Here is a 1,153,433-nt window from a genome sequence, read left to right as displayed (position 1 = left end):
CTTCAATACGGGCGGGGAGTCAACCCCAAATAAACCAAACCAGTCCCCCAAAGATATCTATAAGGGATCAATTATTTTTGCTCATTTAGTAGTCATTCTTTTCCTTTTGCTACTTTACTCTCATTGTTTTCCAGTAATCACACTTTCATCAAATGGGATTATATCATAGCTGACCCCCGCCCCCATTGGCTACCCCCGCCCCCATTGGTTCCAAAGGAAGACACGTGACGTCATTAACGATTCTTATGATGAGCCATGTATCCTAGTCTGGACCAAGTCTCTGTCTGTCGTTTGCTAAATTGGTAGAAAAAAGCCTGGAGCTGCTCATTCTTATCTTGGCCACCACAATAGCTAAAGCCTGCTGGAGAGTGAAGTCAGTACAAAGGAATGCAAGCAAAGGATTTTAGCAACAACTCTGAGCACCTGAATCTAACTGTGCCCGAAGATGTATCTTCTGGACCTTTCCATTGTGCAAGCCAATGCGTGGCCTGTGTTGTTTAAGCTAGTTTGAGTTTGGTGTCTTTCAATTGCAACTGATAGAGTCCTGACTGATTGATAGAGCATAGTTTTGAAAGTGTGACCAATAGTACCACAAGCAAATGAGACTGATCAGAGTTGAGCAAAGCCCAGAATTCACTCAGCTAGCCACACACACACACATACACATAGAGTGTATTCTGATAACCAGACCAGACGTGGGGACCAGACTTCATTAATACTTACTGAGCCACTTCTAAAGCAAAGTAGATTGACAAATGAATACAGTTATTAAATATATCTGTGTATGCTAAGCGAGGCCTAATCACATTATTTAAAATTACTCATATTGAGGACGGCCACAACAGTTACATTTTTCTTTCTCCCTACTCCTACTAGTAACATTTTCAGTGGCTTCTTCCCAGGGATTGGGTAGAAGGATCTCCCTGAAGTCAGTTCTTTTTTTCTATTTGGCTGTGATGAAAAGGCAGAAGCCTAACTTTGGACAGCAGGAAGTAATGCATCACTTTGAACATGTTGTCTTTTTATTATAAATATGATATGGTTAGGTGGGATGGTTTCAAAGAGACAGGATATTACCTTAAACATTTACAAAGCTGTGGTGAAAACGGTCTCCTTAAAATACCTTTTCAACCCATGGAGGTTACATAAATATTTGGCTGCTGGTGACAGGCCTAATAAATCTGTTTAGAATGTTGCAGCAATATTTACTTACAAAGTAAAGGCATAAGCCCAGGTTGGCCAGTAATTTTAAGAAGGAGAGATGCTACTTTTTAGCACCTTGCATAAATATTTGCAAGACCTATAAATCCAAGATAACTCTGCCTCTTCCCTAAAGCTATTTACTGCTTCCTACCATGTTCCACCTCAATGCCCCTTTTAAGTGTCTCTCGGTTCGGTTGGAAAAGCTTGACGTCTACTTGAGACGTATTGGAAGACATCAACGATTATGGGCTATCATGGATGAGTTCTTCAATTTCCTCATGGTCTAACATTCTGCAAGATGCATTCAGGCTAGGGGAAGAGCAGAACCTCGTGCCTCTAAAGCTTGTGAATCAGAACATGAATATTTGGGGGGATAAATCTCATCATGTCTGACCAGGAACTAAAGGAGGCACTTCTTGTTTGTCCTTCCATGTTATAGGGATTATAGAAAGTGCCTGAAACCAAAGCAGAAAGAATGGTGGCTCGGCAGAGCACTGTCTGCCCTGGAGAAACTAAGATGGCCACCTAACTGTTTTCAGCGAGACTCTTGTGCAAAGTGCAGTCTAGCGTTCAGGAAAGAGAATGAGGTGCCTTCTGACTTCTCTCTGGCTCTCTTCAAGAGCTGAGTTTTCCCCTCAATTTCAAGAGACGACTGCCCAAGGGGAAAGACACCAGCAGTGGCAGACATCTTTTTATGAAGGTCAAACAACAAAATAACCTCTTGATTGCCCAACGTATCCCTGTACTGTTTTTTTCATTGTTGGGTTTTTCGGAAACTTTAAGAGGTATTTCCTGTTTACTGTGTGGCAGAGAAACAGGCTGTAGAAAACTCATCCTAAGCACAAACACCAAAGAACCCTTAAGTATTCAATCCTTGCATATTACAGTTATGTTATCAGGTTTAATTTTCAGTGACTGCCAATAAGCAAGTGGTCACAATTGACCAGAAAAAAGAGGAATCAATTTATAAAAATAACATTTCAAAGTATCACGTAAAATTTGCTTTTTTTCTAGACTTATAATGAGGCCTCCTGGTCTGAACATTCCCGAGGAAGGAGAACAAAAGAACTTTGCTTTGGTATTTACATTATCTAGGGGTAGAAGAAAAGACTACAAGACGACTTTGATGTTCTGAGGAGGACGGGAGATGATTTGGTATTTATTCCTTTTTAGTATGTGAATTTATACCAGATGGTCCATTTAAAATAGACCCCATTTTAAACCATTTTGTATGAAGTGGGGCCTTACAGAAAGCCCTCATTTCCTCTCTGGCAATGGCTGGTGTGAGATCAGCCTCCTGGGAATGGCTAGGCTGCTGGGCTTGCTTCTGCTGCCAACCTGCAGGAACTCATCTACTTCTGCCCTGCCACCAGCTAATGCCAGCCTGCCAAAAGGAGCTCTGGTAAGAGCAGTCCTAGCCAGTGACTGCCATGCGGGTCACAACATTTTCTCCCATCTCTGGGAATGGTGGATGCTAACCGTACTTTTTTAGTGGGTTTCATTTATTGCTGGGAGAATTGGGAAAGGCTTCACAGATGATTCAAGGAGTGCATTAATCAGATGGAGCTATGCGCTATGAGAAGCATCCCCTAACAGGGCAGTAGACTTTTGGGGGACACAAAGCAAGCAGATTAATGTGTTGGGGGTTATTGAGTTTTCCAGTTTGACTTGAGTTGAAGCCTGAAAGAACAGGGTGCCTTTGAGTCATGCAGAATTTGAGGGTGGCTGTGGTGTAGGAGTCTGGTCAGAGATACGGATTGAGAATGGAAAGATGATAGGACAGGTGAGCCTAAAAGGAAGTTTGAAATCAGATTCTGAAGTCCTTCCATGTTTTGTCTCTTCCAAGTGGTTTTCAACTCTGGCCTTTATGCACTGGATAGCTCATGAAAATTTTTAAGAATCATTGCATTTACATATTAGAAAGGTCAGTCTGTCTACAGTATGGAGTATAGTTATGAGAGGGAGAGGCTAGAAAAAGAGAGATTTCTTTCTTTCTTTCTTTCTTTCTTTCTTTCTTTCTCTTTCCTTCTTTCTTTCTTTCTTTCAAGTAAGCTCCATGCCGAGCATGGAGCCCAGCATGGGGCTTGAACTCATGACCCTGAGATCAAGACCTGAGCTGAGATCAAGAATTGGGCACTTAACCGACTAAACCACCCAGGCATCCCAGGAGTTTATATTCCTAAGAGTATCATTGGTCTCCTTAATTCATGAAGGCCATTCAGATTTTCTTTTTTATGATCAAACAATACTAAATGAACACCTAATATCTGTGTACTCCTAAACATTATGGGGAATGGGTTCAAGGAGTTTTCTTTATGGGAGGAATAGTGCAGATAACTTCCAGAGCTCACCAAGGTCTTCAACCAAAGGTGAAAGGCTAGGTCTTGACAGACTGAATAATTGTACTTAGGTGAAACCATGTCATACATATTATTAATCAGCATGCTATATTTGTTAAAATATAAATATCTTTCAGAGGATTCGTTTCCTGTGGCTGCTACAACAAATACCTCAAACTGGGTGGCTTAAAACAGCAGATATGTATTCTCTCCCAGTTTTGGAGAGAAACCCAGAACCCAAAGTCAAGGTGTCCATAGGCCCACACTCCCTCTGGAGGCTCTAGGGAACAATATAGTCTTTGCCTCCTCCAGCTTCTGCTGGCTGTGGACTTAGCTTGACTCATGGCTGCATCGCTGCATCTCTGCCTCTGTGGTCACATCGCCTCCTCCCCTTCTGACTGTCTTCTCCTCCGTGTGTCTCTTATAGGGACGCTTGTCACTGGACTTAAGACCCATCACCCAGGATGATCTCCTCTCAAGATCCTTAATTACATCCTCAAGATCCTTTTCCAAATAAAGCAGCATTCACAGCTTCTAGCGATTAGGACGTGGGTACATCTTTTGGGGGTCATGATTCAGCCCAGTACAGAAGGCAATACATTCATTTAGACATAGGTTCCTTCTCTCTTCTATGTGAGTTGGGACAGCAGGCCATTTCCACTCTTTGTTGGTGCTGTTTGGGGACTGACAGTGCGTCCCCACTGGACTGAGGAGGCTGATGGGAGAAAAGACACTGAAAGGGGTGGGAGGATACAAGGACACTGACCTCTCTTAAGTGTAAATCTGAATACTATGGAAACAGAGAATAACTTGCAGAGTAGGTCCCACTTCTTCTTTCTTTCTCTGTTGTTATGGATGTGCTTAATTATAGCTTTTTAACTATAACTTGTCCATTTTAGAGTTTCTCTTTTAGCACATATTACATCATGTTTCTCAGTGAGTTTGCATGTTGACCTTCACTTCCATACCATGAAATAAGGGCAGAAACACCTCATCCTTTTCTGTCTCCCCCCCTGCCCCCGTAGCACCTAGAACAATCCTCTACAGGGTATAAAATCCCTCAAATTGTGGTGAAGCTTTGTTTATGGGTGGGACTCAGAGATGGTATCTGTCAGGTTGTTTCAAAAAACAATCACCTTTATTTACACAGCTGAATTAAAAACTTAAGTCCACAGAAAACCCTGTACATAGACATTTACAGCAGTTTTTTTTCATAATTGCCAATACAGGTTTCCCCCACTATCCAAAAGCAGAGTGTTCTTATGAAAGCTTTCATAAGTTCAAATGGCATATAGTAAAGAAGCAAGTATCATTAATTTTTATGGAAAATTTTTGAGCATTCCCAGACACAAAGAATAACCTCTCTTAGGCTCTTCTGATACCTTAGGACACATCTTGCTAATGGATGCACAGAATAAAGGGAGATAAAGCACAGATGCTCACAGACATGGTTCAAGGCTTTGGCAGCTGGGCGCTGAGATGCTGAGTGTGGTCCCAGGGCTGAGATGCCGAGAGTGGTCCCAGGGCTGAGATGCAGAGAGTGGTCCCAGGGCTGAGATGCCGAGAGTGGTCCCAGGGCTGAGATGCCAAGTGCGGTCCCAGGGCTGAGATGCTGAGTGTGTCGCAGTGGTGAGATGCCGAGTGTGGTCCCAGGGCTGAGATGCCGAGTGTGGTCCCAGGGCTGAGATGCCGAGTGTGGTCCCAGGGCTGAGATGCCGAGTGTGGTCCCAGGGCTGAGATGCCGAGAGCGGTCCCAGGGCTGAGATGCCGAGAGTGGTCCCAGGGCTGAGATGCCGAGAGCGGTCCCAGGGCTGAGATGCCGAGTGCGGTCCCAGGGCTGAGATGCCGAGTGCGGTCCCAGGGCTGAGATGCCGAGAGTGGTCCCAGGGCTGAGATGCCGAATGTGGTCCCAGGGCTGAGATGCCGAGTGTGGTCCCAGGGCTGAGATGCCGAGTGTGGTTGCGGGAAGGAGCTTGGTGGCACAGTCCTCTCACTGCTTAGGGTGCAGCTGCCTCTAGATCTTCTCTCGCTGCAAACCAAATGCTGAACACTATTTTTACTTTTGGTCTTTTTTTTGGTAAAAGTGAAAATTCTCTTCAGATTTCTTTCATTTAGTGGAAACAGGTAGTAATGTAGGTCTTTTGTAAAAGCAAAATGGCATAACACAAACTTTTGGAAAGCGGGGATACCTGTGCTTGGAAGCAACCAAGACATCCTGTAGCAGGTAAATGGATAAACAAACTGTCCTATAGCCAAATGATGGAATATTATTCAGTCCCGAAAGAAATGAGCTATCAAGCCACAAAAGGACATGGAGCTCACAACAGTGAGCTCTAATGTAAAATGTGGTTTTTGGTGACTATCACATATGTCATGTTGGCTCACTGATTGTAACAAAAGTATCACTCTGGTGAGGGATGTTGATAATGGGGACGTATGTGGGGGAAATGGGGTAAATGGGAGCTTTGTACTTTCCCCTCCACTTTGCTATGAGACTAAAACTGCTCCAAAAAATAAAGCCCAGATATTTAAAAAAAATCAACCATCTTCTTTTCCCCCCTTGCAGAAATGTCGGTGATTCATAAGTACTAGTCTCATTTTGGAAATTCTCTCTCAAGCAGATTTTTGTTATCTTATCTTTTCCCCTTGAGGATAAAACCCAAGTTTGATATTCAGACCATTAGATAAATAATATTTTTGGATACAAATTTGAGACTAAGAAGTCATTGAACCAGCATTTCTTCTGAAATGTTAGTTCTGGACAACTGAGAACGCTGCCCTTTTGGGAGTGTTCGTTGGACAAGAGAGGGTAATTTCACGGTCATCTCTTAAGGAGATCCCACAGAGGGAGGGAAATGCCTGGCCGTGGGAGATACAAAGAAGTCCGTGTTCCCCTCCAGGGCTTCATTCCCCCGGCTGGGCTGGGGGTGGGGCAGAGTCCTACAGGCTTATTCTATGGTGACAAAACTTGAGTGTTGGTATCCAAAAGTGATGTCATACTTACCTACTTTCAGTCAATCATAGGTTTGGTTAGATTGGTTGAATTTCAAGACTAAGAGGAAAATTGGAGGATAAAGTTGGTTCCTTTTGATCACACCCTGGTGCACACAGACAGAAATCAAATAGAAAAACCAGCTGTCATCAAATAGTGAAAATATTGGGACAAGAAATAGACAGTGAGGCATCACAAGGAAATTCTGCAAGACTGAGTTAGCTACAGTCAGCCACCAAGTCTGTTGAATGCCCACTGAGCACCTCCTTTCTCTGCTCTCTGCTAAGTACTCCTATCCTCAGTAAGGTAGGCTCAGGGCTAAAGAATCTTTGAGACCATCTGGGTGCTTGGGAATAGCCTGGCCTCTCATGGCCTGAGTGACCTCAAACGGCCTCTGCACTGCCAGGGACTGACATGCTTGCCAACTCAAGGCCACCCTAACCTGACAATTCTGACAACCACACACACACACACACACACACACACACACACACGCACACACACGCACACACAAAATGGGCTTCCCCATCTTGTTCTTTAATGTTTAAAAGCTTTAAACTTTTCAGATGTGTTTCAGAGGTAGAATCTTCATAATACAAGTAGAGTTAGGAAGTGATTTAATAATAAATCACTTAGGATTTTATTCATAGTAAGTAATAAGTGGATAATATTGTTCATTTAATTACAAGCCTTATCAGTGCCAGCCACAGTGCTGGGTGGTGGGACAAATCAGAGGTGACTCGGGCACAGATCCTACACCCAGACACTCCCAGCCCAGGCACCTGATGGGATGAACTTCTAAGCAACAATAACGTGAGGCGGACAGACAGCGGTTACTGCCCGAGAGCAGCTCCAGTGACCAGCAGCAGCGGCTCGGAGGGAGGGGTGGGGGATTACTTCCAGCTGAGGCGATGGAGGAGGTAATATTAGCGCTATTAGCAGTCAGCTGGGGAGGCAGGGGTGGGTCTGCAGACGGACAGATGGGAGGACAGAGCATCCTAGGGGCCGCTTGAACACCAGTTCCGGGGGAGGAGACACGCCTGCCTAGTGAGCATGAGGGAAGGGGGCCCGGAGAGGGTCTGAGAGGGAGGAGGCAGTCAGGCCAGGCCATGTCAGGCCTAGAACAGGCGCTGCCGGGAGTGGAGATCCCAGAGCTCCTTGAGCTTCCCAGAGGAGACCTGAGGAGCAGAGGAAGGAGAGGGAAGTGGTGAAGAGCCGGACTCTGGTTGGAAGGTTTCTTAAAACTGTCTGTTTCTTTTCTTTTCTCTCAGGAGAGTTGTGGCCATGGGTGTAGGCCAAGGGGGAGAAGCAAGGGCAGAGGGAGGGGGAGACCTGAGTGGAGAGCTGACAGGGGGATGGCAGGAAGAGCCCTAGAAGACGCCGACAGGAGCGTCCACAGTGGCTTTATTTGTCACAGACCCAAAGGGGGGGCTCAGCTGTCCACCCACAGGGGAGTGGGTCATCACACTGTGGCAGATGCACTCACACAACGGGATGCTACCCAGCAAGGCAAAAGTGGAAAACTCGTATTTTAGGAAAAATGTGGATGAACCTCACAGACACAATGCTGAGGGAAACTGAACTACTGCAGACCCAAAAGAGTTCCTATTGTTGCATCTATGTGAACTTCAAAATGAGGTATAACTAATCTGTGGTGAAGGCGGTCAGAATAGTGGTTACCAGTGAGGAGGGTACTAGCTGCCAAGGACCACGAAGCAGCCTGCTGGGGGGGGCGGGCAGTGGCTGGAAATGTTCCACATCCTGACTGGGGGGTGATAGCACAGTTGTATACCTGTGTAAAAACTTATTGCACTCTGCATGGAAGAACTGTGCATTTTATGTAATTTATTCCCTGAGAGAGAGAGAGAGAGAGAGAGAAGAGAGATTGGGCAGAGCAAAGAGGTAGATGAGAAGATGGGAGCAGAGCAGGGGGAAGGTGTCAGTACGTGGGGACGTTAAGGTAGAATGAAGACAAAGTGCAGTATTGCTTCGGACTCCTCACCCATCCAAGTGTGAGCAGATAAATGCTTCACCTGGAGCGGTGGGCATGATGGGGATGGGAAGACAGGGGTGGATCCTGCAAAGGAATAATCTACAAGAGCTGGTAATGGCGTGTGGCGCAGAGGGGGCATCCGAGTAAGAAGGGGTAGGCTAAGACTCTCCTGAGGCCCAGAACCTAGAAGCATGCCTGAGGCACTACTGTGTCCAGGACACAGTCATTGACCCACATACCAGGGGCTCATCCCATTATGGAACACGAGTATGCCTTGAATTCATGGCGCTCAGTCTTGTGGCAGTATTATTTAGCTGCTTGTTCTAGCTGACTCACCAGGAACATTTGGAGTATAAGCAAATAGCAAATATCTCCGGGAATATTTCAGTTTCACATCAGCTCTCCATCTCATCCTTGACAAGATTGAACGAAGCAGGATTTGGGGTTTGCAGTCTGTTAAATGCAGGCACTCACGATGGAGCTGATGCCACTGTGAATTGGGGGGTGCCGATCCTATGAGTTCACAAAGGGTACACAACGAAGGGCCTGTTCTTCCCCATGCTGGTTGGAGCAGCCCAGGGCAGAAAGCGAAGGGAGGGAGATGCAGCAAGCCCACCATGGGCATAAAGCCTCGCCTCTCCCAGGCAACGTTGGAAGAGCCAGGGGAGCACGCTGTATGTGGCCTTGCTCTACCACTGGCCTCATATCCTTCCTAAGGCATCCTGAGCTCCCCTGGGATGGAGTTCTTGTCCTAGGCGATAGATAATGAGATGCAGAAATGTTGGCCACGTAGGCAAGTTCAAGAAAATGGGCTCTCAGGAATGCTGGGGAGCTGGAGGCAGAGATGTTGTCTGGGGTCTACTGGGCACTGATCCTATCTTCTCCCTGCAGACGAGGATGTGGTCTCACTGCTGCTGAGTATAGGTCAGATCCCGGAGAGCTTGATGCTTGTAAACAGTTCCATAAATGTAAGTACGCGGATTGTTAGTGTAAGTTCTTCCTGGGGTGGGATGAGCCTGAGGCTAAAAGGACAGTGGTTGAGTGAGGCCTGGGCTGTTTCCTCAACTCTGGCAGAGTTCCATCCTCAGAGTGCAGCTGGCAGCTGTGCATTGTAAAGGCACCCAGGAGCAAAGGAGGAACCCCATCAGGATACGTTGCACCTGCTCCAGCTCGGTGTGACCACTTCCGTTCCCTTATGCTCTGTATCTTGGCTACATAAACAGGGTTGTAACATGAACATGGCCATTCGACACGTGTATGAGAGCCCTTCACTGAGACCTAACTCACTGAGCCAGTGCTGTAAGGCACTGTGACTGCATTATGGGCTAGGGAGAGGGGTGAGGCATGAAGGGATCGGGGTGTTGGGGGGACCCAGGGAACATAGCAAGTATGTGATGCACCCCTGGGCTTCAAAACACATATAGCCAAAAATACAGACAGCTTAAGGTAGGCCCCAAAGACACAAACATGAGAAAACTCAAGGCCTAGAGAACTTAGGGGTAGGGAGAGAGAAAGGGAGAGGAAAGGGGAGGGGAGAGAGCTGCCAGCAAGGGCAGTCTGAGAAGGAAGGCATCATGGTGAGAGGACACTTGATCTGGGTCTTAGGGGCAGCAGCTTAAATTTGGGATCAGCAGAGAGAAGGGAGAACATTCCAGAAGAAAGAACTGGTGGGTACAAAGGCATGGAGGTGTGGAAGTGGACACTATGTTCAGGGACAGGGAAGGAGCAGAACTTTCATGCGCTGGGTGATAGCCATGCCTGGGTGAATCTACTTGCTGCACATGTATATGAGGCTATATATATATATATATATATATATATATATATATATATGAAGCTGTGAACTAAGTAGAAGGTGGGAGGATTAAGAAAATGTTTTTAAAGGAATAGTAAAATATAACAGATTTGCTAACTTAGTACTGTACATGTAGTTAACGTAGCAAAAAGACAAGGAAGCCTTGCTGCCATGCTCACATAGTCACTATATGACAGATTAACCTAAATCCTCCCTTTGAGCATCTTCAAGATCTCAAAGCAGCCTGGCCATGTGGGATAGCCATCCTGGAGCCTGGCCTACAGACAGGCATGTCTGATTCAAATCCTGGCTCTGCCACTTTCTAGCCATGTGACACTTGGCAAATTACTTGACCTTCCTGGGCCTTAGTTTTCTCATCCATAAATAAGAATCCTATAATAGTATGAACCTCAGAACGTTGTTGTATGGTGAAATGAACCTGGAATGAACCAAGTTCAGCATCTGCGCATGGTGGGCACTCAGCAAATGTTAGCTACTTTTCTTCTTATTACAAGTCAGAGGAGCTGACAGGGTTCAGTGCACTTGCCCCATGAGTGCTAAGACATGCGTGACTCATAAGGCCCCCCTGGTAGGGAGCCCTGGTTGCCCACCCAATATCTCTTCTCTCCCTCCTTCTTACTAAGTGACCTTTCATTTTATTCAATGTAGCAGCGTGCCCAGATTAAACACACATACATGTGCACACACACCTGTTTTTCCTAGCTTCCCTTGCAGCTACGAGTTACCAGGTTCTGGCCAATGAGATGTCAGCACGAGGTGTACCCTCTATGAAGCTCCCAAGCAAGCTGACTCAACAAGCACACCACTCTGTTCTGCGTACTCTTCCTCCTTCTTCCTGCCTGAAATTTAGATGTGATGGCCAAAGCTTCAGCAGCCTGGTTGAACGATGTGTTGGTCTTAAGGATGGAAGCCTTGGACTAAGGCTGGATGGAGAGACAAGGAACAGAAGGATAGGTGGTGCTTGGGGCCCAGAAGGTGATGGAACAGCACAGTAGTCTTAAACTGTCTATCTCTTAACTTCTTCTTTTTTTTTTTTTTAATTTTTTTATTGTTATGTTAATCCCCATACATTACATCATTAGTTTTAGATATAGTGTTCCATGATTCATTGTTTGTGCATAACACCCAGTGCTCCATGCAGAACGTGCCCTCCTCAATACCCATCACCAGGCTAACCCATCCTCCCACCCCCCTCCCCTCTAGAACCCTCAGTTTGTTTTTCAGAGTCCATCGTCTCTCATGGTTCTTCTCCCCCTCCGATTTCCCCCCCTTCATTCTTCCCCTCCTGCTACATTCTTCTTCTTTTTTTCTTTCTTAACATATATTGCATTATTTGCTTCAGAGGTACAGATCTGAGATTCAACAGTCTTGCACAATTCACAGCGCTTACCAGAACACATACCCTCCCCAGTGTCCATCACCCATTCACCCCATCCCTCCCACCCCACCCCCCACTCCAGCTCTCTTAACTTCTCATTACATGAGAAACATAAACCCCTATACTCTTTAAGTCACTGTGTCTGTGATACTCACCACTAATTGCAAATTGGAAATGGTGCATTTCCCCTTGACCAAAAAATGTGATTAGGGGATAGAGCCGGTTGGACTGATGCCAGAATTCTTGGGTAGGCGACTGGTTCCTTCCATGCCCTGGCTTCTCCCTTTTTCTCTCTCTCATGCTAGTTCCTTCAGTGGGCTGAATAATGGGCTCAAAAAAAAGATATGTCCATGCCCTAATCTCCAGAACCTGTGAATGCCACCTTATTTGGAAAAAGAGATGTAATTAAGTTAAGGCTCTTGAGAGGAGATCATCCTGGATTCTCTGGGCGATTCCTAAATCCAGTGCCAGGTGTCCCTCTGAGAGACACACAGAGAAGACAGACAAAAGAGGAGGAGGCGATGTGACCACAGAGGCAGAGATGCAGGGATGCAGCCATGAGTCAAGCTAAGCCCACAGCCAGCAGAAGCTGGAGGAGGCAAAGACCAGATTGTTCCCTAGAGCCTCCAGAGGGAGTGTGGCCCTGGGAACACCTTGACTTTGGCCTTCAGAACAGTGAGAGGAGACATCTCTGCGCTTGTGAGCCCCCCAGTTTGTGGTGATTTGTCAAAGTAGCCACAGGAAGCTCATACAGACCCACTGGCACACTGAATCTCAGGCTTGCTTGCGTGGTGCAGGGTTGGGGCCATGAATCCTTTGCAACCCTTCAATTCTCCTTGAACCAGATAGCTGTGTTCTCACACAGAGGTGCATAGGCCAGGCCACTCGCCCTTCCTAAGGAGAAAGAAGCAGGCCTACACCATTGACATTCCCTGCATATTCCCCTTCACAGACCCTATAAACAGCTGTATTCCAGTGGTAGCTGTAACCCTACCATACACAGAAGACTAAAACCATTTGGAGCCATCTGGAGGACACAGACAGACCCTCTTTGCTCTGAAATGTCTCCGAGTTTAGAAATCTAAACACATATTCCAGTTTGTCAAACTTCCTGAAGGACTGGGATAGATTATAAGGTTGCATAATGCAGCTAAACGACTGCACTGCTTGAGTTTCCCTCCACCCCCACACTGGGACCAGTGTTAGGAGAGGAAGTCGGCTGGAGAAGACTGGGGCTGGAGGATGGGAAACAGAAGGGCAGAGAAACATGGGGAAGTGCACCCAAGAATCAAGAACCTTCCAACAGGCTCTGGAAAAAAAAGCTGTTGCACTAGCTTTCTCAGAACTGGAAAACAACATAAGGTGGTGGTTGCATGTTGCTGTCAGTCATGAATTTGAGTCCAGGTTCTTTCTCTAACCAGCTGTGTATCCCAGACCAATTCAGTCTGTAAGATTTGTCTTACTTACCCACAAAAATGGGGCTAGTAACTATGCTTACCTCTTCGAGTTTCTGTGGGGATTAAGTAGGATAAAGGCAAGGAAAGTGTTTTGGAAGTACCTGGTGCAAGGGAAGTACATAATATTAATAGAAACAGTGCTTAATTTTCAACAGAATCCATGACAATAAAGGCACGAGGCTTTTCCAGTCTTAGAAACCTATTAATAAGGGTGCCTGTGTGGCTCAGTCGGTTAAGCGTCTGCCTTCCAGCTCAGGTCATGATTCCAGAGTCCTGGGATCGAGTCCCGCATCAGGCTCCCTGCTCAGCGGGGAGTCTGTTTCTCCCTCTCCCTCTGCTTCTTCCCACTGCTCATGCTCGCTCATACACTCTCTCTCTCAAATGAATAAATAAAAATTCTTAAAATAAAAAAGAAACCTATCAATAATACATCTGCTTCCTGTGGACAAGTTGTTCAATCCCAAACTTTCAAGGACTTCTGTTTGTATCTTTTTTGTTTGTTTGTTTTTAAACAAAGCTGGCCCAAGTCTCATACCATAAAATTCCTCCATTCCCAGTATCTTGCCTACAGTTCCACTGTAAGGGCTTTACTCCTCTAGAATCCAGAGGGGTCAGCAAGCTACCTGGTGAGAGCCAGAGAGTAAATCTTGTAGGCTTTGTAGGTGACACATGGTCTCTGCCATGTATTCTTCTTTTTTACATTTTTAACTTGAGAGGACTATGTAGGCTGGATTTGGCCCAAGGGCCAGGGTTTACGGGCCCCTGCTAGATGAAGGCTTAAAGAAACCTGGAGTTTGTCTGATTAAATTGCCCATCTGCATAAATGGGTCTTTGGGAGGTATCTAACAGGGAAAGGGTCTCTTTGCCTTCTCTCTCTCTCTGTCAGGAGAGGAGGAGAGGGCAACGGTGGCCACAGAGGGAAGGGACCCATCACAGAGATTAGCTGGTTGAACGACGTAAAGTAGACAGGAAGATGGGGGTCACGTCTACACTGCCTGAGTCTGCCCAGGGCCAGCCTGTTTCAGACTATTTAGCCATCAGTGAAGAACAGGTGAGAACCAGACTAACATCTGGGCTTCAATATGGCTTTCATCCCACTACTCAGAAATACTGTCATTTTTCAGCAGTCCAACCCAGGAAGATGCTCAAAAGTTAAAATGCTAAAGTCCAATTTCATAAATAATTCACTCCTGTTGATAGGTTCGCCTCATCTCATAAGTTTTCATTCCAAGCAGCAGAAGATGGGCCTATAGTTTGGACTCTGACAGCAACAAAGAAACTCTCTGGATGATAAAATGAGCTCATAAATATGAACCCCAGGTTCCATCTGCATTTGGTAGAAAACTGGCTGGTGAAGGCACCAGCCACTGAGCCAGGTTCACAGGATACAGGTTCACAGAGCAGAAAAGAAGAATGCTAGAGATTGATGAAATTGAGCCTGGAAGGAATGTCAGCTATTCTCTGATCAAAGGAGAAATGGTGCTAGATCAAGTTTTTCTTTACCCAAAATTTCAAAAAGAAAAAAAATTATAAACATGGTCCACAGAATTTGGAATGATAATTCTTAACGGTTTCCACTAAGGTGTATATTTCAAGGGGGTCTTTGTTTCCCAATACAACCCATTCTTTCCCTGAGTTTCTTTATACCCAATGTATTTGTTATGTTTCTCCAGAGCAACAGAACCAATAGAATATGTTGTGTGTGTGTGGGGGGGAGAGACAGAGAGAGAGACAGAATGAGAGAGAGAGATTTATTGTAAGGAATTGGCTCACACAATTGTGGGGGCTGGCAAATCCAAAATCTGTAAGGCAGGCCACAGGCTAGAAACCCCAGGAAGAGTTCAGCTTGTAGTTCAAGTCCAAAGATAGTCTGCAGGCAGAATTCCCCCTTCCTTGGGAAACTTCAGTCTTTCTCTCTTACGACATTTAGCCAACTGGATGAGGCCCACCTGCATGATGGAGGGTGATCTGCTTTACTCAGAGTTCACTGATTTAAATGTTAATCTCTTCTAAAAATACCTTCACAGCAACATTTAGACTGGTGTTTGACCAAATAGCTGGGTATAGTAGCCTAGCCACGTTGACACATAAAATTAACCATCGCATCTATCATCCTACTTTTTTCTTTGGACTCCCCAAATTAGCCACAGGTACTGGATAATCTAATTGTGACCATGCCATACATTATTATCTGGGATGAGAAAAGGGAACAAGAATAGATAGTATCCCCAAATGGCAGATTCTATCCATTAGACATGCATTTGACTGTAAGTGAGGCAAAATTGGATGAACAATAGCTCAAAAGAAGAGTTTATTTTTCTCTCATATCCAGAAGTCCAGCGATGCCATAAGAGACCCATACTCTTTCTGTCCTTTGCTTTGTTGCTTAAATGTGTTGGATTTTTTCCCCTCATGTTCATTGTTTCATGTTAGCTTCAGATAGCACACAAGCATTCAAGGCACAGAAAAAGCAGGGTGGGAGTAGAGGTGGTATGGGCTGTGGCTTTTTCCTCTGTTAGAAAAGCAGAGCTTTCCCAGAAACCGCCTCAGCAGCCTTCCACTTGTTTCAATAGACAGACCTCTTGAGCAGCAAGGGAGGCTGGAAAAGCAAGTCCTTCCTAGGGCTGGAAACACTGCTGTTCCAAACAGAACAGGTTCTGTTAGCAAGAAAAGAAGGAGACATGACAGTCTACAATGATTTTTATCTGGATTTGAGAAGTTCTTCAGTTATGCATTTTGTCATTCATTCAATAAACACATCTTCTCTATGGTAGACTTGAGATACCCTGTTGAATACAACAGTGTACTTGCTTTTAAGAAAATCAAGCCTGTGGTGGTTTCCAAAAATAAACCACTTTTTATGAGACAGAGGTGTAGGAGAGGGATACCTAGTTCACTCTTCAGGAAGAAGTGGGTGGAAGCATTGGGACAGCTTCAAAGAGAAGGTGATGGTAGAGCAAAGCCTTGAAGGATGACTAAGAGCTGGCCTTGAGGAGGAGCAGGCAGAAGTAGAGCAGAAGCAAAGGTCTGCGGTGGGAGAGCAGGTTCTGTGAATCGGTCTGGGTCTCCCCTGGAAAACAGACACCTCTTTGGGTTTATACAACAGAGGGAATTGAAAGCAGGGGGGCGGCTCTATGACAGAGAGAGATGCTGAGAGCTGAACACGGGCTGATGAGGCACTGCGGAAGTTGGCGTCAGCAGGAAGCCACCGTCACCTCTGCTAGAGGGAGAAAGAAGGGCTGAAACCCAGAGCTGAAACCTCAGTGGGCCTGTTTGGGGAGAGCTGGAACTGCAGAAGACACATACTTACTGCTTTAGAAGCCATCAAGGCAGCAAGGAGGGAAATATCCTGCCTTCTCCCTTCTTCCTCTCCTCCATGATTTTACCAGTGGCTTACCCCACCAGCTGGGCATCTGAAACAACGCAGCCTGCAAGGGTCACTCACGATGGGTTAAAACAGAGCAGGGAAAGGGTGAGGTTGGATTCAGGGCAAACAGGCCCAGGACCAGAAATGCCTCTTTGGGTAACTGGGACTGTCACTCATGTGCAATAATGACCACCAACATTTAGAAGCATTGATGAAATGCTGGGAAGTATGATAAGTGTTCTATATGCATTACCTGCATTACCCTATTAAAGTAGGTCAGGGATGTAAAGAGGAATGGCAGGACATGGTGCTGCCAGATGGAATTAAAAGTAAGGCTTACATCACAAAGAACGTTTATGCCACGCCAAGAGATTTCCACTTACTTCTGAAGGCACTGGGGAATGAATGAGAGACTGGAAGCATAGAAATGATATAATTTGATTTGCATTTCCCAAAGATCATTCTATGACTCTGTCTGAAGTTCTGAGCATTGCTATTTCACCAAAGTAAATAATGGAGATACGACTCAGGCTACTTGGGAGTGGGACCAGTTTCTCCTCTTACCTTCCCTGTCCTGCTTAGAGCAGACAGCATCACTTCTGAACACTTGTGTCATCTGTTGACATACTAGGATCTTCGTTTACTTTAGCTCAGCAACACTGGAGCAGTAAAACCTTTTAAAAGCAAAATATTTATTGCTAATCTTTACAATAGTTACAATAGTTCATGTATTAATATATTACTCACCTCATTAACACACTTCCAGAGGAATCTAGATCCTAGCAATGTTTTAGAGACAGTCTTGCTCTACCTCCTGGTCCCTTGGAGAATATGTGGTCCTTCTGATTTGGTTTTCAACTTCTAAAGAAATCAGTGTCATCTGTCATTGGGTGTGGACCTGGCAGTTAGAGACAGAACCTCAAATTAACCTGAAGTGTCGACATGTTACCACAGAGCTAAGCCTTATGGCCTCAGAAGATACATTTAGAGTTTCTCTCTTCCAACAACCTCTTTCACAGATGAGAAAAGCGAGCCCACACAAACGAAGTAACCAGCCCAAGGATTTGAAAGTAGTTAGTGGAGGTAGGGCTACACCCCAGACTCCCAGACCAATACTCCTTTCACCCTCGGCTACATTGCCAAGGGGTGTAGAGCTAATAAGAAGATGCCGTTTTTTGTTTGTTTCTTTTGTTTTATTACTGAGAAATAGTGCTCAGTTGTCAAAAATGTCATCTCACACAAACGTAAGCACAAAAGGGGGTTTGTTGGTTCAGGAAACAGTTTAGGGGGATTCCAATTTCAGGCATGGGTCTGTCTAGGGGCTCACTGCAGTAGTCAGGACTCAGTCCCCTTCTGTTTCTTGGCTCTGTTTTCCTCTGAGCAGGCAGGTTTCATTCAGACAGGCTCCTCCCGTGATAGGACAAGGTGGCGACCAAGGTTCAGGCTCACAACCTGTCTGCGGAGTATCACCAGTGAAAAGAACGCAGCTCTTTCCCATTAATAGCAAAGAAAGTCTGGGTATTGAATTTTACTGGTCAGTTTGAGTCATGTGGCTGTTCTTGAACCAATCACTGCAGCCGAAGGAAATGGGACAGTCTGATTGGCTAGGTCTGACTCCCATGCCTACCTAGCGTTAGGGAATGGGCTCAGCTGCACCCGTTGTCAAATTATTTATTTGGAGAGTGAGGACGGTGAGATTCCTCAAAGGAAAACCAAAGTTCCATCAACCCAAGAAGAGAGAACAGGTGCTGCTGGGCAGGCACAAAACTAGGATGTACTCTAGACACAGACTTAGGTCAAATAACGGAGTGGATTTTAGGTAATATGGGTGAGATTTTCTTGTTGGCTATTACCCCTTTCCATAAAATGAATTTCTCATGTGCCCACCATGAAATTTAGAGAAGCCAACTGTTTCTCCAGCTTCCAGTCTGTGGTTTCATAGAGGCTTTGAAGAATATTTAAGGTCATCCTGATTCGAGGACTATGCCACCCCATCCCACCACCATGGATTGATCATTTTTCTATCTGAGCAATTCTCTGGGAAACACTCTGGTTTTTTTGTTTGTTTGTTTTGTTTTAAAGATTTTATTTATTTGAGAGAGAGAGAACGTAAGAGGGAGAAGCAGACTCCCCACCGAGCAGGGAGCCGGACTCGAGACTTGATCCCGGGACTCCAGGATCGTGACCTGAGCTGAAAGGCAGTCACTCAATCAACTGAGCCACACAGGTGCCCTCGGGAAACACTCTCTTTACAAAGAGGCTCTCCTCTTGGCTCTGCTTTAGAGGCAGTCATTCCAACTGGTTTAATAAACTGAGTATTTAACAGGTAAGGTGCTCAGGGGTGAGGAAGGAGCTTGAGGTAAGGTGAATGTGTCTGCTCAGAACTCCCCCCAAAGAAACAAGGTTCCAAACAAATCTGAGCTTTCAAACAAAGAAGCAGCCTTTGGGGATGCCTTTGGGGATCATTGTGTATTTTGGGGCTTCAATGGACTTTTCATGCTTTGTGATAAATTAGCAAAAGCAAGCCAACTCAAGTAAACAAAAATATATAAGATTTTATTCCACTATGATATAAATCTCATCGATCTATTCACTGCCTCTGTTCCTTTTGGTCAAAAGTGCCTAAAGTGTAGCCATAGAGGTTTGATGAAGCATTGTCTAAAACCACCATCTTCCCTCAGAGAGCAGAGATCAATGGAAAACTTTATAAACATGATCCCCAGGCAGAAATCCTTTTTTTTTAATCTGAACAAAACTTTTTTTGAGTATATGAAAAACAGTATTAAAAAGTTAAAGGGCAAATGACAAACTTTGAAGAAATATATAACTTGTATTAAAATCTGAGAAAGAATATCTTTTACATATAAAAGGTTCTTATGAAGAAAAAGATGAATATCACAATAGAAAAATGAGCTAAGGGGATGAATAGTAAGTTAGTAAAAGAAAAACAAATGGACAATGCCTAAATGAAAAATAATTCATCTTACTAGTAATGAAAGAAACTAAAGAGCTGGCGACAGTTGCCCTAGTCCTAGAGATTAGTGTCTCTGTGAGCCTGAGACCGGCCAAGTCCAGAAGCTCATGGGAGGCAACCAAGGGTGGATGCATTCAATAAACCATTGTTTCAAGTCTACTGGAAAGGTAAAACAAGAGTGCGACCTTTTTGACATTACCAGATTGGCCGAAGATTGACATTGCCCAGAGGTAGCCACCACAGGTGTAACAGATGGGCATGAAGATTGATACAACTTGGAGCAGGGGTAGGTGTTGGGAAGGTTGCAGTTTGACAACAACCGTTCCAAGAAGCCATAGAACATACACAGCATTGACTCAACACGTCTAGGAATTGATCCTAAGAAAATAAATTAGGAATTTGCACAAAGATTTAGCTGCGCCTCGTTTATAATAACAAAATACTGGAAACAACCAAGCTATCAAATACAGGGGAATTCGGTAAACGTATGAGGACATAGTCATTGCAGGTACTGCTAAGTGGGGGGAGCAAGCAAATTATAAAAAAGGAGTTAGTGTAATCTTTCACTTGGTTTCATAAAGGTTTTGAAGAATACTTGAGAAAATGTTAACAGTGGTTTTCTTTTTTGCCCATCTGTACTTTCAATCTTAAATGAACACAAATGAAAAATTATAATTTCAAATTATATTATATTACATTTCAAATTATTATTTCTTTCTCTAAACTGCTTGTTTAACAGGGATCTTTCCTTAGGCACCCTCCACCCTGCTGGGATAGGCACAGAAACTTCTGTTTCCTTCCGGGGGTGGCCCTACAAATCCCTTAGGAAGATAAAACCAAAACACCCATTTGCCCTGCTCAGAGAGGCTTCTGATTTCATGGTGGGGTATTCGTGCCTGGTTCCCCCTAGGTTTGAGGGAGCCCCTAGAACAGCAATAAACAAGTCTGGCCAACACAGAAGGCTTTTGAACTTTATGCCTAGACAAGTGAGTCCAAGGCTTAGCTAAGGCTTGTTCACCATGCCAGTGTGAAGAAGGAGAGGGGCCTTTTCACATATACTTGGGTGAGTTTTTCTTTTATTTTAGAAATATAATGTCTCTTGAATTCCCCACTGCCTTTGCACACAGATATTTATCAGCTTTTACCAAAGAAGAAAAATGGAAGGAGAGACAAAGGGAATTCAGTTGGTTCAACTTGTCTCCAGATCCTATCTTGTGTATGTTTTAAGTCTGCCACTTCCTATCTCCTTCTGGATTCTAAAACCCCTTGATAAGATTCCCTTTTAGTATCTCTGTGCTTTTCAGGGAAAGAGGCTCAGAGCTGGTCAGACCCTTTCATCTCTGGCTGATAAAGCTGTATGTTTATTTAGATTCAGTCATATTGAATCCATTTCAGCAATTACATATTACCACCCCCCTGCCCCCAAACAATGGATGCTCCCTTTTACCCTCCCCTTAGGTCCACTCCTAGACTTCCAAGGAATTTAAGAGATGAGAATCAGAGCTCTGGGATGGAATGGTAGGAAAAAGAATGTCTAAGGTCCAGGAGTGTAATGAACGGGCATGCAGGATTTTCAAATGCGGCTGCTCATCCCAGCTTCTCCTCCCACTTCATCTCATCTCATTTGATTTCATTTGGTTTTGTTTCATTTCTCAGTGTAGGCCCTTCATTGTTCTGATCATGTCTCATCTGGATGGAATTGCAGTGTTATCCTCTCCCACCTGATGGATAATTTCCTGCATGCACTTTGCAGGACAATCTGGTGAACACTCCTTCCTCCCACTGAGCCAAAACGTTTCATAATTCTTCAGGCCTTCCCAAGAGGATCCAGCTCAGAAGCTGCAGTGACTCAGGGAGGATGAATGTTTCCTCTGGTGTTATCTTTTTTTTTTTCCTTTTAGTTTCTTAGTATATGTCCTGAGCTCTACCTGCGACTGTTGGGTCTTGTGGGTTGAGTTCTGCTTCAGAAATCAGGGACGGCATCTTCATGGCCATCCACCTTACTGGTGACTTTTTCAGTGACTCCAAAAAGATCGGGGGGAGGCAATGTACTTTCTTTCCCTTCTGTTTATAATAAGACCTCAGAGGGCCCCAGTGGGCTGGATGAGGCTAGTTTATGGAGTGTGTAGAAATCCCCCAAGGATAACTCATTCCCCCCGAAGTCTTTTCATAGTTGGCAGACCTGTAGCCAGGAAGCAGATACTCTACATAATGGGGCAACCAGTTCCTCTCCCGGTTCTAAAAGTCAGTTTGTAATGGAGCTGACCCACATCCAGCTTCTGTCTAGGTTCCCACGTGTATTAAAATCTTTGCTTCTGGGGCGCCTGGGTGGCTCAGTCGTTAAGCGTCTGCCTTCGGCTCAGGTCATGATCCCAGGGTCCTGGGATCGAGCCCCGCATCAGGCTCTCTGCTCAGCAGGAAGCCTACTTCTCCCTCTTCCATTCCCCCCTGCTTGTGTTCCCTCTCTCGCTGTCTCTCTCTCTGTGTCAAAATAAATAAATAAAATCTTTAAAAAAAAAATCTTTGCTTCTAATGATAAATAAATGGTGTTTTTCTTTACCTTGGGAAAAAAAAATGGACACACTTTAGAAGTAAGGAAAAGAGACATCTGAACTCCATAGGGAATTTCTGGGGGTGATTTATATGGTATTTTTCTTAACTGTGGTGATGACTTCACAGGTGTATATATATGCCAAACCTTATCAAAGCTGACACTTTATTATTTTATTTTATTTTATTTTTTTTAGAGGGAGAGAGAAAGGGAGAGAGAAAGGGTGTGTGCAGGGAGTGGAAGGACAGGGAGAGAGAGAATCTTTTTTTTTTTTTTTGAGAGAGAGAATCTTAAGCAGGCTCCCTGCTCAGCGTGGAGCCCGACGTGGGGCTGGATCTCACGACACTGAGATCATGACCTGCGCTGAAATCAAGAGTCAGATGCTTCACCAACTGAGTCACCCAGCACCCCATCAAAGTTGACACTTTAAATGTGTATAGTTTATCGTGTGTCAATTATACATCTGACATTCCCCATTTCCGGGGCCGGGTCAGCTATACTGTCTTGTACGGTTATTAGCAAATAGGTGTCTCAGGTAAGAACAAACTCCATGAGGAAATAAGGTTGGCACAGGCAAAACTTTTTTTAAAGTGGCCCAGTGTCTCACTTTATCCAACTATCTTGCCCACTTTCAGAATCTAAGAGAACCTAAAGCGAGATTCTATTTCTGGGAAGAGTTTGAAGGGTAAGATGCCATCAGAAGGAAGAAAAAGTGATGAAGTTCTACCATAAATTATTTAGGACAAAGCTGGATCCAGGAGACACCCGGGAGTCCGCTCTTAAACAACCATTAACATTTCTAGCCGTAGCTCAGGTGATCTTAATTGTTATCGTACGGCTAACTTCTCGCCCTTCTCGTGGACTGTGATTCAGCAGTATTCACTGGTCATTTTTAAGACTAACATTTCAAACAAGGCTCTATGGATTGGAACAGGAAGCATGAGGAAAAGAGAAGAGTCAACTATCATCCAAATGGTAAGAAATTGCCTTTTCTCTTTCACTATCAAGAGTACATTGATTTTGCTCATTTACTTAGATCAAATGTTAAAACTGTTTGTAGACAGGAAAAAAAAAAAAAACCTGTTTGTAGACAGGGAACGGACCAAGGGGGCACAGACCAGCAAGGCACTTGGAGTGACTTTTCAAGAGTAACACTGGATTACACTCACGGGGAGAGCAATCAACAGCAAGGCTGGCTCTGCTCTACCACCAGATGGTGGTTTTCTCTCTCCGTGGTGAGGGCGCATGAGAGGGGTCAGGGGTTGTAAAGTGAGTCCAGTTCCCACCTGATGATGGCCAGGCTTGTTTGTTTGCAATATGCTTGATGCTCTATATGTGTCATTTTTACCTAAACCTCACACGTTGAAATAGGTGTGTCATTCCTGTTTGATAGAAGGACATCCTAAAGCACAGAGATGTGAAGCAACCTGCCCAGGGTCATGTAATTCTAATATGAATATGAATATTACTACTAAAACCAACAAGCATCTATATAGCATTTACTATGAGCCAGGAACTATCGATTGCTTTACCCATATTAACATATTTATCCTCCCAATAACCTTATGAGCTATTGAATATTGTTATTCCCATTAAAGATAAAGAAATGGAAGAAGAAAAGCAACAGTAACTTGTCCAAAGTCACACATTTGATAAGTGGTACTGTGCTTCATTAAATACAGCACTGTGAGTCTTTCTAGTGTATTATAGGCGCTCAGTAAGTGTGTGTGTGTGTGTGTCCGTGAGTTTTTGTATGAGTCATTGGGACAGGAGGTTCTGGCAACATAATACAGTTGTTCTATTTCTAAACTGAATCCTCTTTTCAGCTCAAATGATTAAGGCTAGATTGGCTTTAACCCTGCCTGAGGTTTATGTTCTGCCAGAGCCACAGAATGCCCCAGAGGGCATGACAGCCACTTTCCACTGATAGCTAGCTTCCACCTCCCTTTGGGGAACGGTGCCTACTCCCACTCCTGGTGTTCTAGAATGGCTGCTAATCACAGAGCTCACGCCTTGGCCAAAGAAGTGAGCATGTGTTCTATGCCTGGCCAATCTAAAACCTCTCCAGTGGCCACAGCGACAATGGGCCCAGCATTAAAGTTTTGACCGAACAAGAACCACTGAGGGTCCTTCCTTGGGATTGTATGTTTATATGCTCAGAGAGCAAACCTGTGTTTCCTCTGGAAATTTTCATGAGGTGTGGTTATGCTTGAAGCTGCTTGAGGCCATATTTCTCTTCACCCTGTCCCTGCCCATGGTGGAGGTTCAACCATTACGAGAGGAACTGAGACCCAAACACAGCAAAAGCAGAGACTGGTACTGGGGACAGAAAAGGACTGAGGGAGAAAGTGAGGGCAAATGACATCATTTGAGTGTTAGAAATTTTCAGGCCCTCTTGACTGCTGAATTTCCTAGTTATATGAACCAATAAATCTCCTGCCTTATTTAGGGGGGTTTTATTTGAGTTTTTTTCATTTGTTACCTTAAAAATACTGAAATATACAGGAGTCTGCTTCTCCTTCTGCCCCTCCCCCCAACTCAGGAACGTGGGCACGTGCGCGCTCCCTCTTTTGCAAAAATAAATACATAAAATAAAAAAAATACTGGCACATACAGGAAATATTCTTTTTCCTTTTTCTTAAAATAATAAAATTATATCCACCACACATTTACTTTTAATAATAGTATGTATCATACTTATGATATTATGAAGGAAAATAATTGTGATTTTTTACATACTCATAGTGCGAATATTGTTCTATGTATTTTTTTTAAAGATTTTATTTATTTATTTGTCAGAGAGAGAGAGAAGAGTATAAACAGAGGGAGTGGCAGGCAGAGGGAGAAGCAGGCTCCCTGCTCAGCAAGGAGCCTGACATGGGACTCCATCCCAGGACCCTGAGATCATGACCATGAGACGTGCGCAGACGTTTAACTGACTGAGCCACCCAGGCCTCCCTGCTCTATGTATTTTTAAGTAAGTTGTGCTATGGAATATGGTGTCATTAGAGAGGAAAGTAGGAATTTAAAAAATCAACTTTATACTCCCTATTGTAAACAAAACAGAACCAAAAGAGCAGAAACATGACTTGCATACGACTAGTGAAATCCACTAGATCTGAGGATAAAAATACACTCCTTATTGAAGATGGCTCCCTTGGGCAACACAAAAGATTTACCAGGATTGGTAAAAAGTTGGTCAACACTCTAGAATTTCACTTTAAACCAGAATGAATTTGAGTGTTTTCTTATAAAATCTATTCAATCCAATAGATTTCAGACTAAGGGCTCTGGGGCAGGGAAGTTCCCATAGAGTCCTATTCACCCCCATATGTTTTCTTTGGTCCCCAAATGCCTCAGTGTCCACCTTTAGGGAGCCACCATTTTGGATTAAACATTCCCTCCTTCTCTGGCTTTCCTTGAAAAAGCTTCTTTGCAGAATAACATGACATGGCTTTCATCTTAAGACAGTAATTTTATAGAAATTAAATGCATGAATTTAAGCCTGAAAGCTTGGAATCAAATCTTGGCTTCACCATTTAGAAGCTATGTGCCTTTATCTCTCTTCACTTGACCCCTCTCTTTCTGTACTTTATTTTCCCCATGTAAATGGGGATAATAGTAATATCAACCCGGGAGTGTTGTTGTGGGATTATAGAAGCTAATACATGTAGGGCTCTTAGCATGGTGTCTGGCACGTAGGATGTGCTCAGTAAATGTCAGCTGTTATCCCGAGAGGGTGGCATCCTGGCTGGGTGCAGAGAGCACTGAGAAACCAGCCAGGAGCCCTGATGCTAAGGCTGCTTCTCCAAATGCTGTCTGAGGGGCATTGACAGAGAGCACTTCGATTTTCCTTGTCTGATAAATGGCAGCACTAATGCCCCTCATGCCAAATTCCCCGTGGTGGCAAACCCAAGTGTTTTGAGGATAAAATGAGCTAATGGCAATGAAAAAGAGGCTTGGAAAGACTGCATGGACTTTACAAATAATCAGTACTAGCAGAGGAAAAGAGTTTCTTCATTGAACTACTTTTTACCAAGCATCTACTGCATGCAAGGACCCAAATACAGTTTTATCTTTAAGCGTGTGGTAAATCCTGCTCTGTGAGGGAAGTAACAGAAGAGAGCACGAAAGCCCGATAAAATTAGGGAAAAAATAAGAAATGTCTGAGGAGGGAAAGACCAGCCTCACTTTCTTTACATTATTGCAACAGGCTAATTCCAGTTTTCCTGAATCTTTTCTCAGTGTGGCCAGACGCAGAGTCTACCATAATGCAATCTAGTCTTCAAGCCAGTCTCCACAGAAGTTAAGTTAGGCACGTATTTCTAAACAGCCGGGGAGAGAGTCCATTTCCACACATTGTGCCCATGGCTTGGAATTAATGCGAGTCACTCTCTGAGGAGCAGGACACATGTATATTTAATTATGGCAAAACACACGTGACATAAATTTACCATCTTAATCATTTTTAAATGTACAGTTCAGTGGTATTAAGTGCATTCATCATGCTGTTCTAGCATCACCACCTTCCATCTCCAGAACTCTTTCCATCATGGGAAACTGAAACTCTGTGCCCACTGAACGCTCATGCCCCATGCCCCTCCCCCAACCGTGGCCACAGGCATTCTACTTCCAGTCTCAGGGACCTTTGACTACTCTAAGTACTTCACACAAAGAGAATCATATAGTCTTTGTCTTTTTGTGACTGGCTTATTTTACACACAGCCTTTTTTGAAAAGGTCTATGATCATTGTCCCTGGAAATTTGGGATTTGGCCACATTCTTTTTTTTTTTCTTTCTTTCTTTTTTATTTTTTTTAAATTTCCAGGCCCACCAGTTGATGCCGGGTTCTCTCCCTCTAGATTTTAATGCACCCAGGCCTCAGTAAAAGGGCAGAAGTTGCCACTCTTTTTCTTACGGCTTCTAATCAAAGCAGCGGTGTCCGGTTCCTCGAATTTCACCTTTTTTGGGCTGCTCTCCATTTTCCTCTACTTTTCACATAAACAAGGCCTTCAGGGGGATGGGGTGGGTGGCGTGTGAGCTGCGGCCCCTTGGACACTTTAGTCCAAGGAGTTTAATGGAGGTTTCTGAAGTCTGTAAAGCAAAGTGAGAAACAACAGCTGCTCATCCCCTCCGAGCCTCCATTAATAACGAGATGTGCGTTTGTCGTAGAGGTAAACAAACTCTGAAATGGGAACATTGCAAAGAGGGCCCTGAGAGAGGCTTATCAGCAAGGGGGGAGGCCAAAGGTACAGAGTCCCGGGGCCAACAGACAGAGGTGTAATGCCAGTGTTGCCTTAGGAAAAGGCCTCCACACCCCAAACCTAGGAAGAACATGGGGTCTGTGTGTCCTCATCTGCCACATCCGGGCTCCCCTGTGTGTCCTCATCTGCTGCATCTGGGCTCCCTACATATGCTCTCAGCTAAGCAAAGCCCACCTCCTTTGTACAGCTGACTTTTTAAAAGGCAAGCATTCCAGAATTAAAAACACACAATTCCAAATGGTGGTTGCCTTCCTCAAAGTCCATGGGGATGTCATCTTGCTCACCAGGGTCTCCCTGGGATGCTGCTTTGAACAGGCCTACAAGCAGAGACAAAGTCTGGTGAACTTTCTTATTGGTGGCAAGTAAAATTTGGGCTTGGATTTTGAGGCAGATGCTGAAATCTGATAAATGTAGCATGTGGTCAACCCAGTTACATGGTGTGGAAAAACCAGGCACAAGTTTGTATAAAATAATAGCTGATGTTTACTGAGGCAGGCCGGGTACTATTTTGAGTGTTCTGGATGGCACACCTTATTTAATTGTCACAATAAACTCATGGCTTGGAGAGTTCATCTCCGTTTTACAGAACAGGAAACTGAGGTACAGAGAAGTAAAATAACATGACCAATGTCACACAGTTACTGAGGGGGAGAGTAGGAGTCCAGCTCCATGAGGTCTGATTCTGGAAGCCTTGCTCTTAACCATTCACTACTCTGGCTCTCTGATTGACTGGAGTGACCTAGAATCTGCTGAATTGAGTGCTTGCCAAAGGGACTTCCTGTCTCAATCTTACTTTTCCCCAGGTCCACGAGGCCTGGAGTCTGACAATCACAGTTATTCCTTAGGCATTTTATTTTCATAAAGGCTCCTGTTAAAATGCATGTGCGTTGCTATGGAGAACATTTATTCAGATGTGTTTAATAAATTAAAAAGACTCAAGGCAGAGAGATGGAAAACAGGACAGTGCATTTTGATGAAGCAAGAAGTAGTAAGAGATCTTAATCCTAGAATTCCATGGAATGAGAGTAGTCTGGGTACCGTATCCAAACATCCATCCATCCGTCCACCCATCCATCCATCCATCCACCCATCTATCCGTCCATCCATCCATCCATCCATCCACCCATCCATCCATCCATCCATCCATCCATCCATCCATCCATCCATCTTTAACAGATTTTTATTGGAGGCCTGTGATATTCTAGGCATCATGCCAAAAGCTGGGATACAAAAGTGAGCAGAAATATACCAAGCCCTTCTGAGAGTTCAGAGTCTAGACGGGCAAAGTAAAATTTGAACGGTGATGAGATATGGGAAAGAGAAGGACAAGATGCTATGAGAACAGATAACATAGGGCTGGAATAGAATGATCTGAGGGCACTCTGTGTTTGGAGGGGAGGAGAAAGAGATGCTAAAAGAGATGCAGGGAGGGGACTCAGCATGGCAAATGCTACTGAATGCTCACGAATATTCAGAGTGACCTCCAAGTTAACTCTCCCTTGACATTTAGTGATAGATAAGTACATATGTATGTAACCTGCTTTAGCCCTGTGGGGGTAAGTTATTATGGTTGTATAGTGTGCTGTTATTTAGAGGGAAAGAAATAATGACTGAACATGCATTCAGCCTTGACTCTTTTCTCCGTAACTTTACTGCTAAGGCGCTTTAATAACCTTGACTTTAGTTACGTCATAGAGAAAATGATAAGGTCAAATACTGTCTCTAATCTCTCTTGAGAGTCTGTGTGTGACTATGGCAGGAGCCCAGAGGGCTGCCGCCACTGTCTGTCTTCCATTTTCCTGGAGTCTCTGTGGAACCTGAGTGACATGAGAAGCATCTGGAAGGCAACATGGCGGCAAAGGCATTTAGCACCAGGGAGTGAAAAGGAGAACAGAGAGGGAAAAGGAGAGCAGAGAGGACTTTCTTCGGTCTGTTCTTGGAGGGAGGAGAATCAGACAGAAAACTCTCAGTGCTTTGTATACTATAATCTGAAAGCTGGGTTCATTTAATAGGGATCGAATCAGTTCATTTTGGAAACATCCCATAAGACAGGATTTGCTTGGCAAATTCATAAAATAAAGAGTGTAATCCAAACTACTGCTAAGAGCACGTTTCAAGCAGTCATTTATCTATTAATACGGTTAGTAATAATAACAGTAGTTAACATTCATAGAGCATTTACTATGTGCTAATTGCTTCACGTTTATTTTCTCATTTACTTGTCACATTAATTCTAAGAAATAGATACTGCACTATTATCCCCATTTTACAGATGAGGAAACAGAGGTCTAGAGATGTTATGTGACTTGCCCGGGGTCTCACCACTGTCAGTGGTACAGCCAAGGTTGGAACTGAGGTCTGCCTCATCACAAAGCCCATGCTCTTAAACACTTCTCTCTATTGCCTTCATGGTAGAGGCTAGTGATATCCAAATATTTACCAACTGCTTACTTCTTCATTGAGAAAGGCAGTTCTCTAAAGACCATGAGCCAAATGTTGCTAGATTTTACAGATGAATAACATTTTTAAAATATTTGGGCATTTCACAAAGGGGTGTCAAATATTTGCTTTGCTAAATAAGTAACTTCTTTTTTTAAAGCCTATTTCATCATCTCATTAGAGAAAGAATAATTTAAAAATAAAAAAATTAAGAATTAACTAATCTCAGAATTTAGAAGCTGAATAAATTTAACCCCACGAACAAATCACTGCATGGTTCTTGCTTTTTTCATTTTGTTTGACTGGCACCAGTGTGAGAACCAATACTGGGACTAGCTATCCACTGGCAGTTTATTAGCAACACGTTGAGTTTGAATCTAGCCTGGATAAAAAATAGGATGGTGTTTCTTATAATCTTTTGGAACTCAGACTTCCTACTAACTTCATCTGGTTTCTATCCTTTCCCACCACACAATTAGTCTGAATATTTGAGGTTTCCCTATTGTCTCCAGTAAGGTTCTTGGAGACAAGGTCAAATTAAGGGTAAGTCTCACAGGTCAGGGTATTCCATTTTCAGCCATATAAATGTGTCTTTAAATAATTCTTTGAAAATAAAATCACTGTGTTACTGAAGTTATTTAGTTTCCAAACCAAACAGGTGAGTGAGTCGCAGGTTCCGACTAAAGATCATTATTTGAAAGATGACCAATGATTTTAAAATGATAATCCATCACAGTACAAATGGACAAAGAGAACTCACTGCAGCTATAAGGAAGGCAAGCCTCTGATCAGTGTTTGGGTGGGTCTGATTTGTTTGGGGCCAGTGACCTTGTCCTGCTCTGGCATTTTTTCAGACCTTTTTCGACCATTCAACATTACACAGTTCTTAGTTTATGAGTCACAGGTCATCTTGAGGGCAGCATCTCCTTTTCCTGGGGGTCTGTATGAAAATTCAACCATGTAAGCTGAGTGCCATCATCTTACTATTCATTTCTTTGACATTCCTTTATTTGACTTCAGGGACAATTTGTCAAAAGTGTATGAAACATCTTAACATCTTCCTTTTTAAATAAAGTGAAGCTCACTTGAGGAGAGACTATTCAGTGAATTATTTAATGTCAAAAATAAAATGCTGTCCGCAATACTTATAAGATCAGTGAGAGTATCATCAGTCCTAAACCAAGTCTCTATACCCTCAAGTCACTCAGATAGTTTGAACGGTATAGACAGTTATTCAAATATTTCTGGATTTTGACCTCTCATTTCCCCCTAAGTTTTCACAGTGATTAAGAAGACAAATAAAAAGAAAGATAAGGGCTTTGAGATTTTTAGTAAAAAATGTCCCATCAGTACAGCCCAGTGACTATGGACTTCTGGAGATAGACATTCCTGAATCCCCATGTGGGTTCTGCCACTTAGGTTTATACGACCTTGGGCAACTTAACCTTTGTAAGTATCAGTTTCCACATGGCTAAAAAAAAGGAATGCAGCAAGACACTATATGTAAAGTTCCTAGCACTATGGCTAATGCATAATAAAAGTTCAAAAAAATGTGACAGAGACCATCTGAGCTCACCAAATATTCTCTCTGCTCCCCTATGTTTCCCAACTTTCCTTGATATTAATTGGAACAAATAGACCATGAGCATATGTGTCCTATTGGGTTGAGACAGTGAAAAGCTGGTGTGTATCTTCTTTGTCTCCATCCATCACAGTGATCATGAAACTCCATGTTGAGATGGCAGCATCACAGGACAGAGGGATCCTGGATCCCTGAGTCACTACTTGGAGGAAAACTCCTGCTGAGCCACATCAGATTTTCTTGTAAAGACACATAAAAATTTTTCATACAAATGCACTAAGGTTTTAAGGATTATCTGTGTGGTAGCTTATGTTAATTAGCTGAACACAGCTAGTGATTGAGAAACATATGCACTTTCATTCAAATCATCAAAGCTCCTTTCTTCTACTAGGAGCCCATGTTCATGGAGCTACCTCAGTTCCTCTTTGTAGGAAATTCAGGGCAGCCTTTCTATTCTAGCTCATGAATAATTTGTCTCCTCCTGACTCATAGGAGGAGAAGCTCATTTGAAGATATGACTTCCAACCATCCAGTTACACGTCACTTGGGAAGAATCTGCCTACCTGGTGGCTATGAGTTTGCTCTGTGGCCTGCCAAGATTTCCAACTTCTTTGCTCAGATTATTTCTACTCACTACAAGCATATATAACTTTCCATGGTCAAATGTATTATTATTTTTTTAACTTAAATAGTAAATTTAAGACCTGAATGAAAGCTGGGGCTATTAGTTTCCTACACCTGCTATAACAAAGTACCACAGACTGGGTGACTTAAATAACAGAAATTTATTTTTTCACAGTTCTGGAGGCTGGAAGTCTCAGATCAAGGTGTCAGCAGGGTTGGTTTCTCCTGAGGCCTCTCTCCTTGGCTTGTAGATGGCCACATTCTCCTTGTGTCTTTATGTGGCCTTCCCTCTGTACGTGTCTATGTCCAAACTTCTTCTTCTTTTAACACTAGTCATATTGGATTGGGGATCACTCTAATGACTTTATTTTAACATAATTAACTCTTTAGGGTCCCTCTCTCTAAATATAGTCACATTTTGGGGTACTAGGGGTTAGGACTGCAACATATGAATTTGGGGGGAACATAATCCAGCCCATCACACTGGGCAAGCCAGATATCAATAAGAAATGAAGTCAAAACACTGGACCTCCTCGACTTCTAGCCTCACTGCATGCTTCTGAGACAAAGGACTTGTGGAGAGCGTGTGGCAGGCCACAGTGTGGTCCACCAGTGAGATTACTAGGACCAAGTAATGGTTGGTCTGCTTGGTTCTTCATGTAGCTGCTTTGAATGATCTCAGCATTGATCGCTGATCTACCTAGAGCCAGCTCAAAGATGTATTGGTTAAAATGTCTTGTAAGATAGAAACATGAGAGAGCTTTTCAATGGTTTCTCTTCCCCAAGTTAGCAAACAATAGCAGAAGAAATAAAAGCACGAGAGTATTCAGTTTCCAATTTGCTCTTTAGCTTTCATGGTTTTGTTTAGTTTGTGTTTATCAGTCAGCTGGAACTGGAAAGCTGGATCAGCCTATTTACTGACTGCGAGTGGAGTGGTGGGTTAGTGTGCCTTACTCCGGGGCGCCTGGCCCGTCCTGCCAAGGAAAGACTGGATCCAAATAGCAAAGGCTTGGGCCCCCATCTTTTCCAATTAGATGAAAACATTTCCTTTTAAATTGGTTTTGCTGCAATTTTTGAACGTGTAAAAGACCAATTGGGGGTTTCATATGTACTTTAGGGTTTTTTCATTGTTTCAAACTCATGCATAAGTGTAAAAACATAAAAGGAAGTTCAATCAAGACTTTTCGAGCAGGGAGATGTGATTAATTGCTGGCCTTTTCAAGGCAAGCCACTACACAAAGTCGAGTAATAAATTAATAATGCCTCAGATCATGAGTTAGTAAAGATGGCTTGCCTAAACGGCAGATGATAATTTGTAAAGGCCCGTGCAGGCAAAATGCCTCAGACAGCCCTTAGGAGATAACACAATTGCAAATAACATCCACAGTGACAGACCCTGCTTATTACTGTAAGAAATGTAACAAATCAATCTCTGATCCCAGGGCTAATTCCAGTTTAGATGAAAAAGATTGTTTCTTTTGACTTGCACAGACTTTGGGCAGGGATGGGGGGCGCTATTTCACGGTGATGTTTGGGAGATGGTGGGGAAGAGTTCCAACAAAAACATTAGTGGGCTGGGCTAACATACCAAGTGTTCACTGAAGTCTGCAAATGAGCATCATGGGAAATAAAGCAGGTAGGATTCTGTCAGGCCAGGAGGTTGGTTATGCCAAAGCGGTCTGCTGCTGTGTTTCCAGTGGAGGAATGGGGGCCAGGCTGTGGATCTGCACTGCCTCCCAGGAGCTTGCAGGGCATCGGACTCATGACAGGCTCAGCCCCAGGCTCAACCCCACTGACCCCTCCCCTGGGAACATCCTCTCTGTGCACCCAGCCATCCTCCCAGCAGCCTGGCCCTGGTCAAAGAGGCCCTGCTCTGAGACTGGTGGCTGGGTCAGCAAGGCTGCTGAGAGCCTGCGACCAACCCAGAGGAGAGCAGGTTCAATCATTAAACCTGCCCGTTTCCCTGCATGCACCTCCATTCAGCACCAAAGGAAAAAAATCCTGTTCTGATGGGGGGGGCGGGGGGTCAGATGCCCATCACTTTCTTACTTACCGCTGCTCACTGCATGAGGTTGATCTGTGCTCATCACAAACTCTTAACCTTTCTGTGCCCTGGTCACTCATCTGGTTGTTAGGAGGTTCAATGAGGTAATATTTATAAAATACATAGCACATGCCTGGCACATGGTAAGGGCTATATAGGATTTTCTTAAAGAAATAAATCAGACACTGCTAAAATCTACCTGTATTGGTACCAAGTTAGCTAGCTCACTGCCCTCACAATTTCTAAACAGAGGCCATTCGAGATCTGTTCTTTCCACTCTTGACAGTATTAGCCCTGGGAGGCATCTCTCCTTAATCCTCAAAAAATAAAAAAATAAAAAGTCCTCGTAGTTGGGCCTTTCTTTGGGGAGGGGCATGCATGGAAGGTTTGGGGATTTGGGGGAGAGTGGCTGGACCAGAGCTTCTGGGAGGACCAAAACCACACTTGACCTGCTCCTTCCAGGCCCATTTGGAGGCCCCTGTAAGGAGCAACCACAGGGGCTCTGAAGGCCTGACAGAGGGTGCGGCAGAAATCTAAGGATGGGGACAAATGGGACACACCCCTCAGGGGCTGCTGAGTCTGAAGCTGGTCCAGCGGCCCGGACAAGCCTGGAGCTGCTCAGAGCAGCCTCCCCACCTTCCTGCCCTCTTTCTTATCCCCTCCTCCACTCCCGTCCTCCCCCCGCATCTTCATAATGGTGTACAAAGGGCGTTGTAACCTGGTGAATTAGAGAAGGTGGGCCAGGGAGAGGGCAGGAAGGAGGGTGGGGACCAGAGGTGCTCAGCACCCACTGTTCCCTGGCTGCTCGACAAGGTTTAGGTCATGTGTTACAACCCCATTCTCCAGCTAAAGAGATTGAAGCTTTCACTGGTGAGGTGACTTGGTCAATATCCCCCAGCCAGTAAGTGTGGGGGGCGGGAGGGCAGTGTTAGTATTGACTAAGCACGTAAGTGCTGAAGTCAGACTGTCTCAGTGTCTTGGCTCACATCCTGCCCTGGGGGGGACAAAGCTGTGGGCTGTTGGCAAAAAGGGACCAGGTGCTTATTACTGTGAGAAATATAACAAACCAATCTCTGATCTCAGAGCTGACTCCAGTTTAGATTAGAAGGACTGTTCCCTTTGACCCCCACGGAGTTTGGGCAGGGCTCGGGGGACTGTTTCATGGTTCCGACAAAATCCGTGGTGGTCGGGGCCAACATACCAGGTACGCATGGGTGGCCGGAGTCCGTGACGAGCACTATGGAAAGCAAAGCAGGTCAGAGTCTGTGGGCCGGGGGTAGGTTATGGTGCAGGAGTCTGCTGCCCAGCTTCTGGCATGGAACAGGGGCTGGCTGGGGTCTGTCGGCACTCTGGGACAGCGACAGCTGTGTCGTCCAGCCTCAGACTGGGTCGCTGAGGAAAACAGGCTCAGAGGGCTTGTGGGGAGAGCACTGCGCTCAGGGGCGGGAGTGTGGATTTGAGTCCTGCACATCATAAATGCATCTTGCGCCTGTGACAAGTCATGTAACCTCCAAGGCCTCTGTTTCTTCACTGGTAGATTGAGAATTGGAGAGGGCTTTCCAGGTGTTTTTAGCTGTCTACCCTTTTCTTCAGCCCAAAGCTTAAGTGGAAGCTCACAGAGCTGAGCCCTCTGGTTGAAGCAAGCCTGAAGGTAGCCTCCTCTGCATGTCCCATCCCACCCGAGGGACTTCCTCAGAGACCACAGCTGAAAATCCAGTTTAGAGCAGTGCTTCTCACATTTTCATGTGCATTAACATCATGTGGATCCTGTTAAAACAGATTCTGATTCAGAAGTTCCGGAGGGTGGAGGGTGGGGGCATGGAGAGTGTGGAGGGGTTGGGTGGGTAGGAGCTGAGATTTGGTATTTCAGTCGATCCCCCAGGGCAAAGTGGTACGTTTGGTCAATGGACCGTACTTTGAGAAGTGAGATACTCCCTGTTTAGCTCTAAAAGCCCACACATGCTTTTGACCCCTAACTCAGTGCACATCGCTACATGGGGTCCCCTCCAGTGATGGTTCTCAATGGAGTGGGGAGATATCAAGCACAACTTGCTCTCTGTCTGTCTGTCTGTGTGTGTCTCTCTATAGAAATTCGTATGGGCACTGTTGGACTTTCCAGTGAGTAAGCACAGCATTGGTAGAAGCTCAGGAAGTGCTGGATGTTCTGGGAAGTATGGGGCTGTCCCACATGGCAAAGAATTGTCCCATATTCTGCATAGCTTTCTTTTATGTAAGCTCTGCAGCTGACAAAAAGCTTTTTCCCTCTTCTTGAAGTTTTTATTTTGGAAAATATTCACCCCTACAGAAAAGATGCAAGAATAGTCCAAGGAGCACCTGAGTCCCTTTCACCTATATTCTCCAAGTGGTGATATTTTGGCACATTTGCCATATTATTTTCTCTGTGTATATATATTAAAAAAACCCTCTCTCTCTCTCTGACCAAATCATGTGAGATTTAATTACAAACATCATAGTACTTTACTCCTAAATATTTCAGTGCATCTTTCCTAATTACAAAGGCATTCTCTCGCACAACTACAGATATTACAGTCAGGAAATTGATAACTGATACAATTTTACATTAATAATTTATAGTTCATATTTATAAATTTCCCTAATTGTACCAAGTGTTCAGTTGTGCCAATAATATCCCTTAAAAAAAACCTCACACCTGTCAGAATGGCTAAAATCAACAACACAAGAAACAACAGATGTTGGCGGGACAATGTTACACTGGGGGTGGGAATGCAAGCTGGTGTAGCCACTCTGAAAAACAGTATGGAGCTTCCTCGAAAAGTTAAAAAGAGAGCTACCCTACAATCCAGCAATTGCACTACTAGGTACTTATCCAAAGGATACAAAAATACAGATCCAAAGGGGTATGTGCACCCCGATGTTTGTAGCAGCATTATTAACAATAGCCAAACTATGGAGAGAGCCTAAATGTCCATCGACTAATAAATGGATAAAGGAGATAAATAAATAAATAAACACACACACACACACACACACACACAATGGAGCCATCAAAAACTCAGCCATCAAAAAGAATGAAATCTTGCCATTTGCAAAAACGTGGGTGGAGTGAGAGTGTATTATGCTAAGTGAAATAAATCGGTCAGAGAAAGACAAATACCATATGATCTCATTCATATGTGGAATTTAAGAAAGAGAACGGATGAACATATGGGAAGGAGGAAAAGAAAAAAAAGGAGAGAGGGAAACAAACCATAAGTGACTCTTAATGATAGAGAACAAACTGAGGGTTGATGGAGGACAGTTGATGGGGGATGTGCTAGATGGGTGATGGGTATTAAAGAGGGCACTTGTTGGGGTTCCTGGGTGGCTCAGTTGGTTGGGCAACTGACTCTTGATTTCACCTTGGGTCATGATCTCATGTCTCAGGGTTTGAGCGACATGTCAGGCTCTGAGCTGGGTATGGAGACTGCTTGGGATTTTCTCTCTCTCCTTCTCCCTTTGCCCCTCCCCCCCAATAAGTAAATCTTAAAAAAAAATAAAGAAGGCATTTGTGATGAGCACTGGGTGTTGTATATAAGTGATGAATCACTGAGTTCTACTCCAGAAACCAATATTGCACTGTATGTTCACTAACAAAATTTAAATAAAAAAATAAAATAAATAAAATCATGACCTAAGTCTGAGCATAAAAAAAAAATCCAGAATACAAAGATCTTGCCCACATGGATTTCTAATGTCCACTGGATGTCCATGTAGGTAAAAATCCATCAATCAATCCCTTTGTATCTGAGCCTAGAATCTAACTTTGTGAGTAAACACAAAACAATTTTTCTATAGTTTTAATAAACATTAAATCTTACACAAATGCAATTACTGGGTGCATTAAGGAAGAATGCACTTTGTTTTGTCTGGGAATTTAGTTGAAGTGGTTCACCACTTTAGAAAATCACGTCCCTATCGGCAGCATGACCCCATGCTGCTTATGGGGTGTGGGCTGCCAGACGACGTGTCCGCGTCTATCTGCATTTCTCACTGGGACTGTCACCGTTACTCCACAAGCAGGTGTAAACCTTTGACTATGTTGGCATGGCTTCCAGTTTATGCCCACTTATTTACATACTGAAATGCATATTATTTTATTAGAAACTCTTTTCTTTTTATTTCTCTTCTGTTCACAGCCGGGACACTGTAACTGTTGTTGTTTTAATGAGGCATTATAGGTCCATATAGTAACAATAAATTTTATTTCAGCATAATGGTGAGGGTGTTACAAAGCATTTATTTATTTATTTTTAAAATAAGGCAGCCACTTTATTTTGAACAAGAAAGTGGCATAAGCAACTCTGAGTATGGCCCCACTAGGATGAGAGCTCGCGCCCTCCCCCCTCCCCCAAACGACAGCACTCCCCACCCAGTTTTGGGAGAGAAGTGTCTTCTGTCTGGCCAATCCTGCCATCTACTATGACACCTTCTTACAAGGCAGGCACTTCATCGACTGGCATCTCCTAACAGTCGAAGAACCGGGTCCAGATGGAGCAGCTGGGCACTTAGATTCGGGGAGATGGCTCTCATTTGGGGTCAAGTCCAATACGCACTAACACAGGGCTGCGGACCACTGATCTTCAATTAGATAAAGTGAATGTGATTTGCCCACATCCCCCCAGTTGCTTCCATGTAAAAATCACTTTTATAATAAAACTCCTTTCACGAAAACATACTCTGATCAAATCATCTTGCAAAGGAAAGTTCACCTAGCCTCAAGTCGACAATATAAAAGCAAGGAGAAAGGACAAGCTCTCTGCTGGGATCACGTTCAGGACATTCACAAGCGCAAAGGCCGGGGGCGGGGGGGGGGGGGCGCCGCGGCGCCGCGGGCCCCCAAACTTCCACCTGTTGTCCCCTGAGCCTCCAAATGGTCAGCTGGCCCTGTGTACGCGGTCCACCCCGGTTTTCCCCCACACAGCCGCAGTTCTCTTCCCCCAGCGTAAAGCGCTGGTAAATCCCTGCAGGAAGAGTTACCATGTCTCTTTTCCCTGAAAATGCGGATCCGCTTGTCCTCTTTCTCTCTCACATCAAAGAAGCCCCTGCCCTGCAAGACGTAGCGGATCACCTGATCCAGGTGCCAATGCTCCTCCTAGAGCACCTTCATCTCCTCTTCATGATTTTTGGTGGTTTATCTTTGCATAGGGCTATTATGTCTGTCCAGGAGTAATTTCTCTCTTTTCGGATCTTTTCTCGTTCTGGATCATTCTCATATTTGTCGGCACCCAGCTTCCAGTAAAGAACCGTGAACCGCCGCGCAGCTGCTCCAGGCTGACTGGGTGACGCGGCTCGGGGCGGTGGGGCCGCCTCGGACGGTCGCTGGATTCGTTCACGTGCCAAGTCTGCACTGTGATCTGGTGCAGGTGCCTCGAGCACCTGCCTGCACCATCGCCCGCCCCTACCCCGCTGACCCCGCGCAGTCAGCTATGGGAGGCGGCGGAGGAAGAGCCGCTAAGCATTTATTATAAAAAGGAGTTACTGACCCCAATTAGAATGTCTAAAATTGGAAAGACTGACCATAGTAAATGTTGGTGAACATGTGGTCCTTATCTTTTAATACTCAGCTCCAGCATCACCTCCTCTAGGAAGGCTTCCTTGATGTATACTCCCTTCTGGGCCTAGACTAGATTAGATACCCCTACTCCTGTGCTCTTAGGTCATCCTCTTAATGCCCCCCCCCCTTTTTTTTTTTTTACTGCATGTAATTATCTGTTTGTAATTCTCCTTTTGTTTTAGACTGGGAACTTCTCAGGACAGGGTTGTGTTTCATTTATCTCTACTTTAGCAGAACCTAGAGAATAATTGACACATAGTAGGTATGTAATAAATACCGGATCAACTGAATTGAAACTTTCTAGCAAATGGGTCTCACTGACCTCCACTTGTTCCCAGACTATGAATTTCTGAAATCTAAGAATTCTTTTGGGGTTGCTCTTCCCTGTCATCTTTGGAAACTGGAAGTTATCTTTGAGGTCTCCCTGCACCTATAAAAGGCCATATTCCAGGTGTGTCTCTGTTGGCTGCAAGGCAGGAAGGAAAGGGGCTTGTCTCCTATTTCTCCCCGCTGTAGCCATGGCTCACTGGGGGAACCTAGGCTTTTCTGTCGGTAGTGTGACAGTGAACTGAAGGGACCCTGTACTTTCACCTGCCTCTCCCCTGCCCCTCTCCCAAGTCCACTTGGGATTATTTTTCTACAGATGTCTTGGCCCAAGTTTGCCGGAATGTCTAAGTTCTCTCTAATAGATCCGATTGTCTGTCCCACTGGGGCCTTTCCTACCAGCACCAACTACAGTGAAACTGACAGGTGATCTTTTTCTGTTTCCCCGGTCATTACCAGTGAGACAGTTGTAAGCACTGGCCAACCCCCCGCCCCTGGGGGCTCCTGCTGAACATTTTCCTTCCCTTCCTTGGAGCCTGAGGCTGGAGGCAACACTATTTATCACTTCTTTGGCTGAAAATTGTGCAAGAAGATGGATTCCATTTCTGGAAAATGGAATAAATATAAAATGGCATCTTCTCTCTCCCGTTCTCTCCCTCCCATTCCCTTCTCCTCTTCCTTCTCCTCTCCCTACCCCCTCCATTTTCCTCTTTCTCTCCCTCCCCCTCTCTTAGCATTTCTTCTGTATCTCTGCAGATTAGTGCTTAAGTGCACAGACTCGGGGGCTAGGCGACCTGGTTTTGGATCCTTGTTCCATCACTTAAGAGCTAGGTAATCTTGGGGGAGAAACTTCACCCTTTTATACTCGATTCCCTCATCTCACAAGCGGTGATAATTAGGCTACACCTATCCTATACGGTTGTTTGGAGTTTTAAATGTAGCGTGTAAGGGGTTTAAGTACATGCAGTACTTAAACAAGCAAGTACACACAAGGTTTAAGTACAATAGGTGTTGAGGGTTATATTACTACCATCACGACTCTTACCACCACCACAGATACTACGACTGGCTACCATCATTGAGCATATACTGGTTTTGTTTTTTTAAAGATTTATTTATTTATTTTGGAGAGAGAGAGAGAGAGAGAGCACGAGTGGGTGGAGGGGTAGAGGGAGAGGAAGAGAGAGAATCTCGAGCAGACTCCCCACTGACAGAGGAGCCCAACACGGGGCTCGATCTCACAACCCCGACATCATGACGTGAGCTGAAATCAAGAGTCAAATGCTTCGCTGACTGAGCCACCCAGGAACCCCAAGCATAGACTGTTTATGTGCCTGGTGTTTGCTACACTAAACTCCAAAAACCTTAGTCCTTTTAATCCCCATTACAGCCTTAAGAGACAGTTGAAAAGCTAAGTTTTTAAGCGCTCTGTGGCAGGCTCTTCCATACATTCTGTACACCTATTTTATTACTTAATTTTCACAACAAGCCTATATTAGCTACCACTAAGGTCCAGCTGACGTAGATGAGAAAACTGAGGAGTAGATTAAATGTCTTGCCAAAGTCACCCCAGCTATACGTGGAGGAGTCAGGACTCTCGAATTCAGGTTTGTCTAAACCTGTGATTCTCAAACATGAGTAGGCATCAAATCACCTGGGGGCTTATTAAAACACAGAGTCCTGGGCCCCACGCAGCCTATACCCAGCAAGTCTCTGATTCTGGGTGAGTCTGGGGTGGGGTCTGAGAATTAGCATTTCTAGTAAATTCCCAGGTAAGGTTGACCTGCCAGGCTGCAGTCATATTTGAGGTCCCCTGTATTGGTGGTAGGCACTGGTTTATCCTTAGAAGGCTTAATTCTTTAGTTGATGTCTTGAATTTTGCTAAAAACTCTTAAGTAAAGTCATATTTTTTATCAGAGGAATAGAGGAAACATTTTACATTCATCTTCCCACTGATACTGTTCCAGGGGACTTCAGCTCAAAATCTTACTTACGAGCTAGTGGTTTCAAGCTAGTGCTCAAGGAAACAGACTCTCACCTACATCCCATGCTTTGGTTAGCCTCATCTCCTTGTTTAGATTTGTGTTATTTTATTAGTTTCTGTCTTTTTCCACAAAGATCATTTTTTTTCAGAGCTTTTCCTGCAAAGGAATCATGAGTCTGAGCACTAGAGATGTTGACGTTGTAGATTTCAAATGCCAATACGTGGAGAGGCAAAGGAGACAATTAGGCGTCAGGTTGGTTAGGGGGTGTGATAGGTAATTTTGTGGGTTAATTTGACAGAACGTGGGGTACCCAGATTCAACATTATTTCTGGGTGTGTTTGTGAGTGTTTCTGGATGAGATTAGCATTTGAATTGGTAGACTTGGTAAAGTAGATTGCCCTCCCCAGCGTGAGTGAGCATCATCCAATCCTTTGAGGGCCCGAATAAATAAGAGGTATAGAAGGAAAAAAACCTCACCCCTTTTTTCCTTGCCAAGCTGCTTGACTGGGACATATCTCATCTTCTTTGGCCATCAGACTCAGACTCATAGTTTTTGAGTTATACCACCAGGTTTTCTGGGTCTCCGGCTTGCAGACAATCATGGGATTTCACAGCCTCTGATCACACAAGCAAATTCCTCATAATCCCTCTCCTTCTCTCCATATATATACACACACATCCATACATCCATGCACGCATACATCCATATGGGCTTGAGTGCAGGGAGGAGGTCCTTGCCAGTGGGAAAGAGATGCTAATCACGGCATTCAACGGCTTGACCATTAATCAAGCTAAGATGACTGGTGAAGAATGAGCTAGAGCAAGGCCTGGAGCGTTGGATGGGTTCTCCTAGGTGCAGTGGAGCATTGACAGAAAGCAAATGACAAGCTAAGGTCCTTTAATTCTCAGCTCAAGCCATGTTCTGAGAACCAGAAAATTGCCACAGCAGACCTAAAAGAATCTTCTGTTTATTGTAGCCACAGGCTCACGTTGCTAAACGTCAAACACAAAATGTGATTGGGAGGCTTGCAGAATTACAAGGTCAGTTGAATTCACAGCCTTACCAAGTTTCTTGTGTAAAAGTTAGAGAGTTGGTTGAGAAGGAAGGAGATGCTGAAACGTGAAGGGGGGGGGGGTGTGTGGCACTCCCAATGTGGCCAAATCACTCTGGGCCTCTCTTGCCAGTGGACGTGTGCTCCTCCTATGTCTGAGCAGACTAACTTTCTTTGGTTGAAAACCCTGTGGTAACTTCACCCAGGAAAGAAGCCTTGCAAGGGGTGCTTATTCTCTTCCAGACACACCACAGCTACCCTTTGTTGCTACTAGACCAATAACTAAGGTCAAATCTCAACATGCCCCAGGGTCAGGAACATCTGAGGAGGGAGTAGCTAATACACATTGCAAGATTTTACTAAGATGTAATGGCAGAAGCCTAAAGAATGTGTGTGGGAGTGGATTTTGTAAAATATAATACTATGTCTTTTCTATGGAGCATAATCAAGAGTCCTTTTTAAAAAAACAAACATTTTATGGAAGAGTTATGGGGAGATTAGCCTCCATAGAAACTGAAAACGTATCATAAAGCTACAGTATTTGAAGCAGAATGATGCTAGTACATGAATGAACAGAACAATTCGTTGAATAGAGTCTAGAGAAATACCTAAGTATGAATAGTAATTTGATTTAGGAAAAAAATGGTATTTCATAGAAATGGTCAAAGAACAAATCAACCAACCAATCAATCAATAGCATTAAGAAAATAGACTAGTGATCCAGGGGGAAAATGAGAGGAGAAAGGGAGAGAACGAGGAAGCTGAGTTCCTACACCATTCCTTACCTAAAGGAAATTCCATTTTGGTCTATTATTTGTAACATATAAAAAAAACCCCATAAAAACTTTAGAGCAAAGGTAGAATTATATCCCTTTGGAGTAGTGAGGATCTTCCAAGCATGACATAAGACCCAGGAGGTATAAATAATAGATTTACAAATGTGACCACACACACAAATTTTAAATAGCAACACACACAAAGCCAAGAGACAAACAACAAACTGGAAAATGTAACCACTACCCATTTTGCAGACTAAGAGTCACTTGTTTAATTTACAAAGAACTGCTATAATCCAATAAGAAAACAAAGGCGAAAGCCAAACAGAAAAAAAAAAATGGAAAAGATAAAAAACCCAAGCATTTCACACTAAAATAAATACAAATAGCTATTCACAATGCAAATGGATGTCTAACTCTACTCAGAATTCAAGAATATATGTGAAGACAACACAAGGAAACAGCACAAAGATTGATGATACCCAGTGCTGATGAAGGTTTAGATGAAGGGGAACTGGCCCACACTCCTGGTGGAAATACATATCGATTCAGTTTCTGAAAGTGTAGCTAGTCAAATTTATCAAAATTTAAAATGCATATGCCCTTTGACCCAACTCTAAAATATTTATGAGAGAGACGCTCACATAGGTGCACAAGATACTTATTGCTGGCTCGTTTGTGTTAGTGAGGAGAATGCTGAAACAATCCGCATGCCCATCGTTAGAGAACTGGTCAAATTAATCATGTTCCATGCAAATGATAAAACACTGCAGGGGCGTTTAAAACAATGAGGTAGATCTATAAGCATTGATGCAGAAAGACCTGCATAGTATATTATTAAGTAAAAAAAAAAAAAGCAAATTGCCAAACGGGATGTATGTATAATCTCACTTATGTTAGAACAAAAAAGTATATACATATACATGTATAGAAAAAGTCTGGAAGACACGCTAAAAACTGTGAACAGTTTTGACCTGTGGGGAGTGAGAGGGGGACGCTCTGCCTGACGAGGAGCATGAGATCTTCCCATTTTATTTCATACAGTTGTCATTTTAGTGAGCATATGTCAATTTTGTATCTGAAAAACACATTTCTTTCTCTTCTCTCTCTCCCCCTTTTTCAAAAAGCATCTTCCTTTCCCTTTCTTCCTTGGTGCTCCCCAGCTTCATGGAAGTTTTCTTCTCCAACATTCTGGTTATGCCTAGAACAATCACGCTCAAGGTCCATCTGGGTCTGATGACCCGGGAAATGCGGGGAAGGCACCAGCTGGGCTGAGTGGTGGGAGACCTGGGTCCTTCTCAGTTCTGCCTGCGCCTAATATGTATGACCTCGGGGAACTCATGTAAGCTCTCTGAGCTTCGTTTCTTTTGGGAGATGAGGCTGGAGGGAAGGTTTCTTTTAGGGTCTATGTCATATGGATGGCCTGAGCAATGACCTTCTCCAGCCCGGTAGTTTGCCAACCCCTCCCTTGTCTCCTGGGGACCCCTCTCCCGCCTTATATGGGAAGCTCGCAGTGCTCTGAGTCCGCAGCACCCACCTTTCACACGTAGGTGCTGCTGACACTGATGGGCAACAGAGGGCTTTTATTCCAGCTCACATCAGCTCTATTTTGGGATTGCTCTCAGCCATTTCACATCTCAGACTTGCCTTTGTTATCTAAATAGCCTATTTGGGGCTGGAAAACAGACCCTTGAGCCATCAAGGAGAGCTGTCTTTGTCTCGGTTTGGAGTGAATTTCTCTGAACGTGCTGCCACTCAAAAAACGCCTGGGTGTCTCCTGAGTTGCATCTGGAGACACTGGAGGTTGGATCACCTGTATGTGGAAGGACTGTAGTCCCAGGCCCAACATGCCATGAACAACTCCATAAACATGACATTGGGCTTGTGCGTGGGTGACTGCCTTTCATGGGACACTCCGTCTGTCCTGCCAACATGCTTGGTGCTTCACATAGGACCCACCATCTAATCCCCCAACTCCCCTAAGAGCTCCATGTTCTTAACCCCATTTCACAGATGAGGAAGACTGAGACTCAGAGGGAGAAAGTAACTTGTAGACACATTCATAAGAGACCAGTTTTTTAAGAAGTTGAGTCAAAGGGTATACCCAAAAATTGTCTCCACCTATATCCAGACCACCCTTTTGTTTTGCTTTTGGCAGGGGCATAACAGGTCACCCAAAACACTCTAGTGAATAGTGGAGGAGAAGGAAATTCCTTGCTGGTCTTCTCTCAATTCTTTCCCCACCCTCACCGCCCCCAACCACCACCAAAAAATGATTATTTCCATTTTCTTTCTTCACCAGATATTTGTTTAAATAAATAAAAACCTTATGGCCAGCAGTATTTGCCAAGGCATGGTGGCTGAGTGTGGTGGTGGTGGTGGGGGGAAGCACTGAGGAGAAGGGGGTGCACAGCAAATGTTTCTGTGTCATTTAAAATATGGTCTGTGCCTCTGTCAGAAGTTTGCACAAAGCTCTGAATTAGTGCGTTGACTCGGGCACATTTTGGAGGATAATCAACATGTCCCGAAATACAGGCAAGGAAGCAACTTTACTGGAGTTCATTTCTCGGTGACAAGTTCCACCTTATCTCAAGTGGCTCCATTCCTAAAACTGTAAGCATATGTCCTACGACAATTGAAAATAAACTTGTTGGGACAACAAACTACCATGGTGGGAGACAGCGGGCAAAACAGGAAACTGCGGACATGCTTTCATGCTTCTTCGGGAGACAAATTACTTTGCCATGTTCACTAGTAGCAACCATTAGAAGTTAGTGTTTTATTTCCTCGACCTATAAAAGCCTAATTGATGTCCATATGTCAGACTAATATTTCTTCCAGCTTTTTATACTCTGCTGCAAGATTAGGATGGGAGGGCGGGGGCAAGAGTAATTGAGTTCTCTGGAGAACGAGATGACTTCACCCAAAAATGCCCAGACTCCACCTATAAGCTGTTTGGATATTACCTTTACTTTTTCTTGGCTCCTCTCTTAGTCCCTTTCTCACAAGGAAAACCCCACCCAGCCTTTGCATCTTCCCCATAATGTGAAAGCCCCAGATTGCTTTTTTATGAACCTAGAGATTATTCTAGAGCCCCCTGGCGAGTTTGGTAATATCCCAGAAGAAGATACACAAAGCTTTTTAAGAGGACACAAGAAATTGCTTCATCATTATTGAATGTGAAGGACCTTTCGGGATGGCAGGGATTTTTGTCTGTTTTCCTCACTCCACATCCCCATCAACTGCAACAAGGCCAGGAACATTCTTGGTGTTTCGATAAACATTTGTGAATCAAGAAATAAATTATAGTGGACACCGGCACTTGTCACCTGTTTGCATTCATTTCTTTCGTTCTCATAAGAGCACCTGGACATTTCTTTGGAGACCTTCGTCTTTCCCACTATCCGTGCACCTGGCTCAGGTAGAGCTGAACTATCTCCAGGTCCAGGGGTGGGCCCAGATCCCAGGCCTGAACCACGGTCCACAGTGTTTGGCTCATATGGGCACATGATCCAATGAGAGTCCACTGAGAGTCAGTCTTGAGGATTTTATGGGTAGTCAGGGGATAAGGAGTTTTTTCCCCACTGTAACTGCTATCTCTAAGGATACTGTGAGCCAGGAGCTTTCAGCCATTTCACAAAGAGGTCCTACCTGGTCGTTAACCCAAGAGAGAGAAAAGCAGAGCCAAGACATAGAGGTTGACGTCTATGAACAATGTTTAACCCCTGAATCTAACTATACCTGGGGCCCAAAGTCCCCTCGAGGTATTAACCATATGACCCAATAAATTCCTGTAAGCCAACTGAGTTTCTAGAAATCTAATATTAAGATAAAATAAAAGAACTGAATTCAGGAAATGTCAATGGTTTAGCCATCCTGGTAACTATGGTTTCTATTAGAATGTGTCTGTACTTGACTAATGCTAGTCAAGAATCAGTCTGCTATTTTTTTTTTTTAAAGATTTTATTTATTTATTTGACAGAGAGAGACACAGCGAGAGCAGGTGCACGAGCAGGGGGAGTGGGAGAGGGAAAAGCAGGCTTCCCGTGGAGCAGGGAGCCTGATGAGGGGCTCGATCCCAGGACCCTGGGATCAAGACCTGAGCAGAAGGCAGACGCTTAACGACTGAGCCACCCAGGCGCCCCTCAGTCGGCTATTTTTAAGAGACTCCAAAAATACAGCAACTTAAACAGGATACATTTTTTTTCTCCCATGCAGAAGTCTGGAGGGCAGTACAGGGCTGTAACTGTGGCTTAACTAGGATTCTGTCTTGTTACTTTGTCACCCTCAAACTGTAGCTTCATGCTCTCATGGTCCCAGACAGCCTTGGAGCTCCCTGTCGTCATGTGTCTTCCTGCCAGTAGGAAGAGAAAAGGAGGAAGAAGAAGACGTGTATGTCCCTTTAAAGGCACCATCAGCTTGGACAAAGGTGCAGGTGGATGGATCAGAAGTAAAGTGGAAAATAATCCCTCTCTCCCTCTCTCTGTTCCTCCCTCCCTCCCTCCTTCCTTCCTCCCCTCCTTTATCCTTTCCATCTTCCCTTCATTGAACACTATGTACCAGGTACTGTGCTGAGTGCTGAAGATACAACATTGAATGAGACAGACTCAGTTCTCAACTTCTGGAGCTTATGCTTCTGAGTAGTTTATTAGAAATGACGGAAGTCCAATTTTAGGTGGTGGCAGTTCTCAGAATGATCTGGGGCTTCATTTTTATATGATCAAGAAAGCCCAGTCACCCCCAACTTCCAAAAGCCCCAAGACTTGCAATCTTCTTATCCCGCGCCTACTAAACCAGGATGGGATCTACCACTTTTTTGTCCGTTTTGAGTAACATTACTCACACGCTCATATTATTTTTCTCCACCATGTGTGTGGTATAAACTGTTGATCTTTAATACGCTCTTACAGACTTTGTCTCTTTTTAAGGGAATTTCAGGCAATTGCGGAAAGATGAAAAAGATACTTCTTTCTCTATAAAATGGAGATGTTAATGTTACAAGCTTCATACATGTGTTGTGAAAATTAAATGAGATAATACATGTAAACTGCTTAGTTTAAAGATGCTAACTATTTCTAAAATCATGTTTATTATATTTTCTGATCAGAGAACATTCTTTCTCATTCTAATTCTATTTGGGGCATCTGGTAGAGAAACTGGATTTTTTTTTTTTTTTTTGGTTTTGGTTTTTTTTACAATGAGTATATACTGCTTTTATATTTAACAATTTAATATACAAGAAGGATGACTTTTCATGTTTGTAAAAATAAGACATGCTTATTATAAAGTATTTAGACAATGGAGAAATGTACATTTTTGATAATAACCCCAAATGATTATCATTAGGTAAATGATATCTCACAACTTTCTAGATCGATGTTTCAGGGATCCTTTCTATAGTTTGTTACAATGTTTTCAGCATCAAAAATATATAAAAAATCTGATTCTGATTGGCTTACCACACATGGAAATGTGTTGATTCCCATAATTGACATTCAAAGACGAGGTGGGCTGACCCGGCTTCATCTCTCTGTGACTCTGCCCTCTGTGGGTGGGGGTATAAGTCTCAGGGTGGCTTTACTCGTGATAAAAATGGTTATAGCAGTAACAGGCTTTGTATCTTCCCCCCACCAAGTTCAGAGGGAGAGAGGGAGCCTCCTGTGGTCAGCATTCTCTTCAAGCTAGGAAGCCTCTTTCCCCAGAAATCCCTGGTGAACCTTCCCTCCAGTTTTGTTGGCCTTAGCCGGGTGACGAGCCCATGCCAGATTCTGTGGCAGGAATATCCCACACTCTGCTTGTCTTTGCCCCAAGTTGCATGGGATGAGGAGAACTAGGATTATCCTGGGACCAACCGCACACCCCAGAGCTGGCTCCAGAGCTGGGTTCCGAGTGCCTCGGAGCCCACAGCTGGCCTGGCAGAGAGACGGGTATCCGAATGAAAATCCAAGTCCTGAGTGGAAGGAAGAAGAGTAGAAAGGGGAATGTAGGCTAAAGACGGATTGAAAGAGAAGCAACCACAGGCAGATATATTTTGTTTGCAAAAATATGAGTATATTACCCACGCTGTTTTAAAATAAATAATAGATGTAATATCAACTTGAATTTAGCATTTAGAAAAGTAAAGCTCAAGTAAAACTGAACGAATTGCTGCCCTTTCATTAAATGCATCTTTACCACAAGAGATATTATTTCCTTCCCAGTTCCTCTTGGGGAAAGAAGGTTAAGAAAAGCAATGAAAAATGTTAAGAGGTTGGAGTCATTATTTTTTTAGCCATAGGTTTCAATTTCAGGCAGTATTGAATGACTCATGGATATGAAAAATGAGTAAATCTTTAGATGTGTGCTTCCTCCCATCTCCCTGCCCCTCACCTCCCAATGTTGGCTCTGTTACTATGTGTACAATATCGTAGTTTGTATTATTCACATTCTGTTGTAGAAATACCACTGCCATGGTCACTTAATATCATCGGTTCTGTGTTCAAATGAATTGTATGTTCATGACAAATCCTTTCCACCCCAGCCTGTCCTTCCTCAAACACTTCCTTTTGACTCATCTCTAAATTGACTGGGCTTCATCACTAAATAATTTCCTCAAAGAAGACCCATGGGTGCGTATTCTCAGAGTCCCTTCATGTGTCAGGGTATTTGTCTGTGGCCTTCATGCTGGAACTTATCTCAGATGGATGAGATCGTCTTGAGTCACACTTTCCCTTGGAAATTCCAGATGGTGCTTCATTATATTCTGGCATTGAATATAGATTATCAAAGATAGAGGCCAATCCAATTGACTTCCCTTACTTTTTATGTCAGTATGCCAAAAGACTTTTCTTTTTCTTAAGTCCTTGAAGTTCAGCAAGTTAAGAAGGCTATGTCTTGGTGTTGATCATTCAGTATCTGTTTTCCTGGGTCTTTGTGTGCTTTTTCAATCTGTAGATTCATTTTTTGTTTTTTTTTTTCATTTGTCAGAGCAATTTTCTCTTTTCATCTCTTTGTATATTTAGTCTGTCCTGTTTGTGGGTTCTCTGCTTCAGGAACAACCAGGCTCAAATTGCTTATGCTTTTTATATGTTTATCTCAAGTGTTTTTTTTCTGTATCTGTAATTTTATGTTCATTCATTATGTTTATTCATTATGTTTATCTCAAGTGTTTTTTTTCTGTATCTGTAATTTTATTTTGAGCTGTGTCTAGTTTTTTTTGTTATTTTTATTTATTTATTAGTTCCATGGTAATGTTGTCTTGGTTTTAATTGTTTCCCTGGAACTGACATTCCCATTTTTTCCCCCAGATCATTCTCTTGTATCATTTTCTCTCTGGGCCCCAGTATGTTGAATTCATATTCTTATTCAGCTGTTCTCTAACTCAAAATACTGAGGGGAAACCATATGCTCTGCTAGTTTGCTTCTTAGATTTGGAGCTTATGATGAAAATTCTTAAGATTTTTATTTTTATTTTTTTATTTTTTTATTTTTATTTTTTTAAAGATTTTATTTATTTGACAGAGAGAGACACAGCGAGAGAGGGAACACAAGCAGGGGGAGTGGGAGAGGGAGAAGCAGGCTTCCCGCAGAGCAGGGAGCCTGATACGGGGCTCGGTCCCAGACCCTGGGATCATGACCTGAGCCGAAGGCAGACGCTTAATGACTGAGCCACCCAGGCACCCCGAAAATTCTTAAGATTTTTAATAACACGAGGTTCCAGGGTGAGCACAGTGTTAGAAGCTACATTGTTTGAAAATCACCCCTTTCTTTCTCGTCCTTCACTTCTTGAAGTACATGACATTAGGTTGTCCACATTTCCTTGTTTGCTTGCTGCTGCTGATTTTCTTTTTTTGCTGGTGTTCATTATTTCTGTTCATATTTTAGATATGGAGGGAGGAGAATCTCTATTTTGCTTTCATTCTGTTCAGCTTCCTTAAAAAGTCTATATTGTTTATGTTTACTTACGCTCACTATAAAGTCAGAAAAAGTCATCTCCATTTAAAAAAAAAAATCAATGAGATCGTGAGGTTCATTAAAAACTTTGAAGTACTGGGGCGCCTGGGTGGCTCAGTTGGTTAAGCGACTGCCTTCGGCTCAGGTCTTGATCCCAGGGTCCTGGGATCGAGCCCCACATCGGGCTCCCTGCTCAGGGGGAAGCCTGCTTCTCCCACTCCCCCTGCTTGTGTTCACTCTCTCGCTGTCTCTCTCTCTCTCTCTGTCAATTAAATAAATAAATAAAATCTTAAAAAAAACCCAAAAAACTTTGAAGTACTATGCAAATGTTATTTTTACCTGGTGAAATCATGGAATCTTATAGACCTAGGGTCTTGTGTTTTAATCCCACACCCAATTCAGACACCTGCCAACAGCATTCTTGGTGATGGCTTCCGCTGCCCCCTGTGAGGGAACTCACTTCTTGGCTTATTCCGAGGATGGACAGCTCTCAGAATTTGTAATTATCTCCATCTCTTAAGGCGAGGTGTGCTTTCCTGAACGTCAGCCCATCGCTGCTAGCTCTGCTCTCCTTAGCAGGGGGCACGCTGGACAGCATTTGAGGTGGTCACCATAGACAGACATTGGCATACTGAAAAGAAAAAGTAACAACGAAAAGATTTAGGTGCTTAGACGGGAAAAACACAGATCACAAAATTTGTGTGAATCATTTTCTATTTGTACCCCAAAACACAGCAGAAAGGATGATTTTAACTGTAAAAATGCCAGATGAACTTTGTAACAAGTTTTTATCTGGATTTAACTGAAGCCGACACAATGTTGTGCAAAGTTCATGGAGAGTTGCTCCTACAACCTTAAAAAGAAGAAGAAAAGAAACGAGTGTGGCTGATGTCTGGCCACTCTTGCTTCTCTCTGCCTCTCAGGCTGCTGACTAAGCCCTTGCTGAGTGAGAAGCACATTTCCCAGCGCTCAGACCACTTCTCAGGAGGAAACAGCAGGAGGACCGCTTCCTAATGGACGCACTTCTACGTGGCAGCGCCAAACTAACCCATTTGAAAAGTCGTTTGGATGAATAACTGTTCCTGTAGCCAAATGTTGTAAAAATACTTAAAGAAAAACCTTTTCAACAGGGCTGATTCTAGTCCACGGACAGAAATGCATTTATATTTTACACTCTTGTTTGCATTTTCATCAGCTTCAGTTTCCCTTAAAAAAGCTTCGGAGTTTCCGATGGTCTTTTGTTCTCCTTTTGAGAGTAAATGTTCCTCAGGAATTTGCATGACACTTCCATCCTGATGACTTAGGGGTTAGATGAGAAGCAGATGGAGGTGCAGGGGTGGTGTAGAGACCCAGAGTGCAAAGGTCAGGAGACCCCTGACTCTCTCCAGCCTCACCCCTGCCTTCACTAAAGGCAGATAGGCTTTGCCCATTCTTCCCACAGCCTCTGTAATGAAGGGTGATGTCTCTGGGACTGGAGAAGCCCTTGAGACCCTTCGGTGGAATTTCATTTTTAGATCAGTGTACACAAACTAGGGAATCCTCATCCAATTCCGCACTTTCAAAGAGCATTTCTTACCATCTTAATTTCCCCCCCCCCCCCCCCAGCACTGGGTCAAATTCTCTTCAGTTACAAAGGTGATGACCTCAGGCTTTTTCCACATCCTTCTTCCCTTTTTTATTTCTGGGAAGGGGCAGGTCTCTCCTATGAGCTCTCGTCCCTCTATCCCTGACCTTGTGTGTGAGAGCTCAGAGAAAACGGATGTCTTCCCCAGCACAGGGGATCTCCCTTAACCTACCAGAGGCTCACCTCCCTTGTTGTCCTCCTTCACGTGCTGGGACATGAAGGTGCAGGGAGGTTCAGTGACTTGCCCAAGGTTACCCATCTTGGAAGGAGAACTCAGATTTAAATCTGGACAGTCTGATTCTAGAGCTCGTCCTCTTCAGCCCGGCACGAGCCTGACGCTTCACACACGAGCATAGGAGTGCCTACGCCTAAAGCACATTGCCGGCAGGCTGTGCTAGACCCTCTGGGAACTCACTCTAGCGATCATCTCCCCGAGACCTCTCGTGAGCACCTCCCCAGGTGCTATTCGAGGTGATAAAAGTGGCAGAGGAAGGTCTCTGCAGGTGGCATATGACACTGGCATGGTCTCCAACAGGCTCACAGGCCTAATGGGATTTCCATTTCCGGCAATGGAGTGGATTGCATTACATAAAACCCTCCTGCTATGAAACACCTGGAAATGCAGTATAAAATAGAACTAGCATCCCTTTAAATGTCCAACTGGGCTCACAAGAAAGAAAAGGAAATCCCAGGACCCAAAAATGAAATGGAAACTAAAAACCAGAGTACGATCTGCACACTAAAGCTGGGGCTGCCTGGGGGTATTTGATGATCTCAGAAACCAGGGAGCTCGGGATTTAATGGTTACTCTGGGACAGAAGGAAAAATTGATATCCCACATAAAGCTGCTACCCTTAGTAAAAGGGTAAAGAGAAAAAAGACTCCCAAAAGAGGAAAGGAAATGACAAGTGAGCTTGCATTTCTTGGAGTGAGCGGTGGTGGTGGGGGGGTGGATTTGAAACCCCAGGGCTGCCCTCACTAGCTTTGGGGTTCAAAGGTGCCCTTGCTATAGGGTGCTGGGGACCTCTGGATGTTCTATTAGCATAGAAACAGTTATTAGATGCTCCCAAAGTTCCTGGCAAAAGCTGAGGTGAAGCCTCACTGGAGAGACACCCCGAAACCTGTAACTCCAGGATTCCTGAGGATCAAACACCACTTAAGATGAATTCACAATCCAAGATTTTAAAAACCTCAAACACAGGAACCCACGCCAGCAGGCATACGAATAGAAGATATGAATCTTTCTGAAACTCAGATATCAGATACAGACTATAAAATAAGAAACTTTAAAGTGATTAAAGGTAAGAAGGAAGTAATGAGAGCAAAAAGAAACCATCAAAAGACCAGCAGATTGTTACATAAAACTCTGAGAAATGGACAAAGTTACAAACTCAAGGTCTCAGGAGAAAATCCGTGGAGCCCTGAATCCAGCTCTCTCTGACATCGGAGACAGAAATGAGAAAACTTTGCACAAGGCAGATGGTCCCAGGAAGGCTGTCTGGGGGCTTTTACTGGAAGCAATGGACAAGAGTGGTTCTTTTTGTAGTGGAACTGCTATGTTCACAAATGCTTTCTCTAAAGAGCCAGATCATAATTATTTTTGGTTTTGTCAGCTCAGCCATATGTCTCTGTCACGCAGACCTTCTTTGCATTTTTTACAGCCCTTTAAAAACGTAAAACTTTCCTTAGCTCACGGGCTGTACAAAAACAGGCATTGGGCGGGATTTGGCCATGGGGCTAGAGTTTAGGACCCCTGTGCTAAGCCATAAATCTGGAGCTGCTCGTGCGCATTTCCCGTTGCATAGAGAGAGTCTGCCCGAGAATGAAACTGCTCAGCGGAAGCCCTCACCGGGAGGAGGACAGACAGAACACAGATTCTCGATGACATGTTTTAGTATCTGGACCCACCATGTACAAAGATCCAACCCAGAAATTTTAAGTTATGTGAACCAATAAAAGTTGCTTTTTAAAAAGCCACTTTGCCTTGGTTTTAGGCCACTTAGAAACAAAAGAACAACACACACATTTAGCAATGCCCTTGAAGCTCGCTTTAAAAGAATCTCTAACTCCTTTGTGTGTGATAATCTGCCTGCCTTAATATTATCTAAACTGCAGTCACTTTTGTTCAGGAATGACTTAAAACCAAATGAATGCAATAGTATTTTATAGTCAGTTGCTGTGTGGAGGGAAAAAGAAGAAAAAGGCAAATAGTGTTTTTGTGCGTGTTGAGCGCTGTACTGAGTGTTTTTTGTGTTGTCTCACTGAAGAGACACAACAGCTTGGTGAAATAGACACAACAGCTCATTTTATAGGTGAGAAAACTAGCCTCAGAGGCGAAGTCACTAGTCCAATGCCACACTTAGAAAGTAACAGGCCTGCTGCTTGGATCTAAGACTATTTGGCTCCAAAATCTGTGCTCTCTTACAACCCCGCATTGCAAATGTCCTAGATCAGGGGTCAGCAAACTTTATCTGCAAAGGGCCAGATAGTAAATGTTTTCGGCTTTGTGGGCTATAGTCTGTCAAAACAACGTTGAACGCAGAGGGAAAGCGCCAGAGACAATATGGAAATGAACAGACATGGCTGTCCCTTAAACGTTATTTACAAAAACAGGTGGTGGGCAGGATTTGGCCTGGGGTCTGTAGATTGTCGACACCTGTGTTAGATGACCCTGTTCTCCTAGCAAATGAGCCTCTCTGCAAGGAGCTCTTCCTCTCCAACACTACCCAGAAGTGACCAGGGCTTCATGCAATATTGCATTCAGAAATTTCATTAAAATGTCAACTTGGATGACCTAAACCATTCCTCTGGAATTTATCATTTACTGTCTCTTAAAAATATTAGTGATCTTTTCATGTTTCTGCCCTGATTCCCAGACTTGATTGGAAGCTCTAGAAGATCAGGGGTAGTCCACTCATTCTCCAGATGAGGGGTCAGGAACTATCATCTCTGAGTCAAATCCTGCCCATTGGCAACCTGGGGCCTGGGGGCCAATTCTGCCCCCTCCCCAGTTCTTATAAATAAAGTTTTATTGGAACATCATGTATATATCAGCTGCTTTTGTGCTACAGCAGCAGAAGTGAGTAACTGTGGCAGAGATCCTATGGCCTAGAAAGTCAAAAGTCTTTGCCATGTGGACCTTTCCAGAAAAGGTTGGCCAGCACTTTCTCTAGACAGAAGTTATAATTCCCTTAACTGTTGTCTGACATTTTTCTTAAGAGGGGGCTGCCTTTGCTGGGGAAAATACCTTGTTAAGGCTTTGGGTTGGAAAATGGCCAATATATAGGTATCTGAAGGAGCCCAAGCAGAAAGGCAAAGATGCACCATTCTACGTGAGAAAATGAGAGGGCTTTTGGGTTTGGGCTCCTAAAAAAAAAAAAAAAAAAAAGGAAAGAAAAGAAAGAAAGAAAATGGAGGGGGAAGCAGAGTGGGTGGCAAGGAAAAGATTGGAGAGAGGAGCTGGGAAGTTTTGAGAAGTGGGAATGTAATAGGCCTGGGGTGGGGGGTGAAGAGCAGGGTTGTAGAAAGATCTAATACATGGTTTTGAGGTTTTTGCTCTGTTGTATGCCACGTCACCCGTTCCCTGTGATCATGTGGTCTTCAGTAAAATGCCTTGTTTACATGGTTACATGGTTGCTTTGGGGTTGGGGAGAGAAGAAGAGAGAAGCTGTATGTAGTATGGGGGCTGATGCCAGAGCAGAACTGAAGACATAAGTATGAGACCTAGAGCAGAGCAATTCTGACAAAGTCAGGACGTAAAAAACAGAATGAACCATAAGACTGTAAGAGCATCTCCCCAGATGTGGAGAATCCTGAGGAAGAGCTTTAGGTTTCCCTAATCTATAGAATTGGGACTTAAATCAATCTGACCTAGAATTTAGGGACCAGGAGACCCCTAGCAGATAGCTGAATTAGACACCTACCCAACAAATGAATCAAGCATTCTCCTTGCTTCCAGGAGCTCACCCTCTGGGAAAAGACTCAGAAACAAATGTATAGTAAGTGCTCTGATAGAAAGATGCTGTGAACCCATGAAGGGCAAAATGATTTACTCTGCCTGCAGTATCAGGGAGGACTTCCTGTAGGAAGTGACATTCGAGCCAGATCTTAAGGGATGAGAAGGAGTTAATCGCTCAGACTGGAGAAGGGAGAATCTTCCACCAGAGGGAACAGGAGATACACAAATGTGAGTCAGGAAAAGACATGTCAGGAAATAGGAAATTTCCTGTGAGAGAAAGTGAGGAGGGTAGAGGGTGTGGAGGTGGGGCAGAGCCAGGTAACTTTGTGTACTTCTTTTTTTCTCCATAATGCCTGTTATACAGGAAATTGCTCAGGGCACCTGGCTGGCTCAGTCAGTGAGCGTGTGACTCTTGATCTCAGGGTTATAAATTTAAACCCTGCGTTGGGTGTAGAGATTACTTAAAGATAAAATCTGTAAAACAAATAACGAAAACAAGGAAGGTGCTCAATAAAATTTGTTCTCAGATGAGTTAACATCTATTATTGAATAAGAATTGGGATTTGATGGGTGCCCCTTTCTTTTCTTGTTGCTCTCCTGAGTGGTTAATATTTGGTGGCCTTACAGCTGTGCTTCTTACTGCGAAGATGTGTTTTGAGTGAACATCATGAGTCTATTAAAGACTCAGGGATTTTAGGGGTGCCTAGGTGGCTCAGTCGCTAAGCATCTGCCTTCGGCTCAGGTCATGATCCCAGGGTCCTGGGATCGAGCCCCACATCGGGCTCCCTGCTTGGGGGGAAGCCCGCTTCTCCCTCTCCCACTCCCCCTGCTTCTGTTCCCTCTCTCGCTGTCTCTCTCTGTGAAATAAATAAAATCTTAAAAAAAAAAAAGACCCCCCCCCAAAAAAAAAGACTCAAGGATTTTAATTGACTATATGGCCAAATTAAAAGCACAGGCTTGAGTTTAAAACCTGATCCTGACAGGGAAGCACAGTTTATTTAACTGCTCTGAGCCTCAGTTTCCCCTCCGTAAAAAGAGGAGAATGATATCTATGTGGCAGAATCATGGTGAAGAGTAAACAACATGACGTATATAAAATTGTCAGCCCTGTGGCTGTCACATGCTAGGTGCTCAGTAAATAGGAGTTGCTTATTTTTTAACTAGATGGATTCTTTTGTACATGATTCTTTGATGATTATTTAGAGTAGGGTTGTCCAATAAGGTAGCCACTAGTCACACGTGGCTGTCGAGCACTGGAAGTGTAGCTGGTCAGAATTGGGATGTGCTGTGTTAAATACATAGCAGGTTTCGAAGACTTAGTATGAACTAAGGAACATAAAATATCCCATTAATACATGTGTATATTAAATGCATATGTAAATGATAATATTTTGCATATGTTAGGATAAATAAAATATAGTCTTAAGAAATCTCACCTATTTCTTTTTAATTTTATGACATGGCTACTATAAAATTTAAATTTAGATTTGTGGCTCACCTTATACTTCTATCGGACAGCTATTGGTCAAGAGAAATGATGAAATTAAATTGCAAGTCCTCTCTAAAGCCCAGGTGATCAATTAAATATTTCAATTTTTTTTCATCTTTTGTTATAAAGATCTAGTTGCCTAAAATTCAATGGCGCTTTGAAAGTAGGGTTAGGTACTTAATCATTAGAGATTAGGTTAAATGTCTTTGATGGGAAAGAAGTCCAGTTGTCAACATTTACTTTTTTTGCATTTCACCACCATCTGTGTAATCTGAATCCCCTATCCTCTAATGTTACGAGTAAGTGTGAAGGTTCAAGAGCTGTCTCTGTCTCACTTCTGAGGGACAGAATCCGGAAGCCCAGCCATATGCTGTGCTCTTTGCCCCTCCTGGATTGCACAGTGAATTTGTTTTCTCTTTTATGAGTGGCAGCACTGTCACTTCGGAAACTCCTCATCCTTCTTACAAACCACACAGGGATGTTCCAGACTATAGAGGAGATTCTTTTGAACTCTAAATCAGCAGTAGACCTTGGGTTTGATATTAAAATCATTTAAACACACATACAGATGAGGAAACCCAATACAGGATATATGGCCTCTATCAAAAAATACCCAATGCACTAGCTGTCTTTGGGATTCAGGAAAGGGCTGAGGCATTTATCCATCCATTGTATCTCCTCTTCCCTGCTACCATCTGTGGTTCCATCTTCTGGGGGAGGCAGAGGGGTAAATGAGGTTCTTGTTAAGCACTTAGGCAGGTAGACAGAGACGAAGGAGGGCAGAGCCAGTTTTCATTATGAGGTCACATCATTTTTATAGTCTCCATTTTCTTCCCTTCCAATCCCCAACCTTCTTTCCCAACCCTAATACTCCCCCACCATGGCTGCCTCTCTCTAAGGACACCCATGACCTCCATGGTGCTAGATCCATTAGATATTTTTAGTCATATCCAAGGGATGTCTTTGATGCCCACATCACGTAATCCAGCATTGGCCCAGGGTGCCACAACTCTGCTCACTGTCTCTCTTGCCTCATCTCCCAACCAACGCTCTTCAGTAGGCTTCCTCCCACCAGGCCCAGCACTCTTCCAAATGGCTCCTTCAGAGGTCACCCATGACATACCAAATGCTGCATTAATGAGTGTTTTTCAGTTCTCATCTTTCTTCACCTTTCACCAACGTACCTCTCCTTCCATTTTGAGACTCTCTTCCTTGGCTTTCCAATGCAATCCTTATCTGATTGGCTCCTAGGTCTTTGGACAATCCCCTCTATCTCCTTTGTAGGCTCAGTTTCTTCGGCCTGGGTATTAAGTGTCGGCCTCCTAAGACTGGGCCGTGAGCCCTATTCTCTTCTTCCATACTACCTCCCTCAGCATTTAGCAACCATAACCATATCCAGAGTTTCAACAGCTGATAATTCTGATAATTTTCAAATTTATATCCTCAGCCCAGAATGCTTTTCTGAACTCCAAACCCATATATCTAACCTCTTACTTGACATCTTAAGTTGAATGTCTCAAAGATCTTTAAAATCAACAAGGCCAAAACTAGACTCCAAGGCCTGGTTCTCTCTAAGTATTTTATTTTTCAGGGAATGATAGTACCATTCATTTCTTACATTAGCCAGCAATCAAATAATCACCTTTGAAACCCTCTCCTTCCTTTGCCTTTACTATCTTTTTATTATACTGTCAAGTCCTGACATTCTAATGTGCTGATAATCTCTTGGATCCATTCAGTTCTTTCTTCATTTCTGCCAATCCCCAAGCCCAAGCTACCATCTTGTCTTGCTTAGACTACTGCAGTAGCCTCCTATCTTCTTTTTCTCTCACTCCGTTCCAAACCTAGCCACCAGAGGCATATAACATCTCATATAATCGGACATATAACTTCTCAGGCCTATTGAGTCCTCTCCAACCTGATTTCCTTCCAGAGTGTGGAAGCCTTGGGCACTTTGGGATATGTCCTGGGAACTCCATGATTCTTAAAAGCACTAGGATTTTGTAGGAGTTCAGAGAAGAAGTTACGGCCAGCAAGTGTATAGGGGGAGTCTTTGGTGTTGGACTCTAAAGGATGTTTGAACTCCTATCACATGGGTATGAGAGAAGGTCATTGGAGGGAGTGGAACCATGAGCATAAACAGGGAGGTGACAAAATACAAGGATTGATTCATCAAACAATTAATTATTGAGCATTCCTTATGAGCTAGGCACTATTGTGGGTGCTGGGAATTGACTGGTGAGCAAAACGGACATGGTTTCTGCCTTCATGGAGCTTACAGGCAAGAAATGCCATGTGGGGAGTGTTCGGAGCAGACAGCACATGAAGAGAAGAGCTGGAAGAGTGAGCTAGGGCCAGATCATGGAAGGGTCTTGAAGAGAAGACAAGGAGTTTTAGTCTTCACTCTTTCAGCCAAGATTCATAAACTCAAATGCTTTCAGGGGATAGTCAGAAAATGTAAATTTTCTGTGGTCTGGGTATGGTCTGGGAAGAGGCAAGAGAAGAGCCGGGATTGGGGCAAACTGGAAATCCCAAACGCTATCCAAAGCAGTGAGTGATTACCCAACCATAGCTAATTATTGCTATTTAGGGATGTGGGCCTAGAACCTCTGCTATCAAAAGAAGGAAATGCAGGATTTTAGAGAGAATTTTGGATTGTTAAACTTTGGTAAGTAATTCAATTCAGTGGTACGTAATTTATTTAGTTTTGAAAGTACCATGAAGGTCAATCAGAATATGACTGTAGGCTGGATTCAGTTTGCAAGATACTAGTTTGTGGGCTCTGCTTGATGCAAATGAAAGCTACTGAGGGCTGTGCATGTGTAAAATGGGTTGAAGATGGGAATTTTTGGACAGGGCGCCCATGAGAAGTGGCCTAGGAGACAAAGAATAGGAGTCTGGATTAGAATCTGGGCAACAAGAAAGAAGATGGTTTATCCCAATAGAATTCTTTCACAGTAATTAGACCCCATACAATGTGCCAGGCTGGAAAAAACATACACCAGCCTCTCTTCCAGCTGGGTGTGGCCATGTGAATAATTCTGGACAATGAAATGACAGCAGGCTGTTGGATAGGGCTTCAGGAATAGTTTTTTAAAATGAGTATGCCTTTTTGTCCTTTCTTCCTTCCACCTTTTTTTTTTTAAGATGTTTATTTATTTATTTGAGAGAGAGAGAGAGAGCGCACGAGTAGGCGAAGGGGCAAAGTGAGAGGGAGATGCAGACTCCTGCTTAGCGCAGGGCTGGATGTGGGGGTGGGGTAAGGGTTGAGTGCTGAACGCAGGGCTCGATCTCAGGACCCTGAGATCATGACCCAAGCCAAAGTCAGATGCTTAACTGACTGAGCCACCCAGCGTTCCTTCCTTCTACCTTTTATCTTTCTGGGACATGGACATGATGTTGGCCGAAACCCCAGCATCTATCTGAAGCCAGAGTCAATGATGATGGAGAAGAAAGATGCAAGGAGTAGGGTCTCTAATATCCACAGAGCCACCATCTCAGCCTGGGCTTGTCTACCTCAGGATTTCTACTTGAAAGAAGAAGAAGTTTTCTATGTCTAACCTGCTTTATATTGTAGTCAAACCTAATTCCAAGTGAGAGAGGAACTAACTGAACTAGAGAGCAGGAGGGTGGCAGGAGCCTAGGTTTGGGTATTAAGATAGTGGAAAGACAGGAGTGGCAGAAAGCTAGACACACCTTCGAAAGAGCAGGTATGTAGGTGTAAAGGACCTATCGAGTGCTCACAGTGTTTCAGAACAGTGAGAAATAAATTTCTGTTGTTTAAACCACTCTAACAACCACTCTATAAAGATTCTGTTCTATGACTGTTTTAAAGTTGGGAAAGCTACGGCACAGAGAGACTAAGTCGCTTATCAAGGTCTCCCAGCTAGTAAGTGGTAGAACTGTGGGCTATCCAAACGGCCTGCCCCAGAGCCCATTCCGGTGACCTCCATGTTGGGCCATCTTCACCCGGCATGTGTTCTGTTCCTGCCATTGCTGCCTTGGCAGCTCTGCCCACTCTCCCGCCCTCTATGTATTGCCCTCCAGCCACACTGCTTCCTCTTGTTCTTGAAAATGCCAAATCCCTTCTTGCCTCAACTTGAGGCCTCTGTCCTAGCTGAACTCTCTGCCTGGAAGGCTACTCCCTCTGGCTGTTGCATGACTAGCTCCTCCTAATTCTGCTCTCAGTTCAAATATCCCCTCTTCAAGGAGGCCTCTGTATCAGTCGTTGGGTTGCAACGCATGTTCCCTGTGCAGGATTAGGCCTATGTCCACATTCTCAGACATTTATGGCTATGTGTCTACATTTAAGCTAAATGGAATGTTCTATTGCAAGAAAAAAAAAAACCCAAACCTGGAACTTGAGTTCTAGTCACCCATGCCAAGGAACTCTCCAACTAATGGAGAGACACACAAGAAAATCCATGTATAGAGTGTATTATGCAAATAGTTGAGAGTGAAAATATGAGAGTCTTTTTTTTTTTTTTTTTGCTGGACATATGACCACCAAAAACAATGACCCCATTTCCCAATCTCTTTTGCAGCAAATTTAGCCATGTGACAAAGTTATGTGAGACCTAACTGGAAGTTCCTAAGTGGAACTTCTTGGAAGGGACTATCAGGGGAAGGGCACAATTGTCTTTGGTCCTTCTTCCTTTTCGTGGGCTAAAATGTGGATCTGAGAGCTAGATCTCAAGCAGCCATCTTGGCCAATGCTATGGAAGCTACATGATCGAGAAAACGGAATAGCAATGTAGGAAGAACTTGGGTTTGGGATAATTAGAAAACCACACCTGCCATATGGAAAGGGAAAAAAAAATCAGCTTTTTATAGTTTATACCACTGTTATTTTTAGTTTTCTGTCACTTGCAACCAAATATAATCCTGATCCAGGGAGTATTGTATACTAAAGGAGGCTGGAATGATAGAGCCAAAACAGTGAAGTCATTATAAGGAATATTAAGAAATTTGAACTTCTTCCTGAAGCAATGAAAACTGAGTATTTTTAATAGTAGATGAACAGGATTGGATTCACAATTTTTGAAAAATCACTCTTGGGAGTGGAAACATCCTCGGGAAGCATGGACTAGAGGTGAGAAGACAGGAGTCAGGGATGGCAAGTAGGAGGCTGTTGGAAATTATGCAATGAAATGGTGAATTTCTGAACCACAGTAACAGATGTAGCACTAGAGAAGATAGATTGCAAGCAAATAGAAGGGGTAGAAGGACCTCCAGAACTCAATGTATTGATGAGCTGGCTGGAGGAGAAGGAAGCACCTTCCTCACTTCCAGGTTTCTTACTTGGGCAACAGCATCACTTAGGAGGGGAAGACAACAGAAGGAGTTGTTTACTGGGCTGCAAAAGGGACACCAACCCCAAGGGAATGGAAACTAGGCAGTTGCAGATTCTGGAAACAGAGTGTTAACCCAGTTTTAAGATTGCCAGCTCATATGTCAGGTTTTTTGGCAGTCAAAAACCTGAACCAAACATTTGATTCAAATTTTGGATTTAGACCACACCCAAGCTGCTTGACCATGGGCCCATTTATTTAACTTCCAGGACCTTCAGTTCCCTCATTTATGAAACGGACCTGATCACAAAGACCTTACTGGATTTTGTGAAGAACAAGTGAAATCCCCAGTAGAGTCCCCAGTCAATATGCGGTAGCTGTTGTTATTTACTGCCTGTTAAATGTTCAGGTCATTCATGTGGGAGTGCAATCGTGTTCCTCCCACATTCAAATGTTGAAGCCGATGTGATGGTATTTGGAGGTGGGGCTTTCGGAGGTAGGTAGGTTCCGATGAAGTTATGAGGGTGGAGCCCCCATGATGGGATTAATGCTCTTATAAGAGAAGAGGAGGAGACTTGAGCACGCTCTCTTTCTCTCCATCCTATGGCAATACAATGAGAACATGGCCATCTGCAAACCAGGAAGAGGGCTCTCACCAGGAACCTAGTTGGCTGGCACCTTGAACTTGGACTTCACAGCCTCTAGAACTGTGAAAATTTTCTGTTGTTTAAACCACACTTAAAGTGTTGTTTAAGTTTATGGTATTTTGTTACAGCAGCCCGAGCAGACTACAATACCCTACTTAGTCTCTTAAAGGTTGTTAGTACATAGCACAGAGTGTGGGAACTTCAGTTTCAACAAAGTCTCAATACACAGTACATTCAGTAAAAACAAAGGGAATAAAAGAGCCCAGTGTGTCCATGCTAGTCCAAGAAGAACCTATTTAAGTTTATCTTCTCTTTGATTCTCTTCCTGCCCTGAGATCTCTCTCCACTTCTCCCACTGGCTATATACTCCCCCTAGAAGTTTTGGGAAAACATTTAAAAAATTAAATGTCCCTGATAGATTTTGGTAAATTTCTTAATGCCTTAATGTGGTATAAAAAATAATTCCTTCTCTTTTGTAAACCTTTTTCTTTTTGAAAGAATCTCACTTGACATTATTGAACCAAAAAATAAAAAAATAAAAAGCAGCATGACATATATAATATTAACCAGCTATAAATCTGGAAGAAATTCAAAAACTGGACAGAAGTCTTTTTTTAAAGCATATTTAATCATGTTTTAAAGCAAAATGAAAGACCACAAATCTATTCAGACATTCCAAACAGTAAAGAAATAATTTTTATCAAAATCTTGTAATCTTACTTATGCCAAAGAAATTGTCCATAAGCAGTGCAGACAGCCCTGTCTGAGACATGAATCTGAAAACACTGTGTATTTTTAAAATTATATGTTGGAAGCATTGAATGTACTCAATGAAATTCCAGAATTAATCCACTCCAGTTTTGCAATAGGCACAGACTCATCCAAAACTCCTCCCCTCTTTCCTTTTGGCAAAGTCTGTCCTTCCCCCCACCCACCCAACACACACACACACACACACACACACACACACACACACACACACACACATTTACAGTAAGAACCAATGACCATAATACATCAAAATATTTACAGTTAATCCAATAGACTTTCTGTTTCCTGCCTCTGTTTTTCCATCCCAGATGGATGGAAAAAATCTAATTTACCACCTGGAATATCTCCCAGATGAACTGAGCAGCAGAGAATCTCTCAATCTAAGGTGGTAGGTTGGCTCTTTGTGCCCATAAATCCAGGCTGCTCAGCAGTCTCTCACAGAAGGCTAAGAGAACTGTGTGTTACTTATCCCCGCAAATGCCCAAATTGCAGTGGGCTGACATTTATTGTGCAGTCATCATAGAACAAATGATCTGCCTAGAAAGAGACACAGTCTTCCAGTGAAATGACAGTTCATTTTACTTCCAGTGCTAAAGAGGTAGGGAGAGTTCCTGAAACAAATTGGCTTCAAAATCCATGGTTTTAGCTCATAATAGTTTTCTTTTTAAAAAGTTTAACTACTTTTGAGATACAATTTATCTATGTAAAATTCATCCCTTTAAAGTGTACAATGCAGTAGATGTTAGTATATTCACAAATTTCCACAGCCATCACTATTGTCTACTTCCAGAACATTTTTATTACCCCAAAAGAAACCCCATACCCACCAACAGTTAATCCCTATTCCTCCAACCCCTCAGCCATAGGCAATCACTACTTTATTTTCTGTCTCCGTAGATTTACCTATTCTCGACATTGCATGTACACGGCATCGTGCAACACGTGGCCTTTTGTGTCTGGTTTCTTTCACTTAGTACTTTTCAGATCCTGGATGAGAGTTTTTGAGAATAATTTGAATTTCTCCTCTAATACTCAGTGTGTTTCTGTGTTGAAGTGCTTTACGTTCAATGGGGGTTTTAGAGAAGCCCAGTAACTTGTCCTAGGTCAGACAGCTAATAATCGATACAGCAGGGTTTCAATCCAGAGCCATTTGATTCCAAAGCCAATGATCTTAACCTCTAGGCTTCACCGCCAGAATCCTTATGGATGAGTTCTGATTTTGCTGCCCCGTCCAGTCTCTTAAACAGGAAAAAGCACATTGCAAAGACATTTTAACAGTAAGGCACTTCCCTAAAGGCTGGACTTGGATGAGATGGGTCGGTGAAAGGCAGGATAGCTCATCAGAGAGCTGAGTAGCAGTAAGTGGTGGCTGGACATGTAGGGCCCCAGGAATCCCAGGGTCTTCGAGGAGAGTGACCCCCAAACTTCCAACATACCAGATGGGCAGATAGGTTGAGGTGTCTGGTTGAAGCTTGGAATGCCACTAACGTCCCTTTTGGGGTCTCTAATTGGTGGACTAATAAATCAGAATATTCACCAACGGAAACTGGTCTTCCTGATGAATCTGGGAGAAATATAAAAGAAGAGTCATCTTGCCCATCACTGTGTCTCCATAGCAAGGTTCAACCCTAAGAATCTGGGGATGAGACTCACTTATTTCTGAAGACTCTCCAAAGAGTGCCAAAACATCTAAACCGAAATCTGTCGAAGGCTGTTGATTTTCCTGTTTTTCCTAGAAGAAATGACATAAATTATGGCTGAAATCCACAGTTCAATCTTCAACCTCATTTCCAACTATTTATTTCACCTACCCTGACATGTCAAGAAGCCAAATGGTCAGGAGCTACCAGCCTCATTTCTCCTGGTTTCCAGAGGCCTTGCTATCCACAAACTGTGATCCAGTTTAGTAAAGGCTGGGTGGGTTAAGAAGCAAAATAAAGGGTCTGAGTAATTCTTCCCTGAAATACCAGACCCTGGATACATTCTGGATGCAGGTGCAGAGGAAATGGTCTTTGGATGATGATGAATGATTAGGCACATGGTTAAAATGAAGCCCGCCAAGCTCAAATGCTCAGATCTTCATCCTGGTTCAATTTTAGGCTTGAGTTGAATTCTTTCAAGGTAAGAAGAGAGCATCATTCTCCCCTCATTGCAAAGGGATGGGCTGTCCGTCTGCCTGGCTTTTGCTCTGTCTCTGCTGTTTCTGTCATCAGGAGCCTTTGCCTCAGACCGAGCTGAGTTCTCTCTTACGTTACACCTGAGAGAGTTTCTCTAGCTCTGTATTCAGACAAAAGCATGTCTGAAACCCTGGGCTGCCAGTTCCCAGGGGCAAGGCAAATGAACCTCCCCACGCCTTGTTAAATGGGACTATTAATGCCAACCTCTCAGGCCTGTTAGAAGGATTCGATGAGATAAAATACATAAAGCGCTCAGCAGAGCGTTCGACACGTAGCGAGTCCCAGTAAACGGTGACTATTGTTTTCATAAACGTCTCTCAGATATTTGGAAGTACATCCCAGTGAGATATTACATGATCTTTATTTCAGCCTGCTGAGCATGCATGTCGCTTAGAGAGGCTAGAAGGCAATAATACTGTGAGCTAGCTCTCCTAGGTGCTTTCTCTCATGAGCACTGTGTCTGAAAGGGAAAAGCTTTCAGGAGGCTTAGAAATGGACATGTTTTTGTCTTTGGCTCATCAGATCTCCTCTTGGTGGAGAAATGGATTAGAGGTTGGGCCCAGGTAAGAAGTCCAAAGAATGGCAGATGCAGAGGCAAGAGGGGAAGGCCTCACGTCAGAGAGGGGGTAGGGCGAGGGTGGATCTAGGTCAGGGGGTAAGATGGGGGCGGGGGACAGCCTTGGCCACTGCTACCCACAGGCCTCCTGGGAGCCAGTTAGGAACAGGCTCCCCTTCTCCCAAACAACGCAGCCCTCACCAGGACCTGTGGCTTGGGCGGTGGAGCACAAACTGCATTTCAATCCCCCACCCTCCCCACTCGTGGCCCCCAGTGCACCCCCCAGCAGGACCCAGACTTCACAGCCACAAGCACAGGCCCCGGGCTGGGGGGTGGGTGTCCGTCTGGGTATGGACCAAGAGTCCGGAGCCAGGAAGGGAAGAGCAGGTAGGCTGGCATCTGCGGAGGGCCCGGAGAGGACGAAGGCAGGATCTCAGCAGAGCATTTCTCTACTTCGCCCTCTTTGGGAACTGGCACAGCAGGTTGGGGTCCTCAGAAACTGAAGCGGAAATGAAGGTCGGGATGCGAGGTGTTGGGAATCAGCACCCGTGAAGGCGAGGGGGCGAAGCAGGATCCCGCGGAGGGAGAGGCCGAGGGCAGTGCAACCTTGAGGAAGCCTCGGCAGCGTCGGGGGTGGGGTGGAATGGAGGGTCTGGAGCACGTGTGGCCTGTCAGAGTGTCCAAGAAGGTGGGAGCCTCTCTCCCCCCACCAAACTTGGGCTGATGGGGAAACGGCATGGCTGGCTGTCTGCTGACCACACTCCCCACTGCGGGGCGACAAGCAGTCCTTCTAGTGAGATCTGGGGCCTGCAGCCTGGCTCTACCCCAGCCACCTCTTCTGCTAGTCATAGTCCCCTGGCACCGAATTAGCAAATACTGAAACAGTGCTCCCGGGGGGGGGGGGGGGGGGGAACAGAGGGTTAGCCTCCAGGACGTTTTCATCCACAGATCAGCGTATGATGCCGTTTTATGTGTCTTTCTTTTTTAAGATTTTATTTATTTATTTGACGGAGAGAGAGAGGGCAAGAGCAGGAACACAAGCAGGGGGAGTGGGAGAGGGAGAAGCAGGCTTCCCGCGGAGCAGGGAGCCCGATGTGGGGGCTCGATCCCAGGACCCCGGGATCACCACTGGATCCAAAGGTGGACGCTTAACCGACTGAGCCACCCAGGCGCCCCTTGTGTGTTTCTTTTTAAAGACACCTCTCAAAATATATGCTGTTGATTCATTAACATTGAACTCGTGGCCAACAACGCTACCATTTGGACCTGAATGAAGCTTATCTAAAGCACGGCTTTTCTCTGTAAGGCCCCCGTGGCCTTCTTGCACGTAGGGGCCCTAGCAGGCCTGCCAGCACAAAGCCCGGGGCCACTATAAACAGCAAATAAACAAAAATGCCAAAAATGTGGCACTAAATAGACCACGAAAAGGACACTTGTTTTAAGTAGGGAAGCTGAAAAAAGACCACAGAGCCGCCACCTTGTTGAACCTCCGCCGGGAACGGGTGCTGGTGGGCAAGCCCAATTTCTTGTCGCTCTGCATGTCTGCAAATGACTGCAAAAGCCCTGTGAGTATCGACTTGGGGGTTACAGGTACATTTTAGCAAGGAGGCAAGTCCCCAAATTCAGAGTCCATGAATACTGACGATCAATTGTACTTAGTATCTTTTTAATTTAAATATTCTTTCTTATTTCAATATTTACTTTCATCCCAGGGAGTAGAACTGAGGAAATCATGGTTTAATTGGGCAGGATGTATTTTTTCTAGCAGACGTTAATTTAACAGGCATGTATTGAAATTGTTGGTCTTTATACCTCCTCAAATCATCTCAGCACTCCAGGGGTGCACAGACCTCAAGGGTCAGTGATCCTCAGAGGCTGGGTTTTGTGGAAGTCAGGGATTTGCTATGTGGATGGTTTGGCCTGACCAGATCTCAGGAACCCCTGCTCTCCTCGGGTTTCAGCTGGAATCATTCATTTGTTCCAGGATCACTGGGCTCAGAGGGACTTCTCTTCCCTATTCTACTCAGCACAAGCTATGTTTATCCTTTACTTGCTAATAAAGAAACAGCTCGTGTTTAATGTGGATTGATCCAAAAAAGAGAATTCAGCAACTTTCCAAATCCACCAACTTCTTCCTGTGTGGTTAAATGTTCCCATATTGGATGAACATGGAGACAGGAAATGACAAACGATTTGGATAATACCCCGAAAGCTAGTTGTTTGCTTTAAAAAAAAAAATCTTAATAAAAATTTTCTCCAATTTATTTTTCATGACTTTGTGGAAAGCAAGAATAATTTCTGTGAAAGAGCTGGTTTTTAGGCAAAAACACCATGTAATCTTTAAGGACACTGTAAATCAGTATTAAGTGCTACCTGGCATTTGTATTTTGAGATGTCCAGGGTTGATAGCATTGCAAAGATTCTTTGATGGAACAATAATCACAAGGATGCAAATTGATTTCCTTCGGTGGGACGTCCCTTAAAAGCACATGAGCTTTTAAACTGGCCTCCAGCCTCTCTGCCATGATGTGATCTTACTATATTTTCCATAATTTATAGACATCAGCTGGATTTTTTAATAGATAAAGCTAGATATTTGTTAGTTGAAAGTAGAGATGATTTAAACCAAACCAAAGACCACATGCATAAATTTTATTAACATTTAAACTATGCTTAATGTTCAGGAATCTATGTTCTATTTTCTTCTCCTTTGTTGTGTTCCCTTTACCCCCCCCCACACACATACCCCCACACACACCTTTTTTAAAAAATTTCAGCTTTATTGAGGTATAATTGACCAAAAAATTTCTGAGATATTTAAAGCATAATTTTTAAAGCATAATATTTAAAGCATATTTCAAGATAATGAAAGCATTCCCCCATCTACTTAATTAACACATCTATCACCTCACAGATTGATCTTTGTGTGTGCGTGAGACCATTTAAGTTCTACTCTCCCAGCAAATCTCAATTGTGCAATACAGTGTTGTCAACTAGAGTCACCATGTTTTATGCTAGATCCTCAGACCTTATTCATCTTACAGCTGAAACTTTGTACCCTTTTACCAATCTCTTCCTATTTCCTCCACCCCTCCCCTCAGTCCCTGGCAAACACTTTTTTTACTCTGTTTCTATGAGTTTGACTTTTCTTTTTAGATTCCACATATAAGTGATAACATGCAGCAATGCAGTATTTGTCTTTCTCTGTCTGGCTTATTTCACTTAGCATAATGCTCTCAAGGTCCATCCATGTTGTTGCAAGGGGCAGAATTTTCTCCTTTCTCATAGCTGAATAATATTCCATTGTATATATGTACCACCTCTTCTTTATCCTTTCAGCCATTGATGGACACAGTTGTTTCCATATCTTGGTTATTGTGCACAATGCGGCAATGAACATGGGAGTTTGGATATGTCTTTGATTTCCTGTTTTCACTTCCTTTGGATATATACCCAGGACTGGAATTTCTGGATCATATGATAATCCTATTTAAAAATTTTTGAGGAACATCTACACTGTTTTCCACAGAAGCTGCGCCATTTTACCTTCCCACCAACAATGCATGAGGGTCGCCTTTTCCCCACATCTTCGCCAACACTTGTTATCTCTTTCTTTTTGATGATAGCCATTCTGGTGGGTGTGAAGTGATATCTCATTGTGGATTTGATTTAAATTTCCCGGGACGATGATTCATAAAGTTGAGAATTTTTTCATGTGTCTGTTGGCCACCTGTATGTCTTCTTTGGAAAAATGTCTGTTCAGTTCCTCTGCCAGTGTTTTATGGGATTTGTTGTTGTTGTTGCTATTGAGTTGTATGAGTTCTATATATTTTGGGTATTAATCCAGTATCAGATAAATGGTTAGCAAATACTTTTTTTCCCATTTGACAGGTTGCCTTTTCATTTTGTGGATGGTTTCCTTTGCTGTGCGGAAACTTTTTAGTTTGATGTAGTCCCACTTGTTTAGTTTCGCTTTTGTTGTCTTTGCTTTTGGTGTCAAATTAAAAAAATCATTGCTAAGACCAATGTCAAGGATCTTACCCCCTCTGTTTTCTTTTAGGAGTTTTATGGTTTCAGGTTTTACACTGAATTCTTTCATCCATTTTGAGCTGATTTTTGTGTATGGTATAAGATAGGGGTCCAGTTTTATACTTTTGCATGTGGCTCTCTGGTTTTCTAACACCATTAATTGAAGAGACTGTCCTTTCCCCGCTGTATATTATTGGTTTCTTTATCATAAATTAATTGACCACATATGCAGGGGTTTATTTCTGAGCTCTCTACCTCGTTCCTCCTGACAGGGATTAATGTCCATGTCTGGGTTTCTTTTGTAATGTTCCCCCAGTTAATTACTTCAGGAGAGGGAAAGAAAAGTTCTATAAATATAACATAATTGATAGTCCACCTCACAAGCCCTCCTCACCAGGAGGGACCCTCCCACTTGGAATGTGGATTCCAGATGAAGGGACAGTTCATGGTCCCAGCACTTGATCATCCCGTAGAGTCTTTCAGGATAATTCTGCTTCCCCTGGCTTTGACAGCAGCTGGCTTCACTCCCTGGTTTTATCCCGTGATGGTGATAGTAGGTTTCAGTCTTCATAGGATACACATTCTGATGTACATTTCACCTGCTTTGTCTCTAAAGCACAACCTCCCCCCCCCCAGGAAGGCACAGCACACTGCTGTGTTGCAGACCCGTGACCGGTATATGATCCTCAGACACCACGATGGCCACGTGGCCTCCTGGAGTGATTGGAGCCTCCTGAATGTCCGGACTTGAATAGCCTCACCCATAGTCTAATACAGAGTGTAAGAATCCTCACTTTCTCTGTGTTCCATGACATGAAAAGGCTGAGGAGCCCCACTCTGGACCAAGGTTCATCATGGCCTTGGGGACTTCCAGGGGTCCTTTAGTATTTTTATCCTTAGGTGCATTTGCTTGACTCTCTAGTACCTGGTGACCGGTCCCCAGAACAACTGGCGCATCTCTGGACTTCAGACTTATTTTTTCCCTGTGGTAGCGACTGACTAGATGCTCATCTAGCTCACTCCCCTCCTGGGCTGAGACACAAACCACATTTCTTAGGCCCCTTTCACCTGGGTGGGGGTGTAAGACCAGCTCTTGTTGGTGGAATGTCAGTGGAAATGGTGTGTCACTTCTGGGTCAAGGCCACTAAGAGCCATATGTCTTCTTCCCACTTTGTTCCTACCTTCTCTACCCGAAGTGTCCTTGGACACAGCATGTATTGAAGATGGCAGCTAGATCCCTAAATGACCACATGCTGTCCAGTCATCTCACAGCCTCGGAAATGAACTCCGATGTGAGTGAGAAATAAAGGTTTCGTGTCAAACCTTCAGACGTCATTCAGATTTATCTATTATAACAACTAGCATTATTGATGGTAATCAGTATAATTTCTTTGTCATAGACATTCGTGGTGTTAGGAGCTGAATTATGTCCCCCCGCCAGCCTCCCAAATTTATGTGTTGAAGCCCAAACCCCAGTACCTCAGACTATAACCGTATTTGGAGATAAGATCTTTAAAAGGGTGACTCATGAGGTTAAAATGAGGCTGTGAAGGTGGGCACTAATCTCATAGGACTCGTGTTCTTCTAAGAGGAGCAATACACGAGGGGATAGTCTACAAAGGGATGACTGTGTAGAGACGGTCACAGAGACGGCCAAGGCAAGAGGTCTCTGAGGAAACCAACCCTGCCAACACCTTGATCTTGGACTTGCAGTTTCCAGAATTATGAAACAATATATATATTTTTAAAAGATTTTATTTATTTGACAGAGAAAGACACAGTGAGAGAGGGAACACAAGCAGGGGGAGTGGGAGAGGGAGAAGCAGGCTTCCTGCTGAGCAGGGAGCCCGATGTGGGGCTCGATCCCAGGACCCTGGGATCATGACCTGAGCCGAAGGCAGACGCTTAATGACTGAGCCACCCAGGCGCCCCGAAACAATTTCTACTATTTGTTATGGCAGGCCTAGCAAACCAACACACATGGTCACGTTTTCTCATGTAGAGCCCTCCTGTATTATCCTGTTTCCTTCTTATTTCCCAAAAGATTTGCTTGTACTTTTAACCTGTGAGCAACCGTGGGTCCACAAAGATGCCAGTTTCCCCAGCTTTGTCTCTGCCATACGTATCTTTCATGACCTACAGTCAATTTTGATAATTCTCACATGAATCCAAATACACCCATATTGCTTTTGCATGATATTTTCCACACTTCACAATTGTCTTGGTTGCAGAGGTTTATTTAAAAGTCTTCACCAAGGGCTGCCCTGGATTTGAATTTAGCCTACTTCTAGGCCCCACAGGGAGCAAGGTGGGTCAGGTGAACACAAGCTCCAAACATTTTTGCAAGATTCTCCTATTACTGCATCGCTTCTGAGCCTCTGCCCTCAAGCCTGTCACTAATAAACCCGCTACATTATAGGTTTCTCTGACAAATCTATCTTTGGAGACTGTGAGCCTGAGTAGCCCTGCCTGGAGTGTGAGCACAAGATCAGCAGAATTGTGCATCTCCCTTACCACGCTGGAGCCAGGGCCTGCCTGTGGAATCTACAAGCTTGTCTAATTGTGGCAACTGTCATGTTGAGCCAAAACCAAGTTCTGCTGATGGAAGCAAGACGCGTAGCCCTGGGCAGCCCAGAAAACCCAAGATACCACCTTGCAAAAGTTTTGCTCTGGCTCAGAGCTTTTGAATAGGCGACCACTCCACTGATAGACAGAGTTTCCAAAGTATACACAGGGCCACCTGCTTGGCTCATTGTAAGTTATTTTACTGTTCCGCTTGGAGAATTTGTTTAATACAGCTCCCTCTACTGGGCTATTAGCCACTCTGACGTTTTCAGTGTCCTAAAACTTGGGGAGAAAAGAACCAACCCAGCTACCAACGGAGGAACCAGCTGATAGAATCCAGAAGGATTCGGCATTGTCTGATGTGAGAATCCTGAGGGGGCATAAGTGGGACCCTCTGGGATTTTGCCAATCCTTTTTGAGTGGTCTGCCCCCTTAGATCCCTCTTTGCATTTCAGTAACTTGTCATCTGAGAAAGAAGGGGCAGTAATTCTGACTGACCTTCCAAGAGGCAAGGGATAATACTACAGCATTTTTTTCTTCTAGGGACAAGTAGGATCCCAAGTTCAGTTCCACGGGAAGTAGACAAGCATGAAGAACAACAGGGCAAAGGTGTTGTAGAAAGGCAAGCCAGAACACATTCACAAAAGCGGCCCTTCCAAAATAAAACAGACCGAAGGGCGAGCAGGCAGCTACACTGAGAGTCTCATCTGGGACCTCAGGGGGAACTCTGGGCTTGGACCAAAGGCTGTTTGTGACCCTTGCAGAACTGCCACGTGTTCTTAAAAAAGGCCAATCTGGGTTTTATCCTGTACGCTCTTCTTCTTCATCTCTTGCTGCGGATGTGGGTCAACAGGAAGCTGTAAAGCAGGGGATGAGGTTGTGAAAATCCTGGAGAAAGAGCCTCCTCTCTCTGCAGAGCTCAGGGGCATCCTGGTCCCGGGTCAGCACATGGAGGGCAGAGTACCCTCAGTTGAGCCCCAGTGGCGAGCCCACCCTCTTGCACACCTCTTTATGTCCACATCTCAATATTAGCATCGCCTGTGTTAGGGTTTGAGGGAATGTAATAAATAGCTCCTTTCTTCCCTCTCCCAGGAGCCAGGCAAACGGAGATCAAAATGACAATAGTAATGGAAGCTGGGCTGGAGAGTGTGGCTTTAAATATGTAAGCCAAGTAGACTTTCCAATTTCTCCTCCTGTGCTGAACTTACTCACCCAGCTACGAGCAGCACCTTCCCGGCAAAGGCCTGCTTCTATAAAGTTTATGGCACGGAGGAGCAGAACGGAAGTGTCCCTACCAGGAAATGACTGAGTCACACTGTCACAATTCCCTCTCCTGAACTCAGTGATCAGATAAGTCATCCCTCCTCCCCTGGGGAGATGAATAAAGGCTGGCCAGAGCCCAGGAGTGGTATTCTAGTGAAGGTCTCTACAGGGAGAGAGAACTATCGAAAGAAAGTGTCCCCCACCAATCTCCTCTGGAAGCCTCTGTAAATCCTTACCCTCCTTCCCTCTGGGCAGGCCCCATGGCCACACTTGGGCACACTCAGCCCACTGCTGGGACCTCCCACAAGGGAGTCAGGAGCTCCCCCACCCCCAGGGCTTTTGAAGCTCGCGGTTACGTCTATGGGTTCCCTTATCATGCTGTACCACAATTATTTTTCTTTTCATCTCCTGCATTTGAGCTTGAACTCCCGAAAGGCAAGACGGTATTGCATTATTTCTCCATACATTTCTGTGTCCCTTAGTGCCTTGTATATAGTAGATACTCAAGAAATGTTTCTGGGGTGGATGGATGGATAAAACCAATGAATAGAGAATAAAATTGTGAGAATCTAGAGATGTAGGGCTTTTTTTCTAGAAATAAGTTAAGGCTTTGACTTGGTCCATGGACAAGGCTGCCTCAGGCCTGGGGGTTATCCTAGAGCAGGCCTGCAGCTGGCCAGCCTCACGGAGGCCACCAGAGTGAAGAGAATTGGGTCTGAACCAAATTCCTCAGAGTGTTTTGCAGGTTCCATCAGCACCCGCACCGAATCTCCACAGGCTGGCTTGGGGCCCTCAGCCCAAGTGCAGACCTCCTATAGATCCTGTGCAGTCTCTCTCAGCTCTACCTCCCCCCCCCACCCCCCACCCCCCCGCTTCCCACCCTTGCTCCTCTAGACTGCAGATCTTCTAGATTCTGGCTGGAGACCTGGTTTGGGGATCTCCAACTTGGGGGAGTATAAGACCTTTCAAGACTGCAGTACAACCGTTAATTAAAATAAGAGCTAAATATTCACATATTACACATCATACTTTTTTTTTTTTTTTTGGCTTGGTCTAGACTTAAATAGCATCTGGTCTGGAAAATACTGGTTGGATAATGAATTGATCAGTATCTTCTGTTTAATTACATTGATAACAGGCGTAGCAGCTTAGACTTTGAAAGAAGGAAGACTGTGGAGAAGAGGTTCCATAAGACCGACTGACTTTTTCCTTGGGATACGTGATGCAGACGGTAAGATAAGACCGGAGCCTGTGTTCACCTCTGCCGCGTCTTTGGTCCTCTAACTTCTCTAGGCTGTAGTTTACTGTTCCGTAATCTGGAGATAATACTTGTATCTAGCTCATAGGACTGTTCAACGGGAATTAGATAAAATAGAACATAAAATGCTTAGCATGCTATCAGGCACATAGTAAATTTTTAACATAAATATTTTTCTAAATTGTAGATGTTGTTTTTGTTATTTTTATGAGTTAAGATTCTGGGGCAGTGCAGGCGGCTGGCGGGGGGATAGGGGGAGATTATAATAGGCTTTCCGGGGCCTGTGTGGGAGGGGTACAGCCCAGGCAGGGTGACCCCGTGCCGTGTCACAGATCTGTGAATCTCCAGATGTTCACAAGTGGAATGGTTTTCTGCAAAATGAAGACGAGGTATAAATGAGGGTCAAGGAGACTCATAGGGCCTCACAGAAAGAGTTAGGAGCAGCGTGTTCGATCACCAAATCCAGCTCAAAAAGAAACCCTGACAAAGGAAACTTGTGCTCTTTCCTGGGAAGTTGGCTCTCGGGATCTCACTCAAACTCCGTCCTACAAAGAATAGGAGAGAAAGAGACAGCCAGCCGGTCCCTCTCATGCCTCCTGCTGGCCGGCCCAGCTGTCCCTCAGAAGCTTCTTCCTGCCTCGCTGGTGAGAGGAGACTCGTCCTTTGGCCCAGGAGCCATCTAAGGTCTTAGAGGGATGCCTTGTGTCTGGCCTGTCAGGGAAAGTAAACCCTGGGGAGAGAGTCCTGGGGACACAGCAGCGTGGGGTCCACAGGTAGGGTCACCGAGGGATGCAGCTCACCCACACCGGGGACCGTGAGGGGTGGCAGAGTAGCTGGAGTCGGGGTTGTGGGGGGGGGAAGCCTGTGGGCTATTTTCGGCCAGGCCCAGAACTGGAGTCAATGGAGGTTTTGTTTATGTAACATGTGCACAAGGCCCTTTGGAGAAAATAACCCCGGGTCTGTAGGCCACAGCGAGCAGGGGTGCGGCTGCGAGCTTCCTGTTGTTCTTGGCCAGGCTGCCCAGCTGTTTGTTCGGCTCCTCTCCTGGAGCCCTTGGCTTCCGTGCTGCCTGAGCCTTCCAGTGTCTTCAGCTCCCTTCCTACAGGGCAGCACAGCGGGATTGTTCCCCAGAGGTGGTGACTCCGGCTCTGGGCCCAGAGAGTCGCCCCACCCCCACCCCTCAGGGTGGCCTCCGTCTACACTCGCCTAGCTGAGCAGGTTCACTTTCAGATCTCATGTGGTTAGGGAGAGGAGCATGGCCTGACATCAGCCGGGCATGGGTCTGAATCCAGGTCTGCCATTTGATAGGCGCTTGGTCCAGGGCAAGTTGTAAAATTTCTGGAGTTGTTTATGATGTGCAAGCATATATATAAATACACAAGAGATGAATAATACATGTTCATTCCCTTCATACCAGGCTTGCTCAAAGATGTTAAGACTATATGGTTATCTTTTTGAAACACTGATTCCCTTGGTGCTATGGTCTAAATGTTTGTGTCCCTCCAAAATTCATGTGTTGAAATCCTCACCCCTAAAGGTGATGGTACTGGGAGGTGGGGCCTTTGGGAGGCACATCAGTCCGAGGGAGGGTGGAGCCCTTATGAATGGGATTAGTGCCCTTGTACAAGAGGCTCCAGGGAGATCCTGACCTCTTCTGCTATGTGAGGACACCGCTGAAGAGGGCCTTCACGGGACCTGGTCTTAGACTTCCAGTCTCCAGAACTGTGAGAATTAGCTTTCTGTTTTTTTTTTTTTTTTAAAGATTTTATTTATTTATTTGAGAGAGAGAGAGAGAGAGAATGAGAGAGAGCACATGAGAGGGGGGAGGGTCAGAGGGAGAAGCAGACTCCCTGCCGAGCAGGGAGCCTGATGTGGGACTCGATCCAGGGACTCCAGGATCATGACCTGAGCCGAAGGCAGTCGCTTAACCAGCTGAGCCACCCAGGCGCCCCAAGAGAATTAGCTTTCTGTTGTTTATAAGCCACCCAGTCTGTGATTTTGTGCAGTAGGCTGAATGGACTAAGACAATTGGGAAGGGGAAGAAGGCCTTTTTTTCAGTTTAAATAAAATTTACATATGCAAAAATGTACAAATCTTAAATGGACAGTTTGATAAATCTGTTTCCCTATGTATCCACTCGTGTAATGATCACTCGGATCAAGATACAGCATATTTCCATCACCCTGGGGTGGAAGTCTCTTTGTGTCCCTTCCTAGTCTAGAACTGGCTTACACCTCGTCTCCCTGTCTTAATCGGCTAGGGCTGGGAGGATGAAACACCACCCACTGGGTGGCTTAAACAACAAAACTTGATTTCTCACTGTTCTGGAGGCTGGGGGTCTGAGACAGGGTGTTGGCACGGGCGGGTTGTGGTGAGAGTACTTTTCTGGGCTTGCAGATGGCTGCCTTCTCGCTGTGTGTTCACACACTCTTTGTGCACATCTAGAGACAGAAAGCAAATGCCCTGTGTCTCTTCTTACATGAACGCTAGTCCTATCAGGTCAGGGCCCCACCCTTATGAACTCATTTAACCTTAATGACTTCTATAAAGGCTCTCTCTCCAAATGCAGCCACATTGGAGGTTAGGGTTTTAACATGTGAATTTGGGGGGAATGCCCTTCAGTCCATGGCACGACCACTATACCCTGGCTGGTAGCTACTACTTCACTTATAAAACCTCAAAACCGGAAGCAACTCAAATGTCCATCAGCGTAAAAGTGGATAAGCAAACTTTGGTATGCTGATACAATGGAATACTATACTGCACCGAAAAAGAATGGACTCCTTATACATAGGACCCATTCTGAGTATTCCTCTGGGCAAATCATGAATGAAACAAAACAACAAAGCACTTTGGAACTTGTAAATCCTGGTCTCTGCCTGGGCTATTCCCAAAGGTTGGTTCGTTCAGACCAAGTTTAATTATCCCCTCCTGTTAGAAAGCAAAATTTCAAGTCTTTCAGGACTTTGCTTAAACATGGACAATCTCCCACTTTGGGGTAGTGATGGACACCCCAGCTCACAGCCTGAGTGGTTTCCAGTAGAGCCTTGTTAATATGAAACCTAGCTTTCTTTGGGGAGAAATTGACTTTGGATTTTCCGTTGTTTTCGTTGAAGAACACTAGGTTAGCCAGTTGGCTAAGGAAAAAGCAGTTGTTTCAAATTAGTTGTAATTTTGCATTAAGCCCATATTGGCTTAACAGGTTTTACCTGAGATGTTTTTCTATACATATACATGTCTCACTAAGTCCTAGAAAGATTGTGGTAGATTTCCACATCCATTATTATTTGGCCTTGTGCTTCGTAAAATAACAAAGTAAGTTTATTTTTAACTGTTGGGCTGCCAGCTTGGGTTAAACTAATAGGCGAAAGTGTTTTTATAAAAATTATCTCTTTTTAGGCTAGGAGTTTTAATTCACTCAAATAATAGATTTCGAAGTGAAGGCAGCTAGGACCTGAGGTCTGAGATAACAAGCCACGCAGCTCGCAATTCTGCAAAATGCAGTAGCTCCCAGGCTGTAGGCAGGGTTTTTTGCTCCTAGAGGTTTTGTGTGTGTGTGGTTTTTTTTTTTTAAGATTTATTTATTTATTTGAGAGAGAGTGAGAGAGAGCGGTGGGGAAGGGCAGAAAGAAAGGGAGAGAGAGTCTTAAGCAGACACTGTGCTGAGCCCAATGCGGGGCTCGATCCCACGACCCTGAGATCATGACCTGAGCCGAAACTAAGAGTCAGATGCTCAACCATCTGCATCATCTAGGTGCCCTGCTCCTGGAGGTTTCATTCTGATTTCTGTGAGTCTGGTTTTTACCCATAGATCTTGCTTGCCTGATGTCCCAATTTGCCTCTGCATTTTTTGTACTAGAAGGATATTAAAATGGACAAAAGCAGAAAAGCCAGTGAAGTGAAGAGGAAGGGTCTGCATGTTCACATCAGAGAGACCCGGGTTTGAGTCCTGTATTCTCCCTGCCTGGCCATGTGAGCTTAACCTTTCCAAGTCTAAGTTCATCATCCATAAAGTGGGGATGATAATGCCTACCTCTGAGCATTGATAAGAATTTAGAAATAATATCTGTAGAGTGCCTGGCCTATAGTGGTTTATTCATTCAAAAAAAATTTTTTGCACGAAATATTTATTGGCCATGTGCCAGAAACTTTAACAGTGGGAACATAATGGTGAACACAATGATCTCTGCACTCACAGAGCTCAAAGTTGTTCAGTTAATAGCCACTGTTCCAACTGGTACATGAAAAGATGTTCTATATCACTAATCATCAAGGAAATACAAATCAAAACCATAATGGAATATCCACTCACACCTATTGGAAAGAATGCGAAGAAATTGGGACTCCTGTACACCATTGGTGGGATTGTAAACTGATGCAGTCACTATGGAAGACAGGATGGCAGGTCCTCAGAAAATTAACCATAGAACTACCGCATGATCTAGCAAACTCACTTCTGGGTATTTATTCGAAAGAGTTGAAATCGGGATCTTGAAGAGATATTCGTACTCCCATGTCCAATGCAGCATTCTTGACAATAGCCAAAATGTGGAAGCAATCTAAATACTCATTGATGGAGGAGTAGATAAAGAAAATGTGGTTTATGCATACAATGGAATATTATTCAGGCTTAAAAAAGAAGGCAATCCTACAATATGCAACAACCTGGATGAACCTTGAGGACACCATGCTAAGTAAAATAAGCCAGCCACAGAAGGACAAATACTACATGATACCGTGAATATGAGGCATCAAGGTAGTCAAACTCATAGAGAGAGGAGAATGATGATTACCAGGGGTTGAGGAGAGGTGGAAACAGGGGGTTGCTATTCAATAATTATAAAATTTCACTTAATACAAGATGAATAAGTTCTGGAGATTTGCTATACAAGTGGTACCTACAGTTAACAATACTGTACGGTATATTTGAAAATTGTTAATGGGGTAAATCTCATCCTAAGTGTTCCTACCACAAAAGAAAAAGAAAAAAAAGAGAGAAAGAAATGTGGATTATAGTAATGTTTGCATAACTCTGTAAATTTAAATTGATTAAAATTCATTGCATTTTAGGGTATGTAAATGATACCTCGATAAAGCTGTTTTCAAAAAACTGGCCGTGGAATATTATTCAGCGTTAAAAAGAAATGAACTATCAAGCCCTGAAAACATAGGGAGGAACCTTAAATGCATATTACTAAGTGAAAGAAGACAATCTGAAAAGGTTACATACACCTATATGATTCCAACTATATGACATTCTGGAAAATGCAAAACGATGGCGGTTGCCAGTGGTGGGACAGAGAGTAGGGATTAAGAGTTGGGGCATAGGGGATTTCTAGGGCAGTGAAACTACTCTGTATGATAATGGTGGATACATGCCATTCTACATTTGTCAAAACCCATGGAATGTACAACACCAAGAGTGAGCCCTAAGGTAAAGTCCATCGTTTGATGGACTTCGGGCAATCATGATGTATCGACAATGTCTCACCCTCGAGACAAATGTATCAGTCTGGTGAGTGACGTTGGTAACTGGAGAATTCTGCATGTGTGGGGCCAGGAGGTACAGGGGAAATCTCTGCACCTTCCTCTCAATTCTATTGTAAACCTGAAATTGCTATGAAGAATGAAGTCTTAAAAAAATTTAAGGACCCCATCTCTTTCAAGTCTGTTCAATGTCGCCGCTCCCCTCCCAAACTTCCTTTGCCTGTTCCATTTTTTTCCTCATAATCACCTTCCAATACACGATATAATTTATTTACCATATCTAATCTAATCTAAGTTGTGTGATTTTTTTTCACATGTTAACATACATGAAATCAGGAAGTGTTTTATAATTGATAGCAGTTAGTAGCCTTCTTTCTACCTGTGTCTAGTGGTGCATGGGATCATGGTGCATCTTCTATGGTAGCCATTTTAGAGATGGTAAGCTACAGTGTTATGTTATTCTTTCTTTCTGTTTCCCCCTCTAAAACGCCAGTTCCTGGAGGGTAGGAGTCTTTATTTTGTTTGCTGCCATATTTTAAGTGCCTAGAATAGTACCTGGTATGGAGTCGGTCCTCAGTGAACACTTGTTGAATGAATGAATGAAAATGTGTTGGGCCTGCTATTAATAAACTGACAATAAAACAAAGGAGCTGAAATTAAAAGACAAGATGAGTTATTAGAACAACCTAGTTTCGTTATTTCTTCACTGTTCCATCTGCCAGACACTGGGAAAAGAGCCTAGTTAAGAAGAATATTAGTGGGTCACCAGGGCTCATCCTCCAGGGTAATAAGAGGCCTGCAGAGACTTTTGGGAAGGTTACTATGACTAGCTCAGTCCCAGAACCTTCTGTGCGAACTGTCTCTACACCGAAGCACTAATTGATGACATTCCCTGGAGATGTTGAGAGTAGCCCAGACTTGTAGGAAAAGTGGGTAGAGGAACCCCCACCCTTTGGTCAATTAATCTCTTTTCAACCCTCCCCAGTGGGCCAGGAATCACCTGTCGCCAAAAGCAGGCTGGGTCTTTCAGTTTTGCTTGCCAATCTTTGCGTTGGCCCTCATGAGCAGTGACCTGGAGCCCCCTGAATTGGGGCTGGGGGTGGGTGGTTTCCTGGCCACTCTGGAGGGGCTGCTCGGCATTCATTACTGCTGGCCTGGGGGCACGACTTACACCGGGTCTGGGCGTGCGTGCCTGGGAATAGTTAATTTCCTTGTTAGACGGAGCCCGTGCTCTGGTTCCCATTAGCTAACGTTTACCGACCTGTCACAGGCTGCTTCTTTGTTTCCCATCAGTTTCAGGGCACAGATCTTATATTGTCCCTTCTCTTGCCAGCCCTCGAGAAGGGATTGAAGGGTCAGGGAGCTGAGGAAACCCATTTGGGGGATGAGTAAACTTCCCCTAGAATGGAGACCCCTTTCCCAAGCAGTCTCCAGCTGCTCCCCCTTTTTCTCTCTGGACCCTCATCCGTTAGGCACAGCTCAGCTGCTCCCCCTTTTTCTCTCTGGACCACTCATCCATTGGGCACAGCACCCGGGGCCCACAATCCTTTTCAGGGTGCACAAAATGTCTTCATTTCTTTTAAAATCAGAAGGAAAAAAAATAGAATTTTAGGGTTAAAAATGCTTTTATTTTTATCTCACAGCAGGAAAACAAAACCCCAGAAAATTCTAGTGTCTAGGAAAATCGATTACATTTTGCCTAAACTAAAAAATGAATAAAATGTTGAAGTATTTAAAGTTATACCAAAAATAATTTTTAATTTGGATATTATATGAGGAAGAGGCCCACAAAAGTCATGTTGCCACCCTGCTTGTTACCAAACGAGAAAAATGATCTTGTCATTCACAAGAGTTTTGGTGGATGAGGAACATTCGAGCTTTGGCAAATGAGCCAGGGGAATTTTGAAGGAAAAAGGCAGGAAAAACATTTCTTGAGTGCCACTCTCTGGTAAGCTTGGTGTTGGATGTTTTGGGTACATTTGCTCACTGAGGCCTTCCAACTCTGGAAGGTCAAATAATCACCCAGTTTTGCAGTGAGCTTAAGTCACTACTCACTACCTGGGCCCCAACATCTCGCTGTGTCTTTCCCTTTCTTAAAGAAATTATTTCACATATTCACAAATCCTTCTCAATTAGCTTATCTAAATATTGTTTTGGGATCTTTTCTAAAATGCCTTTTCCTTTTTGATCTTTAAATTAGAACCAGAAAGATGGATTTTGACAGTCAGAGGTCTAACTGAGGTTCTGAACAAGTTTTGGCTGTATTCGAAGATGCACCTAGGCTCTGGGGGTACTTGATTACCTGAGGCAGCCTGCCTTGAGATTGTATAGTTTTTTAAAATTTTTTTTAAAGAAAGCATGTTTCAAATGCCCAAACATAATTTAAAAAACAATTTCACAATCAGAATTTGGTTGTGTTGGCCCCCATGCAAACACCCACGCTGTCTTCAAAATGTGGCCTACAGGCCATTTAATTAGGGAAAACAGAAAACAAAGCTTACCCACTGGAAACAAAATCCTGCAAAATCTGGCCCTGGAAAACAAACAGTGCTGACTTCAGGAGCTCTAGTTTCTTGATTGGACAACTTGGTTCACTCATTTATTCAATGCCTTTGAGAGCCTGCCGTGTTATGTGTTGCGCGCTGTGCTAGCAGCTGGGGATTAAAGCATGCATGGGAGTTAGTCCCGGCTCTCAAGTCACTCCCGGTCTAGTGGAGACAACCATCCTGGGCCAAGTCATCACAGCCTTTTGTTCAGACAGTTCCAGAGGCCTAACTGGTCTCCAGGCATCCAGCCTTGTCCTTTGTTCTGCACATACCAGACAGAGGAATCCCTTCAGACACATGTCAGTTGGTGCTCTTTCTCTGGAGAACACTCTGTTGCTCCTCTCTGACCTGTCTCCTCCTTCTCCTCCCCTTGGCGATGGTGCTGCAAGCATACTGGCCTTCTCGCTTTTTCTAAAGCAGGCCAAGCCCACTTCCATGTTCATGGCTCTTCACTTGCTATTCTGCGGGCTGGGAATGCTCATCCACATGGTCCACATGGCTCACTCCCCTATCAAGCCTTTATTCACGTGTCATTTCAGTGATGCCCTCCCTGGTTGCCCTATTAGAGATTGCAGCCTCCATTCTCCTCTTCCCGGAATTATTTTCTTCCATTGCATTTCCCATAATCTAACCATACTGGGTGTTTTACTTACTTTCATTGTCTGTCTTCCCTTTGCTCCTTAAGAGCAAAATATTTTGTCTGTCTTATACCCAACTGTATTCCTAGTCCTTGGAATAGTGCCTAGCATATATAGTAGTTGCTCAAAAAGAATTAGTCTATTTTTTGACAAAATGAGACATTCACGGAAAGCAAAGAAACAAATGCTACACAGGTCTGGTGTTTTGAGAGCACCAAGGAAAATCCGATCTGCTTATACAAATCAGAAGACTCATTCGAAGAGTATGCTAATCTCAAAGGATAAGTAGCACGTAGCTAGGTGAAGATAAAAAGGACGGTACTCAAGTAGAGGGAACAGTGTAAGGAACTGCAAGTAGATGTGGTACAACAGGAGTACAAGATGCATATGGAAAGGGTGGTGGCATAAAATAAAGTTGGGGAGTATAAAACAACTCCAGCTCATGTCCAGCTAAGGAATGTTGACTTCCTCCTTCAGGTGATGGGAGCTATTAAAGGCTATTAAGCAGAAGAGAGACAGGATTGGATTTATGTTTTTTTTTGTTTTTGTTTTTATTTGAGAGAGAGAGGAAAAAACATGAGTGGGCGGGGGGAGGGAAAGAGGGAGAGGGAGAAGCAGCCTCCCTGTTCAGCAGAGAGCCCAATGCAGGGCTCGATCCCAGGACCTCAGGATTATGACCTGAGCCAAAGGCAGCTGCTCTGAGCCACCTAGACGTCCCTGCATTTATGTTTTTAAAAGACCTCTCAGGAAGTCCTATGGGGAAAGAACTCGGGGGGAACCTGGGAAGAAGGGCTTCAGAGGTTGCTTCAGTAAAACTGCTGGAGATGGCTGAGCCATGCAGCAGTGACTGGGGGTAGTAAGAGGAGGGATCTAAGAGATGTATCAAGTAGACATTTGCAAATATCTTCTTCCATTCCATCGGTTGCCTTTTAGTTTTGTCAACTGTTTCCTTTGCTGGGCAACAGCTTTTTATCTGGATGAAGTCCCAATAGTTCATTTTGCCTTTGTTTCCAGTGCCTCTGGAGATGTGTCTACCAAGAAGTTGCTGCGGCTGAGGTCGAAGAGGTTGCTGCCTGTGTTCACCTCAAGGATTTTGATGGATTCATGTCTCACATTTAGGTCTTTCTTCCATTTTGAGTTTATTTTTGTGTATGGTGTAAGAAAGTGTTCCAGTTACATTCTTCTGCATGTTGCTGTCCAATTTTCCCAACACCATTTGTTGAAGAGACTGTCTTTTTTCCATTGGATATTCTTTCCTGCTTTGTCGAAGATTAGTTGACCATAATGTTGAGGGTCCATTTCTGGGTTCTCTATTCTGTTCCATTGATCTATGGGTCTGTTTTTGTGCCAATATCTTACTGTCTTGATGATTACAGCTTTGTAATAGAGCTGGAAGTCCGGAATTTTGATGGCTCCAGCTTCGGTTTTCTTTTTCAACATTCCTTTGGCTATTCGGGGTCTTTTCTGCTTCCATACAAATTCTAGGATTTTTTATTCCAGCTCTGTGAAAAATGCTGATGGTATTTTGATAGGGATTGCATTGAATGTGTAGATTGCTTTGAGTCACATAGACATTTTAACAATATTTGATCTTTCAGTCCATGAGCATGGAATGTTTTTCCATTTCTTTGTGTCATCTTCAATTTCTTTCATGAGTATTCTATGGTTTTCAGAGTACAGATCCTTCACCTTTTTGGTTAGGTTTATTCCTAGGGATCTTATGGTTTTTGGTGCAATTGTAAATGAGATCAATTCCTTGATTTCTCTTTCTTCTGCCTTATTGTTAGTGTATAGAAATGCAACTGACTTCTTGCATTGATTTTATATCTTGTGACTTTGCTGAATTCCTATATCAGTTCTAGCAATGTTAAGGGCTAGTATCCAAAATCTATAAAAAACATCAAACTCAACACCCAGAAAACAAATAATCCAGTCAAGAAATAGGCAGAAGTCACGAACAGATATTTCTCCAAAGAAGACATATAAATGGCCACTAGACACATGAAAAAATGCTCAATATCACTCAGCATCAGGGAAATACAAACCAAAACCACAATGAGATACCATCTCACACCAGTCAGAATGGCTAAAATTAAGCAACTCAGGAAACAACAGATAATGGCTAGGATGCAAAGAAAGGGGAACCCTCTTATGCTGTTGGTGGGAATGCAAACTGGGTGCAGTCACTCTGGAAAACAGTATGGAGGTTCCTCAAAAAGTTAAAAATAGAACTACCCTACGACCCAGCAACTGCACTACTATTTATTCAAAAGATAAAAGCATAGTGATTCAAAGGGGCACATGCACTGCAGTGTTTATAGCAGCAATGTCTACAATAGCCAAAATACGGGAAGAGTCCAGATGTCCATTGATAGATGAATGGATAAAGAAGATGTCACATACATACACACACACATACACGCACGTGTGTGTGTGTGTGTGTGTGTGTGTGTGTATAATGGAATACTACTCAGCCACCAAAAAGAATGAAATCTTGCCTTTTGCAACAATATGTATGGAACTAGAGGGCATTATGCTAAGCAAAATAAGTCAATCAGGAAAAGACAAATACCATATGATCTCACTCATATGTAGAATTTAAGAAACAGATGAACACAGGGGAAGGGAAGGGAAAATAAAATAAGATAAAACCAGAGAGGGAGGCAAACCATAAGAGATCCTGAACTCTAGGAAACAAACTGAGAGTTGCTGGAGGGAGGTGGGTGGGGAGGGATGCAGATAATTGTGTGATGGGCATTAAGGGGGGGTACTTGATGTAATGAGCACTGGGTGTTATATGAACAGATGAATCACTAAATTCTACCCCTGAAACTAATAATACAGTAAGTGTTAACTACATTGAATTGCACTGGGAATATGGCTTTGAGCAAAACAGAGAAAGTCCAAGTGAAAGAGACTGTCAGTAAGTAAACAAAGAGATAGTATAATTTCAGATTGTAATAAGCCTTATGACAAAACATAAAGCATGGTAAAAAGATGGAGCACAATGTTAATTTTATGCAGGAGTCAGGGGACAATTCTCTGAAGAGGTGATGTTAGAACCCAGGAAAGCTATGTAAAGACCCAGAGGGAAAGATACCCTCTGGCAGAGGGAATAATGAGCATAAAGAAGCTGTGACTGAAACAAGGGGTGCTTGTTTGACAAACAAGGAAAAGGTCAGTGTGGCTGAAGGTCAGTAAGTTAATTAATAGGATAAAGGGGGGGTAGGCAGGGGCTAGATTCTTATAGCTTCCACCATGACGGTGGGTGTGGATTTCATTCAAAGTGTGATGGGAAGCCATGGGATTCCCATCCACTCCACTCTCCCCAAGGGGGAGACACAGTTTGACCATTGTTGATGTTGTCATTGAAATCATTCTTGTTGTGGAGTACAGAATGAATTTCAGGGATGCAAAAATGAAAGCAGTAGTCTGAGCAAAAGAAAATGATGGTGGTAAGTCGGGTTGCAACAGTGAAAGTGTTGAGAAGTAGATAGCCTTTTGCTCTGTTTGAGGGTAGAAAAATCAGGATTTGCTGATGGAAATCAAGAATCACTCCTAAGTTCTTCACCTGAGGAAATATGTGAATGTTAGCTCTCTTTATTGAGGTTGAGAAGTGTTGGGCAGGATTAGGTTTTAAGGCAATTGAGGAGGGAATCAAAGGTTTTGTTTCAGGCATATTTCACTTAGAAAGGTTATTCAATATCCAAGAGGAAATATGGGAAGACAGCTACATACACAGGTCCAGAGCTCATAGGGAAGGTTTGGGTTGAGATAAATTGATAAAAATTTCAAGGTGTTTGATGTCATGACTTTGAATGAGCTTACCATTCCGGGGAGCTGAATGTAGATAGGAAAGAGAAGGTGGTCCGGGATTGATCCTTGTTCACTCAAGATAATAGTGGTTGAGTAGAGAAGGAGGAGCAGCCAATGAAAGAGAAAGAAATGTTGGTGAGATATATTTGAGAGGATGGCGTTCCAAATGCCAACTGAAGAAATTGTTTCAAAAAGGAGTGATCTTGCATGTCCAATGCTGCTGAGAATTCTCCAAAGTTGAGACCTGAGAATTGACCATTGGACATGGCAAGATGGAGATCCTTGGCAACCTTGACAAGGGTTGTTTTGGCAAAAGTGGTGGTGACAGACACAAGGAGACTGGGAAGTGAGAAAGTGAATATAAGGACTATAGATGACTCTTACAAGCATCTTTGCTTTACAAGGGTAGAGAGAGATGGAGTAAGAGCTGGATGGGGACAGGAGGCCAAGGGGATTTATTTTGGTTTTTTTTTCTGCAGCTTATTTATGTACAGATGGAAATTATTCAATAGAGAAAGGAAAGCTAACAATATAGGAGAAAGAGGGGTGAATTGTAGGAGTGGAACCATTGCCTAAGCAGGAGGGATGAAGTACAGTGCACAAGTGGAGGGGGTGGTCTTAGGAACAGGTACCATCCCACCTGCTGGAAGAGGAGGAATGGCAGAACATAGGGGCACAGGTGCTTGGTCCTCCCAGGAGTCCTCTCTAGCTGTTTTTACGTTCTCAGGAAAATATTCAGCTGTGAGTGAGGAAGTGGGAGGAATGTTGGAATTTTGAGAAGCCACAAGGTCAGGAGAGTAAGTTGGATAGCAGATGTAATAGGATTGCCAGACCATGGTGAGTGCTCACCTAAGATATTTTTATCTTTATCCTTAAATTTTATCCAGCTTTATTAAGATATAACTGACATATAATATAGTAAAAGTTTAAGGTGTACAGTGGGTCGATTTGATACACGTATATATTGTGAAGTGATTATCACAGTAGTGTTAGTTAACACCACCATCGTGTCATGTAATTACCATTTCTTTTTTGTGATGAGAACATCTAAGAGCTGCTCTCTTAGCAACTTTCAAGGAAATAACAGAATTGTTAACTATAGTCACCAAGCTGTACATTAGATCTCCAGTCCTTACTCATCTTGTAACTGGAAGTTTGTACTCTTTGATGGGCATCTCCCTATGTCCTCCACCCCCAGCCCTGGCAACCACCATCCTACTCTCTGTTTCTATTCTTTTCTTTTTTTAATGAAATATTTTATTATGTGACTTGCAAATTGATAGTTCCAAATTACCTCCAAAACATTTATTGTCAGCATCAACAATAAATTAAGTGGGTAAGTTAACATGACAACTATGGGGAAGGGCAACTTAAACTAGATACATTCTGGTTTCCTTAAAAAAAAAAGATTGTTATTCCATATTCACATAGCCCTATATACCTTCCTATTCTTTTTCCATTTCTGATCATCTTCCACAAATTGCAGAGTGTGCAAAATTAAGAGCCAGAAGATATTGACAAGTGTTTTTTATTAATTTTTTAAAATTTAAATTCAATTAGCCAACATAGAGTACATTATTAGTTTCAGATGTAGAGTTCAGTAATTCATCAGTTGCATATAACACTCAGTGCTCATCCTATTCTCACCACCAACAGCTCTCCAGAGCTTCGCACTGTTTTTATGAGCTTAGCTCTTTTAGATTCCACATATAAGTGAGACCATACAACATTTATCTTCTCTGTCTGACTTATCTCACTTAGCACAATGCCCTCAAGATCCATACATGTTGTTGCAAATGGCAGCATTTCCTTCTTTCTCATGGATGAATAACATGGTGCTTAATTTAAAGTGTGATCAGGAAGTCTGGTTGTGTGTTTAACTTCAGCAAGTTTAGCCACAGGAGGGCAGATGTGAAGTAGGCAGAGAAGAGCAAATGATGTTGCTTTGGGAGGGGGGAAACATGTTGCAGCGTAGGAAGACAGCTCAGCTTGGCATGTGTTCAGTTTCAAATATCTAAGGGGAGACAGGTAAAGCTGGTAGACAGAGATGAGGAGTCATGCTGTAAATAAAGGTTTGGGAATCACTCGGATATTTACACACAATGTGTTGTGTGTGAAAGACACTGTTGTAAACCCTGGGATGCAGAAGTGAAGACATGACAGAATTTCTGTCTTCATACAGAGCTTGCATGCCAGTGAGGAAATTTACTGTGTGTAGCTCAGAGGTTTCCACAGAGGGGGATACACAGCTCAGAGATGGGCAAGACGGTCCTTGGGTATGTGGGTGGGAAATATTTGAACTGCCACTTACATCTTTCCTGTGCTCTTTAATATCTGTCTTTATAGTGTCTTATTAATTTTATAATATGTTAATAAAGTAGTACATATGTTATTACATAATAAATATGTATATGTTGGAAGATGCATGCTCAGCATTATTTACTGTTGGAAGTGTTGATGGAAAACATTTGGACACCACTAGCCACATGTGAGAGAACAGAGAGAGATTGTAGTCAAGTACCCCTAATGCTGACACTGTTGAGTATATATATAAGGAGTTAGATGAGCTTTCTGCAGGGCGCAACCCCTGAGTTATCCCATCCTGTGTTGGGAATGAAACTTCCTAAGTGATGAGCCTTCTATAAGTGGGACAGGATAAGAATGTCAAGGAGAGCTTTATCATGATGGCGCTGTTGAAAAAACAAGCTGCCATTTGGCAGAGGCAAGGTTAGGTTGGTGAGGCAGGCCATGGAGGAGTGTGGTCCTTGCAGGACCCACTGATTTGACAGAGGAGATGGATCCGCACGACCCTCAAGTGAGTTGGAGCTGCGAGCAGCAATGGGTGTAGGAAGAACGAGCTGCGAAGTTGGAATTATAATAATCTCTTTATGCAAGGAGTTGGATAGAGTAAGGGTGGATCATAGCCTTGCATCTACAAACAGAGGGGTGACGGTCTGCCCAGACCGTAGCGTAAGGAGTGCAGGAGGGTGTCAGCATTTCCAGCTCACATCGTGGGAGAGGGTGCCTGAGGAGCAGATGTGAACATTTTGGTTTCTGTGGTTGGTATTTTCCTGTGGTGGAGAAGAGTGACTCACAGGGTCCCCACAGGCTGATGAAAATCATGCTAGAGAGGCAGCTCAGAGTAGTGGAAAGTTACTCCATGTATTGTTAGCACCAGTGTTAGGACTCCGAAGCTCAGAGAGGCTAAGTCAGTAGCTCAGAGTCACCCAGCTGATAGGTGGTGGAGCTGTAATTCCAAAACAGCGCTATCTAACTTAAAATCCCATGTTTTCTATATGATTTCACTCATATGTGGACTTTCAGAAACAAAACAAATGAGCAAAGGGAACAAAAAGAGAGAGAGACAAGCCAAGAAACAGACCCTTAACCATAGAGAACAATCTGATGGTTACGAGAGGGGAGGTGGGTGGAGCTCCAGGTGATGTATGGGAGTGTTGAATCACTATGTTGTACACCTGAAACTTATATAACACTGTATGTTAACTAACTGGAATTAAAATAAAAACTTAATAAAAAAAATCCAATATTTCCTCTGTTAGGTGGTAAACTGAAGAAATGCTTTAGGAAAAACGCAAAGGGCCACAGGTGGTCAAAGAAGCAAGAATGCATTCCCAAGGATACAGGTGGGTTGCTGTAGCAGAGAGAACCGAGAATTACCAAAACCAAACAGTGGTTTAAGCAAGGTGGAAATCTCTCTCTCTCCATAATGGTCTGAGCATAGGCCATTGATGTGACCACTCCATTGTGTTGGGGACCAGAATCCTTCAGCTCTTGGCTCTGCCATCACTAGAAGTGTTGCCTTTATTTCCACGGTTGGAGAGGGTATCACCACCCACACATCCATGGGGTCTGACCTTGGCTGGAGATAGGGTCTTTACAGAGGTAATCAAGTTAAAATGCAGCCATCAGCACGGACTTTCATCCAATACGACTGGTGTCCTTCTAGAAGGGAAATTTGGAGGAAGACACACATGCGGGGAGCATGTTGCATGAGGGTGAAAGCAGAGGTCAGGGTAATGAACCAAAAGATCGCCAGAAACAGCATGAGAAAGTCTGAGATACGCATGGAACACGGCCCAGAGAAGGAGCCAGCCCTGCCGGTACCTGGATCTCGCCTTCCAGCGCCCCGAGCTGGGAGGCAACCCATCTCGGTGATTTAAGCCACCCAGGCTGTGGTACTTTTGTTACAGCAGCCCCAGCAGACTGATGCAGTCGGCCTCACACCAATGAAATGACCAGCGCTTGGAAACAATAAACATTTGTTGGGTGAATACACGAATGCACAGAGAAGCTATTTTGAATGAATGAATGACCTCTCGCCTGCTGTCTCCAGGAATTCTCCCTCTGTCGTCAGCTGCACAGGTCACATCCTACCAGAGAACAAAAGAGGGGAGAGAGGGGTTCAAGAACAGGAGGAGGAAGCTGCCAACAACAACCTGCAGTTCCAGAAATTCTCCCCAGGCTGCAGGTGCCCAGGTCTTGGCCAGGCCTGCTCTGTTGGGGGAAATTCACCAGGGAGGGATGAAAAACGACCATTTACTATTACTCATTATTAGAGTTAAGAACTTATTCATGTCTAGAGATGACTTAGTTTTTAAAAATCAGCAAAATAGCTTAAAATATGTTTAGAAGGTTTGGGGACCTGGGGTAACCTCTGGTGTGTATTTTCTGAGCAGTTTTCCACTTCATTGTGGAAGACATCTGAGTTCCCGGGAAAATAGAATCCATATGTCTCTGGCCCATTTATCCTGAAAACCCCGGGAAAACTTGCTTTGTAAGCAGCACGTGAGGGAGAAGAAATGCTGGAGAGCTGTCAACCCATTCTCTTCCAACGAGCTGCATTTCCTTTCGCCAGCTTCACTCGCGATGTCCTTGGATTCTGTCCTAACCTGTTTCTCAACCGACCAGTGCAGCTCACCAGTGACTTTTCTGGTGGTTTCTGTTTCGGAGCACAGACGTCTGCCAGTCCCCAGACACGCCTGGAATGAGGCTCCCACGGGCTGCCCAGCCCCAGACCCTGACCACGCTGCCATTGTCTTACCCCCCTCACCCCCTCTCTTCATGGAAGGTGGTAGGTCATTTCTTTTAGAGTTTGGGGTATATAAAAAAATCATGTAAAACACAGACACCTGAGTTGGACAAGGTAAGGACTTGCTCGGTGTTATTAGGAACAAAATGTTGGTCCCGTGCAGGTCAGAACAGGAGAGTTTCATAATAAATGCGTATGTGTCTCCTGTTCAGAGAAGCGTGATGCTTCTCTGTTCTAGGAAAATTCCAGAATGTATGAGTCATATGGGACTGAGCCCCTTCTGTTCGATGCTGCTTACAACTGTCGTCTTTACTTTAGGATTTGTTTTACTCAATTGTTTATTGTTGTATGTAGATAGGTAACTTCATAAACTGAAAAAGCACATTATTGTTCTTAAGCAGCAAAAAAAAAAGAGTTAAAGGAGAATTTTGTCCTTGAAAACATTTTGATAGAAGATATAAGAGGGAGAGAAACAGTTAATGCTAGGGACAGGAAATCTATCAGTCTTGGGAAAAGAACTTGAAGACATAAATTGCAGAGCTGGCTGCCAGCTACATCTCTGGGCTGTCAGTCGCTTACAGACGAGTGATGTCACATCACTCGTAGAGGCACCGAGCGCTTCCGTCTTAGATCGTCTCAGTCTTAACTCCTACATCATTTAATCACCTGGACCACAGGTTCCCCAACTGAGAAGTGAAATCACAGTAAATAAGCACTCTCTGTTCTGATTCATAAAGGGGAAGAACAGTTTAAGTTAGTGCATTTTTTTCATTCTTTTTTTTTTCATTGTGGAAAGTGCCCTCCTTAATCCCCATCGCCTATTTCCCCCATCCCCCCACCCACCTCCCCTCTGCTAACCAGCAGTTTGTTCTCTAGAGTTAAGAGTCTGTTTCTTAACTTAAGAGTCTGTTTCTTATTTGTTTTGTTTCTTATATTCCACATAAGAGTGAAATCCTATGGTATTTGTCTTTGACTGATTTATTTCACTTAGCTTTATACCCTGTAGATCCATCCACATGGTTGCAAATGGCAAGATTTTGTTCTTTTTTATGGCTGAATAATATTCCATTGTGTATATACACCATCTTTATCCATTCATCTATCGATGGACATTTAGATGGCTTCCATAGTTTGGCTGTTATAAATAATGCTACAATAAATACAGGGGTGCATATATCCTTTTGAATTAGTGTTTTTGTGTTTTTTGGGTAAATACCCAGTGGTGAAATTACTGGATTGTAGGGTAATTCTATTTTTAACTTTTTGAGGAAACTCCATATTGTTTTCCACAGTGGCTGCACCAGTTTTCATCCCCACCAATAATGCAAAAGGGTTCCTTTTTCTCCACATTCTTGCCAATACCTGTTGTTTCTTGTGTTTTTTATTTAACCATTCTGACAGGTGTGATGTGGTATCTCATTGTGGTTTTGATTTGCATTTCGTTGATGATGAGTGATGATGAACATCTTTTCATGTGTCTGTTGGCTGTCGTATGTCTTCTTTGGTGAAATGTCTGTTCATATCCTCTGCCAATTTTTATATTGGATTATTTGTTTTTTGGGTATTGAGTTGTATCAGTTCTTTATATATTTTGGTTACTAACCCTTTATCAGATATGTCATTTGCACATATCTTTTCCCATTCCGTAGGTTGTCTTCTAGTTTTGTTGATTGTTTCCTTCACTGTGCAGAAACTTTTTATGTTGACGTAGTCCCAACAGTTTATTTTTGCTTTTGTTTCCCTTGCTTCAGGAGACATATCTAGAAAACTGTTGCTATGACCAAAGTCAGAGAGATTACCGCCTGTGCTCTCTTTAAGATTTTTATGGTTTCAGGACCCACATTTAAGTCTTTAATCCATTTTGAGTTTATTTTTGTGTATGGCAAAAGAAAGTGGTCCATTTTCTTTTGCATGTGGCTGTTCAGTTTTCCCAACACCATTTGTTGAAGAGAGTGTCCTTTTCCCATTGTATATTCATTCCTCCTTTATTGAAGATTAATTGACCATAAAATTGTGGATTTATTTCTGGGTTTTCTATTCTATTCCATTGATGTGTATATTTTTAACTGGACACCATACTGTTTAATTCCTACCGCTTTGTAATATAACTTGAAATCTGGAATTGTGATACCTCCCATTGTGTTTTTCTTTTTCAAGGTTGCTTTGGCTATTCAAGGTCTTTTGTGGTTCCATACAAGTTTTAAGATTGTTTGTTCTCGTTCTGTGAAAAATACTGTTGGTATTTTGATAGAGATTGCATTAAATGTTAGACTGCTTTGGGTAGTATAGACATTTTAATAGTATTTGTTCTTCCAATCCAGGAGCATGGAATGTCTTTCCATTTCTTTGCATCATCTTGAATTTCTTTCTTCAGTGTTTCATAGTTTGTAGAGTACAGGTCTTTCACCTCTTTGGTTAAGTTTATGCCTAGATATTTTATTGTTTTGGTGCAATTGTAAATGGGATTTTTTTCTTTCTTTTCTTTTCCTTTTTTATAGTTTGATTTCAACTTTTATTAATGGCAATTATAGTATTGGAAATCCATGCTTAACTGTAATTGCAGATTTCTCAGTGGGGCGAAACATCACAAGTATCCTGAGCCTCTTTTTACTTTTTATTTTTTATTTTATTTTTTAAATTTTTTAATTTAAATTCAATGTAGTTAACATATTGTGTATTATTAGTTTCAGAGGTAGAATTTAGTGATTCATCAGTTGCATATAACACCCAGTGCTCATTATATCAAATGCCCTCCTTAATGCCTATCACCCAGTTACCTGATCCCCCTACCCGCCTCCCCTCCAGCAACCCTCAGTTTGTTTCCTAGAGTTAAGAGTCCTTATGGTTTGCCTCCCTCTCTGTTTTTATCTAATTTCTTTCATAAGTGTTCTATAGTTTTACATATATATATATATATATACACACACACATATGTAATTGTGTTATTATCAATTAATTCTTTTATGTTTGTTATTTACTGTTTTATGTATTTGGGTGCTCCCATGGTGGACACATAAATATTAATAGTAAACAAACCCTCTCTGTTCTGATTCATGGAAAGGAAGAACAACTTGAGTTAGTAAAAGTGCTGAAATGCATTTTTTTTAAAGATTTTATTTATGTATTTGACAGAGAGAGAGCACAAGCAGGGGGAGCAGCATAGGCAGAGGGAGAAGCAGGCTCCACGCTGAGCAAAGAGCCCAATGTTGGATTCAATCCCAGGACCTTGGGATCATGACCTGAGCCGAAGGCAGACGCTTAACCGACTGAGCCACCCAGGCATCCCTGAAATGCATTTTTTTTAACCTCACTTACCTAATGTTGAATTAATTCACATTCCTCATTTCATGATGCATTTTTATAATTTGTCCTTGGGAAATTCCTTCAATTCTTTTCTTTCCTTCTTTCCATTTTTCTTTCTTTCTTCTTACCTTTATCTCCCTTCAGTACCAGCACCCGTTCTAGTATGTTTAATATGTATGTTGTGTGTATGAGTGCTTGCAAATGAATAATGTGCTCTTGTGCAGATACATTCTACTTTTTGCATACTGTGCTGTGTTCTAGATCTTATGATTCCCAACCTCAACATTTAGTCATCAGCTGTGGCAGCAGTGGATGTGCAGAGCTCCTTCAACATTCCAATCCATAATAACCTGCTGCCATGAATTCACTTATTCAACAAATATTTATATAAGCACTACTACCTTCTAGGCATGGCCTTAGCTACCTAGAATGTGTCAGAAAGCAAAAAGATAAAAATTCTTTCTACTTTTGGAGTTTACAATCTGGCAGAGAAAGACAGAAAATAAACAAGAAGGTAATAAATAAGCAAATTACATAGCATGTTAGCAGGTGATCACTGTGATATGGAACAAGAAGGAGGCCAGGGTTAGCAAGATTAGCCTTGTGGGGAGAGGAGGGGCAACAATTTAAATAGTTTGTCAAGGTAGTCATTTGAGCAGAGGCTTGAAGGAGACAAGGGGGTGATCATGCAGATACCTGGGGGGAGAGAGATTCAGGAAGAAGGAACAGCCATTGCAAAGCCCTAAGGCTAATACATGCCTGACATGTTCAAGGTATAGCAAGCAGACCCAAGGACTGGAGCAGAGTGAGCAAGGCAGAGGGCAGTAGGAAATGAGAACAGATCATGCAAGGCCTTGGAGGGCATTTCAAGGACTTCGATTTTTGTTTTAGGTACAGAACCTTTGGTGACATTTGAGCAGAGAAGTGCCATGATCTGATTGAAGGCTTAAAAAGATCACCTTGGATGACACATTAAGAAAAGACTGTATGCAAAGCAAGGGCAAAAGCCAGGATTCTGGTTAGAAGGCTTTTGTAATAACATGAGGGAGAGCTGATAGATAGATGAGAGCAGATTAGAAACAGTAAAGATGGTGAGAGGTGGTCGGATTGGGGGCAAATTTTAAACTAAAAACTGATACAATGCCTCAAAATTCTGCTTCTACTTAGGATGTAGAAAACCACCAGAGTACATTGTTCCCATGCTAACAATGAGAAAAATCCGGATAATCTATAAAATTATAACTTTCCTTAAGCTCATCAGAGAGCTGAGGCCTCAAGGGGACGAAAGAAATGGAACTCAAAAAAAGTGAGAAGATTCTCCCAGGAGAAATGAGATACACAGGCTGTTTTGCTTTTGGCAAGGCCCAGAGAGAAGTCGCTAACAGAGAAGTAAGAAGAAACAAGCTAAAATTTTAGCAAATTCCTAAAGACCTAGTATGTGCTGATGTACCAGTGTAGTTCAACTGCAAGCTACAGACACAAGGGGGACTCTTACTCTCAAGCTCTTCTCCTTGGGCCTCTCACAGATGTTCACAAAGATTAAGGGTAGAGCAAGAGACCAGAGAGAGCGCCCCTCAGTGGCCCAGGTGTGTAGGACATGTTGAGATGTCATTAGAGAACAGGCAAAAATCACTGCCCACCTTTCTGTCATATGATGCAAAGTCTTAGGCTACTGGAGAAAATGCAGTACAAACATCTTACCCCCAGAGCTCCTGGGAGACAGGTAGAAAGAAAACCCCTCTGACTTTGGATGGAGGGTATAAAAGCCTCCTTCCTGCCTGCCCTGCAGCCCCCCCACTAAAGGAACCAGGAAAAATCCATTTATTCTGGAGGAAAGATAGAGGCAAAAACCATCTGCCCTGGAGGAGGAGCAAGAAAACCTCTTGGCACCCACATCTTGCACCAATACAAAGCAGAGTTCTGCTCGTGCTGCAACAGGGACAGAAACAGTTCTGCCCGACCAGTCACACCATTTCCGGCCGTGTGGGGTGGGGGAAGGTAGAAGAGCAGGAAACCAAAAGGCCCTACCTCTAAGATTAAGTGCACAGTCCCTGCCTACAACTGAGGCTGGACCAGGAGAACTGAGAAGCTCCTCCTGCTCCCCAATCAGGAGCCTAGCACCAAGCACCAAGCACCAATAGTCTACTACGGGAGGAGGAACAAGAACAGGGAAGGAGAGCCCTTGGTGGTGTTGGCATGCAGGGACAGCTGAAATCTGAAGGTGGAGCAGAAACCGAGACACAATTATTCTAGAATTCAAGGCCCTCCACTAAGCAACATGTAGATAGCATACCATCAGAGGAATGTGAAGTCTGTAGTGCACTGAAGGTAATGAGAGCAGTATTGAAACGAAACCTAGCTCGGCTACTGAGTACATTGACTCAGTGCCCCCACACTACTGACCAGACAGAAGAGGCATGCCCGTTTCTGGGAGTGAATATCATTGACCTCAGTCTCTACTGTTCTTCAGGCACAATGCCTGGTAGTCTCTGAAAAATAACGAGACACAAAAAATCAAGGGGAAAAAAAGAGACCCATTGTTTTTTTAAAATTACGTTTTGCCAGTTTTATTGAGATACAATTGACATATAACATTGTATAAATATAAAGGATACAACATAATGATTTGATAATGTATAGATTATGAAATGACTACCACATAGTTTAGTTTAACATCTATCCTTCAAAGATTTTTTTTCTTCTGATGAGAACTTTTAAGATTTATCCTCTTAGCAACTTTCAAATATAAAGACAGTATTGTTAACTATAATCACCATTCTGTACATCATATCCTCAGACCTTATTAGTCTTATAACTGCAAGTTTGTACTTTTTGACCACCTTCACCTACTTCTCCCACTCCTTTACCCCCAGCCTCTGGCAACCAATCTGTTCTCTATTTCTATGAGACTCACTGTGGAGAGATAAAGGAATCAACAGAACCAGCTCAGAGATGCTGAAATACCACAAAGTACCTTTAACATGCTTATGATTATGATTAATATGTTAAAGACACTAATGAAAAACCTGGACTGTGTGCATGAACAGATGGGAATTTACCATTCACAGGCAAGGAGGAATGGAATTGGGATGATTCTTCGAACAGTTTCAGGTCATTCCTTGTGATTGGTGGCAGGGAGGTGAGGAGGGTGTCTATATTCTATAAGCATGAATAGCCCTTCCTGTAAACTGAAAAATATCAAGGTTATGCTAGCAAGGAAGAATGAGGAAATGATTATGATGTAGGCAATCTGCAGCAACAATGCAAAGGGACTTACAGGGCCATAAAAATCATTACTCTTTACAGGATACCTAAGACCTAAGGAAAACTCTTTTCTTCTCACAAGCTTCAAGGGGTCTGTGTGTGTGTGTGTGTGTGTGTGTGTGTGTGTGTGTATACATGTGTGTATGTGTAGGTTAGGGTTATGTAAATAAGGATAGTCACAGTGATACCAAAGCCACATCACTTTTTTTCCTGGACTGAATCACACCTCATCGTATAGCAGATAGGCCTTACCACTCCAGGAAGAAACAGCAGTGGAGGGAAAAAGCCAAAAAGGAAATAAAGGCAAGCAGAAACCCTGGATGGGAAAAGGATCCGGATAAATAGCTGGGAGGAAAAACAAATGGACTGAAAATACAGTCACAATGAAGAAAAGGAAAAAAGACAACAGAATTAAAACCAACGTCAGTATCATAGTAAGCTGTGTCAGTTAGGATTCCATCACTGCAAACAACTGAAGACTTGCTGCAGTGGCTTAGACAAGGAGTTGTTTGTTTTTTTTGCACATAACACGAAATCTGGAAGTTGACAGCTGCTCACATAGATTCAGCCACTCAGTAATGTTAGGGCTGACATCTTCACCATTGCAAGATAGTTGCCACAACTCCAGCCATCACATCTGAGTTTCAGGCAGAAAGAAGATGGATGATGGTGGGGTAATGCCAGCTGTCTCTGTGTTGCAGTTCCAGAACCACCTCTCCTCCTCAGTGTACTTATGTCATTGGTCAGCTAGTCACAGGGTCACCTCCAGCAGCCAGGGAATGCGGGAAAGCAAGTTTTGTCTGGGTCTATTTCCTTTGCAAACAAAATCCAGGTTCTTTTAGCAGGTAAGAAAAGAATATGTGATATTATACAGACAACGTCAATCAATATCTCTCTATGAGTGTTCACTGAGACAGTGTATGCAAAAGAAGCTAATATGACATCTGGCACATAATAGATACTCAATAACTGTATTTTTTTTTTTTTTAAAAGCTGGAGAAAGGGAACTTTTTTGAGATGGAACAATAGGAGCTGGCCTGTTATTTCAGAGGTCAGGTTCCCACACTACAAGATTGACAAATTGAAAGTTTATACTTGACTTCATGAATCCTTAACATACTCGGCAAAGACATTGCCATCCATTTTAAGAGCAGTATTAACAATTTTAAGAGTGCTGTTATCAACAGTGGTGGTGGGGGGCGGGGAGGCTGTCCTTCTATCCTTAGCGGGTGGGATGGTTATTGTAAACTGAGAGGAAAGAAACCGGGCCAGATACAGAGAAATAGCAAATGTAGCAGGAAATAAGCAAATGCAGAGGTAGCCTCAATTCTGAAGAGGACTTTTGAGAGGTAGAAGACAGAGAGCATACGGAGTCTGTAAGTGTATTGTATATACACACATGTGCACTGTATAAATAGTTCACAGGCCGTCAAGGCAGTCTTCAGAATCATGATATAGGAGAGGTTTCCATATACCAAAACAAATGATCTCAACATATCCCTTCTATCTGCTTTGCAAAGTTCTTTCAAGAATATTAACTTTGTTGCTTTTAAGAAATTCTAAGGGATAAGTTTTAAAGCCTGTGAATGCACAGTCTAATCAGAGAGAGGAACTGATTTAAGCTCTGAGCTCTTTAAAAATAATAACCAATGAGTATAATAAATTTAAGTTCACCGTAAAACCATTTCCATAATAATAAATTCTTGTTCTGACATTTCTGATGGCAACCGTTGGCAGAATATAATTTTCATCTCTCTGCTTCATCTCTGCTTTTATTTCTCTGCTTCGTCTCTCTGCACCTTCTTTGAGGGTACATGAGACTACTACAAGTGAGAAGTATCACAGACACAATGAGTACCTGTCCTTCTCCTGAATCCCCAATGCCACTCCTTTTGTATCTAATGGAAAATGGCAGAGCAGGGTAGCTACAAAGAAGTACCAGAGCATCCCTGTAGGAGTAGCAGTTTGCAGAACATACATTTAGTAGAGATCATCTTGGTGCAAATAATTGTTTTCAATCAATATTCAGTTAAGGGGGCACTTGGGTGGCTCAGTTGGTTAAGCATCCAGCTCTTGATTTCAGCTCAGGTCATGATCTCAGGGTCATGAGAGTGAGCCCTGCGTCAGGCTCCAAGCTCAACATGGAGTCTGCTTGAGATTCTCTCCCTCTCCCTCTGCCCCTGCTCATTCTCTCTCTCTTTCTCAAATAAATAAATAAATCTTTTTTTTTTTTTTTTAAGATTTTATTTACTTATTTGACACAGAGAGAGGGAACACAAGCAGGGGAAGTAGGAGAGGGAGAAGCAAGCAGGCTTCCCGCGGAGCAAGGAGCCCAATGCGGGGCTCGATCCCAGGATCCTGGGATCACAACCTGAGTCAAAGGCAGGTGCTTAACAACCGAGCCACCCAGGCGCGCCAATAAATAAATCTTTTAAAAAATATTCAGTTGGAGATTTTAATCAGGTTGTGAGACGAAAGAATACATTTGAGAATGATTTTCTTCACTATGAATCTCTTATTAACTGTCATTATCATACAGTTAAGTTAGACATTATAACTAATTACAAACATACAACATGGGAATGTTTCTCTTGGACCATTAATCCTTCTTTACTTAAGAGGGTTGCTATATTAGTTTGGGAACAAACTTTAATGCTTTAACAAAGACCCCCAAATTACAGTGATTTCATAGAAGTTTGTGCTCTCTCATACAGAAGCTCAGGAAGGTGATCCAGGGCTGGTATGACAACTTTGCAACCACCATGAACCTGGCTCCTTTGAGTCTTATTGTTCTGTCACCCTCAACACGTGACTTTTGTCTCATGACCTGTATTAGTCTACTAGGGCTGCCATCACAAAATATCACAGACTGGGGGACTCAAACAACAGAAATTTATTTTCTCACAGTTTTGGAAGCTGGAAGTCCAAGCTTAAGGTGCCAGCAATGTTGGTTTCTAGTGAGGACCCTCTTCCTGAGTTGCAGATAACTGCCTTCTCACTGTGTCCTCACATAAACGTTTCTCGGTGTATGCCTGCCCTTGGTGTCTCTTCTTATAAGGACACCAGTCCTGTTGGATTAGGGCCCCACCCTATGACCTCACCTAACCTTAATTGCCTCCTTAAAGGCCCTATCTTCAAACACAGTCACATTGGGAATTAAGGCTTCAACATATGAATTCGAGGAGGACAGAATTCAGTCCATAACATGACCCAAGATAGCTGCTCTAGCTCACACCTTAATATCCATATTCCAGCCAAAGGGTGGAGGAAAAAAAAGGGAGGACACAATTCTTCCCTTTGAGACGTGGGGAGAAATCTATACACATCACTTCCACTCAAATTCCGCTGGCCAGATCCTGGTCACATGGCCACACCTAACTGCAAAGCAGGCTGGGAAATCAATTCTTTAATGGAACTTCCATGTGCCTGGCTTAAATTTCTATTCTGAAGGGGAGAATAGATGTTAGGAGACAACTAGCAGTCTCAGCCACTGTTGGAAATGTCCTGTTGCCTAGTATAATCATATAAGTATCTCCATCTGGTTGTGCCTTCTCTCTCCAACCACTTCCCTTTTGTAGCTCTCGGTTTCCCCTCCAGAGAATTTATTCCCCTCAGTGCAATCTGGGAGGAGCCCAGTGCACCTTTATAGCTGAAGGCTTCTTTACGGCATCCACTGGAGACTTGGATGCATTGCTATATCAAAAGACCCCTTTCCCTTCAGGGACAAGGAGATAAAATGGGAGGGGGGAGGGGTGACACAACTAGTCACGTGAGGGCAATTAAGGGAAAATTCAGGGTCAAGGAGTAGAACTTCAATGGGAACATGAGAGCCCTTTCTCTGCTGGTGGGAGTGATAATGCTTTGTCTTATTTTTAAATATCTCTAATAAGAGCAGACTTCTTGTGGGAGAGAGGACGTTTAGAGCCGTTTGACTTCCTACATTAATTTGCTCTGAGCAACAAATGGATCTTGCCTCCTGCTTCATGTCTTTTGAAAGTGGAATGTCTCCTTCCGTTAGCATTTTTAATCTGGTTCCTCCAAAATTGTGCAATTTCCTGCAATTTCTCCTATGGTAATCTAGCCAAGTTTTGTTTGGGAGACTCTCCCCTATTGCTTGAAGGTTTCCCAAAAACCTTCCATTAGTCTCTTACTCTTCCACACCCTTATGGGAACACTTCGTTCTGGCACTCGCGGGAGAACAGCTTTTAAAAAGTGCATCTTGTTACCTTGGCCCCATTTCAATCAACAAGTATTTACTGAGTGCTGTCTTTGCCTCAGTGCCATTCTAGACCCTGTAGAATATAGACAGGACTGACTCCAAAGCCTGGAAATCACCTTACAGATAACCGCTCGTTTTCCAAATGAGGAAACCGAGGTCCAGATAATGAACAACTTGCCCCCAGGGTCATGAGGCTGTTTGGAAGAATAACCTACCAAAATCTTCCCATTTCCTCTTCTCATTAGAATTTATGCTTTGATTGGAAAGATGAAGGGAAGCATATGGACTAATATGGCGCCTCCTCTGAGCCACGCATCGCGTGTTCAGAATGTTATGCAAATTGTATCATCCCTCAAAGGACTTAGTAAGATTATTCTGTGGGAATTCCACCAAAAACATTTTAAATAAATAATTAAATTGTGCAAAACAGCTCCTCCCACCCCAGGGCCCTATATGGATGAGCTAATCATCCAAATTCTGGACCTATAAAGTTAAAGGTCAGATCCTGGAACATGAGGACGCTGCTACTTTGCAGGGACTCTTGGAGAACAATCAGCCAGCTATCTAGGGCTCTCTCTTCCTGTTGGCCTTATTTAAACTTCTCCATGTAGCTCATTTTATCTTCCCAACAGTGTTGTGAGGTAGATATCACTGTCCCTATTTGACAGTTGAAAACATCTAGGCTTAAAGAGGACAACCCAGGGCAGGAATCTGGCCTCATTGTCAAAAGATCGTGATGGAATTATGTTTTATTGATGCCTCTTCTTGTCCTCAAAGTACTAGACGAAGTTATGCTCCCTTCCTTGTAGAGCTTTCCAAAGCAGAATGGTCTAAGTGTGGGAGGCAGGGGCATTTAGGTGGATAAGATGAACTTGGTGGAGAGTGCTGGCCCTCACAGCTGATCTCTCTGTGCAGCATGGAGGCCTATGCTCCTTCCTGTACAAGAAGAAGAGCTCTTTAGGGTTGAGGCAGGACAAGGCACTGAACCTCCAGAATGCAGCTGGTTCCTCTGGGAGCAAGCAGGGGCTAGGAAAGACTGTGGGGATTGTATGGGGAGGGGGAGAAGGGAGAGGCAGATCAGAGATGGTGCTCAGGGCCAGGTGCCCACCTAGATGGCTGTTTGGCCTGATATAGGATTTCAGGGGAAATGCAACATTTTGTACCATCTTCTGATTGCTTTCCTGATGAAAATGGGTTTTGCCATCACAGCCTTCCAGAACCTGCTGGCCTTAGAATGGAGTAATATATTTGTGTATACTTGCAGGGCAAGATGTCTGAAATAATACCAAAAAATTTACTAGTTGTGATCTTTGAGTGGAAGGGTTAGGTGATTTTTATTTCTTCTTTCTACTTTCTGTATTTTAAAAAATAACTAAAATTAGTTTTTAATCAGAAAAAAAAGATTTTTTTTTTTTCACTTTTCACTGTCATTTGGGAAACAAAGAAACTAGCGCATGTATGCATTAACTCCAAATATGATTGCAGCTGCAAGAATGCTTGGAAGTTTCAAAATGACCCAATGTGCAAAATAGTATCCTCTGGCTACACAAACAAGTTGAGAAGACAGAAGAAAATAAGATGCATACCCAGTTTTGAATGGGAAAGTGCATCTGTGTTATACCAGTCACAGATCATACCCTTTCTGGTTCCAAGAACAGGCTGCGTGATATCACATGTCTCCATGAAGCATCACCTCAAGCTTTCCAGCTATTTGCTCACTGCCTCTTAGGGCAAAGGTTGCTGTTTACAACTTACTACGATTACCCAGGATCTAGTACGAGAAGCTTACAAAACAAATAGGGAAATTGAGTGAAGTTTTTTTAAATTGGAATCCAAGAAGAAAAATGATGACTATTCCACAGTGAATACCAGGAAGCAGACAAGAATCAAAGTAGACAAGAGTCAAAATGCCCCCCTGAGTATTTTAGAGTGAGGCCAATTAAATGTTGGCCTGGGATACTGAGGCAGGCTGGGGATTTCCTTCTTTGGAGGCCTCTTAGCAATTAATATGTGAACATCTAACAAGATTTGTGTATGTGATTGTCCTCATAAAGGCCTAGAAATCGACTCCATTGAGTTCCCAATCTATGATTATGGAGAATTCATATTTTACTTTATTCCAAAAGGGAAACAGCAACTGGTGAACAACCCAATTCTCCATCTATTCTCACTTCCAATGAGTGTGGCAGTTCTAAAATTTATCACCTGTATCTAAAGGTTATAGTTTTCAGAGCCCGAGTTTTCCATGGATCAGTGTTGGATCACTGAAAAGGAGCCCAGGGAGAGGGAGCAGGGAGACATGAGTCAGATTCCTTCCATTTTGGGGAACTGGATCTTCTTTGGAGAAAGATTACTTTCTGTAGACCTGTGCTGTCTGATATGGTAGCTACCAGCCATATGTGGCTATGTAAATTTCAGTTAATTAAATTAGGTATGGAAGTCTCCGGAGAATACGTGGACTTAAACAGGGAGTCCTGAACACAGGACCATCTGCTACCTTTCATCTTTCTGAGATGTTCGAGAACGGGAACGGACGTATTAGTCACCTCAAGAACATGTGGCGGTGGATTTTCTTTTAAAATAGTTTATTTTCTGTTCATGTGCAGAGAAAAAAGTTCAGAAGGATACATACCAAATGAGTAACAGTGAGCCTAAGCCAGGGGTGGAGGGGACTATCCCTCTACCAGTGAGGCAGAAGGGCCACAGGCAGAAAGGGAAGGCAGAGGTGGGAAGGAAAGGCCAAGAGGCTTTCACTTGTTCCTTTATCCACTTCTGGGTTGTTGAGATTTTTTTCTTTGCTGAGGATGCTTTAATTTTTAATGTGAGAAAACTAATAAAGAGACTTAAAAATCAATAAGCAAGCAAAAAAACACATGGATCCAAAATTCTAGCCAATCTCATTTTTCTTCTCTAAGAACAAAGATTGTAAAGAATAATAAACAAATGTTTGGGAGGAAATGTTACCGCTTTCACTTCCCATATGTTTGGCCTGGTCCAGAGTGGCTGGCGTGGCACTGTTTACCCACAATGTTTGCGTGACTTTGGTTGGCTTATGTCCTGAGCTCTGCGATTCTAAAATTAGCACAGGGCTAACTGGGAACTTTCCCTTTCCTCATCCTCAAATGCTGGAGGGCAGAGATTTGAGTTCTTTGCTTTGTCTGGTGACCTTGCCTGAATTCAAAGACTAACTCTTGGTTTTATTTAGAAGTCACAGTCACTGAAATGCTGATTTTTTTTTTTTTTAATCACTATGGTCAATAGACATTGCAATGGTCTATCTTTTTTTTTATTTAAAGGAAATACATGGTGTCATTAAGCTCAGAAAAAATGTTTTCTCAACTATGTATCGACTTCCATTTGCATTTAGCTTCGGATGAATTATAATGTTCCATACACATTAGCTGGGAAACTTAGATTTATTTATCAGTAAAAAGACTTTGATGGTAGAGAATAGATAGATAGGTAGATAGATAGATAGATAGATAGAGAGTATGCCTATATTATATGTATAAAATATGCCATAGACATAAAGAGGGAAGAAAGGGGGAGGTTGATGGGGAAGGTGGAAAAGCCTCAGATAGTAGGATTATAGTGGAAAACCCGTGAAAGAAGAGAAGCAGAGAAGGAGGATTGGGTAGTAAGAGCTTTATCCTGCAGTGCAGCTTTGAGAACATCTCTGCCAGGTCAATGGGGAGTCTCTGCATGAAGACAACCCCTCAGAAGAGCCCACAATGGGCTGGAATAGCTCAGCTCTATTACCTCCCCCCTCCCCCTACCCGCTGCACTCAGTCATCAGGAGGGAGTAGCCCCAGGGAGCGTGGCCAAGGTCTGACTGCCTCAGTGTCTCTGATATGGCAGCAGGAGGCTGTCAGTCAGTGACGCTCCCCATGGCAGCTTCTCTTGAGGGAGATCTGGGTGGTGCATTGTATTAGTCTGCTAGGGCCGCTGTAACAAATACCATAGCCTGGTTGGCTTACGCAAAAGAAATTTATTTCCTACTGGTTCTGGAGGCTAGAAGTTCAAGATCAAGGTGTCAGCAGGCTTGATTTCTTCTGAGTCATGAGGGTAGGATCCATTGCAGGCCTTTTTCCTTGGTATAATGGCCTTCTTCTCCAATTTCTCACATCGTCTTTCTTCTGTGTGTGTCTGTGTCCACATTTCCCCTTTTAATAAGGACACTGGTCTTATTGGATTAGAGCCCATATTGGATAATGACCTCATTTTAACTTGGTTGCCTCTGTAAAGATCCTGTCTCCAAATATGCAGGTACTGAAGGTTAAGGCTTCAGCATGTGAATTTGGGGGAGGAAACAATGCAGTCAGTGACATGCCCTCTATGGCCACCACAGTCCATCCCTTATGCCACAGAGCTCGACTTTTCCATATTGGTTCAGGGAACAGTTCTTCCATGGTTCTCATTGGCCTCTCTTCCTGAGGAGAAACTGAGAAGTGAGAAGTTAGCAGGACTAACTACAGCTCATTTGTCTGCAGTGAGTTTCAGGGCAGCCACAGGTACACCTCCTCTCCCCCCACCACCATCCTTTCCAAAATTCCCCCTCCCCCACTGCCAGCAGCGGTCCCCTCAGCAGGTGTTGGAGGCTTACCTGGCAGGGTGAAATGGGCCCCTACTCTTTTGCCCTCAGTGAGGTTACTGTGTAGGGCCATATAATCTGGAGCAAAAACTTTTTTTGTTCCCCACCAAAACTGCTTTCAAAAAGATTTCATTTCCTTGAATTATATCCTTTCTTGGAACGTCAGAGAATGAGGATCCTGTTTTCCAGTGAAGACATGCAGAAGTCAGAGCCTTTTGAATTTTCCAACTTTCAAAGTAGAGAGATGACCATTTCTTGGTGAATGATTATATACATTTTTGAAAACTAGTCATGGTAAACGGGCAGGGCAGAATATAAGGTTTTGGGTCCACAGTGGGTCCAAGTGGGGAGCACTTCCAATTCATATTTCTAATTCTCCCTTATTTCAGCAATTGGTACTAGGCCTTCGCATAGCCAGTGAAGTTGGAGAGCACTTTTTAAAACCAGGGTTTCCATTACTTCAAAGATGAATTAGCTTTTGTATTTTTCTTTTAATATGAGTCATTTAAAAAGGATGAAACTTGTTATTAATAACCTTCTGAAAGGTTATTAAAAACTGGGTTTGCTAAAAGAGTAGAATCAAGCAGGAGTTTGATTATTATATATGGAACTAGTGCTCTGGATTCTTCTTTTTTTTTTTTTTTAAAGATTTTATTTATTTATTTGACAAAGAGAGACACAGTGAGAGAGGGATCACAAGCAGGAGGAGTGGGAGAGAGAGAAGCAGGCTTCCCGCTGAGCAGGGAGCCCGATGCGGGGCTCGATCCCAGGACCCTGGGATCATGACCTGAACCGAAGGCAGATGCCCAATGACTCAGCCACCCAGGTGCCCCTCTGGATTCTTCTTTTAGGATTTCTCAATCCTGTTTAAAATACAATTTCAACATACTTAGCTTACAATTAATTAAATTCTCTGAGAGGCGGTGTAACATAGTAATGTTTTAGTTGCATTGCTTTCAGCTACAAGTAACAGAATATTTCCATTAAAAGTGGTTTTAAGCAAAGAAGAATTTAGCAATCTCACAAAACGAGAATTTGAGAGTCAGGCAGACAAGGCCAGTGTTGGATCAACAGACCAACAGCATCATCAAGGATACAGGCTCTTTTCATCTCTCTACTTTGCCATCTTCAAGGGTGGCAGCTTCAGTACAAAAAGGCTGCTACATTTATACCGCACATTTAGGCAATACATTTATAGGAAACAGATTTACACCCCACAAAATCTGGGACAGAGGTGGTGGGGGGAGAGAGGTTACTTTCCATACATCTTCTTTTATTAGGGGGGAAATTCTTCCCCAGAAGTCTCCCAGCTGACTTTTCCTAAGGTCCCATTGGCCAATATTTGGTAATGTGTTCTAGCTGCAAGGGAAGCTGGGAAGGGAACACATCTCCAGCTTCTTCCAGGAAAGAGGAATGGTAGTAATAGGCAGTTAACAGGTCTACCATGCAGACGTTGACATATCAGAGCCTCTGGAATCAAACTGATTAGAATGCCATCTTCTCTACTTATTACTACCATAAACTTGAATAAGTTACTTACTCAGTGCCCTAGTTTCTTCCTCTTCTCCGTGAATTAAATGCAACAATATATGTAAATCCCTTTTAATAGTATCGGTCACATGCTGTATGTTAAGCATCATTAATTGTGCATCTAGAATCACAGAGAATCTCCTGGAACCTGGGTTTCATCCAAAAGCTATGTCTAAAAATTTGACTGACAAGTTGGATTTAAGTTGCGTGAATGTTAAACTTTTATAGGACTCTAATCACTATTGTTATCTTTAGTACTTAATAGATTTAATGCCCATTATTGTCATAATTTTTTTAAAAGCCTTTAGTTGGCAGCCTTCTGTATTTAATTTATTTCCAAAAAAGCTTTCAGAGATAGAAAAAGTATCTTTGGGCCCTGTGGGAGGAGCCAGCTGCTGCCAAGAGTCCATCTACTTCTCTCTAACATACCTTTGGAATTTTCACATTGTGTTCCTTGGTCTGTTCTCAGTACACCGTGAGAGAAAGTATGAGTTCCACATAGTCGTGTACCTTACCTCAGCTCTGTTTCCTAATCTCCTGGCTTTGAACTTAAGCAACTTTAGAAAGAGAGCATAAACTAGCTATCAGGACTTTCCTTTAAAATTTGATACACTGTTAGTGGGATGGAAATTGGCACAACCGTTCTGAAGTACAATGTGGCCCATCAAATATTTAAGCACATAATTCCCTTGACCCAGCAATTCCATTTCCATGAATGTAAGCAATAAATAAAGTTCATAAAGCATTGTAGGCATTTGCAAAAATGTTGTCAACAACCTGAATGTCCACTAATAGTATGTTAAATCATGATGGCATTTCTATACCATGCAATTTCCCTACTGGAACAGTTTTTAAAACATGAGGAAGGTCTGTACCTACTTAGATGAATGGATGTTTATAATATATTCTTGAGTTCACAAACAAGAAAACATAGACTTGTTTATCCTATTGTATCAGTTTCCTATTGCTGTGTAACAAACCATCCCAAAAGCTTTAGTGCCTTCAAATGACACTCATTTTTTTATTCATGATTAGGTTTGGCAATTTGGGCTGGGCTCCGCTGGGACAGCTTGCCTTGGTTATATGCCGTGTTGGCTGGGCTCATACATCTGAGACTGAAACAAGGGTGCCGGGGCCAGCTGGGTGCTGTCCCCTCATCCTCAAGGAGGGTTAGTGCAGGCTGTTCACACAGCAATGGCATTCCAAGAGGGTGACAGCCAAAAAGGCAAATTGTGCAGCTTTGGCTCAGGATCCCCACAAGCTCATTTCTCTCAATTTCCATTGGTCGAAACAAATTGTGATGCTAGATGAGAATCAAGGAGTGGGGGGATAGACTCTGCCTCTTAATGGGAGTTGCTGGCTCATAAACATCCTCCAAAATGCCCCCCCATCATGTTCACTTCCTGGGGTTCATGCCTGTGTGTAGTCCATTTTGAGTCTGGGCTGCACTCCAGTGTGTGGTGGTGTGTGACTTCGGAGGCTAGGTTGTAACCGGCATGACGTCTTCTTCCCTGTCTCCTGGACCGCTCCCTGTGGGGAAAGTGTGGTGCCATTCCCTGAGGAAATCCAAGCAGCCTGTGGCAAGGCCCTTATGAGGAGGGACCAAGGCCTCCTGCCAAGAGCTGGCATCAATATGTCACTGGAAGAGTGAGCGACCTTGAGAGCAGACCCTCCAGCCCCAGACAAATCTTCAAGTGACTGCAGCCCCAGCCAATCTCTGGCTGCAACTTCATGACAGCCCTCAAGCCCCCCAGAACCCAGAACCACTCAGTTAAGCTGTTCTCTCTTTCCTGATCCATAGAAACTGAGAGAGAAGAAATGATTCATGTTATTTTAAGCCACTAGGTTTCAGTGATTTGTTATGTAACATTAGATAATGAATAAGAGATGCAAATAATTTATGACCTGAATGTACATACACACACACACACACACACACGGATCTATCTCTATGTCTATATATCATTTGATTATTCCTTGACACTGGGAATAAGGGTGTCGTGTGTGTGTGTGTGTGAGTGTGTGTGTGCATGCGCACTCTGTTGATGATGAGAGCCAAAGGGCAGGCGGACTTAGCACATTTTACTCGAGGCCCTGTTTTCTTTGTAGTTGTTTGAGTTTTTTCACACAGAATGTTGACTTCTGTAATTTTTTAATCAAAAAAGAATTTATCTTGGTATTTCAAAGCATTTTTATGTGCACATGTATAATGAGCAACTAGGGTGAAGAAGGAGGCACCAATCCATTTGAGAGCACTCAGAAGCCATCTGGCATGATTGCTCTGGACACTAAGGTCTGGTTGCTGCGCAGCATGACCCCAGACACGAGCACAGGCTTGGTGTACCGAGATGAATGCTCTCTGACAAAGCAGAGCATGGAGACTCCAGTAATAAAGCAACTACAATGAGATTTCAGCATCCGTGTTCCTTTTAAATGAGATTTTCCCAAAAAGACAACATCCAACCTAGTCGGTGGAATGCAATTAGAACGTACAGATGGATCTAGTTTAGAACACTGAGAATCTGTTTGAAAAAACAAACACAAAATGGGGTCCAGCTGTCTGAACCAGTTTAGAGAACGCCACATTTAAAAACAAATGCTCCTATAGGTTTTCCAATTGCTTTTTCATTTGCAGTGTGGTTTTAAAAATCAAACACCCCAATCAATTAGTCAGTGCACCCAACCGGGCCTTTTCAAAATATGGAATCTAAAGGCTTTTGTCCCCTGAAAATAGAGGTAAGTGTCACCAAATCCTGGGATTTTTCCCAAAGTCTGAGATAACTCCACAAATTTCTTCCTGGATTGTAAGAAATCGGAGTGCACCTCACGTTGTTATTTCCACTCATAATATTTATTATTGCTATTTTCATTTATTTATTAAGTGTTGACAGGATCCTCAGGGCTGGAAACAAAATCCTTGAGGAGACTGGAGTCTGTGCCTAATCATGACAGTTTGGTTCTCTTCTTCCTGACAGTCCCAGATTGTATAATATTTAGTCTCGTGGCATTTCAGAGCCCTGAAAGAGATAGCTTCACCTCAAAGGGAAATATCTCTAATTTCAAAAAAAGCATCACATGAAGAAATATATATGTAAAGATGACATCTTCCTAATCCCTGGGGATCATAAGCAGATTGCTCAGAATATTTGCAATATTCAAATATTTCTAATATTTGTGATTTAGGGGAAGAGTCTGAACTTATGTGTTTTCCCTACTCTGATTAAAAACTCAGAGCCACTGCAAATGAAATTTTATTTTTCTTGATGTAACAACTCATTTTGTTTATCCTGACTGCTTTTAGTCCAACCTCTATCCCCAGGTCCCCTTCAAGACAGTAATCTTGGGGCGCCTGGGTGGCTCAGTCATTAAGCGTCTGCCTTCGGCTCAGGTCATGATCCCAGGGCCCTGGGATCGAGCCCCGCATTGGGCTCCCTGCTTGGCGGGAAGCCTGCTTCTCCCTCTCCCACTCCCCCTGCTTGTGTTCCCTCTCTCGCTGTGTCTCTCTCTGTCAAATAAATAAATAAAATCTTTTTTTTTAAAAAAAGACAGTAATCTGGGGCACCTAATGTGTATAAATGTGAAGAGACAGCCTTTCCCAGAGATTGCAAACTGAGCTTTCGTGGGAAGCAGTTGAGAAGAACTAGAGCCATTGCCAAGTAATTTGCAATTTATAGTGTGCAGGTTTGGGAGCTGGACATGTGATCCATCTGCCCAGCTCCAACACTCACTGTGGTTTTGAACAAGCCCTCTACATCCTTCAAGGCCTGTTCCCTTCCATGATGTGATTGCTATTGGTGAGCAAAGCATTGCAAAACTATTCTATGGATGGCAAAAGTGTAGAAGAGAGATCCTAGATAGGGAGATAGGATGCATGGCTGTGCATTCAATTGGGTTGACTCAAGGGCAAAACCACTTAATGTAAAATTCCTCAGGGAGTTGGCCTAGGTTTTGTTGAAAATTCCAGGATGTAGAAAGACTGGTTTGGTAGACAAGGAGAATGCCTGATTTATACACTTTCTAATTCCAGTGTGAGGTTTATTTTCACATGCATTTTATGCCCAGGTATAGAAAAGTTGTTTATAAAAGGAACAGATTCAAACAAAACACAAATTGCTGATGCTGGGGGGGGGGGGGGAATGGGTGTCCCCTTCTCATTGAGGACAGAAATAAAGAGATCTTAATATCATTATCTAGCTTCTGAGAAGCTAGACTGAGAACAGCGCAGAGTTTCATGCCACCTTCCCTGAACAATGACAGCCACAGCGGTCCCACTCCTCCAACCAGGGAGAGGGAAGAAAGTGGAAGGTGGAAAGCAGAGACCTGTGTCAGGTGGCCTGGCACCCCCATATGGCCTGCCTAAAACAGGGTAACTGGATGCTGCATGGGCAGCCCCTCTATTCATCCAGGTCTCACCATGCAAAACCCAAGAAAGGGAAAGAGGCCTTGCTTTCAATGCAGCAGCCCAACCCCCTTGAATAAGGGGGCCCAGGGAAGGACATGCTCTCCTGTCTCACCAATCAGGTTGGTCATTATTCCTCCTCTTGGGGAGGAAGACCTGAGCTGGGGAGGCACCTGGAGGTGTGGCTCCTGATTGCTCCTTTCTGGGGAATGAATGGGAAATTCCTTCTGAAATATGGACAGGAGCATAAATGTTTCCTGGCTCAACCTCAACACAAGTAAATACAACCCCCGGCTGAATAAACTATCTCATAGGCGTTCCCATTGTTGTCCAATGCATGCTCACCAGGACCTAAGATGAGAAGTCAGGGAAGGTGTGGCTGGTGATGAGTCACCATATATTTGAATTCACATGAAACACAAAACAGGCAACTTGCACTTAGAAAGTTTTTGTTCTGAGAGAGGTTTTTTGTTGTTTGTTTGGTATTTGGAACACATTCTTCCCCATAAACTGATGTTGTAAATCTTTTTTTAAAAAAGATTTTATTTATTTATTAGGGGGAGAGAGAGAGATTTGGGAGAGGGAACAGAAGCAGAGGCAGAGGGGGAGGGAGAAGCAGGCTTCCCGCTGAGCAGGGAGCCCGATGTGGGGCTTGATCCCAGGACCCTGAGATCATGACCTGAGCCGAAGGCAGACGCTTAACCCACTGAGCCACCCAGGCACCCCAAAATATGAGCATTTAAAAAAGAATCTCTACAGTACCGCTTCATCGAAAATAGAAGATAATTTGCGGCCAATTTCAGAAGCACTTTACCTCCAGGCGCCCCCTGATGTTCTAAATCGAAATGATATTTGGTTTTCCTAAGCTGGCCCCCAACCTTTCTGTAACAGAACAATCTCCACTCTGCCCTCTGTTTTCATTGGGAATGAATTACAAAATCTAACACGGGGAGCAAGGCACACATTAGTCCTAGGTCCACAGCAGCCTGCCGCCCCACGTCCCCTGCCTGCTTCCCTGGGCTGTGGAAAGCAGTCCCAGAAGCAATAGAAAGTGTTTCCACGGAAGGGAGGGCCTGGTTAGAGTCTCTAAAACCGCAGTTACTTGCTAGTTGTCTGTACACAGGGAAAATTGTATCTGCTTCCGAAAAGAACAAGCAAGGGTCCCTCTAGCTATTTAAGAAACTCTTCCTTAGGTGATCTGAATTGAGAACAAAAAAATTTTTTAATTATATTTTTATTAGGTTTTCAATCTTAATTCCAGTGTAGTTAACATACAGTATTATTATATTAGTTTCAGGTGTACTATATAGTGAAATTCTAGACATTGCTCCGTGCTCATCATGGTAAGTGTCCTCTTAATCCTCATCCCCTATTTCACCCATTCCTCCCCCCACCCCCCTGGGGTGACCGTCTGTTTGTTCTCTAGAGTTAAGGGAGAGAATATTTTCTTTTTCAATTACTCATTCCTTCATTCAACTGGACATGTAGTTGCAAACAACTAGACACAGTTCCTGCTTTCATGGAAGGAACCGAGTTGTAGGTGGAAGGGTGGGTATAGGAGGGTAAATAATATACTACAAAGGAAATGGTGTGTGCGTTGGGGGGTGTCTCTAAGAAAGGACACTTGAACTGAGACATGAAGGATGAGGAGGAGGCAAGAAGAGAGAGGGAGTTGGCGTGGATATTATTTTGGGGGACGGGGTGGCAGGGGAAGACTGTAGGTCAGTACTAGCCAGTCCAGAAACAGCAAAGCTGTGAGATGGAGAAAATCTTGGAATGTTCAAGAAACTGACAGCAAGCTAGTATGGCTGGAGTGTGCCGAAGAATGAGTGTTGCTGAGGTAACACTGGAGAGGTGAGCAGGGACCAAATGATGCCAAACCTAGCTGGCCGGGGTAAGGATTCTGTATTTGCCCCTCAGTGCTCTGAAAAGCCTTGAGGCCTGTAGGTAGGCTAATGGCATAATCTGAATTACATTTTTCAAAGTCTAGGCTGGTTGGAATGTGGAGTGTAGATTTGGTAGAGAAACTGGAGGGAGAAGGGAAACAGGGAGGCCGGCTAGGAGATTCCTGCAGTAATCCCGGGGAGAGCCCGGGGAGGGTCTGCAGTCGTGGTAGTGCGAACAGGAGGCCGCTGATAGAAGTTCTGGAAGGGGTGTTGACAGAACGCACTCATGGATTGGATGTGAAGGGAGGACAGGCTGAGTAAGGGTGACTCCCAGGCTGGGGCGCTTGGGGGGAAGAAAGGGGCATTTGCTGAGATGGACGCAGGAGGAGGCACAAGATGGGGTGAAGAGTTGGCTTTGGACGCGTGGATCTGAGATGGCTGCACACGGCACTGAGAAGCGGCGGGAAGCTCAGGAGAGAGGTTTGAGTCAGAGATAACAAACATGGAGGGGCATGTAAAGCCTCTGGGGGGCGGGGCTTTGGACTCCTCACTGCGTCCCCCACTTGTGGGGGGGCGGAGAGGATGTGCCGAGAGGAGGGAAAGGAAAGCAGCCAGTCGGTAGCGGTTCAGAGAAGCCGTTTTCTCCCTCCTGCTACAATAAATCCACGTTCAGTCTGACCGTCTTGCCAGAGCGAAGTAGGCCTGAGGGCAAGCTGGCTCAGGTTCTGACTTCTTCCTCACAGAATACTGAAAAAGTTCCCCTCCAATTTTGCGTTTCTCAGATGTCATATCCCTGCCTCCAAACGCACCAAAAATGAAGACATTTTGTCTGTGGATAACTGGACAGGTCACTTCCTGGGGACACTCTAAAAATGGGCCATTTTCCTCACACAGTGCAGTTATGTTTGCCTTCCGATGATGATCAGGATTTTAGCTGCATCTGGACATTTCTGCTGAGTTGGATCCTGTCACTCAGCTGGAATGTCCCACACAAAATGGAAAGGACACTGAAGCCATGGGGTTTGAGCAGACCCAGGGCTCCACACTGGGAGCTACCAGTGAGTGAGTAATTCTGGCTTTGGAAAGGGCACATTTGTAAAGCTAAATTAATATGTCCTGTTTTTCATCCGTGACTTCTCTCCATTTCCAGTTTGAAACAGTGAGCTGCCTTGGTTACATGACTATGCAAAAAAATGTTTTGGAGGTATGTGTGTTTATTGTTAATCCCAGAATGGACTTAGTGATTGGAAGTCATTCAGTCAGTGCTGATCCAGATGCTCACAGAAGAGGAAGGTGAAATCAAATCCATCTACTTCACCTTTCAGAATGGAAAACCCCCAAGCTTCTGACAGTCCCCAAATCTGCTGTCTTTATTCCCTGGTGGGGAAAAGCTGGCAAACAGATGAGGAACATGAAAGCCTCTGTTACATCAGCTCCTTTCCAACAATTTGATTTTTTTTGTTTGTTTCATACGATAAGGTTGAAAAGGCCCATTTGACTGTTATAAATTGCCTTTCCTCATCAAAGAACACCAAGATCAGAGTCTATAAACGTATCTGGACACGTGTTTAGTTGTAAACCTCTGGGAAAGACGAAGGAAATGATATCTAAAATGAAGGCCCAGCCCCTTTCCAATTTTCTTTATTGCCATAACACCAATAAATAAATCTTTAGTCTTTGCTGAGAACGAAAAGCTGACCAACCTCAAGTGTCAAAGCCTACGTGGCCCCGGAGCAAAACACCCCAAAGCTCCACCCAAACAAATCCAAGGGTAACAAGGGTGAGCAACTGCCCTAATGTCTCGACTCCTATATTTACAAGCACGGACAACTTGACCCCGCTGGGAGGCATCTCCTTTTCTCCTAATTAACGGTTTTACTTTCCTTTGACTGGTGGCCAGCTGCCCTGGGTAACCGCCATGGCACGGGAGAGCCAAATTGTAACAATTGGAAGTAAAGAGGAGGCCAATTAAACCAAAACATGTTGCAGTGTGACCTGAGGACTGGGAGCACATGTGCTGGTTTTTTCTCACCAAGCAGAAGTTTCCAGGCTGTGAACTTCTTGTCATTCATCCCTTGGAGTATTGATTAAAAGAAGTTCGTAACTCTTCAGCTCCTCAAGTCACAAGGATAAGCTCGCAGTCAGACCATGATCAAAGCACACAGAGGGGCCAAGAGATTTGTAGGACACTTCCTTGTTGGTAAATCAGAATCCCAGTGAAGAGCCAAGTCTACATCAGCCAGCAGACCCACTGTGGATAAGAGAAGAGAGGGTGCCCAGCCTACATGTGTCCTACACACAAGTTATATAAAGATGGCGCCAAACTCACAGCCCCAGGGAGAGACCACTTAACTAACCGATGCTCCCTGTTTCTGTTTAGAATTCTATCCCTGGGGCTAAGGGTTTATTTAAGCAAGCTCATCAGAGATGTCGGTCCACAGAAGGGCTCAAGCAGATCGGTAGGAAAAGCGAGATCCAGAAAATCATGCTTCCAGAAAGGCAGTTTTTACATTTATAACTCTCTGGAGTGCTTTGCAGGAGCACTTTGCTCTCTAATCCTCAGTTTCTTCATCTCTACAATGGGAATACTGTAGGATTATGTTGAGAATTAAATGAGATGATGCAGGTCAGGTCATTAGCACAGGACCCGGCTGACCGTAAGCACGCGATGGATGTTAGCAAAGATGCCGCTACTGTTGCTGTTGACCGTGGCATTGAAGAGTAGGTAGAAGAAATCTTTATTTGAACAATCGTCCTGTATCTTTAAAGGTTTGAACTAGTATCAGCCATAAACGTGCTCATTTTTTTCTTCTTTGTCTACAAACATTAGTCAGTGTTCAGTTATAAGAGACACTGCCTATGGAAAATCTTTGAAAGCTTTGGCAAGGCATTGGAACGTAAGTCGGGATTGCTTGATTTGTCTGATATCAGTTTCAGTGCATGTTCTCTGCATGATTAAAAATAAAAAGATGCCCAGGGTTCTGAGGCCTGTGCAGGCAGTAGCCCATTTAGGAACTGGTCCCAGCATGATGATGTCCCAGGCTTAGTGATGACCTGAAGGTGCAGTGACCCTGTGTTTACTTCCTTGTTGATTTCCCTTCCCTGGCTCCAAGCTCATTTTCCCATTGCCTGCAGGAAAACAACATCCAGGGGTGCGGTAGGACTGACTTGGCAGGCCTAAAGGTGAACAAAAGGATCCTGGCTTTCGGGAGAGCAGAAGGAGATTCAGGGGAGCCTCAGCCGCATCCAGACCAGCACAGATCTGTCACTGATGCTAATTAGAGTGTTGCTCCGCAGGGGACTGCTCTTTCTGGAAGCTCCCCAGAGGCTGCTCTCAGGTTTATGGATCAGCATGTTACAAAGCCTTGAAAAAGGGGCAGGAGGCGAGCTGAGTAACTCCAAGGCCGAATGGTTTTCATGCATGTCTGGAAGAGGAGACACGGGAAAGAGAGAGAAAATTTCCCTGGGCTACTACTGAGTCAGAAAAGCTCAGCTCCCAAACGGACTGTCCGCTGAGACCTCGCACAACTGGGAACTGGTTCACAATGCAGCAAAGGTAAGAGGCCTGGTTCCTCCACCAGGTAACATCTCATGCAATTTGAGAAACTTTGCTTCTGACTATCCCACTACTAGCCCTACCACCCACCCCACCCCAAGTGGTTGAAGAGAACTTAGAAGATAGAAGTGAAAAAGACACTCCAGAAAGACCCTCAGGATATTAACACTTTTAATGTCTGATTTCTTTTTTTTTTTTTTTTTCACCAGTCTTCATGAGAAACTTCTTCCTTCACTTTAAAAAATAAAAACTGCTTTTTTATTTTATTTTTTACTGGCCAAACAGGACAGTAACAACAATCCCACTAATGGTGACTGGATTTATATAACATTATTCTTCATCAGTATTCAGAACACATTCACATATTTTGTTTCATTTCTATCATAGAAATAGGCATTGCCCCCATTGCAATTTTACTCACAAAGAGACTTAGGTCCAGAGAAATTTGACTTGCCTGGTAGCATGTGGGTAGGTAAGTAACAGAGAGCACATCCTGTCTCTATTCCTGCCTCTTTGCAGTAAAATGGTGACTCTACCTTTTTTTTAAAGATTGATTGATTGATTGATTGATTGATTTAGAGAGCATGAGCAGAGGGCAGAGGGAGAGGGAGAGAGAATCCTCAAGCAGACTCCCTGCTGAGCACGGAGCCAGACTCAGGGTTCAATCCCAGGACCCCAAGATCACGACCCGAGCTGAAATCAAGAGTTAGACTCTCAACTGACTGAGCTACCCAGGTGCCCCAGTGACTCTACTTTTTAAACCAAATACCAGACAATATTCTCTGCCACATATTCTGACAAATGAGCTGATGAGAGGATAGGATTTTAGAAATTGGAACTCTCCTAGAAAATCCAGAGATAAAGCATCCAGTGCTGTATGCCACCTTGTTATTTATCACTGTTTACATTCATCCCTGGGCATTGAATCCAATTCAGCAAATGTTGATAAACTACATCCTTGGTGCCCAGCACTGGGTCACATGTCAGGGCATGGTGCAAACTATGTGCCCAAGGAGTGCTGAAGGAGTACAGTGTCAGGGCTGAGGGCGGAGGTCGTATGTGAGAAGACTCTCCACAGGACGTGAGCTTCACACTTGAGCTTGGCATAAAGGGGGGACTTTGACTGAGGGAGAGCATTTCAGATTGGTACAACTCCTCATGGTAGGAATTTGCTCAGGGAACATTTACAGCAAGATGGCGGCAACAGAGCAGGGCATGAAGAGCACATTCTGGGAATTAGATTGAATCATGGTTTTACTATCTACTTGCTCTGTGCCCTGGGGTAATTCAGTTAACCCTTGTGACCTCAGTTTTCTGATATGTAAAATGGGAATAATGGAGTTGTGTTAAGGTTTAAATGAGATAATGCATGTAAAGCCTTTGCTGGTACATAAGAAGTGCTCAATAAATACTATTATAATTGCCCTGTGCTTGGTTCCATGGGAGATACTAGGAATGCAGATAAGAGGAGCTCTACTCTCAATTTAATCAAACATTGTAAATTAGTTGTGTGTAACCAACTATCCTCCGGTGTAGTAAGTGCTCTGGGACCATGGATGGAAGGATCTGTGAGGTTTTGGGTGGGTGTTCTGCGCAGCCTGTTGGGGGAGGCGGGAAGAGGTTTCACAGTAGAGGCCTTGTGTGTAGGGAGGTAGCATAACATAGTGCAAGGAGCTGCACAGATGTAATTTTGAATCCCAGCTTCATCCTCAACCACATACATAGCACAAGTGTTTCATGTGCTAGGGCTGCGGTAACAAAACACCGCAGCCTAGGTGTGGTTTACACAACAAATTTATTTTCTCACAGTTCTGGAGGCTGGAAGTCCAAGATCAAGGTGTTGGCTGGTTTGGTTCCTTTTAGACCACTCTCCTTGGCTTGCACTTGGCCATCTTCTTGCTGTGTCCTCATGTGGTCGTCCCTCTGTGGGCGTGCACCCCTGGTCTCTCTCTGTGTGTTCAAATGTCTTCTTATAAGGACACCTGTCAGATTGGATTAGGCCCCACCCTAACAGTCTTATTTTAACTTAATAACCTCTAAAGGTTCCATCTCCAAATGCAGTCATGGTCTGAGATACTGGCGATTAGGATTTCAACATGTGAATTTGGGAGGATACAATTCAGCCCACAACAATGATCAAGCTACTAAACCTCTCTGAATCTCTATTTCCTCATCTCTAAAATGGGGACAATACTTACCAAGGAGAACCATTGTGAAGATTATAAAAAGGACACATAAAAGGACACATATTCCAGTCTCGGGCCCATAGGAGGTGCCCAACAGGCTGTGGTTGTCATTATTAGCACTTTGGGCCAAACCTCAAGGGAGTGTGGAGTCCCTTGCCCAATCCAGATTCCGGATAAACACTGAAGAACTGGCCTTTAGTTATCCCATGGACTTTCTAAAAGGACAGAGGAGCCCTCAGTGTTTCTACTTCTTGGTTCTGATGAGCCCATCATCAGATAAGTCAAATGGCCAGCATGATCAGCTCTACAGATGTCTCTAGTTATTCAGAAATCTCTGTTATTCTCTAAATGAGTGGAATGAGAATACTTCTCTTCTGTACCTCGTCAGAGAACCAACATGTACAGACAGACCCTGATCCTGCTTTTGGAGCAGCCACTCCATTCTCTGTCCACCCAAAGCAGCCGCTGGGTGCCTGTGATCTGGAAAGTCTGGAAAACATTGTAATTCCAACCTAACATGCTCATTACATGTAGATGTAGATACAGATATAGATGTAGAATAGAGGTATGTATGTATGTATCTGGAAAAACCTCAAACTTCTAGAGAAGTCAGATACAGTATAGTATGAAGAGTTTTGCACTGTATTTTCTCTGAATCCTTTGAGACTAAGCTGCCAGAACAAAGCTTCCTCTTCCCCATGAACTTTAGTGTGCGTTTTCTATACACAAGGACCTTCCCCACATAACCACAAAGTCAGGAAATCAATGTTGATACATTCCTATTATCTAATCCTCGGACCCCAGCAAGTTTTCATCAGTTGCCATTTTTGTTAATAATTTTTTAAAAAGATTATTTATTTGAGAGAGAGAGCGCGCGCGCACGCAAGCACGAGCGGGGAGAGGGGCAGAGGGAGAGGGAGAGAATCTCAAGCAGACTCCACGCTGAGCACAGAGCCTGAAGTAGGGCTCCATCCCACGACCCATGAGATCACAACCTGAGCCGAAACCAAGAGTCAGATGCCCAACCGAATGAGCCACCCAGGCACTCCCAGCAGTTGTCCCTCAGACCAACTCAAGTTTTCAGAATCAAGCGTTGTATTTAGCTGTCACCATCTTCTTTGTCTGCTCCAAGAGCAAATCTTCTTCAGGATTTCCTTCACTTTCATGATACTGACACTTTTTAAAAATCATGGAACACTACATCAAAAACTAATGATGTAATGTATGGTGATTAACATAACATAATAAAATAAAATTAAAAAAGAATAAAATCAGGCACAGTTAAAAAAAAAATACAGGCTGGTTATTCTGCAGACTGTTCCTCAATCTGGGTTTGTCTGAGTCTCCTTGTGCTTTGATTCAAGTTTTACAACCTTGGCAAACAACATCACAGAAATGATGCTGTGTTCCTCTCATCGCATCCTATCGGGTGGCAGGTGATTTTAAACTTCACTGAGATTACGATAGTTGCATCTGCCAGGGCTCTCCACTGTAAAGTTAACTCTTCTTCCCTTTTTAGTGCGTAAGTGTTCTACAGAGTACTTGAAGTTAAATGTCTCGTTCTTAATCCAAATTTCAACGTGCCCTTCTGACATGTGCCCGTCATTCTTTGAGCACTTCCTGACTCCCTGGTATAATGAGATGTTACAGCCTTAAAATCAGCGATTGCTCCAAGAAGCTCTAGTTCCTTTTAGTAGAGATTTAGAATCCAAAGTCTGACTGCTAGATGTGTTTGTTGTGAATTGGAGTGTTGCTGTTCTCAGACTGTCTCAGTGGACAGAGCTAGGACCCCTGTGTGCGTTTCCATATTGGCCTATACGCACTGAAAATTGTAAATTCACACTGCCACTTCCAATTTGGATCTAACACCACTGGGTTTATTCCAGTTTTCTCCCTTTCACAATTTGTAAGTCTCTTCTCTAACACTAGTCTGAGCTGGCTCCCATCATCCCTAATACTTTTGATCAGTCCCCTGTTTGTGACCAACTGCTAACCACGACCCCTGCCCCCTCGCCATTCCCCTTCCCCATGCAGCTGCCCTCCTCATCTTGCTTGGATTCCAATGGTCTGTGCCAGGCTGTCCCCCACAGGGATACCTTCCTCTGCTCGTCCAGACTCTGGCAGCTGTACTAGGCAGCCCTTCTATGTGGCTAACCTCCTCACCCCGTTTAGGCTCTGACACTCTGTCTGGGCCACCATATCTCCTCCACCCCCTGCACGGGTGACTACCTTACTTGGTCCCATAGCGTAGCTTGAAAGACTGAATTGTTTAGGAAGAGAAAGGAAGGGAAAGAAGACATTTATTCAATTTTGACATTTTTGAGAAACTCAGAAGTCGCTCTGTGACCCATAATGTGCATTTGAGCACATGTATTTGTTGTTACTCTTTGATTTGTGGGGAGCAGAGCAGCCTCCTCCACACAGATAGGACCCATGTCTCCAGTAGCAGGCCTAAGGGACTGAGGTTCACACCATTCATTCTATTCCATTCAGTATTGCTCTAATCTATGTGGATATGGCTGCTCACTGTCTGCTACGGTACTAACAACATTTCCAGGGTGAAAACTACTATTTGGGCAATCATTGCTCCTTTTCCTACTCTAAGTCCCAGTCTGGGCTCTTCTTCATTTATTTCCTCAAAACCAAATATTTAAGCGCTTTCTAGGTCCCAGGTACTTGGCTAGGTGGGGACATAGAGCTTTGAACCTTGGTGTTCACCTTCAAGAAACTCCCAGTCCACTGTGGGAGGAAGACAAGAATCAGACAGTTACATTTCCATGGGACTAAGTGCAGTGTTAGCTGTCTCAACAGCCTGTCAGGGGAGGGGCAACCAACAGGGCAGCAGAGAGCAGATGCCCGAGGGGAATCCTGACTGGGCAGGGTCAGCAAGGTGAGGAGGGCTGGTGGGGGGGAGCCCTGTGTAAAGGGCCAGAGGCGAGGGCGGGGCTGGAAATGCAGGTGCAGGCTGGTGGAGGGAGGCCACCCACAGCAAGACCAACATAGCTGGATTTTAGACTAGAGGACAAGAGGCTCTGGAGCCAGGTTTTCTGGGTTCACACCCTGGCTCTGCCACTTACTAGCTGTGTGATCTTAGGCAAGTTACTGCTCTGTGCTTTAGTTGCCTTGACTGTGAAACTGGAGATTATAATAGTACTTACCTCATGAGACCAGGGTAATTGTTAAATTAGTTCTTTTACATAGTACATAGAAGAATGCATAGTGTATATAAAGCGGATAACAAATATTAAAAGTTATTATTTTTCCCTATAGGTAGATCAAAAAGGGATTAAGGCACTGGCCAAGCAGAGGCACCAAAAAACATCGTTAATTAAAACAGATAAATTTAAAAGAATGGATTTGGGCATTTCAACAGAAACTCTGAAGTCATCATCTTGAGAAAAATCAGAACTTTGGTGCACTTCTGTAAGTTTATTTTATGGCTTACTGTTATTTTCTTTTGACATATTTTGGGGGATGGGGGTCCACTGGAATCTTTTCATTGTTTTGGCCTCTGAAGGTCCCAGCGTTACAAAAGAGACACGCTATGGAAACCTCTGTTCTATTGGTTTCCCAGTCACGGAGATCCATTAGGAATGGCCATTGTACACACTCATTGAGTCCCAGGACAATAGGATTGGTTATGATTGTTCTGACACCAGCACCAACCAAGGCTACCCCAAAACTGAAGAGAGGCCATCTTAAAATTCAATTATTGAAGAGAGGCCATCTTAAAATTCAATTATTGCTAAAGCACTTCTGCACCCTGACTGCTCCCCAGTCAGAGAGTGGGGGCGTTCTTGAAACTCATCCTAAAGTCTTTTTGAAACAGGAGTTGGCAGCCTTTCAGCAGTGGCCTTCTAGCCCCCTGCCACTGGAGCTGGGGGACAGTCCTCCTTTCCCACAGCCACATCCCCTGAGAGGCAGGGGAACCAGAAACAGAGGCTCAGAAGTGCCCACAGTGCATCAAAATAAAAAACTTCCATACATCAGACACAATCAGCACAGTGAAAGGCAACCTGTGGGATGGAAGAAAGTAGTTGCAACCATGTATCTGATAAGGGATTAATATCCAAAATATATAAAGAACTCCTACAACTCAACAATAAAAACCAAACAACTCAATTTAAAAAATGAGCAAAATAGACATTTCTCCAAGGAAGATATACAAATGGCAAATAAGCCCATGAAAAGATGCTCAATGTCACTAATCATTAGGGAAATGCAAATCAAAACCACAATGAAATACTACCTCACACCCATTAGGGTGGTGCTATCAAAAAAAAAAAAAAATTAAAGAAAAAAGCCAAACCCACAAAATAACAAGTGTTGGTAAGAACCCCTGTGCACCATTGGTGGAAAGGTAGAATAGTGCAGCTGCTATGGAAAACAGTATGGAGATTCCTCAAAAAATTAAAAATAGAACTACCCAAGATCCAGCGATTCCACTTCCGGGTACTTACCCAAAAGAATTGAAAGCAGGGACTCAAACAGATATTTGTACACCCCCATTCACAGCAGCTTTATTCACAATAGCTAAGGGATGGAAGAAACTCTAAAGTCCACGAACAGATGAACATAGGGGAAGGGAAGGAAAAAGAAAATAAGATAAAAACAGAGAGGGAGACAAACCATAAGAGACTCTTAACTGTAGGAAACAAACTGAGGGTTGCTGGAAGGGACGTGGGTGGAGGGATGGGGTAACTGGGTGATGGGCATTAAGGAGGACACTTGATGGAATGAGCACTGAGTATTCTATGCAACTGATGAATCATTAAACTCTACCCCTGAAACTAACAATACACTATACGTTAACTAAATTGAATTTTTAAAAAAGTCCATGAACAGATGAATGAACGAACAAAATGTGGTATATGCATGAAATGGAATACTCCTCAGCCTTCAGAAGGAAGGAAACTCTGACCCGTGCTGCAGCATGGATGAGCCTTGAGGACATTTTGTTAAGTGAAATAAGCCAGTCACAATAGGATAACTACTATATAATCCCACTTATATGAGGAACCCAGAGTAGCCAGGCACTGGGAGGAGGGGGAATGGGGAATTGTTATTTATTGGGCACAGAGTTTCAGGCTGGGGAGATGAAGAGAGTTCTGGACGTGGGTGGTGGTGATGGGTGTGATGCGCAGCAGTGTCAATGTGCTTTATGGTACTGAACTATACACTTTAAAGTGGTTAAAAATGGTAAATTTTCTGTTTTTGGTACTTACCACAGTGAAAAATAATAATAATTAGGAAATGCCAATTAAGCTGGGCTTTTTTTCCTTAGCAAAGTGATTCTAGAAAAAAATGATTAGGAGAACCATAGAAGGAAAATAATTCCATAATTTATAGAGAAATTATCCACATCTCAGAGTGTCCTGAGAAATGTCAGAGACCTAAACTTCAATACTCAAATTTTATTTTAAAGTACTTTTATGGGAAAAGAAGTGAGAAAATAAATCTTGGTCAGAACTTGGTCAAATTCAAAGACTTGGCGAGATATTCTCTTCCATATCACAACCTACCGGTCTTCCCGTGACATAAGGAGATCACCTCCTAAAACCAATAAGATCAGCATCATTTTGAAGATACAGACGTGAAAGAGACGCTATTCAATATGTTGATTGTTCCATTATGTGTGTGCTGCTACAACATTTAAAGCTTGCAGTTCTTGGCTGGTGGCAGATGAGCATAGGTGCTACGTGAGAGGGTTTTGAAAGACGTCTGCCTGGATGTGTCTTGTGCTGGTTCCTTTTGCACTGAAAGGTACAGAAACAGACACAGCATGGGGCTGAATCTGAATTTGAGGTCATAGCCTGTATTGGGTGAAGCATCCGCCTAACCTCTGGTTCTGGGTCAGCAAGAAGAGAGGAAATAGAGCAAGCAAGGCTTTTCCTCCCTCTTTCCTGAATACCTGACCAGGAGGCCAGCTCTGCCTCCCAGGGCGGGTCCTGCCTTTTATTACTTCCTCCCCTTCTAATCTTGCAGGCTTGCTTTACCTCTGTGGGTCCTTAATTTACTCATACGTAAAATCGGAACAATAATGAGATATTAGCGGGCAACAGTGCTTTGTAAGCCATAAAATGGATGTGTGTTTTTATTTATTTGTATACTACTTCATTCTACAAAGAAACTATGCTGCCGATAAGCAGATAATAGGAAGTAGAACAGTATCACACACTAGCCTGTTTCCGGCCGACATGGTGTTTTTAGTTTTTCACATTAGCCACCAGCATCTAAAAATCAGATGATTTCATGTAAAAATCCAAATTTCTTTTTTTTTTTTAAAGATTTTTATTTATTTATTTGAGAGAGAGAGAATGAGAGAGAGCGAGTACATGAGAGGGGGGAGGGTCAGAGGGAGAAGCAGACTCCCTGTCGAGCAGGGAGCCCGATGCGGGACTCGATCCAGGGACTCCAGGATCATGACCTGAGCCGAAGGCAGTCGCTTAACCAACTGAGCCACCCACGCGCCCAAAAATCCAAATTTCAAATTCTGTTAAAATATAGGAACATCTGGCTACACAGGTCCCATATTTATCTGCTAATTCACTCACTCAGCCAATGCAGACTGGGTAAGAATTCTGGGCTTCTGGGTGCTGGGACATAGAGGGGAGGCGGGCTATAATTAAATAAAAAGATAAATAATAACAGACAATGGTAAATGTTACCAATAAAACAGGGTCAGAGGATAGAGATTGAGAGTGGAGTAAACGGACAATGCTATTTTAGTAGAGTGACCAGGGGAGAACTTGTTCAGTTTGCTGCAGTCCACACCATGCCCTATAGCCTTACTCACTTCAGTCATTTACTGCTGCCTGTTTGGCAGCTGGAGGCATCCGAGGTTGTCAGCTCTGAAATAAAATGATGGAAAATATAATCAAGAATTTAAATTAAGAACAGGGGAAATATAAATAAGAATAGAATGACAGGAGCAGAAGAAATTGGCACCGAGGATGGATGCCACGAGAGCCTACATGAGTGGTACAGTTGAGCGTCAGATTTAACTCTGAGCTTCCTGGAACTCAGAGCTAAGGGAGATATGTCCAATGACAGCATTCTCAGTTTTGGAAAGACAGAAATAAAGCCATTCCTTTATGGGTATAGAACTTTTCATCACCTGAACTTGGAGTAGAATTTGATCACGTTAGGCTTTCTAAAGGGAACTCTGACTGATAAAATAATCAATAGTCTCACCAACACAGGCACAGAAGTATTTTCCACTGTTTCAGTCATTCATTCAAAACACCATGACTAAAACACTAACATAAGCACTAGAGATGCAAAAAGGCCTGTTGTTTTCTTTTCCTTTCCCCTCGTGTCCATAGATAACAGATGAGGACATACTGCATTTAAACTAAACTCAGTGAAGGTCAAGATAATGCCATGCAGACACCTGGTTCCTGCTGATCTCAGTTCACAGAGTAGTCAGCAGAATGGACAGAATGCCTGTCACTCAAACTATCTTCCTTCCATAAATCTATCTTCTCTCAGTTGGTTATTAAAGAAAGAGTAGAATTAACTGCTCTTTGTGACATTGCTCCATGACAGCCATCCTTATTACTAAAAGGCAATTTCTGTGACCTTTTGATGTAAGTAGGTAAATCTCCTTCCCTTTTCTGGAATAGCCCAGCGGGGGAAAACATGGATGGATATGCACACTGACTCCTTAATGTGGAAAACAGCCCACCTGAGGGAAGGAAATTCCTACATCCATTCACCCTCTGCACAAGAAGATTCCGCCACATTCCTGGGCTGGTAGGAGATCTAGCCTGTCTTCTAGAATGTTCCTAGGGAGCTTTCTCATGGCTCCACTGTCCAGAGTGTCTTAAGAGTTCCCTTGCCAAAGGAGCCCAAAGGCTTCTTAATTTATGTTACCTCCCACTGTGAATTCCCAAGTGCAGAGCGTGTCTATACTTTTAAATGTGTCTCCTGCCCCATGAGAAAACACACTGGCAAAAATGCAGTTGAGCCAAATTTTCTGTCCTTATATTTTTGGCCCAGATGCCGCCCCGCTGAGTCCTTATCACCTGGATTATCTCTTGGCTCACTGGCGATTTTGTGGGTTCACTCTCCTGCACTTGGTGAGAATCAAGGCGTGTCTAAGGGCCAGAACCAAAACATTACTTCTCCCTCACTCTTTTTGAAAACTGAGAAGAGCATTTTGACTGCGAGTTGTAATCCTTACCCAGACTTCCTCCTCTCCATTACCACACCTCTCTGTTACTCTGACTAAATATCCCCTTTGAGCCAACCTCACAGAACTGGTTCTCTGGGTTTGCAACAATGACTTTCCAGAAACACCCCGAGTTCAGTCTGGCACGAGCCTCGCAGTCTCTGCTTGGCCATCTGGCAGTGCGGCCCTTCTGGTGCTGAAGTTACCGACCCTACCTGAGATGTTATCCAAGTCACTTGATATGGAGTCCTGCTCCGTCTGGGAATGGGACAGCCCTCAAGTTCCCCAGGACTTGCTATGAGAGTCCCAGCTAGTGCTGTGTTTTCTGACAAAGCGCATCGTGTACGTTTCCTTCCACGGGCTGTAAACAATTTGTAGTAGGTATATATTTACACACATTCACAAATGCCTCAATATATAACACATTGGTTTTTTTTTTTTAATTTTATTATGTTATGTTAATCACCATACATTACATCATTAGTTTTTGATGTAGTGTTCCATGATTCATTGTTTGCGTATAACACCCAGTGCTCCATTCAATACGTGCCCTCTTTAATACCCATCACCAGGCTAACCCATCCCCAACCCCCCTCCCCTCTAGAACCCTCAGTTTGTTTCTCAGAGTCCATAGTCTCTCATGTTTCGTCTCCCCCTCCGATTTCCCCCCCTTCATTTTACCCTTCCTACTATCTTCTTATGTTTTTTTAACACATAATGTATTATTTGTTTCAGAGGTACAGGTCTGTGATTCAACAGTCTTACACAATTCACAGCGCTCACCATAGCACATACCCTCCCCAATGTCTATCACCCAGCCACCCTGTCCCTCCCATCCCCCACCACTCCAGCAACCCTGTTTGTTTCCTGAGATTAAGAATTCCTCATATCAGTGAGATCATATGATACGTCTTTCTCTGACTGACTTATTTCACTCAGCATAATACCCTCCAGTTCCATCCACATTGTTGCAAAAGGCAAGATTTCATTCCTTTTGATGGCTGCATAATATTTCATTGTATATATATACCCCATCTTCTTTATCCATTCTTCTGTCGATGGACATCTTGGCTCTTTCCATAGTTTGGCTATTGTGGACATTGCTGCTATAAACATTGGGGTGCACGTACCCCTTCGAATCCCTACATTTGTATCTTTGGGGTAAATACCCAGTAGTGCAATTGCTAGGTTGTATGGTAGCTCTATTTTCAACTTTTTGAGGAACCTCCATACTGTTTTCCAGAGTGACTGCACCAGCTTGCATTCCCACCAACAGTGTAAGAGGGTTCCCCTTTCTCCACATCCCCGCCAACATCTGTCGTTTCCTGACTTGTTAATTTTAGCCATTCTGACTGGTGTGAGGTGATATCTCATTGAGGTTTTGATTTCGATTTCCCTGATGCCGAGCGATGTTGAGCACTTTTTCATGTGTCTGTTGGCCATTTGGATGTCTTCTTTGCAAAAATGTCTGTTCATGTCTTCTGCCCATTTCTTGATTGGATCATTTGTTCTTTGGGTGTTGAGTTTGATAAGTTCTTTATAGATTTTGGATACTAGCCCTTTATCTGGTATGTCATTTGCAAATATCTTCTCCCATTCTGTAGGTTGTCTTTTGGTTTTGTTGACTGTTTCTTTTGCTGTGCAAAAGCTTTTTATCTTGATGAAGTCCCAATAGTTCATTTTTGCCCTTGCTTCCCTTGCCTTTGGCGATGTTTCTAGGAAGAAGTTGCTGCGGCTGAGGTCGAAGAGGTTGCTGCCTGTGTTCTCCTTCAGGATTTTGACGGACCCCTGTCTCACGTTTAGGTCTTTCAACCATTTGGAGTCTATTTTTGTGTGTGGTGTAAGGAAATGGTCCAGTTTCATTCTTCTGCATGTGGCTGTCCAGTATTCCCAACACCATTTGTTGAAGAGACTGTCTTTTTTCCATTGGACATTCTTTCCTGCTTTGTCGAAGATGAGTTGACTATAGAGTTGAGGGTCCATTTCTGGGCTCTCTATTCTGTTCCATTGATCTATGTGTCTGTTTTTGTGCCACTACCATACTGTCTTGATGATGACAGCTTTGTAATAGAGCTTGAAGTCCGGAATTGTGATGCCACCAGCTTTGCTTTTCTTTTTCAACATTCCTCTGGCTATTTGGGGTCTTTTCTGGTTCCATACAAATTTTAGGATTGTTTGTTCCATTTCTTTGAAAAAAGTGGATGGTATTTTGATAGGGATTGCATTAAATGTATAGATTGCTCTAGGTAGCATTGACATCTTTGCAATATTTGTTCTTCCAATCCATGAGCATGGTACATTTTTCCATTTCTTTGTGTCTTCCTCAATTTCTTTCATGAGTGTTCTACAGTTTTCTGAGTACCAATCCTTTGCCTCTTTGGTTAGGTTTATTCCTAGGTATTTTATGGTTTTTGGTGCATTTGTAAATGCTATCGACTCCTTAATTTCTCTTTCTTCTGTCTTGTTGTTGGTGTATAGGAATGCCACTGATTTCTGTGCATTGATTTTATATCCTGTCACTTTACTGAATTCCTGTATGAGTTCTAGCAGTTTTGGAGTGGAGTCTTTTGGGTTTTCCACATAAAGTATCACATCATCTGCAAAGAGTGAAAGTTTGACTTCTTCTTTGCCAATCCAGATGCCTTTTATTTCTTTTTGTTGTCTGATTGCTGTGGCTAGGACTTCTAATACTATGTTGAATAGCAGTGGTGATAGTGGACATCCCTGACGTGTTCCTGACCTTAGAGGGAAAGCTCTCAGTTTTTCCCCATTGAGAGTGATATTTGCTGGGGATTTTCATAGATGGTTTTTATGATATTGAGGTATGTACCCTCTATCCCTATACTCTGAAGAGTTTTGATCAAGAAAGGGTGCTGTACTTTGTCAAATGCTTTTTCTGCATCTATTGAGAGGATCATATGGTTCTTGTTCTTTCTTTTATTAATGTATTGTATCACATTGATTGATTTGCAGATGTTGAACCAACCTTGCAGCCCAGGGATAAATCCCACTTGGTCATGGTGAATAATCCTTTTAATGTACTGTTGGATCCTATTGGCTAGTATTTTGGTGAGAATTTTTGCATCCATGTTCATCAGGGATATTGGTCTGTAATTCTCCTTTTGGATGGGGTCTTTGGTTTTGGGATCAAGGTAATGGTAGCCTCATAAAACGAGTTTGGAAGTTTTCCTTCCATTTCTATTTTTTGGAACAGTTTCAGAAGAATAGGTATTAATTCTTCTTTAAATGTTTGGTAGCATTCCCCTGGGAAGCCATCTGGCCCTGGGCTCTTGTTTGTTGGGAGATTTTTGATGACTGCTTCAATTTCCTTAGTGGTTATAGGTCTGTTCAGGTTTTCTATTTCTTCCTGGTTCAGTTTTGGTAATTGATACATCTCTAGGAATGCATCCATTTCTTCCAGATTATCTAATTTGCTGGCATATAGTTGCTCATAATATGTTCTTATAATTGTTTGTGTTTCTTTGGTGTTGGTTGTGATCTCTCCTCTTTCATTCATGATTTTGTTTATTTGGGTCATTTCTCTTTTCTTTTTGATAAGTCTGGCCAGGGGTTTATCAATCTTATTAATTCTTTCAAAGAATCAGCTCCTAGTTTTGTTGATCTATTCTACTGTTCTTTTGGTTTCTATTTCATTGATTTCTGCTCTGATCTTTATTATTTCTCTTCTCCTGCAGGGTTTAGGCTTTATTTGCTGTTCTTTCTCCAGGTCCTTTAGGTGTAGGGTTAGGTCGTGTATTTGAGACCTTTCTTGTTTCTTAAGAAAGGCTTTTATTGCTATATACTTTCCTCTTAGGACTGCCTTTGCTGCATCCCAAATATTTTGAACAGTTGTGTTTTCATTTTCATTTGTTTCCATGAATTTTTTAAAATTCTTCTTTAATTTCCTCGTTGACCCATTCATTCTTTAGTAGGATGCTCTTTAGCCTACATGTGTTTGAGTTCTTTCCGACTTTCCTCTTGTGATTGAGTTCTAGTTTCAAAGCATTATAACACATTGTTTTAACTTAAATACCTTTCATTCATTTCTTTCATCACTAAAGCGAGTACAAAACACAGTGAGTTCAACATATCCATCAGGTTTTGTTTCTGAAGGGTGAGGTTGTTGTTCAGGCTTTTCGAGTAAATGTCTTTTTGTAGACTAACAAAACTTTGTCACCAACTGGCATTGAGTGGCCAGGAAACACACCTGGCAAGGGGCTTTGTGTTTAGCAGGGGCTCAATTCATGAAATAATAATAATCACAGCCACCCACTGGGTTCTTGTCCTTCGCCAGCCCCCATCAAACCCTACATGGCTTGGCTTATCTTGTTTCATAATTCTAAAAAATACTGAGGTTATTCCATTTTTCAGAAGCTTAGAGAGATTAACTAACTTGCCCAGAGTCACCAAGTGGCCAGACTGGGTTTGAAAGCACATCCGTGATCCTCCAGAGCTCTTGGAGGAAGAAAGGACGGGGAGGAAGGCTGTGAGAGCAGGAGGGGCTTGGGTAGCCAGCTCTTCACATCCCCTCAAGCTTCTGGACCAAGGCTCTATGTCAGTACTGCAGTTCTCATCTGCTTAATGAACAAAGAACTGCTTTCCCAGAAGCCTGCGGCAGTCCTATCCCCTGTCCGTTCTGGTCAACACCCGGTTAAATCATCAAGCCCAGGGGTTCTCAGCCTTGCCAACACTGGCATTTGGGGCTGGATAATTCTTGGTTGTGGGGAGCTGTCTTGTGCATTGTAGGATATTTAGCAGCATCCCCGGCTTCAACCCACCAGATGCCAGTAATATCTCCCAAGTTTTGACAATCATATCTCTAGATGATGCCGATGTCCACTGGAGGGCAAAACTGCCTCATATGGAGAGCCACTGCACTAGATACAACCAGAGGTGAAAGGAGATTGAGGTCACACAGAAGTGATGGTGAACAAGCCCAGAGGTTGGGAGCTTCTGTGCGTATGTCTGGAGGGTCTCTGGGATCCTTCAAGTGAAGCAACCCCTCTCATAGTCACGGCACCATTAGGACTCAAACAAAGTGGAAAAGGCCAGGGTTCTAGCCACCCCAAAGGAAGCCTCAGGCCCTGCAGACTCTCAGGTGGGTGGAGCAAGGGGTCCCTCCAAAGGGCCCTAAATGGCCATGATTAGCCTGCCCCATGCCACCACTGTGGCAAGAAATGTGTGTATATCTGGGAAATGGTCCTTCTTGTATAGCCATCTCTGTAACATTCATTTGACCCCATGCATAAATGGTTAGAGGAGCCAGGTCAGATGTGACTGCAAAGGTATACGGGGTATGTCAGAAGTGCCCCAAGCTGGCGCTGGTCTCTTGTGGCCTATCACAAGATGGCCAGTGGCCAGGAGAGCCCTTTATCTCAGGCCCCACATTGGGCCTCAAATTTAAAATCTTGACATCTCCAATGTTGTATACATGTTGAATTTTTGCATTCAGTCAAAAGCACTAATGTGTTCAATATATACATTTAAAATGTATCATACTTTTCATATGTCTATTTTGGAATTTCTTTCATGTTTAACATCCCAAGAGCCTCTAAAAGTGGATGTGGCCTTGGCCTGTCTGGACTTCTGGCGAGGCCTGCTTTCATCATTATAATGGCACATATGGAGTGTTATCTCCAGAGTTATCTCCCTGGGCCCCCAAATTATTCCCCACATGCTCTGATTAGTGCTGAAAATTCTTTGGAACTTTTGTTTGCAGTGTCTTACATTCCAGGATAATTCTCGAAATAAAAAATATCCCTGGGAGAAATAGTATAATGACCTCTCCAAACTCAATCATGAGAAAATAGACAAGCCAATTTAAGAAAGGCTCAAAAGACTTGAACAGTCACTTAGCCAAAAGAAGACACACAGATAACAAGTAAACACATGGAAATGATGCTCAACATCATTAGTCATTAGGAAAAAGCAAATTAAAACCAGAATGAGATATCAGTACATATCTATTAGAATGGCTAAACTGAAAAAGACTAACTATACCAAATGTGGGTAAGGGTATATAGGAATTGGAACTGCTAATGGGAAAGGAAAATGGTACAACCACTTTGGAAAACACATGGCAGTTTCATAAAAAGTTAATTGTACATCTACCATGTGATCCAGCCATTGCACCCTTAAGTATTTACCCAAGAGACAAGAAAGCCTATATCCATACAAAGACTTGAGCACATATATTCCTAGTAGTTTTATTTATAATCATCCAGAACTAGAAACAACCCAAATGCCCATCAACCAGTGAATGAATAGTACAACCATACAGTGGAATACTATTCAGCAGTAAGAAGGAATGAACTGTTGATACACACAATATAAATGAATCTCAAAATTCTTTATGCTGAGTGGAAAAAGCTGGACAAAACAGAATACATCCTATCTGATTCCACTTATACAGAATTCTAGAAAATGCAAATAATTGATAGTTACAGAAAGCAGATCAAGGTTTGCCTGGGGGTGGTGGTGAAGGGGGAAGCAGGTGGGAGAGATTACCGAGGGGCATTAGGAACCCTCTGGGGGTGATGGACATGTTCATCATCTTAGTGGTGGTGACAATTGCGTGGCCACCTCCAGATGCCAAAGTCGATCAGATTGTCCACATTGAATATGTGCCTTAGGAAGGCGCTCTGGAGCTAGGGTGCTGTGAGGGGGACAGAGGCACAGTCCTTCGTGAGACCCACTGGGGTGATTTCTCCATTGCCCTCTCGTCAGGCTGAGCACAGAGGTTGTAGTCATTGCCTGGATAGTGTTACTGGAGTGAAGTGTGAGAAACTCATAAAAAATGTAGCAACTTATGGGTGGGGGAGAGCCCTGTGTCGGCACCCTTCAGACAACCTGAAGGCCCCCTTCATCTGGGTGAGGCCTCTCAGAGCCAGAAGAGATTAGGTCAAAACACACTGGATATATTTGCATGGCAAAACCCCTTCTTCTTAGAGAGGAGAAAAAAGAGAGTGCCTCCCCACCCAGAACAGAGAAGTGACAGAACAGCTTGGATCCCCTCCAGCGTAGTCAGGCCAAAAAACAGCAGTATCCCAGTGTTCGTTGAGAAAATCAAATGCACACACACACACACACACACACACACACACACAGCAACAGCGGCAGCAGAGCGAGCTGCCTCTGAGGCTGGGGTCTGCAGGTGCGGGCTCCAATTAGAGCAGCCGGCCTTCCAATACCTTTTCATCCCGAACAACGGCTGGACCTCAGTCCCCGCCAGGGATTGAGGAAGGCCCCCGGAAGGACAGCCAACCAGACCCGGGAAAACAAAGACTGTCCGAATAAAGGCAGCTCCTGTGAGTCGAACCTGAAACCCTAGCTTCATTTTTAAAACCTCTTGTGAGAATTAGCCAATGCATAATTTTGTGGAAAATCAGCCACTGACCGTAAGGAAACAAACTGCCTTCCAAGACCCTCCACTCTACTTCCTCCTTAAGTGAACGTAAGGAGTTCTCTTTTGCAGCCCAGGGAGGCACAGTATTTCCATAATGCCACAGTCTTGTTGGTTGTTCAAACCCTTGACAGCAACACCCCCTAAACGGATAGATTTTTTAGGATTACGGATGCAGGGCGGTCCTTCTGTGATTGGTGGCTCTTTATCGTTTATATCACATCAAGGCATAAAACAAAAGACATGGAGCCTTATTTTTGGCAAAGAGGTGTGTGTTTGATGTGCTTGCCAGTGCTCTAGCCTCAGCAGAAAAACAGTAAGATCACAGACTCGTTTTCTCCATCCTTCTCCTCCTCTTCCTCTCCTTCCTCATGTTTTTTAACTGACTTCTTTAAGAGAAGGGTAGAAAGCTCGAGAAGCTTATACAGAGTTCCATGCTTCCTCTATAATCAAGTCTTCTTATTCCACAGCCAAGGAAGCATTCCAAAGGAGAAGGAACTCTCGACAGGCATCACCTCCCGGGTGCTCTTTCTAGGCTGCTTTGCCACCACCACCACCAGCCTCTGTTTGGGGCTGCTTCTTCCCCTTCTTGATAGTCTTTATTGTTTTTAATACAAATCTCCAAAGAAGTGCCAACAATTAGAAATGTTAACAACAGAATGTTTAAAAACCTATATTCCCACAATGTCATACTATTGTTCTGTGTTTCCCTCCAGATCTTGTCATTGGGCATACTTTTTTGTTTACTTAATATGTGTGTGTGTATTTATATATATGCATGTATTGTGTGTGTATATATGTATATGTGTATACACACATACATGCATACATATAAAAAACTCCTGATTATTCCTGTAACTTGACTTCTCCACTGGATTTGCAGTCATGAGATATGAATGATTGGAAAGTTAGCAACAGAAGAAACAGTCCTTTGACACTTTAATACCCCAAACAGTCAATTCTCATTAGTGAATACTAAGTGCTCTTAGGGGAAATAGAGAGTCAGGTTCCTGTGAGCCTCTGGTTCCAACAGTTTCATCAATTGATCAATACACAACCTTGTTCTATGTGTGTTTCTGTATAAAGACACCTTATTTAATATATATTGTTTACTTATTAACCTTGAACTCATGGCCAGCAGCACAAAGAATATGGGCCTGAATGAAGCATGTCTAACACACCCGTGTTCTCTGTAAGACACGTCACAGCCTTCTTGTGTGTAGGAACACTGAACAGCACATCAGAAGTACATCTGGGGACCATTTCGAATACCAAATACCAACAAAAAGCACAAAAATACAAAAAATGTGGCACTAAGTGGACCATGAAAAGGACACTTGTTTCAGTACGAGTACTGGAATAAGAAGGCATTTTGTTGGACCTCAGCTGGTCACTCATATTTTTCACTGTCCTCACATGACTGTGACAGTGCCATGAGTTTTGACCGGGGGCTCACAAATACATTTTAGTGAGTAGATGAATTTGCAAATATGGAACCCAAGAATAGTGAGATTGACTGTACCTCCATTTTATTAATGCCAGATACTGTGAAGACAGAAGGTAGTTGGCCATTCATCCTTCCCTTTTGAAACTAATTTGTCATTTCTTGTTAAAAATGCTACCGTGATGGCTGCCAGCTATCATGACAGATCCTTTCCTTGTAAAGTGGCATGTTCAGGAATACCTGGTAGGAACCTTCTGTCTTGCTTCCAAGATCATCTTCAGAACCACAGGTGTGTTTGCATGGAGCCCATTCGGGTTGAAGGCAGGAGGTCTGAGTTTGAGTGGGGCTTCAGGCTTTTGTCTCCGTCAGCAGCCTGACCCTGAGCAAGGCCTGTGTTCCTTCGTCTGTAGAAGAGAAAGTCTATAGTTCATCAGGTCTAAGACACTCATTCTTTCACATCTTAACATCTCTAAAACCGTCTCTTTGTTTTACTATTGATGGTGTGTTGTGGTTTAATTGGCAGCATTCTGTTTTCTTTCTGGGTGGTACATCGAATAAAGGTGCATATTCCACCCTTTGGTTGGCCTCTGAGAAATGATGAAATACAGCAATAACGACACCTACTTCCTGGTTTTACAGGGATTGGGCAATGCTGCAATGTCGCAGGCTGGTTGTGAAAAAGCGTGTGCGACAGGACATGTATGGTGCCACCACTTGCAAATTCAAGAATGATTATCGTGCCTTGCTCCTGAAATAAATCCATCTTCTTACTTTTGCAGTTCCTCAGGGAATTTCATAAAAGTTGTACCATAACTCCTATGACTCAGATTATATTTTTCGTGCAATGGTGGTACAAACATATTGGTTTAGGGGGTCATTAAATTTTTTTTGCCATTGGAAATAACTTCCAAAAAGAGTTTGAGAACTGCTGTTTTGAGGAAAGCAAAATGCAAGTTTCATGGGGGCTAGAGCAGTCCTTGTTCCATATTTACGATATTGCAGCTGTGAGGGTGCATGGGATCCGATTATTGGGATTCGCTTATTTGCATCATGAGGCTCCTTGACAGTACGAGTTGGACTTCCTCTCACTTTAACTGCTTTTGCATATGTTCTGTCCTCCCAGTAATGAAAGTGAAAATATTGAGGCAATAATTCAGTCCTAAGTAATTAATATAACCCAAGCTTCTGCTGTCTGGATCATCCACATTATCACCTCAAATGCTCTTTTTTTGAGGAGGGAGAGAGGTTACCTAGATTCTGTGTACAAGAGAAAGCTTATAATACCTTCACTTCAAACAGATGCTTTAAGTACAGATTTTGACCATGTTTCCTTGTATATGTTTGTTTGTTCCTTGATGCAAAGGGTCAATATGAATCCAAGAACTATCTCTGGAGTCTGAACATGGACATGTGATGGGAACAGCTAATTGGGCATATAGGGCCGAATGCCTGCCTCCCTGATAGCAAAATATGGAGGTTGCTTTACTTGCTATCCTCTTGCCAAATTACTAGCAAAGTAAGTGAGTGAATGGAAGAGGGGAGAAAACTGGGATTCATTAGGCTGCTTCTGTGTGCCATTTTGTTAGGTGCTTGTATCTAAGTGTTTCAACACACCCACCTACGGGCATTATCATTTCCATTTTACTGTTATCAACACCTGCCGCATGAGGTGCAATAATTCATTTAAGGCCCCAGGAGTAAGGAACAGAATCACCTTAACACCCAAGTCCTGCCTCAAAGCCCTGCTCATTGTATTCTAAGGAGCAAGAGGGGCCAGTCAATGTCTCAGAGATGCTGTTACAATTGCTCTGCCATCCACTTTTCCTGCGATCTTTGAGAGGAATTTCAAACGGGGCTACTTTAGTCACACTGTTGTCTTCTTATCACAGTGACATGCATAAACAGGTGTTTGCTAATATTTTTTTTGAGACAGTGAGGTTTTGTTTTCCCCCAAGCCAGGCAAAGATACATCCCTTCTGCTCCACCATGGCTCCTCCCTTACAAAAATAAAAAGAGAGAAAGAGAAAAAGTAATAGATGTCCAGTCTCAGTGAGGTTCCTCTCTGATTTCTGTTCAGAATAGCAGGTCTTGTCCTCAGTAATTATTACTTTTGGGGTGCTGGCCGACACAGATTAGCATCTCCTTTGCTTATATGTCACACTGGAACACAGGGATTTTAATTGACGTGCCCAAATTCACACAGGAATTAGCAATGGACCCAGAAGTGGGACCCAATACTCTGGTTCCCCTATCGGCCCACACTGCTGTCTTATGCACACTTAATAAATATTTACAGCTTTAAATATCTTCCCAGCCACAGTTAGGACAAGAAGTACATATACATGCACATGAAACAGATGTGAGGAACGTGAACTTGAATGAAATGGACTAAACACCCCTCATAGTTAAAGTGCTAGCCTAAAACCAGGAGACCCAAGATTTAAGACTTCTACTTTGTTTTTTCAATCTCTTGGTTGTTCTTTAATGTTCTTAAGAACAATGTTAAAGAACAGAGAGTACAACCTGGACTAAAGGACCTAAGGTCTGTGGCCACTTAGAAGTGCACTGGTGAGAGAGAACGAGGACAACGTTCACCATGATGACCTTCCCAAGCTCGTGATGCTCTGAAACACCGTGTGGGAAACAGTAGGAAAAGCCTGTTACAAGAAGGCTTGTTTCTAATGCGTTGGATAGAATATTGGTCAAATCATGCCCTTACTTCTCAATAGACATGTTTTTATATTAAATCATATATAATGTCTGCCGAGATATTTCTTTTTCTCTTTATGATAATATTGTAATAATTGCAGTATTTGTACACTGAATGGACTCAGTCTATTCTAATCACATATATTCTTTACTATAAGATACTGAGGAAGGAAAACATCTAAATGGAAATTTATATTTCTTAATTAAATTCTCTTAAACATGGTAATGAGTTATGTAAAATAACCCCAATTCAAACTTACTAGAGAAAAAGAGGAATTTCGTTGGCTCACAAAACGGAGAAGTCCAGAGTGGGGATCCAGGTCAAACAACGTCAGCACCCTGTTTCTCTCCCGACAGCTGCCTCTGCACTTTCCAGCCTACATAGTGTATTGCCAGCATTCTATCCGCCCCCATCCCAAGTGACACGAAAGATGGATGGCAGGCTTCGAACTAACATCTTCTTTTCAGAAAGGTGGAGGGTGCTACCTTTCTGCTCCACCTCAGATTTCAAAATGCTGGTGACAGATTCTGATTGACTTGATGAATCAGCCACCCTGTTGGACCAATCCCTGTGACCAAAGAAGAGTGGACTATGGCCAGCGAGGCTGGGTCACATGCCCACACTTCCTGCAGGGTGTAATAGTAGCGTATCGATTAGACAATGACAGGCTAAGACTGCAGCCCCACGAGGACCAGGGGGTGGAGAAGGGGCTCCCCAGAGGGAAGGATGTACCAATGCCAGAAGAAGGATAGAAAAATGAGCTGGGCAGACAAAAAAAGTATTAATTAGCTCAGCCTGTGCCACGAGGCTTATGATAATAATTATTATTATAAAAATCCAGTTGACCAGCTAATAGTGGGTGCTCAAGCCTAATATATGACTTTCAGATTTCCCTCCATCTTCAATGTAGAATGTTATCATGACACACGTGATTTACAATATACTCCATGCCCTACTCAGTTGATGTGCAATGGTTTCAGTGTTATTAACAAGAATATTAACAACAAAATACATTATTCTCAATCAGTTTCTGATAGGGTTCCAGTGTTTCCCACATAATATTTCATGAATTCTAGGAGGTCCCGTGTGAAGTAGCTGGCACATATTTTGCTGTATAGCCTTTCTGGTGGAGAAACTGGGCCCTAAGGAGGTTATGCAATCTCCCCAAAGTCCCATGACCAGTTTGTGGCTGAGCCAGTAAACTCTTGTCTTATGTCCCAACTGCAGGGATCAGCTCCCTTCTGGTCCACCATTTGGCCCAGATGAGGAAGATTGATGGTGATGAGGGTTCTTATGTCAAGCACTAGTGTGATTGGTTTTTAATGGTCTTTATTTTCATCTTAGAAGGAAAATAACATATTCTTCTCTGGCTAAATACTATTTCAGGAAAAGCCACAAAGCAGCCCCCTGAGTCCTGTTTACAAAACTAAGCCCAACCTAACTCTGCTGAGCTGGCAAAAACTGATAACCTCACTTCAGCTTCCCTGGCCGTGGTCCACAGAACACGGATCTGTATTTCTGGATATTGCTGTGCATCTTTCTTCATTTATCGTGGCTGGGGGATGTGAAAAGTGCTGCAAAAAAACAAGAGGTAGAGACCCTGGGAAAAGGAGATAGTAAAAGGAAGATATAAAAGGGGAGAAAGAGAAAGGAGAGACTAAGAAGACTGTAGGGCACAGGCAACCAAAGAGGACAGTGGAGAACCAAGTTTGGAGGAAGGTGGTGCCAGAGTTCCAGGAGGGAAGGGAAGCGGACATTACCAAACCCCTATTATGTGCCATGGACATTCACATCCACTCTCCTGTACTTAACGCATCATTGCAACATCCTTGCAAGCAATGTGTGGCCATCCCATGGTCTATAGAGAAGGAAACAGAGGATCATAGTGTCCAGGTAACTTGATGGATTCATGCAACGAAGAAGTGATGAAGTTGGGGCTGAACCCAGACATATCTGACCCCCAAGTTGAGATTCTTTCCACCCCTTTCTCCCCATCATCCACGTACTATCTAATCACTACTTGTCTTAGGACAGGTTATCTAGAAGCAGAACCTGAGACAAGGATTTTTTTTTTTTTTAAGATTTTATTTATTTATTTGAGAGAGAGAATGAGAGAGAGAGAGCACATGAGGTGGGGAGGGTCAGAAGGAGAAGCAGACTCCCCGCCGAGCAGGGAGCCCGATGCGGGACTCGATCCCAGGACTCCAGGATCATGACCTGAGCCGAAGGCAGTCGCTTAACCAACTGAGCCACCCAGGCGCCCTGAGACAAGGATTCTTGTACAAATGATTTCCCGAGGAAGTGTTCTCAGAAAGAGGAGAGTGAGGGAAGAGGGAGAGGGCAGGGGAAAACTCTAAGCAAGGATATTATTCAATTACTCTAGCTTTAGCTGATCCAGCAGGGAACATGAATTGCCTTTCAGAATTCATCCCACCCTGAGGCGAAGGAGTGAGACTTTGGCACCCATGCCAATCAGTTATTATCTGTGGCCATCCCCTTTGGTGAGGAGGGATGTGAGAGGTGTAACATCCCAGGGGAGTAACTGTTTAGAAGAAGGCGGGTCTCTGGAGAAGGAGGTGGCTGTAAGTCGTTAGCAGCCATGCTCATAGCAGTTGGAGGATGGGTAGACCAGCACAGGAAAGGTAAGCTGCACTGGGCAACGGCATCTTCTCTGAACTCTGCTACCAGTCTTTGACTGTGCAAGGGAAGGGAGAAGGGGAGGCCAGAAAAGAAGTAGCCACTGCCCCCATGGTCACTGAAGAGCCCAGTCTGAGTGCCATGTCAGTCATGAAGGCCTGGCCACTGTGGTAGCCGATCTCTCCAATCTGTAGGCAGCAGACCTCACACGAGGGCAGTTTCTGTGATATGTGACCCCGTATCTGCCCCCAAACCATACTGCTCCCTTCAAGGTTCCCTTCTTCCCTGCCAGGCCAAAATTCAATGGTTTAGAAGAATCAGAGGACCCGGGATCTTTGACTTCACCTTCACCACATTCATATATTTATCACCAATTCTCTCTACACTTGCCTGTTTGCTCTTCTTTCTCCAACAGATTTTATTTTAAAATTTCAAACACATAACTGCAGAATCTCACTAAGCCAAGGATTCTCAAAAACTTTTAAATATATATATACCAGAGGCTCCCTCTGCCTCCATGGAGATTCTGAATCTATTAACCTGGGATTTCTTTTAAGTCCCTGGGTGATGCTAATTGCAGGATTGAGAATTACTATACCAGGCATTCCTCAGTCACTTTGGGCCTATATATTAGAATCACCTAGGGCGTTTAAAAAAATACCCATGCTCAAATCCCATCCCCCAGAAATTCTGATTTGATGGGTCATAAGTGGGGGTCTGACATTGGGATTTTTAAAAGCTCCCCAGATGCTTTTCATGTGCAACCAGGAGGAAGGACACTGGCTTGGAGATTTTTTTAAAACTGATCTATGGGGACACATGTCAGGATAGGGAGATTTGGAACTGTGTTGGGATCAGAGTCCTAATAAGAGGACAAGGAGCCTCCATGGAGAGGAGCAGCAGAGGTGAAAGAAGAGATTCTTACTATTACTTTGACAATGAACAGCCAGTGTGATCTCATTTCCCATCAAATGTAAATGGAACTAGATTTTTTTCAGGAATGTTTTTGTTTCTTCAGGTATTCCTCCCCAAAACTGGTGGGTGGAAAGATTACTATACCTCAGATTAAACCCAGAATTAATCCACCCAGTTAAGACAGCTCAGGCATCATCCTATCCCACTCCTGATCCTTCCCCTCACCAGGTACATAGGTCCCAGGAACACCAGCCACTGAAATTAATTATTTCCCAGTAGTTGCACTCCTTGCATTCCTGGTCCTCTGCCTTTTTCCCTCCACACATCTCTCTCTCTCTCCCTCTCTCTCTCTCTCTCTCTCTCTCTCACACACACACACACATACTTCTCTATGTTGACCTAACCCCTTGGGCTGCACCTCTAGCCCAGTGGACCTTATGGCAAAGTTCTCATAGTTCCCCTTGCTGGCTCACCTGGACTGGTTTGCCCAAACTCTGCAGCCAGGAGGGCCCTGACCCATCCTAGTGGTTGGTTCCCATACCCTATCCTGATGCCCCCTTCCAAGATCTAAAAGCTGATCCAGTTGATTCTTGGTATTACTGGCAATTATGTCCTATAAAGTCACTGCAAACACTAAATTAGTAAATACTGAACCATTGCTCCTAGGGGAAATATAGGGTTAGTTTCCTGCTAGCATCTGGTCACATTTTCAGCAAACAATCAATGAACAACCTTGTATCATGTTTAAGACACCTTATTTAATATATATTATTGATTCATTAACATTGGGCTCACAGCTAACACACTATAACTCATGTCAGAACAAAGCTTATGTAAGAAATCTATGTTCTTCGTAAGATACATGACAGCTTCCTTGTACTAAGGGATACTAGACAGCATTTCACAATACTTAGGGGCCATTTTAGACAACAAAATTACCAACAGAAAGCACAAAAACTGTGGCACTAAGTAGACTATGAAAAGTACACTTATTGAGCTGAAACAGGGAGGAAGACATAGCAGAGCATGTGCATGAAAGAGTGTGCAGGTACCACAAATATTGAGTTTGGGTTACAAGTAAATGTTAGCAGGTAGGGAAATTCACAGCTATGGAATCCACAAATAATGAGGATTGACCATATAAGCATCCAGTTCTGAGTGACAAGATGTTTTAATAGCTTGCTATTAATTCAAAAGCCTCTGTTTTAAGCTAGCTCTCCTGAAATACTATATAGCTGAAGTACAGTGTTGTTACCCCCCCTTTTTTAACCAAGTAACTATTTTCATGGGAAAATATTCATGTTTCCAAAGATAATTGAAGATTTTTTTGTTTGTTTCATTTTCTGGACCAATGCAACATAATAGGCAACATGAGACTAGGTGCACTGTGTAGATTCTGGCTTTTCAATAGAACAGTATTTTGGGGGAATGAGAAAAACAGACGTATTTGTGGTCTTTATTGTGGATACATAAAGAGGATTTTTTTTTCCCTTTATTTCAAAAATGGCATCATCCATTTAAAAAATTAAGGTGTGCCTATAATGTAAAACAAAACAAAAAACTCTATCCAATTCGGGGCTGTGGCCTCAGGCTTGTCTAGCTGAGATCGCTGGCCAGAGGCACGGACTAAGTACTACGACTCGGATCACCCCACAGGCTGAGCAAATACGGAGAATGGGTGTGTTTTTTCTCAGCTCCCAGGTCTGAGCCTGTCTCTTACCTACTGTCTAGCTTTATTGTTATGTCCCTAGGGCAAACAACTTTGCTGCTGGTTCAGAGCAGCTGTGGGCAGGGCTGCAGCCTGGGTGCCGACAAACCATTCGGAAGGCAGGCTTTGTCTTTTACAACACACTTTCTTTCCAGGTCTTGGAGGGAAGCCATGCTTTGGCACTGCCTGAGACGTTTTTTTTTTTGTTTTTTTTTTTTGCCTGAGACATTTTTGAAAGGATGGGCCAAAGCAAGGGCAGAAGGAGCCAGAGTGAGCTCTCAGCACTGACACTCTGTTCCTCTGCTATAGTTGGTATGAATTTCGTCTGTTTATTGGTGGGGAGGATCTAATAGCCATTATTCTGGCTTCTGCTAGGGACAGCTTCCAGCCCTGTTTGTTTGTGGCTGTACCAAGGGTGGGTTAGAAGCAAGAAGGAGAGGACTTGGCCCACTCTCCCATTTCAAGTACCCCCCTAGTCAGCCCAAACAAACATTCTCTACCTGCATGCTCGCCATGTGGACACAGCTTTAAGAAAAGTCTTCCATTGTCCCATTCTTCCCACTACATGGCTGCCGTCAAGATTTGCCTAACAGAAATCCTGGAGATGATCCTGTTTCCAGTGAGTTTAATTTTCACTTGCACTTGAAAACTTGAAGAGGCGCTAAAGAATACCTTCAAGTTGGAGAGCTGTCAACTGATACCCATGATCTGTCTTCATTGCTTCCTAAATGCGGTTTTCCTCAGACTTGTGGAGTCAGGATGGTGTAAACCATAGGTCCATTGACTAGAGCTGAGTGCTCCCACTGAACACCCATCCTGGAATAATCAAGTGAAAGTGCAGGAAGAGGACTGGCTCATGAAGAGGGTGCAGGACTTCTCGATGAAGCACTTCCAGATCCTTGAGAGAAGCAGCAATGGCAGCAGAGACTTAACAAGTTCTGGTTCAGTTCAGAGCATCAAATATGAACAGATTATGGCAGCCATCTTCAGAGATGAGTGAACTCAAGACTTACCTAACCATAAGCACATTTAAAGAAGAGAAATAAATTACTTCACTTCCATGCATTCATTCAACAATTATTTGGCTTTTTTGTATTTGAATTTTATTTTCTTTGGCATGGGGGGAATTTAGTTTGGGATTATTTCATTCATTAGAGTCAAGGTGCCTCAATTCAAAGCAGGAAATCTTGTTTTGTTGATTTGTGATTGTTACTTTCAATATAAGCATTCATGATTAGAAGGAATTGTCATGGAAATGCTAATGTGAGAGTCAATCTAAGTTATCTGGAAGGGAATTAAACATTTTTTTTCTGTACCGTCAAGGACCACAGTAAGAGAGTCAAGAAGATGGAGAAGCTCCAAGGTAATCAAAAACTCGAAACCTGGTCTCTTTCACAGCATCCAGGGGATGCTTATTACACTAGCAAAATTTTCCTCCTCCCAGAAGATACCCCTGGCCTGAGACAAAGGCCGATGCAAAGCTTAAACTGTCCCATGCCAAAGCCCTCTTAAAACCCAGTGTGTGTATGTGGGGCAAATGTAGCTGATTTGAAGAACTGCTGGAGTTTGTGGTACTCCTACCCCCCACTCCTGTCCAACCAAACTGGCCTCGATAGATCCATGGCCGATCTTTATATAGTATTTCTTTGTCAAAGACACCTGAGGAATGAAGGCTCAGTCTTCCAGACTACTTGCTGCCCTTCTAGCTTCACTTTCCATTTCAGACTCTTGGCAAAGATAGGTGTATGATGGTATGTTTTTCATTAGATTTCAAAAGTAGAATTAATACTCAAATCTTTGGCTTTTATGATTGTAAAGCTCTTTCCTGAGCCCTTAAGAAACCTCGGAGCTTTCTTTGGATCATAAATGAGCTGAAGAAGAAGAGCTTGTTTCCTTTCTTTGGTTTGCCTATTTATGGTGAAAAGAATGGAAAGAAAGGACTTTTAACTGAGAAGAGATATGATTCTCTCTATTGGCCAGCTCCCAATTCTGTCCAGATGGCTTCTGGTGCCCTTCCAATCTGGTCTCCACACTAAAGTTGGGTGATCTTTTCAAAATGTTGTTATGCCCAGCACCTAACACTGTCCTTGACCTGAAGCACCTTCCACAAAGATTTGGTGACTAAATGAATGAGGAAGTGAATTGTAGCTTTCAGGTAGCTAATTTCTACTTATTTTTTAAAAACTTTATTGAATTATAATTCACATGTCATAATATTCACTCTTCTAAGGTGTGTAATTCAGTGGGTTTTAGTTTATTTACAAGGTTGTGCAACCATCACCACCATCAAATTGCAGAACATCTTCCCCACCCCAAAATGAAACCCCAGAGCCAGTTGAAGTCCTTCTCTATTCCCCTCTCTGCTCGGCCCCTGAAAACTGCTAAGCTGTCTTCTATCTCTATGGATGTGCTTATTCTGGATATTTCTTTTAAATGAATCATACGATATGTGGCCTTTTGTGTCACATGTCTTTCACTTAGCATCATGTTTTCCAGATTTATCCGTTTGGTAGCACGGATCAGTACTTCATTCTTTTTTATTGGCAAATAATATTCCATTTTGTGGATATACATCACACTGTTCATCCATTCATCAGTTCATGGAAATTTGAGCTGTTTCCATTTTTTGGCTATGAATTAGAATGCTGCTGTGAACATCTGTTCAAAGTTTTATGTGGACATATATTTTCAATTCTCTTGGGGATATGTATACGTAGGAGTGGAATTGCTAAGTCATATGGTAACCCTATTTAACATTTGGAGGAACTGCCGAACTCAAACATGGCTGCACTATTTTACAAACTCAGTAATATATAAGGGTTCCAATTTCTCTATATCCTCACCAACATTTTGTTTGTTAGTTTGCTTGGTTGGTTTTTTAAATTAATTTATTTGTTTGGTTGTTTATTTATTTATTTATTTGAAGTTTTCTTTCTTTTTTTTTTTTAATTTTATTATGTTATGTTAGTCACCATACAATACATCATTAGTTTTTGATGTAGTGATCCACGATCCATTGTTTTCATATAACACCCAGTGCTCCATGCAGTATGTGCCCTCCTTAATACCCATCACCGGGCTAACCCATCCCCCATCCCCCCTCCCCTCTAAAACCCTGTTTGTTTCTCAGGTCCATAGTCTCTCATGGTTCATCTCTCCCTACAATCCCCCCCCCATTTTTCTCTTCCTTCTCCTAATGTCCTCCATGTTATTCCTTATGTTCCACAAATAAGTGAAACCGTATGATAATTGACGTTCTCTGCTTGACTTATTTCACTTAGCATAATCTCCTCCAGTCCCATCCGTGTTGATGTAAAAGTTGGGTATGCATCTTTTCTGATGGCTGAGTAATATTCCATTGTATATATGGACCACATCTTCTTAATCCATTCATCTGTTGAAGGGCATCTTGGCTCTTTCCACAGTTTGGCTATTGCGGACATTGCTGCTATGAACATTGGAGTGCATATGGCCCTTCTTTTCACTACATCTGTGTCTTTGGGGTAATACCCAGTAGTGCAATTGCTGGGTCATAGGGTAACTCTATTTTTAAATTTTTGCAGCACCTCCACACTGTTTTCCAAAGTGGCTGTACCAACTTGCATTCCCACCAACAGTGTAAGAGGGTTCCCCTTTCTCCACAACCTCTCCAACATTTGTTGTTTCTTTCCCTGTCCATTTTTGCCATTCTAACTGGTATAAGGTGGTATCTCAGTGTGGTTTTGATTTGGATTTCCCTGATGGCTAATGATGATGAACATTTTTTCATGTGTCTGTTAGCCATTTGTATGTCTTCTTCAGAGAAGTGTCTTTTCATATCTTCTGCCCACTTTTTGACTTGATTATTTGTTTTTTGGGTGTTGAGTTTGAGAAGTTCTTTATAGATCTTGGATACCAGCCCTTTCTCTGTACTGTCCTTTGCAAATATCTTCTCCCATTCTGTGGGTTGCCTCTTTGTTTTGTTGACTGTTTCCTTTGCTGTGCAGAAGCTTTTTATCTTGATGAAGTCCCAAAGTTCATTTTTGCTTTTGTTTCACTAGCTTTTGGAGATGTATCTTGAAAGAAGTTGCTGTGGCCGATGTCCAAGAGGTTACTGCCTATGTTCTCCTCTAGGATTTTGATGGATTCCTGTCTCACATTGAGGTCTTTCATCCACTTTGAGTTTATCTTTGTGAATGGTGTTAGAGAATGGTCAAGTTTCATTCTTCTGCATGTGGCTGTCCAATTTTCCCAGCACCATTTATTGAAGAGACTGTCTTTTTTCCATTGCATGTTTTTTCCTGCTTTGTCAAAGATTATTTGACCATAGAGTTGAGGATCCATATCTGGGTTCTCTGTTCTGTTCCATTGGTCTATATGTCTGTTTTTGTGCCAGTACCATGCTGTCTTGGTGATCACAGCTTTGTAGTATAGCTTGAAATCGGGCAACGTGATGCCCCCAGCTTTGTTTTTCTTTTTCAACATTTCCTTGGCAATTCAGGGTCTTTTCTGATTCCATACAAATTTTAGGATTGTTTGTTCCAGCACTTTGAAAAATGTCATTGGAATTTTGATTGGGATGGCATTGAAGGTATAGATTCCTCTGGGTAGCATAGACATTTTAACAATGTTTATTCTTCCGATCCATGAGCATGGAATATTTTTCCATCTTTTTGTGTCTTCTTCAATTTCTTTCATGAGTGTTTTGTAGTTCCTAGAGTATAGATCCTTTACCTCTTTGGTTAGGTTTATTCCGAGGTATCTTATGGTTTTTGGTGCTATTGTAAATGGAATCGTTTCTCTAATTTCTCTTTCTACAGTTGCGTTGTTAGTGTATAAGAAAGCAACTGATTTCTGTGCATTGATTTTGTATCCTGCCACATTACTGAATTGCTGGATGAGTTCTAGTAATTTGGGGGTGGAGTCTTTTGGGTTTTCCACATAAAGTATCATGTCGTCTGCGAAAAGAGAGAGTTTGACTTCTTCTTTGCCAATTTGAATATATTTTATTTCTTTTTGTTGTCTGATTGCTGTTGCTAGGACTTCTAGTACTATGTTGAACAACAGTTGTGAGAGTGGGCACCCTTGACGTGTTCCTGATCTTAAGGGAAAGGCTCTCAGCTTTTCCCCATTGAGGATGATATTCGCTGTGTATTTTTCATAGATGGATTTTATGAGCTTGAGGAATGTTCCCTCTATCCCTATACTCTGGAGAGTTTTAATCAGGAAAGGATGCTGTATTTTGTCAAATGCTTTTTCTGCATCAATTGAGAGGACCATATGGTTCTTCTCCCTCCTCTTATTAATGTGTTCTATCACATTGATTGATTTGCGAATGTTGAATCACCCTTGCATCCCGGGGATAAATCCCACTTGGTCGTGGTGGATGATCCTTTTAATGTATTGTTGGATCCTATTAGCTAGGATTTTGTTGAGGATTTTAGAATCCATATTCATCAGGGATATCAGTCTGAAATTCTCCTTTTTGATGGGGTCTTTGCCTGGTTTGGGGATTAAGGTAATGCTGGCCTCATAGAATGAGTTTGGAAGTTTTCCTTCTGTTTCTATTTTTTGAAACAGCTTCAGTAGAATAGGTATTATTTCTTCTTTGAATGTTTGGTAGAATTCCCCAGGGAATCTATCAGGCCCTGGACTCTTGTTTTTTTGGGAGGTTTTTGATCACTGCTTCAATCTCGTTACTGGTTATTGGCCTATTCAGGTTGTCAATTTCTTCCTGTTTCAGTCTTGGCAGCTTATAGGTTTCCAGGAAGGCCTCCATTTCATCCAGATTGCTCAGTTTATTGGCATATAGTTGTTGATAATAATTTCTAATAATTGTTTCTATTTCCTTGGTGTTAGTCGTGATCTCTCCCCTTTCATTCATAATTTTATTAATTTGGGTCCTTTCTCTTTTCTTTTGGATAAGTCTGGCCAGTGGTTTATCAATCTTATTAATTCTTTCAAAGAACCAACTTCTAGTTTCGTTGATCTGATCTACTGTGTTTCTGGTTTCTAATTCATTGGTTTCTGCTCTAATTTTAATTATTTCTCTTCTAATGCATGGCTTAGGTGTCGTTTGTTGCTTTTTCTCTAGTTCTTTAAGGTGGAGAGTTAGTTGGTGAATTCGGGATTTTTCTATTTTTTTGAGTGAGGCTTGGATGGCTATGTATTTCCCCCTTAGGACCGCCTTTGGAGTATCCCATAGGTTTTGGACCGATGTGTTTTCGTTCTCATTGATTTCCATGAATTGTTTAAGTTCTTCTTTGATTTCTTGGGTGACCCAAACATTCTTGAGCAGAGTGGTCTTTAGCTTCCAAGTGTTTGAATTTCTGCCAAATTTTTTCTTGTGATTGAGTTCCAGTTTTAGAGCATTGTGGTCTGAGAATGTGCAGGGAATAATCTCAATCTTTTGGTATCGGTTGAGACCTGATTTGTGACCCAGTATATGGTCTATTCTGGAGAAAGTTCCATGTGCACTTGAGAAGAATGAGTATTCTGTTGTTTTAGGGTGGAATGTTCTGTAAATATCTGAGGTCCATCTGGTCCAATGTATCATTCAAAGCTCTTGTTTCCTTGTTGATTTTCTGCTTAGATGATCTGTCCATTGCTGAGAGTGGAGTATTGAGGTCTCCTACAATTAACGTATTGTTATCAATATGACTATTTTGGTTAACAGTTGGCTTATATAGGTGGCTGCTCCCATGTTGGGGGCATAGATATTTACAATTGTTAGATCTTCTTGTTGGATAGACCCTTTAAGAATGATATAGTGTCCTTCTGTGTCTCTAATTACAGACTTTAGTTTAAAATCTAATTTGTCTGATATAAGAATTGCTACCCCAGCTTTCTTTTGAGGTCCGCTGGCATGGAAGATGGATCTCCATCCCTTCATTTTCAGTCTGGATGTATCTTTAGGTTCAACATGAGTCTCTTGTAGACAGCATATGGATGGGTCCTGTCTTTTTATCCAATCTGCAACCCTGTGCCGTTTTATGGGAACATTTAGGCCATTCACATTGAGAGTGATTATTGAAAGATATGAATTAATTGTCATCATGTTGCCTGTGAAGATGTTGTTTTTATAGATTGTGCCTGTAAATTTCTGTTGTATATCACTCTTGGGGTCTTTCTCCTTTTATAGAACCCCCCTTAATATTTCTTGCAGGGCCGGCTTAGTGGTCACATATTCTTTCAGCTTCTGCCAGTCGTGGAAGCTCTGCATCTCTCCATCCATTCTAAATGAAAGCCTTGCTGGATAAAGTATTCTTGGCTGCATGTTCTTCTCATTTAGTACCCTGAATATGTCTTGCCAGGCCTTTCTGGCTTGCCAGGTCTCTGTGGATAGGTCTGACGTTATTCTGATGTTCCTCCCTCTGTACGTAAGGAATCTCTTCCCCCTAACTGCCCTTAAGATGGTTTCCTTGGTTCTAAGATTTGCAAGTTTTACTATTACATGCCGGGGTGTTGGCCTGTTTTCCTTGATCTTGGGAGGGGTCCTCTCTGCCTCTAGGACTCGAATGTTTGTTTCATGCCCCAGATTAGGGAAGTTCTCAGCTACAATTTGCTCAAATACATCTTCTAGTCCTCTCTCAGCTACAATTTGCTCAAATACATCTTCTAGTCCTCCCCTCTCTCTCCACTCCCTCCGGGATTCCAATTATTCTGACATTGGAACGCTTCATGGTGTCACTTATTTCTCTGATTCTATTTTCATGGATTCTGAGTTGTTTTTCCCTGGCCTCCTCTTTTCCCTTTTTATCTATTATATTGTCTTCCAGGTCGCTTATTCTCTCTTCTGTCTCAGTTACCCTAGCTGTTAGATTATCTAGATTGGATTGGATCTCATTGATAGCATTTCTAAGTTCTGCCAATTCACCTTTCATTTCTGCCCTTAGAGACTCTATGTTGCCATTAATTGATTTCTCCATTCTAGCCATTGTCTTCACAATTGCTAGCCTGAATTCCATCTCCGACATCTTGGTTATATCTGCATCCATTTGTAAATCTGCAGCATAAGTCATAATCTCTGAGTCTTTTCTGTTTTGGGGGCTCCTCCTCCTAGTCATTCTGTTGATGGGTGTTTGAGGGAATGTATAGAGTCCAAATTATTGACCAGAACCCAAGCAAGATGCACCTGTTTTCTTGGGACCTTAGGGTTGCTGGCCTCTTGTTTTCCCAGCCTGTCTTCTGTGGAAGGGGCCTGCTTCGCTGTTACTCAGGCAACCCTGTTTGGGCGGAGTTGCCCTGCGCCCCTGTGGCGGAGGATGGGCTCAGCGGGAATCAGTGTTTGGGGCTTTTGTTCTCTGGCGCCTTTCCCTGGCGGCTTTCCACGTCTTTTCCGCGAGTCAGAGCAGAAGAGACCGTTTCCAACCCTCTGCCTCAGAGCAGAGAGACCGCAGTCTGTCCTTCAGTGAGCTCTCCAGGCCACACTGTCTCCATTTCTGTCCGTGCTGCTATAAACTGCAGCGTCCTGGGTTGTGCGCCCCTCCGCAGTGCCCCCAGTGCTGCCTCCAGGCCGGGCCGTCTCTGCCCTTTGTGCTTCTAAAACCGCCAGCCGCTCCCAGTTTGCGTGCACCCGACTCCAGCGCTTCGGTTTCCGTCCAGGGGGCTGCAGTTCGCGTGCGTGCGACCCCGCTGCTCTGGGTTTCCACCCCAGAGGCTGCCCTAAAGTCCTTTCCCCGCCGCTACCGGTCTGCGAGTCTGCGCCCCGTCCGCAGCGCGCGAGGCTGTCACTCACCGGCGGTGTAGGATCCCCACGTCCAGGCACCCTCCCGCCGCCGTTTATCCTCCGATATCCGCCCGCAGAATCACGGCTCTCCGCTTCGTACCTCAAAACCAACTGCCTGCGATATTCTGTTTGTAGAGATCCAGATCTTCTTACATCTCAGGCTGGTTTCGTGGGTGCTCAGAGTGGTCTGGTAGATATCCAGCTCAATTCCCTGTTTATTTATTTATTTTTAAGATTATTTATTTGAGAGAGAGAGAGCAAGTGAGTGCGTGTGCACACACGAGTTGGGGGAGGGGCAGAGAGAGAAGCAGACTCCCCGCTGAGCAGGAAGGACAATGCAGGACTCAATCCCAGACCCTGAGATCATGACCTGAGCCATACAGGAACCCCTGTTTATTTTTAATACAATTTTTTTTTTTTTTTACCATTTTTAAGTGTACCGTTCAGTGGCATTAAGTACATCAACTAGTTGTGCAACCAAGACATCAACTAGTTGTGCAATCATCACCACTATCCCTGTCCGGAACATTTTCATCTCCTGAAACTGAAATTCTTTACTCATTAAACAATACCTTCCCATTCCTCCCTCCCTCATCCCCTGGAAAGCACTATTCTACATTCTACCTCTATGAATTTGACTACTCTAGAGACCTCACATAAGTGGAACCACACTTCCGCAGTTTGTTTTTTTATGACTGGCTTATTTCACTTAGCATAATGTCTTCAAGGTTTAGCCATGTTATAGTATGTGTCAGAATGTCCTTCCTTTTGAAGGGTGAATAATATTCTATTTCATGGCTATACAACATTTTGTTTATCCATTCATCCATTGATGGACACGTGGGTTGCTCCCAGCTTTTGGTGATTGTGAATAATGCTGCTATGAACATGGGCGTACAAATAAGTGCTCGAGTCTCTGATTTCAGTTCTTTTAAAAATATACCCAGAAGTGGGTTTCCAGGATCATATGGTAATTCGATGTTTAATTTTTTGGAGGAACTGCCATACTGTTTTCCACTGTAGCTGCACCATTTTATGTTCCCATCAGCAATGCGCGAGGGTTCTAATATTGCCACATCTTAGGCAGTATGAGTTATTTTTTGTTTTTGTTTTTTTTTTTTAATAATAACCATCTTGACTGATGTGAAGTGATATCTCATTGTGGAACAACATTTATATTGTCTTTTTAATTTTAGCTACCCTAGTGAGTGTGAAGTGGTTTATCATGGTTTTGATTTGAATTTCTCTAATAATAATGTTGAACATCTTTTCATGTGCTGTTGACCATTTATATATTTTCTTTAGAGAAATGTCTATTCAAATAATTTGCTCAGTTTTTAGTTGGCTTGCTTGTCTTTTTATTGTCAAGTTATAAGAATTCCTTATATATTCTGAATATAAGTCCCTTATCTAATATGAGATTTACCAACATTGTCTCACATGGGTGTCTTTTCATTTTCTTGATGGTGTCCTTTGAAGCACAAAAGTTTTTAATTTTGATGAAGACCAGTTTATTTTTTTCTTTTGTTGCTTTTACCTTTGGTGTCATTTCTAAGGAACTATTGCCTAATTCATGAAGATTGACTGTTATGTTTTCTTCTAAGAGTTCTATAGTTTTTGTTCCTGCATTTAAGCTAATGATTCTTTTTCTATTGAATTATAATTAATATATAACAGTATTTTAATTTTAGGTATATAACGTAATGATTTGATGTATGTATATATTGCAAAATGATTACCAGGATAAGTTTCATTAACATTTATCACCACTCATAGTTACAACTTTTTTTCTTGTGATGAGTACTTTTAAGATCTACTCTTAGCAACTTTCAAGTATACAATACAGTATTGTTAGCTATAGTCAGGCCAATGATCCATTTTGAGTTAATTTTTATATATGGTATGCCTATAATTTTAAAAAAATATTAGCCTAAAAATATATCCGTATTTCTAAAAACAATTGAATATATTCATTACTCTGCAAAAGAAGGCTGTTGCTGCCATGTTGGGCAGCTTCCTTAACCAAAGTCATTTTCTTATAAGTTCTTTAAAAATTACAAGAATGTTTATATGTAAAAATGTTCTGGTCTTTAACCATATATACATTGTATTTAGAAATTCAGAAAATGTTTGAATATTTTATTTAACCAATCATTTAATAAATTTTTGTGTCTAATGTACACATGCAGCTCTCGAAGAAGTAGATGGTCTGCAGGGTCAAATGCTGCAGAAAGGTCAAGGTAAAGGACAACTAGGAAAGGCCTTTGGGCGTGGTGGTTGGTGATTTTAAGCTCTCTGGGCGGGACTCCAGCAGATTGGGAGGGTGGCAGTGAGGGCTTTGAAGTCACAGCTCAGAGGCTATTTGTTATGGAAAGGAGAGAAATAGGTTAATCATTAAAAGGTACCAAAGAGGGGCAAATTAGCCAATATAAGGGAAAGTGAACATGTGTGCACTGAGAAGAGATAATATAAGGAGAGCCTAAAGGAGGCCAAGAAAAAGAGGAACTGAACCCAGTTCTCAGAGGCGAGCAGAAAGGATGATGTTAAGAGCACAGGTTACACAAGGAATTGGAAATCAGAAAAACTTATATTCCTTTGAGGAATAACTACCTATATAGAGATCTTTCAATGCAAGATTGTAGTCAAAACTAAAAGAAGCTCAAAACCTAGAACTTGAGCTCCAGGTGCAGGTAGACCTGGATTCAAATTCTGGCCTTGCTTCTCAGGAGCTGTGTAACCTTGGGCAAGCTATTTAACTCACCTGTCCTTCGCTGTCCTCTCCTATAAAGTGGCAACAATAATAGACCCGCCTCATCAGGTTGTTTGAGTGAGGATTATATGAGAACTACGTATAAATCTCTTGGTGGTTATAAATTCTCAGCTCTAACAAAAATAAAACATATCCATAGTCCTGCAACTGAGAACTCAATTGGTTAAAATTATATTGTGTTCCATCATAACCCTCTTCCTACCACTTTGTCACAATGCTCTTGACAAATATCTGAGAAGTACATAGGGTTTGTATAAGAATTGTTTGTGACTCATCTTCCTCATGTTATGTGGAGTTGAATTTCTTTCCCCTCCTGTCCTCTGGCATAACTGAGGAGTTACCCTGCATTTTGGTCCAGCCATTCACACTGGCTGACTTGGATGTACTCCAGCCATATGAGGTACGCAGCTCCGTGTGCTCTGTCTAGGATGACGGATCCTGGGGGATGACATCAGCACACCATTCTGAAATCTCCAGCTCCGAGCTAGGATAAGTGATTAAAGACCCTGATGACTGAATATCTCCATACAATATTTTCCTAATCTCCAGGTAATAAAAATACAAGCTCTTGGGCAACTGAAATTACTCTGGGCAAAACTCATTGACGCTCGCCTCCCAAAGAATAATATTTTATGTCTAAGAGAGACAAAATTGTGAAAGAACATGCTACTGACTTTCAGTTCCAAGCCCTGTGACACAGTCAACAATGAGCGATCTTCCTGGCGACAGACGTGTCAGCCTCACTCCCTTACTGTAGTCTCTCCAGCAATGCTGGATTTTCCCCAGTAAATACAAGTAACTCTGACTACGGTATCTTGTTTGCCTCAGAATATTTTTCGTTTACACTTAAACCTTTTTCCTCTCATGAGCTTCCTTTTTTGTTTTCTTTACTGTATCCTGTTGTAATAAGAGGATTTTGTTTTTACTTCGATTTGGAAAACTTCCTTCCTGGCATTCAGATTCTCGCCTCAGATGTCAGACGGAGAGATAATGGTCCATTGCTGGCCCTGGGGTAGGGGATGATGGAGAAACAAGGAGAGCTGTAGTCTCCACAGGCCCGTCAGGTTGACATACTTCATGCGTGAGAGGGCCCAGTGTGCACCAACAGTGCTTTACTGTTCACTCTCACGACACCGGGGCATTAACATGCAAGGCTAGTGTTTTGAGAATTGTCAGTATTTTCTAATCGATGCACTCTTTGAAACGTCAGTGGGTTTTCTAAGGAACTTAACCACTCAGAACAAGGTTGGATTTATTGCAAATGCCAACTTTTGTGATCAAAATCCGCTCTTCCTGGCTTACGACATACCTACATCTTTCTGAAGCAGATTGCATTCAATAGCTGCCTTCTCGTGAAAAACTAAATACACAATAAATAACATTTTTAAAAATATCTAGGGAAAGAGGAGAAACATATAACTGAGCGGAACTTGCCTGTAAAAGAGATTTTGAAAACATTATTATCCTCCAGAGCCCTGTTTGACTAAAACCCTAATTTCCAAAACTTGCCTCCATACCCACAAATAGTAGAATTCTAGTGCTTAAAAAGATCTATGGTGGGGTTGGGGAGAGACCTATGGGATTGCTTTGTCCAACTCCCTCATTTATTAGTGAGGAGGCAGAGCCTGGGAAGGTGAAATGTGAGGCCCAAAGCAAGGTAGCAAGGAATGAATTTAACACCCAGCTCACAACCCAGTGCTCATCATTTCATTTCATGTCACTGCCTCTGTCTTCTGTGGTGGGATCTGGAAAATAAAAATATAATGAGAAATCATAATGTAAACTCTTTAAAAGTAGAAACGAGATTTTCTTTTTTTTTCTTTTTTTTAATTATGTTATGTTAATCACCATACATTACATCATTAATTTTTGATGTAGTGTTCCATGATTCATTGTTTGTGTATAACACCCAGTGCTCCATGCAGTACGTGCCTTCTTTATTTTTTTTTTTAAGATTTTTTAAAATTATTTATTTATTTGAGAGAGCGAGAATTAGAGAGAGAGAGAGAGTACACGAGAGGGGGTAGGGTTAGAGGGAGAAGCAGGCTCCTCGCTGAGCAGGGAGCCTGATGCGGGACTCGATCCAGGGACTCCAGGATCATGACCTGAGCCAAAGGCAGTCGCTTAACCAACTGAGCCACCCAGGCGCCCACATGCCTTCTTTAATACCCATCACCAGGCTAACCCATCCTCCCACCCCCTTCCCCTCTAGAACCCTCAGTTTGTTTCTCAGAGTCCATAGTCTCTCATGGTTCATCTCCCCTCCAATTTCTCCCCCTTCATTTTTTTTTCTTTTTTTTTTATTGTTATGTTAATCCCCATACATTACATCATTAGTTTTAGATGTAGTGTTCCATGATTCATTGTTTGTGCATAACACCCAGTGCTCCATGCAGAACGTGCCCTCCTCAATACCCATCACCAGGCTAACCCATCCTCCCACCCCCCTCCCCTCTAGAACCCTCAGTTTGTTTCTCAGAGTCCATAGTCTCTCATGGTTCGTCTCCCCTCCAATTTCTCCCCCTTCATTTTTCCCTTCCTACTATACTTCTTCTTTTTTTTTTTTTTTAACATATAATGTATTATTTGTTTCAGAGGTACAAGTCTGCGATTCAACAGTCTTACACAATTCACAGCACTCACCATAGCACATACCCTCCCCAATGTCTATCACCCAGCCACCCCATCCCTCCCACCCCCCACCATTCCAGAAACCCTCAGTTTGTTTCCTGAGATTGAGAATTCCTCATATCAGTGAGATCATATGATACTTGTCTTTCTGATTGACTTATTTCACTCAGCATAATATCCTCCAGTTCCATCCACATTGTTGCAAAAGGCAAGATTTCATTCCTTTTGATGGCTGCATAATATTCCATTGTATATCTATACCCCATCTTCTTTATCCATTCTTCTGTTGATGGACATCTTGGCTCTTTCCATAGTTTGGCTATTGTGGACATTGCTGCTATAAACATTGGGGTGCACATACCCCTTTGGATCCCTACATTTGTATCTTTGGGGTAAATACCCAGTAGTGCAATTGCTAGGTCGTAGTGTAGCTCTATTTTCAATTTTTTGAGGAACCTCCATACTGTTTTCCAGAGTGGCTGCACCAGCTTGCATTCCCACCAACAGTGTAAGAGGGTTCCCCTTTCTCCGCATCCTCACCAACATCTGTCATTTCCTGACTTGTTAATTTTAGCCATTCTGACTGGTGTGAGGTGATATCTCATTGAGGTTTTGATTTGTATTTCCCTGATGCCGAGTGATCTTGAGCACTTTTTCATGTGTCTGTTGGCCATTTGGATGTCTTCTTTGCAAAAATGTCTGTTCATGTCCTCTGCCCATTTTTTGGTTGGATTATTTGTTCTTTGGGTGTTGAGTTTGGTAAGTTCTTTATAGATTTTGGATACTAGCCCTTTATCTGATATGTCATTTGCAAATATCTTCTCCCATTCTGTCGGTTGTCTTTGGTTTTGTTGACTGTTTCCTTTGCTGTGCAAAAGCTTTTTATCTTGATGAAGTCCCAATAGTTCATTTTTGCCCTTGCTTCCCTTGCCTTTGGCGATGTGTCTGGGAAGAAGTTGCTGCAGCTGAGGTTGAAGAGGTTGCTGCCTGTGTTCTCCTCTAGGATTTTGATGGATTCCTGTCTCACATTTAGGTCTAAGAAAACAGCTTCTTAACCAAGCTACAATGTGTTAATCTTTACAGGGAAATGTGGCAAATGTAAACTTAATCCCTAATCTTTTAAATCTGTAGGAATATCACAGCCCCTGTTGCATTTTTGTGACTACAGTTTTTATATTTTCTTTATCAGTAAAAACTTTAGCTGACTCCTGGGTTTGTTAAAAAGTTTTATACTTCACACCCCCTGGGATGGCTATAACAAAAAAGACAATGATAACAAATATTGGAGAAACTGGAACCTTCGTGTATTGCTGGTGGGAATGCAAAATGGTGGAACCACTTGAGAAAGCAGTTCAGGGGTTGCTTAAAAAAGTTAAACATGGAGTTACCATCTGACCTAGCAATCCCACTTCCAGGTGGGATCCCCAAGAGAATCGAAAACGTGTGTTCTTACAAAATCTTTTACATGAATGTTCATAGCAGCCCCGCTCATAGTAGCCAAAATGTGGAAAGAACTCAAAGGCGCATCAGTCGGTGAATAGCTAAACCAAATGTGGTATATAGCCACACAATGGAATAGCATTCAACCTTAAGAAGGAAGAGAAGAAAGAAGAAACATGGCTGAAACTTGAAAACATTTTGCTAAGTGGAAGATGTCTGATACAAAGGCCACATATTGTATGATTCTGTTTATATGAAATGTCCAAAATAGGCAAATCCATAGGTGCAGAAAGCACGTTAGTAGTTGCCAGGTCTGGGGAAAGGAGAGAATTGACAGTGACTGATGGAGATATGGGATTTCTTTTGGGGAAGATGAAATGTTCTGGAATTAAATAGTAGTGACAGTTACACAGTCTTGTGAATACACTAAATATCACTGAACTGTACACTTTGAAAGGTGAATTTCATAGTATGTAAATTATATCTCAATGTTAAAAAAAATTTTTTAAGACCCTAGACTCCTACTTGGTGAGAATAACATTTTCATCTTAGAGTTGCACTGTCTAATGGTAGCCACTAACCACATCCACATGTGGCTCTTGAGCTCTTGAAATGCAATTAGTCCAAAGTGAGCTATGCTGTAGCTGAAAATACAGGCTGGAATTCAAAGACTTAGTTAAAAAAAAAAAAAAAAGAACGTACATTACCTAAATGCATTTTTGATATTGAAGTGATACTATTTGGGATATATATAGTTAAATAAAATATAATGTTAAAGTGACCTTACCTATTTATTTTTACTTTTTAAAATGTGGCTACTAGAGAACTTAAAATTCTGTATGTGGCTCACATTATCTATCTCATGACCAGCTCTGCCTTCGAGGTCACCCACAGCAGGTTGGTGTCTTTGCAGAAGCCCATGTAAGTGTTTGCATCTGGATGTTAGTGAATCTGAGGCTGGTCCTTTTCCTTCACATAAAGGGCTTTGTACCCTGGGCTTGATTAGCTCTGTTCCATTAGCATGACTCAACACATGTAAACAGGGCAATTCAATGGATGCTTCCAGTTTTTGTTCTTTGAGTAGAAGGCCACCTGCAAAAACAGAGCCTTGTTATCTCAAAGAGCAAGGTTCTGGGTCATTATTATTTTAGAAAGTACTTTTTGTGTCTCTTGCTAATGAACTACACAGCAAGTCATCTGAAAAAGGAATTTTTAAAAGATATCATTTCTTTCCTGCTCAGAGTGACTTTTTTCCAAGATGCAAGTTCTGTGTCAAAATATTCTTAGCCTTGACATGCATTTCTGGACTTAAGTGAAAACGGATCTTGGGATTCTCTTAGAAGGGAAATTGTTTTTAAATGCACTGAACACAAGGGTTTATTTGGTAGGTGTAGTAGTTAAGGGCAATTATGTAAATAGTGTAGGAATGTCCACCAGTGAGGAAGTTAAGTAGATTGATTGCTTTTTTAAAAAATCATAATATCTTTTTATTATGAAAACAGTGTATGTTATTTTGAGAAATTTCAAAAACACCAAAAACAGAAATAAATAACCAACACTCCTAATCTCAATGCTGGAGATAATCATTGTTAATATATAAATGTCTATCCTTCCATTGGAAAAAAAGGTCTTGATAAGTCAAAATTATTCTATATAGAGAAGAGTGGAGGAAATGCTGTTGTTGACTCTTGGATAACAAAATAGTAGAACATTTATTTTTGAACCAATTAAAAATAGTTCTATTGGCGCTCTAAATTTTCAGAAGAAAAATCCAGTCTGTATAGGTTTGGTTTACAACATCCCTGTGTTACTATTTAGTGTCTGGGCTGAATGTAATCCTTCAACCCTTACTTCAATAAAACAAGAAAGATATTTACATTACACACACAGAAGATGTGGGTGGGCATATCTCTATACATTTTTTTTTCTATTTGCCAACAAGGTTGTATAAAAATATTTACTGCTTTCCTATAGGTTCACGTGTGTGGTGTAGTGTCCACGTCATGAGGCAGAAGGATGGATTATTCACTGGAGTTTTTATGGACCCACATTCAAGTGTTTCCCCAGCTGTGTTTACAGCTTTGGGTTTCTAAGCCTCTTGAGAAGTAATCAGTTTTGATTATCTTAAATCCCAAAGTAAATTTTCTTTTTTGGAGATTATTCTAGTTGTTAGCACAGGTTAGTCTGGCCTATTAAGCCATCTTTTAGTGCTGTGACATCCAAAAAGAAAGCTGTGGTTTTGCTTCGAGGAGAGAGGACAATTTGAAATATGACTCAGATTCTTCCTTGTAAGAGGTGAGGTTTCAGAACTCCTTTGCTCTCTCTCTCCCTCTTTTTTTTTTTTTTTGAAATCTTGTCCTACTCTTTGGTCATTTCATTGAATAAGTCTGGTCTCTTTAGTGTAAGTACCTTTAGAGCCAAGATTCTTATATGATGTTTTTTATTAGTTCATAGTTTTAAAACTTTCTGTGTACAAGCACAGACATACTATAATGCTCTCAGTAATACTTGTTTCTTGACTAATGAGAAGTACAAGTGGTATTTAAAAGCCTGGGAGATTATAACTCATAGGTGATTTCTTGTTAGGTAACTTTTATAAATGACTATGTTTAATAGTCCTTCGTTTAAACCTTAAATATTCCTTAGCTGTAACTATAAAATTAGCCACATTTAGAGCCAGAGTGTTTGCTAAGAGCTCAGGCTCTACCTTTTAACTGTTAGCTTGGGCAGATCAATGAATATATTTGTGCCTCAGTTTCCTTATGGAAGTGATGACTAATTAATTGACTCAATTAGCTAATTCATGGGAAGTGAATGGCATAATGACTGGCATATTGATAAGGTGTCAGTAAACGTTAGCTGTTGCTCTGCCCCCCCCCCCCCACTGCCACTGTTATATCTACAACCACTACCCCCTTGACCAATGCACCCAGGCTTCCAGCCACTGGAGAGATACTCTCTACTTCCAGGCTGGGATCGTTGAGAACTATCTATTATTTGGAAAAGTGAGACAACAAGGGAACATCTGCAGAGCTGGCCAGGTCAGCCAAACCAGCCAGCCATTCGTTTTGTGACACATGCAAGGTCTAAGCAAATGAGATGAAAAGCAGCAACAGGTGTCCCATGAGATGCTTAATTTGGCCAACATATGCTGACCTCCCGCTGGCCATACAGTCCTCAAGAGGAGACATAAGACCCAGTTTCTGCCTTTGCAGTCTTGTCTCCTGCGAAATTTTTTAAGTGTGTGTGCTTAGGAATTACTTGTGTCCATATAGGCAATGTGTTTTCTTAGATCTCAAGGGGGACAAAAAAAAAAAAAAAAAAAGAAGAAAGAAAAAGAGCCTCACTATACACAGAACACTAGAAAAGAGGATGGATAGATACTGAATTAAAATGTCCAAGCCTCTATATTCATCAACTATTGCTAGAGGATGAACCACTTCAAAACCCAGTGACTAAAACAACAATCCTTTATTATTTCTCATAATCCTCAGAGGTTGGCTGAGCTATTCCTCTGCAGCTTTTGTCTGGGATAGCCTCAATCATGTGTCTGGGAGTTGGTGCCGGCTATTGGCAAGAGCCTCTTCTTTTCCCAAGAACTCTCGTTCACCAGCAGGCTGGCCTGAGGTCCTTTGCCGCATGGTCATCTCAAGGTTCCAAGAGAGCAAGAGGGGAAACTGCAAAGCCTCTCCATGCCTAGGCTCTGGAACTCCCATAGAGTCCGGGGCCAGCCCAGACAGGTTCACAAGGGTGGAGAAGTGGTCCCTACTTCGTGTTGGGAGAAGCATATCACACGGCACAGCTTCAGTTAACTACCGCTGAATTTAAAAAAATATTAATAATAGCTTAAAACAATGATTTTTAAATTTCTCCATAATTCATTGGAGGCCATCATCATAGTAATCTTACCACAACCTATTTGTCACTCTTTAAATTGTGGCCTTTTCTCTATAGTGGCCTGTTGATCCCTCCTGTTTCTACAGTTAATCAATTTGAAATGTCATGACAAAACTAGGGTCGGTGATTTGAGGAAAAAGGAGAACTCCATTTCTGTCTCACTCTCAGAGTCCAGAACAGATGAATGAATTTAGGAATGGCTCCCAAAGTCAACTTGGGATAAGATGAAGAGAGTACAAGTTTTAGTAGAGAAAAGGAGCCAGAATCTGAGGCGGGGCCACACCCCTAGAGTCCTCCCTGCACCTGGAGCTTCCTTTGAAGTGAAGGAAATTGCTCCACCACAAGGAGGCTGAAGGAGGCAGACAGATGTGAGCGTGGAATGTAAAACTAGTAAACATTCTATAAACACAAGGAGACGAGGGACTCATTAGCAGTAAACAATGTGAGCTGACTAAAGGTATCTCAAGTTAGTTCTTGGCTTCTTGTATCTTGCTTCATATTGGATCCTGAGGAAGTTCACAATTTAGACAAGTCTATAATTCTAAGATGTATGATCTAAAGAAGTCATTTTCCCAGGTACCCATGGTGGAACCTTTCACCTTCTGCCCAGAATCATGTGATCCACTTTACTTAGAAAGGTTAACCTGGAAGTCAAGAAGGGAAGTATGGACAAGAAGGAATAGAGTAGAAACACCAAAGGATATTCATTTCTAGAAGATTGTTGGAGACATTCTGAGACGAAATACCATGTGATAGTAGGGGAAGTCTTAGAATTAAATATGGGAATCCCAGAATCAGAAACTCTTGCCTGGAGAATGTGTTGGCACAGGAATACAAATGGAAGAGCAAAGTTTCCTGGATAGGAAGAAGTTAACAGTGAAGCAGAGTCCCTCAAACTGGCCAGGTGAGGTCTTTATGTCTGAACAGCACACATGCATACATTTTCACAAATGCATGTATGTGATTCAGTTCAAGTATAGGTACAAGTGTGTGGTCCTGTGTGGGTGGTCTTTCTGTTTTCTCCTTGTTGGCTTGACTCCTCCTTTTCTCTTCCACACATACTAATTCCCAACCCACCCACCTACCCAGATAACCCATATTAATAGTCTAATATGTATCTTTCCTATTTTTACCAATGGCTGTATAATAATATACCCATGTACACACACACATACAAGTGCTTTCTGATCATTATTTTACAAAAATAGAACCATAGTACACATAGTACACATTTTTCCCCTGCATTGTGCTTTACTCCATCAACAACACCTTCTGAAGTTCTTCCTGTCACCAGCACAGCTCTGAATCATTCTTCTTAATGGCTACATGGTTCCATCATATGGATATTCCGTAGTTTATTCCCCTATTCCTAGAAACACATTGTAGCTTTTACAAATAATTTGCAAAAAAAAAAAAAACTCACCCTCCAAAAAACATCTTTATATGAACCCTTTTGTTCTGGTGACTTCGTTTCTCCTTGAGAAGTTCTCAGGAAAAGGACGGCTGGCCTGAAGAGTATATGTATTTTAAATTTTAATACATATCACCATACTGCTTCCCCAAAGGCTATAACATTTTTTTAAGTACTTTTTTAAGAGGGGGTGGACAGAGGGGCAGAGGGAGAGGGAGAGAAAGAATCTCAAGCAGGCTCCATGCCCAGCGCAGAGCCCAACGGAGGGCTCAAAACCACAACCCCGAGATCATGACCTGAGCTGAAATCAAGAGTAGGATGCTTAACTGACTGAGCCACCCAGGCGTCCCAGCTATAACATTTCTCACTCTATTCACACTGCATGAAATACTCCCTTTCCTACAGCCCTGCCAGTGATACGTGTTACATATCTTTTAAACTTAAGACAATCTGACATCTCATTGTTAGTTTAGTTTGCAATCCCTTCCCTTGTGATGAATTAGAGAATATTTGCATGTTTTTCGGCATTTGGATTTGCTTTTCTGTGTATTACCCATTCATATTCTTTACCCATTTTCCTATTGGCTTGTTCTTGTTTCTCTTGTCAAATTATAATCTTTGTATATTATAAAAATTAAAAATATTATCTGCATTATATATATTTCTGCAAATCTGTCACAGTCAATGGTATTTTTATACTTTTGCCTTAAAAATTATAATTATTATAGTTAAATACATCTATTTTTTCTCTTGCAGCTTTTGACTTCTCAGTTTTTATCAGAAAAGTTTCCCTGCACAATATAGTATGTATGGTCTACTAGATTTTCTTGCAAGAGTTTTGCTTTATCTTTATATTTTCATTCATATTTTTGTACTATATCCTTGGATGTGCCATAAAATTGGGATCCAATAAGTTTCTGGTTTGAATATAATGGCTTCATAGAGGGTTTGAATAATTGGTGAGGAAGTCCCCTGCCCCATCTCTATTTTTCCAAAATGACTTGTCTTGTCTTTGGTATTTATTTTTCTCTAGAAACTTTAGGATCACTTTACCCAATTACCAAAAACAAACACAAAAAATACCCACATTGTTGAAATTTGGGGGATTTTTTATGGCATTGAGTCTTCTCATCCAAGAATTTGGTACATCTTTCCATTCTTCATTTCTCCTTTTACATATTTTAGTATGACCTTGTTGTTTATTATTATTTTTTTGTTATATCTATTTCTAAATATTTCACAAGGGTTTCTTTTTCACTGTTTTAAATGGATTTCTTCCATTCCTATTCTTATTGCCAGAGTAAAGAAAAGCTACTGATGTTTTGTTTTGTTTTGTTTTGTTTTTTGTAGTTTTAGATCAATCTACTTTACCAAATTCTCTTCTTAATTCTGGGAGATTTTTACTAGATTCCTTTGGGTTTTCTAGGTTTACAATCATGTCATCTGCAAAAAAAAAAAAAAAAAAAAAAATAGTTTTTCCTTTTCTTTTCCAGTGTTTTTTCCAGTTTTAAAATTTGTTGCCATAAAGTTTCATATTATATTCTCTTTTAATACTTTTAGTCATTTTAATCTGTTCTTTCTACTTCCTGAACTTTTATAATTTTGCTTTTTCTTCTTTTTAAAAATCAGCTTATTTAGTAAATGTATACATTTTTAATATAACAAGATTTTGAAATTATTTACATATTCTACTTTTTTCTTTCTACTTCATTAATTTAAGATTTTAACTTTATTAATCACTTTCATTTTTTTGATAATTTCTTAGAATGTGGTTTTAGTTTCTTTATTTCTCATCTTCATTCTTTCATAAGGACATTTGACTATAGAATTTTTGATATAATCTTCTAGAGCCTTAGAGTATATTATGAAGTTCCCCTTTTTGTAATTTCCAAGATTGTCAGTGATTTCCCTTTGATTTCTTCTTTGAGCCAAATGTCATCTAAGTATTTCTTAATTTCCAAGTAGTCAAGTTTTTGGTCATTTTTAAATATTTTCTTTCTTATTTAGTGAATTAGGATCAGACACATAACCTTTTTACTCTTTGAATTTGCTGAAGTTTTCTTTGTAGCAAGGTTTAAGTGTTTATAAATGTTTCACAGACATATGAAAATTTTCTGTATTAGGAATGTAAGGTTTTGCCCAATGATGGTGTTGGGAGGCAACATGGCATAGAGTTTGAAAGCAAAGACTTTAGAGAATATATGTCTACTTCCAAATTTTCAATTTACAATATGACTGTGAGCACATCTGAATGGTAATGGTGTCTACTTCATAGAGTTCTTATGAGGATTACATTATTTAATATTCATAAAGTATTTAGAATAGAAATTAGCACATAGCAAATGCTATATAACTTGTTGTTATATAAATAAAAATAATTAATCAATTCATCTATTTCCTTACTGCTTTCTTTCTGCAGAATTGTCCAATACAGTAAAAAGAGATATATCAAGTTAATATAAATTCTTTGGTGCTTTTGAGGATGGCTTGTGGGTTAAAACATTATTCTGGTGCTATTTTCTTTTTAATTAAATTTTAAATTATTAAAGTGATAAGTTTTAAAATACTTCCTTAGCTTTTTTAAATTGTATATATTCTTTAAAAATTTTTTTTTAATTTTTAAAGATTTTATTTATTTATTTATTTGAGAGGGAGCAAGCAAGGCGGGGTGGGGGGGCACGCGGGGATGGGCAGAGGGAAAGAGAATCTGAAGCAGACTCAGCACTGAGCCTGGAGCCCAACACAGGGCTCGATCCCAGGACCCTGAGATCATGACCTGAGCCAAAACCAATGGTTGGACACTTAACCAACTGAGCCACCCAGGTGCCCCTAACTGTATACTTTCAATGTTCATCTTACATTTTGGATTTTTCTTATTCTCACTACTTATTTTTTTTTACACTTGACCACATTTAAATAAAAATTTTACCCTTTTATAAACTTGGTCCCAATCTCATTCTTCCTTAACTAAGTTGTCTTTTCCCCCAGATAACACAAAAATAACCATTCTTATTATACTTTAGAATGCTAAATTTTCTTCAGGGTAGTTTGGGCAAGATAAAATAACCTGTGAAATCAGATTGGATTAGAGGTGTGTGTGCTCCAAAAATTGTGTTAAGTGTACTGACTTCCACAGTCCATTTATTTTTGCCATATCCTGTGCCTCTCTTTTTTTTTTTATGTGTAAATCCAAGTTTCTGTCTCATATTCCTTCTGCCTAAAGAAATTCCTTTAAGAGTTCTTGTAGTTCCTGTCTGTTGGTAACGAATGCTTTCAATCTTTGATTATCTGAAAAAGTCTTAATTTCCTTCATTTGAAAGGCTTTTCACTGAGTATAAAAATTTGTGTTTACAGTATTTCCTTTTCAGTATTTGAAAAGTGTTCCTCCATACCCTTTGGCTTTCATAGTTTCTGTTGAGAAGTCTGCTGTCTTTCTCATCTTCCTTCCACAGATCTGAACCATTAGGAAGGCTTTCTCTCATCTTCTACCCTACCCCAATCTTTTTCATGAGCACCTGGTGTGGTCTGTGGAGAAGAGCCTGTGACTGAATGTGAATTCTCCTTTTATCTGCTGCTCCCAGGATTTCTATGCTTTCATGATAGCCCCAACTTGACTTTAGAAATCTTTACAAATTTTAGCAGGAGGTTTCTTACCTGCTTTTATGGAAAATCTGTCTTACTTTTATGCTCTGCTTCACATTAGCTAGTACTCATACTGTATTTCTCCTTGGAGATGCCTATTTTTCCTTAGATTTCAGGCTAGTTGGTTGCCCTACAACCTCAGCTCTTTAATGGACCCCAGAAAAGTTATAATTGTGTAGATTATTCAGCTTTTTCTTTTCCTTAGGGTGTGAGTGATGCTCTTTCCAGATTTTAACATGTTAAGAGAAATCCATTTACTGAAATTTTAAGTTTAATTGACAAATATTATTATTTAATCTATAAATCTAGCAAAAAAATGCAGTTCCTTTTTATGGCATTTTATAACTTGATTTATTAAATTTCCTTAAAATCTTTAACTGCACTGTAAGTTATATGATATAAAAATAATATATTAAATTTTCTTCTTAGTTATTCCAACTATCTGTTGAAGTGGATTGTATTTTCCAAAATGGCTACCATACCACAATTCCCATCCCATATGCTTTCAGTGTGAGCTGAAAATGCTATTTTCAGCTAAAATAGCTATGCTATTCTCCATAGAGAGTTAGAAACTATTTTTCCATCCCTTTAAATTTTGGGTGGGCCTCATGACTCCTTCTACCACTAGAATATGGGAGGAGTTATGCTAATCCAGTTCTGGGCATAGCCCTTAACTCTTTTCAGTTTCCACTTCACTAGGTTAATGGGGACTCCCAAGTCTTGCAGTGATTTTATAATCCAGGTTCCCTGGATTCTCCCTTAACACTCTGATGAGTAATGCAAACCAACCAGGGGTTGTGAGGAGGGAGAAGTTATTTTAGCATTTGTTTACAGTCAACTCACCTTTTTTGTTATTTGGTTCTATTCTCAATTATGTTAATATTCTTTCAACAACTCTTAATAGATCATTAATTTACCTCTCATTAATTTTGCATATCTCTTTTGGTCTGATTTTGTGGCCACAATTCCAAAGTCATTCTGGTGCCATCCTGAAGTTACCCAGCAGAATTGTATTCTTTTAAAAATCAAGTTGTTGTTCTATTTCTAATAGTGTTTGTTTTATATAGTTAGATGTCTGATATTTGATGCATACTTTGGTGTTTAATGCAAACTAGCCTAGGACTGTGATATCCTCTTAATAGAAAGTGTCTTTTATCATGATGGAATGTCTTTTTTTTTTTTTTTTTTTTTGCCTTGCTTAATGATTTTAAATTTCAATTCCTTTTTTGCTCATGTTAGTATCCTATTTCTGACCTTTTCATCTCTGCATTCACCTCTTCCTGCCCTTATTTCATCACATTAATAGCATTTAGTTGAATTTTGTGTTTGAAAGCCTTTGCTATTTACTTATTCAGCAAATATCTATTGAGCACCTTACTATGGCCTAGACTCTGTTCTAGACATTGGTGTAAAAAACAAAGGTCCCCACCCTCAAGAAAGTCTATGGGAGCAGACAGGCAATAAACAATATGCATAATAAATAAGCAATTAACAAAGCATTTTGGAAGTCCTAAATGCCATGGAATAAAATAAGAGAGCAGAGTATGTAGGATTGGGAGTGCAACAGGGAGGTTTGTAACTGTAAATAGAGTGGTCAGGATAGGTCTTGTTGAGAAGGTAACATTTGAGTAAAAATTAAAGGAAGGAAGGAGCCGGCCATGTGGACATCTGGAGGAAGAGTATTCCAGGCAGAAAGAATAGCCATTATCAAGTTGTAAGACAGAGATATGCTTGGCATGTGCAAGGGAAAGCAAGGAAGCCAGTGTGGAGAGTAGGGTAAAAGGGGAAAGTAGTAGATTAAGACTGAGAATCATCATGGATCAGGCAATAAGGACATCACTGGTAACTTGGCTGAGTATGCAGTTTTGAAGAAATGGGAAGGAAATACCATGTTCTTCATTTTTCACAATGGTAGACATACTTCATTCTATTTCTTCTTTCTAATTTGCTTATTGTGGATTTGATTTTTTAAACTTTTTCTTTTTCCTAATTTTCAAAAGTTTGACCATTCTCGGATGCAGGATATCTCCAGTCTGAATTTCTTGTATTTTCTGGTCACTAGCCTAATCTCATTTCTGTCTTTGCTTGCCAGAAGAAGAGAGGGAATTTTGGCCATTCTTTGGGCCACTGTGGCAGTCTGGGCAGGAAACAAGTGTCATGGTCATATCAGGTCATCAAAAACAGCTTCCTAAAGGGGCTATTCCAAAGGTGAGCACAGGGATAGTGCAGTAGTCAGTGCTAGTAAGAGTGTGTGTTTTAGTGGGAGGGTGGAGCCATTACCACATAGGAGAATAGAAGCAATGACTAGAACCCTGAGAGAGAGTTTGTGCCCTATGTTGGAAAATTAGCCACTTCATTAATCTGGAAGGGGATTTTATTTTTATTTTTATTTTAAATATTTATTTACTTATTTTTTAGAGAGAGAGAGTGGGGTGGGAGGGCCAGAGGGAGATGGAGAGAGAGAATCTCAAGCAGACACCCTGCTGAGCATGGAGCCTCACGTGGGGCTTGATCTCACAACCCCGAGATCATGACCTGAGCCAAAATCAAGAGTCAGATGCTTAACCAACTGAGCTACCCAGGTGCCCACTGGAAGAGAAGTTTAAATGAACACAAGATAACATGTCACTTCCCCTGGAATTCTATATATTCATAGTATCATCTTTTCCCATTTCCTGTCCTTGCATCACTCTTTTCTTGGAAGGGGTGACTACAACCTGCCATCCCCACCTAAGACGTTCAACCCCATCCCAGACATGAGCACAAATCCTTAGTCTAGGAGAATTCACTTTCTAGTTCATTATATGAAAGACAAGTTACTCTGTCCCAGACTTTGGACTGATATTCATAATTCACTTTTGGTTACAAAAAAACAAACAAATCCAGCTAGTGTAAGTGTATTCCAGATATCAGGTGTTCTTTGGAGATCTAGTTAAACTTGGTCTGAACCCCAATACTACTGCCCGTGAGAATTCAGTCCTTATGAATCTCTGTGAGTTCCTGGGTCACTTTCTCTTGCTTCTTCCTGCCTTCACACTCCCATATTGGCATTGGCTCTGCTAGTTCTGCCTCTTGTCTACCAGGCTTTTAAGTCTAGAAATTTCACCAGTTTTCCCTCATTAGTTCAGTATTTTGTGAGTGTAAAAACTTTGATGACCGGTTACTTTTCATGGTCTCAGTTCATTTTTTCTTCAAACATTTTCCTATTTAAGGAGGGGATACAGTGCTTATGATAAAAGAATAAATAAGGAGTGCACCAGCTTTAGTTGCAAGTATATTTTTAGTGGGGCAATGGGAAAAGAAAAATATACATTCTTTCCCAGGAAGAATAGAACAAAAACCAGCAGCTCATTGACAACTTTGAATGGACGTACCATCAGTTTGATAAACCGCCCTCCAACAAATTTACAGAACAACAAATGAATTTTGGCAGTTCCCTTTGTTTCTGCACCACCACCATCTATAAGAATTGTTAATACGTATGATAGCCCTATGTTGCAATGAGAAGGCCATCAGAAATAAATTTTCCATTTGTGAAACCATTGCCAAATACTCCAGGCAGTATGATAGCCCATGTAACTGGAGGTCATTTAAAAAATATTAAAAATCAGTACAGCACAGACATCAACCAATAATAGACCAGACCAGTCAGACAAGGTCTTAGGAGTAAATACCTGGTACAGCCGTATGGTGGACACCAGCTGAATATCTACCTTACCTATAACCCAATAGCAACTTTGCTAATTCACATCATTTTGTGCCCAAATATTTCTTTTCTCTTTCCCTTTCCAAACTGAACTTTGTTCATCATGCGTTCATTCAACAAAGATATTATTATACTTCTTTGGGTGCTCTCCCACTCTTTCTCCAGCTCCTGTCCCATTGTCGCCCACATAGGTATTATCCCTAATAAAGTCTTTGCATGTTTCATCATATCTTGGCATCTGTTTCTCCCAGGACCCAGAAAAATTCCCTAATGGCTGTATCAAGATCACAGACAGCAGAGCTCACTAGTTACATTTAGATTTATCCCTGGATCACTGCAGAGGTTAATTTCATTTCTATTACTTTTGGCATGTACATTAGCAGACCCTGGTTTTTATTTCTCATTCTATCCCTCTTTCCATTGACCATTGACTTCCTGATGAGGATCCACTTTTGCTTTTCTATGAAATCTCATGTGATCATTTCCAGGGGAGGACAATGGTACTAATAGAAGTCAGCCATTTAAGCAAGGGTAAAGAGTGTAAGTGGTGTACAGATGCTATAGAATGGGGAGATTTCTGGGAGAGGGGATGAGGTAAAGGGAGAAATAATGGTACTCAGTTTAGAGAGTTTGGCTTTGAGATGACTGACATTTGGGACTGACCTGTTGGCGACCCCTGGCATGTGGTTCCTGGTTCCTTAATCCTGGAGAGGATACCTTGCTACCTTGAAATGGGTTGAAGGTTGACCAGGAACATCACAGATCTTCTTCCAACTTCAAGTTCAAATGAGTTGGTGCATGCAGCAGGTCCTAGGGGCAGAGATGAGGAAGGGACATCCTAGCACCACTGCTGTCCCTCTGCCAAAACTTTACAGCTACATGACATTGAAGAATGAGCATCTCACAGTATACATGGCTTGCTGCCACACTCACACTGTAGTCACAGCTGCAAGTTTAGTGGGTGACAGAACATGAACAGTGTTGATCCAGGTGCAGCCAAATCATCTAGAAGGACTGGCCACCTTGGGGAGACACCTTAGTGAGAGTCACCTAACCTGGGGGTGTGAGTGTGCCTATGGCAGGACATGTCAAAGCTGTACTTCCAGTCCACCTCCTGGGGCAATTCAGAGAAAGTGGGATTGGACTGGAAGGGTGGCCTCTCCTCTTGCCAAATGGACCGCACCACTTCAGGGGGACAACCTGAACCAGAAGAACCAGCCTGGCCACCCTGAGCTGATGGCTGGCACTGATATTGACAAAGCATCAAATTAAGACAGTACAAACAAGGAACTTGGAAATCTAGAGCCTCTATTACCCAGACCAGTTAATAACACTTCTCTTGGCTCTTAACTCTCCATAAATGCTGAACTGGGCTGAATGGATTTAAATGCAAAATGCAGACCTCTTCTCAGACATTTTTACATCCCAAGGGGAATGATTTCCTGCTCTCTTACCTTGCCCCTCAGCTGCAGTTGAAGTCAACATTTCCACCTCAGGATTAGTTGAGCTACTCAGTAATGGGGGACTCCATGAAGGGTCTATGATGATAACAACCCCACGGTCTCATAATTGGCAAAGGACAGTAGGATAAAGTATTCATTACTCTGTGATTATCTGAACTTTGGACTGGAAGTACATCTTCCACGCTGACTTTGGGAGGAGATGGCTGCTCCTGGGGCAGAGTTCCCAGAACTATACATGGGGAAGCCCGCCCTCCACATCATCCAAACCCAGGTCCACTGCTCCACTTCACTGTGGCTTCATGACCACCAAGAAGTCTACCCTTGTTTACTCCAGGCACCTTGTCATGGAGGAGTGACAGGTAGCCATGGAATTCAGCTCTAAGAAAGGCCTGAAAAGACACCCACCCATGTTCATCATCCAAGTTGTAAAGGAGCATCTTCACCTCCTCATGATTCGAGAAAAGTCAAATGAACTTTCCCTTGCTGAGACTCTGTTAGTCAGAATCTGACCAAGACACTGTCTCCTCATTAATGGTGAGTGGTCTTCATGATATTCTTTCTTACATTCTTTGACTTAGGAGAACTAAAGGACAGGCTTCTTGACGCTGATCCCCATTTTTGAGGACCTGTCCTTTCTTGGACGGAAGTGAAAGTTCATTAAAAAGAAAACACTTCCCCCACTGAGAAAGTTGGCTTCCTCTGTGCTTATCATACCTGAGGAGGCCAGCAACATGACTCCCCTCTTGATTTTGCCATTTCCACTCCATCCCACTGGGACATTTTGTGTGTATCTGTAAGTCACTTTATGTTATTAGTTATTATGAATTCTCAACTCCCTCAGGAAAAAGTTTGAAGAGGTCAGGCTCTTGGGCCTTGATTTTATAAGACAGCAGAAACGACAGCAAATATATTGGAGGGTTATGGTGAGGAAATGGTAATTTGTTCTCCACTGAGGACTGATGGCACAGAAAATGGAATTAAAAAGGAATTAAATTACACCAGAGGCTTAAAAACTTATGAGGTTTGAGGTGGGGATCTTTAAGAATGGTTTACTGAAGTAGACCAACTCCACCTTCAAGGAATTTCAATTCTACAGATGTAAATATCTACAGATGTTTCTGTCACCTGCAGAGAACGGGTCTTTTTTCAGATTCTTCCCAAGGTGCCAGCCCTTCTGACGGTGGTCATGAAACTCTGAGACCACATGCGAGAAGTAATTAGTCTTTCTACCCTCTCAGAGAACCCACCCCTACAATGTGAAGACTGTAAAGCTGTAAGAGGCCACAGATTCCCTGGGGTGACACACTTAGATTCTAGAAGCAGGTTAGGATCCTGGACCCCCTGTGTAGCAAAGGACCAGGATGAGGCTGTGTGGGCACCCAGGAAGATGAGGAGCCCTAAAATCAAGAGGAACTACCCTCCAATATTGGCTCTGCCATTTACTAGCTGGGCAAACTCGGGCAAGTACTTTTTAACAACTTGGAGCCTTTAAACAAGAAGAAACAAACCCATCCCCTCCTTCATGCAATTGCACCTGTGCCACTCCTCTATTATGGCAATTCCACCTTTGATTGTTTAATCATTGGTCTTAAACTCTACTTGTCCTTTGACTATGAGTTCCTGAAAATAGATTCTACTTATCCTTGACATGGACTTGCATATTAGTGGTGTTTAATAAATTTGTTGAATAAGCGAGTGAAAGACTGAATGAGTGAATAATGAATGTCTAGATTGTAGCATTACTGTAACACTTCAATGGGATAAAATCAGCTCCCTTCCCCAAGCCAACAGGCCTAGACTGCTGGGGGAAGGAAGGGGAACCTCGAGATTTAGCTTGATGTGAGTTTCTCCATCCCCTCCACCTCCCCTTGTCTTACACTCATCTTTAGTTCTTTTAACTAATATTAATCACAGGCATTGGGCTAAGTTCCTTCCTGGCACTTCATTCAGGCTGAGTCCTGAGGGTCTATGAAAAGCTGTGTTCCCTACCTGTCTGTCTAGGGAGGAGATGGTCTTTTAAAAGTGGCAATCCGTGAAATACTTGCTGAAGTAGAGTGTGTGGCAAGTACGAGGCAGGCAAACCTCGGGGAGGTCACAGAAGGTTCTGTGAAGGAGTGGACATTTGAGCTGAGCCCTACAGGTGGAGGAGGATTCTCCCAGGCTGAGGGAGGAGTCGTACCTGAGTCTCAGGTCTGCCTGTAATCAGCTGGGCATGTCAGACAAGTTACATCACCTCTCAGAGACTCAGTTTCTTCATCTGTTAAGTAGAGTTAGTTCCAGGGATGTTTGCCAGGATCCCATACGAGAACACAGATAAGGTGCATACCGTCAATCCGGGCAATGGTAAATGCACAATAAATGTTAGGGGGGAATCACATGGGTAAAAGCCCGGAAGAGAGAAAGGCTGATTACTATGGGAACCACAAACAGTCAGGTTTTGGGGGTATCTAAGGAGAACCGTGGTAGAGTGCCTCTTTCCCATCTGGGTTTGGGATAATTTGAGAAAAATTCAGAAGAGTAATTATGGAGGCAAAGATACCACCTTTTAAATGGTAATGGCTAAATTGAACACCACCACCTGGAAAAAGGGAAAACAGAGCTTGAAGACCCGGGACGGGGCAGACCTGGGAGTGGCAGTTTCTCAAATGGAAGAATGCCCAGAAAAGACTCGGAGCATGGCACAGCACAGGGAAAGTCTGGCTCACTCCCAAGACAGGAAAGGGAGGAGCAAAACCGAGCTTACCTGGTTGTTCTTTCCCATTTTTCCAGTCAGGGACTCCCAGAGGCGGACTGAGTAAAGTGTGGAGTTGGTCAGGGTTTGCTTTGGAAACCACTTTCCTGCGGCATTGGGGGTGTGAGGCAGTGCTCCTCTCTGACACAGGGTGACTCGGGCACCCCAGGTCTGGAAAGTGGATGGTGTTCTGTGGATGGGAAAGATAAGATGTTGACGAGTTTTGATAGGCAGGCAGGGGACAGATCATGAAAAGCCTAGAGGACCAGGCAAGGAGAATGAACTGAAGGTGGGGTGACCACCGAGAGGGAAGGAAGAGACACTAACCAGGAGTGCCGAGGAGAGTGACGAGTACTGCAGGTGCTGTAGGACATCCCTGAATAGTGGCACCAGTCTTCAGGCTTATGGGAAGAGAGAAGGCTAACACAACGGTCCCCCCAGGTCACTAGGAAGTTGAAGATGCTGGCAAGGAAGTGGAATCTGGGCCAGATAAGCTGGAAGTGAAAACAGTATGGAACAGATATTCTCGGGCAGCCTCCAGGCACCAGAGATCACAGTCAATGCAGAGAAGAAGGCAAAATTTGGGGAAGGGAGAGGAAAAACCTGAATGGTTGAGAATACAGCAGAGAATGGTGTTCTCAGATATTTTGAAATGGAAGATTTGATGGTGATAAGAAGATTCAAGGGGTAGCCCTAAGAACTGGCAGCTTAGGGGCACCTGGGTGGCTCAGATGGTTAAGCATCTGCCTTCGGTTCAGGTCATGATCTCCAGGTCCTGGGATCGAGCCCCACGTCAGGCTCCCTGCTCAGCAGGGAGTCTGCTTCTCCCTCTCCCTCTGCCCCTCCCCCTGCTCATGCTCTCTCTCTCTCTCTCTCTGTATCTCTCTGTCTCAAATAAATCAATAAAATCTTAAAAAAAAAAAAAAAAAGAACAAGCAGCTTAAGAGGAGCAGAGGTAAATGTCCTCATAGTTGAGGAGGTCGAGGATGCCAGAGGGGTCATCTACAAGGACATGGAAGCCCTTAGAATGAGGCCAAAGTTAACAAGGAAAAGAGATATTTTATATCTTTGATGTATGGCGTTGGGTCAATCATTATAGCTGTATATGAAGGAACCAATAAAGAAACAAAGACAGGACAACTTCCAAAATAGTGACAACCGTCACCAAAACATGCACTAACCCACCTGGTTTATGCAGGAGTGGAGTCATATAAACATAAAGATATTTATAGTCGTGGAATATAGGCCTTGTGATAATTATAGAGACCATGACAGTGAAGTCCTTCTGTGTATGCGTGCTAAAGCAGAGTGCGCTGGCCACAAATAAGTGCCAAGTTCACAAAATGGGTACCAAGTCCAATAACTGAAGTACTCCCTCTCCCCCCAAATAGCACACAAAGCAAAAAGTGTCTGCTCCTAAACTGTAGATCAATAGATTGTCCTAGAAGCTCATTTGCACACCAGGCAATATACAGGCTGTGAGTTTCTTGAGAGAACCAGAATCTCCTCTGCATACACAGAACCAGACGGCATCTATCATAGCAGCTGATAGTTGTGATTATTACTATTATTTTCCATAAATTCCCTTGTGGGATCTGCTGATTTGCATCATGCTAAGCACTTGTAATTAGCCAATGAAAGATTTGGGACTAAGCTAGTTAAAAAAAAATATATCTGAGGCCACGATGATGGAATGTATACAGCAATTCCATCTCATATGCTGAGTACTTTCAGCCAAAGTGGCTTTTTCTCGAGATGTGTTTATTAAAATCACATGGACTATGTTTTGTTGTGGCATTTAGTCATCTTAGACAACTCTACAAATATGCCATAAAAAAAAAAAAAGGAAGCAAACAGGGGCAAAGTAATTCTGACGAATCACGAGGCACGCTCTTAGCAATAAGTTCGTTGCCAGGAGGAATCCTTGAGAATGCCAACCTTCATTGTGTTGATCTAGAAGGAAAGAACTTTGAAAACAGACCTCCCTTCCCCCCTTAGATTTCCCTGTCAAGATACATGAAAGAATTCAAACTAATCAAAAAGCCCAAGTGAGCTGGCTGGTTAACTAGGACAGGCCCAACCTTGAGTTCAGAGAGATTTCTAATGCGTTCCACCTGTCCCTGCAGACAACCATGTTTACGGGATGTGACAACTGCAAAGGAGGCGTGCCTCTAAAGAGAATGATGATCATAAGGTAGCCGAAATGGCATCTCCTGGAAATTTTGCTCCACACTGAAAACATGGTCCCTCTTTTTTTTTTTTTTTTTAAAGATTTTATTTATTTGACAGAGAGAGACACAGCGAGAGAGGGAACACAAGCAGGGGGAGTGGGAGAGAGAGAAGCAGACTCCCCGCTGAGCAGGGAGCCGGATGCAGGGCTGGATCCCAGGACCCTGGGATCATAACCTGAGCCGAAGGCAGATGCTTAATGACTAAGCCACCCAGGTGCCCCAACATGGTCACTCTTTATTTTTTCTAGAGAAGTGTACTCTTGATCCCCTTTATCTATTTCACCCCCTGCCTCTCCCCACCACACACACACCATCCCTCTGGCAACCACCAGTTTGTTCGCTGTATTTAAGAGTCTATTTCTTGGTTGGTCTCTTAAAACATTGTCACTCTTAATAAATCACTCCATGCTCAAGATGTTGAATTTCTTTCTTCCTTTTTTTCCCCCCAGTTAAAAAAGCTGTTTATTCATCATGAGAGTAGTAGCCAGCAACACCGTGAAGACCTGAAGCAGTCAGCCCTTGAAGGTCTTTATAACCTGGTCCCACCTTACCCATCCAAACTTAGCATGCCATGGATCCTCTTTGCCTGCCTCCCCCTGCTCCCCCACCACCCGTTCCTCCCTGACACACACAGGTTGCGATCATCCCTGCCTCCATCTACACTTCCACCCTCTCTGGAACTATGTGCCCTTCCCACCATCTTGCCAATCCATCAAGGTCCCACATATTCTCCATGAAGTCTTCCCTGATGGCACCAGCCAACATTGCTCTTTTCCTTTTCTGATTATCCCTCCACCTTCTGTGAAACAAGGCATAGAAATTACACTGTCTTTGGACTTCCATCTTGAATATTCTGAGGTTATCTCTCAGCTAAAGGGCGCCATGGCCCTTCAGCAAGGACTAGTGACTCCCCTGTCTGGTATGGGGGGGGAGGGAAGAATGGAATAGTGTGCATTTAGCCAACCCAGTCTCAACCGTCCACCATGGCCATGGTTGGTACTGGAACTTAATTTTACATTGTCTCATATTATCCAACTGTAGGTAGTTCCATGTTCTTATGGCTGTCCCGATAAAATGTTCAGATTTTAAAGGAATACACTGTTGAAGTTATAGAGAGAAATAACAGCAAAAGATGTCACTGAAACTTATAACCAATCATTCTACAGGGGCCCCTCAAGTTGATCTTTCATTCCTGGTGTTGGTTTGACTTCCAAAAGATGATTTTAAGTGATGCATTCAGGATGTGTTTTCTCATAACCATATGCATAAATAATATGCATCTGTGTATATGTTCTATACATATATAATCTATGTATAAACCAGATTAATAATTCATTTGCAACTGAAGACACTCTTTCCCAGAAACTATACCCCCAGGGCGACCTCCACAAGATACTTCCTTCTGAATAAAGGATGGGTAAGAAGCTTCGTTAGTGTTCAAGAAGTTGCCTGGTGAGCATGAAATCAGAAACTCTCCTCCCCTTCTTTCCACTGGTTAAAACTGCTCTGGGCCTGTTGCTTGCTGGCTGGGCTGCCCTTAAGTAAGTTCTCAGTCTTCCTATGCCTTGGTTTTCCCAGCTTTAAATGCAAATAGTACCTAACCTATAGGAGTGTTGTAAAAAGTGCTTAGAACAGTAAGTAGCACCCACTAAGCACTTATTCAATGTCAGCTTTTTATGTTTATTACTTCTACCTTTTCACCAGTACTTTAGAAATATCATTTCCTTAACAATGCAAGAGCCCTAATGGAATAATGAAGCCCATATTGATTTTTTTTAACCTTTAGAGATTATTCTAAATCTTGGAGTACCAAGATGCACTTAGGATCTTAGGATGTCTGATTGTGTAAAATATATCTACCTTTTTCTTTTTCTCTTCACTTATACAACCACACCAAGGAGTGAATTCCACTCCTGCTTCAACTCTTGTTCTTAATTTTTATTCATCAGGCCATATATATACAGAAGGCCAAGTGTATATGAATACAGCAAGTGAAGCCCCATAGCCTGGAGGCCTTTGGATAAAGCTTTATGCACCATCACTTCTTACAAATTCTCCCCCTCCCCACCCCGCCACACACACACACAACTCCCCCACCAAAAAGACAAAAAAACAAAAACAAAACAAAAAGAATCTGTCTGTGATTCCATTCTCCCGGGACAGACTTGGAGGCCCTAGAAGAAGGTGAGGCATGATTGACACACGGGAAAGGCAGGTGGCCTCAAGACTGCTGGAGGCTCGACCTTCTAGATGATTCATCAGGTTGGTGGCTCGCCCTGCCCTTCTTCAGGGCCCAGGGGGACACCCTGTCCAAGTGAAGGAGAAGCCTTTGTTTTGCTGATGTTTCTCATTTGAGAATAAGCTGGGGGACTGGTACTTTTCCCGTATGGCCCACACGGAAAACGGTTTGCCTCTTCCTGTTGTTGTTAACACTAAAGAAGAGGCCACACCAACCTTAGTTTCTATGGGATAAAAACGTGAATGGGGATTTCTTTTTTTTTTAAGCTTTTCATTCTCTTCAAGGTGCACCCAGGTCCCAGGTGGGGAAGGTGGTGTAGAGCAGTCTGGGACAGCTGGGGGAGAGCAACCAGCTCTCCTCCTAGTGAAGTATCCAGAGCCCACCCTGCACCCCGTGCCCTTGACTAGAATTTCTCCTCCTCCCCTCCCTGGTCGTTTTACTGGCTGCACCCAAAGTTGAGGCCAAGAGAACAGAATCAAGACCTCCTTCCTTCCCTCTTCTCGCCCTCCCCCTCTCATTAATGCCTCTTCCTCCACCCCTCCTCCAAGATGCCAGCCTATCACCCACAGACCGACCAAAACCCGCTAAAGCAGTGCAATGTTAGAACGCGTGGAACAGAAGGGTTTCCAGCCTCAGGAGAAGAGGGTTACAGAATAGGGGGGGTGGGAGGGGGTGGGAATAGGAATTTCCACATTTTTTTTTTTCTTCAAGGGAAAAAAAAAAATGTCTCTCTGGGCGAGCAACCATCTCCTGGGAGGGAAAACCCACAATTTCCCCAGGTAGCACATTCCAGAGAATGAAGGAATCGTCGGGAGATGCTGGATGGGGACCACAGAAATACACCGCACTTAAATACAATGAAGGGAGTTGTTTACAATCGTCTGGAAGATGCCAAAGGGTTGAACAGTCAGTCATAAGCGCTCCCAGCTGGTTCTGTGGCGTTAATGTCTTTTCCTGCTGGAAGAGCTCAAGCAACACGGTGACTTGCCCAAGGTCACACAGCACGCTTGGGACAGAAACAATTCTGACTCCTTCTTCCTGCCTGTAACTCAGCAGACAAAGCCACCTTATTACTGCATGATCATTCAAATCTGAATCATTTAAATTGCTCCTAATTGCAGGCTTAGAGGGAACTGTCAAGTCCATGTGACTAACGACCGCGGTAGGAACGGCCAAAGTTTTCCAAACTCCTGAATATGGGATTAAAACACCGTCCTCCCCCTGGGGTGGGGGTAGGGGAAAAAGTGTTTGAAAGCTCGACCTTGAAACTGCCAACCAGTATCATATTTAGATTTTTTTTTTTTTAATGAATTTGAAGCGTCACCTCTGATTTTTAGTATCAGAACAGAGAAGCACTTGGGATTCAAAGGGATGCCATTCAGAACGGCATTCCAGGGGAACTCTCAAATATTTTCCAAGCAGTTGATCGATCTTCACACTCTTCTTTCTTACGCCCACCAAAACACTGTCTCAGCATTTAAATTTCCTTTTTGCCTCTTTTATAGGCAGCTATTTGGGAGGGGGTGGGTGGGAGGAGGGAGCCGCGGAAGCCACCGGGCTTGTAAGTTCAGATCTGTCCACGGGGCTGGACACGTGCTGTGCTCAGGAAAGAAAGTAAATTCCAATCTGCCAATTGCTCTAACTGATTCATTTGTCCGCACAGAGACGCCACCTACCTGCTCGCAGGTATTCAGGTAAATGACAGGTGGGCGGGACCTATACTGACTGTTTCAATAGCTAAGGTCCCAGCAATGTTTTATCTGTGAGGCTCCTGTGATGTCACACATTTCCTGCTCTCGACCAGCCAATGCCCTCCTCCTTCCTTAGGCACCTGTGCACCGGGGTTGAGCCTGGTCACTGCTCCGGCAGCCCCAGGAGCTGCTGGATTCACCCACAAGGCATGGGACCTGCGGGGCTGCCGCTGCCTTGAGAGCCCCGGACACACACTCGAAAAGGTGAGTTGAAACCCTCCATTTTTCTCTTCTGGCATTTGGACCCCTGGCCCCTGAGGGATCTGAGTGAGGAATTTGAACATAAAAATAAAAGCTGAATGGCTTAGCCCGCGTGTTTGTCCCACAGGGAGAAGCCCTTTTGAGAGGGAAGAGCAGAGAGATGCCTTGACATTTTGGTTGCACAGGAAAATTCTCCCAGGCCAGATATTTAATCCTTTTTGTTTCTCTTAATCATTAAGTCAGCTGCTGCTTGTCTAGGAAGTTGATCTGATTTTTTTTTTTTTAACCCTGGAGTGGAGTGCAGTGGAGACTTTTCTGAAACTGAACTCAAAGGTTCAGACCTGTTCAGCCCGCTTAGTGGGGGTTGGGAGGCCAGCGCCGAATGAATTCAGAGTTGCCTTATTTTTGCCTCATTTGCCTTATTTGGCCTTACTTCTCTGCATTTGTCTCACCAGAGGCAATTTCCATCTGAACCTGGGAGACGACCTTACATTTTCTTCCCCCAGAAGTGCGGTCCTCAGAAGGGTAACTTCTGCTGCCCTCCTCGGAAGCCCTGCACTCATTTTCCTCCCTCTTTCTTCTCTAAAAAAGTTTACTGTTTTCTTTGTTCTTTGTTGACTCTCTTAAAAACCACTTTGCAGTCCGGATTAGAACTGTTTACATCCAGACCTGAACTGGCTGCCTGCTGACCTTTGGTTAAAGGAAAGATTATTTCCTCCGTGCTTAACATTGGAGAATGAATGTAACTTCAGGTCTGATTTTTAATTTCTTTTTCCAATTCTTCCACTTTTTTTTTTCTCTTTTAATAGCAAATATACCGAAGACATTGTTCTGCCAGGACCTGACATTTTTTTTTTTTTTAAGTAATTTTACCTGTAGGATCCATTTTTGTTTTCTTAATCCTGATCCCACAGCCTGTACTACTTCTGTTCTTGACAGCCCAAGAGCCACACTCCACGGCCAGCACTGTCCTTAGAGAAAGGAAAATAAACCCAGTCCCCTGCTGGGATGAGCTGGAAACTGTAGAGGGAGAAATGAACCAGCCAGGGGACATTTCATTCTGGATTCCTTCATCAGTTACTTTTCTGAGATCTCAGTTCGCAAAGATCTTTGCAAAGGAATAGCCTGTTAGGAGTTACGCTCCTATTCATCCACCCTGAAATTCAAGGTGCGTGTCAACTCTCCAGAAGGAAAAATTGAAACAAGCTGAGAAAAGTTTTGTCTCAGACCTTTGCTTCTTACCACTAGAAATCTGCCCGGGGCCTTGTTGCCAATTTCTCTCTCCCTCCTTGGAGGCTTGTATTGTACTCTCCCTGACCTTTGTCTGTTCTTTTCCCCCAAATGGTGTGTTTGGTTGGTGGCTACGAGGTTGTCCCCTACTAGTCTTCTCACTTGATTCAGAGCTTTGTCAGTAGAAGAAACAAAAAGATCTCTTCGATCCTGAATCTTTCTGGAGAGAAATGTGTCTTTAAAGTCACAAACCTCTCCACAAGATGTATTCCCTCTGGGTTACCGCGGTCTGTTAGCTCTTTGCACAGTAGTGAAGTTATGACTAAATACATCATTTCTCACTGTATGTCAGGGTCCCTGGCTACTAAAGGAACAAAGCTGGGCCTGCTATGCCCCCAGATAGAAGAAAGGAAAGAAATTACAGAGACTGGAATCCAGAGCCAGGTTATGTAGAATGTACTTGGTCTCTTGGATAATTTACACACAAGTATTGTCCAAAGGGGTGAAAGACCCACAGTGGTTCCCTGCCTGTACTTACGCCATCTCTCGGTTCAAGTGACAATAAATAGGGCCTGATTGGAAAACATACAATGTCTTCCATTTACATTCATGAGCAAGTTACTCAACTTCTCAGACCCTCAGTTTCTTTTTTTTTTTTTTAAAGAATTTATTTATTTGACAGAGACACAGCGAGAGAGGGAACACAAGCAGGGGGAGTGGGTGAGGGAGAAGCAGGCTTCCCGCAGAGCAGGGAGCCCGATGCGGGGCTCGATCCCAGGACCCCGGGATCATGACCTGAGCCGAAGGCAGACACTTAACGACTGAGCCACCCCGGCACCCCAGACCCTCAGTTTCTTCATCAGTAAACAGGAGACAATCCCTATGATACGAAGTGACCATGAGATGTAAGTAAGGTAACATGCTGAGAGCGTCAGGCGACCAATGTCTGGCTTTACATGGGCGCTAAGTAAAGGCGCAGTCCGTTCTTAAAGGAGTTTTCCTGGTGCTTGGCAGAGATAGTCTGACCCTAAGAAGATAAAAGATCTTCTGTGGTTGCAATCATTAGGAACCCTGATAGTTCTTGTTATGGTTATTAATTGTACATAATTAACTCCAACATTAACAGTTCAGAGAAAGAAAACAAGCAGGAGGCAGGAGCTTAAACTGTGTCACACAAGCCAGGCAGACCGGTCTCTGCCAGCTCCCAGACATGCTTAGGAGTTGCTGGCCACTGCTGTTCCTCCTGCCTTTCCTGCCCCAAAGCCCTCATGCCATAGCAGGCCCACCGAATGTGGTCCTCCGCAGGCCTGCAGGGGGAATGTCCTGTTGTCATTTGCTGTAATCTGACTTGGCAGGCGGCCCTTTCTGCTTTCAACTGTGCTCTCTCTCCAGGGCAGACTGGGTGCCTGGTTTCCTCCAGTCTTGCAGATAAACACCCTTGGCCGCAGCCTGGTGAGCTGCCGTGCCAAGTCACCAGGACGAGGAGGAGGTGGCCGGTTGGGAGACTGCCTTGTGCTGGAGAAGGGGGCTTGTGGCTCCCTTGGAGGTGATTGCCTCACTCATGGAATATCCCATGCCGTTGGATGACCTTGAGGCATTGCATAAAAGCAGAAGTGTTCCCAGGCTCCTCTAAGTCTCACCGTACCCTGAAAAGCTAAGGCAAGTTTTCATCATTCACGAGCAGATTGAGGACAGAGGTTCACAACCTCAACCCTACTACTGGTGTGCTTAGGGGTTCCTGGGGAAGAACCTCAGCCTCCCTGCCCATCCGTTTCCTTGTTTATTTGCCTTTTCTTTAGAATAGCATCAGATTGCCTGGGTTCAAAAGCCAGCGCTCCCTTACACTAGCAGTGTGGCCTGTGGAGGTGATTTAACCCCCTTCACCTCAGCTGGAAAATAGGCTTATTATGAGGAAGAAATGAGTGAAATGTCTAACGTGCTTAGAACACTTCCTGGCACAATGCGAGCTCTTGTTAGTATTATTTTTTTAAAGGAAGGTAGAATCAGACAGATCTGGGTCCAAGACCCGGTTCCACCGTGTAATTAACATAAGTCCCTTAGTGCCTCTTTGTCACATGTGGCCTCATCTGGAAAGTGGAATACTTCCCAAACCCAGTGCTGCTGTAAGGAATAAACACGAAACGGTTTCATGTAAAGTGCCTGGTCTACGATACAGTAGGTGCTCAATAAATGGTAACACTTGTTAGGTTAGTACGGGCATATGTCTGGTTACATGCGGGCATACTTGGCTTGATTGCATTCTGCAGATACTGCATTTTTTACAAATGGAAGAGTTGTGGCAAGCCTGCCTCCAGCACGTCTATCAGTGTTGTTTTCCCAACAACATTTGCTCCTTCGTGTCGCCGTGTCACATTTTGGTAATTCTCACAGTATTTCAAAATTTTCATTACGGTTGTATGTGTTATGGTGACCTGTGCTCAGTGATTACGACTCACTGGAACCTCAGATGATGGTTAGCATTTTTTAGCAATAAAGGATTTTTTTTTAATTTAAATCTTTTTTTTTTTTTTTAAAGATTTTATTTATTTGACAGAGAGAGACACAGTGAGAGAGGGAACACAGCAGGAGGAGAGGGAGAGGGAGAAGTAGGCTTCCTGCCGAGCAGGGAGCCTGATGTGAGGCTCGATCCCAGGACCCTGGGACCATGACCTGAGCTGAAGGCAGACGCTTAACGACTGAGCCACCCAGGCGCCCCAGCAATAAAGGATTTTTAAATTAAGGTATATACATCGCTTTTTTAGACATAAGGCTATGGCACACGTAATAGACTATGGTACCGTGTAAACTTTTATACGCACTGGGAAACCAAAAAATTCACTTGACTCGCTTTCTTATGATATCTGCTTTATTGTGATACTCGCTTTATTGCGGTGGTCTGGAACTGAACCTGAACTGTCTCCGAGGTGAGCCTGTAGAGGAAACAATTATTATATTGGTTAAAGTTTGACTTACCAGGTCATGCTACAGTTTGGACATAATAGTGTTGGAAACAGTAGTCAGTGGAGGGCCAAAGACTCTTTGAGAAAAACAGATTTCCCCAAAGACCCCCAAAGGTTTAGAAAGAAAACCTGTTAACAAAGATGATCTTGTTTATCTTGGAGCTCCATGGTAGGGTAGCTGCCCGTCGAAAGGCCTGGTCTTCTGCAGACCTGTGGCGGGAGGATTCTGTGATGTCAATAAACAGTGGGTTCTCCCAGAGCAGTGATGCCCAGCTTCCTGGCTTCCGGTGTCTCCCTTTTGGATGTGAATTCCTCAGTTGGAGTGGAGAAAATAGGGTCCGCTGCTGGGATTCTGACTACTTGAAAGGCCATTCTTGTAAGATGCTGCCAAGAGAGGACATATGAGAGAGGCTCTGAAATGTGTCCTCCTCATCACCTCAGTATTCATGGACCTCCTGGAGGTGACACCTAACTATTCCTGATATTTATGTGCTGGCGTCGCGTCGACTTGCTTTTCTGTGGGTGGCACATTTATGGTTCTGAGAGTGCCTCCAAACCATCAAGGGCTTTTCAAAACTATTTGGAAGGAAGACTACATCTCTCTTTCTGGGTTAATGGGATTCAGCCATCTGTGATCCCCAAAGAATAAGGGTTAACATGAAAACCAGACAAGTTGTTAAGTATAAAAACAGCACTTAGCTGAAATCAGAAACCAAGAATGTCAGTTGCCTCCTGTAAACCCCTTACACTCACCATTTCCTCTTACCTCATTTTGTTCTAAGTGAACAAAGACACCGCAGTGACCTATTGCTTAGTTACATGGAGAGGCCTCACAGATCAATATAAGAAAGAACCTTCTAAGAATGAGAGCTGTCCAAAAACCCAGTAGGTTGCCTTTTGGGGTACTGACTTCCCTGTCACTGAAGGTGATTGTTTTTTGGTATATTTGTTTATTTGGTATATTTGTATGTGCCCGGTATGCATTGCTAAATGAATGAATGAAGGCCAAAGAGAATTTGTGTTTCTTTAGCGACACATATATTCATCTATAAAATGTAGGTTATATTGATCGCATAGCAGTATTATAATGATTAAACGAGAAAATATACGTAAAGTATCCAGCACAGGATCTTACACCTAGTGAATTGTTCATTAAATAGTAATAATAATAATAATAATAGTAATTATTATTATTTTCTACTAAATTCTAAAAAGAGGAGGAAGAAGAGATTCCTGCTTCAGGTAGGGAATAGAGAAGATGGCCTCCAAATTTGAGATTTACAGTTTTTATGAGAATCTCTTCATTTCTATTCTTTTCATCCCTGCCCTTCTTCCTCTGCCTTTCTGAAAGAACCTCTTCCCCTTGCTGTTGGGAACCATGCTCTTCGATGTGGTAGATTGACTTTACACAAGGACAACCATCAGAGTAGGTTCTGGCCCAATTCACCAGGGACACTGTTGTTGTTGTTGTTTTTTACATCACTCATTTGTGCCTTGGAATGTGTGGATTTAAATTCCACCATTATTTTCCAGTGACTCTTACTTGCTTCTTATGTTTGATGCATTTGTCATAGGCACACAGAAGACTTCACCAACAGCAGAGTGGAAACTCTCCAAGAATTTTCTTTAATAGCATCTTGGCACAGTGCATGGCAACAGCACATGCATGATGGCGAGGTGTAAATATGTCACTGCCATCTGGGAGATGATTTGCATGACTTGCCTATGACTGCCTTTGTCAGTCACGTGGCCTTCTTTGAATAGAACACTGCATGGTTAGGCTCCTGAGTACTCACATTAATACATGAGTCACCTAGTGTTTTCAAATTCCTCATTCAGTATCCTTGTTAGATGTGTATTATGTTCTCTACAACACACACACACTCAGCTAGTCTCTCTGTAGTCTTTTCCCCCCAGGGGCCCTAGCAAACTTGGCTTACCCATCATCGCTGAAAACATCTGTATTCTAACTTAGTAATGGATTAAAAGAAAATGATTACATTTTTATACAAGGGCAGAACTGCCTCCTTAAGAATGGAGCAGTCTAAGAGGCGGCCATTCCCAACATATTTTCCATATCCCTAAGCCCTGGAGAGAAGCGTTGGTGTGGATCATTGGGGATGTTTACCCCATTCCTGGGGGAATGCCCCTGGAAATACATAGCCTTCTGTGTTAGTTTCCTAAGGCTGCTGTAACAGATCGCCATAAACCTGGTGGCTTAAAACAACACAAGTTATTCTCTCACAGTTCTGGAGGCCAAAAGTTTGAAGTCAAGGTGTTAGCAGGACCTCGTTTCCTCAAAAGGTTCCAGGAGAGAATCCTTCTTTGCCTCTTCCAGCTTCTGGTGCCTCCAGACATTTCTAGGCCTGTGGCTACATCACTCCAACCTCTGCCTCTGTCTTCCTATCACCTTCTCTTATGTGTGTGTGTTCTCTTCTTCTGGGTCTAATGAAGACACTTGTCATAGGATTTAAGGTAAATTAGATAATCCAGGATGATCTCATCTCAAGATCCTTAACTCAATTCATCTTCAAAGACCTTTGTTCTAATACGGTTCTGGGGATTAGGACAGGGCAAGATATTTTAGGGGGCGAACATTTACCTGCTACACACACACCCCAACTGATGCTCATACACACAGGTTCCTCTCACTACTCATAGAGCAATTCCTTGTCCACGTGGAGGCTGAAATATTGGTCAAAAGATAGGTAAAGAGAGTTATAATCAGCAGCCTTCACCACTACCATCATGTATTTCTATGTCCAAGGCAAAATAATAAGTGTTTTATGATCTAAAGACCTATTGAGTTTTTTCAGTCAATAGTGTGATGTATCTAACAAAAGCAAATCAGTAAAGGCCATCTTACGTTGCTTTAAAAGACAAGTAGTATCTTGGATAAGGAAGCAACAACTCCACTGAACCATCAAACCACAACTGGATAAGTGTCCACTTCTGGGTGCCATGTTTTCAAAGGGACCTTAACAAACTAGTGAGCATCCTGGGTAGACCGTTTACTACCACCTCGACTACCAAGGAAGACAACTGGAAGTACCAGAGACAAAAAGAAAAGACAAGAGAGAAACCATCAATTCCCTCTTTAATTTGGAGGGGGGGTTGCCATGTTTTGAGGGAATGAATGTGATCTACGTCACACTGAAAGGTCCAAGTAGCAAAAGGAAAGCATTCAGCTGTCAGAAAACTAATGAGCTTCCCATCATTGTAGCTGTTAAAGCAGAAGCTGATAGACCATCCTGTAAGGCTGTTGTAGAGGATTCCTACACTTGGGGAGAATCTAAGATTCTTACCCAACCTCAAATCCTGTGATTTCTTAATAAATCATTTTAAAATCTCAAATACAGGTCATCATGTGACCAAACACTAGTATGTATATTTCTCTTCCTTGACTGGGGGATTTGCTCAGGTTCTTCCCCTACCGTAATTTCTTCCCACTTGTCCAAATACCATTAATCTTTGATGATCTGCCCTGAGAGCCAACTATTCCATGAGCTGTCCTGACCATTCTGGGCCACATTATACTGTTCTCTTACCTCTTTTCCTCCAAAACTTGTCCCTGGCTCCTATTTTTGGGGGTGGGGGGTGGTGGTGGAGGGGGTAGGTGGATCATACTCCTTGCCATACTCATTGTGTATTTTTTTTGCAGTGCTTTAACATTTTTTTCTATATGTAAGTTCCATTCTTCTAATTAGACTTAAACTTACTGAAGATAAAATTGAATTCCCTGTGGGAGCTCCCACAGAATTTAAGACAAATGCCGGGCATGGCATAGGTGATCGGTGAACATATATAGAATTAAAACACAGCAGAAACAATGTTGAGAATTCAAATATCTTCCTTCACCTTGTCTTTCCCTCTATAAAATTTGGTTATCTGTTAAGAAAAAAAAAAAAAAAGCATTTCCCGAATCTGTTTTTTAGCCTTGGGTGGAAGAAGGTCAGCCTGCTTTTCCATGCTTCTCCTCTGACATTAGTGCTTCCCAAGATCCTATGGCGAGTATTTACATGAACAGAGCCCTCCTCGGTCAATGCAAAATACTCTGCCTTCAGTTTTGTTGTTGGCAAGGGGTCGGCTCCATTCCACCGTGTTGGTAGACCAGGAGATGGGAAGACATTTTTTTCTGGGACAGAATTCTTACACACAAACCCAAGTAGGAAAGGGGTGCCATGATACCCAGGCGAAAGGCAGTGGTAAATCTTCAGGCAAGAGAGGGAAAGCTCCTCTCCAAGCAGCTTGTAAAAGATCTTCCCTGGGCTACTAAAACTTGTATCTGATCCGCTAGCCACTTGGGACTCTTTTCACTTGAGCACTTCCCTTGTTCTTCCCACTTTCTGTCTGTGTTCTTAGCTATTGACTCCAGACATTGTCTCCTTTTAGTTCAATTCTCCTTTAATTTCAACCTCTTTAAAGACCATTTAGATATATTTTTTCTGTCCTTTCTAGTGTTTGCAACACCATGCAGGCTAGTGTCATTCACAGATGCAATGAATGAATTGCTAGCTCCCTCTTGGAGATCATGGCTTTCGATATGAAGTAGGATCAGACCTAACCCTGACTATTGAAACAGTCCCTAAGCACCTGCCTTCTTTGTGTTCTCTCTCCTTTTCCTCTGCAAATGTATATAGCACCCCTGCCTCCTCAGCCTGCACTTCAAACCCTCTTGGTTAAAAGACAGTTTTTATCCCATGTGTGACAATTTTTATTCAGGTCACTAAAGCACTTAATTCCCCCCTATTATTGATGTGTCTATAAGCTCAGGAATAGCCCACAGAGCATTTGTCCACCCCCTTATGTCCCTTAGTTCACAGTTGGTATTTGTAAAATCTATCTATAATTTAAATGTAATTATACATTTATCTATAATTTAAAATGTAATTATAAATTTACTTTGTTTAGTAGAGAAAGATAGAGCTTGCCCTAACTTTGGCAATCACTCCCCGCCCCGCCCCGCCCCGCCAATAATCTAATTTAGGAGTTCCAGCCAGGGCCAGGGCAGTGGTTAGACAAACATGCTGCTCATAATTAATTTGGAAAGAGAAATGAGGCCGCCAAGGTGAAGAATTTCCCAGCACTAGTCCATTCGATTCCTACAGGAGTGCGTTTCTGGGCTTCACGGTCCAGGATGGTGTTCCTGACTGACCGGGATCTCTGCACTGAGGTGTGGCCTCAATGACCAGTTTGAACCCAATTCTGCAACCCTTTGGCCCTGCGTAGCTTCATCCAAATTTCAAGGTATCGTCAATGACAAAAAACCTCAAGCTCAGTTTCTTGAAGCTTAAAGTTCCCTCAGAAATCCTCTAGCAGAGGGGTTCTTAGTCTTTATTGTGTTTCTGTAAAACATTGGGGTTGGAGGAAGATGGATTAGGAGATTTTGAACAACATTAAATAAGTCAGCAGAACTTCGGAAGCAGCCCAGCTATAGGAGGGCAGAGCCCCACACTGTTTACATGGTCACGGAGTCCCTGCTGGAGAGAACGCTTGTCACTTAACGGACACACTCTCAAAACAAAGCTCTTTTGGGATCCAATCATCTTGTGATCATCTTGGGGCCTGGCTTTAGATGACGCTTCTTTCCTCTCACGTGAAGCAAATTCTTCCTCCGGCTTATGAGCCCTTCGGTGAACTGCTCACCTAATGGGCCCAGGTGACAAGGGCACCTTCTCAGACACTTTCTTCTCCAGCACTCGTGCAGCTTTTTTCTTTGTCTTTTTTTCTTTTCTCTTCTTTTCTTTTTCTTTTTTTTTTTTGAGAAGCATCCAGAGCTGCGGGACTTTCAGCTCATCTCATTGGCCTTCCATCGGCTGCCCGTGGCCTCGCTTTTTTAACTTTCTCATTTATTAGGGATGTTGGTGAGTGTTAATCGATGTTTGTGCTCTGGATGAAAAAAAATGATCTCTGATTTGCCATGTGTTTAAATGGTTTCCATTTCTATTTTTTCCTGTTGTTCAGTTTGTCAGTACATTTTAGAACAGCAAGATTTACCAAAATATAGGAATGCTTACAGACAAATGGGAGAGTCCAGAGCCCCAAATACCACTCATTCTTGGGATCGGGTTATACACTGCAGATTCTAATACTCAACTGTTTAGCCACTAAGGAATTTCTGTTTAGATAAATCCACCTAATGCCACTAAATATTTTTGAATTTTCTAAACTGTGCTCCTAGCCACTACTTTTCTACTTTATTACCCTTGACTTTCTTCCCCCCTCTGTGCTCAGGAATTGCTAAGAGCTTTCCCCAGACCTCAGGGCAATGTCTGGCTCAGGGCAGGCCAGGACCGCAGTGATAGCAATGGCTTGAGAAAACAGACGCCATCCTAGGCTCTAGTCCATTTCACTCTGTCGTGGAGTTTTGGGGTTCATTCTACCCACACACTGTAGGAGGGACACCGAACAATCGGGGAGCTTGCAGAGGAGAGTGGTCAGCCTCACAGAGCATATGGAAGCTGGAAGGAATGCCAGATAGCCGAAGGCTGCTGGACCTGGAGGGGTAGGGGTGGGAAATGGGGTGTCTTCCAATAATTAAAGGACTTAAGGAATTTGACATATTCTTTTTTTTTTTTTTTTTACTATGACCTATTCTAAATAGCTCCTAGGAGAATACTGGCACCCATGGAGGGGGTAGGTGAGTTCTAGAGAAGCAAATTTTTGTTCTATCTAGAGACTGTTCTCCTAGTAGTTAGAGCTCTCCAATGCAGGATGATCTATTTTAGAAGGTAGTAAAGGGCTGTTTCATTTAGGGACCTTCCCTCAAGGTCCCTTTCAACACAAAGAGTCTATGGCTCAATGTTTCATCTTTGTCAAGGTCAGAGTCCCAATGCAGGACACACTGCCATTGACTATGAGGATGAATTCTTTTTAATAGTATGCCGTCCAATTACTGTCATTTTAAAACTGTGACTCATGCAGCCATTCAAGAGGAGCTGTGGAGTCAAGTCTTGTCCTTTCAGGAGGAGGAAAATGTGAAATTGTCAGTGCAGCCTGCCAAATGACATGTTTATCCATTGTCTTTCCAACGCAGTATATGGTTTATCCTCAGGTAACCATTTTCTGCAAAACCAGTGTGCATTTAAAGGAGAATTAGCAGGACACGAGCACACCGGGGACCCCATTGTTCTGGTCGGTTATGTCATGCAGACATTTTCCCACTTCCAAACAGTTTGTATCCCAAAGGCTCTTCCTTTTTTTTTTTTCTTTAAGATGTGAAAATATGTTTGTTCTTAAGACTTTTGGATTTTTAGTGCAGGTAACAGGATACATATGACCTCTAAGGACCTCGCAGACAGAGCTGACTCACGTTTGCTCTGGAATGTGGCTTTGTTGTCAGCCAGAGAAGCTTAGAATTTGAAAGTTAGGTAGAAGAACTTCTGTACAAATTCTGGGTGTGACCATAAACTGGCAGGAAAGGAAGCAGGGACTAAGGACCCAGATGGAGACTTCTATTTTTCCTGGCCCTTCTCACTGCTACATTGGTGGGCTGCACGTCCCTCTCAAAGTCACCTTGGGCTTCTGTTGCACCACGAATCACAGGAGAGACAGAAAAGATCATTCCTAAACCACAATAGGTTTCTATGAAGGAAGTGTACGATTTTCACCCCCGTGCCCCATACACACACCCAAGGAGGGAATCGACTTCCCTTCTCTTTCTCCAAACTGCAGGAAAGCCATATTGCAGCTCTGTCGCCTTACCTCAGCCAGGGCCAGGGGTGCTGAAGGCTGGCACACTGAGGGACATGAATGGACTCAAAGCTGACAGGCCCTCTCACTTGCTTTTAGAAGAAAAAAGAGTTTACCTTTAAGCCATAATGATTTTAGATAATTTCTTATCAGTTCAGCAAGGCACATACGTGTCTTAAAAACATGATACATCATACATGTTTATGAGATGTAAACTGGAAATAAGAAACCTCAAATAATATTAATCATATTTTTTAAAGTCTACCTAGTTCTTTCTTTAGAGTCTAAACTGCTTTTTTTGGGGGGGGCAATTCTCTCATAATCTGTGTCTATTCATTTAGGCTTTATTTAGTCTAAAGCAAAGTTGGAAAATATATACGGGAGTGTTTACGTTAATATTATGTTAGGAATCTGGTCTACTCACATGGACAAGGGCCAGGGAATTCAAATTTCTCTTAGAAAAACAAAAAAAGGAAAGAAAAAAGAATTGGGGTTGGAGCTAGAACCTACCATTTTTGCTTGCCCATTCCCCATTCCATTCATTCGGTCTTGGGCATTCTAGCGGTCAGTAAAGGGAAAGAATATTTTTAAACAGAGCCCTGGAAAAGCCTATTAGCAATGGGCCTAAAGAGATTTTAAACCTAATTTCTTGGGGCTCTTATATTTGGCTGGTTCCATTCTGACTAGTCTTGATCAGGAAAGATGCCTGGACACAACATAGCGAAATGGTTAGGACCAGAACCCGGAGTCAGCACCACTTCATGGTTTGTTTCTTTTTTGGTGAAAACTGGCAAGTTATTTCCCTGTCACACTTTAGTTCTTCATCTGTTAAAAGAAAACAAACAAAACCCAACAACCCTGGGGATTTGCATGGATTAAATAACATAGTCTATAGAAGGCCCCCAGGACAGTGCCGGGCACATGGTAAATGCTCAAAAACTGTTAGAAAGCAAAGAAGAAAAGATTTTCCCAGAAGCTGACCACCCAAAACAAAGCAAAATCCTCTGCTTTGTTAGCACGGAATCCTAGAACTCTGTTTCTGAAAGGGACTTTATAGTATCGGTCTGGTGGCTTGCTTTTTTTTCTTTTCCTTTATTTTTTTAAAGCGAGGTTTCTTCCAACAGAATATTATAAGGACACTGACGTGTCAGAAACACATCAAAATGGAGGTGGGACTGGGTAGGGTGGAGAAGTGGGCACAGCTCTACCAAACTGCCTTCCCATCTTCCCTCCCCTGGAAGACACTGAGGCGTCTGCCACTTTCCAGAACACAGTCTGAAAACCCAAACGTCTGGTTCAGCTCCACCATTTCACATTTCCAGGCAGGGCCCAGAGATGTGAAGTTGTTTTTTCGGTGGCACGACCAGAGCTACAACTGCATTCCTGTCACTTTCGAGTACAGCACAACGAGAAAGAATGGACAGGACCCAGACACGTGGGAGAGTTTGACCAAACTCTTGTCAAAGTTCAAAATATGTGCACTTTTTCCCCTGTAGTGGATGATCATCTTTTGGGTGGCCCATTTCCGTTTTCATGTTGATTTTTTGACTTTTTTTTTCATGCCACTTAAAGCATTTCCCGTGTGGTTCCAGTGCTTCTATCAGCCTTGAGGACACATAGCAGCTGTGTCTGTTTCCATGAAATTTGGCTAGAAACAACTTCACCCCCTTCTGCACTCTCTACCTTAGCCTTCTGTGGTCTCTTTTGATGCTAAACAAAATGTTATGATTTCTGAGTGTTTTCACATTCGGGGCATTTTACTTCAACCTCTTGACCAGAGTGTTCTTTCAGGCATATGAGCGCAGTCCGGAAATGTAAACAGGAAGCTGACCCAGAGAGAGCTTGAAGTCAATGTATTTTCTTTTTGAGATAAGGCTATGCTCCTACAAACAACCTTGGACTTCATTTGGTAAAGAAAAAAGATGGAACGTGGTTTAGGAATGCCGTGCCATTTCCAAATGCAGCAGGGTTCCTGTTAGTTTCTCCGTGTGTCTTTATGTTCTTGTGGAATGCCTAAAGTCTTTTCATTTACTTTCCAAATTGAAGAAAGTCGAGGGGGCGGTGGGTGAGGGAGGGTGCAGGATTCTTAAGCGTGCACCTAGTGCACGCTTCTGTTTGCACTGGTCACGCGGGCTTGCCAGGTACCTGTGCTCGCGCCTGCCCCCCCTGGACTGGGGACTCCAGGAGAGCAAGGGCATGTCCTTGAGAGCTCTCCTGAAGGTCTCCTCCACACCCAGCTTACTACCCAGCTCAGAGCTGATACTCAAAACATATCTATTGAATGATTCCAAGACGCTTCCAGATAATAATCAGGAATGTTAAAACCTCCATTATTTGGACTCCTATAGTATTCCACTCGTTTGAAATATATATATAATTAAATAAAAGAGCACTATTAAAACAGCCAAAAGACCCCTTATAGGAACTATAGCTTTCAGTTTCTAGGTCGATTGAGCTAGACGGCAGACCAAATGAATTCAGTACAAACACATGTAAAGATAGTAGCTGATATTGACTGAGCACTTACTGTATTCCGGGTACAACTGTAAGAGCTTTCGTCTCATATATCATCTCATCCTCACAGCAATCCTAGGAGGTAGGCTATTGTTATTCTCCTTTTACAGATATGGATTCAATCACTGGCCCACAGCGGCGGTGGGATTCAAACCCAGGGAGTGCAGCCCCAGAGCCCACGTGACCACTAAGTGACTGACTGAGTGGATGACGTGCATACGGACGAAAACGTTCTCTCACCACAGTAAAAATACAACAGACTCAGCAGCTCTCATTTCTTCTCAGATGGTTTAGTCGAAGGCTCTGATGTCCTACATTTTCTGAGTTTCAGAGAAAGCTGGGGAGAAAAATAAGAGAAAGCCATTAGAGGGTTAACTGTTTTTCTTCTTGTCCCGATCTGACAGAGCATTTTATTTTTTTTAAGATTTAGTTATTTATTTGACAGAATGAGAGAGGGAGAAAGAGATAGAGAGCACACGCTGGGGGAGCGGCAGGCAGAGGGAGAGGGAGGAGCAGACTCCCCACTGAGCAGAGAGCCCAATGTGGGGCTTGATCCCAGGACCCTGGGATCATGATGTGAGCTGAAGGCAGACGCTTAACCGACTGAGCCACCCAGGCACTCCCTGACAGAGCATTTTATAAATCACTGGTCTAATTGAATTTTATTAATTCATTTTATTAAATTAATACAATTTATGTTTCTTAGGGCATATTTCTTCTGAGTTCCTCTAGGCATTTCCCAGATAGTACCCAATGGTTTTTCCCACCCCAACGTGAGGATATTAAAGGTAAATATTATTGCCACTAGGATGGATGGTAAACCGAGGCATAAGGAGGCAAGGTCCTTTGCCCAAGGTCATGTCAGTCACCAGAGTGGGCAGCGAGCCCTGGCCTTCTGAATCACAGCTCTGTTCCCTGCCCGCTGGCGGCAGAGTCTCAAGTTCATTGAAAGTGGAGTCTTTAGGTGGCCGTGAAAACGAAGATGAGCTGTCTTATTCTCTTTCAGGTCTGTGGATGGCTCCTAGAAGATCTTGATTTACTCCTGAGGACATCCCGTTTTCCTGGGCCAATTTCCTGTCAGACCATCTCCCCCGTTGACCATGAGCCAGCCAGACCCCGCCTGTCACCCTGATCCCAGCCCTGCTCCCCCGTGTGTGGTATGTGGCCAAGTCCACTCTCCCGAGGAGAACCACTTCTACACCTACACCGAAGATGTGGACGATGACCTCATATGCCACATCTGCCTGCAAGCTTTGCTGGAGCCTCTGGACACTCCCTGTGGACATACGTATTGTACCCTGTGCCTCACCAACTTCCTGGTGGAGAAGGACTTCTGCCCTGTGGACCGCAAGCCGGTGATGCTGCAGCACTGCAAGAGGTCCAGCATCCTGGTCAATAAGCTCCTCGACAAGCTGCTGGTGACCTGCCCGTTCTCGGACTACTGCACCGAGGTCCTGCAGCGCTGTGATTTGGAGCAGCACTTTCAGACAAGGTAGCGCCTCCTTGTGGGCCAACCCCGCGCAGCCCTGTTCTCTCAGGGGCAGCTGGGCTCGCCTGCCTCCCAGGGGCAGTGCTGTCCTCGGGGGCTGGGTGCTCCACGACATGCCTTTCCTCTGCCTTCTTTGCAGCCGATGAAAGCAATCGCCCAAGGGAAACCTTTTAGGTGTTTATCGCTATGGTTCGGTGTGAGAACACAGGATGTCATAGAATTGCGGTGTGTAGGTGTGGGGGGTAAGGGGTTTATTTTATGGTGGTAACACTCACATAACATAAAATTTGCCACTTTAGCAATTTTTAAGAGTAGAGTTGAGCGGCATTAAGTACATTCACACTGTTGTGCAGCTGTCACCACCATCCTTTCTCTAGAACTTTCTTCATCTTCCAGAATTGAAAACCATACCTATTAAACCAAAACTCGCCACTCCCTCCTGTCTGGCTCCTGGTAACCACCATGCTACTTTCTGCCTCTATGAATTGCTCTAGGGACCTAATAGAAGAGGAATCATACCATATCTGTCATTTTGTGGCTGGCTTATTTCATATGTGTGCATTCTGAAATGTCAAAGATACTGGAAAGATCTGAGGAGGGTCTTTCTCTGGGGCTCATGGCCCCCAGAAGATTTCCTGGCAGGCATTGCTTATCTTTTCACATCAGAAAAAAAAATGTCTCCCAATTTGATCCATGATTATTAAAATGTTCTCTGTATGGGAATTGATGAAGCCCAACTCTTCTTTGAGGAGATGCGAGGTATGGCCAGCAAAGTTTTCAATGGAGAAATGTAGAAAACTGTTGTCTTCCAGTGATTTTTCTAAGTTTTTGGCCAAGGTACACACGGGTGGCAGAGTGATGGTGTCACCACCCCCGCTGGTGGTCAGCATCATCCACTCCACCTGTCTGCCTCTTAGGTTGTCCACTTACATTGTCATGTTCCTGGGCATTCCCCCGGTTGATGGCCTCAGGACAGCCCTGAATCTTGTTTCACATGAGGCACTCTCTTAGAACATTTAAGGTGCTTAAGAGAGGGTGAACAATAATACCACAATTATTCATAAGAGGAAATGTGGAAGCTAGTGTTTACTTTGGTTCCTGTCATGACAAGGGCAAGAGGTAGGTGCAGGTGTTTTTTCTAAAGGTCATATACCTTAGGTTGTGAATCTGAGTCTTTGTTTTTTAGGACAGGCAGATTCTCTGACATGGACATTTGCATCCAGGGCAGTGGCTGGGCCGTAATGCTTAGTGCTTGTTTTCCATGCTAATTATATCTGTGAACTTGCTTTTCGCCCCCAGGATGCTGAATGAAAGGCATCTAACCCAGCTTTGTGGGTTGCCTCTGACCCTCTGTTGTTGACATCTAAACTAGGGTACCCCTCTTCTCATTGCCCAGAAGGAGATGTGGCCAGAGGAGAAGGGGGTGAGGGAGGCTGTTCGTGACGTTTGTTGGAAGTTTGGCCCCGCGGGAGGAGAGACGCTGTCTGCAGGGAAGTAGGTCTGGGGCAGGTCAGAGAGCGGCAGATGCTGACAGTTGCTGGTGCAGAGCCAGGGCCAAGGCCAGGGCCGCACTGGCTAGGGGAGGCGAGGAGTGGTGGAGGACATAGGCCCTGGTAGAGCTCCCTCCACCCATCACATTCCCTGCTCCCAACATTTGCACCCTCTACCTTTGTTATTGGGGCTGTATGAGTTTCCTATTGCTGCTGTAGCAAATGATTGCTACTCAGGGGCTTCAAACCACACAAATGTGTTATCTTACAGTTCAGAGGGTTAGAAGTCCAACATGGGGTGCACTGGACTGACATCAAGGAGTTGGGAGGGCTGATTCCCTCTGGTTCTAGGAGAGAATCCCCTTCCTTGCCTTGCCTAGCTTCTGGAGGCCGCCTGCCTTCCCTGGCTTGTGGCCCCATTCCCCATCTCCAAAGCCAGCAGAGGACCATTTTCCAGTCTCTCTGCCTATCTATCTCTGTCTTTCTCTTTCTGTGTCTCTCTTTGTCTCTCTGTTTGTCAATCTCTTTGTCTCTCTCTGTCTCTCCCTCTCTCTCTTTTAAGATTTTATCCATTTTTATTATTTGAGAGGGAGCGCGAATGGGGTAAGAGGGAGAAATAGACTCCACACTGAGCAGAAAGCCTGATGTGCGGCTCGATCCCGAGACTCCGGGATCATGACCTGAGCTGAAGGCAGATGCCCAACTGACTGAGCCACCCAGGCACCCCTCTCTCTTTCTGTTTGTCTCCGTCTCTCTCTCACTCTCCCATTTCTACTTCCACCATCACATCTCTCTCTGTGGTTCTGGCCTTCCTGCTGCCCACTTGGTAATTACATTGGACCCAGCTGGGTAATCTACAATCATTTCCTCATCTGAAGATCCTTAACTTAGTCACATCTGCCAAGTCCCTTTTGCCCTGTAAGGTGACATATCCACAGGCTCTTGGGATTAGGAGGTGGCCGTCTGTGGGGGCAGGCGTTGTTCTGCCCACCACAGGAGCTCCGTAGAGGAAGGATAAGAGAGGGGAGAGCAAAGGAAAGAAATGGGAGTAGTCTCTGGAGACAACATGAACATAGCAGCTTCTCCTCACCTCCTCATTAAGAACTGATTGGGGCCAAGATTATCCTGAAAACTAGGGAGAAGATGGCATATGGATCGGAGGGTGAGTTCACAACAGAAGTGGGGCAGAAGGAGGGCCAGAAAGAAGCAGCTGGGTCTTCTGGGGTCTCCAGGGGAGAGAGGACACTGGCAGCCCTCCGCTGCCCAGAGTGGGAAGGTTATTCACCCACCCACACAGGCGTTGTGGCCCACACACCTCAAGGAAGCCCAGGGATGAATCCTCAGCCGATAATGATATGCACAATAGAAAAACAACAGTGAGGAAAGAACCCAAAACTAATTGAAATCACCTCTTCACACGAGGCCTCAGAGTTTCTCACAAGCACCCAGCAGCAGCTCCCTGTGAGGGGAAAACTCCCACGTAAGGGAGGTGTAGGTCTCAACACCCGCTCTTGGTCTGCGCCACACATCAGCTTCCTAAGTAGGTCGAAGCCAACATTTCCAAAAATATGTTGTATATATTAGTCATCAAATGCTTAATATACACTCCTTCCCCTCCCGCCCTGTGGGCCTTTGATTGGCCAGGATTCAAAACTTGGAGCGAATCCAGGACCTGACTCTGGAGCCCTGTTAGGTGTCGGGCCAGCAGCTGGGCCAGTGGACCATCTCTTCCCCTACCCCTCAGAAGGGAGACGAAGATTAAGCTGTTACTACTCCGGAATCCCTTTAACTGGGAACCACCAAGAGGTGACCAGGAAGCAAGGGTTTCCTTACGTCTCTGTAAGAGACCTCCAGGTTGGTGGCTGCAGGTACCGGAGCGTGGTCACACATTCGTACTAGAAGATAGCTTTCTTTGTAAATTTTGCATCTCAGTTTTGGTATTTAAAATGTAATGAGTTTTAAAAAATATTATTTGCCTTGTGGCACTGGAATGAATATAAACTAGGCAGGCTCAGGGTCTATCCAGTAAGGAGACTTAACTACAATTCTGGTTGAAGACCACCATCTGACCAATGTGGGTCCACACACTCCCTTCCAGTGGGTCCCAGTATCCGAACAGTCCCGGGCTTCATGGAGAACCACAGACTTAGCTTTCTCTACCTGTAGAATGGGAACTTATTTCATTTGGGCTCCTTGAATGGAGAACCACAGACTTAGCTTTCTCTACCTGTAGAATGGGAACTTATTTCATTTGGGCTCTTCAGAAATGAATCACATTTAGAATGTTGCCATTGTCCCTCTAGAAAAGAAGATGTGGTAGAGAAATATTTTTCCCCTCAGCTGAGGTCTCTGTTTATGACCTGTCCGTAGGCCCACGCTCATCCTAACTGTTGACTTGAGCCAGAGATGTGGGCAGCCTCGACTTTAAACAAACGCTGCCTGTTTTCTCCAGAACTCATGTCATTTGTAAACATTGTTGTAAACATTGTTATCTGGCCACTTGAGCCCCTGAGTTGAATGTAAATCCTTAAGTAAAACATTTAGGACTGATTGTGGTTGTGCATGACTGGCTGGACCAGCAGCTTCTTGGACAACTGTTCCTGACTTCAGACGAGAGGGTTCTTCCATGAGAGTAAGCCTGAGCATGTGAGCTAATGTTTGGAATCTTCTGGCTACTTCCATTGACCTCCGTCCTCTGAGATGCTTGTGGACTTCCATCGCATAGGTCTCCTGCAAAGAATTCCCACGAGGGTGACAGGCTTGTTGAGTTGAGGGACCGAGAGCCTTCTTAACCAAAGGACATTGCCAGGAGACATGGCATACTTGCTGTAGGGGCCAGTCCGATGCATCCCTCTTGACCCAGAGCAGTGAGAGGGTGTGTGGGAGGAAAGCCTTCACTTCCTTGATCCTCAATGGGAGTTGTCTGAGGCTCAAGACTACATCTTCCTTGTGTAATAGCATCATCCACATGTATAATATTTATCAAGGATCTGCAATAGGCCTGGCCCAGAATGAAAGAAAAATCTATACACACCATGATTTCTGCCCCTGAGAAAATGACCTTTGAAGAGTGGAGAAGTTGAAATCACGTGCACATTGAATTGTTTCATAGGATAATTCCCTTTGCCCTTTAGTTTCTATCTTATGGAAGATAATAACTATGGGGGATAATAGAGCTGACCCTTAAGCTACTAGCAGGAATAAAGAGATCATTGTTCAGTGTTTTGAGAACAACCCTGAATGAAAATGTGTATAATTGGCCCAAGACACACCTGACTGAAGCCTCCCGGGGTTTTGTTTTGTTTTGTTTTAATTAATTTTGCACCCCAAGTCCCGGGAGTTTCTTCTCCAAAGACCTACCCTGGAACTTCTCTTGACCTTTACTTCTAGCAGGCGACCCCTTTCGTTAGTGTGTTCAGTACAACACAGACACAGTTACTATCTGTGGTGCAGGGAGGATTCTGCTGCTGGAGGAAAGGTCTAAGGGAGCATTGCTCTATGGAAAGACAGGTAGGTTACAAGTCTTGTTGGTCATGTCAGCCAGGCTCCACATTTTCCCTATAACTGTGTTTTGACATACATACTTCACGTGACATTCCAATCCTGAACCCAACTTTTTCCTGGTTCCTACCTGGCTGAGAGCTGCTCTTGACACTCTTCTGGGTACAGAAGAAATGAGGCAGTTGTCTTGCCTTGCCTTCTGGGAGAACCATTGAGTTTCTATCATGCTCCAAGCAATTTGCTAAAGAAACAACATTCTCCAGGGCACTCATGCCCTGAAATCTTCCTTATCTTTTTCCTTTCTTTCTGGACATTTGTTATCCATCTGTATGAATGCTTGACCCCTGCCATGGCTCTTGGCCCGTTTGAAGTCCTGAAGTCCTTTGGTTTTGTTTTGTTTTGCTAATTTGCTTCTGATCAAGAAAGATTGGTCCAAAAAGTTGACTCATGAACCGAGTTGAATTCTAGTTCCTTCAACAAATATTTATGAGCATCTACTGTGTTCTAGGCACTATGGTGAGGATACAGTGCAGAACAAGACCAGTAGAGCTCCTGCCTTCCAGGAGTTCCTTGTTTAGTGAAAAGAGGCAAGAAAACAGTAGGTAATGGGTGATATCTGAGATGACATTTAAGGTTAGATAGAACTTAGGCAAAGGGTACAAGGTTTAGGGTTAGGGCTATTTACTGGCAATGTCGCTAAATAATATGACCATTTGAAGGTGGGATTCTATCCCCAAGGGACTGTATTAGGATTATATCTGATGTCAGATATTAGAAAATTCAAATTGAATTGGTTTAACTTTGTAAAAGTTTCATATTTCTTATATAACAGAAAGTATAGGGGTAGGAAGTCCATGACTAGTATGATGTTATCATGATGCCATCAGGAATCCAAGCTCTTTCTGCTTTGCAGATACGCTTTCATCCTCAATTTTGTCACCTCTTGATCCCAAAATCGCTGCTCAAACTCCAGCATCACATCTAAGTTCCAGGCAGAAATAAGTTCCGGGCAGGAAGAACCAGCAGGAAAGGCAAATCGACAACCTGCAAACTGAGACTTTTGCTTTAAAAAACTTTCTGGGATGCCTTACCCACTAATTTCCGCTTATACCTCATTGGCCAGTATTGTGTTATATGGCCCCATCTGTGAGAGAGGCTAAAGTGCATTATTACCACCACGAACTAAACCTAGATTCTGTTAAAAGGCAGAAGAGAAGATCAGATCTTGGGTAGGCAACCAGCGGTTTTTGCAATAATGAGATAAGCAACAACAACAAAATTCCTTCATATCTGTTAATGAATTTTATGCAAGGAGGTAAAAGGGCAAACATCCTTCTTTTGTCATTGAGACTTGGAGAAGCCCTCTGACATGTCAAAGATTATCAGAAATACAATCTAGCACACTATGAAACCCACAGCCTTTTTTTAGACACCATGCTCTTCCTGAGCCATGATCTATCCAGCAGATCCTGGACAGTCGAGAAGAGCATGTCCCAGGACTCCGTGAAACTCCATATTCAGGCAAAGGCTGTAACATTTCATGTCCCTAACAGTGCAGGAGGAAAGAAAAGAAGAGAATAACAAAGCCTCTTGGAGATAGGTGCTGGACTGCCTGCTGGGCTCCTTCCCTGTTGGAGTGGTTATTATTCATTATTATTATTAATAATAACAATTTTTATAACGATAGCTAAAACTCATTGAGCCTTTTGCTCTTTATAGGCATCATCTCATTCCACCTTCCTAACAACGCTATGAGCAAGCACTGTTATTATTGTCTTTCTTTTACGGAGGAAGAGACAGCGGTTCAGAGAGGTTAAACAACACGCCCAGTGTCACACAGCTAGTATGCGGCAGAGTGAGGGTTCAAAGTCATCTGTTTGACTCCAGCAGCTAAATACCAAACCTAACTTCCTTTGTGCGGCTATTTCATTTTACTTCCTTTTCCCCAGCCCTGACTCACTCTTGAATACCAGCCTTACAGGAAATGGAATTCAAATGAGAGTCTCAACAAAACTATAAATGAATACATGTCCTGCTTTATCAAGATGGCTTATTTCTGCCCGAAACTGCGGCAGTTAAACCCGTACATTCCAAGGTTCTACTGTGCTTACACTCTTTCAGGCCTGCCTCAGGTAAATGCACTGCTCTGAGGCCAAATTCCTGTTGCTACAGCTCATTGCAATTGGTCTCAGCTCGCGGCCTTCTCCCGGGTCTGCGTCCTGGACGGTCTAGTTTGCTGGAATCGCTTGGGTGCCATTAGTGAACTATCCCTTTAAGCCATTTCTGTTAAGATTGAGGCCTCAAGCTGCAAAGACCCAAATGGATTCTAGCCCTCTTTTATTTTTTTTAAGATTTTATTTGTCAGAGAGAGAGTGTGCACAAGCAGAGCATAAGCAGGGGGAGCAGGACACAGAAGGAAAGGCAGGCTCCCCACTGAGCAGGGAGCCCGATGTGGGGCTCGATCCCAGGACCCTGGGATCATGACCTGAGCCGAAGGCAGATGCTTAAGATTGCTCAGATTCTAGTCCTCTTGAAGATGGGGTAGAAGGAGGGGAGCCCCGGGGGCTTCTGGGGGCATCAAAGAGTTTAGGCATGCAAAGAAGTCCTAATGGGAAGGTAGAGAGCATGGGCTAGAGTCACTAATCTGAACGCTGCAAGTGCTGATGGGGCCCAGCCCCCCGCGGGACCCAGTGGGTCAGGCATGAAGAGAGCTCTGCTTCAGAGAGGAGGTGGCTGAGGCTCGGGGGATTATATGAAATGCCCAGCACCCCAGAGCTGGTGCCAGAGCTTAGTTTGGCCACTCAGGGGAGGAAGAGGAACAGAGAGACTTCCCTCCTTGCAGAACCAGAACCTGAACCTGGTTCGGACAGAACTCTAGGTCTATCAAGGCTCTCTGCTATTCTCAAGGAGAGCGACACAGCCTAATCTTGCGAAGGGCCAGTTGTCCAGATGAGTAGAGAAGCTGTCACTTCTCTTACAGACGCCAGTGTAGTGGGGACAGGGATAGGTAAAACATCCTAAAGGCATGTTCTAAATATACACTCAGGCGCAGAGCTGGTTCATGTTTAACCCTCCTCTGTCGCAATATCTGGAGACTCACTTCGAGCTCCGAGCTCCAGGCTGTGTTCCAAGGATGCTAATTTCTTACAGTGTCTTCCTCTAGCAAACTGGGGGACAGCTCTTGATGCTTTGCCTATCCGCACGGTGGGGTCTGAATGTGCCGTGCCCGTGCCCTCTCCCCACGCAGCTCAGCTTCTAGCCCATCTGCTCCCGGCCAGTGATGTCAATGTACCAGCTGCTTCCCAAGAACCAGTCGGCATCCTGCAGGAGGGGCAGGTCCCTCTCCCGGGCATCAGCCTGCTTGCTCTCAGCCCGAGCCCTCTTGCCAACCCTGGTGGGTCCCTCCGGTCTCATATCTCCCCATCTGAGAAGCAGAGGGCACGACCCTCTTCCAGGCCTGTGATTTATCAGCGTGGCTCCATCCCAGGGCTCCACATCAGATGCCTTCTCTCTGCTGATTGTGGGGACATGGCCAGGTTTGTTTCGGGGAACTGAGCCGGGCTGGGCCCCTGCGGCTGACAGAGCGAAGGTGGCCAGGAAGAAAGCAGCCTCCTGTCGGAAAATGAAGGCACTTCTGCTGCTGGTCCTGCCCTGGCTCAGCCCTGCCAACTACATTGACAATGTGGGCAACCTGCACTTCCTGTGCTCAGAACTGTGAGTCCCGCCATCGCGCTGCCTGCCTGTGTTTGTGTGTCGGGTGTGGCGGGGGTGGGACCGGAGTCCGTTCCCTGGCTGGTCTGTCTGTTTAGAGGAAGCAGTCCCTCCGAGCTAGATGCGCTCCACAAAGCACGCAGCCAGCCAGCAGTCTCGAGTGACATGCTTAGGTCTGTGACTTAACAAAAAAACACACACACCATCTTACGGATGCCCCGCTTTCCCAGCGAGGCATTTTCTTCCTGCTTCTGTGCCAACACTGCTTTTTTTTTTTTTTTTTGTACTCTACTTTTTCTCAATAGATGTGTCTTCTCTTCCTTCCATAAATAGAACCAAAGAGCAATTAAGAACCGAGCTTGCAGACACAGATCTGCAGCCCCTGTCAGGCATTTCTAGTTCCCTTTATTGGGAACCCGGTCTGTGTACCTGAAAACACACACAGCCTCAGCACGGCAGAGAGGTCACCATCTGCGTAAAACGACAGGCATCCGCTGGAGCTTGGGGTTTGACCATTTTTAAACGTATGGGCGAGCAGAGGGAAGTGTGCAGGGAGCCCCCACATCCCATCACCTTGACTGCTTTGCCACATTTGCTTTGTGTATTTTATTCAGGTGGTTTGGAGTAAATTGCAGTCATGACCTTTCGCCCCTAAATACTTCACTAAATAAAATAAAGACGTTTTCCTACATGACCTATGTCCATTTTACAAAAGGAAATGACTCACACACCCAAACTCTACGGTGATGTTTTCCTGGCTCCTTTTGTTAGTAAGCTTGGAAAGAGTATTGCAGGTGAATGTGAACAGCTTCTGGCCAACAGAGGAAAAAGTGCTGAGGTCTGTGTGCCTCAGTGCTGGGAACACTGACAAAACAGTGTGTTCCTCCTCACTAACCTTTTGGACGGGGAAACCTCGCAAGGGCTAGCTTATGTGTAAATTCTAGTCGGTGGACAACTGAGAAGCATTCTAATTAGAATTCCTAGAGCCCAGACTAGAAAAGCTCAGTGGGTCGTATAGAGATAGAGGTAACCCTCCTGAATGTGTGGTGATAATCAGGACCTCCTTTATAATCAGCCAGACTAGCCAGTGTGCATAACACAGTAGATGCTCAATAAATTCTTGATAAATAGAGGCGAGAACAAGGGACCTAGGTCCTTGGGGGCAGACGATTCCTTTTGATGACCCTGCATTTCAGGATTAGCTGGTCCCGTCTTTTTCAAATGTAACCCCCCAGTCCTCCTCAGATAAGAAGGTTCAAAGGGGAAATATCTGGCTTAAGCCTGAGTGGTGAGCATCTCTTGGGTAATAATGGCATATGGAAGCTTTTCTAGAAAAATATACAAGGACAGAGCTCCTTGGGATTGTGGCAAGTCTCCTTCTTCTCCCTTGATGGTGTCTCTGAAATCTGGTGCCAAAGCGCTCCTCCTCCGTACCCTCACCTCCACCTGCTGTCCTTGTTGGGGGCCGTGCTCCTTTCCTAGGGCTGCTGCAGCAGTGACCGCATGCTTGGTTAGTTAAAGCAACAGAAATCTCTTCTCTCACAGTTCTGGAGGCCAGGGCCTTGAAATCAAGGTGTGGGCAGGGCCACACTCCCCAGGAAGGCTGTCAGGGAGAATCCTCCCTTGCCTCTTCCAGTTCCTGGCGGCTCCAGGCGTGTCTTGGCTCCTGGCCACCTCGCTCCAATCTCTGCTTTTGTCGCCATATGACCTCCCACTTGTGTCCTTTCCAATTCTCTGTCTTTTCCTCTTCTTATAAGGACACTTGGCATTGGGTTTAGGGCCTGCATCATTCAGGATGATCTCCTCTTGAGATATTTAGCTGAATTACATCTTTTTCTAAGTAAGGTCACATTCACAAGTTCCTGCTGCACATCTCTTGGGGGACCACCACTCAAGCCACTGCGGGTGCTCCTGAGGAGCCTCTCCACTAATTTACTTTCATTTTTACAGCCTAATTAAAGGAAGGCTCTTCACACTGGCTTCTCAGTTTTCTTTTCTACAAGTACGTGAATCAAGGCCACTTTTCTGTTGAGTAACTGGACACAAGCAGGCCATTCTTTCCAAAATGTGAAGGATATCCAAGAAGCCTAATGCCAGGAAATTGCCAGGATGGCATTCCCAGACTAATGTGCCAGAACTTTCTGGAAGCTTCCAGTCACTGGGCATGATTGATGAGAGAATTCTGTGTGGCTATCACCTGATGCTACTAGTGTGATAATGAACTAATCGGCAAATTAATGACACATTTCAGGTACTGTGGCAGTGCTTTGAGCAATACAGGCAGTAAAAAAATTGGCATGGTACCAACCCTCAAGGAGTTGACAATCCAATTGAGAAGATGAAATCTATACACCTCAGAAATATTAACAATGAGCCAAGGCATAAGGGGATATGTCTTTAAAAAGTAGGATAGGCAATAAGTTGAGAGGAGGTGGAGTTTGCCCATTTCGATGAAATTGGTCAGGTAACGCTTCTAGGGAAGGTGGCGGTTTGAGCTGGATCTTGAAGTCATTAGGAAAAGTTTAGGCAGAATCACGGATGGGAAGAGAAAGCACTTCAGGCAGGGCAAAGGGGACTACAAAGGTTGCAAGGTGGCTGTGGTTGTCACCAAAGCCTTGAAAAACGACAATGGAGAGCAGTAAATGGGACTGCTGGGTCCCTTCACCGTTCTTGGAAGCTAGGGCCATGGGATGGCAGCTGCATGTTCCTGAGACAAAGAGACCCTTCTCTCACTGCCGTAGGCCACTGGGATCTCGAAGGCAGGCAGAGCTGAGTGGACTCACCGGAAAGCGCTGGGAAGCCACACTTCCTCCCGCCCCCCCACCCCTCGTCCGAGCTTTGGCGCCTTGGCCTTGGGTGAGCTTGACCTGTGTCTGCCATGCTCCCAGCTGCAGAGACCCTCCTGGATTTTCCTTCCTCTCTAAGGCAAAGGCTCTCTCAGTCTGAGTCCTGTTCCCTCAGAGCCCAGCTAGGAAATTGGAACTAATCCTGTAAATAGCGTCAGTTACGGTGCGTGGCCCTGGGGGCCACAAACTCCAATGCCTACAGGAGCCGGGCAGGAGTTATTTCAGAATGTGAGTCATTCAGGTATAAGATAAAAGGAAGTGGTGAGGCCTCTGAACAACTGTAGTGTGTGTGTGTATGTGTGTGCATGTATGTAATTCAAATGTTTTTAGACATTACATATAATTTAATACATATTATTGTTTAAATATATATGATATGTATGATACATATTATATAAGATATGTATAATGTCTAAAAGCATCAATTTAAAACAAAACAACAACTCTCCAGCAGATCACTTCTGCCTGCCCAGTTTGGCCTTCAGACTCAACAGTTTATGACCCTGGGCAGCTCCATCTTTAAACATGTCCATGGTCACCTAGTGCCTTGACGCAGAGGGCAACGAATCTCACAGAAGCAGCCTAAAACCAGAACATTTGACGTGGAATCCCAGTCCATAGGTTAGAGTCAGGGCATCTAGGATTGCTCTCAGGGCTGGCAAAGAGCACCCCATGACCATAAAGGGCCATGCTCTCTTTCCCCATGAGCCCTCACCCCCACCCTTCCACAAACTCTCTGAATTTCCTAGACCCCAAAGTGAATGTAGGAAACAGACTCTCAGTCTCATAGAATGAGCATGGATACGGCCTTCTCATCCTTCTGGGTCCATTTGCTGCCCTACACATGAGAAGACATATAGGTGAAGTCTTGAGAGCAGCATGGGTTCTGAGGACCACTCAAGTGAGAACTGAGGGCTGGGTTTGTTTTTTTCAGTGCAGATATTTGGGCTCTAAAATCTGCTAAAACAAAAATATTTGGCAGGGGCATCTGTTTTCATTCTTAAGCTCCCCAGGTGATCCTTATGGGCCCACCATCTTCATTCTTAACAAGCTCCTTCAGTGATCCTTACGGCCCCTCCATGTTCATGCCTATGAAACTCCCCTGGTGATCCTTATGGGCACTGCAATAAGAGAACTCAGCTCCAGCTCGCATGTCAGCTCGCCCTGACTTCCCCTGCGGAGAACCAGCACTCCACCCTCCAGGTCTGCTCTGTATCGTCAGCCGCTTACCTGTCTGTCTCCTTGACCTGGTGAGTCCTGAGGGAGAGCTTGAGGGATGTTCATTTGTGCACACCCAGCTTCTACACCCTTCACGCTTCGATTAAACTGAGTGCTGTGAATTTGGCTCCTATCTTGGCCAATTGCTACATATATTGCGAGGTCTGATAAAGAAGACCCTGGTTTGGTTTCTGTGGAAGGGAGCGTTGATCCTGCTCATAATGATGTGAGCCAGCCTCATCTCTGGTGCTGCAGGAAGCAATGGTCTTGCTCTCCTGAGGCTTTGGTAATGTCTCTCTACGTACTTTGCTTAGCAAGAATGCCAGGGAAAAACCTTAGAGTCTGGTGGCTGGTGAGATGTGGTTTATGGTACACCGCCAACTCTCAAGAACCACTTACAGAAAACTGAAAAGTTCTGTCCCCTTTCCCCCACCTTTACCATTTCTAGCTCCTGTCCCGCTCCCAGTACTTCTCGCTTCCACGTCCTGCGCTGCTGGATGCTGCGTTCACGCCCGTGGTGGAAGTCTGAGCGCGCCCCGCTTTGCAAAGTAGGAAGCTGCCCTTTGAGTTAAAGCTGCAGGGAGCCGGAGGGCAGGGAGGCATGGGCACTGTGGGATGGCCAGTCCCCCAAGCCAGTGCTGCTCCCGTTGGCTGTGTGACTTCTCGGGAAGTCAGGACATGGGCTCTCGTTACAGTCTGTAGCCAGAGATTTTTGGTTCGTAAGTGGCAGATCCGTGGACAGTTGTTCGTGCCAGTATCTGGAGGGAGAAACTCCACTCCAACCCCTGTCGAGACAGCAGTTCCAAGCAGGGAAGGCTTATTCCCCCTGGAATTCTGTGCACGGAGAAATTAAGATGAGGAACTCCGATTTCGTAACTTGAACCATCGAGGGCTATGGGCAGATGAGGCCTCCTGGAGGAGTTGCCAAGAGTAGCAGGAGCTCTGTGGCAGCCTTGTGTGTGTCCTCCCTGGGAGGTGGTGTAGGGCCCAGGCTTCAGAAACGCAGAACACCCACCGAGTGTCTTAGGTCCAAGGACTCCAACCACCCACCACTTCCCTAGCAGAACTTTCTCCAACCAACCTGCAAAACACACTTTCTGACAGACTGCACCATCTTCCTGCAGCAAAAACATTCACTTTGCAGGCCAAAGAGCATCTTAAATCACACCTAGCTGGGCAGTCCGGGCACTCAAGTGAAGATTGTTTGCCTTAGTTTTATGTGGCACTCATTTGGCCCTGGTCCAGCTTCTCCGGTTCCCTTTCTCTAAGTCAAGGCTCTGCAGCAGCCCTGGCCTTAGTAACTTCTCTGCTCCTTGCTGACTTCAGCTACACATGGGCTGGGTGTTGGGCCCTGAGCCATAGCCTGGGAGAGCATCCTCTTCAAAAGCTTTGTGCCGCGTGGAGCTCTGCATGAGGCCGGTCTAGATGGATGCCGTTGGGCTCTTTCTGGCATGAGGGAGGAGAGGAGGGAGCACAGCGGGATTACCTCAGCCCCCATTTCCTCTGCACTTCACTGTGTTAACTACTCCCGACACTTTCCAAGTTTAAACCAACAGGGTGAGCTTTATGGATTTGCCAGTAAACACTTTCCAAGTTGGGTCTCCAAGAATTTGCTTCTTTCTCATCAAAACAGAAAAGGGGAAAAAAAAAAGTTGCTGATCTCTGGATTTTTCTTATGTTTTGAGAATCTGAAGTCAAGTTTGAATTAAACCCGGAAGGAAGGAGGTAGAGTTTACAGAGGAAATGGGGTGAGGTGGAGAAATCCTTTTCCAATGGAGAGGAACAGAGTCCAATCTGGGGGACCAGAGCCAGGGCCCATTCGGGTTCAGTGACTCTCTTAATGTCTTTCTAAGCATTGCCGTTTAGCACATGTTTAATAGAGCATTTTTCCTTAAATCTACAAACGTGTGTATTTGGAAGGAAATTGAAGCAACATGTTCCTGGTTCATTTATACTTAACTCATCAAAATGTTGCTTCATAATCATTGTTTGATGTCCAAATTTCACAGGGATCCAACTTAACGGTCTTATTTATCTATTTATTTTCATTGAGAATCGGCAAGTTCTCTTTTGCGAACAGTAAAGCAACTCCAGTCCCAAACCATTCACTTTCTGATCTAAAATGCAAACTCTGGCAGTTTCAAGATCCCACCCAAATGCTTGACCAATTGTGTTTGCATTTCTTTGGGTTACATGACTCAGTCCGGTGCATGACCAACGAAGTGAGGATTTCTTTCATGGCAGGACTCCCTCACTGATTGTTTCATGTTTGGTTGACTTTATTTTCCTTTTAACTTCTTATAATGAAAATCTCAGTGCAAAAGTAGAGAGAAAAGTATAATAAATCTCCCATGTACCCTATCCCCCATCTTAAATAACAATTCATGGGTATCTTGTTTCATCTAGATCCTTGAACTGTTTTTGAAGCAAATCTCAAACACCATATTTGATTGGTAGACCTTTCAGTATTTATCTCTAAAGGGTAAAGATTCTTAACCATAACACTAATATCATATCAGAAACAATTAACTATAATTTCTTAACATCAAATATCCAGTCAGCTCAAATTTTTCCCATTTGTCTATCTTCTCTTACAGGTTGTTTGAATCATGAGCTAATAAGGTCTACACTCTGCAATTGGTTGCCATCTCTTAAATACCCCTCCCTTCCAACTCTATCAATGCAAAAAGGAGCTCTTGAGGTAAATTTTGAGGAATACAGCTTTGGCAAACTCCAAATACTAGCCTAGTAGCTGGAAAAGGAGAAAAAGAAATTATATTAATTTACTACCAAGTTGAGGGAAATGTAAAGGCAAGATCCAAAATAATCTTATGAATGTAACCAGAATGAATGGGGTTTTTTTGATCTTGTCATCCAGATCTTTGAGGGAACTTAAAGAGAATGGGAGAGTATCTTCTCCTGAGGGTGATAGTCTTCCAACTTTTTGGTCACAGACCTATATCAAGAAGGAAATTGGTCCATATGCCTATCCAATGTATAGCTATCTGCTTACACCTGTATTACTATATTCTACCCATTAGAAAACCTCGCACAAATACTGGTAAAGGATGAAGTCTACGTAAGGGTTCTGTTGCATCCTCCCCACATTCCTCATGGGTGTCTGCACTTCGGAGACCACCACAGAGTTACGGGCTCTCAGGACTCGTCTTGCATTAGAACACCACCCCTTCAAAATAAACAGTAAATTTCCCACTGCCCGTCTGTGGGATTGGCCTTGGAAGGAATAGGGCAGGAAATGGCCCATTTTTGCAGGCCAACAAAAACTTGTGGGCCAAAGGACCAGACATCTTTTCTTAGTCATTTCCCCCTTTTTTTGGGGGGGGGAACCATCGCTTCCTCGTGTGGCCCATGTGGACCCTACTCTCCCAGCTTCCTCCACTCTCAACCATACCTGTCTTCATAAACCTTCCTCACCTACCCTCCCCACCCCCCACCAAGAGTGGGGCTGGGGAGGGACCAGGGTTGTGAAACCTTGAGGATTTAGAGTTTGAGGAGTCCTCTTTTTAAGACCCAATCATGAATTCATACTTGCTAGGTCCTTAGACAGTCCTTGGAACACTCCTGCATGCCTTGAGGTGTAATCATCAGTCTTACGGTAACCCCCTCCTGTGTGAGCAATGTCCTACAGTGTATGTGTTCCCCCACTTTCTCCCCCCCCAACTTCTCTATTTCTGTATGGAGCCAGCTCTTGGAATTCTGGTGCCTACTTCTTTTGTGTTTAACTCTTGCATATCCAAAGCTAAGAAGAGTTTTCCCAATGCCCCATGGGCCAAGGAGGTACCTCTGGCCCCTTCTCCATCCTCTTCTTCATTAGCATTTCTACCTAGAGTAAGAGAAGGAGAAGCCAGGGCCCCAAGACAATGACTAAGTCCCTTTGTCATCCCGGGAACCATAATCAAATGGCCCACCACGGTGAAGGTTGGTGGTGAGAGAACTTGCTGACTAAAGACACGTGCTCTGGAGTCAGACTGACTCAGGTTTCTATTCGGTCTCTACCAGCTGGGCAACCTTGGGCAAGTTACTTAGCCTCTCTGAGCTTTTCTCCTTTTATAAATGGGGATAACAACCCCTACCTCACAGGCTGTGGTAAGTGCTGAATGAGATTATGTAAAGCACGTAATACAGTTCCTGGTACATGGCAAACCCTTTAAGTATAGATTTTAATAATAGCAGATACAAGAACATATTTCATCAATTCTAAAATACTTAATATCTCTGAGAGCAGGCTACATCTTATCAATGACACTGTCCAAAGATCATGGGCAGTATTTTTCTTTCTTGATAATCTGTAAAATAATGGCCCATCCTACAATAGAGGAGAGTCTTTGCTGTCATGAAATTTGACCATAAAGCTCCATCCACAATAAGCACAGATGGGCTGAAATCAAGAAACCATACAGTCCTTTATTTTTTCTTCCCTCCCTCACTGAAGAGGCAGGTAAGTGGCTGAGCTGAGAGAGGGTATCCAGTGTCTCATGGTGAAGTTGAGACAGGACAGAGCCATTTGTTGGTGGGCAAGGACCACTCCTCCCACGTGGCTCCACTCCCATGGGTAGGTCCTTTATCACACCCCCTTCTCTTCCCAGAGTCTCCCTTAGACACTTAGCTCTCTTCCTTGTTACCTTGACACTGAAGCTCCTACTTCCTTCCTCTTTCCTGTCTGTGACCCAGAACCATCCTTTTTTAGAGCCCAAGGAGGCCATGGAGATGATCTGGTCCAATCTTCCCATTTATATAGAAGAAACTGAGGCATAGTCATTTATCCAAATGACTCAGCCCTGTCAGCAACACGCTGTGACCTCAAACACCTCATGACACTTTTGGAGGGAAATAATGCATTCATTATTTTCATGTAGCCTCAGGAAACCATAAAGCTGGAGCTAGTTATTAAAATTTTAAACTGCTTCAGGCAAAGCAAGGCATAGATGTGCTAAATGATGCACCTGACCACACACATCACCTATTAGGAATTGAGTGCCCTCTGAGGGGATCTGACCAGATGGGCATGCTCAGAATGCTCTCTCAGGAATTCCTTGACCCGTTTGCAAACTGGGGGCCCTTTGACAGTAACAAGGCTTTATATTTGAACATGGCATTCCAAGGGTTTCATGTACAACGGATGGCAGCCAAGTGGCAGGGCTGAACCCAATCATGAAGCAGTTACAAGCTTCAGCTTGTAGTAATTAAAAACGTAGCCTCTGAAGCCACTCCAATCTGAGTTCAAATGCTGGTGCATCACTTACCAGCTATGTAACCTTAGATTAATTCACCTCAGCTGGGCCACAAGTTCTCCATCCTTCAATCAGAGCTCTTAATGGTAGCACCGACTTCATGGGGTAAGAATGAAATACTCGCATGACGCACTTAGTGGACACCTGGAATATCATAAGTATGCTGTAAACAGCTGTGGTAATGGTAGACAAATGACCTCCCTTGAACTTCATGGCAAACGCAGTGAATCCCCATCCTCCTGATGAGCGAGCTAAGACTCCTTGAGGTTAGGGAAGCTCCTCTCAATGATCCAGCCAGCCTGGAATCCAGGCATCCTGATTCTAGGACCAGGGCTGCCCCTATCCCCTCACCCCCACTGCATCTCCCTTGTTGCTGTGAGGATGGTGTTACTGGGGGTGGGTGTCAAGTTGCTGCAGGTCTTTATAATTCACTAGGGCCGGATTTGGGGACCGTGATGGATTCCGAACCAGAAAAGCAAACTGCTTTATAGATGAAATTTTTCTGGGCAAAATATTTGTGTAGTTTCTCTGGCCAGTTAAAATTACGCTGAAGATGGAGCTTTCTAGCAGTTATAATTATTTTTTTTCCACTAAAATAGGCACAAGAGGGCTCAGCCAAAAAACCCCTTTGGCCTCCTGAGCTTCTTGATGAATGAAGAGACCATCAGAGGGATTCTGTTGTGAATGCATCTGCAATAGCCCTTTTCTCCAAAATGCTGCGTTGTTTTGTTTTGTTTTTTATAGAATAACATCTGGGCAACTATCAGAAGCAGAAGCCCTTCTCCCATGAAACAAACTCTGTGAGGATCTGAGGGGTTATCAGGGAAGTGTGGGTCGCGTAGCATGGTGAGCGTGAGCGTGGACTCCAGAGCCAGCCAGACCCTGGCTCTGTCACTTACCAGATGCAAGTCTGCCTTAACCCCTCCGAGCTCAGCCTTTGGTGCTGGTAGGGGCTACACGAACTCCTGCATATACATCCTCCGTACCATGCCTGCACATGAGCATTAGAGACCAGTGTAGCTGTTTTTGCTTCCTCCTTTGCTACTCTACAAGCCAACTTCCTTTCTCTGTTCCCTGCATCCTTTTTCCTCTTCAGAAAAGAGCCCCGTGTGATACTAGACCGTGGTGGTGGTGGTGTCTGATTACTGGAGGCTCTTTCTGGAGGCATCCCCCCTTTTGGCCGCCTCTGGTTCTACTCAGGACGGCAGCCCAGCCTCATCGGAGAATTAGAATTCCTTTAACGTCACAAAAGAATGATTAAACACTTGAGAGATGCTGACTCTCCATAAAAAACCCCAAAACACTTATGACCTGCTTCAGAGAATTTAAAACTCCAAATGGTAGCTAGACAGGAATGGTGTCTAGGGCTCAAAAATAGAACCTGGGAGGGTCAATGGCACTAAGAAAAGAGTGTTCTAACTTAGGCATTGCTTCTTCAATGACAAAATAACCAGACAGCTTAGGCTATTCTGTGAGAGATGTGGTCAATTTGATTTTTCTTTTAAATCCCTTATCAGTTGCTTAGTATCATTAAGAAAGCATCAGGGTGACAAGTTCTCAACTTTTCACCTGGTTTCTTTGTATGTATATCCATCTCCTGTTACTTTCTTGGTGTGGGGGGTGGGGTTGGATTGAGACACAAAGGAGTCCAGTGGCTTGGTTCTCCTTCAGATTCTTGGTCTACTATTTAACAAAGGCAGGGCGTTTCTATTCATAAAATCAGTACGTTCCAGAAACAGATTGCTTTGTTCAGTAGAAGTAAATCAATGTTCTGAAAAAAAAATCCAACAAGCTCTCTCCCACTTCTTAGAATTCTTTCCCTCTAAGTGCTTTGTTTTAGAAGTGCTTTTTCTTTTTTCTTTTTTCTTTTTTTTCCCCAAACTAAGCCACCTACCGGTAGATGAATTAGTAAAAACAAAGCACTCATTCCTGGGAAGCATATAATTTAATATCAGGTATTTATCAAGTACCTATGAAACATCAGGCATGTCTAAGGCTCTGAGAATCCTGCAGTAAACATATATTCCAACGAGAGAGAAGTAAACAAACATCTGGCATATCAGATGGCAGTAAGTGGTATGAAGTAAGACAGCATCTCCTGACCCCGGTTTATTTATATAAGAAGGCCTCTGAGAAAGTGGCATTTGTGCAGAAACCTGAAGGGAGGGGGGGAAGGTTTTGAGGGCTTCTGATATGGGAGAGCCTGACTTTGGAGTCGGGCTGACCTGTTTGCACGCCTAGATCTGACCCTGTCTTGCTCCGTGTCTCCTTATGCGGCCTTAACCTCTCTCCTCCATTCTCTCATCTGTAGAGTGTGAGTGAGGATTCCTACAGCCCAGGATTCCCAGCAGTAGTAAGACCCGTGGAAAAGGAGCTGGTGCCTGGGTAGGCCGGCGGAAGGGCAGCGCCTGCTACTTCCTCTTTAGCCTTGGCTGGATTATTTCTGAAGGAGGTTGGGGTAGAACTTTCACCTGGTTCAACATCACTCTGGGTCACATGCTCCCGATGTAGTTCTAAACGAGTCTCCCATACCAAAGGCCTCCCTCTCCACACAATGCCCACCCCCCTTAACTTCAGTGTGAATTCATGTTTAATTTTCTCATCCCTAAATTGTGTTGCTTTCTATGTTTCTCCAGCCTGTTCAGATCTGTTTTTGGTGGATTCTGTTTGCAGGTGTGTCTGTCTGACCTGGTTTTCTTCCTTCCTCCTGTCTCAGGTCTTCTGTGGTGCTCCCCACCTGAGTGTCCTCCATAAATTTCATGACACCCTGTCCTGGGTCTTCCATGAGGGTAGTGAGTCAGGGTATTGATGTGTTGGCAGATTAAGATCCCCCCTCTGAAACACCTCTCCATCACTAGGCTTAATACCTCATTTTTTTGGGATTTCCATCCATTTTCAGCCTCCATTTTGAATCTTTGGACTGACAGAGAAAATCTTTCCCAAGACCCAGTGCACATTTGGCTCAATGGCCTCCTCCCTGTACCTTTACATTCTTAACTACCACAAGAGCAGTATTAAAGTCGTCAAGATAATCTCATAAACTTGTCTATGGTACTTTAAATGCAGATCATTCGGGTGCCTGGGTAGCTCAGTTGGTTAAGCGACTGCCTTCGGCTCTGGTCATGATCCTGGAGTCCTGGGATCGAGTCCCGCATCGGGCTCCCTGCTCAGTAGGGAGTCTGCTTCTCCCTCTCCCGCTCCCCCCTCTTGTGCTCTCTCTCTCTCTCAAATAAATAAATAAATAAAATCTTAAAAAATAAAAAATAAAAATAAATAAATGCAGATCATTCTTTGTTTATTCATCCCTGGTATTCTGACCCTTCTAAATTTTGCTCCCCTAATACTTATTCCACAACCAACAATTGCATGTATCCTACGCTAATTTCTCTCTACCCTTTCTGATTTCTTTCTATATCACTATCACATGCTGTTGGTCTCTTTCCAATCTTTTGACATCCCCCTGTGTGCAAGGTAATTTTTCAGAAATAATTATTCATCTTTACTGCACATTGTTCAGTAAGCATGTTAGTCAAATTCTCTTATCCCCTGAGGACATGTGTCATCTGGAGCAGCTGATTTATGTATGTTTGTGTTTGCCAAATATTCCTATTCCTATCTTTTTTGTCCAAACTGATCCATGTGAGTTTATAACTCTCAATTTCACTTGTTTATGCTTACATTTTTAAAGGAGTTTAGCATTTCATGTCTTAACATTTTTTTTTTTTCGGTGTTGGCCTCTTTTAAAAACCTAGTAGATCTGTGTTCTTCTAAGCTTCTTGGCCTGTTCTTTATGACGCAGGGTGAGCTTACAGATTCTAAAGCTATTGCTAAGTGCTAAATTCTTCTGTTTCCACTTGTATATTTTTTTCTCTGAGCTGAATTGATACAGTGCATTCTGGGCATCCTCTTCTTAGGTATTCAGAACTGTTTGGTGACCCTAAGTCTCTGACATGGCTGAAGAGGTGTCCACTTTTTCCATTTGATCTAGAGACTGGAATTAAAGAATTATGAACTATAAATTTCAGGGAATATTCATATTCGATGGAATATGCTGATCTGCTTTTTCGAAACCACCAAGTCACTCAACTTCCCGAAGTGTAGAATTTTCCACTCCGCGAATAGTTTGGCCCTAATTATTCACTCTTTTTTCCCCCAGGGAAATAATTTTATTCAACCCAACCTATCTTTGTAAGATAACCTTGCCAAACCAACATGATTTTAGAGAGCTTTTTTCTGAATTTATTCAGTTGCTATCTGTATCCTGACTTGGGTTGATCACTCCACCCACCCACTAGAGAATCCTGAAGTCACAGCACACATTCCTGCCGTTTATTTTTAGACTATAATCCAACGCCCTTACTTTACTAAAGACAAATGTTTGACCCCAATAAGCAAGGACATGTAAATCTGCAACCACTCTCTGCCCATGACTACTCCAACAGAAAGCTCTGTTTATAATGCAATAACCCTTACTCTTAACAAGCTTTACAAGCAATAACCCTTATTCTTAACAAACTTTACAAGCTGGTGTGCCACTTGACTTTGAAGTTGGTATTGAAGTACATTTGCGTGAAGCCCCATTGTCATTTGGAGCTGTTAGCAAGAAAGTGTAGTTGCTGAAACGATTTTATTTTATTCAAATGGCATTAGATTTGGTATTGATTAGTAACCCGAGCAAAAATAACTGGAGCATCTGAAAACTAAATTTCCAGTCTTAACCATGTGGCCAAGTGAAGCTTTGTCATGGATGCCCCATGCAAGGATGCAGAAATTCTATTTGCAGCCATTGCAAAGAGAGAACAGTTTACAAGATGTTGTTGCTGTTTTCCGAAAGCCTACTTTTTAACCTTAAAACCTGCAGTAAGCAGTGTTTTTGATAGCGTCCGTTTAGGTAACAGCAGTCTGGTATTTGGTGACTTATGTATACATTTACTCTAAAGAGCTCAGAGCAGAAGTTAAACCAGCTGGAAAGGAATCATTTTCTGCAAGTGAAAGAATGTTTGTGTGAATCCTGTACTATAAGAAGAGAAATTCCAAAGCTCTCAAATCTTAAGAGCCATTGGAAAAGGAGGGACTAGGAAACCTCCAAGGATTTTGTCAACCCAGACTACTCAGTAGGTAAATACCTATATACTCTAGCACTGTCCCCAGAGGAGAAAATAACTTCCCTACTTGTTGAGATTCTGCAGGATTAGAGGACCAGAAGGGGAGGAAATATGGCTGGGGACCTTCTGGGAAGGGAATAAGGGGCGCTTCTCTAGTCCAGACCCTGGCCTCGGGCATCTAGCAGCTCCCCTTGGCGGAGGACTCTTGTGGTCCTCTTAGTGCCGGAGGGAGCCCTTGGTTTCTCTAAAGCACCAAGAGCTCCTTTGATGGAGCAGGATGGTTAGGTGGCTGATCTGATGTTAGTCAGGAAATCTACCTTATTTAAAGTGTGGTTTAAAAAAAAAAAACCTTCAAGACTGATTCAGTCCTTGGAACTGACCCCACTTCCAGTGGGACCGAGTTGATTTAGTCCCCTTCCTGGATCCCCTTCAACCACTCAGATGTCCCGGCCTCGGACTTGGCCAGGTACAACTGTCTGCATGAATGTTAATGGGCTGTTTGGCTTTGCACTCTCTGATTACTTCCAGAAGTTGCAGAACATCTTGTCCCTGTTGAGGGTCTTCAGTTACCTTTTTCCCCTCTCCCTTCCTCCCTCTCTACCCCAAAAGGGCCCCTGTGTCCGTGCACTCATGTTCAGCCTCTCCTGGCCATGAAAGTAATGAGACTGGACCCTAATGGCTGCTGCATTTTAAATCTGTGTGTAGTGTCCCCAGTGAGCTGCGCACCTGCGAGTTTGAATCACAGCCTATGAATCCCAGATGCATCACGAAAGACGCGGGTGATGTGGGGGAGAGCTTTTAACCAAACACATGCCGGAATATGAGGCTTAAGCCATCTGGCAGAGAAGCAGATTGACGGACTTTTCTAAAAGGGAAGACTTACTCAGATCGATTGGACCGGAGTTGCAATTTAGTGGTTTTCCAGAGATGAATCCTAGTCTGTTCAGAAAAGAAGCCTAGGGGTTCTGATCTCTTACCCCCACTTCCAAGTATGTGTGTGCTTCCTTCCTGCCCTCCCCTGCCCCCAGAGCAGCAGAACTATAAGGAAAGGCTGTTCTAGGTAGCAGAAGACAGGGCTGGCAGAAGGGTCTCCCTGTCGCTGCTGATCTTGGTCCCTGAGGCTTAAGACGAGGTCCCACTCATCCCAGTGGTTTTGTGGGCAATCTAGTGGAAAGGGGTACAGATAAAACAGGCACAGTGGTGGCCCACCCAGGGACGATCCGGACACCCACCCTTCAGGCTTGTGTGTGAAGCATGTTCTCTTACTACGTGTTCTGAGTGTCGGGCTTGGAAGTGGGTTCTTGATGGGATTTTTGCGGTGGTGGAGGAGGCAGCCGTGGTGGTTTTCTTAGGGGACCTTTATAGTTAGCCAATGGCTGATTGAAACCAATTGCTATGCAAATTTCTTTACATACTTTGCATCCCTAATATTTCACATTCCAAACGAGCATAATCAGAGAAGCAGTTACTAACAGTAGCCAAGCCCTACCCAGCCTTAGGATACTCTTGTCTCAGCGGGTCACCGACTTCCCCACACCATCATCCAGAAAGAAGGGACTAGATGGGCCAGATTGTACATTTAAAGAGGAAGAAAGAGTGATGCTCATTGAAAGCTTTCTCTCTCCCCACCCTACCCCCTTTTCTCAAAGACCTTTTCCTTAGCCTCATGAGAGGGTATGGTCCTAGACTCCTGTCGGATGGGGAGTACTGCAAAGGAAGACACCCAGGGCTGTCCACCGGTGGGGGGCTCAGGCAGTACTGAGAGGCTCCTGAGTCTGAGTAGCAGAGCCAGTGTTTGGCACAAAGTGTTGAGTTAGAGTAAATAGAGGGAGAGGGTGGGAGAACACTAAAGGAACCTAAAAAGTGGCCACATCCCCATCTTTTGTAACTACTCACTGTGTGTGTGTGTGTGTGTGTGTGTACATGCGCCCCTCGGACAAAAGATTCAGTTGACTAAGAAATGGTGGACCTCAGGCTATTGTACACATAGCACTTCAAGGGCAGTGGGTACCATTTCAAAGCTTTTACAAGCAGACTCGTAATCTCTGCATCGTTTGCTGGGTATTAGACCCCACTAAAAAGCACCAGGTATTCATGCAAGTTGGCTGCCTTTAAAAAAAAAAAATTATACACCTTTTTCACCTATTTTAAGGCAAATCACCTTTGGCAGGAAAGTCTGTATACCTTCCCCACCACCATCTTAAAATGCAAAGAAAGTAAGCCTGGGGGTGAGTTTCTTCACCTAACGGCATGCCAGAATAATGACTGGCTTGGGCTATGAATAAAGCAAACAAAAAGGTAGAGTTTCCTAGGAAATTCTCACTGCTAAAACTGTGTTAGAGATAGTTAGATTTTTCTACAACTAGTGAAAGGAACGATCCCTGGGTTGGAGCTAAAATTCTGTGTTGATGCTATTATTTATATCCTAGTGTAAAAAATGCAATATACCACACCTTTTGTGGTGGTGGTTTTTAACCAAGTCAAATGCATCATTAGGTGTAGAAGCAAGAAGAGGAAGAGAACCAGCTACTTATTGAAAAAAAAAAAAAAGGAAAAGGAAAGAAAAAACCTAAAGGAGTGATTTCTCATGAACACCTCGTGCTAAGTGTAATCAAAGGCTCTTGAGGGGCATTTAGAGCATTCATTCAAGGAAACGGTCACATCAGTGTCTATGGAACTCTTCGTAAAGAAGTGATGCGGGAATAGAGGCACTAGACTGGGAATGGAGTGGCTCTGAGAACTAACTCAGAGTTTGTAGATCAGTACTGCTGAACAAGTTTTTATAAGGCGCATTTGTAGAATATGCTGTGTTCTTGGACAAAGGAGTAGGGAAACCTGAGGTCAGAAGCTGCTTGTGTGTGGCACCATTCCACTCAATAACATTTCTAGACACTTTCCTATGACCGTTTTTGGGCTTGTCTTCCACAGGAAGAGTTCCTCAGGGGACGCCTTTGGTGGCTGTGCCCCTTGTGTTAGGACAGTCTTCTAAAGGAGGCAACCTGACCGTCTCCTCCCCTGGGGGATGGATAGCTTCAGTTACCAGAGGAAATCCTATTAGGCATTTCCCATGAGCTTCCCGTGAGTGTTTGACTTGAACTTGAACCTAGGAAGTACATTCGCAGATGAAGGGCATTGCATTTATGTAGTTATCCCTAATCATTTCTTCATGGTTAAATAAGGAAAATCATGCTACTTATTATGTGGAATACCAAAGACGACAATGATAAGATGGTTCAGGGTGTTGTAAAAATGTGTTTATAAATAGGTGGAAAGACCTATAGGCCAGGCTCGAGTGATTAACCCACAAGGCTTACATTGTGGCGGTACCTCTCAGAAGTGGTGACCTTGATGAAGTCCAATATTTTGGTGTTTGAGCTTCCCTACCTGTAAAATGGGGGTGATGGTGCCTTTGTTAACAGTTATCAGATGCTATCCTGAATGTAGGAGATAAAATAGTCCCAGCCCCGTGTGCTCATGAACTAAGCCAATAGATGAAGGAGAAATAATGGAGGAAATGAAAGCAGGAGAGCGAGCATAAAGAGGGGATATTGACTAGGGAGTCCCTGGCATCCCCACGGCACCAGGTATGGGGAGCTGATTTGAGATCTAGGACTGATTATTGAGTCAACTCCTACTTCCTTGGCTCCTGTCTTCTCACTCAGGAGTTTTTGGTGGGTTTTGTTTGTTATAACTGATGGTAACGTTTACCTCTGAGAGCATTAATATGGTGTTTTAAGTTATTTGTGAATAGAATAACAACACTAATCAAGGAAAGTTAATGTTCAGTCTCATTTACAATGCAATGAGCCAGTTTGTTTCATTGGATGGATTTCTCATCCAGTGCTGCAGGTAATCAGAATCAAAGTTTGCTATTCTGGATGGACGTGGCGGGGAGGGGGGCGTGGGGAATTTTTCACTTGTGGCTACATCAGGATGCAGGGTTTATGTCTTGGAAATAGTATTTCAGGAGAAAGACAATGATTACTGCAGAATTTGCAAGAAGGACAAAAAGAATCCTGCCTTAACAAAACAACAAAGCCTGGTCTGCTGTTTACGGAGTCTAAATAACCTAATGAAACGGGCTTATTTTGTAATGGAAACTGCAACATTGGTGGGTCTCCTATAACTTGAATTATATCCTTTGTGTTCCTTAAAGCCTAAACCTTTAAATTATGCAGAAAAAAAATTCTATTTCTCTTCTGATTCAGCCATAAAGATTCATAATTATTCCAAGATTGGCAAACACCTTTTCCATCAATTCCATGACTTAATAGAAAAACAGTCATTTACAACAGCTTAACGCTACTGGTTTCTTACCTTCCACACTCAAGCATTGTCATTTTTTCCTACAGTAACTTTTTAAAAAGGCCATGGCTCAGTCATTCGCTTAGCAATCCCTCCAGCGTTGTAGCCATTATCCTGGACAAAGACACCGAGGCCCCCAGAGATAGCAGCCTGGCCGGAAGGCTATGGCTGCTGAATAGAGAGACAAAAAGAGCACATATAATTTGACTCTTGATACGTTACTCTCTTGAGCTCGAGAAGACAGTTGAGCTGTTTTTCCTGAACATTTTCACATCTTTCCCTAAAGACAGGTTCTCTTCGCCTTCTGTTGCACACCAACTGACCAAAATCCAAGGCCTGTTCGCCCCTTTTACCAACTTCTGACAGTTAAGGTTGAAGATAGGACCTTACCCAGAAGCACAGTACACTCGGGAAAGGACTTGCAAACACTCTCGAAGAATCAACAAAGGCATGAAGGAAACCCTGGGGCAACTGGCGGGGAGGTTGATATTTCAGAGGCACAGCTGCTCCTCATACCCTTGCCTTCCTGCTCAGGGTCCCTGGACTTGGGGTCACTGGACTTACGCTTACACCTGCGGTCCCATTATAAGTCTTATGGTGAAGGCTTCCATGGTGTGTCTTAGAATAAATTCGTACAGTAGGCTGGGATTGTCTTCAGTGCCACCGATGAGGGCATATTCCATGGATTCCCATGTCTACCTCCCCACCCTCACTGGCCTGGCAACCTGATGTCATCGGCTGGCTTCCCAGGCAGGGACAGGGTCTCAAACCTCTGTGCATTGGAATCACCTGGAGAGCTTGTTTAAAAACACAGGTACTTGGCATCCCCTAACCAATACAGTGAGGGCTCTCAATCTCGGCGCTAGTGGTATTTTGAATGAGATAATTCTTTGGTGTGGGGAGTTGGCCTGTGCATTGTAGGATGTTCAGTAGCATTCCTGGCTCCTACCTACGAGATGCCAGGAGCAACCTCCCCAGGTGTGCCAATCAAAAATGTCTTTAGATATTGCTAAATGCCTCTTGGGGCATAAAATGGCCCCTGGTTGAGAATTACTCTGAGGGACTCGAATTCCTAAGGGGAGAGTGGGGTCCAGGTTCTATCTTTAACAAGCTCCTCCAGCAAATCTATTTCCTCTGTGTGATCTATTGGGCCCTATCTTCCCTTTCAACACCCCATGCCCTTCAGCCCCTGCTTCCATAACCACCTAGAGGATGAAAAGGTAAAGCTCTGTTCTTCTTTTGCCAGGCCAACTGTGCTACCCAGAAGGCAATGTGCTAAATAAACAAAATCCTAGTCTGTGCTTTTGAGTGGCCCTCTTTGAATCTAGGGAGCATATGTGCTTAATAACAGAGTCTTTGGGCAAGAATATCCCTGCTGTTCTTCTATAACCATGGAAAGCAATCAATGAACTCCCCTGATGGGACCTTTAGACCTGAAAGGGAGAGAACATCCATGTAGCAGGCTCCCAGAGGGGAAATCTTTGGAGCAGAGGATGCCTGGCAGCAACTTCCAGGGCAGCCTGGAGCAGGAAGACTGGACCTAAACTTGCCTGTGGGGGAGGCGTCTTCAGTAGAGACCCCATCGGCCCGGCCCGCAGTCCGGCACAAGCTTGGGCACTCCCAAGGCTGACTCTGATGCCTTTGTTCCAGAATGAATGATGTGGGTGCCTTCAGGAATTCTGTTTGTTCTGTCCCCTGTGGTTGGAACTTCCTCCCCAAATGGTCTTATTGGGGATGTTATTCCCCAACTGGCATGAGGAGAATTTCCTATGGGGATTGTCAATTAGCCGCGCTCTGGAAGAGCGGGCCCTTCTGCGGGGATCTTTATGGGAAGCAAAGGTTTTGTTTAAAAAGAAGGCTGGTGCTGTCTGGCTACTCCAGGGCCTCTAGCCTGTGAGTTTCCTGGGGCTTTCAGCTATTGGAGCCGATGGCCTTGTGTCAGCAGATGCTTTCTTGAAGGGGACACTGAATGTGTTCGTGGGATTCGTATCCTTCATCCATCCCTTTTGCAAGCCATTCATTGCACAGTTATGTTTAGCAATAACCTTGCCTTTGTTTCTCACTGGCAGCCCTCCCTCGCTGGTGGTCCGCTCGTGGCTTCTTTCCTCGGACACAGCAGGGCTCTTTAACTCCTTTTCAGCAAAAACAACTGAGGCAGAAAGTGGTGCCCAGTCCCCAAAGAGGCTGCACTGTGTCCCCTAAACATTCCTGAAGAGTGAGAAATAAATACATCACCAGGATGTTGTTGGGATAGAACAAAGCAGTAACGCCTGTGTCTGGAAGGACTTGTCCTAAGATCTCTCTTAGAACTCCAAGCATTCATTATGGTCCAACATTAAGAAAAATGAAGTGCAGAAATTGTGGCTTACCAGCAGTTTGCTTCAGATGTATTACAAATGTGGGGCATTTCAGCCTCACGTTTAACCCTTGCTCACAGTTTACATGACAGTTAGGAGTTCATTCACCTCCCTTTACATTCTCCCCCGGCTTATGTGTTTACATGGCAGGGAAACATCAGAGCGGGCAAAACTAAACAACTGGCTTCGAGCTACAATAATTTATACTAACAAAAATTGAAAACTAAATATTATCCCAATCCCTGTCTGTTTCTGTGTGCCTCATCCAGGGAGCTGCGGGTGTAGAATGTGAGACGGAGCCCGTGTCTGAGCCAGCCCAGGCCACAGAATTTTAGGATGATTAGGGGCATTAAAGATTAGCCCGCTGAAGCCTTTCATTGCATCGATGAGAAGAAGCCCTGAGAAATTAAGTGGTTTGCTTAGGGGAACACAACGAGCTGGAGCAGAAGAAGGACAGGTGGCATATCTTAATTTCTGACCCAGTTTCTTGCAACCGACAGAATTCTGTTGCCCATAAAGTGTTCCCTACCTCATGTCCTCAGCACTTCCTTGCTGGACAGAGTAGAGAAATTCTTGACTTGCGCCAGTTGAGTTTAACTTACTGGAAGAAAGAGTAAGAAGGCTGAAAGCTCTGGGGGGAAGGGGTGGGTAGCGGGTCGGCCCTAACCTAGTACCACAGACTAGGGGGAGTAAATAACAGAAAGGTATTTCCTCACAGTTCTGGGGGCTAGAAGTCCGTGATCAAGGTGCAGCCAAGCTTGGCTTCTTCTGACGGTTATGAGGGAAGGATTTATTCAAGGTTTCTCTTGTTGGCTTGTAGATGGCCATCTCCTTTCTGTGGCTTCACATGGTCTCCCCTCTGTCCCCTTCTGTGTCGTAAGTTTCCCTTCTTATAAGGACACCAGTCAAATTGGATTAGAGACGCCTGACTGACCTCCTTTAACTTTATCTCTTTAAAGGCCCTTTCTCCACATAGAGTCATATTCTGAGGTACTGGGGGTTAAGACTTTCATATGAATTTTGGGGTGGGGGGACACAATTTAGTCCCCCATAGGGTGCGCAACTTAGTCCCCCATAGGGCGTATGTGCATGCACATTTTTGTGCAAAATAGAAAATGAGAACAACAGAAGGAAAGAGAGAAAATAGGAACGCGAACAAGAGTCCCTCGGAGGCCTGCTGAGGAGGCATAATCCTTTCATGTCAAGACCTTGGCAGGAGATTGGAGAAAGAGAAGACGGCATGAGAATGGAGGAGAAGCTGGAGCTTCTCACTGGCCAGACCCCTGGACTCTCAGAACTTCCTGGCATCGTCTGACAGGGCCTGCTGACTTGAGCTTGGTGCTGTCAGTCTTCCGAGAGAGAGCAGGCTGGGGGTTAGGGCGTCTTTGTGTGAGCCAGTTTGTTTGGTTTGAAACTGGACTGCCCAGGAGTCCACTATGGAAGCAGAGCGGTTTCAAAGGGCTAGCTCTGCACTGTCCGTCCATGATGGTAGCCACTAGCCTCGTGTGGCTGCCGAGCACTTGCAACGTGCCACTTCTAGATTACTACGCTCTACAAACATTAAGACGCGCAGGAGATTTCAAGGACTTAGGATAAAAAAAGAGTTTATGCTTAGGTGTGGAAAGAGTAATGTTTTTATATACTGGGTTAAATAAAGCATATTAAAATATACCTGCTTTTAAAATTTTACTTTATATAATATGGTTACTAGAAAGCTGTACCTATGTGGCTCTTACTGAGTTTCTATTGGACAGCTATATGCTCTAAACTATGCACGGGAAAAACTGGGATGGAATTAGGCTTGCACTATTTCGAAAGGTTAGAAACTATATGAATATGTGTGTATATATAGGTACATATGCAGTTTTCTATCTTGCATTTATAGAACATAATCCTGTTTCTCTTTGTTCTTTACAAATATGATCTTCAACATACAGGGTAGCATTTTTTGAAATTTTCAAATTTTCTCTATCCTAGGTAATCTGTGATGAATGGTCTTTAACATAAATCTTTTAAGGCTGAATTCTTAGATTTGGAATTTCTTATTCAAAGTAGATTTCTTAAAAATATTGGACACATAAGCCAAATTGCTTCCTAAAACATGCACACCCCTGTCTTTTATCTCCATGTTTCACTGTAAACACATCTATCAGCACTGGATGTAATCCGTGCTACTTGCATACATCAAATACTGTCTCACTGTGGTTTCTTTTTTCTTTTTTCTTTTTTTCAAAGATTTTATTTGACAGAGAGCACGTGCGAGCCCACAAGCAGGGGGAGGGGCAGAGGGAGAAGCAGTCTCCCCGCTGAGGAGGGAACCCGATGCGGGACTCGATCCCAGGACCCTGGGATCATGACCTGAGCCGAAAGCAGACGCCTAACGACTGACCCACCCAGGTGCCCCTCGGTGTTTCTTTAATTGGAACGTTTTACTTTTTTCATTACAGCTGAGGCTGAACAATTTTTTCTTATGTTTCATTTGCCATGTACATTTCAATATTCCTTAGCCATTTCTGGTGGAGTTTTCAGTGATTTTACTATACTTTCTATATATTAAAGATATCCTTTGATTATATATGTTGCAATTATTCTATTAGTCTTTGTATTTATCCTTTGGGTCCTGTTTACAAATACATAGAAAGACAATGGTAAAAAAAATTTGGAAAATAGAGAACACAAATATTATTTATAGCCTGGTCTAACGCAACCATTGTTACTGTTTTGCATGTGAAGACAGGCGTTTTGGCATGATTCTAATCAGCTTCGAATATTTGTTGACAGGAGTGTTTAATTTTTACTTGTTTGAACATATTCGTCTTTACCTCTTCCACTTCTTCGCGGTGGAAAAAGTTCTCCATATCGAGGTCTGAAAAGCATCTGCTTCGTCTTCTGGGCTTTGCGGCATTTCTCACAGCCCTGTGTTCACTTCTTTCCTTTTGCCCAGCCTCAACTGAGGGCCTGGACAGCGTGTGTCCATTTCTCTTGGTTCTGGTCGCCGTGCACTTGGGAGCTAGGCCAATGTTCTCTGCAAGGCACAGATCCTGAGGAAGTTCCACCCAGGGCCATCCCCCACCCCAGGTGGTAAGGTCTGTTAGCAAGGATGCTCTGCTGTGTTCTGGTGGGAGCTCGTGCAAACGCCCCCCCCCACCCCCCGTCCTCTCTCACCCTGGCAGCCCACGACAGACACGGGCCCGTCAAATGCCAGCTTGCTCTGTTCCCCAGGTCTGCCCTGCCACCCTCTGCCCAGAGCTTCGTACCTTACTGACTGGACTGTCCCTCCCAGGTTACAATGTGCCCGTCATCCCTTCTCCCTTGACCTTTGTTCTCTTGTTTCCTGGAAATCGCAGTCTCCACACGGATGTAAAAATACATGAATATGGTAACAGCAGCTTGTTTGCCTCAAAATTTAGCACCCACGGTACTCTACTTTCCACTTGGAATAACTTCCCTAGGTCTCCGTAGCAGAGTGCCGCACCCTTCCCTCCTCCAAGGGAGGTTGTGCAGGAAGACCCAGGCAGCTGGTCCATTTAGTCTGGGTTTGGTTTACATTGGCCAATTACCTCTTCCCATTGCTCACTGTGGAGGCTGTACTAGCTTTTTAAATGTTTGGGATAATCCTCCCTGGGTGAGTTCACATCACTGATCAATGGGCCCTGCCACTCTCAAAGGGAAAACGTGCTGAACAGCACAACGGGCTAGGCAACAACTTTTGTGTTCTAAGGAATTCTAGGAGACAGAATGGAAAGACAATTGAACGTGGGTATGAAGTTTAGATAAACTTAGAAAATGTAAGACTGTCTTCCCAGGACCTGGCACATAGTGGGCTCAAAATGAATATTTCTTGGGGAAATAAGTGAATGAAGGGAAAAGTAAATTATATTCGAGCACAAGCCTCACTTAATTACTGGTGGAATCTGGCTCATGTAATGGGATTAGAATCCCCCCACTTCGTCTCTATTATTGAGGAAGATACTCACTCTGGGAAGATACAGTGAGAGGGGGAGCTTTCACAAGGTTTCTGTCTTCAGAGTCCGGTAGCTGACAGCCCTGGGGTGCCTCCTTCCCCTGCTGGGGCTCCCCGTTGCACTGTATTCCCTCCCCTTTGGAACTGTGGGCATGGGCTGTACCACTGATCCAGGGAGGAATCAGAACTCAGGCTTACTGAGTGAAGGGAAAAATGCTGATGAGCAAAAAAACACAGGATACGTACAGAGGAGTCCAAGCACTTCCTATGCATAATGAAGTGGTGAAAGGGAGCATGCTTACAAGATGGAGCCAAGAAATGCTCTGGAGCTAAGAACCTTTATAATAATTGAGCCAGCACCGGACTTGTGGAAACTGATTCTGGGCGTGGGGAATTCATGTAGACCCACTCTCAAAAAGATTTTGAAGCCATCAGACAATGAGTACCACACCAAATTAGGAAAACACATTTAAGTGGATAAATTCCTAAAAAAGAAAGTTACAATGGATAATTAAATAAGCTATTTTTCTAAGTCAGATTATTTGTACCACGAACCTGGGAATTAGCTAGTGTGTTGAATATACAGAATTAAAACTATATCCATACACCAAAATTTGACCTCAATTTATAAAGATGAAATGAAGTTGACCTTGGTGCTGAGAATATAGAACTGGATTTTTTAAATTCCCAATGATATATTTCAGTTGCAGCTAATGTCTTTAAACACAACCTTGGATTTTTGTGGGGGGAGGGGTAGAAAGAAGAGTCTGAAACCTCATTTGATCAGCATGTATTTGGCCTCTAATTCATTCATTCTCTACCCCTCCTTTAGCTTTCTTTCTTTTTCTTTTTTTTTTTTTTTTTCAGTTGACATACAATATTAGTTTCAGGTGTACAACAGAGTTTCAACATACATATACATTATGATCACCATGAAAAATTTAGCTTCTACCTGACACCATACAAAGGTGTTACAATATTAATTATATTCCCTATGCTGCACATTACATCTGCATGAATTATTTCATAATTGGAACTTTGTACCTTTTAATCCCCTTCCCCTATTTTGCCCATCCCCCCCACCCCCCTCCCCACTGGCAACCACCAGATTGTTCTCTGAATCTATAGATCTGTTTTTGTTTTGTTCATTTTTTTATAAATAAAATCATAGGTTATTTGTCTTCTTTTCACTTGCTTCACTTAGCATAACATTCTCTAGGTCCATCCATGTTGCCACAATGGCAAGATTTCCCCATTTTTATGGCTGAGTAATATTTATTTGTGTATATATACATATATATACCACATCTTCTTTATCCATTCATCTGTTGATGGACACTTAAGGTGCTTTCATATCTTGGCTGTTGTAAATAATGCTGCATGAACATAGGGCTGCATATATTTTTTTGAACTCGTGTTTTTGTTTTGTTCAGATAAATACCTAGAGATGGAATTGCTGGATCACATGGTAGTTCTAGTTATAATTTTTTGAGGAAGCTCCATACTGTTTCATAGTGGCTGCACCATTTTGCATTCCTACCAACTGTGCATGAGCGTTCCCTTTTCTCTGTATCCTAAGTAACACTTGTTTCTTGTGTTAATAGCCATTGTGTTAATAATAGCCATTCTAACAGGTGTGAGGTGATATTTCATTGTAGTTTTGATTTGTATTTTCCTGATGATGAGTGAACTTGACCATCTTTTCATGTGTCAGTTGGCCATCTGTATGTCTTCTTTGGACAAATGTGTTTTCAGGTCCTCTGCCTTTTTTTTTTTTTTTTTTTTGGTTTTTTAAAGATTTTATTATTCATTTGAGGGGAAGAGCACATGCTAGAGCATGAGTCGAGGAGGGAGAAGCAGACTCCCCACTGAGCAGGGGGCCCAGCACAGGGCTCCATCCCAGGACCCTGGGATCATGACCTGAGCTGAAGGCAGACGTTTAACTGACTGAGCCATCCAGGTGCCCCCCCATTTTTTTTAAATTGGATTTTTTTTATGTTAAATTGTTTGGTATTCTTTATATATTTTAGACATTAATCCCTTATCAGTTACATTATTTGCAAATATTTTCTCCCACTCAGTAGGTTGCCTTTATGTGTTGTTGACGGGTTCCTTTGCTATGCAAATTTTAGTCTGATGTAGTCTCACTTATTTTGCTTTTGTTGCCCTTGCCTGAGGAGACAGACCCCCAAAAATATGACACCAAAGACTAACATCAAACAGCTCACTGCCTATGTTTTCTTCTAAGAGTTTTATGGTTTACAGTTTTACATTTAAGTTAATTCATTTTGAGTGTATTTTTGTATATGGTGCAAGAAAGTGGTCCAGATGCATTCTTTTGCACATAGCTGTTTAGCTTTCCCAGCACCATTTATTGAAGAGACTGTCTTTTTCCCCCATTGTACACTCTTGCCTCCTTTGTCAAAGATTAATTGAATATAATAGTTCAGGTTTATTTCTGGGCTATTTTGTTACATGGATCTACGTATCTATTTTTGTGCTAGTACTATACTGTTTTGATTACTATGGTTTGTAATATAGTTGGAAATCAGGGATCCTGAAACCTCCAGCTTCGTTCTTTCTCAAGATTGCTTTTGCAGTTTGAGCTCTCTTGTGGTTTTGTCTAAGTTTTAGGATTTGTTCTAGTTCTGTGAAAAATGCCATTGGTATTTCAAAGGGGATTGTATTGAATCTGTAGATTGCTTTGGGTAGTATGAACATTTCAATGATAATTCTTCCAATACATGAGCACAGACTGTCTTCCCATTTATTTGTGTTGTCTTCAATTTCTTTCATCAGTGTCCTATAGTTTTCAGAGTACAGGTCTTTCACCTCCTTGGTTAAATTTATTCCCAGGTATTTTATTCTTTTTAATGCAATTATAAAGGGATTGTTTCCTTAATTTATCTGGTAGTTCATTATTAGTGTATAAAAATGCAATAGATTTATGTATATCAATTTTGAATCCTGCAAATTTACTGAGTTTGTTGGTTCTAATAGTTTTGGGGTGGAGTTTTTGGGGTGTTTTATATATAGTATCATATCATCTGTACATAGTGACAGTTTTACTTTTCTGATTCAGATGCCTTTTGTTGTCTGATTGCTTTCGCAAGGATTTCCAATACTATGTTGAATAAAATGTGGTGAGAATAGGGATCCTGTCTTATTCCTGATCTTAGAGGAAAAACATTCAGCTTTTCACCATAGAGTATGATGTTAGCCATGGGTTGGTCCTTTATGGCCTTTGTTATATTGAGGTATGTTATTCCTATATCCACCTTGTTGGGAGTTTTTATTATAAATGGATATTGAACTTTGTCAGATGCTTTTTCTATATCTACCAAGATTATATAATTTTTATCCTTTTTTGTTGTTTTTAATGTGTATCATATTGATTTTTTTGGGGGGGAGGAGGGATATTGAACTATTCTTGCATCCCTGGAATAAATCCCCCTTGATCATAATGTAAGATCCTTTTAATGGGTAGTTGAATTTGGTTTGCTAATATTTGTTGAGGATTTTTTCATCTCTGTTCATCAGGGATATTGACTTATAATTTTCTATTTTTGTCATGTCTTTGGTTTTGGTATCAGGGTAATGCTGCTTTGTAGAATGAGTTTGGAAGCATTTGTTCCTCTTCGATTTTTTTTTTTTTTTTTTTTTTGGAATAGTTTGAGAAGAATTAGGTACTAACTCTTCTTTAAATATTCAGTAAAACTCACCTGTGAAGCTCTATGGTCCTGGACTTTTGTTTGGGAGTTTGATTACTGATTTAATTTCATTAATTGTAATCAGTCTGTTCAGATTTTCTATTTCTTCCTGATTTACTCTTGGAAAATTGTAATTTCTTATGATCCTTTGCATGTCTGTGGTATCAATTGTAACTTCTTCCCTTTCATTTCTAATTTTACTTATTTGGGCCCTCTTTTTTTCCCCCTCAATGAGTCTGCCTAAAGATTTATCAAATTTATTTTTTCAAAGAACCAGCTTTTAGTTTTATTAATCTTTTCTGTCTTTTAGTCTCTATTTATTTCTGCTCTGATCTTTATCCTCTTCTAACTTTTGTCTTCGCTCTTTTACTAGTTCCTTTAGTTGTAAGATTATATTGTTTAAGATTTTTCTTTTTTCCTTTAGTAGGTGTGTCACTATAAACTTCTCTCTTAGACTGTTTTTGCTGTGTCCCATAGATTTTGGAACATTGTGTTTCTTTTTTTTTTTTTTTTTTTTTTTAAGATTTTATTTATTTGACAGAGAGAGACACAGTGAGAGAGGAAACACAAGCAGGGGGAGTGGGAGAGGGAGAGGGAGAAGCAGGCTTCCCCGCGGAGCAGGGAGCCCGATGTGGGGCTCGATCCCAGGACCCTGGGATCATGACCCGAGCCGAAGGCAGACGCTAAACGACTGAGCCACCCAGGCACCCCTGGAACATTGTGTTTCTATTTTCACCTGTCTCCATTGTTTTTGTTTTTGTTTTTTTAATTTCTTCTTTGATTTCTTCAAAATGGTTGTTTAGTAGCATGTTTAGCCTCCATGTGTTTGGGGTTTTTTCCAGTTTTTTTTTTTTTTTTTTTTAAAGATTTTATTTATTTATTTGACAGAGAGAGACACAGCGAGAGAGGGAACACAAGCAGAGGGAGTGGGAGAGGGAGAAGCAGGCTTCCCGCAGAGCAGGGAGCCCGATGTGGGACTCGATCCCAGGACCCTGGGATCATGACCTGAGCCGAAGGCAGACGCTTAACGACTGAGCCACCCAGGCGCCCTTTTTTTTTTTTTTTTTTTTTTAAAGATTTTAGTTTTTTCCAGTTTTATACTTATAATTGATTTTTAGTTTTATACTCTTGGGTTGGGAAAAGATGCTTGATAGGATTCCAGTCTTCTTAAACTTATTGAGACTTGTTTTGTGGCCTAACAGTTGATCTATCCTGGATCTGCTCTAGGTATTTGTTTTTGGTTACCATAAGATCCATATATAATGTCCTATGTGTATAGCAGTTTATTTTAAGTTGATGGGTGTTTAGGTTCAAATGCATTCTATGACATGGATGGAATTAGAGGGTATTATGCTACGCGAAATAAGTCAGAAAGACAAGTATCATATGATCTCACTGATATGAGGAATTCTTAATCTCAGGAAACAAACTGAGGGTTGCTGGAGTGGTGGGAGGGATGGGGTGGCTGGGTGATGGACATTGGGGAGGGTATGTGCTATGGTGAGTGCTGTGAATTGTGTAAGACTGATGAATCACAGACCTGTACCTCTGAAACAAATAATACATTATATGTTAAAAAAAAAAAAAAAGTAGGAATGGAAAAATGAAGGGGGGCAGGAATCAGAGGGGGAATGAACCATGAGAGACTATGGACTCTGAGAAACAAACTGAGGGTTTTGGGTGGGGGGATGGGTTAGCCTGGTGATGGGTATTAAGGAGGGCACATATTGAATGGAGCACTGGGTGTTATACGCAAACAATGAATCATGGAACACTACATCAAAAACTAATGATGTAATGTATGGTGACTAACATAACATAATAAAATAAAATTTAAAAAAAAGTTCAAATGCATTCTAAAAGCACTAAATTTTTACTACACCCCTTACAATTTGCTTTTGGTGTCATATTTTACATCTTATTTTATGTATCTGTTGACTAATTATTGTAGGTCTAGATGATTTTACCACTTTTGTCTTTAAACTTCCTATTAGCTATGTAAATGGTTGATCTACTTTTACTATGTTTACCTTTACCAGTGATTTTTTTCCCCATAATTTTCTTATTTCTACTTATGGCCTATTTTCCATTTTTAGAACTCCCTTTAACATTTCTTAAGGCCAGTATAGTGATGAACTCCTTTATCTTTTACTTGTCTGGGTAACTCCCTGTCTCCTTCAGTTTTGAGTGATAAATCTGCTAGATAGAATATTCTGCATTGTAAGTTTTTTCCTTTTAGCACTTTAAATACATTGTACCACTCTCTTCTGGTCTGTAAAGTTTCTGCTAAAAGTCAGCTAACAGTCTTTTGGGGGTTCCCTTGTATATAACAGGTTTTTCTGTTGCTGCTTTCAAGATTCTCTTTATCTTTAACTGGTGACACTTTGATTATAATGTTCGGTGTGAGTTTTGGGTTTATCTTATTTGGTAGACTCTGTGCTTCCCAGACATGGATGTCTGTTTCTTTCACCAGGTTAGGGAAGTTTTCAACCATTGTTTCTTCAAATAGGCTTTTCTGCCCCTTTCTCTCACTCATCTGAGACCCAGTTATCTCAGAAATGTTAGTATGTTTGATGTTGTCCCGGAGGTCCTTTAGACTATTTTTTTTAATTTTTAATTTTTCTGTTTTGATTATGTGAAATATATTGATTACTACTGTCTTCCAGACCACCAATCCATTCTTCATCATCTAATCTGTTGATTCTCTCTAGTGTATTTTTCATTTCAGTGATTGCATTCTTCAGCTTTGATTGTTTTTTTTTTTTAATATTTTCTATCTTTCCGTTGAAGTCCTGACTGTATTCATCTACTACTCTCCTGAGTTCAGAGAACATTTTTATGACCATTACTTTGAACTCTTTATCTAGTAGATTGCTTATCTCTATTGTTTTGTTCTTTTCTGAGGTGTTGTCTTGTTCTTTCATTTGAAACATATGCTTCTGTCTCCTCACTTTACTGAACTGTGTGTGTTTCCATGTATTAGGTAGATCAGTTACATCTCCCAGTCTTGAAGGAGGTGGCTTTCTGTAGAAAGTGTCCCATGGGGCCCAGTAGTGCAAACCCTCCTAGCCACCCAAGCCAGGGGCTCCCAGGGTATCCCCTGCGCAGGCTGCATGCTCTCTTCTCTTGTGGTCGGGCCACAACTGTTATGGGTGCATTAGTGAGCTGGGCTGGCCCCCAGCCCATCTGGCTGAGATGCCCAGCTGTGACTGCTGCAGACATGCTGGGGAGCAGGACAGCCCTCTAACATAGCTGGCTCTGAGGTCTGCCTGTGACTGTTGTAAGTGCTCTAGTGGGGGGGAGGCCTGTCCCCCCTGGAAAGGGCTGCTTGGAGGGGGTTCCAGTGATGACTGAGGCTACATGCCAGACATGGTGGGGTGCGGATCACTCAGGAGGGGCTCTGGCTAGGGCAGGTGGGTTGGGCAGGGCGAGTTCTCAGGAGAACACTGGGGTAGGGCAGGTGGTACCAACACAGTAGAGGGCATCAGAAATGGCCCTGCCAGTGCCAGGACAGCTAGGTAGAAGGAAAGTAAATTTAAAAAGTGGTGCCCAGCAGCACTTCACTCCCCAGAGAATGTTTCCAATATGCCCTAAAATTAATAGATTTCCTTCACATGTACCCCAGGTACTTTTCAGTCGGCTGCCTCTGTGCTGGGACTGGAGCAAGTGAGATTGTGCACGTGTCCTTTAAAACCACAGTCTCCTTTTCCTACTGCCTTCTGGCTCTCTCAGACCTAAGCGCCACTGGTTTCCAAAGCCAGGCATTATGGGGGCTCATCTTCCCAGGGTAGGGAGCCCAACGTGTGGCCCAGACTCTTCATTCCTCAGGGAAAGCACCCCCCCCACCCCATGTGTGGGTCGCCAGGTCTGGGGTGTGGTCCTGACCAAACTGTATCTCTCCCCCTCCTACCAATCTCAGGGTGGTGTTTTCTTTACATCCTTAGTTGTGTAAGATCTTTTCTGTTAGTCCTCAGGTCCTTCTCAGAGATAGTTGTTCTAAATGTAGTTGTAGTTCTGGTTTGTCTGTCAGAGGAGGTGAGCTCAGGATCTTCCTCCTCTGCCATCTGGATCCCGCCCCCAGCTAGGTTTCATTTTCTATTACTTTAGAATGATGAGTTTTACCTTACGAAAAGGAATTTGCTCTGGATTTTAATTTATTCTACAAATAATTGTGAGACTTCTACGGAGCCAGCGGCTGGGGAGGTAAAGATTTTAAGCTGCACTCTCTGCCATTAGAATGCTCATGACTTAACCAGGGAGACTGAGGAATTTCCAACTGGAAAGTGCCAGGGGTTGCAAAGGCTCAAAAGAAAAGAATAATTTTATCCTGGGGCTTAAGAAAGCCTTTTAAGAAATGACCCTTAAGCTGGGTCATGAACTCGGAGTAGGGTTTTGTTGGGCAAAGAAAGAGGGGAAAGGGAATTTCAAGCAGACACTAGAGCAGACAGAAAGGCACTGGGATTGTTGTAATTCCTGTCCAGAGCAGGACAGTGTTTGGCGTGGCTGGAGGGAAGAGCCTCTCATCGGTGTGATTGTGAAAGCCTGGGGGGTCAGTTTGTACTGTATCTTTACCAGCCGCTTGGCCAGCAGTTTTCATTAAGCTTTAAATGTCATTCCAAAAGTAGTCCTTCTAGTATGAAGTTGCAGCTTTTGGTTTCCCCACTTAGTGCCAGGGTTTGGTGGGTTGATTGGTTGGTAGTTCAGCACAAGAGTTCAGGAAAATGGAAATCGTTCGCAAGTAGCTGTTGTGTGTTGTTTACATAGTAACCAGTACTCCTCATTTTATATCAACATTTATAAATTCCCCGAACTGAATTTCTGATGTAAACATGGGGATGAACACTTAAGAATGTGTCCAGTGATTAGGTTTTTTGTTTGTTCATATTACCATTGATTAGAAGAGGTTTCTTGTCCAACAGGACTTAAATTATCCTGGAATCTTTATTAAATTTTTTGTTTCCTATAAAGTCCCCAAACATAATGCTTTTCCTTGAGACAACTTCCAAACAAATGGTCTGTATTTTTAAAAAAAATCAAATGTCAATGCCAAGCAATTATTTAGATTAAACAAATAATTAGATACTGGCAATTTGTAATGTCCAATTTGCAAATTACCCCTTTACCCATTTATTAAATGACAGGGTCACGCTAACCCTGATTAGGTGGTATTTCCTAAAAATGTGACGAACTAACAAAGAACTTCATTATTTTAACCATCAGCCCAAATTCTCATTGTCTTCCCCAGGCACACCCCTTTCCTGGCATCCTGATTACTTTCCCTGAGAGGGGCAAGCTCTCAACCACAGGATGATAGCATTGCCTACCATGTTTTTTTTGAAGAACCTTCCTGATTCTGTCTACAATTAAGAAGTTTTGAACACTTGAGCTATCTCTATTTGCTAGCCTAACTGATCGTTTCTTCCCCATGGTGGTGATGGCCACTGAACTTTGATGGTCAGAAATATTTCTGTGATTTTTCTGAGGTCAGATTAGAGCTGAAACTGCAGGAAACCAACGTCTTTGTGGCTGGCTGGATAAGCTAGTTTGGGCTAAAAACATGGAATGGCAAAAACAGGAGATTCAAAAATTTGGTTTGTATCTTCTTGGTTTACCAGCTGTATGGTTTTGGGCAGGAGGCAGAGCTTTTAATTCGTTTTCTTAAATGTGTAACAAAAGGGACTCTAGCCCACATTGAGTGGCTTTGGGAGTTCTAAATGAGAGTGAAAGAAGAGGGCATGTGAGGCATGTGAAGGTCCTGTGGCTGCAAACAGCTATAAAATGTAGATTACTATTTGTGCAACAGATGAGTGCTTTCTGGAAGCTCCCAAATCCAGCACAAATTCCCACCTGTATATTTTGAGTGCCTCCTCATGAGACCTTCAGATCATGTGTAAATTAGAAGAAAGCACCCCCTTGGCAAGTGGACAGAGTTCTTTTTTTTTCTTCTTTTCTTTCTTTCTTCCCCGCCCTCCACCCCCAAGAAAGGGCCCCTTCCTATTGGTAGATGCATCCTCTGCTGGCACTTGGCTAGGACAGCAGAGAACTAGCTGAATGTCAGCCCCCTGAAGCCTTCAGCTGGCCCCCTTTGTGCAGGAGCCAAACTGTCCAACTATGTTTATTTCCCCTAAACCTTATAATCTCCTCAGAAATGCAATTAGCTTTCCAGGAATTGGATTGGTTCTAGAAGTAACATTTCCTGCTAGAAAGACCTGGGCTTGAAGTCAAACACATTTTTCATGTTTTGATCTGCCATTTACTAATTGTGATAGAATGAATGACTTCAAGGAAAAGCATCTTGGTGGTCTTGTTATGTGACCTTGGGTGAGTGACTTAGCATCTCTAGATCTGTTTCCTTATCTGTCCAATAGAGAACACCAACACATTCATCCCCAGAGTTGGTGGTATTAGATGTGGGAGAGACCATGTCTGGAAGGGTAGTACAGGACTCAATAAGTGTCCATTTCCTCGAGTGCCACTTCTTTTTTTTTTTTTTAAAGATTTTATTTACTTATTTGACAGAGAGAGACACAGCGAGAGAGGGAACACAAGCAGAGGGAGTGGGAGAGGGAGAAGCAGGCTTCCCGCCGAACAGGGAGCCCGATGTGGGACTCGATCCCAGGACTCTGGGACCATGACCTGAGCCAAAGGCATACGCTTAACGACAGAGCCACCCAGGCGCCCACCTCGAATGCCACTTCTTCTGCCATCTCCAAACCTGGCTCTTTGGTTTTCCGTGGGATAGGAAACCTACTCTTCATAACTAGTTCTTCAAATCACAATTTCAACAAGATAATGACTTCAGTGCTAACAAGGTCCAAGAAAAGCGTTATTGACTAGAACTTCAAAACGGGGGGGAAAAACACACTTTAGTTTAAACCATAAGACTGTTTCTTATCAAAGCATGTCTTCTCAAAACAAGTCAATACTATTAACATTAAGAGAGTAGACATCAGCCAAATCTTCTGATTTTCAGTGGAACAAAGACCCTTATCCAAAAACGTCAGTTTTATATAATCCAATTGATGGCCAATTTAAGAATAGGCTGGCCAGCCAAATTACAATTAAGTTAATAGAAAAAGTTGTCCTCTGAAAATCAGTTCTCAGCATCCTACTTTTCAAAATCCTCTACTATAATTAACCAAATCCTCTATCATTGACAGGCAAACGGGAGAATGGGGAAAACTGTGAATGGAGCCCTCATAGGGTATTTTGGGACAGTTGGCAGAGTAAAGAGAGCTACTAGTTGTTTCAAGAGTCTGAAGCTAATACCTGAATCCACAGTGATTTCTACAATGTATTTGAGTCTATCTTCACTTGAAGAGGCCAAAACCAAACTGCCAAGTTCACCTATAAAGCATAAAATTGATAGTCTCCTTCTAGTAGGCCACTGGCAGATTTTATGAGAGGTGTATATTTATATTTGAAAACTCACTGTACACAACCTGAGATAATTTTCAAAGTTCAAAATATAGTGGTCTTTCTCTGTAACAGTACTTTTTCTTTGCCAGGAACATAAACCCATGCCTGTGTGGGTATTTCCTCGGAAGCTTTCTAGAGGGTCCTGTTGTTCAATCTAGATGGAGGTCTACTTGATTATTTATCTGTATTTATATTATGATAAACTACTCATAAATGAAATTCTTAGCATCTTAATACAAATGTAAAATTCTAGAACAGTTCAGATCAAAAGGATGTTAGCCCCAAATTCCATCCTATAAAGATGTGGGTCCTTGCAGTTTGTGATAATACTCTGCAGCTTCACTTCCCAGTCTTTTGTTTCTATTTTTGGTAGGGCAAAAGCTTAATTTGAACAACTTGAAGTCCACATTGCTCTAATAAATCTGGAGACTGTGTTTATTCCCTCAGGAATAATTGGACAGATTAAAATGTTTGACCCTGGTGATTTCAGTGTGGTTCTCTGGTGATAGATTTTAGTCATGAACAGGTTGAGTGATAAATTGGATGGCTGGCAAGTGGCCAAAGTTTAAGTTTCACTTATTTTTTTTCTATTCCCTTTCCTTGCTTTCTCTTCCCTAGGGACTGTTGAATTTCTAGAGAAGTAAAATGAGTAAGAATCAAATGGGTTGAAACCCAAAAGGCAACCTTAGAGCCCACCAAGTGATAAAAAGTAGGAGCCAGGGCCAGATTCAGGATTCAGCCAGGGTAGTAGGAGTCAAAACTAAACACTGAAGTTTTGAAGGGTCAGTAGTAAAGACAGAGCTTTTAACATGTAGGCAAACCCTAAATTCAGTCGAAAATCATTAAGAGCACATGATGAGCAAGTAGTAACTTAAGACATTAACCTACCTCAAGGATCTTATAATTTTAGCATTCAGTTTGTATGTGTGAGTGTATGTGTGTGTGTGTGTGAGAGAGAGAGAGAGAGAGAGAGTGTGTGTGTGTGTGTGTGTGTGTGTTGGAGAAGCAGGTTTTATCATCCATTTTCACAAATGGATGATAAAGTAAGGGGGTATTAAAATTCTCTCAATTTTTATAAGTGTCAAGCCGAAATGCATCCATCCTGCTTTATTAAAGATACTTGTCATAAACAATCATGGTATTTCAGGCAGGACCTGGTCAGAGAAATCATTGACAGTATGCAACTTTCAAACTTCGTTCTTCAATGAATCACCAAAATCAGAAAGACTGTAAAACCCAGGGAACAGGGTGACATTTTTACATAGGTAGTTGGAATTAAGAATTTAGTTATTGAAATATTCCTGCATCATCATTCAAGTGTTCATTAAGAGCCTCCTAGACACCAAACACTCAGCATGGCTCCCAGTAGGGATTTATCATTTTAGGCATATAGTTAGAGCTAAAAGAGAATCCAATAGGTTCTATTTAAAGGTTTTAACCTCTTAAGGTAATAGGAAAAAAACCATTGATGTGGCTTATTGTTATCCATAGGAATCCATCACTGTGTTTATTGAGGTGGTATGTCAGCTTACCCCTTGAGCTATATATGAGTTTTGGGAATATTTTGTGATTGTGTTGGCTATCCTTTGATGGGTTGTTTGCCTGGTTATATCTTCATTATAGCATGCCAGTAAACAAAACTAAGAATTCAATTGCTAGCATTTTCGATGAAAAGGATTCGTGCAACACATTATAGCCTCCCACACACACTGTGGAAGATCAGGATAAGTGGATCCTGTCCAGTGGAGGAGATGGCAATGAGTCTTAATTTCTCCCCTTATCCAAGTCCAAATGATTTCAGCAGAGAAAGAAACCTTATTTTACCTATTTCCCTGGGGGATTGGCATAACTAGTTTCCACTACCCCCAGACTTTATCCCAGACCATTCTCTGCACAGCATTTAAGGAAGGATGGGGAAGATGACTCAGCTACCCTGGGAGCAAAGACACCTGGTCACCCAGACATCAACAATGAAATGATTTCAAGAATTCACATGGCAATGATTGGTCAGTGGGCAGATTGTGCAAAGCAGATTGTGTAATTTGTCCAATTAAAATCCGTGAGATGGAAAGGATTAGGGTAGTTCTCACCCATGGCCACACTTTGGGATTGCCTTGGGGAGCTTTATGAAAACCCCAATGTTTAGTAGACCAACCCCAGAGATTCTGATTTAATTGGTCTGGAGTGCCTAATAGCCTGGATCTTAAAAATCTTCCCAGGTCATTCTATTCAACAAAGTTGAGAACCACTGGATAGTGTAACAAGCATGTTGATACACTGATAGCAGTGTTATTTAACAATATATCTCAAAAACCTTAAAAATATGTATTTACTTGGTCCAGTTATGGAAAAGCAATACAAAAACTGAATATATAGGTATCTACATGTCTCTGCATTGAAAAGTTGGAAGAATAAATAGATTTGCATGGCTTTTCTTTGGGGATAGAATTTTTATAGGTTATTTTCATTTTTCTGTGTTTTCAAAAATGTCTTCCCTGAACCTCTGTTACTTTTGAAATTTAAAAAGACCATTTATATTGGACTCTAATAAAACAAACATTTCATGAATACAGCATGTCCTCACCCTTATATGTAAGACATGGTCTCAGGGAGTTTTGATCTAGTCAAAGACACACACCAATGTCCATCAGCACTCCGTGTCCATATGTGGTAAACACCAAGGTCTTGGGGTAAAACAGGTGCAGCTCGTACTGTCCTTGTTTGTCTGCCTGTCTTTCTTCTGTGCTAGATTGCTAACTAAGAGGGAAGAGGCTTAAGAGCACCTAGCCTTGTGCCTTTTATTTGGTGGACTTTAGCCATCACTCGAATATTTGTGGAATGAATGAATGAGAGTAGAGAGAGATTCCTCTGACACTTCAAAGGAGAAAATGGGATTAGGGGCAGGACTTGGGTGAATGAGTTGGATTTGTTTGGATGGTGGCCACTCCAGGTGAGAAGCCAGTTTGGACAAAAACCTGGGGTAAAGGCAGGTTTGACATGAGGAGGGACAGTTTGTAGACCTGCTCAACTGCAGAGAGCCTTGTCTGGAGCAGCAGCTGTGCCAAACCAAAGGAATCGAGCAGAGCAATAGACAGAAGGTGGGCCTGGTGAGAGAGATGGAGAAAAAAGAGGCTTCCAGGGATCCAAGAAGTAAATAACAGGGTCCCTCACTTTTCCTGTGCATAGAAGCATCCCCTCCCTCCATTTGCATAACACAATTTGGGGGAAAGGAAATGGGATTCACAGAAGGGGAAAGATGGTTTCCTTTCAATATAGTGAAATTTTAGCAAATAGGCTGATAAAATAGGATTTTTGTTTGTTTCATGCAGAAATATTTGGCACAAAAGAGTCAAATATCTTTGCCTGGAACATTCTCAAACAGAGTGAGGAAGAACACACTTTCTCAACACCTGAGTGTCAAGTATTCTGTCAGGAGGGCTCCTGACACCCAGCTCAGAAAGAGCCCGGAGAAAGTCCAGTGTTTCATAGTTATCCTAAGAGCTGGAATGGAATGCACTTTGAGGAATGAAGGAAATGCTTTAAAATGTCGTCTGGGAATGATTTCTGCTCAAATGCCTTCCCGCCGTCCTCCACCCCCACCCCCATGCCAAGGTGTCGCCTCCAGACAGCCCTTGGGGTTGTGCGGGCACTCAAAAAAGACTCGTCCTGAGCGGATGGAGAGCTAGGTTGCTTTCAAAGCCAGTCAGAAAACCTCCCTGGGCAGTAGTCGGTATTTAAAAACCCTCACCACTATGAAATCCACCCTTTTCCAGTTCTCCTAAAAATCATTTCCTAGTCAATCCTGAAATAGAAAGTACGGTTGATCCATAGCCCGGTTTCCCGAAAATGAGAAGCTAAACGTTGGTTATTTCCAAGGGTTTTAAAGGTAAAGATGACAATTCTGAATGGAACCAAGAATTGCAGAGACCAAATGTTAACCAAAAACACCACCTCTTCCCCGCCACCCCCGCCACCAGCACCACACACACCCCAAATCCGTGGACAGTGGATGGAAAACTCAAATCATCTGTGGCATGAGACTTGTCTGCACTCCCTCCCCCAGAGTGTCCAGGAAAACAACTCCGTGATCCCGAAGATGTCGGAGCCTCAGAGAATGGATAAACTATTCTGACGTCTCCATAAAGAATGGACCTGGCATCTGGACCATGCCCGAGCCCTCTGCCATCCCTCATTAACCACTGTCAACTTCACATCTGGTTGCGGCTTTAGACTCCTGAGCTGTCACCCCAGGGAGCAGCACTGGTATTTATCAGGCACTCCTGCCTAACTTAGGCTTTTCCTAACTCAACAGTGGAGGGGATTCTTCTAGTTACTGGAAGCTCTGGAATTTCATGAGGTTTGGACCTGCAAGGTGCTGTGCCAAATTTGAAGGTGGCCCTCGGGACACCCTTCTAGGAGGGTGTGGTGTGAGCACATGCTGGGAGGCACCTGAAACCACCATAGCCCCACCCAGCTTGTTTCTGTTTCTATTACATCGTGGCAAAAATCTATGAAAAGGAAAAAGACTTTGTAGGAGTACCGTGGTGAAGGGCATATTATTTGGAGTCAGAACTCTGACTTTAAATTCTATCTCTGCTGCTTATGGGGTGACCAGCACATCCTGGTTTACGTGGGGCTGACCTGGTTTTTAAACTGGAAATCCCTCAGGGCACCTGGGTGGCTCAGTCGGTTAAGCGGCAGACTCTTGATTTCGGCTCAGGTCATGATCTCAGGGTCATGGGATTGAGCCCTGTGTTGGGCTCTGTATTCAGCAAGGAATCTGCTTGTCCCTCTCTCTCAGCTCCTCCCCTCACTCTCTTCCTCTCTCATTCTCTTGCTCTCAAATCTTTAAAAAACAAAACAAAACAAAACTGGAAATCCTTCATTCCAGGACCCCAGTCAGTCCTAGGCAAGCCAGGATGGTTGGTCCCCTTAGATGTTAACTGTGTAATCCTGAGCATGTGAACTTTTGTATTAGCTTTCCCCATCTGCACAACAGCGATAATATTATCTGCCTCATTATGTTGGTGGGAGGATTAAATGAAAGAGGGTGAAGTGCTTAGACCTGCCTGACCCATGTTAAGGACTACGTGTGTGCGTTTATTATAAGATAACTTGACAGTTACATGGTTTCAATTGACAACAAAATCCCAGACTGAGGAAGTATGTTTGACTCTCAGCTCCTTTGCTTACTGCTGTGTCATCTTGGATAAGTTACTTAACTTCTCTCAGCCTCGTTTGCCCCATTTGTAAAATGGGAATACTAGAACCTGCTGGGGCAGTAATTTGGTCCCATACACCACAAAACTGTGCCTGGTGGTAAAGACCAAGCACTGAACAAAGGACAGCTCAGGTGGTTATGGTTATGACTTGCTGTTAACAGGAGAGCCCATGTATCCCTAGCCAGTGTGGGACCGGTGGGTCTGCCTCTTTTCTCCCTCTGATAGAGTAGAATCCCCTTATCCACAGGGGATACATCCCAAGACTCGGAGCAGATGCCTGAAACTGCTGACAGTACCAAGCCCTCTGTGTACTATGTTCTCCTATACATACATGCCTATGATAAAGTTTGATTTATAAATTAGGCACAGTAAGCTATTAACTAATAATATGATAGAAAAATTATAATGATATACTATAGTTTATGTGAATGATCTCTCTCCAAATCTTACTGTATGGTACTCACCCTTGTTCTTGTGACAGAGATGATGAAACGCCATGTGACGAGTGGGGTGAGTGACGCAGGCATGGTGTAGCATGAGTCTACCACTGACCTTCTAACTATATGTCAGAAGGAGGATCATCCGCTTCCTACTGTCATTGCCAGCGAGTAACAAACCGTGGAAAGCGAGACAGATAAGGGGAGGATACTGTAAATTCTGTTTTCCACCCAAATGCTGTATATTTATGCTATATATTTGAATATGAATGCCTGGACTAAGGGGTGCCCTCTAGAAGAGGAACAAATCACCTAGAGATGCCCACACACCCTGAAAGGATCATTTTAAGCCTCTGCCTCTTAGGATGCTTGGGGTCACACCTATTCTTGGAGATAATTAGGGTTTTTTGGAAAGGAAGAATGGAAGGGAGACAGCAAGTCCAAGGGCATTTGGGGACCACTGTACCTGCCTCCCCCGCCCACTGACCCACTATACATGCTCTGCAGACACGGCCCTGTTGACGTGGCAGAAGAGAAGGCCTAGACAACACAGAGCTCACTGCTCGTGCCTATCAACTGCAAGCCTGGACATGCCAACGGGCCCCACTTGGTGGCTCCTGCTGTTGCATTCTTCATTGCACCACTCAGCTGACAGTGGACCATATCTGTAGGAGAGAATATAAGGTTATATGGGGTTCCTGTGGCTCGGTCGGTTAAGCATCCAGCTCTTGATTTCAGCTCAGGTCATGATCTCAGGGTCATAGGATCAAGCCCCGAGTTGGGCTCCATGCTCAGTGGGGAGTCTGCTTGAGATTCTCTCTCTCCCTCTGCCTCTGTCCTTCCCTTCCCCACCCCACTCTCTCCCTCTCCTCTCTTTCTAAAATAAATACATATTTTTTTTAAAAAAAAGAATATAAGGTTATAAATAACCTGTTTCTAAGGTTCTCTGCTTTTTCCCTGCCTCCTACAAAGCAGTCAGCTCCGAAGCCTCAGTGACCAGGGTGCATGGTATCTTATGGTCCTAAGGTGCATGCCTCAGTTAAAAGCCTTGGGTTCAAATCTCAGTGCCTCTACTTCTCAGCTGTGTGACCTTAGGAAAGTTACTTAATCTCTTTGGGCCTTAATTTCTCATTAGCAAATGGTGATAGGGATCTTTCTCATTGAGCGGATGTGAGGGCTTGAACGGGTTAATCTGTGTAAAGCATGTGCAATAGTACCCGGTCCATAGTAAGTCTACTGTCCGTGCTGGCTGTAATTATACATTATTAACTCATGAGTTGAGATTTGAAGGATGGAAAAGATGTAGCCACAGATTATCTTACAGACCTAACTCTATAAACAAATAGAAAAAAATAGAAAAGGAGAGCCATTCACATTAGGTTAAAGAATATCTACTTCTTCCCTGCCTCCCGCAAAATACACTCCGCAGAGACTGGCCAACGTTTCTAATGTGTGCATGGCAGCGGGTGATCTGTCCCATAGATCACTGGAGGAACAGATCAGCATCTTGGGTAAACCGAGTCAAGAGTGCTTGCTTAGGTTGTCCATCAGACCTCTTTGTTTCCTGAGCCAATTCTACCTTAAGAGCACCCTGCCCCTCTCCCCACTTCACAGTGCCGGAGTCAAGAGGCTGGTGTTCTAGCTACCCAAAGCTTGGCCTGCATTCCCCCATTGCTTTCCTGTGTGTTTTTAATTTTCCCTTTCTGGTATTCATTAACAAGTGAGGCAGGGGTGGTTGGAATTGCTGGGGACATTTTCCCTAGTGGTCTGGAGGCAGAAGAAAGGGACTGATGAGAGGAAGGAGTATGTGGTCGGTGGTGATGTAAGAAGTCCATCGGCTCCCCAGGGGGAGAGCCTTTCAGGCTCAAGTTCATACTCCGGGTCTAAACGAATTCCCAGAGGGTGGGCTTGACCAACTGATGACCTCTCTTACTTATTAACTGATGTTTACTTCACTTGTGACTACACAAAAGTGCTAATGACTTTTTTCATGTATGGTTTCTAGTAGCTTCGTGAGTGGCCATGTAATTCGATCCCAGGGAACATGGGTTTTAACTTAGAGGAGGAGAAAAAGTAATCCAGACAAGGAGGAATGACTTTACCTAACATTCTTCGACCAAAGAGATTACTGAAGAAGCTGCAGGTATAGTGAATGAATTCTAGAAACTATCCAATCTGAACTCAGGAAGGTCCCTAAGGAGGCTGTGTGCTCGGGACCAGGCTGCCTGAGAACCAGAGGAAACCTTAATAGGAGTGGTGTTACTGTTACTTGAGTCTTATCCAAGTAACATGATCAGGATTAATTCACAAGGGTGGGTCCTGCTCGAGGGTGGGCTCAGGGAGCTCAAATGGGACTGTTTTGGAAGATGATGATTGATGCATTTATTTTTATCTTAAACACAAGAATTTCTAGTGCTGTGCATTAAAAGGATCATGAAATACTAGTCATCATGTATTTAAAATATATAGCCTGCCTTCTTTGAAAAAAAGAATCTAGGCAGCCTGCAACAAATAAAACACATCTGGGCCAGCACAATTAAAAGTATAAACAGCATCTAATAAAAGGAGCAAGGGAAAACATAGCACAGGGCATTATGTTAAGTGAAATAAGTCAAAGACAAATACCGTATGATCTCACTTAAATGTGGAGTATTAAAAAAAAAATGAGTTCCTATATATAGAGAACAGATTGGTGGTGGACGGGGTGGGGGTGAGTGTGTGAAATGGGTGAAGGGTGTAAAAAGGTACAAATGTCCAGTTATAAAATAAGCCATGGAGGTTACAGCATGGTGACTATAGTTAATAATACTGTATTGTATATTTGAAAGTTGCTAAAAGTAGGTCTTAAAAGTTCTCATTACAAGGAAAATGTAACTGTGTAGGTGATGGATGTTAGGTAGACTTATTGTGATCATTTTGTAATATATACAAATATCAAGTCATGCTGTATACCTGAAACTAATAATGTCATAGGTCAACTATACCTCAATAAAATCCATCAAAGGAAAAAAAGCTATCTGGGCCAGCACAATTAAAAGTATAAACAGCATCTGATAAAAGGAAGAAGAAAAAACAGCTGTTTCCCAAATCTCTCAGGCTGCTGACATACCCACGTCCATGAGTGCTGTCAGCACAGTGTTGAGAATCTCATGGTGAGCAAGACAAGCTGGACTTTCAATCTCACAGAAGCTGTGTTCTTTTTGGGGGAGACATGTATTTACAAGGGAAGCAAGTAGACATACAGAATAATTTCCAAAGATGTTAAGTGCCAGGAAGTAAAATCAGGTGCTGGTGAGAGAGGTGGTTCATTTTAGATGGACAGTCAATCTCTGAGGAGGTGACTTTGAGCCTCCTGCTGTCAACTTCATCCCTCCAGCTCCCTCTTACCCACTCAAATGTTGGCATCAGATTTCTCAAAGCCCAATTATCTCCTGCCCCCACGGGCATGGCTTAATCCTGCTGAACCTCAGAAGTGGATTAGGGACTGGTAGTTTGGTGTCTTGGGCTTTATCTCCTGCACACTCCCAGCATCTGTCCTCCTCTTTGGTCTCACTTTAGCTCTGTTTTCCCCCGCATCAATGTCACTTGGGACAAAGTCTGCACTGAGCCCAATAATGCTGGTACCTGCCATGTACTTTCATCCTTGGGGCCTTTGAAAGTAGCATTCATATCTAGACTGCCAGACCAACGTCCTCCATTTTTCTAGATTCAGCTCTAGTTTCACGTCCTCTGGGAAGCCTTCCCTGGCTACCTCCAAGCAGAGCGAGCGGCCCCTTCCTCTTGTCTTTCGACACTTGTTGTACCTCTATCTCCCTCAGATAATGGGGCCTGGTGATTTTTCTGTTTTCACGTCCGTCTCCTTGCGAGCATACACTGCGTAGAAGGTTTTGTTTTGTTTTGCATCCATATTGTCTATCATCATGCCTGATATGCAGTAACCATGCTAAGTACTGCTCATTGCCCCTACATTCCAGTACTGATGGGCACCTTGTGTGAATCTTTAAATCTTACAGTAAACATTACTGTGCCCATTTTATATCTAGGAAATGAGACTCAGTGATTAAGGAATTTGTTCAAAGTCACAGAGCAGGAAGGTGGCAGACTTAGGATTCCCATCCAGATGTTTTAAACTCGAAAGCCTGTGCTGTTTCCACTTCACTTTCTCAGGAAGCACTCTGTAAGTGTATATTGAATGAAAAACAGTATTTTAAAATCACTTGCCCTGCACTACCAGCATAATCCATCAAAAGAAGATGTATGGTAACTGTTACTTGGTTCTATGTGTGTACTAGTTTTGGAACCCAGATCAAATAAAATCCTATTGGGTATCAAGGAAAGATAAAAAAAAAAAAAAAAAAAAAAAAAAAAAAGGTTACTAGGGAAGTATGTGAAAAGGGGAAGAGAAATAAAAAAAATCTTCCCTCTTCCCTCCCATTTTTCTCCTCTAGAGTTGGAGTGAGGGAAATTAAAAGGAACATCCTGAGCTTGCTGAAAGGAAAAAAGGAGACTGGCTTCCTATCACAATCACGATAATTGTGTTGTCGGGACCATGGGGTTGAATCCATCCATCCCCCGTTTGATAATTTCACTAAAGTGAATGCCAAAAGGGTGACTGTTGCTTAGTTCAACTCCACAAATGTGGACTGAGTGCCTGCCCTAGCAAATGTACGTGCTATTCAGACCCTCTAAGATGCACCTGGGTAAGCAAGACTTTGTCCCTTTATAGACCCTGGAGCAAGACTTGCCCAGAGCTAACCGGTTGGCTGGGGCAGAGCTAATGTCACTCGAAGGTAGGCGGGGAGAGACGTGGGAATCTACAAGCGGACTCTTCCCCAGCACCAATATGAGTACCAATGAAGAAGTCCTCACTTTCCTAGAAGGATCAAGATTTCACAATTTGTTTCTATTGGCTAAAGTATGGAACCAGACTCTTCCCAACCTCCCTTTGGAGCTTGCGTTCTGTAGAGAAAAACAAGTAGGAGGGAGGGAATGGGGATAGGTTGTGCCAGGAAAAAAAAAAAAAAGTTGCTTTAAGTAGGGTAGTCAAGGAAGGTGGATTTTAATCACAGACCTGAAGATAAGGGAACAGACCAGGTGGGAACCTGGAGAGACAGGGACAACAGCAGAATGCAAAGCCCCCCAAAGCAGGAATGTGCTGGGCCCCGTGAGAATCAGCAGGAGGTGAATGAGTGAGGGGTGGGGATGAAGGCAGAAGCAATGGGACAGAGAACACAGGACCTTGTGAGCCATTGTGAGTACCTTATGCTCTATGGAGAATAGATGGGGAAGGGAGACAAGTGTAGAAGCAGGGAAGCCTCTTAGGCTGTGGCAATAATCCAGGCATTGAGGATGGTCACTTGGACCAGGATGGTGGCAGTGGAAGTGATGAGAAGTAGTTGGATTCCGGATATATCTTCTTGGTTGTATTTGGAGTGCTGAGAGAAATAAAGGAATTGGGGATGACCTGAGGTTTTTGACCTGAACAACAGGAAGGATGTAAGGTGCTGTTCAATAAAGCCGGGAAGATGTGGGAAGAGCTGGTTTGGCAGGGAAGCTTAGGGTGTTTGGATAGGTTAAGTTCAAGGTGCCTATGAGATGTGGAAATGAAGACGTGAAGGAAGCAGGTTGATACATGAGCCTGGAGTGCAGGGAAAGTTCTGGGCTGGAGGCCAGGCCATGGGAGGGGAGAAAGCATGGAACCCCACAGCCTGGATTCCAATCCCAGCTCCGCTCTGTGAACCTAGACAAGGCTTTCCTCCCTGCTGGCTTCCATATCCTCATCTGTAAAGTGGAGGTGGTGTCGTGACTATTACAGGACAGTCACGAGGGGTAAAGAATACCACACATGTAGAGCATAACACAGTACATAGTAGATCAATAGGTAATAGCTGTCTTCTCCCCGCCCCCCTTCTGGCTTGCCAGACTCTGTAGGGAGCCCACGATCCTTACAAATCAGGCAAAGTCTAGAATGTCAGGATGAGGAATTGGGACTATCTGGTAAGCAGTGGGAAATATTTCTACAGGAAATTTTTTGAGTAAAATGGCGAAGTTAGGATAGATTGGATGGGGAGAAAGACCAGGGGCAGGGAGATGGGCTTGGTTGTGTTGTAAAGCAAGGGAGATACAGGGTCAGGAGGGCCAAGGTGCTGGCACGGGAAATGGAGCACACATGTCTGATGCCCACTCTCAGTCTGCAGGGTCACCAGCACCTTGATAAAGCTTTCTCGGAGCTGGAGCACTATGGGTTCCCGAGAATCTCAATGGCCTATCCCCCTGCTGCCTCATCCAAGGACACAAACAAGAGCCTCTTGCTATCTCATGGTGACCATGTCTCTTGCAGCAGTCCCCTGGCCTGGCCCCAAGGACCCTGAGCAAAGTTTGAGTCACTCTTCCTGTTCAGTGGAGCAGCTGAAGCCTAAGACCCAGCCATTGGCAGAGGAGCTTGCTTCCCTCCAGAGCCCCCTGATCTTGATTCTCTTTGCCTGAAAGAGCAAATACACCCATTAGGGTTGAATGGCTCCCTTTCTCATTATGTAATAGCTTAGGGCAAGTAATTAGCTCTCTTAGCAGTGAAAGACAGACAGTTGAGAACTTAGTCTCCTTCTCTGTCTTCTTTGATCAGAAATAGGGCTGGATAGAAAATCGCAAGTAAAATATTAAAATGCAAGTAGAACTGATAAGTACATTCAATAAAGTTGCAGGACACAAGGTTAACTTACAAAAATCAATTGCATGTCTAAAGTATGTCATGGACAGTCATGTCTTCTGTGAATAGAAGCAGTTTTATTTCTCCCTTTCCAATCAGTATGCTGTTTACTACTTTTTCTTGCCATATTGCACTGGTAAGAACCTCTAGTGCAATACTAAAAAGGAATAGTGAGGAAGGATATCTTTGTCTTGTTCCTGATTTCAGTGAAAAAGCATTCATCTTTCAACATTAAACATGATGTTAGCTGTGGATGTTTTATAGATATTCTCAAGTTGAAGAATTTCCTTTTTATTCCTACTTTGCTGAGAGGTATATGCATATAATGAATATTGAATTTTATTAAATTATTTTTGTACTTATAAAAAAAATAGGGCTGGGGCAAATCATGGAAGGAAAACCCCTTTTGGAGCCATCTTCCCTATGCATGCACACACACACCCTCACTCAAGTGGGGACAGAGGGAGATTGGGGAAAGAGTAAAAGGAGGGCAGCATTGCCTCAAAGAGGACTGAAAAGAGAGAAATGTGTCAGACCTACTCACATTGGCAGGGTTGGTTTGTTTGTTTGTTTTAATTCCCAGAGGTAGAAATTGTCATCCCTTGAGATAGATCTGGCCTACAGATGTGTTTTGTTTGACCCATGCCATGGGCTTTAAAATGTTGAATTTGTTAACTTTTAAAAATCAAGAGACTGCACATTAGAAACTGGATTTCAGCTTATAAAGTTTTCATTCCAGCAACACTAGGCTGTTTTTTTTTTTCTTGAGGTATAACTGACATATATTAGTGATTAATTTCAGGTATACAGCATAATGATTTGATATTGTGAAATGATCACCACAGAAAGTCTAGTTAACATCAATTGCATCGTTACAAATTTTTATTTCAGGGAGGAATTTTAAGATTTACTCTTCTACCAACTTTGAACTATGCAATACAGTATTATTAACTATAGTCACCATGCTGTGCATTACATCCCTATGACTTCTTTATCTTATAACTGATGTTTGTAACTTTTTGATCCCCTTTGTCCATTTTACCTACCCCCACATTCCCTTTGGCAAACCCCAATGTGTTTCTATCACCCTGAGGGGTTTTTTTTGTTTGTTTTTGCTACTGTTATTTTAGATTCCACATATAAGTGAGATCATACAATATTTGTCTTTCTCTGACTTACGGCACTTAGCATAATGGACCTCAAAGTCCACCCATGTTGTCACAAATGGCAAGATTTCCTTCTTTTTTATGTTCAATAATATTTTATTGTATATATACACCACATTTTCTTTATCCATTCCTTTACTGATGGACACTTACACTGTTTCCATTTCTTGGCTTTTGTGAATAATGCTGCAGTGAACACGGGGTGCGGATGTTTTTTTGAACTGGTGTTTTTGTTTTCGTCAAATAAATACTTAGAAGTGAACTGCTGGATCATATGGTATTTCTATTTTTACTTTTTTTGAGGAAACTCCATACTGTTTTCCAGAGTGGCTGCATCAATTTACGTTCCCACGAGCAGCGCACAAGGGTTACCTTTTCTCCATATCCTCACCAATACTTCTTTCTTGGTCTTTAGTCATAGCCATTCTAACATGCGCTATATCAATGATATCTCAGTGTGGTTTTCATTTGCATTTCCCTGACGATTAGTGATGTTGAGCGTATTTCCATGTACCTGTTGGTCATCTGTATGTGCCCATTTTTAATCTGATTGTTTTCTGCTATTGCATGAATTCTTTGTGTATTTTGGGTATTAACCCTTTATCATGATTTGCAAATATTTTCCTCCATTTTGTGGTTTGCCTTTTCATTTTGGTGATAGTTTTCCTGTGCTGTGCAGAAGCTTGTTAGTTTGATATAGTCCCGCTTGTTGATTTTTGCTTTTGTTGCCTTTGCTTTCGGTGTCAGGTCCAAAAAAGTCATCACCAAGACTGATGTCAAGGAGCTAACTCCTTATGTTTTCTTCTAGGAGTTGTATGGTTTCAGGTCTTACATTCAAGTCTTTAATCCATTTTGAGCTAATTTTTGCATGTGGTGTAAAACAGTGCTCTAGCTTCATTCTTTGGCATGTGGCTGTCCAGTTTTCCCAGCACCATTTATTGAAGAGAGACTGTCCTTTTTTCATTGTATATTCTTGCCACTTTTGTCATAAATTAATTGGCCATATATGCGTGGGTTTGTTTCTGGACTCTATTCTGTCCCTAGATCCATATATCTGTTTTTATGCCAAGCCTATAATGTTTTGATTGCTATGGCTTTGTAAAATAGTTTGAAATCAGGCAATGCCTACAGCTTTGTTCTTTCTCAAGATTACTTTGGCTATTGGAAGTCTTTTGTGGTTCCATACAAATTTTAGATTATTCTATTTTTGTGAAAACTGGCATTGAAAGTTTGATAGGGACTGCACTGAATCTACATTCCTGTAGGTGGTGTGGACACTTTAACAATATTAATTCTTCTAAGCCATGAGCATAGAATATCTTTCCATTTATTTGTATCATCTCCAATTTCTTTCATCAATGTCTTACAGTTTTCAGTGTACAGATCTTTCACCTCTTTAGCCAAATTTATTCCAAGGTATTTTATTTCTTTTGATGCTGTTATAAGTGGAATTGTTTTCTTAATGAATTATCAGAAATTGTTAGTATATAGAAACACAACAGATTTTTGTATATTGATTTTATATCCTGCAACTTTTCCAAATTCATTGATTAGTTCTAATAGTCTTTTGGTGGAGTCTTTAGGGTTTTCTATAATATCATGTCATTTGCAAATAGTGACAGTATATATCTTCCTGTCCTGTTTGGATGCATTTTATTTCTTTTTCTTACTAATTGCTCTTAGGTTGGTCTTCCAGAGACAAGGACCAGCAAAGGCCTGTAACAGCTGCTGGACCCTTGAAATGGAGCAGCATACCTCACCATGGTCACCTGGCCTCACCATCCTTGTTTCCTCACTTCACTAGCATATGAGTTTATAAGACTTAGCTTAGGGGCACCTGGGTGGCTCAGTCGTTAAGCGTCTGCCTTCGGATCAGGTCATGATCCCAGGGTCCTGGGATCGAGCCCCACATCGGGCTCCCTGCTCAGCAGGAAGCCTGCTTCTCCCTCTCCCACTCCCCCTGCTTGTGTTCCCTCTCTCGCTGTGCCTCTCTCTGTCAAATAAATAAATAAAATCTTTAAAAAAAAAAAGACTTGGCTTAAAGTAGGATCAGACTGGGCAATTAATGAACTCAATATGCAGAACAGACTTGACGTTTACCTAGTTCAGAAGTGAACAGAGAGAAAGAATGTGAGGGAAGTTAGATCAAAGGGAGGTTGCGTAGTTAGCCAGACTATTATGATGAGGTATTGAGGCTCTTACTTACAGGCAATGTATATTCTTCTATCCTAAGTGGTTAAGTTCACTGTCAGAAGGGAGCCGTCCACTGCAAAGCAGCTCGTGCTTCCTGGTTGGCTGAATTCTGCAGGACACCCCATCAGAGCCTCTGTGAATTATGTTAGGGTCTATCCAGCTTCAGGTCAACTCCTGTCAGTAGCAAACTCATGGACTCAGGAATTTTTGCAAGAAAGGAGTTCATTTTCTCTTCTTTCTCCCCATCCCCTTGCAGAAAAAAAAAAAGGCAAAAATTCCATGGCACATCCATTGTCCACTTCTTATATTAAGACTGATTTGCCTCTGCTAACTTTGATATAGGAGCTCAGGATCCCAGCACTTTATTACCAAAAATAATAATAATAATAATTGATTTTCAGAGTTGCTTTGTTGAACAGATGGCATATCCAAAGTGCATAGTTTGGTTGAAAAATGGGTTTTTTATGTTCCTTGTGTTCATCCTTCAAGTTCATGGCCATCACCCATCACCACCTGAGAGTACTTAGTGCTCGGGATAACTAAAAGGGAGAATAAATCCTGCTTCCTTTGAACACAACCCAGGGTTCACTGTATGTTCTTGTACCGGCCAATGCTAATCAGCTCTTCCTTACTCCTCCCCTCTTTTGTGCTTATAAATCAAGAGGCCTCAGTATTAATCACCACAAAAGAGATAATTAGTAAGTACAAGCTGCTACCTTCATAGATCATTCTGTGCCTTGGATTCAAGCTAAGCCAAGAAACTGGAGGAAGCAACATCACACAGTTATGGGTTGCTTTAGCAGAACATTTTTTATACAAGGCATATGAGTCTGAAAGTTTAATTCTAGATTCTGTACCCCCCCCCCACACACACACACAAACTGTTGTAAGGATAGCTATGATTTGAGGCCACTGGGAAGATTACTTACCCATTTTATAAGGTTTTCCTTTCCTAGACTAAAAAACGTGACTCTGGAACCCCAAGGACTTGGAACAGCAATTGTTTCTTAATGGTATAGTCTTCAGATTCAGATATTTTAAATACCTTAATCCTCCACAGGGTCATGGCAGCAAAATAAGATGTCCCTTTGTTCCACTGGGATATGCTATGTCCTCCCAGGAAGCCATGACTTACCAGCCATTTGTCCAACTGGGAAATTCATTTCCTGTTCTGGCAGGGCACATGGTCAAGGGCAATGCTGCCCCAAGAAAAGAAAGACTGTTTCCAGTCCAACTAAATGGTCTAGGAACTTCCTTCCCATGCATTGCTAACCAAATATTGCTGGCTTGGGTAGAAGTGTTCCACTCATGTATTTATGACTTTGGAACTGTTCAAATGCATGCTGGCTTTTATTTTTTCCATCACACAGTTCTTCCAATTTTTCAGTTTCCCATATCAACCAGTTTGCTATTTTTAAGCAGGACAATTTCAAGCCAAAGTAGCTAATCAGAACAATAAAACCTTACCAATTCAAGCAAGGAGCTTGAACTTTTTCGGTGAGAAAAAGACTAGCATTAAAAACTGGAGGCCTGTTTCATCTTCTATAAGATAAGGGTATGGGATTGTATAATCAAAGTCCGTTTCTACTAATATTAAAACCACATTTCATCAGATCTAAGATGCCATTGATCATACGAAACATATTTTACATACCAACAGTTTTAAATATTGTCACTGGTTACATTATTCCAAAACACCTTTAAAGATTTGCATGCAGTGTGTGGATTGGTCACATTGGACTCCTAGGACTTTGAAATCCATTCAGACAAATTTGGTGACCTCTCCTGCCCTCTAGTTGTATTGTTTGGCATGAAATAGTCCAATCCTATTGAATGGTCTCAGTAACGAAATATAACACCACTTTTTATCTCCTTGGGGACATCTTTCTTTCTAAGCAAATAAAGCATTTGCTTGTCTCTTTGCAAGAAAATATGGAATTGCTGTTCTCTTAACAGTGAATATTTGCTTCATCAACATCAAACTTAGGCGCCACTACTCTGTTTTTGAGACTTTTTGTATATGCAGTAACTTTTCATTTCAGTGCTGAATGATAATGTAATCTTTTCTAAGACATTAATGCCAATTCAGTTCAATGGCATAGTGCCAAGAATGGACGCAACTCAATGGAAGTTAGAAGATGCCCCCCACCCCGTGACTGTGTCTGCCCTGTTCAGATAATCGTATCCGCATCATGACTGCAGCTTGGCACAGTAGAAGCTGCATGACTCCATCACCCATGCATTCTAATCTCAGAGATGTTAGAGTATGAACAAACAAGCATCCCAGAATGGATTGATTACGGAAGTAGCTACAATCTCCTGATAACTTACTATATCTCTGGCAGGGTACTAAAATATCGACGCGACCTCACAGCAGCCCCAAATGTATGTGTAGATTAGGAAGTTTAACCAGGTTAACAAAATTGCCCCAGACTACAGAGGTAAATTTCAGAGCAAGGATTCAGAACCAGACAGTAAGCCATTCTATCCACTAGCTCTGTTTCTACAGGCTATGAAATTGTGTGCATATCACCTGTAGACTGCTATTGGATTCCTTTTACTTTCAAGAATGTGAAGCATCACTCCAAATAGGCTCTCAGAGGGTAATTTAAAATAGCTCAACCACATAACATTTTCTATAATGAATTGATAAAAATAATTAGCACATCTATTATAAGCAAATGGCCATTTCTTAAAGGGGCTCACCCTCATGATTTCTGCCTTCACAACAACTGTGGGAGCTGGTGTGGCCATCTGCAGCTACTTGCTCACCACAGTACAATGAGATCGTCAACTCATCCCCATCTTCTGACCAAAACCCTAAGAGCTGAAATGACCTTCTCAGTGACACATGGATGTACATTCACAGCAAAATATGGACCTAGATCTGCTTATACCTTGGCCTCCTGGCCCTTGGGCCTGCTCCTCAACATGGGGAGTGAATGGTTATAGACAATTATGGTTTTCTTTTTAGAGACCACGAATGTAGTTTTACTTTCCCAATGTTAGAAGACATGACAATGAATGGGACTTTGGTGCTCAGGAGCCCCTGGCCCCTGGTTCTGGCCAGTAGCCCAGAGGTAGAGCATGGAAGCCAGCAAGCTTGCCTCTAGAGAATACCAATGCTAAGTAAACCCCTGTGGCTTTGTGGTGATGGCGATTCTGTTTCCACGGACAGTTAAATATGGAATCTGGGAGGAGCTTTGTATTTATGTTCAGTGCTTTGGGAACCAAACCTAAAAGAAAGGACTGAGTGTGACTAAGGGCTTTTGTGGTCAAAATAAACACCAACAAGAGAGAATTACTAAGTCCAAACAGTTGAAGAGTGCCCGCCTCAAGCTCTAGTCTTGTAGACACCATGACAACTATATACATTTGCATGCCAGAGGCCAGTGTACTGAGAGCGCTTTAAGAGAATGCAAAAACATCTTTTAAAAATTGTTTTCTCAAGTCATTAAATCATCTAGTTGGTGAGTGTATATTGAGTACCTACATGTGATAAGGTGGGGGGTGGGACATAGGAGTGAACAACTCCCGTTCCAAGTGCAGCAAGCATGTGTACGTGAAGAAGCCGGGTTGAACAATGAGCAAAGCCAAAGCCTTTTCTGACCTCCTATTGGTTTTGTTACAGCTGTAAAGGTGCTTCCCACTATGGCCTCACCAAAGACAAGAAGAGGCGCTCTCAAGATGGCTGCCCAGACGGCTGCGTGAGCCTCACAGCAACAGCACTCTCCCCAGAGGTCTCTGCAGCTGCCACTGTCTCCTTGGTGACAAATGAGCCTGGCCTAGACAACCCTGCCTACGTGTCCACAGCGGAGGATGGTCAGCCAGCAGACAGCCCTTTGGACTCTGGCCGGAGCAACCGAACTAGGGGTGAGTCAAATGGGTGGTTGTCTGGGAATGGGCTCCTTGCCTTGAGATTGCCCTCTGTGGAATATTTACTGTAGAAAGTTCTAGACTTTTTTTTTTTAAGGGGAAATCATTCTGGCAGTTTCAGCAGCAATCCAATGTCTAATTCTCCAAAGTGAAATGAAACCATAAGTACCTCAGATCGTTAAAAATGTGTAATTGAACTTAGTGGAAGGGGTAGAGTTGGGCCTGATGATTCACCACCCCATAGTGTCAGCACCTTCCCATCCATGCTGCTCAAGGAAAGTGCTGCTACCTTCAGTCCAGCCCAGCAAAAAAGAAACGCAGGTTTTTAAACCTTACATATTTCACTGTAGAAAACAGAGACAGAACAGAGAAGCAAATCGCATCATTCTACCACCTAGAAACGCAGGTTTTTAAACCTTACATATTTCACTGTAGAAAACGGAGACAGAACAGAGAAGCAAATCGCATCATTCTACCACCTAGAAGTAATCACTCTTCTTGTGTTATTGTATATATCCGACCAGACATGCACATAAAAGAGGATTTCTGTGACTGTGTAGCTACTGTTTCTTCCTTCTCTCTTGTCCTCAGCACGGCCCTTTGAGCGATCCACTATCAGAAGCAGATCTTTTAAAAAAATAAACCGAGCTTTGAGTGTTCTTCGAAGGACAAAGAGTGGGAGTACAGTTGCCAACCAAGCTGACCAGGGCAGAGAAAATTCTGAAGACACCACTGCCCCTGAAGGTAAGTGACCTCCCTGTGAGTCTGGACGGACATGGGCTGGGCTTCCAGAATGACATCAGGGATGATGAGAACCGGACCACCACCCACTTTCTAGGACACCTCTCTTCACAAGGGCATAAAATATTTTTTACCTTGATCAGCCTACTTCTTACATAAGTAACTAAAGGCAGAAATGATTGTTCTCTTTTCACAGAGGGTGAGCAAATAGGTTTTGGAGCCCTTACCTTCAGGTGCTAGCTTAACACATATAAGAAATAATAATAATTAAGTGAAAAGCATTTAGAACATGGCTGGCATGCAGTAAATGCTATGTAAGTACTTTTTTCTTCTTATGACTAGGTATAATGTGTGGTTCTCAGTGTGTTTTTCATGCATTAACTTATTTAATGCTCACAACAAACCTATGAAATGGCTACTATTATTATCCCTCTTTTACAGATAAGAAAATCGAGGCACAGGGAGGTTACTTAGCTTGCCCCAAATTACCTTGCTTAACTTTGAATTCTGGTAATGTGGCTCTAGAATCCAGGCTCTGTTGGATCTTAGATCCTATGTGTTTATAAATGCAGCTGAGGAAATACTTTCTTTTTATCTTATGTTAGACCTTCAGAGCAGTAACGATAGCTCTTTAAAAAAAAAGTGGAGCTTTCTTGTGTTCCAGGTAGTGTTTGTCCTAAGTCATTTAGATGTCACAATTCTAAGGGACAGGGATGATGATGATTCTCATTTTATAGATGAAGAAACGGACACCCAGAGAGTAAATCACCCAAAGTCACCCAGCTAGAAAATGACAGACCTAGGACCTTAGCTCAGGTTCTCTGGCTCCAGAGCCCACTCTGGTAACCACTGGGTTAAGGGCACTCCCCTCCTAGGGGTTGAGAGGTAGATCCCAAACCACTGTCTTTATCACACCTTCAGAGAATCCATGAGCAGTGCTAGAAAATCTCTCTTGCTTACTTGTCACCTCTCCCCTCTGTGCACGCACACACACATGCACGCTCCGTGCTCTCACTACTCTGAGCTCATTGCAGTCCTGTGAATACTGTGTCTCTCTCTCTCCCTCCCAGGCTGTTGTTCAGCTTTCACTCCCACACCCCTTCAGCTGCCATTCTCATTCCTCCTTCCAGGCTCCGCATAGGCTTGGCCTCCTCCTAGAAGCCCTCCCCGACTCCCTCAGTCGCCTTTCCTTTGTGTTCTCGATGCATCTGCATCTTTATTATAACAGTGTCCCTTTCACTGTCACTGCCTCTGTAAGAGCAGGAGTTCTTTTGTTAGTGTGCGTGTCCTCAAGGTGAAGCACCGTACCTGGCAACACAGTGGTGTTCGCTGAATGTGCCGTGAATATGGGATTACAACTCCCTGCTGCCAGTCCTCCTCTTATGAAAGGGTCCTGAATTCGCCTCCACGTGAAGTTTTCTTCTGCCTGCATAAGATTTATTTGCCTGTTTATTGCAGAAACCTTTTTAATAAGAGATTACTGTGTGAAAGGTACTAGCCTAGGCTCTATAACTTTATATAAAGATTATCAAATCCAGTTCCTAGCTTCAAGAGCCTCCTTCATGACTAAAAGAAAGAAAATACCATGAAGAGTGAGCTATAAATAAATGGCAGCGGCAGCCCAAGAGAAAGAAGCATCACTTGCAAGCAGGCTGTGTAACCTGTGTCTACGGGGCGGTTTATGAGCCGGATGGGCATTGGGATCTTGACTGTGCGTTAGAAAGTAGTGGGAGAAGAGATGGGTCCTGGAGGGCATTTGGGAGTCTTGATTTGGGGCAGTGAACACACCGGAAAGCTTTTGCAGAGTGTTATTGCAGGAACCGCACTATGTTCCGGGAAGATGGCCGCCGCGTGAGGTGTGCAGGGGGCTTAGAGTGGGAGAGAATGGATTTCTTGAGATACCCCAGGAAGCTATGACTCCAGAATGGGGTGAGGTGTTAAGACTTGGCAAGGCTGGTATGATGGTCTTTTCAGGATTTGTGAGGCAACCAAGTTTTCAAAAATGGCCTTCGAGTTGCATTGTTTCAGCAACCTGTGGTTGGCCCCATGAACTCCCGTGGCATAGTTTATCCATCCTTTTTACAGGGGCAAAGAGTCTCCACGGCTTATTGGCTGTGTGACCCTGGCCAGGTTACTTAACTTCTCTGAGCTCCAGCATTCTGTCCTCTAAGAAGCTGGGATAATAATAATCTACTTCATAGGGTTGTTGTAAGTACTAAATCCAAAAAGCATGCATGCAACTGGCTAGCTCAATGCTTGGCACATAACACTCAGTAAATAACATCAAATCCCTAGTCCTTTGGTGAGGACACAATATTGAACAATTTTATTTCATTCCAGACCAGCACAAGTTTGGCAGTTGAAAATTTTTTTTTGGATTTATTTATTTGAGATTGTGTGTGTGTTTGCTGGGGTGAAAGGGAGAGGACAAGAGAGAATCCCAAGCAGACTCCCTGGTGAGCACAGAGCCCAACGTGGGGCTCCATCCCACATCACTGAGATCACAACCTCAGCCAAAATCAAGAGTGGGATGCTCAACTGGTAGAGCCACCGAAGCACCCCAAAAAATTATTTTAACTCTTCAATGTCACTAGAGTCTCACTGGCGTGGTTCTAATTAATATTATGTACAAGTGCAACTGGGTGTGTCCTTTCAGACTCTCAAATGGCCTGAGTAGTTTCAGTTTGGGAGGATGGTTTTTGTAAATCTATTGAAGGGGGGAGGGGGGTCGGCAGGGGGAGGGGAACAAAAACCAGCAGTTTGATGATTATTTCTAAATCTTTCTTTGTTCAAAGTGTTTGTTTTTTTTTAAATCACCATTCCCTGTCACCAGACCTGTTTCAACAAACGCTTATGGTAACGCCTACTTAATGTAATCAAAGTAGTTTAAACATTAATTGAACTCAATCACCCAAGCACTGCTAGCCCCGGGAACTGACACATTAAGGCTGCTATCCACAGCCAAACAGCCAAGCCAATCGCTTACGTTCAGTTACATCCCGGTGGAGGTGAAGGACCCACATTTGCAACGTCTCAGGCTTCCTCTGGCTGCTAAATTGCTTTGTTTATCGTGTTCTGCAATACTTGGAAGTAATTTTAATTCTTTCTGTATTGTTCCTGGAGAGTTGAGCACTTCTTAATGAACTCATAGTTCATTAGGGAAAATGGACTAAGGTCAAGGGTTTTGAAAACAGAGTGCATATTAGGCAGAGCCAGACCTGCAGTTTTCCTCTTCCCAAATGACTTAATGAAGAGAGAATCTTAGGGCAAAGGCAGCTGTCAGCAGCTACAGGAGGCGAAAGCATCTCCGCCCTCCACATCCACACTCAAGCGGCGGGGGGAGGAGCTGCGGCCGCCCCAAACTAGGTGTAGCTTGCCTGGCATGTCATGGCATCCCTTTGGCATGTTTCTACTCAGACTGAGGCAGAGGACGGCTCCAGTCGGCCGTGCTGGCTTATAGGTCTATAGGGCAAGTCCCCTGTGGGACTGTTGTGGATCCCTGGTTCCACGGAAACCTGAGGGAGGTGACAGGATGGCAGGTCACCTGGAGCCCCAGGCGGTGACTGGCCCTGAGGGCCACCTTCCTTTGCAACCTCCAGCCAGTCCTGTCACTTCCCCACTCTAAGCTCAAACGTCCTCACATTGTAAAATAAAGCCATTCAACTGTCTGTCGCTATCAAACCGGACTACTAAGGAAGCTCTTCTGTGTGTGGGCACAGGGGTGGGGTACTGGCTGGTGGGGAAGGGACCCGTGGAAGATTTCATGTGGAAAGAAGAGTCTTCAGTTAAAAGATAAAGTTGGAGGCACCCACCTAGGTCTCCGGATCTCCTGTGAGCTCTGAATTGAGCAATGCAGCCAGATCAGGGATGAGCCTCTGGACACCACCAGCTCTCCTTGGTCACGAATCAGGCTGTGTGACTTCCCTTTATTGACACCAGTGTCTGGGAGAGAGGCCTGGGAATTCCCTAAGCCTGAAAAAGCAGGGACTTCCAGGGAGAAAGCTTCAAAATGGCCTGAGAAGGCAGAAGAGCAGGTTTGTTCTGTTTTGTGGCTCGATAAGTAGGTGCTGAAACTAAAGTCTATTCCATAATGATCCTACGTTCTCCTTCACTCCTTCACCCCAGGAGGCTTTGGCTGACACTTGTGATCTGTGCACACAGCCACAGAACAGCAAGAAATGGTGTCCTCAAAGATCTTAGAGTCCAGGAGAGGATGTAAGAAATGAGCGTGGATGATAACGGAAGGCTCAGTGCCGGGAGCAATAGAAGCTTTGGGGGGAATTGGGATGTTTAGACAGAGCAGGGAAACAGCGGGATCAGGGTAGAGTTTAATTGAAAGGGATCATTTCATGCAAGTCTTGAAGGAAAAATTGGGTCTAGGCCTAAAATGAAAAACATTCCAGGCAGAGAAACTGATGCTGGCGCAGAGGCAGGAAAATGGAAAACATGTACGAGGAACGATGAATAGTTTAGTTTGGCTGAAACCAAAGTTTGGCAAGAAGAAGAGTGGTTGGAAATGTCCGTTGGGTGGGTGTCTTAAATAAATACTGTCTTTGTCCATTTTAGTCTTTCCAAGGTTGTATCACCTGATTCCAGATGGTGAAATTACAAGCGTCAAGATCAATCGAGTGGATCCCAACGAAAGCCTCTCCATTAGGCTTGTGGGAGGCAGCGAAACCCCGCTGGTCCATATCATTATCCAGCACATTTACCGGGATGGGGTGATTGCCAGGGATGGCCGGCTCCTGCCAGGAGACATCATCCTGAAGGTAGACGCGGTCGCTGTGGGGCCATGAAAAGGGGCTTAATAAAAACCCCTTCAGAGCAAGTCAATGGATGGATGGAGGAAATGCTAAATAAATGTGAAGCAGTCTCTTTCCGTAGTTATCACGTTGAGAGGACTCTTCATCTGAGACCTGTAATATAATTGAGATAGGTCTTTGTCCCCTTCTGTCTTGTTCTTCTAGTCTCTCCTTCTTTCTGTAAAAGAGTAGTTCTGTCTCTGTATCATTTTGTCTGTCCTTCTCGTCTTTCTCATCTCCCCCATCTCCCCTCCAGCTTCTGTCCCCGCTTCCCGCTTCCCTCTCTCCACCTCCTTCTCCTCTTCGTTTCTCCTTCCGTCTACCTCCTCCTATTACTTTAACGATAACATAAAATAAAACTGGAGCGTAGATCTTATGTTGTTTTTAGAGCAGATTAATGGAACATTCTGTATTTTATCTAGTCACTCCCATTCACACACCCCTTCATGGTAAATGTCTGGGGGCTTAATGGCCTTCCATGAGAAAAACCAAGAGGTAATCCTAAGCTATTCCCACCAAGCCACAGACATTGCGGGGCAGGCATGTTGGTGGAACAGCGCCCCGTGGGCATTTCTGTCCTCTAAGGCTTGAGTGTCAGGAAGGAGTTCAGGAAGAATTCTGACAAGAAGAGAAAGAATGAAGGGAGCATTGTTGATCAGACAGAAGTCAGACAGGTGGCAAGTGTGACAAGAAATCCCTCCCTGGTCCTATATTCCCTGTCCGATACCCAGAGCAGGGTTTCATCCCACTCCTTCTAGGTGGTTGACAGGCCGGTTCCTGACACATCATGCGCTATTTCTCTGGCAAAGAAATTCTTCTTTTTTTGGAATAAGAGGAGAAAGAATTTAAAGCAGTTGTCATAACAATCCTGAAACTCCCACTGGCCTCTGAGGTGGAGGACAAGGCAGGGCCTGTCGAGCTCCGGAGCGTGTCCACAGTGCAGTCGGGTGACACTCTGCATGGCTTCCCTGCAAAGGGAAGGAGCTGTCCTGCCCGGGAGGGTTGCATAATAAGACATCTTGATTCTTAGGACCTTCAAGTGGCCCTGGCAGGCAAAGGGCTGCCAAGACCGTCTAGCAGAATCCCCTGGCCGCCTCCTGGCCTGGGTGCGATGGGGGAAAGCAGATGCAGGATCAGTGACCGAGCAGAGCAAGAGTTGTGAGCTCCCCTGGGTGTGGACAAAGGTGGTGAGCTGCTCTGTGCACGAGAGCCTCCATCCATCCCTGAAGGGGCAGCGAAAAACCGGGATGGTGGGCTGCAGGAAGACCTCTTAAAATTTCACTCTGAGCCTCCTCTAACCAAGAAATCCTACCCAACCATAGAAATTCAAGAAGGTTGTCTCTCTTCTGTGGGGCCCCTGTCCTTAAGACCCTCCGCAGAGTACGGTGCTATCGTAAAATGGTTTTCTCGCAAAGCAGTGACTACCACTAGGGGCTGTAGCCTTCTGGCTGGGCCTGCTTAGTCAGAGTAATGAAAACCAGAAAGCCCCATGCAGCATCAGCCCCGCAGATAATGAGTGAGGCACAGATGAGAGGGCTGAGCTTGAGGACGTTGAAGTAGAATAAAGGGATGCAGCCTTTCAGTAAGAGAGCCTAGAAACTCATTCACATCAGTTTGTTTGAAACTATACAGAGATTTTCTTTTTCCTTTTGTTGAGAACATGGGCAAAAGACCTCATAGGCAGCAACCACCTTAAGACCACACACACACACACACACACACACACACACACACACACACGTACGCACACATACATGCAATGGCAGGCCACGGAAGTTCCAGGATGGATGACCCAGGGAGAAGTCACCTGGAGATCACTGGAAAGAAAGTGTCAGCTCAGTTTAATCTCAACAGCAGTTTAGTGTAATCATTTGAACCTAAGTGGGAAATTTTCTTGTTTTGCTTTTTCCTACTTTTTCTTCCTTTTTTCTCCCCCCTGCTCCCACCCACCCCTTCAGCTGAACACTGAGTTTGGCAAGCAACAGGAATGAGGGCTGGGACTGTGAATAAATCTAGGGGCCTGTGCAGGGACAGGTTGAAGAGAGATGGCATCCACCGGGAGAGCTGAACGGGCGGTGCGGTAACACAGAAGGAAAGCGGGGCTAGAAGTAATGTTGGAAGATGGGGGTGTCTGGAGATTTGGACAGAGGAGAAGGTGACAAACCAGGGCAGTCTTTAAGGAAGGGTCCTGCTGATGATGTGGGCCTGGGGCTTCTAGGAAGGACTGTGGCAGGTGGAGCTGGCTGATCTGCTCTAGCTTCCGGTCCCCTCCCTGCCCCCCCCCCCCCGCCAGGTCAACGGGATGGATATCAGCAACGTGCCTCACAACTATGCCCTGCGCCTCCTGCGGCAGCCATGCCAGGTGCTGCGGCTCACTGTGCTGCGTGAGCAGAAGTTCCAAAGCAGGAACAGCGGACAGGCGCCCGACGCCTATGGGCCCCGAGATGATCATTTTCATGTGATTCTCAACAAAAGCAGCCCTGAGGAGCAGCTTGGAATAAAACTGGTGCGCAGGGTGGATGAGCCTGGGGTATTCATCTTCAATGTGTTGAATGGTGGTGTGGCAGACCGACATGGTCAGCTGGAGGAGAACGATCGTGTGTTAGCCATCAATGGGCACGACCTTCGGTATGGCAGCCCAGAAAGCGCAGCTCATCTGATTCAGGTGAGTCACGGGTCATTGCCAAGATCCTGGCTAGAAACTGCTGGCGTGAGTGGGATGCTCATTACCCTGACCCACCTGCCCTGTTAGTACCATGTGTGACATGCGGTGCCCCCTTTTCTGGGAGTCAAGATTGAAGGGCTAGGTAAGAACATTACTCAAGCAAATGATGTGTGTCAGGCTCATGGACATTCCCTAAATGTTGCCAGCCATCCAATCTGACTGCCCATAGACACTCAGGGTTATATGCTGCAACCTGACCAGGTTAAGATCACTTAAGGTCAGCAGGGTTGTGTCATCCTTGTACCCAGTGTGTTATTTGCAGACCAGGGGTCATTCAGATATATTCTGGACATATCCAAGACATCTAGAGGTACTAACTCCCATAAGAAACTGTGCCATCTACCCTCCAGGAATCGTGTGGACAGAGACCACTATGGGATTGGCTAAGGCTAAGCCCCGTCTCCATGGCTGAATCCAACCTCCTTGGAAAGCCCATGGGAACTCAAGTATGAATCTAGAAGAATCTAAAAAGAGAGGCATACAAATTATGTTCCCAATAGCCTGACATTGGTTCAAATTAATTCACTTTCCTGACTGGCATAGCATCATCAATCCCTAGCATGTATCTTGTTGCCTTTGGCTGGGTCACCATGCTTTTCTACTGTTTAATGAGCTGCCATCTTTATTCTTAGAAGGACAGGCTTTCTGGGCTCTTGTACTCTAACCCATTTATTCACTTCATTTAGCCAAGGTGTATTAACTTTCTGCTCACCTAGGCATGTGTCAGGTACAGAGAACACAGAGATGATGGCCTCTTGGGCTGTTCTCTCAAAGGAACCCTCAATCTAGTACAGGGGATGGACTTTCTGCAAATAATTGTCATATGGTGTGTTAGTAATATAATGGAGAAATTAAGTACAGTGCTGTTTCAGATGTAGAGATTTTTGCTTGCATGGGCCTAGGAATTCTTTATAGAGAAGATCTTGAACTGGAGCTTTGAGGAATCAGAAGTTCTCTAGGTAGACAAGGCAGGGAGGGTCATTTTAAGGGGATACAACACAAAAGACCATTTCCCTGAAAGCTGGTTAGGAAAAGCATTCATACCTGGAGCATGGTGTATATTAAAAAAGCAGTCATAGACAAGGCAGGATTGGGAGGCAAGGACCAGATCCATGCTAAGAAGTTCAGACTTTATCCTCAAGGCCATTGGGTGTCATTGGAAGGTTTTAAAAAGGAAGTGACATGATTTTCTAGATCTCTCTTAAGGTAGTAGAGAACTGATAGGAGAGGGGCCAGATTTGAGGCCTTATCTTATGAAGCATTTGCAATTACCTGGCACACTGCATCAGCTTGTACTTAGTGACTAAATTATTAATACTTCAAGAGGAGACAGCGAGTCAGCAGCGGTAGTTAAATGAACCTTGTACCAAGTTCTGCTGAGGATGATCATCAGAAGACAGAGCCTGCTTTCTAGAACTTGGTCACCTAAGCACACACAAGTCTCCCAACTCTGGGTTGCAGCCATGGAATTCTTCCAGGTGTTGACAACTCTTCACTGTCATGTGTGTGGTATCTTCTCCCTCTTCCTCAAGGGGAACCAAGTAGTGTCTGATACTGTCCTTGTAGGTGTGGACAGCCTGAGGCAAAGAGTACAAGGGGACTTACCCTACTTCCTCTCTACCCCAGGATAGGAAGCACATGTGGTATGTGGCTCTTGGTGGTGTCCCACTTTCAGGGTGATTCTCAATGTGATGGATGTTCATCTGCTTAACGGGCCCTGAGGCCATAGTCTGTGGAGCAGGTGGAGAAGAAGATCAGAGTTACAGGAGGCATTTCCCCCCTGGACTTTATGCCAGCTATTCCCAAGTCCTTATGCCCAGCTTCAACTTCTTTGAACACCACACCTACATAACCAACTGCCTACTTGGTATCTCCATGTGAATATGTAAAAGGCATCTCAAACTTAATGTCTAAAACCAAATCCTTGACTTCTCCTTCCTCTACTCCTTGTCAAACCTATTCTTTCCTCAGCCTTTTCCAGTCTCTAGAAATGGCACCATTTGCCCAGTTATTTGGGCCAAAAGAATCTCTTACTCTCTTCAGTATGCTCTCTCTCTAATCCATTTCTCACCACCTCCACGGCTTCCCTCAGGCATGCTACCATTGGCACTGGGTCTCTGTGAGAGACCTCCCACCTGGTCTTTTGGACTCCACACCTGATTCTCTACCTCTCCTCTCTACACGGCAGTTAGATGGCCAATCGACAGTCAGTCCCATTGTGTCACTCCTGTGCTCAGCTCTCTGATGCTTCCCAAGACACTCAGAGTAAAATTTCCAAATCTTAACAATAGCCTTCAGAGCCATATGTAATTTGGCCTTTAGTTACCTTTCTAGCTTCATTTCTTAAGCAAAATAAGAGGGTTTCTAGTATTCTCACCCTTGCCTTACCATGCTCAGTCACATTGCCTTCTTGCTACTACTCCTCAAAAGCTGCAAGACCTTTTTCACATCAAGGCTGATGTTCTTGCTATCCCTCTGACTGGAAGAATCTTCCAAATGTCTAACTGCCATGCTTCATTCAGGTCTGCTTAAATGTCACCTTCACTGACCATCTCATTTAAAATAGCTTCTCCCACCCCCAGCTCTATATCCTTTATTTAATCTGCTTTATTTTTTCCTACCAACTAATTACTTTATCACCTGTTGGCCTAGTATAGAATAATACAGTATTGTGTGTCAAGCACTTACAGAAATACCTGGCAAGAATAGACACTCGATAAATATTTGCTGAATGAATAAATTGAGTCAAGTTATAAAAATGTAAATATACAGAAGATTAGAATTTATGCATTAATTCCATCTCTTAGGGATTTTTCATCAAACCATTTACCAAAGAACAAACACCAAATCAACTTTTACATGCTGTTTGTCTCCAAGATGGAATTTCTACATCTTTTCCTCTTGAATTTCTTCAGTTGTTACTGGTTGAGCACCCTTTAGGTGCCGACAAGTGTGTGGATACAGTGGTAAACAAGACTGACACAGTTCCTGGCCTTGTAGAGCTTGGGACATATTCTTGTCCCAGATCTCAAATACAGTCGAGTCAGAATTTAGCAGGTGGTTCTAGCCTGTATGTGTCGATGGGTGAGAACAGAAAATAGATGTTTATGAAAACATTAACCCATGGAAAAGGAAGAATAATTTTTCTCGTCATGAACAAACTGCACTCTAAGCATGATTTTTCCCCCACTTTAAAAGTAAGCTTTTAAGGTGATCATCAATTTTTTTTTCGTGTCATATTTGTCAACTCCCTCTGCAGGTCAGTCTGGGCTCACATTCTAGAGCTAATCTGCCAACGACACTCTGCAACAGGCAAAAGAAAAACTCCCTTACTCATGCCATTTGGAAAAATTTTGATTACATGTGGCATTCTACTTTGGTAGATTAATAACAGAAGAGGGAAAATTTTTTCCCTGAGAAAGTAAATTTATGAAGTAAAATCTTGCCTAACAGTGGGACTTCCTAAAAGAGTCTTCTGCTTACTAAACAAAGCCAACATGCTTTATAAGCAGGGGAAAAGGAAAAAAAAATTCTTTTAAAGACTTGGGCAAAGCTAGTTGGAAAGAAATGGAAAAAGTAGAGTGCTGGGAAAATCCAGTTAAGCAATCTCAAGAGTGGATTTTATTTATGTGATACTTGTAACACACACCAGGCTGGGGGAATTAAGCTTAATACCCTTCAAAGGTGGAGACTCAAGTTACCAACCAATCCTTGGCTGCCTGGCCTTCATGTATCTCCTCCATGAATCATACTTGCCTTAGAAAGAAATTCCCAGACAACATGTCCTTTTGGTCATGTTTTCTCCCACAGTACCACACTTGACTTTTTCTCCATTATTTCAGGGAAAAGTTATTACAGAGAAGCCACAACTATTTTAAATCTGACCAACTTACATATGTAGAGTCCTAACCCCCACTTACTCAGCAGCCCCAGGTGTCATAGCCCAGGAGTGAGACGGACTCCTCTAGGAGGAGAAGCCCTAAGGAGACAGAAGCTTCAAATATGGAGCATTTGACTCCAATATTTGGAGTAGTTGACTCCAATAAACTTAGGACAACTTTATTTTTCTCCATTATCAATTTCTTAATTTTTTGAGCACCATGTCTAGAATCATTGTAGGTGGGACGCCTGGGTGGCTCAGTGGTTAAGCATCTGCCTCCGGCTCAGGTCATGATCCAAGGGTCCTGGGATCGAGTCCCACATCATGCTCCCTGCTCAGCTAGGAGCCTGCTTCTCCCTCTGCCTGCAGCTCCCCGTGCTTGTGTGTGCGTGCTCTCTCTCTAACAAATAGATAAATAAAATCTTTAAAAAAAAAAAAAAGGATTGCATCTCTCTCTACTAATCAGTATGCAAATGATTTACGCTGACAATACTATGCCTATTCTGAGATGCTCTCATCTATCTGCAATTCTGGAGCAGTGAGCTCAAATATATACAGTTAAGAAATGAAGGAAGTAATTTTGGATTTCAAATTTGAGTCTCCTTCCTGTGTATTTTTTTTCCTAGGCAACTCCCAGACTTGAGGCAGAAGCTGAAAAAAAAATTCAAAGCCATTTGTGGAGGGGATGATAACCTCTAGGTTTTCATTAATACTTACAGATGTGTGAATTTTTGTTCCCTTTGCATGAATTAATATTTAAATTAGAAGTTATTTTATCAAAAAACAACTGGCAACCAGGCTCTTCAGACTTTTCAAAAGAATGTGAGCAGCCTCTAGTCAGAGCCAGAAAGTAAATAATGAACTACTCGTATTACCTACATTTGTTCTGAATATGTGATTCCAGCTCATGAGTTTTGCACAACCGGAAAAAAGACAGAACTTTTGTCCCCTGGAGCCAGTAAGAACTGCCAGTGAAATAAGACCTGATAGATCAATGTGCTTTTTACAGATCAGCACAGCTAATACAGAGTCAAATCCCCATTTAAACCAATTTTCTTAACATGGCATTGTAATAAATTTAATACAAAGGCTAAAGAATACATAAATGTAAAAACTGTCTTCTTGAGCTGAATTCTTAAAGTCCAGATGATTTTTATACAGGGCTCTAAATTTCATGCATTCATGATAAAGCATGACTTGGTAAACTGTACAGCTTTTCAGCTTAGAATTTTGTCAGTGAATCTCATGCACAGCTCCACACTACAAATATTAGGGAATCTATTTTTATTTAATATTAGGGAATCTTGAGGCTACACTGCCCTTCCTCCAACTCAAAATATCCCATGTGCATTTTTTTTTAACGCCACAGAACAGAATCAACCACGAGAATAACTTCTAGATACCATAAAAGAAATGATGTTTGAGGCAAAGGACCTGGGTCATTCTGCTGACTCGGCAATCAGCCACGAGAACTCAAGAACTAAATTCTTATTTTGACCTTGTCATTGACCTCTGTATGACCCTGTGTACATCACTAATGTCATCATTAACATCTTAGCCCTTAAAGATGTGCTTCTGGGAGCAGAAGGATGAATATGGACCTACAGTCAAGAGGGAAAGTAGACCAAATTTCTGTCTCAAATCTTTTTCTACCCTGGTCAAATCCTAAGGTCCAATTCACCACTTTTCCTCAAAGCCTCCTTAATTTCCTTTTTCCTTGGCCAGACTCTGGTTGCTCTTTGCTCACTAAAGTAGCTGCTGCCTCTCCAGCAGAAGATATTCTTGAATTCTTTTAAAAATGTGCCAGGAGCTATGCTAGGACCTAATGTTTCAACGATGGACAAATCTGCGCACCCCAGGTTTGCTTGCGCCAAGCTTGTTTTCTAGAAACTCTCCGCTTACAGTGCACCGTGCTAGCTTGTTCAGGAATTCTATTTCTGGAACCCCAACTTTTTGCTCAGTGAGAGGTATTTTTCTCAGAATTTCTCTTGTTCACTGGAAGAGAGGCATAGGGCAAGGACTTTGTTTCTGCATCTCATTGTGTGGTATGTTGCCAGGTCAACAAATGACTGGTGACTTTGGTATTTTTCTGGCCTACCAACTGGTGATGGTTCTGATGCCTCCTGTGGTCTGTATTGCCATGTAGGATCTATGTGCCTTATGTGATCTCAAAGCTAGGCTGTACTGATGTAAGATGTCCCTTAGTGAGGCCCTGGGAACCTCCTTGTCATCTTCTAATTAATCACTAATAATGAAGACTGACATCTATGGAGCTCTTGGCTTCACAGAGCTAATCCCCTACGGATGTATGACGTGGCAAAACAGGAACCCCATCACTGAGGTCCTGGGTACAGCTGGTCCACCAGCGAAGAAACTACTCTATATTGGTTCTTCCAGGTCTGATTCTATATACACACACCCCGCTCAAATTTATTAGAGGGAGTCTAGAGTTCGTCAAGCTTTTGAGATGATTTGAAAACATATGAAATATTAAAGTAGAAATATTTGACCTGGAAAGGAGAAGAGCTAAGAGAGAAGAGTGAGCCTTATCTTCAAGTAAGATTGTCCCACAGAAATTGATTTGGAGCTATCTGAGAGGGTATGACTGGAGTCAATGGGCAAGCAAGAAAATGGCACATTTAGCTCAGCCCAAGGACAAATTTTCTAATTAGCGCTATCTAAGAACGGCCCACACTGCCCTGGGACACAGTGAGTTCACGGTCATTGGAAGCACTGAAGCATGAGCTGGGTGACAACATGGCAAGGATTTTGTGGGGGAACTGAAGCCTGAGTTACAGAGAGAATGTTGGCTTAGCTATCTGACATCTCTTCCATATATGTGGCTATTTAATGATATGGAACCAGTGCCCCACAATTTCCCAGGGCATTGTGAGCACAAGACAGATGAACTGACAAGGATCCTTGAGTAATTGGTGGAAGGGAAGCTAAGATGGGGCAACCCCGGAGAGTATAGGAAAAAAACAAAAACCATCCCTACTACCATACATTGAAAATCAAAGCTAGACTGTCTCCCTCTGGGATCCTGGGAAAAGAAATGAGTAGGGAATGCAGATGCAGGATGAATTATTTTTTAAGAAATGCTCATTAAAACCTTTGTTGGTGGAACACTAAGGAAAGACAAGCTTATGTTATTATAAATGCAACTGTAGCTTTCACTTGTCTCTGTAACAAGAGTTCCCCAGTCAAGCATGGGTCGCCTGTGGACCCATACTGGTGTTATAAGGGTTGTGTGTTTATGGTCTCCCTGCTCCCAGCAATAGTCTGGATGCCTAACAGCTTGGAATTTCCCTGTTTCAGGTCTTTAGAATGTTAAAAACTGTTTTATTTAAGCATATATATTTTTTAAAGCAGCAAATGGTGTAATGCATGTGATTTGAGTCAATCCTCCTTCACAGTGAATAGGTGAAGCCCTGGGCTAGGTGAGGAGGTCACACCTTGAAGTACAGGTGCACTATCAAGTCTCGGTCTGCCCTAGTTCTCACTGGCTGCCTTCGCCATTGTGTGGCCCCGAGCAGTGCAGAACAGTAGAAAGACACCCTCTGCTCAGATGTACAGCTCTGCAAAATGCCTCTCCTGCTTTGCATGGTGGTGTCTTTGATTTTCCATTTCTCTTCTCTGTGAAGTTTCTGATCTGTGTGGTATCCTGACACGATGAACACTTCTTATCGGCCACAGTGGCTTCTGTAGGGAAAAGAGCCATTTCCTGGGCTGAACATGACCGCACAGGATGCTTGCCTTGCAAGACGTCAGCATAGAGCTTTCAGACTCCTCCTTCCAGTTACAAGAGGTGGGATTTTATTATTTTTAAATGGGCTACACCTAAATGAGGCTGCCAGACTATGATTCCCTTCTGTGGCCTCTGCTTAGTCCCGTCATATAAATATTATTGGCAGTCTTGAGTCAAATCTCAAAAGAGCAGAGAAAAATAATCCTTAAACCATCACCCAAAAAGACAAGCCTTATCATGATAAATGCTACTCAGTTTTAACCCTTTGGTTTTCTCTGAATATTAGATTTTTCCTATTTCCTTGGCTAGAAGTAATGGGTTCCAGCCTAGAGAGTCTCACGCGTGTAGCCCATATCTCTTTCACGGCAGCTGTTCCTGCCTGTCCCTGAAGTAGGACAATCGGAGGACAGGAGCCATTTCCCCAAGGCTCTTAGTGAAGTGACTGGCTCAGAGCAGGCACGTGTCAGCCGTGGAGACAGAACAGCTACCAACAAGCTGAGGTCCCCAGGCGAGAACACGAAGGCCATCAGAAGTGCTTCCCTTTAACCTATAGAAAGGAGAGAGGGGGTTTAACGCTTGGGCTCTTGGAAGAAGAAGGAGAAACAGGTACAGCAGTCGGCCTATGCGGCTTGTAACCACCGTGTCCAGAGTTTGCCTCGAAAACTGAGGCTGTTTAAAGGAGAAAGAAGAGAGGAAACTTCACCCGAAAAGGATTGTCCTCTAGCCTTGTCTGCTACTCAAGATAGCCGCAATTGTGGCTTCCAAGAGATGCTATCCTACCCCTGTCTTGTAGCGTGCTCTTCCTCTGAGCGTGCTATTGAAGCCAGCGGATTGCTGCACCCATCTTTCTGGCACATGCGATGTGGCTAAGCAATGAAAAAGTTTCTGTCTCCCCTCACCCCCCTTCTCACACTTCACCTTCACACCCACAGAAAGAAAGACTTGCTGGTTCTAAGGGCTGTTTCTCGACGCTGGATCCGGCTGCTCCTAAGGGCTAGAGCCAGTACAAACACATTAGCCTATTTTCCACCTGACAGCTTCAAACACCAGGAAAGAAAGTGAATCCGATGGAGTCTCCCTGAGAGCAGTTTGTAAGGTGGCTGGTTAAGAGCCACAGACCCAGCCTTGTGGAGAATTTATTTCCAAGTAAATTGATACCAGGGTTATTTATTGGAGCGTTGTTCCTGCCAACAGCTTACTACCAAAGTCAGCATTTGAAAATCCGGTGAGAAATTTGTGTTTGAAAATATGAATTAAGCGGCTCTCCCAGGCTGCTCCCTGGCATTTTGGATTTTACCTGGCAAGTTGATTTGATATAAGTCTCAGATTTTCCTCAATTCTTATGAGGTGCCTAGGTCACGTGATTGCTCCTGGGCCAAGTGAACGTGATACAATATGCAGGCCAAAGACAAACCCACTGCTGAGATCCTTTAAAACATTGGAGTTTCCCTGAAGATAAGGAGCAAATTTGGGCTCAGCAGTTGGAGTTTTGACTGGAGTATTTTCCACTTATCTCTTAGTCATTTTTGCTTCAGAAAGTTCCTAACGATAACCTCATTAGGATAAGTGAGGCTTACAGTATAAAGAAAGAAACATTATTACAAAATACTCTAAGAATTGAGTTTAGCTGGCTCATATTGTAGTTCTTCATGTCTGCTTGCTTCATTATTGTTTCCTGAGCTTGTTATTTTTGTTCTGATGCAAGCTCTAAAGGTGATAAGAAACACCAAGGAATTCAAGATAGGCAAAGAACCGAGGGAAGGTATGTAAGTGAGCACTGAGTAGACCAGCAAAAGGGATGACTGGGCTTTATGTGATGGAACATGAGTGAACAACTTGAACTTGCTTTTCGGGCCCTGTTCAGTAGGATTTTTGTAATTACAGAATTACACAGATGAATCCACTCGACTGGCCCACCATCCACCAATACATTCTTAATGCACTTCAGAGGTTGTTTTTAAAATTTCCTCTGATTTACAGCTACCCAGTTGATGATCCCTAAGTTTCAAGAGAGCTCTGAGAAGAAATGTTTATTAACGTAAGGATGCAAAACCATGAAGGTTTGGGCTGGTTGGACAACCGTGGGGATCTGAATTCATTGATGGGGCTCTGATTGATTAAGGTTTTAAAAACAAGGTCGTCCTTCATGACCTGATTTTTCCATGGTCTGATAGCCATACCTGTAAAGGAAGAAAGGCAGGTGGGCCAATGTCCATCTCTGCTGTTGTGGTGAGCGGTCAGGGGGTGGGGTGAAGAGGAGAACCCCAGAAACTTACTCCTCTCTTTTCCACCTTGTCTCCAAATCTAGTCTTTCTTGGGGACCTTTCTAATCAACTCTGGGCCATCAGGGAGCTTTATTAATGTACAATCCACAGGGCTAAGGTCTCCTCTGTCTGCCTTGTGGATCTGGAGCCTCGGTAGTTAGCAGTTGTGGAAAAATGAGTAATGCTCTCAAACAGAAATGAAATTCATCTGTGGCGGAAAGCCAATTTGTAAATTTATGGTGTGGAGTGGACCTCCCCAGTAAGAAATGTATTTGTTTGGAATGTTCTGTGCAAGCATCAGTGTATATAGCAGAGAGGAAGAGGAGTCAGAATTAGTCATAGTCACATAAAAAATAAAGGATCAAGGCAAAGGCCTTTAATCAGGCTGTCTTGGAACCTATTAAGTCATCTCTGTATTGCTAAAGTGTTCGTCCTTTCCCATGCCTACATGTCTAGCACTGTAGATGCAGGATTTCTCTTCCTGTGGTAGTAGAGTTGCTGTCACCAACTCTGTTCCTTTTTCTGTACTCTTTACCTTCGGTCCGGGTTTTAGACTTTACACTGTGTACTCTGTTCTCTCTGAGAAGTCCTTCAGACGTGGCTTGTGTGCAATGGAGCTGTCCCTTAAAAATAACAATGTTTGATGATGTCTTTGCAAAAAACTGTTGCATAAGTCAAAACTTCCCTAGTTTTTCCCTTGAAGCAGGTTGCATTCCCTGATTTAAAGATAAATGAAATAATTCTCATGTTCTTGCCAAATTACAAAATGGGCACTGCCATGAGAAATACTAGACACCATTTGTTTCCATTAGAGTAGAATAAAACTCGCATGTTGGTAAGCCCCTGGTGCCGGCCGCGTTGGATGGAAGCTCTGAGAGTGGCTAATGTCTGTGTCTTCTCCCCCAGGCCAGTGAAAGGCGTGTTCACCTCGTCGTGTCCCGCCAGGTTCGGCTGCAGAGTCCTGACATCTTTCAGGATGCTGGCTGGAATAACAACAGCAGCCGTTCCCCGGGGCCAGGGGACAGGAGCAGCACTCCCAAGGTGAGCCCCAGCCTGAGTATGTCCACTCCTCCTGCAGGAAGCTATTTCTTGCGAAGGCTGCACACTTGAACCTTTCTAAGTGTAACCTCTGGACTTCATCACCTGAACACTGTTTGACTTGGCTTGTAAAACAAAAAGCCTGAAGTCCCATCCTCAGGACCTGGTGAGATAACAGGTGTCTCCCATCCAAGCAAGAGGGAAGAAGGTGCAGGAGAGTTTTGAAACTTGATCTTACAGACTTCACATGGGGACATAATTTCAAGTAAAAGCCAAATATATGTCATGTTTTTCCAACAGTCATTTTGCTTAAGGACCGTTTTCATTCATTTTGAAATGAAATGGGATTTGCTTGGTTTTTGACTTTCGAAGTTCCCAATCTGCCTGAAAATTATTTTATGAAAAATTAAATTATTATAATTATATATTATATTTAATTATAATTAATTATTTTAATTATTTAATTAATTAAATATTAATTTAAAATAATTAATTATAATTAAAATAATTCCTCTGTTAATTTTAGTGTGTTTGTTTTTGCAGAAGAACCCAGGAAGATAACATAAACACTTGAAGTTCATGTAACATTAGGAGTAATGGTGGGCAATGGGGCAAATCAGAAAGCAGATGCCCTGTTACAGCATTTAAATTCGGAAATAATATAAAGTAATGTGGATTACGCAGAATGCATCTATAGGCTGAATGTATCCTTCAGGCCAGCAATTTGAGCCTCTCTTTCAATGAGGTGACTTAGCCCAATTTGTACTTGTAACTAAAGATAAAAAAAAAAAATCTATAGGTAGTCCATTCATCTTGCAAGAGAGATTAAGGAATGCCTATCATAGCAATCAGAGCATATCAGGCTGTGTTTCAGTTTGGAATTACTCACAAGTTTGGGTTTTTGAGTAATGGATGCAGAAACAAGACTCAAAATTTTGATTTTGCAACATGTCATTAATGATACAGCCTACGAGGCCACACCCCCGCCTCTTTCTGCAGCCAGCTAGCCAGCCGTGTCCCATAAATCCGTAAATTCCAGGCTTATTTACAGTAAGCAATCTAGACAGACCAGGCAACTCCTGCTAAAACATTTTGTGGATAAGGACTCCCTGGTGTCCTTCGCTAGTAAATACCATTAGTGTGTTTAAATTAAACTAATGGTATTTATTAATGGAAAACTAGTTTATTAGCTTAATCTAATTAATCTAATTAACTAATTATAGCTGGATTAACTAGACCATATTGTACTTTAGCTCATTAAACCACTAAGCATGAGGCTTCCACCAGCACTGTGGGTCTATAATCCCTTCCACCTAACCACCATGAATCATGGAAACAGCTGTTCAAATTTTTGCTGCAATCTATGTCATGTATCTAACTCCTGGAAAACATACAGAACAAACTGGCCTAGTGGGAAATTGTAATATTTTCATTTTAACTTACAGTTCTGTCTGCCTTCTGAGATGCCCTCAAACACACACACACACACACACACACACACACACGCATGTGGCCTATTTAAAATAAAACTAAGACATATATGGCTCTTTGATGATTTAAGTTTTTATGATCCTACTAAGCTTTGTTTTATCTAGGAAACAAGATGGCTTTTTGAAAGTAGGAGCTCAAATGAGTCAGAAAAATACCAAAGAAGGCAAACCAAGACTTGTGAGACAGAAAAGTTTGTAGCCAACTGAAAAGTTAAAGACAAATAGGTGTCAAATGTAGGCATGTGGCTACCTCTGTGGGAGAGGAAAGGGAAAGTGACCAGAGAAAAATCACAGAGAGACTTCAACTGTAGTGGCACTCGTATTTCTGACATTGGGTTGTAAGTTACATGGCTAGGTCATTATGTTCATCTTTATATATTTTTTTATAAATCTAAAATGTTTTATTTTAAAAATCCCAATATTTTATGAAGTATGTATTTTTATAGCTAAGTGATAAGTAGACTGGTGCTCATGATGTTTTCGAATCAGCTTGCATTAGTTCATACTAAATTGTGTTTTTGAACATTAGGGAACATCCTGAGATCTCTGAAGTAGAGAAGGGGGGTTGGGAGAAAACCCAGATGGAAAAGAAGATCTCTGTCATATTTAACTCTCTTTCTCCCCAACCAGAGTCCAGCCACTCTGCGCGGGAAAGGTTCATGGTGGTACCTGGGTTTTCCATTGCTAACATGGGTGTCTCTCTCTGGTGGGGAAGGCAGATGGCTGTCAGAAACACAGGACAAAGGACACATTTCCCATTTGTGGTAGCCCAGTCATTTGTGTGGAGCCCATAAATGCTTGAAACCTCCCCTTATTCAGCACAGCAAGGCTGTTGGGTAAGCACTGAATAAGTGTGGAAGAAGACTCTGCTCTCCAGGAACTCGTATCTACAAGTAGAAATAGCCCATCTCTGCAGCCAGGAGCACATAGGTTTTGGCGTCCGAATCTTATTTGTCATATATTTTATTTGGCAGAATTGGGTTTGAGTTGAGTTCTCTAGTCAATGAGATAAACTGTTCCTGGAAAAATTGAGTAACTGATTCTTTCATGTGTTTTTCTGACAGTTATCTGAAAATTGATAGGTTACTTTTTATCACCTGTTGAGACATGGCCTCTGAAAGCAGAGTAGTGTGGTGGGGAGAGCACGGATTTAGTCAGATATCTGGGGTTTCAGTTGCCAATCCCACCTCCCACCCCCACCCCCCTGGCCAGCTGTGCTTCATTGATCAGATTCGTTTTAATGTTGATTCTCAGTTTTTCTGCCTGGACACATTTAAGTAAATAACAAATATTTCTTTCCCCTTCCTCAAAGATACCTGGCCAATTTGTACATTATTCAAGGAATATTTATTCACAACTAAATAATTAGGGCCTCATTTATTTCTATTAACTGGTGTGGCTGGTAAGAAGCCATTTCTGGAATATTTCATAAGATATGTAATTTTACCACTTTCAAATGAATTTAGTGACACTTTTTTTTAAATGAAGTATTCTCAGATCAAAGGCGTTTCTTCAGTCACAGGTGTGCCCTACATGGGCATTCTACCCCACTTCATAAATGAGGTCAGGAGAGCTTTGAGTGATGATGGTATTACAAGATCTCCAAAGATATTACTGTGAGAAATCCAAATAACAATGAAATGTATTTAAACTTACTACCTAGAAAGGCAATTAAATTATTGGAATCTTCTTTTCCTCTGGGCAAATCTTGTAAATATTGATAAAACCCAGTATTGGCAGAATTGTGGGAAATCGGCATGTTCACAATGTATTGGTAAGATTATAGGTGATCGAACTATTTCCTATGTATCAAAATGTAAAATGCCCAGTCTTTTTGATTCAGCAGTTGTACTTTTAGGACATTAGCCCAAGGAAATATTTACACAAGTGCACAAGATACGTGTCTAAGGATGTTCACAGTGACACTGTTTAATTTTGCAAGAAGCTTATAAACAACCAAAATGGTCCTCAGTGGGGGGATAGGACATATCCACATGATGAAGTACTAGGCGGCTGTTCAAGAATGCAATAGAGCGTGCGTGTGTGTGTGTGTGTGTGTGTGTGTGTATACATACATTTTTTAATGTGAGAAGATGTCCTTGTTTTCCAGAGCATGCCATACTGTGTTTTTAGACATCACCTTGGGAGACTGATCCGCTACCCCTACAATATCCCTGGCTTCCGTGTGGAAATAATGGAGGAAAACCCTTCTTTGTGAGGATCAGGAGTACATGCTTTATGAATATCCGGAGGAATGAGCTGAAACAACAGAGCAGCCAGGAAGAGTCTCTAGGTTTAGAACTTTGCCCTGAGTTGTGGGCATTTCAGAACTGCCTGCATTTCCAAGCAGGGCTTTTCTGAGAGATGTCTGTGATTAAGGCAGAGACATGCTACATCTAACTGCTTTGTAGGAGAGAAGGGTCATGAACTGAGAATGGATCTGTAGAGTACCTCCAGAACTCCTCTGGAGTGCTAGGACCACTGCGTTCATATTGTTACTTATTTGTCTTATGTTGAATCTTTGCCCTGAAGAAGTTCCCATTTCAGTTTTATAACTCACTTCTGATAACCAGTCTCTTCAAGGTTCTGGGGTTTATAGAGACACACAACCCAGAACTTCCAAGTACTAATTGTAACATATACCTGGCCATAGTAGTTTGCAATTCCTGATTTAGTATTCTGTTACTACCAAAAACAATTTGTGGCAACTTGTAATTTAACCATCCATTTATTTGACAAACATAGTTACCATCTTTAATGTGCTAAATGCTATATTCAGTGCTAGGGATATAGTAACAGGCTACTACTGGATACAATAAGGCCATTAAAACAGGCATGGGTAATTTTATACCATAGAAAATCATGAGATATAAATGCACAAAAAGCCTAGGCTTATTTTCATAATGAAGTGTTAAAAATGGACTCTTGTGCATGCAGGTAATAGTTCTATATGATGTTAACCATCAACTTTACAGAAATTTAATTATCATTCACTTGATTTGTTGAATAGATAATACATTCACAGGGTTCAAAAAATGGAAAGTATGCATGAAGGAGCCTCCCACCCATGCCTGATCTGTCCGGTTCCCACCTTCACACCCATAAAGCCACTTTCTTGTTTCCAGAGTGTCTTCATGAAATGCAAATATGAATACAATTTCTCCTCCCTCTTTTTAAACAGAAGGAATATACTTACACTTTCTTTTGTACCCTGATTTTTTTTTACCAGATACATTTTTTAATTTTCTTTCTTTAGATACAACTGTAAGCTGTGTTTTGAGCTATAGACTTCTCTGAGGTCTGATCGAGTATTATAAATATTTATTTGCAGTGCACATTCCCATTTATACCCCTAGGTCATTGCACAAGCAGGGAGGAGAACACATTTTCAGAAAAATTGTGTGTTGATATGTATTCATTGATAAATATGCCCTTGACTGACTTATTCCTCCAAGATAACACTGCATGTAGCTTTCAATGTTTTTAGTCTAGAGTTGCTGAACCAAAATCACAGTTCTCTTAATTTGCTTTTTGAAAGTCGGTCCTCAGTGTATGCTATACAATGTGTACACTATATTTTTATGTAATTAAAGGGTAGAACGGCATATTATTTAGAAGTGCTGAAGTAAGAGTGAAGATGCTAATTGGAGAGAACCCAGTCAGTAGGGAGTTTTTAGAGTGGAATATCTATGAAATCCATTATTTTTCCTTAAGGAGTTCTATAATTGAGTCCCTCCTTAAAATAAACTGAGACTATTTAATTAAAATACTATTACTTTTTTTTTAACTTGAAAAAAAATTCCTGCTACTCATGAATGACAAGCTTTGTATGAGATACTACTATCAGGAATAAATGAGTCACTTGAAAAATTTTGGGTGTAGTTCACTTTGCGTGCTTACTATTTCTCCAGTGGCCTCCAACCTGTTCCTCTTCCATTTCTTCCATTCCCATTCGAAATGCAAACTTTCTCTGAATCAGCCTATAGAATTTGGGATCATACAACTCTGCTGAGGATGGCGGACAAAGCCAGGGTTCTCTCTGCACATGTCTTTCTCTGTGAGACCAAAGACTACCGTCATAGATTTATCCAACTTGGGTAGTTTTTGTATGTAGGAAATGCAAGCCCTCTTGTGAGCAGATGTGCTATGTTTGTTTTTCTGTCTGTGCCTTTAGCCCCTCCATCCTGTGGTCACTTGCTATGAGAAGGTGGTAAGTGTCCGAAAAGACCCCAGCGAATCTCTCGGCATGACCGTTGCAGGCGGAGCGTCACATAGGGAATGGGATTTGCCTATCTACGTCATCAGTGTTGAGCCCGGAGGAGTCATAAGCAGAGATGGAAGAATAAAAACAGGTAAAAAGACACTTACGGTACTGGGGCAGTGGGGTGTTAAAATGAGTTAGCAGCTTGCTGGGTCAGGTCACTGCTTCCAGAAATAATGAGAGGATGAGACGCTGAGCTGCCCAGGAACCTCTATTACCCATTGACCATGATTGGTTTGAGTATAGCTGCTGGACTGGGTTTCACCCCTCTTTGTGTGGGTTGATGTGGGCCACTTGGCTTGCTAATAAAGTGAGTACCTGCAAAATATGCCAAGAAGTAATGGGGAACTTCTACAGTTATGAGCAAGTGGCCTCAACTGAATAGCATAATTTGGTTCCATTCTTTCTAAGTGATTCTTTGCTGGATTGATCCTGTGATGAACCTATTCATGAATTGTTCCATTTTATGGGTTGGATGGGAGAAATACTTTCATAGATTTTGAGTCAATGAATATTAAGTGAAAGTACCATGCTAGGTTCTTACCCACTGTTAAAAAAAAAAAAAAAGTTTCATTATTTTAATCTTATGTGTCCTGGGCTACTTTGAATGAAGGAAAGGGATGTCACATATGTATCCTTAATAATATTGTCAATTCCCATGAGTGGGTAGCTCAGATGGTTGAGCAACTATGTCATTTAAGGGCTTAGATTCAAGAGTTCAATGTGAAGTTTCTGAAGTACAGTTGCTTGGCCTGAGGAGCCACAGGGGGGTAGCATGGTAAGGGATTCCTTTGGCCAACCTAACAGTGCATCTTTTGGGGTTAGGCAAGACTCCAAGCCTTTCCCATGTCTCTTCCTATCTTTTTACTCTCGCTATGGCTATTCTGTGTGAAAAAGATGATATTCAATGGAGGCAGAAGATCAGGAGAGAGATAAAAGACTAGAAATTGGAGGTAGGAGAGGTATGTGTTTTGGTTTGTCTTGCTCTTCCTTTTCACCCAAGCACCTGGGTGGAGAATGATGAGGTTCACCAAGAAGTGACTTGTTAGCAAGAGAACGTGAGCAGAGGACTGTGTAGTATGGTGTGGGGAAATGGCCTTGCACATAGTAGGTGCTTACCCAAGAGTAGTAGTATTACCTTTGCAGTGAACCACAATGTTAACTCCTTTTTCCCTCTTCAAGAGCGTAGTTCCAGTTCATTTTTCTTAACTGCTATAGACTCCTCTGCCAGACCCTTTCAGGGGTAGTCTCTTACTCACTCATGCAGTCCATATTTACTGGGTGCCTACCACATGCCAGGCTCTCTGCAGGCACTCGGAGCTTTTGCCAAATGCTCTCCCTTTGTGCTAAAAACAAGAAACAAGACGTGAAGAAGTAGGTTTTCTTGGATTAAATAGTAAACAAGGCTAATTTATCTTCCTTCTTTCCTTTTTTAATTTTTTTTATTTTTTTAAAAGATTTTATTTATTTATTTGACAGAGAGAGAGACAGCAAGAGAGGGAACACAAGCAGGAGGATTGGGAGAGGGAGAAGCAGGCTCCCGGCTGAGCAGGGAGCCCGATGTGGGGCTCGATCCCAGGACCCTGGGATCATGACCTGAGCCAGAGGCAGACGCTTAACGACTGAGCCACCCAGGCAGCCCTCTTTCCTTTCCTTTTTTTTTTTTTTTTAAAGGCAAGAGCCAAACACTAATGGGTATGCTTTAGAAACCTCCAAACATAACTTACCAATGCCTTGAAACATGCACACGTGAACAATTTGCTATCTGAGAACTCAGCCTTATGCCAATGCAGAAGGCTAATGACAAGCCCCCTCACCTTACTCACTTCCCCGCATCCCGCTCAGTGCTTTCTCCTTGGCACTTTTACAGAAGTTCCTGTTTGCACTCTTACTAAGGATGGCTTCTGCTTCTCTGGCCATTAGGTGACATTTTGTTAAATGTGAATGGGATTGAACTAACAGAAGTCAGCCGGAGCGAGGCAGTTGCATTATTGAAAAGTACATCCTCCTTGGTGGTTCTTAAAGCTTTGGAAGTCAAAGAACGTGAGCCCCAGGAAGCTCCAGGCAGCCCAGCAGCCCTGGACTCCAACCACAACATGGCCCCAGCCGGAGACTGGTCCCCCTCCTGGATCATGTGGCTGGAATTACCACGGTGAGTCTCAACATGACCTGCTTGGAGAGGTGTGGGAGGAAACAATTACATTTCTTAGAGCACTCTTTTACTCTCTTGGGCTGATTGATGGCACTAGCATCTTCATGAGTCCCAGGTTTGATTGTAAGACTATTTGAAATAATTCTGTCTTCTCTTCTGTTACTGAAACTGCATGCAGAAAGCCCAGGGCAGGATAAAAGGCTGGACATGGAAACATTGCTATCCACTCATGTTGAGGACCTTGGAGCTCGCCTCTGTGGTTGAGTCAGTTGCTCGTGCAGCAGAGAGCTCAGCTGACAGGGAGAGAAGGCTAAAATCCAGCCTTCTGCAACCCACCGTGGAGCCAGGGGAAGGATTACCTTTCCCTAATTTGCTAGTGGTAATCCTCAGAACTTGCATGGAGGTAAAACCCTTTGTTGGTTTTACCTCCTTAGCACTGGTGGGGCCCTGGCTGAACATAATGCAGAAGAACATTTTGCCTGTACCCAGATGTTTGAGCACGTGCTGATTGAGGGTATGTCTTAGTCTCTCTCTCCCTAGTTCCTACTCTTGTAAAGTTCTTGTATAAAACTTCAGGAAGCAGCTGGGTTGTCATTTTAGTGAGATGTAACTAGAGCTTTACAGTGAAGCCATTAAATTGTCTCAGACACTCCAGGAAAATTTTTAAGGGAAGCTTTACTAAATGACTAAATGCAGAAATTAAATATTTAAAGGACAGATAAATTGGGGTTTGCACACCTGCATCAGAGCATAAATCCTTGGCCTTCAAAGGATTGCCTTACAAATTCCAAATGCATGATTTAAATGTTAAGTATTAGAGTCACTGAAGATGAAGTGCCATGGGATTAAATGAATGAAAGTAGGATGTTTGGTTTTAGTGCATTTTTCTTGAGGGTGGAGATAGGATGGTCTCTCTGTTTTTCTTTTCTTTTTCAAATTTTAAATGAGGTTTTAAAAAACATCCCTGTCTCAAATACACTGACCTAGATTCCTTTTTGAGCCTTTCTTAGTTGATAAATTATTTTTAAAATAAGTATATTTTTAAACAGTTGAAAATTGAGCACTGAGGCTGTTTGAAAACCTTCAAGCATTTTAGAACTGAGTCTGAGTGGAAGAAGAGAGTGTTTTTTAAAAAATTTTTTTTAAAAAATCTTTCTGAAACCGGAATCTATGAAAGTAGGTCATTTTTTTTTTTTTTTTTTGGTGCTTGAAAGTTATTCATCATGTATTCAGAGTTCCTCACTGTGCATTCATGTAAGACAGGACAAAATATGAGATGCTTTTTACTCCAAATACAGCCACGTGGATGCCTTCCTCTCCCTCCACTTTTTGTCACTTGGCCTGGGGCAGCAATTCCCTGCTCTTGCCAGAAGGGTCGTCTGGATGGGGTTCATTTCCTTTGAAAGGACTGGACAGGCAGTGTGAAATGACGCCAACACAGACAACACTGGTGTGCAGTCACCACAGTGGGCCCCCCATCGCCTCGCAGTGATAGGATCACAGTAGGATCCCAAGGCACCAAAGGGGAGAGGGTGCCCTCAGATCCATCCTCCCAGACCCACTCAGCAGAGGTAGTCACTGTTACCAATTCCTTGTGCGTGTTTGCAGGGAAAGTCTATGTCAGGGGTTGGCAGACTTCTGCAAAGGGCCGGAGGTGAGGCTTTGAGGGTCACACCCTGTGTTGCGGATACTCAGCGTTGCTGTAGCGTGGAAGTAGCCACAGACAGTATGCACATGAATAGGCGTGGCTGTCGGGTCACAAAGAGGCGGTGGACTGGGCCGTGGTTTGCTGGCCCCTGGTCTGGGCGTCTGTGTACACAAGCACACACAGTGGTAGCACACACGCTATTGTGCACCATGATTTTTTTTTTTTTTTAAATCTTAAGAATATCCGTGGGTGTCATTTCACGTGAGTACCTATCCAGCTGTGTTGTTCTCGTCTATGGCTGATAGCATTCTGTTGTACAGATGAGCCATAATTATTGAACGAGTTCCTATGAGCAGCGAGCACTTGGGTTGTTTTCCACCCCTGCTTTCACAAACGATGCTGCAGTAAGAACTCGTGAGGGACGTACAGGGTAGCCCCTGTCCTAGCGTGGTGTCCACTCGCCACAGAGCTGGTTACAGAAACCACAGAGCGTCTGCCCAGCCATGGGACGGGCTGCCTGGACAGAAAAGTATTGGATCACTCTTGGGACTAGGCTTCGCATCACTGTTAGCGAGCAGTGAGTGGCGGTGTGGACAAGCGGGAGGCCCTTCTCATCTCTTCCTCTGTATGCGTGGCTTGTCCTTTTCACCTGGTTTTCAAAATCACAGATGTTTTGGGTTCTTCTAGGGAGTCCAGATATGTATATATCTTTTATGTTTCACGTCTTGTGTTTTCTGTTGAATCATTCTTTGCTTATTGTGGTCTGCCCTTCATATTACTTACTGTAGCTTATCCTTTCCAGCTTCTACTTTCATTTTGGTGGTGGTTTTATTCTTCCCTTCCGTGTCTTTCCTCTGTCAGCTCATTTCTTTTCTCGTCTCACGTCTTCCTGGAAATCTTACGTCTCCATGTGGATCTCTTGTTTATAGAGGAATTGTTTCAGGAGTATTTTAAATTCAGAGTGATGTGGTTGGTTATACATTTCATTTTCTATGGTAGCGTTTCATTTCTGTGGCGGCATTTTTCTGGTGAGTGGTTTTTGTGTTACTGTTTTTACTGTTACTTTCCCTCTTTTCTGTTGTCTTATGTGTCTGCCTGCTAGGTCTTTTTTAATCTTTGAGTTAGGTGAATTTTTCCTGGAGCAGCTATTGGCTGGAGGGTCATCAGGGGAAGGAACCGGGGCCACCTTCCAAGTGGTAGAAGCGTAACTTTATGACATGGGGTTGTGTTGCTTCACTTCTCTCAAACCAAGATCAGCAGTCCGCATCTCTCCCATCCACCCAGACTACTCCCTGGACGTACATTCGGGTTATGTTTGTTTTCTCGTGGCCTCACGCGTGCCCTTCTTCTCTGTCAGATTGGGCCCAGGGAAGCTCTCCCAAAGGCCAGCCTGCCTGTTTCTGGGGTTCCGCTGTGGAGTGGGTGTTTTGCCCGTCGGAGTGGGCCGCTCCCTGCGGACCCCAGCTGTGGGCATCCTCGCTTCCGTTTTCCCCCTTTCACTGCCTTCGGCAGTTAGTTCTCCCTCTTCTGTAGCGACCCAGTTTTGTCTCAGCTGGAGTTTGCATTTCTGTTTCCAAGTCTCCTAGTTGCCCTTATTGTAATGTTTAAAAGCAGAAGGGGAAACATAATCTTCACTCTGACATTTTGAAACTAGAAGTCTGTCCATCCTGGCATTTTTCAGACGTCCTTAATACTGTTACGTTCCTTTATCAGGCTCTCAGCTAGTTTCAGGATGCGAGCCCCCAGTCATTACACCGCTACAATTTTTATGGATGGGTATATCTCCTCACATCTCTACTCTTGACTGCAGAGAGCTTCAAAGACCCATTTCTCCCCGATTGATGCAATACCATTGGCTTAAATGTCTCATTTGGCATGACTGATGTCCTAAGAATTTCAGGCCATTTGTCATACCTCAGCAAGTTATTTGTTTGAACTGCTATAGACTGAGGCTGAAAATAGATATATATATTTTTTTAATTCACAAGGGCATTTCCCTCCAAGTCATACATTTACTCAAAAACATTTTCCCCTTAATATAACAGATTTTTGAGGAAACCTATTTGCCCTAAAGTATGATCCAGTCAGTTACCTAAGATTCTCTACCAATGAAGAAAAGTGATGTGTCAGCAGGTCTAGAAACAGGAAATCCTTTTCTAGGATGTTGTAACCATGCCCTCAGGTACAGTCCAACACACAGAGTGAATAATCACGAAGAAGATAATGTTCGCACACTGAGCGAGCCCTGCCTGTTCTGAACCAGTGGGTGTCAGGTAGAAGCAGGAGCAGACAGAGTAAAAGTGGTTTATACAGGACAGTGCAAACATACCTCACCCTTCTCGTGGTTCCTCGTGTGCCAGGAGTGACCCCTGGGCAGCAGCTCCCGATGTGGTCTCTAAGCTAGCCCAATGAGCGGACGCCATTCAGCTGAGGGGGGATGCAGAAATCACTGAAGACCTTCTGCTTTATTTTCTGTTGGCTTTCAGGCCCAAATTCCACATCTGGAAGTCTTTCAAAACATGCTCTCGTCTGGACTAGTACGACAGAGGAGGACTGAGTTAATATGTATTACTATTATGCAGGCAGAGGGTGCTTTGGGAACCCAGAAAAGATTTTGGAGTGAATTGGTGAGAAGAGCGGCAACATTTTTTTACAAACCTCTTTGGCTTGAACAAAAGATAACTGGACTCTCATATCTACTTCTGCATTCGGTCTGTTGCCAGATCACCTGTCATGTGTCTTCTGAGCTTAAATGCTTATTAGAAAATGATTTTTTTTTTTTAAAGGCAAATAATATCTCACTATTCTGATAAAAGTATTTTTTTTACCTCTAGACGCCCTGAAAGGCACATAGTTTGAGAACCACACTTTGGTAGTATAGAGGCTCAGTGAAATTTTGAGGTCCTCTGAGAAAAGGGGAAACTTAAAGGAGACTGAGAAGGAACAGCCAGTGAAACAGAAAAATATACAGCTTCTTGAGCAACCCAGGACTTCACTGTAGTCCCTAACGTGGAGTTGATTTTTGAAGTAACCATAATTTTCTCATTGGGAGAAAATTACTAAACTCCTTGCTATTCTTTAAACTATGCCAACTCTTCTTCAATGAGGCCTAAATTTAGAGAATGAGTTCAGAATAGGAAAAAAGCTCACATTTAGAATTTAAAGTCACTTAATATTTCAATGGTAAATCCTGAACATCATTGATCAAAGCCAGGTTCCACATTTCCCAATGGGGAGTGAAGTAATTCAACGTGAGAAACAAATGCCCAGTACTCATCCGTTCCAACTAACCAAGGCCTGACTTTGAAAGGGTTTAACATACTGCATTCTTGTTGCTGCAATGAAGTTGAAATACTCCACACAAAGGAAGGAAAGTACTGAGTGAAAAAAAATACTAGTAACACTGCCAGCCACTTGAATGCATGGCACGGAGGGTAGGATTTTTGTCTGTTCTGAGTAGGGTGCACTCAATAAATGTCTGCTGAAAGATGATCCAAGCAGACAGATACTTTCTCTCCAATATCAAAACAAGAGTCGAGGAAAATAGACACAATTCGTGACTTAATGTTAGGTTGAAAATTTTATACTAGAACATAAATTTTAGATACTGAGGTTTATAGCTTGTCCACATGAAATAAAATACTAAGAATCAATATAAGGTCCAAGGTGATACTTAATGAAAAAAACCCAGTGGTCAAAGGAGTAAGAAGTACTTGTTTCAAGTATTGTTCTATGTACCCGTTTATATGTTTTAAGGAATCATGGCTGGGAAGTGTTAAGGTAGCTATTTGCTCATGACCTCGGGTAAGAATCACCCAATTCTTCAAGTATTGGGCACAGGAAGGAATGTAATGCTCTGGTATTTGGAGAACTGCCAATTACCTGCTTTGTATACGAGCAGTGGGTGAGCCATTATGTAAATGTGCTGACATACCACAGCTCCTACAGGAGGAACTTACTATTGACATCAAGTCTGTGAAATACAGCTGATGAATATTTTACAATCAAAGTAGTTGTTTTATTTAATGAAAATCATTCTTCAGCTATCAGTGAAATTGATAATTGTAAATTATGTGTGACAACAGATATAAAACAAAGTTGAACTGAATTTTACCCCTACACTCTAACATTATCCCCCAAACAAAGCCAAAGCTTATTTCAAGTTGGAATCAGCAACACTATGAAACATTACACTGATTAGCAAGTTTGGTAACAAATGTTAATGACCAACTTCATCACTTAACAAAACCTTTCACAAGAGACATTTTATTGGCTTTTCAAAAAGCAGTTAGTATTTTAAGGTACAGCTCATAAACAAAACAATCATATTTTGATTTTTACCAATATGAAAATGCTAATTTTCTTTCAAACCAGTTCCTCAACTGGGGGATTTTAGTCAAATCCAGTTCCTGACACTACGTGTCACAACTCTAACACAGTTTACACTTGGCCTGCACCTATGTTAACTGATCCAGGTGCCACTGAATATTAAGAGTTTCTTCCATCTAATCTATTTTAGGTGAGGATTCTACTCACAGAAGACCTGTGGCCTCTCATTCTCCCATTCTGTAACTTCCTATTCAGTTTACTGTTTTTTTTCGATTATCAATCATTCTTAAACCTTTAAATGTACCTCAATTTCCATTCACTTTATGCCTGCATGCTTCTCTATAACCTACCAAACATGTAGAACTACATTTAAAACGGTATTTTTCAAAAGTCAAAACTTCCGCAACTGCATTCATTATTAGGGTTAGGTTTAAGTTTTTTTCACGGAGAATCATTTAAAGGATTTTTGCCTTCGTTAAAATTATATTCACAACTAAATAAAAATGATATTGCTTGAATTTGGTTCATCAGTAAGGATTTAGGCCTATCCAATTTGTTTAATATAAACACAACATAATAGTATTTTTTAAAGGGTGTATAGCAATGGAAAACAATTCAACTAGAAAAAGCCCACTAACAGCATGAATGTCACTGGGCTTTGACAATTCTGAGTGAAACCCATCCAATGCTATTTAGCCTGAAAAAAATGTCAATAAAGGGAATGGGAGATGAATCATAGTAATTATTCACTAAGAGTTCAACCTAACTGTGCAGGTATACTGCTTACACATTCTATTTCAGGTACCTGTATAACTGTAAAGATGTTATATTACGAAGAAACACAGCTGGAAGTCTGGGCTTCTGCATCGTAGGAGGTTACGAAGAATATAATGGGAACAAACCTTTTTTTATTAAGTCCATTGTTGAAGGAACACCAGCGTATAATGATGGAAGAATTAGGTAATAACGACTAATTACCAATATTTTGTTTTATATATGCAAAAGCTTGGCCCCATTAGAAATAACGCATGTACTGTATACCTTGTTTTATTGGTAAGAAAAACATCTACACAGCATTCAATTTCTAAGAACTCCTTGGTCCCTTACAGCAACTTCCTATGCTTTTAGCTAAGTCCCTTCTAACAGAAGCTGAAGAGTTTGCAGGATTTAAATGAGGGAGGGGGAAAAAAGCCTTAATTAGGTATTCTTAATTAGAATTTTATGTAATTAAAATTGACAGATGGAGCAAAAACTAGGACCACCAAATACACTTGCATTGACTCCAGCTCTGGATCAAAATGCTAATCATGTGTTTTATGTTTTTTAGATGTGGTGATATTCTTCTGGCTGTCAATGGTAGAAGTACATCAGGAATGATACATGCTTGCTTGGCAAAGATGCTGAAAGAACTTAAAGGAAAGATTACTCTTACTATTGTTTCTTGGCCTGGCACTTTTTTATAGAATCAATGATGGGTCATAGGAAAACAGAAAACTACAGATAAGCTATGTTGAAACAATGTATTTATCTTGTCAATTTTTTTTATTTAAAGGATACACTGTAAAAATGTAAACTGTCAGGAAAAGTATGATCTAATGAAAGCCAGTTACACCTCAGAAAATGTAATTCTCGAAACATAAATCCTATTAATAGTTCTTATTCAGGGCGGAGGATTTCTCATTACTCCACAACTTTAAGTTTATATTTTTCTATTCACTAAAAAGCTCTTAAACGGCTGAGATCATTTGTATGCCCCCACTGACTTCAAATCCTACAATTAAAAATTTGGTATATGCTGAGGTCTGTAAAGGGTATATTATGGGCATTTAAAAAAACAATTTACAGCCAGAGAAAGTGCACTGCTGAAAAATGTTCATCAAATGAGAAATATTTTTCAAATTATAGTTGTCTTTTAGTATGTGATATTAAATTCATTTCTATTATCACTATTTAAAGGATCCTAGTAATTCTTTCAAAACCATGTTGTTACCATCACCGACAAATACATCCTAAGGCTTGTCCCTAAAAATGCTCACAGAATTATAAACTTGTATTCATAGATTTAATAGGAAATGACTCATCTAAAGCTCTTGTCTTTTCGGTCACAAGTAGCTAGTAACTGTATGAAAACACATGCTGCTCAACCAATGAGCTGTGGAAAAAGCCTCAAGAAAGGCCAAACCAGCTTGACCCCGGCTCATAGAAAGCCATGAGGCAATTCAAATCTGTCACAGTGACGAGGGTTTGTCCATGTGCCTGCCATAGAAACTACCCTCAGGGCAAGTTATTTCACAGACTCCAGCCAAATGCCTTTACTAATTTTTAGGATACAAAAGTTGCCTATTTAGTTAACCCAAATTGAGAATGCTGAAAACCTATCAAAAAGGTGTGGTATCAAAACTGTATACGAGTTCTTCAATATGATAAGCAAGAGTGCCACAGCAGTATTGACAAAAGACTACTTTTAATGTCAAGACTCAGAGATGCCTTTTGCAGTGCAACCTCTTGAGTGGTATTATTTGATTAACTCAAGAAAACTATGGCCAAGCTGGAACCTTGACCTTTATGAGACACTGTGTATGTACATAGCTCTTTAAAATTCCCTGCTGAGTGACTCATTCAGATTACTTTCTTGGATATAAAGTCATTGCTGTCTTTATTTTTTTAAATATTACAAGACAAAGATTTTTAACTTAACATGAAAAATTCACTCTTTTATTTTGAGAAAAAAGTTAACTTTTCATACTAACAGAACAAGATTAAAGGTAAATTTCTTAAACATTATCCAGAAAAATAACAAGATTTATGGTACACTTCTGGCCCTAATATACACCAAAGGCCATAGCCATGCCTATTCCGCAGGTGCAGCTTCGGTGCTCTCCTGTTCAGGGGCAGGCTCACTGCCAGCTTCTTTTCCTTCTTTGCTTCTCTTAGATTTTTTGTGCTTGTGTCTCCTGTGACTGTCTCCTTCTTCACTTTCATGGCGACGTCTACTATTACTGAAGAAAAAAAAGGTTTGTTCTTAATGTTTAAGTATACACATAGTGACAAAAATCAACCCACTGTGTCTGTCAATATAACACTGGGTTTGAAGTAACCCATTCTTTTTCTCAAACACACTTTGAGGAGTAACCAGTTTTTTATGTGACTTTCATAAGGAGGTGGTATTTATATTACAGGCTCACCTTCACTGATATTATCCTAGCTTCTCAGAGCCCATAGACTTTATTCTGAAAAACTACTATAAATTAGAAACTAAAGCACTAAATCAGAACAGAAAGTACTTTCTAGGGTTGATTTTAGGCAAACAATAGGCATACAATTTATTTGACTATGCGGCCCTGAATTTTCTTTGATTAAATATTACTGGTTCATATGCTAAATAAACCCCTCTCCCAACAAGATAATGTAGTAAGTCTGAGTACTAAATGCAGTCTTGTCAGATTTAAAAAAATCTTTGTTGAGCCTATAAGGAACGAACTGTTTCAACACATTATTCTTAATCTTCCAATTAGGAACACATATGCTATGCTATTTATTTGGAAATGTTTTTACTTTCTGAGGTCAAAGCAGTTTCTCTCTGCTTCAAAGGGATTCACTATAAAAGCACAAACCTTCGAGATGACTTGTGTCTGGTTTCCTCTTTCTCTCTGTGCCGTCTTTCTCTGTGCCGTTCTTCTTTCTCTCGACTTGCTCTGTGGCGCTCATAGCCTCTTTCTGTATACTCCCTGTATCTGTATCGTTCTTCGTCACTGAAATTGGAAGAAAACCTTCTCATGACAACTGGACTGTTAATTCTAATGACTTCAAACCACAAGAGATGTGATCTGAGTCCAAACCAGAAGCCTCCATTTGTTAGCATCTTAAACAGAATAGGTGCAACATAATTTTGTTGAATTGAGAGGAAAACAATGGCATTCCCAAATTAGTACTGCATCTAATATAAAACAACGACTACACGTTAAAGGTCCAATTTTGTTTTGTGCTTTCACAGTTGTTACTGAGCAGAAATTTTATATAACAATTTTTCCTTCAAGAATTGGGAGCTGTAACAGATTTAAATTTTAACTAGCTTCATTTCCTTTTGTTCCTTTTAAAATTAAAAGCATGTTTGTATATCTTAGCTTTCCAACCAAAATTCTTTTAGAATCTTTGTGTGCCCAAGATTTTATAAATAAAAATATTTAGTTCACAATGGCTATATAGTGGAAAGTAGATGAAGGTGCTTAAGTTTTTCAATCACATAAAGAGTACACTGCACATTCAAGGAAGAGGTATAAACATGAACAGAGGGACATCAAAGCAACTTCTACAATATCCACACAAAACGCAGGCCGAACACTACCTGTGGACATACGTACAGTCTGACATCCCAATTAATATTATGGGGGGGGGTGGTGTGTGTGCGTGTGTGTGTGTGTGTGGCTGGGGGTGGCAGCATTCACATGGCTGATAGCAGCAAGCGCGCACACCTGGGGTACACCTCTGTTTCCTGATTGTGGATAGAATGAACTGGTGAAACTGGGACTGAGGACTAGAGTTAGTAGTTTGTTTTTTTAACCTCCCTAGACTTATCCTCATTTTGTCCCTCTTCACGTATATTCTTCTCTCCATCATTCTCTCAATCCTTCAAGTTTTCTTTTTTTTTGGTTCAGCACAGAAGTCAACACTGTCTGCAACCTATTATCAGTAACTCCCTTAGAATAAAAATATCTTTTAGAGCACTATGTACTAAAGAGCTTTGGTTTCTAGAAATGTCTAATACAAATTAAGTCAGTAATGTGCATGACGCATCAAGCTGTTAAGGCATATGAGTAAAAGTAACAGGACACAGAACCAGGTGAAAGTATAAGCCATATAAAAGAAAAAGCTTAATTATGGTCTCCTACCAAAAGTAATGATTCAGTAGTGCTACACCTAACAACTCCTATTTGCGGACCAAGTTCTTATTGCCTAAAATACTTATACATTCTACAAATTTTACTTGAAGTATACCTATGTGTATATATACATATGTGTGTATGTATACTTGTGTGTATACACATTTTTCTAACCATAAATATGTACTTTTGCATTTGGACATTGGAAGCATGTCACCTGAAATGCAATGTGTTAGGACAGGCAGTGCAGAGTAGACCAGGTATCACATCCTGATTCTGCTAGTGACTAAATGTGTGACCTGGGGTAAATTATTTAACCTTTCTGAACCTCAGCTTTCTCATCTGTAAAACTGGCAACAATCATTTTCAAGACTGTAGGAGAACTGGCAGTAACATTTATAAGGTGCTTAGCACAGTAGTAGGCCCTCAGTAAGTGGCAGCTAGCTAACACGCACCCATCTTCAGTCAACTGAATGCTAAATTTTTTTTAGAAGCAGAACCTTTTTGTAAAGGTGACTGACTCTGTAATAACGTTTCTGAAGTAGAATTACCATGACAAATGAGTATTACCGTGAATAGTATTCTTTTAAAAAAAACAAAAAATGAGGCCCTCTTTGTAATGGATTTACATAAAAATAACTAAGGTTATTTTATTATCTCAATTTGTCATTTGTAAACCTCTTTTCCCTCTCACCCTAACACCAATTCTGTTAGCTGTGAGGCCTTTAAGATTCTGAAGACAGCCATATGATGATAACCATACTAGAGAGGTGATAAAAGATTCGGCCTGATACACAGAACGTATGAAGACCCGTCCTTCCATCGCCTTCTCTGATAGCAGCTGCAGCACAAAGGTTTCTCTGGGCCTGGAAATCATTATAGCTCATTTCAAACACCCTACAATGACCAGCCTTCTTTCTGGCCCACACTTAAGCAGCCTAAAAACCAGATGTTGAAAGAGGTCTATGATTTTCAAAACAATGACCCTGTAATTTGTAACACAACACATACTATATGCCATACTGCAAAATGTCAGTCTTTAGAAATGGCCCTTACTTATAGCTCACTGGGATTTTCCAGAGAACACTATTCCCGGGATAATTCAGAACAACACAAAATTCCTCTACCTTGTGCCTCCTGGGCCTTGAACTTTTAGTCAGATTTATGTAAACATTGATTCCTGATGCCCTACAGCAATCAAATATGGTTTAATCATTAACACTTGTAGTTTCCATAAAAATTGAGTAGCACTTATGTGTATGTTTGAAGCTGAAGAATCAGAATTTAGCCTGAAGTATTCTGTAAATGTTGTATTATTTATGCAAAGAAAATTTATGAACACGAGCAAAGCAATTCATTTTAGTCTTCTTTCCTATCACATTTACATTCAGCACCTTAACTTGTGAACATGTACATTCTAGAAATAGCAGTGCTATCTCATGTATTTCCATTTGAACTACAATTAGAAACAATTCAACTTTCTGAAAGTAATGCTCCTGAATTTAACAGAATCATGCACTATGTGGCTAAAGTTAACAGCATACATCCCACCACACAAACACAAAATTATACACATACACACACGCTTATGTATGTATCAGATCTTTACTAATTTATAGTCAATAAAATTTTATCAGGTGCTTACAATGTGTAAGTCATTATTAGCAGCTATAGGAAGGAAAAACATTAATAAATCCTATTGTTTCTTATGGCACAATTTTTTTTTTTTTTTGAGAGAGGAGACTTTTTTTATTTGAGAGAGAGAGAGAGAGAAACAGCATGAGAGGGGAGAAGGTCAGAGGGAGAAGCAGGCTCCCCGCTGAGCCGGGAGCTCGATGTGGGACTCGATCCCAGGACTCCGGGACCATGACCTGAGCCGAAGGCAGTTGCTTAACCAACTGAGCCACCCAGGCGCCCGGCACAATTTTTTTTTTAGGTAAAGTTTCAAACTACTAACCAGTCCTAGTCACCTTGATAATAATATATGCTTAAATAGGTAATAATAGTGTATGAATATTTCTGTAATCCTCAGCACACAGCTCTGTACCTGGTACATAAGAGGGACCAGAAAATGTCAGTTACATGAATGAATGAATTGCCTCCCCCCACCCGTAAGAAATAAACTGCATAGAGTAATAAAGAAAATGAAAAGTAACAATTTTTAAACTACCTAATTTCAAGACTAGAAAGAAAAGATTTTAAGTAATATCTCAACCGTATGTTCAGTTGACAGAATGGCTCTCTACCACTGATTCATTTCTCTATGCGTCCATTTCCTCATCTGCCAAGTCAAAATTTAGATAATCCCTAAGGACTTCTTTGGATTAAGAAGTCTAATTGCATGATCATATCTAACAAAACAAATGCTGCCTGAATCAAGTATACGCTCACATCCTGAATGGATATATTATTCATCTCATCTAGCAAAATCAAAAAACTGTCTATGTACATTTATCTCATCCATTAAAATAGCTGGTATAAAAAATGTTCTGACTCATTTCATTCTATATTGTGATGGTACCAAGACTGATATGTTTAATGAGATGCCAAAATTACTTTTATAGTCATAAAGGTTGATTTTTATTAATTTCAAAAGCTGCCTAGCTAACAGAGTTTTATTCAACAACTTTCAAAACTGTTTCTTCTCTACTATATTCATCTTCCTCCCCTGCAATATGTAAGTCATTTTATTCATTGTGTGCCAGGCATTACTGTACAAAGTGCTAAGAATACAGAATGGGAGATGGTGGTCAATGCCTGTGCACAGGTTTGCTAAGAAACACATGCTTTAAAGAAGATACATTAAGTACCTAGGGAGCATGTGAAGGAAATAATTCAACTTTCTTTTGGGTTCAGAAGAGTTCACAGAAGACAGACATGAGCTGGACACTGAAGAATGAAGTTTGTGAAGCAGAGAGGAGAGGAACAACATGAACAAGGACGTATGAAACGATAAGGAATTTTCAAAAGAGCAACCAGCTGAGCACAGCTAAAACATGGGGTTTATTGGCTCGAGAGAGAACTGGGGTTAACATGCAGGAAGGTGTAGGTTGGCGTGGAGTCCGCTTGGGAATCCCTCTCCCTCTGCCCCTCCCACTCATGATCTCTCGCTCTAAAATAGATAAATAAATCTTTAAAAAAAATGTAGGAGGGTGTGGTGACCTGGGCCTTGCGGATCATAGAAGAATTCTGGATCATTCTCTAGTTCAGCAGTATGCGCCAATACCACAGCAGTGTACGAACTCTTTCCAGTGGCACAAAAAGTTTTAGGGAATTAACTTCCAGATCCACAACTTCCGTATTTATTCTTTCTTAAATCTAAACTGCTTAATGATACAGCAGCAGGTAAAACATCATGCCACTTCTCTAGCCAACCTCTTCTCTCATCATCAACTTCCTAGCCCTTTACAAAAGGCATTCCTTCACCAATTTTACTATGACACACTGACTCAGGGTGCGAAAACCATCATTGCATTAAAAATACCTAATTTAAAATATTAATGTCAGATCTATTTTATTCAAGTAACAATAAAGCTTCTATAAGGCTTTAGGTCTTCCTATCTTACACATTTTTCTGTCAAGGATAAACTATGGAGTAAGAAAGGGGAGTATTCTGTATTCTGGGATGTTCTAGCTTCAGATATATTGTTAAGTAGTGTAGCGGAAGTTGTAACAATTTTCCTTGATCTAGTTAAAACAAACAAAGAAACAAAAAACAAAAAACCCACACAAGTCCCTTTGAAGGAAAGCAAATCAAAGTGCTGGGGGCAGCACCTTATATTCATTTAAGTGAACAGAAAAATAAAGTCAGACTTCTCTGATAAAAATGGAGTGTGATTTGGCTGTTAGGCTTGAGGAGAGCTGTCTTTTACCAACTAAGTTACATGGTAGCTATTTTCCATAAATGGAATGGGGAAAAATTGCAACTCATGACAATAAATATTTAACACATATAAAGATGTTTCATTTTTTAAGGACTTTTTGCAAAGATGTATTAAAATTAACAATCCTTTCTGAGCATATTCAGTTAAATAAGATGCATCTAAAAGAAACAATAACAAGGTAGAAGTCTTTTGATAAGTCTTGGTGAAGTCCTTCTGGTGTTCTTCCATGAAACTGAGAAAACTAGATTTTAATTCCTGAATGTACTGGGTTGAATTGTATCCCCCAACAAAAGATATGTTCAAGTCCTAACCCCCATACCTGTGAATGTAACTTTATTTTGGACACAGGGTCTTTGCAGCTGTAATTAAGAGGAGGCCATAATGGATTTGCCTGCACTCTAATCTAATGACTGATATCATTAGATATAACAGAGGGAAATTTGGACACAGACAAAGAAGGGAAGATGCAATATGAAGACAAACATAGATGGGGGTGATGCATCTATGAACCAAGAAACACCAAGGATTGCTAACAACCATGAGAAGCAACAAGAAAGGCATGGAATAGATTATCCATCAGAGCCTATGAAAATGAACTAACTCTGCTGACACCTTGACATCAGACTTCTAGCCTACAGAACTGCAGAGAGTAAATACCTGTTGTTCCAGGCTGCCAGTTTGTGGTACTTTGTTATGGCAGCCCTAGGAAACAGTTACACTGAGGAACAAATACTTCTGCAAATCAGGAGATTTCCAATTCTGCTTTTAAGAAAGTTGAGTCATGGCTGATAGGGCTGAACAGATCCTTAAAAATAATTTTGATGGTAGGCTAACTATGTAATTTTGGCATATCACCGAAGCTAAAGGTGCTCAAATAATTAAATGACAGAGCCACAACAAAATTCCATCAATCCTCATTTAAGTATTTTATGTGAACAAGGTTTCTCACTGTTTACATTGCTATATATTTTTTTTAGAAGAAATGTAATTAATGGCAAAGTCTGTTTTTTCCTAACAATGGTAATATTCACTCATGGATACATATATTAACTGGGGATAGGTGGAAGGTCCTTCATAACATTAAGGGATGTAGTTCCACTAAATTATTTTCAGAAGTTGCATTATCTTCATATATAAAAATAAGTAATAATTAAAATCAGGGAAAAAAATTTTAAAAATACTTAATCTTACATTCATCAATTTTTTTTAGACATTTAAACTTACCACAGGTATGCTGCAGGAAAGATGGATAGAATGATCAACTAAAAAAAACTTATTTAAGAACAAAAATATTTTACAGTAGAAAAAAATTCTTTGGGGGAAATGGCTCAGAAATAAGAATTCAAGCATAGAGAAACGTAAAATTTCTGTTAAAGAGAACCTGTTATACGCATTTTAAAAAAATGGATGATGATGTTCTTAACCCACTGGATATGTTTAAAAGAGTGATGATTTTACTTTACAATTGTAATGTTTACAATACACTGGAAATTATATCTCTATCGCCAACTATTTAAACTTAAGGTGAAAAATTTTAGATGGAAAGATAAAAATATTTTCAAATTCTTTTACGGAAGAAGTAAACCAACTGAAGACTGTTGCTTTACATAATGGAAAGCCTCTATGAATTAAATAAGCCTTGACACTTTTAAAATGGTTATCTCCTGAGATTTAGGATGGCATTATCTCAGTACAATTTTTAAAAAAATAAAAAAATAAATAAAATAAAATGGTTATCTCCTAACTACTCCCAAAGCAACCCTTTCCCAGCTGAATTGGATTTTCCATCTGTGCACCAAATATAAACTCTGTACACATGAAACACGTGTACAAATTCCCGCACACTCAACAAACCTGTTAAAAACACTTGGTGTAGGACTGTGATCACGCTCCCGCTCTCTCTCTCTGGTGCGTTCTCTTTCTCTGTCCCGATCACGGTCTCGTTCCCGGTCTCTGTCTCTGTCTCTATCTCGATCTTTCTCTCTTCTTGAATAATAGTCCCATTGCTTGCTGGTATCCACAAGACTAGGCCACGAAGGAGCAGAACCAGGAAGGTGGGGAAAGGCAACTAAAGAAAACAAAAACAATTAAAAACAAAAGTCACAGCACTTTAAAAAAAGAAAGACAAAAAAAAACAAAAAAACAAAAAAAACCCAAACCCAAACCTACTGAAAAGGACAAAACTCCCACCAAAAATGCTTCATCAGATTATAACAGAAACCTATTTTATAAATAGAAAAGAGATGTAACATATGGTGAATACCCACAGTTTGGGGTAATATCCAGAAGCAAACCTTAAAGACCTAATATATAAAGACTCTTCATTTGTCAATGAACAGGAACCAGAATTAGATATAACACAAACTTTCCAACCAAAAATGTAAACCAGACATCTTCAAAGATGAGAGAAAGTAATGGCCAACCTAGAAATGTGTACTCAACAAAATTAAATCTCAAGAATAAAACAAAGACATTCATAGATTAAAAAAGAAGCAAAAGTTTTAATAGACCTGACCAAAAGAACTTCTATGAGATATACATAATACATTCCAAGAGTAACCACTAAAATAATAGAAACAAAATGTATCATTTCAAAACAATATAAGGAAAATTAGAATTTAAAAAATCATCTGAAAAACTCAGTTCAAAAAGACTTGGAAAAGATAGGAGTTAGAGGAGAAAAGTTTGATTAGTTCAGTAACAATAATTCAAGAGACTCAATTCATCAGTTAAATGATAGAGTTTGTTGATTTGTACTTTTAAAAACTATGAACAACAAAAAAAACCCTCTATATTCTGAATATGAGACATATAAACACACAAAATGGCTGACAGTAAAAGGAAGGCAGGAACAGGAAAACACCAATACCCCCATCTCTGTAGGAGCAGCTTGATTAATGACAAAGAAGACTCACACAAAAGGTTACCTGGGACAGAAGGGATGAGGACAGGGAATGGAAGATGCAACTCACCAAGTAGACAGAACAAACTAAACTTCCAGGTGGCTAGCAACACAAGCTTTAATTTTTAGAGAGTAAAAACTAACATGAATATAGGTAGAAATAGAAAAATCCACCATGATCACGAAAGATTAACATACTCTCAATTATTGCCACTTGAAGCAGACAAAAAAAATCACTACAGATATAGAAGATCTGAGCAAAACACTTTTAACAGGATTCATTTAATGGACATAACACAGAATACTGCCCGTAACAGTTAAATAATAATCATTCTTCTCAAACACATATGAAACACTTACAAAAATATATTACATACTTTTATACGATAATAGACACCATAAGCTCCACACATTTCAAATTAAAGACACATTTCTGAAAACTCAGGGGTCAAAAAAATAATAAATTTTAAATCATTTAGGAATAAACATAAAAATATAACATATCAAAAGTGTAGGGATGCAAACTGTTCTGGAGAGAAATCTAATCTTAAAAAACACTACATTGGAAAAGATGGAAAATTAATGAGCTAAAGCTTCCAAAACTTAAGAACTTAAATACAAACAGAATAATCCAACAGAAAGGAGATAATGAATATAAAAGTAGAAGTCAAGTAAATAGAAAAGAATCATACAGTAAGAAAAAGTTGAAAGGTAGTTTTTGAAGATTAGACAAATAAAGCTTAACAATATTCTGACAAGAAAAGAGGCCACATAAACAATTAGAACCAAAAAGAAACTGTAACTACAGATGTTGCAGAGATGAAAGAATAGAGAAAATATACTTTATACCAATGTATTTAAAAACTTGGCTAAAATGGACTAATTCCAAATAATAACTTACTAAGAAGTGACTCAAGAATGAAAAGAAATCTTTACTCCCCTAACTATGAAAGACACTCATCAGTAATTTAAAAACCTTCCCAAGAGACTAGATGGTTTTTACAGGTGAGTTTTACTTATAAGGTACAGACCATTCTAATATTATATAAACTTCAAAGAATAGAAAGAAAAAAGATTATTCCCTAACTTATCCCATGTGGCTTATGTAACGTTAATACCAAAACCAGTTAGTTAAAGAGAGTATAAATAAAGAAAAAGCATAACCTAATCTTACATATGAACGTAGATGTCAAAATCCTAAATAAATCAGTGTTTTGTTTTGTTTTTTTTAAAGATAACGAATCATAACCACGCTAGGTTTATCTCAGCAAATAAACAGTGGCTTAATGTTAGAAAAATTTAGAAATTTGCCACATTCACAGATTAGAGAAGAAAAACAATATGATTATCTCAGAAAGCATTTGATAAAACTCAGTATCCATTCACAGTTAAAAGCTCTTTGAAACTTCCCTTGATCTATATAGGACTCCATCAAAAACCAAACAATAAAAGCCTAGAGTAAAATGTAAAAGCATTTTCTTTAAAAAGAAGTTTTTTGATTAGCGTATATATTTTATGTATAAATAAAACACAAACCAATATTTCTAAATACAAGTAAATACAAACAGAACAGGAAGTTCAAATGAATATATCACTTAAAACAGCAACAAAAACATTAGGTACCAATGACTAAATCTAACCAAAGATATGCAAGAAGTGCTTGGAGATAATTATAGCACTTAATTGAAATATATTAAAGAACATCTCCATAACTGAAGAGAGTCCCTGTTCATAGATGGGCTCAGTGCCGTAAGATATGATTTCCACACAAACTGATCTAAGCATCAACGCAATTCCAATATGATTTAGTTAGAGCAAGGACTCTGGAGCCAGGCTGCATGGTTTCAACTCCTCACTCTGCCACTTACTGTGTGATATTGGGAAGACCACTGAATTTGGCTGTTCTTCAATTACCTCGTCCATAAATTGGGAATAGTAACAGTATGCCTACTTTATAAGGCTGTCAGGTCTACATGAGTTAACAGTGTTTTGTCTAAACTAAGCAGAATATAAATGTTATTATTAATCAAAATCTCAATACAGTTTTTCATGGAACTTCCAAAGCTGACTTTAGAACGGATATGTAAGAGCAACGGCCCAAGAATACTTCTGAAGCCGACTACGTAGATAGATTTTTCTGAACCAGATACCAGATTTACTATAAAATTCATAATTAAAATCGTGTGGATTAGCACAGGGAAAGTTCAACAAATGAATAGTCTAGGAAGCCAAGAGTCAGATACAGGCATACTCGGAAACCTGTTCATGAATGGATAGGACGCTGTAGATCCCTCAGAAAGGACTTACTATTCAACAGATGACACTGCGACAACTATATCTTTACTTTATAACACAGGCAAAAATGAATTCCAGATGGCTTAACACATGAAAAACAAAATTTGAAAACATTTTTTGGGGAAAAAACTTGAGATGGATAAAATCATAGTCCAAATATGAACCCAATTAAAATGTAGTATGACTTGGGCGCCTGGGTGGCTCAGATGGTTAAGCGTCTGCCTTCGGCTCAGGTCATGATCCCAGACTCCTGGGATCGAGTCCCGCATCGGGCTCCCTGCTCAGCGGGTAGCCTGCTTCTCCCTCTGCCTCTCTCTCTCTCTCTCTGTCTCTTACGAATAAATAAATAAAATCTTTAAAAATAAAAAAAAAAAAAATGTAGTATGACTTTACATGGCTGATGAAGTACAAGAAAAAAATGGTATTTTCAATTTATTTGCCATAGGAACCTTCTCCTTTCCACGGCTTGAGTATTAGAATTATCTCTACAGTATATAATATTTACATAGTCACAATAATGTAAACATGGTTTATTGTTTAGCTTTCAGAATAAAAAAGTTATCAGGGCACAGATAGTTCTGGTTATAAGACAGAATATAAATGTCTCTCTTTTCTTTAGAGATTTTATTTATTTATGAGAGGGAGAGGGAGGGAGCAGGGTGGGGGGGAGGGGAGGAGCAGAGGGAGAGGCACAAGCAGACTCAGTGTTGAGTGAAGAGCCTGACATGGGGATTGACCTCAGGACCCTGAGATCATGACCCGAGCAGAAACCAAGAGTCAGATGCTTAACCAAATGAGCCACCCAGGTGCCCCAAATATAAATGTTTCTAAGCAGAAGTATGGTTGACCAAAGCTGGGAGGCAGAGGGGTAAGAAGAGGTGAAAGCTCAGAAATTTGCACAGTAATAGATATTGATAGTACATGAAACCAAGGGCATGTATATATAAAAAAAAGAACAAAAACAGTGATATACTTTCACTGGTGGGGAAAAGAGAGGGGTAGTGATGGTAAGTGAACAAAATATACATCTATCAGAGGAGGAGGAGAACATGGTATCCATAGTTATATAAATCAAGAAACAGGGTGATAAGCTTATGTATAAATGCCATGCAGACCATCAGAAGAACTAAAAACCATCAAAAATGCTTCTCTGCAGTTGATATTTCTACAAAGATTACTTTTTAACTAGGCCTTACTTTATAAGCACAATCTTAATATGCACATCAAGAAAAATCAGTATTTCGGGGCGCCTGGGTGGCTCAGTCATTTAGCGTCTGCCTTCGGCTGAGGTCATGGTCCCAGGGTCCTGGGATCAAGCCCCACGTCAGGCTCCCTGCTCAGCGGGAAGCCTGCTTTTCCCTCTCCCACTCCCCCTGTTTGTGTTCCCTCTCTCGCTGTCTCTCTCTCTGTCAAAAAATAAATAAGAATCTTTAAAAAATAAAAAAAATTAAAAAAAATCAGTATTTCCATCTACAATTACTTCACAGTGTTTTGAGGATAAATTACAAAATTCTAAAATAAACTAGCAAAGGTAAAACAATTACCAACAAAGAGGAAGATGTATCTATAATCTTTTCTTTAAAAAAAATTTAAGATTTTATTTATTTGACAGAGAGAGAAAGTGCGCGAGCTCATGCGCACACAAGCAGGGGGAATGGGAGAGGGAGAAGCAGGCTCCCGGCTGAGCAGGGAGCCTGATGCGGAACTCGATCCCAGAACCCTGGGATCATGAGCTGAGCTGAAGGCAGATGCTTAACCAACTGAGCCACTCAGGCACCCCCCAAATTTTTAAAAATTGAATTCAATTTTTTTAATTGAAATATATTTGACACATAATATTGTGGAAATTCAAGGTGTGCAACTTGTTTATTCATTTGTAAATTATAATAATAATTATTATTATAATACAATTGCGAATGTAGTGATAGCACCTCTATCAAGTCACATAATTATTACTTCTTTTTTGTGGTGGGAATAATTAATTAACTTCATTATTCAGGATATGTTAAAAAAATCCCTATATAAGCAGATGTCATGGTACTTAAATATTCCTTTTATATGGTAGAAATTGTGTTGACGTAATTTTTTTCAGCATAAAACAATTATTTTTTATTTAAATTCAATTAATTAACATATAATGTATTATTAGTTTCAGAGGAAGAGGTCAGTGATTCATTAGTCTTATACAGTAGGCAGTGCTCATTATATCACATGCCCTCCTTAATGTCCATCACCTTCGTTCCAAGGTTTTGTTTGATTAGGATGAAGAAAATTCCCAACTTTCTTCTCATTAATTCTTGCAATATGCTTTATAATTGTTATTACTAAAGAATTTCTTCATTTAAAAAAATGCTTCTCTCTGAGAGAGTTGGGGTTGGTAAAGAGTGAGCAGAAAACTCTTGCTTATTGATTAAAAATCTGCATATATTACTTTGAGAAAAAACTAAATGCTTAATCAATATTAAAAAAAAAATGAAATCTTCCACAAGGAAACTGTGTAGGTAATCTCAAGAATGAAGTCTTACTTTCTGATATGGGCTATTTGTTCATGTATATTCAAACAAATACACAAGGACTCTCATGACAAAGCAGAAAATAACAAGTGCCATAAAAAAGGTAAAAATAAAATTTTAAATAATTTAACGATGCTTACTTACATATTATAGGCACTTACATATTACATTTCACTGTGCTGAGCATTTTAGGTTCAAACTTTATTTTACAGAGAGGGAAAATGATTTAGGTTAACTTATCCCAAGGTACTAGGATAATACAGACCCAGGACCTACCCCCAGGCTAACGGTAGGGCCTATGCTGTAACAATCATGCTACACTGCTTCAGAGTGCAGAAAAGGGACAGAACTTGGAGGTTGTTGGAGATGGTGGGGATAATCATAAAAATAACAGTTAATATTTGAGTGTTTATTAAATGGCAGGACTAAGGTGTTTTAATGTAGTCTCACTGAACCTCAACCTTATGAGGAAGAATTATGCTATTTAATAGCTGAAGACCTATGAAAGTCACATAAATAATGAGAGGTAAAAGCAAGATTCCAACCCAAGAAGCAGGACTTCCTGGAAGCTCAGGATTAATGAATAAATGAACAAACAACCAAACAATAAAAGGTTGTATAATCACTGAAATAAGTCAAAGATCACCTTCTGATGTGAATGAATGGTATACATGTAGTTGGAACAAGGTGGGTCTGAAGGACAGCACCACACCGAGATAGATGCCTAGAAGGGAAATGGAAGTGTACGACTGGTACTCGAGCAACCACCAAGATTTAAACTTCTGGGGTGTAGGGGCACCTGGGTGGCTCAGTCATTAAGCGTCTGCCTTTGGCTCCAGTCACGGTCCCAGGATCTTGGGATCGAGCCCCGCATCAGGCTCCCTGCTCAGCGGGAAGCCTGCTTCTCTCTCTCCCACTCCCCCAGCTTGTGTTCTCTCTCTCGCTGTCTCTCTCTCTGTCAAATAAATAAATAAATAAATAAAACTTCTGGGGTGTAAACTCCTTTGGAGTCTTCAGTGTCCTCCATCCCCAGTGGTACTATTTGAATACAAGACACCATTGTTTCTCCCCCTGGATTATTCCAACAGCTTCTTGTTCCCCAATCAAGCATTTCTACCAGTCCTATCTTTCTACCCACCCTACAAACCCACAATTTCCTCACAGTAAGTAGCCAGAATGGACCTTTTTCAAATATAAGTCTAGCAATTTTACAGCTCAGCATAGAACTAAACGGCTCCTCACAGCGCTCTGAATAAGGTGGAAAATCTAAACAGCATGGCTACAATACCCTGGATAATCTCCTGTCTCATCTTGAAACATTCATCATGCAAACTCTACACTCCAATCACACCACATTTCTTTCACTTCATAAAGCCTACCAGGTCCTCTCTCACCCTCATGTCTCTGGACATGATTTGAACCTCAAATCACATCACCTACCTCTTTACCCCTTCTGGAAGGGGAGACCCCTCCACTATGCTCCCATGACACCTTCTTCTATCACCTGGCTATTCCTCACTGGTCTATAAATTTGGTAAGGGCAAACTTATGTTTAGTTTACTGTATCCTTAAAACCTAGTACAATGCATAGCATTTTTAAAAAGAATGAATGATCAAGAGATCAAAGCAGAAAGTGGTATCAGAAGCCCTTAGAATGGATTATGTTGTCAAGAGTGAACAGGAAAGAGGACCTAGCCAAATGATCTACAACAAAAAACAGCAAGGGTAAAAGAGGAGAACGTTAGCTTGATGCCATGAGTCAAGCAACAAAAATATTATGAACGAAGACTGAGACAATTTGCTGACAAATCTTAAATCCTTTTAAGAAAAGTCAAGGTGAAAATATCCCTGCTGTACCACCATTTAACTTTTAAAAGTACAGTTGATAAAAAATGAAAATTATTTTGTTAAGTAACCTGGAATGTAAGACCTAGTTATTCCGTTAGTTAATATTTTTAATTGCTCTGTAAGATAGTACTTTAAACCATGAAAGTATGCTTTCATTGCTTTAAAAATATTTAAGTACTGGTTCAAATTGAATCTGGGCAACCAAAAATAATACTTACCATTGCCATATGGAAAAGCACGTGCAGAACGACTATCATAACCAGAGGAATGTCCACTGTTGAAGAAAAATGTATTCTTATGTGTTGCAAATAAGTTCTAAATTTTAATCGTTTGGTACAAATGCAAAACATCAAGGCAGAATTATGGCTTTCATTTAACCATCATATAATGATAAAACTTAATTCTATAATTTTATTTTTTAATACAAAAAACAGGCTTTTAATCTCAAAACATATTAAACCTAATACCCACCTGTAAAGAAAAACATAGCTTGCTAGTACTATTTAATGTGAATAATCCAATCAATTCAGCCTGACTCCCAAGATAACAGAAACTTTTGAGGCTAACAGAGTACTTGAGATTTCACTAAAATTTAGTCTTAAAAAAATAGATTTTAATGATTCAGAAATTCAGCCCCACTGACAGGATAAACAAATAATACTTTTTAACATTCTGATTGAGAAAAATACATATTTAACAAAGACTTAATAAAATTAAATCCTTATATTCTCACAATTAAGACTGTTCTGGAGCTTTATCATTTCCTTTTTGAAAATTTTGCATGGTTTAATCCTATTGAAGTAATGTTTTCACAATTTTCCTATTAATATAATTTGGATCACTTTCCCAGAAATACATTTTCATAGAGTTTACTTGCTACTTAAGAGGAAATAGTATTGGCTACCATTTTTTAGTGATTTCTATCTGCCAAGAATTGTGCTGATGTGTTATATTCACTAGCTGTTTTAGGTTTTAATCTTCACAACTCTTACCAACCCCATTTGGTAAAAGGAAACTGAGTCTCAAAAAGTAGTTATGAAAACTTGCCTAGCAACACAAAGCTAGGGAATTCTGAAGCCAAATTTGAGCCAGATTTCTGGGATTTCCAAAGCCCTATGTTGTTAAACACTGTACTGCCATCTATGAGGTAAATACTCTTTAGTACAGCATTCCAACTAACATAAACCAGAAATGCAGGGTATAAAACAGAAGGCTATTGACATATAGAATGGATCCAAGCTTCCTTTGTGGAAGTTAAGTAACATACAGCAGGGCCATAAGGAGTAAGGCAGCTTTTCTTTACTATGGTTCCTGATAATAACTGTCCTTACTTAATCCTAAAACAGACATGTATTATTCATGATTACCAGTCATCGGTTTGGATATCCCACAAAAATTACTAGAGCCAAGTTTTTACCAACCTAGAAGTTTCTTTAATCAGTGTGTTATAAATCAAACCAAGATATTTCAAAATTCATTTGGTTTTCTCTGTCCTGTTTTGTTACCGAACTATAGGTCTAATATCTTATATAAAGTAACTAGCATAGATCTAGACTCATGAATTAAAAGGCAGGTACTACTTAATGTTTACAAAATTAAATCTTTGAAAATATTACCAAGCTATGTATATGACTTTTCTGTCAAAAGTTTACCAATGATAAAAAGTTTTACCCTAACCATACTGATTTACCTTTCTATTGTTGGTATAAGAGATGGAGGTGGAGCGCCTGGTGGAGGAGGAAAACCTGAAACATTCAATCATAAGATAAAAAAAAGTTAATAGAATGTATTTTTAATGTGAAGTGTGAAACAAAGTTGCTGCGTATCACTAAATTTCTTTGGGGACATAACGTGCTTCTCTATGTTATAATGGACAGAAAAAAAATGGAGCTTAAACTTTTAAATAGGTTTTTTGAGCAATAAAACTTTAAATGAACAGTCTGGTCTAATACACAGAGCACAAACTGGGAGTCAGGACACCCGGTCTTATTTTCAGCACCACACACAGCCCATTTTGTGAGTATGAGAAAGTTAATCTCAATGCCTTACCTTATCCATATATAAAACGGTAGTAGTATTGCCACCAGATATGTAATACTTGAAATACTTTTGAAGAAAAGCAAATAAAATAACATTTACCTCTTTCAAAAAATATTTTGTTTTAGATGTATAGAAATTTCCTTAAAATATATAATTATAAATAAAATCTTACCAGTAAATACATAAATGCTTAAGGCTATTATCCATCATAAAATATGTTTTAAATAGCACAACCCTAAAGAACTATTTTACAAAGAAGGGCATATAATATAGTTTTTGGATTAGTTTGGAGAGAAAATAATTTGCACCTTTATATCATGAGGTCTGTATTCTCAGTAATTCGGACAATACCTAAATGAAATACCACAGAATATGGCTAAAAGGGACCTTAACAGTTTATCTACTCTGCACTTTCAAATTCAGGTAGGCAATAAAGCATCCCAAAAAAAGACTTTTAAGATTCAACTTAAATAACTTATGATACTAATTCCTTATGATACCAATTCCTTCCCCAAGTTTTAACAACCCTCACTATTAGGAAATGAATTAAATTCTATAATTTAAATCTCTTACACTACAATTCATATGCTGTCCTGAATGAGAACAAGAAGCAATCCATTATCATATTCTCTATCAACCTCTGCATATTTGAAAACACTTCCACTAGCCTCCTTCTTTAGTATTCTATCCCAGTTCTCTTAACCGTTCTCAAAGTCCATTTAAATCAATTTTTGGCCCTGCTACCAGTTGTTTCAAATTCACCATGCTTATCTTCACTATACCCAATTTCAAGACCTGTAACTCCTTTATTAAACATTTCAGAACTGTGAAGTTTAGCAATGACCACAATCCTATCTTATACAGCTTTTCAACCACATTTCCTTTTAAACTAGACACACCAATGATTCCTTTATGACTTGTCCTGATAGGCCTTTTTCAGCCACATTGATAAACAATCAGCAACTCACTATTCCACAACTAAATATGTATACTATCCTATGCTACCTAAACTCCACTGTTTCTCTTTATCAAGGTCATTTTGAATTCAGACCACCCTTCCAAGCATGGTCACCTCTCCTTCTCTTTATATTCCTTGGCTCTGAATACTGAACTCAGTAACAAACACACTTGCTATCATATTTGCATCACAATCTAAAAACATTTTATAAACACTGAAAAAGTGTAAAAAACAACCCTTGGTCACATATAAACTACTGATCACACCATTACAACAATCAACAATTTAACCACCACTCTAAGAACAACCATCTGACCAATTGTCAGTCTATCTAATTGTATGGTTCAGAATATATTTTCTCACAATACTGAGTTTTTTTTACAGGATTTAAAAAAAAAAATCAGAAACCATGATAAAGTCAAGATAAATGATCTTTCTCTTCTTCTGCAGTTGCTTTATCATATAAAAAATTCACTGGTCTGAAAAAACATTTTTTCATAAAAATTTTATTTTATATTCCATACTGTTTTCTTCAACAAATTGATACGGTGAGAATTTTCTCAGAATCTCTATTTCTACAAAAATGGGTAAGACAGGTATAAGAAAACTAAGTATCTTAATCAAAACTGGAATGAAGCAAAGGCAGAGCTGAAAATAGGACCTTGAAATCCCAAAAGCTTATTCCATTGTCTAACCACATCGACACTGTCCCTCCTGTAACTATAAGCTTGAAATTTCATGTTTATTAACAATGATGGAGAAAACATGAAAAAAGTTTTACCTGGAGGTGGTACAGTTATTGGAATACCTAAAAAACAAGTGATGAAATTTAATATAGTAATTGGATTTTATAACCTGTTATGTATTTATGCCATCACCAAAAAAAAAAAAACAAAAAACCTTTGAAATAAAACCCCTCGCCTCATTTTCCTGGCTTATTCACTCAAAAGAAGCATTCTGTTTTCTTGCAGAGGACCAACAATTCCAGTATAACGTCCGACTTCCTGATGAAAACCCAGTCTAACAACTTGGTAACAAGATTTCCCCTACTAGGTGTAATCACAAACAAAGTTAGACATCAGTTAAAAAAGCACACTTGTGCATTTTTAGTGCACAAATATCAAACTCCATGAAATTAACACTAAGTTTGATAATCAACATCTGATCTTGTTATTTAATATTTTAATAGGGAAATTATCAATGGGATCTTTAATACTGCAGGTAATACAAGGTAACTCTGAAGATGATGACTTTTCACTTTAGTAAAGCTTTGTGGGATGTTCGAATGTTGATTTGGATCGTTTTACTATTGTCCACAGGATTGGGGAAAATATTATTTCCTCTGATTTGTGGGAGTAGAAAAGGGAGGTAGAGCCAATTCATATATATACACCCCCAGGGCACATTAAGATAAATGTGGACAATTTATTTCTATAGGAGTCAGTAAATACTAATTTGAGTGACTCTCATTCATTTGCACACACTATAAACTTTAAGAAAGAAACTATGTTTAAATAAACATTCTCAATTTACATTGGTCAAATGTGCCCTTAAATCCTAATGTAAAAGTTATGTGACATACAAATTCTACTTTTTGTCTGAAGAAAAATGACATTTCTAGGTAGGAAAATAGAAAAAAATTTTTCATGAAAAATTTTATACCATAACTTCAACTCAGAATGGTTTACTAAATCCTATCTTAAAAACTGCATCAAAATTAGTCCAAAAGAGGGGGGGAAAAGTCGAAATCATTAATTAAATGCATGGCGAAAAAATAATGAAAACAATTACTTTCAAATATTTTGTCAATGGAAACATCTGCTAATAATTTGGAATTGTTCTGTGCATGTTTTACCAGAATAAGAGGTTTATATAAAAAAATCTTAAGGCAGCCAGTGGCTTTAAAACGTAGAATGAAACACCTGATTTAACCACCCATACAATAAAAGGATATGCTAAACTTACAAAACCAAGAAGACTGAAAAAGATATGTAAAAGACATGTAAAGCCATTATTTTTCAAAAATCATTAGACCTCCAAATGTCTACTAACTCAGTCTATACTTAGTGGCAATTCTCATCCATCCTGAAGTTACCTTGCTGCTTCCTAAATTACTAAACTAAAAGAATCCAGCAAACAATATAAGCTAGCAGAGTCCCAGACACCATACTAAATGGGAAAAGTAAGAAAGGCAGAACATATTAAACATTCTTAATATCTAATATTACCTAATTTTCTTTAGAACAGTATAAAGTCTTTTAGAACACTGTTTAACTTAACTTCACTATGTGACCTAGTTTTTACATTTAAATACATGATTTTTTTTTTTTTTTAGGTGTATAGTAGTCCCTTCTTAGCCATGCTTTCCAGTTTCAGTTATCTGCAGTCAACCACATTCTGGAGGCAGGTGATCCTCCTTCTGATGTATTGTCAGAAGGTCAACAGTAGCCCAATGCTATTTATGTCACAGGGCCTATGCCATTCACCTCACTTCATCTCAGGACAGGCATTTTATCAACTCACGTTGTCACAAGAAAGGTGAGCACAGTACAACTGAAATATTTTCAGAGAGAGAGGGAGAGATCACATTCAAATAACTTTTATTACAGTATAGTTATAATTGTTCTATTTTATTATTGTTGTTAATCCCTTACTGTGTTGAATTTATAAATTAAGCTTTATCATAGGTTATGTATGAATGGGAAAAAAACCATAGCATATATAAGGTTCAATGCTATCTACCATTTCAGGTACTCACTGGGGGTCCTGGCACATATCCCTTGCAGATAAAGGCGGGGGGTGGGGTGGGGGGAACCTACTGTATAAGATAAAGAACTGTATGAAATTCAGCAAAACACTCTGTAATCCTAATAAACTACCCTTAAATGAACACATGAGCAACACGCATCACTCTTAAGTTCACTACAGCTTACTAAAATGTGAATTTACACAAAATAAGAAATTACTAGTCAGCCCTCTCAAAATTCAGCCTTTAAAAACATCTAAGTTGACAAATTTTCAGAAAACATAAAAAGACTTGTAACCAAATTATTAAATATGCTATGAAGGTCGTTAAAATTACAGTCTTTTAATTTTAATTCTCACTACAGTAGTATCATAGGACAGGTTTTTTTAAAAATCAACTGGAAAGAATTAAGAACAAAAAGAAAACTCATGCTATATGTAAAGATGTCTTTCCAGTCATCATCTACTTATCACAAAGTTAACATGAGAACTAAAAAAGGCCCTTTTTGTGAGGCCTCTATTTCATCTAAGATATTTCAATGTAATTCTTTATTGGTAAATGTTCACCCAAAGAGAACCACAAAGTCGATGAAACACAATACAAATCAATTCTTTAGTATTATCAGATGTATCTTCAAAATGCAACTACGAAAGTTTAGTATGTGATATAACGTTGGTTCAATGTAATTCTCATACAAAAATCACGACTTAGTATTTGACTTTTGTTAACAAAAGAGAAACAGCATAAGGAAAGAGAACAATTCCTATCTTCACCCTCAACACTCCCACCTTCCTGACCAACACACACTTCCTAACCAACTGACTGGAATTACACAAGGGAAGTACTGTGTTTTACTGTTTCCTTTATCTGTAAAATGAGTAGGACAAAAATGTTTATTTCCCTGGAAAGCTTTGCATAACAGTAGTAAGAGTAAGATTTCTAGTAGTATAGGCCAAAGCTTTTGGAAAAGTAATATTCAAGTTCTAATAGGACTGGATAGATTAGTGGTTTGGAACTTTAGTGACCACCAGAATCACCTGGATAGTTGGTTAAAACACAGATTGCTGGGTCCCTCCCCTAGAATTGCTGATTCAGTAGGTCTGGAGTGGGGCCAGAGAATGTGCATTCCTAACAAGGAGAGGATAATGTTGCTGAGCAGAGACCATACTTTGAGAATCAATAAATCAGATCCTAAACTTCTCTACAGATTGCAGTGCTTAACACCACAATATTCAATACACATAAAATAAATCCCATTTCAAATTTTTATGAAACTAACAAAACATGTGACACCTTAAAGTAAAACAATAGAGCTATATGATAACTACCTGGCATCCTCAAAAGAAAGAGAATCAGATTTACTTTTTCCTGTAATGCACACTCTTCAGTGGAAAGCATGAAGGTGGGGGGGACCTGAAATCCTATTTGGAAACTGAAGGAATTGAAGTAAAAAAATAGAAAGGCATCAGCCCTGTGATACTTTTCGAAAGGTATTTAACTATATTTTTTAAATTTGCACAAAATTAATAGAGGCTCTGCAGTCAACAAAAAAACAATAAAAATTGTGTATGAACTCATTCTCAATGCAGCCCATCACTGTTTTCCTGAGGCAGAAAAGAGTTTATATATGCTAGGTAGCCTCTGACACGCCTCTAATGATCCCTGATTGCAGATATTTATGCCTTTTTATACCTTTGGTATTTATACACTCCCCCTGAGTATGGGCTGGATATAATGACTTACTTCTAACAAACAAAATCCAGCAAAATGATGGGATGTCACTTCTGTGACTAGATTACAAAAGACAGTGACTTCTATTTTGCTGGTATCCTCTACAGTATTCTTGGCATGCATGCTTTCCTGAAGCAAGCTGCCATGTAGGAGAGGAAGTGAATCTTGATTTCAACAAAGAGGCGAGTAATCTTGAAAAAAGAGTACTTTCTCAGTCAAGCCTTTGAGATGTCCATCCCAAAGTCTGTGGCAGACTGAAGCAGAGGACCCAGCTAAGCCGTCCCCACTAGACCCCCACTAGTCCCCATTCCTAACCCACTAGAACTGTTCAATAATAAATGTATGTTGTTCTAAATCCCTATGTTCTGGAGTGATTTGTTACTCAGCAACAGCTAACAAATACGTTTAATAACTACCTATCATTTCTCTATTAAGGTCAAGTGAAATAAAAAGGCATGGCAGAATTACGCAAATTATGCTTCCAAGTTCTCACTAGTAACTTCTAAATTCATCAGTACCATTATGTTACAAATGGATAAGCTTGATCACTTTCTCACTGATTTCTACTTCTAAGTCATCAAGCTTGTAAATAAATTCTGCACAAAGAAATTGAGTACATAAAGTCAAGGTTTATAAAAATCTTTAAATACTACCTTCTACTACATGCTTTTCTGTGCGTCAATATTTCTAAAATTATACACACACACACATATTACCTAACATCTACCCTTTAAAAATAACATCTTATTTTGAGTTTACGGAAAATACTGATACAGAAAAACAAAAAAGAAAATGAGTACAGTTCTCAAAAACTTCAAGGAATTCTTTTTTAAAGGTACTTCTGGAAAATATATTTTTGGCAAAAAGCTTCAGTTAATAAGCAGATTTGCTGAATAAGACCAAAAATCTTACAGAACTATAAAAATTAGCTTAATAAATATTATATTAATAAAATAGCTTCTCAAAATTGTACTTGAGAAAGGGTGCGGATAATATTCACCTAGAATAGGCCAAGCTTTTGCCAAAGTAGCAGTGCTTAAAGTGTTATCTGCAGATTCCAGGGGGTCTCTAAGACCCCTTTAAGGAATCTGCAAGGTTAAAATTAGCTTCATAAAAATACTAAGATGTTATTTGCCACTTCCATGCTCATTATAAGTGTCCCAATAAATTTTTCTAGAGGCTACATGACGTGAAATCACAAAAGATTTAATGCAGGAACAAACAGGAGAATCCAGTTTTTTTCTATTAAGCCACATAGTAAAAAAAAAAAAAAAAAATTGCAAAAGTGTAAAACAAGACCACTCTATACACTAAATGTTTTTTGTTGTTTTGGAAAAAATTATTTTTCAAATATCTTAATGCTAATATGTAACGGGTTTATTATGAGTATTTTCTACATAACAGTTTAACTTCTCAGTTTTCATTTCTAATACAAAAAATAGATATACCATGCATAAATAAAAGCTCTTTGGGAGATTGCAGTAATTTTTTTTTAGTGTATAAAGTGGTCTCTGACCAAGAAGTTTAAGAGCCACTGGGCTAGAACCAGACTGCTAACAGAAAACTTAATACACAGACAATGTAGGCCTTACAGAAAATGCAGAAAGACTCCAGATATGAGCTGCCTTTCTCCCTAGAACCCCATGTTCTGAGACCCCATGTTGGGTCACTGCTATAACCCAAAACCATCAAGATATTTAAGGAATGAACATGAATTTTTAAGTGCATATAAAAGTACTACATGACTAGTGAGACACTAATGTACTTGATGATGATAGTCTTTAGGAATGAACTTAGGAATTCCTTCTAAAATGCAGAATCCTACACATTTTAAAATCTAGATAAACAGCTAAACCCTATATTCAACTTTAAAAGCAGGGATCATTGTTCTCTGTGGTCTGCACTAATTGGACTATAGTATTTAAGTAAAGCAAAGAGCCTTCCTCAACTTAATGGAATCCTGAACTAGATTTTAATTGTTCTGAAGACTTACAGAACCATAGTCACATGAGCTTTAATTCTGATTAACGTAACAAGAAAGGAGCTAAAATAAATCTGGCCTTCCTCTCTTTCAATAAAATCTATTATAAAAAATGAAGATAAAATAGGATGACACTAAAATTAACATTTAAAAATCTAAATTAAAAGTCTATAATATTTAGTTTGAACATAGTTTAAAAAATAGTTTACAAACATTAAATTGTTTAAAAAACAAGATAAGCCAGACACAGGACAAATACTGTAATGATTTCACTTACATGAAGTACCTACAATAGGCAAATTCACAGAGAAAGAAAGAATAGAGGCTACAGGAGCTGGGGGATAGGGTAAGGATTACTGTTTAGTAAGTACAGTTTCATTATGGATAAGGAAGAAGTTTTAGGTATACATCATAGTGATGGTTATACAACTTTGTCAATGTATTTAATGCCAGTGAACTGTAGTCTTACAGATAGTTAGAATAATAAATATTATGTACATTTTACCACAATAAAAAAGTACCAAAAAATCAACTGCACTATAACATGAATCTTTCCAATTTTACAATTCTTCTTCCAATAAACAAGTATATCACAACTGGTTTATTCAGTAAACAGACTTAACACAAATCAGGCAAACAGCAAAATCTCAGCTAACTGGATGTTTAAAAAAAAAAAAAAATCTGGTTCCTGCTCTTGACAAGCTCCATAACTTCTCTACCCAGAAATACATATGCATGCACTTCAACATGAGAGAAATAGTTAAAAAAAAACAAACAACTTTTTAAAAGACACGTTATTGGGGTGAATATACACATAATGACATGATTCGATTCAACATAGTTAACAAAACAGGCTTTTGGACAAAACCGCCTGCTGGTTCTTCTATTTTCTAGCTATTGTTTAAACTCTTTTTAAGTCCCAGTTTCTCTTCTGTAAAATTAAGAGTAATACCTATTTCAGTTGTTGTCAAGGATCATATTGAGTTAATATACGAAATGTGCTCAGAATAGTGCCTCCAACAATAAGCATTCAATATATATTAGCTACTATTAGCTATTACAAGTGACCCTTGAACAACAGGGCTTTGACCTGCACAGGTCCACTTAAATGTGGATTTTTTTTATAGTGCAGACCTATAAATGCATTTTCTCTTCTTTATGATATTAACATTTTTTTCCTCTAGCTTACTTTATTACAAGAATACAGTATATAATCCATATAACATAAAAAATATGTATTGATTGACTGTTTATGTTATTAGTAAGGCTTCCAGTCAACAATGGGCTATCAGTAGAGGTTTCTGGAAGGTCCAGTCATATGTGGATTTTTGACTGCTTGGGGGGTTGGTGCCCCTAGCCCTGGTGTTTTTCAAGGGTCAACTGAATTTCTACTATTACTCACTGAAAGCATGAAGCTGCACTAATGTATTTCTGAAAAATTTAACACAACAGAAACTATTGGGTGGTTCACTAGGCGATGAAAATAACCAATTTTCTGAAAATTAACAAAGATGTTGAATAATCCGTGTTTTCAAGTGACTGTTAGTATGGTAACAAAAAACCACATTAAATACTTTTTCATTTAAAAAAGCTACTCCAAATGTCACAACACCAATTTAGGACCAGAGGTCCTTTACATGTTTGCTGTACTGTCCAACACAAAACCTTCTCCACTCTTGATACAAATCAATTGTGGCAAATATTTTGTTCTGTTACTAACAAGGTTTCATGTACTTTTGTAGATGTGTGTTTGAGGGGGGTGGTAGGAGGCATTACACCTCTCCTTGTCTGCTATTTGACAGTAAAAGTCCCTTGAATGCATGCAATCTCTATCACCTCATCATTGTTAAGGAGGTTAAGTAGTAACTATCTACTTATGCAATGAGTCATGCCTGGAAACCTCTAAGAGTTGACCATAAATTTTTTTTCTCCAAATCAAGGCATTTCTGAGAGTGAATAATAAGAGTTATGCTGGGATAAAGGTATAAAGTAGGTTCCACGCAAATCTGGATATATGGTTCTATCTGTGAAAAAAATCCTATTTATGAAAAAATTAACACCCCCAAACATGGGTGTAATAGATCATTACTATATTTGTCTCGGCATATACAGGCCTATAGACTTGAAAGCATATGCATTTGAAATCAAATGTTAACAAAGACAACATTAAAATATGTTTAAATTCTCAAAGGATTTTTTTCCTTTTTCCTTTTAGTATTTCTCAAGGAAGCAAAAAGAAAACCCAAGGTTTCTCTAAGAAAAATGGAGTACTTTTTTTTTTTTTTTTTGAAAAATGGAGTACTTTTTAAGGCAAACTTATAAAAAGACTCCTGAACCACAGCTTTCTTTCATTAGCTGCTTATGATTCTTAAGGTGATCTAAATTACAGTGAACTCTAAGGACATACTGTAATCATGTGGTTCTGTGGTAAACGGTAACTGAAAATGTGGCTTTAATCAAGGCCTGTATTCAGCTGGGAAGCATCTATGCAGCCATACTGTTATGGAAAAGCTAGTAACCACTTTGATTGCTAAGTGTCTGTGTGACTGTACAATCTGAAAATCTCTCTGGTGTTATGGATACAGAAACATGTTAACTCAATCAGCTATCTTATTTCGGGAATGTCAAGTATACAAAAGATCTTTGTGATTAGCATTGTTGGGAAACATTGATGGAAATACAGACTACCTTCTCTCCCAACAGCTCAAAATCTAGTAAAAGTAAGGAGTAATTCAGATAGTCTCAATTTACAAATATCTGGTTTTAGTATGAACTGGTATCTCCCTGCCACCAGCAAATATACCACAGTTAGATATTGCTTTTAAACCGGCATCAGAATTCATCTGAATCAGTATCCTTAAATGCTGACAAGACAGCATGGAAATTCTAAGAATAAGCAAAGGAAATCTGGATAGGTATTTAAAATATGGAAAGCATGTAGCTGAAAATTAACATTACAGACATACCTCATTTTATTGCAGCCACCGTACTGCTCTCCATAGTTACTGTGTTTTTAACAAATTGAAGGTTTGTGGCAACACTACACTTCAGCAAGTCCACTGGAGTCATTTCCCAAAAGTGTTTGTAATTTCATGTCTTTGTGTCACATTTAAGGTAACTGTCACAGTATTTCAAACTTTTCACTATTTTATTTGTTACGGTGATTTGTGATCAGTGATCTTTTGATGGTACTGCTGTAACTGTTTTGGACGCCACAAACTAATCATATATAAGATGGCAAACTTAAATGATATATGTTGTTTGTGTTCTGATTGCTTGACTAACCGACGACCATTGGCCTCTCTCCTTCTCCTGAGACACAATAACGAAATTAGGCCAATTAATAACCCTACACTGGCCTCTAAGTGTTCAAGTGAAAGGAAGAGTCACACATCCCTCACTTTAAATGAAAAGCTAGAAATGATTAAATTTAGTAAGAAAGGCATGCCAGAAGCTGACTGGCTGAAAGCTAGGCCTCTTGCGACATACAGTCAAATTGTGACTGCAAAGGAAAAGTTCTTGAAGGAAATTAGAAGTGCTACTCAGTGAACACACAACTGTTAAGAAAGCAAAACAGCCTTACTACAAATACAGAGAAAGTCTGAGTGGTCTGGAGAGAAGATCACACCCGCCACAATATTCCCTTAAGCCAAAGGCTAATTCAGAGCAAGGCCCTTAATACCCTCTTCAATTCTATGAAGGCTGAGAGAGGTGAGGTAGCTATACAAGAAAAGCCTGAAGTTATCAGAGGTTGGTTCATGAGGCTGAAGGAAAGAAGCCGTCTCCGTAACATAAAGTGCAAGGCGAAGAAGCAAGTGCTGATGCAGGAGCTGCAACAAGTTACCCAGAAGATCCAGCTAAGATCATTCATAAAGGTGGCCACACTAAACAAAAGATTTTCATGTAGACAAAAACAGCCTTCTGTTGGAAGAAGATGCCATCGGGGACTTTCACAGCTGAAAAGAAATCAAGGCCTGGCTTCAAAGTTTCAAAGGACAGGCACACACTCTTGTGAGGGGCTAATTGAAGCTAATGTTGAAGCTAATGCTCATCATTCTGAAAGTCCTAGGGCCCTTAAGAATTATGCTAAATCCACTCTGCCTGTGCTCTATAAATGGAACAACAAAGCCTGGATGACAGCACATCTGTTTACAACATGGTTTACTGAATATTTTAAGCCCACTGTTGAGACTACTGCTCAGAAAAAAGGATTCCTTTCAAAATATCACTGCCCATCGACAATGCACCTGGTCACCTAAGAGCTCTCTCTCTGTTGGAGACATACAATGACATTAATGTTTTCATGCCTCGTAACAAAATATCCATTCTGCAGCTCATGGATCAAGGAGACATTTTGACTTTTAAGTCTTATTGAAGAAATACATTTCATAAGACTATAGCTGCCATAGATAGTGATTCCTCTGACGCATCTGGGCAAAGTAAATTGAAAACCTTCTGGAAAAGATTCATCATTCGAGATGCCATTAAGAACATTCATGATTCATGGAGAAAGATCCAAATATCAACATAAACAGGAGTTTGGAAGAAGTGGATTCTGACCCTCATGGAGGACTTTGAGGGGTTCCAGACTTCAGTGGTGGAAGTAAGTACAGGTGTGGTGGAAATAACAAGAGAACTAGAATGAGAAGTGGAGCCTGAAGATGTGACTGAATTGCTGCAAGCTCATGACAAAACATAACAGATGAGGGGTTGCTTCTCATGGATGAGCAAAAGAAAGTGGTTTCTTGATGTGGAACCTACTCCTGGTGAAGATGCTGGGAAGACTGTTGAAATGGCAAAAAAAGGATTTAGAATATTACCTAAACTTAGTTGATAAAGCAGCAGTAGAGTTTCATAGGACTGACTTCAATTTGGAAGGAAGTTCTACTGTAGATAAGATGCTATCAAATAGCATCACTGCTACAGAGAAATCAATTGTTCATGAAAGGAAGATTCAATGGATGTGGCAAATTTCACTGTTGTCTTATTAAAAGAAATTGCCATAGCCACTCCAACCTTCAGCAACCACCATCCTGATCAGGCAGCAGTCACCAACATCAAGGCAAGACCCCAAGGTCAACAAAAGATTATGACTCACTTAAAGCTCAGATGGTGGTAAGCATTTTTTAGCAACAAGGTACTTTTTAATTAATGTATTAAGGTATTTTTAGACATAATGCTACTGCACACTCAACAGACTGCAGGAGAGTATAAACATAACTTTTATATGCACCGAGAAACCAAAATTTCATTTGATTCTTTTTATTGAGGTGGTCTAAAACTGTAGTATCTCCGAGGTAAGCCTGTAAATAAATAACCTAAACAACAAAAAAATAAGGAGTGTGATTCTACAGTATAATGCCATAGATAATCTGATTATTAAAAGATATTATTATCCTTATAAACAGAAGTTACATGGCAAAGAAATGGAGTAGTCTTGTCATTTTGGAAAAAAGCGTGCTTCCAGATAATGCCAGTGCCTATAATCAATATCCTATAGAGCTTCTAAATATTCTTATACCAAAAAGGTATTTATTTCTTCACCATTTTTCATACCCTCTCTCTCACACCACTTACTCTCTCACAACAGCTAGTGCTGACTATATAAACTGTTAGCAATCTGGGGATATACTATGTTAGCTAGTAATAAAAAAAAATTCTTTTAAATCACCTTTAATACCTAGTAAAGTTAAAGTAAGATTACCAAGCAATCTGGCATAACACTATTATCATACATTGATTATCTTTTAGTGTCATCAAATCAAGTATGTTCAGAATTAACTATTGCTACATTTTATCATGTTCAGTAGACAAAGGACTCATCTATGAATCACTAAGTCTTCATTCCATTCCCTTTTCCTTTGGTTAATTCTCACCATATGGAAGACCCAAGAGTCATGGGTCCAATTACAACGTCTGAAATGGTTTATGCTCCAGAACAAGAAATTCGTTGAATTTTAGAAATAATGTTGTGTGGAATAAGCACCTCCAACCTATCCAGTCTTCTCTTTCCTCTGTTTTTGAGACAACACAGTCTCTAAAACCAGTCGTTTTTCATAATAATTCTCATCCTTTTTGAAGATAAAAGTGACAATGGAAGGGAATCAAAGGTGCTGTGGCTGTAGGTCCAATGCAACAGTTGACATTTAGAGACCAAGGATGAATACTAGAGGGAAGGACTACTCAGACCCTTTATTTGCCTAGGTACTCTGATCACAACTGGCGCCTTAGAACAAGCATGGCTCTCTCGAAATGACTGAGTGGACATGGCTCTTTAGTATGAACGATTTTATTACAAGAAAGCAAATTTTAGCATATCTCACATGTGTAGTTATAATTAGGACCAGGAGCTAGTTTTTATCATTTACTATTGGCATTCTCTGTAGGAAGAAAGTTAATTATTATCTCAATCAATCTTGTTAGTTTCATTAAAAACTGATTAAGGGGAATAAATATTGGAAGCTTACTGGGAACAAAGTAACAAAGGCCACTGGATGTAAGTTGAAAATATAAAATTTAGGGATTACTTGTGAATTTTTTCTATTGCCACCGATAAAATAATCAAAAGTGGCTCAAAATACGATAGAAATTTAATTTTCTGTCTTGTTTAAAAGAAGTAAGTACCAGGTACCTGGCACCCAGAAGCAGTCTCCTAAAAGGAAATCAGTATACAAAGATGACCAGACTGAGATTTTCACTTCACAGGATATATTTTTTTAAACCTATTCCAATTCTAAAGTATCTCCAAAACTTTTTTCAAAACAAGTTAACATGGTTTACAATTCAATATGGATTTATCCATAAATAATTAGCAACTTTAGTGATCACAATCATACTTTTAGATCACAATTTTAGCATCTGTCCATTCTTCTCTATTTTAGCATGTTCTCTTTGCTATGCTGAAATAGCACATATAGATCTGTTTCACTGTGAATCTATTGAAGATTTAACACAATAAGTTTCCTATTATAATTTTAATGCAGTATAATCAATGAAGATTTTATTTTCAAATATATATTTTAACTGCTAGAATTAAAAATAAAAGAAACACTCATGATTACTTTTTTTTTTTTCCCAAAATCAAATGTCTTATTTACTATTTACCTGGTGGTGGAATCAGAGGTGGAGCAGTGCTGACAGTTGGAGGAGGTGGAAGAAATGGAGGAGGTGGAAGGTGGGTGGGAGGAGCTCCTGGGGGGAAAAATGGAGGTGGTTTGCTAAAATTGTTGTCTACTTCAGTAGCAGATCTTTCAGAAAGGACCTAAAATTAAAGCATAGTTAATTTAAAAAATGAGTAAATGTTCTTATCTAAGATTAAAAACTCAGTAAATTCATTTCATTTAATTTAAGAAATGAAGTAAAAAGTTTTATTCACATACACATACTTTGGGGAGGTAGAAGTAATTTTTTCCATGTGTGTGATATGTGTGTATATATACAGATGTGAGTACATACTCACACACACTTTTTAAGATGTCCATATATAAAGCCTAGAAAAAATGACTGAATCATTACCCCAAAAAAGAATTAATAAAAACATTCTAAACAAGTATACTTCTAAATTAAGTACTTTATAAATATAATGAGTATTATCTTTGCTACCCAACCAACCTATAGTACTCAAATTAAGGCAATGTAATCATTAGTCACAAATACCAGCATCAGGAAATTAACATGGCAGCAGAAACAGCTATCCATTGTACTAGGGCTTGTCATTGTCAGGCTGCATGCATTAACAGGGTGCAAGTAAACAGGCAGCCAGATACATAAATAACTTTTTCATGTGAGTCTTGTACCTTTAAAAAACGAGAGTTTATACTTGAAAAGTAAATGTATTTACAAAATACTGATCTGTGTAAAGAGGTAAGGGACGGGCAGCAAACCTACAGAAGTGACACATAGAAATCTGGATTTTTGTTAAGGCTCCCTGGGGGATTCTGATATGCAAACACATTTGGGAAACAGCAGAAACAGGCAACATAATGTTGTGCATTTAATTTATACTTCTAAAATCTTTGCTGGCTAAAGGGTATCATTTAAACATATAATCCCTCTTTTCATTAACTTTCCCTACATTTAAGTACAGTAATTTTTGTAATGCTTATGCTGATAAGCTATTTTTAAAGTAGGGAACAGAATGATTTTAAAAAATCATGGCATTTTAATGGTGGGGGAAAGAAGAGAGGGCTATCTTCCAGTTTAGAAATGATTTACCCTTAAACATTAAAGAAAAGCAGATTAATTTACTAAAAGTAATGAGAATCAAAACACTTTGACATTTTTTTTTAAGGTACTCAGGAAAAGGTAGTAATAAAAAACAGTAATGATCAAGATAATAGCTGAAAGTCTCAGTTAATAAAATTCTAACTTGAATCCAAGTTACTAATATCTCCTTCATTCTTCCACTTGAAAACAAAGGAAATCTACTTCCTCCAAAAATGACACATTAAATTATAGTATATCCATATAATGAAACTATCATGAAGGAATTTTAAATATTTTTAAGAATATGGAAAATGAAAATGATAATTAAAAAAAAAAGATACACAAAAAATAATCACAAAGTATATCCTAATCTTGTTTGGTGACAAGCAAGAGATGTACCAGAGTGTGAAGAGTGGTTACCTTTAGATGCTAGAATTATTGGTGGTTTAATTTTCTTCTTTACACTTTTCCCAAATTTTCCCTTTTTTGGTCCAATTAACCTACATATTATGTTTACAGCAAAGGAAAAGAAATCTTACTAAAAAAGATCCAAAGATAATAAATTCTAATTGGAATAGCTTTTATAATAAAAGGGTGATTAATTCCATATTTTAAATCTCTTGGTAGCACCTAAAATACCAAACATATAGCATAGTACTATAAATGTGTATTGAATAAATTAAATTAGAATATGGATGTAATCCTTCAGTTTAAAAATTAGTAATTTTTAAAATACGAAACCTGTATGTTGCTGTTTTCATTTGCCCGTCGCCTTCCTTCCACTCGGCTAATTGTTATAGTCTGACCAATTACATCAATTGCCCCAGGTAATCTCCTGTAACATAGAAATTGAATCAATTCAGTTTCACCTAATTAGATGTTTGAAAAATAACACAAATATTAGGTGAGAAATGAAATCTAAGACCTTTTGCTATGTACTTTAAAATAAAACCAGATCACAACACACATTAAAAAAAAAAAACTTCACTAAGTTAGATCTCACTACTTTGTACTGGCATAAAAACTAAGCTTTAATAGTAAGCTGGAACCAATGTACCCAATGACGTCATGTTAAATTTAAGTATTTTTATAGGTTTTCTTTTAAATTTACTATTTTTTAATAGTCTCCAACTAAATTTATCTTTGTGGAATTGAATCAGGTAGCAAATGCTAAGCAAATGGAAATAAAATTTTTTGGCTGCTATAATTATAAAACGTAATAGTTCTATTACAGAAACTTAAAAAATTCCCCCAAGAGACTTGAAAAGAAATAATGCTCATTTTGATACACTGTATTTTTCTTAGTGATTTATTCCAAGCATTAGAAAGCATAAAATGGGATCCAGTTTTCCATTTCTGATAACTTGCCTTTAAATAGAAAATTTTAAATATTTAAATGCCTGCCCCACTCCAATTGTATTTATAATCCATTAAAGTATATGAGTAGATGGAAAAATAGTCTACCACAAAATAATGCTGCAAATTTAATTAGGAGAAGCTAGTAAGTTAAATTTTAAAAAATAATGTTAAAAGCCAGTTAGTAGTTAAGGATTTTATTAAAGTATATATGCTTAATAAGATTACAGAAGTCACCTGAAGGAAAAGGCAATGAAAAATGGATGTAAATTCGATGAATTTCTCTTCATCTCTATTTCAGTTCTGAACAATTCTGCCTTTAAAAACTTTAGAGAAGTAAAACCATCAAAGTACCATGGATCCTTCCACAGTCACCACAGTTAGGTTCCTGAAACAACTAATAACAGCTACTATTTGTTGAATGTCTACACATTATACCCAAACCTCACAATAAGCCTTCACTTAACAAATTACTGTACACTTGTTAGAGATGTTAAAGCTAGGGCTCATAGTGATGTAAATGGTAAAACTAACTTTCAAATCTGAGTCTTTCAGATTCCAAAGCGTACAGACCCCTTCCCTTGAGCGAGGCTGCCTCCTAGCAAGATAACTCATTTCTGAGACATTTAAGACTTCTGAAAATCAAGAACTGGTCTAAGTTTGCCTCAAGTGAACCTTGAGAAGCCCCATAAATAATTTTATGCTCACAAAAACAAAATAAAGACAACCCTATAAAAGTACATAATAGCATTTGAAATGTCTTCAACTACATAGTCCATTCCTACTTATCATCTTTCCCACTTTAGACTTCTGTTCTATATAATTCTAATAGAACTTTTTTTTTTTTTTAAAGTTCACGCTTTTCTGATTTTATGCCCAGGTCATTGACTTCCCAGATTTCCTCATGATCTCAAAGAGAAAAAGTGATTTTTAACTTAACTCATACCCTTCAATATAGCTGGGAACTATCCTAATATTCACACATGAGAAAAATCCAAATACCTCAGACATAAAACAAATATTGCTCCAATTTTTCCCCTAAAACTTAAAACAATTACAAAACTATAACTACTGTAACTTCATTATCAAAGCAGATGCCATGATCCCTCGGATATCTACACACATCTCAGATTCCAACATCCTGACAGATAAAGGTACGTATCCTGAGGCCACAATTTCCCTCACCTTTTATTGCTACCTAGACTTCACTGTAAAAATCTTTACCTCTACTATTTCCTTTTCCACTCTTTTCTATTCCTGACTGCAGCATTCTCCCCTCTCCATCTTTTAAAATTTATTCCCCTCAAGAACAAATTCTCACAAATATATCTGGATTTGCAATGTCTCCAAATTGTTAAAGTAGCAAAACTTAAATCTAGATCTAACAGTCTAATGTCTGTTCCCAAATGAAAGACCTCTATATACCATGGATTTCTAAAGACTTCTGCTTTCAAAAATTCTGGGACAAGATAATGTTGGCAGGGATGCGGAGAAAGGGGAACCCTCCTACACTGTTGGTGGGAATGCAAGCTGGTGCAGCCACCTGGAAAACAGTACGGAGGTTCCTCACAAAGTTGAAAATAGAGCTACCATACGATCCAGCAATTGCACTACTGGGTATTTACCCCAAAGACACAAATGTAGGGATCCGAAGGGGTACGTGCACCCCGATGTTTATAGCAGCAATGTCCACAATAGCCAAACTATGGAAAGAGCCAAGATGTCCATCGACAGATGAATGGATAAAGAAGATGTGGTATATAGATACAATGGAATATTATGCAGCCATCAAAAGGAATGAGATCTTGCCATTTGCAACGACGTGGATGGAACTGGAGGGTCTTATGCTGAGCGAAATAAGTCAATCAGAGAAAGACATGTATCATATGACCTCACTGATATGAGGAATTCTTAATCTCAGGAAACAAACTGAGGGTTGCTGGAGTGGTGGGGGATGGGAGGGATGGGATGGCTGGGTGACAGACATTGGGGAGGGTATGTGCTATGGTGAGTGCTATGAATTGTGCAAGACTGTTGAATCACAGATCTGTACCTCTGAAACAAAAAATACAATATATGTTAAAAAAAAAAAAAAAAGATAGCAGGAGGGGAAGAATAAAGGGGGGGAAATTGGAGGGGGAAACGAACCATGAGAGACGATGGACTCTGAAAAACAAACTGAGGGTTCTAGAGGGGAGGGGGTGGGAGGATGGGTTAGCCTGGTGATGGGTATTAAAGAGGGCACGTTCTGCATGGAGCACTGGGTGTTATATGCAAACAATGAATCATGGAACACTACATCAAAAACTAATGATGTAATGTATGATGATTAACGTAACAATAAAAAATTAAAAAAAATTCTGGGACACATGAGAGTACTCATTTCTTAAAGTTTATCTTAAATATGGTCAGAGAAGTCTAATTTTTCAACTTTAAATGGATTAATCACTGAAGATTCAAAGTGGCAAATACTAAGTTTCAAAAAATATACACATGGAAAATCAGCCTTAACAAATGTGCATCAGTAGAGGGAATCCAGAAGACTGCAATTTCTTACATTTCCACAATAATAACACCTATTTGTCCAGGGATTTTTACCACACAAACCGATTTACCTTAAATTAATCAGAAATGTGAAGTTTACCATTTTGTTCAGAAATTCTTATGACAAGATACATAAGCATATACCAAAGTAACAAAAAGTACATAATATTTAACGGAGATGAGTAACAAGCGATGTTATTTTGATGCCACATTATGAAAAATGATGTTGAACCGTATTATTCTGAAAATTTTTAATGAACCACTTTTTATTTCAATGCATAAAAAGATTTAGTAGAGCTTCACTATGAGTAGCTACTGTACCTTGAGTTTCCACATAGCACAAGTTTACCTGGGCTTACTTACACATTTGTTCAATAAGGCAGATAGCTAATGTAGCTATCAAGATTCTCTTCTCTATATTGGACAGTAAAAAGCTGAAGAGAGACAGAAACTAACCACAATGGATAGCTGAAATCTCATTAATCTACAACATTAATACAGGCAGTGGATGTTCACAAGAGTCTCTACCTTTCATGAATATGAAAATATCTCTGAAATTATAATGGAATTAAATTGACATATTTTGGTGATTCTGATGTAAGCTGCTTACAAAGATACAACAAAAACTTTAAAAGTGACAAAATTAGGGCCAAGGGAAGACAGAGAATTAGTTATTAATCTTTTGTCAAAAATCCATCTCTGAGCTTCTCATTTTTTAACAGCCAAAATAAAGGACACCATTAATAACAAAAGTCTTTTGATGTATGTAAGATAAAAACAAAGCATTAGCTCTAAAGATGGCACTTCCTGATAATAACAGCTAGTGTTTACTAAGCACCTATTATGTGCTAGGAAAGCACTGTTCTTAGCACTTTATATGCATTTACTCTTCATAATAACCCTATGATGTAGAAACTATTATTCCCATTCTACAGATGAAAATAAAGAGAAAAAAATTTCTCCTCTGAGTCCATGTTAAGAGAAAGTATGATAGAGTACCGTAGTTTTCAAACATTTCTGACCCCAAAATATAGTTATTTAAGAAACACATTTTGCACAGCAATCCAGTACCCACATATAAAAAACTGAGTTTCATGAAACAATACTTACTTACACTTATTATAAAGGAAAGAGTAACATTAAAATCAAACATGATTTATTAGTATTAAATATCACACACAAAAAAGCAAAATAAACAATACAAAACCATGAAATATTTGGTGGTTGACACCATGAAATTGCTTTCACACCCGTCACTAATGGACTGCAATCTCATGCTGTTAAAAACACTGAAATAGGGACAAAGTCTCCAATATTACTACAATGAAAACATAAGTGAATTTCACAAAGCCGTTTCTCAAAATGTTCCTCAATACCGGCTGAAGTGTAACAATGCACAGTTCAATAAAAGCAATTCAATTAGGTGGAGCCAAACAGTGTTGTCTGAGTACATGTGCTCTTGACGAAGGCTTGATCTAAGGATTTAACCGTACTTTTTTTTAAAAAAGATTTATTTTTGAGAGACAGAGAGAGAGAGCATGAGTGGGGGAAGAGGCAGAGGGAGAAGCAGACTCCCTAATGAGCAGGGAGCCCAATGAAGGCCTCAATCCCAGGACCCTGAGATCATGACCTGAGCTGAAGGGAGACACTTAACCGACTGAGCCATCCAAGCTCCCGGATTTAACTGTACTTTTGAGCAAGAATCCTTAACTAGTATACATGGGATACTGAGGGATCAGGAGGTTCCTCAACTTAAATATATGCATGTGTATAAATGTATTTTTCAGGCAGAAGAGTCCACAGTTTGCAGCAAATTTTCAAAGGAGTTACAGAACCACTACTGTAAAACAATAAATGAATCAAATATCCTTGAAGTAATCTATGAATGTTTTTTCTTCTCACAACAGAGCTCCTAATAAGAACTGTGCAGCAAGAGCAATAGTTCAAGGATTCATTTTCCAGGAAAAAACCTAGACGTGACTATTAAATATTCCCAAGTTAAGACAGATGCACCAGTATCATTGTCTAACTCAGGTCATACAGCTAAATAGATGCCTGTAACAATTCTGCATGGAAATTGGTGTAACATCTTTTAAGCTACTTCAGGAAAGAAATAAGCCTTGAAAGACATGTAGAATGGATTTAGCCATACAGGATGGGGAGGGAGTACATTAATTTTAAATGAAGGGAAGAACATGAGCAGAGAAAGTATGTAAGGAAAATAACATGTGGAGGAATTCCAATTTCCAGTTTGGCAGATACACTATCTACCAATCTGTCTGCAACAGAAACAGCATGATACACCTTTGATACTGGCTACCAACAAAAAGACTTTCAAAGAAGCAGAAAATATAAATTAAATGAGACTCACACAAAAGAAAGAGCTCTACAAGGCATAAAATGCTATGCAAACATCAGTTCCACCCTATTAATCTATCATTTTTACCTCCTATTCCAAGGTGGTCACTAAATATTTGATTAATAATCAATTAATAATCTTTATGCCAAACCAGAATCCCATTTCTCAATCAGTGGTTCTCAATGCTTCCTACACATCAGAAACATCTGGGAGCTTTTAAGAATCCCAATGCCCAGAGTGCACACCAGACCATTTAATTCGGTCTCTAGGGCCTAAGCATCCATAATGTTTTGAAGCTCCCCAGGTAATTCCAATACACAGCCAAAGTTGAGGACTACAACTAAAGGCATGCTCAAGGAAGACACATACATTGTATTTTCTTCTAGAAAGAATTTAAAGTAGTTGATAAAAATTAATACTTAACTCCTTATTACTCAATAAATATAAAGTCATACATACCAAGGCCTGATATTTAAGGTAAGGCTGTCATCCACTGCATATATATTTTTATACTGATATTTTGAGTTTTGTGGAGTCACACAGTACTGCCTCTATAGTTTTTCTTTTACCTTCACAAGCACAAGAATAATTTTGTCTACAACGTATACAGTTTATAAAGAAAACTTAATGTATTCTATTTTTCAGTGAAGATTAATCAAAAATGCTGTCTTGAAAAATAATATATGTCCAAAATAAAAATCACAGAATTTAAAACTGTTTTCAGAGCATGTATTGTCTATCAGTACTACCATTAAAGAGACTACGGTGGGAGCAGAGATCCAAAGGGAACTAACATTTACCGGGTGCCCTGCAATAGGTGCTTTTGCAGCCACAGAAACCATTTAATCCGCAAGTACTCGGTGTAAGTCCAATTAGTTTCACTTTCACAGATATGGAAAAGGCTCTTTTGTGAAGTAAAGTGCCAGTACCAAGAGTCATGTTAGTTATGACTACTTCTACAGTTAGTTAAGTCTACTTCTACAAAAGTGTTTGCTAATTTTGGGGGGCCTAAATTTTTAAAATGTTGTTACTTTTTTAAACTATCTTAAAAACAAAAAACCTTAAAGGCTTAAAGGTGAACTATGCTAAAATTTGATTCACTAGAGGACATGAATGTGTTCATTAGGGAAGACAAATTTACTCACTTTTGTGCAGAGCTTGAAATAAAGGTTTACCTGCCATATTTACGTTTAATTTCATTTTTTAAATATAGGAAAAGATACCATTCTACAGGGAATCTTTTAAAATAAAGGCCTTCATATGTCCAATCATATAAAATCTTACAAGGTACATAATACAGCAACACACATTCAGAGTGCCCAGTCAAACGCCATGAAGGTACAGGTACAGCTTTTCAGTATATTATTTCATCAAGACAGAAGGAGTAGTGCAAGAACAAATGAAGAGGTCAATCTTAGACTGAATGTCCATTTAACATCCAGTTTTATTGTCGTTTTATGTTTGTCTGTTGTAAGAAATGCAAGCAGGTTTAAATATTTTAGTGATTCTACATTAAGCAATTTTTACTATTCCTCTTTCAAGAGTCTAAGTTAAAAAGCATTAATATTAAAAAACAAGCTTAATAAGACAACCTAGAATTTGAAACTAATTACCCGACAAAATTTGATATTATAAAATGGAAACAAAACACACAAATAAACTGGACATTAGGATAAGATTACAGCAATCATCCATATTGCCAATTTCAATTTTCTGTGTTCATTAAAACTGCTTTATTCTTCTAATTGGCTTAGTGTCACAAATCTGAATTTATAAAACAAACTCATACCAATAAAATGTCCTTGTTACATAGATATAGTTAGCCTGAAGAGTACTATTAACCAAGGTTGGAAGAACACTATGTTATATAAATTAATAGGACACACATGAGATAAGAAGTCTGAGTCTCCAAATAACTTTTAAAAAAGGATTGCAACCACTGTTTAATTGCTCTTTACAAAGAGATTTAAGCCATGTTTCAAAAAACCCCTACATTTCTCAGTTATGTTAACTCCAAGAGCTAGCATCTCATTTTTTATAAGCGTGTATATGTATGTGTCCATATATATACATGCACACGTACAACCAGAGAACAGCTTTTATCTAGAGTTTTCTTTTGAATTTTCAAAAGCACAAAATACACATTGAAAATAGTGTCAAATTTCCTACTACCTACATTCCCTGAGACTAATCACAAAGTCAGAATGGGAGCTTTCTGTGTTTCCAAAGCACCTTTTTTGGGGGGTGGGGGAGTAATAGTATCAACACTGAGATGTATCATTTTCAGTTATGAGAACTAATATTTTCCCTATAAACTAATTATCTTACGTCAAGAAATAAACCATTATATCAAAAGCACAATTATTTTAAAAAGTTCTGTCAAATAACTGATATAAAAAGGAATTTCAGATACTGAAATAGTAGCAAAAGAAACATATATAAAGTTTTAAGTTGCATTAAAAATAAGTGATTTAAGTATTTCTATGCTTTTGCTTATGAAAATCAACCTGCCTTAACTGCAGGTACTAAAAGGCAGAAAACCTTGAATGTTTTCTGGTAGAAACCTAGAATTCTAGCCCTGACTTTAATTAGCCATAAATTTGGGCAAATTTCTTACTTCTCAGATCTCCTTTTCCATGTAAACCAGGGACTAGCCAGAAAATAAAGAATTTCATGATTAAAAGTGCCTTCCTGATAACACAGTCCAGCCTGTCATGTTAAAAATGTAGAAACAGAGGCCTAGAGATTTTTAGGGAACTATCCTAAATTCACAAAGACAAAACCAAACCTAATGTCCAAATCCAGTACTTATGCCATGAAACCGCTGTAAGTTTAAGAAGTAGTTATTCTTTATCTACAAAGATGACTACTGATTCAACAATAGAACAATGAAAATGAAAGCTCTTATCGCCTGGCCCTTTTGGGATCAATAAACAGGCTGTCCAGATTACTGGCCAGGTTAAATATAAATCTAAGAGTTTCTCTATGTACTGCATGCTATAATGACCAATTATTATACAGAAATTATATTATTAGCACTCCTGTTAAACTTTGAATTTTCATAGAAATATTAAAAGTGAAAAGATTCATAGAGTCCACTCCGCACTTATCAGATCTAACTTTATTTAAAATAACTCTTGAAATTTCTACTGCTGCTTCAAGAATTCTAATTTTAAAAACTAAGATCAATATCCTATAATACTATGGAAAATGTCAATGAGTACACTTTAAAATATAAGATACGCAAATTTTCATTTTATACCGTTAAAGCAACACATGGAACTGAGACTATTCTAAGAATATAGATAATATATTTCTATCTGCATCAATTATGTATTTGAGATGAATAGCCACTTTTGAGAATGACTAACCTTATTCTCTCCTAACAAGAGATCCTATCAAAACCAAGCGGATTAGAAATTCTTACTACTCATGAAGAATATATAATAAAGACCCCAAAGGAAATCTAAGAAAATAAAATATTGATATGTTTCCTCCCTTTGCTTTTCTTTTAGTTATTATGATCAAAGATATCTGATCATAACTTATATATCTGAATGAAAATATTTAAAAGCACATTAATATAGCATCAACCTGCCTAGGAAGAAAGCTTGAAATGCTGTAATGAACACAAACAAAAAATCACCCCCATACCATCACTGTTTAAAACTTTAAATGGCAAATTAGGGAAGTACCTAAGTCTACATTTCCAAGTCAAGCAAACTGTTAATTGCTCAGACTGATTACTATTTGCAATGCACTGTCATATCTAACATATCTGCTTCTCACTACATCTCTTGGGGTAGAAATTATTATTCCCATGTTACAGGCTCAGAGAGTATACAGTACCCATCCAAGGCTGCACGCTTTGTAACTCTAAGATTCAGAACACAAACCAGAATTCTGCAGAGGGGAACCAGGAGTAAAAGCATAGGAACAACAAAGGAGATGGTACTTCCTAAGACACCTGCTAGACTCAGTGAAATGGCTGCTTTACGCACCGTAGTTGAGATAAAACATTTGGAAAGATTCAGTGTAGTTCAATTTTAGAGGTTCTAAATACTAGCTCAGAAGGCTAAATTTTATTCAGTAAATAATGAGAAACACCCAGGGATTTAATAAGGTGTGATATGAGAAAGAATTAAACCTGCAGCAGTAGGGAGAAAAAAACATTTATTGAGGTCCCATTAGCATGGTTCCATGCAATTTATAATGTATTATAAAAAGCCAGAGAGACGATAGGCAAGGTGTGAGGTGACAGGGCCTGACATATGATTTTTAAAACCCTCAATTTCTCTAAAGAAAAAGCTAATTGAGGGGGAAAAAATATGGTACAATCTAATCAAAGTTTATTAACTTATTACTAGACAAAACAACACTGATGATCTAAACATCAGGGAGTAGCCAATGTTTAAAAACAGCCTTACCTTAGGTCAGGTGATTCGGCCCTCCCATACCGGTCCTGCCACTTCCCAACGCTGGAATTGGCTTTTCTGGAGGCAGTACTTGTCTGAGACTGAGAAGAGGTGCTGTTTCTGGTGAGATAAATTTTCTATGTTTTTTCTTACATATTGTTGTCTCTGACCCCCCTTGTTCTGACTTTTTTTTCTTTTCTTTGACATGCTTTGTCTAAAGTCCTTTAGCATGTTCCTGTTGTATCATTCTCTCCAAGGCTCTGTGGTACTAAAACTGCTAATAGGTACTTAAATATAAATGTGCTATCAACATTTTATTAACTCTAGAATATTTTTAGAAATCTTTTTCAAAATAATATGATGTCAAAATGCAAAATAAGAACCAAGGGCTTATCAGGTTATACTATATTTATCAAGAAATAACTTCCCGTGCTTTTATGAATAACATTAACTTCTATGGTTTCACAAAACCTTATTCAAAACTTTGGTATTTCTTTCCCTATATTCTTTCAATAACAGGTACAAATAGTGTACCAGCTAACAGTAACTCTCTGATGTGTTTTATAAAAACCTACATTTTTTATATTTCATAAAAATTCCATTTCAAAATAACTCTTCCAAAATAAAATTCAAAAGAAAGTTCATTTTATCCATAGTGACCTACTCCATAAAAAGTTCAGCTGTTTACACTCTTGCTAGTCCTTTAAAGTACTAATAAGACACTCTTTCAATAGGAAAATTTTTCTATAGGAAAAATAGATATGTTTATGTATCCGCTTATTTATGTAAAAGGAAACACAGGAAGAATAAACCAGAAACTAGATAAAATGAAGTTAATTATTAACAGGAGTGAAAGAAATTGGGGAAAGAGTGATAAATCTGAGTATACTTGGAACTCTGTTAAATGTTTTATATATGCAAAAAATAAATCAATAAACATGGAGAAAAAAATACAAACAGAAACAATAGATCAAATTATATGATTAATATAACCACTCTGAAGGAAACTTCTGAATATTTTGACTATATACCCTCAGCCTGGAGAAAAAAAAAAAGAAAAAGAAAAAAAGAATTCCAAAGAAATCTTGAATTCTACTTAATAGGTTTGGTTTCTGTAATGGCAGGTGAAGTCCTAATCTATTCTGTGTGTATTTTAGGATTAAACAAGTAAGTACATACACTGAAGTTGTTGGGAACTAGGTTCTCAATGTGGTAAAAATGGTAAAAGATGCAAGATGGAAAAAGGAAAGGGAAGTAGAAACCTGTGGTGTCAAAATGTGAAATAAAAGAAACATGATGACTGCATGACTAAAATTATACATAAAGCAATTTAATACTGAAATTGCTTGTTTTCTCCCAGCTGAAACAGCCTAGAAACTGTGACACTCCAACAGCAATGAGCGAACTGGTGCCAAGATCTTGGTTTGTACTCATCATTTCCCACTAAAAGGCATCAAGGTGCTTTCAAGAAATGGTTGCTTTCAGGGAGGGGCAAAGAAAGCACAAGATAAGCCTGGAACATCTGATAAAGCTAGAAAGTAAAAAAATCCTCAAAAAAAAAATGCTGGGGAAAAATCAAAAGGTCACAGGAGCCACTCTGAAGAGGCTGCCACAGAACAAGTCTGGAACAATCTGAGCATCAATATGAATTACAGTATATATAAGTCGTATATATAGTTTATATACTACATATACAAATAAACCATATTTATAAACCACAAACACTCTCTCACACCTAAAATAAAAACCAATGAGTCTAATTGATAATAAATAAGAGGAGGAGGTGGGAAAGCTCATTTTTAAAGGAGAATGCCAACTAATTAATGTAAGAAAAATAACAGAGTTAGATAATCACTATTTTACAGCCATTATAGTAGTAATGGGAGAATGCAAAAATCATCAATGGATACTAAAATTCTTGGGAAGTTTAAAAAGAAATAGGATAGATACAGTCTCCTCACAGATTATTTATTAAATACAAAGAGTAAAAATAGTAACTCTGCAGTGCAGAAACCCAATGAACACCATCACAACTAAATGATTAAAGCTATCATCACTAACAATGGGGCAAAATGACATCATGTACCTCTAGGCTGATGCACGGAGAACACAACATCACTTAGGTAGTTTCCTGCCTAAAAAGCAAAACCTGAATCCAATAAAAAGGAAACATAAGGCAAACTCAGACTGAGGGATGATTTACAAAACAACTGGACTGTACTCATCAAAATCCAGAGTCAACAAATACAAAGGATGTCTGAGAAACTGTCTCAGATTAAAGAGATAAAAGAGTTAATTATAATGGATGATCCTGGACTGAGTCCTAAATCAAGAAAATAACTTCCATGAAAGACATTATTGAAATAATTAGCGAAATTTATGGTTTGTGTATTAACGTACTGGCTCATTATTAGATTTTCTCACTTTGATAACTGTGTCCTATGATTATATAACAGAATGTCCTTGTTCTTACATGCTGAAGAATTTAGAGTTTGAAGGGGCATGATGTTCATAATTAATAAATGGTTCAAAAAGGAAAGTATTTTGGGGAAATTATAAAGCAAGTATGGCCAAATGTTAACAACTGGAGAATCTGGATGAAAAATACATGAGTGTTCAGCTTGTGAAAATTTATCAAGCTGTACATTCTTGACATAATATGAAAACTTTAAAAGATTAACTAAAACATTCTGATATATTAAATATTAACATTTTACTTAAGTATGCCAATTTGCTGGGCAATAGAGAAAGTTAGAAACCAAGCATTTCTACCGATAAAGTACAAAGAACCAATAAAAAAAGTTCTGTGCAAACATACCAACACTCATCTACACATTAATAAGGCAATCTAAGATTTTTAACAAAGGAAATACAGTAGTAAGGTCAGCAGTACAGCTCATTACTATTTGTTGTGTAGTCTCTATTATGCCTTAAGTGACATTCCTGTCTTCTCCCTAAAGTCAAAAAATTTTACTTTCTAACATGTCTAATTTCCATAAATACAAAGACTAAAACAGAAAAAACACAAATATTTAGGGAAATACTTCACAATGAACAAAAGTATACTTTTGATCAAGATGAACCCAGAAAACAAACTTTCCTAATGAGCAATGGGTATTGTTCTTTATATCAAAAAGTGACAATATTGACATGTTGGGTATGTTTCTATAGGTTGTGGTGGCAATTAATCTACTTTTTTGGTATTAGTGATAGATCTGTTAACATTTCTATCATTTCTTTACTTCCTTTTTACTGTCCCAGTAAATACTAGCTAGTAAATACTAGCTGCCAGTATTCTCCATCTCTCCTTCAATCCATGGTCATCCATCATTATAATCACTTCAAGGACCCTCTCACCTTCCTTGCCCCTGTCGTATTTGCCTGGTATAACTGCAATCCCTGTTAAATCCAGCTCTACCTAATCTTCACGAACATACAAACACCTGACAAGGGCAAGAGAAACACACCCAAGCAAGCTGACTGGTCTCATTTTAAACCCGTAGCCATTAACCTCCAGAGAAGTTGGAAATGTACCATCTCTCTCCGTCAATTTTTCCCTCTACTAATTCATTCTCATCAACATATAAAAATGTTGTAATTTCTCCCATTTTGAAAAAAAAAGCCTTCTCCTGAAGGCACGTTTCCCTCCAGGTGGTGCCTAGCAATCCTACTCCTTTCCCCTAGTTCATTCACACACCTCTAAATGACTATTTCAGAATTTCTCTTCTCTTCTCAAACATTCAACACCCACTTCCACACATCCTCACGTTCACCAGTAAGTCTGCATCCTGTGTGCTGGGAAAAACTGAAGCCATCAGAAGAGAGCTTTCAGTTGCTCCCATCAATATTATCTTACCCACCACCCTTCACCATGTCCTGTCTTCAATCCTGTTACTATGAGTGAACTTGTCCATCTCCTTTTTAAGGCTAACCCCGCCCCCCTTGCATATTACATCCTGTCCCTCTGACTTTCTTAAGGACATTGTTCTCACAACTGTCCTTTCTTGCTTCTTGCAGCATCAACAGCCCCTCTAGTAACTCACTCTAAGTCTGTAAACATGCTCTAATTTCTATCATTTTAGAAAAAACATTCCCCTGACCCCACATTTCCCTTCAGATACTATTTCTTTGCCCCCTCAAAAGAAAAAAATCCTCAAAAAAGTTGTCCATATTTTCTCATTCTAATTCCTTTCCTTCCATTCTTTCTTGAATTCATTCTAAAAAGTCTTTTTTTCAAACTTCACCTTATACCACTAAAAATGATCCTAGTCAGGACCACCAGCACTCTTTACGTTTTAAAATCCAAAAGTCGGGGGGCACCTGGCTGGCTCAGTCAGTGGAGCATATGACTACTGATCTTGGGGTTATGAGTTCAAGCCCCATGCTGGGTGTAGAAATTACTTAAATAAAATCTAAAAGTCATTCTCAGTCGTCGTCTTCTTGGCCAATCAGTATTATTTGGTAGTTAATTGTTCCTCTACTTTGAGGAAAACACATCTTTTTCAAGACATACACTGGGTGTTCTTCCTATGTCAGTAGTCATTCTTCTCTATGGATCTCCTCCTCCTCCTTCATCCTTATTTTTCTGACCTGGAAGGAAGCACCCGAAGGCTCTGTCCCTCTTACCACTTCTCTATCAATAGAAAAGTGGTAAGAGGGACAACCTAATTCACTTTCGCTACTTCTTTAAATACTACTTAAACACTTACCAGTCCCAAATTTCTATCCCCAGCCATACCCTTCCCCTCAACTCCAGATCCATATATCCCCTTCCTATTTTCCACTTATAGGTCTAATAGACATCTCAATTTTATTATGTCCTGAACTCAGCTCTTGGTCTTCTCCCCTCAAAAAGCACTCCTCCTATAGTCTCTTCCATCTCAGATGTAAAAAGATCCTCACCATCTGCACCACAACCACTCTGGTTCAAGTGATCTCTTGCCTAGATAACTGTTACAACCTCCTAACTGGCCTCCCAGTTTCTGCCCCTAATCTCTCTGTAGTCTGATCTTAATAAAGCAATTAAGACTTAAAAAACCTACAACAGATTATTTCATTACTCTGCACAAACTCTGATAGTGACACCCCTTTTATTTCACTTATGGGAAAAGCCAAATTCCTTATAGTGGTACAATGCCCTACATAATCTGGCTGAAGGCTGTTTTGTTTTAAAAAAAAAAAAAAAAAAAAAAAGGAGGGGGCAGGCAAAATAACAGAAAACCTGCTACTGATTTTTAAATAGTTTAATTAGCAAACATCTATAGAGTATTACCTATGTATGTACTACTGTTCTAAAACATTTCACATAAAATTATATCATTTAATATACATAACTACCCTGTGAGGGATGGATTATTATTACTACATTTTACAGATCAGGAAATGAAAGAACAAGATTAGGGAATATGCTCAAGGACACACAGCTAGTAAGTAATATAGCCAGAATTTGAACCCCAGAAGTCTAGCTCCAGAGTCAAAGCTCTTCACATTATTCTATGCTGCGGAACACAATAAACTCAATGAATGAAAGTGACCTCTTTTAAAATAGGAAAAGAACAAAAGAAGACTACATATTAAAAGGATCGGTATTCCTCTGCTATCCTAACTTCTTAGCCAAACGTCTGATGAGGTTTCATTTAGTTTAAATAATATCTGGACATGACCATGACTAGTAATTGTTAGGATGAGGAGGCAGTCAAAATCCAAGATGGCTTTGTGACATTTAATTTTGGCTGAAAGTTTCAAGAATATTTACCTTAGGGCTAAACCACATGTTCCCATACCATCTCTTCCTGCATTTGTATATTATGAAATATTATCTCTTATAGCTATTCAAAATTGCAGAAAAACAAAACCAAAAAAATGTGTAAAATAAACTTAATCAAGTACCACAAAAGGTAAATGATCTGGCTGAGAACTAGTAACAGTTGGGTTACTGACTTGTTTCAGGCCCAGAGAAATAAATGATAAGTCATCTTTATCTAACTCAAAATTAAACTGCTAACATCCAACTTCCCTCATTTTAGATTACCCTTTACCATTTTCCTAGTAACAGGCTAACCATTTGCCAGCACATCTGCCTCTTGCAATTGGTACCTTGTGGAACTCAAAGTTAGGTATTATCAAAACCAACCAAAGAAAGAAAAGAAAATGGTTTTAATGTGAAAGATTGCCCAGGCTGAAATCTCTACAATCTTTTACTAAAATCAGTAAAACACATTTAGGTCAACAGATCTAGACTTAGAAAGTCCAATAGTTCTTTATGTAAGAATAATAATAAGCACAGAAAACAGCAAGATTGTTGTTATCACCATCTCTTCTAAATGTAAGATTGTCTTTTTTATATACATGTAACTATATACCATGCTTCATTTATTGCTTACCTAGATTTTTTTTTAAATGGGAAAGCACCCAGAAGACTTTTTCACGGAGAATTCATTTTGTACTAAAACAACATGGAATGTTCCAGTTTTTTTGGCAGAACATTCAGCGCTTTTATACTTTATATCACTAATACAAGATGAAGATACCAATGCCTTCAATAAATGGAGTTACAATTGTCTAACTAACCTGCTTGGTGGGAGTCCAGTCTTGAACAAAGAAGGAGGAGAAGTAAACTCAGCTTTAGTAGATGGAAGAGCTGCTTCCTTCTCTGAATTTCCAGTTCTTCCCTGCTGTACCTTAAAAAAAAGGGTTATTAGCTTATTTAATAGAACACTCAAACATAATACACTAAACGTGTTAAAATAAATTTGTAACATCTGATTTGAATTTAAACATGAAGAATGTTTTGCCGCTGAATATTTAATAAAATTACCCTATTTTAGAACAGCATTAGGTGAAAGGCACCAAAGATGGATTAGGGGATCAAAATGTTCCCAACTATTAAAAAAAGTTCACACTAATGTCACTTAAAACTCCAATAAGCTGTAACTCTTTCATAAATTCCCTTAAATAGCCACAAGTAAGTACAAGATACTTGGTTATGACTCCATGTTTCAAAGTTCAAAGACCTTGAAGAATTTTCTCCTTCTATGTTTACTACAATACAGAAAAACCCACCAGTGGCCATTTTAGCCATTCTGACCATTTTCTATTCAGACTGTGATTTGCTCCAACATGAGTATTAATAACCTATTCCTGCACTTCCATACCATTTGTTTCCCCCTCTTCATCAACAGTACCACCATCCTGCCAGTTCAGTACACCTAGAAGTTTGAAGGTAGTCATCGGTCTCCTTAATAACCTCTTTTCCCTCTTTATATTCACTTTCAAACCAGTATCTACTTACTCCATAATTTCTCCCAGATTTAGCCATCTTTTCTGCTCCTAGCAGAGCTTTTCAGTATGGTCCAGTCATACTCCTTTACACTGGTGAAATTCTTCTTTGTGCTCTTTCGCTTTTATACTCACCTTCCTAATTTTAAATCATCATTAATTTATTAAATTTAAATTAAGTTGCCCTACACTTGAATAACATCACACCATATTTTAGGTCCTACTTAAATTCTACTGTTCAGTCTAAATTCAGGATCATTCTCTTTCCCCATGAGGCAAAGGCCAAGAAAATCTCAGACACCTTGACTCTGATACATTCAAATCACTGATTCAATTCCAGAAACCATCTACCTCTCACATAATCATTGTGTGAGAAAAAGAATATATTTGAGCCATTAAAGTCAGATCTATTAATATTGCTGAACCCAATCCCTAATGGGTGTCTTCACATAATTAGGGCTTAACATCGACATTTTAGAGTCCCACTCCTTAAAAAAATCCATTTAAAAGGCCCAGATCCTAGTGAGAGATAACAGAGGATCAGCACTAAGAAAATGAGGATAGAAAGTAAGAAATGGATTTGATAGATACTTGAAAGGTAAACTGACAGAATGTGATGAAAGGGGAAATAAACATGGCTCACTCATCAAACATTAAATATCTATCATCTAAAAAACTATTACCAGAGGCTGAGACTAGAGAGAGAAATACAACAAAATCTTAGACAATGGGACAAGACACACGAACAATCAGAGCAATACAATAAATGCTATGAAAAAAAGTAACTGTGGGATAAAAGATGCTATGAGAACACAGAAAAAGAAATGCAATATTCTTCCTGCAAATGTCTGGAATACTGAGAGTTGACAGTACGGTCTCAACTGTTCCCCTGAGTTTCAGTAATTTATATCCATTGTCTTACATATCTAATAAGCAACTCAAACTTACCATGGCCAAAACAAAGCTACTCATTTTCCAGATGATCCCCCAATCTGATCCTATCCAAGTCTTCCCCATAAGTAAATAGCACCATCATCTATTGAGTTGCTTAAGGAAAAAAAAGAAATCCTAACAATTATCCATAGATATGACCATCTCATGTGAACTTTACCTTTATGATACATAGCAAATTCAACCACTGATTATGTCCACCCCTAAAACCCAGGTTAAACCTACTACCACTTCTCAACTGTTCTGCTAAATTTTCTGCTTTAGTCCTACCTCTGGAAAATCCATCCTCTGTATATAGCCAAGCAATCTTATTAAAAGTGTAAATCAACTCATGTCTCTCCCCTGCTCAAAATTCTCCAATAGCTTCCCAATGCAAACAGAATAAAACCTAAATTTATCACGGCCTACAAGGATTTACACTGCATTTAGGTTTTATTCAAATCTGTATCCCAAGTACCTAAAAACAGTGCCTGGCATGCAATAAGTGCTCAGTATATATTTTTTATTTGATTGACTTTGGGACTCAGCTTAAATGTCACATCAAAGTCTTTCATAGGACTTGGAGTTTATAACTATAATTTTTGGCCCAGTTATCTAATTAATGACTACTTTTCCCAATAACTCTAAGGAAAACTCTAAGATTACAAAGTTGAGGTCTATAATGCTCACCTCTTCTCCCTACTCAAGGATGTTGAAGCATCCTGAGATGCTTCCTGGCATAGTCAACACTCAATTAAAAACTGGGAAGGGGAAAGAGAGAAGAGTTGAAGAAGAGAAGCAGAGGAAGGGGTAAAGAGAGAGAAGAGAACACAAATGAAAAATTATTTTTAATAGGGAGAAAAGCAAGAAAAGGTATCAAGAAGACACAGTACATTTTTAAACATGTAAAAATTGCTTCTGTCTCCTCAGTTTTCTTCTCTTTTATTTCTTTGTAAAATACTCTAATTCTGAAAATCTTCGCCATTTTAGCAACTCTGCTAATCAACTTGCATCCACTTGTCTTTAGATGTTGCACTCAGAATTACACAGACTCAAAACTTGTTAACCAGAATGAGACTATTTTTTTAAGCAGAATCTAATATTTTGAGAAATGACTATAAGATACCATGACAGATTTTTTCTTTTGTTTTTTTTTTTTTAAGATTTTACTTATTTATTTGTCAGAGAGAGAGAGCACAAGCAGGGGGAGCGGCAGGCAGAGGGAGAGGGAGAAGCAGGCTCTCTGCTGAACAGGGAGCCTGATGTGGGGCTCGATCCTAGGACCCCGGGATCACGACCTGAGCTGAAGACAAACGCTTAACCAACTGAGCCTCCCAGGCGCCCCACCATGACAAATTTTCTAAAAACAAAATCACGTTAGGTCTTACACATCCAAGCAAAAGTTGAATGAAGTCTGTAACCTTGCGAAGCTAAATATTTACCCAAATTATGCTGTAAGTGTACCAAAACTTAGTTTGTGAAATTTCCTTCAGCTGCCCTTCATAGCATTATTTATAAAAGGTTAACCTTACAAACAAAATAATACCTAAAAAGAAATTTGTTAAGTGTGGTACACCCAAATAATGCATTATGCAACTATTTAAAATGTCATTTATCAAAAAACTTTAATAAACTAGGAAAACACTTGCCACATAATGTTAAGGTAAGAAAAGGAAAAGTAGCAAACCACATAAATTATAATTTTGTTTCAACCCACAAAAACAAAAAGACTGACAAAGCAGTAAAATTTGGGACTCTGAAAGCATATTAAAAAATAGTAACTGACTGAGCAGACTAAAGAAACCTGAATCGTAAGTCAGCAACAAGAAAACAAAGATACTATGATTTTCATGGCAGGACCCCAAAAGGTTCAGGAATTGACAACTCTAGTTCCCAGAACATTTGAATCAGCCAAGTATAAATCCTCTAGGCAGGCCACTGGAATCTAGTCCCTGAAAAATCAAATTGCCACAAAAAGAAAAAAACAAAATTACCCAATGATACTGACACGTGGGACTGTTAAAAAAAAAAAAAAAAAACTTAGCTTATGGTAAAGAACATAGCAAATCTTATTTATATTCAGAGTTTCCAATCACCTTTTTAGAGGCCCATTTCCTTATGAGTGAATGGCCAAAGATCAACAAACATTCGAGGAGTCAGTCAGAAGCCAAAAGCAACAAACACACTATGCAGGAAAATAAAACCTAAATGAAACAAACAACCTATCATTAATATAAATATCTTCTGAGAGACAGATGAGAAAAAAAAAATACTGCAATACTGCATGCATGAACAACAGGATGCTACCGTTAAATACTGAAGAAAAATCGTCTTGGATATTAACAATATAACCACAGAAATGAAAAAATGAATAAAAGACTTATAAGGCTGAAGAAATCTCCCAGATACCAGAAGACAAAGAGGTACAAAATATGAGAGTAAAGAAAATTAAAGGACTAGCATAAGAGGTCCAATATCTGAACAGGAGGTCCAGAAGACATCAGAAAGCTAAGAAAAAGTAAAAACATAATAGAAGAAAATATCCCAGAAATGAAGGATATGTGCTTCCAGATTAAGAGGGTACAAATGAATGCTTGGTACAATAGATGATAATAGACACACAGTTATGAAATTTCAAAACATAGTGACAAAGCTTATACTCATCCATGGAGGAAAACAAAATCATCTATGCATGTGTGTGCACATACAGACATAAAAATAGTTTCAGAGAAGGTTGTGGGTCAATTTTTTCTTACAGTCACTAGTCACTCTTTCTGTGCCCCTCACTCCAAATTATAGAATTACACAATTGTTTTTGCACCCAAGTGATTTTATTTTTATACCTATTAAACTTCATGTCATTTCACTAAAAACAAAAACCAAAATAATAAAACAAAAACCTTACTTATATTGAAGTATATAAAAAATTATAAGAATGTCAAAATGTTGACAATCACTGAGACATTACAGTAAACACATAGGGGTTTATTTGTACTATTTTATCTACTGGTTAGTATGTTTGAAAATTTATCTAACAGAAAGTAAAAAAAAGTTATTTTAAAGAGGCTGGTAGGTGGCTTGTCTCTCAGTTGATGAAGGAGTTAAAAAAGTATCTTTGCAGTAGACATGAAAAGAACTTAAATTACGATTCTTAAATCTGCTCCTTTTTCCATTCACTAGTTTAAGATGGGTTCCTCATTCATTTCATCCCTACAGTACTGCAACAGCTCCTTATCTGGTCTCTCTTACTTCCTTTTCTCTTCCTTATATTCTAAAGCCTACCCTTCTAAAGAACACTTGTCAGTTTTCTAAAAACCAAATTTGCTCATGCTATTCTCCTACTCAAGAACTTTCAAATGGCTTCCTATGGCCTACACAAATGTCTACAGGCAGTTTAAGATTAAGGTCTTTCCCATTATGGACCCATGTCTACCATTTCCAGGCTTCTCTCCTATAATATCTCCACCCCAACTCTCCTTTCATGCTATCTGGTTTTGCTCATATTGTTCTCTCTGCCTACAATGTTCTACACTCCCCTCTTTTCCACTAATGAAAACTCACTCGTCTTTCAGTTATCATGTTTGATTCCTTCCAGACTCTGCACCTTAGGATAACCCACTCTACCCTCTGAACTCCCTACTGCACTTTGATAACAGCACTAACATAACAGTTCTCAAAATATACCATGCTTAGTTCATATATATATGTCACTCAGATCATGAGCTCCTTGAACACAGAGACCCCGTCTCACTACAGGATCTAGTATAGTGCTGTGCACGTTAGAGGTACCCAGACATAACAGGAAAATTGGGAAAGTCCTTTTCCTTCTATCTGTCTCACCAATCCTAGTAATTGTAATTCAAAACAGTGGATTAGCAGATAAGAGCTTAGACTTTCTTTTTCCAACCACACCTTACAAGGCTACCAGAATTACATTACTTATAAGCCGCTTCCAGAATTATGTTACTTATTGAGCACTTTCTTGCTCACAAACAGGCAATAACTCCTCCAACTTGTCCTTGTTTCTAAGGCTTTCTAGTGTTGAACCCTACAAAGCCACCTCTCTTCTACTCCTTTCCAAAAGAACTCCTCCAATAAGGCTAATTTCCATTTTTTTAAAACTCGTGGAGATATTTTAAAGATTTATTTATTTATGAGTGTGCGCACATGCGTGCAAGCACAAGCAAGGGGAGCAGGGGGAGCGGCAGGCAGAAGGAGAAGCAGACTCCCTGCTGCACAAGGAGCCCTATGTAGAACTCGATTCCAGGACGCTGGGATAATGACCTGAGCCGAAGGCAGATGCTTAACCTACTGAGCCACCCAGGCATCCAGATAAGGCTAATTTCTTAAATAATACTTTCATTCACTATCTACTCAATTAAGCTGAGTTTCTTTGCCAAAGCCACTTCCTAATCTACAATACTTTTTCTTGTGTTCTCCACACTCAAGGTTCTGATTAAAATGGCATATGCTTCTCTAATACTGTATCTTTAGACTTTAAAAAAAATACAGAAATAGAAAGAACTATATATAATGCTCAAAGTTATTTCTAATCCCAGAGTAATTTTTTTTGCTTTTAAAATTTATTTTTTAAATTTAAACTCAATTAATTAACATATAATGTATTAGTTTCAGAGATAGAGATCAGTTATTCATCAGTCTTATATAATACCCACTGCTCATTACATCACATGCCGTCCTTAATGCCAGTCACCCATTACCCCATCCGCCCACCCTCTCCCCTCCAGCAACCCTGTTTGTTTCCTATAATTAAGTCTCTTATGGTTTGTCTCCCTCTGACTTTGCCTTGTTTTATTTTTCTCTCCCTTCCCCTATGATCCATTTTGTTTCTTAAATTCCATGAGTTAAATCACGATAACTGTCTTTCTCTGATTGACTTATTTCTCTTAGCATAATACCCTCTAGTTCCATCCACGTTGTTGCAAATGGCAAGATTTCATTGTTTTTGATGGCTGAGTAATATTCCATTGTATATATATATACCACCTCTTCTTTATCCATTCATCATGTTGTTGGACATCTGGGCTCTTTCCATAGTTTGGCTATTGTGGGCATTGCTATTATAAACACTGGGGTGCAGGTGCCCTTTCAGATCACTACATTTGTATCTTTGGGGTAAATACTAGTATTGCAATTGGTGGGTCATAGGGTAGCTCTATTTTCAACTTCTTGGGGAACCTCCATATCGTTTCTCAGAGTGGCTACACCAGCTTGCATTCCCACCAACAGTGTAGGAGGGTTCCTCTTTCTCTGCATCCCCGCCAACATCTGTCGTTTCCTGACTTGTTAATTTTAGCCATTCTGACTGGTGTGAGGTGATATCTCACTGTGATTTTGATTTGTATTTCTCCCAGGGTAATTTCTCATCAACTCATTTCTCCAAATTCTATAGCATTTTGTCTAAAATAAACATTTTGGTATCTAATACTACCTAAGAAATTTACCTCTGCATATTTGGGATACCCATTACATTCTTAAAATATTTTTTGTATTCTTCAGGTTGCAGGATAGTAAAAGACAACTCAGACGTTTTCAAAGAACAATAGTCCTAGAGAAATTTGAACAAGGATTTTTTTTTAAGGTGACAGAAACTTGCCTGAAATTTAAGGTCAAACTGCAACCTGAAAATGCCAAACACTCCCATACAACCAGTAGTTGCAGATTTTGAGCAACATCAATAAAACATATCCCAAAGACCACAATATACATTAAAAAGTTTGAGCCACACACATCATTAAAATACACACCCCAGGGATACCTGGGTGGCTCAGTCGGTTAAGCGTCCAATTCATGATTCTGGTTCAGCTCATGATCTCATCGGTCAAGAGGTTGAGCACCCCCACCCAGTTGGGTTCCCAGCTCAGCAGATAATCTGCTTGAGATTCTCTCCCTCTACCCCTCCCCCCGACTCGCATATACTCTCTCAATATTAAAATAATAATAAAAAAATAAAATACACACACTGTTTCCAAATCAGTATTTGTAACAGATGAGTAATATTTAATATGCATTATCAAGGCAAGAAAAACCATTAGACTACACTCATTAAATTCAAATCCTTATTCATTCAGAACTAAATAAATCAGAATGGAACAATAACCTCCTCTCATATAACCAAAAGAAACTTCAAAATAATTTTGATACACAGTATGCATATAAAAAACTCATTCACGGTGACCACTTTCAGTAAGAGACCAGCCCCTAGGAGTTTCTTTCTATTCTTTAGTTTCAGAGGTCTATTGCAAAAAGACAAAACACATAGAACCTGGCAGTTTACAAAAGCACCTTGTTTTCATTTGTTAGAAGAAATAAGAAGGACCACTGCAAACGAACTATTTCATCATCAAGACAACTTTTCTACCTATTCATTGTAATCAAGTGTAACAATATATTCACTCCGTAAATGAGAAGATAGCACCAAAAAGCACCTGATGACCATTTAAATGAGAACAGACATCATTACACACTTTCAAAAGATTGACAGCAGAACAAGAACCAAATACTTACCCAAAGTAGGATGTAAATTAAAATTAAATTCTCTACCCAGAACCGTGTCCAGCAGAGCGGCTACATCTGCGGCTATAGCACACGTATTGCATAAGACAGTATTGCGGTGGACAGGGCTGCAGTCCCAAAAGGGTCACAGGGAAGTGCCTGCCTGCAGAAGTTCCCTGAGTATATAACCCAATCTAAAAGCCACTCCCAGTCTTCATTCCAGGGTCGTTCAATACAAGAATTAAGAACTAAGAAGTAATAAGGTAAAGGAAAAAGAGTACACAATCAGGTTTCGAGAAAAGTTTGTAGGTTGCTGTGTATTGCAGAAGTATGAAAATATGACATTATTCTTTGGATTGGGTCTGTGATCATATGGAATGGAGAAGCCAGAAGTCAGACTTGATTTCCAAGTGGGAATATCAACCTGCAAGTCCCTACCTAAGCCTAATCCTTTTAAGTTATGAATTTTAAAAATCAACAGCTTTATCCTATTCTGTTGAGTCTTTCTTAGAGACTCCTAAAAATGCGTAAGCTTGAGACATCTTAGACTATAAGACACATTACACCAATAATTTTAGTGTCATACAGATAATAAGCAGTATGCCATCTTCCTTACCATTTTTGTTAAAGAAAATTGAGAAAAATAAGTCTCCAATTCTGATAAAGATTATAGCATGATCTAAAGTGAGAGCTTAGTCTATTGGTGTGAACTTTTATGTCCTACAAACAAATATACACTACAATTCAAAATAAAATCACGACATATAGCAAGAATAGTTTTACTTGGCATTTGTTAGTATAATAGGCTATAAATTCACATGCTTGCAAAAGTGGAGATAAAACAACAATCAGCAAATTTGTAAGTCACCAGGAAGCCGAAGGTTTGGAAAAAAGGTAGCTATTTCCACTTTAATCTCATCCCTTGAGTAGTGGTATGGGAGCAGACTCAAGAACAAAAAATGAGAGCAACCAAGGATAATTTACTAAAATTCACCTTAAAAAGATTGAATCTGCCATCTTGGATCTCTGCACCTGGTGTAACTTCCATAGTACAGTCTTCGGCCTAAGTTAAATAACACATTCCCCATTAAGATACCACATAATTTTTAATTGATAGGCCATATAAAGACAAACTAGCTGTGGCTAGTCTGTGACTTGAAACTAAGAACATCAGATAATCATTAATATGAAACTGAAAGGGAAGGAAGGGAAAAAAACAAACATGGTAAAGAGAATGAAAATTTTAAACTATCTTATAGCATTTAATCACCTTAATGGGGAAAAAGTGATTTATCTGGGGAGTAAAATTTGGGACTGTAGAAAAGCCTGGGGTATTCTGGAATATTTACTAATTACCGTAATTTTATTTGTAGTAGAGGTAACTGGTATAACTTCAAGTCCCATTCGTATCCTCTTTTGTTTTTCACAGTAAGCTTTCCAGGTATCTTCATTAAACCCATAATTAAAATAATCAGAAAGATCAGCACCTAAAGATAAAGCACAGTGTTAGTGTATAAATATTTCAATCCTATTTTTATGCAGTACATAAACTATAAAAATATAAATTTAGTATTCTATCAGTTTTATCACCCCTTCTAATTTTCCCAATTCTCCCAATTACTACCATAAAGCAACAGTACTATAAAAATTTTTGATCAAAAGTATTTCCTTTAAGCCAGAGTATTATGCTAAGCAAAATAAGTCAGTCAGAGAAAGACAAACACCATATGATTTCACTCATGTGTAATTTAAGAAACAAAACAAACGAACACAGGGGGTAAAAAAGTATTTCCTTTAGAAATGGCATTATAATAAAACAATATGCAAGTCTACTTTGGTATAATGCAGTAAGATTTAATAATACACGTCATTCCTACTCCTCATCTACTTAACGCAAGAAAAATTACATTAAAAAATAATATTCTAAATGGTTGCTAAAAAAACAAAAACTTTTCTAATGACTGTTTGTACTAAAAATCTTTTGAAACAGATACAATCCACAATAATCTTACCAGGTTTACGCCATGGTTTATCTTCAAAAGAATCCAAATCTACCTCCAAGAGTGGAACTCCATTAATGCTTCCAGGTGCATCAAGGTCCACCCCTTTGACTTTTGTTCCTATTTTATAAAATTACAAAATGGTGAAGGAGCTGTTATTAGCAAAAAGCTGAGAGATACCACAGCTAAACAGAAACCATTAACACCTTTTTACTACCGATAGCACTAAATACGGCAAAGGTTCCAAAAAAAGCATTAGAGTTATATTTACCATAAATAAAAGGTGAGATCAAGCTTTATGAAGTAGCTGTAAAATAAACTGGACTGAGAGTTTAGGGACTTGTTACTTATAAGGAATTCCTGTACCAACAGGAAGTTGCTAACTTCCGTGTTTTAAATCACTTTTTTGTACAGCTTGTGAGCTAAGTCTTTACCTTTTTAAAGGGTTGTAAAACAAACAAGAAAACCAAGCATGTGACAGGAACCCTGTGACCCACACAGCCTAAAATATTTATTATGTAGCCCTTTACAGAAAATTTGTCCAAGGGCACCTGGATGGCTCAGTCAGTTAACCATCTGTCCTCAGCTCAGGTCAAGATCCCAGGACCCTGGGATCGAGCCTCACATCAGGCCCCCTGCTCAAGCGGGCGTCTGCTTCTCCCTCTCCCTCTATGCACTCACACACACTCGCTCTCTCTCTCAATAAATAAAATCTTTAAAAAAAAATTGTCTGTCTCTGTCATGTATGGTCAAAACCACTCTTTTGAACTGAGCTGTAATAGTTCAACCTATTTATGACCTATTCATATATACGCCTTATTTTCCTATTTATACAGCCACAAATAGAAGTTTTACCTGTAGTTCCATAAACTCTTCCCCCTGTTTTGATGTTAAGATTTACAGGTGCTGTACCATAACTCCTAAAACCAAAATAAAAATTATACTGAGAAACTTAAAACAGCAATATATTCAACATGTACAAATAAATTATATACCCACACAGTAACTACATAGACTAACAATGACTTACACATTTTAGAAAACATTCTAATTTTAAAAGAAAAAACAAGTATTTTTTAAAAGCCTAACTTGTTTTCCATCTGAAAAAACCTACCTGCTACTAAGTCAGTATCTCGTGTAACAAACTTCTTAAGAAATTTGGCTAAGAGGAAATAAGTCTATACATCTTGTCCTCATTTTCTCACCTCCTAGTTATTCAACATGCAGCAATCCTGCAAGAAAGAAATTTCTCCACCTTGTTTCCAAGTCCAGTGACCTCCCCGTAGTCCTTCCTGCATTGGTTACTGTTGATAAATCCTCTTTCAAATACCCATGGGGTACTTTTATCCATAAAATAAATTCATTTATATTAAATTTAAAAATAAATCTAGGGTGAAAGCAGAAGAGTGTTTGGTGGTAGTCCGTGGTTAATGACTGAGGAAATAAGAGGGAAATTTCTAGAATGCTAGTAATGTCCCATATCATGATCTGGATGGTGGATACATATGAATGTATACATATGAAACAATTATTGAGCTGTACTTTTTTAATGTAATATAATATACACATGACAGAGGAAAAAAAATACAAAATCTGGAGTCAGACCCAGGTTCAAATACAAGTTTTGTCAATTACTAGTTGTATAACCCTGGCTAAGTCACTTATGACCTCATGGAATTTGTATAAATTTTCTGTAATATGGGTTTACATATTAAACATAGACAGTTTACATATTAAAAGTAGACAGTTCTCTACTTTTCCATATAATGCATTCTCGTATATGAAGAGGAAAATCAAATATACTAACCAAAATAAGGTATAGTAAGACCTCAATGTTTTCAATGATATATTTCTCATTATATTCATGTCATTTAATTTGCTTCTTTACTCTCACAAGTTCAGGTAACTGGACTTGCAAAGATTCACTGTTTCTGATCTGCCTAATAATTTCCATTTTTTATCTACAATGTATTAAAATTATGAGACTTAGTTTATTTACATTAGCACTATCATTTTTCGGTTTTCTGCTGAAAAAAATAATATATAAAAAGTGATAAGTATTATTAAATATTCAAATAATTGTATAAAACTCCACTGCTATAAATGCAGAAACTATGAAATAGCCCAAATTAAACTGTTACTGTCAGGTAGTACTATCATACAAACTTGAAGTGTTTAAGTCATCTCCATGACATTAACTCATTAGTAAATGCTTAAACACCAACAGTGCATCAGGTAGAGTTCTCAGCTAAGGAACGAGAATGAGGTACTGAACAAATATGGCTCCTGCCCCATGGTGCTTACATTTCAACAATCTAGATCCAGCACAGCAAAAGCACTTTTGGGTTATCTATATCCGATGTACAAAAGTTCTAACTGTTTAAAAGTCAAATGTACAGGGGCACCTGGGTGGCTTAGTCGGTTAAGTGTCTGCCTTCCGCTCAGGTCATGATCTCAGGGTCCTGGGATCGAGAGCCAGGTCCGGCTCCCTGTTCAGAGGGGAGTCTCCTCTCCCTCTTCCTCTCCTCCTCCCCCTGCTCGCTCTCTCTCAAATATTTTATTATTAATAAATTTAAAAAAATAAAAAAGCCAAATGTACAAAAATCAAGTCGTCTCTAAATGGTCCTCTTACAGAATTGCTAAAGGATAAAACAATATAGAATTCATAAGAGGTTAGCCATAAGTTCAATAAATCAACTTCTTTGCTCCCACCCAGCTGCTTTCCCTTCCATGTTTTGCCTTTAAAACACCACTTTTCAGGGTACCTGCGTGGTTCAGTCAGCTAAGTGTCTGACTCTTGATTTCAGCTCAGGTCATGATCTCAGGATCATGAGATCAAGCTCCATGTTGGGATCCATACTCAGCGCAGTCTGCTTAGGATATTCATTCTCTCTCTCTCCCCACCGCCAATGCCTGCCCCTACCCCAGCTCACTCGTTCTGTCTCTAATAAATTAAAATCTAAAAAAAAATAAAATAAAAAACACTATCACTTTTCTTTTTTAAACTACTAAGGCTTTGTATTCATTGTGTGTAGAGAAGCTTAGCTATTTGGAAAATTGCACTTAAGCTAATCTGATACCTTCCATTAGACCCCCATGAGGTCTCAGGATTCTCTAGGTGCCAGATCTTACATACTTGGGTATTTAAGGAACTTCAAAATAAATGCATCAAAAAAATGTATTTTAACCCACTCCTTCTACATTAACCATACATGCTAATATACTTTTAGGTACTCAATTAACTGCCCTAGAAAGCTCTAAGTCATTGAGTCCTTTATCTCACTCTGCATCCACAACCAGTTACCCATGTTATTTCTATTTATTATGCACTCAAATGCATCTTTTCCATCCATCCCTATACTGCTGCCACTGGCTTAGTCTGGATTATCATCTCATGTGGACAATTCAAATATATTAACTAATTTCTATTTAGTCCACCTCAACTACTGCTATCTTTTATCTTTTCAAATAAACTAACCTGCTTAAAAACCTTTAAAGGTACTAACTCCCTCAAGTGGTTTCAACAACCTTTTTCCCATCTACCGTATTCTCCAGCCATGTAGTTCCTCTAAGCCATGCTTCTACTACATCTCAGTAGTGTCCTGTGCTAAATCATCAATCCTCTTCCTTCCGAGTCAAGAATTATCCAAACAAGTTCATATATTACCTCCTCTAGGACCTTTTCTTCATGTGTAGGCTTTTAGCAACTCTCCTCTCAAAGTTTTCAATTCAGTTTGTACATTTCTATTCTAGCACTTAAACCACACTGAAAGTATTTGCTAACATGTCTGTCTTCCTCACTACTTCTAGTAAGTAAGGACTTTATTATTTTCATAGTCTCATCATCAATTAATGTAGTGCCAACAAACATTTTTAAGTGTTTATGAACGGATAAATCTCAAAGGTAAGAAACCACTTCTCTGTACAAGCTAAATTATTCCCCACTCTAAAATTTGCTTTTCATTACCTTATAGATAAAATGAACTACTTTGTAACAAAAGTATGTTGCCTAAAAAAATGCTACTTTGTACTTTCTAACAGCTTACAATAAACCCATTTAGTATTGTTCCTTGAATACAATTTGCTCTTTAAATTTGCTTCTGAAAATTCTGTGCACTAAGTTAAGTATTCATCAAATGTTATTTTCTCATAGGCTCTTTCAGTTTTCAAGAGATGTATCTTGAAATATCAAGGTTAAATAAGTTCTATACCCTTCAGAAAGATCTATAAATGTTACTTTGAAATGCAAAAAAAACCCCCAAAAAACCATAAAAAGTAGATCTATTGAAGGGTAGAAGCATGGACAGAGATACATACATTTACACATGTGTATGGTAAAGCAAACCTAGCAAAATGTACACTGTATAATCTAAATGATGGGTAAGTAGGTGTTCACACAATTCTTTCAACTTTCTTGGATAATTTGAAATTTTTCATATTGAAATGTTGAGGAAAAACACTGAAAGACAAATGAGTTCTTAATGTTCAGTCTGATAGTTAATACAAATTTACTGAATAGTTACTGTATGTAAAGCAACGTGAGGAATAGGGGAATTCATGAACTATGGTTTCTACTCAAGGAATTTAGAGTCTAAAGGTGATAAACATGAACCAATATAACTACATTTCATGAAACTGGAAATTGCTGTAAGAAATAAAGTTCAGGGCTGTGGTGGTTGCAGGGCTGACGAGACACTACTGAAGTTCCTGTGGAAGTAAAGTACAATTTCCTAAGAACATAATGGATGGAGAAGAGAAAACCTATGATGGCTGTGAAGGCCCTGACGCCATGTATGTCAAATTGGTATCTTCGGATGGTCATGAATTTATTGTAAAAAGAGAACATGCACTAAAATCCGGAACAATAGAAGCCATGTTGAGTGGCCCAGGTCAGTTTGCTGAGAATGAAACTAATTAAGTCAATTTTAGAGAGATCCCTTCACATGTGCCGTCAAACGTATGCATGTATTTTATCTACAAGGTTCGCTACACCAACCGCTCCAGAGAGATTCCTGAATTCCCAATTGCACCTGAAATTGCTCTGGAAATGCTGATGGTTGCGAACTTCCTAGATCATTAGATAAAATAAATTATAATAAACTGTTAACTTTTTCCAGTAAAAAAAAAAAAAAGAAAGTTCAGGAAAAGTACTATGGGCGTCTATGTACATTTAATATTTGAATGCAATTTCTACCAAAAATTTGGTTGTTTTAATAAAAAAAAACCCACCATTAGCTTAAATTGTTATATAAAATTATTTGTATTTGCAACTATAGAAGAGTATTTACTACATATACAATGATTATAATGTTCCTTTTGCATAATGCAGATGGCAAAGTCCTATTAGCATAAAGGTACTAGCATTTCATGTAAGCCCAACACTAATTTTTTAAGTGGAGATGAGAACACCAAGAGTTACCTATCCCTAACATGACTGTCTCTTCTCAACCCTGATTCTTAGAGTTTTAAAATTATACAGGCAGTCCTTATTATAATGCGAAATGGACCATGACAATAACTGAGTTACCTTTAAGCTCCTAAAATAACTTTTGAAAACAAATGGCTCTAGTACAGAAATACTCAAAAATATTTATGTATATATTGCTTCATTCCGGATAAGGCTGCATAATGAATTATAGTGCAATTGATGAAAAGTTTATGTTCCCAATGCACAAGTACCACATTATACATCTAATCTGATAAAACAGAGAAAAAATACTGACTTTTATTCTGCCACCATAACAAAATCACATTCTGCACTTTAATATATTCCCTTCTAGCCTTTCTGTAAGATTCTTTATGTGCTCAATGAGCTAATGACAGTCGATTTACTCAATTCAGTTTTACAGACTATAAAATTTTAGACAACATACTGTCTTAAAAAGCCAACAGGATAATTAACAACTTCAAAAATAGGCTATTAAGAGCAAAAAGAAATACTTTTGATACTGTTTTTATTGTACAAAAAATTAAAAACCTAAACTCAGTTTTGGTTAATATAAGGGAAGAACGTAGATGAAATCTGTAATTTAAGGTTTTCTAACTCTAATTAAAGAATTTGTAGTATTCAATTTATAAAAACAGCTTAATTTCAGAAATCAAAAACAGTTGCTTCCATGTCACCTTATCTAATTAACTTTATCTTTAAGAAATTATTTTCATGGTAAAATTCCTTTTTATAATGAGATAGAATTGACACAACACTATTAATTTTAGGTGTACAATATAATGATTTAATATATGTATAAATTGAAAGATGATTACAGTTAGTTATCATCCATCACCATACAGTTCTGTATCTTTTCTTGTGATGAGAACTTTTAAGATCTACTCTTCCAGAAACTCACGGTGAAATTTTAAGAAGTGTTCTTTCATATCATGTAAGATGGAAAAATGTAAAAGCAATGGAATCAACACCAATGGTTTGATATAAGCATGCTACCTTTGACTTAGGCATACAATCATTAGTTAAAAATAACTTACCACCCGGGTGGCTCAGTCAGTTGAGTATCCAACTCTTGGTTTCTGCTCAGGTCATGATCTCAGGGTCATGAGATCAAGCCCCAGGTAGGGCTCCACACTCAGTGGGGAGTCTGCTTGAGATTGTCTCCCTCTCTCTCTGCCCCTCCCGCCTGTGTGCGCATGCTCTCTCTCCAATACACAAATCTTTAAAAAAAACAAAAACAAAAACTTACCCGTACTGTGGTGCTCCCGTTTTAATGTCTCCTATAGTGACATGAACATCATCCTCATCGTCATCACTGTCACTATCACTATCATCTTCAGTCTCGGTCACTTTCTATACCAATATAAACAATTATAAAATATTCAATAATTCATCTCAACATCTAATATCAATAATTGAAAAAGTAATCATTTTGTGTTTTTTGAAGTATAGTTTTAGAGAAAAAAAATCACAATTTCATAGCACTGTTACCTCATTTATAACTAATGTTATACATGATAAAAAGGGATAAGAATGTAAAATAAAATCTTCTCAGCATTATCTTTTTGTAAATAACACCTCATGTATTTTTTCCTACGATTTATAACTGCTTCTCTGCAAAAAGAATCTAAGACTTTGTACTAAGATATCTAGAACATAAATTACAAAAAATAAGTATTTGAGGAATTTTTGTCAAGAATATGAAAAGGAAAACAATTAACTGTAAGAGTCATGGTTAAACAGCACCAGAGAGTTAAGGAGCAGTTCACTTATTCTTGTCATTCATTTACAGTTAGAAGCGTCCCTGGATGCAAATAATTGAGGGAATACTTTGTTTCTATGAGTATAAAGTGGGACCATTTACAAAGGTTTTATTTTGGCTCTCAAAGGCAATTTTGTGGCTAGTCACACACTAGTAAACAAAAAAGTAGATCACCTAGGCAAAGTATTTTTTTGTATACAAGTTCAAGCCTGTAGAATAAGGATTTCCTTCTTTTCACAGGGTCAGAATGTTAAAATATTCATAAAATTATGTTCACCCCCCAAAATACATGTTCACCCCCCAAAACAACACTTTCAACAGGCATGAATGAGGTTAGACAATATCACGTATTTATATAAAAACAAATTTTCCCAAAAGTTAGGACAATCAAACTTGGGCTGTGGGACTTAATGTTTTCCTTGAAAACGAGGTTCACTGTGATCTCTTTAGTTGAGCTACATTCAGTTCCTTGAAAGCAGTCAACTTCAAGACTTTGCACATGTTCCATTTCATGGAAAGTCTCTTCCCACTATTGCTTCTCATCACTGTGCTTTTGATGGCACCAGATGAGGTGGGATATTAGAGCAGACCAGATCATGTCGGACACTGAAGTCATGTTAAATTTTTGGCTTTCTTCCTAAGTGAATGGGAAACTACTGATAAAGACTTTAATCAGAGAAGTAACTAAATTTCAAAGCCTTATGTTACCGGTTTAGGTACGCCGTTTTCAGCAGTTTCATCTTCAATTCCAGATGGAGGATTAGCACTACAAACAACAGAAATAAGTGCACAAGTCTGGTATTACTTTTCAGAAGTACAGACAGCGTATACTAGTATCTTTAAGCTATATCTGATAGTTTCCTAAAATTACTGTCTCCACTGGAAAAGAAAAAGGATGGCAAAAACTGTCTGTGTTATTCTGTTATTCCTACTGCCTCGCATAATACCCGTACTCAACATTCACAGAATAGAACTGCCTCCACAATTTATTAATGAATTTGACAATGGGATAAAATTCAAGTTTTTTATTACTTTAAAAATATGCATCACACTTAATTTTACTTAGCCTAACTCTTTATTGAACATCCACTATGTGCCAGGTACTACTGTAATTGCCAAAGGCTATGTAACACAGTTTTCGCTTTTCCTGATGCCCAAGAACTCAAGATTTGTCATATAATCACATTAACTCCTTTAGTCTTCAGTTAACATACATGGTTCTTCCCGGTTTTCTGTTTCACCTACCTAAATGGATATACATTCTTTATTTCATAAAAGATACATTTTAAGATTTAAAAAAAGTTTATCTTCATGTAAGACTGCCTTCCCATTTGATGCCAGTAAGTAGCTCCAGACCTAATTTTGATGCATTAAAAAACAAATTACTTTTTGAAGGCCAATTAATACCTGAATTTGCCCTATTAAAGCAAAACTGATATAAAATAAACCTCTCTTTTCTCAGGAGACTCAAGCATATGGTCATTAATCACCAAATAAAACTAGTACGGTAGTGTAACTGGCTCCTTTTATTTTAGTAATTATGATTTCTATAGTGGGAACTAACCATTAACCTCACTTTATAAGTAAAGGAACCAAGTACAAAGCAATAACTCACATTTAGTAGGATTTCTAAGAAAAACATCCAGATCTTGATATAGATCAAACTTTTCATTAGGTTTCTGCTTATCTCTTCTATTATACTTTACTTTCTGTCAAGCAGTGTTATACTTTGCCAAGCAGTTTTTATATATGTTGATTTAATCTCTACAGTGGTATTTTACAATACAATCCCCATATAAAGCAAAATGAAGGATAAAAACTAAAAATTTAAGTGTTAAGTTTTCCTTGTGTTACTGCTTGACCCAAGAAAACAAATATACAACTATAATTCTTTAGTCCATTTAGCTCCTGCTTAATTAAGTTTCTACAGGTAGCCAGAAACAAGTTCCGTTTGCCACAAAACAGTATATTTAGCCAAAACTTGAACAAATAAAACATGACAAAATTGGAGACAGCATAATGCAATGGTTTAGAAGTTTTAACAATGAACCAGTCACAAAGAAGCTGGGGAGAACTCTAATAGCAAGGACTCCGCTCAGTTACGACAATGTGATTATGTACCAAGCTGAATACTAGAACACAGGTTTGGTGAACATGCCTTCCCCAATACTTTAAAAGTTTTCATTCCCTATCACCATTAAAATGCTAGAAACATAAAATTATAAGCTTTCTCTAGAAAAATTAAGCTTTAGGAGTAGAAATTTTCCATAGGATGAAATAAACTTAATAGCCCTCCAAATAAAATTTTAGTAAAGAATATAAAGACATTTTGACAGTAATGCTCAGGAAAGGTAGAAGACTTCCCTCCAATACATTTAATCAAGCTAAGTATAGAAAAATTAAACAACGTTCAATCAGAAAAATAATCTTTAAGAATTATAACCAAGAACTTATACCAACAAAATTAATGGAATAGATTAAAAAAATTGTATTTAACTGTGAATCTGTAACATTACCCATTGATTATTGACCAATTAAAAAACAGTATGAAAAAACTGTAATTACTTTTATAACTATAAGCTACACAAATCATAACTTTTGTGAGTAACTGAGATTAGGGTTAGGAACTGGGTTGGATACATGAATTTAAACAATAAAATTTCACAATATAGCAGTGAGTGAAAAAAAAAATCTTCCAATTTAGGGGATGTCTTTAAGTGACGAAGAATAATTTCAGCATCCCTTAAGTTCTAGTTCCATGTCTCACTTCTTCCCTCCATTCACTTTTTTAAAAATGCAGACATACCTCATGTTGTCATGCTTTGCTTTATTATACTTCCCAGCTAAGTTTTTTTACAAATTGAAGGTTTGTGGTGACAGTGTATCACCTACCAGTGCCATTTTTCCAAGAGCATTTGCTCACTTTGTGTCTCTGTCACATTTTGGTAATTCTTGCAGTATTTCATACTTTTTCATTATTGTATTTGTTACGGTGATCTCCTTGATGTTACTATGGTAATTGTTCTGGGTAGCTATGCATCGCAACCATTCAAGATGGTGAACTTAATCACTAAATATTGTGTGTGTTATGACTGCTCCACTGACCAACCATCACCTGTCTCTCTCCCTCTCCTCAGGCTCCCTATTCCCTGAAACACAACAATATTGAAATTAGGTCAATTTATAACCATCTAATGGGTCTGAGTGTTCAAGTGACAGAGCCCACACATCTCTCACTGTATTCAGAAGCTAGAACTGATTAAGTTTTGTAAGGAAGGTGTGTGGAAGGCCAGAAGCCAGGCCTTTGTCACCAGCTGGCAAAGGTGTAAATGCACAAGAAAAGTTCTTGAAGATTAAAAGTGCTACACTTTAGTGAACACGTGAATGGCAAGAAAGTAAAAACACCTTACTGCCGATATGGAGAAAGTCTGAGTGGTCTGGAGAGAAGATCAAACCAGCCACAATATTCCCTTAAGTCAAAGGCTAATTCAGAGCAAGGCCCTTAATACCCTCTTCAATTCTATGAAGGCTAACAGAGGTGAGGAAGCTATACAAGAAAAGCCTGAAGTTATCAGAGGTTGGTTCATGAGGCTGAAGGAAAGAAGCCGTCTCCGTAACATAAAGTGCAAGGTGAAGCAGCAAGTGCTGATGGAGAAGCTGCAGCAAGTTCCCCCAGAAGATCCAGCTAAGATCATTCATAAAGGTGGCCACACTAAACAACAGATCTTCATGTAGACAAAAACAGCCTTCTGTTGGAAGAAGATGCCATCAGGGACTTTCACAGCTGAAAAGAAGTCAAGGCCTGGCTTCAAACTTTCAAAGGACAGGCTGACTCTCCTGTGAGGGGCTAACTGAAGCTAATGTTAAAGCTAATGCTCATCATTCTGAAAGTCCTAGGGCCCTTAAGAATTATGTTAAATCCACTCTGCCTGTGCTCTGTAAGTGGAACAACAAAGCCTGGATGACAGCACATCTGTTTACAACATGGTTTACTGAATATTTTAAGCCCACTGTTGAGACTACTGCTCAGAAAAAAGGATTCCTTTCAAAATATTACTGCCCATCGACAATGCACTGGTCACCTAAGAGCTCTGTCTCTGTTGGGAGACATACAATGATCATGATTAATGTTTTCATGCCTCATAAAATATCTATTCTGCAGCCCATGGATCAAGGAGTCACTTTGACTTTCAATTCTTATTATTGAAGAAATAAATTTTTTTTAAAGATTTTATTTATTTATTTGACAGAGAGACAGCAAGAAAGGGAACACAAGCAGGGGAAGTGGGACAGGGAGAAGCAGGCTTCCTGCCGAGCAGAGAGCCTGATGTGGGGCTCGATCCCAGGACCCTGGGATCATGACCTGAGCCGAAGGCAGACGCCCAGTGACTGAGCCACCCAGGCGCCCCTGAAGAAAATACATTTCATAAGACTATAGCTGCCATAGATAGTGATTCCTCTGATGCATCTGGGCAAAGTAAATTGAAAACCTTCTGGATAGGATTCATCATTCGAGATGCCATTAAGAACATTCATGATTCATGGAGAAAGGTCCAAATATCAACATAAACAGGAGTTTGGAAGAAGTGGATTCTGACCCTCATGGAGGACTTTGAGGGGTTCCAGACTTCAGTGGAGGAAGTAAGTGCGGGTGTGGTGGAAATAACAAGAGAACTAGAATGAGAAGTGGAGCCTGAAGATGTGACTGAATTGCTGCAAGCTCATGACAAAACATGAACAGATGAGGGCTTGCTTCTTGTGGATGAGCAAAAAAAGTGATTTCTTGACATGGAACCTACTCCTGGTAAAGATGCTGTAAAGACTGTTGAAATAGCAAAAAAAAAAAGGATTTAGAATATTACCTAAACTTAGTTGATAAAGCAAAAGCAGGGTTTAAGAGGACTGACTTCAATTTGAAAGGAAGTTCTACTGTGGATAAAATGCTATCAAACAGCAACACTGCTACAGAGAAATCGTTTGTGAAAGGAAGAGTCAATTCAATGTGGCAAGCTTCATGGTTGTCTTATTTTAAAAAACTGCCACAGCCACCCCAACCTTCAGCAACCACCACTCTGATCATCAACAGCATTCAATTTCGAAGCAAGACCCTGCAACCAGCAAAAACATTATGACTTGCTAAAAGCTCAGGTGGTGGTTAGGATTTTTTTTAGTATAAAAGTATTTTTTAATTAAGGTATGTACATTGGTTTTTAGACATAATACTATCGCACTTAAGAGACTACAGTATAAACAAAACTTTTATATGCACCAGGAAACCAAAAATTCATTTGACTCACTTTATTGGTGTGGAACTGAACCCACAGTATCTCTAAAGTATACCCCTGCCAGCTTTGAAATAGATTTCATATACCACACAAACCATCCATTTGAAGCGTTCAACTGAATGGTTTTTCACGTTTACAGTATAGCGCAACCATTGCAACTGCCTAATTTCAGGACATTTTCATCACCCCAAAAGGAAGCCTTGTATATATTAGTAATCACTCCCCAGTTTTGCCTGACCTCAGTCATGGCAACCACTGTTTCTATAGATTTGCCTATTCTGTACATTTATTTTAGTTGAATCATACAATACGTAGTTCCTTGGGACTGGCTTCTTTAGCTTAGCATAATGTTTTCAAGGTTCATCCATGTTCTAACAGATATCAATACTTCATTTCTTTTTACTGCCACACAGTATTCCACCATATGGATATACCATATTTTATCTATCCATTCATCATTTGATGGACTTTTATTTCCATTTTTTGGCTATTATAAACAATGCTGCTCTGAACATTCATGTACAAGTTTTTGTGTGGATATGTATCATTTCTCTAAAGCATATATGTAGAAGTGGAATTCCTGGATCATACAGTAACTATGTTTAACCTTTTGAGGAACTGCCTGTTTTCTAAAATAGCTGCACCTTTGGGGCGCCTGGGTGGCTCAGTCGTTAAGCGTCTGCCTTCAGCTCAGGTCATGATCCCAGGGTGCTGGGATCGAGCCCCACATCGGGCTCCATGCTCCGCAGGAAGCCTGCTTCTCCCTCTCTCACTCCCACTGCTTGTGTTCCCTCTCTCACTGTGTCTGTCTGTCAAATAAATAAATAAAATCTTTAAAAAAATAAATAAAATAAAATAAAATAGCTGCACCTTTTTACAATCCCATCATCAGTGTATGAGAGTTCCAATTTCTGCATATCTTCACCAACACCTGTTACTTTTTTTTGATGGTGGCCATCCTATCCTAATGGGTGTAAAGTGGTACTTCCTCCACTTTCTAAACCCAAATATTCTTTAAAAGATCTTTTTTTAACCACCCCTTCCCCATTAGCGGACATTAAGGCATTGATACTAGATTTGATGAGTAATGTCAGCATATCCATATACTTGTCTATGTGAGTTCTGAAATCGAGAAGTTTCAAGCTCCCTTTACATGTTCTGTAAATGATACTCAAATCTTTCTAGCAGTCTAACAAAGGGAATCAATCTTATAACATCCATTAGTTCCGCTTTGAATTTAAATAGAAAACATTAAAATTATAACCAAAGTGCGCTATACCATCAAAGGTATTAATAAATTGCAAAAACAGTAAAGGAGTCTTTTTTAATTAAAAAAAAAAAAAATGTTAACTTCTTCCTTATTAGTCTAATGGTTATATTATATACTCCACTACTAAGCTCACTTAAGAGTACAAAGTTACTTAAGAGTGAAGAATATTCAAACCCTTATTTCAAAAACTTTGTCCCCTAAGCTACTACCAAATAAACAGAACTGATTAGGTCCTGAAATAGAAATAAACTCTACAGTATTCAATGTCTTTGAACTTTCAGTCAATATGCTGTATTCAAGCCAATGATATTTACAATGAAATAATTTTGACAATTTGTTTACAGAACCACTGTATCATACAATCTGTTTAAGTATCAACAACAAATTCCACTAACCTGGCATTTTCTTCTTCTGGCCTTTCAACTTCATTTTCATCTACCAAAAAAAATACATAAATAAATAAATAAAATTAACAAACAAACCACTCTTAAAGAAACCAGTATTATGAAAATCTGAAGTGATCATCACAAGCACTAACCTAGGTCCTTTGCCAAATCACTGTGCACATGCACGTCCCATGGGCCTATAAGCACATCCAAAGTTAGATCACCTTATAATGACTTAACAAGATATGTCTTTTATGAAAAAAAATCAGACTTTATTTCTATTAAAATAAGCTTAATTTAAGAGGCATTAAAGATTTCTAGATCTTTGTTAAGGAAACCCTTCACATTTACATTTCAAAGAATATTACTAATGCTAAATCTTGCCACCAAAATAATGAATTTTACAAGTTTGTCAAAATCAAAGTTTGTTAAAGTCACAGCAACAAGGAGCTGCATGGTGCCCAAACGTGCACTTTTACTACACTAAAGAATATACATTTTAGGCAAGGAACACATATTAACTTTCAAATCTAGTTATCATTAACAGACAAGAGACTGACTTAATGAAAAGTTAAAAACCAGATGTCAAGTCCCTTTCATGAGGTAACTACAAAGTGCACTGAACTTATTTGGGGAAAAAGATACATACGAAATAACTGAAAACTGTAAGCCTAAGGGACATGAGATACTTCTAATGATGTGGGTTAAAGAGCACTCTCTTAAAAATGAAAAACTTCACCTTAATACAGGAGACATTCGGGGTTTTCTTTATGGGCCATAATGTATTCCATCTCTTTCTCTCTCTTAATTAATTATTTTTAAAGCACGACTTTCAGACAAGGAGGTACCCTTGCAGGTGCATTCCATACAAACTGACCATCAAGAAACAAGACGTTAGTTTTACAGCATCAACTTTATTTAGCTATTATTACAGAAAGACTTTCTGAAAGAAAGGGACAGGGAGGGCATCCTATAGCCAAGGGGCAAGAAGAGACACACCAACAGAGCTCAGAATGGAGATAAAACAGTAGGGGAGAGAGCGTGGAGACGAGGCGGCCTGTAAGCCCCCGCGGGGAGGAGGGTGAGGCTGGGGGTCCGGACCCGCGCCCAGCCCCCGGCCCAGCCCGACCTCCGCGGGGTGGCTGCGTGGTGGGGGCGTGGGCTGCGCGGGGGGGGGGAAGGGGGGGCGGTGAAGGCCAAAGAACGCGCACGCCTCGCTGGGCCTAACTCAGGCCGGAGGACACTCCGTAGCAGAGGCCCCAGCGGCGGCGTGAGGGGCCCGGGAGGCCGGCCGTTTGCGGGCCGGGAGGGGAGGCCTGAGGGAACCCGGGAGTGAGAGAAGGGACAGGAAGTTCCGTACCGCCATAGAGCCACTCTTCCTCCTCATCCCCTCCGGTCCCGCCGCTCAGCTCCGACACTAGGCGCTCGACCTCGCCGGCCGACATGGCCGCCCCGAGCACAAGTTAAAGGCGGCGATCAACAGCCCCCTCCAACCCCTTCCCAGCCTCGCTGCCCGGGGGCGCGAGAGGGGCGCGAACCCGCCGGCGAGGGAACGAAGAAAGCACGAGACTCAAATCCCAGAGAGGCGGCCGCGGCGTTGGAAGCTGCAAACGAGACGACTCCGGCGGCGGTCCGCCTGCGCACGCGCAGCAGCAGCCCAGCGGCGCGGCGTCTTTAGGTTGCTTCGCTTCCGCGGCGCAGGCCACCTGGGCCTGGTTGCGCATGCGCGCCGTCGTTGGCTCCGCCCCTGTGGAATCCCGCTTGGCCTTTTTAGCGTGGCTTTCTCCCGTGGCGGCGTCCTGCGTCAGCAAAGGTTCCCCTCCCCCAACCTTTCCTCTAGTAACCCATATTGCCTTTGCCGGCCAGTGCATCATTGTTCCCTTATCTCCTTGACGCTTTCTTTCTCTTCTCAACTATTTTTCTGTTTTTTAATCTTATGAAAGGTCTTGTTTCGTTCTTCATGTGTTTTATCAGCCTTGAAACAGAATTGTTACCTTATCACTCCCGTTTCTCATTAAAGAAAACATAATTCATGCCTACTTTATTGAAAATTCAATTTTAACGGCAAAGGAAAGCCAAGCTAATAAATGAAAAATGCATTCTCTTTGTTAAAAATAAAACATTATAGTCAAGGTCGAAGACCCCCTCATCCACTACCCTCCTTCGCAGAAGTATCCCTTGTTTGCTGTTTGGTGTGAATCCTCAAATATTCTATACATTTACTTCACATGTATTGTTTTGGTGGAAGAACCTGAGGTTAACGAGTCTTAAAGGGTACAATACTGTATATATCATTCTAAGGATTGCTTTTTTTTTTTTAATAACTGTTTTGGAGAGCCTTTCCATTTTAGTATACTTAAACTCTACCCATTTTTAAGTGCTTCCCAATATTCCATAGCATGGCTATCACAAAATGAATATGGTTATTTCCCTAGTGATGTACATTTAGATTGCTTTCAACTTTTCACTTTAACCAAAAAAACAAAACACTACAATGAAGAGCCTTGTAAATGACTTCTTGCAGATCTGTACAAGTTTTTCTCCAAGACCATAAAGTATGCACAGTTTTTATTTTAGTAGATAATGCCACATTTTCAGGCTACTTTTGAACACATCTTTCAGGGAGAAGATGATAGATAGGTCAAAATTGGTGTTCTAGTTCTTAACTGTAACTACCTAGTTGCATGACCTCAGGTAACTAACCTCTCTTTGCTTCAGTTTTCTCATCCTTAAAATGGGAAAGCTGAATTTGATGATCTCTAAAGCTTCTTTTGGTCCAAAAGTTTTCAAATAGGACTCTCGCTTTTCTACAGAGAGAAATTCATTCTAGTTTACAAATCAATCAGTGGGTTTACTTGCTGTCGGTTCACTAAATATTGTTCTTCATTTAACAATTATTGAATACCTGCTGTTTAAGAACTTGGAAAACAAAGATATGAGTAAAGCCTAGTCTTTGCCCTTAAAGAGCTCTCAACTTATTGAGAAAGTCAGAAGGGTCTTAATTAACTCTCCTACAAGAGTAAAAGGTAGATATGCTTTAATAGAAACCCAAAGGAAGTGTTTACATCCCAACAGTGCCACACCATCTCCCATTATTTAAACAAATCCTGTGGTTTTAATCCTACCCTTACCTTTGAAGACTCAATTGCTGTTCCCAGTCTCACTTACCTCTTTAGGATAATCCCATGTGTAGTTTTAAACTCTGTTAAGGTATAGCCAACATTGTAAAATCTTTTCCTGAATTCCACTTTATCTCTTTCCATTTCTTTGTTCTATAAATATTTATGAAGAGTCTACCATGTGCCAGGGTCTCTTCTAGCCTATGTAGATTCAGCAGCAAGTAAATCAAAGTCCTTCCTTTTATGAAGCTTTCATCCTAACGAAGGAAGGCAGACAATAAACATATAAATGTACAGCATGCCAAGCTGTGATAAGGATTATAAATAAGAGTAAGCAGGATAGGGGGACCTAGAACAGAGTGATAAATAGGGATTAGGTGCAATTTTATATCAAGAGGTCAGGGAAAACTATTCTAATAAGGTGACATAAGAGTAGAGAGCTGAATGGAGAAAAGAAGTAAGCCATTGTGAATTTCTGGGTGAAGCCCTATCAGACAGAAAGAATAGGAAGTGCAAAGGCCCTAAGGCAGAAACATACTTGGTGCATTCAAGGAACCCAAAATGAGCTGGAGTGGAGGGAGTGAGAAAGTGGACATAGAAGATCAGTTATTGGAGGGTGGGTAGGGCAGAGCTAATCACACCCCTTTAGACTCTGCTGCTTCTATGGCCTGTGTCTATCACATCCTATAGTAATTATTTGACTACATATCTGTTTTCCTAGGACTCTTCGCTAGATGAAGTCCTCCCTCAAACAGGGCATCTTCTTACATGTCACTTATTCATGATATGGTGCCTAACACTCAGTAGATCTTGGCCTGTACTGACAGTAATGTCGTGAAGATTTTACATTCTGCTAAGGAGTATCATAAAGCAATTACTCATAGTCCTGTCTACTTGTTATTCCATGAGTCTATAATGAACTCTGGTTTCATGGAAGAACCAGCTGCCTTCTGCTGAGGATCATCTTTCTCCTTTCAGCTGCCTAAAATAAGCTTGTCTTTCAAGACTCTACTCGGGGCGCCTGGGTGGCTCAGTCAGCTAAGTGTCTGCCTCCAGCTCAGGTCATGATCCCAGGGTCCTGGGATCAAGTCCCGCATCGGGCTCCCCACTCCGCGGGAAGCCTGCTTCTCCCTCTCCCACTCCCCCTGCTTGTGTTCCCTCTCTCGCTGTGTCTCTCTCTGTCAAATAAATAATTTTTTTTTTTTTAAGGACTCTATTTAAACCAAGAGTTGATGAATATTTACTGAGGCATCAGAATCACCTTTATGGTGGAGGTAGCATTGCAGCTAAGCTTTGAAAATAAAAATTTTCACAAGCAGAGAAGCCCATAAATCACTAATAACCACTCTGAAAAGGCCTCTTCCTTCCTTGCTTTTAAACTGAGTTCCTTGCCTGGATAAGCTTCCTTAGTTCAAGATGTCTTTATCTCCCTACTCACCAGGGAAGAGTTTAAAGATGGATAGTTTGAAGGTATTCTATAAACTTATGAACATATCACACTACAATGTTCCATATATTGATTATATTTATTTGTTTTCCATTTTATCATTTTGTGTGTGGGGGGTGTATGTGTATGTGCGTAGTTTGTTGGTTCTTGGCAAAAAAAAAAAGCAAAAACAAAAACAAAAACAACAACAAAGCATTAGTTTTAATGTATCTATTCCTGGGAAGTACTGAAAGGGGTTGCTTAATAGATGATGATTAAAATGATGACAAGAGGTAAAGATCAAATAAAAGTGCCTTGCTCAGTATCTAGTAGATAGTACTTATAAATGTGTTTTTCATGAATGTGGCATTTAGGCCCAACTGTGTTATTTACTTCCAACTTTAGTTATGCCACTTAAATCTCAATGTTCTTCAGTTTCTTCATCAGTAAATTGACATATTAAAATAACATATTACACCTGCTTCCTGGAAGGATAACAAAGTTAAATGAGATTTCAAATGTCAAAGCATTTTACAAGTTAGAGGCAAAATGGTGGTATGCTTTGGTTTAGGACTTTCATCCTTTGAACGACCTGAATAACTGCACATATGTAGAGTTTTCCTTCCTTTCCAGATACTTCAATGGGGAATTAAGCCCCAATTATCCATCTTCCTCTGCATTCTGACATATTTTAATACAAAATTTTATATTGCTAGTTCTTTCTGGAAAATTGTGTCATCCATTCACATCTATACTATTACATAAACTGCACACCCTTTAAGGGTGAGAACAAGTTTATTTCTGTATTCACCAGATAAGTGCTTAGTAAATCCTTAAGCTAAATATTGATCATGCACATGAAGGACTTAGAAATTAGGCAAAGGGAGATATGCTTGATTTTATGAGGAATAGGAAATAACTGGTATTTATTTTGAGCAAAGAAGTACAATCACATTGAAATAAGGTAAATCTGATTATCTTAAGTATGCAATTTCAGCAGAACTTGACTCCACCATAATATCGGAGGGCAAGAAATGGGTTTTTCCTGGATTCTCTTCTCTTTTCTCTCTACCCTTGCTCCCAGGGTCATTTCATCCAGTCCCATGACTTTTTTTTTTTTTAAGATATACTTATTTATTTAAGAGAGAGAGAGAAGGAGCACGTGAGCAGGGGGAGGGGCCAGGAGAGAGCGAGAGAATCTCAGGCAGCCTCCCCACTGAGCATGGAGCCTGACACAGGCTCCTCATGTGGCTTGATCTTAAGACCCTGAGATCACAACCTGAGCTGAAATCAAGAGCCAGGTGCTTAAGAGACTGTGCCACCCAGGCACCCCTATCCCATGACTTTTGATACTATCTATGTGATATGTGTCACTGACAGACAATGACTCCCAGCTTTCCACCTGCAGTCTCAACTTTTCCTTGAGCTCACTTCGATGCTTCACTGATGCCTCCCTTGGATATCTAATAGGCATATGAAATTTATGCCCCAAACAGAACTTGTGAATTGCCTTCCTAAACCTGTTCTATCCCACTCCCATATTCCTTCTTAGTATCAATAACCATTATCCAACATTGTTCCAGCCCAAACCCAAATGACCCTTGATTCCTCTCTTTCCGTTATGAGTCCTTTTCACACCTAAGAAAGCCCATTAGCAAGACTCATTAGTTCTTCCTGTAAAATATATCCCAAATCTAATTCCCTCCATCTCTACTGCCACACTGCATTTCAAGTAACACAAACCTTTCAGTGGTTTCCTGTTACACATAAAGTAAAATCCAAACTTCTACCACGTGACCTACAAGTCCCTTCATGATCTGGTAGCCCTGGGGTTGCATGTGGCCATATAGGTCATGCAATACACAACCTTCTACGGTCCTCCACATCCCCTCATTCTTAGTCACTCTTTGTCAACCCTTTTAGTGTCATTCCCTCACATTCTCTGTGCTTATCTCTCCCCCCCATTTCTTTAGGCCTGAATCCCAACTCTTCATTTACCTCTTGGTCCCTACCTTTGTTCCATTATATATACATGTCCAGTATTCTCAATATTTTAGCAGAAGAATGTCTTTACGCGTTCACTGAAACTGAAATCTAACTTCCCTCAAGGACAGCACTTCTCCTACTCTTTCTATACCAGATGCTCACCATTTCCCTTCACCCTCTTGTACTGTAGAACTGGGAGGTAGCATTGCCATTTCCCTGGCTATTGTAGGCCACCACTGGACCATTATGGTTCCACTTTCCTGTGAAAATTCTCCTTGCCTGTACTTAGCACCCTCATTTACTACCTCTACTTTTCTCTCTTCATGTCCCCTCATTCACTGATATAATGTTGGAGTCTGACCCACAATCTTCCTTTTCTCTACCACTTGGCATCATGAGTGACTTGCACATCCTGCTTGTCTCATATTTTTTGATCTAGAATCTAATTATTCAGCAACCTCCATTTACTCCACTTTATCAGTCCACATTCAAAGCCATGCTCTGGGTCCTATTATATCACAAAACTGTTCCTTCCTTGAATTTTAGGGGCCAAGCTATTTTCTTTGACCCCAATTTCATATTCTCCACCCCCTTTTAGATTCCATCTCATTTTTCACTTTTCAATTACTCTGTCCTCTTTGAAACTTGTTTCCTCCGTAAGTCTACTCACTGGTTTCACTTCTTCAGCAGACCTGGAACTGTTGCTCAGAGATCTGTCCATCACTCTCATTGTCTTTCTTTTTTGTGCTCTCTTTAAGCAATCTCAAGCACACCTGTTTGCCGATGATTCCCAAATTATCAGACTTCTCTTCTGCAATCCACAATCATATATCCAACTGCTTACTATATGTTTCCACCAGGATGTCCCACAGTACCTTCAAAACAATGAATCCCCACACCAAATAGGATGGCTAATATCAAAACAACAAAAGAAAATAACAAATGTTGGTGAGAATGTAGAGAAATTAGAACCCTTATGTCCTGTTGGTGGGAATCTAAAATGGTACAGCAGCTATGGAAAACAGAGGGCCCTGAAAAAAATTAAAAATAGAATTACTATATGATCTAGCAATTCTGCTTCTGGGTACATATCTAACAGAACTGAAAGCAGGGTCTCAAAGCGTTATTTGTATACCCATGTAACTAGCAGCACTATTCACAATAGTCAAAATGTGAAAGCAATACAAATGTCTATTGACAGATGAATGGATAAAGAAAATGTAGTATACACAATGATATATACAATGGAATATAATTCAGCCTTAGAAAGGAAGAAAATTCTGACATATGTTAGATGAACCTTGATGATATTATGCTAAGAGAAAAAACCAGCCATTGGGAAGAGGAAATGGGTAGTTGTTGTTTAATGGATATAAAGTTTCAGTTTCGCAAGATGAAAATTCTGGACATTGGTTGTATGATATTGTGCAAATACTTAACTTTACTGAACTGTGCACTTAAAAATGGTTAAGATGGTAAATTTTATATATTTTGCCATAATTAAAAACAAAACAAAAAACCGTGTCCTAACTGAACTTAATACATTTATTCCTCAACCTGCTTCTCTTCTGGTTTTCCAAATCTAAGGGACAGCTACTTACCAGTCATTCAGGCAGAAAACTGGGTATGAACCTGAAATTCTCCCTCTGCCTCATCCTTTTTGTCAATCCAGTCACCAGGCTTTTTGGCTCCATTTTCTTAACATCTCTTTATATACCCCATGCTGTCTAGCCCCTCTGTGGGTACCCTTATCTGTTCTCATCCAGAGTTGTTGCTGTGACTGCTTTCTAAATACTCTCCCTGTCCTAAATCTTGCTCATTTAAGCTATTTTCCATATAGAATACTTCCCCCCCAAAAACTCCAGATGTGAACAAATTATATTCACTCCTAACAATACTTTAACTGTACTCCATAGGCTGCTACTACTTAGAATAAAAAATAAGACTCACTCTGATCTAGTCCCTTTTTACTAGTTCAGAGCTCCTGTTTCAGTTTGGGCCTCTCTTCATACAATATATTCCAGCTATACTAAACTGTTTGTAGTTCCAGAGAACGTGTTGTGTGCCTCTATACCTTTGTCCATGCTGCACTCTGTGTTTGAGCTGTGAGGAATGCTCCTCCCCATCCTGTCCACCTGGTGAACACCTGGTTTTCTTGGAAGACAAGTCAAAACTCATGTCTTACATGAAACTTCTGACCACTTCCCTTTTTCCTTCACTCAATTGGAATTTATTTTTCCTCCTTTGTAACTCTTATTCATTAAACAAATTATTGCTTCTGTAACATTATATTGCATTTGCTTTCTTTACATGTGTGGGTCTTTTATTTCAGATCCTTTTGATGGCAAGACTGTGCCTTATTTCTATTTATATTCTCAATGCCAAACACAGTGTCTGCAATATTGTACATGTATATTAAAGTTGGTTGAATATATCACTTATTATATGGATATAAATTGAAGATTTATTGATCATTTAGTCAACAAACATTCATTGAAAACTTGCATATTTTCTAGTGTTGGAGAAACGAGGCCTCTAGTGCACAATTTTGTAGGAAAACAGGTATGCTAAAACTTACCTCATGATATGGCAAGTACTCAGCTGAGGTGAAAATTCTTCATGGATCAGGGAATTTATTAACCATTGTGCCTTTGGAGCCTACGTCAGTGACTATACTTAGTGTTCAATAAATAGTGGTTGAATTGAACTAAACCTGTGAAACATTCTGTGCTCAATCTGTTGACTTAATTGTGCAGGTATATAATGTTCCAGGCAGGGATTAGGTGGAGAGAAATTGAGAAATCATGAGGGATTTTGGTGCCATTATAAGAAGTCAGGCTGTAGCCTGCAAGCAACTGGGCCAGGAGAGGCTTTTAAGCTGGAAAATGGTAGGGCCAGCTCAGTTCATTAGGAAGAAAAACTAAATTGGTGGGAGAAGAGATTAAGACTGGGAAATGATAGGGGATCATTGCTATTGCCCAGTTGAGTGATGATGTTGGATTAAGCCAGTGATGGCAAGGATGGAAGGGCCGAAGGGGCTGGATTCTAGGATTTTTGAAGTAGACGAAGATTTAGTGCCAATGAGATGAGGGAAGATGGAGAAAGTGAAAACGAGACCAGTAGGTTTTTCATGAGGCTTGAGCGCTATAACGTATGACACAGCCATTTATAAACTACAAAACATTACATATCACTTGGTTGTTTTTATCTTCTCTGGCGTTTCTTAGTTTAGATGGGCAGAACGACTTTTAGAGATGTGTTCAGATCCAAGGAAAATAATAAATTTCGGAATAGCTTTCACTATTCCCGAGATTTCTGAAGATGCAGGGAAAGGTAATCCGAGCACAGAGAAGGAGAGGAAAAGAAAACAGTTGAGCTATTCACAGACCTTTCCACTCAGCCGGGAGCGACGGAGCCCTGCCCACTTCTTCCCAGCCCCACCGTCCTTCCGCGCGTTCTCCTCGCTAGCCAATCACGCTCCGTCTACGTCATCAATGTGCGCCGACACTGGACAAGTCGGAGGCAGCACCACGTGTACTGTGTTGACTGTCAAAGCGTCAAGGAGCCCAATTCCCGGAAGCTGTGAGTTCTAAAAGAAGTTCCTGTACTCTAGTGTCCCGACTCTGCGAACCCCAATCATGAGCGCCCCGGGAGTGCTCTCCTTTACCCAGCAAGGTTGGGAGCAGGTGCTGGCCAAAGTGAAATGGGCTCTGGTCTATCTGGACGCCGCCTGCGCGGAGAGCTTGCACTGGGGCTGCGGATCCACGCGACTCCTGGAGGCGGTGGGAGATCCTGCGTGTCACCTGCGGGAGTTCGAGCCCGCAGCTGTCGGTGGTGGAGCCGAGCAGCCTAAGGCGGTGTTTGTGCTGAGCTGCCTGCTGAAAGGCCGGACCGTGGAGACCCTGCGGGATATCATCTGCCGCAGTCACTTCCAGTATTGTGTGGTGGTCACAGCCGTGAACCACGCTGTCCACCTCACCGCTAATCACGTGCCGGCGGCTGCAGCGGCGGAGCTGGAAGGGCAGCCGGTGTTCGAGCAACTGGAGGAGAAACTGTGTGAGTGGATGGGCAATATGAACTACACGGCCGAGGTGCTGCACGTCCCGTTTTTGCTCGCACCTGTTGCTCCCCACCTTGCCTTGACTCCAGCCTTTGCTTCCCTTTTTCCACTGCTACCCCAGGATGTGCATCTCCTTAACAGTGCCCGACCAGACAAGAGGAGGCTAGGAAGCCTGAGTGAGGTGGATGCCACCGCCCTGCCCCCTGAGCTGCTTCTGCAGATCAGGTGCCTGGTGTCAGGCCTCAGTTCTCTGTGTGAGCATTTAGGGGTGCGGGAGGAGTGTTTTGCTGTAGGTTCCCTCAGTCGGATCATCGCTGCAGATCTGGCTAATTATGGCCCTGCCAAGAACAGGAGGAAGACTGCCACAGGCAGGGCATCAGTGGTCTTTGTAGACAGAACTTTGGATCTCACGGGTAAGTGGAATTGCTATGGGTCTTCCTAACCTAACCTCCAAGGTTCTGGGACTTTCACTGATTCAGCATATATTTTATTGACTCTTACTGTATGTCAAGTTGAGGATACAAAGATGAGCTAGATGGACACAGTCCCTGATCTCATAGAGTTTGTCATCTAGAGTGGAATACAGTCAAGCAAATTACCCATTACAATTCGTTAATTCGTTAGATGCTGTAATGGGTAAATACATCTTTAACACGCACTGTTTTGTTGAACAACTACATCTAGCCAAAGATATTGGAGAAATTATGCTGACATTGAGAACTGTACACCTGGGTACTTTTTAGAAATGTGCAGATGTCAGTATTTACAATAATCCTGCATAAGAGGGCTCTAATTTGTTGGAGAGGTGTTGACAGATGAACCAGTGGAAGGAAAACTGTACAACAATACATGAAATTATCATAGACAGTTTAGTTTTAGGTTTCTTTAAATGAGTGTTAATAAACTTGAAGTATCACCAGAAATTGAGATTAAATACAATTGTAGAAAATACTTTCAAATGTTCATTGATTTACTCTTAGCTGTCATTCTACTGAAGATTGGGTAGATCATCTCAAATTTTAATAATGTATCAATTATTTATATGCATAGAGAACAAACATAATCCTTAAAATAGATGAAGAAAAAACACTTTCTGATAGTGACATGTGCATATTGTCAAAGGTCACCTTTATTGTTCTCTAATTAGGTAGATATAGTGCTGCTAGTAGTATAGTCTGACCACACCCAAATTCAGGGAGAATGATCAGGAAGCTGACATAGGTAAACATTCTCCTTAGTAGGTTGGAAAAAAAGTAGAATGAAGTTATAAAAAAACCCACAATAGCTGTATTTGAGTTTTTGACCTTATAAGATTAATTTTCAGATCATAAAGTAGTAAGCTAAGTGGTAATACTGAGATGTAAGCTTAATCATGTGACTGGAAAAACAGGTGTCTAGTCTGTCATTGTGATTTAAGTATAAGTAAAAATTGTAACATCCCAGAACTAGAGAATTAAAATCACCTGAGGAGTTTATGCTTGCTGAATTTTTGAGTGTGTGGTATATACTGTTTATACTTCTACTTTCTTATGCCCCAAATATGACATTGTTTAATAATTAATCAGAGTCACATAGTGTTGTTCCCCCCCCCCCCCCCAATGACTTCAGTTAGGCAGACTTTAATGTCCTGGCCCTCCAGCATCATGGTAACAGCTCTTTTAAGTCTTGACATGCCTTCCTTGTATATGATTCTTGAAAATAAAAGCCATCAGAAAACTTTCATATCTTCCCATCACCAAATTACCAGCCTTTGTACATTTGTACAACATTTTTTCTTCCCTTCCTTTGTATTTTTTTTTTAAGATTTTATTTATTTGACAGAGAGAGAGAGATAGCGAGAGCAGGAACACAAGCAGGGGGAGCGGGAGAGGGAGAAGCATGCCTCCTGCCGAGCAGGGAGCCCGATGTGGGACTCGATCCCAGGACCCCGGGATCATGACCCGAGTCGAAGGCAGACGCTTAACGACTGAGCCACCCAGGTGCCCCCCTTCCTTTGTATTAAAAAGAGATGTACTGTCCCTGCTACTATCTAATGCCAACTTCTTCACCTTTGCAGACTAGGTCCTCTCCCTTTTCACTTCCCTCATAGACTGACCTCTGTCACATACCCTACCCTGTTCCTAGATCATCATTTCAGAAAATCTTTTTTACTGGATTTTCCTGGTCAACATACAAATGGAATGTAACATCTCCTTCCTTAACACCTCATGCTCCTCCAACTTGTTTTATTTTTTGCTCCATTTTACAGCAAACTTGAAAGAGTTGTCCATACTTGCTATCTCTGCAATCATCTGCTCCAATTTTCCCTCGATTCCACTTCAGTTACGATTTCCCCTCCGCAGTACTTCCCAGCAATTTCCTCTGTCAAGATCACGCGTGGCCGCCATATTGCCAAATCCAGTGTTCAGTTATCAGGATTCATTTTACTCAGTCTCAAAGCAGCATCTGACACAGCGGAGTAGAGGATTCAAAGAGTTAAAAATAATAAGAAGAAAATAAAAGATGCACAAGAGATATACAGATACATAGTTTCTTGTGTAACTCCATCAGAATGTAAATCTGACATGTCATTTGTTTGCTCACAGCCCGCTCACAGCCCTCCCACAGCCTTCTATCACACCTACTGTCAAATCCAGATTCCTTACCATTGTTTTCAAGGCCATACGTGACCTGCCTGCGTGTAGCTTTCCTACCTCGTCTCCCACTGATCTCCCCTCACACATTACTTTCCCACCACACTGCCCACCTGGCCATCCCTTAACATGCCAAGTATGTTGCAGCCTCAGGGCCTTTGGAGTTCTTCTGCAGCTCAGCTTGGAATGTTCTTCCTTCAGGTGTCTACATGGCTTTCTTGTTCACTTCCTTTGAATCTCTGCTCAGATTTCTGCTTCTCAAACAAGCCTTCCCTGACCACTTTCTTTAGCTACTCTGTTCCCCTAATTGGCATTAGTTTGTTCCTATGGTCCTAGTAACTTATAAATTAAAGTTCTTTTTAATGGATACCTTTTGAATAACCACTCAAACTATCTTCCAGATGAACAGATTAATGATTCATTTGTGTCAAAGATGTTTCAACATAGTGTTATCATCCCATGTTGGTAATATTCAGGGCTGATTTTCAGTTGGTACATGGCTGTGGTGTAAAAATTTTTAAACATTAAAATTCTTCTGTATTATTGAGTAAAGAGAAATCCTCTACTTATTGGGACTACAAGTCACCCAATGCTGTTGCCTGGTGGAGAAGAGCAATAGGGCCTAGGAGAGTGCTGGTGTGGACACAGCTGGTCCTCCAGAGCTGCTGAGGGTACCGAGGCAGCAAGGGTGGTTGTGATGGTTGTGGAGCTGCAGCACTCCACAAGTGCTCCAAGGTGGCCCCGAACTGAATGGGGTGGTATAGGTGGTTTGGTGGCCTTACAGTCGTCATGGGTGCTCTCTGTCCTTGGTCCAGACTCTGATGTCCAGGAACATACCTGATCACCATGCTCAAATTTTTTTCTGATCTGTCTTGAATGTAACAAGCATAAGGAGCTGGGGAGTCATAACAATGAATTTAATAGAGAAGCTGTTACAAGAGTTTGGTGTGGATCTTACATCAAACTGTGACTTAGATTAGTGCATTGTTTAGCCAGTGATAGTTGCAGCAAACCAAAGATTACACCAACAATTTCTAAAAATTAAAAGCTGATTTGGGAATTATTGGAATGACTTGAATGGTCTGAATTTCAATTTAAATTACTTGACAGCAGTTTTAATATAGCAATCAAAAAGAAATATATTTTTAGGTTTTGATTTAGGTGTGAATATCCATAAACACATGTTAACTTTTTATTATTAGTTGTTAAATATTTTGGCTAACATCCTTGATAATTTACCATTAAAAGATTTATATGCTTATATATCTTCTTAGATGTAAAATTAGCACTATCAAGAATAACCTCCAACAATTCATAAATATCCAACATTCTTAACATCCTCCTTACAGTACAGACAAGTTTCTTTCTCATCTTCTTGTCATCATCTTTGCTGAAAGTAATATTAATTTGTCTAATATTTGATTTATTTTTTTCAGCAAACATTTATTGAAGGCCTACTGTGTGCCAGGATTGTTCCAGGTCTAGGGAAACAGTGATGAACAAGATAGACAATTTCCTTGCTCTCCTGAAGCAGTTGATAAGCTCTCAGCACTTAAAAACATAGAAAGTTTGTTGTAATTATTTGAGAAGTAAATGGTCGCTGATGTCTGTTTGCTATGATCTGGCTTACTTTTACCCTGTGTAGACCACCCAGAAGCTTGTGTCTGGGCAGACAGAGTACGTCAGGCATGTTTGCATAGGGGATATTCTATGGACTGTTCTGGCTTCTGATTTGTTTCAGGGGAATTAAATTAAATTAAATTAGGTAGATGTGATTTATGAATCTCTAAAAGATTTGAGTCTGGTTTCCTTTCCATTCTTTTTTGGCTCTTAGGATTGACTAGAGTGCTTCAAGTCCAAAATAAAAAGATAGGAGGTGGCAGTAACCCTGGGAATTAAATTTCTTCTCCTGGTTCAATTCTTCTGAATTTTAGTTTCATGTAAACTTTTAAGTTAAATCAATTCAATTAAAGATTAATTGCCAATACAAAGGGTGGCTCCTATTCCTGGGATTATGATACCGTGATGCATTTATATTTGCTTTAAGGTGTGTATATTATTTGTTAAAGTATTGAAATTTGAGACTATTAATAGTTAACATTTGAGAGCATATTACCTTTCTCAGCACTCTATGTATCTAAGCTCTTTTAATTTTCACAATAGTTTTTTGAGGTATTATAATTATCCCCATTTTACAGATGAGGAAGCAGAGAAATTGAGGAGTTAAGTAGCTTGCCCAAGATCACGCAGCTAGTAAGTGGCAGTCAGGATTTGAACCTTGGCAGTTTACTCCAGAGCTTATGCTCATAATCCGTTTTATATATGTTACTACAGAGAAAAGTTTGAGAAGCCTTGTCCTAAATAGTACAGATTCTGCTGCTAGGGTGTCCAGAAGCTAGCAGCTTCGGAGACTAAACACAGTTGTTGGGCCCTGGTGCTGCCGTAGTGTTCAGAAAAGTGACTTTTTCTTCCCCAAATCTGATTTTCCACAAAATACAAAATAATCAAGCAATATCTTCATTTTAGAGTTCAGTGGATACTATTTAAAATAAACATAAGTGTGAGACATGATTTAGAAGCCCTTTAAGGCTCTGATTAGATGGCTGGTGTTAGATCCAGGCCTGTATAATAATTTCAAGTCCTGGCTTAGTAACTTAGTTGTTGTTTGATCTTCATTGAACCTTTTGAGGGTTTTCTTATTTGTGAACAGGGTAAAATAGTGACCTTAAAGTGCTGTTGGAAGGATATGAAATCATTCATTCATTCATTCAATGTATAACTAATATAGTGGGTAAGATTAAAAAGTGATAGGGTTTCCATTTTAGATAGCATAGTTTGGGAAGGCCTTTCTGTGGATGTGACATCTGAGCAGAGATGGAAAGAAGAGAGGAAGCAGGCCATATAGCTGTCTTGGTGTAGAACATAAAGACCCAGCAGCAGGTGCAAAGGATCTGAGGTGGGAATATGTTTGACATGTTTGAGGAGCAGTAGGAGGCCAGCGTGGGTCCCTTCAGCTTGCCCCAGGAGGAGATGAAGTTGGAGAGATAGGCAGAGGCAGTGCACTGTAGGGCAAAGTAAGGACTTACGTAAAAGCCAAAGTATGATAGGAAACTTGGGGAGTTTTGAACTGTGATGTGACATGATCAGACTTATGTTATACGGGATCATACATGGAAGGAGTGAGGGGATTGAGGTCGATCCTCAATGTATGGTAGCTGCTACTACTATCTAGGTTGTGTAATAAGCATGAGTGATTAGTTATGGTAGGCTTAGCTCTGCCTCTTTCTAGTCATAATTCGTTGGGCAAATGCCTACCTTGAAGGTATCCGTTTCCTGATCTATAAAATCAAGATACCTATTCACAGGGTTGTTGAGAGTATAACATAAGTTAACACATCTAGCTCCTGAAACAGTGCCTGGTATGTAAAATGCACTGAGAAATGTTTCTTACTTTTGTTAATTAATGATATGCATTTAAAATTAAAATTATCATATGGTTTAACTTATATGTGGAACATAAGGAATAGCATTGAGGACATTAGGAGAAGGAAGGGAAAAATGAAGGGGGGTAATCAGAGAGGGAGATGAAGTATGAGAAACTATGGACTCTGGGAAACAAACTGAGGGTTTCCAAGGGGAGGGGGGTAGGGAACTGGGTGAGCCCGGTGATGGATATTAAGGAGGCAATGAGCACTGGGTGTTATACGCAAACAATGAATCATGGAACAGTACATCAATAACGAAGTACTGTATGGTGACTAACATAACATAATAAAAAATAATAAAATTACTTAAGTTTTATTACTTCAAATATGTTTTCTCCATAAGTATATAAGACTAAGAGTATAAATACGAGAATGATTTTCCATACATATAACCCAGAAGAATTCTCTTACCTGATCTCTTACCTGCCACTAAAGGCAATGAGAGTTGGTTAGAATTAACCATTTGTCAGGAACTATATTCTGTCATACCTAGAGAAAAAAAAAGGCAGAATAAGCGAGATTCCTCCTATCTGATCCTGCAAGATTACTACAATTTTGGTTATTTAGGAAAGTGTGAAGAATGGTATGGATGATACCTATTCATTTCATAAATGTTTTTTGAGCAACTTTTATATGCAGGTTCTGTGCTAGGTGATAGTGACATAATGCCTCACTACTCAGTGTATCCTGGGGACTGGAAGCCCTAGCTCAGCTGAAGCTAATTAAAAATGCAGAATCTCAGGCCTCACCACAGACTTATGAATCAGAATCTGTATTTTAATAAATCTTTAGGTGACTTGCATATACAGTAAAGTTTGAGAAGTGTTGATGTAAAACGCAGTCAAGGCTCTTGTCCATGAGGAACTCAGAGTCAAATGAAGAAGCACAAAGCTCAGCAAATTATAGTATGAATGATATGTGCCTTCATAGGGTTTAGGTACAAAATTCTCTTTTAAGGGGTGGCCATTTCTAGACCAGTGGTTCTCAACCTCGTTTCATATTTGAACCACCCCAGAAAGTCTGATTCTTAAAAATGGGTCTGGGCAGAGGCTAGAATCAGAATTCTTTTAAAAGCTCCCCACATGTGCAAAGATGTAAGAAGGAGCACAGGTTGTTCTGGGAATTCTTTTTTAGATCATTTTTTATTAGGGCTTAAGGTGCATGAGGGTTGGAATGCATGAAGGAATGGTAAGAGATGAGGAAGCCTGATGGGGATGATGAGGAAGGAGGTTGGGGCCATATTACAAAAGCCTTAAATTTCATGCTCAGTGAGGAGTCTTAACAAATTTTTAGTCAGGCAAAGTGCATGTACACATTTCCTGTTGAATGAGTTCTCTTGTGGACATTGTGGTGAATAGATGTATTGATTCCAAAGTGTAACCTGAGAAGTGAGTCAGACTCTGGTGGGATGGGTTTTTTTGTTGTTGTTGTTCTGCTTGCTTAAATTAAAGCATAATTTACATATAGTAATATTCATCATTTTTAGTGCATAATTTTGTCAAAAAACATACAGTTGTAAAACAACATCCACAATCAAGACTTGTGGAGATTGATCGGAAGGCTACTGTAATATCTAGGTGAGAAATGATGTGAGTTTAAATTGAGTCAATAATAGAAAGAGTGAAGAAAGGAGTAGTTGAGTATTTAGGTGAGAGAATTAACAGAGTGGTGACTGATATAATGGTAGAGGATTAAGAGAAGACATGCCAAGTGTTCTAGCTTGGGCAATTTCAGAATCTATGCCCTGTGATGGGAAAGGTAGGAGTAGATTCAAGTTAGGAGCAATATAATGAATGTTACATGGTTCTCTTATCTAACATTTCTGTGTGGGGAAAGGTATTTATTGAGTAAACTTGTATATGTAGTGCCTTATTATTATCCTACCCCCAACAGCTTCCCCTGCAAAGTCCTACCTGGTAAATGGCATTCTTAAGCAGGCTTTTTACTAGTATGCAGTATCTAATATACACCCTTTGTACTAGATTTGACTGATGTGAGGCAGCCATAGGTGGTTTTAGAAATAGTAGTGTTAGTAGTACTAGTAAGAGTAGTATTAGAGATCTAATAACTAACACTCCTTTCCCCATCCAAAGTCTGAATCAATTGAATATGAGATAAAAAGTTGTCAGGTGGAGGCCAAAATACTTGTTATATTATAGATACAGTGAACAATTAAGGAATGTGGCTTATATCTATGGACAAGTGAGCTTCCTAATACCAAATCCCAGAGTAGAAAGGTTTACCCACACAGCAGGAAGATGGAACCAGAGCAAGTCTTTCCCCCCCTACCCTTCCCAAGGGCGGAACCTATATTAGGAAGAGTAAGTAGAGCAGAACCTGATAGTCCAGGGTAAAAGTGATTGATTGAAGGAGGTAAAGCAATTTCAAGAGTGTTGTACTAATTGTTGTCCATCTACATAGAAGGGAACATTAGGAATAATAAATATCCTGTTCTACAAGACAGAAATATAATCAAATACTGAAACATCTCAAACTAATGAAAGACAATCACAGATAATTGAGAATGAATAATGGGGAATCAGAAAGGAAGTGACTTCTTGAATATACTAATTCTGGGAGTCCAGTAGCTCTATCTCAACACAGAGACAATATACACAACCCAAAAATATTGTCTGTGAAATGTAGAAAATGCTATTGTTGCATTTCTATCTTTTTAGCCATACTGCAGTGTGAGTAAGTTCTTGTGAGGGCTCCTAATTTTTTTTCTTTACAAGTTTTTTTTTTTTTTTTTTAAGATTTTATTTATTTATTTGAGAGAGAGAGAGAGCAAGCACAGAGGGAGAAGCAGACTCCCCTCTGAGCAGAGAGCCTGATACGGGGCTCGATCCCAGGACCCTGGGATCATGACCTGAGCAGAAGGCAGATGCTTAACCGACTGAGGGGCCCCTCTTTTCAAGTTTTTATTTAAATTCTAGTTAGTTACCATATATGGTAAAATTGGTTTCAGGTGTAGAATTTAGTGATTTATCACTTATATATAATTCCCAGTGCTCATTGCAACAAGTGCCCTTAATCCCCATCATCCATTTATCCCGTCCCCTACGTACCTCCCTCCATCAACCTTCAGTTTATTCTCCATAGTTGAGTCTCTTATGGTTTGCTTCCCCCCCTCCTCTTTTTCCCTTCCTCTAAATTCATCTGTTTGTTTCTTACATTCTGCATATGAGTGAAATCATATGGTATTTGTCTTTCTCTGACTCACTTATTTCGCTTAGCGTAATACACTGTAGCTCGATCCACATCATTGTAAAAGGCAAGATTTCATTCTTTTTGATGGCTGTGTAATATTCCATTGTATATATACACCACATCTTCTTAATCCATTTATCTGTTGATGGACATTTCAGCTCTTTCCATAGTTTGGCTATTGTTGATAATGCTGCTATAAACATTGGGGTGCATGTGCCTCTTCGAATCTGTATTTTTGTATCCTTTGGGTAAATACCTCGTAGTACAATTGCTGGGTCGTAGGGTCGTTCTATTTTTACCTTTTGAGGAATCTCCATACTGTTTTCCGGGGTGGCTGCACCAGCTTGCATTCCTGCCAACAGTGTAGGAGGGTTCCCCTTTCTCCACATCCTCACTGGCATCTGTTGTTTCCTGTGTTGTTAAGTCTAGCCATTCTGACAGGTGTGAGATGATATCTCACCATGGTTTTGATCTGTATTTCCCTGATGATGAGTGATGTTGAGCATCTTTTCATGTGTCTGTTAGCCAACTGTAAGTCTTCTTTGGAAAAATGTCTCTTCATATCCTCTGACCATTTCTTAACTGGATTATTTATTTTTTTGGTGTTGTGTTTGATAAGTTCTTTATAGATTTTGCATACTAACCCTTTATCAGATATGTCATTTGCAAATATCTTCTCCCATTCTGTAGGTTGCCTTTTAGTTTTGCTGATTGTTTCCTTCACTGTGCAGAAGCTTTTTATTTTGATGAAGTCCCAATAGTTCTAGTAAGAATTTGCTATGGCTGAGGTCAAAGAGGTTGCTGCCTGTGTTCTCCTCTAGGATTTTTTTTTCTTTTGAGAGAGAGAGTGAGCTTGCACATGCAAGCAATGGGGAGGGGCAGAGGGAGAGAGAGAGAGAGAGAGAGAATCTTAAGCAGGCTCCATGCTTAGCACGGCGCCCAATGTGGGACTCAATCTCAGCACCCTGAGATTATGACCTGAGCGGAAATCAGGAGTCAGATGCTTAGTTGACTAAGCCACCCAGATACCCTTCCTCTAGGATTTTATGGTTTCCTATTTCATATTTAGGTCTTTCACCCATTTTGAACTTATTTTTGTGTTTGGTGTTAGAAAGTGGTCCAGCTATATTCTTCTGCATGTCGCTGTCCAGTCTTCCCAACACCATTTGTTGAAGAGACTGTCCTTTTTCCATTGGATATTCTTTCCTGCTTTGCCGAAGATCAGTTGACCATATAGTTCTGGGTCCATTTCTGGGTTTTCTGTTCTGTTCCATTGATCTATATGTCTGTTTTTGTGCCAGTACCATATTGTCTTGATGACTGCAGGTTGAAGTCCGGAATTGTGATGTCTCCAGCTTTTTCTTTTTCAACATTACTTTGGCTATTTGGGGTCTTTTATGGTTCCATGCAAATTTTAGGATTGTTTGTTCTAGCTCTGTGAAAAATGCTGATTGTATTTTGATAGGTATTGCATTAAATGTGTAGATTGCTTTGGGTAGTATAGACCATTTTAACAGTATTTGTTCTTCCAGTCCATGAGCATGGAATGTTTTTCCATTTCTTTGTGTCATCTTCAATTTCTTTCATAAATGGTCTGTCGTTTTCAGAGTACAGATCTTTTACTTCTTTTTTTTTAAAGATTTTATTCATTTATTTGAGAAAGAGAGAGCAAGAGAGCACAAGCAGGGGGAGCAGCAGAAAGGAGGGAGAAGCAGGCTCCTCATTGAGCAGGGAGCCTGACATAGGGCTTGGTTCCAGGACCCTGGGATCACGACCCCAGCCATAAGCAGACGCTTAACCGACTGATCCACCCAGGTGTCCCTTACCTCGTTGGTTAGGTTTATTCCTAGGTATCTTATGGTTTTTGGTGGAATTGTAAATGGGATTGACTCCTTGATTTCTCTTTCTGCTGCTTCATTATTGGTGTATCGAAACACAGCAGGTCTCTGTACATTGATTTTGTATCCTGCAACTTCGCTGAATTCATGTATTAGGCTTAGCAATTTTTTGGTGAAGTCTTTTGGCTTTTCTACATACAGTGTCATGTCATCTGCAAATAGTGAAGTTTCGCTTCTTCCTTGCTGATTTGGATGCCATTTATTTCTTTTTGTTGTCTGATTGGTGAGGCTAGAACTTCCAGTACTGTGTTAAGTAACAATGGTGAGAATGGACATCCCTGTCTTGTTCCTGACTGAAGAGAAAAAGCTCTCAGGTTTTCCCCATTGAGGATGATATTAGCTGTAGGTATGGCCTTTATGATGATGAGGTATGTTCCCTCTATCCCTATTTTGTTGAGGGTTTTTATCAAGAATGGATGCTGTATTTTGTCAAATGCTTTCCCTGCATCTATTGAGAGGATCATATGGTTCTTATCCTTTCTTTTATTAATGTGGTGTATCACATTGATTGATTTGTGGTTATTGAACCACCCCTGCAGCCCAGGAATAAATCCCACTTGATCATGGTGAATAATTCTTTTAATGTACTGTTGGACTTGATTTGCTACTATGTTGTTGAGAATTTTTATATCCATGTTTATTAGGGATATTGGCCTGTAATTGTCCTGTTTAATGGGGTTGTTGTCTGGTTTTGGAATCAAGGTAATGCTGGCTTCATAGAATGAGTTTGGAAGTTTTCCTTCCATTTCTGTTTTTTGAAATAGTTTGACAAGAATAGGTATTAACTCTTCTTTAAATGTCTGATAGAATACCCATGGGACGCCATCTGGCCCTAGACTTTTGTTTGTTGGGAGATTTTTGATTGATTCAATTCTTTGCTGTGTATGGGTCTGTTCGAATTTTTTATTTTTTCCTGTTTCAGTTTTGGCAGTTTGTATGTTTCTAGGAATTTATCTATTTCTTCCAGATTGCTGAGATTATTTGTTGGCATATAATTTTTCATAATATTCTCCTATAATTGTTTGTATTTCTGTGGTATTGGTTGTGATCTCTCCTCTTTCATTGATGATTTTATTTATTTGGGTCCTTTCTCTTTTCTTTATGATAAGTCTGGCTAGGAGTTTATCAATTTTATTTTATTTTATTTATTTATTTATTTATTTTTAATTTTTTTATTGTTATGTTAATCCCCATACATTACATCATTAGTTTTAGATATAGTGTTCCATGATTCATTGTTTGTGCATAACACCCAGTGCTCCATGCAGAACGTGCCCTCCCCAATACCCATCACCAGGCTAACCCATCCTCCCACCCCTCTCCCCTCTAGAACCCTCAGTTTGTTTTTCAGAGTCCATCGTCTCTCATGGTTCTTCTTCCCCTCCGATTTCCCCCCCTTCATTCTTCCCCTCCTGCTACATTCTTCTTCTTCTTTTTTTCTTTCTTAACATATATTGCATTATTTGTTTCAGAGGTACAGATCTGAGATTCAACAGTCTTGCACAATTCACAGCGCTTACCAGAGCACATACCCTCCCCAGTGTCCATCACCCAGTCACCCCATCCCTCCCACCCCACCCCCCACTCCAGCAACCCTCAGTTTGTTTCCTGAGATTAAGAATTCCTCATATCAGTGAGGTCATATGATACATGTCTTTCTCTGTTTGACTTATTTCTTATTTTATTTTTTTTATGTGAAGTTTTTTTTTTTAATTTTATTATGTTATGTTAGTCACCATACAATACATCATTAGTTTTTGATGTGGTGATCCACAATCCATTGTTTTCATATAACACCCAGTGCTCTATGCAGTACGTACCCTCCTTAATACCCATCACTGGGCTAACCAATCCCCCCTCCGCCCTCCCCTCTAAAACCCTGTTTGTTTCTCAGAGTCCATAGTCTCTCATGGTTCATCTCTCCCTCCAATTTCCCTCCCCTTCATTTTTCCCTTTCTTCTCCTAATGTCCTCCATGCTATTCTTTATGTTCCACGAATAAGTGAAACCATATGATAATTGACTTTCTCTGCTTGACTTATTTCACTTAGCATAATCTCCTCCAGTCCCATCCATGTTGATGTAAAAGTTGGGTATTCATCCTTTCTGATGTCTAAGTAATATTCCATTGTAGATATGGACCACATCTTCTTTATCCACTCATCTGTTGAAGGGCATCTCGGCTCTTTCCACGGTTTGGCTATTGCGGACATTACTGCTATGAACATTGGGATGCATATGGCCCTTCCTTTCACTACATCTGTGTCTTTGGGGTAAATACCCAGTAGTGCAATTGCTGGGTCATAGGGTAGCTCTATTTTTAATTTTTTGAGTAACGTCCACACTGTTTTCCAAAGTGGCTGTACCAACTTGCATTCCCATCAAGAGTGTAAGAGGGTTCCCCTTTCTCCACAACCTCTCCAACATTTGTTGTTTCTTCCCCTGTCCATTTTTGCCATTCTAACTGGTGTAAGGTGGTATCTCAATGTGGTTTTTATTTGAATTTCCCTGATGGCTAATGATGATGAACACCTTTTCATGTGTCTGTTAGCCATTTGTATGTCTTCTTCAGAGAAGTGTCTTTTCATATCTTCTGCCCATTTTTTGACTTGATTATTTGTTTTTTGGGTGTTGAGTTTGAGAAGTTCATTATAGATCTTGGATACCAGCCCTTTCTCTGTAGTGTCCTTTGCAAATATCTTCTCCCATTCTGTGGGTTGCCTCTTTGTTTTTTGTTTTTTTTAATTTTTTTATTGTTATGTTAATCCCCATACATTACATCATTAATTTTAGATATAGTGTTCCATGATTCATTGTTTGTGCATAACACCCAGTGCTCCATGCAGAACGTGCCCTCCTCAATACCCATCACCAGGCTAACCCATCCTCCCACCCCCCTCCCCTCTAGAACCCTCAGTTTGTTTTTCAGAGTCCATCGTCTCTCATGGTTCTTCTCCCCCTCCGATTTCCCCCCCTTCCTTCTTCCCCTCCTGCTACATTCTTCTTCTTCTTTTTTTCTTTCTTAGCATATATTGCATTATTTGTTTCAGAGGTACAGATCTGAGATTCAACAGTCTTGCACAATTCACAGCGCTTACCAGAGCACATACCCTCCCCAGTGTCCATCACCCAGTCACCCCATCCCTCCCACCCCACCCCCCACTCCAGCAACCCTCAGTTTGTTTCCTGAGATTAAGAATTCCTCATATCAGTGAGGTCATATGATACATGTCTTTCTCTGTTTGACTTATTTCGCTCAGCATAATACCCTCCAGTTCCATCCACGTTGTTGCAAATGGCAAGATCTCATTCCTTTTGATGGCTGCATAATATTCCATTGTATATATATACCACATCTTCTTAGGTTGCCTCTTTGTTTTGTTGACTGTTTCCTTTGCTGTGCAGAAGCTTTTTATCTTGATGAAGTCCCAAAAGTTCATTTTGCTTTTGTTTCACTAGCTTTTGGAGATGTATCTTGAAAGAAGTTGCTGTGGCCGATGTCAAAGTGGTTACTGCCTATGTTCTTCTCTAGGATTTTGATGGATTCCTGTCTCACATTGAGGTCTTTCATCCATTTTTATTAATTCTTCCAAAGAATCATCTCTTAGTTTCATCTGTTCTACTGTTGTTTTTTGTTTGTTTCTATATCATTTATTTCTGCTCTAATCTTTATTATTTCTCTTCTGCTGCTGGTTTTAGCCTTTATTTGTTGTTCCTTTTCTAGCTCCTTTAGGTGTAAGGTTAGGTTGTGTCTTTGAGACTATTCTTGTTTCTTGAGGTAGGCTTGTATTGCTATATACTTCCCTCTTAGGACTGCCTTTGCTGCATCCCAAAACTTTTGGGCTGTCATGTTTTCATTTTCATTTGCTTCCATGTATTTTTAAATTTCTTCTTTAATTTCCTGGTTAACCCATTTATTCTTTAGTAGGGTGTTCTTTAACTCCATGTATTTGTGGTCTTTCCAAATTTTTGTGTATGTGTGTGTGGTTGACTTCAAGTTTCATACTGTTGTGGTCTAAAATATGCATGGTATTATCTCAGTCTTTTTGTATTTGTCGAGGCCTGATTTGTGATCTATTCTGGATCATGTTCCATGTGGACTTGAAAAGAATGTGTATTCTGCTGCTTTATGGTGAAGTGTTCTGTATATATCTGTTAAGTCCATCTGGTCCAGTGCGTCATTCAGAGCACTGGACCAGATGTTTCCTTTTTGATCTTCTGCTTAGATGATCTGTCCACTGCTGTAAGTGGGATGTTAAAGTCCCTTACTATTATTGTATTATTACCAGTGAGTTTCTTTTTGTTTGTTATTTATTGATTTATATATTTGGGTGCTCCCAAGTTGGGGACATAAATATTTACAATTGTTAGATGTTCTTGTTGGATAGACCCCTTAATTATGATATAGTGCCCTTTTTCCTCTCTTGTAACAGTCTTTGGCTTAAAATCTAGTTTGTCTGATATAAATATAGCTACTCTGACTTTCTTTTGATGTCTGTTAGCCTGAGAGATGGCTCTCCATCTCCTAACTTTCAATCTGCAGGTGTCTTTAGGTCTAAAATGAGCCTCCTGTAGGCAGCATATGGATGGGTCTTATTTTTTTTTTTTATCCATTCTGATACCCTATGTCTTTTGATTGGAGCATTTAGTCCACTTACATTCAGAGGGATTACTGATAGATATGAATGTAGTGCCATTGTGTTACCTGTAAAGTTTATGTTTCCGGTGATGTCCTTTGTTCCTTTTTCTAGTCTTTGTTGCTTTTGGTTTTTCTTTGCCACTCAAAGAAATAATATTTCTTGCAGGGCTGGTTTAGTGGTTACAAACTCCTTTAGTTTTTGTTTGTGTAGGAAACTCTTTATCTTTCCTTCTATTTTGAATGACAGCCTTGCTGGATAGAGTAGTCTTGGCTGCACATCTTTTCCCATTCAGCACATTGAATATATCATGTCACTCTCTTCTGGCCTGCCAAGTTTCTGTGGAGAGATCTGCTGTGATCCTGCTTCATAATCTCATTTTTCCCTTGCTGCTTTCAGGATTCTTTCCTTGTCTGTGTATTTTGTAAATTTTAATACAATAGGTCTTGGTTTTGGCTGGCTGTTGTTGATTTTTATGGGAGTACTCTGTGCCTCTTGGACTTTGATGTCTTTCCTTTTGCAGATTAGGGAAGTTTTCAGCTATAATTTGCTCAAATTACCCTTCTGCCCCTTTTCCCTCTTTTCTCCTTCTGGGACTCTTATGATATGAATGTTATTATGCTTTATGGAGTCACTGAGTTCCCAAAGTCTACATTCATGATCCAACACTTTTTCTTTCCCTCTTCTTGTCAGCTTCATTATAGTCCATAATTTTATCTTCTGTATCACTGATTCATTCATCTGCTTCATTCATCCTTGTTGTCATTATATCTAGTCAGTTTTGCATCTTGGTTATAGCATTTTTTATTTTGGCCTGACTAGTTTTTATTTCTTTTGTCTCTAGGGTATTTTCTAGTGTGTCTTCTATGGTTTCTCAAGGCCAGCTAGCATACTTATGATTGTTGTTTTAAAATCTGGTTCAGGCATATTATATCTGTTTTGATTAGATCCCTGGCCATGACCTCTTCTTGTTCTTTTTTTTAGGGGTGAATTTCTCCATCTTACCATTTTTTCTAGGTCACTGTTTTGTGTGTGTGTGTGTTAGGAAAGCCTGTTATAGTTCCTGCTGCTGAGAGTAATGGCTATATTAAGAGGAGGTCCCATACTGCCCAGGGCCTGGTGCTTTGGGAAGTGTTTCAAATGTGCACTCTGCTGTTGTATTTTGTCTGCTCTTTCCCTTAGATAAGTCCTCCACAGGGTTTCTCCTTGCCTACATTGGGCAGTGTTTGGACCTTGTCCAGTGTGTGGCATTTTAACTAGGTGTGCTTTGGTCCGCTTGTTAAAATAAGCCTAGTCCTATTTCCACTAGAACTGAAGCTTTGCAGTACTCTATGATCAGTGGACTTGTTGCATGCAAGGGGTTTGTGCTGGCCTTCTGGAGAAGGGCGTCCTGTGCTGGTTCTCAAGCTGACTTGCTCTAGTAAAGATGCCCCTGCAGAGCACAGGGGGGCGGGGCTTGGTGTGAGTGGCTCCAGCCTCCACCAGGGGCACTGTGTTGCTCATGAGGTCTGTCAGTGCTGGTGGGTGGGGAGGAAAATGGAGATGCACAGCTCTTTCATCCCCAGAGCAGGGAGTTCATGCCCACCACTGTTCAGGACGCCCTCACAGAAGAGCAAACAATCTCCACTCTTGTGTCCCTGGCTCCTGTCAGATCCCTGACTTCACCCTGCTTGTGTCTGAGCTGTCTCTCTGCTAGTCAGTGCAGTACTCCTGTGTTTTAGCTCAGGCACGTGGCTGGGTTTCAAAACTCCAAATTTTAGAGACCCACTGTGGTGTGGACCCGCGCTGATCCTCTGCGGGAGGGTCTTGCTGTGCTGCAGCTGGTGCCAGTTTGTCCCGAAAAAGCATTCACATGATCGCACAGGGGCTCAGAGTTTATGATAAAGTGCAGCAAAAAGTTGGCACCAAGTTTTGCTGCCTTCAGTAGGTGTTTCTGTTCCTATGCTAATGAATAGGGCAGCATGTTGACACCTGTCAGCTCTTTTGTCCCCTGAAAAGCCATGTCACCTCTCCCAAATGCACTCCAAGAAGGGGAACCGTATCTCCCGGTGCAACCCAGGGGATCTTCAAACCACACTGTCTGCTCCTGGGCCTCCGCCCTCCTTCCCCACAGGAGCACTGTGATGCCCCCCAGAATCCACCTGGCAGTGGCACGGACTTCTAAAACTTCAGACTTTGAGCTCCACTGCTTGTTAAAAACTTGCAATAATCAGCTGCTCTAGTTTTCCCAGTCAATGGTTTTGGGGAAATATTTCTTTTGTGCAATCCCTTGCACAATGCTTTCTATTTCTCTCTCTCTCTCTCTGAGATCAAGGCTCCCTCCCTTCCACAGCACGCGTGATTCTTTTCTCCCCAGAATCACATTTCTGCAGCTCCTACCTTCTACGTTGTGGCTTCTATTCTCCCTCTAGTTCTGCAGTTTGTTCTCTCAGCATTCCAATCTATTTCTTGGGTGTTTGGAATGATTTGATATTTATCTAGCTATGTTCAAGGGATGAGGCAATCATAGGGTCCCCTACTGCTCTGCCATCCTAACCCATATCCTTTTTTTTCATATATATATGTATATTTATTTTAATTTCAGTATAGTTAACATACAGTATTAATGAGGGCTCCTAAATTCTTGCTTCTCACTTATGCTATGTGAGTAGAGGCAAGGGAAGATGTTATCTGCCTTATGATAATGATACTAGCATATACTTTCACATATGATCCACAAAGTATTGCAGGATTGGTACTTTTCTCATACTGTTAACAAGTTTAGCTCTTGAAGCAATTGACTTAGGATTTCAGATCTTGGGGCGCCTGGGTGGCTTAGTCATTAAGCATCTGCCTTCAGCTCAGGTCATGATCTCAGGGTCCTGGGATTGAGCCCCACATCAGGCTCCCTGCTCGGCAGGAAGCCTGCTTGTCCCTCTCCCATTCCCCCTGCTTGTGTTCCTGCTCTCGCTATCTCTCTCTCTGTCAAATAACTACATAAAATCTTTAAAAAAAATTAATTAAAAAAAAAACAGGATTTCAAATCTTGAGGTTCAAAGATATTTAGGTGTCATTTGGACCAACTCTGAGTTTTTAACTTGGTAAAATAGCACCACATTTATGGAAGTTATCTCAGATCACACAAGGAACTAGTGGAGGATGGGACCACTAGGACCCACGTCTCCAATTTCTTTTTCCTACACCCCCCTTGGAAAAGAAAGCATTGGGAAATAAACCATTCTCTGACTGTACTAGATCACATTGCTGTTGGCCAAAATAACAGTTCTGGCTAACTTCTACTCTTAAACTTCTCAAATAATATTTTAAAATTTCTGTAATAAAGGAAAAATTAACCCCCTGGAAATTTAAATGTGATACAAATTTCATCATTTTATTCATTTCATAAAAATATCTGAAGTTATTGTGACATTGAGAGACCACAAATTCTTAGTCTATGTTTGAGTCCTATAAATGGTGCTAATTAAATTTAAAAAATGAATATTGAACCCTCTAAAGCCAGAGATGGGAGAAACTGTATTCAGAAGAGCAGGACACTTAGTTTGAAAGCCCATACCTGCTTTATCTGTCATTAGCAAACATGTTAGATATACATATCCTTTAGACTAAATCTAAGAAGTTGAATAATTGTGTTCATATAAATTTGGCATTTTGTTAATTCTCTGATATAATATTAGAAACAGTTCCTGATGGAATGTTAATTATTTTTCTAATTAGGCAAGTGTCATGTACTTCTTCTAGAAAATATTGGGAGAAAATGGAGTTTGTGTAGAGTTTATATCAACCAAAATATCCTACTATCCACAGAAAACCCTTGTTAAAATGTTGGGATATTTTGTGTGTGTATGACGTATTTTTTATTCTTATTACAATAGGAATGTATGTTCATCATAGGGTGTTTAGAGGCTATAAATAATTAGAAGAAAATGAAAATCACAATTTGAGAACTGCTTCAATAAATATACCATAATTGGAAAAAAAATTTTTTCCCTACCTTTGAACATTTAGGATATTAGTACATAATATTTTAAGCATATGAATGATACTTTGGTTCTATAGAAATAATTATCAGGTTTAAACCATAAGAAAAAATAAGTATGCTATGTTTTGACTTCTCATATTGGGAGAGTTTCAGGAGGACTGGATTATTCAATAATTTGCAGAGAGTTTAATGAACTGGAACATAAGAAGGACCCCTGATTTTGGCATAGGGGGAGGAGTGAGAAGCAGCCAGACTGTAGGGGCTAAAGAAGTTAGGGAAGAATGGTAACATTTATAGACCACTTGTATGTACCATGTGTCAAAAAATAGCAGTCGAAAACTAAGAAGGGTTTCAGAATTTGCGCACCAAGTTCAAAGAAACATTATTTTAGTGATGAGTGGATATTTATGAAAATTTTTAGTGAGTGATGAAGGAACTGGTGGAGAGAGAAATTCATGATGCTATGAGGTAATCCCAGTATCTCCATTCCAGGCCTAAAGATATAATTCCCTTAGGGACTTGTGACCCCCATTTGGGTCTCAGGACACTTACAGTCACTAGGCTTTCATTCAGCAAGTATTTAAAGAGTAGCTTACAAGTCTGAGTGCTGAAGAGACAACCATAAACCATACACAGCAGAAATAAGATGTGGTTCCTTCCAGGCCTAATAAATGAATATTCTACTAGTGGTACAAGAACTCTTTCATCTTTACCATTAGAAGTCATCTTTTTTTTTTATTTTATTATGTTATGTTAATCACCATATCTTACATCGTTAATTTTTGATGTAGTGTTCCATGATTCATTGTTTGCGTATAACACCCAGTGCTCCATTCAGTATGTGCCCTCTTTAATACCCATCACCAGGCTAGTCCATCCCCCCACCCCTTCCCCTCTAGAACCCTCAGTTTGTTTCTCAGAGTCCATAGTCTCTCGTGGTTCATCTCCCCCACCAATTTCCCCCCCTTCATTTCTTCCTTCCTACTATCTTTTTTTTTTTTTTTTAAACATATAATGTATTATTTGTTTCAGAGGTGCAGGTCTGTGATTCATCAGTCTTACACAATTCACAGCGCTTACCATAGCACATACCCTCCCCAATGTCTATCACCCAGCCACCCTGTCCCTCCCATCCCCCACCACTCCAGCAACCCTGTTTGTTTCCTGAGATTAAAAATTCCTCATATCAGTGAGATCATATGATACGTCTTTCTCTGATTGACTTATTTCACTCAGCATAATACCCTCCAGTTCCATCCACATCGTTGCAAAAGGCAAGATTTCATTCCTTTTGATGGCTGCATAATATTTCATTGTATATATATACCCCATCTTCTTTATCCATTCTTCTGTCGATGGACATCTTGGCTCTTTCCATAGTTTGGCTATTGTGGACATTGCTGCTATAAACATTGGGGTGCATGTACCCCTTCGTATCACTACATTTGTATCTTTGGGGTAAATACCCAGTAGTGCAATTGCTGGATCGTATGGTAGCTCTATTTTCAACTTTTTGAGGAACCTCCATACTGTTTTCCAGAGTGGCTGCACCAGCTTGCATTCCCACCAACAGTGTAGGAGGGTTCCCCTTTCTCCGCATCCCCGCCAACATCTGTCGTTTCCTGACTTGTTAATTTTAGCCATTCTGACTGGTGTGAGGTGATATCTCACTGAGGTTTTGATTTGGATTTCCCTGATGCCGAGCGATGTTGAGCACTTTTTCATGCGTCTGTTGGCCATTTGGATGTCTTCTTTGGAAAAATGTCTGTTCATGTCTTTTGCCCATTTCTTGATTGGATCATTTGTTCTTTGGGTGTTGAGTTTGATAAGTTCTTTATAGATTTTGGATACTAGCCCTTTATCTGATATGTCATTTGTAAATATCTTCTCCCATTCTGTTGGTTGTCTTTTGGTTTTGTTGACTGTTTCTTTTGCTGTGCAAAAGCTTTTTATCTTGATGAAGTCCCAATAGTTCATTTTTGCCCTTGCTTCCCTTGCCTTTGGCGATGTTTCTAGGAAGAAGTTGCCGCGGCTGAGGTTGAAGAGGTTGCTGCCTGTGTTCTCCTTTAGGATTTTGATGGACTCCTGTGTCACATTTAGGTCTTTCAACCATTTTGAGTCTATTTTTGTGTGTGGTGTAAGGAAATGGTTCAGTTTCATTCTTCTGCATGTGGCTGTCCAGTATTCCCAACACTATTTGTTGAAGAGACTGTCTTTTTTCCATTGGACATTCTTTCCTGCTTTATTGAAGATTACTTGACCATAGAGTTGAGGGTCCATTTCTGGGCTCTCTATTCTGTTCCATTGATCTATGTGTCTGTTTTTGTGCCAGTACCATACTGTCTTGATGATTACAGCTTTGTAATAGAAGTCATCTTAGATGCATTCATGTTGGCTCTGTCTTTTTTTTTTATAATTAATTAATTAATTTTTAAATATTTTATTTATTTTTGTGAGAGAGAATGAGCACACGCGGGGGAGGGGGCGGAGAGAGAAGCAGACTCCCCACTGAGCAGGGAGCCTGATGTGGGACTCCATCTCAGGACCCTGAGATCATGACCTGAGCTGACAGCAGACACTTAACTGACTGAGCCACCCAGGTGGCCCTGTTGGCTCTGTCTTAAGTCACTCTAATGGGCCTGATTTATGTTGTTGTTGTTAATAGTGTGGTTTTGGCAGTTTCTGCCTTTTGAGTTTGAATTCTTGCTCTGTAATTTACAAAGTTATGCAATCCTGAGCAAGTTACTTAAACTGAATCTTCTATTCCAAGTGAGCATAATAATACCCATCTATTAGGGTTGTTGTAAGAATTAAGTGGATAATAAATGTGCAATATGAAACATAATACCTGCTTCATCACAAGCTTTCAATAAATGTTAGCTATTGTGATGAAGATGGTGGTGGCGGTGACAAGGATTCCTTGGAGTCCTGATTTGGTGTTTTGTACTTAGTTCTGTCCAATTATGTGACATGGCGAAAACAACAGCTAGAGACAGAGAGACATCAGGAAACAAAAGGTTGATTGATTTAGAGTGGTGGGATCAAAACAAGATGTGCCAAGTCCCACCCATTGTGGGAAGGAGGTCTTCTAAGCAATGACGGCTTTTGGAAAGATAACTTGGTTTCATGGAAAACATATTACACTGTGTCATTAATCTTGAATTTCAGTTTGAGGTTCTAAGTCATTTGTTATTAAAAGAGTTAATACATGTGAAGTACCTAAAACAGTGCCTGGTACACAGAAAGTACTCTGTAAATGTTTCTATCATTACAAGCTGTTATCATTCATTCATTTAGTTTTCCCATAATCTAACAAATATTTAGTGAGAGTCTGCTAGCTGCCAAGTTGCCTTCTAGACATGCTGGGTTCAGGGTGAACTAGATAAACAGTTGCCATTTTGAAGATAAGGTTCTAGCAGAGGGGAGATTTGCTATTCTTGGGTCAGGTCTCTAAGCCCTTCTGGGTCTTAATGACTTCATCAGTAAAATAAAGTTTGGCCGTAAAATCTTACAATAGTGTCTTCCAATGACACTATTTTCCTGGCTGACTATATGCTGATTATTTATTTATATATTAAATTTTTATTGATACCTACCATATATAGGCACTGTGCTAGGTGCTAGGAATATAGTAGTAACTAGAGCAGACACAGCATCTGCCCTCATAGAGCATTAAGTCAATGCACAAGGCATAGGTTGACTAGGTAATTGTGAGCTTGATTAGTGTTATTACAGAGGGCAAAATGCTAGGCTTGTGTTATTGATTTATATGACAGAAACAAAATATATATATTACTCTTGATAGAAGGGCCATTATAAAACATTAATCCAGATTTTTTTTCCTCCCATTTTTTGAGTTTATATTATCTTGTCTGCTTAAACAGGAGCAGTTGGACATCATGGAGACAACTTGGTAGAGAAGATCATTTCAGTGCTTCCCCAGCTTCCAGGCCACACCAACGACGTGATGGTTAACATGGTGGAGCTTACGGCACTCCAGAATGAGGAGAAAAATCAGAGTATGGTTGCACCAGGCTGTCTTGCACAATCCAAGTAAGATATACAGGTTCTTTTTCTTCTCTCATCCTTCTCCCTCTTTTCTTTTTCTCTGAGGCCAACTATTTCTGTAGGAAGGAAGCAATGAAGAGTTGGCCTGGTTGAAAAATTCACAGTGGATAACATTTAGAAAAAAGCATTTTCCCCCCTAACTTTGAAATAATGATACCCATTAAACAACAATAAGCCAAAAAGTATGGAAGTGTCATTTATAGAGATGTCATTTAGATGTAATATAAGTTTGTTCTGAGGATCGGTTAAGTGGGTCAATTTATACATCTCCATTCCACAGATGGTTTCACATGGAATCCAGGCTTACTCAATTTCTTTTTCCCAGTGGGCTTTTTCACATGACTAAATAATCGCCCACAAAGCTATGAACCAGTGCCATCTTTCTGAATGTAAACAATATGCTCTGGGACATCAATGAGAGAAGTTTTTATTTCTGTATATACTTTTGACATGCTTAGAGAAGTCAGAAAAAGAAGATGGTATACTTCATGTTATGCAGAGTTTCAAAAATAGAAAAACATTTCTCCAGAACCATGACAATAAAAAGCTAGCAGTAGTTATCTCCTCTACTTTGTCCTTCATCAGTAATTCTTTTGAGGAAAAAAAAAGGTATTAGGTGAAAAAGTATCTGAGTATCTGTTTGGAAAACAGGATCTTTTCCATTATAGTTTCAAATCTTAATAGTAACAGATATATTTGGAATTTCCTAAAATATCTGGAATTAGTTTTCATCTCTTGAGTTTTTCAGCTTTCTTTTTTTTTTTTTTTAGGTAGTTCATAACATTTATTGCATGCCCGGGGTGTATGGGCCAGTGTGGGATGAAAATGGAGAGTTCTGCACCCTTTCTTTTTTGTATACTTATACACACAGTAAAAACATAGGTCATGTGCTCACTTTGGTAGCACATATACTAAAACATAGGCCTTGAGCTTGCAGCTATACAAACCCGGAAGTAATTGTAATTGGAGATATTTGTAGCTGTTCAGAGGGCCATTCAAAAGTTACTTATCAAGGACTTACTATGAGCCTTCTCTGGACTAAGTAGTATGAAGGACATAAAATAATAAAAAGTATCATTTTTGCCTTCAGCGACTACTTTTCTTATTGGGGTAGTCCTTTTTACACACGGGTTCAAGTAAAACACAATAGAAATTACATGGACTCAAGACTCAGGTGTCTGTTACAGATTATAAATTCTACAAAGTATCAGGTCCACATGGCCTTTGTAGATCAATGTGGGCCTTGTGGAAGTGGTGATGCTTGACTTAATTATGTCTTGAAGAATTTAGAAAAAGAGAAGGGCTAACGTGAGCATAGGTATGGAAACAAGAATGATCAGGGCCTGATAGGATGGGGTATGAGGAAGAAAGACCACCTCACTGGACCCCCAGTGCCATCAGCAGTAATGTTTTTCAGGACTTACCAGGTGCCAAGCACGTTTCCGGGCATTTTACATTTGGGAAGTCGTTTAAGTTTTATGATAACCTAATGAGGTAGGTGTTGTTATTCCCCCATTTTACCAGTAAGGAAACTGAGACAAAGAGACCTTAAGTGACATAGGTAGCAGGAGGTAGAGCTAGAATTTGAGCCCAGAGTTTGACTTCAGAGCTACGGTCTTAACTTCTGTGCTGTCTATGCAGGGGCCAGAGAGGAGCTAGGCTCATGAATAGATTTAAAGAGACAGACAAAAATGAAGTTACTTGATGATTTAATTTCGAGAGTACTATTCATTCAACATAGCAGTTACACTGGCAACACAAATCAATATTTTGTCTAATTTCAGCAAAAATAGGAGTTTATTAAAGGGACTGGATAGCTAACACAATCAAAAGAAGAACTCTCTCTCTCTCTCTTTTTTTTTTTTTTAAAGGAAGAACTCTTAATCAGATTTTGGAAAGGACAACACAGTTCCAGGGGTCTAGAATTTAGGAAAAGCCTCTTCAAGGCCTTGACATCAGAGAGACTGAATTTTAACTGTTTTTGGTCATGGTCACTCTGTTTAAGCTTCAGATTCTAAGGGAAAATGTGAGATTGGCCTCACTTGGGCCTTGTCCTCCATCCACCCTCTGCCCAGTGGGGATTGAGAGCAGTTCATACTGGTTAAGAATTGCGCCATGATTGTATGGCCTGGTGGAGGGGTAGTTCTTCAAAGGAAAATGGAAACATTTATCAAAAGAAGGAGGAAGGGCTGCTGGGCAGGCAGAAGCAGTGGATGCCTTTTAGTAATAATAGCACATACTTGTATAGGACTTACTGTGTAATAGGCGTTCCGATCACTTTATATTTAGTGACTTTTTTAATTCTCACAACCTCTCTGTGAAGTGGTTCTATTACCATTCCCTTTTATAGATGAGAAAGGAGATTGAATGACATGCCTAAAGTGGCACACACAGTTAGAAGTGGTGGGGCCTGTACTTGAACCCCAGTAGTTTAGCTCTAAAGTCAGTGCTTACCGTTATTCTATGCTGCCTCCTGAGAGGCCTAAGATAATTACAAAAAAACCAAGTGAGCACCCCAGAGAAGTTTGCAAGGAGAGAGAAGAGTTGAATCCAGCACTAATGAGCAGGGACCAAGCAAATTCTGACAAGTGTAGTAGGACAAATGTAAAGAATCTCTTAGATCTACAAGTTATATTTTGATTATGACCAATTTATTTAACTTGGACTCTCCAGCACTCATTCTACCCCAAGCTTAGTCCAAGGCTTGAATGAAACAAGCCTTAGAATCCCATTTCTCTTGTCAGTGATGGCTTTAAAAATGGGGAGGTGACAAGAGAGAAGGTCTTCTTAGGGCTTCTTGATCAGGTTTCTTTGCTTCTGAAAAGAGACTCAAGAAAGAGACGTGCTTTTCCCTCTTCCTCCCCCTCCTCCCCCAACTCCCAGGACTCTGATTAAGTCCTGAAAGTGCTGCGGGATTCTGCTTACAACCTGAAGTTGAAGCTGACATGTGGAAGGTGGGACAGCCACAGGTGCCACAGAGGAGAGCAGTGATGGCATAATGTGCCTGGACCCCATAGAGAGCATAGTCCCTATTGTTTAAGCCAAATCGAGCCTCTGTTTTCTGTAACTTGCAACCAAAGGCATCCTAACTGATATATTTTCTGTACCTCATTATTTCATCTATAAAATGAAGGCGTTGGCCTGAATGACTTCTAAGGCTCTTGGTTTTTAAAATAAAAATGTTTCATATATATATGTATATAATATATGTATGTAATATATATGTAATATATATTAACCCTCCAGTCTTTATTTTCATTGGGTGCCTTTTCCTCTCCTTTGACTGTGAATGAGTATTGTCATAGAATATGAGTTTTGAGAGCCATCCAAGTATGAGGGCGTGGTCATAAATGTCAAAGGCAGTGATGAGTTCTAGAAGGATCTGAATAAAGAAAACTTTCATGAGAGCAGGTTTGGTGACATAGGAGGAATAGGAGTCAGATTGCAAAAGGTAGAGAGATAGGTGGTGAGAAGGTGACAAACAAATAAAGGTTTAAAGCAATAAAGAGAAAAATTAGGTAGTTTCTTTACAATTGCTTGGAATACTGAGAGAATTGTGCCAATCAATTTCTCTGTAAAAGGGGAATTGAAATGAATTACAGCTTTTGTAGTATAAACTGTACTTCCATCAAGATAATAACAACCACTACTACCTCCTACACCACCCCCCAAAACTTCTCAGGGAAAGGAGTATGAGGATAAAAAAATTAGTACTAAAATGAAAACAGATGGGTGCTTGGCAATAAGCAATGTGCCTGCAATGGGATAATCTTTAGAAAGCAAGTCTCTAACTATGATATAATCCTTGATAATCAAAATTTACTGCTAATATAATTTTTATAAAAGGCTGTGCATAATCTTAGCAATTAAAGTTACTGCCAATGCAAATGAGAAATTGATAACTTTAAATGAATTATAACTTGGCTTTCCAGTTCTTGTCCATTGGTCCCTGGATTACGTGGAATCTTGTGTTCAAGAAGGAAGCGGAATCTTTTCTGTTCTTATGTGTTCCTTCTGTTGAAATGGGTTTCTATTCTCTGCTCCAGCTCCACTCTCTCTAATCTATTACTCTTTCAGTTCCTCAAGTGCCCTACGCCTGATGCCCCAGCTGCATTTGCTACATCTGGCTTGCTGCCCCTCTCTCTGGCTGAACCCAGCACCCACGTGCCCACTTCTCCCAAAGTTCCCCATATGCCTTCAGGTCTTTCTTCCATCTTAGCACTTCTAGCCCTTCCTATTTCATTCCCCTGTTTTATTGTTTTTCTCCTTAGCACTCTCTAATATACTTATTTATATTGTATTTTTTTTTAATGTTTTATTTATTTTTTGAGAGAGACAGAGATAGTGAGAGAGAGCATGGGTGGGAAGGAGGGGGCTGAGCAGGGGGCTGAGCAGGGAGCCTGATGCGGGGCTCAAATCCCAGGACCCTGAGATCGTGACCTGAGCCGAAGGCAGATTGCTTAACTTACTGAGCCACCCAGGCGCCTCTATGTTGTTGTATTTTTGTGTCTTCCTTTCCTAGGGGGCAATAGAGAAAACTTTCTGCTAGAAAGTTCCCTCAGAGGAGGGAGATTTGTCTGTTTTATTCACTGTGATGTCCCCAGTGCCTAGAACAATACCTGGCACTCAAGGGATATTTGTTGAGTGATAAGGGCAGGATCCGTGTATGGAATGAGGCTGCTGAATTAAGAGAGGGTGAAGCCAAACCCGAGCATAGGAGAGATTAGTTTGCAGATGTCTAGATTCTAATTATTGAATATATGAAATGCTCTCATTATGTTAGCAAAACAGAGCAAAATTGGCCAGGTGATTCTACTTGTGGGACTTCTTTCATGGATGTGTTCTGCACACATGTAGAATGATATATTCATTCATCACTAATTTGTAATTGCAAATGGAAATAACTGCAGTGTCAGTTCAGTAAATTGTGTTACACTAATGTGATGAAATTTCAAATATCTATTGAAATAGAATGAAGAATGAAGTTGTTTATATACTGATAAGCAGTGAGCTTGATGACATATTTTAAATGAAAAAAGTGGGGTATAACATGCCTGTTTGTACAAAAGGGTGAAATACACACATTTGCTTTTGATACACTGGAAATATCCATATATATATTTTACATATATATATCTGAAAAAATGTATAAGGAACTGGTGATATTGGCTTCCTCTGTGGAGGGATGCTGCAGTTGGGGGTACACTGAGAAGAATAAAGACGGAGGAAGGAGGGACATGTTCTACTCTGTATACCAGTTTGTGTGCTTTGAATTTCCAATCCTGTGAATGTATTTCCTATTAAAAATAAATAGAGATTAGATTTAAATAAAATCACTGTTTCCTTCTTAAGCTAACTTAAGATGGGATTCTGTGCTCCTGGAAAGGAGAGTAGCTGTCTCTTAGTTTGGAATCTCTGCAATGCTTTTCTCCCTCTACATTGTCTTCCCTCTTCAGTGAACCATCCTTTCCTTTAAAACTTTAAAACTTCTTATTAAAATGCCAAAACCTGGGGCGCCTGGGTGGCTCAGTTGGTTAAGTGTCTGCCTTTGGCTCAGGTCATGATCCCAGGGTCCTGAGATGGAGCCCTGCATTGGGCTCCCTGCTCAGCAGGGAGTCTGCTTCTCCCTCTCCCTCTGCCTGCTGCTCCCCCTGCTTGTGCTCTCTCTATCAAATAAATAAATAAAATCTTTAAAAAAATGCCCAAACCCTGCACTGTAATTATTTGTTTCATGTTCTGTCTCCCCTAGTAGACTGTAAATTCCTTGAAGGTAGTAACTGTGCCTGGAACTTTTTTTTTTTTTTTAAAGATTTTATTCATTTATTCATGAGAGACAGAGAGAGGCAGAGACAGAGGGAGAAGCAGGCTCCCCAAGGAGCAGGGAGCCCAATGCGGGACTCGATCCCAGGATCCTGGGATCATGACCTGAGCCGAAGGCAGACGCTTAACCATCTGAGCCACCCAGGCACCCTGTGCCTGGAACTCTTAAGAGGTGTTATTAAATTGAATAAAACAATGAATAAATGCTTGAATAAGTCTTAATAATAGATTGAGACCAAGTTTAAAAATGATTATGTCAATCCATGAAAAGCCTTATCTACTTCACTTTAGCACTTAAGCCACTGTCTAGTATTGTTGATTGATATCTATCTAATCTATCTTACTTCTTCCTTTAAGTTTCTTCTTTGTACTTTACTCCAAATTTACCTCATTGTCTAGGTCAGTGAGAAGGAAGGAAGGTAACAATGAGTGCCTGAATTTTGTTAGGCATTATGCGAAGTATTTTAAAATGTACTTAAGTAACTTGCCCTTAGCCAAACTTTCCCTAAGTGATTGAATTGGGTCATTTAACAAAATTATTTTTTAATTCCAGGGCAAATTTCTTTTCCGCTATATCATGACTCTGATACATGCTTACTTGAATGAATGTATAAATAAATCATAATTCAGAAATAGTGGGTATTCTAGTTTATAAAAAGCAATATTGAAGTCCAGTTTTCTTGTTAGTTTTTATTTTGGAGGTGGGGTTTTTTTTCCTAGACTATACAACAATGAAATAAATGGGGTAGATCTTATGGAAAAGAGACAAATGCCACAGTGGTTTCAACCTAAACAATGATGAGCCAATTTGTTGTTGAATTTCACAATGTCGAGTAACCTGATAATTGATGTATATCAAAGTCACTAACTGGACCCTTTAAGTCAAAGATTGTTAAATCACCTCTTAATAGCCATACATTTTTCTCCTCTTTCCTTAGTTTCCAAGTACCAATTAAATATTACTATTAGAGACAACATTTTCAGAGGGAATAAAGGTAATTTTTCTTAGAGCAGAGCCAGAGGTACTAGTCTGATTTTAAATTTACCTACAGATAGAATGACTGAACTTGTATGTGAACATTATGTAAAGTGTATTTAATGTTGAGCTTGAGGTGAAGAGCCAGCACCCAAGAGGGTGTGTTATCACATAGCAGTGTTGGGAATGACCTTGGCACTGATACAGACTATGGGCATCTCCTCCTGATATGATACCAAAAAATAAACTAAACTGATATTTAAAAAAACTATTCGGGATGCCTGGCTGGCTCAGTTGGTAGAGCATCCGACTCTTGATCTCAGTGTCGTGAATTCAAGCCCCACATTGGGCATGGATACTACTTTAGAAACAAAGAAACAACCCCCCCCCCAAAAAAAAAAACACAAGAAACTGTTCAAGTAACATTGCAAATGGAATAGGAGGAAGGCCTACCTCTTAGCATACAGCTTGCTATATTTAACTTTTTTTGGGACTTCTAAAGATCATCTGGTCTCCATTACAGATTTAGAAAAAAGAATTAATGAATAATTTGTGGATGGTGGGAGTGAAATAAAGTAGGGTTCTTTTCTGAAGATGAAGGGATAAATGTATCTTCTAAGAAATAGTTAAATAATTTAATATGCCAGAGACATTTAAGTTATATTTCTTGATAAAGAATTATGTTTAATAGTTATATTTTTATATATTTTATATATTTTTTTGGAATTCTTTTTTAATGTGTATTTAAAAAAAGGTTTGAAGGTAGAAATTCTTTTTCTATAATTGCTTACATATTGCAGCTCTGTCATGGTATCTGTTATTTAAAAAATGTGCAGGCAATCCCCAGAATCTTTTTCATATTGAAAAATTTAAAGTGGCTTGTGGTCTCTGTGTTGTGAGAACACTGAACTCTGGGTCATTGTGGCTTTGGGATCCATAATTTAAATGGAAACTGTGGCTCCTTTAGAAAAAGCTAAGAATTCTCTGAAGTCAGCTAAAACCAAGAAGGAGGAATGGAAAGACTCATTACATTTGAATGACAAATTCCTGATTAGGTTGATGTTTACTGCCAAGCAAAAGTCAACAAGTCCAAACATCTAACTTCTGAGTTAACCAACCTTTATTAGGGTGCTTCTAAATCTTAGGTTATGTAGACTAGAGTGTATTCAGTAGCATGGCAGGACTTTCCCACACTTCTGGCTACAGCTTCTCTCCTCTCTGTTGCCGGCTGGTATTCTTGCCTGAGGACCCCTTTCTTTTCTTTTATTTCTGCCTTCTAATAACCAGGTCACACTGGGATAGTGATGGGTGGTAGGGTGGCTGGGATCAACAGGGTAGGGGTAGTTGCCCTTCTTCTAGGAAGAAGAAAATAAGAAGAATGAGATGGTTTTAGCAATAAAGAAGGCATTTTCGGGGTCCAAGGCAGGAGATGTCTGAAATCCAGGAAGCTCATTTGGGGGAAAATTCAGGAAGTTCATCATGGAACCCTCCAAGCATGTAAATGTGTGTTGTAATTTATTCACAATATTTATTAATTGACTACTGTGTGACAGGCACTTGATGAAGGCAAGATCTCTGCCATTATGGAATTTTTTCTAATGGGGGAGACAACAAATGGATAAACAAGTGGATATATAGTGTCAGCCAGGGATAAGTGCTATGAAGCAAATAAAGCAAGGTAAGGGAATCAAGAGTGACTAAGGATTTGGGGTGGTTAGTAGGTGTGTGGAGGGGATAGAAAAGGTCTTTCTGAGATGTCTTTCAAACAGAGACTTCAGGGAAGTAAATTATAAGCTTGTGGATATCTGGGTCTAGAACATTCCATCCTAAGGAAAGGACTAGTTGTTCAGAGATAACTTGTGATGTTAATTTGCTTTCCCCTAATGGCTAATGATGTTGAACATCTTTTCCTGTACTTACGTTCCATCTGCATATTCTCTCTCTTTTTTTTTTTTTACAAGTAACCAAAGTACTGTATTTTCCTCTCTATATTTCTACATAGCTTATCGTATTATATATAATAGTATAAATAATTCAAAGATACAGTTTTTTTTCTTTTCAAGTTTTTATTTAAATTCCAGTTAGTTGGGACACCTGGGTGGCTCAGTCAGTTTAAGCGTCTGCCTTCGGCTCAGGTCATGATCCTGGTGTCCTGGGATTGAGCCCCGCATTGGGCTCCCTGCTCTGTGGGGAGCCTGCTTCTCCCTCTGCTTGCCACTCCCCCTGCTTGTGCTCTCTCTCTCTCTCTCTCTCCCCCCCCGACAAATAAATAAATCAAATCTTAAAAAAATAAATTCCAATTTGTTAACATACAGCATAATGTTAGTTTCAGGTGTAGAATTTAGTGATTCATCACTTACATAAACCACCCAGAGCTCATCACAATAACTGCTCTCCTTACTATCCATCACCTATTTAAACCATCCTCCAACCTCCCCTCCAGCAGCCCTGAGTTTGTTCTCTATAGTTAAAAGTCTGTTTCTTGGTTTGTTTCTCTCTCTTTCTTACCCCTATGTTAATTTGTTTTGTTTCTTAAATTCCACATATGAGTGAAATCATATGGTATTTGTCTTTCTTTGACTGACTTACTTCGCTTAGCATAATACTCTCTAGCTCAATCCACACGTTGCAAATGGTGAGATTTCACTCTTTTTGATAGTTGAGTAATATTCCATTGTGTGTGAGACACACACACACACACACACACACACACACACACACACACATCTTCATTATCTATACATCATTCAATGGACATTTGGGCTCCTACCATAATTTGGCTATTGTTGATAATGCTGCTATAAACATCAGAGTGCATGTGTTCCTTTGAATTAGTATTTTTGTGTCCTTTGGGTAAATACCTAGTAGTGCAATTGCTGGGTCGTAGGGTAATTCTATTTTTAACTTTTTTAGGAACCTCCATACTATTTTTCAGAGTGGCTGCACCAGTTTGCATTCCCACCAACAGTGCAAGAGGCTTCTCCTTTCTCTACATCCTCACCAACACTTGTTTCTTGTGTTGCTGATTTTAGCCATTCTGACAAGTGTGAGGTGATATCTCATGTGATTTTGATTTGTATTTCCATGATGATGAGTGATGTTGAGCATCTTTTCATGTGTCTGTTACCCAACTGTATGTCTTTTTTGGAAAAATATCTATTCATGTCTTTCACCCATTTTTAAACTGGATTCTTTGTTTTTTGGGTGTTGAATTTTAAAAGTTCTTTATATATTTTGTATACTAACCCTTTATCAGATATGTCATTTGCAAATATCTTCTCCCATTCGGTACGTTGCCTTTTTTTTTTTTTTTTTTTCCTTTTAGTTTTGTCGATTGTTTCCTTCACTATGCAGAAGTTTGATCTTGATGAAGTTCCAATAGTTCATTTATGTTTTTGTTTCCCTTGTCTCAGGAGACATATCTAGTAAGAATTTAATATGGTGGATGTCAAAGAGGTTGCTGCCTGTGTGGTATTCTCTAGGATTTTAATGGTTTCCTTTCTCAAATTTAGGTCTTTAATCCACTTTGAATTTATTTTTGTGTATGGTGTAAGAAAGTGGTCCACTTTCATTCTTCTGCATGTGGCTGTCCAATTTTCCTAACACCACTTGTTGAAGAGACTGTCTTTTTTCCATTGGATATTCTTTCCTGCTTTGTTGAAGATTATTTGACCATATAGTTGTGGGTCCATTTCTGGGCTCTCTATTCTGTTCCATTGATCTATGTGTCTGTTTTTGAGCCAGTACCCTGTTGTCTTGATCACTATAGCTTTGTAATATAACTTGAGGTATGGAATTATAATGCCCCCAGCTTTTTTTTTTTTTTTTTTTTTTTTTCAAGATTCCTTGGGCTATTCAGGGTCTTTTCTGGTTCCACACGAATTTTAGGATTATTTGTTCTAGCTCTGTGAAAAATGCTGGTGGTGTTTTGATAGGGATGGCATTGAATGTGTAGATTGTAGCAGCTCTTTCTGCCCATGGGTCCTATCCCCATGCTTTAATAAAACCACCTTTTTGCAATAAAATAAAATAAAATAAATAAATGTGTAGATTGCTTTGGGTAGTATAGACATTTTAACAATATTTGTTCTTTCAATCCATGAGCATGGAAAGTTTTTCCATTTCTTTGTGTCATCTTCAAGTTCTTTCATTAGTGTTTTATACTTTTCAGAATACAGATCTTTTATCTCTTTGGCTAGGTTGCTTCTTAATTACTGGTGTCTAGAAATGCGACAGATTTCTCTATGCTGATTTTGTATCCTGTGACTTTGTTGAATTCATGTATCAATTCTAACAATTTTTTGGTGGACTGTTTTGGATTTTCTATTTGGAGTATTTTGTCATCTGCAAATAGTGGAAGTTTGACTTCTTCTTTGCCGATTTGGATGCCTTTTATTTCCTTTTTGTTGCCTGATTGGTGAGGCTAGGACTTCCAGTACTATGTTAAATAACAGTGTTGAGAGTGGGCATTCCTAACTTGTTCCTGACCATAGAGGAAAAGCTCTCAGTTTTTCCCCATTGAGGATGATATTAGCTGTGGATTTTTCATATATGGCCTTTATTATGTTGAGGTATGTTCCCTCTATCCCTACTTTTTTGACGGCTTTTATCATGAATGGATGTTGTATTTCGTCAAGTGCTTTTTCTGCATCTATTGAAAAGATCATGTGGTTCTTATCCTTTCTTTTATTAATGTGGCTTACCACATTGATTGATTTGTGAATACTGAACCACTCTTGTGGCCCAGGAATAAATCACCATTTGATTGTGGTGAATGATTTTTTTCAGTGTATTGTTGGATTCGATTTGTTAGTATTCTATTGAGTTTCTGCATGCATGTTCATCAAGGATATTGGCCTGTAATTGTCTTTTTAGTGGAGTCTTTGTCTGGTTTTGCAATCAGGGTAATGCTGGCCTCATAGAATGAGCTTGGAAGCTTTCATTTCTATTTTTTTGGAACAGTTTGAGAAGAATAGGTGTTAACTTTCCTTTAAATGTTTGGTAGAGTTCATCTGTGAAGACTTCTGATCTTGGACTTCTGTTTGTTGGGAGATTTTTGATTACTGATTCAATTTCTCTGCTGGTTATTGGTCCATTCAAGTTTTCTATTTCTTCCTGTGTTAGTTTTGGTAGTTTATGTTTCTAGGAATTTATCCATTTCTTCCAGGTTGTCCAATTTGTTGGTATATATAGTTTTTCATAATATTTACTTATAATTGTTTGTATTATTATGGTGTTGGTTGTTATTTCTCATCTCTCATTTGTGATTTTATTTGTTTGGGTCCTTTCTCTCTTCTTTTTGATAAATCTGGGGAAGCGTTTATCAATTTTATTATTTTTTTCAAAAAATAAACCAGCTCCTGATTTCATGGATCTGTTCTATTGTTTTTTTAGTTTCTGTATCATCTTTATTATTTCCCTTCTTCTGCTGGCTTTAGGCTTTGTTTGTTGTTCTTTTTCTAGCTCCCTTAGGTGTAAGATTAGGTTGTTTGAGATTTTTCTCGTTTCTTAAGGTAGGCTTGTATTGCTATGTACTTTCCTATTAGGACCGCTTTTGCTGCATCCCAAGGTTTTGGTCTGTCATGTTTTCATTTTCTTATCTTTCTATGTGTGTTTTAATTTCTTCCTTGATTTCTTGGTTGACCCATTCATTCTTTAGTAGCATATTGTTTAACCTCCATGAATTTGTGGTCTCCTAATTTTCTTTTTTTTTTGGTGGTGGACTTTACGTTTCATAGCATTGTGATCAGAAAGTATATATGGTATGATCTCAATCTTTTTGTACTTGTTGAGGCCTAACCCAGTATATGATCTCTTCTAGAGAATGTCCCATGTGCACTTGAAAAGAATGTGTATTCTGCTGCTTTAGGATGAAATGTTCTGTATAAATCTGTTAATTCCACCTGGTCCAGTGTGTCATTCAAAGCCATTGTTTCCTTGTTGATCTTCTGCTTCGATGATCTGTCCATTGCTGTAAGTGGGATGTTAAAGTCCCCTACTATTATTATGTATCAATGAGTTTCTTTATATTTGTTATTAATTATTTTATGTATTTGGGTGTTCCCATGGTGGGAGTGTAAATATTACAATTGTTAGATATTCTTGTTGGATAATGCCCTTTATTATGATATAATCTGCTTTTTCGTCTCTTGTTACAGTCGTTAGTTTAAAATCTAGTTTGTCTGATGTAAGTATTGCTACCTTGGCTTTCTTTTGACATCCATTTGCCTGATAAATGTTTCTCTATCCTCTCACTCTCAATATGCACGTGTCATCAGGTCTAAAATGGTCTCTTATAGGCAGCATAAAGATGGGTCTTATTTTTTGTATCCATTCTGACACGCTATGTCTTTTGATTGGAGTGTTTAGTCCATTTACATTCAGAGTAATTATTGATAGATATGTATTTAGTGCCATTTTATTATGTGTTTTGTCATGGTTTCTGGAGATTTTCTCTGTTCCTTTTAGTCTTTGTTGCTTTTGGTCTTCTTTCCTACTCAAAGAGTACCCTTTAATATTTCTTGCAGGGGTGGTTTAGTGGTCATGAACTCCTATAGTTTTTGTTTGGGAAATTATTTATCTCTCCTATTCTGAATGACAACCTTGCTGGATAAAGTATTCTTGGCTGCACATTTTCCATCCAGCACATTGAATATATCATGCCACTCTCTTCTGGCTTGCTAAGTTTCTGTGGAGAGATCTTCAGCTAGTCTTATGGGTCTTCCCTTGTAAATTAGGGACTTCTTTTGTCTTGCTGCTTTTAGAATTTTTTCTTTATCACCATATTTTGCAAATTTCATTGCAATATGTCTTGGTGTTGGCCTGCTTTTGTTGATTTTGATCGGTGTTCTCTGTGTCTCCTGGATCTGGATGTCAGTTTCCTTCCCCCAATTAGGGAGGTTTTCAGCTGTATATTTCCTCAAATTTTCCTCTTCTTCTTCTGAGACTCCTATGATACGAATGTTATTACATTTGATGGAATCATTGAGTTCCCTAAGTCTATCTCGTGTTCTGTAATTCTTTCTCTTTTTTCAGCTTCATTATTTTCCATAATTCTATCTTCTATATCCTTGATTTGTTCCTGTGCTTCTTGCATCCTTGTTGTCATTACATCCAGTCTGTTTTGAATCTGAGTTATTGCATTTTTCATTTCTGATTGTTTTTTAACTCTTTTATCTCTGCAGTAAGGGCCTCCCTGAAGTCTTCATGCTTTTCTCAAGTCAAGCAAGTATCCTTATGATTGTTGCTTTAAATTTTCAAGCAGGCATATTCCTTATATCTGTTTTGATTAGATCTCTAGCTGTGACCTTATCTTGTTCTTTCATTTTGGATGAATTACTCTGCCTTGATATTTTGTCTAAGTCTCTGTCTTCCTCTCTAAGTTAGAAAAGCCTGTTATGTTTCCTGCTCCTAAGAGTAGTGGCCTTATGAAGAAGAGGTCTTCTTTTTATGAAGAGTGTCCAGGGCCTGGCACTTCAGGGAGTGTCTCTGGTGTGTGCTGCCTGTGCTCTCCTGTTGTGTTTTGGCTGCTCTGTCTTTCAGGTCAGTTGTCTGCAGGGGCTCTCCTGGCATGCAGTGGGCAGTGTTTGGAACTTGGCCAGAGTGTGGCGAGTTTTAACTAGGTATGCTCTGCTCTGCTTGTTAAATGCGACCTGATTAAACTTCCACTAGAGATGAAGCCTTGCAGAGCTCTCTGGTCAGAAGTAGTTTTGGCGGGGGTTTCTGCTGGTCCTCTAGGGAGTGGGCCCACTGTGCTGGTTCTTAGGCACACTTGCCCAAGAAGAGCAATACCAGCAGAGTGTGGAGGTAGGGTGGGGTGGGACTTAGTGTAAGCAGGTTAGGGAGCCAGTGTTGGCACTGTGCTGTTTACTGAAGTTGGTTTATGCCGCAGGGCGGGGGAGGGAAATGGTGCCAGCCAGCTCCTTTTTCCCTGGAGAGGGGTCTCTGTGCTTGCTCCTCTCAGGGAAGCACTCCTAGAAGAGTGAATAATCTCCCTGCTGTTTGTCCCAGGTATTTTTCACATAGTCATTTTCACACTGGCTGCCTCTAGGTTCTTTGCCTGCCTTCTCTCCAGGAGCAGCTCAGTGCCCTACAGACTCTGTCCCAGCCAAGCCTGCTGACTTAAAACTCCAAACTTTAGGGACCTGGTGTGGTGGGGAGGTGCACTGGACTTGTGGTGGAGGGTCTCACTACACTGGGACTGATGCAGGTTTGACTGAGAAGGACAGTCATGTCAGAGTGCAGGGGTGTGGGACTTGGAGCAAGCAGGTTAGGCAGCCAGTGTTGGAGCCAAGATGCCCTCAGCAGGTGTCTCCATACCTATGGTGAGGGGCAGGGAAGGGAAATGGTACCCACCAGCCCTTTTGTCCCTGAAGAGGCATCTCTGTGACCCCCACCTCTCACAGATGGTTCCAAGAAGAGCAAACAGTCTCTCCTTGTGAGCTTTAGGTAATCCTCAGATGGTGCTCTCTGTCCCAGGGTTGCTTGCATGCCTTCTTTCCAGGAGTAGGGCAGTACCCTCGGGGCTCTATCCCTGCCAAGCTTTCGGATATCTACACTCCAGTCTTTGAGCCCTACTGGTTGCAAAAACTCATGAAAATTAGTTCCTTTCATTTTCCCAGCCAGTGGCTTTAGGGAAATGTTCTTTTGTATATCCTTGTGTGCTCCACTCTCTCCTGCCTTTCTCCACGACCAGGGCTCCCTCCCCTCTGCAGCACCCACAGTCCATTTCTCCCCCAAACCACATCTCCACACTTCCTACCTTCCTCATTGTGGCCTCTTCTCTCCCTCTAATTGACCAGTTTGTTCTTCAGTCCTCAAGTTGATTTCTTGGGTATTCAGAATGATTTGGTAGTTATCTAGTTGTGTCGCAGGGGCAAGACTTGCCTAGGGTTCTCCTACTATGCTACCATCTTAGCTTTCCTCCCATCTGCATATCCTCTTAAAGAAAATGTCTCTTCACATCTATTGCCCATTTTTTGTTATTGGTGTTAGGTATATATATAACCCTTTGTCAGGTAAGTAATTTGCAAATATTTTCTTCTAGTCTGTAGCTTCTCTTTTTATCCTCTCAATAGGTCTTTTCACAAAGCAAAAGTTTTAAAATTTTGATGAAATTCAGTTTATCAGTTTTTCCTGTTATGGATTGTGCTTTTGGTGTCAAGTTCAAGAACTCTGCCTAACCTTAAATTCTGAAGATTTTCTGTGATTTTTTTTTTCTAAAACTTTTATACATTCTTTATTCAAGTATAATTAGCATACAGTGTTGTATTAGTTTCAGATGTACAATATAATGATTCCAACAATTCTGTGTATTACTTGGTGCTCATTATGGTAAGTGTATTCTTAATTCCTTTCACCGACTTCACCCATCCCTCCACCTATTCCCCTTCAGTTACCACCAATTTGTTCTCTATGTTTGAGTCTATTTTTTTTAAATCTCTCTCTCTCTCTTTCTTTTGTTCATTGGTTTTGTTTTTTAAATTCCACATATGAGTGAAATCATGTGGTATTTGTCTTTCTCTTACTGACTTATTTCACTTAGCATTATAGTTTGTAGATCCATCTATGTTGTTTTTGCAAAGGGCAAGATTCATTCTTTCTTATGGCTGGGTAGTATTCTGGTGTATATGTATATATATATACCATATCTTCTTACCCATTTTCCTATTGATGGACACTTGGGTTGCTTCCATAACTTGATTATTATAAAAATGCAGCAGTAAACATAGGGGCACATGTGTCTTTTTGAATTAGTGTTTTCATTTTATTTGGGCAAATACCCACTAGCAGAATTACGGTATCATATGGCAATTCTATTTTTAAATTTTGGAGGAATGTCCATACTGTTTTCCACAGTGGCTTTACTACCTGGCATTCCTGCCAACAGTGCATGAGCATTCCTGCTCCTCCACATCCTTGCCAAAACTTGTTATTTTTTTGTGGTTTTGATTTTAACCATTCTGACAGGTGTGAGGTGGTATCTCATTGTGGTTTTGATATGCATTTCCATGATGATTAGTGGTAAAGAGCATCTTTTCATGTGTCTGTTGACCATCTGTAGTCTTCTTTGGAAAAATGTCTATTCGTGTCCTCTGTCCATATTTTAATTGGATTGTTTCTATGATGTTGAGTTGTATAATTTCTTTATATATTTTGAATATTAATCCCTGATTGGATATGTCATTTGCAAGTATCTTCTGTTTAGTAGTTTGACTTTTCATTTTGTTGATGGCTTCCTTCACTATGCGAAAAAGCTTTTTATTTTGTTGTAGTCCCAATAGTTTAATTTTGCTTTTATTTCCCTTGCCAAAGGAGACATATCTAGAAAATTTTTTCTTTGGCTGATGTCAAAGAGATAACTGCCTATGTTTTCTTCCAGAAATTTTATTGTTTCAGGTCTCACATTTAGGTCTTTAATCCATTTTGAGTTTATTTTTGTATATGGTGTAAGAAAGTGGTCCAGTTTTGTTCTTTTGCACGTAGCTGTCCAGTTTTCCCAACACCATTTGTTGAAGAGACTGTCTTTCCCATTGTATATTCTTGCCTCATTTGTTGTAGATTAATTGACCATAAGACTGTGGGTTTATTTCTGGGTTCTCTATTCTCTTCTATTGATGTATGTGTCTATTTTTATGCCAGTACCATACTGTTTTGATTATTACAGCTTTATAGTATATCTTGAAATCTGGGATTGTGATACCTCCAGTTTTATTCTCTTTTTTTTCAATATTGCTGTGGCTATTCAGGGTCTTTTGTGGTTCCATACACATTTTAGGATTATTTGTTCTAGCTGTGTGAAAAATGCTGTTGTTATTTTGAGAGGGATTGTATTATATCTGTAGATTGCTTTGGGTAGTATGGACATTTTAACTATATTGGTTCTCCCAAATCATGAACATAGAGTATCTTTCCATTTGTTTGTGTTTCAATTTCTTTCATCAGTGTTTTTTCTTTAAAAAAAATAATTTATTTAATAATAATAATGTTATTATTATTTTCATTAAGTTCTGTGCCCAGTATGGGGCTTGAACTCATGACCCTGAGATCTAGAGTTGCATCCTCTACTGACTGAGTCAGCCAGGTACCCTTCATCAGTGTTCTATAGTTTTGGAATACAGGTCTTTCACCTCCTTGGTTAAGTTTATTCCCAGATATTTTATTTTGGTGCAATTTGGCAATGGGATCATTTTCTTAATATTTCTGGTACTTTATTATTAGTGTATAGAAAGGCAACTGATTTCTGTATATTAATTTTGTATCTGTGACTTTACTGAATTCATTTATAGGTTCTAATAGTTTTTGGTGGAGTCTTGAGGGTTTTCTATATAGACTATCATGTAATCTGCAAATAGTGACCATTTTACTTCTTCCTTACCAATTTAGATGCCATCTATTTCTTTTCATTGTCTAATTTCTTTTTTTTCTTTTGTTAACGATTTTATTTATTTATTTTACAGAGACATAGAGAGAGCCAGAGAGTACAAGCAGGGGGAGTGGCAGAGGGAGAAGGATAAGCAGGCTTCCTGCTGAACAGGGAGCCTGACGTGGGGCTCGATCCCAGGACTCTGGGATCATGACCTGAACCAAGGGCAGATGCTTAACTGACTGAGCCACCCAGGTGCCCACATTGTCTAATTTCTGTGGCTAGAACTATCAGTACTATGTTGAATAAAAGTGTTGAGAGTAGACATCCTTGTCTTGTTCCTGATCTTAGGGGAAAAGCTCTGTTTTTCACCATTGATTATGGTGATAGCTGTTGGTTTTCATATATGGCCTTTCTTATGTTGAGGTATGATTCCTCTAAACCTACTTTGCTGAGGGTTTTTATCATGAATGGATGTTGAACTTTGTCAGATACTTTTTCTGCATCTATTGAAATGATCATATGGGGACACCTGGGTGGCTCAGTCATTAAGCGTCTGCCTTCGGCTCAGGTCATGATCCCATATATATGTACCCTGCCTCAGGCTCCCTGCTCCATGGGAAGCCTGCTTCTCCCTCTCCTACTCCCCCTGCTTGTGTTCCCTCTCTTGCTGTGTCTCTCTCTGTCAAATAAATGAATAAAATCTTAAAAAAAAAAAAGAATAAGAAAAATAAAACTTCCTTGAAATGATCATATGGTTTTTTTCCTTTCCCTTGTTAATGTGATGTATCACATTGATATGAATATTGAACCACCCTTGCATCCCTGGTATCAATCCCACTTGATCATGGTGAATGATTTTTTTTAACATATTGTTGGATTCAGTTTGCTAATATTTTGTTGGGGATTTTTACATCTATGTTCATCAGAGATATTGGCTTATAGTTTTCTTTTTTTTTGTAGTGTCTTTATCTGGTTTTGGAATCAGGGTAATGCTGGCCTTGTAGAATGGCTTTGGAAGCTTTCCATTCTCTTCTTTTTTTGTGGGGGGGGGGAATAGTTTGAAAATAATAGGTATTATCTCTTCTTTAAATGTTTGGTCAAATTTCACTGTAGAGCATCTAGTCCTAGGCTGTGTGTCTGATTATTGATTCAATTTCATTGCTAGTAATTGATCTGTTCAGATTTTCTATTTCTTCCTGATTCAGTTTTGGAAAGTTATATGTTTCTAGGAGTTTATTCATTTCTTCTAGGTTGTCCAATTTATTGGCCCTATAATTTTTCATAGTATTCTCTTTTAGTCTTTTGTATTCATGTGGTATCAGTTGTTTTGCCTCCTCTTTCACTTCTGATTTTTTTGAGTCCTCTGTCTTTTTTTTTTTTTAATGAATCTGGCTTTAGATTTATGAAATTTGATGATCTTTTCAAAGAACCAGCTCCTGGTTTTGATGATCTGTTCTATTGTTTTTTTAGTCCCTATTTCATTTATTTCTGCTCTAATCTATTTCTTTCCTTCTACTAGCTTTGGGCTTTGTTTGTTCTTTTTCAAGCTCCTTTAGGTGTGGAGTTTGGTTGTTTATTTTTTTTCCTGCTTCTTGAGGTAGGTCTGTATTGCTGTAATCTTCCCTATTAGAACAGCTTTTGCTATATCCCAAAGATTTTGGGTCATTATGTTTTCATTTTCATTTGTCTCCATGTGTTTTTTGATGTCTTCTTTCATTTCTCGGTTGACCCACTCAGTGTTTAGTAGCATGTTATTTAACCTCTGTGTATTTGTGTTCTTTCCAGATTTTTTCTTGTGATAGATTTCTAGGTTGATACTGTTGTGGTCATAAAAGATGCATGATATAATTTCAGTCTTTTTGAATTTGTTGAGACTTGTTTTGTGACCTAACATCTAGTCTGTTCTGGAGAATGTTCCATGTGCACTTGAAAAGTATGTGAGTTTCACTGTTTTCTGATAGAATGTTCTGAATATATCTGTTAGATCCATCCGGTCCAATGTATCATTCAAAGCCACTGTTTTCTTGTTGATTTCTGTCTGGATGATCTATATTGATGTAAGTGGGGTGTTAAAGTGTCCTACTCTTATTGTATTACTATCAGTTTCTATCTTTATACCTGTTAATAGTTGCTTTATGTATTTGGGTGCTCCCATATTGGGTACATATATATTTATAATTGTTATGTTTTCTTGTTGGATTGTACCCTTTATGATTTGTAGTGTCCTTCTTTGTCTCGTTATAGTCTTTGTTTTAAAGTCTGTTTTGTCCGATATAAGTATTGCTACCTCAGCTTTCATTTTGCTTCCATTTGCATGATAAATGTTTTTGTATTGCTTTACTTTCAATCCGCCTGTGTCTTTAGGTCTGAAAGGAGTCTATTGTAGGCAGCAAATAGATGGGTCTTGCTTTTTTATCCATTCAGTGACCGATGTATTTTGATTGTTTAGTCTGTTTATATTTGAAGTGATTATTGATAGGTATGTACTTATTGCCATTTTGTTCTGTTTTGTTTTGTTTTTAATTTTAAGTAGGCTCCACATCCAACATGGGACTTGTACTCATGACCCTGAGGGTAAGAGTCACATGCTCTATTGACTGAGTCAGCCAGGCACCCCATTATTGCCATTTTGATACCTGTTATATGGTTGTTTTTGTAGTTCTCTGTTCCTTTCTTCTCTTGCTATCTTCTTTTGTGGTTTGATGGCTTTCTTTAGTGATAGGCTTGGATTCTTTTCTCTTTATTTTGTGCTTATCTATTTCTGGTTTTTGATTTGTGGTTACCATCAAGTTTATATATAACATACATATAGAAGTCTATATTAGGGTGATGTTTACTTACATTTGAACCCATTCTAAAAGCACTAAATGTTTATTCCCACCTTCCCCACGTTTTCTGTGTAAGATATCCTATTTTACATCCTTTTACTTTGTGAATCCCTTGACTGATTTTTATTGATGTAATTGATATTATTACTTCTGTGCTTTAACCTCTGTACTGGTTTCATAAGTGATTAATCTACTACTTTTATTATGTTTGTGTGGACCTGTGAATTTTTTTCCTTTCTTAATTTTCTTACTCCTGATTATGGCCTTTCTTTCTACTCAAAGAATTCTTTTTAACGTTTTTTTGTAAGGCTAGTTTAGTGGCGATGAATTCCTTTAGCTTTTGTTTGGGAAACTCTATCTATCCTTCTATTCTGAATTATAGTCTTGCTGGATAGAGTATTCTTGGTTGTAAGTTTCTTCCTTTCAGCTCTTTGAATATATCATGCCACTTTCTTCTGGCCTGCAAAGTTTTTGTTGAAAAATCAGCCTACAGAGTTTTCCTTGAATGTAACTATTTTCTTTTCTCTTGCTGCTTTTAAAATTCTCTCCTTGAAAAAAAATGAGAAAAAAAATTCTTTCCTTTGTCACTGCTCTTTACATTTTAATTATGTGTCTTGGTGTGGACTACTCTTTCCATTTTAATTATGTGTCTTGGTGAGTTGATTTTGTTGGGATCTTTCTATGCCTGCTGGAATTGGATGTCTGTTTCTCTGATTTGGGAAATTTTCAGCTATTATTTCTTCAAGTCAGTGTTCTGCCCCTTTTCTTTCTCTTTTCTTTCTGTGATCCTTATAATGCAAATATTATTATGCTTGATAATGTCACTGAGTTCTCTTACCTGTTTTCATTTTGTATTCTTTTTTTTGTTTGTTTTTCTGCTTGATTACTTTCCATTACTTTGTCTTCTAGCTTGCTGATCCATGCCTCTGCTTCCTCTAGTATACTATTTATTCTCTCTAATGTATTTTTATTTTTATTTATTTTTTTGTAAAGAAGTGGACTTTTTTTTTTAATATTTATCTGACAGAGAGAGACAAAGTGAGAGAGGAAACATAAGCAGGGGGTGTGGGAGAGGGAGAAGCAGGCTCCCCGCAGAGCAGGGAGCCTGACAGAGGGCTCAATCCCAGGACCCCGGGATCATGACCTGAGCCAAAGGCAGATGCTTAATGACTGAGCCACCCAGGTGCCCCTCTCTAATGTATTTTTAATTTTAGTTATTGAGTTCCTCATCTCTGATTGGTTCTTTTTTATATTTTATATTGCCTTTTTGAAGATCTCACTGTGATCCTCCACTTTTTCTCAAGTCCAGTAAGTATCTTTGTGACCATTTCTTTGAATTCTCTATCAGGCATATTACTTATCTCATTTCATTTAGCTCTTTTTCTGTGTTTTTGTCCTGTCCTTTCATTTGGAACATATTCCTCTATTTCCTAATTTTGTCTAACTCTCTGTGTCTGTTCCTATGTGTTAGGAAAGTCAGCTACATCTCCTGATCTTGAAAGTAGTAGCCTTAAGAAGAGGTCCATAGTGCCTGTAGTGCAATGTCCCCTGTTCACCAGAACGTGGTACTTCAGAGATATCTCCTATTTATGTTTGTGTGTTGTATGCACCCTACTGTTTTGGTTGAGCCATGTTTGCTTTCAGTTCATTCAGCTGCAGTGGCTCTCTTTGCCCATTGTGGGCAGGATTTGGTCTCTGTGCTGTTAAGGGGACAGTCTGGGGTTGCCTTGAGCTTGTGTTGGGTCAGACTGGATGCCTGCCCTCAGCCCATTTGCCAGAACTGCAGTTACACTAAACTCCAGGATTTTCTCCCTGCATTGTCCCTTGGAAGGCTTTCATTGGTGGACAGGGTCAGCAGTCAGACAAAAGTCTGCTTCTAGTCTGTTAGAGTTGCAGTGACCCCAAACTACATGGTATTCTCTTTGTGCTACACCTGTGAGGTTTCTGTTGGTGGGTAGGGCCAGCAGTCAGATCAGATATCTGTCCCCAATCCACTGTTGGAGCTACAGTTGAACTGGTGTATGTGGTTTTCTTCCCTTCTTCCCAGGGCAAGGGTCACATTGAAGTGATGCTGGCCACTGTTGGGGCTGCTTGCAGAATGAGACACTTCAGGTGCTACTTGGGAGGGACTCCTGCAGAGTGGGTTGGATTGGATGGAGCAGATCCACAGGAGAATGTCAGGGCAAGGTGTACAATATTAGTAAGCTAGGTGGTGAATGTTCATACTGGTTTCTGCAGGTGTCCGGGTATCTAGGCTGGGGGGCAGGGTGGAGAAATGGTGCCCGCTACCTCTTTTGTTCTTGGAGAAGTCCCCCAGAAATCCCTGCCCCTCTTACAAACATTCTGAGGTTAGTAAATAAATCTTCCCAAATTCCTCAGGCACTTTTCAAACTGCTGCTTCTATGCTGTATCTCAGTGGGGTTGTTTGTTATGCTCTCTTTTTAAGGGTTGGGACTCAGTTTCCTATTGCTTTCTGGCTCTCCCAGAGCCAAGCCCACTGATTTTTAAAGTTCCCAGAGTTAAGCCCCACTGACTGTAAAAACTCATGAAGTTTAAGCCCCTCTGATTTTCAAAATGTTATGGGGACTCATCTTCCAATTGCAGGTCCTTGGGTATGGAGTGATAGATTTGGTGTTTGTTCCTCTCCTTTGTTTGTGCTTGTCTTGCCCCTCCCATTTTTGGTTAGTTTGGTCCTAATTGGGACTCTGCCCTTTTTTTTTCTTTCTTTCTTTTTTTAACCATTTTTTCGATGTGGCCTTCTCTCTATGTTTAACTGAGGAGAGTTTGTTCTGCCAGTCTTTGGTTTGGTTTGTGGTTAGATAACATGATTGTTATCTAGGTGTATTTGTGGGATGAATTGAGCTTAGGAATCTCCTATACCATCTTCCTCCTATCAAGTCTGTGATTAGTTTTGAGTTAATTTTTTTATAAGGTATAAGACAGATTGAGGTTCTTTCTTTCTTTTGTTTTATTTTCTTTTTGTTTGTTTTTGGCCTATATATGTCCAATTGTTGTAGTACTATTTATTTTCCCTCCCATTGAATTCCTTTTAGCACTTTTGACAAAAATAAGTTGTTGGACCTATCTCTGGGTTCTCTATTTTGTTCCATTGATCTATATGTCTATCCTTTTACCAATACCACACAGTCTTGATAAATATAGCTATACAATAAGTCTCAAAGTCAGGTAGACTGATTGCTCTCATTTTAACTTTTTTTTCACAATTGTTTTTGCTATTTTAGTTCCTTTGCCTTTCTGTATAAAATTTAGAATAATTTTATCTATATTTATAAAAAATATTGCTTGGATTTTATAGAAATCCTATAGAATTTACATTAAGCTAATAACATTTTGGGGAGAACTGACATCTTTACTACAATGAGTCTTGCACCAATGAACTCAGTATGTCTCTCCATTTATTTAGATTGTCTTTGATTATTTTCATCAGTCTTTTATATTTTTCAGCATGAAAGTCTTCTACGTGTTTTGTTAGATTTACATATTAAATATTTCTTTTTTTGAGTGATTGTAATGATATTGTAATTTTATATCTATGTCCACATGTTTTTGATATATGTAGAAATACAGTGATTTGTGTATGTGTATCTTAAATCCTTAAACTTGGCTGAATTTACTCATTGGTTCTAGGCATTTTTCTGTTAGATTCCTTTGAATTTTCTGTGTAGATAATCATGATATCTGCAAATAGGGATAATTTTATATATTCCTTCATGACCCTCTTATTTCCTTTTGAGCCTTTTTTTCCCCTGGCTAGTAATTCCAGAATTATTTGGAATAGGAATGGTGAAAACAGACATCCTAGCCTTGTTCCCAATCTTAGGGGGAAGACATTCAGTCTTTCACTATTAAGTATAATGCTCTCTGTAGGTTTTTTTGAAGATGCTCTTTATCCATTAAGGAGTTGTCTCTCTATATTTCTCTGAGAGTTTTTTTTTTTTAAATCATGAATGGGTGTTGAATATTTTCAAAGGTTTTTCGGCATCAATTTGATATAATTATAACCTATAATTATAATTTTAACCCGTTAATATGCTGGATTACATTGATGGAATTTCTTTTTTCAGTTTCTTTTTTCTTTAAGTTTTTATTTAAATTCCAGTTAGTTGACATATAGTGTAATATTAGTTTTGGGTATAGAATTTAGTTATTTAGCACTTGAATACAACACCCAGTGCTCATCACAAGTGCACTCCCTAATCCCCATCACCTATTTAACTTATCACCTCACCCACCTCCCCTCTGCTAACCATAAGTTTGTTCTCCATAGTTAGGAGTCTGTTTCTTAGTTTGCCTCTCTCTCTTCTTTTCCCTATGTTTGTTCATTTCTTAAAGTCCACATATGAGTGAAATCATACAGTATTTGTCTTTCTTTGACTGACTTATTTTGCTTAGCATATTACTCTCTAGCTCTATCCACATTGTTACAAATGGCAAGATCTCATTCTTTTCTATGGCTAAGTAATATTCCATTGTATACATATACCACATCTTTATCCATTCATCGGTAAGTGGACCTTTGGCTCTTTCCATAATTTGGCTATTGTTGATAATGTTTCCATAAACATTGGGGTGCATGTATCCCGTCAAATTAGTCTTTTTGTATCTTTTGGGTAAATATCTAGTAGTGCAATTGCTGGATCGTAGGGTAGTTCTATTTTTAACTTTTTGAGGAAACTCCATACTGTTTTTATGTTGATGGGTTTTCAAATATTAAACCAGCCTCACATCCCTGGAATAAACTCCACTTGGTCATGGTGTGTAAGTCTTTTTACTTATTGTTGAATTCTGTTTGCTGGTATTTTATGTATAGTATTCTAATATTGCTAATATTTTGTTAGAGATTTTTGCATCTGTATTTATGAGGGATATTGGTGGGTAGTTTTTGTTTTGTTTTGTTTTCTTTTTTTGTACTGATTTTTCTATCAGGGTAATACTAGCTTCATAAAATTATTTGAGAAGTATTCCCTCCTCTTTTCGTTTCTAGAAGAAATTTGGGTAGAGATAGTATTAATTCTTAAATCTTTGGTAGAATCTCCTATGAAACAATTTGGGACTGGAGGTTTTTATTTTGGTGGTTTTAAATTACAAATTTAACTTCTTCAATAGTTATAAGACTACTCACATTATCTGTTTCATATTGGGTGAATTGTGATAATGTTTTTTTGAGGAATTGGTCTATTCATCTAAACTATCAAATTTATATATGTAGAATTATTCCTAGTGTTCCCTTGTCATCCTTTTGATGTATGTAGATTCTGTACTTATATTTTGTTTCATTCCTGATATTAGTAATTTATGTGTTCTCTTTTTTTCTTTTGTTAATCTTGCTAGAAATTTGTCAATTTATTGATATTTTTCAAGGAAACAGTTGTTTCAGTGATGTTATGTATTATGTTTTGATTTCAATTTCATTGATTTATGCTCTTTATTATTTCCTTCCTTCTGCTTGTTTTGAGTTTATTATTATTGAGGTGGAAGCTTAGATTGTTGACTTGAGATTTTTCTTTTCTAAATTCTAAATACTAAGTATTTCTAAACACTAAAGGTATGCATTCAGTTCTGTAAAATTTTCTCATAGTACTGCTATAGTTGAGTTCCACAAATTTCGATATGTTATATTTTCAGTTTTTTTGTGATCAGTCTATTTTATGGTATATCTTGAGACTTTATTTTTGACTGATGGATTATTTAGAAGTATGGTTTTTTAAAATTTCCAAATCTTTGGAAATTTTCCTATTATATTTTTGTTGTTGATTTTTGAGTTTTGTTTTTTTTCCATTGTGGGTTTCAACTAATTTATTGAGGTTTGCTTTATGGCTCAGGATATGGTCTGTCTTCATATAGGTTTCATGAGCACTTGAAAATAAAGTGTATAATGCTATTGTTGGGTGGAGTGTTCTATAAATGTTGATAATATCCTCTTGGTTGGTGATGTTGTTGAATTCTTTTATGTTTTTTCTGATTTTGTCTAGTTTCTCTATCAATTGTTCAGAGATGGATTATGAAATATATTTAATTTGTGAATTTGTCTATTTTTCCTTTCAGTTCTATCAGTTTTTGCTTCTCATATTTCTCAGCTCTGTTATTTAGTGCATACACTTTAGGAGTGCACTGTCTTTGTGCATTTACTGTTTTTTTCATTATATGATGTACTTCTCTGTCTCAGGTAATTTTCTTTGCTCTGAAGTATACTTTATCTGATATTAATATAGCTACTCCTGCTTTCCTTTGATTAATGTTTGCATGATATATCATTTTACTTCTTTTTTACTTTCAACTTGCAATACCATTCTATTTGAAGTTAATTTGTTATAGAAAGCATATGGCTGAGTCATGTTTTTAAATCTACTCTGTGAACTTCTGTCTTTGATTGGTATTTTTAGACCATTTACATTTAATGGAATTATTGATATGTTAGAGCTTGAGTTTATCATTTTCATTTTTGTTTTCTAGTATTTCTGTTTTTCGTTTTTGTATTTCTTTTATTCAGCCTTCCTGTCAGTTACTTGAATTTTTTTTTTTCAGAATTCCATTTGATTTGTCTGCATTGTTTTTGATTACATCTTTTTGTATGGTTTTTTCAGTGGTTGCACTAATTATTGCATTTTATATATACATAGCTTATACAATGCACTGGTGTTATTTTTTCACCTGTTTTAAATGAAGTGTAGAATGCTTGCCTCCAATTACTTCCCTTTACCTTTGCACACTTATGATCATCTTTTTTTTTATTTTTAAAGATTTTATTTACTTATTTGACAGAGACAGAGAGAGAACACAAGCAGGGGGAGTAGCAGAGGGAGAGGAAGAAGCAGGTTCTCTGCTGAGCAGAGAGCCTGATGTGGGGCTTGATCCCAGGACCCTGGACCAAAGGCAGATGCTTAACCGACTGAGTCACCCAGGTGCCCCTCCAACTTAGAAAATCATCTCAAACCTTTCCTCTATATACGTTTAGAACTACATCAGATAGTGTTATAATTATTTGTTTTTACCATCAAACGTAGTGTCAAAAACTCAAGACAGGAAGGAATGTTTACTGTATTTACCTATATTTTTGCTTATTGTGTTCATTCTTCCTGATGTTTCAAGATATTTTTTTTCTTTTTAGAGAATTTCCTTTTGCCATTCTTTTAGAATACTAGGTTTGCTGTGATAAAAATTTGTTAGTTTTCATTTGTCTGAGAATATTTTTATTCCCCTCACAGTTTAATGTTATTTTCACTGGGTACAGTATTCTGGGTAGACATTTCTTTTCTTTCAATACTTGAAAAAGGTGCTACTTTCTTCTGGCCTTCCTGGTTCCTGATGAGAAATCCACCGTCACTTGAATTGTTTTTCCTCTGAAGCTAAGGTATCATTCCTCTCTTATTGCTTTCAAGATGTTTTTTTTTGTTTTTAGTCTTTAGAAGTTTAATTACAGTGTGTCCTGGTGTGGTTGAGATTATCTTGTTTGGGTTCACTCAACTTATTTATTATTAGGTTTATGTCTTCTGCTATTTGGGAATTTTTCAGCCATTATTTCTTCTAGTACCTTTTCAGCCCCATCCACTTTCTTCTCTTCTGGGATGCCAATGATAGGTGTATGAGTTTTCTATTGCTGCTGTAGCAAATCACCATAAACTTAGTGGTTTAAAAACAACACGAATTTATTCTCTAGTATTCTGGGGGTCAGAAGTCTAGAATCAGTCTTACATCCCTAAAATCAAGGTCTTGGCAGGGCTGGTTCATTCTGGAGACTACAGGGTAGTTTCTGTTTCTTGCCCCTTCCAGCTTCCAATGATGTACCTGTAGCCATGTCATTCTAATCTTAACTTCCATTCTCACATTGCCTTTTCTTCTGACCTTGACTCCTCTTGTGTCCTCTCATAATGATGATTATTATTACATTGGGCCCACCTGGTTGGATTTTTGGAGAAAAATTTATGAAATTGTGAAATGCACAAATGGAATCATATAGTATGTACTTTTTTGTGTCAAGCTTTATTCACTAAGCATAATGATTTTAAGATTCACCACGTTATTTTATCCCTTTTTAATGCTGAGTAGTAATACTCCATTGCATGAATATATCATTGTTTTTTTAGCTGTTTTCCTGTTGATAGAAACCTGGTCTATTTCTAGTTTTTTGCTATTATGAATAAAATTACTCTGAACATCATCATACAAGTATTTTGGGGAAGATATACTGTCATTTCTTTTTCCTTTCACTGGAATTTTTGGGTTATTCTTTCATTTCAGTAGAATTGCTATGTCTAGGGTTGGTAGATACTTAGTTTAAAAAAACCTACTAGATGGTTTTCTAAAGTGGTTGTACTATTTTACTCTTCCATCAACAATGCATGAGTTCTGGTTGATTCACATTCTTGCTAACATTTGGTATTATCCATTGTTATGGACTGAATTATGTCCACACCCCAAATTCATGTGTTTCTGTTTAAATCCCTAGTACTTCAAAATGTGACTTTATTTGGACATAAGGCTTTCACATAGGTAATTAAGTTAAAATGAGTCCCTTAGGGTAGGCCTTAATCCAATAAGGGGATTAATCTTACAAAAGGAAAAGATTAGAATTTACTGAGAGACACCAGAGAAAAGGCCTTGTAGAGACACAATTAGAAGGTAGCCATCTGCAAGCCAAGGAGAGAGGCCTCAGGAGAAACCAGACCTGCTGACATGTTGATCTTGGACTTCCAACCTCCAAAATTGTGAAAAACTTAATTTCTGTTGTTTAAGCCAGAAACAACATTTTGTTGTTTGTTATTTTGTTATGACAGTCTGAGCAGAATAATATATCATTTTAATTTTCGTCATTCTTGGGGGTGTGAAGTGGTATACCATTGTGCTTTGAATTTGCATTTCCCTGATGACTAATGATACGGAGCACTTTTTCATGTACTTATTGTGTAGAGAAATTGGAACCCTCATACATTGCCGATAGGAATATAAAATCATGCGGCAACTGTGAAAAACAGTTTGGGAGCTCCTCAAAAAGTTAAACATAGACTAACATATGACTTAGCAATTCCATCCCTACATAACCATTGACCCTTGAACAAGGTGGTAGGGGCACTGACCTGTGCAGTTGGAAATCTGTGTGTAACTTTTGACTCCCCCAAAACTTAACTACTAATAGCCTACTTTTGACCAGAAGCCTAACAGATAACATACACAGTAGATTAACAATATTTTGTATATGTATTATATACTATATTCTTACAATAAAGTAAGCTAGAGAAAAGAAAGTGTTATTAAGATCATAAGGAAGAGAAAATATATTTACAGTACGTGTAAATTTATTGGAAAAAAAAAGTCCATGTATAATTGGATTGAATGTTAAGAGTTAAGTGTTAAGAGACAATACATCTCTTTGCTCTTTGCCTCAACAGCTGGCAATGTTAAGCCTGGATCCTAGGGTGGAGATGAGGCAGAGCTTAGTAAACCTGAAACATGAGTGGTAAATATGTCTTTGTAGTTGTAAACCACTGAGATTTTTGGAGTCATTTATTACCACAATATAACCTAGCCTATCTTGATTAATATATCAGGTGATAAAATCCCAAGATGGTAGAATTTCAGGTGACTTTTTATTTCCGTTTATTTTTATGTATTTGAGTTCTTTAAAAAATAGCACATAGACTTTATACATTCAGAAAAAAATAAAAATTAAATTAAAAATAAAAAAATTATTTTCATTGTGAAAAAAATATTTAAAAAGTTGAAAAATAATCAGGGGCAATATTTATTGCTAGTAATCTTCCAGAAATTGTTCTTACTGATAACAATGAATTCGTAGAGAGTAGAAATATTATTTTATGGATTGAATGTATTACCCTCACCACTTCTAAGTTTTTAATTATGATTATCTCTATTTGTAATTCCAAATTGTTTTTCATAGTAGTATCACTTAGAATATTTAGGGTTTTTTTTAAGTTTGTTTGTTTGTTTATTTTAAGTAATCTCTAACACCCAACATGGGACTTGAACTCACAACTCCGAGATCAAGAGTCACATACTCTTTCAACTGAGCCATCCAGGTGCCTCTAGAGCATTTAGTTTTCTTAATGACTCAGTTTATCAAGTATTTTCCAATACTTTGATATAGCTGGGTAAGACCTTCTCTAACATTTTGCCCATTTTCATAACTGATTATTAAATTATACTTAAACATTGACCCCCAAATTTAGATCTCTCTGTATTTTTTCACAACTTAAATATTTTGCTCTTCTTCTGTGAAAGAGCAAAGAATACTTTATAAGGCTTAGTGTGCATTAGGGATTAGCTACTTTACTTATACACTTAATATAATCACCCAAACAATCCTTAAAGTAAGTATCATTATTTTTATGTTAGAAAGGAAAAAACTGAGGCTCATAGAAGTTAGTTACCTTGTTGAAGATTATAGAACCAGTAAGAGTACTCTGTATCTTGAGCCCAGGTTCTCATTACAGAACTCATCTTTTTTAATTTTTTTTATTTTACACTAAAAACTGTCTCCATATTTGTACTTTACTTATGAAAGGCTGACACTTTCTATGTAGAATAATATCACTTTCTTTTTCTGCCAGGATTATACATCCCCTCCCCCCCAGGGACTTTATCATTGAGTAATATTGTATACTATTTGAATTATAGGTTTTCCAATATTAGAATTAAATTTGGATAATTGCTTTATGAACCATATTAATGGTGGGATGAGAAAAAGGATTTTCAGAATGTAGCCAAAATCTATTCACACCCAGCACTAGTCTGTGACTAAATTTCTCCTTTGCTCTGAGGAGCACAGTGTAGTCTCTGAGGGCTTTCCCAATCCAGAGTTTGGCTTTGCTTATAATTTAGGATTTTCTTTGTCTTAAGGATTCCCATGCTTTAAAAAATGTTAGGCGTTGGGGAGAGAAAAGATGGCAGAGGATTAGGGGACCCTATTCCATCCAGTCTCTGGAATTGAGCTGGATATCTACCAGACCACTCTGAACACCCACAAAATCAGCCTGAGATGTAAGAAGATAGGTCTGGATCTCTACAAACAGAATATCACAGGCATTTGGTTTCAAGGTACGAAGCGGGGAGCCGTGATTCCATGGGCAGATATCAGAGGATAAACGGAAGGGGGAGGGAGCCCAGCCGTGGGGATACTACACCGCTGGTGAGCAATAGCCTCCCGAGGTGGGACAGGGTGCAGACTTGCAGACTGGTAGCGACAGGGAAAGGACCTTAGGGCAGCCCCCGGACGGAAACCCGGAGTGCGAACTGGGGGCAGCAGGTGGTTTTAGAAGCATAAAGGGCAGAGACGTGCCCTGACCTGGAGGCAAGGACTGGGAGCGCTGCTGAGGGGCACACAACCCAGGACGCTGCAGTTTATAGCAGCACAGACAGAAATGGAGATAGTGTGGCCTGGAGAGCTCCCTGAAGAACAGACTGCGATCTCTCTGCTCTGAGGCAGAGGGTTGGAAATGGTCTCTTCTGCTCTGACTCTCGGAAGAGATGCAGAAAGCCATCAGGGAGAGCCACCAGAGAATGAAAGCCCCCCAAAACCGGTTTTCACTGAGCCCATCCCCCACCACAGGGGGCAGGGCAACTCTGCCCAAACAGGGTTGCCTGAGTAACAGCGTGGTAGGCCCCTCCCCCAGAAGACAGGCTGGGAAAACAAGAGGCCAGCAACCCTAAGGTCCCTATAAAACAGGTGCATCTTGCTTGGGTTGTGGTCAATAATTTGGACTCTATACATTCCCTCAGCCACCCCTCAACAGAATGACTAGCAGGAGGAACCCCCAAAATAGGAAAGACTCAGAGACTATTACTTATGCCACAGATTTACAATGGATTCAGATATAACCAAGATGTCAGAGATGGAATTCAGGCTAGCAATTGTGAAGACCATAGCTAGAATGGAGAAATCGATTAATGGCAACATAGAGTCTCTAAGGGCAGAAATGAAAGCTGAATTGGCAGAACTTAAAAATGCTATCAATGAGATCCAATCTAATCTAGATAAGCTGACAGCTAGGGTAAGCGAGGCAGAAGAATGAATTAGTGTGATTTAGAAGACCAATTAATAGACAAGAAGGGAAAAGAGGAGGCCAGGGAAAAACAACTCAGAATCCATGAAAATAGAATCAGAGAAATAAGTGACACCATGAAACGTTCCAATGTCAGAATTACTGGGATCCCTGAGGGGGTGGAGAGAGAGAGAGGACTGGAAGATATATTTGAGCAAATCGTAGCTGAGAACTTCCCTAATCTGGGGCATGAAACAAACATTCATATCCTAGAGGCAGAGAACACCCCTCCCAAGATCAAGGAAAGCAGGCCAACACCCTGGCATATAATAGTAAAACTCACAAATCTTAGAACCAAGGAAACCATCTTAAGGGCAGTTAGGGGAAGAGATCCCTTACATACAGAGGGAGGAACATCAGAATAACATCAGACCTATCCACAGAGACCTGGCAAGCCAGAAAGGCCTGGCAAGACATATTCAGGGTACTAAATGAGAAGAACATGCAGCCAAGAATACTTTATCTGGCAAGGCTGTCATTTAGAATGGATGGAGAGATGCAGAGCTTCCAAGACCGGCAGAAACTGAAAGAATATGTGACCACTAAGTTGGCCCTGCAAAAAATATTAAGTGGGGTTCTATAAAAGGAGAAAGACCCCAAGAGTGATATAGAACAGAAATTTACAGGGACAATCTATAAAAACAAGGTCTTCACAGGCAACATGATGACAATAAATTCATATCTTTCAATAATCACTCTCAATGGGAATGGCCTAAATGCTCCCATAAAATGGCACAGGGTTGCAGATTGGATAAAAAGACAGGACCCATCCATATGCTGTCTACAAGAGACTCATTTTGAACCTAAAGATACATCCAGACTGAAAGTGAAGGGATGGAGATCCATCTTCCATGCCAACGGACCTGGGGTAGCAATTCTTATATCAGACAAATTAGATTTTAAATTAAAGTCTAATTAGAGACACAGAAGGGCACTATATCATTCTTAAAGGGTCTATCCAACAAGAAGATATAACAGTTGTAAATATCTATGCCCCCAACATGGGAGCAGCCATCTACATAAGCCAACTGTTAACCAAAATAAAGAGGCATTTTGATAACAATACTTTAATTGTAAGAGACCTCAATACTCCACTCTCAGCAATAGATCATCTAAGCAGAAAACCAACAAAGAAACAAGAGCTTTGAATGACACACTGGACCAGATGGACCTCATAGATATATACAGAACATTCCACCCTAAAACAACAGAATACTCATTCTTCTCGAGAGCACATGGAACTTTCTCCAGAATAGATGACATACTGGGTCACAAATCAGGTCTCAACCGATACCAAAAGATTGAGATTACTCCCTGCATATTCTCAGACCATAATGCTTTAAAACTCAATCACAAGAAAAAATTTGGCAGTAATTCAAACACTTGGAAGCTAAAGACCACTTTGCTCAAGAATGTTTGGGTCAAGGGCGCCTGGGTGGCTCAGTCGTTAAGTGTCTGCCTTCGGCTCAGGTCATGATCCCGGAGTCCTGGGATCGGGGCCCGCATCGGGCTCCCTGCTCCGCGGGAAGCCTGCTTCTCCCTCTCCCACTCCCCCGGCTTGTGTTCCCTCTCTCGCTCGCTCTCTGTCTGTCAAATAAATAAATTAAAAAAAAAAAAAAAAAAGAATGTTTGGGTCAACCAGGAAATCAAAGAAGAACTTAAACAATTCATGGAAATCAATGAGAATGAAAACACATCGGTCCAAAACCTATGGGATACTGCAAAGGCGGTCCTAAGGGGGAAATACATAGCCATCCAAGCCTCACTCAAAAAAATAGAAAGATCCCGAATTCACCAACTAACTTTACACCTTAAAGAACTAGAGAAAAAACAACAAACGATGCCTAAGCCACGCATTAGAGGAGAAATAATTAAGATTAGAGCAGAGATCAATGAATTAGAAACCAGAAACACAGTAGATCAGATCAATGAAACTAGAAGCTGGTTCTTTGAAAGAATTAATAAGATCCATAAATCACTGGCCAGACTTATCCAAAAGATATTTCTGATATTCCGATATTCCTGATGAATATGGATTCCAAAATCCTCAACAAAATCCTAGCTAATAGGATCCAACAATACATTAAAAGGATCATCCACCACGACCAAGTGGGATTTATCCCTGGGATGCAAGGGTGATTCAACATTCGCAAATCAATCAATGTGATAGAACACTAGAGGAGAGAGAAGAACCATATGGTCCTCTCAATTGATGCAGAAAAAGCATTTTACAAAATACAGCATCCTTTCCTGATTAAAACTTGTCAGAGTATAGGGATAGAGGGAACATTCCTCAAGTTCATAAAATCCATCTATGAAAAACCCTCAGTGAATATTATCCTCAATGGGGAATATCTGAGAGCCTTTCCCTTAAGATTAGGAACACGACAAGGATGCCCACTCTCGCCACTATTGTTCAACATACTACTAGAAGTCCTAGCAACAGCAATCGGACAACAAAAAGAAATAAAAGTTATTCAGATTGGCAAAGAAGAAGTCAAACTCTCTCTCTTTGCAGATGACATGATACTTTATGTGGAAAACCCAAAAGACTCCACCCCCAAATTACTAGAACTCATACAGCAATTCAGTAATGTGGCAGGATACAAAATCAATGCACAGAAATCAGTTGCTTTCTTATACACTAACAGTGCAACTGTAGAAAGAGAAATTAGAGAAATGATTCCATTTACAATAGCACCAAAAACCATAAGATACCTCGGAATAAACCTAACCAATGAGGTAAAGGATCTATACTGTAGAAACTACAGAACACTCATGAAAGAAATTGAAGAAGACACAAAAGGATGGAAAAACATTCCATTCTCATGGATCGGAAGAATAAACATTGTTATAACGTCTATGCTACCCAGAGCAATCTATACCTTCAATGGCATCCCGATCAAAATTCCAGTGACATTTTTCAAAGTGCTGGAACAAACAATCCTGAAATTTGTATGGAATCAGAAAAGACCCCGAATCGCCAAGGAAATGTTGAAAAAGAAAAACAAAGCTGGGGGCATCATGTTGCCGGATTTCAAGCTATATTACAAAGCAGTGGTCACCAAGACAGCATGGTACTGGCACAAAAACAGACATATAGACCAATGGAACAGAACAGAGAACCCAGATATGGACCCTCAACTCTATGGTCAAATAATCTTTGACAAAGCAGGAAAAAATATGTAATGGAAAAAAGTCTCTTCAATAAATGGTGCTGGGTAAATTGGACAGCCACATGCAGAAGAATGAAAGTCGACCATTCTCTAAGACCATACACAAAGATAAACTCAAAATGGATGAAAGACCTCAGTGTGAGACAGGATTCCATCAAATCCTAGAGGAGAACATAGGCAGTAACCTCTTTGACATCGGCCACAGCAACTTCTTTCAGGATACATCTCCAAAGGCTAGTGAAACAAAAGCAAAAATGAACTTTTGGGACTTCATCAAGATAAAAAGCTTTTGCACAGCAAAGGAAACAGTCAACAAAACAAAGAGGCAATCCACAGAATGGGAGAAGATATTTGCAAAGGACACTACAGAGAAAGGGCTGGTATCCAAGATCTATAACTCAACACCCAAAAAACAAATAATCAAATCAAAAAATGGGCAGAAGATATGAACAGACACTTCTCCAAAGAAGACATACAGATGACTAACAGACATATGAAAAGGTGTTCATCATCATTAGCCATCAGGGAAATCCAAATCAAAACCACATTGAGATACCACCTTACACCAGTTAGAATGGCAAAAATGGACAGGGGAAGAAACAACAAATGTTGGAGAGGTTGTGGAGAAAGGGGAACCTTCTTACACTCTTGATGGGAATGCAAGTTGGTACAGCCACTTTGGAAAACAGTGTGGACATTCCTCAAAAAATTAAAAATAGAGCTACCTTATGACCCAGCAATTGTACTCCTGGGTATTTATTCCAAGGACACAGATGTAGTGAAAAGAAGGGCCATATGCACCCCAATGTTCATAGCAGCAATGTCCGCAATAGCCAAACTGTGGAAAGAGCCAAGATGCCCTTCAACAGATGAATGGATAAAGAAGATGTGGTCCATATCTACAATGGAATATTACTCAGCTATCAGAAAGGATGAATACCCAACTTTTACATCAACATGGATGGGACTGGAGGAGATTATGCTAAGTGAAATAAGTCAAGCAGAGAAAGTCAATTATCATATGGTTTCACTTATTTGTGGAACATAAGAAATAGCATGGAGGACATTAGAAGAAGGAAGGGAAAAATGAAGGGGGGGGAAATCGGAGGGAGAGATGAACCATGAGAGACTATGGACTCTGAGAAACAAACTGAGGGTTTTAGAGAGGAGGGGGGTGGGGGAATGGGTTAGCCTGGTGATGGGTATTAAGGAGGGCACGTACTGCATGGGGCACTGGGTGTTATACGAAAACAATGAATCGTGGATCACTACATCAAAAACTAATGGTGTATGGTGACTAACATAACATAATAAAATAAAATAAAATAAAATAAAAAAATGTTAGGTGTCACATGAAAGAAGCCACAGTCCTCAGAGACTACATTTGATACAAAGACTGCTCTGAGCATTTTGAATTTAAATTGTTTCAGCAGCTCCTGGCATAATTTTTAACTTATGAAAAGGGTTGTGAGCATTTTTGTGCTTGGTATTACTGAGTTTTCTCCTTGCATTTACTTAGAACTGTGTTTCCAAACTTCGTTAATTGGAGGTCACCATATTCATATACTGAATTTTTAAAGCTGCTTGACCTTTTTCTTTGAATTGATTGATACCTTCTTCAATTTTTTAAAATAATTTCTAGCATCCAAAAAAGTAGCAAGAATAGTAAAAGAAACATTTTTCCTCCTTGAACCATTTGAGAATAATTTGCCTATGCCCATCACTTCCAAATACTTTAGCATGTGTATCTTTCAAAGAGATATTCTGCAATGTATCATAATCATGAAATTAACACTGGTACACTACTACTATCTGATACACAAGTTTTGCCACTTACCTCCTTATCCTTTATAAAAACAAAGGGATATTGGTTAGAATCACACATTCCATTTATTTGCTATGTCTCTTTAGTCTCTTTTAATCTGTGACAGTTCCTCCATCTTTCCTTGACATTTATGACCTTAATACTTTGGAAGAGTACAGGCCAGTTATCTTGTAGAATGCCCTTCAATTCAGATCTGCCTCTTGTTTCCTCATGATTAGATTCAGATTATACATTTTTGGCAAGAGTATCAAACCAGTGATACTGTGTTCTCTTCATTGCATCCTATCAGGTGACACACAATTTAACCCTGACCACTCATGGTGATAACTTTGATCACTTAATTAAAGGAGACATTTTGAGGTTAGGTAAATATGCTTTTCTTCATCAAACTTTAACCCAATGGCTTTAGCATCTGTTAGTATTTCTTGGCTGCATTATTTCCATGATCCTGTTCCTTTTGGGGTATGTTCCAGACATCTATACTTGTAATCCCTTCATTTTGAAGGGATTCCTGAATTCCTACCTCCTTTTCTAACAGGGTAATTTTGGCTGCCAAAATCTAGAAGAAAGCCTGAAGATTCCTTTTTACTCTGTTCCTTAGGTATGGAGCTTTGTGAAGTGGTTCCCAGATTTTTGGATTTCATGGAACGGAGAAATGAAACAACATAGAGCTTCCTGCTCTTTATTAGTCAAGTGAGGTCCTCTAGTTTTGCCATACAACACACACACACACGATTATTTATCCTACAATATTGGAAACACTAAGTCAAATAATTTAGCTTTATGAGAAACTACCTCATCCTTATAAGTAAAAATAATGTGCTTGCTGTGCCAATGCAACTTTAAAATAAGTCCTCTTTTCTACCCCTAAACAGATGGCAACCAGGAAACCCCTCCTATGAAAAGAACTATTATATTTTCTGCTCTCCTCAGAGTTACATCCCTATTAACACTTCAACACTGTTCTGTATTTCTAAGGTGTCAAGGGAGATGGGAATTACATGGGAGTTAAGATGGTAAATAATACAAGCTACGTAAATTCATATTCCACCTGAGCCACAACTCAAAACCAGTGAAGAATAAAATATGACTTTAATAATATTAACAAATCAAGTTTTCCCAACTTAGTGTCTTTGAAACTTCACACCTATGTATGTATAGATAAAATGGTGTCGCTCATGGTGAATAGAGTAATAAATTCCAGAATCACTATATAATAATAGAATAAAAGGGTATGCTGATTTTGAAATGAGCCTTCTTCATAGAGTGGAGTGAGGGAAGGGATAAAGGACCAGATGAGTTTGTTTCTAAGAGCATCTATAAAACTGTCACTAACTCTTTATCTTAGAGTTTCTTGCCACATGAACTAATCTTTAGCTTTCCAAGTTTTGAATTCAAGCCAATACATACAAATGTGGTCCAGTCCAAGGTAGAGTTCCCCAGTGGAGCCAAGTGCTGGCCTGTGGAATGTGTCATGAAAGTAACCTACAGGAACTTGAGGTATATCCCCACAGTCAGAAAAATGTGCATAGAGGGGATACGTGTTTGGTTGTTAAGTAATCTAATTGTGTTAGTAATTTAAAATCCTCATAGTGAGGGGCGCCTGGGTGGCTGAGTTGGTTAAGCATCCAACTCTTGATTTCAGCTCAGGTCATGATGTCAGGGTGGTGGCATCGAATTCTGTGTGGGGCTCTGTACTCAATGTGGGGTCTGCTTGAGATTCTGTCTCCCTCTCCCTTTAACCCTCTCCCCACTTCCTCTCTCTCTCTCAAATAAATAAATAAATAAATAAATAAATAAATAAATAATCTTTTAAAAATTATTAAAATAAATAAAAATAAATAAAATCCTCATGTTGAGTTAATCTGTTTATGCATTAGGAATCCATATGAAAAGTCTTTCCTGTGCTTTATTGTTCACTATAAAGAAATTTTGAGTAAGTTTATGTTGATCATTGTATTATCGGTAATGAGCTGATACAGATAAGAATAAAAAATGTTTATCTGCGCTGAAATGAAGTTCAATTACCCCCACTTATTTTATATGATAGTTAAACAGTCTGTATGTTCTGGTCCATTCTCCCCCCCCCTTCTATTATGGTCTTTACTTATTTATTTTAAAGATTTTATTTATTTATTTGAGAGAGAGAGAGAGAGAAAATGAGCAGGGGGAGGGGCAGAGAGAGAGGGAGAAGCAGGCTCCCAGATGCACAGGGAGCCCCATGCAGGGCTCCAACCCAGGACTCTGGGATCATGACGTGGCCCAAGGCAGATGCTTAACCAACCGAGCCACCCAGCCTCCCCTCTTTATTTATTTTTGACACTGGTGTTTAAATACTGTTTTCTGGGGCGCCAGGACCTGGGATCATTTTCTATTAGCTGTGGATTGATACAGAAGGAACGTGCATTTTTTAGGACGTTTGTTGTTTTTGAATACCAAACCAAAAGTATGTAAGTCACAATAAGATTATTATGTTAATGAAAAATTTATAAGAGACAATACATTTATTCATGCTTTTAAAATGAGGGTTTTTCCTCAGAACAATAAAAACTAAATTTGTATAGTGCTTTATTCTTGTTGAGCGAATAATGAAAATCACTTTTCTGTAGCATAAGAGATAATGGTATCAATGAGACTTGAGGGGTAGATACCAGTGACTTGCTCCAAGTGTGAGCTGCATCAGGGTTCCTGTTCTTTCTCTTCTACTCTGCTTTGCCCCCCAAATGTACTCCAAGGTGATATTTGAGTTAAACATTTTGAAGTTATCTTTTCAATAATGTGTTTGGTAGTTATGAGAAGATTCTTTAACAAATGTAACAGCAGATACAAAGACTCATTAAAACAGTCTCCTTTCAGTTGTTAAACCATGAGAGACTGTTTCTGTTGATGTGATTGTTTTCGGTGTCCTTGAGCAGCTTTTGTGCTGTTTTTATTTTCTAGTCACTATTGTGGCATAACTGCTTTTCCACCAAAACCTCAGGACCTTGAACAAGGTACTTAATGTCTCATAGTCACAGTTTCCTTCTCTGTAAAAGTGAAGCATACTGGGTGATTTCTAAGAAACCTTTGATTTGAATTCCTTTTCTTTTATGATTTCCATGTGCTGTGTTCAGAAAATAAAGTCCAGAACAGGAATGACATGAGGACAGTGGCTTCATGTCTGTTGTTTGTTCACTGCTGTATCCTGTTACCCAAGAATAGGGCCTGTGCATAGTAGGAACTTATACTTGTTACAAAATGAACGAAACCCAACGTAAGAACCTCTAATAAGAAGAAATGGATGAATTATATTTCCATTAAAATTATATTTTATCTTCATACTTTGAAAGCATTATAGTTTTAGAGTCTATTTGGGGTTATTTTTATGACTGGCACTGTATATATATGTATGTGTATATATATATATATATATATATATATATACACACACACACAGACACACATATATATCTATATACATGCATACATATATATATATACACACACATACATGTGTATACATACATACATACACACACATACATACATATATTCTTTTTTTTTTTTTTTTAAAGATTCCATTTATTTTTCAACAGAGAGAGAGACAGCGAGAGAGGGAACACAAGCAGGGGGAGTAGGTGAGGGAGAAGCAGGCTTCCCGCCGAGCAGGGAGTCCGATGTGGGACTTGATCCCAGGACCCTGGGATCATGACCTGAGCCAAAGGCAGACGCTTAACGACTGAGCCACCCAGGCGCCATATTCAGCAGTGTGAGTAGTATTACATCTGATTCTAACCCTCCCCTGGTAAAAATCCTTTAATGGCTCTCCATTGCACTCTGGGTAAAGACTACCCTTTTTTTTTTTTTTAAGATTTTATTTATTTATTTGAGAGAGAGTGAAAGCGAGAAAGATCACAGAACTCTGGAGAGGGAGAAGCAGACTCGCCGCTGAGCAGAGAGCCCGATGTGGGGCTCGATCCCAGGACCCCAGGATCATGACCCAAGCTGGAGGCAGTCGCTCAACCAACTGAGCCACCCAGGCACCCCAAGACTACCATTTTTAATTTGTTTTAGAAAGCCTTCTTAGATCTGCTCCCTGATAGTTTTTCAGCCTTCATCTTTGTCTTTTCCTGTTCCTTCCTTCCCTTCTTTCCTATAGGCTCACACTCTTGGCCGCAGCTACACTAGACTTCTTTCAGATCCTCAGACTAATGCTGTCCCACCTTTTGGTCATTCTACATGTTGCTCTTTCTTATGCCCCACCCTCATTTTTATCTTTGCTTCCAGTGATAGTACTTTTATTTCCTATATCAGCTCATAGTGTATTATCTTAAAATTACTAGTTTAATGTCCAGACTTAGGAAGCTTGCTAAGAGAAGGTCTGTGTCTGACTTGTTCACCCTTGTACATTGTTGCACCTCTAGTGCCTGGCACAGTCTATGGCCAGGGTGTTGGTGGTCTGAGTGCACTGCCACCCATGGGCCCAGGATGCTGACATTCTGATAAAGCTAGAATGCTTCTGTTCTTAATACCCCGTGACCTCTTCCAATTCATGAAAACAAATTCTCTTTAATAACACATAATTTGAGTTGATGACAAGTGCTATAAATGAAATAAAATAGGGCAAGTGGGATTTGGAATAAGAAGTGCCACATTAGCGGGTTACCTGGCTGGCTCAGTTGGTGGAGCAGGCAACTCTTGATCTCGGAGTTGTGAGTTTGAGCCCCATGTTGGGTGTGGAGATTACTTAAAAATAAAATCTTAAAAAAAAAAAAAGAAAAAGGCTACATTAGCCAGAGTGGTCAAGAAGTGAAACCTTGAGTGGTACCTAGAAGAGAACTAGCATTTGGTAGGTGTTTAATAAATGTCTGTTGAATGAATGAGACCTTGTTAGTAAACATCTGGAAGAAGGCTGTAGGCAAAGGAATAGCAAATACAAAGGCCTGAGTTGGGAATACGTTTTGACCCATTCAAGGGGCTGAAATCAGGCCAGTGTGACTGAAGCCTAATGGATGAAGCTGGGAAGGTAAGAGATGAAGTTGTACATAAATAAGGAACTTGGATTTTAGTGTAATGGTAGTGGGAAGCATGGAAGGGCTTTGAGAAGGGCAATGATGTGATCTGATAGTTTTAGGAAATCTCTCTAGTTCAATCCATCCTCAGTTCTTGCTTGGACTATGTAGTAGCCTCTCATCCAGAACTCAGATCCATTCTCTACAGTGAGTGATCTTTTTAATGCAAATGTGATCAGGTCAGTCTGTTGCTGAAGACCCTTCAATTGCCTATGGAAGAAAGTCTACAATCCTAATGTGGGTTATAGGGCTTGGGTAAGATTTGACATAAGCTGAAGGACAGTGGCATATTACATCTTTATGCTCCATTCATACGTCTCATTTCCTTGAAAAGGTCTCAAATTCTCTTCTCAGGACTCTTGCCCATACTGTTGCTCCTGCCTGGATTGCTATTGCTCCCGTCTTTTTTTTTAACATTCAGTTAGCCAGCATATAGTACATCATTAGTTTTTGATGTAGTGTTCAACGATTCATTAGTTGTGTATAACACCCAGTGCTCATCCCCACACGTGCCCTCCTTAATATCCATCACCCAGTTACCTCATCTCCCCACTCCCCTCCCTTCTTTAACCCTCAGTTTGTTTCCTGGAGTCCAGAGTCTCTCATGATTTGCCTCACTCTCTGATTTCTTCCCATTCAGTTTTTACTCCCTTCCCCTGTGGTCCTCTGCTCTATTCCTTATGTCCACATATGAGTGAAACCATATGATAATTGTATTTCTCTGCTTGACTTATTTCACTTAGCATAATCCCCTCTAGTTCCATCCATGTCAATGCAAATGATGGGTGTTCATCCTTTCTGATGGCTGAGTAATATTTCATTGTATATATGGACCACATCTTCTTTATCCATTCATCTGTTGAAGGGCATCTCTTGTTCCAGTCTTTAACTGGCCAACTCCTACTCCTCTTTTGGGGCTTACTCTCATATCCTCAGCCACCGTCTGCCTGCCACCTCCACACCCAGACCAGGTTAGGTGTTGCACTCTCCCGAGCTCTCATTCTCTACTTTGTCATCTCTGCAGGAGCATGCTCAGTTCCAGCTTCCTTGCCAGATTGCTAGCTCCATGAGGGCAGGGCCCACTTGCAGCTGTGGTTGGCCCACAGGAAGGGCTTCTATTCTGAAAGAAAGAATGGGTGAAGGACTGCTTTCCAGTGCCAAGGGTCTACCTCATATATCTTTCTGTGTTTAACTGTTTTCTCTCGTATTGAGATGAAGGTTAACAGATAATTTTGTTAAATATGAGGTAATTGTTTAAAAAAGTAGTCAAGAGGAAAGATGACTTTTGAAAGCTCTGTGAATAATTTAATGAACAAACCTACCTTCAGATCTCATTAAGCTCACCACTGATGGAAGCCATTATTCCCTGCTGTGGAGAACTGGGACTCAGATTGCTCTATGTTTAAATTTAGTTGATAATGCTTTGTGGTTGTTGTAGCTGTTATCATTGTATTTCTCTTGGAATACTGTGACTATTACTGCAAATCCTGTGAATGAGCATAACTTCCGTGCATGCCATGAAGAAGCCATTTCTCTGAGGTTAGTCACAAGATAATGGTGTGCATTCACATTTCAGCCTTAGTTTCCTAATTGCATGCCTTCCACTTGATTGAAGTAGCAGCATGATTCAGCATTCAGCCATCTCTGAAAAATTAATGCTGTCCTCTTTATATTTTCTTTGGTGATGAATATTTCCTGTTAGGTTCTAGCAGACTGCATTCGACATCTTATACATGCCAAGCCAAGGCAGCTTCTAAGATTTCATTTACAGTTGAGTAATTCTGGTGAATAAAGAGCCAGGAATTAACTGAAAGGAACATATCTTCATGTACAGAAGTCTCCTGACACTTAGAAGAGCTAATTCTAGCAGGTTATTATTATGTGTATATTGTTGGTTTTTAGTCTTCTTCAAACATGACAAATAGTTTAATTTTTAAGATACTACAAGATACAAGATAACCAGTTAATCAAAAAAGAGCATACATTTTATATGTATTTGACATTTTATGTAGTTACTAGCAATATTGAAACTAATTAAATTTCATCATAATAAAATGGATCTTTTCATAGGACAAATATTTTGCCTTATGTTGTATACTTCAATGAATCTATTGAAACAAAATTGTTTTCTGGTAGCTACAATGAAATAAAATTTATCTCATTGAAAAACTTGACTTTAAAAACAGAGAAAGGGATAGAAATTGTTTAATAAATTCTACAAGTTGTTGGGAATGTTATTTTGTTAACTTTTTATTACTATCACTGGATTTGGGAGAAAGAAAGGGGTTTTAATAAAAGAAATAACAGCATGGAATATTCACCTATCTATTACTGAATGTCACAAAGTTAATCAAATTGATACCTGTGGGAGCGCTTGGGTGGCTTAGTCGGTTAAGCAGCCAACTCTGGATTTTGGCGCAGGTCAGGATCTCAGGGTCCTGGGATGGAGCCCACATGGGGTTCCACACTCACTGGGGAGTCCGCTTGAGGATTCTCTTCCTCTCCCTCTGCCCCTCCCCCTGCTTGCTCACTCTCTCTATCTCAAATAAATAAATCTTTTTAAAAAAATTGATATCTGTGAACTTAGAGTACCAGGGCATAATGGAAACCATATGAAAATTAGCTTGTTAGAAATCCAAGGAATCTCAAATATTAGCGTTCTAGTTCAAGCCTTTTATTTTATAGAATGGTGTAGAATCGTGCATGGTTAGTAAATGGATTTTGGAGTTCCTAGGGACCTGGGTTCAAATCTGTACTTATTGGCTATGTGATTTGGGCAGGTTATTTCATCTCTTTAAGAATCAGCTTTCTTACTTATGAAATGAGGCAATGATACTTATCCTGGAGGGTTGTTACTCAATGAGATAATATAGTCATATTGCCTATGACATAGTTCTCAACAAACGAAAATAATAAGAAAGATTAATTGAATTACCCAAGATCACAAAAGCAGCCCATAGCCCTTTGAGTGGTGGCCCCAAGCTCTAAACCTTGCCTCCTTTCTTATTAACAATGGATTTTAGGCAAGTGACTTCATTTTGTCTCAGTTTTATCAGTGGTCAAATAGCTAGAGGCCATTTCTCCTACTCTCTTCCCAAGGATATAATGAACAGCAGATAAAAGCTAGGTTACAAGTAATACATCAGGGCAATTTAGACTTTAGTTTTTTACCTTTTCAATTATATAAAATACATTATTCAGAAAGATTTAAAATTCAGCAAAGTCATGGAGGGAAACATTTAAAGAAAGCTGAAAAAATTGGAAAATGATTGCAGTTGTGTAGCAAAGTGACTGTCAATGCTATGGGTGACCTACAAGGGGAATAATATCCATTGTTTTTTTTTTAATTTTTAAAATTTTTAAAATTTAAATTCAATTAATTAACATATAGTGTATTATTAGTTTCAGAGGTAGAGTTCAGTGATTCGTCAGTCTTTTTTTTAAATTTGTTTGTTTTTATTTAAATTCAATTAATGTATAATGTATTACCAGTTTCAGAAGTAGAGTTCATTGATTCATCAGTCTTATATAATACCCAGTGCTCATTACATCACGTGCCCTCCTTAATGCCCATCACCCAGTTACCCCATCTCGCCACCTCTCTCCCCTCCAGCAACCTTCAGTTTGTTTCCTGTGCTTAAGAGTCTCTTATGGTTTGTCTCCCTCTCTGATTTCATCTTGTTTTATTTTTTTCTCTCTTCCCCTAGGATCCTCTGTTTTGTTTTTTAAATTGCACATACCAGTGAGATCATATCATAATTGTCTTCTCTGAATTACTTATTTTGCTTAGCATAATACCCTCTGGTTCCATCCATGTCATTGCAAATGGCAAGATTTCATTTTTTTAAAGATTTTATTTATTTATTTAAGACAGAGAAAGAGAGAGCATGAGCAGGGGGAGGGGCAGAAGCAGGCTCTCCACCATGCAGGGAGCTGTATGTGGGGCTTCATCCCAGGACCCTGGGATCATGACCTGAGCTGAAGGCAGACACTTAACCGACTGAGCCACCCAGGTGCCTCCAAGATTTCATTTATTTTTGATGGCTGAGTAATATTCCATGGTATATATACACCACATCTTCTTTATCCATTCATCTGTTGAAGGACATCTGGGCTCTTCCCATATTTTGGCTATTGTGGACATTGCTGCTGTGAACATTGGGGTGCATGTGCCCTTTTGAATCACTACATTTGTATCTTTGGGGTAAATACCCAGTGGTGCAATTGCTGGGTCATAGGGTAGCTCTATTTTCAGCCTTTTGAGGAACCTTCATGCTGTTTTTCAGAGTGGCTGCATCAGTTTGCATTCCTACCAACAGTGTAAGAGGGTTCCCCTTTCTCTGCATTCTTAACAACATGTGTTGTTTCCTGAGTGGTTAATTTTAGCCAATCTGACCAGTGTGAGGTGGTATCTCTTGTGGTTTTGATTTGTATTTCCCTAATGCTGAGTGACGTTGAGCACTTTTTCATGTGTCTGTTGGCCATTTGTAATCTTCTTTGGAGAAATGTCTGTTCATGTCTTCTGCACATTTCTTGACTGGATTATTTGTTCTTTGGGTGTTGAGTTTGAGAAGTTCTTTATAGATTTTGGATACTAACCCTTTATCTGATAAGACATTTGCAAATATCTTCTCTCATTCTATTGGTTGTCTTTTGGTTTTGTCGACTGTTTCCTTTGCTGAACAAAAGCTTTTTATCTTGATGAAGTCCCAATAGTTCATTTTTGCCTTTGTTTCCCTTGCCTGTGGAGATGTGTCTAGCAAGAAGTTGCTGTGGCTGATGTCAAAGAGGTTGTTGCCTGTGTTCTCGAGGATTTTGATGGATTCCTGTCTCACATTTAGGTCTTTCATCCATTTTGAGTCTATTTTTGTGTATGATGCACGAAAATAGTCGTTTCATTTTTCTGCACGTAGCTCTCCAATTTTCCCAACACCATTTGTTGAAGAGACTGTCTTTTTTCCATTGGATATTCTTTCCTGCTTTGTCGAAGATTAGTTGACCATAGAGAGTCCATTTCTGGGTTCTCTATTTTGGTCCATTGATCTATGTGTCTGTTTTTGTGCCACTACCATACTGTCTTGATGATTATAGCTTTGTAATAGAGTTTGAAGTCTGGAATTGTGATGCCACCAGTGTTGGTTTTCTTTTTCAACATTCCTCTGGCTATTCAGGGTCTCTTCTGTTTCCATACAAATTTTAGGATTATTTGTTCCAACTCTCTGAAAAAAAGTTGATGGTATTTTTATAGGGACAGCATTGACTATATAGCTTGCTGTAGGTAGAATAGACGTTTTAACAATATTTGTTCTTCCAATCCATGGGCATGGAACGTTTTTCCATTTCTTTGTGTCCTTCTCAATTTCTTTCATGAGTATTCTATAGTTTTCTAAGTATAGATCCTTTGCCTCTTTAGTGAGGTTTATTCCTAGGTATCTTATGGTTTTTGGTGCAATTGTAAATGGGATCGACTCCTTAATTTCTCTTTCTTCTGTCTCATTATTAGTGTATAGAAATGCAACAGGTTTCTGTGCATTGATTTTATATCCTGCCACTTTGCTGAATTCCTGTATGAGATCTAGAAATTTTTTAGTGAAGTCTTTGGGTTTTCCACATAGAGTATCATGTCTTCTGGCAAAGAGTGAGAGTTTGACTTCTCCTTTGCCAGTTCAGATGCCTTTTATTTCTTTTTGTTGTCTGATTGCTGAGGCTAGGACTTCTAGTACTGTGTTGAACGGCACTGGTGATAGTGGACATCCCTGCCATGTTCCTGACCTTAGGGTAAAAGCTTTCAGTTTTTCCCCATTGAGAATGAAATTCACTGTGGGGTTTTCATATATGGCTTTTATGATATTGAGGTATGTTCCCTCCATCCCTACACTGTAAAGTTTTGATCAAGAAAGGATGCTGTACTTTGTCAAATGCATTTTCTAAATACATTGAGAGGATCATATGGTTCTTGTCCTTTCTTTTAATAATGTGGTGTATTACACTGATTGATTTGCAGGTGTTGAACCACCCTTGTAGCCCAGGAATAAATCCCACTTGGTTGTGGTGAATAATCCTTTTAATGTACTGTTGGATCCTATTGGCTAGTATCTTGGTGAGAATTTTTACATCCACATTATTCAGGGATATTGGTCTGTAATTTTCCTTTTTGGTGGGGTCTTTGTGTGGTTTTGGGATCAAGGTGATGCTGGCCTCATAGAAAGGTTGGAAAGTTTTCCTTCCATTTCTGTTTTTTGAAACAGCTTCAGAGGAATAGGTATCTTTAAATGTTTGGTAGAATTCCCCTGATAAGCCATCTGCCTTAGACTATTTTTTGTTGGGAGATTTTTGATTAGTGCTTTAATTTCCTTGCTGGTTATGAGTCTGTTCAGGTTTGTTTCTTCCTGTTTTAGTTTTCGTAGCTTTTACATTTCTAGGAATGCATCCATTTCTTACCAACTGCCTAATTTCTGGGCATGTAGTTGCTCATAATATGTTCTTATAATTGTATTTCTTTGGTGTTGGTTGTGATATCTCCTCTTGCATTAATGATTTTATTTATTTGGGTCCTTTCTCTTTTCTTTTTGATAAGTCTGGCCAGGGGTTTATCAGTCTTATTAATTCTTACAAAGTACCAGCTCCTAGTTTTGTTGATCTATTCTACTGTTCTTTTGGTTTCTATTTCATTGATTTCTGCTCTAATCTTTACTAATTCTCTTCTCTATTGCATCTAGGCTTTATTTGCTGTTCTTTCTCCAGCTCCTTATGGTGTAAGGTTAGGTTGTGTATTTGAAACCTTTCTTGTTTCTTGAGAAAGGCTTGTATTGCTATATACTTCCCTCTTAGGACTGCCTTTGCTGCCTCCCAAAGGGTTTGAACAGTTGTGTTTTCATTTTCATTTGTTTCCAAAAATTATTTTTAAAGATTTTATTTGTTTGACAGAGAGCGCAAGAGAGCACAAGCAGCAGGAGCAGGAGGAGAGGGAGAAGCAGGCTCCCCGCTGAGCAGGGAGCCTGATGTGGGGCTTGATCCCAGGACCCTGGGATCATGACCTGAACCAAAGGCAGGCACTTAACCATTTGAGCCACCCAGGCGCCCCTGTTTCCAAGAATGTTTTAAATTCTTCTTTTATTTCCTGGTTGACCCATTCATTCTTTAATAGGATGCTCTTTAACCTCCATGTACTTGAGTTCTTTCCAAATTTCCTCTTGTGATTGAGTTCAAGTTTCAAAGCATTGTGGTCTGAAAATATGCACTGAATGATCCTAATATTTTGGTACCGGTTGAGACCTGATTTCTGACCCAGTATGTGATCTGTTCTGGAGAATGTTTCATGTGCATTCGAGAAGAATGTGTATTCTGTTGCTTTAGGATGAGATGCTCTGAATATGTCTTTGAAGTCCATCTGGTCCAGTGTGTCATTCAAAGCCCTTGTTTCCTTGTTGATCTTCTGCTTAGATGATCTGTCCATTGCTGTGAGTGGGGTGTTAAAGTCCCCTACTATTATTGTGTTATTATCAATGTGTTTCCTTAGTTCTGTTATTAATTGGTTTATATAATTGGCTGCTCCCATGTCAGGAGCATAAATATTTACAATTTTTTGTAAAATTGTACAATTTTTTGTACAATTTTGTACATTGTACAAAATGTACAACAATGCCCCGCATTGTACAAGAATTTACAATTCTTGTTGGATAGACCCTTTAATTATGATATAGTGTCCTTCCTCATCTCTTATTACAGTCTTTGGTATACAATCTAATTTGGATGTTATAAAGATTGCCACTCCAGCTTTCTTTTGATGTCCGTTAGCATGATAAATGGTTTTCCACCCCTTCACTTTCAATCTGGAGGTGTCTTTGGGTCTAAAATGAGTCTCTTGCAGACAGCTTATGGATGGGTCTTGGTTTTTTGTTTTGTTGTTTTGTTTTTTTGTTTTTTTTTAAAGATTTTATTTATTTATTTGACAGAGAGATAGAGAGAGAGAACAAGTAGGCAGAGAGGCAGGCAGAGGGAGAGGGAGAAGCAGGCCCCCCGCTGAGCAGGGAGCCCGATGCAGGGCTCGATCCCAGGACCCTGGGATCATGACCTGAGCCGAAGGCTGCCGCTTAACCAACTGAGCCACCCAGGCGCCCCGGGTCTTGGTTTTTTATCCAATCTGATACCCTGTGTCGTTTGATTAGGGCATTTAACCCATTTATATTAAGAGTAACTATTGAAAGATATGAATTTAGTGTCATTTTATTACCTGTAAAGTCACTGTTTCTGTATATTCTCTCTCTTCCTTTCTGGCCTGTGTTACTTTTGGTCTCTCTCTTCACTTGCAGCATCCCCTTTAATATTTCTTACAGGGCTGCTTTAGTGATCACAAATTATTTTAGTTTCTGTTTGTCCTAGAAGCTTTTTATCTCTCCTTCTATTCTGAATGACAGCCTTGCTGGGTAAAGTATTCTTGGGTGCATATTTTTCCTCATTTAGCACCCTAATATATCATGCCAGTCCTTTCTGGCCTGCCAGGTTTCTGTGGATAGGTGTGCTGCCAGTCTTATGTTTCTACCCTTGTAGATTAAGTACCCGTTGTCCTGATCTGCTGTCAGGATTTGCTCTTTGTCTCTGAAATTTGCAAGCTTCATTATTATATGTCGAGGTGTTGACCTATTTTTATTGATTTTGAGGGGAGTTCTCTGTGCATCCTGGACTTGAATGCCTGTTTCCTTCTCCAGATTAAAGAAATTGTCAGCTATAATTTGCTCCAATATACTTTTCCCCCCCACTCTCTCTCTCTTTCCTCTTCTTCTTGGATTGCAATTATTCTAATATTGTTTCACTTTATGGTATCACTTATCTCTCAAATTCTCCCCTTGAGATCAGGAGTTCTCTCTCTCATTCTCAGCTTCTTTATTCTCCGTCATTTTGTCATCTGTATCACTAATTCTCTCTTCTGCCTCATTTATCCTAGCAGTTAGAGCCTCCATTTTTTATTGCATCTCATTAATAGCCTTTTTGATTTTGACCTGATTAGATTTTAGTTCTTTTATTTCTCCAGAAAGGGATTCTCTAGTGTCTTCTAAACTTTTTTCAAACCCAGCTAGTGTGTTTATAATCGTTAATCTGAATCCTGGTTCCATCATCTTTTATTCATACTGATTAGATCTCTGGCAGTCAGTAGTACCTCTTGTTCTCTTTTTTTGAGGGGAGTTTTTCCATCTTGTCATTCTGTCCAGGGAAGAATAGATGAACGAGAGAAGAAAATACTAAATAGCAACAATGACCCCAGAGAATTATACACTAAACACATCAGAAGAGACCAGAAACCGAGAAGAAAAAAAAAAGAGAGAGAACATAATCTGACAGGTGAACAGAACAAAGCAATACACTAAATACACTAGATCCTGAGTGTATTTTGGTCTGTTAGAAAACTAGATCCCAAAATTGTAAAGAAAGAAAAATTCATATATATATATATATATATATATATATATATATATATATATATATATAATTAAATAAAACGAAAGGATAGAATATAACTGTAAAAATGAAAATTAAAAAGGACTTAGAAAAAAAGAAAGAATATAACCAGACAGATGAACAGAGTAGAGCAATACACTCTATTCTGGGTGTATTTTGTCCTGTTTGTTAGAAGAAACTACATACCAAAATTATAAAGAAAGAAAACTTGTACATATACAAAAATAAAATTAAATACAATTAAAGAATAGAATGTAATTTCAAAAATGACAATTAAAAAAGACTTAGAAAAGAGTTGGTGGGGTGCCCGGGTGGCTCAGTCGGTTAAGTGTCTGCCTTCAGCCCAGGTCATGAACCCAGCGTCCTGGGATCGAGCCCCGCATCTGGGGGTGCTCAGTGGGGAGCCTGCTTCTCCCTCTCCCTCTGCCTGCCTATCTGCCTACTTGTGATCTCTCTCTCTGTCAAATAAATAAAATCTTAAAAAAAAGAAAGAAAGAAAAGAGTTGGTAAAATAAATTAGTTGAAAAGGAATAAGAAAAAAAATTAAAATTGAAAGACTAAAGAATCATGAGAAGAAACCCTGAATTCTATATTCTATTTTCCCCTAGTGCTAGAGTTTTGTAGTTCTCATTGATCGGTAAACTTGGTCTTAGCCAGCTGGATGTTCCTGCTGATCTTCTGGGGGAGGGGCCTGTTGCACTGAATCTCAGGTTTCTTTGCCCCAGGCAGAACTGCACTGCCCTTGCCAGGGGTCAGGCTAAGTAAGCGGCTCCAGATTGCTCTATGTGGCTTTTGTTTCCTGAAGGCTTTCTGTGCTCCTTTAGAGGATAAAAATAAAAATGGCCTCATCCCCAATATCCAGCCCCAGAGCTGAAAGATCTTAGCCCCACTCCTCAGTGTGCCCTCAGGGAAAAGCAGTCAATCACTTCTGTCTCCCTGGTTTCCATCTGCACCATGTTCACCCAGCCCGTGACCAAACATTTTTTATCTCAGGCACCTGACCCTGTTTGGTCTGCACACTTTGCAGCCTCCTGCACCTCGCACCCATACTGCTCCTCCTGGGGGAAGGAAGGAGAGTCTCACCTCGTTCTGCCATTTGCTGGGTGGTAGCCTGACTGTTGATGGCAACACCGAGCTGAGAGCCCACTCCTGGGCTCGCTGAGGGCAGCCAGCTTCCCTGCTCTGATGCCTGCGAACTCTGCCATGCTCAGGCAATCCTGTTCTTTCTGTAACCCCGGGGATCCTGAGACTACACTGTCACACCTAGCATTCTGCCCCACTTCGCCTCCTGAGCATCTTTCAGGCAGAGACATCCCTCACCAGAGCAGATTTCTAAAAGTTCTGAATTTGTTGGGGCGCCTGGATGGCTCAGTCGGTAGGCGACTGCCTTCGGCTCAGGTCATGGTCTCAGGGTCCTGGGATCGAGCCCCGCATTGGGCTCCCTGCTCTGTGGGAGGCCTGCTTCTCCCTCTCCCACTCCCCCTGCTTGTGTTCCCTCTCTCGCTGTCTCTCTCTGTCAAATAAATAAAATCTTTAAAAAAAAAATTAAAAAAAAAAAAAAGTTCTGAATTTGTGCTCCACTGCTCTATCACTTTCTGGTAGCTTGCTTAGGGAGGCTTCCTCCTACTGCGATTTATCTTCCCATATATCGCCTTGGGGTCACTTCTCTGTATCTCCTACCTTGCCAAAAGGGGTCGCTTTTCTATTTGTAGAATTGCAGTAATTCTTGTCTTAGATCTCTGGTTGAGTTCACAGGTTTGATAGCTCTCTAGCAGAATTCTAGGGATCAGATGAAATTAGGGTCCCCTACTCCTCCACCATCTTCTCCTTCCACCTGTGATATTGTTTAAAACAAAAAGTGCCAAATCCTGAGAGCAAACTTTTCTTGCTTCATGAGGTAATATGGATCTACTTCACTCTTCACTCTATTCCATTCTATCTTATGTGAGGCCCACATATAAACTTAAAAGGATAATAGAAGATATATTAAGGATTAAAAAAGAAAACCAACATGAAGGCTTTAAAATTACTGACATTCTATGCAATCGATTCTCTTTGATGATTTGCATAATACAGGCATGGCAAGGTTTAGTAGAAAGATAACTGAGCTCAGAAGCCAGTTGTCTGGGGGTGAGTCCTGGTTTTGCCACTTACAGGTTGAGTGTACTTAAGTAAGTCATTTGGCTTCTCTGAGGCTCTTTAAATTGGGGCAACGATCATGGCTTAGCTCATGATGTGAGGATCAAATGAGACATAAGAAATTGTTTTGTAGATTCCTAAATGCTTCTAAAAGAGAAGGTAGTGGTGGTATTTAAAAGTATTTTTAAATATTATATTTTATTTACCTTTCAAAAATCTGTCTTAAGTTGACCATGAAATAAAGAAACAAGCTGTTTTGGGGTGGGTCTGATTATTAAAATGATGTTGCCCAGCTGTTGCTGAATTTAAGACAAAAGACTAAGCAAGATGAGGTAGGTTTATAGTTTAGCATAAAGGGTTTAGATTAGGTATGAGTAGGATCTAATAGCAGTTTGATTTATTTGAAGCTGTAGTGTTTTTCTCAGGCATATTATAAAATTTTCTTTAGGTGCCTTCAAAAATGAAAAACAGATTTTCATGTGTTTGTGTTGGGTGAGGTAGTGTCCTACTGAAGATGTAAAGATGATTAATTTACTACCATCTCTAATGTTCACCTCTACCCCAAACGTCATACATCCACTTTATGTCAGTCTGGAAATATTTATGGAATCTGAACTCTTCATAAAAGTAACAATTCTAGTTTTAAAATATCCTGTTGTGTGCAGTTTGCAGAATTTCAGTATAATTAACGAGACAAGAAGCTAGCATAGAAGTCATTGCTTAAAAACCTTCCTTAATTTTAGCCATTCTGACAGGTGTAAAGTGGTATCTCATCATAGTTTTGATTTGTATTTCCCTGATGATGAGTGATGTTGAGCCTCTTTTCATGTGTCTGTTGGCCATCCACATGTCTTCTTTGGAAAAACGTCTATTCGTGTTTCTGCCTATTTTTTAACTGGATTATTTGTTTTAAAAAATTTTGCTTCCTATAGCTGTAAGTCTTGAGGTAATCTATAGAAAAGTTTCTTATTTTATTCCTGAAAATCAAAATTCTTTACATCAGCATGTCATATATAGGAGGATTGCTTGAGTTGGAGTTTTCAGTATTTCAGTGTGTATCATGAATTCTGTATTATGTATTGTTGAACTATTCATATTAGAAAATGAAGCTACTGGCAGTGTTTATCCATACATGTATACAAATAGATGGAAAAGACTAATGTACTTCCAAAACAGGCTTTCTTCTATATCTTATGAGAAAATTCTGACCTTTGATTTTTCTCTTATTACTACCACTGCTGTTGCTACTGCTATGTTTATTGAACGCTTAGTATGTGTCAGGCATTGTTCTAGGTGCTCTCGATATATTAACACCTTCAATTCTCATAATAATCCGCTGACTAGGTACTATTACCATCCCCAAGTTAATGGAGGAGGAAACATGTATAGAGAGATTAGGTAACTCTCCTGGGCTAATGAGTAGAACCAGACCCTTTATTGTTTGGTTCCAGAACGCGTGCTTCTACAGTACTGCCTACCACTAGTCTATTACACTTGTTGTGATAGCACTCTGTGTATTGCTTATTCCATCATTAGGAAAATAGAACATTTGCACAGTTGGAAAGGATAAAGATTTGCACAAAATACACTGTTAAGATTATAGTGTGGATTTTAATTAACTTCTCTTGACTTACAAAATTTGACATCAGGAATTGATTTCATATGAAACTTCAATAGTGTGAAATGTCTATTGGATCAATTTTTATGAGCATATTAAAGAAAGGCAGTGATTAACTCCCACACTCAACTCAGATGCTGACATAAGAGTAAGCGTGCAAACTACAACGCAGCAGTAACAGAGTGACTTGGAGAAGAAGTGGGTGCAGGACACAGCAGAGCAGCCAGTAAGTACAATTTGATCCCCTTTAGTGCCAGTCATTCGGAGAGCTAGAATTTGTTCATGCATGTTAACTTGGTAAACTTAAAATGACCATGTATGACGTGGGGGTCAGTTTGGTGTGTTTAGGAAACTGTTTTGTTCAGGAAGAAACATTAGAAACTGTCACACATATCTAGACAATCAGAATTGTTTATATCAGCAAAACAATTTTCAAGGAAACATGACCTGACTCTGCATCAGTGTTAGAGATCATGGAAACCTTATGTATTTCTTATAAAATGTTTCAATAGAAAACAGCCAGAGTGTATAAGCCCCATGTGACTTTAATACATATGAACAAATCAGGATTGTATGAAAAAAATACTCAGTGTCATTAAGTGAAGTAGCTGAATATATTACAAACCCTTGATCGCATTGACAGTATCATAGCAGTAGTCAACAACCATAACAATAATTGTGAATCAGGAAAGTGCTTTATGTGCATTATCATATTTAACCCTCTCACGGATGAGAAAATGGAGGGAAACAGTTACATGCACATGGTTGTACAACTAGCAAGTGTTATTCATTCATTTATTCAGTATTTATTGAGTATAACTACCATGGAGCCTGGCACCGTTCTAGGGAGTGGGGACTTAGCAATGAGTAAAACAAGGACCTACTTTCCGAGAAGGACCTTACCTTCTGGGAGGGAGATAGACAACAAACAGATAAACATGGAAGCATATGCTCAGTCAGTTGATAATAAAGATTATGTAGAACAGTAAGGCCCAGGAAGGGGGAGGAGTGCCAGGGTAAGGTGCCCGGATGGGCTGTCGTTACTTCTTTATATGGGATAGTAAGGGGGAACCTCTCTGATAAGGCAATGTTTTAGCAGACGCTGGAAGAGAGAGAGGGATATTTGTAGAGGAAGAACATTCCTGGCAAAGGAGAAGAGGTCCCTGTGCTTGGAGTGCCTGAGGAAGATCAGAGAGGCTGTGTAGTTGCTAGGTGTGAAGGGGAGAATGGTCAGAGTGTGAACCCAGATTTTATCTGACCCCAAAGCCCACATTTTCACCACTACACTAATCCGATGGGCCAATCACAGTATTACATAACCTACTGTGATTTTGGAGACACTCTGTATTAGCAAAATGCATACTCTCATAGAAAAGTGGAGGGCAGTGAAGTTCTACTCTAGAAGTTGTGGGTTGAGTTGAGAATATGTGAGAAATCCGTGTGGCTTGGGGAGAGGTGCTTTGGAGAACAAAAGGTGGGGAACAATTGTGGACCATATTGGGGAACCTGGGAGTATACCTCCCCTGCTCAGAATACTTTAGTGGTTCTCTATTGCCTTTGGAGTTTTGGGGACATTATGTAGCTTTCCCAAAGCCCCATAGGATATAGACCTAGTTTTGAATGATGATAAAGACCATTTTCATTACTGCTAAGCTATGCTGCTCTTTTCAGAATGTGAAATAGTTGCATACTCCTTGGCTTCCTGTCACCTACGGAAGGATAAGCCTTGGCAGGGAGCGCAGGGCCATATGTAGTAGCTCCTTCCTCCACTTTTACCCTTCCTTCTGCTGCCCCTCCCTTGCATCCAGGCATGGAGCAAAACAGTACTCTTCAGTGCCATGTATGTGGGACTTTGTACTGAAATGAAATATCTGAAATATCCTTCTCCCTCTTGTTTTCTTGTTTAGAAAGATTTTTATATCCTTGAAGACTTGATCGCTTTCCTTCCCAGACTGAGTTACAACTTCTTGCCGTGGCTGCTTTCAGAGCTTACGTATCTCTGTACTTGCTCATCGTTTCCAGTGGAAATCATTCTTTGAGTCCCTGTCCTTCTAGCCAGGATTAGAGCCCTTGCTCTGTGCTACCAGAAAAAGCTATGCAAGCATGGACCTGCTTCTTATCACATTTTTGGGGGGGAGAATTTTCCAGCCTCTTCTTTCAGACTCTAAGTCATTGAGAGCGTGTGCCTCATTTTGATCTATGTTGCAACCACTTAGATGAGCACTTGGCGTATAGTTTACTGGCTCATTCAGATTAAACTTAGAATATTGGATGCTGAGTTATAATGATGACAGTTTTGATTAGAGCAAAACAAGTAGAATATGTTGGGCAGTGATGTCAGTTCACTCAGAAAAAAATAGATGGTAATAAAAACAGCACTACTAAATGAAAGATTATTGTGTGCCAGATATTAAACTCAGTGCTGCAACACATCATTCCATTATTCTAAATGAAATTCAAACTTGAAAGATACACCTTATTAGGTATAACTTTCGAGTTAAATTAATGTCATGTTAGATATAACTTTTAAAACTAAACTCTAAAAAATGCATTCATTTTCAAACTGTTGCTCACTGGATGGTAGGGGATGTTAGTGGGACTTTAAGTGGAGGGAAAATGTCCTTAGAAAGGGACAGACGTCAGCTTTGTTTTTTTATACTCCGTTTTTAAAGCGTTACTACAAATGTGTATACTTGGCTACATGCAGAGATCTTCCGGAAAGAACACTGTACTCATTTATAATTTGGACATAGCATGGTGGGTGAGACAGAGGGCTGTTGGAAAAGTGAGCCCAGATGAGACCCTGCATAATGCAGTGCTTCGTGCTGGATCAACGGTTAATTGTAAAGGCTTCAGAAGTGCCATCCTTACAACCTAAGGCCCAAAGTGGGCTACTTAAGGCCACGGTCACTTAGCCTAATTCCTGACTTTCATTCAGTACAAAACCCATTCATTAGGAAGTCTATTGAGTAGTTTTTACACAGGAATTCTCATTGCTGATTGCTTTGTGTTTCCCTGACAAGTATACTATCTCAAACATATAAGCTTATAATCACTGATAAATCATTTTTAGACATGTTTTTAATTTGGGCTTACAAACCATTTATATGTTACTCTAGCAATGTTGAATTATACTCTGAAATATTTTTGAATGCAAATCTCAAAACAATTTATCATACACTTTTCTCACACTTCTCATAACACAATGTAGCTTTTCTTCCCGCCCTCGCCCCCCCAAAAAAGGGGGTGTTGATTTTATTATTTCCTTAATTTCTCAATATTTTGTGCTAAGTAAAGTGGATTAGATATTCTTTATTTAATCTTAGTACTTAAAGCCTATCAGAAGGAAAGACTATATTAGTGCTCAGAAAGGATATTTAAGAAATTATTTTGCTTTTGACTCTTCTCGTTATCCAGTAGACATTTATTCTAAAGCTCTTTTGTGGTTTTATTGCAGTGACCCAGCTGCCAGAGCTCTGTGGGAAGCCTTACTGAGCACCAAGCACAAAGAGGCAGTGATGGAAGTCCGGAGACATCTAGTGGAAGCAGCAAGCAGAGAAAACCTGCCAATCAAGATGAGTATGGGTAAGCATGTCCACCTCTAGGACAGACAGTAACCATGGGCTCCGAGGAAGTTGATTTGAGCTTCTCTGAACTGTGGGCCAATCTAGCCAGCATGGCATCTCAGTGAAAGTATCGAAGACATTTGTAAATTGTTGAAAGAGTAGGCAAGGAGTAGGGGGGACACACTGCCCTCAGGGGTCAGCAATGACCCCCTTTTTTAGACTCAACTTTGGGAACGAACACCTTCTCTCCTACCCTCTCTCCCTCCCTCCCTCAACTTCCTTCCTTCCTTCCTCTCTCTTTCTTTCCACAGTTCTAGATACACATTAATAACAAGTGTGTTTACTGTATAGAGTTCCTTATCCATGAGAATGGTAAAACAAGAACAGATTCATATTGTGAATCAAGAAAAGTAGGATTGCACAAAGGTTTTGGTGATAAGGTTAATTTATATTGCAGTTCAATGATGTAACCTAACGATGTTATCACAGAGCATAAATCAATTTTTATTACTCAGTATAGGACTCTTGAAAGATCAACACACTTTACTTTTCTAAAGGACTGTATCTTTTTAAAAATATCAAAGCCAGAAATAAATTGTTAAAAAAGACAGGTAACCCCATGAATTCAAATTTAAATGTTTGAGTTTTCTGTTGACCAAAGGGGAGAAAAAAGCCTCAGATGAAATGATTTACATTCTCCTCAAACTCCAGACATGGGGAGAGAAAAAAGAAGGAAAGATACAGACAGTTGTTAGCAAACTTTGGTTGTAAGAAGGACTGAAAACATTGGCCAAAATCACACTTTATCCATGTGCCAACTGTAATTTGGTAAAAGCTTAACAGTGCGGCTCTCCGTTTCTGCTTCCTATCACTAGTCAGAATTTCTGGTGTGTCTCATTTTCATATACCAACAGATAAATCACCATGAACAGTAAGAAAAGATCTGGAGCTTAAACATAATAAAACACTGGTATTTGAAAATTCCTTATCACATAGCTTATCATAAAAAAAAATCATGCTCTGGTCTCTTAAATGGCTGGAATGCTTTTTCTAACACCGTTTAAAACTATGAAATATGCTTTAAACTATGTACAATTCTCCCAACCCCTACTGTAAATTCTACTGAAGTATACATTTTTCTGTGATAGAGGTTTCTAATACTTTTGAGACATTAAACAGAAATTTTAACTCGAGATTGAGGATTCTCTTGTATTTAAATTGACTAAGAGTGATCCCGTGATTCTAACCTCAGATCTTAAATATAAAATTTCTCAGTACAAGGTAAAATCATATTAAAACCTTATGAACATCAATAGAAAGAAACACCATTCTGTGAAAGGAAAAAAGTTTAATTGCTAAAACAAAGAAAAAGTTCATTTTATCATTTCACATATAAACACATGCCATATTTCCAAGAGCTTGTTATTAAATTGTCAGTTAGCTAAATAAATGTGTTCCAAAAAAGTGATTTTTAAAACATTGTAAGCTGAATTGATTTTTTCCCACTGGCTTTCAAGATGAAAAATGTATCCTGAAAGTACAAAAGAAGTAGACTCTGAGAAACCCATTTGTTTGGATCCAAAATGTCCATTTACAGAAGAAATGAGTAGAAGATGCCTGTCTCAGTTTCTACATTTTACACAGACTCTGTCTCTCTGGAGTCCTTCTGTGGTTGGAGGATCTTCACCAGTCTGTCCTCTTGCTCTCTGCAGAATGGACATACTTCCCAGTGTTTAATGGTTGGCAGGAAGATCACATTGGAGCTGAAGGAAAACAGATTTCTATGACATCTTTCTTTTGCAGCCAGATTTCTTGGCAAAGTATTCTATGCTTGATTTATTCTGTTTCTTCATTATTTTCTTGCTTATTAATCTAGTGCAGTCTGTCTTCTGACACTTTTTTACTAAATGCTAAGTGAAATAAGTCAAGCAGAGAAAGTCAATTATCATACGGTTTCACTTATTTGTGGAACATAAGGAATAGCATGGAGGACATTAGGAGAAGGGGGAGGAAATTGGAGGGAGAGATGAACCATGAGAGACTATGGACTCTGAGAAACAAACTGAGGGTTTTAGTGGGGAAGGGCTGGGGGGATGGGTTAGCCTGGTGATGGGTATTAAGGAGGGCACGTACTGCATGGAGCACTGAGTGTTATACGAAAACAATGAATCGTGGATCACCACATCAAAAACTAATGATGTATTGTATGGTGACAAACATAACATAATAAAATAAAATTAAAAAAAAAAAGTCTCCCAGACCACTAAATAGAAGTTTGTTTTTCTCAGTCCTCATCCTCCTTGACTTCTTCGTAGCATTCACTTCTAGACTCACTGCTGCCTTGTGCATGTGATTATGATGGGGTGCAAAGCCAGCTATGTCTGGTTCTGTCACCGAACAGCCAAACTTCAATTTCTCTATCCAGAAAAATAGGGAAAATACCTATTTCCTGGAATATTGAAGGAGAAAGAAAGCTCTGAGCACAGTGAAGGTTCTGACGGAAGCAGACTGGGATTGGTGTGCGGTGGGCCTAGAAGCAGAAGTCTGGGAGAAGGAATCTACACGGGAAACCAGATTATAAGAAGGTTGTTTGACAAGAGGGCAATCAAAGCAAACAAACCACGTTTGATGATTTTCCCCTTTCTTTCTGGGAAATATGCTTACTCATTCTTCCCAATTCACTTGTCCTTTTCTAGTCTTTATGCTGAGTATCTCCCTTTTGATAACACATTCTCTTTTTATGCAGAATTCTAAATAGTTTTCCCATTTTCAGCTTAGTGATGATTACATTCTGTCACCTTGTCCCTGAGTCTGTTCACCCCCCAAATCATGTTGCTTGTATTGGGATTTCCAAGCTTCTGTGGTCACTTCTGTAGAAAAATCTTTTGAGCTACATTTCCAGATGATAATCTGATCCATTACATTGAGATACATCTTAATTTACCCTCCAAGTTCTGGGCACTGTAGTGTCGCTTCATATACTATTAAATGGGATGAGTTCTTTCAACCGTTTGTGAAAAGAGGCCTTTTGCACCCTTTACCATTGCAGTTGCCTCTAGTTTGGAGCCATAGACAGAGCCCTAGTTTGTTCATGTCCCTCCGAAAATGTGATGTCCAGAGCTGAAGAACAGTGTCTTGGTCTTCACCTCTTTTTGGATACTATACTTCTCCTAATGAAGCTCCAGATGAAATTAGTGAGTTTTACTTCCCACCAATGCCACACTTAGTATCATTTCCTTCTTTACCACTTCATACTACTGGCTTTAAAAAACAGCAGTAAATCAAAGCACTCTACAGTCTTACTCAATCTATACTTTTTTCAACATCATTGAGGATACTGTGTTTCCTTTATTGGTACTTGAGTTCATCCAGTTCTGACTGGATAACAACTACACTTTGATCACATTAATATCTTTTGCCTTCATTTTGGAGAATTTTATCTGGGACTAAGGGGAGCATGTGTGCATACACATCCGTGTGTGTGTGTGTGTGTGTGTGTGTGTGTGAAATGAGTGGGGAAATTGTCAAACTGCAAAAAATCCAGTAAGACCCACATACCATGTGATATATAGTAATTTATAAAAGATGAGAAAATCTGGCTGCCTCACAGGACACATACACGGATTATTAACTGTCACACTTCCTTGTCTTCATATAGACGCTGTTACCACAATTTGAGGAATGGGGAAGGGAATTGATTTTTTAACAGAGTTTTTTTTGTTTTTGTTTTTGTTTTAAGTTTTATTTACTTATTTGTCAGAGAGAGAGAGCACAAGAGAGAGAGAGAGCACAAGCAGGGAGAGCAGTGGGCAGAAGGAGAAGCAGCCCGCTCAGCGGGGAGCCCGATGTGGGACTCGATCCCAGGATGCTGGGATCATGACCTGAGCCGAAGGCAGCCGCTTAACCAACTGAGCCACCCACGCGCCGCTTAGCAGAGTTTTACACGGTTTATTTCATGCAATGCTTTCAATAATCTTTTGAATTTGGTACTTTTTTTTCTTACTCCCATTTCACAGACAGGAAAGACTGAGACCCAAAAAGGTGCCGTTTCTTTTCCAGGATTCCCGTGCCAGTTGTGAAGTTATTGTCTCTCAGCTCTCACCTCACCCTTCCCCTCTGTAACACTCCGGCTGGCTCCCTGCTAGAGGGAGAGGGCAAGGCTGGCAGGGAAGGAGCCACGTGCCCCTTCCTCTCTGCTTCCTGCGGTCAGGGTCAGGCGGGCACCCCTGCACCACAGCAGCGCCGGGCCGCGTGGCGGTAGCGGCTGAATCCGCTGTGCAGTCCGCCGCCCGGTGCAGGAGCGGCTTCGTAGGCCTGCCCCTGCAGAGGTGCCCGCGGAGCCGAGAACGGCTCGGTTCTCGGACGTCTGAGTTTCAGTCACACGTCCCTGTGTTTCTCAGTTTTAATAATTCCGACCTCTTCCCTTTGTTTCCTCCGTCCAGTGGCGGGATCTGCTTCCAACAGTTGCCACGGCTACGATACCTTGGAGTTCTCTTAGTACCCTGTCAGGGATGCAGTTAACGGTTTTGCACGTTACGTTTTCTCTGTTCAGATAACTGCTGTGTCTTGTGCCTTTCCGGGCCCAGACTGATACAGTCGTACAGCAAGTAAGCCAGGATACAAACCTGGGTCTGCTGACTTCTGTATCGGGCCTCTCTCTAGATAGAGGAATCGAACTACTGAGACACAGAGATGATTGTGCCATTCCTGCGCTTAAAACCCTTGGGTGGGCCCCCACTGCCTCAAGAGAGTGGCCGACCTCCTCAGCATGCTGATTATAAAATTCCTCTGCCGTCTGGCTGGATGTTTCCCCATCCTTTCCCACTGCCTTCCCTCCCTTCTCCCCATACCCCAGCAGGAACTCCTGCAGAGCCAGATCTTTCTTGTCTTTGCCTGCAGTCTTCCCATTTGATTGTCCCAGCAGATCCACGTCCGCCTTCTCTACTGTGCTTCTGGAGACTAACCATTTTGGACTACCTCAACAGGCTTCCCTGTCCTTGACCTCTCAGGTAGATTCGGCCAATGGGAGGCACCGGCAGGGGTTTTAGAGGGTGAGAGGAGAATGTCCTTAGGGTATCATTTGTCTGTCTTCTTCCTTGCCAGGATGCTATTGGTTGCATCCTTCTACTCGTCCCTTGGTTTCTTTAACCTGCATTCTTGTAAAAAGTCCCATCATTAAGCTTGCCTTATTTTCCTTGTTTGAGTGTGCCATCTCTTTCCTGCCCAGACCTTGACTAATATAACCATTCACTTTCGAGTGCACACGTGTGCATGCATACACACACACACATCTTTCTTTTCAAAGCCCATCTTACTTTTCAGGATCTAATGTAGAAGTCACTTTCTCTGTGAAACCATATCTAATCTCCTTCTGCTCTTCTTCCTATGCCCTTCCTCAGCAGGCTGAATTGATTGCTCTGGCTTCTGAGGACCCACAGCTCTTTTTCTTGTTGCACTTACCACAGTGCATTGTAGCTAAATGTGTGTGGATCTGAAACCTGCTAGTTAGTGTCCATATCATATTCTTCCCTGGCTGTTTAGCTTGGTACATAGAGGATGGCTTAGTACTTGGGAATGGATTGCTTAATGAGTGTGGATGAGTAATACAGGGACAATGGCTATTTCCACTTTCACTTACATGCATTAATATTTCTATTTACAAATTTCCTTTCTGATAATTCTTGTTCCTTTTGATGTGTGTGTAGCATCCAATCATGTCTTCTCCCTTGGGTTCTTTTTTCTTTTCTTTTCTTTTCTTTTTAAGATTTTATTGATTTATTTATTTGAGAGAGAGAGAGCGTGCATGTGCACGAGTTGGGGGAGGGGCAGAGGAAGAGGGACAAACAAACTCCCTGATGCAGGGCTTGATCTCAGGACCCTGAAATCATGAACCTAGCTGAAGTCAGACACTTAACTGACTGAGCCACCCAGGTGTCCTCCTTGGGTTCTTTTCCCTTGGTCATCATGTCACTCTGCTCTTCTGATTATCTTCCTCTTTTTTTTTTTTTTAATTAGTTTCAGGGATAGAATTTAGTGATTCATCAGTTGCATATAACACCCAGTGCTCATTATATCAAATGCCCTCCTTAATGCCCATCACCCAATTACCCCTTCCCCCTACCCACTTCCCCTCCAGCAACCCTCAGTTTGTTTCCTAGAGTTCAGCATCTCTTATGGTTTGCCTCCCTTTTAATTTTTATCTTATTTTATTTTTCCTTCCTTCCCCTATGTTCATCTGTTTTGTTTCTTAAATTCCACATATGAGTGAAATCATATGGTATTTGTCTTTCTTTGACTGACTTATTTCAGTTAGCATTATACCCTCTAGTTCCATCCATGTTGTTACAAACAGCAAGATTTCAGTTTTTTGATGGCTGAGTAAAATTCCATTGTGTGTGTGTGTGTGTGTATAAATATAAATATATATATGTATATATATATATCACATCTTCTTTATCCATTCATCTGTCAATGGACATCTGGACTCTTTCCATATTTTGGTTATTGTGGACATTGCTGCTATAAACATTGGGGTGCAGGTGCCCCTTTGAATCACTATGTTTGTATCCTTTGGATAAATACCTAGTAGTGCAATTGCTGGGTCATAGGGTAGCTCTATTTTTAACTTTTTGAGGAACGTCCATACTGTTTTCCAGAGTGGTTGCACCAGCTTGCATTCCCACCAACAGTGTAGGAGGGTTCCCCTTTCTCCACATCCTTGCCAACATCTGTCATTTCCTGACTTGTTAATTTTAGCCATTCTGACTGGTGTGAGGTGGTATCTCATTGTGCTTTGTTTGTTTGTTTGTTTGTTTTAGTTTCAGAGGTAGAGTTTAGTGATTCATCAGTTGCAAATAACACCCAGTGCTCTTTACATCAAGTGCCCTCCTTAATGCCCATCATCCAGATACCCCATCCCCCTACCCACCTCCCCTCCAGCAACCCTTAGTTTGTTTCCTATAGTTAAGAGTCTCTTATGGTTTGTCTCCCTCTCTGATTTTGTCTTATTTTATTTTTCCTTTCCTTCCCCTATGTTCATCTGTTTTGTTTCTTAAATTCCACATATGAGTGAAATCATATGATAATTGTTTTTCTCTGACTGACTTATTTCACTTAGCATAATACTCTCTAGTTCCATCCATATCATTGTAAATGGTAAGATTTCATATTTTTAGATGGTTAAGTGATATTCTGTTGTGTGTATGTGTGTGTATATATATATCACATCTTCTTTATCCATTCATCTGTCAATGGACATCTGGGCTCTTTCCATAGTTTGGCTGTTGTGGACATTGCTGCTATAAATATTGGGGTGCAGGTGCCCCTTTGGATCACTATGTTTGTATCCTTTGGGTAAATACCAGCAATTGCACTACTAGGTATTTATCATTGTGGTTTTGATTTGTATTTCCCTAATGCCGAGTGACACTGAGTACTTTTTCATGTGTCTTTTGGCCATCTGGATGTCTTCTTTGGAGAAATGTCTGTTCATGTCTTCTGCCCGTTTCTTGATTGGATTCTTTGTTCTTTGGGTGTTGATGACAAGTTCTTTATAGATTTTGGATACTAGCCCTTTATCTGATAAGATATTTGCAAATATCTTCTCTCATTCCATAGTTGCCTTTTAGTTTTGTTGGCTGTTTTCTTTGCTGTGTAAAAGGTTTTTATCTTGATGAAGTCCCAATAGTTAATTTTTGCTTTTGTTTCTCTTGCCTTTGGAGACATGTCTAGCAAGAAGTTGCTGCAGTTGATGTCAAAGAGGTTGTTGCCTGTGCTCTCCTCAAGGATTTTGATGGATTACTGTCTCACATTTAGGTCTTTCATCCATTTTGAGTCTATTTTTGTGTATGGTGTAAGGAAACGGTCTAGTTTCATTCTTCTGCATGTGGCTGTCCAATTTTCCCAACACCATTTGTTGAAGAGACTGTCTTTTTTCCATTGGATATTCTTTCCTGCTTTGTCAAAGATTAGTTGACCATAGAGTTGAGAGTCCATTTCTGGGTTCTCTATTTTGTTCCATTGATCTATGTGTCTGTTTTTGTGCCACTACCATACTGTCTTGGTGATTACAGCTTTGTAATAGAGCTGGATGTCTGGAATTGTGATGGCCACCATCTTTGGTTTTCTTTTTCAACATTCCTTTGGCTATTCAGGGTCTTTTCTGTTTCCATACAAATTTTAGGATTGTTTGTTCCAGCTCTGTGAAGTATGTTGATGGTATTTTGATAGGGATTGCATTGAATGTGTGTATATTGCTTTGGGTAGCATAGACATTTTAACAATATTTGTTCTTCCAATCCATGAGCATGGAACATTTTTCCATTTCTTTGTGTCTTCCTTAATTTCTTTCATGAGTGTTCTGTAGTTTTCAGAGTAGAGATCCTTTACCTTTTTGGCTAGGTTTATTCCTAGGTTTCTTATGGTTTGGGGTTTAGTTGTAAATAGGATTGATTCCTTGATTTTTCTTTCTTCTGCCTCATTGTTAGTGTATAGAAACAGCTGACTTCTGTGCATTGATTTTTAAATCCTGCACTTTGCTGAATTCCTGTATGAATTCTAGCAATTTTGGGGTGGAGTCTTTTGGGTTTTCTACATAGAGTATCATCTCATCTGCAAAGAGTGGAAGTTTGACTTCTTCTTTGCTGATTTGGATGCATTTTATTTCTTTTTGCCGGCTGATTGCTGAGGCTAGGACTTCCAGTACTATGCTGAACAACAGTGGTGAGAGTGGACATCCCTGCCATGTTCCTGACCTTAGGGGAAAACCTCTCAATTTTCCCCATTGAGAATGATATTTGCTGTGGGTTTTTCATATATGGCTTTTATGATATTGAGGTATGTTCCTTCTATCCCTATACTGCAGAGAGTTTTTATTAACAAAGGATGCTGTATTTTGTCAAATGCTTTTTCTGCATCTATTGAGAAGATCATATGGTTCTTGTCCTTTCTTTTAATAATGTGGTTTATCACATTGATTGATTTGTGGATGCTGAACTGCCCTCGCAGCCCAGGAATAAATCCCACTTGGTTGTGGTGAATAATCCTTTTAATGTACTATTGGATCCTATTACCTAGTATCTTGACAAGAATTTTTGCATCCATGTTCGTCATGGATATTGGTCTGTAATTCTCCTTTTTGATGGGGTCTTTGTCTGGTTTTGGGATTAAGGTAATGCTGGCCTCATAGAATGACTTTGGGAATTTTCCTTCCATTTCTATTTTTTGAAACAGTTTCAGGAGAATAGGTGTTAATTCTTCTTTATATGTTTGGTAGAATTCTGCTGGGAGGCCATCCCTGATTATCTTCTTTTTTCTGATAATTGTTTAATGCCTTCTGTTACTTACTTCTAGTTTCCTAGAAGACTAGATATTTTTGTATCCCCTGTTGTGCCTTGTACATCGATACTCAGTTAATGATTGCTACTGATCTTAAAGCCTACTTCTATCCCTCCCTTCCCCACAAAAAACTGAAATACCCATTCAGTCTCATGGCTTTATCTTATCTGACACTTTCTCCAGTGTATCTCTCATCCCTTCCCATCCTCTCTAATAGACAGCATCTTATGTTCCTGTAGGTACTGTTTTTGTTCATATTGCTATTGCAGCAGTTACTACCAGACCCTGAGTAGTTGGGGCTGAGAATTTTTGCCTGTGCTTCTTAGTATTCTCCACACCTAACACAAGACTTTGAACTTACTCTATACCCAATAAATGTTCATGAAATTAATAAGTACATTCTTAAAAATTATTGAGGACCTCACAAACTTTTGTTTATGTGGATTATATCTATTGACTCTTTGATAGGTAGACAATATTCCATTAGAAATTCAAGCAGGGAGAATTTTTAAAAATATTTATTAATATAAAAATACGGTAAACCTATTACATGTGAACATGAGTAATGTTTTTATGAAAAATAACTGTTTTCTAAAACAAAATAATGTAGAGTAGCACTGTTTTACATTTTTGTGCCACCTCTAATGTCTGGTTTAATAGAAGACAGCTGTGTTCTCTTATTTTCTTCTTCATTTAATCTGTTATGATACAGTATTTTGGATGAAGTGTATAAAAATAAATGGCCCTAGAAAGATATATATTTGGAAAAAGGAGGACTATTTTAATACCTTTTCAGAAAATTGAAGGCATTCTTCTTTGATACTACGCCAGCTTTACAAGAGATAATTTCTTACATTTAATCACATTGTGAAATATGAAACTGTATCATTGGATTTTCCATACTGTATTACATTAAAAGCCATTGATCTCTCTTGTGCTTTATGTGGATCTTTTACACACATGTTGTTTATACCATGTGCATTAGTCACTTGGAAAATGTTGGTTCTCTAAATTATGCAGATCTTCCGGTTGTTGACAGATATTATATAAAAAAACCATATTTGTTGATATCCTAATTAAATCATTAGAAAATGTTTAATTATTTGGAATATAAAGATATAGGGGCAGATATAAGCTTTCCAAAATTATAATTTTCACATGAAAACTTGACTTTTGCTCTTGACAATACAAACCATCATTGTCCTTGAAGTGACAGGCCCACTTCATTCATTTTTTGGGAAAATGTGTAAAGGATCAGAGTTTTTCATTTGTCTTTCCCAGTAAAAATTGTGTGCCATGAAAACAGGGGCTAGTTCATTTCACAACTCAAGTAATCGCCCTAGTGCTTTTCCTCAATCCAATCATTTTACTTCAGTTTGTACCAGAAGTGCTTTTTGTATATTTCCCATTTCTTTATGCAGGATATTGATGTTTTCTTAAGGGTTGAGATTTGATAAAATTAACAGCATTTACAGTTTCATCATGACCATTCTGAAGTGAAACTGACTACTTGTGTAATTCAGCACCACTGCCTGTATTGGTGTGATGGCCCCAGCACTTTACCCACCATTGTTTTTGTACCACGTGTAAGCACTGCACAGTAACAAAATCCAGTAACATCTTAGTACTATTATGAAAATAACTTTGGCTTTTTTGACTACCTGATAGTATCTCAGGAAGCCAGAGATCTGTGGAACATCTTTGAGAACCATCATTTAAAACAATTCCACATTCCCTGGGGTATAAGATTGGCACAATTTCCTAGAGATCATTGAAATCATATTTAGGTGTCAAAATAGAAGGGGAGAAAGCTCACTGAAATTTTTTTCTGTATATTATCCAGATCTACAGGCAATAGACTATCATTTTTATTCATTTAAAAGATATTTATTATCTGCACATATTATATATTAAGTCCTTATAGGGGATAAGAAATGTATAAAATATTTTGTCTTCAAATGAATAAGTCATTTAACTTTCTGAGTCTGTTTCTCCATCTGCAAAATGGGGGCTTAGCAGATTATCTGGTAATCTGATAATTAGATGAGGTGATTTATATGAAACATAGTGTTTGTGAAATTCAAGGTATTCTGTATAAGCAGGGTATAGTATGATGGAATTATTTATTGTCTCCTGGGCAGGTAAGTCACATTATAAACATAATGACCAATGGTCATGCAACTGCCACATGTGGGGGTGGAATTATTCTGTGTGAAGGATTTGTTCCCTGATCGTCTCAGTTGGAAAATGTGTGGCTAGAGTAATGGTTTCTAGAAGTGAAAGTAGAGATTTGGGATTTAGTTACCTAGTGATTATGTTGAAACCTAAGTAGTGAATTTCTAAAGGAAATATAAGGTTGATCAACTAGAGAGAGAAGGTAGAATGGTTGAGAAGAAGGGCTGAAGGCAGAGACCTAAAGAAGACCTCTATTTAGGGGTATGAAGGTAGAGAATCTAGAGAAACAAAGTTTGCACTGAGTTAATAATTAATAATGCCTGAACGCTTTAAGGTCACTAAACAAATGCTTCCCTCTCATACTCCATCACCTAAAACAGAACTCAAGTTGCCTCTGCTTCTCTGTTTTCCTCATCGGCAAAATGGGAATCTGAATTTCTAACATCCCTTCTTCAAGCATCTACTCTCTGGCCCTATATTTTTAACTTAAATTGGTGCATCTTTTTTCTCTTCTTTTTTCCTCATCTGCCTCTTCCTCTTCTTCTTCCTCTTCCTCTTCCTCTTCATTTTTATGTTTTCTCAACATAAAAGGGATCTTCAACATGAGACTATGGGCTAGGAGTTTAAAAACCCAGGAGAATGATATGCTGAGAAAGTCCATGGCAACAGGGTGGGATTTCTTTACCTAGAGGCTCCCCTAAGAGCAGAAATTCTTTTCCAAGTCAGAGTGGTCCCACCAAGGAAATGCCCCTTCCCTGGCAGCCTTGGATACTGCCTTCTAGATAACCGGGGTAATCTATCTGTTCCCTTCCATGCTCTCTCCTGAGTTTATAAATGTTGATGCAGTGTTTAAGTTAGCCTCAGGAAGGCTGCATTTCCAAGGAAAATCAAACCATAAATGCTTCTGGTGGTTTTATATTTCAGTGTTTTGTATAACTTTCAGGGAGAGCTGTTTATTTTCTATCTGTGACCCCTGGCCCCTCAGCAGTTACACTTGATTCCATGCTATCCTGAAAACATATTTTACAATAAACTTCTGAATTTTGGAACCATTTGATTGAATTGATTTGTATAATTAAAATGCTATTTTCTCATTAGTTTCTTACTCTATCTCTGTAATACCATAGAGCTCAAAATTTGTGTAACGAGAGACATACACAATTTAAAGGATATCCCAGGAAACCTTCAGTATATATGGAGTTACAAAATGGATATCAATTCCCAGCTGTACTTTATCTAGCTTTCACTAAACAGATGGCTGTATATGCTGCCCTTCAGATCCCTATGGTAGAAGATTTATAACGTCTTCCTTCTTCCTCCTTTAATAACTTGTTTCAGCATCTAATAGTTATCGCGATCATGAAGTATTTTTCTCATTTCTGACTTAAATCTCTCCACCTGCATGTTAACCATATTCCTTTGCCCTTCGACCTCGATAGAGGTGGGAAGCAGGCAGGTATGATTACTCTTCTATTTCTTTAATCTGTTGAAAGACAATGCTTTATCCATTGTACAAATCTGTTTATTCTACCTGAGACAGACATGATTTTATTTCAGAATCAAGAGTCTATTTAAAAAGTAATACTAGCACATGCTTCTAGAAAATTCAAATCATAATGTACATGAAATAAAAAGTGAAGGTATATCCTCCCTCCCCACCATCTTGCTCTTCAACATAATCTTTGTTCCTAAATTAGTATCTTGCTTTCCAGGCCCTTTTCTATGTAACTAGATAAGAAAGTAAGTAAATAAATATGTAAAAATATTATGAGAACAATAAAATAAAGATGCATACTATAATATGGTAATGTGGTTTCCATTGTGATTCTTTCATTAGTGTTTTGGCTACCCAATGTAAAATACCAGAAGGAAACTTAGTGATACAGTAGTGCTTCATTTTAAACATTACATGTATACTTTTAAAACTATTTTAAATTGTTAAATTTAATCAAATTAAAAAATGTGAAGATACAACCATGGAAAACTCTTTGACAGTATCAACTAAAGCGAAGTATACACTCACCCAGCAAACATGTGGGCATATAACCAGTAGAAATGAGTGCTTATGTCCACCAAAAGACATGTAATAGAATGTTCATAGCATCATTATTTATATTGGCCCCATCTTTGAAGTGTCCTTCAAAGCAGAATAGATGAAGAAACTGGTATAGTCAGAGCAATAAAGCATGGTTAAAAAAAAGAAAAAAGATTGAGATTCTGGATAATGTTGAACAAAAGCTAAACACAAAAGAGTACATATGTGTAACTTCATTTATATGAGGTTCAAAAACAGATAAAAAATGATCTGTGGTGGTAGAGATAGAAGTAATGGTCTACCTTTGTGGCATTATTGACTGGATAAGTATAAGTATATGGAGGAGTCTTCTAGAGTATTGGGCATATTCTTTATGTTGATCTGGATAGTGGTTACATGGGTAGATACATATGTAAAAATTAATTGAACTGTGCACTTAATATTTGTATACTTTGCTTTATGTTATACTCCTCACTTTCCACCTCTGTCATACCTGAGGCTTCTGAGTCTGGTGTTGCTGTCACCTTCTGCGGAGGTAGCTCCCTCTGCTGTACCACCTTTTCATGTATTCTGGGCAAAGCCTTTTTGGTGGCTGAGGGTAGGAGTTTTATTTTTATTGTTTTGCTCCATCATTTAGTACTCTTCCATTCCTTATCTTCCATGCATTTGTACTTTAAATTTTTAAAGTTAAAATTTTAAAAATTTTAAAAAGTTAAAAAGTTAAAATTTTAAAAAATATGATAAAAATGACAGTATTATTATTATATTAAAAAATTGGAGTTCACTTATAATTACTTGAATATTCTCATTTCTGCTTTTCTCAGTTATAACTAAGTATAACTAAGCATCATTGTGTCTCCCAATGGAAAATTCCATTCAGGTTTTATTCCAACATATGTAGATCTATAGCAGTGTATCTTTCTCGTAACTAAGGAAATTTGGGAATGGGCTTTTTCTTGGGTGATGAAAATGTTCTCAAATTATATGGTGGTGATAATTACACAACTCTGTAAATATACTATAAACCACTCAATTGTATAATTTAAGGGTGAATTTTATGGTATGTAACAAAACAAAATTCAGCCAAAGTTTAAGCATAAACTGAGTAATTGTCCTAAAATGTAGAAAAAAACAGGAAATGGAAAAGATGATAGAAAAGATAAAAGATAATAGAGAACCAATCCAGGATATCCAAAAACTATATTAGAAGTTTCAGAAAGAAAGAGAAAGCAGAGAATAAGAAATTAGCAAAGGAAGAATGTGAGACTTTCCCAGATGTGAAGAAAGACATAGTCAAATTGAATAGGCTTACTGAGAAGAAATTGGGAAGAATAAAAAGACCTCTAAGCTAGACATAATAACTGTGAGTCCTTAGAGTACAAGACAATAAGATCCTAAAGGCCCCAAGATGGAAAAAAGAAGCTCACCTACAAAGGAACAGGAATGAGACTGGCACACATTCTTTATCAGCAACCCTGAAAACCAGAAGATAATGCATAATGCATTATTGGCCACCTAGAATTCCAGACCCCAATAAACTACCATGAAACTTTGAGGACAAGAAAATGCCTTTTCAGGGATACAAAAACTCTGCTTTCTTCAGAGTTCCTTTTCTGAGGTTACTTAAGGATGTCCAGTAAGAAAAGGCAGTATACCAAGAAGGAAAAATCAGGGATTTAATGAAACCGTTCCAACAGAGGAGAGCAATAAAAGGAGTTCCAGGCTGCTGGCTGTGCAGAAAGGCCTAGAAAACAATCTGCCTATGTTGGAATGGGAGAATGAAAGGTTTGACAGTATTCAGGGAGGGGAAAAAAAAAACCCAGACTCCAAAGATAGGATACTGTATTGGAGGTTAGAATACTTTAAAGCTTTGATTAAGTAGATAATGCAAAGGAAGGGAGGGAGGGAGGAAGGAAGGAAGGAAAGAAGGAAGGAAGGAAATACGCCACAGAGCATTCTAGAAGCAAAGTGTATTATATGCATAAGGAAAGGTAATCATAGCACATAATTTGGCTCTGTCATTAATAGTTATATAGTTCATACTGATGTAAGCACTATTGATTGATTTTGAACTTTTCTAATGAAACCATAGAAAAAGCACATAAAAATAAATATGGTTACAGAACAAAATATAAATGCCAGTCATTGTGACAAGGTAAAACTAAAAGTACAGTTGATTTGCAAGATGAAAGGGGGGAACTAAGAAGTAAGGGGGAAGTATAAGGGGGCTATTTGTGTTCAGCTGCTGTTATTAGGTGGCACAAAATGTTGAAATAATGAAAAAAAAACAAATGAACAGATGTGACTTTTGTGTAATATTGAAATTATTCTGTTTGCCAATTGTGTATGAGCAAATAAACCAGAGTTTCAGCAGGACCTCTTATATATAAGTATTTTAATGTACTGCGCCTTTATTATATTAGAAAAATGATTAAAAAGGAGACAAATGAAATGCTGATTTCTGGGAATGCAAGACTTAGAACACCTAGGTTTGTTTATTCAAATTTCATACACTGTTTTCATGAAAATGATGAATAAAAAACATGCAATGACAGTCTTATTATTTCTATTGCCAAGAGGTTTTAAAAAAATTTAGTAGCTAAATATGGTATTTTAGACAAAATTTCTGGTGGTGGTTGCTTTCTACCATTAAGACACAGTTTTATGATTAAATCAAACCCGGCATTGACAGAATATTCTTTATTTTATTTTATTTTATTTTTTTATTATTATGTTATGTTAATCACCATACATTACATCATTAGTTTTTGATGGAGTGATCCACGATTCATTGTTTGCGTATAACACTCAGCGCTCCATGCAGAACGTACCCTCCTTAATACCCATCACCAGGCTAACCCATCCCCCCCCCACCCCTCTAGAACCCTCAGTTTGTTTCTCAGAGTCCATAGTCTCTCATGGTTCGTCTCCCCCTCTGATTTCCCCCCCTTCCAGAACATTCTTTATTTTAAGCATATCAACAAAGAATCATGTATGTATAGATATGTGTAGATATTTTAAATATATTTTAACAAACCACAAAACAGGTTGAGAAAATTATAATTTATCAAGTGTATGTAGTTAATGGAAAAATAGGCTCCATGATGCATTTGATTTCAGTTGAATTCAATATTGTAAGGATCACAAACAATATTAAAATGTTAAATCCTTTTGTTTTCCAAATCTGTCCACTTTCCCTCAAGAGATAATTATATTTTAATAAGGATTTAAAAATATAAAGAGAATTGATGGTTGATAAAGTTTTATGTTTTTCTCTTAGCTAAATCTAAGTAAGAAGCCTATTTCTCTTTCTTAAAAACTCTTAAAAAAAAAAAAGCCCAATAGCTTTTCTTACTTGAAAACTATTTTTCAGATTTCAAATCATCATCTTTCAAAAAGTTGCTATATATTATACAGTCTTGATATCAAATAACCTTTGTTTTTATGGCTTTAAAAAGTGTGTTGCAAGGCCTTCTGAATGGACATTTTAAAATCACCATGTAAGTTTGCATGCCAAGCTTTTGTTGTTGTTGTTTTCTGATATGAGATATGAATACATGTCCTGCTCTTACTTTTTCAGCACCTGCTTCTGGTTGTTTGCTGTTTTAGTTGATGTGAACTGAGCAGCTTTCTCAAGTCATCAGTCTCATTGTAGCATTTTTGGCAGTCAGTTAGTTGATTTCCATTTGTTTTATGTAAGGTTGTGATTAACTTTAAGATTTTGAAAATCTCACTAGCCTGTATTTTATTTTATTTATTTATTTTTTAAATTTTATTTTATTATGTTATGTTAGTCACCATACAATACATCATTAGTTTTTGATGTAGTGATCCACGATTCATTGTTTTCGTATAACACCCAGTGCTCCATGCAGTATGTGCCCTCCTTAATACCCACCACTGGGCTAACCCATCCCTCCACCCCCTCCCCTCTAAAACCCTCAGTTTGTTTCTCAGAGTCCATAGTCTCTCATGGTTCCTCTCTCCCTCCGATTCCGCCCCCCTTCATTTTTCCCTTCCTTCTCCTAATGTCCTCCATGCTATTCCTTATGTTCCACAAATAAGTGAAACCGTATGATTATTGACTTTCTCTGCTTGATTTATTTCACTTAGCATAATCTCCTCCAGTCCCATCCATGTTGGTGTAAAAGTTGCGTATTCATCCTTTCTAATGGCTGAGTAATATTACATTGAATATATGGACCACATCTTCTTTATCCATTCATCTGTTGAAGGGCATCTCAACTCTTTCCACAGTTCGGCTATTGTGGACATTGCTGCTATGAACGTTGGGGTGCATATGGCCCTTCTTTTCACTACATCTGTGTCTTTGGGGTAAATACCCAGTAGTGCAGTTGCTGGGTCATAGGGTAGCTCTATTTTTAATTTTCTGAGGCATCTCCACACTGTTTTCCAAAGTGGCTGTACCAACTTGCATTCCCACCAACAGTGTAAGAGGGTTCCCCTTTCTCTCCATCATTTGTTGTTTCTTCCCCTGTCCATTTTTGCCATTCTAACTGGTGTAAGGTGGTATCTCTGTGGTTTTGATTTGAATTTCCCTGATGGCTAATGATGATGAACATAAGATACCTCGGAATAAACCTAACCAAAGAGGTAAAGGATCTATACTCTAGGAACTACAGAACACTCATGAAAGAAGTTGAAGAAGACACAAAAAGATGGAAAAACATTCCATGCTCATGGATCGGAAGAATAAACATTGTTAAAATGTCTATGCTACCCAGAGCAATCTATACCTTCAATGGCATCCCGATCAAAATTCCAGTGACATTTCTCATAGTGCTGGAACAATCCTAAAATTTGTATGGAATCAGAAAAGACCCTGAATCACCAAGGAAGTGTTGAAAAAGAAAAACAAAGCTAGGGGCATCACGTTGCCCGATTCCAAGCTATATTACAAAGCTGTGATCACCAAGACAGCATGGTACTGGCACAAAAACAGATGTATAGACCAATGAAACAGAATAGAGAGCCCAGATAGGGACCCTCAACTCTATGGTCAAATAATCTTCTACAAAGCAGGAAAAAATATGCAATGGAAAAAAGACAGTCTCTTCAATAAATGGTGCTGGGAAAATTGGACAGCCACATGCAGAAGAATGAAACTCGACCATTCTCTAAGACCATACACAAAGATAAACTCAAAATGGATGAAAGACCTCAATGTGAGACAGGAATCCATCAAAATCCTAGAGGAGAACATAGGCAGTAACCTCTTTGACATCGGCCACAGCAACTTCTTTCAGGATACATCTCCAAAGGCTAGGGAAACAAAAGCAAAAATGAACTTTTGAGACTTAATCAAGATAAAAAGCTTCTGCACAGCAAAGGAAACAGTCAACAAAACAAAGAGGCAACCCACAGAATGGGAAAAGATATTTGCAAATGACACTACAGAGAAAGGGCTGGTATCCAAGATCTATTAAAGACCTTCTCAAACTCAACACCCAAAAAACAAATAATCAAATCAAAAAATGGGCAGAAGACATGAACAGACACTTCTCTGAAGAAGACATACAGCTGGCTAACAGACACATGAAAAAGTGTTCACTAGCGTATATTTTAAAGCACCTGTGTGACCTACTTCTTTACTGAATTCTAAGCAGCATGTTATGGAGCAAAAAGAAATCTGCTATCAAGATGTACCTAATGAAGTGTTACTGGCATTTGTACGTAAAAAAAAAAAGCTATATAGAGGGGAACAGAACAGGGCAGCAAAGGCAAATAATTACTAAATTCACAATGTAGTGTGTTGTTGCATTTCCAATTACCAAATTCTCTATACTCATTTGTTCCTTTGGATCACATGCCTTAGGTGGGCAGGCAGCATTACGTAAATATGATGACTAGAGGCTGAGCTAGGAAATGCTAACTAGATAAAAAGTTCAACTATGTTTTTGAATCAACGAAACTCTTATCTTTAAATTGAATATATGGTTATTACAACAGAAATCTAAACAGACCTTCTGATAACTTGCTCTGATGATTTCTCTCTATAAGACAGTTAAATTGCAAATGGGTTATATGTATTTTGAGCTTAATTCTGCCTCCTGAGTTAAGGAGATAGGGTTGGACAATTTAGCAGTTTTGAATCTTAAAGGGCCTTTCACGCTTTCAAGACATTTTGTATTTTTCCTCAGCAGTATTACCACAAACATGATTAAGTAATTATTTGTATAATTGTTTAATGAACATCTCTCTTGATAGACTAAGCTCTATGTGTACAGGAACCGAATTGCCATCACCAGCAGTACATTGTGTAACAAATACATGGAGGTCATGGCAATCATTGATTGAACGCATTTCATGTGAAAATTTTTTTAATAGGCATTAAAAGATGTCATTGTGTAAACATGTTATCGTTTGCACAAAAGGCCTCCATCCCTAAATGAGAATGATATGTAATAGATTGAATTAAATAGGAGGGTATCGAGGAGACATTTGTCTTTTATATTTGTTCACTGTGAGGACAAAGAGTTTTGTCTGATTTGTTTACAGGTTTATTTCTAGCAATAAGAACAGTGTCTGTCACAGAAATATATGTTGAATCAATGACTTAATAAAAGTAATGGCACAATTTAATAATAAGAAAGTAAACAACCTAATAAAAAATGGGCAAAAGATTTGAACAGACACTTCACCAAAAAACATACAGGATGGCACATAAGCACATAAAAAGATGATCAACATTATTTATCATTAGAAAAATACAAATTAAAACCACAGTGAGATGTTGCTACACATGTATTAGAACGACTAAAATAAAAATAACTGGCAGTAGCAACGGCTGGTGAGGATGTGAGGTACTAGAATTCTCATAGGTTGCTGGCAGGACAGGCTGCTTTGGAAATCAATTTGTCAGTTTCTTACAAAGTTAAACATATATTTAGCATATGACCCAGCAACCCCAGGTCTAGAAATTTACCCAGGAAAAATGAAACCATTTGTCCACACACACATACTCACATGAAAACCTGAACATGGATATTTGTGAAGGCTTTATTCATAATTTCTAAAAAATTGGAACTAGTCCAAATGATCACTAACTGGTGAATGGATAAATGAATGGCTAAATAAACTATGACACATTCATACAATGGAATATTATTCAGCAAAAAAAGGGAGCAAACTACTAATACAAGCAACAACAAGGACAAATATCAAATGCATTATGCTGAAGTGAAGGAAGCCAGAATCAAATGGCTCCATACTGTATAATTCCATCTCTATAACATTCTGGAAAAGCTGAACTATGGGACAGAGATCAGATAAACACAGAGAAGTGCTCACAAGGGCTGGGGTGGAGAAGGAGAATTGACTACTAAGAGGGTAAAGTCTTTGGAATGATGGAAATGTTCTGTATCTTGACTGTGATAGTGCTTACCCAACTATATGCATTTGTCACAATTCCTAGAGCTGTACACCAGAAGAAGGGTGAACTTTATGTAAATTATACCTTAATAAACCTGACTCAGAACCAGACAAAGAAGGAATTGATGAGGCTCTTCTCTGTAAGTAGTTAAGCAAGTAGATCATTAGCTTGCTGCCTTGAGAATCAGGAATGAACTCAGACTTTACCAAGGAACCAAAGAAATGAGTGAGGCTTGCTTCACTACTTACCATTCCACTATTCTTATTCTTTCTGTTGCAGGCTTATAACTTTCTTGTGGCAAGGTCTTTGGTTTTTGTGTATTGTGATCAAAAACCACTTATTAAGTGATACCTGATATTTAGCATTGTGTAAGACACTGAACTCCCAGTGCCTCAGGTGGGTCTAACAGATGCAGCACATGCCTTGTTTGCCACCCCGTAGAGTTGCTATGAGAATCAGAAGATGGCATACTTGCACTATGTAAACTGTAAGGTGCTAAGTAAATATAGGTGATTTCATTGCTAAATATTATACCTAGATACAATAAACAAACTTGGATTTCAGGCATTGGAGAGCAACCCACAAACATGGTATGGATAAGGTGTGTAGGAAAGATTTACCTGACCTGCATCTATGTTTGGCCCCACTGCTACCTCCTTGTCCAATGGAGAGAATCTGGTGTTCAGGAGTTTTGTCCATAGCACCCATGATCAGCAGGAATGCAGTTTGATACGTTGGACAATGTGAAGTGACTCAAAGGACTGCAATAGGCAAATGTTGGACTTAGAGGCTCTAAAGGAGTGAATCTTCAACAAACGTTTTGTTTTTCTGTACTATCTAGTCTTTTATGAGATAGGGCTCTTGTTTTAGTCTAGGTGACCATTGTAGTAAATGTGCTGTATCACTCATGCGCAGTGTTTTCTTCTGATGCCTCATCTTCCAGTGTTTTTGCCACCCCAGGTCTCCATAGATTTTTATTTCATGTGACAGCCAGCTTTGATCTTCATGAATATTGTCATGAACCCACTGATATCAGTGATAAGGTTTTAGCCACAGTTGTAACGGATTTCTCTTCTTACTTTCTATACATACACACACCATTAGAAATTTTGCCTTTTTGCTTCTTAGATCGCTATGTACTCTGCTTGGAGAGGCACTCCATGTTGAGCTCAAAGAATACTTATTTGGATGACTTTGAGAATTTATTTGTGGGGCATTGCAGAATTATAAAATAAGTTCTACTAGTAATAGAGCCTTGGCCAGATCACTTAATATGTTTCTCTACTTGTGTGTTTTTTTTTAATTTTTAAATTTTTACTTATTTACATTTTAAAGATTTGTTCATTTATTTTTAGAGAGAGAGAGAGCATGAGTGGGAGGGGCAGAGGGAGAGAGAATCTCAAGCATACTCCTTGCTGAGTGTGGGGCCTGATGCAGGGCTTGATCTCATGACCCTGACATTATGACCTGAAGCGAAACCAAGAGTCGGACACTTAACCAACTGTGCCACCCAGGCGCCCCAGTTTTTTTTTTTTTTTAAGTGGGCTCCATGCCCAGTGTGAAGCCCAATGCAGGGCTTGAACTCAGGACCCTGAGATGAAGACCCAAACTGAGATCAAGAGTCGGATGCTTAACCAACTGAGCCACTCAGGTGCCCCCTGTTTCTTTACTTGTAAAAGGCAGGTAATAGTTTCAAATTTGCTACTGTCAACATGTTGTTGTAAGAATCACAATAGCTTAGGAAAGCTTGCAGCCAACTCTGAAATTCTGTGCCAGTAGGAAGCAGTAATATTATTAATGGCATTCTTCTCATGATTTTACTACTGATAAATTATTATGTTTCTCCAGGGAGAGCCACTCCGGGGCAGCTCATGTCCTATATTCAGCTCTTCAAGAACAATGTCAAAGCTTTAGTGAATCACTGTGGGCTCCTACAGCTTGGGCTGGCCACAGTTCAAACTCTGAAACACCCGCAGACTGCCAAGTGGGATAACTTTCTGGCTTTTGAAAGACTCCTTCTCCAGGTATGTTGCTATGGGAGTTTCTTGGGATATTAATAGTTAAAATGCTTGCTTCTGGGAAAAAACTTTGATGGTTATTGTAGTCTTAGTAATAAGTCATATTGTTGACATATACTCTATATCATATTCTCTAAGAGCCTCCAAATTAAAATTTTAGTAGAAATTTTCCATACCTTTGATTTTTTGTTTTTCGTTTTGTTTTTATTTGTTTTTTTTTTGACAGTGACATCTTTGGCTTCTCACTCAATACCAAGAATGTTTTTTGAGCATTTGACTAACCTCTTTTCAATTTTATGCCATTTGGACCTTTCTTGATCTTCATGGTATCTTTATTCAATCCTTGCGACTTTCCTTGCAGAATATTACTACTATTTACATTTCTTCTGACGCTAACTAGTCTCTAATCCTCAAACAACATATAGCATGTGGCTTAAAATGATGCTTAGTAAAAGACGAATGAAGACAAACAACATTTGTGAATGTAGTGAATTTGAAGTGATTTGTATGGGGTTAGGACCTTTTCATGATTGATGAAATATTTTCATGGAAAACTTAAAAAATTATAAAGCATTTCAAACTAAAATAAAATAATATGACATATCTATATGTACTCCCCACGTAGACTCAATGTAATTTATCCATTTTTAATATTTTTATATCCTTTTCATTAAAGAAATAAAACAGAAATAAAGTTGAAACATCTCTGATACTTATACCTTTCATTGCTCTGATTCTTCTTTTTTCTTTCCCAGAGGTAATCACAAACACGATTCCTTGTTTCTGTATTTTTATTAAATACTTATTTATCCATAAATAATACAGAGTATTGTGCTCTGGGTTTTACTTTTTATGTAAGTAATATTGTACTATAAATATTCCTAAACAACTTGTGTTTTCCTCTCAACATTCTATTTTTAAGATAATTCAAGTTGACATCTATAGATCTAGTTCATTTATTTAAACTATACCATACTATTTGATTATATGAATATACAACACTTTATTTATACAATTCATATTGTTGTATAATTAAGCTATTCCATATTCGTGTGTGTGTGTGTATGTGTGTGTAGAGGGAGAGAGAGAGAGAAAAACAAGAAAGAATGTGGTGAATATTCTAGACCATGTGTTTTGGTATACACGTGAAAGAGTTTCTCTAGGATACATATATTGGAAAGGATGTTAGATTACTGACAATGCATATTGTTGAATTTACTAAATATCAACAAAGTGATCACCAAAGAGGTTGACCTAGTTGATCCTTCTGCTAGGCATGGATGACATTTTGTTTCCCCACATAGTGTCCAGTACTCAGTATTATCAAATTAGAACATTTTTTAATAGTGGGTCAGTGCTATTTCTTTATATAAGTTTGCAATTCTCTGACTACTGATGAGGTTGAGCATCTTTTATAGTATTTACTGACTCAGTTTTCCTCTTCTGTCAATTGCTCATACTTGTACTGTGCCCATTTTTATCTATTGGGTAACAGAAAACTGTCTTACATCATGCAAATACTTCACTGAGGCTATGGTTTGTCTTCTAACTTTAATGCCAGTATATTGTACAAAAGTTTAAAATTTTAATATAGTCTAACTAATTAATATTATCCTTTATGATTTGTACTTATTTGTGGTTTATATTAGAAATCTTTTTTTTTTTTTTAAGATTTTATTTATTTATTTGACAGAGAGAGGAACAGCGAGAGAGGGAACACAAGCAGGGGCAGAGGGAGAGGGAGAAGCAGGCTTCCCGCAGAGCAGGGAGCCCGATGCGGGGCTCGATTCCAGGACTCTGGGATCATGACCTGAGCCGAAAGCAGACGCTTAACAACTGAGCCACCCAGGTGCCCCTAGACATCTATTTCTACCCCTGATTTCAAAACATATTGTTCTGTATTTTCTGCTAAAAATTAACTTTTGACATTTGAAATTTTAATCCACATGGAATTTATTTTTGTTTATGGTATTCAGATCTAGCTTTCTTTTCTTCCATATGGATAGTCTAGTCTCCCCATGCTATTTATCGAATACTCCATTGTACCATAAATTACTTACCTAAGAGTCATTTTCCTCTTTCTCATGTTGGCAGAACACCAATTTGTTCCAGTGTCTACTCTTTTCCCAAATGATTCAGGCAAATCCTGATTGCTCTCAGAGTACATTGGCATTCTCATTTCCCTACCTAATGATTAGTTTAGCAGTTCAAGCCAAAGACAAGCAAAGGGTAGTTTGCTGGAAGTGTTTCTAGGGAAGATTTTCTTTTGCCCTGACAGAAGATACGTAATGAGGAAACAGTCTCTTTTTTCTGCTTCTTGATGTTTGGGACATGAGCATTTTGTGATAATGAAGGGAGCTCACTGAGATCCTGAGGAGGACAGGCAGAACTTGGATCTTTGATGACTTTGAACCTTAGCTCAAATATCTTGTTTTGTGAGATAATAATTCTTCTCATTTTTGAGCCACTTAAAAAACGTTGGTTTTCTCGGGGCGCCTGCATGGCTCAGTCGTTAAGCGTCTGCCTTTGGCTCAGGTCATGATCCCAGGGTTCTGGGATTGAGCCCCACACTGGGCTCCCGGCCCAGCAGGGAGTCTGCTTCTCCCTCTCCTTCATGTTCTCTCTCGCTATCTCTCTCTCTCTCTCAGATAAAATCTTTTAAAAAAATGTTGGTTTTCTTATTTAGAGCCAAAAGATATTCATCTTTTCCTATTGATATGTAATGTACTAAAATCCCATATAACAGTGAGTTTATTTCTCAGTTTCTAGTCTGTTTCAGTGGCCAGTTTATCTGTCACAGAATTAATACCACAATGTCTTAAAATCAGCATGTCCAGCTTATGATTTTCTTTCTAAGAGGGAATTAGATTTATTTGTGGGTATTTTAAAGATTTTAATACCACTGTGAATTGAATTTTTAAAGATGCAATTTTCTGACTGTCCATTGCTGGCATATAGGGAAACTCTTCACTTTTGCCTGGTGATCACATGTCCATCAACTTTGCATTGGCATTTGTGTTTGTTTCTTCCGTTCTACACTTTCTTGATACCACTTTCTTTTTAGTGCTCTGACCAGATACTAGGACAGTCTTCAACAGAGGCAGTGAAAAGAGGCATCTTCATCTTATTCCTGACTTTAAAGAAAATGTTCTAAAATTTTACCATTAAATATTGTTTGCTGAGGGTTTTTTTCTTTAATTAAGCTTAGAAAGTTTCTTCCTAAACCTAGTTTACTGAATTGTTGTTTTGTTGTTGTTTTTTATCATTCATGAGTGTTGAGTTTCATTTCTAAATTCATTATGAATTTTTTTAGATGGCTATGTAGGGTTTTTTCTCCCTTAATTGTTAAGTGGTGAATTGTATTTATAATTTTTTTAATGTTAAATAATCATTATTGCATTCCTGGATAAGTTCAACTTGGTCTTACACATACACACACACACACAACTGGATTTAGTTTGCTAACACTTAGCTATTTTCATTTATGCTCATAGGTGAAATTAGCATATAATTTTTCTTCATTGTGCTCTGTTGTCTGGTTTTGAAACAAAGGTTATGGTAGTTTTTTTAAAATCAGGGTGAGTTTCATTTTTGTATTTTCTGGAGCTATTTATATAAGAAAGGAATCACAGTTGCTCAACAGTGAAATATCTCTAAGGAATCATCTCAAATAGCTTTGTTGTTTTTAGATTTAGATTTTTATTGCCAATTTAGTTATTTAAATGTTTCTAGATCTATTTAATTCTTTTGTTTCCTCTTGAGATTATTTTGGTAGTTTATATTAGCTTAAATCGGCTATTCATTTTTATTTTCAAATTTATTAGCATAAATTTATTCATAGAATTCTCATAAGAATTTAAATCTCCTTTGAATACATAGTTATATTCCATTTTTAAGTGCCTCGTATTTTTAATGTGCTCACTTTGGTCTCATTTTGGTCAGTATTAGCAGAATTTTATGAATCATTCTAAAGATTCGGCTATCTATCTCTGCATCTGTCGATCTCATCTGTCCCGATGCCTATACCTATCTGTTTAAGGCCAGGAGTTCATACGAATGCCCCAATTCTAATTGAATACCACAGGGTTATTGTAGCGTTCTCCCTTTACATATTTGTAACTTCCCTCTCTGACAGTGAAGAACCTGTCTCCCATTACCGTCAACATATTTAGTGACGTGACAAACTCCCCCCATACATAATCAATCTTCCATTAGAGGTGCTGCCCCTCTCATGCCCTCCGCACCTCGCCTGAGCTCTCTCTTCCTGTTGTAGGCCATGGCCAAGTCCACATAGATATTCTCTTTTGCTTCACACCCAGGTGGCCCTGCTGAAACCCCCACAGGGATGCCTTTCTTACGTCGCTTGAGCTCTGACATCTGGCGCCGTGCTACCCCCGCCTTGCCCTCATCCATGGGTGTCCTCCTCACTCCTCTCAGGCTCCAGAGCCCCCAGCAGGCCCCATCGCTGCTCCCGTGGCACAGATGCCTCCTCACTCTGCAGCCTCTGGCTCCCTGCCAGAGTACTGCCGTTGCCAACCCCCTGTTTAGATGCTCTGACCTCCCTGCTCAGGCCCTGGCAGGGTCTTGGGGTGTTACTCTCCTCCAACCTCCAATGAATGCTTTTCTCACCTCCTTTGGTTCTGACAACCCATATGGGCCTGCTGCTTCATTTCCCCCTGCATCCCGTGTCCCCTCTCCTACCATGCCCTCCTCACCCCACAGGGGCCTTGATAGACTTTTGTACCCCCCACCACCACCCACCTTGCTCAGGTTCTGATACCCTGCACTGGGCCCTCACTGCCTCCAGCTTCCCCGTGGATGTCCTCTCTATCCTCCTGGGGTTCCAACAGTGCTGGGTTCTGCCACCCACCATGTAAAGATGCCCTCCTCACCCTCCTTTGATGGCGACAGCCTGCACGGTTGCTTCCCCCACATGGATACCCCTTTTCATTCCGTTGGGCTCTGATAACCTGCTCTAGGCCTCTTCTCCAACTCCTTCCCTCCTCACTGCCCTACCACACACAACGCCCTCACCCTCTGCTTCCCACAGCTCCAAAATCTAAAAAAGTGTTTCAAAACAAGGCAGAGCAGTTTTCTCTCAGGAATGATAATCTTTCAATGCACTAGAGGTTTCTGAAGAAACTTGACACAGTATTAATTCTAAGCCATCTTATATTTATAATTAATTGTTAGAATCCTGTTCCATATTAGACTGCCTCAGATGTGACCACAAGACTTGGTGTGGTTCTTTCAGCAAGTGGAAAGGAATAAAAACACTGGGAAAAAGAAATAAGCATTTAAAATGCCAAAACCCTACTTTTATCATAATTGCACATTATCCAGGCTAGCACTGTGTTCTCAGTCATTTCTGGGTCCTTGCAAGTTAGTGCTTTAGCATAGGCGAGCTTGTAGATTGGCCATCCTAATTGCTCTTTGTTTATGGCCGTGCTTACTTTATATAGTACACACTTATCCATTAGTGTAACAAGTCCTAGTATACGGTGAACTGTCCCTTTTATGGACTTTGGTTTGAAAGTGGAGCATCTAAGTTTATTTTGAAGATGAGGGCGACTCCTAGCTCTTCCCAAAGAGCTTGAGAGCCACCTAGATGCAAATCTCAGCCAGCATTGAGAGTTGTTTATTTCTTTGGAGACTCATTTCCACCACTCTCTACCACGTCTCTGTCACCGGGACCTCAATGTTGACTTTATAACTAACATTATAGACAGTCTTGGTTAAGAAAAAGGAATTGGTCCTGAGAATCTATAATTAAACACAGGTTACTGCCTTTCCTCTATACTACCATCTCTCAGTTCAGTGGTTTTGGCAATTTCATGACAAGTCAGCAATAGATCTGAGTACAATTCCTAAGACTTATGTTTGGCTCAGGCTTCTGAAAATGACAGAAAGATAATGTTATGTGCTCAAAAGGGAAACTATTTTGAGTGTTGTTGGGAAAAATCTAATATTTATCAGCAGTGAATATGCTTTTAAAAACCAAAGGAGATAAAATATCTTCTCAACTCCTTTTCCTCTCCCTTATCTCCAAGGTCCAAAATCACAGTCTATGTTTTAGGCGTTTGGTACATGTGTGCTCATTAAAAGATAATTGTTTCTGTTTCAAGTTTAAAATGTAGAAAAGAGCAAATTTAACCTGAACATGGATACATTTATGATTCTGTAATGAATGTATTCACTTGTAAGAGTAGCTTTGCTTTTTTTTTTTTAATCAAAGTATAGATTTACTTAATTTGGATGGCAGCCTACAAAGAATTCTCTTTTTATAGTATAGCAAGAAAGTTTCATTTAGTCACCTCTTCTAATTAGGATTAAATTGCCTACCTCATAGTGTTTGTTATTGTTAGGACTGAATAAAATTATATATGTGCATCACTAAGTACAGTGCTTGGCATGGAATAAGTGCTCAATAAATAGTAGTTATTATTTATTCTTTCAGCTGAACTAAAAATATTACAAATGCCAATTTATTTTATGCGAGCAATGCCTTTAACATACTCTCACCTAGACTTTGTTTTTCTAACTTAAAATTTGTTAAGGAAAAATGAGATTGTTACTTAGAAAGATGTTGCTGCCTTTTTGTACTTACTGTTTGATAATGTTTCACAACATTTTTTCTATGTAAATCTAGATGTAAATCCCATTGTTTCTACAATATATATCTTTCTTTTTTTTATTAAGTTCGATTAGCCAACATATAGTATATCATTAGTTTTGGTTTTTTTTAAAGATTTTATTTATTTATTTGACAGAGAGAGACACAGCGAGAGAGGAAACACAAGCAGGGGGAGTGGGTGAGGGAGAAGCAGGCTTCCCGCTGAGCAGGGAGCTGATGCGGGGCTCGATCCCAGGACCCTGTATCATGACCTGAGCCGAAGGCAGACACTTAACGACTGAGCCACCCAGGCACCCAGTACATCATTAGTTTTTGATGTAGTGTTCAATAATTCATTAGTTGCATATAACACCCAGTGTCTCCAATGCAAATCTGATGTTCTTATGCTAATTGTCACAAAGAAAAACTTTATTGACCATAATTTATTGTGGCTATGAAACAGTAGCAAACTCTGTGTATGAGAGGGAGCTGGGTTTATACTTCCTAAAAAACAGACCATGTACATATGTGTTCTCTATCTCCAGTTATTTCTTTAGGCAGAATTTATATTTCTAAATTAAAAAATCCAACTTGGAAAGTGATTTTTAGATCAAATACAAATGAGTTACAAAGCCACTCAAGATAACCCAGGTACATGTTGCTTTAGTTTTAAATTCTACCTGCCTTTGAAATGAAAAGTAGGCATCCCATTTACTAAAAGTCAAAGAAGTTTCTAATGGGTAGAATGAGTTCCTTTTATGATAGACTAAATTTTAGAATATCTCTTCAATAACAAATCAGATTTCCTTAAGCTAAGTAAGTGTGTCTGCTTGTGCTATAACAAATTGGGGTTTACCTTCCCGGTCCTCTAGAGCTTCTATGTGGTCCCTAGCCTTGTGGCATGGCTTGGAAGCGTCATGCCTCATTTCAGTTCCATGCCTGACTTCACCGACACCCTGGGAGGTCCTGTTTTGTTATGAATTGTCACTTGTAAAAGTACTGGTGACATCATTTGGGTAAAGAGTGAGGTAAGAGGCAGAAAAAGATGATCCCCAAAGTCAGACCTGAGTGTCGTTTATAGATTAAGGCGATTTTTCATAGGGTTTTTCCTGAGAAGGAAAATTGGAGCATGTTTAAAAGAAAACCTCTTATTTCTTTTATACACTATTCTGAGCAGTTCTGACACCAAACGTGTAGGGCTTTTCCTACACCAACCAATTCTCCAACTCTAGACTCCAACTGGATGTCCTACATTTCAGTCATGACACTAACTGCATGGGCCTAGTGCAGACCCCCTGGGTTAGACCCCTTCCTTGGGTTTGATAATTTGCTATAGTGGCTCACAAAACTCAGGGATACATTTATTTAAGTTTACCAGTTTATTACAAAGGATATTACGAAGGATAAAAATGAACACTCAGATTAAGAGGTACATAGGGTGAGGTCTGGAAGGGTCTTTAGTGCAGGAGACTCTGTGCCCGTGTGGTTGGGATGTGCCACCCTCCCAGCATCTCGATGTGTTTACCAACCCAAAGCTGTATACTTTAGGGATTTTTGTGGAGGCTTCATCATGGAGGGATGATTGACTCAGTATCTAGCCCCTCCCCTTTCCCTGGAGGATGGGGGATGAGGTTGAAAGTTCTAAGCTTCTACTCATGGCTTGGTCTTTCTGGTGACCAGTCCCCGGGAACTATCTAGGAATCTACCAAGAGTTACCTCATTAGAACAAAAGATGCTCCTATCACCCAGGAAATTCCAAGGGATTTAGGAGTTCTATGTATCAGGAACCAGAGTCAAAGACCAAATATTAGAACAAACGATGCTCCTAGCACCCCTATTGCTCAGGAAAACACAAGAGTTTTAGAATCTGTGTGCCAGGAACTGGGGGCAGAGACTAAAAATATATTTCTTATTGTGTCACAGTGTTTTTCACAGTATTACATCAAAATGACTACAAAGGCAAGTATGAGAGAGCAACTAGTTTCCCCATTCCTGATTTCCACGAGGAGGGGCTTTTCCTAGCCATGCTCCTAGTCTGTCTCTGACCCTTGCAGCCTCCTCTCTCGGGAAGAGGGGTGTTTTTTTCTGGTTAGCAAATTTGAGATGATTGAACGGGCTCAACCCTGCCTTTTCTCCTCTCGAGAGGGGCTCTGCCTATGGAGAGCACTGTGGTACTCAGCTCTTTCAGGACCAGAATCTGCCACCTTCTTTCTCCACTCTTCTTCCTCTTTAGAGCATGCTGGCAGCACGGAGCAGGTGCTGTGCCCTGGGTCTTCATGGGAGGGCTTAGCCGGTCAGAGCTTGCCTCCGACCTGGAGGAAAAGACTGCCGGGTTCTGGAGCTCCAAAGGAACAAGCCAACGTGGCTAACAGACCTAATATTTTACCACCCAGACTGGCCTTATATCATTAACAAAAGTGATGTTTGGGCTCATGCCTTTACTAAGGTCTGCTTTATTTCCCAACTTGTTCAGAACCATGGCTGGGAAGGGGGATGCTATTTTTTTGATGGCTCCCTTGGAGAGCCCTACAGTAATCAGCAGTTGTTTTGAATGAAATGTCTTAAATATTTTTGGAGAAGAGTTAAATGGAGATTTACCAGTTACCTCTTTGGACATTTGTATTAAGCATTGTTACAAAGAGAGGTAGGAGGGAGATTGCGAAAACTTTCTTTTTTGATAATTAGGTTGAAAATAGCAAAGGTAATTTTTCATTCTGAAAACAAAAAGGGGCAGATTTGGTCAGAAGAATACTACCATTTCTCATTGATTCTAAGATGTCTGTTTTTTTTCACATTTTAGTATTTCTGAAATTGGGATGCGTCCTGAAATTCATGGTATTTCTTAGTTTAATGGCAGTATTCTGTTTCTTGCTAATGGTGTGTGGTATCTTTAAGTCAATAAAATGGGGCTTTAAAGGTAGGAAGCAGATGAAAAGTCCCCCAGACTTGGTGTCTCCCTGACTGCTGTATTGTGCATTGGGTTAAAATAGTGACATTGGAGTGGGCAGTTTGCCTTCGCTGGCTAGGAGTGTGACAAAGGGTTTGTCACTTGGGGTATTCATTTCATGTTAGCACCTTTTGTGAACTGAGGAGGAGACTTTTTTTTTTCATCAAGTCTGTGCCTAGTGAACTATGCTGTGAATACATCAAGATTATTTAAGTGACACTGAACTTTCCCCTAATCTGCTTTAGGACCAGGGATGGGTGCTTTGGGGATGACCTCTTGGGCTGGCACTATGAGATCTTAGGTTAAGATTTTTCTCAGTGGATTCTTGATAGCTCAACAATGTGTTGACTTAGCTTGGGTCCCTATAGTGATATATAACTGTATAATATTTTAAATATAAAAACTGTGCCTTTAAATTGTTAAAAATCATGACAGATTATCTTAATTAAAATAAACCCATGATTGGGGCACCTGGGTGGCTTGGATGGTTAAACGTCTGCTTTTGGCTCAGGTCATGATCCCGGGGTCCTGGGATCGAGCCCCGCATCAGACTCCCCACTCGGCAGGGAGCCTGCTTCTCCCTCTCCCTCTGCCCCTGCTGCTTCCCCTACTTGTGCTCTCTCTCTGTCAAATAAATAAATAAAATCTTAAAAAAAAATAAACCCATGATTAGTGTTTTAAAGCAATACTAATGTAAGAAATATAATTATTGAATTTGCTTATTTTTACCTGTTTTGTATGTAACTCATTTTGATTAAAAACATGTGAGACATTTTATTCACAGCTGCTGATCACTTGTTTTGAACTAAAATTTAGTTAGAACAACAGACCTGAAATTAGTTAACTTTATTTAAGAAATATAAACACTAAAAAGCGCTGTTTAGAACAAGTGAAAAAAATAACTTCCGAATACAAAGGTTGTATGGTCTCTCAAGTTTCCTAACCATTTGCTTTGTTTATCCTCCTTTCTCTATAGATTGCTTTGTATATCCTCTTTCTCCTGGTTTTGGAGTGCTCCACATTATTCCTGGCTCTTAAGTATTAACTTCAGTATTGAATCATACATCTTCTCTTCCCAGGCACATCTGCATGCACACTTGAACACATGCGCGCGCGTGCACGCGCGCGCGCACACACACACACACACACACACAAGCCAAGCCTTCCCTGAGTAGCTTTGTGCGTTACTTTGTTTTCATTTTGCTTCTCCTTCACTGACATGTTTTGGTTACACATTCAATGTCTTCCTTGCTAGATTGTAAGATAAGTGAGACTAGGGACTCTATTGACCTTGTCTGTGAGTACGTCCCAGAATGTACATCCTCATTTTCATGCTTGCAATAGCAGGCTTAACTGTCTGCCTGTGGGCATTTGAGAAGTTTGTTATAAATATGGAGTTTACTTGCCACAGATTAGCACCTGAGTATGAATAAATACTTACGAGCTTTACTAGAGTCAAAAATGATGCCTTATATGGACATAGAACAGAGGCTTCTTTATGTTAACACCTGTTCTGACTTCTTCCGGAGCACATGGCCACCCACAATAATAAATACACTTCCCAGTCACCTTTGCAGCTAGGTTCTAGTGATGAGACACAGGTAGAAGTGATGTGGGCCACCTTCAGGCTATGCACGGAAAGGGTAGGTACACGCCTCTAACCCTTTGCTCCCACGTGCTGAAATGCAGCCAGGATGGCAGGAGCAGGCGTGGCCATCTTGGGTCATGACAGGAAGCTGTGTGTTGGAGATGTTTGAACAAATGATGGAAGGTCCACGGTTGGTTTGCTGAAGATAACATGAACACCGTACCAGCCCTGGATCATCTACCTGGACTTTACGTAACTGAGAAATACATTCCTATCTTGCCTAAGCCACTATAACTTTGGGTCTTTGTGACACTCGTTAAACTACATTCTGATTAACATGGACATCTTTGGCTGCCGTTTTCATCACAGCAGCTTCTTCTGTGAGCCTTGTAATTCTGGTCATTTTATGACCTCATGAGAAAGTAGTCAAAATAATGAATTGTCTCAAGGCCTGTCCTCTTAAATATCGCCAGGTTGTGGAGTATTTGGAAATAGTGTATGAGATTTAGCTCGTTTTAATGCAACCGTAAATTGTTAGAGTTTTAAAAATTTCCAAACAAATTTGCTGAAAAAGTCACAGATGAAAGACATTTGGAATTAAAGAGATCTGAATAGACTAACACGTTGGTCCCTCAGGGGCTCACATGATTAGACTCTTTTATTAACTGACAAGACTTCTACCCATCTTTTCCCCCCACAATGCAGAACACCTGGTGAGACACTGTAACTAGAATAAGCTTTTCTGGTTCTCAGAAATATAAATCATCTCTTCATCACTTTCTGTCTTCTCCCAGGGAAGCCCCTGCCTTCTAGTTCTCTGCCAAGAGAGGTGTCACTTCTGAGTGGTGGAGGGAAAATCAGCCGAGAAGCCTTTTTCAAAAGAAAATATTCTGTTCATTCCGTGTAATAGCAATCATTGAGCACGTGCTGTCTGCTGGACACAACCGAGCCATTCATGGTTTCTTGGATGTGCATAGTTTATTTTGTACTGTGGATTAGCTCTCAGGACATTAGTACCATTTGTGCCATCTCCAGGGATCTGGGACAAGATAGGATTTTCTGGGCGGGTCCGAGTACCTGAGTACTGCACTTAACGGTGTTGCCTCTGTGAAAAAAGTAAGTCCTAGATTCTCATCAACCAATTTATAAATAAACTTTCAGAACTGCTGATTCAGATTTGAGCCCCATATAGCAGAGGTTGGACAAGTTATGAATTTGACTGTGGTCTTACTGCTCGTAGTCGGTATTGGAGCCAGGGTAAGACCTAGATGTGTCTGATTGAAGCCATGCCCTTCACTACTGGGTATTGCTGGAATATTTGTCCTGGGGCAAAATGGCAAAATGACTATTGGCCACTTCTGTCTCACATTCCACTCATTCTTGTTCTCAGGAATTCGGATGAAAAAGTTTTCAAAACATAGTAGGGCCTACATAGCCCGTTAATTAAATGTTCAGTTTATATGCATTTATTTGATAACTTTATATGCATTTATTTGCATATATGCATCTGTGAGTACTGAGATCATTAAAATGCTTCCTTGTCCACTAATTTATTTTTCCTTGATATATCTATTAATTTGGCAACCAGGTTAGATTTTCATCTTGAGTTTTACTCCCCAGCAAACCTTTTGTTGAAACCTTATGAGACTTGTACATTTCTCCATTAGGATACATCATCTTCATTTCACTTTTCTCTTGCAGAATATTTTATTTTGATGTCGTTCTCCTCTATCACATTAAAGTATTGTATTTTTGAATAATAAAAGAGAGAGACAAATGGAAAAACAGGAAAAAAAAAAAAAACCCACCCATGAATCTCTTGTTTCTTTGCCTAGGGAGGGCACATCGCCAGGTTTTGGAGTTAGGTGAATTTGTGCCAACCATCTGATTAGAAGGCAAGAGTCGAATATATAGGCTAAGTGAACGATCGCTTTTAAACTGGGCTTGCCTTAGAAGCAATGATATCATATGTTATTCCAGCTGCAAGCCAGAGTTAGTAATCAGGCAAAGTAACCTTAAGGCTAACAATTTTGGTTCGTAGCATTTTGTGGGTCTACCAAAAAAGTTTCAAATATAGATTTATGCCAGTGGCCAAAGGCACATCTGGGTGAGTGTTTGGTGAAAAACAAGGGCTACAACCATTCTGGTTTGCTTGACCAAAAGGGAAATAATAATGATCTGTGCTTCCCTGCGCTGACTGAATCTTCTGTCCCAAGCCACTCCCTCTCTCTGTTTGTACTTTGCTGTCTACCCCAGTGGTTTCTGGGATTTTTTTTCTTTTTTAAACATCTGGGCTCCTAAGAATGGAAGGAAATAACGCCGTTTAATTGATTTTTTTTTTTTTAATGTTAGTCAGCCTTAGAGAAACCAAGTTTTGTTTATGCTCATTCACAGGAAATCTTGGGTATAACTTAAGGGCAGGTCTTTCTGAAGGAAGCCTGTGCCGAGGTTGGCTGAATATCTACAGGACCTTACTGACCACTTCACTTCTGACTTAAGGATTCTGAGAGTGCTGCTAGAGGTTAGCTTGATGTGAGTGGGTACCTGATATTAGACAGTAGGCTTGGGCCTGGGTGTGCATTTCTCCCCCAGCTTTTCTCTCTCTCTCTCTTTTGGCCAGAGGCTCCTAATCCTCAAAAGTAAGAGAAATATTTATTCAGGACCTTAGGCTTTTTTCTGGCGAGGGACACTGTGAGGATTTGGCCAACCTGAGCACCTTGACTGAATATCTGTGCCTTGGTATCCGCCTCTGTTCCTCCCATTCTTTACTTCAGAATTAAGGGACTCAAAGCAGGGTGGGATAGTGCTGAATGGAAGCTGATCTGTCTGTCTCTTTTTCTCCAGAATGTGTTGGCATTGGAAGTGATGAAGGTTGAATGAGGAATGTCGCATGATCCAAATATCCTACAGTCGCACATTCTTTAGGGGGAGCATTGTATGTGGTTCTCTTCAGCACTGTCTTTCCTCAGTGTTTTCCAGTAGGGGCAGTGCTAGCTTATAATTTATGTCATTTTGTGTCTGTGCAGGAAAAAAAATCTACAGCTGGCCCATTATACACGGGTCATACCCTGTGTTTTTGATAGGAATATGTTCTGACCGCACACAGAAACACTGTTCTTACTTTTTTCAATACCTTGATTTTGAGCTCTTAAAAAAGGAACAAATGAGCAAAACAAAATTGCAAAAAAGTCTATTTCAAGAGAAAATATTTGTTAAAAATTGATAAATTACCAACAGCACCTGCCACATGGAGCTGTTTCTATTATTATCCACTCATATGATTTTGTTTTTAAAATCTTTATTGTGGTTTGACAAGAGTACAGAAGATTCCCTTTTGTACTTAGTCCATGTAAAGTTGGTATAGTCTTTTTTCCAGTGATGGTTTTGTTTTGTTTAGTGTTGCTGTTTTGTTTGTTTGATATATTACTAAGTGTTGGAAGTTTGTTTTTCTTGCACCATTTTGGATTCATAATATTTAAATAGAAAAAAATGAGGAAATAAAATTGGAAAAATTTGGGTTTCACATTCCTGGTTATTAACTCTACTGAAAAATATAGAATTTTTCTTCTTTCTTTTTTACTTTGTATTCTTTCACTTTAGTTTTGGTAGAAAAACAAAATATAAAAACATTACAAAACTTATACATGTAGAGTGTTTTGGGAGTAGAAGGAAAATACTTACATGCCTCTATCATATATATATATAATATTGTTAGGTTTTTTTTGTTTTGTTTTGTTTTTAGGTAACTTTTGTTTGATGGATTTGTTTTCTTTTGCTCCTGTAGAGATTTTTTTAAAAGATCATAGTCTAAGTGAGAAAAAGGTATATTAACAATAATCCCATAAATATAATTCTTTAGAGGAAAGCTGTCCATTTAAATATGATAAATACACTAACCAAGGCATATGTCACCAACACTCTTTACTGACCAGAATAGTTCCTAGTGACACCCACTGGATTAAATTCTTCTTACGAATAATTAGTATACTGATTAGGAAATAGACTAATTCAGTGGTTCCTTCTGAGCGTGACAAAAGAATAGAGTAAAAAAAAAAAAAAAACCAAGGAAAATACAGACCAAAGTTTATAAGCAAATATTTTGTTTTTGTAGGAATGCTAATGAAATGATCCCTAAATAGGGATTATTTCTTATGTAGCCACAACATAAAAGCCATCCTGCCATCCAACAAATATTTATTGAGCATCTACCAGACACCACACACCATTCTTTGGCACTGAGGCTGCATTAGTAAATGAGAAAAACAAGGTCTCTGCTATTGCAGAGTTGACATTATGTAATGGGTAGAGAATCTCTAAATAGTTAAATAATGACTGCAGACAGCACAAATTTTGAGCACCTGTTGGGTGTGAAATAGCCAATTAATTGTTAAAAAGGACTTTTCAACTGATAAAGAGTGTCTGTCTTAACACAGGAATGGTTTTTTTTTTTAGTGTGCCATAGCCCTGCACACATGCATCCGTGATCACACATGTCAGTCATAGCGTGGCTTATGGTTCTTTGTGTCCATCTCCCTGTGCCACAGCTGCACCCAAACTGACAGAGCAGCATCTTATCATTTATGTATCCATGCTTTCCCTTCACCTGGAATATGCCTCACATACAAGAAACACACAGTGCATATTGGTTCAGTGAATGTGTAGTACCTTACGGTTAGTGAGGTGTTTTCATCTGGTTTATCTCAAATTGATCTACACCACACCCATATAAGGGAATAATTTTATGGTAGAAGCATAAAAAGATGAAAAGTTTAAGAGTTTAAGTGACTATTTATGGTCAGGAGGAATATCTATGATTTTTATGCACCTGTGAGACAACCATGGGTCATAAGTAAACCTGCTTTAAGAACACGAATTTGACCTCAGATTTCCCTTGTTGCGAAAGGTCGTAGAGGATCATGTCTGTAACTTGGGTTTCATTTTGTCAAATCTATGAATCTCGCCAAAAGCTTTTATCATCTTTCTTTTGCCAAACCGCTCCCGCTTTTATCTTTGAGTTTGAGAAACCATTCTGAAGTTTGTACAAGCTGATAGGACTGAAGTTACAAGATAGTTGCTCCTCACTGCCGTCTCATCCACCACCACAGAGCTCTTGCTAGTGCCAGGACTGCATAGTAGCTTTACGTAGCTTACGTGCTTTATATGCATTGTCTCCTTCAAGCCTTACAATTCTGGGAACTGTTTTCCAGAAGAGGAGACAGAAGCTTGGCAGAGGTAAGGATCAGCCTAAGGTACCATATGAATGGTGGAGCCTGGCTTCCATGCTGACTCTGCCTGACCCCAGAGTCCATGCACTGAGTAATTATACACTGTCTTAAAAGGCTTATTTGAAAAATAAGTTAAATAAAAGTCATCATCGTGCTACATACTTAGTAGAGGAGAAGCAGCTCTGCCTACTTCTAAGAAAATCATCTGTACATCGGTTTATCAGGAAATACAAAGTCAGGGTCATGATTTTTTATTTTTTGTAAAAATGATTCTTTGCTTTTGCTTTAAGAATAAATAATACACCTTTGAATGTTTTCCGGGGAGCAAGCTCCTCCAGTACACCTAATTTATTTTATTTGCCACTTTTCAGCCAGTAATGCATCTAGGAATAGAGGATTAGGCTCCCCAGTGCAGGTTCCAAAGGCTGAATGTTCTAGTGCAGTAAAGTTTGACCCAAACAACAAACACAGGTTTTGAGTTCTTGCAAGGGCTTTGTATTGTTATTTGCATTTTCTTCAGAAATCTCAGCCATGTTTATACATACCAACCATAGATTTTCATTGTTGGGAAGTGCTTTCGCAGTCCTCTTTGTAAGAATCCTCTCTATGGCAAAAATTCTCTATAGACAGCTTTTGTCGGTCTATTGTAGATCTACATTTCTTTCTGAACATTGGACACACAAATGAATTTTACTGTTTGCTTTGAGGGGAAACATAATCCAGACAGTGGACTATTTGCTGTTTTATTTAACCTCTTTATTTAAAAATGTATATTGGTGTTCCTCATATACAGTGTTCTTTGATTGGATCGCTTTTTTTACCAAACTTTTGTACTTAATTTTGTCATCTTTCCATGGCTGAAATGACAATTGGTGTTCTTTTTTTTTTTAGAGAATTTATTTATTTATTTGACAGAGAGAGTCACAGCGAGAGAGGGAACACAAGCAGGGGGAGTGGGAAAGGGAGAAGCAGTCTTCCCGCTGAGCAGGGAGCCCGATGTGGGGCTCGATCCCAGGACCCTGGGATCATGACCTGAGCTGAAGGCAGACGCTTAACGACTGTGCCACCCAGGCACCCCCAACTGGTGTTCTTTTTCACAAAATTATTGAATGGTGATAGAAAGGATCTTTATTATTGAAGGACAAGAGATGTTCAACAAAAAGGCCAGAATCAGTGCTCACAGAGGTCACCCATACCAGCCATTTCTTAATTCTGGCAGCCAGATGCTCCATCATCTTCCTTAGAAAACAAAATGGTGAAGAAACATGAGGAGATCCAAGAAATCCTTTTTTTTTTTTTTTTAAGATTGTATTTATTTATTCGAGAAGGAGAGAGGGAGAGAGAGAGAAAGCACAAGAAGTGGAAGGGTCAGAGGGAAAAGTAGACTCCCTGCTGAGCAGGGAACCTGATATGGCTCTCCATCTTGAGATTCTGGGATCATGCCCTGAGCCAAAGGCAGACACTTCACCGACACAGCCACCCAGGCACCTCCTTAACAGCTAGGAAATCTCTGAAATGCACCTCTATCAGGGCTTCTGGTTTTTGATTAAAGTGATTAGGGGTAAATAACCAACAGCAAGATGGAATCACGTAACAACTGCACAGAGTGTTAAAATAATTTAGTAATAGAGGGGTTTTTGTAGGTTGGTTGGTTTCTGGTGGTAGAGGTGACTATTTTAATGAGATATTTAGCCATAGTGACCTTAATTTGAAAATCTGATTATTTCATTGTCCTCTGTGTTTGTACATGTTGTTTTCTTTAATTGGATCACTTTCTTTACCTATCCAGAATGCTTTCCTTCATCCTGCCTGTCCAAATTAGCTGCCTTTTCTGGATGCTTCCCATTATCTTGCACTGATCACCCTTTGTTTTTATTGCCTGATTTAGTTGTATCTTCTCAACTCTCTGAATGTGGGGATCCGATATGTCTTGTTTATCACTGTTTTACACCGGACACATAGTAAGTGTTAAATAAAAATTTCCTCTCAACTTGTAAGTTTAATGCAATGTCAATCGGAATTCTAGAATACTAAAAAAATCACTTTAGGATTTGATGAAGTTATTCTAAAATATATCCAAAGAACTCCAAAAACAATAATGTTGAGTGAAAATTAAATGTCCAATTAAACCACATTATGATATTTATCAGTATTATGTAGCAACATATATCAAGTATGTATCAGTAATGCTTATGAATATTTTCTAGGGTTTTTATGGTTTTGGTTTTTCTACTTACCCTTTTAATTCAGTAATAACCACTATCCTTCCCATCAAAAATAATTATTAATAATGTATTACTGCTACAAAATAATTCAGAGGCAGATACAAGAGTATTTTAGTAATTTATTAAATTCAGTGTATTTAATAAAATCAGAGATAAATGGGGAGTTATTACTGTATTAAAAGGGTAAATTAAATCCAAAAGAAATCTATGAAATTCTGGCAAGCGTATGATTTATCCTGAAGTAGGGAAGATCATTCCAGACATAAAAGCCATGGAATTAATCTCAAAAGGGGAAAATCACCAGATATGGTAACAATAGGGCTTAGAAGTTAAGAGAAATGACTTTAAGATCCCATGGTTCTGGATCTGAATTTTGGTCCCCAACACTTACTGAGTGATCTTATGGGAACTTATTTACTCGTTAAGCCTTAGCTTCTTCATCTGTAAATTAGAGGGGATAATAATAATAGCAAACTCATTAAGCCTTTAGAATACACAAACTATGTAAAGGACCTGCCATTTGCCAATCACATAGAAAACACAATAGCCGTTATTACCTTTAAAATTTTTACACAGGATACTAATAAATCAAAATCCCTATAAAAGGCAAACAAAATAGCTGAAGTATTGTCATAAAGACAAAGATTGTTATACATGACGTGTGAAGAATCCATTCATGTGGGTCAGAAAAACATACTTGTTCAACAGAAATGGTTAAAAAAAATGTGGCCAGCCGTTTTATAGATGAAGAAATAACAGTGGCTAATAAGATATGAAAAAAGTGTTTACTTTTCCTAGTAATAAAAAATGTAAACTCAAACTACATTGAGAAGCAATTTACCACTTCAAATTAGCAAGGCTTAACAAATGATAATTTAGTGTTGGGCATAGCTTAATGGTGTAGCTATCAAGAAATACTGCTCTTGGGAGAATGAATTTTGTGATGGCACTTTGGCAATATATGACGAGACCCTTGAAAAGGTTTATACTTTTCCTGATAATGAATATTTTTAATGAGGTCAGGAAATGTTAATCCTATAATGTTAGTAGAAAAGGTTTATTTATGTGGATATGAAAAACAAAACTGCATTTATAGCGTGAACCCAGCTCTGTTAAATAACAAGAAAAAAGATGTAGAGTAAAGGGAGGTTAGGTACTTAGACAAAATTAGAAAAGAAAGTGGGAAAAGATATGAAAATGATTATCATTGCTTTCTCCGAGTAGTGGGTTTTCCAGTTATCTATTGCTGCACAGAAAACTACCCCAAAGCTTAGTGGCTAGATTATAATTGTGTGTGGCAGGAATTCATGCAGAACTCAGCTGGGCAGTTCTTCAGCTCTACTTGGGAGGTGGTGAGGTGACTTGGTAGCATTCAGCTGGTAGAGGGGCTGATCTAAAGGGCCCAAGATGGAGTCAGTCACGTGTCTGGGACCTGAAGGCAATAGCTGGAACAATGGGCTCAGTTCAGTGTCTACCCGTGGCCTCTCCAGCATGGTAGTCTCAGAGGTGGAGGCTCAGATATCCTGTTCCAGAGGAACTGGTAGAAGCTGCAAGACTTCTTATTCTTGGAACCTAGCCTCAGAAGTCCCGGAACATCACTTCTACTGACCAGCTGGGAAACAAGGGGAAAAAATTAGACTCCACTTCTCAAGGGCAGGAGAAGCAAATAATTTGTAACCATTTTTAGTCTGCCTCCATTGGAATCGGTGATTTTTATTTTATGTGTTTCTGCTAAGTCTATAATGCAAATGGATTATTCTTTGTACATTTATAAGAGCTCTTTATATATAAACCTTGAATTAGATAGTTTGCGTAAAGTACTTAACATGGTGTCTGGATAAATAGAGCCTTGTATAAATGTCCCCTGCCATCAGCATTATCTTTATTCGTTTCTCATTAGAATAGAAATGTATTGGTGGGTTTATTTGCAGGGGCTCATTCAAAAAGGCATTAAAGAGACACAGTTTTGCCTAGGTAAGCCAAACAAGATTTCATGAGCAGTTGATAAACTATGTTTTGGAAGGTGAAAGGGAATTTACCAACTAGGAAAGGGCAGGAAAGGCTCTGAAAGTAGCGGAAGCTGCCTATTCAAAGACAGGGAGTTCTGATAACGCGTGGCAAGTTGCAGGATCTGTAAGGGGAGGGTTAGATAGAAGATGCACCTTCGTGAAAAAAGGGCTGAAGCTTGGGGAGCAAGGATTAAATTCAAGAGTTACTCTAGAAACAGAATATACAGGTCTTAGTGATTGATGAGCTATAACAATTCCTTGAGAGTTCCAGCAAATAAAATTTATCTGTTCACTAAAGCACTCATGCTATCTGCTCCTAATTCAGTTTCCTTTCTTTTGATTTCAACATGAATTGTATGTGAAAAGGACAGAATTCACACCAAGTAATAAAATACACATGGATAAATTTCCTTTTAAAACCAAAAAATAAAGAGTTGGAGAAAATGTCCGGCCATGCTGTATCTCTAGGTTTAAAACAAAGTGTGATTTATACGGATCCTTTTTCAAAAAGTCAACACAACCAAACATTTGTCCATCATCTCAGAATGGTTGCTTCTGCCTGTTGAGCTTATTAGCTCCATTCTTATTGTCCCAGGGCTCTCACGTTCATGTGCCATATGGCCTCCACATCTGGTGACCAGCCCAAGCTCTTTTGGGGGGAAAATAACAAAATTTCCTTTGAGGTACTGCATAAATACATTTCTGTAGAATCGGCTACTGCCCACGTCTGTAGATATCTGGGTCCCAAATTAAATGCATAAAGCTGAAATTATATTACTTTTCAAAGATAACAGTAATTAAATAAGACACAATACAAATTAGGGCTTTAAACTTTTTGGCACCAGTTCTTTTCTTCCAGCATATTACTTGCATTGATATCCCTTTGATGTTTTGACATATCTCTGAAATCACGATTAAATATGGTAACCAGAACTATTTCTGACTTATAGTACTGGGCAAGCCATTCGGAATCAATATTATAGGGGAAAAAATATGCTATTTGGAATAGCTCTTCTACTTTTAATGAATTTAATTTGTGTTGATGTTCTAAGGCTTTTTTTTCCCCCCTCCAGGCCTGTAATTAAAGTAGTTATCTCAACAAGTTATTAAACCAAATAAAAACTTTAAATAAAAAAGCAAGTTCCAGCTATTATTAGCAAATGTTTATCACTTAATATTTTAAAAATTTATTTTAGACAGATTTCCATTGTCCCATGGATAAAAATGACAATTAAGCTTTTTGGCAACCACTCATTTCTTCAAAGCTTCAAGAAGAAAGTTGGAGTGCATACATGTGCAGTACTGCGTTAGTGACACAATCAGGATTCTGTGTTTCAACACCAAGGTTTTTATTCTCTTCTTAACTCAATGCGTCATTGTTGCTTCTCTCACTGAGAACATGATTAAAATTTTACCGTTTTTCCTGTGTTAAAGAAACAAAGCAAGGAAAGACATAATCCACATAAGATGGTAGTACGGGAACAGATTTTCAAAGTGTTAACTGATGTTGTGAAAAGCTGTTTTAGTAATAAGCCTAATGGGAAAACAATGTGGTCAGGAAACCCAGAGATACTGAAATTTAACTCTTTCAAAGTAATGTCAGGTACCGGGAACAAAGGAACACAATGAGCAGAATCAGTCCCATGTGTTGTTAAACATTGTTTTGTTTTGTTCCTCTGCTGCCTCTTGTAGCCTTTCATGGTGTGGATGGTGTTCAGGGACTGGAAATGTCACCAGCTGTAGTAGAAGTGCTGGGTTTTCCCTTTTCCTCAGCTCCTAATCACCATCTTCCAGCAATTTTAGTCCTGTCTACCTTCCTCTAATCTGTCTCCTGGCAATGCCATTTTAATCTTAATTTTTCTTTTCTAGCGCAGAAGTCTTGATTTGAAGTTCATGTGAGTAATAAGAAAAAAGTAAACAAGCCATCTATGCAATCCTACTCTAAAAATTGTATTAAAAATCTGCACAATATCCACTAGGTGGGAATACATTTCATAAGTCACCATTGGAGATGGAGTCAGAGATGGAGAGGCATAAACTTTCCAAACTGTGGTAGTATTGTTGAGAATAGACAGCTACTACCAAGGTCTTTTTAATTCCGAAGATTTGGATTGGGTGGAGCTTTAATTTAATTTTACAATTTTTATTACAAGGCAGTGTCTTGACAAAACTAAGAATGCATGGGGTAATTTTGTCTCCATTGCCAAAGACTCCTGTGAATGGAAGTCAAGAGACCTGACTTTCAGTCTTTAAAATCCTTTGCTTCACAGCTTCTTCATCGATCAAATGGGAATATTTTCTTCTCCTCTTTCCTTGAGGAGATTCTGTGATGGTCAGTACTACCTTACTCTCAAGTCTCCAAGGAGAGTTGCTTGATCTTTCTAAGGCTTCTTTTTTCATTTGTGTAAAGGGGCTGACTTTGCTGTGGTTCTGGACATTAGAAATAATGTATGCATTGTACTATGCACAGTGCCTACTAGGTTATGGGTACTAAAAAGATACGTTTGGCCATTGTAGTTACTACTGTTACTTTTGCTATCCTGCTGCTGTTACTAGTACTATGATTACCTTCTTATTTGCCAGTCCTTTATCAATAATAATACTTTCCTATGCTTAAAATAAGCACCATGGTACAGCGGAGATTCATTTCTACCACCTCCAGCATTCAAAATTTTGTTTTGCTTTATTGAAAGGAAAGAGAAGTTAAGCTTTTCAAATATCCCTGCATGTAATTTAAATTAGGCTTTCAAAATTTTTTATTTCAGTAAAGCGTGTTTATTTTCTTAGAGAGATTTGCCCCTAGATTCTCAACAGCAGAATCAATCAGAACTGGATGGAGTCTTTGGGGCTCTTTCTGTTTGTGAAGGCCTGAAGCTGACCTTCGAATCATCAAAGATATTGAATTATGGTTAGTAAGATGTTATTACTAACTGCTTGATTGTATCTAATGCTATAAAACTGGACATGTGTGTCCATTTATATAGTCTTTGAATAATTCAATACCACATTTAATATAAGAAATTCTTTGCATTTCTGATAAATGGTTAGAATATATTAACACATAGACACACAGAAAGTACTCAGTTATTTGTGTCAACAAATAATTATTGGCAACTGTACTTAATAATACTGTGTTGCATATTTGAAAGTTGCTATGGGAATAGAGTTTAAAAGTTTTCATCATAAGAACAAAAAATTTTATAACTATGTATGGTGACAGATGTTAGAAAGTTGCTATGGGAATAGAGTTTAAAAGTTTTCATCATAAGAACAAAAAATTTTATAACTATGTATGGTGACAGATGTTAATTAGACTTATTGTAGTGATCATTTTACAATGCATACAAATATCAAATCAGTATGTCGTACACCTGAAACTAACATAATGTTATGTCATTTATACTTCAATAAAAAACCCAAATAATTATTGAGTATCTACTATGTGATTAGTAGTCATGTTCCATGTGGTAAGAATAGAGCAGTGAATATTACAAACTCCCTTCCCTCATAGAACTTACATTCTAGTTAAGAAGATAGATAGTAAACAAACAAATATATGAAGCACGTCCGGGTAATAGCATGGATGATAATGAACTTAGAAACTGATCAAGTTGTCTATAGCATCTGTTCCATTGATCAGTGCCTTTGCTATAGTGGCTCCTAAATAATTTGAGTATCACTGTTGGTGATAAGTGCTATGACGAAAATGAAATCTGGGTCATGGGGATAATAAATGGGAGGAGGGTGGGAGAGCTACCATATACAGTGTGGTCAGAGTTGGACTTTTTTTTTTTTAAGATTTTATTTATTTGAGAGAGAGAGGGAGAACATGAGTGCACATGTGGGGAGGGGCAGTGGGGGAGGGAGAGAATCTTCAAGCAGACTCCTTGAGTGCGGAGCTGGACAGGGGGCTGGATCTCACAACCCTGAGATCATGACCTGTGCCAAAACCAAGAGTCGGAGGTTTAACCGACTGAGAGGGTTGGACATTTCTAAAGATGTGACATTTGAGTGGAGACTTGAATGAAGAGAAGGCATGAACCTTGTGGTCATCTAGGGAGAGAGTGTTCTAGGCAGAGGCAGTGGGAAGGGCCAATACCCTGAGGCAGGTTGGATGCTGGGGTGTGAGGGTCAGGTAGCAGGGGGATGAGCTCAGAGAGCTGTGGTGGGGAGGGTGGGGGGCAGAGTTTGAGGCCTTATAAGCTCTGGCAGTAACCCTTATTATTATAATTTGGTATTTTGATCTTAGTATGTCTTACAATAGGTTAAGCATTGAAAAAATATATAGAATTTTTATTTGGATGAACGGGAAAATTTTAAGTATGTTTTGACGCACAATTCCACTGGTATTCTTATATGCTGCATTATTTGGTCACACCTCTTAATTTTTGAATTTTCTTTTTGCATGAACTAGCATGCAGTTTTTGTGTATGAGCTCTTCTTAAGAGTTGTGACAAAAGAGATTTTTTTACAGGCATGACTGAAAGCGGGTAGACTCAGGAAGAGGTCCTGCTCATTCTGGTTTTAATTTCAGCCTCCTCTTTGTATCAAAAGTCAGGTCCCTAAAGAGAAATGAATTAAGTCAGAGGCTTTTAAAATTTTTTTATTCTAATCCAATGAAGGTTTTGGAGTTTTTGTTTTGGCACTGTGCATCTCCAAGAGGAATTTTTCCCCCATACATCTGCAGCAGTAAAATATAAAAGGATAGTGATCTTAAGCCCTATACACATTTATGCTAGAGACTGTTATATCTAAAGTCTTCATATGCATTTGGGCTGTCTTTAGGCATTAAACATTGTAAAAAGGTAGTGCTTTTTACACAAAGACATAATTCTTGTGTAATCATCATTACTAGAAAGTATTTATGTGTACCATATGTGTTTACACATACTTCATTTATCATTATTACAGAAGTGTTTCAGTATTTTAACAACTGGAATAGCCATACTGATACATACAGGCTGAATATTTTCTTTGGCCCACTGTCTACCTGCACCCAGTTATGGGTAGAATTTTTTTTTATATCAACTATACTTGCTAACAAGATAGAAAAAATAGAATATGCTGGTTAAAAAAATTAGTGATGTAGTCGTTGCAAATGAGTTAAGGTTCACTTGTGAAGCAGAATTTGAATGGTTCAAGTGGTTTCCTTTTAAAAACTGACATCATTTCAAGAGAACAAGTGATCCCATGTAGCAGTTGTATAAAAATAACTTCTCTAAAACCCCATGTGTAATATGAACCATTCTCCTTATACCTTAATGAATATTAGTCATTTGTCTATAATTCACCTCCCCTCCCTCACCCCAACACACACTCTCTCTCTCCCTCTCTCCTCATCTCCTTAATGCTTTATTATGCTCTTCTCTGTTAACGTGCAAATAGCTTTATGCTTTCTTTTGATTTGGATACGCTATCGAGCCTGTCCTGGACTGTGTTGTTGGTTTGGGAAGTGAGGTGGGCAAATAACTTGCTGACAAGGGAATTGCTTGCATTACAGCAACCTGGGTGCACTGACACACCAACCTAAACATTCTTCCCACATTTTGTATTGCCTTGTCTCCTACAAGTCTTGGTCCTTTTTAAGCTATGATGTGTGGTTGACTTTACCAACTTTGGGGAAGGAAAGGAGTATTTGGTTTTGAGGGAAGGTGCATGTCTTCCCAACAGTAAATTCTATTGAGTTCTGGAAACTTCTTCCCTGCAGGAGGAACAGAGATGCCATGCCTGATACTTTAAAATTCAGCCAGAGGAAATTTATCTTGGGAGTATACCACCCATCCAATATTATCATGGAACTGAAGGAGGGAAGGAAAACTGTAGGTGAAGTAGTGATAGAAAGTAGAAAATAGCCTCATTAAGCCTAAAATTCAAGCTCCTTAGTTGGCAGTTTTGATTTTTTTTTTTTTTTTTAGCATGTAGTTTAAACCAGTGGATCTCAAACTTTTTGGTCATAGGACCCTTTCACATTCTTGAACATTATGATGGACTCTAAGGAGCTTTTGTTTATATAAGTTATATTTATTGATATTAACCATCTTAGAAATTAAGCCTATGAAATTATAAAAATACTCAATTTGTTAAAAATAATAATAAATGCATGTTAATATGAATAATACATTTTAAATGAACAAAATTTTCAAAACAGAAATATTTAGTGAAAAGAGTGGCATTGTTTTACATTTTATGAATCTCTCTAAAATGTCTGGCTTAATAGAAGACAGCTGGACTCTCCTATCTGCTTCTGCATTCAATCTGTTGTCATATCACACATTACATAGCTTCTGGAAAACTTCACTGTATGCTCCTGAGAGAATGAGAGTGAAAAAAGGCAAATGATGTCTCAGTATTATTATGAAAATAATTTTGACCTGTGGATCCCCTGAAAAAGTTCCCTAGGGGTCTCTTGACCACAGTTTGAGAACTGTTGGCCTAAATATGTCTTTCCCGTCACACTCTTGTGTTAACCCCCCATGCAGCCTCTTAGTATCAATACTTCAGCCTGTTCTTCTCCCCACCCCAACCCATTTGTTTTCCTAGCTGCCCACAGTTTAGAGACCAGAATCTAAAGCATTAAGTAGAGTCTACCTACTATAGATGAGTATCATAGAAGTGTTCAACTCAAGGTATTAAGAAAATAACAAGAGGGTTCATTGAGAATGAGTGAACCCACTTTCTGAAATTAAAACTGTAGTTGAAATCTTATCCATGGAACAGGCCCTGACGATGATTGAGAAGGTTAGTTGAAAAAGCAGTTCAAAATAGAGTCATAAAAAAGATACATACACATATCAACATTTTTTTTTCACGTATATAGTATATCCATTTATCCAATCTTTTGATGTAGTGCCAGGTCTCTTCTTGAGTAAGGATTTGCTGATTGGAGTTTTCCATCTTTTTTGCATAAACCACACTCAAGATGCATCATCTCCTATTTCTAATTTTGTGTTTTTTAAAAAATGGAGTCAGAACTTAAAGTTACTTGCAAAACGATCTAAGGGCATTATGAGCACTGGTCTGTGCTTTCTCTATAGTGTAGTTTCTTAAGGACAGAGACTGTTTTGTCATCTTTTTCCTAGCCTTAATACAGTGCCTGACAATAGTAGATACTGAACGGTTGTTAGTTGAGAACATAGTGAAGGCACATATCCATGAATGAATGAAGTAGTAGAGAAATGTCTGTTCATGCCTTCTGCCCATTTTTTAGTTGGATTATTTGGGTTTTGGGTGTTGAGTTCTGTAAGTTCTTTGTATATTTTGGATACTAGCCCTTTGTTGAATATGTCATTTGCAAATATCTTTTCCCATTCCATAGGTTGCCTTTTAGTTTTGTTGATTGTTTCCTTGATTGTGCAGAAGCTTTTTATTTTGGTTTAGTCCCAATAATTTATTTTTGCTTTTGTTTCCCTTAGCACACTGTAGTTTAAAACATGAGAAATATTGAGAATTAAAGTGGATTTCTTCTTATAGTTTTAATAAAAAATTTATCAAGAATAAATGTTGGAATATTGCTTGCTTCTTGTTTTATAACTTACAATATGGAGCAAGCACCTTTTCTACACCTTGGAGAACTGTTATACTCTAAGTTTGGATCAACTTCTAGTGTTTTATCCTTTGCACTTTGAATGTCATGACTGTGTGGGAGTTCCTACATGCCTTTCTCTGGAACATCTTCACCTCCTCATCACAACCACTTTCCTCATTTATGTGGCTAAGTTCACCCTCACTAAGATCCTCTGGCTGTTAAAGTAGAAATCTCTCGAATGGCGGTAGTGTCAACATTCTCAGTTACATAGTTCTTCTATAATGACGTTTGCACTGTGTTTGAATTTCACCCCTAGTATTACCACTTCTTATTTGCTTCATTTTGGGGGGGGCTAATTTCTGTTTTTCATTTTTGTAAAATGTCCTTTGAGTTCATCACTGGGAAACAAGGAGGCAACATAACTACACACTTTGTTGTTTGTGTGAGAACCAAATGACAGATATGTAGTGGCCAGTCACCGACAGACTTTGTAAGAAGTGATATGATTGGTTACTGATCATGATGCACATCTGTTATTTATGTAGTGATTTGTGGACTGAGGAGCTAACAGTGAAGTTTGTACTCTATACAGTTACTCACAGTTAATATACCAAGGAAACTGAAATTTGCGTTTTGGGGAACAGGTGTTAACAATTAGTGTTAATAATGCCTAGACAAATATTGTTCAGAGCTGAGCCTTGTAATGTATTATGATTATGTTCACTTTTTGGTTCTGGAGTTAAGAAATAACTATTTTTTTATTTGTTAAGTTTGATTTTTACCTCTTACTAATTCTTTCACATCTTTCAATAACTTTATGGGGGGGTTCTGTAATTTTCCATCAGATTAATCATATCAGAGTCAGGGTTTTAAGCAGTGGGTTTTTTTGTTTTTTGTTTTTTTTAAACCTTCATTTTCTTTCTTGGTATGCCTAGTTCTCATCCTGGGCATCATCATTCTTTGCTGTCCTCATTTTAATTTCATTTGCTTTTTTCCTGGGATGGAGTCACTTTTTCTTGGATCTCTTCTCTTTATCTCTCTTGGTTTACTTCCTTCATTTGGTGGAGCACATCCTCCAGTATTTTGTCAGGTAAAAAAGATGGTTCAGTGGCAAAGGCATGTTGATGACAGCCTTCACCATGCTTGTCTCCTGAGTCATACTGCTCCAATCTGGGTGGCTTGTCATATATGCCTAGTGCACAGTTGTGATCCTAAGTTCTTTATACCATCAGCAAATTCCCTTTCCTTTTTCTCTTTTTTGAATCTCCTGTTTTTTCTGTACCCCATGCCTTCCTCTCTTTATTTCCCCCATTTTGTGGAGTACATAGTCCAGAAATTTGCTAAGAGGACATGAGGTATATCTCTTGAGACCTTGGATAGCTGAAAATGCGTGTGTGCTACCCTCCTATTATATTGATAATTTGACTAGATAATAGAATTCCAGCTTAGAAATCATTTTCTTTTTGGAATTTTGAAGGTATTGCTCTATTGTTTTCTTGCTTCTGGTGTTGCTTTTGAGATATCTGATTCTGTTTTGATTCCTAATTCATTGTAACTCTTTTTTCCTCTATGGTTATGTACATGATCTTATCTTTATTATCAGTATTCTGAAATTTCACAGTTATGTGGTATCTATTTTGTCTGGTACTCTACTTTGCCTATCCTTCAGCTCTGGGAAATTTTCATGTTTTTGTTTATGTTTTGGTGATTCCATTTCTCCATTTTTTCCATGTTTTCTTTCTGGAATTCCTATCATTTGGATGTTGACCCTCCTTAACTAGTCTTCTCATTTTAAAATATTTTTTCCCTTGTTTTCTATTTCTTGTGTTTGTTTTCTTTTTTGCTCTTCTGGAAGATGACCTCAACTTTATCTTCCAAGCTTTTTGTTGGGTTTTAAAATTTTTGCTATCATATTTTTAATTTCAAGAGTTCTTTGTGTGTTTATATGTGTATATGTGTGTCTTCTGTATGCTACTATTTTAAAAAAAATAATATTTTGTTCTTATTTTATGGATACAATATATCTCCCTGCATGGTTTTTCCTTGTTGCCTTTTTTTTTTAAGGTTTTTTTTCTCTATTTTCTATGTTAGAAGCTTTCCTGAGATGTTGGGTAATTCCTAGTTATAAGGATTAAGAGTAGATGTCTAAAATGCTGATTGGATATGATGAACCTAAGGTGGGCTTGTAGATTTGAGGTTTACTATATGTGATCAGATGAGTTGTTTGCTGGTGAATCATCAGAATCAGTATTAGGTCTTTTGTCTTGAGCTAGAGGTATTCCCCCAAAGAGCACCCTTCCAATTTCCTGCATAAAATGGAAAAGGTCTGGATGAGAGCCTTGTAAAAGAAGGGGTGGTACCTTAGCCTACTTGGAAGGCTTTAACAGAATGCCACATACTGGGAAGCTTATAAGTAACAAAAATGTGTTTCTCATAATTCTGAAGGCTGGGAAGTCCAAGATCAGGTGCCAACATTGTTATATTCTGGTGAAGGCTTTCTTCGTGGTGCATAGGCAGCACCTTTTGTCTGTGTCTGCACACAGTAGAAAGGGTTAGAGATCTTTCTGGAGCACTAATCCCACATGTGAAGGCTTACCCTCATGACTTAAGCATCTCCCAAGAGTCTCACCTCCTAATATCATCATCATTGGAGGTTAGAATGTCAACATATGAGTTTTGGGGGAACACAAACTTTTAGGCCATAGCTGGTGGGTAGTGTCAGCATACAGCTTTTGGTGTATACTCACTTAATTCCCAAGTTTTTGCCAGTCAGTCTCTAGACCACGACTTTCTGTTTTACTCACTCACAGAATAAACCCCTTATCTGCTGCAAAGGTAAGGGAGGAACAGTTGCTAAGTGATGTGGAGTGTTGGTATCTAACTACTCAGTTAGAGTTGGAATTAGGTATCTAACTACTTCTCAAATAATTTCAACCCATTTATTATAAATGTACCCCAGTTTCCTCCCAGTTTCCTTTGCTGCCATTTCCTAGACCTTTTGTGGTTTCTGTGGTGTAAATAGGGTTGTTTCTCTACTTTTCCTCCAGTTAAGATTTGGCTTTCTTAGTTTCTCCTATGTCCCTTAACACTTAAGCATCGACTTTCAAGCTTCCAAAAGTTTTCTTTGTATTTGTGGGTTTATTAAAAAAGAAAAAAAACAGACTTTTTCCCCCCCTGTTTTCTTTTTTGGGTAGTTTTAGTAGGGTTTTGGGAGGTAGCATATTTACATGTATATGTTTAATCTGCTATCTTAACTCTAAATTCCTAAATCTTCATTTATAGCTCCCCAATCTAAGTAGAGTCAAATATAGACTAGACAGAATATCTGACCATATTTTCTTTTTTAAAATCTGTGTTTCTATTATTTATAAATGATATTGTCAACTATATTTTCCAGCAAATACTCAAACTTTACTAAATTTTTTAATTTTTGATTTTGAGAATGGATTTATATGTCTCTGATGAATATCAGGGAAAAGTGCACAGAGATGAATGACTGAAGTGAATTCACTGAGTATGTGTTTGTATGTGTGTGATGACATTAAGTCTATTAGAAGCAACAAATGTCATACTATAGGTTAAATTTATGCCCTTATGACAAAATATACTTTTATCTTACATTTATCCCTCACAAGTAAACATATAGTCAGAATTTGATCTGAACACATTTTGCTGAAACCAGAGACTCTATTTCATGGATGAAAATTTCTTTCAGTTATTAGCAGAACACTTATCCTATCTTTTCAAACTTTCTTATCCCAACTTTCCAAACAGGACCCCCCCGCCCAACAATCTTCTTTCCACATATAGATTATTGCTTTCATCTTAAATAGAGAAAAAAACTGTGATTAGTCACAGAGATAGTGCTTACATTTTCATTTCAAATATTATTATATTAGGATTCTGTGGTAATTCTTTTCATTTGTAATCAACTTCAAGAGTTCAAAGTTTTCAAGATTCATGTTCATAACACTTCTTATGTGGGGTGGTTCAAGCTGCTGGTGTAGGAAGATCCTGAATTCACCTCTTCCCATGGACACACCAAATCTACAGCTACCTATGGAACAGTTCTCCCTGAAAAAGTCCTGAAAACCAGCTGAACATCTGCACCACAACAAAGGATAAAAAGGCCACATTGAGATGAGCAACAGAGGCAGAGACATGGTCTTGCCAAAAGTCCCTGGTTTGACGACTCACAATAGGAGGAATCTCACAAATACAGAGCTTTTTCCTGAGAAGCAAGAGGTTTATGCCCTACCTCAAGCATCCCATCCCTTGGGACTCTCACTGACTTGTGCTGGAGAGATGAGCCTGCAAAATGTCTGGCTTTGAAAACCAGCAGGCTTTACATCCAGGAGACCCAAAGGACTATAGGGAACATAGAAATTCTCTTCTTAAAGAACTTATGCACACACTCACTCTCCTTGGGACCCAATGCAAAAGCAGCAGTTTGGAAAGCACTTAGACTATGAAGGAGATTAATTTGCTTATCCTAGAGTGTCTGCTGGAGAGCCAGGGGCTGCTTGGGACTCTCTCAGGGAACAGATGCACTGGTGGGTGCCAATTTTGCACAGTCCCACCACCTTGCTAGCACTGGTAGGTGTATGCAGTCACAGCACTCTCCAGCTTTCCCACTAAACCTGGGGGTGTGTCCTCTCTATACTGTACTGCCCCCTTGCTGAAAGCATCTGGTGTGCCGCAGCCCTGCACTCTCTCACTGCCTTGTTAAGTCAGAGGGCACATCCATCCCTGCACTTTCCTGCTGTCTTGCCAAAGCTGGCAGGTTGTGCAGTCCAAACAGAAGACACCCTTTTATCTCCTGGCTCTGGTGGCCAGAGGGGCTGTGTTTTGGCCCCACAAGCCTGAAACATTTGGAGAAACAGTTCTTGGCAGGTCACTGAACAGACAGCAGACTGAAAAATACCCTCAGTCTTCCAGTAAAAAAGCCTATTTACTTGTCCTGGAGCTTCAGTTTGCGGAGCATGCTTCAGGTTTACCACACATCTTGAGGCTACTCTCAGGTAGCGTAGGCTGGGGATGCCACCTTTGTGCTCTCCCTTGGTGTTACTACTGCTCATTGGTACTTCTCCAAAAGGAGCTTATACACTTGTCTGCAGCCGTGATTTTTGCAACTGTTACCCAGGGGACACCTCCAGATCACCAGGTCTGTAGGTCCATGGGGGTTAGGACTCTGGTCCCAGAGGATTGTATATATTTACATATTTTAAAGCTGTTAGCTGAAGATTTAACTTCCAGTGAGTCTGAAACTACGTGCTGACTGAGATCCCTTCCTTTGGAACACTGATAGGTCCTGGCACACCCTCAACAATTGGAACCTATCAAGAATGAATCAGGTTATTTAGAGAATCAGAAGGTTTAAAAGACAAATCCAGAGCTAGGGCAAGGTTGAATGATACGGTTCCTCTACACAGGCCCACTCCTACAGGACTGGGAGAGGTAGCTGTTACGTATAATACACAGAAACAAAAAGTGAGGCAAAATGAGGAAACAGAGGAATATGTTCCAAATGAAAAAGCAAGATAAAACCTCAGGGAAATAAAAAAACCTTAATGAAATGGAGATAAGTAATTTACCCGATAAAGAGTTCAAATTGGTGGTCATAAAGATGCTCACTGGACTCAGAGGAGAAATGGATGAACATAGTGAGAACTTCAACTAAGAGAAAGAAAATGTTAAAAAGTACCAAACAGAAGTCACAGAGCTGAAGAATAAAATAACTCAAATGAAAAATGCATTAGAAGGGTTCAGTAGCAGACTCAGTGAAGCAGAAGAAAAGATCAGTGATCTGGAAGACATGGCAGTAGAACTTACCAAAACAGATTAGCAACAAGAAAAAGAATTTTAAAAAGTGAAGATAGATTAAGGAACTTATGGGACAACATCAAGCAGAATATCATTTGCATTGTAAGGGTCACAGAAGGAGAGAGAGAGAAAGGGGCAGAAAAGTTTTTTGAAGAAACAATGTCTGAAAACTTTCCTAACCTGGGGAAGGAAACAGATATCCAAATCCAGGAAACCCAGAGATGTCTAATAAGATGAATCCAAAGAGACCCATACCAAGACACATTATAATTAAAATGTCAAATGTTAAAGAAAAAGAATCTTTTTTTTATATTATTATTATTTTTTTTTTTAGAGAGAGAGAGCAAGAAGGGGGGGGCGAGGCAGAGGAAAGGGAGAGAGAGAATCTTAAGCATATTCCACACCCAGCACAGAACCTGATGTGGGGCTTTGATCTCATGACCCTGAAGTCATGACATGAGCCAAAATCAAGAGTTGGACACTTAATTGACTGAGCCACCCAGGTACCCCCAAGAAAAAGAGAGACTCTTAAAGCAGCAAGAGAAAAACAACTAGTTACATATAAGGGAACCCCCATAAGACTATCGTTGATTTTTCAGAGAAACCTTGCAGGCCATAAGAGAGTAGCATGATATATTCAAAGTGCTAAAAGGAAGAACCTTCCAATCAAGTATACTCTACCAAACAAAATTATCATTCAGAATTGAGGGAGAGAGAGAGTTTTCCAGACAAAGGAAAGTTAAAGGGGTTTATCACCATGAAACCAGCCTTACAAGAAATGTCAAAGGGACTTCTTTAAGCTGAAAAGAAAAGCACTAACTAGCAATGAGAAAATATATGAAAGTAAAGGTCTCACTAGTAAAGGTAAATATGGAGCAAAGGTAGTGGATTAATTATTTATTAGGCTGGTATGAAAATTAAAAGACACAAGTGTAAAAAGAACTATAGCTACAATAATTAGTTAAGGGATACACAAAATATGAAAAATGTGACATCCAAAACATAAAATCTGGGAGGGGGGAATAAAAATGTAGAGTTTAGGACGCATTCAAACTTAACTTGCTATCAATTAAAAAAAAAAAAAAAATATATATATATATTAGACTATAAATAGGTTGGAAAAAGATATTCCATGCAAATGGAAACTAGAAGAAAGCTGGAATAGCTATACTTAATATCAGACAAACTAGACTTTTTAAAAAAAGCTGTAATAAAGGACAAAGATGGACATTACATAATGATCAAAGGGTCACTCCAAGAAGAAAGATACAAGATTTGTAATTGTGCACCCAATGCAGAAGCACTAAGTATGTAAACAAATATTAATAAGCCTAAAGAGAGAAACTGACAGCAATACAACAATAGTAGAAGACTTTAATTCCCCAACTTATATCAAAAAATAGATTACTCAGACAGAAAATCAATAAAGAAACATCAGCCTTAATAGAAATATTAGCCCAGATGGACTTAATAAATATACACAGAGTATTCCATTCAAAAAGAATAGAATACACATTCTTCTCAAGTGCACATGAACATTCTCCAGGACAGAACATATGTTAGGCCATAAAACAAGTCTCAATAAAACTAAGAAGATTGAAATTATGTCAAGGATCCTTACAACCAAAATGGTATGACACTAGAAATGAATTACAAGAAAAAAGCTGGATAATCACAAATGTGTGAAGATTAAATGACATGCTACTGAAAAACCAGTGGGTCAACAAAGAATCAAAAGAGAAATTAAAACTACCTTGAGACAAATGAAAATGAAAATACAGCATACTATGGGAAATACTACAAGTCTATGGGATATGGCAAAAGCAGTTCTAAGAAAGAAGTTCTTAGTGATACAGGCCTACCTCAACAAACAAGAAAAACCTCAAAACAATATAACTTTACATCTAAAGGAACTGGAAAAAGGAGAACAAATGAAGCCTAAAATTAGTTGAGGGAAGGAAATAATAAGGATCAGGGTGGAAATAGATTAAGTAGAGACTAACAGGACAATAAAAAAGATGAATGAAACGAGGAGCTGGTTCTTTGAAAAGATAAACAAAACTGACAAACTTTTACTAGATTCAATAAGAAAAAAAGAGAGAAGGCTCAAGTAAATAAAATTGGAAATGAAAGAGTTGATTACAACTCATACCACAGAAATACAAAGGATCTTAAGAGACTATGATGAACAATCATATGCCAAAAACTGGACAACCTAGAAGTAATGGATATATTCCTAGAAACATATAATTTTCCAAGACTAAATCATAAATAGAAAATATGAATAGATTACAAGTAAGGAGATTGAATCAGTGATCAAAAACCTCCGAACAACCAAAGTTTAGAACCAGACATATCTTCACTGGTGAATTCTACAAAACATTCAAAGAAGATTTAATATCTGTTCTTCTCAAACTCTCCCCAAAAATTGAAGAGAAGGTAACTCTTCCAAATTCAATTTATGAAGCCAGCATTACCCTGACATTAAAAGCAGACAAGGATGCCACAAAAAAACAAAATTAAGGGCCAGTATCCCTGGTGAGCATAGATGCAAAAATACTCAACAAAATATTAGCAGACCAACTCAACAATACATTAAAGGTATCATACACAACAAACAAATGAGATTTATTTCAGTGATGCAAGGTTGGCTCAACATTCACAAATTAGTGTGATACACCACATTAACAAAATGAAAGATAAAAATCATATGATCATCTCAATAGATGCAGAAAAAGTATTTGACAAAATTTGACATCCATCTATGATAAAAACTTTAAAGAAATTTGGGTATTGAGGGAATGGACCTCAACATAATAAGGCCCCTATATGACAAGCCCACAGCTAACATTATACTCAATGGTGAAGATCTGAAAGCTTTTCCTCTAACATCAGGAACAAGGCAAGGATGCCCACTCTCATAACTTTCATTCAACATCATATTAGAAGTTCTAGCTGGAGCAGTTAGGCAAGAAAAAGAAAGAAAAAACATTCAAATTGGAAAGGAAGAAGTAAGGCTGCCAATTTTGCAGATGGAATGATATCATATAGAGAAAACCCTGCAGACTACACCAAAGAAACTGTTAGAACTAATAAATTAATTCAGTAATGTTGTAGGATACAAAATCAATATACAAAAATTGGTTGTGTTCCTATACACTAAAACAAACATCAGAAAGAGAAATTAAGAAAACAATCCTATTTATAATTGCATCCAAAAGAATAAAATTTAGGAATTTTAAATCCCAGAATTCTAAATCTAGGAATAAATTTAACCAAGGAGGTGAAAGACCTATATACCGAAAGCTATAAGACATTAATGAAAGAAGTTGAAGAATACACAAATAAATGGAAAGATATTCTGGGCTCATGGATTAGAATAATTAATATTGTTAAAATGCCCTATTACCCAAAGCAATCCACAGATTGAATTCAATCCCCAACAGAATTCCTGTGGCATTTGTCACAGAAAAAGAACAAACAATCCTAAAATTTGTATGGAACCACAAAAGACTTCGAATAGCCAAAGCAATTTTGAGAAAGAAAAACAAAACTGGAAGCAGTAAACTTCCTAATTTCACACTATAATATAAAGCTATAGTAGTCAAAACAGTATGTTATTGGCATTAAAAACACATAATTAATAGGCCCAGAAATAAATGCACACAAATATGGTCAATTAATTCACTACAAAGAAAGAAGAAAATACAATGGGGAAAGGACAATCTCTTTGATAAATGGTGTTGAGAAAAACTGGACAGATACATGCAAAAGAATTAAACTAGACCACTATCTTATACCATACATAAAAATTAACTCAAAATTGATTAAAGACTTGAATGTAAGACCTGAAACCATAAAACTCTTAGAAGAAAATATAGGTGGTAAGCTTCTTGACATCATCAGTCTTGGGGATGATTTTTTCTTTTTTTATTGGATCTGACTCCAAAAGTAAAGGCAACAAAAGCAAAAGTAAACAAGTGGGACTACACCAAAATAAAAAGCTTTTGCCCAGCAAAGGAAACCATCAACAAAACAAAAAGGTAACCTACTGAATAGAAGATATTTGCAAATGATATGTCTGATAAGGGGTTAATATCTAAAATATATAAAGAACTTATACAACTCAACACCAAAAAAAAAATCTGATTAAAAAATGTGCAGAGGACCTGATGAGGCATTTTTTCCAAAGAAGACATACAGATGGTCAACCAGTGCATGAAAAGATGCTCCACATCCCTAATCATCAGGAAAATGCAAATCAAAGCCACATTGAGATATCACCGCACACCTGTTAGTATGGCTATTATGAAAAACACTAGAAGTAACAAATGTTGGCGAGATTGTAGAGAAAGGGAAGTCCTTGTGTATTGTTGGTGGGAATGGAAATTGGTGCATCTACTCTGGAAAACAGTATGGAGGTTCCTCAAAAATTAAAAATAGAATTACCATATGATTCAGTAATTCCACTTCTGGGTATTTATTTAGAAAATGAAAACACTATGTTCACTGTAGCATTACTCAGAATAGTGAATAATATATGGAAGCAACCTAAGTGTCCATTGAGATGTGGTATATCTACAAGGGGATACTTAACCATAAAAAAAATGAAATCTTGCCATTTGTGACAACATGGATGGATCTTGAGGGTATTATGCTAAGTGAAATAGGTCAGACTGAGATAAATACCATATGATTTCACTTACATGTGGAGTCTAAAAAATAAAACAAATGAACAAACAATAAAAGTCATCGGTAATAGGGAACAGATTGGTGTTCGCCAGAAAAAAGGGGATTGAGGGGGCTGACAAAATGGGTGAAGTTAAGTCAAGAGATACAAACTTCCACTTATAAAATAAGTAAGTCATGGGAATGTAATGTACAGCATGGTGAATGTTGTCAATAATACTGTATTGCGTATTTGAAAGATGCTAAGAGTAAATCTTAAAAGTTCTTATTATAAGAAAAAAAATTTATAACTATATATGTATGTATATGTATATATATATGTATGTATATGTATATATAAATACTTTCTACATCCTACAGTGAGTATTTTGTTGAGGGTGAGTGTGGAGTTGGAGAGGTGGAAAGAGGAATAGGAGAAATTGCTGGTAGGAATTAGATGAACCTTTATTACAATGAATCTAGAGTTGACACAGTTTTTTATATTCTGGTTTAAAGGTTTTACATACTGAATAGTCACCCACTCATACAAAGAAATATTATACAACTATAAACTGTATTTCTGATTTTGGCCAACAATCTCAGTTCTAGAGACTGAATTGTGTCCCCCTAAAATTTATATGTTAAAGCCGTCAACCCCCCAATGTGATGGTATTTGGAAATGGGGCATTTGGGAGATAATTAACTTTAGGTGAGATCATGGGGGTGGGACCTCAGGATGGGATTAGAGCCCTTACAAGGAGAGAAAACAGATGGCCTGCTCTCTTTCTGTCTGCCACATGAGGACACAATGAGAAGGCAGCTGCATGCAAGCCAGGAACAGAGTCCTCACCAAAACTCAACGATGCTGGACTCTGATCTTGGACTTCCAGCCTTCAGAACTGTGAGAAAATGATTTCCATTGTTTAAGCAGTCTAGTCTCTGGTATTTTATTATGGCAGCCCAGGCTGATAATACACTGGAAAATTCTGTTATTAGTCATATGGGAGATACCTGGCTTCCACTCATCCCTACTCTGGATATATAGCTGGGGATGTTTTCTAACACCAACCAGTTCTATATTTTTTTCTTTATTTTTTTTATTATGTTCAGTTAGCCAGCATATAGTACATCATAAGTTTTTGATATAGTGTTCAACGATTCATTAGTTGCTTATAACACCCAGTGCTCATCACAACATGCGCCCTCCTTAATATTACACACCAATTGGTTATTCAGTAATTCAGTTCAATTCTGACACTCTCTACCTGGAGTTGCCAGCAGATCCCCCAAGTTATAGGGACTCAGTCCTACAGACTACCCTTATTTCGGATGCCAGTTGCAAGTTTCAGGACAACCATACTTCTGACCAACTAGCTATAAATCAGAGTTCCGGTGACCCCTTTTCAGGTTCAGTAATTTGCTAGAATGGCTTATAGAACTTAGTGTCAGTGAGAAAAACATTGTGTCTTGCTTGGCACTGACGCAATAAAGAATTAGAGATTGGCACCCAAAGTGAAAGCAACAAGCTTTATTAAGGACTCTCAAGGTGGGAGCCTGGGCAGGCCCAGAGGTAGCAACTGCCCGAGGCTACAGAGATCCTTTCCTTTTATGTGAGCAGGGTCTTGTGTCATGGACAGGATGGTTTCCAAAGGTGGCTGCTTCTAATCATTTGGGGGACTCCTCCCACAGCTTGGGAGGGGGAGTTGTTGACCTACTAGGTTGGAACCAGAACCATCATGGCAGCCTTCCTCCATTGGTGGGGGGAGGGGAGTACTATAACCACAATGCAAATGCATTATAATGATTCTAGGGGTACCCTGAGTCAGAGGTGGAAGAGGAGAACTCATGCTCTGTAGCTGTGGCTCTTGATCTGTTAGCCCCAGGGTCTTGGAAGCCACAAAGTCAGGATGTTGTGCCCTCAGGCTTCTAATGTGTAACCTCCTTATTGGAATCCTTGCCTCCAGCTCAGGTCTAGCTAACTGCCTACTCTATCGTTCCCCACTCAAGGACTTGGGACTCTAATCTTTCAGGTCAAGGGATAAAGTTCCAGTTCCATAAGGCGTTCCTTCCACTGCTCATATCTAGCTTCTACCTAACATGAGGAAAACCCTTTTTTACATATACCAATTATTATAAAGGATACAACTCAGGAACAGCCAAGTGGAAGAGCTGATAGGGAAAAGCATGGGAGGTTTGGGAGGACACAGAGCTTCTATGTCCTCTCCAGTGCACCACCCTTCCAGCAAGTGGATGTGTTCACCAACCCAGACACCCATCAAATCATCAAACCTTGTTGTTGAAGAATTGTTGTAGAGCTTATTCTCCAGCCCTCTCCCCTTCCTTTAGGCCTGGGGGTGGGGCAGAAAGTTTCAACCGGCTTATCCCTTGGTCTTTCTGGTGACTAGCCCCCTCCTGAGCCTATCTAAGGGCCCTACCCGAAGTCACCTCATTAATATAAACTCAGGTGTGACCCTGCAACGGGGCTTGTTCTGAATAGCAAAAGACACTTTTGTCACTCAGAAAATTCCTAGGGTTGTAGGAGCTCTGTGCCAGGAACCTGGGACAGACACCAAGTACAATTCTTTATGACACTTCACATTTCAAAGGTCATACCTTGTTGTTCGTGGGTCAGCTCCTCAGTCATTCATCAGGTATGTTAGGAAGGGAGGCAAAAAAGCAAGTAAACCACTGTGGTGTGTCAGGATGCTTTTTGACTATAGGTGACAGAGAAATGGCTTAAATAATAAGGAAAATATACTATTAGGACAAAAATGCTGTGCCCTTCTCTGCCACAAATGCCAGCATTTAGAGGTAAAATAATGCTTGCCTTTGGAGGAACTGACTGGGTGACATCAGCTTTGCTTCAGAAGAACTTTGGCCCCTGCATACTACTTAAAACAACTTTGGCAGTGATATTTTTTGGCTGGTGAGAAACTAATTAGAAGATGGGACCATTTTACATACTCTTGAAATGACTCAGAGTTTCCACAGATGTTTCAGGGAAATGCATACCTGGTGCTCTTCCATTAGCCAGTTACTTTGTTGCAACTCTCACAGGCTGTTTCATACAACAGTTATGAAGAATTATGTCCCAACTGGCAACTCAAATGTACAGTGTTTAGCTCAATTTGAGGGAAATTTGGTGGTAATTATAGGTGCAGTTTTTGTGTTAAGTCTTGAAAGGAAACTATCACAATGGTTGTGAAGACTTTGATGAAAAGGCATTGGCAGACTGCATTCTCCGAGAAGCTTACCTAGTAGTCTTGTAATCATGTGTGCGTGTGTGTAGACACACACACTTACTGACAACATAAAACCAAAAAAGCCCCAACTCCAAAACAATTTAAACAAAAATGGAGAGGTAGAAAAAGAGTAAGGAATGAGCTATAACATAACTTGAAGTACTGAAATTTAAAATTTATAACATTTTTTTAAATTTATAGCATTTAAACATTGCATGAGTTCTTGCTGGCCTCTTATGATTTCTCAAGTGTTTTGCTTTTTAGGATCTCTTTTTGTTCATTTAAAATATTAGCTTATATTACATAAAGGAATAGTTTTAAAATTGAATTTTTCAGTAGAATTACTAGATTAGAAAAAAATTCTCGTTGGAATCCATAGCACCTCACTTTCTTAAAACAAGCAAACAAACCTGAGTTGCAATTAAAAACAAAGATAAGCATAAGCACTTACTAAGACTGTATGAGGCTTGTTTTTTTTCAGTCAAATAATTAGTTATTGTTTAGTGATGTTAAGGCTTTCAAGTATTAAAGTTTTAATCATTCAGATTTACAGAATTTAGAGAAAGTCATATGAATTATCATTATGCATGGTAAAAAAAAAAAAAAATCCCATTATGTATCTTTAGGTTTTATTCTTGAGATCTGGCAAAGAATTTGCTTTTTCCCCTCTGCAAACTCCCAAAGCATTGTAAGTCATTGGAAGCCAAGCATTCAGTACAAACAAGTTTCAGTTTCCATATTTCCTATCAGTCCAGCCAAGAGCCATCCTGGGCAAATGGAAAGAAAAAGTTTATTTCTGGAAAATACGAATACATTCTTGTACTTGTAAATATTTTCTTATCCCATATTTTTTATATTAACATCAATTAGCATAGGTCATATTGACTTGTGTTATAAACCAGCTCCACATTTCATTTTAGACCAATATGAAATATTCATTTTTTTTTACCATCTCCCAATGTGATATTATATTTACAAAAAAGAACATCTGGATATTTGCAATTGGAGAAGTCTTCATGCTTTTGAAATATGACATTCAATAAATAGTTCTCCTTTCACTGTTAAGTGGCAATCAGCACGTCTCAGACATTTGGGTAGGTTTTTTATAAAAAGCATTTGCTTTTTGTATCATTTAAGGCATTTTACTGTTATAGTTAGGTGATGCAAAAGCAAGTTGGATTTCAGGGGGAAAAAATCTAGAATTTTGTAATAAATTAGGAAATTATGCCAACATGGTTAAACCTTAATGAAGAATAATGATCTTTTTTCCTTCTCTGGTTAGGCCTTGAGTGGTTCAAGCATGAGCATGATGTTACAATACTGCCCCCTACTGTAAGATTTTTGCCTGGCCCTTCCAAAGGAACATCAAGAGAAAAATAGGAGAATCCAACAGGAGACTGGGACAAGTATATCTTATTACATTTGGCATTTTAAAAGTGTATTCAGATGAATAGTTCAGCCCCCTTAAATGCAGAAATCTAGAATAATAATACAATCTATACTTTTGTTTTCTTTTGAATTAATGTTGCCACTCTGTTCCTTTGAGTTAAACAGAGGAAACTTCCCTCCCCTGACATACTTTGAGATGATGGATCTTATTCGGGTTTTGTGAGTGTGTTTTTGTTTTAATTAGCGCTGGTTTCAAGGAATTTTGCTGCTTTGAAAAAAGCACACAGGGTATCTTTGAGGCTGCATAAAGAATGATGCTTTTGTCTATCTTCAGTGTAGCTTTGGTATTTTTTAATAATAGGAACAAGTCTTGTGGTAAAATATATCAGCTCAACAAATCATATCGTGAATTCATCCAGTCTTAGATCTGTCTGTAAACAACTTTGTGTTCTTTTCTGTTGAGCAAAACTACAAATTCATGTGAATAAGACTTCGGCATGAATAAGATTTAGACTGCCTCTTTTTTTTTTTTTTAGTTGAAATCTTTTTCCCTTTTTTATGGGTATTGCTTTAACAAAATGATTTTGATGACATTTCTTTTGTCAATGCATATTTTCTGACATTAAAAAACAAATCAAAAACCACTTATCATATGAATCATTGTTAAAGTCAGCAGTAATCCACTGTGTAAAATCTCCCTGTAAAGACGCAGAGGCTGGGGGCTTAAACCTGGAGCACATTAAATTAGTTCCAGTCTCTCGCGAATGGGCTTTGCCTGGCTTGCTTAGGCAGGCAAAACGGAAACAGGCAGTTTATAACAAGAAGTCTGCTTTAAAAACCATGGGGTTCATTGGAGAAAGATTTATATCCCCCACTTATATAAACATTACAAATGTGGACTGCAAGTAGGAGGGAAACCTTTATCGAAATCTCTTGAAGAGCTTTCTCATTGTGAGTAGAATGGACAGCTTGCACTGTTGTTTGAAGATACGCCAGCATTTCGACAATCATCTTTTTCACTGCTTTGCCTGATTAAAACGTAGCATTGTGAAGACTAACCAGACCACCTACTTTTAATTTATTTTCATGACGAGACCATGTTGGCATCAAAAGTAGAGCCAACAAACTCTGTGCCAAAGAAGATTGTCATTTCAGGATTTAAGAAAAAAAAAAAAAGACAATATAATTATCTAAAGTGTTGGGGTAAGGGGAATCTAAATGTCAGTTTATATCATCTCCTGATTTAAAATTATTTTTATATATAAACACGATCCTAGATATCATGTTACCTTTAGGATTATAATAGAACACAGATGAGGCTTGAAATATTTGTTCTAATAAAATGAGAAAGGCTGCAAGGAAAGATTACCATTTGAGATTAGAGTAGCTATTTATTTGATATTTCACATATGGTGATTTTAGGTCCATGAGCTAAATTTCTGTTTTCCTCTCATTTGTTTTTAACCTCATTTTTAATATCTTGAAAATTGCCATAGAAATGTACTTTCCTTTGCCCCAAATATACCGACTGCTTACTAAGATTAAATTATCTTTTTTCTTTAGACTTGTTAGTGATAGCTACTATTTGATGGGTCTTAGTCACAATCTAGGTTGTACTGAATCCGTTTTTCATGGGATTTCTTTAGTCTGTCTGAAAGATAGCACATGCATTTTTAGCATTCTTAGCTGGTTCCAAACATAAGGTTATTTCAAATGCATCTTAAAAATCAGGGCTGACTGTAAGAGGTGACATGGTGAAAGCATTTGAAGCACATAACACAAAGCCAGGATGCGCAGGAGTGCAGGGCTTCACATCTCTAGGAGCTCTGCCCAGGAAGGCCAGCAGGGGCTGTTTGCCCGCCAGAACTATTAGCTGTGACTGCAATTAAAGATAAAGGCAGATTTCTGAAAAGGAAGAATAGTCGTTTGACTTCACCAGGTTTGCAGAAATGAAAGATGTGATTAGGTCCAACATAAAATTAGCTCACTGTCTAATAATAATAATAATAACAACAATAATAAGAATAATGTTAGTGGGTCTGGTTTGTTAAGCTCTTATTATATGCCATGCACCATGCTAAATGCTTTACATATATCATTATTTTTCATCTTTGCAACTTGATTTCCTTTTTTTTGTTTTTTGTTTGTTTTTTGCAACGACTTGATTTCTTAAATGAGGAACCCAGGTCACAGAGTGTTGGGTCACATGCTTGGGGAACAAAACTAGTCATTGAAACCAGGCATTCTGACCTAGAGCTATGCTCTTAGCCCTTTACCATGAATTTTTCTTGTTTTTAAAGATACCTGGGATTTTCATACTATATCTCTAACTTATAATCCTATTAATGCCAAACCTTGTCCAATTTAGATCCATGGACTTTTTATCGGCAGCTCTCTCTGTACCCATAGCCATAATACTCAGATCAGTGGCCCTGAGCATAATAACAGACTCTTTGGTGTTGTGAACTGGGATGGAGGCAAAAGGGATACAGGATAATTTGTGCCCAAGGCTCTCAGATAGTGATGAAAAGAACTCTGGTCAAGAGAGCCTAGTGCTCTGTATGGAAGGATTATGATAAAGGATGATTCTTCCTAGCCTATCATAGTAGGAAGCCGATAGATAATGTCAAAAAGCAGATTTATAAAAGAAGTGGTATAATTATAACTCATTATTAAATTACTTGTTAATGATCCCCAGATAAACTGAAACCAAAAATCAACCCAAAGTGGTTTGTTCTGAGAAGTATGAGCCGGTTTGGGGGGGTGGCGCCGGTGGTGAGGGGTAAGACTGTTGCGTTTTGTTACAAACCCTTCTGTAGTATTTGAACCATGTTCATGTTTTACTTTAACAAGAATAAACATGTTTTTAAGACACTAGTGAGAGAAACAAAATAATACTCAAGGTTCTACTTTAAAAAGAGAGAGAAGAAGAAAAATCTCTTCACATACCCCATTGTACTTTCCTTTCCCCCTCTAAGCAGAGATCTGAAAAATTCAGTAGAATACAGCATGTAAGTAACTGTTCTTGGTTTTGTTTAGTCTCAAAAGTTCCCTTTGTTGGTAAGGTGAAGGTTTCCAGAGAAGACATTTTTCAAAACTGTTTGGTTAATTAGGCCAGCTTTTTTGATGACTAAATAAACCTGACCAATGACCTGTGGACCATTTGATTAATTTTTGATCCCAAATTACCGAGGTCCATAGATTTAAGTGATGGATGTAGTGCCATGATGCCTCAAGGACTTCTTAGATTATCTTTGCCTTTTCGTTACCGTTACCGGAATGTACTTGTATTCTGTAGGTCTGTTTCTTTGTAACAGATAATCACAGTAACCTTGACTGTCTGGAATCTTAAAGTTGGTTAACCACTTATGAAATCCTGCTATGCTCTCTTTGGAGGTGGTTGGTAATCCCAGCTCATTACATACTTTTTCAAATCAGCATTTGTCTTAGTTTCCTTTGCAGACTATTTTTGCTCATTTCTTAACATCATCTTTCCTAGATAGACTTTTTTTAAATCATATATACTGTTCCTGAAAACCTTATTTGGCTGAACTTGTTTGACCTTAAACTTATCTTTAGTTCTCAGGAAATTCAGTCATTTCCCAGTTTAGCAATCTGACAAGTTAGATGTTATTTATGCTTAAAGGTTTTTAAAGTAAGGAGGTGGTTTTCAGGGTGTGTGTGTGTGTGTGTGTGTGTGTGTGTGTGTATCCTGAGTATGTAGTCTTAGGCTTAATAATTTCTTTTGTTAATCATTAACCGTAAATAGAAAATCAAGCTTTCTCAGTGTACCATCCTTAAAGATTCCCATAAGGTGCTGTTGTTTTATAATATTTTAAAAATGTACTATCCTATCCAAAGATTAACGTTTACTATATGGTGACACCTTTTTTCTGTAGAGCACTTTTACATCCTTATCCTGTTTAGTTATCACAGCAACCCTGTGATGTTGGCAGGGGAGGACTCATCATCCCCATCTCATAGACTGGGAGAGGAGAAGGTGAGTGACTTGCAGGCAGTCCCACAGTTAGTGGTAGAACAACAATTCAGTGCTCTGAACTTGACTTCATGTTACCCTGCAACAGGATTTAAATCTAGTGCAGGAGCCAAGGGTTTAAGGAAATAAGCAGCAGAATGGAGCAATCAGGGTTCATGCTTGAGAGCTCTAAGGAGTTGTGCTGGGCTATGCAGAGCAGGGCTTTCAAGCTCACCAGGAGCCAGGTAGGTAATATAAACGATGTGTAAAACAATGGGGAATTTCAGGGACAGTAGTGACGCTGACAGCAGGTACCCAGAGGGGCAATCGCTCTCTAGATCTTCCTTTTGTTCAGCAGTTTAGCCTCAGTATGGCTTAAACTTGCAGATTTTTAAGAGAAAACTTTCTGTATGAATTTTTTATGGGAAATTTCCCAATTTTCAAACACCCTTATTGCTAAACAAAATATTTGACTCTCAGGCCTTTAGCTTAGGACCGCTGACCTAAATGTTACCGTTGCTCTGTTCAGGCACTTAAGGGAGCCAGTGGTGAGGCCACTCCAGGGGCTGAGCTCATCTCCCCTTGCACCGGGGTGATCTTACTTGGTGAGGAGATCTTGAAAGGGGTGCTCTTGGTACAGAACAGGTCACAGGCTGTGGACCTGGGACCTTGTTGCATCCAGGAAAGCCCTTTCTAATTGGTATTTTTCGAAGCGTGAGCCTATTGTTTTCTAGATCTTTATTTATTTCTATTAAAAGTCCACATAACAGTGGTCATTTTTGATGTATCTAGGAAATAATGATTCATGAATATTTTCAAACGTGATTTTTCTGCCAGCAAATACTGGGCAACTTTATATTTAATACTCTCCTAGATTCAAAGTAAAGTAAATGCAAACCTTATACTTTTTGGTTATTGGTATAGTTTTTCTGTGATAACATAGTTTCGTCCTTAAATAATTTTATATGTCTATTTTTGCTATGTTGGGGGCCTTTTTATAGCAACTGTGGTTTTAAAAATATTTATAGCAACTGTCCAATCTCAACTCCTGGAAGAGTTCACAGGCATAACCTGCTACGGTTTATTGGATTGGAAAATATTTGTATTTAATTTAATTTGAATCAGAAGACTTAATAATCCAGTTGTGGTTATATATTGGTTCATATGTCTTCATTCATTTATTTAGTACCGATTACTTCCCTGGCATTGGGGGTTGAACAGAGAACAAAAAAACACAGAAATCTCTGTTCTCCTGGAGTTTATCTTCTAGCATGGAGAGAGAGATGATAAAGAGAATAAAGAAGTTAAACATGTAGTACATTAAAAGGTCAAATGCTATGGAATAGGAAGTCTTAGTGGTGGAGAAGTTTATAACTGTCACTAGAACGTTCAAGAAGGCCTCACTGAGAAGGTGACATTTGGGCAGAGAATGAAGAGAGAAAAAGGCTAAGCCACGTAGATCATCTGCAGGCAGAGGTTATAGCAAAAGCAGAGGTCCTGAGGTGAGAGGTGGCAGCTGTTTTCAAGGAAGAAGGAGGCCTGTCTGGCTGGGGCAAAACAGGCACGGCAAGGACGTGAGATCAGACAGAGCCTGTAGGGCCTTATAGGCCATGATAAGGACACATCCACAACACACACACACACACACACACACACACACACACACACACACACACACACAATCATCTGTCTCCATAAAATTTTAGAGCTGTTTCCCCTGTTGATTAAATGGAAAAGGCCAGTGATTAGGGGTTATTTTCCATTATTAAGGTATTCGGTGCCTGTTGAACATTGGGCTAAAGAGAAGATGAAGAAATCAGTTGGCTATATTAGGAGCGATTCAGATTAATTAAGGGTTGGAATGTGACTTCAGAATCTCTAGTTTCCCATATAGAATTAGACCCCTCCTATGTGTTTTCGTATCATATTGCTGATACCTTTATTAAAGCATTCATTTTATTGGTTGTATTGAAAATAAGTCCCTGAAGGATTAGTTAATTTGCATATTCATTTTCCAGCAAATACTTATTGAGTGATATTACATGCCAGGCACTGGACTAGGCTTTGGGGTAAGAAGTAGTGTGCACTTAAGGATATATAGCCTACATTCTAGTGACAGATTCTAGTACAATGAAGGTTACACAGATGTGCTTGGACGTAGCATAGAATAGTCTCCTCCAGTCTACTTTTTTGTGTATCCAAAAGCAATTTAGCTAGTGTTATGGACTGAATGTTTATGTCCTCCCTGCCTCCATTCATATGGTGAAGACCTAAAACCCCCAATGTGATAGCACTTGGGGATGGGGCCTCTTGGAGGTGATTAGGCTTGGATGAGATCATGATGGTGATACCCTCTTCATGGGATTACGATAGGAGACTTCACACCATGTGAGGACACAGCAAGAAGCCAGAAAAGTCTGCAAGTCAGGAAGAGGACCCTATTGTAACCTGACCATGCTAGCACCCTGACCCTAGACTTCCAGCCTCCGGAACTGCGAGAAATAAATGTCTGCTGTTGAGGCCAGCCAGCCCGTGGTATTTTGTTAAAGCAGCCCCAGCTAAGATAGGTAGACAACCATCCAGCCTTTCACCATATTTATTGTCTCCTTTTGGTTTCATGTGACAGAAATTTAAATCAAATGGTGATGAATGGTTTCAGGCATAGTTGGATCTAGCTTTTAAAAATAGCTTATCAGGAGACTGTTTCTGTTCCTTGGTTCTTCTCCTTTCTTTATTAATGTTTAGGTAGATTCGTCCCAAGGGATAGCAAAGATGTTGCCCAGCAGCAGTAGGCTTATATTCTCTCGGTATGGAACTAAAGAAGAAAGAATATGCTTCCTTCCCAGGAACTTAAAGAAAATTTTCAAGGCTGATGATCTTTGCCCCCAAAGAACATGACTTGGGCCGTGTGGCTGCTGAATATTCATTCTATCTAGGTGGATTAATATATTGCATGACTGACCATTCCTGGGTTACCCTTCAGTTCCTGAAGTTAGCAAATGAGGTCAACTCCACCCATATGAGCCAAAATGTGAGCTGTAGTCCCTCAAAGGAAAACTGGGTGTTGCTGACCAGAGAAGGGGAGTGGATGCTGGGCAGGAAAAAACAAGGGACCATATCTGGGGGTAGACAATGGATAGCAATTTAAGCAGTTATTTACTTAGCCCCATTTTTTGTTTTTGTTTTTTTTAATAATTTTGTGTTTAATATTTACTAGATGAAATGAAGAAACTTTAGTTGAATCTATTCTCTCATTGGTTTTAAAGAGTGACAAGTCAATAGGCTGCTTTCAATCCTGTAATATTATGGCTGTACTGTTAACTCTTGGGATCTTTGTTCAGCAATAGTTGTGAGAATTAATCAATGTACCATCTAGAAACACAGTGCTGGGCCTGCTCCCTCTTTTCAATGGCAGTCAGAAGGGTGGGGCTAAATGTATTTGTATTCAGACTGGTTTCATTATGAGGTTGGACCTTTCTTAGATTTATTATGAAGTTGGAAAGCCATTTAATGGCTTTCCAAAAACACATACACACCATTTTTGAATCATGAGGACTTTCTCCTCTTGTCTATTACAAACTGGTTGAACAGATTTTTTTCCCCTTAACTGTGACCAAGCATTTGAATTGTCAGCCAAGAGGTCCCTTTAAATTTGCAGAAAGCAATGAGTTATAGCATAGATAAACACACACTGGAAGTGTTTCTAGAATTATAACCATACAGATCACTAAATCTTCCATAATTAATGTTTGTTTTTGTTTTTTCTTTTTGCTGCTGAGTAAGCATGAGATTAAGGTTTTAGTTTATCCTGTACTGCTTAGTTTTGTTTTGTTTTTGTCCCCCCTAATGCTATTCAACCATTAAGCATATGATGTTCCTTTGAGTTGCTTTGGTATTTAATTGAACTTTTCCACTGAGCTACTTGAACTGCTTGCATACCCACAGAACCTGAGGGCTGATGCTTATTATTGTATGCCTCTTCTGAGAGCACAGTGTAGCCACTGTTGAGGATATGTTCTAGTGTCAGGGTATCCTGAACAATGGGGCAGGACTGTCTCCTTCTGTTTAATTTTTTCTGTTGGAAAAAATAATTTTTATTATTTTCTTAATTACAAAAATATATTTCTCATAAAAATTAGAGTATGCTGCAGCTTCCCAAAGTCACATATAATTTAATTATCTAGAGATTAAACAGTGTTAGCATTTTGTACGTTTCCTTTCAGATCTTTTTACTCTATTATTTTTGCTTTTTACTGAAAATGGAATCATGTAATAATGTTCTGTCATTTGTATTTTTCATTCATGGCACTAAATATCTTCCATGAGATCACAGTATTCACAGTGTTGTAAAGGTATTATAATTTACTAACCATTCTTATTGTTGAATCACTAGGTTATATCCAGTTTTTTACTCTTATAAACAAGGCTGCAGTTTACGTATTTGTGCATAATCAATGATTATTTCTTTGGTATAAATACCTAGATTTCCTAGGTCAAAAGTTTTGTACATTTTAAGGCTTTTGATGCTTCCTGACAATACGCTCTAGAAATGTGTCAATTCGAACTCCCCACAAAGCTCCATAAGCGTGCCATGCTCCATACCATCATCAGTATTGCTGATTTAAGGTACAATGTTTTTATTTTATTTTAACAAGCATCTTTAATCAATTAAGGCTGATGTTTCTTCATGTTTGCTCATTTCATTGTCTGTATTCATATTTTGTGAAATGTTCAATTATACTTTCCAGTTTTCTATTGGGGTTTTCATCTTCTTGTCAATTTGTAAAAGTTCTTCATATATTTATGATATCCATCTTTTTTCATCCTGTTATTTGATATTTATTTATTTATTTGTATTTTAAAGAATACAATGACTATTCTTATGCAATCAAGTCTATCTTTTCCTCCCTTGTCTCATTTTTAAACATTTTTGGAAGACATAGTACGAGACATTATCGTAAGAACTCTACAGTCATTATCTCATTTGATCCACCCCACAAATTGTATGAGTCAAGTATTATTATTATCACCCCCATTTTACAGTGAAGAAATTGACTCCACAGTTGGGAACTGGATCCATGCAGTCTGACTCAGAGTTGGCTCCCTTGACCATTTATCTAATTCCTCTCTTGCTTGATTTTGCTCTTGGTGTCATGTTTAGAAATGCCTCTACTTCTCAAGATTATGTAAACATTCACCTGTATTTTCTTTCAGTATAATTATGGTTTAATATTTATCTATTATTTAATTTAAATGTTTTTATCCCATAATCTCTGGATCTCTTTTGTTCTCTCATCTGCAGACACAGAGAATAATTGCTTGTTGCTTTCTTATTCAGGACTCTCTTTGTTTTTAAAGCTACTGCTAAATTCCCTTCTCTTTTCTTCTTCTGTTAAGGCCAGTGTTAGTTCAACAAACATTTACTGAGCATGTACTTTGTGCAAGAATCTCTTAGTCAGGGTAGGGATACAAAAATGAATAAGACAAAATCTCCAGAGTTTGTAATGTAATGGTAAGAAAGAGAAACATGCATAAAGAACTTTAAGGTAAACTATGATAAGTCTTATAAAAGAGAGACACACAAAATAGTGGGAGGGGGAGAGGTAGAAAATAATTTGAATTGGTGAAGAAGGAGTGATTAAGGAAGAACTTGTGAGGAAGTGAAATTTAAATCAGACCTTGAAGGATGGGAAAGACTCAGACTATAACACAAGGCTGATCTTAGAACCATCTCATAGGGCCATTGTAAAGATCAAATGAGTTAATATATGTAAAGTGTGTAGAACAGTGTCTAGCAGGCAATTGCAGCTGAATCAATGTTGAGCATAGTCTTCATGCTCACGACTGGAGTAAAACCTTGGAAAATACTGATTGTAGAATGAGTCCTACCTTCTAGATATCTATTTATATATCCGAGTATCCCTCTTGATTTTTTTGTGTTAGTAGTTGCTGGTTTGTATGTTTCATGATTTTCTACCATGCTTTCACAAGGCTATTCATGTTGCATTTGGAGGAGGGCAGGCTGTTTCTAAAGAAAAATAAGTTTAATTAACTTGGGGCTAGTTTTATTAACTTTTATATATCATGCTATTTTTACAAATTAACCATAGACTTCTGTTTAATTAAGAGTCTGATGGTCTCACTTAAAGATTGTGATCACAATTTGAGTATCTTCAAACAGTTGTGTGTGTGTGTGCGTGTACATGTGCTTTCTATTACTCTTAGTAACTAAAACAATAGCTTGAAATAATATACTGGAATCATTCAAGTTTAAGTCAGGCAGTGAATAGAGTTTTGAAAAACTGTGTTTGATACCTTTGCTTTTGGGTCACTTGGGTGCTTGGGGGGCTCTCCTGATTGGAACTCAGTCCTTGCCAGGAAGCAACAGTCACCAGCAGAGGTTAGGAAGCAGGAAGCTCGAGGCTCAGAATGGAATCTTGGGGGCAGCACTGTATAGCAGTCTGAACCCTGGGACCAGGACTATGTCAAATAGATGATGACTGCTAAGCCCATCTCTGTCTTACCTTGAGAACAGAAGCCAGTGCCCCATGGCTTGAGGACAGGCTATAGGCAGAAGTTCAATGCAGATGGACCAAGGGCTAGTTGTAGTTCTTAATGATCTTTAACATTTATGGAGCACTTGAGTGGGACCCAATGAAAAATCAGACCATCTCCCCTCTCTTCTTTCTATCCATGCTCTCAAAACCATCACTCCCTTCCTCACTGGGACTGTCATTGTACATGTGTGGATTTGGGGAGAAAAACACAGAACTACCACTAGCCCATTATAGTACTTTTATAGCACTAAGAAAAGGCTGTTCTTCCTCAAGACTCTCTACTGCTTCTGCTGGAAAATTGTCATAATCAATATACAAATCTATGATGTTTATGATTTGAATTCTGTCCCCTTAGGTGTATAGTGTACAACCATGTGGTACTACCCAGGAAGTAAAGGCTGCATGATAGGAAAGAAGGGAGGGAAAATGATAAAGGCCATTTTGAAGATACTTTCATCCTTATAGTCTTTTATCTTACCATATAACTTTACCTCCTGTGTCCTGCAGTAGAGGGGCAGTTGACATTCTGGACTTCACAGTTCTTTGTTGTGCACAATTGCCTTGTGCACTGAAGGATATTAAGTGCCCCTGGTCCCCTTTTCCACTTCCTACACTAGATGCCTGCACTGCTCCCCTGTTATTGTGTCAGCCCAAAACACCCACTCCTGTTTCCAGATGCCCCTAGAGAGACAGTTATCATTCAGGTCGAGAACCTCTACTCTGACCTCACAGTACTAATCCTTCATTCTCCAGGATGCCATATATAAAAGCTTACCCTTCATGTCACCTCCTCTGTGAATATTTCCAGTTTTCTGCCTAGACAGAAATGATCCCCTGCTCTGTGCTCCCACATAGCACCTTATATTGACACCTGTTAGGGCAAATACCACACTACATTGTGGTTGGGTTTGGGGGCCTATCTCTGTCCCTCCATTAGACTTTGAACTGTATGAGGTTGGGGATAATGTTGTCATCTTGGTATCCACAGAGTCTAGCACAGTCCCTGCATCTTCTTGGGAAGCTTTTCCTCCCCTTTCTCTACCAGGTCAACTAAAATTTTAAAATCTCAAAAACTTATTTTAATTTGTGAAAGCATTTTGCTTAATGAAGTACCTCTTGAAATCAACCAAATAAAGACATAATGTATTATCATTCAGAGTATTTGGGAATTCCTTCTGTAATATATCTAAAATGTTAGTTTCCTATTCAGACCAGGATTTTCAGGTCTGCTGGACTAATGGTGCTAGTGTAAAATATTATTCCAGGTCAAAGGTGCCATGGTTCTCTACCACTTTAATGGAATAAGATCAGATGTTTTGTGATATGGTTTCTGTATAAGTGACTTGTCTTAAACTTAATATTGCAAAGGATTCTCATTTCTGGATAATTTTATCACTGTCCATACTTCCCTTTGTGTTGAAAGTTCCACTGAGTCAGCCCCTGGGGCCTGAAGTAAGTGAAGACTATTTTTCTATATTATCACTCTGTGGTGTATGAGAGTCAATTAACTATGGGTAACGTTCATTGGCTTCGGTTTGGGGAGGGCAATTTTATATTTCATTTGATTTGTCTTAAATACTTTTTTTCCTAGCAAGACATGGGTCAAATTCATCACAATAAATCCCTCTATGAAAAGAATGCTTGCTTATCAGGAAAGTTAATTTCTTATAGCTGCTATAAAGATTGTTTCATGGATGGCCAGGGTGGGTATCTTCAAATAAGAAAAAAGTTCCCAAGCTTCTGCAAGGACTCATGGTAACAAACAAAGGCTGTTCTTTCTGCTTAGCACTATTTCCATTTGACAAGAAACAAATAATAAGTACACAAGTGAGTCATCGATGACTTGAGTTCTCTGTTGCCAAAGTTTGCTTAGGGGTACTGCACCAGCCATCTGGAAAGGTCTTTGGACACACGGGGCCAACAACAGTTCTGTTAGTTAAGATACACTGTAGGAAAGTAGGGACCCGAAAGGCTACGTGCACCCCGATGTTTATAGCAGCAATGTCCACAATAGCCAAACTGTGGAAAGAGCCAAGATGTCCATCAACAGATGAATGGATAAAGAAGATGTGGTATATATATACAATGGAATATTATGCAGCCATCAAAAGGAATGAGATCTTGCCATTTGCAACGACGTGGATGGAACTGGAGGGTATTATGCTGAGCGAAATAAGTCAAACAGAGAAAGACATGTATCATATGACCTCACTGATATGAGGAATTCTTAATCTCAGGAAACAAACTGAGGGTTGCTGGAGTGGGGGGTGGGGTGGGAGGGATGGGGTGACTGGGTGATGGACACTGGGGAGGGTATGTGTTCTGGTAAGCGCTGTGAATTGTGCAAGACTGTTGAATCTCAGATCTGTACCTCTGAAACAAATAATGCAATATATGTTAAGAAAGAAAAAAAGAAGAAGAATGTAGCAGGAGGGGAAGAATGAAGGGGGGGAAATCGGAGGGGGAGAAGAACCATGAGAGACGATGGACTCTGAAAAACAAACTGAGGGTTCTAGAGGGGAGGGGGTTGGGAGGATGGGTTAGCCTGGTGATGGGTATTGAGGAGGGCACGTTCTGCATGGAGCACTGGGTGTTATGCACAAACAATGAATCATGGAACACTATATCTAAAACTAATGATGTAATATATGGGGATTAACGTAACAATAAAAAATTTAAATAAAAAAAAAAAGATACACTGTAGGTTGCTATAGTAAATAGACTTTAAAATATAGTAGACACAAGCAAGATAGAAATTTCATTCATTCTCATGTAAAAATCCCCATCAGTGTTCAAGGAAGGGCTAGTAAAGCAGCTTCTTGATGCTGGGGACCCAGGCAGCCTCAATTTGGTTGTTTTGCTCTACACACTTTCATTTTGTGGTCTCACATAGCTGCTCCAACTCTTGCAAGCTTTCCTTATTCCACACATCAAAAATAGGGACAGAAAGTGATGAGTACAGCATGATCCCTTTAAAATCGTGACCCACCTATCACCACAGCTCAACATCCCACTTGTCAGACCTTAGTTGCTTGGCCTCACCTAGTTGCAAGGGAGGCTGGGAAATGTAGTCTTTTTTCTGGGTGGCTATGTGCCAGGCTAAAGAGGTGGTCATGTAACCAAATGAAGTGAGGAAATTGAATATTGGGGCACAAGAAACAAGGTCTGCTAAAATGGTTCTTGCTATTAGTTATAGTACTGAAAGTCAGTGAAATGAATTACATCTTTTGATGAAACATTTCTTTGGAGTAGAATCCTTTTCCTAGCTCATTTCATAATCTTTGAAAGGTCTTTTTTACATCAGGTGATGCTGATGGAATTGGCCATGTCATTGTCTTTGCTTAGATCAACTGTTGTGCTTGCTCAGAGTAACTGTTTTGCGTGTCAATGTTGTGTGAATGGGAAACCAGAAGCAGGCAGGCTGCCATACTCTCAGGCCACCTGTGGCTATAGAAATGGAAGCTGGTACACCTTTGTTCTTAAAGGCGTTGTTTTCTCCCTACTAAGTAGTCCTCATCATCCTAATAACCCCAATGTAAGGGAGATGGAAGATTTCACGAGTCCCAAAGTTTGGGCACATTCTTATAATTCTATGGAATGTTAGTTTTCATTTCTTAAGATTTTATTTTGGTTTGGTTTTGCTCAATTTACTTTGACTTCCAAAAAAGAAATTCTTAATCCCCTCTCCCCTCTTAATTCACTCTGTCTCTCCTACAGATTTTTGTGTGGTCTCCACTTTTTCTGGGAAACTTTACTTGATCTCCCAATTCTGGATTGAGTACCACAAATGTCTTCAGCCATAACACCAGGATTGCCATTTACTGTCTTCAGACCAACCCTCTTTATTGTAACTGTCTGCTCTTATGTTATTATCCCCCACTAGATTCTGAGCTATGCAAAGGATGGATCTGGTTGTTCATTTAGCAGTGTTTCTCTTCTGTCTAGCACACAGTGCCTAGATGCACATTTGTTAAATAAAGGTAAGAATGAATGGACAAAGAGAAGGAAGAAGAAGGAGGAAAAGCTAACAAAAAGGGAAGAAGAAAATAGAAGAGGAGGAAATACATTTGATTTCATTTATGTTGACATGTTTAAAAATAGTTTCTGTCTGATCCACTTGCCGGCAGCCTCCTCACAGAGCAGCCAGACCAGTCATCTAGAAGGCTTTGTCCATCAGATGCCCACTCGCTTAGTATGGTGATCGTTCCATTTCCCCTATTCAGGTCCCTCCTCTAAGCTTATGGTAGGAAGCAGAGACAATGTAGGCTGTGGTAGGAGTGAGAGGATTTCTGTGTTGGCTCACTGGCCTGCTGGCCAAGGTAAGAGTTCCATTTCCTCCCCAAGGCATCTCATTGGTTCATTCCCAGGGAGTTTCAGAAGGCTTAAGGAGTGTTTGGGTAATTCGTGGAGTATTTCAACCATGTAGTATATTCTACCAGTTCACAAATATAAATTTCCTTTGGCTGTTATCTGTATCTTCAAGCATTTCTAATTTAAAAATCATCTAGTGTTTGCAGACTTAACAAAATATATTCTATTTATGTTTTAAGTTGCAGACTTTTTTAAAAAAAGATTTTATTTATGTTAGAGAGAGAGAAACAGAGATAGCGAGAGAGATAGCAAGAGAGAGCACGAGTCGGGAGGAGAGGGAGAAGCAGGCTCCATCCCAGGACCCTGGGATCATGACCTGAGCCGAAGGCAGACGCTTAACTGACTGAGTCACCCATGCGCCCTGCAGACTTTTGAAAGAAGTTTTTTTGTTTGTTTGTTTTTTGGTTTTTGGTGCATTTATTTCTAATTTGACTGTGTTATTTAATTTAATATATGTGCTGCTGAAGCGAGCACTGTGTTACTTAATTTAAATCTAGACATTCAATGATACATTTTTATTATAGTGCATTCCATTATTACCTTCCATATTGAGTTTACTGTGCCTGCTCTGTAAAATAAAGTGAAAAAAAAATAATTTGAATAGATAAAAATAATTGAAAGTGGGCTATTCTGTGGAGGGTAGAAAGACATGCAGAATGGGATGGGTGGAAAACCTTCGCTATGGCTACAAATTCACAGCCTTGGTGATGGATTCTTAATGAGTAATTAAGGAAGCTGGGGGCTTTGTATTGTGGGACTGTAAAGCTGGAACCAGGAACCTCGAAATCCTCTTGTGCAGTGCTCCCAGTTTACTGATGAGAGAGCCTCAGTCACATACTGAGTCACTGAAAGTGGCTGTTGCCTTTCTTGCTTGTTATTTAAAGCTCTCATGGCCTGTAATCATGTGGCCTGATGAAATATTCCATGGGGGCAAATTTAAAGATACCAAACTCTTCTAAGTCATTGCTCTTTTTCCACTTTAAAATCTTTTTTAGGGAAGAAAAGCTCTTTAAAAAAAATACACAAACTAATAGTAAATATAAATCGGATTCATGGTACTATTTCAGTCAACTTTGGAGTTAATTTCAATCTACAATGAATGCTAAAGAAAATAGAATGATTTCATAAGAACATAGTTATCATATAACTCACTGAACTACTTGCAGATTAAACCAATTATTTAGTCTCACTTCACGTGCAAATGAAATTTTAAATTTAGTAAGATTTTGGGGGGTTATATTTGAATAGTTTGGAAAATATTACAAATTTGTCTGAAGTGGATTTGCACATCCAATTTCTTCGTCCCTAAAAACAGGACATTCAAAAATTCAAACCAAGCTAAAATATATCACATCACATGGCTTTGTTTTAAGAAACAAAATTTTTTCTGTACTAATAATATTTGCTTTTTACTTAAGCGGAAAATATATTAACTCTAAAAGCGATTTCGAGTTTTTGCTATGTGTTAGTTACCTTATGAGTTCCTGAATTTCAGTTCAAATTCCTGTGCAATTCTCTGGGGATAGCTAAATATATGCAACCATTGTTGGGGAAGAAAGTTTGATCTGCAGTCAGCAGAATATGAAACCCCAAAGTCAACTGAAATTGGAGTGGAGTAAGGAGACTTTTTCCAGTCAGTATGGTACAATGGTCTGTCACAAACATGCAGAGCAATCATCTCTGCTGCACAGCATAGGCAGCAACATTTGCATGGATGATATGAATCTTTATTATAAACAAAAACATTCCACACCAGCTAGGCTGAATAAAAGACATTTCTCTTGACTGAGAACAGGGGTGAGATGTGGGGGTGTAGGGACTCACTGTTTCATATTAGCAGATGTTTTTCACTTTGTGGTGAATTATTGTTGTATTCTCCCACCCCAACGTTCTAACAAAATGAAGAAAATAAGCCAATTTCAGATCTCATTACTGTGAATCTTGTTTCATTTTTCCTAGTGACTAATCATTTAACTGGAGTAGAGATGGAAAATAGAATTGATTTATTAAACCAGCATTTTCCAAACACTTTAGGATGTGCTTGGCAATGTGATAGGAGCTAAGTGCATAAAGATGATTGGTACTCCATACTTAGACAATATTTTTTGTTCTACCATATCCAGCTTCTATTTTTGCCATTGAGACATCTGTAGTCACTGTAATATAATTCCTTTCAATCTGATCCATTTTTCTTTGGCTGCTTTTCAGATGCGTACCTGTGTGTACTTTTTAACAATTTCATTACAATGTTATGGTGTCTAATCTTGGATTTCTTTTCATTTGCCCTGCTTGGGATATGTTATATTTCCTGTGTCTGTGGATTTATGTGTTTCTTCAGCTCCGGATAATTCTCATATATTATCTCTTCTAGTTCAGATCTTCCTCAGCTTAGGCTTGAGTTACGCCCCAACAAACCCATCATAAATTGATAATATCACAAATCAAAATGTATTTTCATACACCTAGCTCACCAAACATCATGGCCTATCTATGTGCTCTAAACACTTTGATTAGCTTATAGTTGGGCAAAACCTTCTAACACAAAGCCCACTTTATAATAAAGTGTTGAATATCCCATGTAATTTATTGACTATTGTACTAAAAGTAAAAAACAGAATGGTCATGTGGGTACAGAATGGTTGGAAGCATACTGATTGTTTACCCTTGGGATCGTGTGACTGACTGGGAGTTGCAGTGCACTGCCCTTGCCCAGTATCACTAGAAAGTATTCTACCTGATGTCACCAGCACAGGAAAAGATCAAAATTCAAAGTACAGTTTGTACTGAAGGGACATGAATTTTATACCTTTGTAAAGTCAAAAAAATGATTAGTAAGTTGAGCCATTGTAAGGTGGGGACTGTCTGTATTATTTCTTTTCTATTTTTTTTTTTTTTCATTCTGAGACTCCGCTTAAATATATCTTAGATTTCTCAGTCTTCTCTTTTCATATTTTTTGTCTTTTCTTTCTTTACCATATTTTTGATAATATCTTTTGATCTATCCTCTGTTTCATTATTTTTATCCTTAGTATTTGAAGTCAGCATTTGAGTTTTTACTTTCAAATATTATGTTTTTCACTTTTAAAAATTCAGTTTTAGTCTTTTTAAATTTTAATTTAATTTTTAATTTTTATATTTATTTTTTTAAGAGAGGGAGGGGGTGGGGAAGGGCAGAGGGAGAGAAAGAAAGAGAATCCCCAGCATGCTGCATGATGCGGGGCTTGATTTCACAACCCTGAGATCATGACCTGAGCCAAAATCGAGAGTTGGACGCTTAACCAACTGAGCCACCCAGGTGCCCCTTATTCTTTTTTTTAAATAAAAGACTTCAGGTTATTTTTGATAGTTTATTAGTCCCACTTTAATTTTTTCATTTTCATCTTTTGTTTTTTTGAACATTTTATATATTATCTGTTTATATTCCTTAATTGATAATTCCACTCTTGAAGTCACTGGGATCTGAATCTGCTATATAGTATGTCTGCTGATTCATCCATTCCTTGCTTCCTTGTATGTTTTGTAGTTTTTGGTTGTGAGCTCATATCTGGCAGAGTAATCTTTTGTAACTCTGCAGGTATAAATGAGGGATATGTTCTTTCAGAGATAATTTGGCTAGACTCTTCCCCTAGAGCTAGGAGTCACTAGGAATGCTACCAATCTGTGACTGGTTTAGCCCACTTCAGTGTCCTGAATTAATATAGAAGTTGCAGGTTCAACTCTCCCACCTTGAAGGGTTCCCAAGGCCAAATATTTAGATTCCTACACAGAAGCCAATGGTACCCCCAAGACAACAGCAGCTTGTTGGCTTGTTACCCAAATTCTAGTTTCAGCTAGACTGGTTGATTTGTGTTTTAGTATTTTTGCCTGTACATGTTTTCTCTACTTTCTTATAAGCCAAGAATGAATTAAAAAGAAAGTTTGTTATCATTTATATGTGATTTTATTGCATGTATGTGTTATTGTAGCAAGAGGGCTTATCATAGGGGCGCCTGGGTGGCTCAGTCAGTTAAGCGTCTGCCTTCAGCTCAGGTCATGATCCCAGAGTCCTGGGATCGAGTCCCACATCAGGCTCCCTGCTCAGTGGGGAGCCTGCTTCTCCCTCTGCCTGCCAGTCCCCCTGCTTGTGCTCCCTTTCTCTCTCTCTCTCTCTCTCTCTCTAGTGCTCTCTTTCTCAAATAAACAAATAAAATCTTAAAAAAAAAAAAAGATGGCTTATCATAGTATTTAGCCTAGTGTTATTCCAGGACACTGTAATAGACCTCTAATTTTAGCCCACCAATAATCTGTGTTGTTAAGAAAATAAAGCAAATTACATAGTCCTGAGAAATTTGAATATTGAGGCACTTTCATGTGGTGAAACATTATAAGTTTACAGAGGTTAGTCCCATATGAAGAAAGAACTCCTCTTGATTTTGTTGGACAGTATAATCGATGCAAAATCTTGGCCTTTGGCACTGTCTTTATCCTAGGTTAACAGGTATTTTTACATGATTTTTAAACAAAATAAACACCCAAATCAAGTGTTTTGGTTCACTTACAAGATTACAGATATGGACTAGCTCATGAAGTAGTGTTTAGAAATGCCTTGGAGCAGCTGGACAGCTGGATATTTTGAGATGAGACTCTTTCAGGGGTGGAATTTTTTGACTTGTTATTTATACTTTGGTCATGTCAGTGTTCCTGCTGAGTATTTGATTGTTTCTCTGTAAGTTAGTTTTGCCTTTCCCATCACTCTTTGAGTTCTGCTGGAGCAGTTACCAATAAATGGTAACCTACACATAAATGAAACATGGGCCTTGAACATGGAAGTTAAATAGGAAAGTTGTGTACACAAATAATTATCGCACAGTAGGATAAGCTCTAGAGTAGAAGAAGATACAAAGTATTATGGGCATCCATAGGAGGGAGCATCTGTGCCTGTGGTGCAAAGGATCGGACCAGTCTGGGAAGACTTCACAGATGAGGACACCTATAAGTTGGGTATTAAAGAGTAAGTAGGAATTACCAGGTAGAGAGGCGGGAGGATGACAAATTCCAAGCAAAGGGTTTGTTATTAGATAAAGTAGGTTAGAAAGGTTTGTCAGATGAAGAGGAAAAGATGCTTAAAGAGATGAGTATAAAACATTCATCTTCTTACAGGGAGTAAAAGCCATTGACTTAGTCTTTTACAACATCATAGCTCTTTTATTCCTCATATTCACCCCCTACTTCCTTTTCCCAAATGTCACTAAATACTTCATCTTTTTATGTGGACCTAGATTATAAAGAATCCACTATGTAGAGATCTTTTCTTTGTGGGCATCTTTGATATGACAGCATTTTCTGTTCCTTAGGATAGGATCTCTGGTCCTTCCAGCATCTTCAAGCCAGCTCTTGATTGCTAGCTGCCCTTGTTGTGAATGGGCTCCACCTTGTTTCTTCTGTTCATATACCACTATTTGCAGCAGGAGTGGGGAAAATACTTCGCTTCACCTCAGGTTGCCATAATCCTTTTTTTCCCTCCTTTTTAGAAACTTTGCCTTTTTCAAGCTAAAGAATGACTTTATTTTTGTCTCAGTTTATTTTCTTATAACTTCAAAATTTTTCTCTTTCCATTATGTCCTCTAAGCTTTCATACCATTCTGTATACCTTGTCATAGAATAGGCCTATTTCACAAGCTTGAAGGGGAAAAGTATATCAGCCATTACCAATGCAAAATTAATAGTTTCTTTTCTTCAAGTGGCTTAGTTTTCTTCACAGATTTTTTTTTTCTTTTTGCTGCTAAGGCAAAGAAAGGTATTGGCACATTGACTTCTAAGGCCTCATCCTGTTTTACTTGCTATGAAAAGTACATCTGATACACTAATGTTCATAGTAGCATTATTCACACTTGCCAAAAGGTGGAAACAACCCAAATGTCTATCAACAGATGAACAGATTTTTAAATGTGGTATACACATGCAATGGAATATTACCCAGCCTCAAAAAAGAAGGGAATTCTGACACATGCTGCAGCATAGACGAACATTACTCTATGCTAAGTGAAATAAGCCAGACATAAAAGGACATATATTGTATGATTTCACCCAAATGAGGTACATAAAGTAGTCAAATTCATAAAGACAAAGTAGAATTATGGTTTCTAGGGCTTGGGCTGGGGGAATGGAGAGTTATTGTTTAAAGGGTATAGTTTCAGTTTGGGGAGATGGAAAAGTTCTGGAGATGGATAGTGGTGACGGTTGTACAACAGTGTGAATGTATTTAATGTCTTTGAGCTGTACACTTAAAAATGTTAATTTCATGTCATGGGTATTTTGTCACAATAAAAAAAAGTACATCCGAGAAAAGGTGACTTGAAGAAAATCATATTGTATCAGGGGTCATTATTTCAGAGACTTCATTGATTCAGTCATTCATCCATTCAACAAATATTCCTACCACGTTTTTAGACAGTAGGGACACAGCAGTAAACAAAACAGACAACAATCCTGGCTTCACTGAGGTGAGACAGATGGTAAACAAAGTAAATCAATTTAAGAAAATGTAGTGAACATGTAATGAAAAGTTCTGTGGAGAAATATAAAACTGAGAAGGATAGGGTGAATTGGGATTAGGTGAGCACTGTTAAAATTTGTCAGGTTAGTTCTCTCTGAGAAGTGGCATTTAAGACCTGAAATCAGTGTGGGGTCAGCCATATGGATATCTGAGGGATAAGTGGTCCAGGCAGAAAGAACGATGAGGATAGAGGCCCTGAGATGAACTTAGAGTAATAACAGTAGATTTCATTTGCTGGGCACTAGTTTTATATAGTTTACTATTAATCTTTAAAATAATTCTGCAAGTAGGTCTTATTTTCCAGATGTGGCTATTGAAATTCGTGTAAGTTAATACAGCTTGTACAAGTTCACTTAGTCAGCATGTGGCAAAGCAAGAATCTACAACCATGTCTGTCTGACTAAATCTTTCTGCTTTTCCATATAGCCTTCTATGGCACAAAGGTAACAATATTAATTGGGTATCCCCAGTGAATGAGTTGCTCAGCATTTAAAAGCATTCCCTTAGAATATCATGTGGGCTCTTTTAAATTATAGTTTGTGATAAGGATAATAAAAATCACACAAACAGACTTCCAGTTTCTGTTTTCACAAGTAAGGAACTTGGAAATTGCCACTCTGTCCTAACAAGTAAGAAGCTGAACAGACTGAAAAATCAACTCTTCTTGGATCCACAAGAGAAGAGAGGACAGGGGACACAGGGCAGACTGTGTCCCTAAGATTGGAGAGACAGAGAAACAAATACAGGGAGTCCCAGCTTCTCAGAGCAGAGACTCACAGTAGAAATTGCCACAAGAACCAGTCCAGGTAGGGAAACCTGAACTGTAATTGATGAATTGCTGGAGGCTCAGTGCAAACAACTCTGAAAGTTAAGAACTCCAGAGGGACCCAGTTGGGGGTGGAGGGAGCCACAGAATTGTGAGATTCACCTCCAGGTGAACTTGACTACATTCACACAGCAAATACAGGAGAAAAATCCCCTCAGGCTTCTGAGAAGGAAAAGAACTATTTTGAAATATGCCAGAGCACTCTCTTCTTCTCAACAAGGCCTAACCTCAGGGGAAACTAGTTAACCAGAGCCTAATCTGCTGGGGTATTATCAGAGCCTAACTGACCTGGCGAAGTGAAATACATAGCTCCAGCCCCCTTCAGCCATCCTGTCCCAACTAAGAGCGGTGAAAAAAACCTGAGAAACACTTGTGAAATTTACAGTTCAGAGGCACAGGCTCACTAAAACCCTGAGACCTAATCATAGGATTATAGAATACTCCAAACCCCACACCTCACTACCACATTACTAAAGGTCAATTTATAGCAGTTCTTTGTACCTAGTACTTCATATTGGCTATCAAAAAAATTACAAGGCATGCCAAAAGATAAAAAACAATTTGAAGAGACGGAGCAAGCATCAGAACCAGACATGGCAGGGATGCTGGAATTATCAGATCAGGAGTTTAAAACAACTGTGATTAATATGCTAAGGGCTCTAATGGATAAAGTAGATAGCATACAAGAACAGATAGGCAGTGTAAGCAGAGAGACGGAAATTCTAAAATGCTAGAGATAAAAAAATAATGTAACAAAAATAAAGAATTCCTTTGATGGCCTTATTAGTAGACTGGACATGACTGAGGAAAGAATCTCTGAGCTAGAGGATATATCAATAGAATCCTTGAAAACTGAAAAATGAAGAGAAAAAAGAATAAAAAAAAAAACACCAAAAAAACAGAAGAGAATATCCAAGGACTGTGGGATAACTACAAAAGATAAAAGATATGTGCAATTGGAACATCAGAAGAAGAAAAAGAGAAAAGAACAGAAGAAATATTTGAAACAGTAATGACTGAGAATTTCCCCAAATTAATGTCTGACACCAAGCCACAGATCCAGGAAGCTCAGAGATCACTAAGCAGGATAAATGCAAAAACAAAACAAAGCAAAACAAAAAAACCCTGGGCATATCATTTTCAAATTATAGAAAATTAAAGATAAAATAAAATCCTGAAAGAAGCCAGAGGAGAAAAAAACACCTATACGGGAATAAAGATAAGAATTATATATAAGTTTTCCTCAGAAACCACGCAAACAAGAAGTGAGTGGAATGAAATATTTAAAGTGTTGAGAGAAAAAAGTCCATCAGCCTAGAATTCTGTAACTCTGTGAAATTTTCCTTCAAAGGTGAAGGAGAAATAAAAATTTTTTCAGACAAACAAAAACTGAGGGAATTTGTTGTCTGTAGACTACCTTGCAAGAAATGATAAAAGAAGTTGTTTAGAGAGAAGGAAAATAATATAGGTCAGAAACTCAGTTCCATAAAGAGAAGAAAAGCTTCAAAGAAGGAATAAGTCAAGGTAAAATAAAAACTTTTATATTTTTTGTTCTTATTGATGTAAGAAGCAACAGTTTTTTTCAAAATAATGGTAGCAATAAATTATGTATGCTTATGCATAATTATGCTTATGTATGCTTATATATAAGTGAGATGAATGATAGCAATGATATAAGTAATGGGAGGGACAAAAAGAAGAATTAGGATTATTTTGTTATTATAAAGTACTCATGCAACCCATCAAGTGGTATAGTGTTACTTGAAACTAGACTTGTATTAGTTGTAAATTTATATTGCACATTCTAAGGCAACCACTAAAAAAGGTTTAAAAAAAAAGGACAACTGATATGCTAATAAGAGAAAAATTGAATCATGTAAAATGTTGAATTAAAAGCACAAATGGCAGAAAAAGATTGGAAGACAAAATAGAAACAAAGAAGAAAGGCATCAAATAGAAAACAGTAATGAATATGGTAAATGTTAATCCAATTGTATCAACAATCACTTTGAATGTCAGTGGTCTGAATGCACCAATTAAGAGAGATTGTCAGAGTGAATCAAAAAGCATATGACTCAACTATATGTTGTTTACAATAAGCCCAATTTAAATATAAAGACCCATATAGATTAAAATAAATGGGTGAGAAAAATATATCATGCTAACACTAATCAGAAGAAAGTAGTGATATCTATATTAATTTCAGACAGAGTAGAATCCAGAGTAAGGGAAGTTATCAAGTATAAAGGTGATTACATCATGATAAAGGGGTCAGTTCTCCAAGAAAACATAACAATTCTTAATGTGTGTATGCTAACAACAGAGCATTAAACTACATAAGGCAAAACTGATAGAACTAGAAGGAGAAATATATGAATCCACTATCATAGTTGGAGACTTCAACACCCTTCTCTCAGAAATGGACAGATCCAGCTGGCAGAAAATCAGTATATATATAGCTGAACTCTACAATACCATCAATCAACAGGATATAATTGTCATCTGTAGACTACTTTATCCAAGAGCAGCAAAGAACACATTTTTCCCTAGTTACATGGAAAATTCACACATGTAAGTGTTAGACCACAATCTGGGCCATAAATGTATCTTAATAAATTTAAAAGGATAGAAATCATATAATGTCTGCTTTCAAACCACAGTGGAATGAAACTAGAAATCAATAACAGAAATATAAATGGAAAATCCCCTAACACACTTCTAAATAACACATGGGTTAAAGAAGAAATCTCAAGAGAAATTTAAAAATAAAGCACAACTTATTAAAATTTGTGAGATGCAGCAAAAGCAGGGATTAGAAGAAATTTACAGCATTGAAGGCATATACTAGAAAAGAAGAAAGATCCAAGATCAATAATCTAAGTTTCCATTTTAGGAAACTAGAAAAAGAAGAGCAAATTAAATCCAAAGTAAGCAGAAGAAACAAAATAATAATGAGAGCAAAAACCAATGAAATTGAAAATAGGAAAGCAATAGAGAAAAATCAATGAAACCAAAGCTGATTCTTTGAAAAGATCAATAAAAGTGATAAGGCTATAGCCAGGCTAAGAAAAAGACATAGGACACAGATTACTCATATCAGAAATGAAAGGGGAGACATCACTACAGATTCCATGGAAATTAAAAGGATAATAAAGGAATACTATGAACAACTCAGTGCCTACAAATTTGATAACCTAGGTTGAAATGGACCAATTCCTTGAAAGATACAATCTGCCAAAATTCACACAATAAAAAATAAATGATCTGAATAGGCCTATACCTGTTAAAGAAATTGAATCAATAATTAATAACTTTCCAAAACAGAAAGCACCATGCCTACATGGGTTGACTGGTGAATTCCACCAAACTCTTAAGGAAGAAATTATACCAATTCTCTTCAATTACTTTCAGAGAATAGAAGCAGAAGGAGTACTTTCTAACTCATTCTATGAGGCCAGCAATACCCTAATATCAAAACTAGACAAAGATATTACAAGAAAACTACAGAACCATATCTCTTATGAACATAGATGCAAAAATCCTCAACAAAATATTATTAGCAAATCTAATCCAAAAATGTATAAAAAGAGTTACACACCATGACCAAGTGGGATTTATCCTAGATGTGCAAGACTGATTCAACATTTGAAAATCAATTAATGTAATCCATCATATCAATAGATTGAAAAAGGAGAAAAATTATATGACCATATCAATAAATACAGAAAAGCATTTGATAAAATCTAATACCTATTCATGAAAAAAAAAAAAACCTCCCCGTAAACTAGGAAAAGAGGGGAACTTTCTCAACTTGGTAAAGACTACTGACCCAAAATCCTATAACTAACATCATACTTAATGATAAGAAACTCGAGGCTTTCCCACTAACATCAGGTACAAGGCAAGGATGTCCGCTCTTACTATTCCTTTTCAACATTGTACCAAAAGTCCTTGCTAATGCAGTAAGGCAAGTAAAGAGAACTAAAGGTATACAGATTGAGAAGGAAGACATAAAACTGTCATTGTTTGCAGATGACGTGATTGTCTATGTAGAAAATCAGAAATAATTGACTAAAACACTCCTGGAACTAATAAGCAATCATAGCAAGGTTGCAGAATGCAAAGTTAGTATACAAAGGTCAGTTGATTTCCTATATAGTAAGATTGAACAAGTGGAGTTTGAAATTAAAAACATAATACTACTTACATGAACACCCCCCAAAATGAAATACTTAGGTATAAATCCAATAAAATATATACAAGATCTGGGGCGCCTGGGTGGCTCAGTCATTAAGCGTCTGCCTTCAGCTCAGGTCATGATCCCAGGATCCTGGGATTGAGCCCCTCATTGGGCTCCCTGCTCGGCAGGAAGCCTGCTTCTCCCTCTCCCACTTGCCCTGCTTGTGTTCCCTCTCTCTCTGTCTCTGTCTCTGTCAAATAAATAAATAAAATCTTTAAATATATATATAGATATAGATATACAAGATCTATATGAGGAAAACTATAAAACTCTGATGAATTAAATCAAGGAAGAACTAAATAAATAAGGATAAGAACTAAATAATGGATAAAAAGACTCAATACTTAAGATGTCAGCTTTTCCCAAATTGATCCATAGATTCAGTGCAATTCTAATCAAAATCCCAGGAAGTTATTTTATGGATATCAACAAACGATTCTAAAGTGTATATGAAAAGAGAAAAGACCCAGAATAGCCAACACAATATTGAAGAAGAATAAAGTTGGAAGACTGATGCTACCTGACTGCAAGTTTTACTATAAAGCTACAATAATTAAGATTGTGGTATTGGTGAAAAAATAGATTAATGGAACAGAAGAGAGAGCCCAGAAAAAGACCCCCATAAATATAGTCTACTGATCTTTGACAAAGGAACAATGGCAACACAGTAGAGCAAAGGTAGTCTTTTCAACGAATGGTGCTGGAACAACTGGACATTCACATACCAAAAAAAAAAAAAAAAAAAAGAGTCTAGATACAGACCTTACACCCTTTACAAAAATTAACACAAAATGGATTATAGATGTAAATGTAAATTGCAAAACTATGCAACTCCTAGAAGATGAAATAGGAGAAAACCTAGATGACCTTGGGTTGGTGATGACATTTTAAATACAACATCAAAAACACAATCCATGAAAGAAATAATTGATAAGCTATACTTAATTAAAATTAAGAAATTCTCTGTGAAAGACAGTATCCAAAGAATTAAAAGTCAAGCCACAGACTGGGAGAAAATATTTACAAAAGACACATCTGATAAAGGATTATTATCCAAAATACATAAAGAACTCTTAAAACCCAACAATATGAAAGTGGGCCAAAGACACCTCACCAAATAAGATATACAGATGGCATATAAGCATATGAGAAGATGCTGTACACCAAATGTCATCAGGGAAATGAGAATTAAAACGATGAGCACTACACACCTGTTAGAATGGCCAAAATCCGGAACAATGACAACACCAAATGCTGGTGAGGATGTGGGGCAGCAGGAACTCTTACACATTATTGGTGGTAATAGAAAATGATACCACCATTTTGAAAGACAGTTTAGCAGTTCTTAGAAAACTAGCCCTATTCTTGCCATGCCATCCAGAAATCATGTTCCTTGGTATTTACCCAAAGAAGTTGAAAACATGTCCACACAAAAACCTGCACATGGATGTTCATAGTAGTTTTATTCACAATTGCCAAAACTTGGAAGCAACCAAGATGTTCTTCAGTAGGTGAATGGATAAATAAACTATGGTACATCCAGACAATAGAATATTATTCAGTGCTAAAAAGAGCTATCAAGCCATGAAAAAACATGGAAGAATCTTAAATGCATATATCTATGTGAAAGAAGCCAGTCTGAAATTTATATGACACTCTTAAATGCATATATCTATGTGAAAGAAGCCAGTCTGTCCATTTATATGACATTGGAGAAAAGAAAAACTATGGAGACAATAAAAAAAGATCATTGGCTGCCAGGGTAAGGAGTTAGGGAGAGAGTTGAATAGGTGGAGCACAGTGATTTTTAGGACAGTGAAAATACTCGGTATGATATCATAATGATGGATACATGTCATTATGGTTTTGTCCAAACCCATAGAATGTGTAACACCAAAAGTGAACCCTAAGGTAAACTATGGGCTTAGGATGATTATGATGTGTCCATGTAGGTTCGTTCTTGGTAAAAGAAAGTACCACTCTGATAAGTGATGTTGATAATGGGGGAGGCTATTTGTATGTGGGGGCAGGGGGTATAGAGGAAATCTCTGTACCTTCTTCTCAATTTTGCTGTAAACCTAAAACTGTTATTAAAAAATAATCCTTAAAAAGTCATGTACTGCATGGAGCACTGGGTGTTATACAAAAACAATGAATCATGGATCACTACATCAAAAACTAATGATGTTTAGTATGGTGACTAACATAATAAAATAAAATAAAATTTTAAAAAAAGATTTTAAAAAAGTCACATAAACATATATTTTTAGAGGGGGGAGCAGAGGGAGAGAGAGAATCTTAAGTAGGCTCCCTGCCCAGCAGGGAGCCCGACTTGGGGCTTGATCTCACAACCCTGAGATTATGACCTGAGCTGAAATCAAGAGTCAGACGCTTAACTCACTGAGCCACCCAGATGTCCCAAGCATACTTTATTTTTTATGTTAAAATAGACTCATTGGGCAAGTCTCATTTGTTCTGGGGATAAATTTATATACTAAAATCATAATTATGATCATTATTATTATTTTAACTATTCATCCTGGACCATGCTCACCAGGTTCCAAATCCCTAACTCTACATAAGTCATTATATTCTGTGTCAGTTTCCTATTGCTCCTATAGCAAATTAGCACAAAGTTAGTGGCTTCAAACAATAAAAATTTATTATCTTACGGTTCTGGAGGTTGAAAATGGGTCTTGAAGAGCCAAAATGATGGTCTTGGCAGAGCTGTGTTCTTTTTGAAGGTTCCAGGAAAGAAAACATTTCCCTGCCTTTTCCAGCTTCTAGAGGCTGCCTGCATTCCTTGGTTGATGGCCCCTTTCTCCATCTTGAAAGCACATCACTCCAACCTCTCCTCTTCTTGTCATATGTTTTCTCTAACTTTGACCCTTTTGCCTCCCTCTTCTAAGAACCCTTGCAATTACATTGGGCCTACATGAATAATCCAGCATAATCTCCTCATCTCAAGTTCCTCTTGCCATGTAAGATAACATAGTCATAAGTTCTGGGGATCAGGACCAGGACATCTTTGGGGGTCCATTATCCTGTGGTCTGGATGGTCTTTTCTATTCTGGGTAATATGTGCCATCTCTAAACCTTAGTTTCCTTGCCAGTAAAATAAAGATAATAATATCTTACTGTTAGGAATTAATATGAGATGTGAAAATATGTATTATATCTAATTCATAAGTGTTGAATCCCTGGTGCTGGTTTTGAACTTGGAGTTTGGCGAAAGCACGAACTCAGCACTATCCAATGGAAATACAATGTGAGCTACAATGTAAGCCACATATATTATTTTAAATTTGTCAATAGCTATGTTAAAAGGCAAAAGGGAATGAGTGAAATACTGTTAACAATGTATTTTATTTTACCAATTATATCCATAATATCCAAAATATTATCATTTCATTAAGATATGATAAAATTATCAATAAGTTATGTATATTTTTTGCATTAAGTCTTCAAAATATGGCATATGTTTTACATGTAGAATGCAGCTCGATTTGGACTAGTCCCATTTCAAGTATTCACCAGCCATGTGTGGCTAACAGCTCCTGTATTGGCCAGTGCACGTCTAGTAGAATCACTGTCATTTCCTTGAGTAACAAGTACTTCACAGCACTTGTCCAACACTAATTCTTCCACTCAGAGTGTTCACAGACAGATCTGACGCTTGAAAGGTCCAAGTATAGGAGTTTATTCATTTACCTAACAAGCTTATTGACCACCTTTGGCAGCAAAAAATTAAGAAAATTTTAGCTAGTGATAAAGGCATGTGAATATAACATAATGGCTTAAAGAGTGACTCGTACTAAAAATGGGACAGAAAGATGCCACTTCAGACAGCAAAGTAAGTTCTGAGAAGTGGACAGCTAAGCTGAAATCTGAATGATGTGACATCAGTTCAATGAATTTCCACCATGAAAAGACCCCAAAAAGAGCATTTGGAGCACAGGGATTAACGGCAAGTGCAAAGCCCCTACCCCCGCCCCCATACCGCATGGCACAGAGTAATTGACATGCTGAATGGTGATCAGTGTAGGTGGAGAGAACTGAAGGAAGGGAGGGAAGAGTGGGGGTGGGTTAGGAGAGGAAGACTGCTTGATAAAATCAGAGAGGAGGCTGGTGATCATGTAGGGCTGTGCAGGTCAGTGCAAGGCACGTGGACGTCATTGTGCTCCATAGATCACTGGGACTAAAACTCCATCAGCCTTAGCGTAATGATTAGATTCTTTTTTCCATCACTTGCTTAGTGTTTGTTTTTTGTGGATTACATAAGCACAGGCAGAGATTTCCCCTTTCTTCAGGACTTTCCCCCAAATTTTACAAGGGTATACTTGTAGTAACAACACATACACTCTCAAACAGCTGAGTGATACCAAAACCCTTCTCCTTGCCTAACCCTTTGTGGCCTCTCTAATAACCTTTGTCTTCTTTTCCTAGGAAACAGAGTTTGAGACAAAATTGACATGATAATTCCTTTAAAGGGGAAGGAGGTGGAATCTGAGAGCAACGGGAGTGAGGGAAAGGGAAAATGAGTCAAGGAAGGAAGTAAAGCAAATACAAGGGAACACATTACTGAACTGGCCGTTGCCTCTTAAGAAACCCAGGTGGTTGGCTCACTCATGGGAGATAACTCTGAAAAGACTTTATGTAACATTATTGCAACCTGGAATTTTTCCTAGGGGAGAAGCTGGGCTAAGAATTTACCTGTCTTCTTACAAGTCGCCCTGCCTTTCATTGGCATTAAAGTTTTTTATAAGGGGTTATACTACCCTTACTTTCAGGTGGTGTTCTCAGGGTCCTCTAGGTGAACATGAGAAAAGCCAGAGCCTCCATGAGACTAGTTGGTTGGACCTAGGCATGTTGTTGGTGTGGCTTCCACTGTGGTAGGTATGATGAAGCCATGTCAGTGTTGTCCCCAGGGAAGTCTGGAAGAGTTGACAGCGTGGGGATGAGGCAGTCCAGCAGTGGCCTAGACCCTCCATTAAGTATGTGGCCAACTCTCAGTGGGCAGCTAAATCTTTGGAGGTATATAAATATATCTGGTATACTAGGCCTTTTTCTAAATAGAAGCATAGTTTTGGAGAAGGTAATAAAATAGTAATAAATATAGTAGTAGAGCAAATATAGACTATTGTTTATAAAGTGATCATCTCATTTATATTCCATGAAAGTCTGAGGTATGAGCTGAAAATTTGAGGTGAGGTATGTGGTATTATCTTCCTTTTTATTAAGAACTTGAGGCCCGGAAATGTCAAATGCCTCATTACAGTTAAGGGGTAAGGTGAGGCTAAAATTACACCCTGTTATCTTGTTCCTTTAAGGAAATGAGATGTTTACTTTCTGAACTATACTACTGTGTTTTCAAAAGAGGAAGAAAAAATAGTATCTTTCAGTTAATTTCTGTAAAATGGGATTGGAGGAGCTCCAGAAAGGCTTTCTAGGACAAATTTCTGCCTACCACTGAACCCAAAATTTAACCATTATAGAGTCATCTCACTTCCTCTTGGATTCTCTCTTCTCTTTTATTTATTTATTTTTTTAATTTTTTTGTTAACATATAATGTATTATTTGTTTCAGAGGTATGGGTCTGTGATTCATCAGTCTTACACAATTCACAGCGCTCACTATAGTACATACCCTCCCCAATGTCCATCACCCAGCCACCCCATCCCTCCCACCCCCCTCCACTCCAGCAACCCTCAGTTTGTTTCCTGAGATTAAGAGTCTCTTATGGAATTCTCTTGGAAGAGTTTGGCCATTCAGTCATTCATTTCGTAGAGGAGGAGTACCTCATTGACGGGTGCTGGCAGGAGGCCAGTGAGTTCAATGAATTTCCAATTCATTGGGGGCAAGGGAGGGACAAAGTCAGAGAAAGGAGAGACCACTAAAGTCAAATTTGCTGCCTTCATGATGGTGCCTTTGGGTCCCTACTCTGGCATTAGGCCGTCTTTGGAGTTTGTCCAAACTTCCCCTCCAGAGCAGAGAGTGTTCCAGAATTGCTTCTGAATAAGATGGTCCAGCCTACTGAGATTCTGGCTGGGATGCTTCGAGGAGAGGAGGCTCTGGCCTTGTCCCAGATCCACTGAGCTTGCGTGTTTCTGCAGTCAGGTCACGGATGTAAGCATTGCTGCTTTGTAACTGAATAGAATTTCCACGTTGCTGGTCACTCTCATAAGGGAGCTTGAAGCCTTCGACAGCACAGCGCCCTTCTTTTTCTTACTTTCTATCAAGTGATATGAAATATTTTGAAACAGTACTTAAGATAACTGTTCTGGTTTTCACAGACAACCTTTAAGCTGACCCCTTTTACTGGTGCCTTCACCACCTTTCTCTTCCTCCTCCCCATTCAGTAGTCTTTGCTTGGCTCTGTGGATCCTGAAAGTCAAATTCTATCACAGGCTTGGAGGTGCAGTATCACTTTTCTCCATTAAGATAGCTAAAATTTATATTTTCATCTTCTCATATATCCCCTAATTTGCCAAAATGTTACTCCTTTGCTGGAGTCAGCAAAATGACATCATTTCAGTTGTCTGCTAAGAGTTGCAAAATTGTTGCTTAGCCGAGTTGAAAAGCAAGCAAGCAAGCAAGGAAGAAAAGGGGGGGGAAAAGATGGGTTCTTAGATAATATACACCTTCTATAGAATATTTTGTCATTAGAGGCAGGATTTACTGAGAGCTCAAGCAAAGACTGGACACGTTGAGTTGGTGCTGATTGGAAGAACGTGAATATTTTTATACAAGCTTCAGACAAGCCCAGCGTTGACCTGTTTTTATTATTTTGATTGGCTCCCTTGATGATAGACAAACTGGCCTAACCTGGGGCCAACAGAGCCAGCAGGAAATTTAGGCCACGGATAGTTGCATTTTAAAAACTCCAGTTTTTAGGGGCTGCTCAATCATTGTAATTGATTGATGATAACATGGCAAGGAGAGCTCTTAAATCATTAAAGGTGGCCCGATAAAGACAAATGGCTGGAGATTTTGTTGGATGCACAGTTCCCAACTCCCTGTGGTGTTCTGCTCTGCTTTCTGAAGAAGTAGTTTGTCCCTCGTTTCATGCAACTTACGGCCCAGCTGGCCTGTTTACAAAAAACAGCCTCTTAAACTTGGCAGTTCTGTTTGAAGCACAGTGTAACATCATTTCCCAGGAGATGGGGGGGGAAAACATTACAAAAAAAGTTTCTGTCCCTCCTAAAACATATGTGTGTTTTAAACTGAACAGCTATTGAAAGTTGTTCTTTTTGTCTTCCTCTGAAATCAAGGCCTTAGCTTTTCCTTCTAGGCGAAGTTAAGTGTAACTGAATTAGATGATTTGATAACTCCTCTAAGCTTCCTGTACGTTCCTGCTCTTTCTCTGGATAAATGCTAATCTGTAATAAGAACTCCAAGTAGATAGCTCTGTTCTTCCCAGGACACAGGAAATGTAGCCCAGTGTAATGGCATTTTAAAAAGATTTTATTGCAGTAAAATATAATATAGAAAAGTCCAGCTTGATGAATTTTTACTAACTGAAGACATCTGTGTAATCAGCACCCAGATCAAGAAACAGAATATTACCAGCCACCATGGAAGCCCCACTTTTGCTGCCCTGCCCCCAGTTACTCCCTCCTTCCAATGGATAGGGACTTCTAAAAACATAGATTAGTTTTCCCTGGTTTTTGTATTTTACATAAATGGGATCATATAATATGTTCTTTTTCTATGGCCTCTTTCATTCAGCATTGTATTTGTGGGATTCAACCATATTGTTGTTGTTGTTGTTTTTAAGATTTTATTTATTTATTTGAGAGAGAGAGAGAGAGTCAGTGGGCAGGAGAGGGAGTGAGAATCTGAAGCAGAACTGGAGGGTATTATGCTGAGGGAAATAAGTCAATCAGAGAAAGACATGTATCATATGACCTCACTGATATGAGGAATTCTTAATCTCAGGAAACAAACTGAGGGTTGCTGGAGTGGTGGGGAGTGGGAGGGATGGGGTGGCTGGGTGATAGACATTGGGGAGGGTATGTGCTATGGTGAGCACTGTGAATTGTGCAAGACTGTTGAATCACAGATCTGTACCTCTGAAACAAATAATACATTATATGTTTAAAAAAAAAAAGATAGCAGGAAGAGAAGAATGAAGGGGGGGAAATTGGAGGGAGAGACGAACCATGAGAGACGATGGACTCTGAAAAACAAACTGAGGGTTCTAGAGGGGAGGGGGGTGGGAGGATGGGTTAGCCTGGTGATGGGTATTAAAGAGGACATGTATTGAATGGAGCACTGGGTGTTATATGCAAACAATGAATCATGGAACACTACATCAAAAACCATATTGTTGTTTTATGGGAGTATGGATCATTCTTTATAGTTGCTATGTAGTATTCCATTGTGTGACGATACCATCATTTTTCTCTAATGGCATTTTTAGTGGGTGAGAACATTTGTAGAATCTGTTTTCACTGCCACTGAGGACTTCACCATTTTTCAGTGCCAAGGAATCACTTGCCCCACAGACACAGAATGCCAGCTACTTTCAGGTGCCCCTTACAGGGATAAATTTGGGGAAACAGATTCATACTTTGAGGTTAGACTCTCTGGGCTACTTTACACTGCTTATTCTTTCTATTAAGCCTTCCCAATACGTTCCTCTAACTTTCTTGTGTATCACTCATGCCATTATTTTGCTCACTCCAGAATCCTTCCCTTCATTCTGGTCCCCTTTCTCACTGTCGGGAACTTAGACATCCTGCTTTCTGAAATTCTTACATCTGTCCCCTTCTCACATTTTCCTCCAAATTCTGCCCTCTCTGTCGTCTCTGTTGAATCACCTCCTTTTCTGTGAACCTCCTTCCAAAAACTTTGAAAAAATTCTAGATTCGTCTCTTCTCTCACACTTCTGTATCTAGTCCATCAGCACATTGTGCTGACTTTAGCTTCAGAATATTTCCAAATTCAGCCAATTCACACTACCTGCAATGTGCCTACTGCGGACCAAGCCCCCTAGTTTCGCTTGGGTTACTGAGCGAACTGAGTTGGGTTGCTTCCCAACTATATCCCTGCTTCTACCCTTGCCCCTCCATAGTCCATTCTCTTCACCACACCCTGAGTGATAGCCTTTTACAACAATATCTGATTTCCTTTGCCCCAAATCCCTTTCATCTGGGAAGGAAAGCAAAACTTCTAACATTGGGCCATGTGGCCCTGAATCATTTGCATTCTTCTCTGCCCATCTTACCACCTTCCCATTTCTCTCGCAAAGAGAACTGAGCCTGTCCATACAACTTCTACATCATTAATCCACCACTCTCTTTCTGCTGCTTCTCATCTGCAGCCCATGCTGCAGTCCCAATCTACTGTCTTTAAATCAACTGCTCCTGGAGACCATTTCTGCCATCTTTGATACCTTCAGCATCTGATTCCTTTTTGTGAATATCTCTTCAGTGCATCCTATCCTTTTCTTCACATAGTTGCAGATACACATAGAAAGCTATGCTGTTTGTGAAGGATACACTGGGCTAACAGCTACACAGAACTGGAGGCCACTTGCTTAGTGGTCTGGCTGCCCTAGGTCCCAGCCAGCTGTCACTAGGGCTTGGAATGGGAAGTAAACATGGCACAGTGACACCCTTGATGGGAAATTCTGCCTTAATATTTGTGGCTGGTACGACATATCCCCCTACCAGAGGTGTTTAACCTCGAATGAGGTTCTAGAGCCTGTTGTGTACCTTTTTGGGGGATTCTAAGGAGTTGCAAGTCAGTAGATCACCTGTGATTTATCTCATCTGCTGGGTTCCCTTGATGATTTGTTCTTAGTCAGAATCCTGGTATTTTACTCTGTCTCAAGGGTCTGGATTTCCTTTCCCCATAAACTCTGGATTCCCTCTGACCAGGAATCACTGGAGAAGAAATGCATAGTAGCCAGATACAGGTTCTGGAGAAAGGTAGTCCTGAATTGGATCCTAGTTCCACCACTCACTAGCTGCTGTCCTTGACAAGTAACCTTTCTCATCCTCAATTTCTGCCTCTGAAATAATAATACCTGTGTACAGGGTAATCAGGAAGATTAAATGAGATAATCTATAATTATATCTTTGTAAGTGTTCATTTCTCTTATTCTGGTGTCAGCAGATGAATTAGGTACTGGAGACAGCTTTAGGAATAAGACGTGATTCTTGTCACCAAGGATTTTTCAGTCTTCGAAGGGAGCTAGGGGGTGCCTGGGTGGCTCAGTCATTAAGCTTCTGCCTCCGGCTCAGGTCATAATCCCAGGGTCCTGGGATCAAGCCCCATGTCTTCTCCCTCTCCCGCTTACCCTGCTTGTGTTCTCTCTCTCTCTCTCACTGTCTCTCTCTGTCAAATAAATAAATAAAATCTTAAAAAAAAAAAAAAGAGGGGAAGCTAGACATGAATAATTCAATTCAGGGCGATAGAGCCATGGTAGAGGGAAACAGAGGCTTCTCCAGGATCACAAAGTAGGCACATTTGACACATCTAGGGAAGCTCTGAGGAGATAACGCTTGAGTTGAATCATGAAACCAGGTGGAGAAGAGGGAAAAGAACATTCTAGGCAGAGAGAGAAGCACAGAGGCAAATGCAAGTAGTTCAGCAAAGCTGAAATATCACCTATAAGGAAAGGATTCATGATGGATGAGGCTGAACAGTTATGTGAGCTATGAAGGTCAAAACAAAACAAAACTGCACATGTCATATTAAAGGCTTTATCTTGAAGGCAGTAGAAACCATAAAGTAATTTTAGATTAAATTTGGGGTTTAAAATGAGATAAATCATGGTGAGAGATAATGATAGTTACAATTTAGGGCATCGAGAAAGGAATAGAGAAGAGCAGATGGAGATATAAAGTCATGAGGACTTGGGGGCTGATTTGATGTGGCAGGGACAAGAGAGAGCTGCAGTAGAGCCCAGGATCCCATCTTGGTCAGATGGAAGAATAGTGGTACCACAAAACAGGGTAGGGTACACAGAATAGAGAGCAGATTTGGCAGTAAAAAACTTCATTTCAGTTTTAGATATGTTGAGTTAAATTTGCAGATGAGGGGCATCTGGGTGGTGCAGTCAGTTATCCATCTGACTCTTGGTTTCAGCTCAGGTCATGATCTCAGGGTCGTGAGATTGAGCCCTGTGTCAGGTTCCATGCTCAGTGGGGAAAGTCTGCCGAAGACTCTCTCCTCATTCCCTCTGTCCCTCCCACTTGTGCTCCCTCTTTCTAAAATAAATAAATCTTTAAAAAATCTGCAGATGAGATATATAAGTGGAGAAGTCCAATAGACAGTTGAATCTGTGGGTAGGGAACAAAGGAGAGAGATTTGACTGGAGATACAGGTGTATGAGTTATATTAGTTAGTATCCAGATTAAGGTGAGATACCAAAGGAATCCACAAATACAGTGACCCAAAGAGGATATTTCTTTTTTTTTTTTTAAGATTTTATTTATTTATTTAACAGAGAGAGACACAGCGAGAGAGGGAACACAAGCAGGGCGAGTGGGAGAGGGAGAAGCAGGCTTCCCGCGGAGCAGGGAGCCCGATGCGGGGCTCGACCCCAGGACCCTGGGATCATGACCTGAGCTGAAGGCAGACGCTTCACGACTGAGCCACCCAGGCGCCCCCAAAGAGGATATTTCATTTCCCATACACACAGCTGTATAGAAATTGTTGGGTGGTCCTGTCCAGATGCCACTCAAACGTGCTCCACTGACCAGCAGCATTGGTATCACCTGAAACTTGTACGAAGTGCAGAACCTCCAGGCCCTATCCCAAACCTAATGAATCAGCATCTGCATTCAACAGGTAATCCACAGGCACAGTACATTTTGAGAAGCCCTGATTTAAAGAAGCATGTTGCTCTGTTTTCCTCTCAATGTAGTTAAAGCAGTCTTGCCACTACTTTCTCTGCATTTTAGCCATAAGAAGGGGAAAAAGAGAGTAGAAAATAATGAGCTTTCTTTTTAGGATATGATAGATATCCTTAAATTGGTAATTTACTGTATTAGAAATTAAAACAGAAAATTTTATTTCTGATTCCTTTAAAAATAACAAACCTGTTACATGCTAACATAAATATTTTTATGAAAAATAACTATACTTCCAAAACAAAAAGCAGTAAGTAGGAATGACATTGGTTTGTATTTTCGCAAATCTCTTTAACATCTCACTGAGTAGAAAACAGCTAGATTCTCATATTTTCCTCCTCCTTCAATATGCTGCCGTATGTTGTTTTGGTTGAAGTTTATAAAGAAAATCCAGTCTCATGCAAATACATAGTTAGAAAAGGAAGGAATATTTTTGATAGCCTTTTTAGATACTCTTTTTTGATACATACCTAGACTCTACAAGCAGTGATTTCTTAAGGGTAAATTGTAGTGTGGAATCTGAAATCATATCAGTGAGCTTTTCATACTCTTTTACATTAAAATCCACTGGCCTACCTTGTATTTGGATAGATCTTTTGTTTATTCCTGATTTTCTTACATCATACATTGGTCATTTCCAAATATTGGTGTACTGAGTTATGCAGATCTTCCAAATGTTGACATAATTCATTATGCAATTGAAAATCACAGTTTTAATGTCGCCATTGATCTCGTCAGAAAAAATGTGTAAGTACAGAGAATCTGCCAGTGGCAGAAACAAGTTTTCCAAAATTTGAATTTTTGGTTAAGAGTCAGAATTTTATCATTGGCAATAAATATGTCAATTGTTTTTCTTAAAGGAACGAGATTACTTTGTTCATTTTTGAGAAAATGTTTGCCAAATACCTGAGTCTTAATAATCATAATTTCTCTGTCATTCTTTCAAGTAACAGTGGTTTTACGTGACAGAAATAATTAGTTCCGTTCATAACCCAAATAATTGCATAGATGTTTTTCCTTGAGATAACCATTGTGCTTTAGCATACAGGAGAAATGCTTTATGCATAGCTCCTACTTTGTTACACAAAATATTAAAGAGACACTTATTTAAGGGTTGAGGTTTTGTAAGATTAATAATTTGTACTGCTTCATCAATGGCATTCTTAAGTGAAACTGGCTTTTTAAAAATTCCAACTGTGAATACATAGTATAGTGGTAAAGAATACAGTGACCGTTAGCATAGTTTGGAACCATTCTACTCGTTCCATTAAGATACCAGCAACTTTACCCACCATTATTTTTGCATTACTAGTGCAAATGTCAATGTAGTGAAAAAGGCAAAGAATGTCCTAGTATCCTGATAAAAACAGTTTTGACATTCTGAAAAGCTCACTGGGATCTTGGGTCTAGAGACCACATTTTCAAAACCACTGTCTTACATGATTATTCTGAGCTCGATGAATATTAGCTTATATGAGATTGCATGGTTTGGGACTCACTAGTTCTAGAAAAAATTGTTAAGTAGCAAATTTAGATTTGGTGTGTCTCTGTGCTTTCCCTTTATGTGACACCCCTGAAGGCGCTCCCTAGCACCCTAGCGGGACAGAGGGACTGAGTACCACCGAGGTACCTATTCGTGTTTGCATTGTTTGTTTAATAAGTCATGAGCAAGTATTGAGAGAGCCTAACCTTGTACCAGGTTCTTTGTCTCGGCTCTGGGCCCTGAGGGAGAGCTTGTCATGCCCTACCTCCCAAAACCACTTGTATTAGTTTCCTATTGCTGTTGTAGCAAATCAAAACAAACCTAGAGGCTTAACAAACATAGATTTACTATCTTACAACTCTGTAGGTCAGAAGTCCAACACTGGTCTCACCAGACAAAAATTGAGGTGTTGGCAGGGCAGCTGGGTGGCTCCATTGGTTAAGCATCTGTCTTCGGCTCAGGTCATGATCTCAGGGTCCTGGGATCGAGACACGCATCAGGCTCCCTGCTCAGTGGGGAGTCTGCTTCTCCCTCTCCCCTGCCCCTCCCCCTAACTCATGTGCTGGCTCGCTCTCTTTCTCTGTCTCAAATAAATAAATAAAATCTTTTTAAAAAATCAAGGTGTTGGCAGCACTGCATTCCTTTTTGGAGGCTCTGGGGGAGCATCCATCTCCTCATCTTTTCCAGTCTAGAGGCCTCTGCATTCCTTAGCTTGTGGCCCCCTTCCTCTCCCTTCGAGACTGGCAGCCTTGCATCTCTCTCTGACCATAGCCAGGAAAGGTTCTCTGCTTTAGGGACTCACGTGAGTAGACTGGGCCCACCCAGATCATGCAGGCTAGTCTCCATCGCAAGATCTGTAACCTTAATCACGTTGGCAGTGACATATTCTGGGGTTAGAGTGTGGCCCTTTTTCAGGGGTCATAACTCTACCTACCACACACTCTTAGTAAGTGGGTGTTAAATATTTGCTGAGGAAATGAAGGAAGGATCTTAGCCCATTGCTCATTTCTCAGAGCTGTGCTCCTCCCTGAGATGGCAGTCGATTGGGTAAGACTCAGTTGAGGTACCATCCCTCCCAGGACTTGGTGCTCCTCTGCTGTATCTCCAAAGTGGATGAAAACTTCCACTAAAGCTCTTACTTACTGCATCTCCTCTACTGTTTACTCCTACCTCCACTCACCTGTAAGCTCCTGGAATCTTGTGTCTTGCCTTGTTCTTTGTATGCCCAGAGTATAGCACAGTGACTGGCACTTCGTATGTACACAATAAACATTTGTTGAAGATTCATGAGTGCATCAGTGAATTATCCTCCTATACACCAAGTTCCATATACAGAAGGCCATCCCCCAAAGAAGCAGAGTGGCTTTAATCATAGGAATCTAAAGCCTGTGACAGGTATCAATGCAAGGGTGGCAAGTGATGTTTGGGGGCAGAAGGGCCTTAGGCACTCCCTCAGGCCCTCACGGGCAGCATCCCATGAGCCCACACCCTGTGACTGAGCTGGACCTTGGAGGAGCTGCGGAGATGGGTTCTCCAGCAGCCCGTGAGAGTGGCTTTGAGTTTCTTGGAGGGTCTGCAGGCCGCACCCCAGAGGAGCAGGTGTGGAGCCAGCCCGGCCTGCTCGGCAGCCAGGAGGAATATGGCCTGTTCGCTCCTCAGGCCTGCGGACGTAGCCAGCACGGGGCCTGCCTCTGACTTCGCAGAGGTGTTTTAATTCAGCCCCTCTACCCCCAAAATGGCTTTTCTAAAGACAACATGCATTTTACAGAGAGCCTTTTGTATGGAGTTACTGGGGACTCATTCAAAAATAACAGGAGCTCCAGACTGCAGAATTAAAAAAAAAAAAAGGTTCCGTCACTCTAGACACAGCTCTAGTCTTCCACCTCCTACTAGTTGGCCCATTTATACCAAAATGAATGAGAAATTTAATCCCTGGTACTTTATAAAGAAGCCATTTTTTTGCTTTGGTTGTGGTTTGCTCTGTGTGTGCTTTTTTAATGGCAGTGTTTAATAATGTTTATATTGCCTTTAACCTTTGACTAACTTTGCAGTTAAGTTCCCAGATGTGGTGTCACATCCAATACTGGCAGGCTGCTCCTCCCTCCTGAGACCATGAACTTCTTATTCCTAGAAGGTTTTTCATTCCTGCCAGTCCTCTTGGTCACTCCTACCAGGCAAGCAAGCATGGGGTAGTAAGTGATAGTAGTGGTAGGCATTTCATAGTGATCAGAGGCTATGTGCCAGGCACTGCGCTTTGTGATTTACTTCTGTTATTAGATCTGGAGAACAACCTTATGAAGCGAAAGCTATTATTGTCTGGCCTCAAATGTAAGGTCAAGCATTTTCCCCAAAATCAACCCTCAGAAGAGAGGTTGTCCTTTGATGTTTGGGTCCTTATAAAGACTGCCCCATTGTGGAGATTACTGTATTTTAAACCACAAAGTAGTTTAAGTAATTGTCCCAATATGAAAAGGGGTGTCTGAGGGGCTGCTTAATTTTCAGACATTTGTGGTAGTTTGTCCATTCTCCAGGTGAGGAAACTGAGACTTGGAGAAGTTAATTTAAGTTGCCCAAGGTCACACAGCTCGTAAGTGCTACGGCTGTTTCTCAGGCATATAATTTTACTCCCGTAACCTCATTATCAATCCTCCTCCGATTCTTTCTTTCAGCTTTAAAAAGGTTTCAATCTAGGGTCTCACTGATCTTTTCCTTTTTCTTGTTGAGGTTTCATTCTAAGAGAAGAGAGTATGGAAAAATTGATATACATCCAATCTGGAGTCATGCTTTTATGGATAGTCCTAGGAGGGTCTAATTGGCCTTCCAAGCCAGTGTGTTTAGGATTCCCTCTCTTTCATCCATGCCAGACGATCTCCCTGCCTCCCTTTGCCATTGATGGGAGGTTCATTGCTTCCTGAGTCAGTCCCTTACTTTAGTTTCTCTGTTTGAGGAGTTCTTTTTTTTTTTTTTTAAGATTTTATTTATTTGAGAGAGAGAATGAGACAGAGAGAGCATGAGAGGGGGGAAGGTCAGAGGGAGAAGCAGACTCCCTGCTGAGCAGGGAGCCCGATGTGGGACTCGATCCCGGGACTACAGGATCATGACCTGAGCCGAAGGCAGTCGCTTAACCAACTGAGCCACCCAGGCATCCCTGTTTGAGGAGTTCTTATACTCAGCTGAAATTGTCTTTCCTGGAATTTTCAGTCTGACAGAAGGAGATCCAAAAGTACCTGGATTTGTCTCTTATTATCTTCCCTTCCCTCAACTTCCCTCTCCCTCTCTTCCCCTCATCTCTCCTCCCCTTGCCAAAAAAATGTTTTATTGTAGATTATTTTAGATGTATAGAAAAGTTGTCAAGATAGTATAGAGAGTTCTGTATATCCCTCACCTCATTGTGAAAATCTTACAGTACTGTAGTGTATTTGTCAAAACTAAGAAGCCAGTATTGGTACATTACTATTGACTATAAACTCCAGACTTTAGTCTGATTTTACTAGTCTCCCCCACCCTGCCCCCCATGCTCTTTCTCTGTTTCCAGATCCCATCTAGGATCCCATCACATTTTGTCATTAGTCTCATCTGGTGTGTGATAGTTTTTTAGTCTTTCCTTGTTTTTCATGACTTGACAGTTTTGAGGAATACTAGTTAGGCATTTTGTAGAATGTTCCTTAATTAGGATTTATCTGTTGTTGTTTTTGTTGTGCAGTTATGGGTTTGGGAGAAAAATACCGCAAAAGTGAAGTGCCATTCTCATCACATCATATTAGGGACACATGATATCATTTGCCTTATCACTGGTGATGTTAACCTTGATCTTCTAAGATAAAGTTCTCCTCCTCCTCTTTCCATACACAATTTTTTAGAAGCAAGTCATTATGTGCAGCCCACACTCAAGAGGTGGGGGGATTAAGCTCTAACCCCTGGAGGGGGCAGTGTCTACATAAGTTATTTGAAATTCTTCTGTAAGGAACATTTATCTCTTCTCCTACATTTATTTATTTATATTTATTTATATTTATTTATGCAATCACTTATTTAGATCAGTATGGAGTGAAGCACATTTTTTTGTACTTGGGGTTATAATCCATTACTACTTTATTTTCTTACCCAAATTGCTTCAGCTTTGGCCACTGGGAGGCCTTCCAGTTGTCTCTTGTGTCCTTTTGACATGCCCCATCCCTTTGTTTTTTTAAGGACTTCCTTACTTTCTGGCACAACAAGATCTTCCAAGTTCTTCTTGTATTTTCCCCTGCCCCATCCCTTGAATCAGCCATTTCTCTGAGGATCCCTGATTCCTTTTATTTGAGAATGATATTACATACCAAGATCTGGCCACTGGGTGTGCTCATTGCTACTGAGGTGTCTTACTTCTAGATTCTCTCGGTGGCAGAACTAGGAAATAGATGTATGTATATCAGCCCTTGTCACACATGTACCTATGATAGTTCTGTATCTACATTTGTTTCTGCAGTAAAGCTTTTCTTTTGAGCATTTATATTTTTCTGTGTAGCCAGCAATGAAATGTGATTCACAGCCTACTATCACCAATGGTAATGTTTAAAAAAAGAGAGAGAAGAAAGTTAAAATGGAGATGTTGGCATATATATGGCTTAAGAACTGAGCCATCTTTTAGTTGGATCATGTCATTTTAGAGATGAAAAGATCCTGAGAAGTCTATTGGGATCCTACGAGGTTAAGGAGCTGCTTAGTGGTACAGTCAGGTTTGGAATCTGGGTGTTTGAAATGGAGTCTTTTTATTTCCACCATATCTCATGGCTCTTTAAGACTGATCAGTATTCTTCACTTTGTATTCAACTCAATAATTAGCTTTTGGGAATGCTTTAAGCAGATTAGAATGTAATTTTATAAATTGATGTGCACAGGTATTACCTAGCTAACAAACGTCTGCTAGAGTGTTACTAATGGGGTAGTTGGTTCTCCAGCAATATATCTTAGATCAACAATTTGAAAATTATGCTCTTATGGCCAGATGTTAGTGGGTGAACCTTTTCAAATGATTATGATGATTATTCTACCTTGTTTTACTTTTTATAACTATCTTTTAAAAAAATCCTTTTGCTCTGGGAAGAGAACCATAGGGCTCCTATAGGATAGATACTTGATGCATATACCTGCTTTTTAGAAATGAGATATAATGAAGCAATGAAGGAATCTGCTTAATGTTATCCAAAATGTTGGGATAGGGTAAAAAGGAAAAATGAAAGCTGTAGCCCCCACAGCCCCACTTCTAACAGGCCAGCCACACAGCTCCTATATTTCAAATTGCTCTTGGCAGCTTGTAAAGCAGAAAATACTTGAATGCTTGTCTCCAGAGACTCCTGAGGTTATAGGACAGTCCTAGGATGCCTTCAAATGTTCTAGCCATTTCCTTTGAGAAGTGGGTGTGTTTACACTGGGTAAATCATGTCTTGTCACCATGTAACACTAAAATCATCCTGTTCTTTTCCATCTGTACCTATTCATTCCAGAGACTTATCATTTTGTTTTTGTTTGGTGCATTGTGAAATGAATGGTAACAGCTGTTTTTCGTGTACCAAATAATATAATTGTAAATCTTAACCTTGAGATGATATGTCCAAATTTTTCCAGGTGTGGAAATGACTTGACTAGAAAAGTTCGTTTTGGGGTAGTTATCCCAATACAGAATCACATTCATCTGCTTGCCATCAACTTCATTCAAAGAGAGAACATTTCTGTAGGTTATTTTTTAATTCCAACACTCCTTTCTTAACCTGGCCTTTCCTCTTTAATATAGTGTATTTTCATACACATAAACGTACACATACCCTAATGTCCCATCTTCCTTCTTTCCCACTTTATTCTTCTCCATAGCTCTCACCACCATCTAGTATACTATATATTTTACTTCTTTAGCTTCTTAATTGTCTGTTTCACCCAACTAGAATGTAAGCTCTATGAGAGCAAGGGATTTGTTTCATTGACTGCTATATCCCTAGACCCAGTATAATACCTGGAACACAGTAGATACTCAATGAACCCTTCTGAATGAATGACCTGGAAGTTGCAAGTTGTGATCATTTGGCCCCTGATTTTAATATAAATTCAAATAGTTGAGTTTTATTTTATAGGATTATTTTATATTAAAAGTGAAATAAAGCACATTATTTAAAATGGGGATTTATCTATTCACCAAAAATCTCATAATTTGTACAAAACATGGTATAGCAATTTAGAAGTTATGCGGTTACTCCAGAAATTCCATGCTGTTATCACATGCAAGGAATTTTGAAATTCTCTGCTAAATATCACTCATGAAATTAGTGGAAGAGCTAAAAGGAAAAAAATGTTTTAAGTTATAAAGTGGATTACCTTCAGATTTACCCAAAGATACCTTGAACCCTAAGTGACATTGCCCAGTTTGATCCCTTATTCTATTCACCAGGTTTAGCAGAAAATGACTGTTCCTTGTTATAAAAAAAAATCCTATGATCAATAATCGTACTACTGGGTATTTACCCAAAGAATACAAAAACACTAATTTGAAAGGATATATGTACCCTTATGTTTATTGCAGCATTATTTACAATAGCCAAATTGTAGGAGCAGCCCAAGTGTCCATCAATAGATGAATGGATAAAGAAGTGGTACGTCAGGGCACCTGGGTGGCTCAGTGGGTTAAACATCCGCCTTAGGCTCTGATCCCAGAGTCCCGGATCAAGCCCCACATCGGGCTCCCTGCTCAGTGGGGAATCTGCTTCTCCCTCTGCCCCTCACCCCACTCTTGTACTCTCTCTCACTCTCTCAAATAAATAAATAAAATCTTAAAAAAAAAAGAAGTGGTATGTATATACAAGAGAATATTACTCAGCCATGAAAAAGAATCAAATCTTGCCTTTTGCAACAACATGGATGGATCTAGAGAGTATAATGGTAAGTGAAATAAATCAGTCAGAGAAAGACAAATACCATATGATTTTACTCATATGTGGAATTTAAGAAACAAAACAAATGAACAAAGAAAAAAAGGAGACAAACCAAAAAACAGACACTTTACTATAGAGAACAGATGGTTACCAGAGGGGGAGGGGGTGGGGGGGTGAAATAGGTGATGGGGATTAAGAGTACATTTACCATGATGAGCACTGAGTACTGTATAGAATTGTTGAATCACTATATTGTACACCTGAAACTAATATAACACTGTATGTTAACTATACTGGAATTCGAATTCTAAAAATTTAAAAAATAAATGAAAATAAAAATAAACTTTGATTTTGGAATAAGAAAATCTATTCTGACTAGTATTTGCCAATATAGAGAATATTAAAAAGAATATACTGTAAAATTCGAGGTAATTCCTCTAAAAGAATGTCAGCATTCGTTTAGATATATAGATGCTGACATGTTTTTATTTTTAATCGTATTGCTTTAAAAATATATTTTTTAATTTAAAATTTCTGGTATCTGAAGTACTTAACACTTATAAAACTAGTGGACTCTTACTTGTATAAGTTATACGTAAGATAATATAAAAGGGCTTGCAACTTTACTAGCTATGTTATAAACTAGATCATACCAATCAATCTAATGCCAAATTTCTTGCAGCATTCTCTCTAGGACAAGAAACAGACAAATAAAAAGCAATCTAGTCATGAACATCACAAACTTGTTTGCAAGCCATCTTTGGACTGATACTGTGTATTAATTACGTCTTTGTATAAGAATGACTATTTTCTTATTACCACCTTTTATTTCAGAGCATTGGGGAGTCAACAATGTCTGTTGTGTTAAATCAGCTGCTGCCCATGATTAAGCCTTTGGACCAGAGGACCAATGATGACTACAGCCCTGAAGAGCTGTTGATCCTCCTGATATATATTTATTCTGTCAGTGGAGAGTTCACAGTGGACAAAAACCTGGGGGAAGCTGAAGAAAAAGTGAAGAAAGCATTGGCTCAGGTCTTTTGTGAAGAGTCTGAATTGTCACCTTTGCTACAAAAAATCACAGGTGAGTGTTTAATAAAAAATATAGGACATAAACATCACTGATATAGAAAAGGGTTTAAAAATAAAGGCATTTTAGAAAGAGGTGAAACCACCTTCATTGGAGTTGTTTGGAATTTTATGAGGCCTGATGAATACTAGCCAGCCTTTAGGATTAGAGGTTTTCATTGAAATATTTTTTTTCCAGCTATAGTGAAATTATCTTCTAATTGTCCATCACAGCTCCTATTTCTAGAGCCTTGTTAAAATAGCAAAATTTTCACAGGGTGTCATATCTTTAAGAAAAAACAAGATGTGCAGCCTATTCAAAGGGTTTCTGTTGACATAGTTTCTTTGAGATTGTCATTTCAAACTTAAACACACACACACACAAAACTGTTTCCCTAAAATGTTATGCAATGTCATAAAATTGAAAATTGCAATTTTTGAGAGTACTTTTATACTTTTTACTTCTCATATTTCATTTTGAATCTGAATTAATTGGTAGTATCCCAGATAATATCCGAATATCTCAGTAAAGGAGGCTATGCTGATTCGGGAAAGATATATCATACACTCTAACCATTTTTACTTTTAGTAAGAACTGTGATGTAACTCATAGAGACATTCATTTGTGTTTTTCTTATCAAACTCAGTATTATTTCTATTTTGCGCAAAGCTTATTTCCATTAGCATGGATGGAGCCTGGGTCTGTTTACGAGTGGAAATTGTTAAAGCTTACACACAAAACTTAAATAGTCTAAAAACATACGTAGCTCTCATTCATTCATGAGTGTGTGTGTGTGTGTGTGTGTGTATAGGTGTGTGCAGACCTCTCCATTCAGGAAGGCTCCACTGAGGCACATTATGTATTTCCCAGCTCCTCCTCCTGTTGCCTGTCGCGCCTCACTGAGGGGAGCGTCCAGACCGCTCCGAAAGAGGCTGTGTAGCTGTCCACTGAAGTGCCCCATGCATGGTGCTGGTCTTCATGCCCACGGATGACCTTTTCTTTGTCTGGCTATGGAAAATGAAACCCTGACGAGATGGAAACAGAAGTTTCCACAAAAATGAAACATTTCCTTGCTTAGTATAGAACCTCTTTGCCAACTTAAAATCTACTTAAGGAAAACTTGTGGAATTTGCTCCCATTTCATTAAGTTACGGCTCTCTATGCGACTACGTGTTTGTTTGGCTATAAATGAATATTGACTTAGAAAGGTTTAATATGGTTTATACAGTGCTCTGAACAGTAATTTGATTCAAAGTAAATTTGAATGCCAAGAGAATTTAATTGGGAGTTATTCTTAAAATGCATAATTTCAGAAACAGACAACAAAGATGGTTTGTTTTAGCTGAGGTTCTTTGGATGGCTTTTCTGTAACATTAGTATGTTGCTGTATTATTTTGGGAATTGAAGTCATGCTGGAAGAGTATTCGTTTAATACTCACTCAAGGTGTTTATTGACCCAGCATTTCACTCTTTATTACTTTCTCTATTTATGATTGCTTAGGATATTGCATTCTCTTGCTTTTAAATGTGACTTTACATTTAAAAACACTTCTGTACATTCATGTTTATATCAAGAAATAGTAAGTTTAGCAAATGAAGCTTAAAAATAAGAATTTGTAGAAAATTTAGTATATTTAAAAATTTTAGAGACATTTTGTAATATGAAGTATACATTCCTACCTCGGTAAACTTTGGATGTACAGTTTAAGTGGGGTGGGTAAGATGCACTACTTAAATTTGGCATAGGTGAACTTACTAGTGGGATACATATGCGTCACTCCATCTCTATGGACACCAAAAGGACTTTATTTTTGAAGATAGACTTTTACTTGGCCATAGACATACCCCTATTAAGTATCTTGGAAATTCAAATGTTCTGAGAAGTAGGGTTTATGTTTACAATTAGCTGCTGAGGCAACTGTTTACATCTCAGGAAAAAAGCACTAGGATGGTGTGGGGGTAGCAGTGACTCAATCTTGTAGAACAAGGTGGGATATTCCATTATATATTGAAAGAATAGAATCATCTTCCAAATTGCCTTCCAAATGCTTGGGCAATTGTGGAACTAGGTTAACCTGGCTTTACCATGAACTTGTGCACAGTGTTGGGTTTATGTTATTCCAGTTTATAGTCTTGGCTTACTTGTTACTAGGTGGCAGAATTTCTTTTATGGCCTGTGCACATTTTGGGGTTGATGAAATTTGGTTTAAAACTATTATTGAAAGCAAGCAATTAATCAGTAAAACTCCACTTTTTATATTATAATTTTATTAATCTTAATGTTAATAGAATCAAGAAAATAATACTTTTTCTGTACTGAAAACTCAAGCATGTGATCATCACCTAAAAGTGAAAGGATCAGAATTTGAACCCAGGTGTTCTGGGTCTGGAGCCCAGGTCTTTAAACAAGAGATTCTAAACCTGCTACCAGCTCACTTCCATAACCATTGCATTTATTATATTTTGTAATTGAGGCTTGCTTAAACTTACTGTTTTATGCCATGCATGCTCAGCCATTCCATCATGTTCTTATTTTACAAACAGTGAATTAATATTTGGTTAATATTGTAGATATCGCCTGTTCTTTTTACTGTCTGTAATAGCTACTTATAGATGTTTCCTCATGCCTTCCTATTTTCATGCATGTATTCTCTTTGTTTCTGCATTGCTATTAAGAAATTAAAATATTATTTCTAGTCATTGAAATCTATTGGTTGTCTAGCTTTCTAAAATAGGAGTGGCAAACTTAAATTCTTTTTATTTCAGTGATATCTCTTGACAATAATTGCCCTGTGTTTAAAATTCATATTTCCTTTTTATATGTTGAATATGTAATTTACTTTTGGCGTTTTCTTTCATTTCTCCCTATTCTTCCCTTTTATGGAAAGCACAATGAGAAACTGTAATTGGCAAAACATACAAAAACTTAAGCATGGTCAACGGCAGCATACTATTTTCCTTTTGATAGCTACTTTTAGGGAGAATGGCAGGCAAAAACTCTCTTTTCTACTCACACAAAATAACAAGGGCTGGCTCCCTGAGTGTCAGGGATAGGAATTGTAAAAAGTAAATTGGTACGGCCTGAAAATGTCATTTACTGTGCTTTCTCAGTCTTGCTAAGTTCAAAGAGATTATCAGTTTCTGTGTATGTTAGTGTTTCCCTAGCAGTCACAAGAGAAAACAAAGGAAAACCATTTGAACTTTCTTCAGAGAATGAAGTCAAAATTCTAATTTTAAAGATCTGTGTAAACTTGGAATGTCATCATACAGGGAGGTGTATCAGATAAAGCATAGAGCTTAGATGTAAAAATCCTTGATTCAAAAGTCCTGGCTTTGTCATTTCCTAGCGGTGTGTGTTAGTCATCCTATCTTCCATCTTTGAACCTTGACAATAAACGTAAGTGCTATATTGATGACCACTCAGTGATTTTACTAAAAATAAAATGATGTTATATGGAGCTAACATATAACAAATAATGTTATATGTGAGCTAATTTCCAGTCCATACACACTGTAAATAAGTAATCATCTCCTATGTCTGTTGTTATTTTGGTAGCTTGTAGCTGTCATGTAGGGCAGTACTTCCCAACCTTAATCACATTGTGACACACACAGACAACAAGTATGCTTGCATAGTGTACTCAGGTAAGTGGACAGAACTTTTTGGTCAGAAGCAATCAGCCCTGGGGCTTTGGCCAGTCCAAACCCTACCTAACTAACCTGTGAGCCGAAGTGAAACAGCTCAGCACACATGTAACCTATTAGGAGCAAATCAGTACTCAAAGGGTATGTTGGTCAGAAGGTTCTGGAACCAGAAAAAAAGGAAAACAAAACTTGCGTACAGTTTTTGACACCCAAAACTATTTTGGAAAAATTTCTTTTTGGTAAACAACTTTTATGTTGCTTATTGATTTATGTCCCTGGATTTTTATACTGTCTTTAAAGGAAAGGTCAATAGGGGCTAGATCTGTTGAGTTTAGTGGAAAGCTAGGGAATGAGTGATTCAAAGTATCTAAAAAAAAATCTATAGTTCAAGATAGAGGCATAATGATACCATGGAAACTGTATTTATATTTATTACACTCTTACTCTTCTTCCTGTTGATAATTTGGGGTTATCACTTATTGTACCATTGTATAAGGATTATACCTGGATATATATAGTGGGAAATTTACCAGATTAGCTTAACAAATAGGGATTTATATTTTCTCAGCAGGAAGTTCAGAGACAGGCAGCAGAACTCATGTTCTTTCTGGCTTCTTTCTTTCTTTCTTTCTTTCTTTCTTTCTTTCTTTTCTTTCTTTCTTTCTTTCTTTTCTTTCTTTCTTTCGTCATCATGGTCATGAGGTCATCACTCCTCCTTGACTTAGTATGTCCATGCTTCAGGCAATAAAGGAAGACGGTTGAAAGTAAGAGGCATATATTAACAGAGGCTGCCCTTTTTCATATTAAGGAACACAATAACATTTCTCCTGTCCTACTTGTATCATTGGCTAGAACTGGGTTTCATGATCACCTCTGGCTCCTAGAGTATTTTTAACTGGGCATCTATTTGTCATGACCAAAGTCAGAGTTCTGTTAGAAGAAAGAAGGTGAGAATGGACAGTAAGTAAAAAACTTCTATTTGCTGCAGTTATCATTTTAGGCTTCCCTGATAGGGAAAATTGTAAGGGAAGATAATATACTGTGAGGTGGAGTGATGCCCATGGTACTTTAATCCACAGTTATAATATTGACATTTCTTTTATAGTATATACTGAAATAATGTGCTATTGTGTGCCTAGTATCACTGGACTTACATCACAAATATTTTCAACCTATCAATATTTGTTGAATATGTCTACATACCTGACATTATTCCAAGATCTTGAAGCATAGAACCCCTGGGGGGCAGTGGTAGTGAAATGTAAAGGTTCTCAGCACAGGATTAGGAGTTGTGTGCCTGGGTTTTAGTTCTGACTCTGAATCTTAGTAATTGTGCCATCTTGAGTAAGTCACTTAACTTCATGATGCTCAGTTTCCTCACAAATCAAGTGGGGATAGTAATGACAGTAACAAACTCATGAGATAAAATAGTCAAAGTGCTTGGTGCAGACCCTGGTGCATGTGCTGTCAGTTTGTGTTCTCTACATCATTATCATTATTATTTTTTTGAAGATTTTATTTATTTATTTGACAGAGAGAGAGAGAGCACAAGCAGGGGGAGCAGCAGAGGGAAAGGGAAAAACGGGCTCTCTGCAGAGCAGGGAGCCCGATGCAGGGCTCGATCCCAGGACTCTGGGATCATGACCTGAGCTGAAGGCAGTTGCTTAACTGACTGAGCCACCCAGGCGCCCAAGGATATTCAGTCTTAATAGAGAGAGTGATAGGGAACGGCAGGGACTGTGTCAAACTGGAGGTCCTCTGATTGTTACCAGGAGAGCAAGAATCTGATACTCTAATCTCTCAAGAAATCAGGACTATTATTTTTTTAATGAAATATGAAGAGTAAGTTTTGTGGAAGGAATGTTGCATAAGTTCTTCTCATGTGAAGATGTATTTTTCTCACTTAGATGTATAGTTGTGCTTCCTTTGCCACGTAATTCCCAGTACTTTTGTGTAAAATAATGGCAAGATTGCTGTTCCTCTAACTGGAATAATTAGAACTTCACATTGATTTGGGTAAAATGCATAAGTTGTCTTCATGATGGACCATGATTTTTTAAATCATCTTCAACTTTGTTAAAGTTTCATTTTAAGGGATCTTGTTTCCTAAGTTTTTTTTTCCTCTATCCCTTCTCACTTGTCCAATGCCCTTTTTAAGATCAATCACATATAATAAATGAGGAAAGGCAGGTCCAGTTTGGAAAGCACTGTTCTTGAGGACACTGAGAAGATAAACATAGTCTAGTGAGCTCTCAACCAGTTCCCTTGCATCCCCTAGAGGAAACCTAATAGAGGAGTCTCTTCAACTCTGAATGAGGAAGAAGCTGAGAATTTGTTTTTCAATGGGTTGTGGAAGGTACCTACATGGTACTTTCAGGTCTACTTTCCAAATGGAAAGCATTTTTGTGCCCTTATCCATAGTGAAACAAAGCCATATTCTATAGCCAACAGTAAAAATCAAGTTGCACTGATTTATGACATCTTTCCTCTTTTGAAAAGCTCAGGTAAACATAGACCATATAAAATTATTATTGCTATTCATGTCTGCCACTTTATTATAAAAACTTTCATCTCTGTTACCACAAGGCATAGATGTTTTATTATGTTAGTAGAGATATGTCTTTCAAACAAAGCATTTTTCATAGTTGGCCGAGTACTTTTCCCAGCCTTGTAGAAAGTTAGTCTCCTTAGTAAAATATGAAGTACTTCCAAACAGAAAATTGTAAAAGATGAGGAGCCAATAAGAAGTTCTCCTCTTATGCTTCCTTTACTTCATCACCTCTGCATTCTTTCCTCATCTCACAGGTTTGCCTCAGTAATTAATCAAATTTCAGACTGTACATTTCTGCAGATTGTTGCTCCTGAGGGCACTATTCCAATTGGAATATCAGTTTTCAAAATTTCAAAACTCTTTCTCTTGAGAGGTTGTTCCTTAGACCTTAAGTATCCCTCCTGGTTTGGCAATGACAAGGCTGTTGCTGTGGTAACTGGAAGAGTGATCCTAAAAACTCATTACCAGCCTTCATGTTACCCACACTTGAATGAAAACTTCAACTCATTACAGTAGGTGCCAGGGTACAAAACCATGATTATGGAATCCACCCACTCAGCTGGAGGAGTTCAGGAAGTAGGGTACAATTTATTTTAGAAAGGATTCTACCTTATTTCTTGGTTCTAATTTATGGATTTCCAGTTATTGTGGCATTCCAATATTGGACTTTTCATTAAGGAATATACCTTCCTTTCTAGTGTTTCAGATTTTTTTGTTTCAGGGCTGCCAGAAGAAAACAAAACAAAAAAACAACTTTAAGACTGTTGCTTTCCATTATGGTTTGCTACACAGTTTGGTATAATAAGGTCTATTTTTCCTCTTGATTTCTAAGATTTCTGCTGGAAACTCTGATGAAGAACATATGTCTGTCCTAAATCTCTCCCATGAGAAATGTTGGAACTGTTACATTTAGTTTTACTGTCCAACATATTAAAATAGTTAACCACGGCACATATTACAAAACAGCTATATCAAATGAAGTTTAAAATGTTTATTTCATATTTAAAATATATCACAGGCTATGTAGAAAGATATTTAGATCTACCTATTAAGGTAGCTAACTAGTTAAGCAATGTTGCTAACATATTAAGGGATCACTACAGGTTACTTTTTCAAGTACTTAATTTTTCCATGTCACATCATAAAAATAATCATTCTTAACTAAGACACTGGAACATATATTTTTGCATTGGTATTTATGTATGCACAAATGTGTAAGACATACTGTCCATATCACTAATTTTTGTGTCTGCACATGATGTCAATAGTAACAATTGTTAATGCTACAGATGGATATTAATTATTGCTGATTCTTATTAATTGCACATTACATGTGGCATAAATTTCTCAATCATGAAAAGGAAAAGTGGCATACATGGAATATAAGAATAGTTTTCTTGAACATGTAGCTATGGATGAAATAGGAGAGATGGGGTGATGTGGTTGAAAAGGGTGCAGCTGTGGGGGGGGTTGCTGATTTTTAATCCTAAATATGCTCATATCATAAAGCTAGTATGAAGGTTAAAAGACAAAAATAGTAAAAATAAGTATGATCATAATGATTAGTTAAGGGATACTCAAGATAAAAAGATGTTAAAAGTGACATCAAAAACATAAAACGGAGGGGGGAGAGTAAAAATGTTTAGAATAGGATCGAACTTAAATTATTATCAACTTAAAATAGACTGCTAAAGATATGAGTTGTTGTATGTAAGCCTCATGGTAACTGCAAAGCAAAACCTATACTAAATACATAGAAGATGAAGTGAAAAGAATATAAACATACCTCTAAAGAAAGTCACCAAAGAACAATGGAAGACACCAAGAGAAGATGAAAGGAACAGAGAGGAGCTACAAAAATAGCCAACCAACAATGAACAAAATGGCAATAAGTAATACCTATCAATAAGTACTTTAAATGTAAATGGACTAAATTCTCCAGTTAAAAGACATAGAGTGACTGAATGGATTAAAAAAAAAATTACACATCTATATGCTGCCTGTAAGAGACTCACTTTAGATGTAAGGACACACACAGACTGGACATGAAGAGATGGAAAAAGATATTCCATGCAAATGGGAACCAAGAGAAAACTGGAGTAACTGTATTTATATCGAAAAAATAGACTTTAGAACAGACTTTAAAGACACAAAGATGGACTTACATAATGATAAATAGTCCAACTAGAGGATATAACATTTGTAAATATGCACCTGATATAGATGCACTTAAATATATAAAGCAAATATTAACAGACCTAAATAGTAAGCAAGACAGTAGTAAGGACTTTTAATACTCTACTTACATCAACAAATTATCCAGACAGAAAATCAATAATATCAGTGGTGCCTGGGTGGCTCAGTTGGTTAAGCGTCTGCCTTTGGCTCAGGTCATGATCCCAGATCCTGGGATCGAGCCCCGTGTCAGGCTCCCTGCTCCACGGGGAACCTGCTTCTCCTTCTCCCTCTGCCTGCTGCTACCCCTGTTTGATCTCTGTATCTCTCTCAAATAAATAAATAAATAAATAAATAAAATCTTAAAAAAAATCAATATCAGCATTAAGTGACTTTAGAACAGATGGACTTAACAGATATATACAGAACGTTCCATCCAAAAACAACAAAATACACATTCTTCTCAAGTGCATATGGAATACTTCTCAGGGTAGATCACATGTTAAGCCACAAAACAAGTCTTAATAAATTTAAGAGGATCAGATCATATCAAGCATCTTTTCCAGTCACAATGGTATGAAACAATGTATGAAATCAATTACAAGAAGAAAACTAAAAAAATCACAAATATGTAGAGATTAAACAACATGCTACCGAACAACCAGTGAGTCAATGAAGAAATCAAGGGGGAAATTAAAAAAAAAAAAAAAACCAAAGGAGAAATAAAAAAATAGAGACAAATGAAAATAATATAACATATCAAAATGTATGGGATACAGCAAAAACAGTTCTAAGGGAGAAGTTAATTATGATATGTGCTTCCAGAAATAAGAAAAGTGTCAAACAACCTAATTTCACACCTCAAGGAACTAGGAAAAGAAGAACAAATGAAGTCCAAAGTTAGTAGAACAAGAGAAATTACAAAGATTAGAGTAAAAATAAAAAGAGATTAAAAAGACATTAGAGATATGATCCAGCAATTGCACTACTGGGTATTTACCCCAAAGATACAAATGTAGGGATCCGAAGGGGTACGTGCACCCCGATGTTTATAGCAGCAATGTCCACAATAGCCAAACTGTGGAAAGAGCCAAGATGTCCATCAACAGATGAATGGATAAAGAAGATGTGGTATATATATACAATGGAATATTATGCAGCCATCAAAAGGAATGAGATCTTGCCATTTGCAACGATGTGGATGGAACTGGAGGGTGTTATGCTGAGCGAAATAAGTCAATCAGAGAAAGACATGTATCATATGACCTCACTGATATGAGGAATTCTTAATCTCAGGAAACAAACTGAGGGTTGCTGGAGTGGGGGTTGGGGTGGGAGGGATGGGATGGCTGGGTGATAGACACTGGGGAAGGTATGTGCTATGGTGAGCGCTGTGAATTGTGCAAGACTGTTGAATCACAGATCTGTACCTCTGAAACAAATAATACATTATATGTTAAGAAAAAAAAAAAAGAAGATAGCAGGAGGGGAAGAATGAAGGGGGGGAAATCGGAGGGGGAGACGAACCATGAGAGACGATGGACTCTGAAAAACAAACTGAGGGTTCTAGAGGGGAGGGGGGTGGGAGAATGGGTTAGCCTGGTGATGGGTATTAAAGAGGGCATGTTCTGCATGGAGCACTGGGTGTTATGCACAAACAATGAATCATGGAACACTACATCAAAAACTAATGATGTAATGTATGGTGATTAACATAACAATAAAAAAATTTTAAAAAAGACATTAGAGAAGAGCTGGTTCTTTGAAAAGATAAACATATTTGAGAAGCTTTTACCTAGACTCATCAAGAAAAAAAAAGAGAAGACTCAAATAAAATCAGAAATGATAGAGGAGATGTTACAACTAGTAGTATAGAAATACAAAGGATTATAAGACACTACTATGACCAACTATATGCCAAAAAATTGCAGAACCTAGAAGAAATGGATGAATTCCTAGAAACATACAATTTATCAAGACTAAATCATGATGAAATAGAAAATTGGGACAGACCAATTACTAGTAAGGAGATTGAATCAGTAATCAAAAACCTCCCCCAAAACAAAAGTCTAGGACCAGACAGCTTCACTGTTGAATTCTCCCAAATGTTTAGAATTAATACCAATCATTCTCAAAATTTTCCAAAAATATAGAAGAGGAAGGAACTCTTCAAAACTCATTTTTCAAGGTAAGCATTACCCTGATACCAAAAGCAGACAAAACACAAAAGAAAATTAAAGGCCAATATCCCCGATAAACTTAGATGTAAAAATTATCAACAAAATGTTAGCAAACTGAATCACAATACATTAAAAGGATCACACATCATTATCAGGTGAATTTATTCCAGGAATGCCAGGATGTTTCAACATCCACAAAGAGTCAAGTTGATATACCACATCAACAAAATGAAGGATAAAAATTGTTCATCATCTCAATAGATGTAGAAAAACTATTTGACAAAATTCAACTCCCATTTATGATAAAAATACTCAACAAAGTAGGTGGATAGGGAATGTACCTCAACATAATAAAGGCCATATATGACAAGTCTACAGCTAACATTATACTTAATAGTGAAAAGCTGAAAGCTTTCCTCTAAGATAAAGAACAAGACAAGGATGCTTACTCTTACCACTTTCATTGAACATAATATTGGAAGTCTTAGCCAGAACAATTAGGCAAAAAAAAAAAGACATCCAAATTGGGAAGGAAGAAGGAAAGTTGTCACTATTTGCAGATAACGTATTATATGGGGAAAACCCAAAAGGACTCCATCAAAAACTGTTAGAATTAATAAACAAATTCAATAAAGTTGCAGGATACCAAATCAAGACACACAAAAATTGTTATGTTTCTATACACTAATAACAAACTATCAGAAAGAGAAGTTAAGAAAATAATCCCATTTACAATTACGTCAAAAAGAATAAAATCCATAGGAATAAATTTAAGGAGATGAAAAACCTGTATTTTGAAAACTATAAGACATTAATGAAAGATTGAAGAAGGCACAAATAAATGGAAAGATATTCATGCTCATTGCTTGGAAGAATCAATATTGTTAATATGCCCATACTACCCCCAAACAATTTACAAATTCAGTGCAACCCCTAATAGAATTCCGGAGGCATTTTTCAAAGAAATAGAATAAATAATCCTAGAATTTGTACAGAAACACAATAAAACCAGAATAGCCAAAGCAATCTAAAGAAAGAACAAAGCTATAGATACCATGCTTTCTTATTTCAAACTATATTATAAGCTCTAGTAATTAAAACAGTATGGTATTGGCATAAAAACAGACACATAGGTCAATGGAACAGAATAGAGAGCACAGAAATATACCTATGCATGTATGGTCAATTAATTTACAACAGAGGAGCCAAGAATATACACTGGGTAAAGGACAGTCTCTTTAATAAATGGTATTGGGAAAATTGAACAGCCCCATGCAAAAGAATGAAACTTGACCACTATCATATACCATACACAAAAATTAACTCAAAATAGATTAAAAATTTGAATGTTAGACCTGAAACCATAAAACTCCTAGAAGAAAACATAGGCAGAAGATTCTTAACATAGATATTGGTGATGATTTTTTTAATTTGACACCAAATGCAACAAAAGCAAAAATAAATAAGTAGGACTACATCATACTGAAAAGCTTCTGTAAAGCAAAGGAAATCAAAATGAAAAGACAACTTATTGAATGAGAGAAAATATTTCAAATCATGTACATGATAAACGGCTAATAGATATATAAAAAACTCATACAACTCAATAGTAAAAAAAAATTCAGATTAATAAATGGGTACACCAGATGTCCATCAACAGATGAATGGGTAAAGAAGATGTGGTATATATATACAATGAAATATTACTCAGCCTCAAAAAATTGAAATTACCATTTGCAATGATGTGGATGGAACTAGAGGGTATTATGCTAAGCAAAATAAGTCAATTAGAGAAAGACAATTATCATATTATTTCACTCATATGTGGAATTTATTTTTTTTTATTTTTTTTTTAAAGATTTTATTTATTTATTTGACAGAGAGAGAGAGCGCGAGAGAGGGAACACAAGCAGGGGGAGTGGGAGAAGGAGAAGCAGGCTTCCTTCGGAGCAGGGAGCCCGATGCGGGGCTCGATCCCAGGACCCTGGGATCATGACCTGAGCCAAAGGCAGACGCTTAACGACTGAGCCACCCAGGCGCCCCTCATATGTGAAATTTAAAAAACCAAACAGAGGATCAAAGGGAAGGGAGGAAAAACTAAAATAAGATGAAATCAGAGAGGGAGACTTTTAACTGTAGGAAACAAACTGAGGGTTGCTGGAGGGGAGGTGGGTGGGGAATGGGGTAACTGGGTGATAGGCATTAAGGAGGGCATGTAATGTAATGAGCACTGGGTGTTATATGCAACTGATGAGTAACTGAACTCTATCTCTGAAATTAATGATACACTATATGCTAATTAATTGAATTTAAATAAAATAAAATATTTTTTAAAAGGGCAAAAAGGGGCAGAAGATCTGAATAGACATTTTTCCAAAGAAAACATGCAGATGGCCAATAGATTCATGAAATAATATTCAACATAATTTATCATGTGGGAAATGCAAATCAAAACCACAATGAGATACCATCTCACACCTGTTGGGATGGCTATCATCAAAAAGACAAGACTTAGGGGCGCCTGGGTGGCTCAGTTGGTTAAGCGACTGCCTTCGGCTCAGGTCATGATCCTGGAGTCCCAGGATCGAGTCCCGCATCGGGCTCCCTGCTCAGCAGGGAGTCTGCTTCTCCCTCTGACCCTCCCCCCTCTCATGTGCTCTCTCTCTCAAATAAATAAATAAAATTTAAAAAAAAAAAAAAAAAAAAAAGACAAGACTTAAAAAGAAAGGGAATAAGAGAATTTTTGTGCATTGTTGGTGGGTATGTAATGGTGCAGCCACTATGGAAAACAGTATGGAGGTTCCTCAGAAAATTGAAAATAGAACTATATTATGAATCAGCAATTCCACTTCTGGGTATTTACCCAAAGAAAATGAAAATACTGACTTGAAAAGGTATATGCACCCCTGTGTTCATTACAGCATTATTCAGAATCGTGAGGTTATAGAAGCAACTTAAGTGTTCATTGGCAGATGAATGGATAAAGAAATTGTGTGTGTATAAACACACACACACACAATGGAATATTATTCAGCTATAAAGGAATGAAATCTTGTCATTTGTGACAACATGGATGGACATTATGCTAAGTGCAGTAAGTCAGACAGAGAAAGACATACCAAATGATCTCTCTTATGGAGCCTAAATAAACACACAAAAAAAACCAAACTTACAGAGATTGATGGTTGCCAGAGGTAGGGGTTAGGAGGTGAGAGAAATGGATAAAGGGGGTCAAAAGGTAAAAAATGAAGAGAAAAAAAAGAAGAAAAAGAGCCTAGCAGGGAGGGGTCTTATTTTTACTCCTAAATATGCCCATAGGTATGTAACCCGAAAGTAAGTCACTGATCTTGCTTTGGACTCAGGATCCTCATCATAAAATGAGAGCCTTATTAGGTGAATCTAAGGTCTCTTCTTTCTCTACCATTCTATGGGTCTAGCTTTATATGCTTTTTATTTTTATCTGAATCAGTATAGTCCCTTCCCTACTTCTAAATCAGCTTCTCCTCAATACCATTCTGTCTTTTTCAGGATACCACTATCATCTCAGGAGGGAAGCAATGGAGTCACTGACTCAACTTCACCCCCTACAGGAGTTGGCTATCTCTGTTGTCTTTGAGATGCTGTTTACATCTCTCCAAAGATGCTCCCTTACCCCAGGCACATATTGGCCATGGCCTTTTCTCTGTGTCTACCCACCCATTCATCATGCCAACTGATGCCAGGCTAATATTCTTAAATTTAATTTTATATTTTAATACCTTTACTTTATAGGTTTTCCTCCACTATTACAGTCAGACTTTTTCTTATTGTAGAAAATTTGGAAATGGAAAGAACAGTGTAGAGGCCACATATAAATTGCATTTTATTGAGTACTGATGAAAAACAGATTTTGCCATTTGTATTTACTCTTTTGTCAATTGCCTGTTCATGGTCTTTTCCTTTTTTTCTACTGTATTATTCATTTTATTCTTAATGATTTAAAAATTAGAGCATTTGTATTATTAAGGTTATTAACACTTAGTCATATGTTTTGCTAATATGTTTTCCTAGTTAGTATTTGCCTTTCACATTGACTCATCTGAGAAGCCCAGAGATGGAACTATATTTAGGAGAGTTGGGGTAGGGGCTCCAACAGTGTGATCAGGACTCTTTGCATCTTCTAAGCTTTTCTTCCTTCAGAGTATTGGCCTCATTTTTTCAAATTACAACTGCCTCTGTGAACTTCTCATTCCTCCCAGCCATTCCTGGCTTATGTCATTCCAGAATAGCAACCCAGGGAAAAAAAAAAAAGAAAGAGCTTTTCTGATCAATCCTAGGAAACAAAGCTGACTGACTTTCAGCCACTGTTGCTAGGGGAGTGGGGTTTCCTCTGGCTGTGCTGAGTCATGTGGCCATCACTGTGTTGGGAAGCAGGAGGGAGGGAGGCAGGGGCAGGGATTTGGAGAAATGGACAGTGGACTATGATTGACAATCTATCATTGCCACTTAGAATGGGGGTTGGAGTGATTCCACAAAAGAAGGGATACTGACATCCAGTCCTGACATACTGATACATGCATCTTGAGAACATTCACTAATAAGCCAGTTTTGCATCTTTATAATTAGACAAATACAACTATCTTGTCCTCTGTCTCCTGAGTTTGATATTTTACCTGTAAGTGAACCAATATGTCATTGACACCTGAATAATGGCTTTGAGAGTAAGAATTTGTATGCCTAAAAATAATTGGCCAGAATTTTCACTAGTGTCTCAGAAAACAGTATCAGAGCAATTGTCAACTAAAGTAATTCTTAGAACTAAAGCTGCTTTCACCATGTGATTGCCCCTCCAAACTCAAGTAGCAGTAATTGTGCCTGTCATGCATCGTTGTGTAATTACTTATAATTCTTAGGATATAAGCTTTAGAAGGGCAGGGATTGTCATTTGGATGAGTCGGAAAACGCCACTCATGTTATATGTTCTTAAAATATCTATAATTGGATTTTTTTCTGATTACAGAAATCATTTGTTCATAGAATACTTTAAAGAGCTTTTGTACCTTAACAAACACAGAATAAAATAAAATAAACTACCCATAAACCCACTACCCAGAGAAAACTACTATTAGTACTTTGATGCGTGTTTGATGATCTACTGCTGAGTAGAAATTCAGATTCCACATATGCTTCACAAGTAAAGGTATCAGGTAGGATTTTGTTTTAAATCTTTTAGACAGTTTCTCTATTAAGGTCACAGTGCCTAGAATAAGGAAGGTGCAGGTATATAGTCAACATAAGGTTTTTAAAACGAACATTGGAAAGGAAGTTGTTGAGAATATGAGTGCTGAATCCCTGCTCCAAGTCCTGGGAAACAGTGTCCCTCAAAAGTAAAATTACCTTTAATCACAATATAAAGGAAGACCATGTAAGCCCAAAAGGAGGTTCTTAAGGACCTTGGGTAAAAATAAAAATACTTAGGTACAAGCAGTTCAGCCTAAAATTGGAGCAGAAGAACATTAAAAAGGGGCACAACCGGCTGTAGGCTTTGACTTAGATTAGTTTATTATGTGAGAATAAAAGATTAATATTTAAAAAACCAGAGGGAGAACATATGTGTACAACCATGGTGATAGTGATTTGTATTTTGAAATTTAGTTTTAAATGTAACCAGGAATGTAATTCCCATAGAAGCCTGACTTTTTCTGCCTTCATGTGTTGCCTGTTTATTCTGTCTTTAGCACCTGGACTGAATTGGTCCCAAAAGGAATGGTAATTTTCACTGAAGTGTTTATAAAATGAAACCCCCTTCTCCTTTTTTTTTCCTTTCATTTTAAACACAAGACATATGCCTGCACGTCTTCGTCAGGCTCTTGACTTGTTGCCAACCCAACAGAGAGCCATCTGGAACAGGAAACTGATGCGACACAGTGTTCATTAACAATTTACATTTTCTAACATGCAAATGGTTTGGGGTTTTAATTTTAGAAGCTGTGGTTTTGTCCAAACGATACTCTAATATAATTGGGCTCTTTATTTCCTTATTTTTGTTGTGGTAGTGAAGAAAAACAGTTAAATCTGGTTTGTTCTTTTCATACCGTATTGTAGGATTTGGGGTTTCTTCACTATATAGATCACCAAACTTGCAAAGAATTCAATCTTTGGCCAAGAAAGGTTTCTTCAGAGTTAAGATGTGGTTGGATACTTCCTAAGTGGGAATGCAGACCCTTTCTGTCAAAGTATAGAAACAATGCACGAAGTAAACAGTAACACTTTAGTTATAGTTCACAGTAGTTTGGACATTTCTTTGATGTACAAGAAGTGAAGCATATGTTTTCATCTATTTAAAAAGCTTACAATGCTTTCTTAGAAAGCTTAGGCTTTTGTTCCCAGAAACAGATTTCAAGGCACAAATGGATTCTGTAATTGTATCTTTATTATTAAACTTCAGTCTTTTACTTACCATCCCCCTGCTTCCTTCCTCCCTCCTAATCTCACACTTGTAGGAGAGAAATCAGAAAACTGGTCACCTTGGGAGTCTGTACACTATATTCCTGATTATTTCACGTTGTTCTCCTTGAGAATGCAGAAGCCCAGACAAAATGACATCATCTGAGATGAGGATAGCCTTTTATTTTATAAAAGGATATTTAATGGCCTTTGACTTTAGAGAGACGATAGTATTTCAGAACCACAGCCTTTCCAGGTATTAGAAGGCAGGTGTTGAAGCTGTTGTATATCAGGGCAGCTATCTACAGAGTTGAGAATAGAACAGCAGCTATCTACAGAGTTGAGAATAGAACAAAAGCCACCAGGGTGTATTTGTTGGAACTTTTCGGTAGAGTATGTGCAAATCAACATCAAAATATCAAATCCCTGTTACTTCCTTACTGATATAATCTTTGCAGTTCTTTCTTGAGCTAACTTATGCCTACATTTATTTTAAATTCAGATTCAACATGAAAAACCAGTGATAAAAATCTGGGAATGTGTGTGTGTGTGTGTGTGTGTGTTTTGACTGGCTTTTTTTTTTTTTTTTTAAGGACATGGCTCTTGTTTTGTGATTTGGCAGTGAAAAAAGTCAGTAGTTTGCTTAAAATAATAGAATAGCGAAAATGGACATGATCAGGCTGAAAAAAATCTGGGTCATTACTCTCCAGGGTAGGGAGGAGCTAGAAACGATTACCAAATAGTGTGTTACACCCACGATGTTCTCTTGTGTCTGGACCAAAGTGACATGCCCTCTGCCCTGGACTTCCCAGAGCAATAGAATGTCATTTTTCTGTGATCACCTTCTCACTCTGGAGGCTGTTTTATTCTTTCATAGCCTTTGTTCCAGCCACAGGCTTTTCAGTTCCTTAAATGATTACAATCCCTCTAGATTTGAGTCCTTGCAAGAGCAGTTCTCTCCAACTAACTTCCCACCCCAAGGCCAGTTAACCCCCTTGGAGCTTGGTTCAGACTGTAGGGCCTGGGGTCAGCCTCCTCTGACTCTCCATACTAGCCCAGCGCTCCTCACCTGTTATGTGTCTACAGTGAACAGTTTGTTATATATTTATGTGATAATTTGAGTAGTGTCCGCCTCCCCTCCCAGACAATAACCTGTATCAGTTTTGCTCACCATTGTATCTCAAGGGCTGACTGTGCTTGGGGGCATGTGGAAGGCTCTTGAGTATTTATTGAATGAATCAGGGAATAAGAAAGATGCTCTGACTCACCTGCAGTATTTTATCTGACATTTTGCAACATGGCAAACATGTTGCAGCTTTACTGGAGGAACTCAGCTTTGGAGAGTAGAAATGTTGGCTTAGGAAGAGAATGGAACATCCAAAGAAGCCAAGACACAGAAATGAGAGTTCTGACATCCCATTGTTCGAAATATAGTGAAGAAAATATTTCACACAGTGAAAACAGAAGATATCAGCCATTAATAAGGAACTGTTTTTGTGTTTTAGTATCTTTACGCTACCAGATTTTAAAACATGGAGGGTTTTGGTTAAATTGTTGCTTTCTCCCATTTCTCCTTATTTTTTTTTTAATTTTTATTGCTTTGCTCTTCTTCTTTTTCATCCCCTCATCTTGTTTTCCTGTCCAGCTTGAGCCACACCTGGGATGCAAAAATGTTTTTAACCTTAAATTTTAAACCTCTGGGTCTCTGACAGTTCTTCTCCAACTTGAACATAACAAAGATGAAGTTCTGTGGCAGTTCTTGGCCTGTGGAAGGAACCATGGGGAGCAGGGGAGCTTCCTCTCAAAATGGTGTTTCTTGGGAACCCCGCTTTCTCTTCCACGCAGCTCATACTCTGGAGTTAGGTGGGCAAATTATTTGTCCTACAACGTAAGGCAGCTTCAAAGGACCCATTATATGAAGGGAAGTAAATTCCGTATGTGCCATCACTTGAGAACCAGTAGGATGTAATCTTAACACAGTCTGGCTCTTTATTTTTTTTTTTTTTAAGATTTTATTTATTTATTTGACAGAGAGAGAGAGACAGTGAGAGAGGGAACACAAGCAGGGGGAGTGGGAAAGGGAGAAGCAAGCTCCCCACTGAGCAGGGAGCCCGATGCGGGGCTCGATCCCAGGACCCCGGGATCACGACCTGAGCTGAAGGTGGACGCTTAATGACTGAACCACCCAGGTGCCCCTCAGTCTGGCTTTTTAAATGGGCAGTTCTTCCACCTTCACCCCCTTCTCTCTTCTTTCCTTTCTTCTTTTACCCAGCTACGAGCAGGAGTGGCTGTGCTTCTGATGGGTGCTGAGTATAAGAAGGGGACAGGGTAGGCAAGGTGTTCTGGTATTTTACATGAGGAGCATCTCTCTTCCATGCCACAGATACCCCTTAGTTTTGGCTTAACCTCTCTGGTTTTCCCTCAGACCCCCTCAGCATGCTTCCCTTCCCTTAATCCTCAACAGTAGGAATATCTGTGGAGAGTTCCCAGTTGTAGTCTCTCTTAGCCAACATTTCTTAGCACCTTTCTCCTCATCCAGCTTCTCTGGTCCCTCCTGGCTGCTCTGCCAAACCCTCCCAACCTGGATGGAACCATTTGTCCAGAAATGTTTTCTAAAACAACTTTTTTTTGTACGACCTCTGCACCTCCAGTCCCACCAGTCATGAGGCCCTAATGGGAGTCAGTCATGAAGTCAGCATTCCTAAATTACAGCGTTATATTAGGTATTCATTGATAAGGAGAATACTTAGAGTGTATGATGTGTAATATAAAGTGGAGGAGGGAGTTTGCCCCTGGCCCCATGTATCTGTTTGTCTCTTTATGTGTAACCTGGGGCCCCATCATCAGGTATGTATACCAGTTGATAGAACCATGAACATGCATCCTGGCTTCTGAGTCTAGCTTCTCAACAGCAGGAGCCAACTAGCCTGAGCACCACCTTTGGCTTTTTTTCGTGCGTACAGGAGAATATCTGATAACTTTCTATTGCCTACAATGAATTGGGAAATTGCAAAATGCTAGTGAGGGAGAATGAGAATGAGAAAGGTTTTAGATGCAGGTAAACAATATGTTTAATAACCCTTCATTTTCTCTCTTCAGGGTTTAAGTGATTTTATTTCCACCTCTACAGTAAAGTATTTTCCAACTGTGCTATGTTTTAATACCATTTCCTATATGTAAAATGCATCCCTGCCCCCCATTCTTACCTGTAAATCTCCCACCTATTCTTTCTTTTTTAAGGTTTTATTTATTTGAGATAGAGAGAGAGAGCATGAGAGGAGGGGAGAGGCAAAGGGAGAGGAAGAAGCAGATTCCCTGCTGAGCAGGGAGCCCACAGGGCTCGGTCCCAGGATCCTGAGATCAGAACCTGAGCCAAAGGCAGACACTTAACCGGCTGAGCCACCCAGGCAGCCCTCCCACCTATTCTTTAAGGTGCAACACATCATTGCCTTTCTTATTCCCCACCCCCCCAATCATCCCAACCCGCAGTGACCCTTGCCCTTCACTACTGGTTAGTGACAATCCTAGGACACACTGACTTGTATTGCCTCATAGGGTTGGTATTTGTACATGTGTGTTCCTCCTACCTGGTGATTTGGGACAAGTTACTTAATCTCTCTTTATCTCCAGTCTTCCATCTTTTAAATGGGATATAATAATACCTATCTCATGAGATTGCTTTCTATAGCACTTAGCCATATATAGCTATTGTTGTCTCTATTGCATTAAGCTCCTTGAGGGCAGAAACCATATATTATTCATCCTTGCGTTCTAGCTCCCATTTTAAAATGGTGGTGCTGAATGAAGAAAGGGATAAATACTGGGTTTTGTCATTTTCATGATGCTCTCCACTTTTCTCTGTTCCTGCACTTGGTTCAAACTGAATGGAGACTATACTGACAGCTCACCCTTCGGGGTCTAGAATTGGTTCTGAGATGTATAGGTGGTGATAGAAGTATTTCATAAGGGTTCCAATTTTTGTAAAAATCTTACTTTAAAAAACTCTATTTGCTGTATTGCAGAAAAATTTCCCTTCTATTTCTGGTAAGCCAAATACTATAAACAATATATCATCTTCTTGCAGTTAATCTAGATATACTTCCCCAAAGCCACTTTGTTTGTCTAGAAATTGACTCTCTTGTTTTTCTTTCACACATACATGTTTGGAACTAAAATATTTTTTTTAACTTCATAAGAAAAAAACATTTAACCAATGCAGAGTTATGATGAACTTACTTTCTTACACTTCTTTTCTCTGACGAAAACCTTATGGTTGGATTATAATCACCTGAGCCTCAGCTTTTGTTGGCCCAGACAGGTGTACTTGGATTATCAGACACCAGTGCATTTGCCTACATGAGAAAAAGAGGACTGATAGAGTTGGTCTCTCTTTCTCAAATACTTGGTCCCATGTTCCAAGCACACTAACCAGCACTAATAGGAATTAATGTTTATTTTACACCAAAAATATCTAGACACAGCACCAAAACTATCTTGTGGGATGATCTAGCTAACTGGGCTCACAGTCTATATAATACAGTAAGATGTTGGGCCCTCTAATAAGACAGAGCCCTACTCCAGCAATATTCTATTCCAATAGGCTTATCATTGAGGCACACAGGCCTTTGGTCTCCTGCTCACCAGGATGGGAATTCTTAGGTTGTTGTTACCACAGATGTGCCTGTGAAGATCTATTTGAATTCTTCTCTAGAGTGGGTTTCCAAACAGTATTCGCAAACCAGCTGTGTTAGAATCACCTGAGTTGTCCAACATTTAGCTTTGCAGGTCTTACCCCAGACCTACTAAATCAGAAAGTTGAGGGATCAGATCTGGGGATCTGAATGGAACTGGAGCAGTGTGTTCTATCTGGAGCCCCCTTGATCAGGCATGGGGAGGGGTTTTCCCTTGAGATATCCTGCTCGAGATATCTAGGACCTCACCCTTTTCTCTGGAACACTTAAACATGGTCCGGGGTCATCAAATGGGGTGGGAGTTGGCTACTTGGAGTGGGTCGGTTGCCGCAGTCTTGGGTATAAGCAAGCATCACTTCCTCAGGCACTCAACTGGTGGTGTCTGTCAGTGCCCATGACACAGCTATTGAGTAAAAGAGCTAGAATTCAGACCTATGCCCCTCTGGGGTCAAGGCCAGACGTCTTCATGTCTGCGCCATGTTGCCTACCAATTCCAGACTAGGCTGCTCCAGCCGCTCCTTCCCACCTATTTATTCTGTTTCTTTCTCATTGTTTACTGTGACATAGCTCTTCCATTTGATGGCTGAAGTTCTTGCCAGGACAGAGTTTGTGCTGGGACTCGTTCTTCCTATTTATGGTGAGTGAGCTGGAGCTTGTCAGCATGTCAGGGTTCCGAAGTCACAGTCCAGGATTCTTTTTCCTGCAGATTTTTTTATTTGGCACCGAAGTAAGTGAGTCTTGGGAAGTTGTTCCTTGGGTGATCCCATTAGGTCAGGACCTGGTTTAAATGGATAATATGATGTGATGATGGCAGCTGAAATACTAAAAGCAACAACACATTTTGGAAAGAAGATAAAAACGAGACCAATCTTGGTGTAGCTACTTATATTAGTGTTCTTGATTAATGTCTGCTTTTAGAAGAATCAAATTGCTAATGCATCTCTAATCACTGTACCAGTCATAGCCAGTTAGTTGTGTTTATGTAATATTACACAGTACACAGGCAGGCCTGGCTGGAATGTCACTTTCTTCCATGGAGGGAGTCAAGATTATATGCCTTGCTCCTTCTTTCCGTACCTCATCTTTGCAGCCCACCATCCTGGTTGTGACCAGGTCATAGGACTCGCTCAGCTCTGCCAGTAAGTCACAGTTGGCTTTTTTGTGGACTTAGAAGGGACCCCAAGGAATTACCCATGACAGCATTCTTCCCAGTTAGGCTGCTTCTTTCCTGCTACACCTCAGAAACAAACCGGATTGCAGATTCATAACCAGCAAGCCTTAGCTGTTCTGTGGCACTGTTTTGTTTGGCCTGCTCAGTGTTTGTGAAAACTTTCCAATGAAAGCCAAATTAGAACCCTAGAGAGACTTCACATTGCTGGAGATAAATACATTTTATTTATTTATTTATTTTTATTATATTGTGTTCAATTAGCCAACATATAGTACATCATTAGTTTTTGATATTTTTTAGTTTCTCTTTGAAACTGTATTTTAATTTCTCTTTGAAAAATGTCAAGAATGGCAGGAATTGGTCAGAACGGAGTCATGGCTGTCCCTTGGAAGGAGCCTGTGTTCTCCAGCTGCCCTAGCATCCATCCCTTGCTTCGTTCTCTGGTATTACCTACGGGCCCCCAGCTGCAGGGCAGTTTGTGGCCTCTGCCTTATCATCACTGCCTTGTCCTTTCTCCACCTCCCTGTTAGTAGAATAAAAGAACAGAAAGAATAGCAGTTCTGATCAGGGGGATGGTTTGCTTATCATTGTGTCACTTTTTTGTGAACAGAAACTCAAGATGCACACATTTATGAGTGTCCTTAGGGGCCTAGAAACATATCAAGCACAGACTGTGGCACATAGTAGCCCCTTAGTAGACATCTGTTGAATGATTGAATCTGTAACTACAAGCCACAGGTGCTTGGGGACTCAAGGTCATTTGTTTGGCTGGAAGAGGAGACATCATGGGGCAGCTTGGGGATATTAATGGCACTCTTAAAATACAAACAAAGCTTGGATGACAGCTAGCGATTTTTCAGTTTCCATGAAATACAGGACTTTATTTTTATTTTGTGATGGAATACCTTGGCCACTTTATACTTAAGCCCTTGTGGGGACATTAAACTTTAGTGACCTTATAAAATTTCAATAAATTTTCTTTCTTCTCATCCAAGCAAAAAAGTCCTCTTGGGTTCAGTTGGGTCTGACAGTCTCCCTAACCTGATACTGCCTCTCTCCCAGTGCGGGCTATGAAACAGGGACTGCATTCCACATCTCTCTTGTCTCTGTGCTCCAGAGACACTGGGAGTTAACCATGAATTCTTGTTTTGTTACTAACACACGGCTCTGCCCTACCAGGCCGAATACACGTTATTAATGCCACTGTCACAGTACTTTAGGACTAGGATTCCTAAAGATTGCCAGGGTTGGAATCCTGGTTCTACTCCTTATTCATTGTGTGGCCCTGCAAGGTATGTGTCATTTCTGTGTCTTAATTTTCTCATCTGCAAAATGGGTATCCTGGTAGCACCTACATCATGGTATTGTTAAAATAGTGCCTGGCTCATTATGAGTGCTCAGTAAACCAAGAGCTGCTGTTTTGGTGGTGGTAGGGACAGCGGCAGTAATATCTGTCTTAAATTATAAGAATGTAGCCACTAAGAACTTTTGTATGATTTAGTTTTGTCTTAAACCCATTTAATACTTCAAGAATTACAAAGTCCTTTTGTCGCCAGACTATAAAAGTATCAGATACTCCCCCCCCGCCTTAATGTGTGATCAAGTTTGATTTGATTAAACAAGAACATTTCAGCTATGCACAGCTTTCCTGGTCATGTAAGGCAGATGAGGCCTGTGTGAGGGAAGGTAATTACCTTTCCATAGTAATTACTATTCTGTAAAACTCTCTTAGCCCTGATTACTGGAGGAAGACAAGACTCTGGTTTCCCCAGGAGCCCCTTGTCGTAAAGGCTGCCCTTGGAATGTGCTGTGATATCCCTGCTGATTTGCCATAGGGATGTGGGTTTCATCTATGTTGTTGGAATACCTCAGTTTATCTGCTTTCTACAGGGGATTACAGCACTCTTCAGGGGTTTGAAAAGTTCTGGAATGAAAGCATCCTTCAGGGCTAAGACATGCCTATCGCAAACACTGGCGGTCCTCAGAAGGTTAACAGTGTGTGTTAACCTTAAGGAGCTCTTTTTCTTAGCCATCAAACCACAGGACTTTTAAACTGGCTTTTTTTGTTTATCTCTCCCTCTAGTGTGCCCCCCTTACTTACTTTGGACAGAAACTGGATTTCAGGGGGCAGCGTTGTAAAGAAAATGTTCATGCTGGGCCTTCCCCCACTGCCCCGCCCCACTTACTTAAAGATTCCTTTCAGGTCTACACCAAAAGGAAGTGAATTCTATCAGTTATAGTTGGTTCCCAAAGTGGCTTTTGAACCTCAGGTGCTATGGACACCACTTAAAAAAAAAAAAAAAAGCCTTCCATTAGGGGGGAAAAAAAAAAGTGGATGCCTTGCTGATTATAAGAGGAAATAAATATAGTATGGTGATTACAAGAGAGAGGAGGGAGGTGTGGAAGGAAGTTTCTGAGAGTCAGAATTGAGAATGTTCCTGCCAATTAGGCCGGTGACCTTGGCTAGTTCTTATCTGTCAGTTTCTTCCTCTGTGAAGCTGGGAATCACAAGTACCACCCTTATACAGGAGCAGTCAGTAAATAGTATGTGACCCTTATCATCATTACTATTATCATGACTTGCTCTAGACTGAACCTGGAAGAAAATTCCACTTATTCAAATTAGGAGATCTTAAGTTGTCAAAGCGTTTTTTTTTTTTAAGATTTTATTTATTTATTTGACACAGAGAGACACAGTGAGAGAGGAAACGCAAGCAGGGGGAGTGGGAGAGGGAGAAGCAGGCTTCCCGCGGAGCAGGGAGCCCGATGTGGGGCTCGATCCCAGGACCCTGGGATCATGACCTGAGCCGAAGGCAGACGTTTAACGACTGAGCCACCCAGGTGCCCCTGTCAAAGCATTTCTAAACACTGGTTTTTTCTGATAGAAATATTTGAATTAGCTCTCTCTTTGTGATCATATCTCATTTCAAATTTTATTAATCACCAAACCTCTTGATCTAATCAGTAACTACTCACAGATGGAGCAATGCAGTAACCTATATGCCTAATGTTATTTACTTCTAACTCCTGGTAGACCTTGAGCTGCTTGGGCCAATCATTTCATCAGTCATCACTTGTTTCCTGAGAGCCTACTATACACCAGGTAGGAGTGGGTTCTGGGGATATGTGATGAGCAAGAGAAAGCCCATGCCGTAAAAGAGCTTGTGTTTTAGCGGCAACGTTGCTTCTTACTCATATTTATGTCCTACTTATACTGCACCGTACCTGTGCAGCATACAGCAAGTACTCAGTAAATGTGGGGTTGTTTGGTGAATTGGGTGTGACTTACTGAAATGGAAATACAGTGTGCTCTTTCGGGAAATGTATCTTTAAGAAAAAAAAAATCCGAGATTTTTCCATAAAAAGGCCACCTTGTCTTTATGTTATTGTATTTATTAAAAATCTCCCATCAGTCTGGTTAGATGGAAAAATTGATCTAGCTGATTACTGTCTTCTTGCTATTTGAAGAAGCTCTTCGCTGTGATCCTATTTATGTAAAATTACCTGTGGTGTTTGTGTAAGGAAATGCATAAAGGAGGTTTAACAGAAATACAGACCAAGGTGGCAGACTCGCCCTTGAATGTTACCAGACTTTGCAAAACTTGACAAGAGCTCTTTCTCTAATATACACGAAACTCCTAGGCTGCCTGCACACTAGCAGCCTCCCCTTCTACACTTGCAAATAAAGAAAAAAGACAGTAGGCAGTAGGGTGGGAAGAAGGTAGCAGGGGAAGGCCTCTCTGGTGCTTGGCCTTGTATAGAATGCTTTCCGTTTGTTTAAAATCACCTCTTACGTCTGAGGTAGATGCTCTCCCCACTCTGCCTGATACAGATGAGGAACCTGAGGCTCAGAGGCTAAAGAACTTCCAAGGACACCCCGTGGGAGATGGCAGAGGCAGGATTTGAGCCCCGGCTTGCCTAGCCAAAGGTGCTGTCTATGACAAGGCCACACCCCTTCTCTACCTGATTGATATTCTTGCCTCAGTCTTCCTGAAGTCAAGACTCTCTTCCTCAAAGCTGCTCTGGGGTGGGTGAGACAGATCACAGGATGTAGTAGTTGGAGCATGCTTTTGTGTTCAGCTTTCCTTAGGCTGGGACACGCGGACTCAAGTGGAGCCATCATGGCCTGGAATTCTCTCAAGGTTCCATGGTTTTGGGGCCAGCGTGGGTTTTAGTTACACAGAATGTTACTCTCACTTTCCTCTCCTTGATCTATGTTTCAGAGTCTGTCAAGATAAGATGCAGAAATTTTGTCTAGGTGCAATAAGAATTAATGCACCTTTGGTTTTCTTTCTCTAATAGACTTTTCAACTTTTATTCCACACAGAATCTGAGTTATCTCTGAAAAGGTGGTGGCCCCTAGAGGCTCTGGGGTTGCTTAAAAACTGGTTGGTATTTCAAGGATAGGTTAACATCCTTCCACCTTCTACCATATCCATCAAAAACCAAAATTACTATCTGGCTCTGTTTGTTGAGAAGCACGTGGCTCAGGATGCTTCCATTTGTCAGTTATAGAAGAAAACCCAACTGCACTAAGCAAAAAAGGGGGTTTATTGTTTCATATAAACTAACAGTCCCAGGCCATCCTCCTTCAGGCACAGCTAGATCCAGAAACTTAAACTGTATCATTGGGACCCTGTCTTTTCCTGCCTCTGCCAGTGCTCTTCACAAGTTTGGAAACTCCAGGCTTATATTCTATATAATTGTTAGTTGTTCACTAAATATTTCCAGCTTTCCTTCATCTGCATACATAGTAAGATTATGCTCTTCTGTTCCCTGAAGTTAGATGTGGCAGTGTGATTTGCTTTGACGAATAAAATGTGAATATAAGAGGTGTGTGTAACTTCTGGACAGAAGCTTTTAAGAACCATTGCATTATTCACTATGTCCCTTTCTCCTTACCATGGTGATTACTGAAGCATGTGTCAAGATGGGGCCTCCATCAGCTTAGGTCCCTAAGTGATTTCAATGAGCGAGGTTCCTTTGTTAATCCATGATGGATGTGTGGGTGAGGGAGAACTTTTTTGTTGTTGTTATGTTGATCACCATACATTACATCATTAGTTTTTGATGTAGTGTTCCATGATTCATTGTTTGTGTATAGCACATTGTTTGAGGGAGAACTTTTAAGTCACTGAGGTTTTCACATTTTACTATGACATAATCTAGCCTATCCTGACTAATACACATTCTCCATGTATATATATTCTTATACAAGGAAAAACAAAAGGTATTTCTATCCTGGTTTCTCAAATAAGAGTCTTAGTTACTTACTCTGAATAACTATAGTTAGGTGATGTAGCCATCTCTGAATCAATCCTGTGGCCTAGGAATGCAGTGCTCTGAGTGGCCAGGCCGGGGTATCATCTTTACCCTTGAGTCAGAGAGACAGTCAGCCCACCTAGTGCTCATGAATAGAGTGAAGGACGTAGAGGTATCAGAAAATGGAAGATGATGATCTCAGGGTCCTGGGATCGAGCCCTGCCTAGGGCTCTCTGCTCAGCAGGGAGTCTGCTTCTTCATCTGTGCCCCTCTCCCCCACTCCTGCTCTTTCTCTCTCTCTCAAATAAATAAATACAGTCTTAAAAAAAAAAAAAAGAAAATGGAAGATGAATACTGGGTAGATTAAAACTAAATATGTCCTCTATGAGAAGTAATAAAAAAATTCTCCAGCATTTTCTTTTTATTCTGGAGCAAGCATCCCATTTGACCTTGAGAAGGCCAGTGTCTCACAAGCCTGCTGAAGAGAGTTTTTCAGTCTTCTTTATTTCCATACTATAAATAGATATATCAGGGAAAAAATGTAAATTAGCAAGCCTAAAGTGGAAAAAACCTGTCAGCCTCATATCCAGGTGTCGTAATAAAATAAAAGATTTAAATATTAACGTAATTGCCATTCCTTTTTGTAAGTTCCTCCCATAGTATCCCCCCACCTTCAGTATTTGTCCAGCTCTAGTACAAACACCACCAATGAGAGGTTAGGTCTTGGGCTCTCTCTCTGTCTTTCTTTGGTTTCTTACAATGACTGATGATCTCTCTACCTCAAATGACACTCATTCATTCTGGCCTCTGGAAGTCAAGATGAAAGCACATCTTATACCTCTTCCACATATGTGGAAGCTCCTAGCATGGATCTGGTGTAGAATAAAGAATCTTACTGTCGATTTCTTAAAAATTTAAAGATACCCTGTCCCAGTCTTTACTTTTTTGAGTTGCTCTTATGTTTTCAGTTTTTCTTTGAATGATATGCTTCTAAGTCTCCTAACTATACTGACTGTTTTCTTCTTGTGTTCCAATTTTTCTATGTACCTGTTTTCCTTTTATTTTTTAATCTATTCTATAATCTCTTTTAATTTAGTATGTTTAGATCATTTAGATTTATTGTAATTGTTTAAATGTTTAGATATAGTCTACCCGTTTATTATTTGTTTTCTGTTTCTTCCTTGTGTTTTTCATTCTACTGTTTTCCCTTTCCTTCCTTTTGGGTGGTTTGAACATTTTTAAATAATCTATTTGTGTAGTGTTGTTAGAGGTTGCTCTAGGGATTGCAATATACATACTTAACATATCTAATTCCTATCAATATTTTACTACAAATGGAATGTAGAAATACTATTCATATATCTAAGTCCTTTTATGTTTTAGTTCTCTTATATATTACATCTATGCACATTAAAAGCTTCATCAGATATTATAATTTTATATTTCAAACATCAAATGTATTTTAAAGAGCAAATAGGAAAAGAATAATCTATTATATCTACCAAGATATTTACCATTTCCATTGTTTTTCCTTTATTTCTAATGTTCTAAATTTCCTTCTGATTATCATTTCCTTTGGATATCAAGTTTCCTTCTTTCTGAAAACTTCCTTTAGCCATTAAAAATAAGTCCGGCAGAAAGGAATTTTCTTACTTTTGTTTCATCTAATAATATTGATTTCACCTTCAATCCTGAAGGATATTTTCACTGAATATAGTTTTTTGGCACTTAAAAAATGTTGTTTCACTTCTTTCTGGCCTCCGTGGTTTCTGATGAGAAATCTACAGTCATTACATATGTTCCACATATGAGTGAAACCATAGGGGAAGGGAGGGAAATTTGAAGGGGGAGAAATCAGAGAGGGAGATGAACCATGAGAGACTGTGGACCCCGGGAAACAAACTGAGGGTTTCAGAGGGGAGGAGGGTGGGGGGAGGGGGTAACAGGGTGATGGGTATTGAGGGGGGCACATGTTGTGATGAGCACTGGTGTTATACGTAACTAATGAATCATTGAACACTACACCAAAAGCTAATGATGTACTATACAGTGGCTAACTGAACATAATTTAAAAAAAAGAAAAAAGAAAGAAAAAGAAACTAGTAAAAAAAAAAAAAGAAATCTACAGTCATTCTAATTGAATTTCTTGGTTTGGGACTGTTGAGTTCAAGCTGGAGGAGGGAATGCTTACCATCAGTTTGACAGGATTTCAAGGTCTAGTCTCTCACATTCTGGTTTCATGTATTCTGTGTGGGGTTTGTAGTTGCATGTAGTGGGAGAGAAATAATAGAGTGTGTTTACTTCATTTCACCCAGAGCCTCTCTGTGCATCTCTTTTGAGGAAGACTGGATATATAGTTCAATGGGAGTTGCTAAAACCCTTTTTATATTAATAAGTTGTGTGTGGTATGTATGCATATATGTATGTATTTACCAAACATATATTATTTATTATATGCCAAGCATAGTTTTAGTTGTATTACAAATTAATTTATTTAATCCTTATGACAGGCCTGTGAGGTATGTATAGCTTTGTCCCATAGTTTACAGATAAGGAAATTGAGGGGCAGAATGTTTAAGTTAATTGTCTAAGGTCGCATAGCTAGTAATTGAGGAAGTCAGGATTCAGATCCTCAGGGAGTTTCAGAGTTCAAATCTTAATCATTACACTAAGCTGTCTCTAATTAAATTGTTATAATTATATAATAAAATAATAAAAACAAGAGGAAAAGAAGAAATTATAATAGATCATTATTGAGCATTTTGTATGTCTTTGTTCTATACTAATAATTGTATACACATTATCTCTTGAATTTGTTCATCATTCAAATTTTTATTGAGAATTATGTTAGATACTATGCTAGGTGTGTGGGCACCAAAAGTGAACAAGAAAACAGTTCCCTGACCTAGTGGAGGTTATAGTCTAGCAGGAGGAGGGTCATTAGACAAATGACTCCCATGTAATGTGATTGCAGTTGTGAAAAGTGTCACAGAGGAGATTGTTAGTGGGGGGAGCATTCTAGTGGGATTTCTAACAAATCTACCAGTAAGGATAAGATAGATCATTTTGAAATAACAGACAGCCTCAAAATTTTAGTGGCAAAAAACAATGAAGATTTATTTCTTGCTTATACTATATGTCCATCAGAAGTGAGCTGAAGGCTCTGTTTTACATCGTTATTTTTGTCTGCCTCAATCCAGGACACGAGCTGACAGAACATCCACCAACAATCACATGGCCATTCTTAGAAGAAGAGGAAAATAGCATAGTAAACAGGACTGGCTATTGAACCTTTTACCAAGAAATAACACAGTAGTTTCTGCTCACATTTCATTAGTCAGAGTTGGTCAGGGTTATGGGTGACTCCTAACTTACAGGAGCTAAGAAAAGTGTAGTTCTATGATGTACCTAAAAGAAGAAAAAACACAAATATTTGGGGAGTAGCACTAAGATCTACCAGGCTGGTCTTGAGGTCAGGAGAGGTTTCCTTGGGAGATGATGTTTGGGTTGAATTCTAAGGCAAATGGCGAAGGACTTGGGGTTGGGAAGTTGATGGAAAGGCAAATGTGACCAAAGGAATGAAAGTAAATAGGATTACACAAGGCCTTGGAAGCTAGTTTAAGGGCTTGGGGTTTTATCCTAAGAGCTATGGGAAGCCAACATTTTGGGTGCAGATAATAATCATATTTGTATTTTAGATGGGATCCCATGACTGGTGTGGAGAATGGATAGACTGGGAGGAGGTGAAAGATGAAGAAGGATAAACCAGTGGAGAAGCTGCTATCCTATGGGCTAGAGGAAATGGTAACTTGGTTTAGGCAGTAGCAGTTGACAGAAGTGGGTGGATTGGAGAAAACAGGGCTTGTAGACTAATGGGATAATCCCCCAAGATCCCCTGAGGAATCTGCTATTATCTCCATTTTCTTTGTGAGGAAACTAAAGCTTGGAGAAATAACAAAACTTTGCTAGTGAGTGGCAAACCAAGAATTCAAATCTGTCCTGATTCCAAAACTTGTACTCTTAAACACCATGTCATACTACTTCAGGGGAATGTATTGACAACATTTTATGTCCCCATAATGGAGAAAGGATGGGAGAGCCTACACTGCAAATTCTCAGGTTTCCCACTTGGCCCAGTGGAGCTTGCAGACCCTTTGAGGGCAGATGCCAGGATTCTTACTGTTCTCTACTCACCTTATAGACCTGGGATCCTGAGCCCTACTAGCTATGCAGTAAATCCCAGTTGGGTTTATATCTATGTGATGTTGAAGTGAAAATTTAGAATCTTATGTAAATGCTTTCATTTAAATTAATGTATGTATTAAAGCTAGAGGTGTGATGTTTTGAAGTTGGTTAAGGTGCCTTAGAGATTTTAATGTATCCTAAATTCTACCTTTCCCTACCCCTCCCTTCTTCCATTTTATGTTCCCTTTATCTTTCTTTCATCCATTCATGTGGTCATCAGTAATTTTTTTGAGTGACATTTATTGCATGCAATACAGCAAAATGATTCATAATGTGGACCCTAAGGTCCTTCTATAAAAACCCTTTCCCTACCTTCCATTGATATCAGAATTCTAGGCCTACCTCGGGCGCCTGGGTGGCTCAGTTGGTTAAGCGACTGCCTTCGGCTCAGGTCATGATCCTGGAGTCCCAGGATCGAGTCCCACATCGGGCTCCCTGCTCGGCTGGGGGTCTGCTTCTCCCTCTGACCCTCTTCCCTCTCGTGCTGTCTCTCATTCTCTCTCTCTCAAATAAATAAATAAAATCTTTAAAAAAAAAAAAAAAAAAAAGAATTCTAGGCCTACCTCAATATCCACCAGTCCATAAAGCCTTTCAGCCTCTGTCAACCAGTTTTGAAAGACTTTCACTTGTAGTTATTTTAAGTACAATTTATCCTAGACTAAATCTCTACTGCTCTCTGTAGTCTGTTCCCCTTGAGAATGAGGAGCTCATTCTTTATAGTTCTTTCACTTTCCCAAATGTACTCATCACGGTGCTAAGTACACAGTTACTTCCTAATGCCCTCGATAATAGAAGAATGAATGATGTTTTATCTGAATCTTTATATGGGATTGACTTTTGAACATAAGCTATGAAACACAAGTGGTCTTAAAATATAATCAGTAATAGAATTTCATATAACACAAATCAGAAACCAAGTTAATATATTTAAATATGAAAATTTTTAAATGGTAAAATTATCAACATTGCCTAGTATCCTTTTTCTGTTCCAAGATCCCATCCAGGATACCATATTACCTTTAGTCATCACATCTCCTTAGGTTTCTCTTGGCTGGGACAATTTTTCAGACTTTCAGTATTTTTGATGACCTTGACAATCTTAAGTACTGCTGAGACATTTTATAGGATGTACCTCAACTGGAATTTTTCTGGTGTTTTTCTGATGATTACACTGGTATTATGTGTTTTGAGGAGGAAGACCACAAAGATAAAGTGCCATTTTCATCACATGGTATCAAGGGTGCATACTATGAACATGATGTTGACCAGGTGGCTGAGATAGTATTTGTCAGGTTTCTCAACAGTAGTTACTCTTTTTCAACACTTTACATACTGACCTCTTTGAAAAGAAGTCCTATATGCAGGAGTGAGGAATTATACTCCACCTCCTTGAGGGCAAAGTATCTACATAAATTACTTTAAATTCTTCTACACAGGAGATTTCCATTTCTCCTCCATTTGTTAATTTATTCAGTTATTTATTTATATTGATATGTACTAATGAGATATTTTATATTTGGGGCTATAATCCAATACTACTTCATTTTTTTGTTGCTCAAATTGTTCCAGTTTGGTGTTTGGGAGCTTTTATAGTTTGTTCCTTGATATACCCTTATGAGATTTTGTTTTGTTTTGTTTTTTGAGCTCTTCCTTACTTTCTGACACTACAGGATTATCCAGACTCATCTTTATATTTCATGCCTTAGTCCTAGATTCAGCTATTTCTTCAAAGAGCCCTGGTTCCTTTTACTGGAATAATATTAGAAATCAAGAGCCCTGGTTCTTTTCACTAGAATGATGTTAGATAAGCTCATTGCTACTGGGATGCCATTGGTCTTCTAGACCCTCTCAGTTGAGAGAGTAAGGAAATGTGTGTATGTATACAAATCCATGTAAATACATATATTTATAAATATTTCTATTATGAGACCATCAGTGTTTAGATTAAACTAAACATTAGTTTACACTGATGTCTCCAGCTCTAATCCATTACCACATGGATCATTCTAGCTTTACTCCCTTGTTTATCTGTACACTTCCACACCAACATTTAGAAACCTGGCTCCTAAGCATCCATTTATTTAATCGTTTAGATTCAGTTTACACACCTCTCCCTCCAACCAGAACACTACGTAAGTGAAATTGTAACATTCTGAGCGTAGCATATCCAGAGCCATCCTTCTTCAGTTGTGATGTCAATTTTGATCACCATGTCAAGGTATTGTCTGGCTTCTTCCTATAATATAATTACTATGTTCTCCTTTGCAACTAATAAGCAATTTATGATCATTTACTTTGAGACCGTACAAATATCCTACTCCACATAAGCATTCACCCGTTGATTCTTGCCCAAACCAATCTTATAATGATGGTTGTAAAAGGATGATTTTTCAAGTCTACTACTCATCAGTTGACATCTATTAGAAAGAAAAGCTCTCTTCTCCCATAGCTGTCTATGTGTTTATTTATTTATTATCAGTATGGACTTATGGATTCCTATTTAATTAAATGTGTTGTAATTCACCAATTTTGGTCCTCAATTGACTGAGATCTAGCAAGTGTTAGCCTCTTCAAGCTGGCTCCCATATACATTTGACATACCCCATTATTTGAGGACAACTTTCTTACTTTCTGACACAACAGATGTTCCAGGCTCATCTTACACCTTTTATACTTCATCCCTGGAATCAGCCATTTTTCAAAATTCCCTGGTTCCTTTCAGTGGGGAGTGGTATAGAGAAACCAAGATCTAGTCACTAGGTATACTCATGGTTACTGGGTGTCATTGCATACACACACACATACACACACACATATACACACACATATATATCTACACTATATATATATATATATATATTTTATTTCACTTGTTCACAGTGAGAGCCTTGGCTCTCAGCAATGTCTCCATATGTATTCCATTTGCTTAATCCCACAGTACACAAAGTAGTTTCACAGTTGCTGTAGTCATACCACTATGAAAAAGACACCTACTAAAAATAGTTCAGGATTTACTTACAGTTCTTTTTTTTCCTAAACCAAGGGTATTTATCAAAACATTGTGTTCTAAAGTTACTTGGATTAGTTTTTCCCTAGCCTCTCCCCACCCCCAGGTGTTTCTATTATTCAGTTGGGATCATTTGTTTATTTCTGTTTGCATTCAGCTTTAGGGTTATTTCCTATGCTTATTAATTTAATTGTTTTTTAATATATGCAACATTAACATTCTTCCAAATTTAAAATTATACAAAATATTGTATTCAGAAATGTTACTCCTCCATCCCTTCCACCCCTTTTTCCTCATGAGTCATTTACCCCTTTGTAGGCAAACAATTTCATTGGTTTCTGATTTATTCTTCCTGTGTTTCCTCTTGCAAAAATAAGTTGGGAAATGTATGGCTTCTTATTTCTCCCTTTTTCTTACTCAAAGGCAGCATACTGTATGTACTCTTTTGTACACTGCTACATTTACTTAATAATATAGCCTGGAAATTATTCCATATCAGTTCATATAGAGCTTTCTTGTTCTTTATTACATTTGTCTAGTATTGCATTGTGTGAATGCACCATACTTTATCCAACCATATCCTGTCTTTGGAAATTTAGGTAATTTCCAATATTTTGTGGTTACATATAATAATACAATGGGTAACCCATTTAAAAATTGTTTGATTTTATTTTTTAAATATCTGGTCAGTTTGGAATCTGTATTTATGAATAGCATGAAGAATGGATCAAAATTTATCATTTCTCAAATGGCTATCCAGTTGTCCTACACCATATATTAAATTAAGGAGGGCATGTGGTATGATGAGCACTAGATGTTATACACAACTAATGAATCATTGAACACTACATCAAAAACTAATGATGTACTATATGTTGACTATTGAATTTAAATAAAAAAAAAAGTAAAATAAAATTTTATTGATAATTTTTAAAAAAGTCCACCTTTGTCTCCACATATCGAGAAGCACCCATATCATATACTAATTTCCATCTGTGGTCAGGTCTCTTTCTGGACTTGCTGTTCTGTTTCATTGGTCTATCTATTCATGTTCCATGATCAAACTGTTTTAGTTATAAAAAAACTTTGTAGTAGGTTTTAATATTTTGTTTGGCTATTCCTCTCTCACAGCTCTTCCTTTACATTGTTTTCCTTAGATAATCTTGTGTTGTTATTTTCTTCATATGAACTTTAGTATTTCGTAAGCTCAATTTATTTATTTCCAGAAGAAAAAAAGGTTTATTGGTATTTTTATTGGGATTTCACAAAATTTAGAAATTGACTTAGAGAGCACAGGCATCTTTGATGATACTGAGCTATCGTAACCAAGAACTGGGCATGTTTTTCCATTTGCTCAAGTCTACAATTATATTTTACAGGAGTGTTTGAGAACAGTGTTTTTCAAATAAGTTTTACACTTTTTAAGTTTTTTTCTAAGTTTTGTATCTTTTCATTGTTATTATAAATGGGATTTTCTCTACCATCATACCTTTTAACTTCAACCAGTGTTTTTAAAAATTCTGCTTAAAAACCCTGCTTAACACATTTTTTTTTTTCATTTTAAACAACTATCTCAGCACAGCCAGACTGTATGTTATGGATCAAAGATAATTATTCCATGAGTAACTTCCTCTGTATCAGCAAAAAAGTTTAAAACTTTACACATGTAATGTGGACTAGAACCCACTGGAACCATCACCATCCAGAAATTAGAAGATCAGTTGTTATCATTCTGGGAGCTCTGTGAGTTGAACTTTGGATTAGTACAACAGGAATGTTGTAACCATGGTCAAAAAAAAAGAGAGAGAGAGAGAGAGAGAGAAAGAGAGAGAGGAGAGAGAGAGAAAGAAAGAGAGAGAGAAAGAAAGAGAGAGGGGGAGAGAGAGAGAAAGAGAGAGAGAAAGAAAGAAAGAGAGAAAGAGAGAGAGAGAGAGAGAAAGAAAGAGAGGGGGGAGAGAGAGAGAAAGAGAGAGAGAGAAAGAGAGAGAAAGAAAGAGAGAGAAAGAAAGAGAAAGAGAGAGAGAGAGAGAAAGAAAGAGAGAGAAAATGAGAGAGAGAGAGAAAGAGAGAGAGAGAAAGAAAGGAAAGAAAGAAAGAGAGAGAGAGAGAAAGAAAGAAAGAGAAAGAAAGAAAAAAAAAGAAAGAAAGAAAGGGAACAGGACTAGAGATCAGCACCAGGTCTTACTGAAACACCAGCATCTGAACGCACAGCTCTTGCGCTGGGTTTCTGTACAACAAACATGGGAGTGACTAGCGCAGCCCCATGCAGCCATCCTGAGTTTCTGCAAGCCAGTCCTTTTTACCATACATGAAGGGTGAAGTGTGGCAAATATTTTACCGTGTAGAACATGTTGGCGGGCTCTTGCTTGTCCTGGGAGCTGCAGCGCTTCAGTGGGGACTTTGTGCCTGACATTTTTCAGTCTCCACTGAGGCATTTGAAGTCGTGCCAGAAGCTGAGCTCTGTCTTTCCTACACTTCATCTCACAGCTGTGGGTTTTTGTGATTCATTCTGCAACACAGTTTGTGGGGGGAGTGGGAGGTGGTGGAGATTATTTATGCTGGAGTTCTGAACATTTGCATTGTCATGAGATTTTAATGGAAACTTACAAACTTACAAATTTTTTACCAATTACTTCCAACGTTGATATACTTTATACTCACTGGAAAACTAGATACTAGAAAATACAAAAAAAGAAAGCACATTTTCAGGACCCAGAGTAATGCTGAAATGAAAGCAGAAGTTCAATTTCTGTAATCTCTTGATACTTGTGGAGTTTGGGCCAAGGCCATATGTGATTCCATAGGGAACCTTGTGCGTTTGTTTGCCTACACTAATCATCTCTCATCCAAGTCTGATTCTCACAGGATACTTTGTCAGAATGCCTGTTAACGCATCTTTTTAATAATAGCAATTTGTAATGTAGTCCTGATGACCCTTCAACACCTAATTGAATGAAGCCAATTAAATTTTGCTCTCTAGCAGGGATAAATAATGGCTATTATGACTAATGAAATAATCAGATTAAGAAACCATTTCTCTCTTTTCACATATACACACACATGCATGTGCATACATTTGTTTATTTTTATATATAATTTATTTAGTCTTTCACAAGTGTGATGGAATTTCTGATCCTTAATAACCTCAGGGCCATCACCAGAAATGCTAATCTTTTTAGAATGTAATAAATAATAATAATAGATAATATTTGTTGTACACGTCTGTGCCAGGCACTATTCCAAACAATGTACTTATTCCTCAGAGGAGCCCTATTAAGTTGTGGCTGTTATCACACTTAATTGAACAAATGAGGAAACTACCAACTCACCCTGGTAGTAGGTATTGGTAATTTATTTCCTGGGCTCTTTAACCACCACAGAAGTAACCACTTAGCAGAAGTGAAGGCTAAGAGTTCTGGGTGTCAATCAGCAAAAAAAAAAGAAGCCAAAAGCCATGCAGCTTCCTACAAGGCCCTTCATGGTCTGCCCTTGTCTTCTCAACCTTCTCCACCATCCCTTCCCTCTCTACCCTCCCTTATTCTGCCGCACTGATTCAGATACACTGAGCATGCTCCTGCCTGGGGCCTGGCTCTTCCATCCTCTTGTCCTCAGATACCCACTCAGCTTGCTCTGAGTTCCTCCAGAACAGCCTTTCTGACCATCCTATAAAAAATAGCAATAGCCTTCTCCCCAAATGAGCCCTCTGCTTTGTTCTTTCCACTGCACTCATCTGACAGAGTATAGTTTTACTTTTACCATCTCTACCTCATGTCAACCATTCATCTGTTTTCTACCTCTATAATTTTATCATTTCAAGAATGTTATATAAATGGAATCATATAGTAAGTAGCCCTGAAATTGGCTTTTTTTGCTCAAGTGGCCGTGAGATCTAAGTTGTGGCGTGGATCAATAGTTCATTCCATTTTATTGCTGAGTGGTATTCTCGGGCATATATGTCTCACCAATGGATAGACAGATGGGTGGTTTCCAGGTTGGGGCTATTATAAGTAAAGCTGTTATGAACATTCATGTACAGGTTTTTCTGTGGGTGCAAATTTTCATTTCTCTAGGATCCATGCTTCCAAGTATTATTGCTAGGTTGTATGGTAAGTGTAGACTGAGTTTTATTTTGTTTATTTTATGTATTTGTGTGTGTGTGTACATATATATTTAGTTTTAAAATAAATTGTCAAACTGTTTTCCAGAGTGGCTGTACCATTTTACATTTCCACTAGCAATGCAAGGTCATTTCCTTTTTAAGATGTAGAAAATGGTGCTCGCTTCGGCAGCACATATACTAAGATGTAGAAAATACATGGAAACTTTTTATTATGTATTGTATTATTATGTGTTTTATCAGACAAATTGTAGCATAAGTCCATCAAAGGCTGGGACTGTGGCATTCTGTCTCTGTCTACAGGCTTGTCACACAAAGCCTGGCATATTGCACTCTGCAAATATTTGTTGAATGAAATGAAGCACAAATATGGGCTGCAATTTACACAATACATCACATGGCAATTCTAAATTAGCTTTTGATTCCCTAGGATTAGTGTGCATTATAACATTCTGTCATGATTTTGATGTCTCCTTTTCTGCCACACATACTAAAAACCTGAAGTGATGTTGACTTTGACTCAAGGATTTATATTTCTTCAATTATTGAGTCATTACATCTTTTGAGACTTGATATCCCCATAGAATATAAACTAAAAAGTGCTTTTAAGAGAAAAGCTATAAATTATTAGAATTGGGGGAAAAAAGCATGACCTACTGTGTCTTAATAGTGAAGATGCAACATTGCTAAAATGGATTACAAAGTCGCAGACCCCATAGCCGTATCCTGCAGTGTGTTTTTTCTCCCAGGAGTCCTCAGTCTGCTGTACCCTATCACAGGTCACCTAAACAGTGTTTATGAAAATTGTGGCCGTGAGCCTCCGGAGGGACTTCTGGTATTCTAAATTTGAACCATTGAAGGTTGAACTAAACTGACATTAGATGAGACAATAAGTCATAATTAGCTTTTATTTAGCAATCAGATTTCTGTAGATCTTCCTGGAGGATTTTGTTAATATAAGGTATTTTCCAGGGTCTGAGTTACTGAAAGACCATCAGAAATAATATATAGTTGAAAGGTTTTTCAGTTTTTTTACACCCTCAACCTCTTGTTAATAATCACTTTGTGACTTACACACCTCCCTAGCATGGAGTTTGCCAGATTTCTTCTTTCACCTCTTTTCCTCTTTTCCCTGTGTGCTAAAGGTCAATTCTTTATCCCTAATGAGAGATAGCACTTTTCCATTGTAGGAAAACTCAGCGTTACTCCCTCTCACATGAACATCTCTTTATATCTCCTAACTCCCTCCTCTCTCCTTTCAACAACCATCAGAGACACAGAGTTCCCTTTTTGGAGTCCACGGATTGAAATTTTACAAATCTTGAGGCTTTCTCTCTCATCTGTAAATGACTGTAATGTAGGGCACAATGGTACAACACTCATTTGTATGATCACCTTCCCAAATTAAGCAAGGTGCAGCAACTCTAAGATTGTGGTCTTAGAGTCACATGGAGAACCTGTGATGGAGGGAAGATTCAGAGGTTCAGTGGTGAGTCGGCATGTCTCTTAACCTAAACCTCTATTGTCTCATTTGTAAATGAGACAATAGGATTGGTGTGAAGATCCAAGGAGATAATACATATGAGCTCTGAATACGATGTTTGGCACAGTTCTATGCCTCATAAGTATTAGCTTTTAATTGTAAACTCCATGAGGGTGGTGATCTGTCCTGTTTTGTTTATAGCTGTTATCCCCAGCACCTCAGACAGTCCCTGTGGTTAAGTTCTCCAGAAATAGGTGCTGAATGAGTGAAGGAATGGTCATTAAAGACCTCACTCTAGAATACCACTTCCACCGTCAGTATTCTTCCCTACTCTCTAATCGCAGACTGTAGGTTATTTTCAGTCAAGCTCATTTCTCCCCTATCTGGACTGTACCATCCTTTCCTATTCCTTCTCTTAACATACTTCATCAGCCCTGATGTTCTAAGACTACAGAGAGAAGAAGATGGTCTCTGCCCTCGAGGAAATTCTGCCCTTATGAGGAAGCACAACTCAACAGACAAGCTGCTTTGTGAAAAGGTGTCCCTTCCTGGTTTCCTTCCATTCTTCGTTCTCTCTCTTTTGGCACTTTGAATGAGGTTAGCATGTGCATTTTCTAAACATTGTTGTCATGTATGATTTTAATCCAACAGAAAATCTAGCTGTTTATGGGGAGATGTTTGTTTTGGGTTTCTTATTTTTTGTTTTGTTGCCAAAATAGTTTTCACTTGTTATCCTCTTTTGACTGGCTTCCAGTAGAATTTCAGATACAAAGCAACAGATGGCTAGAAAGAGGGTTTCACAATGTCCCCTGGGCCCTAGTGAACCCACTTGCCACCCAGGCATTGCAGTTTCTGACAAACCTTCAAAGCTTCTCCAGCTTGTTTTCCATTGCAAAACTATCCAGTGCGTGGAAGTCACCAGAGCATATTTTGTTACTACCCTAGTGAAGTTCTGGCAATTGCAGCTCTCTGTAGAAGGAGTGAATATATCATACATATTGGCACAGATATCTTTAAAATTAATTTTCTTCTAATGATTGCGAATGTTTTGAAATGTCACAGGGGAAATATGTTTGTATAACTCCACATCTTCAGAAATGATGCCAAGCAAAGATGTTGTGTGAATTAATAAAATTAACATGTAGTCTAGATATAGACTCCAAAACTTTTAAAAATACAGAAATTCTGCAGGCAGATAGGCCATCTAGAGATGGTCCTCACTTCTATCCATGGTCAAAGAAGTTGTTCAGATTTATTTTGATGTCTTGTCAAGCAATTTTGCCCTAACTTGTATAGAAAACATTTTTATTATTTCCGTGTCTCATGACAAAATGAATTTGGTGTCTTCTGACTATGTAGTCTTTAATTTATCTACTTCAAAGATACTGTTGCTTTTGTAACTATGGGATTAAACAGAAAAATAAATTAAACCAGAAACCTAGTCATTGACATACCTCTTAATTGAATAAATCAGCACAATTGGACTTAGTCAAAATTAAAAACTTGTTTGCTTCTAATCAAGAAAGTGAAAAGACAGTCCACAGAATTGGAGAAAATGCTTGCAAATCATACATTTGATACTAGGATAGAATTCAGGATATATAAAGAACTCTTACAGTTCAATAATAAAAGAGACAAATAACCTAATCAAAATATGGGCAAAAGATTTTAATAGCCATTTCTGTAAAGAAGATGACCAGTAAGCATATCAAAAGATGCTCAGCTTCATTAGCCATTAGGGAAATGCAAATCAGACCATACTGAGACACCACTCCTATTGTACTAAAAAAGGTACAATAGCAAATGCTGAGGATGTGGAGAAATTGGAACCTTTATACTTTGCTGGTGGGAATGTAAAATGGTGCAGCCTCTTTGGAAAAGTTAAACATAAAGTTATCATATGACCCAGAAATTCTACTCTTATATCCAAGAGAATTGAAAGCATATGTTCACACAAACATTTGCATGTAACTTTTGCTAGTAATAACACTCACAGTTGCCCCAAAGTAGAAGCAACCCAAATGTTCATCACCTGATGATTGGTTTAACAAAATGTGATGCATCCATGCAATGAAATACGATTCAGCCCTATAAAGAGATGAAGTACTTACACACACTACAACCTGGATAAACCCTGGAAACATTATGCTAAAAGAAAGAAGGCAAACACAAAAGGCCACATACTGTATGATTCCATTTATAGGGAATATTTGGAATAGGCAAATCTTAAGGGATAGAAAGTAGATTAGTGGTTGCCAGGGGCTGGTGGAGTGGGGGAAAAGGAGGAGGGAAGGGGATAGGGAGTGACTGCTAAAGAGTCTGGATTTCTTTATGGAGTGATGAAAATATTCTGGAATTAGATAGTGGTGACAGTTGCATAACCTTGTGAATATGCTAAACTCCACTGGATTGCATGCTTTAAAATGGTGAATTTTATGGCATGTGAACTATGTCCCAACTTTTAAAAATTAGCTCAGAAAACCTGTTAAAAATCGCTTACCAAATTAAAAATCATCTTGATATGAAAATACAGTCACCCAAAGTTGTGATTTTCTCTTTGAGGTCTTACTAAAAAATTGTTTATGAAAACAAATATCCCTCCCAGGATATAAAGGGTAGATTTTACAGAAATCATCTAGACTTTGTTAACCCACACACTAAGATAATTGCCTGAAATTCTGTCTTCGGCGTGGTCAAGGGTAGATTTCAGCATGTGTTGCATTTACAGGGCACTAGGAGGTAGATTGTAGTTTGCAATACTAATTGAAATAAGATAGTGAATAAGCCCTGAAGCTGGAACTATCACATACTTATTGTATATCATCTACTCTAAGATGTACACTTTTTTTTTTTTTCAAATGTTAACATCTGTGGGACGTATCTTACAATTGATGGTGTCTTGGATTTGATGAAAGATGGCAGTTTTGGATTGTGTGTGTTTGCTTTTAATACCTCTCTAGAGTGGTTAGGCATACAAGATTAACTTTGCTGTTCCCTAAAGGCCTATTTATATTAAAATATCATTGCCAGAGCACCCCCAGTGGTATGTTTATTTTGAGGCTTTGAAACCCGGTTGTTGACATATCTCCTAATTGCATAAAAAATAGTTCTCAGAGGTTAAATGAAAGCTTCCCACACCCCCCTCCCTATCTTTTTGTATTATGAGTACTAAGAATGATTTCCCTCCTTTGTTTCTTTATGAACTAGAAGGAGAAAGGCCTCTCAAGTTGTCCTGCCTTCTTAATTCCCTTCTGTCACATTGGGCCATTTGAAGGAAGTGAAAACTTGAATTAATAAGACATTTAAAAAAATCCTATTTCTACATGTGATATTTGGATTTGAAACTTTGAAAATAAAGTCTTCAAAGATTCTACGATTGACCATAACATAATAGTTTTTTAAAAATTGCTGTAACATATTCTAATCATACCACAACGTCCTACAATAGAAGATAGTTCAACTTTTGCCCAGGTTATCTTCTCTAAGACCTTTGGATCCAGAAGGTTTTGGATTCCTGAGTGGAGATTGGGAGGATATTGTTAATCCATAGGTTATGAAATGTTTGTTTTACCCCTAAACACAAAGAGGACTTGGTAATTACAAATGGCGATACTTCTTAAAAATATAAACATGGGATGAAAACTCAGAGCGTACTGAGCCTAAGAAGCAGTTGTCAAAGGGAGTAGAGAGGGAGGGGATATTTTCATTATTAGAACACTTGGTTCTGTGTGATAGTATCCTTCTACAAAGGCAAAGCTTTGCTGGCATTGCCGTTAAACAAATATATTAATCCTAACCATCTGTTTATATGTGTGATACAACAGGAATACCTAACTATTCCCATAGTGAAGAAAGGAATTTCTTCATGTATATATTAAAATGTATATTTATGCATCTAGATCTTCATGTGTGCTTTCTATATAGCATAGATATGTGTCTGTGTATGCCATACAGCCGTCTGATATCTCTGGGGTGGGCTCAATGGTGATTTGTAATGCAGACAGTGACTTTCTCATGCTCTGGGTTGAGGATTTGAAATTGGATAGTAAGTCCAAGTTATTAAAGCTCAATGTGAGGGGAGGAGAAGCATTTATAAGAGCCTAATAATTATTCGCCAGGAACCATATGATAGTAATTACTGGGTGCTTTGAATACTCTTTTCAGTTTGGATTCTTGTGAAAAAATCTTGGGTGCTTGGACGAGCAAGGTACTGGACAATCTATCCTCTCCCATTTTCCTTCCAACCCTGTTCAAACCCCTCCTGGTGAAAGGGGAGTGGCTTTTAGAGGGAAAGGACAGCCACAGGAGGTCAATAAACTCTCAGTTCTGTGTCTCCCGAGCTGCCTGCCTAGGCATTAGAGCCAGTGATGGTACATGTGGCCTAATTGCAGGATATCTTATGAAAAACTCATTTCAGACCCAAGATAAGGCAGTGTTCTTGCCCGATTTATACCTCATTCTGTGGTTCCGTCTTTGCTCAGCAAGTAAAAGAAAGGAACAGGTTGCAGCCACTTGACAGATTGATTGTTTTATTACATTGGGCAGTACAGCGTTGTGGATAAGACCAGGGACAGTAGAATCAGATCATATGGGTTCATATTCTGATTCTCCTGTTTCCTAGCTCTGTGACTTTGGGCAAGCTGTTTAACCTCTCAGTACCTTAGGATTCTTATCGGTAAAGTATGGCCAGCAATAGCATATGCCACATAGCAGTGCCATATAATAAAGTTTCATTATATATGGAACCACTTAGAACATTACTAGCACACAGAGTAAATTGCTTCTTTTTTTTTTTTTTTTTTAAAGATTTTATTTATTTATTTGAGAGAAAGAATGAGACAGAGAGAGCGTGAGAGGGTCAGAGGGAGAAGCAGACTCCCTGCCGAGCAGGGAGCCCGATGTGGGACTCGATCCCGGGACTCCAGGATCATGACCTGAGCCGAAGGCAGTCGCTTAACCAACTGAGCCACCCAGGCGCCCATAAATTGCTTCTTGATTTGCTATAGGAAATAGGACTTCTAATTTAGACCTTATTGGTTAGAGAAGCACACAATGTGCAGAATAAAAATGGAAACCTTGGGAGTATTTTCTCACCCAAATTTTAAAAAATGACTTATAAAGTAACAAATTGTCTCTTTTTCAAAATGGAACCTTTAAAATCAGGCTTTGCCAAAAAAATGTTCATTAATTAACTAATTATGACTGCTCTCTTTCCATTTCTAGAACTAAAATAGATTTCTGACCTATGAACACTTTGGTAATTTGAATTACTTGCTATTAAATAAAGGATAAATAAGACTAAAGGTAATTTAGTTCAGTAGAAAGAATATAAGCTTGGGAGATATGAAGACCTGGTTGTAAAATTCCATTTCACCATTTATTGCTTTGTGATCCCAAACAAGCACTTCTCTGAGCCTCAGTTCCCAGATTGTAAAATGACACTAACAAGGCATTTGGTCTATCATAGTTCAAGGCATAAGATGGTGCTCAGAGAAAGGCTCCTATAATTTAGGAAATAGGAACCAATAACTAGTTCCTATTAACCGATCAAAAGATTTTGAAAAATCAACAAAGTCTTATGATAGTTCCAGTGGTGATGATCTTTTTTTATTATTGAAGGAGAGTTGACATACAATATTAGTTTCAGGTGTACAATCTAGTCATTTGACAATTATATGCGTTATGAGATGCTCGCCATGGTAAGTGTAGTTACCATCTGTCACCATACAAAGTTAGTACAGTATTATTGACTATATTCCCTACGCTGTACTTATTCTTAGACTTACTTATTTTATAATTGGAAGTTTGTACTTCTTAATTCCCTTTACCTATTCCACCCACATCCCCACTCCCTCCCCTCTGACAACCACCAGTTTGTTCTCTGTATTTATGACTCTATTTCTGTTTTTGTTTGTTTTGTTTTTTAGGTTCCACCTATAAGTAAAAGCATATGGTATTTGGCTTTTTCTGTCTGATTATTTCACTTAGCATAATATATATGAAATGTCTTCTGATGCATTTAAATTAGGGTAATTACCAAGCCTATGTCTCCAGGTTCCACTCTGCTGCTAAAGGAAGAAACAATTTGTTCTCAGAAAAAATTTGTTAGGTCCTTTCATGGTGTCACGAATGGCAAGATTCCTTTCTTTTTTATGGCAGAATAATATTCCGTGGTGTGTGTGTTTGTGTGTGTGTGTGTGTGTGTGTGTGTGTGCACGCGCACTACATCTTCTTTATCCATTCATTTATTGATGGACACAAGTTGTTTGCAAATCTTGGCTATTGTAAATTATACTGAAATAACATAAGGCTGCATGTATTTTTTCGAATTTTTGGTTTTGTTTTCTTCAGGTAAATACCCCTCAGTGAATATTTACCCAGTAATTCCAGTGGTAATGATCTTGATTTTACAATGCTCCTAAACATGCTGGTGCTTAACAATAATCATGGTACATCTGGCTGAACCCGATGTACACAAGCTCTCATGTAGAATATTGGCCTGAAAAGAGAGATAAAGAATATCACAAAGAAAATTGGTATATATTTTAGATGTAAACTAATAATAACAGCTAATTATATGAACTTGTGTGAGTTATTTAATTATTCTATACCTCATTCTTGATATGAGGTGATTAGCCTAGATGACTTTTGAGAAATAAATGTCCACAAGTTCAGGAAAGATAGAATAAGCTTTAATACCATAGAGATGATTGAGCATTTATCAAACAAGGATATAAATATTACTGGAGTTTGCCATGATTTTTTTTTCTGAAAACTTGTGGGTATGAGGAAGGGAAGAGTGAAAATTAGATCTTAAAACTGCATCTAAACTGTGAAACAGTCAAACACTTAAAGGAATCATATGAATAAAGTTTTAAAAACACTGATCTAACATTGAAATAACTACATGTGGAAAAACTTCTATTTTTATGTTATTTTTACTGTCATATTGTGCTATCTTAAAATTAAATGTGATCACACTTAGGGTGGTTACCTATGTACATACCCACCCAATGCTAGATTTCCTCAGAAGAACAAAGGAAGGTTCTTTCTTACAGGAAGAAAATCTGGCATAAGTTCCATGATGATTCCATTGGATGCTAGAACAATATACATCTTATAGCTGATTTGTATTCTTAGGCCTTTTCTTGGCAAAGTTTGAGCAACATATGAAATGTCTTCTGATGCATTTAAATTAGGGTAATTACCAAGCCTATGTCTCCAGGTTCTACTCCTCTGCTAAAGGAACAATTTGTTCTCAAAAAAAAAAAAAAAAAAAAAAGGCAAATAGGGAAAATAAGCCCCATTGGATAACCCCAAGTATTCCAGCAGCCTGCTCTGGGCCAGGATAGAGAAGCATTGCTGAAGAGCCCTTGTTTTTCACTATAAAATGTTCATCAAATTTGATGGAGAATTATATTTAAATGCTTAGAGTTGGCAGGTCCTTTTTCCTCACAGCTTTTAAAACTACTTCTTTTGCCACTGATTGGTCCATCCACCTCATTTTCCTTCTAATATTTCACTAGCACCTCTGCCCCTGACAGTTACAAGGACCTAACGCCAGCCAGATATCAGCAGGCTTGCTTAGCCCGACAGCAGCTCTGGAAGAAGTCTGACCGGAGCAGGGCGCAGAGGCTTTGTGTGAATAATGCTGTATTTTTGTCAGTGGTTTGGGACCTGGGAGGATTCTAACATGTTTCCATAGCAGATGGGTCAGCTCTTGCCTGCCATTCTGTCTTTTGAACTTCCTGTTCAAGGGAATGGTTTTCATCAACCCTGATGCTGTAGAGAACACCTACTTTATAAGATTGGATTTTTTTTTTTTTAGCTAAAAGAAAATAACTGAATGTTTTTGGGTATAAAAATTTCTTTAGAAAAGATTAAAAGGGGGTGGAGTAAGCAGCCCAGATGTCTAAGTGAAAAGTTGTAACTGTGATAGAAGGTTTTTTTTGTTTTTTGTTTTTTGTTTTTTTTTTGTAATGCTGAAAATTAAGACTAAGGAGAACAACCTTTTCCAGGCTCAGATTTCATTAAATGCCATTAAGAAATTAAACCTTTTGCTATAAAACTGCTTTGCCTTATTTTTTTTGTAAACAATCCCTGCACGTATATGTCATTTTGCCCTGTTCATGTCTACAAATCTTTTGGCAGGAAAAATAATGTCTTCACCTTTTCTTTTCAGCATCTTGATCTCATTTTCAGAGGGACGATCCAAATGTGGTGTTCATGGGGTGAGCAGAATTTGGAATGCTTGGTATGCTAGCCTCATTCTGATGGTATTTACTGCTAGGGGCGAAACATAGCTCAGGTAAATTTTAGGGACCGATCAACCTTATTAGACTCATAAAGTGAGCTTTATCCAAGCAGCAGAAAGTGAAGAAATTTTAAAACTTCATACATCTCCAGAGGGAAAAATAACATATTTCTGGGATGTCCCTGTAGTAGAAAGTCAAGCGTGTCCTACTTTAAGGAACTCTAATCTGTAAACATAGACACAGTAAAAGCATACAAAGTAGGTGGTGATTATATGCCCTTCTACATTTACATTCAGATTATTATTACTTGACAATGAGAATATGTGGCAAACTGTTAAAGTCCCTAGAGACAGTTCCATGTATGAATGTTTAAGGAATGGCTGTATGATACAGTAAGAATGTGTAACACAATCAGAAAGAAATGTCTGATGTTATTGTGGTTTTTGACAGCAGAAGTCTCTCTGAAATTTTAAGGCCAAATAAATCTGAGGGAAAATATAACCCCATTAATTAAAATATGATTAAATCACATGTAATTTTTGAAGCAAAGACAAACATCTCTCTCTCTCTACAGTGGTGCTCTGATGACCACCAGAAAATCCATCCTGATTTGCTGTGCCTGACTGGCCTGAAAGGGACCCAATGGTATAGATCTGACATGAAACCAGTACGGAAGGCAATGGTAGTCACCTCAGGGGTGGATTTTTGTTGCTCTTGTGTTTGAATATTTAGCAGAAGGGATGAGAAGCCTAAGTCCTGGATAGGCATTCACTGAGCATGTCCTATGCCATAGATAATACACTAAGTGTACTCAGATGCAAAACAGTGAGGGAGAGTAGTTGTAGTAGAATTACTGCCGATCAGAGAAGGAAGAGTTGGTAGCAAGAAGCAAAGACCCATCTAAACTAGATCATGTGAAAAGGGGATTGATTATAAGGAAAGATGGAATCCAATTGCAGGAAGTACAGCCAAGCTTAAGATGAGCTAAAGTATCTTTGAGTGTTCAATCTTATCCAGACATATAACTTGTCTTTGAGTTTTATAGAGCTGATATTTTTTAATTATACATGTAATGTAAGATAATTAGAAATAATATTGACCTCCACCATCCCCTTCCCCAAATTCTCACTGTTCCTACAGTAATCAGGTTATCTTTCCACACCTTTTTTTCCTGTGGTCATATGAACATTTATGTACAACATAGCCTTTGATGTGTTTTTGTTTGTTTGTTTTGTTTTGTTTTACAAAATTGGGGCTACATATTTATCACTTAATTACCTAACATATCAAGGACATCTCCCAATAAATAGGCATGGATCTAACTTACCCTTAAAAATAGCTACAAAAAAAAAAAAAATAGCTACAAAATATTCCATTGTCTATGTATGAATGGGGATATAAGTTTGATTTCTCTAATAGTGGCTTAAACTGTCACAGAAACTTCTCTTGCAAGTAATAGTTCAGAAGAGCAGTCAGGGTTGGACAGCAGCTCCAGCATGTTAGGGACCCAGGCTTCTTCTGATTCATTGCTCTGCCATTTCTGGGGTGTTCTTCTCATCCTCTTGCCTCAGGATGGCTCACCAGCACATCACATTCTAAGCAGTTAGAAGGGAGACTGGGGCAGGGAAAGGCATGACCCTTCCTTTTAATGGCCAGAGCCAGAAATTATAATCATTGCCTTTATTCTCCTATGTCACAGCATTTAGTCACATGGCCACAGCCTTCCCTCACTGACAGATACTGAAGTTATTTTCATCTGTTTTCTTGCCATTACAGACAATGGTATATTAACATGCTTGTACATAGATGCTATGTACTTGCACTGTTATTTCAATAGGATAGGTCCCCCAACATGGAATTGCTATAAATCTACATTTTTATACACTATGAAATAAAACCCTTAAAGAAAATTTATAGTTGGATTCATATTTTAGTTGAGAAAGATCTCTAACTCTTGATGGCATTATCTCATACTGAGCAATCCTGTTTTGACAATGTCACCAGATTTGTTCAGCCATGTTTTGACAATTATTTGAATATTTTATTGTGTTTCATTATTTATAAATATTAATGAGCAGTGAAAAAATGAAAGTTTTGCTGTTAGTGAGATTGCTGCTAGAATTTAATAGAATATGAAATACTTGAGAACTGGGGATTTTGTCTTTTTTATTCTCTGCTTTATTCCTGGCACCTAAAAAAGCATGACATATAATAGGCTCTCAGTACATATTTGTTGAGTGAATGAAAACAGTCAATGAATGAATTTTCACTGAGGCAAATTGGAAATGATTAGGAGCACTAAAAATGGTAAATTTTAGGCTCAATTAGATACTATCCTTAATTGATCACCTGAGTATTCATTTGTTAAAGGAAAGAAGAGTAGATGCACAAAGTGCTAGAAAGATGCCATTGAAGAAATGGTGGTTGAGAGAGCTCTGAATTATGGATTCACAGTGTCACTCTAGTGTTTCAGTGCTGAAAGAAATTCACCAAATCATGGTACGTTGACAGGGATGTGGTCCACTGTAGAATCTTATGCAAAGAAGGAAGGTAGTTCAACTTTTTCATGACAAAATTTTAGAGGAGGTTGAGATTATTAGAGCTAGTGTCACAAAATTCCCATCAGCAAGTCCCAAGTCTCAATATTAAAATTGTTCTTTTCTTGGTTTGTGACTGTTTTGTCCTTGAAATTGTTTATCTTCATAAGGTCAGGCACCATGTCTGTTTGGCTTACTATGGTATCTTCGGCTCCTAGCCCAGTGCCTGGCATATAGTTGGTGCCTAATACATGTCGAATGAGTGCTGGACTGAACACTTAGGAATTTAACTTATAATATTATGTCTAATGTTTTTATTGGTTTCCTTTTGGTGGCAAGTGACAGAAACCCAACTCAGACCCACCACACAAAGAAGCCCAACTCAGACCAACTACATGAAGAAGATGGTCTTATTAGGAGGAGACTCAGTCCAATCAAAGAGTACAGAAGCCAGGGCAGCCTGGACATCTCAGGGACTAAAATTGGGGTCTGGATTGCCGGCAGGACTCTCTCTTTCTCCCTCGCCATCTCTCTCTCATTCTTTGGTCTTGGTCTCTTCTTACTCTTTAAATATCTGTGTCCTTGGATTTATTATATCCTAGCAACTCACCCACCAGAGAAGAAATTTTGTCCCACCAGCTCCACTCTTAAAGTTGTTATGGGAGGGACGCCTGGGTGGCTCAGTCAGTTAAGTGTCTGACTCTTGATTTTGGCTCAGGTCATGATCCCAGGGTGGTGAGATCGAGCCCCACATCGCGCTCTGAACTCAGTGGGGAGTCTGCCAGAGATTCACTCTATTCCTCTCCCTCTGTCTTTCCCCCATCCCTCCTCTCCCGCCCCTTCTTGCACACACATACTCTCTCTCTCCCTAAAATAAATAAATAAATCTGTAAAAAAAATAAAAAATAATAAAGTTGTTATGGGAGCACTTAGATTGGCCTGCCTTAGGTTTTGTACCATCGAGGAAAACATCTATCACCAGAAGGAAGGGAGGCAGCGGTGTTATGGAAGCATTGCACATTAAACAAAGATTTTTTTTATTTGGCCTTTTGTATTTTAAATAATCATATGCAAATTGTATTACTATCTGGTGCTAAAAAATGTAGGAACAATTTTAACAGAATTAAGAACTTTATAATGTCTAAAATTTTGTTTAGTTATATGAGAAAACAATCAGCCTTTTAGAACATAACTCTTATTCTTAAGTTAAATATATATATATATATATATGTGTGTGTGTATATATATATATATATATATATACACACATATATAAATTTAACTTCCTTCTATGTTTTTAAGAATGATTTTGTTTACAAAAGTAAGGGATGTCTGTACATGTAATATAGTCCTCGGAACAGTGATAAGGGTGTGGGCTTTGGAAATATTCTCCTTGGTTATAGTTTTTACTCTATTATTAACTTTGAGAAAGAGACATACCCTGAGCCTCAGTTTTGTGTTTGTTTGTTCTTGCTTTTAAGTCAATTTTGTGGGGTTTTGTTGCTTGTTTTTAAATCTATACACCGATGGGATTAAAAACAATATTTACTTCACAGGATGATTGTGAAAATCAAGAAAGATAATGGATATGAAAAGGATTTTTAGTTACAGGGTACAAACATAAAGTGATTGCTCTTGTGTCATATGTTTTTTTACTATTTATTGGCAAAAATCTTTAATGTGAGTGTTTTATTAGGATTCTTATAATGAACTTAATCTTCACTAGTCAAATGGATTGGCATATACTAGAAACTATCAATAGTTGTATCTCCTTTTTAAGATAATCTGAATCAGAGTCACTAATATTTCTCTATTTATTTAGGTGAGCATTGAATAATGTATAGAATTGCTGAATCTCAATATGTTGTACACCTGAAACTGTAACATTATATGTTAATTACACTTCAATAAAAAAATCAAACCTTAAGCCTCCTGTATCACTCTAAATAAATGGAGAAAATATTAGTGGAGGTATATATACATAGATATAGATATATGTGTGTGTATATATATATATATATATATATATACATACACATACACATTCTTAATTTGGGGTCCATGGAACTCTCACATCCCCAAAATTACATGCAAACTTGTGTTTATACCTATATCTGTTAATACTAGTTTCAGCTGTGAGTAACAGAACACCAAGTAGTTGTGGCTTAACCAAATATGTTTATTTCCTTCTCAAACGTACAAAAACTCCAGAGATAAGGCATTCTGGACAAGTATAGCAGTTCCCATAATCATTAGTGGCCCAGGCTCCTTTCCTCTTATTGTTTTGCTTGACCAAGCCGCTGGTTTTACTTGGCTTTACTAAGCCGCTCCTCGTAGTCCAAAATGACAGTTAAGCATTCAAGCCATCAATAAAGAAAGGGGGGAAGGAGTGGAGGAAGGCCACAATCCCTACATTTAGGAATACTTCCTAGAAGTCGAGCATGACACTTAACGCTTGTATCTCATTGACCAGAACTTAGTCACATGACCACATCTAGCTAAAAGAGCAACTAAGAAATGTCATCTTTATTCTGGGCGTTCCATTAATAAGCAAAAAAAGAGACTAATGAGAGACTCTTGTATGTCTGCAATAGTATGGATATATACTTTATGTAGGGAGAGAATCTATAGTTTTCATCAGTATCAAAGAGATCTATTATAAGGTACAAGCACCAAAAAAGACACACAACACTGTTCCAAAGTGGAATCAGTCACTTATAGATAAGGGTAAGCTTATAGGTAAGGGTATCTTCTAGATCATCTATCTGTGCTGTGAGCAGGAAAGTACAAAATAATCAGTCAATCAATAAGCATAGATTTGGTGCTCTTGCCTACACAGCATAGATACTCTTTCATAATGATGGTTTATTATTTTAATTCACCCTCTTAAATCAATCACTTTATATATCATAAGTCAGTGACTTCTTTTTCATAAATTCTCCTTATGATATATTACTTAAAAGATTTTTACACAATTTAAAATTTTATCTATACTCTTCTTTCATCATTTCGGATACTAATCAAAATTCTTTTTGAGAATTAATTGACTTTTGTTTTTCATAATTAATTTAATTTCAAATTAGTAAAGCCTTTCTTAGTTTAATTGAATTTTGGCTTTTAATGCCTTTGCTTTGTACAAATCATTTCATCTTTTTATTTTTACCCATTTTAAGTAGCACATGTTGAGCAACACATAAAATGTCAAAAATTCTGATTTAATTCATTTCAAAAGTAAACAACTGGTAAAACCAACTCTAAGAAAATAAACAGTTTTTAGACATTTTAATAGTTTTATTTTTGTTTTTATTGTGCATAGTCTTTGCTTATGCAGTCATTTTTAGCTATAAATGGTTGGGTTATTTATTTTAATTAATGTCTACTAAGAAGTTTCTCTCTTTAGAAACAAATCAGATGTCAACATTGAACACATGACCAAAAAAAGTCTTATTAGCTTAATCGTCAAAGTAAAAATAGGTCAGGATTTTTTAAAGGATTAAAAATAGTTAATTATACAGCTATAAAAACATCAATCTTGATTGATGCAGGAAGATGTACATTTATATTGCTAAAGTGGAATGGAAGGTTACAAAGCAAGTATGTCTAATATATTTTTTAAAATATTTAAGTGTCAGGGAGAAAACTACCTCTAACAGTATATACCAGCTCTCCAACCATTTCATGGCATGTATATTTGCATGATGGAATTAAAGGCGATTTTTGCTTTCTAGAGTATTCCTTTCCATATTGTATGGATTTTTATAATATGTTGTAATATTTTTATTTCTGGGGGGGCAGGGAACTAACTAGCAAGCTTTTCCAATTTTGGAGAAAAGTTAGTTATAAGAAAATGAATAAACTAGTTAGCATTTTTTTTTTTTTTTTTTTTACCACAGAGCTCTATCTTTAAAAAGTAAAATGGTCACTTAGAAGGTAAAATTATGTACCCATGACTTACTACTGCAATTTTGAAGCATAGCATTTGGGAAATTTCCCAGGAAATTTCATATATTGCTACTTCTGTTGCAGAAGCTTCTCTGCATTGCCTGTGGTGGGCTGATAGCTGCACTGAATTGCAATGAGATATGAAAATATACTAACTCCATGTGAATTAGAAATTCAGTCTCCTCAATATCCTTCCCTTCAGAGTCACTGACTCAATGTTAATGAGGATGCGTGTGTATTACTTATCTCAAGGTGTGAGATTAGCAGATGACTGCTGGGCAAATGAGTAAAGCTTTTGTGCACTGTGAAAGCAAGAATAAGCCAGCTATTTTGACCCAAGCCCAGGCATTCCCTTCTCTGGATTCCCTAGCGGATCCTTCAGCTGAATCTGAGCCTTAAAAATAAAGCCACTTTCTGTGCTTCTCTGTGCATACTGAGAATCTTGCCAAAGCCTTCTATGAGGTATCTGTGAATTTACCCTGGGAGAACACCACACAGTGTCCTTGGCTTCCTGTTCTAAATGATCCACTCCAATGACACACTGTAATACTACTCAAGGTAGGGAGAATGAGCTGCCAAAACCTATTTATCACTTTGCTGGCCTTGAACCATGCACATCCGTCCAAAGTTAAACAAGGGTCATAGGAAGAGCTTTTCTTCTCTCCCGCCTTGCCAACACTAGTATCTTGTATAAAGATTAAAATAAATTGTCTAGTGTTTCACTGAATTGGTTTTCCCACCCTACAAAGTGCCATTCTTTAAAGATGTATAAGAGAGTGAATTTGGGGAAATAGATGCTGGCAGTTTCACAAATAAATATTGAATGTCCAAAACTAGGAGGCATTGGTTAAATAGATGATGGTTATTCATAAAATGGAATAGTATGCTACCATTAAAAATAAAATTGAAGAATATTTTTAAGTTTTTTTTTAAAGATTTTATTGATTTATTAGAAAGCGCGTGCACATGAGAGAGAGGGAGAGAGAAAGAGAACACGAACAGGAGGAGGGGCAGAGGGAGGCTCACGGGGCTCGATCCCAGGACCTTGAGATCATGACCTGAGCTGAAGGCAGACACTTAACTGACTGAGCCACCCAGGTGCCCCAGTGTTGAAGAACATTTAATAAAAATCCCAATATGGCCAGGATATTCCATTGTATGGATGTGTTTAACTAATCATATATTTAACTAAAATATGTAGAATATTATTCCAGTTTTTTAAATTAAAAGTATATACACAGAAAAAGGTATAGAAAGATATACACCAATATATTTTTGTAGTTACCATTGAGTGAAAGGATTATGTTTGAATTTTTCGTTCCTTCTTCTTTTCTTCCCTTCTTCCCTCCCTCCCTCCCTCCCTTCCTTCCTTCTTTCATCATCTTTCATTTAAATTTTCTACTGTTGAAATAAACTAAATAGCTGTTTAAAATAAGTTAATTAGTGTTGATCCTTATCTAAAATAGAAAGTTTGCCAATTAACATGAAACAATGGGGACAGATTTTAGAGCGTTTTATTTCTGGCATTTAACTTCATAGTTAAAAAAAGACACTTTAGAAACTGTAAAAGGGGGGGAGACAGGGGTGATATAGAACTCTATACTTTGTCCTTGATCTCCTCTAAAGTTTTCCTCTAAAACTTCTCTGAAAATAAAATGTATTCATTAAAATTCAAAAATCCCCTTTATACTTGCACTACTTGGTCATCTTTTATTTTCTCACCTTCACAGGTTATGTCGGTTAACACTTGATACATTAATACTTGAGTTTTAATAAGCCATAGGGCAGTGTTTATGAGCAAGATGGCCCTGGCTGAAGTCTGGAAAGCAATGAGGGCTCACTGAGCCCTTCGAAGACTGGTAGGACCTGATACTGTGGAGTTCTCCCTCTGACTGACTCCTCCTGGCCTCTTGAACCTCACACTCTATCAGCCTCCTCGCTATTCTCATCGTATAGATCAAAGCAGACTCTTTACCCCCTGGATTAGTGTATGAGGTAGTGATGACTCCTGTCCTTGGCCCCATCATTGGTAGCTTTACTGAGAAATCAGTTCAGTGCACACATGGGTTCCAAAAGGTTGCCACAGTGCCATTACAGCTCCTTTTCTGGTTACGATCCAGCCTCCAGAAAACCTTTATTGAAATGTCAGTATGAATACTGACTGTATTTGACCAAAAGCAAGGTGTTAGGTCCAGGATGAGTAAAGCATATTTGAGATGAGTATTGGAGCAAGAAAGCCAAGATACATAGGACTGAGATCTCCATCCCAATCCTGTATATCTTGCTCCATGTTCCCCATAGCCTCATGCTACAGGGAGAAGGAAGAAGGAAACCAAGTAACACTGGTGTGGGGGATACCACTGGCTTGCGCTGGCTTGGAGTAGAGTCCTGGTCATGATTGTTACCTAAGCAACCAGTAGTAACGACCTTACCAGCTAACTGTAATTACTTTGTCCCTTTCGCTTTCGTCATTTCATAAGCACACATTAGAGGTCTACTCTGTGCCCAGCTCTGTGCTAGGTTCTGGGGCTAACATGGTGAGAACAAACATTTATGACCCCTTTCCCATATGAGGCTTACAGTCTAAAGCGGGGGAACTGGTCAAATAACCACACATAAAAATGGAAAGCTGCAGCTGTGACAAGTGATATGGAAGAGAGGTACATTTATTGGGGGGACGGGGGGAAAGGGGTGTATCTAGGAAATCAGGCAAGACAGCCACAAGGAAGTAACACTTCAGCTGAGATCTGAAGGATGAGTTGAGTGCACGCAAGGCAGGGAGAGTGAAAGGTTTTCCAGACAGAACGAACAGCATGTGCTAAAGCCCTACCTAATGTTATTGTTTGTTAGGGGGCTACTAAAGCCCTGAGAAAAGCCTTCAGTTTTTAATGTTCTGACTCCTGAACACCCCAAGGGACTCATTCAGGTGCAAGTGAATGTTCTTCTAAACCTATGATATTCATTTTTTGTGTTTTGCTTCAGCTATCAAATTTGTTTTTACAGCTGCACTTTCTGGTACAGAATTTGAACACATATCGTAAAACGGACACAGGGAAAGAGCACACATACTGATTGTTTGGATTCTGATTGCTAAATGGCCACTGTCAGCCAGCAGTCATTTCGTCACCTTGGTAACTATAAAATAAGCCCCAAAGGTCAGGCTCTCAAATTTAGGCTGTCTTAATAACATGATTCTCATACACTTTTTAATTTTGTTGAACGTCGCAGCTTTAATTTTAGGTCCCAGCTAAATTAGATTGTGTTTGCCTGCAAGTTGTTTTCTTTGTAATTTTTTGATAAGGTAAAGAGTTTTGTCAAGCACTGTTTTTAATGCTCAAATTTAGAGAACTTCAAAGACAATTAGTCCTGGTCAGAACATTCATCTGTGATTATTTTCATGGTGAAATGGTAGTATTAAATCTCCTGATGTTAAAGGAATGGTTTTACTTCAAAGCACAGTTCCAGAATATTCTGTCTCGTCTTGCCGCAAGTTCATGTTCCTTAAGGTTTTATTCTTCCAAGAACTGTTCAATGAATACAGTAGCAAGAAAATGGATGAAAAACATATGGTGTTCTTGTTCAAGGGCTTGGTTGGTCATTTTCTTTCTTTAAACCTTCAGTCAGTAACCTTATTCATTTCTCCAGTGTATAGGATGGTACTGTGCCTGTGTTAAAACTTATGAAAAATGATAAAACATACAGTATGGTAGTTGGAATGACAACAAGAAGCATTATGTGTATTTAGTTTTTTGAGTTAGAAAGACACCAAACTCTGTCTTGATAAGATATGGTAACAGAAACCAAATGGAAAGAGAGAAAACTATTATAAAATATTTTTAAGAAAAAATTTGGAATAGAATGGTAATGTTTTTGAATAACGTTGGCCTAAAAGATAGTATGACATAGTTTGAAGTATGATATTATTAATAGAAATGCAGAATAACAGTTAATGTCTTTAAATATGACTAAGTATAGTTGAAGAAAAATAATAAATTCTGTTAGATGACCCAGAATATTATTGATGATTTGCTAGGACAGTTTCTCAGCAGGATTGCAAAGATTTTCCGTGCTTTCTCCACATATGACATCTGACTTATTATTTGTACTGTAAGTGTTCTTACAGTAGGAGTATTCATTTTCTTTCCAGACTTCCCTTTTGTATTTAGACCCAACTTTGTCTCTGTTATCCTTTTCCCCAGGTTACTTCCCTGATCTATATCTTTGAATTAATTTATATATGGTATAAATATTCCCAGCTCATTAGAGCCATATTGAATTTATTGTGCTAACTAGTATAAGAAACCTATGACCACCGCCGGTTACGTGCCTGTCATTTGTTTTTGTTTGTTTGTTTGTTTTAAAGATTTTATTTATTCATTCGAGAGAGAGCGTGTGAGCAGGAGAGAGCACAAGTGGGGAGAGGGACAGAGGGAAAGGGAGAGAGACTCCCCTTTGGGCAGGGAGCCTAATGCGGAACTCGATCCGAGGACCCTGGGACCATGGCCTGAGCAGAAGGCAGATGCTTAACTAACTCAGCCACCCTGGTGCCCCTGTCATTTCTGTAATAATTATTCTACTGAGATGAGCAGCTGCTGGAAGTTTCTTGCCACTCTCCAGTTATCTGCTGCCATGACTAGAATTCTCTTTTCTCCCTTTCTCTCTGTTTTCCTTCTTGCTATCCCCCCCCCCGCCCACTTTTTTTTTTTGCCCTCTATAACTATTGGGAAAACTAATTGGTTATTTTCTAAAAAAGAAACATGCTGGGGCACCTGGGTGGCTCAGTCGTTAAGCGTCTGCCTTCGGCTCAGGTCATGATCCCAGGGTCCTGGGATCGAGACCCACATCGGGCTTCCTGCTCCGCGGGAAGCCTGCTTCTCCCTCTCCCACTCCCCCTGCTTGTGTTCTCTCTCTCCCTGTGTCTCTCTCTGTCAAATAAATAAATAAATAAAAATCTTTAAAAAAAAAAAGAAACATGCTTACATAAGTAAGCTTCTAGAAACACTCATCCTAGTGGAAAATTGTAGATGACACCCAAGAATATATTAATAATATTCTAAATTATAAATCATAATTTACTGAGCACTTTCTATGTGCCAGGCACTAAGCTAACTACTTTACATGATTATCTGATTGAACCTATGAAATCAGTGCCTTTTTTGTGCCTACTTTTTGAATGAGGAAATTGAAGCTCAAGTAACTTAAGAAACTTGCCCAAGGTCTCATAAACAGTAAATGGTGGAGCTAGAATTCAAACCTCACAGGGTCATATTTTAATGCTGTGGTTCTTTTTCCACATAAATAATGTCACACTTCATTGCATTAAGATATCTTCTGAAAGTGAGCTTGTTCAGTAACAGAGTCCTCACCCCCAACCATTACACCCCCACTGTCTCATGTCTGCTTTCAAAGACTTGAGTGATCTAGGACTTTGTTCTGAATTGTCCTCAGAGTTTCCCAGGATTGGTATAGGAAGTAAATAATGTTGCTTGTAGTTTTGAAGATGAGGCATAAATGGGCTCTATGATGTCTTTAGGACATCTGCCCAAGTCATAAATCCCTCCCTCCATTTATAATTTCTAAAAGTTCATTTGTATTACCAGGATATTGTTAGAAGTTTCTTTAATAACAGCTTTCCCACTGCATTCAAGTGTTTGATCAAAAATGAATGTGTTGGGAGCTATTGCCAAAAGAAGGTAAACTTGAGATAACACTGATATTTTATATAAAGAACAAACTTCTTAAGGAAGGAGGGAAAAGGGAGTATGTGATTGCAATTTGCCTCAAAATTAGCCACAAATGGTAGAAGATCCAGGATAGACTGCTGATGCCTTGAGCTTAGCTAGAATAAAATTTTGATAAGCGGAGAATTTGCCACAGGCGCCCTTATATTCATCTGGGGTGGTCATAGAGGTTAATTTAATCAAGTAAATCTAATTTTAGTGATTAAGGAAGTCATTTGGGATGAAGAGACCTTGAAAAAATTCTAAGCACCTTCATCAAATAACAGTGAATCTTATTTAAGTTATGTTGTGGCCTTCCCCTTGAGAGATAAGCAGTAATGTCCTAGAATCAGGCAGATTTGAATTTGAATCCTAACTCCCCTGTTTATCAGGTTTGAGACTTTGGGCAAATAATTTCACCTCTCTGAACTTTACTTTTTTTTTTTTTTTATCTGTTAAAGGATAAGGATCATTAAGTGGATTTATGAACATGAGATCAGACCCCTCTCCTTTGTTTTCTTTTTTGTCTTTATAAAATGGGAATTATTTTTCTCAAAGGAACCATGCCGCTCTTACTAGTAAGCTCTGAAGAATTGTTACACTGGGGGATAAATTGCATACAGAATAATTACCCTGGGTTTTTGTTAAATTAGGGCTTCTAATATAAAGGTTGATTATGCAGTTTTATACTATGAAAGTCATAAAATCAGTATTTATAAATAAATTATGAATAAAGTCTAACAAAAACATTATTCCAAACACTATTTCCAGTTGTCTAGAAGATGAAATTTCTAAATTAATTCTCATTGTCTTATTAAGAAGCATGTAAGTTAAGCTCCTATCGTATGCAGGACGTTGTCTTATGTCTTTTAAGTATGAACATATATTTTTATAAACTAAGCTTCCATTTTGTCATCTCAATGTGAAGAGAACTCAGAATATTACTAGATGAATGATTCTTTTTGGTAGGCCAAGCTCATTTCACATTTGTAATCGTGTTTTCATATCACCACTCATCTGTTATATTATGTGTATTCCATGTAATGATTAGCAGTCTTGTTACTCAAGAGACTAAGTTCCTGGAGTGTACTCAAAAACCAAGTTTCCTTGTGTCCAATCACACATGTGATATTACATCTCCTCTTGCTTGAAGCAAAAATACTTTCTTTTACTGTGTGTCATAGTTGAATCATAATTTTATCCTGCTATTACATTTATATCATGGCAGGAGAAAAGCTGATGTATTTGAATGAATTTTTTAAAACATAGGTAGAGGGGCACCTGGGTGGCTCAGTCAGTTAAGCATCTGTGTTCAGCTCAGGTCATGATCTCAGGGTCCTGGGATCAAGCCCCGTGTTGGGCTCCCTGCTCAACGGGGAGTCTACTTCTCCCTCTCTTTCTACCCCTCCCCGCCCCTGCTCATACTCTCTCTCTCTCAAATAAATAAATAAAATCTTTAAAAAAAAAAAACCATAGGTAGGAAGAGCTCTTGATTTTGAGTATCAATCAGAATACGATTCTTCCCGCTCCTCAGTTGCCCAACTGACTAGAAATAATATTTTTGCTACTAGATATGCAAAAAATACCTACAATTCTTTGTTTGGTTCTCTGATAACTAGGATTTGAGTTTGAACAGAAATGCAGAGGAAAATTTCCAAATCAGCTGTTGTGTACAATAGAACTAAGTGGGCTGATGGAAGCCAAGGTAATTCTTCCATGAGAGACAACTACTACTACTACTACTACTACTACTACTACTTCTACTGTCATTGTTATGTCGTATGTCATATCTTATCATTACAATAATAATATATATTTTTTAAGTCGCCTAATAGCATACCTCCCTGGACTAAAGGCTTATGCCACATCTAGATGTAATAACATCAGGCCAGCTGGCTCTGTCACCCGTCTGTCCCACTGTGGGTTTGGCAAAAGTGACTGATCGTTTCTCTTGTATCCTTGTCTACTGGTATCGCATTTCCTTTCCGAGTGCTGAGGAAGGACTGAGTAAAGCAATCAGATTTGCATAATGGAAATAGGGGGCCATATTGCCTTTATGAGAATTTTGTGTGACACACCTCCCCAGGGAAGAAGTCCTTAAAAACTACCATCTGATCTCCCAGCCCTGAAGCACTTCACACACAGAGGTTATTTTCCAAATGAATAAATAACACAACCACAGTGAGCAGAAGTCTGCCCTAAAGGAGCCCACAATGTAAAGGCAACAGAAGGAAGAACCATGGACTCTCATCCACATCCCATCATCCTCTTAAAAGCCTCGCTGATGTGTATTTCCCGTTTCCTGAACATTTGTGCTTAAAATGCCTTCTGTTCTGTAAAGTAGAAGGTTCCTAAGACAGGAGTGGACTGGTATGTCTAATAGTTTAGAGCAGGGGCTCTGAAGACAGATGACCTGGGTCCAAATCCCAGCTCTCCCACGTACCAGAAGTCCGACCTTGGACAAGTCATTCTGTGTATCATCATGAGGACTTGCTCAGAGAACAAGCGGAAAACACTTTGAAACGGGTCTGGCAGAGAGCAAGAGCTCCATAAATATTAGCCATGAGTATTGGCAGTGCCAAAGTATAGGAGTTCACCTTTGTGTTTTCCTCACTGGTGGATGTTCAGAAGTCAAGAAAGGCCGAATGTTTTATAAGCTTTTAGCACATTTAAAATAGAGAAGTGTCAAAACAGGCCTATAAAAATTACGGCATGTTTTAAATCTTGATATTTCTATTCTATTAAGAAGCACTTGGTTAATGCTTTTAACCAAAAATATAATGCAGTGTATTTTTGCTACTCACAAAATAATTACAGGATAAATTCTGAATTCATGGTTCACTCTAGGTGTTATGACCTAATAAGGCAGCAATTCTTGAACTTTATGGTCTTTTGGGACCTCTTTACATTCTTATAAATAATTCAGAAACCCCAAAGAGCTTTGTTTATATAAGTTTTATCTGTTAGAAATTAAACTGTACAATAATAAACCCATTACCTGTTAGCACGTAACATATCTTTACAAAAAATAACTGTATTTTCAATAACAAATAATTAACATGTGTGTGTGTATATATATACACACATATATAAAATAAGTGGCATTATTTTAAATTTTTGCAAATTTCTTTTGAAGTCTTGCTTAGTAAAAGGCAAGTGGATTCTCCCGTCTCCTTTTGTGTTCAGTTTGTTGCATTATCACGTCAGGTAGCCACTGTGTACTCATTAAGACAATGAAAATGGAAAAGACAAATAACGTATCATGCCATATATCCACATTTTGAGGCCCTTCATAGGTCAGAGGCTGCACCAAATGGCCCTCTGAGTAGCCCTGTGACAGCTTTGGATAATATAGCGCACAGTAATTTTTTCACGGAGGAAGTGAAATTTCTCCTATTTCCTTACACTCTAACCTAACTCTGCTTTTTTTTTTAATTTAAAAAATTTGTCTGGTCTTCGTTAATTCACTGAGCAGGGCATATTTTCTTGGTCTAAATATTATGGGAACAAATTGGGACCTCATTTTTTTAAAAAGATTTATTTATTTGAGAGAGAGCGAGTGGGAAGGGCAGTCGGAGAGGGAGAAGCAGACTCTCCGCTGAGCAGGGAGCCCAACGTGGGGCTCGATCCCAGGACCCTGAGATCATGACCTGAGCCGAAGGCAGATGCCTAACTGACTGAGCCACCCAGGCGCCCCAGGAACTCATTTGAAATAATTATTTTTTCTGGACCTCAATGTCTCCATTTGTAAACAAATGAGAAAATTGGACTAAATGAGGCCAAGAATCCTTTTGGTGTGATGTTCTGTTTTTCTCACTTAAAGTGAAAAGATTATCATTAAAATGGAAGAAAGAGTTTGCTTTATGTGTCTTGTTACTATAGACCTAGGGATTTCTTACTGCTTAAAATTTCAGCTTACCAAATTGCAAGGAGCAATTTCTTCTGTTATCCCCCCCCTACTACTTCTGATAACAAGGAGCAGTTTCTTCTGAAGTGATCACACTCAGCCTTCTGCCATGTCAAGGGGTCTTGAACTGAGTTACATTGCACTGAATTAGTTTTTGAAACCCAGGTTATATGGAAGCAGGGGCTGGCGGATTACCCCGTCCTGGCCTGTCGGGAAGAAGAAAAGGAGATTTTACCAAAAGGCATTTGCAAACTGGAGATGAGTAAACGGGGCTCTGCTTGGTTGATAAGTTAGTGTGTAAATGATCAGGCAGGTTCTGGCGTCTGACACAACCAGGACCCACACGGACTCCCACTCTGCCACTTGGTCCTCACAGGGCCTCCGAGAGTCCCCATCTCTGAGCCTCCATTTCCTCACCTCTAAAATGCCTACTTCAGGTGGTTGCTATGAAGATTGGACGAGACAAGATACTGTACTAGGCCCATGGTCGTTCCAAATGGTGGCTCTGTTCTTTACTGGGCTTCCTCATCTGTAGAATGGAGCTGATGACACCTCCCTTTCACAGCTCTGGGAGGATTTAACCAGCACAAGGCCTAGCATATAGTAAGAGTTCAATTGATAATAATAATATATAATTTATTATTATATAATATAGGAATTGTATAATAGATCTTATATTTATGTAATTAAAATTACATAAATTATATACAAATTTCTCTAATATATAATTAATTATATATTATTATAACTCTTATTTACACAAGTATTCTGAAACCTTTGTTACACTATTGTGTACTGTACAAAAGACATTTTATTCACCAGTTTGTGTGTGTGTTTGTTTGGGCAGGTGAATCCCCAAACTGGTGCTAGGTGGTAGCCCCCAGACGTGGGCTAAGAGAAGGTGAAGCTATAATATAGGTCCCAGGGTGGTCTAGTGGACTCTCAAAGCTGGACAGTCTCCTCCAAATATCTATTGCTGCTCAGCTGCATTTCCCTGTGGGGGGGTTGAGGCTGGTCATGGATTGACTCTTTGGTTTCCTTGAGTAAAAGGAACATTTGTATTTTCCCTGTGTGCCCCGTCCCCACCCCCTGCCTTCCTGTCTGCTGCTATCTACTAGACACTACTTCCTCCCAGTCTTATGCCATTCACCTCCCACCTACCTCCAGAAGTATCTCAAGTCTTCATTTTGCTCCCTCTGCCTACCAAGTGAATGCTCAACAAGATAACCTAGAAATTGTTTATAGTGGCAAATATATTGCCGTTGTTACCATGTGAATAATTTATTCAATGGTAGGTGAATGACCTCTAAAGACATTGGGACTTTAAACATTTTGCCAAAGCAGTATATCCTTTCACTCTATTCTGGAAGTGTTAAAACAAATGAACAAAAAAAAACCCACCAATTCAATTGACTGAACAAAATCTTTCTCAGGATTGCTTAGGGAATTCTATTTCCATCCAATAAACTGTGTGTTTCTATGGTAACAATCTGGAAACTGATGTCGTTTGTTTTAGGAAATGTTCTTATATTATTTTTTTGATACTTGGCACATTTTTTGGGGGGGACCTCTTATTGTTCATGTATTGAACCCGGAATGATTCTCTAAGGATTTTTTTCTTTCCTATTTTCCACTTCATTTCCCTTTTTTTCTAGGTGTAAGATTACTTCAACTTTATCTTTCAACCCTTCTTTTGGTTTTTCAAATTATTTCTGTTATTTTGAACTTACGAGAACTCTTTCTTATTCTCTGAATGTTTTAAGACATCCTGTTCTTATTTTGATTCAATTCTCTTCTCTCTGAAGATATTCCTTATCATTTTGGTAATCCCCTGCATCATTTGTATATCCTCTGAATTTCTTGATTCTGTTTTTTTGATCTCTGTCTTTATGTTGGAGGCTTGTCTTAGGTGTCTGGTGACCTTATTCATCTTTAAGAGTGAGGCACTAAATGGATCTGTGCATGGGTGGGACTGCTCTTCGTACCTGGTGGGCCTCACTGAGTAGCAAACAAGCCCCTCCACCTGAATAGCAGTATCTGTGGGCCTTTTCTCTTGGGTTGGTCCATTTCTCTAGAGAGGACTCTGCCAGCCCAAGGCTTCTTAGGTCTGTAGTCTAAGGTCTACTTTTTTACATTTATAATTTTTTTTTAAGATTTTATTTATTTATTTGACAGAGAGAGACACAGTGAGAGAGGGAACACAGACAGGGGGAGTGGGAGAGGGAGAAGCAGGCTTCCCGCTGAGCAGGGAGCCCGATGCGGGGCTCGATCCGAGGACCCTGGGATCATGACCTGAGCCGAAGGCAGACACTTAACGACTGAGCCATCCAGGCGCCCCTATAATCTTTTTTTTACCAATAGCAATCAAGGTATGTTCAATCATGTTATTGCTGTTGCAGGTGTCTTGAGGGATTATTCATACTCACCACTAACTTGAAATACAGCAGTTTGGGACCTAACACTAGATCTTACTATTTCATATGGCAATAAAAAAACACATCCATCACAATTTTTGTCCATTTGGGGAATTGTATTTCAATATAATTAGTTTTCTTAGCAACCTTATGTATTTTATTTTATGCATTCAAAAACATCATTCTGCACATGGTTCCGTAGACTTCCCCAGACTGCCGGAGATGCCTGTGGCACACAGACACGCCCAAAATGGTGAAGGAAGGAAGGAAGGAAGGGAGGAAGGGAGGAAGGGAGGAAGGGAGGAAGGGAGGAAGGGAGGGAGGGAGGGAGGGAGGGAGGGAGAAAAAGAAAAAACAAGAATTCCCTTTCAGTTGCCTTCCCGAAGGTTTCAGCCTGACTGCCACTGTTCCCAGAGCTGCTTGGGGAAAGAGGGGTGAGCCGAGTGTCACCTTTCAGTGAGAGCCTCACCCTTTGCTATTTTTTGGTGTCTCAGGTTTTGGGGGCTCTCTATTTCATTTTACCCAAGATTAACCTCCTCCTTCTTGGAGGCAATGGAGAGATCCGTCACCTGGCTGGGGTTGATCTGGGGATGATAGCTGATAGTCTAACTTTCAAACACTTAACCTCCATTACCATTTACCTCCACTCTACACCTACAGCAGCTCCTGGTACCCCAACTCCGGAGTGTTTCTGACGTGTTGGGGCCGAATGGCATGTGACTCAAAGGTTTTCTCACCATGTGCTTTTTGATCTTGTATCAGGTTCGTCTCCTGTCCTATTTTCTTGTCCTGGTGGGTTAGTACCTCCTTTACTGCTTTCCTGTCAGTTTTGGAAGCTTGTGGCACAAGCTGATATAAACTAGTATATTCAATCCTCCACATTTAACTGAAAGTTCTCACCAGTTGTTTCTTAAGCAACTGATAAAGAGTGCAAACTCAGAGATCCTGAAAGATTCATGAAGGGCAGCATGTGTGGGGCAATCTTGCATTCCTTTTTGACAATAGTTTTGAATTTGGACTGCAAATCAGAATCATCTGAGGAATTTTAAAATTATTGGTGCCTGATCCCTCCTTGAGAGATGTTGGCCTAAGGCATGGCCTGTGAATAACAATTTTTAAAACTCTCCAGGTGACTGTAATATGCAGCTAGTCCACCGTTAATATAGGCTTTCGTCCTGAAATTCTGCATATATTTTAAAAAGCCACTTTCCCTGGGACATTGTGTGTATTTGAACTGAAGACACAGCTATCTATGTGGTTGTCTGACTGACTTGAATATTAAAAACATACATTATTTTTGTTTTACTAAATATAAGGGCAATTCATATCTTTTCTTAAAGTAAATGAGTCTCCTCTACCCTCCAAAATTATGTGAAAACATACTAATAAAGATTATTTATAGGACGCCTGGGTGGCTCAGTTGTTAAGCGTCTGCCTTTGGCTCAGGTCATGATCCCAGGGTCCTGGGATCGAGCCCCATGTCGGGCTCCCTGCTCCGCGGGAAGCCTCCTTCTCCCTCTCCCACTCCCCCTGCTTGTGTTCCTGCTCTCACTCTCTCTCTGTCAAATAAATAAATAAAATCTTAAAAAAAAAGATTATTTATAAACAAAATAGGACTCTATTATTTAATCTATTTAATGGCATGGTATACTAAAACTATCATCTCTGTCTTAGCATTGTTATTTAAAGTAGACTTAAGATTGGTCATATTTGTAACTAGATTTGTAGTTAACTAAGTTAGTCATAAATTCAGCTGTCCGTTGAATGGTCAGATTTCGTGTGATCGCATTAGTGACACTGGGCAGTTAGGTGCTGAGGACGAGGGAGAGGTGCCCTTTGCTTGAATTCCAGAGATGGCTTGTAGGGAGTGCTGAGTGCGTCTCTCCCTGCCAAGCTGCCTCCACTCTGCACAGTGGGGTCGAGTTCCTGCTAGTCTCTGCACTGCCACTCAGCTGCTCTTTCTTAGTTTTGATGACTTTCTGGCCGCAAACACAGCACAAGGTATATATGACGTCATTTTTTATGCTCTACCACATTGGGAAACTAACGAGAGGCCTCTAGTACCCTTCCTCTCAGCCTTGAATGGCACGTGCCTCATCCCTGCTTTAACGAGCTTTAGTTCTGCTTTAATTCCTTTTCCCCTTTCCTCACTGTGTTCCAATATATGCTAGGATCTAGAACTAAAGAAGACAGAGGGATGTATCGAAATGCAAATTATTAGTGGCTAACAAGAGTTCTTTACTAGAGCAGCTGAACAATTAGAAACACTCGCTATATTATGGAAGATCCTGTGTCTAGGAGGGAGTCGTGGTAGTTCACACTACTTGTTAGTGTCCAAATTGCATTTCATGTGTGATTGTGCAATTTAATTGAATAATATTTAGAAAAAAATATTAAATATCAGCCTCTTTGTTGTGGATAAAACAGAATCAGCACTTTTCTATAAAATCTGCTCTTTTTCCTTTGCTTAAGTCCAAAGCTGTCATTTCTCCGAGGGCCAAAAAATACATTTCCTGTTAACATTTTAGAGACATTGATGGGGTCCAATCTAAACTGTGGCTGAGGCTGAATGCTCGGGATTTGCTATAAGAATGGACATCCCCTGGGTCTTCACCTGAGGTCATTAAATTGATTTAGTCTAGGCCCACTGGTTGTATTTTAATGCAGCTTAGCTGTAAAAATACAAGGCCCCTTTGTGTAATACAGGCGGTGCATTGTTATTTTTCTAGGCCTGTCAATGTAAAAAATGTGTCTGTTTGCCTTCCCTTATGACCTAAAAAAAATTTTTTTTTAGCTATATTACAGAGTAGCAGGACACCCTGGAAATGTTAGTTTTGGAAGGTACCTTGAAGAATAACATAAAAAAATCTGGCAACATAATTCGATAAAGGTGCCAGGGATACACATGTTCATTTGGGGGTACTTTATTACCCTTTCTTTTTAGTTAAGTACCAGGACTAGGAGTGAACCACATTAAGAGTCTCTAAGAGGCTGGTGGTTCTTCTGATGGTGGTCTGCTCTGGCTGGAGAAGTCATTTTCACCGTAGCCAGCCAAGCAAAGGGGCACATGCTCCTATCCCCAGAACCCCAGGAAAGCCACACTAAATATACTGTGCCCAACACTTGCCCAAAGTAAAGCAGATGGCATTCGACTTGCCGGGACATTTGCCATACTTTGTTCTGCATTGTTGCCAGACCCGTGTGTCTGTCAGAAGATTCTGTTGAGTCATGGTGTTTCTTTTTCCTCTCTCTCTCGGTCTTTTTTCTTGGCATGGAGACATCAGTAGCCATTTCTTTAGATATGTCTTCTTGTGGGTTCTTCTAGGGCAGTTCTGTTTTATCCTAGTAGGTATTAAGATGAATACCTTACAGGAAATTGCCACCCAGCTTCCTATGTGGTTTTGTATCGGGGCTATTTTTAGGCTACTTTCCATACCTCTGGGACTCCCAGGCCTTCTTTCCCAAGGGTTGGTCTCCAGCTGTGGACATTTTAATGCTACAAGGGGACCCAGCAGAGAGAGGCCATGTCACTTTTCTGTCAATCACCCTGCTGTGGTGTGGCCTCTGAGGAGCTATTATTCAGAGTGTCATTGATCCAGTCCCACTGCCACAGGCTCTGGAGTCTTGCAGGCATCAGTTAGAATCTGAACTCTGCCACATCCTGCTGTGTGACCACCAACAAGCAACTTCATATCTCGGACTGTCAGCTTTCTGATATGTGAAATGGAGGTTAGTAGCAGACCTTTAAGGGGTTGCTTCAAAGATTAAATCAGATCCTGAATGCAAAGTGCCTAGTAGATAGTAAGTGTTCAATAAATGTGAAATACCATAATTAGGTATTATTGCTGCTATGACTCTGAATATTCTGACCTTAACCCAGGCCCTACACCCACGAACACAAACCCCTAGATTATCCTTATTGCCACTTCTCGCCCCTTAATCTGTTAAGTTTAACTTTTTAATGTTGGACTTAAACAAAAGGTCTCATTTTTGTTGACCACGCTGTTCGTAGTGATCTGTGACTTCACCCATCTCTGGCTTCTTATGCTCTAAAAGGCTTTCATTTCTTTGAAATAACATCAGTTAAATGTCCTCTTGTTCTTTGTTACCCATTAGATGTATTACCGTCTATTTTTCAGTTCAAGTTCAACAAATACTTACCAGGGATCTTCTGTGTGACAGGCACCACGCCAGGAGGTAGGGATACAGAACTGATGAATATGTGATTCTTGCCCTTGAGGAGCCTTCAGTTTAGTGGGTCAGCAGACATGTAAAAAGTCAACTAAAATAAATGATAATTTGTCAGAAATTATAGGAGAAATGAAAAATATACAGGGGACCAAGGAGCAGATGCTTATGACTCAGCCGCAGGAAAGCCAGGGAGTCCTGACCAAGGGCGAAGAGGGGAGCTATTTTCCAAATAATAGGAGGGTGCCAGGTAGACAGCCAGCTGATTCCTCTCTAGGCAGGGGGACAGCAGAGGCAGAAGCCTGGCAGTGAGCAGTCGAAGGGTACCTTTAGGGAGTTGCAGGAGAGCCATGTGAGCGGAATACATCATGCCGGTGTGGAGCGCTGGGACTGAGACAAGAGCGTCTGGAGGTGGGAGAGGGCGAGAGGACAAAGAACTTTGTATCTCTTCCTGAGAAATGTAGACCTGGTCCTAGAGATGGTGGTAGAGGTGGGGTGAGGTTTTCAGCAGTGAACTCCCTGTTTTCTTTTTCATTCCGTTACCACTTGCATATAGTAGAGTGCATGAGCTGGAAGTCTGCGGCCTAATGAATTTTGCATGTGTGTGCACCTGCAGGTACATACAGCATTTCCAGCAGCGGCCTCATGAGTCTTTCCCATGTCCCCCGAGAGGTAACCACCATTCTGGCCTCTACCACCACACATCAGTTTGGCCGCTGTTGAGCTTTGTATAACTGGATTCACACAGTGTGTGCTCCTTAGTGTCTGGCTTCCCTTATTCCACGCTGTGCGGGTGAGAGCCATCCATGCTGTTGCATAGAGTGGTTGCTTCTTCCTTTGTGAATGCTGTATAGTGATGCATTGTATGGAAATGTCTCTGCAGGCACTTGGGACGACTGATTTTTTTGAGTTGTTGTCCAAAAATTACCTGAAAGTGGACCAAGAATGAACTCTATTCCCCACTTTCATTTTTGTCCTTTTTACAAAATGGTCATTTACAAAAGTCTCAGTTACCATTTGGCTCTTAAACTGGGGCTGTCCCACTATCCCACCTGAAGGACCAAGGATCTGTCAGTAGCTGGAACACTAAGACCTTGAACATCTCAAGTGACCAGTGGCTCAAAGGTGTTCTAGTTCATAATGTAAGGTCTTTATTTTCTTTTTACTCTTTACTGCCTCCCATGACCTTCCACCTCATCAATTAACAACTGATTATTGAGAACTTACTATGTGCCAGACTTTAGGATGTGTGACAAGACGTTTCTAATGAGCAATCAGTTAAGATCTGCCCCAATCTGGAGGGTTGGAAAGCGCTTTCTTAAAGAAATGACAGTTGATCTGAGAACTGAAGGATGAACAGGAGTTAGTTAGGAGAAAGGAGGAGAACAGCATATGCAAAGGCCCTAAGGTGGGAAGAAACCCTCAGAGTCCCAGAATCTAAAAGAAAGCTGGTGTACCCTGACATGAAGAGGGAAGGAGGGAAGGACAACAGACTTGGAGCAGTAGATGTAGACAGTGACCCAATCATGTGAGAGCTTGTGGTCGCTTAAAGATCTTGGATTTTATTATGAAGGCAATGTAAAGCCTTTGAAAGGTTTTGAGAAGGGGAGTGATGGGATCTCTGTTTTTGCATTTTTTTAAATAATTAGATTCCCTGGAGCACTTCTATAAAAAGAAAGGGGGCCTACTGCCAAAATCTACCTGACCTATAGGTCCAGGCCCTATAGGAAAATTAGCTGTAATGGAGGGACCAGTCACTGTTCTTTGATGGCCTCATTTCATTTCCAACATGTTTAGGTCTCTTTTGTATGTTTTTTTTCTTCCTTGCATCCTAGACTTCCTGGACTGCCTTCCTTTGACTCAGATATGAGGGGAAGTGCTCAGCAGTACTAATTTTAAAATCCTTACTTTCCTGTTTAATTGAAATCTTCTTTCAAAGGTGGCGCTTCAGGATCTTAACTTTAGAGGGAAGAACACTCTGATACATCACTAGTGCACTTCAGTGTCATTAGTTTTACTCTATATCCAGACTGAGAAACAATTTAGTGACATAAGCAATCGTATTCATCAGAGTAATTAACCCTTGCCACTGTAATTAAAAAAAAAAAATAAACAAACCCAAAACACATCCCCATGCCTTATTCATTAGGGAATGTAGTCAGTGGTATTGTAATAGCATTGTCTGATGACAGGTGGTAGCTCTACCTCTGGTGAGCACACATAATATATAAAGAAGTTGAATCACCGTGTTGTACACCTGAAGCTAATATAACATTGTGTGCCAACTATACTCAAATGAAACCAATTTTTTAAAAAATAAAAAATGTAAAAACCCAAATCAAAGTGGCATAAGCTAAGTATTCATTTTCTCACTCAAGCCAGGCCCAGTATTGTGGTGATAACTGTCATCCAAGAAGTAACTCAGAGACCTGGCCTCCTTCCCCTAGGTGCTTCCTTGGAGTCTCGGAGTCTTTAGCTTGCAGCCACACCTCTGGGGAAAAGAGTGCTCCAGAAGATTGTGTGGGATGTGATGTTGCTGGCCCTGAATGGGGCAACCATCCTGTCTGCACTCGTCCATTGGCCAGAACATAGTCCCAGGCCCCCAGAACCCAGCTAGCAGGAAGGGAGGCCGCTGGAGGTGGGAGAGGGTGAGAAATGTCCTTGAGTGCCAGGAAGACAAGATATAAGAAGTCAGCACCTAGCCAGTCTGCTACAGTGGTATGAAATGTGCTCCAATTCTGTCGCTTTTTGCAAATTACATTTATTCATCCTTTTAGTCACTAAGTGTCATGAGTACTGCACTGTGCCAGGCTCTAGGAATACACTGGGGAGCAGGATGGCCGGTGGTTTCTGCTTCATGGGGCTAGCGGTTTAACCTAGAGACAGACATAAAACAATCACACAAATGGGTATTTAATTATAACATTGTAATAAGGGCTGTGAAGGAAAATAGGCTGATGTTATGAGAGAGCACATACTGGAAGAGACATGCCCTAGTCGAGAAGAGTTTGAAGAGGGCCCCTCCAAGGAGGAGGCAGTTAAGGGGCCACCTGGCAGATGACAGGAAGTGGAGAGAGAGAAGAAAATGGGCAGGTTTCTGGGGGAACAAGAAGGGGCGCTGGCAGTTCCAGGAACTGAAGGAGGCATGGCTGAAGCCCAAAGAGAATGGGGAGATAGGAGCCAGATGATTCAGGGCCTCGTGGGCCATGAAAAGAAAACAGTTGGGGAAATAAAGCAGTAGGAAGCCATTGAAGGATTTTCAGCCTCTGAATAACATGATCCTATCTGCGTTTTATAAAACACCAGCCTCAATGTGGAGAATGGACTGGAGTGAGGCCAGAGATGGTGTTGGCAATCAGGAGCATTATCTATGTGGCTTTTTCCTGGTTTCTGTTCTTCCTGCAAGCCTCCCACCACTGTATGTAAAACTATCAGGCTCCAATGGGAGGGCTGTAATTTTCAGTTCCAGACATGGAGATGTTATCTGTATTATTGAAGTAGAATAATCTAATCCAATTCTGAGCTCTTTGTCATCTTGAAATATTCCTCATGGCCTCTAGTGTCTGCTTGATTCAGTTAATCATGTCAGCTATTTAGCCAGACTGTTGCCTGCGAGGTTTGCCGCCACTTAATCTGGAGCTGGTAGAAAGCCATGCCAGGGACTTCTCTGTCTGCCATTTTGGAAATGTCTAAGCAACACATCATTTGTCCAGTGTTATTGGGGAAAAGCTGTCCGCCATAAGATCTTGTTTCCCTTAAGTACTCGGAGTTGTTTTTAAGACTTTAAAATTTTTTCTGATTTCAAAAGTGAACATAGAAACATTATTAAAGATAGAGATTTAAAGGAAAAAATTCCCTTAACTCCATTATGTGACATTTTTACTTTCGTGTATCACATGAGAGTATTTGTGGACTTGTGTGCACATATCAAAATATTTTCTGTTGTTTTTTTCTTTTTTCTTTTTTTCTTTTTTAACCTCAAAACAGTGTCTTCTTGTCTATAGCAGAAGTAAATAAATACTTATTGGCTGAGTCAAAGAACATATGAATGAATAAATGTTAATTGAAGAAATTTTTTAAAAGCTGAAAAGCTACGTGAAAAAAATTAAATGACCTAAAATAAACTCAACAACAACAAAAGAGCGCATAATCCCTCCCCTGAAAGACAGATTTTGCTTGTGTGTTTTTACGCAGTTTAATGGACCATTTTATATCCTGCTTTTTTAAAGAAACATTTTAATGGCCTTTCTCCTAAAATATTTTATATAATTTTCTGACATGAGGTAGAGCAGATACCATTATCAGAAATTTGACAAAGATAAACTCAGACTCAGATTAGATGGCGGGGTGCAAGGGCACAGCCAGGCAAGGCCCCCTGATTCCAAATGACACATTCCTTCCACTCGCCGTGCCCTGTGCCTCTCTGTTTACTCTTGTATGTCATCCTGTCACTTGAGAACAAAATGAGGAGGGGGAGGTGGCTAATGGCAGTGACAAGTAGTGGTTTAGAATACCAGGAAGCCAGACTGCCTGGATTTCAATCCCAGTCCCCCTGCATGAATTTGCACAAGGTACTTCACCTCTGGACACCTACCACTTCGGGCTGTCCTGAGGATTAAATAAGTGCACACAGGCTATGAAGAGTGCATGGCACATGTGTGGCACATGGTATATGCACTATGTGAGTGTTTGTTGTTATTGCTACCGGTAATCTACATCCAGGTCACTGTGCATTCCTCATCATCTTCTACCTACTTTGAGATTATGGGTGTGGCACCTGGGTGGCTCAGTCAGTTAAGCATCTGCCTTTGGCTGAGGTCATAATCCTGGATTCCTTGGATTAAGCCCTGCCTCGGTGCTCAGCAGGGAGTCTGCTCCTGCCTCTGCCCCACCCCCCATTTGTGTGTGTGCGCGCACTCTCCCTCTCAAATAAATAAATAAAATCTTTAAAAAAAAAAGATTATGGGTGTGCCAGACGGAGTTCCATGGCATAAGATTTCTAATGGCAATGCTGGGCAGACGTTTTGAAAGCATGGATGTGTTTTTGCCCTCAGTGGTAAATTCCAGATTCACAAAGGTTGAAATTTGTCCCTTTCCACATGGAAATAAACATGTGAAGTCTCTTGGGCTAAATAAACTGAACTGGGATAAAAGCAGGTACTCCTTTGGGCTCATTATTTGGGACATGTATTCCATTTTTTTTTTTTTTAAGTAAGCTCTGTACCCAGTGTGGGGCTTGAACTCACAACCCCAAGATCAGGAGTTGCATGCTCTACTGACTGAGCCAGCCAGGTGCCCCTGGGCCATGTACTCTAATTCTCATTCAACTGTTCATCTAGTTCACTCTGCAAGCTCGAAGTGGTCCCCAAGATTGTTATGATGGTTTCCTTTTTTTTTTTTTTTTTTAGGTCAAGACAACACCACAAAAGTTAAAGTAAGCCACTAAGTTTTAATTAGACTCTTTAATTAGAATAATTTCAAGCCACCTTGCCCCAAAAGCCCTGGGTCGTGTGCACTGGCTGCATGCCTGGCCAGTATTACTGATTACCATTCAGTAATCACCAGCCAGTGTGCACACTTCCTTGGGTGGGGCCATTCAGAGCAGGAGGCCTGTCAGGGCTGGACAAGCTAGCTGTCACATTTTCAGAATTAGACACCTGTAAAATAGTATCGGTTTAAATCCAGATTACCCATTGTGAGATGCCCATTTCAGAGAAAATTTCAACCTCAATTCTCTAAGGAAACAAAATAGCAAAACATTCCATGAGGTCCTTGGGAAGAAATAAATGTCTCTCATGGCTTTTTTTGGATATCAACAACCTAAATAGAACCCCAAAGTCTAAAGATGGGAGAAAGTTTTAGTCATTCTCAATTTCAAAATTGTCAGAAGGTGTAAATGTCAGTCCCCTGGCATGAGTGTGTGCATATGTATGCATGTGTGTGTGTGCATTCGGGGGGGTGGGGATATGGTGGGGAGCAGATTTAAGGGGTCAGGAGGTAACATAACCTATAAAGAAAATACTTGGAAGAGCATTGTGTTTTTACTTTTTTGAGAATAACAGGGAAGAGGTGTAATGATACATTCATATTGGGTGGATCTTACTTTGTAAAAAGCACTGAACAATAAGCTCCATAGGAGCAGGAAATTTGGCTTTTTAGAAAATTCACTATCTTCAAGTCCTAGAACAATTCTTGAAGTACAGTAGGCATTGAACAAATATTTGCTGAATATGAAATATGAAAAGAAATAAAAACTTGAGGAATAATTACTATACACATTATAGGCACCCATTACATTGCTCAGCAGGAGCGTCGGGTACCATTAAAACCAGAACTTTCTAGTTCCTTTTAAGATGTTATTTTCCAGGGGCACAGTTAGTTAAACATCCGACTCTTAATTTGGACTTAGATCATGATCTCATGGTCATGAGGTAGAGCCCCGTGTCGGGCCCCACACTCAGTGAGAAGTCTGCCTGAGATTCTCTCCCTCTCCTCCCTCCCCACGCTCATGCTCTCTCTCTCTCTCAAACAACTAAGCAAATCTTTAAAACTAAAATAAAATATTATTTTCCATTTTCTTATTTAATAATCTTCTAGATATTACAAGAAAATTGTATGCTCTGTAAAAAATGATATATAATTTAGTATCATCTTTCCCACTGCTGACTCTATTATTATAAGTAATGAAAATTTTTTCTGAAAAGATTTTTCAGTATGTATTTTTCAACCATAGAATAGAAGTAAAAACTGAGTTGAAAATCTGGAGAGCTGGATTCTGGTCCCACTTCTACCCCCTTAGTAGCTGTGTGACCTTGGATAGTTAAGTGACCTCTCTGATCTTTAGTTTTCTCTCTTTAAAATGGAGTGGTTGCTAAATGATCTCTGGGACGTGCCAGGTCTACAAAGCTATGATTTTTTTTTTAATCCATGGGTAGTCAGTAAATATTTATATTTTAAGAAGTTAGATTTAAACAATGAGAAAATTAGTCTCTGAAGAGCATCTCAAGGCATGTTAAAGTTTTTCTTAGTTGGTATTAACTTAAGTTGAAATAACCATAGACTATTTTTTATTTTGGAAAATACATAAATAATTAGTAGATAGATTAATTTGTTTACTCATTCAATAAGCATTTTTGAATACCTGCTCTATATATGCCAGGTTTTATGTGCAAGCGTGCAAAGAAAAAATATCTTATTTGGCAGAATGTAAGATATGTACATTTATATGATGAAATCTAATTTTACAAGGAAATTTTGGGGAAAATAAAATTTTAAGTATGTTTCATTATTCAGAGAGTGAACAAAGATATTATTTTATTCATCTATATGTATTTGTATGATGTATGAAATCATAAGTTCTGGATATGTGGTAACACATTACCAACCCTCGAAATTGTACTTTTAAAGCTCAATTACGTATCTAATAAATATATTGGCCATGGAATGCTAGTACATAGCAGACAAGAAAAGACAAACTGCACTGATAGATGAAGTGCCCATACCATACTAACGGGGCTAGAAGAGCAAATACCACTACTGTACCTCACCGAATACTAATAACTAAAAAGCCACACTATAAAACAAATATGAATGAATTCCAGGAGGGTGCGTGCAGTCAAAGCAACAATATTAGTAAAACCTAGTACAAAGGAAACAGTAACATGCTGTAAATGTGCCCGAATGCTTCTCCAGGAAACCAGTTTGTGAAACTCTCCGCTCTGCCGGGGTATACGGGGCACACGCTTTGCCACCAGGAGCAGCATGACTGTTCTCTTGCTACTGTCCACTGGCTTTAGATGGCAGACTTGCTAGTTGAACTTTCTACTGCAGTAGCTTCGCTTAGTTTTAGGAGCGTAGTTTCATACTAGGTGGCCTCTAAGTTAATACAGCTGACTCCAGACCCAAGGCAGGTTTTCCTTTGTGGGGAGTGGAGGTAAAAGTTGGTGTGGGGAGGTAGGTGGATGTAACATATGTGCTGGCAAAAAGGAAACAAAAAAGTGGCCATAAGAAATATTCTTGCCTCCTAATGGACTCCCTGTCTAGGATGGGGTCAGAACTGTGAGCATATAATGTGATACCTGCTCACTCTAACCCTGGCTACACCAAGTCTTAGAGGGAGCTTTGTAACGTTCAAAAGGAGGAGGAAGAAAGGGGAGGGGGGAAGTGAAATCGAAGACCTACGAAATCACAGTTTTGGCAGGGAGGGTATTTTGAACAATACTTCTACTGAGGCTGGACGATGGGATGCTGAGGGCCAAACCTGAATGGCTAAGCAGAAGCTACTGGGAGAAGAGCCTTGTGTGCCCTGCCAAGCAGAAGAGACTTCCGTGGGGAACCAGAGAAGCTGATGATGAACGTGATCACATTTGGGTCTGGGAAAAATTACTGTTGGGAGAGGCGAGACTGGAACCAAGGCCTTCTGTCAGGAGGATACTGGCCTAGTGATAAATGAGCCATTGCTGCGAGATGAGAAAAGGCGACAGCTTCCAAAGGTGCTGAAAGGGAAGGTCAACAGGCTCTGTCCTGAGTTGTAAAAAGAAAAAAGAAAAAGGCTTCTGCATTAGACAACTAGGTGTCAAGATTCCCAACTAGGTGTTAAGAAGGAAAAAAAGGTAAAGTAACCCAGCGTGGGAAGGACATAGCGGCTAAATGGCTTTGGAATGACTATAGAACATTTGTCTAATGGGAATAATGGGATTATCTCCAAACTGGTCTCCCTGCTCCTTCCTTTGCTCCATCTTTCCTTAGCACAGCAGCCAAAATTGCCTTTTAAAAAACGTAATTCAGACTATGTCATTCGTCTGCACAAAAGATCCGGTAGCACCTCCTCACCTCACTCAGCAAAAGCGAGTCTCCCCATAGCCTACAGGCTCCATCTGCCATGTTCCCCAAGACCTTGCCTTCTAGTCTTACCTTGCTCATTTCACTTAGCTACATAGACCTCCATGTTGTCCCTCAAAAGGACCAGGACTGCCCCTGCCTCAGGGCCTTTGCACTTGATGTTGTTCTGGACTATGTTGAAGCCAAAAACAGGAACTGGGACCTTAGTAAGTGAAAGAATGGCTCTTTCCCTTACTTGTTTCAGGTCTTTGCTGGAATGGTCCTGCCCTATTTAAAATTACAAATGCCCCTCTCCTGGTACTCACTATTCCAAAATTTTCATATTTAAATCTCCGCCCTAAATAGCTTTCTGAAAGACAAAACCATATTTAGAATTACTGTTCATTCATTCATTCAGTTCATTCATTCATTCATTTATTCAATCAACAAATATTAATTAAGGACCAACTAAGTCCAGAGCACTGCTATAAGCATGAGATGCAGCAGTGAACAAAACAAATATCCATGCCCTGGTGGAGATACATTCTAACTGGGGGAGACAGACAATGAACAAGCAAGTATAATATATATTATTATTGCACGGTACTTTCTATGTCACTTGCTCAACCAAACCTGATATAGGACCAGGATTATAGGAGAAGGGACTTAACTCAAGTTCAGATTTAGCAGGAGAAGGTAGTGACAGGGATGAGGGTGCTTGCAAGAAGAGCTAAAATACTGGATGATGAGGCTTGGGCTGGAGAACAAAGAAAGCAAAGCCCTAGAAACTACGAACAAGTTGAAAGAAGAAAGAAAAATCATACTCCTTTTGCCCACACGATTAAACATTTTCATTTACTTGCTTCTAAAGGCTCCAAAATATCCTTACAGTTCTTACTTATTATTCAATTCAGAAAATATTTGTTGAGCACGTATCACATGCCAGATACTATCATAGTCTCCGGAGAAACCATGCTAGGCACAATATGGAATTACAGAGTTGGAAAAATGACCTTAGCAATAAGTCAGTCTAAAATCCCTCTATTTTATAAATCACAAACCCAAGCCCTGGAAATGTGAAGTGGCTGGACAGGTATCACAAAACCAGTCAATGGCAAAGCTGGAATTCAAAACTGGGTCCTCAGACTCAAAATCAGTGCTCACTCTCCAACATAGTACCGTTCTCATTTCTTGGGATCAAACCTCTTAAAGACATAAACTTGCCATTTTATGATGGAAATGACTGGGGAAATGATATCTTTTATATATACTTTTCAGCTTGCTTTTCAGGAACCTCCATAAAAAATAAGGCACATATGTTCTAGAAATGAGAGACCTGATTATTGAATATATTAGTTAAGAATCATGGTTATGAGTAATAGAAATCTACTTGAGCTAGTAAAGGAGAAGCCCGGAAGAATTTGTTATAGTTTGCTATAGTGACTGGTGTAGCCTGGGTTGTGTGTCTGCTCCCAACACCGACAATAAGGTCAGGACAAAGCTATATGGTAAAAACAAAGCTTGGCAAGGCATTATGGGGTAGGGGTGGAGAGAGGAGTTCTCAGAAAAAAGAAGAGTCCTTTTAAAGTGTATAGAACCCTGAAAGATATCTCTGTTGATTGGATCCTCCAGGAGGTAGGTGCTGAGACAGAGTTAAAAGAGCCTTATGGGGTAGGGGATAATAACTTTAAAAGATAAAGAGAGGAGGGATGAAACAAATAATACATTATATGTTAATAAAAAAAAGAATTCCCCAGGTTAAAAAAAGATAAGTGGAATTTAAGAAACAAAACAAATGAGCAAAGGGGGAAAATGAGAGAAGCAAACCAAGAAACAGACTCTTACGTGTAGAGAACAAACTGATGGTTACCAGAAGGGAGGTGGGTCAGGAGATGGGTTAAATAGTTGGTAGGGATTAACGAATTTACTTATTGTGATGAGCAATTTGTGTTGCATGGAAGTGTGGAATCACTAAATTGTACACATGAACTAATACTACACTACATGTTAACTAACAAGAATTTAAATAAAAACTTAAAAGAAAGAAAAAGAAGACTATACCAGCTTAGAATTCCACCAATGGAATATCTGTCTGTTTCCCTTGGTTATTAGCAAGTTTTTGTGAATCAGAATAGTTTAGTTAAGTATGTGGCTGTTGAAGTCACAGTATGTGAGTGAAAATCCCGGCTGTTGACACAAGGCTAGTTATCTAACTCTTCTGTGACTCATTTTTCTCATTTATAAACTAGGGAGAATTATATTACCTACTTCAGACAGTGTAGAGCCAAGATGAAGTGAATTAAAATCTATAAAACCTAGAACAATACCTAGGACCTAAGTATTCAATAAGTGTTCATCACTATTACTATCTTTATTACATTCCCACATTACTACTGAAATAAAACATCTTTTCCAGATGCTTATTTCCATTTTTATTTCCTCCTCTATGAAATGTCAATTGTTCTATGGGATTTTTTGTATTATTGAGGGTTAGAAACTCTTTATATATTATACATATTCATACTTGAATGTTAGAATGTTACATATGGCTTTGCTTATGGTGTTTTCTTATACATAAGTTTGTATTATTTACCATTGTCAAGTTCATCATTCTTTTTTTATGGATTTGATTTTTGTAGTCCTGCTCAAAAAACTATTTTCTACTTCAGATTATAAAAATTCTTTCCTTAATTTTCTTCTTCTTCAAAAAAAAGAGGAGGGAGCAGGAAGGAGCAGGGAAAGTCTTTGACTAGTATGTAGATCTGAAAACTGAAAGGAAAGAAGGGAAAGCAATCTAGGGAGGGAGAGCCTCAAACCATGATGCAGGTCTGTCAGAGGTGAGACCAATGCAGGGGGAAGTTCAGAAGCAAAGATTGCCTGTCAGAGGAGATTTCTAGAAGGAAATGGCCAGGCCCTAGATGATCCTGCCTGCACCATCCTCAGTCATTGGCTGGTACTGCCCAAGAGGAATGTGCTTGGCCTTGGCTCAGACCAAGGAGGTTGCCATTGAGGTAACAGCTGAAGGCTGCCCATTAATTGCACTCCTTGTAGCTCAAAGGCCAGTTTCTTTCTTGAAGGGAGATCACAGCGGACTCCAGGGCAGCCACAATGTCTGACATTAACTGTGACATGTTTTACTTACAAAATGCAGTAAGCATATAATCAGCTTATCAATGTCAAAAAAATAAGAGATTCCATACTTTAAAAATATATTTGGGGAAATTTGCCTTTTTTATTTAATTTTTTTGTTGTTGTTGCCAAAAGCTGTTTTCATTAAAGCGCAGGGACAGTACCCATGGTCAGAAATGCTATTCTTTAAAAGTTTTATTTACAAAGGGTATGTTTTAATTTTTTTTAATTTAAATAATATGGAAGTGCACAAATATTCTCTCAGTTACCACTTCAAAAATCCGGCCTGTGTCCTAACAAAGTTTTTTCTCTGCCGTGTATATTTATATACTTTGTATATACAAAAGTGGAACAATATTAAAAGTAATATTGTTTTACAGATTGCTTCCTTTATTCAACAAGATAATATCTCTAGTACACTTTCACATCTTTCCTCTGCCCTAACCCCTGTGTTTTGTCATAATTATCTAGAAATATTCTTCCAGATAATTATTGTTTGTGTCCACTCTATTTTTCTTCAGTGTAATTAATCTTTATTTACAAATGCATGAAATTTCACACAATATGGTCAACAATTATTTAGAGTTTAGGCACGACTGGTTTCTTTTCTCAACACTATTTCTTATATACCAAGTCACTCTAATTCATTTATATTTGTTAGTTGACAGCCACCTAAGATCTCCAGCCTAGTCAGATGCTTTAATTTTCTACCATCTGTTTTCAGCCTCTTTTTGGCTTGAAGCCATCACTTTTACTTCCCTCCTCACTGGTGTGGGCTTCGTCTGATTTCCCCACAGTGCCTTTCCTCTTCCATCTGATCTGCTCTTGGCCTCAGCATCTTGAAGCAGAGCTTTACAGAGATGTTTTCCTAGCTTCCCTCCCTCTCAGCCCTGTTTCTTTGTTAGGAAGTCAGTTGATTAATTTATAATACAATTGGGTTTCTGTTGATAGCTAAGCTCACTGCCATGGTCAGAAATGGTGAGGTGGCATTTATTTTCAGAAGCAGCGCCTGTGGCCCCATGATGAAGTCCAGGTGCCTTCTGGTTTCTCTGTCCCAAAGGTCAGAATAAGTCCTGATACCTCCAGTTGTGAAGATTCAGCCCAACCTTGCTCCAAGACAAACCAGAAATAGCATTTGGATAGCAATCATGTAGTCCTAAGAAGAGGCCGCAGGAAGCTTCTCTAAGAAAGATGGTCAGCTCAGAGTGATTCTGGAGTTCCATTAGGTTCCTATGTTTGGAAATCTAGTCTGCATAAATGGATGAAATTAGGATAAAATGGTAATATTCACCCGAAAAAAAATTGGTTGGAAAAAATAAAGAGGAAACTACTTTGAGTATGTTTTCCGCCCCCCCGCCCAAAGAATGTTTTGTCTTATACTAGAACTTTTCCATATATACTTTCTTGGACACATTATTTTATTTGTTTATTATGATATTTAGATCCTACCTAAAAGTTCCAATCTCTAGGAAATTCAGTACATACTGCCTTTTTTTTTTTCTGTTGGAATGAGAATGGCAAAGTACATAATGTGTTCAGCCAAGCTGAAAAGTTTCTTTGTTTTAATTGGATATCAGTACATGCGAAGATTAATAACAGACTTACTATGTCAACAAGATGTTTCTGGTTCCTTTTAACTCTATATGTTCCAGTAGAAAGTCTATTGTTTGGAGGCCAACAAAATTCTCCTGAACATTCCCCAGTGTTTTCCTTAAAATGTGACATTTCTCGAAACGCATGATTAAGGTGAACATATTTGGAGAGACATTTCACTCCTTACTTGAATAAATACAACTTGAACAGTGTCCATTCTGCATGTTTAGTTATGATTAAGGCTTTCCTCTTTAACGAGAACCATGTGGTAGCCAGCCTTCAAGATGGTGCCCAGTGATTCCCACTTCCTGGTATCCACACCCTTGTGTAGTCTTCTCCCACACTGAAAAGGGTAGTAGACCTGTGTAGCTAATAGGATATTGTAGAAATGACAGACTGTGATTTCCAAGGCTAGGTCATACAAAATATCATGACTTCCACCTTGCTTTCCATTGGGGAAGAGGAAGGGAGCCATGACATCATGAGGACAGTCAGTCATGAGGGAGGCCCACTTGGAGGGGAGCAGAAGCCTCCTGCCACACTTGGCACCAATTTGCCAGCAAGGTGAATATGCTGAATTGGAAGCAGAATCTCTAGAGCCAGAGCTCCCCAGCTGAGCCACTCCTGAATTCTTGACCCCCAGAAACTGTGCAGTAAAAGATTTGTTATTATTTAAGCCTCTAAATGTTGAGGTAATTCATTACTCAGAAATAGATAACTAATATAAACAATATCAAAATCCTGACACATGGAGTTTTGCCGTGGAAGTGTGGCCACATGTTCTAAATCCATGTTTTTAGCCTCACACATTATTGTGAGTTCCATTATTCGTAGCTTTGTGTTCCTTTTCTAAAAACTGAATTAAAAAATAACAGGATTCATCCATTCTTTTACGATTTCCTACAGCTCCTGGGAATTCTTATCTATTATACCTGTGGGATGTGAAATGAATGAAATTGCATGCATTTCACAGAAATTGTTTCCACTTCTTTGTGGCTTCAAGGCAATGGTTTTCCTTTTGTTGGGTCAAGGGTGATACGGAACTTGTTATTGAATTTTATTATTTTATGGAACCTTTCATATCATCTAGTCTAGTGATTTCCCAACACTTTTAGAAGTGGAATCCTTTTTATTCCACATGAATTTTGCATGGAGCCCTAATACCTGAAAGAGAACAGATTAGTGTCTTATTAGTACGTTTTATAATTTGAAACATGAATATATTACAAAAACTATCAGTAACAGCAATGAGGTCTTTAAGAATTCATAAGTTTAATATAAGCTTAATATAATGCTTGTAATGAATTAAGGCATTTTGAGGAATACAAAAATTTGAAATTATGGATTATAGATGACAGTTGCAGTCTTCTGTCAGCTTTGGCAGACAAGTTACCTCTCTATCTTGTGTTAGTTATTATATTAAAAGCCAAATTACACTATGATAACCAGTGAATTCTGAAATTGCTGTGCCTTACTGTAACAGAAGCTTATTTCTCACTCACATCAAAATCTGACATGGTCAAGCACCTTCCCTCTAATTAATGACTTAGGAACCCAAGTGCTGCCATCTTGAGGCTCTGCCAACTTATACTTGAAGCAGGCAAATGGGGTAGAAGGAGTGGGGAGCAAGGGAGACAGAAAGTGAAAAAGGAACACATACCCTTAACCATATTAGCTAAGAAATTACACAAATAACCTTCATTAATTTTGGTCAGAATTAGTCATGTGGCCAACCTAACTCAAGGGAGGCTAGGAGATGTAGAAGAGCATGTCGATACTGTTGAAAAGCAACAATTTCTGCTATAATTGCAAAATATTGCCAAAACACTGATACACACAGGCAAGCAAAAGATATATGGATATAAGTTTGTTTGTTTTTTTTAAGTGGCTTGCCTTGCAATACATGAATACTCTTCAGCTAAACATTAGGACTAACTCTGTTATCTATGTGGCACATACTGGTGCTTTGGTGAACTCCAGTTGACATGTAGTACATGTAAATATGCATCTTGGTTTTTCTGGACTTATTATTTTTTTAATGACATAAATCAGATACTTATGGACTCCTTGAAAACTAAGGCCTAGAAATGAGACTAACAGAACCAAGACAAGAAGTTGGTTTCTCAGTCTACCTTGTGCCTTTTCCTCTGCTCTATCCCCATCAGCTCTCAAACACATTTATGTGTTCAATGGCATCCTAAAATTAGTCATATATCTTGGCAAAAGCCAAGTTTGATTTATACAAATATGGAAATCATAAGAGGGTAAGGCCTTGTGCAATGTATCTTACCCAAAATTCTACAGAGCTTACAAAGTCAAATGTTTGCAGGGGCCAGACAGGTAATGAAATGTGATAAGGAGACCTGAGTCTTACCACAGGGCCTGGGCACTCCTGCTCAGCTCTGGCTGATCATGGCCATGTGCGAGTCAGAGCTTAGTGTTCTCAGATCTTGGCCGTGGTGGGGGGGCAGGGGGGCGGTTCTTTGTTGTTGTTGGGTTTTTTATTTGTTTGGTTGGTGTTTTGTTTTGTTTTGTTTTGTTTTGTTTTGTTTTGGAGAAACCTTATACTACCTGCATAGGAATAAATGTCTCTAATACCAGGTTGTTGAAACCAGAGCAGTGATTTTGTGCACTTCCAGATTTGGGTTGGGGAACTGATGGCCATTCTACTGCCATGGTATATTAGAGAACCAGAGAAAATCCTGTAACAGTCCAACCAAGACCAGCTTAGTAAACCATGTCAAGGTTATCAGTTACCAAAGGGCCTAGAAGCCATCAGAAGTACTACGCAGCTCTGCTAAGAAAAGTCTACCTTAATTAGACCTATGAGACCAGGAATTGACTCTATATATATTTCAGAGACATTTTATCTTTTTGACATAGTCTGTTTGTCCCTCAGCTTACTTTAGCAAAGTGGAGTGTGCTGTGCTCCATGTTGTTATATTGAAAGAGGACAAGTATAGAAAGAAGGAACTCTTGAGGGCAGTGGATGACAGAAATGAAGAGCTGGGTTTAAGGCCAGGGAAATAGAGCTATGCTATGGAACACTTGACAAGAATAAAACTTGACTATTCTGGCACCACCAGTTCCAAATAATTTTATTACCATGGAAATAGTGAAGCATGGTTTTTGAAGCAACATTTTGTGCATTTCTCAAGAGCTATGTAGAATCAACCCGTGTACAAAGTGGCCTCTTCCGTTTTCAAAGTCAGAGACAGTGTGTCTCATTCTTTGTTCCTCTCATCTTCACCCAATACTTACTGCTGCAAAATGAAACTCTTATACTTCCCAAAGTGCTGCCCCAAGGTGTACAAGTTATTCACTTAGTTACACCAGGCATCTCATCTCCTGACCTCAGTGCTGTTTTACTGTGCACAAGTGTTGTAAATAGGTGAATGTAATGCGATGTTGATATATTCTGCATATAATTAGCGTTAGAGTAACTTGACTCCATAGAAACTCTTGAAGTTTACCAAGTTAGGTGCAATGATTGTAAATCCCTATTAAGTGTAAAACATAGCTTAGGATCACTAGGTTCACCAACACTTTGTTCCCATCATTATCAGTGAGAATGTCAGGCATCAGTAAAACTATTAGAGACAACATAAGATGCAGTGATGCTGCGGGTTCTAGAAAACAAGCCTCTACTATTGGGGATCCCACAGATGGTTGCACAAGCCCTTTTAATTAGCATATTATTGACCCAATAATAGCTTCTTCTGAGAGATGTGTTTTATATTCCAGCCCACCAGCTGGCATGGATATGCTACTTAAGGATCACATAATAAAAGTCTTTATGAAAATGCACACAGCATATGTCTAGTAGCAGATATATAGATGAAGTAGTCCCCCTGTGGTTCTCTCTCTCTTTTCACCAAATAAGGGAAATGAATAAATATGCCAAACCTGAGCAAATATTTAGGTTCAGCAAGGGTTTTATCTCATTCACTCATTCTCATATCAAGTTTAAAATCTTAACCTCTGTTTTCAAAATCAGTTATCTTCACTCTTGGTAAAGAATCTTTACAAAGTGCATCAGTAAGATATGAGCCATTAGAAAAGCATGGTGCTTGTTGGCAATGCTAGAAGTTCCATAATGAACTTGCTCCTAAGAGGTAATGTGCTGTGCAGAAGCTTTTTATCTTGATGAAGTCCCAAAAGTTCATTTTTGCTTTTGTTTCACTAGCCTTTGGAGATGTATCTTTAAAGAAGTTGTTGTGGCCGATGTCAAAGAGGTTACTGCCTATGTTCTCCTCTAGGATTTTGATGGATTCCTGTCTCACATTGAGGTCTTTCATCCATTTTGAGTTTATCTTTGTGTATGGTGTTAGAGAATGGTCGAGTCTCATTCTTCTGTATATAGCTGTCCAATTTTCCCAGCACCATTTATTGAAGAGACTGTCTTTTTCCCATTGCATATTTTTTCCTGCTTTGTTAAAGATTATTTGACCATAGATTTGAGGGTCCAGGAAACAGTCAACAAAACAAGGAGCAACCCACAGAATGGGAGAAGATACTTGCAAATGACACTACAGACAAAGTGCTGATTTCCAAGATCTATAAAGAACTTCTCAAACTCAACACCCAAAAAACAAATAAGTCAAAAAATGGGCAGAAGATATGAACAGACACTTCTCCAAAGAAGACATACAAATGGCTAACAGACACATGAAAAAATGTTCATCATCATTAGCCATCAGGGAAATTCAAATCAAAACCACATTGAGATACCATCTTACACCAGTTAGAATGGCAAAAATTGACAAGGCAAGAAACAACAAATGTTGGAGAGGTTGTGGAGAAAGAGGAACCCTCTTACACTGTTGGTGGGAATGCAAGTTGGTACAGCCACTTTGGAAAACAGTGTGGAGGTTCCTCAAAAAGTTAAAAATAGAGCTACCCTTTGACCCAGCAATTGCACTCCTGGGTATTTACCCCAAAGACACAGGTGTAGTGAAAAGAAGAGCCATATGCACCCCAATGTTCATAGCAACAATGTCTGCAATAGCCAAACTGTGGAAAGAGCCGAGATGCCCTTCAACAGATGAATAGATAAAGAAGATGTGGTCCATATACACAATGGAATATTACTCAGCCATCAGAAAGGATGAATACCCAACTTTTACATCAACATGGATGGGACTGGAGGAGATTATGCTAAGTGAAATAAGTCAAGCAGAGAAAGTCAATTATCATATGGTTTCACTTATTTGTGGAACATAAGGAATAGCATGAAGAACATTAGGAGAAGGAAGGGAAAATGAAGGAGGGGATCAGAGGGGGAGATGAATCATGAGAGACTATGGACTCCAAGAAACAGACTGAGAGTTTTGGAGGGGAGGGGAGTAGGAGGATGGGTTGGCCCGGTGGTGGGTATTAAGGAGGACACGTACTGCATAGAGCACTGGGTGTTATACGCAAACAATGAATCGTGGATCACTACATCAAAAACTAATGATGTATTGTATGGTGACTAACATAATAAAATTAAATTTTAAAAAAAGGTAATGTGCAAGAAGTGTACATTAGAAAGACTTAATGTAGCTGTGGTTTGCAGAAAAGGCAGGAAACTCAAAGAACAGAGATATTTACCATTGCACAATTTAGAGCATTTTACACTTGATCTTAGCTAAAAGGCCAAGAAGCAGTACAATTTAGAGCATTTTAAAGAAATTTTCAAGCCAAAGTAGTCAGATCAAAGTACCTGTACTAAACTATGTGCTTTCCGTTTTTCACACTAGCAAGTTTCCATAATGAAACGTTTTAAATCTCAAATTACTTTATTTTTATTGCATTGTAGAAAATTAAATTTTGGTTTGAATGAACCCCATATTATAAAATTGAGGTATAATTAGAGAAAAAAAATATCAAATTCCAGTGTGGACTGTTTATAAAGAAAGATCCTTCAGATGATTTACTTAACTCTGTGCATTTATTCGACACTTCATTAATTCTCGAAAATTGATATTAGAGTAAAGCTCATCTCTCTCATAATATCCTTTATGAGTCACACTCTCTGGTAGGTACATGGGTTAAGGATTGAAGGATATATTTCATTTGATAATAGTAACTCAGCAAAGAGTTCTATTTTTTTAAAAGATTTATTTATTTATTTATTTTAGAGAGAGTGCACGTGCACGTGAGCAGGAAGAGGGGAAGAGGGAAACAGAGAGAGAGAACCTCAAGCAGACCCCCTGCCGAGTGTGGACCTTGATGTGGGTTCAATCCCATGACCCACGAGACCATGACCCCAGCCAGAATCACAAGTCAGACACTCAACCGACTGAGCCACCCAGGCACCCCAGCATAGAGTGCTATTATTAACAGAAATAGGAAACCAGGGGATAATCCAATTCAGAAAGGAATATGTATGTAGGATTTCAGGCCATGCTCACCCACTCCATCCTTGTTATATGTCCGCAGCACTGTGCTAGATGCTGGTGGAGGTGGTTTGTTAGTAGGGTGAGGTCACTGTCCTCTAACAGCCACATCGAGAAGATAAGCACAAGTGAACATGTAATTAGCAACTCAAGACAGAATGAGATTAAGCATCAAATAAATGATGCCAAGATAAATCTGGACAAGGTTCTGAGCTGGAGAGATAAATGAAGGCAACATAGAGACAGGGAAAGAGAAATGGCTCTAGGATCAGATAGTCTTAAGAGAGAAACTTGTTTTCACCATTCTATAACAGCAACATGGTCTTAAGCAAATATCACTGAGCTCCAATTTCCTTGTCTATAAAACGATCAAAATGCCTTCTTTACAAGTCGCTATGATGATGAAATGAGATAATGTATGGGGAATTCATGATAGGTGCAGGAGGCACCGATTACATGGAAGCTACTCCTATGATTATTGTGACCTAGCAGAGGTAAGAGTGGGGTAGTCAGTCCTCATGCAAAAGACATGCTTTAACTCAAAGACAGTGAAGGATTTGCTTAGGACTTGCCATTTAAAGACAGGAATCCAAAAAAAAAAAAAAGATAGGAGTCGGTGAGAAGGCTGGTCTACTAGAAATTTGTCTTAAAAATGGGCTAGAGTCAACTTGGAGTCAGATTACAGAGGGCCTTGAATGCCAGGAAGAGAAATTCAGACTACATTTTATGGGCAGCTGGGAGCCACTGGAAAATATTGACCAAGGAAGTTGCTGGATGAAATTGATGTTTTAAGGCTCTTATTTTGATAGATCTGATAATTAGATATGCAACCTGGATTGGAAGTGAGGGAGTCAAGAGCTAAGGGTGAGACAGAGAGAGAGAATGAATGTTTATTGAATACCTATGGTAAATGTTTTAGACCATGGCCTGAAAACCAATCTCTGATTCCAAATGGATTCTCCACTAAGGAAGAATCAATCAATTTATCTTCCTCTTTAATGAAATGGAAGGTGAAAGCACAGATGAGCTCTTCAGAATTCTGAGGGGAGTAGACTAGAGCAACCAAACTACCATCTATAGTGGAATGAGAGAGAACCATGGTGCTTGTAGAAGGAAATTGCAGAATGCAAATTGTTTGAAGGAATATTTTTGTCAGTACTAAAATAGTATAAATTTTTTTCTAATAACAACTGGGTTTTTTCTATGTTCTTTTCCCCCATCCTTTTGTACTTCGAGTAAAAATCATAATGGGGAAGGTTCAAAGGCTTAAGACATAAGGCATGATTTCTCCATTCAAATCCATATTCATTAAAACCAAACTGTATTAAAATGGAAGCTATTTAAAACAAGCTCTTCTGTGAACATTTGAACATCTGTAAGGAAATATACAGGAGCTCAATTATCAATCTGAAAAGTTGTATCCAAAAAAAATCCAGTTGCCATTACAGTTGAGGGTGATCCAAGGAAAGGTGACTCCATTTTGGCAGACTCCCTCGTCGATGGTATCCTCTTCAGACTCATGAAAAGATTTGCCAGCCCTTGGGGGGAGCAAAGTTGAGGGGTGGGGGGGAGCAACCACCACTGTATCCATAGAGTTCTCTTACTGGATTCCAGTGAATCCCAACAAATAGCTCGGTAAATCAGACAGCAGGAATTTTTCTAGACTTGTATTCTTTTTTCTTTTCAGAAGTATCTCTTCAACATGCTGTTCTTATTAAGGAAAATTCTGGGAACTGTGTGACTCTTGAAGAGTCAATTTGTGCTTCCAATTAACATCTTCAAAAGATATTGCACTTAAAGCCCAACACTGGCCAACACTCTTAAAAAATTTTGCAGTACCACCATTTTATTTTCACTGAATGCAATCCTAATAAAAACTTCCATATTCTGGCTTACATGGAAGTGGTATGTTCCAAGAAAATATCCAAGATCCCAGGGTTTGGTTGAACTGTGACATTGTGTTCATTGTTGGATTGTTCTCATGTTTATCATAGATTTTCTTGTCTTGCTTGGCCAGGGTGAGTTCTCTGGCCTGTAACAGATAGATGTGGTGGGGTTTTTTTGGGGTTTTTTTGGTTTTTTTTTTTAGAAGGTGAAAAGTTTTATTTATTTTTTATTATTATGTTATGTTAATCACCATACATTACATCATTGATGTGGTTTTAAAGTGATTAGACATTTTTCTGTGAAAAGACAACTTTATATCTGAGAGAACATTAAATGTTTAAAAGTCCTAAGGTTTGGAGACTGTAAAAAGCTTTGATTTTCCATGCACCAGTGCTCATAGGATATGTCTTGTATTGGTTTGCCTTTTTCATTTGGTTACATAAAATATTCTTTGAAATCTGGCAAACAGTTGCAGATTGGCAACACAAATGCTGGCTCAAAGGGAACTTGCCAATCTTACCTTTAAATCTGACTTGAAATTAAGAGCAGAGCTTCCATTTCAAATATTGCTAAAACCTATTTTTAAGTGCCTGGCAGAAAACTCACTTAAATTCTGTGCTTTTGTGGGAAAATACATGCATACCTTCAGCTCAAGCCATCAGATTTTATATCTTTATAATTTTGCATTATGAAAAAATTCTATTTGTTTAAAAACTCCATACATTATTATAATAAATGGAAATCATAGAAAATGAAAGTCCATTATCATCCAACCTTTCAAAATATCTTTCTGTTACTTTTTTGGAGAATATTTCTCCATATTTTATTTTCTGTAGAGTTACAAACATACACATGCATATATTTATTAAAGTGGATTGGATTCACCATATGCCTACACTTCTACAACTTATTTTTCTCTTACACATGTTTTCTTGCTATTATGTACAAACTGACCTTATTCTTTTCTAACAGAAAGATTTTATTCCTTTGGGAAGTGACCTGTAATTTATTTGAACAATCCTCTGCTGATGGACATTTATGTGAGATATTGTTTATTTACTTTTTAATTTATATACAGGAAAATTCACTGTATGTGAAAGTGGTATAAAGTTCTATGAGTTTTGATGAATGAATGCAGTCATGTAATTACCACGACAATGGAAATGCAGAGTTCATCTCTCTAACACTTTCACTATACTGGTTCCTTTGTGGCCAACCCCTTCCCCCACCACCAGCCCTTGGCAATCACCGAGCTATTTTCTGTTCCTGTAATCTTAGTATTTCTAGAATAGCATAAAAATGGAATCATGAGGCATGTAGCCTTTTGAATATGGCTCCTTGCACTTAGCATAATGTGTCTTTACCTATCAGTGTTACTGTGTGTACCTGTAGTTCATTTATTTTTATTGTTGAATAGTCTTCCCTTGTGTGGAGGTGCCAGTTCCTTTATCCCTTCAGTAGCTGAAGGACATTTGGGTTGTTTCCAGTTTTTGAAATTATGAAAAAAGCTACTATAAATATACATGTATAGGTTTTTGTGTTAATGTAAGCTTTAATTTCATTTGGGTAAATGTCCAAGAGTGAGATTACTGGGTCACATGATAAGTGTGTGTTTAACTTTATAAGAAACTGCCAGATTGTTTCCAAAGTGCCTGTGCCATTTTGCATTCCCACCAGCAATGTGTGAGCATTCTAGTTTTGCGTACTCTCACCAGTACGTGTTATTGTCAGCTTTTTTGTTTGTTGAACCATTCTGATAGGTGTGTGGTGGTGTCTCATTGTGGTTTGCATTTGCATTTCCCTAGTGACTAATGATATTGGGTATCTTTTCATATACTTATTTTCCATTCATATATCTTCTTAGGTAAAGTGTCTGTTCAAATCTTTTCCCATTTTCTCATTGGATTATTTTCTTACTGAGTTTTAAGCATCCTTTGTATTTTCTGGATCCAAGTTCTTTATCAGATGTGTTTTGCACATGTTTCTCCCAGATCATATTTGTCTTTGCACACTGTGTCTTTTTGCAGATCAGAAACTTTACATTTTGATGATGTCCAATTTATCTTTTTTAAATTTTGATTTTGATTTTGTTGTCATTTCTAAATCTTGGCCTAACCTAAGACCTCAACGATTTTCTCCTATGTTTCTTCCAAAAGTTATTTTATAGTTTTATCTCTTACATTCAGAGCTTTGATCCATGTAGAGTTAGTTTTCATATAAGAGGCAAGATACTAAGGTTCATCTTTTTACTTAAGAACGTCCAATAGTTTCAGCACCATTCATTGAAAAGATTAATCTTTGTCCATTGAACTGCCTTGCACATTTACCAAAATCAAATGATCATATGTATGTGGTTATATTTTAGACACTTTATTCTATTTCAAAGTTATTAATTTTAAAGGTCTGCCATATTGCTGCTAAATCCATTCTGAGAAATGAAGCTACCAAAACCCATTTAGACTATGCATTTGTTTATACCTTAATGAAGTCAAAGTGAACATGTTTTATAGTTAAACTCAGGTCATTAAACACTTGCGTTGTTTAAGGCAGAGTTGGGCATGGGGGAGAACCAAGTTAATGAGAAATAATGTGTGCACCCTTTGGTTTGAATATTTTTAGTGGGATTTTTCCAAAGATGAAGATTGGTGTTAAAATTTCCAGATTCTTCCTAATAGGGAAAGTATGAAATGCCAAAATGATTCCCCCTTACACTCAAACACACACGTGCACACACACATACACACCACACATCAGAAGGAAAATTTTATAGCTCGAAAACATGTGATATTTGTGTAAACTCAAAATAATAGAATCTTTCTATTACTAAAAGCTTGACTTTCTTCTTGTATTGGGACCAAGTATTAGAAACTGACTTTTTTTTTTTTTTTTGGTTTCAACCAACAGGGTCCTAAAGCAAGGTATAAAATATACATAACATGCCTTTATCAATGAAATGCTTCAGAAAACAATCCCCTCCCATCTGTCTCTCCTCTTTGGATTACTAGCTTACTATATGCTGGCCTCCCTAACCCTCAAAAGCCCAAAGGACTTTTCATCAAGCAAGTAACATTGTGGTAGAGAAATTAAAAAAAAAAAAATTCTTTAGCAAACTTGAAAAGATCCAAGCAGGCCCTCCCTCTATATACTTAACCCATTCAATGCTTGACTAGGGTAAACTCAGAACCCTAGGGAAGATCCTTCTTCTCCTTCTTTTTCCCTTCCTCTATCCTTCTCTCCATTTTTTTCTTCCATCCATATTGAATAGGTGGCACTGAGCCATGTGAGGAAAGAATATGACAGTTTCTCCCTGATAATTTAGTTGGACAGGAAACACATATCTGCAGAACATATAAGTAATATAGTACAATTCACAAAGACTTCTACAAAACCAAGTTTTGCCACGGTGCACTGATATTTTTATTTACCAAAAAAATATTTGTGGTAGAGAAATTAAAAAAAAAAATTCTTTAGCAAACTTGAAAAGTTCCAAGCAGGCCCTCCCTCTATATACTTAACCAATCAAATGCTTGACTAGAGTAAACTCAGAACCCCATTTAAAATAAAATGATGGCAGTCTTTGTCTAATTAGCCACCCCCCAAAAAAAAGTCTATCTTAGAAAACAATGGAATCTGAATTAGCATAAAAATTTACTTATTTTTCATTAAGTATACAAATACTAATTACTCATACTCTTCTACAAATCCCCAGATTTCCAGGTGAAGAATTTAAAGAACTACCAAAGTGATGAATGCAAAGAGTACTAGGGATTATAGACATTGGGAGCTGAGAGGGATTTCTCTAATCACCTTATCCAAGCCTGTCAGGAAACCCACACTGGCCAGCCTCACCCATTTTTACCAAGGTCACTGCCAGGACACTGAAGAGCTGGACCAGTTCTTCCCTGTGAATAAATGCACGAAGAGTACCTCAGACAGTCTTGAAGGAGAGTGTGGGCCTGAGTAACAATGGAGTGGGCCCCAAGAAGGAGCAGACAAAGGCAGCCAGGAAAGGGAGGGGGCGACTAGGTAGGCTAATGATGTGTTTACAGAGCTCTCGAGTTTGGAGCACTCCAGGCAAACAAGTCCTTGGCTCTGGATGAGGCTGGCTCAATTAGAGACAGGCCCACTCACTGCTGCTCTAGTCAGAGGGAACTCAAGAGCATCTATTATGTGGGCGTGTATTGATTCTGTCAGGTCCTTAGAGTGATAGTTAATAATGCACTGCTGTTTCAAGAGTAAAGCGTGCACATCTCATTTGGTCCGAGCAGTTATAACTTCACACTTTTACTAGTAGGGAAAACCTGGAAGAGTTTAGTAACCGTTTTCAACTCTGGAATTTGTCATTCTCTAGTCCTTGCTTTTTCCTTTTTTTCATTTTTTTTAATGGTTTAAGTTAGAAAGTTTGCATCTCATTAAGCTTCTTCTATTGCCATCGACCACACCCTATCCCAGTGACCTTGAAGAACCTATTGTCACTGCTCTAGTTACCTGGAAGTTATGGAGTGATTCAGACAACCAGAAGGATCTGGCTCCTAGAATGACTGCCTAAAAATTAGAGGTTAGGAAATAACAATACAATGGGAAGCCAGTATGGATTTTTAGGGTTCTCAATATAACTCCATCCTGGTATCCACCACCGGCAGGAGATTAATTCAGCCCTGGAGATGCCTGTCTCCAAGCATGGGCCCTGATATCCCTATTTCCCACTTAGTGTATCACTGCCAAACTGGGCTTGTGGCTTGGCCACAGTGCTGTAGAAGGACTGGTCAGGGAACTCAGAGACGGCATCTTTAGCTCCTGCTGGGTCATCTGTTTATCCAGCAAGTATTTATTGAATGTCTACTGTGTGCCAGGCATTCTGTGAGACGCTGGAAACGCAGGGCTAGTTCCTGCCCTAGTGGAGCTTCAGTTACACCTCAAATTAACAGAATTGGGCAAGTTTTCCTCTTCTGTAAATGAAGGACCTGGACTGCATGTTCTTGGGGGGTTCTTTACAATGAGAATATTCTACTCCTGAAAGCAGAGCGTCCCCAGTATCTCTTATGGGAACTGAAGTACAATTAAGCAGTACGGGAAAAAAACTCCTAACACAAAGAATGGTGGTGGTTGGGGGGGGTGTTTTGTTTTAGTGGTGATAGCTTTTTGGGAAAATTTTATGGAGTTTTTCTGAGAAGAAGAAAGAAGAAAATGAAAAACTTTAGAAGTTTATACCCTCCTTGTTAATTCAAGTAGGTGTTGAGAACATAATTCAGTCTAAAAAAAAAAAATTTCTTGAAACTATTAATATATGGAGTTGTCCTTGTGCAAATCAAATTCGTTTTACACTTATATTTAAGAGGTGAGATTTTGATAAACTGTTATTTAAAAATTAAATCAATAATCATACTCCAATGAACAAATTCTGAGTCTCCTGGGGGGCAGCACCGAGGACCACATGGGCCATCAGAGGGGAGTGAGAAGGCACAGTCCTTGTCTTCAAAGAGCTCACAGTGTGTAGTTTCGCCTGCAGGGACTGAGTAGCTTTTTAAAATTCTTTTTTTTTTTTTAATACTTGAGTCTTTAGCATTTATAATGGAAATATGATGACCTTGGCCATATCAGGAGGGGGATCGGAGGCAGGCACAATAGCCCCATACAACATGCTGTGAAGGCTTTGGAAGTGCAAACTTGTGCTTTGACTAAAACACTGGAGGTTGGAAGGAGCTGTCTTCCTCCTGGAAGCATGATCTCTGCATTGTACTTCCTAGGCATTTGCTATCAGCAGCACAGAGAATATTCAATTTTCTTTGATGTATTTCTGGGTTTGAAGGTATCAATGCCGTTGGCATCAATTAAACTAAAAAATGTTTTCTCGTGGATTAACAAAAATGTTTGCTTTAGTGTTGATTTTCTAATTTTGTTTTAAAATAGATAGCCCCATCTGTGTCTCATCCAGGACAACTTGAAAATAAAGATAGTTTTAAGTGTATAAATGTGATTTGAGAATTTGAAAAACTTAGTGTGGTGTTTATATGAGCAAGTATAGATTCCTATTTCAGAGGTGGCCACCCAGAAGGGCTAAGCCACCTTCCCCTCTGTTCTACCCCCCCTTCTTTTCATTCCATTCCTCTGATTCCTAGCTATCATAATAGAAGCTTTCAGCAGCGCAAATGCGGCAGGGCAGTGGAGATGCTCACAGGATGGCTCAATCACCCCTGCCCTGTTGGGCCATGAATAGATGAGCTACACTATAACCGGTGGGCCCAATGTAGCAGATCCAGAGTCTCAGTGGATATTCTGAGAGGGGGGGAAAAACCCACAATTTTAGAAACTGTATTAATGCCTCTGGGTTACAAGGACTGCCTTATTCAAACTGCTTGGGCTTGGGATAATCTGGGCCACTGTGTGACTGTTGAAGTGGGGACAGGACAGAGACAGAGAGATACTGGAACCCTTCTGTGGTAACATAATTCCCTAGGTCAGCTAAGAACCTTACTTGGAGTGGCTGCAGGAAAGGGAGATGGCTGAAGGCATTAAAAATAACCTTATAATAAAACTACTATCAGTGATTACTGGGGGAAAATGGACTATTATATTTTTAAAACAAAATTTATAAAATTTTGGCAGAAAATAATTGTCCCAATTTGCCAGGAGATAGCCAGTCTTCAAAACAGGCCAAACTAAGGGGCGCCTGGGTGGCTCAGTTGTTAAGCGTCTGCCTTCGGCTCAGGTTATGACCCCAGGGTCCTGGGATCGAGCCCTGCATCGGGCTCCCTGCTCAGTGGGAAGCCTGCTTCTCCCTCTCCTGCTCCCCCTGTTTGTATTCCCTCTCTGGCTCTCTCTCTGTCAAATAAATAAAATCTTAAAAAAAAAAAAAAAAAGAAACAGGCCAAACTAAGAGTTTATAAAGAATTGATAGTATCCTAGCCTACCATTTATTCATTCAAACTTTTATTCATCAAATATCTATTTATTGGCTACTTTATGTCACTTTTCCTCAAACTTCCTCCCCTCCTCCATCTTTTTCTGAGCTATATTCCTCCAAGTCAATCATGCCATTTTTTTTAACAGGGCTTTAAATCCTATTGCCCTGGAATATGCTGGGTAAAAAGCCTTTGGTTTTCAGTGTGTGTTAGCCTGTTTGACTGAATAAGAAAAGAATTGAGCCAGCCATCACCACTCTAGAGAACTTTTGTGGCACCAAAATTTAGCCCAGAGTCCTTCATATTGGGGAGCTTCAGGTTTCCTTGTGAAGGCTGGGACTGACCATTATGGTTTTAGAAACACAGCCACAAGTATTTAATGAAAGCAGACGTCTTGAAAACAGGAGGTTTCCATTGGTTGGTTGTTTCCACATGCCCAAGAACAGAGCTGCTGCTGACTGTGGAGCTTACGTTCTAAATCAGCCTCAGATTCACAGGGGGGACCACATCTCTAGAACTCTGACTTGTCAGCAGGGCCTCTCCCCACCACCTGCAGTCTCCCACCCGAACAGAGATGTTCTCCATGTTGAGGATGAAGTTTGCCCTTGCGTGACTAACTTCACAGGGCGAGAGGGTGCCCCAGCCAGTGCTGACAGAGCGCTCACACCTCAGGTTCACACTCCTCAGGTGTCACTCCAGATCGACACCTGGAGTTGCATTTATTAGCATCATGCTAAAAGAGATCCAAAGTGGTTTCCAGAGAAACAGGCTATAAAAACAGTGATGATGCCAGGGCAAAAAGAAAGTAAGAGTCGAAAATAAAATGAAACTGAAGGTAAGATAAAGAAAATCACTGATATAATTATAAAACATAAAAGAAAAGCCACGGGTCCTGTATCGTTGATCTTGGTCTAGATTTGGCACAGAGCTTCCTAGCAGCCAAAGGAAGGAGAGAACTCAGATTAGTTAGAATTTGGACGGGGGGACTGATACCACAGCATTCCGCCCACCCAAACTCCACCTTCTCAGTGAGGGCTACGTCTCATGGATTTCTGGAACGGCCTGTAGCCACGCCATCATTTTCAGGGCCAGGTTCACATGGGTCTGTGATTCTTTTTCCCGAAGTATGCTTTGGGAAGCTGGCATCCTGATGTTCCCCAGGTACCATTGGAGTCAGGAGTTCAATGAACTGGAGACACAGCTGCAGATTTCAATTTCTCATCTCAGCAATACTCAGCTGTGAGGGAGACAATTCAAATCAGAAAGAAGGAATGAGGGGCACCTGGGTGGCTCAGTCGGTTAAGTGTCTGCCTTTAGCTCAGTTCGAGATCCCAGAGTCATGGGCTCAAGCCCTGTATAGGGCTCCCTGTTCAGCAGGAGTCTGCTTCTCCCTCTGCCTCTGCCCCTCCCCCCACTCGTGCACATGCTCTTTCTCTCTCTGTCTCTCAAATAAATAAAATCTTCAAAAAAAGAAAGAAGGAAGGAATGGGAAGTAGGGAAGTGAACTAGTTGTTTAAAATCAGATGTAGTATCACGGGAGAGATATTTCCTCCCTGGCATCTAATTCTACATTTAGACCCATGTACCCGTGAGTCTAAATATTTACTGGGCTCTCTATGCATGAAGGTCTCAAGAAGACACAACTACCCGGGGCATCTGGGTGGCTCAGTCAGTTGAGCATCTGCCTTAGGCTCAGGTCGTGATCCCAGGGTCCTGGGATCGAGCCCCGGGCCTGCTTCTCTCTCTGCCTCTGCCACTCCCCCTGCTTGTGTGCTCTCCTTCTCTCAGATAGATAAATAAAGTCTTAAAAAAAAAAAAAAAAAAAAAACTCTCCCTTTGCCCCTCCCCTCCACTCTATCTCTCTCTCTAAAATAAATAAATCTTAAAAAAAAAAAAGACACAACTACCCAAGTGCACCGTAAATTAAATCAGTTGCCTACGATGTACTAAAGAAGTTTAATGTGTCTTTCTTTACCCTTTTGGGTATTAAGCTCCACGTAATCTATAGATTTACCTGGCCCCATTTTTTCACTTATACAATAAATAATTCTTGCACTGCAACTTTGTGCCAGGCACTATGCCAGGCACAGGGGATAAAACAGAGTAAAAATGTCAAAATCTCCACACACATAGTTTATAATTATTATTTTGCTGTTGTTACTTAATGTTAAGAAGAAAAACTTTACTCTTGGATTTTTTTCTAGCTGACCAATCAGTCTCTTTAAGTATTATCTCATTTCTATTTTTGATCTCTAAATTACCCTGTGAGGTAGTTTGGCAGGAATTAACCCCCCCCTTTAGAGATCAGGAAAAAGTTGAAACTTGCCAAAGTCACACAGAGCTGGGATTCCAAACCAGTTCTCTCCGCTCTAACACCTAACCCTTCTCAAATACACCATTCTCCTGATTAGGTATTCTCCCTTTGCTTTCTGACCTCCAGTTTGCTGGGTGGAAAAAAGATAAGCAGCTCCTTGTGACACTGTAGATGCAGACACGCACATTTCTCAGAAAACCAAGCAGATCGGGAGAAATAATCAGAACACAGGGGCTTCTTAGATTTGCTGGCTGATTTAATGTCCACCTCTAAGAGCCTCAGAGGCCCTGGTTGGGTCGGCTCAGCCATATTTTCAGGGCCGCCTTATAGGTAAAGAAGACAGAAAGATCCTGTGTTCTTATTCCATGTCACTATCAATTTCCAAAATTCAGGCCCCAGGAAGAGAAAATAACATTTTCAATGCTTGTTGCTTTTTATATGCATCTCTCAATAGTTAATTTGCATTTGACATCATTCTGCTGTCCAACCTCCTTTCCCAACCTACCAGAGATAATACGTTTCCTACCCCCCCCAAACTTAAAGAACAAGAAACGATAGCAGGGCTTCCGACAGCACCACAAATCACTGAACGACATCCCCGGTGGCGTTAACCATCATGCTCCATGATACATGGATCTGTGGCCCCTCCTCATTTTTCACGTTGGGATGCTGGCATCCAGTCATTGGATTAGAATTGGCCCAGTAATGTTTTCCATCTGCCGGCTTGGCACTCGCGTCACAGTGTCACCTGGGTTCTGTCTTACGGTCCCTAGGGCCCAGGCTAGAGGCACTACAGAGGAACAACTACCTTCTTCATCTGTCAGCACTGTTTACTCTTCGTGAACAAAACAAGATTTTGCTGAAGTATATAAAAGAAATTTACTGGAAATGAAAAGTCTAGTCAAAAAGGCCTGAAACACGTTTCCCCACCATCTCTCTTCTTTTCCTCTCCCCCACATCTTCAGACTCTGACAGATCTCCAGTGTCACCTTCTCTGAGGAGCTGTTCCCAGCACCCTCACCCCCCACGTGCCTCTGGGGGGCTTATTTCATCCTGCATCATGTCGCCATTATTTATTTGTATTTCTCTCTCTCCCACAAGACTGTAAACTCTTCAAAGGAGAATAGGCGCTGTATCTTTTAAAGTTCATACCATATAGTGTGTTTCCATTTCAGGGAATGATTTGCAAGTTTAGGAAAAAAATTAGTAATCTCTGTTAGTCTTCAGCTGAATCTATAGGAATAAAATATGGTCAAAGTTGCCATTATAAAAAATGAATTCGTTAAAACCTTTTTCCCTTTTATAAAAAGTTAGGAATAAAAGTTCAGTGTTGTGGTTTTAAGACATCCTTTTTAAAATTTTTTTAAAGATTTTATTTATTTATGAGTAAGAGAGTGAGAGAGCATGAACGCAGGGTGGGGTGGGAGGGACAGAAGGCGAGGAAGGAGCAGACTCCCCACCGAGCAGGGAGCCAGACACAGGGCTCTAACCCAGGACCCCCGGATCATGACCTGAGCCGAAGGCAGACGCTTAACTGACTGGGCCACCCAGGTACCCCAGATATCCTTTTAAAGACAATTTTTAAGAACAACTGAAAGTTTTTATTGTTGAAAACCAATGCATATTTGAAAGTGTTTGATAGAATTTATAATTGATCTTACACACTTGACAGGTACATCACCAATTAAATGGCCCAATAAGTTCATGCTTGTGGCTCTGAAATGGGTTTCTCCTTTAACTGGAAATTTCACATTATTAGTATTCCATCATCTAAGTGATACAAATGTTAGTTGTGGTAGAAATTATTCCTAAAAGAATAGAAGACTTTTTTTTTTAAGATTTTATTTATTTTTCAGAGAGAGAGAGCACAAGCAGGGGGAGCGGGAGGCAGAGGGAGAAGCAGGCTCCCCACCGAGCAGGGAGCCTGATGCGGGGCTCGATCCCAGGACCGCGGGATCATGACTTGAGCTGAAGGCAGACGCTTAACCAACTCAGCCACCCAGGCATCCCTAGAAGGCTTTTTTAATGTATCGTGTTAATGGTGGCTTCAAGTTTAGGGAAAGATGATGAGGGGGCTGCAAGAGCAATTCTGGAAGGAGCAATGTCTGGGACAAAATTTTGACTCAAACATCAGCCAAACCATCCACTCTGGCCAAAGACCCTCCACACCAATTTTCATCAAAGGGCAGAGACAAGTATTCATGACTGGCCCTCACCTGAATAGTAACCTAGACACCCAGGCTCCATCTTCTTCAACGCCTGCTTACACTGGCCACGTCCAGGAACTCTTTATGGGACAGGCGTGGCAGTGGCCCACACCACTTGTTCCCAGGAAGAAGGGGAACAGCTCTCCTCCTCTGAGATCTGAGTTCATCTCTTTAGAAACCTAGACCCTGGTATAGTGTAGTGAGGGAGGACTGGGAGATCCAAACACTGGAGTGATTTGACCAGCAATCCCTAGGCGTTGGTGATTGACTGGGTAGGAAAGGAGGAAAGCAAGAATGGTACTGACAGTTTCCTAACTTCCCCCTATGTCTGTCTGTGCGCCTTCAGGCTCTCTGAAAATTATTTCTAAAAAGTGACCGGACAGGGCTCTGGATAGTTTGTCTGTTATTTAGTTCTGCATCAGTGACCTGTTAACTCACAAGATGTATAGTATAAACTGGCTTTTCCCATCCCCTCTAGACCATATGCATGTTTAGTGGGACCATACCCTGATTTGAAAGAGAATATTATTTAATTAATGTGAATTAACATTAGCAAGTACAGTACTGTTACAAACACATTCAAGGCCTTTACAGTGAAGAAAAGTCATGAAATGACAGGCTAATTTAGTGTGTGGGCCCCGGAAAAATGATTATCTATTCAAAAATAGTTGTAAGAGAAAAGAATCAACCAAGACAAGCTGATTGCTAATGGTTTTGGCGTGGGAGGAAAAACTGCCTTGCAATTCTTGGCTCTGAGGTGGGGTCAGGCAGGTCAGTAGCCCAGCGTTGACCTTTGTGTTTGGAATCTTTCATATTGACTCTCCAGACTCTTGTAATTTGGTCAGCCAAATGGCAGAAATGTAGACGGCAGTTTCTGCGCCTGAACTTTAAACCTCCCGAGTTGCCTGTCCTTTATGATAATAATTAGCATTGCTTGGAATCCAAAGCAGAGTAGCCACCTAAGACCTACCATATTAATCTAAATTAGATCAGTGAGTGACCACCAGAGAGCCCGCTAGAAAGAGGGGGGGTGGGCAGCTGAGTTGCAGAGCTCCATACCTTTGTATTTTGTTCGTTTGGAAGCCTGTTTGGAGGTGATTTTCTACAAGAGTGGTATGTCTGAGAGAATGAGAATTTCAGCAACACGGACATGATCACAAGCTTCTCAAGCACCAGGGTTCTCCCATCTCTTTAAATCCAAGTGGGATTTTTATTCCTTATTTCTTCTCCTGATGATGTCACTTGATAGTCCAATGGTATTTTTCAAAATGAAGAAATATCTGTTTATGGCAGAAAACTGTGAAGCCAAACATTTTAAATCAGCTTTAATCCCCTCACCAGAGATAATCATTGTAAATATTTTGGTAAGTTTCTTTCAGTTCATAGGCATGTGTATATATAAATATACATATACCTATATAAATAAAGCTTAAATACAAATTCACCTTGATATAGGGAATACTGACCAAGTTATTTTCAAAAATTCCTCTTTAATAGTTGCATTATATTTTAAGAGCTACGATTATTTATTGAAGCATTTCCTATTTGGGGACATTTCAGTTGTTTCCAGATTTTGAACGTCCTTGTGCATAAATCTTTGTCCTTATCTTTGATTACTTCCTTAGGCTCAAGTCATAGAAATGGAATTACTAGGTCAAAGGACACAATTCTTTTTAAGACTCCTGACGAATATGAGTCACATTGCATCCCAGGAAATTTGCCGCAGTTTATTTGTATCATCTGGGTATGAGAGAGCCTGTCTGACTAAAATCGTTTCTGCACTGAGTAGTATTCTTTACTCCTCAAGTGAGAGTTGGAACATTCTACCGGACTATCATATCTGTAGCTTTATAAGCTGCTCTGCCTAATAACTGGCCATCTTGAGTACACACTGTGAGAGGCTATTACAACAAGCCTTATTATGGCTGCCATTAGTCTAAAGCCTAATAAGAACGGACACAGACTGTCTGAGCTATGTCCAGCAAGAGCGCATGCATTGCATAGTTCTTAATGAACAAAGTCAGGCTGATACGAGTTTTGTTATACTTATATGTCCTAAGCATCCTATGGGAGCGCTGTGTCTGGTCTCCAGAGTCAGTATGCTGGGACTCTTCCCCAAATGTCTGTCAAGCAATAAAGGAAACTAGAAGCATGAAAACTGCACTTCATGGGCCCAATGGAGTTTTCCTGCTGACAAAGAATTGATTGACTGAATATAAATCACTCTGACTTGAGTGATTCTGTCCACTCGGGATGAATTGGGGAGAAATCACCAGAAGGAAATTGGCCTCTGAAGTGTGAGAACATTGGATTATTGCCGTCAGGAGCAATGCTTGTCAGGAGCATTGCATTTTTGCCTTATTTTGCCTCTCATGTTATTTGGAGCACTGTCGGAGTGGAGTAAGATTTAGACCTACCTTTTTGTAGGTGTGCATGTCTTACTTATTTCCTTTTCCATTTTAGTCATCTATGAACAATAGATTTATAATAGTTCATTTCAGTTTTTAATGCTTGGTTTATTCCATAACAATATCAAAATTTTGCCAGTTTTTCCTTAAATGCTTAACAGTGTCCTATAAATCAATTAAATCATTCAATGAATGTGAGTGCCTGGCCCTCTTACACTCCCTGGAATTAGAACAGCAAATAAATCCAGCAAATCTCTGCCATCATAGAGCTTACATTCTGGTGTGGGAAGACAATAAACAAATACAGAGCATGTCACATGCTGATTATAGCTTTGGAGAAAAACAGAGGAGGGAAGGCGAATAGGGAGGGCACTGAGTAGGATCTGGGTATGCCATTGTATAGGGGATGGTCAGGAAGAGGCCTCCCTGGAAAGGAGACATTTGAGCGGACCTAAAGAGAGCAAGGCAGTGAGCCTTTTTGATATGTGGGGGGATGCCATACCAGGTAGAGGATCTTGCAAATGCAAAGGCCCTGAAGCAGCCAGCAGCTTGCTTGGTCTGTTCCAGGCACAAGAGCCAGAAGGTTGGAATGAGCGAGTCGGGGTGGGAGGAGAGACTGCGGAGTGCAGAGCAAGGAAGACCTAGTCAGCCTTCCTAGAGACTTTGGCTTTGGCTCTGCATGAGCCAGAGGGTTTTGAGTGGAGAAGTGACACGATTTGACTTCAGGTTTTTTTGGCAGCAGAGGTGGTTTATTCACAGAAGCAGGAGGAAAGCCAGCGTTCTGTGGGCACAGGTGCAAGCTTGCAAGGTGGGAGGCAGGCACCCGTGGAAGGCCTCGCTGATGGCTTCAGCTTCTCGGTCAAGTAGGAAGTCAGGCCGCCAGCCAGCGGCAGGGCTGAGGGAGGAAGTCCTGGAGGATTGAAGAAAGGAGAGGGTTTGAAGTTACGGTTGGGGAGGGTGGAAGACTGAATGGAGACATGTAGGAAGAATAAGAATTGATATGGCCATGAGCACCGCGATTATTAATAACTTGAGTAAAGGACCAGTTGTATAAATTTTTTTTTTTTAATTATTTTCAAATTTTCCTTCAGCCAGCTGCCTCTTCAGCCTTCACCCTGCAGCCTTGGCTGCTTGTCTTTGCCAATCATGGTACATTACAACTCTGAGAGTTTGGTTAGAAGAACTAACATCCTGGACTGATAGAGCTAGAAAGGGCCTCCAAAGTCAAGTAGTCTGAGCCCTTCATTTTGCCGAGAAAACCCACCAGTGAGATAAAGCGACCTGCCCAGGGCACAGCACTCACTTGTTGCAGAGGTGACCTCAAATCCTGTCTCCTGATTCCCAGCCCAGGGCTTTTTATACTATAACACAATGCCCTGTATTTTTCCTAAAAATTTATTTTAAAAGAACTTAATCTTACCAATGTTGGGTATTTTCAAGTCCTGATTCTGATGGACACTAACTGGTTTAACTTTAAAAGATAAAGGAAAGTTAGGGCAAATACTTTTTAACAATTGGATTGAGGCTTGTAAAACCCATACAGCACTTACTATTTCATCTTTCATGTTAAATATAGATCTAACACAGATAGCAGCATCAGCATCAGGAATTTGGGCGAGTTACTTCGCTATTTTACACAGCATGTTTTTATTGAACTAGTTTTTATTCATCCTCTCTCTCCTTGTTTTTTTATATGTGATTGAAATGTTTTCCACATTTATTTCCAGTGGGTGAAGTGTGGTCCATGTGGTCCCATTGCATAACCACCCCTACCCCTGGATAATTGCCCTTCTTATTTTTAGGAAGCAGAAAATAGTCTATTGTGTTATAATTAGTCAATGGTGCCCACCCAAACATGAGTATTATGCAAGAACTTTTGCTTCTTTTCTCTTTTAGGGAATGGGGATAGAAGCAGGAGGGAGGATAAGATTTTGATCATTTTTTAATGTCCTGAAATATCATCTTGGGAAAGGTTCGTGGTTTTTCAGGTTCCCTAAGACACTTAAAAAAAAAATCCACACAAACCCAATTTAAAACTAAATGTCTCAAAAAGTAACAAGTATATGTTTTCATTCAACGATCTTCTAATTAGAACCTCTTACTCATTTCTAACACAATTCATTTATTTTGTTTGGTTCAAAGAAAATTTAGAATACTCATGGCTAAAGACCTCAGGAGTTTTAGCTAGACAAAAATTCTGTATAGTGAAGCAGTAGAGTTTCGAAAATCTACATAAAGATTTGAATACTTTTTAAAGATGCATGTTATCACAGTATACAGTTTGTCCAATATTTCTGAACCTGCTTGACCCCTAAGAAATGAAAATGTTAGCTCAGGGCAGATAGGATGTTCTTGCCTCTGCTCCTGTATGATCCAGGATGGTAACCAGAGAGCTAAATTTGCAGCATTAAATTTATTTCCATGACAACTGACTGTAGTATCACAAATATTGGATTATCAACTGGTTCAGGATGAAGGTTAATAAGGAAGATTCCTGTTTGCACAGGATCATCCAAAACCAGTACCAAAGGGAATATCATCAGAGCTGCTTCCAGCCTTGCGTCCTTTTCAAAAATGTTCTCATTATCCCAAGAGCTTGGTTTTATTTTACAAGGGTTTTCGTTGTTGTTATTATTTAACATTTTAATTTTGTTCATTATGTATTTATTCCCCTCCTCCCCCAGAGGTGACTGGGTGGAAAAATGGTTATTTATAGTAACAGAAGCCCCCTCTCTTAAGAAGCAGGCTCCACCTTCATTTAATTCTTCCTGCACAAATAAGATTTATTTTGGCCCTGCAGTCAGAAACATCTGTACTTGGTGCTGGACGAACATCTGCCTTCCTACCAGAGCTGCTGGGCCTCCGATGCTCCATGAGCCCACATTGCTCTCTGAAAGCCCCTCCTAGAGAAGAGAAAGAATGTCAAATGGGAAAGAAAAGCCCCATCATTCTTTAGGCCAGAGTGCCTCTGTGTGGCCTGAACGAGTTACTACAGGAGGTAGATGAAAGACCCCAAACTTTACCACATTGCTCTTCATTTCCCCACCTCCCCCAAACTTAATGCATTTTTAAAGGCAAATGTATTTTAATGAGTATATTATTTGATGAAGTAATTGGACTACAAAGCTTCTGAGAACACACAGAGCTGCATTACCATCTTGGAAGATAAGCCAGTGTTAGTGAGCACTCCGACTTATTTTTCCAATAGTGATGGAAAACATGGGCTGATCCGTTTTCAAAGTCTTACCTGAACTGCCTGATGATTGACAACATGCGTTTGAGAGATTTAGCTTCTCCTGGGAAGGCTACCCTGACTCTCCTGCTGCTTCCTCCAAAGGTTGGTTTAGTTGCAATTTTTTTAAACTTACTTTTCTGTATTCCTTACTAGGTTATAAATTCCCTCAAGGCAGAGCTGTTATGTTCCTCGCCTCTGTATTCCCAGGGCTCAGGACAGTGCCTGGCACATAGTAGGTCCTCAATAAACACCGAGTGAATGATAGGTGTTTAAGACATCTGGGTATATGGTTAGTCTTTATTACTGTATTTTTCTGTACTTACTCTTTGAAAATTGCCTTAAATGTTGTGAGTTTTGCTTAATGAAAAACTGAGGTAGCAAGTAGTAGACCCTGTAATAATGCTGGACATTTTGACATAGTTCCTGCTCTCCCTCCCGAATTGCTGGCTTTGGGTTTGTTTTGCTAAATCATTAGCTTGTAATGTCTACTTTTTATTCAAAACATCTGCTGCCCGGTATGGTACTACACCAGTAAAATTTTCTAGTGGATGCTATAGGCTCAGAGCAAAAAACTGTGCCATGTACCCTAATAGCAGGGAATGCTGAACTATGCTAGCTTGCAGAGAACAGGGACCCCAATAACCGGTTTTTGATTGTCCACTTGCCATTTGCATTGAAACATGCTATGCAAGAAACACTTCTTTTTTTTTTTTTTTTTTTTTTTTTTTTTGGTGCACTTCACTCTATTTTGAGAATTGAGCTAGGTCCCACCAAACACAGGTATCATTCACAAACACTTGTTGATTTCCTAGTCTGTGTTTGGCATTGTGCTAGGATTTCAGAGCCTGGGCTCCCTAAACCTCCAGGGAAGGCGGAGGAGCCCTAATGCAGGGTGATCTGTGCTCTAATCGAACGAGGTACACACAGAGGGCTGAGGAAGCACAGTGGAGAGAATAGTGCATAGGGGGTGCTTGGTAACTGCTGGATGGATTGAATTCAGGGCCTTTTTAAGGTAATTGGAAACACCCTTATGTATTGTGAAGCCGAACAGAGAATAGAGTCTGGGATTACAGGGAAAATAGCCAGGCAAATAATGTTACATACCACACTTAAAGACATTTAACTTGGGCAAGTCAAGTAAGGAACGCTTGGATTTGAGGTGTGGCTGGTAAAAATCAGAGACTCTAACTGTCATCCCTTTCCTACCTCCCCACCAGCGTGGACCACTAACATTGGCTCTCCAAAAACTCTTGAGACTTTCTTTTCCAGGCTTTTATAAAAGTTGTTCCTTCCGCCTGGAAAAGTCGCTACCACTGTCTCCAGAGCAACTCACCCCTCATCCTGGAGGAGCCGCTCTTCCCTCACGGCGCTCCGGACTCCTGCCTCGGAGCGTCTACCACACCGTGACGTAAGCACGTTTGCCTGTTTACCTGTCCGCCTCCCGGCACGACCCGGGGCCACACGCAAAAGAGCGTGCGCCTTGCTCTTCTCCTGCCACTTGTTTGGCACGAGGCTTAATAAAGACGTATTGATCAAAATAGTTGATTGAGGAATTCCCAATGACTCTCCGGTGTTGGATCTCTGCATGTAACTTCAGAAGACCAAGTATTTTTTAGTTGACCCTTTTCATTTTATGCTGGAAAAAGAGACAAGCCCTTCTCATATAGATGAGGGAAATATAAAATCCCTCCCTGCCTAGAATCCAAGCAATAATATCCTTTCCTTCAATGGTAAACAGGGGAAGTTGCTTAAAGTATTGGAAAGTATGTTTTTTTAAATAAAAAGGATTTACCCTTGAGTCTCTTTCCTCATCCATAGACAAGGGGTTGGGCTGATGGTCTCAGAGGACCTTCCAGCAAAAGTTGTTCTAGGAAGCCACACCATAAATACTAGAAAAACCATCTTATTCCTGCCAAAAATCCACATAATGTTTATTAAGATTTTGTTGAGTACTCATGAGTAGTTTAGAAGAGACTCGCCCTCTAGTAGCTCCTATCTAGTACACAAGACCTAAGCTATTTTTGTTGACTAAATGAATGAGGAAAAAAGACATATGGGGCAAAAAAAAAAAAAAAAAAAAATGCAGTAGTTACATGAGAAGTATACTTACTGTTGATGGGATTTTCAAGAAGGAAAGGGGAAATTGTCTGCCAGCGCCCAAGTGGACATTTATTGTGAAAACATGTCATTTGAACAGTTCCATTATTTATTTACATGGAAATGGCCCATGAATCTACAGTGAAGAACCCTTATAATAAGGGAATTAGGCCATGAAACTAGCCTAACTGTATTTACAGGCCAGTACTTGATAAATGTCATGGACTAATGACTTGGTGAAGTGTCTTTTGAAATTTAGTAATATGGAGTCCCAGGAAGGTACCAGAAGGTGTGAAGGAAGAATGGTCTATTCTAAACGGGTTTCTTTTCTTGTCTCTATTAGATGACCCTGTTTCTGGGGCTTCTAAGAGTTTCCAAACACAGAACCGCAAATGTGTTTGTTGTCAGCGAGGCCGCCATTTGGAATTGGTGCAGGAGCTCTGCAGAGAGTCTCTTCTACGTAACAGTCTGAGTGTGGTGCAGTTCAGTCTAGCTAGGGCCTCTTCCTGTCATAAATAAGATTACTTTCATTTCACTTGTGGAGTGTGCTATTCCTCAGAGTAATGAATTTCCTCTGTGCCTTTGAGCACATAAACATGGTTTTCATTAGCTTTCTCTCTTTAAAACAGAAAAAAAAAAAAAAAAAAAGCAAGGGATAGGGAGGTGGAAGAAGGAGAGAGAATCTGAGCAAAATTAATAGACATCAATTAACTCCATAAATGCAGATGGATGTTGTGCTGACTGGCTGGAAATGTGCTTGTGAGCAGTACCAGAAAGGTGCTAGTTCATCCCTTCTGAAAAGCTATGAAAACGAAGTTGGTAAAAATTTTATCCTATATGAACAAAGACTCAAAGAGAGACAAAAAGTATTCTTTTTTGAATCTTGACAACATACATGGCCAGGATTGTAGAGCAGTCTCTGCTTCTACTCCTCCCCACCTTTGCTGTGTGTGTTTGTGTGTGTGTGTGTGTGCGTGCTTGTGTGTGTGTATGTGATTTTAGACTAATAAGATATCTCACTCTTTCCCAATTTCAAATTTACCCCTTCGAGATTTATAAGTTCTGCATTTCATAGCACTAAATATGCAGTTGTTCATTTTTATGGTCTGGAACCTCTTGTCAAGGGGTGACTCATAACACGGCTCCACCTTTCTCATGGCCGAAGGTGCATACTTGAGCCTGAAAGCTACTTAGGATCCATTGACCCTTTGACTTCCGCCATGATCTTTTTTACTGTTGCTTTTGGAAATTCGGGGGCAGAGAGTTGGGGCATATGGGGTGTACTCAAATCATTCAGGAGGAGTTAAATCATTAAGGGAAAAAAAAAATCTAAAACTGGTTTTTCAAAATTACTTACTCTTAATGGAAAATCCATAGATTTATCTTTTCAGAACCTTTTCTGTCTCTCCAAATCAGTGTCTATTTCAGCCCCCAATTCCTAGTATATTCTGTGCTTATTTATATCTCCAGAGAAGGAGATATAATAATGCCCTGAAAGCATCAAGGAACTTCAGGTTGTCACTGACAATTCACTGCGGACAAACTTCAGCTGAGATGAAGAAGCTTGATGCGCTTCACAGTGAGGCGTCTTCCAGCTCAGCGATGACCTCCTGCATCGGTGTTCTTGTAACCGCTGAGAGGTACAGCTGGTTTCCATTTGAAATGGAAAGGATGGAGGCCTTGAAGAGCCAGTGTCTCTCATAGGTGAAGGCTGCTTTGCTGAAATGTGTACAACACACGACAAGGAACCTTAAACACAAGTTTCCATTTCACTTAAGTGTAGCACAGGAAATTGTTTCTGGCTTGTTTTTGTTATGAACAGAGAGAGCATTGCGTATTAAAAGTTCCCCATCCTTGTTTAATATTTGCTTGGTCGTATGCTAGTCCCTAATCAGTCCTTCTCCCCCGTAAATCATGTCAACTCTGTCAATGTTTTCATTGGAAGCATGAATTGTAACGTTGAAAATCTCCCAGGACGGTAAACCTCTGCAGCTGTGGAAGGCTGGAGCTAGTTACTGATATTATTAAAGGAACCTGAATGACTTCTTTGGGGAAAAAAAATGCTAAGACGGGGTGAAATTCATAAGGTGCACAGAGATTTAGAATGAAGGTTCTATTATGAGCACAGCTCCCTAACAATGTCCTCATAGAAATAGATACAACATAGTAACAACTGTTCCATGAATTGGCAAACATAATATTTTGCTATCTTTGTGCCTTTTTTAGAGGGAAAAATAGAATCCAAATGTACAGTATAAAATTAGACATATGTGCTGCTTTAGAACAGTGTTTGAATTGAATGCTTTTCTAATCTATTCTGTAGACACAAATGTCACCTTTAGTTCCTAAAGGCATTCTGAAGGGTTTGCAGCTAATGGTTTTACAGCCTGAATTCTCCTTGGAAATTTAAAATTTTCATTATCTAAAGATGTGACTGACTAGATCGCCTCCTGCTGTGTGGGGATCTGAGGAATGTCTCAGAGTACAAAGGATGTGTTGGAGGGGCTGGATTTCAAGAAATGAGAAAAAGAACAAAGGACACTGAAAACTTATGCTTGGCTGCTGGGACCATACCGTGCCTAAGACATTTCTTTTCCAGAATGTTTCTTTGTTCATTTATTCATTCCTTTATACAATCATTTGTTCCTTTAAAAAATGTTTATTGAGCATCTACTCTGAGCCCAGAACCATGCCGGGTACTGGGAAGTCTAATTCAAAGGCATCCTGCCCACAAGGACAGGGCTTTCAGCCAAGAATGTTCTGTCCTCATTGCTGTAGTGTAAGAAGCAGCTGGACTCCCCAATTCAGCCTTGACATTCAGCGGAATTCAGTGTGTCTGTGTCTAAAAGCACAAACCTGTTTTTTTTTAAATTCAGGTATAATTAACATACAGTGTCATATTCGTTTCAGGTATAAAATATAATGATTCAACAATTCTATACCTTACTCAGTTAAAAGCACAAACCCGTTTGCTTGGCTGTTCTTTTAATTGCCAACATCTTTGCTATTTTGTAAAAGCCATTTGTTTTAAAGGCTGTCTTCCAACTGGACATAAACCTTTGTCATATCTAGAAAAAGCAGTACAGGGCCCTAAGAAACAGTTTATAGTAAATATTTTTCATAGAAAATATTTTTAAGGCATTTAAAGAAAGTAATTGTAAATTTGGCATAATTCCAAAGTTAGCTGTCGGGGATAAATATCAAGAAGATCCTGCAAAGCTATAGACATGCAGTAAATGTGTTTTCTTTGGGGCCAGAGCAGAATAATAATTAGGGAAGAAACTTCTAAAATATCAACTCAGCAAAGCAAATGCAAAACTTTTGGGGAGCCAGCAATCATGTGGGAGGCTGGACACTGTGGGAGATCTGAGATAGGATAGATGATCTCTAGCCTAATCTGGGGCAGGAAATGAAACATAAGCCCTTGACTTAGAAGATGGTGTGCTTTGAGCTATCAGTGCAGCCCCGGAAAGTTCAATGAACATGGGGCTCCTGTAGGTCACAGGGCCAACAACATGTTGGGTCCTTGGCAAAGTTACAGGAAACCAGGCTGAACACATAGACAGAGCCATCGTGTGCTCCTACCTGGAATGTGTACAATGTTCCTGGCCTTGTTCCTCAAGAAAGACAGTTTAGGATGGGGTCAAGTTCAGAGAAATGCAATTAAAATGATAAAGGGGAGTAGGAGATGATGACAAGAAAGGACACATGCCTTATTAGGAAAAGACAGAACGGAGGAGACTTTTTCCGTCTAAGTGGAGGTTGGATGAGTTATGGCTATAAAAGAAGGTTACACGTAAGGTCAACACTGCATCTCATTATTGCTACAAGCAGAGAGCCAATCAGTGGGGAAGCCTTGAGCATGACATTTCCCTTCTTCGGACCCCAGTTTCTTCTTTTCCCATTCCCAAGCGTGTTCCACAGCACCTCTGTCCCGCAAGCGGCCTGCTGAAGGAAACATATTCCCTCACCAAGTAAGCTTGAAAATCTCTGCATGCCATATCTTCCTCCAGGAGATTTGCCATTTGCGTTTGGTATCAAAAGCTCTCAGAGGTTTATCCTTAAGGAAAACCTGTTTAACTTTTGTGGATCTCAAACAGCGTTTCCCAAACTCATTTGACCATGGGATCCTTTGTTCATTTGGTTCCTACGGGGACTTTTGGAAAATATTTTTGGGAAGACGGGATTCCAAGATCTTGGAGGTCCCCGGAAGGCCGTTGGTCCCAGCCAGAGGAAGCGCTGCCTGGCAGCGTGGAAGTTGCTACTTCGAGAGCCCCTACAGGAAGAAGGTCATGGTTTGTGAGGAGCAGGAGTTTACGGCCATCTATGGATGATGGCGGGTTTATCAAAGGTAACTGGGAGGCGAGGCTCACAAAGGAAAGGCCCCATAGTCCACACCGTGCTTTCCAGAGCCGCTACTGAGACTTGAGTCTCCATGTCAGGGCTTAGATTGTTCTAGCAAAATACGCAGCATCACGCGAGCAAGTACGTAGAGTAGCTCATTCACGTTTTGGCTGAACCAAGCAGATAGTTCTGCATGATTTTTTTTTTTAATTATAGACAATTGGGAAACACTTCTCTGGGGCTTTTTGGCCAGTCACTTTCCATTCTTTATACTTTGAGGTCATGTCCATGAAGACAATATGGTCTGCTTTCTATAGCTTGTCTCCAAAAACCTGGCTAAGCATTCAAGTTCAACAGTTTTATAGACATGTGTGTGTGTGTTTTTCTTTCTCTAGAAACCTTTTGCTATTTTGCAAAGTGTTTTATACATGCACCTCCCTGTCCCCTGAGCCACTGGCCGACTTCTCCTCCTCTCTCTCACTTCCCCAGCTCACCAATCACGTGTGTATAGCCACAGTGTCCTTCCAACACTGTAAAAGGTTTTCCTGTTATTTATTGGACTTTAGGGACAGCAAATGAATATGATAGAAAAACTAAGGCTTGAGTAGCTTTCTTGCTCTGTAACACATTTTAGCCTCTGTTCCTTTTGCTTCGTCTTTCCCATTGTGCTAGCTGTTCTCCTCACTCTTAACTCTGCTCTGTGCGGGCTTGGGGGTGGGGAGGGGTCATCCCACATGGCCTACATCAGTGGGCTCCATTGCCACTGGCTTCGGGTTGGCACCAGCTAATGGAGAAGCAGCAGCTAGAGATTTTAGGAGGAGAATGAGGTTTGGGGATTCATCGCCTTGTCCCCTGTCAGCCAGCCCCCCATAGCGCTCTTTTCTCATGTTCTGGATGCTGCTTCCTTCCCTTGTCTCTTTAGGCCTGGGCATGGCCTCCGTTGTGACTAGCCCTGGAGTGCTGCTCTACCTCCCCTACTTTGTTTCCTTAAGCCCTGCCCACATCTTCATAAATAGCCCTTTAATTAAACTGTCCTCACATTGCCCAGTTTGAATGTTTCCTGCAGAGACCCTGCCTGAAACACCCACCTGCCTGTAACCTTCTCTGTCTTGCTGGCCGGCCGGTAGCCCTGTCCTGTAGAGCCCAGCTCAGGTTCATCTTCAAGAAGCCTCTCCATCCCACATGAATCTCCTCTTGAGATGTCCGAGTTCTTATACTCTGCCCTATTTATAAGCACCCAAAAATGCTCTCTTGTATATTGACTTAAATGCACTAAGACTGATGCTCGTCATGCTTAGAACTGATCTTTCGTGGGTGTGCAAGAAGGCTGGTTACTCTTAGGCAGTTATCAAACTTTTATAGAGTGCCTCCAGACACTATCAGGCAGGTTATAGAGTTAGGAGGTGGGTGCTATTATTATGTCCATTTTATAAATACAGATGCCGACACAGAAAAGTTTGCTAGCGGGCCCAGGACACACCCATAGTGAATTCTGGAGCTAAGATTTGAACCTAGCTGGTCTAGCTCCAGAATCCATGCTTTTAACACTCTACTAGGCTACCTTTCACAATGTTTTTTTTTTTTTAAAGATTTTATTTATTTATTTGCGAGAGAGAGAATGAGAGACAGAGAGCACGAGAGGGAGGAGGGTCAGAGGGAGAAGCAGACTCCCCGCCGAGCAGGGAGCCCGATGTGGGACTCGATCCCGGGACTCCAGGATCATGACCTGAGCCGAAGGCAGTCGCTTAACCGACTGAGCCACCCAGGCGCCCCCTTTCACAATGTTTTTAATTTTTTTTGAATTATCAGTTCTCTAAAATTCAGATTTCCGGGCACCTGGCTTGCTCAGTTGGTAGAGTGTGTGACTCTTGATGTCAGGGTCATGAGTTTGAGCCCCATATTGGGCATGGAGCCTACTTAAAAAAATAATAATAACAAAAAAAATAAAATTCAGATTTCACTTTAAAACCTGCATTTCTAGTGTCTCTTGAAAAAATGGACTATCTGGCTATTAGGACCGATAGGCATTGCAAGAGTGGGCCAGAGGTAAGTGGGAGCGGCCCTGTTCAAGTTTGGGGTCTGCACGCAGCCTGGTCCTGCATTCACATTCCTTCCCAATGACTGCATGAGAGCAATTTTTATATGGGGGCTTTTGGAAGCCACTTACATGCCCTTAGTCATTATCCCACACGAACTCCTGTTTCCCCAGGTAGATAAGTTTGAGGAGGGTAGCATCTCTATTTCAAGCTTCTCATATCACCTAGCACAGAGTAGACTGTACTTGATAAAAACCTGTAAATTTGGGGAAAACAACTTGCTCAAGTCCACTAAGTTAGCTAAGCAAGGTAATTCAGCAAGGACATGGCAGGCATCCTTGCACTTGGATTGGGTCGAATCCCTTAAAGCAGTCTACCCATAAAACCTAACAAGTAAAGTCCTACAATAGTCCTACAGTAGAGCTGCTGATGGCAATATTTCTAGTACTGCTGACTAAAGACTATGGACCTCACCTCCAGGCCCGGTGGCGGGAAGCTTATGGGAGAGAAAGCAGCCACTACTTGAGAGAGCTGTCAGAGAGGGGAGAGCAAGAAGGTAAAGGGAGGTTTCAAAGAAGTTGCGAATATAGAGGATCTTAGTGCTAATGGACATGAATTCCAGGAGGCACAGGGATTTGGAAGTTGGTCGGGGGAAATGGAGGCTAAGGAGGGTTCTGCAGAGCTCTTGAGAGCAGGAGTGATGGGGAATTCCCGGGAGGCATGGGTGACAGACGTGACAAGGAGTACAGGACATATTGGGCTTAGTCCTGATGATCTCCAAGGCAGATTGTTGTGGTGAGACTGTGCATGTTGAAGGAGAGGCAGGTGTAGGGGAAGGGAAGGGTTTTGTCAGAAGCATACAGAGTTCTGGGCCCCTCTTTATCCCTCTTTCCTCCTGGAGTGGGTAGTGGAGTACCTGACATACAGAAGTGCTTTTTTCAGAGGCGGGTGTCACGTGGAGCAAATGGCAGAAGGCCTTGTGCAGGATGATGCCTTTTATGTTTGTGAATGCACACAAAATCTGGAAGGTTTCAGTAGAATTTGGATGTTAGCATAAAACACAGCTAAAAGGGCGCCTGGGTGGCTCAGATGGTTAAGCGTCTGCCTTCGGCTCAGGTCATGATCCCAGGGTCCTGGGATCGAGTCACACATCGGGCTCCCTGCTAGGCGGGGAGCCTGCTTCTCCCTCTGCCTCTGCCTCTCTCTCTCTCTCTCTCTCTCTCTCTCTCTCTCTCTCTGACTCTCATGAATAAATAAATAAAACATTAAAAAAAAAAACACAGCTAAAAAAGCTTGCTTCGGTCGTGCGAAGAGCACATAAGTCTTATTTTTTTCAACGTGATACCGTTTGGGTCTCTTTGATTGCAAGTTTTATTATTACATCTTATTATAGTTTGACCTGTCCTTATGGGACCAAAGGACTTCAAGAAATAGATGCCAGTTTAAGAAAATGAATCCTCTTTCCGAAGACAGGGGGCTGGTGTCTTTATAATGGTGTAATCGACATACCTGCCAGTAAGGAACCCGAAGAGCCTATCGTGCTTGCAGCTGTCTCTTCAGTTTAATGTGCAAGGAGGGGGGCCTCACAAACTCTTCCTGATGAGTAAGAAAAACCGTAGGTGGTTGGGAGCCCAGAGTTGGCCAAGACTTGGGGCTCTTGGTCCTTGCTGAGTGGGGTCAGATGCCTGACCTTGGGCAGGCAAGCCAGGGACTTTCCCATCAGCAGAGGCCAGCTGTGGGGGGTCACGCCTGTTCCCTCCCCTTGGGGCTTCATGGAAAAGTACAGAATTTGAAGATCTCTTCAACATCTCTTGTACTGGCCTCTATGGATTTGGGGAGTGGAGTCATAATGAAAGTTAAGGGTAGAAATCCCCATCTCCCAAGAGCAGGGAGCTTTCAGGGGGAAAAAAAGATACTTAAACCCTGAAAATACCCCCAACGGTGAGCAGTGCCCCTGGCTCTCCACCATTCTTACTTCCAGGGGTGCTCCGGGGTGTCAGGAAGAGGAGTCACCTTGAAAAGTTCCCAGGGTGCCCCCAAAAGTTTAAGCAAGTGTGGAACCTTCTCACCACCATGCCCCCACTTTGGCCTCCCTGTCTCCAAACACACTTGGCGTATGACCAGTGTTTTCAAACGCCAGCTCTGCCTCTCACTAGTTGGTTGTGTGACCTTGGGCAAGTGACATACCCTCTCTGTGCCTTAATCCCTCCATCTGTCAAAAGGAATCCTAATAGTACCCATCTTGCAGGGCTGTTGTAGGGATTAAATGAATTAACACCTGGCATTCAATAAGAGCTATGTGAAGTGTTAGTTATGGGACTTATTTGGATAACAAGGACAGTGGGGGTCTGGCCAGCTACCAGGTCACCTTTAAGTAAGCTATAACCAGGTTTAGCCTCATGCTTCTCTGTAAGCAGATGTTGGCAATGAAGTCAGCGGACCTGGCCTCTGCCCAGGGCTTGTTTACATATCTTTCTGCACTCTCCAATCTTCTGGGTCTCGGGGAGCTGAGATACCCACTGGATCGGACAACTCTAGACCGGAGTGAGTCTGAATCAGACCCCAGAGGTCTCCATCACTGACCACGTAGCGTGTGTATGTTGTTATTCAGTTTCCTTTTGTGGCTAAGGAATGGACACCTAAGTACTGCTTCTTTTTATAGAAGGCTCTGACTAGCGTATTTGCTGATTAAAAGGGAGGCCTCCCAGAACATTCATTTTGAAGAGCATAGTAATACTTAAGAACCAGGACTATTTCAGGCATTTACTGCAAACTGTTTATTTCCTAAAATAAGGAGGGCACGCTTTCTGTTTACTTCCTCCTAATGAGAATTCCTCAGGAGTTTGAAAGCTGTTATTGTGCCCCCTTCCTCTTCCCCCACATTTCAGCCCTGCCTGTCCAAGAAGCAGCTGACCAGTGCTATCATTAAAGTCGGCATTTAACTTTGAAAGGAATTCTCTTCCACTCTCCCATTAGAATTGTAGCAAGCCACCTTTGTTGACAAAATGTATATCAAAACCTTTAATGTATGTCAAATCCCGTCACTGATGCCTCTCTCTTCTTGGAGGTATTTCTTGTCCCCATCCTATTATGTAAAATCTTTCCTCCCCTATGCTATTTCTGTATTGGCTCATACTTTTATTGCTGTGCTTATTGCTTTAACATTTAGTGCCTATTTGATAGCACCTATTATGTGCCAGGCACAGTGCTAGATTCTAAAGATCTAACCACAAATGGGATTCTAGAACAGTACTATCTAGTAGATCTCTTGGTGGTGATGGCAATGTTCTATATCTGCACTATGCACTAGGGTAGCCACTTGACCCATGTGGCTGTTGTGCCTTGATGTGTGACTAGTGCAACTGAGGAACTAAATGTGTAAATAGTTACACGTGACTAGTGACTACTCTGTTGGACAGCATGGCTCTAGATCATAAGCCTCATAAGAACAGAGATCTTTCTCTAATGCTTGTCGCTGTGCTCCCACCACGAAGAACAATGCCTGGCGTATGGTATGAAGGAAGGAGGGAGGCAAGGTCTCTGTCCTTGTAGAGCCCAAGATATAGTAGGAACCTATTTATTTACAGATCTTGAAGTCCAGAAGGCAGGGATTGTCTTTTCTTTGCCTACACCCTGAGACCCATTGTCTAGAACCAGATCAAGGCCATAGGAGGTGCTCAAGATACGTAAGTTCAGTTGAATTAGATGCTGAAAAAATGCAAGCTTGGCCATGGTGGTAATGCTAATCGTAGTGGTATTGCTAGTGACAGGAGGAAAAGTTACACTCTCCGTTGCTCTGTCTGGTTGTCGCATCCCCTCCAGACCTTCTAAGCCGGCAGGCAAACCTGACTTTTCTGACACGTCCTCCCCTTTGGCTCCCTGCTTGACTTGGCCATCCAGCTACATACCAATTAGACCTTTACGGAGAGAAAGGGGAAAGTCATAATACTCGTTTTACTGGCCTCAAGCTTCTCCATCTTCCCCTTAACCGTGGGTTTCTTGCTAATGTCCTCTCTCGGTGCCTGTCCCTGCTCTGAAACTTCCTTTGTCATACCTCACCTGCTGGCCTTCCTCTGCCTCTCCTTCCCTTCTTGGTAGCCAGACTGGCTGGCAGATGAGTCGGTGGTCTCCTCAGCTGCAACGCCACTTAATAGCATGTAGCGAAAAGAACACTAACTTCGGAGTTAGACCCCCTCGATTCAAAGATTAGCTTTACAGCCTAGTACTTATGTGAACTTGGGCCAGTTACAAAACTCTTAGACTGTCAGTTTCCTCATCTATAAAATGGCTTAATAATGTATTTCTCATAAATTTACTATGAAGATGAAGTGAGACATTGTATGTCAAGTATCTAGCACAGTGCTTGGTGCTCAGCAGCTGTTTGCTCTCTTCCCTCTGTGAATATTCCTACATACACCTATTCCGAAACATATAAATACATAGGAATTTAAAGCTATTTGGGGTGTTCACGTTTTAATTAAACTTCACCCTCTTATATTATCCTACATACCTTTTCCACTGTTAAAAGATTAAATTACCAAAATAACAATCTAACTAGTTTACCCTTCATCTGGAAAACTGGTTTAATTATTATAATAAAGGTAAGCCTGGTCTTAGTGCAGCATGGTAGAAACCCCCTTTACAAGTAAATAAAAGTCAAATTTTCATCTTTTTTCTCCAGTGCAAATCAAGCCAACCATGTAATTAAGCCAAATAAACAGAGAAAGAGGATAAAACAATGGAAAATCATTCAGTAAAAGGCAGGAAAGTAGGTAATTAGGGTTAATTTCCATTCCACTGTGTGCTGTCTTGACTATGTTGGTAGAAGGGGCAACAATTTACTCGCAGAAATGATCACTGCAGGAGATACCTATAGTTCTCCACGGCTGACCCTGTGCTGCCTTCCCCCGAGAGGAGCATGAACACCAAACAGCCCTTCAGCCATCGTCGTCCTTAAGGAGGAAGCCACACCGTACCACACCATTGCAGTTAGCTTTGATTACTGTATTGCAAGATTAGATTCAAGAAGTATCAAAAATGCTGATTGTTGATATTGTTGGTGGGGGTGGGGGTTTTTGTTTGTTTGTTTGTTTTATGGTGAAGGTAGCCAATGTCATAGCATTTAGTGCAACACCTGAGAATTAACGACTGCAATGCTGGAAGAACTCTAGATCCTTCCAGACCAATGCTGGATAGGCTCGATTCTAGTCTCAGTTCTGCCATCAGTTATCTGTGTGACCTACAATAGGTTCTAGAGGCTTCGGTTTCCTTATCTGCCAACTGAGGAGGCAGGGAGTGTAGCTATTCTATTATATAATGTCTTATATGACATAGATTTGTGGTACTATACTATAGTTACTCAATATGTGCAACGATGGTATAGGTCACCTGAGGATGCTTTTTAAAAATATGTATAACTGACACAGAGTAGGTTATTAGACCACTTCAGCCTTTGGATTGAAATGCAGTTTAGGGGTTCCAGTCCATGTCCAGGCATAGGAAATAAGGAGATGGAGAATCTTCATCTTGGGATAGAGAATTATTTTCATGGTTCCCTTTTTCCTTTTAGAACTTTAATGACATTGCAAAGTTTATTCTTATAATAAATACGTATGAAATTCCCTCTGTGGCCTAAGCAAAATGCCGAGCAGTGCAGAGTTTAAGAAGATAAGACCATAGCCCTGTCCACAGGGGCTCAAAAGCCAGAACAAGATATGGACAAATTGCCCTGGAGCCCAGGACCACGTACCTCTGCCCTTGAAGTCAGCAATGGTCTCCTTGGTCGGGGGGAGGTCCTTGATGATTGAGTACAATTGTCCAGGTGGACAGGGCATGGGGATCTTGGAGGACACAGCACATTCAGGGCATTACATGTTGCTAAGTGGCAACGTGGTCTTCACACACACGTGTGCATGCATGTGTGCATGTGTGTGTGTGTGCGTGTGTGCAAGAGAGAGAGAAAGAGACAGGAGGTGTGACTGTCACAAAAGGCCTTATATGTCAAAGCAAGGGCTTTATTCTGGAAGCAGTATAGAGCTGCTGAAGGCTTAAATAAGAGGAGCAGCCTGATTGGATTCTCAGGGCCTCATTAAAAGTAGAACTTTTCTTTTTAGAACTTACCCACTTTGGCTTTTCGTGCCCACAGCCATGCAACTCAAAGAGAGGTACTAATTCTTCAGGGATAGGGCCTCGAATTCTTCTCTGTCACCCTGTGTGCGGTTTTAGTAAATCTTAGAGATAATTACCCCAATGTAGAAGCATCTCTCCAATAAAAGAAAATCAATGAGAATAGAATTCAGTGTGCATATTTGATCTATTTTAGCACATGAGCCGGGATATATCATTCAAGAAAGCAATGTTGAGTGGTTACTATGAGCGTATACTGCATTAGTATGACGGTCCTATAATAACTAGCCGCCCTTCCCTTGAGGGGACCATTCCTTCCCTCTGCTGGCATGAATCCACCAATACTGCTGCAAGGATGCAGATGGCCAGGACCAGGTTGACCCGGAAAACAGGCCGCAATTCTGGGTGTCGTGATTCTCAGTGCTATATCCTGGGAACTCCAGGACTCAGGCTTCAGCTCTCAGTTCCCCTTGCCCCCCTGTGCACAATCCAGCTGGCTCTAAGCTGGCCTCCAGTAGAACAGGGCGCACCCAGATGCCTCAGAGGCCACACAGGTAGTCTGAACACAGAAGGTGGGTGGTCGGGGACAGTGTCCCATCTGAAGGCGTCACCACTGCTCGGCTCTAGCCGATGGTCGCCAAGCCACAATTGGGCCCCATGTTGCAAGATCTAATTTTTCAAAAGAAGATGGAAGTCCCTATTTGTATATTAAATTGTTTGATTTTTTTTTTTAAATATCAGAGGCAAAATCCGTTAGTGACCCCTGATAGAACTCAAGTATTTATCACCTGACTGTCTAATAGGCTGTCCAGGTACGGGCCTCTTCTGGCCTTTCCCATCCCACACTCTCCTCACTGGTACTCCAGGGGGCACCCTGTGAAAGCACATACATTCAGAGGGCCCACCACCCTGCTCCCCAGCATTCCCAGCATTCCCGGAGGCTCTGCTAGATCCCAAGCACTGTGCTGGGGGCTTGCTGCTGAGGGAAAGGGCAAAGATGTAAAAAATGCAGTCCCTAAGGAGCTCCTGCTTATATGGAACACGCAGGTAAACAGACTGTGACATGCTGACCAAAGTCGGGGACTTAGTGTCCCAGAAGCTCAGAGGCTGCCGTGTCATCACTGCCTAGAACAGCCCAGCAGGGACCCAAGAGGACAGTGAGAAATTCATCTTTGCTAACTTTTAAGACTGTCCATGGTGACCTGAGTCACGCTGATCCATCAGCAGCAGATGGCCTTCAGATGATTTCAGAAAGGCATCGTTAACCCAAGAGTTCTAGAAGCAGACAGGAACTATAAAGCAGAAGGTCAAAAGGACGAGAATATGACATGGAGACTCTTCCCATTTTAGATGGCAATAAAAGAAATCAAGAGGCCTCACTTGTATTTCTGATGCCTTCTGTAAAATAAAGTTTTCTTTTGCTATATGTGTGAGGGGCTTGGAGGCAAAAGCTACTGCAGTATTACTTTAAGACTCCCCTTTATTACCCAAATGCCAGGTTCGTCATAACATTTCTACTGGAGGCTTTGGCTTAGGCGTCACACAGTGAGAGCCAGATGGGACGGACAAGGGGAATCCAGCCTAACACCTGGCGTGAGGGGGACAAACGAAAACATATAAGCCAGCTATTCTCAGCCGGATCAGTACACAAAGTGGGACTTACTTTGCAGAGAGAAAAGGAGGCTTTTTCATTTTCCTGGCATCTGAGTATGCCAAACTTTAGAAAATAGAATCCCTGTCTACTCTCTGTTGGTTTGCATGCACTGCGAAATGTTAGTTCTCCTCTCAAGAGAAAGAACGGTACACGGTTTCCCACACAGCCCTGGCACTCAAAATCAGTGACTGGTGGTCTAGGTGGCACACCATTAATTAACAGTGTATTTGCTTAGCACAGTATCTATGGGAACACTTGGTACAAACTCTGGTTAAGATCTTTCCAGTGGGTTCAGCTGTATTCAAAATTTAATAAGACCTGGGGTCCATGGAAGGCTTCCTGGACAAAGCGACATCAAAACTGAATTCGATGGGTGAGTAGGAGTTAGCCAGATGCAGAGGAGAAAGAAAAGAATGTTCTGGGTGTGGAAATAGCATAGCAAAGGCCCTCTGAGGGGACAAAGCTCAAAGCTGGACACGGCTTGAATGCAGGTCAGAGAGTAGCAAGGGGCAAGGCTGAGTGGGTAAGCAAGGGGCATACGGTGAAGAGTTTACCCTGAGGTCTCCCACCTCCCCTTTGAATAGGAGCAGAGCCGCAAGGGCTACAGTACATGGTGAGGGGTCAGTAGGGGAAATGACCTCTTCCACATTAAAGCATCATGTCCCCCTGCTATCAGGATCCAGGGAGAAACATGTTCTGGGACTATCAGACACACATCTATATATGAAGTCAGCTATGTTGAATATGGAACGTAAGTCTTAGTTCTATTTGTTTTTACAACACGTCATCAAGGTAGAAACCAAAGCGAAGAAAAATAATGGCCCCCATCTCATGAATAGACCTCCCACAACTCCTTCAGATTGGTGTTACCTCCCCTGACCCAGCCATTTTATTAATGCTCTGCCTCTGGGCAGGAGGAGTAGAATTATCCTGCAACTTGATGAGAATTGTTAAATAGAATACAAATGAGTTAATTCATAATCTATTAGTTTTGAGACTGGTAATTCTTACTAGTAAGGGACTGAATTTTCCTTTGTTCTTTGAAATAAGGGATTCAAAACAGTGTAAACAAAGTTTTATGGCACAGGTGATTGAGATGCTAATTACATGTGTCCTTGTCAACTCAGCAGGTCCCCATGGATTTTACTTGCCAATGTTCTTGTCAACTTGGAAAGGTCATCTGATGTTCTTGAAAGTAATAATCATTCAGTTCTTTTCGAAATCAATTCCTAGTTACTATCCCTTTATTGTTAATTCGAGTTTCCATTCAAAGTAAATTTCAGAGGGAAGCTATAGGAAGCATATGCATGGTTGGATTTACAGAAGAGGATAAGGTACTTTTTGCCCCAGGTGAGGATTTGTCCTCCAGACATCTTTTGTTCCAGTCCTATGACTCAGGGACAGTTGGAATGGGTTGTGATGCCCAGAATGTGTTTTGGCTAAACAATATTATTAACGTTCCATCATTATCATCATCACATTATTATTATTATTAAGTATTATTCAAAGACGTTTCAAATAGTCAATAATCAATTAAATAATCAAGTAGTACTTTACAACATCTAGACTTTCAGTTATTGCAGAATCAAAAATAAATGTGCGGCACATTTGTGACTTCCTCGCTCATGTCGGTGATGATGGAGCATCTGTCATCTTTCTGTGGGATCCAGCCAGAAAGGGGTTCCTGACTATGCAGAAAGGTGGCTCCCATCTACAGTTATTTCCTTGGCTGGAGATGGAGTGGTAGACCCTAGGAAAGCTGAGCTAGCTCTTTTGAAATGAATATTCCCTTTGATGTTCATGAATGTGGGAATATGCATTTGAGAACAAATGAGAAGGATTTAATCTCATCACAGAGAGCCTCCTGTAGCTAAGTGTGACTTAAGCCTAGTAACTACAACTTTCTCACGATGTAAAGTGCTCAGAGGGACACCCTGCTGATAAATTGATTCTTTCTTGAAATACAGCTAGCCTTGCTGCCATTTTCCCATTGTTTGGTAACATTTTGTAATGTTCTGGTTTTCTGTCTCCTGTGAGGGCAGAGGCCATGTCTGTCTGACTCCACACTGCAGCCCAGCAGGGCCTGGCACACAGGACGCCCTGACTCAGTATCTGATGAATGATTGCTAAGACTTTACCTCTTCGGTGTTAAGTGCTCTCTGAGGATCCCAGCCCTTGCTAATAACCATAGCTTTCTTTGTATACTAGGCCCAGCTTCACTACCAACTAACAATGTGACCTGGCTGGATAATCTCTCTGCATCCTAAATTGATTTGTCCCTAAAATGAAGAAATTAAGTTTCATCAACTCAAAAGTCCCTTGGATTTATACCAATATTTTACTGAGTGTTTAAAAGGATTACATCATCTAATAAGGAAGAATTTAGGAAAGCTAACATTATTTATTGCTACACCTTTTTTTAAGATTTTATTTATTTTAGAGAGAGAGGGCCAGTTGGCAGAGGGGGAGAGGGAGAGAGAGAGAATCTCAAGTAGGCTCCATCCCACAACCCTGAAATCATGACCTGAGCCGAAATCAAGAGTCGGACCCTCAACTGACTGAGCCACCTAGGTGCCCCATTTATTGCTCCTCTCGATTAACAGTCAGATCAAGATATCGTCTTGACTTTTAGTTATGTCTCTTTTTGAAAAGAGAATTTATCAGCATCCCAGATCTCAGAATCTAAGAGCTGCCAGGGATCCAGGCATAGAAGATCCTCTAGGCAAAGGCATCTCCTCCTGAAATAGTTGGACTCTGGCTGCAATTTCTTATCTGACCATCTACACTGGTGACCCTGTTACACCATACAGGAATCTCTGGGTCTCTTTCTGCATAAGGCCTATTTCCCAGGAAATTGAAGGGGTGTCTTTTCTAACCCTGGGCTTAGCCTTTTCTACATTTCACCAATCCCAAGGCCAAGAGGAAAATGAGAAAGTGACGTCAGAGAGCGTTTCTCTGAAGGCTATCGGGCGCTTGCCTACGTGGTCCACTCCAGACCTCCTCCTCCTGGTTCTGCTCCAAAGTGGGCCCCACAGAAGCAGGAGGCTTGTCTCCACGCCTGCTCCTGGGAAAGACCAGAGAACATACCACAAAAGACTTTTTGTCTTTTTATTTTTTACCATGGAAAGTTCCAATTGCCCCTACCACCAGGGCCCACCCGTGTTTTCCCAAAGTTCTTTTATTCCTTGGTCCCACTCTCGGGGGCCCCTGTCTCAGGGTTGGGTGGGAGGAGGGGAGCCTGGAACTCTCTCCCAAAGCTCCTTTGGAGCCAACAATAACGACCTGCTATACGCAGGCAAGGGAACAAGGGAAAAGTCCCAGAGCAGGCTCAGAGGGATACAGCCCTAAATGTCTCCAGTGCTGCAGCATAGAGAGGTCCTTGGTTTGGGGAAAGAAGGTCACGGTCCCTGGAGCCAAACCTAGTCAGTACTGGGCCTGAAGTTATGCATGCCCCTGAAGCAAGATAAAAGGTAAACCTTTGAAACGTCCCCAGTGGCACTGCTATTGTGATGGTTTAGACACGCAAATGCAACCCCGGCTTGTTCTGGGTTTTGAAAAGAGATTTGCTTGTGCTTCCAAAGAGTAGCTGTTCCAGTAGAAGCTCTGGAATGCAGCCTTATCTACCCCTTCTCTTGGACTGATCCTTTGTCTTGGCCGTTGACCTTTCTCCTTCCTCACAGGAGGCCCTTGCTTGATTGGGAAGAGTAGCAGATGCAGACAGGCCTAATTTGTTCTTGGCAAGAACCACGATCTGCATTTCTGTGGGGTCAGGAGAATCATAAATAATTCATCAGGTTCTGGTTTTCCGAGCTGAGATGGGTCAAATTAGCCAGAATTTCATTTTGTTCTCCCCAAACTCCATCCAGGCCTGTAGCTGCTGATCCCCTAAGCCAGCATCTTCCCTTCTAGTCCTTAGAAGGGGGAGGGAGGAGAGCTCACTCCAGATGAACATAAAACACATTGAGTTGGTATGTGAAGATGCTGTGATGCAGAAACTAGGACATCTTGAAAGCCGAAACATAAAACAGCGTTTTCAAAAGGGAAAATGGCTCCAATGTGTTTCCGGTATGGGCCGAACAGGAAACGGGAAGGAGGCTCTGGTGCTGCTCAGGGGAGTCTTTTCTCATCGTTCTGTGACCGTCCGCGCATCAGGGCCCCAAGACCTTTCTGCTCCAGCTCCAGGAGACAGGGAGTCCTAAGGAATGTCGGCGGGACCCCAGGGGCCCGGTGTCTCATTAGCACCTCAGGTGGTGTGTAGGGGGAGATGGGACAGCAGTGGGAATCCTTTGTCTACCCTTCCCACCCCAGGCTTCCAGTTTGTCCCTTTTCCCCTCTGGCTCACTCTCTTTGCCCCTTCCCTCAGAGATGGAGTCAAGAGAGATGGCCGTCCCTCAAAGAAGGCAGTACGGGGCAGCTTTCAACAAAGGTTTGTTGAGAAAGGCTGAAGGAGATGAAAGGTTTGGGATTATCCATGACCTTTATTTCTCTTCCCATTTTACTGAGATCAGGCATGATGCTAACTAAACAAGCGGCTTCTCAAACAGCAGTGACTCGATCTTGCTTCTTGCTTTTAAGAAGCATCTAGAAGGGAGACACAGGAAACACAATAGTCACTCTTTGTGACATCGGTTTGCTTCCTCTCTTACAATAGATACTATTTAGGGGTAAGTTAACTCCTTCTCCAGCAACAGATGTTGGTAGGGTCATTAACACAATAGATACTTGTAAAGGTTTTTTTAAATGTTGATGACAATGATAAATAGGCTTTCTGATATTATGCAGATCCTCCCATTCTTTGCTAGTGTTAATGAGGTGAATTCCTTTGCATTGTCAACAGTGAGGGCAGAAAGGATGTCAATTTAGGTGGCTCTGTAGAGCCTCACAGGCAGACCAACTCCACTGGGGGCAGGGGCGTGTGTGTGTGTGTGTGTGTGTGTGTGTGTGTGTGTGTGTGTGTGTGGAGAGTGGAGTGGAGGGAGGGGGAGAGCCGTGGAGACAGAGTGCAGGCCCCACCACCCGAGGCTCCAGGGGAGCACTGGGCTGATCCGTACTTACTCGGCTCTCAAGATAGGTCCCTCTGTCCAATGGGCCACATCACCTTGAAGTTCCTCACTGAACACTGGGCCTTGCAGCCCATCCTCCACCTCTGACAGATAAGGACTCTGTTGCCAGACACTTTAATCACTTCATCCAAGGTCAGTACTAGCAGAGCCAGAAGTAGAACCCAGTTCCCCGGCTCTGAGTCCCCTGGCTCTTTCCACCTCCCCTCCATCATTTCAGGGTGGCCTGAGGCAGTGTAAGATGGTGGTGAAATGCTAGGGTTTTGCAGAAAAGTAAAGTGGCAAGGCAATGTGAAGAAAAAGGAGGGATCCTCTGACTTTGGTCACAGTCCATCCAAAATGTGTCCAGAATCCCTGGGCTTTCCGGTACATCCTGTGGTGATCCACAGTCCTCCGGGTCCATTCAGGGCTGTCACCTGCCTGAGGGAGCCCCCCTCCCCAGGAGTAGCCTCCAGGGCTGCCCGCTCCAAACCCAGTTGTCTCGAGTCCGGCCAGCCTCAGGACAGGGAGACGGATGGGGGACCGGGCAAGGCGCAGTGGGAATCCTTTGTCTACCCTTTGGGCGCATCGGTACCCCCAGCTTCCTCACCAGGGCACTGCCAGCAGACCCACAGTTTGGGCCACTCGTCCTCTTTTTGACAACCCCACTTCTCTCCCAGACTTCCTTCTGTCCCCAGCGCTTTTTCTGAGGGTACAGCTCTTTTTCTGTCAAGTACAAAGCAGTCTATGAATAATTTCAGTGTCAAGAAAAAGAAAAAGTACCTGTCTTCATGAAAGGGCATAGCATTTTGTTTTCACCACACAACCCATGGATCCTAGCCCTTTGCCACTGTCCTTGTTCCTTCGGTATTCTTGAAGCAGTCATTTTGAGGAGAGAAACAGCATATGTAAAAAATTACATGGAGCCTATAAACACACTTAAGGCCAAAACATAGAGCTGCTTTTAGACATGCATCCTACTGAGCCATTGAAAGTATTTTGATGATTTAGTTGCAACATGTAAATAAAAGATCTGATTAAAGAAAAAAAATACGTAAGAACAATACACACATACTTTTTAAGGCTGCTTGGGGAAATGTATCCACTGGACAGACATGTATGTTTTTTTTAAGTTTGTACCCTACCTCATTCCAAAAGGATTTAAGATAGCTTCGGGTCACATATTGGCAGACAGAACGATCTGAACTCAACATTTGAATGCCAGCCCGATTTCCTGCCTGCACAAGGCTCCCATTTCCACAGCTACACCACCACCCCAGGTTCTGGAACCAGAGAGAATTACAGGTGCCTCCCTCACAGGGCAGCTGGGTGGAGGCAGCAATGCCAGGTCACCTTGAGGCTGGTTCTGTTCAGCTGTGGGGTGGTGGTAAGCAGGCTCTTAGTCTGCCTCCAGTGATCTGCTCCTTTTGCCCGACCTTAGCCGAAGTTCTATCTCTGTGTCAGTGTTGTTCACCAAAGCTGAGTCCTTCCTCAAAAACTTGTGTGATTTTCCTCATCCTCCAGGATCTGGAAACTTCCATCCTCTCCCTAGTTGTCTTGGTGGTAGGGGCTCTCCCTTGAACCCTGATCCCCGAGGGTCTCCCCTTGAACCCCAGTCTCTCCTCCTAAGGTAGAAGGGCAAGAATGTGGATTTGGAAATCAACAGATCTGGGAATGAATCCAGAGTCTGTCTTTTGCTATCCTTACAACCTTGACAGCTTATCTAGCCTCAATTTCCATACTTTGAAATGGGAGGGATCATAGTAGCCACTGCAGAGGTTTTAATGAGGGTGAAATGAGAGAACACCTACAACACACAGAGCCTGACACATAAGTATTAATGCGTGGTTGCCATTGTTGTTAACTTAGGTTTCCCCGTGCACACTGGACATCAGCCGCCGACCTCCTGAACCCCCAGTATTGCCAGTAAACAAGTTTCCTGCAGGCCAGATCTACTCAGTCGGCCCAGATGCCCGCCAGGACCCCTAACTGAACCCCCCTCCTTCCTCCAGCCCACTCTCTACCCCTCATCAGTACGATGTCCTGATTCTGCACACCAGGGGCCTGCCTTGCAAGGCTTACCTGTAGCCGCCTCTGCCCTGTGGTCACATGGGTGTGTCCAGATTCTCCCACGCTCTCCACCCCCGCCCCCAGCCCTGTTCTGATTGAACGGAAGGAGGACGTAATGCTTAAGAGTTAAAACAGTGGGCTTTTCCCTCAAGATCACTGTATGTCTCCTTTGTTAGAAAAACGAATCCTTTGGGTGTTTCATGACTTGTACCCTTGATTTTTTCATTCATTCTAAAACTAGCAGCTACAAGGGTGAGCAAGGTGGACACGGTGCCTGCCCTTAGTTTGTTTAAAGTTTAGGAAGGGAATCATCTACAGGGGATAGGTTCTACATTTGTCAAATTTACATGGTTCCTCCACTTGGGCAAGTTGCTTCACTCCTCTGAGCCTCATTTTTCTCCATCTGAAAAATGGCGTCTGAGAGTCTCTCCCTGTGGTTTGACAAACAGCCGCAGCTCACCCCTCTGCTGGACCCCATAAGGCACAAACCGCACAACCTCCTTGAAGAGCCTTGAGTTAAACAATTCACTTGAAGTAGTTAAAACTAGTCCGGCGCCTTGTAGGTGCACAAGACCAAGTTCATTGTCACGGTAAAACAAGGGGATCCCCATCACCCAATGCCTCCTGTATGTTTGCAGCAGCTTTGTCTCTTTAGAAACATATTTGTGGTCATCCTTAGACATAAGAAGACTGCTTTCTGATGAACTGTTGCCAGTTCCTTCTTCAGGAGCTGCTGAATCAGGTAGGATGTTTCTCTCAGTTTTGACCCCTGCCTCAGCACTCCCTCCAAGGGGATAATAAATGAGCATGGTAAATTTTCCAGCTCCTGCTAACTACTATCTGTGAGCTGTGTCAAGAGATTATCTGAGAGTGCTGGGATAGATGATAGATTACTTGGAGGCTATTTATAAATGCGGCAATAATGAGACGTTGAAGGAGGCGTGAAGGAGGAGCAGGAGGTGATGCGAGAATGTTAACAGCGAGGGCAGCGGAGGAGAGGCAGAGCAGGAGAACATAAAGGGAGGAAACACGCAAGCAGAGAGGGCAGGACGGGAGCACCCGGGGGTGAGGGGAAGGAAGCACACAGGGAAGGAGAGGTCATTGTCAACTGACAGAAAAGGCTGAAGTTCGAAAAGACAAAATGCATCAGGCAGGTTGGGAAGAAGGTGGAATAAAAGAAATGGAAAAAGAAACTCAGGAGGAAGATAATTCAGTGCAGAAATGGAAAACATACATTAGATTATGTCTATTGTATGTAAACAAAGGAGCAAAAGTTTTGCCTGATAGAAATTACCAAGCTCCTCTGAAGTCACTACCATAAACATTCCATGGTGGTTTGATCCCCTCCCACACCTTTTTTTTTTTTTTTTTTGCATTATATTTGAAATGGACACACTAGGGAAACTTCCAGAGTGTCTTTATTGTAAGTTGAACTTCTAAGTTATAGCGTTTCAAATACAAAAATAATAATATGATATGATAATACTATAAAGGACATTATAGTATGGATGAAGACAAACCGAAAGTCATACTGTGTTACTAAGACATCATCTATGCTTAGTATGCTTGATCAATAGTGGCATATCTGTCTCATATCATAATCCTTTAAGATAAATAGATGGATGTAGTGTGGTTTTTATTTCACCAAAAAAGATTAAAGGACTCACCAAATAATCCATAAGTCATTTGCAGAACCAGTTTGCTGGTCCATTCTTACAAGGGCTGCCCGCTCTGTTCATCCTTCAGAAGCAAATGGGCCGAGGGATTAGACATGCTCAGGTGAGAGTCCGGACTCCCTGATGTGTGAACTTTATAAGCTGGCCTCTCCAAGGTTCCATTTCCTCCTTCTGCAAAATGGAGCTACTGCTACTTTTTCATCAGGATTATTGTAACTGCTAGAGATAAAATATATAAAGCATTTAGAAGAAGTAGATGGTCAACAAATTTTAGCTATTATTTTCTTTTTTTTTTTTAATTTTTTTTTTTTTTTTTAAGATTTTATTTATTTGTGAGAGAGACAATGAGAGACAGAGAGCATGAGAGGGAGGAGGGTCAGAGGGAGAAGCAGACTCCCTGCTGAGCAGGGAGCCTGATGCGGGACTCGATCCCGGGACTCCAGGATCATGACCTGAGCCGAAGGCAGTCGCTTAACCAACTGAGCCACCCAGGCGCCCCAGCTATTATTTTCATGCAACAGAAGATAGTAATATACACCTTTAGAGTCAAGACAAGGTATCATTGCATTAGCAAAAAAGGAGGGGGAGTAGGGTGGCAACATTAAATCAAGGAAGAGAAAAAATGATCACATGAAAAGAGCATGCTGGTGTCAATTTATTATATGGTGAAGGGAAATGTATTCCTTTGTCTCTAGGTCAATGTGCCTAAATGGAAATAAGTACAGAAATGGAGTAAATTCAGCCACCGACTTCATGAACTGCTATTAAAAAGGAGGCTTGGCATCCCTCAGAAGATATTTTAATATGCACTTTAAGATTGAGGTAATGAGATAAGTGGAAACCAAACTATAGAATAAGTGTTACACAGATAGAAGCCTGGTTTTTTGATGTTAAAAAACCTGAGAATTAGCAGCAGCCATACCCTCCTGGACTTGACGGTCGGAACTTAGATCCTTTCTAGAGCCCCAGGACACACAGGCCTCCTATGGTATGTTTGGAACTAGTATGTTGGATAAACATGGCTCATCAAGTCCAATCATAAAGCAACCTATAAAGCAACTTTTGTGTCTCAAAAGTGTTCCTTTATTCAATTCCCTTATCCCTAAATGAATATTTGGGCAAGTTCGTAACTTTTCTGGTCACCCTTAGGAAATACAGTCTTAATTGAGTAATTGGTATGTCCAACCCCATGTAATAGTCACAACTTCAAGCTTGAAGTCATGTTAAGCTCCAAAGCTTCTGCCTGCCGCAGCTGAAGAAGGGATGTGTGACTGGCTGCCTCTCTCCTCCCTCCTGTGAGGTTCCTCCTCCTCCTCCTCATCCCCCTCCTCTCTCACCTCCTCCTCTTCTCCTCCCCCTCCCAGAGCTGATAAACCCCAGTTTCCATCCCCTGCAAGGTTAGAGTTCAGAGTGATAGGAGAGAAGCGAGGGGGAGGAAAGTCCTCACTGTCCTGACACTGTAGAAAGCCAGCATGACCCTCTCTGGTCATGGCAGATGTCTCAACCTGCTTGTTCTCTTCTATGCACTTTGGTGGGGTCTTCTGAGACACCCGCATCATGAGCGACTCTCGTCTGCACTTTTCTCTGTGTGCGGAAATGCCGTTCTAGCTATTCCGGTTGGCCGGTTTGATGAGAGGGAATTAATTGCATTGTGGTGCTTAGTTTTTATTTTGATAAGAACAGGTAGTTCTGAGCCCTCACCTCCTCAGTTCTCAATGTAAAAACCATGAGGGATAATTCAGGTAAATGAAAAGATGGAGGTAAGGAAATCTGAGCAGAAATACTACTGCTTGGAGTTAGTTCGGTGAAGAACTTATGACTTATTCCAGTTTACAGGAGGCTCTGATGGCAGATTGCCAGTCCCCATTGTGATAGGTTCCCCCTTCTCAGATGGGATGGCTCACCGCCCCATGAGTTCTCTTTAAAGAGAAATCCTATAGAGCAGCCCAGGGACTATAGTCCATGGCAATGTAATAGCGTTGTGTGGTGACCGGCCGTAGTTACTCCTGTCGTGAGCATGGCCTCGCGGTGAGTCACTATCACGCATGAAACCAACGTCAAGTTGTGTGTCAACTGTACTTCAATAACAAAATAAATAAAAACAAAGGGAAATCCTATAGAAACCTGTGCTCTGGGGATCTCAAGAAAAAGGAGAGCAAGATCTAGAAAAGGGTTGTTTGAAGAGGAGAACGTTTGTGAAGAAAGGGATGGCCGTTGAACCTGAGTTAGCTGATCTGTATTTTAGGAAAACAAGTCATAATATAGTGAAGGGAGAAAGGGAGTGATGCACTCATTCATTTTAAAATCATTTCGAAGTATTGTGAGTTTGCATCCAGGTTATAAAGTATTATGTATCAAGCCCTAAATTCTCACCAAGTACTAGGTTGAGCCATCTGAAATTGTGATGTTATAGATTTTTTGGATGTTCAGATGTTGACAATTTCATCTGGTTCAGACTTTTCTTAACCTCTCATCACTAATACTGAATTCCACCTTGCAGTTTAGAAATTGTAAAACTTAGATTAGGTACATCTCTAAACCCACAACCAGATCCTAAGCTTCTTGCAATGAGGAATGGTGACTTACTTATTTTTGCATTCCCTGCAGTACCCAGCACGCAACAGTTGCTGAGAGAATACTCCTTAACTCATATCACAAACTTGGAGTCATGCTTGGACTTGAGCCATCGAATTACTAGCCACCAAATGGCAAAATTAGATTCTAATCATCGATCTTTCCCTTGATACACAAAGTGAAAGGTACGAGAAGTTTAAAAACCTTACATGTGATCAGCAACTTCAAGAAAACTTTGTAATTTTTCCCCCTCTAGACTGCCCAGGGAAAGGAGAAGGACAGGAAACGGTGGTATGTCCTCCAGGATGCAAAGAGGGTTAACTCTGAAGGGAAGAGATTGGGTTCAGCCTCCAGCCTCAGACACCTACCCAATCCAAGGAGGCAGCCAGAACAAGCTAGCCTCCCTGTGCTCCTCCCCTGATGTCAGGCAGGGACAAGAACAGAAGCAGAATGTCGAGAGGAATCATACGCCACTTCTGCCCCCGCAGTGTCTAAGGAGAAATTATTTCTTGGCAGTTGTTTTGGCATTTTTTAAAAAATCCCAGCCCCAGCCCGCTTTCTCTGGTGTCTTTCAGATCTGATTGGAAATTCCCGAGTGTGTTTAGGGCTCTGTTCTAGAATGGGTGAACATAGCTGGAATTGCAGAGTGTCATCTGTTGCATATTTGGAGAAATTTTTTAAAACCTAACTCGACATTAACCTGCTAACTAACTCTGACCTAGAATTTTAATCAGATATTTGGGTCTTCTAAAATCATAAAGTCTTCTAAAAAAAAAAATCAAACTCACTTGATGTTTGTGTTCCTGAATTATTGTTTTAGTGCAAAACTACTTGCATCTGGCATTTTGAAATCTTCTAAAGGAAGTTTTTCAGACACCTTTGGGGGTGTGATTTCTTAATAGAATAAAACTGCCACGGTTTAGTAAAATGCTTCTATAAGGCATAAGAGACCACTCCATAACACCCTCAAATTTATCAACACCAAAATCCCCAAAGTCACCAAGACCATATTAGCATTTCATTAGAAATGCATTTGGGATCCTCAGTAACTTGAAAGTCTTCTATTTTCGTATTTCGGATGAAGCATAAGGCTTAATTAATAAAATATGGAGCTGAGGATCATGCCAAATGAAATAAATATTTATTGGAAATAACTAAAACAAGTTTGCTGGAGTAGAGAGTCCTAAAACCATACTCGGAGGAATGCTGGATATGTTTCTGTGTTTTCACAGACATATGCTGAATATTATGTCCAGCTCTCCAGAGCTGGGTAGGAGCAGGGCAAGGATTACCCCTAATGCAAGGGGGCAGTCACACAGTCGAACAGTATTAAATAAGCATGTTATGATCAATACCCTTAAAATCCCAAGAGAAATTTTAAAACTTAAATTGTCTGAGGCTTAGCTGTATGGCTCCCAATTAACTGAGTGAGTTGTGTTTTTAAATACCCATGTCCTGCTGAAAATTCCCCATAGCTTTTTTAAAAAGCTATAAAATGTGTTTCTGGCGACAGAATTCACCTTAATAAGTTTCAGAAGGTTTTGCTAGTTCATTCACACTTCAGCTTATAAATGATGTAGGCGAGTAAACAAAATCATTTTTCCCATCTTCTGCATGGTTGGGAAGAGTACAAAATCCAGCTGCATTTCATTAAAGCGATTTTGGAAAATCCAAGACAGCGCATGAGGAAAAGAGAACTCGAAAGTCAATCCTTGGAACCCAAGGTTACACATTGTACATGGTTCTCTGTGCCTCTCTCCCTCTATAGCAGATGCTAGACCATGTTAAGCCTCCGCTGACCTAAGGGTTTGTCACTGATGATTCAACAAGAACTACGTAGACCTGTTCAGTAATTGTAAGCAATTTCCCATTCATCTATCAAATGATGGTCACTTTTAGTTCATATGTGCTCCCAAAGGACCCTGATTTCAGAGCAACTTAAAGCTTTGCAAGCTCTTTTGTGAGGCTAGTCCCATTGGAAAGCATTGGATCCCGGTGACAATCACCTTGTGGCTCTTTTGTTTCCCTGATAAAGAATGGAAAGCGGTCGGGACCCTCCTAGCAGTGTCTGCAGGGTTCCCTTGACAACAGTAGCTTTGAGGCACACTGTTGAGGTCATCATTTTATAAAGCAGCACAAAAAGGTGCTCTTAGAGACAGGCCAACCCTCAAATCCTTCAACTGGCTGTGTCAGTGATTTTAATTTTATACACGTTCCTTCCTTTTGTGTCAATATGAATATATCCTACACAGCCTCTCCCTCTCCCAAAGGAAACGTTTTACAAAAGTGCCTTTGATGTACTTGACCAACCGGGGTCATATTTATAATGTATTTCACTGGCTTCCTGTTTGGGGCCCTGGCGAGGCAACAATGAGTAGACCTAAGACATGCTTTCGAAGGGTCTGTGGTTCCCCTCCTTCATGCACCACAAGGCCCTCCAGCCGCTTTGCAAAGCAGTGGTAAACTAATGACCCCATTTATGCAGTCTCAGAGCTAGGTGGTGTCCATATCTGGGGAGAGACTTTCTCTTAGGAAAGCAGATGGCCAACAAAGGAGCCTAAATTCTCCAGGATAGATGAGATCAGATGGAATATCAGTCTTAACGAGTGCCTGTTTAGTAGCAGGCTAGCCTTCCACGTTCACTCCGAAAGCAAATAGGAATGTTGTTTTTTTCCCACGTTCCAAGCAATGGAACCAAACCAGAGAAAAGGAGAGGGTTTGGGACTCCAGTTCCTCTTGAATTTTCCCAGCAGAGGTCACCACTTTCACAATGTAGATGGGTTTCCAAGTGTTAAACAGGTTAGTTCTATAAATTACAATTGACAAATTACTGAAAGGAACCCTCGGTTTCTAGAACTGAGAACAGACCCTCTAGAAGGCACTTTATTCTGTAGAGAAAGAAAAAAATAGCAATTATTCAGAAAATGTAGGTCATTCAAGCAGTTTAATATAGATCTTGGTATTTGAGATAAGTCTCTGCTAAACTGAGTACGTCTCTTTTGAGCATTTGTGCACACACACATACAACCATGATTTTAAAATTATGTTTGCTGCTTTAAAATATGGCTTTTCTCCCATTTAGGGTATGTAACCCAAAAGAAGGATCATGAATATTACTTATTGCCAATCTCTGCTATACTGTGATTTTAGTTGTATCTACCTTTGAAACTAATTCTATAGGCATTGAAAATAACAAGTGCATATATTGAACATTTGCATTTAGTTTTATAGGATGTGATGCCCTTAAGTGGTGAGGCAGAGTTATCATGCCCTTTGGTTTCTTGTAAACTTTTGTAGACTCTTGTCTGGCAAGCATCCAGGACTTATGTTAAAGGCATTGAAACAATACCTTGTATAGGTTGAACCGTAACATTCTCAAAAGTCTTTATAATAAAGCAGGGGATCAAGGAGTTCATGCTGGAACTCAGTAAGAATGCCTTCTTTTTTTTTTTTTTTTTTTAAAAGATTTATTTATTTATTTATTTGACAGAGAGATAGACAGAAGAGCACAAACAGAGGGAGTGGCAGAGGGAGAGGGAGAAGCAGGCTCTGCACTGAGCAGGGAACCCGATGCGGGACTCGATCCTCTTTAAGAGAGAACAGGGAATAATGATCATAAATAGTGCCCAATGGAAATCCTTGAAAATGAATTGTCCAAAAAACATTTGTTGCCCCATGTGGATCATTATTTTGACTATTTCTGTCATATAAGTCTCCCTAAAATAAACTGGGATGAAGTATAGATAGAGAAGAGAGGCTGCTACTTCTGCCCCCATGGATGGCTATGCACACAGTGAGCTGGCTGCTGAATAATTCTGAACAGTAGAGAGCAGTAGAGGAGTGTCAGAGCACAGAGCTGGCCAAAAATCAAGATAATGGAAAACAAACTAAAGGCATGTTCTCTTAAAATGATGTTCAGTTTCAACTGGCAGCGAAAGACATGTTGTAAATGTATCCGTTTTCAGAGAACAGATAACAAACATCCAAACAAGAAGCTATCAGACAGGAATGCCGATATCTATACTGATAAGCGTTTATTACAAGTTAAAGCTCTTTAACTTAGGAAGAGTTGAAGAATTCAGTAACATGTTCTATACAAGCTTCAGATCATCATTAATAACTATAACCTAGAGCGGGTCTCAGACTAGTCATCTAGGAGAATCACCAAAGTCAATGTCATTTCTGTGAATGCCAGTTTATACTGCACATTCACGACACTTGCATCAATTTACCAATAAATGTGTCTGTCACCCACTACATTGTCAACGAGCCTGTGTACAAACTACATCATAATTTACAATACAAATCTCACTTCTCCTTGGCCTTAGTAACCCCACTGGTGTGGCAGTGAAAATGCCCATGATAAAGACACCGAGCAACTCACATCTGTTACACTGTTTCCATTTCAAACCTGACTTCACTACACATCCAAAACTGAATTCCCGGTGTCCATCTCCTAAATAGGACCTCCGTCCACCCAAGCCAGGAGCATAATGGTCACCCTTGATCCTTCCTTCTTCCTTACCTTCCACAACAAATCCTCTTGATTCCGATCCTAAAATCTACTTCACCCCCATTCCCGTCTTTCCAACTCCACTGGCACCCCTTCACGTGGGTCCTGTCACCTCACACTTGTACCACAGCAAAAGCCTCCACCTGCTCTTCCTCCTTCCAGCAGAAAACATGGGTCTGATCCTAGCATTTCCCTGTGTGAAACCCTTCAGCTGCTGCCCACTGAACTTGGAATGCAATCCAAACGCTTTATGATGGCCCACCATGCCCTGACCACCCCGACCCCGCCCCGGCCTCACACCACACCCACTCCAAGATCTCTGACTCAGGCCCTTCCCACCTGATGTTGCCTTTGACTAAAGGTGCTGTGATTTGGGGAAGTCAACTAACCTTCTAGGCCTGGCGAGAAAAGGAGACAAAACCGTGGGACCCTGGTTTTTCTCCTCCATAAAAGAGGCAGCTTGGTCTTTGTCCAACAGTGACCTTCCTGTTTCCTTTGAAAAGACAAAAGTTCTCTTGAATTTATCTTTTAAGAAATTCTACCGAGCACTGATCCTGAAATAATATGAGACGTTGGCCACATGCCCATTGGAAAATATTTTCCACGTATAGTACAGAATATAAAACGCTTTGCAATTGAGATGTATATATTAACCAGCAGTGTTTTCAATTAATAGAGGGATGTTTATGCCATGTGAGAAGCCTTAAAGCTTAAATTACAGCAGGATAGGAGACTTAATCCTTAGAAAGTAAATGCACTGCTCTCTTACTAGGTTAGGTTCTGTTCTGAATGCACCAGTTACATGTGGGTACATATCTAAATTGGCATTCTCATCATCCTTTATTAAAAGCCCATTTTCAAGGTTCTCAAGGTTTATACTATTCTCATCAGGAGGACAATATTGTCAGGTTTCCAGTTTCCTATTGTTGGGCACCCAAACCAGAATTCGGGGTCAAATTTCCTATAAACTGAGCCAACCCCACTCCAGGTCAATCCAGTTCTGCAAGTTTTGTTGGCTTTCTGTTAGATGCCAGGCACTTGCCAAGCTCCAGGCTGCAATAAGGAGATCCAGGGCCCAGCCCTCAGAGGCCTCACGGTGCAGCGGGCAGACCCAGATGCAAACAGATCATGTCAGGGGTCTGGTGAAAGAATAGAGGAGAGACTGTAGTCTCTGGGGCAACAAAGTGCTCTTCTCCATGTAGAGGGATCAGGCAAAGTGTGATGGACCAATAGTATGTCCCTGTCAAAGAAGTAAACAGCGTTCCAGGAAAGGGAATCAGGAGGCAGCCAAGGGGACTGCAGCAGCAATGTCCTTTGGGGGAACAGCCAGGGCTCAACAGGGTCTGTGGCCAGAGATGACTCTGGAAAGAGAGGCAGGCACCATGTTGCGAAGAGGCTGGTATGACCCACATGCTCTCCATAAAGTTTGAACTGCACCCTGACATACTACTAATAATAACTGTATTAGGTAGCGTATGGAGACCTCACAAAATGCCCCTCCACCTGAAATAACTCACGTAATACTTTGTAGCTGAGATGGGGGCCATCTCTTCAGCCCTGCTGGGCGCCACTATGTCAAGAAAAGGAGACAAAACTGTGTGACCCTGGCCAAATCCCTCAACCCCTTGAACTCCGCTTCATCATCTGTAAAATGGGGATAATTGGGTTGTTGCGAGAACTAACCAAGTGAAGAAATGTAAAAGGCTTAGTGAGCACTGTGCCTAGCATGTGGTGCGCACCTGCTGTCATGATCATCTTCAACCGCATCATCGTAATCCATTGTTAAGATGGGATTAAGAAGTGGAACAACGTAAACATATTTGCATGTGAAATGTGTCTAATGGCGGGGGTGGGGGTGGGCAGGTGCCATATCCCCAGCTCCAGGGGACACCTGCCATTCCCTTTGCAGTCAATATAAATGTGCCCCTCGGACCTGGGCCTGGCAACAGGCTCTGAGAAGAACAAGACGGGAAGTAATCCAGAGATGATGAAAGCTGCCGTGCGGGGGAGCGGGGAAAGCAGGTGGGCGGGGGGAGGTTCGTAGTGACCGGTGATGGAGCAGGTAGGGACAGTCAGGAAGTGGGCGCGGTCTTGATCAATGCCAGGCTTCTGGCTGTGGGCTGTGGGGATCAACTCAGATCAGTGCCTGTTTCTGAATCTGTGTCTCCAACTTCTTTCCAAAGGCAAAATAATCCTGATTTTAGACTAGCCATCTTTTCCTATTAAGTGTGTCTCTCCCTCTTAGGAGTATAAATAACTGGCATTGACTGTGTGCTCAATAACATATCCCAGGGAGGCCGGGACACACAGCAGGATCTTGTTGTGATTTGCTGTTGTAGCAGTCTTCTGTCTAGCAAGACTGCCCGTGCTATTTCAGAATTTATGATTTCAATCACCGAAGGCACCTTTTCGGTGAAATGAGGTACATACAGCAGAAGCCTCCCAGTAGTTGTGGGAAAGTTCTTCATTTTGCTAATGTATGTTTAAATGTACCTCATCACAGGGTGTGGGAGTGTGGAGTTTTAATGACACAGAAGAAAAATCTGTCTGTGTATCCTTTTGTAAAGACAACCTCAGAACATCCTGAAGATGAGAGAGACAGAAAAGAGCACTGGTTGTGTCGCCGGCTTCCCCCCCACCCCCACCCCGGGAGCCAGAGCCTCCCCCAGCCTGCAGGTGTGAATATTAGACCGGGCACAGGCTTGCGACGGGGGGGGGGGGGGGGGGGGGGGGGGGGGGGCGCTGTAGGGGGCTTTCCTGTGCCCCTATTGGGTCCCAAAATATCTTTCCTAGTTTACCTGACTATTAACTACTTTCAAAGAAAAACAGAGTTAGTTTAATAGCTCGCATTTAGCTGAAATGCATTTTTAGAGGAGATTTTATTTTAGCCCCAGCTTGACCCAAGTGCAATACCTCTCAGATATGCCACATTTTATGTGTAGCTTCTTCACTCCTAGGGGGGCCAGAACCAGAGTGCTGTCGACGCCTTGATCCTTCCGAGGTCCCCTCTGTAAAGCACACATTTGAACTGAGACTGATGTCACACTGCTTACCCTTTATCCACTGCTCCTTCCTTTTGTTTGTTTGTATTAAAGCAAAATATTCCCTTGTATTTTTCAAAACAATTACTCGTAATAAACATCCAATAATTAGGGCAAAAAATTTAAAAACAAACTTTAAAGAAATAAACCATCTGTACAATTTGATACTTTTACAATAATAATAATAATAGCTACCATTTGTTGAGTCCTAGTCATATATAAATGCCATGCTTCGTACATTATATACATGATTGTGTTTAATCCTCACAACAACCACGGAAGACGTTACTTCCAGGGCACACTTGAGGAGGCTGGGCTCAAATAGCCTGACTCCCAGACACTGAATGGAGTGTTTGTTGGAAATGCTGATAGGCCTGAGAGTTGGGAAAACGCCAGGCTAGGCATCCGGTGGCGCATGAGTACACTCCCTGGCACCATGTTGCCCTGGCCTGATCCTTGATGGCTTCTGGAGCTGACGGCAGTGTGGGTCCTGTTGGCCTTGAGGCTCGCGGTTCAGTTCCTCCTCAGGTACGAGGACCGAGTGCTTGCCCTGCAGCCCCCTCCATGGTGCTCCTTTCATGCCTTCAGGTCCTCTCTACAGGTCCCCACTAGTACTTTCTATGTGCCAAGCACCGATCTAAGGACTAGACAGACAGTAGTGAGCAGAATCCACGGTTTGGTGTGGAGCTCTGTTCTGTGCATCTTAACTCTATTGGGCACAGACAGGAAATAAACAAGTGAAGAAATAAGAAATCACCCTGAATCTGACTTTGAAATCAAACCCTGTTCCATCTCATACATGACTCCAGGCTTCTGACCAACCACACACCAAAAACCCTTGCAGGGGCTTTTTCTCCTCTGTAATAGGCAGTCTGTTTCTCCTTCATAGGCTGTCAGAATTCACTGACGGGATAGCCCTGGCCTCAGTGTGCCTTACTCACAAACCTGAATCGTGAGCAAGGCTGTGTCGGTCTAATTCTTCCCGATCAAATTCCTCTTTATTATATGTTCAGAAACTAGCCATTCATACCTTCTTTATTCCTGAACTAAGTGTCTGCTTCAGATCTCTCCATCTTTAACTGCATGGAATAATCTAGAAGGAAACCTGATGCTCTCTTTTTTAATCCTTCCTTGCCAGATGCCTGCATCTTTCTTCTGGCCTGTGGTCTGGCCCCTTGAGCTCAGTAGACCCCCCCAGCACCCCCTGCTACTGTTAACCCCTGATGATACTAGATTGGCACTCATCCCACAAAGTTCTCACTTCCTCTTAGCCTTCAGAGGGGAAAGGAGTATGAATGCCTCTCTACCTTAGGGTGGAATATGGTAGACTCTTAATATTCTTAGGAACTAATCCAAAGCCCTTAGCCAGTGTTCAGGTTCATAAACGATGCTATAATAGCATATAATTTCTCCCATAAAGTGCAATCAAGTGGAAGGGGCCTCTTCAAAACCTTAATGATGCTATAAATATTGTACAGAAATATTTGAATTTCTTCTAAGAATTGTCAGATGCATACAACTCGCGCTTCTCTCCACTTCCAGCAGCAGTACAAGGAGTTAACTCCTGTGGGGCAGTCGTCCCAAGTCAGAGTTGCCTCCGCAAGGGAGTTCCAGCGACTGCAGGCAGAGTAACAACAGCAGGACGATAATAAACACGGACTCAGTGCTCACTGTGTGTGTGGCTCCATGCTCAGAGCTACATACATAACTGAATCCTCCAACAACTTGCAAGGTAGATGCGAGGATTTTCCCCATTTCTCAGATGAGAAAACTAAAGCACAGAGAGGTTGAATAACTCACCCAAGGTTCCCCAGCTAGGAAGTAGTAGAACAAGGAAACAGATCCAGGCTGCCTGTCCCCACAGTCAACACCAAAATCTCCAGTCTGTCATCTCTCCCAACATGAACAAAGAATAAAGCTGGGATGAGCTATAGGTCCAGAGTACTTGGCTGGGCTCCCTCACTGTGAGTGGAGCTCCCATACCTGCCCCTGGTGCATGGCATTCAAATCCCTGCTTCCGTCAAGTGGCAGATTGTCGCACGTCTTAGGCATTTGGGTCCCTAGGAAGGTGAGCTTCTTCAGGGCCAGGGGCCCACTTCCTCTCCAGTTCATCAAGCTTTGTATTTCTCGTGTGTGGCAGCCCCCTTACCCTCCACCAGACTTTTCCACCTTTCAGGAGGAGGTTAAGCCCTGGGAGGGAGATCTGGGTTTGGAGACAATATTTCTGATTCAAGAGAAGGCTGGGGGTAAGGAAGCAACAATTTCCTATGACTTAAAAGGAGGAAATAATTTTCTACCTGACTTTGGAAGACAAGGGAAATGCCTCCCCTAACAAATTCCCTTTATTGAAGCTGCTAGGTAAGTGTTACTTAATTTAAATACAATAGCACCTTTCAGCAGAAGAACTGAAATTGATACCCAGTGCTTTCTTTCACAAAGTCTTCTGCTATAAATTCAAATTTGTACAAGAACAGAATCTTAGAAACAAGCAATTGTTTCTTTCATATTTCTTGAGCTTTCTATCCTTTTTATAAGTGAAATAAAAAAAGAAACCGTATTAAAGAAAACGGTCCCTTTTAGAAAAATGAACAATGATTTTCATTTTTGCATGTTGTTTTCCATTCCAGGCTCAGATTATTAATCTGTTTTCGTGATGTCCTTGCAGCTCACGGTAGTAGAATAACTCCAGTGACACAGTCCCTGAAATTCAGGGGCTTAACATGACTCAAAGTCACATCTCACTCTGCATCTCTAACTCAGGTCAGCAGAGGGCTCTGCTTGTCACAGCCACTCAGGCACCCACGGGCAGGATGAACACACACACACTTCCACCATCGCAGAGACAGGGGAGGGAGAAGCAGCAGATTACAGACAGACCCTTAACACTCTACATGGAAGTAGTACCCATTGCTTCAGCTCCTTCCCACCAGCCAAAGAAGTCCCATAGCCAGCGCAGCTCAGGGAGGATGGGCTGATACATAGGCTATGTGCCTGGAAGGACAGGAAATGGAATGTTGGAGAACAGCCCTCATGAACTCCATAACTGTATTATATTCTACCATGATCATTTACTAAGCCACTTCTCTACTGTTAAATATTTAGGCCAGAAGCAATGAATTTATATGCTTTTAGAATACGTATCTGAATGTGTCCTACGGCACCATCCCCAAGTAACATGTGGCTGCCCCTGCATGAGATCCCTTGTACGTGTGCACACACATCCCCACACACGCACGGGCACCCAGACACACATGTAGCAGGCTACCGACCCCCACACCAGCAGCTTCCTCCCCACTACTTTCCGGTCATCTTTTGCGGCAAGAGAAATATAAATCAGAGGTCCCGTCATCCCCACTTTCCTGCTGCTGGGATCTTAACACCTCTGCGCAGCCTTCCTCCTTTGTGGTAAAGCATTTATAACAGTATCTATCTTCCATGCCAGCCAAATACTGAACACACACACATGCACACGCTCACACAGCCATCTGATCACCTGTTTGCCCTGAGGCCGCAAACTGGAAGATCAGACACTCACAGGGCTTAGCTCAGCCGTACACGCAAATGTGCCTGCATGTTCTGATTTGTTCCCACTTACACCCAGGTTGTTGTCCTAAGTACCTTGTCTCCCCCCCGCTGCCGCCTCGGGCTCTGTGCCTCTCCCCACCCATGCCTCTTGGGCCTAGCATTTACAATGTCCAGCAGTGGTTCTGCCTGAGCAGCGGAATGACCGCAAGCTGTGCCCTCGACCCTAGCACAGTGCCGGGCACACAGTAGTCATGTCCAAACGAGAACAGAGATGACTTGAGATGTGAAAAGAGGGCACAGGGAAGCTTGTGCTGCCCCTTGAAGGTGGTGCCAATCCCCAATGATAGTGTCGTCTATGAATCCGGGTCATAGGACCACTGTGGCTTTTGAATTGAATTACTGTGTAGTGCCAGTCTTTCAGATTATGAAGTAAAATGTCAGTGGGACACTAGAGCCACCTGCTCTGTAGTTGAATACTTAACGTTTTAATTAAAAAATTAGTGACTGAGAGGACCTGGCTGAGGTTCTGTCAGAACTGGAAGCAACTCAACACCCCTGGGAGTCAGACAGGGAAGGGGGAAGGGACAGAACGGCCTGGAGCGAGGGTGGTCCACAGGGCTGGGGGACAGAGGGCCTCAGAAGCCCAGACCAAGCTCAGGAAAACAGTGGTACCACCAGGCCCAAACTGGCACGCAGGGCAACCGAGAAAGAGCCCAAGACAAGTGAGCAGCAGCTGTAGTTTGATGAGGACATGTATCCATCTGTGGGCCTAGTAGGGGTACAGAGAACCAAACCACTGCCCTGGTGGAAGGGAAGCCAGGATTGGCAGGAAGTAAGAGATAGTAGAGGAATGTTTGGGGCTACCTAGCTTCTAATTCTGGGGCTGTCATTCCTTTGGCAAGTTACTTAACCTCCCTCTGCTTGTTTCCTAATCTGTAGAATGGGATTAGTAATAATACCTACCTCGTGGGGATATTGTGAAGATTCGACAAAAGAGTATGTGTATCTTATTATTATATGTATTGTATATGTATGTTTACATATGTAACAGTATACCTATTATATTGTATATATTGTGTATATTGCTTAGAATAAGAGCTGAAGCATAGTAAGTGCTTTAAAAATGTTAAGTTCTCAGGGCTCCTGGGTGGCTCAGTTGGTTAAGTGACTTCAGCTCAGGTCATGATCTCACGGTCCTGGGATCGAGCCCCGCATTGGGCTCCCAGCTCAGCAGGGCGTCTGCTTCTCCCTCTTCCTCTCCCTCTGTGATGGCTCTTGCTCTCTCAAATAAATAAATAAATAAATAAAATACATAAAAAATGTTAGTTCTCGCAGGGGTTCTTGGGCCCCAAATGCTAAATCGTATTTAGGACAAAGTCCCAGAAATAGAGGCAAGTCCTCATAAAGGAGGGCCAACTCCACACGTGAGAATCCAGAGGTAGATAAGCCATGGTAGAAAGATGTAGAATGTGCAGAAACATCCTTTTGAAGTCGGTTGAAGATGAAGATGATGGGCAACATAGATGAGCCTTGAAGTGAAGTGAACCAGTCACAAAAGTACAAATCCAGGATGATTGCACATACCTGACGTATCTAGCACAGTCAAATTCCTAGAGACGGAAAGTAGAATGGTGATTGTCTAGGGGGAGCGGGAGGGGAAAATGGAGAGCTATTGTTTAATGAGCCCAGAGTTTCAGTTGTGCAAGATGGAAAGAGTTCTGGAGATGGAAGGAGGGGATAGTTGCACAACAATGTGAACGGAATGTACTTAATGCCACTCAACTGTGCATTTTAAAAATGGTGAAGATGGTAAATTATATGTTCTGTATATTTTACCTCAATTTTTTTAAAACTAAGGAAGTCTGGGTGCCTGGGTGGCTCAGTTGATTAAGCGACTGCCTTCAGCTCAGGTCATGATCCTGGAGTCCCTGGATCGAGTCCCACATCGGGTTTCCTGCTCGGCAGGGAGTCTGCTTCGTCCTCTGACCCTATCCCGTCTCAGGTGTTCTCTCTCTCTCATTCTCTCTCTCTCAAATAAATAAATAAAATCTTTAAAAAAAATAAAAAAATAAAAAAAATAAAACTAAGGAAGTCTGCATAAAATGTGGACTTTAGTAATGATAATGTATCCATTTTGGTTCATGAACAGCAGCAACTCTAACATACTAACATAAGATGTCAGTACTAGGGGAAAGTGGGTTCAGGGGTATATGAGAAATCTCTGTACTATCTTCATAATTTTTTGGTAAATCTAAAACTGTTCTATAAAAATAAGTTTGTTTTCAACAAAATAGCTATAAAAGATGGGAAGAACCAGATAAAGAGCTGCTTTGGCTGGAGTAAGAGATAACTGAGATTACTGGAATGATCACTATGAGTCTAAGAACAGACTCTAAGTGTGGTTTTGAAGGTACTGTGGCAAGGAGGAAAAGTACCTCAGATGGGAAGATTGCTCACAGTGTCTGCTGGCCAGATGACCATGATAATGACTGGGAAGGGATTCAGGTCATCAAATGGACTTGTACTCACACCGATCCCCTTTGCACATATGCAGGCAAAAGCCATATGAAGACACATCTAATCAGTTGAGCAGGTTTCAAATTCCAAATAAGGAAGGTCACTAAACCTGCATTCTTGGACATTTCCGTAAAGCAAAACAACAAGTGGACAATTAGGAATACACAGAATGGTGTAGAGCAGGGCATGAGGCATTGGCCCAGAGTCCAGATGGTCAGATGGGTCTAAATAAACTTAAGTATGTAAGCATGTCAGGACTGAACTGTCAAGTGTTGGTCGTAGGAATTAGATGTCATTTAAAAAATAAGATTTACTGTCTTAAATTCTTGTCTCTAGAAGTTCCTAAAAAGTCTTTATGAATCAGACCCAAATTCAACACATTTTTAGCACCCAGGAAGTTCTGTATTTGGCATGTTTACCCATACTGCGGTGTGGGCAGAATGACGGGGAAATGATGGGGGCCTGGTGTGACGGGGACAGAATAAAGGGAACATGCAGTCAGCAGCAGGAAGAAAATGAGCCCTGAGCCAGGACTGCCAGAAGGACCCAAGGGCCCGAGGCTGAGCCAAATCAGGAAATAATGTCTATGCTATAAGCGAGGAAATCTTTCGAAGTCAGTAATATGCTGTGAAAATGTCAACATTAGACCCCTCATATTTTTGACCTTTTATAGTCCATGTCATTTACTGGGATACATTGAATGTGGCCCCCAGAAAAGGGAAGACATGCAGCAGAGTGCAAAAATTGTGTGGACAGATTAGCACGAAACCTAGTATTCTCCAGCTTGGCTTCCACCACTCATGATGGTTATGGCATGTAGGAGAGGGTCACTAAGTGCTTTTTGAATAGTTGCAACTTGGAATAAATGGCATTAATACGTGGTGTGTGTGTGTGTGTGTGTGTGTGTGTGTGTGTGTGTATCTTTGTGCAACTTTGGTTACTACATGAGATTTTTTTTAAATGCATCTATTTATCACCATATATTCTGCCTTTGAGGTCAAGAATCATGTCATTAATGTCATCTTTGTAAGTATTAACAGCTTCTGTGAGGCTTTTCTCATTGTGGGATGGAATCCAAACTGATACAGTTTTCTAAATTAGAGACTAAGTGCACATGGTGTTGTGTTATTTAAAATGCCTATCTTAGACCATCCTATTTCATGCTGGCCCATCATTAGAAGCACTGCAGTGAAGGCTGGCCGACCAACTACAGTAGTCCCCTCTTATCTGCAGTTTCACCTTCCATAGTTCAGTCACCCACAGGGAACTGCGGTCCAGAAGCAAATGATCCTCCTTCTGATGTATCAGAAGGTCAGAAGGTCAGTAATAGCCTGACACTGTATCACAGTGCCTACATTATTCACCTCACTTCATCTCATCATATAGGCATTTCATCACCTCCCATCATCACAAGAGGAAGAAGGGTGAGTGCCATACAATAAGATATTTTGAGAGAGAGAGAGAGAGACCACATTCACACAACTTTTTTACAGTATGTTGTTATAATTGTTCTATTATTAGTTTTTGTTGTAATCTCTTACTGTGCCAAAGTATAAATTAAGCTTTATCATAGGTATGTATATATAGGAAAAAAACATAGTACATATAGGGTTTGACACTATTTATGGTTTCAGCATCCCCTGTGGAACAGATCCTCTCTGAATAAGGGGGATGACTGTACATTGAATGGGAGTTGGGATTAAAAGACTCAAGGACCCCTTCTGACTCTGAGCCCATTTTTCTGTGACCCCCAAATCTTCCAAGATCAATGTTCTCTTTGAAATATGTAGTACTTGAGTACCTTGTCTTCACATTGCAAACTAGTATTGTTTAGCCTGAACCATTCATTGGATGACATGAAAACTCAAGCCACTCAGTTGCAACTCTTCTAGAATATGCTTGGGAACATGGATGGAGATAAGCACGGTGTTTCAGGGACCACTGGAAAAGGCTTTGGTTTTAGGAAAGTGTAAGGCTCCTTTTAGTATAGTAAAATGTCTTTCTTTAATATTTTGGAAATGTGGGACCTCTTGGCTAAAGGAATTAGTAGTCACTCCTAATGACTTAATGCTGATCAAATCCAACCTGATGGTATGTATATCTTCATCCTTCTACTAACTTCTTGTGCCCTCGACCAGTCCTGAGCTTAAATAACAAAAGGCAAAAAAAATTCCTGACCTAGTTTTTGAATCTTTACATGATGCATAGATAAAAATAATTTCTCTGTACTAATTAACTGAAAAGTCTTGGAACCCAACAGCTTGGAAGCTTTCCATTTCTAAATTTGGTGCCCAGAACATTGCTCAGTGGTTTGCTTTAGGGAAAGATGTGTTAGTTTTAATTAACCCATCGTTGAGCTTTTCAATGGAAATAATTCAGTAAAATCTTTGTATTATTCTTTCTCCCAATTAATCACAAGAGAATAATGTAATTTGGGAAAAACAAAGGTATGACTAATCCTTCACTCCCATGTCTAATTTTTCTTATGCTGCTTTTGATTTCCATGTATTAGATTAAACCAATCAGATAACTACGCAACATGGAACTTTAAAGTTCATAGTTATTGCTTCTTCTCTTGTCCAACTTACCGAAATCAGAAAGCAACATTTTCTCCTGACCACCACCTCTGCTTATCAATAGCATATCTGGTGGAGGGAGGAACTAAGCCTGAGAGAGAAACAGACGGCTGCTCACCGGGTTGACAGAAGAGACACCTATCTCAGAGAAGCCCCTTTCCCCTCTTCCTAAGAAAACCAAATAGATAGTCATGGCCAGAAGAGAGAGGATTTGAGTTCATTGGATGGACAGACTTTTGAACACAGTGGAGTTTGTAACTGTACCTTAGATGCTTGCATCTGCAGTAGTTCAATTTAGGATAAGGAACATTGGTGGGGGGCAGGGAATGGAATCACAAAAATGAAATGTCAAGTTAAGATCATGGGTACTCTCAGAAAGATCGAGTGCCTTTTAGAACCTGGCTCCTAGAAATGAGGAGGAGAAGGCAGCTCAAGGACCTTATAGCAAATTCTTTTTTTTTTTAAGATTATTTATTTATTTATTTGAGAGAGAAAGAGAATGAGAGAGAGCACGAGAGGGGCGAGGGTCAGAGGGAGAAGCAGGCTCCCCAAGAAGCAGGGAGCCCGATGTGGGGCTTGATCCCGGGACCCCAGGATCATGACCTGAGCCAAAGGCAGTCACTTAACCAACTAAGCCACCCAGGTGCCCCCCCTTATAGCAAATTCTTAATGCAAAAGAATTACGTGTATATAAATATCTTTAAAGCAGTAGGGTGAGTGACCCCAAATCTTCCTGCTGTTCTCTGACCTGATGTTGCATCAGAAGAAAACGACGATAGCAAAAATAGTGATGATGGAGAGAAATATTTTCTTTTTTCAATCCAGAAAGCAGATGAACTCATATGATCTCAGTAGTAATCTCACTTGTAGTTTTCTTTTTCTTCATTAGTGACCACGGCATTTCTGATAATAAGTTGCAAAGTGAGGAAAATACATTTGTTCTATTTAAGGGAGGGTAACTAAAATGCTTCAGCAGCCAATGGAGTACTTTCAGAGATTTAAACCTGGTCAGACGCGTGTTTGTTTAGTAACTTCTTGATTTAAACAAAGGCGTGTGTGTGTGTGGGTGGGTGGGTGGGTGGGTGCGCGCGCACGCGTGCATGCTCAGGCGGTGCTGGAGAAGAAGGAAGAAGGAAATCAATGAGCTTGTGTATAAACAAGTCACTTTTATGTGATTTTGAGGCCTGGGCCCTGCTTTTTATTCTGTCGCCTTTGGGGATCTCCTCTAAGCTCGGTACTTCAGCAGCTGTGTCATCGGAGCAGGTAATTACTTTGGAAAAGTAAGATTCACAATGACCATGATAGTAAAATACTGGATAGTCCGTTCTGGGTAAAAGGGATTAGGCTCCATTTCAGAGACTGGGAAGCCAGCCTGGGGAAGGGGCAAGTCTCCCACCACTGATGAAAGGAGAGGGAAGAGGAGGCAAGAATATACAACTTTTGACTCCTTTCTTACTCTGTCTCATGGTCATGCTGGTTGCCCTAAACTGTTTTCATCAGTCCTAACACAGCTGTCATTTAAACATATTACTTAAAAAAGGAGACATAGGCAGGAGGATGGCCACTTTTTGGGAGTCTAGCCAAGGAAAATGACCTCAGCCATGCTACTCACCAGCCCAGTGTGTTCTTCTGAGCTGTGTCACCTTCAGGCAGAAATACTACAGGGAAGTCCTTTTCAGCTCACTAAAAGGAATCATTTAATGTTAAAGCCACCTGGCAACAAAGCTGATGGCCTTAAGAGTTTGTAAGGTGCCAGGAGTAAAAAGTGTTCAAGGTGAATGGCCATCTGTCAGAATTTCTGCAAAGGAGATTCCTGCTTTGGGTCAGAGCTTATGCTAGGGACCCTCTGAGGTCACTAAGACCTGTTCGTTTCCCTCACTGCCACATCTGCACTTGCAGCCCTGACCTCCCTCCTGGAATCAGGGAGCTGTAAAATTGCCCATGACTTTGGAGGCTACCTTATCCAACCCCTACAGAGAGTTTAAGGGAGTACCATGGCCCTCTTTGAGTTCTAGTCCCACCCCTTTGAATGCTACCCCTTTAAGTCTCAGGGGGAGAATTCATCCCCCCTTTCAAACCAGCTCCACCCCTATTTTCCATCAGTGGAACCACCATCCTCCCAACTCAAAGGTACAGACACTCAATCTGCCTTCTCTTTTCTTTACCATCCACCACTAGTCACCCAAGCGACTAGTCCTTTTACAGTGTCATTCCAGACCTCCTTCCCTCATTCCCACCAGCACCGCTGCAGTATCCCCTCCAGCCTGTCAATAACTAACTGCCTTGGGAACATCCCTGGTTCCAGTCCCACCCCCTCTGAGCCATGCCGCAGACTATCCCCAGCTACTACCATCCACACACAATCTCAAGGTTGGAAGAAACCAGAGAATCCATCTTGTTCTGCCACCTCTCTCATGCATGATCCATCACATTCCCTCTTTTCTCAGCCTTCCCTTTCTCAGAGGTCCTCAGTGGCTTGTCTTGCCTGTAGGATATCAAGTTCTTATGCCTTAGCTTTGTGTTCATGCCTCCTTCCCATCTCCTAACAAGTCTGCCTGCAATTCACCCTTCCAGCTGGCCTTTCACCAACATCAACCAGTGAGGCTGGTTTTCCCACTTTTCCACGGATACCCTTACACACTTCTGCCTCCAAGTTACTAATGACAGCTAATCGACCATAACTGCTTTAAAAAACAAAAACAAAATCAGCTTACCTTATGTAAATAGTCCAGAGATAGAGCTGGTTTCCTCAATCTTTGTCCCCAGGAGCCTGTCTCTATCTTGGTTCTGCTTTCCTCCATGTTGGTTTCACTTCCAGGTCACCCCCTTCAGGTAGTAGTAAAATGACCGCCAGTAGCTCCAAGATTATGTCCTCTGAGCAAACAACCACAGGAAAAGGAGAGCTTCTCTTTACCCGTAGTTCCTGCAAAAGTCTCCAGATCAAGTCTCGCTGGACTGACCTGGATCATGTACCCATTCTGAACCCTCAGAGTGGCCAGGTGCCTAGGGTGCTTTGATTAGCAAGTTCAAGTTCAGTCCCACCTGAATCACAAGAGCTAAGGGTAAATTTAAAGAAAATCAGGGTGCTATTATCCAAAAAAGTAGGAATAGAGATTGCAGTCCTTCCTACTACCCAAAATGCCCTGCGCACTCTGCACAGCTTCTCCTCCACAGCCCAGTCCAGGTGCCACTTCTACCACTTTGTAACCAGCCTCCATACTATGACTCCTGAACTCCTTCCATACTTGCTTTCTGGAGCATTCTAAATCTCTATAAGGTGCTAAGGTCCTGGAAGGCTGAGACCACATCTCATGCATCTTTACATCATAGTTTCTTCATTGCACTTAGGATTGTGCTTTGCACAATTGATGCATAATAGATTTTTGTTGTGCTGGTGACTTTGGCTAATATTAGCGTGTGTGTGTGTGTGAGAAGGTGGGCGGAGGTGCATGGGAAAAGCAGATGTGCATCTCCATGGAAACGTCTCGGCAGGCAGCCTCTGGGCCTGGTGGTCACATGGTTGATGTGGGTATTTGGCCATCTTGGAAGCCAGGGTTGAGACCTCCGCTGAGGGGATTTGCTGCATCATCACAGTAAGATGAGGAAATGACAGGGTGCGCTGAATGCAGGCTATGTCGTCACTCTGACCTCAGTTTCAGCAGGAAAGGACAAAAATAAATAGACCCAAAGGCAAATTAGAGGAAAGAATGAGGACAAAAGGGTAAGAGAGGCATTTTTAGGGGAAATAAGGACATAAATTAGGAGAAAAAGTCAAGACCATGGCCAAACGTGGCAAGACCTCCTTGTTCTCAGTAAAATAAGGCCTATTTCTTCTTACACTCTTTGCTTACGGCCTAATTTTACCTGTTTTATTCTGTGTGTATGATCTGAGTGTGTGTATGTTTCAATTTAGCAACATCTCTCTGTCTCCCTCTCTCTTCCTCCCCTCTCTCTCATTTACTGTCAGTGTTCTGTGATCCAGTGACCCTTTCCTCAATAACTAGTTCCATATGTTTAATGACTTCTATTTGTAAAATAATTAACTAAGGTCATGTCATCTTGTTCTTGCATTCCTTCTAAATGGGAGGAATTTGTTTGGTATGGTTTAAACATTTCAGAAAATGGAAAATTTGCCCATGTCATATATGAAACAAGATCTTGTGTTGTGTAAAGCTGATCTAAAGAAGATGTTCAGGATATCTGGGGGTTAACTTTGGGCCCAGGGAAAGAGAAAAGCTTGCATTCTTGAAGAGTCTCTAACAAAGGGAAAGCATGGGCCATTGTAATAGAGCTGACAGAGACTTTGGAATCCTATACCTGGGGTTCTCAGACTTTCGTATGCTTAAGAATTACCTGGGGTTCTTATTCAACAGATAGGTTCTCAGGCCTTAACCCCCCTCTCCCCTCCGCCGCCCCCCGGGGAATTCTGATTTTGTAGATCTGGGGTGGAACCAGGAGTCTGCATTTGAGCAGGCACCCCAGGTGATTGCCCAGAGTGGACCATAAACCACACTTTGGGAAATACTGACCCAGGCCAAACTCCTGCTTTTAGGCATGAACAGACTTCAGCCAGTAGTTGTGAAGTGACCTACTGGGTATCACACGCCATTACGGCCTTGTCCTCGGGCAGTCTCAGTTCCTTACTCAGGAAAGCAGAAGGAGGAAGTGTCTATTTCCAAGGGTTACTGGGAGGATTATATATGATAATACACATAAGGCACTTGGTATAATGCCTAATCCATAGTAAGTTCAGGTTAATGCTTAAGTATGATGATCAGCTTGTTGTTATTATTTATGGTAAATTATTTCCCTGCTTCGACTGCATTTACCAGTAGAGGTTGCACAAAGCTACAAGGGCCATTTGGGATGGACTGCCAAGGCGTCCCTGGGGAACAAGAGAGGATCTCCAGAGCCGCACAGAGACACTTCTCAGCTCTAGCCCCGTGCCGTCCCACAGTTCTGACACTGGGTGACTGACATAGGACTCAACTGTCTCCAGGCCGCCCACCTGCAAGCTTTTCCTTTGTCCTGTGGTGGCTGTGAAGGAGGTGGTCCGTCGTAGACAAAGAGATTTTGGATCAGATGGTGAGCAGACAAAAGTCAGTTGTTGGGATAGGGGTGAAACACCAATGAAAGGTCAGTAATGAGAACTTCTGAAGCCCATAAAAAATGTCACTGCATTATAGAATGTTAGTTCTGAAAGGAACCTCTGCAAACATCTTGCCCAGCACCCTTCCCTTCTCGATTAATAAGTGAGAAAAGTACCTGGTTCGAGACAGAGCTGGGATAAGAGCCCAGTTAATTCCCTTCCTGACCAGAAAGAAACAAACACATAGGACCTGCTTTATAATATTAACAAAAGGGCCTCTTTTAATATGTAAGAGTGAATATGTATTCAGAGTTTAATATGTAAGCCCAAGTTCATAACCTTGTAATGAAGACCGGGATGAAGTGTCCATGCATGGGTGTATTTGCTAACTGCTCTCGGAGTGCCACTGCTTTGCTTCCCCACCCTGGGGAGCAAAAATAGCCCTTTTTAGTCCAAAGGATCAATTTTGATGCAATAGGAGAAAATGGGCCTTTTTTCCCCCTTTGTGTCTGACTTTATTTCTCATGGACAAAGAACTTGTGTTTCGAGGAGAGCCTGGAGATGGCAATTGGGATCCTAACAATCACGTTTACTGTTCAACGGCACAAGGAGGCCATCTGTCAGGTTTAATGGTACTCTCTTAAAAATAGCAACGACCAGCCCGTTCATAAAAAGCAGCCCATGCTGAGTCCTGCTTGGGCTGGTTACCTTCGATTGACATTCACAAGCGAGCAAGTCAGTCTAAGCCTGGTCTGATGTAAGCACGCATCTCTTACCGGGCCTGGGTGTTCAGGTCCTCCTGGGGTGCCTGGCCCAGCCCTCAGCACTGCACGGGGAAGTCTCCTCTCTGGGGACACAATCAAACGAGGATTGAGTCAAAGAAGTCAGGTGCAAGGAGAATACCTTTGCTGGGATCTCCACCCGCGGCCTTCTCGCTTTTTCTCCGCTTGTGGGCCCTGGGCTGCGCCTGCATTGTGAGGCTGTGGAAGGGGATGTAACAAAGCCTCGTAAACGTGCTCGGGCAGCGGGGGCCATTGGAGCCGCTTGGCCCGGGGCCTCAGCCTTTGGGATGGGCCAGCCGGGATTTGTGAGAGCCCATAAACTGCCCGGTCAGGAAGAACCGCTGCTGTGCTCAGCAGCCGAGAGCCGAGAGCCGGCAGCGGCTGCCCACACTGTTCGTTTTAAACGCAGGCCCCATACTGCTGCTCTCCTGCTGATCCTTCCCGTGTTCGTCCCAGAGTGGCAGATGGTGACAGTTCTCCAGATGTTGCAGCTTTCATGTTCATCTGATGTTTATCCCGTGTGCCCGCGTTATTTATGTCCATGGACCCAGGGGGCTTGCTGCCCAGGCTGGCCATGGTCGGGGTGGGCTCCGCACTGCGGGGCGGTGAGGTGCTGAGCCCGGATGGGGTCCCTCACATTCTCCCGCCCTCCTGCCCTATGATGGTTGCATCCCGCTCCTCTGGAAGGGTGACACTGGCCCTTGAATCCCAGAATGGCTTCTGGAATTGTGGGGTATCTCTGGCCCTCTTGCCCTTCTCCCTTATCTGACTTAAGTGTCCCGGACTGTATGGGCTCCCCAGAACATCGAGGATCTGAGTTAGGAAGAAGTGTTTCATTCTGACCTCCAAGCCAATTATTTTTTTTTTTACTTATTTTTTGAAGATTTTATTTATATATTTGTCAGAGAGAGAGAGAGAGCACAAGCAGGGGGAGCAGCAGAGGGAGAGGGAGACACAGGCTCCCCGCTGAGCAAGGAGCCCCATGCGGGACTTGATCCCAGGACCCTGAGATCATGACCTGAGCCGAAGGCAGCTGCTTAACTGGCTGAGCCACGCAGGCATCCCTCTTTTTTTTTTTTTTTCTTTTAAGTAAATCCTACCCCCAACGCAGGGCTCAAACTCACGACCCTGAGATCAAGAGTCGTATGCTCTACTGACTGAGCCAGGCAGGCGCCCCTTCTCCAAGCCAGTTTTGCTAGGATTTCTGCAACTCCATCTCCCTTGGCCGCCCCTCTGGCTGCGCACCCTGGAGCAGCTCCCGGCAGTACTCCCCGCACTGTCCCAGGACTACAAGATCCCTTGGTGGACATCGGTGATTGCCGCGCTCCAGTCCTCCTGAGAATCCTTCATGAAGAACTGCTCTTCCTCTTCCTACACTGCTATTAGGGAGGACAGTCTAGCACACTTCACTTTGTTGGCCGTGGAAGTGAGCCATTTGGATATCTTGTCTAGGAGCTCACTCACTGAAACGAAAGAACGAGCCTACTTCCTTAGCCGTGAAGCTGGGGAGATGTGCTCATGACATCTGTTGGCGGCCACATTCTCATGTTTCATAGATGATGCCAGGGTGCAGGGGCATGAAGCTGATCATCAGAGACAAGAGACAGAAAAGGCATGGGGCTCCAGGTCCTGGTTTCACTGTCCCAGGACCCGGCAGGCCACCTTCCTTTGGCTTGGTTACTTGAGCCAATAAATTCCCCTCTTTGCCGTAATATATCTACATTGGATTTCTGTCACTTGCGACCGAGAGTCCTAATTACCGAGGGCCCCTTGATCTCTGTTATAACATCACTCCACCCTCCTCTGGCTCCTCAGCAGCATTTCCCCTTCTAATCTACAAGGGAAGGAGGTTTTCCTTCTAGGCGTGACAGATGATTCTGACGTGCTGTTGGAGACACAGCCACTGTTTCCAGAGATAATAGTCCTTTGAGCTCCTAAAGGTAGTCTTGGGCTTCTTTCAGACTTAGAGCTCTGGCCATGGAGAAGTATATTTCAAGGCCCCTCATATGATATCTCAGAGACCCCGCAGGAAGGAGATCGTGACCCCCTATACACCTCACCAACAAATCTACAGTCCCCATAGCATGGCTGACCATTGCGGCAGGTATCAACCTGTTGTGGGGCACCAGCTTGATCTACTCCTTTATCTTCCATCCTTGGGAAGTGTTCCCACAGCCAAATAGCTGCCTTTCCTTGAATACAGCATCCTATTTCAGGCAATTTTTATAAGGAATATTTTTCTCAGCCCCAAATCATTATGGTTGACCACTGCCTTTGTCCCAAAGTACCATCATGGAAAAAGCATATGGTTTTCTACTTCTGTGTATGTAAGTATGTTATGTTTCCTGTTCCAAATCTTGAGGTAGATTCTGCTGCCAGTCTTTTCATGAATATCCTGTAAGGTTATGGCAAAACAAGACTGATTCTCAAATGGTATTTCAAGGAAGGCTAAGAACAGGGGCTCTGGAGTCCAACTGCCTCGGTGGGCTCCCAGCTCTGTCACCTACCAATGGCCCCTTCAGCAAATCACTTAACTCTTCTGTGGCTCAGTTCCCACATATGAAAAATGGGGATAATAATAGCATCTGTTTTATAGGACCATGGTGAAGAGTAAATGTTCTAAAAGACTAAAAGGGCTTAGCATAGGTTCTATCACATAATAATCATTCAAAAATAGTAGCAAAAATATTAATAGTTGTTTCACATGGAGACTGCGGGAGCTGGTTTCTTATACGATGACCGTATATTTTGTTTCTGGGAATGGACTCGGCAAAATTGGCCAAAAGAAGACCAGTGGGGTGTAGGAAGACAAAGATGCTGTCATGATCTCTTGCTTGTGTTGAAACCCACCACCCTAAGCCCTCCTGTCCAGTACAAGTACAAAGGGAAAATCCTTGAACCCCGGAAGCCAACTGTGGAAAGCCTGGCCATGTGTCTGCTCACTGCTTCCTCCTCAACAGGGCTGCATTTGTGGGAGAGAGGGGATGGAAGGTGAACCTCTAGGGTGGGAGGAGAGTAGCCGGCAGATGGAGCGAGGAAGTCTCAAGAAGAGGGTACAGCGTGGGAGAAGGCTTGACGTCAGGAGCAGGAGGGGTGGGTGAAGAGGGTGGGTTGAGATTCTCTTTTGTGGATCAAAAGGAGCTGGGAAGAAAAGCAGCAGATGAAAGAGGAGTGTGTGACCATGCAGATAGGAGCTGGCTCCTCAGGGGAGGAGAGAGCCCCTTCCGTGTCTCTTTTATGGCCTTAAAAAAAAATCCCTCCTCTTCCCACTTCTTAGTCAGATATGTACATCTGCAAACCCACCGGCCCCTTGAGCTAATGTTTGTGCTTAAAGGACATGATTAGATCCTGGATTTAATTTATGCGTTTCTTTGATACCGATGCAGCTGTGTAAGCCATGGTTATTTTATTTACATTTTTTCAGACTCTCCCTTTATGATTTTTGCTGGACTGCTTGTTCCTTTTTTTTTTTTTCCCTCTTTTCTCTCTTTTTTGCTGCTTTTCTGAGCTTTGGTTCTGTTTGCCCATATGTATTAGGTTGAAATGGATGAAACTGCTGATTTCCCCCCATATTTGGCCTACAGAACAGCAGTTTCATATGGTTCAACTGAATTCTTTCAAGTTTAGGTTCTAATTGTAAGTTTCCTGAGGAGCGGGACCAGAGCCCCCTGCACTGAGTACCTTCACTGAAGTGTAGCCTGACGTGACAGAAAGCTGGTTAACTGTCAAGATCAAAGACTGGACATGAGACCAGCTCCCATTGGACAGTGCATTCATGTGTTCGTGCTCAAAATCCTTGAGCATCCAGGGTACCTGGAGCATCCCCATCGACGATTGGGAGGCAGAGGCACAGAGAGGTAAAGGGACTTGCCCACAGTTACACAGCCAGTAGGTGGCAGAACAGGGATTCGAATGCAGACAGCCTGGCTGGCAGTCATTGGTCTTAACCACTACGCGACTGAACATTTGACCCGTCAGTAGGCAGCAGGGCTCGTCTGGTGTTGCTATAGACCGCTACTGTAATGATTCATCAAATTTTCCTGCCCAGCCTTTTCAGTTTTCGGATATCCTGGTATTGTTGTTGGCTTAAAGTCCTTTTTCTGCATAAACGCTAATAAGTCCATTAGTAATTACCTACTTGCAGATTTTGTTTTTCTTTGGTATTTTACCACCCCCACACACACCCCGTTTCATATCTTCACCTATGCAGCTCCTGAGACTTCACAAAGCCTTTCCATATTCATCCTCTCACTCACCCCCTCACGTCCCCATCTCCCGGAGGAGGAAACCGATGCCCTGATGGTGGGAAGGACCTCTCTGGGTCACACACATGACTCTTCCTCTGCAGACAAGCATTGGCCGTGATTCCCTGGGAGGCTCTCCCCAGAACTCACCTGGTATCGTTGAAGCCATGTGAGACACCCCCTCCTCCCTCCCGGTCTACTGCTTAGGACTGTGTCAGTTTGATGAGACGATCCACCCCCCGTGAGCCTCTATCTGTTTATTCTTAGAAAGATCGGAGGTATTTATACCTGGCAGGATTGGTGTCCAACACTGTCAGGAACTTCTTTATGTAGTAGACATTCTAGAGGTTTCCTTCCTTCCTTTGTGCTCTACTCTAGTCTGGCCGCCCTAATACTAAAGACACACTCTGTAAACTGACACCGGGTCTGTAGGGTATAAAACAAAGCAACCTAGATGCACATTGTCTCCTACTCTGTTGTTGTAAACTATGATTATGAAATGACTGCTCTTAGAGCTTTTCATTTGCCAGAGGGGACACGTGTAATAACAACTCCCTCGGGGCTCCTTGTGAGGGTTGAAGGAGATGGCGGGAGGAGCTCAGGGTCTGGTGGTGTGGTGCTCCTTTTCCAACAGGCCTATAGGGTCAGCCTAGCCAGCAGGGTACGTTGCCAGTCCTGGGGGACCCTGTGAAGTTGTAAACACTTTTCTGCTCTTCTTTGGCTCCTACACAGAGACTGTTACTAGATTTCAAGATGCCACTTATCATTGTCTCATGGGTTCCCTGCCATTTGATGACTTTCCCAGGGAATAATTAGGTCCCATGAAGATTTCTACTCTTCTCTGGGAAAAAACGGGGAGAACATAAGCAACATTCTCGGGAATGAAAGGATTATCACTTTTCGAATGGACCTGTTTCCAACACGTGTCCCCTCCTCACTAACAGACTGTAAAGCCACACCACATCATGAGTTACACGTCAGCAAAGGAAACCACCTTGAGCCGTCTGCCCGGCAGCTCCCTGATGCTTGGTTCACTGAGATGGTGCCCAGATGTGCGGACCACTCACTTCAAACGCTAGTTTCAAATGAACGGTTGCAGTAATGATGGAAATGCTTTCAAGTCTACGTGTCCTATTGGGGAGGAGGGGGAGAAGATAAACTTCATTCCAGAGTAAAATTAAACTGGCCTTGTTTTACTTATTTGCTGTTTCTCTCACCGGGTTGTCCCCCTTCAAAGGCGCCACGTCTGAAGCTAGGCATTCCTTTGGAGTGGACTCAAGGGGGCTGCAGACAGGAGAGCACCTACCGTTAGCTTGCCCCCTGGAGAGATCCCTGACTTGCTGTGTTAGCACCTGGGCCCCACAGGGGACCGTCTGGGGTAGGAGGGTGGCGGGGTGGGTAGGGAGCAGTTTTGGGCCTTTGCTCAGACAAGGAGACAGAGAAAGTGGACATGTGGCTTCCCTGCCTTCCTCCGGTTTTCTGCCCCCAGCTCCGCCTTCTTTTTACCACCCTGGCCCCTGAACCCATGTCCACGTCCTCTCTCTACGTACAGCTATCACACAGCTGCCTGTCACTCCACCAGCTCCTTCAGGAGGGGGTTCTTGAAATACCGGTCTCCTGAGAGCAGAGCACCTTGTTTTCTGAACAGTGTCAGGATGCATTTTAATGACCGAGCTCCTCCCTCTCATCCATCATCATTAGCACCAAGTTAGGATATTCTGTTTTGCTGTGGGGACAAAATAACCCCAAAAGTTCAGAGAGTGAATTCAGCTGGGAACTTACTTCTTGCTCATGTCACATGCTCACTCTGGCTTGGTGGGATCTCTGTTCCGCACACCTTCTCAAAGACCCGGACTGATGGAGGCTCAGAGATCTAGAAGCTACCCCACCTGGAGGAAGAGGCCTTGGTGGACATGATGCCGAGGAGGGAGAACGGCTGAGCTGGAGAGTCACATAAGCTCTTGGAGTATCCCTTCGGACAGAGTATTGCCGAAAACCAGTCATGTGGCCCCTCCTAACAGCAAGGGGGCTGGAAAATGAGGTGGATATTCCATATGCAGATGATGTCTCTGCCACAATCCATCCCCCCAAATTTTCTAGACAACTGAATCGATTAGAGCTTTCTGATCACAGTTTAGTTTTCCTACGGGTACTGGTTGGATAGCTAGGAGCTGTCAGGTTGCAAAGACATCCCCCTCTCAGACTAGCAAGCTCTCCTTGGTGCTCCTAAACCACTTAGTATGCACTTCCATTCCAGCCCTCAGCACATGCCTCAGATTTAGTCATCAGTGTCTCCATCTCTGGCCCTCCCCTCCCTACCCACTCCCAGCGTAATTACCAAATCTTGACAGGAGAAAACAGGTGTTTGAGATTTAAAGAAAAAAAAAAGCATTGCTAGCATTCAGCCAAGTACCTGGCTATCTGGTGGGTCAGGGAGAAAGGGAGGGAGGGAGGAAGGGAGAGAGGAAATGAAGTCACCTCCTAGAATGGGTTAGTCATAAACTAGACTTATCTCTTCTGGGTTGACTTTTACCAATGTAGTGGGCACCAATCTTGGGGTAAATGTTTAGGTATATAATAAATGCAACTTCAAAATTTTTTCTCTAACTTTTAATTTGTACAGTGTGCTCCCAATCTCCTGGTGGTAGAAACTTACTGTCTGGCAATTCCAGCCAGTCTTCCCCAGGGCCATGTCTAAGTTCTGGGGGCCAAGGTGATGAGGAGCTGGTGCCTGTTGGGCAGGTACTCTCTGTCCCTGAAGGCATCCCGGCAACATCCTTCATCCCACTGCAGCTCCACGATCAGCCCACAAGGCCCTGGCAGGTGGCTGTTTGGAAGCTTTCTGCTGTCCTTGAGCAAGAGCCCAAGGAACTCTGAGAGTCTGTTGGAGGTTTCATCTATAGCCATGCCACTCTGGGCCACATGCAGGCTGGGCCACGGAACACTCTGTGACCTCATCTGACACATGACACAGCCATTTCTGTTCCAGATCTTCTGCTTTCTTGGGCTCCATTCAAGAGGTGAAACACACATGCCCTTTGTCCTCCAAACCTACAAATGTGTCCAAGCATTCTCTCCCTCTTTCCCAGGATATCCCTGATCCAGGGACCTTTCTCTGGTCTTGGGAGCTAGAAGTCTACCTCTCCCTTTTTCAATTCCCTGAGTATCCTCCGGCCTAACTTTGAAAACTCAACACCCAGCTGGCTGAGAGGAGATGGGTTGTAGGTCAAAAGAACTGTGACTTTATGCAAGCATATGAAATCCATTAATATTTTAAAATATTATCTTGCCATGCTAATGTCACTCTCAGGGTAACTCACTTCTTTTGTCCCCATATATAATCTAGGGGCATTTTCACTCTTGTCCCATACCCTGTCCACTAGGGCCTGCTCTCCTGTTGGGTATACAGATGTGTCTGTTGAGGCCCTCAGTCCCACCCAGTCTGCCCAGTCACTGTCAGCTTCACGTAGTGCATTTGAGACGCATGCTGCAATGCCAGGCTTCACCTGCCCAGCGGGAGACTCTCCCCCAACAAGCAAGATTTCCCTCTGCTCAGCTGGTGCAACCACTCTGGAAAACAGTATAGAGGTCCCTCAAAAAGTTGAAAAGAGAGCTACCATACAATCCAGCAATTGCACTACTGGGTATTTACCCCAAAGATACAAATGTAAGGATCCGAAAGGGTATGTGCACCCCGATGTTTATAGCAGCAATGTCCACAATAGCCAAACTGTGGAAAGAGCCAAGATGTCCATCAACAGATGAATGGATAAAGAAGATGTGGTATATATATACAATGGAATATTATGCAGCCATCAAAAGGAATGAGATCTTGCCATTTGCAACGATGTGGATGGAACTGGAGGGTGTTATGCTGAGCAAAATAAGTCAATCAGAGAAAGACATGTATCATATGACCTCACTGATATGAGGAATTCTTAATCTCAGGAAACAAACTGAGGGTTGCTGGAGTTGGGGGGGGTGGGAGGGATGGGGTGGCTGGGTGATAGACATTGGGGAGGGTATGTACTGTGGTGAGCGCTGTGAATTGTGCAAGACTGTTGAATCACAGATCTGTACCTCTGAAACAAATAATGCAATATATGTTAAGAAAAAAAAAAGAAAAAGATAGCAGGAGGGGAAGAATGAAGGGGGGGAAATCGGAGGGGGAGATGAACCATGACAGACGATGGACTCTGAAAAACAAACTGAGGGTTCTAGAGGGGAGGGGGTGGGAGGATGGGTTAGCCTGGTGATGGGTATTAAAGAGGGCACGTTCTGCATGGAACACTGGGTGTTATGCACAAACAATGAATCATGGAACACTACATCAAAAACTAATGATGTAATGTATGGTGATTAACATAACAATAAAAAATTAAAAAAAAAAAAAGATTTCCCTCTGCTCTCCCGGACTCGGCACCAAGGTTCAAAGACATCTCTGCCCATTCTTACATTTTGGCACAGACCTGGACTACTTAGGCCCTAAATCAAAGGATGAAAGATTTGTACTTTAATTGTTTCCGTGGGATACAGAGGTCTGGCCCTTATGGTTTGCCCATGCATCCCTGCATCTTCTAAGAAGTAGGAAATGTGAAGACATCAGAGCGGGTCCCAACAGACTGCAGTTCTGACGGTGGATCAGGGGAAATACATTTCTCTGTGCTTCTCAGACATCTTTTAGGAAAAACGCCATCTGCCTGGAACCCTGAGGGAAGATAGCCCATCATGAAAAGAGTCTGAGAACACCTGTTGGTTAAGTCAAAAAGGAAAGTCATAGGCCTCAGACATCAAAAGGAAAAGTGGCTGATTTGGGAAGCAGCTGACAATGCAGGTGGAGACAGGGCGCCCGTAAAGAGCAGCCCTGTGCATTCCCGGGTTCCCTGGCTCTTAAGCGTGAACCAGAGTTTCATAATGCACATATTGGAAAAGATCCCACTCTTAAAATATAAACACACAAATGGAAGTGTTAAATATAAACATGTGTGTGTGTGTATAGTGAACTAGTGTTCTGAGGATATTGCAGTGTCCTCTAAGAACTTTTCATGAGAACGTGGAAGCCCAAGGTCATGTGGCTTTGCCTCAGGTCCCACAGGGAGTTGTTGGCTCGGCAACATCTAGCAAAATCCAATCCTTTGGCTGCTTGTCCAGTGTTTCTCCTCCAGAAGCTTTTATGCTCAGAATTTTAACTAAGCCTGATGATGCAAGAGAATCTTTTTAAGCCATATCTTAAAATACCCGTTTTTAATAAATTGGTATTAAAAATGCCTTGTAGCGAGAAGAAAATAGAAGGCAGAATGTGGGAGAAAGAGAGTACACATTACAACTCTGGAAATAGGCATGTAGAAAGAATCAGCCCGCCCATTGTTTGAAATCCAGCCTGTCCACCCCCAGGAAGCTTACATACTGGCAGGAAAAAGAATGGAGCTACCCTTTTCTTCTGTTGGTTGCTTGGGCTGTTGGGGTCCTAACTTCCCTCTGGGGTCCTAACTTCCTCCATGTCAGCGGGAGTTGGAAAAGCTGATGCTATTTCCGTGCTGGACCCCTTGGTTACAATGAGGAGACTCAGCACGTGCCCCCCAGCAGTAGGGCATTCGTGCTGACTCACCTTTGTGTGCCTTGGTCCAGGGTAAGCTGCACTTCCACTAGTTCATTGGCTTGATGTGATCAAGGTCACTGTAGGACCTGTCTGCCGAAGAGGAAACAGATGCAGAGTTAAAGAAGCTGTGCAAAGGTCCATAGTGAGTCCAGGTCCTCTGACTCAAAGCCCCTCGTTTCCTCGTGGTACTGCAGCAGCCTCTGTCATGGCTTTGGCCTTTTAGGGGATGATCATGCCACATGAGGGTGCCTGGGAGGCAGAGAGCGCATGTCCGGAGCACTTGCTGCATTCCGGGCACTCATAGCCTCTGGTCTCTCTGTTAGCATATAGCACAGCACAGCCTCTGTGGCTTCCCGGATGGACCTGCACCAGGCTTTTCAGTCTCCCATTCTCCCTGCCCTGATTCTGCGGAAAGTTGTGCATATGGGCACATCGTTCACCGTTCACACGATTTCCTTCCGTGATGTGCCCGTTTGGATTCTTTGCCTATTTTCCGACTTGGTTGTTTGCCTTTTTTCCATTGATTTTCTTATTGATTTCTTCATTTGTCTCTGTAATCCTTTGTTGGTTTTATATGTTACAAGTATCTTATGCTAGCTGAAGGCTTTTCACCTTGCTTTTATAGTATCTTTCAGTTTCTCTAAAAATTTAAAAAATTTGTTTTTTCACATTTAGGTCTCTAATACCCTAGGATTTTTTTGCCATACAATTTAGGCTAGGGATCAAATTTTATATTGATTACATCCACACCACTTTGAGTAGTTCATTCTTTCCCCACTGGATTTCAGCATCATCTTGGCCGTGTATCAAGCATCCGTACCTGTGTGGCACTGTTAATGGCTCTCTGTTCTGTTTCATTCCTCTGTCTCTCCCTGTGCCGGGACCACACTCTCTAAATCACTATGTATGCATAATGAGCCTTGTTAGTCTTCAAATTTGTCTTGATTCTCCTAACCCTTTGCTCTCCCATAGTAGTTTTAGAATCAAATTATTAAATTTCACACACACTTACTTTTATGTTTCTCATTGAAAGTGTACTGAATTCACAGATTAATTTGGAGAGAAGTGATATTTTTAAAGTGTTAATCCCTCCTGGAACTTGAGTTTGATCTGCCACAGGTACACGAAGGCTGAATAATGAAACGACGCCTGGTTTCTGTCTGGCAGTTTTCCTGTGAGTGGAGAGTCCTTTCCAAATGGCCATCCTTGCCTGAACTTTGGGTGCATTACAACAGATCTTTTTCTCCATGGTGTGCTAAGGTGGGAAATGATTATTCTAGTGCAATTTGCCAAGATTTTTTTTCTAGCCTGGTGATCAACTATGTGTAATTAGGGAGAAGAGACCACAGAAAAACAGTGCAGGGGTCCATGTGATAGCTGGATCCCCGTGGTGGTTCGCAGGAGAGCGCTCACATACACCAGGGCACAGGGAACCAGCCTCGCAGGCTGCAAACTCTGCCAGCAAGACAGGGACTCAGAATAGAATGCTGGGAAACAAGAACAGTGTCTTCAAGCCTGCTGAGTTTCTCATGTCCCAGCCAATTTCTCTCCAAAGATTATTACCCTTTTCCCTCTGATGAGTACTGTCCTGTTCCTCCCAGCCTTCCTGCCATAAATACCTAAGAGAGAAAGAAAAACAGTCTGTGAATTCTGAAGAGGAGGAAGGCCGATCCTCTATTCTGGAAGGCTCTCATACTGTTGCATGGGGATTTTTAAAGGATGAGAGGCTATTTCTTTTTATCTTAAGATGTTCATGAAAATCAAATAAGTAGCTGTATTATGTGAAACTACAGAAACGCATGTAATGTTTCTAATGGGGTGGGGGGATAAAAACTGATTGCTCATTATTCTCTTCCTAGTCCCTGTCACAGTAAATCATTTGTAGTTCCAAATACCATGAGAATTGTAACACTGCCTTCTCTTTGTTCAAGAAGGAAAAACGAATTTGAGGTTTGGACATCAAACATTTTTTAAGAGAAGTAAGGGGAGGCAGATATTTCTGACCTTTTGAGAGCTGGAATACTGCAGCCTTTGTTGATTTGAGACATGGCATTCCCTATCCTTCTGAAAGTACTCAATAGAATATGTTTATGTTTCAAAGACTTTTTTAATTTATTTTAAAGAGAGAGAGAGAGAGAGAATCTCAAAAAGACTCCCCACTGAGCAGGGAACCCGATGCGGGGCTCGATCCCAGGACCCTGAGATCATGACCTGAGCCGAAATTAAGAGTCTGCTGCTGAACCGACTGAGCCACCCAGGGGCCCCAGAATGTATTTATTTTTTAAATGGAAAAATTTTTAATATTTTGCTATGAGATTGTGAGGGTATTTTTTGGAATCCTTCTGAAATAACCTGTGGTATCCATGGGTGATCATGACTGCTTTAGAAGATGCGTTTTGGGTGGGAGGATGGGTTAGCCTGGTGATGGGTATTAAAGAGGGCATATTCTGCATGGAGCACTGGGTGTTATACACAAACAATGAATCATGGAACACTACATCAAAAACTAATGATGTAATGTATGGTGATTAACATAACATAATAATAAAAACAAAACAAATAAATAGAAGATGCATTTTATACCAAGAAGGAAAACATACCCAGCTGACCATCAGAACCCACTGAGGCTCTAAAAGTGCAGATCCCCAAGTCCCACTCCAAGAGATTCGGCAGGCATCTATGACAATTTTCTATGCTTTTGAAGCAAGCCTCTTATTCTCTCAACTTCTTACGAGTAACATATTCCATTTTTCCACTGTAATTAATCATTCCAACTCACAGGCTTTTATCTTCTTCCTTAAAGATAAGATCTGGAAGATGATTTAAAAAGATGCAGCTTTGCTTTTAAAATCCAGTTAATTCAACAATAAGAGAAGAATAAAACAAAAAATCTTTGATGCATAAATCCCAAAATCATTCTTCTTTCTTGAAAAGAGAGAAAAGAATATTACAATTCTCATGAGTCTTTCTATAAGTGGAAGATTGGAGAAAAAAAAGAGTTAAATTTAAAGTCAGTAAAGGAATCACTCCATTTGAAACCTGTGTCGTCATAGATTTCTTGGAAAGTATGCCCAGGAATATCTGACTACTGAAGCCTGTAAGACCATGTTCCAGTGGGAGCTCTGACTTTCTGTTGATAAAGAATTCTGTCCGCTTGGCTTTGTTTATTGGTGATGGTGTATTTGGATTTGAGATTTTTGCCCTTGACTTTAGCAGAAACACAACTCATTTGTTGTGTTTCTGCTAAGAACTGATGAAAAAAGAAACATTTATGAAAAGCTCAGCATTACATCCTCGTATTTATTTCCATGACAAGGATCCAGGATGAGTTTGCCAAATTCCAAATGTATGTGTTGCGGGGCAGGCGGTGGGGGGTGGAGGGGAGAGGATTTAAGTAAGAAAATCTTCAGTTGGGTCTCAGGCTATAGAAATAAGGAGGCAACCAGATTTTTCTGGGCTAGGCCTTTAGTTCTCTGAAGAATAATAAGCTAAATGTATAATTAAATAACATTCATAACACTGTAATCTATGAATCAGTCTCATTGAACAAAAGTTAAACAATATAGATAAAAGAACAAGTTCTTCTTGATGACCCCTTTTTCTCATGCCACTCATCTTTCCATCAGTAGCCCTTGACATCAGTTTGGATACAATCTTCTACGCCCTTTTCTAAGTATTCACATACCAGTTATATGTAGAGTGGTATACCTAGAAGTATTTGGCTTTTTAAGTACATACAATATTACAGCATATATACTGTTCGGCAACTTTCTCTTTCCACTTAATATGTCTTAGAGTTCTTTCCAGGTCACCACATATACATCTGCCTCATTCTATTTTTTTTTTTAAGGTTTTATTTATTTATTTGAGAGAGAGAGAGAGAGAGAGCATGAGGGGGGGAAGGGTCAGAGGGAGAAGCAGACTCCCCGCTGAGCAGGGAGCCCGATGCGGGACTCGATCCCAGGACTCCGGGATCATGACCTGAGCCGAAGGCAGTCGCTCAACCAACTGAGCCACCCAGGCGCCCTCTGCCTCATTCTATTTTTAATGGCTGTATAATATTCCATGTTATTAATTTACTCATAATCCACAGATGTGTATATTAAATTATTGTTTCTAATTATTCTCAGTTATAGTCTCATGCATAATGACCACCCTTCTACCTGCTTCTTTGTACCCAAATAAGATTATTTCTAGAATAGATTCCTAAAAGTAGAGTCAGTGGGCCAAAGGGCCTGCATATTTGTAATTTTCGTAGGTGCCACTGTATCGTCCTCCAAAATGACTTTACTAATCTTCATTTCCATCAACCCTGCCCATTACCATCAATGCTTGATATTATCAAGCTTTGAAATATTTGGGATTCATGGTGAAGGAAAAAACTACATTGTATTTTGACTTAATGAGATTTAGTATTTAATGCTTTGTAAGTATTGTCATATTAATAAATTTACATACACACACAGAGGAATTTTTTGTCTGCCCATATGCTCATGTTTAGCTTCACTGCAAATATGCTTGTTAGAGCCTGAAGTCAGTACTGCTTCCAGAGCACAATTTGAAGACAGAATAGGTACCTACTATGGAAACCAGCTTCGTGCTAGATGCTTGGAATAAGGGGTGACCATTCCATCATGAAAGGGGAGGAAACAGTGGCCTCTAGAAAATATCCTTTCTGCTGATGTACATTGATGCCTGGAAATTTCTTCAGGAAAACAGGTCCCTTTAGCACTGACCCTGTGGAAAACAGAAAGGAGTTGGTTTGTAATGTGGGAGCACTGGATGGCGTCCAGGGTCCCTTTCAGCTCTAAAGCTCTATGATTCTTCTCTGAGATTAGCCAGTTGCTGGGAATAAGTGGAGCCTTGAGGGAATGGGATTCAGGAGGGAGGAGGGAGTCAACAATATCTACGGCTCAGGCAGACACAAGGTTTGATGACCTTTGGGTCACTGGAAGACCTGGAGTAACTTCAGAGAGGGACATTAGCAGGAGGACATCTTTCCCTGTCCACCCGTGGACCTGGAGGTTCCCTCACCTGCCTATAGCTCTGCTCAGAGGGATGCATCTGATCAAGCACTAGGTGACAGCACCCAGCTGATCAACTAAAATGTATCTCGAAGGAGCGGAAATAGTTCTTCTATGATGTCAGTTGCGACACATGAGAAGTGAAGCCAGCAAATTATGTCACTGAGAGCAAATTTAGATGAGAAATGTGTCATTAGAACAACAGATATAGGCAATTAGACTTTCTTTTACCAAAGAGTCATAGCATCTATTTCTTTCCAGGTTACGGGGTTCTCTGTCATGGATTCTGAAAGATAGGAAGAATGCAGGTTGATGTTATTCTTTTTGCTTTATGGTCTCTTCCTTCAGCGTTTCACCCTATTTGTCAAGGTTCTACTCTTAAATTCCAGATCTATGTGGCATGAGAGGGAGCTTATTAGCATTTTTAAGACATGGTTTTTATAAAGCAGGATCATTTTCAATGCCCTCCCTCACTGGCCTTCTGGGTGTTGAGTTCTGTAACACTGTTGCAGCATAGAAATCTTTTTAAAATGAGATAAATAGTAATATATCATTTGTATGAATAAAGAAATAAAAGAATTCTCAGTCTTGGTCTCCATTAACATAAAATAAGTATTGAGAGGTCTTATGCTTAATTATAGTAATCCAGATACAACTAAAAGAGACAGAGTGTGTTCAAAATGGCAAGTGTTGTCTGTCCCTCAACAATGTGCTTTCAGAATATTTTTAGTGCCCATTATCTTTATCAGTTTCTGGGGTTTATCTGCTGAAAAATTGTCTGCACCGCTGACATTTTGACATCCTGGAGCTTTTATGTTTAAGCTCTCCTTTCATTATATTGTTTACTAAATAGAATGTCCTCGGTAGGCTAAAAATAAAGGTGTACCATGTGTCTGAATTCACCCCTCCCTTGTGGTTCTATTTTAGGCACAAGGAAGGGTTGGCAAGATCAAGGAAGCTGAGATGGGTCATACAGAGCCATTGCATTGTGAGCCCAGGTGCCTCTTCAGCCCAGCCCTATCACGCTAGGTTTGGGCTAGTGAATAAACCCAAAGCCTATCTTCAATAGGGATTTTTAAAAAAAGAAAACTGTGAGTGACTAGCATGGTTTCTTTCGTATCAGATGGTTAGAATTCAGCACATTCCATCAGGCACGCTCCAGATCACTGCCAGAGAGGCTGGGGCGGCAGCTTGCCTTCTCGTGTTAGGCGCACCATCTTAAATCATTGAGCTACTCCCACACCTTTGTTTGTTTTAATTATTTTTTACTCTTTTAGGAGATTTTCTTTAGTAGCAGCAGGGTACTATCAAATTCAAATAATGCCAAATTCCCCTCTGCTTCATGCTTTTCTTTTTTGGCTTTTCCCTCCCATGGTAGATTTATATAGGTCGTATCTTCAGCTGTCCATAAGCTATGTTATATAGGCACATCTCATTCTGATGAGGAATATTCTCATGTCAAAATGCTCAGGAGAGCTGCAGTGTTTCCAAGGCCAAAGCATGGGCCCACTTGTTTTGAGCAGGACTGAACAGAGTGAAATGCTTTCTCCCTGCACCTCAGCCCTCTCCCTTCTATACTGCTCCCCTTGAGGCATCGCTCACTGAGGACCGCCTGAAGGCATCACCAATAGCCAGCCGCCTTTCGGCTTCAAGCACTGTTTCAGGACCTTCAATATATTCGCTCATTCACTCCCCTCAGCAACCCTCTGAAGGAGGCGTTATGATCGCCCACGTTTGATTGATGAAGCCCAGAGAAGCTGGGTAATCTGGCCAGGCCCACACTGCTAGTGAAGGAATCACAGCAGCCTCCCTGGCTCTGGAGCGCACACTCCCACCAGCCGCACGATCCCACATCTCCTAATTCAGCCCGCTAGCCAGCCGAGAGGGCCCTCTCTCTCTCTGCGTCAGCTCCCAGCAACTCTCAGATGGTGTCAGCACTGCAATCAGAAAACTGGCACGCACTCGCCACCCTCTCCACCTGGCTCCGCGGCCTGGCTCCCTCCTGCCTCCCGAGGGAGATGGCTCAGAAGCCAGTCTTCTGGGGCGCCTGGGTGGCTCAGTTGTTAAGTGTCTGCCTTCGGCTCAGGTCATGATCCCAGGGTCCTGGGATCGAGCCCCTCATCAGGCTCCCTGCTCCGCGGGAAGCCTGCTTCTCCTTCTCCCACTCCCCCTGCTTGTGTTCCCTTTCTCTCTGTGCTCTCTCTGTCAAATAAAAAATAAAATCTTTAAAAAAAAAAAAAAAGAAGCCTGTCTTCTTGCAAATCTTCTGCAACCTCTGCTCTTTGCTTTCCTTTTTCTTAGGCTACCACTTTCTACCATCTAGAATCAGTATTTTAACCCTTCACCTTCACTTTCTGTGCACTCTAGTCCTTCCACACAGACACACTAGAAAATACTTCCTGTCACATACTATTTTCATCAAACTCTCCCCCTGCCCTCCTAAGGAACCCACAGTAGCTTCTCTTTATTTTTTTTTTAAAGATTTTATTTATTTATTTGACAGAGAGAAACACAGCAAAGAGGGAACACAAGTAGGGGGAGTGGGAGAGGGAGAAGCAGACTCCCCGCCGAGCAGGGAGCCCGATGCGGGGCTTGATCCCAGGACCCTGGGATCATGACCTGAGCCAAAGGCAGACGTTTAACGAATGAGCCACCCAGGCGCCCCAGTAGCTTCTCTTCAATCTGTAGTGCTAACACGGCCTCCTAGCATTCACCCTCCAGTGGGTAACTTGTTCTCTGGACGTAACTTTCTGAATTTCCTTCATCCCTACTAGGGCGGGTCTTCAGGGTAAGCCAGGCAGTCTGTCTCAGATGGAGCCATTTACTCAACAGGCATTTGGTGTGCGCCTTCTGTGTGTCAGATAAATAAACCACTGTGAGTGCCTGACTTCCAGAAGCTCCATGTCCAATGATGGGAACAGTTGGGTTCAGCACAATGGGATAACGTTCCGATACAGCATTTCGGGGAGCTTTGAGCTACCGTGGGAGAATGTCTAAGCTACTGGGAAAGAAGCCTGAGAAGTGGAACCTTTAGTTTTCCAGTTTTCTACTCTACAGAAAAACCCAGCAAAGGAAGCTGGAGGAGGGGACAGAAAAGCAATCCACCCTGTCTGCCGTGCACTGCTTTGTTGTATTCATAGCACCTATTCTATTCTAACATTCGTTATGGGTCTATTTGTTTATTGTCTGTCTCCTTAACCAGACTGTAAGAACACTCCATGAAGCAGGAGTGTTGTGCTTGTTCATAGGTGTATCTCCTAGAAACTGTGCCAGTACATAAGTACTCGATAAATATGTTTAATTTTGGTCACCGGCAAGTGGCTTTCTGGAACTGTGCTAAGAAGGGGTGTGAGGCTACTTCCCACTTCTGCAGGGAAAAAAAGCCAGGGTGTAGCAATGTCCTTTCTGGGCTTGGAGAGAGGGTCTCAGCACCCGGGCTATAAAACTGCAGTCCAGGGCCTGGGGGGAATCAAGGGAGATTGCATGGGCAAGGTGACATCCAAGCTGGGACATCAAGGAAAAGATGAGTTAACTAGGTGCAGGATCCAGAAGGACATTTCTAACAGAGCAAGAGGATGCCTGAAGCTCCACTCTAACGTGCTCATCCTTACCTGTGTATTCTTTCTACCATGTAAAATGCCCTTTCCTCCTGAATTTTCTATCAGTTCATGTTTTCTTCTCCTTAGTCTTCCATCCTACAAGAAGCCTCTTGCCCATTGCCTCAGGACAGACTGCCCCCTGTCTGAGCCCTCAGAGATCATGAGGCTGGGGGCCACTAAGGTGCTCTTCTGAAATTTAAACTCTAGGAGCACAGCATCATGTTTCCTCTTCTTTCAGCTACATGCCTCCTTCTAATGGCAGCTAGAATCTCCACATTGTAAGAGCCTTCCCAGATTCTCTTTAGTCTCCTATTCAATGCATTAACCCTTCTATAGTTGGATTTTTTTTTTAAAGATTTTATTTATCTGATAGTGAGAGAGAGAGAGAGAGAGAGAGAGAGAGAGCACAAGCAGGGGGAGTGGGAGAGGGAGAAGCAGGCTCCCCACCGAGCAGGGAGCCCAATGTGGGGCTCGATCCCAGGACCCTGGGATCATGACCTGAGCTGAAGGCAGACGCTTAACGACTGAGCCACCCAGGTGCCCTATAGTTGGATTTTTAAATGGCCCAAAGACAGAGACCATACCGTTAAGTTCCACAGGAGGGTTTATTTCTCTCCCTAGGTCCCATGGGCCTGGACTGTGGCCTCGCAGTCTCCACCCTGACACATATTCACCCAGGAGAGCCACTGATGTCTTCATTTCCAAATGGGAGAGAGCGCCTTCTGAAGCTCCGATTTCAGACCTGCGTTACTGAGATGGTCAGGAGGAGCCTGAGCCGATCTGAGGTCTGTTACTGGTGGTCAAGTACCTGAGACCTGTTGGTGCTCAGTGGCCTCTCAGTTTCCTTAAAGGCCTCTTCACCTCCCCTGCCTCTGTTCATTCTGCCAGGTGCCCGATCAACATTGACGGGGCGACTGTTGACTGTCAGGCATGGTACCAGGTCTGGTGACTATGACCACATGTCACAAGAGGAGCAAACTGCCCTCAGTCCTCCTGAGCTGGGCTGCCAGCCGCCCCCTGGGAATGTGTGTTGCCCGTTTGGGTTTGAATTCCTGAGCCAGCTGGGTGGGGCTGCGGTTACCAGCAAGGCAGAGCTGCCCCTCAGCTTTCCAGGATGCGCCGATGTCATCGGCCACGGCTGCGCGTGCCAGCATGAGGCACACGGCAGGTCTTACCAAATGTGTGCCAGTCTGAGCAGGACTAGAACTACGTTGGTGACACTGCTCTATTTGGCCATTATTCCTCATGTGCTTTCCCTTCTCTGCTGTTCTCCTCCCCCAGTTTTTTTTTCCTTCCATGGCTTCAAGTGTACCCCCAAACCCCACCCATCTTCACCCTAGCCAAATGGCTCTTGTTACACAGATTGAAACTGCCACTTGAGCCACCTGTGGCCTACACTCCACTGTCAGCTGCTCAAGGGCAGAGGCCATAGCTTATTCATGTGAGGATCCTGCTCGAGTGCCTGGCACATAGTGCATACACATGCTGTGCATGTCTGGTGAGCGACTGAATGCCTTTCCCACAGAGCGTCCTGTGCGTGGCTTTTATTTTTTTTAATTGAAGTGTAATTAACATACAGTGTCATGTTAGTTTCAGGTGTACAATATAATGATTCAGCCATTCTATACATTGCTCAGTGCTCATCAAGATAAGTGATCTCTTGGGGCACCTGGGTGGCTCAGTCAGTTGAGTGTCCTGACTCTTGATTTCAGCTCAGGTCATGACCTCAGGGTTCTGAGATCAAGCCCCGCACGTCAGGCTCCACACTGGGTGTGGAGCCTGCTTCAGATTCCCTCTCTCTAACTTTCACTCTGCCCCTCCCCGCCTCTCTAAAAAAAAAGAAAAGGTAAATGTACTCTTAATCCCTCTAGTCTATTTCCCATCCCCCCACCCATGGCAACCACCAGTTTGTTCTCTATATTTAAGAGTCTGGCTTTTTGCTTGTCTCTTTTTTCTTTGTTTGTTCATTTGTTTCTTAAATTCCACATATGAGTAAAATCATACAGTATTTGTCTTGCTCTGACTAAATTATTTTACTTGGCATTATACTCTCTGGGTCCATCCATGTTGCAAATGGCAAGATTTCATTCTTTTTTATGTCTGAGTAAGATTCCAGTGTGTGTGTGTGTGTGTGTGTGTGTGTGTGTGTGTGTATCGCCTCTTCTTTATGCATTCATCTATGGGTGGACAATTGGGCTGCTTCCATATCTTGGCTATTGTAAATAGTGCTACAGTAAATGTAGGGGCAGATATGTCTTTTTAAATTAGCATTTTGTCTTTTTGGGGTAAAGACTGAGTAGTGAAATTACTGTATCATATGGTAATTCTATTTTTAATTTTTTGAGGAACTCCCATACTGTTTCCCACAGTAGCTGCGCTAATTTGCCTTCCCACCAACAGTGCACAGGGGTTCCTTTTTCTCCACATCCTCTCCAACAGGTCATTTCTTGTGTTTTTTATTTTAGCCATTCTGAGAGTGATATAGTTATATATGCTTTTTATAGACAGCATAACATAATCACACCATTCAGACAGACTTGAATTTGAAACACCTCTGTCACTGTCTAGCCATATAACCTTGGCTAAGTCCCTTCCCTCTCTGATCCTCAATTTCCATGCCTGCAAAATGAAGGCAATGCCTCCTTCTCAGTGATGCCAAGAGGATTGTCGTGGTAACATGTAAATATCTAAACTATAGTAACGGTGAGTGTTTGATTTCATTTCCATTCTAATTGGCTATATGGAGACTTTATTCATTTTCCTCTTTTTCACCCAAATTGGGAGGGTTGGTATTTGAACCAGGTTGAGCTAAAAGCAAACCACCCCAGAAATCTCTGTGGCTTCAAACGACAATGGTTAGATTCTTCTCTGGACTTTGTGTGCACTTCAGGTCTGTGGGGGCTCTGCCCAACAGCCAAAGACCTCTTCCCAGATCGCTGAGGAAGGGGAAGTGGTAAATTACATACTGGCTTTTGAAGACTTCTTTGTGGAAGGTGCAGATGTTTCTGCCACTCACATTCTCCTACCCAAAGTGAAGTCCATGCTCCCATCTCTCTTAGGAAAGCACGTAATCTCACCACGTGCCAGACAGAGGAGAACTGGTATGTTGTTGAACACCCGTGACGACCCCGAAAATATCTAAGATGAGCTGACTTCAAAGGACAATGAAATCTTAAGTTACTTTGACCTAGTTGGAGAGTAAGAACTTTTGAGCAAATGAGTAAAATCAATAAGATTGCCATGGCGATGGTGAGGCCTTCTTGAGAGGAGACACTATTTTCAGGATATTAAGTGTTCATTATGAGGAGGGGCACTGAGTTGCAATCCAGTCTTAAATATTCATCACAGAGGGAGCGAGCTCTCTGCTTGTTAGTAGATTACCAGTTAGCCCTGGTGTCACTATGCACTTGTAGGTAATAAAAGTACATTTCTTTCCAAATAACCTGGAGTCCAAGCTTGTTGTAATTTAAACTGAGTTTTCTCCTAGTTATTTACTTAACTTTGGGCTATTTTACTATGTTTATACCATACTTTTTATCACAATCACTCAGTTGTTTATTGATTCCTTGCTATAGTAAGAATGCCACATTAAAGAGTCTGGGCTCGGGGCGCCTGGGTGGCTCAGTCGTTAAGCATCTGCCTTCGGCCCAGGTCATGATCCCAGGGTGCTGGGATCGAGTCCCACATCGGGCTCCCTGCTCGGCAGGAAGCCTGCTTCTCCCTCTCCCACTCCCCCTGCTTGTGTTCCTGCTCTCGCTATCTCTCTGTCAAATAAATAAATAAAATATTTATAAATAAATAAATAAATAAATAAATAAATAAAAAATAAGAAAAATAAAGAGTCTGGGCTCTGGGTCCAAACTGTGTGGGTTCAAATTAGGGTCCTGCCATTGACCTGTGGCCTTGGGCAAGTGACTCAACTCTCTGTGCCTCATTTTTCTCATCTGTGAAATGAGGATGATGATAGCACATACCTCATAGGATAATTCTGAGGATTAAATCAATTAATACATGTAATAGTTAGAATAGCATTTGATACCACATAGTAAGTACTTGATAAATGTTAACTATTATCATCATTTTTAGGCACAGTGGAGAAATGCAAAGGAAGTTTGAGGAAGCCAGAACTTACTATGTTTTGTTTGCTGTTGTATCCCATGCTTGGAACAGTCACGTATCAGGCACTCAGTATTTACTGAGTGAATCAGTGAATGGGCTCTACCCTCATGAAATTGAAAAGCCAGGCCTAATCCTTGATTCCTTTCTTGGATAATAAGAGAACTCCATTCTCTTAAAACTATCCTGACCAACCTTGAACTTTCAGTCAGAAACAGGCCCTGACCTCACTGACTGAGGGTTTGAATTTTCCCTTCCCTTGCAACTCCCTCAAATGGATTGCGGCAGCAAAGCCAATCTTGAGTTTTGGGGCTTCTCTTCACACCCTCAACTGGTGACGTGGGCAGAGGCTGGTGCCGATGAGGTTGCGCTAATGTGCCAGCTTCCTCCCATGGCAGTTTGGATGGTTGGGATGTTATTTTACGTAGCTCTCTGCCCCACTGACGTTCATGGGTCCTTAGTGTCAGGAAGGACTGGGAGGGACACTGAAAATGTTTGGCCATGTGCAATTCAAAGCTTGTGTGCTCTTGACCCCCAGCCAGCAGCCCTTCCAGATGACCTGCTACTCCCCAGGCCCACCCATTCCACCCAGATCCACTCACCAGCACAAGAAAGGTATCCAGGCTTGTAAATATGTTCCTTTCTAATCTTCATCTGTGCCTGAGCTCTCTCCTCTTCCCCCTTCCGCCATGACTCCAGAGAAGGCCACACATGATCAGACTCTGCCTGCCTCTCCAACCTTTCCTTTCCTGACTTCCTCTGCTTCCCGTCTCCTCTTGCTATTCTACCCCAGCCACTCAGTCTTCTCCTTCTCCTGGAACGCCCCCACCCCCAAGCACATTTCTGCCTTTTGCACTTGCTGCTTCTATGCCTAGAAAGCTCTTCCCCAGGTCCCTGCAGTGCTGGCCCACTCACTTCAGAAAGGTTTCTGCTAAAATGCCTCCTCCTCCAAGAAGCCCTTCTTACCCATGTCTAAAATAGCTCCTAACTCCATTTTCTTTCTGAGCACTTATCTCTAATGACATGTTATGATTTGTTTACTTGCATATTTACTTATGTACCTTCTGTCTCCACCACTGAAATGTAGGCTCTATGAGAACAGACACTGAGTCTCAAGTACCTAGCAAGTAGTCAGCACTCAATAAATATTGATTGACTAGAAGGAAGGAAGAGAGGAAAAGGAAGGGAACGGGAGGGAAGGGAAAAGGAAGGGAGGGAAAAAGGGAGAAAAAAACAACAAAAAGGGAATAAATTTATGTGTATTTATAAATGTTGATAAAGTGCTTTAAGAGAGACCAAAAGTAAACCTAATATAGATGGGGAGATCAGAAAAGCCTTCCTTGAGGAGATGCTATTTAAAGCTGAGACCTAATATAGGGTAAAGACAAGAGCAGGTGGAGGTAAGAGAATGTGCATGGACCCCAAGCTTGAGGTCTGCCAGGTCATGAGAGGGCCAGAGTAGCTGGAACCCCACAGAAAAGTGGGGCCTGATCACAGTTATATAACAAGGTGACGGCCCTGATGAGGCTAGTCTGGAGCAAAGCAGGTTTGAATAAAGGCACATTTCGGGGGCCAGGTGGTCATGAAGATGACTTGGGAAAGCAGAACCAGACTGCAAGGGAGGCAGCTGCCTCCGTGGACTTCTGAGTCCATGAGGTTATTTCCCAGCCCCGTTGTGTTGGTTGTTCACTAAACAAGCCCTCCTCAAGCCATCACAGCTTCCGTTCTGTCATCTGAACAGTGAACATGACAACACCTACTCTGTCGTCAGCACAGTCCCCAGCACCTGGGAGCCGCCTCATCACCACTGGGGGAATTCAGAGGGATGCAGATGAACATTTTTTTTCATAGTTAAGTATTTTCCGATGCATGTTAAAATAAGTAAATATTCGCACATCAGATCTTACATAGACCTAATAAACAAATAAGTTGATTTAAAGTTAACTCACAAATGGGGTGCCTGGGTGGTTCAGTAAGTTAAGCGCCCGACTCTTGATTTCGGCTCAGGTCATGATGTCGGGGTCCTGGGATTGAGCCCCTCGTCGGGGCTCCGTGCTCAGCAGGGAGTCTGCTTGAGGATTTTCTCTCTCCCTCTGCCTCTGCCTCTCCCCTGCTCACACTCACACTCCCTGTCTAAAATAGATGAATACATCTTTTAAAAAAGAATAATATAAAGTGAACTCACAAGAAAAGACAGTGAATAACAGAACGGGCAGCACGTAGCAGCGGCAGAGTAAAGGTGATCAAGGATCGGCTGACACTCAAGAAGCATGGATCCAACAGACCCAGTGTCTGTGAGCGGAAGGAGGAGAGGAGCAGAGTGGTCTGGAGTCACTCTGTGGAGTCAGACTTTGCAGAAGAATCCACAGGGCACGGGCTGGAGGGGCCAGCCTGACGTGGGAAGCCAGGGAGCGGCATTCACCATGGCTTGTGGAGAGAACTGAGTGGGTCTTGGCAGGACCCAGAAAGGCAGACAGACCTGACTGTGCCCAGGGGAAGAAAAGAGGTGTCTTAGGGTCTTTTGCTAAGACATCCATTGACAGAAAGGTAGTCTAAATCAGGCTATGGCTGAGCCTGTAAATAACAAAGAAGAATGTGCCAGAGCCCACATTTAATGGCGGAGACCGTCTTGTCTGTCAGGTTTCCTTCCCCACTAGAAATATAGACCCTGCTCTTGACCTCATCAGAGATAGGGAAACCCTGAAGACTGCACTGAAGGGTGAAAAATGAAATTGAGCATACGATTTCTGCCAGGAATCAGGGACAAGGGGACGAGGTTAGGCAGGCAGAGCTATGGCGCCCAGGAATGTTCTTTCGGAGGAGGTCAGTTCAGGTAGCCAGGAATAAATTACACCACTGCCCAGGGGCCAGCCTTCCTCCTCACCGGCCAAAGGGAGCGGTACTCTGGGCAGCCAAGAAAAAGAAAAGGATGAAACTGTGTGGTGCTCTTCAGAATTGGAATATCTTTATTGTTTTGCTCATGTGAAACTTAAATTATATGCTTCTTTGAAAAATCAAAATGATACAGAAGTACATAAAGTAGGAAGTCAAAGTCTCCTATAGGTAACAACTCCTAACAGGAAATTGTCTCATTCAACAGCTGTTTACTGAGCGTCTACCACATGGCAGCACAAACAGTATTTTAGGAGGTTCCCATACTCCATAATTAAAACAAAGATCTTTGTCCTTGTTGGGCTTACATTCCAGAGCTGTGCTGTCCTGTACGGTAGCCGCTCACCACAGGTAGCAATTAAATTAATTAAAAGTAAATACAACTTAAACGTTAAGATACCCCAGCCAGACCAGCCACATTTCAAGTGCTCCATAGCCACACGTAGCTAGTGGCCACCTTATGGAACGACACGGATGTAGAACAGTTCCATCCTTGCAGAAAGTTTTATTGGACAATGATAACCTAGAGGACTAATGACTGTAACATATTATTCTGGACCAGTATACACAAATACACAGATGCGTGTGTATACATGTGTATATATACATGTGCATATATGATATACACTTGTGTTTGTGTGCATGTATATATATGTATGCATGTGTGGATATGTATATATACGTGTGTGTACGTATATATGTACATGTGCATGTATACTTGTGTGTGTGTATATATGTGTATACCTATGTATATATGTATACGTGGGTGGCTATATGTATGCATGTGTGGATATGTATATATACATGTGTGTACGTATATATGTACATGTGCATGTATACTTGTGTGTATGTGTATGTGTGTGTATATATGTGTATACCTATGTATATATGTATACGTGGGTGGCTATATGTATGCATGGGTGGCTATATGTCATATACTTGCATGTATATATGTATGTCTGTGTGGATATATGTTATATAAATATACATGTGTTTATCTATTTGTGTGCATACATGTATGCATGTGTGTATATATATAGAGAGAGACATATCCAGATATATGATAGTGTGTGTATATATTAAAGATTTATTTATTTTATATATATTGAAGATTTATTATATATAAATATATAAAGATATATATACATATTAAAGATTTATTTATTTATTTTAGAGAGAGAGAACAAGCAGGAGGGGCAGAGGGAGAGGGAGAGAGAATCTCAAGCAGACTCCACGCTGAGTGTGGAGCCCGACACAAGGCTCGATCTCACGACCCTGAGATCACGGCCTGAGCCAAAACCAAGAGTCGGACGCTTAACCGACTGCGCCACCCAGGCACCCCTATGGCAGTATATATATTATATAGCGTATGTGCTATACCTACTGTTCCGAAACCTACTCTTCTCACTTAGTAATCTGCTATGGGCATCTTCCTTTATCAGTAAATAACCGATCAAACACATTAGTTTTTATCCTCAGACTGATAGATGTTTAGTTTCAATTTTTCACTACTATGAGCAATGTAACTGTGACCACCCTGGGAACTTATATCCACGTACGTCTCTTCAGCCCTCTCTTAACATAAATTCTGCGAGGTGGACCGAGACAACACACGTGGCCCGCAGAGCACCCAGGGAGAGCTCCGTGTGGGTATGACTGTGCCCGCCTTTGCAGAAGGCCCTGCAGCGGCCATTTCAAGGAGCTCTCGCTGCCTCCTGAGATCAGGCCCTGAGGCTTTGTACGGCCAACAGCCCGGACTGCCCTAGCTTGCCTCTGGAAATGCCGCAGCCAACAATTCTCCATAGAGTTTTGGCTTTGTTTAGGTTTTGTTGTTCTCTTCCAAAGACGTACACATTTTGGATCGAGCCATATGTTGCATTTACTGACCACCTCCCGGGTACCTGGCTGCACGTGAGGCTCCAAGCCCGTTGAGTTCTGAAAACCGTCTCCATTTTATGAGCTCACAATGAAACCTTTGTGACGACGTGCCTGTTCATTAAGCCTGCTTCTGCGCTATCCACACGGTTTTGTGTTGTTTGTTTTTTAACCTGGAGAGAGGCGAGAATTAGTGTAGAAATGAGGGCAGTTACGTGGTGGTGTGGAAGAGAGCAGTCAAACGTTACCAACCTGGACAGTCTGGGTTGGTTGCTTTGTGTTTCCCCAGTGGAAGCCCAAAGAAACTCGAACCATTTTGGAGTTTTTAATTTCTAAACTAACTCCCAACTCCCCTGCCGTTTCAAGGCTAGGGAAGCTGGCACACTCGGCCTTCAGATCACAGAGCTGTCCAGAGCTCACTAGCTCTTCAATCCCTCCGCATCCGCATCCTTCAGGGGGAAAGAGCACCTACTCTGAGCCCAGGCCCCCCTCACTCACCCTCCATGACACATGCTTGACATAGAGTCACTGTGAACACAGCTGTGGACTCAAGAATGCCCCTGCCCAGAAGCAAGTGAAAGCCCAGAAACCCTAAGACTTGGTGATCATTCATTTTTGCTGCCCTGGAGTCTTGCGATCCAGCTGAGCTGTCTCCCCCAGGGGCTGGAGGGGATGGCGGAGAGAGACCGTACTTGGGACCAGGTACAAAGCCCCCAGAAGGCTGCAGACAGTGCCCACTCCACCGTGCAGGAAGCCTGGCCCCATCCTCAGGGTCAAGGAGGCAGGGAGGAGAGCAGGCCGCCTTCTCTGCTGCTCCTTCCAAGCTCCCTCAAACTTCAGTGTGACCTGAACCCTGGGTTTCAGGAGGTGGGCATCTGCCTGTCAGCTTGCCTGAGTTCTCTGCATGTGTTTTTGGGGTCCACCCTCAAGGTTTTTCCTTGCCTCCAACAGAGATGAGGGAAATAGGGTCCTCTCCCCCCTCTCCCCCATGCCACGGACCTACTGGCGGCCCTCCCTGGACTTTGTCCCATCTCGGAATCAGGCATGGCTAACCCACACTCTAATCCACACCGCCTCCAAAAGAAAGTACAGAGAAGTGATAGATCAGAGGCCTCATCTAGAGGGAGCTTAAATTTCAGGCATGGGGATGCTGGCTCAGTTCAATGGAGATTTACCACAGCAGGTGCAGGGGAAGCTGAGCCTGAGGGAGAGAGGGATTTTGTGTGTTGGGGGAGGGGAGAGATGGGGGCTCATTTGATCTGTCTGCTACTGGGAGAAAAATAAACTCCATTTGCTCTGCTATTCTTTTAAGAAACAAAAAGGATGAAAGAAACTTTAGGCCAGTAAGCTTCCCTTTTATTCTTCCCTTTTTCTCAAATAGATCAGAAAATGATCCCATATTATTAACCACCTAGCCTTCCCTTAAAATATAAATTAAAAGAACACCACTGTTCCTCCATACTTATAAATCTCATGATAACAAGCTCAGCAAGGCTAGAGCTCAGGAAATATAATGGAAAGACTTAGGTGTTTTAAAAACTCCTCTGAATGACGATGAGAACAAGAGGCAAGGAGGGTCAGACAGTAATTTGAAAAGCTTTGAAATGTGCCATGATTTTGACTTTTTATTTCATCCTTTCCTACAAATGGACAATTAGCCGTAGCACAGGTTTGTGTAATTAGCAGGCAAGCCAAACCCTGAGTGATTTATTCATCGTAACTTGGATAAGAGAGCATTTCCCAGTGACACGTTACAGTCAGAAATGACACCACGTTGTTCCCACACTCTCAGTGTTACTAGCATTCCTAAAATAAAGTACAACCTTGTCTCTTACAAATCCTTCATGGGCAGCGCACCTCTGGTACTGTTCTTAAAACCGGCAACAAGACTGGACCTGGGCTAAGATTCAGAAAGGAGCAGAAATAGTGCCCCGCAGCATGGTCTGTCTGCGCTTCCTTCTTGGCCTGCACCTCCAGGAAGCCTTCCGGGTGATCAGCTGCCTCCGCATCAGGTAGAGGAGCAGCCCCTCCCCCTGACACATACACACATCCCTGCACTGCAGCAGAGGGAGGGACAGAGCGTGGAGGGTAACAAGGGACAGGGCTGGCCACAGGGGGTGGCACATCAGGCACGCTTCTTGGAGGACAGATGGGCTCAGCCTCTAGCAGGTCTCAGAGAGACCATCCATGGAAGGAGCCTCTGGGCTTCTCTTTCCCTTTCTTTCTGAAATGTCAGATTCGCCCATTGGTTCCGAAATTATGAACTTCCTTGCTAAAATAAAATTATGGCAGTCTTTTCCCAATGCAAAGAGAAATAAACTAAGCTTATGGCAAGGTTTCATTCCTGGAAAAGGAGCCCAAAGTCGAAATGATAGAGAGATCTGATTTTCCTGCGGTGATAAGCGATCAGAGGAGATAATATAACCCATCAAAAACTTGATGCCTGCCTTGTTAGAGAAATAGCTCACAACATTAGGTATTTCCGTTACTCTGAATGCAGAGCTTCAGGATCTCTTTGTCCAAGGTGATTTGGCTCAATTTAATAGGATCCCATATTCCCAGCATATGAAATTGTATTATTTAATATGATGCGGTACCACCACAGTTTTTACAAAGTCCTTCGTGCCTCCCTTACGGAATCACATAATCTTAAGATCAAGAAACTATGATTATAGTGGGGAGGGCAGTCAGAAAAGCTGCCTTGGAGAGAGTTTTCAGAGGCATCCTAGAGGGAATGTTTCGAAATAGCCGGAGCCGGTTCCTCGTTTCAGCGGTGAGCCAGGATTGTCTGTTTCGCTGCCTCCTTGGCCCTTCCTGCAGCAGCCTTTATGATCAGCGTCAAGGGCTCCGTGTCCCACGGCCTGCATCCTGCTCTCTGGGCCTCACCGACAACTTGACCTTGCACCTGCCATTAAAAATGCAAGTTCCAAAGCATATTCCGGGACAGTTCTTCTCCCTGCAGGCTTCCCCACCACATGCTTTCTCACGAGAGAGCCTCAGCGCTCAGACCAGAATCCTGGGCAGTCACATCCTCTCGTGACTGTACAAGTCTTTCCCGGTCCACGACACATCCTAAACCTGCCTGAGGATCAAAGATCGCAGCTGTCACTTCTTCCTTTTGTCAACGGTTTTTAAAAACCCAATTTGCCGGAGGCTGAAAAAGTGGTGCGACTGGTTTTTGTTTGGTAGAGTTTTTAAGATGATAGTGGATCCATTTAAAAGATTGTATGATAGATGGTATAAAGCATAATTATATAATAACACCCAGTAAGCACCCCCCTGCTTACTCACCTACCCCACCCCCCTGCTTACTCACCTACCCCAAACCCCCCACCCCCGAGGTCACCACTTCTCTGAGGTTTGTATTTATCATTCTTGGTCTTCTTAAAACAGTTTTCTCTCCTCTGGGTGTATCTCTAAACCATGTAGAGTTTAGTCTTGCTTGTTCAACGTCCAGAATTTATGTGGCCAATTGAGGTGGCTCTTCTGAGGTAGCCTTTTCGGGACTTGAGCCACTTACGCGTGTAGCCTGCATTTGCTCAAGACCATCAGGGAGCTCTTTATTTGAAATTTCCTCTAGAGCTCATTTATTAGCTCCTCAAGAATCAGTGCTGTTGCTTTACAGCACGTTTGGCCTGATTCAACTCTCTTTTTTCCTATCACCTCTCTATTTCCCCCACTCACTTAGGAAATACGTAGTGGGGCCTTCTCTGAGCCAGATGCTTTGCTAGAGCTCGGCGGTAGAACAGGCAGAGCCCCTGCCCCCACAGAAGCTGATTGCCAGCCTCCTCTCGTTTCCTCCTGTGCCATGTGAACCATACCTTAGGCTACAGGCTAGGAGATTCCAGGCCCTTGAGCAGGATTCAGGAAACAGAGAGGCCATGCGATCAGCGTGGGGCTGGGAGGCTGAGGGGAGGCTTACGGAAGGATTCCAGAAAGTAGTCAACCTCCATGGGCCCTATTCTGGGCCCTCTGTGGCCTCACCTGGATATTTCTGACTCCAAATTTCTCTGTTAGGCCAGCCTCCCCAACACACTCTTCCCAGCATAGTTACGCCATTAGCTCCACACCGGCTGAGAAGGCCCTGCCATGTGGTATGGATCCAGGACTCTATAATGAAAGAGGCAATCAGCCCTGTAGGTGCTAGAGTCGACAACCCAGCTTATGACTTTATAGCGAAGAACTGAAAAGTCCCATGAGGTGATCAAGCATCAGACTGATGACACAGATACAGTGCCTGTGTATAAACATGGAACCTCAGAAATAATTTTGTAGATATACTTTTTTGATTTATAGGTGCTGTAATATAAATATAATGAATACAAATAATATATGTATAATTGATGTATGGACCTATTCACCAGAATGACTGACATTCTTCAGTCCCTCTATAAAATACGAGGACTAATGCCAACACCCGGACCCCTCGTGGCTCTTGGGCGATCTCCACGTGCAGGGCACATCTGCTCTTCCTGGCTGCCTTGTGTGATTCCCAAGAGTCATCAGCCTGCTTATGTCAGGAGTGCTTGTTATTAAGTTGCACACTGTAATGAAATGTTCCCGCATTCTGACGACATATGAATTCAAAAAGAAGATCATTTTGGTAAAAACCAAATGGAATGCTTTTAAGACTCAGTCAAGATGAGTCACTTTAAAAACGCTTTTGGATTAGGTGTGAATAAGGTGACTATAGAAGATTGAAGGAAAAAAAGTTAAAATCTAGAAGAATTCTGCTCTCAGATTGTGCCACAGATGTCCTTAACTTCTCGTTCTACGTGAGATGGACTCAAGTTGGAAATTGTACGTGGCATACCATGGGTTTTTTAAAAGACAGGACTCTATTCAGAACAGCAGACAATACTCACAGAGAAGACCTTGACCTTCCCTTGAAGATTAGTGAATAAAAGGACATTTATGATTTAATTTTAAACAAAATTATATATACATATATATGAATATATAACATATAATGTAAATTATGTGTGTGAGAGAGACTGATTTTTCATGATCCCTCTCTCTGAAGGACTCACAATCACCTATGGGTCCCCAGCATGTTTAAAAAAGAGTTCTATTATAGTTGTACTTACAAGCTTATAGGACTGCCCTACTCAAGGGTGGTTTATATGCAACCTCCCTGAAAGATTTCAGATGTGACGGCACTTGCTAAGGTTTATTTGGTTTTCTATTTTGTTTGGTTTTGTTTTCATTTGCTAGACATGTATTGAGAGCCATGAGAAAAGAGCCTAGTTTAGAAACAATGGTTTGGAGAGAGAAAAAAAGGCAATGTCATCCTGCTGGATGGATGAGGGAGGTCATGACCTCCCAGAGCTCCGTACTTTCTGGCCAGTCACACTCCCAGCTGACCTTTTCTCTCACTGCCCCTGGAGCCCACGGAGTGGAGACCCCTGCTCTGGGGCTCTGCTGAGCGGCAGGGGGCCAAGGACGCAAGCTAGGAAGTGGCCTGATGTTCCCAAACTCGGACGCCAACAGAAGGATGAGGAGGCTAGCCTTGGATAACTTGTGTCCAGATGAGAAAAGAGCCTCTTGACGAGGCTCAAGTATTTTTTGACCCTCACTCTTCCCAATCAGATGCGAGGGGCCTTTCGTCCTGGGAGGAGAATAATATTGCTGAATGGGGAAACATTTCAAATCCTGTTCTAACCACGCCCCCAAGTGAGTGTGTGTGTGTGTGTGTGTGTGTGTGTGTGTGTGTGTGTGTTTCGGAAGGCCTCCGATGAGGGCTGCTTCAGCTCCAATCCAGACAAAGGCCTTGGACACAGCAGCATCCTGATAGGAGACGCTTTATTTTCCTTAGTTCCTAAGGAGTAAAACCAAACTTAGGAAAAATAGGTTCTTTTGAAAAGGTTCCCCAAGCACCCAAAGGATTCCAGCCTGCTCCCCGAGAGAGCAAACAACAGAAGAGAGCGAGGCCGACTGCAGTAGGGAATGCAGCTTCGTTCCAGCCATCCTGGGAGGACCCTTAGCTCTTCAGCCTTACTCCATTTTCGCTTTGTCGTGGCTGGAAATATGGGTCCCTGCTGCGTACAGAGCCACGGAAACCACTGTTCTCTCTCTCCCTGCTAAAGTAAGGGACTTCAGATAAGTGGAGACAGGGGAGAGGACAGCAGAGGGAGGAGACGCACGGGCACAAGAGCCCGATTTTGTTGCTTTGAGGAGTAACTGGACTCCTCCGCGAGAGATCGCCAAGCCCTCCAGAGAAAGAAATTGCAGGGGTATGAGTCATCCTCCATTTCAGAAGAACACAGGGGTGCCCTGGGGGACCGGGGGCCTCCCTTATCAAGACGTAGGCAACTGAAGTACACAGATCGTGCTTGGCTAAAGGCTAGGATCAGCTTCTGGTTCATTATCTATTTAACTAAGTGGATTAAATGAGAATTGACTGGAATTGTACACTTAAGAGTTCCCTTACAAAACACTGTTATCTCATAAGCTGGCTTAATGGAACAGGCTGTCAGGGGCTTATTAGAAGTAACTGAATACAGCGCCTTACAGAGCAAAGATCCAAAGGAGGGTATACAGCCAGGCTGGGAGACCTCACACCTTCTGTGGCTACAAAAGACAGGCCTGGGGTATGACTGCAAACCTGCAATGTTAGCATCGACCCCAAGGGACAGGCACAGGTGTTCCCAAGAAGAAAGGCATTTGCTACTCACTCCATTTTAAAAGCATTTCTTTGCTATTAAGGCTGAATTAAGAGTTTCATTGATCTTTTATATATGTGGTCTCAGCACATTTGAAAGACGACAGAGTAGAGTGGCTAACAGGACCATCTTTGGAGTTAGACTGCAAGGGTTTGACCCTTAGCTTTGCTGCTTATTAGTTGAGTGGCACTGTGTTGCTTAACTTCTCTAGGGCTCAGTTTCCCCATCTGCAAAGTGGGAATGCTATCAGTAGCCCAATGCCATCATTGCGTTTCTGTGGAGATTCAGTAGGCCGAGATGTACACACTTCTTAGCATAGCACCTGGCGTAGTGATGGCATAGTGAGCGCTCAGTGATTATAGCTGGTGCACTTGTCGCAGAAAAAATTCATCCCATTTCAGAGCTTTGGGGCCCACATCACCTTTAGCTATTGATTGCAGCATGAATCTGGAATGGGCCGCATGCCCAGAGGGGATTCTGGATGGTGGGTGGGGGTGGACATGGAGGAGCTCAGGTCTGTGATCAGCGGGACATTTGGACACTGACTTTGCCAGGGATGGTGATGTGACCCTGCACAAGTCACTTATGTCCTCTGATCCACATTTCAAAAGTGTGTGTGTGTGTGTGTCTGTGAGTGAAACTTTCATTACAGGTTTTGGGTAAGTGAATGTAAATCCTGCTTTTGGTGAGGATTGATATAAATACAAATAATGCTCAGAGACCGGCCTGGTGTCCCAGAAACATGCACATTGTGGAACACTTGCTTTGAGGATACCAGCCACGTTGGAAAGAGTGGATGCTTTGGACGGAAGTTGCTCATGTGCAGTTAATTTGAACAATGAAAATAATTGACTGTTTTTCAGGAAAGTTTTACTTTATTTGTGAATTTAGGACTTTTTATTTTCCTTCCAACAATGTGATAGCCTTATTTTTCTGTTGGGTTCCTTTGAGCTTAATTTATCAGTAATCTGTAAATGTTTCTGTCAAACAGTCTGCTTGCTCCACGGTTGACCTAACTCTCTGCAATTACACATTAATTTCAATATACAATCCACAATTTCCATGAATTATCTATAATTGTCAGTAATCTATAATCCAGTAGATGATTCTATTCCACTCAGTCTAATGGATAAACATCATGTTACTTTCCAAAAAATTAAAAGAGACCATATGAAAGATTGGATGGATCTCTCTATTGGATAGAAAATGAATTACTTTAAATAAAAAACTTAAGCCTAGGGGCACCTGGGTGGCTTCGTCAGTTAGGCGGCTGACTCTTGATTTCGGCTCAGGTCATGATCTCAGGGTCCTGAGATCAAGCCCCACCTCCAGCTCCACGCTCAGCAGGGAGTCTGCTTGAGATTCTCTCTCTTCCTCTCCCTTTGTCCCTCCCCCTGCTCAAGCTCACGCTCTCTCTCTCTCTCAAATAAGTAAGTCTTTAAGAAAAAAAAAAGATTCTCTTTCTCCCTCTGCCCAACCCCCCCACACTGCTTATGTGCTCACACACACACACTCTCTCTCTCTCTCTCAAAAAAAAAAAAAATTTTAGCCTATTAGCTGAATCGTGTTTTAGAGGAATTGAAACATTGTGCATGGTATTAGGACAAGCGATGTCTTCTTATTTTCATGCCTTTTTTTACTTGAAAGACTAGTACAGAATGTCCTACACTTACATATAATTGGTATGATTTCCCGTATTTTAAATGGCTCAGGCTGAGAGTTTAAGGAAGGAAGCTTATATGAATGAGTGAGAAGCCATAACCTTCCAGGGTTTCTCCTGGTTGGTTATTGACTAAAGCGCAAGCTGGTCCGTCTCAGCTAGGGCTGCAATGCCAAGGGTAAGCACGGTGTGATATCAACACATGCCCTGCACCTGTGGATCTTAACTCTTTTTGGTTATGAGCCTCTGTAAGAATCAGGAGGCAATTATGGACATGCTCCTCTGAAAATGACACTTTCTCCTTTCCACAAAGCTTGACATAGAATTCTGGGGAGTTCGCATGATCTCCTGACTTCCCTCCACCTCTCCCCTCCCCTCACCACAGTTCACTGAACATGGAGGCTTCCTCTCCCTGTGCTTGACCACACTGATTTTTTTCTTTTTAATGACACGAGTTGGATATTTCTGGAAACCAGGAGTTAAAGACTAGTCAGGGAATTTTTATGATACGATGAGAAATATACATATTGGTCTTTGTCCCCGGTCCCTGTCACACAGCTACTACCAGAGTGACAGAAGTGTCTTGTATGCTAGTGGGATGACTAGTGGTTGGTGCCCCTACCAGCTTCAGGATGGAGGGCTGGTTGCCAGAAAAACAAGGGCATGTTTAGAGAGTTGGAGTTTTCAGCTCCACCCCCCAACCTCCAGGGAAGGGAGAGGGGCTAGAAATTGGGTTAATCACCAATGGCCAGTAATTGAATCAATCATGCCTATGTAATGAAACCTCCATAAAAACCCTTAAATAATAGGCTTGGAAGAGCTTCTGGGTTAGAGAACACATCAAGGTGCTGGAAAGGGAGAACGCCTGAAGGGAACATGGAAGCTCGAAGCTCCTTCCCCTTAACATTGCACTGTGCCTCTCTTCCATCTGACCGTGCCCGAGTTGTATCCCTTGTAATGAACTGGCAATAGGAGGGAAAATTCTGTGGTAAAGTAGGTAGTTTCCTGAGTTCTGTGAGCTGTTCTAGCAAATTATTGAACCTGAGGAAGGCGTCATGGGAACCCTCAATTGGGAGCCGATCTGTCAGGAGTGCAGGTGGCCATCTGGGACTTGCAACTGACATCTGAAATGGGCCTGAACCCTTAAACTGCGGGGTCTGCGCTAATGCTGTGTAGTTAGTGTCAGAATTGAACTGAATTGTAGGACACTCAGTTGGTGCCCAGAGAATTAGAGAATCGATTGGTGTGGGGAAAAGACCCACACATTCAGTGTCAGATGTGTTGTAGGTAAAGGCAGTTCAGAATTTTGCCCTCCCTTTAAGAGTAATTATAATATAATGTTCCACAGTAATTAAGGGTACAAGTTCAAGTACTCACATGCCACCTGGCTGTGTCTGCTACAGTCAGGCTCCTTTGGATGTCCCTATATACTTTAGATACATTCCATTTTAGTTTAAGCTTGTTTGGATCTACCTCTACTCCCTAAAAACAATTTCTCCCTATCAAAATCAACAAGCCTCTCCTCACTTCACACCCACTAGGATCAATCAAGAAGGGTAATAACGAGCATTGTTGAGGATGCGGAAAAATCGCAACCCTATTACACTGCTGGTAAGAGTGTCAAATGGTGGGGTCACGCTGGAGAACAGCCTGGCAGTTCCTCAAAGGTTTAAACACAGAGTTGCCAACTCTATGGCAACAATTCTACTCCCAGATATATATCCAAGAGAAATGAAAATGTATGTCTACACAAAAATTTATAAAACTAGCAGCATTATTCATAATAGCCAAAATGTGAAAATAACCCAAATGCCCATCAACTGATGAATGCAACTATAAAATGTGGTATATCCATACAATGAATATTAGTCAGCAGTAAAAAGAAATGAAGTAGTGATGTATACTACAACTTGGATGAACCTTGAAAACATTATGCTAAGTAAAAGAAGCCAGTCCCAAAAGATCCTATGTCCTATGGGTCCATTTATATGAAATGTCCAGAAATGGTAAATCCATAGAGACAGAAAGCAGATTGGTGGTGCCAGGGACTAGGAGGAGGATGGAAAAAGGGAGTGACAAGTTCACAAGTATGGAGTTTCTTATTGAGGTGATAAAAATATTATAAAATGGATTGTGGTGATGGTCGTACAACTATGTGAATATACTAACAGCTATTGGACTGTACACTTTAATCGTACGGTATTTCATTTGTATGGTATATGAATTACATCTCAATAAAGCTTTTCCCAAAAAAGAATACAGGCTCCCAAAAAAGGATCCAGGCTGTGTGTGTTTGAACACCTGTGGAAGTTCTGGTGTCCAGTGACAGGGATTTGGGTGCAAGTATTGTATTTGGAAAGATATTTCGGGAAGCATAGTCAGGAAATAGGGAAGTGGGCCAGGGAAGGAAGGAAAGCCAATAAAGGGACATTAGTGAGTGAGTTATCTTTGTGGGCAACTGGGGCTCCATCCTTCTGGGACTGAGCAAAGGCTTTGGAGACCACGGTTTGGAATTGTTCCCCCAGGGAATGAGAAATCTGGGTTGTTCCAATGAATGCTGACTTCCTAGGATTTCCAGCCTGCCCCACACAAAGGCCAAGCATGCTTCTACAACCAGAGGAAGCCCACAGACAAGAAGAGAGACAGAGACAGAAACACAGAGGCAAATAGAAAGATAGGCATGCAGGTACTTGAGGTAGGAGCAGAGTACACAAGAACTGTTCCGCAAACCTACAGTGATGTCCAGGGTGACTGAGCAGATATGGGCAGAGCACTGCCAGGGTCTGCTCACAGGGGTGTTACCCAACCACTCTGTACCTTGCTTCCTGCATCCTTAAAATGCGGACGATAATAGCTCCTATCTCAAAAGAGTGCCATGCGGATGAATGAGTTAACGTATCTGAGTATTTGAGACCGCCAAAAAAACTTATCTGGGAACTTTGTTTTTTAAACTTCTGACTTATCCATGATCATTTCTCTTCTGAATGGGCTTCTAACAAGATAGAGAAGAAATCCAGCTATTATAAGTGTCAAAGAAAAATAGAATCATTGCCGAGAATAGTCTTCTTATTAGGTCCTCTTTGTGTGTTACCAGCTTTGAATGGCTGCCTTTTGAAAGGCACCATATGCTTTGTGAGCACATTAGACAGATGCCCATCCCAGTAAGATCTGTTCCCGGAGCAGTTCTATCATCTCTCAGTCTTGGTCTTCTATTTCCCGGAAACTGTTGGTAGGATTCAAGCAAGAGAGGTTCATCACAGCACTCTCTGGTACTTTTCTTTGTGTCTCTCCCTATTTTCCCAAAGCTATGTTCTGAGCATAGCAGACCCTGGAGAGCTTTCTTTCTGTGAAGCTTCTATAGTGTGGGGACTGAAGCCAGTGGTTGCCATCCCAGGCAATTCTGAGTTCTACTTCTGTCAAAGGCGTTTACACTTGGTATGTTTCATTGCTCGTGGAGGATTAAAACCACCCAGTTAGGGAACAACAGGGGTAAAATAGGGTTAAAAAAAAAAAAATCCAACTGCGTTACATCGAGCTCAAGCCGTCATGATTAAAGCCTAATTTAAGGATGTGTTCACTCAAGAAAATCTCTCTGGATTGTTTCAGGCTGTGACTCTTCAATTAAGCTGACATCTCAGAAATCCAAAATTGCTGCAGATGAGCTCTTCGCCTCGCTTCGGGATGTCGCTGGAGCTCGGAATCTCATGAAACAGTTTAAGTCTGTATATGTTCCTGGAAATCATACCCACCAGGCAAGTACATATGTTTTAAAGTAACCATCTAATCCGTGTTGTATTTTTAGGATTCAGAGACCGCAAAAGGAAATTTCCATCTTAGCCTCTCTAAAATGAGGGATTTGTTCTAGATGAACTCCAAGCACCCTTCCAGTTCAGAGTTCTGGGTTCCCCTGAATGTGAAAGCCTCTTGATTCGTTTGCACTTATAGGCTTGATACGGGGAGATGAGCCCGGGATTGGGGGCCAGCCATGCTCTACAGCTGTCACGTGTTCGGAAACCTTAGGCAAAAGTCCCTTTACTTCGTTGGGCCCTAGTTACTATAGGTGCAGGGTGGGGCTGTGGCCTTCTGTGATTCCCAAGCTTCTAGATCGAAGCACTCCCTAAACATTCTGAACAATAGAACAAAATTACCTAATAATACTATGGCAAGGAAAAAAGAAGTTTGTGACAACAAAACCTTTGTTATTTAACATTCCCCCACCACTTCCTAAGGGCAGTGCGGGAACTTCAGCAGGGTGTTTTGAACAGTGAGTAGGAAGATGGTATGAGAATCCAAGATTACAAGCTCAGTGAGGGAGGGGCCCCAGAGAGACCCAAAGGGAAGCTTAAGGAGTGAAGAAAGGCTGGAGTCATTGAGGCTGGGCAGTCTCTGTTGGATGAGGATGGAGACACAACTAAGGTTCCTGGTGGCCAAAGATAGCTTTGAAGGAAGAACAGGTGTTTCTGACGGGAAAAAGCATTCGTGGAGTGTGTGCAAGCATCTTCTCCTTCATCTCCCCATGAAATCTCAGTAAAATCCACTCTGTTTGCTACGGCTGCTTGGGGAGCTGAATGTGCTGTTAGTGGGGACTCTGCCCTAGCGAGGGGTTCAGCGTCAGGATGCTGACCCTTTAAGGTGGGCATATAGACGAGAGCTAAGGTTATCTGCGAGAGTAGCCTAGCCAAATCCAGACTCTTCCTCCCGTATATTCTTACAGTAGCTGATACTTGAAGAGTGCTCCCACATTGGGCTTGTCCTTTGATCCTCACGAGAAGTAAGCCAGGGAGGCCACGTGACTTGCCACAGACCCACAAGTGGCCAAGGCCAGATGCCAGGTTTTGGCTGCCACTACGAAACTTCCTCCCCGCTATACCATGGATTTCATGGAGGCTCTAGAAGTACTGATTGATGGTGCTGATGGGCATCTGAAATCACCCACCAACATATGAAAGAAGCCTTGGAAGCTGGCTCTCAACTTAGTAACATAAATTCCCATCCTTTGTGCAATGACCTGAGAACGCCACCACCACGAAATACAGATAAAGTCACTCAGATCATTCATCATATGCAGTTTGGCCGTTAAAAAAATCACCAGTCTTAAATACAGCAGTATGGACTAATTCTAGAAGACATAGAACTGGTGATTTATGATGAGATTTAGACCAAAGAATGTCAAGAAGCAAGTGGCTGCTATAGTTGGCAAAGTACAAAGAAACCACTAAGTTAATAAGCTCTTTTCAGTTTTATGATTATCATTGTGACCAATTTAGCCAAATTCACATAAACATGCATTAGCCATAAATCTTGGGCATAATTAGGACAGTGATAAATTTCCTAGACTTAATCTCCCTGCTGCCAACACTGTCATTTCTCCAGACCTCGGAACCCTGTCCTGCAGCCATTGCCTTGGGAAAATGAACTTTTCCTTTGTTGTATGTACTCTCTTACACTGAGTCAATGACATCGACCCATTAACTGAAAATCCTAAATGTCAGTGAGCAGGAAGTAGGGGCAAGGTGGGGAGTATGTGTGTATCTGAAGGGGATTTAGTAAATAATGATAGAGACACATGCTCTGAAATGTTGTGCAGCCATTAAAATGAATGAGACAACTCCAAGCGTGCTTAGCAGGACTCTATGTGAATCCTTGGCTCAGGCTCTGCTTCTTGGAGAACTCAGACTAAAACAGAGGTTTATGATCTGTTAGGTGGAAAAAAAAAATGTAGATCATTCTGTCAAGCATTTTTCTATTTTTGTTTAGAAAATAAAAAAATAAAAAACATATGGGTATGTATATTTAATAAGTCTTTAAAAATTAAGGAAAACTTTATAATGGTTGCCTTGTAGGGGGTGTGCAGGGTTGGATGGACAAGGAGGAACTCTGACTTCCTGCTTTATGTGGCTAGAGAAAGAGTTTTTGATGGGATTATCAGTGATTTTTACCTGTTTGGGTTTTTTGATAATTTTTGAATTTAAAGTTTTCAATCGTAGATGTAAGCCCAGTGAGGACAGGAATTTTGATCTGGTTTGTTCACTGCCATATCCTCAGTGTGTAGAGTGGCATTTTCTATATAGTGCATGCTTAATGAATATTTGTTGGGGCATCTTGAATGCAATACATACATTTTTATTATATATCGGAGGATTTGAGGGCATGCAAAGTATGTATAATGAGAAAAAAGCAAATGTCGAGACTAGATTCAGAGTCCAACTGTGGGCCTTGACTGGGCAACTTTCTGTCCATCTCTTCTCCCAACTTGGTCCTCAGCCCTGAGGCTCTGGCGGGGCACGAGGGTGGGGGGCTCGGAGAGTGTGCTTTCGATCTAGCTCCATGCTGTTTCTACACAGCGTCTAGTTGAGATGTTCTGGGCTCGCTGCGATACCCAGGAAAGCACTAGACCTGGTCCAGCTCCAGATTCCTGTTCCAGCTCTGACCAGTGCTACAAATTTAGGTTCTCTCCCCTGGATCCTGGGGCCCCTACCTGCCCCACATGCCCTCCTGGCACCCCTCTCTCCTACTCCGGAGCACAGGCTGCCTCTCAGAACCACTCCTTTCACCCCGGCTAGCACCTGAGGCACCTCTTCTTTAACGTCCATCCTTTAGCCCTTTGAGAAGGTGTGTCAGCCACAGCCCAGAAAGCAAACATCACTCTCTTCATGTCAAGGAGAACATGATTTCATACAAGACATTGAGTACCTATAAAGTCTCTGGAAGAGCTGGAGGGGTGGGATCTAGACTGCTTCTCCAGAAATGATCCCAGAAGATCACCACACACTTGGTCCTCCAAGGGAACCAGCCCTGCTGCAGCCAAGAGAGTGGGCACGATGGGGATCATGAGGCCGCCACTGAAGCTCTTGACTTGCAGAACATACTACCAACGCCGGACACGGCATCCATGTTTGTTCACCATGGTGTATCTGCAGAGCCTAGCTCAGTGCTTGCCTCCTAGTGGGTGGGTGGGCAGGTGAATGGATGGATGGATGGATGGATGGATGGAAGGATTCTGGACTGTGAGTCTTATCCACAGTGGCATTTCTTATGCTCTTAATTCTTAGTGAGACAGAGGTTAGCAGCAGCATGTGGGTTCATAGCCCAGCATAGCAGCATTGAGTTCATAGGTCCAGAGCCCTACCAACTGTGTGGCCTTAAGCAGGTTACTTCACCTCTCTGTGCCTAGTTCCTCCACTGTACGAAGGAGCTAATAATAATAATACCTCCCTCATAAAGATGCTCAAAGACAGGTGAGTTGATACATGCAAAGGACAGGAGCTGACAAAGACAGCACTATGTAAGCATTTGCTGTAACAGTTGCAGTGAAGAGCAAAATAGGCCTCTTTTTTGTCCTCTTTTGTAGCATTTCACCTTTTCCTTTGCTAGGAGATGGGCCTCATAGAAGGGGAGTCATTCTCAAGCGACGGTACTATTAGCTGCTGTGTATGGTAAGGGCTTATTACTGATGCCCGTTGGTTTGGAAAGGTTGTGTTTGTTCATAGACTCTGTTGAGTGGAAACCTGAGCCCCCAGTTTTGCCTGTGCAGCAAGTCTTCTTATGCTCTTGTTTCTTGCTGTGAATGTTCTAGTTTAATGGGAGGCGTAACCTCCTCCCTAAACGCCACAGTGTTTGATGTGCCGCTCTTCCTCAGCAGCAGCATCAGGAGGCTATTAGGCCAATGTCTCAGGGCAAAGAGCTTCTGTGCCCTTTCAGACAAAATACTCTATGACTCTTGCATGACTTGCTTTGGCAGAAGTCTCAAAGTGCTGGGCTGGAGAAAACTTTCCACAGATGCGTACTGTCTTCTGTGCCTCTGGCAGGCTCAACAAGAGTGTTTAGAACGAGCGGTGCCCCAGGAGGCCTCATTCATCTGGTGCCTGGTGAAATATGGCTCTCTGAACAGTCTGTAGGCCCCATCTCTTTGTCAACAAGCCCCAGCCCTGGCTGTTCTGTTCCAAGTGCTGAGCTCTCTTCTTCTTCTTCCTCCTGATTCTATCTTCCTCATTCCAGACCTGCCAGTGCCCTTTTGGAAAGAAGCAACATAAGATGGGACTGAACTGGAGACTAACCAGGAGACTTGGCTCTGTCCTATAGTCCACTTCTAACTGCCTGTGTGAATCTCAAGCAAATTAGTAAATTGCTTTGGGCTTAGCTTTTTTTTCATATTGAAGTTGAAGGGACTACACTCAAAATTTTACAGAGTAATCTGCTTCTGGTTTGAAGGAAGGATGGCTGGATGGATGGATAGATGGATGAACAGATAGGCAAATGAACCACTTTTTAATCTGCAGAGCAAACCATTTCCTTTAAGAAGATGAAAGGGGAAAAAAAATCAGTGATAGTAAAGCAAAAAATAAAAATAAATGAGCCATGGAACAGCCAAAGCCATCAGCAGTTTTGAACAGATGTTTTTCTGTACAGTCATGGATTGAGACAAAATGAATACTCTCTCTACAAGAGTATTAGAATCAATTTTGCAGAGAAGGAATAAGCATCTTCAATAATAGGACTGAGACGGCCCATGGCTGCACCAACACCAGTCAACAAAGCCAAGGGCAGCAACGCTGAGTGATGGGGACGTAGCTGTGGCAACAACTCAGGTTTTCTTGGAAACTGATTATCTAGGACCATCTTAAAGGTGCGCCAAATTCAGGAAGATGTTGGAGTTTAGACTGGTTTCTAGAAATTGTCTCTGACTTATGTATAATGTCAGAAACTACTGCTATACTCAATAGCTTTGTTCAAGAGCTAGAATCAGGTCAATAAAAGAATGTTCTAGACCTCCTCACACATTATATCCACCACAAAAGAGTAACTGGAGACAAGACACAAATATTTTATTCTTCATATTTTGATTAAATATAGTGTTTTTAAAAGTCTAGTTTGTTCCAGAAGAGATACTGGCCATTTAAAGTAAAAAGAGAAAGTTTCTGGTATAAGATCATTTTTTTGAAATGTCAACTTTTTCATATTTAATGCCAATCAGGGATCTCGCTAGGCTCTACCAAACCTTCAGGCTATCCTCATGAAACTGTCATAAAGGGCCACATGATGATTTTCATAGTCCTACTCACTTTTACCTTTATGGACCTCTTCCTCTATAAAAAAAAATTAAAAATTATATTGTACAATTTCATTGGTACAGAGACAATATTATATATCAAAACATTATCTTTGACCTAAAAGTTCATTTTTTTCCCCTCTGATTTTAAACTAATGCATTCCCATGGGCCCCTAAAAGTCTTGTGGGCTCTGGGCACTGTGCCTTCTGTGCCTAATGGATTAGTCCGCTATGGGGTCAAAGCCCGCACTTGGCGCCAGTCGGCCTAGGACAGGAACATCGCTAGCCATGAGGGAGCCGCAGGCGTGTTTCTTCCCTGGGGTAGCCCTTGTCACCCAGGAGCTACTCGGTTTGGTCCCAAGGTAACAGCTCAGAAGTGAGGGAACTAGACTCACTTCGGGGGGGGGTGGGCAGGAGTCTCCTGGCTTAAAAACGTCACATCCTCTAGGAGCCAGTTTCTCTGAACAATTCCACGGACATAGCTCCCAGCACTCCTCCAAAGGACATGCCCAGTTACACGAGAGTCATCGTGCTCAGAGAAGCCCAAAGCTCTGGCTCTCTGGCCAATATTTCGAGCTCTAGGGGCACCTGGGTGGCTCAGTCGTTAAGCGTCTGCCTTCGGCTCTGGTCATGATCCCGGAGTCCTGGGATCGAGTCCCGAATCGGGCTCCCTGCTCAACAGGAGGCCTGCTTCTCCCTCTCCCACTCCCCCTGCTTGGGTTCCCTCTCTCGCTGTGTCTCTCTCTGTCAAATAAATAAAAAATTTCGAGCTCTCTCCAGTCTAATGCAATTTACTAAGCAGGGGTCATTTTTATCGTAAGCCATCTTGCCTGGCTACAGTTCGACATTCTTCTCTTATCAGGTTTCCAGGGAAACAGAGCTAGAAAGTTAACCAAAGGTCAAATTCTTATGCAGAAGAGGGGGAAAGGGTTTAATAATCCTTTGCCTATAACATGCAACTTGCCAGTTATATTAATGTTTCAATACCGACTTTATGGTGTGTGTGTGTGTGGCAAAGACAAAGCTATATGTTTCCTGAAGTCCATTTCCTTTTCCTCCTGGGTACAGTTAGACCACAATTTCCAGATTCCCTGGTGAGTAAATTAGGTTTGTGACTAAGTCTGGCCGATGAACAGTGGGTAGAAGTGATACAGATCGCTTTCAGGCTGAGCCCATAAAGTCTCTCTGGAAATCCTGCATGCTCGCCGATGAGATGCGAAGCTCCCGCGTGGGATTCCAGTGCCCTGGGGAATGGGGGAGCCACTCGATAGAAGGAGCCTGGGTACCTGGACAGTTGTGTGGGGCAGAGAACCCCTAGTGTCTGCACACACCGGATGTGATATAAGCAAGAAATAAATGACCAGCAAGAAAAGAAAAGAACAAATTTGTCTGTGTTTTTTATTCCTCCCCCCCCACTCCCAAAGGTGAACTGACAGAAAATGTTTGAATAGGAAAATTAAATTACTCTGCCCAACTCTCTTAATGTTGGAGCAAACCACACAACTGATCTCCCCTCCAGCCCTCCCTAACAAATGAGGAGAACTTTGAGCAGAGCCTTAGGGGGAAGACATCTGCCTCCCCTATCACCACCGTCTATGTGGTCCTTTGCTGAGAAGTGGGTGGCTTCTGGCTAAATAGAAAATTCCATGACAGTCAGAGTTTTCTCATCTAAGAAGCTATTGCTGAAGCCGGGCATTCCAATCAGATTTCAGTGACATGATTTGGGACACAAAGCAATGCAACCTAAGTGGCTGAGAGGAAGGAGCCAAAGGTTCTCATCATTAAAAACCGTAATTGGAAAAAGTAAGAAATGTGTTTTCGAAAAAGTCATGAGGCCAGTGCTGCTTTTATGCCTGAGAAAGTCTTTCCCAAATTGTGCTCTTTAAATGGACAATGTTATTTCGTCGTTCTGTGCTTCGCTGTTTTAGTAAAGAATTGGAGGTCTTCTTCTATATATTTAAGTGGGAAGACCTATCGATGTCTCTTCAGTAAAATATGTAGTTTAGTGTGCTTCCGGTTACAAGTAAAAACAGAAAATAAAAGAAAAAAGCTCAAACTGGCTTAAGCAAGGAAGGTAATTTATTGGATCCTATGACTTAAAAGTCGAGAGAGGGCACGGCGTCCAGTAGTGAGGAGCCATTGCTGGGGTGATGCTGGTGGGAACAGCAAATAAACAGGGAAGAGCACGGTCTCGCTTGCGCTTCCTGCCTCCACTAGCCCTCTAGTGCCCCCTGTTGGCAGAATCTGCCAGGTCTAGATGGCAGAGCACAAATGTGGTTTGCAGAGCTGCGGGCTAGCGTCGCAGAACTAAGTACAGAAGACAGGGCTTGGAGTTGAGAGACAATAGCTTAATCACTATCACATCTCTATAGAAAATGACTTTCTAAATTGCTGTCAAACGAAAAGATAATCAGAGAGAATGCAGCCAAGAAACCTAAGAAATGAGTATCATGGAGCTACGTCAGGCAGTTAATTAATGAAAGCATTTATGTTATTATTCTGGATTACGTGATGTGTTTGTTCTCTGTTACTTTCTGAATTGAAGTTGTAATTTCTTTCCCCACTCTAAATAAATGTTACCTACATACTTAAAAAAATAAAATAAAAAAGATTTACAACCTTCCCCAATGGTATACAAGGATCACAAAATCCCAAGAATGAAGCTATTAAGGGACTAGCCCTTCCAAATCTTGCTCACCCCCAAGGGGAACCCCAGCTCAGTGGGTATTTTGTCCTGGGTGCTTTGTTGCCCAGAGCCTAGCTGAAAGTGGAGCAGGGGAGAGGACAAGATCCCCAGTCCCTCCACACTTCCTTCTTTCCCCTGGGCCCCCGGACTGCACTGGAGAGAACCATCACCCCTGGCCCACGGCTCCCTGCACAGAGGAGGTACTTAGTCTAGCATTTTAACTGGATGACAGACTTTTCCTGTGTCTGAGCTCCTTTTACCATCACCACTCTCCCTCCTTGCAGGAAGTGCATTCTTCAGAGAGCAACAGGCTTGTGTTTTTTGTAGGCTGGGGGACATACTCTCCGCTCTCTTAACCATGACAGCCTAAGTGTATTTCTCTGGGGTTCTGCTTCAAGTTATTCTATATAACTGCATATAGGCTAATAAAATAAATAAATGTAAGCTCCTGGAAGGAAGGCATGGTCCTTTATTTATTTATTTATTTATTTACTTACTTACTTAACATAGCTCCATGGCCAACATGGAGCCCAACACAGGGCGTGAACTCACGACAACCCTGAGATCAAGACCTGAGCTGAGATGGAGAGTTGGATGCTCAACCGGCTGAGCCACGCAGCACTCCAATTTCTTTATCTTCCCTTTGCACTTCGTATCAGTTAGAATTTCATTCAGTTGCAAGTCACAAAGATCCAAGAGCTAAAGGTTTAAACATAGGAGGGTTTGTATTGGCATGTCAAGTAGGTGGCTTTAGTCTGTCCGGGTTAGGGTTCTGGCAGCCCCACCAGCCATCACCGGCCAACGTTGCTTCCAGCTCTCAGCTCCAGCATCTCTAAGGAATAGCCCTGTTTTCCACCGCGGCTGCAGCGCTTTGGGCACCACTTCCATGTTCCAAGCAGCAGAACAGAGAAAGGGAAAGAGCAGCCCCTTCCCTTTTGAAAAAGGAGCATTTGCAAGTCCCACTACCCTCCTGCTTCCATCTCATTGTCCAGAACTTAGTTACGCAGCTGTGCCCGGCTGCAAGGGAGACTGGAGAATCAAATCTTTTAGCCAGTGGATAATGTGCCTGCTAAAAACTAGATACTATTACTAAGGAAGAAGTCGATGAATATTGATGAAATGCTGATAAGTTAGCAGAATATTGGTCAAAGGATTTCTGTTTGGGGAAGAGTTTAAAGACATTAAAGTTTAAGTTGAGAGTCAATGTCCAGAAAGGCTGAGATGACAGAAGGGCTCTCGAGACAGTTTACTCAGAGAGATGATGTGCAAAATTCAGAGACCATTCCACGACCTCATTTTTCTTTAACATTGAAAATATTTATTGGATTATATTAAGATTCCAGAAGTATACCTGTGAACTTTAGAACATTTGGAAAAAGAAAAAAATAATGTCCCTTACTCCCAGAATCTAGAGATAGCCCTAATTAACATTCTGGTGTGCTTTCTTTCAGTCTCTTCTGTGCATAAATAATTTGTTAATTTTTAACAAGTAAAAATAAAAAAAAAAAAGATCATTCTTGCTGTTTGTAGTGGTGTTTTAACTGTTTTTGGAAAAGCGATATATTGAAAAGTCTTCCCCCACCCTTGTCCCTTGCCCTGCTCTCCACTCCAGGATCTCTGCTCATGGCAGCCTCTGTAAATCCCATCACAATGGGATCGTTTGTACATTTCAGCAGATACAAACTTCCAAATCCCCGGTGACACATTTTACATAAATGCCAGCCCAGCACACACACTGTTCCTCACCTTGCTGTTTCCACCCACACTTTATCCTGCTTTTTGCCAGATCAACACAAGAGCTTCTCTATTGGCTTCTGTGCCATTTCTTCCTGTGGCTGTAGCCCATTTATTAAACTGCTCCTTCTGATGGGCACTTGAGTTTTTTCCAGTCTTCTGCTATTTCAAACAATAAGCAGCCTTTTATAGGTCTCATTTGCATATGTTAACATATTTATAGGATAAATTCCTAGAGGCGGAATCGCCAGGTCAAATGCACTTGTAATTGTGATAGGTGCTGCCCAATTGCTCTCCACACTGATGGCAACAATTTGCACGCCCACCAGCAATATATAAGAGTGTCTGTTTCCCCACGGCCTCATCAAAAGTGCGTGTTTTCAGACCTCTCCATTTTTGCCTGTATGATAAAATTTTAAAATCTGTCTTAATATAGCTTTAGAATGGGGAAGGTTGAATCATAGTGTTTGCTTTGTTTTTTGTTTTTGTTTTTGTTTTGTTTTAATTTCTGTCTTAATGGTATTCCTGCTCAGTGCTCTACCTTCCATGCGTATTTACCTGTGAGATCTCTGGGTATGCAGTAGTCGGTTGGACTAATAAACACGAAGGCTGCACCCCTCAGCTGAACAGTTGCTCTTTCTCCCTGCATTTTATCCCTGATAAATGCACGTGACATTCTAGCTAAATAATTGTGTTTTTCTAAGATTTTATTTTTAAGCGATCTCTACACACAACATGGGTCTCGAACCTACAACCCCAAGATTAAGAGCCTACCGACTCTTGCTCTACCGACTGAGATAGCCAGGCGCCCCTAAATAAGTGTTTATTGGGTGCCTGGGTGGCTCAGTTGGTTAAGCGACTGCCTTCGGCTCAGGTCATGATCCTGGAGTCCCTGGATCGAGTCCCGCATCGGTCTCCCTGCTCGGCAGGGAGCCTGCTTCTCCCTCTGACACTCCCCCCTCTCATGTGCTCTCTCTCTCTCATTCTCTCTGTCTCAAATAAATAAATAAAATCTTTAAAAAAAAAAAAAAAAAAAAATAAGTGTTTATTATTTTGATGGTTTATACCCTGCTTTATTTCTAAAATATTTTAAGTAAGAAAGTTGGAGTAAAGACTAAAAAAATGACTGTAAGGAATGCAAGATGAAGGCAGACATGAAGTCAGTTCACCCAATAGCCTCAACAGGTTATTGAAATAGCAGGCAGGTCACAGATTTGGCCAGTGACAAGAGCCAAAGAGTTCAAAACATCTGGGCAGGACTCTGTTGGAACCTGGCTTTTCCGAGGTTGTAATAATCACCAGAGTGTGTGGAGAGGAGACATTCCTTCTTCTCTCGGCATTCATGCTCCAAACTCAGGTGCCCTGTGGGACTGGAGAGCGGAGACAGCCAGAGACCTGGGAGGAAGGTGGTCAGCTTGTGGGGAGGGAAGAGCAGAGGACAAGGAAGAGCTTGGTAGGAAGGAGAACAAGGCAAGAGGAGTGGGGAACATGCCAGAAAGTACACTGGTCAGAAAAAGCTGCCTCCACATATTATCTGAACATGCATAGATGCATCGTTTATCACACTGTGGGAGCTGTAACAAATCGACATCAACTTCATTCTCCTGGAATTCTTATGGTACCATGTGGCCTGCTTTTTCTAAGCCCTGACCTTGGTCAGATTCCTGTTTGGCATCTTTGCTTTGTTTTCTGGCCAAGTCCTACTTGGAGTTGAGCTCTATAGAGGAAGAAGGGATTGCTTTAGGCTTGGATCGTGACAGTACATCGTATGAAAACATTCCAGTTCCTAGTAGAGGGAAGCATAATTCTAAGAATGTTCAGGAAAACTGGAGAACATCTTCATGTCTGTCGCAAATGACAATACTTTGCTTTCCAGTATTCTTCATATACAAAAAATTGTCACTTTAAACCCAGATTTTAAAAAGTAGTCCTACTAGGATTACAGCTCCAGTAAGAGATATTTGCTGCTAAAAGGGGATAAGAACAAAAAATAGCATTAGGGTATTAGGGTGAAATTTACCCAAAAAACCAATGTTGTTATAGTTGCCTTTTCATACACACAAAATCATAGCCATTGCTCAGTGTCAAAATAAACTTGTTTTGCTTCCTTTGGTGCAGATAAAGCTATCGTTTCTCCAGACAAACCAAACAAACCCTTTAACTTACAGCACAATATTTTGTCTTTCCAGGCATCCTATAAGCCATTGTTGAAGCAGGTTGTGGAAGAAATATTTAATCCTGAGAGGCCAGATCCAGTGGATATTGAACACATGTCTTCAGGCCTCACTGATCTCCTTAAAACTGGATTCAGCATGTTTATGAAGGTAAAGTAACCCTGAGGAGGTAATCCTGATTGTACCGATGTCTGTGCTGGGTAGGAAAATGCTGACACCCCATTCACCCTGGGGAGGACCGTATAAGATAACATCCAGTATTTTGGCTCTTCTGAAATCAGGTGCAATCTTTATTTAACTTCGGTTATAAGCAGCCCGACCTTCCAGCCTTCTGATATTCCAGCTTCTTTTGACCTAAGCGCTATGGTCTTTTTTCAATTGATATGTGAGGATACAAGCCCCCTAGGATAGTGTGAATGAAAACTTTTCTCCTCCTTGGCCCACATTTTCATTTAATCCATATACTATTCGTAGGTCTTAATGATGGTCTCTTGCTCTTAATTCTAGAACTCATGTAGAATAATGAATAACTCTGCTCAGTCACATGACTCGCATCACCCCCAAATCCATTCGAAAATGGCTTTTGTTTTAGCCTAGTGGACTCCCATCCCAGGGGCCAAGTGCTAGACTTTCTCTGGCTAATATCAAGGAGAGGTCAAAATGACTGAACAGCCTTTGCCATGGGGATGAAAGGAGGAAAAGTACACAAATGAGATCTATTTTTAACTCACTACAACGTTTCTGAATTTAAAAGAATCTAAACAAGATTACAGACTGGCCTCCCAGTCTATGCCAGGACTTCAGTTGTAATAACTCTTGGAAATAACAGAATGTTTTGCCTGCTTCAAAGCGTCTTTGAAATCATGAATTAATCTACATAGCAGATCTGGCCTTTCAGAGTTCAGTAAATGCATATGCCAGGAAAACTGGTCCACGCACACAGCCAGAGGACAGAAGCCAGACAGTCAGACTCGAGACAGAGCAGTAAACGGGCTGGAGGGGCGGCCCGGGTCTCCTTCCTGCTGCCTCCACTTAGCACTGTCTGTTATTCCGTGTGGCTCCTGGATTTTCCCCCTCTTTATTTCTTTTTTTTTTTGTAAATAATGTATTACAGATCAGCTTCTTAAAAGCGTGTGGGGGCTCCTGAGTTGCACGTAATCCCAAGGTTGTCCAGTAGCCCTTCACGATGGCTACTTTGCCTAGAAACTTCCAGACGAGACGTGGTCTCCAAAACCTTCTCCACTTGAGCATCCCCTTCCTTCCTTCACGAGCTTGGACTTCGCCCTGAGGAGAGGCTAAAGTAACAAGGTTGGACTTCCAGGCCCTGGTCCGTGAGGCTGGCTCGACAGGCCCTGGGCGCTTCCCCAGTCAGGCGGCCGCGTCCGACGTTGGCCGGGGGCACGGTGAGGGCTCCAACCTGCCTGCTCTCTGCTCTCCGCCTCGCTCTTGTCCGGCGATGTCCCACGATGTCCCCATAGCAAAAGGATCCTGTGACCAAATATGTTTGGGAAACACTGGATAAAACAACAAATTAAATTGCTTCTGAGGGCACGGTGCCTTTAATACGCTGATGGACTGTGCAAGTGTCAGGCCAATACGGAGCCTCCCTTGTGGGAGACGAGCGGCTTACGCTTTCCTTTACTGGTTCATGAACCGCGGCACATCGTTACCCTTTTACGCTCTGCAGAGTGTTTGCCGCAGCTCTTCCACTGATCAGAGGCATCACTGTCCTGCGAAGGATTTTGCCTAGGAAGAACGGGTGTGGAGCCGTCCTAGGCCACTGTGTTTCTCTGCCTTCGTATCCCTGGGGTTAGGACTCATGAAGAAATGCTCTGGCCCCTTGAGAGTGATCTCAAAGAGAGGTTTCCAAGTAATGCATTTCAGAAAAAGGGAGAATTTGTGTTTTCCCAGCAGCTATCAGAATCCAGTCCTCAGCCCCCAGCTGCCAGGCATCTGCTCTCAGTTGCCAGGGGGTGTCATCTGTCTGCAGGGGGTGGGGAGAGTCTCAGTGGACTGGCCACAAAGCCCTCCCCATGCCACCACCCCAATGGAGAGGCGTTTTATTCTGTTTCTACCTGGGCTTCCATGCTGAGTCTTCCCACCACACCATAGAACGTGAAGAGGAACATTACCTCTGGCTCATGTGTTCAGGACTTGAACAAAATAAATGGGATAAATGTAGAGAAGAACAGTCAGTAGGGCTTTGAGGAATAACTGCGATTTCCCAAGGAGCTATGTCTTTGAGACGGAGGGAAGCCATCAGGAGAGAGTATCTTCCATTCTGCTTTAAGGCCTGTGGAGAGAAGAGGATGCAAGATGCATGTCTAAGAGTCTCTGCATCAAACCAAAGCTCTGTGAGAGGGAAGTCAAGGCCACTGGAGTTTGCCCTTACTAAAGTCGGAACTTTATCTGCATCCTACTGCAACTTGTTACCATCTCCTTCCTGCATTGCTTTCATGTGCTTTCCTCTATAAAGGCTGTCCAGAGAAGTCTTCCATCCCCATCTGTTCTGGTTATCTCTTGCTGCGTAAGAAGCCATCCCAAAACACTGACTTAACATACTGTTGATCACTGATTTTGTTCATGAATCTGTACTCTGAGCAGAGCTCAACAGAGAGCAACTCACCGTCAAGGTGGCACCCGTACATGCCAGCAGGTTGACGCTGCCCATCAGCTGGTAGCCCAGCCTGGCCCATGAGCTAAGGGACGCAGTTCTTGCCATCGCCCTGAGCTTCCTCACAGCATGGTGGCTGGGTTCAAGGGCAAGCGTCCTAAGAGAGAGCCAGATGGAAACCTCGGAAGTCATGTAGCATCCCCTCCACCGTGCTCTGTTTGTCCAGGCAGACACCCATACCCACCTGGGTTGGAGGAGAGGGAACTTACTCTCTTCTTGGAAAGGGAGCAGAAGTTATTGTCGTGGCCACTTTTGGAAAACACAATCTGCAGTCGGCCTGAATATGCACTTGGCTGTCCAGCCTGATGGGGCAGCGTGTGACAAATTCTAAGAGTTTTCCTTCCAGTCTGGAGGACAGAAAATCCTCCCGTGCTCTTGACCCGGGTTCAAAATAAGTGCTCCCAGAAAAGCTTTGATAATGAAAGATCTGCCTGTTTGCCGTAATTTTTTTTAAATAATATAATCTCAAAAACAAACAAACAAACAAAACCAAAATCTTCCTGCGTGATAAGACACTACAGGACTTTCCTCTCCCGGGTTCACTGTGTCAGGCCCTGGAAGGTAAAGCAGACAAGCTGGGGAGAAGAGTCAGTGTGCCCACAAGACCATTCTTGGAATGGTTCTGAGACAGTGTGTCAAGTGCGCTACGTGCCCTCCTCAAGCAGAGGATAGACTTGTGGTTAGCCACATAAAGCTGTGGGCTTCAAAAGGCAATGCCTTGGGGGGGGGCTCTCAAACTGGGGAGAAACAGCTTTGGCAGAACCTGACATTCTTCAAACAACCAAGCATTTCTCCAAGATGCTTGTGCATGGAGCACCTTGATCTCCTTACAGGAAAGCTTGATAGTGATCTAATAAATAAATCGAAACATACCTTACCCCCCTCGCTTCAACGTTAATTTAATTTAAAACTAGCGTGTCTAATAGGCAGCACTTTTAAAATGCATTTCTGGAATTTGTGGTTTGGATTTCGGTCTCCTGAAAATAACATACTTTATATCTACTCCATGTGTTTGGCCCCCAACTTGTTTTGACTAAAGGACATGATTTGTCAAGATGTTTTCTCTGCTGGAATTGGCATGAGGAGGGTGGGTTTTATCTAATGAAATTGCGTGAGGCCCTTTTACCTCCTTTTATGTATTTTTTTAAGATTTTATTTATTTATTTAACACAGAGGGAGAGATCACAAGTGGGCAGGCAGGCAGGCAGAGGGAGAAACAGGTTCCCCGCTGAGCACGGAGCCCAATGCGGGGCTCGATTCCAGAACCCTGGGATCATGACCCAAGCCGAAGGCAGACTCTTAACCAACTGAGCCACCCAGGCGCCCCTTATGTATGTTTTTTAAGAAGGTTTTTGTTGCTGTTGTTCCATTTCCTATGTGGCCATGCTTAATTGGAAAAAATTAAAAGGTTTGTGAAAAAGACTCAGAGAAGACCCAGTGCTTGCCTCTGGGCCCTTCTCTGAATTGATATGAGAGCTCCCTCACCTTGGGTCCACAGGGGAGATGGAGTAGCTGCTCAACAGGCCCTGCAAAGCTGGTTGTGAGAGGAGATCGGAACTGAAACTCTTTCAGTGACAATGCCAACAAAGTGCACGACTTAATCATTTCTTGTGAATCATTTATGGTGAAGACCGAGGAGGATCTCGGGGAACTCAGGGCAGTAGTGTGGTGGGCCTCAGGATGGATGGGGACTGAGAACTAGAAAAGCCATCAGGAAGCCAGACAGTTCTTTGGGACTCACTCTGGCCTGCAGAAGATGCAAAGCGCACCAGCCAGCACAGGGCAGGTGCCCAGGAAGTGTGCACTGAATGAACGGCTGGGTCGTGATGCCACAGCCCTTGGTTCTTCTTAAGAGCTCAGCTTTGACTGAGCCTCATCTGTCTTCGGTCAAGTCTTGATTCCCAGGGAAGGATCTGGAATTGGCCCAACTGAGGTGAGCAGCGCTTTCCCGAACCAGTCAACAATGGCTGAGGGGCAGGATCACATTGCAGCTGCATAGCTGCCAGGAGCGTACCCCACAACCATAGGCATAAAGGAGACCGTTCACGTGTGGGTTGGATGCACCTACAGTGAAGGGGAGAAGACTGCCATGGGGATGAAGGGCAAAAATGATGAGCCTCAGGTGAGATTTGCTGTCAGAGCCTTGGACTGTAAGAGCTGGACATGCCTGTGGATCATCTCGTAGAGCTCGTCATTGTTTACATAAGCAAACAAGATGGAGAGATGAACTGTTGGCGTAGGTCCGTTATACTTAATGGCATTTCTGACAAGAAGAAAATAGGTCAGCATTTGGTGTTTCTTGATTAACTCAGCACACGTCCTGGAATTCCTGTTTGCAACACTATTTATCACCTTTGTTTCTATTTTCGTCTTCTTAACTGCTTCATCCTATGAGGTAAGGCTTGATTTGTGTCTAACACTAGCTAAATATGATCCATCAGTTCTAGTGAGATGGACTCTCACAGTTGGAATCATTAAACAAAAACAAAAACTTGGTTTGGGCAGTCTACAAACTTTGTCTGCCTGTGAGCAATTATTGAGAGCGTCTTCTGTGTGTTCGCCACTGTTGTGGGCAGGGAAGACATAGAGACAAACTAGGTGCCCCACCTGCCCTGGCCCAGCTCACCTTGTGTGGCCTGCAGCTTGCTAGGTGATGGACAGGAAAATGGAGGACTGTGGGGAGGAGAGAGAAGTGGTGTGCCAGATGGGATTCGAGGGCACAGAGAAGGGGGAGTCAGGCCGGAAGTCAGAGAGAGCTTTCCAGAAGAGTGGAGTGCCATCAGCGCCGCGGGAGTGAGGAACAGAGTGACCCATGCCATGGTTCCCAGTGGCTGGAGCTGATGGCGGATTTGGGGAGTGGAAGAATATGAGGCCAAGGGGTAAGCAAAAGCCAGGTCAGGACAGGCTAGAGGTGAGTTTTGACCAAAACACTGAGGCGCCATTGAATGGTTGTTAGGAATCTAGAACCAGTTTATATGTTACAAAGGTGTCCCCAGCAGCAGTGAGCATGGGGGGAAATGTGGCCAGATCCGCATCGGGCTGCACAGGGATGGTGGGCAGATGAGGTGATCCGGAGCTCAAGCAGGGCGGGGGGCGTGAGGGCAGGGGCTCAGTGCTGGTGGATTCCACAGGACGGGGTGTTGCTTGGATGTGGAAGATGAGAAGATACCGCCTGGGGTGATTGGCCTAGAGTTGGGTGACTGCATGAACGGTGTTAAGATTTTCTCCGACTGAGAAACAGGAATGGAGAGCAAGAGGACTTGTGTTTGAGAGTTAGCTTTGCAGCTCCGCAGAGCCTGGGCCAATGGGAGCAATCTGGGGCCACGGCTGCAGGTGAGCCATGGACCGTGGGCAGGGGCTGGGTCACCCAGGAAGGGTGTCTAGGAGAAGAGCAGGGGCCAGAGGCCCGAGCAGTCAGGGATACAGCCTGTCATGGAGCAGGTCAGGCAAGCGGTGCCCTCTAAGGAGAGTCCAGGGATGCAGGGGAGAAACTGGAGGGGATGGGGGAGGTTTCCAGAAAGAGGAAGCCATCCACCACAGCAGCTGTAGCAGGGAGGTCAAGCTAAACAACAGAGTGGCGCTGCCCAAGTGGAGACCTTCCACGACGTGATTCAGTGAGGAAATTCCACCAGGAACCTGCTAATTGACCGATGCTGCTAAGGAATGAGAAGCTCAGCCTTAAGAGATGAAAGCTAGCAAAAATGCTTTCAGTTTGAAGAATCTGTTCATAAATGGGGAGGTGTGGAAAGCGTCTAGCTCTGCAGTGAGATAGACTTGGATTTCAGTCTCCACCCTCCAGCTCACTGACTGGGAGACTGGGGACAAGTTACTCAGCCCTCCAAGCCTCCCTGTCTCTAGCTATAAAACAGAGCTTCTACCCACTTCACAGATTCTCCGTGTCACATCGTGTCCTGCTCGCCCCACCCCCTGCTTTCTTTTCCTCCAGAGCACTTCCCACCTTCCATCCTTACATACGTTTGCTTACATACTTTGTCATCCTCCCTGACTGAAAGAGAAACTCTACACCAGCAGGGAGTCTGGTCTGATCCATTCACTGCTGCATTCTTGACATCCCTGAAGCCTAGAGCCGCATCAGGCCCTGTAGTAGTTGCTCACTAAATATTTGTTGAACGGACAAGTAATTGAGTAAAAAGCACCATGCTCGACATGCAGTGATGGGTGGCAGTGGCAGTGCTCTTACTAATCTCTGTGGGGAGAAAAGCCATTGCCAGACCATCTTCAGAGTCGGCACCGCTGTTCTCAGGGCCGAGTGCCCTTTGAGGCCAAAATTCCTGTTGCACTCTCTCCCTTCTCCGAGGCTCTGCCGTTGTTGGAGAATGGGGGCCTGACCCTTGCCTGGGCTTGGGAGAGTGGAGTCACACATTCAGAGAAACCAAGTGGAGGAGAATCGGCAGCAGGATTCCCAGGACTCCTGGAGCGTGCCAGAGAAACTGGAAGCAGAGGAAACCCCACTCATCGAAACCAATCAGGACATCAAAGAGCTCTCGGGACCCACAGCTGCAGAGAAGGTTCCCACAGCCTATGCCTCGAAGGCTCCAGTAGATGGATGGTGGAGAGAAACTGGCTTCTCTAACCAGAACCCATGTCTGAAATCACAGCCAGCGAAGGCTCGGAAAGTGAAAGAGCAGTGAGTCTGACTCGCTTTATTAATCTGGGCATTTGCAATGGCAGTCAGGATGCTTACATCTTTCATCCTCCACGTGCCTCACACCGGGAACTCACAGACACCCGGGATGCAGCAGTGTGGGGCTGATTATAAGGAATGTGTTATTCTGATGGAAAAGACTTTCAAAGACTCCACCTCCCAATAGCCTGCCCACTGGACATGTTCTAGAAGGAAAGTCTGGTATCAAAACATAAATCTAAACAGAAACCAAACTAGCAAACAGCAACGTGCATTAATGGGACCCTTTTATGTGTACCAAACCCAACATTACCTCAACTCCTTGGCCCCAGGGTATTGTTCTTTGTTGTTACTGTTCTTTGTCTCCTTTTCATCTTTCGATACATCCTTCCAAGATTCTCGCAGCAGTGTACTTCAGAGCCCAGACTCTCTTATGGAAAGCATATGTCTTTGGGAACATACTGTCCCACTTGAAGTTCTGGAGCCAGTTGTATTTCTGTTCCAGGATCAAGTGAGAAACAGTTATTTGCAGGGTTGGAAGGAACTTCAGGTTAGCTCCTCAGCCAGGAAAAATCACACTTGAAGCAAAGAGTTTCTAAAAGATCTCTTAAGAAAAGAAGAGCATCTCCATTTAGCCTGTGGGTCTTCGTCATTCATCTGTCCATTTATTTTATTCATGCAACATGTGTGGAAAGTTTACCATGAGCAAGGTCTGTGCTCAAAGCCCAAAATGCCAAAATGCCAAGATAAATATGATCCATCCTTCCCCTCCGGTAGCTCGCACTCTAGGAGAGGAGATAAGCAGCAGTCCAATTTGACAAGGCCACGGCAGAGGTGTGGTCAGATTTGGGTCACGGGGCAGGAGTCGAGAGACAGGGAGAGACAATTTTTCAGAGGAGAGGATACTCTTTAAAGAGAATAAGAGGGAAGGAGGTAAAGAAGAGAAGGAGCGGGTCCTTAACTATTGAATAACTGTAGAGCCAGGGCACGGACAGAAGCCAAAGCACGCCGGTGTGGTCCCAACCAATGCCTGTGGGCCACAGATCTTTCCTACTAGCGTGGAGAATCTCCAGGACTTAGAGAGAAGTGGAAAAAGCAAAGTACGATGTCGAGTATCAGAAGTCCAGGTGGGAGTTACCCTTGGTGAGGTTGTGACAAGAGTGGGGCGCGAGAGGGACTCCAGGATGCCAGCTCTCTGTGTTTTGATGGCTTTGTTTACTTTGTGGAAGTAAATCAAACCAAACACTGTGATAAATGCAATTTTCAGTGCAAATGTTCAATCAAGCGTCATATGTTTACCAAAATGTTCAAAAAACCCCAAATACCACGCAGTCAGGCATGGCTCAAATTCTTGTGAAGGGCTCCAGCAAACAAACACTGTGCATGGAAGATGGAAATAGAGACATGAAGCAAAGCCACACTGAAAGAGCCCTGTATGCTGAATGAAGGAGTTCGCACTTCATCCTCAAAGACTCATGGAGAGAGCAAGCACCAATGGAGCTGAGGGGTGTTTCAGAGCATGGCCCCTTGTGCCACAATTGAGTTACTGGGTATAAGCTTAAAATTCTCCACCTGTAAAATGCAGCCATGATTGTATTTGCCCCCAAAAGCTATTTTGAGGATTGAATGAGATAATGCACAGAAATGTTTAGTAGAGTGCTCACTAGAGTCAACAATAAATGTTTGCATTTTAGAAAGCTTCCTCAGGCAGGAATGAGGAGGACGGATGGGGGACGGCCAGACTGGCATGGGGAGACAAACCAGAAGGCTGTGGCAGTAATCTAAGGAAGACAAAATGAGAGCCTGACCGGAATAGGGACAGTGGAAGTCAAGGAGAGATCCACAAATGTGAGGGGGTACAATTAAGATCTGGGAAATGGAAGAGAGCGAAGTCCAAGGTGACTGTCAGGTGTCTGGCTCGGGAGCACGTGAAGATGGTGAAGCTGTTAGAAAGTCAACATGAGGAATAGACTTGGCAAGATCATGCATCAGATTTGGAGCCTGTTGAGTTTAGGGGTCCTGGGAGACACCCAGGTGAGCAAGTCCACAGGAACCCAGTGGAGGTGTTCAAGCTAAGGAGATAGATTTGGGAAGGATGTAAAACCTTGTTGAAGGTGAATGAGTAGGTGAGATCCTTCAGGGGTGATGTAGTGAGTGAGAAGACCAGGGGCCAAAGATGGAGCCCAAAGTAACACGGACATATAAAGGGGCAGACCAAGAAAAGGAACCTGTGAAGAAATTTGAGAAGAAACAATCAGAAAAGGTAGAAGGAACAACCAACAGAGAGTGCTATTAGAGTAGCCAAGCAGGGTGTCATCAACTGTGACAGATGCCACAGAAATGACCCGTTAAACGAAGACAAAGTAGTGTTCATTGACTCCTGCATATGATGGCCATGGGGACTTCAGGGGAATAGTGGGACACAAGCAGGATTGTCCTGGGTATGTATTACGTGACTTGGAAGAAAGCAGCCAACAAATGCAATCCAGGAGAAGGAGAGCTGCAGGGCAAGAAGCTCGGGGAGGGGGGCGGGGATGAGGAGTCAGTCTTTTCCTGAAGGTCAGAGTTTCCAGTATTCACCTGTTTTGGAAAAGGTTAGATCTCTCTCTTTCTCTCTCCCCTTCTCCCTTCCCCTCCCTCCCTTCCTCCCTCCCTGTCTCTTTCCTTCTCGCCCTCTCTCCCTTCCTTCCTTTTTTTCCATCCTGTGTTTCTTCTCCAGAAGCCAAAGAGTAACTTATGTAACTGGAAACACTGAATGTGTTGCCTTTTTAAGTGTTTTTAAAATAAGATGTTGACCTGGGGGCTGTCTGCGCGGGAAGATGGTTTGGGAGTTAGTGTGAATGAGTGAGTACATTCCCCGCCTTTGTGGACCCTCCCTTCGCAGATTCAAAGCCTGTGTCTCCCACCTTGGGCTGAGGCGGCCATGTTGGGAGCCGGGGGCATGCTTCCTGCAGTGATGCGATGCTGCTCCGTCCTGGCCGCTGCCCCCGCCCCCTGCCCGCCTCTTCCACCCAGTGGGTAACCATTTGCCTCTAGAACTTGGGTCACACCACTTCTCCCGCCCACTCCTCCCCAAACCTGCTCTGGCTTCCAGGTAGGGCTCAAAACATACTGTCTTCAGAAACTCCCTCTTGTGCCCATCAGTTAGTCACTGTGTGGGGCTCATTTTGCATTTCCTGAGGGGTCCTGTGAGTCGTTCTCATTCTGGTATATAAGACTTTGCCTTATTGGTGAAATCATAAGGCATCAGGCTAATTCTCCACGACATCTAGTGGGCCATTCCATGTAGAGTAGGTGCCCAGCAAAGGTTGGCTCGCAGAAGGTAAGGGGCATGAAGTCTGCGCTAGACGATAAGCTCCCAGGGCAGGTGCCGGGCTCATGCATCTTTTTACCCCTTCAGCGCCAGCTCCCTAGCCCTCTGACCGTCTATCCATTCCACAGAAACTTACTGAGCACCTGCCAGGTACCAGAAACGGCACTAGGTAAGCTGAGAATTCAGCGGTGAACCAGATCCCCGGTTCTAGAAGAGGAGACAGCCAATAAGGAAACAAACAAAGGAACAAATCCAATAACCACAGGCTGTGGCAAGCTCTTTGAAGGAAGTTAACAGAGCTCTGTCATGAAGAAGGGGCATGTTTATGCTCAGACCTGAAGGCTGCTAAGGAGAGAATAAATAAGTTGCCCCTCAGCCTTCTCTTCCTATTTAATAGCTCCACGACCTTAACTTTTCCTTCAATAAAATATTCAAAGGGGTACAATAAGATGACATGGTATGGGCTTTCCTGGTCAGTGGGTTTACAGCCCACTAACACATCCAATCCTTAATGAATCACCGTCTCTAAGTGTTGCATATGTCACCTGCACTAGGGGGGCGGCAGCCCTGGGGTCCCCATGGAGGGACAAGGGAGAAGGCGCCCAGCTGCGCGGCGTTCTGCCCCAATACCAGCCACTTGAGCCCATGGTGGTTTGTTTTGCAGGTGAGCCGGCCTCATCCCAGCGACCACCCTCTCCTGATCCTCTTCGTGGTGGGCGGGGTCACGGTCTCAGAAGCCAAGATGATCAAAGACCTTGTGCCGTCCCTGCAGCCAGGAACCCAGGTACTGAGGCCTCTGTGAACGGTGAAGGAGGGTCCTGAGGCACCAGTGGGAGGGTGACCGAGGGTCCTTCATCTGGCTTCCCAGCGCCTCTCCCCGTCTCCATCCCACCTTTCTTCTCCCACCCACTCCTGCCCTGTCACATTCCCCCTCCACCTGCTCCCGGGTCAGCTGTCCTCCTGCTGCGGACACAGGGAGGAGAGCTGTCCCTTACGGTCCTCGCCTGCCTCGGGGCTTCAGGGGCTAAGCTGCTATTGTCCCTAGTCCCGATTCCTGAAGGGCATATATTCTTTTGTGTCCAGTCAGCTCTTAGCTACTCACGAGTTGTTACTCAAGGCGCATCATCAAGACAATAACAGATGTAGCATCTGTCTCCCCTGTCGCCTCCTGCCAGTGCCCGTTCATCCCCTCGGAAGCAGCCCAGTGGTCAAGAACACACACCTCTCGATTGTATAGGTCTGTCCTTGAGTCTTACCTCTGTCATTTACTAGCCAGCTGATCTGGGAAAGCAAAGCCTTCCATTTTCTCCCGGAGGCAACAGGGCTAGGGGGGCTGTGAGTCTTGGATCAGTAAGGGGAGAGCATGTACTTCTAGCACTGTGCCTGCCCCATAGCTCTCGATAAATGGTGGCCACCCTCAGTATCAGCCGTTTCTGGGCGGTCAGCACCCTGCTCGGTGGTGGTGGGGGGGGGGGTGTTTAGCTGCTGACAGGAGGCAGCCGGAGCCCAAGGGGAGGGACTTCGGGAGAAGGAGAGCCCCTGCCCCTGGAAGTTCTAATCTGGCTGACGGCGCGGAGCCGGCAACTCAGTAAGACTTTAAGTCCTTGCCTGAGTGGGCTCCCCAAAACATGAGAGCAGGTGGTTTACATGGGAGACGATCCCAAGAAGCAGAAGAAGCACGGGAATCTGAGAAGACAGACAGTGGAGAGAGAAAAGCCAGAAAAGAGTGCTTTGTTGCAGGCAGCCGGGGCTCTGTCCTCTGGGGGCCCGAGGAGCCCAGACGACATGCCCCCAGATTTTCCTGCCAGGAGACAGGGAGTCTGACACATGTTCCCATTGACTCTCACCCCCCACCCCCATTTGAGACTTGCCTCTGAGGGCTTATCTTCAGCTTTAGCCCAGGGGGCCTCTGTCTCCTCTTAGGCAAAGTTTTGCCTGTCTTCGGCCTTCCACATCTCTGCTGGAATCCAAACTCCGCACTTTGCAGTGCGACCCTGAACTGCCCGCCCCCTGCCTCCTATTCGCTGCCCCATCTCCTCAAGCAGACATGGATTCCATTAGGACAAAGGCTGGGGCTCCCCAGGCCTGAGCACATGGCAGGAGTTCTGGAAGCCTGGTCTGCTGGCTTGATTGGCTACAGAGCAGGCTCGATCGCCCGGTGAGGCAGAGAAGGCCTGGGTCCTGTGGTCTCCAGACACCCAGCCGAGGAACGGACCTGAGTATCTAGGCAGATGCAGAAAGTTCTCGAATGGGGAATGACCAGTCTTTGGCTGTGACCATTTCTGCTCTTACTACCACCTGTCATGGTCCTAGCTGGTGAAATTTCTGACCAAGTGGTCAATTCTGCCTCATCTAACACCCTGTCAGCAGTGTCAAGGATCTGTTTAACAAGCAGTTGCCTTTTTGAGCAAGACTTTTTTTTTTAATCAGAAAGCACACTTCTCGCTGTCCTTAATGAGGTGAACCAAATTCTTAGCTCTCCAGAACAGTGCTGCATTGTACCACCCCGACAGACATGTTAATCCCCACTCTAGAAGGATACAATGCAGCCATTTTCAAAGCTGCGGGACCCGAGTTAGACAACACAGACCTGGGATCTGCAGTGGCTTTGCGACAACCCAACCCTGTGCCCGGTCATCTGCAGAGGGAGCTGCTCAGAGAATCTGGGGCTTAAGGAGCAGCCGTGATTGCTATGTGTCCATGGTGCAAAAAGTTCCCCCGAAGAGCTAACGGGCCCCAGGAAGCCCCCAAAGGCAGTAGGGAAAAACAGCAGAGGAGTTATTGATCATGGTGCCCTTGATCTCCAAGCTTCTGAAAGGAGGTGGGTTACCCGGATGTTTGCTGGGGTGGTACCTGTGGAGGCAGATCTTCCTTTCTCAGACCCCAACAGACTCACTCTGCCCTGGGTGCACACCTACCTGTGCCCAAATCTGGGACGGGAGCAGCTACCTGCTTTTACACGTGCAGTGGAAGTCCGGCCTTGCTGCTCTAGCTGTCCACAAAACGGCTGCTCTAGCTGTCCACGAAATGGCTGCTCTAGCTGTCCACGAAACGGCTGCTCTAGCTGTCCACCCAACGGCTGCTCTAGCTGTCCACCCAACGGCTGCTCTAGCTGTCCACAAAACGGCTGCTCTAGCTGTCCACCCAACGGCTGCTCTAGCTGTCCACCCAACGGCTGCTCTAGCTGTCCACCCAACGGCTGCTCTAGCTGTCCACGAAACGGCTGCTCTAGCTGTCCACCCAACGGCTGCTCTAGCTGTCCACGAAACGGCTGCTCTAGCTGTCCACCCAACGGCTGCTCTAGCTGTCCACCCAACGGCTGCTCTAGCTGTCCATGAAATGGCTGCTCTAGCTGTCCACGAAACGGCTGCTCTAGCTGTCCACCCAACGGCTGCTCTAGCTGTCCACCAAACGGCTGCTCTAGCTGTCCACGAAATGGCATGCATACGGTGCCATTACCAACTCAGACTTCGACATCTGTTGGAGAACACAGGTGAACTAATTGAAAGGCATAGGTTCTACTGAGTCTATGTGCCCAACAAACTCTCAACCAACAAGCTAACTCGGACGTGACTGTCCATGTGAACAACAGATAATATGCGTTATCTAACCCTAGTATTCTGTCTTTACTAGCCAGCCTACACGTGAACACCTCCGGTGATGAGGACTCGCCCCCTCCCCCTGCAGCCTACCTGGGCCTTGGAGGGCCTTACTGTTATGTCTCTCTCCCCTAGACGAGTCCAAATCTGCCTCCTTCTAGCCTCGCTCATTAGTGCTGCTTCCAGCTCCTGGGCCCCACAGAATTTACAGGCAAATCAGGCCCGTCCCTCTCCCACGTGTTCTCCCCTGGGTCTGCTCTTCTCCAAACCAAGGCTTTCCAGTCCCATGAGGTGTATCTGAGAGTGACGGGTGTGGTGGCTGTCCTCAGCCCTGCTCTGTCTCTCCCTCTCGAACTCAGCTGGAACGGAGAGCCATAGGTCAGTGTGGACGACCCTGAGATCATGAGATCAGTGCAGGGCAGTTGGGTCCCCCTCCTTCTCATCTTCACCATAGCCGACAAGGCCCAGCACACCGTCTGAGGGATGGATTCTTTCCGCTCGGTTTTCGCTGCTCTAGAAGTGTCGACATCAACTGAGTCTACAGTCTTTTCTCTCCAAGGTCCTTGGTCCTGCCAACAAGGGAGGTGCGGTTGGTTAAGTGGTTGACTCTTGGTTTCTGCTAAGGTCCTAATTTCAGGGTTGTGAGATCAAGCCCCACGTCAGGCTCTGTGCTGAGCTCGGAGTCTGCTTAAGACTCTCTCTCCCTCTGCCCCTCTCCCACCTCTAAAAATAAATCGAAAAAAAAAACCCACCCAGCCCTACAAATAGGGTCGGGATTGCTGGATGTCATGATTGTTCATCGAATGTTGAATACTGAACACTAGAAACTTTACTTATATTATTGTAGCATAAGATAAAAGTAGCTCTTCTGGAGAATTCACCAACCTGTTGATTTGTTCCTGAGATTATGGGCAACTAAAACCAGCCTGACTTTTGTATCAGTTCCTATTAATCCACATCTTCTCTATATCTACATGGGTGCTTTGGGGACCCAAGCGGAAGAGCCTACCATCACATCTACTGAATTGGATTCATTGATTATTCAGTGAACATTTGTTGAATATCTGCTTTGTGCCAAGCACTGTCCTTGTGCTAAGGATAGAGTAGTGAGCGAGCCAGACTCGTGCCTGCTTTTGTGGAACTTATATTCTAATAGTGAAGGACTAATGTCAAGCATGAAAACTCCAACCAGAGATAAGGGTGCCAGGAACACAGACGGTGCTATGGTGGGAATAAGTGGAGGGGGACATTCCTTCAGATGGCACAGGTTCCCCGTGGAGGAAAAGAATTTGAAAAGCATTCAGGGACCAGCTCTTCAAAGGAAACTCATAGAACCCACTTATGGCCCATCCAGGAATGAATTCTCTTCCACAGAAAGTGACAAGGGTAGCAGGAAACATGGAATCCAGAAACCATATGTCCGCACCTGCTTGTCTTGTAGGACTGTTGTCATACTCTAAAACGGGCATGTTTCCTCCACTCTCTGCCTGTGGTTGTTGGCCAAGGGGCCCATGAGAAAAAGTGGGCAGCTAGAGAAGGCCCTCTGTCCCAACTACAAAAAAAGGGATCGAAGAAGCAGCTCCCCCCACCCCACCCCAAGCAGCCCAACCATGAGGCAAGAAGCTTCGTAGGCTTCCCCTCACTCTGGAGTGCTTGTGCCCAGCACCCACCCCTGTCTCACTTGCTGCCTGTTGTCGGGCCCCATGCCCAGATGGCTCTGCAGGCTGAACTCTGTGGCTGGATGGGGGCCAAGAGGCCTACAGAAGCCTGAGATTGTGGGAGGAAAATAACAGGGAGGGACCCTCCCAGAGGACACAGGGAAAGGCCAGCTCAGGAAACAGAGGAAGACCATGTGGGCAAGTTGGCCCTGCCATCCACCACTTTTCATAGGTGGATGCATGTTCCCACCCACATTTTCTAGCACTTCTGTGTTTCTGGAGCTGAGTATTTAGTGAGAATGTAAGAGAAAAAACAAAATAGACCAAGAAATATGCTCATACACACACAGTTTGGCATAACTTTAGGGGTTCAGGATACCTAAATTCTGGCTCCAGGTTATTCTAAAATTGATTGAAAGGCCCAAGAGAGGAGTCCAGTGACTTCCTTTTTTTTTCTCTTTTCAGTCTAGATTTATTTTATTCTTTTTTTTTAGATGTATTTGTTTATTTGAGAGAGAAAGAGACAAGTGAGCAGGGGAGGGGCAGAGGGAGAGGCAGAGAATCTCAAGCAGACTCCACAGTGAACGTGGAGCCTGATGCAGGGCTCGATCTCACGACCCTGAGATCATGACCTGAGCAGAAATTGAGAGTCGGACGCTTAACCCACTGAGCCACCCAGGCGCCCCTAGATTTATTTTATTCTGAAGTTTCTTACTCTGAGGAAAACATCAATGAGGTTTTAAATTTATCTTTTTTGCCTGAGTTAGCTTAGAGCCTTATAATCTGAACTAGAAACTCTAGAGACAGTACAGATCAAGGTACTGGATGGCAGCCCACATGTTCATAGTGTTCTTGTTCACGCTGCCCTCCACTCCTGTGAATGAACAACTCTGGAGTCATTTGCAGTGTGAGGTTTGGTTCTTCTTTCCCCTTGAATGACTTCTTATTAAATAACCTCCAGAAGGGACAAAGATGAGGAAGTGATCTGAAATGTCCCACTTACGGTTCTTTGGGAGACCCTGGTAGCACCGTTTACTCACCTCAGAGGCAATGTGAAAGCAAGGCAGACAGTTCACAGTGAGTTTCCCAGAAAGCTTGGTCGTGTCCCTGTAATTAATCCACTCTCCTACTGGCCTAGCAATACAAACCTTCTACATTTAACACACACGTATGAGTATGTGTGTGTATGCCCGTGCAGATGGGGGTAGGCAGGGCCTCGGATATGATATATGCTCACAAACCAGGTCATCAAGTGGAGGAATATGCATGTTGGTGCCTGTGAATAGTTACTTTTACTGGGAAGAATGTCGCAAGTTTAAAAGAAAAAAGGAGAAAAACCATTTTTATCCCCTGCTCCTTTCAATTCAAAATGTTAGAAATCAGATGGATCTGAAATCTAAATCCTGGACTGCCCTGCTTCCTCTGTGTTCTGCAGAAATGGAACAGCAAGATGCTGGAACATGCAAATTAGAGTGGTGGCCTGCGGAAGCCGGACGTGGGAAGAAAGCAAGAGGGCTGGGCCGCTGTCCGAGCCTGACCCGCTCCTGCAGGAGCCCGGGCCAGCTGACGTAGGGGCTCTGGGGAGCCCTGGGGAGCCCTGGGGAGCCGTGGTTTCCTCCACCCCTGGCTCACAGATGGAAGTCTTCATCAGTGCCCTCGGCTGCTTGGACAAAAACCAGTTCTCTAGAAGGAATTCTCTCGTGCTGAATTTGCCTACCACCACACATTTGATGACTGTTTATAAAATCTTCATTTTATATCTAACAGGCCAATCTCAGGCTCTTTTAAGCATTTTCTTTCTCATTTTGACCATCTTTTTGTCCCCCCAGTTGGCTAATTTTTTAGACTGTTTAGAACTATTTTAGTCAAATAATGCAGAAATGCCCTAGTTGAATGGGCTAAAAACCTCTAAAAATGCTCAGATGAGTCTGAAGACCAAAAGATGCCTAAGATGTGAAAATGCTCAAGGCCCCTCCTCTGTAATAGCGTAAATGAAGTGTTAGCCTGGCTTGTGATTCCCAGTAGGAAATGTAGACAAATAGTTGAACTGATTTGAAATAATTTTCCCAGAGCTATTTGAGCTATCTGTTATTAGAGCCTCTCAGGGTGAAAAACTTCCTGCTGACCATTGTTAAACTCACTGCCTCCTTCCTTGTCTGACCGTTTCTGTTCACTCATTTCGTCATTCACTGACTCCCTATATCAAGGACCCGCTACATTTCGGGCACTGTGCTAAGAAACAGCGGAAAGATTCAGGAAAGGCAACAAGGAATATAGTGTGGTACCAACAGCCGTGGGAACACACTTCAGCTTTGGGAGGGGTGGTCTTGGAAGGCTTCCTGGAGGTGGTGATGCCTGAGCAAATTTTTGAAGGACTGAGAGCTCTTCAGGTAAAGAGGAGGAGGACTCATGTTCCGGGTGAAGAAGCATCCCCAAAGTTCCACCGGTGAGACTGCAAATAGTCATGTCAGGTGGAGATCATTATTCCCACTTTACAGATGAGGAAAGTGAGGCCCAGCTAGGGTCCAGCTCCTAAGTCTGTGCTCTTATCCACTGCCCCATCTGGCAAGAGTCCTTGGTCTGAGCTTTCTTGCCTCTTCAGAGCCCCTAGCTCCCTCCACACTGCCCTGGTTTCCCATCTGCTTCTTTTCAGCCCTCCACATGCATGTCCCAGGCACCCTCTGGTTCAGCCCTCATGCTAAATACCTGCCTGTTCAGAGGTGGGGGGCCCCGTCTTTGGGTCCTGCTCAGTGGAGGTCATGGAACCCACCGTCTCTGTCAGCCCTGGCTGGAAGCCCAGCACACCGTCTGAGGGATGGATTCTTTTGGCTCGGTTTTCAGTGCTCTAGAAGTGTCGACATCAACTGAGTCTACAGTCTTTTCTCTCCAAGTTCCTCAGTCCTGCCAACAAGACTTACATATCCTGGGAGGCTCCTGCTAGCCCTTATGCTTGCCCTCACCTCAGCCAGAGAGGAATCTGCCATTTTGACTCAGGAAGGAGCACAGGGGCTGGCAGTGGTGGTGGGAACTGGCAAGTCACCAGGGCAGGAGAGGGGCGTCTACTCCCTCCCGAGAGTCAACTACTAGAGAGTATGCAAAGGACTTCTGTTTCTATGCACACGTTTTACAAAATATCTGAATACGGGTTTCTTACCTTATGGTCTATGATTCCTAGTTGAACACAAACCTCATCTGAAACTACATTCAGAATCTTGTGTGTGTTGAACAGACACATATTTTTCTAGAGTTCTTAGCTTTTATAAGGAGACCTGTGACCCAGTCACAAAACCACAGTAAAATGGCACTCAGAATGGCTGAGCACCTCGTGTGCTCTAGGCACGTGACGATGCAACGCTTGCCGCAGCACCTCCAGCTCAGGGCTGTTGTTGGCCTTCTGGGACACGCCGAGTACGGCTCCAAGGGAAGTGGCTTTCCCTGGGGCACGCAGCCAGCCTGCGGTGGAGCTGGGCTCTACAGGGCTCCAACAGTGTGCTGGCCCGGGCGCCGCCGTTCCTAGCCAACCGCTAGGCTTGGCGCGGGAGACCCTCTCCGGACCCACGTGTTCATATGCTGTCTACACCGTGTGTGCAGGTGATGAGGGCATGCTAATATTCACTTGCTGCCCTCCAACTCTCATCCCCTGGCCTTCAAGGACAACTGTGAGCACAGACTGCAGTATTTCTTTTTCTGCCAAAAATATAACTTGGCTGACATTAGCCATATATTGTTTAAGATCGTTCTCTTTTGAGAAAAAGTTAAAAAGCTGCTTGCAAGAGCTCATTTTTGCTTGAAACAGAAAACTTTTTAATAACCCTCACTTCTTTAACAAGAAGAAGGAGGAGGAGGAGGAGGAGAAGATGAAGAAGAAGGAGAAGAAGGAGGAGGAGGAGAAGGAGAAAGGAGGAGGAGGAGGAGGGAGGGGAAGGGGGAGAAGGAGGAGGAGAAGAAGAAGAAAAAGAAGAGGAAGAAGAAGAAGAAGAAGGAGAAGGAGAAGAAGAAAATCATAAAATGCTTTCTTCTCTCCTTCCTTCTTTGACTCGGGCCCCATCTGCCTTTCCTCCACATTGGAGTGGGGACTCTTGTTTCTGACCAGTGAGCTGGGAGCTGGTTACATCATTGGCTTGGGAACACCTGGAACAATGTGGCGGGGGAGACAGTGTCAGCATGCACATTCCCGGGCTGTATGGCCAGGTGAAGCCCGGTCCTGCTGCTCGCCTTGCAGTCACCTCTGCTCGGGCACTGAGCTATGGAATTCCAGCTCTAGCACCTCCTTCTCCATTCCCAGAGTCAGCTCCTCACCTGGCCGCCTGTGCAAATCCTCACCAGCCCTTAGCCCTTACCCAGCACATCACAGACCCAGCCCGGACCCAAGGAATAAGTTGTTTCAGTGCTATAAAGAGAAATCTACCCCAGAGGCAAGGTCCAGACCGAAGGAAGCAGGAAGGGTCCACCACAGTGACAGGCCAGAGAGGCCCAAAAGTCCCCGTGGACTAGGGGAGTAAAGCAGCCTTGCCCAGACCCCTTGACATGACTGAAGTGACCAGATACGCCCTTGGATGCTGGAGTCAGCCTGCCTGGGTTGGAATCCTAATTCAACAATTTCCTGTGTGTTCCTGGACAAGTTATTTAACCTTTCTGTAGTTTATTTTCCTTATCTATAAAATAGGAATAATAAATGTACCCATTTTATAAGGTTGTGATGAAGATTACCTGGATTTTAAGTGAGATCATGCTCAGTGCCTGGCACATCATAAGAACCAATAAATGTGAGCCAATACCATCCTTATCCCATCATTGTTACAGGTTGACTTGTGCCCCCTCCCAAAAGATGCTAAAGTCTGAATCCCTAGTACCTGTGAATCTGACCTTACTGGAAATAGGTCTTTGCAGATGATCAAATTAAGATGAGGTATTTAGGGTGAGCTCTAATCTGATATGACTGTGTCCTTATAAAAAGGGGAAATTTGGACAGAGAGGCATGCATTAATGGAAGACAGTGTGAAGACACAAGGAAACTGAGAGGAAAGCATGGAACTGATTTTCCCTCACAACCCTGCCAACACCTTGATCTTGGACTTGTGGCATTCAGAACCATAAGACAATAAATTTCTGTTATTTAAACTGCCCAGCTCTGGGTCCTAGGAAATTAACACAGTCATCACCATCACCCACAACGCCATCCACCCCTTGGGTGTGCCTTCTCATGCTCCCCGAAGGAGCAAAGGCTCCCTGGAGAAGAGAGAAACCTTCTCTCTATTGAGGTCAAATTACTGGATCCCAAAGCTACAGTATGATCGGATTCAGTTCAGCAGCCAGGTGGTGGCTGGGCTCGGCCATTCTCGGTGCCAGTTGGTTAACGGTTCATTAACAGAGCCCCGCTGTCCCACAGGCCATCCTTCCCCGCCTGTGCACGCCTCCTCCCACCCAGGACCCTAGCATCCGGCGGCGTCCAAGCTGCCACGTTCTGCCTTTTCTCCACAATGCCCTACTCTGTGCCTTCCCCCAGAGAAACACATTGCATTTTATTTCTCGTCCTCCCATAACCTGGGATTGGCTTTCCTAACTGTCTGTGGTGTGTTTGTCCCCTCCTGCTGGTAGGTCATCGTGCTGTCCACGCGACTCCTGAAGCCACTTAACATTCCTGAGCTGTTATTTGCCACTGACCGGCTGCATCCAGACCTTGGCTTCTGAGCGGCTGCTAAGAGGAGACCCGCCCGAGGTGGAAACACCCATCCTGTTGCCTGCCACCATTCAAGATATGCCTCCAAACCCAGTGTCCTCTTGCTAATTGTGGGGAGGACAGAATTCTGCCCCAAAGGTCTTGAGAACCATGTAGCAAAGTGCTTTGCTTGGACTGCCGGCAAGTCTTTAAAAAAAATAATAATAATAATTCATTTTTCTAAAGGTGTCTATCTTTCAGCTGGCTTCATTCGACATAATTCCCATTTCTCTGTTTGTGATCTTCCTGATTCCAACTGCAAGCTCCTGAATTCTACATAAACGCCTGTTGGCAAGTGTTGGTAGCTTACAAGCTATTTGATCTACAGTTGCTCAAGAAATTAGACATGCTTTAGAATTATGAGTGTGAAGAAAGTTTGATTTTCCTTAAGATTATGTAACTGGGGAGGGTACATTGCAAATTAGATCTGAGAGCTTGCTGAAAAGGCAAAGAACGGAGGGGTTAGCAGCTAGAGCCGTGCTGGTAGCCCACGGGCCACGTAACTTGGCCTGTCATTACAAAGGGCGGCGTTGTCCCCGCGAGCCCACCAGGCAGGGTCCCCAGGCTACTTGCAACAGTAGAGGGAGAGAGGTTGATTGGAGGGCTGGCTCTGCCCATAAAAGCTTTCCTCCCCTCCCAAAGGAAGGCCCCCATAAAGGTTTCTGGTCCAGGGAGTCTAGATGGGAACCCCAACCCCTGGGACTTTTATGAGTTAGTGTTTCTATTGAAATAGAAAGCTCTCTTTTCAGTTTGTCTCACTTTTCCTTCTGGTCATGGCAGAAAAACCTAGACCCAACTAGGGAAATTATTTAAGAACTCTAGCAAAAATGAAATGCTTGGAACCCACACATTTGTAGGTGTATGGTTCATGGAAATTTCTAGCATCTCTAAAAGATGTGTGTAATGAAGAGAGAAAGCTGAAAAACAGTTCTAGAAAGGATTAAACAGGTGGGCAAAGTAAAATGTAAATCAAAACACTTATGTGTCTCGGATTTTAGTTCCCTGTAAAATGTTATTTTATGAAAAAACTGTGAAGTTGGAAATCATTCTGAGGTGCAAAGCAGGTTTTATAGACACCAATGTTCTTCTTCTTCTTTTTTTTTTTTTTTTTGGTCCAGTATGTTTTCCACCTAATACCAGTGGTGCTGATATGAGAGAGTCCACATGCTTCTTTCATTCCCCTGATCTAGAAGTTCGAATCTGAGTAAGGGAGAAAATGGCGATAGCCCGAAAGAAATGCTAATTAAAGCAGAGATCACTCTTTTTTAAAATTAAAAAAAATAATAATAATAACCTGTTAGTGTGTCAGTGTGCATTCATTCATTTACACATATTGAGTGGCATGTTCTGGGCACTCTGCGAGGTTCTGGCCACCCTGGTGAGGGAGCCGGATGCGCCCCTGACTCTGGGGCTCTCGCAGACTGAGCAGCTGGGGCTTCTCCCGGGGCTCTGGCTCTGTGTGAGTACCTGCTCAAGGTAAAGTCCTACACCACACGTCTGTATGCAAAGGAAACACTCTGGAAATTTAAAAACCAAACTGCTAATAAGTAGTGCCTCTGGAAAGGAGTATAGGTGGGAAGGCTCAGAAAAGGGGGAGTCTTGCTCTCGATAGACTTCTGTGTTGTTTGAATGTTCTCCACAGCAAACCTGTGCTTGTGTATTACTTTTGTGGCTTTCTGTATTTTTACAAGTTAATTTTGTCTTTTAAAAAAGAATACTGCAAAGCTTCTAATCTGGAATTACACAAGAAGGAAGTCCCTGATTGTAAATGGGTCATCTAGCAGTTACTGGGCCCCCAAAGGCAGTGTGGTGGGAGGAAGTGTCTGTGTGGCAGGAGGAAATGTCGCAGGTTAGGCTTATAACCATCTTCCATCTCCATGGTCGCCGGCAGGCAATCAGGTAGCGGAAGGCTTTGGACAAAAGAGAAGGTTCGCGGTGACTGGAATTTGTTTTGAATAAGAAGGTAGGAGACACAGGACAGAGCACTGCTCCTTGAATTAAGAGCAGGAGCATAATGGAAACTTGGTATAAATCCCACAGAGGACCTTCATCAGATAAGGAAAAAGAAGGGCCTCGGGAAGTGGCATGTTGACCCCTCGACGCAGCCTCCTAAACCCTCTCTGGTGTTGCCTCCTTCTTGTGCTCACTGCCCAGGAGCGGGAGAGGTTGAGGGAGAAACGGATCATGCCCTTGACCTCCTCCGAAGGTGTGAACAGCGCTCCAAACCGCAGCGTGGGTCTCGTCAAGCCTCAGTGCCTGCATGTGGAAGACAGGTACGCCTGCAAGGTCCCCACCTCGTGAGAGAGGCTGCCGGAGAGGCCGCCATCCCTAAGGGCGCTAGCGCGTGCCGCCAAGCCCGGGGGTTTTCACTAGCCGGGACGCCGAGCCAGTCACCTCGTAAAGCGATCAAGTCTCAACAGGAGAGTAATGTCAAATGAAGAGAACATTAGAGGCATTTCCGGGGTCCGCAGAGAAGGAGTAACACCTCGGTCCCGCAGACTTCCAGGACGGTGCAGCCCAGAGCCCCAGCCAGTGGCCACGGGTTCCAGCCCCAGCTGTCCGCCCTGCAGCTCACTTCTGGTCGCAGTGCACCACGAAATTGGACAATCACAGGGCCTGCCTCAGCGGGCCGCTGAGAGAATGAAAATAAGTCCGCGTAAAGCCCTTAGAACACGGCACAAGGCAAGCGAGCCAAGGCCATGTCGGAATCACGGTGATCGGCAGTAACTGTCTGACGGGGGCTCACGTGGGGCCTTAGGTCTCTACGAGAAATTACTCCGCCACTAAGGCTAACTGCAAAGCTGTCTGTGTGGCTTCTGCGATGGGCCTCCCGAGACTGACGCCCATTTCCACCACATGCCAGTGGGCCAATCCTGGAGGGATTCCGGCTGCCTGGAGGCGGCTTGAAAGGCTGAGCTGAGTGGGAGTGCTGGTTTCATCGCTCGGGCCTGGCTCGGAGTGTTTACCACCTGAACTCTGGCTGGCCGGAGCCAAAACACGCACACGCAAATGCAAACCCTCTGCCAAGGGCCTCACAGGCCACTCTTTATAAACACAACTGATAGAGGTGCAAATACTGGGCAGCAATTGACTTCTGCCTTTGTAAACCCTCCTCCTGGAGTCCACTTCCCGGCAAACATAGCGGGCACAGCGAAGTGTTCAGAGGTGCTCAGGAGCTGCGTCAGCCAAGGGTTGTCCCCAGAGGCCCAGGGCGATGGAAATGGCTCTGTTTACACCAGGGCCCTGACTGTTACAGTGTTATCCCAACAACAAAGAATTCCATCAGGCTCCCCTCAAGACCACTATTATTTATTTTACCCTGGTTACCAGAAACCGAATCTCAACAACAAATAATCCAGTATTATGAATGTTGTCCACCATCCCTGCTTAAGAAACACTAAGAAACTCCATCTCTCTTTTACGGGGATTGTAAAAGACAAAACCAGATGATGGAGGGTATTGGAGAAGGGAGGTGGGGTGGCTGGGATCTCACCACAATCGGTAATAACACTAATCTTGTTCTCTCCACACCAAATTAGTAAAGTAATAAGGATAGTGAGAACTTTCTGGAAACTTCTCTCTTTAGACTCTAAAGGGAGTACAGAAAACATGAGTTTTCCTGGTGTGTTTATTGTCATAAATAAAGCCCTATAATTCCTTCTGGCCCATCCCCTGAGGGCCCTGTGTTGACATTCAGGCAGAGACTCTGCAGGGCAGCCCCCATACCCCACCCCCACCCCTGCAGAGGCAGGACCCGGAGTTACCCCACTGCTCATCTGTGAGGGATTTGCCCACAAGCTTGTTCGCAAAACACATTTGTTCTCTCCCTCTTGGGGTGTAAAGCGAATGTTGACATCTCCTGTGTCTCCGGAACCAGGGGCGCACTGTGCACACGCCCAGCTTCCAAGCGAGCTGGGGCTGGCAGGAGCCCCGGTGGGAAGTTGCCCCCGCCCCTGCACACCGCGCCCCGGCCGGGCAGGCTGCAGAGCGCTCCGAATGGTTTTGATTTGCAGCAGAGAGGAAACTCGAAAGCCAGACACCGAGACAGACACGGATCCGGTTGTGAGGCCGACGGGCTGTGGGCGGTGCTGGCCCCCCGCCCCTGCCTGCGCCTTTATTACCGAGCTGGGGCTGGAGGCCTGTGAGCAAGGCTGATGGCAACAGCAGATGCGCCGACCAGGCGGCCTGGGGCCAGGGAGGAGCCAAGAGGGGGGCGGGGGTTTGGAGGCAGGGGGGCCAGGGCGCAGGGGCCAAGCCCAGGAGGACCAGCGTCTGCAAGACAAGAGAAGAGCACCCAGGGGCGCTTTGCTTGGAGGAGGGGAGCTGGAAGCTGCGGCCGGCTGCCCGGGGACCATGCTGTGGCTTCAGACAGGCCTGGGCTTGGGGGGGAGGGGAGTCCTGAATCTGCCTCTTAGGAAGTGGATCAGCTCCCTAATTCTTTGGAGCCTCCCTTCTCCCTGTCTGTAGAAAGAACTAAAAATGGACTGCGGGGTTGGTGTGGAGAACATAATTATTTCAAATACCCCGTACGGTCCGACACAGGTTTCAACAAACAGAAACAGGTGATGTGATCTGAGCCTCAGTTTTCTCATCTTTAAAATTGGAGTGGTAGTATTACCTTCCTCATAGGATTCTTCAAAAGATTAAAGGAGATCATTCATAATCTGGCACATTATAAATGCTCAGTAAATTCTAATTCCTTTCCTTTCTCCACCACCCTCGCAATCCCTCCCTTTCCTTCCCCTGGTGGCAAAGGAGGCGCTCCCCTACCTAGGCGGGAGAGGGCAGTTTCTCTGTACCATATGGTTGCAGTTCAGAAATTTTAAAACAAACACCCGGGGATTAATAAATACTAATAATGAAAGAGATGAGCATAGGTAATAAAACATGAAGCTAAATTCGTGAGAAGAAAATATGGTGGATTCCAGAACTATAAATATTTAAGTTAACCTGAGACACTGGGCAGAACTGGGACCTGGGGGGTTTCCAGCAGGGTCTGTCTGCCTGTCTCTCTCTCACACACACACACAGACACACACACACTTTATTCCGCTGGGTGGATAAGAGCTCTGAGACACCCCGACCCGCAAACCTCCGAGGTGAAGTAGGAGAGATGCAGCGCGGTGGGAAAGGGAGGGCCAACCGTGAAGTACCAGGAGGTGAGGAAGTGAGGCTCACAAGGGAGGAGGGGAGGCCTGCCCAGGCGTCTGCAGGCTTGCAGAACAGCCGGACTGGAGCAGGGAAGGAAAGAGTGTGTCCCTCATTGATGGAGGCACAGCACTGCTCAGCACCTCTCCCAGATAAAGCCCCCCCAGGAAAACTCTGCGCCTTCTTTAATTCCAGAACATGGGTAGAAGGCCACTGTTAAGTACGTAAAATTTAACCTCTTAGTCACTGGACATTGTTTATATAACCACATAAAATGAATAAAACTAAAAACAAGCAGGGGCGCCTGGGTGGCTCAGTTGGTTGTCTGTCTTCGGCTCAGGTCATGATCCCAGGGTGCTGGGATCGAGCCCCGAGTCGGGCTCCCTGCTCAGCGGGGAGCCTGCTTCTCCCTCTGCCTGCCCCTCCCCCTGCTGTGCTCTCTCTCGCTGACAAATAAATAAAAAGAAAAAAAAAACTAAAAACAAGCAGAAAGTAGTTGGAGAAACTTGTTAGTGCCTCTGAACTGAGATGTTTTTAGACTCTCATGTGAATACCATTTCCCTCCCTGCCCCCAACACACTCACACACACAGACACACACACACGCACGCAGGCACACACGCACATGCCCTTCTCAGCAGTTAGGTTAGGCGTAAGAAAACTGCCGTCCATATAAGGAAGGTCTGGGACATCACCAGAAGCCCTGTCAAGAACAGGCAGGATATTTACCCTGTGGGAAAACAGATTGGGAAGTCTGGCACCATCCCACAGCGGGCCGTCAATAGCCGGTCATTTGGACGGCCGCCCTTGGTCCCGTGGCCCCGCATGTGCAGCAAGCCGTACCCTGTATCCGAAACGTTATAAAGAAGTAAGAACATCGCAGTCAGAAGACGTTGACTCCTGTCCTTTGTGTGAACTTGAGGACATCACTCCAAACTCAGAGCTTGTTTTCCTCACCTGTAAATGGCAGGCTTTCCTCCCCTCCCCTCCTCCCTGGAAGAGGACTAAAGGAGATCGAGTACGTGAAAGCCCGACTCTAAGGTGCCATTCTTTGCCCATGACCATGGGGACTCACGTGGCCTGCTTGGAAGTTCTCGCGGGCCCAGCTAGAAGCAGATGCGGGGGGCCTGGCACTTTGAACACACATTTGTGGTAGCAGCTACATGGGAGGGGCTCCTGAACGGCCCCCGCTCAACAGCTCTCAGCTTCTACAGTGAGAATAGAGCGCACTTTTTGAAAGCAGTACACCCAAAGAAGAGGTGTGCCAAATAAACCACGTGCTTAGAGAGAAGCAGCAACCTTGGACAGAAGCATTATCTTCAAGGCTCAGCTGAGAGATGTCTTAACAGAAGAAAACCGAGGATCCTAAAGGGAATGGACAGGATATGCACTACTCTTGAATATAAGGCAGCAAATTACAATTCACAGCACTCACAGGCTAGGGGTGGGGAGGGGGGGTCCTTTGACAAGTGAGTTGGCTTGTTTGTAAGCCTGTCTCCTCATCGACAAGAGTACGCACCTCGTCGGTTTGCTCTGGGACTTACAAGGTGACCCTAGGAAGGCACAGCGCCTGACGCCAAGCGACCAAGAAGTACAGGACACCGAGGAACGCTTTGTGTGAAAGGACAGAATGTGAACATTTCAATAAAGACCAAGTCAGGGGTCTGTTCTTTTCAAATGAGATTTATTGTACATAAAATAAATTAATTACAGTTTAAGCCAAAGAATGAGTGGCTTTTTAAAGTGCATCTGTGTCGGGGATTCGGCGGCGGCCCCTCTATCTGTTCGCTCGCCGTAAGACCGTGTTTCCGTATTTAAGCCACGGCTCGGCCAGGCCTGGGAAACGACCCGACGTCATTGCCGTGAGCCACTCACACAAATCACACCAAAGTCAATGAACACATCTTTTTTTTTTTCCGTACCTGATGCAAGAGTTAAAAAAAATGATACAGTCTCACAATTACTCAAAGTCTGGGGCTGAAGAGTTTGAGTTGTCAACCCTTTAACACATACTCGCCCAAGCACACCCGTCCTGGGTCAGGAGGAAGCAGTCCCTTCCGGCAGGCACCGTAAGCCTACAGATGGCCGTCCACCTACATCACATCTGGCCCCTAAGCCCCACCCTTTACTGGGGGGCTGGGCGGGGGAGTAATTTCCTCCTTGCTCCTTAAAGAAGAAATCTGGGGTATCCTTAGGTTAGAAAGGCATTCTGTCAGGACTAGTGTTCCGGAGATGCAAATCAGATGTGTGAGAGAAAAAGCAGTTCTTCCTCTTAGGGGGAGAAGAGGGAAAAGGAAGAAAGAGAAAAAAGGGGACAGTGCTTAGTCTGTTCTTCATTCCCGCTGTCAAGCACACCCATCCCATTGCTGAAACTACAGCTGACGGTCATTTACAAGGTAAGGAGCGGACTCCAAAGCGATTCTGCCGCCCTCCCCACGGCAAAGGAAAAGACACCGAGTCCAGGTCGTGTGTCCAGAGCGGCTCAGTGGGCTCCCCCCCCAGCCTCGGCAGTTCTGTCCCCCTGCTCAGAACGCGGACTTTTCTGCAGCAGTTCCCCAGGCCCTCCTGGCCCCTCGGCTCCGGCCCTTTCTGGAACCACAAACTCCTGCCAGCATTCAACGATCCTGCACTAGAAGATCCTCGGGCCCCCTTCCTGGGAAGACCAACCCCCCCCCCCCCCGGTGGACGTCCCTGCTTCAGACGGAGGTGACAGTCCTCACTTTGGCCGAGAGGGCTTGCTTGAACCTCCTCTTCAGGTCCTGCATGTTGGGGGACTTGGGACGGGGGATGAGGGAGGTTCTGCGCTTCTCCGGCGTGCTGCTGGGCTGTTTGTGACTCACTTCCTTGCACAGGACGTGGAAGGCGTTATAGACATCGTTGTAGTTCTCGCTGACGGACACTTCGTAGAACGAGCAGCCCAGCATGCCGGCCAGCTGCAGTCCCAGCTGGGGGTCCACCTGCTTGACGTGCAGCAGGTCGGCTTTGTTGGCCACGACCACCACCGGCAGTCGGCTGCCCAGGTGCAGCTGCTGGACGTGCTGGTGGAGCTGGCTGATGAGTTCATAGCTCTTGTAGTCGGTGACGGAGAACACGATCACCACGGCATCGGCCCAGCGGATGCACCTATTCAGCTGTTCGCCACAGCTCAGGCCGTTCTCGTGCACCTGCAAGAGAGGGGGTGAGGGCGAGGTGAACACCGGGGGGGGGGTCCCACAGAGAGCCCCTGGCTCGGCCGGACCGCGAGATCCAAGGGGCCCTTGACGGTAATGCCAGGTTGCAGGCCATAAACAGGCTAGCTCCCCACACGCTTCAGCTTTCTTGACAATATGTTGATCCAGCTGCACGGAGCTGAATAAATAACAGTGCAGCTCACCACACTCCAGTGGAAAATTGACCTGCAGAGAACTCCACGCAGAGAGACTTTGTAGTTGCACAAAATGGGAAATTAACTGGCTAGACAGTAAGTCTGGGGAAGTAAAGATAGGAGCTGGAAGCATTTAAACCTGGATAACCGCCCAGTTCAAGAGGGAAAAAAACACACACACACACACACACCAGCAGGGCTCTTTTGTCTATAGAGTAACTTTCCACAATATTAAAGTGATCCCACGGATTTAAAGACTAGACCTAAATGTTTGATTTTCAATGCCAAATGCACGAAGGTAAAAACCGATCGTTTCAACCACAGCAAGCCAACTGTGCCAATTCCGTATGTGTTTGGTTTGGTCTTTCCTGCCGGACAGAAGCCTCCTAGGATTTCTGCCCCTCAGCCAAATCTCCCAAAGGAAGCCAGGCAAAGACTGACCAACAGCCAAAGACAACCGAAGTGACAAGCAACATGTGCAAAGCCTAGTTCTGACTCCCCCAAATTTCTCTCCTCTTCAGCATAAGCTTTATTCTGAGAACAACCGAACAATCCCATAGCCGAGTGGGCTCCCTGTGACTTAGTAACGAATCCCAGAGCTTCGCACCTGAATACCCGGGGTGTCTTGAACCTGGAGAGCCAGGGTTTCACCTTCTATTTGCACTTGTCTGGTGTAGAGATTACCTAGAAAGGCAAAAGAAAAAAAAAAGTGTGTGTGTGTGTATATGCACACACACACACATATTATGTCTTTCCTTCTTATACAACTTTTAAAACATGGTGGGATTTTTTTTTAAGTAAGAAAAAATATACAACCTGAACTAATGCACACAAATAAGCTATAGTTTATTCTATTTAATGAGCGTATTTCAGCCGTTCTTTTTAAACAACTGCAATTCTAACCCCAGTTTAGGGCATTTATTAAAACCAAGGCAATGTTTGCAAGTTTTTGGAAACTGACTTATCCCATTTTAAATGTGGAGTATTTCCTTGAAGTAAATTTTCTTGTTCAGCATTCATGGCCATTTGTTTTAATTTAGTACTTCATTACTCTCTGGCATCAGTTTAGTCATTAGGTATAATAACTTGGTAGGCAAATATTGTTAGTAAATGCACAGCCAACATTATCAGTTGGAATAAAAATGTGACATAATGGTAGCCAAATCTACATCAAAGCAGAAGGCTGTCATGCCTTATCTTGGGACGGTTTATATAGCACATTTCAAATAATCCCCTTAGGTACTAAATATGGTCTAAGGATTTAAGCAATTTGCTAACAGAGCATAGGTAGAAAGCCCTTAAGCCTCCCTGGTGGCCATCTTTAATCACAGAGATTGAAATAGAGTCCTCTGGCTTATTTAGGAGCTCCCCTCCTCAAATTCTACCACCTAGTTATTTTTTTCTTTGTTAAAAAAAGAGAACTTTAGGTTTACAATGGCTCTCCTTTGGCCTTTGCTTAAAAGGTCGCCTCTGAAAGGCGACCAACAGAGAGGGAGGGGGGTGGGGGAAGGAGCTGGCCATCTTTTTTTTTGCTTGTTTTTTTTTTTTTTTTTATGACTTTTGCAGGAGTGTTTTGAAGGGAGAGGCTCTTGAGTACAAAGGGTGCTTCCAACTGGGGTCCCTATAGTTAAAACATACCAAGGAGAATACTTTCAGGCACTTGATAAAATGATGAATGGGCTTGGAATGGAATGAGGCCAGATGGCAGTTATGGGAGGGGGCAAGCAAAATTGGAAGTGGCAGGATCCTGATGCTCAGACTGTCACTGTGAGCGAGGCTCCCTGGGAGACACTGAAAAATGGTTAAGAGCAGTCCTGTGCTAGCCGAGCACACTCTCTCCAAATGCGCCTCCTCACCTGCGTTTCTTTCATAGTCACCGATGAACCGTTTGGTGAGGAACCGGACCACCAGAGCTGCAGGTCAGAAAAGAGAAAGGAAAGAGAGTTAACTCTGGAGAAGTTAAATTGGTGTCCACCCCACCCCCAGCCTGGGAAACCACTCTCGCAGAGAAAGCAAGCCGGGCGGCCACCAAGTGAAATTCCTACCCTGCAGCTCCTTGACCCTTCTTCCAGACACAACCGAGAGGGGGTAGAAGGCATCGAAGGCCTGGTGAATTATGGCTCTGTCCAGCTGGAAGGGTCATTTGGCCCACCCGCCTCCAGGAGACAAAGGTCTTTCTTAACCTTAAAGACCTCCAGGAGGGGTTCTGTTCCCTAAGTCCCCCTTCTGTTCCAGGCACCGCCAGGCAGGCTCAAGATCCCCAAAGTTCTAATCCCACTTGCGCCAGCGGTGCCCGGAAGGAGGCCCGGCCATTCTGGATCCCAGTTTCCCTCATCTGTTGAAGAAGGGGGTTGGAGGCGATGCTGGCTCAGGTCCTCGCGGAGGGGCAGCGGATCAGTAGGAGGGGATGGGCGGCCAGCTGCCCTCCCACCTCTCCCCCACGCCTCGCTCACACGCAACTCCCAGCGGGGGCCGTCCACGTCCAGCCCCAGAGATGAGCCGGTTCTCGCCCGAGCGCGGAGACTCACCGGTCTTGCCCACGCCACTGGCCCCCACCACAGCGATCTTGACCAGGCGGCGGCCCGCCGCCCCCAGGCAGCAGTCGGCGGCGGCGGCGGCGCTGCCCGGGGCGGGGTACTCGGCGATGGTGCACATGTTCTGGATGAGGCGCATCGCCGCTCCAGCCGGGGCTGCACCACGCGGGACGGAACCTGCGTCTTGTGCTGCGCGGGAACGGGCGGGAGAACCCGGCCCGAGGGGTCCGCGGTAAAAAGGCACCGGAACGCGGCCGCGCGGCAACTAGCACTAGCTCGGGCTCGGGACGGGGACTGCAGCCGGGCTGCGCGCGCGCTGTTTTCTCCGGGGCTGGCCCCGCCCCCTGCCTCCCGCGGCCAATCCCGAGGCGCCCCGCGAGAGGCTCCGCCCCCGGCGCCGCTCGGCGAGCGCCGCGCCCCTAGGGGCACCGGGAGCCAGTGCTGGGCCTCGTGAGGCGCGGGGAAAGTGGGGCTGCCGGCCCGAGAGGGGGCAACGTGTGGGCGCGAGCCGAAAGCGCAGCCGATGGCAGGCGCGGGTGCCGCCCGGGGTCCCGCTGCGCGGGCACGCGGCCCATGCTGTGGCCGCGGGGTTGGGGGCGCCTCGGGTTCCGGGAAGCGGGGCTCGGCCTCACGGCGGGCGTGGGAGAGGCGGCGGCGGCGGCGGCCAGGGCCTCGAGGGTGTGAGCGCTCGGGGTCGGGAGCGTGCGGCCTGCTGCCTGGCTTATGCCCATCTCCTTAATTTGGGACGTGATCACACTGACTTGAGTGCCTCCGATCATAGATTTGGCTGTGATGGCAATCAGTTACAAAGACCCCATATCCACTCCCCTGAGATGTGACAATTAACTTCGGGGTAAAATAATGTCACCCTTGTTCTAGACGCACGTACTCTGCCTCCAGTGCACAAGGCAGCAGATCACTCAACCTCTGACTAGCGCACATGAACACACAGAAGGTCGGGTGGGTGTACTGCACACTCAGGCAAAGCACGAGGTAATTATAGAACAAGCTTTCTAGCGCCTCACACACAGTCACACCTCCTCCGAGAGCTGTGAAATGGAAAGAAAACAGTTACCCCAGCTGTCTCTGGATGCTGACTGGATTGCGAGCCAGAAACCGGAAAGGGTCCGCAGCGCTTAGTTTTTGGTTCTAAGGGATGGCAAGACTTAGTTAAGTGACTTGATGCCAAGGAAGACATGGGCTTGCACAAAATCCCAAGCTCCTGCCCCTTAGGTTCTCATTAGGGAAAGGCTTCAGCGGCAGGCCCCATCCAAGCAACATTCTGTAGCTGGAACTGACTGCAGAATGTCACTGGACACTGGGGCTGACCAACTCCCCACTCCCCCATCCCAACCACTCTCCTCCTCACCCTTCTAGCCTTGTGGGCCCCCACGTGTTCCAGAGGCTTTTATCCCAGGGGCGAATGGCAATCAATATTTGTGTCCACACCCACATTAAAGGTTGAAATATAAAAAGGTAAAATAAACCAATTCCCTTATCTACACGTGTCAGGCATCTAGTTTGACTCCCCCTGATGTTCTGAACTTAACTACCAGGTATCTGACAGAATTTATGAGGCCGACCCAGTCCAGCCTCTGAGATGAACCCTCTTGCCTATGAGTTTAGGTGTGTGCAGGAAATCAAGGGAGAAATAGAAGGCTAATCTCAAACTTTGAGACTTGGCAGCAAGTCTAGGTGGGGAAACATAATTAGCAAGGCACACAAACAAACTTGGCAATAAACATAATAAAAGGTTGACTTCTAGGAAGATCACAAATATGAAATCAATTTAGCCATTTGACTCAGAAGGAAAAAAAGAGCATTTCCAATATGCACCATATCTTTCTGCATGGGTATAATCAAACTTGAATTTTGTTATTCTATAAAATCAAACTTAGCAAGACTATAATTACAGGTAATCATGTTCTTTTTAACCCCCCCCCCAAAGCCTGTAATTCCATGATGCTTACATAGTAAAATAATTATGTAGTCTAAAGTTTTTAACTGCTTTTACACACACACACACACTCATACACAAACATGACAAAAGTTGTCAGGGGAATTTTGCTTGGAATCATTTTCGCTTCTGGAGCTTGATTTTCATGACCATGAGCCTGTACTAAGCCTATGATTTTTCTGTCTGAAAAATCACACACACACAAAGGCTGAATTTGGTATTCTTATTTTAGGTCTAAATGATCTGGCTGTGCTTTCAAGAACACAGAAAAGAAAGACACAAGAGAAAGTTGGAAAAAGAAAAGGGAGCTCTTCAGATTCAAAACACGTAGCAAATAGCCCACCTCCACCCGACCTGCTTCAGATGATAACACTGAGAGTTACCCCTTCTTGGAAATGCATAGAATTTTAAAAAGAAGAAGAAGAAGGGGAAGGGGCAGGGGACTTGATATATGCTGAAAGCTTGTTTTATTCCAGGCTGCAGACTAGGGATTCAGCATACGAGAATCTCATTTTACCTTCACGGCAGTCCTATGAGCTAGATATTATCATTACTTGCAGTTGCAGTTACCTATTGCTGCTTAGGGAACCACCACAGACCTTGGAGGCTTGCAGTTCCGTGAGTTGACTGTGCTCTGCTGGGCGATTCTCACCTGGGGCCTCTCATGTTGTACTCGGACGGCAGCTTCGGCGGGAGTCATCTGAAGGCTCATCTAGGCTGGACATCCAAGATGGCTTCTTCGTCCACATGTCTGCCATTCAGTTGGAATGGCTGGGACAGCTGCGACTAGCCAGCATCTCTCTCACTATCTGACTTCTCTCTGTGGTTAGCTCAGGCTCCCCCACAGCATGGCGGGGAGCTCCCCTTAGAGTGGATAGTCTAAGACAGGAAGCAGAAGCTGCCAACCTCTTAAGGCCTGTGTGTGGAAATGTGCACGGCATCACTTCTGCTATATTCCGTTGGCCAAGCAATCACAGAGCCCATCCAGATTAACAGTCAGGGCTCAGGGACACAGATGCCACCCTGTGATGGGAATAGCATGAAAGAATTTGTGGCCATCTATAAAGCACCACATTTCCATCTTGTAAATGATAAAACAAAGACTTAGGTTAAAAATTCCCCCTAGGTCACAGATCCTATAAGGGACAGGGCCAAAGTCTGAGAAGGATGAAGAACATAGAAAACAGCCAGCAGGTTCACAATGAGATGGTCTCCTATGATACCATGCCACAGAGTGGTTTGAACTGCTCTCTCCCCCTCTATTTTTTTTTTTTTTTTTTTTTTTTGGTTGAGCTAAAAGAGATGAGCATGGGGGTGGGGAACATGAGAGACTTGGAAAGGAAAAAAAGATATTTTGCCAAGTCCCGATTTTGCCTCAACCTCTGGTGTTTCCATCACCTCCTTTGATCTTTAGAGCTAATCTTTGATCTGAGAACTTCCGGAGACAATCTAGTTTCTGGAAGCCCTTAGAGTAGCAGAATGTAAATTCAGTGTTGAATGTCTGGGCCAGCGTTATCACAGGCACTATGCTAGGTCCTGGGTCTACACTAAACAGGACAGACACAGTCTTCACCATTACATGTAGCATGGGAGACAGAAATGAATGAGCAATTTCAATACAGTGTGAGAAAACACTTTGATAGGGAAATTCAGGAGCCAGAGGAATACATGATAGATCAAAAAACCTGGATTATAGGAGTCAAGGAAGAATGTGAAAACATTCAAGTGGTTGAAAATGTGTATTGCGTACAGGCATGTGTGTTTGTAGAAATGCAGAAATGACTCGAAGAGCTGTAGAACTGGCCCACCCAGGGAGCTGTCCCCTTGTCCACTCTACTGTCCCTCAAAACCCACAAAGCTAGAGACAGACATGGCAGAAAAGCCCAGTATCTCCACAATGGAGCCTGACAGCAGAAAGCAACCAAGCCACAGAAAGATGGAATCCTCCCTGTCTCTGCCTTGCAAATCTTATCAGAGTGCATCTAGTTATCTAGTTTGTATCTGTTACCCTAGCTGCAAGGGAGTCTGGGAAACGTGTTTAGCTTTCTAGTTGGGGCAGAAAGGATAGAAATGAAGCTGTGAGCCCAACATTTCCTCCCTACTTCTCCAGCAGCCCAAAGAACATGTAGGCCCAGAAAAGGAGAGATCGGGCCCCACCAGACATTAAATTTTCAATTATAGAAGAGTATAATGAAGTTTTCAATTGATTGCTTTGAAACCACTGTTTGAGATCACTATTTTCCTTGCTTCTCGTAATGTGTAGACACTCAGCTCTGCTTTTAAGAACTGTTTTCCCCTAGTCTAGTCTAGTCTTAATTTCACTTGCACAGAATCTGTTTCCATTCTTCAGTGAGAGCACCCCAATATTCCCTTGGATACATCCCTTCCTCAATCTCATGTTGCTCAGGTAATGGTAGTGGGGGGGATACCAGTCCCTAATTCCAGGAGTGGATACCCCTAAGCCCCTGGGATTCACTCAGGGCTGGGCCAGGGAAATTCTTCCCCGAGAATTTTGCTGGCAAAAGATGCCTCATTTGCCCCAGTGTTAATCAGTTGGTAGAGAGTAAGCCTGGCGCTCCAGGGAGCCATCGCATGGCAGCCCTGTGGGGAAGTCTGCTTCAGAACGACACCAACCCAGAAGAAAGCCCACGCTGAGAGGCAGAGAGGACCAGGACCCTGATGGCATTTTTCCAGCCCTGCATTAAGCCATGCCCGAAAATCCAGACTTACCCCTTGAAATTCCCAGTCACAAGAGTCAACACGGTCACTTTTGAGGTTAGGCTGGTTTGAGTCGGATCTCTGTCACTTGTCCTGAACAAACACGCACACATCCTGTTTGTGGGGAGTCCTGGGCTCTGCCCCGGCCGCACTGATATTTTGACCCCTTACATCAGCAGCATCCCTCGTTCAAAACTCTGAAGCTCAGCCATTCCTCCGACACTGAAAGTCATGGCTACCAAGCTGTCCCTTCCTTTTTCATTTCACCTTTGCCGCTACCCTGTCGGATCGCTATCCTGCAATCGATGGAAACAAACGCACGATTGAAAAAGAACATTAGTACATCCAGACAATGGAACAGTCAGGACTAAAAAGAAAGGAGATACCATGACATGAAAAGACACAGAGGACCTTAAACGCTTATTACTAAGTGAAAGAGGCCAATCTGAAAAGGCTGTATTCTGTATATTCCGAGTATATGACATCGCGGAAAAGGCGAAACTGAGGAGACAGTAAAAAGATCAGTGGTCGTCAGAGGAGAAGAGCGATGGACGGATGAACAGGTGGAGCACTGGGGATTTCTAAGGCAGTGAAGCTACTCTGCGGGGTACTAGACCAGTGGATACATGGCACTATACATCTGTCCAAACCCACAGAACCTACACCAAAAGTGAACCCTAATATAAACTTTGGGCTTTGGGTGATAGTGATGTGTCAATATAGGTTCATCAATAGAAACAAATGTAACACTCTGGTGGGGGGGATGTTGATGGTGGGAAAGCCATGCCCACGTGAGGGCAGGAGCTATATATGGGGAACCTGCACCCACTGCTCAGTTTTGCTGTGAACCTAAAACTATATATATATATATATATACATATATATAAAATAGGGCATCTAGTCCAACTCCGTTTTATAATATTCCTGCTAAGAGATTGCCCAACCCACTGAAGAATACTTGCGGTGACGGGGACTCCCCACCATCCACAGCAGCACATTTATGCTGATTTTGTATCTTTTCTCCCATAGCTTCCTAGCAGGAAGACAGATGTTGACTCACTCAGGAGCTCTCCAAACACCTGGTCTACTGCTCCTTCGTCATTCATGGTAGTTTAGAAAGGACTAAAGGACCAGGAAGGGAAAAGGAAAGGGGGTTGCCTGTGACACAGAATTGTAAAGGAACAGCAAACACAGGAGGCGTGTATCCTGCATCCGTGTTGAGGATGACTAGTGTTTTTAGCATTCGATTTAAAAAATTAAAAACAACTGGATTCAAGGGGGAGGAAATTAGTTTTCTTTATTTTTTAAAGGTTTTATTTTTACTTATTTGTTGGAGAGAGAGAGAGAGAGCACAAGCAGGGGGAGCTGGAGGCAGAGGGAGAAACAGGTTCCTCGCTGAGCAAGGAGGCCAACGAGGGGCTCCATCCCAGGACCCCGGGATCATGACGTGAGCCTAAGGCAGACGCTTAACCAACTGAGCCACCCGGTGTCCCAGGAGGAAATTATTTTTAAGCTGCTCATTTTCTAAGAGATCTCGGAGTATGAAAATAGGAATAAATAGGGCTATCTGCATAGCATGAGGTTTTCGTCTAACGGCCTCTCTGCGGTGTGTGTTCGATGTCTCCGTGACACGCAGCTACGCCTCGTACACAGTGGGTGTTCAATGGTTTGGTTGTTTTTTTTAATTGTCAACTTTCCTTTTAGTTGAAGCTGTGCTGAAAGACAGACAGAATCACCAGGTTCAAAAGGCAAAGTAGGACGGAAGGCAAGCTGGAACTCAATTAAATAAAAAGGATACACACACATACGCACACACCTCTTGCGTTACAAGGATCACCTATTGACCAGAACACTTTAACTTTGACAAAAGTAAGATCTTTAAGTTCCTGGAATGGGCCCTTCCCCCCTCCCACATACTTTGGTTGGTTTCTATGGTAGCAAATGGCCCACATTTCCCCCTTTCCACACTCAGGAAAAAAGAGGCACCAGAGTTCTACAATTACGTCCCCTTGCTTCTCTATCAGATTTTATCTCTCTTATTCTGGAAGGTTTCCTCCACCTTCTCTCTTGTTTTCAATGCAATACATAAATCGAAGGTAAAAGAAAAGGTGAAAGTAATTCTTTTTCATTCAGGGAAAAATCTGATATTTTCTTCTCCTCTCAGTGATTCAAGTCCTCACAACCCAAGTCATTTTTCTGGGAATATGGACGATGAATTTGATAAGCAATCTGATGAGCAGAACTCAGAATAAATTCAAGCTTTAAACATTACTTGGAACAACAAATGAATTTCCACTGTGTTTTCTCTGAGAGGAGGAAAGCTCACGGTGCCCGTTGTCCCAAAGAACAGGGAACAACATTAGGAACTGACATTACTGCATTATTAATAAAGCCATTGTTAAGGGTTCCCTCGGTTAAATGAAAAGTCTAAAAACATTGCAACCTGATAGTGCTAATGTTCTTGTAGGTAATTTCCTTCTTCTTTTCTCCAGTGGGCAGGGTCCTTCAAGCATGGCCATCTGCCCCTGCCCTTCCTCACTCACTGTGCAGAAGACAAAGGAACATAAGAGAGAAGTAAGTATCGGGCTTGGTTCCCCAGGAATGAGTGCTCTTGGGATACACGACAAGGTACTGTGATCAGGAAATATGCCCAAGCAGAAAGGTTCAGAAAGATTCAGACAATTGAGCCAATTGTTTGATAGAAACTTGGGTTTCAAATCCCTAAGTAGATTGGACACACCTAATATTTGCCCTCTAACTTCCCCTAGGGGTGCCTTAAAGGTCACCAAAGGACGCTCTAGGCATCCTTATTTGTCTAGGCACAGAGGGCAAAGCGTCTCCCCACAGCCTCAGCTGCTTAGCATAACATACAAAACTAAAAGGAGATCAAAATTCTTCATAACTATCCACCTGTGTTATGAGGAAAGCATAAGCTTCACTACCCTCCATTCCTCAAACCCCCTGGACAGTAAAGAGGAATTAAGGCAAAGCCACTGATTCTCAGTGCTTTATCTAGCTTTCAAAACTACAGTGACCATCAAATTCTTCCTAAGCTCTAATTAGCACCGCTGTATCAGGCAGGTCAGTAGCGTCTAAAAAGTATCACAGGCCATGGCGTGAATTACAGAAGTGATGCCCCAAGTTAGCAGAGGTGTGTAAGTTACTTGGCTCATGAAAATACAAATGGTGATGTGAGCATTTCTTAAAGGAAGATGGAATTCAGCCGCCACCAAAAAGCATTACCATCCTAACTGTAGTCTACGAAAGTTTAGGATTTTCATCAAGATATCTGCATTGTTAATGCAGTTGCCTTTCGATTAAAAAAGCAAATGGATAGCAGATGAGAAAAATTTGATAGGCTGGCTTTTAGGAAATGACTCATGTACTCGCCTGAGTTGACAAGGTTTCTATATAAAGAAACAACTTCGCCCCAAAATAGAAGCGGCACACAGCAGAATGTAGCTCCTAGAGGAATTGTGCATCCCAAGCACGAGGAACATGAAGATCGGTATGCAGGGGCATCTCTGCTGGGGATGTTGTGTGAAGCCCATTAATGATTCATTTGGAATGTAAAGCTGTCCAATCCAGGACCTAAGTTTTTCAAGATAGGAAAACCCCAGCGTAGTTTGAGATATTTCCTAACTGGCTCGAAAAGCAAACAACAACAAAAACATATCATTTTTTTTTTCTTCTGCACAAAATGTGTACCCAGTGCTAACTTGAAAATATATTTAGCTCAAGGGTAAATGAATTCTAACAGATGTTGTGACATACGATATGTTAACTATCCAATGAGATTAGGCATATGAAAATGCCCTGTAAATTACACAGCTTTGATATCTTTGGTAGGAGAATGAAGTGAAGCGTTATTTCTCCAGCCGAGATTGTCCCTTAATCAGTTATGGGAAGTTGTGTATTTATAACTCAGTCTAGTCCTCTCCCAAATTCTTCCTTACCTGGGCCTGCATGCGGAGCTCGCCTGGAAAGACCGGGCTGGAGGCTTTCTGGTGTGCATTTGCCAAAACACGCAGGAGAGCGGAGAGCCAGGGCCTTCTGCTGGGGCTGTTCGCAGGCAAGAGATGGAATGATCTCTTTCAGACGGGACACGGCCCGGTGGGATCAAGCAGCCCACCGCGGTGCTTGGGGCAGCGTGCGCAGATTCCCGGGGGTGACAGGGCCCGCCGGGCCCAGGAACACGGTGGAGAACAATCTTCAGATTGTTGTTCGGGGCCGCCGCAGGCTCAAGGAATTTCTCAACAACTTGGCCACACGTTAAGACCCTTGGCAGCTTCTCCCTCACCGTGATGACCCAGTCTGGCCCTTAGGAAGCCCCTTCCTTAGCATGGGCTGCCTTGCTCTTTCCCTCCCTCCTTCCTCTTCAGCTCATGGCCAGGCCCAGCGCCACGTGGATGTGTGCTTCAAGTGCATTGTAGTCACCATTTGACACGCTGCATTTATTTGTTTGCTCACTCTCCACCTCTCCACACTAGAGTGTAAGCTCCGCGAGAGGAGAGATTTTGTTTCCTTCTCTGCTCTAGCTCCAGAACCTGGAGAAGTCCTTAGCACAGGGCACATAATAGCATTTACCAGGTGTTTGTGAAAAGAAAGAAAGAATGAATGAATGAATGTGTGCATTTCCTATGCTTTGAGAAAGGGGCAGTGGCGAGAGCCTGGGGAAGCTGGAAGTGTGGCGGGGAAGGACCAGGGGGCCGGAGGGCTGGGGGTGAGAACACGGAGGTGAGACAGGATCTCGGACCGCTCCGGGCACTGGCTCACTCTTGACCCACTCCTTCCACGGATGCCAGGAGACCGACCGAGGGGGTGGGTTTGCAGTCTGAGGTGATTTCGAGGTGATGGTGGACAGAGTGCTGCTGATGGCCGGCTCAGGTATCAGGGGAGTAGAATTAGGTCAACGGCCGAGGATGGGGTAGGACTAGGAAGTCGCAGAGTGGGAGTGGGGAAGGCTAAGGGAGATCGAAACAGGCAGGTTACATCCACTAAAGATGCTTTGGAGACGCAAAGCACTAAATGAAATGATGCAACAGGAATATGGAGCGTGCTTGAAGCACCCACATTCTCATTGGGGACATAGAAAAGAAAGGGGTGGTGTCTCAGAGAGCCAAGGGGGTGACTTCATCCAGGAATTGGGGGAATGGCTGATTCTGGAATCTAAGTGGGGAGGGAGTCAAGGGTGTCCATGAGAAGCCCGCCTGGGAGACCACTGGACAAGCACTGGGAAATCACTCCTGAAGCTTCCTGTGAGCGAACCACCGTGCTCACACCAAGTAACCCGTGGCTGGGCACCACACACTGAGACCGTCTGTGAATGGACAAACGGGCTGGACTGGAAGCTCACAAGGGCTGATGCTATGTTTTTTTCCACCCCTGTAGTCTCTAGCAAGTACCTGGCATACACTAGCTGTGAATAAATAGATAATGAATAAAATAAATGAACAGAGCAGGCAGTTTGCTCACGATGACACAGGTGGGAGGAGGGAAAGGGAACATTTGAACCTAGACAGGCTGGCTCCAGAGCCCCACAGCTCACGAGCCGCTGCCCGCTTCTCAGTCGGCTCTACTGTCTAGCTGCAGTGGGCAAGGTCTCCGCTATCCTCATCCTTTATCTCACCTTTTCATCTTGTATGCAGCTTGCAGGTGGAGGAGGTTTGTCCTTGGAATGGAATGTGTGAAATGCAAGGATGAAGAGGGCAGCAGGTTGCATGGGGGGGGGGTTGCTGGGGTCCCCAGCTATGCATGGAGGGGGCAGGCTGGGGGGTGTAGGGGCTGCAATGGTTAAAAGTGACTCTGCATGTAACCTGTCAGGGTAAGAGCCTTTCCCCCCAGAGCCATGTGGATCACAGCTACGGGACCGTGATTGGACCAGGATGTCACCTGTCGATTTGGGGTCAGAGTATAGGAAGTTTAGGACCAGTTACCCAGGAAAGCAATGCCCAAACCAAGACTGTCAGCTTATTCCCAGTGGGGGAGGAGAAAAGAGTATCACTTCTTGAGGGGTTCGATTCAATCACCTCTTCAAGTTGCCCAGAGTCCCAAGGCCTGAAAAAGAAATCACTCAGAATTGGAGTAGGGTTCAATTTAACTCCACCCATAAGCAAAGTACTCTGCAAAGTACTTTTTAAAAAAAGGAGGACGGGGGACGTGGCATTGGTCTATGTCTCGGTGTTTTGCTTTTCCACCTTCTGTCTTCCTATTACATAACACCAGCTCCATTCAGAGCAGGGATAATGCTTCACAATAGGCCTGGCACAGTGACCAGCAGCACACTTGCTGACGCGGTGGCTATTGACAAATGCCACAGCTCCACTTGAGCATTTAATCATCCACAAAACCTTCGATTGCTTCCTATGCTCTGCCCATGTGACCGTTATGTATAGGGAACAGGCTCCAGCAGGGGTTTGGAGGAGAGGATTCTATTTCTGTCTTGGACAGAAAGTTCATTCTATTTCCCTGGCAAACTTACTTACCTTCAGTTGTCCTTATCAACATGATGCTGAAAAGTTGAAAAAGTTGGTGCTTTTGCAAATACTAAAAAAAGATAATAATAAGGTACTCCAGAGATAGTAGGTATTTAACTATGAAATTAGTCAAGTTTATTTGTTTAATCGCCACAGGTGTGTGAGGCCACGTGAAGGTCGCTGAAATAATTTGGCATGATCCCTGCCTCCTCCAAGGAATGTCTAGTCTAGTAGGAAGGCAAGATCTACAGAGGGAAGAACAGATGATGTATTACGGTATTTATTAAAATCATGCCAAATTGTACTTAAGGAGAAAGAGGAAAATCAGTAGGGCTGGAGTGGCCATAGGAGGCTCCTTGGAGGAGTTGGAAGTTGAAGTGGACCCCAAAGGAGAAGGAGGGATGGGTGAGGGAGTGCATTTGATGGAGGAATTAATGTGGCATCGGGTGCGGGCGGAAAAGAGGCTGGACTGACAGAATGAACTGTGTGAGGATGGACTGGGAACTCAGATGGCTGAGGAAGATCTCACCAGATTATGGAAGGATTTGGAAGCTGGAAAGCAGGGCATTTACACTCGAGTCTTGGTATCTGGTACTTGGTAGGACCCAAACTCAATGGGGAACCCCAAGCTTCTGGCAGGCACGAGGGGCTCTCACAGTAGCCAGCTCCTCACTCTGGAGCCCACGGGCAAGAGGGGTGCGCTCCGGAGCCTGCTGAAACCAAGGGTTTGAGGGACCAAAGGAATTAAGAAAAGAAACATTGTCACCGGGCTAATGTCAGAAATGGACACAATTCAGTGATTGACTTGAATCGTGGTCCATTTCTGACATGTGTTTTTCCCCGAGAAACCAAGAAGCTAACACTACTGATCCTCGTGCCTTGATGTTCCAGGGGCAGACGTCCTGGCAGGATCAAGCAGGAGTAAAAGAAAGATTGGGGAGAGGAGGTAAAGAGTGGCCACAAATCTGGAGAAGGAGGATGATGAGGGCCAGGAAACTAAAGAAATGGCTGCTTAAGCAGAACTTGTTCAGAAGCTAGAATAAGCCGTGAAATCACCTACACGGAAAGCAGTTAGATACGGCAACAGAATTAATCCAGAGGCTGATACCATGTAGCCACTATTTACAAATAGAATGTAAAGGCAAGCTGGTAAAAAGGAGAGCCCTGGGTATCCAAATAGGGAAGCCAAAGCATGACCAGCCAGGATTTCTTTCATTCGTTCATTCATTCATCCTTCTATTCATTAACAAAATACATTAAGTGCAGTTGCTGAGTTGCCCAATTCTAGGGGGCCCCTTTCACATTGTTTTCTATATAAATGGTACCCGTGGAGCACCATGCAGAGGAGACAGGAATGTGACCTTGGCGGCTGGATTGCATGTCTACTATGCGCCTGGCCCTGCTGTCAATGCAGAGAAATCTGGGTTCAGGGGTGTGTCCAAGAAGAGGAACAAGCCAACCAGCCAATGTCAGAAGGGCACAGAAGGACAAAAGAGCAAGATACATATAAGCACAAGGCCCCCCAGGCCAATCCTGCCAGACCCCCAGGGCTGACTCTTATTTGTGCCCATTCATTCCTGTCCTCCCCCTGAGAAGAGATGTGAAGAAAGCCAAAGGCAGAGAGGTGCCTCAGGAAGAGGTGAGAATTGAAGAGTATTTATAGACAGATACCAGATTTATAAACTCTCCTCTGCAGAGCCTCCAACCAGGCAGGCTTCCTTCCATGATGAAAGGTCGGCATGTGTACAAACAGGATCAGCCCCCCTGGGGACAGACCAGTCACCTGAGAAGGCTCGATTCTCCAGCCTGTGCCATGGAATAGATAAATGGCTTTACTCCCTCTGGAAGGCTGGTGGGGGAGAATAATTTCAGACCTGTGATGACACCTTTCTCTCTACCTCATTAAACACTTTCTTGACTGAGAAAGGTGAAGTCAGCAAAAATTACGGCCCGCCTTGCCCTAATTTCTGCAAAACTTCAACTTTGTGTTCTCATTGGCTGCCTGATTTACTGAACATGAGCTAACGGTCCCGAGCTGGGTACCCAGCGAGCACAGGGATGCTTTCAGGAAGTCGATACTAATGTCACGTTGATGGCTGATATAGGAGTAAGCTGGCCGTAATGTCACGGCAGATGTCTAATTGCTTGAAACGATGAAAAGAGATTTCTATAGAAAGCCCGAGTCAGCAAAGCAACAGAAAGCCTGAGTGTTTTCCACAGAGAGCCTCTGCTCACAGCTGTCTCTTACTCAAACTGAAATCCCTCAATCCTTGGGTCATTGTTGGAGATGGGGTCAGTCACAGTGTCAACCTTTGATGCTGAAGAATAATCCAGGATGCCGTTAGCTAAGAGAGCAGGACTGGTCTCAGCCAGGGAGCAGAGGAACAACAAAGCTGGTTGGAATGGTTTTCATTTTATCTAGGGAGGATAGGAAAAGAATCTCTCTTTGCAAATTAGTCAGGATACTTCTGCAGAAAAAATGACAGAAACTTAATTCAAACCGGTTACAGGATCAAAATGGAATTTCTGGGCTTGTGTAGCAAGAAAATCCAAAGGTAGATTCGGTGGTTTCAAGCATGGCTGGGTTTACAGGCTGCAACAATGTCCTTGGGCCCACAGATCTCTGGTCCGCTTCTCCCTTGCCTGTCTTCCTTCCCAGGAAGGCTCTGGCCAAGCTTTTGTCCCTGGAAGCTCCAGGCTTCCATCAGACACATAGCTAGCGACTCTCAGCCAAAAGAGAAGACCTCTTTCCCAGGAACTCCAGCAAAACTTCCAGAATGGAGTCTATTTGGCCTGCCTCGGGTTATGTGCCCAACCCAAAGTCAATCATCCTGGCCAAGAGGGTGGAAAATGCTGTTTGACCACGTCTAGATCACCTGCCAGCCCTGGAGCATTGTGGGTGGGGTCAGCCCCAGTGAACTGCTCGCACCACCGGCAGTGAGAACACTCCTGGTCACAAATGGTAAGGCGGATGTCCAGGCCGGTAAAAGATCGGATCTCCAACGTATGCCCTCCTCCATATATAAATGAATAATCTCTTCTGGGGTCTTGACTCATATGGGGCCTGGCTCACGATGTTGAAATAGAACGGGGCCTGCCCAGGCCAGCATATGCCGCCCCAGGCCCTCAGGGAGCTTTCTGCATCTCTCGCTTGCATTATGGTGTGTCTCTCAGAAAGACAGAAAAACGGAATTAGATGGCATTTCTAATGGCTGGCCCACATGCCCTGGACAATCAAATCTGCAGGGGGCGGTGAGAGAGTGGAAATGTTTACACCTCCAGATGTAAGCTCCCCCCTACCACCTGCTCCCCACGCGATCTCAGCTTAGTCTAAGGAATTACTGTAGACTCCCTCCCCCAAAGACGGGTGAGAATGTAAACACTTGAAATTATGAGAAAGTACTTGATGGATTATTAGTAATAACAACAATAGCTGCAATTGACTGAGCCCCTATTACGTGTCAGACAATTCATACATGAGTTATATTGCTTGCAATTTACAGTTAGAAAAATGAGTTAGCCAGTCCCCCTGCTGGTGACCAGGAGAGCGAGGATTTGAACCCAGGTCTTTTTACCCCAGGTCTTATTCCCTCCACCATGCTCAATGGTCTCTGGCAGATGCTGTAGGTTGCCCCTAGACACCATCTTCTTCCCCCACCATCCTTTCTTCCTGACCAACAAGATCCTATTTTGGTCTGAGTAGAAACGTGCCCAGCCTGAAAAAGTGCATCATGATTCATCTATGCCAACCATAGCTATCCCATTTCCCTCTGCTAGATATTTACTTTCCCAGGCTCCCTTGCCACAAAGGGTGGCCAATGAGAGACAATGCAAAGTCTTCTGAGGGAGCTTTTTGGAATCACTTTCTAGCAAGATAAAAGAAATATAGTTTTGCTTCCCACCTACTCCCACCCCATTCTTTTCTGTTTGAGATATGGATGTGATGACAAAATGCTTGGAGCTGGGGCAACCATCTTGTGATCAGAAGGCAGCAAGCACAGGATAAAAAGTCAACTCAGTGGCAATGAGTTAGCCAGGATTGATACGGAAAATATCTATGCACCTTACAGTACAACACCTGAGTCAGCAGAGTGACCTGTCAGAAGGGACCCTGGCTGCCACCCGATCCACATGGGATGGCTGTCGCTCCGACTGAAGGGCAGCCTCCCTGTCACTTCTCCTGCCCTCTGCTCTTGCCAAGACTTGTTTCGCAGCATGAATTAAAATCTCTTGCCCCCACTCTAGCTACCGCCACCGCCTGGAGCCACCAGACCAGCCCGGTCATGTGGTTGGCCAGAAGAAAGAGCTTCACAAGCATGAGAGCCAGGGTTTCTGCCTCTAACATCCTGGGCCTTTCCTGGAAGAAAAAAAAATGTGTGGAAGATTAATCGTAAGTGCCAGAGACATTGTAGCTTCTGCCACCTCCATCATCTCCACGTCCATTCACCTCCTCTGCCACCACCATATCCCATCTCCTCCACGGCTACCATCCAAACCACCATCACCACTGAAATGAGCACTGGGTGATGTACGGAAGTGTTGAATCCCTGTATCGTACACCCGAACCTAATGTTATACTGTACGTTAACTGTACTGGAATTTAAATAAAAACTTTAAAATATATATAATAAAGAAGATAATAAGAACAAAAACAAAATCCACCATAACTACTGAAGCTTTTGCCTATCAATAAAGTGGGTTCCATCAAAACCAAATCTCAAACACCACTGAGGAGTCCCCCTTGGGCTGGAAGGAGCATTGGCCATCCCTCAGACAATGCTCCCATCACTTCACAGCTGGGGTACTTCTGTGGCCATTCACAGTGTGATCTTCTGAATAATAATTGGATTGACAGAATTATGGTCACTGAAGTTTACCAAACCTGCGCATCTCTCTCATGACTTTAATTACTTTGATCCTTTCATACTGCTCAAAATAAACTCATGAGAAGGGTTCTTCGGTGTCTTCCTTGACCAAAGACCTTTGGTGCAGGTCAATGGGCCTTTGAGAGTCTTCTTTTGAGACAGGCCTCTTTGGCGCACCCAGAGGGGTTCTGCCCATCCACCTTTGTGTGTGCGTGCCTCCTTTTACTTCTTCCACACTGGCATTGTGACAAATGCAATGTCTCTGGAGTGCTTGGTGTTAGCCTCTTCTAAAACCTCACAGTTGATGAACGTTCCCCATTGTTCACAATGGCTCCTCAGGCCCCATTCATCACCTCCTACGTCAGGTCTCCAGTGAGGATCCTCTGCAGCCCCATGACTTTATCACAACAGCAGTTAGAGTAGACACCACCATGACCCTTCTTTGGGGGTTTCCATGACAGAAAGGATTTCAAAACTTGCCTTTTTATGAACCAAGTCAATGGACTGGTGAGACATCCTTTCATTCTTCAATGACAACCACACACTATTAGATTTCCTAGGAAGCTCAGATCTGAGATTCGGGGTTCACTGAATGCATATTCCTTTTCCTGAATATTCTGGTGTAACTATTTCACACCTTCCTTGCTAAGCCTTTGTTCTCTTATCATTGCTTTAATCAGTTTGCTGTTTCAATGCATCTTGTTCTTTTTTTAATAAACCAATCTAAATTCCCAACATAAATAAGGGGCTGAAGGAATAAATGGAAATATCTACAAATCCTGAGGAAAGAAGCGTAAACAAAACTCCACCCAAACACTCATGTTTAGGTTGTAGGGACTCAGAGATTGATAAAGTAGTAGTTAGAGTGTCGATAAGGTTGAGCTGAGGTTGGGAAGTCAAAAGGCCTGGAAGAGCTGCATCTCTCCTCTTCACCTGGAGAAGTTCTCTTCTGATTGCTCATTCTTGCAGTGAGGTGGGAAGCAAGGCCATCGCCTGGAAGTGAGGACAGGGAAGGAGGCATTGGGGAATGGAGGAGGGAGGGGAAGGTGTGAGTCATGGGGCAGCAGGGGGAGGTCCTAGCAACACCTCCTGGGATGACTGAGCAGACTCAGGGCTGACTTGAGGTTAGTGGTCAAGAAAGTACAGTGAAAGTAGCCCGCGTGCATAAGTGCTTTTCTCCAGCCTTGTTCATCGGCCTGCACGCAGACATGGAATTGGATTTCAGTAGGGTTCATGTTTTGACGGGAAAGCACAGTGAAAAGAGAGAAGGAAAGGGGCTGAGCAGTTTTACAAGGAAGTCACTTTAAACATGGACCATGGATACTAAGCTAGAGATGGAGGGAATTAGGAGAAGGAGGTATGTGGGGGCAGTAAACTGCTTCTAGACTTAACAGAGTCTTCTACCCCCAGAGGCTGAAGAACAGTTTGAGATGGGCTATTCGAGGAAGGAAGCAGGAAAAGTTAGAAGGAGGTAGCCAGAGGGGAACTTGAAATGGAGATGAAGAGGTGCCATTGTTGGTCACAACCAGATTACCATAAAATGCAGCGTCCAGTGTCAAAAATGCAGGCAAAAGACACAACACTCTCCTCTTTTCTTCAATCTCCATAACCCGACCTACGGTCTGAAGCCCCAAAGGCACTAACCTTCCATTTCCCACCAAACAGATCCATTGAAGCCATTAATTGGAAGCTTTTCTCCATGTGGCAGATCTTCAAAACCTTTCCTCTTTCCTCTATCCTCTATCCTTGGTATAGCCCGTTGGGATGGAAGGCAGACTGTTTCTTAGAGCCTGGCCCGGGAGGAACCCCATCACCAGAAAGAGCAGCAGGACAGGGCCTTGGGTGACGAGGAGCTCGGGGGGCAGGTTGGTCCTGGCGGAAATGGAAGCTTAGTGTCAGAACAAGGTGAGGGGTCAGCAGCCAGAAGTGGTTGCAAGATGAGGGGGAGCCAGGCCTCCTAGGCTTGAGGGGTGCTCTTCAGGGCTGTGACTCCCTCCTGTCGCTCAGGCTGGGGAGTGCCCTGAGTCTAAGCGGTGGTGAAAGCTGGTTGGGGTCGAGCTGTGCCTGGCTGTAAAGGTTGGGGCAGGTGGGGCATTGTGTTCATAAGCAGGACTCCAGGGCTGGAAAGAACTTTACGGAGCAGTGGTTCTGGTTAGATGTGCCTACATGGAAGTCTTGACGTGAACGTCTCAGGGGGTCTACACCGGATGGTCACGGTCACCCCACGCTCGTCAGGGTCCTGGGTTCATCTGCTGCCCACCACCTTCCCTGTGGCTTCTATATCATTCTGAGGCTCAGTTTCTCCCTCTGAAGATAGGACTCGTAACAATATCCACTTCAGGAGGCTAATGAGCGGACAAACTAAGGTAACGTATAAAAAGTGCTCTGCGCCAGGGCCAACGCGATCCACCTTAGCTGTTATTTATTTCCTTCAGTTATTTATACTAGTACAATGCTGCGCATACAGTTGGAGCTCAATAAATACAAAGCTCAACACTTATTTGTGGAATCGGTCATTAAGTATGGTCATGACCATCGTGGACTTCACACAGGACTCACAAGCTAGGTCCTGACCCACTCCATTGATGCAGGAGCCGGGGGGTGGGGGGCTGGCTTGCTGGACCCGCCTCAATTTCTGGATGACCGTGGCCTGAACGGAACTGACCTGGGGAGCAATTGTCCAGGGCGGCTGATGGCGGGAGCGGCCCACAGCTGCCCCGCAGAGCCCGAGGACAAGCCGCCCCAGCCAGACCAGACGCTGCTGATGGCTTTTGTTCGCCTGCCAAATTCCCCCGGCCTGGCCTCCTCTGGGACAGGAGCAGAGTCCTGGGGAAGACAAGGCCTGCCAGGGGCCGGGGCGGGGGGGTGCTGGCAAGGAGCACAAGGGGGTGGTCCCTGGAGGGACCTGCTCGCAGAGGCTCTGCACCGGGCCCCGGAGCCATTCCCCTTCCTCGTACCCTTGGCCTCCTCCGAGCGTGCGAGCCTCACTGCAGGCCGGCCCTGCCCGGCTCCCCGAGCCTCAGAGGGGTTGTGGTGAGGAAGCTCGCGGGAGTCAGCACCAGCCCGGGGACAGGAAAACCATATGAAACCTCGGCGGGGCCCTCTTCAGCCTAATGGGCTTCTCCAGACGGCCCGAGCCCACAGACGTTGGCCCTTTGTGAGGTCGGGGGCCCTGGCTCCCTGGCTCCCATTCCGCAAAGACATAATTAAAAAAGGAAGGAGAAACAAGAAAGGCTGACAGACTCTTTTCCCCTCCTCTCTGTGCTTCCAAGGGCTTCGCCACGGAGTGACATCAGGCACTTTAAAGGGTGGCTACGTATGGGCCAGGCTCATCCACAGTGGTTCTTGTTCCCCTGCCTGGATCCTTCTGCTACACCTTCCTCCCGATTCCACCTGAGGACTGTGAGGTGTGTGCAGGTCAAGCAACCAAGGTGACACAGCCAGGACGTGGCGGGGAGGTCAGCTGGGGGGTCAGACGCAGGTGCATCTGGCTGGAAAGCTCGGCCTTCCATTATTCAGAGCTGCGGCCCAGACGACCTCTCGGTTATTTCAGACAAAGTTACCACCATTCAAAAGGTTGCCTCAAGGCTTCGCTTTCAGAAAAAGATGTTTCCCATTCCAGAGAGAAATCGATACATAATTTTTTCTTTCAGTCTTATTAATCCCTGGGTAATACTCTGACATGCCCATTGTTATTTATACCTGAAGTGACTGCATTGCAAAGCCCGTTGGGATGGAAGGCAGACTGTTTCTTAGAGCTATCAGTATGTGGTGCTAAAATTAAATGTTCTTTCAGAGCAACGGGGAGAAAAAAATACAATTAAATCAGAAAGGGAGATGAACGGCTGTGCAAGTTTAATGGCTTGTTCTCCAGATTCCCAAAGACCAGAGACACAGGCTTGATGTGCAAATACATATGCAGACTATAATCTGTCTGTAATCTACAGTTATTTATACATCCAAACATATCTTTTGGGATGGTGTCTTGAAAATGGCTCAAAACTATTTTAAAACTTGACAGATTTATAGAAGACTGACAAGCCCCAGGCGTCCTGAATTTCTTTCTCATGGATTTTGGGGAGCGGCCACCTGGAGAGGGAGACTGCTGCCCGGACCATTTCGGGGAACACAAGGATCTGCTTCAACTTCTTCATGAAAAGATTCGTGGGGGCGCCTGGGTGGTTTGGTAGATTGAGCGTCTGACTCTTGACTTTGGCTTGGGTCTTGGTCTCGGGGTCGTGGGATCGAGCCCCGCATGGGGCTCCGAGCTCAGTGGGGAGTCTGCTTGAGGATTCTCTCCCTCTGCCCCTCCCCCTGTTCCCAATCTCTCTAAAATAAATAAATAAATCTTAAAAAAAATTCACGAAGGGGGTCTCATGCTTAACTGGGAAGAGGGAAGGAAAAGAGCAACAGAAGCTGATGCAAAGTACACGGGGTAGAACGACCCAAATGTCCCCCAGCGGGAGCCCCTTAAAGGAATCCCCGCACATCAGACAAAGGAGCACTATTCCGCTGTTAAGAAGGAGCTAGATCTACAACGTTTAATGAAGAACCATCTTTTGATTGTTTTTCAATTTATAACACATCCTTCTAGTGAGTGTGTGTGTGTGTGTATATATATATAATATATATATTATATATATATATGTGTGTATATATATATTATTTTTTTGAGAGAGAGAGAGCACATGCATGTGAGCAGGGGGGAGGGGCAGAGGGAGAGGGAGAGAGAGAATCTCAGACTCCCCACAGAGCGCAGAGCCGGACTCAGGACTCAATCTCACGACCCTGAGACCACGACCTGAGCCAAAACCAAGAGTCAGATGCTTAACCAACTGAGCCACCCAGGTGCCCCTCTATTGTATATATATTTTTAAAGTACAGACCAATATATAATATCTACTGTTTTTTTTTAATTAGAAGTTGTCTATATCTATAGCTTTCTCTCTCTTCGTTTGTGTGTATCTATATTAATATCTATACACATACACATGCTTTGACTATTTCATGATTGATAGTTAATAAGCTGGTGATGATGGCTGTTTCTAAAGAAGGAAACTAGAGGCTTGCGGATTAGAAGTCAAAAAAATTTGCTTTCTTTATATACCCATTTATAGTATTTGAATTGTAAATCTTTTTAAAAATATTTTTCCCGGGTTGCTTGGGTGGCTCAGTCAGTTAAGCGTCTGCCTTCGGCTCAGGTCATGATCTCAGGGTCCTGAGATCGAGCCCCGCATCGGGCTCCCTGCTCAGAGGGAAGCCTGCTTTTCCCTCTGCCTGCCTCCTCTCTCTCTCTCTGACAAATTAATAAATAAAATCTTTATATATATATATATACACACTTCCCTCCCCCCCATTGCTAACATAGGTTTGGCACATATTACATACCGGGTAGTATCCTAAACACTTCACATGTATAAACTCATTGATCCTCACTCCACCCTAAGAGATAGAACTGCCTCTAGTATGTTCTGGAGCTGTCATCTGATCCCAAGTAGAGGCTCCAAATACCAAATGTACCACAATTACCAGTGTACTGCTTTTTTTTTTTTTTTTAAGATTTTACTTACTTGTCAGAGAGAGAGAGAGCACAATCAGGGGGAGCGGCAGGCAGAGAGACAAGCAGGCTCCCCACTGAGCAAGGAGCCCAATGCGGGACTCGATCCCAGGACCCTAGGATCATGACCTGAGCTGAAGGCAGACGTTTAACCAACTGAGCCACTCAGGCGCCCCGCAATGTACTGCTTTTAAAAAAAAATAATCAAGACACTCCTTTTTTAAATGTCAGCAGGACTTGGTGCAGCCCTTTCTGCCCTTGAGGGTGACGTCAGCCCTGGTCCACGACCTCCAGGTCCAGTTCCCAACAGGGAAGGGGTGGCTGAGTCTTGGAAGGGGGGGGCGCTAAGGACTGTGAACCCAGTGCCCGGGTACCCGGCTCCTCAGGGAAGCAGCCGGGGGATTCATTCTCCAGCAGCCCTTGATCCCCATTATTCTTTTGCTAATTTAAAAGTAAATACACTGGGTCTTGCTTTAAGCCTCCATTACGCTCCCGTACCAAGAGGAGGAAAGGACAGGAGAGCCCCTTGGGGTCCGACATGGACGGATGGAAGTTGAAACCCACCCCCGTGTCCCCCGCCACATTAAAGCCGCACCTTGTGCCGTCTAACCGGGTCCAGGCCACGGGGAGAATGGCGCTCTCTCCCGAGTCACCACCGCCCTGAATCGAGTTGGGCCGGCCGCCCATCTGGCTGCCAACCCCACAGTACTCTACTTATACTCAGAGCAGTACTAATTGCCTTGTTAACAGAGCTCCTCTCAAGAGACTGCAATTTAAGCAGAGGGATATCAGAGCGTGACTTCAAGAGAAGTGAGTTGATCCAGAGACTGATAGTATTTCCAGCAACCGAGTCTCAGAAGGCCCACAGAGCAAATAAAGAACATTTTAATGGGACTGTCAGGAGGATATGACTTGTCAAGGCAGATTTGCAAACAGGAAAGGGGGCAGGGACCATTCTTGTCTAGACATCTGATTAGTGGGGAAATTGTAGGATTATGAGGAGTGTGGATTTTTCTGGCTGCTATTTCTGAGGAGGTCTGGCTTTCTGCGCAAAGGGCTGGATGAGAGAAACATTTGTCTGTGGGAGAAAATGCTGACTGGTCCTCACCCTCCCTTGGGCTCCAGCAGCCGATGAGGGACAAAGAGAATGCATGGGTAGATTTAAACCTGCTGCTGCTTGGGGCGGGCCAGCTTGTCTAGGGAGGGGGGCGGTCTGGGGCTCAGAGACCAAGACAGTCACCACTGGAAATTTCACCCTCCTCCTGCCCTTCATCGTCAGCCCCAGACCCCCTGTTCTCCTGGCATCCTGTGCTCTCTGCTGCTTCAGTAACAGCCCGCCTCTGGGAGACCACAAGCACCACAGGGACGCAGGGCTGGGGGGTATGGATCATGGGGTGGGCAAATCATTCTTGCTGGGGTAGTGATGAAGCCAGGTGCCCTTGGGATGTGTGTGGAATGATCACGTGGGCTTGGGTAATGGGGGGCAACTCTGGAGGTGACAAGTGGGTTCTAAAAGGAATGGACTCAGGGGCGCCTGGTGGCTCAGTTGGTTGAACATCTGATTCTTGGTTTCAGCTCAGGTCGTGATCTCGGGGTCTTGAGATCGAGCCCCAGGTCGGGCTCTGCGCTCAGCGGGGAGTCTGCTTAAGATCCTCTCTCCCTCTGCCTTTCCCGCTCAAGCTCTCTCTCTCTCTCTCTCTCTCTCTAAAGTAAATAAATAAATCTTAAAAAAAAAAAAAAGGAATGGACTCAAATCAGGAAACTTGGAGTTCTAGGACTCCAATATCCTCTAATATCCTCTTCCACCACTGGTTATTTCTGCAATCTTGGGCCAGCAGGTAAAGTATTCTGTACCAGGGCTGGGGGGTATGGATCATGGGGTGGGCAAATCATTCTTGAAGTGAGGATATTAACCATGCTATCCCCGACCCCGTCCCACAGAATTCCTTCTGTCCGCCATCACTGCCTCCAGCCCTGGGATGCACGCTTTGGCTGTGACCTCAGACAGGTCACCGGGTTTAGGAGAAAGTCAGAGCCCAGCTTCCGGTCAAAAGCAGGTACTACATACATGCAGGAGTGGGGGTTGAAAAATAAAAAGAGTCATTAGATTAGTCCGAGTCCCGCTAGAAAAGGGGAAACAACTCTGGTTTGAAAACAGGGAATTGGTTGTACGGATGATAGAAGAGCCGAGAGGCCAAACAGGGGATGGTGAGAGGTCTGAAAATTGGCAGCAGCGGGTCATTGCTACACCTGAAGGCCTGGGGAGACACAGGGAGGTGGTGCAACCGGAGCCCAGGCCAGAGGCCTGAGGCGGGAGCTATAACCCGGGCAGACCTGTCTCCTGGGAACCAGGGCCATGGAGGAGCCATGGGGAAGGTGCTGCCCCGGCGGGGAGGCTAAGAGAACAGAGGTGTCTTGGATTTTCTCCCTTTGCCCAGCCTTCCTTCTCCTGGGATACAGCCTGCCGGGGTCAGCCCCTTGCCATAGAGAGAACAGAGGGCAAGGTGGGGCAGAGTAATAGGGCCAGATATTCCGTCGAACATTCTCCTTGCATCCTGTGCTCGTTCCTCTGCAACAAGCAGAATTAAACCAGAGAATGAAATATTTGTGTGATTATTCGTTTACCGTCTCTTTCTCCTTCCCCCACCACACCCTAGCCCCCCAAACTCTGAGCTCCGTGAGGGCAGGGGTGGGGTCAGCCTTATTCATTGTCAAATCCCCAGCACCAGCGTAGTAAGTGACTCATAGCTGATTTTTGAAAATAAAAATAATTGAATGAATGACTTGATGCGCACTGCCCGTCTTGCAAGCCACGAATTCCCAGAGCACGGCATGTAGCGTTTTAGATCTAGGGCCAGTAGCACTTTGCTCCCCACACACTCTGTGAGGTCTACCTCACCCGACCCCTTGGGCTGGCCTCCTAGAGCTCAAGTTCCCACAACTTCGGTAGGATTTTAGAATTTAAACTGATTTATTTTAATGTGTTACCAGGACAGGGTTTTGTCCCTTGATAAATTTGAAATTATTTCATCGACCATAAAATGATGTATTAATGTTAGACATTATAGTAATGATTATTACATAGGGTTCTGTGTGAGTTTTTTTAAAAAAAGATTTTATTTCTTTATTTATTTAAGAGAGAAAGAGAGCACCCGCGCACGATACAAGCGGTGGAGGAGGGACAGAGGGAGAGAGAGAGTCTCAAGCAGGCTGGGGACTCGATTCCATGACCCTGAGATCACGACCTGAGATGAAACCAAGAGCCAGACACTCAACTGACTGAGCCACCCAGGCGCCCCTAGGGTTCCGTGTTTTTAAGACCTGTTAACATCTGGGCACAGATAGAATTTCCAGGTGATGGTTTAAACCATTTAGTCACAAGAAGAAATAATGAAGGGGAAGATGAGAAATTGCATAGAGAGAGATTCAAAGAGAGAAAAGGAAAGACGGCATGGGGCAGCTCACACATTCTCAGGAAAGAGGAGGTGCAGGGGCAAGTGGGCGAGAGATCCAGACACCGGGCTGCAGTAGGTGCGGAGAGCCCAGTGGTCAGAAGCCAATGAGAAGTGACAAAGACAAGGCCAGTCCAGGCAAAGACACAGTGGAAAGCTCACTGGGTGGGTTTGTAGGCTAGAAAGTGACCAGCAAGTTAGTAACTATAAGAAGGCACCACCCCCACACCAACTAACTTCTGGCTATTGCTTACAACGTGCCAAGTATCCAAAGCAGCATTAATTCTCTGGACAACCCTGTGAGGGACATGCTAGTCTTTTCCCATCTGACTCGTAGGAAACTAGTAGATCACCTGGGGAGTGTGTGTGTCCGTGTGTGTGTGTGGTGTGGTGTTTTGTTGTGTTGTGTTGTGTTGTATTGTGGCTTTGCAGTGTCCATTCCTCTTCCTGACCACGCTCTGGATTCTTCATGAGGAATGTAGTAACTGGTTTCCAAGACGGCCCCAGTGAGCCTCACCTTCTGATATTCACATCTTTTGTAGTCCTTACCCACATCGAATAAGGCTGTCCTATTCTGAGGGCTTGGTGTATATGAACATATTTAATCCTCCCAATAATCCTGTCCAGTAGGTACTACTACGCCCTATTACTATACACATTTTAACAGAGGAAATAGAGGTACAGAATACTTTACCTGCTGGCCCAAGATTGCAGAAATAACCAGTGGTGGAACTAGGATTTGAATCCAGTTTTTTTACCCCAGAGTCTTCACTTAACTGAAGCAAAAGGAAATCTCTTAAAGGATATTGGGTGCTCACAGAATTGATGGAAAGCCAGGAAAACTGGGCCTCAGCGGCTTCCTAACCCTCAGAAGGGAGCCATAGCCCTTGCTAGGATCCACAAGCATCCCCACGATTTGCCCCCTCCTCCCCAAGACATGGCAGACCTCATCTTCTGCTCCCATCCCCCAATGCTGCTCCGCTCCTTGCTTCTCCTTCAGCACCCCGGGGCCACGACCGCACCAGAGCCCTTGCACTGACTGAAACTCTGTCCTCTTCCTGAATCTCTCCCCAACACACCCCTCCTGCCTTGGCCACACAACCAGCTCCCTCACTTCCTCTGGGTACTTTCTCAGTGAGCTCTCGCTGTCCATCCTATCTAAAATTTTACCTTCCCCCCACACTTCATCTCCCCACTGACTAAAAGACACAACAAGCTGTCTCCCTTGCCTCAAGGTGAGGACAATTCTGCAGTGTTGTATGGATACTTCAGAGTCTCTTACGGGTCAGACCTAAGACCACATTGTTATTTGATTTTTTTTCCCATTCACTACCTGTTTCCTTCATTCCCTTTCATTTGAGAGAGATTTCCTTCAAAAAAAAAAAAAAAAAAAAGCACCTGTCTGCACCAAATCCCTCTCGGTCTCTGCTTCTGGGGAGCTCAACTTTAGAGTTTTTTGTTGTTGTTTTTTTTTTCTTCTTAGTGCTCACTTCACATACTGTATGTGTAACTTCACCCATCTCTCACTAAAATGTCAGGTCAGGAGGGCGCTCACTGTGTCTGCTTTGTTCCCTGTGACATCCTCAGGAACCGAAACAGCGCCTGGTATATAATTGTAGTTGGTGCTCAGTAAATATGAGTTGAAAGAATGAGTGAGTCCTCATTCCTCTGTGTGTCTGAGACTTGCACAAATCCAGAGCTTGTTGACCACACCGGAGTCCTGGACTCCTAACTTGCCCACAAACTCTGCCCACTTTCTAATCTATTTTCTCCAGCCTCGTAAAAATGGCTTCTGATCCCAGCAGTCTCCTCTTCCCCATCTGGGTGATTTCCCATGAACCCAGATCCCTGCTTGTTTGTCCAAAGTCATCAACAGCTCCTCTTGGGACTGACGACCTCTCTCCCACAGTCTACTCGCTCCTGTCTTGGTCAAACGATAAACAAGAGAAACCTATCAATCTGCATCCAGGTGTGATTTGAAAACTAAATGGATGAGGAAAGGTAAGAGGTGGAAAGCATCCAGGCAGGGCTGTTCTTCCTCACTGGGGTGAGCGATCAGAATGTGTGATAGAGATGGAAATGGGCAAGGGCAAGAAGGAAAGCTCCCTTTTTTCCTGGGCTATCACCATGCCAAAGCAAGCCTAACTCACTGTACAGGTCATTTGGGCACACCTTCACAGGGGGTGCCAGGAGTGCGTTCCAGCAAGGTGGCACTGCTCTCAGCCCAGAGGGACAACAAGGCTGATGCTGTGGAATCAGACCATCCAGGTGAGGTTCAGATCAGGGAGGTTCTGCACTGTTGACTAGTCAATGACCTAGTTACCTCCCTGGGCTTGGTTTCTGGTTAGTGTATGTTCTTTGGTTTCAGTAACAGCAAATGCTTAATACTGCTGTTCATGAGGGCATTCCTGGCTCTGGGCTGCCCAGGGGCAAGTGAGGAAGGGGCTGCAACTTCCCAGCCAGGGCCGCACCTGCACATCGAGGGCAATTCTCCAGAGAAGCAGGACATCTGGGAGCCACTGGCAGCCATGTTCACGGCAGCGTGGGGTGGGTGCACGAGCTAGGAGAAGAACCTGGGTGAGGCAACAGTGGCATCTACCTCGGGGGGGAGGGGGCAGACAAAGCGTGGGGGAAGGTAAAATTCTAGATAGGATGGACAGCCAGAGCTCACTGAGAAAGTACCCAGAGGAAGTGAGGGAGCTGGTTGTGTGGTCAAGGCAAGGAGGGGTGTGTTGGGGAGAGATTCAGGAAGAGGACAGAGTTTCAGTCAGTGCAAGGGCTCTGGTGCGGTCGTGGCCCCGGGGTGCTGAAGGAGAAGCAAGGAGCGGAGCAGCATTGGGGGATGGGAGCAGAAGATGAGGTCTGCCATGTCTTGGGGAGGAGGGGGCAAATCGTAGGGGTGCTTGTGGATCCTAGAAAGGGCTATGGCTCCCTTCTGAGGGTCAAGAAGCCACTGGAAGTTTCTGAGCAGAGGATTGACATAATCCCACTTGTATTTTAACAAGTTCCTTCTGGCTAACATGTAGAGAGTAGAGAGAAGAGGCCAGGATGGAAGATGGGAGGCCAATTAGGAGGTCACGCAATAATCCAAGTGAGAGAAGAGAGTGACGTGGACCAAGGCAGTGGCAGTGCGGATGGTGAGAGCAGTCAAATTCTGGAAATAGTTTGAAAGTTGAACCAATAGGATTTTCTGAGAGTCTGAATGTCAGTTATGAGGAGCGACGAGTCAAGGGTGGCTCCAAGGTTTTTGGCCTGAAATACTGAGAGATGGTTTCCATTGACTGAGACAGGGAAGCTGTGGGTGAGGTATTTCAAGGGGATGATTGGAAGTTCTGTTTGGGCATGTTGAGTTCATGGTGTCCGCTGCACATCCAAGTCGAGATGTTGAGTGAATGATAATTGGACATCAGTGTGGGAGTCAGAAGCAAAAAGATGGTACCAAAGCAAGGAGATCATAGAGGGAGTGAATAGAAATAAAAAAGGAAAAAGTATCCACTAGTATTTGTTGAATGAAGCACAGCAGAGCTTGGGTCACCCCACCAGACACAGGAGTGTGTCCCTATTGGCTTAGGCCACATCTACTTCCATGTCCCCAGAGCACCCACCTGTGGTGATGTCACAAGGTGTGTTACTGATCCTCAGAAGCCCCCACCCCTGGAGCATCAGAAAATGTTTCAGAATCATACATACAGAGATTTTCAAATTTAAACAATACTTCTATCCAAATCTTGCAATTTTCAAGAAAGATAAAGGAGAAGGTTGACAGTTGATAATAGGTTTTGTAAATGAGTCACCACAGACCTGCTCTCAGTCAAGCTGCACACACAGCCCTCTCAAGCATTTCAAACAGGATCCTGCCTTTTATCGGTGCACCTGTCCCTTGAAGTGTCACCTGTCCCCAGGTGTAGATACTCAAAGGTCATCCACTCACAGCGCCCCTGGGGAATGTCACTTGCCAAGCTGCCCGTCAAGGCCCTCCCTGCCTGGGAAGAAGATGAGGACAGAGTAGGGATGGAGGAAGCAGAACGTTCCCTGCTGCCATCACCCTGGCTGTCCCCCAGCACCATGGGGACCCCAGCCTGTCCCCGAAGCCTCTCCCTTCCGGTCACACGCAGATGGAAACACGCCGCTGCAGGAAGACATTAAAGAAAAGAAGTACCTTTCCCAAACTTGCTCTAATTTGTAAACCTTTTTTAAACCACCTGGGCCGTAGTGGAAAGAACACCGCTCCGAGGGGCCCTCCGCCCGGGTGCTGCCATGACCTGGCCAGGTGGCTTTGGGAGTGTGCTGAACCTCCTTGTATCTCGGTCCCCTCACTCATGACACGGGAATCCAAATGTCCCGTGCCGTCACTCTGAGGATGAAAGGACAAAAAAGAACTTCACAAAATGAGGTCTTGTTTTATTGTGTGTTAGGTTAACAACATAGCCCTTAGTTATTATTACTGCTGTCGACTTTCTTGTTCTTGTTCTTGAATTGACTCTGTGCCGAGTCGCTCTGTGATCGTGGGCAAGTCAGTTCCCTTCTCCATGCCCTGAGCTCCTGCCCTCTGGGGCGCTCATGGGTCCCACGGCCGGGGGCGAAGGGCACCCCCTTCCAGGGTCTGAGACTGGGGCAAACCCGCAGTGGCACATTTGGGTGGCCCAGTGGCTGATGAGGTGCGTGTGTGGGCCACAGGAAGGTGCCGTCACAAGGCCTTGTCATCTCTTGCTCTATCTCCCTTTCCCGCTGGAAGAAGGGTATCTTCTGCGTTTCCCCCCACGTCCCCTCTTGCACCCTGGATGCCTGGAGGAGCTATACAAAGTGCTCCGAACATCCTATGCTGGTGTTGTTCCTGTCTATAATTTCAAGAAAACAATCACATCTCATCAATTTATTCCAGGAAACAGGTTCCATAATAAACAAAAAGGCCCAGCCTTCTGAGAGTCTCAGTTTACAGTGTTTTAGGGTCTTGCTCATGGTTAAATTTCCCCTGCCGATAACTGTCTTGGCATCCCAGTCTCCTGTTGCATGCGGACGCATTACCTGAGACTGGGCGTAGCTTGCCAGGTTAGGAGGGAATTGCTCATGGGCAGCCATGGGAACCATTGGGTGCCTGGGGCTGTGCCAACATGGGAAGAGAAAGCAGAGGAAGGAGGAGTAAGGAGAGTTCTGGGCTACGGGCCAGGAGCAGACCCAACTGAGGCAGTCAGCAATCCAGGCAAGCTAATCATCTGGCCCCTGACTCAGGTGGAAATAGTATTTGGCTGCCAGTATCAGAGACCTGACCATGACACCTTCAGCAAGAGGTTTAGTCCTCTCTCACATGACAGTCTAGACAGCTTGTATAGTGGCTCCACAAACTCATTAGGGACCCAGGCTCCTTGCAGCTTTCTGCTCCACTGTCCTAGTTCATTGCTTCTATCCTTCAAGGTTGCCTCATGCTCCAGCATGGCTGCTGGGAGCTCCAGCCATTACATTCCCATCCCAGGCAACAGGAAGGAGGAACCAAGGAAGGGCAAAAAGAGTATGCACACCCTCTACTAGTTACAGAGCCCTCCCAGAAGTCCCATACAGCAACTCTGCTTACATCTCAATGGCCAGAGCTCAGCCACACAGCCACTCCTGACTGCAGAGGAGGCTGGGTTACACATGAAGACACTGAGAGTGGTTTGCAGGAAAGGGGAGAATGAGGACTGTTAGTATCGGCTCAGCCTCCAGCTTCCTGTCCTGAGCAATTCTTCTCTGGCCCCAAACTTGCACACCCACCTAGCAAAAATACACATCGTGAAGCATCATAGTTACTTCTGAAAGATTGTTTCCAACCATGTTAGATTATACTCTCCCCCAGAGGAATTCTAGTAAACTGAGTTTGCTCCATGTTGCTACATCTCCAAGGATGCTTTAGCTTAACAGCAATGTTGAAACTCTCTTCAAAAACCAGTGGTCTGAGAAGTTACCTGGCAGGTGCCCTCAGAAGTCTCAGAAGACGTAGGTCCTAGTCTTAGCAATAACACTGTCCAGACCCTTCAATCATTCATTCACCAAATATATGTTGAACATCTAACCTGCCCGAGACTTTGTGCTAGGTCTTGTGGACCCAAGAACCAACACATGCGATGTCACTGCCCTCACAATGCTCACAGTCTAGTGGGGCTTCTAGAAAATTCACAGGTACCTATAATGTATGGTGGGGATGTGCTGAGGCACCAAGTGTGAGGCTTCCAGGTAGTTCACTAACAGCATCCTTGTTGACCTTACCTGGAAGTGTCACAGAAGCTTCCACAGAGGTGACCTCCAAGTTGAGAGCCAAAGGTCAAGCAGAGGTTTTTCCAAGTGCGACTAATAAAGAAGTCGCAAGATCAGAGGATGAAAGGTCCTTCTAGCCAGAATGCAGAGAATGAATTGGAGAGGGACCAGTGTAGAGGCAGGGAGACCCGTGATGAGGCTGTAGCTTCATCCAGGAAAGCAGAAGAGAGGCAGAGACAGCTGGATGGAGAGAAGAGAAGGCACGCAAGAGCCATTCTGGAGGTGGCAGCGAGAGAACTTGGTGACTAGTTGATGGTGAGGATCAGTTGGGGGATCAGTTGGGGACTCAAACATGATGGCGGGTTTCTGGCTTCAGAAACTCCAGATGGTGAGGTGTGGTGGAGCTGTAGATCACAGGGGGCCAGGCCAGGACCTGTGGCCCAAGCCTGCACCCTGGAAGGCCTGCTGCAGCACGAGGAGCCCAGCCCGCACAGCCCGGCTCCCCCATGCCCTCCCACAGGACCGGCCGCCCCAGCAGTGGAGCGTGACCTCCTCAGAACTGACCAGCGCCAGAGGCCTGCACGACCCTGAGAGAAGCTCGGAGCTGTTTGGGCAGGGAAATCTGGGGTCCTGGAACATAAGTATGGTTCAGGGCTTGGCATGGGCTTTGGGTGGACCTGTCCCTGTGGGAAAGGGCCCAGCCAGAAGACAGCGGGAGGGAAGGGTTTCAAGTGTCCCTAGGGCAGGAGCCCAGGACAGTCTAAGGGCAGCACTGCAGGGAATGAGTCAGGCAGGGGGGTGATCCTGGGCTGAGTTCTGGGCAGGCTGCGCTTGAAGGACCCGTGGAGGTGACCAGAAGGCCGTCAGAGATGTAGATGTCATTCTGGACCACAGAAAAGAGAGCAGGATTCACAAGTATGTCTTGTCCATTTCTGCCCTCCGTGTCATGTGTGTAAAACAGGACAGGGCTAGGCTGCGTGATGTGTACCTTGAGCCACCGCTCTGCCCCCACCTTCTCTGTGCCATAACCTAGCTTCCCAGACCTCACCGCCTCGCCCCAGGGCCAGCGCACCATGTGGGGGCAAAGCATGAGGAAGTCTGTCCCAGGGTCCCAGCCCTAGCCTGATTCACCAAATTCTTGTAATCAGTTTAGTTACACAACAAAATTCAGATCAGAGTGAGGATTAGCAGAGGAAGTTTGCGAGGGTGCTTTGAACTTCACAGATGAAAGCCCCCTCCCCCATTCACACAAAGCAATCCCGAGGTATTAAACGTGACATAAACACATTGCCACCTCCTGGCCCCACTGCGGGCCCCAGGCAGCCGGCTGGGTGATGGGTTGGCATCCCCAATTGCCTCCCCCCCATGGCATTCCATCCGGGTCTCCTGGAGGGGGGGAAATGGATTCTGTCCTCAGCCTGCTGCTCCTGGAATTGCAAGCATTCGGTGAGCCGACCCCCCCAGCCTGCCTTCCCCAAGATTCCTGCGCAGCCCAAACTGGGGGGGACAGGCACTTCCCCACGACCTCCCCGGCTCCCTGGGAGCTCAGAGCAGAGGGAAAGAAGGAAAGAAGACGGGGCAGAGGCGGGAGGCAGAACAGCCCTCCTCCTCATGGCCTGCTCTGCTGCTCGCAGGTTATCGTTCCCAGATGGGGACTGTCAGACCCTGTCAGCCTCAGATACACACTGGGAGCACCACATCCGCATTCCTGGAATGTGTAACTGCCTGGCTTCACCTCCGGCGGCCCCCAACTCAATAACATGTCAAGTTCCTTCAGTCTCACCAGAGCTAAAACGCTCTCACCTACTCCCAGGCTTTGCATTCGGAGCACACAGGCACTGTGGCTGTCTAAATATTTAAGCTGGGCTAAGGGGAGCCATATTTCCTCGGGATGGATTACACTGAGTCGTCCGAGCCTGGAGGGTCTCACCTGTTAATGCTGGCTTCATGACGAGCTGGGGAAGCCAAGGGCCACCAACTGTGCTTATTGGGTTTTAGGACGAATGATCACCAATGCTGTCCCCAGGGGGGTTGGCAAGCTGTGGTACCGGGAGGAAGGAGCAGGGCCATTTGGCTGATTGCTCTTTAGTTGGGGGCCTGGCGGCTTGCACCACAGAAGCCCTGCCAGGCACTGCTGGAGGGATCCCGCGCCCTTCCTTCCCCATTCAACATACCCCATCTGCCATGATAGGAAGCCATGACACTCTACCCCAGTCCTGATATTGCCTCTGAGTTGTGAGGCTCCTTCCACGCTGGCAGACCCTTTCTGCTCTGAGTATATTCTCTGACTGATTGGAAACAAATGAGGCTCTTGTTCAAACTACATGGAATCTGCAGACCCCAAGGGCTCCTAGGGGACAGATGAGGGCACCTGGGGCCCAGGGATGCTACGTGACCTGCTCAGGATCACACAACAATTGGTGATAAAACTGGGTCTGTGATCTCAGACCTTTGACCCTCTATCCGTTATGGGTTGAATTGTGTCCCCCAAAAGATATGTTGAAGTCCTAACCTCTGGCACCTATGAATATAACCTTATTTGGAAATAGAATCTTTGTCGATGTAATCAAGTTGAGATGAGGTCATCAGGGTGGACCCTAATTCAGTACGACTGGTTTCCTATAAGAGGAGGGAAATGTGGACCCAGCCACACACACAGAGGGAAGATGGCCTTGGGGAGATGAGATGGAGATCAGAGGTAAGCAGTCACAGGCCAAGGAACACCAGCATGAAGTCACCCCAAGCTGGAAGGGGCAGGGAAGGGTCCTCCTGTGAGGCTTCGAGACAGGACCTTGATTTCACACTTCCAAACTCCAGGACTATGCGAGCATATATTTCTGTTGCTTTAAGTCATCCAGTTTATGCTATGCTGTCATAGCAGCCCCAGGAAAGCAACACACCATCCAGTAGCATTTCTGATACAAGAACTGGGTGAAATTCTGGATGAAAATGTCATTCCTTGGAAGCTAATGAGAGATGGCTCAATTACAGGTTTAGGACTTCAGAATACCTAGCAGTCATGTGCAATGCATCTTTCGGAAGGACCCCAGACTCTGTGCCTTCTCTTATCCTGAGACATGCCTTCCATCAAGGCCCAATGATATGGGCTCTTTATCAATGTTTAAACTTTATGAGTTGATGTAAAATCAGAGGGACTTTCCTTCTAAATCCTTCTCTAGGCTGCCCAACATATAACACTGATCATTTGCATTTAAGTGGCCTACCCATCTGAAGAATTTCAAGGCACTTAACAAACTCTGTGACCCATGGGGAGTGGCCTCTGGGGTTAGGAATTTCTAGTTTACATCTGCCCTCTGACCTAAACCTGCCCCAGTGACTCCATTAAACTGAGTCATTTAGTTCAGTGGATTCAGTAAAGATAAGAGCTAGTGTAGAAAATACTGTGGCTCAGGCTTAGGGCTGACTGTGGGTTGTGGATTTGGGCAAATGGATGCTTTGCAATTAATCTTAATGTTTATCCTAATTCTCAAGAGATGGAGATTATGAGCTGGCAATTTTCTGAGAATCCACTGGCCAGCTCCTTGAGTCTGTGATGATATTGCTCACAAGGCATCAGTTGGTGGTTTGCATCCAAGGATGGCTGTGTTCATGCCCTAAAACCCAACAAAACCAATCCAAGAGAACCCTTAAGCCTGCTGCCTTCTGTTAACCTCAGACATTGGCTGAGATTGGTTACCCAAACCCCAAATCTCCTGGTTGCATAACTTTGGGAGTGACTGTCCCAATAAACATGTTCCATTTAATTGCCTCACTGCTCTTCACTGAAGCTTCTTGTTTACTATGGAATTCCTAGGAATCTAAACATGTCAAGGGACAGTTCTCCCTGCCCCTCAAGGCACAAGTTGAACTAAGTGGAACCATACCTTTGCTTTCTTCCCAAACCAACAGGTGGAACCAATTTAAAACCTCATGATCATGCAATGCATGTGCAGAAACTCCCCCATGTGTTTTAATGTTTCTCCCAAGAAGGACATAATGTTCTTGCCTGAGTTTTTTATCTACTGAAGACAAGAACCATACTCCAAGGGCAATTGGCCTAAACAATTGGCCACTGCTTAAATCGATTATGGTACCCCTGTGCAGCCACAGAAAGTCATGCTTTGGAAGCAAATTTAATGACATGGGAAAATGTTTATGGTCTTCTATTAAGTGAAAAAAGCTGCATACAAAACAGAACGTACAGTATGAAAACAATTATGTAAAAGTTACGTATATATCCATAGAAAATCTGAAAGGCTGTACTCCAAAATGTAGACACCGATAATCTACTCAGGGCTGTGGAAGTGCAATGGTCTGGCTCTGCAAGGCACAAGGGCATCCCCTTGAGAGAATAAGCCGTGGCTGACATCTCAGCTCAGGGCTGTGCCTGCTGGGAATGTCCATCTTTTCCTAATCATGCATGGCACCAGATAGACTGGCATTGGATCCAGGGATTATGGGTGAGCCTAGATTTTCTTCTCTGTGCTTTTTCATGTTTTGCAAAAGTTCTTCCATGAGGATGTGTTACTTTTGTGCCAAGTTAAAAAAAATTATATAGAATACAAACAATTTTTAAAAGGTAGTTGGTAGAAATATGAACACTGACTGGATATTTGATGATATTAAGGAATTATTTTTAAGTATGCTAGTAATGTTGTTATACTTTTAAAAGACTCATTAGCTTTCAGAGATGCAAACTGAAATGTATGTAGATGAAATGATATGATGTCTGGATTTACTTCAAAATAATATGAGAAGGAGTTAAGTGGGTAGGAGTATACAGAAAAAAAGATCATGAATTATTCATTGTTAAAGCTGAGTGCTAGGTACATGGGTGTTTGTAATACTATTCCATTTTTGCATATGTTTTAAATTGCCATAATACAAAGTTAAAATAAAAACAGAAAACTGGTCTAAGTCATGTGGCTGAGACTCACCTGAATTTTTCCTTGTCTTTGCTTTTGATAGGATTGTGCAGACCCACAGCCTTCCTGCGTGTGTCTTCCCATATGGGGGGTATGGTGGCTAATGAGGGTATGATGCCATGAGGCCAAGAAGGAAAACAACAGGACACATGCCACACACCCACTTCTGCCAAAACCACCAGGATTTGGCAGAGTAATGACATTTCACCATCACAGCTGAAGATAGGCAAATAGATTCCATAAACTGGATTGTGAGTGAGTTTACAATAGCCATCACATGTCTAACAGGCTTAATTATGCAAAGATGGGTAACCAACAAGTCTTCATCTCCACTGAGACAAAATAAAAAGGAAAAGGATTAATTTACAGTAGAACATTTGGCTGCATGGAAAAACTAAGTACTAGTAAGAAAATGTTAAATACCCACAGGGTTATTGTGTGATCTAAGAATGCTTTCAGCTGCCATAAATACATTTGTCATTAGTTAACAAGTAGTCAGCAGTCAGTCTCGGGGTTGGTTCTGCAGCCGGTGATGATATCAAGAAGCCAGGGGCCTTCTTCCTGGTTTTTGTCTTTTTAAGCAGACTTTTTTTTTTTTTTAACTGTGAACATGTTGCCTCATGGTTACAAGATCGCTGCAGGACCTCAAGAACATCACAGTTTCATGTGACCATGTCCAAAGGCAAGGAGCAGAGGGAGGAGAGGGGGGAAAAAATCTCCGGTATAGTTCTTTTTCTCTTCCTTCCTCCCTTCCTTCCTTTCTATCACTCTCTCCTTCCTTCCTTCCTTCCTTCCTTCCTTCCTTCCTTCCTTCCTTCCTTCCTTCCTTCCTTCCTCCCTCCCTCCCTCTCTCTCTTCCTCTTTTTCTCTCTCTCTCTCTTTCTCTCCTTCTTTCTTTCCTTCCTTCCCAGAAAGGAAAACTCCTGTCCAAAAACCGCTCAGCACACTTGCCTGTGTATCTTACTGGACGGTACTTTGTTGCCTGCTCCCCCCACCAGCTGCAAGGACATGAGGAAAATGAGTATCTGGCTCTTTAAGGCGCAACAGGACAGATGAAAAGGATTGAGAGCGGCTTCTGTGCAGCCCACCAACTGGCTACTTTCACTTGGAGAAAGCAGCCGCCAGGTGGAGAACTCAAGGCTATTCTGCTGAGGGACAGGACACCCCAGGAGGAACGGTGGCTTCCACAGTTACAGAAGAGAGCTATGTACTGTGTCTTTCCTCATTACTGAAGCGGTTTTTACTCATTCTAGAAAAATTGAAGCAATGCAGGAAATTACCTATAACTACATTATCCGAAGAAATGCATTGATAACATTTTAGTGTCACGAGTAGCTTTTACTGGAACTCGATCTTCTTTATTGGGTACCTGAGGCCAAGTAGAGACAGATAAGGTCCTCAACCAAGGCCTTCCAGGTCTGTCATAGATTTGTGAGTCAAAGTACAAGGCTCTCTCTTGACCTCTAACACTCCTCAGGAACAGAGAGAGGATTCGGATAGAGTTTATCAGTTAGGTATTGCTGCATAACAAACCACCCAGCACCTAGTTACTTACAACAAAACTCTTCATTATTGCTGGTGATGCTGTAGGTCAGGAATCTGGGCAGGGCTCAGCGTGAAGACTCTTCTTCCCATGGTGTTAGCTAGTTCATTCTTGCAGCTGCTTTCAGCTGACGGTGCATCTGGGCTGGAAGGTCCAAAATGGTGTCACCCAGTTGTTTGGGACCTCAGGGCTGCCTATCAGCTGGGATGCCTTGGATCTTCTCCCTGTGGCCTCTCTGGATTCATTCCATCTGGTTCTCTAGGGCCTCTCTCTCCAGCAGAGCCTCAAGCTCCCTGCATGATGGTTGCTTTCCCCAAGTGAAAGCAGAAGCTAAAAAGCATCTTAAGGCCTGGCCTTGGAAGTTCTAGATGTGGTTTCCACCATATTCTAATTGGTTGGAGCAAGTTACCAAGTGCAGCCCAGATTCAAGGGGAGGGAAAGGGCAGGCTGGATGGGAGATATTGTTGTAGCCATCACGGAAACAAGTTGCCACATACGGCAGAAGATCTGCTCAAGATTAGAGAAATTTAAACACACACGCACATGCGCACACACAAATGCACTAATTCACAACTGAAAACTGTTTCACCTTCGGCAGCTGTCTATTTACATTAACTGTGATACTCTGTAATTCTTTTCAAATAAGAGCTTTTGGGTTTGTTGAGGAATCTCTGTCCATCTGTCATCATCAACCATTGATGAGAGTATAGTACTTAACAGCACTAACCTCAGAGTCAGAATTCCCAGATTCAATCCCAGCTCCCCCACATTTAGCCCTGTGGTTCGGGGTGAGTTCATCTTTGCCCTTTTTGTAAATTGGGGGTAATGCTGCCTACCTCCAAGGGGGTTATGAGGACTACGTGAATGAATATACATATACTTAAATCAGTGCCTGGCACAAAGTGAAATCATTGTAGGTGTTCATATTATTATACCCCTTTATGCCAATTGCAGGGCTCCCTCTCTGTGATGGTAATGATTCTGGTTTTTTTATGTACAGTGAAATCTGTTTTTGAAGTTGTTCTTTGGAAAAAGTAGCTGACACATTTTCTCAACCTGGATTTTAAATTATGAATAATCAATATCTCATCTTGCTAGACACCACCACCCTCCCCCCAACAGCATTCAGCACAATTGATCATTCTTTCTTTTTTGTTTACCTGCTCCTCTCTTGGCAGCCTTGAACTCTCCCGGTTTTCCTCCTATGCCTCTGACCCCTTCTCCATGTTCTTACTGCTCCTCCTCCTTTCCCTAGTCTCTAAATACTGGTGCTCCTGGGCCCTTCTCTTCTCACTCTGAACTTTCTCCCAGAGCATATCCACTTCCATGTCTTTAAGTATCATCATCTAATATGCTGAAATCCTACAGATGTCTCTCAGCCAGAACTCTCCTGAGCACTCAAATGTACTGCCACAGTGACGTCTCTCTTTAGAGATTACCCAGATAACTCCAACGCCACATCTGTAAACTGAACTTCTTCTACCCACATCCATAACCCCAATCCCTGTTGTCCATCCAGTCTTCCCCATCTTGGTAAAGGGCGTTTCCATATACTCTGTTGCTAAAGCCAGAAACATGGGGGCCACTCTTGATATCTCCCTCTTCCTCACCCTCCAAATCTAATCCATTACCAAGTCCTGTCAATTCTTTTAGACCAAGTACATGAAATTACCACTTTTATAAGTAAAAAACAACCAAATATTGAAATTTTCATAGAGTTCACACTAATACTTCCAAAAATCTCTCTCAAACCTGTTCACTTTTTTCCTCTCCCCTGACATCCCACCTATTAGGCTACCATGGACCACTGTAAAGACTCTCCGGCTATTTATCCTGCTCTCCTCCTTACCTGGACCAGACCACTTTTCATACATGGCCACTGTTATCTTTTGCATGTGCCCTGAATCATGTCACTACCTTGCATAAAAACTCTTCAATGTCCTCTCCAGAACTATTTCATGCTACTCTCTCCCTTACCCTCCACCATTTACCCAGCCTTCTTTCTGTTCCTTGTGTTCACCCAGCTCATTCCTCCTGAGGCCTGGCATGGAGCCTCTCCCCATCAGTCCTGTCCTGGCTTTTTCCTACTCATCCTTCTCTGACTCTTCCTTGAGAAGACCTGCCTTGACACCCACTCAGCCTAAAGTAGGTCTCCCTTCTTCTCTTTTGTAGGAGGATGCCTGTTGTTTTCTTCCATACCATTTATCACAAATGATCATTATACACTTATTAGTGTGTTTATTGGTTTCAAGTCTATTTTTCCCACCTCAGTGTAATCTTCATGACCTACAGAACATGGTGTCTATTTTCTTGACCATTACATATGTAGCACCTCAGATACAGGAGGGCTTGATAAATAGCTGTTGAACAAACAAATGAATGAGCCTGGGTTCAAAGCCTGACTGTCAATACACTGCTATTCTGGGGGATAGTGTTCCATAGTAGATCCTTCAGACCACATTCCTTCATATGAGTCACCAATTTCTTTCCTAGCATCCTTTTTTTCTTCCATTCCCTTTTGTCCCTCCAAATTAAAGGAGATACTCCCTTTTTGTTAAATTTCCCTCTTTTTTTTAATATAGTGGTCAAAAAGGACATGATTTCCAGTTCATTCTGTGACTTCATTCCACTGGAGTCTAACTTTATAGTCTTATGTTTTACATTTACATTTATGACCATTTGGAGTTTATTTTTGTATAAGCCGTGAGGGTTAGGTTGAGTTTCACTTTATTTTTATTTTTGGGTGTCATATAGATGTCCAATTATCCAAACCACATTTGTTGAAAAACTATTCTTTCTCTACTGAATTAGCTTTGTAAAAAACCAATTGGCCATATTTGTGTGGGTCTACCTCTAGACTTTTTTTTTTTTTTTTAAGATTTATTTATTTATTTATTTGTCAGAGAGAGAGAGCACAAGCAGGGGGAACAGCAGAGGGAAAGGGAGAAGCAGGCTCCTCACTGAGCAAGGAGCCCAATGTGGGACTCAATCCCAGGACCCTGGGATCATGACCTGAGCCGAAGGCAGACGCTTAACGACTGAGCCACCCAGGCGTCCCTACCTCTAGACTTTCTATTCTGTTTTCTTGATCTATGTGTCCATCACTTTGGAAATAGACACATTGCTAATTGCTTCACTGCTTTGAAGATTATAGATTTTAGAATAAGTGTTAAAATTGTGTAGTATGATGCCTCCAAATTTATTCTCTTTTTTCCAAAATTGTTTTGATTATTTTATTCCTTCACATTTCCATATAAAGTCTAAAAGCAGCTTATCTATATCTATTTTTAAAATTCAGTTAAGATTTTGATTGGAATGACATTAAATCAATCTGGGGAAAATTGACATCATTACAGTTGGAAAGCCTTCCAATCCATGAACATGGTATGTTTCTCTGTTTCTTTAGGTCTTCTTTGATTTTCTTTTTCATCCATTAGTGTTCATCATACAAATCCTATATATGTCTTGTTAGAGTTACAACTAAGTATTTAATTTGGGAGGTAACTATTATAAGTACTATTTGTTTTAAATTTTGGTTTTCAATTGTTCATTTCTAGTATATAGAAATACAATTGAAGTTTGGTGTTGACTTTGTATTCTGCAATCTTACCAAACTCACTTCTGAGTTTTTGAATTAAAAAAAAAAAATCAGATTCCTTGGATTTTCATGTAATCTGCAAACAGGGATAGTTTTATTTCTTCCTTTCCAATCTGTATTTCTTCATTTCTTTTTCTTGCCTTAATGCACTGGCTATGATTTCCAGTGTAATGCTGAACAAGAATACAGAGGTTGGGGGTGGAGAGGAGAGAATATAGAGCTTGAAAAACCTTGCCTTGTTCTCAGTCTGAGAGGAAAGTATTCACTCTTTCATCATTAAGTATGATGCTAGCTGTAGTTTTTTTGTAGATGTCCTTTAACAGACTGAAGAATTTTCTTTCTATTCCTTTATTGTGCATGTGCTTGTAAGGCTGTGTGATGGGGCAGAAAGAGTGTGGGCTTTGAGGCAGAGGAGACTGGCTCTGGGGTTCAGGTTGACCACTCTCTAGTTGTGCAACAGTATATGGGTAGTATAGAGTTTTCCATCCATGGAGTTAAGGGAATGAAACCTTCCTCATGAGGGCCTGGTGAGGAATAGCTGAGATTGTGTACCTGAAGATCCTGCCACATTACTAGTCACATAAAAGAAACTCAATAGTGGTGTTTTTATAGTTAATTCCACATGCACCATTATTCCAAAGTTTTGTCTTACAACACCCTAAGAGGCCCTGCATGCTCTGTCAGCTTCCTTTGGTTTCTCTGTTACTTCTTTATCCTTGTCTCCCCCTACTCCTCTCCCTTTCACACCTCCTGTCTCAGCCACACTGGCCTCCATGTCACTCCCCACACCAGGCACCCTCCCCTGATAGCAGGCCATTCACTATGCCCAGACAGCTCTCCCCTCAATATTTACACAGCTGATTTCCTATCTCCTTTAAGACTTCCTCAAAAACCACTTCTCTATGAAAACTACTCTGACCATCTACGTTCATTTCCTAGGACTACAAATTACCACAACCTGGGTGGCTTAAAAACAACAGACATCTATTTTCTATTAGTCTGTGGGACCAGAAGTCCAAAGTCAAGGTGTGGACAGGTCCACACTTCTTCCACAGGCTGTAGGGAAGAATCCTCCCTTGTGTCTTCCAGCTTCTGGTGGCTGCAAGCATTCCTTGGCTTGGGGCTGCCAACCTCTGCTTGTGGACTTTTTATCTGTCTGTGTATCTCATACCTCCCTCTGCCTTTCCTCTTCTAAGCCAATCTGTCATTGGATTTGTGGCCCACCTGGATAATTCAGGATAATCTCATCTCAAGACCTGTGATAGTTAATTTTTTGCATCAACTTGATTGGGCTCAGGGATGCTCAGAGAGCTGGTAAAACATCATTTCTAGGCATGTCCATGAGGATGTTTCTGGAAGAGATTACCATTTGTATTGGTAGACTCAATAAAGCAGAGGGCCCTCTCCAATACCAGTGGGCATCATCCAATCCACTGAAAGCCCAAATAGAACAGAAATGCAGAGAAATGGCAGATTTGCTTTTTCTCTGCTTGAGCTGAGACATCCGTCTTCCGCCCTTGAAATTTGTTGCATCTGGTGCTTGGGTTTCTGGACTCAATCAGGATTTATACCATTAGCCTCTTGATTCTCAGGCCTTAGGACTTAGACTGAATTACACCGCCATCTTTCCTGGTTCTCCAGCTTGCAGATAGAGATCATGGAACTTCTTGGCCTCCATAACTGCATGGGCCAATTCCTACAATAAATCTCCTATCTATCTATCTATCTATCTATCTATCTATCTATCTATCCTACTGATTCTATTTCTCTGGAGAATCCTAATATAAGACCCTTAACTGAATTACATCTGCAAAGACCCTTTTACCAAATATGGTCACTTTCACGAATTCCAGGGGTTGGGACTCAGACATACCTCTTGGGGGACCATTATTCAACCCACTATACCACTCTATTTAATAACTGCAAAGTTATGTGTGTGCACACACGTGGTCCTTCTGATGCCTCTTCCCTGTTCTTATTTTCTAGTGACTTGAAACCTTCTAACATACTATATCATTTGCTTATGTATAGGTTTATTGTTATTCTCCCCTCCCACTAGAATGTAATCTCCCACTAGAATATAAGTTTTGTTCATTGATGTAACACAAGAATCTAGACCTATAGTGATGCTTGGCACATAGTAGGTGCTTACTAATCTCTTACTGAATAAATGAATGAAGGAATGCCACATGTTATGGGAAACCAGTGGCCCAACTAGCAACTGGCATACAAGCAGAAGTCAATAAATACCTATTGAATGAATGTCCTTAGGAGGACCCTGGGAGATCCTAATTGGAGAAGCAGAGTTATTCCCTTCCCATGTTTACTTATCTGGTTTTTAACTTTTTTTTTTCCTCATCAGATTTCCAAATCCTGAGCTGCCACCTTTGGGAGCAGTGATTCTCTACTGGTGATTCAGTGTGAAATAGTTCCTGAGCTGGCTGAGCTGAAAATTGCTCCCCTCCAAATTAGAAAAGGTTACCCTTCCAGAGAATAAATTCTGGTCTCTTAATAAAATGTAATTAATCACACCAATGAGTATATTGACCAAAAATAGTTTCCAAAGAACAACTTAATGCTAGATATTCATAAATCAGAGGGTTTGATGAATCCAAGATGCTGCTAGCTGAGGCATCGATGACCCAAGTGGAACAAATCAAATATTCCAGGGGAAGCTAAAAATGGGAGAAAGCTCTGTGCCTGGTTTCTAGATGGCTGCCACCCCCTTGGCAGCCCACTCATGCTCACCCTCTTTGTCCTCTATAAGTTACTCTGGGAGATACTCATTTCTTTATTTCCTGAAATAATGGCCTTTAAGACTAAAAAAATACAATCACTGGTTGCTAAGAATGCAGTTTGGAGGTTGGGTTTTTGTTTGGTTGCATTATCTTATTTCAGTTTGGTTCGGTTGTTTTCGCCTTCTATAAAGTTCATAACACAACTGAAGACTTTTTTTTTTTAAGATTTTATTTCTTTATTTAAGGAAGAGAGAGGAAGAGAGCACAAGCAGGGGGAGTGGCAGGCAAAGGGAGAGGGAGAAGCAGGCTCCCCACCGAGCAGGGAGCCCGATGTGGGACTCGATCCCAGGACCCTGGGATCATGACCTGAGCCAAAGGCAGACTCTTAACTGACTGAGCCACCCAGGTTCCCCACAACTGAAGACTTTAAATAAAAGTTTATTTCTTATTTTTAATAAAGCAGTAGGAAATGTTTTGAAGGACGTTTAGAAAATTTGGATGAGCAAAAGGAAAAAAGTGGGTTGGGTTTGTTTGTTTGTTTGTTTGTTTTGACCCCAAGATCAAGAGTTGCATGCCCTACCAACTGAGCCAGCCAGGTGCCCACCAGGAAGAAAGTGTTTTAAATTGCCTATAACCCCACTGCCCAGAGACAGCAGTATACAATCTCTCATGCTATGTCCTACCTCCATCTTTTTGCATCTCATGACCTGTCTCGCTTCCTGCCCATCTTACTCTTTGTTCAGAGATTTTAGCTGTGTTGATGGGGATTTAAAGACGGCACATGCCATGGTAAACAAATAAACCAATGACAGCCTGCTGACTCCCTGACTCTTTCCTCTCATGCTGTGTCCTTAACTCCTGGGTCTACTCCTACTTCTGCTTGCATTTGTCTTGCAAGGATTAAACCACAGCCTCCAGTAAGCATGGCTTGGGCCACCGCCAGAGCTCCACCCTGGAAGGCATTCTGCAGAATTACTGTGGATCTTTAGCCCTAACAATCAAATAATGAAAAGAATGAAATCCAGCCATCATCCATTCAACAAATATTTACTGACTGCCTACTCTGTGCCAGTGTTCACATTATCCATTGCTAGCTGGGAAGTTCTTGCTTCGAGATTCTTATGGTTGCCAGTGGACCGTGGCTGGGCCTGGAGTCATCCAAAGGCTCATCTGGGCTGAACCCCCAATGTCTCCCTCCTATAGCAGGAGCCTTGGTGCTCCGTGGACTTTCCCTCTCTCTTCATGTAGTGTTTTACCCTCCAAGCCTTCTTCCACTTGGCTTGGGCTTTGCACAGCATGGTGTCCGCAGGGTCCATGCACTTCTTACATGGCAACTGGCTTCCGAAGGTGGAAAGCAGAAGGGCCTGGGCCAGGTAAGGGCCACATTTGGAATAGGTACTGTGTCACTTCTGCCACATTTTATGAGTGAAAGCTTTCACAAGGCCTACCCAGATTCTAAGAGGCAGAGAAATAGACTCCACCTCTTGATGGGAGAGTGGCAAGCCACACTGCAAAGGGGGGGGGGGGGTTGGGAAATATTGTCCCAACATCTTTGGAAACAATGGTCTGCCACAGGTGAGTGCTGTGTACAGCCAGGGGCTAGTGTTGAGGGCTCCTCAGTCCTCAGAGCTAGCATCTAGTAGGCAAAGAAGACAGTAAACAAATAACCATGCAATAAGATCTATATTTCCACAGTTAAAAGCTATCAGGGAAAAGAACAACGGGAAAGGAAAAGAATAAAAGGAGTTTGGTCAAGGAATGTCTCTCTAAAAATGGAGCACATAGACTGAGACCCCAGTAGCGAGCAGGAGTTATCCAGGTGAATAGCATTCTAAGCAGAAGGAGCAGCATGTGAGAAATAAGAGTGGGGTTAAAGTATAGGGAGGAAGAGGAAGATGGGTGCAAAATGAGGTTGAAGAGGTAAGCCAGGGATGGGTCATGTAGGGCCTGGCAGCCCTCACTGAGTAATCTGGGTTTTTTTTTTTTTCTCGGTACAAAAGAAAAACACTTATTTTATTTAGGTTAGGTTCAGCTACAAGTGACAGAAACCCAAAATAACACTCTATTAAACTAGGCAAAAATATATCTTTCTCTCACATTGTACTAAGTTTTGTGTAATCCATCAGAGGTGAGAATGCCCATCCACAGTTTTAGGGATTAGAGCCTTCTGTCTTCCATCTGCCAACCTCAGAATGCAGTTTATCTCTACCTCATGGTTCAAGATGGCTGCTTGAACTCCAACCTTCACATCCACATGGCAGTGGACCGAAAGGAGGAGGGAGGAGATGTTTTTCTCCCTTTCAGGATACACGTCATTTCCACCGACTCTCCCTGGCTGGAACTGAATCACTTAATCATGTAACCAAACTTGTCTCCTAGGGAGACTAGTGCAGGGAAGGTGTCTATGTGCCTAGTTAAAAATTGGATACTTTATTATAAAGGCAGACAGGGAGAATGGATAAACAACAGTCTCTGCTATGCCAAGATGTGTTATAAAATAGGACACTGGTTTCATTGTCAAGGGTCCCAAGTTCTACAGGGCCCCTCCAACACACACAACTGTTCTCTGCATGACCTTGAGAATTCCTTTAACTTCTCTGGGCCTTCAATTCTTCATCTGCAAAGGGAGGTTATCCTGCCCATCTCATAAAAGTGTTCTGTTAACTAGCGAGGCTGTCATAATAAAAGGGCTTAGCAGGGATAGAAGTAATCAGTTTTAGGGAGGATATTCATTTTATCTAACCTGTAAACTATTTGAAGATTTGGAAATAAACAAACCTCTGTCTTTCCGATGTTCATCCTGTAACCTGGCAACCAGCAAGAAGTCCTTAAGTGCACAGAACTAGGCTGATGTCATCAGCTTCCTCAGAAATGCCAAAGTTCACCTGACCGGCTCCTTGAGCAGGTGGCAGCTATGGGCCTTTGGTCACAGAGCTCAGATTCCTGAAATAAATGACCAGAATATAGTTTCCAGTAAAGCTGGATGTGTTCATGTGTCACATAGAGAGAAGCAGGATTTTGGATGAGTTGGTCTCTTGAATCTGGATTAGAGGCAAAGTAGAGACAGAACTAGGGTCCATTTGTTCTTGTGCTGAAAAGCTCCCTCTACCAAATAATATAATACGATTAGCTATTGTTTATGAAGTGCCTACTAAGCTAAGCAGCAGACTCTAGGCTAAGCTCTTTAAATAATTATCTCATTCAACACTCAACAGTCCAAAGAGGCAGATACCAGTCACCCCTCCATTTTCCAGATAGGGAAATTGGGGTCTAAGAGGCCACAGTTACCCCAGGCTAATAGCAGGATCTGTCCCAAGAAGTCTGGCTCCATAACCCTTGAACGTAAACCACTAATTACCTTGCCTCCAACTACCTAAAGTTGTAAGATGCCTCACTTCCAATTCAGCACACAAGTCTTAAAGGCCTACTATGTGCCAGGCTCTGGACTGGGTGTTGCTGTTGTAGAGACAAAAAAGACACAGTCCTAATTTGCAAGGAGTTCACAACCTGGTAAGGACATGTTGCTGGGTACACTGAGTGGTTGCCGCATACACAAAAGGAAAGCCTAACCCACCCTGGAGGCCATGCCAGAAGCAGTCAGGGAAGGCTTCCTGGAGGAAGCAACACCCGAACTGAGTCTGATGTCTCTGATTCAAATGAATTGAATGTGTCTGAAATAGTATATGCCACACACACACACACACACACACACACATGCACACACAACTATTACTGCTTTAGAATTACTCCCTTTTGATCCATCAGTTTGACCCTCCTAATTTATTTACAAACAGAGCTGCAGTCACCGTTAGTAAGGATGGCTGGGTGGGCTTTCCTGAAATTCAGCCCACCTATTTTATGGCTCAGGTGTTTCATTTTAGGTTCCAGCAGATTTTAGAGCAAAAGGCAGCCTCACATAAGAGATCAGAGGATGACAGAAGCCAGGCCCACACCTGCCCCTGCCACACCCCTGTCTGGAGAGCTGGGCCCCTGGTGTGATCCAGGTCATCCTTTCTTCTGCTCACACTTCCTTACCACGAGCCAGTTATGACCTTCATTCTCATCTTTTATCCCCACAAACATTGTTTCCATGGAGAATACTTTGTTCTGTTGAAAAACACAAGCCTTGAAACAGAAAACAAAAATAAAAAATTAAAGCATGTGTTCAATTTTCCACTGCTTCTTTAAGGGTCCTCACATGGAAGGGTCCAGGTCCTGCATCCACCCATCTGAATATTCTTTCTCTCTCTTTTTTTTTTTTTCCTCACAGGGGTAAGAAAAATGAAAAGCCCGGGACTCCAGCCCATTGCAAGAAAGTAAGATCCAGAAAGGGTGCAGCAGGAACTGCGGAGATGCCCTGGGTCCCTGGCCTTGCCTCCTGAGATGTGTGGTATGCTGCATAATCAGCTACTACTTACTAGAACATGCACGCAGTGGATGGCAGGAGTGCCCAGACTGTGCAGAAGGGGCATGGCAAGGGGACTTGCTGGGAGGCCACACTTGACATGCAACCAAACCATCACTGGTTGCTGGCAGAGATGGCAGGCTGGACATGATGAGAAAGGAGCTAAAGGCTTCCTTCGGGGTTAGAAGAAAGAAAAGATCAAGGGAGAGATGGAGGAAAGGAATGAATGGACAAAAGGGAGAGAAAGAAAAAGAAAACTTAAGAACCAGTGTTTCTGGGGGGGCGGAGCAAGATGGCAGAGGGGTAGGAGACCTGGATTTCATCTGGTCTCAGGAATTCAGCTGGATAGGGATCAAACCATTCTGAACACCTACGAACTCAACAGGAGATCGAAGAAAAGAATAGCAACAACTCTCTGAACAGAAAAGCAACCACTTTCTGGAAGGTCTTTTCTGATTTGTTTAGAGTATATTTTCTGGGGACGTTGTTACCCTGTTAGCATTTTGTTCTCTCATTCATCTATTCTCCTCTGGACAAAATGACAAGACGGAAAAAAATCACCTCAACAAAAAGAACAAGAGGTAATACCGACTGCCAGGGACCTATTCAATACGGACATTAGTATGATGTTGGACCTAGAGTTCAGAATCATGATTTTAAAGATACTAGCTGGGCTTGAAAAAAGCATGGAAGTTATTAGAGAAACCCTTTCTGGAGAAATAAAAGAACTAAAATCTAACCAAGTCAAAATCAAAAAGGCTATTAATGAGGTGCAATCAAAAATGGGGACGCTAACTGCTAGGATAAATGAGGCAGAAGAGAGAATCAGTGATATAGAAGACCAAATCATGGAAAATAAAGAAGCTGAGAAAAAGAGAGATAAACAACTACTGGATCACGAGAGCAGAATTTGAGAGATAAGCGATACCATAAGACGAAACAACATTAGAATAATTGGGATCCCAGAAGAAGAAGAAAGAGAGAAAAGGGCAGAAGGTATATTGGAGCAAATTATAGCAGAGAACTTCCCTAATTTGGGGAAGGAAACAGGCATCAAAATCCAGGAAACACAGAGAACGCCTCTCAAAATCAGTAAAAATAGGTCAACACCCTGACATCTAATAGTAAAACTTACGAATCTCAGAGACAAAGAGAAAATCCTGAAAGCAGCTCGGGACAAGAGATCTGTAACCTACAATGGTAGAAACATTAGATTGGCAACAGACCTATCCACAGAGACCTGGCAGGCCAGAAAGGACTGGCATGATATATTCAGAGCACTAAACGAGAAAAATATGCAGCCAAGAATACAATATCCAGCCAGGCTGTCACTGAAAATAGGAGAGATAAAAAGCTTCCAGGACAAACAAAAACTAAAAGAATTTGCAAACACAAAACCAGCCCTACAAGAAATATCGAAAGGGGTCCTCTAAGCAAAGAGAGAGCCTAAAAGCAACATAGACCAGAAAGGAACACAGACAATACACAGTAACAGTCACCTTACAGACAATACAATGGCACTAAATTCCTATCTTTCAATAGTTACCCTGAATGTAAATGGGCTAAATGCCCCAATCAAAAGACACAGGCTATCAGATTGGATTAAAAAACAAGACCCATCCATATGCTGTCTGCAAGAGACTCATTTTAGACCCAAAGACACCCCCAGATTGAAAGTGAGGGGGTGGAAAACCATTTACCATGCTAATGGACACCAAAAGAAAGCTGGGATGACAATCCTTATATCAGACAAATTAGATTTTAAACCAAAGACTGTAATAAGAGATGAGGAAGGACACTATATCCTACTTAAAGGGTCTATCCAACAAGAAGATCTAACAATTGTAAATATCTATGCCCCTAACATGGGAGCAGCCAATTATATAAGGCAATTAATAACAAAAGCAAAGAAACACATTGACAACAATACAATAATAGTGGGGGACTTTAACACCCCCCTCACTGAAATGGACAGATCATTTAAGCAAAAGATCAACAAGGAAATAAAGACTTTAAATGACACACTGGACGAAATGGACTTCACAGACATATTCAGAACATTCCACCCCAAAGCAATGGAATACACATTCTTCTCTAGTGCCCATGGAACATTCTCCAGAATAGATCACATCCTAGGTCACCAATCAGGTCTCAACCAGTACCAAAAGATTGGGATCATTCCCTGCATATTTTCAGACCACAGTGCTTTGAAACTAGAACTCAATCACAAGAGGAAAGTCGGAAAGAACTCAAATACATGGAGGCTAAAGAGCATCCTACTAAAGAATGAATGGGTCAACCAGGAAATTAAAGAAGAATTAAAAAAATTCATGAAACCAATGAAAATGAAAATACAACTGTTCAAAATCTTCGGGATGCAGCAAAGGCAGTCCTAAGAGGAAAGTATATAGCAATACAAGCCTTTCTCAAGAAACAAGAAAGGTCTCAAATACATAACCTAACCCAACACCTAAAGGAGCTAGAGAAAAAACAGCAAATAAAGCCTAAACCCAGCAGGAGAAGAGAAATAATAAAGATCAGAGCAGAAATCAATGAAATAGAAACCAAAGAACAGTAGAACAGATCAACAAAACTAGGAGCTGGTTCTTTGAAAGAATTAACAAGATTGATAAACCCCTGGCCAGACTTATCAAAAAGAAAAAAGAAATGACCCAAATCAACAAAATCATGAATGAAAGAGGAGAGATCACAATCAACACCAAAGAAATACAAACAATTATAAGAACATATTATGAGCAACTCTATACCAGCAAATTAGAAAACCTGGAAGAAATGGATGCATTCCTAGAGATGTATCAACTACCAAAACTGAACCAGGAAGAAATAGAAAACCTGAACAGACCTATAACCACTAAGGAAATTGAAGCAGTCATCAAAAATCTCCCAACAAACAAAAGCCCAGGGCCAGATGGCTTCCCAGGGGAATTCTACCAAACATTTAAAGAAGAATTAATACCTATTCTTCTGAAACTGTTCCAAAATATAGAAATGGAAGGAAAACTTCCAAACTCGTTTTATGAGGCCACCATTACCTTGATCCCAAAACCAGACAAAGACCCCATCAAAAAGGAGAATTACAGACCAATATCCTTGATGAACATGGATGCAAAAATTCTCACCAAAATACTAGCCAATAGGATCCAATAGTACATGAAAAGGATTATTCACCACGACCAAGTGGGATTCATCCCTGGGCTGCGAGGTTGGTTCAACATCCACAAATCAATCAACGTGATACATTACATTAATAAAAGAAAGAACAAGAATCATATGATCCTCTCAATAGATGCAGAAAAAGCATTTGACAAAGTACAGCATCCTTTCTTGATCAAAACTCTTCAGAGTATAGGGATAGAGGGTACATACCTCAATATCATAAAAGCCATCTATGAAAAACCTACAGCAAATATCATTCTCGATGGGGAAAAACTGAGAGCTTTTCCCCTAAGGTCAGGAATGTGGCAGGGATGTCCACTATCACCACTGCTATTCAACATAGTATTAGAAGTCCTAGCCACAGCAATCAGACGACAAAAAGAAATAAAAGGCATCCAAATCGGCAAAGAAGAAGTCAAACTCTCACTCTTTGCAGATGATATGATACTTTATGTGGAAAATCCCAAAGACTCCACCCCAAAACTGCTAGAACTCATACAGGAATTCAGTAAAGTGGCAGGATATAAAATCAATGCACAGAAATCAGTGGCATTCCTATACACCAACAACAAGACAGAAGAAAGAGAAATTAAGGATTCGATCCCATTTACAATTGCACCCAAAACCATAAGACACCTAGGAATAAATCTAACAAAAGAGGCAAAGGATCTGTACTCAGAAAACTATAAAATACTCATGAAAGAAATTGAGGAAGACACAAAGAAATGGAAAAACGTTCCATGCTCATGGGTTGGAAGAATTAATATTGTGAAGATGTCAGTGCTACCTAGAGCAATCTATACATTCAATGCAATCCCCATCAAAATACCATCCACTTTTTTCAAAGAAATGGAACAAATAACCCTAAAATTTGTATGGAACCAGAAAAGACCCCGAATAGCCAGAGGAATGTTGAAAAAGAAAAGCAAAGCTGGCGGCATCACAATTCCGGGCTTCCAGCTCTACTACAAAGCTGTCATCGTCAAGACAGTATGGTACTGGCACAAAAACAGACACATAGATCAATGGAACAAAATAGAGAGCCCAGAAATGGACCCTCAACTCTATGGTCAACGAATCTTTGACAAAGCAGGAAAGAATGTCCAATGGAAAAAAGACAGTCTCTTCAACAAATGGTGTTGGGAAAATTGGACAGCCACATGCAGAAGAATGAAACTGGACCATTTCCTTACACCACACACAAAAATAGACTCAAAATGGTTGAAAGACCTCAATGTGAGACAGGAGTCCAACAAAATCCTAAAGGAGAACACAGGCAGCAACCTCTTCGACCTCAGCCGCAGCAACTTCTTCCTAGAAACATCACCAAAGGCAAGGGAAGCAAGGGCAAAAATGAACTCTTGGGACTTCATCAAGATAAAAAGCTTTTGCACAGCAAAAGAAACAGTCAACAAAACCGAAAGACAACCGACAGAATGGGAGAAGATATTTACAAATGACATATCAGATAAAAGGCTAGTATCCAAAATCTATAAAGAACTTATCAAACTCAACACCCCAAGAACAAAGAATCCCATCAAGAAATGGGCAGAAGACATGAACAGACATTTTTCTAAAGAAGACATCCAAATGGCCAACAGACACATGAAAAAGTGCTCAAGATCGCTTGGCATCAGGGAAATCCAAATCAAAACCTCAATGAGATACCACCTCACACCAGTCAGAATGGCTAAAATTAACAAGTCAGTAAATGACAGATGTTGGCGGGGATGTGGAGAAAGGGGAACCCTCCTACACTGTTGGTGGGAATGCAAGCTGGTGCAACCACTCTGGAAAACAGTATGGAGGTTCCTCAAAAAGTTGAAAATAGAGCTACCCTATGACCCAGCAATTGCACTACTGGGTATTTACCCCAAAGACACAAATGTAGGGATCCGAAGGGGTACGTGCACCCTGATGTTTATAGCAGCAATGTCCACAATAGCCAAACTGTGGAAAGAGCCAAGATGTCCATCGACAAATGAATGGTTAAAGAAGATGTGATATACGTATACAATGGAATATTATGCAGCCATCAAAAGGAATGAGATCTTGCCATTTGCAATGACGTGGATGGAACTGGAGGGTGTTATGTTGAGCGAAATAAGTCAGTCAGAGAAAGACATGTATCATACGACCTCACTGATATGAGGAATTCTTAATCTCAGGAAACAAACTGAGGGTTGCTGGAGTGGCGGTGGGGGGAGGGATGGGGTGGCTGGGTGATAGACATTGGGGAGGGTATGTGCTATGGTGAGCGCTGTGAATTGTGCAAGACTGTTGAATCACAGATCTGTACCTCTGAAACAAATAATGCAATATATGTTAAGAAAAAAAAAGAAGATAGCAGGAGGGGAAGAATGAAGGGGGGAAATCGGAGGGGGAGATGAATCATGAGAGACAATGGACTCTGAAAAACAAACTGAGGGTTCTAGAGGGGAGGGGGGTGGGAGGATGGGTTAGCCTGGTGATGGGTATTAAAGAGGGCATGTTCTGCATGGAGCACTGGGTGTTATGCACAAACAATGAATCATGGAACACTACATCAAAAACTAATGATGTAATGTATGGTGATTAACATAACAATAAAAAATTAAAAAAAAAAAAAAAGAACCAGGGTTTCTAAAACCAGCTTCTGTCAGAAATTCTTGCCCCATTTGTTAAAGGTCTAAAAGCCACATTTCATGAAAAATTGTCAACATGTACCATTAGGACTAGAACTCCTTTGTGCCATGATGGTGTGATTTAAAGCATTTCAGTCTTGGAGAAAAGCAAAATTAACTTTAAATCCTAATGCTACTGCTTCTTAGCCGGGTGGCCCAGGATAAGCCTGTTTCCCCGAAGAGTGAAATGGGTATGAAAACACCTTCGTGGAGGCGAAAATGCCTGGATTGGTGGGTTGTAGGCAGGGGCTCTGAGAGGACCCTGGTGGGACCTTCCTTCCCTTGCGGGATTAGAAAACCTGATGGCCTGGCTGGACTGCTCCCGACAGTCGCCCAGTGAGAGAGGTCTCAGAGGAAGGCAGTTCTAGCTGCTGAGGGCTGGGGGGGACGGCCTGCGGAGGTGCGAACAATTGGGCAGACAGCACAGGAAGCAGTAAGACCATGTGGGTGGAAATCGAGCTGTGGTAGGTGACCATCAGGCTTCCGGCTCTGGCCAGGCATTTCGCTAATGATCCCTGGTCCACTGGGTTCTCACATATTAATTACTTTTCTTCTCTTATCCCTGTGGACAGCCCTGTGATACTCTGGAATATCCTGTATTCCTGGCGTGGAGTTTTGCAGCCATTGTTTGTTTGTTTGTTTGTTTGTTTGTTTGTTTTAAGTAAACTCTAAACCCAACATGGTCCTCAAACTCATGACCCCGAAATCAAGAGTTGCAGGCTCTACTGAATGAGCCAGGCGGGCACCTTTGTCCCCAGTTTTGAAGTTGGTGGCACTTATGTTCTTTCTTCAATAGCTGTCCCTTTCTCTTAGGTTACATTGACCTGTGCTGAACTCACTCCCTTGAGTAGGGATTTGGCTCATATTCAAGTTCTCAGAACTGAACCCAGTTTGCTGTAGAGGTTGTGTGAATACTTGGGGGTGTGTGCATGCATGCATGTGTGCATGTATGAATGTGTGTGCATGTGTGTGCATGCATCTGTGCAGGAGTGGATATGTGTGCGCTCCTGTGTGTGTGTTCCCACCGTGTGGCACCTTCTGTCAGCTCTTCCATTCTATTCCCAGCCTCTCTTTTAATACATTTCACCCCCAGTCCTTTGAAACATTTCATCTTTAAACCCAGAAGAACGTTAAGATTCTATCTGGGCTTCAGGAATTATATATTTAAAAAGTCACTTCGAATTGCATGATCATTAATCTGGGAACATTAACCTTTTTGAATCTTTCAAGTTGTTTCATGAGCAAATCTAAATGAGTCCTTTCCCCTCTCTGTTTAGTAAGTTAACTATTGTCCTTATTTTTGATGTTAAGAAACCCCCATGGTACTTCCTTGCATTATATAGATTTCTGACAGCTCTTAAAATAGCTTGCAATCAGAAAAAAAATTATATTCTCCAAGATAGACTTTAAAGAATACAATTCTCCAGGAATGAAGTTAAAAGAGAAACTTACATATGTAGCAATTGCTTTGGAATGCACTTTAGTACAGTAATTTCTTAATGTGATGACACAGTCTAAATATGTTTTACTTGCAGTGTTCTTGAAACAACTTATCAAGGTACTTTGTGCTATGGAATGAGATACTTCACTCCAAGTCAAGAGATCCAAGTGCTCCAAATAGAACATAATGCCTATTTGGGGGGATAGCTCCAAAGAAAAAGAAAAACTAAACCTTACTAAAACTTGGAAAATCTAGTGTACTTAAATGAAATGGTTCAGTACAGTTGATCTAGATAAAGACATTGTAATACAGTGAAACTACTTTAGTCTTGGATATATGAAATATAGTTGTTGACTTAGAACCCATTCAGTGTTTCATAGGGACCTCATCTTCATTTCAGCTATTCAGGTATGTTTAATTTTGTCATAAAACTTATTAATGTATCATATAAATAGAAAGGTACATTTTAATGTTGAGGGAGAGGTTCCTTTTAAAAATAACTTCTTTCCTATTTTAAAAAGTTACACACACACACACACACACACACACAAAGTTACACAGAAATGTCCAGAGAAAATAAAAATCACCCATGGTCACACCTTTAGGGAGAACCACTATTAACTTTCTGGTGTCATCCTTCCAGCATAAATAACGTAATTTTTAAAAATTGGGGCATCATCATGTGTCTACAGTTGTGTGTCCTGGTATGTTGTCCTTGTTGTTTCTTCTGAATGTTTGCTGGGGAGGTTTTGTCATGTCATCATACACTCTTCCATCAGCATTGGCTACATAGTCTTCCATTGAATGAAAATACCATGATTTTTAAAAAATCAGTTCGCCGCTATGCGTCACCTATACAAACAATGGTATAGATAGGCCTTTGGGCATATCTGTGATCCGTTCTCTGGAATAAAGGGTATGAGTATTTGTAAAGCTGTTCATATATAAGGTTGAATTACCCTGCAGAAAAGCTGCACCAAATCATACTCACTCCAGGAATGTATGAGAATAGTGGGGAAGGTGGACGTGCAGACTTGGGGTTCACAGCTTGGCTCTGTCACCCTCTAGTCATGTGATATTCCTCAGACTTCCGAAAAGTAGAGGAGATAAATGTATGTCATGTGGCCATTTTGAGGATTAAATGAGATAAAGAGCTTAGGCCTGCAAATGGCAGTTTGTGATCATCATCCAGATTCTTCCGCTTGTGGTTCAATTCTCTCAGCAAACACTTCTGAGGGTCCTCTGGCTGCCGGCCTCCATTCCCGGCACTTGGGGTGCACAAACAGATGAAGGTCATGGCCCTCGCGGAGCTCACATTCTAGTCCGGGGAGGGAGGAGACAGACAATAACCAGCATAAACACAAACAGACATATTTAAAAAGTCACTGTAAAGTATATTGGACGGCAAGGAGCATGGTTTGGGGGAAAAAGCAGAGCCGAGTAAGGATTTCCAGGAATTCAGAGGGCTTGGGTTGGAATTTTAAGAAGGGTAATCAGAATAGACACTAGTGAGGTGACAGTTGAGCGAAGACTTGAAGGGGGCGAGAGGGTTAGCCCAGTGGATAACAGGAGAACGGCTCTAAGTGGGAGCGTGCCCGGAGACTCCGTTCCAAGCAACGGGCAGCGCGGGCAGCACCAAGGGCTTGAGACGGAGGATAGGAGAGGGTGACATCAGCGGGGTGGCAGGCGCAGGCCACGTAGGTCTTGCAGGGGGTCGGGAAGCAGAGCAGGTGTGGAGTGAGGAGGAGCCGTCGCAGAGTTCTGAGCAGGGGAGTGACATGATGTCTCACATTTTGTGAAAATCACTCTGGCTGCTGTGTTAAGAATAGACAACAAGGTTCATGGGTAGAAACAGGGACCCTGGTGAGGGGTCTGCTGCGGGAGGTCATAGTGACTCCGGCCAGGGTGGGAGTAGCGAAAGTGACTGAGTGGTCCGATTCTAGACATGTTGTGAAGGTCACGCCGGTAGGATTTCCCATGGGTTGTGACTTGAGTGTGGGGTAGGAGAGAAATAGGAGTCAAGGATTTAGTCCAAGGATTTTGATCCAAGCACCTGGAGGATGGAATTGCCCTTGATGGAGAGGAGGGAAGATCGGGAGTTGAGTTCGGAAGGTGCTAAGTTTGAGGAGTCTTCCAGACATCCAAGTGGAGGTACTGAGAAGGCAGCTGGATAGATGAACGTCTGGGGTTTGGGAGGGGGGGCTAGAATGAAGATGTACGTTTGGGAGTCTTAGGCACATGCATGGTGATTTTAAAGCTACAAGATTAAATAAAATCTCCAAGGCTATGTATTGAGATAGAAAAGGGGAAAGGGTCAAGGACTGACCCCTGTGGAGGTTCCAACTTTAGAAGATGAAAGAAAGAGAAAACCAGCAAAGGGGACAGAGAAGAGGCAAGCAGCAAGGTAGGCAGAAAACTGGGTTGGTCTGATGTCCTGGAAGCCACGTGCAAGAAGGAGGAGCAAGAAAGGAGAGATCCCGTGTGTCAACAGCCACCGAGGGATCAAGTTAACACAAGGACTGAGGGGCGCCTGGGTGGCTCAGTGGGTTAAGCGTCGGCCTTTGGCTCAGGTCATGATCCCAGGGTCCTGGGATCGAGTCCAACATCAGAGGGGAGCCTGCTTCTCCCTCTCCTTCTGCCTGCCGCTCCTCCTGCTTGTGCTTTCTCTCTCTCTCTCTCCCTTTCTCTCTCTCTCTGTCAAATAAATAAAATCTTTAACACAAGGACTGAGAACCTATGGGTTTGTGTGCAGTCAGCAGCTCGCCCAGCTGAGAGCTGACTTGAGGCAGTGGGTAGAACAAAAAGCCTGATGAGAGTAGGTTTAAGAAGAAATGAGAGAAGACTTGGAGATAGTGAGTACAGATGAATCTTTGAGGAGTTTGGCTCTAAAATAAATATGGCAGTAGCTGGTTCAGGAATTATAATGAAAAGAAGGTGGTGTGTGTGTGTGTGTGTGTGTGTGTGTGTGTTTCAGAATGGGAAAGATATGACATGTGTGCAAGTTTAATGGAAAGGATCCTGAAAAGAGAGAGGAAAACTTTCTGAGGTGGGAGAGAGGAGAACTGCTGGAACAACATCTTGAGTAGGCAAGAGAGAATGGAAAGTGGAAAAATCCACATTAGATTAAAGCATAGGAAATTCATCTACACCAAGATGTGGCTTTGGGCTCTGCTGAGTGGTAAAGAGTCTGTGAACATTCTCTTCCCATTGCCACACTTTCTCATGTACTTACTGAGCATCTACTAGATGTCCAACACTAGGTTGTTCATTAGGTCATTTTACCAGGTTCTTATATTATTGACATGCCTTCACCTCTCCAGAACACTCAGGAATGTTTAGAGGACTTACAGGGTTTCAAATGACAGGGGTAATGATACCCATAGAAGCCTGAAGGATAAGCAACTTTCCAAAGCCCTCCCTGACTACATGGGCCCTTCCTGGGGTCAAGAATTTAAAGCAGTTACCCTATTATCCATTACCGAACACTGATAGAACCTCCTGCTAAAAATAGTTGTGCTAAAAATAAAAAGTCCCAGCCCTTATCTGAAGTTTGTCAGCTAAGCAGCCAACATCTACATCTACATATTTGGAAACATCTGGACAAACACTTGGATATTTGGAAACATCAGATACCTTGGCATCATTTGGCATTTGCAAAGCTTTTACTCCTTATCTAGGTATTCTGGTTTTGTGTAGACAGAGCCAAGCAGTGTGAATGATCCACTTGAAATCAAGCCTCTATCCACAAAGGTCTGTTTCCATCCTCATGGAAGCCCTTACCAGGGGAAGAATACAGTAATCGTGGAACCATGCGAAACAGAATGTCATCACCATGAAAATAAACACTCCCTTATATTTAGGGGTAAACTCTTTCACCAAATCTTCATTTTGTGTTTCAATACTCGTTCTAAGCAACTAAACTATTTTCATTTCTCCTGTTAACTCAAGAAATTACATCTTCCCCTCATCTTCTTTCTAACGTTTGATGAAATCTTAAATGTATTAAAACCCTTCCACACTGCGGCCAATGTGTACTATTCAGGTTCTTATCAGGCCTCGAGGTTAAGTCAGCTTTGCCTTTATTGCCTTTGGATTATGTTACTGCAGTTCATTATGAGTTGTTGGGTAAGATGCTGCAGCCTAACTGACTGGAAATTAAATCCAATGTACCGTTCAGCTTTTCAAAAAAACCCGTGATTCTTTGTAGTCAATTGGGTATTAAATTCAGCTTCCTTATTTATTCAAGGTATCATGATAAAAGATAGGCAGATCTTTTATCTATTTTTCTTTATGCCCTTAATAGCACCTTGCAATCTGTTGTCCCGTGTTTATACATACTTATTATGTATGAAATGCCCTTCAAATCAAGGAAAAGCAAACTTCTCAGTAGCTGGTTTCAGAATCTTTGATACCTCTCCATCCCTCCGGTGTAGTAATAACTCAAGGATGTTTCAATGACTTTATATGGTCAGATTACACAGGAGAGAAACTGTTCAGAGGCAGCTAGTCAATCTGCTGGCTTCTTACTCCTTCCTCTATGGTTCCTACCATTTCCTTTATATGATATGAGTTTTGAGAGTTAAAAATCGGTGAGAATGGGGGCACTTGGGTGGCTCAGTCAGTTAAGTGGCCAGTTCTTGGTTTCAGCTCAGATCAGGATCTCAGGGTTGTGAGATGGAGCTGTGCTGCACATGGAGCCCGCTTAGGATTCTTTCTCTCCTTCTCCCTCTGCCCTTCCCCACTCATGCTCTCTCTCTCTAAAAAAAAAATAAAAATAAATTTTAAAAAATCCGTGAGGAGGCTCAATGCCATAAGTAGATCTTTGAATCCCAGAAATATTATATTTTTCACCACACATGTGTAAAAGGAAGAGAGTAAAATTATAATTATTGATGAGTATGTATAACTTGCATTAGGTATGGTAACTCTATTACTTGAATTAGGTAGGATGCTGTAACAGATAAGCCCCAAGATCCTGTGACATAGCATAACAGAAGTTTACTTCTTGCTCATGTAGCAGTTCAGTGTAGGTGTCTTGTTCAACCAGTAGCTGTTCGTCCCTATGGTCATTCAAGGATCTGGACTACCTTCAAGTTGTGGGTTCAATAGCCCCTGTTAATTTGGAGTCCTCTGAACCTGGCTACCAGACAGTGGAGGGGAGCATAAAAAATCCCATTTCTTAAAAGTCCCAATTTAGAAGTGACACACCACTCTGTTCATACACCATTGGTGAGAATTGGTCATATGCCCTGATCTGGATGCAAAGGAGGCTGGGAAGTGTAGTTCCCTTTGGGGACCTGTGTCCAAGTGATAACCCTAAGCTAAGGAAAGGGGTAACATGAATGTTAGCCAGCCATCTCTGCCATACTTGTGTAATGTAAGTACATTAAAAAGTATATTCCATAAAGACTCCTGCTATTAACATTTTGGAATATAGCTAACAAATACTATACATACTGTTCTATTAACTGGATTTTGTTCATTAACAATATATTGACTCATACATCTGTCACATGTATTTTAGATGTACATCATTTATGTGAACAGAGCATAATTGCACATAGCAGCCAAAACATTTTTTGGTGTGTCTATTTGGTAGCTAATATCACAAAGACAGGGACCAGCATGACTCTGTGTAGTATGAAGGGGTGAATTCAGGCTTTGGGGTCAAGCATATCTGGGCTCACATCCTAACCCTCGTATTTGCTAGCTTATAATAATAGGAAGCGCTTTGCTTAATCTGTAAAATGGGGATAGGAACTTCAGTTTTTCTATCTGTAAAATGAGGATAATTACCTTTTTTATTAGGTTTCTGTGAGGGTTAGTGAAGTAATTTATGTAAGGCACTCAAATACCAAGACGCATGATGACTACATTTCTTAAATATGATAAATGACTTTATAAGATGTATAAGTTTTTCATTGAGATATAGTTGACATAACAGTATATTAGTTATATTAGTTTCAGGTGTACAATGTGATGACTTGATATTTGTATAAACTGTGAAATGATCACCACAATAAGTCTAGTTAACATCCATACCACACATAGTTACAATTTTTTCCTTGTGATAAGAACTTCAATCATCTACTTTCGTAGCAACTTTCAAATATAATACAGTATTATTAATTATAGTCACCATGCTATATATTATGTCCCCAGGACTTATAACTGGAAGTTTGTAGCTTTTGACCACCTTCACCCATTTTGCCCACCTCCCCGCCCCCTCCCCCCACACCACCTCTGGCAACCACCAATCTGTTCTCTGTATCTGTGATTTATCAGTTTTATAAGAAAACTTTTATGTTGTCAGCATTTTATGGCCTAGTGAGATGGACAAGCAAGTAAAGCAAATTAAGAGACTGCATACGCCTCACCTGGGGATCTTGATGCTGATTCGGTAGTTTTCAAGTGAGACCACGAATCTGAATTTTTAGCAATTCCCCTAGGGTGATTCATACTTCCCTTGGGACCAAAATTGAGAAACACTGATATATAGGCTCTATCTAGACAGCCAAATAGAGGCCAGCAAATCTCAAAGAGTAAAAAAGCAGAAAATTAAGAGAAATGAATAAATGACCACAGAGTTATAAGAGAAGCAGGAGATAAGAGGAACATTTATAGCAGTATCTCAAGAGGCAATTTGGGTTAGACAAATTTTCGTTGTATGGGATCATCCTGCATTGTAGACATTTTGCATCCCTGTCCCCCACCTGCCAAATATCAATAGTATCTCCACAATTACTGTGATCATGAAAAATGCGTCACATTTTCCCAAATATCTCTTACGGGAGCAGACCCACCCATGGTTGAGGACCACTGGTCTAGTTCAAAAGCTTCCCCTTTTCAGATGAGGGAAAGGACCACTTGCTTGTGGTCACACAGCCAATTGGTGGCGTGCTGGGAGTAAACCAAGTATCTTGTTCCACATTGAGGGCTTCTTTCCACCATGTGGCCATCTCAGTTTAAAATGCTTTTAAGTGCAATACAGAAAGTCCAATTTGATCTTACTATGATCACAGGGAAATTGATTGGAACACTTCCCTGGAAAGTCCAGAGATAGAACCCATTCAGGATTATCTGAATTCAATGGCTGTGACGCCATCTGCTTGTGGCTTAACTGGCTTTGCCTTCCTCTGTGTCCGCTTCATCCTCAGCCTGTGACAAGATGCTGGCCAGTTTCCCTGGGTGAGAAGGAATAGACTCAACTAGTCACAGAGTAGACTCAATGACCCAAGTCAACAAAAGCGGGGGGGTCGTTCAAGTGTAGCCTGTCTGCTGGGTCTCATCCTGCCACACTGAATATTGAACACACTCAAAGAAAAAAGTCAGAAACCAGAAAGTAATTAAAAAGTAACTGTATGCAACTAGTAAATCGTTGAGCACTACATCAAAAACTAATGATGTACTATATGTTGGCTAATTGAACATCATCATCATCATCATCATCATCATCATAATAAAAGTAATTGTAGTCACGAGTTGTATGTTCAAAGGCCAATACAGGAATCCAAGTCAGATACTACAGCAACACTTCCTTATCATCTCAGGGCTCCTACTCATACATACTCTGACATGGCTTCAGAATCTTGATGTGTCTCTCTTTCCTGGAAGCTTTATTCTCTTTTCTCTTGCCTCCCTTGTCTTCTGTCCTGTCACTCATATACATTCTCTCCATGTCAAATGCCAAAGACCCAGAAAGCAGCAAGCCAAAACAGGACTCACCTCAAAGTTGGGGGTAGGGGAGAAGTTGAGCAGACAAAGGCAAAATCATGCTATAACTAGAGAGGACACCATACCAACAGACACTGATATTTGTAGACATTTGATGCATTTTCTCATACCATTCTCTCTCTCTCTCTCTCTCGTCCTTGATTCTTTGCTGATTTGCTCCAGACTTAAAATCCTAAGCAGAAGAGCCCCATTGGCTCAGCCTATAGCATATTCCCATGTCCTAGGTGCTAAAGGGCAGAGAAAAGTGTATGTTTGAGCATGTGAACTACTAAAATGGAAGACAAGTCCTGCCTTTGGCCAAGATTCATACAATAGGGAATTCCCCAAACAGGAAGGTAGCTCTGATGCTGGGCAGGCATCTGAACTTGGCAGTGGTTGGATAGATGGATGGATGCATGGGTAGATGCGTTGATGGATGCAAGGATGAATTTGGTGGTTCTGATGGGCCACGCAGAGTTCCTCCCCTTTTCAATCCCCTATTCTTTTCTCCTGAGGCTTTAAGGCACAGTGGGACTTCCCCAGAGATTGGAGGACCATACTTTCACCTCCTTCTATGTATAAATAAAGAGAGGATAAGTTAAATTAAGGAGAGGATAATATTTATAACGGAGAGCCAGAAATCATCTATGCCTTTGTTAATCTAACATGTAGAATCATTGTAGTTATGTGTGTGGATAAATAGGTCCTCCGATTCTCTACCAGGTCTCGTCCATATCCTTGATGAGTCATGTCTGGTATCTCTACCAGTTCTCATCCATATTCATGATGAGTCATGTCTGGTATCTTCAGCCTTCTACAGCCACAAGGAAAGACATAAGCCAATATCACACCAAGAAGACCTGAGCAAGCAGGGCATTTAGTACATTTAAAACTAAGGCATATCCTTTGAGATTTCAGAGTTAAGATTGTGTGAAATGACTATTTTGCTCAAGATCCATATATGTACAATTTTGAGCCTATACTTATATATTAGGCACCTTTACTATGTAATTGCACTAATCCTGACAACAAGATTAGTATCCCCCTTTGTTTACGAGGAAGCTGGGAGGGTGTACTTCTCTTGAGGGCACACAGCTAGTAAGTAACAGAGCCGGAATTCCAAGCTGAGCACGTCCAGCTCTAAAACCTCAGCCGTGTCCAGTACACCCAGCAGTCGGACTCACAGCCTAATTCCCTCCCATGCCAGCCGTACTAAACAAGTCCTTTCTTTGCCGCTTTGATATATTCATTTGTAGTCAGTTAAACCGGTTTTTAGGCAGACTTTCTTAACCAACTGAGCGACCCAGGCGCCCTAGGCAGACTTTCTTAATGGATGTTAATGCTTCTGTGCTAGAACTAGCTTTCTCTCCAGAATACCCAGGAACATTTCAAAGTCACACTGAGCAGTAACAAATTACATTTTCCTCAACAAATTTCTTAGCTGTCATAAAATGATTATGGATGTTGCCTGCGTAGGTTAGTGTTTCTGTCCTGGCTGTGAGCCGTAGTGCAGGAAAACATCAAAGTTTTGTGGGTGACAAAGAATCACCTCTGATCTTGACTTCAAAGACAACCAAACGAAAACCTTCCCAGCAACACCTTTGAGATTAATGTCAATCAAGTTTTTCTGCAACTTGTTGATACAAGTATGCACATTACAATGAGTGAAGCGTGTTAGGAAACTATAAACCTCCTCTAAAATGGCAGTAAAAATACCTACAGGACACACACAGTTTTTTTCTGATGTATTATAAGAGAATTTAACAAATGGACACTTTTTACCCCTTAGCCCTGATTCTCCAGCACCAATTTTAAAAGGATGTCAACAAAGCTCCATCACCAAGAGGGATGGTGCTCTTTCTAAGCCATGAATCCAAGCACCTGACATCTTCTCTACTGTGTGCAGTTTTCCTTTCTGTCCTGCTCTCCTGAGTATGCTGAGTTTCTCAAAGCCTTTTGATCTGGGTCTGGGGCTTACTTGAAATTCTCAATTCTACCTCCACCTCTTCTGGAACGTGGCAATCTGAGGAAAGACACCTTGCTCCTGGTACACTTCCCAGGCTGGCTCAATGCCTCATGTTGGCGTCCCACGGCGCCCAGGGCAACCTCGACCACATCATTTACTGTACGGCATCATCTTTGAGCTCTTAGACAGCCAGGACCATGTTTGGACCACCTTTGTATCCCAGACACAAAGCCCGGTCCCAACACAGCGTGGGTGCTCAGTGCCTGTTGTCCAGTTAAGTGCACAAATGGAAGTACAGACCACCCTTCACGCATACAGTTGAAAATGAGTGTCCCCAGGAGTCTGGGAAAGGACAGCAAGAATGGTGGGGACAGGTCAACTGGAACAAGGATGGGCAATGGGAGTATGTGATGTGGAAAGGTCCAGGGAGTCAGAGGAAGTACAGTTACTAGAAAGGAGTGCATTAGGCACAAGCTAAAGGTGACAGAGATGATAATACAGCCATTATGGGGCCTGGGCTAGAGCTTCAGGCCCCAGAGGACTGACATTATTTTCCATGTAATCAGTGTCCAGATGGACTCTTTTTTAACTCTTCCCATCCAGAAGGGTTTGGCTGGGATTTTGTATTTATTTATTATGTGTTTATGTGAGGTCCAGGCTAATGTGGCAGCGCCCTCATTTGTGGGACAAATGCTGAACAGCTTCCTCAGCTCTGCACACCCACGTCCTCGATGATGAGTCCGCCCCAATAGGAGCTTGATAACACCCCCAGACTGGGAAAGATACTATGCTATTGGAGTTGGACTCAGGGCATTATGAGACACCTTAGAATGGTTTTTAAACATTTTCAATCAAAATACCCTGAATTTAATAATTCATTAGTCAACAAACGTGTGTAAAGTTTCAATGACATGTTAGCTATTATGCTAGATCCAAGGATAATAATCACAGTCTTAATTAAAATAACAGTAGCAATGCTCAAATGTAAAAACATTACACTTTTCACATCACTGTGCTTCTACAGCCACAGAAGAATGTGAGCAAGAGTAAAAGACAGAAAATGTGTTATTTCCAATTTCATCTCAATTCCAGCATAGATTAAAAGGGCACTTTCTCCTCTGAGTTACTGATATGAGGTGAGAGTTGATCGGGGAGAATTTTATGAATAGAGCTTATTTTCATTTTTTATGTAAAATTCATGCCAGAGTCCAAATAACAAACACTAATATCCACACAGCCAAAAGCACAAAGCAAATAGATGGACTCAATTGCAGAACATTAGCTCTTGCAGGTCAGCCAGGCTCAGAGGCATGGATGTAGAGAGAGGCTGCCACTCCCTGGCTCAGGTCCTTCTTCATCAATGAGAGAAGCAGCTCCTTTGTCCCTCACGACAGCCAGGCACATTCTCCTACTGGAAATACCTCTACCTGGAATCTATAGGAGTGGGAACTCGAGCTCTTCCCACTAACCAGCTCAGTATTTTGAAGTAATTGATTTCATTCCTTGTGATTCTGACCTAGATTTTGTCTTTCAAAAACTTTTGTCTTTCAAATTTTGTCTTTCAAAAAATCACATGTGTGTCTGACCTCATGGCTGCGGTATGAACTGCCCCCTCCCACAGGGTGTAGACCAGTAACAGTCGCCTAGGATGGACACAGAGTCTTCTGACCAGGCAGAGCTCTGCAAAATCCCCAAGGATAGGAGCGTTTTCTTACTTCTTGTACCATTAACCCCAGGCCCACAGCATCAGTATTGAAATTGATGGAAAGATCTCATAGTGGTCAGCAATCACTCTAAAGCATATTATTACAAACTTCTCAACTGGTAAACTCATGTGGATGCCAATCCTGACATACAAACTTACTTTTTAAAAAATTTTTTATTTAAATTTAATTAATTAACACATAATGTATTATTTGCTTCGGGGATACACCTCTGTGATTCATCAGTCTTATATAATACCCAGTGCTCATTACAACCCCAATGTCCATCACCCAGTTACCCCATCCCCCAACCCCTCCCCTCCAGCAATGCTGTTTGTTTCCTATGATTAAGAGTCTCTTATGATTTGTCTCCCTCTTTGGTTTCATCTTGTTTCATTTTTTCCTCTCTTCCCCTATGATCCTCTGTTTTGATTCTTAAATTCCACAAGTCAGTGAGATTATATGATAATTGTCTTTCTCTGATTGACTTATTTTGCTTAGCATAATATCCTCTAGTTCCATCCATATCATTGCAAATGGCAAGATTTCTTTTTTTGATGGCTAAATAGTATTCCATTGTGTATATATACCATCTCTTCTTTATCCATTCATCTGTTGATGGACATCTGGGCTCTTCCCATAGTTTGGCTATTGTGGACATTGCTGCTGTGAACCCTGGGCTGCAGGTGCCTCTTCAGATCACTACATTTGTATCTTTGGGGTAAATATCCAGTAGTGCAATTGCTGGGTCATAGGGTACCTCTATTTTCAACTTCTTGAGGAACCTCCATACTATTTTCCAGAGTGGCTGTACCAGCTTGCATTCCTACCAATAGTGTAGGAGGGCTCCCCTTTCTCTGCATCCTCACCAACATCTGTTGTTTCCTGAGTGGTTAATTTTTGCCATTCTGACTGGTGTGAGGTGGTATCTCATTGTGGTTTTGATTTGTATTTCCCTGATGCCGAGGGACGTTGAGCATTTTTTCATGTGTCTGTTGGCCATTTGGCTGCCTTCTTTGGAGAAATGTCTGTTCATGTCTTCTGACCATTTCTTGATTGGATTATTTGTTCCTTGGGTGTTGAGTTTGATAAGTTCTTTATAGATTTTAGATACTAGCCTTTATCTGATATGTCATTTGCAAATATCTTCTCCCATTCTGTCAGTTGTCTTTTGGTTTTGTCAACTGTTGTGTGCAAAAGCTTTTTATCTTGATAAAGTCCCAATAGTTCATTTTTGCCCTTGCTTCCCTTGCATTTGGAGACATGTCTAGCAAGAAGTTGCTGTGGCTGAGGTCGAAGAGATTGCTGCCTGTGTTCTCCTCGAGGATTCTGATGGATTCCTGTCTCACATTAAAGTCTTTCATCCATTTTGAGTCTATTTTTGTGTATGAAAACCATCCCTTTAAATATTGGAAGCAGAATGGTGTGGTACAAAGAGCTGGAGACAAAGGGTGTTGGCTCCATTCTGCAACTCTTCATTTGGCAAGCCAGTTAGCCTCTCCAAATACCCATTTAACCATCTCTAGAAGATATACATGATTAGAATATCAATTGCACAGGATTGTTGACAAGATTAAATGAGATGTTATATGTAATAAGCATTGAAAAGTTGTAAAGTGGACAGAAATGATTTTTTATTGTTGTCGATGGTTCAGAGTAAATGCCAATTGTGCACTAGATGTCTATTTATGACATATGAAAACTGAAAATATGAAAGAAATTTATACAAATACATGTTTTGTTTTGTTTGCCTTTTGTTCTCCTTGAGGATTTTGATGGATTCCTGTTTCACATCCCTTTTGAGTCTATTTTTGTGTATGGTGTAAGGAAATGGTCCAGTTTCATTCTTCTGCATGTGGCTGCCCAATTTTCCCAGCACCATTTGTTGAAGAGACTATCTTTTTTCCATTGGATATTCTTTCCTGCTTTGTCGAAGATTAGTTGACCATAGCGTTGAGGGTCCATTTCTGGGTTCTCTCTTCTGTTCCATTGATCTATGTGTCTGTTCTTGGGCCAGTACCATACTGTCTTGATGATGACAGCTTTGTAATAGAACTTGAAGTCTGGAATTGTGATGCCACCAGCTTTGGTTTTCTTTTTCAATATTCCTTTGGCCATTCAGGGTCTTTTCTTGTTCTATACAAATCTTAGGATTGTTTGTTCCAGCTCTGTGAAAAAAGCTGCATTGAATGTGTAGATTGCTCTAGGTAGCATAGACATTTTAACAGTATTTGTTCTTCCAATCCATGAGCATGGAATGTTTTTCCATTTATTTCTGTCTTCCTCAATTTCTTTCATGAGTGTTCTATAGCTTTCTGAGTACAGATCCTTTGCCTCTTGGGTTAGGTTTATTCCTAGGGATCTTATGGTTTTGGGTGCAATTGTAAATGGGATCAACTCCTTAATTTCTCTTTTTTCTGTCTCATTGTTAGTGCATAGAAATGCAACTGATTTCTGTGCATTGATTTTATATCCTCCCAGGATATAAACAGGAATTGCTGAATTCCTGTATGAGTTCTAGCAATTTTGGGGAGGGGTCTTTTGGGTTTTCCACATAGAGTATCACATCATCTGCAAAGAGTGAGAGTTTGACTTCTTCTTTGTTGAATCAGATGCCTTTTATTTCTTTTTGCTGTCTGACTGCTGAGGCTAGGACTTCTAGTACTATGTTGAACAACAGTGGTGATAATGAACATCCCTGCCTTGTTCCTGATCTTAGGGGAAAAACACTCAGTTTTTTCCCAATAAGAATGATATTCATTGTGAGCTTTTTGTATATGGCTTTTATGATATTGAGGTATGTTCCCTCTATCCTTTAATCAAGAAAGGATGCTGTACTTTGTCAAATGCTTTTTCTGCATCTATTAAGAGGATTGTATAGTTCTTGTCCTTTCTTTTATTAATGTAATGTATCACATTGATTGATTTGTGGATGTTGAACCACCCTTGCACCACAGGAATAAATCCCACCTGGTCGTGGTGAATAATCCTTTTGATGTACTGTTGGATCCTATTGGCTAGTGTCTTGGTGAGAATTTTGGCATCCATGTTCATCAAGGATATTGGTCTGTAATTCTTTTTGATGCAGTCTTTGTCTGGTTTTGGGATCAAGATGATGCTGGCCTCATAGAATGAGTTTGGAAGTTTTCTTTCCACTTCTATATTTTGAAACAACTTCAGAAGAATAGGTATTAATTCTTCTTTAATTATTTGGTCAAATTCCCCTCGGAAGCCATCTGGCCCTGGACTCTTGTTTGTTGAGAGATTTATGATTACTGCTTCAATTTCCTTGCTGGTTATGGGTCTGTTCAGGTTTTCTACTTCTTCCTGTTTAAGTTTTGATAGTTTTTTTTTTTTTTAAGATTTTATTTATTTATTTGACAGAGAGAGAGAGAGACAACACAAGCAGGGGGAAAGGCAGAGGGAGAGGGAGAAGCAGACCTCCCACTGAGCAGGGTGCCAGATGTGGGGCTCGATCCCAGGACCCTGGGATTATGACCTGAGCTGAAGGCAGATGCTTAACTGATTGAACCACCCAGGAGCCCAGTTTTGGTAGTTTATACATCTCTAGGAATGCATCCATTTCTTCCAGATTGCCTAATTTGTTGGCATACTGTTGCTCATAATATGTTCTTATAATTGTATTTCTTTAGTGTTGGTTGTGATCTCTTCTCTTGCATTCATGATTTTATTTATTTGGATCCTTTCTCTTTTCTTTTTGATAAATTCTGCCACGGGTTTATCAATCTTATTAATTCTTCCAAAGAACCAGTTCCTTGTTTCATTGATCTGGTCTACTGTTCTTTTGGTTTCTATTTCATTGATTTCTGTTCTAATCTTTACTAATTCTCTTCTCCTGCTGCGTTTAGGCTTTATTTGCTCTTTGTTCTCCAGGTCCTTTAGGTGTAAGGTTAGGTTGTATATTTGAGACCTTTCTTGTTTCTTAGGACCGCCTTTCCTGCATCCCAAAGGTTTTCAACAGTTGTGTTTTCATTTTCATTTGTTTCCATGAATTTTTTTTAATTCTTCTTTATTATCCTGGTTGACCATTCATTCTTTAGTAGGATACTCTTTAGCTTCCATGTATTTGAGTTCTTCCAAATTTCCTTTTATGATTAAGTTCAGTTTTCAGAGCATTGTGGTCTGAAAATATGCAGGGAATGATCCCAATCTTTTGGTACTGGTTGAGACCTCATTTGTGACCCAGTATGTGAGTCTATTCTGGAGAATGTTCCATGTGCACTCAAGAAGACTGTGTATTCTATTGCTTTAGGATGGAATGTTCTTTTTTCTTTTTTAAGATTTTATTTATTTATTTTTGCGAGAGAGAGAGAGAGAGAGAGCATGCACGTGCATGCACGAGAGAGAGAGAGCTCAAGCGGGGGGAGAGGGGCAGAGGGAGAAGCAAACTCCCTGCTGGGCAGGGAGCCAAATGCGGGACTCCATCCCAGGACCCTGGGATCATGACCTGAGCTGAAGGCAGATGCTTAACCAACTGAGCGACCTAGGCACCCCTAGGATGCAATGTTCTTGATTATATCTGTGAAGTCCATCTGGTAAAGTGTGTCATTCAAAGCCCTTGTTTCCTTTGTTGATCTTCTGCTTAGATGATCTGTCCATTGCAGTGAGTGGGGTGTTAAAGTCTCCTACTATTATTGTATATTATCAATGTGTTTCTTTAATTTTATTATTAATTGGTTTATATAATTGGCTGTTCCCATGTTAGGGGCATTAATATTTACAATTGTTAGATCTTCTTGTTGGATAGACCCTTTAATTATGATATAGTGTCCTTCCTCATCTCTTATTACAGTCTTCGGTTAAAAATCTAATTTGTATCACATAATGATTGCCACCCCAGCTTTCTTTTGATGTCCATTAGCATGATAAATGGTTTTCCACCCCCTCACTTTCAATGTGGAAGTGTCTTTGGGTCTAAAATGATTCTTTTTTTTAAGATTTTTAAATTTTATTTATTTGATAGAGAGAGAGACAGCAAGACACAAGCAGGAGGAGTGGGAAAGGGAGAAGCAGGTTTCCCACCAAGCAGGGAGCCTGATGCGGGGCTTGATCCCAGGACCCTGGGATCATGACCTTAGCCGAAGGCAGATGCTTAATGACTGAGCCACCCAGCCACCCCTAAAATGATTCTTTTGCAGACAGCATATCAATGGGTCTTGCTTTTTTATCCAATCTGATACCTTGTGCTTTTGATTGAGACATTTAACCCATTTACATTCAGAGTAACTATTGAAAGATATGAATTTAGTGCCATTGTATTACCTGTAAAGTCACTGTTTCTGTATATTGTCTCTGTTCTTTTCTGGTCTGTTACTTTTGGGCTCTCTCTTCACTTAAAGGATCCCCTTTAATATTTCTTGCAGGGTTGGTTTAGTGATCACAAATTCTTTTAGTTTCTATTTGTCCTGGAAGGTTTTTGTCTCTCCTATTCTGAATGACAGCCTTGCTGGGTAAACTATTCTTGGCTGCATATTTTTCTCATTTAGCACCCTGAATATATCATGCCAGTCCTTTCTGGCCTGTCAGGTCTCTGTGGATAGGTGTGCTGCCAATCTCACGTTTCTACCCTTGTAGGTTACAGACCTTTTGTCCCGAGCTGCTTTCAGGATTTTCTCTTTGTCTATGAGATCACTATTATATGTCGAGGTGTTAGCCTATTTTTATTGATTTTGAGGAGGGTTCTCTATGCCTCCTGGACTTGAATGCCTATTTCCTTTCCCAGATTAGAGATGTTCCCTGCTATAATTTGCTCCAATATACCTTCTGCCTCTCTCTCTCTCTCCTCTTCTTCTGGGATCCCAATTATTCTAATATTGTTTCATCTTATGGTATCACTTATCTCTTGAATTCTACCCCTCATGATCCAGTAGTTGTTTATCTCTCTTTTTCTCAGCTTCTGTATTCTCCATCACTTGATCTTCTATATCATTAATTCTGTTTTCTGCCTCATGTATCCTAGCAGTTAGAGCTTCCATTTTTTATTGCATCTCACTAATAGCCTTTTTTATTTTGACTTGATTAGATTTCAGTCCTTTTATTTCTCCAGAAAGAGATTCTCTAGTGTCTTCTATGCTTTTTTCAAGCCCAGCTGGTATCTTTATAATCGTTATTCTGAACTCTAGTTCTGACATCTTACTTATGTCCATACTGATTAGGTCCCTGGCAGTTGGTACTGCCTCTTGTTCTCTTTTTTGACGTGAGTTTTTCCAACTTGTCATTCGGTCCAGAAAAGAATAGATGAACAAGAGAACAAAATACTAAAATGGCAACAATGACCCCGGAGAAATATACACTAAACAAATCAGAAGAGGCCCAAAACAGAAATAAATAAATAAATAAATAAATAAAGACAGAGAGAGAGAGAGAGAGCGAGTATAACCAGACAGGTGAACAGAACAGAGCAATACACTATATCCTGGGTGTATTTTGGTCTGTTAGAAGAAACTACATCCAAAAATTGTAAAGAAAGAAAAACTTATATATATACAAAAACAAAATTAATTCCATTGAAAGGATAGAATGTAACTGTGAAGATGAAAATTAAAAAAGACTTTAACAAAGAAAGGAAAGAAGAAGAAGAAGAAAAAGAGAGAGAGAGAGAGTGAGAGAATATGATCAAACAGGTGAAGAGCACAGAGCAATACACTAGACTCTGGGTGTACTTTGGTCTGTTTGTTAGAAGAAACTGCATCCCAAAACTGTAAAGAAAGAAAAACTTATATAAGTTTTATATGATGAAAATAAAGAGTGCAATTTTAGTATATATATATATATAATTAATTTAAATACAACAAAAGGATATAATGTAAGTGTAAAAATTAAAAATTTAAAAGATTTTTTTAAAAAATTGATAAAATAAGAAATTGGTTGAAAAAGGAAAGAGAAAAAATTAAAATTGAAAAAACTAAAGAATCATGGGGAAAAAACAATGAATTCTATATACCAATTTCCCCCTAGCGCTGGAGTTGTTCAGTTCTGTGTGACCCAGTAAATTTGGTCTTGGCCAGATGTTCTTGCTTATTTTCTGGGGAAGGGGCCTGTTGCTCTGATTCTCAAGTGTCTTTGCCTGTTCAGAACTGTACCGCCCTTGCCAGGGGGCCAGGCTAAGTAATCTGCTCCCCATTGCTCTATGTGGCTTTTGTTCCCTGAAGGCTTTCCCCACAGCTTTAGAGGATGAGAATGAAAATGGTGGCCTCCCAAACTCTGGCATAAGCTCGGGGCCCCTCTCCTCAGTGAGCCCTCAGAGAAAAGCAGTCAATCACTCCTGTCTCCCTGGTCTCCATCAGCACTCCGTGCTCACCCAGCCTGTGACCAAGCATTTGTATATCAAGCACACGACCCCATTTCAAGTCTCCAAAGCCACTCCTGACAGTGAGGAAGCAGGGGTCTCCCCAGTTCTGCTGCTTGCTGGGCCCCTGCTCAGAGAGTGGTTGCCTTACCACCCCACGGTTTGCAGTATATGGCAACCCTGAGCTGGGAGCCCACTCCTGGTCTCACTGATTGCTGCCGGCTTCCTGGCTCTGATGTCTGGGAGCTCTGCCACACTCAGGCACCCTGGAGGATCCTGAGGCCACATCGTCCCACCTAGGATTCCACCCCCACTTAGCCACCTGCGCACCTTTCAGACAGGGACATCCCTCACCAGAGCAGACTTCTAAAAGTTCTGATTTTGTGCTCCATTGCTCTATCACTTTCTGGTGCCAGCTTACAGAGGCTCCCTACCCCACCCTTTATCTTCCCATAGATCACCTGGGATTCACTTCTCTGCACCTCCTACCTTGCAGAAAGAGGTTGCTTGTCTATTTGTAGAGTTGCAGCTATTCTTTTCTTAGGTCTCCAGTTGAGTTTGCAGGTGTTTAGAATGATTTGATAGCTATCTAGCTAAATTCCTGGGACCAGATGAAACTAGGGTCCCCTACTTCTCCACCACCTTGGACCAATCCCTATCTTAATGAAAATAAAGAGTGCAATTTTGAAAAAACAAATAGACTCCGTTTACAAGGCAACTCTTTCACTTCCTTTCTACTGTTTTGATTATCACTTGCAAGATTTATCTTATTCTTGTTTTGTTTAAATTTGGAAACTGAAATGTTGAAGAGCAGCTGATAAAGCACATATTCCAGACTTGAAAGTTTTAGCTTAGTATCAACTCTTCAGGAAAAGAAAAAGCTAGCAGATTTTCATTTTTCATGAAAATATGGCAATAAAAATACATTTGCAGTTACAAAACAGGTCAAGGTCATTTACGGCGCTCATTAATTCTGCCACTCCTGTGAAAAATGCTAAAAGCAATGCCTACATTTTGCAAATGGAAAAAAGTTAACAGGTTTCATCTTGCACTGGGTATAAGAGCAAAGCCTGTGGTAGAGCCAGAAATAGAACCTGAATGCATTCATGTTCCATTTTTGATATAGAACAGGACTCAACTCAAGCAGTCTCATTAAAATTGTGCTACAGAAGAAGCAGGTCTACCTCTTCACTCAATTTTCCTTAATATAATTAAATGGTTCATTTTGGCTGTGCTTTCAACTGGATACCTTATGCTAATTCATTTAACCGACCAACCAAATATCATTTACACGGTAATTGCATAGAATACACTGGATGCTAAGCGTAATAGGTAGCTTGTAATCATTTTAAAGAATTCTTTTAAGAAAAAGCAATATTTGAAATCCAATACAATCAACCATTAGAGGATAGCAAGCACTGTTGCTTAAGGTCAGCTGGTCAACATTCAACTTCTAATATGGCTGCCTTAATATAATTCTGGGTTTTAAAGGGTTCAAAATTAAATCCCACAATCACTGTGAAGGAAAAGCACCTTCAAAGTTGCAGAAATCGAGAATTCCGTGCTGCCATCCTGTGTCCACCATCTGGACACTGCAGCTATGATTTCAATTTCCTTCCCTAAGTCTGTGCATTTATGCACAAGTGTTGGGGTGGAACTTGAGTCAGTGCTGCTATGGTGTTTCAATGCGCTTAGAAACCCTATTATGTCCACCAGCCATCTATACTACTGGACTGGGAATAGAATAGTTCTCACAAAATCTTAGCAATATGTGGATCCTCAGGAGCAAAATGAGCAATTTCATCATGCCTACTGGACCCAATGGGTAGCTGAAAGGATTAAATGAGATCATCTATGCAGAGCGATGTAAGCACAGAGCAGGTAGTAAGTGATCAGTAAAGGTTAGCGCTTTATATCTTTGACACACTGGCCTGACACATGCCAGCCTTGCAAACAGCAACATTTTATTGGCATGTGTTTATATAACACATTATCAGTAAGCATCATTTATGGGCTTGTTTAACATGGTCTTCAAGGCCCGGCATGGTCTGGCAGTGACCAGCATCTCCCGCCACGTCCCCCACTGCAGCCCACTCTATATCATGCCTTATCCTGTATCTCTCTTCATTCCCCACCCCTTGGCTTTTTATGCAGAAGTCACAGCAGCCTTCCTGCATTTCCATGAAAGCACTGAGCTCCTTCCTAGAATACCCACTCTGCACATGCACTCCCTCCTCCATGGAACTATACCCCAGGGTGTTCTCCTTTGCCCCATAAACTCGTCTTCAGTTTTCTGCTTAATCAGAAAGCTGGGTCTTTGACTTCCATTGTAACGCTTAAGTGCTAATTTTGCATTTTTGATGTGATTCTTGTATTCATGTCTGTTTTACCCACTAGACTAAAGGTTCCCCCAGGGCAAGGTCCATGTTTTGGGATTTTTTTCTCACTATCTATATCCCTCCAGGTCTACATTGTTTGGCATATGTTAGGTTGTCAATACATACAGATTCTATAAACGTATAAACATACCCCGGTAGGAGGCTATGACTCTCAAGGACTGAGCATTTCTCTTTTTCTGCTTTATTTCATAATCACTATTCCCCTCACCCTTGGCCTTCACTACACTATGAAAATATACATATTTTACTAGGTTAAAATAGCTTGGGAAAAATAAAATGTAAATTTCAGTTTAAAAAGAGAGGGAAGAAAAGAGATATCAATGAAATAAACACAGCTAGAAATGGGGCAGTGAGCCAACATTAGCAAGGAGCAGTATGAGTAGTAGTTAATCCACTGCTGCAGGCCCATTTCAGGGCTGGGAAGAAGGACTGGGAAGCTGAAGGGTTTGAAGACCCCTATCCCATCCCCACCACACTTAATTTTCTTCGTAAGTTTCCTCTTACTAGTGACTTCCACCAGAACTGTGTGCCCCAGGGCAATGGCCTTTGTCCATCTTGGCCTCCTCTGCATTATCAAATATGGACCAAAATAGGACCCTACCCATGTGCAGGGTGTCAACCAAGTATCACTCCTTAAAGAGCCTTTTATCATATTTAGTCATTTCTGCAGTGAAATATATTTCAAAAAAAGCCCACTACTAACAGTTATATTGAGTTTTGTTTCTTTGTTTCTTAGAGGCAGAGGGGATGACTATTCACAGGAATGACTATTTGCTATCTTCAGTTTTTCAAGCTGTAATAAACACTTACGTTTTTCTCCTTAGCATAAGACATATTGGTTACTTATGTCTTGATTTTTCTTCTCCACTAGAATGCCAGACTAAGGCCTTTGTTTCAACCACTTGAGGATTAGAAAGTTACTCAATGTGAATAAAAATGTGGCATGGGAAAGAACAGCTCGGGATTTTAGGAGGCTGTATGACCCAGAGCTGTGGCCCAGGTGCTGAGCTGGGGAGAGGTAACAGCTAAAGCCTCCTCAGGAGAGTCCCCGAGGAAGGAACGTGGGCCTGCAGATCCAAGAGGGTCCCCTGAGGGACGCCATTATCCCGCCTGGTCCCTCAGGCTCCAAAAATGATGCCCTGCTCAACTGGACTAGTCTTCCCGCCAAAGCAAGAGCCAAAAATCCTTGGAGCTGAGACCTTGGGGGCCAACGGCCGGCCCCGCCCCCTTCCACCCCCCTTCCCGACGATTGGCTGCTCTCCCCGCCGCCCCGCCCCTGCCTTCCCAAGGGTTGGCTGCTAGCCCCGCCCCCTCCTCCCGCCCCGCCCTCCCTCCGGGGGATTGGCCACCCTCCCAACCCACTTTGTGGCCCGGCGCAGCTGGCGGGGTCTCTGGGGTCGTGAACCTCTCTGTCTCGCCGATTTGGGCGGTGAGTGTGGCTTGGTTCTCAGGTCCCTAGTGGCGGGGAGGGCGCCCGGCCTGCGGGCCCGGCTGGGGCTGCGCTCGCCCCGCGTCCCCTCGAGCTTTGCCCGCCCGGAGCTCCGCTGCTCCCGGCGGCCAGAACGGAGGGGTAGAGCAGTCCTCGGAGGCCCGGGAGGGCGGGCGGCCCAGCTCGTCCCGGGGCCGCGCGAGGCACAGACGCCGCGCGGGGCCGCCCGGAGGCCTCCCCGCGCCCAGGCCCGGGCGCCCTGACAACCTCGCGCTTTGCTCCCGCAGGGCGCCGCCGCGGCTACTTTGTAGCGGGTTCGGGGCCGGCCCGCCTGCGGCTGCGGGACCCGGCCCGGCCCGACCCGGGGACCGGGGAGTCTGTCGCCGACGTGTGCGGGGCTGCAGCGGCCTGAGCTCTACGCGCAGGTAGGTCCCCGTCCTGGGGTGAAACACGGGGACTTAGGCCCGGAGCACGTGGCCGGTGACGACCGGGGTTCCCACGTGTTCGGTTCTAAGGGCCCCAGATTGGCCTTTCCGATAGAGGGAATGCACGTTCCCGGGCTCCCCCCGCACAACAGCTGCTTCCGGTGGGTTTTCCGGAAAGCGCTGAGATCCGGGGGATATTGACGAGGGAGGCGTGCAGGGATCCTAGAGAGAGCCCTGTAAAAATCCCAAAAGGCCCTTTTCTGTGCCCTTTTGAGGTTGACATGGTGCCTTAAGAGGCTAACACAGAAGGGTAAAATAAGTCTCCACAAAACCCCGGGAGGAGATTGTAAAACTCCTCTTTGGATCCTGTCTGGAGTCACAGCTGAACCAGAGGAAAGTTTTCTTTCGGTTCAAGCACCCTCCTGATGTTTTAACACGGCTCAGAGCACGAGTGATGAAATCAAACTTAACCTTAGCATTGATGGTACATTTAGTGAAAGTGTTGGCATTTGTCACTGAAGGCAGGAACAACCTACTAGAAAGACATAAAGACTATGAATTGAGAACATCTGAAGGCTGACAAAGGTCACAAAGCCTCTGGAGCCAGACTTCACTGGGTAGAAACAACCGATCCAGAATACTCGAAACTGACCCATTTTGAAATAGTTTTTGGTCACCCCATGCCTACTGACATCTCTAAACCTTCCATTCCTGGATTGGGTGAGCATATGGGGCCTTGAGTGAACAATTCAGTATGTTGACTAGTTATATATAAGAACTGTTGGAGCATATGATCAACAGGTGAAAAAACATGGTCTTCACTTACTAACAAGCCTTGCCATACCTTTCTACCAGGAGATGGAGTATACATCAAAGTTTTTAGAAGAAAATATGCATTATCAGCTCACTGGGAAAGGCTTTAGGAAATACTGTTAACCATCTACACTGTCATCAGAATAAAAATCTTCCAGGATTCACATAAGACATACCCATGCTAGATCCAGATCATCACCCCTATAACAATTAGAAGGCTGTCCCTATGAGTGACCTCAAATTGAGGATTTCCAGAGCCTACTCAGGCTCCAGAAGCAGATGACACCATGAAGTAGGCAGCTTTGTCCAAAATCTTGAATCAAGAATGTTGTCTTCATTTATTTTCCATTGAAGCCTTTCTCCTTGACCTGGAAAATTCTCTGACCTAGAGATCTTTTTTAAAAGACCCTTCCTCTTTTATTTACAGAAAGATTGGCTGGAGGTTGCTTGTCCTGACCTATCCTCCCTGTGTTCCTCCACTGTGGGCTCCCTTTCAAACAGTGTCTTACTTCAACTAACCCTTGGTGCTTTTTCAACAATTCTACCACAACCCCATTACCCACGCCCACCACTCTTCCAAACCCTGACACCTTAGCTATTTATCTGATTGCTGGTTATATCAACATCTATATAATGCACAGGAACCTAACTAGTTTTTGTTCCTGCCCATGGAAATACCTGGTGGACCCATTCTGTACAGTGGATGTAGAAAAGGGAACGGTATCCACAAACAAGAGGACAAAATCACTCTACTTGGCATTAGGAAACTTCTACAGAAGCTCAAGGTCTGTCATTTACTCAGGTGAAGCTTTTGGAGGGAAATTTTCCTCTTCGCAGTCAAAATAAAAATGGCACTGGACCCTTCTAGGTAACGTACCAAAACAATACTGTAATCAAACACTACGGTTTGATTCCACAGATGGGGCACCTTCAAACCTTCTATAGATGTTGTAAATGAGTCCAAGACTGATTATTATGATGCAGATGTTTGCCTAGTCACTGGACAATATTCCTGGTTTGCAGGCCACACAAGTAGGACCGGGAATAGCTCGGCTTTTCCCCTGGTTGGTCTGCCCAATACCCAAGACTGCATATGGGTGGCCCCAAAATTCCGGAATGACCTGGTTATGTAATGACACCCATCTCTTCAGCTGCCAAAACCAAACCAAAGGTCTTCTCTACCAGATTATTTTGCAACTTGTTTTGCTCTTACAGACTGACAGAGGCACATGGTAAGTGGAGATGTGCAGATGCCAACATAACCAAATACAGAAGTCATGACGGACACCAGATGCCAGCCTGGTGGGTCACACGTTCCACTCTGACCTTGTCCATGGACGACAACTCTGGTGTTTTTATCTTAGGTGGTAATAAGGTATATAAGGCATTCCCACCTAAATGGTCAGGGGGATGTGGACGTGGCTACCTGGCACCTGCCCTCACCAGCTGTCCCACTTTAAATGCTAACCAAATCACAAACGCACGCTCCTTAATAAACAAAGTAGCACCACATGGATGCACCCAAGCAGACATCATGGACAGTCCACCCATTTATCACAACCCCAATTCAATAAGGACCCTTTCTCCGGGTTTGGGAATGTCGCATCTAGAAGAAACAATTCTAAACATTTCCAAAGTGACAGAACAAGGATTTGCTGCCACGGTGTAGACCTTGGAAACCCGCCAATCGAGAGTTAGCAGTTTACTCTCTGCACTCCAGAATCACCATCTGGATTTATCTGCTGCTCAACAAGGAAGAACATGTACAATCATGGGCAAACAATGCTGCCTCTATACAACTCAGAAGAAGTCCTGTTTCGTCTGAACCGTGTGAAGGGACACGTCAACAATCTACATCGAACGAGTGAATTACAGTTTAATTGGACTGACCTATTCTCAGGCGTGAGAGACCGGTTCAGTGGCCCATGGGGCCATGTGTTTGGATTTGTTCTTCCCTGCTTATTCATCTTTGTCCTGATCTGTGTTTCCGTTCACAGATCTCTTACCTCCCGAGTTCCAGCCCGAGTCTCCTCTTCACAGCAGTACACTGGGCTGCTAGCTCGTGAAACTTCATGTCAGGTTTCAAACAAGGAACTCAGGGGGCTAGCCCCACCAGGAGGGCATAAAGACCGCTTTAAACTGAGAACATCTGAACAAACAGCAGCTGCGGAAAGAGGCCTACTTTAAACTTCTCTTTGATGACTAAAGCAGGCCTTTCTGAGAATTCAGCTGTCATAAACCCCTCTCCTAGGGAGTCTTTTGGAAGGGAGGATCCTGATTTGGTATCAGAACATCCCGAAGAACTGTGTTAAGTCCTATCTGCTCCTTCCATACTTTCCCACTGAAGCCTTAATACCCCGTTCCCTATCCCATTAAGCTGGTAGATAAAACCTCATCCCTGGCTGTTCTGACAGCCGCCCTTTATAGCCTACTCCCACATAAATATAAAATAAACTTTCCTCCTATGAATCTGTTCATTCACAGGCCCCCAACCACTTGAACCTGAGATCCTGTATGTTTAATAACTGAAGACTGTCTTTGCTTCCCTTCAGGTGAAAGCTATAAACCACTGAAGCTGGGAGGGTTTGGTGTGCTCTCCTGATCCGTGTGCATTTAATCTCCAGTCTGAAGGGGAAGTTTGTCTGGTGTGAGGTGTAGCCATCTGATCTCCCGTGGCCTGCAGCCGGGAGGATTGTAGGGACAAGGTAACATTTATTGTATTGAACACGTCATCTGTCCCGGCCCATAGTGAGGTTCTTCCGTTTATTAAATCCTCCCCATTTGGCAGGTGAATAAACTCAAAGGGTAGACAACTTGCTAAAGATTATATCATTACTAAAAACAAGAACAAGATGCAGAACGGGGTGTGTGGTGTGCTCCCTTCCATAAAGCAGAGGAAATAATGTGTGTATGTCTACATATGTGTAGTTACTCGGTTTTGCAAATAGACCGCTCAGGAAGGATAGATAAGCCAGAAGCTACTGGAAGTGATTATGTTAAGGGGCATGGGCAGTGAGAGTCCCACCCCCTTTTTAAAAAGTTGAATATAAACAAACTGGTGAACATTTTAGCAAACCAACAACTTACATAGAGAAAATAGTTCTTTCAAGTTATGCAAAAATAATCCAGTAATTCTGGGTACCTCCTTAGAGTGGGATTATTGCTCATAGTAACTTTGTCAAAAGATTGAAGAAACAGACTACTCCAGTGGTACAGAGCATAATAAAACCTCCTGGGCAGAAGTCCTACATCAGTTGCTTTCCTGTGTATGTTAAACAAAATGCAGCTGAACTCTTGACATTGAACCTGGAGAAGCCATTAAAGTAAGCATGCAGCTTTCAGTATCGAGTGTGGTATGTGGATCCTATGGTAGATGAGGGATTCAGGGTGCCAAATCAGAGTGGCAGAAGTGTAAAGCCATTGAGGGAAAATGTTAGGAAAAGAAATCTAGATTCACGATAACCTCAATTTTCTTCTATAAAATGGAGATAAACAGTAAAGGGTGCGTAGGGCCAATACTGCTTACTCCTCTTTTTTGGCCATAAAAATTAGTCTTATTAATTTCATTTTGGGAGAAGGTTGATGGCCACTGCCCTTGGATTCAGTGCTCATGGTGACTGCTGAAGACAAACTAGATTATCTCTTGAGTGCCTGTTGTCCGTTCCCTGCTAGAATGTAAGCTTCACAAAGACAGGTGTATTTGTTGAATCACAATGAAGAGGATTGCGGTAAAGATGAAAGAATGCAGGTCAAGCCCTCATGGTTGACCATGGGCATTGCTTAGCTCCATGTAAGTTGGGGTTCACCTATAGCCAGTGTGAATCTCTGGCAGATTTGAACTTTTGCATTGACTCTTGTCAGGTGTAAATTTGAAAACTTTTGAATAAAGTTGATTATTAGATTTGGGAGTTCTTGGGGTGCCTGAGTGGCTCAGTCGGTTAAGCATCTGCCTTTGGCTCAGGTCATGATCCCAGGGTCCTGGGATCGAGCCCCACAATGGGCTCTCTGCTCAGGAGGGAGTCTGCTTCTCCCTCTTCCTCTGCCTGCTGGTCCCCCTGCTTGTGCTTGCGTGCTCTCTCTCTCTCTCTCTGTCAAATAAATAAATTTTTAAAATCTTAAAAAAAAAAAAAAAAAAGATTTGGGAGTTCTTGTCCTGGCTTGCTTTGTTTCCCTTCAAGTATTCAGGTGCATCAGACACCTCACACATACATGCAAATGTATTTATTGAGCCCATTAATTTCACGATGTCAAGTATGAACAAAGTTATGAGGAAAAGTGAAATGAGAGTGCAGTCGTTGGAAGGTTAGGAGATGTCTATTGGGAGGATGAAGTCTTACCAAATAGCATGAGTGGTTTTGAGATATGTTAAGCCCTACAATATTGGGTTAAAGGATAAGAAGCTTTTCTGCTTCCATATGTAAAGTTTGTAGGGGATGGAAAGTCCTAGAAAATAGTTTCAAGTTACTAATGATGGACACAAAGACATTTTTTATATTTGAAACTTAGAGGAAAAATATCTTTGTCATTATTCAACAGAACACAATACATTGGTTGGGAAAGGAGTTTATTATCTTTAGCCAGCTCAAAAGGCTCACTGGATGTTTTAGCAATTCACTGAATTATTTATCAACATTTACTTAAAGTGAAAGATGCCCCAAATCAAGGGCCATTGTCATCAATTCTTTTAGAATTAAGAGTAATCCTTTGAATGATTGTTAACAATGGTGAGTGATTTGAACATCTTAACCTACAAATAGGATTAAGATGGCTCTCCAAAAGACATTGTTCTTAAGTGTTTTGTTTGCAAATTGATACCATTTTAGAAGTTTTGGTATAATGAATGAAAAACATCAAAATTGAAGTATTATGCAAATGTCCTGTTTCTCATTTTAACTCACAAAATTGTAGCATTCAACAGTAGATCTTGCCTGTTGCAATTATTACCATGGTCTTTAAATGGTGATTTTCTACTTCTACGTTTATTACTTTAAAAATTCTACCGTATGGAAGATTTATTTCAATCATTTTTATCAGTATGGAATCATGGATATCCACATTATTCTTTGGCTGTAATGCAATACCATCATTTCTACTCGTGCTCAAATTGTCCCAGCTTTGGCCCCTGAGAGCTCTTTCAAGTTGGCGTCTACATCCTTTTGACATACGCCCATCCTTTGTTGTCTGTTTAAGACTTCCTTTCTGGAACATCAAGATGCTCCAGCCTCATCTTATATTTTTCCTGCACAGCCTTAGAACCAGTCATTTTCTAAGGAAGCATGGTTCCATTTACTGATAATGTTATTTAGAGACCAAAATCAGGGCACAAAATGTGCTCATTGCCACTGCTACTTGGGTGTCCATCCTTGGTGGGCAAAGCTAGGAAATCTGTGTACATGAATCCATGTATATACTGTCTAGACATAGTAAAATAAATGAGTTCATACTGATTTCCCCAGCTCATTTATGATGTGGAGAACAAAGGCAAAAGAAATATAGAAAAAAATTAAACTTCCTCATCATTTACAACCCATTGATAAGTACTTGGGACAGGCAGAGTGACCATCTCCAGGGAACTTAGCTGCTCAATGTTAATACTTTTCTAGAGGTAAAAGGCAACCTTAGCTTGACATTAGCCTGACCTCCAGGTTCCTGTAAAAGTCCCTTTGGAAATTTATTTATCTCTACCCCCCAAGATGTATTTTAACAATCATTCTCCAAGCATATGGCCCACTGATATACATCTGAAGAGTCTCATGACTAAGGTTTTACTAGACAGTAATAAATGATCTTTTCCTAACAACAGCTAGCCTCTCAAGGTCCTGGAAACCTTGCTTCCCAAATTCCTTAGAGACCTACACCATCCCTAACCCCCTCCCAACTTGAAAGTGTATAATCAGCCACTCCTCACAACCCCGTGCAGCTCTTTCTGTCCAGGGATCCTGACCCTGTGGTGTAATAAAACCACCTTTTTGCACCAAAGACATCTCAAGAATTCTTCCCTGACCATTCGTTCCTAAACCCCAACTTTTCACATCAATCTCTCTATTTTTTTCTGAAACAATGAACTGTTTTATCATATATGTATGATAAAATAAATTATATATATATATATCATAAATGTATACATATATAGATACCTCTTTAAAAGTTGATCCATCATTGGAATCTAGATAATCTAAGTACAAAATGGAAGTGATCAAGAAAACCACTTAAATTACTTAAAAGGAAATAAATTCAGTTCCTCTTTCAATTCTAATGTTACATAGAGGGACTACTGGGAAACAGATACTTTTTATTCTGATCATTACATTGTGGCTTTATAGAAGATAGAGTATTTAAATGTAGCAATCTTAACCAGAAGTCAGTACTCCTGCAAAGGATTATTTCAGGGGGAACAGTTGCATTATTACCTTGCAACAATTTTGTAGAATGTGACTTTCAAACCTGAGATCTGGAAAAAATCAAAGATTAAGAGGATGCCCATTCAACATTAAGAAAAGAATTATGGGATATAGTAATAACAACTGTGGGTAAACACGTATAATAAAAATAATTGTTAAGGAAAGTATGGATGATTTTCTCAATCAACAAATCTTAGCTTATGATGAAATTCAATATTTCTAACATTCTTTTCTCTTACCTTCTTTCCCTCCATTACACTCATCTGGCCAAGTGCCAACTCTGGCTGACTCCCCGTCACCACCACCACCCCCCTCACCTCACCACCCCCCTCACCACCTCCCTACCCCACCCCACCCCCTGCCACCCCAAACCATCCACCTACTCCTGGCTTACACCTGCACCAGAGGCATTGCTAGAATCTAATGCCTAAATGAGTTGCCAGGTCTCAACTAAGTTCACAATCACAAATCCAAAACTGACATTTAACATTGCCTAGCAATTCTATAGTTCCTGCTTTCCTGGACACCTATATCATACTTTCTCTTCTCCTCTTTCCTCAGAATAATCTTACACTCTCTTCCCAAACAAATACACATTCCCTTTTGATGACTTTGCCTCATACATCATGGAGAAGTAGAAGAAATTAGACCAAAGGTATCATCTCGCCAACCTACTGCTATGTTTACCTACACTTTGCCTTCCCTCTGTTTCTTGATGAAGCGCCCTTGAACCTGTTACTGTCTGAACCTCACTTTCTCCCCTCAACCCTCTCCATTGACATTTCTGTCCACCAATGAGGTTGTTCTCATCAAGGACACTGATGTCCTCCATCTTGCCAAGTCAGTGGTCCTACTAAGTTCTTAACAGATCTCCAAGTGCCATTCTTAACAGTTGGCCACTTCCTCTTTTCAAACACTCCCTGAATCACACTATAATGGTTAATTTTATGTGTCAACTTGACTGGGCCATGGGGTAACCAGATATTTGGTCAAACATTATCCTGGGTGTTCCTGTGAGCATGTTTTGGAGATTAACATTTAAACCAGTGGACTGTGTAAAGTAGATTTTTCTCCCTAATATCAGTGGGCTTTATCCAATCAGTTGAAGGCCTGAATAGAACAAAAGGCCTGACTTTTCCATGAGCAAGAATTTCTCCTGCCTAACTGCCCTCAAATTGGGACATCAGCTTTTTTCTTGCCTTCAGACTTGAACTGAAATACCGGATCTTCCTGGGTCTCAAGCCTGCTGGCCCTTAGATGGGAACTCCATGATCAGCTCACCTGGTTTTTCTCAAGCCTTTGACTTGGACTGAAGCTAAACCATCAGCTATCCTTGATCTCCAATTTGCCAACTCACTCTGCAGATATTGGGAGATATTGGGGCTTGCTGGGCTCTGTAATCATGTGAGCCAATTCCTATAATAAATCTGTGTGTGTCTGTGTGTGTGTCTCCTATTGGTTCGTTTCTCTGTAGAACCCTAATCAATACATATACTCTCCTGGTTTTTCTCCTGCCCCATTAGGTACCCCTTGGCCAAATCCTGCTCTGCTCCATCTCTAAGTGTTGGAGTAGTCTGGGTGTGGTCTAGGCCCTCTGTTCCTGTCTATCTACATAATAACCTCCACCAGTGTCCTCATCCTGGCACTGTGGCTTTAAAAACTGTCTGTGTGCCAGTGATTCCCAAATCTGGATCTCATACCCTGATTTCTCCACTTAACTCTAAACTCATGTATTCATACTTATTTGTCATCTCTTGCTGGATGTTTCATAGGCATCTCTATATAGCCAAGACTTAACTCCCAATTCCCTCCCCAAACATTATTCCTTTTCCAGTTTTCTTCCTCACCATGCATAATGACACCATCCACCCAGGTGCTCAAGCCAGAAGTCAGATGGTCTTCCACTACCAGGCACACTGTGGAGATATTGTGAGCTTGGTTCCAGACCACCGCAATAAAGTGAATATTGTAATAAAACAAATCAAATAAATTTTTTGGCTTCCCAGTGCAAATAAAAGTTATGTTTACACTCTGCTGTGGTCTATTAATTAATTGTGTGATAAGCATTATGTCTAAAACAGTGTACATGCCTTCATTTAAAAATACTTTTTTGCCAAAAAATGCTAACCATCATCTGAGCCTTCTTCAGTGAGTCATCGCTTCTCGGCCTTTTGGCTAAGATCAAGTGAGCTTTCAGTGAGTCATAATCACTGATCACAGATCACCGTAACAAATATAATAATAATGAAAATGTTGAAATATTGAGAGAATTACCAAAATGTGACACAAAGACATGAGGTGAGCAAACGCTGTTGGGGAAAGATGGCGCTGACAGACATGCTCCACAGAGGGCTGCCACAAGCCTTCAATTGGTAAAAGCCATGGTAAACCATGCAGCACAGTAGGAGGAGGTATGCCTGTGTTGCTTCCTCTCCCTTCCCCTCCATCCGACACATGCCATCCACCAGCCTGTCAGCAAATTCTTTCAACTGCCACCATATAATCCCAATATCAGTCAGCATCACTCCAGTTCCAGCCACGGAGTCCTCTACCCTGGATTGCTGCAACCCTCCTCACTCTCGGGGTCTAATCTTGTCCCCCCCCATCCCAAATTCATTCTTTGTGCTTTAGGCAAAGGAGACTCAAAAAATAAATAAACAATATCACATAATTCCCCTGCTGCAAATCTCCAAGGGCTTCCTCTCATAATTAGAATAAAATCCAAACTCCGTAAGTGGCCTATAAGCCCTGTGTGATCAGATGCATGAATCCTCCAAGTTCGTTCTTATCTTGGGATCTTTGCTCTAGCAGGCAGCAGAGGGCTGCCCACACTGCTCACCCTGTCCTCATCTTCACGTAGCTTGAGTTCTTGTCACTGAGGTCTCAGTTTACATAGTACCTTTGAGAGACTTCCCTTATCTGAGCTCCCCAGCTAAAGAAAGACTACTGTCTCTCACTTCATGGCCTTCTGCTACCCAGTTCTTCCCTTTCCCTCCAGGATGAATGAAGGATAGTGCGTGCTATTGCCATTCTAAAGAGCACAGCATTAAAGAAAGAGTAGGAACGTTTGAATGAGAATTTTAAAATGATCCTTTTGGGGCGCCTGGGTGGCTCAGTTGGTTAAGCATCTGACTCTTGATTTGGGCTCAGGTCATGATCTCAGGGTCGTGAGATAGAGTCCCCAGTGAGCCATGTCAGGCTCCGCACTCACTGGGTATTCTGCTTGAGATTCTCCCCCTCCCTCTCCCTCTGCCCCTCCCCCAACTCACGTGCCCAGGCACTCTCTTTAAAAAAAATAAAAATGATCCTTTTGTCCTTTTGTAACCCCGTTTGTTTTCTTCAAGTGAAATAATTTTCTTAGTTGTTTGCTTATTTACTCATCTATTCATTCAGCAAACATTTGTTGAGTACTTACCACGTGCTAGTGATTGTTCTTAGTCCTGGACACACGACAGTGAATAAGACAGACATAAGGCTTACATTCTATCAAGAGAAGAAAAACAAACAAAAAAAATCACACTTTGAAAAAGTAAAAATAAAAAGAGAGTGATGTGATCGTGAGTAGCTGCCAGGCTACCTTATAGGCAGCAGGGCAATTAAGTGAAGTCTCTGACGAGCTACTGTCTTGCAGTTATATTGGTATCTTTGCAGACCTTTGCTGGGATTTAGTTTCCTTACTGTAAGATGGGAATAATAATAATAAAATCTATCTCATTGGTTTTTTGTGAGATAGTATGAGTTTTGCACGTAAAGTGTCAGAAAATGCCTGTCATGTAAAAAAAAAAACAATTTATAAATGTTAGTTTTTATTATTACTTTAAACTGAGGTCCCAGATAAGATTTCTTGGAGGAAGAAACACTTAAGCTGAGGCCTAAAGGACAAGTAGGACCCAGCCTTGTGGAGATGGGGGCCAAGAAGAGGGTTCTGGGCAGAGGAAGCAGCTGGTACAAAGGTTTGGATGGGGCAGTTCCGGTTCTGAAGCTGGGTGGGAGGTGAATGATCATGTGCCCTGTAAGCCTGACAAGGGAATGTGAATTTCATTTAAATGCTTTGAAAAAGCAATGATCCTTTAAAAAAGGATCACTCAGCCTGTTTTGCAGATCTGAGATTTCCCTCCCATTCAAACTTAAATTATAAAGTACAATGCTTCAGTTTAACAGATCATGAAAATATAAAAATGACTTTAATTCAGCTAAGTTGGATTTGAAGGCAGAGAACACCAAGTGTGATTTAGAGATTGTAGGGAAAGGAAATGAGCTTTAGATGAAACCATGTTTACTAGTAAACTGTTCAGGGCACTAGTTCTCAAGCTTGGCTGCACATTGGAATCAGCTGGTAAGATTTACAAAAGATACTGATTCCCAGGTCCCATTCCCAGGTAATCTGATACAATTAGTCTGGGGTGCAGTATGGGCATTGGGCATTTTTAAAAGAACCCCAGGTTATTCAAATGTATGAGCAAGTTTTATAAACACTAATTTGGGGGAGACTTTAAACCTATTTCTCCCAGTGTGCAAATTCTGGTTATTAGGTTTGTGTAGGTTACTATAAAATATACCAGTGTGGGGATGCCTGGGTGGCTCAGTTGGTTAAGCATCTACCTTTGGCTTGGGTCATGATCCCAGGGTCCTGGGATCGAGTCCCATATTGGGCTCCCTGCTCGGCAGGGAGCCTGCTTCTCCCTCTCCCTCTGCCTGCCGCTCCTCCTGCTTGTGCTCTCTCTCTCTGACAAATACATAAAATCTTTAAAATAAATAAACAAACAAACAAATAAATAAATAAAACAAGCTTCACTGACTCTGGGGAAAAAAAAAAAAAAATATATATATATATATATACCAGCGTGCACACCAACTTTCATAGCAGTATTATTCACAGTAGTGAAAAGATGGAAACAACCCAGTGCCCACTGATGGATGTGAATGGATAAAGAAAATGTGCTGTATACACACAATGGACTGTTATTCAGCCTGAAAAAGGAACGAAAGTCTGGTAGATACTACAGCGCGCATGGACCTGGAAGACATCATGCTGAGTGAAATAAGCCAGACACAAAAGGACAAACACCGCATGATTCTGGTTGTATGAAGTTCCTAGAAGAGTCTAATTCATAGAGACAGAAAGTAGAGCAGAGGTTACCAGGGGCTAGGAGGAAAGGGAATGGGGAGTTACTATTTCATGGGTACAGAGTTTCAGTTTGGGAAGAGGACAAATTTCTGGAAACAGATGGTGGTGATGCTTGTACAACATGGTGAATGCTCCTGATGCTGAAAACAGTTAAAATGGTCAAATCATGTTATGTATATTCGACAACAATAAAAAAATTCAAACAAAAACAGTTGCCAGGGGTGGGCTGTGAACCGCTTTTTCCAACTAGGTGTAGAGAGTTACTGTGAAGGAATATGGGACAGGGTGGTTTCGTAATTGCCTTAATAGACTTTGTCTGGTAGTGGTTTTTTCCCCACACCATTTTCAAAGAAGGTTGCTCTTTTCCTTTCCTCACGACTGGCTGTCATAAAAGCTTCCCGCGTATGCAGACAGGTAGAGACAGGAAGCTGCCATCAGCAGCGCCGGGCTGGGAAGCCTATGGTGTGGGGCCTTTGGGAGCAAGGATCAGACATGTGCCTCCTTCACCCTCACACCTTTGATGTGCTCCTGCCTGGAACGCACATGGGCACACCCGACAAAACTGAGACACCAAAATCACCATTGTCATCAAGTGACACTTACCAAGAGAGGTCTAATTTGTATCTGACTTGCTAATGCTTTTGGTGTTCCGAAGAGGAAGATAAATTGAATGGAAGCATCTCTGTTTGGTATCAATTTTCATGACGTAAATGAGGCCATTTAAAGACTGTCTCAGCTGCAAGAAAGGGATCACAATATCAGAGAAAGGCTTTGAGTTATAGTCATTGTGATTATCTACTTTAGCAGAACATAGGTAAGCTTTCTCGGCTTGGTTTTCCTATGCAAAAGAATTGTATCATAAATTCATGTTGGATACAAGTAGCAAATTGCTCATATTTAGAATTTTTCTCAATTTTGAAAGATGTAGAGGCTAGGAGATCTGTCACATATACTTGCTCCCCAAGCTGAGGATTCTAGAACTGCGTGTCTAGAAGTGTGATCCTGGAATACAGCCAGCCCACTGTGTGTATGAAGTTCCTAGGACCACTGTCACAAATGACCACAAACTTGGTGGCTTAAAACAACACATGTTTATTGTCTTACAGTTTGAAATCAGTTTCACTGGGATGACATTAAGGTGTCTGCGGGCCCACACTTCTTTTGTAGGCTCAAGGGAATAACCTATTTCTTTCTTTTTTTTTTTTTTTAAGATTTTATTTATTTACTTGACTGAGAGGGGAAAGAGAGAGAGAGAGAGAGCACACAAGTGGGGGGAGCAAAAGAAGCAGTCTTCCTGCCAAGCAGGGAGCCCAACGTGGGGCTTGAGCCCAAGGTGATCACGACCTGAGCTGAAGGCAGATGCTTAAGCAACTGAGCCACCCAGACGCCCCAGGAACAACCCATTTCTTTGCCTTTTCCCGCTTCCAGAGCTTCATTCCATGCCTCCCTCCTCCGTCTTCAAAGCCAGCAGCATATCCTTAGCTGTAGCGCTGCTTTCTTCTGTTCTGCCGTCCAGTCGCTCTCGGTTTCCTTCTTATAAGGACACCTGTAATTACATTTACAGTCCGCTCAGGTAGTCCCGGGTAATTTCTCCATCTCAAGATCTTTAGTTTAATCACATCTGCAATATAGGTTAAAATTCACAGGTTCTGGAGGTTAGGATGTGGATATACTTGGAGGTCATTATTCAAGCTACCATACTGAGGAACTGCATTTTGAATAGAAGGAAATTTGAATTTAAATAACCATGTGGCTAGTGGCTACCATTTTGGACACAGATACACAGAATATTTTCAAATTCACAGGAGGTTCTATAGACCGCACTGCTTTAGTGTTGTCTAAAAGCCAATACCAGTTATAAAATAAATAAGTCACAGAGATGGAAAGTACAGCATAGGGAATATAGTCACTAATATTGTAATAATGTTAATAACATTGTATGGTGACAGATGGTAAGTACACTTATCACGATGAGCCCTGTGTAATGTATAGAATTGTTGAATCACTATATCGTGCACCTGAAACTAATATAACATTGAATGTCAACTATACTTAAATAATAAAAAAGATTTTTAAAGCTCCTCATGAATAAAAAGAAAAGAAAAGGCCAAAAGCAGATGCTTCGTTTTATAGCCATCTTGAGTTTATTGTTGGGCTATGCTTCAAAAAAAAAAAAAACTACATAAATTTGTCTTTTAGAGATTTGGAACACATCATCCCATAGATAGGATGAGGAAAACTCCTAGTGATTCTTCACCATCGAGCAAAGATTTAATGAGTATTTTTGATGGGCCAGGCACTGAACTCCGAAAGTAGTTCACAATCTACAACATAATGGATACACATAGTGATAGCAGGAAGCAGGGAGAGCATGAGATCAGAAACTGATCCTAGTGAGGTCCAGGAAGGAATTCTGGAGGATGTAAAACTGAAGTTAAGAGATGGCCAAGCCAAGAAGGATAAGAAAGAACACAGGCAGAGAGAAAGGGGTAAGAAAGATATTATCAGGAGAGGGAGAAGCATGCGCAGAGGAAAGAGGTTAAGAGAGGGCTCTGGGAGTAGAGCTATATGACTGAATTATGTGGGGTCAGGAGGGGCAAGGCAGAAAAAAAGGCAGGGGCCAAATCTTGATGGGCAGATTATGCCATGATAAGGAGTTTGGACTTTATCCCGAGTGTCCATTAGGACTTGTTTGAATGCAGACGACAGAGGGACAGTATGAGTGCCTAAAACAAGGCATATGTTTATCTATATCTGCACCAAGGCTGATGGGGAAGTTGTGCTCCTTAAAGCCCTGGGGGTGGGTGGCAGATTCCTGCCACCTCATTTCTTTGCCATCTCTAGCATATTCATTTGCTAAGGTTGCCATAACAAAGTACTACAACTGAGTGGCTTAAACAACAGAAATTTAGTATCTCACAGTTCTGGTGGCCAGACACCCAAGATGAAGGAGTTGACAGGATTTGTTTCTTCTGAGGACTGTAAGGATAAATCTGTCCCGGGCCTCTCCCACAGCTTCTGGTAGGTTTCGAGAAATCCTTGGCATTTCTTGTTTTGTAGAAGCATCTCTGCCTTCACCTTGGTGTTCATATAGTGTTCTCCCTATGTGTGTGTCTCTAGGTCCAAATTTCCCTTTTTTATAAGGACACCAGTCAGATTAGGGGCTTCCACTACTTCAGTATGACCTCATCTTAACCAATTTACTTCTGCAATGAGCCTATAAGATCACATTCCAAATAAGGTCACATTCTAAGATACTGGAGGTTAGGACTTCAACATATAAATTTTGGGGGCAGAGGGTGGACAGAATTCAACCCATAACACCTAGGATGTGGTTCACAGAATGCAACCCATAACACCTAGGATGTGGTTCTTATCCTTATGGCCCAAGACAGCACTAGAGACCCAGCCACCACATTCACCTTCAGAGTCTCCTTAAAGGGCCCATCCTTGCAGGTCCTTCTTCCACATGGACTCAGATGTTTGCTCTGAAGGTGCTAACAGATTCTGGTTCTGAGGTGATCATTGGAGCGTTGCACTCCTAAAGAGGGCACTGACCATTTGTTAGCAATGCCTCCTTCTTAGACATAGAGTCAGAGAAAAACCTGGCTGAAGAATGAGGACAGGGAGAGGGAAGGTTGTTGCTTTCCCAGATCATTCTAGAAGGGCTTTGGGAAGAATAAGGGATTTCAGTACACATTCACAAGACCAAGTTGCTGGGCAATGTGGCTCATTTCCCACAGGTTGGCTTCATGTACCTCCCTTTCCCTTTTGCAGTGTCTGTTCTCCTGTAGGTTGCGGTCACCCTGTGTTTATCTCCTTTACTAGACAAGATGTTCCTTGAGAGGAAACAAAGCCCCTTTGAGGTCTGATGGGTCTCACAGAGATGGGAGGGAGGTTGGGGATTCAAAGCTTAAATCTCAGCTCTAGCACTTATTAGCTGCAGAAACTTGATCCCCCCCCCAAAAAAACTTTAGCTTTATCACTTGTAAAAATGAGATAACAATAGTTACCTTGTAGTGTTGTTATGATTATTAAAAACAACAAGTGCAAGTGTGTGGGCTACGGTAGATGCTCAATGGTAAGTATTATCTATGATTTGTCCTAGAGTCTCTCCTGTGCCCAGCTCAGGGCACCTGGCAGAGTAGGGGCCTCAATAAATATTCATTGCCCCAGTGGAAATTTTTTTTTAAAGATTTTATTTATTTATTTGAGATAGAGCGAGAGTGAGAGAGAGCACAAGCAGGGGGAGCAGCAGGCAGAGGGAGAAGCAGACTCCCCACCGAGCAGGGAGTCTGACGCAGGACTCGATCCCAGGACTCCAAGATCATGACCTGAGCTGAAGGCAGATGCTCAACCAACTGAGCCACCCAGGCGCCCTGCCCCAGTGGAAATTTAGATCACAACTAAAGCCCTGTGCTATACTCAGGTCTGGAAACTGATGATAAATTAAAATAGGTACTATTAAACACAAGACATTAGAAAAGAAACAGTTATCAAATTCAAGTATGATGGGGAGAAATACACATATCTAATGTAAAAAGTAACACCTGAAGTACATAATAATATGTATCATTTGTATCATATGTATCATTTTATGGCACAAGACTTCAATGTCTGATGGAATAAACAGGACAAAATGATTTGAGGAATTCCTTACACACCGGAGCCAAATCTGACTCAGCCTTCTGACGGCGGGTCTGAGGGCAAACTCTCTCAAACACAGCAGTGATAGCCCAGGAAAGCCCTCTAAAAGAGAATTTGGTGTGAACTTGGACCAGGACAGATAATAAACTCCATGTATTGGTCCTACAGCAGGAATCTTTTCATATGATTTGGGGCTGCATATTTTACAGTGTCTGATCATAGGAAATGTCTCCCGAAGCATTAAGCTCTCCCACACCTGAAATAATATTTTCATTGCTAACAGTGCAAGGTCAAAAGAACTGGGTGTCTTACCTATGTGTGGGAAGGCATGTTTTGAATTTCTAAAACGAGATTTTACACAGATATTTTTGAAGAGCAGCCCAGCAATAAACTGAAGTAGGCCTGTAGCTATGATATGAAGTATCTGGTATTGGCCTCTAGATGTCTTCTAAAGCAGAGCTGTCAACAGAACTTCCTGTGAGGATGGAAATGTTCTGTATCTGTGCTAATTTGGTGGTCACTAGCTACATGGCTATTTTGATTCAAATTGAATGAAATTAAAAATTCAGTTCAGTGATGCACTATCAAGGGTTATTACAAAACAAATAGCAATGAAGACTGTGGTATTGATGCAAAGTAGACAAAACCAGTCTATCAAATAGAATAGAGTTGGGAACTAGGTCTACACATATATGGCCACCTGATTTATGACCACTGCAAATGGGGGAAATGATCTTTTAAATTAACATGTTGGATTAATTGGATATCCACATGGGAAAAAAGGCATCTGGGTCCACTTCTATATCCCACCATTTACAACAATCAATTTCAAATGGATTACTGTTCTAAATGGAGCAAATTAGAATAGTAAAACTTTTAGAGGAAAACAGAAGAGAAATCTTAATAACCTGGAGTAAGCAGAGACTCCTTAAAACAGGAACACTCGCCATAAAAATTGACACATTGGAATATTAAAATTAAGATTTTTTTTTCCTCGAAGGACTTCATTCATTAAAAAATGAAAAGAAACCCAGAATGGGAGAAGATATTTGCCACATATAGACCTGACAAAAGATGCATATAAAAAAATCCTCTTATAATACATAAACAGACTGAGCTTATTTGTCCAGTGGCATATGACTCAGCAATAAAAAGAAGTAGATTGCTGACACATGCAAAAGCATGGAATCAGAAATATAGTATGCTGAGTGGAAAGCAGGCTTGCACAAAAGAGTACATACTGTATAATTCCAGGAATACAAAATTTTGCAACACATAAAGCTAGACAGTGGAGAACAAATTAGAATGGGGGTAGCCCCCAGAAAAGTGGAAATGAAGATTGCCTGGGAGGAGGCATGGAACTCAAGACTCATGTGCTCAAAACTCAGCAGATGTACAATGAAGATTTGTGGATTTAATTTTGTTGAAGTTGTACATCAAAAGAAATCGTAGACATTGAATTTCAGTTAGTGATATACAGGCTAAATTACTTACAGGACATGTATTGCTATCTGTAATTTACTTTGAAATGCAACAATATTAAGATGGATAAAGGAAAGGATAGAAATGTAACAAAGCAAGTTTTATAAAATGTTATTCATAGACTCTATATGGTAGGTTTATGTGTGTTTACTATAAAATTCTTTAAACTTTGCTAAACATTTGGGGCACTTGGGTGGCTCAGTCGGTTAAGCGTCCAACTCTTGGTTTCAGCTCAGGTCATGATCTCATGGTTTTGGGGCTCAGCTGTGGGATTGAGCCCCGGATGGAGCCCAGATTGAGACCCAGATGGAGCCCCGGGTCCAGCCCCATGTTGGGCTCTGCACTCAATGTGGAGTCTGCTTCAGATTCTTTCTCCCTCTCCCTCGTGCCTCCCTGCGCTCATACACTCTCTCTCTCTAAAATAAATGTGTAAAATTTAAAAAAAAAATTTTTGCTAAATTTTTGAAAATTATTATAATCAAATGTTAGGAAAAATACAAATAAAAAAACACTCAGCTCACAAAAATGGGCAAAACTTTAACAGATACTTCATAAAGTTATTTCTAAACAACTAATAAACATGTGAAAAGGTGCTCGACTTCATTAATCATCAGGGAGAGGCAAATTAAAATCACACAAGGCACAATTATCACCCACCAAAATGGCCAAAATGAAAAAACATGGAAAATACCAAGTATTGATGAGAATATGGAACAACCAGAACTGTCTTATTTTGCTGATAGGAGTGTAACTGGCACACTTTGGAAAACTGTAATAAAATATCCAAATTTAAACATGGCACAACCTATGACCCAACAATTCCATTTCTAGGTGTATATCCAAGAGAAATGCATTCATCTTTCATCATGTTCATTAAAAGATCTCTATTACAATGTTCATAACAATATTTTTAATAGGTCTAAAATATACACTATTTCAATGTCTATCAACAATTGACTGGATAAATAAAATGTGGTGTATTCACATGGTGGAATGCAATACAGCATCCTCATGAACAAGCTGTAAATGGAGTCAACATATGGATGAACCTAATGAACATAACAGTGAGTTAAAGAAACTAGACATAAAAGAGTATGTGCTATAATGGTCCCGTTCATCATGTACAAACACAAGGCTGCTACTCTACTTACTACTTAAAAATCTAAGGATAGTGGATAACGCTGGGGTGGGAGGGAAGTCGGTAGTGATTGGAAGGAAACACTTTTGGGATGCTGGTTGTGTTCTGTTTCTTGACCTGGTTGCTGGTGTGATCCATTTGTGGAATTTCATTTATGATTTGTGTACTTATCTGTAAGTATGTAAAATTTCAATAAAAAGCAGCTTCTGCCAGAAGCTTTGGGCAATACGGGGCTATTTGATTTGCCATTTGAGAGACTTGAGAAGGATTTGACAGACAGGATTAGATTTGCATTAGAAAGATTAATCCTTGGCTTTGTAGAGGATAGCAAGGAGAGGAGCTAAGGGGTGTGTTTGCAGAAGTAATCCAGGCAAGCGATTATGAAGGCCTGAATTAAAGTAGGGCAATAGGGCTGACAAGGACAGAGCATAGTTGATATTTAGAGAAGAGACAGACAGAACTTGGACAAGTCACTAAATCCCTCTGTGCCTCCTTTCCTCACTTGAAAAATGGAAGTAACAGTAACTACTTCATTGGGGCTATTTTGATGATTTAATGATTTGTTCCAAATCAAACAAGCAGCAAAAAGTCAATGCTCAGTGCATACTATGCAGAGCAAGATATAAGGTATTCAGATTAGGAAGCTTTAAGGGAAACATCTTAATTTGGCAAGGTCCACACAACCCTGCCTTCTTTCAAGCACAGGTAAAATCACCTCCCTGCCTAAGACTGGGTAGTGTGGAACACAGAGTTAATGGCCACGGTTCGGAATACGACAGAACATGTCAGAGCCTGAGCGTGATCTGTTCCTACCGAGCCACGGGGAAGAGGTTAGGGGTGTTTGGGGGCGGGAATTCCAGCACCCGGAACCCAGCGCCTCCTCCCCTACCCGCTCGGCTCAGAGGCGGGGCCACTGAAGGGGCCGGAGATCCAGGCCAAGGGGGTGGAGTTGGGGCCAGAAAAGATGCCAATGGGACGCGAGCTTTCCCGTGTTTAACCAATTGAATGTGCTCAGGACCGCCCCCATCCGCTGATTGGCCCAACGCGTCTCCCTGTGTTCTCGCGGTTTGTGGGAGCCTCGCCGCGGTCTCACGAGGGTGCGGGTGTTTGGCGGCCTCGGTTAGGTGGTCAGGCTCCTCCGACACCTGGAGGCGTCCTCCCGCTCCGGACCGCCCTGGAGTCGCCGTGCCCGAGGCGGGGTGAGGCGCGGCCCGGGCTTTGGGTTCTCGGGCTGGACCTCGCCTGCACCCGCCTTCTCCTCCGCAGGAGCGGAGCCTGGCCGGCAGAGCGGCTCTGCTGTCACTTGGCCCAAGGACCCTGGGGTAGGAAAGCGCGACCTGATTAGATCCTGCCAGGTACTGACGCTCACTCCTCCTGTGTTGTATGCAACTTTGAAGGGAACATTTGGATTAAAAATAGTGAACTTGTGGTTCTATTGCGAACACACTTTTTAGTGCATGCAGTGCCTATGGTATACCATGCTTGTCGGGATTAGCCGCCTTAGGTGTGCCAGCCCGTTTTTGGCATGTGCTTATTGTGCTAATTTACGGGGAGTTCACGTGGAGCCACATTTACATTTTGAACTTCGTTTCTAATGCAGACCCTTAAAGCAGCCCTATTCACCTCCTAAAAAAGTAATGCAGATTCCTCCAGTAAGGGGGCATGTCAGTATGTACTGAATTCTTGCATTTGTCAAAAACCACAAAATTATCTTCAAGTACTTTATACTTAATACTGAAAGTCTTGAGCCTGAGTCTGTGTTTTCAGTGAAGGAAAAGCACTGCCAGAAAAGTGTGTGGGGGGGGTGGGGTGGGGGGAGAGGCAAAGGAGAATCCAGAAGCAAATACTTAACCCCTGTAGCTACCTGAATTTTCATGTAGAAGATGACAAGTGTTGGCGAGGAAATGGATGGAGAGATTGGAACCCTTGTGCATTGCTGGTGGGCATGTAAAATGGTTTAGCTACTGTGGAAAACAGTGTGATGGCTTCTCAAAAAATTAAACACAGAGTTACCATATGATCCAGCAATTCCACTTCTCAGTGTATACCCCAGAAAATTGAAAGCAGGGACACAGTTACTTGTACACCCATGTTCATAGTAACATTATTCCCGATAGCCAAAAGGTGGAAACAACCCAAATAAAAGTAGAGATGAATGGAGAAATGAAATGTGGTATATACATGCAATGGAGTATTAGTCAACCTTAAAAAGAAGTCAGTAATACCTGGTACAACATAGGAGAACCTTGAAAACATGCTGAGTGAAATAAGCTAGAATCAAAGACATATACTATATGATTCCACTTATATGAGGTACTTAGTGTACTCATTCATAGAGACAAAAAGTAATAGAGGTTACTAGGGTCTAGGGAGAGGAGAGAATGGGGAGTTACTGATTAATAGGTACAGAATTTCTGTTTGGGATGATGGAAAAGTTCTGGAAGTGTGATGGTTGCACAACATTGTGAATGTAAGTAATGCCACTGAATTATACACTTAAAAAATCCTTTATGGTATGTGTATTTCACCACACACACAAGAAGCAAAACTCCTCAATAAATACAATCTAAAGTTGCAACCAGTCATTGGAAAGCCTTGTTTTAATTCCAGAATCTGCACTGTACAAACATAACTTGTGAAAACCTTTTCAAATTTTGATTTGAACACTAAATGAAAGAAATTCATGTTCAAACCTTACAAGATGCTATTTGCAATGTATGTGTGTTTGTTTTAAACTCTGAATACACTAGGTAGTATGTGTCTAGAACTCCTAGACACTCAACCACATACATTGTTTTCTATAGACTGGAGACAACAGCATCCATTCTCTTGTTATGTATTTGGAAATAAACTATTTTGGCATCTTGCATTTGGCCTCCTTACCAATCAACATCATTAGAAAAAACACAATTTCAAACTAGTTCTTTCTAAACATACAGCCAAGATGGATGGCAGCTTCCATACAGTTATTAGGATGGATTTTCTCTTATGGGTTTTTTTGGGGGGGTGGGGAGGGTAAGTGTTCTTCTGCATATAGTTCTTGTATTTCAAATGTCATTTTCCTAGCCATTTGACAAGTAAGAAAATGCTGATTTATTTTCTCCCCTTTTGTAGATGGGAAAATAGGAGGCATTCAAGCTGAGATGGTATGATGCTGAAACCTTCAGCAACTCCTCCAAAGATCATTTGCCCTCTTCTGTTTTAATTTTGACTAATTTTTCATGTGTGGCTTGTGAAATCAGAGGAGTGATTGTTGCCCGGATATAATATCTTTAGCTGCCCACAACCCTGCTTTCAGGGTTGCCAGCTAACTTTGAGTAGATATGAGTAGAATTATTCTTTTTTCCACCATAAAAACGAGTGACTGGTACTTAGAGCAATGAGTTCATATTAAGCTTTTTGTAAAGTTAAATAAATCTGCAAGTGAGACACTTGAGATGTTAACAGTAGTTCATGGTGAAGAAGTAATGTCAAGAGCAAGAGTTTTTGACTGGCACAAAAAGTTTAAAGGTGGCAGAGATGATATCCATGATGATGTAGGAAGTGGCCGTCCCATTATCCACAGAACACATGAAAACAATGAGAGGGTCAGAAATTTGGTTTGCTCACATAGCTAATTAACCGTAAGAAAAATGGCCAAAAAGTTAAATTTAGACAAAGAAACAGTCAGACTCATACTGAAAGAAAACTTGCACATGAGGAAAGTTTCTAGGAGGATTGTATCTCATTCTGTGGTTGATGATCCTGCAGAGGCCAAACAAAAACACAGCTGCAGATGAACCTGCCACTTGGGTGTATATTCAGGGCACAATCCTACACTTTAGTTTCACTGGTCTTGGAGTACCTTCTGTCTGAATCTAAAATGAGCTGCGCTTCTTCAGACATGTTCCATTGGCTTTGTAGGTATATGAGTTGAGCAGAGTCAAGCCTGCAGAGTTGAGTGTGACAAAGTAGAGAGCATGGAGCTCAAGGTTTATTAGGAACCCATCAAACTTACCACAGGACTTAAATTTCTACCTTGTTTCTTCAGGGTGAGCTCATTTCAATAATCAGTAGGTTACCTACAGGCTGGGCAGTTCAACAAACTTTCAACAGGACACTAGAGATCAATGTTACTCTATATGGAGATATTTCAAAAAAGATAAGAAAAGAAAGGCCATCTTTAGGCAGAGATATTCAGACTTGTAATAATGAGACTTTTGTAGTGGGAAATTGAGCTCAGATGTTGGAAATAGGTATTCAAATCTGTCACAAGAAAGAAACAGAATAGGCTGTAAGGAATAGCAGGCAGTTTCAGTAAAAATACACTCTTCCCTTCCACCCCCCCCCCCCCCAAATAAGAACCTGAGTTTGGTCAAAAGCCCACAAAACTTCACAGTCTTTACGTAATCTAAATTTCAGTTTTTTCAAAAGATCTTATTTATTTGAGAGTGAGAGAGAGTACGCATGCATAAGCAGGGGGAGCGGCAGGCAGAGGGAGAGGGAGAAGCAGGCCCCCCCGCTGAGCAGGGAGCCTGATGCAGGACTCAATCCCAGGACCCTGGGATCATGGCCTGAGCCAAAGGCAGCCGCTTAGCCGACTGAGCCAGCCAGGCGCCCCCTAAATCTCAATTTTAAATAGATTTTTATATATAAACTGTTTGGGTCTGGAATTTGGTACAAAGGGTAGACAAATAGAGTTCAATTTTGTTCCTAACTTCTTTCATCAGGAGAATGAGATGCCATGCATTGAGAGAGTTTTGGAAGGCATTACTGCAATTAGCAACACATTAACAACAACAGACACAATCTTTTCATCAATAAGAAGCTGAGTTTTGACCTTCACGTTTTCCATGTGTACTACTGACTGAGTGTGGTGGTCCTATCCTAAGCTTCAGCTCTAATAAGCAGTCATCAAAGGGAAGGCATTACCTTGCATATTCAGCCGGCCACCAATAGCTTTATATTATGGTCAGTCAATTGGTAGTTTTACTGAAACACTAATAAAAAAGCATTGGTAATTCATGTCAGAGTTGAGATATGGAAGTAATAGGTGAAAAATTATTTTACATAAATTTGGGTAGACCTAGAGAACAATTTCAGGTATTTTTGTCCATGAACATTAGCATTTTAGTTTAAGGAGCTACTTGAATCATGTGCTGTTCCTTTCCATAAGAAGAAGTTTTGAGTTCAAAAGGATGAACTTCTCATTCAGAAACTTGTGTTTTGCCCCACTTTCCTTCCCAGTCTGCAGGATACAGTCATCATTCAGTACTGGTATGTTGCAACTTAGACACACCAAAATTGCTGTGTAGGACTTAAGTCAGAGCCCTGTGGTGGTGTCTCTGAAAAGACTAGTTTTTTTAGTTATACTATTAAGGTTTTTTGTTGTTTAAAAGACTCCCAGATGGGGCGCCCGGGTGACTCAGTTGGTTAAGCGGCTGCCTTGGGCTCAGGTCATGATCTCAGGGTGCTGGGGTTGAGTCCCGCGTCAGGCTCCCTGCTCAGCGGAGAGCCTGCTTCTCCCTCTGCCTGTCGCCCTGCTTGTGCGCTCTCTCTCTGTCAAATAAATAAATAAAAAATCCTTAAAAAAAAAAGATTCCCAGAAATCCAAGTTTTCATTTTGTGGAACATGAGCCAAAACTAATTGAGGTTGTTGTGGAAAAACTGTCTCATTTTAATGGTCTGTATTACCTCTGGGCCCCTGCTGGCCAAAGCTGTGTGACCCACAAGGCAAAAATTATAATTGGAGTAATGGTTTTCATATTGTCTTAATTTGTTTTCATTACTAAATTTTTACAACTTGATCTTTGGAGGTGCTTTGTACTGTGTAAATGAAATTCACTGAAAGTATACATAAATAAACCATAAATTGACATTCCAATAAACCATAAATTGATTTAATTAGTTTTAATCATCTGTGTTGTTTTATGAGCTATTTGCTAATCCTCCGTATTTTAGCCGCGTGCTCATTTCTCTCATGATTTAAATCTAAAGTGTAACTTCACTGCCATACCTCTGAAATTTTTTTAAAAATTGACTAATGAATAGATAAGATCTACCCCTACCCACACACCCATAAGGCACTAATAAAAACAGCGTACGAGGCAGTGTGGTGGGGTTCCAGCTCCAGCTATATTTGTGATCTTAAGCTTTCCATCTGTATTAGTTACCAGAGGCTGCTTGGCTCTATAACAATTTACTGCAAACTTGGTGGCTTAAAACAACAGAAATGTATTCTCTCACAATTTTGGAGGCCAGAAATCAGTTTTCCAGGGTCAAATCAAGTGCACACTCTCAATCTATTCCTGGAGTCTTGCAGAGCTTCAGGTGGCTGCCAGCTTCCCCTAGCCTCAAGTTGTATTGCTCCATAATCTTCAAGGCCAAAATCAAATCTCTTTCCGATTGTCTTCTCATGGCCTCCTCCCTTGAGCACAGAGTCTCCTTCTGTCTCCCTCTTATAAAGGCACTTGGGGTGTCTGGGTGGCTCAGTCGGTTAAGCACCCGACTCAATCTCAGCTCAGGTCTCCATCTCAGTTTTGAGTTCAAGCCCTGCGCTGGGCTTCATGCTGGGCGTAGAGCCTACTTAATAGATTAATTAAATAAAGGCACTTGTGACTAGATTTAGGGCTCGGAGATTATCCAGGATAATCTTCCCATCTTAAGAACCTTGACCTAATCACATCTGCAAAGACCCTTTTCCAAATAAAGTAACACAGGTTTGAAATTAGGACCTGACTATATTTGGGAGTCATTATTCAGTCTACTATACCATAGGTTTTTCTCTTCTATAAAACCCCATAGAATCTCTGGAACAGTACTGCCAATGAAACTTTCTATAGTAATGGAGATGTTCTGTATCTGTTGTCTAGTACAGTAGCTTCTAGCCACATGTGACTACCGAGCATTTGAAATGTGGCTAATGCAACTGAGGAGCTGAATTTTTCATCTTACTCAGTTTTGATTTAAACTTAAATAGCCCCATGTGACTGATGGCTGTCATATTGGGCAGCACAGTTCTAGTATCTATGGTTCTAAATTCTGGACTCTGAGGCCCCTTAAAAAAAAGTTTTGTTTTTTTTTTCCGTATCGGACTTAAGACTGCTTCCATCTTTCACCTGCTATTGTTTAGTCTAATGGACTTCAAACTTTTTAGCATCAAAACCCTTTCTAGGGAGCCTGGGTGGCTCAGTTGGTTAAGCGACTGCCTTCGGCTCAGGTCGTGATCCTGGAGTCCCGGGATCGAGTCCCACATCGGGCTCCCTGCTCTGGGGGGGGTCTGCTTCTCCCTCTGACCCTCTTCCCTCTCGTGCTGGTCTCTCATTCTCTCGCTCTCAAATAAATAAAATCTTTAAAAAAAAAAAAACAAAAACCCTTTCTACAGGGACCTCTGGGTGGCTCAGTTGGTTAAGGGTCTGCCTTCGGCTCGGGTCATGATGGTTCTGGGATCAAGTCCCACATCGGGCTCCTTGCTCAGCAGAGAGCCTGCTTCTCGCTCTGCCTGCCGCTCCCCCTGCTTGTGCTCTGACAAATAAATAAAATCTTAAATAAAACTGGAAAACCGAAGAGTAAACTGAGCTGTACTGGTTGAGGTTTGGTAGTGGGAGAGGGAGGATCCATGGCAGCTGCAGGGTCTCCACCTGTTCAGCCAGCCCAGGTTAACTTCTAGGGGCAAGGAGCCACCACTAGGACTTGGTGTAGTGGAGCCATTTGTGAGACCAGTGGTTATTCTTGGCAACTGTCTGCCGTGACCTTCAGACTTGAACACTTGTAGTTTTACACCTTGAAACAGTAGCTAGAAAACAGTCATGTTCTTGGCCCATTATCACTGGACCACTGTTGATGTAGTTTTACGAATTCCTTGTTCTGCCAGAACTTGCTGCAGCCTGTGGAAGCTTTAGGACTCCATTTTTCTTTCCCTTTACCTACTTAGCATTTGAAGTCACCTCATACAAGCCTTTTGTTCTACCAACCACCCCCCACCCCTCTGCCCCCATCCTCCACCTTGCTAACTAGTTCCAACACTGAGCAAGGAAGCCTCACAGGTCTTTACAATGGAGGACTCTTATCAGTGAATCAGTTGCCAACAGTATACATGGATTTTTGTCCGTTTTGTTCACTGATGTGGTCACAAAACCTAGAGCAGTACTTGGCCTATGATACATGCTCTATTTATTGAATGAAAACCAAAGCCAGCATTTTAGTATATAAATACTAAACACCAGCATTGTCATTTTATTACAAGGACCATACAATATTAAAAAAATGATCCTACAGTACTACCAATGAATGACATTTACTGAGTGCTTACTACTTACCAGGTAATTACTATGTATAGACTCAACTTTAGTAACTATGATGATTAGGCAGAGACTGAAGCTAAGTAACTGGTCTAAGATCACATGGAAGGGTGGGGGCTTGAACCTAGCTTTAGTGTTCTGCTGCTTCTAATAGATGGCTGTAAGCCACTCACTTGAATGCCATATATAATTCAACCCAGTATTATTATGAGGCTTAATTATAAATGATACTGCTCCTTGTATTATACTCATGATGGGTTTAGGGCTCAAATATACCAGAATCAGTATTACACCAGTTTGATTAGCCCTTAGGAATATGGTGGGAACCAAGGTGGACTTTACTGTAGTAAAGCAGGGGCAGGGCAACCACAAACTAGACTTCTAAATAGGACAAGGCTGTTATAGGATGCTAGAGAATTCCAGAACAAGAGCACTTATGGGGGGTCAGGGGAGGGATGATAGTGGCCACAGAAAAGTTGGGTAAGAGCAGGAAAGAGTATGGGTGCTAGGGAGCTGCCAGGGAGCGTTCCTAGGTAAATGTCACAGCATTCAGAGACCTGGGAGCCCAGTTAGTTACCATTTTACAATAGTGTTAAAATATCCATCTTAGCCCTGCATACAAGCGGTCCCTCTTCCCCTCCAGGTCATTTCTCTGCAGCTTCACTTTGCTTTCCCCCAAACCTTTACACACTTCTCCCTCAGGGCTATTTGTTTTCACTTGGCCCAACATTCCTCACCCAAATGCATACAGACCCACAGCATCCCTGGTCCTCCCTGGCCAGCCCTCTCTGAGCTCATGTCCTCTACTCTCAGTGCATATACATGCGCTTCCTCTTTCCCTTCCCTTCTTTTCTCCCCTCTAGCAATTATGGCCTTCTCACATATTTGTTGAATAAATTACCTAAGAAAGTGATGAGGCTGAATTTTACAGTGTAATATACCAGTGTAAAATGAAGTTTAGAAGGAAAGACTGGAACAATGCTATGAAATAAGCATGAAGAGTGACTGCAAGGTGAATATTAAATCTTTATTGAAAACTTCTGGAAAATGAGGTATTTGCAGACATTCAGGGCTGGTCAGCATGAACAACTAGCACATACTAGGCTCTGTTCATCTTGCTTCACTGTCTCGTTTCTTCCCATATGAAAACTTCCCCCATCACCTCGAAGATTTTCATATTCTAACAATCTAGCACCCCTGTATCCTTTAAAGCCCGTTACAGCTCATTATGCTCATTCATCAAAAACACCTAACATGCTGACAGATGCCCCCTTTGTGCCAAATTTTGGTAACTTCATAGGTCTGATGTAATTAAATACTATGAAGACCTTATATTCTTAATAGCTCTGCTGTGGTCTCCCCTGACCAAACTGGCCTCATCTGTCTCAATATTACCACAGCTCCAACTGAACATTAAATGCCAAGAGAAGTGACTTTCCAAGAGGTCACATGGCCAGAAAGTTACACGAGGATCCTTGTTCAGGGCCTCACGTGTGGCGGGACCTTGAGTCAGTACCTAACCTCTTTGTTGCTTCATCTGTAAAACAAGGGAATAGTACCGACCTCAGAGTTGTCAGAACTGAACGACAAGATGAAGGTAAAACACCTGCTATGCTGCCCGGTCACCACCAGCACTGTCCTGCTGCTAAGGCCTGTGAAGGGCACGCTGGACACATGGCTGCTACAAGTTATGGAAGACTATTTGACCTCGTTAGTGTGTACTGTAAACTGGAGAATTGGTATAAGTCAGTAAAAATACCAGCATCAGAATATTCCAGCTTCCGCGGCCTGTACCTGTAGTATTCAACCTATAAAAAAGAAAAATTTCCGAATGACCCTTCAAGCAGAAAACAATTTTGAGGTATATTCTTTTCAGTTTGTCTCAAAGGATGTCCAGAAAACGCCTTGTGCACATGTGTTCCATCACCTGTGTTTTTTTCCACCTTCAAAGATAAGCATCTCTGAAGGTATCATCAAAACTAAGGTTAGGTTTAAATTTATCACTGTGCTGGGAACTGTATAAAAATATCACAAAGGGGGTCCTGGGTGGCTCAGTCCCTTAAGCATCTGCCTTGGGCTCAGGTCATGATCCCGGGGTCCTGGGATGGAGCCCTGAGTTGGACGCCCTGCTCAGCGGGAGTCTGCTGCTCCCTCTGCCCCTCCCCCCTCCTCCCTCTGCGCGTGCTCACCCTCGCTCTCTCGTGCACGTGCTCTCTCTCAAATAAAATCTTTTAAAAAATCACAAAGGTGCTTGAGCCAAAAGAAAACTTTCCTCTGGTTCAGCTGTGACTCCAGACAGGATCCAAAAAGGAGTTTTACAATCTCCTCCCTGGGTTTTGTGGAGACTTATTTTACCCTTCTGTGTTAGCCTCTTAAGGCACCATGTCAACCTTAAAAGGGCACAGGAAAGGGCCTTTTGGGATTTTTACAGGGTTCTCTCTAGGATCCCTGCACGCCTCCCTCGTCAATATCCCCCGGATCTCAGCGCTTTCCGGAAAACCCACCGGAAGCAGCTGTTGTGCGGGGGGAGCCCGGGAACGTGCATTCCCTCTATCGGAAAGGCCAATTTGGGGCCCTTAGAACCGAACACGTGGGAACCCCGGTCGCCACCCGCCACGTGCTCCGGGCCTAAGTCCCCGTGTTTCACCCCAGGACGGGGACCTACCTGCGCGTAGAGCTCAGGCCGCTGCAGCCCCGCACACGTCGGCGACAGACTCCCCGGTCCCCGGGTCGGGCCGGGCCGGGTCCCGCAGCCGCAGGCGGGCCGGCCCCGAACCCGCTACAAAGTAGCCGCGGCGGCGCCCTGCGGGAGCAAAGCGCGAGGTTGTCAGGGCGCCCGGGCCTGGGCGCGGGGAGGCCTCCGGGCGGCCCCGCGCGGCGTCTGTGCCTCGCGCGGCCCCGGGACGAGCTGGGCCGCCCGCCCTCCCGGGCCTCCGAGGACTGCTCTACCCCTCCGTTCTGGCCGCCGGGAGCAGCGGAGCTCCGGGCGGGCAAAGCTCGAGGGGACGCGGGGCGAGCGCAGCCCCAGCCGGGCCCGCAGGCCGGGCGCCCCCTCCGCCCCCCCCCCCCGCCGCACCCACCCACCCACACTCACGGCTCACCTCAGCGGGACTCCGGCGGGCGACGGGCGTGCGGCGCAGAGACCCGGACGGCGGCGCGACAAGGAGGCGGGGCCTATCCCGGGAAGTCTCCGGCCGGGGGCGGGGCGGCCCGGCCATTGGCGCCCGCCGTCCTCGGCCCGCCCAGGTCCTTCGGGCTCTTCCGTGGCTGGAGGACGAGCTAGGCCTGCGCGGAGCATTCTTCTCGGAAGCTCCGCAGTCCTGGCGCCTCCCCTTGGCCCTCGTGGTTCTCGCGGGCAAGGTGCCTTCCTCGGGGCCCCTCCTGGGGGGGGTGGGCGGATTCCCGGTCACTCTAGGGCTGGGCCACGACCCCGAGATTCCCTTTCCCACAACAGACCAGTCCGGCATGTGTGTAGAGTCTGACCTGCTGAACCGTCAGCTCAAAGAGAAGGCAGACCTTGTGTCTGACCACGCGCACCCAGGGGCCCCTCCTAAATCGGAAAGGACCATTGTTCATTCATGAAGCCAGTTCAGTAAGTCGACCATCATCGGCAGGGGCTTGGGGAGCACCATAAACCTTCCCGAGGTGACAGACTCAAACCTGACAAGTGGAATAAAATCGGAGTATATGCTAAAATGACAACTTGTATTACAGTTCTAAGAATTTACCATCTGTTAACAAATTTAGTCTTAAAAGTATCTTTTATCAGCCCCACATTTTCTTTTAAAGACTTTATTTATTTATTTGTCAGAGAGAGAGCATGAGCAGGGAGAAGGGGCAGAGGCAGAGGGAGAAGCAGGCTCCCCTCTGAGCAGGGCCCTGGGATCCCAGGCCCCTGGGATCATGACCTGAGCCAAAGGCAGACACGTAACTGACTGAGCCACCCAGGCGTCCCATCAGCCCCACATTTTAAGTGGGGAAACAGACACGTGAAGTAACTTCCCAAGGTGACAGAGTAGCTAGCAAGTGGTGGATCCGGGATTTCAACCCCAAAAGTCTGAAAGTATAGCCCCTCAAAACACTGTACCACACTGCCTCTCCCCAGGTGTGTGGGGCGGGAAGGGAAAGAAATAGCATTTATATTTGACTGTCTGATCAAGATAGGCCATCTCCCAGGTGGTTGGGGGTCAACAGGCCCAAAGAACAGGAAAGCATTTGACCCCTGTTAGGACCCAAAAGCATAAATGGAATTTAAGGATGGAGGAGCAGAGTGGCCTGAGATGCGGGTGGATGGGGTCCAGACCAAGCCAGAGGCCCTGGTAGAGTGTGTATTTTATGCTAAGAACAATGCAAAGCTATTCAGGCAGTTTTGGGGAGAGGAGATGATAGGATCTGACGTAGGGTGTGGTTTGGGAGTCATTAAGATGATTTTGCTGAGGAGAAGAAATAGAGTAAATTTTATTAATAAATCCTGGCAGCCAGCCACTCACTACTTTGTAGATATTCATAAGATGAATGTAGAATGGGTTAAAGTGGCAGAGGAAACACCACTTTGCTGTCCCTTTACCTTTCTCAGAGTCTTCTAAACATGTCTCTAGTTTTGAATCTGTTCTTGTTATAGTCCCTCTGGAGAGCTGACAGGTGTCCCCTTTCCTTCAGTTATGGCAATGAATGTGGACAAGGTGCATGGGAAGAGTCTTAGGACAGAGAAGTAAACATCAGCAAAGAGACTAATGAAGGAATTCAGCGGCGACCTAGTGGGCTTGGGAGTGATTGTCCAGAATGCTTTCCTCCCGAACCAGGTGATAAACACTGGAAGAGGTTATGAAAGAATTACAATAGGGATTCACTTGAACTCAGGAGAAATCCACCTCAGTCTGAGGACTTCACACCTCTGGGCAAATGACAACCGCAGTTCATTTGAAATGGTAAAAACCATTTGTTTGGAGTAGAGGAAAAATGTCTTCTCAACTATTAAAAAAATAATTAAAATTAATACAGAGGTGATGGAGCAAAATTAACTCATTGTATAATTGCTTTTTGAGTTAAATTCAGGGTAATCTCTATTTGGTATGAAAAATGCTTATAATTCAATTTAAAGAAAATGGAATCAATTGACCTGATTATTTGAGAGAAATCTGTCCAGCCTGAGAAAATTTAGCTCGACCTAGAGGACCAGGGAGCCAGGTGGAAAAGCACAGGAGACCTGATGGGCAGGTACTGTCTTCATATTTCCCCAAACCCCCGCCTCCGTAAACAGGTACATCTCCCCTGGACCACCATTAAATAAATCCCGGCCCCTGGGCTCCAGGCTCCATTCCTGCCAGCTTCCCTCAGCCTCACAAACTTTCCATTATTTGGGGGTATTTTTCCCTCTCTGTCTTGTCTCTCACTTCTCTCTGGCTCTCAGCTTCTCTATGTATATATACTCTATCGCTTTAAACCTGAATAAACTTTCCCTTCATCAAATGTGCCCCAGTCCCCAGATGTCACACCTTCCCCCCCTTCCTAACAGACCTTCAGGAAGACCATGCCGACATAGGCCTCCATTGTCTCAGCCTGATTCAGCCCTCGGGTCAGTATAGTCTGGCTTTCCTCTTCCCCATTCCCCTGAAACTGCTCTCCGAGGCCACCAGCGACCTCTCAGTGACCAAATCCAATGCTCCTGAACTTCCCTAGCCTCTCTGTGGCATCGGACATAACTGACCACTCCCTCCTTGATTCCTCCTTCCCTCTGGTTTCTGAGTCTCCACTCATCCCTGCTTTTCCTCCTACACCTGTGGCCCTTCCTTCTTCCTCTTTTGTCCTCCCCTTTTAAGTGTTGGTTCTGATGACATTCTTTCTCAACTCTCTTCTCTTTTTACTCTCTACACTCTTGCTGACCAACTTCCCAGGAAAGACAATAATAAAAGTCATTTATTGAGCATCAGACACTTTACACATGCCATCCCTAATTCCTAAGACAATTCTGCAAGGCAGATAACAAGACTATTATTAGTAACACTGAATGAGCACTTATGAACAGTCATAGAATTTAGTCTTTTACATAAAAATACCATTATCATCACTTTAGAGATCATAAACTGAGGCCAAGAAAGTCTGAGTGGCTATCCCAGACTGCACAACTTATGGCAGAGCTAGGATGCAATGAAGGACTCCCAGCCTGCCTGCCTTCTCCCACCCCATACCCCCTCCCATGCAGAGGTGCTCCCTCAGCCTAAACTGCTCTCTCTGGCTTTAAGTACCAAATACCCACAAGTCCTGCACACATCCTCATCTGGAGGACCCAGAGATACCACAAAATCAGCTTGTCTCAAGCACAGTTCATTCTCTTCTTCCAGCCTCACACTTCTCTTCTGTGTCCTCTTGATGAATAACAATTCCTCAGCCCAAATGATGTCCTCTCTCTGCCTCCTCCTCCCATTCTCAGCATCCTGCCTCCTCACCTCCTTCTATTCAGTCAGTTCTTTCCGTAGACCATCCCATGAGTCTTCCCTCTCCTCCCCACTCCCTGTTACTTTAGTTCTAGCTCACATCATCTACTTTCTGGCCCACAGCAACAGCCTCCACTCAGCCTCCCTGCCTCCATCTTCCCTCCCCTAGTACCCTTCCACACTGCTATCATCTCCATTGGAAATCCTTAAATGGCTCCTCACTACCACCAGGACCAAGACCAATTCCCTGTCTATCTTTCTACTTCCTCCCACCCCACACACCTATTATGATCTAGCCAGACTGAACTATTTGTAGTTCCCTGAATGCTCTGGCCAGCACTGTTCCATACAACTCTCTGTGATAATGAAACTGTTCTATAACGGTGCTGTCCGATATGGCAGCCACATGTGGCTGGTCAGTACTTGACATGTGACTAGTACAACGAAGGAACTGATTTTTAATTTTCATTTACCTTTAATTTAAATTTAAATAGTCACATGTGACCGGTAGATACCATAGTGCATAGCACAGCAATTTATATCTCAAAGTGTGAGCCAGCAGCATGCACCTCACCTGAAAGCTTGTTAGAAGTAAAGAATCTCAGGCCCCACCCCTGATCTGCTGAGTCATAACCTGCATTTCAACCAATGTGACTTGCATGCACATTGAAGTTTCAAGAAGCGCTGCTCAAAGAGCTCTTTCTTCCTTGCCTTTGCATGTTCCGATTTCCTTGTCTGGACTGCCTATCACCTCTCCTCCTTTGCTCCCTAACTCCTATTTATCCCTCAAGACTCAGCATCTACAAGCACAACATATTCTTAGTATGATTACCTGGAGAACAGGGTGGATGAGGAGGAGTGAGAAGGAGAAAGAAAATGTCTATGATAAAACCACATGTATCTTGTAGTCCCAAGTATCTACATATCTGTATACTGTATCTATATCCATATATATGTATATATATTATAGTCTGTGTGTCTTCATGCAAAGATGCTTACCCTTAATGGTGGTTCTCTCAAGGTGGTGGGACTTCATATATTTGTTTTCTTTTAAATATTTCTGAATCATCATTATAAATTCTTTACAATGAGTCTATATTATTTATAATCAGAAAATAAAATAATCATCACTTTCATTACAGAAAATAAAGGAAAGCCTATTTTACCCTTCTGTAAATAGCTGTATGAACATGGTATCAGAACAAAGTAGAGTTGGCATTTGAACAATGTGGGGGCTAGAGGCACTGAGCCCAGCACAGTCAAAAACCCACAATAACTTTGGACCCCCCAGAACTTACCCACTGATAGCCCCCTGTTGACCAGAAGCCTTACCAATAACATTAACCGTCCATTAACATACATTTTGTATGTTATGTGTTTAATACACTGTATTCTTAAAATAAAGCTAGAGAAAAAAGTGTTATTAAGAAAATCGCAAGGAAGAGAAAATAGATTCACAGTATTGTACTATATTTATCACACACACAAAAAAAATCGCAGCCCTGGGCAGTTCAAACCTGTTAGTCAAGGGACGACTGTATAGCACTTTTCAAAAAGGAGAGCTGACACCTCCCACAGTTAGGGACTCTCGTTGAATTAAGGGCCGGGAGCAGCCTGGGCACTGGCCACCACTGTCCGAAATTGGATGAAGAAAACAGCATGATCTCCCTTGTGATGCCTTTGGTGCTCTCTCTCATGTCTACCCCGAGTCCCGATAGACGTGATCCTACCACAGTGATGACAGTCTTCTCTCCACCCCCTGTCTGGGTACCTCTCTATGGCTGCACACTGAAACGGATCAGGTTAGACTCCTAGGTTAGGTTAGACACCTAGACTCATCAGAGGTAGCTGCAGAGACATTCGGACGCCTGGGATGGCATCTTAGTTGGCCCTCAGTATCAAGGATTTGCTCTATTAAGAACCGATGTTTTTGTATATTGGCTATTGCATTCCATTCTTTTCTAAGTTTTGGCAATTTTTTTTTTCTTCACTGAAGAAAGCATGAGAGTTACCGATAGAGGCTATTTTAAATCCGTGGCAAAATGCATTCTGCTGAGCTGTGGAATGCAATTTCTGCAAAGACTCAGTGGGCTCAGCTCTGGGATCCAGTGGGCTCCTTATAGGGTAGGGCCACAAAAAGCCACCAGCGCAAACACAAAACATTCCGCGCAGCAATTCATCTGCAAAAGCAGGGACTAGTGTGAAATTTGATTAAACAGCAAGGTGAAGAAGGCTTTTTTGGAGAGAGAGCTACCTCTTTGGGGTATGGTGTAAGCATTCATGCAGTTCTAAAGACAGCTCAGAACATTTACATTCTTTCTTTTAGAGCAAAGGTGGCTCATCTCAGCGAATGACAGTGTTTTAAATCAGCCTTTTTAACATGTGCAGTCATATCTGTAAGTCTATAGCCACCTGTCAATCTCCCTGCTGTCAGCACCCATCTGTCCATGTGGTGGGGGCACCAGAGATGTAATATGACTTGATACCAGGTGCAGCCAGACTTTGGGAGGCCTGAAGCTCAGCTGATTTTACTGGTCCTTCTTCCAAAGAAGAATGCAAAAACATCTTACTTTTGTGAATCTAACAAAACTATGCAACCATGTGAACACACTGTAGAACCCCTGCTGGGCCTGGAACCTAAACTGGACTCCAGTAGCTGCATTATAAATCCGCCCGTGCGGCTTGGATGCTTGGGGGAAAGGTACGCTCTGGCTCTCCTTGAGTAACATCCGCAGCACTGCGTAGCTAAGGAGAAAATTCCATGCTCGTATCAAAAAGCCTTCTTGCTGACTCATCAGAATAATGGCCAGCTTTCACTGCACGCCTATTATTATGTGCCAGGCGCTGTTCTAAGTTTTTGACATATATTGCCTCCTTGAAGCCTCATACGAATGCTGAGAAATATCTCATTTTATACATGTAGAAACTGAGACCCCAGACAGGTGATAACTTGCCCCAGAAGATGCACCAGCTGTGTACTGAAACCCAGGGAGAGACAGAAGATGGTTTCCAGCTTTTGAATTCCTGCCACAGTGCTCTTTCTGCCTGACTCTAGGACTGGAGGAAGAGGGCGGGGCCTGGGTCACCATGCTGAGACCCACCATGGGACCCTGGCTCTAGGAAGAGCTTGGTAAGAATGGGCAGGACTATAAGTGACCACATAGGTCACTAGAAAATGGACCCAGTTACCAGAACTGGGCAGAAGGTCTCAGCCAGGTTTGGAGGGCAGGTGTGGAGAAGCTTGGTTTTGAGCCCCAGGAATCTCACCTATATAGAATGAGATTGGTTTTAGAGACTCAGAAATGATGGTTTTAGAGACTCAGAAATGATGGGTTGACCTACAGAAAGGTTCCCTGAGAGCCACAACCTCAAACATAAAAATGGTCGATTGCTAGGGGCACCTGGGTGGCTCAGTCAGTGAGGCATCCGACTCTTGCTTTTGGCTCAGGGTCGTGATCTCAGGGTAGTAAAATCAAGCCCTGCACTGGGCTCTGTGCTCAGTGGGATTCTGCTTGGGATTCTCTTCCTCTCCCTCTGCCCCTCCCACTGCTCTCTCTCTCTCTCAATTAAATAAATAACATCTTTAAAAAAAAAGACAAAAATTTATTTAAAAAAAAAAGAAGTTCAATTGCCTGGCCTTGCTGAACAGCCACCAAGCCCTCTGGATAAAAATGCTGCTGGGAATGATCAGGCAACAGTCTGATACTGCTTTTCTCCACCCTGTTTGAGATGGAACATATTTCACATGGTCTTTTTTCCCATCTTGCACACAAACACATTAATCTCAGACCATCTCTGAAGCCACTTTTTTTTTTTTCCAATATAGGAATGTCCTAATGATGCACCAAAGCCCTCTGAGTCTTGCCCTCTTTCCCTTCCTCACGTTTTGTGGTAAACCCAGCTCGTTCACAGGTGATAAATGTCAGAAGGGAGCCAGACACCCAAGCACAGAGGAAGAAGGAAGTAGCACGTGTTAAAAGTGAAACGGTGTTAACCAAGTACTTGAAAGCAACTCGTAATGTAATTGTTTGTAATATTTTTTTGTATTTGTTTTTGTGTTTGCTTATTTATAATTTATTATTTATTGTTTATACCCCCATTTTAGTCCAAAGAGGACTTAAATGTAGTCTATAAGAATACATTGCAATGAGTTTTAAGAAAACAGTGAGGAAATTGGAGCACAGAGGCTGGTACACAAAATATAACCCAGGAGGCTCTATACACTTGCTGGAAGAAAGCCAAAATCTTGCTCTGAGCTGCCTGGCAGTTGATGCAAAAATCAGAAAATAGAAACCGATCAGACGCTCAAGAGAAACACACATATTCCTGAAAGAAATTCCTCCATGGATCTTCATAAGGAGGGCCCTGCCACCAGCCTCCTCAGGATCAATCTCCTGCAAAGAATCTCGCAAATGTTTACGTGTCCAAGATTTCTGATGTCCAGGTAGAATGTTTCCTAGTCAATGTTTTTTCCAAATCCTAATTATCATGTGGCAAGAGGGTTATCAGTCAGGCCAGATGACATTAGAGAAGAACATGGGATTCTGATTTTGAGGCAGATAGGTCACCCTCCCCTGTCATACTGAAATCAGTATTTGAAGACAGATGCAATGCTCCCATAAGAAAGATGGGATAATTTGGGTGAATTCCCCGGTCAAAGATTCAGCATGAAGTGTTTTATATATATATATATATATATATATAAATATTATATTATATTATATATATATTATATATAAATATTATATATAAATATATAAAATATTATATAATCTATGTAATATTAAGTTATATACGTGTGTGTGTATACAGTCACAGATCTTTAAGGCAAGTAAATGTCCCTAGTAAAAAAAAAAAAGATTATAAGAGTAAAATTCAGTTCTGAAGCAACAGATCACCACAGGAAGTCCTACACAATAAAATGTTGGGCCCCATACATTAGACACAAATGTATTTTGATGTGAAATTAATTTGTTGCTTAAAGTATCAACTGCATATTTAGTTAACAATAATTTCATCCTCTTAGAATTTCAAGAGGCTTTTGAGGAGAGACTTTGAATAGGTTTTTTCTTTTTTAAAATGACCGAGGAACTTTGAGCCCAGTGCGTTTCTATTTTGTCCATTTCATTTCTCTGAATTCAAGGGAAGTATTCAAAATTCCCCCTCTGGCCTTTTCCTGCTGAAAAGCTCAAAACTAAAGACCTACCTCTAATATTTGCCCTTCAATCTCATCCTAACACTTGCAGTGTTTAAGCATACAAACTGAACTGAAATTTTTGGAATCAAAACAAAGGAAGATAATTTAGAGTTCCTTTTATTCTTAACTTTTATCATGAAAATATCCAACTATGCACAAAGATAAAATTCAACACATCCCTGTGTATTTCTTTTTCAGCCACAACTATCAACTAAAAACATTCAGTTTGCAACTATTTTGTCAAATTATTTTAAAGAAAACCCAGATATCATATTATTTCACCCCTCAATATTTCAGTATTCATCTCAAAAGAAAAGATATAATCATACCTAACAATGCCAGTATGATTGCTAAGAAAAGACACAATAATTCCAATCCATATTCAACTTCTCCCATTGCCTAAAATTGTGTATTTTACAGTTTGTTTGGATCAAGATCCAAACAAGGTCTACTCACTGTATTTGGTTATATTTCCCATTTCTTTTAAGCCTCTTTTAGTCAAGAAAAAAATGCCCCCCCCCCTTTTTTTCCAACACTTTTGTCAAATGACTAAACCCAAACAATTGAGTAACAAGTTTAATGTCCTCTCTTCAAGGGAAAACAGCCCATGGATTGGGGGAGTACAATGCCGCTCAAGCAGTGGGTGTATGTTGGGTGTATGTTGGGGTAAGCTTGCTTTAACAGGTGCTTCCTGCATGTACAGGTTGACCTAAGTTTCGATTCGTGACGAGAGCCAGGCCACTGGGGTGGCCTCCATTCTGTGAGTCCTGATATGGGAATTAACTTTATCAACTTCAACTTTTCTATTAACAGTGTTTGAGATACAATTCAGATACCATAACATTCACTCTTTTAAGGCACACAATTCAGTCGGTTTTAGTATATTCCTAGACTTGGGCAATCATCATCTTATCTAATTCAAGAGCATTTTCATCACTCCAAGATGAAATTGATCTATTAGCAGTCACTCCCCCACCTGCCTCCCCATGTCTTCTGGCAGTCACTAATCTACTTCCCGTCCCTATGGATTTGCCTATTGAGGACATTCACGTTAATGGAATAACACAACATGTGGTCTTTGGTGTCTGGCTTTTTTTTTACTTAGCATAATGTTTTCAAGGCCCGACGGAGAAGAGTAGTGCTATGCAGGGCTGGACTCCTTCATTCCTTTTGATGGCTGAATAATATGGCATTGATTGGATATATCACATTTTTTAACTTATCGGCTGATGGATATGCCATTGACTTTTTTTTTTTTAAAGATTTTTTATTGGGCGCCTGGGTGGCTCAGTTGGTTAAGCGACTGCCTTCGGCTCAGGTCATGATCCCAGAGTCCTGGGATCGAGTCCCGCATCGGGCTCCCTGCTCCGCGGGGAGCCTGCTTCTCCCTCTCCCACTCCCCCTGCTTGTGTTCCCTCTCTCGCTGTGTCTCTCTCTGTCAAATAAATAAATAAAATCTTTAAAAAAAAAAAAAAAAAAAAGATTTTTTATTTATTTATTTGAGAGAGAGAGAGAGAATGAGAGACAGAGAGCATGAGAGGGAGGAGGGTCAGAGGGAGAAGCAGACTTCCTGCCGAGCAGGGAGCCCGATGCGGGACTCGATCCCGGGACTCCAGGATCATGACCTGAGCCGAAGGCAGTCGCTTAACCAACTGAGCCACCCAGGCGCCCGCCATTGCCTTTTTGAAGAAACCAGGCCCAGTTATCTTGCAGAGCGTTCCACGTGCTGGCTGAGGGCTTCCTCCTGATGCTGATTCACTTGTTCTATCCTGGTTTTCTCAGAGACTTGAGAGAAACGCCCATTCTTGAAAACTTGGCTGTCAAATTGTGTGTGGAAGAACCACCTGGCACTCTCGCCTCAGGGGCAGAAATCTAGGCCCTATCAGCAGAGAGTCTGACTTAGTAGAGTTGACGGGGGCCCAGGAATCTGTATTTTTAACACACCAGGGGATTCGGCTAAGGGTATTACCAGAACCCATTCTGAGAAACTCTGCTGGGTGTCCTTCAAACATGACTTCAGTGGCACTTGACATTTCACAGGAAAGCCGTAAAAGCAACGGTCGGTCATTGGCTAAGACGTTTTAAAAATAAAGTTGGAAATATTATAGAATTACTCAGAACAGCCTAGGTTAATATCCTAGCCGATGTCTGGTGGGTTGGAGATAGGCATTTGAAGGAATCCTGGCCAAGAGAATTGTGTTGTGGGTGTTAATTAGCTACCCTGGAGTGAGGGAAGCTGCCAGATTTAGCTTTAAAGGCAGGGAGAGCAAAATTAAAGGACTGCACGGATCTTTACAGTATTGAGCTCAAAATTTACAAGTGTGCCCAGATCATTAATTAGAGTACTTTTTGATTCAGGAAATTTTAATTCTTAATCTGAAGCCATTTTTTTTTCGGTGACGAAGAGGAGGGTACATTGTATCTCCTCTGAGGGAGCTCTCCTCGTGCTCTAGAAATATGCTACCACAAAGCACAACCATTTTGCTTCAACGCTTTTCATTATCCAGTGTATTTTACAACACCCAAAACTCCTGAGGGGGAAGAGTTGTTTTCCCTTAATTTAATGATGAGTTTTCTTTCACTTAATACATGAGTGATGCTTTTAAGGGTCTTTTAATGGTTCTCAAGCAGCCAAAGCAGCAAATGGAGTTCCATTTACCCTGTGTGTCTCATTAAGCTATTATAGAAGAGGGTAATGTGGCTGAGGAAAAACCACCGCTGCTTTTTTGGGGCATGAGCAGAAAAAAATGGATTTCTGGAGATGAAAACTGAGTTTTGACTTTCAAATGCCCTTCCAGGGCTGTTTCTAGGGGAGTTATCGTTCAAAAGGAATGTTAATTGCCAAGTAATAATAACCTCAGCTTCTTGACTTCTTAGCCTAAGGAGTGAGTGCCTACAGCAAAAGGTATTTTTTTAAAAACTCTTTATTGTGGAAAATTTCAAGCATGCCCCCGAATAGGGAAAAGAATATTGTAAAGCTCCATGTACCCAACATCAAGCTTCAGCAATTAGCCATTTTTTGCCAATCTCCTTTCATCCACCTAAGTGGATTTAGTTTTGCTCAAGCATTTTCAGGGAAATTCCAGACATTGTGTCATTTCACTTGTAAAAATTTCAGTATGCATTTCTAATCAATAAAAACATTTTTGAACATAACTATGCCACTACCACACCTAGCAATATTCTTCTTTCTCATCTAATACCAGGTCCATACTCAGATTTCCCTGACTGTCTCAGAGCAGTCTTTTTGTGGTTAGCTTTTTTTTTCTTTTTAAGAGAGGGAGAGAGGGGTGTGGTAGGAGGAGCAGAGGGAGAGGGAGAGAGAGAGAATCTTAAGCTGTTCACACCCAGCACGGAGCCTGACTCCAAGGGGGCTCGATCTCATGACCCTGAGATCATGACCTAAGCCAAAATCAAGAGTTGGTCGCTTAACTAACTGAGCCACCTAGGAGCCCTACGGTTAGCTCCTTCTATTCAGAATCCAAACGTGATGGTTATGTCTTTAAGTCTCTTTTATTCTAGAACAATCCTCTTACTCACCTGACCACTGATTTGTTATAGAAATTGGGTCATTTGTCCTGGTAAATGACCTACATTCTGGATTTGTCTTCTTGCTTCGCTTTGGTGTCATTTAACTTGGTTCTTTATTTTCTATAAATGGGCTTGATGAGATTTGAATTGAATGAACAAGAAAACTTCATACTTCCTAGTGCATCACATCATGAGGCACATAATGGCACGACTGTGCCATTTTTCTAGGCTTCCTTAGTGGGTCCAGGTGGTGTCCATGTGAGCCTGCCATTACAAAGTTAGCCATCATCCTTTACTAAATGTCTTCAGCTTCCACTTATGTTCATTCCTTATATTCTTTATACCATTAATAGCTAAAAATAGTAATTAGAAATTCTTTAAAAATCATTCCTTTTGCATTTATTAGCTGGACTTCTATAAAGAACAACTTTCCCTGGGGGCGCCTGGGTGGCTCAGTCAGTTAAGCATCTGCCTGTGGCTCAGGTCATGATCACAGGGTCCAAGGATGGAGCCCCACGTGGGGCTCTGCACTCAGCAGGGAGTCTGCTTCACCCTCTCCTTCTCCCCTTGCTTGTACGCTCTCTCTCTTTCAAATAAATTAATAATATCTTTTTTGTTTTGTTTTGTTTTGTTTTTTAAAGATTTTATTTATTTATTTGAGAGAGAGAATGAGAGACAGAGAGCATGAGAGGGAGGAGGGTCAGAGGGAGAAGCAGACTCCCCGCCAAGCAGGGAGCCCGATGCGGAACTCGATCCCGGGACTCCAGGATCATGGCCTGAGCCGAAGGCAGTCGCTTAACCAACTGAGCCACCCAGGCGCCCAAATTAATAATATCTTAAAAAAAAAAAAAAAAGAACAACTTCCCCTCAAACACGATTTGGTTATCCCCAGAACAGTTCATACAGGAAAGGCAGGATAAATTCTTTTTCTTTTCCTTTATTTTTCAAATTGCAGAGTAATACAACCTCTAACAATGACAGGGAGGTTTCATATCATTATGAATCCAGGACGTTTATATGTTTTACATTTCATCAAAAGTAAGTTTTTAAATTGTTGCTGGAGATGGAATTGTGAAATGTTGGCATCAGCCTTCTGAGATAGCAAATTTCCTAAGGTATAGCCATGGGCCATACATTCATCAGAATCCCCTGGAACACTGGTTAATACATAAATTCCTGGATTCCTACCAAGACCTATGGGGTCAAGTCTTTGGGAATAAGCCCTGGAATCTGCATGCCTCAGAAACTCCCTCCAGAGATTTCTCAAGCAGCTATGGAATTGATAGCCTTTTGGGACCACCTCATCACAGCTCAGGGACAAAGCATCAGGTGGGTTACATATCTAAGCAGTTACTCCAAAATAAGAGCATGAGATTAACCAATGACAATTCAAGAGAAGGGAGGGTGGGTAAACTAGGTCCTTCAAGGGGCACCTGGGTGGCTCAGTTGGTTAGGCATCCACTTTGGGCTCAGGTCATGATCTCAGGGTCCTGGGATTGAGCCCCACGTGGGGCTCCCTGCTCAGCGGGGAGTCTGCTTCGCCCTCTCCCTCGGCCTGCTGCTCCCCCTGCTCTCTCTCTCTCTGTCAAATAAATAATAACATCTTTAAAAAACAAACAAACAAACACCTAGGTCCTTCAAGAGGGGCCCAGCAGACAAGAGTAACACTATATACACTGCGAGCCTCCCTGCAGTGCTATACCGTGGTTGAGACAACCGAGGTTCTGACGACTCCTTGTTATTAGAATCCTGGGAAACTTTTACAACCCTAAATCCTGTACCGTGTGGTTCAACATGGCATTGAACTAATTTCTCCTGTGGATTCCCACGAACCAGTGCTGTTCACATCCACAGCCTCAGATCCCACACAGCTGCGGTTCACTGGGCCCCAGAGACTCCCACTGCATGATTTGTGTCATCTGATCAGGTAATATGGTTCCCATTCCATTAGGACATGGAGTGCCATTTGTATTTTAAGTCTCAATTAGCACTGTTCTCATACGTTCTATTTTTGAATTGCTCATCTCCTCTAGGGAACTCACTTTCAGTATTTTATTAAAGTCCTCTAATGCCTGACATTTTAAGCCAAACATTTATTTAGTTGGTTTTCCATAAAAATGATGATCCATTTTTGTAATTTCATTTGCCTTTATTTATGGAGTTTTAAATAGCATTGTCGAATGCACTGACATACAGGAGGAAAAAATACAGATGTTTGAAAGAAGAAACAAACTTGCCTATCTGTCGATTGAATCTTTTTTGCAGATGAGAGAAAGTCAGAGCCCATCACTCAGCATTTTTCTGCCCATGAACTTGGGAAGAGAGAATGGGAATCAGGGTCCTAGAGCATAACACAAATCCCAGATCTCTCTGAATGAAGGAAATCCCCAGTGTATGCCAGTGAAGCTCTGTATTGTGCCAGTATCCGGCCAACGGAAAGGGCGTGGCGGGGGCCACGGTTGAGCAATCGGGCAGGGAACCAGATGTGGAGATTCTTCCAGTTGTTGCCGTGTCTGGAATTGCCTCCAGGCAGAAACCTGGGCTTGAGGCCATTTGATTAGGGCAGGGGTCATAAACTCCAATGCCTGTGGGGGCCAGGAAGGCAGCATAAAGGAGTGAAGAGGCCAGGATAGGAGACTGGTGAGTGAGGGAGACAGGTCTCCACTGAAGCAGGTTACTCGGTTCAGTCTCTTCTGGCTGGGGCCAGGAATGTGGACCCTGAATGGCGAGAGCTTTTGACATTTCAAGAGAAGCCAACAACCTCAATTTGTATGTGAACTCACTAGATTTCAAATGTTGGCATTAATTTGAATGGATTTTAAACATAGCGGATAATTAAACTAAATATGTCCATGGGCCACCATTTTGGGGCTTTTGATTTAGGGAATACTGCACTGTAAACTATGCCACAATGAAATAGAAAGAACTTTTATTTCCCAGATCAAGATGAGTAAAACTTAGAGTCTAAAGCCAGTTTGCTGATGCCATTAGCAGAGACTCAAGCCATAAACCTTACAGGGATAAGTTAGCTATATTCTGGCCACTAGCCAGGGGCTAGAAGTTTGCAGTTGGGTTCCATTTGTCCAGAAGCTCTGGATGGATGCATATGGGTCAGTGCAGAGTCAGAACTCAAAGTTTACGCTCTATTGATTATGGGTCAATGGTGACATCTTCCTACAAAAAAGCTATCACATTATGGAGCTAGCCCCCCTTCTCGAATCCTCATAGGAAAACAGAGCTGAGTACTTATGTGGATTGCTTTATGAAAACTCGAACGCTTGACATGCAGGAAAAGAAGGTAGTGGGAATTTACACAGACTGCTTTTGTCTTTCTGAAGAGTGATAGCCAGATAACACGTTCTGCTGGGATTAGATTTCAGTGTCAAGTTGTCTTCTAATTAATCAGAGAGAGAGAGCATGGCTATATAATTACAGAATATGGACTGTTCAAAAGAAACAATAGGTTCAAAATGGAGTCACTTATGTTAAGCCCAAAGGACTTAATACCTTAATACTTACTGTAGTTTTGGCCTCTCCAATGAGTGGAATTTTAAACTCCTCAGTCTGGAATTTCCTGATCAGCACTAGTGAGGTAATCTGCTTAGGACCCCCCTGCTCTTCCCCCTGAGGGAAGGTCACCTTGCCTGAAACAATCCTTTTTTTTGTTTCTTTTTCAAATAACTCTCTTGTCCTGCCCTAGTTGTGCATATCCAAGTGCTCCATTTTCTATAGTCCCTTGGAACATCCTTCTATGGGATGCTGCTCCGGTTCGTGAAACATTGAATAAATCCAGTGGGATGATTTAATTTACTCAGTTGAATTTTTGTTCTTTAACAGATTTGGTGGCAGTGGTGAATTGAAGAGAACTTCTGGCAGCTTTGGGAACGAGAAACACATGAGGCGTGGCACACATGAACCCTTCACGTTCTCATCCTGTTCCCAAGGGCTCTTGGTAAGTTCTCAGTTCTGAGCTCCTTTCTCTTTGCTTTGAGCTCCTGATCTGACTTTCCACACTTCCCTGTTTGATTGGAAACCGCAGCCCTTGGTTCCATCCCCAGATCCCACACTGAGAACTGCTGGTGGCAGCTGTCTGGAATCAGTCTGCAGTTCTTTGGGGTCTGCTGGTTCAAATCTTTCCCCAGTCCCCAGATTCCATACAGTGTTGGTGGTTACTGACCAAAGTTGGACTGGGTCCAGGGTCAGACTGGGTCCAGTTTGGGCTAGACGGGGTCCAGTGGAATTGGAATATTACAGGTGAATATTACAGAAGGGCTAGTTGCTAATGGGAATCTCAGAAGTCAAAAAAGTTGGTGGGCACAAATGGAGTATTTAAAGGGTGTTAGAGCATGCACCACCTCAAGAAGACTCCCATGATAGGCCCTCTTCGGTATTGGTTTGGCTCCAGGAAGTCCAAAGACCTAGCTAAATTAAGAAATGGGATCCTTTATATCCAAAGAGTTGAGCACACCACCTCCCGGCACTCCTGCTAATTTTATGTTTAAGAACTATAGTCTGGGGTGCCCGGGTGGCTCAGTTGGTTAAGTGTCTGCCTTCTGCTGGGGTCATGATCCCAGAGTCCTGGGATTGGGTCCCGTATCCGGCCCCTGCTCAGCGGGGAGTCTGCTTCTCCCTCTCCCTCTGCCCCTCCCCCTTCTCGTGTACGCACTCTCTCAAATAAATAAATAAATAAAATCTTAAAAAATAAAAAAGAACTATAGTTCAGGAAGCTTCACATATCTAGCAAAATGGCAAATATTTACTGAAAATAACCTAGAATTACAATGGTCATTATAGGGAATATTCCGATTAGGCAAGATTACTCTTGAGAGCAATGGATCCAAAGTTGAACACACAGAATGGGATGCCTACTTTGATTGGTGGGCAGAAACTTTCAAAAGGCTTTAAGATTCCAATATAGCTTCATTAAAAGACTTGTTACGAAAGGCTAATAAAAAATTAAAGACATAAGAAGTACCTTAAACAAAAAAATAGTAAGACGGACGTGACCCCTACCGCTCGCCCCGCCCCCGTCCTTTGTCTTTTTTTACTTGAGTACCCACATTTTACTAATGGTCTGTCTGAACTGCCCTTCCATTCTGAAGAGACCATGAGACAGTTTCCTTTTAAAATAAAACTTTGAGGTTGCAGGTGAACCTCCTCAGGTACCCTTTACACCTTGGCCAAAGACAGAACTAAGGGCCATAGTTAAAGAATGCCCTACAACTAGGGAGGAACCCAAACATTTTTTGAAGAACTTAGAGTCATTATCAGGGTCTGTGACCCCAGGCTACCTGTTCTCTATCAGCTTGTAGAGATGTTGGTATGACCTGGTGAAGCCCAAAACTGGATGCAGGAAGCAAGATGGCAAACCCCCAAAGATGATATTCGAGATCCTTGGCCTTCAACATCTCAGGAACCAGCAAAAGCTCACAAAATAGCAGCCAAACTTTCATATAAGCCACTCCTAGAGTCTTCCCTGCCTGTCCTTATTGCTCTATTATACAAACTGGCAAACAAAAAAAAGATGACTCTCTAGCAGACTTTAAAGCCTGTGTGTAGTCCTTTCTCTATGGCATTTGGGGTTCCACGCAATAAATAAGGTCACCCAGCCTGCTCTGGCTGCCCTCTTTGTACATGGATTATCTCCCGAGATTAGTGGATCAATAAAAAGGCAGAAAATAGGATGGGAGGCCACTAGTCTGACTGAACTCGTGACTATAGCTGAGCATTTTGAAAGGACCCTGGAGCAAGATTGCAAACAAAAATCTGCCAAGCTATTAGCTTTACAGCTCCAAGGGCAGAGACCCAAAGCAACACCTGGGCCTCCAGCCCTGCACCCTCCTAGGGGTCCATTAGCAAAACGCTGGTCCAAAGATCAAGGTTGCAGCTCTCATCAACTGGGGCACAGGAAGATTGTCCTAGGCAAATTCTTCTTCTTTTTTTTAAATTTTATTTTAAAGATTTTATTCATTTATTTGAAAGAGAGAGAGGGCAAGCAGAGAGGGAGAGTGAGAGGGAGAAGCAGACTCCCTGCTGAGCAGAGAGCCTGACTTGGGACTCGATCCCAGGACCCCGAGACCATGACCTGAGCCAAAGGCAGATAGATGCTCAATCGACTAAGCCACCCAAGCGCCCAGGCAAATTCTTTTTTTTTTTTTTTTTAAAGATTTTATTTATCTGACAGAGAGACACAGCGAGAGAGGGAACATAAGCAATGGGAATGGGAGAGGGAGAAGCAGGCTTCCCGCCAAGCCGGGAGCTCGATGCGGGGCTCGATCCCAGGACCCTGGGATCATGACCCGAGCGGAAGGCAGAGGCTTAACGACTGAGCCACCCAGGCGGTCCCCAGGCAAATTCTTCTTAAATGCCCTCATACTTGCCTGCAAAGGAGAGCCCCTCACACAGTGGAAGGGACTCTGAGGGCTTCTCTGCTAGACTATTACCAGAAACTCCCTTAAATAGCCAAGGGAAAAACTAAAGTTAAAATTAATGGGCAACCTTGGCACATTTTAATAGATACCGGAGTTACACTTTCTACCTTAAACCCCACCCTCAAGATGACAAATCCCTCAAAGTAAAAAGGAGGTTTCCATCGTTGGGGGTAGAGGGTGTCTGATAAAGTTCAGAGAGAATTTTTATCTCTACCAGTACAAATGACTCAGGCCTTTTACTGAAAAACACTCCTTTTTGTTGTGTCAGTCAGTTCCAGACAATTAGGTAGGGATCTCCTTTCTGAATTAAAAGGGCTAATTCATTTTGCCTCCAATGGAGACTTCACCTGAGAATTTCCTGACCAACCTGAACCTGATCTTTTATGTTCCTTAGAGTCTGTCCTTGACACAGAAGAGGAAGAATTCCAACAAAAGTCCCCAAATTTAATGGAGGAGCCCAAAAATCCATGGGCTTCTAATATTTACATTGGACAAATAAGAAGTACAGAACCCATAAAGATTCAGACAGATAAAAGTAACCCTCTCCCTACATTACCTCAATGTCCCTTCAAGCCTGAGGCCCTACAAGGCCTCATACCCGTACATAATAGAAGACCTTACCGCCCAGGGGGCTAATCATTCCCAGCACTAGTTCCTATCGATTTTGTCAATCCTGAAACCTGATGGGTAGGGAGGGCAATTTGTTCCAGATTTGAGAGCTATGAATAAGATGGTTATTCCGGTTTCCCAGTCATTCCAAACCCAAACACCCTTATGTCACAAGTTCCACCTGATGCCCGGGGCACTGCTGTGCACCTCTGTTCAGCGGAGACATCATCAGCCAATATCTATTTGCCTTTACCCGAAGCGATCGACACTGTCCCTAGATAGTTATGCCTCGATGGGTCACCAAGGCCCCCTCTTATTTCTCTCAAGTAACGTCACTGAGGTTTAAGTACCCTCCAGGTCCCTGGGAAACCGAAACTTTTGTAATATGTAGATGACCTTTTGCTGTGCTTAGTCACAAAAGAGGAGTCCTCTATTTGCTGTAACAATTAGCTGAAAAGGGACACCAAGTCTCTAAGGCAAAACTACAATATCTCTAGACATTGTTCAGTACCTAAGTCATGAGCGAAGCTCAGAAGCAGTTCAGCTGTCTCCTAAAAGAATTAAGCTAATTCAGGAATTTCTGAGACCTACAAATGAGGGACAGCTTTGTGGATTTATTGCAGACTACGGGATCCTAATTTTTCTCTATTAACTTCTCCACTCTGTAAACTTAACTAAAATCTCAGTCCCCGAAACCTTTGCTTGGAAAGACAAACATGAGCAGATTTTTATAAGACTAAAACAGGCGCTGGAAGAACCACCTGCCTCAGGGCCATCTATTTAAAACCCTTCACCTTATTTGTGCAGGGCGGGGATAATCAAGCCCTGGGAAAGCTCACGCACGAACATGGTACTAGACGCGCCGATGAGAGCATGCAGTGTGATTCAGTGGCTCGTGCCTAGCCCAGCTGTCTTCATGTGAGAGCCGCAGCTGTGGAGTGAGCCCAAGCATCTGCAGATCTGACCCTAGGAAATGGCGTTTATTTGGAAACTTCACACTTTGTCCCAAGTCATCTTCACTCCAAACTGACTCCACATTTCTCTGCAAATAGACTAACTTCCTGAGATCCTGCTTTCACCATCTAATCTACATCTTCAATGTTGCAACACCCTTGATTTGGCTCTCTTATTACCTCTACCTGATGAAGGTGAGCCTCCTAGCTGAGGTAGGGAGTTCCATTTCGTGACAACTCATCCTGACTTAGGAGATATCCCTTTAACGAATCATTATCTACTCTGGTTTGTTGACAGGTCATACCGTAGAGGTGAAAAAGGAAATTTTCAGGCTGGTTGTTGCTGTTATTACTCAGTATGACCTGCTGGGAAAGGGAAACCTCTCACAAGCTAAATCCACCCAACCAGCAGAGCTCCATGCTTTACCTGAGCGTGCCAGTTATCAGAAACACATACTGTTAATATCGATATGAATAGCTGGGATGCCTTTGGAGTCATCTTTGATTTTATTTTATTATTTTATTTTTTTTAAGTTGAATTTTTTTTTAAAGATTTTATTTGAGACAGAGAGAGAACATGAGCAGGGGAAGAGGGGCAGAAGGAGAGGAAGAGCGAGAAGCAGACTCCCCATTGACAAGGGAGCCCAACGTGGAGCTCGATCCCAGGACCCTGGGATCGTGACCTGAGCTGAGGGCAGACGCTTAACCAACTGAGCCACCCAGGCGCCCCTGGAGTCATCTGTGATTTTAGAATGTTATGGAGACCAATGAGGTTTTCTTGCATCCTCTGAGAACTCAATCAAAAATGGGCAAAAAGTAAATGATCTTCTTACTGCCATTCTGCTATTCTTTTAACTTCTGAAATTGCTGTCATCAAAATTAAGGCTCAGCCTGAAAGCACGGAGTACCAGGAGATGTCTCGGCTGACTCTCGTGCAAAGGCAGAAGCATGAGATTGTAGCTCATGGGGACCAAGTCCATTCTGCTTCTGCACAAAATGGCTCTTCATTGCCAAATGTTTGCTATTCTGATGTCCTGGTAACATGGCAACAGTCTGCTCCTGAATCAGAGAAATTAAGATGGGTGAACAATGGCTATAAATGAAACAAACAGCTGGAACTAAACCTAACTCCACTTTTCGGTTTCCGTATTCCTTCCCCCACCTTAGGACATTTAAGATGACCTAAATTATAAGTAGATATTGGTAGGGACTCTTCTATAAAATTGCAAAAACAGTGTACCAGCCATGTTTGACCTGCCACGGCCACAATCCTGGCAAACTATTTTTGTCCTGAGAAGCCTCAGATCTCCTCCCTCTGGACCCTCTGAATGCCTGCAGCTGGACTTCATTCAGCTACCACTTGGTACACTTGGTACAGGTTATCAATATGTTCTTGTTATCATATGTGTTTTCCAGGTGCGCTGAAGACCTCCCCTGTCGCAAGGCTGATGTCCTCACAGTGGCCAAGAAAGTGTTGGAAAATGTGTTTCCCACTTGGGGTATACCTTCTATAATCTCCAGTGATCAAGGTACCCACTTCACTGGGCAAATCATATAAGCCTTAACAAACACCTTGCAAACCTCTTGGGATTACCACTGTCCCTATCACCCTTTAATCATCAGGTAAGGTTGAGAGAACTAGAGAGATCCTTTAAACTTAAAATGTCTAAACTTGCAGACACCACTGGATTTCCATGGCCCACAGTATTGTCTTTGGTCTTGCTGACTGTTCATAGTACTCCCTTTGGGAAAGTCACTCTATACAAGATAGTCGCTGGTAGATCAATGTCTATTGGTATATAACCTTCTGCTGAAGATACACAACTTTCATGCTAGGATGTCCAGCTACAGTAAGTCTTATGCTTATGTCTTCTGTTTAAGCATATCATCAGCAGATTAAAGAAGCTTTGCTGAATCCCATTTCAAGGGATCCTGTTGGTCACAGTCTAGAGCCTGGTAACCGGGTCTTCTGGAAGTGTCATCAGAGGAGGACAGCCTCACTGTGCCTCATGGGAAGGGAGCTTCCCAAGTGCTCCCGAACACAATCTACTGCAAAACTAGAACACATTGAGCCTTGGGTACATGTCTCACTGATAAAGAACGCTCCACCTGATATCAGGCCCTAGGCAGATGATACAGACCTACAAACTGAATTGACAAGGAAGAGAAGTGGCTGACATCGAAGTAGACTGCCTTCACCCAAGATGCTGGATCAAGACCTCATACTTAAACTAAACATGAAACCCTTTCTCCTTTTTCTTTTCTTTACTCTGGCGTTGGCCTGGAGAGATGATGCCCTCATTGTATCCCTCAGGCCATTGCTAAGTTTGAGAGGGGATTGGTTAACTCTCAGATCGCTAGATTTGTCATGATGCAAGAGATCCTCCCCGGGACCAATTTCTCTTTGAATCTCAATGTCAATCCTCCCCTCCCCCTGCCCCATCCCCCACTTAGAAGTATGTACCCAGTTAGACACATTTACCTGTGTGAATCTTAGCGCATTTGGACCCTTCTGTTCCCACGATTATCTAGACCAGATCCGCCCCCACTCGCTGAGAGAGCTCACCAGCAGCACCCATCTCTATAAGGCACTTAAGATGGCTTTTTATTTCAGGTTTGGAGATTCCCTTCTTATATATGCTAAAACCCTGACTGACCCCGGGTTTAGGAGTAAATACAAGTGAGAATATGATTAGAAACTTCTCCTGAACTCTTGGAGCCCCTGCAGAGTCTGTTGTTAAGACACTAGCTGCCCAGCAAAGATCCTTGGAGTCTCTGGCCAAAGCGTTCGGAGTAAGGGGGTGTCTGAGCTGGGCCAACAGAACCTGCTGTACCTGAACTAACACTTCTGCGGAAGCTGCAACTCAGTTATGTAAGAGTTCCGAGAAGGCCACTTGGCTTCAAAGGGTGACTTCTTCAATGGGGTCATTCTTTGGTTCAGTCTTGGGGACCATGGCCCTGAAGTGCGCTCCCAATGTTGGGAATTATCCTGCTTATAGTTACAGTAACCTCCCTGGTGTGCTGTATTCTCCTAAGGGCTTTAAATGCATGTTTGCAGCCACCAAGCACCAAGCCAATGATCTCCCTGAGGCTGGAATGACAGAAAAGGAGCAAAGAGAATGACCAACTAAAAAACTGTGAGCCTGAAGTCATGACTCATGAGTGCCACAGAGAGTCAGCAAAACCCAGGATGAATGAAAGCTTCGAGAACTAGAGCTGTAGCTGAGAGTGGTGCTAATGCCTTGAATTTCGATCACATCTCTCAGTTAGGCTGAGAGTTGGATCAAAAGAGGGGGGGACTGTTAAAAAGAAACAACAGGCCCCAAATGGAGTCACCAAGACCTCATGTCTAACCTAACTGCAGTTTCAGCCTCGCTGGGTTTTAAACTCATCATGCTGGAATTTCCAGATCGGCCCCAGTGAGGTAATCTGCACAAGACCCCCTGCCCTTTCCCCAAGGGGAAGGTGACCTTGCCTGAAACCATCCTTTCTTTTCTTCTGCTAGTTAACTTCCTTGTCCCACCCCATTCTGCCTATCAAAGCCTTCCATTTTATACAACTCCTTGGAACAGCCTCCTATTTGTTAGATGGGATGCTGCTGACTCCTGAGTCTTAAATAAAGCCAATTAGCTCTTTCAATTTACTCAGCTGAACTTTGTTCTTTAACAAGACATAGTGGGGATCGCCCAGGCGGCTCAGTCGGTCAGGTGTCTGCCTTCCGCTCAGGTCATGATCGCAGAGTCCTGGGATTGGGGAGTCTGCTTCTCCCTCTCTCCCCGCCCCTTCCCCTCACCACCTGTACTCTTCCACATGTGTGCACCCTCTCTCTCTCTCAAATAAATAAATAAAATCTTAAAAAAACAAACAAGACATAGGGGTCTTTTTCATGGTTAACTTAGTGCACTGATGAAATTAATCTGAACTTTGGGAAATTAAATTTAAAGAAATTTCAGATTTCAGAAAGTCAGTCCATCGACTAAAATTCTGCATATCCTATAAAAGGCTAAGGGTGTATGGACTTGAATTCTACTTCTGGCTCTGTCTGCAACAGAACTGGGCCTTAATCATTTAACCTCTCTTGGCTTTGAGTTGGTTGAATTAGATGAATCTAACTGTAACAGTCAGTTATTCTACCACTTATACTTTGTTTTTAAAAATTTGGTTGTTTTTCTGTTATTGTTTATAGTCATTGACTATTTCTCTACCTTGTTTTGTTTCAAGGACATCTTAGATGAATCCTTTTGTTTGCTAGATGGGTCAGATGGATGTGTCACATGTCAGTATTATTGTTTTTGTATTGGTTGGGACGTGGACTGATCATTGAGATGGGCCTAAAAGGAAACAAGATGATGTGCACTCATTACCAAAAACATTTTAATGACCCTTATGAAATCGTACATGGTTCTCCCTGTTCTGCTATAAAAGGAAACACAATTAATTGTTTATTAAAATACAGTACTCTAATACCACAGTGAAATACAGCTATATACACATAACAACCATATATACACAACTATAAAAAATATATATATATTTACACACACACTTGCCAAAATGGCTAAAGTTAAAAAGATAATACTAGGTATGGGGAGGATGTGGAGCAACCAGACCTAACGCTCTGGTAGTGGGAGTATCATTATGACCATTTTAGAAAACGTGTTTGAGGGGCGCCTGGCTGGCTCAGTTGGTTAAGCATCTGCCTTCGGCTCAGGTCATGATCCCAGGGTCCTGGGATCGAGCCCCGCATCGGGCTCCTTGCTCAGCAGGGAGCCTGCTTCTCCCTCTGCCGCTCCCCCTGCTTGTGCGGTCTCTCTCTCTCTGACAAATAAATAAATAAAATCTTTAAAAAAAAAGAAAAGAAAACGTGTTTGGCATTATCTGCCCAGGTTGAACACGTGCATGCTCAATGACTGAGCATCTTATGCCTTAGTATATGCTTAGTGGAAAGCTGTGTATATGTACACCAAAGAACACAAACAAGAATGCTCATAGGAGCATTTTTGGTAATTGCTTCAGGCTGGAAAAAAAACAAATCTCTACCAGTGTTGAATTTGTAAACAGATTGTTGGCTCTTCGGACGATGGAATACTACACAGCAACAAAAACTAATGAACCACAGCTTCTCTGAGCAACGTGGCTGAACACATAATATTGAGCAAAAGAAACCAGGCAAAAAGGTGACATAACACACATGCACACAAAAGACCCAGGCAAAACAGCTATGGTGTTAGAAGTCATGATAGGGCTTACCCCTGGTGAAGAGAGGTCAGGGATCTGGAGGAGCTCGGGGAAGGCCTTCAAGGATGCTGGTATGTTCTATTCACCTGGGTGGTGGTTGCACAGGTGTGTCTGCATTGTGACAATTCACTGAAGACTTATGCACCTTTCTGAATGTATGTTTTAATTAAAAATATTAAAACAGAAAAATTTGATGCTTTGTGCTTAGTCAAAATAATAATAGCTCTTTAAAAAGTTATAATAATCTATAGGACTCAGTAACAGGTGCTGTTGAAACTCATTATTTTACAACACTGACTTCGACCAAATGGCTCATAATTAACCCCTCTCCCTAGGGGGGAGAAAAGTAAGCTATCTTGAATTGTCCTTTTTTTTTTTTTTAAAGTCCACACAGCAATGAGTGTAGCGTGCCTAAAATGAAAACATCTACAGTATCATTGTTACAAAGGTTCCAGTTGAACCAGAGTACCAACAATACAGCATAATTTGTAATTATTCAAATTAAGTAGTACTCTTGAAACTTTTGAATCCATTTGCCTAGTTCATGAAGATCTTGAAAGGCTTATTCAATGAATACATTCTCAGCCAGTCAGTCGCTTACAGTCTACCTCTTCTGGGTCATCCTGATGGCGAGTGATGGATAGGATGTGTATAGAGCTTTACAAGGTACAGAGCATCATGGCCACCACCAGGAGGATACCGCTCCCATGGCCTTGTCAGTGTCACCCGTAATCTGGCCTGACTCTGTTTTTTAAGAAGAAATGGAAGAGTAGAGCCTTAACTTCCCACTGGGGACAAAGCTGAACAGAAAGAGAGTTCAGGACAATCGTATCTTGTTTTCAATGGTTGCCAACTTTCTAGAAGGTCAGGACCAAAGTTCATTACAGGTACTGCCCCCTGAAGGAAAACTCATTCCAGGTGCCACATGTGAATCCCTGCCCTCCCACCAGGTGGCGATTGGGGTTTATTAAAGCTATGGAAATGATCACATACAGGCTGCCAGGGTATGAGGGTATAATTTGGCAAAAAGACCTACGTTCCCTTTATTGAAAATAGTGTTTATGGATATGGAAGGAATGTAAATGCCCCCAAGGAAAGCCTGTTCTATTGCTGATCAGGCTATAGAACAACTATTCACCTTACCTAGAGGGTCTATACTTGGAGGTCTTCCAATCTTCTTTCAAACACTTTCAATAATATCCCCATTCAACAAGTATTTATTGAGCACCTACTATGTGTCTTCCTGTTCTGAGGGATATAGCAGTGAACAGAGCAGTCAAAACCTCTTAGGAGTGACCATGGAGCTTATCTTCCTTCCTTCCTCCTTTACTGAGAAGATGAAAGCTATTTTGTGTTAATTTCCTCAACCTAATGGATGGACTTCTTCCTTTCCAAAGCTCTAGGGCTCCCGATCTGTCCCTCTACCCTGCTAATAACTACCTTCATCAAGCCTTACTGCTAGGTTCACTAGCCCTTCATTTTTTTATGACAAACATACTCAGGGGCTCCCCACACTAATAATCATGATAAAACGGACAAATAATATGATCAAACCTTTCCACTGATCTCTTGCCTCCCTTAAACTGCTGAGATCTCTCTTTACTTTATCACCAAATCTCTCTAGAAAATCTCATTTCTTTTTTTTTTAATTTTTAAAGATTTTATTTATTTATTTGAGAGAGAGAACAAGTGGAAGGAAGAGGAAGAAGCAGGCTCCCCCCTGAGCAGGGAGCCTGACGCGGGGCCCGATCCCAGGACCCTGAGATCATGACCTGAGCTGAGGGCAGATGCTTAACTGACTGAGCTACCCAGGCACCCCTCTCTAGAAAAATCTCATTTCGAAGGGAGGCTCATTTGCTTCAACTTCCTTACAGAGCACTTCTCTTCCAAGCCCCGCCTTCCCCTTACCCAGGAAGGCTGTCAGTTCTATAAAATTCAGATCAGAACTTGGAGAAAAGAGAAAACCACCAGGAAAGCAGGATGGTGAGTAAAATGGTTCTGAGCAAGTGAGCCAAGTGTTTCAGGTAAAATAATTACCTGCTAATAGCCTCCTGTTGTGTGTTTGGCATTGTGCCAGGAATTTGAGGTTTCTAGAGAAATACAAAAAGTGACCTTTGATAAAAAGTCAGCAAGGGAATATGAGACTGAGAAGACTTCCTCGGGAAGTAAGGTTTGAGCTGAATTTTGAGGAATGAGTGGACTTGAAATAGAAGGAAGAAGAATTGGCTGAGGGTGGGCTGAGGGGTGTCACGAGCCTGAGGACCTGGAAGCATGACATGAGAATGATGTAATTGTTTGGTTTAAAATTTGGAAGAGATGGGGCAGAGCCAGATTAGCCATGTCCTTGCAAACCAGGCAGAGAGCCACCCATTAAAGGTACTTTTGAGCTCTTCAAGCCTCTACCACCCCATCTCTTTCCCTTAAAAGCCAAACATCTTTACTCTGTCTTCTCCCTTCCCTTTCACCTTCCAACCCATTCTGATAGGTGTTCTGTCCTAACCACCCCCTGCAAACTGCCCTGGAGAGAATCCAAAGGACCCCTGAGTAATAGGCTTTGCTGAGAGGATACTTACAGGAATCAGGGCAGATTACTTAACACTCTGCACCTCAGTTTTCTCTGAAATGGGGATTATAATATTGCCTTCCTCAAAGGGTTGTCAGAAGGATTAAATACATCCTAAAGCCTTGCTCAAGAACTGAACATTGTTACTATTATTAATCTTCCTTGAGCTCTTAGCTGTATCTGATGCATTTGACTACTCCCTGCATCTTGAAATACTCTTTGGCTTTTGCAATGTTGCACATTTGTTTGCTTTTCCTCTACCACTTTAGAAGCTTTCTATTAGTTTTCTTTGGATCCTCTTCCTCCACCTGATCCTTCCATGGTGGAGCTCTTCATGACTTTCCCCTCGTCTATTCTCACTCTACACTCTCCCTAGGCAATTTCATCCATAACTGCATGTCTTGCATTATCTCCTATATATTAATTACTTTTAGATGTATCTCCAATCCAGACACTTCTTCTTTTTTTTTAAATTTTTTTTTAAAGATTTTATTTATTAGAGAGAGAGAGCACAAGCAGGGGGAGTGTCAGGCAGAGGGAGAAGCAGGGTCCTCGCTGAGCAGGGAGCCTGATGCGGGACTTGATTCCAGGACCCTGGGATCATGGCCTGAGCTGAAGCCAGATGCTTAACCGACTGAGCCACCCAGGCGTCCCCAGACATTTCTTCTGAGCCCCAGATTTGTACTTGATATAACTATTCAGGTTTTTCATTGTTATCTGAAACTCAACACCTGTGAAACCAATCTCACTTCTTTCCAACCATCTACACCTGAACTTTCTCCTTCAGCATTCCCTATGATAAAAAAAAACAAAAAACATAACATTCTTGGGGAGCCTGGGTAGCTCAGTCCGTTAAGCGTCCGAGTCTTGATTTTGGCTCAGGTCATGATCTCAGGGTTGTGAGATGGAGCCCTGCCTGGGGCTCTGCACCAGGCATGGAGCCTGCTTAAGATTCTCTCTCTTCTTCTCCCTCTACCGCTTGCCCCCCCCTAAAAAAAAAAAAAAAAAAAGACATTCTTTTCCATTCCAGTTGGAAACTTGGGACTCATCTTTGGCTCATCCTTGTCAATCACCAAATTCAGCCGACAATCTGCAAAAAGCATTCAATCTGTCCACTTCTGTTTTCCCACTGCTGCTCCTTAAGTAAACCCAGGCTACCGACAACTCTGGGACTCTCTTGCCACGGATTTCTAACTGGCCTCACAAAGAGTGCTTTTGCTCTTTCAACCTTCTTTCCCCGGATAGTAGCCAGCTTTCTTTCAGTTAATCTAAATGTATAAGCAAATAACAATCTGATCATGTTCCAACCTAGCTTAAAAATCGGTCCATGACATTTCAATTGGTACTCCAAACTAAGCCAATTGTTCTGAAAGCTTAGGGAGTCTTTACCACCACAAATACACTCATGATCGATGTAGTTTCCCTCTTGTAGGAACTCTAATTTGATGTTCACTCCAAAGTTAGCTTATCCTTATGTTAGATTAATTGCAAGCAAAAAGTAGCAAAGACATCCATAAACAATGCCAATGAACACTGCATTATAAGTCAAGCAGTATAAACACTGGGACTGCCATCTTTTATCCTAGGATCACCAGTGGCTCACACAGCTTTTGGCACAAAGTGTGTCTTTAGTAAACAGGTGTCTGATACATGATGAAAAGGAAAAAGGATGGGGCACCTGGGTGGCTCAGTCGCTTAAGCGTCTGCCTCTGTCTCGGGTCATGATCCCGGGGTCCTGGGATCAAGTCCCGCATCGGGCTCCCTGCTTCTCCTTCTCCCCCTGCCTGCAACTCCCCCTGCTTGTGCTCGCATTCTCACTCTCTGTCAAATAAATAAAATCTTTAAAAAAAAAGAAAAAGAAAAAGAAAAGGAAAAAGGCTGCCATAAAGTACTTTACAGAATTGAAATATAATCCACAGAAACCATTTTGGTTGCAAACTCTATAGCCAGCAAAATATTTTCCCCAAGGACGGCCAAATGTTTACTAGCATTTGCATATCAAATGAGCTGCAATAACCTATTTGGCAATGAGGAAAAAAAAGAAAGGAAAGAATGTGCCAGGCACAGGGCCTGAGACCGGATGAGACTTTTACAAATGCACAAGACAAGCTTCTTTCCCTCCAGGAGCTTCCAGGCCACTTGGAGAGAGGCAAGTGTCCAAAAATTTAATATTCACTCTCTTGGCTCCTCCTATGGATAAGGCTTTTTTTCTTTTCTTTCTTTCTTCCTTTTTCTTTCTTTCTTCTTTTCTTTCTTTCTATTTTATTTATTTGACAGAGAGAGAGCACAAGCAGAGGGGGCAGCAGGGAGAGGGAGAAGCAAGCTCCCTGCTGAACAAGGAGCCCAATGCGGGGCTCCATCCCAGAACCCTGGGATCATAACCTGAGCTGAAGGCAGATGCTTAACTGACTGAGCCACCTAGGTGCCCTTGTGTCTTTCTTTAGGTGTAAAATGGTGAGTGAAAACAGGACTGGCTCTCAGTCTTGTTGTGTCGGGTAAGAGACTCAGACATTAATCAAATAATCACAGGCATAATAATAGCAGCTATTCTATATAGCGGCTAGTATGTACCAGGTATATTTTTAATCCTTTACATAAATTAATGCAGTCACATTCTATGAGGGGTACTCTTACTATCTTCATTTTATAGAGACAGAAATTGCAGCACAGAGACGTTAAGAAACTGGCCCAAGGTCAGAGAGCTGGTCCACACAGTCTGGATCCAGGGTTCATTCTTATAACCACCCACTCACCTGCCTCCATGCTGTGTAAGATAGGGCATAGACATATTTACAAGGTCTGTGAAGGGAGGCCGGATGGTGTTATAAGAACATGTAACAAGGGCATCTCAGTTTTTCTTGGTTTGTCTGAAGGCTGAGTAGTGTAAACCAAACAAAGAGGGGTGGTGGGAGAGGGAAAGACATGAAATTGGTAGCAACAGAGGGGAGAGTATGGAAGCACCTGGATATAGTGGTTCATCGGTAGTGGTGGTGGGTGGGGGGAAGGAATCTGGAAGGCCTCATGGAGGAGGCAGATCTGAAGGAAGACCTTCAAATATTGGTTTAGTTTGTAGAGAAGATAGGAAAAGTAAACATCATGAGCTCAGACTAAACCTAATTAATTTGGGGGACAGGAAGACACTGGTTATTTGGATTCTTTCAATTGCGAGTAGCAGACACTCAATTTGAACTGGCCCAAGAAAACAAGGACTTTACTGGCTTGAGTTGCTGAAAAGTCCAGAATATAGATCTGGCAGCAAGTATATGAATGATGTTGTTAGGGTCTCTCTTCCATTCCTCAGTTCCATTTTTCTACGTTGGCTTGGATCTCAGGCCGTGGAACTACGGAAGCTCTAGATTTTATCCTATCACTTCAGCAAACACCAGGAGAGGAGTACTTGTTTCTCTAAAGCTCCACCCACCCACCCCCACCAACTCTCATTGGCTCTGCTTATATTACGTTCTCCTTGTTGAACCAATCACTGTGGCTGGGTCATGAGCGGTGCTCTCATTGGCCAGGCCTGGATCACGTGCCTTCCTCTGGAACCGGAAGGCAGGGTCAGCCATACTTGAACCCTAGATTCTGAAAATGGTAAAGTTGACCAAAGTAGAATCTGGAAACCAGGCAGGCCAAAACTAAGACTGCCACCGCAAGTGGTTGGCTGGGGCAGTGCTCCTCACACTTTATATGCAGAGTCTCATTCAGTAGGTCTCGGGTGGGACCTTAGAGTCTGCACTTCGAACAGCCTCGCAGGGGAGGCCCATGCTACGGGTTCAGGGACCACACTGTGGAGCAAGGGGCACAACACCTGGAGTGACTGCCTCCCTCAAATTTATTTAGGCTGTTCGGTGCTAGCCTGTATCCCATCCTACCATTTGTCTACTTTTCTCAGTTTTGACTCTACACCTTTATAGTAGCTGGCCCGTATGTGTGAAATACTTTTCCTCCCGTTAACTTGTCAACATTTTTTATGACTTTACCTCTTATTTCCACCAAATGTTTCCTCACTGAGTGAAGCTGAGGCTAGGCTTATTCTTCTTCAACTGATGCCTTTTCCAGTTTAGACCTGTGAATACTAACCTTGTGGTAGGGTAAAAATTATTTAATTATTCATGAGTCTGACAAGATCTGCTGTGTTCATTGATTTGTTGTGTATGTAATTCACTGCCTGAGTTTCAATCTGGGTGTTTGTCTATATTGAACACTTCGGTTTTAGGCTATAGGCTGTTAGAAGGCATGCAAAAGATCCTTTGAACATGCTGCTGTAGCACTCAGTAATCAGATGATGTTCAATTTTCATTGTCAGTGGTGTTTTTGGTCCTCTGGACTTTGCAAGCCTCTGTGCCGATATTGGCAGAAATACTGAACTCTATTATGGTATCAAACTTCCGTATCATTGAAGGCTTTGGATTAATGCCTGTAGAATGGAATGTCTGTGAAATTGAGTCCTGAGGCCCGAGTTTTAGACTCAAGGTTGCGCCTGAACTTGTTTTGTGACTTTCTTCAAGTCTTAAAACCTCTCTAGGCCTCTTATCCCAGCGGCCATATTGGGTGTCTTGCGGTCCTCTACTCTCCCGCGGTGCTCTGCCAGCTTAGCAGACCCACTTCATTTGTAACATGTGGCTGACGCTGTGGAGGTAGGACACCTGACCCTCTAAGCCTTCTTTTACCCATCTGCAAAAGACAGTAATAATCATCTGATGTTTATGGTGGCACTTGAAGGTCATGAATGTAAAGAACGTCATGACTGACAGTGGTAAGAAATCATAGTTAACTATTATCCATCAGTATCTTTTTGGAAAGATGTTGGCTGAATGACTTTATAAGCAGGTGTATTACTCCTTAAATCCATTGAAATATACAGAGTCACCATGATACCGGAGAACGTCACTCAGCAGTTGTCTTTTCTTTACACCCCAGTTCTGGAGATATGAGCAATCAATGGCCCGCATACGTGACACGGATAACACTTCATAAATAAGGGAGGATAGGAATCATATTTTCCCAGTATGTTAGCCTTGGTTAGAAAAAAGCTACCTTCAATTATATTAGTTTCTCTTCTAATTCAATTTGTCATTAAATATATCGGTTTAAGGATTATCACGGGTTCCACTTGTACGGTACGACCTCTGTTGAAAGCACTGAACTGCAACTTTGTAGAATTGTTTCACATTCAGGAATTGGCTTCTCCACTTCCGGTGAACAAATTGGCTAAACCGTGTAGATTCGCGCTTTGAGCCAGAAGCCACGACCTTTTATGCAGGAAATGTGTCTAAACCGATGCTGCACCCTTCTCAAAACCTAAAGAGGTTGGGTCCCCGAGACAGGTCTGTTTTTCTCGATGCGGAAAAGTTTGGTTCTAGGTCTATCCGGATTCAAATCGCTCCTTGGACAGTCTCTAGTCCTCACCCCGAACCCAGACTTCTCTTTTGTACCTGCTAATGTCACAATTGCCCGAGCGCGCCGTTGCTGGCCTCCGCCCAAACCCAGATTTCTCTCTCCTGCCGGCGCCCTCTACCAGGCAGGCGGCCCGCCGCTGGCCAGGGCTTTCCGACAATCCCATGTCCTGACCCCATTTACTTCTTGGGTCCCCGCCGGTGCCATCTGGCTGGAACCACGGGGAGAAACTAAAAGTTGGACGTAGTCATCCTGCCCCTTGCCTTCTTCACTCGCCCCAAATGCAAAACCCGGGGCTGCTGGGGGACGAGCTGCTGGAAGGAAAAAGCTTAGACGGGAAACGGCCTCGCGGCCCCGCCGGCCCTCTCCGCGGCGCCCGCCTTCCCCAGCCCGCGGGCTGCAGGAGGCGCAGCCCCTCGAGTCGCCCAGCGCCCCTAGGCCGTCCCTGGTTCCCCGCGGGCCCCTGGCGGCGGGCGCCGCCGCGTCAGGGTCAGTCCGGGGGACCCGCGAGGCGCGGCTGCTGCAGTCACGCGAGCGAGGGCCTGGCCCCGCGCTAAGTCCAACGAGGGTGAAGCAGGAAATAAAGAGGCGACGAGGAAGGCCGGGCCGGGGGGCCGGGGGGCCCGAAGCCCGGGGGCACGGGCGCAGGAGCGGCGGGGCCGGGGCGGGGCGGGGGGCGGGGCGGGGGCGGAGCCGGGCCGGGCGCGCGGCGGGAGCGCTCAGAGCGCGGGCTGCACGCGGCGCGCTCGGGCCGCTCCTCCTCCCCGCGCCGCCGGCCGCGGCCCAGGCTCCCTCGCTCCGCCACTCCCCGCCCCTCCGCTCTCCCTCCCGCCTCCCCGCCTTCCCCGCCCTCCCCGCCTCCTCCACCTCCTCCTCCTCCTCCTCCCTCCCTCCTCCCTCCTTCCCGGCCTCCCTCTCCCAGCCAAACTGCAAGCCGGACCCCAGGCCGCCGCCCCGCCGCCGCCGCCCCGCCGTCGCCCGGCCTCCCCGCGAGCGCTCCACCATGGACAGTCCTGTTTTCACCTTATAAAGATGGCGGTGCGGGATCGCTGCAACCTTTAGACTAATGACTGTCCGAAACATCGCCTCCATCTGTAATATGGTGAGTGGCGGCCGCCGCCGCCTCGGGGGTCGCGCCCGAGGCGCGGCGAGGCGAAGAAAGGGAAGCCCGAGCCGCACACCCGCCGGGCGCCGGGGTGGGGGCGGGGGGCGGCGGGGTCCGCGCCGCGCGGCCAGAAGTTCCTGGCCCCCGCGCTCGGCGGGCGGGCCGCAGCCCCCGGGGAGGGGCCCGATCCCCCGCCCCCCCTCCCAGCTCCGGGACCCGGGAGCTCCCCCGCCGGTGCTCGGCCGCGCCGCCTTGCTTCCGCCCTCGGGCTGCGGTGGAAGCGTCTTGGGGGGGGGGTTGGGGGATAAGCTGGGGATGGGGGGCACCCATCCTGCCCTTGCGGTAGATAAAGCCCTACCGGTCTTTCTGACCGCCCTCGTCTCATTTTGAGTTCGCTCCTTAAACTATATTTAAAATTCACTTTGCAAAGGCAATCGGTGTATCTGGAGAAATTTGAAATGTAATAAAGCTGTAAGGAAGTGCAAAATTGTGGTTAGAGAAGTGAACTTCTCCCTGGTTTGGGAAGCACGGTAATTTGTTTTGGATGCCTCAATTTCCCCACCTGTGAAAGAGGGACAAGGTTATTTGGCAGTAACATTTGGAAGCCCGGAGGGTGGGGCCGTCTTTGGGCGTGGAGGAGGTCTCCAGTTATCTTGCCTGATCTACTGCAGACCCCTCAGAGGCTGGTGAGCTGGTCAAAGCAAGGGGACATCATGGGGCTCTGGTGGGGCTGGGTCCATGATGTGGTGCTCAGTTAAACTTGGGTTTCTCCCATTGCTCTCCCTTCCTTTTCAGTTTTTGCAGGAAGAGCCTCCAGCCCTTGGGTTCCCAGGGTGCAGCCTGCAGGCACCCCCGCTTGTCAGAGCTTTAGGAAGCTCAGCTTGGCCCTGGAATAAGGCAGTTGCCCTCCCGTGCAGGGTGAGAGTGTGTGCCTTGCCGTCACTCTCCAGGGTCCCCTTCCCCTTCATCAAAGGGCTACTCTCCCAGCTGGAACACGTGTTCATTTAATGCCAGTTTGGGGAAAACCTCCCTTGAAGCTAATAATACAGGCCCCTAAAGGGAATCTGAGAAGGCTTGATTGAGAAACCTTGGGGTAAGGTGATCTGGCTGCCCTTCCCCCTTAACACAGCTTTTTAAATCTTCTGTCCCACATTCTCCTGCACGATTAACACCCGGCGGTGAAGGAGCCCTGTGTTAGCTCAGGGGTGGCATCAAGACCCAGCGGCGCGGGCTTCAGTTTTCAGCACCGTTGGCCATTGCTGCCGCGGTGGCTGGGGCTCCCCAGAGTGAGAGCTGCAGGACCAGTTAGATGTGGTGGGTGGCTCCTGGAGCCGTTCCATTTCCTCTCCTTTCCTTCCTTCTCCACGCAGAGACAGGTCTCCTGCTCCTTCCTGTCGAGTGGCATTAACGTTGGCTTGGTGCAGTGAGAAGGTGATCTCTTTCTTCTCGCTGTCTCTCTCTGCTAAGACCAGTTCCTGAGGGGCACCAGGAAACCAGAGCAGCTCTAATCCTCCTGCTCGCCTGCTGTGTGGCCTTAGGCTTATGGGGCCGCGAGGCATGGTCCCAGCTCTTGGTGGTGGTCCTCTCCTGCCTGTGTGTGCTGACGCCTCTCTGTAGTGAAGTAGCCTGGGAACTTGAGAGCTTACACGTCCCAAGAGGAAGCCAGCGTCCAGCTCCCCGCCCCCCCGCCGCCCCCCGGAGTGCGGCTAGGGCTTCCTGGCACACCTAGGCAGGATGTCACAACCAGGTTCCAGTAAAACTCAGGGAGGCAGGCTGCAGGGGAGGCATCACTACTGGGTCTGCAGAGTTGACACCTCATGTGGAGTCCCTGAAAAGGCACCAAAGTTAGGCTCGACATCCGGGTGAAGTGAGGAGCTCATAATTCCTAAGTAGGGAGTTTTCTGTTCGTATTTGTACACTGTGTCTTGAGCAAGTGCAAGTTCTGGTTCTAACATGTACCAGCTTTTTGTCCTTGAACAAGTTGCTGTCTTAGTTTCCTTACCTAGAAAAAGGGGGTAACAGATATCATTAGGCTGTTGTGTTAAATGAGCTCCTGCACTGCAGGGCCTAGCGCATAGCAAGCGCTCGGAGAGGGCTAGCTGTTACTATTAACATCTTTCTCATTATTATGTCACCTTCCAGTGGTTTAAAGAACGATGAAGATGATACGCTCTTGGAAGCAGCCACTAATATAAACAAGCCCACGTTCACTTATGCAAAGTTCATTTATGCAAACCAAGCCGAAAGGCAGTATACAGAGGCTGAGATGTGAATCCTTAACCCCGCCCCTTATAAAAGACTGCTCAGGTCACCCCTGCCCCTCCCCGTCTCACTTCCCACGAGAGAACGCTTGGTGATGAGGAGTCTGCTGTCTTTTCACCTGATCAATGTACATTTTCACCAGACCCCTCTTTAGATTCTTCACTGGATGATGAATTGTTTCCAGGTAGGTCTTGTCTGAATCTCTGTTTACTGTTTGGTTCCTCTCTGGGGCTCTAATTGGTCCTTTCCACTCCTAACATGATTAGGGCCTAGCTGGTTTGCGTAGCTGTAGTAAGAGCAAGTGACATTTTCTTTTAAGCAGCTTGTTTGGCATATTTTAAACAGGCTGATGTGTCCAGAAAGGGTGTTAAAAGATACTGTCCTCCCAGGTAAGACTTGAACAAGCCAAAACCTAGCCTTGAAAAGCAGATTTGTTTCCTCTACCAGACAGGAAAGGACCCAGCAGAGCAGAAACAAAACTTGTAGCAAATCCTTTATGTGATTGAGGAATGAGCACCTTCTCTTTCCCTCACACTTCTCCTGCCTGTTTTAGATACGGGGGTGTTGGAAAATACCCACATCCCTCTGCTTGTCGCCTTACATACTGAAGCTTTATTGTCCACTGGAAGTTTAATGCTAGTTCCTATTTGTTTGAGTTTTACGTTCATGTGAACTCCTGCCGCAGTGATTCTTGATCAGCTTGCTTGTGTCAATTTAGCCACAGGGTGTCTGCTTCAGAGATAGGAGAGCTTGTTTGGCTAGTGTGTTGTAATTTGTAAAATGTACGAGCTGCTACCAAGCATGAGGAAATGTCCCTTGTTGATAATCCTCTGATTTTTGTCCAGATCAATGGATTTAACTTCTTACATATTTTTATGACCCTACAAATGGAAAGTCCCCTCCCCAGTTTGAAGAGCTTGAGAAATTTTCTGAAGGGGAAGCATTTGCTCTAGGAGAAACCAGATGTGTCCTCTAGAAATGTGATTTGTACCAGTGCAAATTGGTCTGAATCATCAAATCTTCAGTTCATTTGTTAATAGCACTGTAAGATGTACCATCGAGAAAATGCTGTGTGTCAGATAGACTACGTTTTTGTTCCCGTAAGCAACCATTTGTTGAGGACCTGCTATGTTATGGTTGGCATATACCATGTGTAGGTGCCTCGTAAAAGAATGGGGCGAGTCCCTATCCCCAAGGAGCTCAGCAGTTTCTTACTTTGTGGGCGTAACATTGGTAAAGACTAAACAATTTCAATATGACGTGTTATCTGCACAGATAAAGGTTGAACAGAATCTCAGAAGCAATACAGTGAAAAGACTGATGAACACAGCAGGACATTTCTTTAATATAATTTGCATTTGACCAAAGTTTGATTATTTTTTGTTTTGTATGAGGACGTGATTCTAGTCAGTGTAACTTCGACCTGGCATCTGTGTCCCAGGGCCTGTCTGAGCAGTGAAGCATGAGTGGTATGGTAACTTTGGACAGATTGTTGTATTTCTTGGGACCTGAGTCTTTCTCACCTTGTAAAGCTGATACATTTTTGGGGGGCTGTCCAAAGCTTCTTAGTGAACAGTATTTCTTAGAGTCTTTATAAAAAAAATCTCCTTCACAAGATGGGGCAAGCATCTGCGAGATCAAGTCAAGGCAGTTTGTGAAAAGTCTGATGAAGAGGGAGGGACCAAGTTGTCTAGAGGTCAGCGAGCTGGTCTACAGTCCATCCCTGAGGATGCTGCTGTCGGAAGCTCGTGGAAGGATGTAGGCTTTGAGGATTTCCCAAAAGAGGGTGCACCCAGGGTGGGGGCAGAGGGGGTGGTCTACGGCCAGTGGGGTCACTTTCTCTCTCAGTCTTCTTTGGGCCAGTGGCGCCTACCTACTGTTGACTGACCAAAGGTTCCAGCACACAGATGGGAAGTCTTGTGGAAGGCAGAATGTCCTGTGAGGACGGAGTGGTGGGCCTTGGCCTCCCCAGCGCCGCAAACCACGGGAGAAGTACCAGCCCCTAGATGGGGACTGACCTGTCTCTACTTCACTTTGAAACTCCTCCACATAGTATGTTATGAACCAAGCACTATAATTTTCTTTTTTTTTTTTAACTGTTTTATTGACCTACATACTTGTCACATATTTAAAGTGTAAAAAAAAAAAAATTCCTTCTCTTAATTGGCTCTCAACCATTTAAAGACCTAACTACCTTATTTAAAACTGTGTTGAATTTACCAGATATTAGCATTTTAGTATTCCTTGAACAGTCCCAGGATATTATTGGACACCATAGTGAGTCCCATATTTGAATTGTTTTAAATAAATGAAGTCTCCCTGTTAGTAAGGGAAGGTAGAATTAGTAAAAATTGGAAACAAAGCTAGAGGATTTTATAGAGATCGTTTTATCTTGCTAAGTCAATCACCGGAGGCAGTATTTTTGAGACTAGTTGGAAAAATTCTTTAAAACTAGTAAAAAAGTACATATATCTTATAATTTGGGAGAAGACATAATTTGTCTCTTCCTCTAGTATTGTTACTGTTGCTTCCCATTCTTAAAGATAATTGGAGACTGTAAGCTTAATGTGTCATCTGGGAGTGGTTAAAGTCATGTGTGAGGGTCTACTGTGATAGTTGTCAGATTTTAAAAATTGCAGCCTGGGGTGGGGTGGGCTGATGTTTAAAGAAAAATTCTCTTCTTCTGGTCTCTTGGTGTAATATGTAGATGTTTGTGTTGGGTCAGGACCTGACAATTAGGCCTATAGATTTTTCTCTGTTTTTCCTTGGAATCCTAGAGGAAAACAAAGTTGAATGCCAATATTTAGTTAGCATGAAAGATTGTAATATTATTTTCTAGATATCAACTTTTTGTTCCAGTTCACCCATACAATAAAACCTATTTATTTTTTAACTAATGTGGAATTTTGGTATTTTGGGTTGTAATTGAAAGTAATTATCAATTTTGGTCCTCTTAGCAATTAAGAGAAATTTCTGTAGTTTACGTGTCCCTTTTTTCCCAGCCTTGTGTGTCTAGTTCCTTTAAATGACTTGAGGCTCTACAATAGCATTTAATTCTGTGGTATCATCAGAAAGGTATCTCCTGGTGGTTTTATCTCTAGCCTACTCATGGAGCCAGCCCAAAGCAAATGGACTGGAAGACTTTGGTGTCTTTTAGTCTAGTTAATGCTTCTGGCCTAAATATTTTAATGCACATTCTTATATCTTCAATTGTGGTGAAACCAAATGCTAATCTAAGAGTTTGAAAGGCCTTGTTTGTCTTTTTAAGAGAAAAAGCCCCCCCAAAATGAAGGAGCAAATACTTTTTTGAGACAAATAAATTCTGTATCAATAGTCAACCCTGGCATTAAAAGCTTTTTGGAATGTTTCTGTTCTGAGATTGTTGCCAAGAATTTGGGGTATGTCATAAGTCGTCGATATGAAATTTTACTACAATTTTAAGAATGGTTCTTTGTGCTGGATATTTGTAAGAGTGTGGAAGAAACCCCATTGGTTCTCAAAGCTTCACTTTCCACCTGTCGGCCCAGTCTTCTGCCCGTCCAGTTCTGATGCCACTTTCAGAGCCTGATAATGCTTTAAAGTAGTTTAGACTTGGGACTCTGGGTGGTGGTAAATTTCAGGCACACAGAAGAATATGGAGAATAATAGAGGGAACACCCGTGTGTTTCCATCCGCCACCCAGTGAAGAAATAAAATATTACAAATACAACCCTTCCTCATCTCACTCCCCCTTCCTCCAGACAGTGACTGCTGTTCTGAACTTGACGTTTATCATGTGTTTATAGACTTTTACTAGATATGTATGTCTGTGTCCATCAACCAGGTATATTATCATTTTCTCATGTTTTAAACATGCTCTCTGATTTTGAACAGCTCCTCAGTTTGCTTTTCCTTAAATTATGGCATTGAGATTTATCCATTAGAATGCATGTGATTCTAGGTTATTCACTGCTCTATGATATTCCATCACGAGTGTGCTACCATGTATTCATTTTATTGTTGATTAGCACGTGGGTTTCCCATGTTTTGTGTTTGTTGTGACAGTTTTGAACCTGTCTCCCTGTGCCTATGTTTGAAGTTCCTCTGTGGTATATACCTTGAGGATAAATTGCTGGATCAAAGGAAATGGGCATCTTCAACTCTTAATATATTGCCAGATTGCGCTCGAGAGCAGTTATGCCACTTTGCAATCCCCCCAGCGGTGCTGGGGGGCTCCAGCTGCCCCATGGGCTGGCAGACACCCAATATTGTGAGTCTTGATGTTTTGCCAGTCTGATGGGTGTGATTTAAAATGTTTACTTTCCTGTTTACTAACAAGGCTGAATATCTTTTCATGTGTTTCTGGGGGCTGGGGGGCGGTTTTAATCCAGGGACTCCGGAGCAGTTTTCCAGGGCTTGAGAGTCAGGATGGCAGTGTTGCTTTTGTCTGAAAATAGGGAAAGGGAGGACGCAGGGAAAAACTGGGGGGACCAAAGAACAAGTCCAGAAGGGTAGGGAAGGAATGGGAGCTAGAGGTTGAGGGAACGATAACAAGGAGGTGAGAAGGTGCAGGGAAAAAAATGACAGACTAGAAGTGAGAAGATACATTCATTAAGCTTTGAGAGTAAATTTGGGATACATTATTGTGCGGGCCACGCCTCTCCGTTCAAGTTACATTGTTCATGCTTCGTGGAATTGAAATTGGCTTCGGTGAACATCGGGTCTGAACATGGGGTCGGGGCCTCTTCTGTTGAGAGCAACAGCAAGGCTGGGCTTAGGGAGTTTTCCTGTTTAGCCAGTTGCTTTTTGAAGTTCTTTTAGAAAGGCAGTGAGTGTGTCTCTCTGGAAACGGTGCTGTAGTGAATGTTTTGGCTCTTGTCTTCTTTGCACACGTGCCTTCATTTCTCCAGGATGTAGGCCTTGAAATGGAAGAGCCGCTCGGAGGATGTGCCTGTCTGCAGCTTTCCTGGGTGTTGGCCACCTGGCTCCCCAACATGGTTGCATGAGACGGAGTTTTTTTGATGTGCAGCTTCTGTGGCCCTCATCCCATGGTGGACAGGCTGTAGGTAGGTCTGGGGTGGGTTTTAGGCACCTGTGATTTTTTTTTTAAGTGCCGCAGCTGATTTTGATAAGCATCTGAAGAAGCTGAGAAACCACTGTGTTAGATGGGCAGCTCTGCAAGGACAAGAGCTGTTTAACTTCTTTGCTGCTGATTTCTCAGCAATCAGCACAGGGCCTGGCACATCTGTGCGAGGTACTCAACAAATGATTCTTGGAGAACTGAGTGAAGAGCTGTAGCTTGCTAGAAATGGAAGAATTGCTGTGCAGGAAGGCAGTGCTCCTCGGGTTTCGTTGTCCACAGGAATTACCTGGGGATCTTGTTAAAATGCAGAGTCTGCTTCAGTAGGTCTGGAGTGAGGCCAAGATTTTGCATTTCTAGCATGGCCAGATTCTCTGGGCTTGGGGAGCACACTTAGAACAGCAAGTCCCTAGGGCGGAAAAAAAGAAACCGATTTCTTTCTTCCCTACAGCTTTAAAGCGGACAGAGTTTGGGATTTGGAATCCTGCTTGGTAGATCTCGAAGCCTGTTTCCTCATCTCTATAACACAAAGAGGCAGATGATAAAATACCTTTCTCACAGCATTTTTGGGAAGAATCTAAGGAGATCGTGCTGCCTATGGAAGCATTTTGTGAACTGTGATGCTCTCACACACATTACGTTTTGTAATTCTCATTCTTTTAGGGAATTAATGGTTTCCTTCAGTTTGCTCAAAGCATAAAGCTATTGTTAAAAGAGATTGAACAGATTTAGGGAAAGCTACTAATAAATTCAGGTAGTTTACAGATTCACTGAACACCATGAAGGGCAGCAAACTGACATCTGAGAATCACTGGTTTGTTGGAATTCTGCTTTCATTTTGACCTGCTGTCTACATTTAGTGGGCATTTTGGGAGGAGTGGGATGGGGTGGGGGAGGTTGGGCAAGAGCGGAGGCAAAATTTACCTTTGGTGTGGTTCTGACTGCAGGTGCTGGAAAGGGGGGTTCCCTTCTCACTGGTTTGTGGTAGGGGGAGGAATGGGGCTAGAGAGAGGCCCACAGCTCTCTCCCACTCAGCTCCGCACTGTAGCAGATGATAGGACGGTAGGGAGGCTCTCTGATTTATTTCTCAAGTCAGACTCTTCTTAAAGTGTGGGGGGATGTGCTCCAAATAGTTATTGGGTATTACTGATCTCCCGTAGGCATAATCCGATTTATTCAGGACAGACCAGGCCTGTGATCAACCCCAGGTTAAGCCACCAAAGGACACTGCCATTTAAATGCAGCATTTCAGGGTGCTTTATCTATTGGGGTACTGCCCTATCCACCTGCGAGAGGCAGCATGGTATACAGAGAGGAGGGCAAATAAAAACAAAAAAGTGACATTCAGAACTCATGTGTATTGTATGCTGCAGTTTCTTTTATTCCCAACCTTCACTCTTGTCTTCTATTCCTGCATCTTTGAACCACTTGAATGTAGTAGTAGTTTTCCTTAGATCTGTTCAACTTCTTTTAATTTGGTCTCATTTTGTGCTAAGACATCTGTGAAATAATGGGTTTGATGAGCTAGTTGTATGCTTTTCTAATGCATATCAAAAACATAATTGCTATAGATGCAAATATCAAATCATTATGTTGTACACCTGAAACTAATATAATGCTGTGTGTCAATTATACCTCCACAAAAAAAAACACATAATTGCTGGAGTTAAAAGTGTTCATACTTGCGCCACCTAAGATGATCTCACCTCCCTCTGGGATTCGTGGTTATAGCTTGGGGGAGACACTGGCTCAGATAAGAGGTTCTTTATGGTGGTTCAAATAACTGGCTATTTTAGAGGAACACTTTTTTTTTTTTTTTTTTAAGTAATCTGTGTCCACCGTGGGTCTCGAACTCATGACCCCAAGATCAAGTGTCGCATGCTCTACCAACTGAGCCTGCCAGGCGCCCCTGGAGGAACACTGTTAAACTGGTTTGTAGATTGCAGGTTGGTCAGCTTCCTTGGGAGGCAGGTTAGCCTGTGGAGGAGATCTGGTTGGACGTTCCACACTGCTGTTGGTTGGGTGTGAGAGTTGCCATTGTTCCCACTCTCAGAGACTCTGCTTGTCACCCATAACATGGGGATGACAAGAGAACCTCCCTCCCTGGGGCATTGTGGGGCTGAAATGGAATCATTAATGTCTGGTGCTTAGCCCAGGGCCTGACCCTTTTACTACTATTTTCTTCTAGTGCCCCTGGTTTTTCCACTAGCCCTGGAGTCCAAACGATGTAGTGGAAAGTGCCCTGGTATCCAAGGTCTCGGGTTCCAATGATGACCCTGCCACTTTGTCACTTTCCAGACATCGGGCAGGTGATTTAGGCCTCTCTGGGTCTGAGATGTTAAGAAGGATTCCTGCTGGTGAGCAGGGGTGAGAGAGGAGCACCACATTGCAATCTAGCCCAGCTTCCGATCAGAGACAAGACTAGGGTGGGGCAAGCCCAGAGGGAACAAAAGGAGGAAGAAGCTGTGATTTCCGACTGAAATGTTGATGGTAGACAGAGTGCTGATGGTGTGTGTGGCAAAACTTTTGTAATCATCAGCAGGATACAATGTTTTTCCCTTTCCTGATAATGAGGGCACATCATGTAGTCAAAGACTTTTCCACCATCTAATAGGCATCTAACAAACTCTTGTATTACCTGGCGTACAGTTTGGTGTTCCTAGCTGAGATATATGTGAAGTAGCCAAGTTCAGTTTCTTTCTTTCCTTTTTTTTTTTTTTAAGATTTTATTTACGTATTTGAGAGAGAGAGAGAGAGAGCGTGAGCACGCACACGCCTGCACAGGTGGAGGAAGGGGCGGAGGGAGAAGCAGACTCCCTACTCAGCAGGCACTGAGCAGGGAGCCCCATGCAGGGCTCGATCCTAGGACCCTGGGGTCATGACCTGAGCCAAAGGCAGACGCTTAACCAACTGAGCCACCCAGGCGGCCCTAAGCTCAGTTTGTTTAAAAAAAATTAAAGTTTTAAAAAAAGATAATATGAGTTCACGTGGTAGGAATTTCCAATTGTACAAAAAGATAAAATATTGACAATATATGCACCATCCGATTCTTGTCTCTGGCATGGTTACTATTCACAGTTTCTTCTGCTTCCATTCAGAGGTATCTTATGTGTGTACAAACAGATATGTTTATTTCTCTCATAATTTTTAAAAACACAGATAGTACTTTTAGCATATGCTGATCTATCCTGATCTGCCCCTTGCTTTTTGTGCCTGGGAGGTGGGCGGGTGCTAGTCTGTGAAGAGCATCCTCATTTTTTTTTAATGGCTTGCAGAGTATTCAGTTGCTTGAATGTACTGCATTCACTTAACCAGGCCCCCCCAGTGGGCATAAAGGTAGTTTTCCAGTCTTTGGTTTTTACAAACAAGGCTATAGGGAACATATGTCTATATGTTCGTATATCATTTTGCGTGTGTGGGAATATAGCTCTCGGCTCACTTCTTTTTTTTTTTTTTTTAAAGATTTTATTTATTTTTCAACAGAGAGAGAGACAGTGAGAGAGGGAACACAAGCAGGGAGAGCGGGAGAGGGAGAAGCAGGCTTCCCACTGAGCAGGGAGCCTGATGTGGGGCTCAATCCCAGGACCCTGGGATCATGACCTGAGCCGAAGGCAGACGCTAACGACTGAGCCACCCTGGCGCCCGCTCTCGGCTCACTTCTTAGAAATGGATTTGCATTTGTAACTTTGATGGATTTTGCCAAATTGCCCTCCACCAGCAATATGTGCGACTCTTGTTACCCACAGCCTTGCCAAAGCAGTGTGCTCTCCAGAAACCTTGTGGTCTTTGCCAGTCAAGGGGAAAATGGTGTCCTAGTATATTTTTAGTTTGCATTTCTCTTGTTAGAAGTGAGCTTGAGCTATTCACACGTTCAGGAAAACAAGCTCAATTTCATTTAACTGTTTTGTTGTTGGCAATTATTTTCCGGGTCTGTAGGGAAGGACCAGTTTTACTTTTCAATCCGTCACAGACTGGTATTTTTGTAAAATACAATAAAAAAGAATTATTAGCAAACTGGAGTTAAAAACTCCAAAGATACATAAGCACACAAACCCCTATTTTTATGATTAAACTTGACAGATACAAAATTACTCTATCCATTCATCTTACCTGTTCTTAGTTTCTGAACTTAGCTCATGGCAGTATTAATACCTTAAGTAATATTACTGTAAAGAACTCCTTACTCATCTCTTTTCTCCCTCCCGTTGCCACCCTGTTTGGGGATGAGAGAAGAGAGCGCAGAATTTTATATTTTCTATTTCACAGTCAGTACTGGATGCTTTCATTCCATAGGGTGAAATATGTCTGATGATGCAGGACTGATCTAGAGGGCAGGGGTGCGACGCAGACCCTTTGGGCTACACTAACCTTCCGTTCTCCCATGCTGTGAGGTGGGATGCCGTTATCCTGGCATTGATGAAGACCTCGAGCTTGAATTACTAGAGGGGGTTGGGTGGGTGGAGAATGCTGAAAATCCCTCTATTAGTCCAATTTGCAGAGTTGTCCTCTTTGACCCGGGGCTTTGCCAGGATCCCGTGCCACACCATGCTGCTTTTCTGGGAAGCGATTTGATGGGAGGGGTTTCCTGGGTAAAGTGGGAGCTTAAGAGACCTCATAAACAAGGCGGCATTCTTGGTGGCTTTGCAGAACGTTGGATTGGGAAGGAGTTTTTGCTTCTAGCGCAGAGTTCAGTGACTGTGGGTGAAATTGCCTTTTTCTCCCCCTTCAGCCAGAAGATAGACACAGACCAGGATCTTTTGTTCTGCTTTTGAGTTGAAATTTTCTCTTTGCATGAGGACTTTGTTACGCTGTCGCTAGGCATGTGGAGAGCTGTTTTACAAACCAGTCTCTAGCTGCTTTTTAATGTCCCTTCCTGTGATGACTTGGGACCATTATGTATCCCAGGGTCATCTTTCTTCAGTAGCAGACGTTTTTGTTTCTGTTATGATCATTAAATGAAGTCATGTTGAGATTTTTTTTTCGTTTAGTTCTCCCTACTCAGTATCCTATAAGGCATGGAAATGACATGCTACCGTGGTGCAGAATGGAAATGTACTTTAACTGCCTTCTTGTGGATGACAGCCCCCGGGGAAAGCCTGGAGAGGCCCGGGAGGTGGATGAGCGCTCTTACACCAGGAGTTGGGGTTGCAGTGTGATGGTATTTAGATCATGGGTTCACAACAGACCTCTGCTTTGTATGAACACCTGACCTTGGCAAGTTCCTTAACCCCCTTTAACCTCATTTCCCTTAGCTATGAAATGGGGCTGGTGAGTCTCCAGGAGTGATTTTTTCTGGAGGGAGAGTTTTGTTTAGTGTTGCTCACTGGGACTGGGTGACCTGTCTGCTGTCTGAGCAGGACGGGCATCCGTAGCCACCTTGGGATATCGCACACCCAGTGCTTAGGTGATGAGGTGTTGTGTGACTGGGAGCCAGAGAGCACACTCTCAGAAGCAGCTCTGGCTCTCTGCCTAGTCCCTGGATCTGCAGCTCAGGAATTACTAAAAATATGAACGAAAAGATCATCTCCCCTGACTGGTGATCAGGAGTCTGGGCTGTGAATCCGAATGGCCTACATTTGAGTCCTGTCCCTGCCTTTATAGGCTGAGCGAATGTGAGCAGTTTCCCTCCATTTCTTCCTGAGTAGCACGGGGATAATGAGTGTCATCTGGCTTGGGCTAGTGGACGAGATGAAGTGAATATATAGACACGACGTCTCTGAATGAGTGGCACATACCACTTACCCTTCCCCCCATTTGCCAAATTTATTCAATTAGCAAATTTGTGTAAGTAAGAGCAGGGGAGAGAGGCAGAGGGAGAAGCAGGCTACCCCCTGAGCAGGGAGCTGATGCGGGGCTTGATCCCAGGACCCTGGGATCATGACCTGAGCCGAAGGCAGATGCTTAACCAACTGAGCCACCCAGATGCCCTCGTTTCTATTTTTGATGCTGTTTTCTCTTTTTGCCTTGTTAAAACTTAATATTATTTTCTTTTCCTACTTGGCTAAAGGTTCACAGAGCTTAAAACCATCTGGGGGGAAAAATCCATTTTCCTATTGACTACATCCTGAGTTTTTCCTGACTTCCAACCTCAATTTTTACATTTCCTTTAAACAGGTAGCAGTGTCCTGTAGAGATTTTACAGAAAAGGACTGGTGTGCTGTTCACTGTGGCTATTTCAAGGGGTGCTTTGGAGTTAGGGGTTTTCCTGTACAGCTTTGTGACCTCTTCGGGTTTTCAATTTCTGCCATTCTGGGGTTCCCAGGGAACTCTGCCTCCTGGAGAGTCAGTATGGTGTAGTGGTCGGGAGCATAGTGGTGTGAGTTCAAACCCAGTTCCACCACTTGGCTGTGTGAACTTGGATAAAGTTACTTACCATCTTTTGGTCCCAGTCATCTTATCTTTAAAATGGGGACAATAAGGGGCGCCTGGGTGGCTCAGTCGTTAAGCGTCTGCCTTCGGCTCGGGTCATGATCCCAGAGTCCTGGGATCGAGCCCCGCATCGGGCTCCCTGCTCCGCGGGAAGCCTGCTTCTCCCTTTCCCACTCCCCCTGCTTGTGTTCCCTCTCTCACTGTGTCTCTCTCTGTCAAATAAATAAAATCTTTAAAAATAAATAAATAAATAAAAATAAATAAATAAATAAAATGGGGACAATAATGGCATTCACCTCATAGAGTTAAATTGTGAGATGAGGATTAAAGGAGTAAAATACACATCACGTCCTTGCGGCAGTGACTGGACATAGTAAGGATGATTTGTGTTATTTATCGTTATCATTACTAATTACCGCTGGGGGACCAGTGGCCGCAACTCTTCCTTAACTATCCTTGAATTCTGGCAAATGGCTCCTGACTCATCCTGAGATCTTGGGCTGCATCACCTCATTTTTGTTTCACTCTCTCTGTAAGGCTGTAGAAATGACCCTTAATCATCAGAAGTCAGGGAATACTAGTCCTTGTGAAAACTAGTTCTTTATATACATTTGTACTTTGTAAACTTAACTTGATAAGTAGAATGGCCTTTTGAACATAGACCTAAAAATGTGTTTTCAGCAACAACATTCACTTTGCCTGTCATATATTTTAATATAATTAATGACTTGTCCTCTGTGTACTTAGGAATCCTTACATGTCGTTTTTGGCCTTTTTTGTGTGTGTCCCTTCTTTGTACAAACTTGAAAGAGAGCCTGCCTATCCTAGGATGCGAAAAAATGGGCTGTCCTGAGGTTATCTTGGGCAAGGAGGCTTACTTCTCTTGGCCTTGGCTTTTTTTGTCTGTGAAGTGGGTCTTGCTGATCTCCAGGGTGCTTCCTGGTCTCTCTGTTTTTTTGTTCAGGCACTCCCATATTATGGCAATATTCTCATCGGCTTTTATAGACCTTGCAGTGCTGGTGTTCTGATTATATCATCCTCTGGAGCAAGATTCTATGTCCTTTTTATCCGCCCATGGAAGAAATTCTAATATGCTTTCCTTATAAACTGCTTTTAAAATCACTTTAAAAAGAAATGCCTTTCTCTCTCCATCTGAGGCATTTATGATTCATCCTTCCCGGTTGTTGTTGTTTATTTGGTGATTTTTGTAGCCCCCCTCGGCAGTCACAGAATTGCTCTCAGAAGGGCTTTGAAGAGCTAACATTACAGTCTTCTTGTTGGAACTTGTCCCAGCCCAGATTCTATTTTTAATAAAGTGTGGCACATTGTTTTTCAAAGGTTACCAAATTTTTTACTGATGGAAATAAGATCTTTGTGTTTCCATACCTCCAGACCCTGTGATTTACCACCACAGATCAGTTTTTTTGTTCGGCATCTGGCCTCCCACTTTGCCTTTTGTGCTTCTGTGTGAGGTGCGAGCAGGAGTGTGGGCTCCAGGGTTGGTAGTCGATACCATGCAATTTACATAGTGCTGATGACGTTCCCGGTTTTGCTTGATTCTCCCGGCACCCTCTGAGCAGTAGGTTGGCCGGAGACCAGCTACCCTCCCCTCTCGGCCAGGAAACCAAGGACAAGAGAGGGGAGTGACCAAAACCAAAGGCAAATTCCTACTGGGAGGAAGAAAATGGCCAAATACAGTCTGCATTACGTGCTGAGGGCTTTAGATAGCTGGTCTGCAGAATATTAGTTTGCTAATTTTTATTAAACTTTTTGTATGACAAAAATAATATATGCTCAGAGTAAAACATGTAAATAGTTGGGAAGAGAACATGAAAAGCCCCTTGGTGACCTCCTCATCTCCCAGCCCCGCTCCTAGACCCTGGTGATAGCGCTAATGTTAATAATTTCTCCGGTACTCTGGAAGGGGCTTCCACTAGCGTGGAGGCGGGGAACGCAGGCAGGCCAGGTCTGCTGTGTCCACACGTGGGCCTCAGGTACAAGCGCTGGGCACAGAGCAGGGCTCAGTGTCCGGTGATTAAATGAATGACATTTCCAGTATTGGCCTGCATAGTGACACTCTCTCGCATGTTTTAACTTATTACTGTATCTTGGACAGACTTTCATAGCAGTACTTGTGTGGCAACTTTACTATTTTTTTTTTTTTAAGATTTATTTATTTGAGAGAGAGAGCGCGTGCACACACGTGAGGGAGGGAGAGAGAGAATCTGAAGCAGATTGTGAACTCAGGGCAGAGCCCGATGTGGGGCTTGATCCCACAACCTCAAGATCATGACCTGAGCTGAAACCAAGAGTTGGATGCTTAACCGACTGAGCCACCCAGGTGCCCCGCAACTTTACTTTTTTAAATAGCTGCATGGTATTCCATCATATGGGTTACTATAACTTTTTAACCAGTTCAAGTTGTTTTTAACTTGTTTCTGTTACAAACCTTGCCATGAGGACCCTCTGAGACATTGACTGCTGGTTGTTCCCTCAGTATCCATTTTCCATTTCTATTTTTTTTTAAAGATTTTATTTCTTTATTAGAGAGAGAGAGAACAGCAGGGGGAGCAGCAGAGGGAGAGGGAGAAGCAGACTCCCCGCTAAGCAGGGAGCCCGACGCGGGGCTGGATCCCAGGACCCCGAGATCATGAACTGAGCCGAAGGCAGACGCTTAACAACTGAGCCCGCCCCCCCACCGCAGGCGCCCCTCCATTTTCCATTTCTAATGCTAGTCATAGCTGCTTAGGTGAAGACCACACTTGCCAGGCTCCCTTGCATCCAGGTGTGGATGCTGTACCGGTGCCCCGGGTGGGAGGCGGGGGTGATGTGGTTGAAGTTTCCTATTGCTCCTGTAAGAATTTACCACGCTCTTAGTAGCTTCCAATGACACATTTATTCTTTTAGAGCTCCAGAGGTCAAAAGTCCTAAAATTAAGGCGTCAGCTAGGCTGCATACCTTCCAGAGGCTCGGGGGGGGGGGGGGGGGGGAGAGATGCATTCCTTTGCCTTTTCCAGTTTCTGAGGCTGCCTATGTTCCACAGCCCACAGCCCTTCCTCCATCTTCACATCCCCCCTCGGAACTCTGCTTCTCTTGACTCGTCTCCTCACCCACTCTTGCCTCTTGCCTCCTTCCTCTGTGGACCCTTGTGGTTACACCGGGCCCACCCAGATAATCCAGGGTCATCTCCTCATCTCCAGATCCTTAAATTAATCACACCTGCACAGTCCTGTTTGCCATGTAAGGTCACAGATTCACAGGCTCCAGGGATTAGGGTGCGGACATCTCTGAGGGGCCAATATCCTTTCTGCACCAGACACTCCCGGAGCCTGGGGGTGGTCAGTGAGGAATTCCCTGAGAAGAATGATGGGGTACAGCCAGGTGAAGAAACTGGGGAAGAGCCTTCAGGTAGTGGGTGGGATGGAATTTGAGGTGTGCTGAGATGTGTGAGGAACAGAACGAAGGCCGTTGTGACAGGCCAAGTAGTGGGTGGCAAGAGGTGACTGTGGAGACAGCAGGGGGAGTCGCTGGTGGTTTTAGAGTAGATTTGTATTTACAAAGAATACTTGTTCTGCCGCGTTAACAGCTGACTTGTGTTGATCTGTTGACGTGGGGTTAGAGGTGGGCACATGGGTGTTGGAGGCCGCTTAGGACGCTGTCATAATTCAGGTGAGAGATGCCAGTGGCCTGGCCTTGCTGGTGATGACAGGAGATTAAAGAGAAGTGAATGGCCCTGAGAGATTGAAGGAGAGTGAACCCAAAGACATAGTGGTGGGTGGATCGGGCAAGACCCCAGGCTAGATCTAGTGTTGGCCAGCAGGGAGGCCGCATTGTCATTTACTCTGTGGGGGAAACACCAGGAAAGGGTTGGATTTAGGGGGAAGGAGAAGGGAATGCTCTAGTTTGGAGTAGACTGATTTTGAAGGCCTGTGAGACAGGCCATTGGAAACGTCAATACTCATCCAGTCTGAATGAGCTCAGAAGTAAGTTTTCTGGGATGAAGATGAAGTTGGAAATGGTAGCTGCTGCTTGAGGCCCCATGAGTGGTTATCGCCTGCACCCTAGAGGGGCACAGAGAAGAGGGATGAGGGCCTCAGTGCCTGGAGAGGCCAGCAGCTCAATGTGCACCCTGGAGTTGGCGGTGTTTGGCGCGCATCAGGGATGAAGCGGGGGTAGAATCCAGACGAGGGATGTGGAGGTGAGGAAAGAGCCAAGTCTTAAAGAGTATTATGGACAATCTCTAACAAACTGTGTTAGTTTCCTATTGCTGCTCTAACAAATTACCATTAACTCAGTGCCTTAAACAATCCAGCTTTCTCATTTCATGGTTCTGGAGTCAGAGATGTGAAGTGGGCCTCCCTGAGCTAACATGTAGGCAGTACGGGCTCTGTTCTTCCGGAGGCTCTAGCAGAGACTGTGTCGTGCCTTTTTCAGTTTCTAGAGGTTGCCTGTGTCCCTTGGCTCCTGGCCCCCTTCCTTCATCTTCAAAATTAGCAAAGGCTGGTTAAGTCCTTCACACATGGCATCACTCTGATCTATCATTCTGCTTCTGTTTCCCACTTTCAAGGATGCCTGTGATAACATTGGGTCCACCAAGAGAATCCAGGACAGTCCCCCTATTTTAATGTCAGCTGATTGGCAAATTAATCCCATCTACAACCTGAATTTCCCTTTGCCATGTAAGGTAATGTAATCACAAGTTCTGGGGATGAGGACGTGGACATCTTTGGAAGACCATTGCTCTGCCTATACACATACGTGTTGAAGTATAAACAGAATGGTATAAGGAGCCCCATATACCCAGCACTCAGCTTCAACAACGCACTGTGTCCCCATTTCTCCCCACCTCACCACTGGGTTATTTTTTTTTAAGATTTTATTTATTTATTTGAGAGAGAGAGAGACAGCATGTGTGCACACAAGAGAGGGTACAAGCAGGGTGGAGGGGCAGAGGGAGAGAGAGAGAGAAGCAGGCTCCCCGCTGAGCAGGGCTCGATCCGAGGACCCTGGGATCATGACCTGAGCTGAAGGCAGACACTTAACCAGCTGAGCCATTCAGGTGCCCCTTGCCACTGGATTATTTAAAACAAATCTTAGAAGTTACCTGACTCATCTATAGTTGTTTCAGAATAGAGAGTTCTTTAAAGAAGTTGAGCTATGATGGGACGAGAACATGGGGGGATGTCACCGGGGGAGAGATGTGGGAGAGTGTGCACGCTTGTATTTTTAGTGGGAGAGGCACCGAGGCATGCTAAATTCTTCACTTTGACATTCAGAGCACTGGGCCAAAATGACATGATGTCAACAGCTGCCGCGAGCCTTCAGGACAGGCATGTTCAATTCTGATGAGAAGGATCTAACCGTAGAGGAGACATTGGCTTGGACAAGAGAGAGATCTCCTTCATTAACAGAGGGACATAGGTTGGAAGGTTTGGGAGTGAAATTAAGGGTGTTCCTCTCTACTGGTTTAATTTAGTTCAATTAAAAAAAATTTTTCCCCATTGAATCACAAAGGAGATCTAGGGGGTGTGGAAGTTTTGATGATCTCTGGGAAAGTTGGAAATAGTCGTCGTGGCATGGAGAATGAGTGCCCTGAAGAGACATTGTTGGAAGCAGGACACGTTCGGGTCCACTTTGGTGAATTCGGGTGAATCCAGTCAACTTGGCTGTGTGACTTCCACTAGCATTGCACATCTGTGTGGATGTATGTGTTCAGAGAAGGTGGACAGTTTGGTTCCTACTGGGTTTGTTTTTTGCTAGGTGGTGTGCCCAAAGGACAAGGTTAGGGTTGTTTGTAAGAGCAGTACAAATCATGATCCCTAGACTCTAAGCTGAATAAGAAACAAGAGGAGTAAGAGGCTCTGGGGAGTAAATGGAGCCATGGTGCTGGGATGCTTCAGGAAGCCAGCAGGCAGAGCTGAGCCTGGATCGACTTCAGGGCAGTGAGCAGATCCAGAGTACATCTTTGGGAGTGAGGCGCCAGAGTGGCATGGACTAAAAGACAGCTGGAGAACAGGACATCCAGTTACTGAGAGAGCAGGCTGTGGGAATGCTCCTCCACATGGGAATGGAGACCACCCCAGATGATGGCAGGAGATGGCAGATAAAGGTGGGTCTTCCATGAGTGGAGGTCAGCCAAGCAGAGGAGACAGGAAGGGCCTTGCAAGCGCTATGAGGCATGGGCCTCAGAAGGGCAGGTGTTTTGACCAGTTATTTCTCTTAAACATTGCCCTCTGTATGAGTGATCACTTCCCCAACTCCCCCTCCAGTGGGAAAGTAGTAAGATAGGTAGAACAAAGCAGACTCGATCCAAGAATTCCTGAATAGCAAAAATCATGGATTAACTTGAATATGTGGCTACCTCATAAAGAGAGATTTAATGAGCTCTGTCTCTATGTGCTGTACTTTTATATCTGACGTTCCTCCTGGGCTCGAAGCCATGTATTCTAATGTTGCTTCAGATACGGCTGTGGGTATATTTAATATGCATTATTTATATTGATTTATGATTGAGATGTAGCTTTTTTGAAAGTTTTTAGTGATTTTGTCTATACCATAAAATCCTGCTATAATATGGTATTATTTAAAAGATTCAGCGTTGTATATGGGGTTGCATTATTGTGAAAGGTGATGAAATACACACACACGAAAAGTGAAACTGTTGAACGCACAGATGACCACTGAACTCAAAGTCTCACATGACAGGAAAAGGAATTCAGCTTGGTGGGCCGTATAATGGACCTAGAAGACACGGGAAAACAGGATATTCTGACAAGGGGATGGAATTGCCATTTCTGCTGCAGTTCTGTTTGCTTAAAATTGGGTTATTTTGTATTTAACATTTTCTTGTTGACAAGTGACCATTTTGACTGATTCTCGGCCCACCTTTTGGCCATTTCTTCCTGTGAGAGGAGATGCTAATTATATGAATCAAGAATAAGTAGCAGCAACAGATTTATTTTTTATAAAACATAACAGTGTCTCTTCCTTTCTATAATGCATATCCCCCCATCTTTGAGATTCTGTGAACTGAGCCTTCTGTGATAGCCTGAGGACATGAGAAGCTGTAGAATGATGGTAGAGCCACGGGAAGATGTGGAGCCTGACTGCCCCCCCCCCAAACTACCTTGTTGGACTGCACTTTGGTCACTTTTCCTCATCCCAGCAGACTCATCTAGGCCTTTGGGGAGCAGTGGTGATCGGTGTGGTATTGCTCTGGCCACTTGGCCCTTAGCAGTTTGTTCGGTATGGTTGCTGTGCCTGGCATTTGTTAAGACCATGGGCTCCCAGCTGTGACTCCTGGGTTCAAGGCCTAGCTCTGCCACTTACTGACCACTTACTGACCGTGGTCCTTGGGCAGATTTTTAACTGTCGTAAACCTTATGTTACCTGTAGGATTGTTGTGAGAATAAATAGCACAATCCCTGGCACACAGTAGGACTACCCAGTAACTTCCCACCATCTAGTTGGAGCGTTAAACTTGGCTTCACGTGACTTACCAATTGGATGTATTTGGGAAGTGTTGGGTTTTAAAGTGTATTGCTCCCTTATTCACCGTATTCCCTGGACATTTCACTTTCCCAGGTAAGGCTTTTCCCTGACCACCCCATTTAAAGCTTCAGCTGTCTACCTGCCACCCCACCCCCATGCCTCTCCTCACCCCTCCTCCCTGAGGTCCACACCCTCATTTCCTCCTTTATTTTTCATCACTGCACTTACTGCTTTCCAGTATACTGTCTGGCGTATTTGCTTTTTCTTTCCAGCTGTCTTCATCCACTAAAATACAAGCTCCATGAAAGTGGGCTTCCTTGTCTGTTTTGTTCACTGTTACATTGTCAGTGCCTAGAACAATGCCTGGCACATAGTGGGTGCACAATAAATCTTCATCAGAATGAAGAAATTGACTTCAAGAGTGGTGATATGAATCTTTATACCACTAAGTATTATAAAAACTGCTGAGCTTAAACATGTTTTATTCACAGGTTCTTAATGACAGTTTGCTTATTTGCCCATCTCAAACCAACTTTCCTAGTAGAAGATAATCAAAGCCAAGTAGAACAGGTTTGAAGGGATGATTAAGTTGGATGAGGAGAAGAATAAGGCTGACATTATTAATTCATTTACTGATTTACTTCTGACACCTTTTTTCCTAGCATGAACATCATCAACCACCATGAGGACCGGGGTATCAATAGTGGACTGTCTTAAGAGTCTGTTGTCCATTTTACCTACAGCAGAACTTTTATTTTTCTCTTTTAGGGCACCAATGCCTCTGCTCTGGAAAAAGACATTGGTCCAGAGCAGTTTCCAATCAATGAACACTACTTTGGATTGGTCAACGTAAGTATTCAAAAATGTATTATTTTTATCAAATGTTTTAGAGTACTGAAGCTACTCCATGGCAATTTTCCTTATGACCAATTTTTAAATAATTGTTCATGTGCCTTAGTTCCTAGGAATGGTAAATGTTGGGGAGGGAGAAGATTAGTCCAGTTTTTGAACATGTCAGTTGTCCTGGAAAAAAAGGTTTAATTTCTGCACTGTTGGGTCGGATTCTCACTTCCCCATCTCTGCTTACGAGATTTCCTTTGTACACATAACTTTTGGCACTATTTTATTAGACTTTATGGCCAAATCTGCTTGTATCATCTGGACGAGCTCCTTAGGCAGTCTTTGTTTCAATATGCATCAGTACAACCAGAATTTTAAAAGTGTTACCAACTCATCGGCAGTAACTGTTCAACAATATAACCTGACAGTGGCACTTAAAACAGGGGCAGGTTGTTGGGGGGAAGCCGGGACCAGTGGATCTCAGACTTCCTTGGCCTCCTCTTATCGGTGCCCAGCACTGGCTCCCTTGTGTGTGGCCACACTTAGTAGGCTCTGCTTCCTTGGTAAGCTGATTATGACTCGGTAGTAAGTGTTACCCGCACCCCTTGTGAGCGTTCTTCCTTGCCTGATCCTTTCCTCTGGCCTGGAGGTTTGCCACACACCAGGTGTTAACTCGTAAAGTACCCGGTTTTCTGAACAGCTGCTCTGAGCAGAATCTGTCCGCACCCAAGTGTAACAGGTAGTAATTGCCACTGGGGAAGCTAGACATAACTCTCAGCGAGTGAATGCTACTTGTGGCTGATGGAAAGAACGTTGGCTTTAAAGGAATACAGACCTAAGTCCGAGTTGTGCCCAGCTGTTTACTAGCTGTGTAATCTCGAGCAAGTCACTTGGCCTCTCTGAGCCTCCATGTCCCCATCTGTAAAATGGAGACCATACAACATCTATCTCTTGGGTTATAGTGAAGGATCAGTGAGAGCTCCTATTGAAGATCCTGACGTGAGGCTGAGGCACATTGTGGACACTCAGTGAATGTTAGTTCCTTTTCTTTCCCAGGAGTCATCCCCTGGATCGGGGCCAAGCATTACTAAAGGGTGTCTAGGTAAAGGTGGAGGCACTGAGTCAAAGGGAAAAGGATGTAAGGAGGAAGTCTGAAGCACTAGAATATAGGGCATTGTGTTGGCAAAATACTGACTTCTAATTTTAATAGCTTTTTTAGCCATTATGCACAGGCCTCTGCTTAGCCCTATGAAGATAGTTACTCAAGTTGTGAGAAATTCTGCCTTAGCAGAAAACACAAATGGGGAAAAAAAGAATTAAAGCCGTTTCCTAGTTTGTGGAAGCGTTGTGAGATTAAATTTATTAATAGCTTCATTTATGTTCACTTCGAATGGTAATTCATGAAAGTTCCAGCTTCTCTTTAAAAAGAGGTTTGTCTCCTATTACATAATTGTGTCAAAGTAGATTAAAACATGTAAAAATAGGAAATGTTCTATCTTAGCATACGTAGAAATGTCCCATTAAGTATGGCAGAGCATCTGTCTCACTCTTGGGAAAATGACACACAAGCCAACAACCAGTTTTGAGAAGATGTTCATATTCTATTTTAATCTTACACAGCGTTTTGAAATCTGTGTTATTAATCTTGTGATTTCTTTAAATTGTTTCCTTTTCGTTTTCCTGTGTGTGGAAAATTCTAAAGGGATAGTGATAGTCTCGACGGTGTTCTTCCACAGAGTTGATGTCACGGTCTGTCGAAAACCAATGACATGATGGCATTTTCCTCTTTAATCATCATCTCAGTAGCCATGGTTTTTGTGAGGAACAAAATATTATGGTGTGAGTCCTCATGTGATTATGTAGGAGACCAGGAACTGAGTGCTGTTGTGTTGGGACGCTTGCCATCTTGGCAGAAACCAGACTGAGGGTGACTTAGGAGTTTGAGGGGAAGAAGCTGGTGGGATGACCTAGGGAGGCACCTCTTTGCCTCTGTCACTCTGGAGTAAGTGACGACATGCGTTCTGAAGCAGTGCGCAGGGGCACCAGAATCTTGAACAGGAAAAACTAAAACCAGTGCCCGTGTAGTTAAGGCTGTTTCACCTGAGCAAATGGTTCCTAGTTCCTGGATTTCTTTCTGATTTCGATTTTTATTTTCTGTCATTGGAGTTTCCATTTGTTGCAACGTGGCCTCTCTTATTTAGACAGCTACTTTCCTGGGTCGCCATATTATGTCCATTTTTCTCCTCTCTCTCTCTCTCTTTTTTTAAAGATTTTATTTATTTGTCAGAGAGCGCACAAGCAGGGGGAGTGGCAGCCAGAGGGAGAGGGAGAAGCAGACTCCCCACTGAGCAGGGAGCCCAACACAGGGCTTGATACCAGGACCCCAGGATCATGACCTGAGCTGAAGGCAGACGCCTAGCTGACTGAGCCACCCAGGCGTCCCTCTTTTTTTTTTTTTAAGCACCAGAAGGTCTCCTTAGATTTTATTTTATTATTATTTTTTTAAAGATTTTATTTATTTATTTGACAGAGAGAGACACAGTGAGAGAGGGAACACAAACAGGGGGAGTGGGAGAAGCAGGCTTCCCACCAAGCAGGGAGCCCGATGCGGGGCTCGATCCCAGGACCCTGGGATCATGACCTGAGCCGAAGGCAGACACTAAACGACTGAGCCACCCAGGCGCCCCAGATTTTTTTTTTTTTTAATCAAGTCTCAGTACTTATCATTTTAGGGACTTTTATGGGCCAGAGAGACCCCAGGCTGATGTAAACTTGTATTCGTTTCCCTGTTGCTCAGATAGTCCCTGGTGTTGCGAGGGGTTTACTAGTCTCTAGCATGGTGAGCAGGACGCTGCTACTGGGAAATCTGGGCTGGTTCCTGGAGGCTGGACTGCTCCAGACCACGAACTGAAGCATCCCTGTTGTCCCTTGGCAGTTCGGGAACACGTGCTACTGTAACTCGGTGCTGCAGGCGTTGTACTTCTGCCGGCCGTTCCGGGAGAATGTGCTGGCGTACAAGGCCCAGCAAAAAAAGAAGGAAAACTTACTGACGTGCCTGGCAGACCTCTTCCATAGCATCGCCACGCAGAAGAAGAAGGTTGGCGTGATCCCACCAAAGAAGTTCATTTCGCGGCTGAGAAAAGAGAACGGTGAGTAATGTGTTTAAGGGTCCAAAATACGAATTCATAGTTCTGTGGATCCTCCAAATGAATCTCCCCTCTTTCTTTTTTTTTTTTTTTTTTTTTAAAGGGAAAAGAGTCTGGCCAACTATTTGAAAATCACTTTTTTGTTTTTTTAAAGAAGATGTAATTCTTTTCTATCCCGTAAACTTAAGGCTGGATAAAAAACATGGTTATAAATTCAGATTTATCTTTCCATTTTGGAATGGTCTTTTTATTTGCTCCACATTGGGAGGAGTTTTTCCTGGGTAGGACCATTGTGAGAGAGAAATTGCCCAAGGCAGCCTTCTAAGCAGAACGCTGATTGGAATAAATAGGTTGGTACAATAATTGAATAAAATAGTACTCTTAAAATCTTGTCATAAGTGATTAAAGTAAATGTATATTGTCTAATCAGAGCTCTTGCTATTTTAAAAATAATACCTCTGACTTTTGCCTAAGACAATTGAAGGATATTGATATGTTTATATTATAAAAATGACCTGCTGTCACCTGATTTTTTTTTTTTTTTTCATTTCTGGTTTTTCTATCTTCTTTTTCGGGAAAAGTTGTAGTAGAGACTAGGTTATTCCAGAAGCTTTGCATTGGTAATTTCTACTACTAGAAATAGTTGATATGGCAACTTGTGTTTATCCTAGATTTCAGCCTTACTCCAACAGACTTGCACAGTTAATCAGATGTTTGTTTTATAAAGTCTCATTTAATTTGATTGCTGTCTTTTAAAGTTGTTGTAGTTTATACGTACCAGAATAAAAATAATCTGAGGAGGAAGCAGAGCACTCCCGAGTCTTGTCGCGAACATGATTAATAATGAAGTTTCACAGCTGCATTCATCTCTTGATTGTTTGTCCTTATGGCAGGGAACAGCAGTAGGCTTCTGGAATCATTTGTATTTGGTTTCAGAACACCATCAGATAGATACATGTATCCCCCATCTGCCATATGTGTTTCATTTAAGCTGCTTCCAGTCTGGTCCACGGTCTAATATGATCTTTGGGAAAAGGAGAATGACATCTAGATAAACTGCAAAATGAATAATTGATCATTGGCGGTCACGTCATATTAAATACTGACATTTGTCACAGAACTTATGAAATAATTTCTGGGGTTTTCTGTAAAATAAAAATTTGGTAGTGTTTTACATACGTGATGATTTCAGGGAGATAGGGGAAGTGTAGTTCTTGGGTGGTAGAGAAAAGGATAATGAACAAAAATTCTTCTAAAATTTACCCATTAAAGTTGCAAAATAGAGATGAATATATGTGATACCTGTCCCGTTGACATTTCAATATAAAAATTGAAGTGTGCACGTAAAATTAAGCATTTTGTTTGCTTTTCAAGAACCGGAGATTGAAATAATGACCTTCTCTTTTCCAGATCTCTTTGATAACTACATGCAGCAGGATGCTCACGAGTTTTTAAATTATTTGCTAAACACTATTGCGGACATCCTGCAGGAAGAGAAAAAACAGGAAAAACAAAACGGAAAATTAAAAAATGGCAACATGAATGAACCTGCAGAGAATAATAAACCAGAACTCACCTGGGTCCATGAGATTTTTCAGGGAACGCTGACCAATGAGACTCGATGCTTGAACTGTGAAACCGTAAGCATTGAGAGGTTTTCATGTAATTTGTGCGTGTTTTTACAGGCTCTGTTGTGCATGAGTGCACTGTGGTCTGCAGCACCTAGCAGTTGTCTGCCATATATGCAGACAATTCTATTGATGTATATGAGCCCCGGGGCAAACTTTTGGAAGCGTGTCTCCATCCAAGATGTCTCAGCTGGCTAAAGCAGACGGATGAGGGAAAATCTCAAAAACTGGATTCCTTTGCGTCGTGGGCGTATTTGAGGGTCCACCAATTGCACTGTTAACCTGGACCTCCACTAGTTATCTTGAAAAGATTTTGCTCATGCAGAGGTCCCCATGTGAGACTTAGAATAGACCATCTCCCCAGCTTAAAGGAATCAGCTGTGGGTTGGTGCACTTGAAGTTGGAAGTCAGGCTTGGCTTTGGATTCTGCTGCAGTTCACTGGGTGTTGGGGCGAGTCCCCTCCAGGGCTGTTGCCAGGGCGGGGGGGGCTCATGTGTTTGGATGATTCCCGCACACAGTAGGCACTTACCATAGTTGGATGCGAAGACACAGTCTCCGGAGCATGACTCGGGATGTCACGTCTGCTTGGTGTATCTGATTTAACTCTGTAAGGGGCCTCATCACTTGGTGGTTAAAAGCCCAGCTTTAGAGCCAGGCTGCTGAGCTGGTATGCTGGTTCTGCCATGCCGTAGTTATGGGACCCTGGGCATGTTATTCCACCTCTCTCTCTTCACTCTCCTCATCTGTAAGTGGGGTACAATGAGAGCACCTGTGTCATGGAGTCGCTTGGGAGGATGAAATGAGTTAACAGCTGGAAAGCACACAGAACCATGCTTGGCACGTAGTAGATACGCAGTAAGTGTCAGCCATTATTATTTACTATAACTGCTAACAACACAGCAAGTCTCTGAGCTCATTAGCAGTCTCTCAGTTTCTTCACGTCATAAGAAAAATTCTGTAGGTCTGTGCATTTTCTGGAGGAGAGCGAGAGTACCTCTCATTAGGTTCTGCAAAGGAACTAGGACCCAGAAATGATTAAGAAATGTGAATTTAAGTGGGAGGCTCTTTGTTTTTTGGCAGTCTTTCTCCTGTCCTTTTGAACAGTTTTTGAATCAACATTCTGATTTGTTCATTGTAGAAACAACTAGAAAACATAGCTAGGCAAAAAGAGAGTAAAAGTTACTAGTGATCTCCCCACCCAGAGATGATAAATTTGTAACATTTTCTAAAAATTGTGATCACATTTGCCCAGAGAGAACCACTTGAACATTTTGAAATATATCCTGCCAAAACATTTTCTACACATACTTTTCTATCTAGAGATCTTTCCTCCCTCCCTTTTTCCTTCTGTCCCTTTATATTTTATATTCCAGTAAAATCCAAATGAATACAGAAGTAGAAGAGTAGAGTAAATCCCATATGGGTATTACTATGATTGTTAACACATCGGCCCATCTTGATCATTTCTTGTTTCGTGCCTCCTCCCCCACCCTTGCCAACCTGGTCATTTTTAAGCAAATCTCAGATGACTTATCATTTCATTTATAGTTTCTTCATCACTTTGTTACATATTTCTAAAAGGTGAGACATCATTTTTTTTTTTAAACAAAAGTACCGTACCATTATCACACCTAAAAATAATTCTTTTAAACCATTATTCACTTAGTGTTCAGGTTTCTCTGATTATGTCATACTTTTTTTTTTAGCAGTTAATTCACATAAGGATCTAAACATCATCCACACACTGCCTTTAAGCCAGTTATGTCTCAGTCTATAAGTTACCACCCACCGCTCCCCCTCCCTTCCTTTTTTTTTTTTTTTGCAAGTTAGTTATTGAAGAAATCATGGTTGTCCTGTAGAATTTCCCACATTCTGGAAGCATCCTGTGGTGTTAACAGGTACAATAAAATGGCAGTATGTTTCTATCATCCTGCTCTGTCTATTTAACCCTCCTATTTTATATTCCTTTTTCTTTCTTGCCTTCTTTTGTATCAAATATTTTTCTTCTTTTTCTTTTTTTTTTTTTTTTTTGCATCTATTGGATTGTTAGTTTCAAAGTCTCTTAGAAGTTACTCTAGAGACTACAATATACATCTTTGCCATAGTTGATTTTTTACCACTTTCCCAACATTGCTAGAACTTGTGGAATATTTCATCTCCTTTTCCTTTTGTGTTACTGTTTTGTGATGAATTCATGACTTTTAACATTTCACGTGTTTTAAATCCATTGCAGTTTTTTATTCTTCTTGATACTGAATGTATTTTTAGAATAACTTCACACCCTCTTAAACATCAAAATCATGGCTATATTGTAAATATTATAATTTGCAGATTTGTAGTCTTTTTGTTTTCTTCCCTCTTTTTAATAAGGGACTTTTCCTTGGCGCCATCCTCACCTTACCTCTTGTATCAGTTCTGTCATCCAGTTCTGTCTGTCGTATCTCTTTTTCATCCTCTACTTCTCTCAGTGCCCACTGCTCACACCCTGGCTCAGGGCCCCCCCTCAGCTCTTGACTGGCAGGCTCAGCTAAATTGCAGTAACTCTTACTGGATTTTCTGCCCTTTCTCTTGCCTCCTCCATGTTCCTGTCCTGTCCAACTAATAGCAATCTGTCTGTTCTTTGAATGTTTAGTAGAACTTGCAACTTATTTTTGTATCCCTAAAGTGCATCATTCAGTTTGGCTTGTCTTTTGTCTCTATATGAATGAAATAACACAATATGTATTCTATGTGCTGTGTTTTGGTTTTGCTTTTTTGTTGAGAATCATTTGTGTTGTTACATGATACTTTCATTCATTTTCATTGCCATGTGGTATTCCATGCATGAATATGTGATAGTTCATTAGTTTATTTCACTGTTGGTGGAAATTGGGTCGTTTCCAGTTTGGGGCAGCTATGACCAATGCTGCTATGAACATTCCCATACATATAATCAAGTGTACATAAATCTCTCTATATATTTTTTTCTCTATATATTTTTAGGTCCTATGGTATGCTTATCAGAAAATATCAAATCCCCAAAGTGGTTGTCCCATTTTACACATCCAGTGTATGATCATTCTCATTTCTCCACATTGTTGTCTATACCTAGTATTCTTAGATGGCTTCACTTTGGGTAATATAGTGGCTGTGTAGCTGAGTATTATTTTATTCCATAAACACCTCCCCCTGCCTCAGCCTGCTGTGTAAAGGCAAGGATACTGAGGATGATACAGTGAGAACCTTGCCTTTCTGGAACTTTCACACGGAAGACAGACATTAATAAAATGAATAATGAGTTTTGTCATTACGATTGTAAAATGCTATGAAGGAGGAGTACAGAGTACCCTATGAGCTTATGATACAGGAACCGGAAGAGTGGGGTGGCGCATTTCTGTGGTTAGCCAGGAAACCTGCAGCAGACGGTGTAGCTGGGCTGGTCCTTTTGGTTATCTTTGAAATTACCACGGTTACTAAGTCCATCCTGTGGAATACTCAGTAGGAGTTTTCAGGAAGGCTCAGATGATAGGCTTAGTCACATTTGTAGTTTCTTTTTTTTTTAAGATTTTATTTATTTATTTGAGAGAGAGAGAATGAGAGAGAGCGAGCACATGAGAGGGGGGAGGGTCAGAGGGAGAAGCAGACTCCCTGCCGAGCAGGGAGCCCGATGCGGGACTCGATCCAGGGACTCCATCCAGGGACTCCAGGATCATGACCTGAGCCGAAGGCAGTCGCTTAACCAACTGAGCCACCCAGGCGCCCCACATTTGTAGTTTCTTTTTTTTAATCTATGAACAGGTTATTCGATCCCAACAAATGCAAATAATGCACCCTCAAATATTTGTATGGCAGAAACTATCACCTAGCCTGTTACTTTCCTAGAGGGTTACCATTAGATGTGATGCCTGTGCCCAGAGATTCCCTTCAAAACTTCTGGGTGATGGTGGGGCGCCTGGGTGGCTCAGTCGGCTAAGCGTCTGCCTTTGGCTCAGGTCATGATCCCAGGGTCCTGGGATAGAGCCCCGCACTGGGCTCCCTGCTCAGTGCGGAGCCTGCTTCTCCCTCTCCTTCTGCTGCTCCCCCCTGCTTGTGCTCTCTTGCCCTCTGTCAAATAAAATAAATGTTTAAAAAAAAAAAAAACTTCTGGGTGATGCCATAGTTTGTTGTAATGGGATTCCAACCATTATACTTGGTTTGTTGAAGTAAGAGCAAATGTATGAGTCTGTCTTTTTGGAGGATGGCACACTCTGAAAAACCTGTATTTTTTAATTTTTGTTTTTAAGATTTTATTTGAGAGAGAGCACGAGCAGGGGGAGACGGAGAAGCAGACTCTCCGCTGAGTAGGGAGCCCATTCTGGGGCTCTGTCCCAGGACGCCGGGATCATGACCTGAGCTGAAGGCAGATGCTTAACCAACTGAGCCACCCGGGGGGCCCCTGTATTTTTTATTTCTTAAAGTGATTAGACTTGAGGCAGGAGTTTTCTCTGGAGTTACTTAGGTAATCAGCTCCATTTCTTAGATCCTTTAACTGGATGGGATCCTAGGAGTCATCCAATCCTTCCCTGCCAGTGCCCGCGTCCCTTCTGTGACATCCTAGCCAGTTGGTCACCAGCATCTGCTGGCGTCTGGCCGGAGATGGGGAACTCAATCTCTCTGGGCGATGCATTCCATTTTTAGAAAGCTCTAATTGTTAGAAAAGCCCTCTACTTTCTAAGAAAATACATAGCCTGCAGGCTGTTTTTGAGGACTTAGTGTAAAAGAAGACCTAACATTTAAGTTTTCCTTCACCGGATCAGAAACATGGGGCCCCCTTTGAGTAATGTCCTTGGCCCAAGGCAGGCAGCCTTTAGATGGTGCTTCAGTCACAGTTGTGCAGTCTCACAGTGGGATTCAGCTCGACTTGGTCCTGAGCTGCACATTAGCCCCTGGACGAGCAGGGGGCCTTGCTGTTGTCGCCACCCCGCCCGCCACTGCCTCCAATTGTGCAAAACTCTTTGTGCCAGCCTTCACGCTTTCAGAAAAACATAATTTTTTTTTTTCTTGGTCTCGCCCTTTGTAAATGTTGCTTGTGATTGCAGTGCAAATGTCAACTGAGAGATTTATGGAGACGAACAGTTTCACTCTGCAATACCCTTGGAGAGACTATTTTAAGGGGGTAATTCAGTGCACACTTTCCCATGTAACCTTGATCAAGGCACCTCAGAGTTGCGGCATGGGGATTTTCCAGCCTAGCCTCAGTGCTCCTTTGGCTGTTCTTCGCTTGGTTCATAAGATTTGCGGGGCCACTTGGAGCTTAATTTTGTTGTTGTTGTTCTTAATTTCCCCCCTTTCCATTTAAGCTGAGTTTTTGCTTTGCAAACCTGTGGTTTTTAGTGCTTCCCAGGGGCTTTAAGGCACATTTATATCTGTCACTGGAGCCAAAAGGTTGTCTAAAGAACTGCTTTATTAAGTACCAATTGCACGGCTCCTCCTTGCTTCATTTGCAGAGTTAAAATTGATTCAGTAGAGCTTCTGAGCCCTTTGCAGAGGAGGAGCAGGGATGGGTGATGTGGCCAGGTGAGATCACTGAGCCGTGATTCTGAGTCCCTCAGGTGAGCTGTCGTTAACCACCTTCCCTAAGCCCACTGCTCTGTCGCTGCTCTAAGACAGCACATTTTCAGTTCCTGGCTGATCACCGTGGAACAGCACCTGGCCACCTTTTCTACTAAGCCAAGGAAAGGAGTCCGGGGATTCAAAGCACATTTGAATATGATGTTAATTACTCAGGACCTTCGGAAAGCTCATGATTTATATGTATGCCCCACATATTAATTTGTCCTACTCGTTGATTTGTAATTAATTAAAAAGAAGAGCAGGTAGAGTCACTTAATTTTCCTAGCTACCTTTTAAGCTAGTTTTTGGGGAACTCCATGCCCAGAACTGGGGAGAAGAAAGAATAAGATGTAGCCTGTGCTTGCTGAGAGTATTGGAGTCTTAGTGACATATATGTTTCCTTGGAGACAAGCTGTATTTTCACTTAGACCAGAATGAGATCCTTGTGTGTGGGAAGAAAACGATTTCATTATCTGGCAGCTTTCTGGGGAGACAGGCAAAAAAGAAAAGAAAAGAAAAAAAAATTGCTTGATCACCCATTGCTTTTGACTGTATCAGTCTGAGTCAGGGGGAGAGAAAAATCCTAATGGAAGGGTTTAGAGCCTTGTGTTCAAATCCCTCAAGGGGTTGATCTACCTGAGCAGTGTTTTCTCACATTCTAAATTCTGGAAGCAGTTTACATTGGGAATTGGGGAAGTTACAGTAACTTTTTTCATGTAGTTAATTAGGTTTGTACCTTTCTCCCCTCCCTAAAATAACTAAAAAGAGAACAGATTTGTGTCCAGCAGGAGACAATGTTTCTTTGTCTTTGCACCCTTCGAGTAAAAGCTTTCGTAGAATGTGATCCTCCCTCTCTAAGTTATATATGATTTCAGTTGGCTCTGATCCTTTTATTTTCTCCTAGAAAAGAACCATTTAAGTTTAAAAAGTTTTACTAATTAAAAAATATAATACCTATGGATTATTTTTTACAAATCAGACACGGGAATGTATAAAAAGAAAATCATTTATAATTCTGCTATCCAGATGCCACCATTGGCTATTAGAAATTTTTCTATTTGTTCAGTTATATAATATTCATGCATTTAGTAAATATTTATTGGGTCCCCACTAAATGCTGGAAATTATTTTACGTACTAGGGATATAGCATTTAAAACAAACAGAAAAGGTAGTCCCTGCCCTTTTGTTTACTAAATATACACATTGAAAGCTATGTTTCCCTTTAAGCACCGCTTTAGCTGCATCCCACAAATACTGATTTTTCTTTGTCAGTAGTTCAAAATATTTTCTAATTTGTCTTGTGCTTTTTTCCTTGTGACCCATGTATTACTTAGAAGTATGTTGTTTAACTTGCAATTGTTTAGGATTTTCCTAGATACCTTAATTTTATTGACTTCAGATTTAATTCTGTGTGGTTAGGGAATATATTCTATATTATCTCAGTCTTTTAAAATTTACTGTGATGTGTTTCGTATCCTAACACATGGTTTATCCCAGTAAATGTACTTTAAAACAAGGTCTCTCAACCTTGGAACTATTACTATTTTAAGTCAGATAATTCTTGGGGCGCCTGGGTGGCTCAGTCGTTAGGCGTCTGCTTTCGGCTCAGGTCATGATCCCAGGGTCCTGGGATCGAGCCCCCCATCGGGCTCCCTGCTCAGCGGGAAGCCTGCTTCTCCCTCTCCCACTCCCCCTGCTTGTGTTCCCTCTCTCTCTGTGTCTCTCTCTGTCAAATAAATAAACAAAATCTTTAAAAAATAACAAATAAAAAAAATAAAGTCAGATAAGTCTTTGTTGTGGGGTGCTGCCCCGTGCATCAGAGGATGTTTAGCCGCATCTAGCGTACCTACTAGATGCCAGTAGCAGCCCCCAGGAGGTGACACCAAAAATGTGTCCAGACGTTGCCAAATGTCCCTTGGAAGGAAAAGTTTCCTTTGCTGAGAACCACTGGATTGAACAGAATATATATTTTGTAGTTATATAGAGTTCTTCAGATTTTCTGTGTTTTTCTTGATTTCCCCCCTAGTCTTTCTATTAGTTGCTGAGAAAGGGGGCTTAAAATACCTAACTATGATTGTGAGGGGAACGCCTGGGTGGCGCAAGTTGATTATGCATCTGACTCTTGGTTTCGGCTCAGGTTGTGAGATTGAGCCCGTTGTTGGGCTCTATGCTCAGCGGGGAGTCCGCTTGAGATTCTCTCTCCCTCTTCCTCCCCTGCTCATGCGCTTTCTCTCTCTCAAATAAATAAATAAACCTTAAAAAAAACTTAACTACAATTGTGGGATAATTTTATTTCTTCCTCTAATTCTGTCAGTTTTTGCTTCATGAATCTTTTACTTTTTTTATTTTTTAAGATTTATTTATTTATTTGAGAGAGAGAGAGAGAGTAGGGGCGGGGCAGAGAGAGGGACAGAATCATCAAGCAGACTCTCCACTGAGCACAGAGCCCAATGCAGGGCTCTATCCCAGGACCCTGAGATCATGACCTGAGCCAAAATCAAGAGTCAGCCGCTCAACTGACTGAGCCACCCAGGCACCCCACTTTTTTTTAAAAAGGATTTATTTATCTTAGAGCATGAGTGGGGCTGGGGGAAGGGGAGAGGGAGAAAGAGAATCTCAGACTCCCCGATGAGTGTGGAACCTCACAAGACAACACAGGGCTCAGTCTCACAACCCATGAGATCACGACCTGAGCCAAAATCGAGAGTCGGTCGCTCAACTGACTGAGCCACCCAGGCATCCCTCTTTTACTTTTTAGAAAACAACTTTATTGATGTATAGCTTATATGCCATGAAGTTCATCCTTTCAGTAATTTTCAAAGCAGTTTGGTGAGTTGTGCAACTATCATCATAATCCAGTTTTTTTTTCCTAATTTTTATTGGAATCCATAATCCAGTTTTAAAACATTTCTATTACACCAGTAAGATCCCTTGTACCCAGCAATTAATCTCTGTTGCAAGCCTCAGGCCACCACTAATGTTTGTTCCATTAATGTTTAATTACTGGTATGGGGGGTTTGGGGGCTCCCACTTTATTATTTGTTTTCTATTTATTTCCCCTCCATTTTTTGTTGTTATGTTCCTCCTCCTCTGCTTTTTTTGAAAAAAAAAATTTTAATATATGTATATATTGATATATGTACATACATATTTGTATAAACAGTTCCATTTTAATCTTCCTCTTAGTATGTATTTGTGTGTGTGTTGTTGTTTGGGTGTTTCTCTAGAGATCATAATATATATCCTTTACTGTTCACAGCCCATGTACAGTTAATAATGTCACTGTTTCACATAAAACAGAAAGCTTATAACTGTACAGGTGCAAATTCCTTCTGCCTGCCCCTACCTTACCTTGTCCTTCTGCTGTAGTTATTCTATGCATTACATTTATGTATATTATAAACCCCACAGGGCAATGTCAAAATTACTACTCTTGATGCTCTTCATTCTTTCTTGAGGATCTGGATTTCCATCTGGTATCATTTCCCTTTGGCTTGAAGAACTTCCTTTAACCACCCCCCCCCTTTTTTTTTTTTTTGTAGTGCAGGTCTTTTAATAATGAATTCTCTTTATTTTTCCTTCATTCTTGAAGGATCTATTTATGGGCTATTGACAGTTTTTTCTTTTAGCACATTAAGGATGTTCTACTATCTCTGCCCTCCGTAATTTCTGATGAGAAATCAGCTTCCAGTTGAACCATTCTTTTGTAGTATGTCATTTTTCTCTCCATGTTTTTAAGATTTGCTTTTTACCTTTGACTTGTTGCAGTTCGATTATGATGTGCCTTGGCTAACCTTTTTTTGTATTTATCCTACTTTGTGTTTGTTGAGCATCTTGAATCTATAAATGTATGTCTTTCCCCAAATGAGGAAATATTTCGCCATTATTTTTCAAATAGCTTGTCTGCTCTATTCTCTCTCCCCTTCTGAGACTCCAATTATATGTATGATATTTTCTAACAGTTTTCTCAGTATCTGTTTTTATTTCAATCTTTTTTTTCTTTATTCTTCTCATTGGATAATTTTCTGTTGATTTGTCTTCAAGTCCACTTTTTCTTTCCTTTGTCATCTCCAGTTCATTGTTAAGTCCATCTGGTGTATTACTTTTTCATTTCTAGAATTTCCATTTGATTCTTTTCTTTTTTTTTTTTTCCTATTTCTCTGCTGAGATTTCTTTTTTTTTTTTTTTTTAAGATTTTATTTATTTATTTGAGAGAGAGAGACACAGCGAGAGAGGGAACACAAGCAGGGAGAGTGGGAGAGGGAGAAGCAGGCTTCCCGCGGAGCAGGGAGCCTGATGCGGGGCTCGATCCCAGGACGCTGGGATCATGACCTGAGCCGAAGGCAGACGCTTAACGACTGAGCCACCCAGGCGCCCCCATCTGCTGAGATTTCTTATCTGCCAAAGAAAAAAATCTTGTCTGCTCATTTCAACATCTGCATCCTCTGAGGATTGGTTTCAGTTGTCTTCAGAATGTCTCCCATTAACTGGGTGATGGGCATTGGGGAAGGTATGTGTTGTAATGAGCACTGGGTCTTATATAGGACTGATGAATCACAGACCTGTACCCCTGAAATAAATAATACATTATATGTTAATTAAAAAAAAAAAGAAAAACGTGTCACATTTTCTTGGTTCTTCACACATTTTGTAAGTTTGAATGGTATCTAGGACATTGAGGATGTAAAATTTGAGAGAACTCTGGGTTCTGTTATTTTGGCTTCAGTGAGTATGATGTTTCCTTGAGTTTTAGCAGGCAGTTCATCTTGGCTGGACTCTAACTACAAATCTGTTTCTTAGGCGGCAGCTTGAATCTTGGGTCAGCCCTTTTGTATCTGGCTGAGCTGCTGTGAGTGTACTCTGTGCGTATGTGGCTCAGCAGCCCACCAGAGGTGTGCGCAGACAGAGCTGGGAATACCCTCTGATTCCTCCCCTTCTTGCCAGTAGACATGGTTTCCCAGACTCAGTTTTCTGGTTCCAAGACCAGACAGACTGCATTTGTTCCCCTATAGATCCCCAGGGAAAGGCTATGAAACCCTGAACTTACCTGTGCAACCGTTCTCTTCCAGGTGTGGACTCCCCATCTACCTGTCTGTGTTTATTCTCCAACACCTTCAGGTAGCTGCTTGTGTTTATAGTTAGCTGAGTTTTATATAGTTTTCTGGAGGAGTGTAGGAATGGCAAGATCTTAGTCATTATTGGAACCAGTTTTTCATTTTAGTGAGGCAGAGTCAGACAATAAAAAAAATACAAATAAAACATTTATAATATGAAATCATTGTATTGGTTATCTATTGCTTTGTTACAAACCACCCCAAAACTCTGAGACTTAAATCAACTATCATTTATTATAATTCATTCAACTGTGGGGTGGCTGAGGGTCACCTGATCTAGGCTGGCCCTGGCTGAACTTGTGTGTTTGTATTTCAGCTGGCTCACTTCTATGTCTGCAGTCTGGCTAGGCATTTTGCTCTCAATTGGGCTTGGCTGGGGCACCTTAGTGAGAACAGCTCTCTTTCATGGGTCTCTCATCTTCTTCCTGGGAATAGTGGACTAGCCTGGGGGCCCCGGGGTGGCTTAGTTGGTTAAGCATCTGCCTTCGGCTCGGATCAGGATCTCGGGGTCCTGGGATCGAGCCCCGTGTCGGGCTCCCTGCTCAGCGGGGGTCTGCTTCTCCCTCTCCCCCCTCTCAGGCACTCTCAAGTAAATAAATAAAATCTTTTTAAAAAAATAGTGGGCTAGCCTGGGCTTATCCTTCTTATGGTGATGACAGAAATGCAAGAGAGCAGTTTTGTAAGTGCTTGTTCAAGTTTCTGCTTATGACATGTCCCCTAACTTCCCACTGGCCAAAGCAAGTCGTATGGCTGAACTCAGAATCAAAGATGGGAAGCATATCTCTTGATGAGAGGATCTGTAAAGTCATACAGCAAGGAAGCCAGCGTAGGCGGTGGTGAAGATTTGGGCCTTTCATGCATTCTACCATAGCAGTAACAAGTGCCATTTAAAAAAAAAAAGGGCAGAATAGTGTGTGTATATGTGTAAGGGCATGTGTATGTATGTAAATGTATACATGCCTTTTTTTATACAAAACTGGAATTCGCTTATAGAAGGTTGTATAGTCTACTTACTCATTTAATATGATATCATACCCACCATGTAGTAAACCATTCCCAGCTCTTTGCCCATTTTAGGCCATTTACAATTTTTACACCCCTTCCCCCGACTTATTGAGTGTTTAATTTTGAAAGCACCTTACATGTATTACTTTATCTTTACAACAACCTGGTGAAATACTCTTAGTGTCCCCACTTTATAGATGAGGAAACTGAGGTACACCAAGGCTGAGTAACTGGCCTACAGTCACCCACTGCATAAGTGGCAGAGACAGGATATGGAACTGGAAAGTCTTTCTCAACACCCTTGCTTGTGTGTACTAATAAAAGTATAAAAGACTGTGTCCACATTCTGAATATTTCTTTAGATAATGGCCTAGCGGTGGAGTATCGGGTCATAGGATAGTTGTCCCACTTAAAGGAGTGTTTTCTCATTTTGCTGCCAATTGACTGAACACTTCAAGGTTGTTGCTGAGCTAGTTTGTCCCTCCCCCTGCAAGAGAGTAAAACTCCAGGCTTGCCAGTCAACGGCTGGAATGCAAGCAGTTTAATTCTGTGAACCTCAGTAAGTAGGAGAGCCAGGATTGGTGTGGTATGAATGGCAGGGGCCAAGAAACAGCGGGGCCAGTGAGCCAGCTCCCGGGAGCAGTCCGCCGTAGGGTGGCCTGTGTGAGCCAGGGCTCCAGGCCAGCTCCAGGTCCAGCTGATCACAGACAGCCCAGGGCTCTGCAATGATGGCCATTTCCGCGGCTCAGGGACAGGTGCACGTGTGGTTAGTGTGACCCCCCCAGCCCGGCACCCATCATCTCCCTGGCCCCAGGCACAGTTTGGATGATGAGGCTCTGGAACCAGTGACTTCAAGGGACTGGTTGGAAGGATGCAGACGGCCTCACAGAGGTTGACTCTCTGAGTAGTGAGTTTTAGAAGTCTCTTGTCTTTTTTTCCATTTTTTTCTCATTCTGCCAGTTTGGGCTCTATGGGTGTTTTGTCTGATACTTCCTACTTTGAAATGAGGGGGAAGGTGAATGGAGAGGAAGCAAGATCTGGTTGAGTGCTAATTATTAAAAGTTCTAAATTAAAGCTGGAATAGGAATTCAGGTAAATTGAGAATTTGGGACTTTCTCTAGATTGGGTTGTTTTCAGTGTAACTCATTGCCAGTGAGTATACAAAACTGCACATGACCAGGCCTGCAGTTTTGGGTTTTGGTTACCTGTAGGTGTTCAACATTTTATCTACTATGTCTCTTATGTATTTTGTACCTAATACTTTTTTTCTTTTTTCTTTGCTTCAGGTTAGTAGCAAAGATGAAGATTTTCTTGACCTTTCTGTCGATGTGGAGCAGAATACATCTATTACCCACTGTCTGAGGTAACCTCATGAATTCTGACAGTGATCTGAGCTTTTGATCAGGCTAGTAAATAAGTGGGGGTGGGGGGGCGGGGAATACTGTATTTCCTCAGGAGGTAATCTTCCTTTCTGTTAAACCCATATAATCCTATTATTTTCTATTTTTTCTTTCCCAAGAGAGATTAAAAAATAAGTATATGTGGTCTAGAGAAGAAGCATCCTGCTGAGAAGAAAGAGGATCAAGTGGAAGTCATTAGTCCTTAAGTTTAAAAATAAGTTTTAATCTTTAATCCAGATGTGGGCTTTGGCTTTCATCAGTCTCTCTCTCTCTCTCTCATCCTTGTCTCTCTGACACACACGATTAATACACACTACCCATGCCTACCGTTACTCTTTTTTTTTCTAAGCTACTTTGAAAAATTATGTCCTTTTGAGTTGAGAACCAGTGGGGGAACCATCTGTTCCTCCATCTTTCAGCGTTCTGTGGAGATGAGTGATGGAAAGAAATTCCTCCTTGTTAGGGTTGAGAGAAGGTAAGGAACCCGGAGCGCAGAAGAGCACATGCCCCGGATTCCAGGCATATTGTGTATTGACTTGAACATTGGAAATGTGCCCAGAGTCGACACACAGACATGACTCCCTTTTCCCCTTCCCCCTCCTCTTCCCCCTCCTGCTCTCAGTAGGTTGTGAGGGCTTAGAAGCAGCCCAGCCCTACTCTAGACACTGGGCGTGGAGGAGCGAGCATCAGACACGTTCCGGCTCCCACAGCACTTACATCCTAGGGGGAATCCACAGGCGATGCTTGGTGCTTTGAAGGAAATTAAATAGGTCTCCAGAGTGGTGGGTTGTGGGAATGCCAGTGTGGACCCTACGGTCAGGGCAGGCCTCCCGTTGCTTGGGGTACCATAGCTCAGAGACATTTTAGAGTGTCTAACAAGACACTGTGGATCTTTACCAATGGCGATTGGGTGACAGAAGTGTTATTTCAGGAGTTCAGGTTACTTGGAACCTTTTAGAAGGAGACATTAAGGGGACTAGTGGTGGTGGTTGGCTGTTAGAAAGTCATCTTCCGGGGGGACGGCACCAACGCCAACATGGAAGAGCTTCTTGGTTCGTCTGCTGTCATGTGTTGCGTGAGTGGGTGGCGGGGGCCCTGATTGTTTTCCGGTTTCCCAGGGCCCCAGGTCTCCCTCTGCTCCCCGCACTGATAATTAGTTGCACGGCGTTTCCTGCTGGTGTGGTGCACCAGCCCGTGTGTCCAAGTGCCTCAGGTCCAGATGTCTAGGACGAGTGTGTTAACTCTTACAGGCAAAGTGTTTTGTAGGCCAGGATGGCCTCTTGTTCTTCTGAATGGTTCTGTGTATGCATGGGTTCCTAATATTCCTGTGACAAGAAGCCATCTTTGATTCCCCAAGGTCTAATAATCACAGGGAGTGGAAAAGTTACGGTTTTGCCAACTTTAGTTGCAGATGAAGCAATGGGAGGAAAGATATTACTTGCCTGTTTCTCCGCCTTTTTTTTTTTTTTTAACGAGTTGGTGTTAGGGAGAATTTGGTTAGGTTGACTGCTTCTCCTCCCTTCTAAGAAATTCCTGGGCTGCTCAAAAGGGCAGATGGCAGTGGCTGTGGCTTTGAGATCTCAGTCAGCCAGGTAAAGGGCTTACTGGTGAGTTACGATTTTAATCTTTGGGGGAAACTTGTTATGGAGAAATGTAACTCAGATTTATGTTACCTTTATTGATTGGTTGGTTGATTTGAGAAATGTACGTGTGGGTCATGCATACCTGAGGAAGGCAGGCTGGAGACATTTGGAGATGTTAAAGCTGGGGTGGGAGAGTATGAAAGAGCTTTGGAACGCCCTTTTTTTTTTTTTTAATTTTAAAGATTTATTCATTTATTCCAGAGAGAGAGCAAGCAGGGGAAGGGGCAGAGGGGGGAAAGAGAGAGAATCTCATAGACTCCCCCAGGTGCAGACAAGGGACTCGATCTCACGACCCTGAGATCATAACCTGAGCCAAACCAAGAGTTGGACACTCAATGGACTAAGCTATCCAGGCGTCCCTGGATGCCTTTTAAACAACATTAGATTTGACTGACTTACCTATACCTGCCCTCACAGTGCCTGAGATCTCACCTCTCCAACAGGAAGATGGGCCTGGGCTGGGTGTTGCCACTCACCCTCACACTCCCAGAGTTCTGGGCTAGGAGTGGCAGCTTTCTAATCTATCCCAAAAGAACAAAGTGCCCAGAAAGGCCCAGGGAATCAGTGATGCCCAGCTGATCCACTAACATTTTCCATCTGAGGCAAAAGAGAAGAAATGATTACAATCTTTTAGGTCCCTTTCATGGTTCAGTTCAGTTTGCATTCTTAAGGGTTTGTTTTTAAAATTAGAACTATGAATTTTCTTCTCACTATGTCTGCATATGTCTTCTGATGTGATATGTTATCTTTCTTTCATTTTGATGACCCAAAAGAAGTTACAAATCAAGCTAAAATTGTAGGATTTGAATGTAAGGTCTCTGCCACCTCCTTCCAGATGGTTAATTCCAGTATGGTTTCATGGCTTTTGTCCCAGAGGAATGATGAAGGAAATAGTAGTTCGTTCAGGATACAGGGCTGCGGGAACCATTGGATCCATACTGTAACTGAACTAGAATCCTCCCATTTCAAACGTCAGTACCGTGTCTCAGGCCGGGTGAGCCGTCCGTATCATAAGTGAACACCGAGGAAGTTTTTCCTTTTCTTCTTTTGAACAGCTTAGGGATGGCCTCAGGCAAAAACTTCAGATACGTGAAGTTTATCTTAATTATCCTTCCATGGCATTTTGGGTATTTTTTGCCTTTCACTTCAGTGCCTGAGTGGCTCCTTCACAGAAACCTTCCCTTTAAGTTCCACCTTCTGAAACCGCTGTCCCTTGCGCTGTCTTCCTCGCATCTAAAATGCCTGTTCTCCCAGTGCTGCGGAAGTCAGCTGGGAGGGAAGCAGCTCTTCATTCTCCTGTAGCTCTGTTTTAAAAATTTATCTTCTCTAAAACGAATTCCTTTTCTACTTATTTTGAGAAACCTCTTTTCAATGTTCTCTACACCCAGTGTGGGGCTCGAGCGCCCAACCCCGAGGTCAAGAGTCATGCGCCCCACTGACTGAGGCAGCCTGGCGCCCCTGAGAAACAGCTTCTGTATATGAAGTTCATACGCATCCCCGCCACACATCCATCGCCACGTGCTTATTTATTTATTTCTCTGACCTGTGTTTGGTTATTATTGATACATAATAGTATTTCCTAATATTTGACATGTGTTTCTCGTGGATTTCTTTTTTCAGTCTTCTTTAAAACTCTAATCAGTGGTTCTCAAATTTTGGTGTGTATGATAATCACCTTGGGGAAGTTGGCAAAAATAGGGGCCTGGCCCATAGTCAACTTCAGTGAGCCTGGGCCTCTATTTTTAATTAATTTTCTAGGTGATTCTAATACCACCAGAGTTTGAGATCCACTGCTCTGGGTCTTTGCTGCTCAGACAGTGGTCCGTGGGCTAGCACCAGTGACATCACCTGGGAGCTCATTAGAACGGCATGTTAGGCCTCCCCCAAGAACGAATGAGCAAACCAGAATCTTCATTTTGACAAGATCTCCAGGTGATGCAAATGCATGTTAAGGGTGACAAAGCACTGGGAACAGTGCCTCTCAGACTTCCAAGCATATTGGAACCGCCTGCTCTACCTGGAGAGCTCCTAATGTAATTGAGTGGGGGTCAGGGGGAGGGATTAGGCACTGAGATTGTTCTGGAAGCTCCCTGGGTAATTCTCACGGGCAGCCAGGAGAACTGCTGATGTTGCTGCTGTCTTCCTTAGAACAAAGCTTCCCAACTGGTGTGCCTCGGGAAACAGGTTACAGTGTGTGTAGGTCACCTTGGCTCCTGGGAGGCGGGGCAGAGCAGCTGCGGCATTGACCAAGAGGCCTGCTGTACCTCAGTTACCTGCTGGGGTCAGCCCCTTCTCCTGGCCTAGCGTCATTTTCCCGTTCTCCACCCACAGATGCCCTGGGAGCATTACTGTGTCCTTCCGGGGGTGGGGAGCCTCCAGCCAGCTGGGGCGGGGCAGGCTGGTGGTTATTTGTAAATCGGGCCTTTAAATTAAGTACTAACTTTGGTATATTTCCACTCTGGGTCTGCAAATACTTCAGGAAACTTTCTTTGAAGAACAAGAGTAGAAAGTGTTTTAATTCCTTATTCACCACTGTGCTTGCCTTGATGATTCTGGTTCTTCAGCTGGATGAAGAGGTACATCTGTGGTATACATCCCAATGAGGTGAATCTCCACCATCATCCAAACGCTCCTCACCCTCTCCCTGCCCCCCACCCACCAGTTCCACCCCAGCCCTGTGTAGGCCAAGAAAAGCATTCACGTCAGTTACTTTGTTGAAGAGTCAGCCTGTGTTCATTCAGCTAAGTCTGAGTCTCTGTTATGCACCAAGCATCTGAGATCTGAGAGTTGAGTAAATTGCCTTCTAAATTGTTTTCTTGCTTCTCGGCCCCTCCAATCCTTCCTCCGTAGTGCTACCAGAAATGGTATTTCTCAAAAGCACTGATTAGGTCTTTTCCTCGCTGGGGCCATTAATGGAATTCTAGAGCCACGGGGTCCGCGCCAGCTTCTAAGACACACTCCGTACCTTGCCTCCATATTCCTGTGCTGCAGCAGTCCCTTTGTCTGGATTCCTTGACTCTTACCCACCTGGCACACTTTCCCTCTCTGAGAACCTGACTGCAGCATCACCTCTTGGAGATGACGTGCGTTACCCCAGTTCAAGTTCGTTTCTCCTTCCTCGGTGCTTTCCCCTGGACTTGACACACCTGCTTCTGTCTTCACTTAGCCAACAAATGGAGTGGCATGCTGCATCAGGCCTGTTCTCAGGGCTGGGGATGTGGCAGTGAGTGAGATAGACGGAACCATTGCCCACAGAGAGAGGAGTCAAGAGATCAAATAGGAGGTTGGTTTCAGATAGTGCTGAGTGCTCAGAAGAAAACAAGACAGCAAACAGGATAGAGGCTGGGTGGATTTGCAGAAGGTGGACAGAGAAGTCTTCTCCCTGGAGGTGACATTTTTGCTGAGCTCTGAACAATGACTGGAGCCAGCCATGGAAGCATCTGGAAAGGAGCTATTTGGGGAAGCAGCACATGCAGAAGCCCTGAGGCAGAAAGGCTCCATGGCGCTCGGAAGGGAAGGTAGGAGGGAGGTCAGAAGAACAGTCAGCGGTCTGAGGGCCGAGGGCCTGTCTGCCTTGGCAAGGTATTTGGTTTTATTCCTAAGCGTACTGGGGACGGGCTAGAGGGCTTTAGGTGCGAGAAGTGTGTGAAATGACTTTTTTAACCTGCCCGGAACACTGCCTACTGTAAAATGATTTGGCTCACTTGCGCGTGTCTCTTAGACTGGGGGCAGCGTGAGGGCAGGTGCTTCTGTGAGCCCCCAGCACCAAGTCCAGAGGACTATCAGTTAACGGTTGAGTAGTGAATGCATGAGCCATCTATGGTTTCTTATGATAAGCTCTGTTTAAGTGTGTGAGTCAGTAACACCATGTAAATAACATTTTCTGTTTAATAAAATCTGATCATTCTGCTGCTAGGACACTCCCTATGAATAAAGAAATATCACAGGCTCTCTCCAGACTCCAGGGTATTATATTCTGGATGTTCTTCTCAGCCTTCGAAGCAGTACCACAGGAATGTGAAATAGAATCTGAATGACCAGGAAAGAATGAAAAGCCGTGACATTTAAAAAATGAAAACTATAAGTAGCGCGGTAAAACCTCATGATGGGGTGAATACAGATATAACATCGGGCAGTGGCATTTGGCCTCAAAAGGAGCCAAGGTGCGGGATGGGGAGCAGGGGGTTGGAGGAAGCAGGCATCTCCTGCTAATTAGGGATTTTCTTACGTCAATCTAAGGGCAGTTGTATATGATTTAAATTTCATTATCTTTCCCTTTGTGCCCTTTGAAAATATAGATCACCTGAGATAGACTGTTTTTCATTACACGATAATGTCACCTTGCATTTTATGTGATTGACAATTTTTCGGACCTGACTTACAGTGTAACGATGGGCTTTTACCCATCATAGTGAGGAATTTTTCTGTTCTAATTTTTGATCTCCAGGGTACAGGTGGTCTTGTTAAACCTTGAGATTTGTTTTTTGAATCTGTTGGAAACCCTAATATATATCCATGTGTATCCCATGAAATAAAGCTCTCCTTGAAAATCGCCAGTGGTGAAATCATAACCCAGTCTAGCAGGCATGGTCTAATGGCAATCACAGCACCTACTCATCAGAAAGATCTTTTCTCATTGCTTTTTTCCCCACATTCACTTAAAAATTACCCTACAGGTCACCTGGGTGGCTCAATTGGTTGAGTGTCTGCCTTCAGCTCAGGTCATGATCTCAGAGACCTGGGATCGAGCCCCATGGCGGGCTCTCTGCTCGACGGGGAGTCTGCTTCTCCTCCCTTTGTGCGAGCTCTCTCTCGCTCTCTCCCTCTCCAAAATAAATAAAACATTAAAAAAAAATTACCCTACAGGTAATAAAGGGTTTAAAATATGGTATAGCAAGTACATTTTGGACTGTGTTTTGAGTTGAAAATATTTTTGTCTGCAGAGACTTCAGCAACACAGAAACACTGTGTAGTGAACAGAAATATTATTGTGAAACATGCTGCAGCAAACAGGAGGCCCAGAAAAGGTGCGTAAAGGATTTAGCCCGGAGGGTGGCTTTGTGTTGAGGGAAGGAACCATATCTGATTTTGAATCCCAGTTCCATGGGCTCATGGCCGAGGAGCTTTGGAGAAGTCAATTGCCTTCCTCCCTGGAGAAACGCGGATAAGAATGCCTACCGTGGAGACTTGTCCATTTGTCTGATTGTTGGATCATTTGTCCATTCATTCATTCAACAAATGTTTATTGCGTGCTGTGTGCCAGATGCTGTGCTGGGTAAACGAGTGGTGATCAGATACGATTACTGTCCTCTCGAGATGAAAGGCAAATTATAAAAAGGACATAGCGTACAACACATAGTAGATATCTAGTAATACTGTTGGTATTGCCTCAGTGTTGGAACTTCTTATTTCAGAGACACAAGAGGTTAAAAAAGTTAATCACTGAATATGGAAACATGAGGAACTCAATAACACATCAGTTATATGGGTGGGCGATAAGTCATCACATTCTGAATTGATACGGGATCCGTATCTTTTTGCCTATCTTTTTACCAGCACCAGCTGGTTACAGCCCCTGGACAGAGTGCGTGATAATCAGGGATTCTGTTATCTGCCCCAGAAATCAGGAAGCTTGACATTTTAATTATCCCGTGAGGCCTTACCATGAGTTACACTTACCCTGCCCACAGTTGTGGAATATTCAGAATAGCACACAAGAGCTCCTGACTGCCGTCTGAAACCTTCCAGAGTCTAGAGCTGAGCCCGGAATAGTCCCTCTGCCCAGCCTCCGCAGCTCCCCCCCCCCCCCCGCCCCCGCCCCAGATACGCACATCTTTCCTCCCTGCATCAAACTTATCAAAGGTTAGTCATTCCAGCAGATGGGAATGGAGGGCAGAGGTGGTTAACTGTTGTGAGTGATCGGGGAGCTCCTTTCTGCTCCCCGTCCTTAGAATCTCGGTCTGCTCAAGGCCAGCCCAGGCCTTCCTGTGTGGCTCAAAAACGTATGTTCTGCTCAGCCCTGGAGGTTTTATTGATTAAAATATTGTGTGTTCCTGTAAAATACGGTGTTCCCCACGATTCTTATGTTTCTGCTGGCGTTGCTATTCACTTATTTTTATGAGCAGGGTTTTACCTCAATAGATTCCTGAACAGTGGTCTCTTAAAATTTGTCCTTTTCAAATAATATGCCTTGAAAATGTATACAGCGTTGCCACTCACTCAGGAGGGGGGTCCCAGAAGGTGACCGAAGATCCTCTATTCTAGCAGAATTACCTGCATAAACTGTTGTTTTTGTGAATTTTTTACCAAGGAATATTAATGGTCACCTAGTGAAAAAAGCTTTCTGTGTTCATGTAAGTTTGGGAAAGGCCACATCCAACAAAAGAGAACAGTTCCTTCACTGTAGGATTTCTCAAAATCTTCAGTATGCCAGTGCGTAGGGAGGAACTTCAAAATCGAAAATAACCCTGTCCAAACATGCCCCAGAAACCCCGCCTCTGTGAGCACCTCCAGGGCTCCAGCAAGCCCAGTTTGGGGAGTGTAGCCCTAAGCCAAGCCCTACATTGTCGGAACGACGACACAGCGAGCACACCCGGGGAATGCCTGACACGGAGTGAGTGTGCGCCGAGCGTGCCTGGCTTCCCGGCGGCCGGCAGTGTGGTATGGGAAGCATCCCGGCCGACCCTCGGAACCTGGAAGGCCAAACTTCAGCCTTCTGCTTGTCCTCCCCCCAACTTCCTTTTCTCAAAAGCTGTCACCCCTCCTCTCCACTATCTCCAGATGGGGTGCCGGGGGGTGTGGTTGTCCAAATACTGTTCCTTTCTGGAGGGCAGCAGGCAGTCCTGGAGAGCAGGTGCATGTCCTACTTTTTATTGGTACAAAAATTCAGGACGGTCTCCTTTGACCAAACCGAAAGAGAGACCTACTGTGGCACGTCGCTCGTGCCGGCTGTGACCCCGTTCGCCGAGAAAGTCGGGGAAGCCAGATCTCCGCACGCTTGCGTCCTTTCATTCTTGAGAGCGGTCCGGTTGTTCGCTGGATTGAAGCCCGTGAGAGCCCTCCTGCTGTCCATTTGTGTGGCCGCTGCGTGCTCTTGTCCCCTTGGCCGCTGTGGGGGACAACTGATGGTCTGTTTCGTGGTTTCTCAGGATGAGAGTGAAGAAGCTGCCCATGATTTTGGCCCTGCACCTGAAGCGGTTCAAGTACATGGAGCAGCTCCACAGGTACACCAAGCTGTCTTACCGGGTGGTCTTCCCGCTGGAGCTCCGGCTCTTCAACACCTCCAGCGACGCCGTGAACCTGGACCGCATGTACGACCTGGTGGCCGTGGTGGTTCACTGCGGCAGGTGAGGGCAGGCGGGGAGGCGGGGTGCTGGCCGCACGGGGAGGCTCGGGCTCGGGCTCGCACCCCAGTAGACCCCGCTGTGCCTTTCCGGGGCCCTGAGACTCCGTGATATGGTACTTTTGAGGTTGTCTTCCAAGCTCTTTCTTACCATTGCAAAATAAATCTAAAATGTGCTCTTTTTAAAAAAAATTTTTTTTAAATATACTCTTAAAAATATTCTTTATGCCATTTGTAGTCTTTACCCAATCAGAAAAAAAGAGAATAAGAGAGAAGTCCCCTAGATATGGAGATGCAAAGCGTTTTGCTGGAAGTCCTTTTGAGCAAGTATTTTTTTATTCCGTAGCTGTAGATAGAAGCATGGAAAAGTCCGTTGAAAATTCACCCGTTTGTGATCCTGTGCTCAGCTGGGACAGGTTTCTGTTCGCTCTTTCCATGCAGTTACTCTGGCTTTATTCTTCATGGCACTCATTACCCCTTGAAATATATTTATATTTTGGTTTGTTCATTGCCTACCCAAGCCTTACCCCAGGAAAGTGGGAACTTTGTTTTCGTCACTGCTTTTCTGTCTGACAGCCAGAAGAGAGCCTGGAACATAGTAGGTGCGCAGACGTCGTTTGTTTATATTTGTGAGGCTTGAATATCCGCTTTCCCCACTGGACTGTGGATCTTTAGAAGACCGATGTTTTTGCATCTTCGCCAAAGATTCCCTTAGGTTCAGCACAGCACCGCCACGTGGGTCCTTCCTCCATACGTTGTGGCCAAACTAATGTGGGCGTAGACATGACCTGTACCAGTTCTCTGTCCTGATGAGAGGGTTGGTTCTCATAAATCACTGCTTATACAGAGCTACATAGTTTTTTTAAAGAAGTAAATGTTAACTTGATAACTTCTGTTTGTTCTTTTCCAGCGGTCCTAACCGTGGGCATTATATTACTATTGTGAAGAGTCACGGCTTCTGGCTTTTGTTTGATGATGACATTGTAGAGGTTGGTATGCAGGTGACAGTCTGTGCCCTAGCCCCGCTGTAGGGTATTCTGGGGAATGTGCATGTGTGGACGTTTCCTAAAACAGGCCTGTTTTCCCCTAATCTGGCTTGAAAACAATTCACATTTCTCTCGTAACTCAACCCTGCTGCTCTTCATTCTCTGTGGAAAGGCAGAAAGGGGTGTGATGGGGGCTCATTAATACTGTGTTCTTGTTAACTGATCCGCCATAGATGTGGGATCTCTGTGTCACCCAAATCATATTTATATTATATGTAAGTCCTGTTTTCCACTGCGACCAAAACCCTCTCTGGTACAGACCAAATAATAAACTTAAATAAAAAAAAGTTCTACTGGAATTCTTTCATTATACCAAATTTTCTTGTATTGATTGTTAAAAATACTTCTTCAGTCTGTTGGACCTGAAAATCGTTCTGTCACACTCAAGGGTTCCATGTATTGATTTTGTTGTAAAGGAATACTAGCTGGGAGAATTCTACTCTCAGACAAGGTCCACTTTAGCTCATAGGGCGACACTAAAGGGAATGATCTCTGATGACCTGAAAGAATTAAGGTTTTTCCCAAGACCCCCCAGCTTACCCTTTGAAAGACAGAAGCCCTGGCTTCCTCAAAGAGTGCCAACATACGGCGGCCTCAGAGATTAAAGGGTGGCTTTCCTCCTCAACAATTTGCAAGTTACGTAATTGTGCCCCTTTGTCAAGTCTGGGGCATTGCCCAGTTGCTGTTGAGAGTTCCCAGTTGTGATTTTAGAAGAGTGTTTCTTACATTTTCTCGTTCATCCTGTTTTTCTTTCCTTCACACAGTCCTCATGTTAAAAACAATGGTATTGTTTTGTGTCTCTTTTGTTGCAGAAAATAGATGCCCAAGCTATTGAAGAATTCTATGGCCTGACATCCGATATATCAAAAAATTCAGAATCTGGATATATTTTATTCTATCAGTCAAGAGAATAACTTAAAGACCTGCGGGACTAATTCAAATGGGGGGAAATGTTCCAAGCACTCTTCCGTGGTTTCCCTGCACACTTTCCTCCCCAGCGGCCCATCAGGGACACGACGCCAAGTCCGACGGTCTGGCTCTGTTAGACTTTCTCTCCCTTTGGTTTTTTTTTTTTTTTACACGCAGCACTACTTGTGGTTTTATTTTAGTCTGAGGTAGTGTTAACTGCAATCAGATTGTAGTAAGATTTATATGAGTAACAGTTGCTAATTTGGGGATTGGGTAAATGCCCCACCACTGGCTGTGTCTGGCTGAAGCCGAGTGACATTTCCTGCGAATGTCTACAGTCTGTTTTGGGTCTCTGCTGAATGGCCTAAATGCCTCCCGGGATCGCGTCTCAGTGCATTCCTCTAACTTGTCCCTGGAAGCACCGCTACCCAGTTTTTGCTGCTGTGCCTCTTTTCTGCCAGGAGGACAGAAGAATCGGGTAGATGTTCACCTTTTAGGGCTGCAACTATAGCTTTAAGTTTGTGCAAGTGAAAACATTGAACAGTGAGTAACCTCAATACTAAGACCATCCTCCAGGTGGAACAGGGTGAAGAGAAGCTGTTCCTGGGGGCTCGCGCCTGCCCCGGCCTGTGCTCTCTCTCTGCCAGCCTTGAGAATCCCCGAGGCTAGGAAGGTAGGAAGCTCAGGGCAGGCAAAGCCAGAGGAGGAAGCTTTCGTGGACAGTGAGAAGTTACTTTTCTTATCTTTCTACCAAAACCACGCGTCAGGAAAATAACCCTATGCTGTCTGTTCTTAGTGACCCTCGGCTTCCATGAGGTCCTGTGAGTCGTGTCTGTCCTCTCTCTGGCACTGCTAAGCTTTCCCGGGTGTCATTCCAGGCCTGCTGGTGTTTTGCAGTCTGTGGTCACCGGGCTGAGCCACCGCGGTGACTGCTTCCGGCCCAGCTCTCCTTGGCCGGTCAGCGCCCACGTCCTTCTCTATCAGGAAGGACAGCGGGCGCTGCAGCTTCACCACCATCGGCCGCGTGGTACAGCTGTTGGCTTTTTCGCATTTCCATCTGTTTATTGAGGTGCTGGCGAGCCCTGGGGCTAATGTGGAACCTTCCCTAGAGGGATTACTGGAGTTAGCTGGGTGTGAATGTGGGTCAGAGGAAGTGTGAGTGGGTGGGTGGAGGAATGAACAAAATGGTGGCGTCTCTTTGGCTCAGACTCCTAGAATGCTTGACAAGACAGTTTATGGAAGAACCTCATCTCACTAGAGTTACTTTTACCTTTTTCACTTTTGTTATATATGTATTTATTAGATCATTTGAGTATTGGTACCTTTTATTAAAAGGGTCAATTTGGTGTTTTGCTGTTGAGCTGGTTTTTGGATTCTTACAAATAACTATGAGTCCTAGATCTTGGCTTCCTTTGGGAAGTCAGTTGACTTCCATACACTATAATATACTGTGAACGTATTATTTTGTTACCTAATAAATCAGCGAATGAACATGCAGATGTTTGGCATAATGTGAACTAAAATTGAAATCGAAAATGTTAGCGGCCATTTTGTAAAATGAAGAGCGTAGCACTTTATCTAGATGAAAACTGGATTCTTGTTTTTGACATATCTTGAACTGTTTATTGCTCAGAACTTAAATAAGCATGCCGACACTTCATTTGTTCATGCTTGAAGTGAAATGTTTTACTTTTCACTGGAGAAGACAAAAACAGGGTGATCTTCACGTTATTGTTTTATACAAGTGATACTTTGCCTTGTTTAGAGGCAAATTCATATTTATAAATATTTTGTCTTTTTTTCCCTCCATGAAACATATGCAGTAATCAATTACCTGGAAGGTGAGTATTTATTCTGTTTTTAAGGAGAGACACTTTGCAATTGAAGGTGACTGATACAAGGAACTGTTTGTACTATATATAACCCATATATTTGACTGCAGGTTGCAAAGTTTTTAAAAAAAAAATGGTTCATATCTAATATATTTGGAACTGGTTCATAAGAAAAACTATTAAAATTATCTTTGAAATGACTCTTGAAGCTAATTTATTAGAAACAAAAAGTTTCAATTGGAGACCTACAGAAGTAATATCTAAATGCTAAGTCATAGGTTCAGTGCATTTTCTTTACTATTATTATTAATATTATTTTTTTGTATGTGTAAAGAGTTTTTCCCAGTGACTTAAGAGAAGAAACTGAAAGGGTCAGTTAGAATTCAGTATTCCTGGAGAGAGGTTAGGAGTAAAGAAGAAGTATGGAAGGTAATGCAAAGGCATTAAAATGGTTGTGTGATGCAGGAAAAGAAGATTGGAGAAAGACCAAAACACACTTGTCCACCGACACTCCATCAGATTTTTTAACTTTAGAGCTATCTGATCATTTCTTTCCTCTTCAATAAATGAACAAACACTAGGCAGCTACATTTCCCCCTATCATTTCACTTTATGTAAAGACAGTAGCATGCAAACACTTTATTTTTCACCCGTCATTCATCGTATAAAGCAGAGAACGATGTGAGATGTGTGAGACCATTCTGAGGTCAAGGATAGCACAAAGGCTCAGCAATATTCCCTCAAATCGCCGGGGTTTTATGTGTCATTTTCTGGCAGGAGTTAGAGTAGGCCTGCTGTATTTCTTTTAAATGCTGCAGGTTTTAGAATAAGTTACAGTGTTTTACACTTAAAACAGAGAAGAAATATTTGCTTTATTGGTTACTTACTAGCTGAGCATCTAGATGTATGGTACAGTTTGCTAAAAAGGCATTTGTTTAAAAGCCTCTTTTGGCAAAATGCTGACATCCAGTCCGGTTACACGGATGCATTTTCCATTCCAAGGCAGCATGAAGTGGGCTGGTTCGCCAAGGAACAATACAAGAGGGTGTCGGTTCAAATTGGAAGCCAGTCGTATTTGGTTTTACGGCCTGGCATATTTTGGATTTCAGATGAAATGGAAAAAAAAAAAAAAAAGGAATGGTCCCTATGCATTTATTTTCATGGATATGCTTAATTTCATGGGCATGCCTAACAATGAACTATGTTCTAACTGGAGCTTAGGACTTATTTTAGATATTGGAGTGTAGCTTTATTACAGATGGATTTTATCTTTAAACATTGCATTTTGATCAACTTTGTATATTCACGTGTATTAAAATATCGTGCCCTTTATGTTTTGCCCTCATTTGCTATTATATGGTCAAGGCATTTATCAGCACTATTGTGAATAACTCATGTAAATGGCATGGGTCAGGGAAAATTATTTCCTACTTTTCTGCCTAATTAAATTTCTGTTTTCCAGTATTACATTAATTTATTTTTGGCTTCCATTTCTTTGTAACCAAAATAGTTACTGTATTTGTATGGCATTCATTTGATTTTGTTGCTAAAAAAAGTTTAGTTTTTATTTAAAATGATCTGTACCTTAATTTTCTTTTAATGTAACCAATTCAAGCACTTTAAGCAATAACGTCAATCTTGTGAAAGTTCAATCAGTTTAACACCCTGCCTCTAAAATTGTTTGCAAAAAAATAAATAAAATAGGAATTCCCTTCCTAGAGAATTATATCTTAGTAATGTTACACACATGGACTTAAAATCCTTTTTATAAAATGTGCGTTATTGGCAAGTCTCATGTCTGGGTAATCATTCCAAACTTAATTTTGATGCAGTGGAAATGTAAAGAACCTTCTGGTTATTGTGATTTATAAATGCAGTGCTACTGTCAAGGTTGATAAAGTCGGTATTCTGAAGGTAACTCAGTCCTGTTTTTGAGTAAAAAAAAAAAAAAAAGATAAACAGAAGCAATCCAGAAACCTATATTTGGGGAATAGCAAATTGAGGCTATCAGTGGGGGGAAAAAAAATTAGGTTCAGGTATATTAAACATCACAGTGAATTCCTTAGCTGGGACTCTGCATATAAAAATCACCTTTTACCAGTTACGAAATAGAAGATCCATTCCGCAAATAAGAAAGTGGCTTCCAGAATCTGATTTCTAGGCCCAAGCGGGAGTATGATCCTGGCCCTCTTGTACTGACAGCCAGCCCCTAGGCTTCTGGATGGTTTCTGAGCTGTGGGGGGCCCCCAGCGGGGTGCACACCACTCCCTACAGGGGCCTGCCTGGGTGGGAGCAGCATGTTGTCTCCTTCCCGAGACTGAGACTCGAGCTTGCTGTTAAGATGCTCAAGGCTCGGCCCCTGCTCCCCAGGCCAGTCCCTTCAAGGGGTCCATGTGTGGGCAGGAGATTGTCATCTGAATGCATTTGCCTGGGCCCAATTATGGGAAATAAAAACAGACCAATTTCCATCTGTCTTCTCTCAGGGCAAGTCAGCCAAACCTGACTGAACTGGGAAGCCACCTGGAGCCACCATGACTGTTGTAGGAAGGGAAGACCTTAGGAAAGTCTTTTCTAGGCCTGGTTCTGTCTGTTAAATGGGGTTATGCAGGATAGGTGCGTCCCCACCAGCAGAACCCAGTTTCTGGGGAATGAGATGTGTTCTCCATTTATCCACCATTTCTGTACATTGATACCTAAAACACCTTTAACAGAATGAAGGCTTCCTTTACCTCTGTTTATTTACATGCAGATAAAAATCCTTGCGAAGTCATTTTCCCCCCTGAGGGAAGATTTTGATTGTGGGGATGGTACTAAAGACAAACCACTTAGACTTGTCCTAGAGATGCCCCAAGTGGGGAGATTTCTAATGAAGTGATTATTTAGCACCTATTACACGCCAGATTTGTTAGGACTTGGAGGACAACAAAGGGGAGCAGAGAGGACCCCCTTTCTCATTGTTTACCTCAGGGAAAAAAAAAAAGGTCTGTGGAAAAGAAATTTAAATTATGGAAATACTGCGCCTGAGGGGAGTTCACAGCTGAGCACTGTTTAGCGTTTGGCCTGGGTCTCACGGAGCAGATGGGCAGTTAGATAAAGCAGGCCCATCCCTTTCTTCCCTCGGGCCCCCTGTTGGAGCCCCACTTGCCTCCCTGCCTGCTCCTCTGAGGGACAACACATTTTTAAAAACTGTAAATCTGTTATATTGTAGCAATGGCCCTGAGCATTTTGCCTCTTAATTTCATGTCAGAGGAGCCAGAATTTTGAATGTCTTAACAGAGGGATTTATGAATAAAATAAACAATCCTTTTACATTATTACCAAATAATTAACAGCCTGTCCAAACGTTAGCAAAACCAATCCGGGCATGAGCGTTTCTAAGCTATATGACTCAATGACTTTATTGACTTATCAACCTGTGTTCTCCTTTTTGAGCTCCCTTATGTTTTCAAAGTGCTTTGAGCAAAGCACGTGAGGAGCTTACAAATGAGAAGCTTCATTTTGGTTGTGAGACACCAGTCAGAAACATTAAATGTTGTAAAGAGAATTCCTAATTTTGTGCTCATTTCCCACATGATGATTCATAATAAAGTATTAATGACCCTAGGGTATCCTAGTCATGTTGTGAGATGCGTCTTCACTTTCTCCTCTACCTCGAGTGAGCACACGGGCTCCATTAAGGCACTGTGAGGTTCCACCGAGGCTCGCCATGAGAAGGTCGGGCACTTGTGTGCGTTGAACCCCTATTTTGGTCTTACCTCCTCCTCATAGTACGGAGCTTGGAGAAGAAAACATAGCTGTGGATTTGACTTGGCAGGAGGCAAAATAATTTGATAGTTGAAGCCACCATTTCTATGTATTTAACCAAGTTCTCCTGTGATTCAACTCAACTGCATTTGTATTAAAGAGTCTCTCAGTTGACCTTGCCTGAGAGAACATTCTGTGCTGAGATAACTGAAAATAAACACAGGAACAATTTAAGAGTGAGCCTTCATCCCTCCTGAAGCAAGCTAAATATCTTCACTAGAGAGCTCATCTCCAGGTTGAGAATTGCCTGTATCCCACGCTGAGGGGTAGAAAAATATTTTATGAAACCTGTGTGAAGACTAATTCTCTGTCCCCCTCCCCCAGAATAAATTGTTTGAAAAAGTGAAAAGTTGCTTCTGCATATTTTTCCATCTCTGCAACCCCCCCGCCCCGCCCCGCCAAGGCCAGAGAACAAAAATAAGTATGAGTTGCCAGCCTATGTAGGTCGTCTGTGCCAGTCTGAGGTGTCAGCAGAGGTAGGGGTGAAGGCTGTGGAGTGGAGAGGATCCCTCTTCCTGGATGTTCATTGATGGCCCTGGCTCTCAATTATGTACTCTGAGAAGTCAGTTTATGAGGGACAAACTTCCCTCAGAGTCTGCCCTCAAGTGAGAATTTGGACAGAATGTGGAAGAATAAGGGGGTGGGGCTCTCCGAGGCATCAGAGGAGGGGAATCAGGTTAAGACCCTTCTAGCCTGGGTCTCACTCCTGCACCTGGCCCAACTTACGTTTGCCCGCAGGGTCAGGTGAGCCCCAGTGAACCCCACAAGCACCTCTAGCTGATGTACAGCCTACAGAGGCCGTGCCATTTCTGTTACTGCCCTGATCTGGATCGCTGACAGAAGAATTTTAGTCTCATTCAGAAGTAGTGTGGAAGAGCCCTACGGGACTTGGACTCAGCTCCAGGTTCCAGTGGGGGGGGAGGAGGGGGTCACTAGCAGCTGCTCTCAACAGAGCACGTGGGGCAAGCAACAGCTCCAGAGCTGAGTCCGATCTGAGTTCAAGTCCTCACTGTGGCATCTGGTCGGAGGATGCTGGAGATCCTTCCCCTCAGTCAGATGTTGGACATGATGTTGGGCTCAGGGTGCTAATGAATGGTATTTGGCAAAGGGGCCCTTCTGCACAGGTGCTGGAGGGGGATAAAAACACAACTGCCGAGAACAATGGAAAGCCTAGAGGAACTAGTGTCAGTGATGACGTTCTGGGGCACCGTGCTATCCTGCTTCCTTTGATCTAATCCTCCCCACATCTTCCAGGCGGAAAGACAAGACCAAACCGAGCGGAGAACAAGAAAAACAGCCCCGACAGGCGGGAACTAGCTCACGACAGCCACGTTTTGGATGTTGTTAGGAGCTGACCCGGTGGCTCCAGCCGGGCCACGGCGTTTTCCGGCTGGACACAAACAATGTCACGGAACACCAGCCTCAGTCAAGGTCATGCTGTGACCGTGATGAAGTGACACAAGAGACAAGGCCCCTTCGTAGTTTTATCTACACACAGGCAAAAACAAGGTCACTGCAAACCACAAACTGCCAAACATTCCTCCCTCCCACCAAACCTGAGTCACTGCCACCCCTTTACTCACTGTCCCAGGTGAGATTCAGCGTCAGCCACGACCAAAGAATTATCCCCACTTCCAGACAGCTCCCAATCCAGAGTGAACCCCTGTTCCTTGGACCCTCCCCCAAATGACCCAACTGAAGCCCCAATCCCATAGGTTCTTTCTGCACGCTCTTACTGAGCTGCCCCACGCTTCCCCACCATGTGTGGTCTCACTGCCATGAGCATTAAACACGATTCGTTCAACCCCAGTTGTGTTCCTGTTTGGTCTGGCTGGAGAGCATCCACAGAGGAGTGTGCTAGACTGAGAGATAAGCCACTTCCCTGGGGTCAGCCTGGATCTGCTGTTCTCATGGCTGGAAGAAAAACGAGCCACACACATTCAAGGCTGTCATTAGTGTCCCGGTACGTACTGGTCTACAGGAACTCCTGCCCAGAGGGGAAGGTGGTGTTGGTCTAGATGCCAAGAGAGGCTTCTTAAAGTAACTGGATAAATCTGGACTCAGGTTTTCCTAACTTGTAAAATGAAGTTAGAGCAGGGTTGTGATGTGCAGAAACTGCTGGAAAGTATGGTAGGCCTTGTAACATTAACAAAGACCTCTTCTAGGCGTGAAGCTTCAGACGTGGAAGAGACACTCTCTGTCTTCAAAGAGATCATTTTCTTCTCTCCTTTGTCCCTTTCACATCTGAAGCTTCACGCCTAGAAGAGGTCTTTGAGTAAAAACAAGTGCTTCATTATCAAGAAGAAGCTTGCGTGGAAGAACCTAAGAAGAGTAGAGGACAATTGATTACTGGTCCCATTTAGCTTGTTAATGTTACAGGCGGGAAGAGAAGAATAGAAGAAGAAGGGGAAAAAATGGCATCACCAAGGAACTGATATAAAGTGAAGTTAAGTGAAACATCTGACAGCTACTTTGGTATTTTGGAAGGTAACAGGGAGAGTGCCCCACAGCAAGCCAGCGAAGATGACAAGGCATAATTTTAATCCTTACAGTTTTGCCCAAGCGCAAACATACTGTTCTCTCTCTTTTTTCCCCCTGCTATTCACAATTTGGTTAAAATTCTGAAAGATTTTATTTATGTATTTGACAGAATGCGCATGGATACACAGGAGCAGGGGAAGGGCAGAGGGAGAGGGAGAAGCAGACTCCGCACTGAGCAGGGAGCCCAATGCGGGGCTCGATCCCAGGACCCCGAGATCATGACCTGAGCCGAAGGCAGATGCCTAACCGACTGAGCCACCGGGGGCCCCCACAATTTGGTTAAAATTCTTTGCAAGCTATTGGTTTTTGTGCACACAGACTGTAAGACCTCTGCAAGAGTGATACGGTGGTAGAGATTCATTTATTGTTTTTGAATTTCTGGAAAATCATTTTGCCCATTTTGGAGCAGTCTTACATTATTCTTGCTGGAGGCATTTATTTATAATCATGTCTGCTGACTCCAAACTATAGGATATATCATAGAATTTTAATTACCTTAGGCTCAGGATTATTCTCTTCTCCATTTAGATATCTGAGGGAGTGATGTACGGACAGAAAGTCTATAGTGACATTCGAGAACAGGAACTGGGAATGATGGAATGAGGTACGTGTGAGAAGGAAACCCAAGGAGAAAAGTTGCAAAGCAGAGCTGAAGGGAACAGGGAGAAATAGTTCTTTTTCTTAGGGATGGCTGGTTAGTGCGTGACTTCTGTCACACTAAGATTTAGATGAAGCTGACTGATGGGATCTATTCTAAAATAGATTTCAGGGAGAGCAGATTATATAAATAAATACACACATACATATTTAAACTTTATTATAAGAAAGTAGAGAGAATAGAATACTGAACCTCCATGAACCCACGACTCGTCTTCAACAGTTAATTACGGCTGGTCTTGTTTTAGACTGATAGAATCTTCAGATTGCACTGGAAAGTTACCAAAACTCATAAGTCTCCAACTCTTCTGGGTATCTAAACACATAAAGGATAAATATATGAGGTGTTAGCACAGTTCAGATGAACAACCCGCTTTAAGTGATTACCCGTCTTCTTTGTCATTCCTCTAGCTTGAAGTAATGTGTCATTCCTTGAACCTGAAATGTTTCTGCATAAATGTGGAAACATTTTTGCAATACAGAGGTTTTACGCTTGAAGTAGGCTTAACTTGCATAATGGCTAAATAGCAAGATATAATGAAACTGAAGCTGCAGTGTTTGAGGGTGACCACATTTTTTTTTTTTTAATTGTATTTATTTGACAGAGACAGACACAGCGAGAGAGAGAACACAAGCAGGGGGTGTGGGAGAGGGAGAAGCAAGCCTCCCGCTGAGCAGGGAGCCTGACGCGGGGCTCAATCCCAGGACCCTGGGATCACGACCCGAGCCGAAGGCAGACGCTTGACGACTGAGCCACCCAGGTGCCCCGAGGGTGACCACATTTATTTGGAAAATTACAGTGAAAATAATGGCTCTTCTATTAGTTATGAGCTAATCTAGATTATAAAATATAGTCTTACAAATGTTTATGCAGAAGTGCAAAGTTTTGGGGCACCTGGGTGGCTCAGTCAGGTAAGCATCTGCCTCTTGAACTCAGATCAGGTCTTAATCTCAGGGTCGTGAGTTCAAACCCCACGTTGGGCTCCATGCTGGGTGTAGCGCCTACTTAAAAAAAAAAAAATTAAAAAATGCAAAGTTTTACAGCTCATATCTGTCTCACATGCCTTCTCTTCTAGGTCTTCACCTTTCCATCTACCCCTTATCTTTCTGGAATTTTCCCAGAGGGATGGGGCCAGGCTCAATATTTCTATTTGTCTTCACCCTTTCCTGTTGGTATTTTCCCCCCTGGCATGTCATGAACAGATTTCACTGATTAATAGATTAAATTGAAGAATGCCAAAGCAGAAAGGAAGTTCCCAGTTAACAGTGCAGATTTTCCAAAGCTGAGACAAGGAACCGGAAGCCCTGAGATCTTAGCAAGACTTGCTTGTTTTGCTTTCCAAGCAGGTATGAACTAGAGTAAGGAAGGAGGGACTGGCGGAGGTCGCCTCGGCATTGAAGCAGGGCCACCATTGTGTGTGGTGGACCCTCGAAGCAGGAAAGGGCCGCAAACTCCGTGTTAGCTCGTCAAATCTCATCTCCACCTCTGCCTGCTGAGAGAGCCTCAGAGCTGCAGGGGTCTGGGCAGGGACAGAGAAACGGGGTAGAGCAGAAACCTGAGGGTCTTATGCATGGGACTTCACCCTCCCCACCCCATTGTCCAAATGAGCTAAGGCTGAGGTTTTCAAACTTCTCATTTAGTAGCAGTCTTTTTTGAAAAAATCTTACGTAGAACTTTACTGAGGGTATATGTAGTATTTTATATCACATTTTATTAATATACATTCCTTTTATAAGCTAACTTTGTAAAATTAATGAGAACAATGAGGAGGCTACTTGATGACCATGATATTTTGAAAGTGGCAGTGTTTTATTGGTCTCAGCACCCAGTTATGAATTTTGTTTTGCTCACATAGGATTAAGAAAATCCAAGTTCACATAGACATATATATGATTATAAATAATATTTTGTTTTGTTGTTTTTCTGTTGTTTTTTTAAAAAGCTGTCTTGCAAATTCCAGGATTCTTTTCAGTAAAGAAAAAGAGTGGGGAACTTTTATTTTTGAAATCTTCATAAAAATAAGTTAACCTCCCAAGTTAACTCAATTGGAAGTCTCCAGCGAATTTAAATTTGATTTATAACTGGAGTATGTCTGTTGATTATTAAGCCAAGTTATATTTAAATAGTGAAATCCTAATGAAAACCTTTCTGGAACCCCTGAAGCAGGGTTCCATGGAACACAGTTTGAAAACTACCAATCTGTTATTCAAAAGGTAAGGCTTCCATGGAGCACCTGGGTAGCTCAGTCGGTTAAGCATCAGACTCTTGGTTTTGGCTCAGGGTCCCAGGGTCTTGGGATCGAGCCCCATGTCAGACTCCAAGCTCAACGGGGAGTCTGTTTGAGATTCTCTCTCTGCCCCCCCCTCACGCCTGAGTGCTCTTTCTCTTTCTCTCTCTTTAAAATAATAAATCTCAAAAGGTAAGGCTTCCTTTATTTCTTTACCGAAACATCTTTCAGCCTTTAATGCTGCCCTTTCGTGGCTTTCTCCCCCTTTAAAGAGCACGTTGAGCTGATTTCTTTTCCGTTATCTTTATGGAGGTGTAACTGACATATAACATTGTATCCATTTAAAGTGTACAAGATAATGATAAGATATACATATATGCGGCAAAATAATTACCGCAATTACCTTAGTTAACATCCAACACCTCAAATAGTTCCAGTGTTCTGTTTTGGATTTTTGTTGTGAGAACTTTTAAGATCTGCTCTCTTAGCAACTTTCAAGTAGGGTTGAGCTCATTTTAACTCTGTTTCACTAAGATAGCATTGTTGGTCAGAGGATAGAAAGGAGGATAAAGTAGCCAGCCCATTCTGCCTGGGTGGGTTCCAGTGCCAAGTAAAATCATCAAGTAGGTGGACTTCATTCTCATGGCTTCTTCAGTCCTTCCATCAGGAGTCTCCCTCTCTGTACAGTATCCCATGACTCAGACCCTATTTTCTGCAAGCTGTTTGCTGGCTGTACTGGTAAACCAGTTCAGCTGCTATGTCTGCTGATACTCTTTTGCAAGTACTAGTTATTTGTATTACATATTTATTGAGCAATTGCTATGTGTGAAATACTACGCTAAGTACATTACATGAGTTGCCTCCTTGGGTTCCCATAACAACACTGTGAAATGGGGTCGAGTAGTATCATTCCTATCTAGGGATGGGCAAACTAAGGCTGACACTTACGAAGCTTTGTTCTGGTACCACCAAAGCTACCTGGTTTGAATTCCAGGCACAAATGATGAGGTGGTTCAGAACCAAGCTTTTGTTCATCAGAAGAATAGATTTTCCATAAGTAACACAGCAATCAAGAGCACAGGTTTTGAAATCAAATTAACATGAATTAGAATATAGGCTCTGCCATTTACCAGTGGTGTGTTCTTGGTCGGTCTCAGTTTCCTTATCTGTAAAATGGGGATGATGATAATAATAGTACTTATGTCTAAGTGTTATAGGATTAAACAAAATGAAGAATATCAGACACATAGCACAACTCTTGCCTCTGTGTTCAGTGCATTCAATACATTCGATGCTGTAAGTGTTCAGAAACTATTAGTTGTTAGTGTGTCATTATTAATTCATTAATAGGTCTGGACTAGCTGAACACAATGGTACCAGTCCAATCTTCCACTTATGCACATATTTAAAATAGGAACAAATGAAGTTGCTGGATTAATTTAAGATAAGCAGTAGGACTATGCTAACACCATTTAGATTAATTTTTAAAAAGATTTTATTTATGTATTTGAGATAGAGAGAGAGCGCGCCCAAGAGAGAGCATGAGTGGTGGGGGGTCAGGGGTAGAGGGAGAGGGAGAAGCAGGCTCCTGAGATCATGCCCTGAGCTGAAGGCAGACACTTAACCGACTGAGCCACCCAGGCGCCCCAGCACCATTTAGATTAATTCTTTTATTCTTTTGAGGTCTGATCAGTTCTCTGAGAGACACTAGCTCATGTTTGGTGTCTGCTGTGGCCTGGTTCTAAGGTTAGTGTGTGTGTGTGTGTGTGTGTGTGTGTGTGTGTGTTGTTTTTGTTTTCGTTTTTTGTTTTCATGTAAACCTGTTGTTTTAATAAATAAAACATTCATGGCTTAGATTTTAAATTGCATTTATAGATGAGGAACACTTCTAGGCCCGAACAGGTTAACAGTGAAGCTACTGCAGTGGGCAGGCATGCGTGCCCCCTCCCTCCCCCCTCCACCGCCCTATTGCCCCCCTTCCCCCGCCCCAAGTATTTTAAGCCTAAAGAGCAGAGATTTAACGTCAGAGAACATAAGATGAGTGTTTTATATCTTCTTTTCCTTTAGGGCAACAAAGTCAGCAGATCAGGGTCTGGGCATAGGTGCACGCTCTTGCAGCCCACCAGTGAGAGAGAGAGCAGAAGGAGCTGAGGACATCCAGTCATCATTCCTGCACTTTGAGTGAACTTCGTCCGTAAGCAGCTTTGGGACAAGTTTTGCCCCCTGGGAGCTGTTTTTGCTGCTGAGGTCTAAATCAGTCAGCATTTTCTCCAAAAGTGCGGTTTCTGCACTTGGGAAAGGACGAAAGGACAGGGGGCTCGCCGGCTGCAGGCCTTCCGCGCGCACTGCAATCTCTCCTGGGCCCAAAGGGACAGTCACGGGGGGTCTGCGGTGACAGCTTCTCACTTCCTGCCCAGCAAACCAGCTGCTCCACATGTGTAGCAATTTCGCAGCCCCTTTTCTGAGCCATTTAGGGATCGGCCCCTGGGGTTTTTTTTATTCAGAAACTCCATGCTTTCCCTAGCTCCAGTCCCACAACATGTTTATCTTTTCTTTGAAAAAATACTTTGCATTATTTTTGAAATAAAGAGCCTTTGCCATTTATTTTTTGTTCATTCAACTTACGTAAGTGATAACACAGATCATGATTACAGTTAAAAATTCAAAACTACCCTGTAAAATAGGGTAAAAACTGAAAGTCCCCTTCTCCTTTCTCCCAACGCATTTCCTTCCCCAAAGGTAACTAGTAATGAAAAGTTGTAGAAGGCCCTTCCAGACCTTTTCTTGCATTAACACACATATATATGCAAGTAGATGTGTAAATATGCACGTGTTTACTTTTGATTTTTAAAACTTAAATGTTATTAAACGTTATTCTGCAGCTTGCTTCCCTGCAACTGAATTGTCTTGAAGATCTTTCTATATCAGAGCTACTTCGTTAAAAAAAATCATTGCATATAATTCTATAACATGGATGTACCATAACTTACTTAAAGAACATTTAGGTTCTTTACTTGCTTTTATAAGCAACCTTGTAGTAGGTGTCTTTGCAAGGGACTCATGAAATTCTTTTTTTTTTTTTTAAAGAAATTTCTATGCCCCACATGGGGCTCGAACTCACGACTCCTGAGATCAAGCATTGCATGCTTACTGACTAAGCCAGCCAGGCGCCCTTTGTTAAACCTTTTGGACAAAAGCTAACACTGAACTTCAGAACTCCTTGGGTTTGTGAATGCCTAAAGAGATTTTTTAGTTTCGTGTGTGTAACACACACAGACCCTGGAGCCATCATCTAAGGAGGGTAATCAGAGACATAATTTTAAATTTGCTGGAAGACAGTAAAATGTGCTTGATGTCTATCCTCATCTGGTGTTTGGGATTCTTTCAAGTATCCTAGAGCCAAGAGAGGCTTGAAAGTTGATAATGTGTGTTTTTCCATTGTTACCCTTTCACCAGGGTCTCGAATTTCCAACTGGTTCAAGTGTGAAACTTGTCTTTTTACTGAAGTGCTTTTCCCTTGATTTGTGATTGTTTTTTAACAGTTGCCAAAGTCACATGATTTAAATTGCAAATGCCACAAAATGTATTCTCCCGCTGCTATTCCCGAGATAAAATGTAGAGATCTGAAATTTGAAGGGTAGGACTTGGAAAGGAGCAGGTAGGACTTTAGAAGGGACTGTTTTAAAATCTTCATGAAAGTGATGCCTTCACTCCGTACTTTGACTTTAAAGTCTCTTGAATAATCTTGTTTGTCTGTCAGACAGTCACTGGGACGGTGATTAATAAACCCCCTCTAGCCTGAGTGGGGGTTGCTTCAAAATACTAAAGAGGCAGATGCACCAGGAGTCAGAGACAGGAATCCAAACCCAGACTACACCCGGAGCAGTGTCTCTCCAACCTGACCATGCCTCAGGGCCAGCCGGAAGCTTTCAGCAACATAGTCACCCCCACGTAGCCCACGTTTAACTGCTCACACCTTCTGCAGTGGTTACAGTTCATCCACGAGCATTTGTTACATCAGTGGAAACAAGTTATTAGTATGTAGTCTGTAATAATTACATTAATGATAACACTTATTACATTTATGCTTGTGGCTACTTGAATGATTATTGTAATATATTGGAAGATAATATTATGCTAGTAGACCAACCTGAAAGAAGGTGACATAAAGACTTGTGACAATGATAAATGTAAATTGGATACCTCTGTCTCTTCATTCCCCAGGCCCATTCCTTCACCTCCAAGACACACGTCAACCGCATAGGTGTCTCTTCATGTCCACTGTCAAATGCCTAGTCCAAGCCACTTTTCTGTCTTGCCTGGACCAACCTTCTTGATTGCTCTCTCCAACCTATTCATGGCACAGCAGCCTGAAGGATTTCTTTTACCTTTTTATTTTGAAAAATCACAAAACTACAGAAAAGCTGCAAGAATAGAATAATAAGCACCTGTATACCTTTACCAAGATTTACTGATTGTGATTTTTTTTTGCCCTATTTGCTTTATTTCTTTATATATGTATGTCTTATTGCTATCACTCTTACCATTATTATTACTATTTCTGCTGATCCACTTGAGAGTATGCTGGAGACATTATGGCTCTTCACTTCTAAATACTTCCATCTGTATCCTCTAAGGACAAGGTCATCCTCTTACATACTAACTACAGTACAATGATCAAATTTCCCGAATTTGACGTTGATTCAACACTATTACTAATAAATAGTCCATGTTTAAATTTCACCAGTTGTCCCCAAAATATCCTTTATAATTTTTTTCTTGGATTGGATTTGGATTGGATTCATTTACATACATTTAGTGGTCACATCTTTAGGCTTTTTAAATTAAGAACATTTAGGTTCTTTACTTGCTTTTATAAGCAACCTTGTAGTAGGTGTCTTTGCAAGGGACTCATGAAACTCTTTTTTTTTTTTTAAAGAAACTTCTATGCCCCACATGGGGCTCGAACTCACGACTCTTTTGTAAATTAAGATTTTTGAAGACTGCAGGCCAGTCTTTTATAGAACACCCCCTCCCTTTAGGTTTGTCTGAGGTTTCTTCACGAGTAAATGCAGGTGATTCATTTTTGGTCTGTTCCTCCTCAGAGCATCACATCAGGAGTCCGAGGGACCGTAAGTCATATGGTGCTTCTGTGGGGTTAGTCACCCTCCAGTGGCATCTCACTGAATAAACCTTTCCACAGTCCAACTGAAAAGCCCTGCACATCCAGGAAGCTGCTTCTCTCCACCTTACCTCCTCCCACCAACTCTTCCTCCCCTCCCTGTGCTCTGGCCACCCAGGGCTTCTTCCGGTTCCTCCAGCTGGTCAACCCGGTCCCTGGGAAACTCTTCGCACCCGTTCCTCCAGCTGGTCAACCCGGTCCCTGAGAAGCTCTTCCCACCCGTTCCACTTGCAGTTGGTCAGTCTGGATGGTCCAGGAGTTCAGCTATAGAAGAGACATAGACTAAGGAATTGCCATTATTTTGAAATGGAAGTCACTGCAAGATGATTTTTGTTAAAAACATTTCACCTCCCTAAGGCTACATGTGTTTTGCTCTCTTTGCTTCATCTTTTAATGCCAGATTGCCCAAAAAGCAGGGTGAGCTAGAACTGGGACTTGGCATACTCTGATGTGCCACCCGAATTCCATGTGACAGCCTTCAGTTTGGGTGTTTTGTTTTGTTTTTTAAGATTTTTTTTTTTTTACAACAAGAGAATCTAAAAGGCAGCATTTTAAAAATCAACTTTTAATTTTAGACTACTTTAGATTTACAGAAAATTTGGCAAGGATATTCCAGAGTTCCTGTAAAACCCCTCCCCCTTCCCTCTGATGTTAACATCTCACATTACCTTGGTACATTTGTCAAAGCTAAGAAATCAAGACTGGCGTATTATTACTAACCAATCTCCTGACTTTATTTTGATTTTACCACTTTTCCCACTTCTGTTCTCTTTCTGTCCCTGGATCCCATCTAGGATACAGCATCACATTTAGACGTCATGTGTCCAGAGTCCACTCTGATCTGGAGCACTTTTGCCTTTCTTCCTTGTTTTTCATTATTATTTTTTTTTATTATTCAACAAACTTTTATTTTTATTTTTTAAGGTGTACAACATAGTGACTTAATATATATTTACATTGTGAAAAAATGACCACAATCAAGCTAGTCAGCATGTTTTTCATGATCTAGACAGTTCTGAGGAGTTCTGGTCAGAGAATTTATAGAATGTCCTTCAATTTCAGTTTGTCTGATGCTTTTCTCATACTTGGATTGAGGATGTGAATTTTTGGAAAGAAATCCTCCGGGGTGAGGTGTGTCCTCATTGCATGCAGTCCTGGACTTACCACTGTCGTGTTAATCTTGGTCCTTCGGTGAAGGTAGGATCCGCAGGCTTCGCCACTGTAACATTATTGGTCCCATGCCGTATTCTGTTCTTTGGAAACAAGTCACTAAATCCAGCTCACATTTGGGTGTGGGAGACAAAGTCAGCTTTAAAAACTTTAGTGCACATACTAGTTTTGCAATTTAGAATTTAAATTTTTTTTCCTTTCAACTACTCCTGGGGGCAGACGGGCTATCTTCTTTTGAAGTGTTGTAATCAGACCCTGCTTCAATACCTCCCTAATGCTAATTGCAAATGCCTTAATATGATGTGGCATTTCCTAGCTCGTTCATGGCCAGAACTAGCAAGGTTTTGCCAGGAAGTTTATGTTGAATTTTTTTTTTTTTTTCGTTTCATAAGGAGATATTTATTGAGTGCATATACTATGTGCCAGGCAGGGCTGGGGATTCATGGACACATTTCTTCAGCCTGCAGTTTGGCATGGGAGAGTAGATATAATCACAACTACCTATTGAGTGCCTGTTACAACCTAGACACTGGGTTCTGGGTGCTCTATATTCATAATTAAATACTTGACAGTCTGGCGAGTAAGGTTTTACTACGCCTGGTTTATTTTCTTTTAAAAATTAATCTATTGTTTTAAGCAGAAGAACTCAGCATCAAAAGATTTACAATGAAATAAATATAGTTCATCCCCCATAAGCCATGCGACCCCCCCCCCCCCGAAGTAATCCACCCTCTCCTGTTCTAGCCATTTCTCCAGGGGTTTGCCTCTATATTTGGAAATAATATGCTTAAGTTATTATTAAAGTTTTTTTTAAATGTGTTTAAGGTAAAATAAAATACCAATACAGAGCACCACACAAAGTCAATGAACGGTGTAATAGGATATGGTGAGCTGGACACTTTGTAATTGTCCCCAAAACAAGCACTAGAACTTTGTGAGACACCCCAGACCCTCCTCCTCGTGCCCCATCCTTACAATTGTCCCTCCTTTCCCCGACGGAGCCCCTCTGCTGGCTTTTCCTGCTATCACTTTCTTGTGTTTTTACAATCATTTCATTACCCAGTGTGCATCCTTGGACACTACGGTTTGTTTCATCTTCATCATTTAAAAAAACGGTTGTGTCTTTTCAGGCTCTTTTAATCTAAAGTTTCATCGTATCCTTTTTTTTTTCCCCCCAACAAAATCCACAATCTGGATTTTCTTGTTTTTGATCTTAGAGGCTGTCCTTCATGTGACCTTGCCCCTTGCTCCTTGCCTGGAGTCCCAGATATCCTGGCTAGCTATACAAATAGAGACAACCTGTCCTAAGAGACATTTTTACACCTATCATTTTTTTGGAGAAAGACATTAAATACACTCCAATGATCATTTTGGAAGGTAGGAAGATGAGGGTGGAATAGAAGTGTGGGTGCTTGGTAGACTGTCAGGGTTTTACCCAACATTTTTCCTTTAGCAGAAAAATAACCACTATGATTATGTATAGTTTTGAAATAAAAAAGACTTTAAAAATCGCCTATTGATTAAAAGTAGGTGCTCTGATACGTGCCTGGGTTCAAATCCTGGCCTCTCTACCGCTTAGTGGCTTTGTGACCTTGAGCAAGTTACTGAATTCCCTGCTCAGTGTCTCTTCTGTACTGCACTGTGGGGGTGAGAACTGTCATCGGACTGTTGTGGGGAATCACATGAGCTAATACACGCAGAGTGCTTTGAACAGTAGCTGGCAAGCACAAAGTAAATGTTCAATGTTTTGAGCTGCTATTATTCTTTGCAGTGGGAAATAGATTGAAAACCTATTAGCTTAAGTCTGATGTACATGGCGAGGATTTTCAACTCATTTGTTTGCTTTTCCTCCTGGTACATTTCCAGATCTTGTTCATGTGATTGGGGATAAAATTAATTCATCCACAGCTGCTCTTTAATCTCTAGTTATTTTCCGACTCCTTGGCAAATAAATTATCAACCTTTAAACTAAACAATTAGTCCTAGCTTGAAAGAATTTGTATATATCTCCAAGGCCAGGCACAATGAAACAAATCCTTTGTTTCCTCTGTTTATACATTAAACCGCGGGTTGTAACTACTGAAATCTCTGCTCTTCTGTATGGCATTTCGGGAAGGGAAAAAAAGAGTATAGTAATTAATTTTTAGCAGCAAAGAGAAAGCTGGTGTATTTCTATGTACATCCTTGAAACCCAGAAACTCTCCAAATCAATTTCCTGCAATCATATTTTCTAATATAAGTGGTTATTCCCTTGTAGAGGGTTGAATGTATCTCCCAAAAGAAGTGTCTGAGTCTTAACCCTCTGGTATCTGTGAATGTGAACTTATTTGGAAATACAGTGTTAGCAGATATAATCAAGCTAAGGAGCTAGAGATGAGATCATCCAGGATGTAGGGTGAGCCCTAAATCCAAGGACTGGTCCTCATAAGAGACAGAAAAGGAGACATAGACACAAGGGGAAAGCCAGTGAAGACTGAGGGATGTGTCAGCAAGTTAGAGAACAGCAGGGATTTCCAGAACCTAGCAGAGAGGCATGAGGAATGGATTCTCTCAGAACTTCCAGAAAGAACCAACCCTGCCAACACTTTGATTTCAGGCTTCTGGCTCCCGTAGCTGTGAGAGAATAAATTTCTCTCGTTTTAAGCGGCCGCATTTGTGATGACCGGTAGTGGCAGTATTCGGAACCCGCTGTAACCCTCGTGATCATAAAAAACATTCTGAAAAATTTTAAACCAGAAACTGAAAAAAAAAATCACAGTCTAGACCTAGATCTTCTACTTCTGCCAGTACAAATAACTTCCTCACACGCTCGCCTTTTATTTATCTTAAATCACACACAGTTGGGAAAAGGGCAGGTTCTGGTTAACGACGGTATCCCACGCAATAACCATGTTTTTCAGGAATCCAAATGTTTAAACTGCGTTGCACATAAACTATTCATTCTCAGATGATTCAGAAGGCCCTGCAGACTTGCAGAGGCCTGGACGTCACCTGTGACGTCCCCATCACGCACACCCTGACATCCGTAGTTAATGTCACGTGCCACAGGCGTTATCTGCGAAATACCTCTCGAACGTAGCCTCTTCTTTCCATTCCTCTGTCACGCTCTGGTCGCAGCCACCATTCGCTCCCACCCTGACTGCTGCAGCCGCCTCCAAATGCCCTCTGCACCCCGGCTCACTGCACCTCATGCAACCCACCGGCCTAACTACGCAAGCCCGATTATGTCATCTGCATCTCCTGCCGAAAATTCTTCCACGGGCGCCCACGGCTCCACCATCATGAAGATCAAACTCCTTGAGAGAAGCGACTTCGTTTTCTTCTCTTCTCTACTTAGATGCCTAAAACAGGGCATGGCCACAGTAGGTGCTCAATAAATGTCCCTGGGATGAATGACTTAAACAATGCTCTGCCTCCTCTAGCTCAGGAGCCAGTCCAGTCCCCACAGGGGCTGGCTGCATGACTTTGGGGAGAATCACTGAAGTCCTCAGGCTTCCTCCGGGGTCCTGCTCTCCCTTGCTCACCCTGCCTGAGCCACACTGGACCTCTCAGATTTTTGCATGTGGTGGGTTTCTTCCTTCCCGAAGGGTTTTTACCGGGCAGTCCCTGCCTCTTTTTCAGACCTCTTCTCTTACTCAGCATCTACACACCAAATGCCACTTCCTCTGTGACACTTCCCAGGTGAGGTGACATCTCATTATAGAATCTTACAGGACTTTGTACATTTCCTTCACCTCGCATATGACTGTAATTCCAGTAAATCCAGTAAAAAAATCCTTATGATTTTCTTAATAACATTTTCTTTTCTCTAGCTTACTTTATCGTAAGAATACAGCTTATAATACATATAACAAACAAAATGCATGTTAATGGACTGTTTATGCTATTGATAAGTCTTCCAGTCAACAGTAGGCTCTTAATAGTTAAATTTGGGGGAAGTCAAGAGTTATATGTGGGTTTTTGACTACACAGCAGGTTGGTGCCCCTAACCCCTGCATTATTCAAAGGTCAACTGTATATATTTATTTGGTGATCACTTGTTTGGAATCTGCTACCCATGACGCTTCAAGTCCCGTAAGAGGAAAGATAGGTTCTACCATATTTCCCATTGTATCCCCAGAGCTGGGCACAGTGCCTGGCAATAGCAGTTGCTCCAAAAAGGTTTGTGGAAAAAGGGATTTGCCTTGTGGTTTCTCAGCATTGTCCTTATGACTATCAATGTGCACAGCATGTTTCTGGCTTTGGGGTTCATGATGCATGGGCATTCACGGTAACATTCACTGAAACACAGGATGGGTGGAAGATTCTATCTGATATGAGATCCTCTGTGGGCTCACTGCTGATGTATGATGAGCAGTGGGGGGCGGGGGCGGGGAGGCAGAGGTGGGATGTGGCAGGCTGGGTGTAAGAGGAAACGTACAAAAAGCAGCAAGAACATTAGGGCTTTGGTCCCGCCCCTGCCTTTTGCATCTGGCAGTCCTGGGCCCATAAACTCCCAGTCCCAGTAGGAGAGGGAACAACAGGATGGAGTCAGAGGGAGGAGAGAGGACAAGTCCACACAATGCTTCACAGACAGCAAGCTAGAGAGACATTGAGCCTCTTTTTGGGAAATACTTTTCTAACTCTATACTTCATGGTTCCCCCGAAAAACCAAACAATATTTAGCAGTGCTTAAAAGTTTCATTTTCTCCCTGATTCGGCTATTATGATGTCATAGTGTATCACCAGGCCAAGGACCTGCAAGGCAGGATGGGAAGCAACACTTTTCGAGAGCGTTCAGTGGACCAGGTTCTGTGCTGCTGACATTTGTCAGTTCCTGCCTGCCTGCCTGCCTTCCATTCACTACCCAGCACTGTGTTAAGCACTGGGAATGTACTGATGATTAAGACACACACGATCCTGGGCGCCTGGGTGGCTCAGTTGGTTAAGCGACTGCCTTCGGCTCAGGTCATGATCCTGGAGTCCCTGGATCGAGTCCCGCATCGGGCTCCCTGCTCGGCGGGGAGTCTGCTTCTCCCTCTGACCCTCCCCCCTCTCATGTGCTTTCTCTCTCATTCTCTCTCTCTCAAATAAAGAAATAAAAAAAAAAATCTTTAAAAAAAAAAAAAAAAGACACACACGATCCCTGCTGTCATTGGGCTCACCCTTTAGTGTTTACATATTTAATCCTCCCACCAATCCACTGCGGTATATATTATTTTTCTGGTGGAGAAATAGGCTCTAGTAGGTGAGGGCTATTTCCCTCAGGAAATGGCAGAGCTGGATTCAGCCTTTACCCAGCATCCCTATCATAAGCTCTTTCCGATCCCCTCCCTCTCAGGCTACAGGGGCTGCCCTTGGGAAAGTCACAGCCTTCCCCCGCCCCCCGCACCCGCCCCAAGGGCCGGGCTCTGAGCAGTCCCTGGCAATGGGCTGGGTGAGGGAGGGGCAGGGCCCGGAGCCTTGGCTGGCACACAGGAGACTGGCAGGTGCTGTTGGTGCCCCACCCCCATCCCCTCCCCCCTCCCCGTCCAGACACAGGGCGGAGGCTTCTCCACACAAAGCTTTGCTCTCTGTCTGCGCCTGAGGCAGGCTGAACAGGCCAGGGAGTTAATGCCCTTGGAGGATCCCTCAGCCAATGACAGCCGGAGGTTAGAGGATAAGCACCCCTCAGTGGCAGGTGATACACGGTCTCCCAGAGCCTCCCAGTAGGATGCACCTCGGGTGCCCACGGGGGACACTTCACGGGCCTCCTTCCCTTTTGTCTCTCATTTCTCCCCTTCCTGGGATCGCCCCTAAAATTAACTACTTGCCTTCAAACCCTTGTCTCAAGAGTCTGCTTCAGAGGATTCTATCTTGAGAAAGGCAGTAACACTTCATATTCCGGCACATTCCAGGACTGACCTTGCTCTTTGATAGCCACATCACCTTGGAAAAAGGGATTTAAGTGCAGGGCCGTTTCCCTCGTCTTGGAAATAGGGAGTAATAACATCCTCCCTCTTGGGGGGCGCGAGCGGCAAGCAAATGAGAAAGGCCTTTTTGTAAATGATAGAGTCCACAGAAACTGAGTGGGGCCTTGGGAGCATCAGAAATGGCCTGTGGTGTTGAAACAGCTGAAGTGTTTGTACGCCCCAAGTTCAAAGGCCCCCTGGGGGCCCCGGAAAGGGTTCCTTGTCATTGGACCCTCAGAAGCAGTGTGCAGCTTTGCAGCCTCTCTCTGGGTAGAGCGCATCCTGGCACTTGAGGAGGGACGGATGTGACTGAGGCTCTGGGGAGCGGATCCTAGCCCCACGGGTCCCCCACCGAGTGACGGGGGCACCCCTTTGTGGTGATGAAAAAAGAAAATGCAGCCAGAAATGCTTTTTTTTTTTTTTTTTTTAAAGATTTTATTTATTTGAGAGAGAGCACCAGCAGGGGGGAGTGGGAGAGGGAGAAGCAGGCTTCCCGCGGAGCAGGGGGCCCCATGCGGCGCTCGATCCCAGGACCCTGGGACGATGACCCAAGCCGAAGGCAGACGCTTAACCAACTGAGCCACCCAGGGGCCCCAGAAATGCTTTCCCTTCACATTAAAATGAACTGTGAGAAAGTGTTCTGCACTAGGAGACCCTGGGGGTCTCAGCAGGGGCCCTACGAGAGTCTGAATGCTTTTAGTCTTCTTCCCACGGCTGCTGTCGGCAAAGCACTGCGGATGTTCCTTAGAAGCCAGGTGCTCTGCTGGCCTCCTGGACGTCAGCAGCCATAACTCCCACGGGAGCCCTGTGAGGGAGACCCTGCTCCGTTGTCCTGTGTCGCAGCCTGGCCCTGGGGAGGTCCACACCGCGCCCCGGATCCCAGGGGCCGCTAGCGGCAGAGCGCAGGTTCCAGCCAGGCAGCCTGGCCCCGGAGCTGGCACCCTTAGCCTCACCCGTACTCTGCCTCCCTGGGGGACTAGGGCAGCTGGAGCCCCAAGACCTGGGTTCAGAACCCAGTGGAGATTAATGATTGCTCCTCCTAGAGCGGTTGGGAGGATTAGTTGAAAGAATGCACAGGCGAGGGCTTTATGCAGTGTAGAGTATTATGCAAATACTGGGATTTTGACAAAGATTACGGGGAAGACGGAGGGAGGGAGAAGGCAAGCCATCGTACTGACTTAGCGGGACGGACATAACAGGAGGGGCGGAAACCAGCTAGAGCTCACCAAACCCATGCCTCCTCTTCCTGGGGACAGAGTGGGACTGCATTTCTCGGCCTCCTTTGCAGCTAGAGAGACTTCTGTCCCTAAGTCCTCATGCATGCTCCTCTTTGCCCTCCTTCCTTCCTTGTCTGCTGGCCAGCTGCAGAGGGTCTAGGGACAACCCTAAGGCTCAGCTAGAAGACAGCGGCCCCCACTAGACCGCCTGTCCAACAGCCACTTGAACTTTGTATGAGTAAGACATAAAATTATCTCATGTGATAGTCACTAAGATTGGGGTTCTTTGTTGCAATAGTGAGGTGCCCTCTATAATAGAGACGGTGAGAATGTTTGCCTAGTTTCCGTCTCCTTTATTTATTTATTATTTATTTATTTATTTATTTATTTGCCTTTTTGCTCAGAGCAGATAGAAATCACACTGGAATTTGAGGGGTACATCAGTTGGATAGAGACCGCTTTGTCCAAGCTGACCAAAGATGGAATTCTTGCTCCATATTGTTTTAATTAACACACCAGCCAACAAGTAATTTGCCGTCCCTTTAATGTCATTTTCTAGCAAAATGAAAAATAGGATTTGAATAATAGTAATTTTGAGAAACTTCAGGGATACACACTCTGGGATTAATCCTATTCCCAAATCTCGTTATCCATGGAGAATCCCTGACGAAATGTACAGGAGCTTGAGCTAAACTTAAAAGACAAAAGCGCAATCATCTGCTTAGAATGGAGGCTTCTCCTGGGGGTCTGTGATTTGTGGAATGTGGTTTAAGTTAAGCTTTCCCAGCACGGGGCTTACATATGGGCGAGGATTACTCTGTTGGCTATGCCCCTTTAGAAGGTCACCATAATCAGCAGCCAAGGGCAGCATCCCCATTTTAGAAACCAGGCCCAAACTGGGAACTGCAGGAAAACACAAGAGGAAGCCTGTGCAGCCCCACGAGAACTGGGGCGCGTTGGTTTTGGATGCTAGGCCAGGAATCTCAACAATTAAAATCACCACAGCAGCCTCTGAATAACCAGAAGCGGTCTGTCCTAGGGTGAAATAGCCACAACATGTCAGGAGCCCTCTGAACCTCAGCAGCACTGTGGGGCTGGTTACGGCCTGAATATTTGTCCCCATCTGCCTTATGTGGAAGCCTGAAGCCCCCCAAGTGATGGTAGCAAGAGCTGGGGCCTGTGGGGGGTAATTAGGTTTAGATGAGGTCATGAGGGTGATGCACCCATAATGTGTAAGTGTCCTTATAAGGAGAGGAAGAGACACTGACCATGCTGGCGCCCTGATCTGGGGATCTCTCAGCTTCCAGAACTGTGAGAAATCTATGTCTGTTTAAGCTGCCCAGTCTGTGCTGTTTTGACCTAACAGCCTGTGCTAAGACGATGGTTTACTTGGCATTTCCGTTTAAAAAGGGGTGTTTGGGGTTTAGAGTGCAGGAACTGGGTTCTTTCTCTTGACTCAACGATCTTTTGATGAATCCATATGTTAGAACCCTATGAGAGTCATTTCCTTTCTGGACCCTGAGAGACCTAGGAAATCTACCCCATTGGGCGGTTTGCTCTTCTAATGGCCATCTCTGGAGTCCCGTCTCCCCCATACTTACAGACACGTGGGCGAGGTAGAGCGTGACACAGTCGGTGGTACCCTCTCTCCAAGCCCCCAGCGCTCCCGGCTCCCGGAGCACGACCAGGAGGTCTGCTGCTTTGCACGTCTCTCCCATCAGCTCTGCTGTCCAGGGCCTGTTTTCCTTCAAGTCACATCGGCGAGGTGTCCGTTCCCCCTACTCTGTGTGGTAGCCATGCCAGCTCATCAGCTAGGCTTCCCACCTGGTTCAAAGATGGCTGTGGCCCTAGATCGTCCCATGTCTAAAGTTCAAGTTCATCAGGAAAGAGCCCTTGCTTCTTTTTAGCGTTTCTGCAAAAGGTCTCATTGTGTTTTCCTGGTTCTGATTAGAACATGAGTTGATACCTCAGACCAATCACCGTGGGTGGGGAGTGGGAATGAGCTGCTTGGCTGATGTCACATCCTTCATCCTTGGTGCTTGGGGACAGGAGACGGGTGATGGGGTTGGGGGAAATGAGGGGCAAGGTGCATCCGAGCTCCATGGCATAAGGACGGAGAATGGATTCCCAAAAGACAAGGAGAACAGAGCCTGTTCATGGAAGCAACTTGAATGGATACTGGATGACCCCAAATCAACAAATGTCCATTACCAGTCCTTTACATTAAGATAACAAAAGAAGTCCCTAATTCCCTAAATAGTACCAGGGGACCTCAAGTTTCCTGGTGTTTTTGCTCAGGGTTGTATGAGCAATTTTAGCTAGAGTGTAAACCCAAGTGTTTGGGAGAATCAAGTTTCAGACAAGAAGGATGACGCATACTGTCAGGCTTGAACAACAGAAGGTAAAAAAGGGGACAGTTAATTACAACAATATCAGCACCTAAGCACTGTGTTCAGCACTTTACACGTGTTTCTGTGTCTAATAGAGAAAATGTGGACATTAAAAATTAGAATGTTAGCTCACCAGCTCTGCAATGGATGGGGAGGTACATCTAGTCCAAACCTCATGGGGGGGTCAGGAGACATTGACTAATCTTGCTAGGCCATTAACCCGCCATTCTGCTCCCATGGGGCTATTACCTGTACTCTTTTTGAGTTTTTTTTAAAAAAATGTTTTATTTAAATTCAATTTAATTAACATATACTGTATTATTAGTTTCAGGGGTGGAATTAAGTGATTCATCAGTTGCATGTAACACCCAGTGCTCATTCCTTCAAGTACCCTCCTTAATGCCCATCACCCAGTTACCCCATCCCCTTGCCCACCTCCCCTCCAGCAAACCTCAGTTTGTTTCCTAGAGTTCAGCGTCTTTTATGGTTTGTCTCCCTCTCTGTTCCTTTTTGAGTTTCTTAAGATTTAAAAGCCTAAATGAATCACTTCTTATCAAATTAGAATGAGTGGGTATATTTTTCCTAAAATTGGTCTTGCTGCCTTTATAAATTTAAGCTCTACATCATTCCCACTAGAATGAAGGATCCACAAGGGCAGGGATTTTTCCTCTTTTCTTCCCTGTGGTTTTCCCAGTATGTAGAACGGTGCCTAGCACAGAATGGGCAGCCTGCCCAAATCCTCCAAGCTTCCCAAACTGTTAGCGGAAGTTAGTTAGGCTCTAACAGGATGACTGGAGGCCAGCAAGGAGGAAGTCACGGCCGGCTATCCAGAAAGTCAGGGGCCTGTCCTGGCCTCTAAAATAGAGCCACAGGGCGCCTGGGTGGCTCAGTTGGTTAAGCGACTGCCTTCAGCTCAGGTCATGATCCTGGAGTCCCAGGATCGAGTCCCGCATCGGGCTCCCTGCTCGGCAGGGAGTCTGCTTCTCCCTCTGACCCTCCCCCCTCTCATGCTCTCTCTCTCTCATTCTCTCTCTCAAATAAATAAATAAATAAAATCTTTAAAAAAAAAAATAAAAATAAAATAAAATAAAATAGAGCCACAAGAAGCCAGATCAAACCAGACAGGCCCAAGATGGCTGACAAAGTAGGCCGGAAAACCCTGGCCCAATAAGGAAGAAAAAGCTGGAAGCCCTGCTCCCAAAACTTCTCCACCTTAAGTCATGAATATTCCTCCCTCTTGTTAACAACTGTCAATAAAAGAGACCCAAACCCCAGGCACAGCGCTCTCTCTCTCTCTTTCTCTCTCTCCCCCGCTTGGTAAAACCAAGCAGCTCAACAGAATAGAATTAATGATCTCTAGCCTGATCTCCTGCCAGAGAAACCCACAGTCCACAAACCTTGTGTATACAGAGTTTCCATTATTTGTCATCACTTTGTTTCCAAACTAATTTTTGAGGACTTAAAAAGAATGAGGTAGAGATGTAAAATGGGGTCAGTGAAGAGGCTGTGCACAAAATGTAAATGCACGGTTGCTATGGGTGGGCCGAAGATCTGGCTCACTTAACAGCCCAAGGGGAAAAGGACAGTTACCCGCTTTGCAATAGCCACAAGCTAAAAACCAATCAGTTGCTCCTCGCTCTCTTCTCTCTCACTGTAGACTTATCTCCTAGCGATGGTTGCCATGGACTCTTTGTCTGGACTCCACTTTTGTAGATTGAGTGTCTGCCCTTGGGGGCATGTCTACAAAATTCCAGTAGCTCTGGCCCTGTTTGAACTAAAGTCACCCTGACCGTGTCTGTCACTCCCACGCCCAGCACACACACTTCCGACTTCATAACAGCTGATGAAGATACCTCCTGGGAAAATTCTGTCATGGCTATTGACTTCTAACCCACCAATCCATTAGGTCCCCAAAGAGGATTAAAGGGATGATGGAGATTAATTTTTAAAAAAGAAAGAAAAAATTTCATTGTAAGGGTTGACTTCTAAAGCTTTCACTCCCCAGGAGCAGGGTGGGGGAGCTCAGATGCCTGTTTCTCCATGGAAATTGTTCTGAAGGGGTACGGGTTATTTTCATTGTCTAGGTCTGGCCTTTGGAACCTCAGAGCGCCCTCAGGGAAGCACTCATGCAATTAAACTCAACTCAGGGTATGCCCTGTGCTCTGCAAATTTACTACATAGAAGCATAAAACATTTATCTTTTGTCCTGAAAGCCTGCATTCACTCCCTTCTGATATCCCCAAAATATCTGAACAGTATAATATGGGTACAGTCATCCTTTCTTGGTGCAAAATGGCCCAAGAAAGCAGAATTTTGTCCCTTTATTAAAAATGGATAGGACAAGGAATCCTGTGTACAAATCAGGTAATTTTGTTTTAGATATTTTATTGCACTTACAACATATGTTGACTATCTATTATGTGCCAGGCACTGTGCTAGATTATGTGATACAATAATAACAAATGAGGCCTTGCTTTCCTCAAGGGGTTGGTGGTCTAGTGGGGAAATAGACACAGAAACTTCACTGCAATATACATCTTGATCAGTACTTTTAGATAGGTTTGTAGGAAGTGTTGTGGAACTACAGGAAGGGTCAGTGAATTCTTTCCCATAGGGCTGGGGGTGGGGATGAGGAAGGGTGATGTTAGGGAAGACGTTGTGAAGCCATGCTTTTCACTTTTATACAATGAAAGGACAAGACTAGCCAAAATAGTTTAATTGGAGCATCTACTGAGTGCTGGCAGTGGATATAAAGATATATAGTACTTGGCCTTGAGAAATGTCTTACTTCTTCTGGGTCTCAAATCTATTTGGTTTCCTATAAGCAGCATTCACTAGGAAAATACGTATTTCGTCCGTGTTGATAAGTATCCAGATGCTTGATCTAAAGACTAAAGAAGAGATGTTTTGCCTAGTCTGGAAAGGGAGAGTATGACTCCTAACATCCATGGAGTAATTGATGGAACAGGTTTTGGGCTTATTCTGTGTAGCTTTGCAAGGCAGAAGAAGGACCAATGTGTAGAAATTACATGAAGGCAGTTTTAAGTCTATTGTAAGGAAGACTTATTTCTCTGATGTTTAGAACTCTCTAAATCTGAAATAAGATGTCTTGTGAAGTGGTGAGTGCCTCGTAAAACAAACATAAAATAATATTCAGGCATTACAAAAGATTGAGCCAGATTCATTCATTTAATAATTATCTACCATATGCTCGGCATTCTGCCAGGATCTCAACATTCAATAATGAGTAAGTAATAAATCTTGCCCTCAAGGCGACAGAGAGGTATATAGGCAAGTACATATAGTACAATGCATGACAGTAAATTTAAACATATTGGAGGGCATTATGGAAGGCTTCAGAGAGGAGGTTCTTTCTTTCTTTTTTTAAAAGATTTATTTATTTATTAGAGAGCATGAGTTGGGGAGGAGGGGCAGAGGGAAAGGAAGAAAGAGAGAATCTCAAGCAGACTCCCCACTGAGTGCGGAGCCAGATGTGGGGCTCTATCCCGTGACCCTGGGATCATGACCTGAGCTAAGATCATGACCTGAGCTGAAATCAAGAGTCAGACACTTAACCGACTGAGACACGCAGGTGCCCCGAGGAGGTTATTTCTAAGCTGAGATCCAAAGGACAAGAATATAGCCAGGTCAAGATAGTTGAAGAACAAAGCTGGAGGCATCACACTTCTGATTTCAAAACAATATAGTACTAGAATAAAAATAGATGCGTAGACTAATGGAACAGAATCAAGACTCTAGAAAAAACCCTTGCATATATGTGAACTAATATTTGACAAGGGAGCCAAGAATACTCAAAGGGGAAAGTATAGTTTTTCAATAAATGGTGTTGGGAAAACTGGATATTCACTTGCAGAAGAATGAAATTGGACCCTTATTTTACATGCCTCACAAAAATTAACTCATCATGGATTACAGACTTAAACACAAGATCTGAAATGGTAAAATTCCTGGAAGAGAACATAGAGGAAAATGTCCCTGACATTGGTCATCACGATCTTTTTTTTTTTTTTTTTTTTTTTGCATATGACACCAAAAGCACAAGCAACAAAAGCAAAAGTAAATAAATGGGACTATATCAGACTAAAAAGTTTCTGCACTGTGAATCAACAGACACATGAAAAAGTGCTCCACATTGCTCGGCATCAGGGAAATCCAAATCAAAACCTCAATGAGATACCACCTCACACCAGTCAGAATGGCTAAAATTAACAAGTCAGGAAACGACAGATGTTGGCGGGGATGCAGAGAAAGGGGAACCCTCCTACACTGTTGGTGGGAATGCAAGCTGGTGCAACCACTCTGGAAAATAGTATGGAGGCTCCTCAAAAAGTTGAAAATAGAGCTACCCTACGACCCAGCAATTGTATTACTGGGTATTTACCTCAAAGATACAAATGTAGTGATCCAAAGGGGCATGTGCACCCCAATGTTTATAGCAGCAATGTCCACAATAGCCAAACTGTGGAAAGAGCCAAGATGGCCATCAACAGATGAATGGATAAAGAAGATGTGGTATATATATACAATGGAATATTATGCAGCCATCAAAAAAATTTGAAATCTTGCCATTTGCAACTACATGGATGGGAACTAGAGGGTATTATGCTAAGCGAAATAAGTCAATCAGAGAAAGACATGTATCATATGAGCTCACTGATATGAGGAATTCCTAATCTCAGGAAACAAACAGGGTTGCTGGAGTGGCAGTGGTGGGAAGAATGGGGTGGCTGGGTGATAGACATTGGGGAGGGTATGTGCTATGGTGAGCGCTGTGAATTGTGTAAGACTGATGAATCACAGACCTGTACCTCTGAAACAAATAATACATTATACGTTTAAAAAAAAAAAAAAAGAAGAAGAAGATAGCAGGAAGGGAAAAATGAAGGGGGGGAAATAGGAGGGGGAGATGAACCATGAAAGACTATGGACTCTGAGAAACAAACTGAGGGTTCCAGAGGGGAGGGGTGTGGGGGGATGGGTTAGCCTGATGATGGGTATTAAAGAGGGCACATATTGAATGAAGCACTGGGTGTTATATGCAAACAATGAATCATGGAACACTACATCAAAAACTAATGATGTAATGTATGGTGATTAACATAACATAATAAAATAAAATTAAAAAAAAGAATCAACAAAATGAAAAGGCAACCTACCAAATGGGACAAAATAATTGCAAACCATATATCTGATAAGGGGTTAATAATGCAAAATATAAAAGGAACTTATACAACTCAATTGCAGGAAAACCAAACAATCTAATTTAAAAACAAGCAGAGGATTTGAATAGACATTTGTCCAAAGAAGACATACAAATAGCCACCAGGTATATGAAAAGATGCTCAACATCACTCATCATCAGGGAAATGCAAATGAAATCTATAAAGAGATATCAACTCACACCTGTTACAATGGTCCTAATTTCTAAAAAGGCAAAGAAAAGAACAGGTATTGGTGAGGGTGTGGAGAAAAGAGAATCCTCGTGCACTGTTGGGAATGCAAACTGGTGCGGCCACTATAGAAAACAATATGGAGTTTCCTCAGAAGTTAAAAATAGAACTAACTTTATGATCCATCAGTCCCACTTCTGGTTATAAATCCAAAGGAAATGAAATCAGGATCTTGAGACATCTGTACTCCTGTGTTCGCTGTAGCCAAGATAGGGAGACAACCTAAGTGTCTGTCTATGGATGAATGGATAAAGAAGATGTGAGAGATATATATAGAGATAGATATATATTATATATGTAATATATTATATACCACATATACTATGTATTAGATATCACATGTATGTAATATGATCTATCATATTGCAATATATATTATATATCATATATATGACTATTATTCAGTCCTTTGCAACAGTATGGATGGATCTTGAGGGCATTATGCTATGTGAAGTAAGTTAGACAAAAAAAGACAAATACTGTATGATACCCCTGTATATGAACTCTAAAAAAATCACAGAAATCTAAAAATCACAGAAACAGGAGTAGAACAGTGGTTGCTAGAACAGAGGAGGAGAGTGGATGGAGACACCTTATCAAAGGGTAAAAGCTTCCAGTTATAAGATGAATGGGCTCTGGGGATCTAATGTACAGCATGGTGACTATGCCTAATGGTACCGTATAATTGAAAATTGCTAAGAGGATATATCTTAAATGTTTTCACCAGAAAAATGGTAATTATGTGACGTGATGGAGGTGTTAACCAAGCCTACTGTAGTAATCATTTTGCAATATATGTGTATCATGATCTCAGGGTTGTGGGTTCGAGCCCCACCTTGGGTGTAGAGATTACTTAAAAATAAAATCTTTAAAAATAAATAATGCAATATATGTGTATCAAATCATTACGTTGTACATCTTAACTTACCTAATGTCATCTCAACTATATCTCTATAAAGTTGGAAAAAAAAGAAATAAAGCACCACATAGATGCATACCTCCTAGATATACGGGTTTGGTTCTAGACCATAGCGATAAGGAAAATAAGCTAGTCAAATGAATGTTTTGGTTTCCCAGTGCATATAAACTTCATGTTTACACTGTGCTGCAGTCTATTACATGTGCAATAGCATTATGGCTAAAGAAACAAAGTACTTGCCTTACTTAAAAAATGCTTTATTTTGGGGGGGCACCTAGGTGGCTCAGTCGGTTAAGTGTCTGCCTTCAGCTCAAGTCATGATCCCGGGGTCTTGGGATCGAACCCCTCATTGGGCTCCTTGCTCAGCAGGGAGTCTGATTCTCCTTCTCCTTCTGCCATTCTCCCTGCTTGTGCACGCTCTCTCTGTCTCTGTCAAATACATAAATAAAATCTTTTTAAAAAATGCTTTATTTTTATACTGAAAATGCCAACCATCATCTGAGCTTTCAGCAAGTCATAATCACTGATCACAGATCACCATAACAAATATAGTAATAATGAAAAAGTTTGAAATATTACAGGAATGACCAAAATGTGACACAGAGACACTAAGTGAGCAAATTCTACTGGGAAAATGGCACCAATAACCGTGCTCCACAGAGGGCTGCCACAAACCTTTAATTTATTAAAAACAAAACAAAACAATACGGTATCTGCAAAGCCCAATAAAGTGAAGCCCAATAAAACAAGGTTTGTCTATAAAACAGATTGAGGTTCCCCTGAGACACTTTCCTAATCCTATTCCCTCTGCTCCCTCCCCAGAGATAGCCATTTGCCTGGACTTGGTATTTATCTTTAGGGTGTATATGTTAAGACCATTGTTGCTATCTAGGTATCTATAAACAAAAACAGTCTTGCATTGCATATTTGAAACTTTTTAAAATGGTACAAGAGGACTGGCTATTTTTTTATTCACCATTCTATTTTCAGACTTCTCTATGTTCATACATATACATTTCATTCATTCTGACCTATGTATAGAATTCCATTTTGTAAATATAACAGTTTATTTTTCCATTCTCTGCTTGCAATGAACACTTTAGTGTATGTCTCATTGTTCACAAACGTGCAAAACTTTACTTAGTGTTATGGACCGAATGTTTGTGTCCCCCCAGAATTCATATGCTAAAGTCCTAGTCCCCAGGGTGATGTTATTTGGAGGTGGGGCCTTTGGGCGGTAATTAGGTTTAGATGAGGTTGAGTCCTGGACTTCCCAACCTTCAGAATTGTGAGAAATAAATGTTTGTGGTTTAGCCTCCAGTCTATGATATTTTGTGACAGTGACCCAATGGGCCAAGACACCCAGAGAAGCCTCTGATCATCAGAGAGCGAAGACCTGGACCCAACACTTCCATGAACTTTCTTGATGTTTTTAGTTGCAAAAATATGGACTCTGCCCGAGCTGGTTTAGACACGCATAACAGGGATCTATTAGAGGATTCTGAATGGAATAGAATCTCAAGACGGGGCAAAGAAGCAGATTTGGAAACCCATAGTAAGGAAACAGATCCACTGACATGTCAGATTGCCCTGGGGGGTGGGTACCTGCTGTGGCCACCTTTAGCAGGGGGTGCTGCTCTTCTCTTTGGGATGCAGGTGGGGATGTCATCACTAGGAATTCTGTGTCCACTGCCTCCAAAAGGCCAATGTCACATATTGCCCATGCCAGAATCCATGCCACCCTACTCTCTTCTAAAGGACAGGTTCATCTGAGTGCATCTGAATTATGAAGCCTGGGTCATATCCCTTCGCTTTAGCCACAAGGGAGGCTGGGAAAGAGGAGGTTGGCCTTTGCCCAAGGGAGGTGGAGCTAAGGGTAGGGTAGCAAAATAACCGTTCACTGTAATACTCCAGATTAGAATTTCGGGTTTGAAGGCGTGCCTATCTTCTGCCTACTAGATTTGCTAAATTGCTTTCCAAGTGGTTGGGCTTTCATTAAAAATGTATTAGTCATCTATTGCTGTGTAACAGATTGCCCCAAAATTTAGCAACTTAGAACAACAAATGTCCATTAGTTCACAGTTTGTACAGGTCAGGAATCTGGGTGTTTCTCAGCCGAGGGCCTCTTGCTCAGGATCTCTCAGGAGATTGCTGTCAAGAGGTTGGCTGGGGCTGCTGAAGCTTTGACTAGCTCACTGGGGTCATTGTTGGCAGGCCGCAGAATATTCCTTTCTAAGCCAGCTCACATGACTGTTGTCAGGTCTCAGAACTTCTCTGGAGGCTGGCTGGAGATATCAGTTTCTTGCCCTGATGGGCCTCTCCATAGGGCTGCTCCTAACATGGCTGCTGGCTTCCCCCAGAATGACAGATGAGAACAACAGGAGAGAATGGGAAAGAGAGAGAGATTGAGATTGATTTTAAGGAATTGGTTCACACAATAGTGGAGGCTGCCCAGGAAAGTGTTGCAGCTTGAGTCCAAAGGCAGGCTGCTGTCAGAATTCCTCCTTCTTCAGGGGAGGTCTGTCTTTGTTCTATTAAGGTCTTCCGCTGACTGGATGAGGCCCACCTGCATTATGGAGTATCATCCACTTTACTCAAAGTCTACCGATTTAAATGTTAATCTCTTCTAAAAAAAAAAAATGCCTTCACAGAAATACCTGGAACAATGTTTGGCCAAATATCTGGATAGTATGGCCCAGCTAAGTTGATGCATAAAATTAGTCATCACATGGCGGGGGGGCAGACTGTCACTCTCTCACCTGGACCACACTCCTGCCAGGACTGGGCAAACACTTAGAAGGCCTGACTGGCTCCAGGGAACTGCTGGGGAGTTGGTGGGGGGCAGGGGGCAGAGCATGGCTCCATCAGGTCTCTGCAGGGCACCAAGGAACTTGGGCAAGTGGGGAAATGCTTATTTGCCAGGCTTCCTCAACACACCCCTACCTGCCCTCCCCCCCCTCCCCCCCCCCGCCAACCTCCCCGCACCTGGGGGCTTTCTCATTTTATCCAGGGTCACGTCTGGCTGGGGCACCTCAGGGATGGGAGAATTCCAAAGGGGGATTTAAGTATCTTAGATGGAATCCTCCATCCCCCTTTCCACCCTCAACAGATAAGCTATATATCCAAACCCCTTCCAAAATCCATACAATAGCATTTACATATTTTATTTTTTCATCCCTACAGATTCTTCAAATCTCCTGGTTGGACACTCATTTGGGAGAAAAGCAAGACCTAATAGTTGGATTCATTGTTTTTCTCAAAAAGGTTAATTTTCCTAGTAGAATTATCCCGTTTACTTTTATGTTCAGTTTATCCTTCCTGTTCAATCTTGCTCTCAATATGCCTTCTGAATATTAACACGCAGAGCCTTCGGGTAATCATGTATATTTCTTATCCTTTGAAAAATGCTTAGAGACCCTTTCAGCTAGAGCAATTGTGTATGAGGCTTTATTATTTTAGAATATCTTAGAGCCACTTCTTGTTTGAACACTTTTCTATCAAGCTCAGGACTGAATTGGAGAAGAGAAAATGAGGTTTGACAGTTCAGTGAAAAATTAGTAGCGTTTTCCCCTCCTGCAGGGCAGAGAGGTGTGCTGTTTTTGGGAGGGGCTGGGCATTCTCTCTGGTGCACATACTTCTTTGTATTATAAAGTTCCTTTGTTCCTTTTTAATGCACTGGAAAGTCCTTTGAATCTAAAGAAATCTATTTCTGCCCGTCTCCCTTTAGCCGATTTCTCTGGTTATTTAAAACACTTAAATTTAAAAGAATCCTGGAGAAGGTAATTTTTATATTTCTGCAGATCATACAATAGTAAAGTAGGCTCTTCAAACTTAGCTTCCAATTTCTGTTTTGAAACTAAGATGGATTTTTGGGAAAGTCTAGTTTCCTGCCTCTGACTTAGTCCCACCCAATCCATTTCCCACAAGCACCAGAGTTTTCTAATAGGTCCTAGTATTTTTATTGAATTTAATAGTAATTAAGCGATGGTGTATGTGTGTGTGTGTGTGTGTGAGAGAGAGAGAGAGAGAGAGAGAGAGAGAGAGAGAGAGAGAGAGAGATGGCGACAGTTGTGAAGACGTGGCGTAGGAATTACTATGCTCTTATTCCCCTTCTTTCTCTGTCCTCTGCTTCCCACTGTGTTACTGATTAAATCAGTGTATTGGCTGTAATGTTTCCATGCCTTTCCATGGCTCTGCATTGCATAACCGGGCGCTGCCTGCATTGGAAACCTCATCTGGCATCCTGAAGGGGGATGATGCCTAAACTGCTTTGCTGTACCTCGCTGTGGTAGGCTCTGCTGGTTGCCTTCCCCCAACTTTTTCCAATCCCCCTTTCCCTTGCCTGCATCTCAGATACTGACTTTGCTCCCTTCCTTCCCCTTCGCAGTTAGGGTGGCCGCATGACTCACTTTTGGTAGCTTCCTGCCTTTGGGTGTGGTATGAGAGAATGTGGTGTGATGCCTGGAGCCAGCACAGCCATTTTGCAACCATGAGGCATCAGGATGAAAAATTACCATTTGGGGTCAGTGTATTAGAAGGAGGGCAAGAGACTGGCTGGAGAAGCAAAGTATTTCTGAGACTGCCCGCCTCTGATGTTCTCATTAAGGAAGCAACAAGTCCTTATTGTTTAAGCCACATTTTTTGGAGGTGGGATTTGCTGCCAAAAGTAATTCTAACTGATACATGAGCCAGGCACAATAGGGCTCAATATATACTTATTGGATGAATGAACAAGAACAAATGAATGAAACTTCTGCCTCTACCACACCTACCTGCTCTCCAGCTGTACCTGACTAACAGTTCCCAGACTAGGCTTTGCTCTCTGGCTTCTGCATTTTGCACATTCTATTCTGTGCTGGAAGACTGTTCCCCTCATTTTTCCTATGTATCATCCTTCAGGACTGAGCTCAAATATCAGTAGCTCTTGACAATCTTATTTGGCTTCCCTAAGTAGACTGAAAGTTTCCCTCTATGATCCCAGAGTGACTATTCCAGTTGTAAAAATCTCCTCAAAACCCAGTGGTGCAAATAACCATTTATTATGGTCCTGGATTCTATGGGTCTGGAATTTGAACTCGGTGTAGCAGGGATAGCTCGTCTCTCCTCAGCTGGACACTTGAAAACTGCGCTGGGCTCATCTGGTGATTTCTTTGTTCACTTGGCTGGTAGTTGTTGCTGGGAAGGGCCGAACATCTGGGGGTTGGAAGAGCAGGGGCCCCTTGGGCATCTCTCTCTGTACCTCTGTTGCTTCCCTACGTGGTCTATCAGCATTGCAACTTCAAGGTAGCTAGAATTTTGTATAAGGTGGCTCAGGGTTCCAAAGGTGCACACTGAGAGAGAGAGAGACAGAGAGAGGAATTGAGGAAGTTTGTATCCTTTATATGATCTGGTCTCAGAAGTCACTTAACATCATTTCTGCCATATTGTATTGGTCAGAACAGTCATGAGTCCACCTAGGTTAAAGAAGAGGGGAACTAGATTTCACCTCTTGATGGGGAGTGGAAGGTTCTGGAAGGTTCTAGAAAAGCATGTGGAACTGAAAATATTGCCAGGCCATTTTTGGAAAATCCAATCTGCTGGAGTGTCTTATACACACCTCTATTGTAATATTTACCATCTTAATATAATTAGTTTCTTGCACGCTACCCTTGTGACTAAAATGTGAACACCTTGAAGCTTTGACTGTGTTTTATTCACTTTAGTGTCCCTGGCACCTTTATAAATATATGTTCAATAAATGGCTTAAACTAACCTCTCTGGGCCTCACTTGATTAAGAAAAAAGCATCAGGAGGAGTGAGAATTTTGACGTGGGTTGCCAAGGTCCTTGCCAACTATGACATTGAGAGGGTAAGAGGATAACGGGTCTAGCTGGTATAGATAGTGGTGGGTGTTTGCTTTTCCACCTGTCAAGCTCTAGAGCTGTGCTGCCCTACAGAACTTTCTGGGATGACGGAAACATGAAATATCTGCACTGAGCTCTATGTCACACGTGGCTATTGAGCCCTTGAAATGTGGCTAGTGTGACTGGGGAACTGAGTTTTAAAATCTATTTAATTTCAATTCATTTTAGTTAATTCTAAATAGCACACATGGCCAGTGGCTGCCTTATCGGACCCCTTAGGGGTAGAGGATCAGGTTTTGGCCATTCGGTCTTGACCGCAGGACCAATACTACTGGCCTTTCTTTCTTCATCAAAGAAACAAAAGCCACAAAGTTTTTTGTGTGTGTGTGTCCGTCCTTACCTCCTCCCTCCCACCAAAACGCCCCTTTAAGCTCCCAAGATAGCTCTTAGTTGCCGGTTTCAGCAACTTTCCCCTACTCACATTCTTTGTGTCTCCCGTCTTTCAACCAGCTGGTCATGACATATAATGTCTTTTGTTCCCACTTTCTTTTTTCTACCTGGAAAAATACTTGCTCGTGTCTCATCGTATCCGTATCGCACACTAATGTGATTATCTGTGGAGAAAGGTTGTCGATGCTACATAAGCCAGGTACCACTTTCCTGCACTTGAATGCAACCCACTTTAAACGTTCCCGATTGGTGGTTGTTGATTGTGCTCACGGAATCTGGCCTCTCCAGCCGCCTCGTTTGATGCCAGTGGTCATTCTCTGTGTGCTTTCTTTTGGCCTGTTCTGTGTTTTTATTAATCTTGAGTCACTGGAATGTTCTGGCTTGTAATGTGGCTTTTGGGGAGTAGCGAGCGTTAGTCTCTTTCAGAGTAAAGAAAGGGAGGGGTGGTAATCTTCACTGACAAAAAAGTGTGTAGCTTTGTGACCCGTTTTTGAACATTTTGAGAGGAAAAACAAATAGGTTTTCTGCCCTAAGCCCAGAGGTATGGCCACACAGAGAGTTCGGGAAGCATGACTGGGGCTTGTTTACATTTGCAAAACAAACTTTATTTTCCCAAGAACAAGTGTGACATTGGAATCTGGAGTGACGGGGGGATTTAGGTTTTGCAGCAAAGGCACTTTAGGCTGCTCTGGAACGGAGAAGCAAGCCACAGACGGCCTGGAGACATCTGCAGGAAACATTGGGAAGGTCAAGACAGTGTACCTGCAACATCGTTGGACTTAACCCAGTCAATGGCAACTGTATGCATGGATGGAGAGAGAGAGAGAGAGAGAGAGAGGGAGAGAAAGGTACATGTGCAGAAGACAGAATTTTATCTGTTTTTTTTTTTTTAAGATTTTATTTATTTATTTGACAGAGAGAGACACAGCGAGAGAGGGAACACAAGCAGGGGGAGTGGGAGAGGGAGAAGCAGGCTTCCCACCGAGCAGGGAGCCCGTTATGGGGCTAGATGTGGGGCTCAATCCCAGGACCCTGGGATCATGACCTGAGCCGAAGGCAGATGCTTAACGACTGAGCCACCCAGGCGCCCCAGAATTTTGTCTGTTTTATTCCCTCTTGTACCCAGCACTCACTCATTCACCAAATATTCAGTACATACTATAGGCCAGGAGCCCCGTCAGTGAACAAAATAGGTGGACTCCCGCCCTTGCAGAGCTGAAATTCTGGCATGGAGTGTGGGTGGGGGGAGAAAGACACAAATAAAAGGCAACAAAATACGTACTTGTTACTTGTTAGTATACTTGCTACTGCTATGAAACAAGAAAGCATGGAGCAGAGTAAGGGCTATGGGAAGGCTGGGATTTAAATTGCAATTTTAAGTATAATGGTCAGATGAGGCTTCCCTGATGTACTATTTGAGCAAGGACCTGAATTGAGAGATTGGCCCCTAGAATGATGCCTGGCTCAGAAAATATCTGCTAGAGGAACAAACAAGTAAACTCTGTCGATGTTTCCACGCACTTGGTGTGCTCTTCAAGTGAGCTGGAGATGGAGTGTGGGAATCTGTTTCCCCTCAGGGAGATCTGGATACTGATCATCTCTCCACGAAGAACATTCCATTCTCACTGCTAAGGATCTTCACACACCTCAACTCCTGGTTGTAAACTGACAGTTTCATCCGAGGTTCAACTGAGGTTGGGTGTTGTGTTTCAAAGCCAGAGGAAAAACTGGCCTTATTGGATGTACTTAAATGTGCATTTAGACAGCACTATGATCTCCGACTGGGACTCTCTCAAGGTGTGTAAAGGCAAGCTCTGCAAAATGTGCACCTGTCCGTTCAACTGGACATTGCAGAGCGGGAGGTGACGGTCGGTGGGGGGCGGTAGGGAAGGCTGTGGAGATTTGCCAAACTGGGTTAGAAAAGCTGAGCTTCCCTGGCTTCACAATTCTGCCTGGGGCCAGGCCTGTGGGAGAGTTTTAATAATGAACATTCTTCATGGTTCTAAAGTTATTTAATTTCATGGTGATTTTACAACTCCCATTTTCAGACTTGAGTCACAATGAAAGTAGATCATTTGTCTGAGGTTCTCCAGAGTGAAAACACTAAGGCCCATAAAACGTTTTGTGTTGCCAGAAGCCTAAGCTCTTGTGCTAAATACTAGATCCAAATAGACTGAGTTTAGAGGACTTCGAGTTGATCAAATAATTCATTCATTTATTTGAAAAGTATATTTGAGACCTGTGTTGGAGCCTCTGAGACGGCTGCCAAAGATCCTTGCCTCCTGCTATTCATGTTCTGTGTGGTTCCCCGCTCCAAACACTGGGGCTGACCTGGGAAGCCAACAGAACATTGTGGAAATGACACGGTGTGACTTAGGAGGCCAGGACACAAAACACATGATAGCTTTCATCTCGCTTTCCCAGGGCACTAGTCGTGAGGGAAGCCATCATGTCCCGAGCGGCCCCCTGGAGGGGTTCAAGTGGCAAGGAGCTAAGTCCTCTTGCCAACAACGGGTACCAACTTGGCAGCGGTGAGCGTGAGCCATTTTGGAAGTGGACCTCCAGGCCCAGTCACGCCCTCAGAGGGCCACAGCCCGGGCTGACGTCTTTGCTGCATCTGCACAGAAAGGCTCCCCCATCCAGAACCACTCAGGTAAGCTGCTCCCAAAGTCCTTCCTCACAGAATCTCTGCAGTCGTAAATGTTGACTGTTGACCTGTTTTTACTCACAAGGCTTCTGATGCCAAATGTGTGTGGATTGTCCATCTCACGTTCTCTGCACACCAGGTGGGTGTTTGACAATTGGCTTCGGGTCGACACTGATCCCTGGAGTTAGCATCAGGCCCCACAGCTGAAGGGCTCAGTCCCACAAGACTGTCCCCACTTCAGATGCCAGCCACAAGTCTGGGCCTCTCATACTTCTGACCAATCAGCTTATAAATAGGGGTTCCCACCACCTCCTCCTCAGATTTAATAATATGCTAGAGTTGCTCACAAAACTCAGGAACACACTCTACTTACTACTACTGGTTTATAATAAAGAATACAACTCCGGAACAGCCAAATGGAAGGGATGCATAGACCAAGGTGTGGGGTGGCGGGTGCTATGTGGAGCTTCCCTCCTCTCTCTGGAGACATTACCCTCCTAGCACGTCCATGTGTGTAACAACCCGGAAGCTCTGAATCCCATTGTTTGGGGGATTTTATGGAGGTTTCATTATATAGGCGTGATTGATTAGATCATTGGCCATTGGTGATTGAACTCACCCTCCAGCCACTCTCCCCCTCCCCTCCCCACTGGTTGTCTTTGGGGTGTGGGTGGGAGGGGATGGGCCAACCTGCTAGTTATGCCTTGGTTTTTTTTGACCAGCCCCCATCCTGAAGCTATCTAGGGGTCCCCAGCCACCACTCATCTCATTAGCATGTAAAAGACACATCACTCAGTAGATTCCAAGGGTTTTAAGAGTGATGTGTCAGAAACTGGGGTAAAGAACAAATATATGTTTCTCATTATACCACAATTGTTTTTTTGTTTGTTTGTTTGTTTGTTTTTTTGAGAGAGAGAGAGCTCGAAAGAGCAGGTGGGGAAGTGGAGAGAAAGAATCTTTTTTTTTTTTTTAAGATTGTATTTGTTTATTAGAGAGAGTGTGTACAAGCAGGGTAAACAGCAGAGGGAGAGTGAGAAGCAGACTCCCCGCTGAGCAGGGAGCCCAAAGCAGGGCTCGATCCCAGGACCCCGGGATCATGACCTGAGCCGAAGGCAGATGCCTAACCGACTGAGCCACCCTGGCGCCCCAGGGAGAGAGAGAATCTTAAGCAGCCTCCTGCCCAGCACAGAGCCTGATGTGGGGCTCGATCCCACAATGCTGAGGTCATGACCTGAGCTGAAATCAACAGTCAGATGCTTAACCAACTGAGCAGCCCAGGTACCCTGATAACACAATTCTTTTTAAGCTACAACTCTGAGATAAGGTTTTTACTCAGTAATTGATAACTAATCTAGATATTGGTACTTGTAAGAATGATGCCATCATAACAAAATCCTGAGAATATCAGTGTGATTTTTGAATGGGATGGTGGGTGGAAGGACTTTGAGAAGAGTGTTAGTGAAAGCTCGAAGAATAACCAGGACCCCTGAAGTCACACTCCATTGACATGAGGTTGTTGTTTTACATTTTAAGAGAATTTTTTCCACCGAAACCCAGACGGCTGCTCCCTTCTCAATGACTTCCTTATTTGTATGGGAAAAGCTTTCTTAGGTAATTTCCAGAAGGGTTTCCAAAATGAAGGACTCCTAAGCACCAGGACTGGGACAAATACAAAAGTCACCTTCATCCTTCTCTTTAGTTTATTCATGTATTCCACAAATAACTGTTGAGCATCTATTACATGCCAGGAGTGATTTTAGGCACTGGAGACATAATTGTGAACAAGACAGATAGAGGCTCTGCTCTCATGGAGCCTACATCCCATTGGGAGGAGATGGAGAATAAATAAGCTCTTGGTCACAATGATTTCAGGGTCTGATGTAAATGCTCTGAAGAAACACAGTCTATAACAAGAGTAACTCTGATAAGTGGTCCCCTTTGCTCTCTGATGACCTGTATATCTAGAAACTAAGACTTCTGCCCATATCCCACATTTTATCCGACAATGCCATAATTGCCCAAATCTGGAAGCAACCTAGATGTCCTTGGCTATAAATGAGAATTTTGACACAGCTCTCTGGGAATGGAACTCTTGAATTAGCTGCCTCTTTTAGAAGTGGCAACACACCCAAATGCAGATAGAAAAATTTGGCTCTAGGTCTTGAAAAGGGTGGATGGGCAGGCACCAGGGACAAGCTACCTAAATTTTACAAGTAGCCTATTGTGTTAAACCCCAAGGTTATTCCAAGGGCTATCTTATTTAAAAACATTAAAATGTATTGATTTTTTTTTAAAGAAATTTATATTCTAGAGCAGCTTCAGGTTCACAGTAAAACTGAACAGAAGATAAAGAGATTTCCCATCTATTCCCTGCTCCCCCCCCAACACACACACAGCCTTTCCCATTATCAGCATCCCCCACCAGAGTGGGACCTTTGTTACAATTGATCATAATCAACCAAAGCCTATAGTTTGGACAAGTTGACCATAACATGTATCTACCGTTACAGTATCATACAGGGTATTACTGCCCTAAATCCTCTGTGTTCTGCCTATTCATCCTCCCACCCACCTCACCCTCACAACCCCTGGCAACCACTGATCTTTTTACTGTCTCCATAGTTTTGCCTTTTCCAGAATGTCAGATAGTTGGAATCATACAGTAGTATGCAGCCTTTTCAGACTGGCTTCTTTCACTTAGGAATATTGAGGTTCCTCCCTACCTTTTCATGGCTTTACAGCTCTCTTCTTTTTAACACTGGATAACATTTATTGCCTAGATGTACCACAGCTTATTTATTTATCATCTACTGAAGGACATCTTGGTTGCTTCCAAGTTTTAGCAATTATGAATAATGTTACTATCAACATCTGTGTGCAGGTTTTTGTATGGATACACGTTTTCAATTCTTTTTTTTTTTTTAAAGATTTTTATTTTATTTATTTGACAGAGAGAGACACAGTGAGAGAGGGAACACAAGCAGGGGGAGAGGGAGAAGCAGACTTCCCGCTGAGCAGGGAGCCTGATGTGGGGCTCGATCCCAGGACCCTGGGATCACGACCTGAGCCGAAGGCAGACGCTTAATGACTGAGCCACCCAGGCGCCCCACGTTTTCAATTCTTTTGAGTAAATACCAAGGAGCACAATTGCTGGATTGTATGGTAAGAGCATGTTTAGCTTTGTAAGAAACTGCCAAACTGGTTTCCAAAGTGGTTGTGCCATTTTGCATTCCCACTAGCAATGCATGAGAGTTCCTGTTGCTCCGTGTCCTCTCCAACATTTGGTGTTGTCACTGTCCTGGATTTTGGCCAGAAACTGTAGTTATATCTCATTATTATTTTAATCACCTTAATTTAAAAAAGTTAATATAATTTATTTTTTAGTACACTTTGATTTTTAATCCACCCCCTACAGGTTTGAGTAGCTATAATGGGGAAGTCACTCATATATAGCCTGATAGGAAGATAAAAGAAGTCCACAGAGCAAAATAGACATTTAAAAATTTAGCTGGATCCTGAATGCTGTGCATTAAGAAATAGTGGCTATTGTGTGGGTCATCCCACTTAAAAACAACAAAGAGAAGCCTCAGTCACGTACCAGGCAAGCCCTACACAGCGCGTTCAGTTCATGCTGAGTGATGGCTGTGTCCTGGGATTAGTGCATGAAGCAGGCATGGAGAGTTGCTTTTTTTGCTTGGAACTCTACATAAAAGAGAGTCCTGCTGCCTGCCTCCTGTCTCTCTAACTGTTGACAATCTCCAATACATAGGAATAAGTTAAAAAAAAAAAAAAGGCAACATGCAGACAGTAAGTATTGCAAGTTACCACCTGTGTGAAATGGGAGAAACCTTATGCAAAACTTTTTATTCATCACTAATATTACTGAATCCTACTTTGTAACAGGCATTTTGCTAAGTGCTCAGGATACAGAAGTAAACAAAACAGATGAAATTGCTACCCTCAGGGAGCTTTTACATTAGGGGTGTAAATAAAATTGGTTTATTTTAGACACAGCTATTTGAAGTATGGTGCCTAGTTTGTATGAAGCAGGTAAAGGAAACTTCTTTAAATTGGGCATGCTGGGGGAAGGAGATTTTTTAGAATGAGGAGATAAAAGGTAGTGATACTACTTTTTTGAGTGTACAGGACTCAAACTAAATGTATTAAGAAAACAACTCAAGCTCTCTCTCTGTCTCTCTGGAGACCAACACAGGGCTTGATCTCAAGACTCCAAGATCAAGACCTGAGCTGAGATCAAAAGTTGGACACTTAACTGACTGAGCCACCCAGGAAACCCCACAACTCAAGCTCTCTTAACCAACAGCAAGGAGCAGGGTTGGGAGAGGGGAATTCCATGGATCTCTCCCAGATTTCAAGAAGTCGAACAGCTAATCTCAGGGACTGTGTGGTCCCCAGCCCTTGCATTAATGAAACTCACTCTCGACTGCCAGTTTCTGTGTCCCTTCATTTAAATCTTTCACAGAGAAATACCATTATTTGATCTTGCTTAGGAGCCAGGCTCCCCCATTCCTCATGAGACAGTGGGATGAGCCTCACTTATTTCCAGTCATGAAGAAGGGATAAGGTGGGGGTCTGTTGGATTCTACTTTTAAAGGCTTGAATCCTTTCACTCCCTATCCCCCTTTTATTTCACCAAAGCAGTCCAGAATGGCCTTTGTACCTGTCCACCTTCTTCCTGTTGTCATGGCAGAGCCTGAGGTGGTCCAGGGCAGTGCTGGGGCAGGGGCCTCCAGCACCTGCAAAGTTCTTAAGCTCTTTATCCCACTCCTGATATCTGCCTGGTTTCACTGGCTACAAAGGACCAAGGGCTAATATGACATAGAACCAACAATACCAAAAAATGGTGCAGCCTTGGAAAGTGTGGAATAGTAAACTAACTTTTCCTGAATTCTGGGAACTTATTTTAAAGACATTGTAGAGCTTAGCAGTCAACAACTAGGACACTGGAGCCAAATAGCAGTGGGTTCAAATTTTAGCTCTGCTAATGACCAGCGATATACACCTGGGTGGGTTTTATGATCACTATGTACTTTAGTTTCCTCAAGTGTAAGTTTGAGGTGGTAATAGCAGTGCTTGTCTTGTAGGGTCGTACAGCACACACTCACCCCTCGGACGCTGGAGCTGGGCTGGGGTGGCTTCACTCCTGGCCAGCCACGTGACCTTGGCAAGTCATTTCCTTGGTCTGTGCCTCAGGTGCCCTCCTATGCAAATGGGGATAACTTATGTAAGAACCTATTTCAGAGGGCTTTGGGGAAGACGAAATGTTTCTGTTTCCCCACAGAAACTAGGGGAGAGACAAGGAGCTCATTTGTCGTCTTATTGTATTATTTGTACATAATACAAAGAGCATTATGTATACATAATGGGTTGGATCTTGTCCCCTGAACAAGAGATGTTGAAGTCCTAACCCCCAATACCTCAGAATGTGACCTTATTTGGAAATAGGGTCACTGCAGATGTAATTAATGAAGATGAGGTCGTGAGGGTGGGCCTTAATCCAGGATGACGGGTGTCCTTATAAAAAGGGCAAGTTTGGACATAGATATACAGGGGAAGAATGCATGTGAAGATGAAAGTGGAGACTGGGCTGATGCTCCTACAAGCTAAGGAACACCAAGGATGGCCAGCAAACCCCAGAAACTAGGGGAGAGACAAGGAGCTGATTCTCTCTCAAAACATTTGGAAGAAACCAACCCTGCCACCACCTTGATCTTGGACTTCCAGCTTCCAGAAGTGTGAGAAAATAAAACCGTGTTGTGTAAGCCACCCAGCCTGTGGGACTTTGTTACAGCAACCCCAGCAAACTGATACAGTAAGTAAAGAAGCACTTGGAACAGAAAAAAGGGCATTATGGAGTTACTATGGGAACCAGAGGGGACTATCCTTCAGTGGTCAGTGAATGTCAATCATTATTTTTAGAACAAAAGACTCAGAGGCTCTAAGTGACAGATATCCCCACTGCAGATTCTTCCATAGAAAGAACGCTCCAGAAATAAGGAGATGACTCGGCCTCCTTTGAGGGTGGATGCTTGTTGTACTTTGAGGCGGTTCAGATGAGGCTGGGTCAAGGTCTGCCTGTAGCTCAGCTCACTATTGAGTGAGAAACCCTCATTTCAGAGGTCACTGACAAGGGCTGCAAGGAAGACAGAAGGAGCGGTAGCCCCTGGGCCTGGGGGAGGTGGTTGGAGGTGTGCACAAACCTAACGAGCATAGGGCAGGGACTGCTGCTGAGGAGACCAGAGTGTGAAACATCCAGTCCCCGAAAGGGTCACTGGCGTGCACCTTCACTTTTACTGGGAAGGAGCTGGCTCGGGGAGCTCTTAATGCACTCCTGGCTGTGTCCAGGTTGGCCTAGACAGTCCCCCATTTTGATGACAAGTTTCAACTGCCGCTCTTTCCCCAGCACTGAAAAGTGACTCAATATCCTGAAAGCTCTTTTGCCTTTACGAAAGAGCAATCTGCCTGACGTGTTCTATTTGTCCCCAGACAACACACTGTGATTACGACCTGCTTCTCCCATCATCTCCTCTGAAAAAGAAGGGCGGCTATACGAAAATTGTCACTGGTTGTTTTCAGCGCTGGGAAAAAAAAATATCCATTGGTTCTCAGCAGGCTTGATGATATCTTATGAAAAACCCAGTGGGTCATGTGCGGCCCCTCTGGGAGTAAAACAGGACAGCCTCCTCCATCAAACTCCCATTCGCACTGACATGACCGTGTCCACTTCACTTCACTGTTTAAGAATAATAATGATGCAATTATCATGTGTCCTTTTGGAGTTCCTCTGAGGACGACAGAGGAAATTAAAAGTAGGTTGTTTTGAAAGAGGAAGCTCCTTTTGATCAAATGTTATCAGCCCACTATATTCTATGTGCATAAAACACTTCTCCCGGGGGCTCTGGGTGAGCATACATATCTGCCCTGAAGACTGCAAGGTCTAGAAAGGATGTGGGTTTGGTTCTGCTCTGTCCAATACGGTAGTCATTAGTTGCACGTGGCTACGGAGCACTTAAAATGTGGCTGGTCAGAACCGACATGTGCTCTAAGTCTAGGATACACACCAGATTTCAAAAGTTTAGTACAGAAAAAGAAGGTGAAAGATCGCATTCGTAATTTTTTATTGATTACATGGGGAAATAATATTTTTAATATATGGGTTAAAAATTAAAGTATCATTAAAATTAATTTCACCTGTTTCTTTTTAACCTTTAAATTTTTTTTAAGATTTTATTTATTATTTGACAGATAGAGAGAGGACAAGCAGGGGGAGTGGCAGGCAGATGGAGAAGAAGACTCCCTGCTGAGCAGGGATCCCGATGGAGGACTCGATCCCAGGACCCTGGGATCACGACCTGAGCAGAAGGCAGACGCTTAACCGACTGAGCCACCCAAGGTGCTCCACCTTTTAAAAATATTCAAATAACCACTTTAAAGTTACATCTCTGACTTAACAGCTGTGCACCGTTTTGTTCCAAATCATTTGTACAAGTGTTTCCTCTTAAAGGCTATTTGGGTATTTTTTATAATATTTTCCTATTGAAAGTTTAGTGTGCCTTCTAAAAATTGATAACCAATACTTCATTCAGATATTTTATTTCTCCTTGATTGCCTTTTATGGTTGATTCAGCTGACTTGGTGATTTGCCACCAAATGTTGAAATATATATTTGAATCTCTTTGCTTCTGTAAGGCCTATTTCTTCATCCTTAAACCAGAGTGCTGGACATGATATAATCCCAAAGGCTCCTTCCGGGTTTAGGATATTAAGGCCTCATAAGGAGGAGGAAAATCTAGATTAACCTTGGAGGGTCTTGGCATTGGAAGCATGATAGTTTTCCTGAGATAAAATCTGTTTCCTGATTCATTCCTGAGACAGAGCCTGGAATCCCAGCCAGTGGAGACCAAGGCCTGGCAGGCAAAGAGAGGCAATGCTGCCTCCTTCTGGGCTGGAGGGGAGCTGCAGGTCGACCACGTGTGTCCCCATGCAGGCCGCCCCCACCCCCCGCAGTGCTGGTCACAGCCCAGAGTGAGGCCAATAGTCAGGGCAACAGACGCAGTGTGTGTGGGGGGTCCCAACAACCCGTCCAGCGGCTTGCCGGTCTGCCCCACACCCCTTGCCAAAGGTCTAACACTTGATGCAAATAGGAACCGACGGCTCCCTTCTGGTTACAGTGCTCGCTCCAGGGGTGTCTGTGGTCTGGCTGGTGAAGCTGCAAGGATGTGAACACAGGAGCTGCCCGCCTCGTGGCCATAGCCTCAGGGAGACAGCAGGCCTGGGAGGAGGTACCTGACAAGCCAGGAGAAACCAACGCTAGACGTTAGCCCAAACTGGGCTCCTGCCCTTTTCCACTCAGAGTCCTGACCCATACAGCTCATAAAGTGTTTCTTTAGGAGAAGATGAACTGACTTGTTGAGCAAATATAACAGATCAGTAATGTAAATGGAAGGGACACGTGCCTTTCTCTCTGTATGCAGTATATTTAAGAGAAAGGGAATCTGAGGGACACAGGGAGCCAGACTGGCGCCAGACCGAAGTGTGAAAAGGCCCACATGAGTTTGTCCATTTCTATTACTCCCCATTACTAGACTCTCCTACCCTATGGCCCCACTGTCCTCCCAAATTTATCATTGCTGTGCTGCCTGTGACATCTTTTGACTTCTCACCTCATCTTCCCAACACACAACACACTGATGCACATTGTACACACACACACACACACACACCACTCTTTTGGTAGTAAGGAATACAAAGGAATATACTCACCTGTGTCACTTCAAGTAAGGCGGGTATTACTACATGGAAATAAGAAAAACCGGAATCTCGTGCTTGCTGTCGGGCCATTTGGGAATCGAAGGAAAGTCACATAACCTCTCGAGAGGAATAAGAACCATGGGGCAGCAGAACACCACAGAACCCAGAATGGATTCTGGCACGAGGAAGGTCATTGAGCATTCACACTGTCCTTGAGACCAGTCACCCTGTTGCTGGCCCCACCTCCTGTCTTCTCCCTCCCAGAAGCTGGAATAACACATTCCAAGCGGTCAACTATTAGGGGGCGAATCTCTGGTTTGTATCTCTCACACACTGTGAATAACTACTTCCCTCTCTCTTTGGCCTATACTTTGACTTCTGTGTCCTCATAGCTCCTGCTATCTCAGGTTTCATAATTCCTGCTTTCTCTCGACCTTCCGATAATGGTTTTCCAATCCTGCTTGTCCTTTCTCTGTGTTGTTTCCTATCCTTCCCTCTTGCTACCAATCTCTTCCTGTGTGTATTTCATACTGCTGAGAAAGAGAATTTGATGCCTTAATCACTATCATCTCTGCGGGGAGACATTTCTCACCAGGCTTTCACAAAAGGCTGCTGGTCAACCCTAAATTGACTACCTTTAGATTGGATGTCCATCTCTGGTTCAATCAGTTGTGACTCCACGGGCAGGGTCATACAGCACAGAACATGGCCATTTATGCCAATGGACCAGTAGCTTAGTGAAATGAGGAACCTTGAGTATAACCCTTTATGAGGGATCAATGGGAGTGGTGAGTTCTAAGACTTCTCCTATCCCATATACACCTGTGGCCTGCCTCTCAGTCCTACCTACAGTGACATTTTCCTGTCTATTGCTCATCTTCTTGGTCCAAGATCACATTTTATAGGTAGCCAGCTGCCTTCCTTGGACAGAGGACTAGTATGACTTTTCTCTATAACGGGGAGTCAAAGATGGGGCAGTGGGGAGCTGGTATGATTTTGCTTCTTCAGTCAAAAAAAACGTTGAGAAGAAGGAAGTGTTTCATGGATCTGTGAAATGACACACCCATCTTGTGGATCATCAGTGGCAAGTGCAGTATGCTGGGACTCTTCCCAGAGGAAGAACTTTCTGGGGAATGAGGAGAAGAGGGGTGGGGTGAAGGTGTTTGGAAAGAAACCTCAAGCATCTTTCCAAACACTGTTCTTTCCCCTCAGGCATCTCTCCAAACACTGCTGGGATCCCGGGACAGTGCCAGTTAGGGGGCCACATGACCCAGTCAATCTTTTTATGTAGTGCAAACTGAGAGTTCCCCCCATCTATTCAGCATCAGTCTTCTATTCTCTTGAAATAGCCATCAGTGATTGTGTAAAGAAGACTCTTCTCAGAGCATGGCTGCTCTCCTCACACTTAAATGCCCTGGTTTCTATTGTTCCTAAGTGAAATCACTTCTGGTAATTCTGGATCTGGAGGATCTGATTTGTGAAATCTGAGGAGAACTGAAATTGGGGAAAAATACTTTACATTTTCTTCCTGGAGATAGCATTCTCATGTTTCAGAAGTCTCAGTCACTACACTCCTCTGCAGAGTTCCAGAGTCTGTCTCCTGCATGTTAATGATGACCCCTACTCTGCTGTTTAAACACCAGGCTCTGTTTTGTAGTCAAATCTGGGGTTCTGAGGGCATAACTTCCGTCTATGCACTAGCCACTGCTGTAGGAACGATAAGTTCACAATGATCGGGACAGATATATTTGTTGAGGTAATCATGGAATATGTAGCCGATAAACTCAAGAATGTGTAATGGCTCAAACATGATAGATGTTTGTTTCTTCCTCACATAAAGTTCACAATGGGCATGCATGGCTCATGAGTAGATGCCTCGTCCAAGTAGAAATTTGAAGACCTAGATTTCTTCCTCTTGTGCCTGTGACATTTTCAATAGGCAGCTTGCAAGGTCTCGGGGATCGTGGAGGATTGCTCGTGGGGGTTTCTATGGACCAGGCCAGGAAGGGTACTCACCACTTCCGCTTACACCACATTGGTTAATGCCCAGTCCCACAACCTTGCCTGACTGCAAGGGATGCTGGAACATGGGAGCTGAGGTTAGGGATGTGCCCAGTAAGAAGAGTCAGTGAACTTCGATGCACACACAGCAGTTTCTGCTACAATAAACAAGTTCCTTGTTTTCAAGAAGCATTCATCTGTGATTTCAAGGAGGGAAAGATGCTTCGGAGTAAGACAACTTGAACCAATGGTCCAACTAACTTCCTTGGCTTTGAATACTGTTGACCAAGGGCATAACAATGGCTAATTTGGCTTCCACAGATTGTCTGTAGGGGAAGAACGTGTTGACGAGGAACCCCAGAACTCTAGTCCAGCATTCAGGGAGCACCATGAGGACAGGGACAAGGTGGCCACAACTTTAGCTCCTTGCCTGGCCCAAAGGATAAAAATAGCTAATATTTCCAGACCTCTTCCTAGATGCTACTGTAAGGATGTTACATGCATGGACAGAATAGAAGATTGAGACTCTACAGGAGAGGGAAAACAATCTTAGGTTTGTGCTAAAGAACTAAATAAAAAGGCTGACTGAGTCTGGCCCCAGTCACACAGCTAGTGAATGGTTCATGCCCAGGTGGTGGGACTCTGGAGCTGGTGTTAATCTTTTGCTGTATTTCCTTGTTAAATGAATGGATCAGTGGTTGGGTTTTTTTGTTTTTTGTTTTTTTGAATGAATCAGTTATTAAAAAAACAAACTGACATTGTGCTTTATGCATTTATCTTATGAATTTAGTTAGGGTGAAGCCTGGTCTCCCAAACGGATTTGTCCTGTACACACTGATAACACTGAGTTGCTGGATGTGCAAAGTGGAGAAACTGACTGTCTCCTGGCAACAGGAAAGCTTTCCCCTCCCAGTGGGCAAGAGCTTCCCTCAAGTATCTCCTTCTTTGGTCTACTCCACCATCCAAGCTTTGGTTCCTTTAAGACTTTCTCCCTAAAATACAAAACCACAATTAGATACCACCTCACATGTGTCAGAATGGCTAAAATTAACAAGTCAGGAAATGACAGATGTTGGTGAGGATGCGGAGAAAGGGGAACCCTCCTACACTGTTGATGGGAATGCAAGCTGGTGCAGCCACTCTGGAAAACAGTATGGAGGTTCCTCAAGAAGTTGAAAATAGAGCTACCCTACAACCCAGCAATTGCCCTTCTAGGGATTTACCCCCAAAATACAAAGGTAGTGATCCGAAGGGGCAACTTTTATAGCAGCAATGCCCACAATAGCCAAACTATGGAAAGAGCCCAGATGTCCGTTGACAGATGAATGGATAAAGTGGAGGTGGTATATATATACAATGGAATATTACTCAGCCATCAGAAAATGAAATCTTGCCATTTGCAACAATGTGGATAGAACTTAAGGGTATTATGCTAAGCAAAATAAGTCAATCAGAGAAAGACAATTATCATATGATTTCACTCATATGTGGAATTTAAGAAACAAAACAGGAGCATAGGGGAAGGGAGAGGAAAAATAAAACAAGACAAAATCAGAGAGGGAGACAAACCATAAGAGACTCTTAATCATAGGAAACAAACTGAGGGTTGCTGGAGGGGAGGTGGGTAGGGGGATGGGGTAACTGGGTGATGGACATTAAAGACGGCATGTGATATAATGAGCACTGGGTATTATATGAGACTGAGGAATCACTGACCTCTACCTCTGAAACTAATAATACATTATATGTTAATTAATTGAATTTAAATAAAATAAAAAAAAAAAGACCTTCTCCCTACTTCCTTAATAAAAAGCCTGTTTTGAAACTCAAAGCTCAGCAATGAGTTATTTATTATAGGTCAAATCTGCCTTCCCCTTCCTTGGTCCTAGCCAAAGAATTAAAAAAAAAACCACCTCTGGATTATTAAGAATAATTGATACTTCAAAAAATTATACTGTCATTCTGTGACTTGAAGAAAAAATTCAATTGTCTTTGCTTTTAAAGGGAAGCATGAAAAGCCAACTATAAGATTATTTTCTATTTGTTAGCAAGCTCTGACTGTGTTCGGCATGAAGGCAGATTTTGGAAATATAAATATGGCACTGATGTAGGCTTGGCAGAGAGGGGCAGATGAGTCACCATACACGTTAAGTGCTGAAGCAGATGTAGGAGGGGCCTAGGGGACAGAGCGACTAATTCTATCTGAAAGAATGGTCAAGGCAAATGATAAAAACCAGCACCATGTTAAATAATACTATTATTAGGTATCTTTTTTGCTTCTTGAACTTAATGTGTATGCCCCCAATATTTCACTGTTAAATATTTGTTAAGATGTTTCCTTTCTGGGGCGCCCGGGTGGCTTAGTCCCTTAAGTGACTGCCTTCGGCTCAGGTCATGATCCCAGGGTCCTGGGATCGAGCCCCGCATCGGGCTCCCTGCTCAGCGGGGAACCTGCTTCTCTCTCTCCCTCTGCTAGTGCCCCCTCTCTCTCTCAAATAAATAAATAAAATCTTAAAAAAAAAAAAAAAAGATGTTTCCTTTCTCCCGCATTCTGAGAGTATTGTTGCAGTCTGTCCTTGGCTTGTTTTTGAAGGAGAGAAATTGAATGGAGACTAGAGAATGCAGATGAGAGGTTTAGTGTCTGATGGCAAGAGGCAGCAAAAAGGAGGCTGTTTCCTTCAACCAGCCTATGCAGTGTGGAGGACCAGAACCACAGTTGGGGCAAGCGGGGGCTGGGCAGGGCTGGGGCTGGGAGACATTTCTGAACCGCAGGGCTTGGTGAGGGAGTTTGAGGTATGGCGGATGTCTTCACAGCTTCTACCTTGAGAGATTGACTTCATTAAGTGTGCTTGAGAAGACAGGAGGTGACATGAATTGGCGGAGGAAGATGGTAGGTTCTAACGTGACATGGTAAATAGATAGTTGGAAATACAAATCTAGACTGAAGATTGGTCAGAGAGCTGCGAGCAGCATCAGCGTGTGTGTTGTGTGTGGTAGGCAGTGAAAGTCATGGGACTGGGTGAAGTTCCCTGGGTAAGTGGGCAAAGCAGGAGGGAAAAATGAACCCCAACTAACAGTGGAGGTAGAGAAGGGGAAGCCAGGCAATGAAAGCAACAGGGTGCTTGTCAAGTCTGATAAAGTCTAGGAGCTTGCAAGAATAGCTCGCATTTTTTGAATGCTTACTATATGCCTGGTATTATGCCAAATACTTTTTCACGCATTATATGATTTGATTCTCACAACAATGAAATTGTTATAAAGTTGGTATTATGCCCATTTTACAGATAAGGCATAGAGAGGCTTAGAGAGAGTAATAACTCACCAAAGGTCAACCATTAGCCTGTGGCAGACCTAGGATTTCACCCAGAATGGTTATACTTCAGAATCTTTGTTCTCACTCAACACCAGCTTGCTGTCCTGCCATCTTGGAAACCAAGTGAGGACAGAGTTCAAGAAATAAGGGGGTGGGTGCTGAAGGCATTGGCGGGAGAATGTATTTGCCTGTCCAGTTCTGTCTTGTCTGGGTTAATATCAACAAGAGTGTGCAGACCCCTGGCTTAGGCCAGTTGAGTAAAAAGATAACAACCCCTAATGTGAAGAAGATCCCACAAGACCCCATGAGACCCTGCAGTTTAGGAGGGAACCTGAGAGCAATTCAATCCCTGAAAAATCCAGGCACAAAAGAGACTGGAGGCAGATGGGAGGTGACATAAAGTAGAGCCTCTGACAGGTGAACACCTGTGACCTGATGATTTCTAGATTCCACTCTTTAGATGTGTCACAAGGGCGGCCAAGTCTTCCAATGGCTGCGAATCCAGATTCCTTGTTTCATTCATTTCCCAGTTCAGAAAAACCACGGAGCATATCCCACTCTCAACACAAAAATACTAAAAGGTGTGAAACATCTACTCTGTTAGTGCTCTGAAAGCTCAATTTTCTGAAACGATTCTTCATCTCTAGGCCGATAATAACTCTTAATGGCTATCAAGTCTACTAGGGACTGATTAAAGTGCTTTATATACACTACCATTTTTAGAACACATCAATCCTGACAGATAGGCATGACTTTTAAGCCCATTTTACGAATGAAGTCAGTCTCTAGGACCTGCACTCTTAATCCCTGCATCCCTAGGACGAAGGATATCGATAGGCAGCTGGGCATTCTGCAAAGCCAAGGAATCTTCCTGTGTTTCTCACAGAATGAGTTAATGTTGATTTGGTGCAACGATTTGCCATAACAATTGTAATCTACATGCATCAGAAGACTGAGTTTTGTTTTCAGCTCTTTCATGAACTTTGTACCTGGGCACTTTGGGGACTTCTTTGAGTCTTAATGTTCTTAATGTTTTGATTTAAAAACTATTATTGGAAAACATACCTCATATACAAGAGTGTATAAAACATATCTGTACAACGTGAAGAATAATAATACAACATGTGGATGTCTACCACCTGGGCCAGGAAATAATATGTTCTTAAACCCCAGAAGCTTCCGGTGTGGTTTTCCCGACTGAATTTCCCTCGCTTCCTCCGGAGGTGACCATTGTCTGAATTCTCTGTTAAATAAGCCTTTTCTTTTCTTTTTCTCTTTCTTTCTTTCTTTCTTTCTTTCTTTCTTTCTTTCTTTCTTCTTTCTTTCTTTTTTCTTTTTCTTTCTTTCTTTCTTTCCTTCCTTCCTTCCTTCCTTCCTTCTTTCTTTCTTTCTCTTTCTTTCTTTCTTTCTTTTTCTTTCTTTCTTTCTTTCTTTCTTTCTTTCTTTCTTTCTTTCTTTCTTTCTTTCTTTCTCTCTCTCTCTCTCTCTCTCCCTCCCTCCTTCCCTCCCTCCCTCCCTCCCTTCTTCCTTTCTTCTTTTGCCTTTGTTTCTCTTTGTAGCTTTATCACCTATGATTGTGTCTCTAAACAAGGTATATTTTAGTTTTAAATGTTTTTAAGCTTAGGTTAAATGGAACCATACTCTTGTTCTTGCTTGCTTCTCTCCCACCATTATGTTCTTGAGATTCATTCATCTTTGCATGTGCTGTGACTCATTGCCTTTCACTGCCCTACCCTGTGCTGCATTTGGGAGGTACTGTCATTCATTTATCCATTCTTCCATCAACACACATTTGGGTTGTTTCTGGGTCTTGCTTTCACTGACAACGGTGCTTTCAGCATTCTGGTACAGAGTTCCTGTGCCTAGGTACATGAGTTTCTCTCAGAGTAGAATGGCTGGATGTAACTGCTTTCAGCCTGTAACCTTTGTGGTTTTCCTTCTCCAGGGACGTTAGGAAAACTGATGGAGTGAGGCAGGAACATTAAGTAGTCTAAACTTGCCTGCTCTGGCATCAGACTGCCCGGGTTCAAATTCTGCTGCTGTCCCTGTTTGGCCGTGTGATCTCGGGCACCTCTCTGAGCCAAAGTTTCCACGTTTGCAAAATCTGGTTAAATGACAGAGCTGAATTCACAAGGTTGTTTTGGGGATTATATGAGTTAGTTCTTGTTAAGGAAATGATTAGCCCAGTGCTCCAAGACAAGAAAAGTTGGGGAAAGATCACTCTTTGTATCTCCAGGCAAAGAGACCTTCGGGCAACCCTGCTGGAGTCTTTCCTCAGTCTCTTCTTCCTTCTCCCCAGGGGGAAGAGGAGTGACTTCTCCAATATGGAGTCTGGGAGAAGAAATGAGCCCAGTGCCTCAGTCACTCTCATCTGAAACAAGCCAGGCCACAGAGGATATGTTGTGGTCTGTCTCTGCGTATGGTAGATTAAGGGAACTAGCTCTGTGCTCAGGGGAGGGGTCTGTGGTTTTAGGAGTTCTGTCTGTAATTGGCGATCCAGTCCAATTCAGGGATCAACATCTATGCTTGCTGACTTGTATATGATCTAAAGCCTTGTCCTATGGTCACTTCATCAGTGCTAGGCCTGCATTCTGGTCTCCAGCTCTCATCCCCTGTGTCCCACTGCTCAGGTAGTCCCAAGCTCTGGAGCAGGAAGGGGGAAGCTTTCATAGACTCCCAAGATGTCAATGCTGAGTGCTCCTTACACATGAACTATGACAATGCAAAATGCTTTGGGAACCTCTAAGTTTAAGATGCAGGGCATGCTCCCTTGTGTGCAGGACTGGAGCTGAGCTCTTCGGGTGGGTTCTAAGACCCAAGTTCCATTTGGAAATGATCGAAAATACCCAAATAATCTTCTTAGTTCATTTCATAATGTGAATGAAATAGTGTTGCCCACTGACAGGCAGCTGATGTGAGGATTAAGGCTTCCCCAGCTATCAGTACATCTAGCTTTCGGAAAGGGATACATCCTGGCAGGTGATGCCTTCCTGATTTGGCAGTCAGCTGTAGCTCTCCAGTCCCCAACTCACAGAAGGCAGTGTGGCACTGAGGATCACACAGGGATCAAGCTGATATGTGTGTGGGTAGATATATGTATATTACATATACGAAGGGAAACAAATTGAAGATGAATGTTGACATTTTGAATGTTGGTCGCTATTGAAAAGTATTATTGTTTTGAATCTTTTACGAATAGTAGAGCTCCCTAGAGTTGCATGATTCAACAGAGAAAGGGTGGGGTGCGGAAAGAGATGGATGAAGCACAGAGCAAGATAGAAAGAGATGGGGAGAGCAGGGTAGTGAGTCCTCAAGCCTCTAGATGCTCTGGTCCTGCCTTTACCTCCTGTTACATACAATTTCCCTAATGCATTTATCAGATGAATGAGTTATTTTCAAAGAGACCAAAAACATTTTTGGGTGGAAACACAGATGGAGGTCTGGGTTCTTAAGTGCTGCATAAGCTACAAGCACTCCTGCTCCCACCGCCTTCCCCGGGCCTCTCTCCAGCATGTTCCTCCAGCGTCTGAAGGCAGAAGGTCATGCCGGTTCCACCAGGAAGAGCAGCTGCAGACGGACAACTGCAAACAGCCGGTGTGTGGGCAGAGGCTATCGTCCTTCTTGCTTACCTCGGGGCCAGGGACTGCGGGTCTCGTGCTGGTGTTTTCCATCACTGTTATTTCAAAGAGCAACACGGTATCAGGAGAGCAGGATCGCGCCCCAGGAAAAGCTGTGTTTCAGATCTGCTACCGCCTGGTTGGTGATGGTGAAGTTCTTTCCAGTTCTTTCCGTCACTGGGGCCTCTCTGGCTCCCCTGCCCGAGTTCTGGCTCCAATAACTGGTTCCTTGCCATGTCCTCCTCCCTTGGGGACGGGAGTGTGATGCGGGACCCATGGCCGGGCTGTGATGTGCTGCCAGGCTTGGCTGTGCAGCCGGTGTGAGTATCCGTGGGCTGCACACCCCATCCGTCTTGGCCCCATCGCCTGCCTGCTGGGCCTCCGCCCCTGGGAGATACCAAGGACAGAACCCCACAGGGAGTGTGGCCGGGTTGGATCATAAGCAGGTCATATAAGTGAGGCTGCCAAAGAGGCTAAAACACTAAAATATTTCCAGAGCTACTATCCCAGGTCCCTCAATGTCCCTTCACTGTCCCCTGCTGCCCCCAGCTGCCCGGACCCCTCGCTCAGGACTCCCGTGATCCAGGAACAAAGGGCTAGAGCCTCTATAGTCCAGGCCTCTAAGACCTCGCTCCGCTTCCTGGCACGGACGGTTCTGACTGCTCATGCCCGTGTGCAGGGCAGGAAAGCCTGGGGCGCTCAGACTGGCTACAGGTCAGGGAGGTGCCCAGATAGAGACAGGGGGCTGGCACTGCCCAGCTCCGCAGTGGACAACTGGGAGCAAGCAGACATGGTCACCGATACTCCGCCAGGCAGCATGCCTCCCTCAGGTCCTCGTGAATCTCTTTCTTAGCCCTGGACGACACTCACTGTCACTCACTGGGGAGACGGCCTGCTCCTTGGGAACCAGTCACCTCTGCAAACTGGAGTGAGAACTCCCTTTTTAAAAAAATTTTTTAAATTTTAATTTTTAAGATTTTATTTATTTATTTGTCAGAGAGAGAGCCCAAGAGGGGGAGCGACAGGCAGAGGGAGAGGGAGAAGCAGGCTTCCCACGGAGCAGGGAGCCCGATGCGGGGCTCAATCCCAGGACCCTGGGATCATGACCTGAGCCGAAGGCAGCCGCCCAACCAACTGAGCCAGCCAGGCGCCCCTTGGAGTGACAACTCCTTTTGTTCATTTCCCATTGTTGCTGTCACAAATGATCACAGATTTAAGCTTAAAAATAACACAGATGTGTTCCTTCACAGTGCTGGAGGTCAGAAATCTAAAATCAAGGTGTCAGCGGCGTCATGTTGCTCTGGAAGCTTCAGGGAAGAACGCTGCCTTGCCCTCTTCTGCATTCCTTGGCTCATGACCCCTTTTCCACATCTTGCTAACCTCTGGCTTCCACCATCACATCCTTACTCCTCACTCTCACCCTCCTGCTTCCTTATCATAAGGATCCCCACCATGACATGGGGTCCACCTGAATAATCCAGGGTCATCTCAAGAGCCTTAGTTTAACCACACCTGCAAGCTCTCTTTTCCCAGGTTCTCAGGTTCCAGGGATTAGGACATGGACACCTTTGAGGGGTCATCAGTCTGCCCAGAACACTCCCCGAGCTGCATGCAGGGTTCCCCAGGAAAACGAGATGACAGTGACCCCTCTGTGCGGTGGATTCGTGTGAGCCTCATGTGCACCTGCCAGCTACAGGACGGGAGACCAGAGTATGAATCAGAATTCATAGAGCGGTCTGACAAATAGATTCAGAAAGTGGTTCACAGGCAAAGTTACTCATGTGAAAGTATGAGAATAACACATTTTTGTTTTGTTTTTTAAGTACGCTCCCGGCCCAGCGAGGAGCCCAACACGGGGCCTGAACTCATGCCCCTGGGATCAAGACTGAGCTGAGACCAAGAGTCAGATGCTCAACCGACTGAGCCACCCAGGTGCCCCAAGAATGACGCATTGTAACTGTGCATTAAATATTTTTGTCAAATGTAATAATAATTATGTGGAATTGGTGCACTCCTGGGAAATAGCAGCATATTTGTGGAGTACGGTTTGCGCATGACAAAAGCTCCTTTTGCCTGAGAGTTTCCTTCCATCAGTGTGCTGGGGCTGCCATAATGAAATACCACAGGCTGGGGGCTTAACACTATTTATTCTCTTATACTTCTCTAGGCTGGATGTCCAAGATCAACTTGTCAACAAGGTTGGTTTCTTCTCGTAACGCCCTCCCTCTTTGGCTTGCAGATGGCTGTCTTCTCTCTGTCTTCACATGGCATGGTCGTCCTCCTGTCCCTACACCTCTGGAGTCTCTTCCTCTTCTTATAAGGACACCAGTCATATTGGATTAGGGCCCCACCCTAATGGCATCATTTTAACTTAATCATCCTCTTTTAAGTGCTGATTTCTAAACTTGTTACATTCTGGAGTACTAAGTGTGTTGGGACTTCAACATGTGAATTTAAGGGGGTGCACAATTTAGCCCACAAAACCCCCTCTGCCCAGATTCCTACCATTGATCCCTCTTAATGGTCTTTTTCAGGAGATTCATGTTTTAACTGGGTTCAGACATTAGGTAAACCTAGGGAACGTTGTCATATGAGGAACAAGGATTTATTAATCTGATTCATGAATACAGTAGATATTTCCACTAAAGAAACCAGAATGCACTGAAACACTTGTCGTAGTGAAATTAAAAGTATCTTTAAAAAATCTTAACTAATTTTTAAAAAATATCAGTTATGGGCCTTGCTTTGCACGTGGTCTGATTTAATTCTCATAACTCCTCGAGACGGGTCTCTTGTACAAACAAAGGAACTGAAGCTCAAGAGATTACGGGACTCATCGAAAGCCCCACTACTGGGAAACCATGTCTCTGCCAAATTTTGGAGCCTGCATTCTCGATCATTCATGAAGTGGTGCTGTACTTGTAATTTGGAGTGTTTTTACTTTCCATCTCCTCACCCGATTCTGCCAGCAACTCGGAGGGCTAGGTATTAATATACCCTCGTTACAGATGAAGAAACTGAGGTACAGGTACAGCTTATTAAGTATCCTGTCCACGGTCGTTCACAGGAAACAGGCCGTGAAAATTGGACACGAAGCCAAACTTGTAGCTCCCAAACTCTAATCACTACTTCCAGAATTCTGCTAGCTCCTAAAGGGGTTGTTGCCAGGTCAATCACCATAATATTCCAGATACAGGCATGTCAGTAAGAGGATACACTGGTTAACAGAAGTCGGAGACCAGATCCCTCAGTCAAGAGACAGATGGAGAACTCCAGAATGGATCTAAAGCTCTATGCCCTTCCTGCTCAAAGTGTGGGTCACAGATCAGCAGCACCAGTAACACCCAGGAGCTCGTGGGAATTGCCCAAGGTCATGACCCACCCTAGACCCATTGAATCAGAATCTGCTTTTTAACAAGATCCCTAGGTAAGCCTTGTGTGCATGAAAAGTACACACACACACACATTGCTACCCCATATCATAGAACAAGCCATGGTCATTTAAACTTCTCTTCTAAAGGCAGGTACCCAGCATCAGGGTGCTGGTGTCCGAGGTTGTGGGTTGTTTCTTTGTTTTGTTTTGGTGTGAATAAACTTTATTTTTCAGAGCAGTTTCAGGTTCACAGCAAAATTGAGAGAAAGGTGAAGACACTTCACATATACTCCCTGCCGCACACATGCACAGCCTGCCATCTTCCACATCCACACCAGACGGTACCTCTGCTCCCACTGAGGAGCCCATGTTGACTCAGCAGAATCCAGAGTCCAGAGTCTACATTAGCGTTCGTTCGCTCTCGGTGTTGGACGTTCTGTGGGTCTGGACAAGCGAATGATTCCTTGTATTCACCGGTCTCCTGATCTCCAAAATCCTACTCAATAGTTTAGTTGATTCCTACATTTTTGTGTCTGGTGAGCATCTCAAACGTCACATGGCCGACACGGCATGCCACCACCCAAGGACGATCCCCCAGAGGCTTCCTGTCTCCTCAGTGCGACTCCACTGCGTCGTGCCAGTTGTGGAGAGGTTGCATGCCCCTCCCCCTCAGAGCCCACATTGGTCCACCAGAAAATCTCCTCTGCTTTGCCCTCAACTATATCAGAAATTGGAAGACTTCTTCCTGTTGTCTTCCTTTAGCCGTTGTTAAGATTGAACCGTGAAACCTCAGCTTTGTTTAGGCCAGGGAAGCTGGATAAATGGTTCTCAAATTCCTTATGGTTTAGCATCACTCAGGATATTTGTTAAAAGCACATATCACCAAGGCCCATTTCTAGAGATTCTGACTTGATTGCTCTGAGGTTGGGCCCAGGAACCCACATTTTAGGGAGGACCACACGCCCGTTCTTCCGCCCCCACCTCCAGTGGATTTTTTTTTTTTTTTGATGTAGTGTTCCATGATGTGCATAACACCCAGTGCTCCATGCAGAACGTGCCCTCTTTAATACCCATCACCGGGCTAACCCATCCTCCCACCCCCCTCCTCTCTAGAACCCTCAGTTTGTTTTTCAGAGTCCATCGTCTCTCATGGTTCGTCTTCCAGTGGATTTTTTGATGATGGTTGTTCATGGGTCATGTTTTGAGAATTGCATTTTTAAAAATGCTATTTTGTGACTGTGGCTGGAGATTATGAGTACAAACTTCAGAAGCGGAAAGAGGTTAAAAAGACGAGAGCAGGGTGTCTGAAAAGAAAAGAGGGTGGTGTTCAATGCTGCCATTTTCCTCCATATTTATGAGCTCCATTAAAGATTGTGGTCAGTGACCACTGAGACCAAATCACTGTTTTCAAGGTCAACTGTGGCCAAAGCATTTTGCCTTATGTCTTCCTGCTGGTTTCCAACTAAAAGAAAGAACATTCTAGGATGAAGAGAGGATTTTGAACTCTCTCAGCCTAGCAGACTGACGTCACATGTCTTCCTGACCAACTTGAATGATCAAGTACAGCTAGTGATCCCATCTTCAGCCAGGCTGCCCAGGAGAAAAGGCGATTTCATTAAAGACAAGAACAAAAACAACCTACATCTTGAGTCAGAAACTTGCTGGACTGATCCAAAGTTAAACACCCTTTGTACTGAATTCATGAACTGTGAACTGTTTCTGTTTGAGACATTTTACAGATTTGATCTAAGCTTAAGGACAGCAAAACCTCAAGATCCAGCATAACGTAAATGCAGAAAAAAAATCCACCTTGTCTTTTGTGTGTGGTGCGATGCTCGTCGGTTTTCAGATTTCACAAGGTCGGCCTTGGAGACCCAGTGGAGAAATCCTGGTAGGGGTTCTGAGTAGCGAGCCCCTGCCTTGTTGCTGGTATATTTCCGTGTTCCAGGGCTCAAAGGGAGGGAGCTCTGGCCATGATTATGATCTCTTCTCTACATGGACAGGTAAAAGCTATGTGAATAGATAATAATTTCTCTTCTAGTGGCCTTCTATTTGGGGCTCTTGAGACCGTGCAGGAAAAGAAATAGAACAAGGGTGGTTGATGTTCTGTGTTGAGGCTGATGATAATCAAGGAACCAGCATTTGGAACAGTCCCTATGTCAAGAGGAAGAGTACCCAAATGAAACCAGCTCAGAGGAGTTGCTCAAATGAGTAAAATGTCACATTACCAGAAGCTCGCCCCTTTAAGCACCAACCTTTGTTTTGAAAGCACATTTGATGAACATCTTTCTAAAACTTTATCACACATTTTTTAAAAGTTCTCTAAATAGAGGAGATGGAATGCAATTTAATGTTAGGGCAGAGAGGGCTGATAGAAACTAAGTCTAACTGTGTTCCTTTGTTTTGCAAGTGAGGAACACAAGGCCCAGAAACATATGGGCACACACCCCAGGCCATATCACCCATTCACGGTAGAACCAGGCTTTGAGAAATATTTGGAAATTTCTTTCTACTCCCTAATCCCACTTTTTTTTCTCCCCTCTTTAAAGTGTTATCATTTTCTTTTGTAATATTATTTTTTTAAATAAATAATGGCTAAGAAAACTTATGCAGACTTTCCCCTCAGGTGCAAATCTAGTTTTCTGCAAGGTCGGCACGAGGGCACTAAGGATAAAGGCAAGCTGTCATTCAGACCCAAGTGCTTCTGTCTGCTCAAGGTTATTTCTGCTTCTCTGCACATTGCTTCTAGATAAGACCTGTGCTTCCTAGACTTTATCTCAATGTATACCCCACCCTCTCTTCTCCCCTTTGGTCCGGAACTGGAGGCTGTTTCTATTACTTTTGTTAGGAGCTGAGTTCTGCTCGAGATTTATCATCCCAGTGTTCACGTCTTGTTTCTTGTTTTCCTAACAAACAGGAGACACAATGTGGGAAGCACTCGCATTGTGACTGCATTGCCTACCAGAGAAACCATTGCACACATGGTTAAACAGCATGAACAATCCATTCTATTCTTTGTAGAAATCCTCTCGGGGTTTTGTGTTTGTGTTTTGTTGTTTTGTTTTGTTTTTTGTTTTTTGTTTTTTTTTTCAGAATGGAGAAGATAAAAACTATTTGCGTGCTTCATTTTTCCTAACGCAACAGATTTCCAGAGTTAAGGGTAGCTTGTGAGAAAAATTAAGACCATCCAGAACGTTTAAAATGGAACAGTATTTTCCACTGCCATATGAGAATATATGGATTTCCTTTTTTTTCTTTTTTTAAGTAAGCTCCAGGCCCCAGAATGGAGCCCAACATGGGACTTGAACTCACAACCTTGAGATCAAGACCTGAGCTGAGATCAAGAGTCAGATGGTTCACCGACTGAGCCACCCAGGTGCCCCGAGAAGATGTGGATTTCTTGACAAGTGATTTAAAGGTGTCCCAATATTGTGATGCCATGAGTCTTTTAAAGACTATTCATGATTCATTACTGTATCAATAAGCTTATAGGCCAATTGGATATATGTATTTTTTTTAATGAGAAGAGCCTTTTTTTGGCTCATTTTTATTTTTGGTTGATTGTCTTTTACTTATTGATTTGTAGTAGTTCTTTATATATTTTGATATGAGTCCTTCACTGTATTATATATTACAAATATTTTCTGCCATTCTATGGCTTGTCTGTTTTCTTTCCTGATACTGAAGAACAGAAGTTCTTAATTTTATTGAGACCCAATTTATCAAAAACATTTATTTTTTTTACTTTCACAGTTACTTTTTGGTGTACTGCTGAAGAAATCTTTGCCTATGCATAGGTCAAGAAAATATTCTTCTATGTATCTTCTAGAGGCTTTATCATTTATCTGATACATTTACATGATGTATCTCAAATTAACTTTTGTGTGTGACCTGAGGTAGGGGTCAGGTTTATTCCTTTCCCTCCCCAACCATATGAATATCCAATTATTCCAGCACTATTCATTGCAAAGGCCATCCTTTCTCACTGATGTATGGTGGCACTTTTGTCATAAAGCAAGCGACAGCATATATGCCAGTCTATTTCTGGATGGGGGAACTCTACTGTTAATATATTCATTGCAAATGTTGTAGTGGATGCAGCACTGAATGGGCATCAGAAGCCCTGGCTTCCAGGGCCAGTGTCTCCAGGGAGAGCCGGGAGACTTGGAATTAGAGAACATGTTGGTCTGTTTGCTGCCCCCCAACACTCCCTCCTGGCATCCTGTGCCCCATCCTATATGGCTAGCAAGTGGCCACCTTCTTTCTTCAGTGCTGGTTACACCATGGGGGATGCCGGATCCAGACCTATTCAGCTACCTGCTGGCCATCAGAGTCACCCTCTTGGTAATTTGGCTTGAGAGCAACAGAGATGACTAATTTGCACTGAAAGACGCTACAGAATAAGTTTTGTGGCTCCATGAAGGGATGCCAAGGCCATGTGCCAAGTTTCCATTAAGAGAGAAGGTGCAGACATTGTCCAATGGGAAAGCCAGCTGGCCGAGCAGAGGTGTGAGGGGAAGAATGGAAGCGAGGTACAAAGAGGAATGGCGGAGACATCAGATGAGGGGATGACACAGGAAGATTACTTGAAAGCTCTGTGAGAGACTCTTATTAATCAATCTTCCAACAGTTGCTGGAGAATAAACAGGAAAGATGAACAGAGGGGGGTCTATGCAATCAAAACACTGTCTCATCCTGAGGCACTGCAGAGGGCTTTTTATAATTAAACAGGAATCACAGACAGATATATTTTAACAATTTTCTTTTCTTCTTAGACCCCCAAGTAACTTTGAAGTGTGTTTTACACAAGATCTCACAGAGGCTGGGTTCATCGCTGCAGTGCTGGGAAAACCCTATTCCTACAATTATCCCTTCCTCCCACCCCCACACTGGTGCCAAATTGGAGCTGCTCGGTCTGGGGGAGGTGTGGACTTAATAGTTTCAATTTCTAATAGGCTGTGTATCTTTGTTAGGAAGTCTTATTTTTATTCACGCTAGTTTGGGTATTTCTTACAACCAAACAAATTCTGACTAACTCCCTTGAAGTTTTTGTTACTTCTTTTGTTCTACGTACTCAAGAAGGCTGTTGGCCGCCATAAGCGGAACTTGGCCAAGAAGCTGAACACACACACGACTGGGCACAAAGCAGGGGAAGAGCATCAAGAGGTGGCTTCAGTTTGGGCTGTGGCATCCGCAGGAATTGCAAAAGGGGAATAAAATAAGCAATAGTGCCTAGAACATATTTTTTCCCTACTGAAAACCAGGTATTATTGTCCATTCATGAGATTGTAGTAACAATGTGCTCCCTAAAACCTGGAGAAATGGCTGCCCTCAGTGTTTAGCTAATAAAATCCACATACATGAGGATGATTGTTGTCTCTGAGAGTAAAGCAAGAAACTGTAAATGAGGGCTCCAAGACTTTGAGAACAGCGAAAACTCCAACTCAAATGTGATTTGTCATTAGAAGAAAGAAGTCTAATCAATCTCATTGTGTCCTGTTTGGATAAAGAGTAGGTGAACAGGAAGGGGCAAGATCAGCTTGGAGTGTGCAAAGTTTGCAGTGTGTCCCTGGCACTGTCCAGGTGAGAGAGAGATGCTTTCTGGGAGCACCAGCTTTCCAGTGCCTACAAAGGAGCTCTCTGCTGGCACGGGGACCACGACCTGGAAAAACACCTCTATGACTATCTAACACCTTCCTTTGATCTGATGTCACACTCCCAGCTCACTTCTGATCCCCAGTTGCCAATATGTCTTCCACAGTATTTTGTGAGTGGGAACACCATGCCTCAGAAAGAAGTAGCGGTATTTTAGTCACTAGCGAGGGAAAACTCTGTCAAGTAATACACTTGTAGTTTGGTTTATATATTTCAATGAGCTTGAATGGTAAAAGTCAGCATTCATGTTTTCAACCAACTCTGGTACACTAACCAAATTAAGAGCGAGATTCTGGTCAGCTTTTTTCCCTACAAGTCAACTACATGGTTGTCCTTAAGTTTCTCTATATCACCATGGAAGTTTATTTTAAAAAGTGTCTCACCATTGCCATAGGAATCATTTTGTGGACTGTCCTTTTTAAAGTCATGGACAAGAACCTTGCAGCAGGTACTTAAATGCGTTTGCATTGGAAGGTGCTCACATCTTCAGAATTTTCAGCATTTCAGGATTTTGATAGATCAGATAGGAACAGAAATAGGGCATGAGAAATAAGGTCATGTGTTAGTTTGCTAAGGTTGCCATAATAGAATACCACAAACCAGGGGGCTTAAACAACAAAAATTTTGTCACAGTTCTGGAGGCTGGAAGTCTAAGAGCAAGGTGCCAGAAGGGTTAGTCTCCTCTGAGGCCTCTCTCTTTGGCTTGTAGACGGCCACCTTCTCCCTGTGTCCTCACGTGATTGCCCCTGTGTGCACGCACCCCTTCCTCTTCTTAAGGTCACCAGTCATTTTGGATTAGGGCCTCACCAAAGAGCCTCATTTTAACTGAATCACCTCTTTAAGACTTTATCTCCACATACAGTTACATTCTGAGGTGTTGGGGTTGGGACTCCCCAACATATGAATTTGGGAAGATACAATTCAGCCCATAAGATGTGACGAAATCTATCTAGTCAAGGCAGCAAGGCTTCTTGACTAATCTTTCTATTGTTTTGGTGAGTTAGAATAAGGAAGAATTGCTGGGGATTGGTAGACACACCCCATGTCAGCACCCAGACTGGGGCAGGCAAGATTAGCTCACCTGTTGCAGAATGTCCCCCAACAGAGACTATCCTTACCGAAAGCATTATCAAAAGGCAACTTGTAATTATTGTGCTTCATGGATAGATGGCTAATCTAAGATCTCATTGTTTTCATCTCAATACCCGTGGGTAGGTGATGAACACAAATATCCTAAGCAGTGCAGGGGCACTGGTCTGGTTTGGGTGCCATGGTTGTTGCTTATGGAGAGGGACTTCTCTGTGGCGAATGGCCAGTCAGCAGGCCCAGAAAGGGAGATTAGTGCTTCCTGTGCTGAGGCATAGCTCCCCAGAACCCTGGGGATTTTGCCAGAGTCCAGCTGGTTCTCGGACAGGGTTGTTAGAGTTCTCAGGGGGCTTATTAAAGGTCCCTCCTCTAACTGCTGGGTGGCCTGAGTCAACTTGTTTTCTGCCAATAATCTCAGCTCCAGATTTATGAATGATGAGAGGAAGCAGTTGAGTCCAAACTAGCTAAAACATAATCTCTGTTGCCCTAGCAATGCCTCCAGGGGTTCTGTTGATAGACTGTGTTTTTCCAAGCACAATTTACTTTACGTGCTGCTCTCAGCTGCCAGGAGAAAGTGTGTATGAAGAGGGCTGTAAATAAACTGAGGTTTGCGAGGAGAAGTGGCCTCATATAAGAGCTAGAATGACCAAGGCATTTACTCATTTGTTTATTGAGCACCTACTAGGGTCAGGGACTGTGAGTGGAGCTAGGGATACACTTCTGCTAAAATAGACAAAAATCCCTGCTCCCATGGGGTTTTCTCTCTATTGGGCAGAGACAGGTAATAAATAAAACTATGAAGTGAAATACTTCTTATGTCAGATGCTGTTGTAAAGTTAGAGAAAAATGAGGCAGGAAAGGGGAATAGGAAGTGTCCCAGGTGGTTGGCAGCTTCCCAGGTGTAAAGGGTGCACAGAGAAGGCTTCACAGAGAGAGTGACATTTGCGCAAAGTCTTGAAGAAAGCAAGGACAGAAGTTATACAGCTATTTGGGGGAAGAATGTTCCAGGCAGAGGAGATGCCTAGTGCCATGACCTGAGACACATACAGGAAAAGCAAGGAAGCCAGTGTGGCTAAACAGAGAGAGGGGTGGAACAACCATAGATGAGGTGGAGGGGCGGGGCTAGGACAGGCACATCACACGGGGCTCTGTGGGCCATTGTGAGGACTGGAACTTTCCCTTTGAGCCAGATGAGAAGCTGATGAAAGTTTTCTTCCTCCCTTAGCTTTATTGAGGTGTAATTTACAAATAAAATTGTGAGATATTTAAAGCATACAACATGTCTGATACATGAATACATCGTAAAAGGGGTCCCCCTTCATGTTAATACATCCTTCGGGGTCAACTGGTGCAGGCACTATTGAAAACAGTATGGATGTTTCTCAAGAAATGAAAAATAGGAATACTATATGATCCAGAAATCCCACTTCTGGGTTTTTATCCAAAGGAAATGAAAGAATTATCTGGAAGAGACATCTGTTCTCCCATATTCATAGTGGCATTATCCAGAGTAACCAAGGTATGGGAACAACTGAAGAAAGTTTTGAGCAGGAATGACATGACCTGAACACTTTTAAAAGGGCTGAGAACAATTCCAAGGGAGGCATGCATGGAAGCAGGGAGATCAGTAAAGAAGCTACTGCAATAATCCAGGCAAGAGATTGTGGTGGCTTGGACTGAGGGGGTAGCAGTGGACTGGTGAGAAGTGGTTGGGTCCTGAATATGTTTTGGAGGTAGACTCATGAGGATTTACTGACAGCTTGGATGTGGAGTATGAGAGGAAGAGAGGAAACAAGGTTGACCCCAAGGTTTTAGACTAGAAAAACAAGAAATCTAGTGCTAAGGGGACTAAAAGTATTATCAGGAGGTATTTCTAATCAAATGGATACACTTTGGAGTGTCTGATACTCAGGCATCATCCTAGGCTCCTCTATGATTACTGAAGTCTATAAAATGCTAAAATCCTCCATTCTCACTTCAAAGTAACTGACACTTCCAACTCTTTCATTCATTCATTCATTCATTCATTCATTCCATTCATTCAACCTTATCTCAGATGTCAACCAGGAACTCCCTATTCCTTGAGATCGATGAGATTTGTTTGAACACCGCCATTCTATGGTATTTGCAAGTCCAACGGTCTTCCAGGGACTTCCATCAAATGACAGGGGAATTCTGGCTCTTCCGGCCTCCTCTGAATCCTGGCTACCAGCTGCTTCCTGTGCTGCTTTGGTCCTGCCCTCACACAAAGCATCCATGGTTGTTGGACACTCTACTGATGATTTAGGATGGGACACCCTTTTCTTCATCTTTTCTGGGAGTAAGAATAATTTCCCTCATTTTCTTCTGCATAGGAGCTCAGTGGACATGTCTGTGACTTAAGCTTGGCTTTCATCTCAAGATCTTATCTTAGAACAACCATGTCTTAGATGAATCTGAAAAGTTCTAGGCAGAATTTATTTGTTTTCTAGAGATTTCTCTGGCTGCTGGTTGGAGAACGGACTGCAGGTTGATGAAAGTGCATGGAGGCCCATGCCCCTCACTGTCTCCCACCGTGTGGTTGTCCATACTTGCCTCGTGCCACACTCTGTTAAAAGTGCCCTATTCTAGTGCTGCTTGGGCTCCAGTTACACATTTCAGCCAGGTAGCTACTATTATGGCTTTTACTTTGCTCTCTTTAACCCTGGGACCCAGCTATGGGGTTGGACCAGAGAGGGAGCTGAGTTACCACCACCATGCTCTAAACAGCTATCCTTCCTTCTAGTCCCCACAGGTGTTTTATTGAGCCCCGTGGTTTTATCCAGTATCTTCTTCTGCCCGTCAATATTTGGAAGGCCCACCCCACCGATTTGCCAAATGTGCCCAGACATATCCAGCTGTCATTCGGACTCCAGCTGGAACCCATAAGTCTTACGAATATGTTTCTTCATTACACTTGGACCTGAGTCAATGACATTTGTATGGGTCTTGAGGAAAACTGCTTTTGCATAGAAAGAATATCCATACTCTGAGATGAAGGCGGTCATAGTTAAATACACTATGTGTGACAACTGGTTGTGTCTTTTAGCCTCCGTACTCAATCAATCCCCTTAAAAAGTCATTTCTAAGTGTCCTGGCATTGCCAGGGAAAGAAGCCGGAATAACCCTGAGATCGTGCACCACCCAGTCCATGCTCATTTAGGCGCGCACCTGAAGACAAAGGCCTGCTCCAGGCCCTGCCCTGTTGGTTTGTGGACAATGTGGAGAGTCTGAAGTATGCTTCCGGTCGGAGTACACGGAGACCCAGCAAAAGCTTGGTCAGGCTCTGTCAGACAGGAGTCTTTTGTGTAAAAACCAGGGGAAAAAGTATTATTATAGTTACTAAAATAGAAAGCATTTTCCATTAGAACAATTTATTACTTATAAAATGTAATAGGGGTAAGAGTAATAAAGGAGTAACCACATAAGCTTGTGAGTAGCAAAAATTTTGTTTCGGTGCTATATTTTTATATAATACATAATAACACTTTATTAATGTGAGATCTTGATTGATCGGAAGATTTCTTCTGGCTCACTTTTCTGCAAATTTATTAGTTTCTCAAAATTTGTACTTTTAGTAACTTTATTTGCAAATGATATAAAAGGACATCAGTTGCTCTTGACAAATGCAAGACTGCAAACAATTTTTGATCATTTTCAATTTTGAGAAGGTGTTTTTCTATTGACATTACTGTTATTGGAGTTATTAAGATTATTTTATAGTTCGAACAACGCTGATCTACATTTTGAGAATTCTTTCAAAATATAATTTTTGGTACATCTAGAGCTAATGATTCTCACAGAAGAGTTTTTCTAAAAGGATTTAACCGTTCATGTACATCTGCCTTGTGTAAGTCTGAGTATAAAGTGTAAATGTATACAATAACGTTTTAATGCTTATGATGGTTCCTGCAGCGCGAGGGGGTAGTGCAAGAAACGAAGAGTGGCTTCCTGATGTAGGCCAATTCAAAATGCCTGTTTGGTTTCAACACAGCAACAGTTAATTTTAAAATTGTCTTCCTCATTAATAATTGGTTCGTCTGAAGCTTTATCTGAAAATGGTGCTCTTTTCTATCAGATGTGATGATCTTCTTTACCCTTTAATTTCTAAGCCTGTGGATATTTGCTTTGTGATGTTGCATCCGTTTTCAAAACTGGAGTTTCTCTGAAGAATTATAATAACCTGGTTGTCTTCATTGCAATATCCACGCGTGTACTTCTGTTTTGTGATAGTTTATTGGCAGAGGTCCCGGCCCGAGCGCCGCTGTTCCGGTCCAGGTGCTCAGGCCCCGGAAATTGGAATATGCGCTGCTGCTCCTGCTGCTGCTGCTGCTCCTGCTGCTGCTGCTGCTCCTGCTGCTGCTGCTGCTCCTGCTGCTGCTGCTGCTCCTGCTGCTGCTGCTGCTGTTGCTGCTCCTGCTGCTGCTGCTGCTCCTGCTGCTGCTGCTGCTGCTGCTCCTGCTGTCCCTGCTGCCGCTGCCCCTGCTGCCGCTGCCGCTGCCGCTGCTGCCGCTGCCGCTGCCGCTGCTCCTCCTGCCGCTGCTCCTGCTGCCGCTGCTCCTGCTGCTGCAGCTGCTCCTGCTGTTCCTGCTGCTGCCGCTGCTCCTGCTCCTGCCGCTGCTTCTGCCGCTGCCGCTCCTGCTGCTGCTGCTTCTGCTGCTCCTGCTGCTGCTGCTGCTGCTGCTCCTACTGCTCCTGCTGCTGCTCCTGCTGCTGCTGCTGCTCCTACTGCTCCTGCTGCTGCTCCTCCTGCTGCTCCTGCTGCTCCTACTGCTCCTGCTGCTGCTGCTGCTGCTGCTCCTACTGCTGCTCCTACTGCTGCTCCTACTGCTGCTCCTACTGCTCCTGCTGCAGGGGTGGGCTCTGGAGAGGGACGGACAAGCCGGCCTCCCAGCAAGAGTCTCACCCTCCACTCCAGGGAGAGCCCTGCTTCCTCCCGTGGCCTACTCTGCTCTGCGCTTCTGCTGCTCGGCCTCAGTGCCAGCGGACCCCTGTGGCCAGGGCCCAGCCCGGCGGGTGCCGGGGGCATCTCTGCTGTTCACATGCAGGCGTCATGTCCCCATTGGATCTCACCTGCACAGCACAGGGTCAAGGATAAAATTACTAGGAATTTCAAGACAGTGACAGCCGAGCATTAAAGTAAGAATGGGATCGTTTGGAGAGTGGGGGTCCTGGCGGATGGCAAGCTGGCCCAGGTGTCAGATGCCGTAAAGCCCCTCTGTGCCGCAGGTGACTGCAGGAAGGCAAGAGTAAGGGAGACGTGGATGGCCAAAGGTATCCCGTGCTTAAGAGGTCCTCAATAGAGCTCTCGGCCTCCTCCAGCCTGTCACCCCACCCTTCCACCCCCTCCCCGTCTCAGTACATGGCTATCCCATTTTTCTAGCTGCCCAGGCCCACATCCTGGAGTTAAATGCCTCTCCTGTGTCTTACACTATCTGACTGGCTCTTCCTTGAAAGCCCATCCCGAATCTGACCGCTTCTCACCTCTTCTGCGGCTCCTGCTCTGCTCTGTGCTTGGGGTTCTAGAAGAGCCTCTGCATTGGTTCCCATGCTTCTGTCCTTACCTCCTAATGTCCATCCCTAACAGGTCAGCTAGAAGGATTCTTAGAACAGTGGATCATGTTATTACCAGGTCAAGGTCGTTTGATGGCTTCCCATCCTATTCACGTTAAAACCCACTGGTCCACAAAGCTCTACGTGATGCGCTCCCTGCTCACCTCTGATATTACAGCCTCGGCTCCTGGCGTACTGTCCTCCGGCTACATCGCCTCCGTGCAGTCCCTCCAAGGAGCCACACATCTACTGCCCTTGCACCTGCTCCTCTCCATGGGCAATGCTCCTCCCCCGGGATACTGCCCACTTCCTCTAGGGTTTTACTCGAGCATCCTCTCCGTGGGCTTTCCCTGACACTCTGTTGAAAGAGGCTCCCCCGTAGCATCCCTACCTCCCTTACTGTGTTTTTCCCATAACACTTAACCATCATCAGGCATCCTAAATATTTACTTTTTGTTTGTTTGTGGTCTGTCTCCCCCTTCTAGGAGATACGATTGAAGGGGGAAAGGCTTATGTTTCCTCCACTCTCTTCTCGGCACCTAGAATTGGACTTGACCCAGAGTAATCACTCAGTAAACACTTAGGAGATCCAACGAGTAGGACCTTTGAAGCTTGGCTGGCTTTGTAAAGGGCACACTGATTTCTAGGCAGGATGATGAGGGTCGAGCCCAACGTATTGTAATTGCAGCCTAGGGAGGCAGTTCTTAAAATGTGGCCTGTGGACCCATGGGGGTCTCGGAGGCCCTTTTCCACTGTGTTAAACATTTGGACTGATAGTTCAAAAACGATGGTGAGTTAACCTTCAATGATGCAGTGCAGGTGAAAGCAGCAGCACCACACTATGCCACCACGCACTCGCCAAAGCGGAATGACCGATTTCACTGCAGAATGTTCTCGATGTGGAAACTAACCATCCTAAATCTCAGTCCTTGAGTAAATAACGGTTTAATATTCAGTGTGAGGAATGGGGAGTATTCACGAAGCACCTTTGCTGTACACCGAGGGATAACGGTGGTCTCAACGACAAGCTCTGGAGATGGTTGAGTTGCACGATGCACTCCCCACTCTCCTCAGGGAAAACCATTTTTTAAAGAGAATAACTGACATAGAAACTACGGTTATTTAGATTTGGATGTTTGGCAGACTTTTTTTTTTTTTTTTCAGAAAATGAATGAAAAGAGGCTGTCGTTTGGAGAAAAACAATGAATAGCATCTGCTAGCAATTATAAAACTTGAGTTTTCAAGGGAAAATGAGAGACTTTGGGAAACTTATATTCACCGCAGTGAGTTTGACAGTGTTCCAATACTTGAAGACTTTTTGATAAGATCAGTGATATATTATTGAAATATATGTACATGTAAAATGTGTCAACATTCAAAAGATCTGCGTAACTCAAGGAACCAATATTTTCCAAATGACCAGTGCATGCTGTTATAAAACAATACGTGGAAAAAGATCCATTCAAACTATAAAAGGAACCAAGGGATTTTAATATAACAGAGTATGAAAAATTCATTAATCTGTTTTCAGATTCCACACTACAACTAACTTTTAAGAAACTACCACTTGTCAAGTTTTGATGTGGTATCAAGGAAGAGTATCCACAATTACCTGAAAAGGCTATTAAACTATTTCTCCCCTTTCCAACTATGTATTTGTGTGAGGACAGATTTTCTTTATATACTGAAGCTAAAAACACATAATTCAACATATTAAATGTAGTGAGCAGATATGAGACTCCAGCTGTCTTTTATTAAGTGTGACATAAAACGGATGTGTGGAAATATCAAGCAATGACACCTTTCTCCCTAATTTGTTTTAGAAAACATTGTTGTTCCTTTAAATGGCTTTATTAAGGTATAATTGAGATACAATAAAACACCCATGTTTAAATTCTACTACTCGATAAATTTAACATATGAATGCATCTGTGAAACCATCACCCCAAATCAAAATAATGAATATAACCACACTCCCCAAAGTGTTTCTTTTTAATTCCTTCCTCCCTCCCTCTCCTGCCTCCCTCATTTCTAGGCAACCGCTGATCTTTCTGTCTCTCTATTTTAGCTTGCATTTTCTAGACTTTTATAAAAATGGAATCAAAGAGTTGGTGCACTTTTTTTTATCTGGCTGTTTTCACAGGACAATTATTTTGAGATTCACCTGTGTTTTTGTATGTATCAAAACCTCGTTCATTTTTATGGTTGAGTCTTCTTCCATTGTGTGGATATGACCTAATATGTTTCCCCTTTCAGCCATTGCTATGGCCTGAATGTTCTTGTCCCCCGCCACCCCACCAAATTCATATGTTGAAAACCGAATCCCCAAGGTGATGGGACCAAGGAATTGGGACCTTAAGAGGTAATTAGATCAGGAGGACAGAGCCCTTAGAAAGGGGCTTGGTGCCTTTAGAGAAGAGGCCCCAGAGAGTGTGCTTGCCCTTTCCACCACATGAAGATAGAATGAGAAGTCTGCATCCGGGAAGAAAGCTCTCACCTGACCCTGCAGGCACTCTGCTCCCAGACTTTCAGTCTCCGGAAGTGTAAAAAAATAAATACATTTCCATTGTTTATAAACTAGTCACTCTATGTTTTTTGCTTATAGCAGCCCAAATGGACTAAGAGACTTGCTGATGGGCATTGGGATTGTTTTCAGATTTGGGCTGTTGCAAACCAAGCTGCTATGAACATTCGTATATAAGCCTTTGGAAGGACATGCACATTCATATCTCTTTGGTGAATACCGAGGAGAGAAATGGTTGGATCATATGCTAGATGTGTCTGTTTAACATTTTAAGAAATTGCCAAAGAGTTTCCCGAAGTGCAAAAGGTCCCCAACTCACAAAAGTTTAACTTAACATTTTTCAACTTTACAATGGCGCAAAAAGGGTATGAGTTCAGTAGAAACTGACCTTTGAGTTTTGAATTTTGATCTTTTCCCTGGGTGGGGAGGAGGTGATATTTGGTCCATACACTCCCGATGTCGGGCAGCGGCAGGCCCCAGCTTCCTGTCAGCCATGTGCTCCTGACGGTAAACGACCAATACACTGACAACCATTCTGTTTTTCACTTTCAGTATAGTAGTCAATACATTACGTGAGATACTCAACACTCTCTTTTAAATAGGCTTTGTGTTACATGATTTTGCCCCACTGTAGGCTAACGTAAGTGTTCTGAGCACATTTAAGGTGGCCTGGGCCAAGCTGTGATGTTTGGTACGTGAGGTGTGTTAAAATGCATTTACGACTTCTAACATTTTCAGCTGATGATGGGCTTATTGGGGCTCATAAGTCGAGGAAGATCTGTAATTGTACCATTTTATTTTTGAACTTTTTAAAATTTATTTTTTAAAATTAGTTATTTTTTAAATTCCAGTATAACTAATGTACAGTGTTATATTAGTTTCAAGTGTACCATATAGCAATTCAAGAATTCTATCCATTACTCAGTGCTCATCACAATAAACGTCCTCTTAATCCCCTTCACCTGTTTCACTCATTTCCCCACCCACCTCCCTTCTGGTGACCACCAGTTTGCTCTCTATAGTTAAGTCCATTTTTTATTTGTCTCTTTTTTTCTTTGTTTTTTTCTTAAATTCTGCATATGAGCAAAATCACACGGTATTTGTCTTTCTCTGACTTATTTCACTGAGCATTATACCCTCTAGATCTATCCATGTTGTTGCATATGGCAAGATTTCCTTATCTTTATATGGCTGAGTAATATTCCATTGTATACATATATCACATATTCTTTATTCATTCATCTATGGATGGACACTTGGGCTGCTTCTGTATTTTGGCTATTGTAAATAATGCTGCAATAAACATAAGGATGCATATAGCTTCTTGAAATAGTGCTTTAGTGTAGTTGTACCATTTTAAATAGCCACCAGCAGTATATGAGAGTTCAACTTCCTCACATCCTCACCAACACTTGGAATGGCTGTTCAGTTTTGGCCATTCTATCAAGTGTGTATTGACATCTTCTTGTTATTTAATTGAATGACTAACAATGTTGAGCACATTTTCATGCATTTATTTGCCATCTATATATATATTCTTTGTTGAAGTGTCTATTCAAATATTTTGCATATTTTCCATTGGGATGTTTTCATCATTTTCTTTTGAGTTTTAAAAATATGTATTTTAGGTAGAAGTCCTTAATCAGATATGTGATTTGCAAATATTTCCTCCCAGTCTGTGACTTGTCCTTTATCTTAACAGTGTCTTTCAGAGAACAGAAGTCCTTAATTTTGAAGAATATTGATTTTACCAATTTTTTACATTATAGGTCATGCTTGGAGTCTTCTCTGAGAAATCTTTGCCTAATTCAAGGTCACAAAGATTTTCTCATATTTTATAGTTCTAGGTTTTACAATTAGGGATATGATCCCTTTGTAGGTAATTTTGTATATGGTTTCTATTGGAATTCACTGTTTTCCATAAGAATATACCATCATTCCAGCACCATTTGTTGAAAAAAAGCCTCCTTTCTCCACTGACTTGCCTTTATACCTTTGTTGGAAATTGACGCAGATAGGTAGGTCTGTTTCTGGACTTTATTCCGTTCTAGTGACCTATTTGCTTATCTCGATGCCAATATCACACTATGTTGGTCACTTAGCTTTATAATAAGTCTTGAAGTCAGGTAGTATAAGTCCTCAGATTTCTTTCCTTTTTCAAAAATGTTTTGGCTAATCTAGGTCTTTTGCATTTCCATGTGAATTTTACAATTAGCTTGTTAAAAAATCTTCCTGAGATTTTGATTGTAGTCATACTGACTACGTAGATTGGTTTGCAGAGAATTGGTATCTTAACAATACTGAGTCTTCTAAGAATTTTTTATACTTTAAAAAGATATTGGTCTATAGGGTTTTTGTTTTTGTTTTTTCTTGTAATGTCTTCATCTAGTTTGGTAACAAGTTAATACTGACCTCATAGAATGAATTAGGAAGTGACCCCTCTTCCTCCTCTATTTTTATGAAGATTTTTAGAAAGATCGGCGTTAATTCTTTTTAATTCTAAACACTTGATAAAATTCACCAGTGAAACCATCTGGCCCTGAATTTTCCTTGATGGAAGTTATTTTACTGACTGATTCAATCTTCTTACTAAATTCAGATTTTCTATTTCTACTTGAGTCAATTTTGATATCATGTGTGTTTCCAGGAATTTGTCCATTTCATCTAGGACACCTAATCTGTTGGCATATAATTATTTAGAATATTGTCTTATAATCCTTTTTACGTCTGTAAGGTCATTAGTGATGTCCCCACTTTTGTTGCCGATTTTGGTAACTTGAGTGTTCTCTCTTTTTTTTCTTGGTCAGTCTAGATAAAAGTTTATCTATTTTGTTGATCTTTTTTTTTAAATGCAGCTTTTGTTTTATTGATTTTTCTCTGTTGCTTTTCAAGTCTTTGTTTTATTTATCTCCACTCTAATCCTTATTACTTTCTTCCTTCTGTTTTCTCTGGGTTTAGTTTGCTCTTTTTTTCTTTTTCCTAATTCTTTAAGGTGGAAGGTAATGTTAGAGATTTCAGATATTTCTTCTTTTTTTTTTCCAAAGATTTATTTACTTATTTTAGAGAGAGAGAGCATGAGCGGGAGGGCAGAGGGAGAGAATCTCAAGCCAACTCCATGCTGAGCATGGAGCCCAATGTGGGGCTTGATCCCACCACCGGGAGATTGGGATCCCAGCCGAAACCAAGAGTGGGACACTTAACTGACTGCGTCACCCAGGCACACCCCCCTTCTTTTTTAAATGTAGGTATTTAGAGCTCTAAATTTTCCTCTGAGCATTGTTTTTGTGGCATGTTTGGTATGTTGTCTTTTAGTTTTCATTCATTCCAAAGTATTTTCTAATTTCCCTTGTCTTTTTTTTCTTTGTTTAAGAGTGTGTTGTTTAAGCACACTGTCAAAAAATAAAAAATAGAACTATCATGTGATCCAGCAATTCCACTTCTGGGTGCTTATCCAAAACAAATGAAAACACTAACTTGAAAAGATATATGTACCCTCATGTTTACTGCAGCCTTATTCACAATAACCAAGATATGGAAACAACCTAACAACCTAAATGTCCACTGATGGATGAATAGACAAATAAATTGTGGGGGAGATAAATATATATATAATGGAATAGTATTCAGCCATAAAAAAGAATGAAATCTTGCCGTGCGGGACAACATGATGGATAGACCTCAAGAGCACTATGCTAAGTGAAGTAAGTCAGACAGGAAAGGCAAATGATCTCTTTGATCATATGTGGAATCTAAAACAAAACTAAAAACCCAAGCTCATAGATACAGACTGGATTGGTGGTTGGCAGATTGTCAGAGGCAGGCGGGTAGAGGGGAGGGAAATGAGCGAAGAGGGTCAAAGACAAAAAGGAGAAAAAGAGCAATGCCAGGACAGTGTGACTTAGCATGGTATTGTCAGAACTAAACTGTGCTTTTCATAGCAGGTGAGCAAACGACATTTGCTGAATGAATTAGCTAGCCAACTCTTGGTTTAAAAAATAACAACAAAACATGGCAAGTGGGAATTGAATGCTGCAGAAATAACCCAAGAAAAAAAAAACAAAAACAAAACAAAACCAAGATACTATCTAGAAATAGTCATTATTATGCTTTTTATATCTGATCACTTGAAAGTTAGTTACCCCCTTGTCGGTCAGAGACAACATATTGCCTATAGAAGAGATTAGTATAGAGGGAATAAAAAGAGCTATCCAATGTTAAAGTTCGAGCTTAGAAAGTAAACCGAACGTACAAAATAGGCTTTTTGAGACATAAAGGCAAATCTTGAGGAAAAGCAGGCATGGAGTATACAACATAACAACAGAACTAGAAAGAATGTAGGAATATAGAGGAAGAAGGAGATCAAGATCCACCTTCTACCTGGGCTTGGGTTTGGCAAGGAGCAGGTGTATCTTAGAGGAGTTAGTTGGCGGGCAGGGAAGGAGGAGATCTGACCTGGTGGGGGGAAGGGGGCAGAATGCGGCTCCCTATCAGACATAGGCCAGCACTTCTTGGCCCACACCAGGGAACCACCAAAGGAGAGCTAAACCAACATCTGCAGACCATTTTCTTATCTTTGGAGGAAACAGCGCACACTGTTCTAGAAGGAAAGATACGTAGCTCTTTGCCTGCTCCTGTGGGTTGTGGGCCTTCCAGTGATGGCTACCACAAAGCTTCCCATGCATTCCCCAGCAGGTGTTGGCCTCACTGTGACCTGACATTTTGCTGATCCTCACGTGACCTGCTGTATGGGGACAATTTACTCACTTAAAAAAAAGTGTGCTGTTTAATTTCCATACATTAGTGGATAGTCCAGATTTTCTTCATTATTGATTTCCGATTTTACTCCATCATGGGTGGGGAAGATATTTTGTATGATATCAGTCATTCTAAATTGGCTGAGACTTGTTTTGTCACCTAACATATAGTCTGTCCTAGAGAGTAGGAAAGAGGGGTGTATAGTGTCAAGGGACCCTGTAATGGAGGTGTAACCTGGGCTGGGAGGTCAGGGAAGGCTTCCCTGTGAAAGTGACAGTTATACCAAGAGCTGAGAAATGGAGGTGTGTTAACTCTGTGAAGGTGGGAAGAAACAGGAATTATTTTCATTACTCTATTTGGCTTCTTAGAGACTGACTTGCTAGTCTTTTTGTCTTCTTCCTCCTTCCCCTCCTCTTTTAGAGCTTTTGTGTGTAGGGTGTTTATAAGCAACTGTAAAATCCGCAAGGAGAAGGTCTGTGCTTGTTGTGTGAATTGATGAAGTGTAGGGAGCGGTCAGATTGTCAGGGTTTTGATGATGCAAGCTTTATTGTTGGGGGTAGAGGGTGACAGCAGGGTGAGAAAAAAGAAGGAGCTGGAACCAATCAGATCGTAAGCTGAGCCACTTCCAGCAAGGAAATTTAATTTCAGTGATCGAATCACTGACCCACCAAAATAACTAAGTACACTATGTATTTAGGTTTCAAACATGCTTGGACTATCTACCTTAATGGAGAATATGAAGATGGATGGTGTTAATGTCCCAACAGGAGACGCCATATTTCTATGTTAGACTTTCATCTTTTACCATGAAGGGCCTCTCAGGATTCTGCAGCACAAAGGAATTTATCTCTCTAGGAACCACATTTCTAGAGTTAGACCCACTTTGGCAGGGTACCAACATTAGCTGTAAAATGCAGCAATGCAAACTAGAATGGCAAGCCCTTTGGCTTCTTGACTCTGCAATTAAACATCAGGTCCTTAGTTTGACTGGGATATGTGACCTTTCCAAATGAAGCAGAGCTCTGGCATAACTGTAAACCTCATTTGTCTTTCTTATCAGTGAAGAAACAGGCAGAAACAAGGTCAAAGCAAGAGACCTCCTCCCCTGGGATTGTTAAAAGCTGTTGTTCCATAATTACTGTGACTAAGGCAACAAATTCTACTGAAGTTGACAGCCACATCAGGTCAGTGCAGCTGAATTTCTGTAGTTTTTTCCTGCATATTCCCAATAAAAGTACAGCGTGTTTTCACAGAGAAAGCAAAAGAGGACAGTAGACTATTCTAACTCCAGAAAAGCTATAGGAACATATTCTGCCAATATGAAAGGGGATGCATTTCATTTAGGCTTGTTTTAAAATGTAGCAAAATATCACCATATTGGAGAAAGAGTTTATCCCCCATCCAAAATAAGGAGAAGTGCAGGAGAGTTAAAAAGAAGTACATTTTGCACTTAAACTAAGCTAGCTTAGACTAGTCTAGACTCCTGTAACCCTAACCCAGTTGAAGACCATGACGTAGGTATTCATGGCTTTCCCCCTATTCCATGGCACACGTTCCATAGTGCCTGCTCAAGAAATGTTTCTTAAGTCACATTGAGTTGAGCTAGTTCAGTTATCCAAAAGTTCTCTTTTTATCACCAGAGAACAGAATTGGGGAAACTGTGGCAGTCTTTCTCACCCAGTGACATATTCATTCTTGAAATCCATTTTGTCATGGCTGTCTCTCTGCACCAGAGGTGTAGTCTCATGCCATATCTGGACACGGATACAGGCGCTCCTGGAAAGATTTTCTCTCTCTCTGTTTGATTGGCTGCAGATTCACAGTCTCGTGAGTGTATTAGTGCAGGCAGGTATGAGCATATTGTCTACCAAAATTTTTTGAGGCGATGTCCCTCACTTTCCTATCATTGGCAAATTTTCTTTTATGAGATCAAAGACATTAGTCAAAGCAGCCCTCATTCTTTACAAAGATAGTTCCATCTCTCACCATGAAGGGCCTCTCAGAATTCTGCAGCACAAAGGAATTTATCTTCCCAGGAGCCTAATTTAGGAGGAAACCATTTTATACTAGATCACTGAGAGTATTTTGCTTTTGAGCTACTCAACAGATAACAGATATTTATTGAATACTTACGGCTTGCCAGGCATTGTTATAGATGACACAATGATCAATAAGATAAAGTCATTTGCCTTATGGAGTCTGATGAGGAAGACAGTGGAAAACAAACAAGTATATATATACTATAATGCTAACTGGTGAGAAAACTTATGAAAAAACAATGTAGGATAAGACGTTAAAGAGTGACAGAGTTGCCAAGGAAGACCTCCTTGAAGAGGTGACATTTGTACTGAAGAGTACATGCAAAGCCAATGAAAGAGCTTGGCTTACTTGAGGAATAGTCATGAGGCTAGTGCGGCTATAACATTAGCCCCACCCCAAAAGAAGACACAAATTTGGTGAAAAACATCAACACATATAACCAAGAAGCTCAATAATCCTGAAGAAGACAAACATGAAGAAAAACATACCTAGACACATTGTAATCAAACTGCTGATAACCAAAGACAGAAAGAAAAATCTTAAAAGCCGCCAGAGGAAAAAGTGTTATCACGTACAGGAGAGCCGTGACAATAATGACAGCTAACTTCTCATCAGAAACCACGGAGTCAGAAGACAAGGAACAACCTCTTTAAAATCCTGAAAGGAAAATAGTCTGTCAATTGCAAATTCTATATTTACCAAAAGTCTCCTTCAGCAAGGAAGATGAAGTAAATATGTTTTCATAAAAATGAAGGCTGAGAGAATTCTTTGCCAATAGACTCATCCATACTATAAGCATTGCTGAAAGAAGCTCTTCAGGTAGAAGGAAAATAAGACCAGTTGGATATTCAAAAGCAATAAAGAAAACAAAATGGATAACATGTGGGTAGATAAGAATTTTTTTGCTTAATTGATTATCTCCTTAATTATTTTAAATTACAGTTGATTATTTAAAGCAAAAACATGTATTTTGAGTTTAATAACAAATGCAGAAGTAAAGTATAAGGGATAATAGGGATTATAAATGGAGTTTTACTCTGGTAAGATTCTTACATTACACATTAAATCATAGTAGTCCAAGGTATATTGTGAAAGTTAAGGACACATGTTAAAATCCCTAGGGCAACCAACGGGATCAATAGAAAAAATACTAACATGGTAGACATCAGCACAACCATATAAATAATTGGAGTAAATGTCAATGGTCTACACACCCTAATTTAAGGCAGAGATTGTCAGACTCATTTTTTTTAAAAAGAAAAATTATAAAGGATTTACTTTGAATATAAAGACTAAGATAGTTTGAAAGTAAAAGGATAGAAAAATATATTAACACTAATATTAAGAAAGCAGATTTGGCTACATTAGTACTGGACTAAGTAGACTTCAAAATGAGGAGGATTACCAGAGGTAAAGAAAGACTTTTCATTATGATAAAAAGGCCAATCCATGAAGAAGACAAATAAATCATAGATATGTATGCACTTAAGAACAACATGAAGCAAAACATGAGGTAAAGGAAGAAATAAGCACACCACAATTGGATGTATTAACATCCGTTTCTCAATAATTGCCAGGAGAGGCAACATCAGTCCTTGCTAACAGTCATCTGAGCAGTGGTTTCTTCTTTGGGGGCAGAGGGGAGGGAGGTTAACCAGAAAAGAATATGAGGGAATTGTCTGGAGTGACAAAAAAATGTTCTGTATCTTGATATCTTTTATAGACAGGTACATACATCTATCAAAACTTCTCACAGTTTGTACTTAAAATCTATGTATTTTACTATAGGTAAAATATACTTAGTATTTAAATTGAGCATAAATTTATAAAACCTGGTTCTAGATATGTTATGGCTCCGATTTCTTGTTAGATACCAAAGTGGAGATATTAAAGTGTTATGTAAATTGGGTATGTGAGTCTAAAGTGCAGGTTGGTGCTGGAGTTATAAATTTGAGAGTCATTATATAGAAATGGGGTTTATCCACAGGACCAAATCAGATCACTCAGATACTAAAAGTGTAGAAAACATCAGAGGACCAAGGCTTGAAGGGGCACGCTAACACTTCGAATTTGGGGCAATAAAGGAAAACCATCAAAGAACACTGGGAATTATCAACTGGTGAGAGACAAGAAAACCAGCAGGATGAAGAAGTCAAATTAAGGAAGTATTTCAAAGAGGACAGAATGATCGTGTCATATTCTCTTTAGAGATACAGTAAGATAAGTGCTCACAAGTGCCCACCCATTTCTCCAAGATGGAAGTCATCAATAGCTTTAAAAGAAAAGATACGTAAGAATGTGAGAATGCAAAGAATGAAATCTTACCATCTGCGACAACATGGATGAACCCAGAGGGTGTTATGCTAAGTGAAGTAAATCAGGCAGGGAATAACAAATGCCATATGATTTCACTGACATGTGGAATCTGAAAAACAAAACAAAATGAACAAACAAACAAAAACAATGCAAAGAGAAACAGATTCATAAATAGAGAGAACAAACTAGTGGTTGCCAGAGGGGAGGGGGGTTGGGAGATGGGTGAAATAGGTGATGGGGATTATGAGGTACAAGCTTCCAGTTATGAAATAAAGAAGTCACAGGGAGGGAAAGAACAGCATAGGAAATATAGTCAGTAATATTGTAATAACTTTGTGTGCTGATGGAGGGTAACTATACTATTGTGGTGAGCATATCCTAGTGTCCATCATTGACCAATCACCGTGTTGTACACATGAAACCAATACAGTATTATACGTCAACTATACTTCAATTAAAAATTAAAATTAAAAAACTTTAAAAGGAGTGGTAGAAAGCAAGTCTGATTGAAGTGGGCTAAGGAGAATTTATGAAGGGACAGTAAAGTATAGACAACTTTCCAGGAGCTGTTTTTCCATGTTGCTCAGATGAGATGATAAAGCTGCTTCTTACATTTGAACGACGCTTGTGCATCTGGGACACTGGAATCTGGAAAGAATATACAGAAAATGATGATGTTGGATGGGGACTTAGGAGCCTTATCCCCCCATGATTTTTAAGAGGAGTTCTAACCAAATCCATAGAGCTGCCCCTCAAGATCGGATGGGGACCCATCACGACTTGCACATGCTAGTACTTTAGTTCTTCATATTTATATTTTAAAAACATTTGTTTAAGTTTATTTGGAGTCTTCTCCAAATAATGAGCTTTGTCCTGTTTGTGAGAGGGTAGATGACTAATGGTCACTATCAATCTCCTCAATCTCAGTACTCCTACCCCACAGACGTAAAATGTCTCCATTCAGCCTGTTCTTTGTTAAGGATGTCCCTTCTCCCAAGTATTCCTTCTAAACATACATGTTATTCTCCCTTAGAGAAATTCTGATAGATTCCTTTTTCTGTTAGGATATAATTTCAACTCCATGTAACAGAAATACAAAATAACAATGGCATAAATGAAATAGAACTTTATTTCTCTCACACAGAAACATCTGTGCTGGTATAGCAGCTTTGCTCTGCAAGATCACTGGGAGCCTAGACTCCTCTCTTCTTGACCGTCCAACTGTGTGGTGGCGTTCTCATCTGTGTGGTACAAGATGACTCACCGCCATGTTTGGATTCCAGCCAGCTGGAACGGGGAAAGAGGAAGGAGGATGTGCAAACTTTCCTCTTAAGGCCAGGACCTAGAGTGGCCCACATCACTTTATTCTCATCCGTTTGGCCAGTACCCAGTCACAAGGATGCCTAGGTTATATGGTCTTTCTTCAGAGTGGCATTATGCCAGCTAAAAAATGGCCACGGGTGATAGGAAGATGGACACCGATCTAAAACCAGCAACTGTTTCCTTTTCCTACAATGTTTTAGGTTTCTAGTACTCCCTTAGAGGTTGGCACTTGGGCAAGTGGCTGTCCTGCCCCTTATTCCACATCCACCCTTGGGATCATCACAGGATGAGGAGGTAGGGTGACCCTACAGTAAATCTTCCAATGGGTACTGCATCTTCTTTCATTTGCTTCACATATTTAACTTCTGCATTAGATACAGTTTGAACAAAGGGTTACCCAGTTGCGGTGGTTGATTTTGGGACTGAACCACAGAGTGCACAGATATTTGCTCAAATATTATTCTGAGTGTGTCTGTGAGGATATTTTTGGATGAGATTAACATTTGTATCTGTAGACTGAGTAAAGCAGATAGATTGCCTTCCCTAATGTGAATGGGCCTCATCCAATCAGTTCAAGGCCTGAATAGAACAAAAAGACTTACCCTCCCAAGTGAAAGACAGAACTCTTCTAGCCTGACTGCGCTGAGTTGGGATATTGGTCTTTTTCCAACTTCAAACTCAAATTGAAACATTGGCTCTTCTTGGGCCTTGAGTTGGCTGGCTTTCAGACTGGAATGTACACCATCAGCTCTTCTGGGCCTCCATCTTGCTGACTGGAGATCTTGAAACATCTCAGCCTCCATAATCACTTGTCCAAATCCTTATAATACCCTCCACCCCCCCACCCCATACACTATTGGTCCTTGTTATCTGGATAAGCCTCACCAATAAGCCAGCTTAAAAAACAAAAACAAAAACAAAACCCCCCCAAAAACCAACTACTTAGTCTCTATATGTAACAGATGGGAGAACTGGGGCCCAGAATCATTGTGGTCCCCACAAATTAGGTAGCCACAAATATGGGACTAGACTTAGTTTTAATAGTCATTCTAATGTTCTCTCCACAGAGTGTTTCTTGTCTTTCAGGTCACATTGCAGATGAAAACACACTTTTTCATTTAAAAGCATATTCATATGCTGCTTCTCAGGTGAAGTCGATCTTAGGCTTCATATTATTTGAACAATCTCCAGAGAAACTGTAAAAGAAAAATTCACTTCTCATATGAAGTTTTTTCCTAGGCTAAAATGGTGGGAAGATGTGGAAAACAAACATATTTTGCTATTCTAATGATCAGCCTTGGAACAGAAGAGCCTTTAAAACCTGTCTGGTAGCTGAATTGGTTGAATTCCACAAGCAAATGCCAGCATCACCAAAGTGAAAACACAAGTGTTAGAACAAAGAAACACTGTAAGCATTTTGCATTAAGTAGACTAAAATCCAGATTTGATTTGTCAAAGCTCAAAAATAAATTAACTGCTTGCTGTGGCAGAGTTTGCATAAGTAAGACCATGCCCCGTTCTCCCCCATATGTGGGTGGAAGAGAACTGTTAGTCTCTCTGGAGGAGTCAGCGGGAAGAATCATAATTTCTCTGGATACAGTGACAATATTTTCTGTTCCAAAAATTAAGTCATGTCAGCAATGGCTTTTAGGAAGGAGTTAGTGGAAACTGTAGTTTGATAATGACTGAAGTGTTCTGGGAATTTGTGCCAATTATTCTATATCCATACTACAAAAAACCCAACTTTTTTTTTGAGATATGATTCACATAACATAAAGTTCATTTGAAGTGTACAATTCAGTGGGGTTTCGTATATTCACAATGTTGTGTAGCCATCATCACTGTCTAATTCCAGAACACCTTCATCACCCCAAAAAGAGGCCCCTTATCTATGAGCAGTGACTCCCTATTTTCTCCTCTCCGCAATTCCTGGCAAGTACCCATCTACTTTCTGTCCATTTGGATTTGTCTCTTCTGGACATTTCACACACGTGGAATCTTGTAATATATGGCGTTTTGTGTCTGACTTCTTTCACTTAGCATATAATGTCTTCAAAGCTCATTTACATTGTAGCAAGTGTCAGAATTTCATTCCTTTTTATGACCAAATAATATTCCACATAATGGATATACAACATTTTATTTGCCCGTTAATTGGTTGGTGGACACTTAGGCTGTCCCTACTTTTTGGCTATCGTGAATAACGTTGCTACAGTTACCAGTATGAGTTTTTGAGTGGATATATGTTTTCAGTTCTCTTCAGTATATGCCTAGTAGTGTAATTTCTGGCTCATATAGTTACTCTATTTTAATATTTTGGGGAAATGCCAAATTGTTTTCCTGAGGATGGGGATACACCATTTTACATTCCTACCGTCAATTTATGATGGCTCCAGTTTCTCCACATTCTAACCAACCCTCACTATTATGTCTTTGTGATAGCCGTCTCGGGGCACATGAAGTGCTATGTCGTGGTTTTGATTTGCATTTTCCTCATGATTGAATGATGTTGAGCATTTTTTTCATTTGCTTCTGGGTCATTTTCTATCTCCTCGTGAGGTGCCTGCTAGAGTATTTTGCCCTTTAAACAAATGTCATTGTCTGTCTTTTTAATATTGCGTTCTTGGAGTTCTTTAAATAAGTTCTCTGTCAACTGTTTGTATTGCATTTATTTTCTTTCAGTGTGTAACTGGCTTTTTAAATTTTCTTAATGTCTTTCAAAGGGAAGAAAATTCTAATTTTGATGCAAGTCTATTTTATCAAATTTTTTGTTATGCTTTCTGTTTTTGGTGTCCTGTCTATGAAATCTTTTTCTATTTCAAGGTGGTGAAAACTTTCTTACATGTTTTCTTTCAGAGTTTTGGAGTTTTAGCTTCTGTGCATAGGCTTAGAATGCATTTCAAGTTAATTTTTCTATATGGGATAAGAGTTGAGGTTTCCCCCATATGGTATCTAGTTGTTCCAACCCTACCTGTTAACATTTCCTCACTGAATTTCCTTGACAACTTAGTCAAAGTCAATCGCCATAAAGGTCTATTTCTGGACTCTCTGTACTGATTGCTCTGTTTTGATCTATTTGGCCTTTCGCTAATACCATATGGTCTTGGTTTCCATAGTCTTATACTTAGTCATGAAATCAACTACAGTAAGTTCTCAAACTTTGATCTTTGCAAGATTGCTCTGGCTCTTCTATGTCTTAGCATTCCTATATACATTTTAAAATCAGCTTATTAATTATTACAAGAAGCCTGTTGGGATTCTGATTGAGATTGCTTTCAGTCTATGGGTTGATTTGAGGAGAAATGAGATCCTAATAAAATCGAGTCTTCCAACCCATGAATATAAGACAACTCTCCCATTATTTCAATCCTTACTTGCTCAGCTTTCAAAATAGGGGTAATGCATATTTTTCATTACATTTATTCTTCAAAATTTTAGTATTTTTTTGTTATTGTAAATGGTATCGTTTTAAAATATATTTTTCAGTTTTTTTTGCTCGTATAAGTAAGTATATTTTATTTAATTAATTTTTTTAAGGATGAACTATATATGACTTATTTTTTTATTTATTTTTTAATTTAAATTCAATTAGCCAACATATAGTAGTACATCATTAGTTTCAGAGGTAGTGTTCAATAATTTATCAGTTGCATATAACACTCAGTGCTCATCACATCACATGCCCTCCTTAATGCCCATCACCCAATCACCCAATCACCCCATCCCCCCACCCACCTCCCCTCCAGCAACCCTCAGTTTCCTATAGTTAAGCATATTTGATTTTAGTATATTGACCTTATATTTTACAATCTTACCAAATTCATTTGATTGTTTTAACATTTTCTATCTATTTATTAGGATTTCATTTATACTCAATCATGTTGTCTGTGGATAAAGACCGTCATACTTTTTCCTTTCTTTTGAGATTTTTGCCTTATATTTCCTTTCGTTACTGTATTGAACTGACTAGAACTTCCAGTATGATGTTGGATAGAGTATTGACATTAGATAGTCTCACTTCATTCCTGATCTTAAGAGGAAAAAACTCATTCTTTCACCATTAAATATCATATTATCTATAGATTTTTTCATAGGTGCCCTTTATTAGATTGAGGGTATTCTTTTCTATTTTTCTGAGAGTTTTTATCATGAAGCCATGTTGAAATTTGTCAAAAGCTTTTTCTGCATCTATTGAAATGATCACATGATTTAACTTTTATCTTGTTATGTAGTGGATTACATTTATTTTCTTTTTTTTCAGATGTTAATTCTATCTTGCATTTCTAGTATAAGCCCCATATGTCATGACATATTTTTCTTTTTTATACATTGTTGGATTTAAAAAAAATTTTACACCTATGTTTTGAAGGATATTGATCTTAGTTTTCTTATAATGTCCTTGTCAGACTTTGGATACAGGGTTAGGCTGGCTATATGATGTAGGAGGGTTCTCTCCTCCTCTATTTTCAGACTGTGTGCAATATTGTTAGTATATCCTCCTCAAATGTTAGAATTCACCAGTATGGCAGATTTTTGGTTGAATCCTCTATAAGCGAATGCTGAGATGGAGTATGAGGGTGAAAGATGTCTCTAAGTGAGGAACGCCTATACTGGGAGAGGGAGGAGTGTGGGTTCAAGGTAGAAGTGACACTTCAGTGAAGACCTAGCCAGCTTGGCCAACCTTGCAGACAGGGAGCTTTGGAGCCAGCCTTGCTCCTGAGAGTTTTTAGGCCTAGCCTTTATACCTTGCCTTGCAGGTTGCTTTAAGGAGGCCCTGACAGTGGACGGGACAGTACTCAGCAGCCAAGGTGAGTTCCTCACCCATCTTCGCCAACTCGGAATCTGGATTCTAACCTGTGTCGCTCAGCTCTCGGGGACGGCCAGCACCCAACGACGTTCTGCCCCCTGTGCTGCAGTCCAGGAGGTGCTGGACCATTGGGGGGGGCTCACCTCGTTCGCTTCCCGTCACTCGAGGATCACAGTTCTGTACTTCCTGTGGGCAAAGAAATTAATCCGTTTCACAAATCTTTTTCAGTTTTATACTTGTTTTCAATAGGAGGGTTGGTTCAGGACCAATTACCCCATCACTTTGGGAAGAAAACATCTCTTAGTTAGGCTTTTGACAGCCTCTTACATAGCCCTTTATTTTCATTATCTTCTCTAGAAATTTATTTTTGACACAGCATTATCATTTTAAGATGTATTTTTCCATAGCTGACTAAAAACGTTTAAAAATCTTGGAAACCCCAAAGGCAGCAATAAACCCAAATCACAGCTCAGAATGTTTTGCTAATGGAGATCTCTCTTCAGATGTTCCCTTCTCCTCCTCCTACCGTCATAATACCCTTTAATAAAACCCTTTAGAAATAATAAAATAAATAAATAAAACCCTTTAGAAAAAAATAAAATGGATCATATAAACATGTTTCAGGGCAGAGTTCCAGATTCCTCAGCCCAAAGCGAGGAGATCCATTGTACCCACCCCCCCACATACAGTCGAGTTCTACTCCTGGGCCACTTGAACAAGAGCCCTCCCACACCTGAGTGGCATTACCACATTGTCATAGTGGAGCTCTCCTGGCCCGCTCCGTCTGGCTCCTGGCATTCCTTGTACCTACATATGATGGTGGGCTGGGAAGTCAAACGTGTGGGGCTTTTAAGGTTCATGCTTTTCAAGAAAGAGTACTTGGGATAAAAATTGGTTGGCTAGAATGAAAGGAAGCAGGGGATGGTATGGAGAAGGGAGGAGCATTGGACCTATTTCATTTTTGTTTTTGTACATTGCTATGTATACAGTAGGCGCTCATAAAGAAAATAGACACTCGGTGATTGGTACATATGGCATTTCAATATTCAGTATAACTGGTACTTTTCCTTTCTTAGCAGTCAGCTCATTTCAGCCCAACATTTCCCTGTGGAAGGAATCATTGCTTTATTTTGGCACTTTTGAAATAATGGCAGACATTGTGAATGTAGAAGCAATAGCAACGGAATGGAAAAGAATTATCAGCAAGTGAGATTTCTAGTGTGGGTGTTGAAAACTAATGAAATGCTGTATTATTCGGTGTTCTGCTCTAGAGAACTTTTGATATTCTTCTTTAGTTAAATTTGACTCTATTACTTATTATCATTGCAGAAATGTGAAGAATAAAAAGTTCAGAAGCCATTTGTGTTCAAATAGAGTGCAATTAAAAAGTCCCAGGCAAGCATTAAAGCTCATAAACAAGAGAGCTAGCAAGAAGAAAAATTCAAGAAGCAAATGCTGAAGCAAGTTATAACCTGCCAGATAGGAGAAAGGCAATAGAAAATCAGAAAGGGAAAAGAAGGAACAGTTATGACCACTAATTAGCAAATGGAAAAAGATAATTAGCTCCCCCGCCAAAGGCTGAATTATGAAAAACGCTACTTCAGTTTCAACAAAGAAACTCCAGGCAGTGACAAGCTTTTAAACTTCCAATGAAGATTGATGAATAGAAAAGAGTTGCTATCAGGATATTTCAGGAAACAAAGAAATGAATGAGTCCAAGGTACAATTAAAAAAAAAAAAAAAAGCAGGGCGCCTGGGTGGCTCAGTTGTTAAGCGTCTGCCTTCGGCTCAGGTCATGATCTCGGGGTCCTGGGATCGAGCCCATCACCGGGTTCCCTGCTCGGCAGGAAGCCTGCTTCTCCCTCTCCCACTCCCCCTGCTTGTGTTCCCTCTCTTGCTGTGTCTCTCTCTGTCAAATAAATAAATAAAAAATCTTTAAAAAAAAAAAAAAAGCTAGTGGACTAAAAAATTTCTGCCAAAGGTAGAATCTGTCACCATATTCTCATACCCTCTTTTGTGTTTTCCACAGCTATTTCGATTTTTTTATTCAGTATTGCCAGATCCCTCGTAAATGTTTCTCCAGAAGACACTTACTGGTTGTTGGGTCACTCCCATTTGTCAGAATCACATCCTCAATACACAAACAGATCTCTTACAGATCTTCATTTTCAAGATGCATACTGACCTCATCTATAGTGCGATATTATCTTGACTGAGGTGTGATGGTAACTGTTACCGTGAGCACTGAGACAAGACTACAAAGCAGAGGGGTGTCTTGAGACCAAAATTGGCTAAAGAAACATCAACAATGCAACTTGTTCCTAACAATAACAATAGTTACCACTTCTTGAGTGCCTGGTATAGGCAGGCCCTATGCACAGAGTATCCAGCGTCCTCTTCAAAACAATCTTATGAGGTTTGGATAATGACCTTTATTTTACAGACGAGGAAACCACAGGTCAGAGAGATTCAGGAACTTCCTCACCATCTCATGCCTGATAAGTGGCAGAGCTGGACTTGACCCAAGTTCTTCCTCACCAAACCAGGTGCTCTTACCCTGACACAATGTTATTATTTGTGAACCCTTTGCAGCTGTAAGTGCTTTCACCTGAGAAATGACAACCGGCCACAGCTGATGACACTTCGAAACAGCTGCTGTGATAAGAGAGAAGAAAAAGAGTGGGGTTGAATTTCAAATCTGAGGTTAGATGCAGAAGTCAGTGAATAAAGTGAAAATATGTAGCTCATAGACAAAGTAAATTCAGAGTGGCTGTAATGGATTAAGCACGCTCCACCCTAAATACATATGCACCTGTCTGAGGACTCTGAGGAGTAAATACTAGTAGGCATATTGGGGCCAAAAAGTAAAATCTTTTTTTTAAGATGTTATTTATTTATTTATTTATTTGAGAGAGAGAGCATGAGTGGGGGCCAGAGGGACAGAGAGAGAGGAGAAGCAGACTCCCCACTGAGTGGGGAGCCTGATGTGGGGCTCGATGTGGGACTCGGATCCCAGGACCCCAGGATCATGACCTGAGCCGAAGGCAGATGCCCAACTGACTGAGCCACCCAGGGGCCCCAAAAGTAAATTCTTTTTTTTTTTTTAAGATTTTATTTATTTATTTGACAGAGACTGCGAGAGCAGGAACACAAGCCGGGGCGGGGGGGCGGTGGGAGAGGGAGAAACAGACTTCCCGCAGAGCAGGGAGCCCGCATGATGTGGCGCTCGATCCCAGGACCCTGGGATCATGACCTGAGCCAAAGGCAAACGCTTAACAACTGAGCCACCCAGGCATCCCCCAAAAGTAAATTCTTGAGGAATGACTGATACAGGGATAAATTTCTTTCTTTATTTTGGAATCCACCATACCTTCTGTTTTATAGTTGAGAGCAGCCTGCATCCTGGAATTGTGCAGGAGGCAAGGACAGAAAAAGCTCCAAGAAAACCCTTCACTTTTGTGCCAGTGGACCAACAAGTAGGACCCACACAGGGCAGAGCATGGGGAAGAAATGCCCCTGCATGTTCTTTTTCACTCTCCCAATCCTATTCTGGGGCAAGCCCCCATCGTGACACTGTACTTCTATAGCAGGAGAGGCTGTACACGAAATCACCAAGACAGCTAAACCTCAGATCTAAAATACAGACATCTAAGTCTCTGAGAGAAAACCTTTCTCTCTGACCAGCAAGCCCTGTGGTCTTGCACTGCTGTGTCCCTGAGGCAGACTCAGTCACAAGAAGTGTGTGCAGAAAGGATAAACAACAAGGTTCCTAGCTAGAGGACCAGAAAAGGGGCCCCTCGTTGATGGACAGTGTGGGTAATTGAACAAAGAGATGCTCTAAATCTGTGTGTCAAATCCTGGACCCATCATTGAGTTGCACGTACACTAAATTTACCTGAAGCAGCCCAGCGAAGGTTTGGGAAACCAAACTACAATGTAGATCACCTCTCAGGTCCCAGACCTAGGAAGTGCTCACATGGGGTCGGACTTGAATAGTACAGCAAAGGCTTTGAAAACTAAACTGACATGGAAGCCACAGCACACAAAGGGGCATCAGGAGTTGTACTCTGAATCTCATCAGATTGATTGCTTGCTAAAACAAAAACATCAACATTTTCCAGAGGATTTAAACAAGACCGAGAGACTCAAAACAAAACATTCATAACGTCCAGGATATTATCTGATATTACTCAACATACAAAGACCCGGGGATAATCTCAACTATTTTCATGGAAATATAATCAACAGATTCCAATCCCAAGATGACTCAGATGTTGGAGATACCAGACAAAGACTTTAAAGCAATTATTGTATCTATACTTTATGAAGTAAGGACAAACTCTCCTGAAATGAAGGCAAAGATTAAAATTTTCAGCAAATAAGTAAAAACTATAAGAAAGAATTAAAGGAATATTTTAGAGCCCAACTCTTACACTAACTGAAATAAAAAGCCCCACAGAATGGTTCCATAGGAGAATGGAGGTAACTCAGGAATTAAGGAACTTGAAAATAGATACATAGAAATTAGCCAGGGAAAATTTAAAAATATCTTATGCATATCAAAACCTGTGGGATGCAACTAAGGCAGTACTCATAGGAAAATTTAAAACATTAAATAAAAATATGAAATTTAAAACATTAAGACATACTAATAAAGAAGAAAGGTCTCAGATAAAAATCGGATATTATACCTTTAGAAGCTAGAAAAAGAAGAATTAATTAAATAGAGAATAAGCAGAAGAAAGAAAACAATACTCAGCAGAAATCAATGAAATTCAAAACAGAAAAACAAGAGAGGAAATCAATGAGACCAAAAGCTGGTTCTTTGGAAAGATGAATAAAATCTGTACTGAGTCAAGAGAGAGAGAAGACATGAATTACCAATATCAGAATAAAAAAGATATCATGATAGATCCCAGTGATATTGACATTGAAAATACAACAGGAGAATACTAAACAATTCTATGCCTGTAAATTCAACAACTTTGATGAAAAAGATCAATTCTTTGAAAGACACAAATTACCAAGACTCATACAAGAAAATATAGATAACCTGAGTGGTTTTATATATATTTAAAAAATAAAATTCATAGTTAAAAACCTCCTAACAAGGAAAACTTCAAGTCTAGATGACTTTACTGGTGAATTATTCCAAATATTTAAGGAAGAAATCATATAAATTCCACATGATCTCTACTTATTCTCTGAGGCCAGAATGACTTGCCAAAAAGAAGGAGAATAAGGAGGAGGGGGAGAAATGAGGGGGAGGAGGCTACAGCTTAAAATCCTTCATGAACACAGGCACAGAAATTCCTAACAAACTATGAATGGTTGAAGTCCAACTATAAATACAAAATATATCACTACCAAAGCGGGGTGGGAGGAGTGGTTTATCCTGGAAATGCAAGGCTGGTTCAACATTCTAAAATCAATCAACATAACTCAACCATATTATATTAAAAACTAAAGAAGAAAAAACGTAAGATCATTTTAACAGATGCAAAAAAATGGATGAAATTCAACAATCAACAATATATTCATGACAAAACCCCAAAATGATAAAAAGTACAAAAAAAAACCCACCCCTACTTAATGAAAGATTGAGTCCTTCCCCTCTAAGATTGGGAAAAAATAAGGATGTTTGCATTCATGATTCCTATTCAACAGCATACTGGACACTCTAGTCAGTGAAATAAAGCAAGAAAAAGACATACAGACATATTGACAGAAAGAAATAAAACTGCCGTTATTGACAGACCACATGATTACATAGAAAATCCCAAGAATTCTACAAAAAAGCTCCTAGAACTAATTAGTGAGTTTAGCCTGGTTGCAAAGTACATGATCAATATATAAAATCAAGTGTATTTATCTCTCTACCACATTGAACAATTGGAAACAAAAATTTTACAAAACTATCATTTTTAACAGTTGCCCCAAAATGAAATGCTTAGATATAAATCCAATGAAGTATAGGCAGACAGAAAACTACAAAATGTTGATGAAAGAAATCAAAGACCTAGATCAATTGGAGAGATATATCATGTTCAGGGATTGGTAGACTCAGTATGGTTAAGATGTCAATTCTCACCAAATTGATCTACAGATCTATTGCAATCTCGATCAAAATTACTTCAGATTTTCTTACAATATCAAAAGCTGATTCTAAAATTTATACAGAATACAAAGTAATTAGAATAGCTGAAATAATTTTTAAAAAGAAGAAAAACTTTGGAGGACTCAAGCCACCTGATTTTAAGACTTACTATAAAGTTACAGTAATCAAGAGAACGTGATACTGCTGAACGAATAGACACAAACATCAGTGGAACAGAGGAGAGTCAAGAAACAGACCCACACTAGTATATGGTTAATTGATTTGCTTTTTTTATTTTTATTTCTTTTTTTAAATTTTATTATGTTATGTTAATCACCATACATTATATCATTAGTTTCTGATGTAGTGTTCCATGATTCATTGTTTGCGTATAACACCCAGTGCTCCATTCAGTACGTGCCCTCTTTAATACCCATCACCAAGCTAACCCATTCCCCACACCCCTCCCCTCTAGAACCCTCAGTTTGTTTCTCAGAGTCTATCGTCTCTCATGGTTCATCTCCTCCACCGATTTCCGCCTCCTTCATTTCTTCCTTCCTACTATCTTCTTTTTTTTTAACATATAATGTATTATTTATTTCAGAGGTACAGGTCTGTGATTCAACAGTTTCACACAGTTCACAGCACTCACCATTGCACATACCCTCCCCAATGTCTATCACCCAGCCACCCCATCTCTCCCACTCCCCACTCCAGCAACCCTCAGTTTGTTTCCTGAGATTAAGAATTCCTCATATCAGTGAGCTTATATGATACATGTCTTTCTCTGATTGACTTATTTCGCTCAGCATTAATACCCTCTAGTTCTATCCACGTCATTGCAAATGGCAAGATTTCATTCCTTTTGATGGCTGCATAATATTCCATTGTATATATATACCACTTCTTCTTCATCCATTCATCTGTCGATGGCCATCTTAGCTCTTTCCATAGTTTGGCTATTGTGGACATTGCCGCTATAAACATCGGGGTGCATGTGCCCCTTCGGATCCCTACCTTTGTATCTTTGGGGTAAATACCCAGTAGTGCAATGGCACTACGTAGGGTAGCTATTTTCAATTTTCTGAGGAACCTCCATACTGTTTTCCAGAGTGGCTGCACCAGCTTGCATTCCCACCACCAGTGTAGGAGGGTTCCCCTCTCTCCACATCCCCGAATTGATTTGCTTTTTGATAAAGGTGTAAAGTCAATTCAATGGAGAATTGCCTTTTACTGAAACTGATGCTTGAAAAATTTGACAGCCATACGTAAAACAATGAATCTTGACCTATACTTCATACTTAATACCAAAATTATCAAAATGAATTATAGGCCTAAATGTAAAATGTAATACAATGAAACTTCCAGAAGCAAGTATAGGAGGAAATGTTCATGATGCTGGTTTTGGCACAGAGCTCTTAGATATGACATGAAAAGCACAGTCTGTAAGTGAAAAAGATGATAAATGGGACTTAATCAACATTCCAAATTTCGGCTCCGCAAGAGAAATTGTTGGAAAATGAAAAAACGAGACTGGGAGAAACATTTGCAAATCAAATATCTAACAAAGGACTTGTATCTGAAAATAACTCTCAAGACTGAAAACTAAGAAAACAAACAACCCAATTAAAAAATGAGTGAAAGAACATTCACATCACCAAAAAAAGATACATGGATGGCAAATAAACATACGAAAAGATGCTCAACATCATTAGTCATTAGGGAAATGCACACGAGATACCATGGCACATCTATTAAAATGGGTAAAATAAGAACAAACTGAGAATAGCAGTTGCTGGCAAGGGTAGAGCAATTGGAACTCTCAGGCATTGCTGGTGGGAATGCAAGATGGTACAGCCACTTTAGAAAATCGTTTGGCAGTTCTTTATAAATTTAAATATATACCTACCATATGACCCAGCAATGGGAAGTGAAAAGTTATGTTCACACAAAAACATGGAGGCAAATGTTCATTGCAGCATTGATCATAATCACCAAAAACTAGAAGAAACCCATTATCCTTTAACTGGTAAATGAATAAGCAGAATACAGGTCATCCATACAAGGGAATACTACTTAGCAATAAAAAGGAATGAACTATTGATACTTGCAATGACACAGATGACTCCCAAATGCATTATTTAAATGAAAGAAGTCAGGCTCAGACATTATATACGGTCTGATTCCATTTACATTATGTTATAGAAAAGGTAATACTATAGGGATGGAAAACCAGTCGGTGGGTTAGAGGCGGGGGAGGTGTGACCACAGACCTACAGCAGCAGGAGCGGATCTCTTTGGAGGGAGGGAACTAATCTGTATCCTGATTCTGGAGGTAGGTTCATGAATATGCATTTTTCAAAAGTTACACAGCTGTACATTAAAAAGTTAATTTTACTTTAAGTTAAAAAATAATTCCAAAAATTATTCTTATAAATTCTCTAAATAAAGTCCTTTGGGTATAAGACCAGAAGCACTGGCTGAGATTACTGGAACACTCTGATGGAAACAAATAGAGCAGAAGCCTATGACTTTTTGAGGGAACTCTACCTCCAAAGGATCTCTAAGACCAGCTTGTGACAGTCAAACCCTTAAATAATCCCTAAGCCCACTCCATATTTTACCACAGATGGGAAATTCCAGCCACATCCCCCGATTCTTCATCTTTAGCCTTCTAGTTCAAGGACTAGAAGCACAAGGACCTGTCTGCATTTTCCATAAGTGGCAATGCTAAGGGCCAAAGAAAATAGAAAAGTAAGTAAGTAAACAAATACATAAGTAGGGAAAGACCTGGGACTGGAGGAATATAAAATAGACACAAGCTCACTTTGTTTCTGATGAGTGTGTGCCAACGTGAAGCCTTTATACCAGGTGTTAAGCTGAGATCTGAACAACATCTTCATCTTGCTTGGTGTTTCCAAGTTTTCTCATGGCAAATTTCTACTGGATTTAAAAGGTCACCATTGGAACCGGGTTTATGCAGAAGAAAAGTCTTCAATCAGTTTAGGATTTCGAAGGCAGAACCTTTTTTTTTTTTTTTCCTGTCAAAGAGGAAGAGCTATTTGCAGTTGATGTTCATGGTTGTTCTCTTTGCAGTTCTCCTATTTTATGAATTTTTAATCTATTACTTAGTGGTCTTTCAGTATAGTTGGCCTGAGGTGAAAATGCCAGCTTTCACAAAGAACAAGAGTTCTTGAACTTGTGCTAACCTGGATCATGTTTTTGGCTGGTAGCCACCTCCTTGGGCAAATAAGAAGTCACTAGATAGATGGATTATGAAGAAAACAGCCACTGGACAGAACCTTCCAGACTGTCTGAAACCATCTTTACTGTGAGGGATGCTCAGAGGGTGGAGCTCCTTCTAGGCTAACAGGTGCTATGGGCAGATGTCAAGTGTTCAGCCATCCACCTCAGGTGAAGCTCAGTGCAGTTGCTGGCAACCATGACCTTGGCTTCCACTCTCAGATGAAGGCATACGAAGTAAGATGACTTGAGAACATTTTCAACTTTGAAAAGCTGTTTTCTGGTAAAAGGATAAATTTTGCAATAGGACTAGCACTGCATTGGAAGGCAATGGTGGCAATAATTGTTCTTCCCCTGGCAGCTGAATTTCTGGAAAGTTCTCACAAGTGGAAGGGCTCCCACCAGCATCAACACTGTTATAGCCAGTGTAGAGATAAGCAACAGTTTCTAGCTGCAGCCGTCCTTCGGCCACATTGTCTACTTTCCCTGAGACGGGATGCTAAATGTTGTGGCGAAGATGCTGCTCATTTCAAGATAAAGACAGTGTGCTTGCTTGAGGCTTCACGGACGTTACTGGGGTGGTGTTAGCCTCAGCCGATGCAGAGTGGCCACTCGCACAGTGCCTGAACCCACGAGGTCAGCGGTCCTTGGTCTTTCACTTGGAGGAACAGACACTACCCCAGTCTCAGCTTGGGTGGCTTAACGCTCACAGACCATTCTGTGTCCAGGAGCAAATTCCACTTGAGGGCATGGTACGAATGATGAGCAGAGAGCAATGGTATTCTGGCGGTCCTCATGATAGCTCACTTCACTTATTCTTTCCAGGTAACCCTTCCTTGCAAAGCATAAGTCAATGTGAAGAGCAAGAGATCTGCACAGTGTAGTGAACGTCAAAGACAGAGAATCTGAATTTCATGCAGACTATGTGTTAGAACCAATCGGATGATGAGTGCAAATGCAGGATATCTTTATGGCCCTCATACAAATCCTAAATCATTCACAAAAATTATTGCAACACAGTTGATTGAATTGCTTTCATGCTATAAAAATGGAATGAGCATTATACAGCAAATCTCTTTTCTTGCTATATAATTTTAATTACATGTTATGTAATCAGAGGTTACAATTTATGAATGTTAGTAGTGTTTTCACCTGCATGCACCTTCCTTTCTCAGGTGCATTTGGCAATTCTGGGATACACATGTGATCGCGGATGTGCATAGGTGTTGCATTTTCTTCCATCCTCATATGAAGGGGATCTCAAACTCCCCACTATTATGCAGCTGCTCACTTAATGAAAAATACTAGCTGCCAGGAGCAGGGGCAAGTTGATTTAGTTGACTAGCTCTTCTTGGCTAAATTAATTGGATTAGATGTTTAAATAGAGGTAATTTTCTCTTCACCAGACAAAATGATCAGATCTGAATCTAATGTCTTTCAATAAGTAAAAAAAACTTAAAAAAAAAGGAGGAAATGGCCTTTGCTATTTTAGAAATACTTCAATTGTATCTTGATAATCTGAAGCCAAATGTATTCTTTTATATTTTGTAAGAGTCTGGTTTTTTTCCTTTAATTGAACTTTTAAATAGGCAGGTAAATTAGTGTAAGGTTATCTTAAGAGGAAAAATTCTTTTTTAAAAGTATTTTATTTATTTACTTGACAGAGAGAGCACAAGTAGGGAGAGAGGGAGAGGGAGAAGCAGGCTCCCTGATGAAAAGGGAGCCTAATGTGGGGCACGATCCCAGGGCCCCGAGATCATGATCTGAGCTGAAGGCAGACACTTAACCGACTGAGCCACCCAGGTGCCCCAAGAGGAAAAATTATCGAGTAAGTATACATTTAGCAAAATAGAAATTCATTTTGGGGTCATAGTACCTCTAGTTTTTTTTGTGTCTATCTTTTACTTGGAAAGTGTATGGGGAATTGAAAATAATTTCCCTTTTATATGTCTCAGTTTAACTGAGATTTTTGTGAACAGTTAAGATGGAAAGAGGTGATCAGATAATGCTAACGAGATAAAAAATATACAGTGGTTAGATGGATTGTCCATAAAATTTTCATCTTTCATTTCACAGACAGTTAATGTCTAAATTTGAACAATGGAAATTATAAGGGATTACACATCTTAATTAATAAGTAAGATTTAAAATATGAAAAATTAAAAGCAGTCTAGATATTAGAAAAAGAAAAGAAGTAATGTCAGCTATTATTTCTCCAGATTTGTATTGTTGAAACCATCATTTTGGAAATTCATATAAGTTGTCTAATACAAGACAACAATGTGCAGAATATGAACCCTCACTGCTACAATGATTCTTGCTTTTAAAATATATGATATTATAACTTTCAGGATATCATTCAAGGGTGTGAAATCTTCATACACTTTGCCTTTATAAAATAAAAGTGTTCTAAGATCACTTCATTAAAAGACTGATCAAAGGGTCATCTTTTTTCTTTTTTTAAGATTTTATTTATTTATTTGACACAGAGAGAGAGATAGAGAGCACAAGCAGGGGGAGTGGCAGACAGGCAGAGGGAGAGGGAGAAGCAGGCTCTCTGCTGAGCAAGGAGCCTGATGCGGGGCTCGATCCCAGGACTCTGGGATCATGACCTGAGCTGAAGGCAGCCATTTAACTGATTGAGCCACCCTGGCGCCCCAAAGGGTCATCTTTTTATTAGCTTAAACCAGGCACAAATATTCACATCCTTTTAGTTGCTGTTGTTATTTGAATAATGGAAGCTAAGTTTGATAACAGTTCAAACACTCTGAAGTAATGGAAGGACTACTTACAGTCAGGGAGTTCGTGGAAGTCTTTTTTTATTTTATTAACATTTTATTATGAAAATTTTTTAAAATATAGAAAACGTCAAAGAATTTTGCAGTGATCCCCCACATAGTCACCACTTGGATTCTACAATTAACACCTTAGTGTACTGGATTTATCACACTTCTATCCGTCCAGCTAATCCCCTACCCATCCATCAATCCATTTTATTTTTTGATGCATTTCAAGGAAGTTGCAGACATCAGTATACTTCCTCTCAAGTACTTCAGAATGCATAACATTAACTAGAGCTGTGCAAATCTTTTAATAGCAAAAGACTTAAAGGTCATATTGTCTGGAGAAGAAAATGACATCCTTGGATCCTTGAAAAAAAATGATAAAGTTATAGTTAGGACACTTGGATGAATTTCAGTGTTTTGTAGCTAATGCTCAGAAAAATAAAGACAAACTGATGATACAGTTTATTTATTAATTTTCAAAAAAGATTTTATTTATTTATTTTAGAGAGAGAGCACGCGATCGTGGGGAAGAGGGGCAGAGGGAGAGAGAGTCTAAAGCAGACTCCATGCTGAGCGCAGAGCCTGCCATGGGGCTCGATCTCACAACCCCGACATCATGACCTGAGCCAAAACCAACTGTGCTACCCAGGAGCCTCTGATGACACAGTTTATGATAAAAAAATCCTCTAAACTTCCACCAACAGGAAGAAGGCTTCCAAAGTTGTTTGTCCCCAAGACGCATTTTCTCCAAAGCCCAGCTCCAATATGGCGGCAGAGGTTCGAGCGCACGCTCTCTCTCTCTTTCACATAGTTTCTTCCCTGTTAAATGTGGCCAAATCCTGACAAATCCAGGAGAACTAAAAGAGGTTTCTACCTGAAAAGGCAGAAAATCATTAACTGATATGGCTGTTGTCTCAGCATTCTGGATAATCTACTAACCAGCCAATTAACTCCCAAGGAAGTGAGAGGCTGCTCCAGACTAGTTCTAGTAATTTCTAAAAATCCAAATGCCAGAGAAGGTAGCGCTCTTAGCTCCTGCACCACCCAAATTAATGAAGACGTGGCCACAGGACAAGGAATTAGTGGAGTTGGCCTTTCTGTATTCGAAACACACCAGGACCATTCTGTATTTAGACGAAAATATTTAATAAGCTTTGAGAATGCTAAGAGGCAAATCATCTTGATGTCAGTTTTGCTAATCTGGTGTGTGACCTAACTGCATGCACAGAATTTTCTCAGTGGATTTAATACCGAATGAATTTCACAGAAATCTAATTTTCATTCCTAAACTTCCACTCAGTAGTGAGCTGTAACCACCTCCATTTATTGAAGATGGTGTCATAGAATGGATGTTTATTGGGCTTTCTTTTTGCTTCATTAAGCTCCCTTTAACATATCATGACCAAACTATTTGTAATTTGGAGAAATGGTATCAATTTCTTGGGTGTTCTAGGAGTTTTTCACAGATTTCTGAGTGGGAACTTAAGACAAAAGAAGTGATAGCCTCATAAAGTATTTGTTTTTTGACTTAGGTGTTTAAAGAAAAAGTGAAAGATCGAGTCAGGACAGATGCAGGGAGAAAGGGAAAAAAGGAAGAGAAAAGAAAGGAAAATCTCACCTATAGTTTTCGTCTTGATACACACACACACACTTCCCAGAAACGTATAAGTTCTTTGGAAATGACCTTGAAAGGACCTATTTTTGGAAACTAATGGGGCAGGGTAATAGCAGTAGCCTAGTTCAGTACAAGTAAGGTGGGTTGCATGTGGTGGGGTGAAAGTCAGTCTACCTTGGAATGATTCTTTTTTTTTTTTTAAGATTTTATTTATTTATTTATTCATCAGAGAGAGAGAAAGAGCCCAAGCAGGGGGAGCGACAGGCAGAGGGAGAAGTAGGCTCTCAGCTGAGGAAGGAGCCCGATGCGGGGCTCGATCCCAAGACCCTGAGATCATGACCTGAGCTGAAGGCAGACACTTAATTGACTGAGCCACCCAGGCATCCCCCATAGAATGATTCTTAAGAAACATGAGGTCTGAAGTCAGAGCACCTATATGAAGCCTTACCCAACCTCCTGCCAACTGAATGATGTTGGGTGAAATAACTTTGCCAAAACTCCTTATGTATAAAATGAAGTTAATAATGGTGCCTCCCTCACAGAACTGTAGAAAAGTTTAAATTAAATCACCCATGTATAGTGGATATCCTTGGATGCTTGTTCAATAGATGTTCTCCATTTCTTCCTTGCTGATGGATCACAGTTTTGTTTGAGGATGTGCAGAACCACAGGCTCAAGATAGCTAAGCTCTATCTCCAGGCCCAGGGAGGCAAATTAAAATGATTTCTCTCCTTTAGCCAGAGATAGACAGGAAGAAATTCCTTCTGCTGTTGCTTCTATGTTGTGATGTTGGGAGCTGTGGCAGCCAGTCTGGAGCTGTGAAGGGAATTAGCTAGGGACAAACCAACCCACTGAAATGGCAGAGTAGAAAGGAGAGAAGACCTGTGTGTCCAATGACATTGTTTAGCTGCTGAGTTATCCAAACCGGAAGACATTTTACCTCTGGGCTTTTTGTAATCTGAGATAATAGGCTTGTTGTTTAAGCCATTTTAAATTGAGTTCTCTCTATAACTTTGCAGCTGTAAGCATTCTAAGGGGACACCATTATATAAAGCATTTAGGGCATAGTAACGCTGCAATTATAAAGCATAGTCAGTGCATCAGACTTAGAGATGCAGCCTAGGGCCAGCTCCTTGGCCAGAAATTGGTTTTGTTGACTGTTCTCATTACTGCTGCTGGCATTGGTTCTCTCACTCTTCTGGACTCTTGACCTTCTTGCTTGGGCTTGTGTACTGACTGGATTCTTCCCACCTGAGCTGACTTTACCTATAAACAGTCTTCCCTCCCTGTATACTTCCCCGCAGTGTCACTGTTGGACATTCTTCCCGTCCCCCAGCCCAGAATCCTACCCCTTACCTGCGATACCTAGAGTTCCTTCCAGAGCTGTCCTGCCCTCCTCCCAAGTCCATTCCCCCTGCACCAGCTTTGCCTGTTCCACTTATGTCGGAGCAAGACCAAAGGTCAGCATTACATTCTTGAACCTCACTAGGAACTTCTTTCTGAACGAAGCATGAGTATGGGGAGCTAAGGGCTGACCCCCACACCCCCAGGATTCATAGGCTCTGGAACAATGGTTCTCAACTTGGTGGGGGAGGAAGGCTGCTTTGTCCCTGAGGGGACATTTGGCAATGTGCAGAGATGTGTTGGCTGCTACAGCGGGGGGATGCTACCTGCGTCTGGTGGGTAGAGGGAGACTGCTAAACATTCCGCATGGCAAAGATCCGCGCTCCCCAACACAGACTCATCTGGTAAAAAATAGCAATCGTGCTGAGAAACCCTGCTCTAAAAAATGTGGAAATTATGAAAAGGCATCACGTTCCAAGGCTTTCTTAGCTTTGCGGCATCCCCACCTCCTTCCTCCAGCAGCGGCGCCCCTATACCTTTCTGCTGAATTACTCCTTTGTATTCTGTGCTGTTCAGACCCAAGAGGAGGCCTCCTGCACTCGGATGTTACTTATTGGATGTGCTTCCTTTGGGCCCTTCTGGTTTTTTAAAAAGGACTGTATGAATAATGAAAGCTTACTTCGGGGACAAGAGCTTTTGATCCTCGGAACGTTTCCTGTTTCCTGGAGAATTTTGCACACTTCTTCCTCCTCTCGGGCATAATTCTAAAACCATATATGCCAGTCCTCGGTCAAAGTCTCTTTGTAATGTTAATAGATTTTAGCCTTAGGAAACTAGACCGTATCTTAGATTGATGTCACCCCTGTTAAGGTTCAAATTTGCAGTCTGCTCTGCTTTTGCAGAAACCTAACATCTTAACAGCGAGGGTGGCCTTCATCCATCATTTCGGTGAAACTTAATTTTTGTAGAATTTCCATTCAAGATGGTAGATTATTGTACATTCTGGGGCAAAAGGTGAGAGAGGAGAGTCCATCACTGATTGAAAAAGGAACTAGCGGGTCTGATCTTTACAGGGGAAAATGAAAGTTTGAATCAGGCCATTAAATTCTTTGGATTAACTCAGACCTCCAAGTTTATTAAGTGACCTCCAAGTCTTGAAATTTCTTAGCCATGAAAGATGAGAGGTTCCTGCCCCCCAAACAAGGAGAAATACCAGCCTGTGCCATGAAAGATTATGGGTCTGTGGGGCCAGAAAGTCAAAATTGGGGGCTTAAATTTTATGTCCCATAAAATGGGGAGCTCCTTCTGTAACTACAACCTCAGATCTTACAGTGATTTAGAATTTCTCAAGGAGATTTCACCCACACTGTGATTCCAATTGCTCCTCGACACCGTGACCCTGTGTGGTCGGCACTTCAAGTATTATTACCCACACTGGGCAGGAGAAGAAATGAGAAGCTATAAAGGTTATGTGACTTACTTAAGAAAAAACCAACTTAAAGTCATATTAACTCACTGAGAGATACATGACTTTTGAACGTAACCAAATATTTCAGATCTTCCCCAGGACAGTTAAGATTTAAGACAATCTGGACTTTATCCCAATAGGTTCCTTTATTAGATAACAAATCCTAATTTTTTATTCAGAATATATAGTCCCTGGAATGTTGACCTGGAGTGGCCAGGCAGGAATTTATTTATTTATCCTTCACGTATGTATTTAGCCACCATTGATTAATTTGGATGTGTTACATGTGAAGTTTTGTCCAGGAGGGCTGGAGAGGGAGGGACACAATGATAAATAAGACATGAAATGTGGTTTTTGCCCTCCAGGTGCTTAGTGTCTTCTAGATGAGGCAGACAGGTAAGCCATCAGAGGTCACGTAGCCAGGAGGACTTGACAGGGGCAGGAAGCCACAGTTTTGGAACCAGGGTGGAAGGAGCAATTCTTTCTGCCTGTGAGAGAACAGGGGAGACTTTGGGGAAGAAGTTAGCTCATAAGCTGGGCCTTGAAAGAGCAAGATCCAGAAAATCAGAGAAGATAAGTTACATTACAGAGAAAGAAGAAATATTCACTTCAGACCCTTAATGTTCCTGGGTGAAGATTTAGCCAACGTTTGAAGGGGAGCATCAGCTCAGGGGCTCTCAATTCATTATGTGACAGGCTCTGAGGCTACACACCTGCCGACTCATTAACACACAGGAAGCATTTCGTCTCTTTTCCTTCTCAGAAATGAATGTGCCATTTAGTGAAGGGCACGGACTAGATGGAACGTTTACAAAGGCAAGTTATCTCATTTCTTATTTCAGTTTACAAGGTCAATGCAACCTCTCGATCACTGTCTTCTCTGCATCTTCTCCTTGCCTAACTTGGTCAAAGTATATACAGATCGATACAGGTATAGAGAGCTATAGACATAGACGATGTAGAGAGATGTGTGTGTACATATGCATATACATCCTTTTTTCCTATGGACCAGGCACTATGAGCATATAATTAATCTTCACAGATCTGTGAGTTAGGTGGAAGTATTATTCTTATTTTATAGTTAAGGAAACTGAGATTCATTGAAGTAGAGTAATATGTTCAAAATCACACAGATATGAAGTGAGAGACCCAGGGTTGAGAGGTTTCTGTTTTGCTCAGGACGCCCTGCTCGCTCTAGTACACTCTACTACCTCTGACTAGTTCTGTGAAAGAGAAGTCACACTGCGGCAGAGATTGCTCGTTGTTCGACAGGCTCTGTTCTCCTTTCTTCCTTCTAGCAATAGAACCTCCTCCCTCCCACCCCCATCAGTTTCAGCAGAGCACGTGGCCTCCCAGCTGCAGCTTCCATCTCTAAGCTTGCTTCGTCACTAGGTGTGACCTTGTGATTTGGTTCTCCCCAAAAGAATCGGAGCAAAGGTGACCGTGAGCTATCTGGGCATCACATCCTGAGTGGGGGTTACCTGCTCTCCACTTTCTTTTTTCCCTCTGTGGCCTGGAACATGGGCATGGTGTTGATGGTCTTCCTTGATATAGCAGACCAGCAAGTTAGAAAGAATGTGGGTACTTGGACAATTTGGTGGAGAGTAGCTTGGACCACCCACCTACCTCTGGGCAGTTAGGGAGAGAGAAACTTCTATTCTACTTGAGCCACTGTAATTTTTTGGTCTCCTAAATTATTCCTTAACTAATGTTGTAAGATGCATGATGTAAGAGCACTATTCAAAATCTCTTAGGGTGTCACAGCAGTCCCATTCCAGATATATAAAAAGGCTCAATGGTGGTAGGTTACCATTTAAGACCCCTTGACAAAGGCCTAATTGCCTTCTGGAATCACCAGGCTTCATCCCTAAACAGTGTGATCCTGGAGGTCCCTATTGCTTTCAGGGCACAGAGCCTTCAGAGGTCAGACCACGCCCTACACATACCTAACGTCAAATGGTAGCAGACTGTAATCACTCTTGCGCCCCAACTGCTAATCTCAGATGACTGCTTTCCTATCACTGAGCAGAATGGCTCAGGTCACCGTTACATCGCCCTGCAGCCTTCTAGTCAAATGTGTACAGAAGGAAATGTGCCAAACAAAAGCAATCATTTTCATTCCCCCTATTCTTAATGATACACTGATGGTATCATTTGTTATCAGATCTCATGGACCTTGGCTCCTGAAGGATACCTGAGCAGATGAGATCCACTATCGGTCTGAACAGGGCTTCTGAATTTTGCTCTAAAGCCCCAGTGATCCCCTGTAGCCCTCACCAGGACACAGCAGAAGTCACACTCATGGTATGAGAGCTATAAGACTACTGCAGGAGGCCCAGTGGAAGGAGCTTGGGATTACATGGAAAATGGAAGGTCCTGGATTGGCACTAACTGCTGATCTAGAAGACTATAAGCCATCCTAAAGGAAAGTCAGACAAATTGCTCAAGAGTGACTTGTTCTAAGAAAATGGGTTGCTTGGTAGCACTACTCTGTAATTAAAATCTAGCTTGTGAGTTCTAATTGTCTAGGGACTGCTACTTGGCTCTGCTTCTTGTCCAGACCACACCTCTGGCCCTTAATGACTAGCTGGCTGGTGTATTCCCCCTCACTACTGGTCTCCAAGAGGTCAGCTTGAATGGATCACAGCACATCTGTCATCTCTAGACAATTAGAAATTAAACTACGAAAGGAAAGATTCATAATCGTTGGGAATTAACAGACTTCCTTGATCAGCTGATGAAATCTACAAAAAAAAAAAAAAAAGGACATTTGCACATGATTTTGCATATCTCAGAGCTATCCATAGAACGCATCCATGAACACCCAGATTCATAACCCATGCTCCTGGGGCTGGTTGGTAGGAGTACGTTTGCACAAAAATGTATCATAATATTCAACACTGTCATTCACTAAGTTGGAAATTCCTTCAGGACAACAGTTATAATATAGTGACCTGGTACAGCCCTGCGTAGTAGGTGTTTTATGAAATGTATAGAGAACCAAGTACCACAGGCTTCATTTTTCCATTTGGTCTAAAGATTTTTAGTCAGAATACCTTATTTTTGGAAATATTTAGAAATGAAGTGACAGAGAGAGTGAGGAAAGTGGTAGGGACTCAATGTCCAGGAATTCTCAATTTCATTCATATGTAAATCATTTAATAGCTTAGAAATGGTTCAGCAGCTGGTCACTGGCCCCAGAATAAATCTTTTAATAGGCAAGAAGCCTGGTTCTTTTTCACTGTTAGAAGATCCAGCCTAAAATTGATGTCATACTTTGAGCTGTCTAATTCTGTTCACTAGCATAAAGATTCTTAACTTGATTTCAATTTAAAAAAAAAAAAATCACTACTGTTTTCTTGCCTTCTGTGACAGAGACTGTTAGCTGTTCCTGATACTCATTTTCTCCTCCCTTAGTAGACAACGTCTGGGTACTGGCTGGACACATGACTGCCCAGTACAAATACACCATTTCCCAGCCACCTTTGCAGCTGGGTGTGGCTATCTCACTAAATTCTGGCCAAGGGGTTGTAATTGATTTGTGTTAACAGTTAGGAATTGTCATTAAATACCGGTGGGGGAGAGTATCTCTTCTCTTGTTCCTATCCTCCTTTCTGCTGGTTGGAATGTAGACTTAAGGAAGAGCCATCGTGAACCCCAAGGTCCAGATGCATATCGGAGAGCCCGAGTCCCCGTCATTGTGGAGCTGCCCCACTGGTCCTGAATTGTTTCAGGCTCTTCAATACCACCCCCACACTTGGAGATTTGCTAGAAGGACTCTCAGCATTCAGCATATAGTTGTGCTCATGGCTAAGATTTAGTACAGCCATGTAGTAAGGATACACAGCCTGATCATAAGGGGGAAAAAAAAAAAACACAGAAAGAGTCTGGAGGAATCCATATGCAGGCTTCCTTTTGCTCTCCACCTCCCATGAGGGTTCACATAGAACCCATTCTTCCCCCAGCAGTGGAAATACAGCAACACGTGTGAGATGTCTCTACACAGGGAAGCTTGTTAGAGACTCAGTGCCCAGATGGTAGGTTACCATTTAAGACACCCCCTGCCCAGCACATACCAAAATTCCAAATTCTTAGAAGGAAAGTAAACAGATAGTTGAGGCCCAGTGTTCACTGATCAAGATTTTTGATCTCAGTTAAAAAAAAAAAAAATCCCCTAGTATTTTCTCTCATTCTGTGGCAGAGATTGCTATTATTCCCCAATATCAGTTTATTGTCAATTTGGGACAACCAAGAGCCAAATTTCCAGATGCTGGCTAAGGGCTGACCTTGCAAAAGGCCTTTCTAAGGAGAGCAGTTTCAGAGTTGCTACTTTAACTCCTCTGCACGTGGATGACCTACATTTACCTAAAAGAGAAATCAGCTTTCCACTAGTTTAAGCCAATGTTTCTCTGGGTTTTCTGTCTATTGTAGCCTAATCTACTTCTAATACACTTCCTTCTTCATGTACTTGAAACCTAAGTAGAACTAAACCTTGGTGTCCAATTTAACAGTGGAGGCGGATTGCAGGCTCCCTGAGATACATTCATTTAAGAATGCATGTTTTCAGGGGCGCCTGGGTGGCTCAGTCTGTTAAGCGTCTGACTCTTGATTTAGGCTCAGGTCATGATCTCCGGGTCATGAGATCAAGCCCCAAGTTGGGCTCTGTGCTGGGCGTGGAGCCTGCTTAATATTCTCTCCCTCTCCCCACCAATGCTCCCCGCCCATCTCTGTCTCTTTAAAACAAAACAAAACAAAACAAACAAACAAACAAACATGTTTTCATAACTCCAAATTCCGCTTGACAACAGCAGCATCAATTTACAGAAGAACCTGAGTTCCCCAAGGTTCATTTGTAAACTGACTGCATAAATCAGCTCATAAAATAAAGCCAAGGTTAGTCTAAGGTGCAGTTAGAGAGACCAGGTTCTAGTTGAGAACCTGCAACTTGCTTCTTACTTCTAGGAACCCGATTGAGGACCAGGAGATGACCATGTGCAGAGAATGACTTAGGGATGACATTGCTCTGGCTTACTGTAGACCTGATAAATCACAGAGCCTCTTTAACATTTCAGCTTCACTATGGTAGTTCACATTGAGAAACACTGCACTTTGTAGATTTTCTGCTGAATTCACGCTCCAGAGGTTTGAGGTTTTAAAAAAATTTTTTTCTGGGCACCTGGGTGGCTCAGTTGGTTAAGTGACTTCCTTCGGCTCAGGTCATGATCCCAGAGTCCTGAGATTGAGTCCCACATCGGGCTCCCAGCTCAGTGGGGAGCCTGCTTCTCCCTCTGACCCTCTCTCCTCTCATGCTGTTTCTCTTTCTCTCTCTTTCTCTCAAATAAATAAATAAAATCTTTAAAAAAATTTTTTTTTCTTATTGCTTGCTTTTTGGAATGGGAGGGACTCTAACTCTTTCTCATTTTACAGAGGTAAAATGTAACATATCTCACAAGACCCAGCAAGTTAGCAAAAGTAGAAATAGAAATCTGTCCTCTTGATCCCCGTCCACATACCACCTTGAATAATCAATCTCCTATGATCCTCTGCTCATTCAGAAAACTGGGAACTCTGGATCCTCTGTGAAAACCTATCTGGGCACAAGGACAGTCCCTAAACATTGACTCACTGACGGACTATAATGTCACTGACTCCCTTTCCAGCTGTGTGGTGCTTTCTGAGGCAGGAAGAAAAGTTTTCTAGTAGAGGCGTGTGGATAAACAGAAGGCAGTTCACTCTATGACATTACATTTGCTTCTTGGGGTATTTTAAATGGTGCCCGTGGGAGAGTAAAAATTATCCTGGGATGCAGGAAGCAGCTCAGTACCTCTGTGCTGATTATAACCACAGGGTTTCCCTTCAAGTCAGCTTCAGATACTTATTTGGCAACTTCTTTTGAGGTACTTCTAAGATACTCGTTATTAGCATTTAAGCCACTAATTAATTTGCATGCACACCAAACAATACTGCAGTTTTCACATGGTTGTGTGAGCACGGGGTAAATGTTACTTGGGGATGCTAATATCTATTCATCAAACGAAAAGACATTTCCCAGTTCCTGAATAACAACCCCTTTTAAAGAAAAGTATATACTGAATGTGAAAACCCTAGTCTTAAAATCAAATAACTCAGTGGGTTTTCTGGATATTATTTGGAACCACTGCTGGGAATTTGCTTTCTGCCCACTTATTTGAGATGTCTGTGGGCTGACCAGAGTCTCAGGCAGCTTAATAACGAGGTGTAGAAAAACCATCAAATTGCTGAGGGCTGCTCTTTGTCACCTGATGGTAATGCTGAGCAAAACATGGAAGTCCCTATGAGTACAATCAAAGAGGAAAAGAAATGTGTGTGTGCACACACAGGTCCCGAAACACCAAAGAGATCATTCCCTTTGCCTGGGAGCAGTGGGGATGGTGGGAAGGCAGGGATTTGGGGTGAACCTCAAACTAACCATTTACCAGCGTGTACGAGCCTCAGATCTAGATAAGGGCATGGTGTTTTGAGGATAGAAATGAGAATATTTATGCAAACATCCGTGGAGTGTTGCTGAGATACTAAGAGGTCTGTCTCACCCCCTTCCATCCACTTCCCAGAGGGGGAAAAATCTTCTTACTGTCGAAGACATGATTAGATTCTTAAAAGTGTAAGAAAGCAACTACATAAATTGGGAGACATATGTCAAGGTTCTGTTTTTTTTTTTTCCCAACAGAAAAGAAATACACACTTTTACATTTCCACAGATGATGACACCCCAGTCATTCTATCACTTTGCAGATGGCATTCCATGAGCCTGCCAGTGACCATGTGTTTGCTCATATGGGCATCTTCTGGAGCTTGTTGGTATCAAAGTTCTTTTTCTCTTTCAGTTTCTGACTTCTTGACCATGAAGTACTTACCTGATTATGTATGGTTTCTTTCTTGCTAATGGCACTTTTTTAAAAAGTAAAAGCAAAGGTATTTTTGCGAACCACCTGTCCCCATCCCTCTGTGGCTTTGCGACATGAACAGACCCTGCCTATTTGTCTCTATCTCTCCCACTTCTCTTCTATCACTGCCTCTTCACTACGAGTCCATTATTCCCGAGAAAGAAGAGTCTCCAATGTTCCGGGCGCACAGAAATAACTTTTCCCTAGAATAATGTTTCTAAACTACGGGATGTGATTTTAGGTGACACACAGATGCTCCATTAAATGACATTTTATCACATTCTGAGAAAACCATTTTCTTTTAAATTCTCCTTTAGTCCTTCTGATTCCACAAAGGGGAGAGCCGCAGGGTTGCGCTATTATGCTCGAACATTTCTCTAACATTTCAGTCTTCGTTTGTAACAAAGGAAGAGCAGATCATGGGTTCAGAGTCTTGGCTACATTAAGAATTTAATTACAGAGAGTTTTTTTTTTCCTTTGCAGTTTTTTATTCGACTAGCATTTTTAATTTATGCCAAATGATACATTGCTTTTATTGATAAAAATAAGCAATTGGGTTTCCTCTTAAAAATAAATTTCCCATAGCACATACCCTCCCCAATGTCTGTCACCCAGCCACCCCATCCCTCCCACCCCCCACCAATCCAGCAACCCTCAGTTTGTTTCCTGAGATTAAGAATTCCTCATATCAGTGAGCTCATATGATACATGTCTTTCTCTGATTGACTTATTTCGCTCAGCATAAAAATCTTAAAAAATTATATTCCTTGAATTTTAAAAGCAAGTGATTTAAAGAAGCAAACCATAGTTCAGATAAGACATGAATATGTCAAAATTGTGAGGGCGGCACTTGTATGGTTTAAGTTTGAACATTTGTTCAGGAACTGAGAGAGAAGCTAGACATGTAGAGGGGGTGAGTAGGTGCTGCTCAGAACACACTGATTGTCTCTAAAGAAACATAAAGGCCACATCCTCGTCTACTGATCCCCACCAGCACCCACAGGGCCGCCATCACCACGATAATCATCATCACCCCTCCCCATCACCTCCTTGACTTGCCACCAGCAGGAATGCACGTCAGCATCTCACCACCCTCCTCCTCCGGTTCCAAATGGCAACCTGAACAAAGAAAAGAGAAAATATTTCAATTAAGATAGTTACACATTTTGATATGAAAAAATATAGAGAATGGAGAATATCCTCCACTTACCACAGTGGGCTCCAAAACTACCAAGTACCTCAGCATCTACAGGGAGAAAACATTCTTAATTTAACATATTATGACCCCAGAGAGGAGTCCATTGAAATGGTCAGTATATTTTTTTAAGAGACAGAGAACGTGCAAGTGGGGTGGGGGGGTGGGGAGAGACTCTTAAGCAGGCTTCATGCCCAGTGCGAGCCTGAGCTGGGGCTCGATCTCAGGACCCTGAGATCATGATCCGAGCAAAGTCAAGAGTCGGTTGCTTAACCTACTCAGTCACCCAGGTGCCCCGAAAAGGTCAATATTTTTAAATGTAGTAATTATGGCATTGATTACCTATTGCTACAACCATGCTGGGTAGCTAACTCACAACCACACAAAATCTCAGCAGCATATAACAGTAGGTGTTTATTGTTTACATGTGTGGGGTGGTCAGTGAGGGGCTCTGCTGATCCTGGCTGGGCTCACTTCAGTGTCAGGGTGCTGGCTGGCAGTTCACTGTCCGAGGCTGGCCTCAGCTGGGACCACCTTCACTCTGCTGCCCGGTCCCTTGTTCACTAGCAGGTAGCCTGGAGAGGTTCTTGTGGTAACGGTGGTTCAAGACCCTGCTTGCATCGCATTTGTGATCATCCCACTGGTCTAAAGAAGTCATATGGCTGGGCCTAGAGGCAAGCGGGAGGGCATGGCAAAGTTCCCTAGCAAAGGGCATGGAAATAGGGAGGGATAGTGAACTGGGGCCATTTTGCAATCCACCACAACCTTAAAATGCACTTTTGAAAAAGATTTCAGACAATTGTTTGAAAAATTTAAAGCCATGTTGGAATAAATACATTCTTGAAAAATACCAGCAATATGGTAAGACATACCAAGGTTACATCTTATACTATAATGATCTTCATCATTATACCTAATTGTGTTTCTTCAACAAAACTGGGATGGGGGGATCCTGTTTTTTTTTAAACAGTCAATATGTTTTATTGTGAACATTCTTGTATGTCATTAAATGTTTCTTTAAGTGCACAATTTTAAATAGTGCCAAAGTATGTAGTTAACGGATGTTCCATGATCTAGTTAACCAACCCCTTATTATTAGATATTTTTGCTGTCTCCATTTTTTCATTTTTTTAACGGTTTTATTTATTTATTTGAGAGTGAGAGAGAGAGAGAAACAGCATGAGAGGGGAGAGGGTCAGAGGGAGAAGCAGGCTCCCCGATGAGCCAGGAGCCCAATGTGGGACAAGATCCCAGGACTCCAGGATCATGACCTGAGCCGAAGGCAGTTGCTTAACCAACTGAGCCACCCAGGTGCCCCCCATTTTTTCATTATAATGGACACAGCTCCAGTGAAAATTCTTGTATATAAACAGGGATCACACCTTTGACCTCTGTTTTACTTCCTCACCTTGCAGGAAGCTGAACAAATAGTCCCTGGTCAAGTGAAGCCTACAGGAGAACAAAAGCTTTCCAAATGGCCACTTTATTTCCTTGTTTGTTTTGTTTCTTTGTTTTTAAAGATTTATTTATTTTAGAGAGAGAGCGTGAGCATGGGTGGGGGGAGGAGGGAAAGAGGGTGAGGGAGAGAGAAACCCAACGGGGCTCGTTCTCAGGACCCAAATGGAAGCCAAAGGTCAGTTGCTCAACCAGCCATGTCGCACAGGTGCCCCCAAATTGTCACTTGAAACACGGACATTGAATTGTTGAAAATAAAAAAATATCTTTGGATCTGATGATAACCTTGTTTCCTGTTTTAAGCAGAAAGCAGAGAGGGATGGAAGAGCAGTGAGATGACATGACTTTGCTCCTTCAGAAACCAAGAGAGATGTTTATTGCCAAAGCCTCCCGAAAGCTAAGATTGTGACTGGAAGGCTTTCAGCTTCCTGCCTAACCCTGGTAGCCTCAGTCTGCAGGTCAATCGCATGAAGAAGTGGTAGCCTCTAGGCCCAAGCATGTGTACACCAGTGGAGATTGGAAACATGACCTGGCGCTGCTTTGGAGAAGTAACTTGTTTTTGTTTGGTGAGAAGCCGGGGCAAGGGTGGTGAGAAGACACTGCCCTAAATATGATATAATCCAGCTGTCCAAATATGTACAGTTCAATTCAGCCAGCCGTCCATTCCCCCGAACCCAGATGTTTGCCACCACGCAATCTCAGATTATCTTTCCTTACATCCAACATAACTTGTACTCATCATGTTTGTCGAAGAGCTGCATTTGCTTTTAATTAGAAGACATCTATTTGGATTCCCTGGGATTCCTTTGCTTCAGCTCAGAGACACAGCCTACATGATTAATAAGCTTTGAAGCATAACTACCTGTGCCTTGTGACAAATCCCTGAGGTTTTCCTTCCATCTCTGAGTTCAGATATAAGAATATCAGTATTGTACTAACACTAGCTATTTTCTGATTACTAGTATTTGTTAGCATACAGATAATTCTGTTGCATTACGCATTCTCCAACCACTAGCTCTCATCATGGCTGTGGACTCTTCATATCTGCATGTCTTTGTGTTCAAAAGTCTCCAACAATTATGTTTGCTAGTTAGACCTACTTCGAAGTCTGGTCAGATGTGTGATCTTGCTTAGGTCATTAACAGTGCTTCTGAGCTTAATTTCCTTAACTGAAAATTAGAGGGGAATAAAATGGTGTTGTGAGGATTATATGTCATAAAATATTTCAAACAGCCAACAGACTGCCTGGTATGCAGTATGTACGCAAAGACTTCTGCTCCTTCCACCCCTTGAAAAACCTCTAGCTAAGGGCCTCCTGGGTGGCTCAGTCAGTTAAACCTCTGACTCTCGATTTCAGCTCAGGTCATGATCTCAGAGTCCTGAGATGAGCTCCGCCTCTGGCTCCTCGCTCAGCGCAGAGTCTGCTTAAGATTCTCTCCCTCCCCCTTCACCCCCCCACCCCCCACTCACATGCAGACTCTGTCTCTCAAATAAATCAAATAAATCAAATAAATAAATAAATAAATAAATAAAATAAATAAATAAAATTAAAAAATAAATAAATAAAAGAAAAGAAAAAGAAAAAAAAAACAAACTTTAGCTAGGAGTCTGACTTTCTGAGTGCCTATCCAGTCCTACTTCCAGGGACTGAGGCAGATTTTCAATGAGATTAGTTTTTAAGCTTTAGTCCTTCTGTCTGGGAGACAGTGAGCAAAGAAAGTAAGAGAAAAATCCTCTATGAATATCTTGGATATGCTGGAAGCAAATGAGGGTTATTCCATAATGGGTCCCTTTCCTGTGAGATAGGCTTCTAGACCATTTTTTGATCTGATGCTTTGCTTACCAAGAGCATCTTCTGCTGATTTTATTTCTCAAGTATATCAGTAGTAGGTACGAGGGGAGCATGTATCTTGCATTCATGACTTTAGGAAGATATGTCTATTATTAAAAATAAATACACTGATTATATGATTAATTCTTTTTATTTTCACCAACCTGTTTATCAGGAGTTTCTTTCCAAAAGATGACTTATTCTTGATGAGAAAACGAAATCCAGATTCTGAGCCTATGAAGCTGAGCCAAGCCCAAGAATGATGCCAAAGCACCTGGACAGGTGCTCTTGAGGCTCTGCTGGGTCAACAGATAGCCTGTCCTCCTCTCTGTCCATTTGTCTTTCACTGCCTAACCCCCCTTGCTCTGTCTTCCCTTTCTTTTCCTCCCTCTCCCATCTCTTTCTGAATTCTCTGCTGTGCTCCGATCTGCTACCTTGTCATGACTCCTGGCTCCTGGCCTTCCCTCACCATTAATATCTTGCCTGGTTTACACTCACCTCCTTGTTGTAGCTTCCAATCTTTTTGTCATGACAGAGTCATATTTAAGCCAGCTACAGGTTGAAGCATAAAATAAATATTTACAGATGGAATCTGAGAGGTCCAGCATGATTCTTCTTGTAACTAGAATGAGGTTTACAGAAACAGTTCACGTTATTGCCCACCTCCACCAGGTACTCTGCTCACTGCCTTACATGTACGGCGTGGGCTCAATGTTTGCCTCAACCCAGAATTCATTTATAGAAACCCTAACCTCTTCCCATGTGCCTATATTTGGAGATGGGGCCTCTAAGGAAGTAATTAAAGTTAAATAAGGTCACAACCATGGGGTTCTGGTCCAATAGAACTAGTGTCCTTGTAAGAAGAGACACCAGTGAGCTTTAGCACACTCTCTCTCTCTCACCAAGCCCGCACATGGAGGGAAGCCCTAATGAGCACACAGCAAGAGGAGCAGCCTTATGCAACCCAAGTGGAGAGTTCTTATCAAACCCTAGCATCTTAATCCTGGGCTTCCAGTCTCCAGAAATGTGAGAAAACAAATTTCTGTTGTTAAAGCTACCCATTCTGTGGTATCTTGTATGACAGCAGACTAACATATACACTAATTCACTTCATCTTCTCAATAATTGTATTAGGTCTTATTATTGTTATTCCCATTAAAAGATGAGGGAACTGAGGCAAATAGGGGAAAGTAATCTGCTCCCAAATACTCAGTTATTATGTGGTGGAGATAGGAATTTGAATCCAGGTAATTTAGCTCTAGAATTCAAGTTCTTAGTGGCTCCATATTTTTCCTTGGGCCTAATACCATCAAACCAACAAATGCACCCCACTTAAATTATGGAGAAAATAAGCTTCTTTCAAAGTGTGAAATGGTGAAGGTAATTTTGAGAGAAACTGCTTTGAGTTCAAAAGTATTGAGTTTGACTTAAGACACACAACTTAGGGGCACCTAGGTGGCACAGCTGGTTAAGCATCGACTCTTGGTTTCAGCTCAGGTCATTACCTCAGGGTTGTGAGATCAAACCCCGAGCCCCGTGTCAGGCTCTGTGCTTAGGGGGGAGTCTGCTTGAGATTCTCTCTCTCTCCCTCTGCTCCTGCCACTCATGCTCTCTCTCTCTCTTTCTCTCTAAAATAAATAAATAAATCTTTAAAAAAAAAAGACACAATAACTTAGTCAAAATGTATGAATTGATAGTAAATTAAAATAAAACACTGACACTCATGGAATTTCTGTTGAATTGAAAAACTTTGATTTGCATTATTACATTTAATATTCACTACTTTTCAATTTAGTAGATGTATTTTTAAAATTCCATTTATTGCTTTGAAGTCTTAAGTCACTCTGCTATGGAGTCACAGCAGAAAAGGCATGGTCCCTCCTTTGGAGGAGATCAGTCATAGGGAAGAAAGCAGACGCTAATACCCAGGACATGCCCTGACACATTTAGTCAATAAATAATTTTTTGAGATGTTACCACGAGCCAGGTACCACTGAGAGATGCCTAGGAGTTTTCCAAGTGGGATAAAATGTATGTACAAGTCTGTGTGTGTGTGTGAGTCTGTGTATGATGGTGGAGGTGGTGGGTGAAGAAGCCAATCGGGAGGGGGAGACTATATGAAAAGTCTCAGATGGGTGAACAGATTGAACAAGAATTTGTGTGTATGAGTTTGTGTGAATGTGTGTGTGTGTGTGCGCGCGTGTATATGAGAATGTGTATGTGGTTGTGTGTGGTTGTGTGTGTGTGTGTGGTAGTGGAGGTGGTGGAGGCAGGTATAAGGGGACATTCAGGAGAGGAGAGAACTTGTGAACAGAATGAAGAAAATCAGTTTTTCCTTTTTTTTCCCTTTTTTTGGCATTTTCCTTCTGTAAGAACCAATGTTTTGCAGGATGTATGGGCTAAACTTGTAACTGAATGACCCTGATTGCTAAAAAATTATTTTGTGCTGTGCCTTTAAGCTTACCCAAGGCTTGTTTAATAGGAGAAGAGATGCCCAATAGCTAGCTCACCTTCAGACCTCATGGCTGGTTGCAAAGGGAAGATGCTGAGCCAGGTGCCTGGGGTCAGCCTAGAGTGAGGAGCATAACAAGTATTCATCAAAGCAATGTGAGTATATGGTTTTATAAAAATTATATACAAAGACTTGGAACCTAAAGCAACAATCCCCTGGTCAACATCTTCCCAAGATCAAGTCTCCAGAGGTAACTATTTATAACTTATTTAATAGTTTCTATTTTTAATTCTTCCAATGGGCCCTCCATGTCACTAAGTATATGACTATATAACTTATGAATTTTAGCAATTATGTATTAATTTCCCCCGATAGATGAGGGATTAGTCTACATAGAACAGTTCCCAGATATTTTCAATACTCTTTCTAGTGCTTACATTGGTTACCTCTGAAAATTTAAACAAAATATTTACATCTTTATTTCTTGACTCCTCTCTTTATAAGATGAAAATATTAGTCTCCTTACCCCTCACTGCAGCTTTCAGCTCATTTTACCCCAGCTTTTGCCATAGATAGTTTTACCTCTACACCCTCACGGTGGAAACAATTAGATTCCTTTCTGTGAGCATAATTAAGCCATGTCTATAGATTAGCTCTAACTGTACAAAGTTGGCAAATAGTGTTTACGTTGTTATGACTCTGGAGTCAAATCGTTGACCCCTTTTGGGGTCAAATGGTTGGCTTTGGTTCTGTTGCTCTGCCTTTTGTAGATTTAGTCTTTTCTGTTGTTTCTAATTACCTTTATTTTTTCTTCATTGTATTTTTAAGCCTCATGCATTGTATTATATATCTAGAAACATCCATGAATCTTTTGTTTTCCAGTTTTCTATATGTGTGTCTCCCTGATTTTGTACTCCTTCATTTTGCCAGATCACATCCTCAAGTAGCTTTTGACAAAGGGTATGAGGGAGGTAGTTTTTTAGAATCCTGGCATACCTGACAGTAACTTTCATACGAATCCACACTTTCCTGATATTTTGGCAGTATATAGAATCATAGCTGGAAAATAACTTTGGAGTTACCTTTGGATAACTTATCTTTGGATAACTTCAAACATCTTTGGAGGCATTGCTCATTTGTCTTGTAGTCTCAGTTGTCAGTGAGACGTCTTTTGCCTAATTCTTATTTCTTTATAAGTGAACCCTTTGTCTTTCTGAAAGCATCGAAATGTTCTCTTCATCCTTAATGTTCTGAAACTTCACAGTGATATATCCAGGTATTGTCACGTGGGAAATTGCCTAGATGCCATGTAGCTTCCAAATATACCTGCCTGCTAGTAGAGGTAGCATTAACATACTGCTCTAGAAGTCGCAGAAGAGAAAGGCTTGCAGAGCAAATGAAAATGTTCAAAGAACAGTTTATTAAGTCAGTTGAAAGCATACAGCAAGAAGGTAAAACAAGTTATTGGGCAAGTTAACCCTTAGGATAAGGTGCAAACAGGGCAAAAGAACACTACTGGTCCTGGGGTATGCAGTGTACCTGTGTCAGCTTTCTCTCTCTCTTTCTCTTTCTCTTTCTCTCTTTCTGCCACTCGGGGCTTCCCCAGTGATGGTAGGTTACTGGGACCAGAGTATTTAAGCAAGGGGGCTCACAGATGGAAGGTACAGACTTGTTTTGTTGGAGACATGCAGGACAAGTCTGCCGCACTACTGTTATAGCTAGCCAATAAGCTTGCTTAGTAGCCATGGATTTTATGATTGTTTCTTGAGCAGAGGACACATAGAGCCAGAATGGACATCACTAATTGCTGGCTGAATTAGGCCTCTGAATACCTACTGAGTGCTTCCTGCCTCCCATATATTCAGTGAATTTTGAGTCTTTAGTGCCTGGTGTATATTCCATATATCATGAATATTCAGTATCCAGGGACTTTTTATATATTTAGTTGCTCATGAATATTAGTTATCTTTTGGTTCGTCCATCCCTTCTATCTATGTTGAACACACACGTGCTCTGCTTCCTACCTATCTATGCTTAAGACATGTTATGAGTTTCATCCATTCTATTTGTTTTCTTTTCTCCCACGGCAGAATTGCATATTTTCAAACAATACAACTGAATGTAACAGTCAATAATCTCTTTTTCGCTTATCCTGCTTGGCATTTGGTAGATACTTGTATTTTGAAGACTAATGTCTTCTTTCAGAAATGTCCCTCTACTCTTTCTTTGATAATTTCCTCCCTCTGTTTCTCCTTATTTTCTCTTTCTAGAGCCCATCTGAGTAGTAAGCTGAATCTACCAAATAAATCATTAATATCTCTTACCTTATGACTACTATCTCCCATTTTCTTGTTTTTCGTTTGTTTCCATTTGGAAAATTTCTTCAGTTTTCTTATTCAATTTGTCTATTGACTTTTTGAATTTAGTAACAACATTTAAAACAATAAACTTTATTTTTTTATAACAGTCTTAGATTTACAGAAAAATGGGATAGTACAGAGAGTTCTCATACACCTTATATCCCACTTCCTCTATTATTAACATCTTATTAGTGTGATACATTGGTTGCAATTAATGAACCAATACTGATACATTATTAACTAAAGTTAATCGTTTATCTAGATTTAGCTTTTACCTAAGTCCTTTTTCTTTTCCTGGATCCTCTCCAGAAGACCACATTACATTGAATTGTCAAATCTCTTTTGGCTCCTGTCCTACTATTGGAATTTGTCTGGTATTTTTCTCATGATAAACAGGGGTCAGGGATTATTGGGAGGAAGACCGCAGAGTGTCATTTTCATCACATCACTATCAAGGGCATGTTCCACCAGCATGATTCAGGACTGCGGATCCTGGCCTTGATCGCCTGGCTGGGGTAGGTCTTGTCATGTTTCTCCACTGCAGGGCTACTCTTTCTCTCTCCCCTCTCCACACCCTGGTCTTTGAAAGGAAGTCACTATGCACAGTCCACACCTAAGGAGTTAAGACTTATGTTCCTCCCTCCTTGAGGGTGAAGTACCTACATAAATTATTGGGAATTCTTCTGCATGGGAAATTTGTCTCTTCTGCTCAGTAACCGCATTTTTAATTTCCAAAATTCCAAACTCGTTCTGTGATGGTCCCTTTCTCATAGTGTCCCACTCACATATGCTGTATCTTCTCTAGTTTTTCTGATGATATCATTAGAAGTTTTGGCAGGAAGGGTCTCACTAGTTCTCTGAATTTCTCTGTTTCTTCAGGAGTTTGCTTGTCTTAGTCGTTCCCTGACATTTCAGTTTATTCTCAAATTTCCAGAGATCCTTGATTACTTATTTATATCTAGATAGAAATCA

At 41.7% G+C, this 1,153,433-nt stretch overlaps 6 protein-coding genes, 4 long non-coding RNA genes, 2 other non-coding genes and 2 pseudogenes across 52 annotated transcripts; 7 read left to right on the top strand and 7 right to left on the bottom strand.

Annotated features, from left to right (window-relative positions):
• Window positions 1-38,824: 38,824 nt before the first annotated feature.
• On the bottom strand, window positions 38,825-39,989 carry LOC118544934 (acireductone dioxygenase pseudogene; annotated as a pseudogene).
• A 128,006-nt stretch (window positions 39,990-167,995) lies between these two features.
• Window positions 167,996-177,633, bottom strand: LOC144381250 (uncharacterized). The gene is made up of 3 exons (XR_013446138.1): window positions 177,623-177,633; window positions 169,624-169,708; window positions 167,996-168,121 (listed from the first exon to the last, which is right to left on the bottom strand). It is a non-coding gene; the product is annotated as an uncharacterized LOC144381250 (long non-coding RNA).
• Window positions 177,634-187,449: 9,816 nt separating this feature from the next.
• On the top strand, window positions 187,450-302,965 carry LNX1 (ligand of numb-protein X 1). Of its 2 annotated transcripts, XM_036106898.2 has the most exons (11): window positions 187,450-187,578; window positions 202,978-203,463; window positions 267,694-267,935; window positions 268,530-268,682; window positions 273,246-273,448; window positions 275,775-276,146; window positions 287,005-287,139; window positions 292,801-292,978; window positions 294,811-295,039; window positions 301,818-301,976; window positions 302,344-302,965. In XM_036106898.2, exons 2-11 carry the CDS (start codon window positions 203,072-203,074, stop codon window positions 302,477-302,479), a joined length of 2,199 nt encoding a protein of 732 aa, XP_035962791.2. In that variant the 5' UTR covers window positions 187,450-187,578; window positions 202,978-203,071; the 3' UTR covers window positions 302,480-302,965. The 2 variants fall into 2 exon arrangements, with proteins under 2 accessions (XP_035962791.2, XP_035962793.2); XM_036106900.2 differs by lacking the exons at window positions 187,450-187,578; window positions 202,978-203,463 and adding an exon at window positions 211,667-212,165.
• A 675-nt stretch (window positions 302,966-303,640) lies between these two features.
• Window positions 303,641-380,240, bottom strand: FIP1L1 (factor interacting with PAPOLA and CPSF1). 26 transcript variants are annotated; one of them, XM_078068603.1, is made up of 19 exons: window positions 379,907-380,240; window positions 378,699-378,743; window positions 378,556-378,595; window positions 372,314-372,371; window positions 371,093-371,196; window positions 365,253-365,317; window positions 364,410-364,517; window positions 363,754-363,884; window positions 363,392-363,460; window positions 354,244-354,347; window positions 347,686-347,793; window positions 337,741-337,834; window positions 335,899-336,055; window positions 323,118-323,144; window positions 321,029-321,083; window positions 319,557-319,612; window positions 311,635-311,848; window positions 304,631-304,768; window positions 303,641-304,015 (listed from the first exon to the last, which is right to left on the bottom strand). In XM_078068603.1, exons 1-19 carry the CDS (start codon window positions 379,989-379,991, stop codon window positions 303,868-303,870), a joined length of 1,806 nt encoding a protein of 601 aa, XP_077924729.1. In that variant the 5' UTR covers window positions 379,992-380,240; the 3' UTR covers window positions 303,641-303,867. The 26 variants fall into 26 exon arrangements, with proteins under 26 accessions (XP_077924729.1, XP_035962795.2, XP_077924736.1 ...); XM_036106902.2 differs by having other exon boundaries at window positions 354,244-354,353; window positions 379,907-380,239; XM_078068610.1 differs by lacking the exon at window positions 347,686-347,793 and having other exon boundaries at window positions 354,244-354,353.
• LOC118544938 (elongin-C pseudogene) lies at window positions 368,952-369,477 on the top strand (annotated as a pseudogene).
• An 8,343-nt stretch (window positions 380,241-388,583) lies between the features above and the next one.
• Window positions 388,584-821,646, top strand: SCFD2 (sec1 family domain containing 2). 2 transcript variants are annotated; one of them, XM_078068601.1, is made up of 9 exons: window positions 388,584-389,550; window positions 412,863-413,031; window positions 472,838-472,965; window positions 495,734-495,909; window positions 586,747-586,996; window positions 786,709-786,854; window positions 798,761-798,895; window positions 810,042-810,161; window positions 820,233-821,646. In XM_078068601.1, the coding sequence occupies exons 1-9, from the start codon at window positions 388,716-388,718 to the stop codon at window positions 820,323-820,325; spliced, it is 2,052 nt and encodes a 683-aa protein (XP_077924727.1). In that variant the 5' UTR covers window positions 388,584-388,715; the 3' UTR covers window positions 820,326-821,646. The 2 variants fall into 2 exon arrangements, with proteins under 2 accessions (XP_077924727.1, XP_035962796.1); XM_036106903.2 differs by lacking the exons at window positions 786,709-786,854; window positions 798,761-798,895; window positions 810,042-810,161; window positions 820,233-821,646 and adding an exon at window positions 587,852-589,687.
• Window positions 821,647-827,165: 5,519 nt separating this feature from the next.
• Window positions 827,166-831,703, bottom strand: RASL11B (RAS like family 11 member B). Its single transcript, XM_036093010.2, has 4 exons — window positions 831,393-831,703; window positions 830,721-830,777; window positions 829,472-829,548; window positions 827,166-828,664 (listed from the first exon to the last, which is right to left on the bottom strand). Exons 1-4 carry the CDS (start codon window positions 831,535-831,537, stop codon window positions 828,197-828,199), a joined length of 747 nt encoding a protein of 248 aa, XP_035948903.1. The 5' UTR covers window positions 831,538-831,703; the 3' UTR covers window positions 827,166-828,196.
• Window positions 831,704-909,571: 77,868 nt separating this feature from the next.
• LOC118536289 (uncharacterized) lies at window positions 909,572-919,331 on the top strand. Of its 4 annotated transcripts, XR_013446349.1 has the most exons (5): window positions 909,572-909,660; window positions 909,948-910,085; window positions 911,326-913,603; window positions 918,505-918,703; window positions 919,134-919,331. It is a non-coding gene; the product is annotated as an uncharacterized LOC118536289 (long non-coding RNA). The 4 variants fall into 4 exon arrangements; XR_013446347.1 differs by having other exon boundaries at window positions 913,451-913,603; window positions 918,505-919,331; XR_013446348.1 differs by having other exon boundaries at window positions 912,896-913,603; window positions 918,505-919,331.
• On the top strand, window positions 910,348-910,469 carry LOC118536338 (small nucleolar RNA SNORA26). The gene has a single exon (XR_004917631.1). It is a non-coding gene; the product is annotated as a small nucleolar RNA SNORA26 (small nucleolar RNA).
• Window positions 919,332-923,499: 4,168 nt separating the features above from the next.
• On the bottom strand, window positions 923,500-933,884 carry LOC144381345 (uncharacterized). Its single transcript, XR_013446345.1, has 2 exons — window positions 933,692-933,884; window positions 923,500-923,973 (listed from the first exon to the last, which is right to left on the bottom strand). It is a non-coding gene; the product is annotated as an uncharacterized LOC144381345 (long non-coding RNA).
• Window positions 930,571-964,996, top strand: LOC118536288 (uncharacterized). Of its 9 annotated transcripts, none has more exons than XR_004917604.2 (5): window positions 930,571-931,049; window positions 948,234-948,427; window positions 956,973-957,087; window positions 960,983-961,323; window positions 962,545-964,996. XR_004917604.2 is itself a non-coding variant. In XM_078068598.1 (5 exons), the coding sequence occupies exons 3-5, from the start codon at window positions 957,047-957,049 to the stop codon at window positions 963,252-963,254; spliced, it is 399 nt and encodes a 132-aa protein (XP_077924724.1). In that variant the 5' UTR covers window positions 930,584-931,049; window positions 948,234-948,427; window positions 956,973-957,046; the 3' UTR covers window positions 963,255-964,995. The 9 variants fall into 9 exon arrangements, 4 of the variants coding, with proteins under 4 accessions (XP_077924724.1, XP_077924723.1, XP_077924725.1 ...); XR_013446343.1 differs by lacking the exon at window positions 948,234-948,427 and having other exon boundaries at window positions 930,578-931,049; window positions 962,545-962,751; window positions 963,010-964,996; XR_013446344.1 differs by lacking the exon at window positions 948,234-948,427 and having other exon boundaries at window positions 930,579-931,049; window positions 962,545-962,657; window positions 963,010-964,995.
• On the bottom strand, window positions 938,980-941,163 carry LOC118536287 (uncharacterized). The gene is made up of 3 exons (XR_004917602.2): window positions 941,075-941,163; window positions 940,639-940,776; window positions 938,980-939,781 (listed from the first exon to the last, which is right to left on the bottom strand). It is a non-coding gene; the product is annotated as an uncharacterized LOC118536287 (long non-coding RNA).
• On the bottom strand, window positions 940,255-940,376 carry LOC118536342 (small nucleolar RNA SNORA26). The gene has a single exon (XR_004917634.1). It is a non-coding gene; the product is annotated as a small nucleolar RNA SNORA26 (small nucleolar RNA).
• Window positions 964,997-975,195: 10,199 nt separating the features above from the next.
• USP46 (ubiquitin specific peptidase 46) lies at window positions 975,196-1,030,054 on the top strand. 3 transcript variants are annotated; one of them, XM_036093040.2, is made up of 10 exons: window positions 975,199-975,428; window positions 977,574-977,877; window positions 997,381-997,461; window positions 1,000,388-1,000,601; window positions 1,002,009-1,002,238; window positions 1,015,205-1,015,281; window positions 1,021,905-1,021,988; window positions 1,024,110-1,024,307; window positions 1,025,214-1,025,292; window positions 1,026,162-1,030,054. In XM_036093040.2, the coding sequence occupies exons 2-10, from the start codon at window positions 977,860-977,862 to the stop codon at window positions 1,026,261-1,026,263; spliced, it is 1,083 nt and encodes a 360-aa protein (XP_035948933.1). In that variant the 5' UTR covers window positions 975,199-975,428; window positions 977,574-977,859; the 3' UTR covers window positions 1,026,264-1,030,054. The 3 variants fall into 3 exon arrangements, with proteins under 3 accessions (XP_035948935.1, XP_035948933.1, XP_035948932.1); XM_036093042.2 differs by lacking the exon at window positions 977,574-977,877 and having other exon boundaries at window positions 975,196-975,428; window positions 1,024,110-1,024,271; XM_036093039.2 differs by lacking the exon at window positions 977,574-977,877 and having other exon boundaries at window positions 975,200-975,428.
• The last annotated feature ends 123,379 nt before the right edge of the window (window positions 1,030,055-1,153,433 follow it).

Source organism: Halichoerus grypus, chromosome 3 (assembly GCF_964656455.1).
Source record: "Halichoerus grypus chromosome 3, mHalGry1.hap1.1, whole genome shotgun sequence".
Taxonomy (NCBI): Eukaryota; Metazoa; Chordata; class Mammalia; order Carnivora; family Phocidae; genus Halichoerus; species Halichoerus grypus.
This window is presented reverse-complemented; position numbering and strand designations above follow the sequence as displayed.

What these genes read in the sequence shown, in the direction of transcription:
- LNX1 (XM_036106898.2), top strand. Translation starts at nt 203,072, where the DNA reads ATGAGCCAGCCAGACCCCGCCTGTCACCCTGATCCCAGCCCTGCTCCC. An exon ending in CCGGAGCAACCGAACTAGGG is followed by an intron (nt 267,936 to 268,529) that starts GTGAGTCAAATG and finishes TCTTGTCCTCAG; the next exon opens with CACGGCCCTTTGAGCGATCC. An exon ending in GCGCAGCTCATCTGATTCAG is followed by an intron (nt 276,147 to 287,004) that starts GTGAGTCACGGG and finishes CTTCTCCCCCAG; the next exon opens with GCCAGTGAAAGGCGTGTTCA.
- FIP1L1 (XM_036106902.2), bottom strand. Translation starts at nt 379,991, where the DNA reads ATGTCGGCCGGCGAGGTCGAGCGCCTAGTGTCGGAGCTGAGCGGCGGG. An exon ending in ACGGGAGCACCACAGTACGG is followed by an intron (nt 365,318 to 371,092) that starts GTAAGTTTTTGT and finishes TTTTGGTTTTAG; the next exon opens with GAGTTATGGTACAGCACCTG. An exon ending in CTACTACAAATAAAATTACG is followed by an intron (nt 363,461 to 363,753) that starts GTAATTAGTAAA and finishes TATTTAACTTAG; the next exon opens with GCCGAAGACTGTACTATGGA.
- SCFD2 (XM_078068601.1), top strand. Translation starts at nt 388,716, where the DNA reads ATGAGCGCCCCGGGAGTGCTCTCCTTTACCCAGCAAGGTTGGGAGCAG. An exon ending in CAGAACTTTGGATCTCACGG is followed by an intron (nt 389,551 to 412,862) that starts GTAAGTGGAATT and finishes CTGCTTAAACAG; the next exon opens with GAGCAGTTGGACATCATGGA. An exon ending in TTTGCTACAAAAAATCACAG is followed by an intron (nt 586,997 to 786,708) that starts GTGAGTGTTTAA and finishes GGATTGTTTCAG; the next exon opens with GCTGTGACTCTTCAATTAAG.
- RASL11B (XM_036093010.2), bottom strand. Translation starts at nt 831,537, where the DNA reads ATGCGCCTCATCCAGAACATGTGCACCATCGCCGAGTACCCCGCCCCG. An exon ending in TGACTATGAAAGAAACGCAG is followed by an intron (nt 829,549 to 830,720) that starts GTGAGGAGGCGC and finishes TTGCCTTTCTAG; the next exon opens with GTAATCTCTACACCAGACAA. An exon ending in AAGACACCCCGGGTATTCAG is followed by an intron (nt 828,665 to 829,471) that starts GTGCGAAGCTCT and finishes CCTCTCTTGCAG; the next exon opens with GTGCACGAGAACGGCCTGAG.
- LOC118536288 (XM_078068598.1), top strand. Translation starts at nt 957,047, where the DNA reads ATGAACCCTTCACGTTCTCATCCTGTTCCCAAGGGCTCTTG. An exon ending in CCTGTTCCCAAGGGCTCTTG is followed by an intron (nt 957,088 to 962,544) that starts GTAAGTTCTCAG and finishes TGTGTTTTCCAG; the next exon opens with GTGCGCTGAAGACCTCCCCT. An exon ending in TATAATCTCCAGTGATCAAG is followed by an intron (nt 962,658 to 963,009) that starts GTACCCACTTCA and finishes CTTCTGTTTAAG; the next exon opens with CATATCATCAGCAGATTAAA.
- USP46 (XM_036093039.2), top strand. Translation starts at nt 975,393, where the DNA reads ATGACTGTCCGAAACATCGCCTCCATCTGTAATATG. An exon ending in GCGGCTGAGAAAAGAGAACG is followed by an intron (nt 1,000,602 to 1,002,008) that starts GTGAGTAATGTG and finishes TCTCTTTTCCAG; the next exon opens with ATCTCTTTGATAACTACATG. An exon ending in GATGCTTGAACTGTGAAACC is followed by an intron (nt 1,002,239 to 1,015,204) that starts GTAAGCATTGAG and finishes TCTTTGCTTCAG; the next exon opens with GTTAGTAGCAAAGATGAAGA.